Raw genomic sequence first — 1,153,433 nt, forward strand, 5'->3', positions numbered from 1 at the left:
GTTACACAGTTCGCTCATATTTAGTTTGTGATCCACTATGACCCCCAGATGCTGGGGTGGGGCTGGGGATGAGGGGCTTGGAGTACAGGAGGGTGCTCTGTGCTGGGTCTGCCCCCGGGCTGGCAGGGGGTTGGCATGCAGGAGTGGGGTGAGGGCTCTGGGGTGGAGAACCTTTTTCCATCATGGGCCATTGACCCACATACAAAAAATTAATTGTGGGCCACTCACTCACCCACTGCAGGTGGCGGGAGGGCTCGGGGCTTCCCCCCGCAGCTAGACAAGCCAGTGCAGCGGCTCTTGCCCTGCGGGGGGCATGGGGCGGATTAAATTAACCACAGGGCCGGATCCGTCCTGCATAGGTTCCTCACCCCGTCCTATGGGTAGGAGCCAGAGGGAGGGGCCATACCGGCTCCTTCCCAGGAGCAGCACAGGATCCATTTTCCACCGGGTGTTCTGGTCGAAAACCAGACACTTGGTCACCCTACCCCTGGACAGTAAAGACAGGAAGCCTGATATCTGCTGGTGGGCACTCAGAGACCAGAGAGAGGACAGAGGCATAGCTAGCTCTGCAACTGTAGCAGTGAACAGTCTGAACAAACTTTCATGCGATGTTCATTTCTTCCCTTTCCAGTCAAGGAACCACCTTCCACAAGGGAATGGTTCAAACAAACTTGTAAATTCCCGTGAGGGACAGATTATGTAATACAGAGGAGGGTAAAGTCCTGGAATACAACCTGCTGTGGGATTGGAGACATTGTGGTGTCAAAATCAAGATATTGTCAAAAAGAGATTACTATAGCCTAAAAAGCCCTTGGACATAGACCGTTCATGGGTGTTCTGTACTTCAATTAACGGACCAACGATGTGGCCCAGTTGCATATGGACTAATTAGAAGACCAAATGCTTGCTGTGTTCCAATTGGTTAGAAGTGCCTGGGAAGAGACAAAGATGGTAACTAACTTTATTATAACTAATGTTCTAAATTTCCCCTGTGCCTAATCTGGAGAGAGAACAGTGCAGCAGGGCAATGTGAGACGTGCTAACGAGAAAAGCATGCTGGCTGCTGAGCTGATGAGACTTGTTTTGCTCGGTCAACTGCTCAGTCAGCAAATCTCTGTTTGAACTCCAGCAAAGGCGAGTAAAAAACAAACAAAACCTAACACACCCCCTATTGTGGTTGAAGGAAAACAATACTTTCCCCAACCATGCGCACGGTATTAATATCAACTAGGCAATAGTGATATTATACTTCGTAATCTAACTACTGGAATAGTTTGTGAAAATTGAAAAAAAAGAAGCAGCAGCTTACCCATGATCAGAAATGCCACTGTTCCTCGATAGTTTATATTATGCAGCTCATCACCATGGCATCCAACCACCCCACGGACACTAACAAATTTATCCTCAGAACACCCCTGCAAAGCAGGTATGTGCTGTCCCTGTTTACAAGTGGGGAACAGAGGCACTGACAGATTAAGGCTCCAATTCAGGAAAGCATCCCTGTCTAGCAAGATACTTCAGTGTGTGGTAATGGGATTTAAACAGCAGGTGGCTAGGGCTGGTGGGTGTTCAGCCCCTGCCAAATCTACCCACCAGCTCACCAACTGCCCGGCTGCCTCACCCTGCCTGTGCCCAGCTCCACAGATGAAGCCTTGACCCGCCCCACATGACACTTGGAGGAGGCTCGAGGATCCTGCCACAGCAGCGTGAGCCAATGAGCTGGAGCAGGAAGCTGGGCCCAGGCGAGCCCTTCTGGACAGAGCAGAGCTGGGGTGAGGTCAGGCTCACTCTGAAACTCCCACAGGACAGGAGCCACTGCTGCCCTCCACCTATGTAATAGGGACTGACTTAAGCACACGTCCAAGCAGAGCCATCCCTAGGGTACGGCAAATTGGGACAACTGCTCTGGGCCCCGTGCTTCATAAGGGGGAGCCCTCCCCCAACCTCCCGCCCCCCGGCAGCCCTGCTAATCAGCACCTCCCCCTCCCTCCTTCCCAGGGCCTACCACTGTTTTACAGCCTCTGGAGGTGCTGGCAGGGAGGGGGAGGAGTGGGGGCGCAGTGTGCTCAGGGGAGGGGGCGGACCTGGGCAGGGAAGAGGTGGGATGGGAGTGGGCAGAGCGGGGGTGGGACCTTGGGGGAAGGGGTGGGGGTGGGGCCTGGGTGGAGCACCCCCGAGCAGATAGAAACTCAGGGCCTATGTCCCGGGCCCCGCACCTGTCTAGGGACGGCCCTGTGTCTAAGTGCCTTCCTGTATCAGTACCTAAGTGCCTTACCGAAGGTCTGTGGGCAGAGGCAGGACTTGAACCCAAATCTCCCGAGTCCTTGTCCAGCACCCCAACCCCAAGCTCATCCTTCCTGGCCCGTTTATCACTGATATGCTAGTTACACGATTCCTTTTTCTGGTCCTAAGAGAGACAAGGTGGGTGAGGTGATATCTTTTATTGGACCAATTTCTGCTGGGGGGAGAGACAAGCTTTTGAGCGACTGTGGGGGGCGGCTGCCCCACCCCCATGTGAGAGGGGGCTAGAGTAGGCCAGAGCGGCTGCGCAGGCCACCAGCCAATCAGGAAAGGGCTTACTGAGAGCCATTCAGGGCTGAGATTGGAGACAGCCAATCAGGGCTCAGCTTGGCCCTATATAAGGGCTGCCCAGGAGAGCAGCAGGGAGTCTCTCCCAGACCTCCATGGGGGAAGGTCTGTCTCCAGAGCAGGAGACCAGCACCTCCGACAGAGCATTGCTGGGCAGGCTCAGGGGGAGCAGAGGAGGGCTCCGGCCCAAGACCTGCCAGACTGCGGGCCCTGATAGAAAGGGCCTAGAGGGTGCAAGGGGCCAGAGAGGAAGTGGCCCAGGGACAGTGGGACAAGGGGAGAGAAGGAGAGCAGGGAGGTTGCCACTAAAGGGTCCCTGGGTTGAAAGTGTTTGTGCAGGTTTCCTCTGAGGATGAGGACTGATGGGTCAGACGCAGGGATCGCTCTGTGGGAAGCGTTCTCCTGCTGGCAGCTGGGTGATTTTGTCATTTATTATTTTCCTGCGTGAGGTCACAGATTGTCTGGTTGCACCCACTTAGCTGCTTTAGGGGCATTTAGTGCAGTGCATGAGGTACAAACCTGTGAGCTCATGGGGCCTGATCCTGCTGCTGTTTAACTCAACGGCCACTGGCTTCAGTGGGAGCCGGCAGGCTCAGCACAGAGCTGTTATTTACCTTGCCGTTCATCCGCCTTATTTAATGAGAGACATTAAACAACAGCTACATGAGCTTTTGATCAAACCAACCTCCACTGAAATCACACAGTGACCTGGCCAATATTTGTGTGCTTGATTGATGCCCTTTTCATGTTAAATACGCTACAGTAAACGTAGTGTCCTAAGCGGAAGCACAACATTGACACAGGTTGTTTGTTCAAGGGGTCCACCTACTGGGTAAATGCCGGTAAGCCAAACAATCCTGTTTATTCTACGCCCACATCAAACAAGCCCCAATACCTGACTCCCCACTGAGGTAGCAGTGGGCAGAAGAAATCCGTTTTCCCAAGAAAGTTAGAAAAAGGTGGTGCAAGAAGAAGAAAAAGGTGGTTCCAAAAAGTCTTTGGTCATGATGTGCATCATACACTTGGTCCATCTCAGAGCCAAAACTGATTGGACGCAAGAGGTTAAGCAGGAAATGCCCCTTCTGCCACTTCAGCCTGGAATGCAGTGCCCAGAGCTCTCTGCTCTTGCTTGGTACGAGACTGAAAACACCGACAGGAGCCAGACCCAAGGCAACGGTCTGTGTGGCGACTGATTTCGTTCCCAGCCAACAGACTGTCTGCGTCCTTTACCAATGGGCAGATTGTCCTTGGCCCTTAGGCAGGTGAGCAGCAGTAGAATCCCGCACATGCCCTTGGCATGGACCATACCAGGGTCAGCAGAACTGCCCTCTCTGCATGTGGGGGGCTGCAATACACCACAGAACAGCGGCTCACCATCTTCCTCAAGCAATCCTGCCAAATGCACATAGGGGGCAGGTGGCTTCGGCATTCTGCTCTGCACTGGCTTCCCGTTGATTTCCAGCAGAAGAGCAGGATGCTGCTTTTGACACATGAGGCCCTGCTTGAAGGGGTCCCTCCTCTCGCCAGGAGATACTGGGATGGGGGCAGACAGCCAAGGAACTCGAGCTCACAGCCACTAGGTTCCAAGACCTTCAGCTTGGGAACTCCGTTCCCACCTTGGCCTGCCAGAGTCTGGGCTCTGAGACCGTTGGGACACACTGCAAGTCCCCTGCTTTTCTCCAGCCCAGGGCATACCTTGGGGCTGCAGAGAGATGAGGGCAAGGGCTTTGCACTGGGGCTGAGGTCTTTGCACCCTCCAAACTCATTTATCCCACAAGGGGTTTTGGCAGCAAGTGACTGGTTCTATCACTTAGGGCGCCCCCATGCTGGGCTCGTCGCTAAAGAAGCAGAGAGCAGAGACTCGGTCCCTGCCCCATTTATACCCAACAGAATGAGCAAGGTGAGGAACAGCAGCGAGGAGAGGCAACACGCAGGGAAGGGCTCCATTCATCGAACCCCTCAGGTATTCAGTCCCCGTGTGCACACTGGCCCCGCTGATTTCGGGGAGGGCGAGGTGTAAGTTTGAATAGAGTCTCAGCTTTTTGGGGTAGGGACCCTCTTTTTGTTCTGAGTCTGCACAGCGCCTGGCACAACAGGGTCGCAGTGACAACTAATAACTAACAAGACAGATGAAAAGAGGGAAGTGAGTGATCGTTACTGGCTCCCTGTGGGCATCACAGACAAGGTGAGTTTTCAGGGGGCAATTAAACGAGGAAGCCAATGGGGTGGGGAGCATAGCACGGGAAGGAAACCCTAACTCTAGTGTGCATGCAGGGGCTAGGCCTTTTCAAGGGCGTGTGACGGTGTCCGCACACTGAAAATGCAAGTGCATGTATAAGCACATGCACAAATAGAGCCTGGATGCTGAAACATTACCCCATGAATTGGACAATGTGTTTCCTGGTCTGCTTGGCTGTGAATACTTCTTGTGGTATTCTGGGCCAGGCTATAACACACACAGGGAAAGAGACAGCCCAGACCATCCAACAGCTTGTCTCTCCTTGCGCAGGTAGAGCTCACCTGGTTACAATGTCTCCCCTTTCTTTTCTATCATGACAGTGTTTTCTAAAAGGCACATTATAATTTACAATAAAGACATTGGAACAGTGACATTTACTGCAGACCTTGTCCTCATTAAAACAGTCTCATTGCCTCATTAATTCCATTTTTCAGAAATTATGTTCATTTTTATGCACTGTGTTAGCTCCTCATGCATTTCACATGCTGCTGTTCCACATTTCAGGAATACGTCTCAAAGATGTTTCCAGATCAGCAATCCCAATGCCCTAGAAGCAAAATAATTACTTTTGCCATTGCTAGTTCCTGTTAACCCACTCAAGATAAATAAAAGTAATGCAACTACATTTGTCATGTGAACATAATTATCCCAAATGGCATTAGCTGAGGCTAGAATTGTACAGTAAATGTGCTTCATACTATCAAGACTCACGGAGCGGAATTTAGTAGCAGGCAGTTTTGTATTTTCAAAAGCTCCATAGAAGCACAGTACCTAAATTACAGGGTGAGAGTACTACATGTGGCATGGGTGTACCATTATAGACACCCACCAACCTGTGTGCAACTCTAAAACACCTGCACCATCTGCGCATAGACCCAGGGAACAACTGTTGGCAGAACAGAGATTTGACACAACAAACCAATCATGCAACAAGTCAAAGATTCAATGGCTGTAGAAAATTACAACACACACACACACACACCAATTTTCTGTTTAACTACATCACGGGATATTAAACTGTAGGGCCAAATTCAATGCAGCAGTGCAGAAGAAACCTGCTTGCTGCTTGCATTTCTGGCTTGTGAGGGAGGAGACAAACTTTAGTCCAGTGATGGTCGAATCTAGGAGGTTTGTGTGGTTACCTAGCCAAGCCTTCTGCCATCTCCCTTTCCATCCATCATCCCTTTTCCTACCTCTTATCCTTCCCCGACTGCCTCTCAGTCCAACCATATCCTATTGCTTGTGCTTCCAAGCCCCCATCCTACCTATCTTAGGATTTCCTTCCTCTGCCCATCATTGTGGTATCTGGGCACCTTACACATAGATGATTGATGAGTAGCAACAGTGAAGTCTCTGGTGGCCTTCATGGGGAATTTCTAGCTCTCCTACCTTTTTGGGGTGCATAAACTCTGCTTGGGGTCAGGTTATTTCTGTTGGATTCATTTGTTTGTTACTTTGAGGGTATTGTTTGGTTTTAGGGTTTGTTTGCTTTTTCTTGTAAGGTGGAAAAGGGGGGTGGTTCTGATGGAAAGGCTTTTTTGAAGAGGAAAGTTTTGCAGCATTTCCTAAAGACAGACTCTGCTCTCCTGCGGAAGACTGTTCCACAGCCAGATCCCTCGACAGAGAATGCTTTGTCCCCGGCCCTCACACGCTTTGTGATCTGCATTGTCCCAGACAGGAGCACAGCTGTCAAGGGGCTTCATAGATCAAAACTTGGTCTTTAATGTAGCTGGGGCTTGAGCCATTAATTGCCTTGAAGATTTGGAGCAAAGCCTTAAACTGGCCTCAGAAGCTGCGTTGGAGCCAATGGAGGGAGATAAGCACATCCTAGGCCAGGGAGGAGTGGGGCAGCCACATTCTGTATCGCTGGAGCCTGTGCATTGCCTTCATATGTAGCTTCAAATACAGTGAACTGCAGTTGTCCAGCGTGGAGGGGACAAATGCAGGGACCTCCAAACCTCACCTGCCACCAACAGCAGCAAGCCTAGGGTGACCAGATGTCCCAATTTTATAGGGACAGTCCCGATTTTGGGGTCTTTTTTTAAATATAGGCTCCTATTACCACCACCACCCCTCCCCCATCCTGATTTTTCACATTTGCTGTCTGGTCACCCCACCGCAGCATTGCAGCTGCAAGCTTTAAGACAGGACCGTGGTTTTCCAGCCAGTACCTGCCATGAGGACACTTGCTCAGCAGCAGCTCCAGGAGGCACCAGACGCAAAGCAAGTGCTTCTGGGATTGCTGGGCGTGAGTGGCCCCTTTCCAGTCCCTGACGAGCAACAGGCAGTCCAGCTTTCCAGCCCAGCCCAGCTTACTCCGGAGAGCCAAGAGCCACTGTCAGCACCGGCCAAGGACAGTCTTCATGCCAAGGGGGTGAAGGAAGGATAGTCTAGTGGGTCAGACATTACTGGGCTGCAGGCGCCATGGGTTCAATTCCTTGCCCTACCCGAGACTTCCTGCCTCCGTTTCCCCACTTGTAAAACAGGGATAATAAAATATTTCTCTACCCCGGAGGTCTGCTGTAAGAATAAAAGACACTACACTGACAGGGTGAGGCAGAGAAGTACCTCGAGGGCAGGACTAAGCCTGGCTCACATTCTGGGACTCTTGTCCATGGCTATCCATAGTTCAGCCCAGTGGGGACCCCCTGGGGCCCAGCCTGCCTGCAGCATTTCCCCCATCTCCTACAGCAGCCAGTCTGCTGCACGATTTACACCATCAGCAGTTCAGCTTTTGTTCTGACTTCTGTAGGACGAGTGCACTTGGCGGGAGGGCCTTCCTTGGTACCGTCAAAGGAAGGGGTCTTTTCTCCCTCTCAGCCCTGCTTTGCTCATGTCAGAAAAGCTGCAGTATTCTCCCTCAGCCCCGCTTCTCCAGGGTGGAACACAGCCCATGAGGGTTCACCGCCAGCACTGAAGCCACCTGAAGCAGCAGCAGCAGCACTGCAGACTGTGCAGAAAGCAGGCTTTGCTGGCACCCCCACTTGGTGTCTTTTGTTTTTCTTGCAGGCAAAAGTGGCATCCCTCCCCCTCTGCTTCCCGACTTTCAGAGGGTGGGCAGCTGATTACCTGGGCAACTTAACTCATAGCAAGCAGAAGTCACCCCCCCAACTTTTTCAGCTGAGCTCCCCGCTTGGCTGCACTGCATTTGGCTTTGCAAACTGAAAAGGACCTTCACTGCAAAGTTCCTGGAAATTGCTCCTGCCAAATCAGCCACGACAAAACCAGTAAGAAGGCAAGGACTGTGGAGTCCAGAAAGCTCCCAGCCCCTTTATTTATTTTGCAAGACAAGATGCACTGGGATCCATGTCCTCTCCCCGCATTTAGTCCCCGCCAGCTCACTCTGGACTCCACAAACAGCCTGCACGGCGGTGAGAATCGTTGCAGCCAGTGATGGCTGGACACACCTCCCGACTGAGCTTGTCCCTGTCCCTGCTTCCTCAGCCCATCTAGCAATGGCCTCCTCCCCACCTTTCCACACAGCCTTGATGCTGCCAGTGCAAGAGACTTCTTCTCTGCATCTCCCTCCATCTGGAACAGCCTCCCTGCATTCTCTCCGCCTCAGTGACTCTCCACCTTGCTTCCAATCTCAGCCCAAAACACTGTCTATATTTTCTCCCTGGCCTATACCCCCTCACTTTTCTCTGCCTTTGGAATGAATTATTTAACGCTTTAACTGTATTATTTAGCTCTGCGAAGCGTCCTGGGATGGCGTTTGCATGAAAGATGCTACACAGACTACAGTCATAATGTACTGTATCCTCCAGAGTCCAGCGGTGCCACTTCATCAGCTGGGAAGAGGGCAGGGGCCGGGGGAAGGCTCTTGAGATGAGGAATGTATTTTGAGCACATTGTCACTTCAAGGCTCCCACCTCAAGGAAGGAGGCCAGGACCAGAGATCCCTTACTGCGGTCACCAGGCCAGCTAGCCTGGCTTCCCATTTATATTTAACAGCATCTCATGTTAAGAAACAAGCCACAAATCAAGACGGGCGACATCACCATCACCATCCTTTTTAACAGGCAACTTGGATGCATACATTGAGATACACAATGTTAATGAAGGAACAGTTTATAGGGTTTTGTTCCCAGGGCTTCTCAAAGTGGCAGTGGGCCGTAGCCAGCTTGTTATAAATAGGCATGTGTCATTTAGAAGGTCATGCAATGAACCGTGAAAACTGCCAGAAACTTAACAAGAAACAGTAAAATGCAAATGAAATAAGAACCGAAGATGCACTCACACAGGCACAGGCAGCCGCTTTCAGAATTGCAGAGGAGGATCCTTGGGGGCAGAGGAGTGCAGCCAGAGGAACAAATAATGGTCTGCAGGGAAACAATGATAAAACACAGAATTGCTCCTCAAAAGGAGTCACTTTTTAATGTGTAACTAAATATGGTTTATCGCTTCAACGCCTGCCTAGGATTCCCACGCTCAAAGGTGTATGGGGAGGGTCATTGGACAGGGTCCGTGCAAGTACCTCCAGTAGCCATCTCACGCTTCTAGAATCCGTGTTGTTACCCAAGGTTAGCTAGGCCAATGGGGAGTCAGTGCCTGCCTCTGGCAGGGTAAATCAGCACTTCTGAGGAAACAAAAGTGAATTAAAAAAAAAAAGCCAACTCCTTTATCCCAAACATAAACATTCACTGCCTGGAAGAAACCCACTCCCCCGCCTGCCCCTTTCGAAGTGCCCTGTTCAGCAGCAGAGCACACAAATACTCATAGCTACGCAAATAGCAACTCTTTATTTGCTTTGTTTGCTCAGCTAATATTGACTTTCCAGCCTAACACTGCTGCTATTGAGTTTGGCTATTCACAATAATGTTTGGCTAGCATTAGAACAGCACAGTGATAACAGCATGCGCAACAGGAAAGGCAATCCATCACCCCTGCGTGGGACAGTGACAGAAAAAACCCGTCTGCTTATTCAGTCAAGTACAACTGGAGAATAGAATGCTCCCAGTGGCACTCCTGGCTAGTTCAAACAACCCAAGGTTATAGTGTTATTGTGTATTCATGCAAAGCAAACACTCCGCGATGGAGAAACAAAAAGGTTACATTTCAGCTTGTCATTTTTGGGTGGGGCCTAGAAATTGCTTTGTTTCTGGCAACATTATCCAGAGAGAATCCAAACTAAACCGCATATGCACCATCTCAGTGCCTCAGCCTACTTGGAAGGAGAACCGCGTCAGTTCTGCAGAATGGAAACCAAGAGGAGTGGCATTGCACACACTGGCCCGACGCTATAAGCCAGACCTTTAGAACTGGGATGAAAGAGGTTAGCAATGGCTGAACGCCTGCTAGGATTTCTTCTCTCAGAGACATGGAAAACAAACAAAGCTATGCCTGGAGGAGAGTCAGTAGCCACAGGGCTATTGGGTCAATAGCAGCCAGCTAAACATGCCCTTTGCACAGCATTAGTGGTCAGTATTGGTAAAAATCATTGCCCTCTGATTTCAATTTATATTGGAATTTTTACAGGGCTTCCTATTATAGTGAGATACAAACACGAAAGGATCCCAAACTGCAGTTAATCAGATCAGTGTTTCTCTAGCTATAATATCAAGAATCAAGGCTACCGCCATGTATTTATAAGAAAACATATTAGCTGAAGTTTCACCATACAATGTTCTCTCTTCCTTAGGTAACTGTTCTTAATTTAGTCCTCAGTTAAGAACTGACTTTATAGACACATTTTGTTTCACCTCCAGATTGCACAACTGGACTGATTACTTTGTTTACCTCCCACCTGTATGCAGTAACTTGCACAATATGTCTATACACAGCAGAGTTTCACAAATGCAAAGAGCAATCATTTCCTGTCCTGCATCTGCAATAATCTCCTTTCTTCCTGTTAAAACAATCAATCAGACACGACAAGCAGAGATAGAACTCCTCGAGTTTTTGTTAGTGCTCCCATTCTGTAAGACTGCAAAGCACATTAAGTAGAGCTGAGGAATTTCCATCCCACAAGAAATTCCAACCTTTGTTTTCATCCCAAATCAGGATAAAAAGTTGAAATTTCAAAATTTTTCAGAAATTCCTAAAAATTTCGATTTGGAAACATGAAAATGTTTCATTTAGACTTTTCAATCGAAACGAAATATTTCACCGTTCCCCAAAAATCAGACAAAATTATTCATTTTGGTTTATTGATCTGACCAGAAACTCTTCATTTCCAGACAGTTCAATAATAAATTAAATTGCATTTTCCTCTAGTGGTGCATTGCCCGATGGGATTTGTAGTTCAGGTGTCTGAGGCCCCCATCCTCCCTTATGAACTAGGATCCCAGATCAGACTACATTTCCCATAATACACCTTGCAGCTTTGTGAGAGGAAATCCACATTGCCTTATGGGATAAGGAGTCATGTGATTAAATGAGACTCTTTCCTTCATTTTTTAAAAGTAAGTTTCTAGCCCTCATAGTTATGCAGAAAAGCTCAGACATCAGAAGGCAAATAAAATAAACCCAACATTTATATTTGTTTTAAAATCTCATGATTTTCAAAGCAGTCTCACACTTTTGGGTGGCCTGACTCATGAGTTTTGAGCACATAGGGTTGGCAACACAGTGAGTGACTTGGATTCTCTCTCAGGTTACATTCCTCTCTTTATGTCAAGCATCTAAGAGCCTATACTAAATGGCAACTGGCTTCTTACTCTTCCCTTGGTGTTGCATATCGTTAAGAGACAGAAAAGACGATGTCCACACTGCATTTTCAGGGATGCTGCTGTTATGCTAATAACCTCTCCAGTCTTCCAGAAGCAAAATTAAAGGGATATTATTCACGTTTATTATCCTTGACTTGGATTTTTAAAGGTATTTCCAGATATTAATCAGAGCCCCACCCTATGGACAGTAACTAAGGAGCTGGTATCCTCATTGCTCGCTATTTCTGTAAAAAGCAACTTGCACACAATTACCCCCTTATCTTGAGGAATCTAATAATTTTGGGGGGGGGGCGGGGGGGACACCAAGGATGAAAGGCCTCTCTCAGTCCTAGCATGCGCAGTAGAGGAGAACGCAAACACACTTCTGCAGGAAAGCAAGACCTGGAGGAGAGCAAGGGCTCTGATTTACAGCAGCAATTCTCTCCAGCCCCAGCAGGTTCTCTGTTTCAATGTGAGATAGAGGGAGGGGAGCAGGCCAAGTTGAGATGTACCAAATGGTCCCAAGAGCAGCCCACATGGAGAAACTCCTGGCTTCTCGGAACTTTACCCACCTCTAGGAGCATCCTAAATGCCCTTCTCACCACCTACCGCCACCAAAGGAGAGCTCTGGATGTGTCATTTGGAGAGGAAGAGGCAGGGGCTCTTTTGCTGTTGATCCCATCGCTCATTCCAGGTGCTGCTTTCCTACTGCTTCAGAAAGCTCAGAGAATCGGCAGCTGCCTGCAATGGGTATAGCAGTGCAGAAGTGGAGAAGGGTGGGAACAACCAGTTTGATGATCTGCCTGGGGCCAAATAATGTATCTCCTTAATGTGGCTGCCAGGGCTGGGAGATGTCCCAGGGGATGAGGACGCCAGCAATTCTTCAGACTCTGCTGTGTGATGATGTCCCCAAACAGGCCTGGTGAGTAGAGCCAGGTGGGCAGTGATGGCTGGGTGGTTAAGACATTGGATGGGGTTTCAGAAAACTGGGGTTCAATTCCTGGCTCTGTCACTGGCTTCCTGTGAGATCTTGGGCAAATCACTTCATCTCTCTCTGTGTCGCAGTTCTCCATCAACAGAACGGAAATAATAGCACTTCCTTTCCCCCTGCCTTTGTCTGTCTCTGACCATGTACATACAGCGCCTAGCACACTGGAATCTCACTTTTGGTTGGGGCTCGTGGGCATCTGTTGTAATACATACAAGAAGAAAAAGGAGGAGGAACTGAAGAAAATTAGGGGAAGGTTTGGGTCCACTGACTTCTCATGTCCTACAAAATTAGTTTCATGGCCTAGGTCTATAGATTGTCACCCTGGCTCTTTCCACTCTGCTAGAGACTGATTACATCCCATTTAGATGTCCCATTCTGAGTTAAATATTTCTCATGAACTGATCCAACCCATTTTGCATTGCCTGCCATAGCCATGCTGGCCTAAGAGGAGAAAAGTACCTTATCTCCTTTTGTCTGTGCATGTGGACAGAAGGCAAAAAGAGGAAGCACTTGAGAACCAACCACGTGTATAAATATAAAATAGGCAAACAGGGTTTCTATCGTAAATTACTGCAACATAATGAAACAAAAAGCTAACCATCGTTAGTCAACGGCTATGCTGGGGAAGGGAAACGAGGCATAAATTATCTGTTTGCTTTGGCTGACTCACCATCACCAGATACGCAAACACCTGTGCTCACAGCTGTGTGCACAGGGTGAAATTCACCCCCATGCGGCCGGCCAGCGCAAGTACTCAAATTAGGGTTTGAGAGGCGTGCAGACTTCGGTGCTGGGCTCTCCGCACAGGAGTGAATTTCACCCAAAATGCACTGGTGCCCAGCCTCCCACAAAATGTCACTCCGACACATGTGGTGAAACAGTCCAATGGAATAAGAGGGCAGCTCTCACGTTTGGTTCGCTAAGTTATTGTAAAAGAGAAATGAAAGAGTTTCAGCTTGGTCTTCATCAGAGGTGATGTTCCAGAGGGACACTCCTGCCTCCTGGAAAAGATGTGCAAATGGAAACATTTTTGTGGAGGGCCTTGTGTGTGTACCTCCAGCATGGAAGTCATCTACTGTGCACATAGCATCATTTCTCATATATATATATATATATATATATATATATACACACACATACACACAGGAGAAATGATGCTATATATATATATATATACACACACACACACATATATACACACACACACACACACACACACACGGGATGGGTGGACTGGGTCAGATTAAAAAGAATCCCATTCCACTCACATACACACTTCATTATACATTGATCCAAGCCTTTTTGAGGCTGGAGAAAGCATGGCCAGCTTTCACCCCTTCCCGACATTCTTTTTCATTTGTGCACTTCCAGGTTCGTTATAGGAGCACAACTGCCAAAATACCACCAGCACTCCTCCCTTCCCTGTCTCGCTAGGCCTCAGGGCTGGATAAGGCAGAGGCCTGACTGAGGCACACGACCCCCATTCCCATGACCTTCATTCTCCGCACCTCAGAAAAATTCCAAGCCCACTTCTGCAACCACCAAAGATCCAAATAGTTCAGCTAAGCTTTGAATAAGAATTCAAACTATGGGACATTTACCTAAACTGCAACTCTAGTCCATCAGGTTTGCCATCACTAACATTTACTATAGTTTTAAATATAACGTATGCACCCTATTATTAGTTTATCATAGAATATCAGGGTTGGAAGGGACCTCAGGAGGTGTCTTGTCCAACCCCCTGCTCAAAGCATGACCAATCCCCAGACAGATTTTTGCCCCAGATCCCTAAATAGCCCCCTTAAGGATTGAACTCACAACCCTGGGTTTAGCAGGCCAATGCTCAAACCACTGAGCTATCCCTCCCCCTTAAAGAAAGCTGATGCTCCAGATGAGGCTTGAACTCAGCATCACTCCAGTGGCACACTAGGTTAGCGCACAGTACTTACAGAGCACTGCTGCATGGAGTGATGCCCAGGTTGTGAGTTCAAGCCTCACCTGAAGCATCAGCCAGCTTTCTTTAAGGAGGAGGGAAAGCTCAGTGGTTTGAGTGTCGGCCTGCTAAACCCAGCCATATGACAATGCAGTGGTAGACAAGTTGGCATGACTGCATTATTCAGGAACGATGAAGCTGCTATTGAGTTACCCATGTCATTCCAACAAGTGCCAGTAAGATCTTGATATCACTCTGAGCCATCATGTGTTCTTTGTGTGCCACACCTGTTATGGAGAGTTAAACAATTATTGGCACCACTGTATCCCTCTGCCTATTAAGAATAGTTTCCATGGTACATTTGCCTGGCTGTCCTGACCTCAGAAGGATGCCTGATGAAACAGGTACATAAGTACTCTTCTACCCTTTTCTTACAAATGGTGAAATTTAGCCACAGAGGCTAAATAACTGGCCCAAGACCACCGAGAAAGACAGTGTCAGAATTTCTGGGTTAGGATATTAGATTAAAATAATATGCAAACTGAAGTACTAGCTTTTATTAGATCTGCCCTGGGTGTGCCAAGCCCTCCAGACTGCTAAATAATACATAGCAGCCTATTATTATTTGTGAGGCATGGCTAGAAAAGGTTAAACAACCGGCAAAATAAACAACTCTCAAAAGATATGTGGGGAGATAATGTTTGTGTTTTTGTGTATTTACATATGTACAACAGTCCCTGTCTATGCTGTATTCTGATAATTCAGAGATCAAAAGAACATCCTAGCATTTAAATGAATTGTAAACACGGGATAGCTCTGTATTCATCTCTCTTTGAAATGTATAGCACATAATCTGTGAATGGTGGAGGAACAAGCGAATGGCCTTATGTTAATTCTATAGCTAAGTACTGGTGATAGACCTCCTTCAAAGTCACCCTAATTACCTTTTGCTCCTGAGGAACACCCAACTTGTCAAAGAGGACATGGAATTGTGTAAAAAATCCTTGGGTCCTGATTCTGTCATCTCAGACCTGCTTAGCCTTCATTGGGGAAGTTTGAGTCGCAAGACTGAGGTCCCAGTTATGCTGGTACACCCTGAATATGAGATTTGGACATTGGACTATAACCTATGAACTCAGGGCCGCCCAGAGGATTCCGGGGACCTGGGGTCTTCAGCAGTGGGGGGCCCCCGCTTCGGCGGTAGTTCGGCGGTGAGGGGTCCTTCCACTCCAGGACCCGCCGCCGAAGTGCCCTGAAGACCCGCGGCGGGGCGCCCCCCCGCTGCCGAATTACCGCCGAAGCGGGGGCCCCCAGCCGAAATACCGGGTCTTCTGTGGTAATTATGCGGCGGGGGCCCCCCACCGCAGGTCTTTGGGGCACTTTGGTGGCGGTCCCAGAGCGGAAGGACCCCCGCCGGCGAAGACCAGGAGCGGAAGAAGCTCCGGGGCCCCGAAAAACTCTCGTGGGGGCCCCTGCGGGGCCTGGGGAAAATTGCCCCATTTGCCCCCCTCTCTGGGCGGCCCTGTATAAACTGAATTCCAAAGGAACTCTTTGCAACTACAAAGCTCACCATCTCCGCTGTGAATCTGCCCCTCAATGAATTGAACTCGTGTCTGTATGTACATTGATCTTTTAACCATACTCTCGCTCTCAAATTTTAGTTTAGTTAATAAGAATGGGCTGTAGTGTGTATTTGGGTAAGATCTGGAATAGTCAATAACTTGGGAGGTAACGTGTCTGATCCTTTGGGATTGGTAGAACCTTTTCTTTTATATGATGAAATAAGATTTTCAGGAATCTTCATCATTCCTGACTTAGGTACCTGGATGGAGGCCTGAGGCTGGATCACTTTAAGGGAACTGTGTTGTTTGGACTTCTGAGTAACCAGTGAGGTAATAAAGAAGCTGTTTTATGCTGGCCTGGTGAATCTAAGTATTGGAATATCCACCCGCTTTTGTGGGATTGTCTGCCCCATTTTTTACAGTTCATCCTAACTGAGTGACCACAGATGGCCCCCACTGGGACCCCGGTCACATTATTACTACTACTACCACCTATGCATTTCTATAGAATGAATCAGTACAGCTCCCAATTATACTTTGTGGTTACATAGCACCTCTCATCTCAGGATCTCATGCTGCTTTACAAACATTAAACCAATGCTGGAATTTTTGCCAACGGCAGAAAAGAAAAGGAAATCCCCCTGTTGCTCCCTGTGGTCTTTGTGTGTCTCGTTCCTGCCACAAAGACAGTGATTCTGTGTGTGAAAAATACCTGAAATGTTTCAATTTGGGGGTTTCTCTGGTGTTTTATACACTCCGGGATTACAGGGCTCAGCTAAACACAGCCTCTTTCTCCAAGAACCTGACCTCAAGTGTCATGCCTGCCCTTGGTGATCCTCAGAGGTAGGTTCAGCCAGTCAGGGTCCCAGGGGATCTGTCATACAACTTTGACTGTTTGACCTCTGGCAAAATGTTTGGCAAAGGAAACCACAGAATTGTTCTGGTTCTAAATATTAGCACCTACCCAGAAAATAGTTTCACTTCTAGCTTAGCCAGGAGTTTGTGGGCTGCCAAATCTCCAACTACGTGGCTGCATTTCCTCAATCAAGCCCACAACACCACAGAGCTTGGAAATGCAGCTCTGGCTGATGTCTGTTTCGACAACCTCAGCAGAGAAGCCACGGATTAGATACCAAGGTAACAGAGCCTTTTAACACCAAAACTGATCAATTAGATAGGACAGGGTTGGGAAGGAAAATTCAACTCCTCCCTCATCCGCATAGAGAAATTAAGGGGGCAGGTAGGAAAGCGTGCCCTGGCACGTACCCACACTGTACCTGTCCCATGGATAAAGAGAAACTCCTAGTTTTCTAGGCTATCAATCCAGCTCCTATTATAAGCACAACATTCATGAACACAGTTTTTAGTGGTATTAAATATTATTTAGTAGTTTAAAGGAGGAGGAAGGAGTCTCTTCCTGGAATACTGTGGAGGCTAAAATAGCGAACGAGGAATGGCCACACCTATAGTTCTGGATTTTAACATTCAGCCCAGTGTGGGCTCGGACAGTTTCACCTGCATCTGAAATACGCTTAGGCCAGGAGCGTTTTCCCCAGTGATTTAGCTACAGGTGTTTGGGACAGTCTGTACTCAGAGCTCATCTGTAGAGCAGTCGGTAGCACTCTGACAGACTGACAAGCCCTGCGTAGTGCAGCCAGTGTTGAGGGCCTGAGGTTCTTAAAAATGAATCTGGAAAGCTTCCCAGATTACACATCTGCCCATCTAATTTATACCTCAGAGGATGAGGAGGAACCGGGATGAAAGGGGGAGGGGATTATGAGGCTATTACACAGCTACACACAGAGAAAAAGTGTAAGAAATATGGGCGCCTGCATCCCACACAACTTTCCCCACATTGAGAGGTCTGGGTCGTTCTCTTTACGTCCCTACAAGAGGGACTTCCAGTCCCTGCGGTAGGTTCTTAGCCTTGCTACAAGATATAAACACTGAGTCTTCTGCTGGTTTCTTTGACTCATTCCCAGGCCTTTCTTGCTAATAGCATTGCTGGCTACTGCCCCCTTTACTCACTGTTCCCTGCGGTGCCGTATAATGGAAAAATCTTGCACCTCCTCTGGGATCTCACTCATTTGCTTATTGTAAAGGGCCATTTTCTAAACTTTGGGCTAGCCCAGATATGTGTAGCTCTCTCTAATCCTGCATCCTGAAGCTTGCTGCATTCATGTTGTAAAAACAAATTTCCCAAGAGAAAGCAAAGTGGATGTTTCACCCAAATGGAGTTCTATGCCCAAGGGCCGGACCTGGCAGCTAAAGTCAAACTCACGCCCATTCTGCTGAGAAGTATCGCAAAGGCCATTTCTCCAAGAGGAGTGTGTGTGAAGATTTGACACAGACAGTGCTCAGAGGGGCACTTCCCCTGGTGCAGCCAAGCTCATCCAGATGGTGCCTGGCCCTACTGCCCGTGGAGAAGGGGAAAGTGGAGCCTTCCTCCACCTTGTGCATTGTGGGCAAAAGCCAGGCAGGATAGGTTTCCTTATGTGCAGTCCTGAGTGCAGGGTAGTCAGGGACTGCTCCCCCCTCGCACTCTGGGACTACAAATCACCCCACAAAGACAGGATGAGAAGGGGGAGCCGTGCCCTCCCACCCCCCCACACACTTTACCCCAGCCCATGGAGCAGACTGGCCCACCCAAAGAGATGCTGCACACTCCCCTTGCACACCCAGAGGGGGAGGGAGGTCTGCTGAGGCCAAGTCCCTCCCAAAGCTCCCCTGGGACAGTGCCCCCAGCATGGGCCAGTGCCAAACAGCCCCATTGGCCTGTTTCCATCCTTGGACAGAGGAGCTCTCGTCCCCACACATCTGAGGGAGGGCAACAGCGTTGTCCCCTCTGTTGTTATTATTCAGGTCAAACCACCGTGCCATGTTTGAACAATTACGTTCTATAATTAGCTGCAATTAGAGAGGAAGGAGTCCGCTGTGGTTTGGAAGCCCCTGTGATGGCTTTATCTGAAGCACGACTCCCCTGCGAGAGACCGGCACGGCCCTCGCCTCAGGCCGCAGCGATTCTTCCCTAGCCATTTTGGTTTCGAGGAGGGGGCCCAAGCCGGAACACGGACATGGCTGTTTTCAGTGTCGCAGTGCGAGGCCTGGGAGCGCGAGTCTGTAGACCCACGCTCTGAGACTCCCTGCGGTGGGAGGGTTGTTGGGTTTTTTGGGGTTTTTTTTTTGCAGTGTAGAGATACCCTTACAGGCCAGCGTTCTCCCCAAGCGCTCACCTCGTTCTCCGGTTCTCTGGCCTCTCCTGGAGACATCCATTTCATACTCCAAACTCCGGAGCGAATGCTAGGTGGGACGTGCTCCTTGTTTTTAAGCTCCCATTCAGCTACCTGTCCTTTTCTTCTACCAATGCACCTTTAGCTCTTTCATAGCACACAGCCCCACCTTCCCTCCCCTCCCGCGGGCTGGTGGGGGTCTTCTCTGACCACAATGCACATACGGCACATTCATTCGCTGAGTCTCTTGCACTTGTCACTGCAGTCACTGGTCACGGGCCTCAGTTACCCTCCTCGGCAGTAAAGCAGTCAGCATACGAAGGTTAGCTAATAGGGAGCATGTCCATCCTCGCGCTGCTCCCTTTGCTTGTGTGCGGCATGCCTTTCCCCCACCCTTCAGCTCTCTTTGTCCTTTCAGAAGGGATGCTGTGAAGGGGAGAGGCCATGTATGGAAAGCACCTAGGAGATTTTGGGCCCCACTGCAACCTAAATAAACAACAATAATACAGACTATCTTGCATGTTTCTTTCAAAGCATTGGGCGAGTCACTTGTAGGCCCCTAAGTGCCATGGCTGCTCAAGTCGTCTTGCAATGTAATTACACTGAAACCATTCCCAGTGTATTGGCTTCCTAGCTGCATGTGGGTGCAATTCAACATGTTGGTCCAACTCTGCTTTGGAGACTGGGCTCCCTTCGAGACTGCCTTCTCTCCCCCCTTCCCTGCTCCCCAAACAGGTCTTACCCTGGTGGCTAACATCACCTGAAGTGCTTTTGCGGACGGTCCCTACAGGTGCATCTCGCGGGGACTGAAGACGAGGGGGTTGGCCCGTATGTGGAACCTCCTCGTTCTGGCAGTTCGCCAGGGAGCAGGTCTATTGACCCTCCAGAGCATCATGGACAAAGCATAAGCATTTGCTTGTGGACATTTTACATACAATGATGGGGATGCAGACAAGAGGGCTAACGTCAACACTGCCTACTGTGGATAGTCTGAGTCAACGCCTGCTTGCATAGGAATATAGGGGTCGCCAGACTGGACCAGACCCAGCCAACTCAATCTCTTGTGTTTGACAGTGGTCAGCACCACATGCCTCAGAGGAGGGTGCAAGAACCTTGTAGTAAGGAAGATGTGGGATAATCTGCCCCCATGAAGGTCTCTCAGTTACAAATACTTATCTCTAGTATTTGGGGATGGGCTTCAGCTGTGAAACATGAGGTTTTGTTCCCTTCAGTCTACATACCCAGAGACAAATCACAGGACAAACAGGAGTAGAGCAAACTCAAGAAATTTTCAATAGCTCTGGAAGTTGATTGCGACCGATCACTCTGAATGGAACTTGCTCATAGGGCACAGCGGTGTCTCTAACACCTGGCTGTATTTCTTTACTTTAATATGTAGCCTCAATGGCTATTTTGCCTGTGTGCTCCCTCACCAGAGCCCTTTGCTCTCCAGACCCACCTCACCACACTGTGCATTTCCAGTAGAAACACCCCAGAGAAAGAACATTAGAGCTCCAGTTCAGGGCCAGATTTGCCAGGCTCACTCATACTGAGCAGACTCTCCTTGCAGGAGGACCTCAGCAGGGACACTGGCTTAGAAAGGTGCTACTGGACAGGGTAAGGATGGCAGAATCTGGCCCTTAGGTCCCTTCTTTCTTCTCACGTCCAACCCAAGAGACTGTGGCCATATAGTAAAAAAGACCCTAAGAGGAAGAATGTTTTGGCGTTTGCTTTCCCTGTCTTGCTTGTGCGCTATAGTGACTGCATACTGGGCAGCCACTTTACACGGCCTGCGCTTAGCGGGGGCTTTCATTCTATAGCTATGGGGGTTAGCATCCAAAGAGACTGGGGCAGAGATCTGATAACAGCAAGGGTAGATCCTAAAGGCCTATGACCGTGCAATCGGTAAAGTGTTCTTGGATTATTGCAGTCAACAAGCCAAGAGATGAACTGGCCCTCTCAGCAGGAAAACAGGCCAGCATGCTGCCAAAGGGATAGGGCTGTTTTGACCACGAAAAGAACATGCTTGCTCAGCAGCAGCTGTAGCTGGGGACCAGGCTTGTAAAACAGCAAAGGAACGCCTCTCAGCACTGAGGCAGGCTTGCCTTTAGAAGCCTCTGATGTTTGTCCTGCAGTGGGCTGTGGCAGAGACATGCCACAGAGTTTTTGTAACAGAGCAGCTTTCCAGCTCTGTCTGCCTGCCCCAGGAGGAAGGATGCTCAAAATGTCGCCAGCAAGGAGAGTGCTTATTCTCACACATGACCCTTATTCTTGAATAATTTTAAAGCTTTAGAGACGTCTCCTCTGCCAGCATAACCACATAGCTGTCAGCTTTTTCTTCCAATTCATTCTTAATGTTAGCCAGGAAAACATGTAGCAATCTAATCAGTGGCAGAGACGGACTCAGAGTTACACTGCGACACCTGCACAGGGCCCGTGGGCCGCAGTCTGAAAGGGGTCAAGCAAGCTGATTAGACTTTTCACCAGGATCTAGCTATTCCCACAGTAGTGACCTGATTTCCAGATGTTCTAAGTGTCCACAGTCCCTGTTGCATTTGGTGGGAACCGAGGGCTCTGAGCATATCTAAAAATCAGGCCAGAAGCTTATACAGCTACTGCTATAACGCAACACGGCTGTGCCAAAAAATAAATAAATAAATAACGCATATTGGCTTGCTGGGTTCACAAACAATCAAAAGCTCCTAGGCCTGACTCTTGGGTGCAACTAAGCTCTGCAGGCCCTGAGGCAGTGGGGTCAAAGATGGCTGTTCCCCAGAGAAAGGTAGGGGGTCTGCTTGGTTTCTGCAGACTTAGGCAATGAACTCCGTTTCAAAGACCCTTCTGAATTAACCCTCCCCCACCCCCAGCTACCTGTCCACCTAACATTAACTGGAGCTGGAGTGTAACCATTGTGGATTCAGCAAACCTATCAATCACCACTAAGACATTCTACCGACAACACTTCGATGGCTCCCAAGTGATACAAACTGTAACTACCTCTGCCTGGATGCCCCCAAGCTACTCGTCTAAGCAGGGAACCATATCCCAGGTTGAGGCATTTTGGAAGGGAAAAGTATTCACTTCGGGTTTTTAATCAGTTTGTGGACCAGTGCATTTCCCAATGACATCTAGAGGTCTTTACATGAGTGCAAAATTCAGTCCTCGGTCTACTTACAAGACCCACTGACTTCACTGAGGGTGGTGTAGGCATAACTAACCTGGGCCTTGCCTGTCCGCTCTCTCCCATGTCTCATGCTATCATGTTGACTCAATTCCATGCCTGATGTCTCTTAGACTTTCCAGGGATATTATCTACGCAGAGGTTCCCAGCCATCTCTTCAGCGAGATCCCAATGTAAAAAATAAATGGAAGAGTAACTGCTTGAGCATTTCATATCTTGTTCCAGTACTAATTATATGGGATCTGTCACTGTGCTTTAGACTAACCCAGGACCACTCCCTATTCTCCTACTGCCTCATACTGCTCTCCTAATCCTATAAGGCTCACACCCATCTCCCCTGGAACAACGGGTTAAATGCCACGGAGCTACACTAGCACGTATGGACCAGTATGGTACATACATACCCTATACAGCAGTGGTCCCCAACCCTTTTCGTCTGGCGGGCGCCAGACGATGAGCCACGGGGGACCGTGGCGGTGGACGAGCATCCGCCGAAATTCCACCAACAAGCGTCATTCAGATATTATACATCAGTCACTGGAAGGTTGCTTGGGCATGACATAGACCCAAAGACATGCAAAGCTTATTCAAGGAGGCCAAAGAGTGATGAAAGCAGCTTTATGCTGATCGCTTTCATTCATAGAAACTTTGGGGCATTCACTAGCCAAATCTAGTGTCAAGAAATATTTAGCCCCATGCAATACCTTTGGCAAACGCCTCACTCCCAGGGAGAGGAAAGGCATCGTGGCCGGTTTTAGCATTAAGCTTCTGATAATCCATGCACACAAACACAGATTCCCTAACCAAAATCATAGGGCAAGCAAAGTTCAGAGCTATCTTTCTTAACCTTATTCAAGGACTTTCCAGCACTGGTGAAAAGAAAATCTTCCATTTCAGGACCCTCAACAGCTATGGGTAGGTGAGGTTTGACTGCATCATAATTAGAGATGGGTCAAACCCTGGAAAGCTGAGTCTAACCTCCTGTGAATTTCAGGAGACCAGGCATTTTCATGTCTCTAAGTCTGAGCCTACTCCTGAAGTTTTGATTCTGGGCTAGGTCAAAACCAGAAGTGGTAATTTTGTGGTTCAAGTTCAGATGCAGCTAAAATTTCTCTATAGCGCCTGCTGTTGCAAGATTTCTATCCAAGATGGGGGGAATCTCACAAGACCAGCTGATCTCACAAAATTTTCATTTTACGTAAAAGAATAAATGGACACAAATCGGACATCAGGAATGGTAACATACAAAAGCCAGTAGGTGAACACCTCAATCTCCCTGGTCATTCTATAACAGATTTAAAAGTCACTATTCTTGAACAAAAAAACTTCAGAAACAGACTTCAAAGAGAAACAGCAGAACTAAAATTCATTTGCAAATTTAACACCATTAATCTGGGCTTGAATAGAGACTGGGAGTGGCTGGCTTATTACAAAAGCAGCTTTGCCTCTCCTGGAATTGACACCTCCTCATCTATTATTGGGAGTGGACCACATCCGCCCTGATCGAATTGGCCCTGTCAACACTGGTTCTCCACTTATGAGGTAACTCCCTTCTCTTCGTATGTCACTATATAATGCCTGCCTCTGTAACATTCACTCCATGTATCTGAAGAAGTGGGTTTTTTACCCTCAGAAGCTTATGCCCAAATAAATCTGTTAGTCTTTATGGTGCCACCAGACTCCTTGTTGTTTTTGCGGATACAGACTAACATGGCTACCCCGATTCTTGACATATGCTTCTCTGACAGCCTTCCTTAGACTGTCTCAGGCCATTGAAGGCGGCAGTCCCTTAAATTCAGCTCACCACCAAAATATACCTTGTGGTTATCTGCCATTTCCTGAAGCACAGTGGGGCACAAACATTCATGGAATGAAATTAGGCCCCTCTGAAGTTAAAGGGAGCTTTGCAACTGACGTCAACAGGGCCAGGATTTACCCCTGGTCACAAGGGCTCCGTTGCTTAAGGTGCTGTGATGTTAATACCTAGCAGTTATCTGCAACATTACAACTTAGAAGTGCTGTACAAACGTCAACTAATTAATCTCACATCTGTTATGCAACCCATGTAGGACCACATTCGTACAACACCACATCCAGCTTGACAAAACAAGCTTTGACACCGAGTCAGTATAAACCTATTCCCATAAGAAATGACACGTGGGGAGGGAAAAAAGTCGCTGAACCACATAAGCGTCACAGCTCTTGGCGTGTCGGTCCAGAAAGTGTCCGTCTCAGCCGCTGGCAGAATAGCAACATTCAAAAACAAGTTGAGGCATAGTTGCAGCTTGTCCTTTTACGCAAGCCTCACACCGGCCAGCGTTATTATCAAAGCTCCAGGAACAAATCAATGCGTGGCTTACTTCCCAAGGCCTTTCCTCCTAACCAGCATTGTCACAACAGTGCCGACGGGCCTGTTCTCACAGGCGCTGTGTTTGACAGCATCTGAACCTGCTGAGGCTGCATTTTCTCATGACCAAAGACAGTATTAAGCCTCTTCCCACCACAGACATCCACTTCAGGGCCTAGGACTGGAAAGGACCACCTGGATCCATCAAGTCCAGTTCCCTGCTTCCACAGGCAACCCCGTTCTATAACCCAGTTCCTCAACTCATCAAGCTCAGTCTTAGCATAAGTTAGGTAGTTTGCCCCGACTCCTCCCATTGGGAGGCTGCTCTGCTCCGGAACCTCAATCCTTCAGTGGTCAGACACCTTCTAATTTCCAGCCTAAATTTGTTCCTGTGCAAGCATTGTCCTTTGGCTCCAACAGTTCTTCCCCCTCTCTGGTGTTAACCCCCCATAAAGTGTTCATAGAGAGCAATCAGATCCCCCCCTCAGCCTGTGTGTTGCTAGGCTAAACAAGCCAAGCTCTCTCAGTCTCCTTTCATAAGACAGGCCCTCCATGCCCCTGATCACCCTAGCAGCTCTTCTCTGCAACTGTTCCAGCTTGAATTCATCTCTCTTGAACATGGATGACCACAATTGGACACACTATTCCAGATGAGGTCTGACCAATTGCTTTAGTTGAGTTTACTTTGTTTATCATTACCGAGCAACTAATCTTAAAATTCAGTAGGAAATGCATTCCACCCCAGCACAAACCAGGACATAACACTGATGGATCTTGACATCAGAGAAGCCATTCAAGTGGTGAGTATGTTATCGATCATAGGCAAAAGGCAGCTGATGGTCTCCCTGGAGATTAGACACGCCATGATATCGAAAGTGCAACTTACAAATGCAGCATAATTTTTATTTTTACATAACTGCGCTCAAAAACAACACAATGTAAAACTTTAGAGCCTACAAGTTTATTCAGTCCTACTTCTTGTTCAGCCAGTCGCTAAGACAAACAGAGATAATGTTGCCCACTTCTTATTTACAATGTCATCTGAAAGTGAGGACAGGTGTTTGCATGGTATCTGCATTGCTGCCAGATATGCTAAGTGTTTGTATGCCCCTTCATGCCTCAACCACCATTTGAGAGCACATGCTTCCATGCTGAATTTAAATTTGATATTCTATTATTGTTTAACAGTGCAATTAAAACAGAGATTAATTTCAGCAATTTTTTTAAATCTCTTAATTAATTGTGATTTTTTTAAAAAACCGTTTGACAGCCCTAATTTCTACCATGGCAATCACTGAGGTGTTGAGAGCCTTACACTTCTACAGCGTTCTGACTGGAGTTGTATAGTTCTGATGTTAAGGCTGTAGCGAGGTACAGACAGTTGTGCCAGATTTTGCAGCCCTAAAAGGAGTCTGTGCATGCCACCATGCTGGACAGCACTAACAAGCTCTTCTTAGTACAGCAACCTAAACAAAACAAAAAATAGAGACTTTGAATGGCAGGATGATGTTTCTGCCATGGCGCACATGGAGTTTTTAAATGCTGCTGCAAATCTGAAATAAGAAATATGCAGGGCCTTTGATTCTGTCTCAGTCCCCTAACGTTAAAAGAGAGAAGCTACATATTCAGAACATGAGCAGAACACACTATGAACTCAGACCTTTATTGTGTATTCAAATTAAGGGCCGGGGCATACAGTCCTAGCTCTCCCAGGGCCCCGGCACTGACCATTCTACCTCTTTCCATCCTTCCAGTTCTCTCCTCGTGAAGGGAGGACACATCCACCTCCCCAGCAGGGCACTGGGTTCGAGGAACTCATACTTGCTGACTTGCTAAATTGCTGCGGGGCAGTATAGAGTGGAGCTGCCCAAGCTGGCCCCTGGGAGGTTGAAATGCAACCTGAACCTGTAAGAGCCAGATTATTTCCAAGCCCTGTGAACCAAACTGCAGGGCTGAACTCACAAACTTCCTCAAGAGTCAACCCCTGCAGGGTTCATTCACCCTTCTCCTCTCTCACATGAGATTCCTGTCAGGGCCGACGGGGGGTGGGGGAAGCCGGTACAAATTACCGGGGCCTGGGGCCCAGCTTCGTCAGCCCTGTTTAGCCGGTCCGCCCTTGCTGGGGGGAGCCGAACTATTTTTTCTCACCGGGGCCCGAACCCGCTCTCAGAGGCCCTGATTCCTGTTACTGGATGGACCAGAACTATGGCTAGAAATGCCCCTTGGCACTGCTGGTTCCAGGAAGAACCAGAAAGTGCAAGGATGCACGGACGAGAAAGACCTGGGGGGTGTTGGGAAAATTCCCAGGCCTCTTCCAAATCTCAAAACACATTCCATTCAGCTTCTGGCTGGTGTCTGGGGTTGGTTCTCATTCCAGCTGAGCTGGTTCACTCCTCTTTGTTTCCTCAATCAATAACTGTTACTGACCCACTGTGAACATGTATATCAGTTACTCTCAGCCTTCACCCTTGCCCTTTATCTCCTTCCGGCCAATCCTGTCAACGATGCTGGTCAGCATCTTCCACATGTGGTACTGGGATTCTAGAGAATTATCATGCTCCATTGGCCTTGGCTTTAAGGCAGCCCAAATCGAGTGTGAGGTGTCCCTCCAGCCATTACAGCCCTTGTAAATTGAATATGGTCTGACTTCAAGCCAACCAAAAAATCCTGCCTGAAGCACAAGTTCTTTCAGCCTGGAGGCCACATGACTGGCAAGTGAATGCAAGATGCATTTTGCTGCAATTAAAGTGTTTTTCATCTATCCAGGGCATTGATTAGTCTGAAGTTCAAGACTGCGAGTGACGCAGTTACTTGCAAACACTTTATATGGCACTGCTTGAAAAGGAGACAGTTCATTTCAGATCTCTAAGTCCAAAATCTTGCAACTCAATGAGCACTTAATATGTTAATCAGCTACAAATGTCTATACAACAGCTAGGCTGTACTGGGCACAAAACTTACTAACATAGCACTAGCGCCATCTACTGTTTGGCTTCACAACTGCAACTAATGGCTACTTCAACTAGAAGATCTGCCAGGATGCTAGAATAGTTTGGGCTTCTGGAAAGGAGGCTTCATAGATTTTTAATCCATACGTTTGCACTAGGTCCTTCTGGCAAACATATAGAGAACTTTAACAAATACCATATTAATATGTAAATTATTGACACCTCTATTATTCAATGCTTTCAGTGCTCTTTCAATTAGATTAATTAACCTTCATAACACTTCTGTGAGGGCAGTACTGTACCATACCCATTTATTTTGCATAATTGTAAACTGAGGCATAGGGAGGTTAAATGATTTGTACAAAGTCATGGAGCAAATCAGTGGGAGAGGTGCACCTGTAACTTAGCTTAGGAGACCTGTTTTCTGGTAGCCTGCTCTGCCGAGTGGGCTGCAATCCCTGACAGTTTATTCCATACATGGCTCTTCTCCAGAACAGAAACAGGCCAGGTATCTCATTGCTTAAAACAGCCTAGCAGTAAAATTCTGTTCTGTCCAGCACCTCTATCAGTATTTTATTTTATTTTATTACTGAAAAAACAAAAGTTTTTTTGGTTTTTAACACAGGCCCATTAATCAAACCAACCCACCACAACCTCTAGCACCATCTCCGTGAGTTTTCCAACAATCCTATCTCCCCGAATGGTTACCAAAGTTGGAACAACAGGTTCATATTTTTAAAAACAGCAGGACAGATTCTGATCTCAGTTACAGCCAGTTAATCCAGATTTACACCAATCTCAGCGAGATCAGAATCCAGCCTATTCATGCTTCTATAAACAATACGCAAAGGGGTCTCGCTTCCCCTCGATGTGCATCGTGGGAGTTACATGTGGGAAAAGAGACCTAAATTATGGAAATAAAAAGTGGAATTGAGGTATTCATAGCCTCTTCGTTAAGCTAGTGGAAGAAGCGTGGCCTAGTGGAGAGGGTGCAGGCAGGGACACAGGAGGCCTGGGAGTTTTTTGCCACCAACCTGTCATATGACCTTGAGCACGTCTCTGTGCTTCTGGTTCCCCACCCTATGTGTGTCCTGTGTAATTAAGCCCTTAAGCTGGTCAAGACAGACACTGTCATCACTAAATATTTTCACAGCCCCCTGCTCATGGCAATGGGCTCTAGGAACTACTCTAATCGATATAAACAATAATAAAACAAATGCCATTCCTTAAGGTGAATTCAGTGTCCCTGTGAGCCACCCGTGTTTATTTAATTCATGGAAAAAGCTGTATCATTTGGGGGTCCAGAAATTAACATCTCTTTTAAAAAACTGTTGAACATCAGATTTCAGACAGAACCCCCCGCATTTCTGAACCATGGGATTAGGGTTAGAAATCTGGGGCACAGCAGAGCTATTTAAATGCAGCATTGACTGGAGTTCTATCAGCCATGGCTTTAGCCCAGCGGCAGGGTGCCCATTATTCAGGACTAGTACTGCGTGACTTTTTTTGGACAAAACTTTTTTCTGATGAAAAATACAGATTCAAGGTCAACCAAAACATTTCTCAAATTGTTTCAAATTCATCAAACCGTTCTGGTAAAAAACAAACCAAAGAAATTTTTTTAAAATGTTTTGTTTTGAAACATTTCAAATTTTTTTTTTATTCAAAATGACTTTGTTTTGAATTTTACATCACTTTTATTTTAAAAGGTTTTAAAAAAAGACCTAAAAACCAAAAGGAAAAACGCAAAATGATTTCTTTTTCAAGTTTTTCAGTTTACTGAAAAATTCAAAATATTTTCCACTTTGGATTAACATGAAACTTTTTTTTTTTTTAATGTTCGATGCAGCCACTGAACTGAAAAAATCTGTTCTTTGCACAGTTCTGTTCAGGATGGTGACGTCTGCACACTGTGGAAAGTCAATGTGTGGGCTAATCCTGCCGTAAGATTCTGGAGGTGGGGATTGAGAGAAGACAGTACTTGGGAGGAGGAAGAGAACACGACTGGTGGATCTGGGGATAACGCTTAAGGAATAACTCTTGGGTGAGTAAGGGTTACACATCCTGATTTCCTGCTCTTCCTAATTAGATGCAGTGATTGGGGTGTCATTTGTATTATCTACATTGCTATTTCCTCTTCATGCCAGGCAACAACCCTCTCTGCTGCATCAGTCATTTTCCCATGCAGAAAGGATCCTTTCACTACCATTATCTAATATTTAGCAGCACATCATCATCAACAAAACGTTATAGATGAGCCTACATACTGATTGTAGGGTTTTAGACTGTGTGCAGTCGACATGAAAAAGCTGTTATCTGTATAAAATATTGTTCTGTGCACCTGTTAGGCATTTCCTGCTCTGTCACAGTCTCCAATTAGACGCCTTTTCCTATAAAAATTACGGTTTGATACACCCAAGTGAGAGTGGCTTACCTGCAAAGAGATGCTTTTAAAATAATTGTGTCACTTATCAGAAAGATATATTTGGTTACCAAAAAGAAAAATGATGTGATCATTATCTGTCCGTTATTCCTCTTCCACAACATGATGAATTAAACATGAGCAGCGCTGCTACAGACTATCTCCGTACAAGCACCAAAAGTGCGAGACCGAGCCAAGACAAGCAGTAATGTCTTTCTTCGGGGGGCCCATCTGTCCTAATAGCTTTAATACAGCCCAGACTACAATAGTTGTGCTCAAAGACATCCAATACGTGAAAAACAAAATGGGCACCAGGGGAATGCCCTGTATACACCCTCAGAGAGACAGAACAAGGGTCGGCCACTAAATGATTGAAGGGGTTTGGCAAAAAGAACGTTCTATTTACTTTTATAGCCGTCATCACTGTAGCATCCAGGCGTGTCGCACCCACCTGCCAGCTCTGTGAGGCTGGGAACAGTAGCATCCCCATTTTACAGGTGCAGAACTGAGACAGCGAGCCACAGCCTAGGTTGCACAAGAAGTGCAGAGGCCAGAAACAACGCTTGTCTCTCGAGTCTCATTGCTGGTGCCTAAGAACAAGATCACTCCTCCCTCCATTCAGCAAAGCCACATCCCCAACTGAGTGCTACACAAAGAGGAAATCTACCAATTGAACTACAAAAAATGTGTGGCAACTCTAGTGCGTGTGTGATACAGATCTAGTTATTCCCCTTAGACACAAACACACGAATACTCACACAGCTAGCCTGGGGGCCCTGGCTCAGCAAGGTACCTAAGCACATGGCTAGCCTGAAGTTCAATAGTCCCACTGACTTATTTTGCACGTGCTTAAATATCTTGCTAGATCAGGGCCTGAGACCTTTCAAGGTGAGGACGTGTGGTTGAGCACTAGGAGCAAGGGCCTGGCAGTCAGCACTCCTGGGTTCTATTCCTGTCTGTCTTTGAGGGACCCTCTCTGTGCCTCACTTTTAAAGTGCACAGAGCTACACAGAACCCTCCTGTTTTGCTCCACATGTGCATCACCCAAAGCTTTCCAGCAGATTCCCGTCACAGGCTTTTGCTTCATGTCTGGATTCATCATACGAACACAAACTCGAGTGCACAAATCAGGTCATGGAAGTGGCAGGATTTGCATGTGCAATTAATTACTGCACAAAACATACTAATGCAGAAAAAGCTGACTTTTCTATGTGCAAAACATATGGCATTTCTTCCAGAGATGGGCTTGAGCCTCTGTGTTTGGATTTGGATCCAGAACTTCCCCAGAGTTCCATGGTGTTTCGATCTAGGGCTTGACTCTGGTCTGGTTCAGATCTAGAGTGTTGATTGTGGCCCATCTCGGATTTCTTTTGGATACAGAATTAAAATATCTTCCAGTTTTATGGAAAAGATATTGGGCCATATTCAGCTCGGAGGTATCTCAGCCTAAGCAGGATTGCACCCATATTGTTTTCTTTTGTTTTAATCTGGACTTGAAATTTGCCTGGAGTCCTATGAAAACTTTTTTTTTTTAAGTCAGGTGTTTTCCATTGTCTGATAACATCACACTGTTTGTTTCCATATCACCTGCATAAACATGATCCCCACTAGGAAGGTCAAGGTTCAAGAGTTGAAATCTGCCCCAGTGTATGTGTATGTGTCAACTGAAGCTGTAGTTTGTCCCTTTTAATTATACCCTGCTATATTAACAGATAATAGCTGTACATTTAAGCAAATTACCTCAAATAAAAAAGAGGCAATAATTACACTGTTTGTTTTTGCTCCTTTCATTGCTGGAATTATACTTTCTGTTTGCCTAGAGTTAAACATTAGCAAGAACCTTTATGCACTAATGTCTGTTCAGATGCCTTTTTCTGTTTTAAACCAGCAAGAGTCAGTAAAAGTTTGGGCAAATATTAGATCTGGCCGAGTTTGCTATTTGTATCAGGAAACTGATTGGTGTTATTGATTGACAGATGTGACCAAATGTTTAGAAAGGCTGTTCTCTATTGGATTCTGCTAGGTGTTTCAGCAAACAGTCCTAATACAAGGCAAACAGAGCTATTGGAAGAAGTACCAGCTTGTGTTAGCAGAGTAAACTGAGGGCTATGCAAACAGCTTAAAAGAATGTGGTCACCTTCACATAACCTTTGATGTAGGTATTGATCCTTCTGAAGGTGGTGAAAAGTTTGAACGGGGGCAGATTGAGTGGGATCAGATCTATATAAACACCATAAGAATGTAAATGTTATTTTTAAGCTGCACCATCAGTTTAGTAATGGATGTCTATTTGGAATTTATCTTCTTTCAAATCTTTAAATCCATGCAGCAATAAGAAATAATAACTTTTAGATAGACTGCCTCCTAAGTGTCTCCCCGCTACCCCCGTTAAGTACAGTATCAAGCATCTTTAATTCTTCTAAGCCAAAAAGAGACATGGAGCAAGCGGAGGCAGCGTCTGTGCCCTCAAGATTATTGCACCAGAGCAGGAGGGAGGGGAATGTGCCGGAACAGCAGCATGCATGTTATCTGGGAACAAAGCATGCAGGCAGGAAAGGGAGTCGTTTTCAAAGATCCAGGGCTTTCAACAATCATTATTTAATGTAGATTATTACTGTACCCTCAGCCCCGCTGTGCACACATATAACAAGATGATGGTTCATGCCCCAGATGGTTTACAAGGTGAGAGAACAGGTGGAGACAGACAGACAGGCAGGGATAGCACAAAGGAACTGTGGGACATCATGATCCATTTAACAAGCCGTGGTCACAGCGCACCAGCTGCATAGCCATTGTTGAGTGTCTTGTAGGCATCACAAGCAGAGGTGAGTTCTAAGGAGAGATTTGAAGGAAAACTTGTCACTTGTAAAAGTGCTGACAAGGTGATGCTCCACACTGTACAGGCCATAGAAGATGACACAAGCTCTGCCTTAGGAGCTCATATTCTAAGCAGACGGGCAACACAAATTTGGTTCCTTGCACTGCTCATCTCCAGATGCTCTCTCCGCCTTCTTTGGGCTGTGCAGTGTTGTAGCCATGACACTTGGAGTGCCTTTCCCAGACCCGAAGAGGGGCTCTGTGTACCTCAAAAGCCTGTCTCTCTCAGCAACAAAGGTTGGCCCAATAAAAGATATTACCTCACTTGCCTTGTCTCTGTTCTTTGTGCTAGTGGATCAGGGAGTAGTGTCTGTGGGTTCTGTGAAGGAATGAGGTAGGTCTCTGGAAGGATTTGAAAGGAGCGAGGCATAGGTGATGCCATAGGAAAAGCCAGCTCGCAGATGCATGAGAGAGAAGACAAAGATTGAGATGCGATGGGATTCACTTACAGAGAGAAGGGAGTAATAAAATTGTCAGCAGAGCTGTAAGAGGAGGCCGAACGGTGCAGGAATGTATAGTGCTCGATCTACAGTTTGTCCAGTACTGCATGCATATTATTTATCTAGATGCATATTGCTATGAATATTTCACCAATGACATCTAATTGCTACTAGAGATTACGGTACACAATCCACAAAGGATATACAGAGATTTGGTTTTGGGAATCATGTTCAGCTGACTTGAAATGTATTACATATAGACTGGGTCGGTTCTAGTCATGGCAAGCTCAATATTCAAAAATGTACACATGCAATTCTGGGAGGATCAATGTATATGCAACTATATACTTAATTTGCTTCCACAATTACTCTGATGGTATCTGTTGATCAGTTGTGCATGCACAAATGACCATTTATACATCTAAATGCCACCTGCAGCAACAATTACTACAAATACACATGCAATCAAGGTAGTTACACATACAAATTAGGTGTGTGATTGCATGGGCATTTCTGTGGAAGTCAGACTAACAAAATCTAAACCAAAGTCTAAATCATGTTTTTAATTATCTGCCCATCTGGCTATGCTTGCAAATAACTGTTTATAGTGATCGATATTAAACAGACACTGTTGGTAGATGGGTTAATCATTACAAGAGAAGAAAAGGGATTGTTTTATGTCTGTGTGTTGACCCTCAATACATAGAAACCAAAGCTGCATTTGATGCTTGAGAAGTACCATCTAATAAAAATTACAATGTACACATTACAAACACATATCTGATGAGTCATTACAGAGGTAGAGTGCAGTGATGGACTCAGATGAAGACCTGGTTAATTATTAAACCCGAGCAGCAAACATTTCCAACGCACAAAGCTGTACAGAGGCGACATGGTCAATAACACTGAGAGGACACACAACTATTCAGGTTCTGGATGTTTTCCACACGGCCACTTCCCTTCCATTCGCTATTTCGCTCGCTCTCCCCTCCCACACTGAACACACAAATCAACAACATACTGCAGCCAAAGTGCTTCCATTGTTAACCTAGTGAGGTCCTAGCAAACAGTGGGCTAGGCAGGGCTGCCCAGAGGGGGAGGCAAGTGGGGCAATTTGCCCCAGGCCCCGGGCCCCCCACAGGGGCCCCCACGAGGAGAATACAGTATTCTATAGTATTGCAACTTCCTTTTATGGAAGGGGCCCCCGAAATTGCTTTGCCCCAGGCCCCCTGAATCCTCTGGGCGGCCCTGGGGCCAGGCTTTCCAGGTGTAAAGTTGTGGCATTATTAATTCAGACAAGACAGTGATGAGCCTTTTGATATAAAGGCCCCTACATGAGGCCTCTGCAACTGAAAAGGATCTTAGAAATGTAGAGGTGCGAAAGGCCTATACAGCATGATTTCCTAAAAACCAGGTGTTTGCTTGCAGGGCTAAGTGGTGCACACAATGGCTATGCTGGCGATACTGATCACTTGCACACACATATATACGTCAACACACATTTGCATGCTTAGCCAGTACCAATTAAGCATGTCCGTCCCTCTAGCCTATCTCCCGCCAGTGCAGGAGTTTTACTTATCAGAGGGGTTCTGTTAGATGGGTGGGGAGGAATCTCACTGCCTGAGAGCTCTGAAGACATCATGTCTTGGAGAGGCTCTGCCTCCCATGGCACTGAAAAGAAGTGTAACCCCTTTGTGTGGGGGAGGGGGTGCTTCTGAAATAGCACACTGACCATCTCAAGGACTCACCCAGATTGCAGCAGCAATGGCAACAGAGGCTCCATTTACCAGGCTGCCTAGGGTCCAGGGCAGAGAGAGAACAGGCTACCAACACCACCAGAACCAGCCCTAAGCCAGAACTCCGAGACAGAGGTTTGGGTTTACTCTTGGTTTTGGCTGTGTTTGGAGGAGTGGAGCAGAGACAGAGGTGTCACAGCCAGGGAGGACCCAAGGGAAGACTTTGAGTCTTTGGGGGATTTCTGGGACATTGGACAGTGTCATCTCAGCACAGACCAGAAACCCAGAAGGCTGATGAGAGCCACGGTCAGGCTACCAGGAGCCAGTCTGACTGTACATTGGAATCCAGGCCAGAGAGCCACAAGGCCGACCCAACATCCCTGGGCTGGATGCTTTGTAAGAACACCCCTGTTTGTTTTGATATTGTGTTCTGAGCTTATCACTGACTTCAGCGCTGGACCACTCATGAAAGACTGAGCCTAAACTCACTATTTGCCTAGGCAGGCGCTGAGACGGAGCCCGGGGTGGTGGGTACGGACGGTACATTTGGGAGGGGCAGAGTTTATGTATTGTTGTTTTCTCTTTTATTATCCTGATTCTATTTTCCATTGTCCCCTATCCTGAGTACCCCAGACCTGATAACGCCCGGTTACTGTTTTATTACTCTGGGAATTGGGATTGCTATTTTATTTTATTGCGCCCTGACAGACATTCCTCCATGAGGCTGGGCGTGGAATACTTTCCCAAGGGACAGGCCTCTGTTCTCTGCACTGGGGAGGGGTTTCCTTGGGTGGAGGCACCAGGCAACCTTATAGGTGATCCCAGGACCCGTAGCCCTGAGGAGAAAAGGGAGAAGGCTGCAGCCAGGCCTCGGGGCTGGGTTATAGGAGCTTGCAAGGGAGAAACTATCACTACATTTTGGAAAAGTTGCACAACCCTGCCAGCATACAGGGTGAGACAGGGCCAGGGTCCCATAACCCTGAGAAATGCCCCCCTCTGGGAGCACTACCACTGTTCCCATCTGCAAACTCTGTGCTTTATATTGTCTAGGGCCTTCTGTATAGATCTATTCCATCTCTATTTCCCCTCCCTTTTTATACATCCTAGTCTAGTGCCTCTATTCAGCCAGCTGTAGTCACAGTCAGACTTTGGGGGTTTTTTGGCCTCAGAATGGGCTTTCATAGATTCCAAGGTCAGAAGGGATCATTGTGATAATCTAATCTGCTCTCCTGTATATCGCAGGCCAGAGAACGTCCCCCAAATAATTCCTAGAGCAGATCTTTTAGAAAAACCTCCAATCATGATTTATTAATTGCCAGTAATGGAGAATCCACCATGAAACATCTTTCCCTGATCGGGAATCGGACCCCTTCTCCAGCAGAGAGAGCACCAAACCCTAACCATTAGACCATCAGGGAACCTGATCCGGGCCCTTGAAATCAATAGGAAACTTTCCACTGACTTCAGGGGCAGTTGGGCCAGGTCCAATGTGACAAATACACAGTACAATTGAAACTTGTTACTATTTAACTTTAGGTGACCCTTCCTTGTCATCTGAAAACACCACACTATAGAACTTCCTCAGTGTAACAAGAGTTTTAACAGCTATGTGGTTTGCCTCCAGCCCATTTTCCATTCCATCATAGAAATTCTGTCTGTATTGTTATGAAGTGTATGTTCTTGCTGGTCAATCAGGAAAACAAAATATACAATGTAATCAAAAAAGCCATTAAACCTGTCATCTCTAAAAAAAGATTAACACTATTTCCTTAATGCCAGGTCCTACTTATATAACACTCAAGAAAGCGTTAGATTTTTTCAGAGATATCAGCTTACGAAACCAACTATAAAGCAAAATGCCCCTGGAAAGTAAACCTGATATTGTATTTCCATCAACAGAAGGAGCTTAGAAAAAGATTCTTCTTTATGGTAACTGCAGATTAATCAATTACTTATGCACACTTTAAACAATTCTCTGGACCATCCTGGCTAGCCATTGAACTGACAACCAAACATGCTGTAGGGTGAACATCTCTCTTGACAAAATACCATTCACAAAACCTAGATGATTGGCTCTCAGCACATGTGGTCTAAAACTTTCAAGGTTGGCCTCTCTTGGTGATTTACTTCATGGGTGTTTAAAACCAAAGAATAAATGGCAGTGCTGATGTAACTGAAGGTTTGGACTCAATGCTACAAGATGGATTAGCATCTTGCAGAACAGGGGGCGGGGCTGGGCAAAACGTGGGGTCGAGGAGGGGGAACTGTACAGAGACCAGTAGAAACACATTATTAGAACTGGGCTTCAAGCAGAATGACTGCTCTGACATCCCATGTCAACATACCAAACCACCCAGGTCTCAAGCCTTTCCAAGAGCAGGAATTAATCACAATCTCTCTTTGCTCGGTAAACAGATGAGGGTTACTCTTCTCTAGCTTGAGACTCGTCATTAGCTCTGCTGCAGTGATGGACAACCTCCGTAGCACCAAGCATTGCAGTGGCAACTTGCCAAAAGCCCAGGGGCCGCATACGATTTGCATATATGTTTATGTAATTCTACATACATTTGTTCCTATTGAAGTTAATGCAGGTATTAACTTGATTCCCATGCAATTAGCCTTCCCTTATTTGTAAGGGCACAGGATTACTTCTCTCTTATCCCCACTGGGTGTAATCCCTCACCCCTACCCCCCACCCCCACCCCGGCCTGTGGACAACTTACATCTCCCTTAAGCCCTATTTTGCGGGCCGTGAGCTGGCGCTCTGCACCATGGGGAATTCCAACCTCTGGAGAGCCAGAAGGAACACGGCAGTAAGTGCAAGGGATGTGTCAGCCCCAAGAGGGAGAGTTGGACTGGAGCGATTTTATTATCTGTAGAGATGAGCTCACCAGGTTGTGCGTGGGAGGCGCAGGTTCATTTTAAGGACAGGCAAAATGGATTGGAGAAAATAAATTCCAGCCCGAAGCTTGGACAAAGCCTGAATTTCTGCTTCAGACGAGTTTGGAAATACACAGCCAGTGGGTCCCCACAACACACACACGTGCTCTTTCCCTCATCCCCAATACACCACCTATCTGGGCTGAAATTTCCTGCAATGTTTCATGAGGTCTGGCAATTTCTGCTGGGCTGGCTGCTGTCCGAGTCCTGTGATTCTCTAGCATCATCCCAGAGTGTCTTTGACAGGAGGAATCCTCGGAGCACGGGAGAATTGATTAGACTAGACCAGCTAGCCAGCCAGAAGAGAGAGTAGCAGATCTCAGGCCTCTGGGATGGAACAGAACCAAAAGACAGAGGAAGGAGCAGCTGGAGAGCTCTAGGCTTTTAGGTGTCACGGAGAAGGAGTGATGGCAAAGGAGCTGGTTAAACTGGCTTGAGATGATGAAGAGGGAGAGGGGAAACCTAAGGAGGCCTGGACAAATTCAAATATGCATCCAAATATTTTAGGGACTCCCTTTTCTGGTCTCTTTTTTCTCCTCTGCATGTGGCACTGACTGAATGGACAAATCTTTCAAGGTCCTGCTGCTGAAATACGATGCAAGTTCCTTTAGAATGTGAGTGCCTCACACCTGGGCTCAGAGTTTGGTTAACATTCAGGTGAACCCTTAGCCACCTGTTAGTCCATAAAGCCAGATTTCCTTCCCTGCATCCCTGGCCTCTCTGGAAAACCTGCGTCTGGTATTTGTTCCCTCTTCCATTTTTAAGCATCAAGACAAATAGTTCAGGTGCCTGTTTTCCACAATGCTTTACCTCCTGTGTCTGGTCAATAAATTCTCCTTGTTAGCTCTAAGAGCCCCTGCTGTCTTATTCAGAGATCTATCATTTTCTTAGGTACTTAGAAAAAAACGTCTACACTCCTTTGCAATCTTCTTGTGCCTGCAGCCAGGGCCAGCTCCAGGGGTTTTGCAGCCCCAAGCAGCCAAAAAAAATAAATAAATAAAATTTAAAAACCCACGATCGCGATCTGCAGCAATTCAGTGGAAGGTCCTTCGCTCTGACCGGGAGTGAGGGACCCTCTGCTGAATTGCTGCTGAATAGCTGGACCAGCCACCCCTCTCCGGAGTGCCGTCCCAAGCACCTGCTTGCTACACTGGTGCCTGGAGCCAGCCCTGCCTGCAGCACAACCACTAAACAGCACCGTGGCCTCTCTCCTCAAGGTCCTATTGAGTGTGGTGGCCCACTAGAATGTGACTTTTACCCAAGCAAGCCATTAAGGAATAAATTTTAATACATCTCAGCCCCAAAATGAGAATTCCCCACTGCCTCCAAATTACTTCCTCCTAGGTTTACCTATATAGCAGCATGCCCCTGAGAGTCAGCAAACCCAAGTCAGATCAGTTTTCCACATATGCACAAGAGAAATCCAACATCGTGATTCAGGGTGCCAACCGAACACCACAGAGGTCAGGAAGAATTCTTGCCCACACCAAAGTTCACCACGGCATCACTCACTATCATGTGAATATTCTTCTGCTGCTGAAGCATCAGATGTTGGCCACTGCCAGGGACTGAATGCTGACTTGATGGGCCAATTGTCTGATCACAAGCCGTGTATTTCCATGGCCTTAACCTGACCCTTCGGTGTCATTGCTCAGCTACCCCCACCTCAGCTAACACGGCCACGGCACTTGCAGATGCTCAGCTCTGGTGCCTGCTATATCTCACCACAGGACTAGGAGTAAAGCAGGCCTGAAACAAACGAAAGGCAAACACCTCGCTTAGCGGGTCCCTCAACATGCTGCCCTGCAGTATATCTAAACTTCGGAGAAACCTTGGAATCCTCATTCATCCCTCCAGCCTAGCCTGAAGGGCATGTGGAAGGGACAGGCGCACTCAGGACTGGGGAAGGAGATTATGTTGTTGCACCCTCTAGGAGCTGGTCAGGAGATTTCAGTGCTGTAGAGGGGCCTTCGAAGGCAGTGCAACATAGTAGACAGGGGAATGCAGTTATACAGGGCAGAAGGGTGACATGAAATGGAAGGCTGGGTGAAAGCCTAAAGAGATCACACTCAGATTGGGGCTGTCTCTTTGATATTATGTACGTTCTTCCTGGGATCAGTGAGGTGAAAGAAAGCCCGTGCTTGTCTGCATGCCTGGAGCCATGCTGTCACACAGCCAGACAAACACCACACACACACACACAGGGAGGGCAGCACTCGCATGCGCTGCATCCGTATGGAATCTGGGATCATCGCAGTACAGTGACAGTATGAATGATCATGGAGACAGAAAAAAAAAAGGTAGCGAGATCTCAGACGCGGGCCCGTTCTAAGGCTGTGCGCCCTTTCAGGTGCGAAAAAGGACAAACGCAGTAAAAAAAGGAAGGCAGGGAGAAGGACTTGTGAATTAAAACTGTAGACATGTTGTGTGTCTAGAAATTCTAAACACCTACTGCATGGGTTATTTATTTGACCATCTGGCATGCACAATGGAGCACTTGGCCAAATAAGAGATTTTCTTCCTGTAAAAATAAACAGCAACATACATAAGTAAAGAGGACTGAACTCTTCCCAGGAAGAGTCACAGAATTCGTCCAAGCCTGTCTCTGTCTCAGAATCCCCCTAACCAGAGACCTGGCCTAATGGAGAGGGCCTGAGACTCAGAAAACATGGGCTCAATTCCCTGCTCAAACACAAACTTCCTGTGGGACCTTGGGCAACTCATTTAATGTACACTGTGCCTCAGTTCCCCATCTGTGAAATGGGGATAGCACTGCCTTGGCTCACAGGAGGATAAAATCCATTAGTGATTGTGAGGTGCTCAAGTACTATGCTGATGGGGTGGAGAGTGAATTTTTTTCCTGAGGAAATAAAGTATTTACTTTATAGACATTTCCAAAGAACCACAAACCAACAACACCCAACTCACCCGGTAGGGTTAGAATGAAAGGAAATCTATAGAGAATTCCAGTATGGAACATACTTTAGTCTAGGTCTGTTGGGTGTTTCACACAGAAGTATGTCATATCTTCTGGTGAAATGAATGGCATTAGGAGAAGTCACCCAGTATCAGCATTAGCATCCAGGGTTGTTGGGAATAATGAGGAAATGAAATGCACTTTAAAAAAAAAAAAGAAATGAGCTGCATTCAAAATGCATTGTAACAGTGTCTGGTAGCAGTGCTGTAGCTAGGGTTGTGTTAGCCTTTCTATTATAAATCCAATTTTCAAGGCTTAAAGATATAACTAAGAAAGGCAGAAAAAATGTGCTCTGGACTGGAACCTGGCATGATGGTTCTTGATTTTGGGTTTGAAATAAAGTCTTAATCCAGGACTCCTTTCCTAAGTAATGTAATCATTTATTTTTGTGGCCATATCATCACTAAAGAAATGGCCAGAGTGAAGTTAAGATGATTAAAATACTTTCTTTTGGGAAAAAACAAATGTAACACTAAAGCCTTTAGAAAGTTCAGACTATTTTCAATGCTACAGGCAAGTCCTGAAAGTCCTCAACCTGCTTTTACTCAAACCTTTCCCAGGCAAAACTCCCATTGACCTTCCAGTTCTAGTAATAGGATTGCTTTTGTATTATTAGCTGATGTTGCTCCTCCTGTGCAGACTATTTTGTGGAAGGAGAGTCTTGCTGCTGAGGCAGAGGAGACAGTCAGGGGATGTGGATTGTATTCCTGGTGCGGTCACAGAAAGTCAAGCCTGCTGGTTCTTCTGAGCCTCACTTTCCGCATAGGTCCCATGCGGACAGCAATACTTGGCAACCCCCCAGAAGTATTGTGAAGCTGAACTCCCTGACACGATGAGCTCTTTGCAGCAGGAATTGTCATTTACTCTGTGTCCGTAAGTAGCTAGGACAAGGAGACCCTGAGCGGGCTGCAGCTGCTGGGTGCTACCACGCTACTAAGAGCATTACATAACACTGACAAAGTAACATGCTCTCTGGTGCCTTGGTAGAAGCTTACTATAAACGTGGAAATTACTAGTCTGCTGTTGCCCGGGTTTACAGAAAGTTCACTATAAAGATGCACGTACAACTGTGCAACCAATTTACACGCGTAAACCAGGTAATTAGGTGCAAATAGTGAATTGTGGTAATTTTTTCCACGGTTACTTTATTTACATGTGCAATTTTGGTGATTGTGTCTGCAAATTAACCAGGTAATTATGCATGCATTTTGCTAACATAATTTGGATGATTATTTTTCCTGTATATTTGAGCTTTTACTGTGATTGGCTGGCTGTTCCCTCCAGGAGTAGAGAACTATATCATCACTAGCTGTGTTTACCAACACACCGCATGGTGATCCTCTGATTTCAGTGGAGTTTCCCTGATGTTGCTGAGATCAGAATTCAGCTCTTCGACTCTTATAAATCCAGCACTTTTGGAAAGAACATTGAAGAACACAATTAATGTAGCCAAGATATGAAAGTAACCCTGCTATGCGGCCACCCATATAAACTGCAAGTACCTAAACAAAATCACCTGCCAGCCATAATACAGAATATCCCTAAATTAGCTCCACACACTGCTACAATTCACTGAATAGACGAGGCAGTCAATTCTGAGGCTTCATTTTCCTACCAAAGATTGGAATGAACAGAAAAAGGCAGGAACTGCAGGAACCTATTTACCATGAGAAAGATTGGAACAAAAATGTAAAATGGCAGAAAACTAATTCAGTCTCAGCCATACCCTCATCATACAACTCCCTTCCAAAAGGTAACTTGTAAGCATCCTGTTGTGTCATATTACAATTTACCATAGGCATAATACATGAAAATAATTAGCAGGCACATTCTTCTATTTTAGCATTATGCTACGCTAAAGCTCCACCTTAAATTTATAGCATGGCTACCATAATATAGCAATAATTTATTAACGTATGTGCTCTATGTTTTCAAAGTCCTGCGCAAACATTAATTAATTAGTTCTCCCAACACTCCTGTGAGTAGGTAAATAAATCTTTTAATCCTTATTTTACAGGTGAGGAAACAGATAGCGAATGGAGCTGCTTTCTCCATACAGGGAGTCGGCAGCAGAAATGAGATTAGAACTCAGAAGTTACCATGTTACTGACATACTTCCTTTTTACTTCACCAGACCAAGATGCATCCGACGAAGTGGGTATTCACCCATGAAAGCTCATGCGCCAATACATCTGTTAGTCTAGAAGGTGCCACAGGACTCTTTGCTGCTTTTACAGACCAAGATGGCTCTCTAGCTGAATTTTATGATGTGAGATTAGAATTAGAGTCTCTGGTGATATTCTGTTTGTTGCTCGGGTGCTTTGTGATCTTGAAAGCCTGACTGAAAGGGCCAATAATGCATATGAAGAAAGTCCTAAACGTATCCAATACAACTACAGTATGGGTGATTGGGGACTTGAAAGACTTCCGCATTCAACAGAGATGTGTAAATCATTCATACCAAACCATTTACTCCATGAATTTCAGTTTTTCTGTTTGCAAATAGATCATGATTTTATTCCTTATTCGGCATTATCCACCAAAGAATTTCTTGGTCTTTAGATTGTGTGCCAGCAGTTCATTCCACATTGGAAATTCAGGCTATGTTGAAACCTATCATCTAGCCAGTCCATCCCGATTGGATATGTGCTGTGCCAATACTTGTGACTGTGAACCCGCATGCCTCTTTCTTGGTGAAAGTCTCCCCCGTGCACAGAAGACTCAGGTGGGGGCTTCAATGGTGCCTAGATATTTTGCTGGCTTTTAACTCAGGGGTGAATTTCACCCACAGTGAACATTCTGCGAGATTTGCTTAAAGGGTACTCTTGTGCTGAAAGTTCCTGTCAGTCAACATGGTCACTAGAACGATCATGGGAAGCAAATACCAAAAAAAAAGTTCTAACAAACATTCAGCATTTGCAGCATTTGCCAGTCTCCAATACATATACAAGCAGGGCCAGCTCCAGGCACCAGCTTAGCAAGCAGATGCTTGGCCACGGAAGAGAGGGAGGACCCGCCACCAAAGTGCCGCAGAAGAAGCGGCGCGGTTGTGCTGCCGCCGAAGTGCCGCCGCTCGTCTTTTTTTTTTTTTTGGCGCTGCTTGGGCGGCAGAAAAGCTGGAGCCGGCCCTGTCTACAAGTCTTGGGTGTGCTCCCTGGGAATGAGTGATCTTCAGCACAGAGCCAAGTGCCATTTGTGGGTGATCTGGTCCTAAATCTTTATTGTCTACAGTGCTATTGCTGGAGTGATGAATCGGTAGAAACCCAAGCCCTATATCAGGAGACCAGTCTATTCATGTTCTGTCAGCATGGCGTTCAGAGTTACTGCACTCTTGGAAGTGTTGTCTTGCAGATAAGATATTAAGCCAACATCCTGTCTACATATAAAATTACATGGCACTTTATATAGGAGCAGGAGCATTCACCCTCTGTCCCAGCTCTATTTTTCTAATACAGTCTCTCTTCACAAGCCGAAAAATAATGGCAGGGCATAATGGAAAAAAAGCATTCATGCAAAAGAGCACAATCCTTGGAAACACATGGAATAAATACTGGAAAGATTACCAGCAACGTGAATTTTATTATTTTAACATTACAGCAGCAGGCATATATCCAGCCACGTGTACTTTTCCCGTGAAAGGCTCATTAAAGGTGCAGCACACAGCCTGTGTCAGAAGAGATTAGACTGTTGTGTCTGAAGAAAAGTCAAGATAGCAGACAGGAAAGTCAAGCTTGTGAGATGTTCTCACATCAGCTGAAATTCACCCCAGTTCCAAGGGTCAAGACAAGATCTTGTCACTGAAGATAAACACACGTCTGGGCTTAATTGGGACTTCAGGAGCTGAGCGGACATTCTGCACAGAAGCAAATTTCACTCACTGCCAGTAAGGCCTTTGGACCTGTAATGCACTGAGCACCTATTGATTTCAAGGGCGCTCAGCACTTCACAGGATCAGGACCTTGGCTGGTGTGGAGGACTTGGCTGTGTGGTGCCATGTCAGAGCAGGTGGAATCCCCTGTGCCCCCTTTACTGGCTTGCGCCTGCTCACAGTCTATCAGCTGTGGGAGGATTTTTGTTGTTATTATTATTATTATTATTCTGTTAAGAGGGAGCCAAGGGGGAGAATGTGTTTGTCACAGAACAGGCCCGTTCCCTGACCCAAGCAGAGTCATTACTAACACCCAGCTAACTGCTGACAGTGATTTCCAGATGATAGGCACTTCGCAGCCCACATCCCTCCTTTGATCACCTTCCAAGATGGTGATAACAACTGCAAAGCTAGACCTGACTCAGGCCTTTCCTGACCCCAAATCTCTGCTAATCCCTCCATTAGGTCTCAGAATATCACAGCCTGGTTACTCATTAGCTGCTTGTATTCCCCTATGTCCAACTGGGCCCTCTGTTACTGACAGGACTGACTGCCAGCAGAGACCTAGTGTCATGTCATTTAGGCCTCCGTTTGGTGCCATTAGCTGAGGCCTTAATGACAGCTGTTGGGAGCAGGTGCTCTGCTGTAATAGCCACCAAACATACTGCTCCCCCCGGGAAGCAGCCTGCTTGTTCTTTCGCATCAGGGCAGCAGTGATGAAAAGATGAATATAAAACATAACTCTGAAACCAAAGGGGGGCTGTTTAAAAAAATCTTCAATTAATAATCAGGCAGGGGTCAGCGAGTGGATTTTTTATTTCCCTTCAGTGACTGAAATGCAAGATTGATTTCTCTGTTTCGCAAGTAATGCACTAAATACGGCTCTCTGTTTCATCCAACAAAACTCTTCATTTGACAGGCTAATTCTCCCGGAGTCATAAATAAAACCACGGGGGACAACTAAGTTACATTTTTATAGCATAAGCTTTAAATTGCACATGCCAGCAACTTCTATTAGTTTAGTCTGTAAGTGTTACATTTCAGTAAAGTATACAGTATAAGTAGCACTTAACACCTTGAGAGCAACGGGGGGAGGGAGAAAGGTTAAATTTCCATTTCCAACCTTATTCCCTATTTAAGTGCTTTTGTTTTAGCGTTTGAGTGGTACATTGAGACCCACTGATGGAAGATTAAATGAAAATCTCCTAAGAACAATGTTTCTCTCACACAACAATAAACCAAGATGTTTCAGTGAAAAAATGCACCACCCAGCCCTCCACACAGACACTGATTTTTCTTGCCTTGATATATCTTCTCCTCAAGTCAATGCAACGTTTGATTACTCTGTCTGCCAGAGTAACATGTGGAGGCTTTTGAACTTTTTTTTGGCATTATTGCAACATTAAGGTGATCCAAAATCTACTTTGGGTAATTTACTGTATGGTAAGTGATGAATTATAATACCAGGAAGCGGCCTGACAGAACCAGGCAAAAGGTTAGAAATCATATTTATCCAAAAGGAAAGCGTACTTATTGTACCGTGCAATGCTGTCCCTAAGCCAATTAATCAGATTCCAGAGGATTCCACAGTAACTGTTCCTTAACTTGGCTGGCTTAAATAAACGTACATTCCTGTGCTTTCATACAGTAGTTGTATTTTTTTAATCAGTATTTGCCAGCATTTACCACACATCAGATCTGGGATATCTGCAGTTTCTTGCACCCTTACTACAGGAAATAACTAACTCTGCAGTCTCTGTTGTCAAATGTTGATTTTTTTTCTTAACAGCAGCCGCTTTCTATATGTTCCGAGCTCACAACAGTTTGTAAGGTGCTACATCAAGACTCGTGTCTTACACAGAAAAGACTGGCATCGGCTTACAAAAATAGAACGCTAGTAATGCTAAGGTTGGCCAAAATGGGTTGGATAAAATAAGAACTGATCCAAGACTTTGGCCCAAATCCACAATGAGACTTTGGCCCCTTCAGCATTTCTTCTTCCAGGCAAAACTAAAAGCAGAAATGACCAAACACTGTGCAAAAGGCCAGAGACCACCCAAGAACAGTCTGAACAGAAAGAAGAATCAGCAGAAATCTTGCAGGAAAGCTTGTGCTCAGATCCAGGAGGTTCAGATCACTCACCTAAAAGTGCCAGGCCTCTCAGGGCTTCTCCAGACTGAATCTTGAGAGACTTGCTTCCGTGATCCTCCTAGCCAGTAGGGATCTGCACAGGTGCCAGTGTTTAAACATGCAGATGACATTGAATTTAGGCTCTGTCACACTCAGCATCAATATTAGGCAAGCTTTACCTGAATACAGGCTGCGTGCTCTGTCCCTCCTCACATCCCTCCTGTGGTGTGGGGCTGGGCTAGGGTGACCAGATGTCCCGATTTTATAGGGACAGTCCCAATTTGGGGGTCTTTTTCTCTTATAGGCTGGGCTCCTATTACCCCCCACCCCTGTCCCGATTTTTCACATTTGCTGTCTGGTCACCCTAGGCTGGGCAGCCATTCCAGCCCTGAGTTCTCTTTATCCCTCTGGGCACTGCATGTTTGGGAAGAAGGCGGAGGCCTGATGTCTCCTCCACCTCTGAGGATCTTTTGGCAGAGCTAACAGAGAGCTACCGGTATTTGCCAGGTAAATCAGCAGAATCCCCTACCAGAGCAGGGCTGAAGTGCCTCAGTAGCATACCCCAACTCAGTAGTGCTGCCACTGAGCTGCTCTGGGGTTATTCTACCCCAGGGGTAGGCAACCTATGGCACGCGAGCTGATTTTCAGTGGCACTCACACTGCCCGGGTCCTGACCACCGGCCCAGGGGGGGCTCTGCATTTTAATTTAATTTTAAATGAAGCTTCTTAAACATTTTAAAAACCTTATTTATTTACATACAACAATAGTTTAGTTATATACACCTCTACCTCGATATAACGCTGTCCATGGGAGCCAAAACATCTTACCATGTTATAGGTGAAACCGCGTTATATCGAACTTGCTTTGATCCACCGGAGTGCTGCTTTACCGCGTTATATCCTAATTCGTGTTATATCAGGTGGCGTTATATCGAGGTAGAGGTGTATTATAGACTTATAGAAAGAGACCTTCTTAAAACGTTAAAATGTATGACTGGCACGCGAAACCTTCAATTAGGGTGAATAACTGAAGACTCGGCACGGCACTTCTGAAAGGTTGCCGACCCCTGGTCTACCCTATCCCCGGCGCAGCTGGCCTACTCCAGAGGAGATGCTGACTGATTGCTGTTGACTCATGGTGGGAAGCAGGAGCTCATTAACTCCAACCTGAAAGCCAGGCAGGTGGGAGTGAGTGTGGAGGGATGCGGGCGGGCGGGATGATCCTGGAGGGAAGCGGTGGGGACAGCAAGCTGGGCTGTGCTATTGTTTGAGTTATAAATAAAGCTGGACCCCCGGCTGAGTTTAGACACTGAGGGTCCGTTGACGCAGCTCATGGCAGTGACAGACTCGGGCTCGCATTACAGCACTCAAAATAGCTGTGCAGACAGCGCTTTTCAGTTGCAGCTTGGGGGCTGTGGGCTTAGAGCTCCATAGGCGTCTAAAGCCCACCCCTTCCTTACAGCCCCCAAGCTGCAATGCCTCTGTCCCCCCTGGGCTCGGAGGCTCGCTGCAGCAGGCTGCGTCAACGTACCCTTCAGTCACGTCCACACTCCAAGTGAGGAGTGTGATTCCCCTGCTCGTGTACACGTCCTCGCACTATCCAGGTGAGCACAAATAGCAGCGTAGCCACAGTCACATGGGTAGTGCAGCCCGCCCCCAACCCCTGATACGTACTCAGGCAGCTAGCCCACGCTGCTGCGGCCACACGGCTATTTTTAGAGCACTCTCTCAAGCAGAGCTAGCTTGTGTCTGGGAAGAGCTGGCCCAGCCATGTAGACAGCCCTTACTCATGTTCTCTGCTCTGCTGGGGGGTGGGCTTTAGCTCACCTGCCCCGCCCTGTTAAAATGAAACCCTAATTGGTAGATGGGGTTGCAACACAAGGAATTGTCGTTTCAGGTCCGGAGCACCTCGCAGGGCATTTGCACATGCATTATTTAGAAAGGAGCCTGCTATTGCTAATTATCTTTTTAATGTGAAAATATTCTCAAGTGGGCACTTGACCAAACATTGCACGTTGGCATTTTGACAGTGAAGGGCAAAGAGTCTTGAACAGCTCAAAAAGGTCAAAGCCTTTTGTGAAGTGAAACTGCTTTAGCCACCTCCAATTTCCTAATGCTCCTCTTCTCAGAAGGAAAAGAATAAGGCAGCGCTATCTCGTACAATGAGTTCAATACAGATCAATGAAAGGGCAATGAACATACTTTGGTCCTAAATATCATCACACATCCTGACAGTGCCCCTATGGCCAAGATGTTTTTAATATTTCTGCTATAACTCACTATTTTTAAGGGTTTCTAATGCAGGGGAAAAGATTTACCTCGGGCTAAAACTTGGAATTCAAAGTCTCAGCCCAAGAAGGTTTGTGTAATGTAGTGGTTATCACGTTCAACTCACACACGAAAGAGCTTCAGCTCAAAACTGGGCAGAACCAGCTGTACTTTTCAGACTGGAAATAAGGCAGACCCTTTTTAAGAGTGAGAGTAATTAACCGCTGGAACAATTGACCCAGGGTCACAGTGGAGTGGCCATCAGTGACAATTTTTAAATCAAGACTGGATATTTTTCTAAGTGATCTGCTCTAGGAATTATTTTGGTGAAGTTCTACAGCCTGTGCTATCCAGGAGGTCAGACTAGATGACCCCAGTGGTGTCTTTTGGCCCTGCAATCTATGAATCTGTGAAAAGTCGCCATTCTCCTTTGTGATGGTATCTGATCTCCTAAGTAAAGCACAGTGGAGCCTGGTCACTGTTAGGCTGCTTCTGGAAAACATACAAAAAAAGTGAGTATTGATGGAATTGGTGCTATCCTATGTAGCTCTCTTCCTTATATATTCCAGCAATGTCTCAGCATAGGACTAACGTATGTTGTGTTACTTTTTCAGGTCAGATATAAAACGAAGACCATAAGCACTCATGGTCATAAAACAACATCATGTAAGAGCAGAGATGAAGAGCACTGTGGTCCTGGCAACAACCAAACTCCAGCAATTTCTATACTCTGGCTTACTTACTGTATTTTACTTCTTCATTTCCCCTTGAAATAATTCATCAAACATCAATAATGTCTATTTTGAAAAATTCCCTTGCTATATACCTACAAGAAGATATTTAAACGGGATGCCAGTTGGTTAAAAGAAAACCAATTCCTTACCTATGTTATTACATAGAGTGATTCACAATGAAGAATCAGACTCTTCCTCACTGCCCTGGATCTAACCTGTGCGGTAAGTCCGCAAGAAGGCGCCTGTCCTGTGAAATACTGAACATCTTCAATCCCCACTGAAATCACGGGGAGCAGGAAGCAGTTAGCACTTCGCAGCACTCAGACTATTGTGCTGTTGGTACTGCACAGGGTCTCGACTCAGGGTGGGTTGTTCCATATGGTGCACCTGGCATGCCATATACTCCGGCACCACAGGGGACCTGCTAAAGAGGGAGTCTGAGCTTTTAAGTCGAATCTCTTTGCTTTTGTTTTGTTTTGTGTCACAATCTGAAACATTTAGCATACTTTTTGTTTCTCTCATTAATGGGAGCATGTTTTCAAAAGGATTATATAATAATGCATATTTATGAGACAACCGCGGATCAAGAATGCTGATATTTAAAAGACGCAATTATCTTTTAAAAGTTTGGCTTTGTTTTCATGCTAATGAATACAACAGTTTTAAGCAAGCTAATTGGCTTGCCAGTTATTTGGTGGAGATTTCCTGCTCATTACAACTCCTAGATTTTTCTTATAAGCAAATTTAAAAGGAGACAGTTCGCTCTAGGTTAAAGTATTTTAGCCTCCAAGGGATACATAGTTTTAGTTTGTTGCACCCACACAATAAAAATAATGCTTCCTAAATTCTGGTGGCATCTATGAATGTTAGATTAAAAAGGGCAGGGGAAGGGAGGAGGAGCAATTAGAGGAATCACTCACCACAAAAGATAAAGCAGAACAAAGTTTTATTCTGAAATGCGGGGTCATTAATTAATATTGTGAATTCAACCAGAAACCAAAGTATTCCTGAGATATGCTTAGTTTCAATTAAATGAGTTCTACAGGTTAATGGAGGAGGGCATATTCCTCTGACATGATCTGCAGCCGTCAGCAGCCTAGACATCACATAAGGTCACAGGTCCTGGCTCTGTACCGAATTGGCCTCGTTAGCAGAAATCCAGGAGGCCAAAGGAATGGAGGGGGAGTTTTCTGGGGTGAAAATTTCACATGCATGAGTCTGTCCTCTCTTGTGATAGTCTATCCACCTGACAAGAGGACCAGAACATGGGTCTTCACTGCCACACAGCAATGTATTTAAGTTGATCATTAATATGAATAATTAATTAAGACATGAATTAATTCATTGGCCTGGAAGCCTCAGACCAACAGTTACCCCTCAATCTGACTAAAGACACCCATCCATTTTTGCCCCATTTATTCCATCTTACAACTGTATCCATTTTATGATACTTATACTTTAAATAGCATTTTACATGTTCAATCATTAATGGCCTTACAACTCTTACAAATAGAATTGCCTCCATTGCATGCAGAACTGAGAAACATAGAAGAAGTGATTTGTTCAAGGCTACACAAGAAACCAATATCAGAGCCAGAATTAGAACTCATGACTTCCAACTCGGTGGCCATTCCTCGAGACCACACTCTCTCCCATTTACAACGTGATCATGAGTACAGCTGATTTCAGCCTTCCTCTTGGCCTTTTCAAATCAAGGATACATGCAATTTTGCAAGCATAATTTTGAGAAGCCCTTATACTAAAACTTGGTTCCATGGGTGCTGAGCCAGTGTATGTCTGTAGAGTCACGTACCTGCCAATCCAAAGGTTTGTCTACACCATCTTGCTGTTCTCCCTCTCCCTCACCTAAACTCCCTCTGGTGTTCTCGCTCATATAGTGCATCATCTCTCTATTCGATTAACTGTCACCACACCATCAAAGTCAGGCTATGCAGAGCGCTCAGAGTGTGAGCTAAATAGTTCTGTGGGCTGATCTGTTTGGAAGCCCAATTGGCTTGAGCTTTATCAGTGCAGATTTGGTTATTTAAAAGAATTATTTTATCGAGTAATTATGTTCAGCTGAACTAGATTTCATTAAACAACCCGTCCTGATGACAGAAACAAATACATTACTAATTTCATAATCTTTAGCTATTTCATTCAATTTGCACTATCAATAGAGGGGTTTGTAGCAGAAACACAAGCATACGTTTTCAGGCATAGCTGAGAGAACAAGAGCTATTGAGGTCACCAGGCACTTGTCTATGCAATATGGAGCACAGGACAGGCAAGATGACCTACTGGAGCAAATTTGCCAAGTAGGCTTCAAAGAGGTACTCGCAAACATTGCAAGCGCCCCTGTTTTTATGAGCAAAAATCTGCCTTTGCACATGCAAATAAGCACTTTCTCGCTGAGTTACCTGTCTAGGTGCATGAGGACTCTACTGACCCAAATACACAACTGTGTGCACACACTCTGGTGAGAAATTTAGTGTGGATTAGAAGGATCAGTGACACCAACATGGAAAACACTGTGGTAGGAGGAGGATTGTGAGAGACAGGGAAGAGGTGTTCTGTGCTTGGACTATGGTTTCAGTGTCTGGGTGCAAGAGGCTTCCTATGGAACGTATTGCAGAGTTGCTCTTCCCTAGTGGGTGTGTAATATTTTCCTCTCAGTCTGCATTGATGTGGTTCCACATGTTCTCTCTAGAAAGAGAGTGACCAGAATTAACAAGGTGAAAAGCTCTAGGGCTGGGCAAGCAACCAAATCCATTTGGTAATTAGGAAAATAGTTTTCTTTCAGAAGAACAGGGATTTCTCATCATCCCAGGGGACACCTGGAAGATTCAAGGGCTAGCAAGCAAGCGATGGCAGCAAGTTGCAGAGCAGAAAAGGAGAATCTGACGGGAGAATCTCTACGGGGAGAGCATACAGTAAATCAGCGGTTCTCAACCTATTTACCATCATGGGCCACATATGTAGCTCTCTGTGTTATACGGGCCACATCCATGCAATATGTATACGTATGGCCCAGAGAATGTCACATGGGCTGCAGCTATGTGCTGATTGGGCCGTGGGTTGAGAACCACTGCAATACCTCATTGCTTGGCCTGCTTACATAGGTCAGTTGTGATGGGGTGGATCTGTGTTACTGAGACTGTTCCACTGAACGCTGGACATTTCACATATGCTACCAAACCGCCACCCTGCAAACACAACTTTCAGCCTCAAAGCCAGCCCAGACTGCTGGTAGTGCCGACCTACAGCTGCAGGACATTGCATCCCATTACCAATCCCGTGGGACATCCATTCCCCTCCTTTTGTCCGTTACACTGTGGTTCTGAACTGAAGTAAAAGCATGCATCATGCAGCTCTGACGTTCACATGGGGAACAGAGATGGAGGGTGCCCCAAAACAGGGCAGTGCAGCATCTGATGGGGCTGAGAAAAGTGACCGCAAAACCCCAGTAAGTAAATTTCTAGCCATCTCATGACATCGCTTGCCACATGTGAAGCACAACACAGTACAAGTGCCCGGTCTCATGGCCTGGATAGCAGGTTTAATTTACTGGGGATTGAGAACTTCCAAGTTGTAGCAATGCAGAAATATAAAGAATACCAGAGAGAATTTGCATTAGTCTAACTTTCCTATTACAGTGGATTAATGGAGAGAAATTGGCAGCAACAGCAGCAATTAGAAAGCATATAGAATTGCTCAATCCTCAGAGGTGGGAAAAAGCAACACGCTACCCATTACAGACCCTTTTCAGAGGATGCGAAACAGTTATTGCCTAGCCACGGAAGGTCAAGAATCCCACTTCTGCGCCCAGACAAGCTTTTTCAGCAGGAAAAACAGTCACCCATGGAGGACTCCTTGGGTTGGAACAGATGTCATTTTAATACTTCTTCCCTCCTCCACGAAATGGCAGCCCTGATTCACCAGAGTGAAAAACTTACCCTCAGCAAATTGTGATTATCAAAGTCATTCCAACCCTGAGCAACTCATCACCCAGAGGCAAGAAAACTCGGAACGGGCTGCCCTTGCAATGGGAAATCTAGTCACTCCAAATCCTGGGCAAGTGTTTTGAACCCGAGTGCATAGTTAGGCCACTAAATCCATGTTTAGGCGGTATAAAAATCAGGTGCCTTGCGTTAAATGGTGCTGGGCATTCACAGCTCCTGTTGAAGTCAGTGCGTTTCCATCCCCAAATTTAGGCCCCCAGGTCTGAAAATCCTGGCCATAGACACTGGAATAGTTGATGTAAATGGACTGCCTTCTATTGGAGTCAGTGTGACAGAGTCACGGTGGGGTAATAGTCTAGGAAGAGATTTGGGAGCTTCCCAAAGGCGTTACTCTAGGATGGTTTTCCCCAGGACTGATCCTCTAGAGCCTCAGGAAGATGCTGGCTGACTTTATGACAAGACGGGCCTCAGAGGCCAAGGCATCCAACGAGCTGGACTATACAAATAAGTCATGGGACTCCAGGCAGGGGAGCTACAGTGCCCAGAGAGAGCGCTTTGCATTGGGGGAGGGCTCACTGATGAGCAGTCGCCGTTTGGCCCAGGAGTAACTGGCAGTGGTAGAGATGCAAACGCTCAACTTCCTCCTAGAAATCAGGAGGAGAAAGTTTGCTCAATAGGAGCCCACTTCCCCCGGAACATTTGTACAACAAAATTAGTTTCCTAGGCAACAATCATACCCATTGGAGTTTGAAACCTGTCATTTCAAATTAAATTCCAGACCAATTCAAGATGCCACACGGGGTAGGAAAAGCTGTGTTCATTCTTAGTTTTAGCTAATGAAGGCAAGATTCTGTGTTATGTTAAGTCATTTCATACTATGATGTTTGATTGCACGAGCCCTTTCAGATTTATAGCTCATAAGAAAGGAACGAATCCAGTGGCCAATATGTACTTCAGAAGTATGTCTCTAGTGTTGTAATACAATGTTTATGGCTGATCTTAATTACTACAAGAAAATGTACATTTCTTCTTTTGTGCTAATCTGACTAGAATATTAATAAAAATTAATTGAAACCCAATTTTTTAAAATAATCTCTGCTGGTCCCATTTCCCATCATGTGGAAGACACTAGAAAGATTGTAAATGCAACTCCTACTGGGTTATCAGCTACAGGATTAACTTCTAGCGAGCCAACCTGCACACATTTCCTATGTCCTTTTCTGCCTGGCATGACCAACTGCTATCGATGTGTCAAAGAGATGGTCTGTGTCTTTTTGCAGGAGTCAAAAATATTTTATGAAGTAGAAAATATAACAGCAACGGGAGCTACTGCTCAAGGTCTTGTGCACACAATTCTACAACATTCAATGTAAAAGGAAAACCAGCACCCCCTCTCAGAAACAGAACTTTGAGTCCAAATCCCTCTGGATTTTTAGGGAAAGAGATTCAAACTATTTGGGTTTGAATCTACAGATATAAATATACTCCTTTTGGGTTTTGTTTCAGGATGCATGCAAAACTGGAAGGCACTAATTTTCTGGTAGCAGCTCTGATGCCACAAAAATGTCTGAAAAACAGGTGTTCTCATAAGATTTTTCCACTGGGATGGTACAAATTTGGTGAGAGCAGCTACTGAGGGTAATTAACCATCAGCAACAATTCAGGGATTTCCTTCACTTGCAGTCTTTAAATCAATACACACTCTAGCTCCACCCAGAGGCATGGGCTTGAGGCAAGTAGTGGGCGAGATTCTATGGTCTCTGTTATGCAGGAGATCAGACTAAATTATGGTAATGTTCCTTTCTGGAATTAATATTTATTAATTGAAGTGTATGAATCCTAAGACATTCCAAGTATTTGATGCTCAAATTTTCTGAACAACAGCTTGCAACTTGAATCAGAGCAAATGCTCTGGCCCTCATCCTGAGCCATAACTTAAACCAAATACTGATCAAAATGGCATCATGTCATGCCATCGCTAGCGAGGCTTTACTGCATATACAGTGGGATGTTACATGAGGTGTTAACATAGGTGTTGCTTTTGCAATTAGAACTGAACAGCCAGGTTCCAAGCAGATACAACTGCCACCCAGATCCAGCTGCAGATTCTGAGCCTTAAACTGAAGGGAAGACAGACTCATTTATGATGGGATAATTGAAAAGTTGTGAAATTAGGTAAGAGTCAAATTCCTACATTTATCACAGCTGAAACACTGGCTGCTGGGGATATTAGACTCATCGTGAAGACTCTGGAATGTTAACATCTGTTAAATCACGTCCAGTGGTTTTCATCTGCTTGCGGTCTGTGGTCATGCACACACACACACACGTTCTCAATGCACTGTCATTTTTCATTTAAGTTAAGGCATAACCACCATGTCTCTTTATACAAATATTTACACAGTTCGAATCAGGCTTGGATGGCAGAAAGATACAAATGATCTAAGTTTTAAAGAGGGGAGCCTAACACATCTATGCAGAATATGCAGACAGACATTTCTCCAATGGGAGGCCAACCTGGTGTGAGTGACTAATCTTATCCTCATGCTGAATATTTCAAAATGGGTGCTCAAATTCATTCTGGTTTAGTGGACCACATACTAGCCTATTAACATAACCACTGCTCTTGAGGTCTGTGTTACTGCTTCCTCACATTTGGCACAGGTCAACATAACATGAAGATCAATGTAACGTGAAATCTTCGCATCATTTAAAAAAAAAAGGACAGAAAAAATAAAGTCAGAATTTGCTTCTGCTCTGGGCATAGGGCAAGCTGTACCCAGTGCAGCTTGGCATAGTAATATCAAAAGACCAAGAGCTTTGTTAGATCCATTGATGGATACGGAACTCCAGGCTCAAAGTCCTTCCAAGACACAAATCCCACTCGCTAGAAAATAAAGGTGGAAACAACTGATTATTGCCAGACATGCTGTTTTTCACAACCGTGCCTCTAAATCCAATTCAGATAAATCTGAGGTTCGATTAGTTACATCAAATGACCCCATGAATTACATGTTTAAAGACCAAATCCTTGCCCTGTACCTATGAACGTAAGTGGCAGAACCACTATTAAAAAAATTATTATAGAAACTTGAATTACATATTAATCTGATTTTCCAGAAGGTCTCTAGGAAATGTTTTCAATCAAGAAGTACATTTAGACTGTAATAAAATATTACATAAATATTGACATCAGCTCTGGCTTTACTTTAAAAGGAGCAATTTTTTTTTCTTTTGCACACTGCCAAAGTAGTTAGCTGGCAAGCCTGTGAAAAAACAAGGCTTGAGAGGCACTTCCCTCCCCCGCTGCCCCAGGCATATCCCTCTCTGAATGATCTGATTGTTTATTTTTCCCATGCCTACCCCAAGAACTCCATCATTTCCCCTTCCTAAAAGCTTCCATGTGTCTCCAAAGGACTCAGTCCCACAGGTGACAGAGAGGCACTAACTATTTATATACATTCAACGGAGGCAGGGTAGGGTAGAGAAATTTCTTCAAAGCTGCCGTACATTATTAGTTGTGTTGTGTGGGCAGGATGCCAGCTAAATGTAATATGGATCTATATACAAAGAAACTGCCTAGTTATACATAATGCATATTTAATCATGGAGAGATCAAGCGATTTCACAGAAGTAATTAAAAACAGGCTTTGTTTATTGCTAAAAATTATAGCTACCCTATTGACCTGGTTCTGAAGCTCCTTTGCCATATTGAACATGTTACCTGCTGACATGACGTTATTAAATGGGGATTAAGGCTTTTTCCCCTCCCCCTTAGCAGATAAGAGCTCTTGTGCTATCTTGTCTGTTTGTGCACAGAAGAGGAAAAACCAGCTCGTGATGAAAATAACATTCCGTATGGTACTGGAGGGTTAAGAAAACACCATGCCACCCAACACACACAGGCAACAAATAATCAAGCAATTAAATACCAAACATGTTCTTTTTAAGTCCGTGCAGGCTATGTATATTTACCATTAAAAGAAACTTAAAGTAAACCATCGCCATAGACTCGGAGATACAGTCCAATGGCAAGAAACAGTAATGCAAGAGCACGGTTAACATGAAGGGGCCCTGATTCTGCTCCCACTTACATCAATGTCTATCTAGGGCCTCACTCCTGCCACTGGATCAGTGCAAGAAAACGCTTGCATTCAGGCGCTGGTCCAACTGCAGGATCGGGGCCGAGGTTTCCACACTCACAGCCCGGGGAGTAGCTGAGCAATCTATGAAAAGATAAAACAAGAACGTGACTCTTTGCTGCATTCTCTCCTCCCTGCCAGCTAGTGACTTCATGCTGTGCAAGTGACAACCGAGGGAGAGCACAAACGGGCCTAGTCTTTAAAACCATCTTTTGATACATTCCCTGATAAGCTGCAGCCTCGTCTCAAGGCATGAGCATAACTGCTGTTACTGTTAGTGTGTGTTATCTGAGCACACCAATGGGAGAAGAGACACCAAAGCCACGAGCCATTTAATTTAATTTATTTATTTATAGTATTAAAATCAGCTCAGAGAGTGAGGCAAACGAGTTCTGGGCCTACACAAGGATGTAAGAAGAATAATGAAAAAATGCTGGTGCCAGAGAAGGTAGTCCACATCTCAGACCTTACCAAAGGCCGTGAGGAGGTTAGAGTCCTGCTAACGTTTCTTATTACACGTTAGCAATTGAACAGAATGAGTCAAATCCTGCAGTCCTTGCTCTAGAAAAATTCCAAGTGACTTCATTAAGAGCTGTGCCTCAAAAAGAAAAGAGGGAAGGTTTGGCTCAGTACCTGCATTCTCTCAAATACCATTAAACACCACAAAGTACAGATTCTACATTAGTTTGGCAGGATAGTTTTGGGCCATATATTTTATAGTGGACTGGTGGGCTCTATAGCAAGGGTCCTATTGTGAAGTCAGTGATTTTAGAGAATGGACCAGCATCAACACAATTAGCTCTACAACGTAGCTGTTAGCCCTAAAATTAGATACATTTTGAGTATTAGTTTTAATTCCAATGAAAGCAGTTTTGTTTGGGCTGGATTTTTTTTTAAGACAAGAAACATTCCCTGTAGGATTTGCCATATCAGTTAGGAAACCAAGAAGAATTAAGAACTGAGAGTGAAAGTGACTAGAAACAAAAATAGAATGGTCCTCATTGACTTTGGTTGTCTAGGCTGAGAAAATGGGGTGCGGGAGGAGCAGCAGCAGCAAACATACATCGAGGAATGAATAGTAAATGAGATTTTCAAAATTCCTTTAGCCTTAAAACCCCCAAAAAATGGACGTAAGGAAATTTGTTTGTAACTGTTTGTGGCCTGAATCATCACCATCCTGTCCCTTCAGGAGCCCCATACACCTGAGCAACTTGGGTGTAAGATGCTACCAGGTCTGAACGTTCCCATTTTACACCTACTTCCCACAGGTGTAAAGAACAGCACGAAGTGCCAGCCAGGCCGGGTCATATTTAAGTTGACAGTGTCCATTTAAACTATCATCGTTTGTATGATGGCAGCAGCTCAAGGCCTCTGCTGAAATCCGAGCGCCATTAGGCTCGACACGGTACAAACACACGTAGGAAGAGACACTCGCTGCCCTCAAGCACTCACAATCTAAGCGAGGTCTTTGGGGCAGACGGTCCTTTTGCACAGTGGGTTCCTGGTCTATTCCTAATACAAATAATAGACAAGTCAGACAAAGGGTAGGAGGGGAAACAAGGTAACAGAACAGGTCAACCCCACAGCCCTGGTCTGGGGAAGCTCAATCCAGTGCCCTAATCCACTGGACCACGCCGGCCTCTCCAGCAGTACAACAGTGTTAACAGCTACATTTCCAATCTGCAGTTCCATTTTTTATAACAATAAACCACTGCCATTGTTTGAAGTTCAAGAGAGTTCATGGGAAAGCTCTAGGTGATGACATCTGTAAACACCAAGAGCTAAAAATAGAGAGAGAAATAGCAACGTGGACAAAGAATTTGAATCGTGCAGATTTTAATAAAAAGTTGGAACACTGGCCAAGGGTTGGTCAGTTTAAATATTAAGAGAATTCACATACTTTACTAGCTCCAGTTTTGCTGTGGGACACTTAAAGATATCCCCACCTATTCCATCTCTATACCTACATATAGAGTTAAATGTTCATTTCATTCTCTATCCAGCCGATATCTGTCCCAGCATTAAATACAGCCCAGGGCATACAGCAGTGCAACTGACCTCGAATGCTTTCCCAATAAATCCTTTCGGTGTGTTAGACTAAATATTTAACAGCTTTGTCAAATAAAAGGGTAATATCATGCCTAAACCGAGATTGGTCACAGTTTGCTGCACTCTTAATTGGTTTGCTGCTTTCCTATGTCCAACCCATAGAAAGAAAAATAATTTCCTAATGAAAAAGTGCTGCGTTAGTCAAGATTTGTCCCTTCGGTTAAGGTGAGCAGTAGGTCAGCTCAGAAAATGAGGCAGATTCAAATTCCAAACCCAATGCTATGCAAATACAGTAATGATAAATGTGAGAGGCTGTTTAGGTAGCAAGGACGTGCTGAGAATCATTTGTTTGGCTTTTTTAACTAGCTAGTGGTAACTGCAAAAACATATCTATTCACAGATTCATAGAGTTTAAGTTCAGAAGATCATCTAGTCTGACCTTCTGTACATCACAGGCCACTACATTTCAGCCAGTGACTCCCATACTGAGCCCAATAGTTTGTCTAACTAAAGCATCATTTGTTTTTGGCTAGAACATATCCTTCCAGAAAGGCATCCAGTCTTGATCTGGAAAGACATCAAAAGATAGAGAAACTACCATTTCCTTTGGTAGTTTGTTCCAATAGTTTATCATCCTCACTGGTAAAAACGTGTACCTTATAATGTTGAAAACATATCGATCCTGGTGAATAGATTTCTTTCCATGTGGCAGGAAGGCGACTGCAACACACAAACACTGCATGCACGGTTAGTTAGAGGGGTATTTTTTAAAATTATGAAATGACTGTATAGCACCTTGGCAGTATGGGTCCTTTATAAAGTTTGTGTTATACATGGTCTGCAGTCCAGATTTTGAGTTCCCTCAGCAGACTAGGTGCCAGGACTCAAGTTCTAGTTTTGACTCTTGTTTCTGACTTGCTGTGTAACTTCAGACAAGTCACTTTTTTGTGGCTTATTTTCTCCATATGTAACATAGGTACAAAAATACCTGCCTCACACAGCTGTTGAGAGGCTTTATTATTATTTATAAAGTGCTGTGATAGCCACAGATGAGAAGCACTTTTTAAGTGTCTAGCGCTAGTCTTTTTAGCTTTTCTCCGGGTAACTTTCTGCCCCAGATGCTCTGCACACTACTCCCCATTAACGCTTCACGGAGGATAGGTCCATCAATGGCTATTGGCCACGATGGGCAGAGACACAACCCCATGTCCTGGCTGTCCCTAAACTCTGAGTGCCAGAAGCTGGGCCTGGACGACAGGGGATGGATCCCTTGACGATTGCCAGTTCTGTTCATTCTCTCTAAAGCAGTGGTTCTCAACCAGGGGTCCAGGGCCCCCTGGGGGCCACGAGCAGATTTCAGGGGTTCCACCAAGCAGGGCCTGTGTTAGACTCGCTGGGGCCCAGGGAAGAAAGCTGAAGTCCCACCGCATAGGACTGAAGCTGAAGCCTGTGTAACTTTAGCTTCCTTGGGGGGGGCCCGTGGCACAGGGCCCCCGGCAATTGCCCTGCTTGCTACCCCCAATGCTGGTCCTGGCTTTTATATGCAGAAAACCAGTTGTTGTGGCACAGGTGGACCGTGGAGTTTTTATAGCATGTTGGGGGGAGGAGGGGGCTCAGAAAGAAAAATGTTGAGAACCCTGCTCTAAAGCACCTGGCATCGGCCACTGTCAGAAGACAGGACACTGGGCCAGAAGGACCATTGGTCTGACCCAGTCTGGCTATTCTTACGTTTCTGTTTTCTCTTTGCCATTCTGCCAGTCATAACACACTACTTGGTTCACCTATGGCCACTGGTCTATTTGCCACCAGCTTCATCCTCTCTTTTATTTGTAACTGGCATATAAATGAGCACAGGCTTACTCCAGAAGTGAGTATCTCAGCTCTCCTGCAGACTGCATTTCCCTATGTGCGCTGGAGGAATTTACTTGTATTGGTCCAGTCAGGCATGCAGGTAAAGGAGACTGATCTCGAGCAGAATTACTAAAAGCTTTAAACCTAAACAAACACACTGTTAGAGGTCCCTTATGCCCACTAAACTCATTTAGTCCTTTCAGCTTAGGACAGTAATTATTCTAAATACTGAAAGCAATATAGACTCCCTGAGCCTTGTCATCTTAGAAGTGCCACGTTTCCTACAAACCAGAGAAAAAGTGACCCATGTTCATTTTAATTGAATTGTGTGGACAGTGCTAGATCCAATTAAACTAAGGGTGTTTCAACCACAAGCCCCTTCATTCTAATAACAGAACTCGCATGCCCCCATCCCTATCTTCCAGCCCTTCTGTCATGCTACAGAATCTAGCCTAAAAATTGCAGTTCTACCACTGATGGTGGAAGCACACAACAAAATGAGAACTAGCAGTTGCCTATGAGTAGCATGGCAGATCTGGGGCAACCTTGCAATTCCAGCTCCTGCCCTCAGAGACCTCAGCTACTTCATGCAGATTATGTGTTGGTTGTCCAGTGCACTTTACTGTGTGCCATATAATACACAGTGTAGCTTGGGGGTGGAGCGGAAAGGAGAAAGATAACAGAGTTGGCATTGCACTATGTAGCAACCTGCCATAGACCTAGAATTGACTCAGGGGATCCAACCCCAAACGCAGCATGTAATGCTATACTGGGATAGTCGGACCTACCTGTGACAGATACCTGAGAGGTGTGATTCGCTTCCCCCCGCTTTTTTACACACACTTTGGCAACATTCCAATAGCTTGCCATGCCAATCAAACCCCACTGAACTGAGTTGTATTGCTGAGGACACAAGATGCTCAAGCATTTAGAAAACAGAATTGCTCCAAGACTGTTCAACCCTCAGTTTTCAATGCAGAAATGGCAGACATCCTCACAGGAACATTAAAATAACTACACATGCTGACATATTAAGCCTTTTGCATTATTTTCACTAAGTGCCAGCTGTATAATTATCAGGTAAAGAGTGTCAGGAGGGGACCCGTAATATAAAGGCGGGAGGTTGCGTGTAGCGGTACTGAAGATTACCCTTTGACACAGTAATTTTCATTTTAGCAGTGGCAGAATAATAGTGCTGCCAGGCGTGGAGAAATGCCATTCACTGAGTGATGTGCAACTGACAACCGCCGCTGACCCAAATTCAGCCCTGGTGGGTGTAATTCCAATGAGGTTAATGGAGTTATACCAGCTGCTTGCTTGGCCTGCTCAGTCTACTCCAAGTATGTGAGCATTCCCTGGCGTTTCTCCAACAATTATTAGAGGACAAGTGTCTACAGAGAGACACTATTAAAGTCTTGACTCAACACTCGGTGTCTAGTTATTTGCAATAGTCACCATGCTGTGCATTAAAGTGCTGTAACCAAACAGCGCCTTTGCCCATGCTGTGCACTGTCACCGCCACAGGGGGAAAGCCACACAACTAATGAGGGGCTCAGCCATGGGCCCACATGTACAGCCCAATTATAGGCCCAGATTCTGATTCCCTACCTTGCTCCAAGCAGCACCTGACTCCATCAATAGTTCCAGTGATGCCAGTGGACACACCATTTTTGGCATAAGCCGCTATTCAACCTGGCCGAGGCAACCATATGCTAGCCCCCCAATGGCTTTCTGTACAGGAACGGTCGGGGAGCACTGCGGGACTGACTCTATGCCCCACAAGCTGGAAGCAGCCTCCAGCCAGGTACTAACTACCTACTGCTGGTTCAGGAGAGGAGAAGTGTACGTGACCCACTGCCCAACCTCCTCTAGGGTTACCAAGTGTCCAGTTTTCAACTGGAAAGTCTGGTCGAAAAGGGGACCTGGCAGTGTCCGGTCAAATGTACTGACCGGACCTCAAAAGTCCAGTTACCATGGGGGTGAGTGCGGGGGGAAGGCACTGGGTCATCCACTCATGTCACCCCTCGCTCAGCCGGGACCACCTGTTACCTGCATCTCACGGGCAGGCAGGCAGCAGGCTCCATGTCAGGCTGCAGCTCCTGTCCCCACCCCGGAGCAGAAGGAGCCCAGTTGTGGGGAGGGAGGTGGAGAAGATCAAGCAACAAGGAAGGGGGAGGGGAAAGGGAAGTGAGCAGGGGCGGGACCTTGGGGGAAAGAGGCGGGGCAGGGGGCGGGGCCTAGGGGGAAGAGGCGGGGCCAGTTTACAAAAATTAGAAAGTTGAGAACCCTGCTTCCCATGGAACTGTGGCTGTATGAAAGCCCACTGACCATACTTCTAGCATTCTGCCCCTGAAATGAGCTACGAGGTGTCTCTCTGGCATATGGGCTGTTCAGAGGCCTCAGCGCAGGGTCTATGTTGCCTTGATCTCGTACTTTCTGCATCACAATTAGATGCTCTTCGTTCTTCTGAGCGTGGGAAAGGCACCTCAGGATTTATCTCAACAATCCCCAGTCTCGGAATGCTAGAGCTGGTTGGGAATTTTGACAGGGGTTGTTTTTTTGTTGGTTTTTTTGGGGTGATGAGGGTGGTTTGAATGCCAATTTGTCAAAACCAAAGCTTTTTCACAGGAAAGGGTCAGTTTTGACCATTTTTTTATCAAAATTTTTTAATAATAGTTTCAAAATGATCAAGAATGAAAAATTCCAATTTTCTGGTTCAACATGACTTTTTGTTTTGAAATTTAAGATAATGGTAATTTTAAAAATGGTTGAAATCAAATGTTTTGATTAACCCAAACTGAAATTTTGTCTGCATTTTCAATTTCTGAACATTTAAAGATTCTGTAGTTTGGCCTGATTCAGGACCAGAAAATCTTTTGATATTTCAAAAATGTTCATGTTAAAGGAAAACCATTTCCCATCCAGCTCTACTAAATGCTGCCTATGGTGGATCAAAGCAATTACCACAGTATGTCAGACCAATAGTCCCGTAATTCCCATTTCCTTCCCCATAGTGGGACGTACCAGATGCTTCAAAGAAAGGTGCAAGAAACTTCATAAGTGGTCAAGTGCAAAATAACCTGCCCAATGGTAAAGTTCCTTCCTGACCTCAGGTAGGTAGGTGTTGATTTATGCCCTGAAACATGAGAAGAAGCTGATGGCATCTGGACATCATTAAGGTCAAATGGACTATGCTGGGTCTTGAAAAGCAACAATTCAGGGCTAACGCTACACTGATCCTGTACATCGTTATCTTGTATATTCTGCATGTTAACGTTAGCTAATCTGCACATATGAAAGGAAACTCAAATCACAGAATGTAATTAAGATATGAATTCTGATTTATAGGCAAGGAGGAGGAAAATAATACATGGCCTTTCAAGGTCAAAAAACAAACCTAGACAAAAGTATTATCTCCAGTGTTGCATAGCTGATTGCATCATCTGCATATGAAATGAAATATAATTAATATTTGTCATGCATAGTCTGTTACAGAGTCCCCGCCTTCCCTTCATTAATCTGTTAGTGGCATCCACAGAGTTGCATATGGTAATAAAATACCGAGAACTGTCTCCAGTGATCTGAATTGGAGATAAATCTATTCTCTTGTCAGCAAGTCTAGAAGGCAGAAACTGTAACTTCCCCAGCAGTCAGCGACCTAGCTTGCAACAATTTGCTTAATTAGGAGAAAACAATATTTTTCACTAAATTGGGTGACTAATGTTTATCATTATAATCTGCCAAGGAGGTAGATTTGCCCTTCTCCAATGTGCCAGGAAGACAGCTGAATGTTATATTTACCTAGAAAGGGTCCCACAGCCCTATGTTAAAGAGGATGAGAGACAGATTATACCTTCATATTAATGGATGATGATTCTCTTACTGCATGCCTGGGAGGCCTCTTAGGTCTTACTTCCCTAAGACATAAAACAATTATTTGTCCCAGGTATATTTTTCATCAACCCCATAAAAACTTCCAGATGATGTTAATGGAGGATGAGTTTATCTCCAATGGGTCCCAGGCAAGCTCCTATGAAGGATGTGCCAAGTACCAATTAAACAATAAGACATAACAGGGCATGTGTTAGAGTGCAATCATGACACACCTAGTTGAGCAAGAGTGATTGCACTGATGATTAGAAAGGATTTTTCTAAATCGGTTTCATTCTGAAGATAGTTTTGTTGTTGCTGCTGCTGCTGCTGGGGAGGAACGGGGGGGCTTTGGGATACACAGAAGGGCCCCCTTGATTCTAGTTCTGTGCCTTTAACATCTCCTGCTCACAGAAGCATCGAAGAAAGAAAATCATCAGTGGAGACCTGGCTTCCTGCATCTCGCTCAGGTTGAGCCACACAGTCCAAACACTGAGACTTGGTGTCTGGGCCGCAGCACCATTTCACAACCCTTAACACGGCAGGCCCAGTTGCGTGTGGCACTTGTGAACCCTTTGGCTCTGGGGGCTTGTGTCCAGCAGCTGATTAACATGACACAGAAACAGTGCTTTCAAAGCAAAGCGTTATCGATTCCGCCTCCCACCGGTAGCAGGCAGGTAGCGCTAAGGGTTAAACACCAACAGACCTCTAGGCCTGGGTCTGTCTTACACCTTCCTCTCTGCAGGCCGGCTTTCATACGCTCCCCAGAGCCCAGTTAACCCCCAGCTCCGGCTGGGAGAAGCAGGCTGTCCTGCTCCTTAGCCCGCTCCCTGTCTGCATGGCCTCTCGCCAACTGGGCAGCTTTTGCAGACGCTCCCTAGGCTGCCTCTCTCACCTCTCCGCCCCCACCCCTTTTCTAGGTCCAGGGTCCTGTAATGGCTAAGAGTCTGTCTACACAGCCTGGCCTGATAGAGTTGGACTAATGGCACCTACATTAGTGCTCTAAAAATTGATGGAAAAAACCACCCGACCCCCGCTTCTGTAGGCTTCAGAGCCCAACTTGAAAGCGCTGTCTACACAGCTATTTTTAGAGTGCTAGCACAATCCCCGCTAGCCCGAATCTGTCAGCCCAGGCTGGGAGGCTGGCTGCTGCAGACCCTGTGTGTACTTACCCTGAGCGCTCCCTTTGGTATCTCTTCCCAGCCTTGGCTAACAGCTCTGTCACCAGGCGTGGGGCCTCTTCACAGCTAGAATCCTGGCTATTGCATTGGAGTGTTTGTTGGGATGCTCCTTATCTAGGCCATGGTTTTAGCTCATCGGCTTGATTCCTTTAACAACCCTTTTGATCTAAGGTCTGGTCTACACCAGGAAATTAGCTCGATTTAACTACATCAGTCAAGGATGTGAAAAATCCACAGCCCTGAGAGACATTGTTAAACTGACCTAAGTCCCTGTGTAGACAATGCTAGATTGATGGAAGAATTCCACAAATAAACATATAAGAAGCAGCAAAATGCCTTCATCAATGACCCTTTAGCCTTCCAGTGCCTTAGCTGGATTTTTAGAAATACATTAGGTTCCAAGGTCTGTTTCAACCATGCCCCTGGAAGATCATTGAAAATTTAGGGGTGACGGGGGTCACATAAGCCCAGCTTTACACTACAGACTTATATCGGTGTAACTACGTCACTCAGGGGTGCGAAAAATCCTGAGCAATGTCGTTAGACCAACCTAGCCTCCCATGTAGTGGCACCTTGACAACGGGAGAGCTTCTCCCACCGACACAGCTACCACTTTTCACGGGGGTGGATTAACTATGTTGACAGAAGCTCTCCTGTTGAAATAGGAGCATCTTCACTTAAGCACTACAGCAGCACCGATGCAGCATTTTAAGTGCCAACCTCCCCTAAGTACCTAGATACCTTTTTTACTTGGTCATTCTTTTGGGTGTATATTGAAGCTTCTGGCAGTCACATGGCACATCCCACTGAAGTCTATGGCAAAACTCCTATTTGCTTCCATAGTGCAGGATCAGGTCTATAATTCCCAATATCAGCTGAGTACTTCAATCACTACAGTACTTATCTGTCGAACGCCATGTGCTCATGTGTGAGGGTCTGCAGGGGAGCTAGACAAGAAATGCAGCTTTTTCTATAACTCTTTCCCTGGTTTATAATCCATTCTTCTGTGCAATTGGATTTGAAATTCCTTCCTGGGTTATTTTGACTGTTTGGGGAGCCTCATTCTCATTTACACTAAGAGCCTTTTCCGTGGCTCTGGTGGTGGAAAGGGACCACACACTGGGGGTACATGTAATTTAGATTGATTTTAAGGCCCCTTTCCACTGCTAGAGCAATGAGAACCAGGCCCAGGAACTCTACTTTCTTGTCCCAGTAGAGTACAAAGCACGCCCAAAGAGCGCTGTGCTTGTTTTCCTTTATAAGAGATTCCAACAGCGACATTTGTTCGGTGATTTGCAGTCCCCCCCGTCCCCCAAGGACCTTCTTTTGAGCATTTTCTCAGTACTAAATCCTGAATTCCTACCTAGACTTGCCTTAGCTCGAAGTTCAGCAAAGCTAATTACTATTCTCTTCTTATATCAAATCAGAGAGCTTTAGAATTCTTTCATCCAATTTTCCCTTGTGCAGTGACTCTGTGTTAATTAGCAACCTTACCCCAACCTATATGTAACACTGAATTTTCCTGGGCTGTGAAATTTTCCACCTTATTATTTTTCAATCACACAAACACAAAAGTTAACTGGACACATCACAAAAAATAGTCAAAACAAGATCCCTGCCTAAAAAGGAGCTAGAACAGTCAGAGTCCCTGGAGCATTTACCTAACCCAGTAGTTTTAACAAATTTAAAAAGGCCCTCAAATTGAGGGATTTTGGGCTATGGAATGAAATTCCAGAGAGGACATGGCTTTTCCGGAATCTGATCATCTTCAGAGCATCCTGCAAGACCCTCCTCTTTATCTGCTAGGAACTGAGGTTTGCCACATCATATCTCACCTGATTTTCTGAGCCACAGATTTGAATTTTGTTCTGATCTTCTCTAAAGCTGACAGGAGTCCATATCTGATGCTCTGGTTCAGACCCACCTCTGAAACATGCAGGGAAATGAGCTACACAAGGGTTTTTTGCTTTCAGAAGGCCCACTTCCATTACATCTTTTCTTTCTCTTCTATCTTTTATTAGCCCAACAAAAGCATTTGAGGTTTGGAAGCCATCACAGCAAACGTCTTATGGCAGAGGTTTAGGCAGGGAGACGACCTTTTCCTAGCGTTTCCTTTCTAACTGTCGCTTAAAGCCCAGAAAATGAGATTCAAATCCTTTTGAACTTGTTTTCTAATTTCTCTTCCCTCTACAAGTAAAAAAAAACGGGTATTGCCCTTTTGTTACCACCTCATTTCAGCTTCTTTCAATGTAACTTGTTGCTCCTATATCGATGGCCTCCAACTGACCAGCCCTGCAATGCTGGAATTACACACATTTCCTCAGGAAAGCTGGCATTTAACCAATTTTCTGCAGCCTTCCAGCTATCGCACACACCCCCGTGTCCCTGGCCTGTTGTTGCTATTTTAATCCAATGGTGAGGAGCTGGGCAGGGGGTTACTAGTTTTAAGCTAAATTTCATAGTCAGTAAAATCTGAGCACCAGACATTCAAGGCGGAATTCGCAGCCAGCCTCAAGTTAGCTCTAGATTTTATACGCCCGCTTTGCACAGACATCTGATTACACATAACAGTGCACCACTCTAGCAGATGGGCCCAAGTACCTGATGTGTGCATGGACAAAGGTGCACATCTGCTACTCAGAGCAAGATTCACTGTGTGTACAAAACCAGTCTAGGGATGTAAGAGGATCCAGTTTTATACCATCTGGGACAAGCTGGGTGGTAGCTCTAAGAAACTCACATCAATTTTATTGTGTTGCAATAAGACAATGTCGAGTGCCTCTAAGCACTCAAAGCTTATGCATTGCTGTATAACCTCACTTCCTGCCGTGTATTTCAAGAAGACTAGGCTATCTATTCCCGTCTTGTTCAGGAGAATCGTTAGCCAATCAAATCCTCCCAACACAGTATTAATTAGCCATGAACTCAACCCTAATTGCCTGGAAGATTAAATTTACCTATTTTAATTCATTTACTCATTCTACTAAGAGGCCACCAACAGCTTGGCTTTTAGATTCTAGCATGTTGCATTTTGCTGGTTCACAAGGTGAAAAAGCATCAGAGGGCGCAATACAATGAATGAGAAGCAAGGTTCTCTGTTCATTCAAATGGAGCTAGATTATTGCAAACTCCTCCACAGTGTGTACAAAGTGGAGGAAAGGGTCCTTGAATCTTCTCCCAGTCACAGAACCTGTGTTTGTGGGGAGCAAAGCACCCCAAAGGGGACCATGGGAGGAGACAGGTTCATAGCCCAGTTGCCACCCCAAAGCTTGCCAGATGTGCTGACGGAGCAAGGTAGACCACTTCTAAAGGCAAAGTGTTTCTTACTGCGGAGCTGTGGCTAAACAGCTCAATATAAATCATGAGCAGCATCCAGTGTGACCTGAATCCTGCATGTGATCTAAGGAGAAGATGCTTCCGGGTCAGTTAGAAAGAAGTTTTTCTTTTAATCCACAAAAAGCCAAGTGTGTATGGTCAGCGCATGCATACTATTGCTTTAATTCTGTAGCAGTGAGCCCCAAGAGAGGGTGATGGGGGAAGGTTCTAGGCAGAAGATCTACAGAGAAGCTGATGGAGAGATCCAACTGGAGTGTGCACACGTGCAAAACCTAACTTGCACGTGTGCATCAGGATGCATGTAGGTTTGGCTCTGAAGTGTGTCCTGCTCTTGTGAATCTCATCAGGAACAGAGACATATTTGTCTTCCAGGCTTCTGTGGGGGTTGAGGAGGAGAGGTTAAGGAAGAAAAATAAGATCATCACATCACACATGATTCAACAACACACATGTATCACTTCTGTAGAGAACAGGCCAGTTGTTGTTTTTTGTGGGGGAGGAGGGGGAGGCTTCCTTGTCTGTATCTGGCCTCTAACTCGGATTTAGAACAGAAGACAGTGGGTTTGGGGGAAAGATCAGAGAAGAACATATGCCAAGGCAACCAAGTGAATTTCCTGTAAGTACTGAGTACCAAATGGAGATGCGATATTATGGAGAACCTGCAGCCTTCCTTTCCCACGTCATGTAGGAGAGCTAGATAAATAAATGCAATCCAATCACTTCCCGAAGGAAATGCTAATACTTTCCATGAAGGTTTTTTTTTACTAAAACGTTCCTTAGGGCAGGTGATTCAGTCAGTTGGTGTCAAATTCACCCCTTCTTTAGCCTTCCATTTTTGGAGTGATTGCATACCATCAATTTACCCTGAAGTTTGGCACGGGTCATAATAAGCTTTGCTTACTAATGATAGCACTTGGCATTTTTAAAGAGCATTTCAGACCCAAAACTGCTTAACAAGCTAGCGCTCCTCTCACTGATGAAGCAGCCATCAGTGAGGTGAAACACAGCAGCCATTTCCTAGCATGACACAGGATGTTGGGACAGGAAGGAAAGAAAAATAGCTTATTCAATTCAAACTGCAGCCAGAACGTAGGTAGGAAGAACGTAACACGGTCCAAGACCCCTTCTCCTGTCAGATGTGCAACTGGATCGTTAACCATCACAAAGTGTTCAATTTTAAATCTCGACTGAAAGACAGCACCCTTCAGCAGCACAGTGGTCTCTCTGTAATGGAGAGATGGGGGACACCCACTGAATCATCAACACCAATGATGGCAGAACCAAATCAAAGTGTTCCTTGATTGCTCTCCCAGCCTTGTACTCTGCTGAGTTATGAGGTGTCAGAGGAACACAGCACAAGACCTTTTTCCATTATCGTATTCTTGCTACTGTAAGAGGGAGGAACATCAAAGACCAGAAAAAAAATATAAGATGACCTAAGGAAATTGAATATCAGATGCTGTGCTGAAGACACACCAATCCTGGGAAGCAAAATACATTGCAGCCTAGGATCTGTGTTCATCTATGCTGTTTGGAAAACACCTGATTGTACTGGATAGGAATGTGGGGGTTTTGAATGGCTTGGTGCTCTCACGGTCATTGTGGACCATCCAGAGCTAAAAATAAAATTGTGAAAATAAGATGAAGTGAAAAGAAAATATGCAAGTTCAAGAGACTTAGTGAAAAGAAATATCAGAGTGAATTCAGCAGAGGGTTCACGCTTACAGATAAGCAGCATAATAGGGAAGGAAATTGAAAATGGAATTCCTTGGAAAATAATGTGTGTTCTAATCGGTTCCCTCTGTGCCGATTGGACAAAACCTCTCTCCATCTGGATCTAATGTCAGTGTTATCGTAGCACCGGTCCTGTCCGAGGCAATGACCTTCTCTGAACCAGTTTGTTTTGGCAGGAAAGTGAACTACACAAGATTAATTTCCAGTTTAATAAAACTTCTGCATCTGACAAGTTTAGCTGAAGTTTTGGCCAGGTTCTCCATTCTGGCCACGTTACACTAAGCATAGGATCAGGAGTGGGGCACAAGTGGCTTTCAGCCCCTTTGAGACCTTCTATGTCCTTGACCTTGCCAAAGGTCAACCCAACCCCAGAACTGCTCTGAGCTCCAGAGCTGAACAGATTCATGGGGACATTCAGCAGCCAAGAATACTTCTGCCATGCCCCCTACACTGGGGTGTGGGCAGAACCAGGTTCTGCCACATGGGCAAAATTAGCCCCTTGGGGCACAATATATACAGAACCAGTTCTGCCCTGATTTCTGCAAATCAAAACACTCTGGGTCTCTTTCTGACCAGCAGCATAAAGGGGCAGTGGAACAGAGGATCTGGTCTTTTCTATTTATCTTAGTTATTTCTCGGGGGCTTGTCACCATGAAGTCTACAATAACCTGGACTGAATTCCTCCTTCTGTCACAAGCAAGTGACACTGCCTCTTCGCCCTTCGTTACATTAGAGCATAACAGAGAACAGACGTTATTTTTCATGCCCTATGTGACTGGACAGTCTTTCCTCACTACAGGATTCACTTGGAACAGTTCACTACCTGGTTTGGGGTTCTGTTTACAATAAGCGCTTGCAGGTACATAGTGGAAATATATTATGGACTTGCCAGGCGGCAGACAGGGTCAGAATTTGTACTCACAATTTATCATAACAATAAAGCATGCAGCTGGGGTCCAGATAGGAGGAGTTGACATAACATAGCAGCTTTACAATTAAAGGAAACATATACGGAGTATGACAGAAAATGTGCAATTTACAGGGTAATGGTGACATGGGCAGCAGCACTGCTTCTTTGTAGCTAAAATTATGACATTTCATGATCTAGGCAGAGTCCTGGGTTTGCCAGAGGAGGAAATTCGGCGTTTTCACAATGACAACCTATTTAACAGCAGAGGGGCCATTTTCCAAAATGCTTTTACTGTTGTTTTATAAGATTCCAGATGAGGCCAAAGAATGGATCCATGAGGTTTCCCTGGCACTGGGAAAGGTGGGGACATGTCCGTAATCATCGCTGATAAGTGCAGGCGACTTCCATTCCCGAAATACATCTTTCAACAACCCTTCTTTACCGTCAAAGTCACGTCAGTAAGTGCTTCTTCTTGACAGTTCTGAAGCCCAGCAACATAAAATGCACTTTGTCTGCCAGGTGATGCGCATTGAACAGAAGATGGTTTTTGCGGTAAAGACAAACTCATACTTTACGATTTTTGTATCGTTCTAGTTTGGTTGCCTTTCAAGATGCCCTTCCTGGGCTTGCTGGACAGTGCCAGAGGTGCTGGAACTAGGGGTGCTGCCACACCTCTTGGCCTGAAGTGGTTTCCACTATAGATACAGGGTTTACAGTTCGGTTCAATGGCTCTCAGCACCCCCACTATCCAAATTGTTCCAGCACCCCTTGAGAGTACATGAAGTAGTTAACATTAATAAAAGATTAAACGAACTATGGGATCAGAAAGGCTTTCAAGGAACATATAATGTTATACTAATCCCAGATTTATGGATTATTACACATATTACTGGATTTAAAAATTGAACTGAAACCAGAGAAGGAAAAAGGATTAGGCAACATCTGAACTATCCAAGCATGACTGTTACCCTGAGAGAAATAAATATTCTCAGCCCTTGAAGTCATCTCCTTTGAAGGAGAAGGAACACAAGTTCTTTCCTATTTAGCCAGTTCTGAACAGGGACAGCCCAATTGTCTGGCATAAGGCTCTGATCCAACTCTCAGAGATGCCAACAGGACTTTCCATTAACTTCAGTGGGTTTTGGATCAGGCCCTTAGTAGCAAATCCAGAACTGAAAGCTGCTCCTTACTAAGGCACAACTTAATAAATGATACGATGAGCAAAGAGCTTACACCCATGCTTCGAGCCGAGGAGCTCCGTGGCTCCGACACCCAGCACGTCACGGCTCTGATCCTCACTAGGGCCTCTCAGCACTTCCAAAATACAACTCACTGACACACATTAGTGGAGCTGAATGTTGCAGGGGGAAAAATAAGCTTGTCAAACCGGGGTGTGGCAGTTTTCCTTTCGGCATGTCTGCAATCATAACTCTCAAGGGCAGGCAACTTCCACTCCAGGAACACATCCATCAGAGGTCCCTGACAGCTTGTAGCCAGGACGAAAAAAGCACTGGCACGAGACTGACTCTATGCACACGTTGAGCCCCATGTTAAGGGCCACATCTTGAGGTATTAAATTTTTATATACAGCAGCAGCACAATGCAGCCCTGAGTTAGGCACAATTCCCTGTTAAAGTTAATGGCTCCTGGCCCTGCACTCATTCCTTAGCGTATGCAGCTTTTGAACCCACCTCCTCTGGCGATTTTCTCAAGTGCGTTTTTTCATACTAACCAGGCTTTTCACATTTCCGCATGCTTTGTTGGGAATAATTGCCAGCCTGCCTAAATTTCACTTTCCTCTCTTCCTCTTCCCCACCCATCCCCTGAAAAAAGTCAATAATTCCATGGCAGAAAATTATGAGCAATTAACCAACACATTTTCCATACAAAACTTTCTACCTCCAATGGCCATGTTAGCTCTCCCTCAGCGACTGTCATAGCTGGGTTAATCAGGACAGAGAAAGTCCTCCAAGATACTACATTAGTCAAAAGGATCAATTATTTTCTCCTGTTTTTGATTGTATCTATTTTGTGTGCAAGAAAACAAGAACCAGGATGTCAAGTATCAGAGGGGTAGCCGTGTTAGTCTGGATCTGTAAAAGCAACAAAGAATCCTGTGGCACCTTATAGACTAACAGACGTTTTGCAGCATGAGCTTTCGTGGGTGAATACCCACTTCTTCAGATGCAAGACTTCTTGCATCTGAAGAAGTGGGTATTCACCCACGAAAGCTCATGCTGCAAAACGTCTGTTAGTCTATAAGGTGCCACAGGATTCTTTGTTGCTTTTAAAGAACCAGGATATTATCTAAAACGTTTCCCCATCTATCGTTTCAAACAGATGGAAGAGAACTTGTGTCTTGGGCCTCATTTTTCTCTTTTACACTAGTGTAAAAGAGGAGTAGCTCTGTGGATCAGCAGAATCGCACTGACGCAAGACAGGAGCTAGTTAGAGGAGAATAAGGCCTCTGATCGGCTGGACATAGGTCACTGATTTTCTGGTTCCATTCATCTTTCATTGCCTTGCTGGGAAGCTTTCACTAAAGGACAAACACCGAAGGGTGGTAATTATCGTTTTGCGGTACAAAACACACAGAACTGCAGCAGTGCACCAGTTCCTCTTGCTCTCAGCAAAGCAAAGTATTAAGTTACACGCTGAACTCAGATTTGGTGATGGAGCAGAAGAAGGGCTTCCATCTGGTTTTTATGGCACTTCATAAACAAACATGTAAATTCTTGCAGCACACTGACATCTTATGGAAAAAATATTTGTTACAGTTACAGAGCTGAAGGCCCAGCAATGTTATGCACCACTGTGCATCTTCAGTGTGAATATTCAGAATCGAATTTACCAAAAGGAGTTGAAAATCTGCCTTCTAAAAATATTGTCCCAAATTCTACCCTCAGTTTACACTATGTAAATCCAGAAAAGCTCTATCTTCAAATGGAGTTGTTTCCAGTTACACCAGCGTAAATCATTTGAGATCAATGATGTTCTCTGGACCTACACAAACATAACTGGGGCCGTAATCTGGCCTCCTCTGTATACACCGTATAGCAGAAAAAGATATAGGAGTTGTCATCTCCCGTACAAGTCTGAAATTTAACCCCAAAATATATTTCTTCCAATGCTTTTATTTAAAAAAAAAGAAGTCTTTCTGCAAATGTCCGATCATTGTAAGAACCAAAATCAATTTACAAGAGAAAAATGTAAGGAAATGGGATAGCACTGTAATTCTATATGTATGTGATGGTGAAAATATACATAGAACCTGAATGCAGCAGAGCTCATTTTCAAAGGGAGAAACATTGTTTGTCAATGTAAAGAAACAAGAATACAGATGCAGAAAATCATGCTCTATGGAAGAGTGTTGAATATTTTGTGTTATCAATTTCCCTGTTGAATTTCAACTTTATATTTGGGAGACTTTCATGGGGGAGTGGGAATATCCTATCCGCTAGTAGGAATGCAATTAAAATTACTAGGAAATGTTTATCTAATTCCACTAGAATGCTTTGAAAACCATAACCAATGAGTAATGATAAGGAATAATTCACAACATTTAGCAAAGTTTATCAAATAAATTATTCAATGAATACTTTTGTAAACTACCCAATTTATAGATGAGTGTGCATCACCAGTGAGAATCTCTCTTGGGTATTTATATGGTCCCCTATTTCAATAGTATCTGGGTGCCTCATAATCTTCAGTGCATTTATCCCCTGGGTGAGGCAGGGCAAGGCTGTTATCCCCAGATAGGAGGCATGGAGAGGATAAGTGACATACCCAAGGTCACACAAGATATCTGTGGTGTAGCAGGGAACTGAACCTGAGTCTCCTAAGTCCTGAGCCCTAACCTCTGTTCCAGCTATCTGCCTTCATATCGTTACCCCTTTTGACCCGAGCAGCTAGCCAAAATATTCAGGGCCTAGTAGGCTGTTCTGGTTAGGAGGAGAAATTGGTGATAAGTGTTTCTTTGATGTAGTTTTATTTATCTAGGAAAACAGGACAAAGTCCCGTGTCTTTGAATGCAAAAGGAATTAAACAGCAGGAAAGAATTTGTTATGCTCACAGCACCAAGAACCTCTCTTCAGCCTGCACCTGACTCAAAAACCTCTTCCCAGGTTTTTTTCCAGGGTCAGCCATGGTGCTTTCAGCTGTTCCTTCAGGCTGCCTGTTCCCAGTCTCTCCCAGATTTGTTTTTGTCTGTTCTGCCTTTCCCCTTTCCTCCACACCCCTAGGCAAAGCAATACTAAACAAAAGCTCCTGGCTGGGATCACATACCCCTTTTCTCTTAGGTGAGGAAACATCCTTACAGTTACGTAAATTGAAAAGTGAGTTCATACCTATCAATTTCAATGATGTTTCAATTCAACCCATAATAAGGTTTCACCCAGCACTTAACCATATTCATACCTCAGTGAAGAGCCAAGTGGGGAGGGTTTTCTGTGAGCCACTGTTTAACAACATGCACGACAAAACTCCCAAAGGCCGACAATGACAGATTTATGCAGTATTGTTGCAGCCATGTCAGTTCCAGGCTATTAGAGAGTAGGGTGACCGGACAGCATGTGGGAAAAATCGGGATGGGGGTGGGGGAGTAATAGAAGCCTATATAAGAAAAAGCCCCAAATATCGGGACTGTCCCTATAAAATCAGGACATCTGGTGCCCCGCTCACCAACAGAAGCGGGTCCAACAAAGATATTACCGCACCCACCTTGTCTAGCAAGGACTGTGTCCTACCACATTTGAGGACACACAGCATGCACGACTTCTCCATGCCATCTAGCCGAAACCTGCACCATGCCCCAGCCAAACTGAGGTACCTGGTTGGTATAACATCAACTCACATCAGCTGTGCCATTGTCTTTTAAGCAGGCAGACCTGTATGCAACCTGCCAGAAAGTGCTGCAGTTTCTACTGCTTTCTTCTAGAACCCAACCTCAGTGTAGCAGCATCCGAGAGAATGCAACAGAGGTGTTCAGAATCTTTCCACTTAGGTTCTTTCCTCGTGCTGTCGAGCATAAGGTACCGGCTACCATTTTTGGAAAACATTGTCTGGGATTAATCTTTCTGATTAACTGCTATGACTATGAGAAGTACCATCCTAAGTGTGCTTTACAGAATGTTAGTTCCACTTAATTAATATTTGTGCAACAATGTGAAGATGTAGCGGGCTGCATAAGCACCAAATATTAGTATTAGTTGGGGGTAATGTTCTGTCTGTTCAGCTGAGGGGGGAATGGAAAAGTGTAGTCTGAATTTGCCAGGCAGAGTGAGGAAACTTGAACCAAGACTACACTCTTCAATCTGGTCCTATTGAGTGAATGCTGACCATGTGCTCAGGGCAGGTGCAGATCTGGGAAGCCCTTCCACAGTCACACAATCCAGCGGGGCAATGGAGAATCTGCGCCTTCCACAATCACAGCAGTTAATCAGGAAGATTAATCCCAGACAGTGTTTTCCAAAAATGGTAGCAGGTATCTCATTCTCAACACCACGAGGAAAGAACCTAAATGGAAAAATTCTTAACTCCTCTGTTGAATTCTCCTTCAGGTCTCCTATGCTGCGCACCAAGGTTGGATGAAAGCAGTAGAAACTTCCTTGTTGTATGTATTGATTTGTTGACTTTGGTGTGATTAGCGAGTACTACAGATTGCCTCCAACGGGAGAGAGAGACAGACATTTGTTATTTTCCTTTTGGCAAGAACATAATGGCAAATTCATCCCTGCTGTATCTCCAAAGCTGCACTTTTCCTTCAATACATTTACACTGCAGGTTTCCAGTGAGATAGAGCAGAAGAGCTAGAGTAGCACCTGACCTCAAACGGCAACGAGAGTTGTGTTACCATGCAGGACCAAGAGTAGAGGCTGGTATTGGACAGTGATTGCCTAAAGCCTTGTTCCAAACAACTCCCAGTGGCGCCCAGCTCAGACCTCCTAGTGGAAAGGACGGGTAAACAAAGTGGAAAATAGTTCAAATACAACTTGGACTAACTTACAGCAGAATAAAGACTCCCTGTTAGCTTTGCCCACTAAGAACGGCCAGACTGGATCACACCAGTGATCCATCTAGTCTAATATCCATCTCTGACAGTGGCTGCAGTAAACGTTTATATCCTCCCACTACAATGGCCAGCACCAGCGGAGATCGAGGAAGATGCAAGAAACCCCAAAGTGGGCAATTATGGAATAACATGCCCACAGGGGAAGCTCCTTCCTGACCCCCACAAGCTAGAAGTCAGCTTGTGCTCCTCTTTTAAACAGGATGGTTTAACAAAAGAACTAGCAGGTCACCTCCTATCGGCTCAATGTTACTGTTAACATACCTATAGCATTTCCAAAGACACTTTGCCTGAGGTTTTCTGGCGTAGTGAGAAAAAAAAATTCTGGGGGTGGAGGGGAAGAATCAAAAGGGGATGAAAGATCCGGAGGGAGGGCAAGCTCCTTTTTGTAGCTGATTCACACAAACTCCAACAGCAAAAAGCTCTGCAATGCAGTTCTTAGCATCAGGATAGTTTTCAGGTGACTGGAGACTTCTAGCACATAGGGTACTGACTAGCCCACTCTATTGTCGCAACTTGCTGCTTAGTGTAAAGGGCTGAATACCAGCTAACAGGCGACCTACACGACAGTGGCACAGCTCCCTGCAGTGCTACAGCTGTGCCACTGCAGCACCTCAGTCATGGGAGGCACGTGATTGGAGCCTCCCCAAACCTCATGGCCCCGGGGCGGAGGTAGTGGCAGATTTGAGACCCCCAGAAAAATCTCCCCCTGCCATGGCCCCGGGGCTGGAGAAGATCTTCCCACTGGGGCGTTTCCAGTCTCAGGGCCTCAGCAGTGAGGGGAGGAGCTTTGGAGGGGGAGAGGCAGAGTGGGGGTGGAACAGAGGGGGGGTCACGGAGGAAGGGGCAGAATGGGGCGGGGCTATGGGCAGGAGTGGAACGGGGAGGGGCTCCCACCCTGGCCATGGCTAAGCTGTCAGCCCCCCACCACCCCGCTTGGGGTCATGGGTGGGGGGGAGGCACTGAGCAGCAAGCGGGGGGCGTGGGCTCAGCTGAAGGAGGCAGGGTCTCAGCCAGAAGAAGCAGAGCAGGGTGCTAACCTCCCCAAGGGGAAGCTTCGCCTGCTGCCCATGACCGCAGTATAGATGCCGCCTACATCCCTGGAAGGGGTTTTTCGGTCTCTGTGATTAATCCACCTCTCTGAGAGGTAGTAGCTAGGTTGGCGGAAGAATTCTTCCTTCCTGAATCGACAGCGGGGGTTAGGTTGTACTAACTACATCACATGAGGTGCAAAATTTGTAACAGTCCTGAGCAATGTAGCTAGATCAATCTCATTTACATATGTAGACCAGGCCTACGTCTCAGTGCCTCAGCTTGGCTCTCGCTTGTAAAGGGCACTTGAGAGAGCAGACAGACACATGAAGGATGGTTTGAGGTGGAGAGGCCAGTTTCAATAAACAGAAACGATGGAGAAGCTAGCATAGCAAAGCACTGAATTAGCCAGGCCTTCACCAAGAGAATCCCAGCGTAACATGGATGTCTACATCACTTCTCTGGGGATACACGTTCAGTTGGATAGAAACAGGCAGTTGTATGGGCATGGATACAGAAGTAAATAAATAAACCCAGCCACCTGCTAATTAATGCAGTTCTGTTTTCTAGCTCTTCCGAGTCTACAGCTCGATGTCACAAACCAAAAATGAAAGAGTTTGCATTTCTGTAACACCTTCCATCCGGGGATCTCACAGAGCTTCAGAGTCACCAGATAAGCCTCAACACCTCTCATGCGGAAATTCAATACCATTCTACCCATTTTACAGCTAAGTGAGAGTATGTATGATGTTTCCCCAAGTGGGACACTGAGTCGATGGCAGAGACCTGCCAGAGCTCTGCTCTAATCAATCACAAGGCAATGCTCCCTCCATAATGAGAAATTAAGGACAGTTAAACAGTATGTGACCAGGGACGCAAATGCCATTGGAAGCTAATCAGAATTGGGAATGCAACTTCCCTAGTCTGCTTTGAAAGTCCTAGCCTACAAAAAGAGATATTTTAACGACACTAACAATTTTCCTGATTATTTTTCAGATCCTGTGGCGAAAGCACATGACTTTCTTTTCTTCTGTCTCCTGTTTTGTTTAATACCTTCCATTTATATATAGGATCCCAAGCCTAGAAGATATTATTGGCTGGATCAAAAAAATATTGAACTGATGCAAACCATCTGTGAAACATTCCCTGAAAAAAATCAAACACTTGGGCCAAGGGCTATAATTCTAATGTGAATTATTTCCTCCTTTTCCGTTCGCACATACACAGGAAATGGAAGGACAGTACAGCACCAGACTCCAGCAATGCTTCTATAGTCCTAGTGCTACCACCCTCCGGGGGCACCCCTGCCAAGGTAAGCAAATAGAGTCAAGTTCATGTCCACAACAGCCCTTAGATCTCCAGACCAACATCTCCCCAAAGCATTGCAGTTACGTTTGCCGACACTCACAGAGACGAGCCTTTGCCCAAGGAAGGAAGTTTTCCTCCCATTCAATAAATGAACAGTTGTCACAGCCTCCCAGCCATTTTTGCAAAGCTTCGTTTCTTCATTTTTTCCCCTACTAGAGTGTAATAGAAAAATAAAAAACTCAATCCCCCAGCTGCTGCTGCTGCTGCTCAGCAGTGAATCCATTATAAAGATTAGAAGAAAACACTTCTCTCTCGCTCAGTGAAAAAAAAAGGGGGGGAGGGGTGGATTTTGGGGAGCTCTTAACACTTGGTAATTAGGGTTGATAAATGCTGGGGGTGAATTCCTGGCCCACTGACATCAGTGGGAGTTTTGCTTTCAACAAGGCCAGGATTTTATGTGCGGGGTTTTCAACAAGAAACATGTCTCAGAACTGGGGCCAGTCAGCTGCAAAGACATGCTCTGGGGTTCCCTTCATCACAACAGCCTTTCGGGGATGCCCTGAGGCACAACTCGTGGCTGGGAGTTGGCCCTGTGTGACAAGAAGTTTGCAGGATAGCATGAAAGGGCACATTGTGTGCGATGCTCCAGTCACAAGGTGCGTCAGGTGTGCTGTGGGAAGCTAATGCTCTGCCTGAGCGCTACCATTAGCCACGAATCGGCCAAATGCCCAGACTGTGCAGTTGCTGTCAGTGTATGGCTTTCCGTTTATTCTGAAATGTATTGGTGGGGAGGGGAGGACTTTGTTTCTTTATTTTATAACTTTGCCTCATTTCCGATGACCGTACATCTTGCTATCAGGGAGAGATTACATTTATCTGGAAGCTTGAACACCTGGCTGCAGCACTGGATTCTCTCCCTTAGGGGCCAGGCCTCAGTGTTCAAATCTAGGTTCTCCTGGTCCAGGCACAGCTCGTGCAAAGTTAAAATTGGGTTGTGTTCTGCGGCTGTCTGAGGAGGACTGCTCAGCTCTGAGGCGCTGTGCTCCTGGTGCCTTTCACCTGTGGGTCGTCGGTTCAGTTCTGATCTCTACTGAGCAGAGGGATAATTGAGGACTTGGCTGGTCTGGTGAGCCACTGACCAGGGGTGGCTTTTACGATGTGGACACCTGCTATGAGAAACAGAACTGAGCCCCTCTCTCATCTTTTCAGACAGCCTATTGCACAGCCAGCAGAGGGCAGGGACTTCCAGCCAACACTCATGATTGCTTCCTACTTTTGTCTGATGTGTGGTTGGAGGAGCAACATCTCCTTCTCTGAGAAGCAAACCATTCCATATCCTGGCTCTGCTGGGTTTTAAAGCACTGCACAAACTCTTGTCAATCCACCCACCCCCAACTGTGAGGTAGGCCTGTATTAGCCCTGTTTCACACATGCTGTGCCAAGATTCAGATTAAATGATTTGCCCAGGGCAACAGAGGGAATCAGTGTCACAGCTGAGATTAGAACTCAGGCAATCCCCATTTCTAGTCCTCTGCTCACATTAACATCGCTCTCTAAAGACTGACTCAGCACTTCGGGCCTAATCCAGCAAGCGTAAGAGCACTTCCATTGAGCTGAACAGGAACTGGGGGCCCTCCGCATCTTATCTTGGAAGCTTTATCCTTGTCAATTGGAACAACTTGCTGTACTAGCTGCAGCACCAGCTGAGGTTTCTTGTGACACAGAAGTTCCCACTTACTGTATTTCTAGAACGTTTCCAACCCCTGTGAAGTTAATCCCTCCGATGTCATTTCTTTTCTTTCACGGCACAATTGCTTTTATTATATTGCAAGCCAAAATTATATTAAGATGTAAATATTTTGGTGCAAAGCCCCTTAATTTAAGGCAACAACATTAGAGATATTTGCAGTCTTACAGAGGATGGAGGTGGCAGTGGGGAAATGAAGCCATATTTACCCTAAAGATAGTGAATGTTTCCTTAAACCTGAGTTATAAAAAGTTATCATGCAACTGTCTCTTTAGACCAGGATTGCAAAGATATAGTGACATTGCAGTTAATATTCTTTCTAAAGATTAAGTCAACAATACGATGAGTCATGAAAAGATTCTGTTCTCAGATGACCGAGTCTCACAAGACAAACTAATGGACAGAATCTAGTCCAATGGAGAGCATTTTTCTCGGTTGCATTTGCAACCGCAGGCAACAGAGATTGCAGCCTGTTTCTGAGAGGTGAGTAATACACATCAGTGAAGAAAGCGTCACAACTTTGGCTATGCCATGACCCTGCTAACCAGTGGGACAACACAACCTAAGTGTCATACCATGGTTAAAAAAAGCATACGTCGGTGAAACATCTCTCACTTCACTGAAATGTGAGCATGCCACACAATATGAGGTTTTCCTGTGTTCTCAGTAAGCCAAGTCTTCTCTGCTGCATTTAGTCATGTGCAAGAAGAAGGGTGATTATGTTGTTAGGGCATATGATAGGAAGTCAGGAACTCTGGGCTCTCTTTAGCTCTGCCATGAACTCTCTGCAGGCAAATCACTGAATGGGGTTAATACTGCTTCCCTGTCGCACAGGAACTTAATTCACCAGGGACAACTTGTAATCACTTCTCTCACCCGAGCAGGCCCCAGTGAAGCAAACAGAACTTGCTCACATGAGTCACACGATACTAGTCTGGTTCTTATGGATGGTTTGCCAAGCACTTTGAGATGCCACTATGCAAGAATGATTATGTGAGAGGGTTAAAAAAAATGGAAGAGCGATTAAAAAGCTGTTCTTCCACACACACGCACGCACCCCAAGGTGAGGTGGGAAAAGAAGGCGACAAATTCACTGCCACATTTTTTCACAGTTCATTCATGCCTAGAGAAGTTTGTTTTCTTTGTACATTCCAGAGCATTGAGGACAATGGGTCCAGTTTTATTTTACATACTGAAAAATATTGGGCCAGTCATCGGACAGATGTAAATACTTCATTATTTAGGCCTCGCTGTAATTTATTCGTTGGTTTATGAACCCACAGATCTCCAGGGAGCATGTCAAATCCATGATCTTCTCAAGTGCCAGATTCTGCATTTGGATCTCTCTGCTTTAACGGGCAGGAGCAACCAGACCCCACTGGATGGCCTACACAGCTGCAGAGGGTGGAGACAGCAGGTTAGCCTTATGTTCATTTAGACTCCACATCACCCTCCCACCCCCTGCATTGTCTTTTGGGTTGATATAAAGCAGCTTAGTGCCATTTGGGGCAGTTTGATACTGTTGGGGCTCTTCCAACATAAACATAAGAGACACAAGGATTGTGTTTGTTTCCTTTGAAAATGTTCTTTTAAATTCGGCCTGCATTTGTCATGTCGTTTTGCACTGATTGAGGGGCCTTGTGGCAGGCCAGATCTCTGTCGGGGTAGAACCCTGGAAGTTGCTGGAGTTCTGCCGATTCACACCAGCTGCAGGCTGCTTCTGCACTGGGTTCTCCTCAGGCCTATTGCCAATTTATTGTAAGTTACGTTTTAATGTTACTGGCATGGGGGCTAGGGAACTGAGCTCGCAGAAGCCTTAGTGCATGGACTCCTCCTATAAATTATACAGTATTATATGAAGAGCTGCCCCTGTTGAAGCAGGACACAATACCAGGAGATCCTGGGTAAGATCTCCCCTAAATAAAGAAAGGGAGATTTGGACCAACTGGGACTGAGGAGACCTGTCAGCAGAAAACTATGAAATCGTTACTGTAAGGTCTCCAGCATCCAGAGTTCTGTTTTATTTTTTAACAGAAGAAAGAAGTCAATGGTGGGGGCCATCCTACCTCATCTAGTTTCTCCCTCTGACCCCAGCAACTTTCCATGGGCATCTGAGCCAGCCTGGTTGGCTTGGCTTATATCTCTGCTACAATTAAAAACCCAGAGCTCGAATGAGCCAGCTGTGGGCTTTTAACTGCAGTGTAGACCTACCCTTGGATTTGTTAGCCATGCCTGGATAGGAATCCTCATACAACTCTGAGGAGGAGGACACAAAACATATCCAGGTTTCCACAAAGTCACATGAAGATACCGCCCAGACGCAGAGACTCTTCAGTAAGTGACAGTATGTTTATCTGGGCTTCTCAAAGGATCCACATCAGCTTGATTTCCACACATCTGGATGTGTTCAGCAGCACCTAGCTAGGATACCAATGATGACAATAAAAAAAAAAAAAAGCTTGGAGCATCACATGGGGCTTTATAAACTCTAATTAACTCATCCTTTTATGTGATTGCATGTGGGAAAACACAAGCCTGCAACGGAACTGCATGAGGATCCGACTCCAACATAGCTGGGGGAGAAACATCAACATTCAGATTAAATAAGAGGGAGTCTCACACCTCGGCTACATTGAGGGCACACTGAAAAAGCAGGAAAATGTTTCCTTGTTAATGGGCATTCCTGTACCATTCATCATGCAGCGTCGTGCCCAAGCGCCTCACCAGATGAAAGATATGAAGGGCAGAGCTCGGCGTTTATGTGCCACCTGTGTCAATACAACCTACACGCACCTTGGGAGGAGGCTCCAGGACAAGCAGCAGATCGTGTGTATTTGTTTGTGTGGATTTTCCTTTTGCAAAGAGCTGGATTAACAGCCCTAGAAACTGAATTCCTGTGATTATCCAGCAGAGAGATCCAACACTGGCAGTAGCAATGCTATGCTCTCCAGCATCCCTCACTCTGACCTGGAGCAGCCATGAGAATCATTCAGGCTGTGTCCAAAGACTTGGTCTCTCCGAGGTGGACAACAGGAGTGGCCATTAGCTGTGATGGCTCTTGTGTAACAAATATCTGTTCCAGTAGGTGATGAGCCAAGACCAAATTCATTTCATACAGGCTAAAGTAGTCAGAGCTTTAGGTCACTACTGAACTAGGCTGGATATGAGCCAGGAACCAGGACGTGAGCAGTCATTTATTTTACGACCAGTCCTCTGAACCACTCCGTCCCCAGTGTGGCAGATTTCAATCCTAAATGGATTCTAGGGTTGTCTTAGTTTTGCTCAGAGTTTTTCCCCATTATAAAAATAAGTACTACAGTATTCTCCAGAACTGCTCCAAAACACTCTGTCTTACCAGCTTTGGGGGAGGCAGGGGGTTCACTGTAAAATGCTGTGAGTAAACATGCCCCTGTGATATGTGACTGGGTTGGAAGATTTCACTTGAGGAGATTAAAATGAATCACCTGAAGCGCCAATACTCAGTCTGTCTTCCTCAAAAGGGTTCAGGGAAGTTACTCCAAATTCACAACTAAGCGACTGAAAGCAAAATCCAGCCCCCTCACAGCCCTGGTTAACTGCAGATGAATCTGAAACAACACTCAAATCCAAAACTGCCGCAAACTAGCAGGTTTTGTAATCTGGGACCGGACCTCCTTGCTGGTTCTGGTTGGGACAGGCAGACCAAAATCTTGTAAGGAGGCGGCTGTGAAGGCGAGGACTATAACAGGGTTTAAAAGAGAACTAGATACATTCATGGAGGTTAAGTCCATGAATGTCTATTAGCCAGAATGGGTAAGGAATGGTGTCCCCAGCCTCTGCTTGTCAGAGGATGGAGATGGATGGCAGGAGAGAGATCACTTGATCATTGCCTGTTAGGTTCACTCCCTCTGGGGCACCTGGCATTGGCCACTGTCAGTAGACAGGATACTGGGCTGGATGGACCTTTGGTCTGACCCAGTCTGGCCGTTCTTATAGATAGCCAGAAGGATACATTTAGACCCAAAATGATGGTAACCTCACTAGCTCACTGCTTATAAGATTTCTGCCAACATCTAATCGCAATCACTTCCATTTTGAGCCAAATTATTGTGAGAACAACTCATAAGATTTTGGAACCGTTGAATCTGAACTCCAGCCCTTGATCAACTTGGGGCTGTAGGCAGTGGAGGGTCCTTGAGACACATTTAAGCAGCTCTGACTTGTCCCAGAGAGAGCAGTGCCACACACACAGAACAGCGAGACCAGTACAATACAATTCACAATCTTACCTTCTCTCAAGGGTGAAACTGGCTCAGGTGCAGGGGTCTCACACGTGCCTTAGACACCACTTAAATCCTAATTTGAAAATTTAAGTGGTGCCTAGCCCTTGTGGTTGGTCCGCTGCCCAGGAGTGTATTTCACCACTAGAGCACAAGTCTTTTTCCATTGCAAAAAGAAACCTTGGCATGCTACTACACTTCTCTATACGCAGTTTGTTTGAGGAGACGCTCCTTAGATGCCCTTTAAAGCACTTGCCTTCTGAATTGGGAAGGGCGTCTTTAAATAAAAATTAAAAGGCAAACAAAGCCAATGTCTCCACTTAAAGGTTTGGAGATGATTAATGTGTTTAAACTATAAACTGTAGCTGTTTTAAGAGGAGATAAATATGAGATCAAGACTTCCAACTACACAAACAGTACAAAAGCGTAAGTAAACAGCCAGGACAAGTTTAGCACTTTCTTGGAGACTAACTTCTGCGTACAATGCATGTGCTTCATGCCACAGCTCTTTCTGGAATATTTAAAGAGGAAGCAGCAGGCTGTCTCCAGACAGCAATGCGTGATTGGCTTTCCTTTAGCAGAGACTGTACTGCACAAGGTCAGTACAAACTAGGCAGGTTGGTTTTAGAGAACGTGGCACATATTTGTACATAGTTTCCAATATAAAGCAAACAGAGAACAGCAACACCCAGTCACCTTAAAAAGGTCGATAAACCATCATCACAAAGCATCCCTATTTGGTTTCAGAGATAGTCAATGTATAACTTAGCCGCATAAATATAGCAGCATATCTAAAGACAGATTCCTCTCGGAATTCCACAGTCCATGGAAATGTTGCAATGCTGAGATTCTGCAAACTGCCATTTGCAGAGTAATTGCTGTTACTGCCAACTTCCCATTACAAATACAAACAGGCATATACAGTACATTAGCTTGGCTCCAGGTCTCCTTTTCAAAAGTCCTTATCCTGGGCAGAAATCGGAGCTAACAAGATGGCGGGAAGCTGGCCTTGTTGGCACCTTGTGTGAATGTGTCGAGGATGTTTGCCATGAGCTGCACATTTTGCCAAGACCAACCATAGTGACAGAGAGCTGGAGAGTAGGACACAATAGACGCAGCTCTTTGCTGTTATTTTATTTATTTTACTGAATGGAACGTTCGTGTTACAAGGCATTTGTTTTTTTTAAGGCTACAAACCTGTAGAAACAGATAATTGCATTTATACAAGACTTTTCCTTGACATTGTCTCAAGACTGGGATTTCTGGTGTGAGAAACAAGAATGAAACCATTCCTTAGCAGGCGCTAGATAGGATCATAGGAATTATAGATGCAAAGTCCAGACCCTCTGCATAAGGCATCATATTGCCTCCCTGACAGAGGATGTTTCTCCATAACGAGGTACGGCCTGCTGTTTTGACTCTAGTATAAGTCAGATAGCAATGGGTACCATTGTGATAGCATTGTGCCTTTTGCAGGCAACTGGTAAGAAGACCAACCTGCTGTTTTACTGTAGACCTGGGAATTTTGCCTATGACATTGGCAACTGGCGAAATATTCTGCCAGGGGAGGAAGGCGGCGGAGTAGTAGCAAGCGGGATTCTAACACAAATGAGTAAAGAACCCAAGTCTTGAACGTTCTCTTGGAACATTTCAGGAAAGGGGTAATCACCAATGAACGCGTGTCACTTGACCAGGCTGGCACTGAGTTTGTGCCCTGCTTTTCAACAATCTCAGACATTGGACACAAAGAGTCTTGTTTTAGTCTTGCAACCCATGTTGTTGCGGGCGCATGGCCCATCCTGTGGAAACCCACACATTTACTGCGTCCCAGTCCCCACTGCCTCCTGCTCAGTATCCCAACACAGCGAGGGAATTTGGTGTCCGGAACGACATCTCTTTTATTGGCTCGCTCTCCTATAAAACAAGAGGATCCGTATTCAATGACCTTCTGCAACACTAGATCTGCCATTGATTTTCTGCATCATCTGCAGTTAAAGATCCCTTTGCCCTATACCAGGGGTTCTCAACCTTCTTCTCTCCCCAACATGCTATAAAAACTCCATGGCCCACCTCTGCCACAACAACTGAGTTTTGACATATAAAAGCCAGGGTGGCCTTACGGGGTAGCAAGCAGGGCAATTGCCTGGGGCCCACGCCACAGGGTCCCTGCGAAGCTAAGCTGCTCAGGCTTCAGCTTCAGCCCTGGGTGGCGGGGCTCAGGGCCCCAGGCTTCACCCCACGTGGTGGGGCTTCAGCCAATCTAATGCTGGCCCTGTTTGGCAGCCCCCCCCGAAACCTGCTCACAGCCCCCCAGGGGGCCCCAGACCCCTGGTTGAGAACCACTGCCCTATACCCTCCAAGAGTAGTTCTGAGGGCTGTTCCCATCTGTGAAATCTCCACCCAAACATATGAGCCAAATTTTCCCATTTGCTGCTGCACGGCCAATCATGTCCAAAGACCAAATTGCTGGATTCATGACAGCCCATCTACCTGTCTTGCCAGGCCAAAGATTTGCATGAAAAACCAGACGAGCCCTCTGGTTCAATCAGAAGAGCCCTCATAGAATATCCACAAGCACAAAATGTAAACAACATTATGGAACATTCAATCGAAGCATAAAGGAACTTATTGGAAAGCGCCACTGCAAGGAGCAGGATGGAAGAACCATACATTTGTCTTTGAAGAATTAATTCTAATGTTGCTCCCCCCATGCAATAGATAAATGGGAACTTCCCCAAAATAGCCTTGTGGGAATGGTTCAGAGACAAAGGAGCGTATGTGCACCCATGTTCAATATAATGAGATATTTAAGCAGATGCCTCTTGCTGTGTGATAAAAATAGTTGTGCGGGGTGATGGTGGGGGGTTTGGGGATGGTGGGTTTTGTTTTGGGGCTTGGGTTGTGTGTTTATAACACATTGTGCCACACATGAAGCAAAATGATGCATTGGACTTTCTGCTGAAAGATTCATGTTGAGTTCAGTGGGCCATTTAGTAAGTAACTGTCGCTTCAGACAACATTCAGGCAACAGGAAACAAGCCAGCAAAATGCTGTTCATAATCCTGTGTATGTTCAAACACTTTGACGGCTAGATAAACAGACTATTTAATTAAACCAACAAGTCATCATTTATTTTCACATCACAATAGGTTAAATGACTTTTTAGTCCCATTTTCCATAACAACAGAGCAGACTTTTTGGTCATAAAAGCTAAACTCTAATTAACAGCTGGTGTGGCTGTACTTGGCAGCATTGTGAGTAATTCAGTACAAAGCAAACACATTTACTATAAATGGCTTTTGATTGTAGAGACCAAGGTAATAGATGTTACACAGATCTGTGCCAACCAACGTCTGTTTATTATTTCTGAGGCGCTCCAACGTGGCCAAGGTGAAAGTAGTGATGGTTGTCATCAGAAAGATGGTAAATGGTAAAACATTTAAATTAGAACTGATTTGTATCATAAATAAGTAGTGGAATCCATGTGGTGCCCTTCGATTCACTACTAAAGGCCTAACAAGAATGCCAGACAAAGCTTCCCTTAGGTGGGACACATTTCTTAATTTGATGTTAGGAACGCTACTCTCTGAATTTCCAGCTAAGAAATTTAAACAAATGGCTCGTTGATTTCTCTGAATTGCCTACACACGTCCCTCTCAGACCTGGATGACAAACATTTCACATAGACCCTTTTCATGTGATGTTTGCAGAGTTCTTCATGGATTAATTGAGCTACAAAACGCCACCGTGCAATGGATATTATCAACCCCATTAGACAGAGACAATAGTGGGACACAGGTATGTGACTCAACCAAGGGCAGAGACAGAGCCAGGAATAGAATCCAGGACATACATTCCCCTTCTCTAACCACTAGACTTCACCTGTTTATAGCCTAAGAAGATCTATACCAGGCTGTTGGGTTTGTTTCTCTCAGCACAGAAGTGTCATCCTTGCTGCGGGATATCAACGAATGTCACTTTGGCTTCAGATATAAAAATGCCCATCTCATCTTTTTCGTCCATAACTTTTTTTATTTGAAATCAGCACTTCTTTTATAAGTGCCCTGCTGTTGTTTCTGCCAGAGAGGAAGGAGGTTGAGTACTGTCAGCACTGGAGAATAAACAGGGTGTCAGCAGTGGTTGTTTACCCTTCTCCACCCTGCAGCAGTGGTTTAACCTGCCAGCAACATGATTTGCGTTGCTCTCCACACCTTGAAACTGCTCCAAGCCCAAGGTTTAGCTGGGCATGCTGTCAGTCATGTCTAACTTTTTAATATATTTTATTATTTATGCAGAAATATTGACAACAGCTTGAAGCCCACAGCCATAAAAATTATTTAAAATCAATCTCTCATGCTTCAGTTACTGATTTTCAATTTAAATGGTCTCCCGGGTGATTTAAATATCTGGGTTAGCATCCAGGGCCCTGATATTGATCTTGTTTTTCAATGGAATGGTCCCTTCCTGCCATGCAGAAAAAGCTCTGGCCTCCTGGTGTCTGACAAAAGCAGAACTGTATTGCTAAAGATGAATTGTGCTGCCTGACATCTTTTATTTTCTTTTTTTCTCACCCAGATGGCAGTTTTTCTATAAAATTCTAACAGAGTTTATCCAATTAGATTGGAGGGGAACTATTTATTCTGAGATATTATAAAAGGACTTTGACCTTCAAATTAAACTGGGGATACTCACAGGGGTTTGAGCATATGATTTTTAGCACTATAGCATAGACCTCTACCATTTGAACTAAAGGAGTAGTTGCATTATTAGCATGTAGCAGTAGTAGGCTGTTATCTAACAGTGAACCAGCACAAAAGGGGTACAACATTCCCAGTGTGTGTTACACTAGAGCTTGTCTACTATGGTTGTTATCCCTGATTAATTCCATTTGTGGTTGTTCTTAGTCTGGAATAAAAATACCTTATTCTGAATGAGTTTAATCCACTTAAAACTTATTCAGAATAAGGCACTCTTATTCCAAAATACATGTCCTCACATGAAGTTAATCAGTAATATTTAATCCACTTTAAATTCACACCTCACCATATTCCAGATTAATGTTCATGTGCAGACTACTCCTAGCAAGAGCCCAGGTGACCTTAGATTTCCTCATTTTAGTTGTGTTATTTGGCAAGTCTACAGCATGTGTAGAAATCTGTTCATTAAACAAGAACTTAGACACAAGCAAATCCCTCCTTTGAAGGCAAGGCAGAATACAAGGTACTTTCCGACATATTTGGAGAGAGAGTCTAAACCAGGCAAGGAATATTACCAGCTGTTGAATGAGATCATGGACAACAACTACCCCGCCACTCCCCCCAGACCCAATTATGTTTTTTTTCCTGGCTTCCCATTTAGCTGATCCAAAAAACTGAGAAATTTTATTGCAAAAGGTATGGAAAAAATATCCATTTCCTTGTTGAAAATTTTCAATTTTTTTTCCCCACCAGCTCCAGTTTCCTAAAGGAAACCATGAAGGATCCTACATCAGTTGGTTAAACACAGTAGCTATGATATGAAATTACAACCAAAGAGAAGCAAAAAGATTCTGCTCTTTCTTGCTCCAGTGTGTATGTGAAGTAATTCCACTGGCAATCAATGACATTTCTTCAGATTTTCATCACAGCAGAACTCTAGTGAGAGCAGATTTATAGAGCACTGGATTTATCCTGGTATAACTGGAACAAGAATTTGACTCGGTACATAGAACAATGGATTGCAAGACCACAAGGAGGTGAAATAACTCAACAGAAGAGAACAGGGAAAGTTAGCAAGTACTTTTCCTTGAGAGTTAGCAGTGTTCATGCATGCATGCTAATGTGTGCCTGGGTACACCTACAATGCAGAATAAATGTAACAATCAGAATATAAACTGAAGACTTTCCAGCTTGGAGTTCATCTGTGGTTTCTAGACATGGAGCATGGCCTTACCTAAGGCATCTCCCCTCTCAAACGGTCCATGCAGTTACCTACACCTATTGGCATTACTGCTCAAATCATTTCCCTGACCACCTGAGCAATCCCAAACTGGAGTTAAGCCTTTTTCCTCCATATGGGACCTAGCATTACCTCTGGAGTGACTCTCCATGATTTGTGATCAGAAAGTTGCCTTGACATTCAATCAGTACCTCCTGGCATCACATGGCAGTAGGAGCTTGCACATGTAGGCAAAAAGCTTTCAGTGTGACAGCATGTAACCTTCATAGAGGAAAGCACAAAAAATAGAACAATGCAAGTGTCGGAATCCTAGTGTCACTTACCAGCTGTCTAACTGGAAGGAGCCATTTTTATCTGCACAAGCAGAGTAATGTTACCGCTGCCAGTGTTTGCTTCCTATTCTGGAAAAAAGAAAAGAACATAAAAGTTTAAAAGATTACTTTTTATTTTAATCCTTTGGAGGAGCAGAAAATAAGATAACTATTCAGACATAGACACAAGTGTATGAACAATAATTATTGACATTTGAAATCTTGTTCATGTCAGCCAGGACATGGGTCCTATTTTAGAACAAATATTCTTTATTTGGGACATCAGTTTATAAATCCTGCCATATGACTCTACAGAACCGCAAGGATTTTGCAACCGGGCAGTGCCAACTACACAGCCTGTAATGAGGAGAAAATGAGTTCAGCTCCCAAGTAACCCATTAATGACAGTAACAGCCATGTGGAATATTATAAATACACAAACAATTCTGCATTATGGTGGGATTTATGTATTTTTACACTTAGGATCCTTTAAAGTGCACCTACCCCTGCTACAGGTCATTTTCACTCTCTGGACAAAGGGAAGTATTTTAATTTCCAATATAGAAGTATCTGGCTGAAACTAAGTGGTGTAATACTAACAACAGTCTGTACTTCCTTCAGGCCTCCCACCTGAAGAGCTCAAAGCACTTTCTGGATATTCACACAATACACCTGTGAAGTAAAATAATATCTTCATTACTAATACCACCTCAGGTAGGTTGTGTTTCAGTGAATCCCACAAAGGCCAATGGTTTACCCAGGCTTTTAGGGAGGCTGATGGTGGGAGAGGAAAGTATTGTCTGGGCTTGATTGTATTTATTTTAGGTGTTGATTAATTTTTTTGAGTTAATTGTGTGAGTAAACTGCGATTAATCGCGATTAATCACACTTTTAAACAATAGAATACCAATTGAAATGTATTACATATTTTGGATGTTTTTCTACATTTTCAAATATATTGATTTCAATTATAACACAGAATATAAAGTGTACCGTGCTCACTTTAAATTATTATTTTTATTACAAATATTTGCACTGTAAAATGTTAAAGAAATATTATTTTTCAGTTCACCTCATACAAGTACTGTAGTGCAATCTAAGTGCAACTTACAAATGTAGATACATAACTGCACTCAAAAAACAAAATATTAAACTTTAGAGCCAACAAGTCCACTCAGTCCTACTTCTTGTTCAGCCAATCGCTAAGACAGACATGTTTGTTTACATTTACAAGACATAATGCTGCCTGCTTCTTGTTTACAATGTCACCTGAAAGTGAGACCAGGTGTTCACATGGCACTTTTGTAGCAAACACTGCAAGATAATTATCTGCCAAATATGCTAAACATTCATATACCCCTTCATGCTTTGGCCACCATTCCAGAGGATATGCTGATGACACTTATTTAAAAAAATGCATTAATTTAATTTGTGAATGAAATCCTGGGGGAGAATAGTATGTCTTCTGCTGTTTTACCCACATTCTGCCATATATTTCATGTTATAGCAATCTCGGATGATGACCCAGCATATGTTGTTCGTTTTAAGAACTCTTTCACTGCAGATTCGACAAAGCGCAAAGAAGGTACCAATGTGAGATTTCTAAAGATAGCTACAGCACTCGACCCAAGGTTTAAGAATCTTAAGTGCCTTCCAAAATCTGAGGGGGATAAGGTGTGGAGGATGCTTTCAGAAGTCTTAAAAGAGCAACACTCCAGTGTGGAAACTACACAACTGAACCACAAAAAAAGAAAATCAACCTTCTGCTGGTGGCATTTAACTCAGATGATGAAAATGAATGTGTTGGTCTGCACTGCTTTGGATTGTTATTGGACAGAACCCATCATCAGTATGGACACGTCCTATGGAAGGGTGATTGAAGCATGAAGGGAAATATGAATCTTTAGCGTATCTGGAATGTAAATATCTTGTGACACCAGCTACAACAGTGCCATGCAAACACCTGTTGTCACTGTCAGGTGACATTGTAAACAAGAAGCAGGCTGCATTATCTCCTGCAAATGTAACCAAACTTGTTTGTCTGAGCAATTGGCTGAACAAGAAGTAGGACTGAGTGGACTTGCAGGCTCTAAATTTTTACATTGTTTTATTTTTGAATGCTGTTATTTTTTGTACATAATTCTACATTTCTAAGTTCTACTTTCATAATAAAGAGATTGCACTACATTACTTGTATTAGGTGAATTGAAAAATACTATTTTTTGTTTTTTTACTGTGCAAATATTTGTAATCAAATATAAAGTGAGCACTGTACACTATGTAGTTTGTGTTGTAATTGAAATCAATATATTTGAAAGTGTAGAAAACATCCAAAAATATTTAAATAAATGGTATTCTATTATTCTTTAATCACACAATTAATCACAATTTTTTAAATCGCTTGACAGCCCTAATTTATTTACAAAAGGTACTGAATTGCTCACGCAATTGTAATAACCACACGTGCAAATTAAGCATATTACTGTACAGAATTTTTTGCATTCACCAAATGCGTTTTCTCCAAAACTCATGCCATAAAAACATTGTCTTGAATCAAGCAATGAGACATAGAAGGGTTACAAAGCACCTTAAATTATAAGCTTACTAGTAATGTTATTTAATCACAAGGTTTTAGTTTCCAAACCTAACATGAAAATGATTGAGCACAGCACAAGCACAAATGGCTTGGTATGTCACATGTTATGGAAATATCTCCAAGAGAACAGATTCTAGGGAATTTATTTGAGCATAATAGCATTGTAGGAAAAGCAGCTGGGCTGTAACTTAGAATCCTGCATTTGGGGAGCTGGAGAAGCCAGATCCTGCTAATGGCCCGTTTTGTCTGCATTTTTCCAGGTACAAATGGACCAAGAATGTGGTGGACTTTATTAGACTGGTCACTGCGGGGGTGGGGGGTGGAAGGATACAGTAAGGGAGCTCTGCGTCTAGAAAGGGCTTGTTACAACTGGTTCCTTGGACAGAACACCGCAGAACCTCCTGTCCCTGCTCTCTTCACGCAACCACCAGCCAGACGCCATTGTTATTTGGTAGATTCAAGCACCTGTGCATATGTATCTTACTCTTCTGGGCCCAGCACTTTCCAGTATGACACGGACAGGAAGAGCTCTCTTTGAGCTTGCATTAAGGCAGTTTATAATCTGCCTTCAGAGCCTGGTCCTGGGGCAGCTGGCAGGGGAAGGAACCAGGCACTTAGGAGACAAACAAACATAAGAACGGCCATACTGGGTCAGACCAAAGGCCTCCTTCAATTATTTCCCACAGCCTGGGCTCCACAGAAGTGGCAAAAATGACCAGCCTGAACCAGCTGCCAGCAAAACCTCCCCCCCCCCCCATCCAGTTTACGGTTGCCCCTCTCCTCCGGCCCTAGTACTCTGTACTGTTCTCCCTCTTTTTCCCCCACACCTCATACGGCTTCACAGAAGCTACAGGAGCCAGGTGAGCAGCTCCCAGGCCTCCTGCTGACAGCCTCTCCAGTTTGTGGCTCCAGCAGCGGGCCCCCATTAGGGGAGGGGCACTCCCCTACCCAAAGGCTGGGCTCCTGCCTCAGCTCACTGCAAGCAGATGGCTTCCTTTCCCTACTATACTTCAGACACTCCCCCCCTCAAGTCAAATGAAGTCAGCCCCTCCTGTAGTCCAGTTTGTTAACTAGGGGGTGCTGCCAAACCACCACAAACCCCAGTCTATGCCTTCTCCCAAGGCCTCCCTGCACTTGGGCTCCTTCCCTCACAACCCACCTGCCCCCCAGCCCCACCTCTCTCTGCCCCAGGGACACACACCACCACCCCTTATCTCTGGGGGAAGGTAACAAGTGAGGAAACCCCACCCAGCCTGTGCTACCAAGATCATCCACTATTGTATGTGTTTTTTTGGGCAAAAGCACCAGTCTATTCCCCCTCCCCACACACACACCCTGCCTCCCTCAGGATGTGGGGCTGGGAACAGACACAGCTGAATTTAACATTAGTAAGCAGCTCAGGTCAACTCTGCCTTGGCTCTTCAGTTTTAGGCTCTTTTATTTCCTACCAGGGCAATAAACCCAAAACATAATGACACCAACAACTGAAAAGAGCATTTACCCCCTTCCATCGCACTGGGACAGGTAGCTGCTGCCTCCTCCACCCAGCCTTCACTTGCTAGACTGAAGGAGGTAGGCAAGGGAGCCAGTTTTAAAGGGCCTGACTCCTCCCCCTCCAGCCTGCTCCACCAATCACAGCTTGGTTCCTACAGTTTCCTGGTTTTTTTCCCTGAAGGGCCTTTTGTCTGCCCCTCAGAGCCACGCCCCCTACCTGCCTTCTTCCCGAATTGGAGGAGGGCAGGGCACATAGCAGCCATGCATGTTCCTCCTTCCAATGGTCTGGCCAGTCTCCTGCAGCCCAGCCCCCGTGCAGCCTCTCGCCAAGAGGAGGCTGGTAGAGGAGCCAGTATAGTGCTTTAGGACAGTTCCCCCATGCCAAGGTTTCCTCCACCAGTTGTATCTGCCACATTAAAGCCTGCTTTGCTCCAGGGTCCCTGCCCGAGGAAGCCTTAGTAGGCCCAGGAAGCCCACCCCAGAGCGTGGGCAAGAGCAGAATTAAACCCCAAGGGAAAAAGCTGCCCCACTTGGCCAACCTTTCTACTCTCCCCATTACACAGACCCAGCAAAGCTAACGCCAGCTCTCCCCAGGGCCACAGCGGCATGGGCCTGACAGCGGGAGAGGGAAACCCCAAGGCCTGGCTTTCACTCGCCTTGTTCTAGTTCATTCTATACCCTGTGGTAAGTTGTCAGGTCAAAGCTTAGTTCATTGCACCTGACCTTGAAGCTGGTATGAAGAGAGAGGGTTATTTCCCGCTTACTAACTGGACGAGGTGCTGTGTGAGTCCAGGGTCACTCACGTGTCAGGCCTCATTTTCTCTTTCCCCCAGACAGTCTTGTAGCTCAGTCATTGTCTTTTGTTTGGTTTTGGTTTTGAACATAAGCAAAAAGGTAAGAAAGGGCCTTTGGTTCGGCAGAGATTAGCAGCAGTTAAAAAACAAGGCAATTTGTTTAGAAAGGCATCCTTTCTGGCTGATTTGGAAAGGCGACTTCAGTAATGAAAGCCAGCCTGAGAAAAACTGGCATTTACTTTGGGTGACCTGTAGCTAAGTCTATCGCTGGTGCTGAGTAAATACAGCGAGGAGAGAAAAACACAATGTCCTAAAGCAAACACCAAGGACAAGCTTGATGAGAGTATTTAAGCAGTTATTAGAGAGGATTTGATTGCAGGCCTTGTCAGAGCCCCATGGAACATGTGATGTTTGTTTTAACAGCACTTAGCAGCTATCCTGTTAAGGAAAAGAACAAAGTGTAGGTGTTATAAAGTCAATATTTTTACAAGAAGGAGTGTGACAAAGGTCCACAGAGCTGCAGTGAAATGAAATTGCTTTCTCATCGGTTTATACAGCTTAACTGAAGTTTGTATTATTTTCCCGTACTTTTCCAGATGTGTATGCCATAAAAGATTAAGATCACAGAACACAAATGATTATTTTCACTGATGAGATTACTGACCTTTTTATGTTTATTTTATTTTATTTTTTTCCTTAAGTAGAAGATGGATTTGGGAATCAAAAAGCATATTATGAGACCGTGCAAATTTCTACTGCAGCTGGGCACCTGGAGTTCTTACGGTTGGGTAGTCACTTTTATTCCAAAGTCTTGTCTACTCTCAGGTCCTTAAAGATGCCACAAATAAAATTAGGCCTTGAGCTGAAATTTCTCCTGGTGGTTGTTAGCCAAGAGATGGATTTCTCTGTAAAGCCCAGTAAAATTCCCTGTGTTTGGTTCTGAGTTATTGGAATGTGAATTTTAAGCCTTAAAGACAAATTTTCAAACACTTTTCTTGCAACTGGGACCATAAGAAAATGGATGCTTCTTAAAGCTCCTAGTTGCCCATAAATTTAGGGCCCTCCATAGCAGACTTCATAGCTGCTAGCCCCCGTGAGTTCTGCAGGACTCCTGGCCTTTAGAGCTACAAATATCTCTCCGGAATTAGGAGCAGTTCTCCACAGCAGCAGATAGCATAGTGCCACTTGAAACATTACCTCCCAAACATTTCCCTACACACACACCCCTCAAACGCCCCTCCCCACCCCAGTGGTCAACTACTTACATGCAGTGCTGCAAATTTAGTCTTTTCCGACGCTCCCTCTAAACTCCCAATTCCTGGGGAAATCCTTGTTGGCCTCCCACACCATCCCCAGGGTGCAGAATTACAGGCTACCCTACACATATAGATCATCCTATCATGCCACCAGTGCCAAGGGGACTGGGTCAGATTTTTTGGAGGGAAATAACTACCACAAAAAAAAAAAGTTGAAATTTTCCTATATTTTTCAGGTTTTCTATGAAATCCTAACATTTTTCTATTTATGGCAACTGAAAAATTTCAGCCTTTCAGGCAACAATTTTTGGTTTTATTTAATCTTTTTGCCTGCCTGGCTGAATTTTTCCAATTTTGGTTTGCCAAAAAATAATTTTTTTAAATTTGTTTTTGTTTGCCCCAAAATGAAAAATCTACAGTTTGGCAGGTATTTGTGGTCAAAAATAGACTTCCCAGAGAAATTTCCAGTTCAATAAAATTAGCATTTGCCAATCTAAAAAAAACAAAAAACATAACCACCATTAAGACTAAATTTTCAACCAACTCCAGTGTTGGGGCTATGGAAAATTACAACAGCCCCTGGGATAAAGTTGTCTCCCTGCAGCATCCCTCTAGTTTCTGAGAGGCACAGGATTCTTTTCTTCAGGCCTCTGACCCATAGACATAATCCAGCTCCCAGACAAAGACTCAGTCTGGCTGCTGGGTCCCTAGATTTAGCAAACATATGGTACTAAAGACTACTAAGGGGTTGGCATTACTTCCTACTTGCTGCATGGAAACCATATCTCCAAGTGTTCTGAGCTTTGCATGTTTAAATTCACACCTGACCTTGCATTTGCAGATCTGTGCTTTTGGTGCATACTGTAGAGAGGATCAGCTGTATCCTTATTGCAGCTATTAACCTCTGCTTTTGAGGACATTGGTGGTAAATGAGTAACTTTTGATTCCATGGGCAATAGGAAGAAAAGTCACAATGTTGATGCCAGTGCACTCCAATAAATGATTTTGTTTCCTTGTATACATGTAAACACAATGATTTTATACACAGGAAAAAGTTAACCTGTCAGGTTGAAAATTTTCAAGCATTTTTAAACATATGTATGTATGTATGTACACACACACACACACACACACACACACACACACCCCCCAGAGATGGTCCCAAACCAAAACTCCGATTGGAACATCTCCAGATCTTAAGAACTTTGGAATCCAACCGTAGATCCAGATCCACATTTTGTGAAAGGCCTCTGTCTTTATAATGGGCTGAACCAAAACACTGACATTAAACAATCTCAGGTTTTCACAGTCAGATGGAAATCCAGATTCAGATATCAATACTGCAGCATGAGTCCATCCACTGTATTTTATGGTTTATTTATATGGTTTCCTTCAGACATCATTTAATCAGAGAGTAATATATATGCATTGCCTAGGAACAAAGCAATGGGTTTTCCGATATCTGCCTTTCCCCAGTTCCTGCGTGCGTGAAAAACACACACACACACACACACACACACACACACACACACACACACACACACACAGCCACAAACATCACCTGCAGGTTTTACTTTTCCAAGCAACACAGTTTCTATTAGCATATTAATCCTGTCATAAACGCCAGAGTCTAATTTGCAACTTGCAACCTCACATGCCAAAGGACTGAGTTAAAAATAGTAAACTGCAGCGAGGTTTCCTTGTTTATAAGGCTCTGATTTAAAACTAGGCCAGACGAAAAACACATTGGAGGTCTCTGGTCATTTTGTTCTTTTCATCCAGGCTTAGCTGTATTTTCTTGCCATTCTGGTCCCCATGCTGACTTTGTAAATAGCAACTCTGTCTTGTTTACAGAGCTAATGTTGGCATTTTGTTATAAATGGTAATACCAACATGATAAAGTTAATTACTTATTAGTTGGAATCTAATTTGCGTTGAAGGCTGAATTCATTAATAGGTAGAGCTTGTGTTTAACCAAGTGTTTTTCAAAAGCTCCTGAAGAACTAGCGCTGGTTAATTCACAGCCCCAGAGCTAGGTCCTAGTCACTCTAAGTGGATGTGGAGGCCACAAGGAGCACAGCATGCTCAACCCCCTCTGTTAGAAAACTTATTCACAGGACAGTTGAAAGCATTAACGTCCTGGAGCTAAGAATTCCCAATGCAATATCTAGTTCAGCTAAGCCAAGATCAGGTCAATGTTTACATTGTGTTATTTTTCACATGGATTTCTCAAAGTGGGTGTGGAAACACATTGGCATCCTAAGTGAAGCAAAGCCCAGTTCTGCTTCCATTTCAAGTCAATGGCAAAACCCAGTGTGGTTGTAGGGGGTTGTCAGGTCCATTTAAGTGCAGTTCTGAAAATAAAAAAAAAAGGTTTAAAAATAAAGGCCCATAACTGTAGAGAATGATTTTCACAATCCCTTCATTGGTCCTTCTCTCAAGCAGGCCTTACAACCATCACATCCCACAGAGAGAAAAATTTAGCATTATATTTGAAGAAAAAAACAAAAAAAAAAACCCTTCTCCACAAAGCTGTTCCGAGTTAAAAACTTGCTATCTGATCTAGCGCTTTGAGCTCCATTTCACAGAGATTAAATCCCAGAGTGATTTTTAGACACCTAACTCCTATTTCAAGGGGAGCTGGATGCTGGCTGACTCGCCTAAGGTCAGGCAGAAAGCCAGAGACAGAAGCAGGTACTGACCCCACATCGTGCCTTTTTTAGTACCATGCCTTAACCACAAGGCCAATCATCCCTCTAGCTTGAGAGAAATAATTATTTCCTAGTTAATTCATTTTTCCCCAAAACCTTCTATGCTGCTAGATGTAACATTAATACCACACCAGACAAAACATTGTCCTTAAAAGACTCTTGTTACAGCCTGTTGGCTGGGATTAATTCACAGAACTCTACATTGTCAGTGATTAAAAAAAAACAACTGGTTTGTTAAGTAACCAGGCCAAGAAAGTCAGCAGAGGTTATGGTGTATACACGCCAGTGGCTACATTCAACATCAGACTGGATTATATAGTGTAAAATAATTCTTCCCCCGCACTCGAGCGTGACACTGGCCCAGCAATGGCACACAACACTGCCAGACAGGGCAGCCAGGGACCTGACGTGTTCTGTCTCTACGATCATTGCCAACGTGAACATTTTTTGCCAGGGATAATGTTCCACATAAGCCAGTCACCAGTGGGCCATGTGCACACAGTGATGAGGGGATTGGTTTCTGCTCTCTTGCTAGTCCCACGGAGTCCTGTGGCCTTTGGCCTGTACATTGAGTGCGATGCAATGATCCACCATGAGGATGCCGCAATGCAGAAGAGAAAGAACAGCAAAGCCCCACCTCCTTGACTTCAGCGCAGCAAAACCGGTGTTCTGCCGGGAAGGGGCCAAGATTTACCCCCCCCATGCCCCCAAATTCCCAGCAGCTTTGGGGGCAGGGCCAGGCTCTTCAGAAGCAGATATGAGGAACCCCCCACTCGGTCAGAGAAATAGTCTAAAACAGGACTCCCGCAGGGGCTCCTGGCCGGCTCCCATAAACTTCCCCCAGCAAAATCAGCTCTCCTCTGGTTGGGCCCTGGCAGACCCCTACCTGTTATCTTCTTGTGGGGAAACCTTGGTGGCCCAGCTGTCCCACCAGGTACAGCTAGGGGGAGACAATAAGCTGCTGGAGGTGGGAGCAGGCTTATTTGGGAATCTCCCCATTCTCTCCTCACACCCAAACTTCCCCTTTCCCAGCCATTTGAAATAGCGGTGGAATCACTACTCTGAAATTAGCTAGCATAAATGTGCAGTCCTACGTGTAGGGCTACAGGCCCAGGTCTGGGAGAGTAAAGGGGGCTGTAAACCTTTAGCCTGAGAGCTGCTGCAGACAGGTTTGCCCCCAAGCACAAGTTTAGAGCAACCCTAAAGCTGCTCTAACTTTCCCCTGACCTGACTCCAATGGGCCCTACTCCTGATCTTTTACGAGAGGGGGAGCAAAGAGCTCCCTCCGTCAGCCCCTACCGGGTCCCTTGGGGAACAGGAATTCTCAGGCAACCAGCTAACCCAGTTTGTAGTTGCTTTGCACTGGCTGCCTGGTACAAAGTAGCGACATTTATTTTAAATTTAAAATGGCCCTGGGCCCCCACCCCCCACCGGCAGCGCAGGGGAGCTGGGCAGCTTCTGCCTGCTGGCTCTACATGGCTGCTGGCCCCTCCCTGTGGCCCCTGGGTGTATGTGGGGGGGTCTGTGTCCACGTATGCTGCTCCCACCCCTGCGGCCCATAGGAAACTGCAGGGGCAGTGCCTGGAGGTAGCAGCACATGGAGGCCCCCCCGGCCCCTCCCTGCCTAGGAACCCCAGGTAAGCACCGCACTCCCCCCCCCCTCCCCAGAGCCTGCACCTCCACCCCTCTCCCATACACCCCCCCTCCTGCCCCCAAACTCCCTCCCAGACTCTGCACCCCCTCCCATCCCCAAACTACCTCCCAGACCCTGCACCCCCTCCCCTTTTCCACACACCCCCCTCCTGCCCCCAAACTCCCTCCCAGACCCTGCACCCCCTCCCCTTTCCCACCCCCCCTCCTGCCCCCAAACTCCCTCCCAGACTCTGCACCCCCTCCCATCCCCAAACCCCCTCCGCTTTCCCACCCCCCCCCTCCTGCCCCCAAACACCCTCCCAGAGCCTGCATCCTGCACCCATCCCCTGCCCCAGCCCAGGGTCTGCACTCCAGACCTCCTCCCCCCACCCAAAGTCGCTCCCAGAGCCTTAGGCAGGTGGGGGGGGGGGCAGAGTTTTGAGGGGGTGGCTCTGGGCATTCTGGGGACCACCAAAATTTCTACAAACCTGCTGCCCCTGGTTGGGTCTCTGTGATGCAGGAGCAGCTGCTCCATGGCCAGTAGGAGAAGATTTTTTCACCCCCCAGCTCCGCCAGGGGGGTTACCAGGATGTGGGCCGCGTATGGCGCAGCAGGATTTGAGCTGGTATGTGGCTGAGGTGCAGTTCGACCCATCACAAATGAGGCGCCAAGTGCCCAGAAGTTAAACAGGGCCACAGTGGAGCCTGCACTTTGTGTTGCTTTCTCCACACTTCCCTGGCTTCAGAGAGAAAGAACCTAGGTGCAAACCACAAATATCACACGTCAGGGAAAAATGCAGAGAAGGCTCCACCCGGAAGTCAGACAATTTTTTCTCTGCCTTTCAACAGCCTTCCTTACCATAGATGTGGTCAGGCCCTCTCAGAGGCCCAGAGAGGCCCCGAGCCATAATAAAAATAAATGACACCTGAAAATAAAGTAAGGCGCCAAAAAAAGAGAGAGACACATAATTTGAATTGTTTTATTTAACAAATGCTTTTCTAGACTTTTTCTGTGCAAAAAAAGAAATATGTCTTAACAAATCACATCTCTTAGTTGCTTAAATTTGCAACTCTAAGCTGAGAGTATGTGTCACATTTTGGTCCGATAGGGATGCGCATAAAAACAAGCTGCGAAACTTACCAAATGCCAAAAGATTAACAAGTGTCTAAATTTGAGGCCCAGGCCAAATGGCCCCCCTGGTCCCTCCCTCTGATTGACCCTGGATATGGTAATCTGACCTAATGGGCTCAGTTAAATCCTACAGGCAGATTAGCCTTAATTTTGAATTTCCTTGCTTTTGCAGGCCTTTAAGAAAGGCAACTTGTTATTTGCACAGTTATCAGTTATCTACTTTGAAACGGTATAGAATAGAAATGTTTCAAGAAACCCTGCCTGTACCACTGGTGCATTTCCAGCAGTACAGAACGCACCCCGCATTACTGGCACGGGAAGTTCTAGCGCCGTGGTTCTCAACCGGGGGTACGCAGAGGTCTTGCAGGGCGTACATCAACTCATCTAGAGATTTACCTATCTGGCTACATAAAAAGCACTAGTGAAGTCAGTACAATCTAACATTTCATGCAGCCACAATAAGAAAGTCAGCAATTTTTCAGTAACTGTGCTGCGAAACCTGTGTCTTTTCATATCTGATTCTGTAAGCAAGGAGTTTTTAAGTGAGGTGAAATTCGGGTACACAAGACAAATCAGACTGAGAAGGGGTCCATTGCCCTAGTGTACTGCTGAGACCTGCCAGCAAATTAAGCACAGAGCTGTAGCATGAGACCTATAATGATTCACACAGCAAATCTCAAGAGGCTCCGTTTTGTGCGTTTGTGTTAGATGGGTAAAAGGTGCAGAAAGGATCTATCTGTCCTACCGTTTGGAAAAGGACTCTCAGAAAGGTGGGCCAGACCGGCACTAGTTCCCAGTGCTTTTATAATACAAACCTGGGCCTCCCCCAGCCCCATAACAAACGTTAAGGTCCCAGGCCTGCAGCTTGCTGAGCGATTCCTGCAGATGCCCTGTGCCGTCAGCTCCCAGCGCTGTCCATAGATGTTAAGAATTTGAGAACTGAGCCCCAGTTAGGGAGCAACTCCTCACCGAGAGCCTTGTTGGCTTTAGTCAGTGCTACATCGCCACCTGCTGCACACGCGTTTTATTGTTTTCTGCAAAGAATTTTCTGTGCAACATGAGCTTTCCAAGAGCCAGTTTACTGAGGGCTTGTCTACATCAGGGCCTTTTGCTCCAGTTTGAGCTAGCAGGAAAGGCACTCTAGTGCAAGCGCAGTCCACATCCAGCAAGCCTCGTGCAAAACCCCCTACTGGAGCTCCAGAGTCTATAGGTTATCATGTCTCGCTACTAAATCCTGAAGCCAGGCTGAGACGTTTATTTTCAAGGTAGGAAACATCGCTCTTATGACAGGATTCTGTCCAAAAACCTTTCCGCTATTATTCTGTCTGACCTGATGGAAGGGTGAGGACAGCTGTTACAGAAAGTCCACTGGTCATTGTAAAGCCTTCTGCACCACCTACCTCTGATTTAGAGCAATGTGAAAGAGGAGAACCAAACCCGCAGAAGTTAGCAAACATTTTCAAAAAACTTAAGTACTCCAGAAGGGCTAGTTAACCTAGAAACAGAATAGGATACAAGAGTAACTATCTGATTCTCCTGTTTGCTTACATTTTGTCTGATAAAGGTTGTAGTTGTTTGAGCCAACAAGGAACCGGACAGATGATCCACTGCTGTAAGGATTCATTTATTTCATTTCTCTGGTTTTCAGCTCCAGAACACTTTCCAACAATAAAGAACAAAAAGTAGAGTTCACATTTATGCACTGGATTCCACTGCTGATGGAATCCAGTGACAAATTCCATCTTTAATAATCCAGCCAGATCATCATCCAGAAACTTGCAACAGGCTTAGGAGTAGGGCTTTACTCCTGTATGAGAATTGTATTTTAGGGCTTTCTTCAATTAAAAAAAAAAAGATGGTAAGAGAACTTGATGGTGTGCATAAAGATAGAGAATAATTAAATATGATTATAGCAGAAAAAGTGCCGGGGAGAGGGGTGTGCAACTAGACACCTAAAACTCAGCACACTGAAAAAAATTGTTGTTCACTAATTAAAATGTTTGCATCTGAATTGCAGATTAAATATTTGTTCAACTCCAGCACTTTCAGCAAAGCAGACATGGGGAATTAAATGGAATTCCTCTGTGGGGAAATAATGGTATAAGTAACTGTCTTCTCCTGTGAACTAATTCATAGCAAATCAGCTATAAGGAAGCCATATCTGCTTTCTCCCTGGCTGAAGAGGAGATTCCAGAGCAAGTGGCAAAATCAAGAGGGGAAAAGTAATGTTTTCCAGGGGAAAAAAAGTATTTTTTTTAGAGCAGCAACCTTTTTATGGCATCTTTTCTGTAAAACTGAATGTAGCCACAGGCAGTGTAATTTTAGCATGTGATTGGATTATTTTTAACAGCATAGTAAATTTAATATCAATCATGACAGAAAGACAAGATGAATTGTATTTATGGGAAATACGGTGTGACTTGGGGGAAAAGGATAATTTACTTACCTGAAATTTGGAGTCTGGGACTAGATCATCAGTACAGACCCGCACTCAGTACTTGTCTTCTGTGGTCTGTGCAGATACATCCCAGGAGTGGAGGTCTGTACTGACAGCACTTGGAGGAGGAAGGCAGGGTTCATGATGTATATTGGCACATAAAAATGTGACTTGCTTATAACAATGGATAAAATCCTGCCCCTTGGCTGCTGAAGCGATGCAGCGGTAGTAAGAGCTAGTCATTTTAGAAATTATTTTTCCCCATAAGATGACTTCTGACGAGAATTATGCAGCCCCAGGTGGTGGTGAACGTCTGGCACTAGAGAAGACCAGTGTTTGAAGATGAAGTGGTATCAACACACACATCTATTAATCCAGGTGCTGATATGTGTGGGGGGTCACTAATTTTTATAATTTAAACAAGCTACAGTTTCTCTTGCGTGCCATTATTGCTGCTAATAATTATTCATGCTATGCAGGCAAACAAGCCAGCAGGCTTCCCCCAAGGAGTTTACAATTTATATCCTGATCCTGCAAACTCTAGTGGATCAGCAGGCCAGAGCTATGCTCCTGCAGTGCCAGAACACGAGAACCAGAAGAAATGTAAGACACTGTTCCAGCTCCCCAGAACGGGGCCACAATGGCTTCCTGGAGCATTGAAGCAGGACTCCAGCACTCATGAGCATTGTTCTTACTACCATGACAAAGATCATGGAAAAGGGGAGAAGGGAAGGGGAAGAGGCACAGGTATAAAACAGATCCCTACAGAGAACTGTGCTGTAACAGATTAGATGCAGCACTCTAATCCCAGCATTGACACCATGGCCATCAGCAAGTTACTTTGGTCAATGTTTTCAGGAAGGGTCCCTTTCTGAGTTTGGGTGCCTCATTTTCGGGTGCCCAGCTGTAGACATCTTTAATTACAAGCTCGGCTGTGGCACTTTTCATCCATAGATCTTGAAGTGCAGTACAAAGAAGAGTCCCATTGTCCCTATTTTACAGTTGGGGAGACTGAGGCAGAGAGAGAGAGAGAGAGAATGTTACTTGCCCAAGGTCTCACAGCAGGGCGGTGGCAGAATGAGGAATGTGAAGCAGGTCTCCTGAGCCCCACCCTAGTGCCTGATCCTCTGATCCACTTTGCCACTCCCTAACCTGGCTCAGGGCAAGGATGACATGATGGGTAAAAACACTAGACCTCTGCTCCATGCTGTCATGCAGGATGGTGCTACACTCCCCACGAAGCAACGGTGGGAGATCTGCCAGTTCTCAGTGTGAAGAAAGCCAGAGAGCAGACATGTCACCCTGGCTGGGATGTTCCATGGCAAGGGGTAAGTGACAAGCTCACCTGCCCCGCAGGAGACCTGGGTTAGCTCCTAAATGACTGTCAGTTTTTCTGGCCACATCCTACAGCCCATTTCTGCAGGTCACAAAATCCACTTGCAGTTTGGCAAGAGGCAGCGAGACTCGGGGCTTGCACTGGGCAGAGGTCACACTCAGAAGAGCTGCACTGGGTCAGGTCAGGGCTACAGTAGATCAGAGAGCTGAGGGAAGTGTGCCCAGAGCCGGCCTGCATCAAAGGCGGGTTCCACGTTAGCATGGTCTTTCTCCTGCCCCAGCTCTCACTAGCAGACAGCTCTAGTGCACTAGGACGGCTTTACCAGAAGCAAAGCTTTTGGAAAATAGGGTGTGCACAAGTCTAACTCTGCTCCCATCAAAGTCAATGGTAAAACTCCCATTGACTTCAATAGGCGTCGTTAGGCCAATGCTGAACGCTTCTGAATGTCCCACCTGTGACGGGGGCCCTGTGTGTCAAGCTGGGGCGCCCCCATCAGCCCAGTGTGGGGTTGGTACACCCTGGCACCCACTCCTCAGGATTCCCCATTAAGCGGGTGATTTCAGCCAAGTAGGTCCCAGCCCCCTGACAGGGTCACTTAAACAAATAGTCCGTGGTCTCTGGGCAGGCAAAACCAACCAGTCAAGTCCTGCAGCCTCCTGGCTGGGGCAAGCAGCATTACTTTGGGCAGGGCAAAACAAACAGTGCAGAGGCCTCACTTCCCTCGGGGCTGGGACGTAGAGCAGGCAGCAGTCTCCTCAGCAGGGGGCCGCTGTCTCCTGGGGGGTATTCTCCCATAAGATATACCAAACCAGCAACAAAAAAGTTTCACCATGCTGGCTAACAAGAGGTCAGAAAAGCAAAGCAGTCTCCTTAGGCATTCCAGTCCTTGTAGCCCCACCAAAAACACTAGACTTCATGAGGAGTGGTTATTTAAAACCAATTTCATCAACCAAAAGGGTTCTTCTGATCCCAAAGGGCCAGCCACACATCCAGGTCAATATATAACTTAGATCTTACCCAATAATCACACGGTTCCCAATCCTTTAGTATCTAAAATCTAAAGGTTTATTTACAAAAAGAAAGAAAGGTGAGAGTTAAAATTGGTTAAAGGAATCAAATACATCCAGTAATGGGAAAGTTCTTGGATCAGGCTTAGAGCAGTGATGGAATAAACTGCTGGCTTAAGTCAAGTCTCTGGCTACTTCCAAATCATTGAAAGGTCCTCAGTCCGTTGGTTAGATGCTCCCATTAGTATAAATTCATAGTCCAGAGGTTTGAGCAGGAAAGAGGCCAAATAGAGGTGTTTCCAGGGCCTTTTTTAGCTCCTGCCAAGTGAAGAGAATCCCATTGTTCTAACTGTGGAAAATTACAGATAACAAGATGGTGTTTGGAGTCACATGGGCCAGTCACATGTCCATGCATTATTTCGCTTAGTCACAGCAGAAGCCATTACCTATCCTCCAGATAGAACGTTCACAGGAAAGTCCGTTAAATGTAGACAGGCATCTTCCATTGTGAGTTAAGGGTTCTTTGATGGGCCATTTAACTTGAATAGTTCCTTTGCAATGGGCTGGCTAAACAGGAGCCAACATTTGAAATACAGGTACAGAGCCAATACTCAACTTCAAATACAAAAATGATACATGCATACAAATAGCATAATCATATTCAGCAAGTCATAATCTCTCCATAGACACCTTACTTGACATACTTTGTACAAGATTTGTTGCAATTATATACCAGTGGTTGCAACAATGATCAACATGGTCATATTTTAATCAGATAACGTCACATTGAGTATGTGTGGTAACTAACTTAGACCGTAGTTTACTATGGTATAAATTAGTTAACTCAAAGGAAAAGACATGGGCATGGTTTGCTTGAGAGTTTTCACATCTGCTGTCACAGATGGTCTAAGGAAACTGAAAATAAACTCCTTCTTGGTTACAAAATTTCTCCAGACATTAGACCATGTCTAGAGAGGTGTTGAGCACCTACCACTCCCCTTTCAAGCAGTTCACTGATTGTTTTGGGGGGAGGGAAGAGTTGCACCTGAACATCCCAGTGCTCAGACTTTGCCAGTGCTTCTGGGGCCGAGAGTACACAGAAGTAGTAACAACTTATGAGCTTCTTTGGTCTTTAATTCTAATAGACAACATACCTTTGCAGCAAAGCAGCACGAGGAACGACCAACGGTAGAGATGGAGTCTAAACAGCATCACCCCTCCCCCCGCAACTCTGCGGAAGCCTCTTCCTCATATTTTTACCCTACAGTGGGGGAGGCGAAGTTGTTGGATGCAGAGGGGATGGAATTGAAGGTGGGAGCAGTGCTCCACAGCATCCATCCACATGAAACCAGCAAGGACTTTCCTCTTTAGGATTATACTTATCTTGTTCACCATACAACAGAGCATTCCTCATCCAGAGTTTGAGACCCCTTCCACCCACAGGTGTCTCTGGGAGTGGGGAGGAGGGCAAGCAACATGGAGGATGGGTACCTCCACACAAGTATTCTTGTTGTCTACAGCTATGGTGATATATGGCGACAACCTTGGGCTCGGAGAGCCATTTGCTCCTGTAAAGTCTCTGGGGGCAAACCATCAGCCATATGACTCCACTAAGACTCCATGAGACCTGGTGGAAATGCCTGACCTTCCCTCAAGTTCCTCCCCTCCCCCCCCCCACTGGGGATGGTGTGGCCCTGTAAAGTGTTACATTAAAGTGCTAATAGCAATTTGTCCCTGAATTTCAGCAATAAGGGTAGGTGTCTATAACACAACCACATACAAGTGAAGAGAAAAGAACCTTTAGGGGATTGGTCAAGAAAGTTTAAAGATTTCCTTCACTACGGATATTCTTTTCCACATATATTTACACCACACTGAAGGAATGTAACCCTGACTAAACCCGAGAAGGCGGCCTCCATTCAGACATCTTTCACTGGAGAGCATTGGTCCATGCCGCTGTCCTACTGCAGGCTGCTGTTTGTTTTAACATTTCCCACTGAACGTCAATGGAGACTAAAGAAGAAGATTAGTAAACAAAGATACCCACAATAAATGCCAAGTCTTGTTTGCAGAGTAAATTGTGTGCTTAGACTTAGAGGAATCTTTGCAGGGTAAACACTGCCAGTGATGTGAGTAAGTGAAGAAAAAAGAGCAGACATGAATTGTGACTTCACTGGAACGGGATTTCACTGACAGGAGGGAGGCAATGGGTGGTTAAAATGGGGGGAGGGAAAACAAGGGACACAGGATCCACACACTGGAGTCTGATTTTTTTTCCAGCATTTTTCACAAATGAAGAAATCCAACCTCTGCCCCATCCCGTGAATTAGCCAATGACTTGAAGAGTCCCTTCTGAAATAATCTGATTTCTCTTCCAAGTTTTTCCTTCAGTCTTTTCTGTTTAGAAGGAAACATTCTAACAAAGAGCCATTTGTTCTCATCTGTCATCAGGTTTCATTCTTTAATTTTCCACTCCCTCCTTTCCCCCAGCTTGAAGAGAATAGCAACAATTAAAGGGAGGGGCTCCCACGTTCCGGAGGTTTTGGTTTCAGTGGCTGCGTAGAAGCAGAAATGCAAACATCAAGTCCTCTGTCCTCACCGAGACAATCATCTAGAATTACACAGCCAGGGCTAACATGGCCCTTCCTGGGCAGTAATGTACAAGATTTCCAACAGGCTCTGCTCAGCAGACACCCAATGCAGCACACAGATAACACGGAGAAAGATTCCATCCCTACAAACTACTTCTATGGGGCAGCACTGGGCCAACTCACGAGTTGCTCTTCCAAGACCCATGTACCCAGGACCTGGTCATTTCATGACAGATTATTGTTGCCACATTGCTCGTTCCCTGTCTCCACCGCCGCACCCCTTACAATCCAATGATGTACAGACACATCCTTCTTAGTAGTAAGGTCTTAAGTCTGCCAGTCATTTCAATCCCACCCAACTATGTTCTTTCCATTGATGATGCACTTCTCAGCATGTTTCAAACTATTCTCACTGGAATTTGTCAGGTCTTCAATTTCAAAACAAAGAATTTTCCCCTCATAAGAAATGAGGCTGGAAGAAGTTTTGCAGCGTTTAAGGCTGGGTGTCCATGTGTTAAAGTGTTCTGCAGCCCTTCCCACCAGTGGTTAAAGAGCACTCTGAAAGCTTTACGGCAGGGCACAGACAGGGGAACAGCAACCCAATGAAGAGCACCAAGAGTCACACTCACGCCACAGCTAAATAGTCTTTCCTACAAAGATACTTTGTATCTACAATAAGAACAGCCAGACTGATCCATCTAGTCCAGTACCCCGTCTTCAGGCAGTGGCCGGTGCCAGACGCTTCAGAGGGAATGAACAGAACAGGGCAATTATTCAGTGATCCATCCCCTGTTGTCCAGTCAGAGGCTTAGGGACACCCAGACCAAGGAGTTGCTCATACAGTAGTTTCCCATCATATTTTTCTGCTGTTGCTGATGTGTTTAGGTGGCATATGGCCTGAATGCTGCTTGTTAAACAGCGACACACTTAGCCCTGTGATTAACACGAAGAGGTTAACTGGGATTGGGGTGAAGACTTATTTTATTCCCATTCTAAGGGTTTTTCTTCAAAACAAAACAGAATAGGTGGCGGCTGCCCCATTGGACAGTTTTATTGCTAATTCCACTAGCTCAGATCCCCAGCACCTTGAATCATTGTGAAGCAGCCAGGCTGATGCAGTTAGACTCCAAATCCTCTGAGACAGCTCAACACTGAAGTTGGTATTAGTAAGCGATTTTCTTCAGCTGGTACTGCTCAAGATCTTAGCCTCTCAGCAGAGGTACCAAGCAATAGGTTTCGGTTCACATAGCCTGGGTTATGCTACACTGAATCTGGGTTCCAGACCTGAAACACAAGGATCTCTGTCTCCAATGCACACCTTGCACCAAGAAAAAAAAAGTCTTGACTGACTGTGACCAGAAAGTACCAGATTCTGGCCCAGACAAAAGCCAAGTGCGCAATAGCATAACTTATCCACACACAACTCAACAAAATCCTCTAATCACTCCAAGTACAGACCACATTTCCCCAGCTGCTCCCAGCCCTGGAAAGGAAGGAGCCTTCTATAACCTGAGCAGCAGTCATTTGGTATAAGCAGAGGGTGCTGGCTCAGGGGAGTGGTTACAAGGTTTCTAAAGCCCAGCAATGCCGGAGGGAGGAGGCACATCCCACAAGTGGGAACAGACAGAGGCTACCTCAGAAGAGTTAAGTTGTGGGGCTGGGAAGAATCTAAGGTCACATACTGTTTCCTAACACCGGCAACACTGCTACTGCACCCCCCGGATGACACTGGTTCAAGATGCACAATGTAATTTATTGCCTTTTTAATACAAGTAGCTGTCACCTCCAGGCTAAGCTATTGATACAACAGCCCTTTCCCTTCCATCTCTCCCTTTGTAGAGGTTTAAGGGACAGAAATGGATGTACTCCTTCCACAGGGCTTCCTTACTGGTTATCTGAATCCTTGCTTTCTGCTTTCCTCTTCTAGTATTTAGCTATAAGTTACAGAAAGGCATGAGGACCCACAACAAGGCCTGTACCCTACTCCTGAATGGGTCATGGGAGAAGTAATGACGCAAACAGTGGTGCTGCATATTTGCCCATGACCTCTGTAAGAGCTAAGTGTTTCAACGTGTCTCAACCCATTTTTAAGGAGTCCAGTCCCATGCCAGGGCAGGCAACTGAATCATATAATCCTGTTCATAAATGTATCAAGCCGGGGAGGAGCAGATACTCTAGATCCCCTGGACTTTGTATGTGGGACGATCACTCACTCCCTTGTCACCTGGGGAATCCTGCAACTCCTGGTCAACTTTTCCCACTGTGGAATTGCAGCTGCACAGCACGCATATATATATATATATATATATATATATATATATATATATATATATATATATATATATATATACACACACACATACACACACACACACACTCACACTCTCTCTCGGAGATATACCTATCTCATAGAACTGGAAGGGACCTTGAAAGGTCATCAAGTCCAGCCCCCTGCCTTCACAACAGGACCAAGTACTATCCCTGACAGATTTTGCCCCAGATCCCTAAACGGCCCCCTCAAGAATTGAACTCACAACCCTGGGTTTAGCAGGCCAATGCTCAAACCACTGAGCTATGCCTCCCCCCGCTTAGTCCAGCCCAGAGTGCAAGGACTGGTACTTAGTAGAGCAATTTGCCCTCAGAAGCCTGCAAATGCTGCCTCACGAGCAGAGCAACTTTTGCTCTTCACCAGTCAGTGCTTTGGGGCTGCTCCACCATTGTGGGGTGGGAACTGGGTTTGTGGTGTTACACAGGCAGACCCAGAGAGGTTGAAGGCCTCATTTTTGGTTTTCCCAGCCTAAGATGGAAGGGCTTTGAAACGTGACCTGCTCCGCTGTCTGCTCAAGGCTCCAGGTAACAGCAACAAACATCTGAGTGTTAACGTCTATCATTTTCCTCAGGGAGAGGTTTATTATGATGAAGGCTCACTAAGAATCGGAGTAGTAATATTAGCTTGGGAGGGGGGTGAGGGGTTACCAGAGTTGGACAGGAGTCCTCAATCTGTAGCACCGTTTTTTGTTTTACACACTACACTTTTGGTTCAGATTCTAAGGCCTAGTGTCGACTAGGAAATGAGGTATGTTTAGCAAATGCGTTAGCTAACACAAACATGCATATTTTTAAAACTATTTAACAGCCAGTGTAAACAAATGCTGTTAAAACTGTGCTTACTAGGTGTGGTCAAACCCTGTTTTTAAAAGCCATATTTTTGACAGTTATTTAAACATATTAGCCAACATACTCTCTAAAGAGACCTTTTTCCTATTCCTAGTCCAAAGCCCAAAGCAAGACGACCCTTTCATCAAAAGATAAGGCAAGAGACTGAAGAAGTGGAACTGGCTGCCTTGAAAGGGAGCCTAAATCAAATCCCGAAGGTCTTGTCTGATGCTTTTAACGTATTGGAATTCACTGTAATCCCCTAGTCAAAGTTCCGAAATGTGCCAAACCCCCACTTCAAAGATCCATTACTGCAGGATATTTTCAGCACGGGAGCTCTTAAAGACCAGACAGTGCAAGATGGTCTCCACCGAGAGGAAGCCCAGATTACACACACTAGAAGTAAAACGCTAGCCAAAGTTAACAAGTCTACATTGAGTAAGAGCCATTGAATAAAAGTATTTATTTTAACACATTTGCAGATCCATGCTTAATAGAATTGTCACCTAACAAGTGAGCATATTACCTTCACCCCCACATCTGCTGATGTAATCGGCATCATATAACAGTTACCCATTGCACAGAACTGAATAGGTATGATACCAATTCACCATTATGCACTGTTTCAAGATTCCTGCTTTTTGTCATTAGGCTGTCTCAAAGACGGAAATGAGTTTCAGAAGACGATTGTATATGTACAGAACACTGTCAGTCCAACAATTAAGTCCCATCTCTTACTGGATAATTGCTCTGATGGGTAGTTAATATTAATAATTGTTGCTAAGTATAATAAAAACCTGAACGGGCATAGAAATATTTCTAAAGTGCATTACTGCAGCTAAATAAATAGCAGCAATTGTGTATTTTTTTTTTAAAAAAAACAACAGCCATACAAAGGATTGTGACCAAACTTGAAAAAGTTTTACACTATAAAAAGAAAACCTGGCAAAAACACAAGACAAGGCCTTGCATGATTCAGTCTACAGGAGATATAGAATATCAAGAGGCTCACACACACACAAAACAAAAGGCTCTCTTCAGAGTTATCCATAATACACAGCAGGGCAAAAAACAAATACGTTGGATACATATATTTCCTCAGAATTACGGAAAAAAAATCTTTCCCTTAGCTGCTTGCTGTCCAGCACACGCTGTTATAAAATGCAAGTCTGCAGCGTTAGCATAGCACTAAATTTACCAAGACTTCACCGGCAGCAAATTCTGAAGAACTATTAAAATCCCCATTTTGTGAACAGTATTCCAGTACAACAGTGAATTCCAGCTCATGGTTTTCTGCGCCTGAAATAAAAAACACACACAAACACTGTCAGCTCAAAGTTTTGATTCTCACATCATAACTTTCTATAATAGTGGTCAAGAATGTTACTTAGATTTACACAGTCTGTTGTATGAATACAAGTTTTAAGCATATATAGTGATGGAAAGACAATCAATGGTTCAGTGATACAACTATGCTATAAGAAGCAGCAAAGAGTCCTGTGGCCCCTTATCGACTAACAGACGTCTTGGAGCATGAGCTTTCGTGGGCGAATCCCCACTTGGTCAGACACATGCTGGTATTCGCCCACGAAAGCTCATGCTCCAAGAGGTCTGTTAGTCGATAAGGTGCCACGGGACTCTGTTGCTTTTTCCAGATCCACACTAACACGGCGACCCCTCTGATACTTGACAACTAGGCTATGGATTTTATTCAACGCATCAGATCAGGGAGCACCAACTGTTAAGTTCACAATGTGCTTTTGCATAGAGTTCCTACACACACACACACACACACACACACACACACACACACAGTACAACGCAAGACTGACCCAATAGGCAAAGTGAAGACTTGCCCCTGCTCCTCTAAAAGGCAGTGAGAAAGCTCCCGCCCACCCCAAGATTACACGGAAGGGGGCTTTGAAGAAAAGTTTGTACCATGGCAGGATTACAAGGGAAATGTTTGTAAACAGATCTAAAGTCGCAAGTCTTCCGACCAAACATTCCCAAAAGCGACAGATTTCAAATGTATTCCAGCACTGCTACTGGACTTGTACAGACAAGTGTTCCTATTTGTAGCAGTGTACACCATAGAGTGAAGTCTAATGCATTAGCTTCTTACAGTTGTTTAGCCTCTCTATTTCGAGCTGAAATTTGTCAAGGTTGTTTGGTCATTATGGTATCACCAATCTGTTTCTATCCCGCCAACCCCCTTTTTGCTTCATGAAAAGCACTTTTACCTCTGAAGCCCTCTCTCCTGCCTGTAAACATCGTGTAAAACTGCAAGCTTTCTTCCCTGAGCTGAATGGATCACTTCCACAGCACTGCCAGCACCTATCTGCAAAAGGCCAAATCTGCAAGTGAACTCTGTTCTCCAGCGGCTAGGCTACCAGACTACCTAATAAGTACTTGTTCTGTCAGCAAGTGTTTGAGACCCAGTCTTGCTGCTTATGAAGTTTCATGTCTAAACTATCATTTGTTTGAACTCTGGTGTTAGAAACCGGGACTTCTACATGACTTCAGGCGAGTTTTCTATTTGTATAGTGAGATGGGACCTTTGGATTCACAAATTCTCCAGGCTGAGATTGAGCTACCCAAGGAGCCTCAGGCTGTCATCTGTGAATTCAGTAGGTGGGACTCCAGACTCTGAACAGAAACAGGGCTTCTCTGCCAGGGCTAGGGCCTGTGCTTCTCCGCTAGAAGCTTTAGGTACCCAGTCTGGCAAGCGGTAGTTGGAATTTAACATGAGCTACATCAACTTTGCCATCAGATTGTTGAACACCATCCCCCTCTCCAAGGTCCCTTAAATAGTTTACAAAAACTAAAAAAAATGTATTTAAATTATCCTCCCCTCCCACCATCAAGCAGAGATCGCGGATACGCCCGTTTGCACTGCAGCGTGTTACTAACATTGACAGGCACTGAGATTACTTTAATCCTTTGCAACCTTAGATGTATAATGGCCAAAGAAATCAGGGCATAATATAATAACTTCTCTTTCACTTCTGCCCCTGATACACTGCTCCATCTCTGAGCTGTCAGGGAAGCCAGTGTTCCAGCACAGGCTTGTGGGCCCACTCAAACTGCCGCTGAAGACATAAGGTATTGATGTCAGATTTTACTATCACGCCTCAGGCCAAGAGTTCCAAGTGTGACCGGTGATTCTGGGAGCCCAGCTTGAGATGTTTTACAGGAAACTGATGTTCAAAAAGTCGGCCCAACTCTGAACGTCAGGCTCCTTTCAGGCTTATCAAGTTGGGTACCCAAAAAAGTCACTGGTCATGCTAAATTTGGCTTCAATCGCCGTATCTTAGGCCACTTTGTCTTCCAATTGCCATGGCACTTAGTTGTCTCCAGTTGTCCCTTTGGTGACATATCACTGCTACTTGATAATCTGAGTCAGCAAGAGAACCCATTCACACCAGCAGAGGAGAAAGAGTAAATGGCTGGAACCACAAAGGCACAAAGTGGCAACGCCACCAGGTTTGACATTTCAAGATTCAATCCTTACCTTAAAGCTGGTAAGACTTGAGGGGAATCATATTTTTCCAGCCAAAGAGCATTTAGAGAAAGAAAGCCAGAAGCTCCAGTTATGATAAGTTAATGTGACACCTACTTGGGCTGAGCATGATGCTGATATCCAGGTCCCAGACTGGATCCTGCCCTCATCTCCACAGCTACTGAACACTGGAAAGACACATGGATTAGTCACCGCTGCTGCATGAAGCCAGTGAAAAGACAACAGACTTACTGGCATTATTCCAGATTCACACCAACTTAAGAATCTGGCCGCCTACTTGTAACTTACTCTGGTTTCTACATCTGTCCATTCAGATTCCGCAGCGTCTTCTGGTGGAGTAGGACTTGAAGGCGATGATCTTCGCTTTCGACTGAAGGAGGCAGAGAGACGAGTTAGTCCTGACAAGTGACTACACAAGCCATTATCTAGAGATGGTTCGCTCATCTGGAGATGATGAATAGCTTCCTGTACCCCAAAACCCCAGCAGTGTGCCCGCACTACCTGTAGCTGAAGGATTTACAAGAAATCCTTACCTCAGTTTTACATATATTAAGCCAGTAACTCCAGTTCAAAAATCTCAGCAACTTCATTCTTCTGAAATTTCTCACCAGACCATTGATGGAATTAGAGCTGTGCGCACATTCTGGGGATACTAGGTTCTTGACATTATTGCAATTATAAAACTAAATGTGACTGACCCAGTTGGTGATTCTTGTTTTAGAGTCTCTATATCCGTGAACTGGACTGCCTGTCCACCACCTCTGGTTCTGTAAACGTCACCCTGAGGGAAAGAAACAAACAAGTTACTTACAAATTAATATAATGACTTGGATATTATGTTTGCACAGAAACGTGAATTGTGGCCAACTAGTACATGACCTCAGCATTTGCAATAACTACCATTTCTTTCAAGGAAGCTCATCGATCAACCCAGAGAGCACAAACACTTGAGCATGCACTAGAGTGAACCATCAGCATGTGATATACCCAGAGGTTATCAGCTGCCCCCCGAAAATGGGGCAAGAAATTCCCAAAACAGCAGATTACAAACACAACCAAGCAAGGCCCAGTTTCAATACTTTCATTCGGCAGTCTAGACAGGACTGTAACTGTTGGCAGATGGGATAAAGCCTGGGATAAGTGGGGTCAACAAGCCCTTGGGGTAGCATGGAGGAATTTTATTTTTAAAAGTGACAATGACGTAGTAGTCAGAGCTAAAGGAAAACTGCAGCTGTTTTCTCCAGTTTAAAGTTCACCACAAGAAGTACTTATCAATGCTGTTTCTTTGGGGGATTTTTTAAGCGACAATTGGCATTTCCAAGAAACATGCTGAAAGCGGCCATCTGGCTGAAGAGACGTCTTTTGTGAAACTAGCGGAGCCTCCGGCACTCAAAGCCTACGCTGCAACCTAAAGCAAGCTGGGAGTTTGCCAGACTACCACTTGGAAGCTACATTCTGAAAGCGTTCGATTTCATATTGCTGCTTTGTTGTTGGGGCAAGATGGGAACTGGCTCACGCTGCCAGAGGAACAAAGCGACATCACTTCAACAAGATGGTCAAACCTCCGCAACCAGGCTTCAGAAAGCCAGTGGCACTCACCGGCTTGACACATCCGCTGATTATGGATGGTGTCTTACATAATGGGCTAAAAGATCATTTTATTATGGTAGATGTAATTTCTTTTTAATTAAACTGATGCAGATGAAACTTTGCATGCAAATAGCTAGAAGAGCACATTCAAGTATGGTAAGCTTCCTAGAAAACATTTCTAGTAACTGAAATGTTTCCTATCCCAACATGCAACTTCCAAAATCACAATCAACAAAAACACTTTAAGTCAAACACATCCTTATGCAACTAAGATCAGAAACTTGGGATCAGTTAAGTATGATTTGATAACACAAAGGTATTTGGCTTTACCTTAATCAGTTTAGTTTCAATCTCCCCATCAGAAGCTAGCTCCTGGTGCGTCAGCATGTACTTATCACACTTAGCTAGTGCCTTTTCGTTTGCAGCTGCTACTGTGATGGCATGGGGGACATGGGGCTGCATGACTGTTTCAGTGGGCACATTAGAAGGTGGCTTATGATCTACCCATCTCTCCCCCGCTGAGCGTGATCGTCTGTGTCTGAGACGAACTGGAGGTGCAGTCTGATCAGAGTGGAAAAGGAACCAGAAGAAATAAGCATAATCAGTAGTTAAAGTGCAGTTTTCAGGCCTGGTTAAAATATATTTAGATGAAGACCAAAATTTCATGTCTGATTAAAAGTTTAGAATTGATCCTTGCAGGGAACCATTACTGACACACTTACACAAAATTGCTATTAAAACATCACTTGGGCCAACTCATATTCTTCGCAGTTTTAATTAAGTTCTATTTAGTTGGATGGATTCCTTAACCAGAACTTCAGACAAAAGGATTTGAACTTTTTTGCAGCAGCTCTCAAATGTCCAGCCAAACTATGAGTTCTACACATATTAAACAGGCCTGAAAAAGCAGTTACATGAGACAGTTTCCATGGATACATTCCTGGGTCAAATGGTCTGTTTCTCAGGTAATCAAGGGAGCAGATTCATGGAACAGATTTTAGGAGGTGTTACTTCAGCAGAGTCACTCAAAGATAGGAGACCTTAACTGTGTTACTGGGTAAATACTGTGGAGAAGGAAGAAGTTTGACATTAACCCCCCTTTCCAGAGCGAGATTTTGACCCATCCAAAGTACACAAAATCTCTATTCAGCCACATAGTGCACTGTCCCCATCAAATTCAGCTTTTTTCTCCCATCATGCGAGAGTTTACACTGATGCGAGAATGGCACAGTTTTAAGAGAAGTAAGATGAAACTAGCGAGACCACTAGTATGGGTAAGTGTTCCTCTGCCATCAGGCTCTGGGAACTAATAGCTGTAAATAGTAAGGGGAGATTTTACACTTCTGTCTCACATATACACCCAATGAAAATCCATTTCACTAGTGACATGTGGCAAGACCACCTAACTCAGATCCATGGATACTAACCCCCATCCACTGCACTTCCAAGACTTGAGTGTTGATTACATTGTATTTTAGCAACAGATATAAGGCTTACAGTGCACCCTCGTGGTAGGTCTCTTCTCAGTAGCCCCAAACACTGTTTATAAGCATCTACGTTCTTATCAAAAACTACATGCTGCCAGGATGCAGAAAGCAACATTAAGATTTGGGCAAATAGAAGTTTTCAAGGCTCACCTAAAGCTACCCACAGAAACCATTTTTTTTTTTTGGATGGGCGAGTGAAGTGTTCATTTTTCCATTGGCAATTTTTTGAGACAGTTCTGAAAAGCTGCCTTAGGAGTTTAGATCCTTCAAGAAGGGTGCACTGTATTTGACAGTAGACAATGTTCCTTAACTTGCTACCAACAGGGGTTAAGATATACTTTAATTTGAACGGCATTAGTATGAAAGCACGTCACTTGCACCAAAAAGTCTCTCTGTAACAGGAACTTTGATGAACAAGCGTGTCTAGATTGTCTGTAATATAATTAAGGGAGTCCAAGATATGGATTCACAGTGTAATAGAGATTTTGCTCCAGTTTAGAACATCTCAGAATAATCTGATATTTGTATTTGTCTATTAGTTTTACCTGAACCCCTGTAGCAAGAACATGATGATAAAGCATAGAGTGTTAAGACAAGCATCTCCTTGTGATGAACTGGTACAGAGAAGAATCACTTAGACCAATTAAAGCTGAATGAGAACTGCAAGTAAAACCACCACTTTTATTACAAATATTCAAATTTAGTAAGAACATTTTAATGGTTGTATGAATCCCAGACTCAGCTCTTTACAAGCGAGACAGCTTGTCCAAACAGTTTCCAGCTGATAAATGAAATTTGCACAAACAGCTCATGAGACCTTTAATCTGCCCAAAAATGACTCTGGCAATTTGCAGACTGCCAAATAAGTTTAAGAGACAGACAAATGGAGACACAAGGAGGTTTATAGTCAGAAAAATTGACTATAATTGTTGTTCCTGGAGAGAGCTACACACACACTGACAAGACACAGACAGACATACTCCTTTAAGGGCTTTTATATGCTGACTTTAGAAACCAAATTAGACTGTGTTTTGCAAGTGCCGTGACACACAACTTGGAGGCAGCAGTCAAGCATGGAGAAAATTTGTAAGAGAGGGTCCAATTCCATTTCAGGGGTGAGCTCACATATGGCAGAACACACTAAGCTTAGCAGTTGTTTGAGAATGGTGGTAATCTGAGCCATGGCAACCAAGCACTGCTACATGTAGCCATTGCTAGGAGTAGCACTAACCCTGCAGCATTGGTCCTCTTCTATTTCTATCTCATCTCTACGGCTGGGGACCTCAATGACTCCAGTCCAGTGCATCCCTCGCCTTCTGTCTGACACATTACAGTTTCTATTTTGCTCTGGTTCCTGTTGTCTACTCCTTGCCTTAGGTGTGCCAATGGTATGCTTGTTGTATGGAGGGATTTTCTGCTCCCACTCCGAAATACAGGATGCCACAGAAATGCTGCTACAGGAGTTAGAGCGTCTATGCAGCTGTGGCTGGCTCATGAGAGGTTGGCTGTTAGGGACTTGAGTAACAGAGTTACTAGAAAACTGAAGAAAACGGGAGAAAAGTTAGTGAACACATACAATTTTGAACTGGTAACAAAGTATAACACTTCTCAGAAATCATCCTGTATGGCTGACTTGCGTATGTGCAGAGAGTAATCAACGCAAGTACTTCACATAATTAGGTGTTTCATGGTCAGCTTTAAAAAGCCAGGACACTCTTTCAATTAGAAAAGTGTAAGGTAAGAGAGCATGCAGAGACACACCACACTGGAGGAAAAAAGAAAAAAAAAACACCTTAAGGAATTTAGTAGAGCCCAAAATATATACTCATTCCATTGTCCCATTCCCAACAACTAGACAGGAAAATAATCAGCTACATTTAGCTTTATAAAACCTGTTCGTCTCTGCACTGACATACAAAGAGATTCATATATAACATACTGGTGCTGGCGGCGGGGACACGGATCTCTGAAAAGCTTTCTCCCGGTCCTTCTCCCGTGAAGGCCTCTCTGGTTTTTCATTCTTTGGTTCAGTAACAATAGCTTTCAGTTGCTTTAGTTTCTCGTCTTTGACCCAGAGCTTGTTCTGCATCTCCAGCTGTTTTGCTGCCACACGGCGTTCCTGCAGGTGAGAACAGGGTGAAGGCTATTGTTTTAAATAAAGACCAAATTATACAAGCATAAGTTATTGTGATGAAAATTGAACTGAGGAGAGCTGTGTATTTCAAATGGAATGAAGTCTTTCCAGCCAAGATGTAGACTCGTCAAAGCACTCACTACGTAAACTAAGCTTTTGAAAGTTGGCCAGGCCATCTAGCATCTTTAATGTCCTAATTGAAGAACAAAGTGATTACATTCATTTAGTAGCCCTCATAGCCACTACAATATAAGTGAGGTCTGTAGCTCAGGTAATGGATCACTATAGCAGGTTGATTCCTCGGAAGCTATTTCCCCCCCACACACACACACGAAAATTTGCTGTTGCTAACGTACCACGGGAAGAGTAGAACCCTTGTGGCTAGGCCAATCACGACAACTGACAAAGAAAATCTGATTTGAGGAGGCAAAAAAGTTATGAACCAGAAGGAACCAATGCTAAACTGTTTAAAAAAAAAGCAAATATTTGTAAAATAATTTTTAAAAAATTACTAAGTTTACATTAATACTCTACTAGAAAAATTCTACCTCAGCATAAGATCACACATGTCAAATTTTAAGATAACAGTGGATGGTCTGGTCTCTCTCAAAACTGGATACACAAAGAAAAAAATAACTTCAGCCTTAGCCTGGTACAAGCAGCATTGCTCCATGAAGCATTTCTAACAGATACGCTAGCGTACTTACACATTCCTTCTCCCATTTCATTGTTGTCTCTGTCACCATGCCTTGCAACCGTGCTTCCAATCGACGCTTATCAGAAGCCTGCCGCTGCAATTTCTGACTCTTGCTTTCTAGCTCTTGCTGCAAATTACGTTTGTCTTCTTCATAAATTGTGGTCGTTTTCTCTAAAATCTCAATCTGGAGAAAAGACCATAGCAATTTCTTTTACGTTTCACATTTAATTGCTCATGAAGAATTTTCTTGCAGAGGTGCACAATAGAGCAGAGGAGCTAATAGTATTTTAAGATGCTTTAGGACACAATCAGCGATTTTAGTACAGACAAACACTCCAGTAAGATGCCTTTGAAATGTCAAGACAATTTCAGAAGTTTGTAACACATGTTTAGCATGTGGTTACGGTTAAGTTTCTTTCAAGAAAACCAGAAATCGCTAAAGCCAAAACAAGACAGACATTTTGAGTAATATCCCCACCAAATAAGAGAAAGGAAAAAAAAACCTAAATTATTTTGAGAAAACCTTATGGGGAAAAAGTTCTGGCTTTGATTTAAAAAATTGCCATTTGCTAAGTAGGGTATAAGTTTTGTGCCTAAGAACTGAGTAATTTCAGATTATGCAAGAACAAACCTTGTACTCTAATGTTTTAGTTTTCTTTTCCAATCGTTCAATCTCCATTTTCTGTCCTGCTATAATTTTCTCCTTTTCCGTGAGTTTTCCTTGAGCGTAGTTTTCCTTGGATACAATGCTGCTATCAAATTCTTGCAGCATAGTTTTAAATGCGAGCACTGGAACAGATTCAGACATTGTAATCCATATAAATTCACTTAGGGAGAATCTTTGCACTCCCGCCCCAGAACATTAAACTAGATCAACTTTTGCCTCTTCCCTGCTAGCTTGAAATATGAAGATTGCCCTATTTGCTTGCTGACACAACCTTGCCAAAAGTCTGATTTATTACATCAAACCACAATGAAGTTTTTGAAGCATCACTCGCAAATTTAAGCGAACAAGATATGTTCCGCCACGTGCCTACTGGGATAGAAGATTAGCTATTTTACTCCAGATGCTTTGCACAACTGCCTTTCATGTATTAGATTAGCAGAGGAATGCTTTCACATGGAGAATCCATGCTCACCATTTTTGGTAAACTCTTCTGATAGCATCTGCCGCATTCTGTGGCGTTTCTCAAGGACTTCAATCAGCCTAGGAAGTGTTTGGTCATCATTCACGTCCAATAATTCACATGAGGGTAACGGAGGGAAGTTCTGCAGAAGCATTTCTGCAACAGATTGTTCTTCTGTTTCTGTAAGGATTTAAAGCAGACAATCCATGACAGCAAGCTATTCTAAAACCACATCAATATTATAGCGCACAGACTGAAGTCACACACTCACTCCTCTCATCCCAAAGCATTTTGGAAATATAAAAGCCAGAACATTTTAATTAGGAAGAGTTTCCACCACCTAGATGCTAGCTGATCAGGCACAACTGTACCAAAAGAAGAGTTTGAATGTGACATTACTGCATATAAGTGTTTCAATAAGAGAAGTTATAAACAAAAAGGTAGGCGTAGAGGGAAGCTCGGAAATTTGAGAGAGAGATTAGAAGTCCTTTGAGCATAACATTTTTTTTATCCCGTTTAAAAATTATTTCTTTGCCCAAATATTGCTGTATTTCTATATCCATGACCTCCCTCAAGGGACAGGGTAAGGGAAAGTTAATCTAAGTCTATCATCACTATATTAAAAATTGACCTTGTAACTAGCAATATGTGCACTAAATCCAACTGTATTCATTATAATTCATAACCCTGCAGTATAAACACAAGGTAACAAATATGACTTTATTGTATAGGTTAAGTTATAGATTATGTAAGAGATTTTTGGTTTTATTTTAAATGTCTTTTCTATTAGTCAGACTGGACTAAAAGTCTGTGCTATGAAACCATGTAACATCATTCCAGGTTTTACCTCCGCTGATTGGGCCACCTCGAATCTCAAGTTTTCGTGAGAGTTCATCCTTAAAGGCCTGGTTTCTAAATCGGCGTCCAGGGGTTAAGCCAAAAAGTGGTTTATCAACAGGTCTCGCAACTTCAACTTCTTGGGTCATTTCTGCAAATCGCATGACTTGCTACGATAGAACAATATTCAGTTTTAGATACTCTGTATTTAGTTATCACAATCTTTAGCCATAGTGTGAACTCGCAAGTACTAAGATACATATTAAAAAGGACATTATCAAATTGAGATGGCTTTTAAAAACCAAGTTACAGGTAGTTCCAACTACTACAGCACCAGCCCAGGGGCACGCACATGTGTCTTCCCCGCCCCCCGCAACGCTGCCAACAAGGGAACCAGTGAAAATGACTATACAGAGTGCTGGCAAACAGTTAATGCCTAGAAGAAATGTGATTTCTTTCAGTCATAGTATTCTTCAATGCCATTTCTAGGAGTAGGGAGTGTGATTGTTAGGTTGTGGGTTTCCCTTTAAAGTTTCAGTTTTGTTCCTTGTGAGACGAAGTGAGAAATTCCCTCCCCTTTATATTTTCTCTCTCTTTGTATTCATTTCATCCGTTTAGTGGGGATGGGGGGGGGGGGAGAAAGAGGGGAAATCACATGCAAGTTACCAAGCTCTCCTCATAGTCCTCGGCCTTGGGGTTAACGCACACGATCATACGCACTTTTCCTTCTCCATCAAAGTAGTTCTTGAACAGGTGGGTTAATTTGGAGTCTCGATAAGGGACCATCTAAAAAAATTGAAAAAAATCTAACCACATTCTCAAGCAAAAGTCTTGACAGGTTAGAAGACAGTAAGGAGGGGGGCTGTTGTATACCTTGTTGGTTCCATACATTTGGTTCTCCCGTAGAACTTCAATACATGTTCTTAATGTCATAAGTGACTGGTTAATGTTACCTGGAAGAAACAGAGCGAGTGTTAAGCACTCAGTTGGACGTTGGCCCCTCTCCTGTTACAATACTCCAAAATTAGTGACCAGGTTATGCCTAAAATAGCATTGCTTGGGGATATTCCTAATCTAATCAGAATAGTTTATCTCAAGCCTTTTCTAGTTACATTAAGACAACAAGTAAATGCTACAATGAGTGGTGTCCAGCTTTCCAGACAAGGGGATTTAAGAGTCATTTGACTTAATAGAAAAAGAAAAAGAAAAAAAAAGACACCCCCAACAGGATTTTCCCAGGATATTTATCTTGAGCCAGGAGGCATTACCATACAACCAGCTTTCTAGTCCACAAATAGTTGCATATAAGCAACATACAACCCAAACCAACTATGTACCTGCTTCCCGTAGTCTGTTTCCTTCAGCTTTAGTCCTATTCGTTCTTTCACTTCCAGCTAAATCAACCAAGGACAGCTGGCTTAAAGTTATTTGTTCTCTCTCCTGTTCAAGAAAAAAATAAAATGTTTAATGCCATTTGCAACACTTCCCAATATAAGGGAAGAAATAAAATTACATGGGACTTTTAAGCCTTACATAACTGTTGTAAGTTAATACTTAAAGGTTAGAGAGAGAATTGAAGATCTCTCTTATAATTACGTGAGAGGCTATGAGCGCCTAATGGTTTAGTGCTCTAGCATTCCAGGTTCTGGAATTCATATTCCACCTCCGGCAGTCTCAAACTACTAATGCCTTTCACAAAACCTCTCCCAATTTCTATATGCCTAGTTTTTGCGTAAGAGTAGCCAAGACAAAGAGCAAGAGAATAACAAGCTTTGCTTATCTCGTTAATGCTCACCTTGATAGAGGGAGCTTTGACTTATGAGGCATTTAAAAAGTGCACCTGGAAACTAGTAATTAGAACATCCCAGACAGGAGCCTTGTCTAGGTAGGTCTCCGCCCTGCCCACACCCCCATTGTGCTCTTTTAAATAATTAGCCTCTGAATTTCACCTGCAGGACATTATCTCCATCTGCATCCAGTGGTGCCTGAGCCAACTTAATCATAAACACACTATGAGAACGACTAGATTCGCGATTCAGCTGAGTGTTAGCAATCCGCCTCTTCTTTTGACCTGTTAAACAAGAGAGCCCTTTAATCAGAGTGGCAGATCTGTAGAGGTCATGTAGGTCTTCATGCCACAGGGTTTCTACTGTACATGAAGGGATCTACATGACTAAAGTGACCACTACTTCTGAACATTTCTTACCTCTCCAAAAAACTTCAAAAGCTTCTTCAGTAGATTTTACCTCTACTTCGGTGCATCCTATAACATACATGTTGTGATTCTGGTCCTCACGGAGTATTTTGGATTGTGGAGGTCTGCAAAGAGCATGGTTTAGATCAAGCTGACAGACAGCAAGGCTTTTAAAGCAAGCACCATGCAAATCCTTATGTTTAAGGATCGAATTCAACCTGAACACAGATGTCAAACATTCTCCCACACCAACAGGACGCAGAGCCAATACAAATGCATGGGGAAATATTTAGGCGGGATTAGTTACACTTCCGTTATTGCTTTGCTTTAACTCATAAGCCACATTGAATTGCAATGCACAGTAGGCACTAGGAGGCTGGAGGGCTACTTCTACTCTCCTACATGCATAAGCTCATACAGAAGCGTGTAACAGATTTCAACAGCATTATTCTGAATTTGCTAGAGAAGCAGAGAGAAAGAGATGGGGTCTGAATTTATTTACAGCAACACCATACAATAAATTCAGCGTCTCCAATTTTAATAGAAGGGACAATATGCCGGGCACATACATAAAATCACCATTCCGCACAGGAGTGTTGCAACTGTTCCACCTATCGAAGGAATAGGGTAAAATATTACAGCACCCCAAAGCAACCACCTAACATTTTAATCATTGTAGTTCGCACAATGGAAAATAAAGTAAAAGTTAAGACCAATTTATGGAAATGTTCAACAAGATGGTGATCCTCTAGTGAGAGCTTAACAAGAGGTTAAACAAAATAATTGTAACTCTCCTCTTAAAACCTCATGACATAGCCAATATGTTCTATTGGTTTGTGGACCCTATTGAGAGAAGGAATCCAAAAAGATTAGATCCAAAAACCTCAGGCCAGAGTGATGGCAAATCTGTGTGCGTTAATTGTTCTGCCATAAGTGCGTCAAGTTTCACAAAGGTATTTGTACACCAGTAGCTTTTTGTGAGAACCTTAATTTTAGACCCATTTAAACCCAAGCACAAAGCACAAAGCGGAGAGTTAATGACAAAAGTTTAGAGGTGCGTTTGTTTTCCCAAAAGTTCCCAAACACTGTAGCAGTGGGAGAGAGCTCATCCAGAGGCTGCCTCCAAAAGCCAGAGTTTCAAGCTGATTAACAGTGAGTCATGTTCACCAAGCCAGTATCAGTTTATTTGTTAACAGAAGTAGGAATGGCAGCTAAAAAGTTGTATAGATTGCAAGTTGTAGTCATCAGTTGAGAGTGCTGTTTGTCAGACAGCATGAATAGGTTTGGGAGTCCTGCAGATTCCAACAGCCTGTGCCAATATAACTGAAACTTAAGTTCCTCTTTTGACATTCCCTCTAGAGTGGGTTACAATTTAGCACCAGCAACGAGACAACTATTCTACAGTTTTAGACCCTGCTGTAGAAACTTAAACAAGCCAACTCTACACGACATCACAGCAAGTCCCCATTTTTCAGATGAGGTTGAGGCAGACTTGCACAAGGCTACAAAGAGTCAGTGGCAAAGTCAGATTTAACTGTCTGGTTCACAGTCTTGTATCCACAGCCCTGTACCCAATATTCCTTTCTTGAGTAATCTCATTTGGACTCAAGACAAAAGTGGTGGGGGTTGTGAGCATGTCTCGAGGTAACCCAATATTAATTACAACCTGGACAGGTGATAATCACTCAAAGAGGCATATTAAAAGAAACACTTACTTTGGTTTTATTGGATCGAAGGGAATTTCCTCCAACAGGTCATATATGTAGTTATTGTAGATTTCAATATATGAGACAAACACACTGTAGACACTGTCTTCTTCAACCTCTTCCGCTTTGCAATGATCTCGTACACTGATCATATCAGCAAATTCTGGATCTATTTGTCGTCTGTTAAAACATGTATGACATTATTACAATAGAGCATCCCTCACAAGCTGATAACTCACCACATATACTCTAGAATTAGAAGCTATATTGAAAGCAGCACAGTATCAGGACACAACTGTCTAAGGCTATGTCTACACTGCAATTAAAAACCTTAGCTCAGGCTAAGGCACCATTTAAATGCAGTGTAGATATTTTCAGGCTTGGGCTGGAGCCCAGGTTCTAGTACCCTATGAGGGTCCCAGAGCTTGGAATGCAGCCTGAGCCCAAACGTCTACACTGCAAGTAGACAGCCCCTTAGCCAGAGTCAGCTGGCATTGGCCAGCCACGGGTATATAATTACAATGCCAAAAATGCCCACATTGAACACTGATGCCAGGTCTCCTCCAAAAAGAAAGATCTAAAGCACTTGTGAAAGCAGTAAAAAGCTTAAATATAGTCATGATTATTATTATATATCGTGATATAAAATTTTCAGATGTCATTGTGTTACCTAGTCAATTACCAAGCAGTTACAGTCAGTCAGCCCTATGTAGAGCTCATTAATACTTTGTACTTGTAACATTTTCCATTCATTGAACTCAAAACACTTTTTAATCTAACATACCTTTTAGTAACAGGAAAGACTAAAGCATGGACAGTTTAAGTGACTTAACCAAGGTAATGCTGTGAATCATATTGCAAAGAATAGAACCTAGCTTGCCTGCCTGCAAGTACTCAGCTTTAAATGTTGACTAGACTATCTTTATCTCACCAGAAGATAAAGGAAGAGCGAGATATTAACGCTTCCTGAAAATGGCGAGAAGTGTTCATGAAGGCCATCTAAGTCATCAAAACTCAAGTTTTAGGACATGTATCAATAGAGACAAGGTAGGTGAGGTAATCTCTTTTATAGACAAATTTATGAGATTACACAGAGCTGTCCTTCAGGTCGGGGAAATGTACTTTGAGTGTCACAGCTACATAAACTCTCTCAGAAAAATGAGAAGCCAAAAACACCATATCACCTGTGGGTGAACACTTCTCACCTCTGTATCGGACATTCCAGTCCTCATCCTCAAAGGAAACCTGCACAATACCGTCAAAAGTAGCCTGGGAGCTTAAATGCATAACTTTTCTAGATACTAAAAATCATGGACTGAAGCCATAAATTCAGTGTCTCTGTTATTACAACAGTCTATAACCTGCGTTCCCCTCCCCTGCCAGTTCTCCACCACCACCACCCCTCAATGCGTGGAGAGGTGTTAAAGGGCCACTTTACCTTGAATGGTCCCTTACAATGTGTTAATTACTAGGGCTGTTGATTAATTGCAGTTAACTCACACGATCAACTCACAAAAATAAATCACGATTATTTTTTTTAATCACAATTGTCGTTTTAATCACACTGTTAAACAATAAAATACCAATTGAAATGTATTAAATAGTTTGGATTTTTTCTACATTTTCATATACATTGATTTGAATTACAACACAGAATACAAAGCATACACTGCTCACTTTATATTATTTTTATTACAAATATTTGCACTGTAAAAATGATAAAACAAACAGTATTTTTCAATTCACCTCATACTGTACCGCAATTTCTTTATTGTGAAAGTGCAACTTACAAATGTAGATTTTTTTTGTTACATAACTGCACTCAAAAAACAAAACAACGTAACCTACAAGTCCACTAAGTCTACTTCTCGTTCAGCCAATGGCTAAGACAAACAAGTTTGTTTACATTTACCGGAGATAATGCTGCCCACTTCTTATTTACAATGTCACCAGAAAGTGAGAACAGGCATTCGCACGGGACTTTTGTAGCCGACTTTGCAAGGCATTTACATGCCAGATATGCTAAATATTCGTATGCCCCTTCACGCTTTGGCCACCATTCCAGAGGACATGCTTCCATGCTGATGATGCTCATTAAAAAAAAAGTGTTAGATTTGTAACTGAATTACTTTTGGGGAGAATTTTTGTCTCCGTCTCTATTTTACCTGCATTTTGCCATATATTTCATGTTATAGTAGTCCTGGATGATGACTTGGCACATGTTCATTTTAAGAACGCTTTCGCTGCAGATTTGACAAAACGCAAAGAAGGTACCAATGTGAATTTCTAAAGATAGCAACAGCACTCAACCCAAGGTTTAAGAATCTGAAGTGCCTTCCAAAATCTGAGACGGATGAGGTGTGGAACATGCTTTCTGAAATCTTAAAAGAACACCACTCCAGTGCGGAAACTACAGAATTCGAACCACCAGAAAAGATAATCAACCTTCTGCTGGTAGCTTCTGACTCAGATGATGAAAATGAACATGCATCAGTCCGCACTGCTTCGGATTGTTACCGAGTAGAACCCGTCATCAGCATGGACGCATGTGCCCTGGAATGGTGCTTGAAGCATGATGGGACATACGAATCTTCAACCTATCTGGCAGGTAAATATCTTGCAACGCCGGCTACAACAGTGCCACGAAAACACCTGTTCTCACTTTCAGGTGACATTGTGAACAAGAAGCGGGCAGCATTATCTCCTACAAATGTAAACAAACTTGCTTGTCTGAGTGATTGGCTGAACAAGAAATAGGACTGAGTGGACTTGTAGGCTCTAAAGTTTTACATTGCATTCAAAAATAAAACCGTTATGTACAAAAAAATAATTCTACATTTGTACATTCAACTTTCATGATAGATTGTGCTACAGTACTTGTATTAGGTGAATTGAAAATTGCTATTTCTTTTTTTTTACAGTGCAAATATGTTATAAAAATAAATCTAAAGTGAGCACTATACACTTTGTATTCTGTGTTATAATTGTTATAATTAAATATATTTGAAAATGTAGAAAACATGCAAAAATATTTAAATAAATGGTATTCTATTTTGTTTAACAGTGCGATTAATTTTTTTAATTGCTTGACAGCCCTATTAATTACTTATTCTAAACAATCTGTTCCTCCTTGTATTTAGCTGTGACACTCTGACTACCTTTCCCAGAACTGTATCTCAAAAGCTTGTTTCTCTCCCCAACAGAGGTTAGTTCAATAAAAGATACTGCCTCACCCACCTTGTCTCTCTAATATCCTGGGACCGACACAGCTACAACATTTCATACATATGTATTAATACATTATTTCATTCTACTTACTTGCCAGACGGAGTCTTTGGAATTGGCATGGCATCTCTTTTCTGACGCTCTAACAAAGCATCAACTTCACACTGCACATCCACACCGTTCTTGTCATCAACTTTAAAAACCTGAGGGTAGCAAATGGAGTTAGCTGTCATGTGACGATCTTAAACACTGGAAAAGGCAAGTTGTGGCGAGGGTTAGTGGTGATAAAAATGTCAGCACAATAAGAGTGAAAATATGACTAATGATCTCTGGGATAGTCAGACCAAACTACTTGATTTCATTGACATTCCATCCTGTAGTCATTCTCCTTTTTGACCAGGCTCTGCTTCTGATGCAGATGTTTTGTTAGATTAATTTATTTCAAAGGACTGTAAGGTTACTCTTACAATTTAACTATTTGGAACAGAGAATAACTTTGACTGTGGTTTATGCTGTTACTGGGAAAGTTTCTCTTAAGACTTAAAACAAAGCAACTCACAAATCGCTTGGCCTGAAACGATCCTATGCTGTTGAATATCATGTCTAAGCACCGAGGAAGAAGTCCTCCATCACCAGGAGAACCTGTCATTGTGTGTGTTTTCCCACTACCTGTCACACCATAGGTGAAAAGGAGACCTAGGAGTAAAACAGTTACAGTTAAATATTCCTAATTGGACCTTATTAACTAGAAAACGTTCAACTTGAACTGTTACTTGAGCCTATCCGATAAAGACGGGGGGAGGGGGAAGGGAGGAGACACACGACTTCCTCATTTGGAACGGTTGGCACTAATACTCAAGACATGTTGGTACCATCCCAGGGGTGGGAAAGGAAAGAGTTAGTCCAGAGGAGGAAAGACCACAGCTGCACATCTTCAGTGCAGTGACTGCCCAGATAGCAGGACTGGGCCAGATAGTGTGAAGACATTCCCCCAGCACACTGTAATGCTGCTCAGGACAAGGCTAGCTGGCACTAGCGGACAGACCTAAGGAAAGTACTAGAAACAATCCGTTTTTAATAAACTCTAGCTGCTCAGAGTCCCTCTTTCTGGTTAAGTACATTTAGAATTGAGAGTGAAGGCAGCCATTTTGACCATCACTTAAAACGTGACTGTGGGAAGCTTGGTTGTTTTATTCTACTCTGAAGAGCTTCAGATACAGCAGCCAGATGGACCTGAAGAACCTGGACTCATGGTATCACTTAGTTTTTTATAGTTCACATGAGGCAATCACCAAATTACCACCACCATCTAGCTCTTCAGTAGTACTTTTCATCCTTAGATCTCAAAGCTCTTTTCAAAAGAAAGTTGGCATCATTATCCCCATTTTACAGGTGAGGAAACTGAGGCATGGAGTGGGGGAGTGACTTCCCAAGGTCACCCAGCAGGCCGATGGCTGAACCCAAAATAGAACATAGATAGAGCACTGGACTGGGATTCAGGAGACCTACTAGGTCAAACTGCTTGCCAATCAAGACTCTAAACTATTTACCAAAATGATACAATGTCATGGTTTTGTAGACAAAAGCCTCTACAGTTGACTGGTATGCAAGAAAATTAAGCCTCAATATAAATATCTTGTACGCATCTGAAACAGGAGTAATTTAGAATTGGAGGTGGGGGTTCTTTGCACATTGTTACAAGGAAGTAGTCCTATTCTTTCATGGAAATAGGAACAATTTGAAGACTTGTTTTCAGCAGACAAACTGAGAATCCTTGATAATTTGGGGGAGTGCCAGAATAAGCGAAGTAAAGCTGAAGAAAATAAGTACACCTCTACCTCAATATAACGCTGGCCTTGGGAGCCAAAAAAAATCTTACCGTGTTATAAGTGAAACCGCGTCATATCGAACTTGCTTTGATCCGCCAGAGTGCGCAGCCCCTCCCCCTGGAGTGCTGCTTTACTGCGTTATAGCCGAATTTGTGTTATATTGGACCATGTTATATCGAGGTAGAGGTATATCCTTAAGTTTTGAACAGCCTTAACAGTGGTTTAAAAAAAAAAAATCCAGAAGAAAGGCAACCAAACAAGAGTAAAAAAATGGTTTTAGCTATGCAGTGCCACTACAGCATGTTAAATACAAAAGAAGCTGCATACCATTTTTCCCACGAATGAGATCTTCTACTAGAGGTCTAGCCACCACATCAAAGAGTACTTTCTGAGTGACAAGAGTTCCAAATACTTCCTTAAACGTATACTGCGTCTGGGGAAAAGAAAAAATACTGATGTAAATCTGGTTTTTAGATCTCTCTCTGCATAACTAAAACTCTTGCTAGGCTAGTGAAAAGCAAAGGGCAAAGTAGATTATTTAGTGTAAGATTTCATATATAATGTGATTGTCTATATGTGTATAGGGCTGCACACAGAGTAACCGTTCAAATTCTGGTAAAGTCTAGTATTAAAGATAACCACATTATACTTAAACACATGCTGTATTATCAGGACATACCAATCACCACCATGTTGTTCCTCTCTGCCTGTCATTTTTTTTAAGTTAGAATACATGCTTGTTGGGCCTGTGTGTGTGTTCAGGAAGTACCTAGCACATTCCAGACAGAAGAAAAAGCCACCCTCCTTCCCCCAAGATAATAATAAGATGTTAGAATTGTGTTTGAGGAGGATGAGGAACTGGGATGTGTGCACAGTGTGTGGTCCCATGATGGAACTGAAGGGGAGCGTGTTGTGAAGCTGCAAAGCTGAAGCCTGTTTCAACATGCATTGAAGTCAAAGGGATTCTTTCCACTGACTTCAATGAGCATTAGATCAGGCCCTTGATAGTATGTTAACATACTATGTTTGGGAATTAAAGGCACACGAATTGAGGTTATTGTGGATGTTAATTGGTCAGTTCTCTGATTTTTACAAATTGAGTTTAAGCCATTTAACTGTAAATTAAGAACTTAGTGCGAGAATAAATACATAGTTTAATCAAACAGTTTACAAAAAAGTGAAATACAAATTTTAGAAGCCAACCCTCTGTAGATTAATATACAAACTGTATGGCAATCCTATAATAAATAGATTAACTCCCAAGTTTGCTGGACAAAGTTAGCATGAGCATTAGCTATCAACTTGCCCATTTTAAATTTGTTTCTACTGCTAGTCTTAAAAAGTACTATACCTCCCTGTATTCCCCATTCCGGAATATTCTGTATCCATCAGGAGGATGAATCTGAACTGTTGTTTCACTGATCACTTCTATGCAACACTCCTGATCCTGAACACTTAGAGGACGCACCCTGCAGTACACCTGATGGAACAGAAGTAAGTTTTCTTAGAATAAAAAGTAGTATCAATAATAAAATAAATAATAATAATAATAAAAAGCCAGTCTACTCTTGTTCATTTTTTTTGACACAGTAAAGTGAAATTAATATTTTGACTTTGCCACTACAGTTTACGCGCACCTTAGAAAGTTACAAAACATTTATACACAACGTTTATTTTAATGCCCCAAGGCATTTGGTCAATTGGATCTCCATTAGCCAACCATTCCCACCTAGTGATATTTTTGCCATGTACTTCATGCTGTAGAAAGCTTAATTTGTTCTACTTTAAAGTCACCAAAGGAATCGTTTTATTTCAGCATCTTATAATTGTGGATAAGGAAAAGTTATTTACTTATTCCCATAATACAAGAACTAGGGGTAACCAAATGAAATTAATAGGCAGCAGGTTTAAAACAAATAAAAGGAAGTTCTTCTTCACGCAGCGCACAGTCAACTTGTGGAACTTCTTACCTGAGGAGGTTGTGAAGGCTAGGACTATAACAATGTTTAAAAGGGGACTGGATGGAGATGGATGGCAGGAGAGAGATCACTTGATCATTGCCTGTTAGGTTCACTCCCTCTGGGGCACCTGGCATTGGCCACTGTTGGTAGACAAATACTGGGCTAGATGGACCTTTGGTCTGACCCAGTATGGCCGTTCTTATGTTAATTATGTACCAGATCATATGTACTTGAAAGTACACATGATTTACCCAAAAAAGAGCCACATGAAGAAATTCCCTGGCTGCTTTTCTTCAGAGAAATTCCTACTATGGCAGTGACAGGAGAATTTTAAGACCAAAAAAAAAAAAAAAAAAAATGTCCAGTGCCATTAGCAGATTAACAAAGTCGCTCTTTTAACAGATTTGTATCTACTTCTGTCACTTGCCACTGCATACTGACAGTGCTGCCCTTGAAAATCTTTCTACTCTAAATTACCACACACAAGAGTCCCACATTTAGATTCTGGAGCACACACTGCCCTTGTGGGAAAAGGTCTGCCTGTCAAGTGCCTCCCGTCAACCCCAGGAGTGCCATTGACCGATTCTTATGCCAATCCTTGTTGGCAAGAAGTAAAGTTATAACTCAGGACCTTGAGCCACCGCGTCAGCGAAAGATGAGAGGGGAGTAACTCTGCTGGGGATAGGGAAGGAGAGAGAAATTGAGGGAACAGTTTCTGCCACTACGTGGCTTTCCTCCCCCTTCATTCCCCAGAACCACAGATGGTATTCACCAGAAAGCAAGCAGAAAAAACACTGAAGAAATGGATTAGAAATGCATAAGCCTGATCGCAACAAGTGGATTCCAAAAAGACTTAAGCACGAGTATAAATATGCCTGTACAACAGGAGGGGAGGTAGGGGCTGCTTTCACCTCATCATCATTATGTCAGGCACACACAAACCAAGGAGACCACAGTGCTAGCAGAAAGTTAATCATAGAAACTAGCCTCACAAAGCCACAGCAGGTTTGCTTTCCAGTTGACCGCAAAAAGAGCACGAGGGGAAAGCAAGACACCTTACCCCAACTGGATCTTTCAGACTTGTGTTGGATGACTTCTTTAGCACTGGTTTTCTAGGAGTTTTAGTTCTACTGAAAATAAAGAACTGAAAGTTAGACTTGTCATCCAGTCACACGATTCATATATCGATTAGCATAGTTCTACCTAAAGAATATTAACCTGTGTTGGGGATTTTCTAAACCCTACATACCACACCTTGCATTTCCCCAAAACTCTATCTCGCTGGCCCAAATTAAGTTAGCTTAGCATAAGTAATGGGCCTAGAATTCAACAGTTAGCTTAGCATAAGTAGACTGCCATATACCTAGTGGAAAATTTGCAATAGTATGGCATAATCAAAGAGGCCATAGAAAAGAGGAACCAACACCAACTGGTAATTATGTATCATGGCCTCATATAACATATAACAGTGTGCTAGCAATGGAAAATTTAGGTCTTGTACAATGGAACCGCATGTAGGGGGGCATAAGGGGTAATTGGGAAACAGCTTATTGTACAAGACATCTAGACGCAGTTATATTAAGCAATTTAGTAAACAATAAGGTACGTAAGATAGGTTAACGCAAGAAAGGAAAATGGTGAAACCAGAAGCCCTAGGGAATAACAGGAAAAACCCTAGAAGGCGATAGGGTCCAAAGTGCGGCCCCAGAAGGACTCTGATAGGTCTGCTATAAAGAATATACCTAATAAGGATAATAAGATTTGTAATGTGTGATTACGCTTTGCGGTTTTTGCCTTTATAAGTGTGAAGCTGTGAAAATTACCTAAGGCGGCTGAAACTCCCTGCTGGGGGGATCTGCTGACCTTCCTTGTATGCATACTCGAAATAAAGGAGCCATCAGGCTGTGTCTGACCCAAAATTTAACAGTGTGGTCAATTTTTCCACCACACCTGCCTCCCCCCAACAATCTTTTAGACTAACTTTCCAACAGCAATGATCTACCTACATCTCTTTAGGAAAACTTTGGTCACTTATGGAAACAGGACACCATGGCTCCAAAATGGCAAGTCATATGCTCCTGAGGCCTTGTATTCACTGTTGAAGGCTTTTGTTTTTGATTCTTATCTCAGGGTAAAAAAACATGAGCGCTATACAAAGGTACAGACACAGTGAAGACAAGGCATTTTACTTTTACCTGAGGTAAAATAGGAGAGGTCTGCATTGTACTGTAATACGTACTTAAACAGGGATTTATTATAACACTGCAAGCACACACAGGAAACTGAACTTCTTGCTACACCTCCCCACCAATCAGATACAACATAGCTACTACACTTGGACAGATTAGATTTTGTAATCGATAAGTGTCAAATATCAATTTAACCATAAACACAGACTTAAAAAATACTTCCATCGATAATCATCAAAATGTACAGATAGGCAAAGAAAAAAATGTTGCCTGAAAACTGTTTGATTTAAGACTATTTACTTAAACTTTACAAGTATTTTGACATGTGATGTTGACAATGTGTTTTAACAGTATAAAGCGTTAACTTTTTTAATCAACATCTGTCATTAATTATTGTCTGACCAGCTCCCCATAATTTCCTGTAATTGTGAAAATTTAGATAAAAACGCTCAAAAACAAACATATATATATATATATATATATATATATAAATAAAATCAAATTCTGCCAAGGCCAATAACAGAGAAAATAATAAATAAAAATATGTTCAGAACCCCCTCTTCTGGTCTTTAAACAACCCCCAACCTCATCATCACAAGTAAGTTACCCACAGACCAGGACTCACCAACTCAAAGCAGTAACAGAACCTGCCAGAATGACAGATGCAAAACCCGCAGACACATCTCTTCTGTTACGAGCATCAATAACCCCACATCAAACCTTTCAAGATCCAGGGGTCCTACACATGCCTATCACAACATGTGATGTACCTAATCCAGTGCACTAAATGCCCCCAATAAAAATTATGTGGGGCGAAAACAGCCAATCACTACGCTCTCAAATGACATACCAAAAAAAGATAAGAGACAAACACACTATCACCCAAGGGCAAACATTTTTCACAATACAATCACTCCATAGCTGATCTCTTAGTCCTCATCCTCAAAGGAAACCGGCACAACACCTTCTAAGACAAGTCTGGGAGTTTAAATTCATAACTTTGTTGTACACTAAAAATCGCAGTCTTAATAAGGATACTGGCCTTATGGCTTATTACTGCAATCTGTAACTCACTAACCCCCCTTTTTTGTCTTATGACTCCAGTGGTGTTAACAGCCACTTCACCTTGAATGGTCCCTTACATCATGTAACTACTTATGATAAACAATCTGTTCCACAATGTATTTAGTTGTGACACTCTAAGTACTTTCCGCAGACCAGATGAAGAGCTCTGCGTAGCTGGAAAGCTTGTCTCTCACATCAATAGAAGCTGCCCCAGTAAAAGATAATATCTCGCCCATCTTGTCAGACTAAGGTTTGGTCTATACTAGGGGGGAGGGATCAATCTAAGTTATGCAACTTCAGCTACGTGAATTACGTCGCTGAAGTCGACGTACTTAGACCTACTGTCAGGGAGTGTGGGGGAGTCCGGCCCTGCACCCCTCTTCCTGAACTCACGGTGACTCTCAGCCAGCCAGTAAAACAGAAGGTTTATTGAACAACAGGAACACAGGATACAGCCCAGCTTGTGTTCAGAGCCAGGACCCCTCAATCTGGCCTTTCTGGGGGGGTTCAGGGTGCTTGGATCCCAGCCTAGGATCCCCTGAAAACCCACCACCCAGCTCCCAAACCGAAGACTGACTTCACTCCACCCTTCCCTTTGTCTAGCCCCAGCCAGAGGTGGCGACCTCCCCTCCCCCAGGCCAGGCTCATGTTACAGCTGCATACCTAGCTCTCACCTATCAACCACACAGACAGTCCCTGCTCCATCACACCTCTCCCCCCTCCGAGACTGAACTGAGCGGGGTCACTTTGCCCAGTGACCTGGGGAAGTTCAGGGCCTCCTCTCCGGGACAGCGCATCCGCTATCAGGTTGGCACTTCCCTTCACGTGGACCACGTCCATGTCATAGTCCTGCAGGAGCAGGCTCCACCTCAGGAGCTTGGAGTTGGCTCCTTTCATCTGGTGCAGCCAGGTCAGGGGAGAGTGGTCGGTGTACACGGTGAAGTGGCGCCCAAAGAGATATGGCTCCAGTTTCTTCAGGGCCCACACCATGGCCAGGCATTCCTTCTCGATGGCCGCGTAGTTCTGCTCCCGGGGTAGCAACTTCTTGCTCAGGTACACGATGGGGTGTCTCTCCCCCTTTTCATCTTCCTGCATCAACACCGCCCCCAGGCCCGTGTCTGAGGCGTCGGTAAACACCATAAAGGGCTTGTCAAAGTTTGGGTTTGTCAGAACTGGGCCTTTGAGCAGAGCCTCCTTCAGTGCCTGGAGAGCCTCCTGGCACTGCTCGGTCCAGACCACCTTGTCTGGCTTACCCTTCTTGCACAGCTCAGTGATGGGGGCGGCTATGGCACTAAAGTGGGGCACGAACCTCCGATAGTACCCCGCCATCCCAATAAAGGCCTGGACCTGCTTTTTGGTCTGGGGAGCGGGCCAGTCTCTGATCACCTCCACCTTGGCCGGTTCCGGCTTTAGGCAGCCGCTCCCCACCCGATGGCCCAGGTAAGATACTTCAGCCATCCCCACCTTGCACTTCTCAGCCTTTACGGTTAACCCCGCCTCCCGGAGTCGGTCCAGCACTTGTCTAACCTGGAACACATGATCCTCCCAGGTCTGGCTGAAGACGCAGATGTCATCAATATACTCCACAGCAAAACTCTCCATCCCCCTCAGTAGCTGATCCACCAGGCGCTGGAAGGTGGCCGGCGCTCCCTTGAGGCCGAAGGGCAGGGTCAGAAACTCATAGAGCCCCAGGGGGGTGATGAAGGCCGATTTCAGCCTGGCATCTGCGTCCAGCGGCACTTGCCAGTAGCCCTTTGTAAGATCCATGGTGGTGAGGTACCGAGCGCCTCCCAGCTTGTCTAGGAGCTCATCAGGCCTTGGCATGGGGTAGGCATCAGATACGGTGATGGCATTGAGCTTTCGATAGTCCACGCAGAACCGGATCGACCCGTCCTTCTTGGGGACCAGCACCACTGGGGAGGCCCAGGGGCTGGCGGATGGCTGGATCACCCCTAAAGCCAGCATGTCCCTGACCTCCTTTTCCAGGTCCTGGGCAGTCTTCCCGGTAACCCGAAAAGGGGAGCATCGTATCGGGGTGTGTGCCCCAGTCTCCACCCGGTGGACAGTCAAATTAGTGCGCCCAGGCTGGTTGGAAAACAACTGTCGGTACAGTTGCAGCACCCCTCTGATCTCAGCATGCTGGGCCGGGGTCAGCTGATCAGAGAGGGGAATCGCCTCCAGGGGGGAACCAGCCTTTATCCCTGGGAATAGATCCAGTAGAGGGTCATCCCCCGGCTCCTCCCAGTGCCCACACACGGCCAACACCATATTCCCCCGGTCATAATATGGCTTCATCATATTCACATGGTACACCCGGCGGTGATGAGCCCGGTTCGACAGCTCCACCGCATAGTTTACCTCATTTAGTTGCTTGACAACCTTGAAGGGCCCTTCCCAGGCAGCCTGGAGTTTGTTTTTCCTCACGGGGATGAGAACCATCACTTGGTCCCCGGTGGCGAAGGCGCGGGCCCGCGCCGTGCGGTCGTACCAGACCTTCTGCTTCCTCTGGGCTCGGGCCAGATTCTCCCTGGCCAGGCCCATGAGCTCGGTAAGTCTTTCCCGGAAGGTCAGGACATACTCCACCACCGACTCTCCATCAGGAGCGGCCTTCCCCTCCCATTCGTCTCTCATCAGGTCCAGGGGCCCCCTTACCCGCCTTCCATATAACAGTTCGAAAGGCGAAAACCCAGTAGACTCCTGGGGTACCTCCCTGTATGCAAACAGCAGGTGAGGTAAGTACTTGTCCCAGTCCTGTGGGTGCTGGTGCATGAATGTTTTTAGCATCATCTTTAGCGTCCTGTTGAACCTCTCCACCAGCCCGTTGGTCTGGGGGTGGTACGCTGAGGCCCAGCTGGGTCAGACCCCACATTTCTCCCACAGGGACTGGAGCAGCTTCGACGTGAAGTTGGACCCCTGGTCCGTTAAGACTTCCTGGGGGAACCCCACCCGGCTGAAAATGGTCAGCAGCGCATCCGCCACGGTGTCTGCTTCGGTAGAGGACAAGGCCACCGCCTCGGGGTATCGAGTGGCGAAATCTACCACCACCAAGATGTATTTCTTTCCTGACCGGGTCGCCTTGCTGAGAGGTCCCACCATGTCCATGGCTACCTTCTGGAAAGGCTCTTCTATGATGGGCAAAGGCCTCAGAGCTGCTTTCCCCTTGTCCCGGGCCTTCCCCACCCGCTGGCAGGGGTCACAGGATTGGCAGTACTGCCGGACATGGGTAAAGACCCCAGGCCAGTAAAAGTTCTGAAGCAGCCTCTGCCTGGTGCGCCGGATTCCCTGGTGCCCTGCGAGGGGGATGTCATGGGCCAGGTACAGGAGCTTGTGGCGAAACTTCTGGGGAACCACCAGCTGCCTCCTAATCCCCCATGACTCCACTTCCCCGGGGGGAGCCCATTCTCGGTACAGGAACCCCTTCTCCCACAGGAACCTCTCCTTGCAACCTCTCCTCATGGTCTGTGCTGCATTGAGGTCAGCCCGGTCCCTGGGCTTCTGCAAGGAGGGATCCTTCTGCACCTCGGCCTGGAACTCAGCAGCTGGGACAGGGATGGGGACCTGCTCTCTCTCACCGGCTGGGTCTGAGGCCGCAGCCTCTCTGGGTCGTGTCTCTGGGCGTTCCTTCCCTACCAGGTTAGGGTCTTGCGCCTCGGCCAGAGTACTTTCCCCGTTGTCAGGGTCACGATCAGGGTACCCCGGGCATTGCCTGGCCAGGCCTCGAGGTCCCCCCCCATTAGCACCTCTGTGGGCAAATGGGGGTGTACCCCCACATCCTTGGGGCCCTCCTTAACCCCCCACTTCAGGTGCACTCTCGCCACGGGCACCTTGAATGGGGTCCCGCTCATGCCCATCAGGATCAGGTAGGTATCAGGCACCATCCGATTTAGGCCCACCACCTCGGGCCGGGCCAGCGTCACCTCTGCGCCTGTGTCCCAGTACCCAGTGACCTTCCTCCCATCCACCTCCAGGGAAACCAGGCACTGGTTCCGGAGGGGCAGCCCCGTGGCCACCCTGTAGCAGAACCTTGTGTCCGGAGCATCCAGCCCCCCAGAGGCGCTGACCTGGGGCCCCCCTCCCTCCTTCCCAGGTGGGATGCTGCCAGCCCCCCTCTCTTGGGCATGTTGCCCCTCCTCCGATTGGGTCTTTACCCAGTCAACCCTCTGCAGGTTGGGTCTGCTCGGTCTGTCTCTGAACTTGGGGCATTGGGCCCGTATGTGGCTTTGTTGGCCACAGTGGAAGCAGCCCATGTCTCGTGGGTCCCCTCGAGTGGGTCGGGTGGACCTGACGCTGGACGTTCCCCTTTTGTGGGGGTTCTCCATAGGGCCCCGCTGGGAGGTCCCATGGTGACTCTCTCTCTCTGCGTTGAGGCGGGCCTATTCCCTCGAGACTCCTCCCTGCCATCCCCTGCCCGACTGTCCACATATTGGTCGGCCAGCCGGCCTGCTTGCTGCGGGTTCTCCGGCTTCTGGTCCATCAACGACCGCCTCAGGTCCAACGGGCACTGCTCATACAGGTGCTCCAGTACTAATAGGTCAAGCAGGTCCTCTCTAGTTTGGGCCCCAGCTGTCCACTTGCGGGCGTACCCCTGCGCCCGGTTGACCAGTTGTAGGTATGTGACCTCCCGGGTCTTATGTTGACTCCGGAACCTCTTCCGGTACATCTCCAGGGTCAGCCCAAACTCATGGAGCAGGGCCTCTTTGAACAGGTTGTAGTCCCCCGCCTCCGCCCCCTTCATTCGGCTGTACACCTCCACGGCAGTGGGGTCCAGTAAGGGGGTGAGGAACTGGATCCTGTCTGCAGGGTCAACCTTGTGCAGCTCGCAGGCATTCTCAAAGGCCGTCAGGAAGGTGTCTATGTCCTCCCCCTCCTTACGCCGGGCCAGGAAGTTCTTATCGAAGCTCTTTGTAGGCTTGGGCCCCCCCTCACTCACCGCAGCCGGGGCCTTACTGTTGCTCAGCTGGGCCATGGCCAGCTCATGTCTGCGCTGCTGCTCCTTCTCCCTCTCCTCGTATTCGCGTTGCTTCTGCTTCTCCTCCAGCTCACGCTGGCTTTGTCTTTCCTCAAATTCCCTCTGTTCCTTACGATCCTCCAGCTCTCTCAGTTGTATCTCTCTCTCCAAGTCCAGCCGCCTGCGCTCCACGGAGGCCGAGCATCGCCGGGACGATCCCCTGCTGGCCGGGGGGTTCACGGTGCCCTCAGTAGTCGCTGGGCTCCTCCTCCCCCTAGGCCTAGGGTGGGAGGTCTCGGGGAGCCCTCAGCGGCCAACTGACCACTCCCAGCGGGGACAGACACTGGTGCCTGCGCTGCATCTGCCCGGCTGCTTCCCTCAGAGACAGGGACCGGTTCATTCCTGTGATCTCCCTCCTCCAGCTGGGCAACCAGCTGGGCCTTGGTGAGCTTCCCACAGTGCAGCCCCCTCTGCTTGCACAGCTCCACCAGGTCACACTTGCGCTGCGTGGCATACATCTTCCTGCTGGCCGCTCACAGGCCGGGGTGCTCGCCGCTCCCCACGGGTTCCAGGGGGACCCCTAGTGTGCCAGTCCTTGAGGTCACCACCTCTTTGCCAGGGTCGAGCTGCAGACTCCTCCGCCCCTGGAATCGCTCGCTGTGATCCCCCGGGGGACCCTGTTACTGTAAAGTCCTTCTCGCTGGTCACACTCTCCCAGGGGTTAATCGCCCCTTCGTTTTACTGCTCCCCAGTCACTTACTGCAGGAAGCGCCGTCCACGGGGTGCAGTCGATCCCACCGCTCCCACCAGTTGTCACGGAGTGTGGGGGAGTCCGGCCCTGCACCCCTCTTCCTGAACTCACAGTGACTCTCAGCCAGCCAGTAAAACAGAAGGTTTATTGAACGACAGGAACACAGGATACAGCCCAGCTTGTGTTCAGAGCCAGGACCCCTCAATCTGGCCTTTCTGGGGGGGTTCAGGGTGCTTGGATCCCAGCCTAGGATCCCCTGAAAACCCACCACCCAGCTCCCAAACCGAAGACTGACTTCACTCCACCCTTCCCTTTGTCTAGCCCCAGCCAGAGGTGGCGACCTCCCCTCCCCCAGGCCAGGCTCATGTTACAGCTGCATACCTGGCTCTCACCTATCAACCACACAGACAGTCCCTGCTCTCACCTATCAACCACACAGACAGTCCCTACTCCATCACACCTACTCTCCGCAGTGTCTTCACTGCCGCTCCCCCGTCGACTCTGCCTGCGCCTCCCGGAGCAGGGAGTACAGGAGTCAACAGGAGAGCACTCAGGGGTCGATTTATCGCATCTAGACTAGACGCGATAAAATCGACCCTTGCTGGACCGATCACCGATCTGGCAGGTAGTGTAGACATACCCTAAGGCTTAGTCTACACTACAGTTAGGTCAACATAAAGCAGCTTATGTTGACCTAATTATGTCAGTGTACATACTTCAGCCTTGCTCCCACCAATGTAAGGGCCCTACTACACTGACATTATAACTCCATGAGAGATGCAGGGCTTATGTCGGTGTAGTTAGGGCGACTAGTAATCTGTGTAGACCAGGGGTAGGCAACCTATGACACGTGTGCCAAAGGCAGCACGCGAGCTGATTTTCAGTGGCACTCCACACTGCTTGGGTCCTGGCCACCGGTCCGGGGGGCCTCTGCATTTTAATTTAATTTTAAATGAAGCTTCTTAAACATTTAAAAAACCTTATTTACTTTACATACAACAATAGTTTAGTTATATATTGTAGACGTATAGAAAGAGACATTCTAAAAATGTTAAAATGTATCACTGGCACGCGAAACCTTAAATCAGAGTGAATAAATGAAGACTCGGCACAGCACTTCTGAAAGGTTGCCGACACCTGGTGTAGACACTGCATTACTTACATCCACTGTTGGCTGTCATTCATGCAGGAGCCATGAAACTGACAAGAAAGCTGGGCTCCTGGCCACAGGGGAGCTGGTGTGGGGCTGACAGCCCAGGCTCTCAGCCCCCCAGGCTGCCCCTGTTAAGTCAGTAGAAGGGCTGCTCGTGAGGATGTGCACCATGGACAAAAGGAGGGCAGCAGGGACATGAACCACTGCAGTAATCGCTGTGATGGTTGTACCTCGCCCTAAGACAGGTCAGATACATTTCCAGTGTAGACATACCCTGGGGCCAACACACAAACAAGCCTCCTAACAGAGACAAGGTGGGTGAGGGAATATGTTGTACTGGAGCAACTTCTGTCGGTGAAAGAGACGGGCTTGCACGGGGCTCTGTGTGCCGCTCTCATCGCCACCGCCGCAAAGCCGAAGAACACACAAGGCAGGGGCCTAACCCGCAGCTCACGATCCAACCCCCTCTGGCGGGGAGGCCGGCGCTGACCACCGCACTGCCCGCGTGGGGCTGACCGCCCCGTACAACTGCGGCGCCGGTTTCCCCTGGCTGGTCCCAGCACCTCAGAGGGACAAGGGGGGGGGAGGGGGTTTCTCAGGCCCCCTCCAAGGCTGGACGCACACGCGGGGCCCTTGCCGGGGGAGGGGTGGGCAGGGGGTGACTTTCGCCATGCCCGGCCCCAGAGCCCCCGCGGCCCTCGGCGGGGCGGCTGGATCGCGGGCTCGGCGAGCGGCGCAACACCCCACCACCAGACCCCCCCCGCCCCGGGCATTTCTACCCGCCGCCCTCGAGCGGGGCAGGGGGGCCGGGCTGGCCGGAGGCCCGGGGCTGTGGGGGGTCCCGCGCGGGGCCTGCCCCCTACTCACGCCGCCTTCATGGTGCTGCTCCCTGGCTGCGGGCCGCTCTCTCGGGTCCCGGGACGGTGGCCGGGCGGGCTGGGGTCGGGTCCCGGGACGGTGGCCGGGCGGGGCCGCTCTCTCGGGTCCCGGGCGGTGCTGGCAGGAGGGCCGGTCTCTCTCTCTCTCTCTCTCCCCTAGTGATCATTCGATTTGAACTTTCCCTCCGCTCCCATCGGCCCGCGCGCTGCTGTGATTCAAATCCGGCCAATCAGAGCGCGCCATTCGGCGAGCGTCGCCACGCAACACGTATTGCGTGCCGGAGCGTCACGGACCAGCTTCGTCGCCATGGAGACGCCGACAATAACGCGCAGGCTCCAGGTGGGTGGACAAGGCCCGGCGGGAGGAGGCCGGGTCCCAGCGGGGCTGCGCAGCGGAGCGGGGACTCAGGGGGGACGGGGTAGCTGCGCCGCAGGCCTCGGGGGAAGGAGCCCGGGCTCCAGCGAACGGCGTAGCGCTCGGGCAGGCCCCGGGGGTAGCGCTCCACCCGGGTGGGTTGGGGAATCGCTGCCTAGGGCGTTAGCCTGGGCGGGGTTCCGCTTTCAGGGCTGTTTGTTTCCCTTCCCTGTTGGCTGCAGGGTAGCTGGAGCCGGGTCGGTCCGGCCCGGGCCCGGGCTGGGAGCGAGACGAGGTGGGGGCGGTAACAGCTTCTGTTTACTTATAACCTATCAAAGATGTTCCCTCCCCCACCTGGTCTCTCTGCTCCCCTCCAGTCGCGGGCAGGCGAGAAGGTGCGACCCCACCAGAGTGCCCGAGGCCTGGGCCTCTGCCCCTGCCTTCCCGGTGGTTCCATGGCTACGCCTTGAAGTTACTGAAGACAACAGTAAATTGTTAATTTCTTTTGGCAGCGGAATATCCCTTAGGGGAGTATCCTGAGTGCCGAAACCTAACGTGTGGTAGTTAGGACGTGTGTCAACATCCAGAACGTGAACAAGCCCAAGGAGGGCCCCAAAGGAGGTAGATGAATGGGCTAAATGCCCTAACTTCATGTTAGTATTTAGTATAGTAGTTAGCCATCATTTATTTAGATTTATACAAACTATAAGAAGAATAAGTCCATCCAGTGCTCTGGGCACCCTTGATATATTTATATTTAAATACACAACAATAAGCTGATGTATCAGTTTCCCTAGATCAACTTACACAACAACAATATGAATATAGCTGAAGTTAATCAATCCCAAGTTCCACCCTCTGCCCTACTTGTTTCTTCTGGAGCTAGGGAGAAAAGGTGGGCTCTGTAGTAGGCCCTGAAGGCTGACAAAGTTGGGCTGTTTAAGAACTGGAGAGGAAGCAAGTTCCAAAGGCCCAGTGCCCTAACAGAATATCCTGCCTGCTAGCCAGCCAGGACCTCCTCTCTTGTATTGAAAGCACTATGGGTGCTATTACTAACAAGAGCTGCAGTAGTACGTCATAGGGACAGCAGAATTTCTTAGGTAGGTCCCAGGAAATTTAGGGCATTATAGGTCAAAACTAACCTCATAAAAACAAGAAAATAGGCCATCAGTGGAGATCATAGAGCACAATTTAATATGCTCATGAGAGCGCGATTGCTTAAAAAGAAAGCTGCCAAATCCTGCATCAACTGCAGTTTCCAAATAGATTTAATATGTAGAGCGTACTCCAGTGTCTAATCTCAAGGTGACAGTTGCATAGCCTGCATCCAAAAAAAAAAAAGGTGGGGGGCATTACCTCCTAGCTCTCCATAGATGGAAAAAAGGCTAACTTGGCTATAGCAGCTACCTGATGGTCTAGCAACAGCCAGGATCTGATTGCTCTGCAGATTGCAAACCCTAGCCACAAAGGCCAGAACCACAGCTCAGTCAGTGGGCAGAAATAACCCACCCATCTCTTCTGATTGCTTCTGTCAATCAACCAACATCATCTCAGCCAGTTAGCCCTCATTTATGCCCCAGTTTTCCCCCAACATTAAGTAATAAATTCAATAGCTCCTGATAATAATCAGTGGGGTGGAGATGGAGAATATTGGACCTAAGAGGTGGACGAATGTAATTCTCAGACTGAGGATGGGATTAGGGCTAGGCATAATATCATGGGAAGAGAGTTAGTGTTGGGGGTCTGGGGCTAAGGTAAAATAAAGACTAGGGTTAAAAGTAAGGTAGAGGTTAAATCCAGGAGAATATTCCCTCTAATTTTTTACATCCATGTGCAGAATGAGTTTTGTTATATGTACCAATATGGAGGTGATGTGTGGCCGGGATGAGGCCGAGGGGGTTGGAGTGTGGGAGGGAGCTAAGTGCTGGGGCAGAGGGTTGGGATGCGGGGCAGTGAGGGCTCTGGCTGGGGGTGTAGGCTCTGGGATTGGGCTGGGAATGAGGCATTTGGGGTGCAGGAGAGGGCTAGGATGTGGGGGGGTGATGGCTCTGACTGAGGGTGCGGGCTCTGGGGTGGGGTCAGGGATGAGGGGGTTTGGGTGCAGGCTGCAGCAGGGAGAGGATTCCCCCCAGCCCTCTCTTACCCACAGCAGCCCAGGACTGGGGAGAGTGCCTCTCCCTGATGGCAGCGGCAGCTTCAGAGGGGGCAGGGCCAAGGCACCTCTCCCTGCTGTACGGCTGCACAGCTTAGAAGGAACTTGGAGCCTGGCACTGGGTCAGGAATGGATAGAAATGACAGACATGGGATCATATCCCAAACACTGTTTAACTTTATCCTGGACAGATACCTGCCATGGCTGTCTCTTTTTTACACTTTGGCAACATTTGTATAGCTTGCCATGCTAATAAAGTACCACTGAATTGAAATATATAACTGAAAAAATGTTCTAGATTTGGTCTTAAAGTTGAAGGGCTTTGCCTATTTCTTGGTTGGGGGTCTGATGAAGAGGATGCAAATTAAGCTCAGTGTTTGGGACAGGCTACGCCAAAGATTGCCCTTCAGTTTGCAGGACTCTGTTTGGAGTACTGTACAGACATGGTAGAGACGCTGAAAGAAACAAACAGTTATTCTGGCATTCTTCACATGTAATAATATGACAAGACCAATTCTTCATAAATAGACTTTATTTTTTGACAACTGTATAGCTTAATTCATGGTATGGTTTTGAATGTGTCTCTCACATTATAATTAATCTGGCTTCTCTTTCCAGCTGATGTTTCAAGATCAGAAAATGTTGGAATGACACTCAACTAATTTGCTCTATTAAAATGTGTAAGTGTCAGACCAGATCCCCATGTGACACTGCTGTAGGGTCTAGAAGGATGAAGGAGCAGACTACCATGTTGAACAGAAATGTGTTGTTTTACAAGTAGTTCTCCTATGAACCACTGCTTATTTGAAGTTACCTAATTGTGTGTGTGTAATAGTCACAGAACATGGGACTTATTGAATCTGAAAAGTTAGACTACCAACTAAGAAATAAATTAATTAATTAATCCTGTAGAATCTTAAATCACTTTTTGCAAACAAAGCCAGACTTTCCCAGTTATACTAAAAGACAAAATAGATAAACAGATCAGCAGCACATATTAGCGCTTTTCTTGTCATAGTTATTATTTTTTTAATTAAATAAAATGTTGGATAAAAAGTTATGTTCCAGTGCTAATAAACATTAATAGAAATCTTGATCAGCTTTCAGAAGAAAGTAAGATCATTTCCAAGTTGTGTTTTCCCAGAATATATTTAAAGATTGTGTTGTACTGTCAACCTAAAGTGCATCTATTACACCTCAATGGAGGCTACTATTTACAAAACATATAATAAACCCATACAGTTATCAGGAAGCTTGATAATCTCATTGTAATTTTCTGCATTATATGTTTATGTACTTAATAAAAATGTATTCCAAGGTATTAGATAATCCAATATGCAATCAAGTCACAGATAATCTCAAAGCCTGAGACATTTGAGTACCACTCCTGTGTATAAAAAACAGTAGTGAAATACTCTAACAGACATTATAACCTGGCCTAGTACCTCTCTGGTCACCAGCTGAGTGCAAGTCGGTCCAATCACAGAGTGCCACCTGCTTCCAAGCCAAAATTTATGACCCTAGATTGCAATTTTGATGGCTTCTCAGTGATAGTCTTTTAGTGAGGTGTCTGCATACTGAGGGGAGGTTTAATTAGGAGCAATGGAGGCTTGATTCTCCTCTCATTCACATTACTGTAAGTCAGGAGTGTAACTGCTGAAGTCAGTGGAACTACCCCAATGTAAGATTGATATAAGGGCCTGAATTACAGCTCATTGTACTCAGTGGAAAACACCCACCAACTGATCAGGCCGTAAACAAGTGCAGAATCAGGCCAAGAAAATTTAGACTGAATATCGGAAAAACATACTAACAGTGAACTCAGACTGGAGTAATCTCCTGAGGGAAGAACTGAAAGGCCCAATCCTAGGAACACTAGGATTCTAGGGTGAAATCTTGGCTCTTATTGAAGTCTGTTGCAAAAGTGCCATTTACTTCAATAGGATCAAGATGTTACCCCATGTATTAAATATATAAAATATAGACACTTATGCCCATGAACTGACATAATCACAATGTACAATCATGTTATAATCAAAATAATAAAGTTTCCTGGTTCCGCCCTAAAGCAGTCAACTGAAATCAACACAGATAAATGGCATTGACTTAGAAGATGGTATCACAGTGAGTTTCATTATTTGGATTAAATCTGCCCTCAAATACTGGCTTGCAAAATATTACACTTCTCCCTTTTACAATATTTTAATTTTTTTCTAAATAATTTCATGCTAAAATATCACCTTGACCTGATTTTAAACCATTTCACAATCTGTCTCCAACTTTAAATTCATATGTACAAAAAGCAGTGCAATATAAAATGGTTCACTCTTGAAAACCCCTGGAGTATCTTCCCCAAGAAAAACCTCATCAAAATACCTCATCACCTTCATTGATCCAGTACTAAAGTTACTTGGTATTTCTCATTTGCAGCAATGTAACTAAAAACCAATCTCTACTTAAAGTTTAATGCCTATGTAGTTTTTCTTTCCCAGAGGACTTTGGTCTTGAATAGAGAGCCAGTGAGAAAGCCGCAATGATAGTTAGGCTAATGATAATGGAGATACCAATTGAACCAACTGTTTGAGAGAAAGCGAGATGAGGGGAGGAAGCTAAGAGCCAGTCACGGCGAGCGTTCATGTCTATAAAGATGGCCTCCATTTGGAAGTGTGTGCCAATGATCCCACATACATGGAAAAGCTGGTGGCTGTGCCCTGCAACAGAGTCAAAAATATTTAATAAGAAATTTCTCGGTTTCATTAAAATACACCTCTGACAGCTTAGCAAATCTTATGTGCAAAAAATTCAATTTATTTATTTTACTAATTTATATGGCTCTTATTGTGATGCTGCTAAACTAAGGCCATTGTCCATCTGGAAACTCACTGAATCCCTGCCTACTATAAACCAAAGCTCTGCATATACTGCTTTGTGCTGTTATTCTGCCAGAGACTATAAGCTAAATAGAACTTGGCTGGATCACTGCTTGGATGGGAGACCACCAGGAAACACCTGTGTGCTGCAAGAAGTGGTATTGATGAGTCAGTCTTTCTTCCAACTCAGTACTGTATAGCATGGCACAATGGTGAAGATCGGGTCAGCAACTTTTCAGAAGTGGTGTGCCGAGTCTTCATTTATTCACTCTAATTTAAGGTTTCGCATGCCAGTAATACATTTTAACGTTTTTAGAAGATCTCTTTCTATAAGTCTATAATATATAATTAAACTCTTGTTGTACGTAAAGTAAATAAGGTTTTAAAAATGTTTAAGAAGCTTCATTTAAAATTAAATTAAAATGCAGAGCCCCCCTGACCGGTAGCCAGGACCCGGGCAGTGTGAGTGCCACTGAAAATCAGCTCGCGTGCCGCCTTCAGAACACATGCCATAGGTTGCCTACCCCAGTATGGATTTTTGGATGGCAAAGGACCACTTTGTGGTCATTAGAGATTCTATGATACTTCTTGAAACAGGTCATTGGAGATGGCTTCTTGCACAACTATGCATGGCTACTCTAACCATGAGTGTGAAACAGTGAATGCATTTTCCTGATATGAACCATTTACTCTGCTCCGGGTATATTATATCCCTCATGAGATGCCCAAGCTTCTGTGCTCTTAAATGCTGGAAATAAAAAATAGTAAAGACAAGAATCACAATGTTCTGCACTCACCAATATAGTCAAAGCATCCCGGAGCAAGTCTCTCAGGCAGATGTGCAGCAAAAATGAAACAAGTGAGGAAGGCAAACACACAGTGCTTGTAGTGGACTGGGATTACACTTTCCATGCAGCTTTCCCCAGTACACAGATATAGCTATGATATCAAAAGGAAAAATTACACATGGGGTACCAAGAGAAGGAAAGTTAGAGAACTACTGAAGAATACCTCTAGATTGGGGCCAGATTTGCTGCTATGCTAAGGTCCCTTGGCCTCATAAAACGGCTAGAGGTGGCTTGTGGAGTAGTCACCCCGCAACACCAGAATGCTCCACTAGCAGAAAGCTTGCGTAGGCAGTTCCCCTGCCCCCTGCGCTAGCCACTTCTTCATTTCCAGTGTAAGCTGAGAGTGGGGCTGGGGCAGGAGCATTCATACATTGGGGCATGGGTGGGATCAACAGTGAAGTGGGCGTGGTTATATCTGAGTCTTATTCGCCACTGGTGTAAGGTCCCTAAGGGCCCTTATGCCAGTGTTGTAAGTTAAAGCCTTTTTCATGGAGCTTCAGTTTAGACTGGCTGGGAATCAGGTGGCCTCAGTCAGCTCCTGTGCCCTCCCTACTGGGACACAGTGGAGAATCAAGCCCAAGCTGTCTATATATAACAGGGCTTTCTTGTCTGTCTGTTGCATGTTTCCAAAGAACACACCACCTATCCCTGTAGCCCTATATACCAAGATGATCTTTGACTACTAGCCATTTTAGTATGAGGACTAAAAGTGGCCACTTAGTCGGGCTGGATTATTGTACGCTGGGATCTGGAACACTGTGGGCAGAACCCAGTAGTAGATATGAGAGCAGATGTAATCATCTCTATTTTATGCAAATTGTGGCCCAAATACCGATGAGCTTACTCAGGCAGAACTCCCACTGACATCCAAGAATTGGGCCAAGGGCAGCTTTTGGGCTCATGGTAAATTGCCAATATGTTTGAGTGCCCCAGTACTGAGCACAAAATCATCTGAACATCAACAAATATTTGCCAAAAATAACCAAACACTGTTTTCTAGCTCATATAGTTTTCCTTTTAAAAAAAAGTCTGTAGATTTTCCTAAATACGCTCAGTCTCATGTTAATAGCCGATAGTTATTTCACTGCAGGAAGCCAATGTATTTTATGGCATCTTAATAAGAGTTGAATGTTCAGTGCGTACCCTGTAGAAGAGAGGGGTGCTGTCGAACAGGTACGGATATGCAAAAGCCAGCGTGCGAAGAGTTTTACTGAGCCTGGGCTGCTGTATCTCGGAGAACCTGCATAAAACGCATTTCAAATTACAAAATTAAGGCAAATAGGGATTGTGCAACTGCCAGGGATATTTTCGAAGGAACTGTGGCTTGCAGAACATGCTTTTTATGTAAATTTTTTTGCACAGCCATATTTTCATAGCTGTTGTAATCTATACTACATACAAAAAGCTGTCTAAATCCAGAAGTGGGGCTGGAGAAATTAAACCCAAATTACAGCCATCCTCAATTTGTTTTTGCAACTAATTATTGTAAAACGTGGTAGACAAACAAGTTACATAAATGTCCAGGTTTGTTCTAACAATGACCTTGTTTATAATGTATCAATCAGCTGAATTATGCAAAGACTGGTTAAAACTGTGGGCCTGGCCCAACTCTACTGAAGTCAATGGAAAGACTCCCACTGCCTTTACCATGCATGGATCAGGCCTTTTGAGACAGGGCACCCACAATCATTCCCCATTAAACTCCATTGATTCCCCACTTCCTCGGCTCTCATGTTGTACATAAGACAATTAACAAACTGAAAATAGCTGAATCTTGCACTAATACAGGAGCATAGCAGGCCAGTCATCATTAATAAGAAGGAATGATGAATGGAGCAGAGGGATATCTTGATTCTACAATTCAGCAAACTTCCATGTTGGGTCTCCAGCCTGATAGCTGGTATTGTGGAGTGCTGCTGTGTCACTGCGGTGAGAGAGTCCAACATAAACAGACACTGGGAGCAGTGTTGGAAGTGCTGGTTCCTTGTGTGATTCACTATAACAATCTTTCCAATTGTTTTCTGCAGGCCACCGTGGAATTAGCAGCATATTGAGGAGTCTGTAGCCATTTCCATGATGGCTGAATCACACAAATTTATTTCCCAGATTACAAGATTCCTACCATTGTGTAAAATCATTGAACAGCAAACAAATCGGACACAATTTTCTAAACTCTGATGACTAAAATGGATGTCTCTTCTAGATGTAGATTAGCATGCACTGGGCTCTTCAACACAGACTCTGAGAGCAGCTTTGAAAGTATGAAATCTTTTTACATCATCTTGGCACACATTTAAAAGCAGTATTAATGGCCTAAGGGAAAACACTGAGAAAGTGCATCCTTTAAAATTTAGCAACATCTACCATATGTCAGTTGGAAAAAACAGAGTTTACTTCTTTAAAAGTTATAGTTATTTTGACCTCTGAGTTTTTGTACTGCTTCATCACGGGCTAGATATTGAACTCAGTGTTGTCATAAAAAGAGATCTATTTATATTGGATTACAAGGTCTTGTAAGTAAAGCAGCATTCATGCCATGGTCATGAATGTTGATTCATTAAGTTGAATCACAGTTTCAGTTTACAATGCATGACACATGTCTCAGAATACTTATATTTTGCATCCAGCCAAGATTTTGTAAATGCAGCATTTCAGGGAATACAAACATATCAGGTAAAATTCAAAATAAAATAAATCTGACCCTTATTACCTTTCTATGACATCACTGTTATAATGGAGGTATGGAGCACCAAGCCTGTTGATTACAATCATATGGTAAACGAGAAGAAAAGAGTATGTTTGGGTGGAGCCATATATGCTGGAATTTGTTAGCAATACAAAGAAAATTGTTAAGATGCACTTTATACTTTGTTGGTGCAAAGTCTAAACATAATTTACCAGTCCTCAGCAAATGTGCAAAGAGCTGCAAGAAGTGGTAATTGTGCCAAAGAGGAGAGTTAGAAAGAACACCACACCTTTCAGCAGAAAAAACATGTTCATAGGTGACTTTCATTTACTCAAATGAAGAGCTTGAGATTCCAAACCACGACAGAACTAGAAAGAGACACATTACTGTTCAGTGGTACACATACAAAGTTCATAGTAAATGCGATGCATTACCATTCTATCCAGGTCAGAAATCCAGTTGGAATATCAGGGATCACAGACACTTCACTTATCCCTTAGAGTCAGGGCTTGATCCTGTAAATCCTTGAGTGGTGTAGCACAAGTGGAGGCTGGTTCCATGTGAGGGCAAGGAAAGATAAGCATGGGGTGTAGTATGGCAAAAGTAAGCCTCAAATCTCCTTCAGCCCTGCTCCCCATGTGGTTACATACAGTGTATTGAATGGGTGTGTCTTGATGCTAATTTGGGTCGTCTTAACTCTGCACTTCTTCCTTAGGTCTTATTCTTGCTATCAAGGAGAACAAACTTGGTAGCTACACAGCAGCTGTTTCATTACTGCAAGTTCAAATTTCTCACTGCTCCTTGTCCTTGCACCTTCTACATGCAGCATTCTGTGCTCAGGTCATCTAAGGCTCCCTACCAACTTCTCAGCTCTTTTAACACCCTGTCCCTGCAAAACAATTCTTTGTAACTATCCAGACTTTCTGAGCAATGAACTAGATCAGTGTTTCTCAGACTTTTGCATTGGTGACCCCTTTCACACAGCAAACCTTATAAATTAAAAACACTTTTTTTGTATTTAGCACAATTATAAATGCTGGAGGCAAAGCGGGGTTTGGGGGTGGAGGCTGACAGCTCGCGACCCACCATGTAATAACCTGGTGACTCCCTGAGGGTTACAACCCCCAGTTTGAAAACCCCTGGACTAGATACTGACTAGTGCTTTTCAAATCAGATGTGAAGCTGGCCCCCAACAAAGCTCTGACAGTTTGGACCTCTGTGAAAGCCTGTTGTAAGGTCTGCAGACTTTGGGTATGGAAAACGATGCTGATCCTATTGGCTTTCTTTTTATCCTCCTTGTAGGGTGCTGAGCTTTGGTGCAAGTGTAGATTCCATCCCATCCTGCATGTCCTCATGCACCCATTCAAATACTGCTGTGCTACTAGTTGCCCTGCATTTTGCTACTTCTTTTTAGCAATGTACAAATCTACATTTGCTTCCATTTCTGAAACATAACACCAATTCTTCAGCCCAGGTGCGCAGTTCTGCAAGTAAAGTTTAAGTGAGATGCACCAAATCCCAGAAATACTTCTCTGTTTTCTTCCATTTGTCCAGTCTTTATTCTAGATCCATGTAGGAATCTGAAGTGAGAGCTCTTGAGATGCGACTGCTGCACAGATACTGATTCAGTGGGTGAGAAGGATATGGGAAGAAGTAGGAAGTTCTCAGTGAGATAGCAATGGAGGCATCCTGCTTCCCCTAAAAGTCAAAAATAAGTTCGTTTTCAGCCATTTTTATACACTTTCACATTTGATAATTCAGTATTCGTAAAGTACATAAAAGGGAAAAAATGCTTTATTACCAACTCACCAATCAACTATCCAGTATTGAAACAAATTCCTGAGAAGCTGGTAAGAGCTGGTACGGTAGATTTATAGAAACACATTAACTTTTTTCTGATGACCATGATAAAAGTTCCTGCCTTCATCAAGAAGTTCCATCTTCATGCTGATACAATGATTCATATTCCTATTAATCTTCATGAGGAACAGTATGAAGTGGTTAAGATGAATGGGTACATAGAATCATAGAAATGTAGATCTGGAAGGGATCTTGAGAGGTCATCTAGTCTAATCCCCTGTGCTGAGGCAGGACCAAGTAAACCTTATTCTGCTGCTCTCGCATTCCTTTCCTTAGGAATCATGAAATCTATCATTTCACATGGTCACTTTCACCCAAATTGCCTTCCACCTTCAGATTCGCTACCAATTCCTCCTGGTTGGTCAGAATCAAGTCTAAAATGGCTCTCACCCTGGTTATTTCCTCCACTTTCTGAAATAAAAAATTGTCCCCAATACATTCCAAGAATTTATTGGACATTTTGTATTTTGCTGCATTATTTTTCCAACAGTTGTCTGGATAAGGTGCCCCATTACTACCAGGTCTTGTGTTTTGGATATTTCTGTTATTTGTTCTAGAAATGTCTCATCCACTTCTTCCTGATCTCGTGGTCTATAGTAGCCCCCTACCATGATGTCATCCCTATTTTTTCCCCTTTTATCTTTACCCAGGGATTTTCAACTGATATGCTTCTCACCTCCTTCTAGACCTCAAAACAAGTCTATATATTCTTGATATATAATGCAACATTTCCTGCCTTTTCCCCTGCTGGTCCTTCCTACACAATCGCTACCAATATTCCAGTCATGAGATTTAGCCTACCAAGTCTCTGTGATACCAATTAAGTCATAATTTAGCTTATATACTAATACTTTCTCCATTTTTAGTTATTGTAGAGCAGTGGTTCCAAACTTTAACAACCTGTGAACTCCTTTCAATAAAATGTCAAGTCTTGCAAACCTCTGCCTAAAAATGAATATTTCCAGGGATTTTCTCCTTTACCTGAGTATAAATTAAAAAAGCAGTGATCTTGGAAATATAAAATTTGTTTTTATGACATGCTTATTACACAGTATTATTAATTATTATTTATCATTACAGTATTTTTATTACATTATGAAAACGGCAACACTGTTCCAAGATCTCATTTTCGTAGCTTGTATCACTTTGATTAAGCCTGTTATAAGACAAGGCTCTTAGGTTTCATCAAGGGGTATCAGATGTGAAACAGCACGAAGGTATTTAAGAAGCCAACTCAAAGAGTTCCTCCTGCACAAGCATTCAGGTCTTGAGCAGTCCAGGCAAACAATGCACGTTACAACAAAGCTTAAACTTGTTCTTCACAATAATTTTAAAAACAATACTAGCTGCCCATTTAATTTTAAAAACAGCAAAAAATATCCACCTCCCTTTCAGTTTCTTATAGAGTCTTGAAGTTTAAATCTCAGTGTGATGGATGCACTTGCTTTGATCTGCTTAGCTCTTGGAAGTCCAGGGGCTCTGGGCTGCTGGCCCCGTACTGTCCCTCTGTCCACCATTAGGGATTTTTTTCCCCAAGAGCCTCCTGTAACATTTCACAAACCCCCAGGGGCTCATGAACCCCAGTTTGGGAACCACTGTTTTAGAGCAAGTGAAAATAGTTGTCAACTGCTTGATGTCCCACCCGGACAGGTTAATACTGTGCTGGCTGTAATCTGGAGCTGTAGGCTGTTTGATGGTAATGGTTTCAGATTTAGTTTTGTTGGGATTAATAACCAGACCCATGCAAGCTACTTTGCTGTTTACAACCAGCTCAATATTAACCTGTCCTAAACGGGACATGGAGCAGCTGCCAGCTGTCAGATCCTTGAGTAGCGTCAAAGACAATGCTGAACAATGCTTGAAAAATGTGGACGCTTGTATAGCAGCATCCATGATTCAGGCCCTTCAGTGGCCTCTGTGGGGACCTCATGACATCAAGCTTTCTATGAAGCTGCAGGTCTATAGAATGACAGTTACACCAACTCTGTTGCACGGAAATGAAACGTGGGCGCATCGGAAGGCTGAAGATCACTGGACTGATGGTTCTAATTTTCATTGTCTCTGTCAGCTGCTCCATATGAAGTGGCAAGACAAGATCAGAAATTAAGATATTCGAAGCCAAATCCAACAATCATCTCCATCAGGACCGGATCAGTTCCGGTAGCTTTGTTGGTATGGATATATTATAAAAATGGAAGACCAATGAGTTCTGATGCATGCTTACCAATGAATGTTGCTACCCCGCCGGTGACCATGTGGGTGCGAAATGCTTCAGTGGCATGACAAGGTTGCCAGTGATGGACAGAAACCTCAATATACAACCAGACAACCTTAAGCACCATGCCAAAGATCGATCCGGATGGCGATTGCTTTACAAGAAGGCTACGTCCCTTTGGGATTTGCCAAGATGATGATGAAGTGCAAATGGCCTGAGTATTAATCAACCTGAAATCGTTATACTGTATTGTTGCAACTACATAATCTTTTACTCACTAAAATAATCTGCATGCCTATGAAAGTTAGTGCCCAGTTCATTTGGAGCAGTGGAAATATATCTGCTTATTGGTAGATGTGATTGTGACGGGATCCCCCCAAGGTGCAGCCTGGGACTGTGGGACCGCTGTGCCCCCTTAACCCTCCCCAGCCTGGGCTGCCTCTCGCAATGCCTTGCTAGTGACCAGCAGCAAACCCCTCCAGGCGCTGTGATCACTCAGCACAACAGCATGTGGAGCCCACACCCAGCCAGATTGCATGACTGCTCCCAGAGCCACTCCCGAATCACACAGAGAAAGGCACTAGAGCCAAATTCCCCTAGCTCCCAGCACTGTGCCCCAGGAATATACTGCCGCGCACTGCTCAAGATGGCAGTGCAGATTTATTAATTGGTTCACCACTTCATCAATGGAAAGTGGACATACACCAGCCTTTGCAAGCCTGAGCAGATTTGCCACACACTTCATACAGACTCACTGGTAAAGATAAACAGTAAAACAAATGTATTGACTATAAAAGGTAGATTTTAAGTGATATTAAGTGATAGGCAAAAAGTCAGAGTTAGTTACCAAAAGAAATAAAATATGACCACGCAGTCTAAACTCTCAACCCTATTAGACTGGGCAACAACTAGATTAGGCAGTTTTTCTCACCCCACTGGATATTGCCGTCCTTAGTATACAGATTTCCCCCTTGAAATCTGGGCCAATCTCCTCTGTTGGAGTCTTGTCTTCTCAGTGTTTTAGTTGCTTGCAGCATAGGTGGGGGAAGGAGAAAGGCCAAGCATGTGGCCACTCTGTCTGTTTATTACCCTCAGTCCATGTGCTTGGAAAACACAAGTCCAGCATGTCTGGGTCGGCCTTGCCGAGTCTCTAGGCAAGACTGAGCAATTCCCCATGTGTGGTTTCATGCAGGTGAGTCGTTGCATTGTAGCTCCCTTGCTGGACAATGGTTGTTGATGAGTTGATTGATACCCCACCCGGGTGTTGGCCACTTTCCTTGCTGTTGCCTCTGGGGAGCTGATGTCTGGCTGATTCCCCAACTTACAGCATGTTTTAGTGACCACCATACTACATAATTCTCATGCATCAATGATATACACATATGGACAGAGAAATGACTTTCAGCAGGTCATAACCTTTCCCCTGATACCTTACAAGGCATGATTTATACGTAAGATCACAATCATATGTAAATGAGGAATATGGGGGTTCCAGGACACTCTGCCAAGGTATAAATGTCACAGTGGTTTTTCTGTGAATGGTCATAAAAGCTATGGTAGATGTGGATGGCCCAAGATTGCATTGGCCTACTACTGGGAGTGTTTTTTTAAAAAAAAGACAAGAGAGAGAGATTCATGGGTGGCTGCACTTCTAAACGTGTTCGACTGCATTGCTTCCAACATTGCCCATTCCGCAGTGTGGACCAAGTTTTGCTCTGACTCGCATTGATTTTTAGGAAGCGTTGCACAGGCGTAACTCAGCAGAACCTGGTCCTTTAGCTATAGCAATTAAGATTATGGAAGGATTCTGTGTTGTATGAAAGCAAATGAGATTTCCTGCTGTCACTGAGCACTGCATTTCCTGCAGGGTGCTGAATGCCTTAAACTCCCAGGGACTCAGCCAGGCCCTTAAATTCTCTCCCATTTTCTTTCCAACCTGTTGAAGCAGGATCTCTGCCCCTTGCGTGGCTCGTGCACCCTTTGGGGATGCAATCGTGAGTTAGCCACTTACATAAACAAGGAAGAGGACTTTGGCGAAGAGACATTCACAAAACTATGGATTTTACGGAACTGTGCACTCCTAGTGTACTTCACTGAACATCAAGCCCCCTGGGGAAAGTGATTCTGTGCCACAGGGTGGCATTGCTCTTCCTCTGCAGCTGCGGGCCTGAGCCTAAAAGAAAAACAGAAAGGAGAGAGACAGACAAACAGAAAAGAACAGATGGAGAGTCTGGTAGCTACCAAAGTCATTGCTGGCACAGGGTAAGCTGAAGTTCCAGGCTGCTGCAGCTCATTGGACAGGGAAGCTCTATTTTGCGTGAATGAAGTTAGGGAAATATATAAAAGCTTCCGATAAGAGTTCAACGTCAACTGCACAGAGATATTCTCTGATTTTATTACATGTTTATTATGGACAATAGAGAAGTTACCTACACACAGGGGACAACATTGCACTGCTGATTGTGAAGCAACAGGATGGTTTGGTAGGAAGAGGAAGATGTCTCTAGGATTCAAGAGCTATTATCCCATTAGAGACGGCAACTAGAAATCAGTGGGCCTGATTCTCCACTCAGGCTGGTGTAAATCAGGAATATATTATTTGAGCCAATGGAATCACCCTGGTGTAAAGTTAGAGCAGAATCAAGCCCACTAGTCTCAATTTCTGCTTACTCGGGAACCTTTTTTTGACTTGTTAAAATGGTGACATTTGATGGCGTCACCAAAAATACAACTGACACTTCAGCATTGCTGAGACAACAATGTTACACGGTCTTATCCGATCTATTTAGTGCTGTAAAAAATTTTTACATGACCATATCTCCAGTTCTGCAATTAGAGGATGCTGGCATTTCAATTTGTAAATTAAAAATAATTTAAAATAGGTTAAAAAGCTACACTTGGACTGGTCAAACACATTGACATTTCATAACTGGGTTAGCCTGGTAATACTTGAAATTGTAAAAGCTAGAGTTAACCCACTGTCACCTGTCTTTATTTGTCTAACCAGACAACGGAAATCAAAAGTCAACCAACACAAAAGAGGAGGGGAAAACAAACAGAAGAAGAGAGAAATAGAGTTAAAAAAGAAAAAAGGACGGGGAAAAAAAGGCAAGACAAGTGGGATGGTCTAAAAATATCAGTTCCTAATTCTGCAGTTCACATAATACTTGGTACTAAAATTAAAATGATGGAGGCAAACCTGCAGCCCTGACTCTAGTGAGTAGTCAGTCCTCTGCGAGTACCCTACAGAACTCAGCAGAGCTACTTCTGTAAGTAAGTGGCTGGATCAGGACCTATCTGGGACACCCAAGCTTTGCAGCATGATTTTGGGTAGACCCATGCACTGCTATGCTATCAATTTGTTCCCCCCTGGAGTTGCTTCTTTTCTCTGCTACAGCAGAATCACCTCTGCTGCTGTTCCATTTTGTTTTGGTGTTTTACCTTTGGGGATTCAGCTCTCCCTCATCTATGGCCCCGGGTTAGGAGTGTACTTAGAGCCACTACAGCTGATCGGGAAGCACTCCTCAATAGGCAGAAGCTATTGTGGTGCTTTGTCCTGTAATGGACACACATGCCAACAGGAAAAACTGGGATCACTCCTCCAGTAAAAGGACAATTGACTAATTACACTGAACTATTCATGCAGCTCCAAAACCAAAAATCAGTTGCAGAGGCAAACTGCGAGTTATCCTAATGGTAGAGATTAACCTTCGACAGAGAAGGCTTTAAAGAGGATTTCCATCATGAATTAAGATTAAAAAGATCCTTTTTGAGATTTGGTAGGTAATTCATAACCAGAAGCTAGCTGAGTACTATGGCAGTTTTTAGAAATGTTGCTCAAATCCAAATTCCATGCCAGGATACTTTCAGTTTATAATAAAGTCAGATTTTCAGGGCAGTTAGATTTAATGGTTTTCTCATGGTAAGCATACAGTACACGTCATGTTTATTACCCTTTACAAAGGAGGCGATTGGGTGTGAGGCCCCAATCCTGCAAACCCTTACGCACGTTCCTAACTTTATGCCCATGAGCAGTCCCCTTGACTTCAACAGGACTATCTAGGTGCTTAAAATTAAACCCATGCTTAAGTGGTTGCAGCACAGGGGCCAAATTTCTTTACCCCATATATCAGGCACACTGTAGTTAAAGAAAAAAACAAGTTACTTTAGGCCGACATATTAAACATAGTAAGTTAAGATATCAAGCTAGCTTTCAGCAACTCTAAAAATAAAGCTTTACCGATAAGTTATTTCACATGCTTTCTTGTGAAGCTGCTCTAGCTTCACAGTTCTAAAATTAAACGTCCTTTCCCCTTTCCTTTCCCCAGTGCACACAGCGTTGCATATTCCAAAGCTACATTTGTAAATAAACCTGCTTTCGCAGTCACAGTGGGATAATCAGGAGGTAACTGTACCTGGAGTAGCAGGAAAGACCAGTGCTAATGACCGTGTTAAGCACAGCAATGGGTACATAACAGTGATGGAAAGTGCTATTGATCCATTCTTCTGGGAAAACATACGTTGAATAAGCAATCGCAGAACCTGAAAATAAAATCAGTGCCCAGGTTAGTTTTGAATGTTATTAGTGCCCTTCAGTAACCTCCCGGGTAATTTGGTGATCTTGCAGGTTTCAAACAAGCAAACCTATGTTATCCTGTGTATCTTGTAGGCAGATCCTAAATATCTCAGAGGTAATGAATTTCAGAGATGATGAGCACCTGTAGCTCCCTCTGCAATTAAAGAAAGCTGCAAGGAAGGACAGGATTTCAGCACGTTGGAAAATTTTAAAATAAGCCTCCAGATTCAGGGGCAAGACTATCAGAAAAAGTCCATTGTTGTTTGAAGCTGACTGATATTGGATATGTAGTGTTGTTGTAGCTGTGCTGGTCTAGAGACAAGGTGGTTGAAGTGATATCTTTTGCTGGACCAACTTCAGTTGCTGAGAGAGGTGTCTGTCTCTCTCACCAACAAGAGTTGGACCAGTAAAAGACATTACTTCACCTACCTTTGTCTCTTTGATAGTGGATAGTCTGCCATGGACTTGATCAGAGGTGTCTGCGAGTGGACTAGGGACCTTAATTTAACACATGTAAAAGACAAAATAAGGAAAAAAGTTTCATCATTTCAGATACTAGGTTAAACAATTAGAGCTTTGAAGTTGGTCTGTATCACACAGGAGAGAAACAAATTGACTTAGGACAATAGCATTCCCCTATACATTGGCAGCCCAGCCTGATAACATTCTATTCTAGCTACGTTTATACATCTTTTTCTCTTAGAAAAAATTAAGTCAAATTATGTATCCCTGGGCTGATTCTGTTCTCACTCACATTGGGTTTTATGCCTGTGCAATGCCATTGACTTGAGTGCAGTCCCTCTTGACTGACCCCAGTGTAAGCAAGAGAAGAATCCAGCCCAGAACCTTTTGTTTTTTCTTGTTGTAAAGTGACAGAATTGTAGTGTGCTTCAGCCTGCTCCTTTCAGGTATTTTACAAAAACCGAGGAGCCCGACCCTGCAACCAGTCCTAAATCAGGCATTTCCCCCCGCAGTGACTGCTAGGGCTAAGTCAGGACTGCACGATCGGACCCTTCAATGGATTTTTTTAAATTGCAGTGGAGATGTTCTTACGTTTCTGTTGTATTTATGTGGCTGCCAGTGTATAGGCTTTCTTTACTGTCATTCCTATTGATGCTTGAATTATTTCATTAAGTGCTGAAGATAACTTTATTGTTCCAGTTGCTGTCAGCAAGACTTCCTTGTAACAGAGATGACGCATCCCACGGGGCCCATTCCTTTACAAATGTAATAAATAAACCCAAAGGCAGTAACTTCATGTCAGGATATCTCTGATTTAAAGCAAGACAGCCAGGTCCCTCTGGATCCTTATGTAGCTGCAGATTAGACACATCACAGAGGGGAAACTCTGATTCAGAGCAGGGTACTTTCAGCAACCCCTTGTATGACTGTGCACTGATAAGAATTACCAGCAACTTCAAAGGAGGCTGGACATGTCCCGTGATAATAGATATGTGCTATGTTGGCACTGCAGGAATGCAGAACATCTGAACCAGCAGGTTAGGGCTAATTTACCTTACTTTGTTTTTCGGGGGGATATGGGGATATGGAGCTATTTGGATCATGCAATTTCATCCTTTTACTCTAGGCATTAGCAAAATGGCAACATCTAAAAATGTTGGTGACAGGTGTTTTACAAGCCACGGGCCACTCTAAACCGAAACAGCAGGTGTAATCCACTGTAGACAAAAGCATGGAATTAATTCACAAATGGTGAGATGGCCTGCATCTCCCTCGATGGTATCAGTAAAAACACCAGAGCTATTCTCACACGGGTTGCACGTACTCAGCATTCTTTCTATAGAGCCATAACAGTGTCAGGCCACCGCTTTGGTCCCCTCTACCCCCAGGATTAACCATTAACACACAGCACTGATCCATGATAGAAAAAAGTCACCGTTTTTACTTCAACGCTCCCAGACAGAGTGACTTTACCAAATGTTAACATGCAGGACTGTACTTCAACATTCTGTGGATGGTAGTACAAGTATCTAGCAAGCCTCGTCTTTGACTTCGGCAGGCATCAGAATTGGATTAAGTGTGTGTCTGTCTGTCTCAAGTCCTGGGTGTGTCTTCAACACAGTCATGTTGCAATAGTTAAGGACAAGAGGTCCTCCAATCTCCCCTTGCTAATTGGTGGAGCAGGATTTCAAGGTGGCATGTGAAGGAAGCACTAGTGAGATGGACCCAACAGCTCCAGGGAGATGTCATCCGCCAGGCAGACAGCAGGATATGTCCCCCAGCTGGCTGTTCGGCCACAGCATGCACCAGCTGTGCCTCCCATAGTCACCCCAGAGAACCCAGCCCTGGGCATCAGGATTCAAGCAGCAGAGCATGAACCACCAGAGCCCATGCTCCTCCTCTCACTTCCAGCCCAGGTAGCATTTGGTCCCTAATTTGCTGTGGTTGCATAAAGGGAAAGGACCCCAATTCTTGGGTTGATGCAGGACTTGACTCGGGGGGAACAAAGGTAGCTTTAAGCCCATTTTCAGCTGTCAATCTCTTGGTTCCTGGCATAAATACCAGCAGCCTCGGGACTTCCTGTGTGACTTCAGGCAAGGCATTTAAACTCTGTGCTTTAGTTTCTGTAACATGGGTATTAAAATACTTCCATATCTCAGGAAGGTGTTGTGAGCCTTACTTCATTAATGTTCATGAAGTGATTTGAGATCCTTGAATGGAAGGTGCAAAGCATGAATTATTATTAACTGAAAAACACCTACAGCAATCCTAAAATACTTAAGGCATTAAAGATGAATGAGGGGAAAAAAAGAGACATTGGGCAACCTTTTCAAAAGTGCCTAAATGACTTAAAAGCCTAAGTCCTATTTTCAAAAGTGAATTAGGAGCCCATGTTCCGTTGACTTTTAATTAGATTTAGGCTCCTAAATGCCAAAGTCACTTTTGACAATGGGGCTTAGGCCCAGATCTTTAAAGGTGTTTAGGTACATAATTCTTACGGATATCAGTGGGAGCTTGGGGCCTAAATACCTTTGAGGATCTGGCCCCTAAGTCACTTGGATGCTTCTGAAGATGTTGTCAATGATTCTGTTACATATTTAACAAGACAATGTTTGGAGACTCTTACCTAAGCTGTACATACTAAGGGCACCATAATCAAAGAAATAACAAATATGTCTCGCCTGGATGGACATCGTACTGAATGTGTGGGCACAGCTGGATGTGAAAGGATAAATACAGCACGTGAGCATGTAGGCAAGGAAGGGCCAGGCATACGTGTCGTTCCAGACATCCAGCGAATAGGCCAAGGCAAACAACTTCCATAGGAAGTACCTGAAATAGAAAACACTGAGTTAGTACCTTGTGTGTTACTAGTGAACTCCTGCCCCATTGTTATTATTTGAGTTCTCAGTTATATTTTCCCTGTCCCTCCATTGGAACACGGTACATTTCCCACCCAGGTCCCCAAATCCTTCAGTCGCCCCCCATCACAAACAGCCATCGGCTTAGGGTGAGTTTAAACATTTGAAAATACAGCAGTTAATAAAAACCAGCTCAAGTACCAGGCAGGCAAAAAATGTGTCCATATATTTAGTGTTTCATTTGTCATCTGGAAGACGCTGAGGAGACAGTCTGTTGCAGAACTTCTTGGATGGCGATACCCAAACAGGATGCCCTGCTCTCGAAACACCTGCAAGGGGATGTTTAGAAGCGCATCGTTTAGATGGACTGTACAGTCTGTATATTTCACACTGTGTCACAGGAACTGGAGCATGAGATGCCCAGTCCTGCAGCAAAACTCCCACTAAACATCTCCCTGTAAAAAGAGAACTTTATCAAGCTGCAGTGCAGAATACTGGTAACTATTTAATTCAGAAAGCATGCTACAAAGGAAGGAGAACACATGTTTGCAGTGTTAACAGCAGTAGGGTTGTTGCAGAAACATGGTCGCATGTTCTCATCTAGGACATGGGCTCAGGGGGTGAGGAACAATCGAGGTAATAAACAGGGTCATAAGAATGGCCACACTGGGTCAGACCAAAGGTCCATCTAGCCCAGTGTCCTGTCTTCTAACAGGTGCCCCAGGGGGAATGAACAGAGCAGGGAATCATCAAGTGATCCATCCCCCGTCGCCCATTCCCAGCTTCTGGCAAAAGTGTGAGGATCATAGGGAAATTCTTGATGAGGACCATGAGCTCAAAGGACACGTACATATAGGAGCTGACCCTCGACCTGCAAGCCTGCAGCAGAACTGTTGGCAAGGGCTGGCCCCCCAGCTGCTGGCTGCTCCTGGCCTCTGTCCCCTCAGTGGCATGTGGAAGCTGGGCTGCAGCTCAGCTCCAGCCAGCCCATTAGGTCATTCAAAAAATGTGCAGTGCCTCCATTTGGGAGCCACATGAGAGATAATTTGGGGCTGGTTTTCAGAGTTGTTGAAGAAAATAGCAGCTGTTGGGTCCTCAGCAATTCCGAAAATGAGCCCACGTAGTTAGGTGCCCACATCTGGACTACGGGTATGTCTATACTGCATGTGGGAGGGAGCCTACCAGCCCGAGTCCACAGACTTGTGCTGGCAGGGCTTGCGCCAGCACATTATAAATAGCAGTAGGGCTGTTGCGGCTCGGGCTGGAGCTGGCTCTCAAACCGGCATGGTGGGGGAGACTTGAGAACCCAAGCGCTAGCCTCAGCCACAATGTCTACACAGCTCTTTTTAGCGTGTTAGCACAAACCCTGCCAGCACAGGTCTGGGAGGTGCTTTCCCAGAAGGGTCTGGCTTCAGGCACCCGGTTCTGAAAATCTTGTCCTTTAAGTTCAGACTCTTCCAAAAATTAAAACTCATTGCAGCACTCCACTATCACAGTGAAGAGCAAGCAATGTCCACCTAGACAGCTCAGAGATCAGTGTATGATAGTCTCCTTTCCAAAGGCTAGATTATGCCATCTTTACACAGCAAGTCGTCTATTGAAGTCAGTAGGACTCTTGTTTGGATAAGGTGTTATTTAACATGAGCAATGATGGCAGAATGTGGCACAAAGAATTAGTAGCTAATGTTCCAGACAGACTTCAAGTGTCTCCAGTAACTTTATATGTCCTAACATTTTAAGATCAGGAAGGAACATATAATTGAACTGCATCTCAGTGAAGTAGGTTATAAATGTGGCACAACTCTGAAGAGAGCTGGGTGCTGCTATTGTTTGAACAGAGATCTCACCTTATGTTAATGAGCCCATTACTGAAAATAATTCCCCTCAATATCCTCCCAGTGTCTTTAAATAACTGCGCTTGCTAGATGTGACTCTTTCTAACATTACCATGCCTAGGTCAGAGCACTGAGCTTGCTTTTGAGATACTCAGACAGTTCCTAAAATGAATCTGACTCTTCTTTATCTGAAATTCAGGGTCTGACTCTGATTCTCTAACCTAAGCGAGTGAAATACCCTCCCTGCAAGAACAGATGTTTTCTTTACCTTGATGTGACCAAAATCAAGTGAACATTAAACTGCAGCGTCTCCTCAGTTTTTCTTTTAAATCTAAAGTAATCATGGTAAAAGCCAAATCTGTGTGTCGTCTTCTTGTAAATAGTTCTACTATCCTCAATGGGAAGATGGGCCAAATTTCATTCTCCACCTCTTTTCTGAATAATTAGGCCAATTTTTTTTTTTAAAATGGTCATGAAAATTGGTCAACATTTTTTTTAACTAAAAATATTTTCATCCAATAAATGGCTTTCTTGTGAAAACAAAATTGTATGCAACAAAACTCAACATTTTTCCTTTTTCACAAATTTCTTTTTTGCTTTTAGTGTGTGCGCATACAGGTATTTAAATGAATTCACAATATTATTGAAAATCATTATCAAAATAGTTGATCAAAAACCTGGTTTTTGATGAATGTAAGTTTTATAACCATTTTATAATGTTTTCAATTAAAAAAATTAAAAATACACTGAAAAAAATTCTCTGCACTGTTTTTTCAATGCCTCTCTTTCAAACGCTTCAAAACAAAAAATTACACCAAACAAAACAACTTCACCATTTCAAACATTTTCCACAAAAATAGGTTTTTTTCCCAGCCAGGTCGAGGGCCACTGATTTGGACATAGGGTTTGGCCAACACGCTTTAATCAAAAGAGTCACATGTAGAGCATTAGAAGAAAGTTATAATTAAAAAGAGACGCTGTAGCTGAGGTTTTATTAGGCTACTGAGCCCACACAGATCAGCAGCCAAATAGGAGATACATTTAACAAAACCTTACTTACCTGAGGCACTTGATTAATACTGAGTTGCCTGGGCAACTTCCAGCTCAGCATTGTGTGTTGGGCTAGGCGGTGTTGATTTTGGCTCGGATGCTTGTTAAATCTTCACCTCCTTAGAGACAGGCTCCTGCGTAGTCTTCATCTATGGCCTCAGGCCAAACTCATCATTATTTACACCTTCCTGTCTCCTCACCGGGCTTGTTGCCGAGACCCCCAAGTGCTTTGGTGCTAGGGAGAGCAAGAGAACAATACAAGGGGGATTGCTATGCAAGAGAAACAAAGGAGGAAAGGGCCCTGGGCCAGGTAACTGGATTCAAACCGTTATTGGCAGCTCTAGTCTGTGTCACATCCCTATCAGCTGCTCTCTTTTCTGTTTCTATACCAAGTTAGGGTGCCAGTTTGGGATTCTTGGGTTTAGTGAAGGCAGGTGTGATGTGTCGGGCAAGACAGTGACATTCACCCCTGTGCAAAGCCTATGCACAGATTATGTCGCACGTAGGCCATCAAAATGGGCTGACGTGAATCCTATGCTCTGTATTGGATCTCGGCCTTGAATACTGCGTGCAGATGTGGTCATCCCAGATATATTGGAATTGGAAAGGGTACACAAAAGGGCAACAAAAACGATTGAGGTATGGAACAGCTTCCGTATGAGGAGAGATTAACAAGACTGGGACTTTTCAGCTTGGAAAAGAAATGACTAAGGTGGCATATGATAGAGGTCTATAAAATCATGACAGGTGTGGAGAGAGTAAATCAGGAAGTGTTATTTATTCCTTCTCATAACACATAACATAAGAACCAGGGGTCACCAAATGAAATTAACAGGCAGCAGATTTAAAACAAACAAAAGGAAGTACTTGTTCACACAATGCACAGTCAACCTGTGGAACTCCTTGCCAGAGGATGTTGTGAAGGCCAAGATTATAACAGGGTTCAAAAACAACTAGATAAATGCATGGAGGATAGGGCCATCAATGGCTGTTAGACAGGATGGGCAGGGATGGTGTCCCTAGCCTCTGTTTGCCAGAAGCTGGGAATGAGCAACAGGGGATGGATCACTTGATGATTCCCTGTTCTGTTCATTCCCTCTGGGGCACCTGGCATCGGCCACTGTCAGACGACAGGATACTGGGCTAGACGGACTTTTTTTTTTTTTTTTGACTGAGACTATTTGCCATAATCTAGCCGAATTCGCAGATTTTCGTGGTCACCCCACAACTGCATTTTTGGTGGAAAAAAAAACTAGTCTAATGAAAAATTCTACCCAAGTCTAGTTTGGGCCCTGCCTATTCTGTCATGGGGGTCCAAACTCCCCACCATGGATGGAAATACTGGGAGGAAGCTCAGATGCCCACTTGTCTTGACATTCTGTGGCCTGATGCAGCCAATCAGCCCACACTGAAAGCTCCCATCGGCATTGACGTGTGCTCCATTCAAGGCAGGATTGGCCCCTTTGCAGAATGGCACTTGTTTCCCATATTTTTCTGTGGGTGGTTCCCGTTAGGACTGGGTGTCAAGGGGAATACGCAGCACGAGTGGCATTTATTTCCTTAACACTCCATCTAGCGGTGTCTGAAATTTCCATTTATCATCACACAAAAAAATCACCCAAGAGAGAACCGGCGAAATGGCAAGAGGACCAGCCTTCCATGTGCAGTACTGTGCTACCACGCAGATGGTCTCTGCTCAGTTCTGTCCTTGGACATCAATAGACTGGGGAGGTGAGATGAGGGGCAGGGGGCCTCTCCTTAAAGGAGTGGGGAGATGGGGGGATCCAGGCAATGCTGCCAAACCTGCAGCTGTTTGGGGTAGTCTCAGTCATGGGAGCCCCTCCTCGTTCCAGCCAGTATCAGCTTATTGCTCCCGGTCCAATGCCACAAGGTGTGGAGTACAAACTCCTCCATGCCCAGTGACAGCTCGGTGGTGTTAATAACATGCAGCCCCTGGGAAATCAGTATGTCTCCCTCTTTATCTCAACCCCTACTGGCAACCTTCCCTAACAGTCAAACTCCGTCTGTCCGGCCCTCTGGCCCCAGCTGGCATTGCTGAGGAGGTTGGGAGGTGGGTGGGAGACTGTCAGATGCTGAATCCTGGGCATTGGCAGTTTAGGACTAGCTTAAATGCCCTGGCAGGGAGGCCCAGATGTGCTGGAATAGAGCCTGGGGGAAGAGATACAAGCTGCCGGCTTCTACAGTAGCCAAAAGGGGCCAGGCTGCACTCCTAATGTGAGAAAATGCAAAAGGATCAAGGGTGGGTGTTGCAATAGTCTGCAGTTGTTAGAGGCGCAAACTCAGGACTCCTGGGTTCTAATCCCAGATTTCTCACAGACTCACTTTGTGATCTTGGACAACTCCCTTCACCACGCTGGGCCTTACCCTCCTTGCACAGCTGAGACGCTAACAAAACCTGCCTCACCAGGGTGCTGGGATGCTGAATAAGCTAGTGTATTTATACCTGTCTGGGCCAGGGGCAGGGGAGAGGAGAGCCCCTTTCCATGGTTTCAGCAAACTCCCAGCCTTTAACAGGTGCAGTGACGGTCAAAAGTGCTCCTTAGCCTTTCAGAATTAAGCAACTTTGCTGTCAGCTTTGCTTAGGCTACAACAGAAACAGAGCATCGAAAGTGAAGGCCTATAGAAGGTGTTTGTAGCGCCATCTACAGGACACCCCTTGGCACAGAAAGGCACTGAGGTTTCCCATACTGTCCCATAACTTGCTAACTCACAGATAAATGAAGCGAGTTCATTAAAACAAACATTCTGCTGAAACCATTTCAGAGAACACTCGGTTTTCAAACCACCTTTTTTAATTTGTTGGCTCACAATTGGCACGTTGCTGTTACTCCTGGCATGGGAATGATTTTCTGACAGCATTTACAATCATGGTCATTTATTCCCAAGCACCTATTTGAAGCCTACCTGCACAGGGCTGGATTTCCTCTGAGGGGTGGGCATGCTGGGAATGCATCCAGGGCCTGGGGATGCCCCTCTTTGGAATGGCAGGTGAACGCTGAAATGTCTGTGTATTGCTCACAGTTCCCCAGAGCTTTTTTGGTGTCTGTTTCTGCAAAACCTTTCCAAATGTCTAACTCAAGCTGTCTCTTCCGATTCCTGACAGCTTTCTTTCTGCATTACAGAGACCGCTTTCTTTCCTTTTCTGGCCACTTCTCACAGCGTGCAACTGCAGAGCCCTATTTCCATGCTCTGTGCTAACCTATTGCAGGCTGCTGGAGTTGAATCAGCAGGCTCTCGAGCTCCAGGTCCCCAGACTTCTTACAGCCTGAACTACCGTGTAGTCAAAGATTGTGGCGAAGGGTCATTTAAGGGTGAGTATCCAAACATATATTTCATCAGCTTGCCTCGCCTTCCAGTAGGCCTGTAGTCAAGTGTTACTAGCACGGTCACATTCCAGTCGCAGTGCCTGGACAATATTTAAAGCAGTATTATCCAAGTGACAGACAAACTGGCACCACAAACTTAGATTTGAAAATGGCAGTTTCATTATTTTCTGTATCAATACACACGTCCTATGACAGACAGCCCAATTATTCCATCTTCCCCTTTTCTCTTGTGCATAACGTCCCCGTCACAACCTCACTAAGAGCTGAGGGGCATCGGCCCAGGACAGGATCAGACTAAGTGCTGGACTGATTCCATGTAGACACACAGCACCAGTGGTAGAGAAACCCCATATCAAGCAAAGCCTTTGATATCCTTTTCCGCCCTACAATTATTCTCTACCCGGAGAAGTGAACACACTCCCTTTTTATTTGCCTGCAAATGCCCCACACCTTATCATGGGAGTTTGCCTCACTCTCTCATATCCAGCCTTCCAACACTATTAAACACAGTCTGTGGCTGTGCAACTCCTGAGCTGCTCTGCATAATGGGAGTCCTCCGTGCAAAGCAACTTCCCAGAAAAAAGGGTTCGATGGTCACTCACCTATTTTAAACGAAGAAAATGAACCTATCCCAGAAATGTAACACGTGACATAAAAACCATCAGAAATGCTTTTGAAGTTTACACGTCACGTCCAATTTTTCCCATGATCTGTAATTACTTTACTTCTTTTCAGATTTACAAGCAGGGTCCTACAGGCTCAGAGTTTTGTCTTGTGACAGGCAGCGTCTGGTCTGCTAAGGTCCCCTTTTTAGTTAAGCGTTTTTCTCACTGCAGTCCAAGCGATGGGTCAAACCCTGTGGGGCAATGCTCCAAATCCCCATTGTGAACATTCCCCACCATGCAGACCTGGGCCCTCCAGTGCTCACCCGGACTCTCAAGGTCTGGAACAAGCTCTGCTCGCTCCTGTCCTTTGCCAGAAACATTTGCTATGAACACGACCGAAGGGAGCCACGGGACAGAAAAAATACAAACTCTGATTTTAGTGAAACTGGAAAAGTACTGTGAGCAGCTCAACGTGTTTGCTACATGGCGACATGGTTTACATGTCGGATCGTTGATCAGCACATGACCCATATTTTTAGTCTCAGACAAAGCCGAGTGTCTGATACGCTGAGTTACCACGATTGCAAATCAGGTAATCGGGCGTACAAATAACTAGTCACTGACTCTCTGTCTGTGTATCTAGATTCTTGTATCGGCATCCATCAGTGTAGTATCTAAGAGCAGCTGATAGTTCATTTCAGAAATGTGTCCTGGATGAGCAATATGCCCTCGCTAGTGAATTACTGTGTTGTGTATCAATATATTACAAATTTACACAGGATTGGAAGGAACCTCCCATCAGGGTCACCATGTCCAGGCCTGTACTTTTCCAGGCAGCCCCCTCATATAATTCCCTTCTGAAATTTATCAAGCTCCATCTTCAAACTAGTTCATTTGTTTGCCTGTATTAGGGCTAATGAGAGGCTGTTCCAAAATGTCACTCCTCCGATAGTTGGGAACCTTCTCATTTCTAGCCTTGATTTCGTCATGGCAAACCATTCTCCCTTGTGCACCACTAGCTTGCCTGTTCGCCCTCCAAGCTGGCATTCACTGCTGACCAGAGAGAGAGTCAAAGTACCCAAAAAGCTATGTTGATATGAATACATCTCATTAATTACACATGCCTGAAACAGCTAAAATGTCTTCTGGTCTCACTGGCCAAGTGTCAGAAATATAGTCCCCTCTCTAAAGCTCAGAGTCAGCTATGCACAACTCTAGAACCGATGAAAAGACTTGCAAGGGCAGACAACCAACCCTACAGTCCCATTTCCCTCTGCTCCCACAGCAAGACCCCTGTGGCCTCTGGGACGCTGCCAGTGGTGCTAGTAGAAATCATTTCTTGCCGGTACTCTACTCATGGGAGGGACATAAGGGGAGGGGACACGTGACCTCCCCATGTGACCCTCCATGTGCAAAGTTCTTGACAGATTCCTGAGGCAGCTGGTTTAAGGCCGTCAGTGTCCGGCATTATAATATTCACTTATAGTTCTCTCACCCACAAAACTGGAAAATGAGGCATTTGTTTTCTTTGTTTTGCTGCTTCCGTTCCAGTTAGCAAAATGGGAGGGCTCTCCCAGCGCTGTAAAAACCCCACCCCCATGAGGGGAGTAGCCCCCAGTGCGGTAGCTCTATCTACACTGCCACTTTGCAGCTCTGAAACTTGCATCTCTCAGGGGAGGGATGTTTTTTCACACCCTTGAGAGAGGAAAGTTTCAGAGCTGTAAGTGGCAGTGTAGATAAGCTTTTAGACTAGTTTGGCTGCAAAGAAGAATTCTGCGTACACTGGGGACAAGATCTGATTCCCATCAGGCTGCAGAACTGGGCTGACATCAGAACCCAAACCTCCTCTGGTCAGTGCAAGCAGAGGCATTCCTCTACTGATTTGGACTTGATGTGATGCAGTATGGATGTCATGGATAATTCAGACCAATGGGGAGAAACAGAATAAAAAACACTGTTTAAACCTTCCGTCCACCCCATACCTCCCTTCTTGAGGACTCCTGACCAATGTAACAGCACAATACATAGGCTAACAAACTTAAACAAAGCCTTTGTTTAGGTTTGTTAGCATATGTATTGTGCTGTTAAAGCCATATAAAGAATGAATGTCCTCCCTAGCTGTGTTCCGTTCCTTTAAGGAGCAGAGTGCAGCCCCTCCCCCCAATCTTTCTGGTACCCCGTAGCCACTAACAATCTCTTGCCGGTACTGCGCACTGGAAGGTACCACCCTACTTGCACTCCTGGACGCTGCACTAATTTGAATAAGGGAAACATTAACAAGCAGCCAGAAAGTGGCGTATGAAGGGTGGTGAGGTGCACATGCAGGTGAGTGCTGCAAGCAGTCATGAGGATAGAGAGATCTTTGTAAAAGTTACGACTTCCCTCCCCAAAAACAGAGACACAAACTTTCTCACAGTTCGTCCAATTCCCTTTAACACAACTTCCCCTTGTACAAGCCTCATGTTACTCTCCACTGAGTTCCATGGGAGCAACATGCACCTAAGGGCTTCAAGATCCTGGTCAAAATTTGGCTTTGAAGCTTGAATGTAGAGAAGCGTCTCCCTGCTTATCTTGCAAACTCAGCAAAGCATATGTCCACACATGCTGAGTAGAGTTTTTATAAAACACACTACATACGGTGCACGCCCACATCTCCAAGGGCAGGAGCCAGCGGTTCTTTTGCTGTTACGTTTACACAGGAATATTTCAGCCTGACAATTTAACTTCCAGTTTTTCAAGATGGGTTTCTCTAAATGAGAAGCCCTGCCATTCCCCTATAGAATCACCTCTCTTCTACAAGGGAGCGCTTTTATTCAGGACAACATGGGCCTAGGGTAAACAGGTCTGCCTGAAGCACAACCTTCCATTGTAGAGTTTCTATAGTTACATTTATTAGCATTGGCTGCATGGCAGACACAATCAGAGTTAAAATACAACAGTGCACACAGGATGATTTAAATTCAAGAGAAATATTTTAGCTGTTAATTATTAACTTTTATGATTTACTCTGTACAGCACAAGAGAGAATTGTTAAGCTATAAAACCAGTGACTGAGCCCTCCTGCATAATCACCACTAAAGGTAACAACCTAAGAATTGCCAAAACCTTGTAGGCAGAACGGTGAGGAATTTATAATAGGTTTGTTATATCATTTATTACTGGTTAGGGCCCAACACAGCAAAGCATTTAAACACAAAGAAAACGTTCTAAGTGTTTGCTGAAGTCCCATTGAAGTCACTTTCAAGCAGACTTAAGCATGTGTTAAGGTGCTTTGTTGAATCCAGGGTGATCAGATTTCTACTGCACCCCAGAGATGGCTGCATTTCAGTGGCGTATGTCTGCTTGTAAAGTGTTTTGGAATGACAGCGCAAATGCTATTATATACTTAAGATATTATTGTTACAGTATGAATGAACGAAGGAAGCGACTTCTTAAAATAAACGAATTGTTCTTATGACACACAAAATACATACTAATTTGCCATTGTTTTGTGTGTGTGTGTGTGTGTGTGTGTGTGTGTGTGTGTGTGTGTGTGTGTGTGTGAGAGAGAGAGAGAGAGAGTTCAAACTTTCTCTTGCAGATTGCAGATAGTTGGGCTTGGCAGAATCTGATTGTTTTTTAAATAATTTTGACAGATAATATTGAGGTTTATTTTTAAAGTTATTTATTGGTTTAAATTTTCACAGTTGTGTAAAACTATGGGTTTTAAACTTTTTTTTATTTAAAATTTCACAGTTGTGTGAAATTATGGGGTGGTCAGACAAGGGGGGGTTAAACAATTACTGTCCAATGATAAATGTGGGTATTCAAAAAGTTAAAACTTTATAACCATTGAAACACAAATTTCCAATATCACACATCAAAATATACAAAGGAACTATCCTGACATTAAATGTGAATAAATACTCATGCAGCATTTTTCTTACTTTGTCTAGCTGTAAAATTTGATTATTTTCCAATGGAAATATTTTTTCATTGGTTTCTGTGTGTACAGTGAAATCGACCTTTACCAATCTAATCCTTCCACGCCTAGTTACGGTCAAAAGTGCTGTTTGCATTTATTATATAAAAATTCAGTATATTTCACTACAAGCAACATAAAAGACCATCAAAAAAGCTGCATAAAAACCAGAAGAGTTGCTGGGAAGCAAATATGCACTGTACTTACATCTCTGCCTCTGGGAGCCGGGATGCACTCGCCTATGCCCTAATAACCAGAGGAGCTGGCAGCCCCCTCAGCACCAGGATGTCAGCACTATTCTTCTTTGTACAATGGAAAGTGCACAGATCAGCCCTGTGCTAGAAATGTGGTAAGTAGCAGAATTGTTTGGGGCTGAGCTGGGGCGTAGACAGCAGCTCAGTGAGAGTAAGTGGGCTGACAGGTTTGCAAAAGAAACAAAAACAACCTGTTGACCTCTTAAGGGCAGGGCAACAGAAGCAGAGCAGCTCTGAGTGAGATATGCTTGCGGCAGCCACTCGGCCAGGCAGTACATACACATTAGCCAGCTGTGGGGTGGCGCGCAGCATGCTGGCGCAGGGCAGGGCACAGCGGTTAAGCATGCAGGCTGCTCTCTGGGATTAGGAGCGAATTCATTCTGATTCATGTTTTATTGGAAGGTTTCAGAGTAGCAGCCGTGTTAGTCTGTATCCGCAAAAAGAACAGGAGTACTTGTGGCACCTTAGAGACTAACACATGTATTTCAGCATAAGCTTTCCTGGGCTACAGCCCACTTCATCGGATACTTCATACACTGGAACATATCGTGAGGAGATATATATACACATACAGAGAACATGAAAAGGTGGGAGTTCCCTACCAACTCTAAGAGGCTAATAATTAAGATGAGCTATTGTCAGCAGGAAAAAAAAACTTTTGTAGTGATAATCAAGATAGCCCATTACAGACAGTTTGACAAGAAGGTGTGAGGATACTTAACACGGGGAAATAAATTCAATGTGTGTAATGGCTCAGCCATTCCCAGTCTCTATTCAAGCCTAAATTGATGGTATCTAGGTTGCATATTAATTCAAGTTCAGCAGTTTCTCGTTGGAATCTGTTTTTGAAGCTTTTCTGTTGCAAAATTGCCACCTTTAAATCTGTTATTGAGTGGCCAGAGAGGTTGAAGTGTTCTCCCACTGGTTTTTGAATGTTATGATTCCTGATGTCAGATTTGTGTCCATTTATTCTTTTGCATAGAGACTGTCCAATGTACATGGCAGAGGGGCATTGCTGGCACATGATGGCATATATCACATTGGTAGATGTGCAGGTGAATGAGCCCGATGGTATGGCTGATGTGATTAGGTCCTATTATGGTGTCACTTGAATAGCTATGTGGACAGAGCTGGCATCGGGCTTTGTTGCAAGGATAGGCTCCTGGGCTAGTGTTTTTGTTCTGTGGTGTGTGGTTGCTGGTGAGTTTTTGCTTCAGGCTGGGGGGCTGTCTGTAAGCAAGGACAGGTCTGTCTCCCAGATCTGTGAGAGTGAGGGATCATCTTTCAGGATAGGTTGTAGATCCTTGATGATGCGCTGGAGAGGTTTTAGTTGGGGACTGAAGGTGATGGCTAGTGGTGTTCTGTTATTTTCTTTGTTGGGCCTGTCTTGTAGTAGGTGACTTCTGGGTACTCGTCTGGCTCTGTCAATCTGTTTTTTCACTTCAGCAGGTAGGTATTGTAGTTTTAAGAACGCTTGATAGAGATCTTGTAGGTGTTTGTCTCTGTCCGAAGGATTGGAGCAAATGCGGTTGTATCTTAGAGCTTGGCTATAGACAATGGACCGTGTGGAGTGTCCTGGATGGAAGCTGGAGGCCTGTAGGTAAGTAGAGCGGTCAGTGGGTTTCTGATATAGGGTGGTGGTTATGTGATCATTGCTTATTAGCACAGTAGTGTCAAGGAAATCCCACCATCAACCTCAGCCTGGACCAGTCCACACAAGCGGTCCATTTCCTTGACACTACTGTGCTAATAAGCGATGGTCACATAAACACCACCCTATACCAGAAGCCTACTGACCACTACACTTACCTACATGCCTCCAGCTAACAATAGCATGTCCTGCTGACAACAGCTCATCTTAATTAATTAGCCTATTAGAGTTGGTAGGGGAACTCCCACCTTTTCGTGTTCTCTGTATGTGTATATATATCTCCTCACTATATGTTCCATTCTATGCATCCGATGAAGTGGGCTGTTGCCCACAAAAGCTTATGCTCAAATACATTTGTTAGTCTCTAAGGTGCCACAAGTCCTCCTGTTTTATTGGAAATAATATCAGTCCAAAATAATATCAGATTCTGTTCTGGATTCAGTTTACCGAGACCTACAGGAAGCAGCATACAGGTACATAATGTATAAACCCACAGGCCTCTTTAGTGTCCCAAGTCCTATCTTTCTGTCCCTCAGTTTCCCCACCTCTAAAATGGAGATAAAACCAGACGCCTGCCTTCCTTCAAGGGTCTGGAAATCTTAAATCATTTGTGTCAAAGAGTTTTAAGAAATCAAATACTATAGAAACAGATGGTAATATTAGGCCCAATCCTGGCACATCTATACACGAATCATACCATACTTCACACGTAGTTCCACAGATTTCAGCGGAGCTAGTTGTGGAGTAAGGGACTGTTCAGTGTGAGTAAGAGGGGCAGAATCTGTCCCATTGTGATCATCATTCAAACAGAAAGAACAGGGGAAAGAGCCCTGCATATCTCAAAAACTGGTCAAACAAACGGAAATCGTCCATTTTGAAATTAAAATGTGCTTACGACAAACTCAGCAGCTGGGATCAACCAGAACCTAAATTGTCCCTTTGCACAGAGGACTATGTTTCCCGAGAACAGCAGGGAGGGGAACACAGGGCAGCCCATGGTCACGGCTCCCTTTTGTAACATCCAAAGAGGTTACAAAACGGGGATTGCTTAAAAGTGCAGTTATGGGCAGGAAAGTGACTATGTGAAAATGGCACAGACCGGCTCCCTGAGTTTTTGAGTGACAACAGCTTGTTTTATACCCCCGTCAGCCGCGGGAGAGTGAGCTAGATTCTGTTCTAGGGCTGCCCACGCTGGATTTCAATATCATCACCACCATGATTAATAAGAAGAAGCAGGAGTCACAGGCATTCGCCAGGAGTATTTCTTGCTGCTTTTTGCACCACTCAGCAACCCCCGATCTTGTTGTACAGAGAAGAAAAAATAAGGGAGGTCCCTTGTAATTAGGGACTGTTGGCAGCCCTAATTCTGACTCATGCGCCATCAACGGAATTGTTAACTAGGCACCAGCCTCAACATCCTTCTTTGACAGGTAGCAACGGCAGGTGAGCCAGAGACCCCAGCTTGCGTCTCAGAGCCGGCAGTTAAGGGGGGGTGGAGAATAATCCAAATCATCATTTTATGTGGAAACTGCACCGACTGGAGCTTGAGCCACTGAGACGCAATCGATAGGAGATCTCCCAGCACGGTTCCTCAGAGTAAAACCACAGAGTCCGGCCTCAACCCTGCTCCTATAGAAGTAAATGGCAAAACTTCCGGTGATGTTAATGGGACAGGATTGGGCCCTTAAAAAGATAAACATAAAATGCCAGAGAAGCGATGGATGGGGCAAAAAAGGGTGGGCAGGAGGCAGGGTCATAGCCTCCCTCCCCACTGAGCGGGGCAGGGGGCGGAGCTAGCACGCCGGGGGGAGGAGAGTAATCAATCCCATCTGAACGGCTGGGCACAAGGAAACTCTGGAAGCGCGGTACCTGCCTGCCAAGCAAGGTCCCTGGTAGTTCTGCCCATCTAGCCCTCCATGCTCACAGCGCTGCTGGTTACAGTTCTTTTGACTAGTAAAAGTTACTGTAAGCAAAACCAAGCGTGTTCTTCTTCTTCTCTTACTTTTGCCCTCTCAGCCACGAGTAACACATTTCACAATATTTGAATATAACAACAGACTAAGAGCCCTGAATCACTGAAGTGTGATACAAGGTCATTACTCTCGTATTCTTCAGTAGTTAAAAAACTAGATCGAGGCACAATGCATTATTCACAGATCACGAAGAGCAGAAATAATGGTCATTTTAAATCAGGCCTCATGAATATGCAACAATGTCCCAGGTTTTAATCACAAGGGGGAAAAAGAATCTTGACATAAATGTAAAGTCTGGGCATGTTAACCCTCCCTTTCTCAGCTCCAGAATTTCAACCCTAGAAATTCTGAGAATTTCCTGGCTGAGAATTACCTAGTGCTCTTATTGCTGCTTTTAAAACCTTTTTCTTTTGAACCTCAGACTGAAATACACAAGCCTGCATCGCATCTGTTCTGCAATCTCTTTTCAGCGTCATTTCCTTCAGTTGGATTATAAAGTTATCTGCACAAGGCAGCAATTTCAAATACAATGCCAGCAAAGTGCTAAGGACAATGCAAAACCAAAAAGCAATATTCTTCAGGGTCTCACTGGCTCTGAATTTGTACAAGAAATCACACTGACGATTAGCTAAGTATTCCAGACCTCCTGCTAAAGGACTCTGTCATATTGATGACCTAGATCTAGTAAAATCATGACAAAACAGCTCACATTCAGTTCTGTGCTGCTTGGTGGGGACATGCTGGTCAGTATTTCTGAACATTCAGGTGATCCCTGGAACTTTCAGAAAACGTTTCCCGAACCCTGGAGGTTTCACACACTCACGCCAGAAGCACGTTTTTTGGCATTTGATGTTGTCCTGCTAAAAAGTTTGTCATCCACACAGGAAGCAGAACCAAATGTCACGTGACCATCTACACACTACAAATAGTTCAAATGCACAATTTACAAACAACCCCCCATTGTTCCAGTTATTCGTACAAACCATTTAGTGCTAATACTTACACCTTGGCCCAGACTAGCGCCAACAACTGCTGACTGCATCCACAGCTAACAGAACTGGCTCCCATATGACTCACAACGCTCATATCAGAAAAGGCGAAACCCTCTGATTTCCAGCTGTGTGACTACAACATGACCAGCATTGGTATCATGGAGCGATTGAAGAAGCTTGGTCAATCACAGCAGTGAACGCTCACCTTTGCTATCAAGAATAAATGAAAAAAAATTCCAGACATACCAAATGCTCCACCAGTCAAACATTGAGAACTGGGTGTGTCTCCAAGGTGCTTATTGTTAGCTCAGCATTGAGGAAGTACATGCAGCGCAGCAGATCAGTACCCAGGAAAGGCAACTGGAGTGGGTGTAGGGAAAGAATGCAGAATCCGGCCCATTATGTGGCTAACGTTGCACACACACCCTGCGCCCAGGGCACAGAAAAGCCCGACTGCTGAGAAATCAGTGCAGGTAGTTTCCACTCCATGGAAACAGTAAGCTTGCAAAAGCAGATGCCAGGCTGTAAATACGGCCCGTGAAGCAACAGTGGGTCTCGTGACACAACCTGACAGGATCCTGGCCAAGTTACACAGTCACGTAAAGCATTTTTTTCAAAACCCTGGGAAATGAATTTTCCAACTGGAGGCGAGTCACCAATCCCATTAGACAGATGGATGTCTCTGGATAAAGGTCAGGCCTGGGCCTCCTTTTGGTACAATCTGTAAACAGCCAATTTATTTGGATTAACAAACTCAGTTCATCCCCCATGACACACACCCCAACATTACACCACAACATCCTTTCATTCTGGAACACGGTCCCGGAGAACAACGAAATGCTCTTCGGCTGCACAAAGCCCATGCTTTTTTTTTTTTTTTGCCCCCATTGGCCAGCAAATTGGCACGAAATACTGATTTGCTAGGAAGCAAATTAATGGGTAAACACTTCATTGGGGAGCTGGACATTTGGCCCGTGCATCTGCATCCAGCTGTGGTTCAGAGCCCACACGTCTGCTCCCAGGAAAGCCAGTGGGGACGCTGCCATTAACTTCCCTCAGTGGGAGCAGGATTGGGGCCCAGCTTTGTAAGCGCTTTATATTCTTGTGCCCCAAGTTATATCGCCCAAGAATGCAAAGAGCAAAGTCAAGACGCTGGCCGTCTGCCCGCTCCTTGCGGTCAGTGTGGACTGTATGTGTCACATCCATTTCCTGTACTTCTGTCTATGCTCAGCCAGGCTCTCCTCTGAACCATTTCCTGACCATTCATCAGACCTCTGGGTCTTTTGCCCCACAGCTGCAGCTTGAACCTGGGGGAGCTCCATGCCTTACAGGGAAGGGCGCAACGTCCCAGAAGCCATCATCTGCGCAATCACATTTTAATATCAGCAGACTGGACTCTCCCAGACACGGCTAAGAGAGCCCCCTAGGTAAAACATGCTCCGAGTCCACTTCCCTCTCGTGCAGGCACGGGATAAATGACATTGCACGTAGTTATGCCGAATCTAGTCTGTGCCCTGGGAGCTGATAAACAGACGCACCATATTTCTGAACCAGATGATAACCACACTGAAAGGAACACGGAACAGGTGTTAGCCATTCGTTATTGTGGGGCAGTTCTGACCTGTGTCATACAGGAGGTCAGACTAGATGATCACAACGGCCCCTTCTGGCCTGGAAATCTGTGGGTCCATCTGCACTGCAATGAAAAACCTGGCACCGAGTCTCAGAGCCCAGATCAACTGACTCAGGCTCCCAGGGCTCGGATGGCAGGGCTGAAAACAGCAGGGGAGATGTTCAGGTTCGGGCTGCAGCCCAGGCCCTGGTGGAGTGTCAGAGACCTGACTCCAATCCAATCCTTACACTATTTTTAGCCTTGCAGCCTAAGCCCAAGTCACTTGGCCCAATGTGGTGCCGCGGGGTTCTGGGTTTTTTTCCCTGTGTAGACAGACCCTCTGACTCGATTAATCTGCTCAAGTTATAGGTAGCTCTCTGACTCGACTTTGCCTCTCTCTGAAAATCTAGGTGTAGATTTATGCAACCTACTTCCATCTATTCTACCACGGCCAATCAAACAAGCTGGAAAGAATAAAACCTGGTGCTGTATCATGATAAACCAACTAAACACTTACAAATGATTCCTGGTGATTTTTACACAATAGTTGACACAAACCCACCAAATAATTCAGTCCAGTGATTCCCAGTTACTAATGGAGCAGCAGCAGTTTTTCATGTTGCACTGCCAAGAACGAATAGATTTATAACAGACTGCTGGATCCAGCTCAGCTGGCGACAGAAAGACTCCTCCTTTCAGATCTAGGCGCTTGCATAGCCCTTACCGCTGTAGTAATGAGTAACTCAGTCATTAGCAGATTGTTTTCCTTACACATTCTTGTAAGGCAGGGAAGAATTATCCTCCTTTTCCAAAGGGGAAACTGAGGCACAAAGAAAATTAAGTGACATGCCCAATGTGTCACAACCTCTATGGGTGAGCTGAGAATAGAAGGCAGGTCTTCTGAGTCCCAGTCCAGTGCATTATCCACTAGATGCTCTTTTCTACCCTGGGATCTATTGTGCCCTTTTAAGATCCCATACCTAGGGTCTAGTCACGTGCCTGTGACAGTTCATATTTCCAAACTAACTGGACACACACATGCGTGTGTGGGGAGAGAGCGCTAGTCTCTCAGGTAACCAGAAGAGGCTGGGAGGGGTAGCAAAGGCATGCCTTGGGAACTAGGAACTGGTATAACAAGTTTTGATTCAGTGGAAATCTACCAGTTAAACATTGTTTTCAGATGTTGATAATAAACTTTTGGCACCACCTTAGCTACAGTTTTTGCGAAAGCAATGCTGGAGTCAAATTAAGACTCAAAAGAAAACCGGGTTAGCAGGAAGTTCTAAGTACTTGTAAAATAGGAACAAAAGCAAAAGAACCTGGAGGTCAGGCTCTCTCTTTCCTCAGGTCATTAGCCGTTTCCTCCGGGGAAATTGCAAACTGTCCTTGGATTTCCACACTTTAAACACCTCCCAGTGCTATTACCGTGAGGTTACAGCCCTTTTCAGACACAATACAAATTCAGTGGCCGTGGGGAAAGATAGCTTTCAACCCATGTCCTGGCGTATCTGGGCTGGCTTATTGCTACTGGAAGGAAACGGTATCTGTATGTCATGATTGCTCAGACAGCATCACAGCCTCATCTAGGCAATCTTGCCTTCCGCTTGGATCTAGCATGTCAGCGCGATGCACAGCGAGCGCTTTTATTGCACGAGCCCGTTCACACTAATGCTGCCCCTTTAAACTTAAAGACTCTTTGACGTGGTGCAGCTTCTTTTGTGCCCCACTGCTGGCAAAATCTGCCCCTAAAAAGGCAACTGGCCCAGCCCCGGAGGGGTCATCGCCAGTGCCGAGATGACCCTCCAGTAGTGTGGCTCTGGCAGAGGGTCCCTTACGCTATTCTTCTCCCTAAGGCCTGCAGAACAGGCCCCGGGCGGAGGGGCAGGGGCAGCAGCTTGACGGCGAGGGCTGGGGCCGCGCAGCCCGGGAGCTGCCAGCAGGGGCGCTCTGGAGTCACAGGGGCAGCGGCCAGGATTGTGTTGCAGTGGGGATACGGTTGTCAACCCTCCAGGATTGTCCTGGAGTCCCCAGGAATTAAAGATTAATCTTTAATTAAAGATTATGTCATGGGATGAAATCAACAGGAATTTGCCCGACCAAAGCTGGCCACCCTAGGTGGCGGAGCGGCAGGCACTGGCTGTCACAGGCTCCCCATGGCGGGTGTGGAGCCGGCGAGGTGGGGGCGGCTCCAGCTGGGACAGATCAGTCTGGTGTAGCCTGTGCTGGGGGCCAGGGCCTGGGACAGAGCCCGGGAGCAGGCACTGATCACACCCAGCTGCGGGCTGGGAGACAAAGGGGAAAGCGCAGACACAGGGGCAAACGCTCACAGACAGACAAAGGGGGGGACCAGACAGACAGACATGGGGAAAGAGACACAGACAGACAAAGGGGGAAGAGAGACAGAAGAGCTGGGCTCTGACAGGCAATGACACAAACACGGCGCCTGCCCCCAAAGACTTGGGAAGAAGAAGAAGAATTCATGATAAAAACACCGAACTCTCAGATAGAGCTTTGCCACAGGAGAACATTCCAAAATCCCAGGGGCCGATTCCAGCGGCGCCTCCCCCACCCAGAGCTCCAGGGACTCGGCTGGGTGGGACTGTTTGTGGGAAGAAGGCACTCGGGGGCCAGAACCTGGCCTGAAAAGCCTTTGTGGAGCATCTGCACAGCTTCCAGAAAACAAAGCCTGGCTGGATGCTATCATTATGGTTTGGAATTTTTTAATGGCAAAGGGAAGGGAAGGGAGGAGGGGTTCAACTCCTTTGTTGTTGTTTTTTTGACTCTGAAGTACCTAGAAATTACCAGATTGTCAACACAAGGATCCTTTTCGACCAGAATCTTGCCTCTGTCGGTGGCCAACAGCAGATGCTTCAGAGAAAGATACCAGGATCCTGCAGTGAGCAGTTCTGGGGCAAGCTGCCCCCAGGGAAAGTTGCCTCTAACCCACAACACAGTCACATTTTTAAGTGCAAACTTGCAACCTCTCAATACCGAGTGGCACGTAGAACAGTCACTGTGATTTTTATAGAACCACATGTGATAGCGTGACCTGTGCTGACTGTTCCAACACCAGCTAATCTCTTTCTGTCTGCACATGCCGCTGTGGGATCTGGGTCTCGCTTTACATTTGTGGGCATCAGGCTGCACGTTGGATTTTAAAAAGCCCACACAAATAATGCTAAACAAAAGGCAGCAGCGCCTGGTACATGTGCACTTGTATTAAGTGGCTGCAAACGAGAGGCATCCACTTCACCCATCGGACATAAGGGCATTGCCATAGCTGCTACTGCCTGAGCAGAGGAAAACAGCCCAGAGCAACAGCTCTCCAGCCACGCTGTGTAATACGAGGCTGGATGGCGCTCAGTCACTGCAGTGATGAGTGTGGTGTCAGAGCCGATACGGGACAGGACAGAAGGTAGCAATCAGAGTGAAAACCAGAACTGTAGCTACGAGACATCGGTGTCAGAAATCCCGAGGACGTCCGGGAACAGAGCAGTAGGGAGGGATGCATCAGTGAATGTCATTGACAAAAGGTGATTTTTTTTTTCTCCCCCAAGATGGAGCCTGATAAAGAACAGCTCAGCTGGTGCTCCCATCTCGCCTAGGTGATGATGCAATTGAAAGGAGGAGACCTGGGAGCCCCATTGTCTTAACCTATGGCAGAAACACTTGAGAACACAGTGAGTCCCCCCCACACCAAGTACTCACCTGTCGGGGACAGTCTGTGTTTAATACTTCTCCAGGCCGTGTTTTACTCATAGCCAGCTAGCAAGAGGCAGGGGCAGTTGTTCCTGCAGACGGTCTCCACAAAAAGGAAAACTTTTACCATGGACAAACTTCTGCCCTCAGAATGACTCTTCCGGGTGCTGCAAGGACTTGCACTGAGGGCACACGTGGGCCAGTATATAAATTCATATCAACAGACACTTGGGTTACAACCACTTGAGGTTGCTGAAGTACCAAACCCATCCACACAGACGCGTAAAGCACAGAAATAGCAGGTTGAGACTGACTACTCACCAGCTCTCAGCACCCTCACATCCTGGTAACCACAGACACTGGCAGATTCCAAACCTCCACAAGGAAGTGCCTTCCATCTCCAACCTATAAACACACACAGCAAATTCCTACAGCTCCCACCAACACAAAGCCTTGGCTAAATCCTAAATTATATTAACATACATGTAACACAGACCGATGTGCTTCAGGTGTTTGTTGCTGAGGTAAAGTTTCATATGCATTTTTGGATGCTTACAACTTCAGGCTGAAATTTTTCATGTTTGGTCTCTGCCTCCGGTTGGATCTTTAGGAAAAGTTTGGGCCAGAACTCTTCAGCTGATTTTGAGACTGAGATTAATGAAATATATATTGTTCACTATGTAGAGAGAGTGAACTTTTGCCAAAGATCCAACCTGAGGTAGAGACCCAGTGTGGAAAATTTCAGCCTGAAGTTATAAGCAACGAAAATCAGTTAATAATGGAAAGTATTGCACTGTCTTAACTATAGGTGTCACTGCTGCTTCTTCTATGTGTGTGTGGACTACAGGGTTATTTTCAAAAGCACCTAACAGACTCAGTCGGACATGTGCTCCTAGCCGGCCCCCCTTGGCACTTTTGACAATCTCCCTTTAGATACCCGATAAACACACAATCTTAATTTGCTGATAGCCAGGGAGTGGGACACACCACACCAACGCAGACCCTGAAAAGGGAAAAGTCCCCAGCATTCCTTGCTGCTTTCACATTGCCCGTAACAACCCTGTTGATCATACCCTTCTTCAGGAGACTTTCAGTTCCACCGCCGACAGAAAGCAATAGGTGCCACAGCTTCAGCGAACTCTCAATCTAGGCAAACCCTTAGCAGCAGCCTCAGACCTTCTTGTACCAGCAGATCTGTACATCTGTCCGGCATTCCATGCATTATCCTGGCATAACATTGCTGAGTCACCGGTGTGCGAGTTTGATGAAGGTGGTTGTGACAATCAGGGTCCAGATGCCCCAGGGGGAGAACAGAAGGTTTAAACCCCCAAAAAGCAAGATGTTAAACCAACTGATTGCATACTATGTTCTTTTACTGTAAGAACTTATTGAGTAAGATCTTTTATAAAAGCTTTTAATGCACAGAACTTAAAAATCATTATGAGATCCACATACAGGTGCTAGCTATGAAGGGCCGGGAGTGTATACATAGAAAATTGTAACTGTGCTCCAACTTCAGCATCACCTCACAGAAAGACACTGAAGCAATCAGGCAGGGAGGGGCTACATCCCCATCCCCAGGAGACTGGCTTCAAACACCATTGTCCAGCCAGAGGAACCATGAAAGCAAACGGAAATCAAGAGAGGAGGGAGTTTTCCCCACTTTGGGCAGATTAGGGAAGACCTGGCCCCAGAAGGGATGTTGGTGTCAGCCTGTTTAAGCTGGTGAGAGCTGTGGCCTGGCTACTGGTGTGGAGGATCTGAACCATAGCCACACAGCACACAGGCCCCCTTACTCTCTGGGTGGATCCCAAAATGTCGCAGTGGTAAGAAGCCTCATCATCTAACCCTGCTTGGATCCGGTCTAGACAACATGGCGGTGCAAATACCACAGGCTGCTGGCACTTTGTCCATCAGGAAGCTTCCACTGACTTCAGGGGAAGATGGATCGGGCCAATTATTATTTCATGTAACAGAGCGCAGGGCCCCATTGGGTGAGGCACAATACCAACACGTAATATGAAACAGATCCTGCCCTGCAGGCTCTCAGTATAAATAGACAAGGCAGACAAAGTGGGAGAAGGGGATTATGATCATCCTCCATTTTATAGCTGGATAACAGGGCACAGTAAAATTAAGTGAGATTTAGAAGTATTTTATGTTTGTTTTAATTGAATCATCACACTCCATAAACCCTCCATTGCATACACTAGGAGTACACTAGATTTCTCCTGTGCTATTAATAGTAATTGAGCGTGTTGCTATGTATTTCTCTAATTAAACTAGTTTTTTAAAACATTGCAAATGGATTTTAATGCATTTGACTTGGCCTGTACCTAACTCTGTCAATTTCTCCATATTACCACTTACTTCCCTTACCAGCTACTTAAAAAACACATTGTTTTCCACAGAGTATCCATTCAAGTTAACCCGTTTGTTAATTTCATCCAGTAAATAACATCTGAATGGAGCTTCCAGTAGAATTCAATTCGGTATAACCTCAGTGCACGTCAGTTTTGATCACTTTGCCTCAATGCAAATTCATGGCAACCGATTAAAGAGAAGTGAAATAAAAACAACAACTAACTTGTTTCCCTGTTTACCAGTTGATCCCTCCTCGTTGAAAAAGCCCAAGAGCCTTGTGTGACTACACCACGCATTAGCTGTTATCACGGCTGGTGCTTTGACTCTGTAAGGGATTTCAGTTCGGCACTTTACAAGGTGAGGAGTGTTAGCTCCAGCGTCCAGAGCGGGACAGGGTGGTGCAGAGGGGAAGAAACTTGCCTGCAGTCGCACAGTGACTTAGGGAACGTCTGCATCCAGGCGGGAGGTGTCATTTGCAGCTCAGGCACACGTCCCCGGGTTAGACAGGCAGCAGGACAAGCTATCTGCCCCGAGTGCAAGCCCACCCAACACTCGAGCTGCGCACTCAGGTCAGCCAGCCCATCCTGCTGCCCATGCTGCCACGGCAACTCTTCATCTTCAGCAGGCTAGCCCAAAGCTGGAAGGGACACCTCCAGTGTAGACATAGCCAGAACCTCTGCCTCCTGATTCCCCATCCCAGGCACGCTAACCCCCTCGAGGTCACAGGGCCACCTTAAGTGGAGGCTGTCTGCCATTTGACATGCAGAGCTATTGAGAGAACAACTCTCCTCTAGGAAGAGCCCAGTTCCACCAGGGCACACAGGGTTTGCAGGAGCAGCCTCAAAGTGAGGAGAAGTTATTGTCATGCCACCAGCACAGCTTCCTCCATCAGAGTTGTCTCCTGCTCCATCTCAGCTCGCTGGACTGCCACGTGCTGGATCCAGAGCCCACTGAAGTCAGAAGAAATCTGTCCGTTGACTTCAGTGGGCTTTGGATCAGAATCTCTGCGAGTTACATTTGAATCCTCACCTAAACGAACACAACTCCTGTATTGTTTCCCCATCCTTCACTCTTCCTTCCTGTCTGTAAGCGCAAATTGCCAGGAGCCCTCACATGCCTGGTATACTGGGTTCTGACCCCCTACCCCCAGTTCTGGGTTAGGGTTTACACAGAAATGTGGCAACTTTCAGTGGGAGTGACCATGCCTTCTTCCCCATGTTATTCCAGGAGATTCTGGGCATAAGGAATTAATGCAGGGAGTGGAATAAGCAGCCAACATCTATGCAAACACATGCATATGTAAGTAAATTTATGCACATCTGTATTGGGTTTTTTATTTGCAAGTGTGGATGGGTATGGATCCTGCCCTCAACCAAGCACGGGCATGCACCATCGTGGTCTTCTTGAGGAACGTAGAAAATATAAGCTCTTTGGAGCAGGGATTGTATCATAGATATTAGTACATCAGCTAGCCCAATGGGGCCCTGCCTCGGGATTGGAATCAACTGAATGCTACCATAATACAAATCCATTCATAAATACTGATAACATCATAACCTCCGTGCTTCTTTCTCCTCCCATTAATGCTGCTCCACCCCCAGGCTAAGTTCAGCTGTTTTGGAGAGTTCACTAGCTGGATCATTCAGCTGATATTAACTATCCATCATCACATTCACAGACCAGTAATAAGTGTTGCACAGCCTTGGGCCCTGTTTGATTTCACCACAAATGCCTGTTTTGTATCAGACAAATATCACCACAGCCTGGGCAATTTTTTTGCAAACTATCCAGTTATTTAAAAACCATCCTCAGCCCCACCCTGAATAAGTCAAAAGAAGAAGGGCAGGAAGAACATGCAATTGTACGTGGACATGGGCTACTTTAAAGGGAAACATCATCAAGAAAATGTAGGTTTAGATTTCACTCCTTCCATCCGCTCCTCTGAGGACTCGTCGTTGGTGGCAACTCAAACATCCTACGAGCCAGAAATCCGACAAGCTCCTGAGTTATAAATTGTGTATGGAAATATTCTAGCCTCATAGGGGAGTCACTAAAGGAGAAGTGAAAGGATGACTAGGTTAATATTTAATTTAGCCCTAAGCCAGTATCTTTAATAATGTACATTTAATTCTTTGCCTTATTATTCAGAGTCTAACCTGACCTACTGGGCTTCATAGAATCATAGAAATGTCAGGCTGGGAGGGACCTGGAAGAGTCATCAAGTCCAGCCGCTTGAGCTGAGGTGGGACCAAGTTAACCTAGACCATCCATTTGTCCAGCCTGTTCTTAAAAACCTCAAATAATGGGGATTCCACCACCTCCCTTGGAAGCCCGTTCCAGAGCTTAGCTACCCTTACAGCTGGAAAGTTTTTCCTACTATCTAACATAAATCTTTCTTGTTGCATATTAAGCCCATTACTTCTTGTCCTACCTTTGGAGCACATGGAAAACAATTTGTCACTGTCCTCTTTATGACAGCCCTTAACGTACATGCCGGCTGTTATTAGGGCCGCCTCAGTCTTCTTTTCTCAAGACTAAACATGCCAAGGTTTTTTTAGCCTTTCCTCAGACATCAGGTTTTCTAAACCTTTCTCATTTTGGTTGCTCTCCTCTGGACTCTCTCCAGTTTACCCACATCCTTCCCAAAGTGTGACACCCAGAACCAGACACAAGGCTCCAGCTGAGGCCTGACCCATGCTGAGTAGAGCAGGACAATCACCTCCCCTTCTAACGTACCACACAGCTGTTAATACCTCCCCAGAGTAATATTAGCCTTTTTTGCAGCTGCATCAGACTGTTGACTAATATTCAACTTGTAATTCACTAGAACCCCCCGATTCTTTCCAGCAGTACCCGCCGCCTAGCTAGTTATTCCCTATTCTGTAGCTGTGCAACGTAAGCACAACTTAGGGTTTGATCCAGCACCCATTAAGGTCAATGGAAAGACTCCTATTGACTTCAGTGGTGCAGGATCAATCCCTTTGGCCGTGGTCCTGAAAAGACTTATGAATGGGCTTAACTTTAATGGGAACATTTACGGGGCTTAAACTTAATGGGGGCTACTCTCAATGCACTGCAAACGCTACGGAGACTGGAAGCTCTTTTGGATAGGGGCTGACTTTTCATTATGTGGGTGTGCAGCACCTTGGCCCATGGAGACCTGACCCGAGTGAGACTTGTAGGTGCCACCACAATACAAATATCCAATAGGAACAATGTAGTTCAGGGGGAAGGGATAGCTCAGTGGTTTGAGCACTAGCCTGCTAAACCCAGGGTTGTGAGTTCAATCCTTGAGGAAGCCACTTAGGGATCTGGGGCAAAAATTGGTCCTGCTAGTGAAGGCAGGGGGCTGGACTCGATGACCTTTCAAGGTCCCTTCCAGTTCTAGGAGATTGGTATATCCTTTTATTACCTTAGGGGTCGACAACCTATGGCACACATGCCGCCTTTGGCATGCGAGCTGATTTTGCCTGGCACGCTGCTTCCAGCCGGGGTCCCGGCCGCCGGCCCCACTCTGCCGGCTGAGTGAACGGAACCCCAGGCCGGCAGGACGCTGAGTGGGGCTGGCAGCTGGGACCCCAGACTGGCGGCAGGCTCGCCCCCGGGCTACCCCCTCACCGCACTCGGGTTCTGTGGCTCCCGGGAGTGTGAGCCGCCGGGGCACGGGGCCCTGAGCCTGCTGCGGGAGGGGGGGTGGCGGCAGCTCACACTGCCAGGAGCTGCAGAGCCCGAGCCCAGCAAGGGGGGAGCCGGGGGTGCACAGGGACTGCCGCCCGCATGCATCTACTGCAGGAGCCCCCCTGGGGTGTAGCACCAGGCCACAGCGCAGGCAGGCGCACCCCCCGTCTCCCCCCTCACCACGCTGGGGTTCTGCGGCTCCCTGGAGTGTGAGCTGCCGCTGTCCCTCCCACAGCTCCCCCCCTCCCGCTGCCTCAGCACTGACCGGCATGGGCCTGGCAAGGGGAGTCCCGGGGGCAGTCAGGGAGCAGGGGGAGGGTTGGATGGGTTGGGAGTTCTGGGGGTCCTGTCAGGGGGTGGGGAGCGGTTGGATGGGGCGTGGGAGTCCCAGGGGTCTGTCTGGGGTTGGGGGAGTGGATAAGGGTTGGGGCAGCCAGGGGACAGGTAGGGGGTGGGGTTCTGGGGGCAGGGGTCCCAGGAGGGGCCAGTCAGGGGACAAGGAGCAGGGGGGTTGGGGGTTCTGACCGGGGCAATCGGGGTGGGAAGTGGGAGGGAGTGCATGGGGGCTAGGGCAGGGCTCTCCCCTCTTTTCTGATTGTTGAAATATGGTAACCCTAGGTGAGAGGGGAACTGGGGGGCGCATGGGGGCTGACGCTCGCATACATCCACTGCAGCCTGCAGGAACCCAAGCCCAGCAAAGCCAGTGAGTGAACTCGGGTCAGGGGCCACCTGGGTGGGGTGGGGAGGGCTCACGGAGGAGGGGGGGCTGTGCACTCTCCAGGGGAGTTCAGGGGGCCGGGCGGGGGGCACCTGGCCTGGGGAGCAGCCCCTGGACACAGCTGGCCCCTAGGGTCTATGAAGGCTGGCTGGGATTTGCCCCTCAATGAACCGATGTGCAGTGTGGGTGTGTGCAAGATGGAAGTTTCGCCTAGGGTGCAAAATATCCTTGCACCGGCCCTGCCCCAGGAGGTGCCTGCGCCCCAGGTTAAGAACCACTGCACAAAACTGATAAAATCTGCATTTTAATTTGATTTTAAATGAAGCTCCTTAAACATTTTAAAAAACTTGTTTACTTTACATACAACAATAGTTTATAGACTTAGAGAGAGAGAGACCCTCTAAAAACATTAAAATGTATCACTGGCACGTGAAACCTTAAATCAGAGTGAATAAATGAGACTCGGCACAGCACTGCTGAAAGGTTGCCGACCCCTGATTTAAACAAAGTCTTCACTGCAATGACAGGGTTCAAATACAGAGAGAAGCAGCATGGCCTAGTGCACATGACTGGAACTCGGGAGACAAATAGGGTGACCAGACGTCCCGATTTTATCGGGACTGTCCCGATATTTGCTTGTTTGTCCCGCGTCCCGACCAATGTTCGGTCGGGACACTGGACAAACAAACAATTTTGCCCTCCGCTCCCGTGCACAGGCGGAGCCCGGAGGGGCTCTTGCCCCCCGGCCCGACTCCGCCCCTTCCTTCCCCTATTGGATCCCTCACCAAATCCCTGCCCCCAGCCCCGCCCCCTCACTGCCCCATTGGATCCCAAGCCGAACCTGGGGAGGAGACGCCCCTGTGCAGCAGCCTGGGCACACGGGCCATGGCTGGCTGGGGCCGGGAGCGCTGCAGTGCAGCGTGGAGGCTGCTCCAGCCCTGCAGTCCACGGGGCAGCATGGTGGGTCCAGGGGCAGCGCGGAGCAGGCAGGGCCCGGGTGAGCGGCGTGGCCCGGGGGTGTGGGCTGCCCGCCGGAGACATGTGGTGGAGAGGGGCTGCGGGGGCGAGATCTGTCCCAGGCGGGGCGGCTGGCGCGAGGAGCCGGCCAGGGTCCCCCGAACCGATAAACTTCCCCGACGCTGCTGGGGAATCCTGCGCCTCTCCCGCTCGGCTGCGCTCCAGCATCTTGCCCTGCTGGGAAGGAGCTGCTGGAGTGCAGCTGAGCGGGAGAGGCGCGGGGCTCCCCGCCTGCGGTGGGACGAATCTCATGTGCCCGGGGTGGGAGGCTCCGCGGGGAATGCAGTGCGCGTGGCTGGGGCGCTGTGTGCGATCCGGCGGCACGGCTGGGTCCTGCTAATGCCCCCGGCCCCTGCAAAACTGTTTTTTTTTTTTTTTTTTTGCTCTGCCGCCATTTTTTTTGCTCCGCCCCTCCCCCCCGTGTCCCGATATTTCATCCCTGTGATCTGGTCACCCTAGAGACAAAGGATCTGCCACTGACCTGCTTTGGGGTCACGGTCAAGTCCCACCTCTCCGCTGTCCTCCCCGCATCGCACTGTTTGCCTGTCTTGTCTTTTTAGATTGTAAGTGCTCCAGGGCCAGGGGATGGGCTCTGACTTTGTGTGGGGGGGCGGCCATCTTGGTTTGGATCTCCAGGTGCTCCACAATCTGAATAATCACTAAGAGCCGCTGTAAGGTGCTGCCCAGAGAAAGCCATTTGCAGCACGTGGCAACCGTTTATTGAGTCTGCAAACCCCAGGGATGCAGCTGTAGTGGGGTGCCATCTACTGGCACCTTATGAACTATTTCCTTATATACAGACCCAGAGCTCTGTGGTAACAGCAGTAAGTGGCTCGCGCTCATGCCCTTTGACGCCAAAGAGTGTTAACCTGGATTTTAATGGAAGTCGGAACAGACCTTTTATCCACGTTGTTTTGTCTTTTCTGGGCTGTCAACGAAAGGCAGCTGAGTTCTTCTCGTTTACCAATGTCTAAATACCTTCTGATCCATCTGGTATTTTTCTAGCCCTGCTGTGTTGATACAGGGATGCTGCTAAATCAAGTCAGGTGCAAAGTAATTACTGTGTAGATGCTAGGTGAGTAACAAAATGTTGCTGCTACTGGTATTGTCAGGAATGTAGCAATCCTGGCTTACATTTTGTGTAGTGAGATACTGACACCCCACAAGTGTAGCTAGGCATACGGACTAGAAAAGCCAGCACAGCCAGAACGAATGAAGTGCATATGGGGCCACATTTTCCTGAGTCATCTTGCACGTTGCAAACTGTGCTTGCTCCCTTTGCAGAACATATGAAAAAGGTGCTTCTCAGATAAACTGCCAGGTACTTGCAGATGGCAGCGTTTTTGCTCAGTTAAAGGGAGGGACTCAATGAAAAAAATTTCCCAGACAAAAAACACTTTCAAACAGTTAGTCTGACACAAAGATCACAGAACGATGGAAAGTCGGGTCAGCCAGCCCAACTCCCCATCAATACAGCACTGTCCATTCAGGACATGGGCCAATATTGGGTTCAGTCTATTTTAAAAGTCCCAGGTAATGGAGTCACAGTGCTGTCTTCCTTCCATCTGGGTCAACCACAGTCTCTAGGTTTGGTGTTGCCGGAGTCTGTCGAAACACCCTCTTACACCTGTCTTTCCTGTGGTGTGCCCCTGACATTGTCTTCTTCCCACAACTCAGGCTCAGGATTCTCCTGCTGTAGAACCTTACGCGGTGTGTTGTCCATAATGTCCTTGGAGGTTTCTTTAACTTTCTGGAGCACCTACGATTTCACTTCACTGTCTATTGTTCATTTGCACTTGAGATGACCTTAACTGGTTTCCTGGTTGCACCACTGTAGCAACTGTTTGTTAATGGTTGTATCTGCACTTTGTCACCCGGCTCCAGATCTGGCAGATCTCTCACAGATCTGTTGTAGTAAAATGCTTGTCATTTTGGTCAGTTTCTCCATAGTTCGCCAAGTGAAGCATCTTATTACCCAGGCTCTAACAATCTTCCGCTTGTCATCAAGAGTGTCAACATTCTCTGGCTCAGCAATCTTTGGGATGGACTAGAATTTAGGCCTTATGAGGGAATATTCCTGTGATCTAATAGTGCTAAGTATGGGTCAGCTTCTGCAGTTTTTCCTTTTTTCAACAGTTTCTTAGCAGTTTTTGCTGCTGATTCCACTTCATCATTTCTCTGAGGATACCCTAACGAAGATGTTCTGTGATCAACATCCCAGTCCTTACTGAACTTCCAGAACTCTCCTGAAAAGAAATGGTGGTCTGTTATGGGAACACACACTATCTGGTATCCCGTACTGTGCAAAGTGTGCTTTATCTTCCGTACGACCATTCTCAATGCTGTGTCTGGTCAATAGTCTATCTCCCAGAAATTGGAAAAATAGTCTACAATGATCATGTATCCTTTGTCTCCAAAGGTAAATAAATCCACTCCCACCTTTGCCCCTGGGCTTTCTGGAACTCCATGTTGTCACAGAGTCTCCTTCGGTTGATGGTCTTCCCAGGATCTGCTTACATCACACACTTCCATAAAAGTCCATAATTGCTCATTCATTCCTGGCCAGTATATAGTCTCTCTGGCTTGCCGTAAGCAACTTTCAATTCCCAGATATGACAAATGAACTTTGTGCATAGTCTCATTCCTAAGAGCTGCAGGAATAACCGTTCTTTCTCTCCAAAATATAATACCATTCTACGCACACAAATCAGCTCTTATCTGAAAGAATGTTGTTCTCATTTTAGGTCTATTGTCACTGGCCATCCTTGTAGGATCATTAGTTTTGTCATGCTCTGTACCTTTCAGCATCTCTCTCAGCCTTTCTTCGGAGACAGAGATGTACTGTACCATATTTATTGTCTGCACCTCAGCCTCTATGGCCCCTCCTTGCTGGATTCTGACAGGTATGCACAGCCCAAGGTGTGCATCAACACCAACTCTCTGCCTGGGCAAGCCTCGATCTGTACGTTGTACCTCTGCAGTCCTACCTCCTGTATGCCCTTTGCACTGAGCAATGGCTTTCTCCAGATGCTTTTGAGAGGTTTGTGGTCAGATGGTCTGTCCATGGTGCAACTCTAAGTGCATTGGTGAAAATTTTCCATTCCAAAGAGTATTGCGAGCAACATCTTTTCAGTCTGAGCATAGTCCCTCCCTGTCATGGACAACGCTCTGCTTGCGAACACAACAGGGTGTCCCACTTGCAGCATAGTAGCTGTCACGCTGTCTGGACTGGCTCACAACCGGAAGTGCCAACCTCCGGGCAGAGCGTCAGGAAGCAGGGCACAAACCCCAAGCTGGTGCTGAGCTCTACACTTCGATTGCACCAACCAAGTATCAAGTCTGAACTCCTCAGGCACCACAACAGCCTTAACACGGGGTCACAGACAACGTCCTTGAGTACTCCTGTCCATCTTACCACCCAGGCAAGCCTGCCTTAGTGACAAATGGTCCCTTACTCCAAAAATCACAGCAATATTTGGGTTATTCCCAGTCCCAAAGGACCAGTCACTTACCCCAGGTCAGTTGTACCTCAGCTCTCTCACACTTGTAGCCAGTCCTGTAATAAACAAGCTAAAGGTTTATTAAGGAAAAGAAATGAGCGCTCTTTACAAGGTTAAAGCAGGCAAACATCCACACACAAATGAGTTACAGTCTCACGTTCCAAAAGAGGATAGAAGCTGTTGTAAGACCCAAGCTAAACAGCCAGGGATCCCTTGCTTATGCCTTGAAGTCTTGTTTTCTCCCTGAAGTCCAAGCAGCACAGGGATAACAATTGCTCCTTGACAGGGATATTACTCCCTTCCCCTAGAGCTCAAACTGATGGGGCGCGTGTTCTTCATGGGTGTGTGGGGGAAGCGATCAACAAAGTCTTTTGTCCACTGATGTTCCACAAAGGCCTATGGGCCTTCTTTCGTTGGGCAAGAGATGACAGCTCTTGCTGTAAACTAGCATTTCACACTTGGTAAAGGTTCTTACTGTCCGGGGGGGACGGGGAGGGGGGATGTTACAGTTTCAAAGCAAACATTTTTACGGTCATGGACCAAACACTTAAATATTCCCTTATAACAACATGATACAGATATTATACATGTGATTGCTGCATGTAGAAACTCTCAAGTATTCCATAAAGTCTAAACACGTTTTATAAATCTAATGCCTATTTTAACAATGCTAACACACAGGTGAGCCAGACTGGTTTCTAGCTACGCATTTGTCAGTGTTCAACAGAGTCCTAGAGGCCTTGGCATGAGCTAGCACCTAGTCTGCTAGAGAGCCTCCCCAATCATCTCTCTTCCTTTCTAGAAAAAGCTCGCTCATGGTGGTCCATCCACTCCCATAAGGTGTCTTGATGTGTCAGCTGTTTCAGGATTTCACATCCCTCAGACACATAGGCGCCAACTCCATGGGTGCCCCAGGGCTGAAGCACCCACGGGGAAAAATTAGTGGGTGCTCTGCACCCACTGGCAGCCAAATTCTCCTCACCTCCCACCCCACCTCTTCCTTCTCCCCTGGGCACCCCTCCACCTACCTCCCAGCATTTCCCGCCTGGCCACCACCAAACAGCTGTTTGGCAGCGTTAACACACTCCAGGAGGGAGGGGGAGGCGTAGGAATGTGGCATGCTCAGGGGAAGAGGCAGGGCCAGGCAGGGATTTTGGGGAAGGGGTTGGAATAGGGGCATGGAACGGGTGGGAAGAGGTGGGGTGGGGCCTCCTGGAAGGGGTGGAGTGGGGGCATCCTTAACCATTGGCTCCCAAATGAAGTTGCTAAGGTTGTCAAGTAACTGAATTTTTCATCCAGTTTGATGAGCCAGAATCTATTTTTTACATTGCATACCGGAAACAGTCTGGGTTTAGACAGATCTGGTAATTTGTCCTCAGTTGTAGGCAGAGGGAAATGGTTCCATTTCAAAATGTTGTTTAAAGGCTTTGAGTCTGTGCATATTCTCAGTTTTCTGGATGGCTTTCTTACCACCCCAGTGTGTGCTCTTCTCTTCAGGCTGTATAAATCAGCAATTCCATGGGCTCTGTGGTTTGGCTTGCAGGGGTTGTAATAATGCAATGGGTACTTTGCTTTTGGGCATTTAAATAGCTTCACAGTCTCTAAAGAAAGAGAGTGTCAATGTCTAGTTTATAAACACTGTCTAGCTGTCTGTCTCCTTGAAATATCATCTCCTGGTCCCAGATAAACCATCCAAGGTATCTTCAGTTACCGTCGTTCCCTTTCTTCGTGTTCTGGAACTGTACTTTTCTCAGGAGCATTGCTCGCACAGCCTTGCTGCTGTCTCATCTAGGACCACAAAGTCCAGACTCTCTCTCTTTTCATTCCTTTGATTTCTTAATTTAATTTTATATTTCCCAATGGGCTTTAATGTGGTACGGTTGTTAACCTCTTCCAGCTGTATGTCTGGGTTCACCAGACTGGTCGGCATAATGTTACAACTTGTCCCACGATCTAATTGAAATCATATCACTTTCTTCCCAAGTAACACGGCTACATACAACTGTTTCTGGTGCTTACTAGGGTCTTCTTGCACTGTGTTTCCCAGCAGTTTGGTCACTCACATTATGGCCTCACACTCACTGTTGCTCTCTTCAGTTACTGTGTGTACCTTGGATTGGTTTTTCTTCTCTCTGCATAAACACTTGGCTGCAAAATGATTAAATTTGCCACAGCCATAGCACTTCCCCCCCAAAGCTGGACACTTTTCTTTCTGACTTGTATGTATGTATGTAGTTGTCTGTACTGTTGTCTATTGATGATGTATCTGGTTTCCATTTCTCTTTCTTACGTATTGCATGGACAGGTTCTGCCGACTGCCCTGCCAGGTTCTAATCCTCTCTTTGGACAGCCCTGTATGGTGCCAAGCTTTTCCCACAGTTAAGTCAGGTTCTCTCAGCAACTGCTCTTGTATTTGCAAATCTCATGTCCCATACACCATCCGGTCTCTTATCAATGAATCTTTAACAGGTCCAAAATTGCAACTTTCTGCCAGCACTTTACTCAGCTATCGCCTCCCCAGCTGCTTGATCCCAAGTAAAGAAATTCTATCTTTCCACTCTTTCATTCTTCTATCCTCCATTAGACAAAACTTAAAGAAGAGAATGACCTGGAGTCATTCTGATTTTTGTCCAGGTGCCCCCGACCAACCTCACTGAGGCCGGCCAGGAGCACCCATGTCTGCCCAGGTTCCCTCGACCAACCTAACCGAGGTTGGCCAGGAGCACCCATGGGACGATGATGACAGCCAGCAGTTGTATTGCACTGTCTGCCATCCGCAAGGCAATGCAAGGGGATGCTGCTGTGTAGCACTGCAGTACCGTGTCTGCCAGCAGCACCCAGGAGACATACGGTGACAGTGAGCTGAGCGGGCTCCATGCTTGCCATGGTATGTCGTCTGCATGGGAAAAAAGGCGAGAAAAGCTTTTTTGCTGTTGCTTTCAGGGCGGGGGGGGGGGGAGGCTGATGACATGTACCCAGAACCACCCGCGACAATGTTTTTGCCCCATCAGGCATTGGGAGCTCAACCCAGAATTCCAATGGGCGGCAGAGACTGTGGGAACACCTGGGATAGCTACCACAGTGCAATGCTCCGAAAGTCGACGCTAGCCTGGGTACTGTGGATGCACTCTCATGACTTAATCCGCTTAGTGGGGACACAATAGACTGTATCAAATCGCTTTCTAAAAAATCGACTTCTATTAAACCTAATTTCGTAATGTAGACATACCCTTAGTTTGCAGGTTTAATGTCTGCAGAGACTTCAGCCCCTCCATATCCTGTTATCAGCATGGTCTTGTCAAAAACTGTGCACTCAGACGTATTCTGCTCTCCACAGTGCAGCTCTGAATGGTCTCTCCCGTGGTCTAGGGCTCAGTTATCACTGCCACCATGTTATATGCTTCATTGTCTCTGGATCATCTGCCTTATAGGAGCTCACTCTGGCACATGGTTAATTAACCAACTCCAGCTTCACTGTGGCTGCTTGCAATTGTGGCTTCTTCACTCACATGGCTTCGCACAGACTTCCCAATGGTTCCCTCCCTTCAGCTGTCTGCTGCCTGAACGCGTCTGCTAGCGCTTCCATATTGGTACATGCAGGAGGGCATGCAGCACCCCCCAGGGGTGGGAGGCTAATGGCTGCTTTGCAGCTGCCTAACAGCCAGGGCCAGCTCCAGGTTTTTTGCCACCCCAAGCAAAAAAGGTAAGAGCGCCGCCCCTTGAAAAGTGCCGCCCCCAAAGGGCCGGAGCGCCGCCCCTTGAAAAGGGCTGCCCCAAGCACATGCTTGGACCGCTGGTGCCGAGAGCTGGCCCTGCTAACAGCAACAAGCACCAGTGATATACAGCAGCCAAAACACAAGTGCACATTCCCCTGCTTTCTCTAGGCAGCAAGGAGACGCCAGACGGTGATCCCAGATGGCGGCTTTTGCTGCACAGTGCAGGAGCAAGGCCAGCACCACCCACTGATCTCAGACGAGGCTCATACCACTGGGATGGAGCGGGTTGACGGAGCTGGCTTAGTGTGGGAGTAGCTCCCCTTTGTCCTCACTCTCTCTTTGGGGCAGATTTTTAATCTATTTTATTATATTGTTTGTTCCTTTTAGCAGCTGGTGTCTGTAGTTCCTGTTCGGGGCTTAGCTTTACATCGGTTTCCTTTGGTGCCCATCTCCAGATGGCGCTGTTGTTCAGATCATGCTATTCCACAGCCTCCACGGGGCTAACACTCAATCAAGCTGTTTAGTTCGCTGGCCATTGCACCTGTTTCGACAACACACTGCTGCTCCTGCAGGCTGGAAGGATATTCTATTGCCTATCAGTTTATTGTCCCCGGGCAACCTTCCTTATGGGGACAGGCAGGGACTTGGCTTCCCCATCAGACTGTCTAGTCACACGCTGCACTAGTAGATCTCACCAAGTGCCCTCTGTGGGTTAGTGACTGGTGTTCGCACAGTGGCTGCGCTACCCTGGGGAGAGCACTGACCAGGGATAGCAGCTTGGTAAATGACTGTTGAATGGATCACACTGGAAACGACAGACCTCAGATATTCACTTTCCTTCAGGTGGGGAAGCATCTGATTAGCACCTGTATTGTGCATGCCAGTGACGTGGGAACACCTTAACTCGAATGACTTTGGTCAGGCACATAACAGCGCTTCACGGATCATGGTTTGCTGTACAAATAGCTCCACTGCACTGGCACCATTCCCAAGTCCCGTTCCAGCATGCACTGAGCTCACTGACCCTTCTGGTCTGGCCCTGGGCACAGTCTCCTCTTTGATTGTCCTGCTCAGGAACGTCAGCCTTGCAGTGAGCAGCGGAAGATTTTTCTGAAAATAACTCTGGTGAAGGGGGACAAAATGGTCTGGGGAAGGGGCAAGTCTCTGGCTGCAAGAAAGCAGACAGTAACAGAAGACAATTGATTATTGTATGACCTGGGGCTTGGGCGGAGATCCTAGAAGGGGACAGAATCACTATTTGACATTTACCAGTGAATCAGGGATTGAGATGAGATTCCACACCTAGAAGGGGGAGGGAGAGGCGCAGTGAGAGAGTGATATAGTTATTAGATAGTTCACATGATATAAAGGCTGATGGCTAGTCAAAACCCAGACAAGGATATTCTAAAGTCAAAGGACTTGAATTTTGAGAGTCCAGCTATCAGAATGACGATAAAGATGGTGACATGGCTGTGTCCATCTGATTTCTGGAAATTTAGGTTCACGCTGGTTTCTGGTAAATTATTAATACAGCCCTTAGGAGGACAATCCACTTTAAAGAGGAGGCATTTATTAAAAGAAAACAAAACAAAACTACAACCACCAATACATACACAATTTTCTACACAGCTTGAGTTCCCTCTTTGTCTGCAATGTTTACCAGGGACAACCTGTCTAGAAACTTTATTCAACACAGAGACAATAGTGAACTGTAAGAAAACCTATAATCACAAACCAAGTTACTTCTTGCCCAAGTTCACCAGTAATACAAACATATAGCTGACCACCCAACAGGTAAATGGCAAAGGTACAGTAACCTGGCAGCTGAATTTTAGGCTTTCCCAGGCCACTTTTTGGGCCATCATGTTTCAACGTGACAGATGTCCTTTGGCTCATCCATTCTCCATGTTCTTTGTGCTTTGAGAAAGCACATCCTCTACCTGGCGAGGTTTCCCCACCTTCTCTCTCCTATACATCTCTTTTGCTGGTGTAATGTTTGAGAAATTATATGGATTTTACAAAGAATAAAACTTCATCCTGATCCGTGAGTGGCAGTCGTCCAACGGCATAAGTGGCAGTGAGGTAGGCTGATAAACCTGCAGTAGGTACGTCAATCCATTTCCCTGTGACAGCAACAGCAGACTGTCAGCGATAACCCAGGATGGCCCTTCCCTTTGCTATGTATATACAACCTCCCTCGTTGGGTCAGACAAATTTCATCTTGCCGCTGGGCTGTGCTCACACTTTTTAATTCAGAGTTTAAGGCCAGAAGGGACCATCCAACCATACTGTCTGACCTCCAGCATTTCAGAGGCCATTACACTTCACCCAACTGAGCCCAATTACGTGCATTCTGCTAAAGCCTATCCTGCCAGAAAAGCATCCTGTCCTGATTGGAAGATGTCCAGAGATGGCGACTCCACCACTTCCTTTGGTAGTTTTAATTGATCAGTGGGGGGTGATTAGCCATTACACCAATTGTGCTTTTCTTCCTATTGGAATGTGTCTGGCTTCAGTTTCCAGCTGTTGGTTCTGGTTCTGCCTTTCTCCCCAAGATTCGAGAGCCCATCAGTCCCCAGTGGTTTTTTCCCCGTGAAGGTTCTGAGACAATCAGCTGGCCTCTCAGCAAAACAGATCCAACTCATTAGGTCTCTCACCCAAAGGCACATTTTCCAGCCCTCAACTCATTTTTCTGCCCCTCTCCCCAATCTTTCAACATCCTTTTAAGAATGTGGAGACCACTCTGGCCCCAGCACGCCATGACCAGTCCTCGTGCTGCTGTGTCCAGAGGCAAAATCGCCTCCCTGCTCCTAGTGCCCCTCTTTATACCTCCAAGGATGGCATCAGCTCTTTGGGCCACAGTGGTTACTAACAGCAGCACACCTAGGGAACAGCAAGGTGGGAAGAAACAGGAGGGCCCATTTCACCCCTAATGGAACTAATTCAGTGAAGGGAGCACAGGGGTGCAGTCACCCCCACTTCCTGCCTGAGCTCTGGAGCCAGACTGGCCAGGGCTGGGGTGAGATCTGTAGCAGCATCCCTGAGCCCCACTTTCTAGGAAAGCCTCTCGAAGTCCTGGGGGGGAAGGTGTTGGCTCCATGGATCAAGGAAAGACAGGGCCATGAAAAGTGAGCAGTGGAGGGTAGCTCCGGCCGAGTTGGGTTTGCTCTGAGAAGAGGCAACTAGCATGTCCTACTCCCACCAGCAAGGGCAGTGTGGAGCCAGGTGCCATGAGATGGAGAAATGAGGAGAAACTGGGCATTAGCCTAAACCCAGGGGCACCCAGGGATTGGCAGGGTCAGCCCCCTGCCTGTTCCAGGGAGGGGTGACCGCTCTCTCTTCCCTGCTCAAACAGAGCAGGAACATGCTGCCTGCAGAGGAAAATCCCCCAAGAAGGGGACGAACCAGCCTAGGGCCTTTCACCCCCCGTTCATATTGGCACGCTGCTCCCTCCGTGGGTGGTGGGATGAGTCAGGTTTCAGGAGGGAGCTAGTTTTGTGGGACTGGAAAGGTGCTGGAGCCGGGCTGTTCCCAAACAGAGAGACAGCACACACAGCTAGTGTCTGCGGCGGCTCACGAACGAGCTCTTTCCTACAACCCACTCACTGAGAGAGACGCCTCCCATTTGTGCCTGCACAACATCCCCCTGCCAAGGGCCTCCCCACAAGCACCGTCAGGGAAACGTTCACTGTATTGGCCATTCAATGCAGCTTAGCAGCTAGAAATGAGGAGGGGCCAGCAGCACGGGACCGCTGGCTCTTACCGGGCCAGAGGCGGAGAATTCTCCAGCCTCGCCCCATCCTGGAAGTTTACTTCACTTTGCCCTTTGCAAAGGAAGTTGAGCCAACTGCCGGCTCCAGCCTACTATCCTAATTTGTCTTCATTAGTATTTTTAATTACACAACGAGTGTGCTGACAAGATCTGCTTGGAGGCCTGTCAGCCTGCCACTATTAATTCAAGGTCTGTGTGTACTACAGCCAAGAACCACCTCCTAATGATGGGCAGTGGGTTCCCCTCCCCACTACTTGGTCCTGGCTGTCCTTTGTAGCTCTTTGCTCAGGCAGGAGGCGGCTGTTGGGACAGATGGACAGTGAGGCTGGGGGGGCAGGAGGGGTAGGAGTGAGGAACCAGCATTGTGGGACTGTAGGATGCAGCGGGACTGACTGATAGTCGGGTGCCCCCACGCTAGGTGCATCAGAACAGTCCTGACCCCAGCTAGCTGAGACAAGACCAGGCAAAAGCATGAAAGGCTCCTGCTGCTGCCCAGGGGAAAGGGGAACGGGGAGGGGGGAGAAGACAAGAGGGTGACAACACTAGAACAATGTAAACGAATGGCAATGGGGCTGGGAGCTCCCTGAGCACCTGAGGGGGCAGGGGCTGTGGCAGAGGGCGACGAAGGGAGAAGAATAACCAGGCTGCGAGAAGAGAGGGAACACAGGAGCAGCCGGCTTCCGAGTCAGCCTTAAGGGTGCTCGTCTGACCTGCACCTTACAGACCACTAAACTTCCCCCTGCCAAAGCCACCCCAAGCCCAGCGTTTGAACACAACGGAGCTGCAGCCACAGCTCTGGTCAGGCAGAGCCCTGGCTCCCGCGTCCCTTGAGAGCAGGGATTTGAAACGCAGGACAAGCGCCCCAGTGGGTTTGCTCAGTGGCCAACGGAAAGCTGGCGTGATCCTGGCAGCGTGGAGGGAAGGGATGAGGCCCAAATAGGCCAGAGGCCGAGTGACTCCCTGCCGCCAGAGATGGTCCCTCCAGAGCCGGGTTTGGGCTGCTGCTGGGCAGTAAACGAAAGACTTCCCTCCAGGGCTTTCGGGAGCAAAGGTCTCTTCAATCCCAGAGCACGTCTCAGCCATGGGGGGAGCTGGGCAAATAACCGATGTCTGTTGACTGGAAATTAAAAAAAATAATTAAAATAATTCACTGTAGGTCAAACTGAAAACAAATATCTTAGAATTTTTCAGCAAATGGAAAAGAAAAAAGTTTCAGGTGGAACAAAAATATTTCATTTGACTCAAAATGAAACGTGTGTTTGATTTCCAGCATTGAACAATTTTTTATTTTTTAAAATGAAAGGAAGTTGTGAAACCAAAAGTCAAAATGTTTCATTTCAGAACTGCCGGAACAAAAACTTTCCAGCTGTTGGGATTTTATTTTAACCAAAACAATCCAGCCAAACCAACACAAATTAGCAAAAAAACTTTTCAGCGTCATGGGATCTGGATTTTTGCCAAAAATAGGAGGAAGCCAGGCTGGGATTTCCTAAAGTCCATGACATCAGTTGTATTTAAACTGGCCCTAGACGTGTTACATCCTCCCACTTAGTACAGGGCGCTGACTCACGTCCCTCTTCCCTCTTTTGAGGTTTCTACTTTTTTTAAAGCCCTTTGTATTTGGGATTCAAAAGCCCATGCAAAGCGTTTTGCAGAGGTAGACGAGAGCTACAATTCTGCTGTAGCTCCTGCCACGGAAGGAGGCAGCTGAATTGACACCGAACGTCTCCGTTTCCTTGCCCGGGAAGGTGGCGGGGGCTGCTGGTGTTTCTCTGGCAGTGCCCTCGTTGAAATGCCCTTGCAGCTGGCACAGAAGTGACTGGGGCGCGGCCTGACGGATTCGCATCTTCCTTTCAGCTCCCCTTTCCCCACTGATTTTCTTCTAGTGCCCCGGCCACGCGCTCATGGCTGCTACGCAGCTCCCTGCCCCCAGCCAGGGCAGCCTGCTCCAGCCACTAGGACCGAGATGTCCCCGAGCTGATTGACTCTCAGCCACTCGAAAATTCGAGCCCCGACTTGCACTCCCAGCCCTAGGGTTCCGGCCTTCCTCCATTTTCCACAGGCTCCCGGGCCTGCCACACAATCAGTGCTTTCCTGTGCCAATAATCCCGGGCATAACCAGACCCTTTCATAAACCTTCCTGGTGCTTTTCATTCGAGCTCCCGCCAGCGCCCAGGCCGGCTGCAGGCAAGTGAGGAGGAAACTCACCCCGCTGAAGCTGCATCCCAGGCCTGCTATGGACCGAGCCCAGGAGACGTTGCCAACCCCTTGGCATCAGTGCCAAGGTGCTACAGCAAGACCGTGACGTCAGCTTGGCCAGCTGAGAGGCCTCGAACAAGGGACACAAACTAGCAGGGCTGAGCACCAGGCCCCCGCGTAGATTCCGAGATCTTGCTGCCGGAGGGGGCGTCTCTGTAATGAGACGCTTTCCCTCCCCGCGTGGCACGGCTGTTGGGGGGAGAGGAACGTGGCGGAGGCGGCAGGAGAAGAAGGAGCCCCAGGCAGAGGCCGGCTCTTGCCAAGGGAAAGGGCAGCCGAGTAGATGACGTGGCTCCCGGCTACGCGCAGGAAATGCTGCTGCATCAGCCACAGCCCCTGTACGGCTTCTCGTGTGCCTAGGGCTCGTCTACACTAGACACGCTACAGCCGCCCAGCGCTGGCCCAAGTGGTTTCCCCGTCCGCCCCTGCAGAGGCAGCAGTGGGTCTATAGCGGGGTTCGGGCGGCGTAACGCCGTCTCTCAGCCCCGGCTGACGTAGCTAGGGCAGCCCAGGCTCTGGGACAGGCCTCTTGGGCAGCCGGGGGTCGGCGGCAGCACGCGGCCCTGCCCCCAGGCACTCCTGTATTATTGTCTGTGTCGCTCCAGCCCCCCTCGGGGTGTTCAACAGAGAGAAACCGCCTCCCCCAGCGCTTCCCTCCCCCCCCTCGAGGTGTTCGACAGATGGGAACCGCACCCCCCCCAGCGCTTCCCTCCCCCCCCGGGGCCTTCAACAGATGGGAACCGCCCCCCCCCCAGCGCTTCCCTCCCCCCCCGGGGTGTTCGACAGATGGGAACCACCCCCCCCAGAGCTTCCCTCCCCCCCCCGGGCCTTCGACAGATGGGAGCCGCCCCCCCCCAGCACTTCCCCCCCCCCCCAGGGTGTTCAACAGATGGGAACCACCCCCCCCCGAGCTTCCCTCCCCCCCCGGGGCCTTCAACAGATGGGAACCACCCCCCCCCAGCGCTTCCCTCCCCCCCGGGGTGTTCGACAGATGGGAACCGCACCCCCCCCAGCGCTTCCCTCCCCCCCCGGGGTGTTCGACAGTTGGGAACCGCACCCCCCCCAGCGCTTCCCTCCCCCCCCGGGGTGTTCGACAGATGGGAGCCACCCCCCCCAGCGCTTCCCTCCCCCCCGGGGTGTTCGACAGATGGGAACCGCCCCCCCCAGTGCTCCCCCCCTGGGGCCTTCGACAGATGAGAACCGCCCCCACAGTTGAGAACCAGGCCCCAGTCGCTTCCCTCCCCCCCGGGGTGTTCGACAGATGGGAACCGCACCCCCCCCAGCGCTTCCCTCCCCCCCCCAGGGCCTTCGACAGACAGAAACCGGGCCCCCATGGCGCTCCTCCCCCTCAGGGCATTTGACAGATTGGAATCGCCCCCCCCGGTGCTTCTCCCCCCCCCCCCCGGCGCGTTCAACAGACAGGAAACAGGACCCCCCCAGCGCTTCTCCCCCGGGGCGTTCGACAGTTGGGAACCGGACCCCACCCGGGGTATTCAGCAGACAGGAACCAGGCCCCCCTGGCACTTCCCCTCCCAGTTAGTCTGGTAGCAAATACGGACACTAGAGCCCTGCGGGGAGGAGGGGAACGACGGGGCCTGCACGAGCTGGTCTGCTTTCCAGACACTGCTGGCTCATTGCGACGCCCTTCCTAGGGGCTTTTTAAACGTGAATTTAGCGTCCCGTGGGTTTAACAGGGCCTGGGGGTTAAAGTGCACTGGAGACTAGCGGAAGGACTGGAAGGCAGAGCTGCTGGGGCCCAAGGCACAGGGAGAAGGGAAACCAGCCTGCTCCGCTGTAAGGACCACCAAAGGGCAGGCTGCCAAGCGCAGGACTGAGGCTTCCTATCAGTCACCGAGGGCAAGAAGCTGGGATTGAAATGGCCACAGTCTGGGCGAAGTTAGACGCCAAACCCGGGGGAGCAGATGTCAGCCCGGTGTTCAGAGTGCACAGCGACGGGGCACGGGGTGGGAACCTGAGTGGAACAGCAGCTGGCCTGCTCCGGGTGGGTCTTCTCTGTGGGAGAGGGGCCGTTCTCCGGCAGGGAGAGGAGAGAAGTCCTAGGAAAAGGACAATCCCCTTTGGCGCAGGAAGGCTGCTCTGTCCCTGCAGCCCATACAATGGGGTCAGTTACATAGGCAGATGGCTCAGGCCCAGGGAGGCCAATGATCGTTTCTGGCAGCTGGGTGCAGGCCCAGGGCAGATCTGTGTGTTCTTAAACTTGCCTCCTTTTAATGGTTTATTCCCCTCCCCCCAAACAATCCCCAAACTACGGCCCCACTGAGATTCAGTGGCACCTTCCCCGGAGAGCCAGGAGTCACACAGAGGAGCCTGCTTCTGGGCAGTAGCTTTAGCCTGAGCCTCCAAGCAGGCAGCCAGGGGACTGGCACAGTTTGAGCTGATTCCTGATCCCCTCTGGCTCTTATTGGTTTTGAAATCCAGCTGCCTGTGCAGCGAGCTAGGGCAGGCAGACACGCTGGTCTCAGAAAACGGACTCCCTGTAAGGTTAAGGTGGGATTGCTGACTGCATGGGACTTGGTCCTTCGCTGCACTGCGAGCCGGATGTGCAGGTCTCACCTGCAGGAGACATTCCTGCACTAGCTTGCTCAGAGCTGTCATGCTTACAGCAGAGCGGAGCAGCAGGAGGGGCTGGGTGCCTGAGCTGCTACACACATGCTCAGGGCGGCTGGCCCCTCCTGCTGCCAACGCTACGCTCGTTTTAAGAAGCTGGCTCAACGATGGCCACCGCGGGGCTGGCTCCTGTATCTTTGGGCAGAGCTGAGGGCTTTGAGACGTGACTTGGCTGGTTGAAGGAAGCAGTTTCTGGGGGTTAGACGGATGAGCTGGCAAACGCTAGCACTTGAAGCGACAGTCATAAGGAAGCACTGGACACATCGTTCAGGTGCTATGCGATCGTGCGTGGCCTTTGGGCTCGTTGGAGACAGCTAGCTAGGGTGCCGGCCAGCACCCAATGGGAGACTTTCCTCCTAGTGGGACTCTGACTGGTACTAATGCACTTCTCTGACGAAGTGGGTATTCACCCACGAAAGCTCATGCTCCAGTACGTCTGTTAGTCTAGAAGGTGCCACAGGACTCTCTGCTGCTTTTTACTTCTCTCCTAGAGCGCTGAGCAGCAAAGGAAGCCTTGGGCCCAGCGGCTGGTCTGGCACTTGGGGGCCGTACAGGAATGCATGCCAGTGACAAGCAGTGCCGCTGGGGTGCATTCGCAGCCGTGAGTGGAAGCTGGGCCGTTGCACCGGCTGGCCCAGTTGCCTGAGGGTGGATGTCATGCCCGTGAATTACAACCTTTGCTCTTTTAAGGAACTTCCATTTTAAACGCTGACATCAGCGCCGCCGGCAGATTCACCACGGCATGCGACAGCTGCCCACATTCACTGGGGGCACCTTGGCTGACTCCAGCTAATCCAGCACTAAAGAGGGGCAGCCACCGCCAGCAAATAGGGTGAAAACCCACCGCTGCCAGGAGGCTACGTTGCTTTTCCAAGGTTGCCCAGCTGCCTCCATCCCGAGCTCTCGCCCACAAGGACAGCAGTGCAAGGCAAGGTTCTCACACTGTTCCATGCACCATGGGGGCTCTGCAATGCACAGAATGAGCTACGGAGGAAGGGGGTGGAGACGGGCTGCCCAGTGGGTTTTTTCTTTTACGATGTCATCTGCCGACAGAAAACGCAGGAGCAGCAGGGCCACCGCCACTAACAGCACAGAGCATCACCTATTTCCTGCACCTTGCACATCTTAAAACCCCTGAGGATCTCGGTGGCTTTTTCCTCCCACCCCCTGACATCACCGCCAATGCCCCGGCCCTGCCTTGAGGAACTGACATTTGGAAAGTCCTGCTTACACTGTTGCACTCTTCATAGCAAAGCCCTGTGAAAGTCATCTGTCCCCCCGCCAGCTCTAGCTTCAGTGCATGTGAGCGCATAAAGGCTGGGAATACACTAATCCCAGAAAGGAGCCGAGTCACAGCTGGTTAGTGTTTTGAACGACACAAATAAGGTTTAGTGCATTAAAGGACCAGTACACAGTATTAATATTTAATTCACTCTAAGCAGCTCATCTCCCAATTAAGCGCGCAGCAGCCGAAGCCGTACTCCCTAAACACGGACGAAAAAGGCAGTTTACCACCAGCTGCTTCTGCTGACATTTGATTGTTCAAACAAGCCACAGTAAAAACAAAACCGAAACAGTGGAATATGAGTATTTAATAAGATCCGACCTACCCAGGCTAGCACTTGGGATAAAGAAGGGATTTTAATAAGGCCTCTTTATGATCCAATTAATGGATTCATATTCCCCACCTAAGCGATGCCATTTGAATGTTGGCAGTAATGGGCTTTGCGGAAGCAAATCCTTTTAGATGCTTCATGTGCATTGGGCACAAACTGCTGAAAATGCCTCCCTTAATGCCCCGGAGGTCCTGACTAATTTTGTACATTACAGGGCACCACGTAAATGTCATTTTGACTCCGGAGGCAGGAGGCAGCGAAAGGCATTTCAGCAGTTGGAGACGCTGCTGCTGAGTGTGAACATCTCGCTGCACCTGACAGCACAATGGGGAACTGCAGAGGCACCGTCGGACATACAACCCTACAGTCTCGAAATTAGATACCACAAACTATTCATCACTGATCCTTAGTAGGCAAGAGGGGGCACCACTGACCTTAGGGGGGCCCCCCCCCCCCCCCCCCCGGTGATATGTTCCTGCCGAAGGCTCAGTGCTTGGCTTTTGCACTAGCCCCAGGGACTCGGAAGCAGCATTGGTGAAGGTTCATACAAGCATGGGCCGGATCCACAGCCCCGTCCTACTGACATCAATGGCGATACTCCAGGGGACAGCAGCTGAGGATCCAGTCTGTACAAGTTCAAGTTCGGGGGAGTGGATGGCTCAAGGAGCCAGTCATGGGATGAGGAGACGACCCTCTCTAGTTCCCTGGTTTCATCCCAGAGCTCTCCAGTCCCTGGCCAAGGCCTTCAGCACCTTCCTGCCTCCTTTTGCAGCGGGCGACAGGATCATTTTGGCAGGGAAGTGACCAGCCTGCCACGGGTTCAGGTCAAGCCTCCAGCTCAGGCCTGGACTGTGTGGTGAAGAGGGGGAGCATGCACCATCACCGCCCATTCGGGGTTCAGCGCATCACCCCAGGGCAGTCCGCAGCCTCTCAGACTGACTAGGTGAGAGCACGGCCCGTTCCCACAAGGCCTGCAATGCCAAGTGGGGTTTGGAGAAACAGAGTAGCAGTTCGGGTTTAATTTACTGGAAACAAAAGCACTTATTGCTCTGGCTGGTTTCCAGCCATGCTAATCCTCTACAGTTGGGTGGCTCTGGCGCTTGGAAACAATGGCCCCAGGCTTCCTGTGCTGCCAACTCCTGACGTTCCGGCTGCTTCTCTAGGACAGCCTGGTGCGTGCTCTCAGGCCCCCTACGGTGCACAAAAAGTTCATTTTTTTAAATTATTTTTTCTAAGTGCCTGTAATTGCCTTTGATGTTTAGAACCATGATTCAGGACTAGATGGAAGAACCAAGTAGGGAAGAGTCACCCCTGGACAGAGCAGTCCTGGGCCATCACACACACTAAGCCTCTCCCGTCCACTCTGCTCTGCTTCCCTTTAGAGCAGAGAAATTCTTACCGCAGCATGGGAAATTCTTCCACCTCGTCATTTAATATTGTAAGATTACAGAAGTTGCCTCAATAGGAGCAAAGCCCAGATGCCAGCCAAAGGTGGGTTTTCTCCCCTCTGTGTGTTGATTATTTTCCCCGCTCCGGCTCCTACATGTAGGGGCAGCCAAGGGGCTCCGCAGGCTGCCCCCGCCCCAAGCACCGGCTCTGCAGCTCCCATTGGCCGGGAACCATGGCCAATGGGAGCTGCTGGGGCAGCACACGGAGCTGCCTGACTGGCGCTGCGCCTCCACATAGGAGCCTGAGGGAGCACTTGCTGATGCTTCTGGGAGTTGCTTAGGTAAGTGCCACCCAGCGCCTGAACCCCTGACCTCCTCCCGCGCCCCAACCCCCTGCCCCAGCCCTGATCCCCCTCCCGCCCTCCAAAACCCCTTGGTCCCAACCTGGAGCCCCCTCCCGCACCCCAAACCCTCATCCCCAGGCTCACCCTAGAGCCCCCTCCCTGACTCTGAACCCCTCATCCTCAGCCCAGAGCCCCTTCCCCCACACCGCAACCCCCTGCCCCAGCCCGGAGCCGCCTCCCATATTCTGAACCCCTCTGCTCTATCCCAAACCCCCCATCCCTGGCCCCATCCCAGAACTCGCACCTCCAGCTGGAGCCCTCATCCCCACCCCTTGCCCAGAGCCCCTTCCTGCACCCTGAACTCCTCATTTCTGGCCCCACCCCAGAGCCCTCACCTCCTCCCCCAATTTCATGAGCATTCATGACCCGCCATATAATTTTCATACTCAGATGTGGCCCTTAGGCCAAAAAGTTTGCCCACCCCTGCTCTAGGTCAACCTGTATCACCACCACCCTGCCTTCCTGTAGTACATGGTTTTAAGCAAGATTGTAGCGTGACAAAAGAAAGGCTGTGGTCTTCACAGTGACCATTGTAATGTGAGTCACTTACTGATAACTCCTCTCTAGGGTTACAGAATCCTAGGAAACGCAGGGCTGGAAGGGACCGTAAGAAGTCATCAAGTCCAGCCCCCCGAGCTGAGGCAGGACCAAGTTAACCTAGACCAGCCCTGACAGATGTTTGTTCAACCTGTTCTTAAACTCCAAGGATGGGAATTCCACAACCTCCCTTGGTAGCGTATTCCAGAGCTTAACTATCCTTACAGATAGAAAGCGTTTCTTAATATCAAACCTAAATCTCCCTGGCTGCAGATTACATTTTAAAGAATGCTATATTTAAAAAGCATTGTACTGTCCTAAAGACTCATTATTTGTAGCACCGTTCACGCTTCACCATAGCAAAAACTGACCTTGTTTAACACACTAAAATGCTGAGCACTTGTGTCATTTAAATAGCTTCTTCCATTTTTGGAAGAGGATTAGTAAGTGATAGACGAGAACTATTTAACATTCAGGAAATGTAATGCACACGTGCGAGTTATCAATCATTGTAGGCAGATGGTAAATGTATCTCCTTTCACCACAAATTGAGCAGCAAACATTCAAATTCATCACCAAGACAACATATTTAAATTCACTTCTATTTTCAGTTCAGACATTCTCAACAAATTGCTAAGTAATGAAAATCAATACTTTCGTCCAAATAGTTGAGGGAAGATGCTGGAAAGTCTGCATCATTGTAGCAGAGGCATGTTCTAGCTATTTGAATTGTATAAAGTTGTTAAAAAGACATTAACTCACAGTTTACATACTTATGTAGGTCAGAATATTCTTTGCAGCTAAAAATCATCTAACTTTTCACCTCCAACGGTGCTAATAGTGACTGAGGCCACAGGAGTGACTAGCAAGGTATTTCCAAATTTGCTATCCCTCTGTGTTAAGCAGGAAGTTTCCCTTCAGTCATGGAATCATAGAGTATCAGGGTTGGAAGGGATCTCAGGAGGTATCTACTCCAACCCGCTGCTCACAGCAGGACCAATCTCCAGACAGATTTTTGCTCCAGATCCCTAAATAGGCCCCCAAAGGATTGAACTCACAACCCTGGGTTTAGCAGGCCAATGCTCAAACCACTGAGCTACCCTCCCCAACAACAGAAAAAGCCTTGCAGAATAAAATTCAAGGGTCCCCCAATTCATTTTTTGTTGCAATTTCAATTGCAGTAAGTTAAACTTTAGTAGCCCAAACAAAAAAGCAGGTTTAACTTATACCTACAAGTAAGGCAGACGTATTTACGCAAGACGTATTTAGCTAAAGCTGTAGATAAAAATGAGACTGGGAACACTCTTGTATAGATTACTGCAAATGCAGACCATCCATTTGCTCCATTAGTTTATTGTCCAATGATTATCAGTTCAAATTTAGTATGAGAATTAAATATATTTAGGTTCTGGGGCCCTTTAGTGGAAATAACTGACAGTAGCAAGCTTATTTGGGAGGCTGGGGATCAGAGGTCTGAGTGGAAGTCACCTCAAAGATTAAAAGAAGCCCCACCAAGCAAGCTAGGAAGAAGCAGAAAGAGCCTGCTCCACCTTCATCATAGAGGGTCGTTGCTTTGAGGACTATCCTGAAAGGGGACATTTATCAAACCATTAGGAAGCTTGCTAACCAGATAATGGGTTTGTTTTTACTTATGTGCAATCAAGCGATTCTTTTTTATCATGTAGGTGATTCATATGCCAATTAAAAGGTAACACCCAAAACCATGTCTTAAGATAAAAAATTTTATTTTACAATTTTATAAAGCAGCTTTACATTAAGCACAAATGTTGATCCATTTACTTTGTATATAAACATAATAGTACCTCTTTCCCTCTGCAAAAATCATGTCTTGCTGTATATAAAACTAACATGTGCACATTGTGCTTAAACTGCAAAGTCTATACAGCTTTACAAAGGACTACCCTTTAGAAGGGCATCCTGTAAACAATTTATTGCATATTTAACACATGGTGTGTACCCCCCATGTCAAATGTAGAAAAGAATAAAGTACAATTACAAAGTGAGTGAAAATAGCAGCTTTCAGTGAATGTCTCACACAATGGCCAAGAAAAACAGCACTGCCACACTTCTATAGTTGTGCTTGTGTCACTGGTTTGCATATACCCACGTGCACTGTGTTTCTGATGAAATGTATATGTACAATAATCCTAGCGAATGGGTTAAATAGACCTTAGCATCTAAGATCTTTTGTCAGTTTAAAAACAGAGGTACAAAAGGGATTATTATACAGTGAAAACAAATACATGAAATTACCGGCACTGGTGTCAATTAATGCTCTCCCAGAGCCCACTTCTTTTTTAAAATGAAGAGGAATCCATGCTTTAGGTTCCATAAACACTCCTGGCTGATTGCTTAATTTACATGCATATGCACTCCAACAACAAAAATGCAATGGAGATTGCTTTAAAAATAGAATGGTACATCAGTTTCTCAGCTGAAATGACTAACCTATGTTTCTTAACAAATCTGTCTGCTGCCGGATGGACTCCAATGTGAGGTATGAAACATGGAAAGATCAATGCCACTATTTGTTTTTAAACACTCTTTTCCTAATCACTAGGAAAAGGTGTTCACATTGTTAAGGCACTGATATTTGTCACAGAAGCAGTACCCAAACCTTCTCATTTGATTCTCCAAATCCAAATCAGTATAATGTTGAGGAAACACACCAGAAAGATGTCTCTTTCACTCTCAGATAGTGATCAGCTATCGGAGAAGTAGTTGTTTTTTTTTCTTTTTTGTAATTTGAGGAAAATCTCCTCTCTGAACACTTTGGTACTGATAAAGATTTTAGGGTTCAAAATAGTTCTGCTGTGACATCTACTTTTTGTTGGAATCAATACGATCATGTTATGTGTTTGCAAAGATCAAAAGAACTACAAACCTGTTTTGTACATTGGTGAACAAAATAGAAAAGGCTTTTAAAGTCTTACTGTGATCTGCCACATCTCTCCTTTCAGTGGTTTGAATTTATTTTGTCCCTAATACAAACATCTCTCCCCACTCACACTCTCCTTGGTATTTTTTTTAAACCACACAAACATTAGGAACGTACAACAGGACCAACAGAAAAAAAAGATCTGTTAACTAGCGGGGTGTACTTTACCATGCTGGAATGTGTCTACAACTTAAAAGGTTTGGGATTCATAATCTGTACTGACAAAAATATTAGCAGATATTAGTGATGCACTACCATAAAAACACTGTTGGTCCAATGACATGAGTTGGTTTGTTTACTCTCTCCGAAGTACAAGGAGGCAAAACATGTTTAGAGGCCTACCAAATTCACAGATCATTTTAGTCAGTTTGACAGTCATAGGATTTTAAAAATAGTCAATTTCACATTTTCATACGATTACATCTGAAATTTTACAGTGTTGTAAGTGTGGGGGTCCTGACCCAAAAGAGGGCAGCAGGATTGCCACCCTCACTTCTGTGCTGCTGCTGGCTGGATACCAAGCTGTAAAGCCAGCACCACTGCCACCAGCAGTGCAGAAGCAAAGGTTGCAAGGTATGGGGAGGTGGGTTAACATATGTCCAGGTTTTTCCAGCAGCCTTGCCACCAGGATTGGGGGCGCTGACAGCTGGGGCCACAGCCTCTCTGCTTGGGTCAGGGGGCTGTCACAGCCAGCAGCTGCAGGACTTCCTGCAGGTGGGGAAGGTTCCCGGAGGTGGGTCTGACCCAGGATTGAGAGCGGCCCCTGAAGGTGAAGAGGAAGTCCTGTCCCTCCGCTGGGACTAGCAGCTGGAGCCTGGCCCATGGTAGGAGGCTCCAGCTGGGGTGCCCCCAGCCCTGCCCTTCTCCTACAATAGCCAGATTTCATGGGGGAGATCAGATTTCACGGGCCACGATGCATTTTTCATGGCCGTGAATCTGATAGGGCCCTACACATGTTGAAATGAAAGACTAATGGCTAGTGAAAAGACTTTATAGATATAAAAAGGACATTTCAGGTTAATTCTGAACAATAATGTATGTCACTGAATGCACGGGTTCAACACATTCAGTTATTGCACAAGTACTCTTCCTCACTTGTCAGAGCAACTGACAATATAAAAAATTAAGCCAATATTGTGGGTATAACTAAGTGTAGAGACCTAGATCTTAATTTTAACATTTAAAATGCTTGATCCACTTTTTAAAAAACAGTTTAAAAATTAAATCACTAGAAAAAAATCATATTGATACAGAAACCTCTCAAGTGTGGGTGAAAATACAGTACAAAACATCAGATTCCACGACAAGAGATTCCAACTACATGGGGGGGAATGTTGATTAGCAAGCCTCAAATATGATTGTAAATTCAAATGTCAATGGTATGCTTGCAGTTTTTGTGCAGTCAACTAATCCCACTTTGAGTTGTGCTTACATAACTTAACAAGCCTGAATGCTGGCTGTGTGTGTTTTCCACTTACACATCTTTAAAGAAACCATATGTTCAACATATTTCTCGATATATAGAATTTAAAACAAATTTTGTGTATTTTTCCCCCCCAAGAAAAAAATTTGTATTAGAGAAACACTTTTAAAGAGATACACTGTCGACTACCCAGGTTACAAGTAAATACACATTTACTGCATTACATCACATGATCTGTAATTCTGTTTCCAACATATATACAGATAATTCCATTTTAAAAGAGGCCACATACTAACTTTTCAGGCAAGTGCTGGACTTTAGAGACCTATATGGCTTCTGTAAATTATCTTTTTCCTACAAAAAGGAAAAAATAAGAAATCCCCCCCCCCCCCAAACTCAGGAGTACAAATGGATTTTGTTCAGTGCGAATAATTTCGCTATGGAACATTATGGGCAGGTAAACAATATAAAGTACCAGCTTTTATTCAGTCCTTTGACTGGACCCCTGCTTCAAACTCCACCTCCCAGACAGAAGTATTCTCACGCTGGAATGCAATTACTTTCTGAAGATCAGTTTTGAGGACCACTTTGAAATAGTTCGCAAAAAACTTAGTATGCAACCTTTTAAAATGTACCTTTGTTTAGCTTTAAGGAGTCCAATAATTCCTGTCAACAGCAGACAGCTGAAACGGGGTTTTGGTTGTGAGCTCTAGTTGTGCTTTGCCCTGCCACCTTTAAGGTAGCTCTTCCATCGCTTGACGAATTCTTTGAAAATTGGGGACTCGTCAATCGTGCTTAATAGCTGGAGTTGGTTTATGTGGGTGGTGTGGTAGTCCCACCGGGCCAAGTTGGGAGCAGAGCCTAGCATGAAATGACGGAGGTCGTAGATCGTTCCTGAGCCAGTATCATAGAGCGGCAGCATGGCTTTGAGGGACTCCATTCCTCGCTCATAGAGAGACTTGGCCTCTTTCCCTAGCTTCTCACCTGCAGTTTCTTTTAAGTCATACAGTCCAATCAGAGAGTACATGAAACCGTTCAAAACAAATGAGCTAGGGGAGGTTGGGTACTCTTCATACCAGTCATGTTTGTTCATAAAGACAGCTTTCACTCCATGCTGCTCTGACGGGAGCCTGTAAGGTGCTGTTGCCTGTAAAGCTGAGCTGAGGAATGTGTGGTCTTTTGTTAACAGATAAGCCCTGACTAACGTTGAAATGGCCTGCCCTTGGGCCATGGCAGAGTACCAGCCAGGCTCTAAAGATTTAAACCCTTCCCCTAACTTCCGTGTCACCATAATTGGCCAGCCACCTTTTTCATCCTGGTTCCTCACTAGCCAATCACTCGCGGCAAAAAAAGCCGCCATGTGGGCAGTTGTCGATATAGTGATGTTATCAATGAAGCCTTTTCCCTTTGTGATCAACCGAATCACTTTCTTAGGCATTATTTTTGTCTGCTTCACAGCTTTTGTGTTGGAGAGACCAACTCCTTTCCGTAAGTCAGTCACCAGATCTCTAGTGACTGTGCTCCAACTGGTCCTAGGTCCAAGGCCATAGTAAATATCTCGGTCTTTAAAAGCGATCAGCTGAGTGTTCGAGACATAGTGTATGGTGAAGAGCTGGTTCTTCTCAGTTGTTTCTAGCACCACAGATATGCTCCCATTTGTGATGAATTTGAGGTCAAAAGAAATAATAAAATCTCTTGAGTTCCCAACCTGCAGAGACGCCCCTTCAGAATTTTCTGGAAAAAACACAAAACATAAACAAAAGAAAGCGGTTAGAGGTAAAAAATGATCTGACAGGATGTATATTAATAAAACATTTAAAAGGAAGTTACACCATACAATTAGGTTTGCCAGATAAGATCTGAAATAATTCAATGGCACTTAACCTAAAAATCTCTATTTTCATTGTGTGTGTCAGTTCATTACTGCTTATTACTAAATTAAGAACACAGCATCAATTAATGGGTCAAGGATGACTCTCTGTACCATAAGTGAAAATTTCCCTCCTCTAGCCTACATTAACACATTACTGCATTCTGTCTAGGAGAAGTGCCAAGGTATTGGCCAAATTGCTTCTTCAGGATCCTATGCTAGCTGATCAACACCCCGGATGTAATGCAGATGCCAAAATGGACTCTTCAGACAAAGGACAACTGGCATAACAGGAGACTAAGAGAGGGAGAGTTGAAAAGAGGTAGATGGGCTGCATCACTGAGAACCTGAAATATGTTTGGTAGTATTAAGCTATCCATAGTAGACAGCAATATGAGCTAACCAAGCAACACAATTAAAAAAATATAAACCCCTCCAGCTACAATAAATCTTATCCTAATCAGGTCTGGCATTCTAGTAACACAGTATGGGCAATTTGTTCCAGCTGGTTATGATTCAAAGAAAGAGAAGCAGAACAAAAAGTCACTTTATATTGTATGTCATATTTCAATAAAAATCCGATTTTGTGTGTGCAAATTGGGTGGCTGGCACTAATTTGGCATTACATATTTTGGAACTTGTCACATAAAGCAGTTGACATGATTTGTGCCAACAGATTATTAACTGCCCACTTCTCTTCAATTCCCCAGTCAGAAAATTGTATACGGTACATAGTTACTGGAACTAGGTGCTGCTGCACCCTGGCTTGAAGTGGTTTCCATCGTATACAGGGTTTATGGTTTGGTTCAATGGCTCTCAGCCCCCCACCACTATACAAACTGTTCCAGTACCCCTGCCTGTGTAACTAAAGTAAAAGGCAAAACACCCCACGGCAGATTCTACTGTCATCAGCTTAGATGTTTGCCAAGTTCCACCACAGGGCCCACCAGCTACCTGTGCAAATCTACTGAAGGGAATGGGTGTTGCGCAAGCATAACTGAGGCCCTCATTGGGCCTGCAGGACATCTGTTACTGGTGATGCACCAGAAGGAAAGCACCCAGCTTGATTTACAGAGATTCTACTGAGCTTATTAGGAAAGAACTCTTTCTAGCTGCAAACTGAAAATATTTGAAACGGAAATTGAGAGGAAAAAAACATGGAGCCCCAGCTATGCCATTTTTAGTCACACTTCAGACTAGAGCCACATTAAGCAAAACAGCTGGGAGAACTAAGAAAGAAACAGGTAGTTAGAGATCCATTGGGACTAAAATTAAAATCTATTAGCTGAGGTTTTGCCTGCTTGACTGTTGCAAGAGCAGGGAACTGATCAATTTAGTGGAAAAATGAACACAAAGAAACTTTACATTTTAATTTATTAACCTCTACAAGGGCAAAACTCAGTGCTGTCTTCTTTTTAAAAAAAGACAACAAAACAATATGTCAACAATTAAATAAGGTTCCAAAGCAATACACCATAAGGAAACCTTGTTTCTTCACACATTAGCTTTTAAGTATAAGACCAAATCCCCCCAAAACTGTAGTAGATGATCAAACAGCTAATTAGTTTGTAAGACTGTACAGATCTTGTAGTTTTGAAAGCACAGAGGTATGATAAATGTTTAAAGACAGTCATTTTAAATTAATGTTTTTAATGGAATAAAATTCTCATGTGTGAAAGGTGATTGTTTCTTTGCTTGTGCTCCTTGATGTGTGAAATACCCCTTCAATATTTCTAGGAGCAACAACCGAGTTATGGCCCACATTCCCTCAAGAATACAAGGCTTTCCCCATCTACCAAACTAATCCATTATGCTTTGCATCAAGACTATCGTTTCACATGCTGCACTGTACGATCTCAGTGTTACCGTATCTCCTTTATGATTGAATTTTATGTTTTGGTTTGTTTTTGTTTTTTAAATAAAGCTTTATTTCCTTTGAGCTCTGAAGTTCAGCATCTGCCTTTGGAGTAGAGAAATAGCAGTGCCTTGTTACACTAGTGTTGTTCTTTCTGTGAATGACTAACTCAACCACCAAAATTCTGTAAAATAAATTAGTTCTTTAAAAAAAATGTTAAAATGTTGACTGTCCCCATCTATCATTTCTACTTATTCCTTTTGCTTTCTATCATACAAAACGCTATAGGAAGAGAGGCAAAAAGTTAAGAACTAAATAAAAACCCAAAAAACTAAAGGTTGCCCATAACTTGTACTGCATTAAGCACCTATAAATCTATTACTTAAGGCCATCTAAGATGAGTGGATTCATACTGTGGCCTTCAAGGTCTGAAGATTACTCTGCCATCAATAAAGGATGAGGGGAGAATACATAAAAGATCTTATAACCTTTCCTCTCCTTATATCTATCTACTACAAAGACACAAGAGTGTTCTGACAACTTTTTCCTTAGAGACCCAGGCCTAAGGTGCTGACTAAAATTACTTCATTGTCTTTTTAAGTAATGGACTCATTAATTCTAATGGGTATTGATTAGGGAGAAAAATACATTCAGTCCTTACTAATGAGGCTGTCTTAGTACAAGGAGAAAATGTTGCATAAAATAATGCATTTTGTTGTACCAATGATTTGTTTTGTTAAGTATGAAACAGAATATGACAACTCAGAGGAAGTAAAGGTATATTTTAGAACACCGAGTGGAGATACACAGTGACTGGGAAAACTCAGAGGAGCTGGGTACGAACAAAGGCTATAGCCGCCAAGCAACCAGTGCAGCTGGGAAGGTAACCTTTCGCTCCCCACCTAGGCTAGTTGTAGCTGCGTGTCACTCAGAGCAGCCTGAAGGCTATTTGACGTTACCTCGGCCACCCATGACCCCCAAGGGACTGACATGTAGCTGGGGCTCTCAGAGCACAGGGAAACCCTTATTCTAGCTTTTTCCCTTTCATATTCCCTTACACTAGCAGCAGGAAGCCACTACACCACTGGAGGGTCCTCCTATGCTGAGATGATCCTCCAATTATCAGCTACTTTGAGTTCTAGGGTCAGATTCTACCAGCAATGGCACATAAAGCAATTGTGCTAGATCCCTTAGGATCTGGGCCAAGGTAAGAATACCTGAACACCTTGGGCCCGATTCCAGAGCCATCCTGGGCACGAAAGCTCATGCACAATGAAACAGAGGGTAGGTTACAGAATTAGACGTTCTTGATTTCCTCCATTAAACAGTAGTACATCTTTTAGTTCAGGAGGGTTTTGAACATGTTGGTTATCTTAATGTACAAGATATGCTAAACTCACCTTCTGGATTAACTTTTGCTGCATGAATCTGCAGTACTGTTACCGAGCAATAGAATATTTTAAAAAAACCTGAAGCCACATGCAGTCCAACTTTCCCTCTTTCCTTAGGCTTAGGACGGCCTGAATTGACAAATATTGTGACACTTGTATGCCAAGTTTCAGCACAACACAAACATTTACATTCTAATGAAAAATCTTTGAATACAGGGATTGATAATGGAAACACTGATGGAGTCCATGCAGTTAAGCCTGTAAAGAGGATATTGCAGGAGCATCCTATCTGTAATTCGTTAGCACTAAGATTTTGGAATTTATTTTATTCTCATTTCCTATTCTACAGACTGGTTCCAAGGTTATTTGCTTCCTCCTATTCCTGTGATAGGCATGGCAACTAAAGGCTACAGGATTTCATCTGGAGCTTTTCTGTTCTTTATTTTTGGTGGTAAAATCTCGTCTATAATACAGCTTCTGTTCACTTTACAGTTAGTTACAAAGTCGAGAGATAAGATAGAAGGAAAATAAAAGACAGACAAAGGAGAAGACAGGTTTTCAGGTGAGATTTCAAAGATGAAAAGTCAACAAGGTTATATACATATGTATTTAATAAAGGACTCCCGTGATAACATCTGCACAAAATTAACACAAATGGCTTATCTGTGATGTAGTTACAACAACACACCTGGAGCGACAAACTGTTTAACATTAGTGAACCTGGATTTATCAGTTACTGTCGAAAGAGAACAGCCTTTTGGTACAGTCCAATCAACAGGTCTGCTGCTTTTGTCCTTGTCTTCAGCTGTTTCGTACACCTCTATGTGAGGTGGTTTCTCAGTCAGATTTTTACTATAATGACTTAGCCCATATTGTGCAATCTGGATTGGGTAGAAATAGCCTTGAGGTCCCCACTGTGTGGACAATGGCACACCTGTAATATAGGAAAAACATGAATAATTGTTAGAATTCTAAACTGTATTTTAAATGTTCTATCTCCCCTTCTCTCCCGCACAGTTTTACATAAATAAATACCATTTACCAGAAATAACTTTCACCATTAGTTCTCAGGCACAGACAAAGAAACCCTGTTGAAAAAAGGTGAATTACTCTCCTTTTTACCAAGATCTGCAAATACTAAAAACTGATATCAAAACCGACCAGATGCAGAAGGCAAAGTGAAGTTCTCACCACGTTCTACAATACCTGGGCATTTACTTGCTTATTGCAATACCATACTTTAATACATAAACATTTTTATGGATTTTTTCCTTCCACTCTGGAGACCATTAAATCCCTCTAATACCACATAAATCTCTGCAAATTAAATGTAAAATAACATTAGTAGAATTTTACTAGCATTGTTTCATGGTGAACTTGCAATTTTACTCAATACACCTCTACCCCAAGATAACGCTGTCCTCGGGAGCCAAAAAGTCTTACCGCGTTATAGGTGAAAACATGTTATATCGAACTTGCTTTGATCCGCTGGAGTGCGCAGTCCTGCCCCCTCCCCCCCGGAGCACTGCTTTACCATGTTATATCCGAATTTGTGTTATATCGGGTCGCGTTATACCAGGGTAGAGGTGTACTTGCAAATTTAAACTGTTACAGCTCCTGAACTATAAGGCCATTACAACAAATGGATATAAACTGGACATTAGGAAGTTTAGACTTGAAATTAGACGAAGGTTTCTAACCATTAGAGGAGTGAAATTCTGGAACAGCCTTCCAAGGGGAGAAGTGGGGGCAAAAGACATATCTGGCTTCAAAACTAAGCTTGATAAGTTTATTGAGGGGATGGTATGATGGAATAGCCCAATTTTGGCAACTAATTGATCTTTATTAGCAGGTAAATATGCCCAATGGTCTGTGATGAGATGTTAGATGGGGTGGGAGCTGAGTTACTACAGAGAATGATTTCCTGGGTGCTGGCTGGTGAGTCTTGCTCACATGCTCAGGCCATATTTGGGGTCGGGAAGGAATTTTCCTCCAGGGCAGATTGGCAGAGGCCCTGGAGGTTTTTTGCCTTCCTCTGCAGCATGGGGCATGGGTCACTTGCTGGAGGAGTCTCTGCACCTTGAGGTCTTTAAACCACGATTTGAGGACTTCAATAACTCAGACATAGATTAGGGGTTTGTTACAGGAGTGGGTGGATGAGATTCTGTGGCCTGCGTTGTGCAGGAAGTCAGACTAGATGATCATTAAGGTCAGAAGGGACCATTAAGTCTATGAGTCCATAAATACATCTTGAAATAATGTCTGTGTAATCAGATTTCCCCCACCCTGCTCTTAACAGAATTTACACATACTTTCTGGTCTAAACTTCTCTCCTTCAGGTTTAGCTCAACATATAAATAAAAAACATGGCAACCTAAACCTCTGTCCCCTAAGTTAGGGTTTCTCTGCAAGGGCATCCTTGTCCCAGACCCTAGTTGCCTTTGAGGGGAAAGCCACTCCTCCCCCCCATATTTGAAGTGGAATTAAAAAGTCACATCTACCAAAATCAGTCAATAAGAATTAACTGGCACATCTGTGCAGAGCTCCAACATCTGTTAACAGCTGGACCCCCAGAGACCTGCTACAACCTGGTAATTTGTATAACTGAAGCTCACTGAGTGATGTAATGCTCTTGAAACCTCATTCATCAATACACATTTTCTAACATTCTCAGTCATGACCAGCCTCCATGATATGCTTAAAAACAGCCGCCGCCCCCCATCGCCTAACCCCCCGTCATCTTCCTTCTGCCCAACGTACTCATTAACGTCCATTCAGTGAGGACACCCTCATTATCATAGCCATAACTGATGACAGACAACATGTCACATCACTGACTGAACAGGGGAGGCAAGAAGAGCCTTAGTATATGGAAAGAGGTTCTAATTTATATGCCAATATCTGGATAAATGGTAATATGAAAGGAAATGCACACAGAGCATGAAGCACGGATAAAAAAAATTCAAAACTTGCTGGAGTTTAACCAACATGATTTACTGGTCTTCAAACTTAGTCTCAAAGCTGAATCTTAAAATGGAAAGTGTCTTAAAACCCCTGCAGGAAACCAAAGATCCCAGCCCTTCAAACCTTTGAATGGCACAAAGTGAAGAAAATTAAAAGTGAAAATAAATACAGTGGCATTTGCACCATTTTTGTCCCTTGGAAATGTTCAGCTTGGAAGCAAGCTATCCCTGGAACCTGGTGTAATGAAAAGATTAAACTAAATTAAAGAAGATACATGTTTCGAATAATAAGTGTTCCTGAAAGTAACTTGATGGACTACTTCTACCTGAAGAGTAAAAGCATCAAGGGAAATATTTAAGTACTATGTATTATCTCAACTGCTGGAAGCTAGCTCACTTATTAATACTGAGTGTTCTCAGTTAAGGGCGCATGTATTGGGATCATAAGATGAAATCTGCTGTAAAAGCTTTACTTGTAGCTGTTAATTTAAGAAGATGACATGATTAAATTTTCCAGGTCACAGGACACAAGGCAACATATTACCTTGTACAAAAGAGACAAGGTAAAATATAACACAAGCTCTCCTTCATCCCATCTGGAGACAATATAAGAACTACTCGATATAGACTGTCATCTCACATCATTCTATTAGTTTGCCTTTGAAACCTAAAACCTTTTCAAACGGTTTTACTTTGACATCCATCCTCTCCCCCACAGTCGTTATTTCTCCTCAAAAACCTGTCTGCCAGATGCTAGCAAGTCTATTTCCCTAACCACATTAGGGATCTTGGCACCGCATTGCACAACGACAGCTCTAAATGGCATAATGCAGAAAGCCAAATTTATAGGTAAATGACACTTGACACTTTGATTAAATTCATTCACAGAAATGTGTGGCTGAAATATACAGCAGCTAGACATATTCCAGATCGGCGTGGAGCCTACATATTTTGCAAGTTGAGATGCTGCAGAACTTGTCCTGCCTGGTTTTGTATTGCGGTTCACATCGCTTTTCAGCCTAAAAGTCAGCAGTACTGCAAAGTGACCATCTGCAGTGATCTTCCAGATCCATTCTACATTTAACATCCAAGACTGACAGCACATCGAGCACCACGTATGCACAAAGAGGGGACTTTTTAATGAAAAAGACTATCGATTAGAAAGTCTGATGTAGATAACCAGACTTTCTAAATGATATTCTACATCAGACTTTCTAATCAATAGCATGTTTCATTAAAAAGTCCCCTCTTTGCGCATATGTGCTGCTTACGGGGTCTCTAATTTATTTGTAATTTTGGGAGAGTCAAGACTCAGCACATGCACTCTCAATTTTCACTCCAATCAGAGACGAATTAGAGTCAGGCATCTTAGGGCTGGTCTATGCTCAGAACTTACATCGGCATAGCTACGTCTCTCAGGGGTGCGCTATGCCATGGAGCTATGCCAGCCTAACCCCAGTGTAGACAGTGTGTGGTGAATGGAAGAATTCTTTCATTGACCTAGCCACCGCCTCTTGAGGAGGTGGATTACCTATGCCAATGGGAGAATCTCTCCTGTCAGCATAGGTGGTGTCTACACTGAAGCACCACAGCAGTACAGCTGCAACACTACAGCTGTGCCACGGTAGTGTTTGAAATATAGTCCTTAGGGGGAAAAAGTCTACATTCAGAGCTAGGCCACCTTGCAACCCAATTGAATCGGCATGTGTAGAATTAATAAAACACCTTTCTTGTAGGGCACAAGAACAGCTCCAGATGTTCCCCCTCTCTTTCCATCTCATTCCAAAGCAAGGTGGCAGTTTAAAAAACAGGAGGAGAGTACCACTGCATTGTGAGGTATTAGAGCTAAGATGTCATCTGGCAAATGCCCATCATTAAGATAAGGTGAATTTTTTAAAAGCAGCTACAGTGAATCCAAAATGGCAGTTATGGGACACAGGAAAAGAACACGAATTTAAAGAATTGAATTTAATAGTCTTGAAGGGATATTTTAACACCATGTCCACTAAAAATAATAGTTTTTAGAAATGTGTTTTGATAGGGCATCTTATATTTTTTTCAAAATATATTCCAGAGACTAAAATAATTTAATATATTGACCTAAAGATACAATAGTATTTGCTTGGTTGATACCTAAATTAGTGGGAATGTGATAATATAACCTGGAAGGATCATAATACATGGTATCATGATTAATTCGGACATGGTTCATTCATTCCTGTGCATCTTTTAAAACAAACGAATCTACTGATGTGCAGGGGTTTAGAAGTGACCTACGCTGGAAGTTAGAGTGGATACTAGCATACAGTGAAACATCACAAATGACATTACAAATTACTGAATTTTTCAAACTAGTAAGTTAATTATTGTTAGGAAAAACTCAGGAATACATCACCACATTAATGCATTTGTTCATTTATTTCACAAGTGCAGTTTTAGTTATTTATAGTATGTGACAGTATGCCAGTAAGTTTTCTGTAGTACGTTTTGTAAAAAGTAATTAATTCTTAGTTATGAGATCTCGCTGGAGTTTTCTGCTATTAAATCTTTCCTATGAAGTGGAATAAGAGCTGTTTGTGTACGAATTATCGATTGAGTGGCTCAGCAAATTAGAAATGTTCTACTGTACTGTAATTTTATTCAGTCTTATGAGATAAAGCTTTAATGGCTTAAATGCCTTCCCATTCAACTCACCCCGTTCTTCAAAATCTCTCCTGTAATTACACAGAAAAGCATGAACTCTCATAGAACAAATCTCATAGGAAAAAATACTCTTATCCTGTCTTCAGAAATCGCAGTGACTCTTACTTTGTTGCATACAACCTGTGCTGGGCCAACCTAGATCTGGCGGAATCTAATCCTGCACTGTTTTCTGCTTGTACCCATTTATTGTTTTGCTCTAAAAATGTTCCAAAGCAGAAGCTTACATTATTGTGCTAGCTCAGAAATTTATAAACCCAAACACATGAAATTCATAATCTTGTTAAATACAACATAAAAAAGACAAAGTACAATAGACGGTTTAGCCATATGGTATTGCATGGCAGAGCTCTGCTGTATGGTTTGTCATCTCTCTCCATGGGTGCTAGTAAAGCCTAAGAGTACTTTCTAGCACTGCAGGTGTCTGCTGTAAACCAAAATTAGAGATGTCAGGACGACACTGGAGGAATAGTAAGGGACAGACTAGAATAAACTTGGATGTCACTCATGACTCTCATCCCCATTCTTTCTTAGGGAGGCTGAGAAAATGAAAACAAACATCTTGAATATCAAATTAGGAGAGCCAATTTTCAGATGCATTTCATTCAACTGTCAAATACATTCCCCACCTACCTTCAACACCACTTATGCACTTCACTCTATCGCGAACTTCTACATTGTAGCCCTCAAAGGACATGAAGACTCCATCGGGATGGTAAGGTGCTCTCTGTGCATATACTTTGGAGTAGCTATGAGAGAACTCAAATCTGTCATAGCCATCATACTGAGCAATTTTCCCATAAACCTCAAAGTATTTCTCCACCCAACTGAAGGGCAAAAAGACCTCATTGCCCTCTCTCCTCCCTTTAATTGTATGCTCATCATTGATCAGACAGTCAATTTCTTCATATTTAAGTCCCAAAACTTTGTTTCCATTGCTATTGAACCCTCCAACCACAGGGGGTGCTTTCTGTTGCTCTTGGGGGGACGCCTCCTCGCTCTGCTGTTTGGCTAGGTTGTTTACATAGTTGTTACTTTCAGATGCAGCTGTTCGTTTTTCCAATCCATCTACTCTGAAGCCATTGTTCAAGTTTCGGGGAAACTGAGTCGTTTTATCACTGGAGCATCTATTCCACAGCAGGACTGTGACCAGAGTGAAGAGAGCGCAGATGATGATCAAAGTCTTATAGTTGACCCGAGCTGCCAAGCAACGCATATTCACACCATACCTACAAAATAAAAGGAAATGTTCTCAAGTATAAACGTGGAACAGATTAAAACAGGGGAACGGACGGCTTTTGCTTTTACTTCATTCGACAGTGATAGAGCTGGTGACAGGGGAGTGCACCACCATGTGGAGGGGAGAGGGTGGAAGGGTGTCAGTATGGATTCAACCTCACCCTGGCTCCGGTGGGAAGGGTGCAAGGAGGTGGGCAGTAACACCTTCTGTGATTCGCTAGCAAGCTCTCTGTCCGACACATGGATTCTTTAACAACAGTATCCGGAGGGAGATGCGAGAAGCGCTCAGACAGAGGGAAGCGTGACCGAGGGCTTTCATGCAGCGGGGTTGTGCGAAGACATGACTGAATTAGGAGCACCATACAGTGGGGTATCCCCCAGGATCCCTCTAGGTCACCTCGATCCCAACAAACCAACTAGTAGCCCACATCACCAACTTTGGACTATAACAAAAAGGCATTTATCAACACAATTTTGTTGTGCAGCATGAGCAGGACATACCACAACTGGCAGTAAGCTTTAGAGCCACAGTATATTTTTTCAAGTAAAAAGTCATAAATCTAGCAATGAAATGCTCAGGAGCAGGCGACCAGAGCTGCAAAAGTGCACTAATCACAGTAATCCACTCCGCAGCGCACACAGACAAGTCAAACCAAGTACAGCCACTACCCAGAGTGACATGATGAATCATTTCTGCTCCAACTCCAGAAAGAAGAGGGAGTCGGGATGGAAAGCTCAGACAGGCAACAGAAACAGTAATTGGTTAAACTCTATCTATAAACCATACATTTCTGACAAATGAAAAGACTGAGCTCTAAACTTGGATGTGCTTTGCTTTTGTTGAACTGAGATGCCACGGAAAGATTTTTTTTAAAATTGGTGTTTTTAAAGAACTCTTTGCGGTTTGGAGTTCTGTGACAGGCTGGCACATCTGTATTTGGAGAACAGTGAGTAAAATATTTATCTCAAGTCATTGCTGATCATTTTAAACTGCCTCATTTCAAAGATGAAATCTCAATCATTGCTCTCTTCAAACAGACACTTTTGAGATGTTAAAAAAGCACTTTAAGCGCTTAGACACCGATAAAAAATAGTGAGCTGATTTAAAAGAACAACTGGAAATATACAAAATTTATTCTGGTGTGGACCTTGACATTCAAACCTAGATCAATCCTTTAAGCTTCAACTCTTCAAATACACTTTTTAAAGTTAGTTTATTGCTGGAGCATGCAGGCAACTGGACTATGTAGTGCTAACTACTGCCCTGTTCAAAGCAGATCTCAGGCTGGGAAAGACGCCAGGGAGTTAGAGGCCTCTCTAAAGTAGGAACAGAACTGGGAAAATGCGAGAACATCCCAGGAGACTACGAACTCCAAACAGAAGTGTTTTGGGGCCAGATTTCTTGCACAAAGTTTCCACAGAGTTAATAAGAACATAAAAAATAAGTTGGAGAGGGCTTCTCTCATAGCAAAGGTCCCACTCCCCCTTACCAGTTTTCTTGCCAAAAATCCCCCGTCTCCCCTCCCTCACCCTACATTACAGTAGGTGAAAGATCATGTTGAAAGAACACAAAAAAGACTTAGACTGGGAAATATAGGAATAATGATAATAAATTTAAATTATAAAGTATACTGGCATGAAAAGCTAGTTTTACTCAAGGATGAAGCAAAAAACCTGAAAACACAGGAGCATTTTTTTTAAAAAATGCCACTGAATTACACAATGTGTTGCAGACTACTATGTTTTTAATTTTTGATACTTGGATTTCTCTTGACCAAGCAGCTTAATCAACAGCTTAATTCACATATATCCTTCAGGCCAACATCTTTTCCCTTTGAAACATCTCCTGAGTTGATGGCAAAGAGTGCCCAAAGGTTAAACATGTAACTACCTGATCTGATTTGTGAAGCACAGAGCTGAGCTTTTATTTAGCACTGTGCTTCAGGAGCGGCCCTTGTCTTGCCAAGACGCTTGGAAGAAATGCTTTTATAAAAATCTTAGGGCTACTTGCACACAGAATTCAATATGGAAGTGACACAGAAGCAGTCAGAAGTGATGGGGCAGAGGTGAGGACTGAAAAAGAGACAGCAGATCTGATCTGTGCCATTACACAAACCACCCATGGTAATAAATAATTATTATAATACAGGCTGAAGTACTACAGATTAAGATGAAGAAGTCAGGCCAAGAACAGTTACCACTGCAAGCATCTCATTGTATGCAACCATCCGCAACAGACTTTTCCCCCTTAGCTGATTGGTGTTCTAACGAAGTATCCACTCCCACCCAGAGATCAGCCTTCAGAAGGTGTCAGGATGACAACGTTAAGATTTCTTGTATCTAGTGGCACAAACAAATTAATGGTTTAATTGCAATTGAGGAATATGAAAAATGGCTTGTGGGTTCTTAAATTTATTTCTCAATTCAGAAAATGTTTGGCCCACAACATTTTAACAAATGCTGTAACTGTGCAAAGTTGTAGCACTATGTACTGCCTTTGGGCAGCTACAGAAAGAACCAAAAGGAATACCCAGCGAAACAAGTATGTTAGCTCTTAATATTCTTTGAGAAACAACTGAATAGGCAGAGCTGGTGGTTAAATTTCACATTTAAAATAACGGTCTCACACATACTCCGCTAAGGACTATTCACACAACTCTCTGAATCGACCTCAGACGACTACATGAAATGTTGCAGCAATTGCTGTAGTTTCTGCAGGCAGACAAATATGCATGAATGATACTGAACACCACGGAAGGTTCTTACCTCAGGTTGCCTTTTGAATCACCTCACTAATTTTATACTTCCATATTGTAAGCACCATCTGGCCATTTGAAACTGGACTTTAAAAGATAAGTGTCCTATTTTCCTGAAAGCCTAGTTTACTACAAGCTTTTAGAGAATATAAATTTGTATATAATTGTATTTTTATGGAAATGCTAACATAAGAATAAATCTAATTTTCTGCATCAGCAGATAATTTTCAGTGATGATGCTTTCAGGATGACCTCAACAAGTACGCTTTGCTTCTTTTATACAGAGAGATAATTCACTTTTAAATGGAGAACAGTATTTCCTATACTTCACCCCTAGCCATAAAGCACACTTTACATTTAGTTAAGCCATCTGTATTGGCGGGGAGGAGAGGGGGGGAACAGCTCAATACATTTTTACGTGCTTATTACTGCAGATTTTAAACACACTATTAGATGTCATTTTATGGCAGTGAATAGAGCCCAGCTATCCCCCAGTTACAGAATACATTTCTTTTAATCTGTGTGTGTCCAGTGCATTGGGAGGCAGCATGTCTGCTGGTTGGAGCAGAGGACTTGGACTAAGCACAGCAAATTTCTGCTCAACTTTTTCCACCAACTTGAGGTGCGATCCTAGGCAAGCTCTGAGATCCTCAGATCCTCACTCTGCTTAATGGAGAAGATTCTTACTATTGTGACAGCACTGAGATCCTCCAGTGAAAAACAGAAGCAGGAAGTATTTAATTAAACCCAACATTTTTGTAAGATGACCAACAGCAAGCTGCAAGTAAACTCTGGGATGAGAGCAGACAAAAGCCAACCTCCAAACTTCAAAATACCTATCATTAAGAAGGAAATCATCTTCAGCCTGCTTTCTGGTTAGAATTCTCTGTGTATACCAGAGTTAGTGTCATGAGCAAGACCTGTCATCCTATACCACCAATACTCTGAGTTGTTGCCTATGCAATATGGCCTCCCTTGACTTGGGTCACACAGATTGATGCCTACCATTCTTCTAAAATGACAGCTCAGATTGGCAGCAATGGCATGGCTAACCATCTTCTAGGTACCACTTGGAGATGAGATCCAAGTTGCATTTGGCTCACACGGGGAAGAGAATGGTGTTTGCAGTCCAGGACTGTGAGCATATTTGATCACAGTGACAACTGTTCACCTCCATTCAGAAGCCTGTAAGTGGAGGATTAGGCGTTGCTGCAGTGTGGGGTTAAAAAGCACATGAAGCTTTGTGGGAAAGGATGCCTGGTGCCAGTATATTTTACTTTCACAATAAGCAATGTATTTTAACTAGAATGATTCAGAAAAAAAAAAGTGAAACATTTTGGAAGAACCATCATATTCGATTTCATTGTGCAATGAAGAGGGTCTGATCCAAAGCCCAATGAAACAAATGGAAGTCTTTCCATTAATATCAGTGGGCTTTGCAACACATACTAAGGAGAAAAGCATTCCTGATGCACTCAAGAAAGACAGGAAAATGTTGGAACATTAATGTTGGAATTCAGCATTTTTTGTTTTGCTGTAGCCTAAGTTTAATACTACAAAAATATTTGTAATTAGCCCCCCAAACACCATGTTAAATAGGATGCCAAAACAGCATTTAAAAACACATGCAATCTTTATGAACATTAGCTGAAGACACCACAAAACCAGAGGCATCCAGCACTCATGTTAAGAAACGGATCAAATATCTGCAATCAACAAGTCCCTTTCCTCCCTTGCTTTTCGCATTTCTGAATGCTCAGTCCTGACACACATTGCTAGCTCTCACTTGGTGCAATCTATCCAGCAGCTTGTGCAGCCGAGTAAGGTCTGTTCACTAAGTCAAGTTTAAAACAGCCAGGTTTTTAAAAGAGCTACCAGCAAATTCTTATGGATAGGTCTACACATTTTTCTAGCAGTCAGTATATTTTCTGTATGTCACCCTTTTTCTCTATTATGAAAAATATTTAACATGTAAAGATAACTGTTTTTGAACTACTCATCAGCTCCTCCCCTAAAGTCACAATTCCGGTTTATGACAATTTCACAGCAACCGCCTGTGAAACCAGAGATAGGATTTTGGGTACAGGACAAGCAAAAGGCGGAGAAATGTAGCTGTCAGACAAATGGCCATAGTTACCAAGCACAAGAACACAAACATTCTCTGAACTTGTATAGACATCTACACTTTGAGACATTCCTTAATCTTTAAAGCAACTGTACACACAAGATGTAAATGGATGCACCAATAACTGTACAAGTCTCAATGTAAAGCAGACCTACAAAGGATTGTTTTAAATTGACATTGTGCCTTTTGTTCTTCATTATGCTATATAAAGGAATACATTTTATTTCAGGATTTTTTTTTAAAATAAGGTAGCAGATATGGGAGGGTTTGCTCTCTCTGTATATCAGGGAAATATCAGGGATATTATGTCTTGTCTTCCTGGATTTTGCTGGAGTATACTAGGAGAATCTCTGGATGTGTACTGAGAGTTCTCACACCATAATTGAAGGTACAGATTGGATGGTCTCTTTTATAAAGATTCAGCATCTCTTTCTCTGAAGTTTCCATTAGTATTAGAGTTCTAGGTTTTAGCAAAATGCAAGTATTTCTAAACAGCGTAACAAACACTCAACTGCTCAGCTTTTAAAAGCGTTACTACCTGTGACTATTGAGACCTACAACTAATCTATGCACATATCTGATGTTATTGTGACCAATTCCCCCTCTCATTTGTCTTCGGATTAACCAGTACAATGGGGACTCTGATCCCCATCTTGAGGTCCTTAGGTGTTATCACAAGAGGAACAAAGTTACCTCTAAAGAATAAATTTCTAAAAATATAGTGAATCCAAATTACACCTCTGCAAGTTCAGTATATTCTTGTTGAAGCAAAAATGACTTCACAGAATCCTAATTAATATGCAAGGAAATACACAATATTTTATTGAGAAAATAACTAGTCAATTTCAAACACGTTAATGGATAGAACTTAGAACTTATTTTGACCACACAAATGAAGTGTCAACATTCTTTGTTTTGAATACAAAGAATAAAAAACTAGGCTAAAGAAAAAACAAAACTTCAACTATTCCTGCTACTACTGTTATATTAATTAAGTCTGCAAGCAAAGAAGTCTTGGTACTCTGTGCTATGAATTATAAATGAGGAGTCACTTTATACCTTGGGCTGAGAATGCTAGAATTTAATGCAGTGTTATTGTAACCGTGTTGGTCCCTGGAACTAGAGAGACAAGGTGGGTGAGGTAATATCTTATTCTTTAAGAGCTCTGTGTAAGCTTGAAAGCTTGTCTTTCCCCAACAGAAGTTGGTCCAATAAGAGACATTACCTCACCCTCCTTGTCTCTAATATCCTGGGATGAGCATGGCTACAACACTGCAAACAACTAATATGCAAGGACACCTTGCCCTGGAATCCCCTAAAGGGAAGCAGCTCATGGGTCCAGGCTGCTGTCAGGTCTCCCTGCACACTGGACACAGAAGACCTATTTATAAAGAGATCATGGCAAAGGAGGACGTAAAATGTTTCACAGCCTCTAACCATCAACTCCTCTGACTTTATCTACAGCAGTAACCAAATCCAAAGCAAGCTTGATGGATGAAAAGGGCTCCAGCAGGAATCCTACACATATTTATAACAGCTTGTTTTGCAGATGCTCCTTTGTTCAAGCCTCTTCATCTCATTACCTACAGATTAACATACAGGAACTAACAGACATGTTTACTGGCTAAAACTTTTCTTGACTAGGTTACCCCAGGCCAGACCGGCACACCCCAGAACAGCAAACAGGCAACAATCAGAAGCAGCTAAACATGTGAGCCTCTAGTAAGTCTAGCTATCTGCTCTTCAAATCAGTTGAGAAACTGGAGGACTAAACATATTTCTAGATCAACCTTCGCAGAGCAATTTATTGACTAGCGATCAATCAAACGGACAGGTTAGCATCTCAACTAGGGAACAGTAGCGGAAGAAAGCAGGTAAGAAGATCTTTTCTGAAGTGGACGACACTAGTACAGATGGACTGGATTGCAGTAGCAATAACTAAACATTATCCAAAGGAAGGGAAAGCAAACAAGCGAGAGCAGAGTAAGCAGGAATAGATGTTTCCTGGAGAAAGGATCCACACAAAGAAAGGGAAAGCTCAAAACCAACTCCACACGCTATGGACAATGGTCTTCTGGGTTAGCAGGCACCTAGGACAGGGCCCCAGAAGAGAACATTTTGCTGCAGAATGTGTGTAGGGAAGGGCAGGTGCCTGCCTTATACAGCTCCACTTGCGTGTGTGCAGCTGTGTCTCAGCCAAACAAGGGAGATTTGTAATTCAAATGTATTGATTCTAGCAAGTGAAAAAGCACAGGATGTTTTGCTGACCAGCCATGAGAATATGGAAATGGTCCAGCAATAACTGGACATCTGTGAGGAAGTCCCTTTGCATGTAGCTACAAGCATAGAATAAAAAAAAAAAATTACCTATCCTCCAGGAAAAAGCGACAACGAGTCCTGTAGCACCTTATAGACTAACAGAAGAATTGGAGCATGAGCAGTCTGACAAAGTGGGTATTCACCCACGAAAGCTCATGCTCCAATACTTCTGTTAGTCTATAAGGTGCCACAGGACACTCTGTCGCTTTTTACAGATCCAGACAAACACGGCTACCCCTCTGATACTATCCTCCAGGGCGTTTTGGTACTTGGCAAATTTTTTCTGAACAATTTAAAGACCTGCCCTAGCTGGTCTCCCTGGGGAATGACATTAGGGAAGAACAAAAGCCAATAGTGCTAGTTTGCAGTGACAACGGCCCAAAGGAAAATGGATGTCTGTGTATGGCTATCACAAACCTTCCCATAGAGGATGGGCCACCACAATGGTCTATTTGTCAGCACGGCTTCTCAGGTGACCCATCTTTGAATGCTGGAGTGAAATCCTGGCTCTGCTGAAGTCAGCATCAAAATGCCCATCAATTTCAATAGAGCCAGGATTTCACCTCCGTCTCTTGCTCTGAAGGTCAGCAGAGGCTGCGAATGAGGGAATGTGCAAAGCTGCAAAGAAAAGGAGGGGTACCTTGTATAGCTAAAGGGTAAGACCTCCAGATGATTAAGCAGGAGCAGCAGTTAGGCTCAGAAAGGAGTCCTCAGCTTGGATGGGCATATAGTATATCCAAGCAAAGGCCTTGAAGACAGGTGGAAAATAATTGTGGATCTGTATGTATTTCTCAGGACTTCAAGGGCACAGAAATCCTATGCTCTGGGAGCAGGAGAGAGATCTTTTACAAAACAGACTACTGGTGAAAGAATTAAAGACAGGATTCAGGGAGGAAACACTGGCACTCAGAAGAGAGTGACCCAAGTGAATCAATATTGGGGATTTATGATGGATCACCAAGATAGCAGTAATGAGGAAAAACAATCAGACTTCAAGTGGTTACTGCAGCTTGTAAATTTCAGAAGTCTGGAATGACCCGAGGGTAGGTATTGTCACAGCTTTGGCAAGCCGAGTTCTGATTTGGCACACAACTAACAATCCCATGAAAGAATGAGCAGTGCACAAAAACACTGACCCAACTTTTGAACAGGCTGACCCAAATTGTTAGCATTTAAAAACTGAGATTGTGGATGGACTTCTTAGGGAACTATTGTTGCTCTGAATTAAAACAAAGAATCTTTTAAGCTCCAGTTTACAAAGGCAATTTTAACACTAATGAAGCATTAGGATGGGGAAAAAAGGTGTCAGGATAACTAATTAAGGTATAAACGTCATCAGAATGATGGATTTAGTTGAAAACTGCAAACTAACCTTTGGTTCCATTTTCAGGGAGCCAGGCCCAAGCCAATTATTGGCAAGGATTTTTAAATACATCATGTAAACCCCTCACCTCCTATTAGACTGTCTACTCATCATTCTGTCTTCTGGACTAAAGACAGGCTCCTGACAGCATGAGTCTATGTCAAAGGGTGTCTTTGTTCCAAGGCCTGACAGGATGTAACTGGGGAAAAGCTTGATATGGAGGAATTAGGCCATGTCTACATGACAGACTTCTGATAGCACACCTATGTCGGTCAGGATGTGAACAGGAGTGAGCCCTAACCCACATGATGTGCTGGCAAAGTCCCTAATATAGACACAGTTATACCTGAAAAACTGTGCTTGTATGGGTACAGCTTTTTTCGCAGGGGGGCGGGGGGGAGCAGAGGAGAGAGAGAGAGAAAAAAAGCTCTACCAGTAAAAGCATTACTTTGCTGGTATACATTTGTGTCCACACTAGGGCCAGGTCTACACTACAAAATTGTACTGGCATATCCATCAGGCATGTGAAAAAAAATCTCACCCTTAAGCAACATAGCTACGCCTGCAAAAATACCAAGGTAGATACAGCTTATACTGGCAAGAGTTTGTTTGCTAGTATAGGTGGCTTACATATACAGGCCAAAGACAACCTTCTGCCAGAATAAGCAGCGCCTCCACAAGGAGGTTTTGCCAGCAGAGCTATACTGGCAAAGCTTTTATAGCGTAGGCTAGCCCGAGGAGCTCTTTGTGGTACACTATACCAGTAAAGTGCCCCCTAGTGTAGACAGGGCCTTAAACTGGAGCCTTCAGATAGAGGAGAGGTGTTAGTACCAAGGAATTCCACAGAAGTGCCTAACCATGCTCACCTTATGCAAGCAAGCAGCTCAGCTGATTCCAAATCAGGCTACTTGCATGAACAGTGTCAGCAGGATGTGCCTGAGGATCAGTAAGTCAGAACAGACTAACCCAGAGGTCGGCAACCTTTCAGCAGTGGTGTGCCGAGTCTTCATTTATTCACTCCGATTTAAGGTTTCGCGTGCCAGTGATACATTTGAACGTTTTTAGAAGGTCTCTTTCTATAAGTCTATAATCTATAACTAAACTATTGTCATATGTAAAGTAAATAAGGTTTTTAAAATATTTAAGAAGCTTCATTTAAAATTAAATTAAAATGCAGAGCCCCCCGGACCGGTGGCCAGGACCCAGGCAGCGTGAGTGCCGCTGAAAATCAGCTCAAGTGCCGCCTTCGGCACTCGTGCCATAGGTTGCCTACCCCTGGACTAACCCATTGTGCAGAAGGAAAAGAACTTTCAGGTAAGAAATTAGTCTATTTATGATAAAGGTCAGGGCTATAGTTATTGCCCATTCACTAAAGACAAATTATAATGCAACCATAACAAGCTCTCGTAGAGTAATGTTAGATGGCAGGAAAAGCATCCCAGAAAAGGGCTGTGTTACCATGTTAGACCTAGACTACTTATTGCCATGACTTTTCTCCAGAAGGTGTTTTAAACGCATGATATCAACAAGCTAGATGATGAGTTGCTTTTGACTGTTGAATAGAACAAAAAGGCTGCTTGGGCCCTTTCAGAAGTTCGGGGGGGAGGGGGAGAGTAAGATGATGAATCCAGGTCCCCTCAGCACTAAAAAAATAAAATAAAAATGCAGCTGTCCATTATCAACCTTCACTATGCTACCTACAAACTATCAAACAGTTTGTAGGCAGGGCAACACACTCCTGTTTCATTAGTTCACACAAAACTGATAATTAGTCTTAGAAAGAGAAATAGAACAATAAAACTTACAAACTGATTTGGTAAATAGACAGGACCAAACAGTTCAGGGCCCCAGAAGAGAACATATATTAAATCTGGATAGGTTTTATGAAATTCTATAATGTAAAACTAATGCTTTCTTGCAATTATAAAGACAGGTTATCTACCATGAAACTTCAGTGATTTGAAGAATAATCTGATGTGAAAGGAAAAATGCAAAAAACCCAAACAAAATGAAACCCCCTACCCTCATTTGACAAAATTGTTACTTTGTCCATTCCCCTGAATCAAGGCAGAATTAACTTTATTATTGATAAACCATTCCTGATTACCTTTACAGACTAAGGCTAGACAGATATCTGTACTGTATGCTGCTCTTTATTTGTAGTATATATGTATATGCATAGTGCACAAATGTTGCAATTTGACTTGGACGGTAGTTTGCATATATTGCCTTTTTGATAGGCCAGCCTATGTTAGCTATCTGTGCTTATGTGCACCCAGATGTGCTTTGTGTCAGAACTGGAAAAAACACAAGGGAGCTTGGCCCTGAAGGAGGACAGGGTCACAAGGGAATGAGTGAATGTTTTTTCTAAGGTGATCTAACCTTCAGTTCTCACCAAATCTGTGTCTAGCCAGGAGCTAAGTGTAGATGAAAATGGTATCAGTTGTGCAGTTTTACACCAAAGGAATGGTGCTCAAAATCTTATAAAAATATGAATATACTGAGTGTGGCTGGCATTGAAACTAAATAAGGAAGCCGCTGTTTTAATCAGGGTAATGATTACAAATGCAGTGATATAAAATTATAGTATGCTTTTTTAAAACAACTCCTCATCACAGCAATGTAATGTAAATAGACTTCTGTTCTAAATCTAAGCAGTAGATGAAATTTGTTGAACAATAAAGGAAATTATATTAGGCTGTAGTCACGTTAGAGAATGATAGGGTATATTACTGGACACTGTCATTTTACTTTACAATTTAGATCTTCCTTTCACATAGTATACAGATGGAATATTGCTAACTGTCATAATTAAATAGTAAATCTATCTTGGAGTCAGCCAGTATAGAATAGTGATCTAGATTCAATTATGTTAGGCCTATTCATTTGTATTTGTACAGTATTATAATTTCTCAGCGGAAAAGGAAACCATATATATTGTTCAAATTCTCTTCTGATTTTATTTAGTCAACATATTAAAATGCTAACTGCATATAGATTAAATGCAGATTAATTATAATTAATCTGCATTAAATTAGGCGCTTGTACTCTAACCAGTTTTCACAGATTAATGTTTAACTAATACCTACTTCCTACTAGATATTTTAATGCCCCTGCCAATGTGTATATTTACTAAAATGCAGCCATATTCTCATCTACTTCTCAGTTCTGCCTATTTCAGAATTGTAGTTCTAGTTTTGTTGCATCATCTGCTGCTGTGGGAATAAATATGTTGTGAAGCAGAATTTGGCAAACACTCATGAAGCCAATTCTAGTAACAAATTATCTTTAATTAGCTTTCGAAGGGCAGACTTAGTGTTTGAGAGCATTGCAGAATTTCTGTCAGCGAGGCTTTATAAATACTGAAAAAAATCTGGCTTTCAAGGCTTAAGTAAACATCAGTGGTACAGAAGTACAATGGAGTTTTTATTAAATTATTTTCCTATGAAGGAAAATGACCACAATTGAGACAAACTGACCTGTTTCTATAGTATTGAGCATGACAGCTTAAATATACACTTTCTGCTTCAAACTTTTTTCTTCACTCTTATGTACCTATAGCAATATTTATTTTTTCCATTATTGCGATTAGGATATCAGTTGGAATTCTAGTCTGTCAGATTTATTTGGTTGCTAAATTGTTGTTGGAATGTGGTTTTTGTTTTTCTTTGTATCATATTTAACATATCTAAGATTGGCTGTTACTATTCAGTTTTTTTTTCCTCCCCTTGACTAAATAGTTTAGCCTGGTATAGAAGCTTCAAAGTAAATAGGTAGCTTATCACTACTCAGCAGAAATCCCCGGTCTTAAGTTAAAATACAGTCTTTCTTCATACATAGTAAACAGAAGGTCAGTGTACTGAACTATTCTGAGAAATTTAAAATCTCGATGGGCAACTTATTTTTGACTGTTTTAAACACATTACTTTTTAAACTGAATACTCTAATGTATTACCAACTGATGCAGCCTGTTTGGAAAATGTAGTTTGTGCTTCATGCTTGCTAATGTTTCTCTGCTTTCTATACAGAAAGACTGCTAGAATATAATAATTTGAAAAAGGGTTGTCAGGGGGTGGCCAACCTACACCTGAGAAGGAGCCAGAATTTACCATTGTACGTTGCCAAAGAGCCCCAGTATTATGTCAGCAGCCCCCCGGCCCCACCTGCCAGCCGCCCCACCAATCAGCGCCTCCCCTCCCTCCCTGTGCCTCACGCAGAATGCAGGAGGCTCTGGGGGGTGAAGAGAAGAGCAAGGGTGTGGCAGGCTCGGGGAAGGGGGTGGGAAGGGACAGAGCCTTGGGGGAAGGGACGAAGTGGGGGCCTGTGGCAGAGGCAGAGATTGAACAGTGAGCATTGGAAAGTTGGCACCTGTAGCTCCAGCCCCCGAGTTGGTGCCGTACAAGGAGCCGCATATTAATTTCTGAAAAGCCACATGTGGCTCCAGAGCCACAGGTTGGCCATCCCTGCTTTATGTAATCATTGAATATAGTCCATTCAAGACTGATCTATACAATGTTAGGAAAAAGAACTGTAGCACTACATAGCCCATTGCCTGTAGTTAGCAGATTGCCTGGGAGTGCAGTACATGTCTATGCTAAGCAGGGGCAAATGAAGTGATTGTAAAATGCTGGAAGCTGCCATCACCTTATCTACACTATGGCTCCTGCTCTTGCAGGTGAATTTGTGGCAGCACTGGTGGGATTTTTTCCGATAAACTTCCTAGCCTGGATACAGCCAAAGAAATCTTTGGTGGGTGAGGCAGGAGGTGATTTTTAGATCAAGTAGGCAATGCAATCATTGCAGATGTGATGGACGCCAGATCTGGGAGAAGGTTTCATATCTGTTCAGACTACAGTGGTACAAAATAGTGCCTCTTGGTGACAGCTGCCATAACAAGGCTACACGTCTTCTAAGAGCTATTTCTTGGCATACAAACAAGTTTTTATTCTCGGTAGAAATGCTTATGTAATCATTAGTTTGGTTATGCAAGGATCCTTTGAGAGAAGATATGGTGAGTGGGGGAGCCTGTGCTCTGCCTCAGTCTTAGTGCAGAGTTGCTTCCTGAGAAACCAGGCTTTGGTGTGTGGGCAGAGATTTCTGGAAGAAGGGTTTGCCTGGACACTGTTGTGACCGCCTCTGTTCCCGGACTGTTGTGTACTTGTAAGAGTGTGTGCGCTTTATTTACAGTATACCCAGACTCCCTGTCTCTGGTTTTTCCTCCACTGGAAAGCTGACCACCATAGCCCCAGACATCTGTTGCCTCTTGGCAGAGGATGAGACACATTGAGTTCAAAGTGGGACACTAGTATTGGAAGAAGGGGCAACAGTATTAATATTTCCATTTATTTAGAACATTAGGAGAAAATCGTAGCTTCTGAAACGAGATGGTGGGGAATTGGGATAAAAAAGCCAAATGAAGGGATTACTGGAAATCAAATCTCCTACTCAACTTGCTATGATGAGTTTCTTCTTCCACAAACCACCTGGCTGTGACTGAGCAAGCAAGAATGAGCCTGTATTTGGATGCTTGTGGCATACGGCTCTTGGAAAATAGGCGATTTATAGCTGGGATCCTGTGTGTGTTGCTTTTCTGTGGCTGGGGAGTTGGGTGCTCCAGAACCTGAGTTTTCATTTAAAAAAAAAAAATCTAGCCTATATCATTGAAGAAGACCTTCAAAAACGCTCACTGCATGGCAGGGAATGGCATGTTGTCTGTAGTAATGATAGCTATAAGAGAGGTGTGAACTGCCATGTTCATCTCAGTGGGGTGCTGACTGGGAAACCACCAGTGATGATTTAAAGATTAACATTGTTGACCATTTCTCCTAAAACATTCAGTTAATGTGCTTTACCCGACAATGGCACACTGCCTCCCACCCTTTCCCAGGCATCCAAAGCCACAGCTGTCTTCTCCCCAGCTCCCAAAACCTCCAGCTTACCCCTGCTTTCTATAGTGCCACTGTGCATTTTCAGCTGACAGGTCTGCATCCCATTTAAAATGTAAAGTCAGTATACAATTAATTAAATATTGTGTTCAGTAGCACAAGGAACTATGTACTGACTGTATTCATTTTCATGTTCGTTTTTTTTAATGGAGGTATTTTATCGGAAAGCTGCCCTGGAATCTCCAGTATGCCGCACTGGAATGCTGTGAAATCTAGCCCCCCCCCATTGCTGCCTAATTTAGACCATGCTTGCCCAGGAGTGACCTACAGAAGGTCAATGACCAGTTATGTGGCTATGTAAACATTATGGTGATGGCTTCCTCAGGGTAACTATACACAGACCTGCTACAGTAGCTCCGTGTAGGAGTGGCACATGTTTGGATGAAGAGAGAATCCCCCAGTACAAAATCTTGCAAAGCAGCTATCTAGAATGTGAAAAGGATATTTGCTAAATAAAAAATAGATATAGCTCCTTTGGCTGATTCATTTTCTTGTAGGGTTTAATAAGCCTGGTCTCTCTAATTTCCCTTTTCTTATACAATATACCTTACTTTCGTAACTGCAGACTGTTCGCTATCGCTACAATCCATGAAGGAGAGTAGTGCAAGTTCTGACACTGCTCTTTATCCACCAGTGAAGCCTTCCTCCTCAATTCTACATCTCTGCATCCTCCTCACAAGTGAGAATTCTTCAGATTGAATAATGAGGAACCCTGCATCTTTAGTGGCAAATATGACTGGGAACGGCTTGTAAGGTGAAGTTGTCAGAATTACATTAGCACTTCAAACTAGCTAGTACAGTAGCTTGAGGGGGGAAAAAACAACTTGCCCTTCTTAGCATATTTCAAGGCACACTGAATTTACAAAATAACCAGGTTCTGTGTTTTGAAGGCATGTCAGAATTGCAAACTAAGGGTTTTGGCCAGCAAATTGCAGGACCTATTTTGCTGCATTTACTGGATAGTGAAGGGCTTGGCTACACTTACAAATTGTGGCGCTGCAAAGCGCCAGTGTGGTCAAAGCCCCATTTTTCCTTTCACATCAGATTATTCTTCAAATCACTGAAGTTTCATGGTAGATAACCTGTCTTTATAATTGCAAGAAAGCATTAGTTTTACATTATAGAATTTCATAAAACCTATCCAGATTTAATATATCACAAGTAATTCTGAATATTATTTTAAACCCTTTTGTAATAGAATTTTAGACATCTAAACCACAGTCTTTGCTAGACTGTTTTTATCTTTCTACACTTGACAAATGATAATATTACTGGGTTTCTCATGCAGCAGAAGCCAACTTATCTGTGCAGCAGTAATGTCACAGCAAGATACACAACCTCAGGAAGGCTTTTTAACAATAAAGAGCTAACACAGCAAACATAAGACCTTTGTAAGTGTTAGTTGTAGGGCGTTTGTCTCCCTCTCTCCTTTCTCAACCCCACTCATGTTGTACAGACTCTTGAAAGCATTCCCCACGAGATTATATTCATTTAAAAAACTGCTCTAGGTCAAAGTTCAGTGGTGTCCTCCTAAATCTACACTGCCACTGAAACATTTAGGTTAGATGACAGAGCCTGAGGCTTTGGCTACACTTACACTTCAAAGCGCTGCCGCGGCAGCGCTTTGAAGCGCTAAGTGTAGTCAAAGCACCAGCACTGGGAGAAAGCTCTCCCAGCGCTGTCCGTACTCCACCTCCCTGTGGGGAATAACGGACAGCACTGGGAGCCGCGCTCCCAGCGCTGGGGCTTTGACCACACTGGCGCTTTGCAGCGCCACAATTTGCAGCGCTGGAGAGGGTGTGTTTTCACACCCTGCTGCAGCGCTGCAAATTTGTAAGTGTAGCCAAGCCCTGAGACACCTACAGGAGTTCCATGGCCAACAGCCAGAATTCAGCTTATGTGCACAATTACCCCACTTGTGGGTGCATTTGTGCTAAATGGATGTGCAAATCAGACATCCAGTTACATGCCTATTTTTAAAAGTCAGGCCTTCAGTTATCAAAGTAAGAATGCACAAGATGTCTTTGCTGCAGACAACAAGGTAGCTGTGATGGTCCCAGGATATTAGACAAACAAGATGGGTGAGGTGACATCTTTTATTGGACCAACTTCTGTTGGTGAGCGACAAGCTTTTGAGCTACACAGAGCTCTTCCTCATGTCTAGAAAGCTCACCCACCTTGTTGTTAACTACTTATGCTAAACAACCAGTTCCAACTTGTATATAGCAGCGACACACTGTTTCCCAGACCTGAAAAAGAGCTCTGCGTAAGAGCGAAAGCTTGTCTCTCTCACCAACAGTATTTGGTCCAATAAAGGTATTACCTCACCTACCCTGTCTCTCCGATGCCTTAGTCATTCTACTGAATTAGAATTTAACGAAGCTTTGTTACAACTCATTTAAATTTTTTAAAAAATTTGTACCATATTTATATGCCATACTGGGAAACACAGAGTTAGTAGAAATTGCTGACATGATTATGAGCTCATTTAGCATACAGTAATAAATCTACTTGCTCTCCAGATGGATTAGGCTATTAAAACACTTGTTAACGGCACACTTCAAAATCTAGCAACTTCTTACAAATGTATTACTATGCTTTTTAAGTATCAGAGGGGTAGCCGTGTTAGTCTGGATCTATAAAAGCAGCAAAGAATCCTGTGGCACCTTATAGACTAACAGACGTTTTGGAGCATGAGTTTTCGTGGGTGAATACCCACTTCGTCGGATGCAAGCGGGTATTCACTTGCATCCGACTAAGTGGGTATTCACCCATGAAAGCTCATGCTCCAAAACGTCTGTTATGCTTTTTAAGCTACTAAGTATTCATTGTTAACGTAAGAATGGCCATACTGGGTCAGACCAAAGATCCATCCAGCCCAGTATCCTGTCTTCTGACAGTGGCCAATGCCAGGTGCCCCAGAGGGACTGAAACTAACAGGTAATGATCAAGTGATCTCTCTCCTGCCATCCATCTCCACCCTCTGACAAACAGAAGCTAGGGACACCATTCCTTACCCATCCTGGCTAATAGCCATTAATGGACTTAACCTCCATGAATTTATCTAGTTCTCTTTTAAACGCTGTTATAGTCCTAGCCTTCACAACCTCCTCAGGTAAGGAGTTCCACAGGTTGACTGTGCACTGTGTGAAGAACAACTTCCTTTTGTTTTAAACCTGTTGCCTATTAATTTCATTTGGTGGCCCCTAGTTCTTATATTATGGGAACAAGTAAATAACTTTTCCTTATCCACTTTCTCTACTTCACTCATGATTTTATATACCTCTATCATATCCCCCCCTTAGTCTCCTCTTTTCCAAGCTGAAAAGTCTTAGCCTCTTTAATCTCTCCTCATATGGGACCCATTCCAAACCCCTAATCATTTTAGTTGCCCTTCTCTGAACTTTTTCTAATGCCAGTATCTCTTTTGAGATGAGACCACATCTGTACGCAGTATTCAAGATGTGGGCGTACCATGGATTTATATAAGGGCAATAAAATATTCCCCATCTTATTCTCTATCCCTTTTTTAATGATTCCTAGCACCGTTTCCTTTTTTGACTGCCTCTGCACACTGCGTGGACGTCTCCAGAGAACTATCCACGATGACTCCAAGATCTCTTTCCTGATTAGTTGTAGCTAAATTAGCCCCCATCATAGTGTATGTATAGTGGGGATTATTTTTTCCAGTGTGCATTACTTTACATTTATCCACATTAAATTTCATTTGCCATTTTGTTGCCCAATCACTTAGTTTTGGGAGATCTTTTTGAAGTTCTTCACAGTCTGCTTTGGTCTTAACTATCTTGTGCCGTTTAGTATCATCTGCAAACTTTGCTATCTCACTGTTTACCCCATTCTCCAGATCATTTATGAATACGTTGAATAGGATTGGTCCTAGGACTGACCCTTGGGGAACATCACTAGTTACCCCTCTCCATTCTGAGAATTTACCATTTATTTCCTACCTTTTGTTCCCTGTCTTTTAACCAGTTCTCAATCCATGAAAGGACCTTCCCTTTTATCCCATGATAGCTTAATTTACATAACAGCCTTTGGTGAGGGACCTTGTAAAAGGCTTTCTGGAAATCTAAGTACACTATGTCCACTGGATCCCCCTTGTCCACATGTTTGCTGACCCCTTCAAAGAACTCTATTAGATTAGTAAAACATGATTTCCCTTTACAGAAACCATGTTGACTTTTGCCCACCAAGTTATGTTCTTCTATGTGTCTGACAATTTTATTCTTTACTATTGTTTCCACTAATTTGCCCGGTACTGACGTTAGACTTACTGGTCTGTAATTGCCGGGATCATCTCTAGAGCCCTTTTTAAATATTGGTGTTACATTAGCTATCTTCCAGGTAGAAGCTGATTTAAAGGACAGGTTACAAACCATAGTTAATAGTTCCGCAATTTCACATTTGAGTTCTTTCAGAACTCTTGGGTGAATGCCATCTGGTCCCAGTGACTTGTTACTGTTAAGTTTATCAATTAATTCCAAAACCTCCTTTAGTGACACTTCAATCTGTGACAATTCCTCAGATTTGTCACCTACAAAGGACAGCTCAGGTTTGGGAATCTCCCCAACATCCTCAGCCGTGAAGACTGAAGCAAAGAATTCATTTAGTTTCTCCGCAATGACTTTATCGCCTTTAAGCGCTCCTTTTGTATCTTGATCGTCCAGGGGCCCCACTGGTTGTTTAGCAGGCTTCCTGCTTCTGATGTAATTAAAAAACATTTTATTACCACCTTTGGAGTTTTTGGCTAGCTGTTCTTCAAACTCCTTTTTGGCTTTTCTTATTACATTTTTACACTTAGTTTGGCAGTGTTCATGCTCCTTTCTATTTACCTCACTAGGATTTGACTTCCACTTTTTAAAGTATGCCGTTTTATCTCGCACTGCTTCTTTTACCTGGTTAAGCCAAGCCAAGCCACGGTGGCTCTTTTTTAGTTCTTTTACTGTGTTTTTTTTAATTTGGGGTATACATTTAAGTTGGGCCTCTATTCTGGTGTCTTTGAAAAGTGTCCATGCAGCTTGCAGGGATTTCACTCTAGTCACTGTACCTTTGTTATCACACAAATAGATGAAGCAGAAGCCTAAGCAAAGATGAAACAGTTTCATCACCCTCTTATTTTTATGCTTTAAAACTGTAATACACTAAATGCCAAAAGTCTTAAGCTAGCAATGTCTAATCACTGTAACTAGCCTCTCAGGGAAACAAAATCGTCCACCATATCTTGTAATATACTATTTCAGGTGTCAGGGTCCTTTCATTAGACAGGTAAAATTGCAAACAAATTCACATTCTTGTTTTTAAGAAGGGTTTTAATTTCTTTTGGTGTTGGTTGGCACATCATCTGTGTCACTGTACAGTAGTTATCTGCTCTGGACTTCCCTGGCTACTGCAGAGCTCTACTACACTCATCTGCTTGTGCATTCTGCTCAGAAGTCACTTTTTAAATAGCTCAAGCAGATACTTCTACCTTCTTAGCAGCACCCCTCTGGACACTTATTCTAGCCCCATGAGGAAATGCCAGTCCATGGGGCCCAGAAGCCAGTTCTCAAAACAGACTGACTAGATGTATAGTGCCAAAACTTCCAGATGCAAACTTGGAAAAAGCAGGTTTTGCAGTACTATGTCCAACCATCCCTACAATATGTTAAGGAAATCAAATGGTACGTTCTAACATTCTCTCTCTGCTAGCAACTGAATTACTGACTTTAGTTTTCAGGATCTAGGAAGGATTTAAAATTATTTTCTAGTTTACTACTTCATCAATTACTTGTTAATTTAAAATCTGCTTTGTAGCAGAACTGGTGCCATGCCATTAAGCAAGAAGGCAGGGTTTGATGTGGGGGTCCATGCAGAGTATGGACCCCAGCATGGCACGGGGACCTGCTTTGCATGAGCCTCTTGCAGGACAGCACAGAGAAGAGGGAGGTATAGGTATCAAGGGATCCATCACACTGGATCATCCTGTCCCGTTCCAGGAGAACGAGAACAGCCCTGAGTCTACAGGAGGCATGAGAATGGAGTAGCCTCTCCAGAGCAACTTCTTCCAACAGACACCATTCCCCAGCACCCAGCCCACTTACTCAAGGCAGAGGAGTGGGTTTGCTGCTTTCTGCATTCAACAGCATGGCAAGTTCAAGATTTATATATTTTCCATTTCAAGAAAAGTTAAGACAGGAGCCCCATATTTGCACCGTCTCCTCTGTGCTACTGTTTCATAAGAACATACGACTTCCTAGCTTCCCCAGGGTGAGACAAGCATGGATAAGAACGAATTAAAAAAAAATCAGATTTATTTTAAGCTAAATGTTAAATTTGCTGTTGTGACCCAGGGATCACCCATTGAAATCAATAGGCAGCAGGTTTCAAACAGAACAAAATACTTCGTACAACACACAGCCAACCTGTGAGAACTCAATGCCACACTAGTGAAGCACCTGGCACTAAAGTTTGTTGAAGTGCTAACCCACCTTTTGACAGCAGTAACCTCTTCTGCAGGCACAAGAAAGAATATTTCCTTTATTTGGACTAATTCATTCAAAGTAAAAGAGTTGATTGGGAGTTGAAAAAAAGCAGGAAATAATGAATACAAATAAGGAGGGAGAGGATAAGATCTAATAGTTTTAAAAGTTTGAAGGACAGCTTTAGTAACTGAGGAGACTCTCATTTTCTAGAGACGTAGGCAGGCAGGCAGGAACTTAAACTCCAGTCACTTTCACTAAGGCATATTTGAAAATTTTTCCAGGCTGACTTGACATCAGTTTAATTCACTGACTACAGTTAATCCCTTTGTTCCTTTAATAAATCATTTGTAAATGTGAAATATGTCTTGATAATTTTATGTATCCAAAACATTTAAGGTTTTAATAAAAATAAATTGTATATGCTGCTTTGTCTAAATTCCAGCTACCATCCTAACGCAGCTTGATACAAATCATGAGCAAAAAAAGTTTATCTAGTAAATAAGCACTATATCATTCACCACTTGTTAACATACTAAACATGTACAATTAATAAGAACCTGAAAATATTAAGCTATGTAATTGCTTAAATAAATGTTTATAGTTACAATGTACCCTCTTAGGTAGCAAAGAGATCACTAAATGTGGTGTAAAGACGCTATTTAATTTTAAATCAACATGCTTTAATGGTTATACCAACCAATGAGAACGCATCTTTCTTTAAAAAAATATGGAAGTACAAATGGAAAAGATTAAAATAGTTTATTTAAAATTGCCTTGATTTAAATCAATCCACCCTGGGTGAAACAAATTGCACCATCTCCTTTGGTAGCTAAGAAAAGACAAGATACACAACTACATAAGACTACTGGAAGTTTCAGAGATGCAAGAAAGGAGAAATAGCTTATCTGTAGATCTATAGGTAGCAGCCACTCTGCATTCCTCAAAACAAGACTGGGAGCTGACTGCAAACAATGACCAGTTTCACAATCGTCTCTCGTTATGTAAGGAAGTTACTAAAGATAGATGAGCACCTGATCCATGGACTCATAAGGAAGTGCAGGAGAGTCAGGGGTCTTGCCTTAGGTCAAATCCAGCAAGCATATCCTCCTCCAGCGACATGTACCCTGGCCCAAGCCCTGTAGTTATTTATTCTTGCTCCTTTCAGATGAAAATCAGATGAACTGGCAGATGCATTCTTTACATTAAGATAGCACAACAGTTGCGTACTGGTGGTCAAATTGGTTGTCAGCTCACATCCCAAGTAATTCTACAGGAAATTAGCAGCAGCAACTGAAGAAGAGCACTGAATAAGCTTGAAAGCTTGTCTCAACACCAACAGAAGTTGGTTCAATAGCAGGTATTACCTCACCCATCTTGTTTGTTCCATGATATTAGAGAGACATGATTACAACCACACTGAAAACAGCAAAGTCTTTCAAGGCTAGTTACCAAGAGACTTCAGATGTTTGAATTATCATTAGATACGAAGGTCAAGTGTCTAAACCACCTCCTTCAGCCATTCCAAAGGATTTTAATGGTCTGCTGAGAATACTGCTGATTAGTTTGAAATTAAATTTCAGAAAGAATCAAATCACATGCTGCTATGAATGGTTAGTTACTTTAGGAAGCAAAAAGCTTTTACTTCGGTAAAAATGGCTTGCAATATTTGTTAGTTTGAGTGGTCTCACCTTTTATCCTTACAAACGTTGGGTCTTCATTGTGTCTATGCTGTGCCCTATGATTCTGCCACTTATTATGCAGTCTTTGCACAGGTCACATTTAATCATGCATGCTGGCAACGGTTACAGATTATGTCAAGACCTATTTGTGAACTCCCTTTAACAGTGTGGGTAGAGGCTAGAGAAATCTGAAGTTGGTATAACTCCCTACCTTTCCCCCTTGTACAGGAAGGATGGAGTATGAGGGGAGGGATAGCTCAGTGGCTTGAGCATTGGCCTGCTAAACCCAGGGTTTTGAGTTCAATCCTTAAGGGGGCCATTTAGGGAACTGGGGTAAAAATCTGTCAGGGGACGGGTCCTGCTTTGAGCAGGGGGTTGGACTAGATCTCCTGAGGTCCCTTCCAACTCTGATATTCTATGATTCTTGAATTAATTCCTGCATGTATACTATGGTAGGAGTGCTAGCAATGGACAGTTCAGCAGGGCACTATGGTTTCCATTTCTGGTTGCCCATAACATCCCCTAATTTTAGCTTTTTGAGCTCAATGTTTCAAGAGTGATCTATGTCCACAGCTTTATTTATTTATTTTAAGTTTGAGCAATCATCCATTTGGGAGCTCTATAATACAGTAATAACCAAGTCACCTGCCATTTCTCATACAATACAATTTATTCTACAACCATAGATACGTAACATCTCCTAGTGCTGCCCAGAGCTCTGCACATTGAGCTCAAATATTTATGTGACAGGTATATCATAAAACATCCTTACACAACGTACTGTGTATTAAACATAATACAATAATGGTGACAAGGTGTGGGCATATATAGGCCACTAACATTTTCAGCTATGTTACCCTTTGTAGCTGAATGACTCAGCCACAGATTTGGATCTAAAAGGCTGTGCTGGTGGCTGAAAAGCAAGTGTATCATATGTGGCTGCTCCTTAAATTACTAAAATATACACACCCTAGAGAGAAGTTACTGGTTAAGCCAAAGTCAAAGATACACTGGACCATTAGGACAAGGAAAATAGTGCACGTATATAAAAATGGAAAAACGTTATAAGATATCATGCTATCAGATTATGGGCAAGATTGTACATATTCTATTATATTGGAGAAATAGTATGTGGTCATGTAATTAAATAACACATTGATGTCATAATGCATACGCACATGTGGCCAGAGTAGACTGGAGCATTCAACTTTGTCTTGGCAACGTCCATGTGCTCTTAGCAAAGCTATTGATAGAATGGAAACTTATTACCTTAGCCTGAACTTTTTGCTTGAGATCAAAAGTTTTGCAATGAGGGTACCTTCCAAGCACTGATCCAACAAGTCCTGCTGCCACTTCACCAGCATCAGGGGGTTAAATTCATCTGATGCAAGAAGTGTGTCCAATACACCAGGGATAAATTTAATTTTGATCACTCTACTGAAGAAGGCATAAACAGGACAATGCTGGTATAAAAAGGAAATTGCTTTGGCCAACACCCATTAGACATAAGGGTCTCACACAGTAAAAATATGAGATACATGACACCTTTGAAACACAGGGGGAGTTTTTATACACATGCTTCAATATATTGTCAGTTTAGTCTATTTGTTGGAGGTAATCCCCCTCAGTTTTTCTTTCACCATTTCTGGATTATTAATTTAGCTCGCTATTTCTTGCAGGAAATCCAGGATACAGAGATACCATGGGCTACAATATCACAAAAAAAACAGATTTTTATCAATCAGCATTCATGGTGGAAAAGAAGTTTCCATTTTCCTTATTCTGTATCCATCTATCTCTGGGCTCAGGCTTCTCATTTCCCCAAGATAATAAAAAGAGTGCCAAGATGTGTGTTGATGAATACAGATCTTGTAGTATACACACACAGAGTGCAACATTGCACACGGCTGTGTTACACTTCCACTGAAAGTTACCTTATTTGCAGCCTAAGTAATTTGATACCTATATTTTCAAATTATACAAGTATATGTTTTCCTTCTTTTATTCTCTCATACAATACATAAAATAAGTCAAAGAAATATTGGAGTGTTTGTCTAAGTCAATTTAAAATATCTAAAATAACTGGTTGATTATGCCTTTTTTATTGCTTAGCAAATTTTGGAGTTCTGTACAGATGGTGCTGCATGAAAGACCTATGGCTGACACTTAATCAGCAGCAGAATTATTAAACATTTCAGTGAATTTTTGCTGCTTCCAATTACATATCTTCAAAGAGAATGGTCTGCAGAACACTGAGAATATAAAATAGGAAAAGTTTATAAAAACTATTTTCCACTGAAGGATTTGCTCCTTTGATTGCTGCTACTTACCCCAATGTATGTATTTTTCCCCATAGCTCTCAATTATGAGATAAATCAACAATTGTCAATATTCCCTCTCTTCTCAGAGTACATAATACAAGATATGGGTAGTGACTGTGAACCTTATCACTGATAAATGTGAATTAAGCATGAACCTATGATTTCCCAGTAGGACTATTTTCAAAAGCAAACAGGAAGGTTACAAAACCAAATTAACTGGAGCTCAGCAGCAGACTTTATTCACCTCCCACTTTGACCTGGTGGCATGCTCAGCAAAGGGTAAAGATTCCTTTTTCTTGGCTTTAATATTCACACTGAACACATGTAACTGCAATTTGCCAGCGTCCTAGAGGACCAGCACAAATATTTTACTGAGTTAACAGTTAGCTCAAAGTGAAAAGTGTGCGTCACTTTGTGAAATCTTGCTTGCTAAGGCCTAGACTGGTATGTAAAAAGAGCGTACACACCAGTAAACAGTGGCCAAGGTCTAGATAGTTGAACAGAGACAAAGTCCAAGAGCTAGAATGATAAGCATTTAACAATGGAATCTCCCACCTATGTTGTATCGGTCAATTTTTGGGAGGGATGCTGCATTTTTTCTCCCTTTAATTCCTGAAAACAAGCTCTGTCTGGTACTCCATACTCAGTTTAACTTCACTGACAGATGCGTTTAGAACACATTCTCTTTTTACAGTTTTTCATATCCTGCAAGCTAGAGGAGCACCAAGCATTGGGTAGGAAACAGACTAAGATAACATTCAAATCCTCTTTTCTATTGAAAACTCACCACAAAGGCAGATCTTTTACACAAAAACAGAACAGAAACAGTTTATATACCATAGTTCACAATATGCCCCATGAAAGTGCATATGTAATACGGTACAAGATTGCACAGTATCCTCTTAGAGTTACTGCTTTTGTTCTTCAGAAAAAACTAATGAAAAGCTAGAAGACAGAACAAATTATAGATTATATAAAAATCTGCTGAAAGTCAGTTGATAGCAAAACAGTTTCAGATGCAGAGGGACGAAACTAGCTTCCTTACAATGAATTGGTTATAAAGGAAGCAGCTACTTAATGTCCAATAGACAGAGAACAGAATTATGACTTTAAGAAGTGGTCCAAAGAAAGGTCAAAAGGATTTCAACCTCTGTTCTTTATGACAATAGAAGCTATGGAATAAAGACAATTCCCCCATTATATGTGCTTTGAGCTCATTGTATCCTAAGTCTTAAGACTTTTGCAGTAAAGCTTTTTGACTTCGGGAGGAGAGACATAATTAACAATGAAAGGAATTTTGTGGGGGAAATATTCTGACCACTGTTAATGCTACATTCTTGTTATTTGCAAGATTACTTTCAGCTTTCAGCCAGCTGATCTGAGTTTAGAATTGCTGGGTTGGGATGTAACAGGCATTTGAATGTGGAACATATTACAGGGACGCTAGTTTTTAAATTCATTTTGGCTGCCAGGAATTTGAGTTGGTTGGCTAACATAAAACTTTTATATTATGCCAAACCATTCTGAGAAGGCTGTCTGCTTGAGGGTCAAGGATGTTAGCTCAAAATAAGAGGCAGGTCCTATGTAGGATATACATTGGGGTTACACATCTCCCATGAGCTCTCTGTCTGGAAGGACATTTTCTTTAGTGTCCAGATTCAGGCTTTAATAATTTGCTAATTAGATCAACCAGTAGTCTTCCCTGATCTTCGAGACTTTCTGCTACGCTGGTTTTGCTATTAAACTCTTTGTACAGTAGTTTTACATTTTTCTAATTTGAGTCTTTGCCATATCCATTTGCAGCTCTGTCGGGCACAGCCAAATGTTTCATATTTTACAAACCTTATATTATGACCCTATGAGAGGACTAAAATTGTCTTAGTTATGCAAATATTTGTGGACTGCACTGTTTTCACCTATGCTTTACTGCAGTGATTCTCAACCTTTCCAGACTACTGTACCCACTTTCAGGAGTCGGATTTGTCTTGTGTACCCCAAGTTTCACCTCACTTCAAAACTAATTGCTTACAAAAATCAGACAAAATACAAAAGTGTCACAGCACACTAGTACCGAAAAATTGCTTACATTCTCATTTTGTCTGTATGACATTTTAGTTTGTACTGACTTCACTAGTGCTTTTTATGTAGCCTGTTGTAAAACTAGGCAAATGTCTAGTGGAGTTGATGTACCCCTGGAAGACCTCTATGTACCCCCAGGGGTGGCTACATGTACCCCGGCTGAGAACCACTGCTTTTACTGTATACACTTTCTACAGAACACAACCCATAATTTATGGAAAAATGGACAACCTCCCACCAAATCTAGATCTAAGCACCTACTTGCAGTAGTTGTATACAAGTCATTCATTCAGGAAGAGTGGTCTTGAATTGTACCAGCAACAAACATGCCAAGGAATTTGGAATGAGAGCACAGGCAAGTGGAAGAACAAACAACAAAAAAATTGTACAGCCTCATGCCCATCCAGTCCTTCCCCACAAAACACTGGGCTCAATAAACACCAGCTATGCTGATTCTCGAGAACACATTCAAATGTGATATTCTAAAGGGAACTACAGGCAAGTACCTATTCTGTCAGGTTGCTAATTATTAATATTTGCATTGTGGTAATGCCCAGCAGCCCCAGACAGGATTAGGGACCCTTCCAGCAAAGGTCTGTACGGACAGACAGGCAGGCAGACAGACAACCCCAGCCATGCAGAGCTTAATATCCAAGATTAACTGCTATCACCAAATACTCCCTCAGACAAAGTTTTATTAGTCGCATATCCCTGCAGCCTTAGCAATTACTTAATGCCCAATGTCATTCCTTGGTCAACTATTAGGAGATTAGCATGTTTAAACCGTTTGTCCTTAGGAAACCTAAAATAATGGCATTACGGACTGCATGGTAAGGCACACCCTACTACAGGACTGACATTCCAGTCTAATGTGTCATCCACCAGAAAGACAGAAGGCTATTTTATTGGATACTCTCCATTATCTCTGCCTTATGGATCCTTCTATGGATGGAATTATGGAGTGTGTGGGAGGAGAGACCTATAAGGTGTTGGACTAATAGCTGCAAAGAATCCTGTGGCACCTTATAGACTAACAGACGTTTTGCAGCATGAGCTTTCGTGGGTGAATGCCCACTTCGTCGGATGCAAGACTAATAGCTATAATGCAAAAAGAACAGGAGCTCATGCTAAAATAAATTTGTTAGTCTTTAAGGTGCCACAAGTACTCCTGTTCTTTTTGCGGATACAGACTAACACGGCTGCTACTCTGAAACCAGCTATAATGCAGTAGCCTGGAAGGCTCTGCTCTTACGACTTACAAGCAGAAGGTATTTTACACACAGACATATAGCCACGTCTTTTAGTAGCCTGCATTGTTAAGGTTTAGGATTGCCTATTTCTTGACTCAGGAAAAAGGTATGAGTGATGGATTATATCTGTGTGTTTCATAATGATGCACTAAAGAAAAAAAATAAAGACTTAAAAGTGAGCTGCCTCACTGGTGGAGCTAAGCTTATCTGCTTTAGACTTTTCAAATTATTACGAAGTGTTCCTATGACTAGGAAATAGTGATTACACCATAGTTAAAGGGGAGATGTTTTCTAGGTGGAATCTACTCAGTAGCGGAGATGATTTGAGGAAATAGTCTAATAGACAAAGCAAGATTTTCACAGTCAGCACTGTTGCACAGCTGAATTATTTTCAGCCTTTACAGAAGGGAAGTGCACTAGAGGGATCTGACACAGCTGTAAAATGTCATATGAGAAAACCTAGCTGCAATCACTGGTTATTTAGGACTGGCAGTGCAGTAAAAAGCCATCCTGTACCCTGCATTATCCTCTATTAAATTATAACCAATAGCCAGACTCTCTCTAGTAATGGCTGGAATGCTCCCATCCACGAATGGCCCAGTTCAAAGTATAAACACTGTAGAGACTGTTACAACCAGAAGGGTAAGGAGGACAGATCAGGGAGTGAATTCCTGAAGCTATTATGTTGCATTGATTTCTTAATGCAACTGTTTCTCTTACACAGACCTCATCCTACTGCAGTCAGCTCCAGACTGTGAAACTTTACAGGGGCAAGTGTTAATTACTCAATAGTCTCAAATGTTGTTGCCACACAGAGCAGACAATAAAATAAAGCATGGCTGTAAAGCAGTCACTTCCATGAAAATTCTACATTCTCTTCTCCAGATCACCTTTAACAGAGTAGTTCTGTCTTTAAAATGGTGATGAGGTCTTGATCCCTTACACAGGTGACACCCCAACTCACTCAAAAAAGACAGAGGGGGAGGAACTGACTTTCTTTCTCAGTATACTCAGATTAAACAGCTTCCTTTGCAAAAAAAACACACACTCACTCAAGAGAAGGATAGCCTTAGTTTGTTCCCCAAACCCTTTTGAGGACCATCTCTCATTCTTCTCACCACCCTTTGGTTTTTGCTCGTCTCTTGCCCCGATTTTTCCTGCAGGTTTCCGTATTCCCCCCCTTTGTTTCAATCCTCCATTAGATGCAAGGTCCTTATTTTCCGCTTCAATGGGGCCATATTAGTGAAGTGCTTTAGTATAGCAGACATGATCTTCTGCTAACATGGAAGTAAAATAGGGCTTTTGCTGCACATAACTGCCTTGATCAGGATCACGTCCATTTTACTCGGTTGATAGGGAAGCACTAAAGAGAGAAGCAGCAGCACCAACAGGATCCTCCTACAGGGGAATTTCTTAAGTGCAGAGAATAGGAACCACATCCTCCATGCCAACACAGGATTTAGATCCCTCCGTGGTGAGCGTGGCGGACAGCTGTACTAACTTGAGTCTCACACAATCAAATTAAAATGCACGGTGACACTGCCTCAATCTCTTTGGATCCTCAAGGAAAACACGCAAAGCCTAAAGCATGGCTCTGTTCAAAACACTCTTTGCTATTCTCCCAATGCAAACAGGTCCTAAAATCTAGTTTAGTCGGCTCCTGGAGAATCATCCCTGTGTAGAGGAATCCTTGGGCAGTGCAGCCGTATGCCTCTCCACTCCTGGTCAGCAGCATAGGGGGCATTGCTTGTGCTTCAGCATTGGCCCGGATGACATAATAGCATCTTGGTGCCTTTAGCCTGCTCCAGCTTAACTCAGGAGATCTGACTAGCTCACAGCCAGGCTCAGACTAGGGGAGCACAAAGCTAGCTCAATGCACCATTAGTATGTGTACGTTAGTATTCTCTAATCCTCACATGAAGCTCAGGGTCTGAGCCATAGAGTTGCCTCCAATTCCAGGATCCTGTAGCCATTTGGTGTTTTGAGAAAACCAGGACAATATTTATAAATCTGGAGACTAAAAATAGATAGACCACAGCAGACTGGAGAGAAATCTGTTGTGATCACGTATCTTTTTCACAGGGAAGACAAAATAGCCATTCTAAGCATGTTGCAAATTATTTTACACTCTGCTCCAAGAAAAAGGAATGAGCTAAAGTTATAGAACAGCAGAAGTAATGGAAGGAACAAAATATGAAGGAAGGAAATGCTTCACTATTAGTTCAGTACTCGTGATTTAGCAAAAATATTTTTATTTTCTGGGATTAAAAGGGTTACAGGGACAACTGCCAGAATCTCTCTCTCATCTCTATCTAAATAGATACATAAAAGGTCTTATGCTGTTCCTGTTATTTTTTTCTTTCTATCCAGTAGCCTCTATGACTAAAGGCTCCAAATATTTAGGGGAGTCAGGACACAGATAAGAATTAGCAGACAAGGTTCACAATCTACCTTAATCCAGAGGCTCCCTCTAAAATGTTTTGGTTTAGCTTCTCAAAAGAGATTAAGTGTTCTTATTGCTGAATTATACAAGGAAATATTTTAAAGCCCACTATAAAGAATTATATGTAGCATCCCCCAAAAAAGTGATAATTAAGCTTCATCCCCTATATGTCATATAGCCCACAAAGAAGAAAACTCTGACCCAGGTCTTTTTACTATCATTCAGGGAATAGCTCCCCCTCTGCTTTTCTGCATGGCATCAATCTCTGATAAAAAGTCAGATAGAGAAACCTTGTTTGTCCATCAATAAATTAACTAGAGCAAAGGAACAGCAGCAACCTTTTACTCAGTTTCATGAGAAAGAAATTGCAACAGAACAATCTTTGTACTGGCATGAGCAGTCTGATTTGTCTGGGTTTGCAACACTGTTTTTATTTCCTGCATGAAATGATTAGCTCCCATCCTGCAGTCTTTAAGGTGCAAATTCCAACAAGACTCACAATGGGATTTTTGTCTGAGGGACTGCAGGATTGAGCTTTGTGAGCTTGTGTTCAGTTGGGATCTGGGATTTTAGTAGCTTTCTTCAGTCCTAGTAACAGTCTAGATAAACATTCCTCAGCTACACAGTCAACAAACACAGGTCTGCACAGCTCAGAGGATGCTGTAGTCTGAGTACAACAATGGAATCTTTAGACTATTTTGCTACTCAAGCAGCTGCTATCAGTAAAGTCTCTTAATTTACTCCCCTACCAAAAGGTTTCTGAACCGGTAAACTCATGAATTTTTTGACAGACAAACTTGCACCTAAAGCCCACCAGGATTTTGCTTAGGCTTATCACAACCCTAACATCTGGTGCTCAAAGAACTGCAGAACTCAGCTTTACCCAATTTTGAAGCTTCCAGTGCTTTTTAATATGCTGTATCATTCCACTACATCATACTAAAAAAATAAGGAAAGAGAAATAATTACTGTTTCTCTCTTTGTGCCTTTCCAAACAGCTGAAAACCCTGTAGAACAGGAGGCTTCAGACAGACACTAAGCCTGATCCCATTCTCACTGAAATTTAAGGGAGTTCTGACTTCACTGGAAACAGGATTAGGCCTCTGTCTGGGAGCTTCGTCCCCTTCCCCATCAGACATATTGGTTGCCTCCTTCACACAGCTACATATGACATAACTATCATCCAAGTTTCCAACTGATTCCAGGTCCTCCTCGCATCCCACTGGTCCAAGGGAATTGAGAGATGTATGGGACACACGTGTGGAAGGCAGCTAAGCCCAACTACAAGAAAATAAAGCTTGCCCAAAGAGTTCTCCAATTGTCTAAGGAAGATAAACGATCCTTATTGGGATCAGAAGAAACAAAAAGAACATTCTGCAAGGAACAGGTGGACAAGAGGACTGTGTTGCCTTCCTGGAGTCAAGAGACAAGACATCACTTAGATTGGATAAGCTTCTGAAGTCAGTGGGCAAGGATCCACCGGTGATGGTTCACATCAGCACTAATGCCAATGCATAACAGAGGACTTCAAGGAACTTGGAAGCATGCGGAAGGAGAGCGTTCAAATGAAACTGTCAGATCCTTCTTGTCCCACGAGTGATGGAAGTAGAGCCTGGAAGTGGCGAGGTAAGTGGAAGAGGGTTTTGGTTTTGTGGAACATTGGTTCATCTTCTATGGTTAGAGGAGGCTGTATAGTTGGGATGGCCTCCCACCTCTGTAGAAGGGGCAATCTCCCCAGGGACAGGCTGTCTAGCATAGTCAGTAGAGTGTTCAACTAATAAACAGGGAGAGTAAGAATAGGGAAGATAGGAGTATTCCTTTAGCACAAAATCAAGATATTGATAATATATGCTGGAAGTCTCATGCTGCCAGTACTAAAACATCCTTGGAATTTCTAAACATTATACATGACAGTTCCTTAAATCAAAAGGTGTTGCATCCGACGCTGAGGAATTCTATATTAGACTTCATTTTGATGGATAAACAGGAACTGATCACAGAACAAATGGTACTTAGGTACAAGTGGTCATGACTAGATCACATTTATAATGCACAAACAGCATAAAAGTCCAAACCATTTATTTTTTATGTGTAATTTATGTATGTATACACTTAATGTCAATCAACGTGAGATTACAAGTTTGGTTGATAAAGTTAATAGTGCTGATGTAATATACTGAGAATTCTACAAGGTGTTTGACTTGGTACCATATGACATTTTGACTAAACACTAGGACAGAAAATTAACATGGCATATATTAAATGGATAAAAAACTGGCTAATTGATAGGTCTCAAAATGTAAATTGTAAATGAGGAATCATCGAATGGGAGCGTTTCTAGTGGGGTCCCACAAGGAACGGTTCTTGGCCCTACGCTATTTAACATTTTTACTGGAAGAAAACAAAAGAGAGTCACTTGATCAAGTCAGCAGATGACAGACTGGAGGAGTGGTGAATAATGAAAATGACAGGTCACTGATACAAAGCAATCTGGACTGCTTGGTAAAATGGGTGCAAGCAAATGACATGTATCTTGAATTGTATGGAGGGCCAGTTGGGGGGGGCTGTGCCTCCCCAAACAACCAGGCGTCGCCCGGTCCCCGCCCCCTATCCAATCCCCCCTGCTTCTCTCCCCCAACAGCACCCCACCCCTGGACTCCTGCCCTATCCAACCCCCCCATTCCCTGACAGCCCCCCCAGAACCCCTGCCCCATCAACCCCCTCCTCCCTGTCCCCTGACCATCCCTGGAACCTCCACCCAACTGCCCCCCACCATCCCATCCAAACCCCCTCTCTTTCCTGCCCCCCCAGAACCCCTACCCCATCCAACCATCCCTTCTCCCTGTCTCATGACTGCCCCCACCACCCTATCCAATCACCCCTCTCCTTCCTGACTGCCCCCCAGGACTCCTACCCTCATTTAACCCCCGTTCCCTGCCCTCTGACTGCCCCGACCCCTATCCACACCCTGACCACCCACCCAAACTCCCCTGCCCTCTATCCAACTTCCCTGCTCCCTGCCCTCTTACCGCACTGCCTGGAGCACCAGGGGCTGGCGGCGCTACAGCCGCACCGCCCAGCTGGAGCCAGCCACGTCACCACACAGCTCATAGCACCAGGTCAGGCCAGAGCTCTGCAGCTGCGCTGCCCCAGGAGCTCGCAGCCCCACCGCCCATAGCATTGCACCAGCAGCAGAGCGAGCTGAGGCTGCGGGGTGGGGGAACAGCAGGGGAGGGGCCGGGGGCTAGCCTCCCGGGCCAGGAGCTCAGGGGCCAGGCAGGAGGGTCCCGCGGGCCATAGTTTGCCCACCTCTGATCTGGCATATACACATGTTCTTCAATCACACATTTTAAGATAGGTTGCCCACCCCGGTTTAGACTCTATGGCACGCATGCTGATTTTCAGTGGCACTCACACTGCCTGGGTCCTGGCCACTGGTCCAGGGGGCTCTGCATTTTAATTTAATTTTAAATGAAGTTTCTTAAACATTTTAAAACCTTTATTTACTTTACATAAAACAATAGTTTAGTTATATATTATAGACTTATAGAAAGAGACCTTCTAAAAACATTAAAATGTATTACGGGCATGCGAAACCTTAAATTAGAATGAATAAATGAAGACTCGGCACAACACTTCTGAAAGGCTGCTGGCCCCTGTTCTAAACTGATGAGTTCCCCTAGTTAGCACTAAGGTAATTCAATACATAGAAGAACGTTTAAGGGCCTATTCATTCAGCATATGCACTCATTACAATATCCTGAGACACCTGGTCAGGTAATGTTTTCTCCCAATCCCAGGTTATTTCTCCCCCAAAGTTAGTTTTACCATCACTGTTTTATGGGTTAGTTCTTGCAGCTATTCTGAATACAAAGATGGTACCAATTATTCATTTTTACTTATTTCCCCAGTATGTGTGCAGTCAGGCTCCATTTTGTGGAAGAAGGAATTCTCATCAACCTAACAAACAGTATCATCTTTACTTGTCTTCTGTTTTTGTGAACTGCTATGAAATGTCGATAGCAGCCTAGATCTTTTCATCAAATGCTCACAAGCTCATTAAAAAAGTAGCTTACTACAGCTCTCGTAATTGCAAGGAATTTTTTACCAAGGTACAATCTTATCCTTATGGCACACTCAAAATAGTGAGGAAAAAATGGCTTCTTTCCTATTTTTCCCCTCCACTTTTAAAAATAAATTAATCTATCTTTATTGGGATACAGGAAAAAATAGCTTTAGTAAACTTTATATAATTTTTTTAGCCTTATGAATTTGTCCAACTGTGATATGAAAGTTACTTTATATTAAACATTTCTCCTGATCTACAAATGAAATTTTCATTTTTGCCAGAGAAAAGGCAAGCTTTAACAGACAAGGAAAATGTTAGGCTAAATAAAGTTATGAAATTTAACACATAGTTACACATTTGATTTTCAATCATATCAATGTGAACATTTTCTAAAAAGAGACTGATTTTCACCAGAACAGACGACACATCCTCCAAAAATAGAAACAGCCTTTTGCTGCTTCAGATACTGCTATAAAAACTAACCCAAAGCTCAAGAGGTTCTGTGTAACCTCTTAGGGATCCAAGCATACCTTTTCCAATAGCATAAGACCCCATAAACATTTAACTGAACTGAAATAATTACTGAAGATCACTAACCAAATTCACTTTACAGTAAAAATTCAATTTAAGTTTTTTTTTAAAAGGCATTATTTACAACGGTTTCAGTATCATTTCTCCTCTACACAATTTGCATTCCTAAGTAGAGTCATCCTGGTGATAGTCTCTTTGAAAAAAATGAATCAATTAAAATTATATTTTTTTAATCTGAAGTCTTTGATTTGGATTTATTAGAAAACCTGTTGCTGCTAAATCAAGAAAGAACACTTTTTGCATTAACAATTCCTAAAGCACTTGACTAGATACAAATTGCATTATTTTTATTGATTTTACATTAGGATAAAGATTTGCTTTTGCAGTAATTGTATAGGTTTCGGGAATAATTAAAAGCATTCCCAATTATAAACCGACAACAGAATGCTTACTTTTTCGTGACTGGAAGCTTTGTTTTAATAAAAGGGTTGCAATATTCACAGTACAGTGATTAAACATGCCTAGACTAGCACGGTAGAGATCCCAGATCTCTCTACCAGGAGATATTCTGCAGAACTTAATGCCTTAGAGTTTGATTGTTTTTCTTCATCCAAAGAGACGCTTAACCACAACAGATGAGTTTTTACCAAGAAACTATTGCAAGAGAAAATGCATTATCCTCAGCATCAAGATTTTCACTGAGCTGAGGTAAAGACAAACCTTGCACTATACCATGTCAAAAAATTGAAAAACAGCCCATTTTTTAAGGCAGCAAACATATGCTGAAGATCAGATATAGAGTTGCAGTTGTTGCACATCTGTAAACTGTACTTACTCTTTCTCCCATTGGGATTGTTTAAGCTCTGAAGACATACAAAACACATTCCAACCAAAGTTAACTACTGGGTACATAAGTTGTGGTGTGGTTTTGTTTTTATTAAGTTATTCTCCAGGAAAAACAACTTTGCCCGGACCATTTAAGTTAGGGTTGAGTACACTTATTTGTCAACAGCTTTATTTGTGCCTCATAGTTAAGTTCGGAAGTTAGGAAGTTTAGCGGAAGTTAGGAAGTTTAGATTTAAGTTTCTTGAAATGAGATCAACTCGGACAAACACACACCTCCCTCCCCAAATGTATAAAAGGGCATATAAGGCATCACCAACAACATGAAAATAATTGCATTCTAGCTACCTGCCTAAGGTGTTTATCAGCTACTGTGGTCACTGCTATCTGTGATACATTTTAATGGCCTGGGAAATGGACAGCCCAAAGGATACTTATGATACCTGTTTCTGAAGGAGTCTTTTAGCCACATTGGGAAGATGTGCATCTGATGAAGTGGGTATTCACCCAGGAAAGCTCATGCTCCAATACGTTTGTTAATCTATAAGGTGCCACAGAACTCTTTGCCGCTTTTTATGGGGAAGATGGATTATTACATAGCTATCATGTGTGTCTTCTAGCCGATATGTGATAGAGTGGATGAAGTACATTGGTTTCTCTGGAGATGGTGAAATGGTAGAATATACTCAATCCCCTGCAATTTCTGTACTGCCTATAGATAATATATTAGATGTTCACTGTGAACCGGAGAATGGCGTAAACAGGATGGTTCTCATATCTGTAAGCACAATACAGGGAAGTATATTGGGTTGTCACTACAGGTATATTAGATGAGGTACAGTCATTATGGTTGCTGACAGAGTTGCTTTAAAAAAAAGTGCTTCAGAAGAATCTAGAGCTCTGGAGAGGTGTCCTTATTGTAGTAGAAATCCAAATTTCAACCACAAAACAAAAAACAGCTGGATCACCCACGGGGGGGGGGGGGGGGGAAGGTGGGTGCTGAGCACCCACCAGCAGTCCCCCAATCAGTGCCTCTCCCTCCCATCCATGCTTCCCATCCGCTGGCAACCCCACCAATCAGTGCCTCCCCCTTGCTCGCAGCACCTCCCGCCCGCCATGGATTAGCTGCTCCGTGGCATGCAGGAGGCACTGGGAACAGGGCGGAGGAGTGAGGGCAGGGCACGCTCAGGGGAGGAGGTGAAATGGGGGCAGGAAGAGGCAGGATGGAGGTGTGGCCTTGGGGGAAGGTGTGGAGTGGGGGTGGGGCCTGGGACAGAACAATCCTCGGCACATTAGGAAGTTAGCACCTATGGCTGCAGACCATTAAAATGGCTGTCTCTGTGTCTATGGATAACTTACTTCTAAACATACATGGTAGAGAGTAGTGCCTCTGTCAGGTTAATGAGATTTCATTCAGGCAAAGGCTGAAATTTGGGTATCTTTTACAGTTTAATTGAATTAAAAAACCTGACCACTTGAATCTCAGTTTCCATTGTAAGTGAAGTGTACTTTTTGTATCAATATTTACTGATTTGCAAGCTTCTAACAGAACATAAATACATTGGAAACAAATTCATAATGATTGCTCTATAGACAAATTTACATCCATCCTACAATAGCATCATTAATCTAATAAGAGTATATAAAGAAAAATGTGTTGAAACTGACAAGGATACTATACCTACACATTAATCTTGACCATATAACATTACTTCAGGCAAAAGAGCTATTAAGCTAAAGACTGTTAAACCACTCTACAAATGGAACCTATTGATCTACTATAAAATTAGTTTATTGGCAAAACAGTTTACAGCATTCTGTGAAATTTTATAACAGTTTATTTAGCATGTACTATGCCCACTACCATTTTCAGGAACTTCAGATTCAACAATAAGAGAGTTACTTTAAAAAAAACTGCAAGTGAATCTCTTTGCTGGATCTACACAGACTGCTCCTTGGTCCTGCTTTACGCTCAAGACTCTTCATGCAGTTCCCTCATAGCGCAGCATAAAAGACAATGCCATTGTTTCTCCACTGTTCTTCATGTGGGTGAAAAGAGCTAATAGAGTCTAGACTTGCCATGGTTTCTTTTCAAGATCTATCCCCGCTCAGCCAATTCTTTAGGTAACAATAGACATCAAAAACCACCCTCTCTCCTTAGGTGCACTAATGTCCAAATAAAAATAAATGGGTAAACTAACCAGAAAAAGAGTGAATAATTGCTCACAAAATAATTAAGGACAAATGCCGAAGTGGGTTGGGCAGTGAGGGGTCCATCCTGCTGCCATGGATGCTAAAAGGAAACTAAGCGAGAGTCAGGGCCACTCCACCCTTTACGCCTCACACAGGAGCACAGGGTACAAGGTCAGCCCCATTGGACACAGCTATTCAAAACATTCGACTTTCATGTGCACAAGGCATATATATATATACCCACAGTGGCGAATCACACTGATGCATATTCAAAGAAGAAATACACCTTGCACTTGGAGCAGAAGGTGGAGAGGTTTGTGATGGTCCTTAGTTCCCTGGGAGTTTATTCACTAGTGGAACCCAATTCCAATAATTTTGCCCATCCCATCTCAGCACACTTAAGCACTTGGCCCGGGACCAGCAGGCAAACCCTCCCAAGTCAGTGGGAGGGCTGGCATCAGGGGCTGAAAGGATCCCCAAGCTTGTTGGGAGTGGAGACTTAGAGAGTGCAGCAGTAGAAATCACCAAGCAATTGGGCTGGGTGTAAATAATTTATAAGAATACAAAAGTATGAAGTAGACAGACTCTGCTGATGCCACTGCTGTTCACTCATTTCTTCAGAATGGTTTAAAACGCACCTATCCCACCACTCCACCACCTCCTCAACAAGATCTAAGTATTTACTGAAACCTCTGAATAGCCACTGGCTTCTCCTTGTGTCAACGAGAGTATTAGTGCAGCCATCACTTGAATTAGCGGTATCATATTAGTACGTGAGGTGAGGGGCTTAATTTCTGGTAACAGCCGCCATTTCTGGGGGCATGATTATGGTAAGCATAGTAGTGCCCACAAATCTAGATGCAAGGTAAAGGCCCAGCTGATAATCAGGACCATTAGCCACAACTATCAGGATGGGTAGGCCAAGTGTCTTCGTTAGCATAAAAGTTTATATATAAAAACCCAAGCAGACAGATTAATTTGATCTGAAAGAATTTCAATTTCAATTTTAGCTGAAGTTAGCAAATAAGAAATGTGTTTTAAAGGTTCAGCATCCATTTAACATTGTTAGACAAGTCAAGTATTTGTCTATACAAAAAAAAATGCAATTAGCAAAACTGCCAGAAAGGATGCTGATACCATATTCATCTTCTAAGGAAGATGTCAGGGGCTGCATCTTCCTATTTACACTAACATTTAACTTTACAGATTTTCATTTACAGAAGGGGAAAACCAATTATAAAGAACCGCAACATTTTCAGACATCTCTCAGCAATTAAATCTCCTCTACATGTGACATATTGTACTAGTCTTGGTACATTTTATCAGTCAAAATAATTGCATCCCAAACCAAAAGCTATCCATACGATTAGGCAGTATGAAGATATTTAAAGTGCAACAAATATATTGCATCAAATACTTTCTCGCAATACTTGAGTACAGTTATTCTCTTGACTCATTTAAGGATGCATTTGGCCAAAAAGAAAATGGATCAACTTTGTTTTCCTAACATGAACATAAGGTTTCAAAATTCATGTACAACTTAATTTAGGTATTTTTCATCTTTAAGTAAACAGACTAGCCTTCCTGTGCAAGAAATACATACAATGTTGTATGTGACTTCACGGGGCTCTTTAGTAGGAAAGAAAAACCAAATAAAAAGATATTTTTAAAAAAATAAAGGAAATTCAAGCAACAAGATCTAAGTAGTTATATTACTGACTCCATTATTAGTTACTAAGCTTATACAAAAATTCAGTTTAGTCCAGGGATTCTCAAACTGGGAGTTGGGACCCCTCAGGGGGTCACGAGGTTATTAACTGGGGGGGGGGTCCACGAGCTGTCACCCTCCACCCCAAACCCTGCTTTGCCTCCAGCATTTATAATGGTGTTAAATATATAAAAAAGTGTTTTTAATTTATTACAGGGGTTGCACTCAGAGGCTTGCTATGTGAAAGGGGTCACCAGTAAAAAAAAGTTTAAGAACCACTGGTTTAGTCTAAATTATGTTTTGTTTTTCAGCACTAGCTTGATCTGCAAGAGCAAGTGATAAGGATTTCACATTATAATTAAAGCAACTCACTGAAGAAATATATTCAACAAGAAAAATACACCAGAATCGAAATGCTTATTTAATAAGAAATGCTAGATTTTGTTTTGAACTGAGTCAATTTTTAAAAAATCTCTAGCCTTCCATCTCAGGAAGACTACGCCTCCCTGATAACAGATCAGGGAAGGGAATACATTCTGGATGTATTCAACACAAGACTGCTTCCAAGAGTACTACCTGGGGAGAGGGATAGCTCAGTGGTTTGAGCACTAGCCTGCTAAACCCAGGGTTGTGAGTTCAATCCTTGAGGGGGCCATGTAGGGATCTGGGGCAAAAACTGGTCCTGCTAGTGAAGGCAGGGGGCTGGACTCAATGGTCCCTTCCAGTTCTAGGAGATTGGTATATTTCCAATTATTATTTATTTATTATTTATTACGTTCTCAAGATGATTGTTACGTATCTTCAGATAAAACTAAAACTTAAACCCACTGTGATCCAAAGACCTAGATGTAGATGTAAACAAAATCCACTCAGACATTAGAGCATTAATGTGAAAGACTGAAAGGATTAGACACACTGCAGGTTACAAGAAATCTCTTAAAATATTTGCGTTCTGCTGGGCACAACACTAGTTTAAAAATCTCAAACCTCTAGAAGCAGTGAAGGGACATATCCAATACATCACTCTGAACTTAACAAATAGGCAAAAGAGGAGGAAAAAGTATTGCTCTAGGGCCAAGCTGCAGCTTAAAAGGAAGCTTCATCCACAGGCTGCTTCAGAGGCAGACCCTGATCCCATAATGTCACATGAAAGCATGCAGCGGGAACCAGATTGCGCCATTATAAATTTCCACGGAATCTTGCCTCCTTCCTCAGCTGGAGTATATTTATAAACTGTACACCCTTCCAGACAATAGTTTTCTTACAAGGTGTAACAGACTATTAACTCATGGGATAAATGGGGACAGAACCAGTAGCAATAAAAACATAGCTGCTGCAGCAGTGTTAGCTCTGACTTTGTGCTGTATCTCAAGCTGACCATTGCAACAGTGTTTTGAGTTGAAAATAGGCTTAATACTTTTAGCAAGAAAATTTTTTGCTTTTTTGTTTGGTTCTTGGGGGAGGGATAGCTCAGTGGTTTGAGCATTGGCCTGCTACATTGTGAGTTCAATCCTTGAGGGGGCCACTCAGGATCTGGGCAAAATCAGTACTTGGTCCTGCTAGTGAAGGCAGGAGGCGGGACTCAATGACCTTTCACCGTCCCTTCCAGTTCTAGGAGATAGGATATCTCCATTAATTTAATAAAAAAAAAAAAAAAAAAAAAAAACCACTAGAGAATTTTTCCCATGCCTGTTTTTATATTAAAAATATCAGGTCTTGTCAACAGTGTCTTCCAGCAACAACAGGGTACACAACTACAGTAGGTTACTAGCATCTCAGGAAATTTTTGGGTGCTATTAAAAACCAACATGCTAGGCACTTCATGTAGGATACAGAAGAGACTGCCCTTGCCTGAAAGGATCTAAGCTATAAGATAAGTGCACAAGAAGAGAGACTTTTAGTCAGTGTTTAAAATTGTCCACTTTTGTTGATACCTGAGTCACAATCTCCTGATGATCACTTAGGAGAAAAAAAACTCTTTGTTAAAGACTCATACATGCCATTCCATCAACTGGTATCAGAGAAAGCTCCCATTCCAGTTCCTGAGTTAAAACAGAGAAAAGACGACTTGATACAGCCAAGAAAAAATAGCCTTCTACACCTTTACATCTACACATCATTAATCAAAAATAGGAAATAATTTTTCCTTCTTTATGTCTCCACTACACTATTTTCATCTCAGGTGTTCTTTTGTTTTCTTTCATAAGATATTCATAAGACTTGCCATTGAAAAAGCTGTTAGTTGAGCCTACAGCTGAAGGCAAGAGAGGACAGAAACTGCTTTGTTATTCTGCCTTCATTTGACTTGTGTTTTTACTCATTGATTTGGACAGCTCTGATACTTCCCCAGAAAGTCTGCAGAACTGAGGATAGTAGAAAGATTTATTGAAAGATTTGCAATTGGTAGCAAGTATTGTCTTACTGGAGCTCCAGCTTTAACTATACATACAGCATGCCTCCGTTTGTCCTTAACATTAGAGGAGCAAATAGCTTGAAATAAACAAGGCAATGTTTGTGCTTCAGCCATTTTCAGAAACTTGAGCTGCTGTGCAGACTCACCTTTATTTGGTATATATTTCCATGTAATTATCAGCTGGGAAGCTGAAATAGCAGTTACTGCTTTTACCCCCTTCTCAGGCTATGTTCTACACTTATGGCATGTACAGTACGTACACTGCACATCACCCAGCACAGGTACAAATTGTGTAGACAGCGAGGCACGACTCAGGTGAGTAAAGACATGATAGAACCTTAGGGTAAGTACTCTACATGCCCAAGCAACATCACCCACATTTCCTCCCACATGGTATTTTTAGCAATGTCGTGTCGTGCAAGAGCCTTGCTCCACTGCCTCCGCCTGGCATTGGCTTTCACTGCCACATTGCAGTGTGGATGCAGCCTGCTTTTCACTGTGGCATGTACATACATGTACCCTACACGCTGCTGCCAGTGTACATGAGGCCAAATAGACAGGTGCGCTTCTTTACACAGAAGAGCTGAAAGAATTTGAAGACCAAATTTTCTAACTTGTTCACACAAAAGCGAGTGGAGGGTGCAGATAACTCCACACATCTGACGGCAGGCATACAAATTCTGTAAGTCACACATCAGGGCATGTGCATGCACACCTGCAATGTGTTCAAACGCCTCAACCTGAGCATGCACCTTAGGTAACACACCAGAAAGACACTAAAAATTCATGCACCTTTTGCACATGTGGCCCCTACTGTCTTATCAGGGGATTTTAAAGAAGAAATGTTAATGTTTACTAGATAAAGCTACTGCCTCACAAACCAACTTTATTACAAAGTAAGTAGTGATCTCTTTCTTGGATCTAAATGTTTATTTTCTTTTTTACCTTCTATCTTTAACATTCAAAAACCTGCCAATATCCTTTGACTGCTGTAAAAGCCCAAGGAAAGTTTACACATTACTCCTTTTGGTTTGAATTCCAGATATCCTACTAGTGCCTGTGCTGTCGTAGGTTTAAATCCTAAGAATACTGTCCTACTGTCACAAATATTTGAGTTTATTAGGCCCAGCTTTTTTTTTTATATATATGTGCAAGTACAAGTAACTAAATGTTTTAAAGTAAAGTAGGTACACATTAGCCATACCACACTCTTTAAAATTGCTTGTGCGCTGCCTATTTTGAGAACATCTCACTACTACATTAAAGTACTAAAACATGGTGATGTGGCACTTTCACCATAACTGCAAGAACGCATACTCGGACACTGCCCCTGGAATTCAGCCGGGCTCATCTCCACAAGTGAACAGTTGAATAATATACAAAATAAAATGAATTTGTTTTTGTGGAAATTTCCAAACAGAAGTTGCCCCTTCTGAATACACCCTGCTGTAGTCCTGCTCAGTTAAAGCAACTTTGATTGGTTTATTCAAGACTGCTCATGGACACAACTATAACATAAGGGGGGGGGGGGGGAAGGGTGAAGAAAAGCCCACGTGGGATGTCCCAGCAAAATCCTAACTTACAGGGTGAAGGAGACCAGTGAGATTCCATGAAGGATAAGAAAGGAAAATAGTAGTAGTTGCCAGTGGTTTGTGGGAGGAAGTCTCAGCTCAAAAATGGTAGCTTGCAGTCAAGTGAGTTTGAACCTCAGTATCTGAGACAGTCTGTCTCAAATGAAAGAAGCAGGCCGGATGGGAACCAAATACTGGATTTCCTGAACTGTTCTCATCCTGCCCAGCTGAGCGATAGTGGACTTCACATAATCAAGAGTTGGCAACTGGGCTGCACAAAGGGCCCAGCATCATGCCATTCACAAGAGTGGTGAGGCGCCTTTCCCCATCTAAAGTGGGCAAGACTTTCCTGAAAACTTAAGTTTCACAGGTTGCTGGTTAAAGTGAGACTTGGGAGCTGTAACAAAGTGGGTGTTTTCCCTTGTTATGTTGTATGTGAGCCTATGTGAGTCTTACTGTTTTGCATGAACACTGTGTGCCTCAGTTTCCCTGTGTATTGCACCAATGCCTAGGTGGTGGGAATAAGGGTGTGAGACTTCTGCTGAGACCCTTGGGGCCAGGTGCAGAGGCTCCAGCTGCCTGCACATAAGTGATAGCCAATGCCCTTCGTAACCTGAGACCCAGGAGGGGGATGTGACCACGTGACACTTCACCCGGGAAGCAAGACAAAGACCAGGAGAAGGAGCATTAGGCGTATCAGGGGTCAGGCTGCTGGAAGCTGGGCAGTCTCCAGTTTGGGACTCAGAGAGGGGAATCTAGGGCATCAACCCAAGGCTGAAAGTCACTGATTTCTGTGCTAACAAGCTCTGTTCTATGCTGTACTGTTTTACAACACTGGCTGAGAGTCACGGCTCACTGTGGAGTTGGGGAGCAGGACACTCTGGCTTCCCCAGAAGTCCCATCCAGGTGGACCTGCCAAGGAGAAGTGTAGGGTGTGAACAAGGGTGCTGAATGCTCTGAGGTCAGACCAGGAAGGCCATAGCCAAAGAGGCTTTTTTCCCTGGACAGTGTGCCCAGAGTCCTGTCTGGCTTCATACAGAGCAGTTCCAGAGCATTGGACCTGTGACTCCATCACAGGAACTAAAGGGGCAAAAATGGAAAGAAACCCACAATTCTAAAGACTATTGGATGTTGCCTAATGGCTACCCATTTGCAATACAATGAGTGTCCAACACACACTTCAGGCCCCTAGTTTGATTGTGTGAGATACATACAAGTTCCGATATGTACTATTGGGGGGGGAGAGGGGGGCTGGGTAAAACTACTTAGATTGTGGCATGGTTAACACAGACTGCTATGACAGAGATGTATCAGGCATCATCAAGCAGAACAGGAGAACAGCCCAAAATGTTTATGGAAGTGCTCTTAGCTAGCTCTGAAAGTTCCCATAGAGACTATCAAAGGGGGAGAGGACTCATTGTTTATACATATTGAGGAACGCAAGTTGCCCTCAAGCACATTTGGGTAGGTGGTGATTAGGGCATTCCACTAGGAGTGGACTGGCAGCCTCAGAAAACAATAAAAGGACCAACCCACAGAACCTGAGATGTGATCTGGTCCAACTAAGAACCTCTGCTCCAGCCTGGTGGAAGCGACACAGTTATGAGGGTTCACACTACAGTCGGCTTTCCCAAGCTGTGTGCTACGCTGTAGGTATTACTGCCATACTCTCATTTCTAGCCAAGTTAACAATATAAAGAGAATCAAGCTGTCAGAATCAGGCTCCAATATCATTCAGAAAAAAAATAAAGCTACTTTAAAGCATTTGCTTGCACACACACAAATTATGTTTTAAGACCGACATCTCTATGCTGCCTGCACTGATCTGTCAGAGCACACCATATAGTCGTGCTTTAAAATTATGACATAGGACCAGACAGAATGACATGGGTCCACCATGTCATGGAAGTGGAGCCTCTCCACTCCATCATGTATATTTGTAAACTTTTTTTTAAAATGTTGTACAAGACAAGGGCAGACTTACTTCCCTGCAAAGGACAGCATCCCTTTTTAGCCCCTTTGACTGACCCTTCTGGGCAGCAGGTCAGTTATTCAAATAATTTTAAAACCACTTTAATGACAGATAGCAATCTAATTTCTTATTAATTAATGTCCAGTCTCCTTAGAGTCGGATATATATTGTAATGAACCCAAAACCTCCAATCAGGGTTAGAGTCCCATTCTGCTGGGCACTGTACTAAAAGCATAGTGGTCCCTTGTCCCGAAGAGCTTAACTGTGGTCTCCCAGTTCTGATCTGCCCAACCATCTTAAATATGGGATAACACCAAGTGCAAAGGTATATTGGTATGTTGTGGTCATAAAATATACTTTTCAGTTCAAGTCAGCAAGCCATTCTTCACTGTTGCTGCACAACTGACAGATAATTTTTCAATAAACCTAGATCTTTTCCCTTTACCATATTAACTGATTCAGTGTCATTTAAAGTATATTAAATACTGCAATACAGCAGACTCAAAAAACTGAATAATTCATGAAGAGAAAAAAGGTCTCTACACAAAACTAAGACATTTTACAAACACCAGTCCCTCCCCACTCCCTCCAAGTTTTATTTTTTACTGAACTTGAGGGAATTAGCGTCTCTGACATAGTTATAGCAACAGCAAAATAATCATTAGGCGCTCCTTCATACTACTGTTCTACACCATCCATCACTTCAGAAACATGCTTAAGACAGGAGTCTTAATTTCTCCAGGATTTAATCTAAAATGCTTCTAAATATGGATAATGCCTAGACTACATTAACACATTAAAGCTTTGTAGATTGCCATCAGTACTTCCACAGCTTAATTTCATCTATCCCTCACAATTCAGATCTGCAAGCACTTTCATCCTAAAAAAAATCATTCCAATTTAAATATAAAACTCATGATGCCTGCATAAGCAGATTGCAAAGCATGTTTAAGAGGATATATATTTAAAACCCGACAGCAAAACTTTATTTACTCCCAAAATAGTCAAATTCTATTGCCTAAAAGTTAATAAAAAAAAGCATATTCTACATTCAGTTAAGTATGGTAAGGTTTGAGGAGTATGATTACTTTGACAAATCAAACTAATTTTTCTGAAAGTCAGAGGCTGACTTAGTAGAGAATACACTAAAGTGATGGGATGTTGTACATTTGAAGTGATTGATACAAAACTCAAATGGATCTGCTGCATTCTTTTACATTTAGTAACTGCACAGAAGGAACAATTCACAATACTCATAACACAAAATGGATGCTTTGTACACACAGCACTAGTGTAACTCTGGAAGAAATTTGTTTCTCTGGTTATGTAACATTCTGCTACCACCTGAAATGAGGATCCATGTTAGCAGTTCAACTCCTACTTCCTGCTACCATTTACAAATTTAAAAAATAAGACATTTTAAACTCCCTCTCATCTGACAGTCCTACATCTCATAACAGATCACGTACACCAATATAGGTTACAAACATGGGAAATTATGGTCAGGTTAGTTTGAGATTCACAAGAAGTACCTTACATAAGCAGAATAAACTCATCACATGGAGTTAAATTTTAAAGAAAAAAACACTAACAAATAATCTGCTATTTTCTTAGACATAAAAAGGGTTCTGTATAAGTATTCCTTTAATATAAAACACTGAAATTTTTTTGGTATAGCAGTTCAATCTCTACTTTTATCTGTAAGCCAGAGCATGTCAGAGGAACACCAGAAGTTCAAGGCACGTTTTGCTGGTCTCTAATTTTGGTTTTCCTCCTTTGTAATTTGGTTTTCTAAAATTATGTGCGGCTAACTATACCACACACAAGTAAGGGAACAGTTTAAATACAGCTCCACCAAAAGGAATATCAGGAGGCTTCATTCATTCATATAAAGAGCATTTTTTCAAAAACTAAGTTGTTAGTACAAATATGCAATGTTCCATTCTCATTCTTAAGAAAAAAGGCAGTATATCACTACTCATTTTTTATCTAACATGACAATAGTAATTAACATACGTTTATAAAAGAAAAAAAGGCTGTTTGGCAAAAAAATTACAGATAAATATGCACTTAGCACTCGAGTAATTTTATGTTGCCATGATACCCATAACAGCTGCTTACCTGATCTCCGCTTTCATTGGTTTATCGTATAGAACTACAGCATGTCTAAGGTAAAAAATTTTAAACATTTCCTCTGCCCTGTAACCCCCTCGTAATTACTGAGTTTGCTTACAAAACAAATGAAAAAAATTTCATGAAACCTAATTTGCATGATTGTTTTTATTTTATAGTAGATCTACCAGCCAGCTCCTCCTCTGAGTAAATGCACTATAATCACACTGTTTTATCCCTCATGATAAATAGCCTGCTTTAATTTCTCTGGCCAAACAGAACCCAGTTATCAACACAACACCTTCTGTAAACAGAGACCCATATGCCCTTTGCAGCCGAAAGTTATTAAATTGAATGAACATTAACCATTTAAATGCCAAGGGTGCAATGTACATTTTGAATGCATTACACTACAGAATCTCAGATTAGACAGAAAAGTCAAATAAAAAAACACACAGTAAGCAGAAAGATGAAAGGGGAAGGTACACTTTTCTTAAAATACTCTTACCTTAATCAAACGAAGGTCTCTAAACTCTAGTGCATCTCAGATTTCAAATGTCTAAAATACATTAGTTTCAAATAATCACCTACAATTTTCTTTCCAATCTCCTAGGAAAAAAAAGAAAAAAATAATGTATTTAAGCACCTGCTGTTTTGCCATTTGTACTTAAATTTTCTGTCTGTAAAAATCCTCTTACTCAGCTCTGTCTGCTCTTAAGACAGCACTACTGACGAATTTCAAGGCTCAGTTCTTGACATGCAGAATCACTGAAGGATCAAGAGCATAAATGTCACTTCCTCTAGACAGTGCATCAGCTGCAAAAGGAGTCTAATCTGTTATTCCCACCACAATCCTACCTAATTGAAGAGTAAATCCTGACATCTGCCTCGTGGTGTCATAAAATGCATGGCTTTCATTAAACATTTCTGAAGAATTCAGATTTAAATCTCATATTTAAAGAATTCCATTTTTAAATAAGCCATCATGGTGTTCCACCTGAGAAACTGCATAAAAGGAATAGATAAAAAATGAAAAAGCTAACAAAAATTGGAGCCCAGTTTGCAACCTTGAACAAATTATGCTGTCTGCACTTGGACTGCAGAGGTAATCAAACCCCTGAAATTACAAAGTAAATTTTAGAAAAAAATATCTTAAATTAAACATTCTTATGAAGTGCTTTGTTTACAGTGTCTTGCTGGTCCCACAATATTTGTGATGATTTTCCATCTACTTTGTTAGTTTTGCATATTTCTTACACAGTCCAGCTGAGAACAGGAATAAGAAAAAGTATTTCACAATGCAGTTGTCTCACTTTCCTGAAAACTGCAATTTATCTTCTATGTGCATAAAGTTACAAATATATGCTATACTTGAATCGAATAGGTGTAAAAACATTTTTTCCACAACTAAAATGTTTAAAATGATCTAATTTAATTTACTTTAAACCCCATGTAGTTAATTTTTCCAAAAAGTAGCATTTTAATCATCTCATCCCCAAACACACACCTTGGCTCTCATCTCTTTCCCTTGCATTCCTGATTTAAAATTAACAAAGACTCCTCTGTTGAACTGCTCTGCCTTCAAGTCTCTTGGTTTTAAAAGGATTATCCTTCACTAACAAACTGGTCTCCTTAAACAGAGGTGTGTTTATCTGCTCCAGAAACAGACTTAAAAGACACAGTCTACTTTACACCTGAAACTAGAATTTTCATTTTCTAAAGCACTTGAATGTACTCACTGTTCTAGTCCAACAAGGTAAATTTACTTTTAATACCCATTACAAATTATGCCCAATTCAACTCAAGTCTGCATGACATTTCTTCATACAATCCTCTCACTGGAGGCCCAATTTAATAAACAAAGACAGCTTTAATAATTCAAATCTTACTTTCAAAGATGCGATGCGCCTGTCAGAAGCTTTCTGCAATATAGTCAGTAAATTTCTTCAGTCTCTCCAAGGCTTTGCATATATTTAAGCCTGTGTCGTGCCTTTTGAATGCTGATAACTACAGTGTTTCTTTTCTCTCCTTTAAAGGATTAAACATAACCACACAGGCATTTTTATTACTGCATCATGCACCATTAAATTGTCAGTTTTTCTTCTAGGAGTCTTTTTTTTTTAAATGTGGCCTTCAAAACATCTTTACAACAAAATGCTCATTTTCCAGCATTTCTTATTTATAAATTGAAGCAACAAAACCAAAAACCAGCTTACAAAGCACTTCATGTTTTCTTACAATCATCAAAAGTTAAAGGCTGGGAAGAACAGTTTAAAAAAAATAATCAAACTCTAGTTACTTACATAGTGGAATGTGGACTTTTAAAGATTATAGCACACTAGGGTAACATCTCCTCAAAAGCCCCACAGAGTCTAAAAAGCATCCGTATTTAGTTTTTAATAACAGCCTTGCTTTACTTTCCAGGAATAATTTTTACTGGCTTCCTCTACCACCTTCAAGTTTCAATGGCCAAAGTTCCCAGGTTCAGCAAAGCCTTTGAGTGACCATTCAGAAGACTGACTACTAAAACTAAAAATCAGTTTTATAGCAGAAATGGTCTGGTCTTTAATGTTTGTCTAAAAGGTATGTGAAACTGGAGATACTTTATAGCGATAGCTTAAACCAGGCAGTCGTCTGCTAGATTGGGATTCAGGAGACCTAGGTTCAATTCTCAGCTCTACCACTGCTTTGCTGGGTAACTTCGAAAGAGTCTCTCTCACACACACACACACACCCGTGCCTCAGTTTCCCCATCAGTAAAATGGGGGAAATGAACCTGATCTCCTTTGTAAAGCATTTTGAGACCTATGGATGAAGAATTCTATACAAGAGCTAGGCATTATTATTATTATTATTGGAGGTGGCCTTCTTTAGTTTTGATTGTGTTTAAATATAGACTCTACCTTAGTATACCCAGAGAGAGCCAGGTGTTGCGACACTAAGTCTAAATGAGTCTTGATTTTTATTCACATCTCCATCTCAAACTATCTTTTAATCCCAAATTATAGCCCCAGCATTCCCCTACATTCCAGCTGTGCACTGTATTAGGTCTCACAACCAAATAATATAAAATTGTTTCAGAACACTAACTTACATCTCCCCGGAGACACATAAAACACTCAAATCCAACAAGCAAGCATCCAAACTAAAACACAGGATTGTGGAGCATTATGCTTACATGGATCTTTAGGATCTTGAAGAGTTTAGCGAATATGGAGAATGGGTTCTTTGGGAACATACTCAGAAGGTATAAAACCCAGTATCAAGAGGCTGAACTGGGTACCACCACATCTCATGCTGCGAATGGAAACAAAAGCAACTGAGTCTCTTTCACAATGAACAGTGATAACAAGTAATCAGTTATTTTAACAGCCACACTATCACAATTCCATTAATCTAATTCTGTCACGGTCTTCAGATGGGCAATCTGAAATGCACAAGTGGGCTACTCACTACCTTCTTCACATTCCTGACAACTGGTTGCTACTGCAATTTGCACACTTTCCACACTGATAATTCCACTGACAAAAAACACAAGCCAAGAGAGAACTGCCAATGATGCCACACCAATTCCCTATCAGAATGGAGGAATTACTATTAGTACTGTTCAGCTTCAAGATGGCAACAGCAACCACTTTAATAAGTGAGTTTTATACAGTAGTTCCTCATAGCAACAGTCAGTGGGCTTGTCGATCTCCTGGTAAGGGAAGACAAGTGGCGATCAATGCATAGGCAATCTATTTAGCGGGTCTAGTGAAGACCCGCTGAATCGACCGCAGATTGCTCTTCTGTCAACTCCTGTACTCCACCGGATCGAGAAGAGTAGGGGGAGTCGACAGGAGAGCGTCTCCAGGCACAACTGCAAGTGTGGACTCTGTAGTAAGTAGATGTAAGCTACGTCAATTTGAGTTACACTATTCATGTAACACAAATTGTGTAGATTAGATTGAACTTCCCCTGTAGTGTAGACAAGGCCAGTGAATCCCAGATATCCCTGTAACCTTCTGCAGGGACAGCAAACTAGAGGAATTATTTGTCCAGCAGTAGAAAGTTACCACCAAAGCCACTTCTTGCTGACTCAACTGAAAAAACAAACTCTTTTGCCTGTCAAGATATGCCCCATTGAAGCCTAACATTTGGGGTACCAGACCTTTCCCTAGTGATATCAATAGGTCAGGCACTTAAACATGGATTATTTTAGATCTCCTCTTTATTCTTAACATAACACCCATGGAAGTATATGGAATTTTACAAGAACTCAGTTAAAATGGCAGTAAGTCCCTGCATTACAGACTTTGCGCTTCAGAAGTGTACAAATGAGGACTGAACTAACAAGGAGCATTCAGTGGAGTTGTGTGGGGATGCTATTTCCCTTTTCAAGGGGATAAAATAATACTTCAATCAGTGAACAAAAATGAGGGAGAGGGGCAAGGACTGGATTTCAGATTCCGGAACTAAAGTTTCACCCATGAGAGGTACCAAGCACTTTCTTGAACAGGACCGTGCTCTGGCATGATTTCAAAAGGTACCATTTATTTCTTTTCAAGAAACTTCATGACATGGTTCTGCCCTCAGCCAGCAGTGTGTGTCATTAAAACACTAATCAAAGGACTTAGCAAGTTATACAACAGTCACATGCTATCTACAAAATATGAAGAAAAAAATCAAATACAAAGGAAACTGTTTTTATATTTCACTTAGAAAATAGCTTTGAGTTTTAAAAAAGACAAAGCTTAAGAAAGTTACCATTCCACCACACACACAAAAAACCCAGCCTACTTTTACTTAAAAATTCCTATAGCACACCATAAAAGCAATCTCAACATGTAGCTCATTTCAGTTCTTTAGTACAGAACTCTAATACTATCATCAATTAGTTTGAGAATTTGGTAATAATTTTTACCTAGAACACGTAAGACCCATTAACAAAAGTACCTTTTATTTAAAATGCTCACTTCTTTTCCCCCTGCCCCAACAAGACAACAGAAAGTAATGAAGTGAAGCTGACCAATGATTCAGTAAGTCGAATGGCTTTAGAATAATATTGATTTAAAAACCTGTCATAAGCTCTACGTTAAAACAGGACCATTGATAAGAAAGGATATTTCCCATGTGCCATCCTGACTCCACTTAGGCAGAGTTGTGTCTATTCATTAAAAGGGACCAGTGGAGACTAGACAGGAGGACCCGTGTAGCAATCTGGGGTCCATATGTGAGAAAGATTTATGTGGAGAGGTCTAGCAATAAGAATGATCAACTTCTGTTTCTATCTTGTCCCGACTTGTAGAAAACAGCTACAGGACCTGAAACTAAGCCCAGGGGACTGCCTCAAGGCTGGATACAGGAAAGCGATGCATAGGCATTCCCTGACTTTTCTCATTATCCTTACTGCAGGCAGGGAAGTCTTCATGCTGAAGTGGATCCTGAGGAGGATGAGATCCAGGAGGGGGCCATGGAGCTTTTCCATCAATTAATGAGACATGGATGACAAAAGAGGACCAGAAATTCAGCACACTGCCAATTGCATCTCCTGGAAGGAATTTACTGTAACTCCCTACTTTCTGAGGTGAGCAGCTAGTACCACCACCATGTGGCTGGGAGCCAACGAGAGACCAAAGGTGGGAAACTGTCCTGGGAAGTGCATTTGACCATGCAGATTCACAGGTATTGTTGGTGCAGACATCTATGGCAGTTAAAGAAATAAAACTGACCAGACCATCTAAGGAGATTAAATATTTAAACAGGTGTGTGTGGACAACTGATCTCCAGAATGCTTTGTTTAATTTTTAGAGCAAATAGGACGCTAAGGATGGCTCACATGGGGGTAACTTCACCCACTGCTTTTACATCAGTGAGATGGATGAACTCTAGCTCTCTTCTCTGCGTGACAGAAGAGGATAATCTGCACGGTGGGGTTGGAGGGTGGGAATCCACCATAACAGTGGATCTGACCCAGCAACCTAAGGCAACGAGGCTCCAGTCTAGAAGGCAACTCCCTGTTGCTAAGAAATAAGAGTGATGGAAGATTAAGGAAGAATAATTCTCTGTGGAGTCTGCACTTCATGGCTCCTGCAGGCTGAACCGTCACCTTGTAAGTGCTAGAAATGCCCTTGCTACCTCATTAGTAGGAGGAAGATGATACTGGAAGTTAGGCAAGAGGTAGAAATAGCTATGCCAATGGCTCTGACCTGGAGCTAGATAGAGGTATTATGAGTAACTTAAGGGGAGAGATTGGGCCTTCATGCAACAAAAAATCAAATTCAGACAATTCCACAAGGGCTCTGGTAACAAAGCTGGCAGACAAAGAGGCAACAGTTACAAAAAGAATGTATAGGCACTCTTCAAAAATCCAGTCATCTGGTATCTGAGAATGGCTTTTATCTATTTCTGAATGTGGGGAAGTAAGGGGATTTCCTGGCCCACACAATTCCTGAATCTATTTTGGGTGCAGCAGCCCAACACATCTGCCTTCTCAGTAAGAAGATTGTTAAGTTTAACAAGTAGGTTGGGAGGACAAATGTAAAGATAGCTGTAGCATTTTTATTCTTAACCCATTTGTAAAGCATCTCAATACCTACACGTGAACAAGCTCTTACTGTCAAGAATTTAAAAAAAAAATTATGATTCTTCTGCTATCTAGTGTGAAGTGTGAAGTGTGAGTGTGAGTGTCCTTGCCCCTTTCCCCTACCCCTTCATTTTTCTAATTTAGATTGTGAACTCTTCAGGCCATGAACCATGGCTAATCTCAACAATATGCAGAGGTATGGCACGAGATAAAATGTTTTATAATTGGGACTGACCTGGCTACTCAGAAATAACTGACATAACTGCATATACAAGTTCTTCTAACGTCCTTGATCAGATAATCGTGTTCACTGACTGCCTTTTGTGTCACTGACAGCTGTGAGGGGGAGAAAAGTGCATCTAATGATAGCATTACTTCATTCAACAAAACTATAGTTGAAATGATACTACAGCCAACTGAACTCATGTGTCAAGATGGACAAGAGCTCCACTTGTATTCAAAGACAAATTTAGACAAGGTATGGGAGCTAAAATTGGAGACAGCCTTCTGCATTTCTCATTTCAAAGCATTCTACAGAAAAATGCAATGCACAGCTGTGAAGTTAAATTTTGGTATTTGTTTACAGTTCTGAAGCTAACTTATACAGTTATTGCACTATAGTATTATGACACTAAGGGGCATGTATTAGTAAGCCATTACTACATGCCTTCTGTGGTTAGAGGACTTGCAGCCTTAAATTTCAGTATTTCCAAAGCAGTATTAACATATTACCAAGTTATACCCTATTTCTATTGTATCTTATATAGTTATTGCAACAACAGAACATTATGCAAGTTTCTGAATTATAACTGAATATCCAAATATGAAAGTTTTAGACAGTCAGCCTCAATGTCTTTTTATTGAAGTCTGTGTTAAACACGAAAAACCCAGAATTTTAGCACAGAATAAGCCTTGCTAGAATACTATGGAAACAGAATACTGGATATGATTTTTAACCTTCAACACCGCCAGCATTTATGCTCATTGCAACTAAACACCCAATTCTGGCACATCCCTAATTCCAGACAGTCTGCCCCATGACATGCAGCTTTACCCAGAGTAAGACTGTATCTCATCCAATCAGCTCCACATTCTTACAGAAAGAAGTTGAAGATGCTCACTCAAGAGACAATTTTTTCCTCGTACAGACTTATACCAGGATAAAGAAACAATTTTGGACACTAGGCAGAGTTTATTAGGGGAAAGACAAGCTGTCTGATTACTCATGAAGCTTCTCTTTTTAATAATAACTAAACACTGAAGGACAACATACGGATTCACAGATTCCAAGGCCAGAAGGGACCATTGTGATCGTCTACACTGACCTCCTACATAACACAGACCGCAGAACTTCCCCAAAATAATTCCTAGAGCAGATCTTTCAGAAAAAACATCAAATCTTGATTTAAAAAGTGGTCAGTGATGGAGAATCCATCATGATCCTTGGTAAATTGTTCCAATGGTGAATTACTCACTTAAAAATGTACACCTCATGTTCAGTCTGAATTCGTCTAGCTTCAACTTCCAGCCACTGGATCATGTTCTACCTCTCTCTCCTAGACTGAAGAACTATATAAGAGTCAGAGCAAGTTAATGTGGCCAGTAAGGTGTCAGCAAGTTGCCCAGCTCTAATATCTTATGTCAAAGGGTTAACTAGGTCAATGAAGAATTTTTATGCTGCTCCCTAGAACTGACATGACCTACAGACATCTGATTTATATATAAACAAAAAAATCTGGAAGAGTCCTTCATAAGCTCAAGGGAAAAAGGGGCAGAAAGGTTCAGTTTAAAGGGACACCACCCCATACTTTAACCAAACCAAAAAAAAAAACCCCTGCAATTGTTTGCTGCACCCTCATTCAAGTCTGCAAACCAAGCTTTTCCTTGGCAGTATTCATCCTCATACTGGGAACTTTATCATCTGTTTTTAAAAGTTAATGTGGCTTCCTGTTGCACCTTCTTGTTAATTTTAGCGATATTCAAATAGCATGACTGATAGCACTGGGCCTTGCCTAAAATTAGGAAAATCAGTATTCCCTTTTTTCCTCTCAACATCTCTACAGTGCTAGCATAAGCAAGGTTCAGCGTTCATTGCTCCATCATATGGATTTTATGGTCTATCCATTTTCAGTGCTAAGGAATGGCCCACTTCTAGTGTCGTATCGAAATAGTGACTATATTTTAGTTATATATCAAATATCTAACTTATCAAAACCAACACTTACGTTTATTCCTCCCAAATTTCTCCCTGTTATCCCCCAATTTCTGCATTATTGACTCCTCCTCCAGCTCCATTTTTGCCCAACCACTGAAACAGAGCACACAGATTACTTTTCAATAACTTCAAAACTCTACTGGTTCCCAGATTAACAGGATGGTATTTTGGTCCCCTGCGTTATCAATGTGAAGGCAGCAATGCTGTAATGAAAAACATTTCATCTAAAAGGCTATCCAAATAGCACAAAAGACTTAAAGGTTAAAGAGTACTTATCAGGTAATGAATAGTGGGGCAGATGAAGCTGGAAGGCTGACGCCTTTAGAGTTACATTGAGAACACATGGAATTTTATATTGACATTTGTCATTTATTAAAAGCACTTTTCAGTTTAAATATAGTATTTAAAGTAGGGATGACACCCAATTAACTGCTCAGTATCAAGATTACATTAATATTAATGAAAAATATCAAAGAAGAAAGGGATTTCTTAATTGTCTGAAGCCACATGTAGCAAAGCTGAAGAAATGGCATCCCATCCAAAAAGAAATTAAGCATCCGTTTTAGCCAACTTAGTTTCCATTCTGACTTTCAGTCATTTTAAATGCTCAGTGATTTGAGCTGAGTCCAACTCTCCCCTTCTGGAGGGGGGCACACAGAACCCAGCTGCAAAGATGCTTTGTGTACTGCAGATCCCACTGCTGCATCTGCAGAGGCCTGAACTAGCAGGTAATGTCTAGCGAACGTGTGAATGGAGCTCCAGGAGGCAGTCCTGTATTACGACTTCCTGCAGGGACGCTGTAGAGGTGGCCTGTACTCTCATGGAGTGAGCTGTGCCACTGTCAGGATGAGCGATGTTTGCTAATCTGTAGCCACTCAACAATGCACCCAGAAGCTCACTTAGATTCTCTGAAAGGCTACAGCTTCACCTCACAATCTTTCTGCTATGGCAACACTGGTTCTTTACAGGTAGAATGCCAGGGCATTGATGATGATGGAGTGAAGTCTCTCCTCTTCAGCAAAAGTGTGGGGTTTTGGAAAAAAGACAGGTAAGTGGATACTTTGGTTGATGTTGAATTCAGAAGAAACCTTAGGGGGGAATTTAAGATGGAGGCAAAGGGATTCCTTTTCCTTGTGAAAAACCATAAGGAGGGTCTGCCATGATGGCTCCCAACTCACTGACCATGCCGGCCAAAATAGCAGCCACTTTATAATTTAAAAAAAAAAAAAAAAAAGGAATTTTCAGGTGGGGGCATGGCACATATCTTGTTAACACAAGATCATCATCTGAACCCTTGGTGTCAAGATTGAGGGACCACTGAGGTGTAGATCTGACCACTGGCTGGAAGGTCCTGATAAGGCCCCCCAGGAATAATACTGTAGATGAGTTGGTGAAAACAGAATGTCCATCTACTGGTGGAAGGAAGGCACTAATCACTGCAGGGGGGGCTCATAACGAGCTAGTAGAAAGTCCTGGGGTTTTTTTTAAGGACAAGAGATAATCTAAAATGACTGGAGTATCTGCAGTTATTGGAGAATGTTGACAGTGCTGCACCCAGGCAGAGAAATGCTTCTATTTAGCTAGATAGCAGGTCCTAGGTGAATCTTTCCTACTCTGAGTAAGGATAGCCTTTAACAGGTGCTGAGCAGGAGCATTCTGTTTCAGACACCCGTCTCAACACCAGATATTGAGGTGGAGTGAACTCAGATTGGGGTGTCTGATTCTGTCCCCCACCCCCTTCTAGAGTTCAGAGGTCTGGGAAGGGGTGAATCTTGATTAGAGGCAGGCTGACATTGTCAGGAGCTCTGGGAATCAACACTGCCTGGGCCAACTGGATGAGAGGAGAATGATGATGTCTCTGTTGTGGTATATCTTTTGTAGGACATGTGAAAGCTGGGAAATGAGAGAAAAGGCATATTTGAGAAAGTTTTCCATGACAACAAGAGTGCATCGCCCTGGGAGTTCTGGCCCATGGTTCCTCTGGAGTACTACTAAGGAATTTCTGTTTGTTTTGGATGCAAAGAGGTTGCACTGATGTGTTCCCCACGGTGTGACTATTCCACTCAGGAGAGAGTGGTGGATCTCCCACTCATGGTCTGCAGAGAAATGCCTGCTCAGGAGTTCTGAATACCTGGGAGGTATGATGCAGTTTCTGATGCACCAGTTCCAAAGCCTGACTGTTTCTAGGCAAAGGGGAAAGAGATCTTTTTCCACCCTGTTTATGTAAAAGACCATAGTGACACTGACATCACTTGGATATGGAATGACTGTATACGCGGGAGGAAAGTCCTGCAAGTGAGGTGAAGTCAGTACTGACTGCAAATCCCAACCCATGCTCATAGATTAAACCAGTGGATGACTGTCCTTATGCTTCAGTGCTGGAGTCACCGACAGATGCTTCTTCCTGCACACTTTACCCTCCAGTCTGGGGGTTTTCAGTGGTGCCAGTCCTTTAGGGTCCACGTGCAAAAGCTCACCCACCTTGATAGGCTTGAGGACGGATTACATCTCTTGCAGACAATCCTTGACAGGGATCTGTCCTTGCAACCATGAGAGTGCCCCCATTCTCATGGGAAGCCCTGGAGGAAGAGCCCTTGGGTTTAGGTATTGACGACTTCTCTTTTAAGTACATGCTTGGAGGGGTGCAGCATGTCTGTTGAGGCTAATGCACTGAGAGAGCGAGTCTCCCTGGCCTGGATCAGAGCAGCCTCAGAGCCTTCTCCATCAGGTATTTCCTTAGGTGAAGCTCATGAGTTTCACGATTTCTTGGTGGAAACGAATGACAGATATTATGCCTTGCAGAAATATGTCTCTCACCCAAAAAGTAGAGACAGCGCTGTTGACTGCTGCTAATGGAGAAGAAGAAAGGGCAAGAGATGCAGTTCTTGAACCCCTGGACTCTGGGCATAGTCCCAGACCCTGGGGACAGCATAGGTTCTGGAACTAGGGGTGCTACCACACCCCCTGGCTTGAAGTGGACTCCATTATATACACGGTTTACAATTTGGTTCAATGGCTCAGCATACCCCTGTAAAAATTGTTTGAGGACCCCTGGAGGAGGGAGTCCCCAGCTGGTGACAACAAGCTACATTAACTATGCTATAAAACTCTAGCTATACTAACAGGCTAAGTAGCATAAAAACCATTTGCAAAACTATTTATAGGTTTTATCAAAAAAGCTGGAGAAAACTGAGAACACAGGATTCCAACTCAGACCACGTGGCAGTAAGAAGGAACTGGAGAGACGCTAGCCTGCATTGCCTTTTACGCTCTGGAGCATGAGGAGATCCACTACACATATGCAGTCCAATGGACACTGTTAGAATTTCCAGACTTGGGAGCATGGCAAATGCACACCGATGTGTGGAACACACATAGTGACCGTCACTTGAAGAGGAAATAAGGGTTATGGGACTCTCTCTGTGATACCCAAACATATTAGCGATATCTGGAAAGTAAAACTCAGTCTTCCTTGCTTTTGAGGGCTTGAGCTTCATGCAGTGAATTAACATCAATCCTTACATGTTTACTCTTAAACTGGAGTGTACTGCATGGTTTTAAACATTAGATTAGAAAGTAAAAATGCCTGTCATATGCCAAGCCTTCTTTCCTTCAAGCTGCATATTCATATCCTCTGAGGAACAAGATCACAAGGAAGAATATTCCAGAGACTGTTTCAGTCAGTTTCCATACAAAACCAACCTGAAACTGGTTGACTCTAACCCAAGCATTCCATGGAACATCATTAGTCAGGCTCCTTCAGCTTTAGAGGTGGAGATAGGGCTTTCCTCCAACAAGGGCAGCACTGTACAGTTTTTGGACTTTGCAGCTGGGCTAGTTTTTATTGGCATCTAGTTATCAGGTTCTCTTCAAATTCAGATGGGCTTTTTTGGTGTACAGATCAAAATTTATGAAAGACAGAATGACCACCCATTTTGCCTCTATGGGCTGTCAGGAGATGCTATTTGGAGTGTGTTTTTAATTTGCATGCAAATAAAGATGTTAAAAAATATTAGAACTGGAATGCACCATTTTAAAATAAAATTGAGAATACATGATTAAGAGTAAAGACAGATCAAACTGCACTCACATATGCTTGGATATTTCTTCATGATACATGAAGACAACGTAAAAGCAATGTCAATTGTTTCACTGCGGTAGTTTATGTTTTATCCTCTGGCTGCAGTCACTAGAAAGGGAAATGATCACACTTGAGCAGCTTTGACATTCATTCCAGTAGAGGGCACTAGTACACAATGAGAGGACAGAGTAGATTACATACATTTTGCTTTAACTGAAGGGAAAAAAAAATCAAACCTTGTGTTGGAGAAAGACAAAAAATACACTAAGGTGTGTTAAGAGCCAGCTTGATTAGTAAATGGTCTAAAAGTCAGTTTTAAGAAGCTAAATGCAGGCTACTGAGGAAAAAACTTATTTAAAGGCATTCTTTTAATCTAGCGTTTAGAAATAAGTCAGCATCTTTACATGGTCTATACACAGCAGAAAGAGCTTTGTATATTACAGGGACAACACTGGCATGAAGTGCTGTAGCATGAATGAGTAGTGTAAAAAAATGTTTCAATATGTTTAAACACTAGTTCCATGGAACTCTGGTATCCAACTTTACAGTTCCTCAACCAGGTGTTGCATTTGGACAGGACAGGACTGACATCTAAGAAGTTACTGACCTCAAAGCAGCGTTTCTTAAACTGTTGAAAGTGAAGCCCCTTTTAGGGAAACCAAACCAACTGCACACATTGGAAGATGTATCCATTAATAGGTGTAGGCCTCCACCATGCTTCCTTTCCTCAAGCATACCCTTCATGCCCACTCAAAACACCCCATGCCCAACCTTCCCCTGCCCCCCAACCACACTCGCTTCAGGAAAAGCCTGTGCTGAACTTCAAATATGCTCTTACATACCTTGTCAAATCTACTACTGCTCATCAACGTTGACATTTAAAGCATTACTGGCGTTCACGATATCACCCACTGAAATGAATAGGGTATTCACACCTTCAGGTGCTGTCCAAAGAGGGCTTCCATCATTCAGGGAGTTGGTGTTCTTACACCAACAGAAGACAGCCTTCTGTCAGTGTAGGCCACATCTACAGGACTATGCCGGCATAGGCACACCAACATAGCTACACCAGTAGAGTCCCTGTAGCACAGATATGCCCTTATAAATATCAATTTAAGGCCCATGCTGGAAGCACTCCACCCGACAAGGTTTTGAGAGCAGAATTGAAAGCTCAAGCCGTAAAGAACAGATTGAAATTTGAAGTTTGGTTTAACAGAAATTTTTAAATGTCAGATAAGGCTTCTATTAGCGAGTCAAGCATGTGGGAAAACTAGTTAATTGTTGTTTAGTAGACTGCATTCCCACTGAGAGTCAAATGACCTCACATCTGAGCAAGATGGCACTTATTAAATTAGCATTTCAGCACCTAGAAATGTCTTTTGCAGGTTTTTGTGGTAAAAAATGCATCATGCCTTATGAACTCTATCTATTGGCTCTCACAGTACAAATTCAGTTGTCTTTTAAAGAAAGGATGAGCTACTGCTGAATTGTTTTATTCATCATGAAGACTAATAATGCATTTAAAATGTTGTTAGTCTGTAGTTGAGTCAGCTGAAGTGACTGTACTAAAATAAGTTACTTAGTTTCCACAGTAATGCAAATCACTGCATTTTTTAACATGTGGGGAAGTCAGTTGAGAAATATAGTTAATATGTTACTATTGAACAGCCACACACTTCTTAAGGGCTCAAGTCAACATCCATTAAATTTCAGACTTTAATTGAAGTTAGCTTGGGACTTGAACATTTTCACTTTTCCGGAAAAGTGTATGTCCTTTAGAAAGCACGTGAAGAGACAGCAAGCAAGTGCTAAGTTAGCCTGCTAGTATAATTGCCTTCCACTGCCTTCTATCTGAGAAATGGAGAAGGAGGATAGTCTAATGGTGCGGTATATTCATACTGGATACATACTGCAGCTATGTACGAAAATCCACATGGCTAGAATGTAGGACATCAACTTCACCCTTCTGCTTCTAAAAACACCATAATTGATGCTTAAGACTACAGCCACCTGAAGTTAATTATTGATCTACAATTGCTCTCTACAGACATAACAATATGGACCACTTGCACAGCAGACTGTTTCAAAACACATTTGAAGATTGAAGATAAAACTAGGGAAGGAGGCTGCTCACTATTGTAAAGAGTCTCCCACGACTCGTGAACAAGCACAATTCACTCAGAGTTCAAAGGGTACCTGCCTCACATTCAGTGAATAGACAGACCACCTAATAAAAAGAAACACCAAAAAAGTCAGCTGAACTTCAGGAACTACACCTCTACCCCGAGATAACGCTGTCCTCAGGAGCCAAAAAATCTTACTGCGTTATAGGTGAAACCGCGTTATATCGAACTTGCTTTGATCCGCCAGAGTGTGCAGTCTTCCCCCCCGCCCCACACACACACCCTGGAGCGCTGCTTTACCACATTATAACCGAATTCCTGTTATATCGGGTCACATTATATCGGGGTACAGGTGTACTGCAATTCCCAAATATGCTGCAAGAGATTCCTGAAATGGATTATCTCATGAATTGAAGCACAGTATTCTCAGAGAACCATCTCAAAAGCCATGCCAGAAAAAGTCTGTTTTCTTATCTAAGTAACCTCCGCAGAAAAGACAAAGATGTTAGACAACAAGACCTAAGCCCCCTACCTGCCAGAGACAGGGGAACCTCAGTGTGAGCTAGTATAACAAAGCTCTTCACATTTTTTTCCCTTTTCTCAGCCTGCTAATGGGAGGAACTAAAACCACTTGTGAGCGCTGGTACAACACATTCCAGCCTGGGTAGAAAAACAATTTGCCCTCACTCTTAGCTATATTTCACTCCTCTGTTGGATGAAATATAATAGCTCATCTGTGTCAGAGGCTCTATAATGCTCATAGCTCTCATGGAAGGGGTGGGGTTTTGGAACAGAAAAGACTTATTCTACCACGAAGCCACCATGAAGTTCCACATGAACACCTGTTAAATCCCATGTTGTCTGATTTGTTAAGTATAGCACTTAAATGCCAATGTTCCAGAACTAAAGGTAACCTTTAAAAAAAGGGAGGGGTACCAGTTACTGCAATTTGGATTCAAGAACTTGGAGAGTCCAATAAGAGGCAAATAATTGATTAAAAAAAGCTGAAAGGTTTGTAAACACAAGTGTTTAAAAGTGATTTACAAATCCAAGCTTAATCCTACACTGAGACTATCAAATTTGTTCATTTCCTGACGAGGGCCATACTAAACTGGCCCCATTCCTATAACAAGGGGAGCAATAACTGAAGTTCTTCAGGAGTATTACAATATGAATTCCCTTTAGTTATTGATCTGTGGAAATCCTTTTTTTTTTTAAATCTAGTTCTGGAGCAGACATGCTATGAACACACTGAAAATGATCTAAATACTTTAAAAATTCTATGCCATGAAACAGCTAAAGCATTCCATATTCAGATATAAAATTCTGCAGCTGCCAAAGGTTTTGGAAGCATTACACAGCAGGAAAGATTTTCTGCTCTAAAACACATTAAAGAAAAATACTTAGGTACTTAAATCTCTAAGCTTTTGGATAGTAAGTACTTTCTACTTATTCCAGATCTCCCTCACAAAAGTGCAATGTGGTTAGCATGTCTACTTTTTTCATTTTGATGCACCAATTTTCGGTTATAAAAATGTGACCTACTTTACATGACTACGTAGGATTCAGGTACATGGAGGCATTAGATTGTGTTTTAATCGTTATGCCAACAGGAAGTGCTCCATGTCAAGTTGGAATTTCGCTGCTAGTTATAAAAGCAGCACCAAAACTCCAATAAAAGCTAGGAGCCATCCTGGCAATCCACTATGGACACGTATACTACTTAATCCATTAAGCATAGTGTTCAGTTATGCAGTAATTGGAGCTCCACACTTCAAAAACCAGATGTTCAAATTCTCAAGAACAAGCACTACATTTAAATTAACCTAGAAACAAGAACTAAGTGTTTACACAATACAAGTTCTCACACCTTTGCAGAGTACTGAAATATAAATTAATTTCCCAGACCTGTGAAGAATTTTCTAAATTTAAACCTTAATAGGTTTTAAAGCTTTCCCACAAGTTAGTTGAGACACACTAAAAACATGACCACCTGAGATACGGCTCCATATAACACAAAATCCATGTTTAAAGGTGTACTAGACACCTACTAATCAGCAACCTACATCAGAGGGCAATCAAGAGGTGGGTCTGACCGGGAAGGTGAAGTGGTAATGAAAGTAGTCCAGCCTCTCACTGGGACCTCCAGCTGCTGTAGAAGACGACTGAATTCTCACCAGAGTGCTGTTTCCAGATCTAATCCTGAGAATCCTTCTGGAATCAGCTTGTGGCTAATAAGCATTTGATAAGTTAGAAGCCCCTTCGGCAAGTTGCTGAAAGAGACCCCCTCCTCTTGATTGGTGGGCTGACCTCTGCTCCTGTAGTCTTCCCCAAACCTCCATTTTTGGGGTCCAATCTCACCTCCTAGAAATCTGAGATTTTCCAGAGTAAAACTGACATGATTTGCCAGTTTTGCCACAGCCCTCCGAGTTCTGAACTGCAGCAATGAAACTCAGAGCCTTGACAGTTTCGCTTTGATGCTTAATAAGGATGTGAGCAGCAGCACTGGAGAGGGCTATGGAGTCAAAAGGAGCACCATCAGTTTACTTTCCGCTCACATTCAGAGGGCCAGCAATTTTTCTTTTAAATTAAGGCTTCAATCCACAGAACCTTATATTAAGACTTGCACTCACCAGGGGCTAGTGGATTTTTCAATCCTTTCATGCACACAATAAGATTCACATGAAAAAAATGCTAAACGGCACAAGATTGAAGTTTACGACTCCTACAGTCTAGGTTTGGTCTATACTGGGAGCTTACCCCAAAGCCATCTATCCATGAGGTAGCAACACCAGCACAAACAGGCAAAGCCACTAAGCTCCACAGTTGCAAGCAAGTAATACTCACCTTCATTAGCCGTTTGGGTGAGTGCAGTACAGCAGAGGTTGGAAAAAGGGCAAAACCCCCTGTGTAGACAAGGCTTATTCCCTGCTCTTCCACTGACTTTCTGGTTCTCCATTTCCATCATTGTTAAAACAAACTATACACTATTAACCTACCTCAAAAGGTTTAGAGATTTGTAAGTCTCCAAGACCCATGAAAGAAAGGAACAACAGAACTAGAAGAATTGCAAGGAACAGAAAAGTGCTAGACTGTATACCATGTAACTTTTGGTACTTGCTAGCAGCCACTGGCACCATGGCAAATCCCAGTAGAAAAGTACATGGGGAGACTGTGAAGATCGTATCTCCAAACTTACAGTCAGCACTGTATGCAAACAGAGAAATACACTTTATATTTTTTTAAACTGCAACCTTATTCTGCCCCTTACAGCAGACTAAGGGATCTCACAGAAACCATGACCTTCATTGCTGTAAAAGTTGTGCGACACAGTTTACTTTGTTGCTATCTGTAAAGCAGAACTTACCAAAGACTGAAAACTATACTTTTCCCTTGCTGTTGTCAAAGATACCCTGATGTAATTTGTTGACATTTATCATTAAGGAGAGAGACTTCTGAAAGCCTTACAAAGGAATAAAGCTTCTTAGGATTTAGAAAAGCCTACATTAACCAGCAGGGATGGCAAGAATGGATTAGTCCTACAGATTGAGACATTACAGTGAAACACAAAGTTCTGAAATAACTAAGCAAAGATGATGTATTGAGTGACCTTCAGCACTGCTAACAAACTGTCCTCAAATATTTATTTACCAAGTACAGAATATGAGAGTTAGGTTGACTGTAATAAGTTATTTCAGCATAAGCTTTCGTGGGCTACAGCTCACATTCTATGCATCCGAAGAAGTGAGCTGTAGCGCACGAAAGCTTATGCTGAAATAAAGTTGTTAGTCTCTACGGTGCCACAAGTACTCCTGTTCTTTTTGCGGATACAGACTAACACGGCTGCTACTCTGAAACCTGTAATAAGTTAGTCACTCAAATGTTAGCTGCATTTTTCTTTTGACTACACTAGGTTAGACATGCTTTTTTAAAAATAAATTTATTCATTTGCTACATACACAATACAAGAACAGATGCACCATGAAATTCTTTAGCTTTCTGGGAAGCTCTTTTCCACATCTATTAATAACATCTTTTCTACCTCTGCAGACAATTACACAACTGTCCATATTTTCTAATAAATCTCATGATGCTTTGAGTAAGCAGAGGATAGAATATTTGCAGAAACAGCAAGATGATGCGATACAAGTTCCATTTAAATTTATAAACTCTGATCAAAATTCTCCAATTCAGTTTTTTTCCTGGGTTTGCGGCATTGAAATTTCAATGCATCTAGCGTATCTGAACCTCCACCTCAAAATTAATGCACCCCTTGTGGCAAAGTAAGAACACACAATGAAAACAAGGTAGAAACACTAACATTTTGGAACAGGAGCATTTGGTGTTTGTGAGAAAAGTCTGAAAGCTACATTTAAATTATCTGCAGAACGGTTGCTTCAAGGCCATGTTGAATTGGCTTAATATATATTTGTAACATGGGAATGCATACCTATTTATACAAGCAATCAGAGCACCTGTAAAACCATGACCAATGGTCTAATCCAAGACGCACTGAAGTCAAAGGAAATCTTTCCATTAATGGTAGTTCAGTGCCTAAAGCCCAATTTTTCAAGAGAGCTCAGTGCCATTTTGGCACTCAAAAGAAGTGACCGGCACCCAGCTGCTTCCCAATGGGAACTGCTTTGTGCTGAGCACATGACAATCTGACTGCTCCCATTTACACAGCCAAATGAAACAGAGCTTTTTGAAAAGTCTGACCCTAAGTGTGGGGGAGCTGCACAACACCATACTGTCTCCTAACAAGACAAAAAACATGCTTCTACCCACCCTGGCATCAGAGGCCTTCAAGCCTTGTTTTCCCCTCAAAGTAATGTTTACTATAGAGACCCCCTTAATTTGCTTTTGCTATATCCCATCCCTTGTATCCACAGACTATTTTGCCTACTCTACACTTAAAATTCGCTGCTATAGCTATTCAGACAAGAAAGTGTTTTTGCTGGAACAGCTTATACTGGTTCCCAAGCAAAATAAGCTATACAGACAAAAGTACTTTTAAGCCAGTATACTGCATCTACACTAGTGCTTTTGCCAGCATAGAAAGTCCAAAACCACACACCTCTAACCAACAGTTAGGCCAGCAAAAGTTTTAGTACAGATCTGACTGAAGTCTTTTAGAGTAAGTACCATGACTTCATGCCAGTGTGTACGGTACTTATGCTGCATACGAATTCTAAAGCAGTCCATTATCCTATTCTTGTAGTTTTCACAATTTCAGAGGTGAAATAAAGAAAAAGATTAAAGCTGTCCCAAATTCTGCCTGGAATTTAATTTAAGTTGTAGAATTGGTATAAGCACACACAATTCCAATTCCCGAGTTTTCTGATCACAACTATTAGTTAAATTTTAGAAGTATATCACTTAAACGACCTGCAAGAACTGGTGTTATAACTTATCTGATTTTTAAAATCATCACTTTGTCCCAATTATCTTTTAAAGCAGCCACGTTATAGAAATTAGTTCTCACCATTCTAAGGGTGTGTAAAGTTCAGTTTACATGGGTCTATGTTTAGATTGATATATTTTCCTTCACCTTTATTCACTTCTTTACAAGCTTTTGCAAAGCTCAATCTAAAATCCATTGTCCTGGCAAAACCCTTTGCTGTACTCAACAACTGAACTTCTAATCTGCCTACAGATTCTTAACATGAAATTCAGTTTTCAAATATAACTGTTACATTATAGTGTCTTATAAAGATTATTTTAGATTGACAAAAGAAGCTGGAACCTGAACAGCAAGCGATTCCTCCGTTGCACTTTACTTCCACCCACACATCCCCCTTTGGATATTCTAGCACAGAAATTGTACCAATTGATGTTATACTGGCACTGCCATTCAGCTGAGGAAAACTTGCAAATAAAGCATATCAACCGCAAAAAGCAACCGTCACTTGGATAGTAGCTTTTTTTAAGCCTGTGCTTCTGGCCTTGAGTTGACAGATTTCTTTAATACTCAGAGAAGCTATCTGAGAAAGTAGACAGGATCCCTGAACTGGCCTTGCTCAACTGCTATAGCACTGGGGTAGGCTGCGGGTCTACTGTTAAGCCAAACAAGGCTGGGGACTCCTTTGAAATGTTCCCATAATACAGGGCTTTTTGGAGCTGTGCTCCAGCTCGCTCCAGGCAAAAACCTGCAGCTCCACTGCTCTGGACCTGCTCCACGCTCCGCTCCAAAGCCCTGCCCATAAAGACCCCATCCTTGCCAGAAGAAGAGAGAGAGGGGAGGAAACAGACTTCTAGAGAGCTGCTGAGAAAGCACCTGGCTTTGAGCCTAGAGACAGAAGCCTGGGAAGTGGGGTCTCTGCATGTACACCAGCTGTGCCTGTAGAGGGTACCTATAGGATACCACACGAAAGGTGGGAAAGTACCTTTTGCTTGCCTCCAAGCCTTTAAAAAGGTGGGTGAAACAGCAGCTCCACGTCTGATGCAGCAGTAGATTCTCATGAGAGGGACCTTGATATTTTCTGACAAGATGGTTCTGCATTTTAGCGTACACAGCCATTTAAGACGTGCAGAGAAACCTCTAACCCAGTAAAAAGCACATTCTCTAAATCACCATAGTTTTTAACAGAAAATTAGATAAAGAAATAAGACTAATGGCTTTCCAACAAAATTCACTGAAAGAACACTGTCCAAACTCAAATACCCAACATATTCTACTATTTAAACCTAACAGCATCTTACGAGCATATAAAATGGTGTCTTAGGGAAAGAGTCAATTGCCTGTACTGTATGTTAATTTTATGAGCAAAAGGTAGGCTAAATGTGACACCTGAGTTTTAAAGTCAGAGATATAAAATTAAGTTTTTAAAGCCAACATAGAAATTAAACAGACCTTCAGACTGACTCTCCCTGCAGTTTTATAACATGTAAATGAAGATGCTTACACACTCCCTCGTACAATACTTACTGTTCTTATACATGAGCAAATCAAGTTTATTTGAGCTCCAGGGATCTGAACAGAGGCTGTGCGCCCAATTCATCAGCACTATATTTTGATTAATACCGTTCTCCACATCTTTGCACTCATTTCACCTTGGGCAGTGCAGGGCAATGGGGAAATTAGGTTTTACATATTCAGAAATGTCAAAGTATATAAATGTACTACAGTTTAGTAAATGCCAGTGTGCAGGTCTCAGGTTTGTAGCTTTCCATTCCATACAAAGAATGCACCCTTATAATCCACAGTCAACTCCAGAACTATCTCAAGCCCTCCCATTTCACCAGTTTTCAAACCACATTAACAAGATACAAGAAGGTGAAGCGGTGAATGGCAACTCTTTTAGGAGAGGCCACTGGTGACATGGTCACAATGCCAATCAGATATTAGAAGAAAGTTTGCCAAAAGCCCCAGGGTATCTCTACACCGCAATCAGGAGGTCTGACTGCAGCACATGTAGTTCGCTTGAGCTAGCTAGCTAAAAATAGCAGTGATGCCATGACATCAAGGGCTAGGCAGGGTCCCACCTCCTGACTGCAGGGGATATGCCTTTCCCTACTGTGGAGACAGGACTCAACCTACCTGCTTTTTGCAGTTTCCCCACTGCAAGCCAATTTGCACTTCCACTGAACTTAATGAGAGTTTCGGCATTGACGTCAATGGAATGAGGATTAGTCTAGAAAGTTTTGAATTGAATCAACTAAAATAAGTGATAGGATTGGTATGTAAATGTTTCTACTGTGACAATAAGGGTGGGATTGCTGGTATATATTGCTAGTTTATTTTTAAGTATTTTCTCATAAAGTAGGTTTCAGAGTAGCAGTCATGTTAGTCTGTATCCGCAAAAAGAACAGGAGTACTTGTGGCATCTTAGAGACTAACACATTTATTTGAGCATAAGCTTTCGTGGGCTACAGCCCACTTCATCGGATGCATAGAGTGGAACACACAGACAGAAGATATTTATATATACAGAGAACATGAAAAGGTGGAAGTACCCATACCAACTGTAAGAGTCCAATCAACTGAGATGAGCTATCATCAGCAGGAGGGAAAAAAAACCTTTGAAGTGATAATCGAGATGACCCATAGAAGGTGTGAGGAGAACTTAACATGGGGAAATAGATTCAATTAGTGTAATGACCCAACCATTCCCAGTCCGTTTAAACCTAAGTTAATTGTATCTAATTTGCATATTAATTAGAGTTCAGCAGTCTCTCTTTGGAGTCTGTTTTTGAAGTTTTTTTGTTGCAAAATTGCCACCTTCAAGTCTGCCACTGAGTGGTTAGAGAGGTTGAAGTGTTCTCCCACTGGTTTTTGAATGTTATGATTCCTGATGTCAGATTTGTGTCCATTTATTCTTTTGCGTAGAGACTGCCCGTTTGGCCAATGTACATGGCAGAGGGGCATTGCTGGCACATGATGGCATATATCACATTGGTAGATGTGCAGGTGAACTAGCCCGATGGTGTGGCTGATGTGATTAGGTCCTATGATGGTGTCACTTGAATAGATATGTGGACAGAGCTGGCATCGGGCTTTGTTGCAAGGATAGGCTCCTGGGTTAGTGTTTATGTTGTATGGTGTGCGGTTGCTGGTGAGTATTTGCTTCAGGTTGAGAGGCTGTCTATAAGCGAGGACTGGCCTGTCTCCCAAGATCTGTGAGAGTGAGGGATCATCTTTCAGGATAGGTTGTAGATCTTTGATGATGCACTGGAGAGGTTTTAGTTGGAGGCTGAAGGTGACGGCTAGTGGTGTTCTGTTATTTTCTTTGTTGGGCCTGTTTTGTAGTAGGTGACTTCTGGGTACTCTTCCAGCTCTGTCGATGTTTTTTCACTTCAGCAGGTAGGTATTGTAGTTTTAAGAATGCTTGATAGAAATCTTGTAGGTGTTTATCTCTGAGGGATTGGAGCAAATGCGGTTGTATCTTAGAACTTGGCTGTAGACAATGGACCGTGTGGAGTGTCCTGGATGGAAGCTGGAGGCATGTAGGTAAGTATAGCGGTCAGTGGGTTTCCGGTATAGGGTGGTATTTATGTGACCATCGCTTATTAGCACAGTAGTGTCTAGGAAATGGACTGCTTGTGTGGACTGGTCTAGGCTGAGGTTGATGGTGGGATGGAAATTGTTAAAATCATGGTGGAATTCCTCGGGGGCTTCTTTTCCATGGGTCCAGATGATGAAGATGTCATTAATGTAGCACAAGTAGAGTAGGAGTGTTAGGGGACGAGAGCTAAGGAAGCATTGTTCTAAGTCAGCCATAAAGATATTGGCATACTGTGGGGCCATACGGGTACACATAGCAGTGCCGCTGACTTGAAGGTATATATTGTCCCCAAATGTGAAACAGTTGTGGGTGAGACAAAGTCACAAAGTAGTAGTCCACCCCTAGTGGAAATAGTCTTTAGCTTTTGGGTAATCATACATTAACCTAAACACTTCTGGCTCAAACAAAAGAACTCTTAATTTTATGAAACTAGGGAGGGAAAGGTAACATTTGATCCAGAAAAGCCAGAAGAAACACCTGACTGACAGTACAATGGAACCTCAAAGATAACCGGTCAACCAGACACTTAGTACATCCAGAAGTAACCAATCAGGCAGCAGCAGAGACCAAAAAAAACAAATACTGTACTGCACCTGTATTGCATCTTAAAGGTAGGCACATCTGGGCTGCTTGTCCCCACCACTCACCCCCACCCCCACCCACGGGGCAGCCACTTACAGCAAGACACTGGGGCTGTCAGCCCAAGGCAGCCGGAAGCAGCCAGCAGAGCAGGAGCAGCTCTTGGGTCTGCACCACTTTCAACCCTCCTCCCCCACCCTGGTCGAGAGGGGGACAGGTTGTTTTTACTACCGCCCCTCTCCCCTGGGAGGGGGACACACTTTTCTCATACACACACACAAACCCCTCTGCCTGGAGGAGGACAAGCTTGCAAACTCATGCTGGGGCGGACTAGGGAGCTCAGCTGCTGCTGAAGCCCAGCCCGGAGCATCAGCTGCTGCATCTGGAGTCCAAACTGTCCTATGTTCAGAGCTACAAACGTTTCAGAGTTACAGACAACCTCCGTTCCTGAGGTGTCCATAACTCTGAGGTTCTATTATATACACTTTTCTTAGGACTTCAAAAGAAATCCATTGCACAGAAATAAACTGTATTTCCCTGAGATTTCATTGTCCACTTGGGTTCAAAGAGCATCTGTTGCAGTCAGCCTTACATTATGCCTCATTATGGAATGCATGTTAGTAATACAAAAGATTTTCTTCAGGGTATGTGACTTGACATTTTAACAATTGTTGTGCTAATATTTTACTTCAAAGCCAAATTTACCCATAACACAAGTGAATTTCAAGATGTCACAGAAATTGCCTGCTTTCATAATGCCGTGAAAATGACCTGACAAATTCTCTCCTCAATAGGTTCTTACAGAAAAAGTTATTTCCTTCTGAGGTTGGGGGTTTATTAGATTATGAAAAACTATCTTCAGACAAACCTGTGAGGTACAGACAAGTTTTCAACATTAAGCAACTAAGTCTGCAGGATTCTGTGCTACTTTTCTCTGTTTCTAATATAAGAAGGCATGTGTGTACATCTGTACCAAGGTCTAATTAAACCAAATCTGCATACAATTTCAGATTGCATGGCTAATTCTCAAAAATCAAATCTGAGAATTGTATGTAGTAGAAAATGGTTATGAACGCTTCATTTGAATGGCAACTAACACGAAATGTCTTACCTTAATCCTAGTGAGGTATAGAACCAAGGTATTCCATTTATTTTATCAAGTGTGTTGAGACAGAAGATAGCTATCTACTATAGCACCCAACTTATTGGTATTTACATTCAATTTTTATTTTAATATAGTAGTTTATGGGCTGAAGCTTTTTTTTTAAACAGAGTGAATATACTGCTCTTAAAAGATTTAGAGCCCTGAAGGCTTCATCCACAGAACAGGTACACAGAAGTGTAGTGACAATTCAAGTACTCCCCATATGGCCTCCACTATAAATCTTAATTATGACTAGACTGCCTGATTTTAGATTACACTAAATTCTAACCCCCCAAAAAATATAGCTGAGTAAATTAAATTTGTAACCAACATATCATATTTAATCAAGCAGCCTATAAGTCAGATTTTAATCACCAGTGACACCAGCCAAGTTGTCAACTCTCAAATCAAGAAATACCAGCTCATTTTTAACTCTAATGGCGCTAGCAGTGCCGGCACAATTCAGAAGATCTGCGCATAAGGTGGTGTACTCAAGATAAAGACAGTAATTAAAACCTCATTTTCTCATTTCCTCTGAAATTAACAATGAGCATTCTTTTAGAGAATCTAGTTACCATGGTTTTCGTCTCCATGACACTTCCAATATTTCAACTGGCATTCAACAGTTATTAAAAATCTAGCCTAAAAATTATGCAAAGTTAATTCTGAAGAAATATTTTATAGTGAATGAATAATCTATTACAAAAGGTATATCATGCCATAACTTTGCATAGCACTTTACACAGATTAACGTATACCCAATACCTTCCTCCTCCCAAAAATCACATTTAAATATAGGACATGAAAATAGAGAAGTCAAGGTGATTGGGGAAAAAAAGGACAAGGCTTAAAGTAAAGAGTGAGCCATTATGTAAAGTGCCAGTTACATATTTTAATATTTTTACACAAAGAGTGCAAGGTGAGAGAAGTAAACAGTACAGGAGGGGACATCGGAGTGAAAATAAAGACTAAAGAAAGCATTTTTGGAGAAAGGAGGACACTTGGTGGATGGGAAAACAGATATCATTCCAAGTACAGAAAGCAGTTTGCAAATAGGCAAAGACAAGAGGAGAAAAGTAATGGAGCCACAAAGTGAGAGTGAGTAGTGTGCAAGAGAGAGATGGAGCAGGGAATGAGATTCCATGTAAGCAGAAGTTATGCAACATCTAAAATGAGCATGGGGCATTTGAACTGTTGGTGGAAAGAGACCAGGAGCCAGTCAAGTGAGTTGAGAAAGGGGGATGACATGAAGATGAAGCCATTCTGCTCGATTCAGAAATTAGATCTATTGTGTGACTTCACAGAAGTAAATGGAGTTACTCTAGACTTACAGCTGTGTAAACAGTATCTATCAAGTGCTGTCAATTTCCCAGGAAAACACAGTTTAGGACAGGGCACTGGTAAATATTAGCTTTAACCAAGGATCCCCAAAGTGTGGGGCATGCCTCCCTAGGGGGGCATGGAGGGGGGTGGGCACAGCAGGGGAAGGGCCCAGGCCAGCCCTCCCTAACCCCATCTCTGCTCAGGTCCCACCTCCCCCAGCCACATCCCCAGCTCCTGGCCCCATGTGTGGCCCTGTCCCCAGCCTCAGCACGGCCCCACATCAGCCCCCAGCCTCGGCTGCTGGCCATGGCTCCGTTCCTAGTCCGGGGCCACAGCTGGGGGAAAGACCGGGAGTGGAGCCGAACCTGGCCACGGGCCCAAATGCTGGCCCCCACCGCAGCCCAGCTGTGGCTCCTGCCCCAGCCTTGGCCCTCTTACCCCATCTGCATCAGCCCCCACCTCTGCATGCTTCTGGCTGCTTAATGCTGCAAGCCAACAACCCTGCATTACTGGTGTTTTCATATAGCTGAATGTTTTCATTTCATCTTGTTTACACTATTCAAAACTGAAGTGTCACAACACGTATAACTTCCCTGAGAAAATACTGAACCAAAATGTATACAGACATTCCAATATTCAGTTTTATTACATATTAGTATTATGCCAACTGCAGTTTTACTTTATTTGTACAAACTTTAATTAATCTACAGATCCACTGTCTTATGTAACCACACTTTGAATATGCAACTAAAACTAAGTAATGTGATGTGAGCTAGTAGTAAGGGGGCATTTTAACTTCCCTGATATCTGTTGAAAGACTAATACAGCAAAACATAATATGTCCTTCAAGTTCTTAGCATGTATAGGGGACAACTTTCTGATTCAGATAACTGAGGAAACAATTAGGGGGTCCATCCATTTTGGATCTGGTGTTGACCAACAGGAATGGAATTAGTTACAAATGCAAAGGTGGTCAGGACCTTGGGAGGAAGTGATCATGAGATGGATGAATTCAAGATCCTAGGAAAGGAAGACATGAGAACAGCAAAACAAGGACACTGGACTTCAGAAAGGCAGATTTCAACCAACTCAGAAATAGTAGGCAAAGTCCCATGGAAAGACCAATTAGGAAGAAAAGGAGTGGAAGGGGCTGGCAGTTCCTAAAATGATGTAATACCTGATGCTCAATATCAAGTTATTCCGATGCAGAGGAAAGGTAAGAGTCATAGGAGGCCAATGTGGCCACACATAGAGCTTTTTAGCTATCTAAATACCAAAAAGGATACATATAGGAAATGGAAGGCGGGGCATGTCACCAAGGACGTATACATGGAAATAGCGCAAGTATGCAGGGACAAAAATCAGGAAAGTTAAGGCTTGAGTTATAGCTGGCAAGAAGTGTTAGAGACAACAAGAAGGGGTTCTACAAATACGTCAGACAAAAAAAAGAGATCGAGGATGGTGGGTCCACTGCTCAGTGGAGAAGGTGAGCTAAGTAACAGAAGATGCTAGGAAGGCAGAGCTGCTCAATGTCAACTTCGCTTCAGTCTTCACAAAAAAAACATGTGACCAGATGACTAGCAAAGTTACCATAGACAATAAAGGGGAAGTGAGACAGATCAGTATAAGTAGAAGATCTTCTGACTAATCTGAATGATTTCAAGTCAGCAGGGCCTGATGCTTTTTACCCAGGGTGCTGACGGAATTAGCTGAAGAAATCTCAGAGCCACTGACAATAATATTTACAAACTCATGGATGACAGGAGATGGGCTAAGGTAGTGCCCATCTTTAAAAAGAGGGGAAAGGAGTAACTGGGGAACTATAGACCAGTCAACCTGACCTCGATACCTGGGAAGCTACTAGAGCAATGTATAAAACATTCAATTTGTGATTACCTGGAAGATGAAGGAGTTATTGCTAGCAGCCAGCATGGATTTACTAAGAACAAATCATGCCAAATCAACTTGATTTCCTTCTTTGACAAGAACTACGAGGAGTCCCGTAGCACCTTAAAGATTAACAGATTTATTGGGGATAAGCTTTCGTGGGTAAAAAACTCACTTCTTCAGATTTGCCCCAATAAATCTGTTAGTCTTTAAGGTGCCACCGGACTCCTTGCTGTTTTTGTGGATACAGACTAACACAGCTACCCCTCTGATTCCTTGACAAGGTAACTGGTTTGGTAGATGGGGGAATGCAGTGGACATAACATACCTGAACTTTAGCAAGGCTCTTGACATAGTCCCATATGACATTCTCATAAGTAAGGTGGAGAAATGCAGGCTTAGTGGAACTACTGTTAAGTGACTACATAATTGTTAAACAGCCATAAACAAAGAGTAACTATTAATGGAATCAAGTATCAGAGGGGTAGCCGTGTTAGTCTGGATCTGTAAAAGCAGCAAAGAATCTTGCATCTGGTGAAGTGGGGGTATTCACCCACGAAAGCTCATACTCCAAAATGTCTGTTAGTCTATAACAGGGGTGGGCAAACTTTTTGGCCCAAGGGCCATGTTGGGGTTGCAAAACAGTATGGAGGGCCAGGTAGGGAAAACTGTGCCCCCTCCCAAACAGCCTGCCCCCCACCCCTTATCCACCCCCTCCCACTTCCTGCCCCCTGACTGCCCCCATAAGAACCTCCAAACCCATCCAACCCCTCTGCTCCTTGTCCCCAACCGACCCCCCTCCATTCACCCCCCCCACCCCCTGACCACCCCCTTCCAGGACCCCCTGCCCCTGCCCGCCCCCTTCCAGGACCCCCTGCCCCTTATCCATCTTCCCCCCCCCCAGCCTCTTTTGGAATGTGGCCCCGCAAACATGGGCGGAGGACTCAACAGGAGCAGGGGCAGCCGCACAGCCAGAGAGAAGCGGCGGTTTCCCCTTCAAAGGGCCGCGTCTCTCTGGCCGGCTGCGTGGCCTCCCAGTGCTCCCCCTGAGTCCTCCGCCTGCGTTCCCTGCGCTCCCGCCATCTGCACCGCCCGCCTGCATATGATTTCAGTGCAGCCAGTGTTGAGTTGCCCGAGTGCCCGGCCCTGGGTCCCCCTGTTGTTGGGGGGCCTTTGCCAGGGCACCCTGTGTTCACTTGTAAATCTGCCCCTGCACCGCGCTGCCCAGCCCCGGAGCCAGCCAGGATGCCGCGCTGCCAGCACAGCAAGCTGAGGCTGCGGGGGAGGAAGGACAGCTGGGGAGGGGCCGGGGCCAGCTGGGAGCTCAGGGGCTGGGCAGGATGGCCCCGCAGGCCAGATGTGGCTCGCGGTCCGTAATTTGCCCACCTCTGCCCTATCCACACCCCCACCCTCTGACCACCACCCCGAACTCCTCTGCCCTCTATCCAACCCCCCCTATCCCCTTACCACACTGCCTGGAGCACCGCTGGCTGGCGGCGCTACAGCCACGCAGCCGCCGCCACTGTGCAGCACAGAGACTGGAGCAGGAGCTGCCCCAGGAGCTCGCAGCCCCGCCGCCCAGAGCATTGCGCCAGCAGCGGAGCGAGCGAGCTGAGGTTGCGGGGGATGGGGGATAGCAAGGGAGGGGCCAAGGGTGAGCCTCCTGGGTCAGGAGCTCGGGGGCCAGGCAGGACAGTCCCGCGGGCCGGATGTGGCCCGCGGGCCGTAGTTTGCCCACCCCTGGTCTATAAGGTGCCACAGGATTCTTTGCTGCTTTTATTAATGGAATGATGTCAGGTTGGAAGAAGGTCTCAAGTGAGGTTCCACAGGAATCTATTCTGAGTCCAGTCTTATTTAACATCTTTATTCCTACATCCAGGTAATTAATAGAGAGCATACTGATCAAATGTGGAGATGACATAAAGCTAGGGGGAGTCGTTAACACTTTAGAGGATAGAGCTAAAATTCAGAGGGCTCTTGATAAATTGGAGAACTGGGCTAGACAACAAAATGAAATTCAAAGATGTAAGGTGCTACACTTGAGGAAGAAAAACCAAATTTACAAATACAGAATGGGAGAATTGGCTTGACAGCATCACTGCTGAGAAGTATCTGGGAGCTGTGGTAGATCACAACCTCAACATGAGTCAACAACATGATGCTGGTGCAAAAAGGAAATGCAATTTTGGGATGCATTAACAGAGGCATAGCATGCAGGTCATGGGAAGTGATACTACTGCTTTACTCTATGTTGGTTAGTCATCAGCTGGAGTACTGTGTCCAATTTTGGTCACCAGTTTATAGAAAGGATGTAGAGAAACTGGAAAGGATCCAGAGGCAAGCAACAAAGACTATCAAAGGGATAGAACGCAAGCTTCATGTGCAAAGACTGAAAGAATGGGTGTTTAGTTTGGAAAATAGGAGATGGGGGGGAGGGGAAACATGATAGAGATCTTCAAATACTTGAAAGGCTGCCATAAAAAGACGGAGAAAAGTTGTTCTCTTTTGCTACAGTGGGCAGGACAAGAGGCAATGTGTTCAAACTACAGCACAGCAGATTTAAATTAAATCTCAGGAAAAACTTCCTAACTGTAAGAACAGCAGGACAGTGGAACAGACTGCCTAAGGAAGACACAGAAGCTTCTTCATTGGAGGTTTTCAGAAAGAGGCTGGGTAGCCATCTAGCTTGGGTGAGTTCAATCCTTGAGGGGGCCATTTAGGGATTTGGGACAAAAATCTGTCTGGGGATTGGCCCTCCTTTGAGCACGGGGTTGGACTAGATGACCTCCTGAAGTCCCTTCCAACCCTGGTGTTCTAAATCCTGCATATTGGTGGGGGTTAGATTAGATGATGCTTGCTTACCCTTCTAGCCCTATGGTTCTATGAAACAGTTTTTCAAATAGAAAATGCCTTCAACTGGGCCTAGCAGTAAAAGCCATTATTTTACCTGGTAAAAACCACCCTGCCATCCCTGTATCTATCCTCTGAACTTTGTTTAGGTGCATAAAATCTTTACAGTAATAATTTTGCTAATTTGTAATATAGTGAAAGATAAGTCAAAACAGTACAGAACATCTCTGTACACATTCACTCTGCGCAAGCAAAATATCAGATTTCCCTCACTTTAGAGTCTGCTGAAATGGTCAATCTGTTCTGAAGGCCTTTGGCAGTAAAAATATTAAATGCTTTAGAATGCCAGTAAGACTTGAATACCACCCTAGCCATGTTAGGCTGTATCAACAAAAAGAATGAGGCGTACATGTGGTGCCACAAGTACTCCTCATTCTTTTTACATTATTTTATGTAATTCATCAAGCTTTAAAAAAAAAAAACAAATGGTAAAGTAACCATTTTGAGAAATCCCATAGTTGCATAAGAAATCTACCTTTTAATCTTATGGCTCAATCAATTGTTTAGAAAAAGACCCACTTAAATTAACCTTACTGAAGCTCAGCTTTTCATGTCACTGTTACCAGTGAGGGAACAGAAAGTCTCCCAAAACAGCGAGACGCTATTAGGCAAAGAAAGCCACAAAATAATGATATGTATGTAGGCTAAAGACAGTGCTCTGATTATTACCACCACCTATTTATATTACAGCGGTACCCTGACATGTCAGTCAAGATAAGTGCCCCATTATGTGGAGGGCTGTATAAATTTAGAATAATGTCCCTTATTTTATTTTTCAGGTCTAAAATCAGTACCACAAACTAGTTAGTGTAATTCTATAATAAAGACAGGAAATGCCGGTGACTAGATCATCTCCAAAAGAATTCCTTTTCCAGTTGAGGTAGCACTTTAAAAAAAACCAGCTTTATATTATAGACTCATAGACTTTAAGGTCAGAAGGGACCATTATGATCATCTAGTCTGACCTCCTGCACAATGCAGGCCACAGAATCTTCCAGAACCATCCACTTCTATAACAAACCCCTAACCTATGTCTGAGTTACTGAAGTCCTCAAATTGTGGGTTTGAAGACCTCAAGCTGCAGAGAATCCTCCAGCAAGTGACCCGTGCCCCATGCTGCAGAGAAAGGCGAAAAACCTCCAGGGCCTCTGCCAATCTGCCCTGGAGGAAAATTCCTTCCCGACCCCAAATATGGTGACCAGTTAAACCCTGAGCATGTGGGCAAGACTCACCAGCCAGCACTCAGGAAAGAATTCTCTGTAGTAACTCAGACCCCAACTCATCTAACATCCCATCACAGACCACTGGGCATACTTACCTGCTGATAATCAAAGATCAATTGCCAAATTAATTGCCAAAATTAGGCTATCCCATCATACCATCCCCTCCATAAACTTATCAAGCTTAGTCTTAAAGCCAGATATGTCTTTTGCCCCCACTACTCCCCTTGGAAGGCTGTTCCAGAATTTCACTCCTCTAATGGTTAGAAACCTTCGTCTAATTTCAAGTCTAAACTTCCTAGTGTCCAGTTTATATCCATTTATTCTTGTGTCCACATTGGTACTAAGCTTAAATAATTCCTCTCCCTCACTGATATTAAACCCTCTGATATATTTATAAAGAGCAATCATAACCCCCCTCAACCTTCTTTTGGTTAGGCTAAACAAGCCAAGCTCTTTGAGTCTCCTTTCATAAGACAGGTTTTCCATTCCTCGGATCATCCTAGTAGCCCGTCTCTGAACCTGTTTCAGTTTGAATTCATCCTTCTTAAACATGGGAGACCAGAACTGCACACAGTATTCTAGATGAGGTTGTCAAAGAATTTGTCAGACAGTAAAAAGAGCTCAGGACACTTGCTTTGCAGAAAATTACTGCCAAATGCTGCCAGACCCAGCTTTTCTTCTGTCTGGGCCACTGGCCAGACACTAATATTTTAGGCACCTGCTAATTTTTAGCAGTATCATATATTGCATAATACCACCAATGCAGCCTTCCCACGACTATCTGAGGATGCTTTACTGAACTTTATCTCATGCTTTAACATTTTGCTATTGTTTCCATACTGAAGGTAATGTTTTCACCCCTCAGCCATGAGGCCGAGAAGTGCCTACTAAGAGAAAGGAGATATGGTGGTTCACAGTCCATCACTTCAAAGGCGAATGCCCATATTTCCTTTCCCAATATGAATGTTTTCACTTTACTTTTAAGTTGCTTCTCATATTTGAGAACATGATGGCAGAAACCATCACATACTGGGTACAAAAAACGGCATTTTAAAAACGTTAGTAAGTGTCACGCTGGTTAAACTCACTGAACTAGTCTGGCATGTCACTAGAATCACTGTCTTGAGCCAACAAGTTATAACAGCCAATACATGTCTTCAGAAGCATCTTCAGAATCATATTACAGTGCGCAAGTTTTGACAATACTGTATGCATATTTGAAATCTGTAAAACAATTTAAGTTGCAACTTGTCAAGTTGCTCCCTCCCCCATCCCTACAACTGAACAGGATTCAGTTACCTTCATAAGGAGCAATTGTTGTAGAATTACACTTCAACTTAATACAGACATTTATATATTACCATCACTGTGGCATATGATAACTTTACAAGTTCACTGAAGTGAAAACAAGGACGCTAGACAGACATCAACTGAAATATTTGACCCAGAAAAAGTCTGTTAATAGTGCCAAAGAATATATTTGCAGGGCAAGATACTTTTACAGAACGTGCTTTGATAGTGTCATTTCACTTGTTACAACTCGCCAAATTCAGAAGTGCATAGCGTCCTTACAGTCTTTCCTGTTTAGCTAGTGCTGACTGAAGATTTATTAATAAAGCTGGCAATCCCTACATCTACAGGCTGTATTGTTCAAGTTCATACGATCTTTAAAAAGGCTACTCCCAAATCTGATTCTGCTGGCCTTGGTTTGCAAAACTTCCATCAAAGTCAGCAAGTGTTGTTTAGGAGGGCTGCAGGATTGGGTTCATGTATACATAATTCTTCAAGCTATTTGCAGGGCATGGAGTGTTTGCTTAAGCCAACATTAAGATTTTGCAGTATTATTTAAATTCATGCCTGATGCTACCAAGGGAAAAAAAACAATCTTATTTGTGTATATACACACACACAACTGCGCAACTGTTATTAACGGACCTTCCCCTTACTAGATTCTTACTGGTAATTGTATACACAAATGCATTTTTCCATAAATAAATTTCATGCAAAATCCTCATGCAAAGGGTTATTTTCATATTGCATTTTTGAAGGGACACATGCTATGCAGAAAAAAAATGTAGGTGTAATCCCCATGCCTGCTTGGTGTGGTTCCATCCCTCTCTAGTGGCACCTAGACCATCTAGAGCTTGGTGAGTCTACTACAGCCATGGCTAAGAGCCAAACAGCTTTTAGCTCATGCGGTAGAGACTCATACATCTAGTTCCAGAAGGTCCCAGGTTCAGTCCTGCACGCTGATGACTGGGGTCTGTTCATATTACACAGGAAGGCATTGTAGTTCTGATTATCTAACCTTAAATTTGCCTACACAAGACCTTCCAATTGCTAGGGTGCTGAACCAGTGGCTTGAATTGTTTTCATTTGCCCTCCCACAGAAAACTATGTTTTGATCATGTATTCATTACTTTTTTTCCTATATCCTCTCCACACTGTTCAATGGTCACTATCTGAATGCACAATAAGGTGCCAATGCAGACTTTGACCAATTGAATGAAATTCAAACTTAAAGAGGCTAGATATTCTAGCAGTAACATCTCTAGCATAAAAATGCTTAGCTACTGATTATTAATGTATCCATAACATACCAAAGCTTCAGTTTATGAGATCTACTACATGCTAATAGGGTACTGACAATACTTTACATAAACATCAGATACAAGTAGACCTGTTCAATAGCTCGAGTGCGGCTTAGGATAGAACACCAGGAGGAAGATGTCCTGGTTGATGCGAAACTGGGAGACAGCGTTCAGGAGGAAAGCTAGATGAGACCTGAGTGAACTTTTTCCTTATAGAACACAATGGAAGGGAGCTCTGATGGTAAGGCCTTGAGCTCGGACACCCTCCTCCTGGCTGAGGTTATCGCTACCAGAAACACCACCTTGTACGACAGGAAGAGCAGGAAACAAGTCGCCAGCCGTTCAAAGGGTGGATCCATCAATTTGGAAAGGACTAGATTGAGGTCCCAGGTCAGGGCCAGCTGCCGGATGTGCAGATATAGCCTGTCGAGACCTTTCAGGACCACAGGATTGGCAAAGACCAACCGTCCCTCGGTGCCCAGATGGAAGGCAGAAATGGCTGCCAAGTGAACCCTTACTGACGACATGGACAACCCTGCTGCTTGAAATGGAGAAGATAGTCCAGGATAAGTGGTATGGGGCGAGCTTCAGGGACGAGTGATGCTGCGCCAACCAAACCGAAAACCTCTTCCACTTGGCAAAGTAGATAGCCCTGGTGGAGGATTTCCTACTGCCAAGGAGGACTTGTCTGAGTCAGAGCAGGAGAGCTCCATCAGGTTTAGTCATGGAGCTTCCACGCCATGAGGTGCAGCAACTCGAGGTTTGGTTGCTGGAGACAGCCATGATCCTGAGTTATTAAGTCTGGGAGGAGCGGTAAGGTGACTGGGGCTTCCACGGACATTTCCAAGATTGATATGTACCAGAATTGGCTGGGCCAGGCTGGAGCTATCAATATCACTGAAGCTTGATCCCTCTGTATCTTGAGCACCTTGTGAACGAGAAGGATAGATGGAAACGCATATAGAAGATGGCCTCCCCATGGGAGGAGGCACGTGTCCACAATGGAGCCTGGGCTGTGATTCAGGAAGGAGCAAAACTGCTGGCACTTCCTGTTGCGTCACGCCCTTACCCTTCAGCTCCTGAGGAACCTCTTCCACTGCCCCCAGCAATAGGAGCGAGTGCACCTCCTCTATGAGAAGTCGCTCAAGAGAAGGGTCCCTGAAGAGGGATGGGGAAGGGCGGGAGGGCTGGGAATTGCTCATACTAACTACACTAAGAGGTAAGCAACTATGCACAATGGACAGTGCTAACGGCACTTGCCAAGTCAAGAGCTATGGGAGGTTCCAGATAACCGTCACAGATGGCAACATGGAACTGAAGGGGTGGCGGGGTCAGCAGGGCTCTATATTTTGTGCCATGAAGATGCGGTTCCAGGTCGACCCGACGGATGCTGCTGCTAGGGGGAAAATCTTCTGGCTGCCATGCACGCATGCACACACCTGATTGGAATCGACATGAACAAGCACTCAAAGAACTTAATCTATTCTTTCAAAATGAAAAGTAGTTCTGGGATTAAAGAAAATAGTGGAAAGAAGACACCGGGTTTTTCTTTTCTATGTAGTATATGCACATTAATTTTAACCTTGACATAATTTACAGGTCCCACGAACTAACACATACTTATTCTTATACAGCACTTCTCAACCATAGCGCTGAAACAACTCAAAGGTGGGCAAGTAGTAGTATCCTCATTTTTTAAGTTAAGATGATTTGCCCAAGGAGCTGACACTAGAATCCAATTTTTCCCTAACTATCTGGATCCTTTTCCGCATCCCTCAGAAGCCCAGCTGCCCTTCCAGCAGTTTGTGGTCCATCAGTCACTTTGAACTAACTATCTATACTAAAAACCTACATTTGTAATATTGAACCTATATAGTTTTTATGATAGAAAGTGCCTAGAGATCCACAAACCACTGTTAGCAGCAGCAACCTTTTCAAGGGAGAGGAGGAAGGGGAAGTGCACTGAATGGGGAGAAAGAAGCAGAGGGTACAGTTTAAAACCACTGCATTCTTCTCTATCCCCATCTCTGCTCAACACATGCCCAGCTGCCTTTACTCTATAGTCTTCTCCCAGCGATGAAGGTCCCACCTGCACAAATATGTAACAAAAGTTCAGCCAGCCATTTAGAATATGGCTTTAGACAAGCATTATGCCCAGCAACTAAGCATTAAAGTGCTGTCTTTGCACAAAGTTTTAATATGCTTACCATAACCTCTTAATGGTTAAACAGCTCCATATCTTTTTAAATAGATGCCCTAGTAACACTGGTCATCTCATGACATACCAGATACATATAAACACAAACATACATCTCTTGGATGTTCCACAATATCAAAAAGATGTAGAAATCCATCCTCCCCACCATATTTCAAAGAACAGTCTGGCACCACTTATTACATACTTGGGGGAGGGGGGAGGGGGAGGTGTAAGAAATATTCATTTGTTTAAAGAACATTCTTGAGCAATGCATGCAGTTTCATAGATGACAGTGAAATCTAAGTTTCTCCTGTTGTATATACTTAAAAATAAAAATTCAATCTCCTGAATATTTGTAGATTTTCCTTATATTTCCTGCCAGACTGCATCAATTGAGTAACAGACTCCTTACTGATTCAGACTGATTTTACCTGTTTATCTAGATATCCTATATATTTTACTCTGCTTCTCCACAAATCAGTTAATTTTCAATGTATGGAAGATCACATCTGGAAGAAGCTATTTTTGCTTTATCCCTTAAGAACGATCAAACTTTATTTTAGTCCAAAATAAAATTAGTGGGTTTTTTAAAACGTAGTTGGTAGTGCTTACTAGACCCACTATAGCTTGGGCCCTTAATCAGCATCATGCCATGGTTCAGCATATTCAGAACTAAAAAAAAAAAGTTACCTAAATTGGTCTGCCTATTTTATAAATGAAGCATCAAGGGGCTGGGGGGGGGGGGGGGGGAGAGACACAGACATTTTCATGGTTTCAGATGATCTGACAAAAAAGCTAATCAACCGCACAACTATCTTCGAAGAGCATTAGCATTTTTATGAAGTTTCTACATCAAAACCATCAGATCAAACTGGAGTGGTTCCCTGGATGAAGCCAGAGAATACAGGTATATTTAAGGAAAAGGCACTCCCCACTGAAACGGTTGTTAGAATCACAGAACTGTTGCAACGAATATTGTAACAGCTATAATGTCAAAGATGAAGTACTCCTCAGTTTTGTATTTCCCAACATATCCTAAGTCTAACAAATCAAAATTATTTCTGTCCCACATAAGCAGCTAATATTCTGCCCAACTTCTATGGAACCAACACCACTGTCAAGAGGGAAATCCATGCCTTTTGAGAGGCCAGAATAATGAGTCAAGATCCACTGTTACAGATCAGAGGAAGATATGCCCTTTAACAAAAGGGTTAGAATATTCAACTTTGTGTTTCTCTGTTTAATTCATGTTGTCTTTTGACAGCACGAGTAGCTGGTAACAAGACACTGGCAATAGCCAGGTAACAGGGGCTAAACCAGGGTCAGATGCATAGCCTGAGCTTTAAATATTTCTGCTTTAGTCAGTCCACATCACACCTTTAAGGAGGTAGTAAAACTACCTCAGTTCCACATGAACAGGTGCTGGCATAACACAAAGAGCTATTCACAAGCTCTCGTCTATGCCAGACTGCACCTGCAGTAATGAAGCACACAAAGAAAAGGCTGCTCTTGACCAAGTATGTGGAAAACAGCTAGCATAAAAATTCTCAAAGAATGTCTAGTTACCATGGAACATTTCAGATCCGTTTATGTTAGTCTTGTAAAATTCTGCACACCCACTCAATTGGGACGAGTAAATTTACTCACCCATCCAAATTATCCATTTTTTTTTTTTTACAGGATCATCCTAAGGGTGGCAAATTTTTATCAGAGTTTGTTCAAGATTGGGTTACTCATACAATGCTCTGGCAACAAAACCCAGTACTTTACCCACTCTGATGAACAAAACAAATATCAACCTGCAATCAGTGCCTTTAGCCCTTCCTCCAGAAAGAAATGTATTGCTCTCCCTTCTCCTCCTGGACCTGGAATTTCAAAACCTCCATCCTGAAATGTGAAGTCCCTTCTACTAAGCAACTTGAGAAGGAGAATGGAACGAAGCAGTTTTATTTGCTTTGCACAGAAGCCAAAGTGAACATGAAAGCAAGAGTGTAAAACTCTGATGCAGCCACAGAAGAGCATGGAGCTGAAGAAGTGGTGGCCGGGTTTGACTGAAAACAGCTACAACCACGGCTGTCAGCGCAAAGCAAACATGTCTCCTTTCTGCAACTGTCTCGGAGTATCCGACTTCCCAGTTGGCTGTTTCTTCTGTTGTCTCTCAAGGGAGTTTGGACACAGTCTTGCCTATACTATACCCTTGCCCACCGCTCCCGGGTACCATCATCCTCAGCTCCTACTCTGTGCACCAGGGCAGGCGCTTGCTGCTGCCGCCAGACCCGAACCCAGCGGTCTCGGTACTAGCGGGGCAGCCTGACAATTGCTAGACAGAGCCAGAGGAACAGGGTGGAGGAAAGAGACCAGGAGGCTGCACGGACCCGGCGCTGCCCCCCACCCAGCAGCGATCTTCCAGGAACCCACGTGGCCCCCAAACAAGGCAGGGGTCAAGCCAGAGCCCCCCCCCCCGCCACGGAAGCGTGATGCCGCCACCGGGGGAGGGGGGCTGGGACGATTTGTACCGGGGGAGGGGGGGGGGAGTTTAACCGCCACAGACCCAGACTGTAACCCGGGTGAGCGAGGGAACCGCTTCAAGCCGGGGCGGGGCGGGGGCTGCAGCCGCTCCCCGCGCACCTAGGGACGCCACAGGCACCCCCGCCCCACCTGTCAGGCGGCAGCCGGGCCCCCGCAGCCGGCCCCGGCCACCCCGCGGGACGGCCCCGGAGCCGGGTCCCGGCTGTCAGGCGGCCCCGCCCCGCAGGCCCCGGCAGCGCGGCCCCCGGCAGCTCCCACCTGTGCAGGGCGGGCGGGCGCGGGCCTCCCTCGGCGCGGCGGCTCCTGCCTGTCCCCGGCCCGGGCGCAACCACAGTGCGCGGGGCTCCGGGAGGCGGCGACGTGGGGCCGCGCCGAGCCCCGCCCCCGCGGCCCACGCGCCCCCCGCGCCAGCACGCGCGGCCCAATCCCAGCGCTCCGCCCCCAGACCGCCGTCCAATCCCCGCGCGCCGCCGGGCTCCGGGGCTAGAACGCCGCGCTCACAGGCAGCCGCGCTGAGGCAGGAGCCGGCAACGGCCGCCCCAGGTGACCCGGGGCCCGCGGGCGGGGTAACCCCCAGAGCCCCCTCCCCCCCGGAAGCTCCTACCTGGGTGGGGGCGGCGGAACCACAGCGCCGGGGGGGAACGGGACCCGCCCCCACTTCCCGCGAGAACCCGGCGGCGGGCGGGGACACAGCGCCCAATCACAGCGCTCCGCCCGCGATGGGGGCGGGCCAGGTGGGGACCCCGCGTCCAATCCCAGCGCGCCGGAGGGGGAGGGGCTGCGCTCGGCGTGGGGGGGACACGCGCCTCACGCGGGCCGGGGCCGGGAGCCCCCTGCAGGGTGGAGCGGCCCTGCAGCCCCCAGCCCGGGTGTCCCCGGGGGGGGCAGCCTGCCCCTCCCCCCCCGCTGGAGCGCGGGGCCAGGCCGGAGCTCACGGGGACCCCGCAAGTCACCCGCGGGGGGGCTCCCCTGGCCCTGCCCGCGGTCCGCAGCCAGGCCACTGGGCTGGAGGCACCTTTGCCCTGCCCCTGACGCGACCCTGCGCTGGTAGCGGCGGCAGCCTCCCCCCACAGGGCTGGGGACTGGCCCCCCAGGGCTCCGCGGGGCTGTGGCTACCCCAGCGCGTTTGTCCGTGACACGCTGGTCGGTCGGGGGTGTGAAAACACCCACCCACGCGCGCGCGCGCGCCGACCGACGTACGCTTCACAGACAAAAGTGCTGGTGTGGACAGAGCGAGGTGGGACGTAGCGACCGCCGCTCTATGGGAGGGGGTTAGTCATACACACAGCGGCTACATAGGAGACCCTACAGCCGCCCAGTCTGTGGTGCACTCATCGCCTGGAGATGCCGCAGGGAGTGAGACGGGGGAAAATGAGCTTCAGGGGAGGGAGCTCTGGGCTCCTGTCTTTAAGGACGTCCCCTCTGAGCTGCCATAGACATGGTGTCCTCCATGGCCTTTGTGCTCTGTTTCCCACCAGCAACCCTTGGACACCTGCTCTACCCACCAGTCTCTTAGCAGAGGACTCAGATACTGGTATCTACCTCCTATTCCAAGACCCGGGGTTGCTGCTCCCACCCAGCCTCTGCACCCACATCACTAGAAGTGGGGAAGGTCCAACCATGTTACGGACTCCCCAGCCAAGCCCCCCAACAGCATGAAGCCTGAGCTTCAGCCTCTGTTCTCTTTTCATCAGCGAGGACATCGAAGTGGTTACAGAATCCTCCAGCCTCAGTTGCAGCCTCACCGTACACCAATCTAACTGCCCCATAGAACCTAGTCATGATGTGATGACCACATCCTGGTGCAGCTTCATGAAAATTGTTAGGGTAAGACCCCTTAGGGTGGCTAATACATAAGGGATGAAAACTATCCTAAGAGCATCTAGTCCTGCATTCATAATGCAGCCTTGGGGAGACACTGATCACAGTATATGGGCACATTCAGAATGTGTCTGTTTTAAAATTCAGATATCATGGAAGGGAAAATCTGAACCTCTGCCCCATTAACACAAACAGGTTGAGTGTGATCTCCATTGAACACTTGCCTTTTCTCTTTTAAAATCAGCATAAAGACTAATATTGTGGATGTGCTTGTTTAAACACCAAGTGACTGCTTGGGGACCACACACTCCTATGGTGACTCCACCATTACAGGGTGGCTTGAATGCTTCTTTTAGCAGCGGCACGAGGCATGGGAGTTCAAAACATGTAGCCTGACATTTCTCCCCATTGCATCCACCAATGAATTTGGGACTTGGGTAGCTAGGCGTTAGTGGGTAACCACTACAGCCAACAACAAATTAATGTAGTTTCCTATCTTCATGTCTTAAGTCGTGCATTTTGCCTAAATACTCCTGCCAACAGGACTCTCAGAGAGCCACCCTCAGCTGAGTGAGTAGGCACTGTGCTAAATTTGTCTCATCTAACAGTTAATGAATGAATGAATATTTCACACTGAATCTCAAATTTTGTAAGTACGAAAATTAAACCAATTTATCTTTTTAAAGAAATCTTTTTATAGCCGTGTTCTTGGTGCTCCAGATTTCTCTGCCCCATGGTTTTAGGAAGAATACAGATTTTTTTGGAAAACCTACTCAGTCCACTCCACACATTTAAAATCCTAAGAATTAAAGATACTATATGATTCTCCTACAATGTAGTGCTTTAAAAACACTGGGCCAGCTCCTTAATAGTCTGTGTAGCTCTATTGAAGTTAGCCGCCCACTCAACACCCTGTAAGGATCTGGCCCCATGTAATCTTCAGCAGTATTGCTGTTTTGAAGTAAAGCCTAACACCCCTTTCAGAAAGCAGGTATCTTTTCAGTTCATTAGAGCTGCAGCAGGGCTTCTGCTCACAGCCATAGGAACCTTCCGTCTACTCAAACATCAGCATTCTATGCTTCCATTTACTTTGTACATGTGCTAATTATTTTGTCAAGAGGAATTATAGGAAAAATAAAGAGATTCATAACTACATATGCTGGGATTTAACAGCCACATTTTTCTTCCCTCTCTTAATAGCCTTAAAAAAAAAAGAGAAGAAAAATAAATTGAAACAAAATTGGAGATACTTTCAATAAGTTTAATTCATGTTCCTCTCAATTTGATTAGTATAGAGATATTCTTGGCTAGTGCTGTGTGAAAATTGCAAAAAAATCTTGGCAAATTTTCTCAGCACAAATCTCAATTTAGTTTTGCTGCTTCATGGCTCACAACTTTAGATTTTCACACACTTATTGCATTGAAACATGCACAGTTCCACCACACTTCTACAGCTGCCCTTCTGCAAACCTTTACTACCTGGCTAACAGTGCTCACTACTGAGAAAGGTCCTATATAAAGGAATAGGGTTATTTGTAGCAGCAAGCACTTCATCCGTTAGATAGTAAGGCATTTGCAGGATTGGTTTCTTTGTCCCAATCCATGGATAAATTCTTAGGGTCAGATCACTGGCTCTGGCCAAGGACAATGTCCTAATAGGGGCCAATCCACTGCCCAGGATAGAGTGTAGCAGGCTCCAGCCATGCCCTGGTATGTTCTTCCATGCTACTGGGTGCTGGGAGAAGGTAGAGGAGAGCCAGCTTTACACTATCTGGGGATTTCCCTATGCAAGGGGAATACCCACCTGCCCAATTAGGACAGCTTTCTGACCAGTGCAAAGTAGTCAGAAGGGAGGAAATCTGACCACATGGCCTTTACATTCTCACTGGCTTATTGTTTGGTCAGGCCTTCTCTGCCAGTCAGTTCCAAAACCAAACCCTGGGCTTGATTTTCTTCTCATACCATTTTTCTGCTAGTGTTACACCAGTGGTAACTCAGGATTTACACTGATGGGATAAGGGGGAAATTATGCCCTCAACCTTTAATCCAGCCTTACTTGGATATTTCAGGTCCAGGATTCTTTCGGTTTTAGTATAAACTTCCATTTCTAAATTACAAGTGTTGCCTGAGTCACTTAGGGCTAGATCCACAATGGGGACTTAGACTCAGCTTTGCGATGCCTAACTTTAAGCACCCTCCCACCTGCTGGAATCCACAGCACCAACGTACCTGCCCAAGCTCCCTACACCAAGGGAAGAGTTCGGCACCTAAGAAGGGGAACTGCAAAAGCCAGCAAGCTGAGGCCTGGTCTACACTACAGTTAGGTCAATGTAAGGTAGTTTACATTGACTTAATTATGTCAGTACCTACACTGAAGCCTTGTCCCGCCAATGTAAATGCCCTGCTGCACCGACATCAGAACGCCACAAGAGGTAGAGGGCTTACGTCAGTGTAGTTAGGGTGACGGAGTGTCCCTATAGTCATTGCGTTACTTCCATTGGCTGGTGGCTGTCTTGTCATACTGGAGCTGTGAAATTGAGAAGAAAGCTGGGCAGCTAGAGCCCAGCTGCCCCCTGGCTCTCCACTTCCAGCTGGGCTGCTACCCAGAGGCTCCCCATTCTCCACTTAAGGAGCCAAGAAGCCCAAGCCGCTGCCCCCTGCTCCTGCCCTGGCTTTCAGCCCCTCTTCAGTCGGTGGAAGCGCTCCTGGTGAGGATGCACACCATCGACAGAAGGGGGGCAGTGTGGACATCAGCCATCCCAGTAATTATTGTGCTGGCTGTAAGTTGACCTAACCTAGATTGACTTAGGGCTGCAGTGTAGACATCCCCCGAGGTGGCGTTAGCCTATGTGAGTGCCCTAACCACTGGGTGAGGGGGATTCTGGCCTGGGTCTCTCAGTGTCTCCTGTTGAAGCTGTTCCACTTTGTATAAATAATTAAATAGTAATTGGAACAGGGACTTGACTCTCCCTAATTCCCAGTGCGCGCCCTAACCACTGCCTAGAAAGCCATTCTTGTACTCTCGCTGGCTACGTAAGTATTTCAGACACAGTGGAACATCTTCAACAGGGGGAGACTTACCCCACAATAGCCCCACCCAATTACATGGGAGAAGAGAGAGCTGGGTTCCAATTCCTACTCCATAGCCGGTAGAGTGGGGACAAGTGCTCTAACACCTGGGCTGATGGTTACAAAGGTGATGCAGTGCTTTCTACTCATTGCCTGTGATCTGAGCACACCTGTTGGATCCAGTCCCAAAGGCAAGCCAGGTGGGCAACAGCTAGTGTAAGGATTCCAGGAGGGATTAGGCACCTGGGACATAGGGTATGTCTACATTGCAGCTGGACAATGCGATTCCCAGCTCAAGTAGACATACCCATGCTTACGCTGATCACGCTAGTGCACTAAAGAGAGAAGCATATCCACTTCCACCCATATACACTGAGGGTCTTGGACAGGATCGTACTCAGGGCCCCTATCCCATCCTGCTGTCTGTTCAGCAAACAACTGTGCTGCTATTTTTAACTGTCTAGCACAATCAAAGCTAGTGCCGTATGTCTACACAAGCTGGAAGTTACGCCTTTCAGCTGTGTTGCAGACATACCCTTAGGTGGCTGTGTGCATATACAGCAGCAGAAGTGAAAGCACCTAGGAGACTTTAGCAACAGAAATGAAGGTGCCCTCAGAGTTAGGCAGCAGCTAAGGAGTGGGATTTGAGGATCTAAATTTTGGATTGAGGCACCTAAATCCCTTTGTGTCTAGCACTTCATGAACTCAGGAGGATAATGGTAGATTGACCTTTCACTGATTTTAAATTAACCAAGTGAAAAAGCACTCAGTAAGGGCCTTAATTAAAGCATTATCTTAATTAATCACCATTGGACAAATTGTAGAAGAGGGGAAAGTATCTTATGGTGCTTCATTGTTATGTTACTTAAAATGATGTCGAAGGTCACATGCAACTGAAGAATCTTAAAATTAAATTGTGATTCGGATGACTTTTCAAAATGTGAACAGAATTATTTTTAAAGTTGCTCCCAAAGATTGCTTCCATCGTTGCATACACACAACACTCTCTCATCTAAATTATTCATTTTTTAAGTTACATTCGGAAGACAGAATTGTAAAGTAAAATGCAAAGAGATGTGAGGATTCTGAAAGGTTATTGCTTTTTCTTTCTTTTTTCTTTTTTTTTTTTTTTTAAAGAACACAATAGGTACTTATAACCTTAGTCATCACAGCAAGTCACTTTCAGAAATTCACAATTGCAAATGGAATTCAAAACCCTAATGATGCTTTTACATTCTTATGCCAGAAGTAATAGGTCACACACACACAATACATTTTTTATATTTAGCACCTTTTGTATTAGAACTTCTCAAAGTGCTGTACAGAGAATATATTCAATATAAATTGTCAGTTTCCCCACATTAAAATACAACAATAAAAAAGAAAACTTCCGATGTAAAGGCCCCGTTCTTTTACCTTTTGGCACATTGGAGTACTTAATGCCACAATTACTTCTTAAAGTAAGGATAGCAGAACAGGCCAAATGGGGCTAATGGAATATTACTCCCAAGCAGAACGTTTCAAAAATTCAGCACATAGAAGGCAAATGTCCTTGCTTTAAAAGAACTTCAACCTATTTGGTTAGACGATCAAAAGCCCAGTGTCAGTTCAATACAACATGCAGAAGGGGAATGAAGCATAGAAGTGTGCAAAATGCAACATGTAGCTTGACAAACTATTGGTCAATTAAATAGATCATAAAGGTTTGAAAAGTTTACAAGAACCAAGGCAATGTCACAACCTGTTTCAACCCTTTCCTTAAGAAAAAAACCCACTAGATTGATATCCAAATACGAAGTAGAAATACATTTCTTGGAGATGCCTTGGCTCCTCTTAAATTGGCATTCTTCTGCTATAGTCCAGCCATCCCTGTTTAGCACACAATCCACAGCCCAGCCATGCCTCGTGCCCCATGGTATCCTCCTAGAGGGTCTGCCTGGGCCTGATCTCTAACATACCCTTTTCACAGTAGCTACCAATGTTAAATGTTCTTTGTCCAGTTGTTTCTTTTGTGGACAGTTAACACTTCAGCATCTACTGAGACCAAACGATGAGGTTATCCTTGGCGCTAGCTACAGAAGTCCTCAAGGAAATAGATATTGTAGAGCCTTGATTTTACAAACATTTTAATCTTATAAATGACCAGTTATACAAACCAGTTTTCCCAACTTAAAAAAACCCCACATAATAAAAGTGATGTTGATGAAAAACAAGTCAACAGCTCTTCACAACCCAATGCCTTCAGTGGTTTGGAAATCACTTTGCAGTGGGGTTTGAAAGACCAGAAGGAGGCAATACAATGCACCAAACTGCAATTTATGCACTGTACACTACTCTGGTTTTGAGATGTTCAATTTTATGAACCTCTCAATCCTCAATTAGATTAATAAAATAGAGGTTCTACTATTAAACCCTAGTTTAAACGGCCACACAACTTTTGAAGGTCCTCTGCCATCATTGTTGGATCCTTCCATGCTCTTATCTTTGGAAACAGCACCCCAAATCCAAATAACTCTAATGTTGAGGCAGGTTCAAAAACCTGGATCCAAGTGATGTGGCCTGGGCCACCCTCGAGTTTAAAGGCATATCACCAAGGCTGCAGGCAACGCCAAGGACTGCTGTTCATTGCAGTGCTTTGTCACCAACTTCATCACTGGAAAACTACTGGATTCCTGAGCAGGAACAGCATAAATGAATCCCTACTCTCACACCCTGCTATGTGTATTGGGGCTTTGGTATTCAGTCACAATTGTGCCTTTGGGGATATACTTTTTTATTCTGGCAATATCAAAAATACCATGAAGAATAAGCAGAACAAGAGGAAAGTCAGATTTTTTTACCTTCCATAAACGGAAGAGTCAATTTAGAATGGAAATATTTTATTTGGCTTTGTTAAGCTTCTTTTAGGAGACTATCTTCCATTGTGGCTATTTCACTTTAAAATACTGAATGTGAATTCTATGTCAGAAGGTGATTAGGTAACACTTAAAAGTGAGAGTTTTAACAGATTTTCTTTGCTCAGGTTTCAGCAAAGCACAGAGGGTTTTCAAGTAGAGCCCTAAGTATTATACTGCATTTAAACAGCATTTAAAGGATGTGTGTGATCCCAAAGCTAAAGTGAAAATTTACACTGCAATTATTATCTTGTTTTTACAGATTTTCTGCTGTGCGTTATTTGTAAAATCCTTTACTTCAGACAGCCAAAATAGCAAGTGCAGTTATCTTCCTTTCAGTCTTTTACTGAGTTGGGTTCCAAGGTGATGATTCATGTATTAATATGTGCTTATTAGAGGACTCCTCTACCTCTACTGCTGCTATGTGTCTTTGGCAATGGAAAAAAGGAAATTCATTCTTAAAATCTCAGCAACAAATGGAACATGCATAGAAATCAATCCTGCTCTCATTGACGTCAAAGGAAAAAATTCCATTGACTTCCATAGAAATAGAATTAGGCCCATATATCACTTATTAGTTTGATTTATAGTGCTGAGAAAATCCATATATCTGAAAGGGGGGAAAATGTACCTGCTAAAAATAAGTCATAGGAATTAGGTGACTGTCGATGATATTTATCTCAAATAGGGAAAAACAAATATTACAGCCGTCCATTACAAATATTGGGTAGGTTACCTCTTACCTAGAGCAGGTTCTCAACCCTTTTTCTTTCTGAGCCCCCGCCCCCGCAACATGCTATAAAACCTCCACAGCCCACCTGTGCCACAACAACCGTTTTTATGCCTATAAAACCAGGGCCAGAGTTAGGGGTAGCAAGCCGGGCAACTGCTCAGTGTCCCACGCCACAGGGAGCTTTGCCAAGTTAACTTGCTCAGGTTTCAGCTTCACCCCCAGGTGATGGGGCTTTGGCTTTCTGCCCTGGGCCCCTGCAGGTCTAATGGCAGCCCTGTTTAGTGCCCCCCCCCCCCAAACCTGCTCACGGCCCCCCAATGGGCCCTGGCCGTCTGGTCGAGCACCGCTGACCTAGAGGTCCAACCAAAATTAGGGGCCATGCGACTATGAATTGTGCATATATGTACATATACTAAGTGCCAGTCTCCAGTCCAGAGAGATTACAATCAAAGGCCCCAATTCAGGATAACACTTAAGCACATGCTTAAGGTTAGGCGCATACTTAAGTGCTGCCCTGAACAGGGACGCTTTACAGAACTAGGGCCAAGACAGACAAAGGAAGTACTATTATCACTACTCTATAAAGGGAAAGTGAGGCAGAGAGTGAGATAAAGGGCCTGATTTTCCAAGCACCCACAGGGCTCGTTGACTTCATTGGAGTTGTGGGCATGTCCCACCTGTAAATAACCAGCCCACAAGTGCCTTGGCCCAGGTCACATAGGAAGTCTGGGAAGGGAACCTAGATCTCCTGAGTCCTAGTCTAGTGCCTTTAGCACGTATCTGTCCTGCCTCTTGCTCCCAGAAAGCCTAGTATCTGCAGGTCTCAGTCTTGTAAACTTCCTTAAACACAAAAGGATAAACCACTGAAAATATCCAAGAAGGCACAAAACTCTCCTTTGCCATGATACTGCCAAAAAGCTTGATGGTGGTATGCGGTGATCACTGCCTGTCATGCCCACCAATACTGTCTCATTGTTTCCTCGTACTCCCCTTTCTATATGTCTGTAGCCATCTGTTGTCTCTTGTCTCATATTTAGATTGTAAGCTCTTGGGGGCAGGAACAGTCTTTTTATTCTGTATTTGTACAGCTCCTAGCATAATGGGCCCTGGTCCATTATTAGGGATCCTACATCCTATGGTAATAAATAAAGAATAATAATAATACACTTTGCTTTGCAAGTTAGGTTCCCGTATTACACCTGAAAGGTTACAGAGCACTTAGTGAGGTTACATGTTGACATTGACTTATACGTTCAGTCAAGCGTTTTGTGAACATTACGGCCCACAAAGTCAAAGCTCAAGTAGTCCAACAAGTAGGAGACTGAATTATAATGGTAGTTTTAAGCCTTTGACAATCTATTGTTACGTGTACACTCATAAAAGAGTTTTTACAGGCAGCGAGATTTACATCCTGCTGCAGATATGGGGGTGGCCTGCTAAGTGTGAATGATAATATGATGGAAGCTGCTGATTGTGGTGCATCATACGCTGTATGTAGACAGAAGGAGAGGTGCATCACAACACAAGGAATAATTAAGAACACAGATAGCTAGAAACATCAAATTACTAAGAATAATAACTCTTTATAGTCATCCTAATTAAATAAATGTTGAGTGCCTAATGGCTTGCCATTCATTTGTTTCGGAAGTAGCTAGTGCTCAAAATGAGACTTAAAGAGTTATTACTCTTTAATTAACTTATCTGCCACATACATTTCATGGTGAGTTTCCATCTGTTTTCCACTCCCGTTGCTTTCGGTGCAGGCTACAGCATGGAGCTGTGGACACACACATAGCATGGTCGGCAGGATCTAGAGTCCAGGACATTCTGCCAAGAAAGCGGGGGCCCTGGAAGCCAAGGGCACCATTATGATTTCTGTTAGCAGAGAGAGAGAAAAGTGAAACTCACTCTCAGGGTGACTAGACAGCAAGTGTGAAAAATCAGGATGGGGGGCAGGGTAATAGAAGACCTACCAAAAAAGCCCCAAATATCAGGCCTGTCCCTATAAAATCGGGACAGCTGGTCACCCTACTCTCAGTCCATGCTGTTCGCAGAAGACAGTCATCTTACGTAGTTCAGTGAGGTCACAGATACCAATTAAAAAACCCCTCAGTCATAATACCAGTTCCTTATAAACACATTACAAGTTGGGGGGGGGGTCCCAAGTCCCCACCAGACCAGGATTCAAGTTATTTACAATGCCCTGCCCCTGACTGTAGCACCTAAGGATTTCTCCAAGCAAACCAACCAACCATCAAAAGGTCCTTTTCTCTCTCTCTTTCCTTTGAGAGAGAGGGGAATCAGAAGGAAAGGAAAGCAAAGGTGGTCTGTCTCTTTTGGGGCTTGGTTTATCAGCTGATACCTGTAATTCAGGTCTGCCTCCAGCCCCTCCTCTTAGAGCACCGTGCAGTCTCAGGGACAGTGCAGTCTCAGGGACAGTGAGGCCTGAGACGGGCACCTTCATGGCTGATCTGTTTCTGTGCTCAGCTGTCTTCTTTATATTCACCACTCCTTCCTGTGGCAGGCTCTCTCTTTTTAAGTTCGCCCTCCCCACCCCTCCAGACAGAGAAAGCCTCACAGGTGTGCCTGGTTAGTGCCGGCTGAGCCGAGAAGAACTCAGCAGCCTCCTCTCTGCTAGAGTGAATGGGGGGGGGGGGGGCGGGTTTGCAAAGTTGTTGACAAAGCTCACTGAAGTAAAGCCGATTTCATTCTCCCTCCCACCCCACCTTGCCCTCATCTTACATGGTAGATCATTTGTGTGGTAAAACAGAAAGAGCGACCCTAACGCTCAATATAAGCTTTGTACCCTGTCAAATAAATGATGAATGAAGAACAGGGATAATGTGATATCTACTGGTTTTGCTGAAGTCTCTTTGATCACCGGCTATTGGTATTCCGCAGGAGTTTCTAATTGTCACTTTGTGATGTGTAGCAGTACTGTGGTTAAATGCGCTGGGTCCTGTATCTGTTATTAACCTTTATGTTGTGCCTCAAGCAACTAGGGCAAAGTAAGATAGGAATTCTGATCAAGTTATATTTAATGCACTGTTTCTTTCACTTGACTAACAACCTAGTATTTTAGGTTAAAAATTGAAAAACAAGATTACAGGGGGAAATATAGATATTGATGATTTGGCTATGGTAATGTCTTCTATTTACGTACCTCATGCTCGTTTTCCATAGGATGGTCCCCAGATCATTACATAAACACTGCGATCTTGCAGGTAACATATCAGTAAATCACTCTCTTTCAAAGCATTTTTACTACACCATTGCTTGAAAATAAGGATTTTATTTCATTTTGAATTTATTACTCTGACTATGCTACTATTTATCTCAATGGCTCCAGTGTACATTATTAATGGGTTATTTTATTGTTCTTCTATCCAATGGGAATCATATAGCCAAGCAATTTTTGTATTAATCACAGAATCTCTTCTAAATTAGGGTCTAAAAGTTCCGCTGTCAGAAGGTTGGGGATGTTTTTGTTAAAATGGTACCTAGAAAACAGCTACTGTTGAAAGAGTAGCAGAAATATAGATTGTCCTGTTCAAAGACAACTAGTGTTGTTTATCTTAGTACTCAGGTGAGTTTTCCAGCAATGAATCAGATCCTGAGCCGATGTAAATCTGCATCACTCCATGTGAATCACAGATTCACACCAGCAGAGGATCTGGCCCAGCCCAATGTTTTCACTTATCAGGGTCATTTAATGCCTAGGTGTAGGCAGGCATATGCGTTTTCTGTTGCTGTTCTCCATTGAACACGTTAGCATCTGAAGCTGCAGTGATGGATTAGCGATCATACAAGTGCAGCGGCAGATCTACCATAGGAGATGAAGGGTTTACTGCCGGCAGGGGAGCAACAGATTGACCAGCGCTTGCACATGTTACAAACTGCTAGACATTTTTCAGGAACAGGTATCTACTTCTCCATCCCATTACGCCAGTCTTATGCTGGCATGTCTCCACTGAAGTCAGCAGAGGCACACTGATGCAGAATGGAGATTCAAGCCCTGCGTAAGAACCTGTGGGTTAAATTCCCCTTGTGCTGGCCTTCTGACCGGGGAGGATTTCACCTGTGGGAGAGAAACGCTTCTCTCTAGAGCGGCAGCCATGTGACTGAGGCCTTCCTTTGGTTTGAGCACATCTCTCTGGTGCTGCACGCTGAAGCCACAAGCAAGTTGTTTTTGCATCAGACCATAAAAAAGCACAAATCCTCTGTTTTGTAATTACCGTAGCACTTAAAGACACACAATCCCCCCTTCCCTCCCCAACGGATTCTCTGCTCTGCCTTTTTCTGCGGATAGTACTTGCTGGAAATAGCAGCGAGTAAAACACGGAGGGCGACATATGATGTCACAGGACTTTTAAGCCCCACAGTAAGAGAAATACCAGTACTAGATTGTAATGAGCAATTTGTATCCTAGATAAATAATTCAGATTTATTATTATTTAGCACTCTGTGGTTATTCCTGGCTGCCAGCCAGGGAAAGACTGAGTCAATGTGGCACTAGAGATTTTTCTGTTCCTCAGCTAATCCAGCCATCTTTGGTTTCCATTACTTCAGGAGGACGTTGAAAGTAGATGTTCAGTAGAAGTTCCTGACTGTTCTGCACCAGGACTCAGAGGGAAGGATGATGATGTTCTGTTAGTTATTATCAACTAATTAATAATGGCAATTGACTCTATTTATATTAATTTACTCACAGATTGTTTTAAATGTATATTTTACAGTTTAAAAATGATCCCCCAGCATGTTCTCCCCTTGTGTGTTTGAACCAGATTCAACTGAGGGCTCAATCTGATTGTTCTTCCTAAGGTGAAATCCCCACTGAAATCAGAAGATGTTTCCCCAAGCAAGGATTGCAGAATCCAGGCCTGTAAGGCTAGACTGTGTCCACCCCTCGGTAGGTACCCAAGAATGGGAGGGGATGCAAGGTGCCTAGTCCCCATCCTGGGCACAGGCCCAGTCTTTGCACTTAGGGGCTAGCCTGGGGCAGTCTTTGCACTTGCCTCTCCATATGGGAAAAGAAGAACTTTGCTCCACAAAGGCCAGCGGAGCAGGGGCCAGCGGAGCACAATGCAAGCCGGATCTGTGCAGAGGGATGAGCCAGATGCCTCATGCATTCCCAGGGTGTTGCACCAGCCTACGTCTCAATAGCTCCAGGAGCTCTTGCTGCGGCAGAGCCATAAGGTAACAGTTCGTTTGGAAAAAAAAAGTCCCTTCCTGAGAAGCCTGTGAAGCAGCCCTGCAAGGGTAGAAGCAGATATTATGATGCATCTGGTTAGCATAAGTGGTGAAATTCGCTAAGCTTAGTAGCGAAGAACAACAATCAGCGGGTGTGTTGTGGGGGAGGTTTTCAATATATTTTAGAGTGGGTTTTAATTTACCATTCACGTTAGCCTTCTAGTGCAAAGGATTGGGTGTGCGATCTAACAAAGACCATCCTTCCAGCTCCTGGGCATACAGGACTCGGCTTCTCTACACTACCTGCACAGCCAGACACACTGGAGAGGGCTGCACATTCATGCAGCCGCAGGCACCATCCCGGTTCACCTAATCTACAGTGTTGTCCAACAGCTGCAGTTTGGCCAACAGGCCAGAGATTGAACTGAAGACCTCCAGGCTTGGAAGGAGGAGTCTCCACAGCTTGAGGTAAAGCCCCAGGCTCGGTAGTTGGGGCTGTCACAGACTCATGGCCTCTATAAAAAGAACAGGACTTGTGGCACCTTAGAGACTAACACATGTATTTGAGCATAAGCTTTCCTGGGCTACAGCCCACTTCATCGGATGCATAGACTGGAACATAGAGTGAGGAGATATATATACACATACAGAGAACATGAAAAGGTGGGAGTTCCCCTACCAACTCTAAGAGGCTAATTAATTAAGAAGAGCAATTGTCAGCAGGAGAAAAAAAACTTTTATAGTGATAATCAAGATGGCCCATTTCAGACAGTTTGACAAGAGGTGTGAGGATACTTAACATGGGGAAATAGATTCAATATGTGTAATGGCTCAGCCATTCCCAGTCTCTATTTAAGCCTAAATTGATGGTATCTAGTTTGCATATTAATTCAAGTTCAGCAGTTTCTCGTTGGAGTCTGTTTTTGAAGCTTTTCTGTTGCAAAATTGCCACCTTTAAATCTGTTACTGAGTGGCCAGAGAGGTTGAAGTGTTCTCCTACTGGTTTTTGAATGTTATGATTCCTGATGTCAGATTTGTGTCCATTTATTCTTCTGCATAGAGACTGTCCAGTTTGGCCAATGTACATGGCAGAGGGGCATTGCTGGCACATGATGGCATATATCACACTGGTGGATGTGCAGGTGAACAAGCCCCTGGTGGCGGGGCTGATGTCATTAGGTCTTATGATGATGTCACTTGCCTCTGTGAATCGGACACAACACACGCTGGCCAGCGGGTTACAGTGGCACATCGGCTTTTGCACATTAGGACTAGCATGGTAAACTGCTCCAGCGCTGTATGTGGGCTCCCAATCCCACATGCATTGAGCAGGCTGCAAGGAAGCGCGTGAAGCACAGTATGCAGAATGCCAGAAGGCACTGCCAGGCAGAACTGTCACACGGGCGTGTTTACTCTGAGCGGGCAGGGGCAGGGTGGATAACTGAGCTTTGCTGAGCTGTAAAAAATTTTTAAAAGGCAAAATATCTAAATTACTCATGAGCCTGGGGAGGAGGAGCTGGAGCAAGGTGACAGCCGAGGAGCAGGGTTGGAATGAGACAGGTGGCAAGTGGCCACATGTTTCTGCCAACTTGGGCTGCAAATACGACAGTTGGGAGCCAGAGTCGAGGGCTTGGCGGAGGAAGGGGGGTGGGTCTTTCCACCCCTCAGTGCACGTGTGAGGCCTGTCAACGTTAATGGGAGTTATGCACACCCAGCAAGGGTTGAATAGACTCTGTAGAGACCAGGCTTCTTCCCTGGGAGCCATAATCTGTGCTGCCTTGAATAGGGCTGCATGGGGTGGAAGTCACCCAGCGATTAGGCCTGTAGAGAGGAGTCTCACCTGCAAGGGGTTTGGTCTCTTCTCAGGGTGTGCTCAGGGTGTAAACTGAAGGCTGGCTTTGGCCTGGGATAACCAGAGAGGATTTTGCGGCCAGTGCTGTGGACGTACTGAAGACAAGGGGTTGGCCCTAAGGCGTGCGGCTGCCGCTCAATCCCGCAGAGGGAAGAGCTGCGCTGGCCTGGCTGATTCTGGGAACAGGCTGCTGGCTGGGACAGGAGGCACAGAGCCGTTCTTCTGCCATTTGCAGCCAGGTCCTGCAGAGCGTTAGACTGGAGCAAGGAAGCCTGCGAACTAACTCCCTGCCTCCCGCACTGGCTTGCTGAGATTCCCGACCCTTCTGCCCCACTCTCCGAAGTCCTGCAAAGGCTAACACAGCCCTGGGGCCCTAGCAGACCCCCGGGAGCAGCCTACAGAGGTAAGTGGAGGCAGCCAGAGCTAATCCAGGGCCCCTAAGCAACAGGTGCTTCTGGGTGGGATGGTTTAGTGGGATGCCCGGTGGCCTGTGGGGACTGAGGCTGTGCCTTTGGGCCAGTGGATCTCAGTGGTAGGTGTGCAGCTCAGAGGCAGGCAGGGGTCCCTCGGGGCTCTCACTGTCCATCCCAATGAGAGAGGTCTCCCTTGTCACGCCCCAGTCGCCCCACTGCCGTGTGTGGCCGCAGGGGTGGGAGCCACTGGATACCCCCTCTGGGGAGCAGACCGTCCTGACGCAGGCAGTAAAGCAGACACAGTCTTCCCAGTTCTAACATCGCAGGACAAGTCAATTTTAGGAAATCAGAGAAAGCGTTGAGCTCGATGCCATGGGGGTAAAGTACCCACCACGGGCTGAATCCTGTCCCATCATCATGCTCAAGTCGCCAGGCTTAACGCATGGGGCCAGGGAGGTCAGTGCGTCACGGTGTCAGCTGGGGCACCAGGGGTAGAAATCCTTCCCCCACCAGAATGCTAGTGGGATGGATCAGCAGCGAACCCTGGAGTCCTGGTGGAGCTGGAGCAGCCCCTCCCGGAATGAAATTCGCTGCTCCCTGCGTGGACACCAGCCTGGCTCTGCTGAGGGGCAGATCCACCAGGCTTGTCAGCAAATCCAGCTGTGCAGGAGCATGCAGGAGCCATGCCGGGCTGCTGATCTCCAGGGCTCACTCGGGATGGCCAGAAGCTGCCTGCCTGGGCTCCCCAAATCCTGCCCCTGCCACTCCACACAGCGAAGCCAGCCCAGCTCCAGCGAGCCCCAGGCTCCAGCCACTCAGAGGAGTGGGGCAGGACTCACCCCTCTCAGAGCTAGATCCTCACTTATGGCAGTCACCGCCGGGGAGGCAGCAAAGCTAGATTCTGGAATGGCAACCCATCGTCACAGCCGAGTCACTCCACCACATCACAGCTGCCATCTGGGCCGGAAGGCGCCTCCTCCTTCCTGCTTTAATTCCTTAGCATGGTCACATCCAGGGTCGCAGCACCTGCCCTCTACCACCTTCATGCCCACTCATCTCGTTCCATAGCACCGATGTTTAATATTAGATGTGTATTGGTAATGCAAAAGCCACTGCTGCAGACCCACGTTCTAGCCAGAGCAGAGTCAGCGCTGGCATGTCAATCCCCCGGCTAGAGTAGTTGTTTAGAGAGAAATGCCTCAACCACCAAACCCAAGAAATACAGGACCAAGGCCTGGACTCCTCACTCAAATTACCTCTCCCTGCACCCAGTGGAAGTTTGCCAGAATAACAGATTGTCTGAGCAACAAGGGTTTGGCCTGCAGTTTGCAAGGCCACCTGGGGACCCAATCCTGCCCCCACTCATGTCAGTAGTCAAGCTCCTGTTTATTTCAGTGGAAGCAGGATTGGGCCCCAGCACTGAGATGCAGGGACGGGGGAAGAAGTTTGCTCTCTGCAGGGCCGCCCAGAGGGGGGGGCAAAGGGGGCAATTTGCCCCGGGCTCCGCAGGGGCCCCCAAGAGAACAGCGGAGGCTCCTACCTCCGCCCCTCTCCTGGAGCCTCAGCGCATCAAGCGCCGAGTCTCCGCGGGGCCCCTGAGCCCCGCCCCACTCAGAGCCGCGTGGTGAGGGGCGGGGCTGCGAGCTCCGGGCTGAGCTCAGCTCCCTCCGCTCGGCGGGGAGCTCCCAGCCCTGCCCCCTCACCACGCGGCTCTGAGCGGGACGGAGCTCAGGCCCCGCCGGCCACACGCTGCGGCTGTTCCGGCGAGGCGCTGAGACTCCGGGCGAGGAGGGAGCCGGGGGTAAGAGGCTGGGGCCGGGGCGGGGGGGAAGCGGGACCCGCCGCTGAAGCGCAGCCCGGTCTTCGGCGGCGGGGGGCCCCTTCCGTTCCGGGACCCGCCGCCGAAGTGCCCCGAAGACCGCGGCGAGGACCCCCCCCCACCGAATTACCGCCGAAGACCGGGCTGCACTTCAGCGGTGGGTCCCACTTCAGCGGTAATTTGGCGGCGGGGGGCTCCCGCCGCGGGTCTTCGGGGCACTTCGGCGGCGGGTCCCGGAATGGAAGGGCCCCCCGCCGCCGAAGACCCCGGGCCCCCGGAATCCTCTGGGCGGCCCTGGCTCTCTGAACAGGCCACAGTGACTTTTGGCTGCACTGAACGGTCTGGCTTAGCTGGCAAAGTAATCGTCCATCAATGCAGAGCCTGGAGAAGGATCTGGTTAAAATGGTCACATTGCTGGAGGGCCAGAGGGCTCCTTCCCCAGCCAGCATTCCCAGCACCTTGGGCGACGTGTCAGACCACTCCTGCTCCAGCAGCCAGCCCTCATTCCCGCCCCGGCCCAAACCTGGGAGTGCAAAACAAAGGGCGATCAGCTGCTACAGTGGTATTTGAGCCCAGCCAGTGCTATGAAGATCAGCATCCTGTAGCTAAAACCAAGACTTAGAAACAGGGAGTCCAGCTTTGCTGGATGATAACTCTAGACAATCAGCCACCGAAAGATTGATAAAGCTATTACAACCCGCTTACAGCATCCAGTCATGAATCATGTTCAGCTGGAATGGCACCTGGATTCCCAGCTATAATTCTGCGAGAGAACACAAATGAGTACCAAGATAAAATTCACCCAGAGCCTCATTATTCAGCACAGTAACAATTCCTGCATTTGCACAAATGCAGGTAGCAGGACTTATTTGGCTTGTGCAGGACAAGGGACACACAGACTGGTAACGCTGGGTACAACTGAAATGGGACATGTTATTATGTATTGCAAGTTTCTGCAAAGGGAGAGTGGGGTGCCAACATCTTGCTCAGAGTGACTCTGTCAAGTAGTTTAAAGCCTGCCCCAGCTGTTATCTGGGGGTGGGGGGGGGAGGTGAGGGGGCTGGGAAGGGGATCCGGCCTGCGGTGGAACATTTTCAATCCTCTACCCTGTGACAGAGAAAGGAGGGGTGGTGGCCTCAAGAGACATGCTTCATAAATGACCCAAAGAATTGGCTTTACTCGGCTGCTGCAGAAACAGGCTTTCCACACGCAGAAGGAGCACAAGTTAATGACCTACGATCTAGATTAATCCCAACCTCTGAGACGCCTCGCTCAGCGTAGACCCCGCTGCAGACCTCCGTCGGATCTAGGAGTGGAGGTTGAAAGGCCCCTCTACCAGCAGCCTAAAAAGTGGTAGGGAGCTGATTGGCCACATCCCCCTGGCTGCCTCCACCATATGGGGTTATAAAGAGCCCTAATCACAGCCCTGATGGGAGGCAACCTCGCCTGGTTTCTCTTGCCATGAATCCTCCTTGGGCACCTGGAGATGCAAGTCACAAGGAGTCTGGCCCAAATCTATCTCTGGAGCTATTCTGGGGTCTGAAGGAATCCATGTGAAAACAGCAAATGTATTTACCTGAGGTCACTACACCCCGTTAGTGGGTCCCTATGAAATATATATTGTATTTAAGCCCCCTGCCATTTCTGTTACTGGCAATGACGGCAAAATCTGTATAGACCAAAAAAAAAAGATGGGGGTGAATTTCACAAGAGAAAACAAAGGAATCTGGATCTCCTCGTTTCAGTCAGAGAGGCTCAGGGTCCTGGACCAGAACTAGGTGCTGCTGTTAGGCAGTCTTAGACGTTTTCCCAGCATTCAATGCTTTGGCAAAAACAGCTGTGACTCCTCTCTTTGCAAAGTTGCAATGAATTAAAATCAAAGCTGTATCAGCAGCAAAAGGTAGAGCAGCAAAAGGAGATAATGGCAGAAAATGCAACAAGAGGAGTAAACACCCTGATAAAGAGCAGAGGCAAGCTGGTTGAGTGGCAGGCGTTCAGGCCACTGCGCTGCCAATGGAGAAAGCTGGCCATGCAAGTCGAGGCTGAGAGCAGAATCAGCTTTCCAGGCAATGCAATGGCAGAAGCAGGACACGCCATCTGGGCCGCAGCTTTGCTTTCTGTGACAACTGAGCCATGAATAGGCATTTTGTGTCAAGTCTCAGAGGCAGCCAATTCCCTCTTCTCCCAGCCAAAGGTGAGATGCAGCGACAACAGCTGCTCAGTGAGGAGTGGTAGATTGTTCCCAAATTTGTGAATAACCTAGAGACTTGTTCTTGCTTCGAGGCCCTGACATGAGCAGTCGAGGTTCCACATTTGCCACCCCAATACACAATGCCAGACATCATGGCTCCTTGGAGAAAAATAATACATGTGTACTGCAAAGAGGCATGTTTTCCTGCCCCTAACACTATGCTATAAATCTATTGCAGGGAGAGGTTCATGCAACACATTCTCCCCCACCTGTCAAACATCACACTGATAAGCTACAAAGCAGCAGTTTGGCAGGCACAAAAATTGACTATGGCTGCACAGCTGGGCTGATCTTTCATGGTGGAAAGTCACTAATTGATTATGTTGCCATAAAGGACTCCTGCCTTCCATCTGATTGTATTGACAGGAACTCCTGCCATCAGCGCCAGACAATAAAGAAATAATACGGCTCTTAATATTATATTCCTGCAATGAATACCAAAACAGGCCACGACAATTTTCCTATTCACGTGCCCATCCCCTTGCCCTGAGCAATTCCCCTGTCCTATCTGACTCTAATGAGAAAGAATTAGACAGAGCTAATGCTGCTTTCAGATCTCTAGGGGAATGACAGCATCCTGAACCCAGGGCATTTTCCCAATATGCCAGCATAAAACTGTATGTGAATGTAACCAGGTCGTGCTCGGAGGAACTACCCAGGGCCCTCTAGCCATCCTAACGGCATAGAAATGTTAATCTCTCACTACTACCTTCAGATGATGGACACAACCCAGGAACCTTTGCATAATACAACGCTGGGCTTTCTTTTCCTGTTTTGGCTGGAGGTGAACACAGCAATTCTAGAAGCTGGGCCTAGAGTTCTCATCTAGGTTTGTATGTTAGGCAAGGCAAGATCTTCAGCTAGTGTAAACAGGTGTCACTCCACAGAAGAACCAGAGCAGATTCACACCAGCTGAGGATCTAGGGAATACACTTTCACACTAATGAAAGCTTCCAATAGTTCCATGTCTCTAACATGTGATCGTGTTTTGTTTTACATCTGGCATCTAGTGTGTTGGCGCCAGGGCCGGGAGTCAGGCTCCTGGATTCTGTTCCTGGCCATGCCACCATCTTGCTCTGTGACCTTGGACAAGTCATTTAGACCAAAATTTTCAAACCTGGGTGCCCAAAGCAGTACATATATTGGCACCAAAAATAAACACAACCTGATTTTTGAGTGCCTCTGAAAGTCAGGCCACATTTATTAAGGTCCCTGTTTATGACTTTAAGTGCTTAGCTTTGAGTGCCCGGTTTGGAATATGTTGGGTTTAACTCTCTCAGTGCCTCAATTTACCCATCTGTGAAATGCATATAATAATACTTAGCTGCATCGCAGGAATTTGATGCTGCTTAATTAATATTTGCAGAGTGCTTTGAGATTCTCAGATGAAAGACACCACAGAGCTTCAGAGAACTCTTATCCTGCTCTCTTGAAACAGCACACCAAAGAACTAGAGACAGTATTTACTCCCAGCTCATTGAATTCAGGCAGACCTGGAGCCTTTAAATGGCCTGCGTTATGTTTGATGCTCTCTGTCACAATCTGATAGAGATCTTTGGCAGCAAAGTGACATATAAGCAAAGCAGACAGGCTCTGAATTATTGATATTCCAGGAAGCAGTAGCCGGGCTGCCATGTATTATCAGGACAGGAGAGTTAATGACTATTTTAATAAAAAACTTGAAGACAATGTAATTACTACGCTCAACTCTGTTCCGAATACTCCAGCATTGTTGTTTGTAACCATATACAAAAGAGCCGGTAGGAAAGTTTGTTTCAAAACAACGTAGTAATGTACCATGTAAGACAATTGATCTCTCGGACACACTTCCAAAGAGGCTTGACACTCTAGGAAATGATTGTAAGAGACACTGTGCCATTACAACTGCTCTTTCTGCAAAGTCAAATACGCCTTAACGAATTCATTGTTCATCTTAAAGACTTCTTAGCCAGCCAGCCCAAACGATCTGGGCATAAAAAATTAAGTTACTTCCTTGCAAATAATTCCTATGAATAACTGTTTCAAATGAACCTTTGGATCCAGCATTATGCACCTACTGTGCTGGTTATTGCTGACTGGAGTGGAGGTTTACAATGGAAAATTACTGCCCCATGCTGGGAAGCCCTGAGTGACAGCGCAGCAACACATCTGACACCAAGCTGGAGAAACACAGCAGAAAAGTTTACCTCATTATTCCTGCCAGCTGGTTCTGCTTGTGTGCACAACCGCTGACACTCGCTCACTCGAGCAAGCCCGGTTTGGTCTGCAAGTGTACCCACAGAAGGCTGAAATGTCACAAATACTCTTGCAAACGACTCTCAGGGAGGTTATGCACTCTGGAAGCATCCCTGCAGACAACCCAAAAGCTGCTTGTGACCGGGGAACGTGGAGGGAGGCGGGAGGGTGGGGATCACAGCAATCAAATAAGCAGCAGCAGCAGCAAAGAGGTGATACTAACATGGGTTCTGTCATCAGCACCACCATGCCAGATGGAAGAGAGGTCCTCAGACTGGTGTTTCTTCAGGGGCATGGGAACGTAGAACCCTGCATGGATACAAAATTTGTATCTGTATCCGTGGCCCACGGATATAAAGTGGCTCTCTGCAGCTTTGCAGGGCTCTCTGGTTATGCCTCAGCATCCAGCTGTGTCGCTGGAGTCTGGCCAGGTTTCTGCTGTGTCTGGGACCACCAGGCTGCATGAAGAGGTTTAAGCTGTGTGGCCCTGAAAGGTCACCCCCACTCAAGCCACCCAGTTTCACTCGAGTCCCCGAGCAACAGCGCGCAGGGGGTGGGGTGGAGAGCAGCAGCAGCCGCCCCGGTGGAGGGGGCAAGCAAGCAACAGCAGGCATGGCGTTAGTGGTGGAGGAGACCTGCCTGCTGCCTGCAATGCAGACACGGACCATGCGACGGCACCGGCCAGCCAGGGGCAGAGGGTCTGATTGGGAAGGAATGAGCCCTGCGGTCCCCAGACGAGCTGCTCCCTGCCTGCAAGCAGAAAGCACAGAAGGCAGTGGCTGGGGAAGGCTGTGATGGGTTTTGCCGTATATCTCTGGCCTATAGCGTGCTCTTGCAGTGGACATGGTGCAGGATTCTGCTGCACCGGGCGCCAGCTCCTGCTAGCATTGCATGAATTAAGGCACACAGGTCTGAGGGGTAGTTGGCTTCCTGCCCGTATGGAAATGGGAGAGGCAACGACTTGGTCATCAATATAAATAACTCTACAGCAACAACCTGGAACGGTTCAAACCGTCCTCCTGCTAGGCCAGCGTCCTCCGCTGTACCTTAATGCTTGCACGTGACTGTGATTTATGTTGCCACAGCAAGCGGCAGGCGCTCCTGGTTGAAAATGGGTCAGTGTCGGTCCGTCAAATCCTAGTTTCCTTCTGCGGCAGGTTCACAAATGAAAGTTGAGTGAGAAGTTGCTCTCCAGTCTAAGCTCTTGAGGCCAGACCCTCCATGGGTGCAGAGTGCCACAGTCTCATGACGCCAGTGGGACTCCACTGATTTTCATCAGCTCCGTTTCAAAGGGGGGCGTAACATTCTGCATGTGAAGAGGTGTCTTTCGTTTGGGGCTTTAGCCTGCACTTAAGCAAGAGTAACTTTACTTACACGAGCCGTCCCGTTCTTTTCTTTGGCAGAGTCCCTGAGCCACAGCCTCAGCTGGTGCCAATTAGCTACAATGGACCGAGCACGTCCCCACCAACCAAGGGTCTGGCTCGATGTACTGACGGGTTAGAACATCTCTTGTCTTATATTTTAACCTGCTGCTGAGACACAAACCCCTGAAGGGGATTTAATCAATGGATGCAGACGAATTTTGACCTGGGAAAGCCTGAATGTTGCTGGGGTGACAGAAATCCATATTGGCAATGAGCAAAGTTACTCACATGCTTAAGTCTTTGGAGGGTCAGGACCTTCGTACCCATGACAGAAGCAAGAAATATGCCGAAAGACACAGTGGCGGGCAATGGAAAGGCCAGTGGTGAATGGCCAAAAGCGCCATGGTCTAGCCGCACAGCACCATACCTTCCTCTGCACGCCTCATCTGGAGCTGTCTTGTGCCCCTGGTATTCTCCCAGGACTGCAGTGTGTGTCTGGTATAGAATGCCACCCACTCACTCACTAGCCACTCTTTGGTGTTGTGTTTCATTCCCATCCTCCTACCACGTTGTGAGACAGATGGCGTCGGCCTCAATATTTCAGAAACACGTTAAGGATTGTTATTTCCTCCATCCCCTCCTTCAGCCTCCTGCCTGCCAGACGAGAGAGAGAGAGAGAGAGAGAGAGAGAGAGAGAGGAGCCTGTTTCCTGAAAGAGGCTAATCGTTATTGGCCTGCAGTGCCCAGAAACAAAGAACAGGAGGTGGAGGAGAAAGCAGAGGGCAACGGAGATGACATTTCTCTCTGGCTGATAAGGGAGCCTGTCTCCAGCCAGCAGCGGAAGAATGGCTGTTTTCTTTTAAAAACGGGTCAAACTGTGCTGCCTCCCTCTAATGTTCAGTGGGTGGCACTTGAGCGTCTGCATCTGCTCAGCGTCTCCACTCTCGACACCTCTCTAATTTATACAGCATGCAGATCAGCCCATGCGCAGACAGCCCGCGGCTGCCTAGGGCTGCGCTGTCGGCCAGCTTGACACGCAGAGATTTCTGCAGGAAAGCAGGGTTTGTTTTTGTTGGCTGCTGCGGAGAAAGGACGGCCTTGCGTCCGAGGTACCGTGGTAGGACCTGGATTCACATTCCTGCCTCTCACCTTGGGCAAGTCAGTCTGGGCCTCTGTCCCGCATGAGGAAATTGGGGCTAACCCTGTGAGGACAAATCCCTTTGTTCGGGAGGCACTCAGATCCCACAGTGATGGGAGCCAGATAAAGTGTGTTCGACAGCAGACACAGTGGAGAATTCAACCTGCCTTTCTTCTTGCACAGTGTGATGCAGTCACAGGAAAAGCGGTCTGAACTGCTGAGCTCGGCCTATGCTTTGCCCTGCGATTTCTGGTGGAATGGAACAACTGCAAGAGTTTTAATGTATCCACCTTCTGTGAAAAGAGAGGCGATAAGATAGAAATAACACTCCAATGCTGGCTGAGGTTAGAAATCGGTGCTTCAGACCCATTTTCACCCCTCTGCCGGCAGGCCCAGCGGGCGCTATCTATGGCCCAGGGAAGAGACCCATCATGGAGCACCGCTCTGCATCGCACAGGGGATCGTGCAGTTCCCCCTGCCCCAGGTTCTCTGCCGTTTGGCTGCCCTGGTCCTACATAACAAAGACACTGCATTCCCCCTGCACTCCTGGTCTTCGCCTGCTGGGTGGTGGTTTTGAAATCCTTCCTGCTCCCACTAGCGTCAGGCAGGCTGAAGATTCTCAGCATGGCCCGCACACATCGGAACAGGGTTAATTTATCACCCGCTGGGCTCACAACGTGCCTCCATCCTCTGCCTGTATGCACCTCTCTCCCAATGACACAGAAGTGAGCAGACATGAAGCTCCACAGCTCAACCAGGTTGACTGGAAAGGAAAGAATGCTCATCTCCAAGGAGAAGATATGCCGTGGCAACGCTAGCTGAGCCCATTAAGGCCGAGAGCAACATAGAGTGGGGAAGATTTGTCAACTCTCCTTCTGTAGCACTTGGCCTCACCACTTTTCAGCACATAATTTTTCTCAGTGGCTCTCTCTGAATGCGAATTCCTCCCCCTCTGCTGCAGCACAACTGCAAACTCGGGCATTTGCACATTGGACACTGTCTGTAGCAAACAGTTGCACATATACAAAAGAGACTCCTGTTACCCCAAACCCTCCCTTAGCCCCCAGTGAATCCTGTCCTCGCTGGCAGGGGAGGGTGGCCTTGTGGCTAAAGCAAAGGCTTGGGAGATAGCAGCTCTGGATTCCCACAGACTCTGGGTATAACCCTGAGCAAGGCACTTCGACCCCAGGTTCTCAAAGGTGTTTAGGTGCCTGACACCCATTGACGTTAGTGGTAGGCAGGTGCCCAAGTGCCTTTGTAATCTGGGCCTTGCCGTTATGGGGGCTCAGGTGTCCCATCTGCAGGGTAGGTTGAATGATTCTAAACTGCCATTCTGCATGCACCCCTGATCCCAAACACAAAGCAACAGGCATCGGGCTCATTAAAAGTGCCACCGAGAGAGCCTGGGACTTGGGACTGAAGAGAATCAACCAAATGCACATTCCTTCTAGTATATGTTTAAAGTGTCTGACACTGGCACAAATACACATACTAGGTAGAATAAAATACCCAGTTACTCAGCAGCAATGTGATTTTTCAATTAAGTGTTACCCCAACATTTTATCTATTAAACGAATCCCCCCAAGGCCGTGCTGGAGACCCCCTTCACCCCATGTCCTCGGTGCTCTTTCTTCTCTTTGGATGACATTTACATGAGTCGAACACCAGGCTTTGGCGAGAGACCGCCTGCTGGCATACTCAACAGCATCTGGTCCTTGGCAGGCTCCTCTATCTGTTGTGCTGCCAGGATAAAACCGTCTGCAGCTCCTTTGTGTAGTTAGGCTGTTGACGGTGCTTTAACTTCCTGGGTGGCATCTGCCTCTTCTGCCATCTCTGATGAGTAAGTTCCTGTATGCTGGGAGAAGGGAGATGATTAATTCTAGGACCAGACTTGGAATCCTAGTCTGCAGCCTCTTTCTCTACTCAGAGCGAATGTGAATTTAGTGCTAGTGAAAGGTGACAGGCCTGGAAATGGAAGTTCCTTGTTTATCTGGAGACTGGCTCAGGCTGGGTGACCAGTAAGTGTGCCAAAGATGGTGAGATAGCGGCTTCAGGACACACGTTTGCTGGGAACTAGACGGGAGCCATTGAACCATTGTCAGAGAGGGTGCTGAGCAGCTGTCATATGGGAATGGTTTTCCAGCCACAGCCATCCTGTGTCAGCTGTGAGCCACTGACATAGAGAGGACAGTATCAATTGCTGAGATCGTAAGGGGCTGAACCAAAGCCCACTGAAGTCAGTAGAGAGGCTCCCATTAACTTCAGGCTTTGGATATGGTTTCAGGTCGCCACTGTTATATTACCAAGAAACAACAACAAAATCCTTGTCTCGGTAGCCCGTAACCATTTCACCGCATGACCACATACAAAAATGCACCTACAGGTTGGGCTCTGGTAGCTGACACCTGGGAACACTAATAATGGTTTTCCTGAAACAACCATCCTTCAAAGGCAGCTTCTAAAAATTCATTAGACTTTCCACCACGACTTAGCATGATTATTACGCACTTAGATCAGCAATCACCCAATGTGCCAAATTTCAACCTTTCCAACCTGTGTTCCACATACCTGGGTCAGATACCTGAAAATCTTACAGTCCAGCATCCAGCACTTTTACTAGCGGCCAAGTGGTACCTAGCCCATTTCTACAGCAGTGCTCTCCCGGCAGAGCCATTCCTACTGATCACGTCTGTGTGTGGCAGTATACTCACTCCTAGGACAGGCCTTGGGTGCCCTTAAGCCCCACAGAGGCGGAGTCTTTAAGATGTGTGATGACAAGGCCTTGAAACAAACAATCCCACCAGTGCACATCCAGTTCCTAATGGACTGGACTCAGGCGAGCTGCCACAGCATCCCATCTCCCACTAAGACCTCCCAGTTGAAAGTGAATTTATATTGTTGCAGAGGGTGAAATCAGCTCACAGGTTACAAATTAATTCAAGGCAACATCTGGTGCATCCCAGACACAAAGCAGCTTTTAGAGATTAAAAGTGTCTGGTACGTGACTTTAGACTGCGAACTTCTAGGGGCAAAGATGAGACTCTTCTGTTGGGAACCACCTGTCTCGTGGGCACAATCAGAAATGAACCATAAATAAGAGCAACCACCACCATGAGTAAAACTGATTGACAGTCGATAGTCACAGGCACCTGAGTATTTCCATGCCCCAAAGGGAAAATTACCCAGAACACCCTTTGCCTTTTTCTGCAGAAGCCCCAGGCCCTGAGGGGGATACTCACAGAGAGCAGCCCTTTGTTGCAGAAAAGGCATGTTCTTAACTCGTGTAAGCTAGTTAATTCTTTAACTCAGGCTAAACTATCAGTGAAGACACAACAACTCAACTTTTAACTCAGGTCAGCAATTTGAGCTCAACCCCATGCTCTCCTATAGGCCTTAGCCAGAGCTGCTAATCCAAGTTAAAAGCAGAGTTGCCTGGTCTTCACTACTAGGTTAGCCTGAGTTAACAAACTAACCCAAATTAACACTTACTTTTGCAGTGAAGACAGACCCACATTTAGTGACAATAACAGTCTAGTCTTTTTCCTAGTCTAAAGAAAACCTAGCAAGTGTTGTTATATCTTTTAGCTCAAGTTCCTTTTGGTTTACACTGGAGGAAGGGAATGGGGGTTGGGAAGGGACTACTATACCAATGAAGCACACACCCAACTGTTAGGCATTGGTCCTTACTCTGTAATATTATGCAGGTAGACCTCTATTCTTGATAAACAGACCAAATTTCATCACAATTATGAAATGACAGAAGCCTGAAAGACATTCTTCTCCAAGTACAGTCACTTGATGGCAGATGGTAGGAGACTTCCAAAGTTACCTACAAATTCCTAGGAGATGGAGTCTGGCAGTGCTCAAGCTTCACGTAACTGAGGTAACAGTCCAGACTGATTACTTCATTTGTAGCAAAGAGGTCCATCAAGAGAGTGAGAGAGACATTCATCCTTCTTGGTGATCTTGAAATCCCAGGGATACATCTTTTCACTCGGCACACCCTCCTTGTGCCAGCATTGTTGTGGTTTTTCTTGAAATGCCTGTGGGGTCATGCACCTGCTTTGCAACTAATCTGGTTAAAGGTAGGGCATCCACAAACATGTTTGATTAGCATACACTCTGAATTAGAGTCCTAGACTATGGGGCAGGAACTGTGTTTAGCTGTGTCTGTACAGCACCTAACGCAACAGGGCCCTGATCCTGATCGGCGCATCTGGGCCCTACCATAATATAAATCATAATTATGAGAAGAGAAACTAGTAGTGGCAGGATGGACTGTTGATATAATCTATAACTTATCTTGTCAAGCTAAGGCTGTGATCCAAACCAAAAGCCCATCAGATAAGTTTGCAGAGTGGCCAGACAGAAGTAAAAGCTCTCCCAAGCATGGTGACTATCATGGGCAATATGTCTCGAATTATCTAGCTACAGACCACATACTTGTCTTCTGTCAGTTGTAAGAAAATCAACTAACCTGACACATGAAGTGGTCTGCATGGTGAAGTGACACCTCGCAAGTCCACGTAACCCAGTGGTTGGTTTGCAGAGCCAACTCATACCTTTAAACGCTAGTCAGGACAAGACAAGCTATAGTTTAGCACATGTTCAGCTGATCAAGTAAAAGCCTGAGGCCAACCTAGGAAGCATTCATTAGATCAAACTAGCTAACCCAATCTAATATCACTCCTTTACATCCCGGTCTAGACAAAGCCCAAGGTCGTGTCCAGAATGTGGTGTTGTAGTAGATCAGGGTTGTAAAGGAGAGCAGGTGAAATAGATATTGTGGGTTTTCTTACAGGTGTGGGGCAACACCATCTGATGGGGACACCTTCAATTCGTTTAGCCACTGAGTTCAGTGGACTTGCAAGGTGTCACTTTCCTATGTATGGAGTGCACAGAGCCTTCATATGTCAAAATAGCTGGCTCGCCTACAACGGTCAGAAGAGACGTTTAGCAGCACAAGAAACTGGACCACACAACTGTGCCTTCCACAAGCATAGGGACACAGAAGGAGAGGTCTGCATGCGATGCTGGCACCTGTGCTCTTTGCACCAGAGCGTGTGTTGGTAATAGAGGTAGCCTCTGATGCCATTCAAGGTTAATCTCACTGAGCTGGTTCCATTTCCTGGACATTTCTGCCACCGCCAATAAGTTGGGAGAAGTAGCCTCCCGCGTACAGTAGACAAGTGCCTGATGAATTCATTAATTCGTGACTTGCTCTGGAACAATTTAATCTTGCAGATGCTGAATCAAGTGCCCAAATGTAACTCTCAGCTAGTTCACACAGCTCAGGTCCCCAGCTGCTGGCTGTGGTTGCTAGTGGCCTGTGCAGATCACCAGTGCTAGAGCCAGAGCATTGAAGTCTTGGATGCAACCCTTCCAGCGCAGCCCATTTCCACAGTGCTATCGCTGTGAAGCTTTGTTCCCCTTGTCAACGCGTTGGATGACCAGACCGATAGTATTTAAAGTCTCTTCTTGCCCTGCAACAGCACCAGGGAGTATCTGGGGCCTGCGAGAACGTGATGGCCACAAACATTTAAGTAAATGTGTCATGTCATCGCTAGCAGTAAAAACCTAAAGTGCAAATGAAGAGTAAAAATACCAGTGGCAAATATATCTTCATTTCAATCTAAGTAACATGAGCAGGAAACAATGGCTTTTAAAACTGCTATGGGGCATATTCTCAGATAGTGCAGATCAGCAAGACACCATTGTCTTCCAGGGAGCTACGCTGGCTTACACCAGCTGAGCATTGGGAGTCTGAGTTTGACCTCACTTACCCCAGGGAAAATCAGGAGTGATTTCACTTCTGAAGTCAGTGGCTGGTTTGCCATCAGTGGAAAAGAGCTAAAACTCAGCACTGCGAATTTTCAGCTTGGCAGTGACCCTCCAAGTGTGACATGATGTGAGACTAGATCAGAGAGAATAAATACAGAATGTTCAATGTGAGGAAAGCCCTCCTCCGAACTCAACCCGATCACAGTCAGTCCGGTGCACAGCGCAGCATTGGTGGGAGACAAAGGGAGAAAGACGTAACGTCAATGCCCTCTTTGCTGGCGCGAGACCTGAGGATGCAGACTGAGGCCTAAAGGGCAAGAACGAAGGAAGCTGCAGCCCCTCACAGAAGATGTACCTGACGTGCGTGGTGGTTAGAGCTGAGGTGAGCGCTAGCACCTTGTCTGTGCTGGGAACTCCTGGTGGAGATGAACAGATCTTAGCAACCATGGGAAAGCTTTGCAAAACTTCCCTAATGCAGGCGAGGCACTAGAGCAGTGGTGGGCAAACATGCTGCTCCTAGGTGAGTGGCTACATATCTGCATCCCCTGTAGAGCCCCACTGCAGGGGGGAGGGATAGCTCAGTGGTTTGAGCATTGACCCCGCTAAACCCAGGGTTGTGAGCTCAGTCCTTGAGGAGGCTATTTGGAGATTTAGTCGGGGATTGGCTCTGCTTTGAGCAGAGGGTTGGACTAGACATCTCCTGAGGTCCCTTCCAACCCTGATAGCCTATGATTTCAACAGGGCCTCACACCACTACAGGGATACAATCCTGTGGTGTAATTTACAGGATTGAGGCTAACATCTAGAAATGTTTATTCTTCATAATCCTGATTTAGATTACCTAACTCTTAAGGCCTATAAAAGTCAACACAGTGCCTGTATCTGATCAGAGCAAGCCTGGAGGAGAATGAACTATGGTGGGGAAGGGTAGGTGGGTGACACATTTCACCCAAAGCTTTTCATGGCAAAAAATGAAGGTTTGGCAACACCAAATCATTTAATAAATTTGTGAACGTTTCACTAAGTTGTTCTTTTTGGGGAAAAAAAAGCTGAAAAACTCAAAATGTTTCATTTCAATATCTTTTAAACAAAATGTTTTGGTTTTATAGGTCAAAAACCACTTTTCACTTACAAATTTCATTCTGTTTTATTTTAAAAAAATGCAAAAAATAACCCAAATGCTCAAAATCAAAACTAAACAAACAGTTTTGTTTGACCTGAAATTAATTTTTTTCATTATTACTTTTCAGCACTGTCAGCAAACTTAAAAATCTTCAGCGGGAGCTCTAGTAGGAGTTACTGTATTCGCCTGTTTCCAGAGGAAGGCTTGGAAGCAAAATCGTATATTAATTTCTAGCTTCACATTTTCATCTGCACTAAATCTGTTACTGAGTTTGATTTTCCACAGTCCACCCACCTCCCACATAGACCGAGCAGGAGAATATGGTAGAGGTCACCGGCAGTCTTTGTTTCTCTAATTTGAAGCCACCATCTAATTAGATGTCAGCCAAGCAAAATATTAGGAGTCACATAATAATTATATCAACAAAATCAACAATTTAACAGCAAAGGTTAATTACATTTATATAAAAATCCAATAGAAAAAATGATGTTCAAACAGTTGGGCAGACTAATTGAAAGCTAATGTTGCTTCTAAATTGAATTTCAAATGAATTTTACATCCATAGTTCATTTTGCTAATTCCATTCTCTGTATCCTGTAATTTGTTGACAGTGACTGATTACTTAAGTGAATAATATCTATGTACCAGGACCACTTAGTAATAGAATATGCCTTGTGTGATCACCGCACTAATGAATACAGTTTATTTAAAAATTCATTCTGTAGCTGGATTTCTGAAGAACAATGACAGGGCTTTGGCAATACCGACGGTTCGTAACAGCAGCAAATTCCTATTTTATTTCTTTTTTAATAATAGGTTGGAAAGACATTTTTGCCTGGACGGCAGCTACATACTCAGGCATCCAGAGCAGCCGTTTGATAGATCACATAATTTCAGCCGCTTTCATGTCCTCATTTCCATTTGTCAAAGGACAAGAATAGCTATTGACAGGTTGCCATGAAATATTCTGCACAGATTCACCTAATTACTGCCTGTGACTTCAGACCTGACCCACAGTCAGCCGGCACCTTTCCACTGACTCCAATGGGCTTTGGATTGGGCTCGCCTAGAGCGAGTGCAAACAATGTTGGTTACATTTCCCTTTCTAATTGGTAGTGGTTGAGGCAGGATCAAAAGGCCGCAGATCTTTACCTCCCCTTCACAGAGCAGCTGGTGAAATCCAGATCTGCAGATCAGTTTTGAGGTTTCAAACCGCTGCAATAAGGAAATGAGAGATAAGTCTGCGTGTCTGTCACGGATTCTGTGACTTCTGCGGTGGCCTGTGCGGCTGGCCCAGGGGCTGCCCGAGCAGCTCAGGCAGCCCCTGGGCCAGCCACACTAGCCACGGCTGGGGCAGTCTCGGGCCACCGCGCTCCCTCCAGCCCCAGCCCCAGCAGTAGTTTGGGTACTGGAAGAGGCTAAGGGGTGGGGTGGGGTGTGGGGCGGCGCTTACCTCGGGCGGCTCCCCGGAAGTGGCCGGCATGTCCCAGCAATTCCTAGGTGGAGCAGCCAGGGGGCTCTGCGCACTGCCTCTACCTGCAGGTACCGCCCCCACAGCTCCCATTGGCTGCACCTGGAGCCCCTCTGGCCTTCCTCCCCCTAGGAGCTGCAGGGACATGGCGGCTGCTTCTGGGGAGCCACACGGAGCTGGGTAGGGAGCCTGCCAGCCCTGCCATCCCCTCTCCCCCCCAGCACTGTGCGTCCCAGTGCAGCTGAGTGTGGGTGGTAAGACCAGCCGCTCTGGCCTTATGCTGAGCTGTTGCCCCTCATGGAGCAGTTGTGGTGCATTAATAGCTACGGAGGAGCTTCCTTACATGCTGCAGCCTATGCAAGATGGATTCCTCCCCCCGCACTCCCCCCATGCCGAGTCCATCTACTCTTGGGAATTAGCTCCGAGCATTTTCACATGGTCTTCGTTAATGGGCATTCCAGGCAGCGGCCGTGCAGTGTGCCAGACAACTGGCACTGCACTTACAGCATTTGCTTTGGCCAGGTTTGCACCCCTGGTGCATTTGCTCTCTGCAGACATTAGAGCAATTGAGGTTTAATTGCACAAACGCTCAGAGACTGAGTTATAAGCTTGCATGCTCCAGAACGTGCAGAGAGCGTACCTGGCATTCGTTTTCCGCGAGCAGGCGCAACAGGAAACCAATTCCAGGAGTTACTCATTTACTCAGGGGACAGAAACAATGCCATGTGACTGGTGCCCAACCACCTCTCTAGTGCCCCTGCAATTTTGGATTTTGCATACAAAATCAGAGACCGTAAATGGAATTCCCAAAGCAATTGGGCCAGACAGTTGTGAAGAATATTTCTGAAAAAATTACAATCTGTTTCTGGATGTTCTACAAGAGAAGAGGAGATTAAATCCATTGACTAATTTATCAGATATGACTTGATCGTTTCACACTATTTGCATAACGGAGAAACACGGCACGAATAAACTGGATGGAATATTGGGGGTGAAACAGTATTTGTATTAGAAAGTCTGCATGTCTAGTCTGTACTACAATGCTACATTTCCCATAATCCATTTGCACTAACAGTGAAGCTTCCTGGAGCAGCTAACCCAAGACGGGGGTTTCTAAGGTTAGCAATCTTTTTTAAAAAATCATATTTTTCCAGAGGTGGCCAATATTACAAACATTACAAAAGCTAAACTAACCACAGTCATTATTCTCCGTCTCTCTGAAGCACCCTCTCTGCAAGAGGAACACAATTACATCTCAATAAAATTTTAATACAGGGAATTATGCACTTTGCAACCATCAAGCAATTAGCTGTTGCTATGCTACAGTCAGAATGTAATCACAGTAATGAAGCAAACAAAAGGAAGACATTGCTCAGGGGTTACATTATCAAATATAACCTTGGGTTGTTTTCCAACGAAATCCTGATTCAGAGACTCTTGTTGCTTTAATACTGAAGAAAAAAAAAAAACAACCCTGGGCCATCAGCTGGTGTAAATCAGCGTAGATGCAGACTTCAAAGGAGCATACACCAGCTGAGAATCAGTCCCCTTGTGTTTATTTGACAAAATGAGCAGAAGCAAAGTCCGCATAAGCCATGGAACTTGCCTCATGCATCATCATGGAGAGCCAGATTCTGCCCTGTCCTTTGGGGGATGGGCAGGGCACAATTGAAAAGAGGGGTGGAAAAAAGCATCCGCCTCCCCTGAGTGCCCCAGGTAAGGGGCAGGCAGAACTGCGGCCCCCATGGACAGGAGAGAGTGAAGCTCTGTTCCAGGGGTGCCCAGCACGTCCTAGGGTTGGGAGCGAGGTGGGGCCGGCAGAGGGGAGCAGGCTGGCTCCATGCACCAGGGTGCTCCGGGACGCTCAGGGTTGTGTCTGGCAGGACTGACATCACCCAAATAAAGCCTCCATTGGGAATCTCCGATAGCTAGGCTCCACTTGAGCCTCTCGTCACAGGCAGAGGCAGCAGAATGTAGGGCGAGAGATTGCAGAGTGGGACGATCCCATTTCTTTAATTCCTTCTGGCTGCAAGCTGCCGTGGCCTGGGGAGGAGGAGCAGAAGCGAGGGCTAGAGGTATGGCACCCCTAAAGCCCTCGGAGAGCCCACACGTCGTCATTCTGTCAGTGCTCCACAGCGGCCTGCAGCAGGCCTAGGGGTCAGGAAGCCTGACTGTCAGGACGCCTGGATTTTCAGTGTGTAAATGGATGGGTTCTGCCCCAAGTCTGGCACCAAGTGCAGGTCCACCAGCCCGCAGTGCATGGGGCAGTGGGCTTCGGCGGGCAGGCCCTATGGATAAGGCTGCATAGCCCAGAGCAGAGCTAGCTGGGAACCCAAACGTCCCTTCTGGGAAATTCCCACATTTCACATTTTGTTTTTGTCCCAAGCGGGAAGGAAGAGACGAACTTTACCAAGAAACAAAACTTCTGAAATACTTTGTTTGGGTGCCATCAAAGTGACCGTCTTGAAACGTTTGGCTTTGTCCTGCCAACTTTCCTGTTCTTTAGATTATAATTTATACCACAGACGTCAAAATATGGATGGTAGCTAAGTGTACCCTTGTGACCTTATCAAAATCATTCATTCTGATAACGCTCCATCAGAAGTTTAGATGAAATCGATACTTCCCACAAAACCTTTCCATTGTGTCAAATCAACATTTTCCAGTGGAGCTCGGGAAATTTTCAATGAGCAGTTTTAGGCTGGAGGTGTCTTGCTGGACCATGTGCCTCATAGCCCCATTCTGCCCTTCCCCCAGCCACACCGTCCCGTGCCAGGTGCACGAGTTAGCTTCACAGGAGGACTGTTCTCAGCACCAGTGCAGTTGGCTAGAGATCCAGTGCACCCGCTTTCTGGCCAAGCACGTACAAAGTCACCAGCCAAATACAACAAGCACGACAGAAGTCGGTCCCAAGAGACGTTTTGTCCATTTTTAAAAAGCCAGGCCTCCATCACACCTTGAAAAACCTGTTTAAACACTGTCCCACAATCGGAACAGCTCCCACCTTGGCATTTAGTTCTAGTTAGCATGAGAACCTGGGATGATTTCCCAAGCTTGACTATTAATAAAACAGCTTCACTGCTGCTTTAGAAAGCCATACGGCAGGTCCAGAGATGAGTAATCTTAACCCTCCCAGGGTCATGACAACTCGGAGCTTTAGTGAACCGAATGGTCTGGCAGTTAGAATCCTTTGCCTCTGCTCCATCTTTGTTCTCGCTCCTGGTACCTTGTTTGTTTGTTTAAATACAAGCAAACAACCCCCGCCCCCGCCAACAGTGCAATGATATTCCAGTATTTAGAGCAGCGCTGATTCCCTGATTAATCTCTTTTAATCATTTATTCCCTAATCCAACGGGAACGCCCGACGAGCTGGAGAGGGGAAGAAGATGGCAGCTGATTGAGCGTGTGGAGATGGAGAGGAAGAAATTCATTAATTTTTCATTGCCGGGGCTGAGATGTGCACCGCTCAGTATTCATCATGTCAGCAGTGACCTTGCGGCTGCTTCGATTCCCCCTTGCAGAGCTCTCGCCAACCATCTGGTTCATATTCGTCTCTTTGTGACGCTCACCTTCTTGTTGGGATGAAAGAGAAGAGTGAGGCCTTGGAAAGGCAACAGGCAGCCCGAGCCACGTGCCCTTTGAAGTCAAATGCAGGGAAAAGAAAGTGAAAAGCACGTCGTTTGCCATCAGGCATATTTCCAAAACAACTGCCCAGAATGGTACCAATTGAAATAGCAACAAGCCCAGCACCAGGAGAGGGAGGTTTTTAGAGTTTGCAGGGCCGATGCACGTCAAGGTCTCCAACCACCACGAGACTCTCAGTGTAGACATGGACTGCAACTGCCCCGACCGCTAGCCTGCCGTCTAAAGGGAGCATGCCCGATTGCATTCTGCAGCTTCCACTCCCAGCTCTGACAACTCCCAGCCAAAGAGGGGGGTGTTTGTTCAGCAATCAGGTTCATTCTGACAAGACATATGTAAAGCTGCAAAAGGCAGGCGTGTTTGTTTGCAGGAACCCTGCCAGTTCCATAGCGCGCACACTATAGTGCTTTGTGTCCGCAAACACTGTCGACATTCAAACTAATACCAATCTCAGAAGAGCTAAAAAAGCCGTTTCGTTTGTACACGGCAGATTTGAAGCAGTGCATCAGCCCACAGTGAGAGACATGAGTAAGCACTTGGCACTTCCATAGGGCGGTGAGTCCCACAATGCTTTGTGCAACACACAAAGGTACAGCTCCACTGAAATGCAGCCACCTCTGGGTGGGAACCAGCCAGGCAACCTGCCCAAAGTGGGGAAGGGAGAACACTTGGATGAACCCTGCTCAGATACAAATGGCCATGAGATCTTCTGTGTCCCACCAGGACAAGCTGGGCCTCCGAGGCTAAGGTCTCTTCTAAAGCTCTTCACCCAGAGAACTGCCTGGAGCTCAGCAAGGGGAAGCCCCGAGATGTGTTGGAACCTGTGATTCTAGGCAGGGAGTGCACAGAGCGTTGCGCTGATGTGTGGGGGCCCTGGGTCAGAGCCAGTTTCCCTTTGTGACTCTGAGCCAGTCACTTCATCTGCCCCGTGCCCCAGCTGCCCGCTTGGAGCACCAGGCTAATGCAGCCTAGCTCACAGAGACGTTCGTTAGTGATTGTGGGGGGCTCGGTTGCTATGGTGAGGAAACTATCCACGGATATGTAGCCAAATTTTGTATGCGCACAGGGCTCTGCGTACAGACCCTCCCACCAAAGCACTTTACCCACACCTGGCTGAATGTCGCCATACACCCAGGCAGGAGAGAACAGAGATATAACTAATTTGGTTGGTCCTACATAGTTACCCGTATTGATGTCATTAGCCAGCTTACCCCTGAAATGCAATTTCCAACCCACTTACCGCAGGGTAAAAGTGGCTTGTCAATCTGGCCTATGGACTCAGAGCAAATCTTGAAGTGTTTTATTTGGGAATCTGATTAGGTGTCTGGTTTGCCTCTCCCCTTACACTGCCGCTAATCGGGAGTGACTCCAGGGCTTCGGAGACGCTATGCCAGTGGAATATAGGGGTGACAGGAGAATGAGGCTCCATATTATGTATTCACAGCTCTTTCTAAATGTGCTGACTCCCCAGGAGGACTTTCCAACTCTAATCTCCACCTCCGACTCCGTCTGGGACTTCAGGTGAGTTCTTTTAACCTTGCAGCGTCTTTTCCCCAGCCACCAAGGAATACAGGCGCTGCTGGGAGTCAGGGGAGTGAGGCCTCTGAGAAGAACAGAATTGTATCCATGTCTACGAAAAATAGAAACTAATATCTGAATGGTGTTAAAGACACAAGTATTTCTGTGTATTTCAATGCATCTAATAACCCAATAAAGGCCGATCCCTGGTTCTGGTCAATGAGGTGGGTTATTTATAGTTCAGAGGCTATCTCCCTCTCATTGGGATGTACATGCATAATACTTGAAAAGAAAAGGTCTTATTATATTACTCAGGACTGATTTCATTAGCCAGCTGAAATTCCACACAGGATATAGCTACAGTACAGTCATTTACTCCTCCAGTGCTGTCTTCCCCGGTGCCACGAAACCATCTTCATTGTCTTCCTGCTGGCTCACATTTCTCAGTCGTCGTGCGTAAATCAGAGCCATCCTAGGAAGTGCACAGCTATATAACCCCCACTCTGTTTATACTGCCCTCTCCCTAGAGCATCCGAGAGCCTTATGGTGACCAGGTGTGGTCACTAAAATCGCTCTTTCGCTGCGTAACTTCGGCAGCTCTGTCTCAGCTCGGGACTGGCAAGCTGAGCTTTCTGCATGTAAATGAGACACAACCAATTGCAGGATGAGTCACTTTCCAGCCTGCGTGCATGCACGTCTGTCTTAGTGCGGTGATTAAGAGAGCCCATGTTCTAACAGATATTTGCAAAGAAGGTTAAACATTTAAGCACCTAGGAATTGCTAGGCAGGATCAGACCGGTGGTCCACCTAGACCATTATCCAGTCTCAGACAGTGGCCAGTGCCAGATGCTTAGGAGGAAGGTGCAGTTAACCCCATAGTAGCCAATTATTGAATAACCTGGCTGTAGTGGTGTGAAAGGAAAGGAGCCTTCCGCAGATCCACCTGGTTAGCAGACCCCTGCTGAAGTTCTGCTGACTCGCTGTAGAGCTGTGGTCCATTCATTCGCTTCTGGATATAAGTGAGGAGGAGGAAGGAACGAGAAGCGAGAACATAGGAGATCCTGCAAGGAAACCCTAGGGACAGCTCTGCAGGTGTGGTGTTAGTACTGAATTATCAGTAAACTCAAATCCCCAGACGAGGGCGAGTTTGACTCCCTAATTCAGAGTGTGTGCTCCCTGTCCTGAACAGAACAGGGACGTTGTCCATAAGGACAGTGCTTTCTAATCCCAGTGATTGTGGTAGTTGGCTTATGCCCCAAGGCATGAGGATGTATATCCATTTTACCAGTTAGTTTAGCTGTGCATATATCATTATTACTGATATTCCTATGCTCTAAGAAAACAAGCCAGTTTTGAATCCTACCACAGTCTTAGCCTTAGATCTTGTGGCAGTGAGTTCCAGAGGTTAAGTTTGCATTAAATGAGAAATGACTTCCTTTAATTTCATTGGGTGTCCCCTTGTTCCAATATTGTGAGAAAGGGTGAATAGGAGCAACTGACTGACCTCCCCCCATACCATGTACAATTGTACCTCTATTGTGTCCCTTCTCTGAGCGATACAGCTCTCTAGCTAGGCCTGAGGGACAGGAGTTTTGGTTCACAGGGATTTGTGCCAATCTTTGTCTGGCTTCAGTTCCCATGAATTCTCACCCCAGAAGTTTGCTTTGAATTTTGAGTTCCTGTGAAGCCCCCACAACAAAGTGAAGCTCAACTGAAACTGCCGAGTTCTGCCTCCTTTTGGTTGGAAATAACAACTGGCCCCAAACTGGGCTCAGCTTCACTCACATCTCAAAAGTTCAGAAACTGGAGCATGTTTTCAGCGAACTCGAGCTGAGTTTTGGGTTGTTAATGGAGCCGCAAAGCAGGTGACCCATGTCTGGTTTCTTACACCTCTGATCTGTGCATGCAGCTAGACTATGCTAGGCATTTATTACTGTCACCCCTGCTTGCCATTCTGGCTCCATCTCACGCTGTCTCCTCCATCTGTCAGACCGTGTCTTGTAGACTTAGACACTGCTGCAGGACAATACTCGTATCATCGACTGTGCCAGACAGCTGCAGGTGTAGCCCTACACAACTCTTTGTCAGGCAATCAAGTGCCGCAAGTGGCCACATTCTGTGTCCTTTACCACGGTGAATGTGGCCACTGATTTTGATAAGAATTGAGCAGGGCCTGCTGGGTTTGGCCCAAGAGCAAAATCCTGAGCAAAACTCCCATAAAATCCATAAAAACAAGGGTCTAATTACAACCGTCTGGCACCAGTGTTGTTCCCTGGGGTTTCTGAACCCAAAGCTCTTGGTAACTTTTACTCTTGGCGAGACGGTGGCAGGAAATAAATCAGTGAGGACCTGGCCGTCTGACTGACAGATGGTTGGCACAAGCAGTATGTAGCGGGCCGGTGTGGCTCCCCTCCTCCCCGGAGAGGGTTGAGCCCCGGACACAGGAAGGGGCGGGGCTACAGCAGGGTGAGCCCGCCCCTCAGAGGGTCAGGCGGCGACCCGGAAGAATAAAAGCCGGGCCTCCCAGCTCAGTCAGCTCTCAGCCACCGGGGAGAGCAGACCTGCCTGAGGGAGCTCCTACCGGAGGAACCACTGGAGCCCCGAGCGACTGCCTGGACTGGACGGAGAGCACCCTACCTCGCTCCTGGGAAGACCAGCCGGAACTCCCCCGCGCCACCTACGACGAGGAGCCGGGGGGAACGCCCCAGCTGCCATGCTGTTACCCCGAGGAGCCCCCGGGGCAGGATTGGCTGGACTTCCCTAAGGACCTACCAGACCTACCCCCCAGCCCGGGTTGGGACGAGCCCATGCAGTGGGACTTCCCGGGGCGAGACGCCGTGGACCAGGTAGGCCAAGAGGGGGATAGTGGAAGTGGCCCGGGGGCAGCTGACCTCAGTCAGGCTGCTGACCAGACTGAACCCATGTCAGTGTGTTGCGGTCAGGATCCCCACTGACCGGCAGCGGTGAGGACCGCTGCCTAGGGCCCCGGGCCGGGACACAGTGGAGTGGGTGGGCCTGTGTCCCCCCCTGCCACCCCACTCACGGGTGGCAGTCGTCCCCCTCTACCTACTGGCTCAGCCTGCCGCAAAAGGCCTGAGCCCCTGTACTGCTTGCTACTGGCTCAGCCTGCCACAAGAGGCCTGAGCCCCTGTACTGCTTGCTACTGGCTCAGCCTGCCACAAGAGGCCTGAGCCCCTGTACTGCTTGCTACCGGCTCAGCCTGCCACAAGAGGCCTGAGCCCCTGTACTGCTTGCTACCGGCTCAGCCTGCCACAAGAGGCCTGAGCCCCTGTACTGCTTGCTACCGGCTCAGCCTGCCACAAGAGGCCTGAGCCCCTGTACTGCTTGCTACCGGCTCAGCCTGCCACAAGAGGCCTGAGCCCCTGTACTGTTTGCTACTGGCTCAGCCTGCCACAAAAGGCCTGAGCCCCTGTACTGTTGTTACTGGCTCAGCCTGCTACCAAAGGCCTGAGCCCCTGTACTGTTTGTTACTGGCTCAGCCTGCTACCCAAGGCCTGAGACCTATCTAGACTGTTTGTCGCCCAGCCCCTGCACCAGAGGGCCTGGGCCTGTCCTAGCCTTAAAGAGACAGGACAGAACCCCCGTGAGACAAGCGGGCCGGTGTGGCTCCCCTCCTCCCCTCAGAGGGTTGAGCCCCGGACCCGCCTGTTACAAGTGGCACCTGGCCAGGGACCGTGATCCCTTGCCCCTGTGAGAAGGGGCCGGTGAGAGGGCGGCGGACCGCCCCTCTTAGCCAGGAAGATGGAGACTGACCGGCTGTTCCAGCTGCTGGTGGAAAGCCAGGAGCGGCAACAGACGGCTCAGCTCCTACAACAGCAGCAACAGCATGCCGCCCAGCTGGAACAGCAGCGGCAGCGAGACGCAGCCCAGCTCCAGCAGCAGCAACAGCAACACGTAGCTCAGCTAGAGCAGCAACAGCAGCTGGTGCAGCAGCTTGGGACCCAGCTGCAGCACCTCCTCGGGCCCGCCCCCCGCCCCGCTGAATGGCCCGCGGGGGAGGGCACGGGGGGGGGGTCCGCGTCTGGCGACCCCCCCTGCGTCTGACCAAGATGGGCCCAGATGACGACCCGGAAGCCTTCTTGGTCACTTTTGAGCGGGTGGCCCTCGTGGCGGGATGGGCAAGAGACCAGTGGGCCACCTTGCTGGCCCCCTATTTGACCGGGACGGCCCAAGCAGCCTACCGGGGGCTGGCGACCGAAGAAGCCCGCGACTACGACCGCGTGAAGGCTGCAGTCCTAGACGCTTTGGACATTAGCCCGGAGACGTTTAGGCAGCGATTCAGGCGACATACCTACCCGGCGGGAGCCCGTCCCCGGATGGTGGCCCAGACCCTGAAGGAGGCCTGCCGTAGGTGGCTGCAGCCAGACGTCAGGACGGCGGAGGAGGTCACCGAGCAGGTGGTGTTGGAGCAGTTTGTTCACACCCTGCCGGCCAAAGGCAGGGCCTGGGTACTCCGCCACCGACCGAAGACCTTAGCGGACGCCGTCGCGCTCATGGAGGGCTTCCTGGCTGCTGAAGCCTCGATAGGGCCCACCTTCCGGCCACCTACCTCGGGGCCCGAACGACCCCGGGACGAGAAGAGGGCGTCGAACATGCCCCACCCACGAGGCCCAGATCACGGGCCGGGACCCCGACAGGGAACCCTGACTCCACGCAGGGAAGCAGCCCCCCGGCTGACTACCCCGGCCTTCACCCAGGGAGCGCCCAAGGTCCGGCGGAGCCCCCCCCGAAGTACCAGAACAAGCCTTCCCCGGAGTGGACGCCCTGAGCTCGGTCCCTGCTTTAGATGTGGGAAAGCAGGACATGTACAACGAGACTGTCCTGAGATGGATTGCAGTTTCGGGCAGGTTTACGTAGGGACCGGCCGGGCCCGCCGGGCGGAGGCCCCCAAGCTGATAATCCCGGTGACGGTTGAGAACCAGACCACACAGGCCCTGATCGATTCAGGGTGCGGCCAGACCCTGGTCCGCCAAAATCTGGGACCACCGGCCGACCCCCGTCTGACGCCGATACAATTACAGTGCATCCATGGAGATGTCCGACCTTACCCAAGTGCCTGGGCCCAGCTAACGGTGGGAGGCATTACCCGGCGGGTAGTCGTCGGTCTGGCGCCCGGCCTGGCCTATCCTGTGATTCTGGGGCGAGATTGGCCCTCATTTGAAGAGGTCCTCAGGGCAACGCCGGGGTTGGCTGCTGAACCCCGGGGACCTCCACCAGAGGCGGGGCAGGCGGGTGAGGAGAGTGAGGGAGGAGACCAAGAAGGTCAGGGGCCGCCGGGACCAACTCCCTCAGCACCTCGCTTCGATACGGACTTTTGCCGTGACCAGCGGTCGGACCCAACGCTTAGCCGGGCCTACCAACAACTTGCGGCCGTCGACGGCTCCGTAGTGGATTCTCATCGGGCCACGCAGTGGCCTCATTTCGAGCTGCGGCGAGATCGGCTCTACCGCATCGATCGAGACCCACGCACCCGGGAACCCTTGACGCAGTTGCTGGTACCCCGTTGTCACCGCAGGGCCGTGATGCAGTTGGCCCACGATGTGCCTGCCGCCGGGCATCTGGGGCAAGAAAAGACCCTCGCCCGAATCCTGGCGCGGTTCTTTTGGCCCGGTATCCATCAAGAGGTGAAGCAATATTGTACCTCCTGTCCCGAGTGCCAGCTGGCCGCACCGCCTCGGGTACCCAAGGCCCCCTTAGTCCCTATGCCAGTCATCGAGACCCCCTTTGAGCGGGTCGCCATGGACCTGATAGGTCCGCTTCCCCGAAGCGCGGCCGGCTTCCAGTATGTTCTCGTCCTCGTGGACTACGCCTCCCGCTTCCCCGAGGCCGTTCCCCTGCGGAGCATCACCGCCCGGACCATTGCGGGGGAACTGATGAAGATTTTTGCCCGAGTAGGGTTGCCTAGGGAGATCCTAACGGATCAGGGCACTAACTTCACGTCCCGGTTGCTCCAACAGGTCTGCAAGCTCCTGGGGGTGAAACAGCTGCATACGTCGGTATACCACCCGCAGACCGACGGGTTGGTAGAGCGGTTTAACCGCACCCTTAAGGACATGCTAAAAAAATTTCCCCCCGAGGAATTGCGGCACTGGGACCAGTTCCTACCGCCCCTGCTGCTGGCCATCCGGGAGGTTCCGCAAGCCTCGACCAAGTTCTCCCCCTTTGAACTGTTGTACGGGCGGAGACCCCGCGGACTTCTAGATTTGATGCGGGAAACATGGGAGGAGTCGGTCTCCCCAACCCAGGGCCTCCTCCAGTACGTCCACCAGTTACGGGAATACCTAACTCAGGCCGGGACAGTAGCCCGGGAGAATTTGCGGGCAGCCCAGGCGAAGCAGGAGCGGAACTATAACCAGGAGGCACGGGCCCGGAGGTTTGCTCCTGGGGACCGGGTCCTACTGCTTCTACCCTCCAGCGAGTCGAAGCTGTTGGCCCGTTGGCAGGGGCCCTATGAGGTGGTGCGGCAAGTGGGACCCGTGACATACGAAATCCGCCAACCCGACCGACGGAAGAAGCTCCAGGTCTACCACATCAACCTGCTAAAGCCATGGTGTGACCGAGAGGGCCTACTGATCGACCCTTGCCCACCTGAGCCCGAACTGGGCCCAGACACGGCCGAGACAAGGGGTGTGGAGGAACCCCCGATAGGCCCCTCGCTCACGGCAGAGCAGCGTAAGCAGGCTACCTGTCTCCTGCAGGCTTTCCAAAAAACCTTCACGGCAGTCCCGGGGTATACAACCCGGGCCTGTCACACGATTCTGACCGAGCCAGGGAAAACGATCAGGGAAACCACCCGGCCTTTGCCATACCGGATGCAGCAGGAGGTAGAAGAAGAGGTCCGAACCATGTTGGCCTTGGGGGTCATCGAGCCTTCCTGCAGTGAATGGCGCAGTCCGGTGGTGCTGGTCCCCAAACCGGACGGTACGCGCCGATTTTGTATAGACTTCCGTCGGGTGAACGCCATCTCGCGGTTTGACGCCTATCCAATGCCCAGGGTGGACGAACTCCTGGGCCGCCTGGGGGAAGCCCAATTTATTACCACCCTGGACCTGAGCAAAGGATATTGGCAGATCCCACTCGATGAAGCATCCAAAGAGAAAACGGCCTTTGCTACCCCCTCAGGCCTTTATCAATTTAATCGAATGCCGTTCGGCCTCCATGGGGCCCCTGCGACCTTCCAGCGGTTGATGGACCACCTCTTGCGGCCCCATCAGGAGTATGCGGCCGCCTACTTGGATGACGTGGTAATCTACAGCCGCCACTGGGAAGATCACCTCAACCGGGTCGCCACGGTCCTACGAACCTTGCGAGAGGCAGGGTTGACCGCCAACCCTAAGAAATGTAGGATCGCATGGCAGGAGACCACCTATCTGGGCTACACGGTGGGAGGAGGACGAATCAGACCCCTGGTAGGCAAGGTACAGGCCCTTGCGGACTGTCCCACACCCACGACGAAACGCCAAGTGCGGCAGTTCCTGGGGCTCGCCGGGTATTATCGGCGGTTTATTCCGCAGTTTGCCTCAATTGCCGCACCCCTAACTGAGCTCCTCAAGAAAAATAGTCCCCGACAGGTGCGCTGGACGGCCGAGTGCGAGGTGGCCTTCCAGACCCTGAAGGACCGCCTTTGCCAGGAACCAGTCCTGTACAGCCCGGACTTCGACAAGCCGTTTGTTCTACAGACAGACGCATCTAAGACCGGCGTCGGGGCGGTCCTGTCGCAAGAAGCGGATGGGGGGGACCATCCCGTGATATACCTCAGCCGGAAGCTATTCCCCCGCGAGCGCAACTATTCCGTGATCGAGAAAGAAGCCCTAGCGGTGAAGTGGGCCTGTGACGCCCTCCGATTCTTCCTCCTGGGTGCCCCCTTCACCCTCGTCACGGACCATGCACCCCTCCAATGGTTGATGAGGATGAAGGATAACAACCCCCGGATCATGCGGTGGTACCTAGCCCTACAGCCCTATGCCTTTACCATCCGGCATCGGGCGGGCAAGGACCACGCGAATGCCGACTTCCTGTCCCGCCTTGAGGAGATGGAAGGACCTGGCCCCAAGGTATGGGAGCCAGGCTTGAGGGGGGGGGAATGTAGCGGGCCGGTGTGGCTCCCCTCCTCCCCGGAGAGGGTTGAGCCCCGGACACAGGAAGGGGCGGGGCTACAGCAGGGTGAGCCCGCCCCTCAGAGGGTCAGGCGGCGACCCGGAAGAATAAAAGCCGGGCCTCCCAGCTCAGTCAGCTCTCAGCCACCGGGGAGAGCAGACCTGCCTGAGGGAGCTCCTACCGGAGGAACCACTGGAGCCCCGAGCGACTGCCTGGACTGGACGGAGAGCACCCTACCTCGCTCCTGGGAAGACCAGCCGGAACTCCCCCGCGCCACCTACGACGAGGAGCCCGGGGGAACGCCCCAGCTGCCATGCTGTTACCCCGAGGAGCCCCCGGGGCAGGATTGGCTGGACTTCCCTAAGGACCTACCAGACCTACCCCCCAGCCCGGGTTGGGACGAGCCCATGCAGTGGGACTTCCCGGGGCGAGACGCCGTGGACCAGGTAGGCCAAGAGGGGGATAGTGGAAGTGGCCCGGGGGCAGCTGACCTCAGTCAGGCTGCTGACCAGACTGAACCCATGTCAGTGTGTTGCGGTCAGGATCCCCACTGACCGGCAGCGGTGAGGACCGCTGCCTAGGGCCCCGGGCCGGGACACAGTGGAGTGGGTGGGCCTGTGTTCCCCCTGCCACCCCACTCACGGGTGGCAGTCGTCCCCCTCTACCTACTGGCTCAGCCTGCCACAAAAGGCCTGAGCCCCTGTACTGTTTGCTACTGGCTCAGCCTGCCACAAGAGGCCTGAGCCCCTGTACTGCTTGCTACTGGCTCAGCCTGCCACAAGAGGCCTGAGCCCCTGTACTGCTTGCTACCGGCTCAGCCTGCCACAAGAGGCCTGAGCCCCTGTACTGCTTGCTACCGGCTCAGCCTGCCACAAGAGGCCTGAGCCCCTGTACTGCTTGCTACCGGCTCAGCCTGCCACAAGAGGCCTGAGCCCCTGTACTGCTTGCTACCGGCTCAGCCTGCCACAAGAGGCCTGAGCCCCTGTACTGCTTGCTACCGGCTCAGCCTGCCACAAGAGGCCTGAGCCCCTGTACTGCTTGCTACCGGCTCAGCCTGCCACAAGAGGCCTGAGCCCCTGTACTGCTTGCTACCGGCTCAGCCTGCCACAAGAGGCCTGAGCCCCTGTACTGCTTGCTACCGGCTCAGCCTGCCACAAGAGGCCTGAGCCCCTGTACTGTTTGCTACTGGCTCAGCCTGCCACAAAAGGCCTGAGCCCCTGTACTGTTGTTACTGGCTCAGCCTGCTACCAAAGGCCTGAGCCCCTGTACTGTTTGTTACTGGCTCAGCCTGCTACCCAAGGCCTGAGACCTATCTAGACTGTTTGTCGCCCAGCCCCTGCACCAGAGGGCCTGGGCCTGTCCTAGCCTTAAAGAGACAGGACAGAACCCCCGTGAGACAAGCGGGCCGGTGTGGCTCCCCTCCTCCCCTCAGAGGGTTGAGCCCCGGACCCGCCTGTTACACAGTACAATACCAGAGTGCTGTGACTTAAAGCTTTACTTTATCTAGTCTCCAGCATGTGCACACATCCGCAACAGGTTAGTACAACACCCCCCAAAATCCCAGATTCATATTTACCCAGGGTCTTGGGGGGATCTCAAGTGGGTAACTGCAGACGTCCAGTGACTGGCCTTCCGTCTGCCGGGGAACTTGAGAGGTGTCATAGCGTTGAAGTGTCCAAGTGTCGACCTGAGATTTCTGCCTATTTTAATCCCCAGTTTAGTATTACAGAGCTTGTCCATCAAAAAAAACTGCTGAGCAGAAGCTAAGTTAAGGGTGGAGATTTCCAGCCTGTAGTTTTCCATCAGTTAACCAGCTGTATTTCACACAGCAATAGTTAACTATTGTCAGACTTCCCAAAACCGCATCAAGTCAGGAGGGCAGAGGGTCATGTTTACTCCCTGAGATCACTCACTTCCCCCTCCCCTCCTAGCCTGTTAGTCATGCAAAGGTTTCAGAAAGGCCTTCTTTTAGCTGCTTTCACCAATAAGCATAACAATTGGCATTCCCGCTGCTGGCAGTGGTTTAAGCATGCTACTGGGCTCTGGGCTATCAAAAATCTGCTCCTACACTGTGACTCCCCTGGATCTTGGTAGGGTTAGCGCTGTTTTACGCAGGAGAATCAGGGTCAAGGGCTCCAAGAAGAGTTAATCCAGAGCACAACCTCAGACACCCACAAGTCCAGACTCCCTACCCCCCACCCCCCTGCTCAGACACCTTGGTTCCCTGCTTTTCAAAGAAAGCTAAAATCTCTCTTTAGGTGCTTAAAGCAACAGAGTGTTTGAATGATGCACTCCAGTACTCTGCAATTCAGCAGGGATACTGAATGAAAATGATTATCAGCATACGCATAATGATTCATTCTGGTTATAATTGCTTCGACACAGAACGAGACTAGGGAGATGGAATTAACTTTTTTTTTTTTTAATGATTGAGATGAGTGTGTTTTTCTTAAGCCACATGGTACATCAGCCTGCCATGTACAGTAACATCTTTCTGGTGTCGGTTCAAATGTTTGTGCAAATTCTCTCTCGCTCACACACACACACACACGCACAAATAGAGTAAAATCAGTCAGCTTAACAGAATGGGACGGGGCTCCACTCACCACACTAGCACCTCCTGCTGGCCAGGTCTCACCCGCCATCACGTCTACTCCCAGTCCCATGTCACTCCCAGGACTGCAGTGTCCTACGGCCATGTCACGATCTGTGCTCCTCCCTTCCAGGGCCCCCGCAGTGAACTGTCCAGCTGCGTCCCCCTGTGGTGATTGCAGCCAGTTGTCCGGCCACTTCCCCTGCGGCAAGTGCAGGCGGGACCTGAGCCCACCCACTACTCCAGGTCCTGGCCAGGGACCCTGTAGATGGAGGGGACGCAGCACATTGCTGCCAACGCCTCAGTACATTTCCCTGGGCCACTTCCTCTTGGCCCCAGCACCTTTTTTGCCCTTGCCTCAGGGCCTCAGCCTGCCAGTCCTAGCAGCCAGCCAGGAACTCCCTCTCACTCCCCTGTTCCTGCCCAGCACTATTCTGTCCAGGGTGCTAGCTTCCTTCTGCCTGCCAGGCACCCAGCCCTCCCTCCTTGAGCGCCAAGGAGTACCTGACCCTGCTCTGCCCTGCAACTCATCTCATATGGGCCTCCCAGCCCCTATTGGCCGCTCCTCACTGCCCCCTCCTATTGGCTGTTTCTTGTGCAGTCTCCCTACGGCTCTGTTAACCCAGTGTGGGGCCAATGCCCCATCACACAGAAACACATCTCTATTAAACCATAACGCCAAGTGTGGGATTTTTTTCACACTTCTCTAAGCCCAGGAGGCAGCAGCAGTCCTAATTTGCACTAGGGACGTGGTGAGCCAATGCCCCTGTTTAATCAGCCCCCTCTAATTGTGGAACACGGTCACCAACCATCGAGATGGATCTGAAAAACATCCGGTTTGGATCCAGCTCTGAACTTCACAGCCGAGGTTGGTCTCTAGGAGATGTAACCAGAACTCAGACACTGGTTTTGAATCAATTGGATATTTGCAGAACTTTGGGTTGAAATCTAGATCTGAATTTCATGTCTGGGACCCATCTTTAAGACACCAATTCAGGAAAGCATCCTTATTCAGGAAGCGCATTTAAGCATAACTTTAAGTATGTGCTTAAAATTAAGTAGGCGCTTTCCCAAATCAGGTCCTAAGTGAATTAGAATGTTCTGTTTCCCCAAATATTGTCAATAGCGGTAGAAACACATGTCTGAGAAAACACAGGGACTGATTCGCTACTGCATTGAATGTTAAACTGCATAACTCGGTTTAAACTAGTGGAATCACACGGCCATAAACTGGAGTAATGGAATGGTGAACCAGGCCCATAGATCTGCAGTGGACCTAAACATGCTCACTGCTGTTCACTCACTGGTAAACGGTCCAGATGATCTGCCAGCTAGATATCCAACCTTGATTAGATTTTCCAAACATATTTATAACCAGGCTGGCAAATGCAGAATGATTGGAAAGATCCAGCTAATCTCTTCACAAAGATGCTTGTGGCAACACATGCTGGACACATCACAGGAACCGTCAAACCGGACTCATAAATCAAAGTGTTCTGTCACTGATGGAGTCGCTGACATCTTTGACTTTCTCACATCCATAATTTGGGGGCAGGGATGTGGTGCAACAAAGAGAAAACGTGAATGACTTCAACATGCTAACACTATTGGAAGGGCTCCATTGAATGGACTGTATTAGATTTCTGTTAATTGAGCAGGCTGGAAAACTACATTAGCCAAGGTTACAAAAAATTGACATTTGACTTTGGGATCTTCACCATACACTGTGTTCACACGGTACTCAGAGCTCCCCTACATCAATCGCGTATCACTCACGGACATAACCCCAGCCAGATCATTAGCTGATCCATTTATTACTGGGTCTGAATCAGATTCAGACACAGAATTTATGTCACAGGCCCACGTCCAGTGATTTTGCTCATTGGCTTCTAATTTCACTAAGTACCTGGAGCCAATTGGCCAACTCTTGGTGCGCGGGGGAGGGGATGAAAAGTTCTCTGTTGCTTTAGGAGACGTGGTAAGGAGCATGGCCCCGGTTCCAATGTCACAACTGAGTCTGGGGTAATTCCCCTGAAGCAAATGGAGTTACACTAGTACAAACACGGTCACAAACAGAGTGTCAGTTCTCATTTACCCCAGTGTAAACAAGAATCAGGCCCAGAGGGTTCATTGTTATTTCTGAAAACCATTCACCATAATGCAAGTGTGGCCCTGGGCCAGTTGACAGCAGCCTGGGATCTAGCCCCATGTCATTATTAATACAAACTAATAAACATTAATGAAAAAGCTATACGGGTATTTTAAAATGATATGTCGGCAAAATCTCAAGGCATTATTTGTATGTCCGCATTGCTAGTGGCTCCAGCACAGACTGGGATGGCACAGACAAGAATAATTTTCGGAACTTGCATGATTATTTTTTCCTGCTGGAGAAAGCCTGGGTTTTCTGACATGCCACAGGATAGAGTCAGACGTTGGGAGAGCTGAAGAAAATCGGCTTTTTCGGGTATATCACAAAATGACCCCTACACATAGGAAGCCCATGGCAGGCTGGACATTTTGGCTTGATTGTACTTTGAGCAGCTCCAATGAAGGACACTTAGGGAATTTCTACACAGCAGTGTAAGCCCAGGGTTCGAACTCAGGCTCAAACCTAACCCCCCTTTCGTCTACACACAAATTGCACTAACTCAGGGCTCGGACTCCAAGTCCCTGGACCACCTGGGTGTGGCGGAGCCGAGCTTGAGTCAAGCTGGGGCGCTGGGTTCAAGTTCTGTAGCTTTGCAATAGGGACAACGCTCCGTTGGACTCATGCTCTGGGAGTCCACCAAAAGCATCCCACAGGCTGACTTTCTTTGTCCTCTGGACAGTCAAGTTGGGTGGACAGTCAAGTTTTCCCACATACCACAAACAAAGGGGTAGAGCGGCCATATTTCGGGATGGCGCTAGGAAGTCTGGGATATGGGTGGTTGAACTCGGGCCCGCATCATGCAGCGTAGAACCTGGAGCCCCAGGTTGGAACCCAGGGCTATATACAAGTGTAGATACTCAAGCCCTAGGTTAACAAACCCTGGGTCTGGTAGCTTGAGTGTACTAACGTGGGCTGACATTGCACGTAGACATACCCTGAGAGTTGCAGCGGGAAGCCCCAGACCCTGGGCTCCAGCCTGCGCCTGGCTGTCTACACTACAATGTTATAGCCCCACCGCTCAGACCCGGTGACACAGGCCAGCAGCATATGTTTTATTGCCGTGTAGACATGCCCTTAGGGTCCCCGCTTCAGGGCTGCCCAGAAGGGGGGGCAAGTGAGGCAATTTGCCCCAGGCTCCGGGCCCCGCAGGGGCCCCCACAAGAGTTTACAGGGGCCCCCATGAGAGTTTTAGTGGGTCTTTGGCGGCAATTCAGCGGCGAGGGCTCCTTCCGCTCCAGGTCTTCAGCGGCAGTTTGGCAGCGGGTCCTTCACTCTCTCCGGGACCCACCGCCGAAGTGTCCCAAAGACCCAGAGCGGAAGGACCCCGCTGCCAAAGACCCCAGGCCCCCTGAATCCTCTGGGCAGCCCTGCCCGGCTTTTGTGCTGCTTCACAGTCTGGTGCACATATTTTAGTTAAAAAATACTGATGCTGAATTCAAGTCCCCCACTGACATGCTCTGGGGGGGATTTGCAAAGGTACAAGTAGTAGTTTGGCTCCTCCTGACTTTCAATAGGTGTCAGGCGCCAACCTGCCATCTGTGCTTTTGATAGTCTCCCCTTTGTCTCTGTCAATTAAGTGATAGCCAGGCTGCCAGAACAGGATGAAGCTGTCCAGCCGTTCTATTATTAGTGGGATTCTTTGGAGTTATCAATAAAATATGACATGGCAAGTGGCAATGCATTTGCAGAGGGTATCGTAGTGCGCCACATGCATTACTTATGGGGCCATGGTTGCAAACCTTGGATAATTGAAGGTACTCTGGCTTTGGCCGAATGCCACACAACACACCCTAATCATGCAGAAGTGGTAGGCTAATGCATGTCCTCCTGTTCTTGCTTAAAGGTGAACTGAAACGCTTTTTGCAGCACTCCAAGCCTGAATGCAGAGTTCTCTGTTTCTCCCGCAAGAGCTGCCAACACATTCATTGCTGCAGCAGAGACGGGGGACCCGGAATTTGGTTCTTGACAAGAAAGGAGAACCCATGAAAGGGACGACCCTGCAGCTGCAAATGTGTCGGCTTCGTGGCCGACCGTGGTGCCTTTTTCTTTGGAGAGGTTGAGCCAGTTTGGTTTCCTTGTTCTTGTAGTTTGGAGAGAAAGGGGAACATGGGCAGCTACTGGCCCTTCAGGTCCTGAGGGTCCGAGCTGAGGACGTAAAGGGCCCCCCTCAGCAAAGGAACAACTTTCCTGTCGTCATCAAATGGGCACTTGACCCTTTTGCCAGCAGAATTAAAAAACCGAATTGTTTTTCAACCATTGCTGACAGATACAAATTGCTGAATACGCCATAAACGGGGCAGACGGCATAGCTCCTCCGGTATTTATATACAAGGTGTGCCGTGTTCGCCAGTCACGAATGACACATGCCCACGGACAGCAGAGACGGCACCACGATTACAAGGGATAAGGCAGCGCAAGTAAAGTGGTACAAGCCAGCCAAGATGACGGTATTCGAGGAAGACCCTTATAGCCTACAATTCCCGTTTGTGCAAGGTCTCAGCCAACTCTTTTCAGACTGTGCATTGAACTCAGAGTTGGTCATTTCCTTGAGCACTTGGAAGCGGGACGGCAAAAGCTGTGACTACACAGAAGAGATTGAGGGACCAAAAATATCTTGGGAAACCCCCAGACCAATCAAGACAATCCAGGTGGAGGCCAACTCAGTCATCACCCAGGGGAAGTCACCCCTTAGGACAGACATCCCAGTATTAGCCGATCAGCTTATCCTGACCTTGCAATGTTAGTCCAGATCAGGGGTTCTCAAACTGGGGGGTCAGGAGGTTATTACATGGGGGGTCACAAGCTGTCAGCCTCCACCCCAAACCCTGCTCTGCCTCCAGCATTTATAATGGTGTTAAATATACAAAAATGTGTTTTTAAATGTATAAGGGGGGGTCGCACTCAGAGGCTTGCTGTGCGAAAGGGGTCAGCAGTGCAAAAGTCTGAGAACCCCTGGTCCAGCTGCAGCATTTTCCGGGGCAGTTCTGGTACTTACACAAAGTGCAGTTGAACCGCATGGTAGCAGCGGCCCTGGAGCTCAGAAGCGGTGGACACTCCAAAGCAACTGAATCCCCTGTGCTGCATGAAGTCTTTGGAGGAATGGTTCCGAGTGCTTCCATGTGCAGCCTGAAGACAAGCTGACCGAGGTGGGATTGGGAATTGATTTGTTTAGCAGTTTACCAACAGCTAAGAGGGATACTCCAGAAGTCAGCCAGAGGCTCACCCGTCAGGGCAAGCCAGGAGACCGTCTTCAAGGCTTTGACGGATTACAAGACTATTGGTCAGATTTGAAATGATTCCCCTCAAGGCCTCCTTCAATGGGGCTTCCATGACAAATCCTTCAGCTTTACGCTGCTCATAATTCTCTCCCTCTGACCCTGGCCTGGCCCTCGTGAAGGGGCAGTTTTTGCAAGCACGGGGCGTGAGAGGTGATGGAGCTGTCGTGAGCAGTCAGCAGCTATTGAGCAGACATGCGTGGGCACAACCACCGCTGCTGTTGCGATAGCCGTAAGGAACCCAGATGGAGAATGGAACATAAACACATGGGGCTTGGGGGTTTTAAAAATCCCTTGAAACCTGTTACTTGTCACCCCGGTTAAATCCAGCTGGCTTGATCTGTAGTGCAAATAAGCCACCCACAGAGTCATATCCAGACTTCTGACATGTAAAGAGCGGACTGACACAGCTCGGGAATGGCGCGTTCTGGGAAATACAGTTTAAAATGACCCCAGTTAAAACACCTACTTAGAGTAACCAAAACTTCATTGATTCTCGGGGCCTGGTCTTGGGGAGGGAAAGGGTCTCAGTGAACCTGGGAGTTGAGGGGTCCCAGTTAGCAACAGAGGATGCAGACCACAAAGAATGTACTTTCATCTTTAAGCCTTTGGCTGTGTTGACAAGATGATCAGAAGACTGTTACTACTCCAGGACGATTAAAAAACCTGTGTTGTTTTCACAAAGTCTTCCTGGATGGTGACTTCTTCTTAATAATAGTTGCAAGTGCGCCGTGATGGTAATTTAATGTACAGGATAATGTGTCTGAATGCATGTCTCCCACTTAACCTGGGAAAAGGCTGTACAATAAAACCATGTGGAAATGACTGGAAATTAAACTAATTAAAAGTCAAGGTAAAGTTCACAGCTGGCAATGTGTCCACTTTTAATGTTACATCACATAGCTTAACTTTAAAGCGTCTGGCTCCTTCGCGTCTTCATTTCGCTCTCTGCATTTCTGAGGCTTTGATGTCCTCTGATTAGGGGGTTTCTTCTCAGCTGCCGTTGCGCGCACGCACACACACACACACACACACACACACAGAGCAGAGAGCCCTATGGGGAGAGAGGGGAATGCTAAAAGGGCAAGTGCAGACTGTCCTCCTTTCCCCCTCCCGTCTGACTTGTAGCTCAGCACAGTTTTGTCTGAGAGGAAACACCCTGCGATCACCAGCGCTTGCTCTTTGCTCAGCGACGGCTCCACCCTCAGAGCTTCGCAGCTTTTCACGCGTGTTAGAGCACTAGACACCTGGAGTCAGGTCCCAGCCCTAGTGCAGTGGCTCTCAAATCCGACAGCCGGGAGATACATGGCGTTTCTTGCCAGTATAACCCAACATGAGCATAGATACCCTGCAGCTTACGCGCACTCTGTAGCCACTGAAAATGACCGACAGCAACAATTTCTTCCCTGCTGCCATATCAACGCTGACACCATAATGGGGATTCCCATCAGCCTCCTGTCTCTCATGAGATGGTGGGAGTGAAGGAGGGCAGGGGCCTGTATTTGAAAATGTTATTGTGTTGCTCAGGAAGAAAACAAGCATCGCAAGTGTTTTCTGAACATGCTAGAGATCTAAAAATGCTGAAGCCTCAGATAATCCAGGGGGCGCGTCCCCCAGAGTCCCTCTCAGTTAGGCACAGATATCTCCCCAGGGTCATTTTACTTCTTCCAGGTGAGATGACAAATTCAACACGTCCCCTTCCTCTCTAAGGCGGATGACGTTTTTTACAAGCCAACCCTTTTGCCCTGCGAGATTCACAGCTGAGCCCGGCATTACGGATTCCCAACACTTCATGCCGACCATGGCGCTGCGGAGAACAGCCATTGTGTTCGAGGCGCTTTGGCTGGGAAGGTGAGACAGCTGAGAGAGAAACCCCCACTCTGCACTGGGATGGGAGCCTGGAACCAAGTGGGTGGAGTCACCTGCCGCCATTCAAAATAGAATAGGAGAGAGAATCACATGTGACAAATGCTCGTCATGTGACTGAATGCATTTCTGGACGGTGCTCTGCTCAGATCCTAGGGCGGGAAGGGTGCTCCGAGAGCCTGAGCAGGACAGAATACTCTAGTGCTTGGAGGATTTTTTTTGGTCACCCTCTCACAAAAGTCAACACAATCAAACCATTCGCCACGTCCATTAGTAGAGAATGGTTGGAAAACCCGTAGAGCCCTCGACAGCATTTGGTGTCCCCCAGTCCGTCCATGGAGTCAGCAATCCAGGAAGTCTCCTTGTGGCCGAGGCACTTAAATGATTTTCTGCGGTGCGGGTTTCCCCCGGTTACATTATTTATTAGACGATTGGCAGGTCCTTATGTTGTTAAGCTGTCACTATATTGAGTTATTTCCTTTTCTTTCTCAGAACTATGAAGACAATTAGTTAAGACGAAACAGACTCTGGTGAAATAGATGAGATGCATCAGCAGTGATGAGCCAGGCACAGCCGAGCGCTGCTGCAGATACCTTCATCCTGGTATGTCTTCGATCTGTTGTTTCAGTTGGCGGGGCACTGCATTGGCCACACATGCTGGGTGGATGCAGAAACTTTTACTGCCTAATATATCGCGGTGACTCCTCATGGAAATAGTGATTGGTCTAGGACTACGGCGCACCATATGTAGCAAGAAAGAAAGGGCACCCCACTATGTAAGACCAATATCAGGGCACAGATCTGGCAAGGGCTTAGAGCCAGCTATTCTCACGGAGCTGCCTGTTCCACTGGGAGAGCAAGGTGCTCAGCACCCTGCAGGATTGGAGGGCTGGAGCTAAAATCTTGGCATGAGGAATTGAGCTGGAAGATGGGAGTCAATGGTCTATCTGTGTGTGTCCAAAACCAAAATGTGTATGGGGAACATATCAAAAAGCCCATTCTGCTGGCTGGGCACCTTGTTAGCAGGGGGATTTTCATCTGTTGACTTCAGAACATACCAACCATTTTCTACAGAGAATAACATTTTAAACTACATTTAAAAAGACAGCGTGTTCTATTTTCTCTGTGACATGAAGAGGAAGGCTCTTTAAAAATTCAGTTAAAGTCACTAGAAATCAGATTCCAGCTCTGTCTCTGGAGTGCGTCGACTTCACCCCAGCCATTAGCTTGCTCCTTGGTGTGAGAAATGCCATCGGAGACTTCCTCTGTGTAATAAGAACAAGCAGTTGCTTGGAGAGCTCAGAGGATTAACAGAGCTGTGAGAAGGCAGAGAATTTCAGCGGGAAATTGCCTGTTTCAGTTTGGGTGATTTTCTGACCCTGACATTTCACTGGTCCATGAAGTTTCAGGGCAATGGTTCTCTCTTCTCTGGATACACATGAAAACACAGAAACCCTCCCACCTCTCCCTGGGAATTTGGTGGACATGAAACATTGCCCATTGTAAGCCAAGAGTCAGGGTGGGGATGGGTTCAGTAGCTGGTATGCTGTGATAGCTGCCTGCCATGCTGTTCCTAGTCATCTCATTGTTACCTTGGGCTTCTCCCCTGTCTGCTGCTGCTCTTCCTTTGCCAAGTTTCCTCCCTCCTACTTGACTCAGCCCTGGCTCTCGCACACGTTACCACAGCTGCACTGCTCTAACCACGCAGCTCCCCGCATCAACAAGCGAGAGCCGCAGTAAATTAACACCAACTCTTTGCCAGCTTTGCATTATACAAGAGAGAGACGTGGGATGGGAGCGATGGAATTGAGGTCAGGAGGCAGGACAGAGAGCTAAGCCTCACTCAGCAGCGAAAGCCAGCAGCAGCGAGACAGAATGGAGAGGCTGAGCTGAGAAAGTGCCTATGTCGAGTGCACAGTATCTCCCTGACTCCAAACACAAGAATGGCGGGTGTTCAATGAAATTAAAAAGATGGGAAATTCAAAACCAATACAAGGAAAAGCTGTGATTAATCTGTAGAACTCACTGCCACAGGAAGTTGTTGAGACCAAGAATTTAGCAAGATTCAAAAAGGGATTAGGTATTTACATGGAGATCAAGAAAATCCAGAGTTCTAATAGTTAATTGCAACACATTTTGGAAGGGATATTAAACCTCCTGCTTCAGGGCTTAAGCCAACCTCAAAATAATAGAAACCAGGACGAGACGTACACAGGGGTTAGATTATCCCACCTCTATTACAGCAGGGTGCTTACATCTCCTCCGACGCACCCGACAGGATAATGGACTAGATGGGCCTGGGAGCTGGTGCAGCCTAGCAATTCCCATGTTCCGAGCAGCAGCAGACAGCAAACCAACCTCCCCCGTCGGAGCCCAGCGCACCCAAAGCTTTCCTGATCCATGCAGGATGCACAGACAGCCGCAGGCGTGCCAGCGGCTCCTAATGCAGGGATCCTACGCTCGGCCAGGAGCAGCCGCCGCTGAGTTAGGTGGACCTGTGGGCCCATCCCCAAACTAGACTCCTCTCTCGCTGCTGTCCAGGTGTAGACACTGGCCTGTGCGTTTCCAGCTGGCGCAGCATGGACAGGGGCTTGGAGGCAGGAGGTTTAGTGGCTCCAATGGCCTCTGGAATAGTGCTGGCCGCAGTTCTCCCCTGCTGTAGGCCCCCTAGTAAGCCAACCTCCCCTGTGACCGCGCTCAGCAAAGCAGCCGCAGTGCAGCAAACCCACACCTGGGCCTAAGAATGAGCCTAGGACCCATAAGTGCTACCTCTTATGCAGCACTTTTCATTGCTGGAGCTCACAGTGCTTTACCCAAGGATCACAGCACCATCACCCCCATTCTACAGAGGGGGAAACTGAGACCTGGGGTGACTTGCCCAAAGCCACTCAACAGGCCAGTGGTAGAGCCCAGAACAGAAGTCAGCTCTCCTGAGAACCAGTCCAGCACCCTCGCCCCTGGGCCGCGCACAGGGGGACCACAAGGGTGTCCAGTTTAGATCAGCAAACCGATGACTGGACACACATCCATAGTGCCTGCCCCTGTAGAGACCTCCGCCGGGCCCCAAGCCCTCCTCCAACAATCCCCTCTCTTACCTAGTGTCCTCTTCAGAAAAAATCCCAGTGAGCTGCTACCCCTCCAACATCGCTGGAGGCAGGGCCTCTGCTCCACCCTCTCTCCGCTCTAACTCCTTGCTCCTCTCACTAGCTCGCTGGGGAAACACATGCCTCAAAGCTCTTTGGAGAGGGTGCTAAAGAAACCTCCCCTCTGAGGCCCCTAGAAACAGCAGAGCTCGAAGTTCTGTTCACGGCTGGCTCGTGCAAAGCCCAGAAAACTCAGCCACTTCTCTGGGAAAGTCAGACTCTCCGGAGCACACGGGGCAGGCTAAGCCAACCAGCCACCCAAGTCAAATATCACGGGACCAACCGTGAAATTCAGTGCTGCAGAGTCACAGATCCGGGGTGCTGGGATGAGAAGGTCCCTGTGGCCTTTGAGTGAGAGGTGCTCAGTGGGCCAATCATTAAAGCCCAGCAGCATCCCGTGCTCACAGGCATACAAAGCCTCCTCACTACAACACTGAAACGCGCCAGACTGAGGGTGACCAGACATCCTGATACGAGGGGCTCTCTCTGCTCTAGACTTTACTATCCCCCTACCTCCCATCCCGATTTTTCACACTTGCTATCTGGTCACCCTAGCTGGGCAATACCTTTCAAACACGGGGAGCGGGAGGGGGAGGGGGGGCAGGGCCTGCTTTAGAGCAAGGAAGATTTTTGCAAATGTTTCATTTCTTTAATGTCAAAACCCAAAACCAAGAAATTTGGGGGGGAGATGCTTTGTTCCCCCCTTTTGGCCACTTTCTTTAATGTTTACCCCTTTCCAGTGGCAAATAAAGAGAAAGCAGGAAGGGCAAAATCAAAGAGAAAAGGGGGGAAACACCCCAAATTTCCAGAAAGGAATATTTTCTAAAAAAATGTTCAAGGAAACTTTCAAATAAACCAAACCCCCTTCCCCTTCCCGAGCCCAGACTGAAGCATGAAAAGGATTGCACCCCAAATCGTTGCCATTTGCCACCAGCTGCAGCCCGGAATTCTCACAGACGGCCGGAAAAGGGGCACAGAGGCTTTCGCACGTTGACAAAACTTACATTCCTGCAAACACCAAACACTATTCAATCTACCTCTTCCCAGAAGCCTCCAGCTCCAAGCCAGAGAAATGCTGAGTGTCCCAAGATTTGCCGTGTGAATTTTGCACAACTCTTTCCCCCAGCGTTTAGGGGTGAGGGCTTGTGGAGATGGGAGGAAGAATGTATGTAACCAAGTCGAAAAGCCTGACTAGTTCACTCTAATTTTAAATCTCTGCAGGGGTGTTTTAGCTTTTCCTTGCCGAGATGCCTAGCAGAGGAAAGTAGGACTATGCAGTGCTGAGAGGTATGATAAACATCCAGGAGATAAAAGCATCTGGAAAGGGGAAAAGAACATTTCCTGTATTCATGGTGCTGTGGCTAATGAGACAGCAGAGCTAAGATCTGAACTCCTACTGCATCTTACATCAAAGGATTAGTGATGTATTTAAAAAGGAGAACGGGGCCTGAAAGCTTTCCTGCTGCTCTTGCAACTAAACGGAGGCTTCTGTGAGTAAACAAAGTAGTCAAGGAATGTAAATAGCACTGGCGAAATGAGGAGCTAATGAACCTGAAGCGTCAGATTTGCAAGATGAGGTGGCTGTAGACAATCAGGATTAGGCTGGGATAGAACTGATGTGGCCTTACTCCCAAGGTCAGGACCCCCTTGTGCCAGGGGCTGCGCAACAGGCAGCCTCCGCCCCAGCCTGCCATCTAAATAGACAAGAAAGGGGGCAGAGGCAGGAGAAGCTCAAAGAGGTGACGTGACCTGCCCCCAGGCTGCAGCAGAGCAAGGACGGGAGCCCAGCTCTCTGGAATCCCACACCAGCCTCTCTTCCACCGCGCCATACACAGCTGGGGTGACCAGACAGCAAGTGGGGTGGGGGCACTAGGAGCCTATATAAGAAAAAGACCCAAAAATCGGGACTGTCCTGATAAAATCGGGACATCTGGTCACCCTATGTACAGCGAAGTCTCTACTCGGTAAGGTACGTTTTTAGGGTAACCTGTATCGCTCCCCATTGGTTTCATCCCTGCTATGGTCCATGGGAGATTTTACGCAGCTCTTCCCCTACGCGGTGAGCGCAGAGCGACGACCCACTGCCGAGCCCCGTTTCGTGGCTCCGGTTTCCTCCTTTGGGGAGCTATTTTCCACAGCGTTTTCCGGCAATAAAAAAACGGTTCCTGTGTCATGGCACCTGCTCAGGGTGAGATTTATCGTTCCCTCCCCCAGAACGGGCGTCCGAAAACAGGCAGCTATTGAGCGCCGGTGACACTGTTAATTAGTCACTGCACTAAGCCAGTGGCCAGGCAGCATCCGCGGGGCCTGAGTTCAGTATTTCTCGGCTAGGAAGGCTGCTCTCCAGGCTGAAGGCATTTACGAGGGTCTGACTTGTTCGTTACCTGTTACGCAGGAGGGACTACGCACCTAGTAACACATTAGTTACTATGCAGCTGTGTAAGACCCGTCTATAGGGATGAAGCCAATCGAGTTCTCTAGCAGCGATGCTGAAAGCATAATGCACCGAATAGAGACTTTCTAGGGAATATTTTAACTATCCTGTAGCATTAATAGGGAATTACGGCCCCGATCCCACCAACACACCTGTGGGTGACTTTAAGGCACATGAGCAAGGTTACTTGCCTGTATAAGCATTGCAAGGCTGGGGGCCAAAGGGACAGATTTTCAATGGTATTTAGGTGCCCGAAGAAGTAGGTAGGTGCCTAGTGGGATTTTCAATGCCTAGCACTTTTGAAATCTCCACCTATTTGCTTCTTGAGGCACCTTCACCCCATTAGCACTCTGGCCCTAAATCCCTGCTAGAGAACATAAGAGCGGCCGTACCGCATCAGACCAATGGTCCATCTAGCCCAGGCTCCTGTCTTCAGACAGTGGCCGGCATGGGCAGTGTGTGAACTGCCCAATTGGGGAATCTAGCCCCTGCTCCTGCCCCTTCTGCCCGAAGCCCCATCCCTCTCCTCCCCTCCTCTGCCGAAGCCCCGAGCCACCCGAGGGCCCCCAGCCCCAGAGCGCTAGCCAAGTGGCGTGAACACCGGCCCCAGCCGCCCAAGTCCCAGCTGCAGGCCAGTCCACCCTAGCTCGAGCCCTGGCCCAGCCCAGGGGAAGAGTGGGAAGCAGGAGTGGGCCTCGGGGCAGGCCATGGGCAGTGCCACGCCTGGCTGTTTTGGGAGGCTCAGCCTGGGATACCCACCGCTCATGGTGGCCAGTGCGAGATGCTTCAGAGGGAATGAACAGAACTGGGCAATTATCGAGCGATCCATCCCCTGTCGTCCAGTCCCATCCTCCGGCAGCTAGAGGCTTAGGGACACCCCGAGCATAGGGTGCATTCCTGACCATCTTGGACGAGAATTCAGTAGGTGGCTTCAAGAATTCTCTAGGAATGTATCCTCCTCGATTCAGGACTTTCCATGAGGGCTCCATTGTGCACACCTGAGTTGTTAGGTTCCTACCAGCTAATATAATGTTCTGGCTGTGACGCTGCACTCCATAATGATTATAGGAATATGCTTATGAGTGTAAATATGACATAACTGGAATATGTTATATGCTACATATGCCATGTAACATCTCTCTGCAAAGGTTATGACCTACTAAATATATTCATCCTATTTGTATGCATGTATCATTTTTATATCTGAAGTTATGAGCGTTGGCTCTATGCTTGTATTTAAAGTGTTTGCTGTAGGGACACAGAAGAAAGGTTTGCCCAACATGTTGTGAAGGGATTACTCAAGTAATTGGGAGTACTTAACTAACAATGGACTTTGGGAGACGCCAATCCACATCTGAGCTTCCCTGGGAACGTTCATACTAACATGTAAACAATGGCATCGACCTGCAAAAAGCTGAATCATTCAGGACATGTTACTTGTCCAGGTGGCTACAAAATCCATCTTGTTGCTGTGACTTTGCACAGGAGAACATAGAAGCTTCTGCCCACAAGAGAGAGAACATAAAAGGCCCTGGAAGCCTCTCCATTTTGTCTTCAGCTGGCTCAAGAGATGGCCTCTCCACCCCAAAGAGATGCCTGAAAGAAACTGGAACAAAGGACAGTAACTACGGGGGTGTGAGTGACTGCTGGGCCCAGACTAGGAAGGAGTCCAGTCTGTGAAAGAAGCTTATTGGAACATCTCTGGAGGTGAGATTTCATCTGTAATCAGTTTCTTACTGTATTAGGCTTAGACTTGCATGTTTTATTTTATTTTGCTTGGTAACTTACTTTGTTCTGTCTGTTATTACAGTTAAACCCTGTTATCTCGACGGCCTAGGGGTTTGCCAAAAGCCATCGAGATAACCAATGATCGAGATAAACCCCTATCCACCCCCCCCACCCCCTCCCTGCCCCCTTACCGCGCTGCCTGCACGTGGCTGGATCCGGCAAAGCGGAGCCGGGCGGACGGGCGGACGGGCAAGCGGAGCCGGCGGGCGGGCGGCAGGCGAAGCCGGGACCAGGTATGTGGGGCGGGGACGGGCAGGGACCAGGTATGCGGGCCGGGCGGGTGGGCGGGGACAGGCAGGGACCGGGTATGCGGGGCGGGGAAGCGGGGACCGGCGGGCGGGGAAGCGGAGCCGGCGGGCGGGCGGCAGGAGAAGCCGGGACCAGGTATGTGGGGCGGGGACGGGCGGGGACGGGCAGGGACCAGGTATGCGGGCCGGGCGGGCGGGCGCGCACAGGCAGGGACCGGGTATGCGGGGCGGGGAAGCGGGGACCGGCGGGCGGGGAAGCGGAGCCGGCGGGCGGGCGGCAGGAGAAGCCGGGACCAGGTATGTGGGGCGGGGACGGGCGGGGACGGGCAGGGACCAGGTATGCGGGCCGGGCGGGCGGGCGGGGACAGGCAGGGACCGGGTATGCGGGGCGGGGAAGCGGGGACCGGCGGGCGGGGAAGCGGAGCCGGCGGGCGGGCGGCAGGAGAAGCCGGGACCAGGTATGTGGGGCGGGGACGGGCGGGGACGGGCAGGGACCAGGTATGCGGGCCGGGCGGCGGGCGGGACAGGCAGGGACCGGGTATGCGGGGGCGGGCAGGCGGGGAAGCGGAGCTGGGCGGGCGGGTACGCGGGGAACCGCCGGGCTGGGGAGCCGGGCGGCCGGGGAACCGCGAGGCTGGGCGGCTGGTAGGGGACAGGCAGGGACCGGGCGGGAGGCGAGGCGGAGCCGGGCGGGCGGGGCGGCAGGCGAGCCGGGACCAGGTATGCGGGTCCGGGCGGGCAGGCGGAGACAGGCAGGGACCGGGTATGCGGGGGCGGGCAGGCGGGGAAGCGGAGCTGGGCGGGCGGGTACGCGGGGAACCGCCGGGCTGGGGAGCCGGGCGGCCGGGGAACAGCGTGGCTGGGCGGCTGGGGACACGGTGGGTCGGGGACGGGCTCGAGATATTAGGGTTCTGCAAATCGACATAACAGATGAGAAACCCATAAGGCAAACAGGGCGTTTGGCGGTTCCTCTTGTAAACCGTCCACTTAATAGGGTTGGCAAGTTAACCGAGGTCGACATAAATGGGTTCCACTGTACTAGGAACCACTTAAATCCTACTTGTTATACTTAATAAAATCACTTTTGTTTATTAATTAACCCAGAGTAAGTAATTAATACCTGGGGGAGCAAACAGCCAGGCATCTCTCTATCAGTGTTATAGAGGGTGAACAATTTATGAGTTTACCCTGTATAAACTTTATACAGAGTAAAACGGATTTATTTGGGGTTTGGATCCCATTGGGAACTGGATGCTAGAGACAGGAGCACTTTCTAAGCCGTTTTCAGTTAAGTCTGCAGCTTTGGGGGCATGGGTCAGACCCTGGGTCTGTGTTGCGGCAGATTAGCATATCTGGCTCCACAAGGCAGGGTTCTGAAATCCCAAGCTGGCAGGGAAAACGGGCTCAGAGTAGGCTCAGCACATCAGGTGACAGTCCCAAGGGGGTCTCTCTGACCCAACCCGTCACACTGGCCTTTACTGAACCAAGGAAAGTTCCCATTTCCCAATGCATCTTCTTCAGTCAGCACCTTCCTATTTCTTGGGGGCGGCCTGCATGCCTTTTATAAAGCACAGAATGCTTCTTGTTTCACTACTTTATAAACAAGTAGATCAAAAAGCCCATTTCCCAGGACTCCAGTGATGCTCCTGAGAACGAGGCCTGGGGTAGATGCCAACCCACACACTGTCTTTACAAGTCAACCAAAGGGGCTTTCATTGCCTCTCCCAGCATTCGAGTGCAAGCGCTCGAAACACGAAATACAGCAGAGCCGACTCAAACGAACGCTTTTTCTCGGGTCCCTTACTGGTGCGACGCAGCCGCTGGTTCAGATAGCCTATTATACTTGTGTACCCTTTAGGCAGTCAGATCAATTATCATCCATTATGCATTACCCCTTAGCTCATTGCAGAACCGCTGCCTACAGCTGCTTCCAGCTGTGTCTGTTGGAGCAACAATTCTATTCCCTGGGAACAGCCTTTCAAGACGCCCCTCCCTGACTTTAGGAGAAAGTAACAGTCCAGCGCTGGCTGATTGATGGCTCTGAGTTAGGCCCTCATTAAAACAGGCTCCACTTAAAAACGAGAGGTGAGAATGGCCTGCATCCCCTCCTGTTTCCCATTCTTCGGGCGGGGAACTGGCTGCCTGCCTGGCCCCTGGCTGTGCCTGAGATTGTATCTAATCAGCTGCTGTCACAACTGACAGCAGCCCTGGAAATCTTTGGCCATTTACAGGAACATGCTCCTGGGTGGCCCATGAGCCTTCTCCCCTGTCCATATCCCCTACAGCCACCGGATCAGACCTGACCCCAGCTGGACTAAAGCCAGGGTTACTCCCACCAGGTACGTCTGCCTCCCACCTGCCTTGAGTCTGTTCTTCCTGCCTGTCTTTCAGTTCCGGCTTCCTCCAAACATCCCCCCGGCTGGTGGCTTCTGCTGGGTGCCCTTCCCTTGGCCGATCTGCCAACTGGGGCCTTATGCTTAAATCCAGCCCCACAATCTGCCTGCTTGGACCACACCCCAGAGTGATGGGAGTTGTGCTGAGTGGGGAGTGCAGGCTCCAGACTACAGACAATCAGGGCTGCTCAGGGTTACACCTCCATGAGGGAGCAAAACCGCCATCTGCGGCATTTGAGGACTCTGTTTTTTCTGCACCCATCTCTAGGAGGGGAGTGGGACTTTGCACTGGCTCTGTTAGGACTGAGCCATCTCCTGCCTGGATGCTGCCGTGCCAGCCAGAGCTACATCATCACAAGCGAAAACACGTCACTGCTTCAGCTTCATCTCTCTGGGTGGAGATCAAAGCCTCCACAGGCTGCAAGCAGCCGCTGCTCAAGGGTTGGGAAGTGTTTCTCTCATACAGGGGTGCATTGTTAGTAAAATCCTACAGGTAATGAAGCGTGGGTCACAAAGGTTGCCATCTATAGAGCTTGGGACATTACTGAAATTCTGATCTTTATCCCCCTTGAGTAACCGACTGTGACATTTTTGCATTTTACTCCAGAGTGCTGCTTTGAATAATAACTTGGGGAGAAAGGCTTAATTTTCTGTTTCATAGTCACTTACCCCTTTAATTCTGCTCACTCCAGTCTCCTCTCCTCTGCTTCCTCTAGCCACAAAAAGCAAATGTGCTTTTTTTTGTTCTTTGTAGATGAAAGGAAGGGAATTCATCCAATTTCATACTTACAGAATCAGTACAAAATTACCTTGCAAATTGTGCTCTCGGGGCAGAGTTGAAGTCCCTGGGGAGAAGCGTGGGAAGCGTCTGCACTAGCTGAATGTGTCATACAGTACCTGCCATACACACAGACCCTTATTCCTAATCCCTTTAAGTGATCGGTTTTCTCTACACCCACCCACACCAAGCCCAAGTGAAGTCAGAGGGCTGGTTCTCACACATCCTCCTATTTTTGAAATGTATTTCTGAACAATGCTATGGGCAATGTGAATTCTGATCCACGGGCCAATAAAACAGACTGGGAAAATGTGCAGCTGACGATCCAGGGCCCGATTCCCAGGGGGTGTAAATCAGCAATGGAGTTGTGCCAATTTGCACCAGCTGAAGCTCTCTCTCAGCTTCCAAAGTGAGGTGAGAACAATGTTAAAAGGATCAGAATTAAAGGCCCAGGAGGGCAGGGGCAGGAAATCACATTTTATATGCACAACAAATAGTGGCCACTTAGCTTGATGTGATTTTGAGCCACCCAAATTCCACTTCATTTACAAAATAGCTGAGTTCGGGTCCCAGATCTGCAGCAACTTGAATTTTGTCCTGTTTCCATGGAAAGCCAATCTTTTAGGGGGGGGGGGACCTATTTTTTGCTCCATTTGGCTCAAAACTAGGCCCACTCACTTTTTTTATTCTGAATATTTGGAAACCATCACAACATTTTCTGCACCAAAAAAAAAAAATGGGCACAGTTTTTGGTTTCTAATTAAGGCCCCGATCATGCAGTTGGATCCAGGTGACCAGCCCCTTGCCGCTGCTCTGATGCTCACAATGATAGAGACAAAGTAGCACCCATTTTTGACCACTCTTTCATTCAGACCTGGAGATGCCACAATGCACGTACACCAGATAATTGTTGTGATCAACGCAAGGGGTTGTGCATTTCTGAGGGTGCTCAGCGCCCTCCCTTCCCGTTGGCGTTAATTGGAATTCAATTAACAGTCAGAGGCTCTGCTCCGGTAAGTGGACACTGCGCCTGGTTCCCTCTCCCATGTAAAGTCCCGGTGAGGGCAGTATGACTCAGTGCAGGCATAAAGGTCTGTGCTGTCCCTTTGCAGGATTGGGACCATCGGAGCACCAGTGCGCACTCTCCCTTAGCAGAGCACAGGACCGATATTAACTAACCAGTCCTTGTACAACCGCAAGATGGAGACACAAGCCCCTTCTGTAGTCTGGGTAATGGAGAGTTTCAGTGCTGCTTGGGATCAGAGCCCACGCACAGGTACAAGGCCCCCGAGCTGATGTGTCTTCAAGCAGAATCTGCACAGATCTCAGCAGATTGGGGACCAGAGGCCCTGCTTCTTCCTTGGAGAGGAATTCTCAACAGGGCCCGCTCGGGAGTTCCCATAGGGCAGGGAGAGCTCCCCTCCTTTGGAAAGCAACTCTCCCTGATCCCAGCCACAGCCTTCCAGGCCAGGGGCTTGGCGCACACAGCTCCAGGCAGGTGGCTACACGGAGCTGTCAAGCCGAGTCAGCGTAAAACACACGGCGCGAGCTGTCCTTTGCTGGGAATTAGTCTAGCCCATTCTCCAGCCAACGGGCTGTGACGGCTGCCTTTCCGCTCAAGGAGAGAGCTCCAGCTTTCTCTTGAACCTTCCCATTACAGTTTACGTTTTGTTTTCCCCATGGATGGTTTTGCCATCAAATAAATGTCTCAACTGAATTCATCTTATTTTTTAAAATGAAAGCGTCAGCATATTAGCCAGGCCGATCATAAAACGACAGATAAATCTGCCAAGAAATGCCGTTTAATATGAGTATTTGTTTAGAATAGCAATTGTTCCCTCGTGGGCCGTTGATTATAAACGGACGGTAGCAGTCCCACATCTTCCTTTAGCTAAAGGTTCGGCCTACTTGGGTTTCTACGCTAAACGTTTTTGGCAGATGCACTTGTTAGAAAACGAGATTGGCTAGCATTACTAAAACCAAACCAACCCCTTGGAATATGGGGCGGTCTTCTGCACTCTCAGAGCAGCTAGAAAATGCTGAGTATTATAGGGGAGGGAAAAGCAGAGGTCTGTTCCCATAGTCACAGACAGGATAAGACAAGAATGGGGTACGGGGAACTGAGGGGACCAAGACGACCAGTTGTGATCTGTTGCTGTCTGACCTGAGGGGCAGAATCTCTGGTCCCTCACAGCAATCCCACATCTCCCTTCTACTTGGCACAACCGGGCGATGAGGTCAGAGGCCAGGGACAGCACCGAAGGTCCGAGCTGGAGTCAGGAACCAGGCGTCTGCGCCAAGGGGCAGAGCCAGCGTTGGGAACCAAGCGCCGAAGCCAGGGGCAAAGCCAGAGTCAGAGTCCCAGTACAAAGCCCGGGGTTGGGATCAGAGTCGCAGTTCAAGGGCGGAGGCTGAGGGTCAGAGTCAGGGCTGGGGGGTCCGAAAGTGAGCGAAGAGAAGCAGCTCCCTCGCCACAGCTGGCAGGGAAGTCTGCCTCATTGCAGACGCCTCCTGGAATTAAATAGGGCACCTGGCCCAGGGGGCCGTGAGAGGCGCTGTCAGTCCGGCCAGCTGAGGTGGTACTCCCCGGACGGGTCTCAGTGATCATGCTTACGGCCCTATCACGGCTGCCGGGGAGCGGTGTGGAGGTGTCGACCATCTCATGGACCCGCTCGAGTCCCCACAGAACGTCACACCACTGGAGCTCTGCCCGGGGTGATGGCAGGTCTATTTCTTGTCCCTGAGGGCGCTGGAAGGGGAGGTGAATTCATCCAGAAGGTGTTTACAACCCTCTGAAAAACTGGCTCTGGGAGATCCCACCCTGGGCTCCCACAGCTACCCTCCGGCTGGGGGCATGGGGTGTCGATGCTGCAGCCACCTCTGCCGCACTGGCTTGTGTGCAGATAGCTCCCGGGGATGCTTCCCACGTGGCCAGCGCAGCCAGACGGGCGGGCGATTTGTTGTGCACTGCTGGCCAGAAACACATCAACAGGCAAGAGGAGTTAACCAGGAAACTCTTCCTCCCCACCGCCCCCCAGGGAAACACTTGCCGGCAAGGGGAGCAAATTCTGGAGCTGAGGGCTATTCGCTGAGACCACCTTTCCACCTGGCACTAGGAACAGCAGCACCTAAAGGCATCAGCTCAGATCAGGGCCACATTGTGCTAGGTGCTGTATAAATACATGGTAATGGAGGCCTTGCTCCAAAGAGCTCCTGGTCTAAATAGACAACCTAGGCAAAGAGTGGGAGGGAAAACTGAGGCACAAGGTGGGGAAGTGACTGCCCAAGGTCCCGCAGCAGACCAGTGCCCCACCCATGATGCCTCCAGAGAACTAAGCCTAGTGACGGTGCACCTGACAAGGAGCGTATGGGCTCACACTCCCGTCCCACTCAGTATCATGCACCTCCCTCAGCAGTTCCCAGGGCTGCTCAGCCCCTCGCAGGTGGGGCCCTTTGTAGCTCTCATATAAAGACGTTGACAAAACGGTGCATTCACAAAAAGGTTGGGTGCTCTCCCCCTGCCCACCAGTCTGCCAGCCAGGATGAGGTCTTGTCACGGACCCACCAGGGTCCTCTGCACAGCGTGGAAGAAGAGAGCTGGGAGTTTAAACCAGCAAAAATGACAAGCCCAGCTGAAGGGGAATGAATGCTAGTGATTCTTCTTTGGAATCCTGCTTAATTAAACCGTCCACGAAGGGGCTCGGCCTGCCCTCTTTCCACAGGCCAATCTCCCATGGGATTGGACACTACTGTTATTTAAAATGCACAAGAAACCTGGTCACAGTCCCCTGGGGCAAGGAGCCGGGGAGGATCCAGGGAGGTTTAACAGCACACTGCTCCAGGGGATTGTTTCCCCTTTTCTTTTTGCAGAGCTGTGCCAGTGCTTTGGTTGGCAGGTCTGCAGCACCCTCTTGTGGCTGAAGAGTTCACCACTGGCAAAGTCGCTTTTTGTGGGTTTCTGGCACGCAAGGGTGAAGAACGCACCCTCGCCTTGCTCTGCGTCGGAAGTTGAGACAATCCACCTTCAGCTCTGGAAAATCATTGCAGGGGGTGTGTAGCTGCACACGGTGGGTGCTGTGCTCCCGCCGCACCTCAACAGAGCCCAGGAACTTAATCCCATTTCTGTAGAAATACCAATGTTGGTCAAGGCGACAGATTAAGAATAAATTAGAACTGAATCCTTAGAGCCAGACTTTGGCCTGGACCCAGCAAGGTCCTTAATTATATGCTTCACTGTAAGCATGTGAATAATCACATTGACATCACTGGGACTACACACGTGCTTAAAATTTGGCATGTGCTCACACACTCTGCTGGATCAGGATATATATAAGATTTGGTCCTTTCCTCTATAACGGGCTATCCTGGCTACGCCAAGTCTCTCAGAAACACCCAGGAAGTTATAATTTGACTCCGATTCTGGGTCTAAATGCCATTAATCAAGCCCCGTCTTTTAATATGTGATTTCATTCACAGAAGAGCGATTACAACACTACTGTGTATAGTGATGGCAGGGAGCCATGACCAACAGGTAAGAACAGTGTCTCCAGTGCTCTGAGGACAGAGTCTGAATCTGAGATAAGGCTGAGCTGAGAGACCCAAAGTCAAGTCTTCCTAACGTTCCAGGGGGCCTTCATCCAAAATGCAAGAGAGGGGGAAAATGTTCCATCAGAATAACGTTTTTGTCTGAAAACAGCTGTTTGGTGAAACAGACCATTTTGTGGGAAAATGTCCATTTTTCTAGAAAATTTGTAGGTTTTCGCTGACACACCCAAACCCTAAAAAATGAAAACATTTCGTCTGTGGGAACCGAAAGCTGCAATTTCTCAGATTCTGGGTTGTCAGTTTTTCACCGAAAGCCAAAAAAAGTAAAAGAAAATTTTCAACAGAAATGGGGGGGGAAGGTTTGGTCTACATTTTTCTTAGGAGAAAACAATAATAATTCCCCAATCAGCTCCTCCGAACACAGAGATGGGCTCTGGCTGCCATGTTCACAGCTGAATCTTGGGCTGGACTTTCCTAAAGGTCCCAGGATTTCAAGGTCCCATGCTCAGATCTGGGCTGCAGTCAGAACTTCCCCATTGGTAAAACACCTCTGAGGATGCTGGGGTATGAGACCTGAGATTGGTAGTGCGGCATTACATAAAATGAGCGTTCAGAATGGAAACGCCAAGTGGCAGCTTTCTGACACTTTCACAACCATGTGAGGAAATCCACTTGTTGATGTTGCTTAAGCACCAAGCTTTTCAGCCACCAAACCGTTTGCAACCTCACATGCAAAGTGAAACTGACCAATGATGATCCAGCACTTTGTGCTCAAAGAGTCTTGAGCATTTAATTTTATGCTGAAAATGTTACAAGCCCCAACCAGAATCCTGAACGAAAGAGGCTCACTCAGCTTTTGCGAGGTTTGTTCGCCAATGGCTCCCTCAGTCTCCTTATGGTTCTGTGTCTCCCTTTTCTCTTGCATTTCTCCTGGCTTTGGTTGCACCCCTGCGGTCCCTGGGAACGACCGAAATCTCCCCAAATTTGAGTGGTCTCCCCGAGGCGTGGCCAAGATGGAACCAAGTGTGCAGAGTAAAGCAGTGACAGGGTCCTGTTGGAAAAGGCTAACAAGCTGAGTGATGACAAAACTGCAACTAACTGCCCTAAGAGCAAACAAACTGCTTGTCAGTTCATGCCTGCCTGGGCTCTAAGAACAGGCATTTTCAGGCTTTGTGCTACGATGTTCTAAACTAGCCGAGTGGAAGAAACTCTAATTCATGCTTTGATGTCAGTTTGGACACAGACAAACAAGCTTATTTACTCCATCAGGCACTTAACCCATTCCTAAAGTGCCGACGGTGAGCCCTCGAGATCAGAGCTGCATCTCTGTGCTCCCCGCTCAGGCTGAATCGCACGCTCCTCGGACCAAGTTTGTTCTTCACACTTGTCTGTCTGCTAAGGCCACTTTGTGCACACTGGCCTCAGCACAGCCTGAGATGCTCTGCAGAGATTTCTCCTGCCCAAGGGAACTCTCTGCTCCACTAAATCTGTCAGAGGTGGCTGTGTTGCAGGGTGTGTGTGGTGGGCTGCAGACGGTCTAGGGGTGGGACGGAGCTCTGCGATGACTGATCCTCCGCTAGCATAAGGTAGCTTTGCACAGGGGCAGCTCTGTCTTGCGCCCGGGCCACTCGACTGTAAACCAGGCTTCCTGTGGCCACCGCTCTCCACTATAGAGAATCTGGCCAGTGGGTTTATTTTCTTGTAATGTTTCTTATCAGCCAACTGATAGTATTTAGAGATAGGCCAGAGCCCTGGACCCTGGACCTCTGGGGGCTCAGAAGCCAAACCCTGATAAAGATCTGAATTTTGTTCCCAGGCGGAATCAAAACCCTGGCACTGAAAATCCCCAAACGGGGGCACTTGGACTCTGGATGTGTATTTCTCTGCTGTAAGCCGACAACTCACTAGGCTGCCTCACAGAACTGTAGGTGCTGGTAAATATTTTGACTCCACAGAGCTAAACTGAGTCAGAGTCAAATAAAAATATCCCGCTTTAACCCCCATGTACTAGTCTGGAAGGGACACAAATGCTCAAGCCTCAGGGCACAGCCTAACTTTTAAGTGACAGGGGTCAGGACGAAACTTACTCTGCGAGCAGGTTACTCCATAATTACTCCCTTGGGGGTTTCTTGCACCTTCCTCTGAAGCACCTGGCACTGGCCACTGCCCGAGGTGGGATACCAGACTGGATGGAGAACAGGGCTGATCCACCCTGGCAACTCCCATGTCCCTAGTCCTTTATGAAGGTCTGTCCATAGCTATCAAGGGGCAGTAAACTCCTAGAACTGGTGCTGACCCACCCTCCCCTTAAAGTTTCCACATTTCCTCCCCCAAATGGGAGCTTTATTCTTCATGATGGGGGCATCCTACCCCAGTTGCACACCATGCACATAAGAGAAGCCGGAGTGATTATTTTTGCTCAGACTGGGACTCAGCTGGAGATGCTGGACAGCAGGTTCAGCTGAACACAAACATGCTTTATTTATGGAGCATGTTTAGACCATGCTTGGGGCAAAGACAGTACATTTCCCCACATACAATCCGAGAGGAAGGTAAGTATGAGGCATGCACCAGCAATTACAGAAGCAAACACCTAGACTACACCATAAATCACCTGCAGGAGGAGGATTCTAATCACCTCTCTCCAGGCTATGGAGAAAGGCAGCGATGGACAGAAAGAGATTATTAAAAATTTTCTTTGAAAAATCTGAAGTTGAAGTGTTCACAGTGAGCCTTGACCACCTTGGCAAGAGCTGGAGACCCGCAGAAGAAGACTTGGACTTTCCCTTTATTTTCCTCTGCCATCTTGTGGAACACCTGACACAAAACAAAAGCAGAGAGAAGAAAAGAACAAGGTGAGGTCTGTTTTAGCACCTCGTGTGAACACCATTAACGTGCCCTTGGTTCACTAGATCTCTTCCACCACAAAGCTAAGCAGGTGGCACAAAGCACCACCTAGGGAGGTTCCTTTCATGGGTGGCCGTTAACAATTGCTAGAGAGGGTAGCTTGTTTCCTGGGCATGGATAAGGTGATGATGTAACATCGTCTTAAACAGTAGACATGAAACTTGAAGCTGCCATCAAAGAAGTCCCATAGAGTTCCCACTTCAAGAGTCACCAGAAACCCTGACTCCTCAGGCATCGTTTTCAGCTCCGTGCTCAAGCAAAGCTCCCGTTGCCTCTAACAGGAACCTGCCTGGTTGAGGAGGCAGAGATTGGGCCAGGAGTCCCAGACTGACCACACTGGCACCATTGTAAATACACACACCCCACTGACTACTCTGGAGTTACTCCAGCATTACCCTGCTCAGGGTGCTTGTGGTGGGTGCACACAGAAGCAGTTTGTTAATTGGGTTTCAAGGATCGTTACCTTGCTCCAGTCAGGGCGGCCTGGTTGGGTTCTGGTCCTGAGTCCTGTGATAGAGTCTTTCTTTTCCTTCTGAGCCAGCAGATCTAAAGCCATCTGCAGACCAATAGCCTTCATATCGTTCTTACTAAGAGCTGAAGTCATGTACATGTGCATCTCTAAAAAATGGCCTGTACATTTAAGGGAAAAGCAAAGTGACAGCTGAGCATCTGGAGTTCAGCTTGTTAATGCAGAATTACTGACCGAGGCAGGCTCAAAACACATTGCCACCAAAACCTCAGCTAGGAGAACACCTGCCCCTGGGGAAATAGGTGGAACAACATGTCACTTCAACCAGACAGACTCTCTTTTGGTCTAGACACCAGCCTGATGTTCTAGGCCCCCTCCTCCAGGTAGGAGAGTCTCCCACCAATTCGCAGACCCCCAACTGTGTCTTCCTCGTGTTGCTTGTGGAGAGAAGGTGCTGCCTCTGGAAGTGCAGACTGTATGTGGTCGGGACACGTTATCAGAAGAGCAGCAGCAGCTGTAGCACCAAGTAGCAAAGCAGGATTATTTAGTGCCAGTGCCCAAGGCAGCTGAGGCTTCCCACCCAACCATTCGCACAGAGTTCTCCTGCCAGGAGCAGGCCAGTCCAAGCAGGGGAAGGAGTGTGGTGGCAGCAGTCAGACCAAGGGTACCTGGGCCATATTTAAGTCTGGCCCAGGAGTGCCTCCCTGGTAAGAACCCGCCGAGAGCCTGTGGAACGTAGCCTCAGTGAGCTTTGATGGAGCCAGGATTGGGACACAATGGTTGCAGCTCATAAATCCCCCCCAGCTGCCTCTTTCCCTGTATTTGCAGATGGGCCTATGACAAGACAATAGGGACAATGCAACATTCTACTGTGTTACTAAAGACACTTGCACTCTGCGGCGGGGCATGTGTCACGGAGGCTGAGGTCAATGGTATTCATACATGCCCACTGGAATGGGTGAGGGAGGGATTCTCTAGTGCCACCTGGCTTCCACTTACCTTCCGGTTCCTCATCAGCCTGGTCCATTTCCAGCTTAGTGAGCAGGCTGACAAACCACTCAAAGGACTTCTGGTCTCGGTTGATCCAGATGAAGTCAACCTGAAAGCACAGGTTTTGCTTTGGTGATAGTGAGCCGCACGGTTTCATGCCAAACTACGAATCAGTCGACTTGTTGGTGTTTGTGCCTTTTAGAGCCCCGGCAGCCCCCTCTTTGCAGACTGGCAAAGCGACAAGGCCCCAGTCCCCAGCGGCGCTCAGTCACAATAGACAAGGGACAGACAGGCTTGAGACAGAGCCAGGTTCTAATTCTGTCTCTGCCTGGGCCTTTATACCATGTTCAGCACCGTGGGATCTGGTGAAGGAGCAGAGTCCCACAGATTGGGCCAGTTCAGCCTGAGCAAATCCACGTAGCTTCACTTACTCTACTGGGGCTCTGCCAACTTATACCAGGAGAGGTCAGACCCATTGCCTGGGGGAGTGGGGTATTCAAACCTGTGTTAAAATTGTAAACTGTCCCTTTTAATTTTCAGGGGTTTCCCTGCTACTGCTTGCAGGCATGAGAGGTCTATAGGGAGGCATGCAATCTGGGAGCAGCAGTCAGTCTGCAAACAACCAGCCTAGAGCAAAGTGGGGTAAACTGTCCTCGCTGCCTTAGGGAGCAGCCTGCTTTGTCTCTCTCTGTTCTGGATTCTAAGAAATAAAGTTGTGTTACACTGTAACCTTCCAGAAAGAGTATTTTATGTTTCTATCTAATGCCTCTGTCTGTATGCTGTGAACATAGCTCTAGGGGAGTGGTGTTTGGGCATTTATTATTTAGTAAGGGTGTATCTGAGTGCAGGACAAGGGTCTGGAGACCTCTTGGCAGAGGTGCATTGAAGAACTCAAAGACCTATAAATGATTGGATGGTTTATACCTCTTACATTATTGTTACAGTTACGACATAGGTGCCAATGGTTTCATTATGAATCTGTTGGCATCCCTATTATAATCAACTGCAGCGCTTCCAAAGGCACATTAGCCCCTCTTGACTTAAATGGCGCATTATAAGTCTCAGCCTGAGGCCAGGTCTACACCACCACTAACTTTGGTATAAACTTACATCACTCAGAGGTGTGAATAAGCCACCCCCCACCCCCAGCAACGTAAGTTGCACCGACCTAAGCGCTAATATGGACAGCACTATGACATAGCTACCATCTCTCGTGGAGGTGGATTTATTATACCGACAAGAGAGCTCTCTCCCATCGGCCTAGAGCATCCTTACCAGACCTGCTACAGCAGCGCAGCTGCACCAATGCAGCGCTTCTAGTGTAGACAAGCCCGGAGATACAGTTTCTGCACCAAAACGTAGCTTTTATTGCATTTCAAAAGTTGGTGCAGTAGTTAGACGTTGGTAAACCAGCAGATCCTCGGGCAACACAATGTGGGGCCCTGATCCGGGAAGTTGCTCTGCCCAGGAGCCCACTGCACAGAGCAGCTCACAGGATTTCCATCAGATATTTTCTACCAGCAGTCAGGTCGTCGATGGGAAGCTTTGAGTTATCCCTATAAGTAGGAGCTCACCTTTCTAAGCTTCATTTCATCATCCTTAAGGCTCTCACAGCATGAATAGCCACAGCGGGGATTGGTTTGTTTTCTCATGCGATACCTAGGAGAATGCAACACAACCCACATGTGGTAACAAGCACTGTCACCTCAGCTCTTTGGCACACTCCTCACTCCCTACTCCCAGCTCTCAGGAGTGAAAACTCTCCTTAGAAAGTCATTAGAGCTGGGCCACGTTTTTCCAAAATTCTAAATTTCAACCATTTTTTTCTAGAGTTCACCTTTCTGGCCAGCTCTAGAAAATACCCTGATCCAGCTTCTTTGCAAACTTTCTGTTCAGGTGTCGATCTCCAGGGGAGTGTCTGTCTGTCTGGAAGGACGAATTTGGTTTTAGGAACATCTTTTCACCCACCCCTAAGGACAGGGGGAAAGGACGATCTTGTGGCGAGATCACTGGACTGGCTCAGCCACAACCTTCGTGTCTGACCTCAGGCGAGTCACCTGATCTATGCTGGGCCTCAGTTCCCACCTGTACAATGGAGATAATAGCAGTTGCCTACCTCAGCAGGGCCCTTGTGAGGTTAAAATCCATTCAATGATCGTGAACCCCTCAGCTAACAATACCTAGCTCTTACATAGCATTGTTCGCCCACAGATCTCAAAGCGCTTTCCAAAGGACATCAGATCGTTATCCTCATTTTACAGATGGGGAAAACTGAGACACCGAGGCAGAGGTGCCTTGTAAAAGGTCACCCAGCAGTCCAGTGGGAGAACCAGGAATAGTGTCCAGCTAATATGGCGATGAGGTCTAGATCAGCTAGAAAAGAACTGACCCTGAACGTAACACGTAGCATGAATCTTGAAATCACTGTGTGGCTTTTATTTGGCAATGGAAGAAAAATTCCGCCTCCGTAGGTTAGTATTCATTCTACTTACAAAGCCTTAAAAAGGTACAATGCCAACCTGTACATGATGCTCTGCAAGATAGAGGCAAAGGGAGTAATGCCGATTCCAGCGCCTACCAGCACAGCATGTTCCGAGGCAAAGATCCTTCGTGTAGGTGTCCCATAGGGGCCGTCAATATAGCACTAAGAGAGAAGAAAGGCTGCAGTTTGGAGACACACAAGATACATTTGCTTCAGTTTCACAGAGACGCTTATTATTTTTTAATCTAAAATAACCCTGCATTGGCAGGGGAATGGATAGCAGCCTAGGGTCTCACCCTGCATTTTTTGCACAGCCAAAACACCCCCTGAGCTCAATAGGGGATTCAGGATTGAAGATCAGCATCTTCATGGAGCTTCTCTGCCTTTAATGGAAGTAGATGACTCTACGACCCACAAGGCAAATGCTCAGCACCCATCATGGCCTCAGAAATGTGGTCATTTCTTTGAGGGCCTAGCTGAGAGCGGAGATTGATTTGAAAGTCTGGCGTTGATGTGGGTGCTAAGCCCTTCTGAAAATCCTGGCCACTGTGCTCCTGCACCTTAGTGGGAGGTAGGCAAGTCGGGGAGCTCAGTTCTCAGCCTATGTCCATCACTGTAACTCCATGGGCTCCAGTGGAGTTTTGCTGTTTTACACCCGTCGGGGATTTTTTTCTGAAAAATGTTTCAATCATTTTAATTATTTCTCTTATTTCCAGCCCGGCGGTTTAGGCAGCGTCCAGTCTGGCCGCACAACATGAGCTAACAGAGCTGTAACTGTGAGATTTAACAGCACTTCAGCTCAGCATCGCTGGCAGAAAAGATGGACACAAGAAGCTTTCGGGGTGTGGGGGGGTTCTCCACCTGCCCAAAAATTCAGGGAGAAAACAATCAACTCAAACATTGCAAAGCAATTGTTAGGTTGGCTTTTCAGCCAGAAACAGCTGCGCTTTCTCTGTTTGGTGTAGACGCAGGGCCGGGAAAGTGCTCTGGCACCAGCCAGTCACACCCCACACCAGGGCCGTCCTTACCCATATGCAAACTATGCAGCTGTGAAGAGCACCAGGAAATTTGGGGCACCAAATTGCCCCAGATTTCCTGGTGCCCTATGCAGCTGCATGCTGCTCCAGTGGCCAGCCTGACTCAGCCAGCCAGCAAAGCTGCCCCCGCCCCTGCTCTGCCCCACCCCGCCTCTTCCCCAAAGCCCCCGCCCCTGCTCTGCCCCAGCCCCACCCCCACTCCACCGCTTCCCCTGAGGACTGCAGCAGGGGTCGGGGTCGGGAAGTGGAGCGTCCCGGCCCCAGCCTGCTCCGTGCCACCAGCTCATGCTGGGGGGCGATTTCCTCCCTGCCCCCCCAAGCCTGCTCCTGCCCCCAACCAACCTTGGGCACAGCCCCCCACCCACAGGAGGGCCGCGTAGGGCACCGCAATGTCTAGGAATGGTGGGGCCCATAGTCAGGTGAACAAGGAGGGGAACCTGAGAGAGTAAGATTTACTTTAGCCCCAGAGTGGCACTGCTTGCGCACGTAAGGACTACTTACAAGAGAAAGGATTGACAGGCCAGAGTCCTACTGCCCTGGCTGGCTGCTGGGTCTTGCCCATGTGCTCAGGGTCTAACTGATCACCATATCTGCGGTCTGGAAGGAATTTTCTCCCAGGTCAGATTGGCAGAGCCCTGGTGGGGTTTAATCTTGGGTCATGGGTCACTTGTAGGTTTAAACTAGTGTAAATGGTGGATTCTCTGTAACTTGAAGTCTTTAAACCATGATCTGAGGACTTCAGTAACTCAGCCAGAGGTTAGGGGTCTACAGCAGGAGTAGGTGGGTGAGGATCTTTGGCCTGCAATGTGCAGGAGACCAGACTAGATGATCACGATGGTCCCTTCTGATCTTCAAGTCTATGAGTCAATGATCCTGCAACTGGCTCTGGGGTCTGTTTGCCCAGAGCCAGCTGCAGGGGAGACGCCTTAACCAGCCACGCAAAGGAGACTCTTACCTTGATATTACAAACTCTGTGATTCTCACTCAGCTTGGCAGAAACCTGTTACGTAAAGAAAACCATGTTACCAATAATCAAGCAGATGACATTGTCCTCAGAATGTATTCCGTCTTCTTGAGTATTAAAGTCACCCGTCCTCCGATGCGCCCAGAGATCTCCCGGTAATACTTATCTCCTTCTTTCCAGTTTTTCCAGATTGGCGGAGACATTCATTTGGGTTATATCATTCCTGACCTACTCATTGCACCAGGAATAAGTCAAACACAGTATTATTTTAGCACTGCAAGAGTCGCTTTCAAGGTAGGTGGCCATATACCCATTCTTCAGAGAAGGGCAACATAAAATAAAGGTTTTCCATTTACAGTCCACGTTAATAAAAATTATCATTATCCCAAATGGGAAGGCCCATAAGTTTAGAGGGAAGATTTTCAAAGGCATTAAATCTCACCCAAGATGTCTGTGTAAATTATCCAGATTGTAATTGAATCAAAGGTTGATTCAAAAATGTAAATTATTCCCACAAATCCTGCGTTCGTAGGGGATGGGAGGGAATAAGAGATGTACACGAATTTTGATCAGCTTGACAATGGTAGGAGGATCTCTGCTAACGGAGAGAAAAGATAATAGTTCAAGAGCAACAGGGAGAGAAACTCATTAAAAATGGTGCATATAAATTCTTTATCTGTAATGACTGCTCCTTCAGCTGTGACAGAATCAATATCCTGAGAGCTTTTCATATCAGATGATAAAAGCCAGTAAACGTGACTCTCCAACTTCCTAACATTAGTATGATTTATATCTAATTTTGCTTTTTTTCCCCCGTTAAAAAGAGAGCGTGTGACTCTTCGCTGATTTTAAAACGACTTCCTTTCTATTCCTTGTCTGTCTAAACTGGTCCACTAGTGACTACTGTATTACTACACATTTCAGCTTTGTAGAGGAATCTTGTCTAAAATTCACAATAAGAAATTCATTATTAAGCCACAGTCGCAAACACTGATAAAAAGCACAAGCATCATCCAGTGTCTGCCTGTGTATTATCTCAACAAAGGACAAAAGGTGAATGTCAATGGGAATTGTATGTATCCACCCATCAGAGATTATCAGGATTTGGGCTCACACTTATGTATGTGTTTTAACAGTAAACACATAAATAGTCGCACTGAAGTCAATGGGAATAGTCAGATGCTTAAAATTAAACATGTGTAGGGTTGCAGGATTGGAGCCTTATCTACCACTCAGTACAACTTGGACTACATCACCCAGGATGCACCATGGTTTCCCCTCTTGCTGAGCCACCACATGCATGACAGTCGTCTGGCTATGGAACCCAGCCCAGAGTGGAGAACGGGGATATGAGACACCCAAACTGTAACCATCCACATCAACCGTTTTATTTTTTGTGGCTAAAAACCAAAGACACTGGATTTTTTGGATATCCAGTTTTTCAATGAAAAATAAAATTTTTCAACCAAAACAAAAAAATTTTTTGCTAAAAGTATCTAAGTAAAAAAAAAGCCAACTTTCTATAAAAAAATATATATTTGATGGAAATATTTTGACCAGTCCTATTGATTCCTGAATGCAGGCCCCCCATGGCCAGCATTTACACAGTCCTCTCCTCTTACTCATCTGCGCCTATCCTAGAAGGGCTCATTCATGCCATCCAGACTCAGCCCAGAGGGGGCTGATCCAGAGCCACCTGAACCCAGTAGCCCCAGAAGCATGTAATCAATGGTAAGTTGTCTAGCCAACAAATGAACGGCCTTTACTTCTCTGACGTGCAGGCTCCCTTCTTCATCCCTTCTGGTGACGGTGAGGTCAGCAGGTTCACAGCCAGGGTACCTGGTGGCTTTGTAAGACGTCAGTTCAATTGTTTCATCCTTACTGGTGGCTACTGACGCCTCCGAATCAGAGGAGCGGAAAAGATGTTCCTAGAGCCAAATTCAAAGAAAACACTGTGAGCCATGGCACTGAGAGAGATGAAACTTTCTTCTCTTTATTGCAGGAGCCATTTGATCCATCCAGGGCTTCGCTGCTTAGGCCCCATGGCAGAAAACAACTCGAACGAGGGTTAAAAAATGTGTTGGGTCACGTGGCAGTGAGAAAGGAGGTAAGAATGCCCAACTATTTCATCAACTGTAACGAGACATGAAACTGTTGGGCATTCTTATCTCCTTTCTCACTGCCCATATTACAGGGGACAACGTCCAGGACACAGATCTTCCTGCTTTTCTTACATGCACAAATCTGATGCCACGTGGGCAGCAGAATGTCATGAGGATCGGACAGCAGTGAGATATAGAACCAGATCCCTAGCTCGTGTAAACTGGTGTAGCTCCATTCAAGTCAATGCAGCTCTGCATATTTGCACCAGCCTGGGGTCAGTCTTATTTTTTCTAGAGGGAGTGTTTCCTAATGGCTAGAGCACTGGACTGGGATGCTGGAGACCTGGGCTCTGTGCCCAGCTCTGCCACTGGCCTGCTGGTTGATCTTGGGCAAGTCACTTCATCCCATTGTGCCTCTGTTTCCCCTTCTGTAAAATGGGAAGAATGGTACTGCCCTCCTTTGTAATGCACTGCGATATCTGCTGATGAAGAAGCACTGTATAAGAGCAAGGGATTATTATTAGGCCTTTCAGATAATAGCCTGGTCTGTTTGTTTCAAGTTTCAGTACCACTCTGCTGCTTTCCAGTCACCACGAGCATGTAATTCACTTTCCATCTTGATGGCTTTTACTTTAGATTAGGGAAAATCAGCAAACCCATAAAGAATAGATAGAAAATCCCCATGAGAGAGCAGTGGGGGGGACTCCAACCTCAGCCCGGAAATGCGTTACAGCCCTATCCCTCTGCTGCACACTTCTTATATGTAGCCAGAAGCCCAGATCGGACCTACAGCACACACGCTGTTTGAGAAACAGGAAGTAGGAATAACTCTACAGGAAGACACACAATTCCAATCCGAAACGTAGAGGTGACTGTCCCAGGTGAAGCATCCGATACTGAACTCTGGGGCATATTTTAATGAGCTAGCAGAGCCCTCTGTATGTCTGATACTAGGACATCAGCCTGAGAAACCCAGACATTTCTGATTCCACAAGCAACGGGCTTTGGGGTTCCTTGTAGCAACAGAATATTCTTACTTTTTTGGGTGTCCTCAACAGGAAGAAACGAACAGCCTCCACACAGGGCAATGTGCCAGGATAAATACAGGCAGGGCCCCTCTCTCATGCCAATGCCAATGTCACCATCCCCAACTGGCACTGCCTAGTGGCAGCAGCAGCAAGCACTATGGTACCCTACCACATTTCACAGAAAAGCAAACTAAAGGGCACTCCTATTTTAAACTACAAAAAGTGGTTCATAAAAATAATCCCCGTCCATGACAAACCTGGGTCCATTTGTGGTACCTCTGCTTTCTTACATTTCTCATTAGCCGTTTAGGCTCCTGGCTGAGTGGTTCAGGCCACCTGAAATATTCATAGAGTCTGTTGGTCCATTGTCCTCGTGATCTTATATGCAGCCAGATGGTATCTGTGAAATGAAGGCAGACGATGGTGAAATAAGAAAGAGCCTTGTATAAATATTCTGATGTGAGAATCAGACAGCTGGACTGAAACTTTCTCCAGGCAAGAAGCAGAGTGATATATTTTTAAATCAACAGGCCAAGTTAATGTCTCAGTTACACCAGTGAAAATCTAAAGGAATTTCTATTAAGTCCAGTGCAGTTACCCTGGACTTCCTGGAGAACAGATTTTGGCCCAGCATTTAAATTAAGGCTGAATTCCAAGCTTTCAGAAACACCAGAGGGAGTAACAAGGCTGCTAAGGAAAGCTAACCAAATAAATGCTCTGGCCATTTCAATTAGGTCAGTCATCCAGTATATCAGCTGCAGTCGCAGGATCCGTACATCAGATGACACATGTTATCCCTAAGATAGTCAGCCCCTTTCTGAGAACGGAATACACAGCAGTGTTTCTCTAATTGCAGGGAAATACGTGATTTGGAGGAGACAGGTTTTTTGCCCTTGATTTTGCTCAGAGAAGCCACATTTCCCATGATTCCACACAAGGGGGAGGGGCCGAGCTGCAGGGCAGGTGGAAATGTTCCCTTTTAGCAGGGAACAGGGGAAGCAGAGGTCGGAGGCAGCTGCTGTGAAGTTATGCCCGTCTGCTTCTCCTTCCAGAAGTGTGGAGCTCGTGTCTGCTGGGCGAAGATGATGAGGTGGAATACAAGTCCCAGCTCAGCACAGGGAAACCAGACACTAGACTGGCAAAGAGCTTCCTTTCTCATGTGATTTAAAACCAAACAAACCAACACACCTGCTTCTCGGCATGCCACAGCTAGAGCGCCTAATTAAATGATTCTTGGATATTGAATCAGCTGCTTCAAATGTAGCCCATTTGCTGCAAAATCTCTCTGCACCATACCAAATGGTCTCTATCTGCTATTTTATCATTCTAGCCTTTTTGTAAGTAACCATTCCGATTAAACAGCAAAATGGCGCAGTTCTGGTGTCCAGTATAACCACATACCTTGTTGTTCAGGAGCGCTGCTAATGGTGAAAGGATGCCACTCGTACTTCGCAATCACTGGGATATTCAGGTAAATGTAGTCTCCAGGCTTGTAGTGGAAAAACTGTGGCCTCTTAATCACAAGATGAGTCACCTTGATTGAAATGAAAAGCCGAGAGGGCGAGAATCTCTCTGCACACAGGAAAACCCTGCAGACTGTACGTTATTCTAAGCCTTTTCCACTGACATAGCTTCTCCAGAGCACAACAGCCTCCAATTTTGTGCCTGCAGTTCTGAGCATGCAAATACCTGTGGGCATATTTTACAGCATGCAGGTGTCTAGCTACCTCTCTGTTGGCACGGCCAGGCCCTCTCAACTGCAGAGGTGTGACCTATATCTGCTCCAAGCCTGCTTCCCTGGAGAGGCCTCTGGGAACGGGTTCCCAGGCACTGGCCTTTGTGTCAATGTTTGCTGAAAAGGTCCTGTTAATGCAGACAGAGGATTGCACCATACAGATCGTTTCTTTATCAGACCAGTCAGGATGCAGCTCAAGAGAACGTCTTGACTGGCCAAATGCTAAAGCATGATTTTGTGCCATTTGTTGTGCTTTTCACATTGGCTTGTGAGCAGTGACCCCAAAGAAGGGTCCTTAGACTCTTTAGACACTTAAAATAGACTAATGAATGCTCTGGGCTATATAACATAAGGACCACTCTTGCACCAGCTGAAAGAATAATAACCCCTAGCTCTTACCAGCAGATCTCAAATCACTTTACAAGAGGATCAGTATCCACATGTTACAGAGGAGAAACTGAGGCACAGGAACTGGCCCAATGTCTGGTGAATAGAGACAGGAATTGAACCCAAATCTCCTGAGTCCCATGCTGGTGCTTTACTACTATGCCACGCTGCCTCCCTATTTGAGCATTGTCATTTCTAATTTCCATGAGTCTCTGGAATGCTGCCATTCCAGCATGCTGCCATAATACACAGTAGACAATCATCTGAGTTTGTCTTTTTAATACCTCTTTTGTCTCTCTTTTCCCCTGGGTCACATATAAATAGTTGTTATTACACAGTGCTTTTCACCAGAAGCGCAAAGCACTTTACAAATGCCAAAAGCGCTCCCGTGAAGTGGGACGAGGATTTTTATCCCCATTTTAGGGAATAGGAAAGTGAGGCAACGAGGGGTGAAGAGACTTCCCCAAGGTCATGCAACAAGTCAGCGGCAGAGCTAGGAATAGACCCCAATAAGCTCGATTTCCAATTCTTTATTTCACATCTCACCCCAGCCCCAGCGGTATTTTTAAAACGTATTCTCATAAGTGGGCGTCCTTGGATCACTTTGGGAACAAACCTTCGATGGCAGGAGGTTGATTTCCACGATGTACAGCCCCCCCATGCGTGACACAGCAATGCCAATTGTCTTCTCCACCACGAACAGAAATCCAGGAACCACAAACCATTTCCAAAAATTAGGCCCATGGAGGACTAACAACGCCCAGATGGAGATGTAGGACAGATGAGTCCAGTAGAAGACCTGCAGGTCACAATAATAATGGATCACTGGGGATACTGGCCTGTCATCGGTGATGAATAGTAAGAGAGACTAATGAGGGCAGTGGTGGCAAAAGATGCAGCCCAATTGTGGCTGTAGTTCAGGTAAAGTGTCACTAGTTTTCCATCATTTCTTTTCATTGTTATTTCTAGGCACCAGGTACAGTAAGCTCCAGCTCGGCTTCCCAGCCCAGCCAACAACGGCCGTGGACAGGCATGAGAAACCAGTCGTTCTTAGCAGTAGGGGGCCAGATGTAGCTCTCAGTTATACTGGTGTCAATGTGGAACCTCCGGGGACTTCAGCGTTGCCATTCCTGGCCAACACAAGAGTAACTGAGGTCAGAACCTGCCCCGAGAGGCCCCTGGATTTATACAGGTGTAACTGAGAGGAGTAACTGAGGCCCTATTGCAAGTCTCAACATTCCTCCATTTCACTTGAAGAGGCAAATAAGCCTAGGGACCATGTTATCACACAGGCCCCCATGGAAGAGAGGGCACACTACCTCCGTGGTACTGGGGGCCGTGCTTCCCAGACGGAGGGTCTGAGCGGGGCTCTGTGAAGATCTGGTGGTTGTGCACAGGAAGTTGGTGCCAGACACAGAGTAAAGCAAAGCCCTTGTAAGCCCCTAAAGCACTGAACGCCCATCTGCGTTGGGCGGCTTTGCAGACAAGGAGCCAATTCCTGCACTAACCGCCCCCGTGCAGTGGGATGAGAGTTCTTAACTTGGCCTTGCGAGGGATGCAATTACCTGAGTTTGTCTGAATTGCTGGGTTTTATTTCTTAACCCATTAAAGTGCTTTGTTCCCCACCCACCCCCTGCCCTTGTGAGCAGGTTTTTCCAGCTGTCTTTCTACATAGGAGTTTGGCTGCATGGGATTCAGTTAAATGACCCTCTAAGATCAGCTACCAGTTTACTCAGTGCCGCATGGAGAGGGACTAACACGTTCTCATCGTGCTGCAACTGGAATCGCTGTGGAAAGAAATGCATGAAAATGACCCTGCAGAAAAGGGATGCAGAATGGGAGACACTGGAGCATGTATGACTGCGCTGTAACGAAGGGGGAACAAGCAAAACCAAACCCCACTTGCAGGGTGTAGCTGGGGAGTACCTCAAAATGGCCGCTCTTCCGGACAAAGGTGCTGGAGCACACTAGCATCACGCAGATGAGGAGCTGCAGTGCAATCCCAGTGATGGAGGCGCTCCCGTGAATCCAGCCAATCCCGGGCCGAGTGGTGAACAGATATTCCCAAAGCGCGGGGCGATCCCGGGTCTGAGTCAGCCTGACTAAACACAGAGAAACATGGGGCTGCGGAGCAGCAGCGGCCAAGGGGATTAGCGCTTTCCACAAGAAGTACAGGATCAACAAGGGGAGACTGGGCGTCCCAATGTGAACTCCTCAGAGCTGCGGGTCCCTGATCTGTTCATTTGTCTGTAAAATGCCACGCACACCTCGGATGCAGGGTAACTCAGAGGTACATAACGATGACAACAACAAGGGGCCCCTGTACCAAGGTCTCCCATAGAGTAATATTAACCCTTCTTTGACCAAAAAAGCTTCGAGGGCAATGGAATACAAAGCAATCCTTCCCCTTCCTGGGTTGTGGTCCTGGGAGCCCATGGCACTAAACCTGTTTTCTTTGTCTTGGAGCCAGCGTTCCAGTTGCAATCATGTCTCCTTTCTTTGTATTTATTAATAAAAAATATTATTTATGAAAAAAAACCCTACTTCCCACCCTCCCACAAAGTGCCTCAGGGGTGCCCTTATAAATCAGAGGAAGTTGAAGTCGGGATTTCTGACTGATTTGTCCTAAAGCAGGATCATATTCCACAACTCACTCCAAACATGGGTTGTCAGCAGGGACTGAACCCAAAACCTTGAGCTACAGAGAAACTCCATTAGCTGGTAACAGTAGAAAGCTCTTAACCTCATACTGGGGGGAAGCCACTAGAGGGGGACAACGCACAATGAACCAGTGGATTACGTACAGCTCCAATCCCTTCCTGTCTCACATACACTTCTACCTTGGTTGAAACCTTACACAATTAGCAGCAATGGGAAGAGTGAAAGTAAAATGCTGAGCTGATCTTACAAGCGACATCTGCCTTAAATCCATTGCTCAAACTTTTGAAAGCTGAACCCTCCCTTTAGGAATATGGAATCAATTTTGTCCCTTCAGTCTCACCATATCTAATTAAAGGCCTGCTCTTGTTAAATGTATACATCTCCTATGCCCCCCATGCCCTCCCCCAGATAGTCCTTAGAACCCCCCTCTACTTTAGGACATGCTGGAGCAAGCTTTACAATTCTTCCTTTCTTTTCTGACACCCTTTGAGGTGCAGCTAAATAGTTAAAGAGGCTGACATTTAAAGAAGCTTTATTATTGATATCCAAAATGACTGGGGCAAATCACACCTCAGAGCTATTGTTTTAGGCTCTCTGCAGACTCAGGCAGATGTCGCTACATCAGTTACACTCAGGGCAGTTCCCTGTATCAGAGCTATTGTCTCAGGATCTCTTTAATTCAGGTAGAACAAGGCTACTTTGGTTATCCGAGGTCATGTTTTGAACGGTTTCTTTGCAACCATAACACGTAGGGACCAACCTTTTCGTTAAATAAAAGTTCAGACCCTGGAGAACAATGAAGAGGTTTGTCTGCACCCTGCTGGCTGGTCCTTCACATGCCCGTTCTCCCCTCCCCAGAGGGTGAACCCCATTCTTTAGGAAACGCTGCTTTATCAAGTCTGTATTTAATGTAGATTTCAATCCTTGCTTTTTTAGTAGCTGATGTTCTTTATAGTTAGAGGGGTTGGCATTTTCCATTTTAATAACTGATGGGTTTTCCTCTTTAGATCACTCAAGCTTTGCAGGGTACGTTAGAAGAATGGTTGCATGAACAAAGCATAATGCAAATAAAAGAATCATGGCAATTATTGCAATTATGGGCAAGCAGAGGATTTACTACTCACCAAAGTTCCCCACATGTGCTCCGGTGTGAACTGCTGTCAGAGCCCCCACCACATACCCCACGAGCTGGTGGAAGATGACGTTTTGGTCTAGTGGGAAAACTTTCGCAACCCAGGTAGCTCGCAACCACGTCAGGCAACGGCGCAGCATGAGCACCTTTGAAAACCAGACGACAGTGATAGTCACGCCTCGCTGTTACCGCCCTTTCCATCAGGACACAGAGCCATTGAGTTTAAGGCCAGAAGGGACCATCAGGTCATCTGGTCTGACCTCCGTGTATCATAGCCCCTAACTCCACCCAACACACTTACTTCAAAGCCCTTTGCTAACGTGAGTGAGTAACATCATCCTGACAGGACAGAAGGGCAAACCAAGGCCCAGAGATGTAAAAAGACTGGCCCAGCGTCACAGTCAGGACTTGAACACAACTCTCCTGAGTCCCAGCCCAGTGCTCTTCTCATGGGGCCATCCTACCCACCTTTACCTTTGAGTAAAAGCTAAAGAAGACTGGAGGGATGTCTGTGTGCTGGCTGCTCTGGGGCGAGGCCAGTCCTGGTTTTACTTGCTCTCGCAGAGCTCACATCCTTCTTCCTGTTTGCTATTCTTTAACTTTTTATTTTTAACTTCAATGGTCTGAATCTCGGAAATATTCCCCAGCGAGTGACACAACCACGCGTTCCATTTCCTTATTTCATTAATAACTTGGATAATGGAGTAGAGATTAGGCTTATACAATTTGTGGGTGACACCAAGTTGGGAGGGGTTTCAAGCTCTTTGGAGGGCAGGATTAGAATTCAAAACAACCTTGACAAATTGGAGAATTGGTCTGAAATCAACAAGATGAAATTCAATAAAGACAAAGGCAAAGTACTTGTCTTAATGATTGCCAACATTTGCCCTTTTGAACATAAGCAAAGCAAAACTGCTGCATGCCCCCGTCGAAAAAGCAAGCATTACAGCAAGAATCCTCTCTCCCTTAGAAATCCTGTCTCCTGAGTGCAGGTGGGGTGGAAGGGAATAACTGGCCAGGTGATAGTACTGCTGGAAAGAGTCTGGGGGTTGGCGTGGATCACAGATTGAATGAGAGTCAACAATGTGATGCAGTTGCAAAAAAGACTAATATCATTCTGGGATGTATTTACAAGAGTGTCATATGTAAGACGGGAGGTAATTGTCCCTTCTCTACTCAGCCCTTGTGAGGCCTCAGCTGGAGTTCTGCATCCACCTCGGGGCACCACATACAAGGAAGGATGTGGACAAATTGGAGAGAGTCCAGAGGAAAGCAACCAAAATGATCAACAGTTTAGAAAACTTGACCTGTGAGGAAAGGTTAACAAAACTGGGCATGTTTAGGCTTGAGAAAGGAAGTCTGAAGGGAGATCTGAGAACAGTCTGCAAATACGTTAAGGGCTGTTATAAAGAGCACAGTGATCAATTGTTCTCCATGGCCACTGAAGGTAGGACAAGAAGTAATGGGCTTAATCTGCAGCAAGGAAGATTTAGGTTAGATATTAGGAAAAACTTTCTAACCATAAAGGTAGTTAAGCTCTGGTCCAGGGTCCCAAGGGAGGTTGTGGAATCCCCGTCACTGGAGGTTTCTAAGAACAAGTTGGACAAACCCCTGTCAGGGATGATCTGCTTGGTCCTGCCTCAGCGCAGAGGGCTGGACCCAATGACCTCTCCAGGTCACTTCCAGCCCCACATTTCTACGATTCCATGCTTCACTCTTCTAGAGCGCCTGCTACGCAAGCACTACCCACAGCCCCTTGTGACTGATTCATGAACCCTCCCACAGCGCCGGGAGGGAGGTGTGACTGTCCCCATCTGCCAGGAGAGGCACAGGACTCACCCCAAGGAACGTGCAGTTGAAGTTCAGACACTGCCCGCAGCCTTTCGCCACCATGACCCAGCCCCCGAGAGGCGCGTGCCGCAGAGCAGCCCAGGTGAAGAGCAGGGTATTCAGGCACAGGTAGCCGCCTATGGAGAGCAGCTTGCTTCTGTTGTTGTGCCAGTAGGCTGGGGTTAAGTAGCGCGGCGTGTGGCTCTTCTGTTCGACTGCCGGGGGCTTTAGCCAGTTCGCGGCACTGTTGGAAAGGGAGGGAACATGAAGGGAAGAGGTTTGTTACGAAGCAACCAGCTCCAACGCTCTGCAGCTGTGAGAAGAGCACTGGGAAAGGTGGGGGAGGTGGGGGCCCTGCACCCACTCTCCAAGGGGAACTCGCAGGGGTGCCAGTGGCAACAGCTGCAGGATGCTTTCCTTTGGGTTTCGACTGCAGACAGCATTCCTGCCGGTGCAGGCCCCTGAATCAGCACATACCTCTGCCTATGGCAAGCTCCTTTCCCAACCAACCTCCCTGCCCCCAGACTCGACTAAGTCCCTGGCCATACCATCAAACAGCCTCCAGCTCCAGCTTACAACCAGCTAGATATTAACCCATCCGGATGGGTCATCGAGCAGGGGGCAGCTGTCAAATACATGGGCAGTGTCCCAGACGGGGCTGGAGGAGGCTTGTAAGATGTGGACGCTTGTATAGCAGCAACGGCTGCCATGTTTGGGGCTCTTCAGCGGCCTTTGTGGGGAAGTCGTGACATCACGTTTGCTACAAAGCTGCAGATCTACGGAAGCCCAGTTACATCAACTCTGCTGTATGGACGCGAAACATGGGCGCAGAGGAGGGCTGAAGGTCACCGGATTGACGTGTTCAATTCTCGTTGTCTCCTGCTCCATGTCAAATGACAGGACAAGCTCAGCAACAGGGATATTCAAAGACAAACCCAGCAACCGCCTCCATCAGCGGTTTCAGCGGCTTGGCTGGTATGGACATATTATTAGAATGGAAGACAAACGAATTCCAGATGTGTATGTACCAAGGAATGCTGCTACACGGCCAGTGACCATGAGGGCACCAAAAGCTTCAGTGGTGCAAAAAGATTGCCAGTGCTGGAGAGAAACCAAATATACAATCAGACCACCTTAAACATCTTGCCAGAGATCGATCCGGGTGGCATGAATTTGCAAGAAGGCCATGTCCCTTTGGGATTTGCCAAGATGATGATGATGACGACTCCATGCCCTCACATGTTGGTGCTGGTCTTCCTCCGGGCTGCAGGGAACAGACTGCAGCCACTTTGCACCACCTTGAGCATATCATACCTCTGGGACCCTCTGGATGGACTGAGAGCAGTAAAAGCAGTATAAATTCTGGGTGCATTTGGCCTGAGCTCTTGGTTTACCGACTGGAATGTCCCCTGGGCTGCTCTGCTCATGCAGTGCACCACTGGCTCCTAGATGAATCAGGATTGGAGGAGGAGGATTTGGATAAAGTTACTGGAACATAAATCCTCCTTCCCATGGGCTGTCATGGTCACAAAAGTGGAAAGTGGGAGCCTACAATAAATGGACAGCTGGAGGCACCCTGAAGTCCCAACTTCTTGAAGCACAGAAAGTGGAAAGGCAGCTGTAAGCCACTAACAGGAGGAAACCAAATAGGTGGAGATGATGTGCCTACATCATTCCACAATGCCGGAGAAGGGCCAACGTCCCTCACTTAGTGCTGATTAGGTGGAAGCAGGAGATTCGCCTTATGGAAATAAGAGTGAGAGGTATCCCATGGGGCTCCTCGCATTCTGAAGGCATCTCCACTGAAGAATCCATTGATAGAGGGGCACTATCCTGAAAGATACTGCTACCCTCGGCTCTCGGTGGGCCTTTAATTGTACAGATTAGGAGGAGAGTCTGTTGTGATGTCTAGAACACTACACTATTTTGCTCCCTTTCACATTCTGATGGTTCACATGGCAAGACTCTCTCCTGGCCTCTTCGCCTCCAGGCAGCGCATTTCAAAGCACACGACAAGCAGCATTTCTGAGGTGTTATCGCGCTCTTCATTTCATCAGGGGATGCTCACAGCACCTCGCAGGAGATGCGCAGGATCTTAGGCCCTTCATTTTTAAACATCATTGCCCTGTTCTGATTGTTAGTCCAGCACTGAAACAGCACAGAAACTGGTGTCCGGTTTCTCACACTGGGCATCTGTAAGCGAGTGTCACAAAAACATGCCAGCTCCCAGCTAGATGGCAGCTGCCAGCAGTAGACTCAAGCAGACCAAGTCTGTGTAGCTGGAGTACAGCACGGACGGCGTCTTGCCCTGCGAATGTTCAAGCAGCCCTGCTGTGGACAGAAGGGATTCAGCTTCCTTTAAGTGCTCTGTTTCTCAAAAATCACCCCCAGGCCTTGGACGGGATCCCAGGCCTCGTGCCCTTCCGATGGGGAAGGGTTTGGTAGATTCATGGAAGAGGGACTCTTAATCGCAAAGGGAAAAAATAAAAAGCACCCATCCGCAGCTAGGCAGCTGTGAGCATAAATAATGACATTGAAGGAGCCTGTGAAGTCAGGGAAGAGCAAGGTGCTAACAAGGGAAACGCAGTTCTAGCATACAGCGCTGGTTAGGAACCCAGAGGGGCCTGCCAAAGCTATTATACTAGGGATAAAATACCTTATGGTTAAGTTCTCCATGACCTCTGGAAAGCGTTCGAGTTCCTCCCTGAGTTCCTCAAAAGTGATGGAGCCACTGTCGTCTTTGTCGGCTGACTCAAAAAGAGCCAGCGTGAGGTCGTCCAGTTTCTCCTCTGGCAAGGATATTGCGCTCTCCTTCAGACATGATTTCAGGACGGTGCGCAGTTCATCCGGGTCAATGGAACCACTGCCTACGGTGAGCAAGAATTTACATCCGACACAGATTAAAGTAATAACATGTTTGCTCCTGTGTTACCGAGACAACAGAAGGATCTACAACAGCTAGTGAACCGGTTTATGAAAACCCTGGGTGCTTTTAGTTTTATCCTCCCCTTGAATACAGAAACAGGCTTCCTTCCTTGAACTCAGGATTGTCATTAGGAAATTGTGCCCCGAGGGTAAGGTTGGCTAATTGTTGATAGATTAGGAAAAAAATTGGTTTAATTTAGATTAAGTAGTGAGGGATCTATGTGAAACAACTATTTTGAGAGTGTGAATTCCAGTCTTGATGTTGGTGAATTCCAGTGTTCACCATTATGAAATCTACATAGACATGCTTAACTGGCTGCAAAATGTAAAGACAAATTAGCTTGGAAAGTGATTTGGTTCTTAGTTTTGTGGCCAATCCTTTAAGATCAATTAAGTCAGAGCAGAAAATACTGACAGGGCAGAACTGGGATGTTTATTTTGCTGATGTTTTCACTTTTACTAGCCTGTAGTTAAACCAACATTTCACATGTACCAAAATTTCAATATTAGACCAAACAAAAAAGCATGACCCTCAAAACTAAACCTCTTTGCAAATTTCAAGTTGCGGCAGGTATGTTTTGGAGTCAGATCCCTAGCTTCAAACCTGCCCCTGTGGTTTCGATCAAACCATTCACTATGAATAATATTTGCGAACAAATACTTTTTGTTAACAAAATACTTTTTATTGTCTTTGACTGTACTTGTTCTTCACTGAGTGTGTTTAAATACTGTGTAGAAATAATTAAAATAGACATTGGTGCAATCAGTCCGTTAATTAATCTCTTTCTGTGTACACCGAAATCAGAGGTGTGACGGCAGCGTGTGTAGACATCCCCAAGCTAGCTTTCACATAGCTTGCGCCAATAACAACAATAATGGTGCTCTGGCAGCATGGGCTAGCCACCTGAATACACATCCAGAGTCCTGCATAGACTTGTACAGCCGCGGCTTCACTGCTATTGATGGGAATGGCTACGCATGCCACAGTCGCACCTCTGATTGCGGCGTAGGCAGACCCTCTCTCTCTGGCCCAATTAATATTTAATTATTTATACTGAGTGGAACAGCTCCAACAAGACAGATTGGGAGGGAGTCACCCCATAGTCCAGTGGTGAGAGTACTTAGCTGGGAGGTGGCAGATCTGAGTTCAAATCCCTGCTCTACCTCTAGCAGAGTGAGGATTCGAATCTGGGTCTCCCACATCCTGGTGAGTGCTGCAGCCACTGGGCAATGGGGTAAAAGGAGGGTGGGGGGACCCACCTGCCCCGGCTGTATTCTGCATGGGCTCCGATACATTAGATGTGCTCTAAGGTGGTCTCTGAGCACACCAACCCAATCAGGCCCCACAAGTGAGATAGATGAAGGAAGGCCTAGTTCGGGGCTGAGGTGCGAGTGAGGTGCTGAGCCGCTTGGCAGTGTCAGGACTGAGGTGGCTGCGTGTGTGCCCCATGACAGAGACGGAGGTACCGAGGGACCTTTACAAATGGAAACATAGGGACTTAGGCAGCAGCTCTGATGATCTAACGTTTGGACTTAGGTGCCTAACGCAGCAGTGAGGTGTGTAAGTCCCCCTTGTGAATCTAGCCCTAACGGCTTGGCTCCTCTCTAGGGTACGAACATACCGACATAGCACGTACAATTGGAGCTAGTTTAATTGCTGCCTTTTAAGGGTATTTTTGAGATCTTCATCACAGATGGGGAAGATTGAAAAGTCACGGATTGCAAAGTTAAGCTTGATAGATGGTTTAGTAGTATCCATTCCCGATACTTCTCAGCCAGATTGATTTAATTCAGGAAGAGAAGTCTATGTTGTGCTGGAAGAGAACAAGGCTGGCACTACAGAATATTAGACAATGGCTTCAGCTGAGAGGTCTGATTCGTATAAATATATGCTAATGGCATGTTCCCCCACCCATCTTTAAGAAGGCGGGCGCACTCTCATGCTCAGGAAGACAGCAGCATTGATATCCAAATGACAAGTGGGGGTAAGTAAATTCTTCAGAATCTTACCATCTACATCGTAAACTTGGAAGAGGAATCTTAGCTTGTCTGTTTCGTCTCCATGTATGAGAAGGTTCAAGGCTTTGAGTAACTCATCTAAACTAATGGTTCCACTCCCATCAGAATCAAACAACGCAAAGAACCTCTCAGCAAAGAAGGACTACAGAAAGGAGAACAAATATTTCAACAACATTTGAGGGGTACTCCTTGTAGACCCAAGCCAGAACTCTTCCATTAACATCAATGGAAATTTTGGCTTAGTAAGGGCTGAATATCATGGTGATTAGCAACCTTACAAAAAACTAGTCAGACAAAAAGACTAAGACTTAAAGATGTAGCCCTTGTCTTTCACTTGTGATTTCCACCACCGCTAACAATATACGAGTGCTGTGACAATCAAAGCTCTTTGTAACCCTTCGGCATTAGCCCCTCCATTCTATTTTGAAGCTTCACTTTTCTAATTAAGACAGGATAACAACAGACCAGAGACCCATTTTAATCTGCCAGTGCTGTTCTGCACTAACTACTGACAAATGGGTGAAGTCTAATAATACTCCAGAGTCTGAGCTCACATCTGGCTACTGAACAGAAACACGGCAGATCATCAGCCAAACTCCCCTCAAGCCCCAAAGAACTTGCCTCTCTCACTTTCAGAGCGGTTTTGAATTCTTCCAAGTCAATTTCTTTATCTTCCCCAGCGATGCTTTCAAACTGCTTCGTTACCCACTCCAGCCATTGGGTGTCATCGTCTACATTCATTGTGCTAGGAAATCCAAAAAGGCACCGTTAAACACTGTCATTTTGACTTCATGTTAATTGCTCAGATTTAGAAATGCCTTATGAGGCACATTAGAGAGACAAGGTGGCTGAGGTCATATCTTGTATTGGACCAGCTTCTGCTGGTGAGTGAGACGAGCTTTCAAGCTTACACAGAGCTCTTCTTCAGCTCTGGGAAATGTACTCAGAGGGTCACAGCTAAATACAAGGTGGAACTGATTCTTTAGTGTAAGTATTTAACACTTATTAAAAGAGCCCATTCAAGGTGAAATGGTCTGTTAACAACTCTCCAGTCATAGGACAAAGAAGTGGGGTTAGTAGGTTACAGATTGTTGTAATAAGCCATAAATCCAGTGTCTCTGTTCAGTCCATGATTTTTAGTGTCTAGCAACATTATAAATTCAAGTTCCCAGGCGCATCTTTTGAAGGTATTGTGCAGCTTTCCTTTGAGGACGAGGCCTGAGAGGTCAGATATGGAGTGACTGTTTTGTGAAAGGTGTTTTCCCCTGGGTGTTTTTCTCTTGTATCATTTATCTGTGTGAGGATGATTGTCTGGTTTCACCCACATGGTTGTTATTAGGGCATTTAATGCACTGGATCAGACACATAGCAGTAAGGGAACTGTTTTGGTTTGATAATGCTTTGGGAATTATCATTGGTGTTTCCCCCAGGCCTCTCTTAAAACAGCAGGTACCGCTGTCCAGCCAGTGCCAGTCTCCCCTGTGTCCAGACCCAGTTTCTTCTCCTTCCAAGTCCCAGTCTCTCCCTACCACCCCATGGTCTTTGTCCACTACTCCCTCTGCTATGCCCTGCACTCCATTTGCCTCTTTTATTTTCTGCATTTGAGTCAAGCTGTGTTCTCCTCCACACTGCTTGAGTGCCAGCACAGGGAGCCTTGGGAGTACAGTAGAGACCATCTCCCTGCTCTCAGTTCCTGTGCCCAGAACCAGAGCAGTCAGGAGCAGCAATTGCAGGCAAAATCCTGCTCAGCCCCTGCAGCCATGGGCTGGAGCATGCTCAGTATAGATGGAATCTTCAAAGAATTTAGCTGCCAAACTCTAACATGTCTCTACTGTGCATGTGCAAACTGAAACTTGTCAAAAGCTAGTAACTTAGCCAGATTTGGCACTTTTTCAAGGGAACAGCAAAAATGCACATCTCCAGAACAGGCCAAATTTCAGGCCCCTACCACAAAACCCAGGGATGCTAAAGGTGGTCAATAAAACTACTATAGGAAGTTTTTTAACCTGGGCAAAATATTTTTCCCTAATCTAGTTCTCAGAAATGGCAGAACCATTTTTGCTGAAACTTTAAAAAAAAAAATCAGACCGAGGCAGAGACCTGGCATGCAAAATTTCAGCCCAAATGGTTAACGTTTGGTAAAGTTACAAGTAACTGAAAACAGGGTTTTATAATGGGAAGGTATCAAGCAACCTTAACTACCGGGCTGCATTACCAGCTTTACTTATCATAAGAACATAAGAATGTCCATAGTAGGTTAGACCAATGGTCCATAAAAACTGGAAAGAGAGAGCAGTCAACAAGTCATTTCAATATTGTAAATCATCCCATTCGTCATGTTTTATTAAACTAAAACCCTTCCAGATCCCATTCTTACACCTGCAGGAGTCAGCCAAATAGGGAGCATCGTAAGAATTTTACATTCCTCCTGTGAGGTTCTTCTAATAATATATCAGGTATTTTTATATCCAGTTTATATGCGTGTGAGAGACACACACACAAACTAGGTATAAAATACTTGACACAGCTACATAGTTTTTATATACTATATTATAAAACTGTCTATAAAGTCTTTTAATTTATGATTTCACACGTTTCCTGACTCAGGTCCACTTATTCTATCATATATTAAATTGTAGCCTAGTTATTCTGTTGCCTCATTGTACTTAAAATGTAGCTGACCACAGCTGTTTATGTTATTCTTTTAATTTCCTTTATTTTACATTGCTGGCTCTATTAAACTGTCTAACCTTGAAAACTGCACCCTGCCAAACTCAGTAAAGAGCTCGTCCTCACACTGTGTTTCAGTCCTTATTTACTAGCCATCAGGAACACATGGGGAAGTGTCTTTTTCATGCTGCAACCTTTATTCAGTTTTTGAACAAATCCTACTTGTGAGGCAGTAAACTGTGACTAAATTGGGGGGAAGTTGCCATGGGAATGTCAGAACCAGAAGCCAGATAGTAAACCACTTGCACTTTACTATGAACTGATGTAATAGGCACTTCAGGTCCATGTGTGATAAGCCAGTTAGTTTAGAAAGTAAAGTGCAGCTCACGCAGCAAGGGATATAGTTTCACTTCATCACTGGCATGGAGGCAGCAAATCTCATTTGGAAGGCTCCCTCTGTTTACTTAGCTATTTAAAAACTCAGTAAGTTGGCAAACTGACACACTACGGTTTGTGCAATAAAGGAAGACTCCAGGCCAAATGCAAACATAGCAACAGACAAGGTCAGCTCCCACACTGCTGTCCTGGGCAACACAGTATGGGGAGGAGGTGAGCAGCCCTCAGTGGTGAAAGAACAGGTTAAGGACTATTTAGAAAAGCTGGACATGCACAAGTTCATGGGTCCAGATCTAATGCATCCGAGGGTGCTGAGGGAGTTGGCTGATGTGATTGCAGAGCCATTGGCCATTATCTTTGAAAACTTGTGGCAATCAGGGGAGGTCCTGGATGATTGGAAAAAGGCAAATATAGTGCCCATATTTAAAAAAGGGAAGAAGGAGAACCTGGGGAACTACAGACGGGTCAGCCTCACCTCAGTCCCTGAAAAAAGTTATGGAGCGGGTCCTCAAGGAATCCATTTTGAAGCACTTGGAGGAGAGGAAGGTGATCAGGAACAGTCAACATGGACTCACCAAAGGCAAGTCATACCTGACCAACCTGATTGCCTTCTATGATGAGATAACTGGCTCTGTGGATATGGGGAAAGCACTGGACGTGATCTATCTTGATTTTAGCAAAGCTTTTGATACTATCTCCCACAGTATTCTTGCCAGCAAGTTAAAATAGTATGGATCAGATGAATGGACCGTAAGGTGGATAGAAAGCTGGCTAGATTGTCGGGCTCAACAGGTAGTGATCAATTTCTCGATGTCTAGTTGGCAGCCGGTATCAAGCGGAGTGCCCCAGGGGTCGTTTCTGGGGCTGGTTTTGTTCAACATCTTTATTAATGATCCGGATGATGGGATGGATTGCATCCTCAGCAAATTCGCAGATGACACTAAGCTGGGGGGAGAGGTAGCTACGCTGGAGGATAGGGATAGGGTTCCAAGTGACCTAGACAAATTGGAGGATTGGGACAAAAGAAATCTGATGAGGTTCAACAAGGACAAGTGCAGAGTCCTGCACTTGGGAAGGAAGAATCCCATGCACCACTACAGGCTGGGGACTGACTGGCTAAGCAGCATTTCTGAAAAAAAAGACCTGGGGATTAAAGTGGATGAGAAGCTGGATATGAGTCAACAGTGTGCCCTTGTTGCCAAGGTTAATGGCATATTGGGCTGCATTAATAGGAGCATTGCCAGCAGATCGAGGGAAGTGATTATTCCCCTCTCTTCAGCACTGGTGAGGCCACATCTGGAGTATTGCATCCAGTTTTGGGCCCCCGACTACAGGAAGGATGTGGACAAATTGAAAAGAGTCCAGCAGAGGGCAATGAAAATTATCAGGAGGCTGTGGCACATGACTTACGAGGAGAGGCAGAGGGAACTGGACTTGTTTAGTCTTCAGAAGAAAAGAGTGAGGGGTGATTTGATAGCAGCCTTCAACTACCCAAAGTGGGGTTCCAAAGAGGATGGAGTTAGGATGTTCTCAGTGGTGGCAGATGACAGAATAAGGAGCAATGGTCTCAAGTTGCAGTGGGGGAGGTCTAGGTTGGATATTAGGAAAAACTATGTCACTAGGAAGGTGGTGAAGCACTGGAATGGCTTACTTAGGGAGGTGGTGGAATCTCCATCTTTAGAAGTTTTTAAAGCCCGGCTTGACAAAGCTCTGGCTGGGATGATTTAGTTGATGTTAATCCTGCTTTGAACAGGGGGTTGGACTAGATGATCTCCTGAGGACCCTTCCAACCCTAATCTTCTATGATTCTATGAACACTGAGACAACTTTTTTTAGGCCTTAGCAGTTCCATGGGTCCAGAGTCCCAGAAACCTTGTAGTACACCAAGTTTGCCGTGCACAGTTAGTTTTTTGATGAGGTTCTGGGCATAATTTATCTCATTATTTAAATATCATGGTAGTACTCATCTTACAAGTGTTACAGAAAGGTACAGGGAGACTCTGAGGGAAAGGATCCATGAAACCTTAGCTTGTCCTACAGTGCTAATCAACTACAGCACAAGAAGGTCTCAGAACTCTTCAATCAGAGATCTCAGAGCACTTTGCAAACTTTTATTAGCATACAACTATCTGGCCACAAGCTGACTCAGATTGGTTTTACACCAGTTAATTCCATTAAGTGCAATTGAGTTACTTCTAATTCACACTCCTGTGAGATCAGAATTAGGTCCTAACTGTCTAAAATAAATTTTGATTTGCCAGTTGGGTTATTTGTAGATGATATACCTGAACTGTCAGCATTTTCCCCAGAGTGAAGGCAGCACTTTTCTGAAATTCTTCAGCTTACTTTTAACAGTTTATAAAGAAAGCTGAGACCATGCAAGTATATTCAAAGCTCTCTGTGCTGGAAGTATTCTTTGCACTTGGAGCCTCTATGCTCTCTTTATTCTATAAAATGTTCAAAATGCTGAACTTCCCTAAAACAACAAAAAGCATGACTGAATGTTTCAGACTACAATGCTCCTGCCACAGAGAACACACATTACCTGAAACATCTGAGGTGTCTGTGTCCAGAGTCTCTTCCTTTTCCCAGTGTCACCGTCCTGAGTTCCATTCTTCCTAACTCAATATCACAAATGAGAGTGCCATTTTGCTAATTTGCCTAATCTTGACCCAATGTTTAATCTATTTACTTTAAGTTAAAATGACCCTGATGAAGCACATTTGTACTGTTATTTTAAAATAGCAAATGTAATGATAACTATACCTGTTCTAATTCATGTAAGAGCTGAAAAACAGGTATTGTAGGCACACCATATAACTGAGTTCAGTGCAAAATAGTACACCATAAATAAATTGCTTTTATTAATTCCCAATACATTAGTATTTCTTTTCAATTGCATGTGTTTTACATTAACTCATGGTGTTCCATAGTGGGATTCCAACAGAAACCCTAACACAAGTTTAAAAAACAGATCTAAAAACATCAGCTAGAATCAAGACACATTTACTAAAACATTATTTTAAAAGGTCATTTCGCCAGATCACGTCATATAAGTATTTACTTGGATAAGAGAGTGAGATATAAATCTTGTGTTCAAATATGCCCTGGGCCTGATGCAAACAAAACACCCATGATCCCTCACAGTATTTCTATTATATATGTGCCTTAAACTTTGCTAATTTTCCTAATGAAATTTCAGCAGTCTGCTGCAAAAAGAGCATGATCTAATATTGGGTAGCATGAGTTTGCCTGAAGTGAGATACTGTGTTATTTAGTCACTTGGGGGTTGGCAGATGGACCATTCACAGGTCTGTTTTATTTCAGCATTTGTCTGTTAAGCTGCTCATCCAAATTTGTTTAATCAATCAAATATTTCCAGAAAGCCCCTACTGTTTCTCTGCATGCAGAGATTCTCCTTTTCAGCTTACAAACAGCCACAAAACTCAGCAATTTTGCTTTCCAGTTGGAATTTGTACATGCAAATCAAGTAGTCTAGGCAGCTCAATAATACTACTGAGCAACAATAAAGGTAACTTCTGAGCAGTCTTCCTGTATCTCAGCAAGTAGCAACTTTGAAATGTTCACCAGCCTTTCTGAGTCACCTGTTCAAAGGAAAACTTCCAATCTGATGGAGCAACAGCTTGAAAATTTAGAGGATTATGGATGTAGGAGGAGTGTCAGAATCCTGGTTCAATGGAGAAATTTAAACACAGGAGCAGTATCATAGTGCTGGAGAGAGCAGGGAAAGGATTGGGGTTATTTCTGACCACCATAGAAAGAGGGCCCATTATATTCTGGCTTTTAAGCATTCTGATAGCCCAACCACCACCCACAGCTGAGAGTCAGGAAAGACTGCATCTGACGGCTTGTCACAACTATCAAGGAATTCATTAAAAAAAAATCAACAAAACTCTCTGTCCTGTTACATTTTGATCTTTATAGGCCTGCTCCTGCAAACCCAGAAGAACTCCCATTGACTGGATGGGCTGACTGTAGTAGCATGCATTACTAGCAGCATTGGCAACTCCTGCAATTTTATCACAAGTCTTATGATATTTGGTGTTTTTCTTAAAGCTTCAGCTCCTGGACTCATGTGATTACATGAGAATCTCAGCTTTCTTTTTAAAAATTAGAACTGCAGAGGAAAGCTATGAAGGGACCCCGAATGGCTAAAAAACAAGAAGGCAAATAAAAAGACCCAACATTTATTATTTTTTAAAATCTCATGATTTTTAAGCAAATCCCATGGTTTTGGGGGGCCTAACTCATGGTTTTTGAAGGATTGGGGTTGGTAATACTGAATAAGTTTCCCTTTCACATTGTGACTTCTTGCTTCAAATGTCCCTAAGACTAATTTAAAGGCACCTAATTTGGGAAATACTGGGTGTTTTGCACAGATGAAAATATGCTCTCTCTTTGAAGGCACTTGAAACATCAAAGGTGACTTTTAAGGGTTATACACCGTTAAGTTGACTGTTCAAGAATGTATTTGGCTTCATTTTTAATTAAAGTGGACTATGGTGGTAGTTACAAAACGGAGATACAATTATATGAATCAGTGTATTTACTCAGTAATGGGTCTCCAGGCAAAGTCAATCAGAACAAGAAAAACAGCAAACAGAAAAAGAAGAGGTACTACTACCTGTAAAGCTAATGAAAGAAAGACAGAGAAATGCAGAGAAGAAATAAAGTGTGCATAAATCCAATTTTTTAAAAATTAATACCCTTTGACACAGTGTTTTCTAAAAACTCCCTTAAAAAGAACAACCATGACTGACCAAAGACAGGTATTGTTTTTAAAGAACTGAAAATAAATAAAATTTAAAGAATAAATTCTGCATGAGGATGATATAACTTTGCCTCTTTCTCAGATGCAAAAAATAGCTATAAAAGCTAATTCATTAAATTCTGTAAAGATTTTCTTTTTGAGAATTAAATTAAGCATACTTTTACTACTTTATAATTTCACAAGTTATAAACTACCATACAAACATTAATCACTCAAGCTGGATACAGTTGGAGTTAAAAAAAAAAAAAGACAGCCAACAGCTTCTGCATATCAATTTAAAGAATTTCCCTTAAGTATTTATATTTCCTTTCTGATTTTTTTCAATAAATACTTATTGAGTTGATTTGATATTTACCAGCAGAGTATTTTCACTAAAAACAAAGTACATACATGGATCAACATTATATATCATTTAGAGTTAGTCATAAAATATTATTTAAAAAATGGGTTTTTCTATTCCAACTTGTAAACTTGTGCCTAGAAAACAAACAGAACAATTAAAGGTTTTTAAAAATCTATAAAATGATAACAAATATTTATGACTGTTTTTTTCCTTAAGATTTTTGTATCATTGGTGATTTTAATATATTGGTTAATTCACTCATTTTAGATTGAATCATAAAAAAATGCCATTCTGCAGAAAAAAAGCCTCACCTTAAACGATACATATGAAATGTCTTTCATTCTTCAGAATTCTTGCTTTTCCCAGTGAAGTATAGGACAATTCTTGCGTATCCTACTTTTCAGGCCTTATCTAGTAATTCAGCTGTAAATGATTTTACAATAAGGTGTAGAGATGTCTCTCTTTTAGAGGTTTAAGTTAACTGTCATGCTAAAAGGTTTCTGTCTGTCAAATAAAAGGATTTCAACTGAATCATTACAGAACATATGGTGGTGACATTTTAATAATTACCCTATTTCATAATTACTTTTAGAGTGGCTTATGATTACACATCTAAATAGCTTGATAAACAACAGTCAAATCATTCTGCTATGCCAGTACACTATAAACGGTGCACTACCAATTGTATGACTCTTTAGTGGCATCAAACTCCACATCTGAATGTTATTGCAAAAAATTCCACACAACAAAAACGTAATTTTATTTTGGAAGTCACTTTTTATGGGACAATGCACATGATCGCTAAAGAGAGGATTATGTGTTCTTATTCACATTGATTTTATATTTTCATGTTCTTTGAAGTTTTTATAAATTAAAGGGGAGGTTTTAAAATGTATTTATAGGTGGTAACTTAAGACAGAAAAAATGGTTAGCACAATTAAACTAACATTAAAAAATATTAAAAGGGGCCCTCTTAGAAAATTCCACATACAACATCTCTATACAAGAGATCACAGACATCTGGAGTTCGATCCTGGAAGGTGCTGAATACTCAATCCTTGATCCAGAAAAGCATTTAAACACATCCTTAACTTTAGGGAATAAAGTGCTTAAAGTTAAACCTGTGCTTAAGTGCTTTACAGGAGCAGGGGCAGACTGCTCAGCATTTTGTAGGCTCAAGCCGTGGAATAGTAACGAATATTTAAAACCTCAAAAGCCAGCCCCATGAAATTACTGTCCTACCTTTCTACAAACTTGTAGTCAATAAATCAAACTTTCATCTTTGATCTTGGATTGCACAAAACCTGGCAGGAAATATAGCTGTATGATTTCCCCAAATGTGACTTTAAAAAAAAAGGTCAACAAAGCCCAATATCTGCCTCTAATGGATATAAAGGTTAAGATAATAAGAGTACATCATTAAAGGTATTTAGAGTATTAGAGTGGCACCTCAGCTCTCTTGCATATTTTAATATAATTTACCAAGCCACTACAAACACCCCTTCCAATGCTCATGCTCACCCCATCTCATGCTTCCCACACAAACATAACACATCACACTTAACTGCTGCACATATTTCAACACTGAGTATTTGCTAATGTTCCTGAGGTGGTGGTTAACATTTTGTGCAATGCTGTAAGGGAGGCTTATGTATTCTTGTCTGGTAATAAGTTTGCTTATCTATTACAGGCAAAAGACAGTTCTTTATGAAGATGAAGAGTCTGTTGCTTTCAATGAACACGAGTTCGACTACAGTGACAGAATGTCCAATAACTTGGCATAGATTTGAGTTGGCGGGGTGACATAGTCAACAAACCTTAATTCCTTTTATGAAAAGCTTTTGTTTTAAGAAACATATATCAAAGCATAAATGTACTAGCCTATCCAGTTATACAAGTAGGAGGCACGGAGGCAGTTTTTGTGGGGATCATCATTATTGACTTTCCAAACTTTTGATTTAAAATTGGTTGGAAGGAATCTTATTTTTTCTTAATATTCCTTACCCCCATAAAAGGTTATATCATTTTGATTAAATGAAATAGGCAAAAATCTCATTAAATTTCATGGGAGCAAGATCAAGTCCACATTAGGGCTGGTTGAACAGTTAAACTAATTCTTTAGTATTTTCATGAATAACAGGAATAAGTTCAGTTTGCTATGAAGTCATTTTCCTTTAATCACACATATTCAGCAGCTGCCACGTAGTGGTGAAAATGTTTACAAACTCAAAAACGTTCATACAATTTATCACAAGTGATTATTTGTCCAAAATCTGTAGTAGAAAGTGCAGTATTTGTTATCCTCTATTCATTATTTTCCTGCCTAAAAAGTTTCAATAATTCAATCAAGAAGCAGCATTAACACCATAAGACACAGACAATCAAGCCTATGAATACTGAACAGCAAACACTCAACGCGAACAGGCTGTAAATAGGCCACATGCTGACAATTATTTATCCTGTCTACAAATGAATACTTATGAACGACAAATACTGTACATTCAAAAAAAAATCAGGCTTGGTTTGTGAATAATTCACTAACTGAAAAAGGAGCTAAATTCATAACAATTATTCATAACAAAACAGTTCAACAAGCTCTTATGTGCAGGCTAGACAACAAACTTCTGATCTGTCAAGTAATCTCTGTTTCTGAACTTTCCCATGACAATTCAACTTTTGACCCTACTGGCTTTATTTTTCTCTCCTTTACTAAGATTGTCAACATTTACAAAGCTCTGTCATATGACAATCAGGATCAGAACTCTCTTGTCTTCTGTGGTATCTTATGCTTTTCCATTCCATTTCCACATTTCTATTTCTTTGTAACATTTACTTAGGAAGACACTACCTGCCCAGCCAATGAGTCAAGCCAACTACTGATTTGGCCAAACCTCTTGTTTCTGGTTTCTTAGAGGGAAAAACAAACAACCAAATAGCAGAGCTTTGATATTTGAAATGAATATCCCAAATCAATAACAGAATGAATGATATGTTTAAAAGCCAGAAATATATTTTCAAGTTAAGTTTATTTAAAAATTTGCATCATTTGAGTGGATACTACTAAAAGACCAAGAATGAGCATGTTGCAGTAGTCCGACTGTTAAATTAGTACTATCATGGTATGATCCAAGATTTATTAGAAAAAGTTGTAAGAAACTCCACGTCAGAGATACTGAACCAAGAAATCTATAAGATCAAATGGATTTAATATGAAGTTCTAGACATTATGCCAAAAAACTCTGAAGCTTCAATTTTCAAACAGTTTTTAACACGCACAGATAAAAAATATACAGAAAAGTAGGAACAACGGTATATGACAAAAGTCTTTAAGAACTCATGTTATTTTAAAAGAAATCTTAAGAAAACAGAAACAATATAGAACAGCAAGTGCCTATGCACAAGCAGCCGAAAGTATAAATTATTTTGAATTAATTAAGAACAACTTGCACATATATCAGAAGAGAGCAAGCTCCCCTTAGTAAAGTGAAGAAAGGGTTGGAGCCTTTGATTTGTTAACACTTCACAAGGCTTGGCTTTTCATCCTCTAGATCTCAAAGTTCATTAACCGTTTGGTACCTAGTGAGCAAAAATATGGCTCTGTAAGCAGCATCTATACAGCATAATTCAGGAGATAAATCTCTCTGATCATTGATTCATGCACTGTCCCAACCTGAAAACGTGGTTGATTTGGATTATCTCCTCTTCAAAGGCCACATTAGGTATATGGGGAAGTTAGGAAGAAGCCACCAAGAATGTTCAAGGAAACCTCTTGTTTCATTATGGCTTACTTTCCAAAATAAATAAAAAAGCCTTAAAAAAAAATGAAGTCATAAGAAAAACATGGGCTCCAGCAAACAAAGGCAAGAGGTATCAGCCTTGTCATAAAAAAAATTCACTTGCGGTCAAATGTTGGACACAAAACTTGAATAAATAAGCTTTGAATGGGGAATATCCTCAGAAGTTGGAGGATGGGAAAAAAATCATCCCTTTTCCAGCCCAGAGTACTAGCACAGCTCCTACAGTCTAGGAAATTCCCCTATATAATGTGTCTGTGTCTGCATTTTGTCCAGAGCCCCACGTGGTAGCAGATTCTCTGACCACACTTGCACTTCTCCTGTGCTTCCTTCCTTTGAGCCATGGAGAAAGAGGTCCCATAAAGGAGAACTTCCATGACGACTAGGGTTCAGTGTTGATAAATGCAAAGTAATGCACATTGGAAAACATAATCCCAACTATACATATAAAATGATGGCGTCTAAATTAGTTGTTACCACTCAAGAAAGAGAACTTGGAGCCATTGTAGATAGTTTTCTGAAAACATCCACTCAATGTGCAGCGACAATCAGAAAAGCTAACAGAATGTTGTGAATCATTAAGAAAGGGATAGAGAGTAAGTCAGAAAATATCATATTACCTCTATATAAATCCATGGTATGCCCCACATCTTGAATACTGCTGTAGATGTGGTCGCCCCCTCTCAAAAAAAGATATATTGGAAATGGAAAAGATACACAAAAGGGCAACAAAAATGTTTAGGGGTATGGAACAGCTTTCATATGAGGAAAGATTAATGAGACTGGGACTTTTCAGCTTGGAAAAGACGATTAAGGGGGGATATGATAGAGGTCTATAAAATCATGACGTGTGGCGAAAGTAAATAAGGAAGTGTTATTTACTCCTCATAACACAAGAACTAAGGGTCACCAAATGAAATTAATAGGCAGCAGGTTTAAAACAAAAGGAAGTATTTCTTCACACAGCATACAGTCAACCTGTGTAACACCTTGCCAGAGAATGTTGTGAAAACCAAGACACTAACAGGGTTCAAAAAAGAATTAGATAAGTTCATGTTGGATAGGTCCATCAATGGCTATTAGTCAGGAAGGGCAGAGATGGTGTCCCTAGCTTCTGTTTGCCAGAAGTTGGGAATGGGTGACAGGGGATGGATCACTTGATGATTACTTGTTTTGTTCATTCCCTCAGAAGCACCTGGCATTGGCCGCTGTTGGAAGACAAGACACTGGGCTAGATGGACCTTTGGTCTGACCCAGTATGGCTGTTCTTACGTTCTTATGGAGTGCTCCAAGAAGCCCCCTTTGCAGCCCACTTCCTTCCCCATGTATCAGAACCATGGTAGTTTGACTGCAGTTAGGGCCTTCTCTACTTGTGAACAAGAATAGGGAGCCAAGGGTTGCTCCTTGACGTTTATTTGGTAGCTACAAGAACCACTATCCTGTACCAGACTAACCCCCTTTGCATTCCTATCGTTGAGAGTCACTAGCCCAAGAGTGTAGATCTATTTGGTGTTATTTAATTTTAACAAATAAACATTAAAAGACTAAAAACTTTACTTCAGCCCTCTACACTAAGTGGTAAATATTACAACAGCATTGCACAACAACCCTTACAAAAGGAAACTGTAAAATTTTAAACTAACAATATATCTAAGCATAATTCATTCAGATGCCAACACAAATTTAACAACAGAATAAGCTTATCCAAGGTCAACAACCCATCATGGTAAACACTGAAAATGAACATTTTTTAAAAATGGTGTTTAATTACTGAGATGAATATTGTTACAACAGAGATCAGGTCTAGATGACAATGACAAACTAGAAAATCGAACTTTAAAATTAAAGTTAATGCAATGAAGGGCACCAATAAATAACTATTTTTAAGAGTCTATTCGTGGTTCTTAAGAACTATGTTTAAAAGCTTTATATCATCCTCTAGCAACTTCTTCAACACCTTTTTGTTTTGCTCTGCCTGACTTCCACAGAAAACATGTTTCATAGCATCAAGAACAGCAATAGCTTTTACACTAATATCCTCTGGGACATATTTCTTGTCAGAACTATCAATATATGTAGTTAGCTGAGGACTAAAATCATACAGCAGGTTAATAAATGCTCTTAACTTTCTGATTTCTGCTGTGTCCTGTTCTACTTCTTCTGTGTTCTGTTCTACCTTTTTTTTCAGAGGTGAAGGCTTAGGTTGGTGATACAGCAGACCTAGTGAAGCCTCTGCTTCTTTTTCCAGCATAAGAGATTTCGTTATATAGTTTTCAGATGATTCAACATACTCTTGGAGATGTGGATTTTGTTTAACATAATGTGGTGGCTTCTGTAACAATTTTTTTAGCTTTTCAATCTTCTCCAAGATTGCTTCACCTGCAGGTCGATGTTTCACCTTGTCATATACATGTAGCTTTTTCACCTTTGCAACGTGTTTCAGTTTTTCTGCTTTTTTGGTGATGTTTTCTGTTTCTTTGAGTTTTTTTACATTCTTTAAAGACTGAACTAGATTTTCCAGGGATCCATTTGTTAACTGATCAAAAGTCTTACTTTTTCTTTTCGAAACAGCATTTTCAAATGTAATAAATATGTTTTTCAGTGGTGTTGTTGAGCTAGAAGACTCATTAGTGTGTAAAACAACAGAAACTTCCGTGCCAGTTCGCAGTCTCCAAAATGGGGTTGTTGTAGATGTGGTAAATTGTCTTGTAACAGCAGCCTTTTTCTTTGACTTCTGTAGCTTTCCACCATGTTTTTGGCCCACATTTAACCAAAGAGAGTCAATATTTCCATTAACATATGATTTCACTATTTTGGGTGTAATGATTGTTTGCTCAGTTGGTGTGCGCTGTGTAGGAACATCTTGTATCATATCCTGCAGAATCTCCACGAGGTTCCTCAGGGTTTTCTCTTCTTTCTTTTCTTCAGACCCAAAAGGTGTTGTATGAGATTCTATAAAAGATTATCAAATGATTATAAAGTGCACTCATAGAAATTGCAGGTCCACATTTGCCTAATATACTTTCACCTATATCATGCGTAAAACAAATTCCAGCTATATCTGGACTTTTGCCATAACTTTAATGATTTTCATATTTATAGAAAATCTATGCTTTTTTACATTTTTAATGTAACCCTGCCTTCTTAAATGAATGATGTAGGACATTTGCATTGAGTTTCTCTTTTGCAAGCCTGCAAGTTGGGGACTTTTCTACTCTTAGTTCTAGAATGCTGAAATATAGGCACAGGCACCGCTCCCCAAGAGCTAGCTGCTTTGAAACAGATCTAAATGATGCAATTTTACAGTTAGGATCTGCAAAGAAATTGATGTGAATGAGAGCAAGGAGTTCTTACCATAGATTGTTAAGTTGTCTGTTCCTGAGCTTGAAACCTGGATAGATGAGGTTGGATGCACACTGATCTGTTAAGCACAAAAATAACTGTAATTGCAATATGACTTTCATGTCATGATAACAATATTTTTCTTCATATTAGTAGTCCACATTATTTTGGGGCAATAATTAAGGCAGATTTCCAGACAAAATAATTTGACCTAATCAGAACATTATAGCTAAAACAAAACAAAACAAAACAAAGTCAACAAATTCAAAGTTAAGGTTACCAAAAAAAAAAAAAAGAGAGAGAGAGAGAGTGAGAAAGAGAGATTCCAAACAACAGAGAACATAGATCTCAGATATTTGTTGTACCACACACAATCATAACTTTGCCTCCCTTCTACTTTCACTATACAAGGTAAACATATGTCTTTGGCAAGGTCACCTAAAATGTTAAAACTGCAAATACTGTGATGGTTCTGCCTGGGACCCTGACATCTGGAAACATCTTCAAAACTATGTATTTAGCATTTTGCCATCTTAAACCACATTTTCCATTATTTACAAAAAAAGAATGCCAAGGTTGGAAATTAAGCATGCAAAAGTTAGGAAATGCCAGAATTAAGATTGCCTATGCAACTTTAATTTTCCCCCTTGTGTAGTCTTTAATTATATGACCACATACTATTTTTTTCATAAGACCTCTGCCGTATTGAGTGCACAGGATGGAAGGTGCTCATTCATAGCTTGATCCTGCTACTACTGAAAGGAGAGTTCAGATTCCTATTGACTTTTGTGTTGCAGGAACAAGTACTGAATAGGTAGCTATTCAATATTTATTTTTATCCTCATCATTCAATGTATGACCCCATTCTTTGTTTACTGCACACCATTCAAGCCCTGTACTAAATACAGAACTATTTATTTTCTTACATGGGCTTTTCTATGGCATTCATCACTGAAGTGCCTTAGTGCTTCAAAAACATTAATGAATTTATCTTTACAATGCCCTTTGAAGTGAAGTGATATTATTATTCCCATTTCACAGATGGGAAACTGAGGCTCGGAGCTATCGTCAAAAGTGTCCACTAATTTCGGGTGTACTCCTCAATGTACCTACAGCCTAATTTTTCAAAGCACTTAGCATTTTTATTGCACATTATATGTTCAAAGCACAGCACCCATTGACGTCAGTTGCAGGTATGAGTGCTCAGCACTTCCGCAAATCCAACCCCTGTGTCTCATGTTGGACACCCAGAAAATGGGGAACACCTAAGGGCCATCTGCAAAAATTTTGGTTTAAGTGACTTGTCCAGTCTCACACAGAAATTATGTGATGGAGGCAGAGATAGACTCCAGAATGGTATTCACCCGCCTTAACCATGAGACAACCCTTTATCTTCATGCAGTCCCCAGTCTGATTCACTGCATACCTTCCAATTTATACAACTAATGACTTAAAAACATGAGGCAGATATCCTCCAGAAAAGCCCCCATATGGTTGCAGAGACAAGCTTGAAATGTGAACCCCAATGGTACAAAAGCCAAATAAAAAGAAATTCAATCTTTTTATTTTTAAAAAACTCATAATTTTTAAGCCAGACTTGTGATTTTTGGTGCTTTTTGAATGCTTGAGGTTGGTAATATTGCTTATAATTCAGCCAAATTTGAGTGAATTTTCACAGGGGCAGCAAAAGGCACCTCTCTGACCCCAGGAGGATCCCCTCACAAATTTCAAGTCTGTGATCCAAAACACAGTGACGCTAAAACTTTTCAACAAAAAAGTTGTAAGAATTTGTTAACATTGGCAAATAACATATATTTCCCCTGACCACTTTCTTGAGAACAGATTAACTGTTTTTTGCTGAAACTTTCAAAGACACTGAGTCTGGGGCAAATACCTAGCATGGAAAATTTCAGCCTAAACTGTTCAAATTTGTCAAAATTAGGAGTACCTGAAAACAGGAGCTTATAATAGATAGTGTGAGGCAATCTTAACCACAGGCATCTTTCAGCTCTGTCTATAATAATCTAAACACAAAGGTAAGGATGTTGAAACTGCCCACGGGTGCAGGCAGTCCAACTACTGTGAACAGAAAGGAGTTAAAATGATTATAAATTTTCCAGTATGTGCAGCATGAGATAAATATATTAGGAAGGGAGAGTGGGAGTTAGATATGTCTTTGAAAAGTACATGAAATTTTGGAAGAAAGATGCTGTGTTCCTGTATTGTTAAGGAAGGATGAACTAGAAGTGTGCTTTGTAATTCTGTAACTGTCTTTATTATCTATTTCACTCTATAGTTATATTAATTCTACAATGCCTTTTCAGACACATTTGTGTGAAAACCCCATACCAAATAAAGTTTATTATTATTCCATTCTTGTGGTTTTAGGATGTTTTAGCATCTATAATCCCTATTGGATGACTTTCCTTCAAAAACAGACTCCAACGAGAAACTGCTGAACTTGAATTAATATGCATACTAGACACTATCAACTTAGGCTTGAACAGAGACTGGGAATGGCTGAGCCATTACACACATTGAATCTATTTCCCCATGTTAAGTATCCTCACACCTCTTGTCAAACTGTCTGTAATGGGCCATCTTAATTATCACTACAAAAGTTTTTTCTCTTAATTAATTAGCCTCTTAGAGTTGAACTAGCACCAAGAAATGGATTTTGAGTTTTGAATATCTGAGTTCACAAAAGTTTGGTCATTAATTAAACCCATATCAGGCCTCTGACATCAGTCAGACAGCAAGGTGGAAAGATTTAATCGGACATTGAAAATACAGTTGTGAATGTTTTGAAGCACCATCACAGAGACTGAGTTATGCACCTACCATTTTTACTGAAAGCAAAGAAAACTGCTATGAGTAACTCAAATATTCAAAACTCAAAATCCATTTCTTGGTGCTAGTTCACTCCCAGGGAAACACCAAATCTAGCGATAAAAGAATTTACTGCAGAGATATGTAGGGCCTTGTTTTTATATGTGGCCTCTATTTTTAATTTATTATATTATTATTATTTATTTGTATTACTATAGCACCTAGAAACTCTAGTCAAGGGCCAAGACTCTTTTATGCTAGACCAGGGATGGGCAAACTATGGCCCGTGGGCCGGATCCGGCCCTTCAGGGCTTTGGATCCGGCCCGCGGGATTACCCCTGGTGGTGCTGCGGGCCCGGCGCTGCTTTCAGAAGCAGCCCCCAGGCCAGGAGGCAAAGGGCTCCATGTGCGCACGCAGAGCCCTCTGCCCCCCCCCCCAGGGGCCGCAGCACTTCCTGGAGTGGCGTGGGGACAGGGCAGGCATGCAGGGAGCCTGCCCTGGCCCTGGTGTGCGCCACTGCCACCCCGGAGCCACTTTAGGTAAGCGGCACCGGGCTGGAGCTCAAACCCCTCCTGCCCCCCGCCCCCCAACTTCCTGCCCTAAGCCCTCTGCCTGTACCTCGCACCCCTCCTGCACCCAACTCCCTGCCCTGAGCCCCTTTCTGCACTCCTGTGCATTCCAACCACCTGCCCTGAGCTCCCTGCTGCACCCTGCACCCCGTGCACCCCAACTCCCTGCCCTGAGCCCCATCCTGCACTCCGTACCCCTCCTGTACCCCAACCCCCTTCCCTGAGCCCCCTCTTACACTCTGCACCCCTTCTCTGCCCCAATCCCTTGTCCTGAGCCCCTTCCTCCACATCCCGCACTCCACCCCCCCTGCCTCGGCCCTGCATACAATTTCCTCACCCAGATGTGGCCCTCGCCCCAAAAAGTTTGCCCACCCCTGTGCTAGACACTGTACAAACATCAAACAAAAAGATGGTCCCTGCCCCAAAAGAGCTTACAATCAATGTATAAGACAAGAGACAACAGATGGATACAGACAGTCAGATTACAAGGAAAAATGAGATAATATTGGTCAGTATGATAGGCAGTGATCACAATATACCAGCAGGCTAACATCTATCTAAACTTGCTTGTGCATTTGTCCACATTCAGGTTTTTTCATGTGAAGAAATTCAAATGTATGCAATTGGATTTCCAGATGCAAGCTAGGTAGCTTTGCACTAACAATGTTATTTTAGTGACAAATCCAATTTGCACACATAAATTTGAATTTTTCCATGAAAAAATTTAGGTATTAATAAATGTATGCAGAAGTTCAATTGAAGACATACATTTAGCGATTGGGGTGAGACCTCTTCGAAAATTTGTTCTCTGTATTCTAAAACTGTTCAATATTTATTTCAGCAGCAAACTTCTCTGCCTCAAACTTAGTCTAATATGCTGAAATAGTCCATGTTTACAACTTATGTCTACAGCAAAAAGGCATGAAGTTAAGGCATATCAGAAATTAATTTGAAGAGCTGTGGGGCCACATGAAAAAGTTCAAAAATATTCTATTTGGAAGCAATTCTGCATCTATATCATCTGTGACTTGCAGATGAACCACTCTAATCTGCAATATCCGTAGACCTCACAATCTAAACAAAGTCAAGTGTGCTAAGGACTGGGAGGAGAGAAAGAGAAAGAAAATACTGGTGCTGTTTTCTTAATAAAGAATAAAGTGAAAATCAGAAAATTATATATGAACAGAACTGTTCCTAAATACCAATATTTTCCAGTTTTCCCCACAAGGCACATGTTTTCTTTAAAATAGAAATGAAAACACTAACAACAAAGAAACAAAAATCAGCACACATTCTAGAACAGGGGTAGGCAACCTATGGCATGTGTGCCGAAGGCGGCACGCGAGCTGATTTTCAGTGGCACTCGCGCTGCCCGGGAGATCTGCATTTTAATTTAATTTTAAATGAAGCTTCTTAAACATTTTAAAAACCTTATTTACTTTACATATAACAATAGTTCAGTTATATATTATAGACTTAGAGAAAGAGACCTTCTAAAAACATTAAAATGTATTACTGGCACACGAAACCTTAAATTAGAGTGCATAAATGAAGACTCGGCACACCACTTCTGAAAGGTTGCCAACCCGTTCTAGAATAACCTAAAAAAAGTGTCACTGAGTGAAAACACCCTGCTTGGTAGAAAGCATAAGCATCTTTACTAAGGCCCTGATCCTGCAAAGTTTAAAGTTAAACACATGTGTACATCTTTGCAGGACCAGGACATAATTAATAAATTGGCTAATTCTGTCATAGAACATGTTGAATTTTCCTTTCTTCTCCTTCTCTCCCAATGTAGGACTTTATCCTGCTCCCACAGAAGTCAATAGAAAAATCTCTTAGCAGCAGAATTAGACATATTGTATACACTGTAATAGTGAAAATTAGTAATTAACAAGTATTTTCCTTTGTTTTGATGTTAGAGAAATAAGAAATGAGAAGACTGATAAACCCAAATTATACTGAAATGTTGGTAGGCATATCTCTTTGGGGCAGGGACAATTACTTCTTTTCTGTTTGGAAGGGCCCTAGCACATTGTGGCCAAAACAGAAATAAATAAATACATTTATTTTCAAAATCCCAAAATTAGAGTTACCTTTATGTGTTTAACATTCTCGAAAGTATGTTGCAATGCTAAAAGAAAAAAACACTTTTAAAATTAAAATTAGTTATTGAGCTTAACATTTAAATTACACAATGTCAATGCTGACGCCCAGACTGGGATTTGGAGTTCTTTTATTTTATAAATGTGCCCTGTGCATTGTATTAAAAGTGTTCACCTCATATTACACCAAACAGGGAAAGAAAGCCCACTGCAAAGTTAAAATCTGAAATAATAACAAAAAATAAGATAACTTCTCTTTATTTCAAGTAATTTTGTGTTGGAAATTTAGGGCCAGTTTTTCAAAAAACTCAGTACCAGCTTATCTGATTTAGGTACCTAAATGAAGTCTCCAGATTTTCAAAACTTCTCAGCTTTCATGTCACCTAATTAACATGAACAATGGGAGCTGCTGGTGCTGATCTCCTCTGAAAAGTTGGCCATTTCACTGTAAGTGCCTAAATTGGCGATTGAGCTGAGCACTTTTGAAAAGCTAGTCCCTTAACTTCTGCATGAAAAATAGAGAAGAAATGCACAACTGTTTTTCAGAACCTTAATGATGGAGCCAAGCAATGTGATGTTTAGAATTACATGCCATGCCAGGTAATCAGGAATTTTTCCTACTTGCAAATATTATTTCTTTAAATTAGACTGCACTTTTCTGGGGATGTTGGATTGAGTGTTTCTGCCAGCAGGTGAAGAAAGAAAACCAAAAAGATTGCTCAAGATCACAGTAAGTGTCATCTCTCTCAGTTTAAGAAATTCACTTGTGAAACCACATAACTGTAAAATTAAACACAAGGAAAAAGAAAAAAAGACAACAGAATCAAGAGAAAAGGTAGTATTTCTGGACTAATAACATTCAATTTACAAATGCCATCCAAACATTTTAAGTAACAAAAAATTGTTCATTCTATAAAATTGGCTGTTATCAACCTAGGACTGCCTTGACTAAGAAGCAATGCAACAAAGGTAAAGCGACAATCTCTGAAGCAGTGCCTGGAGAACTCATTTGCAGGAAGTTACTTCTGCAGAAGACCAGACTTCTAGACACAAAGAGTCAGTGGAGGAATGAACAGAACTCTATGTAGTGTTTTAATAAATGTATTGGATTGAAACATCCTATCAAAGACTCAAAGACATTCCAAATGCCTTTATTGAACAATTATAATGAAGCCTGGTAAAGCCTTGTTGTTGACTTTATAGATATTGTAATACACTTTTCTTTCCCGTTCTATGCTGCCTAAATAGTCCTCCAGGTACATTTTGAAAGCCCCTTAGACATCTATGAAATATAAAATAATGTTGTGGGACATAAAGAACCACAAAATAATCTTGTGACCCTAGACAAATTTAAAATTGATTTTAAAAAAATTAAGAATATGTCGGGAATGGTGGCACTGAGGCTGGCGGATCGCTCAGGAGTTCTGGGCTGTGATGCACAAGGCCAATCAGGTGTCTGGTGCCACCAACAGCTTGGCCAGCGGGTGACTGAAGGACTGGCTAGAACAACACAAATGATATGAGGGCTGATGGATCGATCAATCAAAGTGAAAATTAAGGATAATTCTACATTATTTTGTCTATTTGAAACTACAAAAATGGCTTCACCAAAGAAATTCTCACTTGTCCTTTCTGCCTAACACATAGCCACTAAAAGGAAGCTTTGGGGGGAAAAGAGGAAAAAAGACAACCTAAGAATTTTAAACTGATCTTCCATTGATGCACCAAGGATCTATGCAAGTTTCCAGCTCAACTAGCAGAAAACTCTAGCACTTAGAACTTTGACTGCCACTTATCAGCATGAGTTTCCAAAATTCTTCCTCTGATGTATCAACTACAGCTTCTAGGTTCTTGTCTAGGCCATTGGGGAAAAAATTGTGCAAGTCTCTGTATTTGCTAAAGGTAGCTTGTGATTCTTGCTAAAAGAGAACAGATTTACTTCTGGACTTCTCCTGCCTTTCATAATGTTTCATGAACATCTCAACGTGAAAGTCATATTTTCCAAGAGAGATTATAGCCTCCCATGACTCAAGACTCCTTGTATTGTTAGGATACTGAGCAAGGCACTTTATCACACAAAACTGTTCAGTTTGACCCTTTCTTTGTTTCTGCAGCTCACAGGAATACACAATCTTGTGACTCAACCATCACTGACTGAAGCTATCTTGACAATGAAGATATTGGTCCTGTGTACTTTGAGTCCACTGGCTCAAACTGAGGCTCTATAAGTCTCCCAGATAAAAACCTGAGCTAGGGGACAGTATCCATACAAGAAACCATCAGGCTCCAAGCTCTGGTCTAGTTCACAACAGAATACAGATCTGGCCCTTAAAGTTGAAGAACTTTTCTTGCATGATCAATTCTCCAACAAAATTGTTTTATGGAGAGCTTTAAGCGTCTCAAAGGATTGACCTAGAGAGAAAAATAAATTTCATAGTTCAGCTGAACAATCATAAGGAACTCAAAACAGGGCCAAGGCTGATAAGAAGAAAAAAAAGGTTAATCTTACCCCCACTCAAGTATAGAGAGGATTTGCAAGTCCAAAGTCAAACAAAGAATATTTAGTATTTATACTGATTACTTAAGAATTCCCAGTTAACACTCTGAGGTTTGATAGGTTCTTGTCCCAAGACCAGGCCCAGTATTATTAAAATTAGGGTTCAGTTGGGAACCCCGTTGTGCAAGATTGCAACACTCACAATCCATAGATCAAGCAACAGGTTTGGTGACCAAACAGGGAAGGGTCCACAGTGGCAACCCCCCTACCTGTAGCTTAAACCCGGGTAACAGGTAACTCACCTGCAATAAAAATATAAGTTGAAATCCAAACTAATCTCTCAATTAGAATGTAGTGCCTGTCACAAACATTGTACGTTTCCAGAGTACGGGACTTTCTCGCTTCCTCTGCTGTTATTCTTTTCCGTTTCTCTGCCTCTAGTATACTACTTCTACTTGTACTTGGCTGACCAACTCTGCAATAGAGGGAGTATTGTTCTCCTGGGAGGAATAGTAACTAGCACACACACATGCACGTGCATGCACACACCCCTCAAGCAGAGGTATTTAAGACACAGTGGATACAAATCAATGATTATTTTTAATGGATTTTTTTTATTTAAATCGGATTTTTTTGATAAAATGTTTTTTGAGGAAAAAACCTCTCTCTAAAGATAGTTTTAATTAAGATGCATTATAGCTCAAAGATATCTCATCATGGAATAGGGATAATAAATTCTAATTCTATAGTATGAGACAATATACCCGGTATTCATTTAATGTTTAAGAAAAATTTTGTAAATGAGTTCCAATAGTTCATGGATTATAGACCCAATCTTATCGGGTTCCAGGGGCTTCTGTATAGATCATTTAGGTTAATCTTTCTATCTACCCAATGGGACTCAGTGTTCAGTCTAGAAGATACCATCAGAGATGCTTAGTTTTGCAGTTCTCAAACTGTGGATTTGTGTCTCAAGAGGTAACATGCTTGTTAACAGCAAAAATGTTTTAAATAAATAAATAATATAGAGAGGTGAGAAATAACAGACCTCAACCCTATTGTCCCTCTGCAAATTTGGTTACACAGAGTCAATCCCTTACCTCTCTCTAAAAGTGCAAAGTTTCAAAAAGTTCAATGAATAGAAGATTGTTGGGGGCGGAATAGTTCTGGACAAGGAGAAGAAGTCTGGAGATAAATGTGAGAAGCGAGGGACATATGCTTGTTTTGTTAAAATATTATATGTTTACTGTTGAAGAAAAAAATCCAAAATATTTAGCATTGCTGTTTTAGGGAAATAAAACAATTTAAATGTGTCTGGTGATATTCTCCTCCTAATACTGCATGGCAGGAAAATCCTCCACATATTAATGATTAACCTGTGGAATTGGAGATAGTTCACCTCCCAATGACTTCATAAATATCTGCTTCAATTACCTTTGGTAAATGAAATAACCAATCATTCATTTTCTGATATAGCTGTAAAACTAATCTGAAAAGTTTTCAAAATAAATCACTGTTTAAAAATGTATAGTGTGTACCTTCTAAAAATGAAACCTCTCTCTATCTCTGAGTTGTGAAGAATATGTATTAAGGTTATAACAACCAACAAGAAGGCACTTTTATGTAGAAAAAAGACGGTTACTCACCGTAGTAACTGTTGTTCTTCGAGATGTGTTGCTCCTATCCATTCCAATGTAGGTGTGCGCACCGCGCGTGCACGGCTTCTCCGGAACATTTTTACCCTAGCAACTCCGGCGGGCCGGCTGGCGCCCCCTGGAGTGGCGCTGCCATGGCGCTGGTTATATACCCCAGCCGGCCCGTCCGCTCCTCAGTTCCTTCTTACCGCCCGTGACGGCCAGTTGGAACAGTGGAGTGTCCCTTACCTCCACAGCCCTAGCGTTACTCCATCTCTTGTTGTATATAGTTTGTTAGTTAGTTTAATAGTTGTATAGTATAGTTAGATAGGTATAGTAGTGTAAATAGGGAATTAGAGGGGTTAGCCCCTCTTCTTCCGCACCCGGTGCGGGCTTATGCCCGGGGCACCGGGATTGGAATGCATAGGAGCAATCACTCGAAGAAGAACCATGATTAAATTGAGTCTTCCTGACTAGTGATTTAAATCAAATCCACCCTGATTAAGACCTTAACCATCAGACTAACATGGCATGCCAGAGGCAGGGTAGGACCCTGATAGATAGCAACCTGTCTCCCACCACTAGGTCTCCATGATAATTGTAACTGTGTGGGGTGATGTGGGACATCAGCCTCATTGAACTCTGATTGCATCCTCATTAGGTGTTATTGACTAGTCATTTGTGTTCAGAATCTCACAAGAGGATTCTGTGCTGTTTAAAATTTAACAAGTGTTAAGGGGGCTTTGTAAATTGAACTGTTTGTAATATTAAAGGTACCTAAAGTTTAATAAGAAGTAGCATCGGGCCCAGTGACCCACACCTTGAGGTGGCAGGGGAGCTGATTTCATATTCGTTTTAGCCACCAATAGGCCACAGTAGTTCAGACTCTGTCCAAATCTGTCGATTCACTTATTTCAGTCCCATGCCAAAGTTCACAGGCCTCAACGCCTTATGCTAACTGCTTAAGCCAATGTATTACAGCAGTGGATTTCAACCTGTGGTCAACAGACTCTTGGGGTCCACAGACTATGTCTAAGATTTCCAAAAGGGTTCGCACCTCCATTTGATATTTTGTAGGGATGCACAAATTTAAAAAGGTTGAAAAATACCATCTGACAGGATAGAGGCCTGTAGGCTCATGCTTTATTACCTTAACTTATGCCTATGCCTTACCTAGCAAACACCTATAGGCAACAGGTGAAGACTGATTAAATCAATTTTTGTCTGTGAAATTAGAAAAATGATACTGTAATTTAGAAGATGGAAAGCCTCTGGTGACTATACTGTGATTTGTCATCTCTGGAGGACAGATGTAAATTGGAAAGAGAGGAAGAGGACTTGGGCTGTCAAGAAAATATTGATTTGTACTCAGCTGTCTTCTTTTAAATTTCTTCCAAACCTTCATAGAATAGCAAATCATCCTGGAGCAGAAGACCTATCAGATGTGACTTGACACTGTATCCTCTTGTCCATAATATTACCAGATAGTCTTTCTATCCTTTGAAATGGGAGTTATGACACAAAAAAATGCTGACAGACTATAAATGCTGTCAGCCAGGAACTTAAAAGTCACAGATATTACATGCACCAATTTCTTAAATGTATAAAGAAAAAAGGAATTCCCCATCTCCTGTACCTGTGGACTATAGTTCTAAATATTAGAATCAGGTATACTGGAACAATTACAAGCTTCAGTGGCATTTGCAAGCTGCCATCTGCTCTCCTCTCTAAAAATTCTTAAGATTCATTGTTCTATCAAATGGCACAGCATTACCTTTTACATGGTTGCATTAACCCGCAACTTTTGACATGTTGATGATGTTTTGGGCAAACTAGAAAAGACTGCAGGTAAGGGATGCCCTTGCAACAGGTTCATCCTGAGCCCCCAACCCAAGATTAGAATACCACTTTAAGAACTCCATTTAGGCAGGAATTTGTGAGGACAAATAAAAATTGTAAAGTACAAATTTTTAGTAAAAAATAGAAGTGGACAACATTTTTTTTCATTTTTGTTGAACTGATTTGGAGTGCCTAAATATTGAAAAAAAAAGTTTTCAGTAAAAAGGTATAGAAAAATTGGATAGAGAAAGTCATAGATCCACACAGTTCATTCCATCTCCAAGCAGGAAAATCTACCTTTTCCTCTTAATCTTGCAAGTTCTTGCACAGTAAACAGACAGGAAAATAAGGTTGTTGTGCTCCAGTGCTAGTGTTAGCAGAAGCTACATGTAGGCTACAAATATTTACCAGTATAGGTAAAAAAATTTAAGCCTCCATTAATTTTGAAAGTCTTTGGTTTTGGTAGCCTGATTTAAGACTTCTATCACCTGCTTTTCAGAGGTGCTGAGCAACCTATTAACCACTTACTTAAATTTCTGTCAATAATGTGACTCAAGATAAAAGGTAACCTTAATAAATATGTAGAGAATGAAATGAAGAAACTGAATGCAGAAAAAAAAACCCCACACACAAATTAACTGCCAGAGACAAATAGAGTGGGAGAGAGTTGGTCAGATTCATTCATCAATTTGCACACTACCCCACTTGCTGGTAGAGAGGCTCAATCCATTAAAGTTTCAAAACCTCTATTTTGCCTTGCCACTCCCCCAAATATGTGAACATTATATCCCATGTGTTCTGGGTGATGTGACAGGTTAGTAATTTTAACACCTGACGTCTAACTACAGAACATGCTTGTTATTTTTAATACCCTAGAGAAACAGTGTGACTTAGGCCTTTACATACATATTTTCAAGAGGAATGTAAGAAATTAATTGTTGGACTAAATCTTCATCCACCACTTTGAAAAGGTATATCTAATGTTCTTACACCAGATCCCTATTATTTGTTTCAGTTAGGTATATAAACACCCCTTCCCTTTTCATTCATAATAATATCATTTGTTTGGGAAATATGTATGCAATTAAACACATCAGGCATCTTATTAGTAAGTCATGCCAATTTTCCATAGCTCTATTAGTAACAATTATTTGACATCACTAGCTCCTTTTACAGGCCTACACTAAACTTCAAAACCAGTTACATAACCAATATATATAAGGCTCCAAGCCTGCAACTGAATCCACGCACGTGGACCTATTGAAGTCACTGGGGCTACATGTTGGTAGACCTTTGAGACAACACATAACTCCAGTGAAATCAATAAGTTCACCCCAGCAGACCTGACTGCAGGATAAGGTTTATATTTGCTGTAAGTACAACAAATGCCTTTTAGTACATTATTGTAATTCGCAGCTGAGCGCCCTCTTAGGTCTGAAGTAGTCAGGTTTCTCTTCCAGCGGATTAAGCTACTGCCAATATTTTTGTTTCTTCAGCCCCACACCCACAGAATGCTCTGTCCAAATATTACATGTGCTATGCAATTAACCATCTTGAAACAAGGCATTAAGGATCTGATCCATCCAGCTCCAACTGAAATCAAAGGCAGCAGGAGCAGGTCCTTAGAACCTTATCCAAAGAGCCTTTCGTGCTGCATGTTTTAGAGGTTTTATTTAGAATGTGACTGCATTTGATCAGGGCCAGGCGCATGTTCACCATGGGCGTAATACCTTCCCTGACAACAACCCCACACCTTTGGAGGGCTTCTGCATTAAAAGTCAGCTACTTTAGTGACAGAGCCCAGGATTTTTTACATGCATGGCTCAAGCTGCCCAATGGAGAGTCCAGCCTGTAAAACGATGTACACTATTAAACAGCACTAAACAACTTCAGCCGGACAGGGGGGTTATTTGTTTGATTCTTATCCTTCCCCTGACAGCACGAATCAAATATTGCACCGGGATGTTTCCTGGGTTAAAGTAACGGCTCGTGCGGGTATCGCTGTGCCCTCAATCGGGGCGGGGGGGCGAGACACGCCCCTAGTTCTTGGGCCCTGCTCTGTTACCGCAGGCGGGAGCGGGCCGCTAACGCGCACTGGGCGAGGCGGGGCTGGAGGCCGGCACGGGCCGCGGCGGCTGCGTACCCGACAGGCCCCAGCGGCGGGCAGCCCCGTGCGAGGAGCTGGGCCGCGGGCCCGCCCCCCCCGGGCAGGGCGGTGCCCCGCGCCGTACCCTGCATGGCGGGGCCTGGCTCCTCCGCGGAGGCGCTCGGGGCCGGGGCTGCCGGCAGGAGGGCGAGCGCCGCGGCGAGCAGGAGCAGCCGCTCCCCGGCCATCCTCCGCGCTACGCAGGGGCCGCGGGCCCGGGGCTCGTGGGCAACCGTCACCGGCCCCCCCGCGCGCGCCCCGCTTCGAACCCGCCCCCGCGCCGCGGGCACCAGCTGAGCCCCGCCCCCACCCCGGGCATCGGCCCCGCCGTCCCCACAGGGCGCCGCCTCCCCCCACAGGGCACCGATCCCACGGGCACCAGCCCTGTGCCCCCCCCACACACACACTAGCTCCCCCCACAGGGCGCCGTCCCCCCCCACACTAGCTCCCCCCACAGGGCACCGATCCCACGGGCACCAGCCCTGTGCCCCCCCCACACACACACTAGCTCCCCCCACAGGGCGCCAACACCCCCCACGGGCACCAGCCCTGTGTGCCCCCCCCCACACTAGCTCCCCCCACAGGGCGCCGCCCCCCCCCACACACTAGCTCCCCCCACAGGGCACGATCCCATGGGCACCAGCCCTGTGCTCCCCCCCTCCCCACCCCACACACACTAGCTCCCCCTACAGGGCGCCGCCCCCACGGGAACCAGCCCTGTGCCCCCCCCACACACACACTAGCTCCCCCTAAAGGGCACCAACACCCCCCACGGGCACCAGCCCTGAGCCCCCCCACACACACTAGCTCCCCCCACAGGGCGCCGCCCCCCCCCACACTAGCTCCCCCCACAGGGCACGATCCCATGGGCACCAGCCCTGTGCTCCCCCCCTCCCCACCACACACACACTAGCTCCCCCTACAGGGCGCCGCCCCCACGGGAACCAGCCCTGTGCCCCCCACACACACACACTAGCTCCCCCTAAAGGGCACCAAGACCCCCCACGGGCACCAGCCCTGTGCCCCCCCACACACACTAGCTCCCCCCACAGGGCACGATCCCATGGGCACCAGCCCTGTGCCCCCCCCCCCACACACCCCCTAGCTCCCCCTACAGGGTGCCAGCCCTGTGTGCCCCCCCACCACACACACTAGCTCCCCCTACAGGGCACCGGCGCCAACACCCCCCACGGTTACCAGCTCTGTGCCCCCCCCACACACACTAGCTCCCCCTCCAGGGCACTGCCCCCACAGGCACCAGCCCTGTGTGCCCCCATACACACACTAGCTCCCCCCACCGGGTACCGCCCCCCCCCACACACACTAGCTCCCCCCACAGGGCACCGATCCCACGGGCACCAGCCCTGTGCCCCCCCCACACACACTAGCTCCCCCTACAGGGTGCCAGCCCTGTGTGCCCCCCCACACACACACTAGCTCCCCCTACAGGGCACCGGCGCCAACACCCCCTACGGTTACCAGCTCTGTGCCCCCCCACACACACTAGCTCCCCCTACAGGGCACTGCCCCCACAGGCACCAGCCCTGTGTGCCCCCCCCCACACACACACTAGCTCCCCCCACAGGGTGCCGCCCCCCCCCCCACACACACTAGCTCCCCCCACAGGGCACCGATCCCACGGGCACCAGCCCTGTGCCCCCCCCCCACACACTAGCTCCCCCTACAGGGTGCCGCCCCCATGGGCACCAGCCCTGTGTGCCCCCCCACACTAGCTCCCTCCACAGGGCGCCGCCCCCATGGGCACCAGCCCTGTGTGCCCCCCCCCCACACTAGCTCTCCCTACAGATCACCACCACCCCGACACACATACCAGCACCACACACTGGTACCAGCCCTGCCCCACCAACACACACCAGGCATCTGACCTCACCTGTCACTGTCCCTGTACACACACACAGAGGCATAAAGCTCCCTCCCTCTGCCACTCCACCAGCCACACTACCCTCCAGGATTTTCACATCTGGTTCTTAGTTCCTTAGCACTCCCACAACTCAAAGAATTTTCATCCCTGAGGGTAACAGCAGTGCCCTCCATACAGCTTGATGCACATTAGTCACAACCAACATTTCAGGGCCTGTCTTTCAAAACCAGCAATTCATTCATGCATTTTACATGCAATTTGCTATAGGAACAGTACAGTGAGCATAATTTATTGCACATGCAAAACTCAAACCTGCAAAAAGGAAGGCCCTGATTGAAAAACAACTCTTAGATGGTAGGGTGACCAGATGTCCCGATTTTATAGGGACAATCCTGATATTTGGGGCTTTTTCTTACATGGGTGCCTATTACCCCTAAGGTGACCAGACAGCAAGTGTGAAAAATCAGGACAGGGGTGGGGGGTAATAGGAGCCTATATAAGAAAAAGCTCCAAATATCAAGACATCTGGTCACCCTAATTATCCCCCACCCTCTGTCCTGATTTTTCACACTTGCTGTCTGGTCACCCTAGTTAGATGGAGATCTATAGTATGGCACAATGGCTTTCATCAGATGTGTTCCAGGAGGCCTAGGTGTAGCTACTTTTTTTTCAGCCTTATCTTAGAATTTACTTTAAAAAAACCCAGCACTTTAATGATACCTCAATATTTTTACTTTTTTTTTTTTTTTTTAAAATATCCGAAGGGTACAGATCTCTGTAAGAAAGTAAGGGTATGTCTACACAGCAACTTGCCATCCATGGCTGGCCCATGCCAGCTGACTCAGGCCCTCACTGCTGGGGTGTTTCATTGCTGTGTAGATTTGCTAGCTCAGAGGGTCCCAGAGCCTCCCACCTCACAGGCTGCTGGAGCTTTGGCTCCAGCCTGAGGCTGGAAGTCTGCACAGTAACGAAACAGGTCTGCAAGCCTGAGGAGGCTGGCCCAGGCCAGCTGCAGGTGTCTAGCTGGTGTGTAGACATACTCTAAAACTGAGGCATTTTAGGGATCACCTGTGGATCGTAGAAGAATGCATATATGAAGTATCTTTAAGTCAGAACCTGTTGCAGTTAGGATTGAGAAATACATTCTGATTTAAAATGGCTCTAAGACTAAAAACAGCTATTTCAATTATAACATTGTGGCCTGCTGTTATTGATTAGGCATGTGTCCTTGAGAAAGACTTCAGGCAAACCACATATTGATTCTCCTAATTCTCCATGTGCTATTTCATCTGTATGTTTTTGTGTGGGTTTGCCAAGTGATCCAAAAAACCCCACAACCTACACATAAACAGTGCATTTTAATAAAATTTAATTTAATCCAATAAAATCTGCAAAACTCAGTTCTGTGCATTGGCACTGCAGCCTATAATCATTGGCAAAGATTTGTTTAATGAGGTAAAAGCCATGATACAAAACAAACAAAGTTAAATCTGCTACTGTCTATGGCCCATGCTGTTGTGGAAGAAGAGGGAGAGAAATACAACACAACATACATTTAAGAATGTTAACTGTGGCTTTCAAATTCCTGGCTTTTATATTAATATTACATGCTTAACTTTATTTAAATAGGGAGGTTCTTCATCTCTGAATTTCCTTACTGAGGGCTAAGTAAATCTATTTATTTATGTATGAATCTCAATGACATCCTAGAATTTTCAGAAGCCTTCATGATCCTTCGCTAACTTCCAGCACTAAGCAGCTAACCTTCCAGTGATCTGTCGCACATCATCCATCCATCTCCTCGCTAGTTGTCCTCTACTACAATGACTCTCCACCATTCCTTCTCTAATAATTTTTTCAAGGTTATTTCCCTCTCTATCCCTAATGTGATCAAAGTACGTAAGCACCTGGAAAAAAGGGATGTAGATCTTCCATGGATGGCAGCTGCTAAACAAACCAAAATGGTTGTTCCAGACTTTCAGTAGAACTTAGATATGAGCTTTTAAGGCAAGCAAGACTGTCTCTCACCATGGCTCAAATTTTTACAGGAATTCAGGTGTTGTACTCAGCGTTGCAACACCTGAATCGGAGCTTAAATCTCATTTCAAAAGGAATTTAGGCACTTTTGACCTTTAAAAATCTGAGCCTCCACTTACTATTGTAATATTGCTACTCATAATCAATAAAAACATTTCCTTTAGGAAAGAGAGAGTGGTCTAGGGATGGGTGCCACCAACTTCAACTGGAGAAAATGGACTAGTACAGTCATTAGTCCTGCTTTCTTTCAGCCTTGATTCACCCACCTTATCACACCGTGGTTTGCTGAGCAGAGTTTGGGTGCATTTTGTACTTAAAGGAGATAGTAAAAAAAGACAGATCTTTTTTGTTCATATTAAGCTAACAATGTTCCTCTAATAGATCATTCTTATGGCAAATGAGTGGTATTGTATTGTTAAGCAGGGCTAGGGTGACCAGACAGCAAAAGTGAAAAATCGGGACGGGGTGGGGGGTAATAGGAGCCTATATAAGAAAAAGACCCAAAAAATCGGGACTGTCCCTATAAAATCGAGACATCTGGTCACCCTAAGTAGGGCCACAAATCATGCACTTAAATTATATGTAAAAAAGAACAGATCCTCTGAGATTGCCTCTGGACATGGAGATTATGTTAGTCCCTTTCTAACAAGAACCACATTTAGGTATGGTTTTCTAGAAAGGGTGTAACACTTTTCGTGACTTTACTAGTAGATATTTCTGTATTGGCCAAAGCATAGTAAAGATACTGATTCATCTCCAACAAATACAGTTTGTGGTCCTTGATAAGAGGAAAAATGTATCACATCCTTAAGAAGATGAGAGATTATTTACAATAGTTAGTCAAATGTTCATGCATATTATAAGTGGAGATGATCCACCAGAAAGATATTAGGATTTCTAGCTTGATCTGCAGGGATCAGTAGAATTACAAGAATGGGAAACCTTTGGGCAGTGATGGAGTATTTGGATTGGCAGAGAATACTGGACCCTTATGGTGTCTGAGGAAAAATGGACAAAAAGCTTTTATATTTAAAGAGGGAATAGAATCAGGGAGTCATTACTGGGAGCTGACAGAAATAAGCATTCTCTGGATACTGAAAAAGATATAATCTGCACGGAGACCCAGCTGTGCAGAAAAAGTGACTGAATGCTCCGTTTCTCTCACATTGTAGTGTTATTTCCAGGTTGTGAAAGAAATCCTCTAGGGGGAGTCAGAAAATGGTTTTAAAGACTTCCCTTTCAGTTAAATATCAAAAGATCAAGGGACTGTGAGCCAGTCTACAAAGGATGATCAATTTAAAAAATATATAAGAATAATTTTAAAAGTCGCCTTTGTTAATGAGGAATATTTTAAGGGAAAACAGGGGCAAAAGGCTTATAAACCAAACAGAACCTTTAACACAATAAAGGCAGAGTCTCATGGCAAGCTGCAGACCAAAGGGGACTCTGCCTCTCAAGACAACTTCAAAGACAGACATTTTCACCTGTCAAGAGATTTTTGGAAATGAAATCCATACAAGCCAAGAGAGCTTCAGGGTTCAAAGACTTACAGTGACACTGCCAGGGTGAGAGTAGCCAGAACAAAGTGAAGGAGTGGGAGGTGGAGGGTCAGCCAGCCAAGGTCAGGATTGTCAGTCTGCAGAAATACAAGATATGCCATTTTAGAGATGCTTGCATCAGCACTTCCAGCTTCCTGGTTAAGTCATCAGATACATAAGTACAGTAAATATTTAATTAGATAGAAGTTTGGCTAAGATAACACTGCTGTTTGTTTACTGAATTAAAATTAATTTTAAGTTACAACCATTGTAAATCTTTAGAGGGAATTTAGGCTCTGTTTTTACAAAGAATTTTGGACAGTTTAATTATATCCAGAAGTTATCATTCCAGGGATAGGTTAAAACTGTGTTCTCATTAACTGGTTTAAGGCCCTGATCCTGCAAACACCTATGTAGCTGTTTTATGCATGTTAGTAGTTCCACTGATGTCAATGGAACTACGTGTCTTGAAAAACTTAGAGACAGAGAGAATTCCCATAAAGATGAACAACATTTAGAAATTAATCTGACTTCAGCAGTTTCAAGTGCCTCTCTTCCCATGGACTTATCTAGACTATTCCCAATGGTAGATGGCAGCAGAGTAAAATAGACTGGTTAATAGAGCTATCTATCTTAGGCACCTATCTGGCACCCATCGCTATGGTATCTCAGCACCTAATAATCTTTAATCTCTCAACACCCCTATGGGGGAGGGAAATACTGCACCTTTACCTCGATATAACGCTGTCCTCGGGAACCAAAAAAATCTTACCGCATTATAGGTGAAACTGCAGATATCGAACTTGCTTTGATCCACTGGAGTGCACAGCCCCGCCCCCCTGTAGCACTGCTTTACCACGTTATATCCGAATTTGTGTTATATCTGGTCGCATTATATTGAGGTAGAGGTGTATTATCCCCATTTTACAGATAGAGAACAAAGGCACAGAGCAGTTGACTTGGACAAGGTCACAAAGGAAGTCTATGGCAGAGCAGGGAATTGAACTGAATCTTCTAAATCCTGGGCTAGTGAGCTAAGTCCTGGACCATCCTTCCCCTGTCAAACAAATGGAAGTAGCTGAGCACTGATTTGCAATTACTTTCAGTGTAAAGCCATGTCTACGCTACCGGCTAAATCAGCTCTGCTGCGATCAATGCAGCAATGTTGATTTAGCAGGTCTAGTAAAGACATGCTAAATTTATGGGAAAGCGCTCTCTCATCCATGTGCCAAGAGGTGGAGTCGACGTAGCGCAGTGTACACACAGCTGTAAGTTGACCTAAGTTACATCGACTTCAGTTACATAACTTAAGTAGTATAACTTAATCGACTTACAGTGTTAGTGTAGAGCAGCCCTAAGTGGCATACCATAGGCTACTGCATGTAATCGTGTTAACTTTCCCATGCTGAGCAAGAATAGTCCTGGAGGAGGGATGGTCATCATTGCAACAGAAAGCCTCCCTTCTTCAGGGATCAGGCTCCACAGATGGTCTATTTTTCTGTTCTGTATGTGTATAGGTAGCATGCCTACTTGTTATGCCATATGACTGTCTTTTAAGAGCTGTCTTCTTCCCCATCCAAGGGTGGGATGTAGCATACTTCTTGTAGCGTACTGCTTCCCTCCAGAGGGCAAAAATACACGTCAGTGGATTCCATTGCCATTTTCAAGTTAGAAATTTTTATAAAGGAATGATCCAAATCAGTGAAGAAGAATCAATGAAGAATCCCAATCCTTTCTCCTCTTTCCTTCCTTCATCTTTATCTGCTGGCTGCTCAGACACCACAGTGATGGGCATGGCACACAAATGTTAGATCAGATTCTTCTTCAAGATGATTGCCTGCCTAGATCTCCACTGCAAGGGAGGTACATGTCTTTGGTTGAGCAAGCTTGGAACTTTTGGACAGCATTGCCCCAACAGACTCTGCCATTCAAACATTCCAAGCTTACGTATTCAAGAGGAGCACAATGTCCAATGTAGATCCATGCAGGCAGTCGTCTCAAAGAACCACAACTACTATGGTAACTACTCTTCACAATATCCCACCGTTGGCTTTTCACCTTTTTCCATGGTGCCCCCCAAAACTGGAACAATTTCCTAATTCCTATCTGCCAGATACTTTCTTTCAAGACCAACTTTTTCAATGACCCCTTGTTCTCCTAACCAAACCTTCTCTACTCCTTTCTTTTCCTAAACTGTTTTGTCCTTTTCTTGAACTGAAGATGACAGCTGGGAGACTAAGATAGCTAGCCAGCTGAGTTCGCCAGCGGACGAAGGCAAGGAGGTAGTGTGGATTTTTTTTTTGTTTCCTTGCTTTTTAAAATTACAGGTATTCTAATGAGGAAAAACTCACAATGGGAGGAAAATGGCATGTTGCCAATAACACTGCTAGCTCTTTCTCAGCCAGCACCTCTGGGGGCCCTGGCCAGATAGGCATCCTGACCCTGGATACTTCTACCCAGGTCCTAGTCATGCCTTGTTGGGAATGCAGTCTGGGTGTCCCTTCCAAAGAAAGTCAGGTGGGGGAAGCAGTTATTCAGAGAGACAATATTAAAGGCACAACAGCAAACTATCCTGATTTCTCAAGAACAAATCATGCCAAACCAACCTATTTTCCATCTTTCACAATGGTCTAGTGTAGTGTTTCCCAAACTTGGGACGCCGCTTGTGTAGGGAAAGCCCCTGGCAGGCCGGGCCGGTTTGTTTACCTGCCACGTCAGCAGGTTTGGCCGATTGTGGCTCCCAGTTGCCGCAGTTCGCTGCTCCAAGCCAATGGGAGCTTCTGGAAGCGGCAGCCAATACGTTCCTCAGCCTGTGCCACTTCCAGCAGCTCCCATTGGCCTGGAGCAGTGAACTGCGGCCAGTTGGAGCCGCGATCAGCCAGACCTGCGGACAGGGCAGGTAAACAAACCGGCCCGGCCTGCCAGGGGCTTTCCCTGCACAAGCGGCATCTCAAGTTTGGGAAACACTGGTCTAGTGGCCAGGAGGAAGCTGTAGTCATGATATATCTTGATTTTAGTAAGGCTTTTGACAGAGTTCTATATGACATTCGCATAAGCAAATGTGATCTAGATGAAATTACTATAAGGTAGGTGCATAACTGGTTTAAAGACCATACTCAAAGTAGCTATCAATAGTTTGTTGTCAAACTGGGAAGACTTATGTAGTGGGGTCTCTGAAGGGTCTGTCCTGAGTTTGGTACTATTCAGTATTTTCATTAATGACTTGGATTATGGAGTGGAAAGTATACTTATAACATTTGTGGATGACACTAGGCCGGAAGGGGTTGCTAGCACTTTGGAGGACAGGATTAGAATTCAAAATGACCTTGACAAATTAGAGAATTGGTCTGAAATCAACAAGACAATATTCAGTAAAACACATGCAAAGTGCTACACATAGGAAGGAAAAATCAAAATGCACAACTACAAAATAGGGAATAAAACTGATTAGGTGGTAATACTGCTGAAAAGGATCTGGAAATTATTGTGGATCAAAAATTTAATCTGAGGCAACAATGTAATGCGATGGTGAAAAATGCTAATATCGTTCTGGGATGTATTAACAGAAGTGTAATATGTGTGACGAAACGGGGGATTTTCTTAGTGCTTGGCATGAATACAGTGTGGGTCTAATTTTTCCCTGTGTGCTGCGCGTTTAACGAGGTGGTGGGAGAGAGGGTTTGTTGTTGCAGAGGACCAGGTGTGACCTTGCCTAGCAGTCAGGACCCCAGACAACAGCCTGGAGATTGGGTACCCTAGCGACCGGTGACCAAGAGCCGGTTCTGGCCAGTGAGAGGACAATAGTCTGAGGAGAGAGGATCCTGGTGACCTGACCAACCAGTTCCAGCCAGTGGGGGAACAAAGGACTGAAGAGAGGAAGCTCAGGTGGCCTGTTTACCTGGGACCAAAGACAAAAGGATGGGAGAGGAGCTGTGGGGGGAGATGATATAGGATGGTCAGCTGGAAGGAGGGGGTGGCTGTACTGGGGAGACCAGAGCCCACCTGGATGCGCGAGAGACCTAGATGTATTGTGCTGAGGGATGCTAGGCCTGAGGGCCCCGAGAGCCTCCTATGCCGTGTTCAGAAGCTCAATAAACCCTTCTGTTTTATGCTGGCTCAGAGTTACTGCAGTCTAAAGATCAGGGTTGTATTATTCCCACTGGGAGTGGAAGCCCCAGGGGTCCAGGGTGAGTGGACCCCCGGAGGGGGCCCACAGCAAGAGACAGGTGTGCTTAAGGCTCAGAGAGGGGCACTTCCAGGAGGCGGAGGGGCCTGCGGCTTAACCCCCAAGAGAGAGTGGACCCCCGTAAAGAACTGTCACGCTGAAGGGGGTTCCTCCCAGGAACTGTACGGAGCCAAGAGAGAGCACAAGTCCTGTGAGACCGTGACAATATGTAAGACACAGGAGGTAACTGTCCCACTCTACTCAGCATCAGTGACGCCTCAGCTCTCTCCAGTTCTGGGTGACAAACTTTAGGAAAGATGTCCAAAGAAGAGCTAAAAAAAGATGTAAGGTTTAGAAAAGCTGACCCATGAAGAAAGGTTATTAAAAAAAACTGAGCATGTTTAGTCTTGAGAAAAGAAGACCAAATATGTTAAGGGCTGTTTAAAGAAAGCGGCGATCAATTGTTCTCCAGGTGCACTGAAGCTAGGACAAGAAGTAACTGGCTTAATCTGAAGCAAGGGAGATTTAGGTTGAATATTAGGAAAAACTTTCTAACTCTAGCTCTGGAATAGGCTTCCAAGGGAGGCTGTGGAATCCCCATCACTGGAGGTTTTTAGGAACAGGAATGATCTAGGCCTGCTTGGTCCTGCCACAGCACAGAGGGCTCTTGAGATCCCTTCCAGCCCTACATTTCTAGTAATCTCTTCTGTTTGCCCTCAGCTGAAATCTCTTCACAGTAGGGAATGTGTAGAGCACTATGCAGCTCTGCTGTTCTATAGAATTAGTCTTAGTAAGGGCTTGTCTACACACAGTTTTTGTTCTGATTTAACTGCATTGGTTTAGAAACAGATATAGTTAAATCCATGCAGCACCCTCGGTAGATGCAGTTATACCAGTACAAAGGTGTTTTTATCAGGATAGCTAATCAAATAACCATACTGTTTTCTAAACAGAAAGTTATATAGGTACAAACACTGTGTACAAACAAACCCTAAGGATGACAAAATATACACTTGGCCTCAGTATTTCCTTGTAAATTGCCAATAATTAATGTTAAATGGAACCATTCAGAGGTCTTATTTTTAAACTAAAACCTTACACAAACAGACATGGCAAATAGTTCAAATGTGAACATTTAAGGACTGACCCTGCCAGTTGCTGAGTGGAGTTGCAGGTGCTTAGCCTCTCTCAAGATGTGACCATTAAATATTTTGTAACCTTGAATACCCTTTTGACCGCACACATGGAAGAACAGGTAAGCAAACATTTAAAGCTAAATTGAGAGTGAGCAAATTGACTCTGAGAAACTATTCTGAATGAAGTAAAGTTGTTCAAGGGAAAGACTCAAAGGGTTTCCTATGTGTGTTAAAGGTAACCTACAATGAAAAAAAAATGTTTTAACCCTTTTTTGCCTCTTTATGGTATTTACATAATGATATAACAAGTGGAGTTACTTTGTTTAAAGGAAACCTTTTTCCTGCTTGTTTCTGACATCTTACATTAGCAACTCAGATCTTGAATACTATCAGTGACTGGAGACTGAGGTGATATCAGAGGTACCATGGAAGGGAAAACTTGATTAAGTGAAAGTGATTTTTATTCAGATGGTTTCAAATTCTTTGGGTTTTGTTTGTGTTTGTTAACTAAACTACTTGGGAGAAAAATTTTCCTTGTTGAGACTAAACTAGTCGGGAATTTTTCGACAATTTTTTTTGGTCAGAAAATGCTAATTTGTCAAAAGTGAAACCTGTTGTTTATCCATTTCCACCAAACTTTCTGTGAGAGAGAGCACATGTCCCTACCTACTCCAATAGCTCAGGGATTAAGGTACCTGGGATGTGGAAGACACAAGTTCAAGTCCCTGCTCTGCTTTGAACCTGGGTTGCCCACATCTGAGGTGAGAGCCCCAAGCAGTAGGCTATGGGGTATTCTGGGATGAACCTCTATCAATTGCCACTTCTTCAAAATAATTACCAATTATTGAGCCAAAGAGACAACTTAAGGCTGTCCTATAGCTTGGTAGTGACGCCAATCAACTGGGATGTGGGAGACCCAGGTTCAAGTCCCTGGTCTGAACATGGGTTTCCCTGGTGAATGTCCTAACCACCAGGCTATTGGCTATTCTAGGTGTGTGTGTGTGTGTATCTCTCTCTCACTCTTGCAAAAAATTTCAAAAGGTCAATTTTGTCCTGATAAAGATTAGGATCACTTTGAAAATCTTTAACATTTTCACGAGACAGGAAGAGTTACTGGCACAGATCTATATGAGACTTCAAAATCCTTGCCCCTTCAATTAAGGGCCGAAAAAGAAGACTTCCAGTAGAAACAAGGAAATTCAAGACTTTACAGTTTTGATATTTCAGTGGAATAAAACAAGGTGATTTCTTTCTAAGCTCAGCTTTTAGGCCTCTTTTATACATCATATGGAAGAGAAACATTGCAAACCTATTTTCTCCCTTTTCAAGTCACAACCAGAAAAAGCAGCTTTTCAAGAAATAGCCAAGAAAATAATGATACCTTGGGGGTTTCTAATAATAAAACATTTGAAAATAGACAAATTAATAAGTTCTGATGAGGAACAACTCATCTGCCACGAATGATTTGCTAAAATGAAGAAATGAGTTCCAAAAAGCTGTGAAAGTGCTATAAAGATTGTTTTTTAAACATTCTGATCATTCAAAAACAGGTGAAGTACTCTTCCATCAACCAAGATTTGGTGAAAAAAATAATCCCTCCCACTCTGAGTCATTACACCAAACATTTTTTATTATTTTTACTTCTTTAAATTTATAATAAAATATGGCCAAATATAGCACCCATCCTGTGCTCTGGGCACCTATGCTATGGATTAAGACACAAAGTAATACAAAAGGTCTGCTCAATATAATCACCCAAAGCTCAGCCCAATGGCCTGAGAGAAGATTTGTTTTGAAGCCTGCCTGGAAAATGACTAAATCTGGGCTCTAGCAAACCAGAGGGAGGGAGTTCCAAAATCAAAGACATGGAATTATAAGACCATGAAAGCAGGGATCTATAATATTAGAATCATCATCTTAAGGCTAATAGTAACGATGTCATATACAAGCAATGATCTCCCTCATCACATTGAGCACAAGTTAATGTCATTTTAATAATACAAGCTACAGTCAATACACAGTCACATTCCTCTACACAAAGAAAAGGTGATTTTTATTGTTTTGTGGAAGGTCTGACTATATATAAAAATATTTTGCACTGATTTTATTTCATTGCTAAGTTACAGCTGCACTGACAGCCAAGTCACATATGCTTTACCTTGAAACAAAGTAAAGTAAATAAGAGAGAAAGGAAAACAAGCCGTATGGTTTTGTGGTTGTTATTTGAAAGTTCGGCACAGTCTAGATACACATTTAATTTTCAATCTGCTGCCTTGATAGAAAGGTCATATCAAAAAGCAAACAAGTACATATTTAATCCTTTAGCAAAAAAAAATAAAAATAAAAAAAAACTAGTGAGAGTCTGTTGCCATATTATCACAGAACCATAGAAACCAGATTTTTTCCCCATCTCCAATATCAACAGCCAAATGTCACCATAGAGCTAATAAGCATGAAATAAGTTCCATCAAGTGGTAGTACCACCCACATCAATCTGATTCCAACTCAAATAAACTGCTACTTAATTGTGAAGATATGTGGAGAGTCCTATAGTGACTTGCAGACCTCCCACACCCAATAATACATGCAGAAGGCTCTGAATGCAGTGGAACCATCTCTATTTATTCATCAAGGGGAAACTTTTCTGTTGACTCCAGTGGAAGTTGGATTGGCCCCTATTCCATCCCCCTGCCAATACAGGATGTTCCCTACAGTGTTGATGTTTTTAATTTTAAATATATCAAGCATTAAATGGACTATTAGATCTCTGTAACTCATGGATGGTTGAAGAGGCCTCACTTATATGACAGTTTTCCTGATTTTCAGACTAAATTTTCCTTTGCTGAAATTGATCCCATTAATCTTAGTTTTACAAATCTCTAAACCTGCTCCCAGGCTTTGGCTCAGAGATGCAGAAGCTGGGTAAAGATTTACAGTGGCATTCCTAAAAGGAAGATGAAGAATTAGAACAACTGAAGCCAAGAGTAAGCCAAAAAGGATGGGTCACTGGTTCTTGTGGAAACCCAATACTTACTGGTGACCAAAGTCTCCACTTGGTAGGACCAACCAGCTAGCTTCTGTACCCCACCTGTAGGTAATGACTACCATTCCAATATGTCAAAATTACTATCTTTCTAACTTATAAAATGCATACCCAAAGATAAGATATTATCTTTACACTCAAATGACAATCTTTAGCAACTCTGAGTCCACAAGGGCAGGTACTATACAGATGCAGAACATCCTCTGAAATATAGTTAAGCTTGGAATGATTTGATTTTTAAAATCAGTAAGTGTTGATTTCACTGTACACATCCAAATTAACAGAAATTATTTCCGAGGTGGTAATCAGAATCATAGGACTGGAAGGGACCTCGAGAGGTCATCTAGTCCAGTCCCCTATACTCATGGCAGGACTAAGTATTATCTAGACCATCCCTGACAGGTGTTTCTCTAACCTCCTCTTAAAAATCTCCAGTGATGGAGATTCCACATCCTCCCTAGGCCATTTATTCCAGTGCTTAACCACTCTGACAATTAGGAAGTTTTTTCTGATGTCCAACCTAAACTACCCTTGCTGCAATTTAAGCCCATTGCTTCTTGTCCTATCTTCAGAGGTTAAGAAAAACAATTTTTCTCCCTCCTCCTTGTAACAACCTTTTATGTACTTGAAAACTGTTATGTTCCCTCTCAGTCTTCTCTTTTCCAGACTAAACAAACCCAATTTGTTCAATCTTCTCTTATAGGTCATATTTTCTAGACCTTTAATCATTTTGGTTGCTCTTCTGTGGACTTTCTCCAATTTGTCCACATCTTTCCTGAAATGTGGCACCCAGAACTGGACACAACACTCCAGTTGAGGGCTAATCAGCACAGCGTAGAGTGGAAGAATTACTTCTTGTGTCTTGCTTACAATGCTCCTGCTAATACATCCCAGAATGATGTTCGCCTTTTTTGCAACAGCATTACATTGTTGATTGGTATTTAGCTTGTGGTCCACTATGACCCTCAGATCCCTTTCCGCAGTGCTCCTTCCTAGGCAGTCATTTCTTCATTTCGTATGTGTGCAACTGATTGTTCCTTCCTAAGTGGAGTACTTTGCATTTGTCCTTATTGAATTTCATACCATTTCTCCAGTTTGTCCAGATAATTTTTAATTTTAATCATATCCTCCAAAACACTTGCAACCCCTCCCAGCTTGGTATTGTCCACAAACTTTATAAGTGTACTCTGTATGCCATTATCTAAATCATTGATGAAGATTTTGAACAGAACTGGCTCCAGAACTGATCCCTGCAGGACCCCACTTGTTATGTCCTTCCAGCATGACTGTGAACTACTGATAACTACTCTCTTGATAACTAATCAAAAGGTACAACTAGGCAAAGTAAGAAAAATGTTTTTTGAGAATTTTTTGGAGTTTAATGTAAGGTTTTTTACTTTGTATATTTTGATCTATGATGTGTTTTAACAGTTATAAAGTTTCAACTTTTTGAATCTCGAAGTCTACTGTCATTATTGTCTACTCCCCCTCTTGCCCATTTTACCATACTGTAACATTTAAAATAGCAAATGCTTAAACCCCAAAATTTTGCACAACCGTGAACATTTAAAATAGATAAAAATTAAAAAATGCTCAAAAATAAACAGCAATATTAACAACTGACATTAAAAAATATAGTCAACCCTAAATATAGTTAACTGTAGAAATCCAGCAATAATTGCTGTGACAATATCAAAAGCCAAATGTTGCTATGGAGCTAACAAGCATGAAATAACTTATATCAGGTGGTAGTACAACCAACATCAATCTGATTCCAACCCAAATAAACTGTTACTTAGTTACGAAGATATCTGGAGTCCTATAGTGACTCGGGGGCAAACGATGGCATCTCCCAGACCCAATCATACGTGCAGAAGGCCCTGAACACAGTGGAACCAGAACTAGTAAGACCCTCCCCATGGAGCATCAGCCATGGAAACCACCATAGCCTAGAGGCTGTAGCAGATGGCATTCCATCGCCTGTAAGGGAGCGTTCCGTCTCCCAACACTTTTAGAGCACCCCTGTACACAGTCTGTTTACTCTGCTAGGATTATTATATGTTTAGAGGGGGGGAGAGGAAAAAACGAATGGTTCTGTTTTAAACACAGACTGCCAGATTTTCAAGGTAGTGAGGTGTTTAAAGAGGAGGATGCAGGCAACATTTCTGTGGGCAATTTCAGAAGCAGCGTTTGAAACTGCAGTTCTAGTTATTTCCCCTAACTTTGCATGATTTCTAGAATTAAACAAACTACCAGAAGAACTTTTAAGACTGTATTTTAATAAATCATGAACATCCATTCTTTATATATTTCCATTATTTTAGTTTTAGACCTTCAGTCCCATAATTAAGGTGAAAAGAAGCCAAATATGTATAACAAGAACTGGGAGAGAAGATATTTTAACAAGTTCAGTAAAAACAGGAAAATTGTCTGTAATGAAGACATCAGATCAAAATATTATTACAGCTTATTTCCAGAATGTCTAATGTGATATTCATAGACTACAGAGGAAAGGATGGGGAATGTGTTTCATTCAATTCCCTTTGTATTGTTTTAAATATACACAGGATGTTATAACCTCTAAGAATTTTCCAAGTCAGAGCAATGCAGCAAAAAAGAAGCAAGGATATTTTTGAGCCTCTGAACATTTCCCTAGCAGACACTGCAGTGTAAAAGTTTGCGTATTAAGTTTCGCTCAGAGTGCATATTGAATGCTGAGTAAATGCAGATACTCTGAACAGCTGTTATCTAAAAAGTCTCATCCAGAAACTGACACTATAAACACAAAGGGCTAACTTATCAAAACTCTGTATCATTATTATGTATGCAACAATGTGTTTTGCATGCCTAATTAAGCCCAATTTGTAGCTAGGTAAGCAACGAATTTCAAATTGTGATTGTGCAATGCTGGTGTCTTATTTGCATGCTGCATAAGTGAAGGCATGCTGTGAACGGTCTGTAAAAGGGATTTGACTTGGTCAGTTTCCTAAATTTTGTCATAGCATTTCTTTGAAGTAAAAGTAGTCAGACCTTCACTAATATAAATTTAAATTGAAATGGGTGCAAAGGATCTTTATTGAGGGAAAATCCCAAGTAAAGTACTACATTTATGTTAGGAAATACATATTAAGAGTCAAATCAACTTGTTGATATGTCTTTCTTTTTTGGTTATATTTTCTTTAGGCTTAGCAAGTGACAAAGCCTTTTTGAATATTTAAAATTCTGTATTTAACATCCAACATTCAATTCTGGGTTCTGGTTTTGTCAGGTCTAAAGGGACAAGATATAATAATATTCCTCCTTTTCATTTTCCAGGGATTGGACTACAGCAGAACAACTGTACTTGCCATGGCTAATGATTTAATAAATAGAGTGAAGGTCTCTGTATGTTTGGACCTTTCTACAAACACGTGGCAATGTCCACCCTGGAATTCTTTTAATTTGATAACAAACCATTGTGCGGCTCTGCTAGGCACAACCTTGCCACTCCTTGACTCTGACCTGTCACAACAATCTGTGATGCTGCTGATGGGAGAGTTTGGATCCCAGCCATTTGGCCTGTGTACTTTCATGCCTCAATGAGCCATTCTGAGACACTTACTCTTCAGTGTCTTTATGTTCCCTTTGAGGTTTATCATTCAGCAGTAGAACCTGAATTTCCACTGTTGTGAATTACCCCAGTTTGACACAGATATACCACAGTGCTGTGCCAGTCCTGACCAACCTCCTTCACGACGATCAGTCTTGCATATGACAAAACTAGGATACTGAATTAAGGCAAAACAAACTGTCAGCCACTCCTAGGTATTTGCTCCTTCTCTGGCAACAGTTTCAATAATTCCCTTTTACCACATCCTTTGTAGAAAGCCCGGGTGGTAGACGGACTTTGTGTATTTTGGTAAGTGTCTTGCCTCTGTCATGAGAGCTTCAGACTGGCATCTTTGAAACTGCCAGATGGATACCCCCATTCAGCAGGTTCAACTGCTGGTTAATACTATTGTTGCTTCAAAGCTTGATTATTTCATATCTTTATTCACAGGCTACAGTACTAACAGGATAGAACTGTCCGCAGCTCTTACTAAGTTGTTTCAGCACATTGCCCCTGTTTTAAAGGTCTTTCATTGGCTTCCAATAAAATTTTGTATTGATTCTTTTGCAAGTTTTCTTATTCAGTTACAAAGCCCTCTGTATTAGCAAGATATAGCTTCTTTCATCACGTCCCTACTTCTTCACTGAGATCTGAATCTGCTGATTAGGTGGGATGCACTAAACACTCTATCGAAATAATGGCAGAAAGAGCTTTCAATAATTTGCTGCGTGATGGTTGAATCGGTTTCCAGTTGAATGCTGGAGCCAAGTCCATCCTCATTTTTAAAGCTAAAGACAGTTTTGCTTTTTAACTGCAAGACACCCTCTTGTGACTTCTCTTAAGACCATTACATAAATACATTTTTGTTGTGAACATTTTATTTTGGCTTTGTAACCCAGATATATGTCAGAGACTGGATTTTCTTAAAACCAGCTACACAAATCATACACTTGACTTTGGTCTAGATGAAGGGCCCAATCACACTCATTGAAGATGACGACAGTTTTACCTTTGACTTGAACAGTACTACAATTGAGTGCTGCATTAAATCCCTGTGTCTGAAATTACTTACCAAGAGAATCTTTTGGGTATGGATGTTGCAAGCCCAACCATTCCAGAATAAAGACTGGCTCTGTATCAAATTTAGTAGGGTACACGCTGTTACCACTTTGCTAACCCAGCAGACTTGCCCTAAGGAAACAGAAGAATAAGAAAATGGAGCTCACAATGGTCTTATGAAATTCACCCCTGTGCTGAAGTCTAGCAAAAGACTTACATACCACTTAACTCGCACTTAAGCCATGGGAGGGTGGGGGGTGGAATGTGACATTTACGAGACAACTTTACAATGCAATACATGTACCTAGAAAAAAAAAAACAAGCAGGTAAATCACCTCGGCTTCAATATATTCCTACACAGTGAAAATACATCCCGGATTTTTTCCAGTTTATCAGTCAAAGTTACTTCGGTTATTTTTAAACATTTTTGTACAATACCCAGTGCACTGGATACATGCTTTATAAATGTGACCAAATAAAATAATTGCCCAATTATGGCCTTGTAAACAAAACATTTCTGTGGTACTTTCCGCTAGAGTGATGTATATAGAGCAGATGTTACAAATCAAGGTCTTCACACACAGCCTGAGTAAATGGAGAATGCCAGACATCAGAATCCTTTCCCCAATGGTCACTGCTGCAGCCTTAAGCGACTGTAACACCTGTGACTGCTCAGAATTAAGTCCTTCCCTCCTGCCTAAAGTGGTCTCTGCACTAGTGCACTTGGAACACTTGTGAAACACGGCGTTATGATATGCCGGATGTGGGCACCTTGTAGGACTTCCCATCTTGCTGCCCATTAGATCTTCCCTACCCACAGTGGAGGGGGAAGTGCACCTAAGAACCCAGCTCTGTTAGGGTCCTCAGACACTTTTATTGTAATACAGCTTAATCAGAGATGTGACCTAGATCTGGCTGCAATAGATCTGGCCTATAACGACCAGGAAACACGTCTAACCAAGCATTCTTTACCTTTACTGTGAAATCTGAATTATAGTTACATGATTTCTAAAGAGTTGGGACCTATGTCAGCTCCTGATGAAGCCAATAGAAAAACTGCCATTAACTTCAGTGAGAGTAGGAGGGGGGGTTGGTATATGCTCATTCCTCTTTGGCATCAGCCCACTGTATTTATCCCTAGATCAGGGTGAGCAAACTTTTTGGCCTGAGGGCCACATCGGGGTTCCGAAACTGGATGGAGGGCCGGGTAGGGAAGGCTGTGCCTCCCCAAACAGCCTGGCCTCTGCCTCCTATCTGCCCCCTCCCACTTACTGCCCCCTGACTGCCCCCCTCAGAACCACCGACCCATCCAACCCCCCTGCTCTCTGTCCCGACTGCCCTGACCCCTGACAGGCACACCGGAACTCCCACCCCTATCCAACCCTCCCCGAACCTCTGCTCCATCCAACCACCCCCTGCTCCCTGTCCTCTGTCTGCCCCCCAGGACCCTCTGCCCCTTATCCAACTCCCCTGCTCCCTTACCATGCCACTCAGAGCACCAGGACTGGCAGCTGTGCCACCCGGCCAGAGCCAGCCACACTGCTGCACAGTCTAGAGCACTGGGGCAGGCTGGTGGCTCTCGCAGCCGCGCTGCCCGGCAGGAGCCCACAGTCCCGCTGCCCAGAGCGCTGGTGGCATGGCAAGGTGAGGCTGTGGGGGAAGGGGAACAGCAGGGGAGGGGCTGGGGGCCAGCCTCCCTGGCCAGGAGCTCAAGGGCCAGGCAGGACCGTCCTGAGGGCTGGATGTGGCCCACGGGCCGTAGTTTGCCCACCTCTGCCCTAGATAATATTCTGCTTCCATTACTATGACATTAATGTTGCAGACACACTGGGATCCCTGCCTTGTCAGATTCTAACTAGAATGAATTGCTTCTCCTGTATTTCTCTCTCAATACCTACTATCTTTTCACCTTTTTTTCAGCCCTTCATTATATTTTTCATTCTTCAGTCTGTTTTTAACAGCAACCTCTCAGCTACAGCTTGCACTTTTTTCATGGATTCCCTTAGTTTCTAGCTGAAGTATCTTCATCCTTTAGCACTAGTTAGTCAGGATTTCAGTTTGTCTATAGAAGTAGCTCCTCTCTTTAGTTGTTTCCTTCCCAATCTCCTGAAAAAGTGGCTGCATTTACTTAATAAACAAGCATTCAGATGGGAGATGAGATGTAATATAGTCAATGGAAATAAAACCACATGTTCACAAAATAAGTAAAATCAGCTAGCATGCAAATTTATTTGTAAGATTCAATATTATCGAGGGAGACATTCTACCTAGCAGAGCAGGAAGTTAAGTTTCTTGGGCTCCATTCCCCTCTCTGCCCCTGGCTTCTGTATGACGTTCGTCAAGTCATTCAACCTCTCATCCCTCAATATCCTATCCATAAAATGGATGAAATATTACTTCCCTACTCACAGGTCTTGTGAAAATTGTTTACAACGTGATTGCTACAGGAGATGGAGCTTCAAGCAGTTGTCCCTGGCTCAATCGGGTCCTGTTGGAAAAGGATTAGCAAACATCTCTAGGGACATGACTTTTTCCAAAATAGAAGCTGCACTTTGTGAGGTCGTCAGTGACTGACATCAGGCTGTCATCACAGAGGCAAGGTTTAAGCCCCAAAGTCTTACATCAACCAAAAGGTTGGGCGATGAGAGAAAAAATGGCCAACAGGGTAGAAACTATTTAAACAACTCCTAGAACTAAAATCTAACCATTGTGGGGTTTTTTGAGAAAACTATTTCAAAGGAACAACCATTGCATCCTGACACACTGCCAGAAAGCAGAGGGAGGTGTTTGGGTCTGCATGTTAGAGATAGCTGGAAAATGAGTTTCACAAAAGAGTTGGGAATTATTTTTGCTCTGCAGGCTTCAAGATGGAATTATTTTTCACTTACTGGATTTTTAAAAAAAAATAAAACCTTTTATTGAAAATATTCAGTTAAAAGACTTCCCTCTCATCCACTTCTCTTCCTTGAAAAGGGGAAGGGAAGAGAAAAAAAGAAAAACAAAAAGATTTTCTTCTCATTTGGAATTTTATTTAAAAAATATAATTTTTGGAAAATATGCATTTTGTGGAAACATCAGCATTTTTCAAAAGCTTTTAAATTAAAAAATCATATGAAAATTTTGACCAGCCCTACTCTTCTCCTTTTCATGCCCTCAGATAGCAGGGGTCTGAGGACATACAGGGTGCATGTGGGGCCTCAACAGACACTAAAATTTCCTGACCCACACATGCACCATGAATGGGATCCACTTGAAGAACTGATGTTTCAGCTGAACCTCGCTGGTCATTCTGTGCAAAGAATGATTCCAACCATACCAGTGACAAAGAAGAGATGCAGAATACAGAACCTGGTGCAATTAAGGCAGAATCCAAATGTAAGTACAAACAATACTCAGACATGTCGTAGTTTCAGATTAGTGTAATAGCTCATCACCACCCTTCTTATAATGAAGCACAAAGAGTTTGGAGAGATTTTCTTATGCAGAATCATGACACACTACATTGGAGCCGCATTTCTAGGACCTTTGCTCTGGGACCCACATTCCTGCTCTGTCTGAAGTCAGTGAGAGTTTTGCCAAGCATTAGAACCTTTTGGGAGAAGAGCGTATTGACATGAAAGTACGCCTCTTGAAGGCTGAGGGTCACAAAATAGTTCCCCAAATCCAGGAGTGGAAATATAGCTCCAAGTGTCACCATCTTGAATTTCTGTACCTTGACAAAAGTATTTAGCATTCTTGATTCTGGAATTGGTCTCCACCCACCCTTCTTTTTAGAAACCAAGTACTTGGATTAAAATCTTCTTCACCTGTACTGAGTGGGAAGTAGTTCCACAACTCCAATGCAAAAGGATAAAACCTCTTGGTTCAGAAGACGTTCATGAGATGGATCCTTGGAAAAAAATGGGGAAGAGGGTAAGAAGGCAATATGGAGTACTCTGATGTTATAACCTCCAAAGTCCATCTGCAGTGATAACCTGCTCCCATGCAATGAAAAAATGAGAGAGACAATACCCAAAATGTGGGCAAACAGAAGGGGCAGGATGGTAAAGCATCAGATCTGGTACATGGGAGTATTTATGGGCTTTGACCACAGCAGAAACATGAGCACTTCGCAGCTGACTGTTGCATCAGAGTAGCAGGAATAATTGTGAACTCTCCCTTCTGCATCCTATTTTTTTTTTAATGTGGCTCCAATGACCTACAGTAGCTGGATAACTGGGATGGACTTGATCTCTGTGTGTCTGAGACAGACTAAATCTCTTTTTATTCACAGGTGTATATATGCCCAACAAAAGAAGGGTCACCCAAGAGTCCTTCAGAAAATGCAGAGTTGTTCGTGGAGTCACTAAACAATTTCAAACTAACAAAGGGAAGGTCCTCTACTGTGCTTTGGACTTCTTGTGGAAATCCTGAGGACAAGAGTCATGAGACTTTACACCTAGCTACAGCTATGGAAATGGAGCAAGCAGCCATATTAGCAAAGACATTTTGTCCAATTGATGTGGTTGTATTTTGCCAGAATCACCCGATAATTGTCTATCTGGTATTACAGGGTTAGGGATAAATAACTTTTATGGCCAAAAAGGTTTAAGTGGTTCTGGTCTTTATCACATGGGGATACCTTTCAGTGCTGTTGCCTACTATGTTCATTCACAGTATCCGTGACCAAGGAATTAGGGACAGGACAAAAAACTAGAACTTCCAAACCCCTAGAAGAACATAATATAGTTTATCTGCTCTTTTAGCTGTCAGGAGTGGGGAGCAGTAGCAGGACTCTGCCAGATCATTTTGCACCTCATTTATAAGCAAGGCCACCCATGCTGACGATGGTGTACGTACAATATCAGGCGATTTATGCTGGTCTCTTGAACTACTTCTAATGGAATCTTGAGAGCATCTGCCATTCTTTTCATCAACTCCTGAAATGGCTTGAAGTTGTCCACGTGAGTTGGTAGGGGCATGACAGCCTCATCTGGGGAAGATGAGGCTATATTAGTCTGCGGAGTTGTCCTCTCATCAGCTCTCCTTTCTTGTTTTTCAAATGTCCCCTCCTGTAGAGAAGAATGATGTGGTGGGACAGAGAGAACTGGAGTGTGCTGTCTGGTACAATCCACGTGAGTAGTTGGTACCCTAAAAAACTGTTGTCGGCAGGCAGCTGAGTATGCCCACTAGGGGGGACTGTAGGGGGATAGGGGAGGCAGCCGCCAGTAGTAGTCATACCAGGGAGGATGACTGGCAGGTCATGGTAGTAAAAGCCTGGAAGTGTCTTTTGATGTTCCAGGTGCTTCATAATCAAAGGTCGGCAGTCAGTCAGTGTAGCCCTGTACTGAGAGTAGAGAGAGTCTGAAGAACTTTCTTCTTTGTATTCCAACAGAGCACCCAAAGGAGGAGTATTTGGCTGTATGTCAGACCGAATCACTTCCGAGGCAGGCAATATGGGTGAAAGGTGAGGTACTAGGGATAACTCAGGTTTTGGTACCAGGAGTCTTAAGCTCAGCAAAGACGACTCAGGTTCATTGGAGAAAAATAGGTCCTGTGGTACTGCATGAATCTGCACAACCATTTGATGAATCCTAGACACTGAAGTATGCGGTACCAAGGGATGCTCTGCCTCGTGCTGTACTGATGCTCTCGGTAGTGAAGAGGCAGCAGCAGATGAGGGTGGTACCAAGTGTTTTAGAAGCACCTCATTCAGGCTTCTGTGGTACCAAGGGCTTCAGCACTGTGTGACTTTGATGAAGGCTTGCACCTGGAGAAACCTTTTAGGGGCGTGGTGTCTCCTTTAAGCAGACATCTTAAGAATATGGTGTCTCTGAGAAGATCTAGCAAGAGACTTTCCTCATGTCACTTGAAAGTCTTTCTCTCCATGACCTAGAAGGCAAATGAGCTGCAGACACTGACAGAGCAATATGGTCGTTCAGAAACCGATGTTCCAGATGGGTCTCTGGGCCTGGATCTGAAGCAGGACAAAGTGAGCACTCCATTGCAAAAAGCTGAAGTTTTCTCTCCCTGTCCCTTCTGGAGAGACTCTTGAAGCTTGCACAGGTCTTGCACTTCAAATGGATGTGCATATCCCCAAAGCAGCAGATACAATGCTAGCAGCCATCACTAACTGGAAAGGATTCCCAGCACGGGAGGCAATGTTTGAAGCCTGATTACTTAGACATGCCCGAAGAAAAAACAGGCTTCTCTAGAGACAGCCCCTCTCTATGGAGGTGATGGTGCATGAGAGACAAAGCCCCAGCCAAAAGGAGAAAGAACCCTCAAAAATTAAACACTTACTACACAAACTATAAAGAATAAAAGTAAAATACATTTAAAATTAAGTACCAAAGACTAGCTAAGATGAATAACTCTGCAGGCAAGCACTCCAAAGTACTTTGTCTCAGGGAGAGGTGGTTGAGAAGGAATTTAGGGCAGTCCATCTGTCACAACCTCATATACCCTCAGTATGGAACATCAAGGTGGCTAGGGCACATGCCCAGACCAAATGAACAGTGCTGCTCAAAAATCTCTGATTGAAGGTACATGAGATGCATGCACACCTCAGGTGAAGAGTCCCTAGGGACACTGCTAGAAGAAGAAAGTTATGGACTTGATACAGAAACCACCAGAGAGGTTGTGCAGCTTGAGTTCCATGGGTCAGCCTAGATGATTGCAGTAATCCTTAAAAATCTATTATTGTTTTTCTCATTTAATCTTACCAATAAAAAAGGAATTGTGTAAATATTTTAACCTTACAATACCCATTTAATAACTAAATATGATATATATATAAATCTGAGACACACACAAGGTGGGTGAGGTAATATCTTTTTTTGGAGTAACTTCTGTTGCTGACAGAGACAAGCTCGCAAGCTTCACAGAGCTCTTCCTCAAGTCTGGAGAAGGTAACCCCAGTGTCACAGCTAAATACAAGGTGGGACAGATTGTTAAGCAGAAGGGGTTCACACATGGTAGACCACTTAAAATGAAATGGGCACTTAACACTTTTGCAGGACAAAGGAAGGTTAGTAGACCCCAGAGTGTGTTATAAATTGTAATGAAAAGCAGTGTCTCTAAGTCCAGGATTTTTAGTGTCCAGCAGAGTTATGAATTTAAGTTCCCAGCTTGCCTTTTGAAGCTGTTGTGTAGGCTTCAGGACAAGGACTGAGAAGTCAGATATGGAGTTAGTTTTGTGAAAAGTGTTCATCCATGGGGGATAGACAGGGTGTTTTTATATTTTATCATTTTTCTGTATGAGTTCATTCAAGGGCATAGTTTTTGTTGGGGCACTTGAGGAGGTACACCACATGTTGTCATAGGAATGTGTAAGACCCATCGATCTTGAAAGATATGTTATGGGGTTGGGGTATTAATCACCATAGTAGAGGAGATATGTCTGCAGATTTGATATCTGTTGTTCTGGCAGGGTCTGGTGCAACTCTGAATTTAAATATAGCAGTTAAACTACTTCCTACTCTTTCACCATTGCAATCTTTAATGTTTTATAAAGAAACAGGTGGATCCTGGGGCGTGACAACTTAGTAAGAGGGGGGACTACTGGTAAAGCAATGGTCTGAATGGTGTGAATGATCAGAGGCTAGCTACAAAAATATATGCTTGATGTGGTAAAAGCTAGGACTCCTATTGGCTAACCAAGAAGCTATTTAATTATTTGTTAATCTTTGTACGGAAATGTGTTTATAGTCATTACATGAATTATCTGTGATCACTGCTACAGACAACACACTCATCTGTTATCACTTCAGAACAAAGTCGCTTGGATATTTGCCATCTAATAGTTAAGACGGGCTTGACTGCTAAAGGGACTTTAAGAGTATTCCTTAGCTTTATGCTTTGAAGAGTTTTGAACAAAAAAGCCCACTATCTTGCATCTGCTAAGTAAAATCTGTAATACACGTACTATAATGTATTTAGAATAATCAGCTTCTGCAGGAAAGACTGCCATATATTTAAATATATAAAAATGAACTCTCAGGCTGTTTAAAAACTGAAACACAGACTATGGGGATTTATGAGATATTGGTTGATTGCTTTGGCAGACTGGAAAAAAATTGGTGGTATTTGATTCCTTCCCTTGTTCTCCTGAGGTTATGTATTTTCTAAGCACTATTAGTGTGTTTGAGATATTGTACAAATGAAAAGACAAGGTCCAGTCTACATTAGAAACACTTAGTCTCTTGCCACAGAAATCAATTCACTCACACCATGTACTGTGGCCAGAAGTAGCATAAGTCGTGCACTACAGACAATGAGAGCAGTATGAAATTCTGAGTAGTACATATAATTACGCTATAGTTTTATGCCTTCTATGTACTGTGTGTCCAGACCAGCATAAATGAGAAACAGTTAACAGAAAAGAGGGCTTTTCTCTTGGCCAGAGGCTGAGATACTATTACATAAGGCATGCCAAACAGCATTCAAACACTGGAGTCAGGGCATAGTCCTCACTCCTGGTTTGACATGGTATAAAGAAAGCACTCATACTCCACACAGAGCCCAGCACAGTATTCATGTCCCAAAGAAAAATGAATCTTAACCCCCCACAGCTGAACATCCATTGGAGGCGGCACAGGTACCCAAACACCATCAGAATACACTGCACTTATAAACCATGTGCTCACGTTACCAGATTTGCCCATTACCTTGGATTCACTCATTTATTAGGGTTACTCTTTGGGGGAGAAGGGTTCTGTAATTCTATCAATGTACTGCTTGTGTCACCTGTGTTCTCATACGGAGCTCTACTCCTCCCTACTGCAAGTCCCCTCCCAGCGGAGCTATCCTGCAGGACCTCGGTTCCCCAGGGCTGGGTTCTTCCAGCTCCAGAATCAGGTGCACACACACACACATTAACAGAGAGTGTCCAAAAAGACTGCGTTAATCAGCACTCCCAAGCTGAGCCCTTAAATGTGCCTGGGTCAGCAGGCTGGGTTGAGCACCACCTCCAAGCTCTCACCCTCATATGCCCTGGGCACCACACCAGAATAGAATACGACTGAGCAGGGTGGGTCAAGCAGCACTTTCAAGCTGCCACCCTCATATGTCCCAGGTTCAGCACATTCCTATCCCCACTTTCATGTTACAATTGTTCTGGTAGTAACCCACTTGATGAGCAAACCCCACAGGATTTTTGGGCGCTGCAGGGATCTTTAGCTTAGGTACGAGGAGCGTTGCTGAAGAGAGACAGAGAAGCAACCAGCTTAACCATGAAAGTTATTTATTACCAAGTAGTAACCATACATGGGGAGCCAAACAAAACAGTGATAATATTAAATCTAACTTAAATTTGATTATAAAAGTCAGGTTTAGAAAACTATAACTGATCACACAAGTCAGAGTCAGAAGGCTTTACCGAGAGAGAGAGAGAGAGTTAGGTTCTCACCACTCCATGAAGCTTGAATCCATCAGAGTTCCCAGGTGGTGGTGGTAGCTGAGGGTCCGGAGTGCTGGAGTCAGGCAGAGCCCCCAGCACGATCAGTCAGGAGAAGGTAAGTCCCAGTGGAATTGATGTAGATTTTGGATCCAAGCATCAGAGCACTTACTTGAGCACGGGTAGGGGTTTTTGTAGGGAAAGAACAATGATTCAAGGGAGAAAACTAGATTTGTTTATGGGTAAACTGATGGCTCAAGGGAGAATACCAAAGTTGTTTTGTTCAGGCTAGACAATAGGAACTGCTCATTCTTGGCTATGGGTGGCGTTCCTTCGAGGGAGTTCACAATGCAATTAGGCAGCTTCAGTATTTTGGATACCAATAAAGGATTTATTACTAGAATTGGTCTGATAACTACTGAGCTGGGGGTGTGCAGACATGGGTTCATTAACATCTGGAGCAGAGATCCCCCATCATGCAGTGCTTTCCTGCTGTTCTGGTCCCAGAGTTCAGTGCAGTTCTTGCCTTGGAATCTCTGTTCTCCATTCTGTATGCTAAGGGAGATGCCTCCCCATCTCATCTTTTTTATGCAAATGAGGCTAGGGGAGTTTCCTTAATCCTGTCACCCTTGTCCAGAGGGGTTTAGGTATGTCTTTCACCACCTTTTCATTGCACCATAGGATACTACACTGCATATAGGCATGTACACACTCAGTTGCACACATATTACTAAAAACAATGCCAAAGATGAAAATGATCTGATCTACATCTATGCTATGAGCTAAGACAGTAATACTCAGACCTCAGTGGTTCAGGAGCCAAATCAATGACCATTACCCAAAAGCCACAATAGTGTGAATTCAGTTTCTCTCTCTCTATATATGAATTTGTTTCACTCTCTCTCTATATATAGTAAAATCATCCTGACTGGTTACTAATTAAATCACATTTTAATATCCTGTGCTGCAAAGAGCCACAGGAGACACATTAAAGAGTCACTTGCGACTCACAAGCCTCAGTCTGAGTACCACTGAGTTGGCACAAGCATAAATAGCATTGTAGCAATGGTAGCAGTTTAGCCATGCCAAGTACATACCTAGCTTGTAGTGCATCATTTTCACAGGAAACACTCCTGATAACCATCAGTGACACTCCAAATAGTACTTACTGAGCTACCTCCTCTCATTAAAGAGAAATACCACTTATTATGATGCTACATTTAATATTTGGCATTTATAAACAGCCTTCCAAGGATCTCAAAGTGCTTTGCATACATTACTGAATTCAGCCTTCCAACTCTCCTCTCATGTAGATTTCCCCCGTTTCACAAAGGGGGGAAACTGAGGCACACAGAAGTTGACTCTCCCACGAGCACAGAGAGCCTGTGGCAGAATCAAGAATAGAAGTGACATAGTGTCACACTTCCTGTCATTCCTGTATACATACTTACACTCAAACTTTAAATCAGAGATTGCTCACTTCTTGACTGATGGATTTGGGTTTCATTTTTTCCCTTTACTGTGAGACCCTCTTTTCATGGACTGCTCTGGAAGTTCTCTCCTTACCTGACCATTTCCTATTCCCCTGCTCAGATTTAGTATGCTGTCCCCCTATGGCATGCACACTTATCTTTCTCGATTCAATCTATGATTCTGCACATGTACTGAATATGCCTTAAACAGCCCACTAATTCATTACCAATCATGATATTGTAATTTTGTATATGAATATTCCTGTTTCCATTTGTTTCCCTACAAAAAAAAGGGTATAAAGCAAGTTTCTTGTTATCTTGGTTTTGCTGCTTTGATCAAGCTGCTCCATCATTTGAGTTTCACTGTTATACACTAGCCACTCTTACTTTAAATATAATTAAAAAATAGTCATTTTGAATACTAGGAGTCTGATTATGCAACCAGTGTTTGCAAACAACTTCCACTGAAGTCATTGGAAATTGGTTATGTGCAATATCTACCATATATTATCAAGTCCTGGAAGTTTCTGCACTAGAAAAACAATTATATTTCATATTGTTTTGGAATAATCTAACCCGCATAGAACAAATTAAAATACACAATTTTAGGTAAATAACATCAGATCAGAATATCCCTGAACTTTGGCTCCAGATGTAACCTAACTAGTGCCTAGTTATTAGTACAAGTATCTAACAATCCAGTTTTTTAAATGATTTTAAGCACTGGAACTTTTAAGTCCAAGATGCAGAGACTTTTACTTATGTCTGTCTATTTCCCATATTGATCATATCAAGAATTTTAAAAATATAATTGTAGAGGTTGTCAAAAATGTTCATCACAATTTCCCATAAAAATTTCTCTTTGCTTATTTCCCTTAACAATCCCTCCGTACAAATCTCAGATATAGCATCTGTTTAACTATAAGGGGTTTGGCTCAGAAACGGATTATTTTCATTCCAATTACCATATCTACATGCACTACCAGTGAATGAAGAAAAGATGTTAGCAGTGAAGTGAAGGAGGAAATGCACTGTCCAATTGTCGCAGAGACCAATAAGATACTAGTTGGTCTCCAAAGGAATATTATAAACAAGAAAATTCCCACCAAGAGCTCAATCCAGCAAATGCTCAAGCACCAACATAACTTTATTGACATGAGAAGTCCAACTGAACTGATTAAGACTAATTGTGCACTGAAACATTTGTATAGGCAGACCCTCAAGCAAACCGCCTGGTGACTTTGGAATGCAGTACTCCAGATTCCCAGTCCTGTACTGTATACTTTTCCTTTAGAAATAGACAAACTCCTGGTTAAGATAGCTAATTGGTCAAAGCTAGAGGTGTTTAGCTAGTAAAATGAGGAGCAGAAGCCTGTGTCTACAGAAGCACCACACAGACTTGGGTAAGTTTCTATTTGGTCAGAGTAGTAACTGAAAAACCAGATACTTTTTGGAATTATAAAACGTTAATGGAGAGTGCATGTTGGTGTTTGCAGCATGGGACTAGAAATCAGGCTTCTCAAGATCTGTTCTCAGCTTTGTCATTGACTCACTGTATAATGAGGAATTCACCTGAGTAAATCAAGGCACAGAAAAGTTTTATTGATAAAATGAGATTGACCTACCTCCTACATATGTTGTGATTTAAAACTTCATTTTGCAAAGCTCACTGGATGCTATGGTTTGTGCTAGGTATGTGTGAATTATCTGGAGATCTTTTATCATGCTACTGAGTGTTTGGTATTCTCTGCTAGGACTCTACTAGTAGGTTCCTGTAAGATTAATGGGAAAAAAAAACAAATGGACAATTACATGGACTCCAGCAATAGCACAAGGTTAGATGTTTAATTGCTGTGATTCTTACTCATACCCATAGTATTAACTGCTTGCTGTATTTGGGGCTGGAAAACAAGAACATATTGGTAGGACCTTTGGAGTATTTTCACCTTCCAAAAGATTACCCAGAGATCACAAGATCAATTTCCTGCCATTCCAAGATGAAGACTCTGGTCATTTATGCTTCTTAGTTTCCCTAAAAACCCTGCAAGATAGAATCCCATAAACTTCACCAGTAAGTAATATCTCTGAATCGATTAAAATAAAAACACAACATATAATAGGTATATTCAAAAATGCACAAGGAAATAACTCATTTAGGATTAAATTTTGCTTCAGTTGAAGTGTTTTACTATTAAAAGGGCCACACAATTAAGCCCTTAATTATTTAAGCGAATTAAGGCTATAATATTTTTAATGGTTTTACTTTGGTTTCTTCTTGTTTTAAAACTAATAAAAACCTTTCCGTGACCATACATCAGAAATCAGCTTCTGTTTACAAACCTCGATCTTCCACTGTTATCTGAAATGCATTAACAGTTGTGAAACTGGGCTTTTTTCAGGTTTGGGTCCTTGTTCTGTGCTGGGAGAAACTGTCAAAAATTAAACTCTGTGCTCTGCTTTTCAAAACATATGAAATCTTTGTAATAGGAGGAAGGATGGGGGAAAAAAACCCTCAAGGAATTTCATTTGTTTCTCATTGAATTTTTATATGATCACACTTACATAGCACTTAATTTTTTTTGTTGATTTTAAACATTTGAAACAACTTTATTCAAATGTACAGAAAGGAAGTTTGTACTTTCTTATATGATTTTATCATCTGGAAGTAATAGCACCTAGCTTTTATGAAGCAATTTTCATCATAGCACTTTCACAAAAGCTAGGTAAAGGAAAATATATTTGTATTCTTTCAAAAAATATTTATATGGTACAGCTCTAATTAAGGTTCTAAAATATTTTATTTCCATGAGCAACTCTGCTTTACAGAGGCGTATAATTTAGCGATTAAAATTCACTACGACAAAACGTTGCACAAAGTCCCAGACTAAGAGACAGTTTTGTTCACAATGTCTGAAGAGGGTATTTGGCCACTTTTAAAATAAAATTCATGTATCCTTCTTTATCCAATAAGCCTAAAATTCTTTACAAACATTAATTTTTTTTTTAATGTACATAACTTTAGTCATTGTGGAAACTATGCTATAAAGGTAAATAAAATGACTTTTCCAAGGTCGGATCAAGTCATAAAACAGAAAAAAAAAATCAGGAGTAGAGGCTCTTAGTCTTGTGATATAATCATTACAAAAACTCTCAAAAGAGGGAAAAAATAGTTCTGACCACCTCAAGACAATTTTATTAACTATGAATTTGTTTTGTTTAAAGTTATAATTTAAACATGTGGCCCTCCCCAGATCTTTTTCAGGTCAATCTAGTTAAATACATATTATTTCTGAGCCTATGAAGCTCAAGAATAAAAACAACCCTCCTGAACTTTGATGAAAGACCAGTCCCCTCCTAACTGGGTCTTGCTGCAGTTTTCCTCCAGTTAGGAGAGCCAAGCAACTCATTTAGCAGGTGCATTGATAATCTCTAAAAGTCATTATGTGGTGGTTATTACAGACCATCCTTGCCCTGGAGCTCAGCACACTTTTGCTTTGATCAACACAAAATCATCTCCAAGCTACGAAAATTGAGGCTGAAACAGCCTTCAGCCAGGCAACAGATGGCAATACCACTAGACTGTCATTTTTGTTGGTGCTGAACTTTTAAAACTAGTCCATGGGAATAGGGCTTCTTCCTACCAGGGGGAGGGGGAGAAAAGAGGGAAATAAAACAAGAGTCTACTGAAGCAATGAATGGTAAAAGGTGATTAACCAATGGACAAGCTGGAATCTCACCAGGTGATTGAGGCATGAAGTGCCAGACTGAGTCTTGCACACTGATCCAAGTGAAAATGGGCCCTGTCTCTGATAAGTCCATTCATACGCAGAGGCAAGTGAGTGTGGGGTTTCACAAGCTAAATACCAGTGAAGCCAATATTTGACGCAGAGAGTTAGCCTTGCCAACACATACTTGGGACTTCACTTCAAAAATGTGCCTGGCAAAAGGTAAAGAAATACTTTATTGGCACCCTAGGAACTCCTCCGCCTCTGAATCTGACAACAGGACATACTACAATCAACAAAGCATTATGAAATAAGACTGCAAGGTCTTCCTTGTGACAATCCTTCATTTGTAAGACTAGACTGTCTCCAGTGACCCAGAGCTGTCCAAAGAGAACACTGCCCCTTTTGGGATGTTTGATTTACAAACAACATGTTCTTCCCCTATGTGTTTTTTCAGTGTCTGACACCTCAGTCACCAACGCTGCCTTCAGAACTAGCAGCTTCTGTGGCTTGCACAGACAAGAGTCCCATCCAGGTAGATGTATGTGGGAGCCACATGCCTTAACTATAGTACCTTTGTGTTTAGCAGGTGTCCCTGCCTTGGCTCAGTGTATGGGGTGGTATGGAGAAAGCCGGGGCAGCAGGGATGAGAGGGTACAGTAAGAGGCATCTTGGGAAGCACGAGGATGGGCTAGGGCAGCCTATCTAAAGCTGATGCAGCAGGCACATGCACCCCGTCCAGCTAGGGGAACCACAGAAAAAGGCCCTTCTAGCTCTCTGGCAGCACCAAGACTGTGCTCCTCTGCACAGCTCCCCACCAAGCTAGGGGGATAGAGAGCTGAGCCTGACCATGCCAGGGCTGCAGCCCATACATCCAGTGAGTAGCGCCCCTCGCCTCCCGCACCATTCCCTGCCGGCCTCCATACCCAACCCCCTCTGATAGGGCTTGGCCTCCAACCGCCACCCTTTCTCCACTCATTCTCCCTCCTGCGCCACCTCCCACCCCTGGGTTTCCTTCCACAACCCCGAGCCACAGCTCTCCCCAACCCTCAGTCCCCCCCCCCACCCCCTCGAGCCACAGCTTCCCCCACCCCTCAGTCCTCCCCACACGCCCCGAGCCACAGCTTCCCCCCCACCCTCAGTCCCCCCCACCCCTCCCCCGAGCCACAGCTCCCCCACCCCTCGGTCCCCCCCCGAGCCACAGCTTCCCCCCCCAGTCCTCCCCACACGCCCCGAGCCACAGCTTCCCCCCCACCCTCAGTCCCCCCCACACGCCCCGAGCCACAGCTTCCCCCCACCCTCAGTCCTCCCCACACGCCCCGAGCCACAGCTTCCCCCCCACCCTCAGTCCCCCCCACCCCTCCCCCGAGCCACAGCTTCCCCCACCCCTCAGTCCTCCCCACACGCCCTGAGCCACAGCTTCCCCCACCCCTCAATCCCCCCCCCACCTGCCCTGAGCCACAGCTTCCCCCCACCCTCAGTCCCCCCCACACCTGCCCCGAGCCACAGCTTCCCCCCACCCTCAGTCCCCCCCACACCTCCCCCGAGCCACAGCTTCCCCCCACCCTGAGTCCACCCCACCCCTCCCCCGAGCCACAGCTCCCCCCACCCTCAGTCCCCCCCACCCCTCCCCCGAGCCACAGCTCCCCCCACCCTCAGTCCCCCCACACGCCCCGAGCCACAGCTCCCCCCACCCCTCAGTCCCCCCCCACACGCCCCGAGCCACAGCTCCCCCCACCCCTTAGAGCTCCCCCCAACCTCAGTCCCCCCACCCACACCCCCTACAGCCCCCAAACTGTCCCCACACGTGCCCTAACCGCAGAACCCCCAGCCCCCCCGCCCCCAGCCCCGCGCGCCGTTGTCCCTCAGCCGCCCGCCCCTTCCAAGCGCCTCCCCACCCCGTCGCGCCCACTTCTCCCCACAGCCCCCTCCCCCCGGCGGCCCGCGCGCCATTTCCCTCACCATCCCCCCGCCGCGCCCCAGGGCCCCGCGCCGCGCCCCTGCCCCTCCCCCTCTGGCCCCGCGCCGCGCCTCCCACCCCACGGCCCCCACAGCACCTCCCCCAGGCCCGGGGGCAGAGCGCTGCGCACCCCGTCCCCACCATGGAGCCGCCGCCGCTCCTTCCCCATCAGCCACCAGCAGCGAATGCGCCTTCGCTCGGACTCGGGCTGTCCCCTGGCCGGCTCCGCCGCTCCCCTATTGGCTCCCGCCGCCCCTTGCCCGCCCCATTGGCTCCGGCGGCCAGCGGCGGCGTCGCGGTTGGCCGATCCAGGTGTCAATCACGGCGGAGCCCCCGAGAGTGCCCGCCTCCGCTGTTATCAGGTTAGTGTTAGCCGCGGTGCTGGGGCTCGGGATTCCAAGCGGAGCTGGTTGAGCCCTCAAAGTCCCTCACCGCGCTGGCTTTGGGGGGGTCTCCACTGGTGTCAATACAAAAGAGGAGCTGAGCAAAGCGAGAGACTCCTGCTAACCAGGGACATGGACATGAAGAAAAGGATCCACTTAGAGCTGCGGAACAGGACGCCCTCAGATGTAAGCAATGCAAAAAAAATCCATCCCACATTTTGGGGGGTGTATTAAAATTATTACAAAATTTAGGGGTGCAGTTGTAATAGGTAACGCCCGTGCCAGCTGCTGCTGAGGCCGCTGTTGCCCTTGAGGTGCCTACCGGTGTGTGTATGTCTCTGTGCACCCAATTTGGGGTGCCCAAAGGCGCACGCGTTATGGTCTAGGGGAAAACTATAAGCTGCTCCTGAGTCTGCTGGTGTGAAATGCATTAAAGGGGCTTGCAGTGCATTAAATGAAAATAAGTTGGTGGTTCTCTCTGGCTGGTTTAGTTTGCAAATATTTGCACTGGGTGTTGGGCAGGGAGGGACTGTGAGTGAGTTGAAAATGGTTTAGTTTAAAGTGCGTCTTCATTTCTTTGCAGTGATCAGGCAAGAGAGACTGGGGAGCCATATTTGTAACTTTGTAGTCCTCATGAACGCGCCCTTTCTCTCTCTCTCCCTCTCCAGATGCTGAGAAGACAAAAAATAGGATTTTAAAACAAATGTTCATGGGTTTTTAAAATCTGATCCAGCTGACAGTATCGCAAGCTTTTAATAAAAAAAAAATTGCCAAAATAAATCCACTCTCCACCCCCTCTCCATCCACACACACAAAAAGACTGGATGTTTTTTTTTTCCTTGGGGCTGGACTTAGGTTGTTGTTCAGCGTCTGACTGAATAAACGAGAACAAGAAAGTTTGTCAGGACAAAAATAGTCCATGGCTGGTTGGGTACAATTTATGCAGACACGAGAAAACCTAGTTACCTCTCCTCGTTTTTCTGTTTGTCTCTTACTGATCCTGCAGCGATTGCAACAGAAAGGCGAGAGGGGTGGGGGAAACCCAACTTGGGAAGACCCCTAACCTCTTGCCAGATGCACCCAAGGAGAAATTAAGGTTGCCTCTGTGTTTGTGCGTGTATGTGTGTGTTAGATCTCCTGTGACGGGAATGTGGTGTTTTGTGCTGCGCAAAGGTGACCGGTCTCGTCTCTCCTATGTAATCATCGGTGTATGGGATCGTTGCAAGCGGCTTTTCCCAGCCTGGGCGTCTTGGGAACTTTAGTGTAACACACGGAGTAAATAGCCAGTCTCTGGGGGGAACCCTCCCCCCCAAAAAATGACCCCCCCTACCTGGCCAAGGATTTTTTAGAAGCCAAGGCAGAAGAGGTCATTACATAATGGCTTAAATACTAACATAGTTTGGTATTTGGGGGGAAGGGGAGGTGTTCGCCAAACGATTCGCCTCCCTCCTACAGACTTCTAGGCTGCTTTGGTTGGAAGGCGCTGGGCGTAGATAGGACCGAATGAAAAACATACCTCTCCAGAAATCAAAAAGTGTACGTCTGCGGGGGAGGGGGGAACTGCCCCCACGGTTTCCTATCGCTAGTAAAATGTCTGACGGACAAAGCTGGGCAGATTTACGTAACCTTTTTAAACTTAAAAAAGTATTGGGGATGCAACATGAGGAGGGTGTTTCCGTTGTATTGAGCTGGCTAGTGGGTCAGACACCTTGCCTTGAGCAGCAACACCTATTAATAAAAAGTGGTGTGTGTGTGTGTGTGCGTGCAGGTTGCTGCGTGAGCGGGGCTGCCAGTGCTCCCTTGTGTTGCACTGTGTGTGTGTGTGTGTGTGTGTGTGTGCCCCTAGCTCAGCACACGAGGGCTTGTTGTTTGTGAGAGCTGTGCAAAGGGGACAAAGAGCAAACGGAGGCGCTTCCTAATGAGGGGCCTCCGTCCCTACATCTCTGCCGGGGAGATGAAATATTCCTCCCTCCTTCCCTCCCTCCACCCCATGAAATCATTCCCAACTTTGTATCCTCGCGTTGGCAGCACCACAGTAAACCTGAAGTAGGACAAGACGCCATGTTTTTTTCCATCGAGCTGCAAAGGAGAAAAAGGCTGGGGTATGAAACCAAGGCGATTTATTCTTTAGGGTCCGTGCGAATACAATAAAGGAGGGGATTCTTAAAGCCACCATCGATGCAGTTAGCAAACATTCCTTGTTTGTTACATTCTGGAGGGAGTGTGTGTGTTTGTGCGGGGCGGGGGAGTTGCTTTAAATGTTAGTGTTTGTAACAAACTATAAAATGAGAAGCTTATATAGATCTGCAGTTTCCTAATAATGGTGATTATTTGGGGGGGGAGAAAAATTTAATGGTTTGTTACAGGGCAGGTCGTGGATGTAGAATCATAACGATTAAGCGGCTGAAGCAGGGAGGGCGCCTTCAGGGCTCGCTCTGTGTGCGTGTGTGTGTAACATGACTGCCAGCATTCAGGTCTGCCATTTTGTCACTGTTGTTGTCACTGAGTGGGGTGGGGGGGAGGGGAGGAGGATGTTTTTAAAGAAGATAAAAATCTTTTAGCGCGATTCCCAACAAGGTACCAACGGTCTATTCCAAGCGAATAACTGCTGCTGATGTGGCCGATGTGGCGGGGGTCTTCAGGGAGGGAGGCCGGGTGTGTGTGTCGGCCTGCAGAGGGGAGAATCCCGGTGCTTGTTTGTTTCCCTGCAAAGGCGTCTCGGCAGCGTGGAGGAGCCTGTCTCTTTAAATGGAGCGTTGGTAGCTCGAAATGGAACGTTGTGTTCGCCAGCGTTCCGCGGCGCGGGGACTAACGTTCGGAGGGGACTGGACAGTCAGTCGCGCTCTCGCCAGCAGCACCTGGCTGCGTCTCCCCTTCACACCCGTCGGCAGCGCGGGCACTGATGCCCGTTTGTTGTTGTTCGTTGGCCAAATCCCGATAGTTGTGGCTTCCCCGGAGCTGGAAGAAGCAAGCAGACGTAGAAGGTCGTTTGCACAGTGGTTTTTTGTGATGGCTTTAAAATGCCTGCAGCAGCTTCCAAAGGGAGGGGAGCGCATTATTGATGAGTTGGGAACATGCCTTCTTCCTGGGCAGGGCCCTGCGGGAAGGTAGGTCTCGGTTTTTTCATGGATTATGTAGCAGTAACAGCGAGCGCCGCTTGAGGCTTATCTGCACTTTTCTTCATGCGCCCCGTTTTTAACAAGGGTTAACTATAAAGATTTTCTCCAGACTGCTAAGTGGGACGTTTTAGCTGTAGTAGTTTTTTAAACCAAATTTTGGTTTACTTTTCTCACTGTGCTTTTGATTTAGTGGAGAGTAACATTAATAGGCCTTGCAGCATGAGCTTTCCTGGGTGAATACCCACTTCTTGCAAGACATCCGACGAAGTGGGTATTCACCCACGAAAGCTCATGCTGAAAAACGTCTGTTAGTCTATAAGGTGCCACAGGATTCTTTGCTGCTTTTACAAATCCAGACTAACACGGCTACCCCTCTGATACTTGACATTAATAGGCCTTTGATTGGGACAATGTTGCATCTGAAGAAGTGGCTTTTTTACCCACGAAAGCTTATGCCCAAATAAATCTGTTAGTCTCTAAGGTGCCACCAGACTCCTTGTTGTTTTTGCACTTGTTTAACTCAGAGATTTTGTGGGTAAAGAAACCCTGCCAGTCATACAATGTTAGTTATCTAACGTGTTACTTTGTCACCTGTTTAAAGTCTTTTGACTCTGAGAATAAACTCACGTAGCAAATGCTATAGTTAAAATTGTTCTAAATTTCATTATGCATATTTTATTTTAAAGATAACTAGGGGGAATAATGCTTGTGAGCACTGCTGTTTTACCAACCAAATCCAAAGGCACCCATTAGAATGTGGCCAGTTCATGTGCATATATGTCCTCATGCCATGGAGAAATCAAGTGTACAATTTGGGGCCTGCCACTTTTCAAAAAACCCTTTGAAATCAAATTGAGTGAATCTGTGCCTTTGGGCACTAGATAAAGTGGTGACTAAATTTTAAAAGTGATTATTGCTTGGGCTGTCCACTACTTCATGTAGATTGTGCGTGTTTCAATATAGACAGAACAATGACGTTAAATTTGATATTGTATTAGTCTGTGAGCTCTTGTTTACATAGGTAAAGATGATGCAGTATCTTTAGTAACTCTCTGGCAGGTTAATGGTTTCCAGTACATATTTGCACTATAATCCATATTTTACCAGTATCTGGTCATATTGTTCCATTGGGATTATTATTACACCTCTACCCCGATATAACACTGTCCTCGGGAGCCAAAAAATCTTACCGCGTTATAGGTGAAACCGCGTTATATCGAACTTGCTTTGATCTGCCGGAGTGCACAGCCCCTCCCCCCCAGCACTGCTTTACTGCGTTATATCTGAATTCATGTTATATCGGGTTAGAGGTGTATTTTTTAAAAGTACCATTAAAAGAAATATACTCTGAAAAATTGGCCTTCACTTTACAAAACCAAAGTAGATTTAACTGAAGCTTTTGAGCCATTTGTGTCTTGGTATTGCAGCCCATGTGGTATTTAGCTTACATCAGCCCCTTGCCAGGGTTGAGATTTTGCAAATCAAGGGGAGTAGTGAAGCATTATATCAGAATTTCATTACCTTTGTGGGTTTATGTTAATATTCTGTTGGCTGTAGAGAGAGATAGTATAATTCTTGTTTGGAATACTGCTTAATACTGTGTAACAGAGCTGGTTACTTTGAGATGTTAAATCTTATAATTCTGTAGGTTTAGTATACATATTAATTAACAAAAATATATAATGCAAATGTATTAAATATGGTGGAATGCATAGGAGCCCCATTTCCCCCCCTTTTTTTTTGTTTTTTAACATGAATTTAGTATTAATGAAAGGTGCCAGATGGATAGTACCTGAAATTATATTTTTCTATGTATTGTACAGTCTGTGGTTATGCAGCTTTTCCTACTGGAATTTTCTCCTTTTCTTCTGAATCCACTGTGTTTAGTATTGAGAAAGTAGTTCATATGCTATACACATACACATCTAAGCTTATCTTATTTATGATAGTCATTTTCTGAGCCATCAGATGGCAATGTAACTACTGAACTACATAGAAGAAGCTTTTGAGGGCAGATTTTTGGGCACTCTTGTTTATTTGTATTATATATAGCCTAATTCAGTAGCTAAATACAAAGGCTGTAAAGCAGATTATCAGTTTAATGTTCTGTCTGGCTATGCAACACAGATCTTGCATGTGTGTTTGAAATTGTGCTAAAATGTCTTTTTTATGCTTTAGAGATATGTTGTTGATTACTTTAGTCCAAAGACTTAATGCTTGTTCTAAACGGGACACTATTCACTTGAAATTTAGTCAATTAAAATAAATGTTGAAGGTTACTTCCGTTTTTTCACATGCTTCTGATTCCCCTGCCAAAAACTTGTGTTTAGTTTTATTTATGTCCGTTCTCTTCTGTTGTGTGGAAAACCTACACAAACAAAAGGGAAAACAGTGAAAATGACTACTTATAAAGTCCTATGAAATACAGATGGTAAACTAAAATATAACTTTCCCTTCTAGTCCTTTATGGTTACTATGTTAATTGCAATAATAGTAACTGGCTTAAGTTGGTGTCTCTTTAAAGATTTGCATTCTTGTAAAAGCATTGTAATAATCCAAGTTAGTGTCTTCATTTAAATTTTCTCTCTCTTGTGCTTAATAAAAAATGAAAGGTACTCTAACTATTTTATGCAGCTACTAGCAGCCTCTCTGAATTTGTGATCTGCTGGTATTCTGCGAAGTCCTCAAAAGTTTATATTGGGGCTATATCTCTCTGCATCTGTACTGCTGGATCCCCAGAAGGGGTGTTTTAGTAAAGTGAATACATTGTTTGTGTTGGAACAACTTATATTGGAAACGGGTAGGTATGAAGGAAACATAGTGAGGCAAATATATACCTCATTTGATCTAGAATCATGGATGAGAATGAACATGCACAGGTACAGAATTTGTGTGTGCGATTCATAGTGAGTGGTCTAGACATTATTTTATTTTTTTTCCTTTTTAAACTTGACCAGGTTGCAAGCATGTGAAGGGATCTATGTACGTACAAGATTAAAAACTTGCTGCCTAGCTTTCTAATCTGTCCATAGTGTTGCCATTATCTGATGGATTTTCTAGATTTTTATTGTGTGGCTTAATCCTGACATTTCACCCTCAACTGTTCAAAATTCCCCTGCGGCTATCAGTATCTCAAATGCAATCATACTTATGTAAGGTGTAGGATGATTCATGTCTGTACAGAACAAGAAAACATCAACTTGAAAAATGGTTCTCTTGATAAAGTTATCAGAACAAAAATAGTGCACTTTAGTTAACAAGCCTCCATATAATGGTATAAAGAATTGCATTATGTCACATGAAGAAATAATTATTGGGGGGGGAGGAAAAGACACCAGAAGCTGAAAAAAAGACACACAGCGGGAAGAACAGCTCACTAGTATGGACTCTTGAGGGCCTACATGGTATGATTGACTTAAGCCTGAATCTGATAACTTGTCCTACAGCCAGATCTGCACACACACAATCTTGGAAATCAATGGGCAGAATCTGTCGTCTGCTGCGCTGCCCTACTTGTGCACCACGATGTACCAATATTTTGAGCTTAACCATATGGACCTTCAAAATGCAACATTAGAGGTAATAGTTCAGGGCCTACTGTACACTATTCATCCCCTCTTCATTCATCTTGAATTCCTAAGGACTGTATTGTCTACAAATACGTACATCTTTAAAGGTATTGAATTTGTAGCGTAAAGGGTGATGGCCGCCTTTTAAAAACAGATATACTGTGTGTAGTTCACCTCAGTTAGGACTAATCATAGACATGGACGAGATTTACTAATTCCACCTCTTTGGATAAGTAAGTACATTTCTAATGGAACCGTATAGGCCGGAGAAAGGTAAGAATTGGGCCCATAAAAATGTAACTACTTACGTTTCAAGTGTGAACCACTTTCAAATGATTTAACCAATGTAAAGCTTTAGATATGAGTGGTGCGATGAACTCAACTGGTTTCCCAGCCAGAATCTCTGGTGTGGGAAGAAGCGTGTTTGGAATTCCATGTGAACGGACTGGGAGGAAACAGAGTTGGCATAACTTGATGCTAACATTGAGACTTTTCTTGCTGTGGCAGGTCTCAGTAGACTGGGGGATAAACACCTTGGCCAGGTAAAATGAAATGTCTGTAGTCAGGTATGGTTGATCCCTAATGAGAATAGTTAGCAGTTACTCTCTGCTGATGGGCCTAGCTGGAGTTGCTGGTTGTTACTTGACTATTAACTTGTTACAATGATAACATACAAACCATTTTCATTTTCTTCCTCTGCCATCCTTTCACCCTACCATTCTTCAGACAATATTTGTAAACTCGTATTTTCTGCCTCTTGCCTAACTCAGTAACCTTGCTTTTCTTTCTTTCCTGCTAGATTTTTCCCTCAACTATAGGATTCATTTCCTGCATACTTCTCTTCAAATATATTGTGTTTCTTCTCTTCTCTCCCTCCTTTTTTTTTTTAAATTAATAGCTCTTTGGGCTCAGTCTTGCAGCCCTTACCTACGTGAGTAGTCTGAGAGAAATCTAAACAAGGTTCAGGATTTGAACCTACTGTCAATCTTCATGTCTTCACTTCGACCTGTATAAAAAGAGTCACAAGGCAGACTCATTATTGAAGCATTAATTTTTCAGTCAAACTGGCCTATCGGGCACTTCCAAGTATTAAAAAGGTTGGAAACAGCGTGTCCCAGTAAATCTAGTGGGACATTTCACTTGCATGGTACTGAGTACCTACAACTTTTCAGACAAGATATTGATTTAATATTAGTGATTAGTATGCTAACATTCTTAGGAAACTTTTCTTTGACTTAAGGCAGGAAATAAATTTCATGCCAAGTTTATGAGAGTAGCAGATATGATTGCTCCAGTACTGAATGACCACAGAATGCGTACAGCAGTATAGCTAAACGTTAACTTGGAATTAAACTATTTTAAAATTAGCTATGATGTGCACAAGGTATTTGAATGTGTGTTTACTGTGTGGCGCTGAGGTCATTTAATAATATCTAGCTTTTCTATAGCATTTTCCACTGGTAGATCTCAAAATGCTTTACAAAGGAGGTAAGCATCATTATCCCTATCTTACAGATAGGAGAAGTGACTTTCCCAAGGTCACCCAGCAGGCCATCGGCAGAGCCAGAGAGAGAGACGAGGTCTCCTGTGGCCCAGTCAGTGCTCTATCCGCTAGGACATCTTGCGTCCAGGAAATGGAGATGGAAGCAAACCTCAAAGTGGAGCACACACACACACAAAAAAAAAAAGGCGGGGGGGGCATTTGTTTTGAAAGTCAATCAATTTAATCACTTCCCTATCACTGTTTAGGCCAGGCCCCCTCAAACTAAGCGTGTTCAGACCTCGGTGGTTCAGGAGCTAAATCAGCGATCAGTATTCCCCAAAAGAGCCACAGTCCTCTGAATTCATTGTTTCATTTACATATATATGTAATTCTCACAGCAAAATGACTGACCAAGTATTCTACAATTGGTTAATAACATAGTAAAAGCTTCCTGATTGGTTAATAATTAAATCACACAGAGTTTTAATATCATGTTCTGCAAAGAGCTGCAGGAGAGGGATTAAAGAGCCACTTGTGGCTCATAAGGCTCAGGCTGAGTATCATTGTTCTAAGGCTTTTGTGCTGGCCTATATGTAATTTTATAAAAGAAACAACCAGACTAGAAAAACCTGCCTATATGCCCTTGAATAAAGGGGCTTGCTACATTTTTATCAATATTCTTTGACTTATTGACTAGCATGGTGCATATTCTTGTGTATATACAGGTAGTTACTGAGATGTTTCAAGTGGAAGTATGCTCTCATGTGACATGATTCTTAAAAATATATGTTTTACTAAAGTCATCATTTTTTCCCTAGAAGTTTTGGATTGGAGGTGCTATGTAGTTAGTCGCAGCAATTTTGATTATGGGGTGTATACCACTGGCTTTCTTCCTCCCTCCCTCCCACCACTTTCCTATTTCATTTGACACTTCAGACTTTCTTATAACTCCACTATAGGAACATAGGTCTAACATCTTGTCTTTGACTCTCTATGTATATGTTGGTTTCTGGGCTGACGGTGACACACGGTACAGAATGTTAGAGTGGAAATTTACTGATAATGGACCAGAGTGATGGCACAACCTTTTAACCCAGTTCAACTGGCTAGTGGAGAATTATTTTCCCCTATGTATAGGAACAGTTTGGTAGAGTTGATCAAGTGGCTCTTCCTCCACACGTTCTGCTGGCCCCCGTGCATTGGGTGTGGCCAGGGAAGAGTGGGCTTTGCCTGGATGCCCCTGCAGGCTGTTCACAGGCAACAGAAAATGGTAACCTGTGAATCCTACGCCTGCTGACTAGTCATTCAATCTGAATCCTTAACTCACTTTCTATGGGCCTTCCTTCCGTATTCACAATGCATAATTCAAAAACGAAATGCTAGGCTGGTTAAGATTTGAGATAATTGTTTAGAGCTAAGGTGTTGGTATATTGTATTTTTATTTTAGTTGATCTAGTAACTGAAACTGCTTTTTCTTACTAATGAACTTGTAATGCTCAAATATTTCATTGTGGCGTAACATTATGGTATTATAAAAAAAGACGTAAGTGCACTAGAGGGTAATGTTGGGGTCTTTGTGCACACATACGTACTCACAACTTGAGTGAAGTAAGTAGAGAACTATGCCAACATGATACGAAAGTTAGTGAGCTCTTCAAATATGCACATACTGAAATTGTTGGTTGTAGTAGTTTGGGATTAAGTAAATAGTACAGGGAGCTTCCAAGCAAAAGGATGTGTAAGTGTTAGCATATTGAAGTTTGATGGGGCTGCACCATTCAAAGACCACCCCAGATAGAAGCTTTTAAAGTCCAGTGTTGTGTTTCATATGACATTTGTGCAAAGATTCAGAATTCCAACTCAATGAATACAGGTGCCAAGTGAATAAAATAACTTGAGATGTGAATGGGTCACTTTTATTTCCAGTGTTGTCTGTGATTTCATTTGTTCAGCATTCATGAACTTGGCAGCACCAAAAGTCCATATATTAAATTAGTCCTATTGTGTTGGTGATCTCCATCTTGGATAGGATTTGAATCTGTCTTTTTAAAGAGCACCTTTGAAGTCAGTAGGGCATTAACCATAGTGAAGATGTCTTTGGGATGTTCTCTCTGTTCATACACAGTTTCCATAATGTGGTAGCTGAATGCCTCCCAAAGTTCTAAAGCGGGGTAGGCAACCTATGGCATGGGTGCCGAAGGCGGCACGCGAGCTGATTTTCAGTGGCACTCACACTGCCCGGGTCCTGGCCACCGGTCCGGGGGGCCTCTGCATTTTAATTTAATTTTAAATGAAGCTTCTTAAACATTTTAAAAACCTTATTTACTTTACATACAACAATAGTTTTCGTTATATATTATAGACTTATAGAAAGAGCTTCTAAAAATGTTAAAATGTATTACTGGCACGTGAAACCTTAAATTAGAGTGAATAAATGAAGACTCGGCACAGCACTTGTGAAAGGTTGCCAAGCCCTTTCTAAAGTATATACATTAGGCCCATTCAGAGTGTCCCCTCTTACTGAGTCCAGGAGTCGCTGCCTCAGCTGCTAGATGTCCTGTTCATTGCTCAGGATGGGAGGGGTATGTGCTGTGTGGTTTCCCAGAAGGGAAGTGTCCCATCCTGATATGTGGCGTTCTCTGCGTTTGTGTTGCATAACGTTGACCAGGCTCCGTGCTAGGTAAGTGGCACTCCTACAGCCAATTTTCTTAATCATTTGTTTAAAACGCTTATGATATTTGCTGATAAGTAGGTGAGTGAAACCAGTTTTGTTTCATCTTGTCAAAGGCCTGGTGGTTGAAATATCAAAATTACTAGTTTTATCCTGACTCAGATAAAAAACACATCTTTAGTAACATGCTCATGTTTGGGGATGGGGGGGTGGAGGGGAGTGGTTATATTTAAAAAGTCTGTGTTTTGGGGGAGGTTCCAAGTATCAGAACCCTTCCTGTATCTGTTGAAATGTAGGTTAGAAAAATCTCAGATTGAGTCCAGCCTAGGCTGTGTCTCCTTTGAGACACAAAGCAGTGCTAAAGGAATAGTTGAGGATTACCCCATTATAGGGGAATCCCTAGTGGCATAACACCAGCACACTCTATGCCAGGCAACCCATTCTCCCCCCCACCCTTACTCCCTCCATGTAGGTGGAATGCCAGAGATGGGAGAGGAACATGGCCAGCGTTTGCTGAGCTCTGGCAATCCTGGAATGGCAGAACAGTCCCTAGGAGGTGTGTCCTAGTTGGCATATATTCTAATAGCCCAGTAGCTACTCTAACTTGACCTGGGGGCCACACAGGGTCCTGGCTGCCCCTAACGGTGTATAAAGGTGGTATAATGCCCCTCTGCCCCCCTCCTTAGGTGTGCCAAGCAGATACAGACATGGCATGTATGCCGCTTACAGTTACTGATTAAAAGAGAAAACAAGCTTTCCAGACCTCGCTTGGTTTCATTTTGGTTGCTGGTTTAGAGCAGGAAGTGCAGAGGTTTGCATAATTGCACCAAGAGTTTGCAAAGCTTCACAGCAGCTGCAGCTTTAGTGCAGCCTGTTTAATAGGCTGAGCACTCAAGCTTGTCCTGATGCCACATTCCAGATAGTATCTGAAGTGAACATCCATAAGAATTTAATCCTTTCTGCCAGGGTGTGGCAAAAGTAACTTTGAGGGAGAAGATCGTCTTGTAAACACTGAGAATGTAAAGCTCTTCACCATCAGTTTTTTTTTTCTTTCCCCTGATTTTTCTGTGTAGTGCCTATGATGGGCTGTCCTCCTTTCATTACACTTACGGACAGTTTAACAGGATTCACCCTTCCCCAACACACCAAAACTTTCAGTGTGGAATGTATTGTGTCCTTTCCATGGAATATGTTAAAGGATAATTGCTCTTGCTTGCGACGACAGATTGTGCCAGAGAACAGTTTATTGCAGTTGGGGTGAACAAACTGGTAGGTTTCTGCCAGAGGATCCCCAGCCCACGGGATCACTGCTCTGGAATTTAAGTGCTGGAGGTAGAAAGAAATCTGATTTGACAGCCTAAAAGGATGGGTGTCCATCATTAATTATGAGTGATGCAGGGGCAGGACTTCCTGCCAGGCCCAAAAGCTCAGAGGGATGTGCTCCCGCATTTGGAGGAGGAATAGAGTTTCCGCAGATGTATCTAAAGAACCGAGCAGGCTCCCATTTGTCAGAGACCTTTTCCCCTCTCCTTATGGATGGAGAGAAGGGAGCACCTGGCACTGAGATGAGGCAGTGGGAGACAGGAAGGGACATAACGCAATTGCTAATTCCAGTAGACCAGACACTGGCCAAGAGCTTTGTGGTACCAAGTGAGTGTGCTTCCCCTTGCTCTGTGGGTAGCGTGGCCATGTGGAATGGGAGCCGTTTTCTGTCCCAAAGGAGCCAAATAAACAGGGTGGGATTTACGTGTGTGATGGCCTGATAATCTATGAGGTCCCTACCTTCAGTGTCAGTGGAGCGGTGTGGCTGAATTTGATCCTTGGCTTTCTACTACTAAACTTGCTATTTAACCTGTTAAAAATGGAGCCTTAACGGTGTGGTTTTTGTAATAACATTTATGTCGCTCTTCTAGTCTTGATGATCTGTCATGGATTACAGGTCAGGGATTTAATCACTGGCAGTGCCTAGTTGCCTTTGAACCATTGCTCTGTGCATGCAGGAGTGAAACTGTAGGCTCTTTGGAGCAGTAACTTTGTACTTATTGTACTATATATATATATATTTATAGTACAATAATACAAACCCATTGGAAAATACTGATGTACATGTCTGTATTCTATAGCATGTGTGTAAATTAGTATGACAAAGTATATTCGTTTTTCAGAAAAGTAAACTGACCTGTGTTAGGGTCTCTGTAACCTATGCAGAAAAGCAAGCAAGGAGAAAAATTGTGCCAGGTAAACTGTGCAGAGAATGTGTAATGAAAGTTGAGTATGAGTGTCCCCATGGAATACAGTGCCTGTGTGCATACAGCGGGCTGCCGTTAACTGAGAAATGAGCATCAGTGCAAACCACGGGTACATTAAGAATGCCGCATAAGCAGTGACAAATACAGCTTAATACAGTATCTGTATGAGAGGTTTCAGAGTAGCAGCCATGTTAGTCTGTATCCGCCAAAAGAACTGGAGTACTTGTGGCACCTTAGAGACTAACACATTTATTTGAGCATAAGCTTTCGTGGGCTACGGAATGGAACATATATTGAGGAGATATATATACATGTACAGAGAGCATGAAAAGGTGGGAGTTGTCTTACCAACTCTGAGAGGCCAATTAAGTAAGAAAAAACTTTTGAAGTGATCAAGATAGCCCAGCACAGACAGTTTGATAAGAAGTGTGAGAATACTTACAAGAGGAGATAGAGTCAATGTTTGTAATGGCTCAGCCATTCCCAGTCCCTATTCAAACCTAAGTTGATTGTATCTAGTTTGCATATCAATTCTAATAATTAATAATAGGAGATATACCAATCTCCTAGAACTGGAAGGGACCTTGAAAGGTCATTGAGTCCAGCCCCCTGCCTTCACTAGCAGGACCAGTTTTTGCCCCAGATCCCTAAGTGGCCTCCTCAAGGATTGAACTCAGAACTCTGGGGTTAGCAGGCCAATGCTCAAACCACTGAGCTATCCCTCCCCCCAGCTCAGCAGTATCTGTATGAGAAAACTCTGGATTCTGTTGGTTATCAAACATGGAGTACTGCAAGAGGTGATGTAATCAAAGGCACGGAGAGATACAGGACACACTGTAATCCATAGTTAGGCATGCAAAGTGGACAGACATCAAGGTGATGTCAGTCTGGAAGAGTCTGCCAACACCAGAGATAGAAACTGGAGCGGCCACTGAAATAAGGAGTCAGGTGAGGAGGGAGCAGTGACCTATTTCTGGTTCTTGGAACACCACACAAAAGCAAGCCTTGACACTAGCAAACCACAGAATAACACACAAGCAGCAGTGTGTGTACCACCAGGAAGCACCTGGCACAGCAGGTGGCAGTTTGGCAGGCCACAGAGTGGAAGAATGGGGAAATGGAACACCCAGAGCAGACCCCTGGGACATAGAGACGAGATGGAGCCTCAGAACCAATTAGGGCTCTGCATACCTTGACCAGATACGCAGACAGTCCCAACCATGCAGCAGTCATTGTCCCGCTCCCCAAATGCACCATGTTGCATTGCAGGCAGAGGCTTTAACAATCCACACCATAGATCCCAGTGAACCAATCTGTCTGTCCGCCTCTCCACTGGGCTTATTACATGTTCCTTTGCTGCAATTCAGGTGTGTGACCCATCTGCTCTGGCAGTTGAGTGGCCATATGAGGCTGGCTCATGGACAGGAACCCTCTGCGATATAGAGATGGTGAAGGATAGTGTTCTCTTTGGTGGTTAAACCTGCCTGCAGCGTGCTGTTCTTGCATTTTTCCCAGAACACATCAACTATTTTTGGGCAGAGAGCATGTGGCATGCTCACTTTTCTGTGCGGTGCATGGGCTGAGTGCTGATGGTATGCCGCCTTGCTATACTGCAGTTATGGGACGCGTAGGAGAGGGGAAATGTGATGTGCAATATTGTTCTAAGAGATCACAACTTGTACCTGTCCTTCTGTCTAGATTCTTGTGAAGCCCACTACCACCAGTAGTTTGCTTTGCTTGTGCATCATGCAGTGAACAGAACAGTTGGAGCCTAGATGACTTTGAGCACTGGGGGTCTCCCATCCTTTTACACAGCCATGTAAAAATGATTTCTGGAAACTTACTTCCATAGTCTAGCTCAGGGGGTCTCACAAGAAAATTTCTGGTGGCCTCAGACTGTGGCCACCAACTCTTCCTGGTGGCTGCTGACAGGTTTTTCCTAAAATAATTAACTTTTAGGAAAAACATGCACATATACATGTTCAAATCATTATAATTTATTTATGTACTTTTTACTGGAGACTCAAAAATAAATAATGTACAGTTTTCTCTATTGATTACTGGACCTAAACAAAATAGAAACAAATAATGGGCTTTGCATGTTCTTGTCTCTGTTTTGTTGTTGCTTTTTTTTTTTTTTCTGTTTCTGTGAAAAGTGATATTTGTATGTTTAATGCTGCTTCCCCCACCCCCAGTTACTGCCCAGGAGGATGTGGCCACACAAAAAGCCCTTGGTAGCCACATTTCGAGAAATGCTGGGTAGCTTGTACCTCTCATCCGTGATAGTGTCTTCCTTAGCTTGACTGAACTGCAGGGCTCCAGTAAGACAGTATTGGTTCAAATATGATACGGCAGACTCTCACGCTCTTCATTCATAATGGTTAGAGCCCATTCATCACGTTCTGACGTGTATAACGAGCCCTGTAAAGGGGGTTAGGGTCTGAGTGGTGAATACTACATCCATCCAGAAATGCTTATCTGGTGTGTTTTAATGGGGTGAAACAAAAGAGGAGAAGTCCTGTGTGTGAAAACAAAGAGCTCAGTGACACACGCGGCATGGTCAGTGGGAAGTACGATAGGCGCGCTCTGTCTGAGACCAGTTTGCACAAAACTACCCAGATTCATTTAGAAAATAATCCAGTGCAAAAAGACTGCAAAGCTCCGTCATGCCTGTAGATAGTTAGTCTAGTCAGAGACTTTTAATGGGAGTGGGGTCTTATTTGCCCTTCCATGAACCTTCTCAGTAAACCTGCCTTTTGTCACTGTATGTAACTATCTATACAGTGTCAAATCTTACACCCTGCCCTAGTCCACATGTAACTCCCATTAGCCTGGGGGGCGGGGGGGAGGGAGTCTGCAGTGCCCAACACCTTGGGGCTCCAATGGAGATTGTCTTTTTTGGTCTAGTTGAGCAATAGGATATGCTAGATATATGTGTCTTCCCAAACAGGGATGGGAGGTCACTGTCAGACTACCTCAGCTGTGTGGACTCTTAGGGCTTGGCTACACTCAAAACTCCAAAGCGCTGCCGCGGGAGTGCTCCCGGCGCTGCAGGTCCTCCACCTCCCCGAGGGGCTTGGCGGCTCCCGGCGCTGCAGGTCCTCCACCTCCCCGAGGGGATTGGCGGCTCCCGGCGCTGCAGGTCCTCCACCTCCCCGAGGGGATTGGCGGCTCCCGGCGCTGCAGGTCCTCCACCTCCCCGAGGGGATTGGCGGCTCCCGGCGCTGCAGGTCCTCCACCTCCCCGAGGGGATTGGCGGCTCCCGGCGCTGGGGCACTGGTTACACTGGCGCTTTGCAGCGCTGTAACTTGCTGCGCTCAGGGGGGTGTTTTTTCACACCCCTGAGCGAGAAAGTTGCAGCGCTGTAAAGCGCCAGGGTAGCCAAGGCCTTAACAAAAAGGGATAAGCTCTGGAGAAGGGAAAGATAAAAGGAGAGGCAGAGTAAGAGAGAAAGGAATGGAAAGGGGAAGAGAGGAGGAAGTATACGTGGGCAGGAGGAGGGTAAACGACCATGGGGTATAAAGCACCTGTGGGAAAATTTGCAGGCTGGTTGCGTCAGCTGCTGTGTGTAAAAGTGCAGATGAAAAACTAATGCAAAATTAAGTTTATGCACTGAAAACCAAAAAAAAAGTCAGTAAGTTCACAGTGTATGGTGTCAAGTATCAGAGGGGTAGCCGTGTTAGTCTGGTTCTGTAGAAGCAGCAAAGAATCCTGTGGCACCTTATAGACTAACAGACGTTTTGCAGCATGAGCTTTCGTGGGTGAATACCCACTTCTTCAGATGCAAGACAGTGTATGGTGTCATGCAGCCATGTTACCTTGGTCCCATTGTCCACCTGTGGTATTTTCTATTCCTGTATATTTGTGGTGAAGCCAGCCCTGCTGTGGGATCCTTCACTTTTGAATTTCAGAATGATTTTTAACTTTGCCACTGTAATGTTGCACTAACACAATTCGTTGAATGAAATTTCTCTCACAGAGAAAAGGACCAAGATCCCCAACTAAGCCAGAGGCAGGCCGGCTCCTCTGCTGCCATTTCTGGTGTGTCCTTCCTCCCTTCACTGCTGAGGGAAGAGACTCTAGAGTCCCCCTCCCGCTCAGCTTCAGACAAACACCATTTTCCCTTTTAAGTGGGTTGCAGGCCAGATCTCACCCCTAACCTTGGTGCCAGCTCCTGGAGCTGTGGGCACTCTCTCTCTGCCTGGACTCTCACCTTGGAGTGCAAGGCTGTGTCGTCCCTGTCACCCCCTGCAGTTGAATAGCCTTCCGATAACTGGATCCAAATGGACCTCATGGAGAGTCTTTACTCTTGGTGTGCGCTTGGCAGTGGCAAAGCCCGAGGCTGCAATCTACAAACAGTTCGGAGGAGATGGGCCAGCTCACCCAGCGGAGGGGGGGATGGGAAAAGGAGCCCCATGCTCAGCACATTAGACCTTTCCTTCGCTCTCGCGGTTAGAGGGGTAGGAGAGATTCCTTTTAAAGGCGGATTCCAAAACCACTTAGTGCCCGGTGGGTGGGCAGGCTGCAGGGGATAAATGGGGCAGGCAAAGGCCCTCTGACCTGCTCAGCAAGGACATGAGCCGATAAAGGGAAAATCGAGGGGTGTGACTGTAAGAGTTTCTTGCTTGGGCTTGAGTAAGAAGAGCCGTTTGAAAAGTATGTGCATTTGTGAACTAAATGTAGAAACTTATTTAGTTTAGGACAGGAAGTGAAGATTTGTAAGATTAGTTTGAAACTGCAGGAGGAACTAGGTAGGCTGGAAGGATGTAGCTACTCAGATTCGAATTTGAACCAGTCACTGGGGTGAATTCTTTTTAAAAGGGCTCATGTGATTATTTGTAAATGAGCACAGTTGACTACAACCTCTGTTTTTTACTTCTCATCTGCAAGTTAGCACGTCAAACCCTTCAGAGTCTGTCCTAGACCTGTGTTGGAGCAGAGCTTCCGTCACTGCCTTATGCGGGAGTCTGGTTGTTTGGGAGTTTTCTACCCCTGGACTGGTCTCATCCAGGTACTAACCAGGCTCCACCTGGTATCTTGAAGTATTGTGGCAAAAGGATCTGCCTATTGAATACTTCTGGGTTGGTTTGTTTGCTCCTGCCTTTAAAAAAAAAAAAAATTAAAGTGATACATTTATATAGGAAATAATACATAAAACTTAAGAGTCTTCTGGTCTGTGTGTGGATTCTTTTGCAAAACTTGTACAAGGACACTTGCTTACCATCATTCTTCTGGGGAAGATATTGGGGAAAAGAAACCTGGAAATTGCATTTCCTGTTGAAACTCTGATTACGTGCATCACTTGTGAACCTATACCATCTCGGATCTCCCTTCACCTGAACGGAGCCCCCTTGAATTCAGCACATGGATTTCATTGCAAGAATGGTGACTAAGTGATTCAACATAAAATGGAGTTAAATATCTAGTAAAGCTGTTTGATGCACCCATCAAATCACATCACATTGACTTGAATCTCCTGCTATGAGATTACTGCAATAGCCATTTTCAAAAAAAGAAATATTTGCATATTAACTGCCTCATGTATGCAAAGGAAGGTTTCATCATCTTGCTAACTCTGTGGTTCTTGCAAACTCTCTTGGGTCCTATCCCCTTTGCTTTTAAAACAAAAGATTCTCCAGATTTCTCAGGCTCTGTGTCACAGTAGGGGGGGACCTGACTGTTCCTGAGTTCTGGAACATTGCTCTGCCTCCAGCCTTTCCCCCACCCTGAGTGTCAATGGTCTATGGTACCCCTTGACAACCTATATCATGCAGGGCTCTGTAATGCAGTCCTAGGGGTGTATTCGTCTCTCAGTGTGGGAGAACTTGCTCTCAGAACTTGCCCGTTGATAGGGGAGTATTTGCACTCTTTATTCTGGCAAAATGGGGGAGGATTTACTGTAGATTCCTAACTGTAGTGGGGCACTGCTCATGCTGTGTATCCTGCTCATGTTTCTACCAGGGATGTACTAAGTGTGGTAAGACTGCATGAGGATTTTTGGTTAAAAATGAACTGTTTTTATTCTTTAATCACTGTAGTGGGGCTTTTTCGTCTTAAAGGGCTGCATCCTTTCTTGAGCATTGAGCTGTGTCATTTGAAGGTGGCACCTTCCTAAGGTCTGATTATCAACAAGGAGCTCCCATTCAGTAATTTATCCCAGCTTTTGCTGAATGGGGCAGGGTCAACCACATGGGCAAATCCTGCATCCTCCTTTTCCTCCCCCCTCTGTTCCCCTCCATGCCTGCTCGTTCTCTACAGTCTGGGGGAAGGGGAGGGTGAGACAGAAGGGACAGGATCCATACATGCTCAGGTGAGCGCAGGAGGAGAATCAGGCTATATCCACTACCCCTTCCCATTCCAGAAACATCTGAAGCCTGCCTTATAAACTCTTCAAGAAAAACCCACCTCTGTGGGGAAAACCTCGCCTTAGAACTCTGAAGCCCGCAGAATACTGAGAGGGAGACTTCCGAGAGCACGTAGTGGAGTTAGGATTACAAGTGCCATGGAAAGTGAGGCGCTCCCTAAAATGTAGCTGTCCATAGTATTAGTCAGCCTGTTTCACTTCTCAGAAAATATCTCTGCAGCCGGCGGTCTAAACTTAAAGTTTACTTCTTTGAATAGGTTGTTATAATAAATTGAGATCATTTCTTAATGCAGAAAATGGTATTTTAAATGACTGATGTATTGCATTGACAGGCAAGAAGTTATGCTGTAGGCTCTTTTTAATGAAGTCTTGAATATTCCAAGCTATTGTTAAAATGTCTTTAGCAGTAACTTTGATGAACAGTAGTTAGGAACTACTAGTAAATCATGTAAACTAGCTTTAATGCAATAGAACTGATTCTAAGCCAGTTGCAGAATGCCATCTATGTTCAGGTTTGCTTCATTTGTCTTTCTCTAATAATCGTGTTTGAGAGATGTAGCTAAAATCCATCGTGAGACGTTAAGCTAGCATTGTAAACAACACTGCATGGCAGAAGCTGGAAATAACCATTATCCGGCACAGTTGCAAAGTAGAACAACAAACTGTTGTATTCGGTTCCATAGCTTAAGTTTTTTTTATTGTGCTTTGCTTGTGAATTAACGAACTGTTTAAACATTTATATGTATCTGACTGTAGGATGAACATTTTAACACATTTGAATTTTGTCTTTTCAGGTTAAAGAACTCGTTCTTGACAACTGTAGGTCAAATGAAGGCAAAATTGAAGGACTCACAGATGAGTTTGAAGAGCTGGAATTCTTAAGTACAATCAACGTAGGCCTAAGCTCAGTTGCAAACTTACCAAAGTTAAACAAACTTAAGAAGGTAAATAAAGAAGTGCCACATGTTGTATTTCTCTCTTTATCTTTTTTTCTTGCAATATAGTAAGTGCGAAATAGACGTTCACATAAGAACTTCCTCTAACCAGCTCAGTTGCGTTTGTTTTAAAATCTCTAATTTTTATTTCTTTGTCTGACTTCTAGCTCGAACTAAGCGATAACAGAATCTCAGGAGGACTGGAAGTATTGGCAGAAAAGTGTCCAAACCTCACACATCTAAACCTAAGCGGCAACAAAATAAAAGATCTCAGTACAATAGAACCTCTGGTGAGTTAATGTGTCAGCAAAAAGTGCTTTAAGTGTAGTTAAAACCTCTAGATCTGTATGTGACCACAGGTCCCTTACAAGCTGACACCCCAAATAGAATGCGAGGTTGTCCACATCTAACTGAGGCAGGCTGTCATATATTGGCTGTGTGTCTGTGATAACGCCTCCCTCTAGTGGCCAGTGCTCACCAGATAGTCAGTACACATCCATAGAGCGGAGGCAGAAGGGGTGGAGAATGGGTGTGGCTTAGGGGAATTTGTAGTGGGATATGGAGTCCTTAGTCCTGAAGGTGATAGTGCAAGTCTAGTGCAGACAGTTGCAATCGAAAGTTGCTCTGTGGTGGCTGTTCATTGGGCTACTCCATGAGTTGTGTTGGTGGGCTCAGTCCAGTTTCTGGTGGGAATTTGGTGACCTCACAGTCCTCTTCCCTCCCCATTTGTGTTTGATACTAATTAGCACACCTGTTGTGTAAAGAAAACCCAAGAACTGGAAGGGCCAAGGTTACCATTGCTACGTTCTCTGCTCCAAAAATGATACCGTCAAGAAATGGCTGAGATTGGATGGGGGGATGTACACACAGGTGGCTCACTGTACTCCGCTTGTCCTGAGACGAGAGAAGGGGCTGCAGTCTCCAGGACTGCCCATCTGGAATTAATCAAGAGCCCTGAGACTTACCGTAAGGGTGTCCTCACATTAGCCGGGCACCTATCAATGTCCCACTTCTGCTCTGGAAGTGTGAAAGGCAGCTGCGAGTCATTTCTGTATACTTTAAAAGTGGGAACAATCTGACTCTTCAGGGTAGCTCGTCAGGAGAGAAGAACTAAGACATATTTTATTTTACAGTATTTGGTGCCATGGACCTTGTCTCTCAGCCCCACTCCTCCACCGGACAAAGTTCTGCTAACAGGTCCCTGGTTTGGAAACCTGTGGGCCATTCCCGACTCTTCCATTTTCTACCCCTGTTCATGGCTGGCTTCTACTAACAGAAGCACCTACTCCCCCTGAGCTGTCCCGTTGGTACAGCTGGTGCATAGCCCTGGCAGCATGAGCTCATAACTACCCCCTCTTTTCCTGTTGGACCCCTTTAAATCTCTTCTTTTCATGACATCTCAACCATTGGGTTAAAAGTGGATCAGATTACAGTTTCAGAACACAGCCCGGTGCCCTTCACTTCTTGCCCGATAGTACTGTTGTGCTTAGGAATTGAGGGCTATGAGCAGGCTTTATCACCTTTTTACCTTCACTCTTTTTACCCCGTTAATATCTTTCCATGAAAATCTCATGCTCCTGAGGCTTCTCCTATGTCGCTGGGATCCATCGCTAGCTATACGCGACGGGCAGGGTGGCCATGAGCCTCTGCCACCTGCTTGCAATCTCAGGGCTCTAAACTAATAAACCTTCACAATTTCATAGGAGACCATTGCTCTACAGCCTTCAGACTAAGCTCTTAAAGGGAAACCTTTCAGCGCATCCAAGGCAAACCCTTAAGCCACCACTCTTCTCTTTTATTGCGTTTAGTTTATAAGTGCCATTGCTTCCTTTTCCCACCTAAAAATTCTGTGCAGCTGAACGTAAGCTGGAACCCCTCCCCCCTGGTTTTCATCTGGCTGTTGGTGGTTATGTAGGCACTGGCCCCTGTGTGACGTTGGGTCAGACACTTTACCCCGTTCTATGCCTCAGTTTCCCATTTGTAACATGGCAGTATTGATACAGAGCTTTGTAAAGTGCTTTGAGATCTGTGAACAAAGAGTACTGATTTAAAACACTCCATTTTATCCTTAGAAGTTACGTGCCGCGATATGTACCTTTTGGGTGTTAACTGGCTGCCCTTCCGTTTTTAAAGTCCTCCCAAGACAGGTCTCTGATGGAGCCTCCATTTTTACTTACAGAAAAAATTAGAAAACTTGAAGAGTTTAGATCTTTTCAATTGCGAGGTAACCAACTTGAACGACTACAGAGAAAATGTGTTCAAGCTCCTCCCCCAACTCACGTATCTCGACGGTTACGACCGGGATGACAAAGAAGCCCCCGATTCCGATGCAGAGGGCTATGTGGAGGGCCTAGATGATGAAGAGGAGGATGAAGATGGTATGTTACTAGCTCCATTTAGCATATTTAGATTATAGCCAACTGACGTGCATGCTCCTTTCTTCTCCAAAAGCAACCCATTCACCTGACCTGCTGGTGAGAGAAGGGTTCTCCCAGCACCCCGTTCCCTGGCTTACGTATGTACCTGTGGCTCCTCCATAGACTGAGGAAAAGCTAGACTTGGGTAGCCGAGGCAGGGCCTAAAAGAGACGCACACTCTTAGCTTCAGTCAGAGAGTGCTGCGAGGTCTGGCCAGGAGAGGGAACGAGACAAGCACAAGGGCAGTGAATGGGGAAGGCGACAGAAGGGAGAAACGTGTAAGAGAAACTGAAAGGACATGCGTATTGCTCTCCATCTTCCAAGCCTCTTACAGTTAGGAGGTAACTGGAAATCGGGAAAATGCCTTGTTGAGAAAGCTGTGGCAGGGAATGAAAAGTGCAAGGACAGAAGCAAAGCACACCTAGCTATTAAAGATGGATAGGACAGACCCTCGTAAAGGGGGAGGGGAAGGGAGACTGAGAATGGAAGATAGCAACCGGATTAGGGGACAGTGAGTGAGGCTGAAGTGTTGGTTAATAGGGAAGTGTGAGATTGAATTATCAGTAACAAAGTAAACGGCTGAGGTAGATCAAAGGAGCAGAGAAGGCACATGCTGAAGTTTGCTTGGGGCCAGCGCTGTCAAAGGCACTGCAGAAGCAGGGAGTAACTTTATGAATGTTAGGAAAACTAACATGCCAGTTCTGTTGTGCCATTCTGCTTCACCCCGACAGCCTGCATTCAGAGGCATCTGGCTTACCAGTTGGACCAATGTCAGGCTGGGTTTTGGGAATTTGCTAGACTCTTCAAACCAAGCTGAAAAGCAAAGCGCACAGAATAGCTGGACTTGCACTTTCTCCTCGAGTGCAGAATTTGTTGTGTTGCGATACAGTAAACACTGCAGCACTGCCTGGCAGAAGGGTGCACTGGCAGAACAAGGCAGGGGGTTCAGTGGGGACAAAAATCTCTCTCCAGCACAGTATAAATGCAGACCTGAGTGAAAATGCTTTAACTTTCTTCTCAAAAATCCATACAAGGCGCTGGATTATGTCCCCCTTCACATTGCTCTCGCAGCCTAGCGAGGATTGAGCAGCCTCTGGGGGAACTTTCCCATCACCGGGGACTGGACAGGGCGGCTATATGCAGCTCTTTCCCTCCTCTTCCTCCCTGCCACCACCAGGTGTTCTGCTCATTCCATGATGCTGGGAACCCCACGGCCAGTAGTAGGAAGTTGCTATAAAATAGAGCAGCCCCCGGTCTGCTCTGACTTACGCCCGGGCCACCCATGTTCCCCCAGCAGCTCAGGATCTGGGAGGCACACAGGTGGCTTTAAGCCACCATTGCAGCACTCTGTGCAGGATTCACTCTGGCCTTGTACCTTGCACCTGGAAAAAGGCAACAAGCTAGATTCTGCCTTCAAGCAGTACTTGTGTGTGTGCCTTTTACATCAGTGGGAAGGCAGGATTTGGCTGGTAATGTTTGAAAACTAAGCTTACCGTAGACAGTTAACTGAGTTGATAGTCTTGCTTGCTTGTGTAGAAGAGGAGTATGATGAAGATGCTCAAGTAGTAGAAGATGAAGAGGAAGATGAGGAGGAGGAGGAAGGAGAAGAGGAGGATGTGAGCGGGGAAGAGGAGGTAAGGATTCGTGGCAGGGGGAACATCTGTGGCAGGTCTGAATACCTGCATAGAAACGTAAACCACATCACAACCTTTGTTTTTAAGTGCACACTTTTTTTTTCTTTCCCTTCATCTAAGATGCAATGAAAATAAATGGGGACAGGTTTTGAAGAGCATCTGTCTGTGAGCCAGCTGCCATCTAGTGACCAGTGATAAATCATTCAGCTTCTTGGGATCATGTTGAAAACAGATGTAACTTTCAGCAGCTCTGTCCTTAACATTCCCAAAGCTAGCCACTTTTCTCACACACAGCCTATTAAAAGCTGGAGTTGAAGTCTCTGTGAACAATTGAGAGAAAGAACCTATGTCTCAAAAAGCAGATGCTTATAGGAAAACTGAGCCCAGACTTTTGCACAATGATACTGATTTAAATAAGATTTCAGTCACAATGTTTGAGAATAAGATTGGCCTGAAAGTAGAAAACAAAGTACTGTTGGCTTCAGACTCGGGGTGGGAGTGTTTGTCAATGGTCTTCATCTAAAAATAAAAAGGTGCCAGTTTTTATAGTACAGAGATTCTTCCTTAAGTCTAACCTCAGAGAGGTTGAATGGGTAAAATGGAAAGCAGAATTCAGTGTGTGGTTCCAACAACTGACTTCTCTTCCCCCTGCCTCGCCCCCTTCTCACTCTCTCTCTCTCTCACACACACACACACACACACACACACACACACACCTTTCCCTCCTACTGGTAAAGTAGTAACAGAAGTGGTGAGATCCTGTGTTTAAGTGTGTAACTTTGGAATGCTTAGAACTAAGCTTAGTGTTTTGTTTCCACAAATGGGCCCTGATCTCATTGAAATTAGTGGAAGTTTTGCCATTGATTTCACTGAACAAGACTTAAATTTTTGTGTTTACATATCAGTCTGGCTTTTAAAGCCATATAGTGAGAAGATCGGTTTCTTCTTTGAGATTGAGAGGAGGCCGAATGGCTACTCTTGAGTCCTGCTGTGAAGAGTGGGCCAGAATCCAATGTAGGAAGGTATTTTAGGGAATAAACTTGCACACTTATGTGGGGGGAAGACACCTTTCAAGGGATTTGCTCAATTTCAAGATACCGTTGAAGGTTGTTGATTGGGAAAGATGTTGAACAAAACTCTTTGTTAATCTTTCTGTAGGAAGATGAAGAAGGTTATAATGATGGTGAAGTAGATGATGATGAAGAAGAAGAAGAAATTGGTATGGCAATACTACAAACTTTAGTACAGAACAAAAGTAGTAACGTACTGTTTTTTTTAAAAGCAGAACTGTATCTGAATATATATTGCTGTGGTACTAAGCCAGTTCCTAATGTGTGAATTGTTTGTTTTTACGATCATGCTAGGATAGTCCACCGAGGTGCACACCTAACCCAGTCCATGTTTATTTTTCAGAAGAAGAAAAGGGGCAGAAGAGAAAACGAGAACCCGAAGACGAGGGTGATGAAGATGATTAAACTGAATAACCTATTCTGAAAGTTTCCTATTGTGATTTGACTGTTTTTACCCTGTATTCTCCTCCCCTCCCTCCCCCCCCCAACTTATTTTTTTTTCTGATTGTAATGTTGCTGTGGGAATGAGAGGGAAAAGTGTTTTGGGTGGGCGAGGGGAAATACTATTTTTACTGCCACTCCTACTTTTCATTTTTAAATTTTTTTTTGTCCCTTTTAGTTCCTGACTGTAAATGCAATAGCAAGTATAAACCAAGTGGCAATTTGTTTCTTATTATTGGAGTGGATAGTTTGACATCTTAAACTTAAGATCACTAGAGGATATCCAAAGTAGGCATACAGTCTGTTTTGAGACAGCTAACTATCTCTGGTTGTTGGGATTTACCATCTCTGCCAGTCACTAAACATATTGTAAGCATTTTTTCGGGGGGATGCTGCAGATCTAGGCAAAGCATCCAGTCCACAGCAACAGGAGTGAGAATGGCATATTGATAAAGTGATTTCTTTGTTGCCTGTTTGTGAATGACTGCCATTTTCAGCCAATGCTTTCCCTGCTTCTGTAGGTAACTCTTATTTTGCTGTTTGTAAATAGTGACCAAATGTGTTCTTTTTGTTTTTCCTTTTGTTGAGTTCCTTTGGATCTGGTTTATGGGGTGACTACTTTGCAATCCCCCTCTGTGTGTTGTGTTTTTGGGGGGGGTTCTTTTTTTTTCCCTTTTGTTTGTTTGGGTTTTTTTGGCCTGGGGTACAGCCAATACACTGAAAATGGCAGGCATTTAAATATATATATAAATATATATAAAAAAGTGTTCCTAATTCCTGAGTTACTAGTGACATTAATTTGAAAATTGTAATAAAAAATGTTTCAACCCTTTTAAATAAGGTGTGTACTATTTTGGTCTGTAATATATAACGACACTTAGTCAATTTGAAGTGATGAGAAACGACTTCCACTTGTGCTATATACTTTGAAAATTTTTACAAACCTAAATACAGGAGACAGTACAGCATGTAGTGTAGAAGGTTTCTTTTCATACACTCAAGCACGAAATACTAATACAAAATTGTATTTTCTTACCTAGTGGAAGTCAGTAAAATGACTGAAAATACCTAGTGAATGTACAGTTTTACTTTCATATCCCTCTTTAAAATAGCTTTAGAAGTGACTTGTATTTCCTAGTCAATATTTCATCTGTATAAATACATTTGCAAGTTTTTTTCCCAGAAGAGCCAAACTTTTGAGTTTTATGTCTGTTTGTCATTGATGAATTTCAATAAATCTTTTTATACAATTTTTTTTTTGTGGCTTATTTGAGTAAAATGGGCCACTGGGAATGAACTGCATACCTTTAACGATCATATTCTGTTGAATTCCCTGGTATTTTTAGTAGTTGCTTCATACATTTTCTTCTATAAAATGGCTCTAAGCCATGGTTGGGTGAAAGCACGGGGATATTTTCGCTTTAATGCAAATGATGGTATGCTAGCTTTATTTGTTTATTTTTAAGTTGCCCATAAGGTGACTTACATTTTTAGCAGTGGTCTGTCCTAGCCATATTAATCCAAGTCCAACAGAGAGAGCCTTTGGCTTTCTTCTGATTGTTTTAGTTACCGGGGCTCTACATGTCAGTTGCTAGGCCCATCTATTTAGCAACGTTGGTGTGGTTTTTGCTTGCTAATGAATGAGATGACGGTTCCTAGAGGTCATCTTTTTGATTGAAGATCCAAAGCAAAATCTTCTGGTTTTCCTCTGTTGGGAAGGGGTTCTGTACCATAGATGCATGGCATACAATGTTCATAAAAGGGATACACACAGAACGATGCAAGCTACAGAAGAGCACACGCACCCTAGTCACCTTTTAAGTTGACTATGCCAGTTGCTTTACATAAACTGCATATTTGCAGGTAGGCAACTGCACTATTTGCAGCACTTGTTTGTAAGATGTTTCTTAAAGATTCCTCCAACCAGAGCAGTTGTTAGAAGGTCTAACTAACAAAACACCAGACGCCTCCGGAGCCTTATCTCCACTACAGCTGCTGTCTCTAAAACCAGATCAAGACAGACAATCAGTGGGGATACTTGTGTCAAGTTCCCTAGTGTAGATATGGCCTTACACCAGTAAAACAGAATTTGGTCTGTTAACTTTACACCATTCTTATAAAGCTAATTGCCTTCCTCTCAGCTGTTTCATGATGGAACAGACTTGTGGGAGTTATGCAGAAGCAGAGTTTATAAAGGGCGATAGGACGTAAGTCACAGTTTTATTTGTTCCACTAGTAGTCTGTGTGCACCTACCAAACTTCGTTCTCTTGGAAAGTAAATTAATTTTTAAGAAATCATTGCAGAGGTAAGAAATTCCCAGTGATTCGTGATGCCAGAGGATGTGCATTGCATATATACACCCATAAAGTAAACACGTACTGAGGTTATTACTTGGCACATGAAGTAATGTTCCTGTGCACCAAATGTTGCATTTCCAGTTACTTGTTAAGGTCTGTTTTTAAAAAAACAAAAGCTTTCCACAACAGTGGAGGAAGGAAGGGGGACCCAACCGCTTTCTTAGTCTGGGGCTGCATCCATTAAAGTTGAAGGGTAGAAGATCTATCTGAAAAAGTATTGTGACATGTCTTGGAGTTCACTGTATTATATCTTGCAGTGTCCTTATCTTATAAAGAGACAGTAGTTTGGCCAGCGAGTGGAGCATTTGGTAGCCGCATCCTAGTGTATGATCTTGGCAAACTTAGTAAAATGTTTGTGGTGTTTTGTTTTCTGAATATTGTATATATGATTGCAGTAAATAGATTTTTACCAGACTTTGCTAGCAGGATCATTCTCACCCTCCCATCCCCAATCTCCTCCCCCTTGTTTACTATAACCGATTTCAACAGGGAAATACCATGTGTACCTGAAGTTCTACTGGTGGAAATAAGACCTGCAGTTTCATGTCACTCAGATCTTAAGTTTTTCAATTGTTGAATCTTCCTGCTAAACACTTATATTTAATGGGGCTCAATCTTGCAGTTCCTGTGAACAAGACAGAGTTCCTATTGGTTTCAGTGACTGTTGCCTAGATAGGGACTGCTGGGTCAGCTCCGTAGTTGGGACATCACTATCTTTTAACTCACCAACACTAACGCTTTCCAGATCATCAAATGAGTGTCACACGTGCATCTTCTGTCTTCAAAGAGTTTACATGGACTTGCTTTTCTTTATGTACCTCAAACATACACACTATATGGAGAATACTTCGCACTTAAGGTATGTCTACACTACCCACCGGATCGACGGCAGCGATCGAGCCAGCGGGGGTCGATTTATTGTCTAGTTTAGACACGATAAATCGATCCCTGGGTGCTCTCCCGTCGACTCCTGTACTCCAGCGCCGTGAGAGGCGGAGGTGGAGTCGACGGGGGAGCAGCCGCAGTCGACTCACCGCCGTGAAGACACCACGGTAAGTCGATATAAGTATGTCGCCTTCAGCTACGTTATTCACATAGCTGAAGTTGCATAACTTAGATCAATTCCTTCCTCCCCCCCTCCCCCTCTTCCTCCCCCCACCACCACCACAGATCAGGCCTAAGAGTAAAACTTAGCCTGCTTTTGAGACACACCTAACTAGCCAAATTCTGCCCTCGCTTTGTTCCCAGTTAGTTCTTCCAGGAAACAGAGTTTAGTCCACTAGCCCATATTCATCCCTACCCTAACTCCACAGAAGACTCGGCCTAGTTCCCTGCATACTAGTGTAAATCCACTGAAGTCACTCCCAACAGAGCTAGCTGATGATGAATGTGGCCCAATATCTTCAGTGCTTATAAACAGGCAGTCTGCTTCAGGTATTTAGGAAGTAAAGGGTGACTGACCATTGCATGTGCTGTAATTGTGTGAATTTAGCAACAGGAGCTGTGCTAATATCTAATGAGGCTCCATTCCAGTTTCTCACCCCTTTTGCAAGTAGTTATTTTCTCTCGTCCATATTTTGCAGAAGCAGACTTGTTTGGAACATAGAACAGACTCTTCAATCTCTGTGAATTGTGCATGACCATTTTTCTGCATCTCTGGGCCTTTATGCACAGCTCAGGGCCTGGGTTACTTATGTAACATTGGTCTGGTGATTTGGAGCCAGTTCTTAGGCACAGATTTTCAAATATGGGTGCCCAAAGTTAGGTTTCTAAATCCTTATTTAGGCACCCTAAGTGGCCTCATTTTCCAAGTGCTGATCATCCAGCAGCGCCTGTCTGTGCCAATGAGAGGCAGTGTGTGCTCAGGATTTTTGAAAAGTCAGGTTTTTTGTTTGGGGGCCTAATTTTTTACACTCATTGAGCAGGTTAATAAATGGCAAGTGATTTAAGAACTTCCTGTTCTGTTAACCACTTCACTCAAGCAATCTGGAATTTGGCCAGTAAGTGCTAATATAAGGCCTGGTTCTGCAGTCATGACTCAACACAACTCCCATTGAAGTCAACATCAGTGGTAGTTATGTTCCAGTAAGCCTGCATACAGGAGCACACCCTTCCACTTTGCTTAACACTTGGATCTCTCAATTCCAGGTGCCAAAGGATTTAATCACCCCAGAATTCACTGTTTTACAGGACTATTGGACTCTAAAATGTCACAACGCCCCCTACAGGTCTTACCATTGTCTGATTTGTACTTACTGCATTGCTAGATCATATTGTTATAAATGACAGGAGAGAGAATTTGGATGTATTGCTCTGCCCTTACACCTTGTGCACTAGGAGTAGATACAAGCTTGTCTAATACAAAGGATCTTGCATAAAATTAGATTGGGGATTGACTCCATCCCACTGGGTTGAACAGTCGTGGGTGACTCCTAGCACAAGTACTTATTTTGCTATGTGGGAGAACTACCCGATAGTTCTTATTCCTGATTGAACTTTGTCAAGGGTGTTCTGTTTGGCTTAAACTTCATTGCCAAAAGTAAACCTGGAAACTCTCCATATCCAGGAGTTCCTTCAGTGTTTTGCAATACAGTATTGTCTCTTACGTATTCAGCCAGGTTCTCAAAAAGCCCAGCTGTCCTTTTCGTGGGCACAATTTCCATCCACAGTGCATTTCATCCTTCTTTTGAAGAATACCTCTGCCTAATTGTGGTTGCACTTGAGGTGCTTAGAAGTGTAAGTACTCTATTTCATGCCCAGAATCATTTCTGCAACAGAAAATTCTGTCTGCAATCGCCTTCTGAAAACGTAGTCCTAACTATTGCATTAGGTGCTTGAGATTGCATCATAGCCTCCGCGTTGAATTTCCTTGTTTTTGGCAGTTAAGTCTAGTCCTTGTTTATGTAAGTTATTTTGTTAATGTTACATAAAATGAAAATCTTAACTGACTTCAATGGGTCAGTCCAACGGTCATGGAGTACAATAGAACCTCAGAGCTACGAACACCAGAGTTACGAACTCACCAGTCAGCCACATAATTCATTTGGAACTGGAAGTACACAATCAGGCAGCAGCAGAGAGATTTTTTTTTTTTAAAAAGCAAATACAGTACTGTTAAATGTAAACTAAAAAATAAAGGGAAAGCAGCATTTTTTGTTTGCATAGTAAAGTTTCAAAGCTGCATTAAGTCCAATGTTCAGTTGTAAACTTTTTTGAAAGAACCACCATAATATTTTGTTCAGAGTTACAAACAACCTCCATTCCTGAGGTGTTTGTAACTGAGGTTCTGTTGTAGATGGTAGCAGAATAGATTTTTATCATCTCTTCTAACTTGACCCAATGTCAGTGGAAAAACTATGGTCCATATCTTGCATCAGATGAGGATCTCTTTCATTGACCACTTCTTTGCAATTGCATTATTTAGTTTTATATCTCTGTCATGTGCAGTATAGCGGGGACTTTAAAAGAGTCACCCTTTCAGAATTGTCTTTTCTAAATGGATAATTGCAAAGTATATCTGCGTCCAGCCAGGAAAACAAAATAGCCATGAAAATAATTTATCTACTCTATATCAACACCTTTACGAATCTAATTCTTAAAAAAAAAAGTGCTTCAGGGTTGACTACTTATCCCAAGATTCACTGTGCTAATTAAACTGACAATTTGTAAGCCTCTGCATTAGGGTCTTCTAGTGGAATATTTTCTTGTTGGACTCGTCCATCCAGCAATACTGCTGATTAACTTTATTTTTATGAAATCCTACACTACCCAGCATTACTAGTATTTAGTTTTAGGTTATGTTGTGCATGGAAAGAAAAAAAGTCTGCAAGTCTTGACCAAGGTGATGTTGACCAAACTATGGCATGCACCAATTAAAACACAGCAATCACTACGTTTTGTGTGGTGTCTTAATAGTATAATGGCTTGGTCATTCATATTTCTGGTATCCTCCAAAGAACATTCCCTTGGTTTTTGATAATGCTTTCTTGTGGCTGAATTACTAATGCCAGAAGGAACCATTCCATCTAGTTTGACTTGCATATCACAGGCCATTAAAACTTCAGAGTTACCCCCGTATTGAGCCCAATAACTTGTTTTGGCTAAAGCCTATCTTCTATAAAGGCATCCAGTCTTGATTTGAAGACATCAACAGATGGAGAATCTACCACTTTCCCTGATAGTTTGTTCAATGGTTTGTTCAATGGTTAATCACCCTTATCGTTAACATCTTCTCTGTTTAGTGAGGTCCCAGGCCCTGAACCTGCATACACTGACAACATAGCATTTTGGCCAAAAAGTAGGAAATCTCTCTGTTTGGTTTGTGTGCAGGACAATTGTATAACCTCACATACTTGGCAAAAAAGGCATTTCTGCAGATTTGTGTCTTCTCTAAAAATAGCTGTTTTTAAATCTTGCACTTCAATAGAAATGGATCATTCTATGCCAAAACTTAGTTGCTTAAGATTTCTAAGAAGTCAGGATTGATAAGCAATTCAGTACGTGAAGACAGACAGTGGATGTTCACAGCCCACAAAATTGAGGAACAGCATTGAAAATTTTTAATATCTGAGAATCACTTAGTTATCCAATTGCATGGGTCTCGCCATCCTAATGTGTGAATGCCGAGCCATTTTTCCATCTTTATGCTGGCCACAATTTTTTAACTATTGATTTTCATGCTTACACTAGACCTATCATTTAAATAATATATTGGAGAGGTGCATCACATGAGCATTGACCTTGCAGTGTGAAGTTTGATGGGCTGGCAGTGGCCATTTCAGCACTGAGGGGGAAGACTTTAGTCAGTATTTGGACAGCACTGAATGGAGGACTGTGTAGTTTAGTCTTTGGATGCCACAAACAGTAAAGGACAGCCCAATCCCTGAAGAGCTTACAATTCTGCATCTTAGATTGGATTTCTGATTGAACACAACCCTTTCTAAAGCAGGTTTATTCCAATATTTACTGGTGGCCAGAGACTCTTGCCTCTCCCCGAGCACCTAAACACACCAAGCTGTGGAAGCCAAAGACGATAGCTAGCTATCGGTGTCAGCTGCTGTGGTTCAATACCAGCTGTTTAACTGTAAAGGTTGAAGCAGAAATGGTACTAACAACTGTAGTGGCTGATGCACGGTGGGTGATTCCAGCAGCCCCTTCTCGCAGATGATTTTGCGCTGAGACATGGAAGCAAGGCTCTGAGTGTGTAAAGTTGCTGCTATTTCATGGCAGTTCTGAAAAGGATCACTCCTAGCTCTGATATCCTGGCCCCATTCCAGCTCGGGAGCTTACATTCTGCCTGTACAAATGGCCTCTGAAATGTCAGTTGGAAACAGTACTCTTCCTGCTTCCCACCCAGGACAGTGGTGGGGCTTTTCTGGTGGGGCTGTTGAACATTTCCCTGCTAATAGTGGGCAGAGCAATCGTGTGTAGATAGTTTCATTTGCCAAGGCCCTTGGCTTCGAGCTGAAAGTCATTCTAACACAGGAGGACTCTTATTATTATTCATAAGAACTGTTTGAAAGAAAGGGGGATGGATATCTTATAGCAACTGTAAATGGATAACATTTCTTTTTTTTTTTTAATAGCGTGTTTTAGATGAGGGTAGCAGAGACCCAACCCTCTCCATCTAATATCAGAAGACACCAGTTAGTGCGCATTGAGCTGTTAAAAAGAGTATCAGCAACCTTTAGTACAATAATGTTTGTAGTCAACAAGCTACAACTCTGCCCTTTTTGCTAGTGAACTTGAAGATTGTTTTCCTCTCTCTCCTCCTCCCAATAAGTCCCTGTTGTTTTTCTAATAGTATTTTGACTACTGTTGTATTTAGTTTGGCATTTATTGCTTTCCCCTAAAATGTTTAGACAAAACACTTCTTGTTACAGGAAAAGTAACAGCAGTTTTATTGATTCTTTGTTTTTATTCCTTATATTGCCAGGCCAATAAAAAACTGATAATGAATTTTTGGCAACATGTACAATTTATGATTTTTATTTTCCATTATACTTAGCCATACTGGAGTATATAAATAACAGAGAGGTAGTGCCCTTCAACCACACTAGCTTACTCAACTGAGCAGTGTCAGTTGATAGAAAACCCCTAAACGATGCACCCAGGAGTCAAACAATTGCATATCCAACTATTCTGCAGCCACTACTTTTACCATGTCTTTTTAAGAAGGAAGTACATTTTTGACCTAAGAACATAAGAAGGACCATTGGCCTGACCAAATATGACCAATCTAACCCAGTATCCTGTCTCCTGATAGTAGCCAGTGCCAGATGCTTCAGAGGGAATGAACCAAGCAGGGCAATTTATCGAGTGATCCATTGCCTGTTGTCCAGTCTCAGCTTCTGGCAGTCAGTCACAGACAGAGCATGGGATTGCATCCCCAACCCTCTTGGCTAATAGCCATTGGTGGACTTATCCTCCAGGGACTTCTCATTCTTTTTTTGAACCCAGTTATACTTTTGGCCTTCACAATGGCGTGAGTTCTCAGGTTGACTGTGTGTTGTGTGAAAAAGTACTTCTGGATATTTGTTTTAAACCTTCTGCATAGTAATTTCATTAGGTGACCCCTGGTTCTTACATTATGTGAAGAGGTAACCACCACTTTTTCTCCAGGCCATTCATGACTTTATGCCCTTCTGCTATATCCCTCTAAGCTGACCAGTCCCAGTCATCTTAATCTCTCCTCATATAGAAACTGTTCCATCCCCCCATCACTTTTGTTGCCCTTCTCTGTACTTCCAATTCTAACATTTTTTTGAGATAAGGCGACCAGAACTGCACTTCATATTCAACATTTCATTCTTTATTCCTATTGAATGGCCTCTGGCATGTATGGAGAGCATCAGGAGCTGAATGGAACATCTAGGTTGATACTGGCTAAGTTCACCAGCTGGATATTTCTGGCATAACAATCTGTTCCAATGGCAAGGTTAGTGTTGGCACATAGGTGGTCATAATTAAAGCTTTCATGCTAGAACCTTAATGGGGAGATGCACAAAGACAAAGTTAGGTGCCCAACTCCCATTGACTTTCAGTGGTACTTGGTCACAAAACTCTCCTCTGTACCTTTGAAAGTCTCACTACTAGATATTTGGGGAAGGTTACACTTGGTGTATTTGCTTTGTTCTCACTGTAGACTCAAAGCCAACAGTGAATCACCTTAGACTTGCGACAGCTCATCTAATAGAAATTGTTTCTGTGGTTGGTTCCCCTCACTGTTAGACAGGAGGGCTGTATTTCTAATTTGAATTTATCTAGCTCCAGCTTTCAGACACTGGATTTTGTTGTGTGTTTGTCTGCTAGATTTGGGAGCCCTCTACTATCGGAAATCTTCTTTCCAAGTAGGTATTAGCAGCCAGGATGGGTAAGGAATGGTGTCCCTAGCCTCTGTTTGTCAGAGGGTAGAGATGGATGGCAGGAGAGAGATCACTTGAGCATTACCTGTTATGTTCACTTTCTCTGGGGCGCCTGACATTGGCCACTGTCGGCAGACAGGATACTGGGCTGGATGGACCTTTGGTCTGACCCAGAATGGTGGTTCTTATGTATTTATAGGATGCTGCAAAATACAGGAGGGGAAAAAATTGGGAGGAGTCCTGAGCTCTTCATGTCTGGGCTTTCCCATGCCTGGAGGTTTTACTGTCCCAGCTCTACGTAATTTCCAGAGTCACCCTGCAGCCACGCTTTCAACAGTTACGGGTGCATTTTTCTCTGAAACTTGATTTTGTCCAGTCTGATCAAGTGCTCAAAAATGGGAACTTCCACTTTAAATAGAATATGGGGGACAATGAAGAGGTTTTAAGAAAAGTGCGGGAAATCTGAATTGTTTGAGAGATGGAGATTTGGGGGGGGGGGGTGGAAAGTTTGTTAGTTAAACATTTGGCATCCCAAGAAGGGTTTGGCTTAGAAATTTCAAAGGTAGTTTAGCAGGATTTATATTTTGCAAGTTATTTATTGCCAAATTAGGGGCTACAGAGCATAGCTTGTCCTCTGACAAATCTTTAAGTTTCTCTATAGGTCTAAGCAACACATGCAGTCTGAATAGTTGGACTAACTTTGGAAACTCTTCCCAAGGGCTGGCGGACTGCCTGTTTAGATATGCATGAGAAGCAGCACAGCTACTAGACAATCTTATATGCTGTGTAGCTTGGTGTTTGGGTACAAAACTCTGATACCAGAGTCTGTCTTCAAGTCCCTTGCAAAACCAGAGTTTGGACTTTGGTCCTGCAGCCATGGATAGCTTTAAAGAATATGTGCAGTAGCTGCCAGAGGAGGGTCTATGTATCTGAACAGTATTTACAGGGTTTACTATGAATACGAGAGCATAGAGGCTTAACACAGGAAAAAATGAAGATAAAGCTTCCAATGGCACACAGGGGCAAAGCTGTTGGGATGATGGGCAGGGGGCTGAATGGCTTTTTGCTGGGTAGATAGAGCGGGAGAGAGAATGTCATTGGCAAAGAGACTAACTTAGTCCTAGACTCAAATCCCCAAACTCAGATTGTGTCTTGAATCCCAGCAGGGTAGGGATTGTCTAATTTCAGCACACTGGGGAGAATATAAATATTTAGTAATTGGACATGAGGAAGGCCCAAGGGTTGAGGAAACTGACAGTAGGACAACCCTCTACCCACCTCAACAGCTGTCCCAGCTCCCAAACCCTCTCCCCTAGTTCCCATAGATCCCTCTTGTGCTGCCATATCCTTGATACTGTCTTCCACTTCCAAGCAGAATAGATCCCTTGATGGCTTAGATCCTTATAGTTTAGCATCAGACGATGAAACCTTGCAGATTTATGCCGGGAGAGTGCTTGCAAGTCCTAGCCTTTACTTTGGTGCTTGATACAAAAAACCCGCGGAATCAATAGTGCCCTGCTGTTATTTCCTACTGACCCTTTTCTCACTGCCATGGTCCACAACACTTGCCTCCTCCATGTGGATGTCTTATACAGGAGGGCCTGCCTGCCTGCATGCCTGCCCAGAGAAAAAGAAGCTTCAGTTCTCTTGTGCGAGAAAACCATTCCTGCCTTTTACTAAGAAGAGGATCTTCAGTGATCTGGGTGTTTTCCTCCTTATTCCACAGCCCATTCTTCTTGGAATAAGACTTTTCCCTGTGGTGACTCACCGCTACAAATATCCTTTTCCCCATGTAAAATCCAGGATCTTTTCCCTGCTGTTATAATCTCAGGGTAGGATCTATCAGCTCCTCAACTCTCAAAGTTTCATACAAAACTTCACCGCCCCTGCTGCTTGTTCCAGTATTTTCAGCTGCCTGCTTTGCTGCAAGGAAGATCTATTCAGGCATGTTCCATGTGAGCAGACACCCTTGTGCAAAGGGAGGCCATCCAAACATACGTTAATCCATTTTAACTCCCTTAATTGGTGCTTTGGGCTCAAAACTTACCTTTGGTCACGACTAAGTGAAAGTCAGTTTGGGGGCATTTTCTGAATCCATGTATTCATTATTATGCTCATCACACACCTTGCCACCATAGATTCTGGGATGCATTAACAGGTGTGTTGTGAGCAAGACACGAGAAGTCATTCTTCCGCTCTACTCTGCGCTGGTTAGGCCTCAACTGGAGTATTGTATCCGGTTCTGGGCACCACATTTCAAGAAAGTTGTGGAGAAATTGGAGAGGGTCCAGAGAAGAGCAACAAGAATGATTAAAGGTCTAGAGAACATGACCTATGAACGAAGGCTGAAAGAACTGGGTTTGTTTAGGTTGGAAAAGAGAAGACTGAGAGGGGACATGATAGCAGTTTTCAGGTATCTAAAAGGGTGTCATGAGGAGGAGGGAGAAAACTTGTTCATCTTAGCCTCTAAGGATAGAACAAGAAGCAATGGCCTTAAACTGCAGCAAGGGAGGTTTAGGTTGGACATTAGGAAAAAGTTCCTAACTGTCAGGGTGGTTAAACACTGGAATAAATTGCCTAGGGAGGTTGTGGAATCTCCATCTCTGGAGATATTTAAGAGCAGGTTAGATAAATGTCTATCAGGGATGGTCTAGACAGTATTTGGTCCTGCCATGAGGGCAGGGGACTGGACTCGATGGCCTCTCGAGGTCCCTTCCAGTCCTAGAATCTATGGATTTTTGCTAATGAGTCTGAGAATAGGAGTAAAAAGCTAGTTGCAAATGTTGACTGAATGACACTCAGACCTTGTCCAGCATTATACCTCGCTCTACCCCCACTATTAATCTCACTTCCTTGAACACACATTTGCTCCCAACCGAAACTATTCTATCAGTGCCTTAGATCTCTAGCAGCTCTGGTTACAGCTGTTGTCTTGGTTATATAAGAGAAAAAGGCAGGTAATCCAGTGTACTTGATTCCGGGGTTATCAGTGAAGCTTGCTTTGTTTCAAGCATTTACATTCGTAATATGTAAAATAGAAATGAAAATAAATTACACAGTATTCCTATGGGATTCATAAGTCAATGGTGAAATATAGTAGACTGAATAAAGATTTGCTAAAGCAGAATGGATATAGTGTACAGACTGCCACCTGCTGGGCAATTTCTGATTTAAAAAAAACCCCACAGGTGGAAGAACTTTCTAGTCCTGCACGTTTACAAAACCTACATCTAGGCCTGCAAGTCATGAAAAACATAAATCCTGCACATATACATAATTGTAAAAAGCTCCTGGATTACAAAGCCCATCTCCAGCTAGTCTCACTAATAACATAATGGTTGCAAAACAAAAGTATTTGTGCTGATGTTGGCAGAAATGCTAATCAACTCATTAATCATCAGTGAAACACCGGCCATAATTGGGCTGAATACATGTTGATGCAAGAGGCTTTGGAGAAGAGCTCTCTCATCTTACACATGAGAATTTAAAAAAAAAAAATTTGCATAAGACTAATATTGAGACATAAATAACTGCTAAAAAGATAAAGGAGAATTTCCATGCTGTAGAAAGTTTTATACATAGTTAAGAAATCAAGAAAAACCAGAAGTTATTCAAGTGATTTAAGACTTGGTTAAGCAAGATTTTTTCCTTCAAAAGCTTGGTATCTAGGCCCTAGTGGGTCGTGAAGTGAAATAAGTATAAATGTGCCTTCAGTCATTTCCATTGGAAGGGACTCATCAGTTATTTTTAAAGCACTGCAGGTGGATGTGGCATTGTACTAGAGCGGCTCTAAAACCAAGAAAACCAGGAAAAAATTCAAAGTTGTTTCCATTTCAGGAGTTTCAAAATGGATCCATTCCCCTTTTTATTTTTTTAACTGAAGTTGTTTTCAAACTTCTGTTTGCCAAAAACCCACTCTTCAGATGAAAATGCCGTGTCCAATAAATACAAAACTGATAACCATTGTTGGGAAAAAAGATTAAAAACCAGGAAACTTCAATTTTTTTTTTAATTTACCAATAGTTTCCATGGGGGGAGGGGGGAGGCTATTTTTCAACAATAGCAAAAATAAATAAAAGCTGAAGACTAGGACCAGCTCTGCATTTTACCAACAAGCTAGCAAGTCACAGTGTAAATCACGGCAAAGGGTGACACTGGTTGGGGAAGGGACTTAACATGCCTGCCTCCATTGACTGATTGAAAGAGCGGAGCCCCTGCGGTGGGTGCGTTCTGCAGAGGAGTGTTTTGCGTTAGGTAAGTTTCTGCACAGCGTGAGGGAGCAGAGGCCAGCAGGCGGGTGGGAGTGGTGAGCCAGAGGTCAGCGGGAAGGGGCGACTAGATGGAATTGAGGGATTTAAAACCGCAGGACAGCGACTGCGTAGGCCCCTGGAGCAGGGAGGGCGGCAGAGTTGACTAGGGGGCATAGGAGACCAGCCCGACGCATCAGGGAAGCAGGAGAAGCGAGGTCTTACCCAAACCGCCATAATTCCGGAGCAGCCCGAGCGCCGCAGATTCTCACCGGCGCAGTAAGTTGCTTTTCTCCGACCGTTTTAGTCAGGTTTGGTCTGCAGTTGCCTCAGCACTTCACCCCTTTGTCCTCTGCCTTCACCTTCTGCCCAGCAGTACAGAGGTGGGCCCCCTCCCCACCCCCCATGGGGCCTCCCCATCCCCCCATTTCTTGCTTTCTGCTCCTGCGAAGAGGGACAGGCAAAGGCTTCCCCCCACCCCCAGTGGCCCAGGCCATGGGCAAAGACTCCCCCCACCCCCTCACCATGGGGCCTGGGGTTTTTGGCAGGCAGACATTCACCACCCCCGCTTACCTGCCCCAGACCAGTCGCGACGGTGAGGGAGGGGGCCAGACCCCAAGCACAGGAGAGGCAACCCTGCTAGCCCCCATGTCCCAAACAATCACTTACCAGGCTGGGTTGGAGGCTTAGCACAGGCCCATGGGAGACTGTCAGGCAGCCGAAACACGCAGGTCAGCTGAAGGTGGAGGAGCAGGTCCCTTTCCTTTCCCAGGGTGCGTGGCCGGTACAAGCTGCAAGCGACCTTGCAGGAGAGTGTGGGGCTTTGATAGCAGGGCCATCTTCTTCCCTGGGAATGGAGGGGGAGGCCCCCAGGCATGTATTAATGGTGCGGAGGCCTCGGTCTTTCTGCTCCACAATAGCCTCTCCCACAAGCTTCAAAATCCAACCTGAACGCAGCTCTGCGCCGGAGGGGAAAAGCTGAGGCAACTCCCACCTCTCAGCCCCCAGAATCAGAGAGATGTGTTAAATGTCCCGAATTAAACAACGTCCCTCCAGGGCCTGCAGCAACACCAAGCCAGGGGCAAGCCTAGGCAGAGGGTAATAAAATGCAATTGGCCTGGCCCTAAAGGTCAAGAGTGGACAAGTTCTGCAGCCAGTGTGTTTGCTTCCATCTCTGCTAGCAGTAGCCTCAGCACCACTGGCCTGGTGAACATGGGTTGGCTCTGGCCCTAGGTAAACCAGCAAATAGCAGCTCAGGCCAGACCCACCCCCCAGACTCATTACACATTCAGCTGTCCTGAACACTTGCCTCAGCCTTTGTGGTTTGAGCCCCTCCTGGGGGTTGCATAATCTGGAGCACCTTGGAATGCTGTTGGCTCCTTGGAGTCATTTATTCTGACTGCTTAAATAAGCACGTAGTTAAGGAGAGGATGCACCAATGGAGTAAATTTAAAAAAAAAAGGTGCAGGTGGACTCAGAGGGGCTTTGGAAGCTAAGTAGCATTAGGCAGCCATTTCATGAAGGAAGGATGTGCTGCGGAGTATGCAATCAATTGGTAGACCCAGCTGCCAAATGGTAAGTCAGTTTGCTTGGGAAAGACTCAGGTTCTCTCTCAATGCCTTATAAGGCCCTAATTTGGCAAGTGGCCTCAAGCTGGTCTTCTATTAGCTGGACACAGTTTTGCAGGCACTTTATCAGCTGCTCATCCAGTTAACAGGGGCAGCTACTTAGACACATCACTTGTATAAAGTTAGCAACAGGTGTAAGATATTAACTGTCTCCTCAGTGGCTCTCCAGAGGGCAGGTTCATTGGATTTAAATATAATTCTGATAGTCATTGAATCCCTTCTTTGTGGTGAACAACATGGGGAATTAGGTGCTTAACTGCCTTGGGTGCTGTTGAAAATTCTCCAGCTTCATCTTTTCAGTAGGGTTCCAGAGGCAGTACAGTTCTGGGGAGAAAGTCTTAAGTTCTTATTAAACTTCTCTGGTTAGGCTGCATGAGTTAGCAAACCCTCAGTTCCCTGCAGCTGCATGCCCAGGGGTAGTTCCTGAAAGCTTATTTCATGCCTGTCTCCTGCAGCATGATATTCAATAGCATACCTGGATTTTGCTCCTCTAAACCTGACTCATTCTAAATTTTGAAAGAGCTAGTTGCTCGCGCCAGACATCTTGTTGCTACAAATGAAAACTCAAAGGAGACTTTGCCACTCACAAGGTTTGGTATCTTGAAAACATTTTATTTCATCACTTTTGTGGTAACATAAATAATAGCGAATGACAGCACTTTTAATGTAAGGGGGGGGAAAGCATTAGGTGCAGAGCACAATGTAAAGTAACAGGGAAAAAACTTGTTGCACTGATACTGCTAGGGATAGTCCTACTTGATTTAAGTGAAAATATATATAGATAAACTAGCAGTATTTTGGTGTCTTTCCCTGTATTATGGGCCTAATTCACAAAAATGTCATTGTGTACATATATTGTGTATATATAATTTATTGTGCAGCTTAAACCCTCTGCAGTTCTATCAGTGGGAACAGATATGCAGAAGAACAGACACACAGATGACATACCCAGAGTTCCTAGACATCAAACGTCTTTGAATCAGGGTTCCACAGGAGAGGTTACCACTAACTTGGCAACATTTACTATTGAACAAGAGGGTGTTCTAAGACAGTTGTGGGAAGAGAGCAATGGCAGGTTCCTTTGCTGCTTGCCATTTGCATACCGTTACGGCAGTGTTATCACCACTATGTTTCCAGGAGGAAGTAGGACTCTAAGGTCCCTATTAGCAGATCAGGGAAGATAGACCCACTACATTTAGGAAACATAGGATTGTTTTAAAAAACAAACAAACCGTATATACAACCAGCCCCCATCCTGCTAAGGAGAGTGACTGGTTTCCATACAGATAAACTTAAGAGAGTGACAAATTAAGGAGTGCAGCAATTGACCAAGGGACTTGAACGTTTGACCATCAGGCCAATTTCTAAAACACTGACTTCAAATTTTGCCACCTTTCCCCAGAAAAGGAAACTTTTGCAACAAGTGCCAGGGCAAAGGGCAGGTTTTCCTGAATCTCCTTTAAACAAAGGCCAGGGCAAGAGGATTTGGAGAGAACATTTGTGAATTAAGCCCTATATTTTAGGTTATAGTTAAATGAATTAAAATTCCAGTTTTGTAGGCTGTGTGCATTCTTTGTCAGGCTTTGCATAGGAAAAAGTTAATAGCAATAAACCATATTGCTTTCTTAAGGGCACCCTGTATTCTCTTTTCATTCTCTCTCCATTTCAAGTTAAATTTAAGTTGTGCCCTATTGGTTAGTTCCGTAGTCTTTAGATATAGAGAATAAATTGCTCTTCTACTTACTCCATGAAAAATGCTGGGATATAAATACATACCCAGCTTCCTTTCATGCAGTTATTTTCAGTTATAGTGTACAGGTCTTTCGTTTTAGCGCTAGATAAGACTACAAGGACATATTTCCAGTTAGCATGGCAGGTCATTTGACTTCTGGCTCATATTCTGTGTAAGTGGATACAGTAAAATAAAAGAGCAAATATAAACAAAGAAAGTTTATTTATAAAATGTCCCTTGAGGTTAATTTAATTATTCTTCGGGCTGTTACGTAAGTTTTTCAACTCCAGCTGTAGTTGTCGAATTCTTATGTCTTTCTGTGAAAGCTCATCTTTCAACCGTCGGATCTCGTCTTGTTGTCGAAAGAACATTCTGAGGAGCTTAAGAGAAAGAAAAAAAATTGTTGTACAACATTGTGTTAACATTTATAATATCTGCTTTCCCCGATGGCTTCATGCCTTTCCTGCCAACTGTCAGAGAACCTGCTTTCGATTCATGTCATTACACTGTTCCTTTTGAAACATCAGTTTACCTGCAATACTCCTTTGATTTTCCCTATCCATTTTCATGGTAACTCAGTTAATTCACATCGTATGGCTCATGTGCTCAGTTTGTGAGAAGAAATTCAATATTGGATTCAGTGTAAATGTTTCCCCGCAGTCTTTAAGTGTAGCACAGAGAGCAATCATTTATTAAAAACTGTTAGGAAATTAATCCAGTTAATTTTGTATGCTCTCCGCTTAAACCTCAGCAAAGTCCTGTGGGTTGAAGTCTGATCCAGGGAAACACAAACGTGGATTTTCACGGCTTGGGAACAAAAGTAGAGATGCACAAATTGGTGTGTTTATATGCTCCAATCTTGGATGTGTGCAGTTGCTCTCTGTCAGAGACAGTCATGACCTCATCTATGGTCATGTGCCCTATATTGATAACAGATGGAGATTTTTATTTAGTTAAGTTGCTAGGAGTCTGGTTTCAGAGAAGGAGGGTCAGAGTTCAGTCCCCACTGTTGGTGTGAAGTTCCAGGTGGCTATGATGTGCATCTTAATAACAACCCTACAGTTCCTAGATTATTACAAACTTGTTACAAAACTGCTTATAAGTTACACCATCTACATGGAAAATACAGTGAAAGCCACTAATGCCAGAAACTAGGATGGCACATGGAAGCCAAGCGTGCAGAAGGGACACCGGAACAGTTCAATGCACTCTGTGGTCAAGGGAGGCTAGGAGTGGCGACAATTATGACAATTGGGGTAAATGCAGTCTCTGCTATTTCTATTGAAATTAATGGGAATATGTAGATTGTAAACTCTCTGGAGCAGGACCGTCATCTTGTTCAGTGCTTGTCCTGGTCCTCGAGCGGGTCAGCTAGGTGTTACTGCAATATAGAATTACATCTGCAGCATAAAATCAGGCCTCTGTGGTATTCAGTAGGATCAGAAAATTCAGCAGACCTTACCAGCTGTTTTCTTACTATGTCCAAGAAAGGTTTTGCATGGCATAAACTTGAAGCACATGGCTGAGATCTAAGAGGTTGGCCATTCAAAGCCATAAATCAACACACATTGCTTACCTCATTCTCTGTCCTGGGGGGCACATTTTCTAACAAATCTATTCCATTGACGACAACACTTTTTTTCTCTCTTATTGGTGCCTTAAAGACAACTTTGGATGCCTTCTTATAGCCCTCCTTCAGAGACATCAGTACGGGATCTACGTGAGACGGTAAAATAAAGGAGGGTGTTAGCACTTGCTCTGTTACACTGCATGTGTATATATCCCTCCCCTATTGTCCTACCTTAACATTCATTACCTGTCAGCTGCTACAACAATGTGTTTTCATGGTGACTGGACTGGACAGGCTCTGGACTGACAGTCGGGAGACCTGGTTCTAATCCAGCTCTTCTACTGACCAGCTGTGCCACCTTGGCAAGTCACTGCCCCTGGCCCCGTACCTCTTTCCCTTCCCATCCTTTCTCTTGTCTAAATAGACTCTCAACTTTTTGGAACATGAACTGTCTCACTATGGTCTTGTCCAGACTAGAAAAAAAGCCATGGTTGGTTGTTTTTTTTAATCGGGTTAGCGAAGAAGATTTCAAGTGTCAGAGGGGGAGCCGGGTTAGTCTGGATCTGTAAAAAGCGACAGTGTGTCCTGTGGCACCTTATAGACTAACGGACGTATTGGAGCAGGAGCTTTCGTGGGTGAACACCAGCATGTGTGTGACGAAGTGGGTATTCACCCATGAAAGCTCATGCTCCAATACGTCTGTTAGTCTATAAGGTGCCACAGGACTCTTTGCTAAAAAGATTTGAAACACCACTTGGTAAAGCAGTGCTAAAGAGACCAGCACCTGGGGCAGACACAGCCTAAGTGGTGTTAACTAGCTTGAATCTCTCTCTCTTGCTCACACACTTTTCCCATGCTCACACAAGGCCTATATTTTCAGTTGGAGCAACTAGGCACTACTTTAACACAAATACACTTACTTATAGATGGAGCTCAAAAACATTCAACGGCCTCCTTATCCTTCTACCCCCCCACCCTCCCTCCACACAGCTTACTAGCTCTAAAATGGTTCCTGTGGGTTTATGTACACTAAGTACCTAGGCACCCACCATCCCATCAGCTGGTGGTCAATGTAAAGTATGGAAAGTGCCCAAGGATGAGTATGGATTTAGACACATTTCACGGTGAGGCTCAGAGATCAGTTCTGTTTACATTTCCAATAGAAATGCAGTAGATGCTCATGCAGGGTTCATTCTTTTACCTCTGTTCATTCCACTCAGCCATTCGTCTGGTGTCAGGGCTGGTTCTATACCTGGAGTCATCGGGTAAATATCCTCTTGGTATGTTTCTGACTGGAAGCGAGGAAGAAGAAGACAGCCGCTCTTTAAAAACATTTGTTCCCAATTGTAACTATGCGCTGCAAAGTGCCATAAGCAACAGTTTTCTTACAACCCCGGCCAACAGTAATGTAGCCATTCAATAGCATCCCAGGAAAAATACTTAACTGCCTTTTCACCATTAAACTTTAAATGGGGAATAAAGAGTCCGAGCCCCTGCCTATTAAATTCATGTTCTGAAAGAAAATTATACTCCAGCAGTACTAAGCATTTGAGCTGTAGACAGACTAATAAATACACACTTCTACCCTGATATAACGCTGTCCTCAGGAGCCAAAAAAATCTTACCGCGTTATAGGTGAAACCGCGTTATATCGAACTTGCTTTGATCCGCCAGAGTGCGCAGCCCCCCGGAGCGCTGCTTTACCACGTTATATTTGAATTTGTGTTATATCGGGTCACGTTATATTGGGGTAGAGGTGTATTATCCAGCTGAACTGGGAGGCTTTGGAAGAGCATCGTCTCTGCCCTGTTGGAGAGGGTGCTCCCTGCTGCTGCACAGACCGTTCAGGGAACGCTAAGTGCACAAAGCATATGGTTACATATTGTAGTTCCCATTTCAAAGCATGAGCCAGTTAAGTCAAGGAGCACCCACTCTGGCCACATACGGCGTACAGAAGAACAGCCCAGGGAAAACACCAAGGAAAGTTGTCCACACGGGTAATTTCCCTTTCCCCTCTTCTCCACATTTCTGCTTGCTGGAGATTAGCAAATTCAGAGCAATGAGGATGAAGCTCTATTGAGTCACCTCTGTTTGGAAAGATACTGACTCAATCCTAAACCTGAACATGGCTCCTTGCTTTGTTTCAGATTTCATACAGCTGGACAAAGCAGGCAAAGCCAGCACTGAATACTGCTCCCAACACACGGAGATGTGATCTGTACTTGGGATGGATCTCTAAACCTAGATGTGGGACAGACCTTTGTCACACACTTCAGAAGACCCAGTTAATTTCACACAAAATAATGGCAGCAGAAGTTAGAAAAAATGCTGGCGTCAGCTCTTTAAAGAACTTTCCATAAGCACAGAGTTCAGACTTAGCATTGCTGTACGTTAGAAAAGCAGTTTTTAGCCAAGATGTGAGTTTGGATCTAAAATGTGTAATTGATATAAATGAGAGGTCACAGAGAGATCTACCCATCAAAGACAACAGATGTTATCCACAGCCAGCGGCGGCTCCAGGCACCAGCGCTCCAAGCGCGTGCCTGGGGCAGCAAGCCGCGGGGGGCACCCTGCCAGTCCCTGCGAGGGCGGCAGTCAGGCAGCCTCTGGCGGCTTGCCTGCGGGAGGTCCGCTGGTCCCACAGATTTGGCAGCAATTCGGCGGCGGGCACGCCGAAGCCGCGGGACCGGCGGACCTCCCATGCTTGGGGCAGCAAAAAAGCTAGAGCCGCCCCTGTCCACAGCCAGAAAAAAACAAACCCACGATGTTTGATATGCAAGTCAGGAAAATGTCTAGCATGGTCAGAGTACAGTATGTAAGATGTGTGGTTGTTGTGGACAGTGATATAAACCATCAGGGGCTTAATTCACTAGATACAGTTTGCCAAGGTCCTTTTGACATTTACTGTATTTCATCCAAATGATTCTGCTCTGTGCAAGTCAGAGCAGGATTCCTAGTGTGGTCTCAAAAGGTAAAAGTTTAGTGACTGAGTATCCCAGCTCCTTCCCTGTGCATCATTTTAATAGAGAATACGGCAGTCTTTGACGTACCCGAGTAACAGAAATAGAATTCCCCTGGCACACCAAGTGTTTCCAACTCTGTGCTTTGAACGTGTTGGGCAGAGATAACGCATCAGAGCATTTGAGTTCCGTACGGGAGTGGGAACAGTGGTGACATGTACTCACCCTCCTTGGCACGATCATAGAGATTGGCTCAATCAGACCCTTTAAGGTAACCAGTTTATAGAATCTGAACACCTCACATGCAGACACATCCAGCCCGTGCTTTGGCATCACACCTATTAGAGAGTTCACATGTAAGCAAGGGTCTTTCTTTCCTTTTGTGCCGACAAAGCATTGAAATATTCAAAAGCTCCTGCTCTACAAATTGGTCCGTGAGAAAGGAACCAATCTTACTAGCCTCGTGCTAGCTGGTTTAGGATATGGTAGCAGTATGCATGTCGAGCATATGTAGATCCACTTAGACATCATGTTGATGGGAAAAGTTCTGACAGCGTAGCTACCGTAAATCGTGAGCGCTTTACAAGTCGAGAAAAGCAGTCAGTGTGTTCCGCAAGAATGGGATTCTCTCTTTTGCTTAAACACAAACCTAAGTGAGAAGGTGTGCCTTGTAACTCCCTAATGGATACCAGCCTACCACTGCTACCGGCTGCATGGAGTTACTTCTTTAGCTCGAGTAGCAGCGGCTCGTGCTTTGGTGCTCTCGGTCCTATCACTGCAGATGACTCGTGGGGGGTGCGATATGTGTATAAGACAGAGGAAGAAATACAGGACCCAATTCTGTGAGGTGGTGACGTCAGTGCAAGTTGAGGGCATGCTGCATCTTTCCCAATCAGGCCCAGGGTATGTATATACCTTGCAGAAGCTGCAGCTGCAGCCAGCAAGTGGGGGGGAGACTAGAAAGTGTTACCCCGGGGTAGGAAAGCTTTGCCAGACAAGTACAGAAACCACCATGCAAGCGCTGCCTACTGGAGCCTGCAGGCAGCACTGGGGCAAGGGCCAGAGATTTGTTTCGTGATCGTGTCCAGAGTTCAGGGTATTGACACAGCACTGAACTGAGCTGCGAAGCAGAGCAACCTCCTTTAATATCACGTCCCTCTGCGCCATCGACTTTCCCTGAGATTGCAGGCCTGCACCAGGACCAAAGAGCGGATTCCAAATCTGCAGCTGAGCTGCTCACGTCTGGCCCTGCCCTCTTGGGGCTGTGGGACACCACAGAACTGGGGAGCTGGGCCTTCTGCCTAATTCTCCAGGGCGTGCTCGGTCTGTGTCCTGCCCGTGGGGCCATGCGAGGAGGGAAATGCTTCCTTCCCTGCAACCCTCCCCACCTGGGCCTTCCTATCCACCTGCAGCCTGGAATTTGAATAGCCCATTTCTTCTCCCTCTGACCCTCTATATCCATTGGGGGAGCCCCATGCCACAAGCAACCCTACCCACACCCCCGGGGGGCCAGCCATGAGGGAAACCTGCCCACTCCAAGAGCCCAAATGGGACCTGCCCCCCATGCCACCAACCAGAGCTGATCCTGTCCTCACCCGGCCAGCCACCCCACAGCCAGAATCCACCAGTCACCCCTGCCGCTGCTGGAGAACTGCTTCCAGGTAGGGAAGCCACATGCAGGGGCCTCTGGAGGTGCTGGGAAGGAGAGGAGAGTGGTGCAGATGTGCAGATCAGAGCCCTGTGCTGGCAAAGAGGGGCAGGGAATGGGTCAGATGGATTTTGCAGTAGGGTGGGAAGGGAAGAGCATTTTACCCAGGGAACGTCCCATGTATCACTGGCTCAGGTCACTTGTTAAAGTTTAGGCAGCCGGTCACTACCCGTCAGGTGAAACGGCACATGCATTTTCTTGGAATTGGGCCCTCAGTAAGATACATCAGAGTCACACTGCGCCATTACCCAGGAAGAAATACACAAAAATTTTAAATGCCACATAAAGAACACTGGAATTCTGAATTAATTTTCCAGCAAGTCATCAGCTACCTAATGACACAGAACCTATTTGAACAGCGAGAGTCAGCACAGTGCAGAGAGCACGGGAGGTTATTATGCAAAATACATTTATCAGCAAAATGTAATTATACTATTTCAGTCTGCTGTGGGTTTTTTTTAATATTAATGTTCAAAGAGGCAGCCGACTAACATGCCAAAGCTCTTACCCAGTCCTTTCTGTGGGGCAGGAGAGCGAAACTCCATGAGATAATTCAGAAAGGGCTTTTCTGTGCTGATTTCATAGTATCGGATGTTCCCGTCGCCCTGAGGCAGGGGGGATAAAGGCAGATCAGTTTAACATTCAGGGTAAAAGCTGTGGGTTAATAAAAAGCTGTGTAAAAAGAACATCATGTGCATCACTGCCAAGTTCTAGGTTAAATATACAGACACGACAATGCTAGTTAGCCATTGTAGAACACAGTCTAAAACCAAACCTACAGCATTGCATATACTGCGTCTGGGTTCTTGGAGTAGTAGCAGTAGAAGCAACAGATGCGGTCTCTTTAATGGCGTTTGGGGAAGAAGACTCACAAGACGACTAGCAATTTTATCCCCGTAACTCCCATTTCTCCCTCACACTTTACGGAATTAGTTTTTCTACCCTTGGGTTAAAGAACATAGAACATAAGAATGGCAAGACTGGGTCCGAGCAAAGATCCATCTAGCCCAATATCCTGTCTTTCGACAGTGGCCAGTACCAGCTGTTTCAGAGGGAATGAACAGAAAATCAAGTGATCACCGAGTGATCCTTCCCCTGTCACCCATTCCCAGCTTCTGGCAAACAGAGGCTTGGGACACCATCCCTGCCCATCCTGGCTAATAGCCATTGATGAACCTATCCTCCAGGAACATATCTAGTTCTTTTTTGAACCCTGTTACAGTCTTGGTCTTCACAACATCCTCTGGCAAAGAATTCCATATCATATACGAGTTGCATATCTAATCTAGTTCTCTCACAATGGAAGGAGGATAAAGTACTAAAAAATGTACCAGGACGTTGTGTTGCCCAGGAATGCTAAAGGAAATATTCCAGTACAGAAATAAACTAATTTTAGAACGAAGCTAAAATCAGTGGAGCTGCACTGAATGGGCAGGGCTGCGTTGCACTAAATTTATGCTAATAGATTCATAGATTCCAAGGCCAGAAGGAATCACTGTGATCATCTAGTCTGAGCTCCTGCATAACAGACTATAGAATTCTCCCAAAATACTTCCTTTTGAACTACAGCATATCTTAAAAAAATCGGACATTGATTTAAAAATTGTCAGTGACGGAGAATCCACCACGACCCTTGGTGCATTGGTCTAACAGTTAATTACCCTCATTGTTAAAAATGTATGTCTTACTTCCAATCTGAATTTATCTAGTTTCAGCTTCCAGCCCTTGGTTCATGTTATACTTTTCTCTGCTAGACTGAAGAGCCCGTTATCAAATATCTGGTCCCTCACCAAAGGCTCTTAAGCAAAGTAAACAGTCATGGGATAGGAGGGAAGGTCCTCTCATGGATCGGTAACTGGTTAAAAGACAGGAAACAAACGGTAGAAATAAATGTCAGTTTTCAGAATGGAGAGAGGTAAATAGTTGTACTGGGCCCAGTCCTACTTAACATATTCATAAATGATCTGGAAAAAGGAGTAAACAGTGAGGTGGCAAAATTTGCAGATGATACAAAACAACTCAAGATAGTTAAGTCCCAGGCAGACTGCGAAGAGCTACAAAAGGATCTCTCAGAACTGGCTGACTGAGCAACAAAATGGCAGATGAAATTCAATGTTGATAAATGCAAAGTAATGCACATTGGAAAACATAATCCCAACGATACATATAAAATGATGGAGTCTAAATTAGCTGTTACCACTCAAGAAAGAGATCTTGGAGTCATTGTGGATAGTTCTCTGAAAACATCCACTCAATGTGCAGCAGCAGTCAAAAAAAGCGAACAGAATGTTGGGAATCATTAAGAAAGGGATAGATAATAAAACAGAAAATATCATATTGTCTCTATGGTACGCCCACATCCTGAATACTACGTGCAGATGTGGTCGCCCCCTCTCAAAAAAGATATACTGGAACTGGAAAAGGTTCAGAAAAGGGCAACAAAAATGATTAGGGGTATGGAACAGCTTCCGTATGAGGAGTGATTAATAAGACCGGGACTTTTCAGCTTGGAAAATAGATGACTAAGGGGAGATATGATAGAGCTCTATAAAATCATGACTGGTGTGGAGAAAGTAAATAAGGAAGTGTTATTTACTCCTCCTCATAACACAAGAACTAGGATGAAATTAATAGGCAGCACACAATGCACTGTCAACCTGGGGAACTCCTTGACAGAGGATGTTGTGAAGGCCAAGACTATAACAGGGTTCAAAAAGAAGTAGATAAATTCATGGAGGATAGGTCCATCAATGGCTATTAGCCAGGATGGGCAGAGATGGTGTCCCTAGCCTCTGTTTGCCAGAAGCTCAGAATGGGTGACAGGGGATGGATCACTTGATGATTACTTGTTCTGTTCATTTCCTCTGGGGCATCTGGCATCGGCCACTGTCAGAAGACAGGACACTGGACTAGATGGACCTTTGGTCTGACCCAGTATGGCTGTTCTTATGTTCACCTTGTAGGTATTTATTTACTATTTATTTATAGACTGATTAAGTCACACTTTAGTCTTCTCTTTATTAATGCAAATAGATTGAGCTCCTTGAATATATGACATGTTTTCTAATCCTTTAATCAAGCTCATGCCTCTTCTCTGAACCCTCTCCAATTTAACAGCATCCTTCTTGAATTGTGGGCACCAGAACTGGACTCAATATTCCAGCAGCAGTTACACCAGTGCCAAATACAGAGGTAAAAAACCCTCTCTACTCCTACTCGAGATGTCCCTGTTTATGCATCCAAGGATCACATTAACCCTTTTGGCTACATCACTGTACTGGGAGCTCATATTCAGCTGATTATCCACCACAACCTCTAAATCCTTTTTAGAGTCCCTGCTTTCCAGGATAGAGTCCCCATCCTAGACGTATGGCCTACATTTTTTGTTCCTAGATGCGTACATTTACATTTAGCCATATTAAGCATATTGTTTGCTTGTGCCTGGCTTACCAAGCAATCCAGATCTCTCTGTATCAGTAACCTGTCCTCTTCATAAATTATCACAACCTAAATTTTGTGTCACGTGCAAACTTTTTCAGTGATGATTTTATGTTTTCTTCAGGTCATTTGATAAAAATATTAAGTAGCATCAGGCCAAGAACTCATCCATGTAGGACCCTACTAGAAATGCACCCACTCAATGATGATTCCCTCTTTGCAGTTACATTTTGAGACCTATCAAGCAGCCAGTTTTGAATCCATTTAATGTGTGCCATGTTAATTTTGTAACATTCTATTTTTTCAATCCAAGTGTTGTGCTGTACCAAGTGAAATGCCCCAGAGAAGCCTAAAATATTACACTAATACTACTGCCATTATCAACCAAAATTGTAATCTAATTAAAAAAAAAAGATAAGTTAGTTTTACAGGGTCTGTTTTCCATAAACTCATGTTGATTGGCATTAATGGTATAGCCCTACTTTAATTTTTTTATTATTCAAGTCCCATATCAGCTGCTCCATTATCTTGCCCAGGATCAATGTCAGACTGACAGGCCTGTAACTACCCAGGTCATCCCATCTACCCTTTTAAAATATTGGCACAACATTAACTTTCTTCCATTCTTTTGAAATTTCCTCAGTTTTCCAAGACTTATTGGGAAAAAAAAATCCACATTAACAGTCTAGTGAGCTCCTCAGCCAGCTTTAAAAAAACTCTTGGATGCAAGTTATCTGGACCTGCTGATTTAAAAAGTGCCTAACTTCAGTAGTTGCTGTTTAACATCCCCCTGAGACACTAGAGCAGGGGTGGCCAACCTGAGCCTGAGAAGGAGCCAGAATTTACCAATGTACATTGCCAAAGAGCCACAGTAATACATCAGCAGCCCCCCCATCAGCTCCCCCGACTCCAACCTGCAGCACCTCCTGCCCGCTGGCAGCCCCGCCAATCAGGGCCCCCCGCCCACCGCGATCAGCTGTTACGCAGTGCGCAGGAGGCTCTGGTGGGGAGGGGGGAAGAGCAGGGGCATGGCAGGCTTGGGGGAAGGGGTGGAGTGGGGGCAGGGCCTGCGGCAGAGCAGGGGGCTGAGCACTCCCCGGCACATTGGAAAGTTGGCATCTATAGCTCTAGCCACGGAGTCAGCGCCTAGGCAAGGAGCCGCATATTAACCTCTGAAGAGCCGCATGCTGCTCTGGAGCCACAGGTTGGGCACCCTTGCACGAGTGGAATGAAAAGTGTCATCATTATGTGATATGACTACACCATTTCCTGTCCCTCCCCGCCGATACAGACCAGAAATATTTATTAAACACTTCTGCCTCTCCTGCATTGTTTATAATTATACCATTTCCACCTAGCTATGGACCAGGACCATTATTAGGATTCTTTTTGTTCCTAATATACTTAGACTCCTTGTTATTATCCTCAACTCCAGTGGCCATAGATTACTTCTTGTATCCCTTTGCTTCCCTTATCACTTTCCCTCTAACTCAGGTCAGTTTTTTAACCACTACGACCTTCTTTCTTGATTGTGGCCTTTATGAACACCGATGGCAAAGTATAGCTGGTGCTTCTCTACTCAGGGCCATAAGCTGAACTGAGAGGGAGTCCTACATGCAGCCCACAGGAAATAAATGTGTTTACTTTTTTAAGGGCCTCCTAAATGCACTACGGTATCTGCAGGTCCTTTCACTTAGGTGGAGCTCTGTGCACAAGCTAGTGTGATTGCAGAGAAGTGTGTGCATGTGTGCACCAAGCCACACCCTCCAGGGTACACAGGTGCTTTGGGGGGGCCATTAGAGAAGTGTGCCCCACCATAGAGGTTTCTGTAGTGGTGGCATTTGGACTTTACAACACAAGCAACACTAGTGAAGTGCAAAATAATCAAGGACCTTTAAAAGAAAGTCAATGGCCAAAGGCTGGTTCCTGTTACATTCGTGTAAATCCAAAGTCTTCAGTGGAGTTGCTCCAAATTTGCGCTAGTGAAAGCAATATCAGCATTTGTTTAATTGTAAGAGTTATTTATGGAAAGCCCAAAATAACCCCATGCTCTGCTCATCTGCGAGGTGCCCCTTCGCTTGCATTCTCGAATGGGTTATTTGGGAGATGATTGATTCTCAAGTTTGCAAGAGCCACATCAGTCCTGAGAACAGCAGAATACGCAGTATATTGCCCGATACCCTCAGTAAAGCCAACGCACCTTTCCAGCCAAATACAACATGTGCGTATCAGCATCGTAGAAAGGAAACAAGAGCCCTGACAGCCCATCGATCTCCTCCTCTATGAGGGGCATGGCCAGGTCTTCCTGAACAAAGAGAAAATCGCTTTATGAAGCAGCAAGGGTTAGAGGTTGCATGGAACATGAAAGCGAAACCCACGAATGAGCGACAGGTGCAGCAGGGTGAGGGACGGATTTTGTCCCAGAAAAGCTGAAGCAAACCCACTGTCCCTCCCAAAGGGTGCCATGGGATTTCCAGGTCCCACGAGCCAGAGGTGGGATGGGAGAGAGGGCTAGCAGATCTGGTCATGTACACACACAGAATAAGGAGGATGTCCACTTAAGGTCACCTCTCGGCAGGGCACTCAGTGGGTCACCCTGTAGGGCTGAGTGGGTTCTGGGGCTCTCAGGGTAAGGGTTATAATGGGGTCCAGTCACACCCCTCCCCCCAGCCCCTGGAGCCATTTCTGTGAGGCTGGAGGTGTGTGTATATTTTAAGGAGCAATTTGGGGCAGATTGTGCCTGGGCCAAGAGCACGGAGTGAGGGGGGTGGAGAAAGAAAACAGAGGAGGGTGCAAGGAGCTCTCTCTCCTGCCCCCACCCCCCAAGGACCAGGGAGAGCCACACCCTCCAGGGAGCACACTGCCTACAGGGAGAAGGGCCGGATGCAGTGGGGGAAGAATGCTGCCTCCTCTCTAGAGCTTTGACTCCATGGCTGCTGTGCCCAATGCTGCCGCCTGGGCTATGATGCTCTATTGAGCTGCGATGCTTTCTGGATAGACGCCAGAGAACTGCTCATCACCTTTGTTTGACTTTTAAACGCAAACCCCACCAGACTATAGGAAGCTCCGATGGTGGCGAGGCTGCACACCTGCCTGGGGAGAGCGTACTGGCCTCTTGGATTTAGAGGGCAACCCAGACATCCTTGTTTTCAGTTTTGTATGTCACACAGCCCCAAATGGATCTGGTTCCTCTCTTTGTCCTTGAGTTTATACAAGCTTCCTCCCGAACAGATCAGCCGCCCCACCCACATACTTCTGTTTCCTCACCCTGCCCTTGTAGCAGTCACAGCCAAGTAGGTGTCTATGGTGTTCACTGGCGAGCTGACAGCTAGGACTGGGCTAATCAGTCATCTCCCCCCAGCCCAGCCTGAGTCAGGGGACATCAGCCTTCCACTATCTGCAGCTTCTACCACCCAAGTGAACAGGGCCAGGCATGTCTGCAGCCTGAAACCCATTGGTCCAGAATATCATGCATGGAGTCAGAGGGGAGGGTACAAATTCTTGCTGCGATGAATCTGGTAAATTTGCATCCACTTCAATTAATCTTGTGAATTCAGAATTCAAATTCCCCAGCGTGTCATGTCTAGTCAGATCTCCATAGCAACCAGCAGAGTTTTTAAAAGTTACATAAAGACCTTTGTAGAACCTGCTAGGAAACAGGAAGGAATAAAGAATCTGCTGTATATGTATCTGCTGCTCTCCCTGTATTAAAATACAGTACAGTACAGTACAATACCATACCAGCGGCTGGGCTATTCAAAGAGACCTGAAGGAGCTGGGCACCCAGCTTCACTGGAAAGTCCATGAGAGCTGAGTTAGGTCTCTGTGGGAGTTGGGTGCCTATGTACCTGTTGGCCCCTTGGACAGCCCCGCATGACTGATCCATAGCACGTCCCAGCCGTGCTTCTCAGAGCACCTCCCAAATGCGAGTGAATGCAGTTGCATAAAACTGTTGCAAGCTAGGCAGGTTTTCTCAACGTGCAGATGGATAAACTGTGGCATGGTGTGAGTAGGTGCCTTGCCTATAATCACCCTATGTTTGCAGCGGAGCAGGGGCTAAACCTCCGGTCTCTGGACTCCTCAGACGTAGGGTCCATCTACGCTATCATCACAGGCGGTATTACAGCGGAGCTAGCTTTAATCTAGCTAGAGTGGGTCCTGGAGCCGTGAAGCTGCAACACAGCGGGCTGTTCCTACACGCTGCAGGGGGGCTTGCGCAGCCCGCACAGAAGCGTGCACTAGTGCAGCTTCCCTGCTTTGGGACCCAAGTGAGCCAGATCAAAGCTCACTTGGGTAGGTCTACCCTTACCATACTCACACCGCTAGAGCAGAACCCAGACCGCCTATCTCCTAGGCCTCTATTTTAACCCATCAATCATGCTCCCTTCTTGGGAAGGAACGGCTTCCAGCGATCTATTTGCTGACCTGGTCCCAGAGTGCAATCTGCCTCGTATTCCACCTTGAGACTCCAGTCGTTAGAAGTCGCTTCACGTTACCTAGAAAGACCACCCGGTTCACACGATGGTTCTTACAGCTGGCTTCCTGGAAGAAGACATTGTCTGTGCTACATGCAGTGAACAGCTATACATTTCAGATGTCTTCCTACGCATGGTGCTTAGTATAGATCAGTGAAAATGCCAGCTGTAGAATTTCAAGGAGAGCGATACTCAAGGGAGGATTCTCCCCCGTGTTAGGATCTGAGTTCCTTGTGTCTCTGCTCCTATATCCCACAGGTAGGTCCTTTCCTCCTTGTATAACCTCTACACTGTCTATGGGGAAAGGCTCCACAGAACCACTTCATAGCAAGCTGGGCTAACCCAGCTTACAACCTCCACCATTCGTCTTACTCCTTTACCGCAAAATGCAACTTTCATATTAACCAGCTATGGCTCAGACTGCACCAGTGAAAATGGGAGTTCATGCTATCTGGAATGGAAGGGCAAAATGCTGTTTTGCAAAAATAAAACGTAGCCTTCCCTGAGCTTTTTAGAATAATCCAGAATTGACAAAGACAATTAAGCTTTTCTTCCAAAACTTGCTCTGTGGCTTCCCAGAACTCTCTACTATTTCCCAGAAACCTTTGATTAATGAAAGATTAGAAGCCCTGTATCTCTGCCGAGGATAGTGCTGAATCCTTTCTATTGTAATAATGATAAGAAACAGCAACATTTTCTGAATGCGGAGAGCTAGATTCAGAGGCTGACATTTGTGACACGTTGTTGCATCCTGAATATCAGACGTATTTTGTGACAATTCAATATTGTACAAGGAGTGTTTACCTTACTGTATGTTAGGCTTAAAGGGCGACTTCCCCTTGCCCCTAAATCTGCCCCGGTTGCACTCAAATGGGAAATCCCAAATAAAGCCACTCTTTAAAGCCTAGGGTCAAATTTGTATTTGTCAAAAATAATGGATTTACTTCTTGTGACTGGTGCTTAGGACTGACTCTTGAGAAATCAGCTCTTCACCTGAAGGACTTTGCCCGAACGCGGCTCAATGACTCGCAGCTTCTTGTCTTTGCAGGTGGTAGACAGCAGGCTGCCGTCGGTATTGAAGGACATACAGAGAATGACATCTGTATGGCAATCTATCATCTTCACGGGCTCTCCAATGTCCAGGTTCCAGATCAGAACCTGAGGGAAATGGGGCATAATTAAGTTAGCACTGATGCTGCTGCTAGTTGCAAGGGTGGGAGACGGGGGACATAGTCATAACTCCAGGGTACAGACTGCCTGGAGACGCTCATGCATGCAAGGCCACGTTTTCCAAACTTCTGGCTCGGCATTTTAAATGTACTGCTAATTTGGAGCCAAATTCCAGTCCCCCCACTCATATGTCATCTAATTTCACAAGTGGTCCCTTTGCTTTAATGTGAATAAAGTTATTGGAACCCGGCCCTTGAGAAACAAGCCTCTCTGTTGCACTCCATGCAGTTATTGCCACCGGCAGGACAGACTGTGATAATTGTACCCACTTCTTAATGCCATTTAAGGAAGATAAAGAATCTCTCTGGGTCAAGCCTACTCTCAGAAATGACTGAAAATGGCACCATGGGGTTCCATGTTCATTATCTCATTGAATTTCATGCCAACCTTGGCTCAGAAGAATCACAGGTTTTTTTATTTATTTATAAGATAATGGCCAGCCCTGCAAACTCAACCTGGGTTCCATTGTTATGACGTATGACCGCCAGGAGTAAGCGTTTTACAGTCCGAATGACGCCCCTCATTACATCTTATCTATGAAGTGAGCAAAACAGCGATGGAGTCAGGGAGACAATACACATGGAACCCCGTGAGGCCATTTTTACAGTTGCTTTTCAGAGTAGATCCGCACCTTAGTGTCAGAAACAGGAATGATCTGTGACGATTGGCCAACGTAGAAGAATCCTTTCAAAAATCCATTAGAGAAAATTTTTCAGTGCTAGCTATAGTCTTGAACTTTTGTTTTACATAACCATTATGAAGCAAGCAAGTCATTAAGATTAGGTAGGACACAACATGAATTGGGGAAGCTATAATCTGACACAGATATGGCATAGAATATTATTTAGACAATAGGAAATTCCCATTCAGGTTAAAGGCATATGCAGAGAAATACTCTAAACCATCAGCAAAAGAACCTCTGATCTCAAATGCATTTCCATTTCATGTACTGACACTTCTAAAGCAGAGAGAGAGATCGGAAGAAAGATCTGAGGATAAACTGTAACTATTAGAGAAACTACTGCCAAACAAACAGTGAGGCCATCCGCGATTTTACCCTTTAAAGCCACACGTGGCCTTAATAAACTACAGCTGAGGATTTAGTAGGAATCCTCCAGAATAGTTCACCTTATAGTCGTATCCTGCACTGAACAAGATATTGTTGGTGGTCGGGTGCCACTCAACGAGGCCGACCCGTCGGCTGTGGCCAAAGAGCTCTAGAACAGCTTCGGTCATGTTCCGCTTCAAGCCGCCCTCTGGGATTTCCCATATCCGGACCTGAAAGGACAGGATGAGCAAAGGTTATTGGGAGGAAAAACCTTTGTCCTTATTTTAGAGGCTTATAAGAGTCTTGTTCTCTCCACTTGGCATGTGGGGGGAATCTTCATTGACTAAATTCCATCTATGGTTCCTTGATCAACTTGGTCTCCAAATGTCAGAAGGGAATTAAAAATAGACCTGACTATGCCCAATGGCAACACTCGTGTGCCATCCCTTCATGCCCATGTGCATGTTTGTTCCCTCCTTCCGTCTCCTTCATCCCCTCTCCACTCCCCAATAGTTAGCTGGCCCTGGGAAGCAGCCAATACCTGATCCTCTTCAATGAAGACCACATGCAAGATCTAGTCCTGTAAATAATGGGAGATACCACAGGAAGCCCACTGAATGCAATGGGGCTATCAAAGAGCTAATAGCACAAAATTTTCAGAGTTCTGCCCATAATCGACAGCAAAAGACAAGCCGGTTCTTGAAAGAGGCAGGAAACAGAATACTCTAAAAACAGCAGTTAAAAAACACACCATCCCCCTATCTGCACAAACACATCTAACAGAAGGAAAAATCAATCCAATTTGTCTCAGGTGACCTTCTTAAGGAATCACTACTAAGGACTTCAAGACTTGGTCTCCTTAGAAAAGATACTAATTACTTAATAGAAATAACTGAATATATTCCTCTGTTAAAGTCATGCTAGCAGTGCACGATAAAGGACAGCGTATTAGCAGGCATCAGACATGCCAGTAGCAAACTGGATCAGGTTATGTGATGTACTTGTTTTGCCACCTGACATCTGTAACTCAGTTTTAACTAAAAGGGACCCTTGTGGTTCACACTGTTTAGGTTCAAATATATGAGCCACCCCCAATATTGGTCTGATATAACAGAGTGGCATCCTTGACCCAAGGTTCTATAGTTCATTAAATCCGCCTTTCAATCACTAACTTAACAAAAAGAATGATTGTTTCTTTACGTGATCATATCAAAATATAAAGGCATGTGCTGGCTCAGCTGCCTCTAACCTTGTGAAGAGGAGTAAATATACATGCACTAGAACAAATTCACCCCGGCTGTAACACCGCAGACTTCAGCGGAGCTAGAGGGGCGAGTCTGGCCCACTAAACTTCTGTACCAAAGGAAAACAATGTGGAGAGTTTATTACATCGTAGCAGGATTCGTGTTTCTGTGGACGTCATTAAAAAGGGGCCACCAATGGCTGTGAAAGTGCCACTGACTTTAACGGCAGTAGAGTTAGGCCGGTTCTCAGTGCTTTTGACAATCTGACCCCGCATTGGCCTCCATAGCACTTGGGGATAAAATCCCAGTTAGGAGTGTCTGCTGGATAAAAGAGACAACACAGAGAGAGAAGAGGTGATCGGAAGGCTTCTCCCCTCCTCCTCAGTTAAAATGGCAGAGAAGTTCTTTCCTCTCTATTGCAGGTCACTGGTGTGAATCCGACCCTTGTATCAGCCTTTTGGTCTTTAGGTTCTCTAGTTCACTTGAAAGTCTTTTGATTTCTCTTTTCTGCAGAGCATTGCCATTGTCTGGGGTGCCCAGGGGACAACTTATCAAGATTTGCAGACCTAGATCATTTGGTTAATTCAGACTGGCATGTTCAGTGCCATCATGCCATCTACCCACCTTGCATGGCTATCTGAAGATGTGGACATACTGAAACTCATGTAGCTTTGTACAAGTGCTTGGAATATCTGGGTTTTCGGAGTCATGAGAGCAGGTCTTGCACATACACTTGCATAGTTCAGATCGGCAGGCTAAATCACTGCACTCTAGTTATTTTTCCCCCTGACCACAGACTGCTCCTACTGAATGTTTTCATCCCATGTGCAAAGCAGTATTTCTCAGAGCAACTCCATATTACCGCAAAATTAAGAGGTTCCCATTAAAGCAGCCAGGTAACATCACATGCATTGTACAATCAATTAAGTTTGCTGTTTGCCTCCACTGTAAGAGTCTAGGAAGGCAGTTTGGTGTTTCAATGTAGTTTTTCTTTCTATATTATCCAGACGATCAGCAGATGGACAGTAATGGTAAATGGACACCTGATCAACCCCCAAACACAGCATGTAGCTCTGGTTCCTGGCTTTTCCCTGCACTCTGCCAACACACGTGTCGCTTGTCATGCCACACTGAATTGAGCTAATAGCAGTAGAGATGTGCTGAACAGACACCAGAACCAGAGAAGGCCACGGGTTGGTGTCTCCTCTTCTAGCTTCGGGGAAGTTTTGTTGGAGTACCGGAGTCACCTTCTTCCAAAGCCACTACTCCGACCAACACCAAAGGATTCAGCAGGCCTGTTCTCAGTGAAGTCTAGGTGAGTTTTGCTATTACTTGATTGGAAGGAGCAGTTCAAATACAAGCAGCCATTTTAGCTGGCCTCTGACTATAAAACAGGCAACATATCTTTGGGGATTGGGGCGGGGGAGATCTGTCAAGTAGGACAAACACAAACTCAAGAGACAGATTAGAAATAAATTATTCTAAAGTTTAGCTAGGATGTTAAAGGCTATTTCACTGGTTCAACAGAAGAATTCATTGAGATTGTTTGGAGTGAGACAGACTCTCCTCTGAAAATAGCTGGAAGCTTGGAGTCACCTTTACAGAGGGAAAATATTTTATTTAAAAAGCACTAGAAGTATTGCAACTATTTTTCACCTTGAGATAACTAGGGCTGATGGGAGTTTTTCCCTCCAGTTGCATCTTGGCAGGTACAACAAGAGATTGTGCTTCTTTTTGTACAACACACAGCAAACTGCAGCATCATGTAACCTGCTAGGGTGACCAGATGTCCTGATTTTATAGGGACAGTCCTGATTTTTGGGTCTTTTTCTTATATAGGCTCCTATTACCCCCCACTCCCTGTCCCGATTTTTAACCTTTGCTGTCTGGTCACCCAGCATTTCTCTCTCTGCCCTGGGGAGATTTTGTTTAATACATCGTTCACAACTTCCTGCATCAGTTCCCTGGAGTTCGGATACATCCTTAGAACAAGGCAGAGAAGAATGAGAAATATTTACTCCTTTGGTAGAGAGGCAGCAAAACACAGCTGTCATTTACTGTACACACACTGCATGGATGGCAAAGTTTATTGCCGGTGTTATCAACACAAAAGTAAAGAGAGGAACATTTTGTTCCGTTTGTTTTCCTGAAGTTCCCTGCAAGTGCAAGCTTTGCTAACAAGGTGCATTTGTTGTGAAATCATGCAGTTTTATTCCTTAAATTTAGTCATCAAGAAGGTATTGCAAGAACTCAGAAAAGAAAAAGTGCCTTTTTGCCACCGTGATTCGGGAGGAGGAGCAAGGAAATAAACTGGCTTCTTTTTATTTTAAAGATCTAAATGAGGCAAGAATGAAAGCAAGGAATGCTTCTTTCTGAAACAGCCCTGCATTTTGCTTCATTCATGGGAAGACCCGATGAGATAAAGCTCAGAAAAACACTAAGAGCATCCCCCTTATTTAGCTGCAGAACTGAGATCAGATTTCAGATTTAGAAAGACAAGTTAATATGCTCAGAAAGATCAAGGAATAAGAGTCTCACTCATAACACGTGGCTGGATTTAGGCCCGGGGGAGTGAGAACAGAAAGGAGGACCAGCTGTGCAAGCTGGAGGCTGAGTGAACTGGAGAAGGGACAGGATGATAAATAGGGCAGTGGTGGTGAAAGAGAGCAGGAGGGAGGGCAAGTCAAAGGATTTTTTTTTTAAAGGGGAGTTGGTTACATTTTGGAGAATTCTGGTATTTGGCATCACTGGAGAGAATTCAGGGTGAGCACTAAGCAATTAGAGGAGCTAAGGGGAGAAGACCGTGGTATTCTGGGGACCCACTTGATAATGAGTTTGGTGGAGAGCTATTCTCAAGCTAATGGGACAGTGTTTGAATCTTCAAGAGGCAATTTTTCAGAGCGTTACGGACAAAGCTGATCCAATGCACTGGCTAAAATATTTGCAAGAAGCCTGTTTTATCTGTGTCTGATGGAATGCATAACATGCGAGTCAGAGAGATGGTTACAAAAAAGCTCAGGCTACTTGCAGGCCGACAAAAATGAAGCTGTAAAAATCGTCATCTCTGATAGGACCAAAATGGTGCATCTCAGGGGTGGGCGAATTTGTGGGAGAAGCTATTTTCCAAAGGCGGCACAAGTGTAGTGTAAGGAAGAATGGAGCATGCCACCTGGAGGGTCAGTACTACAGCCTATCAAACAGGACTGACTGTTTGAGAGGAGAGAGGACACTGGAGTATACAGGAGCGGCGCCAGGGTTTTTGGCGCCCTAGGTGCAGGGCCGGCTCTACCCATTTTGCCGCCAGTCCCGCGGCTCCGGTGGACCTCCCGCAGGCGTCCCTGCGAAGGGTCCGCTGGTCCCGGGGCTCCGGTGGACCTGCCACAGGCGTGCCTGCGGATGCTCCACCGGAGCCGCGGGACTAGCGGACCCTCCGCAGGGATGCCTGCGGGAGGTCCACCGGAGCTGCCTGCCACCCTCCCAGCAAAATGCCGCCCCCCCAAATCCTGGCGCCCTAGGCGACTGCCTAGGTCGCCTAAATGGAAGCGCCGGCCCTGGGAGTATAGCCCCGAACTTGTTAGTTTGCTGAAAGATCCACACAAAACATATGGTTCTACAGCTTGTTTTAAGCCCTGACCTGTTTCTACTTGAAGATGCAGAAGGCATTGATCTCTGGATTGCACCAAATGAGATGGTACATAGAGAATGAAAGACTAATTGAAAGATGAGGACAATACATGGGAGACTTGAAAAACCTAATTTGAATCAAATAGATGATCCTAAGAACCAGTGGAGATGTGCAGTACGGAGAAAGCTTGCAAGGAGAGACATCTATGTACCACAAAATCCAAGCTACTGAGTATTAAAGAAATAAGCTCCTGGAACGGACAAGATATGAAGAGGTTCTCCCCCTCAAGCCTGGGTGGTCAGGTACCGATATAAACAGAAACACATAGGCCTGCTTGCCCCCTCATTTACACCAGTTGTAGAGCAGTGTAGCGCCACTGCTTTAAATGGAGTTACTCCAGATTTACACCAGCGCAAAGGAGATTGGAATCAAGCCCATGGTGTTTAAGGCAGAGAGGAATTGGCAAATTAACTGACATGCTTCCAGCATTCATAAAAACCCCTAGATACTTTATAAAAAGCAGTAAAACAAAAGTGTTTGTGCTAATCCTGGGTAAGGTCCAGAGGGAAAGCTTGACTTTAGGCCGGTTGAGCCTGCTGGCATTTTAATCTCACGTCCCGTGAGTATTCCAGTGATTATGCTAAATTCCAGAGACTGAACCTGCTGGTCCAAATTCTGACATTTACACCATTGAATATCCAGGTTAACAGGGTTACCCCAGATTTACAACAGTGGATCTGAGAGCAGAATCTGACCCTTGGCAAGCTACAGACCAAATGGTACTTACAGGTACCAAAGTAACGTGGATTAGCGAGTCAGTTGTGGAGAGCTTTAATATCCTTTAGGCGCCCCTTTAAAATGCACAGGAGGGGGGCGGGATCTGCACATTTCAATGAGTGTTTGTGTTAAAGAGAGAGGGAGTGTTTATCTTTAAATAATGGACTTCAAGTGTTCACGAGGCCAGGCTGACTAACTGGAAGGAATACACATTGTTTATGCTAGTGAAATAGATACACAAACTTCAGTAAATATTGGAAGAATAACTCCATGAAGTTCACTCACAAAATGGTAATGGCCTAAATGTCCTCCTTTGGCAGATGACCTGTACCTGCTGATTGGAGGGTGGGGGCACCAGAGTGAAGGCAGTGGCTTCAGCAGAGGTTACTGAGCATGCTCAGTACAAGCCAAGCAGCAACTGGGGGGCGGGGGAGGGCACATGACTCCGTGTGCCTCCCCTCCCCCATGCTCACCTCTGTCCTTTGGGGGCTGTAGTGGCTCCTGTTATCTGGGACATCTGAGGCTTGATTCTCATTTACACTAAGGCCCCAGATCTTCAAAGTTAGTTCAGATTTTCTAACATACTGTAGAACAGGGGTAGGCACCTATGGCACGGCACACGAGCTGATTTTCAGTGGCACTCACACTGCCAGGGTCCTGGCCACCAGTCCGGGGGGCTCCGGATTTTAATTTAATTTTAAATGAAGCTTCTTAAACATTTAAAAAATCTTATTTACTTTACATACAACAATAGTTTAGTTATAGATTATAGACTTGTAGAAAGAGACCTTCTAAAAACGTCCAAATGTATTACTGGCACGCGAAAGCTTAAATTAGAGTCAATAACTGAAGACTTGGTACAGCACTTCTGAAAGGTTGCCGACCCCTGCTGTAGAAGGTGGATTGACCAAAAGCACCCCTGTATTCACACCACTGTAATCATCTTTGTACAAAATATGCCTTGTGTGGTATCATTTGAAAACTATTAACTCGCTGGTCAGTAATATCATGGTGAAATACGTGTTAGCAACATTATATATAAAGTTATGAAATCCTCCTGTATGATGATGTTAGCACACAAAATCACTCAGCCCTGGCTTGGCAAAAGTTGTTAAGCAGGTCTACCCTTAGGATTGCCAGTTCTGGCTGGACGTATTCCTGGAGGTTTCATCACATGACATAATCTTTAATTAAAGATTAATCTTTAGTTCCTAGAGACTCCAGGACCTAGGGTTGGCAACCCTATCTCTTCTAGACAAAGGAATGTGTGTTTATCTCAAGTTACATATAAATAGTAAATGGGGTACTGAAGATGGCAGGAGACCATGTCAGCAAACACAGGTGAGAAGTGGTTTGAGCATTGGCCTGCTAAACCCAGGGTTCTAAATTCAATCCTTGAGGGGGCCACTTAGGGATCTGGGTGCAAGAATCTGTCCGGGGATTGGTCCTGTTTTCAGCAGGACCTCCTGAGGTCCCTTCCAACCCTATGATTCTATGAAAGAGCAGGGCACCTCCTTTACCACCACGCTCCAGGTCGCCTTCCTCACTGTCTGAATAAACTTTGCATTGAGGGGTAACCATCAGAAGCATCAACTTCAAAGGTTCAGTGGAGTATAAAAGAAAGGGGCAGAAGACCCCAAGTTCTCTCTTTCCCATATGAAGACAAAGGGACCAGCACCTTTGGGGCTCTGGGAGAGATCCTGACCAAGGAGAGGTCAGTCACCATCTTGCTGGATGACCATGGGTGAGAACAGCCAGCTCGAACAAAGCCTCAAACCAAACCTTGCTAGATTAAATTTTAGACTTTTAGAACCATGTTTTCACTTTGACTTGCTTGTAACCATTTCTAACATAATCTCTTACACATGAATTCACTTAAAGCCCCATCTTCTTTTGTTAATAAACCTGTTTTATTTTTAATTTAAACCAACCCAGTGTTGTGTTAGGTAAGTCGACCTAAAGGAGAAACTGTTGAATATTGACTCCTTAAAGGGGCAATGGATCTTAATAACTAACCTATCCAGGAGAAAGCTAGACAGCGCAGAACACATGGCTTGGGAAAATCAGGGACTGAGACTGCCTTGGGGCCACCTTGCAAGAAGTCACCAAGGCTGGTGCAAGCCAGAGCGTGAGTGGTGTGCTGCTGACAGGCTGCTGGGGTCACTGATGGACCAGGGCTGCAGCTATATCCAGACACTTAGGGTGTGACCTGCAGGCTGTTTGTGAGGAGCCCACGTTAGCAGCTACAGCAGCAAAGCATTGTGAGGCACGCAAGGTTGCAAGACAGGTGGTGATAACTCCTCACTGGTCTGGACTGCATCCCAGAATCTCAGTGGCAATAACTGCAAATGGTCTTCCCCCTTTGGTAAGGAGTCCAAATGGGAAGCTAAAGTGGTTACTGCAATGCAAATTTTTAGGGTGAGCTTTGTTCCAATGATCTCATTTTCTGAAATGTTGGGATGTTCTTTGGACATAGAACACATTCGCCTCCTCATTTCCTTAGCTAGCAATCTGGATAACGAGCGCGGTCTAAGAATTCAACTTGGAAGCCCGCCACACAGTAGATCAAGAGAACTGTCAACCTGTGACAGGTGTTCACGTCATGAACAAGTAACAAAAACAAAATGCGACTCTGCAGTGTGTTACCTGCCTATTGCACAACATGCACCTGTCCTACTGGTGCAGGGGTTGGTTTGTTCTTTTACTAGCCTCTGGAGAGATGTTTACGGAGGTGTATATCGTCTCCTCCGATTAAACCAATCATTAAGAGAGCTCTGGGGTGGAGTAGCAACTGTGAGAGTTCTGGAAAGGGATCTACACCATAAAGCTAAGCCAGCTTTTAAACACTCTGAAGTCTCTCTCAGGCTGTGATCAGACCCCAAGAAGGAATGGGTGTCTCTCTCCCCTCTAAAGGAAACTCCGGTGCTCTGATACGGGGCACCAAGCACCCATGCCGCTGACAGGCTGTGCCTGGTAATTTGCAACGTGGTAGCAAGTTTGCCCTCCTGTTTATGGCATAGTGATGGCATCTTTAATGTTACTGTAATAGGGTCCTACAATTAACATTTTTGCAGTCGCCTGCTTATAACGTTCATGTTTTAGGCAGCTTCCTAGTTGCCCATCTATCCCAGAATGAGGTCACTCTGACGTGAAAGTAGGCAGTTCAGAAACTGAACACAGGACAAATAGAATTTATTCGTTAATTCAGCAGTAGGAGTGGTGCAATTTCATTCATTTTTTTTAAGTGGATAGAGAACCATGACACAAGGAAATTGCCATATGTAGCCTTTAACACCTATTTACATTAGGTTCGACTTGGACCTCCAGCATATTGTCTGTGTTTGTAAAGCACCCCGCAAATTAAAACTGTATTGTGACAAAGGAAGTTCATGAGCTGGAACCACCAGTGGGTGACAAATGCACATTATTACAACAAATGGTGCTACTGCATCAACAACAAGCCGCATTTGCAGAGCACACAGAGTGGACATTTGGAATGTTGCATTAGAGCTGGCATTTTAGGCTGACATTTTTCCCCCCACCAAAAATGGGTTGACCAAAACATTTCACCATCTTGTGTTGATTTCACCAACTGGTTTCGGTCAAAATTAAATATTTTCCCAGAAGTGTCTAAATGAATCGATTCAACATTATTAAAACCGTGGATTGTTCAGGTTGGATTAGGAGGGGTCATTGACAGTAGCCTAGTGGTTAGACTCCTCACCAGGGAATGTGGGAACCTAGGTTTGACTCCCTGCTCTGGAACTGGGATGTGAACCCTAACCACTGGGCTACTGGGTTCTCCCCCTCAAGCTCTCCCATTGAAACTGTTCCAATTTATACAAAATACTGAAGAATCATTGGTCCAGAGAAGGCGAGAAAGAGTCTAAAGCACCACCAGCACCTTCCTCCTTTCTGTTTTGTGGGTCTAACCCTTCATTTCCTTCTTTTATTACAAAGGTTAAAAATGCCTGAAACAAACATTTTACTTGACCAGATGTTTTGATTGACCAAAAAGCCCCCCCAAAATTCAATTTTGGTTCTACCCGAACTGATTTTCTCCCCCGTTTTTCAGAACTAATAAGAGCTTGGTGTAGCTGGAAAGCTTGTCTTTTTCACCAACACAAGTTGGCCCAATAAAAGATATTCCTTCACCGACCTTGTCTCTCTAATATATAGAGATGTTATAAGATCTACTGAGGCAGAACTGTAACCAGTAAGAACTGGGTCACCACAAATTCCCATTTCTGCTCTGCTGAGCTTTCACACACTACTCTGTACAAAGGCAGCTTTTTAGTGCAATGCACTATTCCAGAGGGAAATGTTAGTATCCAGAAAACAAAGAAGTGGAGGCAAACAGCAGCCAAATAGACGGTCTGGCTCAGTCTTCACCACGTTGTAAGATTACCTCCCGCCCCCCCCCCGCACTTGATGTATCTCTAGACACTGGAATAGTTGCAGCCCCTGTGGTCTTTGATAGTAAGAAGGATTAATAATAGCTGTTGGGTGGAAACAAGACATCCTTGTTCACAGCCCTACTGCTTATCTGCAGCATGGGCTATAAAAAGAACACTACTACAACGATCAATGACATCACTGTATAGCAGAGGGAACTGGATTCAGCCAGACAACAGCTACAGATTTACATAAAACACCAGGTCAGAGCTCCTTGTAAGCTGCATAAATGTGTCATTTAAAATGTCACAGTTAAAATCAGAAGCACTTAATACACCCGTGTCTGTTTTCTAGGGGGCATAAAGAAAGACAACAGAAATGCTAACACAAGCCATGGAAACCGCAGCACACAGCTCCAGAGCCTTCTAATTTACACCAGCTTTTACCCGTAGAACAGACGTGCTTCCCCTAGATCTGCCATCCCCCTCCTTCCGGCACATGCCAGTTTCCTTGAGCAGTCTTAACAACTACCAGTCTCTTCTTCCCACCAGCCTGCATGGAACACGGGCCCCAGTCCTCCTTCCCTCAGGTCTCCACACTAGGCAGCTGACTTTGCCAGGTGGCCCCATCTGGTCTGCACCAGCCACGCACTGAAGCCACACCTCCCCTTGTGAGGATGCTGATGACCTTGAGAAAGTCGAGTCAGACACAGGAGTTCGGTTAGGGCTTTACGGGAGGGGCAGAGTGGTCTGCCTTTGGCTCAGGACCCTCCCTGTGCTGGCAGAATCTGTTAGGTTGGGGAAGGAGGAGCTCTCCTGAGAAGGGGGAAATAGGCAAGAGGTTTGAAACAGGAGAATGCCCTTTCCTCTTCCTTCCCCCTGAACGTTTCTCACAAGAGGCGGAGGATACATGAGGGGGGATCTGATAGCTGCTTTCAACTACCTGAAGGGGGGTTCCAAAGAGGATGGAGCTAGACTGTTCTCAGTGGTACCAGATGACAGAACAAGGAGTAATGGTCTCAAGTTGCAGTGGGGGAGGTTTAGGTTGGATATTAGGAAAAACCTTTTCACTAGGAGGGTGGTGAAGCACTGGAATGGGTTACCTAGGGAGGTGGTGGAATCTCCTTCCTTAGGGGTTTTTAAGGTCAGGCTTGACGAAGCCCTGGCTGGGATGATTTAGTTGGGGATTGGTCCTGCTTTGAGCGGGGGGTTGGACTACATGACCTCCTGAGATTCTATGATTCCTGCTGTTCGTAGTATCTATAGATGGATGATGAATGTGGATGCTTCAGCACAGGGACCTTCTGAGCTAGGGAGAGACAGGAAGGGTGATGGTGGGGGAAGACATCTGAGCAGGAGCTCTTGTGAACAGAAAAGGGAACAGCCCCTTCTCTCACACACAGCCAGTGGCTCGGCATGAGCCCCGCTTCTCAGCAGGCTGAAGCAGAAGCCCCTAGAAATCATTCTCAGGTTTGGAAATAGCTTGTGGTTGATTCGTGTCTCAAGTATTTGTTTCTTCCAAAGTGACTCCGTCCCCGTCTCCCTTCCTCCCTCCTTGTGGTTACTGGGGCCGTTCCCCTGACCCGTCCTTAGCTTGCAGCACTATCCGCATTTTATATAGTGGGGGGAAATGCACGAGGCCAGGTGTTTGTGTGCGGGAGAAAGGAGGCTCTGTCCCGTAGGTCACCTTGGTCACTGATGACCCCAGTGATGGATGAAGAGATGGGGAAGGGGTAGTCACTACTTTTGCAACGTGAATTCAAGTTGCTTTGTTGCCTTCTGCCTTTTTGCTCATCTGTCTCTGCTCCCTTCTTTCCCACATCCTCCCTCCACCCAAGCTGCACGATTATCTCCCCCCCTCTCTTTTCTGGACCTTCTTCCATATGGCCCCTGGGATTACAGCCCATTCCCACAAGCTGTCCATCAAATCCCCCCTTCCTCAAGGATCACAAACCAGATTCTGCCCCTCAGAGAAAGGACGAGAAACCAGAGTGACAAAAACCCTTTGGAAAAATCCAAATCAAGATGGTGGAACTAACAAAACACCCGCTAAGAGTCACGGTTGGGGCATATTGCTAGTCACCTCATCCAGTCACTTCACATTTTTGTATATGTGACTAGTTAACCTTTAAAAGTAAATCTCTCTCTCTCACCCACATACACACTTTGCAAGATAGCCAGTGTCCCAGCCCTCTAGTATTAGATCCCTAGCAGCACAAATTCCTCTATTGCTTCATTGTTGGTACCTTCCCCCAAGCCCACGACAGGAGCCAAAAATTACATGCCAATAAAGTGAGCATGGTATGACTCACTCCGGACAGATGGAGCCTATGATAACCCTATAAGCTTGACAAAGCGCTTTTACCACCCTGTGAGAGGAATGCAGGATGTTCACATTCTGCTCCCGCTGAAGTTTTTATGTCAAAGGAGACATCAGCTCAAATCATTTTTACTCACCGAGGTGTCTTCTGAACAAGAAGCGATGATGTTTTCAATAAAAGGATTCCACTTGATGTCAAGCACGTTGCCCTGGTGACCGCAGACTTTTGGGTAGTTTGGTTCTATCCGACCGGTCTGTAAGGGAGAAATACAGGATCAGCAACAATTCTAGTCATCCTAAGAAGTAAACTCATATTAAGAGAGAATGCAGAGCTCATTTGCATAACTCAAACGTCAGCAAAGAGGATACGCTTTTTAGTAACTCAGCTCTCTTTCTGTGGCTTACTTCAGAGATCAGATTTCATTTTCTCCTACTTCTCTGTGGTTCGTATGTGCCTGGTTAAATGTGCAAAACAAACCTAAATGATGTTGATTTCCTCAGGATATTACCAACAACTCCTAGCAATTTTACAGCATGGCATCTCTACAATGATCAAAAGGTACTACCGAGAACTAGCTCGAAACAAAGAGATGGCTCTGAGAAGAAAGCAAGATTTTTTTGCATTCAAACTCTCCTACAACATGCAGGTGTATTACAGTTACAGTGAAAGATGTAGGGAAAGAGTTTGACATTTTCTGTTTGGTGCATGAGATTGATTTCATTGGAGAGTGGGGGTGAATCACCAGGGTAAATTGAAAGAGTAGATGCATTACGGGGCAGGGTCAATTCAAACACCATTACCACGAGGACAAATATGTATCTGAGATACAAAAATAGATGTTTGCTGTAATGACCTGCACCACTTATATTTCATGGTAAACCAGATATCAGCCATGCTGAGGTCAGTGCCGCAATTTTATCCTTCCTCTTGCTTTCCAGAGGAAAAGATTCCTGTTCTTTCCATTCTAGGACACTCCCAGCAACTACTGCTGAACTATTCGTAAATAAAGAAACCAATACAACAAATGCCTTTCCCTTTAGCTATGCAACATCCTTCGATCCGGCAGGGTAACACTTTGTACAGGCTTTAGCTAGTCTCTTTCTAATGGAATTGTGTGAAGAGGCTGCAGGGTTCGTTTAGCTGATGGGCTTGCACGACTTAGGAGAAGTCTGACGGACTAATGCTTTTATTTATATAATTGTAAATGCTCCTAGAGGTAGGCTGCTAGTTGCAGCATAAGTGGAAAATAATAAATACAAATAAAATCCACTCGTTTAGTGCCTGGGTTCTCAACTCCCTGTGGAAGTTACTAAACTCTTTGGGTAAAAAGAAACAATTTACAATAGAAATTTCTGGTAAGGAACATTTACGATAGCATGAGGGTACAATCACAAAATTGCTAATTGGCTCTTGGGGTCCTTCCTTCTCCACAAACTTCTGAAGTCATATTGCGCATGTGGCATGTTTTTAAAAAAAAATAATATTCTAGACAACCACATGTAGAAGCTTCGAGAATAGGAACACTGAAAGTGCAGCAAGCACTTTGCACCTTGGAGATGTGATTTCTCTCCACTGGGAGTAAAAATTCCTATAGGAAAACTTTTAGGGATTTTTTTTTCTGGAGAAGGGCAAATTGTTCTTGTGCAAACCTGTATTTTGGAGGGGATTTTGTTTATTTTTTTGCTGAAAAATGCAGATTCGGGATGACAAAAACAATTCATGAATTTGGGTCAATTTTTGCAAATTCTTTCTGTCAAATAAAAAGTTTCATAAATGTCAAAATAGTTTATTTCAGCATTTGGAAAGAAAATCTGACGTTTCATTTTGGAAATTCACTCAATTATATTTTTAAAAACCATTCTAAAAAAAGGTTTAAAAACATCAAAAATTAAAAGGAAACATTTTTCAAAAAAATGATTTTTTTTGGTTTCGACACAAACAGATTCCCCCCACCCAACTTCTTGCTCCATCCACTAAACCCAAAAGTCAGTTATTTGCACAGCCCTGTGTTTTTCCTCTATTTGCAGAGAGAAAGCTGAACGATTTTTAAAATGCACAGTTCACTTGGTGACTACAGCACACAGATCTATTAATGCACATCAATCTCTTGTGTTAGTTTCTTCTCTTCAGTGGAATTGTAGAAAATTCCCCAGTCTTCGCTTACTGAGTGTATAAAACTATTCTACATGCTGCTCTGTCTAAAACTGTCTGTGTACAGAAGCGGAGGGACTGATTGTTTGTCTCTTAATTAGGGCATAAGACTTGCAGACATTTCTCTTTCCTTTGTTCTCTCCTTTTTGTAAAGCCACACTGAAATGTCAGATCTTAGCGTATGGGCTTCTTGTGTCCACGAGGAGGTGGTGTCAAGCTTTTTTAAGGCTTGAAAACAAGATAGGTCAGAATGCTAAATACACTAAATATTTAATAGCACTTTCAGCACTGACCTTAAAGTATTTAGCTCCTGGCTTCTTTTAATGTGAACAAAGAAATGCACACGGGTAAGTCTTTGGTTTCGGTAATCTACCAGTAAAGCAAACATCTGTGAAGCAGATTCATAGCCTCCTACTGTAATAGTTCAGCAAATACCCGGGCAGCTGGTGAGTATTTTGTAATCCATTGTAACACGAGGGGAGGGAAGAATGGTATAGTGTTTCAGCCAGGGCTACCATGTAGATCGCCTTGTTTTGGTTTGAGGGGTTGCAGTTGGATTCCCTGGGAGTGTGGACAACTGTGAGCGGTCAGATACTGACATGCCAGATGTAGGGGTTTGCTCTTCAGACATTGCCTCCTGGAGAGATTATTTGAATTAATTTGTCCCCACTGAGCTAGTCTGTTAATTACTGGGGATTTTTGGCTCTTGCTGTGATGGTGTCACTGCTTCTACTACATCACAGCCACTGTGGCTACGGAAAGGAACACAGATACCGGTTATAACAAGTCGAGCCCAGGGTCCAAGAGACAGACTGGAATGTCTGTTTTATTCTACGAACAAAACCCCAGTAAAAGCAGCACCTAATACTGTATATTGATTTCCTACCATCACCAGCCAAGAGAAATTTTGTCATACACAGAACAATCCCTTCAGCTTGCTTTAGGGTAGAATATGAATGGGCATTTCTAGAGGTTTTATCATGTGTATTTCAGTAGAACCTAGAGAGCCCCAATCAGGTAACAGGATGCCAACCACTGTACGAAGATTCTATAGCCAAAGATTTAACACATGCACCAGCAATACCAATGATTGCTATTAGTCATTATTCAGAGCACCTAAAGGAAAGGATGGGCATTTCTGATAGAAAATACCGTGTTGAACTGGAATGCAAAATGCCAGGGCACCGAAATATCTGCAAATTTGGCCAATTTACTACACAAAAAGTCATCTGGAAAAGAAGCACAAGACATCCAGTCATTGACTGGTGATGTATCAGGGAGATGTTTGAGCACTCAGACACGGCACTTACACATGTGACTGGACAAAAACCTGAAAATTTCAACAGAAAACAAATGCTTGCAAAAGTTTCCATTTAATCCAAAAGCCATTTTTTTGTCGGAAAAGCATTTTGAAAAAAAGCGATTTTCAGCCAGCTCCAATAATAACTCTGCAGATGTAGAAAGACAGACAAGCACATAGGGGAAGGTAGGAAAAAGAAGCTAGTATATAATGTCCATACCTCACAGCGATAATTTCCAGCTGGTGTACTGGCCCCTATTCCCTTTACGCAATGCCTGATGTTCAAGATTATTTCAGTTTTGATTTGGATTTGATTTTTTTAGAATTCAGTAGGAGATGGTAGTAACCTGCATCATGTGAACAAACCTCTCTTCAAAAACAGAAATTAGGACAGCAGAAATGATCAAATTAAAAACCAGAGTGATTAGTGCATTGCAATCAGCTTAATTCCAGTGTCTGCTTTCTTGTTTTCAAAGGACGTTTTAACACTTTGTGTTCTGTTTGTTTAATTCAATGAAGGTTTTAACTGAATTCAACAATATGGTTTCAATGAACCGATTATTCCAACACAACACATCAGCAGGCTCGGCAGGATTCGATTTTTATCTGTAAATGTTGGTAAATCTCAATTTAACTGCACACACATAAGCCAAAGAAAAAATATTTCCACCGATGAGAATTGAAATGAAGCCAAGTAAGAAAAACACTGCTTGAGAATTTGTTAGAGCTCGATTTAAGGATATTTACATTGTATATTTTGATATACAGTGTTGACAATTTGTGTTTTAATGGTTACAAAAGCTTTAACTTTTTGAATTTCAATGTCTCTCATTATATAATTGTTTATACTCTCCCCAATTTCCCACAACTGTCAAAATTTAAAAAAAAAAAGAAAAAAATCTATAAAAATGGAAAAAATGCTTAAAAAGAAACATTGATATTATCTCTCAAAATTATAAAAATTCAGTTCTGCCAAGCCTACATATAAGGCCAGAGTTAAGCTATTCTTGCAACACAGGAGTGTTTATTATCTGTGGCATTTTCAGTTACCAAGGTAAAGAGAAAAAAATTCTGCATTTGCTCATTCCTTTCAGTACACGAACAAATGGGCACATTCAGATACGTCACTGTCGCAATAATAGGGTCAGTTTCCCTTTGCCCTTTAATGAAATCCTTTATAAACATTAATTAATTTCCATGAACATAACAGCCACAGGATTATACCCCTTTTTAGCTTGCCTACGATGAGCACTTAATGCTACATTGATTTCTGACTTATGAGCCTCTTATTAATTAGGGCATGTTAGGCAAATTCCCTGACCATATGGCACACGCTTCATTTTTACTCCAGTGACTGATAGCAGCCAAAGTGAATTTAACCTACATTAGGCCCAGTTTCCATTGTGGCAGGTGAGGATTTACAGAAAGAGAGGATGAACTGTTGAAAGATACAGGGTTAAACTCCTGTTCCTTTAGGGTAGATTCCAATTAGTTGTTTCTGATTGTAGGTCACTTGGATTACTCCAAAGGTCTTAATTTTATGCTGCTGCCTCTGAACTACCAGAGCAGATCTAATGGGTCAAACTCAGCTATTTCATGGACTCCCACTATCCATTAAGCTAATGTGCTTTCTTAAGCCAATACCTGTACTTACCATTCTGACTGTCTGGTAATTCCACTTTAATTAAGCAATAATGATCAATGTACTGGATATTTCCTAGGGATTAACCAATGACTGGAAGAATTAAGGATGGTTAATTCCCAGGGAACTCCGGTCTGAGTTCATTAGTGCTATTAGAAATCTGTTCAGATTTTTAGGACCAAAACCAAGTCAACCTTTGGACATTTTCCCCATGGCATTGTCAGGCCCCCAGATGGGCGCTGGGAGTGTTTGAAAAGTGCTGATGGTGGATAGCAGCCAAACCGCCTGTTTGCTTTCCTAAATTACTGCTCTCTCTCTTCCTGCGTTATAAAGGCACTAAACGCGTTGGGAACTGCTGGGGCCTTCTACGTGTACCAGAAAAAGGGAACTGCTTGATTGCACCCCCTTCCCCACCAGTTTTCCCAGTTATAGTAAAAATGAAGGTCCTGATTCTCTTCCCAGTCTAACCTGAGTCGTGTCAGGAGAGACTCCACTGATACAATGGTGTGAGAACCCAGCTCAGAGATATATATATTTGCCATCATAGAGAATATAAAGGCCCCAAAGATTTAAGATGAGGAACAGAGATGAAGTCATTGCAGCTTGGTGAATCTTCCCCCCAGAGCTTTGCCTTTCTGTTGTCAAAGACAGTGATTTTAAGATAAACATAGTGGATACACGATCCATTTCCTTTCTTTCTGTGCAATGCTCCATGGCCCCAGTAGGCCATTCCAGACAAACCAGGCTCAGTGCCGGCACAGGGGGATAGAGGAGGCTGCAGGAAGGTGACTTTGTGCCTCCTATATTCTAGGACCAGCCACCTGTTGCTCCAATTTGTGCTTGAATGAAACAGCCCCAGGTTCTGTTGCATCAGCTGAGAACAGACCGAGTGCAGCACTGTTCTTGGCCACACCTTTGGCAAAGCCCTACTGGGGGAGCTCAGCTGTGAGGGGCGCATCCAAGGAAGCCCCTCTGCTGGTAGGTGTGAGCCACTGGTTTTGTCCCCTTAAGTCACTGAAATGTTATAAAATGAAGAAATGGCCTCTTTTTATTCTGTGATAAGGAACCTCCCTTATGAATGTGTTTTTTCCCCTTTCCTCTCTCATTTCTGGTGTGTATATTTGGATTATTTATATGAAATATATTTGGATTTTTTGAATTTCCACGGAATTTCTCCATGAAAAAGTAAAAAAAGATTTCCCCCCTTCTTTGACATTTTCTACAAAAAAAAAATTTATTTGATGAGCTCTCTTGGCAGCAGGGCTGGGGTCCGAGCTCTGAGAACACAGTGAAGGACTCTGTGTGCTTGTGAGTGCAGAGCAGTAGATTTGCAAGATACAGAAAAATCAACATCATTAGTGGGCATGGAGCTGTGTTTTGCATGCTAGTAACATACAGTAGGATCAGTGCAGACCTTCCTTTTTGCCTTCCTATCATCCTGCTGTGAACTACTGGAAGGCAAAGCCAGTATTTTATGGGTTATTATTTATAAAGTAACAGACATCACTTATCAACCCCACTTTGGATAATCTAACTTTCTTCCTGTTTTCATATTTGCATTAGCATGACATTAACAGAACACTGCCTGAAGATCACTCTTTCAAAGCTTACCAGAAATACAAATTTATGCAGCTGCTGTTAAACTCCAAGAGGACAGATCTTGTAACTGTGTACTTTAATAAGCAATCGCTAATTTTGTGCAACTAGCTGAATAATTTTCTTTGCAAAGTAGACTTGGTGTTCTTTATCAAATTCATTAGGCTTTCTGGAGGACAAAAACACAGTTCGGTTACTAGGCCATGACAGTGCAAGAATTTATTTTTTTGATTAAAACAAAATAATGCTGGTATTTCACAAAACCAGAACATAGGCTCCAACTGTTATTCCCTGAAACTGGTGCAGCCCATTTGCCTTCTCCATCAAAATATGCCCCCTCCCAGAGACATTTTGACAGCCGCTGCGTATGTGTGAAACATTAACAAAGGCAGAATCTGATTTAGCAACACTTTTGCTTTCAGTCACAGTGCTGGTGAAAGAGGAGAGGCTGACACACTCAGAACCTGTGCTCTGCAACGATTGAAAATAACGGATATGTGAAGCTTGTTTGGTTAATGCTGATAAATACAAATCAGCAATTTCCTTTGCTGTAATTTCCCACTCGTCATTCTAAGGGAAACCTTGTCAGCATCAGTGGCTTAAGCCCTAGTGGGATTCTAATCATAGGATGAAGCTGCATCTATAACCCCTGGGCTACTTAAAGCTCGGTGACCCAAATATCATTTCCCTTTAAGTGTGGAGGCACAAGAACACAGGGAGCACTCTAGTGAGTAAGATTTTGCCTGTAGGCTCCTGTACACTTTTACATTTGTCGTCACAGGGACTTGAAGGAGTAATTCTTCAGCAGCGTTAAGCATTCGACACATTTTTTGCCTGGGAACCGGAGCAATTAAAGAGCATCATTTTGGAGCGAAGGAATTCATTTTATGATGTCGGGGAGGAAGGGGGAACGGGGAAGAGGACGAGGACAATTAATTTTTCAGTTTGCGTAAGTCAGTCGTTTTGCCTCTTGACGAATGAGAAGGAATCTTTGCTTTGGAAATGGTTAGTAATTGCAGTGCCTTTGGAGCACTGACAAGGGCAAAACAGAGGTTTGTAATTATTCCAATACTACAAGTACAGTTTCAATGGACAGTCTCTGTGTAAATAAGCCCAGTGAAAGCTGCACATGCCTTCTTAAGACAGGCTCTTTTGAGGAGTTCCAGTTCAACGACAACTTTAATAGGCATCATCAAATCTCACCCTTTACATATTTTAAAATGCTCCTCGAATAATCCAGTCACTAGCTAATAGCCCAAGTTTGGACAGTTCACGTATTTTTTTCTACAGTCAGTAGCTTGAATATGCGGCTACTGTACAGGCAACTGTCACCTGCATAGAGCTTTCAGGTATAAATGTACAGCAGAAAAAGGAAGGCGAGCGTACTCAGACAGAGGCACTAGGCCCATCACAAAGCACTTTTTCTTTGAAGCTTCACTCTTGAGCAGTCTGAGGCTTCAAAGGTTTGTTGGAAGTGTTGGGGAAGTCAGTTGGTAGTCAGCACTGGAAATCCTATTTTGACATTATCAGCATCGGACTCATTTGAAGGGAGTTTGTCAGAGCTTCAGATCCTGCAACTAAAAAGGAAGCTTCAAAGTTTTACGATGTCTTTTAACCAAGGCTCCTCCCTCCCATGTAAATATGGGAATGTGTTGTTTTGACTGCAGGAAGCAAGCCGTCAGGAAGATGGCCACGACATGCTTTATTGAAGTCACGCTGCAAGTTGACAGCTATGACTTTGCCTTTTCACTTTCCTCCTTTTCCTCATGCCCTCTAGTGTTTGCAAAGAGGTGCTGCATTTATTCACCCAGCCTCAGATCCATCAGCATGTTGTGTTTTGTGCTTAGCCACACGTTGCTTCCCCAACTGGGCAACGGTTTTTTTAGGAACAGGGCTTGAATAAGTCATTTCTGGTATAAAAAAGCATGAATAGTCATGAGAATTTTGCTTTCCACCAACATGCCTGTAAATAAAACAAGTTGCTCATATCCCAATTCCTATTTGCTTTCTGTACAGAGTCAGTAACAGTAATGAACCACTTTCCCCCCCCTCTTTCTAAAACTCAGGCAACTCCCACTGCCGTGGCATTTGTCCAGCATTAGTTCCAATGCATTGAAAGCTTGTGCACAAACCAAGAAGAGAAGCCAGGCAAAAATAAGAATAGGAATTAAAAAAAAAAACACCCTAGAGAGAATGACTTCAAATCCCTTTCTTCCCCAAGTGCACATTTTCCCATTAATTGTTGATTATTTCTACTTACCATTTATATTCGTTAGTAAAGTTACGACTCGGCAATGGGGGATGATGAAAATGCTACAGTACATACACCCTCCTCAGTGGCTGGGTTAAAAGAGTAGATAGATTTTTATACTGCCTTATTGAAGAAGGCCTTGTTGCATCAGAGAGTTGCACCAGTTTAAAAAGTGCAGGATTAACCCCTCCTACTAACCGGCTGCATCCCCTACTCAGTCAGGCGGATTTGCATTCTCACAGCAGGCCGGCACAATCCTTTCAGCAGATGTTAATGTTCCCTCTATGCAGGGCCCAGGAGTGGTCAGTTTGTGGAGCGGTTCATGACTATGCCCGGTGCCTGGGGGGGCTCCTTTTGGGGATGAACAGGGAATATTTAGGGCACAAGCTGCTCTACAAATGGGGTCAGGGAGATATTCCCTCCCCCGTGTTCTATTACACCATAAGGGTTTTTTGGGCACCTTTCCTCCAAAGCATCAGGAATTAGCCACCACTGGACACAAGACAAGGTAACAACTCTGCAACAGTCTTGACTTTTTTAGCTCAAGGGTAGCCTGTATTTTAGACCTTTCCCCAAACCTTCCCCACGACCTGGGGTTTGTTGCATAATTTCCGTGATGTAAATAATTGACATGAGAAATGCGGATTTATGTATCTGAGGCTACAGGCAGCATTAGTTTCTTTAAAAAAAACCTAACACCAAATTATTGCAAGCTTCTCCGCCACTGTTTTTACCCTGGGAAGGCGGGAGGGGGGAAGCTTTATTAGATATTTGCACGTTCCACATTTAGCCTCAAAGGGCTGAGGATCATGATTCTTTGTCAATCACATGATCTGAATCATACTTGGATGAAGTCAACCAAGGCCAAGGAAATTCAAAGCACCTGCACATTCCCTGCAGGCTCATCCATCTGGGTCAGTCTGCCTGACCCAATTAGAAGGTGACTCAGGCAGAAGTAGCGACTTGCAGGAAGCCAAACAAATGAAAAGATCATTGTACACTGCAAACCTTTCATTGTTCATGTGAATGCCAATTCTAGTCTTGTAAGGATTCCTGCGGCGGCTGATTATTGGGAGGTTTGCAGACCAGGCACAACGGAACTAGTGAATATTCAAAAGCAAAGACTAGTTAAAAATGCAAGAGATTGTTCTGTTTTCTTCAGAAGTTTGCCAAATGTTGTGAATTTCTCCTCGAGAATATGATCACTCAGTTAAAAAAAACTAACCCATTCTGCAGCAGAAAAAGTTTTCATTTTCAAGCAAAGATGGCTTTGCAGCCAAAAATAAAGAAAATTAAAAAAATTAAAGTCGTTCTCACATGGCTTTGAAGTGAAGACAGCTATTTTGCTATGTTAGTAGGGACAAACTAGAATTTCAGGGCTAAAATCACCCAGAATAATGCCACAAAAGTTGGAATTGTCACTTTGAAAAATCAAAACAAAGCAAAACCATAGCTCTGATTAATATCACGTAGAAAATTTAAATAGAGAAAGACAAATGAGATCAGTAGTGCGCCCTGTTATGCCAAATGCAGCAAAATATATGTAATCTTTTAACTGTCAATGGAGGTAAACATGCATTGAATCAGCTGCATTAATATAGATGGACATTTGTTTTTAATTACTTAGTTGCTGTCTATTGCATTCTGTGGACTTTTTTGGAGTTGCATGTATGTGACACAGTATCATGATATCAGTAATGCAACTGAATCTCATGTATTATCTGCTCCCTGGAAAATAAATAGAAGTGGTCACAAGTCAAGCACAACATTCCCTTCACCTGTCTTTGCCAATTGAGCAAAATAGACTTCTCCCAAGACCAAGTTCTTGTTCACTACAGAAATTCCGCGCCCCCCCCACCAATCTCCAGACAGGCAGAATTCCACAGGAACGTCAGAGTAGCATTATGAACTTGGATTCTGAATGGCCGCTACCCGATTGCACAGACTGGTCACAGCAGAGGAATGAATAACCTCCACAAGGGTGTGCACATCCGTGGTTTTGCTTGCTCCAGGGAGGTACCTAGGAAAACCACAGCGGCTATTCCTGCTCCTCTTCGGTAGCCTCTCTGCAATTTTTTTGGAGCCTATGCTCCCCCCGCTAGGTCTAGGTTTTCCAGCAGCCACCTACACACTTCTCCCTGTCAGAATTTGCCCTAGCAAGAGTACTTGCAAAATTCCAGTGAAGAAAGAGCCAGAATGACAAGAGACACAGCCTGCTGAATCCTGTTGACACCCCGCACAATGCCCTGCCATTCTGCATGTGACAAGCTCCTTTCAGACATGTCAGATCAGCTAACATTGTCTAGGAATATTTCCCCCCGCCCCCGGCCACTGCCTTTTATGGTATTTTCGATGTAATGTCTCCACACTCAGATATCCTGCTCAAGCATCCTGTAACTAAATGCAGAAGAATCCCATTGAATTTTTTACACTATTTTGATCCACTTATTCCAGTTGGATGGGAGCACGGTCTAGGGATGAGAGCAGGGGGCTGACAGTCAAGATTTCATTTCTGGCTCTGCCACCAACTCTCACTTTGAATAAATCATTAATGTTTCCATGACTCAGTTTCCCCGACGGTACAATGAGACTAATACCAGACTACCTCAGAGGGAAATATCATGGCTTAAATTAATGTTTCTAAATGTTAATGTAGAACGTTAAATTAATGTCTCTGATGAAAAGTTATTATAACAACTCTGGGCCTTTTTGCCAGATTCCTTAGTTACAATGGGGCAAAGTTGCACATGTCTATTTTTGGTTTTTGTTCACCTGAACATTTTTAAGGCACACCTCGCATCACCCTTATACTTCCCTTATAAAAACAGTCCATCAGCACATACAGAACTTAATCCTCTGTAAAAATATGTTAGTGATAAATAGCTGAAAGAAACAGACATTTCATGGCACTTCTGGACATGTGTAAGATTTAAGTGCCAGTTACCACACTTGCATGGCTATAAGGAGAGTTAGGTTAGCCACAGATATTACATCTTCTGCCTCGCCCTTTTCTAACATGTTAACTACCTGAACTTTCCTGGGTAACCAGAAAGAAAGCTCTCCCTCCCCTCATGCGGACAATTGTTTTTTCTTACTTCCCTTCCACTGCAGGACATTTCTTATTTACTAATCACTGCAGGATAGGTCTACAAAGCATAAGAAATGTCTAATCTAAAATATAGCAACAAATGCATAAGCTTTAGATAGATTAAAGTGTTGCACAAATTAAAAACACAAAGCATTGCTGAATTGGTATTTACATTTATTCCAGAACAGTAGCCAAGATCAAGCTTGTTATTTAAAAAGACAAAAAGCCAAACAAAATCCCCGTTAAACTGGATTCCATACATAATAGGGAAAAAAATCTATCTTGACTGGTAACAAAAAACCATTCTTTCCTAAAGGTGACATGGTTTAACCAGCAGAGGGTGCAAGTATTTGAGTTATAACAACTGTAGCCTGCTGTATGGACTAAACAAATAAACACTGGCAATCCACATACTATATGCTCCTATGGGACAATGTTACATTTAACAGCATTTTATTTTCACAGTGCTAGAGTGATGTGCAAACCTGCAGATTATGTCCTGTATAGTTTTAACTCCTCTTACAAATCGACCCAGACACGTTTACCTGTAAATACAACAAAGGAATTGGGCAGAATATTTGATTTTCCTTTTCGAAGCTTCTGTTTATACAAGGAGCTAAGTTTTCAACCTGAAATCTTCTTTCGCATCTGCTGGATCCAATGCTAAAATTCAGTACCAACGTTTTTCAGCCTGAGTTCCTCAAATTAGGCGCCCACATACGGAACTGCTGAATACACTCGGAAAACACGGACTCGTTGCTCAGCACCATTGAGAAAGAGCCAGGCCCCTTTCTGGTCATTGTCTACATCAGTAGTTCCCAAACTTGTTCCGCCGCTTGTTCAGAGAAAGCCCCTGGCAGGCCGGGCCGGTTTGTTTACCTGCCGCGTCCGCAGGTCCGGCCGATCGCGGCTCCCACTGGCCGCGGTTCGCTGCTCCAGGCCAATGGGGGCGGCGGGAAGTGGCAGCCAGTACGTCCCTCGGCCCGCGCCGCTTCCAGCAGCTCCCATTGGCCTGGAGCAGCGAACCGCGGCCAGTGGGAGCCGCGATCGGCCGAATCTGCGGACGATAAACTGGCCTGGCCCGCCAGGGGCTTTCCCTGCACAAGCAGCGTCCCAAGTTTGGGAAACACTGGTCTACATACATGCCTGATTTTATTATGAATGAAAACGCAACATTTATTATAATAGCCAGCTCTTATAGCACTTTTCTTTCATGGATCTCAAAGCACTTTACAAAGGGAGACAGTATCACTGGCCTCATTTTTCAGATGGGGAAGCTGAAGCTCCGAGAGGTGAAATAACCTGCCCAGCAGCAGAGCCAGGAACAAACCCCAGGTCTCCCAAATCTCAGTCCAGTGCTCTGTCTTCTAGGCTACGTTGTACTCAAGTTTGAATGCTTGTGTCCCTACATGTCTAGCTCCTTGCCCTGGAAGCACAATTGGGTAGGTATCCAAGGTCATTTCCATCCTCAGTCCCGTGTCTACAATTGCTGGTGGATACTGAATTAAAGGAGATTTAAGTGTTGCCCAGAAAGTAAGTTCACGCCACGTCTCAATTCTGCTAGTATCACTCAGTAAATACAAGTATCTGAGCCCCCACGCTTAGCGTGGACACCTCCATGACTAATCCCGATTGTGAAGAGTGTTAGTATTTAGGCAAATATTGACTTCAGATGGAAAACCGGCATATGCAGTTGGAACCATGGAATTTTATGTTCAGTTTGAGCAAGAACAAGCCATTACGCCATTTCTAAAGGGACATAGAGCATGATCAATCACTGTGCTCAATGTCTACAATAAACTCTTAAATCACTGGTGTTGACTTCAACACCAGCACCAGGGGACTTGGTTCTGACTTTGAGCTATCCTCTCTGGTCTTCCGATTGAAGAACATGCAACCGTTCCAAGGCTTCCCAGTTCTCCCCGAGAAGACCTACATAAGCGTGGGTTCAAAAGGCCAAAGATGTAATGTGTTCTGTCACATTTCTGGCACTCCGTTTGTGTCACTACCACAGACAACCATCAAATCTTTGAACGGGCACCTTGCAGCTGGGGATACGTTAACCTTTTTTCTGTGGCACCTTGGTATTCAGTGTTCAAGCATCTCAAATTTGCAGGCTATTTGAACAACAGATGGCATAAATTCAATAAAGTCCTCCTATACATTGGTGCAAGTCTAGAGAAACTTACCAGATTATGGAAGATGATTTGCACAAGTTAAAGGGAAAGGAGAATCTAGTGGGGCCTGAACAAGGCAGGTTGTTTGTGGAGCTCTGAGAGGGAAAAGCTAAGTGTGCAGTGAGTTAAAGAAATTGCAGGCAGATTGCCATGGTTGAGGGCCCAGGACTATCTGCTGAGTCAGTACCAGGCTACTTGAGCAAGGTTACAGCACAATGCAGCATCACCTCATCAAAACAGGGCTTGTTTTATTTATGGCAGCTGGGAGGTGCCTACCATAGAATTATCAATCCCTGCAGCACAGTAAAGATCCTTGGGGAAACTCATTCCTAGCAACATGTCCTGCAGAGGTCAGCCAGGCTGAGCTGGATGGAGAAGCACAAAGGAAAGTCCTTCAGGCCATGGGTGTGCAGGTCAACCAGCTGCTGCAAAGACATTTCAAGCCAAAAGAATAGGAGTCACTGCAAGCTTTCCTTAAGTACACAGACCTCTTGGCTGGGTGAGCAGCTGTTGCAGACATGGATAATGGATCTATGCCTGAGATTCTCTGGTCTGGCGCTAAGCATCAGCTACACTCAGTTGCCTGTGCATACAGAAGTGTAGCTAAGACACCCTTTATATTTCAACCTTCCCAGCGGCTGTAGAAAAACTACCCACCACTCACTTCGGAGGCACCAGCCAGAGCCGCCACGCTGACCTAAACAGGGATTTAAATAGTTTCCATGCCGCAACCTTTGTTCCACTTCTCGTTGCCCCCGAAGCAAGAGAGCGTTAACAGTTGCGGTCACACAGAGGCCGTGCCAGGCAAACGTGGGGCCCAGATATGAACTGGATTAAGTTTTCAAGCAGCTGCAACTAGGCCTGTTGTTGGCTTTCACACCTGCTGAATGTGGCCAAACTGCCGGCACAGGTGCCCTGAGCTGCTGCGTGAGCCATCGGTCCCTTCCGGACACCTGTTTCCTTGAACTCACTCTGGACTGGGAAGGATTAGCACCTGCATACACGTCTGGAAGGCAAACCCCGTGAAATTCCCGGCCATTACAGTCATTGCCCTTCAGGAGCCACACACATCCCAGTGCAGGGGATCTTAACTACACCCCAGCGTTTGGGCCCCGAATAGAGGGGGTACCTGCTGGAGTAATGCAAGAATGACCCACAAGTGCACAGAAAGGTTTACTGAGGCTTCAGCGAGGGGGGCAGGATAAGAAGGTGTTTGATTGCTCTAAGTCACATTTCATGCCTGCAGCAAGAGGTCACTACACATTGAGCAGACTTCAAATGGAGCCAGAACCAGAAAGAGCTGATTTTCCCACGAGATGGGAGCTTTTAGGGGTGTCAGATTCTGACCCCATCCTCAATTCAGCCCGAAAACCAAACTAGCCTAAACCTCATCCAGATTCCAAACAGCCTCCTTGGTCCATCTCATTCCTGCTTCACTCACAGTGTCAATGTAAACGGATCGTTGTGCATCCTTTGCCAATCCATTGCACCCCTTACCCCCAGCCTCAGCCAAGCAGGGTTGGGCAGGTTTCAGCACACAGGGACTCAGACCAGACAGGAGACACACGGCTGCATGGAAGGGACTCCTGTCTGGGAGTGTGACAGCCGCTTCCACACTCTAGCGTGACCAGGGCCCAGTGGGCAGGGCTGGAAATGGTGCAGCCATGCCGGAGGGGCTGCCTGGGCTGGGCGCTGGCTCCTGTGAGCCGTGGCCCAACATGCTGCTGCTTTCGCCGCTGTGGTTCCTGGCCCTGCTGGTCTCACTCATTGTTGCTAGAGCCCTGCAACTCTGCAGATCTCCATTTTGTATCGGCACCCACGGATCTAATTCTGTACCCATGCAGGGCTCTAATTGTCAGCTCTTTGGGGCAGGGGCTGTCTTTCTGTTCTGTTTGTACAGCACCTAGCACACAGGGGTCCTGGGCAAGGACTACAGCTCCTAAGTGCTACAGTCATACAAATTAGTACTAATTAGCTAATTCAATAGGAGCCAGTTCCAGAGCAAGGCATTTACCTCAATGGCTATGCTGTGAAAGAACAACCCACTTTGGATCCAGCTTCCACTCAAAGGAAATACTAGTGCAACGGGGGTTCCCATGGAGGGGGAAGCACATGAACCCTGGGGCTTCCCCTTCTTTGTTTGGGATGACAAGCGACCAGAAGAGGCTGAAAAACCTGGAGGTCGAATGGGCACATAACACATTAGGCCAGAAAGAAGACACAAAGTGGCTGGAAGTGGAGTGTCTCCCAGGCCACAGGAATTATAATTACTGCGGAGGAAGCACCGGTATCCAGGCAGGACCAAAGCCAGTTGCTGATAGTCTTGCAAGAAAGTCTGTTCTTGAGAGGGACCCAGGCAAGTTTTGCTGATTCACGAGGCTTGGTTCAGATAAGCGCTCAAACGGTCAGATGGCCACATGAGCTCAACTCCAAGACTCCCGAGGGTTTGACCATCACTACGGCTTTCCCACTTGGTGCCATACCTAATCTTGTTTTGGCGTCTGTCCCTCCTAGTATGGGATGGCAGTAGAGGGAGGCACTTTCCATTACAGGTCCCATCTCCTTTCAGCCATCCCTCCTCCCCAGACCAGAGATGCCCCTCTTCCATCTTCCTGGACAATTGCCCCAACTCTCCTGGGACTGCATTAAAGACGGTTACAGTCAGCTGTGATTTCTGTCTCACTGCTGTTTTCTGATCTCCAGCTGGGTTTGCTGCAGATCTGTGCTCCCTCCTGCCTCACACTGTAGCCAGCCCAGCTGCTTCCTCTCCCAGCAGCTTGCCGCTGCTTCTGCCTACAGCGAGGCTCCACCACCTGGCCCAGCTGGATGCAGAGGCAAGAGCAGTGTCAGCGGGATCTTCTGTGTGACATTCTTATAAGCAGCGTCTTCATCTATGCTTTGTCAGGAGAAGGCGCAGTCCCAGGGCAAAGCTTCTTCCAGCGTCTTTGCACTCCCCTTCAGGAAGTCTCTGAACTGGAGATGAACCCGAGATTCAATTCAGGATTTTGCTACAGTCCAGTTGTGCTTTCAGCTCTCTCCTCTACTTCCAGCGTGCCTTGTTTTTAATTTGTGTGCCTTGAAATACAACCAGGAACATATCTGCATTTCTGCTCGGCCCTTGCCTTTACCAGGACATCAGAGGGAAGCCGTGCATTAGCCTCTCCAGCCTGCCGCCTCTGGGACGAGAGGCTTGCTGACGTGCTGGGCAAGCATTTCTACACCAAGCCAGCACGGACTGTTACTTTTCTGACCCGCAGCGTGGATTTCAGAAGAGAATTCCCCCTTCTTTCCCCCCCAGTTTTGTACTGCCCGTCTGTTACAATCAACCAGCCAACAGAGCCCGTCGTTCTTCTTGGTGCCTAAGTGTAAGACATCACCTGACAAGTTTGAACTTCCGTTTACATCAATCCCCTGCCAGTTTCTGGGGAGTGGCTCTTCCCACCAGTCCACCCACTCAGTAATAGTGTACACAGCACAACTCAGACAGCCACCCCTCCCGAGGCGCTGCAGGAACCCACTGGGTGGAAAACAAGACCCCAGCTTGCTGCTAATTGCTTGCACAGTTGATGCAGCTCAGCTCTAGCTAACAAAGGGTACGTCTACACTACGGGACTATTCCAAATTTGCATAAACCAGTTTTGTAAAACAGATTGTATAAAATCGAGTGCGCGCGGCCACACTAAACACATTAAATCGGTGGTGTGCGTCCACGGTCCGAGGCTAGCATCGACTTCTGGAGCGTTGCACTGTGGGTAGCTATTCCGTAGCTATCCCATAGTTCCCGCAGCCTCCCCCGCCCCTTGGAATTTCCGGGTTGAGATCCCAGTGCCTGATGGGGCAAAAATCATTGTCGCGGGTGGTTCTGGGTAAATGTCATCAGTCACTCCTTCCTCTGGGAAAGCAACGGCAGACAAGCATTTCGTGCCTTTTTTCCCTGGATTGCCCTGGCAGATGCCATAGCATGGCAATCATGGAGCCTGTTTTGCCTTTTGTGACTGTCACCGTATGTGTACTAGATGCCGCTGACAGAGGCGATTCAGCAGCGCTACACAGCAGCATGCTTTTGCTTTTGCATGACAGCAGAGATGGTTACCAGCCATACTGTACCATCTACCAATCCATAAATTGGTAAAAAGATGATCATGGTTACCAGTCCTTTTGCACTGCACCATCTGTTGCTGTCATAAGTGCCCCTGGCTGCTCTTAGCCAGGGGCGCAAAAGCCAAAATTGGGAATGACTCCCTGAGTCAATCCCTCCTTTTTGGTATCTAAAAATAGAATCAGTCCTGCCTAGAATATGGGCAAGTGTACTAGAGAACCACTGTATCATAGAACCAGAGAGCACAGCTGCTCTGTGTCAGATCCAGCAGAAATTATGAGCTGTATGCTATTCACAGGGGGTGCTCCTGCAACAACCCCACCTGTTCATTCCATTCTTCCCCCCTTCCTGGGCTACCGTAGCATTGTCCCCCCACTTGTGTGATGAAGTAATAAAGAATGCAGGAATAAGACACAGTGACTTGTTAGTGAGAAATGAGTGGAAGGCAGCCGCCAGCTGCTATGATAGTCCAGACAGGACAGTAAGGAGTGTGGAGGAGAGGAGCCCAGCATCCCGCTGCTAGTCCAGGGGCAATTGAATCTTTTCTTAACACATGAAGGATGGGGGCTGATGGAGCTCAGCCCCCTGTTGCTATGATGAGGACGGTTACCAGCCATACTGCACCATCTACCAGGAAAAATTAGGGCCAGGCGCCCTTGATTGACCTCACGGATGCTAGTCGGCATGGTTACCAGTCCTTTTGCACTGCCCCATGTGCCAATAGGCTGATGATGACGATGGATATCAGTCATATTGCACCATCAGCCACCCATGGCGGGGGGGGGAGCAAGGATGTTGGTGTTGAGTGCTGCAGCATCGCGTCTATCTGCAGCATTCAGTAAAGATAGGGTGACATGTAAAAGAGTCAAGAGAGGATTGTTTTCCCTTTCACTTCTGGGGGTGGGTGGGGGGGTGCGTAAATTGCCGAGCTATGCCCTGACCCACCGCGGACACTGTTTTTGACCCTAGAAGCATTTGGAGCTCAGCCAAGAATGCAAATGCTTTTCAGATACTGCAGGAACTGTGGGATAGCTTGAGTCCTCCAGTCCATGAGCGTCCATTTGATTCTTTGGCTTTCCGTTACGCTTGTCACGCAGCAGTGCGCTGAGTCCCTGCTATGGCGTCTGTCTGGAGATTTTTTAAAAATGATTTTGAATTTCGTCTTCTGTAACGGAGCGCTGATAGAACAGATTTGCCTGCCCTTACTGCGATCACATCCGCATGGTCCATTTTGATTTATTTTGATTTCGGACTGCATCACCACCCGTGCTGATCGGAGCTCCACGCTGGGCAAACAGGAAATATTCAAAAGTTCGTGGGGCTTTTCCTGTTTACCTGGCCACTGCATCCGAGTTCAGATTACTGTCCAGAGCGGTCAGTGGTGCACTGTGGGATACCGCCCGGAGGCCAATACTGTCGATTTGCGGCCACACTAAACCTAATCCGATATGGTAATACCGATACTAGCGCTACTCCTCTCGTTAGGGAGGAGTACAGAAACCGGTTTAAAGAGCCCTTTATATCGATATAAAGGGCCTCTCAGTGTGGACGGGTGTGGCGTTAAATCGGTTTTACGCTCCTAAAACCGGTTTAAACGCCTAGTGTAGACCAGGCCAAAGTCTATGTTAGTGTCAGACAATTGCTTGAAGTTTAGCGTGCACTTTGTAACAGTCAGATAAAATTACAGGCCACTGGCACTGCTTATTAAACATTTCTACTGTAACAGCGAATGCCACAAGCCCACCCCCAAGCGGGGTTCTTGACAATCCCTGTCCCAATGAGCAGCATTGTTCAAGGGCTTGTCTACACTAGATTTGCTCCATAACCTTTCTTTCCTATTCCCAACATTTGCAACTCAATTGGAGGGAGCGCTAGAGCAGACTACCCACTGGCTGGTTAAACCATTGGTGGGGCCTGTCTCTGCAAGAGCCCCTACCATTGCAGATGCTGGTGGGACTGCATCTGGGACAGCAAGGGTGGAGTTTGTCCAGTGGAGACAGCCTGGCCTGTTTCCCCTGGCACGCCCACTGGGAATCTTCACTTTTGTTGGTTTGAACAAGATTCTTGGATTTTAGTTTTGCCTTTATTAAAGATTTTTTTTCTTTTCATGCTCTCAATCCTTTGCCTGGAATTACAGGCAGATAAAGATTTTCCAATAGCATAAACTAAATGTCTTTTCTCCCTTAAAGAGCTCATGGAACAAAAATGCCACCCTATTATAGAGCTAGCAATATATCAGTCACACAGTTCTTCCACAAAGCCTTTTCTAAATCACTGCAAGAGTCCTACCCTCCCCGGGTCTGGGAGCTGCACCCCCTGAACGACATATCATCTGAACTCTTTAGCAGGCCTCAGACCGGCACGCACACTCCTGTGCCTGTCTACTTTTATATAAAGCACAACAGCAAAAGACCTAAGTACTGACAGAGCGTATTCTTTCCCAGCTGTGCCGAAACAAGCATCTATTGTTAGCCGCAGTAAGGCAGCGAAAAGATGAACCATTGAGACGATCATCAGGCCAGTCCCGTGAAATGTCATGCCCACAGCTACACCGCGTTGTTCTGCTTCAGCCTGGCGTAGCCAATTCATCCCCACCCATTGGAAATGCCATTCAGTGCCATGACACCGTCAGATTACTTGTGGTCATGACACCATGTGACTAACAGCCACAGGACTCTGGGGAAGAGCTGGTTTCTAACTCTTCGGAGTTTCACACAAAAAAGCTTTTAGAAACAACTGTTCTCCGTGGGGAAGATACAGAGTGGCCCATTATGCCTGACTTCCATTCTCCCCGTCTGTCCTTCCAAGGATGTTAACACAGGGTACAGTCTCCTCTGTGTGCATGTGCAGTGCTCATTATTGGTAATAGGAGTTAAGTACGCACAGACAGAAGAATATAAACACCTCCCTATTTCAGTTAATAGCTGCAGGCAAGGTATTTTCCATTCTTCTGCTTCCACACAATGGGCTACTTTTTATAGGGAGCGGAATGGGGCAGGGCAAAGTATCAACTGCATTTCATTGTTGTCTCCCTTGATTTGACATTTTTTATTCCTGGATATTCATGTGGGTCACAGCAGAAATCCATTGGATGCACTTTGATGTTGTATACAATCATTAATACACATTAACATTGGATTTGATGGTAGGAGAGATGCAAGACTTTGCATGTTGTAAACAGCTTAAGTTTTTAATGCTTTATTCTGCTTCTTGTTGCTCTCTTTGCCTGGGGGCACAGGAATCTAGTGGATTAGGCGTAAGAGTGGGAGACCCGAGACCTAGGTTCTAGCTCCATGCGTTATTCTGCAACACTTTGGGCTTTTCTACACCCGCAGCACATCAGAGGCGCAGCCACTCTGTTACAGCTGGGCCACTGCAGCGCTCGCCGAAGGTGCTGCCTACACTGACAGGGAGCTTCTCCCACTGGCGAAGGTACTCCACCTCCCCGAGAGTGGTACCTATGTCGACGGGAGAAGCCCTCCTGATGGCATAGTACTGTCTACACCATAGGTCAATATAACTGTGTTGCTCAGAGGTGTGGATTTTCCACACCCCCTGAGCGAAGTAGTTATACCGACATAAGTTTATAGTGTAGAACAGTGGTTCTCAAAGCTGGTTCGTTACTTGTTCAGGGAAAGCCCTGGCAGGCCGGGCTGTTTACCTGCTGTGTCCATAGGTCTGGCCAGTCGTGGCTCCCACTGGCCGCGGTTCGCTGTCCCAGGCCAATGGGGGCTGCAGGAAGCAGCAGCCAGTACGTCCCTCGGCCCGCGCCCCTTCCCTCCACCCCCATTGGCCTGCAGCGGCGAACCGCAGCTACTGGGAGCTGTGATTGGCCGAACCTGCGGACGTGGCAGGTAAACAAACCGGCCCGGACCGCCAGGGGCTTTCCCTGAACTAGTGGCGGACCGGCTTTGAGAACCACTGGTGTAGACCAAAGCTTAGTCACGAGGGCCAGGTTTCTGAAGGTGTTTAAACACCTAGCTCCCAAATCAAATGGGATTTAGGTGCCTAAATACGTTTAAAAATCTGGCCCTTAGACTTTCTCAGCCTCAGTTCTGAGTCAGCAAATACACATGGTGATACTTATTACTCTTTGCTGTGTGGCTGACGTGATGTGTTTGTGAAGGACCATCTGTGTTTGCTCTGATCAGCCAGTTTTAGGGGTCAGAAAGCAGGACTGTCTGGCTAGCAGCCCATGTTCTGTCTGTATTAGGTGTCTCCGAGAATTGCCTATCACCATCTCTTGCTTTTCTGGGTATTAGTGACCTGAGCTTCCTGGAATATATTGTAAGGTTTGGTCAACTTTCACAGTCCTTGCAAGTTTAGATCAAACTAAAGTGCTTCAGAGTTTAAAAATCTAAATGGAACACAAACAACCTCCCCAAAAAATCCTGCTTTATATACATAAACATTCTTGTTCCTAACTTCAGAATGTGCACACCAATCTCCTGCCTTAGGTCTGAAGGAAATCTACAAAACCAGACAAGTTTGAGACAGATTAGTTCAGCTATTGAGGATTTATGGCTGCGCAAAAAACATTTTTCCTAACAAATGCAGGAAAGTTGGGTTATTTCACAATGCACGTGTTACAGGAGTGCGCTGTGTCTTTATATGTAAATAGTTCATAAGACCAGGTTGTGTGGTGTGTTGTTGTAGCTGTGCCAGTCCCGGGATATTAGAGAGACAAGGTGGGGGAGGTAATATCTTTTATTGGACCAACACTACCTTGCCCACCTTGTCTCTCTAATAAGACGAGGTGACAGTAGATGGTGCCCGTGAAGGTGGAACGTAACGTGTTAAAGGACCAGCAATAAATGTGCTGTGCATTGCCAATGGCTTTCTCTGCACAGATCTTCCCATCCTGCCAGAAGGAAGACAGAACATTGCACTAGTTCTTCCTTGTGGCTGACACGTTGGTAAGAGGTGCACCACTGTAGCACTTAAGTGAAGCTGCTCCTACACTGACAAGAGAGCTTCTCCCATCTGCATAGTTAATCCACCCCAGCGAGAGGCAGTAGCTGTGTCGATGGGAAGAGCTCTCCCGCCGACATAGCCGTGTCTACCCTGGGGGTTAGGTCGGTGTAACTACGCTGCTCAGGGCAGTGGATTTTTCACACTCCTGAGCAATGTAGTTATACCAACATAGGGCTGTAGTGTAGACCTGGCCTGAGTTCCTGCAGCAATGGCTGTGAGCAATATTCTACTCCCTGGTGGGATGCAAATTCACGGGACTGTCTGAAGACTGGAGCTTCTGCAGGGCCTCAAGGACAAACCGAGGTGGTTGCAAGACTGGACAGAGAAAGCAGGGCAATTAACCTGAGTGGCTGCCCTGAATGCAGCAACTGGGAAGGACTGAATCACAATGTGCTCCAAGTTTCAAACCTATCCACCTCTGACTGGAGACTGAGCATGCCTCAGGTTTGCTAAAATGATGAGATTGTGAAAGAGGGGTTGAAACGGAGGTTGCTATGTAGCCTGAACTCTAAAATGCACAGGTTTCCACCACCCTTTCCTAACAAAAGCAGGAACAGATGAAAACATTTCAGTGAAACATTACAAATGTTGCCACCACTTTTGATTCTGTCACAAGTCGTGGGACCTTTGGCTTTTCTCTTAGCACCCCAGCTTCTGGGGTCACCGGGTTTTATGAGAATCTCAGCTTTCATTTTAAAAACATTTTCCTAGCCCTCATGGTTGCGGAGAAAACTTGAGCCAAGTGCCCCCTACAGGCTCAAAAAGCCAGAAGGTAAAAAAACCTCAATTTTATTATTCGTAAAATCGCAGGATTTTAAAGCTAATCCTGTGACTTTGGGGGCCTGTTTCTTGATTTGTGAGCAATGCTAACTTAAGCACATGCTTAACTGTAAATACTCAAGTCAACGGGAGTTAAGCATATGCCTCAGTGCTTTGCTGAAGTGGGACTTAAGTCATTTTTTAAAAATATTGGTAAAATGAACACTACTCGTTTAGCCCTAAAAAGCAATCTGCCAGAGAAAGCTCGAGACTTCCTGAAAGAGCTCAAGGAGTCAAGCCGAAGCAGGTCACAGCCAAACCACTCATTCAGAATCTTTATTAGAAGTTGTCCATTACTGGCCCACTCTCAACCGGAATCTAAACATATCCCTTGAAACAGTTATTCCTTAGTGGATTGTGAAGAAGTCAGCTGCATTACTCATTATACCAACAGCGCTTAAACCTGTTTAATATCCAACACATCCATATCTCACTTAACAAACATGCTACGGCACTGGGGAAAATAATGGTATTTTAGTTGCAAGAGTGCCAATCACAAAGTCTGACACGTAGCATAAATAAGTTCCCCACCCCCAAAAAAAAACAAAACAAAAAAACCTCCAACTCCGATGTTTCACTTTTGTGCAGATAGTAAAAATGGAACCCTTCACACAGCCTTCCTATAATTTGAACCATTTAATTTCCACCCCGTTACTTGTCCTACTTACTGGTAAGGTTGCAAATACTTTTTATTTTTTTGGAAGAAGGAGAGATACAGCATGAAATAAAGACAAATCTCCTTAGGTTACTACCAGTATTAAAGGTTAGGTTCTGTAAATAAGCTCCCCCAAAAAACACACAAACAGGTTTGACAGTCCAGCAGAGGGCAGTGGCACACAAACCCTATGTTACACAACACAGAGAAATAAGGTGAGCTCAAGAAAACGGGGGAGGGGAGGAGGAGGGAGTTGTTTGTGTGTTTTTAAAAAGAAAGATTTCCAGGATTTTATCATGCAATAAAAGGAGTAATTGGCATTACTTTAATACGATTGCCACGTAATAAGAGAGAATTTATTTGAAAATGTTAAAGATGCATCTAAACATGTGATATCTTTTCAAATTAAATACAGTGTGTATATATATACAGAGAGAGAGAGAGAGAGCAGCCAGTGTCTTGAATACGTCTAGGTGCAAATGAAATAACAGTGCATGCGTCTTCACGGCACAGAGAAAATAGGTCCATTATATTAACAAGACTGTGGTCCAAACTGCAATTTATTGCAAAGACTGTGCCTGGAAGTGAAAATGAACCAAAGTGCATTTCTAGACATTGCTTTTAGATAGCAAACGACTGGCTCATTTTCCTGAATTGTTTTCATGTGGAGAGTTCCCCACCCAATTCCTCTGGACTGCAGTCATGGCTACAATAAGCTTTGTCTGCCCGTGTTTATTCTGCTCCTGCTAACAGAGACAGCGATAGGGCTATTGCTGAGTCAGGGCACACAGACGTTCTCCATATCTCTCCTCTTTAATGGAAGTAATTTGTCTGGATGGTATTCTTGTGTCAGTGCCTGGTCGATAATGTGGATGATTGGGCAGCCTTTCTGCTTAGTTTTTCTTTTCCTTTTCGCTCCAGCACCAGAGATCATGGGCGCTCCCATGCCCACTCTGGAAAAAAAAAGGCAGCACAAGTTTTATAGTGGTGGGACAGCCCGATTCTGTAGGGTCCACAACACTGCAATCCTCATCGGTTTGATGATGCAGCAATGTGGAGAGGTGTGAGGATGCAAAATGGGATGTAGGAGCCGGGGGAGACGGGGCGGTTGGGTTTAAGAGACAGATGGAAGGACATGGCAACATGAGGAGAAGATAGATCACAGGAAGGAGATATCTACTGAAAGAAAATGTAATCCTGTGTTATTGCTTTCCAATGTAAACAGCCCTCTAGAAGCAGCTAAACATTCACATTCTTATGACACAAACACTCAAGAGTGCAAATAGATTTGTCTAGTCTACATGAAAAATTATGTAAATGTATTTATTGAGTCCTCCAAGGTCTTAGCCTGACCGTCTACAGTTAAACTATTAGGCTACCTCTCCCCCGCTCTTAGTTATGTCCTGTCAGAAGATCTAAGAGTTTTTATTTTAGGCAGCAGCAAATTTTGAACTTGGCCACTACGAAGGTTGCAAACGTTTGACAAGGAAGTCTGGATCTCTTTACAAGCTTAGTTTCTTTTGGTTTCCATTTGTTAGATGAGTTTGATCAGGGCTTTTGAGATGGAAGTCACAGGAAGCGAGCGGAGAGACCGATGGGGGAGACCCCAAGGATGGGTTTCTGAAAAGGAAAGAGTGATTCCTTCTGAGGAGGGGCAAAGGGGCCATGGAGACCCACTGATGATTACCAAGGAGAGGATGGAGGGCAATAGAATGGGATGCTGCAACTACAGAAGGGATCTGGGGCCACGTATTTTGTGCTAAGTAAGAAGTTGAAGTGCAGTTTTTGACTGAACACGCAGCATTTAATCCCAATTTGGATGGGCACCGAAGAGCGCCATCCTACCCACCAAGACAGAAGAGCAATTCTAGCCAACTATGATAGTACTCGGGTGGTCAGAATAATTTTAGCTGGATAGTAGGGAAACCCTGGATAGGGCGTGAGTAGTGCCTTCCATTTCTGGTTCCGTGTGAGGCTGGGAGAAGCCAAGGCTCCTGCACTGCTACGTAACACAATCTGTAGCAAAGACAAGACTGGTCCAAAAATGGTGTTTCATGAAAAAAAATTTAAATGACAAATTCCTTTTTGGCCACCCTGCCAAAATACCATCAGAAATTTTTCATCAAAACAAAACATTCAATTTGAATCTGAGCAGTTTTTTTTGTTTGTTTTCAGGGTTTCGGTTTTGATTTTCCTTTGTCTTGACTTCTTTGGTGCATTTGGCCACACCCTCTTCAGAGAGCTGGCAAGTCTTTTGCAGATATTCTACACTGGACCTTTTCTGTGCTTCAAGTTGGTTTGGTGAGTACGAAACAGGTGGGCTTGACTCATGCTTAGAACATGAAGGCAGGTTTTATAGCAAGTTACTGTGATTTCTGGTATGCAATAATGGGAACATATGGCCCAAAGTATGCAAATGTACTGTAGCTTTAAAAACATTTTCTAATGCAGAACAGTGCACAAGAACGAAAAGAAAAAGAAAGTTAGGAGCAAATTAAATCCTGGAGTAGATCTGCCGTATCTAGGTTACCTTGATTATGTTTCACTAAATATGGATGAACATTAATTAGCAGGCTGCTTATTTCCAGAAAAAAAATGGTTTCCTCTTAATGAACTAATCAGATTCTATTTTTAAAAATGATGAAATTATAACACTGCAACAAGGAGTCCGTATGCAGTTTTCAACATTTCACCAAGCTCTATTCTGATAAGAATGAATGAAATGATTGTCTTGATATTTAATATTCATGAGGACTTCTAAATCTTTGGTGATGATTCCTCCAGGTATTGACTGCAACTAATTTAGTGTACTGTCTGTTCCTAATCCATTGATCCCATGTTGGATTTACCAGAAATAAGAAGTGATGTGTTAGCCACAAAGGGTTAACAGCTACAGGTTCACAGCTGCTCAACATTATTGGAGTATGGTTGGCATATTCATAATTATAGGCTAAAAAGATTCAGTAGCTGAAACGCTGAATAGAACAGGAAAATACATTAGTCTCCATCTCTGGCCTAACACTGTTTAGCTACAGCTACTTGTTTTTAGAATATTAATAAGATTCAAGCTGTGCACTGTAATTAAAATGATGATTACAGTTCCCTCCATCTGCAATTGATTCTACGCAAGAAATTAAAGACAAATTCACAAGAGACCTGGAAAGTTTACTGGAGAAAATATTTTTTTTTAAAAACAGACTGATAGGCTTAGGGAAGTAGTGATGCAAGAATTCAGATGTGATCTGTTCTTACAGCCGGCCGCAATATTCAGGTACCACTACCTCCCAATGGCTGGCTGGCCAGGAAGCTTTCTATCCTTGTACAATATACCCAGCTGAGTGTTATGTTCATTATGCCAAAAGCCAGAAACCTTCACCCAGTTTATTTAATCAAATCATGCCTAAGTACTTGGGACAAACTGAAAGCTGGGGTAAAATGATGTGAATTGAGTTAATCCAAGACTGAAAGTAGCTCTTAGCATCAAGCTAAAGAGGTGTTCAATCAACATTCATGATCCTGAGCTGCTCTCATTTACAAGGACAAGTAGATTTTGGAACCTGTCCACCCTGAAGCTTATTGATCATGCAGCAAGAATCCTGTAGGGTTTCCGTATAATGAATCTTCTGACTTTGTAGGAACTGCAGGCATTATAAAATGGCATTATACCATCTGTAGGAACTGCAGGCATTAAAAGCATACATTAAGTATAGATATCTCCCCCCCATACCTCCCTTCTTTTGCATTTCAGTTCAAATCTGTCACAAGTCTGTTTACTGATATTAAAGGCAAAACCCTGCCTCTCCAGTAGAAGTTGCACTAGGTGTTGTGGATAGGAAAGCAGAACCGGGGACTGGCAGCGTGTTTGTCACAAGAACCATCCTAATGATGCAAGACAGGATGCCTCAGAGCACTGCAGAGTAGGCAAGTCACACCGGACAGCAACATGTCCATCCTCACTCCTTAATAAAGAGTAACACATCCCTGCTCAGTATATGCTGGAGCTGAAAGCACGCAAGGTAGCATCTTGCTGGGCACCTACCATTCCTCCACCTGGAGTACCATGTCCCTGGGGGCTGAAACACAATGGTAAAAATAACAAGGAGTCCAGTGGTACCTTAAAGACAAACAAATTTATTTGGGCATAAGCTTTCATGGGTAAAAAACCACTTCTTCAGATGCAAGTGAGATTTTTTACCCACGAAAGCTCATGCCCAAATAAGTCTGTTAGTCTTTAAGGTACCACCGGCCTCCTTGTTGTTTTTGTGGATACAGACTAACACGGCTCCCTCCTGATACTGGTAAAAATGTTACCAAGTCTCCTTCACCCTGGGCACTTGATTTAGTCCGGTGCATATTAGGTCAAGGTTGAGCTACTGTTCTGATGGAAGCAAAGCAAAGCAAACAAGATTCAAGTGTAAGATTTATTAAGTCTCTTCACGGTAATTGAAAGTTGGGCTGTTCATGTCACTAGCAAACTACTACCTGTCAATGCTGCACATGCAAAAGTGTAAGAAACTGCATTCCAACCAAAAGGTAATATTTAGTGAGTTTAGCTGCGAAGTTGCAGCCATACAATAAATTCTTCCAAGAGGCACAGCAAAGGCTGAGAGCAGTGAGTCAGCCACAGCAATGGCTGTTCAACCAGAAATGACCACTGGTGACAGATATTACTTTTTACACAACATAGTATATTCCCATCCGTTCATTTCTGAAGAATCTGCTGAATGGCCAGGAGTTTAAAATTGCACGAAGTAGTTTATTTTCAAACTTATGTGAACAGCTGAAGCAAGGCTCAGGGGGGGAGATAAAGTGCAAGGTTATCTGCAGAAAAAAGGTGAATACTCCAATAGGTTAATTATTTATTAAATGTAGGAGCCATTCTTCACACATATAAAAGTGCTTTTACATAGATAACGGCCAGCTATACACCACATAGCAATACAATTAAGGGGAAAACAAAAAGCATGGATTGGATTTGCTTTTAAGCAAGCCATAGCTTGCCAGTCATTAGCTTACAATGTGTAATGGGTAGATCGGTACCAAAAGTGGCCATGTTGTACATCAGATCACTATAAGCTGAACATTCAAACACTGTGCACTATAAATACTCCTGCAGGTTGATTGCTCATAAGGTTCTAAGGGTAGGTGATAAAAACTTAAAATAAATCTTCAATTTAAGTGGGAGCTGTCAGAGCACAAAATAAAGGCTTAACCAGTGTGATGTGAAAGTGACAAGCAGAACGTGGAACAGATTGGAGAAGGCGAGAAGAAGCTATCGGGAGGATGACAAACAGAGTGTTATAAAGTCACAGTAATCGCTCCACCAGACTATGCTGTGAAGATTTGGCAGCAGGAATAATGAAGCTAAGTAGTTAAAGTCATCAAGACCTTGTGACAGACCTAGGGACAGTTGAAAGGAACACTCAAAACTGTAACCAAAGTTTCCACTACAGAGACTCTGGGTCAATTTTTCCTCTCCATTAAATCTATAAGAAGGATTCAACACTATCTGAATAGGAGCTGAGTCCATGAGGAGTTGGGATCCTTCAGACTGAGAAAGGGAACCTCAGTTTTGTCCATGGAAGAGACAGACGAGATTGATGTCCATCCAATTGCCCAGCTGTGACTGATTCAGGGCACCAGTTTAAAAGGGCCAATTAAATTTTCAGAACTGTCATTTACAGAAACCCACGGAAAAGGCTTGATTGTCTGAATTTCATAGAGAAGAGGAAAAGGAATAAAGATATAGTGTAGCTCTTAAATTTTATATCAGTTTTATTGCTCTCTAAACTCAAAGAGCACATCCAAAGAAACCTATTGAGTTTAGAAGAACGGCAGAGGCTACCTAACAAGGTACTGCCCTGTGGCAGTACTTCCTAGTGTGCCTGACACGGCCCATAGAGCCTTGTGAACTGGGCACTGCAGCTGCAAGGCACATGGGGTTAAGGGAATGCGGGTGAGAAAAAGGAGCAGCTGGGTTGCCAGATGTTCGACCAGGTGTTTGACCAGAACGCCCGGTTGAAAAGGGACCTTGGCGGCTCTGGTCACCACCGCTGACCAGGCTGATAAAAGTTCGGTTGGCGTGGGGCTGGCAGGCTCCCTACCTGGCTCTGTGCGGTTCCCCGGAAGCAACGACATGTCCCTTGGGGCCTAGGTGGAGGGATGGCCACGGGGGCTCTCTGTGCTGCCCTCACCCCGCCCCAAGCGCTGGCTCCGCAGCTCCCATTGGCCGGGAACCATGGCCAATGGGAGCTGCAGGGGCGGCGCCTGCGTGTAGAGGCAGCATACAGAGCAGCCTGGCCACGCCTCCGCCTAGGAGCCGAGGGACATGTCGCAACTTCCGGGGAGCCCCCTGAGGTAAGCACCACCTGGAGCCTGCACCCCGCACCTCCTCCCACATTGCAACACCCTGCACCAGCCCTGAGCCCCCTCCCACACCTAAACTCCCTCTCAGAACCTGAACCCCCATCTGCACCTCAATCTCCTGCCCCAGCTCAGAACCCCCTCCTACACTCTGAACCTCTCAGCCCCAGCCTGGAGCACCCCCTTGCACCCCAAACCCATCATTCCTGGCTCCACCCCAGAGCTCACACCCCCAGCCAGAGCCCTCACCCCTCTCCGCACCCCAACTCCCTGCCCCAGCCTGGATCCCCCTCCCGCACCCTGAACCCCTCATTTCTGACCCCACCCTAAAGCCCACACCTCCAGCCCAGAGCCCACACCCCTCCCATACCACAACCCCCTGCCTCACTACGGAGCCCCTCCCACACTCCGAACCCATCACCCCAGAGCCCCCTCTTTTGCCCCAAACCCCTCATCCCCAGCCGAGAGCCTATACTCCTTCCCACACCCCAACCCCCTGCCTCAGCCCAGAGCCCCCTCCCACGCGCTGAACCCCTGGGCCCCAGCCACCAGCCCAGAGCCCCCCCTGCACTCCCTATCCCCAGCCCCACCCCAGAGCCTGCATCCCCAGCCGATGCCCTCAACACCTACCACACCCCAACCCCCTGCCCCAGCCCAGTGAATATGAGCGAGTGAGTGAGGGTGGGGGAGAGCGAGCAACAGAGGAAGAGGGGGATGGTATGAGCATGGGCGGAGCCTCGGGGAAGAGGCGGGGCAGGGGGCGGGGCAACAGTGTTCAGTTTTGTGCAATTAGAAAGATCTGGTCAAAGTGACAACAGTCAACAGTGTACCTGTGACATGACAGGGGTCAGTAGCCACCAGCTCCAGTGGCTAATGTTACATCCACCACTCCACATTACCAGGCACAACACTGCTGAGAGATTTCGGAAAGACACATTTCCTGGCGTGGCTCCTATGTAGCGGCATTAGCAGCAGCTCCATCGGAAAAGTGCTAGGCTTTAGGGCCAAATCCATTGGGTTGTTGCTGAGGCAATCGCCTGTCTACTTCAGTGGATCATTTGCCCGTTATTAGTAAGGACTAAGTAATGCTTGATGAAGACCTCAGCATTGCGATCTTAATGCAGATATGGACTAAAAGATACAAAGGGCCATTATAGTGAAGACCTGTTTGCATACAAATGTTTTATTTATTCCTAAATGATATGGAAGAAAGATACAATTCATTAAACCTGCTTTAAAGTCTCACTTCCCTAAACAAGAAAGCCACAATTAAAAAGAAAAAAATACCAGAGATTTCAGCCTGTCACAATGGTATTAAAGAGATTCCTGGGACAGAACGTGTGTTTTAACAGCTGTGTTTTAAGATTACCACTGAACTTCAATCAGGTTTGTTAAGGAAAAATTACTTACTTGTTCCAGTGGAATGACAAGAAAGGACCCTCCGCCAGCACTCTCCGTTACTATGGCGAGGAACTTGGCATTAACAGCACAGAAGTGGTTGTCATGAACATTCTTGGTAATTGGAATCCCATCAAAGCAGTGCTCTCGGTTCGCCACTTTCCCATAGACATTTCGAAACTTTGAACTGCGATACTGCGGACGCCATGACATCTGTGGAGCAAATGTACGAAGATTTTTACAATAGTCCAGTCTTCATATGGAAAGAGAAACAAATGCCACAAATGACTTCTACACTTAACCTGCATGGTCACAGGAAAAAAACCATTGAGTAGTTTAAGTCCTCCCTCCTTGTCATTAGGAGATAATGTGGTTTAAGCCAGACCCTGGTTACAAATCACCAACCACTCTGGATAGGTTCAGATCCTTTGGTGAACTTTGCAGTTCAGATGTATCTCTAAATGAAGGGCAAAAATTTAAATCCAGAGTTGTAGTTGGGAAATTTCTCTCTCTCCTTCTACAGAGATCTAGGAAAAGAACTTGCAAGGGTTGTTGGGAAATTGTTCCAAAGATTTATTTTAAAACAAAGGAAGCAAAGCTTGGAACATTTGGATTGTCATCTGAAGATTAAAAGAAAGCTGGGTAGCTAACCAGCAGGCGATCCATACTTTGTGTTAACGAGCTGTCTCATTTGCCTACTTTTTGCAAATGTACAGAGAACTATTCCCAAGCTAACGACAACGCTAAAAAAAAGCCGAGAGCAGCAATTAATCAAAGCCTGAATACAAATACAATAGTTTTGCATAGTATCTCTCCTCAAAGTACTCAGTGAAACGATGAACAGCCATCTTTCTACTTTCAAAATACATATTCCTTGTAGAAAAGTGAACATGCCTGGAAGTCAGTGGACATTTGGTATACCAAAGAACTGAAAGATAGGGATCTATGACATAGAATTAAAGATTCCAGGGTCTTGACATCTACCCTGTCTAGGATAAAAAAGAGTTAAAGGCAGTTTCCAGGCATCCCCCACCTGTCCTTGGCTCTTCCTGTTAATTTTAAAACTAGTCTTTTTTTCTCATTTTTCCCCATTTGTGTGAAGGACCTACAACTAACAATGCAGGGGAAGCCATTAAACTGACTATATTCAAGGTGCTGTTAAGTGAATAAAGTCCACAAACTGGAAAAAAGTCAATTTCTGTCTAGTCCCATGTATTACTTCCAAAAGTAGATTTTTGAAAAGTCACTTTTCAAGCTACATGCTTAACTGGAATGTATAGTATGCTACTTTACATACATGCAACACAACTCCGTTAGCATTGCTGGAACATTTACCTCAATCATCCACACAGATGCTATAACTGTGTGCACCAGAGAAGATTCCAGAGACCTATTTGCATAGTTTCCCAAAAAGAGTGCATACAATCATGCTGAACGTTGCAAACCAGTGTCAGTTGCAAACCAGTGTCACTGTGCACTCATTTTTGCTTGTTCCCACTGTTGTTTAGAATTTGTGATATGCACAAAAAGAAGAAAAATAAAATATGGTCCGACCTGTGCAAACATTGCTACATTAGTAGGGTTTGTGTGCGTAGTTATTTTCCTAAGTTGATTAAAGAAAAAGTCCTTATGGGAGCACAAGTGCTGGTACCACAATAAAGCCTTATACTATAAGGAGTTAAGGCATTTTAAACACTGAGAAAAGCATGAGCACTTCCCACTGTAAAGTGCTTGAAGCACTTAAACCTCTATCACACACTGACAATTTCATACTTAGGGACTCAAAGCAGTTTATATTCTCCAGGACAGACTAGCATCTACTGACAAATGAATTTAAGTGAGCACTTAAACAGAGAGACACGTGCAATTGGAGTCTTTCGTTTGGCAAAGCGAGGCTGTTTTTAAGATGGGACCCTTCCACACACTTCCTACCTTGGCATAACTCACATGAATGATCTGTTCCGTAACATTAGCTACATATCTGTAGCATTCGCTGCCAAGCAAACACTATAATTACTAGAAGTGTATAATACCAGCCCATACTACTCCGTTCTTAGCCAAAGAAAACCAAGCCAGATTCTGTAGGAGACTCATCCAATCACAGCACCAAAATTATAGGTGCTTTATTCACCTTTTGGTAATAGATAGTGTACAGTTAGTGTGAGATTTTGCTTTCCTTCATCCTGGTTTTTCCACAGAAAATAAGAAGTCTCTGCTTTTCTTCTGGTCAACATAAGAACAGCCAGACTGGGTCAGACCAAAGGTCCATCTAGCCCAGTATCCAGTCTTCCAACAGTGGCCAATGCCAGGTGCCCCAGAAGGAATGAAGAGAACAGGGAATCATCAAGTGATCCATCCCATCGCCCATTTCCAGCTTCTGGCAAACAGAGGCCGGGGACACCATCCCTGCCCATCCTGGCTAGTAGCCATTGTTGGACCTGTCCTCCATGAACGTATCTAATTATCTTTTGAACCTTGTTATAGTGTAGTGAGTATTTTGTATGTAAGCTGTTTAGAGGTGTCTTTTATAATTGGGACTCAAAAAAAAAAAGAGTGAGATGAACGTTCTTGTTTTCAGGATTTCAATATCGTTAGATTTCTGGTTTCATGTCCCTGTTATTTTTCCCCCCACAGAAAGGTAGCCAAGCCTCTGCTCTGGTCCAACCATAATGAGAGGAAGCCATAAGCCCGAGTGCACATTTCACTGGAGAGTTCAAGCATTCCTCTCCTTCATCCTCAGTAAGTATTTCCTGTAAACAATGTCAAGTAGCTCCAACGCTTCTGTGCTGCACAGAGCCAGGAAGTGAAATATCTGGAAATTGCTTCACATTGTTTTGTTGAGAAGAACGGCACTGTGTGGTACAATGATCACTGCTACTGTCAGCTCCCTGACACAGGGGATTCTCCTGACTGAACTTTTTTCTGGATGAATGTTTGTTTTGGGGGCAGAGGAGTAACAGTGGTGCCTTAAACAGCTAATCTTTTCACGTGGGAGACTCGACAAAGTCTGACACGTCAAGCCAGCATCGCCTGGGAGAATTGTGGGGGTGAAGCTTTCTGGGAGGAAGGAAGTGCCTCCCAAATAGACCTCCAAGATTTAAAGGCCACCAGCCCACTCAGCTGCAGAGCCCATTCTGATGCGGACTGAGTTTCAGAACAGGAAGAGATATGTTAGAAATGGGTGACAGTCAGAATGCTTGGGGAGGGAGGCTCCCAGATGAGTTAGGACAGACCAAGACAAGGGGAAAAACCCACTTAAAGGTGTTTGCGGTCCCCCCCAAAATTGCTAGGATCAGAAGGTTTATAAAATTAGAGGGTTTTTTTAATGCTAGGGAAAAATACACTACAAGTTACATTTGCATAGCATTTTAGCTCCTATCAACACGAGGAATGTCAAGAACCACTGATGACATGATTTCTAGCTCTCTCCTCCCTCTCAAGTTGTTAAAACCAAGTATGCTGACCTGGTGCAGGATACCCATAGGTTTCCCAAAGGAGAGGAGAGCAATAGTTCTGTGCTTTAGCCCAAATTCCCATGCCAGCGTGTTCTCCAAGTTCTCAGGCAGGGATACTTGGGCAGACGTGAAGGCAGTTATGGGGTGAAATCCTGGCCCCACTGAAATCAAAAGTAAAACTCCCACTGACTTCAAGAAGGCCAGGATTTCAACCCTGGTGTTCCATACTATCAGTGTAGATGCAGGACTGGAAACCTGGAGTTTCTGACTCTGCCCCTGCTGGATGACCTTGCGCAAGTCACTTCATCTCCCTGGGCCTCAGGTTTTCTCCCCTCTGTACATAGCCGTTAGTCATAGGGCTGTGTTTGTAAATCACATAGCACAATAGGGTCCTGGGGCTGCTAGGTGCTACAGGAACAACAAAATAATAGCAGCTAAAAGTGTACTAGAAGCAAGAGAAACTAGCCAATGTGCCCATAACAGCAATACCATTTTGAAACACAGTTTTTCAGCAGTATATGTGGCAGCTGCCTGTGGACTCCTTTCAAACAAGATTTATTTGATTTATCTTAAGTCAGGTATTTACAGGGTTTCTGAGGAAAATTGGATGCGTTTTCTTTCACATCAAGCTATTGTTATTAGTATGTGAAAGATGGCAGTGAAACAGCTCCCGGGGCCCTCCCTGCCTTCTTCCTCATGCGAGTAACCCTGACTCTGTGTGTGTAAGCTAGAGGGGCAGGATCAGGGCTGAGGGTCCAACAGTCTCCGACCTGGGGGAGTCACTCTTTTTACACGTTATACTCAATTCTATCAACTTGTTCAGCTTGTTTCTGGTTGGTTTGGTTTGCTATCACGAGCTACGTGTTCTGGGCAACAAAGTTATTCTGAAGAGGTAATACATGAGTGAGTGCTGTTGACTTTAATTTTAAAGTGTGCACATCACAAAATCTTTCATTAGTGAACGCTAACGTCTTGCATTTTATTTCTCCACTTATTGGACTCCACTTACTGTGAAGTACAAGCGTACCTTCTGCAGCTGTTTTGGAATTCAGAGTGCGATTCTCCTCTTACACCATTGCTGCTCCCACGGAAGGCCAATGGAGTTATCTCCAATTTGCATGAGCAAAGAATCAGACCCAAATCGTTTTGATCTGAGCTGCTATTCTTGCAGAAAAACAAATTTAATTGTAAGTCAGCTATTGTAAATCCTTTACAGGAGCATTGTACTGTAGTTGATTTGTGATACAAACAGTTGAGTGCAGCCTTATCCCTGTTAACAAACAGTAAAATATTAAAAGCCATTCTTTCCTCCAGGACCGTCTTGCATACACGGCAGTATGCTTTTGTCATTGTTTTGCTCCATGATTAACGCGAGATGCTAAAGGCTGGCTGGAAAGTCAGTTTTAAATACTTTGCTTCTCCAGTCCTGATCCTTCAATAGATTACTCTGGTAGATTAAGCTTTCCCATCTGGAACTTTTCAGGAAAGTAAGACCTGCATTGCAGCACTAATTACATTTCTGTAATTCACGCACATTGAAGTGTTCTGATCTCAACCTGAAAATTGCCATTTGTCTTCCTGGTATTAACATTTTACCAAAAAATCTGAGAGTAAATGCTTTCTCGGGTTTAGTGAGCTACCATAGTGTAACCAACTCTTCCAACTATCTTTATGCAAGTGTTTTCACCTGGATGGAGGAAATACTCACACAGAGGTGACTCACAGAAGTGAATTCTGAAATGTAACAGTGCCAGGTTTGTTCCATTCCATCGTCAGGGGCCGGAGGTGACATACACATAAGCTTTTCAAAATGCAAATTATGGGGGTGTATGGAAGGAGTGGGAGTTACGCTATGCTCAAGTGCAAGCCAGACTCATGCTTGCAAGACACTGGTAAATTTGGGAATCTTTTTCAGAACATATTGAAATTAAGATGAAAGCTGCTGTATCTTCCTTCTAAAATTATCTCTAAATGCCATATGTAACCAGTATTTGCAGTTTGATTTTTTTTTTAATTTGGAAGTTCAATACAGTATGACAATGGAGCATCTGCTAGATCTTTGTTTGCAACTATTCGGTTACCATGCTTTGCGTTATACACCTTCGAAGAGCAGCTGCGGACGGCTCGGGTCAAGCTTGCTGGAAAACAGTATTTGCTACAAAGAAGTGTAGGGAGGAAAAACACGTTTCCATTCTTTTTTTTTTATTTGGGGGCAAAAAGGCTATTTTCCATCAAACTATCTCCAGTGAAAGCAAGAGTGTTTTGAGATCACAGTGCAAGATGGAAAATTCAGTCTCCTGGGGGCGGCCTCTCTACCAAGGTCAGCGACAAGGACTTTGAGGCTCAGAGGTTGGGCAGGACATTAGGAGCCCTGTGTGGATGCACAAGCAGAAAAGACAAGAGCAATAAAGCTCAGTTATGTACCCTAGGTGTTCCCAGTTAGACGAGTCCCATTAGACCATTTGATCAGTCTGTCCCTTTAGAACTGATTTGTTACAGAATAGCTGTGACTGGACACTTTCTGCTGCCCTTCTGCATACCCCTGCTCCCCCACTAGCCCAGGCAGCCATGCTGTCCTCCTGTGGGAGAAGCTGGCAGTAAAAGGTTCTTTTAGCCGTTCGCAGAGATTGCCTTTAGTCAAGCACCAAGTCAAGGCTGACTCTGTATGGCCCCATCATTGCATATACACGGGATCCTGACTAGAAGGTGCTGCAGTGACAAGCCAGCCCTTGCTCTCTGCGCCTTGGCTGCCTCAGGACGGCAATGTCACATGAGCAATTAGATAACACTAAGGGTACGTCTACACTGCAATTACAAATCTGTGCCTGGCCCATGCCAGCTGACTCGGGCTTGCAGGGCTCGGGCTAAGGGGCTATTGAGTTGCCGTGTAGACGTTCAGGCATGGGCTGGAACCTGGGGTCTGGGACCCTCCCACCTCACAGGGTGCGGCCCGAGCCCAAACATCTATACCACAACTAACAGCCCCTTAGCCCGAGCCCCACAAGCACAAGTCAGCTGGCACAGGCCAACTGTGAGTGTTTAACTCCAGTGTAGACATACTCTAAGTAGCATGCAGCCCCATACAGGTACCCTGCAGTATCTTCCTAAGAGATACCAGAGGCTGGAGCTTATTTCAGATCCCCTTAGAAATGTCCAGGGTGAAGGATTTGGAAGAAGAGGGAACATTTATATTCTCTCATTTCCATGTATTTTTCCTTAAAAAAAGAATTCTCAATGAACGTTTTATGCTATATGTACATTGAAATGTGCAGATACCATCTTGGATTTGCTCATAAGAATGAACAAAGGATTGTCAATATTTTCTCCATCCTGCTAACGACTTCTCTTAACAAAGGATGTTGTCTTTAATAATGACTAGTCGTTCAATAGGAACTGCCTGTAAAAGAGGAGAGTGTCAGGTCACCTTCCCACCAGCAAAGTTTTCCCCCGCATAGGCAACACTAGAAACCTTGGGATCTTGTCACCACGTTTCAGAGCTTATTGCATCCCATTGATGTAAGAGTATCTTAGAGCATCTTGTGTCCGGATGGATAATATAATCTTTGTGCTGCACGAAGGTAACTGCAGAAGCCATTGTTCCCAGGGCAAGGAGCTTACACTTTGAAGTGTCAGACACTGCAGTCACTCGAGTGCTTCTCGTCTTTCTCCTGATCGCAGCCCCGTGGTACAAACAGGGAAAATGTCAGGATCCCTTGCCCATAAATTAGGAACCTCATGGCCTCTCTTATGGGTATATGGAAATGGTTGCAATCACTATGGGAGCTGAGAATTCCTGGACTTGTGGGTTGTTTCCTCTTGCCAGACTCAGAACAGTGAGTTCCTGCTGCAGGTCTTTATTTCCAACTCTGGCAAGCATCTGATGTAAGACTTGCAGGGCTGGAGGGACTTCTTCTGGGGATTAACTGTATGGGCTAGCACATGGCTTTTCCTCTTTCTTTCCCCCGAATGCAAGTCCCAAAGCCCAGATTCCCATCGCTGAGGGAGGAGAGGACCTGGCTATGCTCTGTCTAGGAGACGCAGAACAGTCTGAAAGGCATCGCCTGCTATGAATGTAGTTTCAGGATAAAGGGAAGAAGTGGAGAGCCTTGCAAGTTCTTTCCTAAATCCTGCTAGAGCTCTGACAGGAACTTGATGCCACCCTAAGTGGAAGGGGTCAAGGGCTCTCACTCTTCCAAGAGTCACTTAACAAGCAAGACCCCAAAGGATACCAAACTCCATCTCTATTTCCGTTAAGATGAATGGAGAGATGAATAAAATACATGGAGTTTGCTGAAGTTGCCTAGTCAGTGGCAATACAAGAAGTGCTCTCACTCATTTTCCTGCCTTTTTGCGCCCCCAAGGAGCTTTCGCCGTAAGAAACAGAAGAAACAATAGGGACATAGGAAACAGTAAGAAGCTCTTGAATTTGCTGATGTACTATGTTACCGCAGAGCATAAATGGTGCTATTTCCATAGAGAGCATCCTACCTACAACCGCAAGTGCTGGTGAGCCGAGCCCTGAAATTGCTCAGGGCCTGAATCGCGGCGAACCTTTCTTCGGGTGACAGGAGGAGAGCTTTGAGAAGAGACCTCCCAGGTACACCACTTCCTGTGACAGAATTAGACAGGGCAGCCAGCAGCTTTAGGTGACAGAGAAAAACAAGGAGCTGCTAGAGCCATGGCTGGGAAGCTTGGGTCGAAAGATGGCTGCCACCAAAGCACCTTTGGGGGGCCATTGCTCAGGTATGACCTTTGCCCTCTGGCTGACCTGATCTTCTTCCTTACGGACATGCTCAACACACAGAAAGCTGGTGAAGGAGTTGTGAAAAACCTAGAAACTACAGCTCCACCCAGTCTTGTCTCAGCACCACCGCTGAGCAAGGAGAGACTGTTGACCCCCAGCCAACAGAAGGACCATTTGATATTCAGCATCACACTGGGGCCTACCACACAGGCTGCTTCTAGTTTTGGAGAAATCCTCTGGGCCAGTGTTTCCCAAACTTGGGACGCTGCTTGTGTAGGGAAAGCCCCTGGCGGGCCGGGCTGGTTTGTTTACCTGCCGCGTCCGCAGGTCCGGCCGATCGCGGCTCCCACTGGCCGCGGTTCGCTGCTCCAGGCCAATGGGAGCTGCTGGAAGCGGCAGCCAGTACGTCCCTCAGCTGCCGCTTCCAGCAGCTCCCATTGGCCTGGAGCAGCGAACCGCGGCCAGTGGGAGCCGCGATCGGCCGGACCTGCGGACGCGGCAGGTAAATAAACCGGCCCGGCCCGCCAGGGGCTTTCCCTACACAAGCGGCGTCCCAAGTTTGGGAAACACTGCTCTGGGACAACGGAGTCCCCATTTCCCATCAATCCTTAGCAAATCCCCCTTTACTATAACTGCTGGAAAGTTGGAGGGTACTGCTGGTTGGGATTTTTTTTGGGGGGGGACAAAAAACTCCCAAACCAAACCAGATTTGTCATAACTGAAATGTCACAACACAGTGTCAGGTTCAATAAGCCACCCAACTCGAAACATTTTCAGTAAAAGAGTTTCAAGGTTGTCGAACCAGAGGGTCAGGGTTTTTTTTTGACAATCGAAACAAATTTCGTTTAGAAATTTTAGTACATTTACACAACCGAAAGGAAAAAAGCGCAAAAAACGCAGCGAAATTTTTTTTCCATTGATCCGAACCTAAACTTTATTTGGGTTTTCAGTTTGTGAAAAGTTGAAGTTTTGACTTTTCATCCCAATTCGAGATGGGAAAATTTTTCAGTGTCAAATTTTCCCAAGACAGGAAAACCACTTCCCACCCACCTCCCGCGGGGATCTACCCCGGAGAAAGGGCTGAGAGGAATCATTAACGCCTGGGTTTCAGGTGTGAGGGCTGCATCACATCTGCTGGTGGGGGGAGCAACCAAAGGAAGCCACCACTTGAGGAAGAGGAGGTGGTGTTTGGGCTCTTCCATCTGCACAGCATCACAGGAGGGTACTTTCTACCTTTAAAAAGAAATTATTATTATTTAAAGTAACAGTTTTACTTTTTTGAACAAGTTATTTTACTTGATTTACGCCTTCCAAATAAAGGGCCTGGCACAGCACCCATCACCAATGGAGGAGTTTTGCCATTAACTTCACTTGGAACAGGATCTGGCCCCAAAATAAAAGTACATCACAAAATTGGCTTGTTTAAGTCCTGCAACTGTTATAAATTAAAAGGTCCACTCCTGAAAGATTCCAAGCACCCGCTGCTCCCACAGATTTCAATGGGAGGGGAGGTTGCTCAGCACCCAGCTGGACTGGCCCCTAAGCAGATGCTGTGGCACTGCAGAAATGGCTTCCCTGGAAGCAGGATTCAGCAGGAAGTGAGATGGAAGTGAGAAATCGTCCTAATTATTCGCATTTCAACAGGGTAATGCAGTAGGTCTGGCGATGAATAATACATTGCAGAGCTGGGACACGTTTACTCTTTTTCCTCCAATTATCTCTCTAAGCTGCCCTCCCTTCATGCAATCGCCACATGAAGCAGAAAATTGAAGTCAAGCTGTACCAGCACAGAGCAGCAGGGTGGGCCTCACTCCACCCATCCTCTCCTTTGTTCATCAGTTACATGCTTTCGTAAGCAGACTTCAGTGCACGGCGAGAACCTGCAACGTCTTCGTTCAGAGAATCTCAGCTCCTCTCGTTGGTAGGTCACCCCAGATTCCTGCGCTGACTCACAGGCGCTTCTGGGTAGGACACCCCTGCCGCCGTGGCTTACTGGAATAGGGGCAGCAAAGGGGAAAAGATGGGTGCAGAAAACAACTGTCTCTTGCCCACTGGGGGCCAGTGACACCTAAGCCCCTAGGATGGGAAAGGTAGAGATGTCGGCAGTAGCCACAACCGGAGGGTTGTTAAGGTCAATGAGTGAGTTAAAGCTCTGTCTCCAAGCCAGAAGCCCTTTCTGAGCTTTCTTTGCATTACATGCAGAGTTGCACACAAAGTTGCCACCTATGGCAGCAGGGGAGATATTTCATCATATTTGGTCTTGCTGCCTATATCCAGCCTGCAGCATTTTGGTGCATGAAATTACGTCCAATGGAGTGAAAGGGGCTTAGCAGCCACTAAACAACAAAACAATCCTCCACGCTGAACTAAAACGTAGAGATACACCCCTGTTTGAACAGGAATTCAGGAAAGTCAGAGGGCCTGTGTTGTACAGGAGGTCAGACTAGATAATCACAATGGGCCCTTCATGGCTTTATAATCAGTGCATCTACAAAGAGTGCCCTAAATCAATACAAAAAATAGAAGCATGTGAACAAATTTAGCTTGGCTATGACCTTCCATAGTAATCTAATCTCAAGCAGCTGAACAACTATTTGTAACAGCAATGCCAAGTGACCCTGAAGGAGAGTTTTGCAAAAATTTTCAGACTTAAAAATGTTCAGTATGCAGCTAATTATGTAAACTGCTCCACAGGGGTATATAGTAATAACCACAGGTGGCACCAATAGCACTGCAGACACGCTTGGAACCAGTCCCTGGCAACAATGACCAAGCTACGGAGCTTCAAAACATCCCTGACTCTTCCCCCGTCTGCCCCCACTTCCCCTGGGATGAGGAGTGTTGCTTCTGGACTCTCTCATGACTGCCTCAGTGGTCAGAGCCAAGCTATAATCTTGACAGCGCAGCAAATTCTACTCAGGTTATAGTGTGTGGAGATGAACTGTTTTTACTGCAATTGGGAAAACATTAAAATGTGAGACGTTGCCAGCAGAATGTGGTCTTCAGACAGCACCATTTGTCCAATTGCTCAAGAGATAAAGAACATAATTCTTTTAACTTCACAGAGAGTAAGGAAAAGCACAAAAATCCATGGGTCATAACAAGAATATTTAATAGAAAGGAGACAAATGCCACTAACCAATGCCTGCCCAAACGCATCTTCATTGTTATTCTAGAGACAGTGGGGCTTATTTCATCCTCATGCGTATTGCACAACCCCTAATGCCGTTTCCCAATGGAACCTGCACCTTGGTATCTTGAATGAGAATTGGACTCCATAGGATTTAGAACAATAGCACAAACTGCAGAGGCAAATTTGCAACAGATCGATGAAGTTATATGGGAGCTAGCGCTCAGTAAAGATACATAAAATACAAAAAAGATATTTTTGACAATCATGAAGAACTAAGCCATCTTACTGGCACAGCAGCTGTATTTATACATTGGACATCTGACTTTGCAGTAATTTCGAATTATTCTGTATATCCTAGTTTCATCTTGCTTAGAACCAGATGCTCCTGTAAGACATAAGATGTTTCCTTAAAACACTTTGCTTTCCAGCACCAGAGTTTTGCATTACCCAGTGAATAGCAGAGTAAGTGATTTTTCTTACCAAGATTTACACATTAGTCATTTTAAATTTGAGATTTAGATAAAAGTGGTTTCAGATTTAAAATGGGGCTAAGTTAGTTGCAATCAGCAGGTTTCTAAATATAAAACGAGTCATACGCTACAAAACGCGATCCATGTAAGATGAGCATGATATGCAAACATTTCTTTGGAAGAAAGAGAAAAGTAGAGGAATAATAAATTGTCTCCAGGAAGTATGTTGGGTCTTTCCTGTACTGAACTCCAAAAAGCTCATATTAGGGGACGGCTCCAAGAGCAGGGAGTTTGGTTTTTGCAACTTCAAGCCAGGATGCTGTGGCTGACGTGACCTGTGGTAAAGGATCATTAACTTATTCTACTAGTGCCCCAACTCATAAGAGCAGAAAAGGATTGAGGATGGGAATAAGAGCCCTGTGTTTGAATACAGGCTGACTAGCAAATGATTTTCCATACACTCTATTGCCAGGTTAGGGCCGTAGCATAGATTAATAGATTCTAAGGCCGGAAGGGACCACCGATCATTGATTCTACTCTGACCTCCTGTGTAACACAGACAATAAAACTCGCCCAGCATAATTCCTGTAGCTTTTAGAAAAACATCCTCGTCTTGATTTAAAAATGATCAGTGATGGAGAATCCACCCTGACTCTTGATAAATTATACCAAGTTAGCTACTCTCACCGTTAAAAATGTACATCTTACTTCCTGCCTGAATTTGCCTCACTTCAGCTTCAGCCACTGGATCATGTTATACCTTTTGTCTGCTAGACTGAAGAGCTCACAATCAAATATCTGTTCCCCATGCAGGCACTCAAATGATAATCAAGTTACCCCTTACCTTTCTCTCTGTTAAACTAAACAGACTGAGCTCCTGGAGTCTATCACTATTTGGCAGGTTTTCTAATCTTTTAATCATTTTCATGGCTCTTCTCTGAACACTCTCCAATTTATCAACCCCTTTCTTGAATTGTGGACACCAGAACTGGACACATCCCAGCAGTGGTCACACCAGTGCCAAACACAGAGTCAAATCTCCTCTCTACTCCTACCAGAAATCCCCTATTTAAGCATCCAAGGATCGCATTAGCCCTTTTAGCCACAGCGTCACACTGGGAGCTCATATTCAGCTGATTATCCACCATAACCCCTGTAGCTTTTTCAGAATCACTGCTTCCCAGGATATAGTCCCCCATCCTGGACGTACAGTCTCTTTGTTTGTTCCTAGATGTATACACTTACATTGAGCCGTATTAAAACACATTGTTTTCTTGCACCCAGTTTACCAAGCAATCCTGATCACTCCGTCATATGACCTGTTGTCTTCGCTATCTACCCTTCCTCAATTTTTGGGGCATCTGGAAACTTTATCAGTGATCACTTTATGTTTACTTCCAGATCATTAATAGCATAGGGCCAAGAACAGATCCCCGAGGAACCGCATTAGAAACACCTGCTTGATGAGGATTCCATGTTTACAATTACCTTTTGACACCTGGCAGTTAGCCAGCTTTTAAGCCATTCAGTGGGTGCCATGTTAATGCTATAGAATTCTAGGCTGTTGGTTTTTTAAATCAAAATGGAAGATTAAAAGCATTGTCAGCTGACTGCATCACAGTGTAACCATCCTGAAGGCCTCAGAATGCTTCTGAAGAGCAGCGAGGTTCTCTATTTATGGAGAGCTTAGGATACTGTGCTAGGACGAGACCCCGCAAGGTGCTGAGCGCCCTCGACTCTCACTGGCTTTGGGAAATGCAAGGGGTGATCAGCACATCGCAGGACTGATCCATGTGAGAATGGTCATGAGCTAGAGGTGAAGGTGGGAGGAAGGTTCTCTCTCCTCTCACTTCATACACAAAGAACGCAAGTTTCCCCCAATATTTGTATTGCTGTTCAATCAAATATGAGAAACAGGTATGAACAATGCCTTCTGCTCAGTGTGTGGAAGCGGTTATGGTGCTCTTTAACGACTGTCCAGTGGTGGCTGCATGGGGAGGCTAGGATGAGTAAGTGAGCAGGGCAGTAAGTGTACAAAGTAAATTGTTTAAGGGAGGCATCTGTGCTGAAAAAAAATGAGAGTGGGTATCTGGCCACGTTCTGTGTTGCTCTCGTCTGGTGTTCTCTTGGATCATGTGCTTGAAGGAAAGTTTGACTCCCCTGGCTGGCATTCTCCTCTTGCAAGAGAATAAACCACTATTCCTATTTTTAAAGGACGTGCTGGAGCCTAGATCTACTCCTGGAGGAAACGAAGACAATATAAACGCTCGATTTTCTGTCTTTTTGCCTTCAGTCAATTAATGAAGAAATTAAATTTGGGCTGAGCTGTACTGAGGTAATGAAAGGTCACACAAAACTCAAAGAGAGGCTACAATATATCAGACCATCATAAAAGAGGGGGATAGTAGGACAGAGATTAAAGCTGTATGTCACAGTACAGCAGAAGGCTGAATATAGAAAATCCTAGGAGACATCTCCTAAATCATCTCCTGATAACTGCAATGCAGCCACATTTAATGGCTTAAAAAAAATGCTTGGGCCCTTTTTATACACAGTCTACGGCAGTTCCAGCTTTTCCCAAACAGGAACAGCAGGGCGCACCACTGTGTCTCAATTTTTATTTATTATAATTGGATCTTTTGAATAGTTGGGAGCCCTGGCAACAGTCGTTAAGGAGAGCACTTGCAAAAATCCACACAGCACTAAAGCATGCAATCACCACAGAAGAGTGTACAGTAATCCTTTTAAATAACAATATACAGGCCCTTTTAATCTGCTTCAATCAGACAAGCTCTTAGAGAATGTACTGTAAAAGCCTCTTCCTCACTCTTCGTTGCTCAGCCTGTATGAAACAGTCATTTTCAGCTCTTGGTCAGAGAGGTTTTTTGGTGATAATCTTCTAATTCTTCCAGTGCACAGAGAGAATTCGTTATTCCTCACATTTGTCTCATTTTGAAAGAAAAAAAAAAGTTATTGTTGGTACAGTCAAATCAACACTCTGATGAAACATAGAAGGGTCCATGGCATTTCCAAACAGCAATTTTAGCTCGTTACCGTGTCACGGAGAATGGTTACTTGATGAAACCATGTTCTTTTATCCTGACTTGCTCCAGTTTGTTGCTTCAAAATCCCAAATAAGACTTTAGAGATACTTGGAAAAGCCAAACTCTTCCAGTGGATAATTTATGCATGAAAAGTGTCTGATTTTTTTTCAAGAACATGTGGAGTTTTCTACAGGGCTTCATTTCTAGAGCAAAAGGTACGTTTTTGTTTTGATTCAAATGACATTTTCATTTCATCTTAAAATGTGGTGCCCTTTGGGGTTTTTTTGAAATAAAGATTTCTGGTTGGGCATTTTTTCTCCCCTCTTGTTTTTTTAATTAAATACTTCCCTCTCTCTTTCTTCCCCATAAAAAAATGAGAAAGCTAGCTGAACAGAAATTAAAAAGAACAGTAATAAGGTGAAATGCCTGCAAGCTGCATGGAAACTTTTTAAAATCATCATTATAGAGGCTCAAACTATATGTATACTCCAAATAAAATGTAAAAGAAAAACCCACAGTAAAAGATCCCCAAAAATGTCAGTATGGACAGTAAACAACCAAACTGAAAGACGCAGTTAGAGACAAAAAGACATACTTTAAAAGAGGAAGTCAAATCTGCCTGAGAAAAATAGGAAGGAGCATAAACTCTGACAAGTCCAGTATAATTAGGCAGGCAAAAAAGACTCTGAAGAGCAACTAGCAAAAGACTTATAAAGGAATAGCAGAAAGCCTGCCAAATAATCAATCAGTGGGGCCATTGGACGATTGAGATACTAAAGGAATACTCAAGGAAGACAAAGCTGTTGTGGAGATACTAAATGAATTCTTTGCATCGGTATTCACTGCAAAGGCTGGGAGGAAGATTCCCTCCCCTGAGGCATTCTTTTTAGGCGACACATCTGAGGCACTGCCCCAGATTGAGGTATCAATAGAGGAGGTTTTGGAACAAACTGAATAATTAAACAGTAATAAGTCACCAGGACCAGATAGTATTCACCCAAGAGTTCTGAATGAACTCAGATATGAAATTGTAGAACTACTAACTGTGGTATGTAACTTATTGCTTACATCAGCCTCTGTATCAGATGATTGGAGGATAGCTAATGTAATGCTGGTTTTAAAAAAGGCTCCAGAGGTGATCCTGGCAATTACAGGCCGGTAAATCTAACTTCAGTACACGGCAAACTCGTTGAAACTATAGAAAAGAGGAATATTATCAGACACATAGATGAACACAGAAGAGTCCGCATGGGGAAGAGTCAACATGGCTTTTGTAAAGGGAAATCATACCTCACCAATCTATTAGAATTCATTGAGGGGGTCATGTGGACAAGGATGATCCAGACAAGATAGTCTATTTGGACTTTCAGAAAGCCTTTGACAAGGTCCCTCACCAAAGGCTCTTAAGCAAAGTAAAGTAAAGACTCATGGGATAAGAGAGAAGGTCCTCTCATGGATCCGTGACTGGTTAAAAGACAGGGAAACAAAGGACAGGAATAAATGGTCAGTTCTCAGAGTGGAGAGAGGTAAATAGCAGGGTCCCCCAAGGATCTGTACGGGGAACCAGTGCTGTTCAACATATTAATAAATGATCTGGAAAAAGGGGTAAACAGTGAAGTGGCAAAATTTGCAGACTATATAAAATTACTCAAGATAGTTAAGTCAAAAACTGACTGCGAAAAGTTACAAAGAGATCTCACAAAACTGGGTGACTGGGCAATAAAATGAAAATTCAGATGAAATTCAGTGTTGATAAATGCAACATAATGCACATTGGAAGAAATAATCCCAACTACTCAGACCACATGAGGGAGTCTAAATTAGCTGTTACCTGTCAAGAAAGATCTTGGAGTCATTGTGGATAGTTTTCTGAAAACATCTGCAGCAGCACTCAAAGAAGCTAACAGAATGTTAGGAACCATTAGGAAAGGGATAGACAATAAGACAGTAAATATCACAGTGCCACTATATAGATTCCTAGTACGCCCACATCTTGAATACAGCGTGCAGTTCTGGTCGCCTCATCTCAAAAGAGAGATATTAGAATTAAAAAAGGTACAGAGAAGGACAATACAATTATTAGGGGGATGAAACAGCTTCCATATGAGAAGAGATGAAAAAACTGGAACTGTTCAGCTTAGAAAAGAAACTACTAATATGATAGAGGTCTATAAAATCACAAATGGTGTGGAAAACGTGACTAGAGAGGTGTTATTTACCCTTTTATATAACACAAGAACAACAGGTCAGCCAATGAAATTAACAGGCAGCAGGTTTAAAACAAACATAAGGAAGTACTACTTCACACAATACACAGTCAACCTGCGGAACTCATTGCCAGGGGATATTATGAAGGCCAAAAGTTCAACTAGGTTCAAAGAATTAGATAAATTCTGGGAGGATAGGTCCATCAATGGCTATTAGCCAAGATGGTCAGGGATGTAATCCCATGACCTGGGTGTCCCTAAATCTCTGAGTGCCGGAAGCTGGGAGTGGATGACAGAGGATGGATCACTTGATAAATTGCCCTGCTCTGTTCATTCTCTTTGAAGCATCTTGCACCGACCATTGATGGAAGACTGTCTACTGACCCTTATGGGCATTCTTATGTTCCTATTTGCAGAGGAAGGGGCAGGGGAAAAAAGGGAAGAAAGCACAATCCAAAAAATGCCCCAACTGACAGCACTTTAAGTCAAAATAGAAAAATTTGTTTCAGAATTTTTGTTCAAAAATTAAATTTTTTAGTTTTTTTATTTTCCAATCAGAAAAATCAAAGTTCTGTCCTAGAAAGAAAAGAAAAAGTAAATTCAATCAGCTCTAATCATTACTCACCAGGCCTAAAATTCAAGCCATGTAAAACAGAGTCCTATAACAAGGACACCTCTCTGGACACAGAAGAGAACCCCCTTTCCCTCAGGAAGAATCTAGCAACGGGAACCTATTTAAAAACACCAGGGTGCGCCCAGTAGACATCCTCCAAGCCCTATTGTGTATAATGCACTAGATATACCGCCCGGTTGCCAATATTTTCTATTTCTCTCACTGCCTATTGATTCACCTTTATTTAAGGGTCATTGGTGAACGCCACATGCTACCCACATAAAATCAATTTTTAATATATTAGTCTCCAGCTATTCAGACAATAAGTTTTCTTAGTTTCTAGCAACATATTGCTAGATACTGCATAGCTTGCCAGAGGAAAGGGCAATATTTACTGTGGCTTTACTTTAATTAGCAGATGCTAAACAGAAAACAGAGTTATACAAAAAACGGCAGAGGGTGTTCTACACCCTGAGGAAGGAGCAAGGGCTGGGGAACAAGACATCTCACCAAACTCAGTCACCACTGGCCGGTTTTGAAGCTACTCCAAAAACACTTTCTACAAAAAGCCTTTCGGCTCCTGGGATTTAGCCAAGTCCACACACAGTTGCACTCCCCAAAAAGCACTTTAAGAATCTATATATCATTTAAATTATTAATGCATCTAACCCAAGAGCTTGCTGACAGGTACCGGACAGATACACAACTCTGCATTTCTGGTGATGCCAGGTATTCCCAAGGAAATTGAGGAACTTTTCTAATGGGTTTGTTTGAGAGTGTTTTCAGCAGAAAGGTTCACGTGGGGTTATATCTATCTCTCCTCTCCAGCATGAAGTTAAAATGTTGACTGCACAGAGTACTTTTCCATCGGAAAGGTCAGGGTCGTCTGTGTTTGACATTTAGAATATTGATCATCCATTAAGGCAATGAAAAATTTACCATGCAAAAAGAGAAAGGTCTGTACTAGTTTCTGATCAGACAACAAACAGGACACTTTAAAAAAAAACAAATGTGCCATTTCCAGGAAGTGGAGTACTTCCTTCCATGTCACCCCCTTCCGGCCCTGGAGAAGGAAGGAAGGAAGGAAGGGATGTTCTTCACATCCTTTTCTGAAGTCACCCCCAGTATTCCTTACTTTGGAAGTCCCATATCAGGACCCTGAGGGCAACCAGTCTTCCTGATTAGAGAAAACCCTGACAGGGCTCCTCTGGGAGCCAGTCAGTGCAGTTTCTCAGTAAGCCACACTCCCCAAGTTGCCCACTTTCACGCGGTAAATAAGCCCCCCGACTTTCACAATAAGCCAAAAATCAAGCTAATCCCATTTCAAAACAAGATCAAAACCAGCCAGTCCCTAAGAACCCCAACACTCTATGTGACTAGATCCCCCCGGCGTGCCGTCTGGGACTGTGGTGGGCCTGCTGTGCACCCCTGACTCTCTCCCCCCCTTGCCCCTGCTTGCCGGGAGTCGATCAAAAAAAAAAAAAAAAAAAGCAACAAGCCAAAAACTAGCCAACAAGCAATTCACAAGCCAATTAAGCCAAAAACATGCCCAATTTCTGTGGGTTTTTTTTAGTGGATTTGGCATGTCTGCACACTCCCCACTCAGTGGGCAAATGCTACGGCCACAGCACTCCCAGCCCCTAGTTTTCTAGGGACATAGGGGACGTCTACACAGCAAAGAAAAACCAATGGCTGGCCCGTGCCGTCCGACTTGGGCTCACGGGGCTGTTTCATTGCTGTGCAGACTTCCAGGCTTGGGCTCTAGAACTATGCAAGGTGGGAGCTCCCAGAGCCCGGGCTCTAGCCTGAGCCCGGCTTTCTACACATCAATAAAACAACTCCGCAGCCTGAGTCAGCCAGCACGGGCCAGCCACGGGGTTTTCTTTGCTGTGTAGACAGCCCCCAAAAGGCCAGGACTGAGACTCTAAACAGGTTCCCAGAAGTCATTTTCAAATTACAGGTTTCAGAGTAGCAGACACTCTCTAGGTCAGGGGTCTCAAACTCAAATGACCCCGAGGGCCGCATGAGGACTAGTGCATTGGCCCGAGGGCCGCATCACTGACACGCCCCCTTGCTGCCCCTGGCCCCACCCCCAATCCACCCCTTCCATGAGGCCCCGCCCCTGCCCTGTCTCTTCTCCACCTCCTCCCCATAGCGCGCGGCTCCCTGCTCCTCCCCCCTCCCTCCTGGAAAGTGCTAAGCGCCACCAACAGCTGTTTGGTGGCTTGGCGGCGGGGCACTTAGGCGGCGGGTCCCGGAACAGAAGGGGCCCCCCACCGCCGAAGACCGGGCTGCGCTTCGGCGGCGGCGGGTCCCTCTTTTCCCCACCCCGGCCGGTCCCGCTTCCCACCCCGGCCCCGGCCGGTCCCGCTTCCCTCCCCCACCCCCGGCCCGGCCCCGCCCCGGCGGGTCCCGCTTCCCTTCCCCAACCCCGGCCCGGCCCGGCCCCGGCAGGTCTCGCTTCCCCCCCCCACCCCCCGGCCCCGGCCCCGGCGGGTCTCGCGGCCCCCCCCCCCCCCCCGGCCCGGCCCCGGCCCCGGCGGGTCGCGCTGCCCGTCCCCACCCCCGGCCCGGCCCCGGCCCCGGCGGGTCCCGCTTCCCTTCCCCTCCCACGGCCCGGCCCTGGGGTGTCTCACTTCACTTCGCCCCCCCACCCGTCCGGGCCCGGCGAGTCTCGCTTCCCTTCCCCCCCCCCTGGCCCGGCCCGGCGGGTCTCGCTTCCCTTCCCCCCCCCCGGCCCGGCCCGGCGGGTCTCGCTTCCCTTCCCCCCCCCCCCGGCCCGGCCCGGCCCGGCGGGTCTCGCTTCCCTTCCCCCCCCCCACAGCCCGGCCCGGCCCGGCGGGTCTCGCTTCCCTTCCCCCCCCCCACGGCCCGGCCCCGGCGGGTCTCGCTTCCCTTCCCCCCCCCCCCGGCCCCGCCTCGGCGGGACTCGCTTCCCTTCCCCCCCCCCACGGCCCGGCCCCGGCAGGTCTCGCTTCCCCCCCCCTTACCCGAGCGCGTCTCCGGCGAGGCCTGAGCTTCGTCCCGCTCAGAGCCGTGTGGTGAGGGGGCGGGGCTGTGAGCTCCACGCCGAGCGCAGCGCTCAGCCCAGAGCTCCCAGCCCCGCCCCCTCCCCACGCGGCTCGGATCGGGGCGGGGCTCAGGCGCTCGGACGGAGACTCGGCGCTCTATGCGCCGAGGCTCCAGGAGAGGGGCGGAGGTAGGAGCCTCCGCTTTTCTCTTGGGGGCCCCTGCGGAGCCCGGGGCCCGGGGCAAATTGCCCCCTTTGCCCACCCCTCTGGGCGGCCCTGGGGAGCTCCGCGGGCCGCAGGGAAGAGCTCCGCGGGCCGCATGTTTGAGAACCCTGCTCTAGGTCATCGTGCTAGACTCGATCACGTATTGCTTAACAGGCCATGTTCCCACTGCTTTAAAAACAAAAGTGTGTGTTTTTATACCTTGGGGAAAGTAACATGCATGAGCATGGCTGAGATACCAACACAGAGCAGATCAGGCACTTTAGTTTTCTCGTGAAGTAAATTTGCCAAAGTCAACCCCTGGAGGAGGTATAAGGCTATTTATCTCACAGAAAAACTAAAGTGCCCAGTGTTTGCTGTGTTTTTACCTCAGGATAGTGTCCATTTGTTATTTATCCCAGAGGCAGAAAACGCACCTTGGCCGTGAAGCCAAGGCCTCAGTGAGTTAGGATTCAAATTCCCATTTGGTCCTTAGGCACCTTTGAAAACATTAAGCATAGAGCACATACAGCCCTAGATTTATAACAGCTCTGAAGAGCTGTCACTTGTTGAGCGCACACCACATAACATTTACTCTGAAACATTCCAACCAAGGAAACTGTTAAGTAATTAACACTTATTGTGCTATTACAAATGTACATGGGCGCTGTTCCTAATTAGTCAACGCCAGGAGATAATGAAGACAACATGTATTTGCAGAAATGTTCCAGTAACGGTCTCTTTTCAAGTTAACTTGGAAGACTTAAGTTCATGTTGCTGTAATAAAAGCTTCCATTTCATGAGCCATACAGGTAGTATTGTCTGCAAACTACAGTCAAATAAAAGGAAGTCTCCCCCCATCATAAACATGGCTAAGTCAGGGAACAAGCATGCTTTACAGGAATCTCATCAAGTCACAGCTACATTTGCTAGAGCTAGACAACCAAAATTAAGGGCCAAATTTGCATACTTAACTGAGGTCATAACAGGGTCTGAATATTAATTTTTTACCATGATTATTTACGCTAGGATAATTAACTATCCTCCACTTCTGTTTTCCTCTTGCAGTACAACAACCTATTGAGAGGTATTTCTAGATTCACTATCATTGTGGTGTCTTCCTTTGGAGTCTTCAACCAGAAGGAGGTTGTGATGGGTATGCAAGGCTATCAGGGGTGCTCATGAAATTACCTGGTGTCTTGATGCTGCAAAATCTGTTAAAGTATATGAATCCAAGGCAACCCAAATTTTCCCATTTCACTGTATTAGCTATTTAAGAGGATTTTCCAAATACCAAAATAATTGAGAACATTTAGTGTTTTGCATTTAATTAAAACATTGTGTGTGCGCGTGAAGGGAAGTTTGGCACATGCGAAAATCTGAAACTAGGTTCAGATGAAGTTTTTGAAAGATCTAGATCAGCTTCATTTCATACAGAACCTTTCACACACGGGATGCTTCACAATCCAACCTTGAAAATTCCTTTTGCTCACATTAAAGTATTTGGAGCTAATGAAGTTAGTTCAAAAAGATTTAATACATAGGCACATCTGATTCCTCAGCTTCATTACAATTCAGCAGCAAAGAACATCACTTTTTTGTAATCATAGAATATCAGGGTTGGAATGGACCTCAGGAGATCATCTAGTCCAACCCCCAAATGTACACGTTTAAGTTAAACACCATCAAGCCACAGAAAGTTTCAGAAAATCTACATACACAATTCCATGGCAATTCATAGCGCTGTGAAAAGATAGGGTATACAGAGCTGGAAGAACTTTTTGGCCCACACTTTGTGTGGTGGAAAATGCCAATTCAGCGACAGTAAAACATTGTGAATTTGTTTCAGTTTTGCCGAATTGTTCATTTAGAAAAATAACCAAAAAACTGAGATGTTTTGTTTTGACATTTACTAACAAAATGTTACAAATTTTTGGTTCGAAACAACTTTTGATATTTTCTTTCTGAATTTAAAAAAAAGTTAAAAAAATGCTCAAAATCTAAATGAAACATTTTGTTCATCCCAGAGTGTTTTAACTGTGATTCACCCGAAATTGAAAAAAAAAAAATTTCCAGTCAGACCTGAAAACTTTTAAAAAAACTTTTCAAAGTTGCTGATGATCTGAAAAATCAGCTAGTTAGTCACTCAGCTCTGTTGATATAGCCAGGGCACGTATCTACATATCCAACCTTAGCCTGACATTTTCTAGACTTTCTGCTTTTAAGGTCAGACCTTCACTCTAATTTTAGTAATTTCTCTTTTGTTAAAAAGGAATAGTAAACTGACCTGGTCAGTTAAGCAGTTATCTTCACTAATGTCTGTTAAATTTTCCAGATATCTACTCATCTATTTTTATGATAAAAAGGCGTGCTAGAGATCAGAGCCACTTTACGCTAACTTTAAAGACACAAGAGTCCATTAGCTGGCAGTCAGGCAGTTATAAATTACAGCCTATATACCATATCAGGGGCTTGTTGTGACATGATCATGCTGCGACCTTGGGTAACATAAGAGCTGCCGTACTGGGTCAGACCATCGGTCCATCTAACCCAGTATCCTGTCTCCAACAGTTTCAGGGACAGTGTACAGACAGGGCAATTTTGGAGAGATCCACCTCTATCTTCCACTCCCAGCTTCTGGCAGTCAGAGGTTTACAGTCACATCCCTAACCACCTGAGCTAATAGCCATTAATTGACCTGTCCTCCATGAACTTATCTTATTCTTTTTCCAACCCAGTTATACTTTTGGCAATCACAACATCCCATGGCAATGAGTTCCACAGGTTAGTTGTGTGTGGTGTGAAAAACTATTTTGTCTTGTATTAAACCTTCTGCTTTAATTTCATTGGGGGACCCCCCCTAGTTTTTGCATTGTGTGAAAGGTTAAACAACACTTTTCTAGTCACTTTTTTCCATACCATTCATGATTTTATAGACCTCTAGCATATCCCCTGGCTTAGTCATCCCTTTTTTCTAAGTTGCACAGCCCTAAGTTTTTCAGTCTCTTCTAATATGTAAGCCATTCCAAACCCTTGATAATCTTTGTTGCCCTTCTCGAACCTTTTCCAGTTCCACCAGACCCTTTTTGAGATGGGGCAACCAGAAATGGACACAGTATTCACGGTGTGGGGACACCATGGGTTTATATAGGGGCATTATGATATTTTCTGTTAAGACCCATTTTCAAAAGAGACGTAAGCTCCTAAAGGCCAGATTTTCAAAGGCATTTGGGTCCCTAAAGGTGTAGACAGGCACTTTGAAAATCCCATGTGGCTCCTAAGTAGTTTAGGCACTTTAACTCCCATTGATTTCAATGGGAGTTAGGCACCTTAGAAAATCCCACTAGATGCTTATTTTGCATCTTTAGGCCTCTTAGTACTTTTAAAGGGGGCAATCTTTTAAAGTCTGGCCCATAGGAGCCTACGTCTCAGTGAAACTCAATGGGACTTAGGAGTGTTTAAGTCTTTTTTGAAAATAGCATTTAGGTGGTTTTGAAAAAGTTTACGCCTCTTTACAAGGATACAACATTATATGGCTATGGCATGGTTTGTTGATCCTACCTACGCAGATGGGGCCCAGAGTATAACAGGATATGCTTAAGGCACATACAACACAATCACCACTTATGTATCAGGGATTTGCTTGTCTAAATCATGTACCTGAAGTTACAGGCAGATCTGTCTAATACCTTGAGCCCTGACCTTTTAAACAGGAGACGGCCACAGACAAGCCTCTCCCCCCAACCCAAAACATGCCCCAATCTGCCCATCCACCCCTCAGGCAAAGTCAGGGGAGAAGCGATGGCTCAAGTCACATAGATACAAGGATGGCCATGGGTTCTTAGCTGTGCATCAGGTAGTTTGTTATTCGAGACATTGCACCAAGTTTGATCACCAAGTTCTCTTTCTACTTTGTTTTTAATTCTGATTCAAGAAAACATCACAATAAAGGAAGGTTGTGCAGCCACAGAATTGTAACGCAGAGAAGTAGGAAATAGCTAAAAGGAGACACAGTATGTTTTCATTCCTATTCATTTATAAAGGCAGGTGGCTTTCCCTCTCTCATGTGTCTCAGATCTCAACTCAGACATTCTGCTCTAAGGGCGCAGGTCTCTCATTCACTCAACAAGAAGGCTGTCGGAGAGGGAAAGCAACATATTTCAATTAAAATTCACTGTGTGGAGCTGAGAGAATTTTGTCCTTTTTCCAGGCTGAGTCGATTCTTTGCATTCACTGATTGTTACCACACTAAAACCCTAGATAAAACCTGTGGCTTTTGGTTTAAGTAACAGGAAATAAGCATATTTTCAGCCCAAGGAGTTACACACACAAATGTCGATTGTAAGTTTAACTGGCATATTGGATGCAGAAAGTTCATGGCCTTGAGTTAAGGAATAGCCTAAGAATCATCAGGAAGGGAATTAAAAAAATCCTCTATAGTCCACTCTGGCCAGTGGCATGTATGTTTTGGCCCAATTATTTCTGAGTAGCGCACTAAACAGCCTTAGGAGTCTGTTCCAGAGAGCTGCTGAGCACCAACAAATGCCACTGGTGCCCAGGGGAGCTCCTGATGCTCAGAACCTCTTAGGATCAGGCCTTAACTGTAGCCCTTTATAAATGTTATTCACGGAGAAGTTTTACATTAGATGAATCACTCCTATCAACAGGGGACTCCAGCAAAAGCTTGCAAGCTATTAAAGAACAGTTGAAGTTGGATCAGCCTACCCAAGAGCTATCAGCAGAGAGCAATCACTCTAATCCCACTGCCTTATTATATTCAGACTGACAGCTTTTAAACTACTACTTTTTGTTGTAATTACACATTACCACCTACCCTCCTTTAAAGAACAAAGTCGTTCTAACAAACAACTGTCATGCTGTAAACCATTAGCAAATGGAACCACTTATGTACAGTACATATTATCTGACTCATATGCATCTAATTACGCTGCATATTGATCTGTCCAGAAAGTAACCGGACTGATAGCAGTAAGTAATGGAACACTTATGCAAGTTCTCAACTTTAAAAGTGCACATGCAAGACTTGTGCTCTCATTACAACTGACCTGCTCCTTTAGTATTTTTGCAAAGATTTGTAGCTCTCCTTTATAATTTTAATATAGTCCCCCTGCCAGCAACACTTTGGTCTTGCAAAGCTTCCAACCCCAGGTGGTAAGGTTACATTACATTGGTTTAAAGTGGTAAGTAGGATGCCCCAGCGTCCGTGAAGAGCTCTCTCTATACAAGTATCAGAGGGGTAGCCGTGTTAGTCTGGTTCTGTAAAAGCAGCAAAGAATCCTGTGGCACCTTATAGACTAACAGACGTTTTGCAGCATGAGCTTTCGTGGGTGAATACCCACTTCTTCGGATGCAAGAGGTGGGTATTCACCCACGAAAGCTCATGCTGCAAAACGTCTGTTAGTCTATAAGGTGCCACAGGATTCTTTGCTGCTCTCTCTATACAAAACACTTTGTGGCCCTTTGCATAAAGGGCAATAAGTGGTTAAAAAAGTTGGTTTGCATAAATTAAACAAGTTAATTTTCATGGCTTACTGAACACATTTCCAGCCACGTGACTGGAGCGCTTTTCTCTTTGATGAGCAGCTCAAGGCAGAAGGCAAACTGCAAAGAAAACAAATCCATTATCAGGTCATTGCCCTCTTTAAAAAATGATGGCTGGGTTTATTACACATACCGCTCTCATCAATACTGACAATAAAGAGTTACACACCTGGCATGGACAGTCCTTGAGAGAGTGGGGTGGGGTGGGGAGAGGGACTAACGGCCATTAAGAGATATGAATTGTAGTTACATGTTTGCCTCTTCAAAAACCCGCTAGAATTTATGATTCAGACAAAACAGCATGCCTCATTACAAAATAATCTGTCTATAATGGGAAGTCAAGGTTTCCATTAAAATTATACACAGCTTTAAAAAAAAAAAAAAAGTACAGTTCAGATTAATCAATAGTTTATAATGCCCGATAACATCTACAGTCGTAGAGAAAGTATTAATCAAACGGAAGAATTGAAGAGTTGAAGAACCATCACTCTTAAGGTACTGGCTCAATGGAGTCCAGCTGTGGGGGAACATGCCACTTTCAGACCCCAATTGCTGCTCATGGAAATGCTGAAAGCCAGAACACCCTTTCAGGCCGGTCTGGGCTGCTTAGATTCCAACCCATCTTTCATCTGAGGATCTTGAGATTAATTAAAACTGAAGCCTGTGTGAACAGATGGGAGAAGAGAGGGCTCGATTACCTTCTCGCACTGAATGACCCACAACAGGGGGCTCTGGGAGAGGAAGTCTGATGATCCTGACGTCGCCCAGTTCGGGCTTGACCAGGGCCGGCTCCAGACCCCAGCGCGCCAAGCGCGTGCTTGGGGCGGCGTCCCGCGGGAGGGCGGCAGGCGGCTCTGGTGTACCTCCCGCAGACGTGCCTGCGGAGGGTCCGCTGGTCCCGCGACTCCGGTGGACCTCCTGCAGACGTGCCTGCGGAGGGTGGACCTCCCGCAGACGTGCCTGCGGAGGGTCCGCTGGTCCCGCGGCTCCGGTGGACCTCCCGCAGACGTGCCTGCGGAGGGTCCGCTGGTCCCGCGGCTCCGGTGGACCTCCTGCAGACGTGCCTGCGGAGGGTCCGCTGGTCCCGCGGCTCTGGTGGAGCATCCGCAGGCACGTCTGCGGGATGTTCACCGCAGCCGCGGGACCGGCGACCACCAGAGCGCCCCCCGCAGCGTGCCGCCGTGCTTGGGGCAGCGGAAATCCTAGAGCCGCCCCTGGGCTTGACCCACCCCATAGAAGAAAACGCAGGGGCTAATGCTCCAATAGTGAAACAATGGAAGGTCAGAGCCATCCAGGCTTTGAATTCCAGCAGAACCCCCTCAGCTTCAGTGCCCCAATGCCAGAGACTCCCCCTGGCGATACCTGTCCCTGGGGTGGGGCCATTCATGGAAGAGGTAACAGGCCTCTGGGGATTCTGCCCAGGACTGGAGGAGGGACAATCTACCTCCACATCCCTCCCCAGCGTGGTCCTGCAGCAATGGGGCAGGAGGAGATGCACAAAAGGAGAGTTCCTCCAAGCACAGATCTAGGGAGCAGGATCAGACACAAAGAAGCCAGTTATTTGCCTAAAGTCCCTTAGGAAATCTATTTAAAAGAGAACCCAAGTCTTTTCACTCCCCATTCTTTAGTCACAAGATCGTCTTCCCTCCCACTATACAGTTTTTATTTAGTAGTGACTCAGATCCAAACCTGGAGCACAAAACCCACCACCCTTACAGAGATTGCAGTAGGACCAAGAAGAGGATTTTGATTCCCAGACCGGTCTAGAAAACAGAAGTGGTGACCATAACTCAAGTCTGTGGTAGGCAAGTACACTGCTGCTTCTGATAAAGCACTAGACAATATTTAGCTGGTTGTAGCATGTGAGTAATGAATTGGCTTTAATGGAGACATGTCGTATTATCCCAAGCATCCTCTACAATGGCCATCTTCTTAAACGGAACGGAGAGAAGGGAGCAAGTCAGAGGTGCAGGAGGCAGATCAGGGCAGCGGGAAGGACTGAAGTTTTAATGCCGTATTTGTCAGAATGCAAGACAGGATAATGTACTGGCATGGCACATTGCGAGACCTTTGCTCTTTACATAAGAAAAAACAGTATGCAGAAACTGCCCAGGCACAGTAGGGTCACACATAACCTAGTGTACTAAATATGCACAAACATGTCAGGCCTAGCGACAGATACATACACACCGCTGCTCTTATTGGTTTCTGGTGGCTTCCAAAAAGCAGAACCCAGTGAGCACCACTAGCAGGCTCACAAACTATTTAGAAGACTCCTCCCCTATTTAGTCAGAATTGAAGTTTCCATATTTTAGGAGTTGGCTTTACTCTCTCCCGCTGAAGTCTTGTTTCCATGTCAATGACCAGTTTTCCTTCCTCAACACTAGGGGGAATCTACTCTTCTGCAGGAAGTTATATAGATTCATTAGGTGAGAAAGTGCTATTTTATATACAGTCATCATTTGTACATTGCTCACTGTATACATTTAGAGCTAGACAAGTTTTCTCCAAATGGATTTTCTGCCAGAGGAGACTGCCGGGAGTGCGTTTTGGAGGGAATGACTAAGACTCTGGCATGCTCGTTTTCATATCACAAAGTCAGACACATCTGAAAGAAAGTTTTAAGTCTGACAATGTTTTGGATTCCTATGGGTTGGATGAGAAAAGAGACTTTGTGCTAAATTTTTAGTGTCCTCATAATCGTATATTCTATATAAAATCTCAAGATTTTTTTTTTCATTAAAAAAAATTATCCCAAGGAAGACCACACCCAAAACAGAAGTCATTGCATCCCGCCAAGCTGAAAAGCTTGAGATCAGACAAAATTCCTTGGCTTTTTAACATGGAACCAGCGTTTATTGACCTAGTACCACTGGCCTAGTGGCACACTGGGTGCCTCATTATTTTATTTTAGTTTAGAGAGGTAATGAAATCAAGAGGCAAATCGAAACACCCACAAACTCTGAGGAAGCCAGGGCCTAATCTGTTTGGCAGATGGCACTCTGTATTCCCCAGCTACTGCAAATGTTCACTCCTGTTCACAAGAGTAGAAGCTGTAAGATTTTGTAGTTACAAACACAGCATTGCCAGTGCTTGGGACTTTATCCCAACTCACGATATTGGATATTTCACTCGGTGCCCCTTGGATATTTCACTTGGTGCCCCGGCCTCTTAAGCCAGTTACATAAAAATCTCAGTGGTCATTTAAAAGAAAAGGTAAGTTTCTAGCCTTCATGAGTGTGGGAAAAAGCTTGAAAACATCACCCAACTGCACTCCGAAGGCTCAACAACCAGAAGGCAAATAAAAAAATGTTCTCAGACTTGTGATGGCAGGGGCGATCACAAAGTTGCATGCAGTAGCTCCATTCCCTGCGCTCCTTAAGTCTCGCAGTACACCACGAGGTACCTTCAGCATGTTTTGCATTCTGCAGTTAACTTCACCAGTGAAGTGGTGAAGACCAACTGGAGTGGCATAGAAAAGCGCAGTTTGAAAGACCACGAGACAAGAACTAGAGTATCCAGCATGGGAACTGACAGAGATTTGGGAGAGTGTATGGAGAAAAATAAATCTTATGGGAAAGAAGCCAAGTATCAGGGGGTAGCCGTGTTAGTCTGTATCCGCAAAAACAACAAGGAGTCCGGTGGCACCTTGAAGACTAACAGATTTATTTGGGCATGAGCTTTCGTGGGTAAAAAAACCCGCTTCTTGATGGTTTTTTACCCACAAAAGCTTATGCCCAAATAAATCTGTTAGTCTTTAAGGTACCACCGGACCCCTCGTTGTTTTTAATGGGAAAAAAGGGTATTTTCCTGTTCTTCCCTGGGGTTTAATCCCCATTTAAAGTTGGCCTGGGATAAGAAATCAAGTCATGTTTCATATAAAAGCTGATTTTATTAAACTGAATCTAAGCTCTGGCTGAGACAATGGCTTTGTACACCATACAGAGCACAGAACAGCAGCCTGCCAAAAGCCGCTGGAGCGCAATCTTTGTCACAGGCAGACTGAACAAAACCCTTCCCCTCCTGCTTGTATCAGACCACATTCAAACCTAAAGCAAGTCAGGAGTCTTGTCCGCACGCCAAGTGAGCATGGACCTTGTCAGCTTCACTGCATTCAAAACAAATCACGAAAAGCCACTTCTGGCTGACTTTGTTCTATGTTTATATTCTAAGCTGATCAAAAAAGCTTTGGGGAGGCAAAAATTTAACTTGGCTTGACACAACCAGCAGACCATTCCAGACAGATTATTTCACAACCATCGTGTCAGCACCGGAGCAGTATGGAGAGGCTGCTGCTGGAGAAAGTTGTGCAAACCAATTTGCTTAGCTGCATAAAATTCAGTATTCAGAGCAGCAATTTAACAGAGCCAAGATGCTAAGTAAGTGCCGGAGGAAGGTCAGGCATGGAACCCAGAAGAAAACTACTGCAGGGGCAGATGAGGCTTTGCCTATATAGATGTAATAAGTAGGATGCTATTCAAGAGGCTCATGTCAAATAAGCAGCAGAAAGTAACTTGGCATGATCCCAATGCAGTCAATACAATATGCCAGTTCCCAGCCATTGGTGATCTGCCCTGGGGAACTGGAGATAGAAGGGAAGGGAAGGCCTCTTCAGTGAAGCTGACAATTGCCATTTTCACCAGCTGTGGATGTTCCCAGACTTGAGCTAGGCGTTGAGCACAGGCATAGCCCAGTGCCGGATAGCGACATGGTCTCCCTGAGGAGATGAGCTGGCCTCTGACGAGGACATTTGTGGGACAGCCACTTGCATAACAAAACATTCAAGCCCGTGTAATTATCAAGGCTGCCACTTTTCAAGCTACTAATTTGAGAGGGCTGGCTCTGAGGGAACAGGGCTCCGGGCTTCTGTTGGTTCCTCACAATTGCACAATCATTTAAATACAATTTGGGGGTCTAATATGGTCATTCTCAAGAAATTACGAGATGCAGATACTGAATTGCATCAGATACTGCTTTATTCAGAAGTTAGACCTGAGACCAGTCTGTAAAGGACGGCCTGGCAGATCTCTTCCTGGCATTTACAATGTAACAGGTGGCAGGGCTTGGGAAGCTTACCAAACATCTATTATACCCCCTGCCATTTAGAGGAATAAAACAAAGGTGCATTGTAATTAACTGCAACATCAGCCATCTTTTCATCTTTAAAAGTCCAGTTTACTGTGGCCCTGATTCACGCAGGTGACAAATCTAGAGTTGCCACCTGTCCGGTTTTCACCCGGATAGTCCAGGTTTCAGCTTGTGTGTCCGGGTTTCCACTTGACAAGTCCTTGTGTGCATTTTTTTTATCTGGGGGAGAAGAGGCAGCACCGGGGTGGGGTCTTGGGTGGGAACAGAGGGTCCAGTTAACAGCCATTAGAAAGGTGGCAATCCCAGTACTAGACCTGTAGGTTCCAATGGAATGACTTGCATACTTGAAGTTATGCCCATGCTTCAGTACCTTGCTGAAGAGATGGCATGTGTCTCTTGTTATAACTTCCACCCTTCACTTCTCTTTCTTTCATCAAAGGAGCACACATCTCCCTTCCCACCTCTTCCCTGTTGTACTCTTTCCCCACACTATGTGCTCTCTCTGTCCCCCCACCCACCCCCTTCAACCCAAAGTCTCTCTTTTTCCAATCTACATTTTTACAAGCAAGCGCCATATATAAAGGAGTTGGGGGAACGGGTGAGAGAGATGGTGTATCAGACAGGTTTACACAGAGCACTTAGTCCTAGATTTTTATGGTTTGTTATTATCCAGAGGATGACATATTGTGACGCCAGTGCCATGGTACATGAGTCAGAGCAGAGGCTCTCAGGGTACGTCCACACTACCCACCGGATCGGCGGGTAGCAATCGATCTATCGGGGATCGATTTATCGCATCTCATCTAGACGCGATATATCGATCCCCGCCGCGCTCCCCGTCGACTCCAGAACTCCACCAGGGCAAGCGGCGGAAGCGGAGTCGATGGGGGAGTGGCAGCCGTCGATCCCGCGCTGTGAGGACGGGAGGTAAGTCAAAATAACATGCATCGACTTCAGCTACACTATTCTCGTAGCTGAAGTTGCGTATCTTACATCAAACCCCCCCAACCCCCCAGTGTAGACCAGCCCTCAGACTCAGAGCAGCCCTCACCAGGAGAGAAGTCTAGCAGAGCCATAGGAAAATGACCCTCCCGGGACTCTCGGCAGGGCTAAGGCGCGCACGTTCATGCCCAGACGACCCAGTTTAAACACCAACACATCCAAGTAAGAGCTCAATCCAAGACATCACAAATCAGCTCTTGCTCTCAGCCTCAGAAATTATTCTCCCAGCCATCACAGGGAGCCAGCCACACATTTCTGAGCTTCTTGTCCCGGCTCTCCATTGCAGATCTGCATTTGTGCTTCAGCATTATAAACTATAACAGAAGTGTTGGGGAAGAGAATCTGGCAGGACAGTTCTTGCACTGACACACACTAGACCAGGGGTAGGCAACCTATGGCACTCGTGCCGAAGGCAGCACAAAAACTGATTTTCAGTGGCACTCACACTGCCTGGGTCCTGGCCACCACTCCAGGGGGCTCTGAATTTTAATTTAATTTTAAATGAAGCTTCTTAAACATTCAGAAACCTTATTTACTTTACAAACAACAATAGTTTAGTTATATATTATAGACTTATAGAAAGAGACCTTCTAAAAAGGTTAAAATGTATTACTGGCACATGAAACCTTAAATTAAAGTGAATAAACAAAGACTCGGCACACCACTTCTGAAAGGTTGCTGACCCCTGCACTAAACTAATGACACCCTCTAGAGTAGGGTATGGATGCAGCTCTTCAGTAGCACTGCACTTAGGGCCAATCCTGCAGTCACCGTGCAGCCAAAGCGGCATTGATCTGCCTGCAGAGAACTGCAAGTTCAAGGCCGGTCGTTTAATAAGTTTTCTCAATGTTCCTGAACATGGAGACATCACAGTTTGCAGCTGCCTCCTGCCTTGTTTAAGCCACGCTCCTCACAGCCCTTCATGCAAGCAGCATGCAATGGAATAATCTCACTTACAAAGCACATATAAGATCTGTCACATGACACCAGTCTGCCCTTACCCGACCCTGAATGCTTCACCAGACTTGCTCCCCATTTCAGTGGTATTAGCAAGCCGCTTCCGACTGCGAGCCCACAGGTCTTCCTCTCTCCGTCCCGCGTGAGCGACGATCCCTCACCTGCACATACAAACCCCAGGCTCATGCGCCGCCCTGGAGTGATGCAGTGTCAGTCAAGAGGCTGAGAGGAAGGGGAGAACCAATGCCATGGTGGGGTTGAATGCTTTGCCCCAGCAAGGGGCAATAAGACAGAAAACCTTTTGAGGAACTGCGGGGCCGGGGAGGGGGAGAGGACAGGGTGCTCTCCTGGACCCACAGGAGGTGAAGAATCGAACCAGCGCAGTTCGGGCGTCATCTTTCTGCCACAGTTTAAAGGTTTCCAAGAATGGAATTGGTGGGGGGGGGGAGGCAAGCCTCCTTCCTTCCCTGGCTGATGGAAGGGACGAAGATAGACCCTGGTTTGCAGCATGCAGGGGTCTAGCCACCCTTCACCTGCATGCCCACGAACAGGCAACTCTTGCTGTCGTACCGACAGGCTTGTGTGTTGTGGTCATGGGGGTGTGGGTGCCCCTCGCTCGGGGAGAAGGGGTTTCCTTTTTCCAGAGCTGGCCAGCTACTCACTCTCCCCTCCTTTCCCTTTGACCTCTGCCAGGAAGTGGCTCCTGTGACCAGAGGCAGGGTCCTCCCCTTTTGGGAGTAGGGCTATAGGGGTGCGCACAGCTGTGTGGTACAGGAACGGGCAGGGCCCATCCCTTAAGAGCAAACGGACCTCTGAGGTTTGAGTATCTACTGCAGGGACTCATGAGGTGAGAGAAGGCCTGGCTGCAGAGCCCCACCAGGGGCTGCCGACAGCCACCGTTCAGGCACGTGGCTTGTCCTGGAGGCTTTGACTTTGCCACTAATAAAAAAGTTGTCTTTTTCTTTAAAAATAGTCTTCATGGACTGCAGAGGTGGTAACAGGACACTTCACCTTGAATAGCCCTTTGAAACGTGTTACCCGTAGGTGCCGAGTCCCTGGGCACTCCAGGGCTCAAGCACCCACTAAAAAAAGAATTAAAAAAAAAAATAGGGGGTGCTCCGCCCCGAGGCCCTGCCACTGCTCAGCCCCTTCCCACCCCCTGAGGCCTCACCTGTGCTCCGCCCCGAGGCCCCGCCCCTGCTCCACCTTGTCCCCAAGGCCTCGCCCACTGCTCACACCGAGGGGGGGGGGGCGCGGAAAGGAGCCCCCCCTCCCCCCGGCAAAAAGAAAAGTCAGTGCCTGTGGTTAACCACTTATGTTAAACAATCTGTTCCGCCTTATATTGAGCTGTGATGCTCCGAGTGCCTTTCCCAGCCCTGGAGAAGAGCTCCGTGCAGCTCGAAAGCTTGTCCCTCTCCCCAACAGAAGCTGGCCCAGTAAAAGATGTTACCTCACCCACCTTGTCTCGCTAACATCCTGGGACTGACACAGCTCCCACAACACGGCATACAGGCAAAAGCCACAGCCAGCCAGCCCAGCGCCTGAGGGACTCTCTTCAGTGCCACCCAGGAGACCAGGGCTTGATTTCCAGTTGTAGGCTTGCTTTGTGCTCGTGCTCAGTCCTTCCGATGGGGCCTCCCCTCACTCATCAGCGCACCCCTGGAGCGACAAAGGCAGGGGACCTCGGCTGGTGGAGGTGTCATGGGGCTGCAAGGGGAGGAAGCGCCAAAGGACGTGGAGGATGTAAAGGAGAAATGCAGGGAAGGAGGTGCAGGAGAATTCCTCTCCCCACCACATGGCCTCCAAGCTGCTGCTGCACAACGTGTCTGCTTCCTGCGGTTCATCCTGCATTACTAATGACTGACAGTAAATGCTTTAAATCCTGCTGACAGCTCGGAAGGAGCTTTTAAATGTAAGTGTGATCATTACCACCTTTTCTAAAAGCTAACATGGAGAGACACGTTGCTACCTAAAGACGAGTTACTGTGTCTGATGTGGGGAGTCTTTTTTTCCTCTGCTCCATATAATCATATTGTCAAACAGACTGACTGTACAGTGTAACGTTCATGGAGGAGAGCAGGACAGCTACTGGGCCATAAACTTTGCACTGGTGGAGGCTAACGTACAGATGGAAAGATACAGCATCAGTCTAAAGGAAGAGGGAAGCTCCCCCTGGGCCCCCAAATCAATAGCCAGCTACTCACAAGCCAAAAAACCTAGGCCAACCTATTTTCTATGAAGGCAACCAGTCAGTGCTGCCAAACTGAGTTTGCCAGCCCCTTTTCCATTGCATTTGTCCATTTGCCCAGGAAATACTATTCAGCAGGGCTGGCACGAAAACATTTCTGTTTTTGTGAAAAAATGTTGATGCTTCAGCATTTGTTCTCATTCTGATGTGCAACAACAACAGAGACCTTGTGGAAATTTTTCCCATGAAAAGGAGAAAGAGACCCACCCCAGGCCAGCCAATTGCCTGGCAGCATGGGACTCATCGGGCAGGAGACCCCCAGGCTCCGTATCAGGCAGAGCACAGACGTGAACCTTGGTCTCCCACAGGCCGAGTGCCTCCTTCATGTACATCCCGGGCCTGAGAAAGTTGTGTCAAAACAGCTTTTTTGATAAAAGTTTTATCAAAAACAAAAAGTTTTGGTTTTGATAAATTCCCAAGTCAGCTTCAGTGTTTATTTCTACAAAGCTTGTAACTCTTTTGATTTAGTTGGGGTTGGTCCTGCTTGGAGCAGGGGGTTGGACTACATGACCTCCTGAGGTCCCTTCCAATCCTAATCCTCTATGATTCCGTGATTCTTTGGGGGTTGGTGGGAGCGGGTAAATCGCTGCTGCACTCATTTGTGTCCTGCAATTTTTGAAAAGCTCCAGGAGAGGCTAGCTGCACAACATTCGTGCTTTGTTTTAACTTCTCTGTACTACACTTTCCATTTGTAGCGTCAATTCTAGGGGAGAAGGATTAGAAGTTTAATAGTATTATTGCTCCTTTCATGTCATTTGAAGAGAAATCCTTCGGACTGGCAGCGGAGGGCACTCAGCAAGGCGAAGAATCTGTCACAGTGACACCTCTGTCCCCATTCTGCTCTGAGTGCCCTTCTGGCTACAGCACAACACTCAGTGCTTTGAAAATCCCAGCCTTAGGTATTGTCACCCGCCGGCCTCAAACGCGCTTGAGTTCAGAAGCATCCACCAAACTGGTTCAGTCCAAGTCTAGCCCAACAACACAGGTCTCAGGAGGGCTTCTTGCCCTTATCTGTCTGGGAGTGGAACCTTGCAATGCTTCCATCCTCAGACCGGGACTGGGTACGCCCGGCAGGCCAAGCTAGGGTTTGGGCACCCATTTTTCCTCCCTTCGGAAACCTGTGACCAGTGACATAGTGACCAATAGCCTCCTTAAAGCAAAGTATTTCTATTTAGCAGTTGGAAAATAGCAGAGCGGGAGCAGGAAAAAAAAAGGCTGTGCTAAAATCCCATGCATAGTATTAGTCTCATCTCTTCTTATTCTTCACTACCTGCTAAGTTAGATGGACTTTCCCCTGCTTCAGTGCCAGGAACAGAACAGAACCAACTCGCATTCTCTGAGCAATGCGGAGATCTTCATGTGTGCTCTGTCTGGTCCTCTGTAGCCCCCGCTTCAAATGGGCTTGGGTACCGCCCACAACCCCAGATTACAGCCATTAAGGCTACTAGCTCTGACATTGCTTTTTAGTGACCTTGAAGTTTAAGCTGCTGGGGACTATTGAAAGTCTGCTATCTCAGCGTTTCAGGCTGGGTCTCAGGAGTTTTGGACCAGTCAGGAAGGTAAGCGTGAAACTAAAATGAAATGTTGGGCCATGCAGTATAAAAAAGTCCCTTTTACCTACAGTATTGCCTAGCTTACATTTCCAGTATATCCAAAATAAATAACCTGCAACCTTTGGTATAAAGCGGACAGACACCAGCAGGGTAGATTTGATTTAAATCAATTTGATTTAAATCACTAGTCAGGAAGACTCGATTCAATCATGGATTTCTACATAAAAGTGTGTTTTGGATTATGCTGCTCAAACAGTTTTACTTTTGTTTCTACTGCCTGTTCCTCCCTTCTCACATTTATCTCCAGACTTCTTCTCCTTGTCCAGATCTATCCCCCCCCACAAATCTTCTATTCATTGAACTTTTTTAAACTTTGCACTTTTAGAGAGAGGTAAGGGATTGACTCTGTGTACACAAATTTGCAGAGGAACAATAGGGTTAAGGTCTGTTATTTCTCACCTCTCTATATTAATTTATTTAAAAACATTTTTGCTGTTAACAAGCATGTTATCTCTGGAGACACAAATCCACAGTTTGAGAAATGCAAAACTAAGCATCTCTGAATGATGGTATCTTCTAGACTGAGTCCCATTGGGTAGATAGAAAGATTAACCTAAATAACCTATACAGAAGCCCCTGGGACCCCATAAAATTGGGTCCCTAATCCATGAACTATTGGAACTCATTTACAAAACTTTTCTTAAACATTAAATGAATATATTGCCTCATATTATAGAATTAGAATTTATAACTCCTATTCCATGATGAGATATCTTTGAGCTATAATGTATCTTAATTAAAACCATCTTTAGATTTTTTTTGAGAAAAAAAATCCAATTTTTTTTAAATCATTGATTTTTATCCACCCTGGACACCAGCCTACAGGCTTTCATGGCAAATTCAGCAGTAGGAGGCAACTGAAGCTTTCAGTGAAAGTGCTGAATGTCACATCAGCACTTCAGTTTGGGGGGTTAATTTTACTTTGAGAGCTAAGTTAAATATTTAATAGCATCAGGTTGGACCAACCCTGGCTTAGACAGCCAGCTTTGTCAGAACCTGAGTCCTGACCTGCCATATGCCTGCCAGTTTAACCCATGGTGTTCCAGGGCTCAAGGACACTGTATGGCATCTTTGAGAATTAACCCCCCTCCCCCCCACGCACACACACACACACACACACACACACACGCCCTCCACAGAAACAAGATGCACCCCCAACTCATTTTCCCTACTTGCGGGCAAATAATCAGGATTTCATCCATGCTCTCCAGAGAAGGAAGGAAACTAAAATGCAAAATCACTGCACCATCTAGCGTCCCACTCCACACTACATGTAACCCAACATCTAGCCTCTTACAAAAAGCACAAGCCAAGTTAGGGGTAAAATTGTAAAATGCCAAAAATCGCTTTCTTATTATTTATAGACAAGAACATAAGAACATAAGAAAGGCCGTACCGGGTCAGACCAAAGGTCCATCTAGCCCAGTATCTGTCTACCGACAGTGGCCAATGCCAGGTGCCCCTGAGGGAGTGAACCTAACAGGCAACGATCAAGTGATCTCTCTCCTGCCATCCATCTCCATCCTCTGACAAACAGAGGCTAGGGACACCATTCTTACCCATCCTGGCTAATAGCCATTTATGGACTTAGCCACCATGAATTTATCCAGTCCCCTTTTAAACATTGTTATAGTCCTAGCCTTCACAACATCCTCGGGTAAGGAGTTCCACAAGTTGACTGTGCGCTGCGTGAAGAAGAACTTCCTTTTATTTGTTTTAAACCTGCTGCCTATTAATTTCATTTGGTGACCCCTAGTTCTTGTATTATGGGAATAAGTAAATAACTTTTCCTTATCCACTTTCTCAACATCACTCATGATTTTATATACCTCTATCATGTCCCCCCTTAGTCTTCTCTTTTCCAAACTGAAGAGTCCTAGCCTCTTTAATCTTTCCTCATATGGGACCTTCTCTAAACCCCTAATCATCTTAGTTGCTCTTTTCTGAACCTTTTCTAGTGCTAGAATATCTTTTTTGAGGTGAGGAGACCACATCTGTACACAGTATTCGAGATGTGGGCGTACCATGGATTTATATAAGGGCAATAATATATTCTCAGTCTTATTCTCTATCCCCTTTTTAATGATTCCTAACATCCTGTTTGCTTTTTTGACCGCCTCTGCACACTGCGTGGACATCTTCAGAGAACTATCCACGATAACTCCAAGATCTTTTTCCTGACTCGTTGTAGCTAAATTAGCCCCCATCATGTTGTATGTATAGTTGGGGTTATTTTTTCCAATGTGCATTACTTTACATTTATCCACATTAAATTTCATTTGCCATTTTGTTGCCCACTCACTTAGTTTTGTGAGATCTTTTTGAAGTTCTTCACAATCTGCTTTGGTCCTAACTATCTTGAGTAGTTTAGTATCATCTGCAAACTTTGCCACCTCACTGTTTACCCCTTTCTCCAGATCATTTATGAATAAATTGAATAGGATTGGTCCTAGGACTGACCCTTGGGGAACACCACTAGTTACCCCTCTCCATTCTGAGAATTTACCATTAATTCCTACCCTTTGTTCCCTGTCCTTTAACCAGTTCTCAATCCATGAAAGGACCTTTCCTTTTATCCCATGACAGCTTAATTTACGTAAGAGCCTTTGGTGAGGGACCTTGTCAAAGGCTTTCTGGAAATCTAAGTACACTATGTCCACCGGATCCCCCTTGTCCACATGTTTGTTGACCCCTTCAAAGAATTCTAATAGATTAGTAAGACACGATTTCCCTTTACAGAAACCATGTTGACTATTGCTCAACAGTTTATGTTTTTCTATGTGTCTGACAATTTTATTCTTTACTATTGTTTCAACTAATTTGCCCGGTACCGACGTTAGACTTACTGGTCTGTAATTGCCGGGATCACCCCTAGAGACCTTTTTAAATATTGGCGTTACATTAGCTAACTTCCAGTCATTGGGTACCGAAGCCGATTTAAAGGACAGGTTACAAACCTTAGTTAATAGTTCCGCAACTTCACATTTGAGTTCTTTCAGAACTCTTGGGTGAATGCCATCTGGTCCCGGTGACTTGTTAATGTTGAGTTTCTCAATTAATTCCAAAAACAAGGCTGATGGCACAAACAGCTGAAGCTGCGCACTGCAGCTCACTGAATACTTTTAACTCACAAAGCACCAACAGGAAACACCTTTTGAATTGCCAAAACCAAAATGCCCTTAAACCCCCCTAAAAATGAGAACATTTAGTGTTTCGTGGGAAGAGAGGCTAGCTTGCTACTTTCCACCTATATTGTCTGAAGGAAAATCAGAGAGATGCAGGACTCAAAACAAAGACAACAGTGACTTACCCTCCCCACCCATCTTTGACCTCAGATCTCAGAGACTTTCCCATGGAACCACCATATTTTAAATCAAAGTAGCTAGTGAGCAGATTTTTTAAATTGGCTTAGAGGTCATGATGGCCTTTGTTATATGGCATAATTCTCCTGCCACCACTCTCTTCTCCCTCCATCCCCCATCTGCTTCACTGGACTACTTTGGTATCTCCCAGGGCATCCCATCTCCTACTCCGGAAAACACTGTCCTAACCTTTAACATGAGACTCCATTTATTTTGTCTTGTGTAAAACAAAAACAACGAAAACGCACGCTAAAATAAAATATCCTTTCTGGTTCCGCTTTGAGCCCTCCCAGCATGCTCAGCCTTCCCTAGCATTCCTATTTAAATATTGACTTAAATATTCCCTTAGAAGATTCCAAAGTGCTTTGTACAAACGCAAGAGGAGAGCAAGTCGGAAACATGTTATGTCCATTTAAGAAAAAAGCCAAAAAGCCACACACAGTTCTCTGGCTCACACCCTACCAGGCAACATGGTGCAGTCAAACTCTACTTTGTCTGCAGTCAGCAGTTAGTAAGTGGATTTCCTGCACGCTAGCAATAGATACAGCTCCAGCTTAGATACTTCGGGTGAGGTTTTCAAAAGCCCTCAGGTGTTGGCTTAACTTGGAATCAATGGCAGTTTTACCAGAGATTTCAGCACACAGGACTGGAAGGGACTTCTTGGATCAGAGAGTCCAGTGGCCCATTATCCCAGGAACACCAATCACAGAATCCTGATCCTAAACTTATCAAGTTCCATCTTAACACTAGTTAGCTTGTTTGCCCCCACTCCTCCCATTGGAAGGCTGCCCCTGACCTTCACTCTTCTGATGGTTAGAGACCTAGTTTCCAGTCTAAATTTATTCAGGACCAATTTATCCTCATTTGTCCTGGTGCCAACATTGTCCTTTAGCTTCAGCAGCTCTTCTCCCTCCTCGTGTCTACCGCCTCTTCCCCTGATATATTTAGAGATCCCTCTCCAGTGGGATCAGAGTTTGGCCAACACTGAGGCTTTTGAAAATCCCAATCTTTACTGTGTTATCACCCTCACTGGCCTGCCTCCACTACCCTCAAGTTCTACCAAACGCTCACAGCCCAAATGTAGCGCAGAGCAAGTGCTGTGAGCGTGTACCGTACCACGCCTTGGGTTTGTTCTTTTTCAGTGCCAGGAAGAACAGCCAGCTCCGTTCTGCCCCATCTCTGGCTTGGACTTAAGCTTTTTATTATATTTGAAACAATAGGTCAGTGGAGCTTTCAAACCGAACGAGTACATTCTCATCAATAAATTAGAGATGTATGGTCTAGATGAAATTACTATAAGGTGGGTGCATAACTGGTTGAATTACTATATTCAAATCACAATGATAAATGGTTCCCTGCCAAACTCAAAGGACTTATCTAGTGGGGTTCTGCAGGGGTCTGTCCAGGGTCTCTGTGACAGGGTTTACCAGGCCCCCCTGCTGGAGACCTTGCGGTTCTACCTCACCCCACCCCAGCAAAAGGAGCAGTGAAGGTGGGTCCTCCAGGCCTGCCTAGAAAGGCTGCAGGGAAGCAGCCAATCACAGCCCAGCAGGCTCAGTTAAAAGGAGCTACAGAGCCAGAGCAGTTCAGTTGTTGTCTGGGGCCAGAAAGGTATTGTATGTAAGACATGGGGGATAACTACCCCACTCTATTTGGTGCTGGTGAGGCCTCAGCTGCAGTACTGTGTCCAGGTCTGGGCATCACACTTTAAGACACGGACAAATCTGAGTCCAGTGGAGAGCTACAAAAATTATTAAAAGGTTTAGAAAACCTGATCCATGAGGAAAAGTTAGATTGGACATATTTAGTCTCGAGAAAAGAAGTCTGAGAGAGAACCTGAGAACAGACTGCAAATATGTTAAGGGCTGTTCTAAAAAGGATGGGGATCAATTGTTCTCCATGGCCACTGAAGGTAGGGCAATAAGTAATCAGCTTGATCTTCAGAAAGGGAGATTTAGGTTGGATTGCAGCAAAAACTTTCTAACTATAGTGATGGTTAAGCACTGAAATATGCTTCCAAGGGAGGCAGTGGAATCCCCACCACTGGAGGTTTTTAAGAACAGATTTTCTGCCAGATTTGTCTATAGTCTACATATACTTGGTCCTGCTTCAGTGCGGGGCGAGGGACTAGGTGACTTCTTGAGGTTCCTTACAGCCCTATGTTTCCAATGTTCTCTCTGGGAAGAGAGCTGTTAGAAAATTTCCTCTTGCTAACAATAGCCCTCCTTAAGGTAGGGATGATCTCATGTCCCTCCAAAATGAGTAACTTCCTCTTTGGTGCACTAAGCCCTCCAGTTAGCCTTTCCTACACAAATTCTCAATGTCCTCATTGTCATTTGAAAATTAGGGCAAGAGAAAGTTTAGATGATTTATCATTGCATAAAATATGTGAAGTCTAGTAAATGCAGCTGACTCCTGCCTGCCATTAAATCTCTAGCTTTGATTGTAAGACATTGTTCAGAGTTTATGACAAAGCTGTAAATTCCATTGAGGAACTAGCAGATACAAACTTGCAGATATAGTGGCAGAAGTAGTATTTATAATCTCTTCACATCGGCTCCCTTGGCATTTAAACAGAAGAGGACCTGTTTAGAGCCCGAGAAATATGATAAGTGAAAAATAAACCTGGGTTTCAGAGGTGGAATTCACTGTGCGGTGGTTTTTGAAAGCTATTTTGTTTCTGCCCATTTGCTGTAACTTAGATTACTTGATTAGTTTATAGATTTGAATTGTCTTGTGAAGGAAGTGTCATTAATAGCATAGTTGAGTCCTGTTTTTCTATAATCCACTGGCATCAAAGGACTGGCAGATTCAATTATCACACTACAAGCCATACCTCATTAGTGCTTTGGCCATCCTCACACTTTCCACATATCCCGCTCAAAGACATTTAACTACTTTATAGCAGGCAAAAAGCAGAGATGCCAAGGCAAGCAGCAAACCTTGCCGGGCCTTCTGAATCCCAAGCCCTGAGGTAAGATCTCAGGGGGACAAAGCAGGGTTGGAAGAGTCCTTTCCCAGAAGGAAATTCATATGTACTTCTCCCAGAGGAAGGGCTGTTCTGAGTTTCCTAGTTCTCAGCCAAGATCCAAATGAAGAGAGGAGCATTTGTTTATTGTAAGGGGTAAGAGAAGTGAACGTCTCATTCTAAGATGCTGAGAGTGTCCCCTTAAAGTCTGCAGTCAATATACTTGGTTATTTTCTCCCTCTCAGCCAGCAGCTTAGGCAAGTTTCAGCACCAGAGCTCTTCAGAGGCCGGCTACTAGATTAACCCTATTGTATTAGGCTAATGGCAGTTAATCAGGATGCTCTGGAGTCTGGTTTCCATGGTTACACTATAAAACAGATGCACATCTAACAGTCAGTGAATTAATTTTGCCATCAGCCTGCCTTTGAGCACAGTTAGGCAGGAAGCATTTGCAGCAGAGTGCATAAGGAGGCCCTGTATACCGCAGCCTCCCCCGCGGGAGAATCCTGACACTCAGATGACACTTTTGCAATGATTTCCTGAACAGGGGCTTTTGGGGTGAGACCATGTGCAATTATTAGCAGTTATAGATTGGAAGTATCGTTAACCCTGGCCCCATCCAGCCTGATCCAGCAGGAAACAATGCAGACAGTAAGGAAGAATCCTTTACCCACAACTAGACAAAAATCTTACCATCTACTTAAAAAAACCCAACACAATAGCCCCGTACTCCCCTCTGAACAAACCCCCTTGGCTTCTGCTGAAGTCAGTGGAACTATTCACATCAGTGAGGGGAAGAAAACGGGTAACTTACCCTACTGCGAGGGGGGGGGGGGGATGAATAGTAGGTTAGCTGAGCACTGTCACTGGACCAGCACACCAACCTGGGCTGTGGGGAGATACTGAGTGTGAGGCTTTTCCCAGGATATCATGATTACGGAAACACTTGTGTGAATTCAGCATGCAGAGCCCCACAATGCAATTTTAGCTCACTGATGGGGGGCGGGGGGAAATCTAGCGGTTGCAGATTGAGCTGCTATATACCAATATTATGAGTACATTTAAGGCACTGATGTAAGAGTTCTTTTTAAATACAGACGCTCCCTGGGTTACGCAAACCTGAGTTATGGAAATCTGCACTTACGGAAAAAGTTCTGTAAGTTCTGGAACACTTGTGTAAGTCGGGGAGCATCTGGATAAGAAAAGGAAAATTCATGCTCTATCTGCCAAACATGCAGGCAATAAGGAAGGTGGAGGCTCTATTTCTTGGATTAGATTTAGTACATTTCGGAACAGGGGCAAAGTAAGTTTAAGATGCTTCTGGTTTATTACAACAGCACAGCAGAGGTTATGTGAATATTGGAAGAGAACTAGAATCCCTCACATGATGGAACAATACTACTAAGCAGGTGTAACCATATGCACTAACAAGCTACAGGGTAGCAACACACGAGCAGGTGAAAGTGGGACTTCCAGGGAGAAGAGGTTCCTGCATACTTCACTTATATCAGTGGTTCCTGAACCTAGTGTTCTACAAAACTAAACTTTGAGAACCTAGCTGGGGGAGAGGGTGTGGGAGAGGGATTAGGTGCTATGGGGGGCGGTGGAGAGGGATAATGGGTCCTTGCGAGAATCTTTTACAAAGTTCAAGACCCACCGTGCTCATGTGTTTTAACTGATTCCACTCCTTAATTGTTTACTCAGGGAGGAGACTCAAAACTAGAGATGGGCCCAAGCCGCAGAGAGCAGACCAACATTCAAGTCTGAGCAGCCCCAAAAGTTCAGAGGGGGTCCTTATCAGTGTTCTGGTTTGGTCTATTATAGGACATGGGCATGAGCCATAAAGACCAAATCCAGATCAACCTGAACCGCACTATAGGTCAGGTGAGAGGATGGAGTTCTACACAACTGCAATAATGAAGAAAGGACTATGGGTGACATGCTCACCCCAAGATGATGTGAAGTGGAAGGTACAGCATAGCCCAAGAGATAGCACACAAGACGGAGGCAGAAGACCAGATTTCTCCTCCAAGCTTTGCCATTCAAATGTCGTGTGGCCTTGGTCACTTGTCCCCATTTTGCAGATAAGTAAACAGAGGCACAGCAAGCTTAAAACTTAACCAACTGTGTAAAGAGGTCTAATGAAACCCTTTAAATAACCCCTGCATTGATAGCTATCAGTCTTATTAACATTGCTTAGGGAAAGAAACTAAAAAAGCATAACAGGTTGGGTTTTTTGGTTCTCGTTTTGTTGTATTTTAAAGACACTTGCCATGTTGGCTGGATAAGAGCTCTATTGCGGGAAGAAAATAACTGCAGTTTTCCTGGAGTTTACATTTTTCAGGAAGTTACTATTACTAGAAACGCAGGCCACATGAGAGCTGAGAGTCTTCCCTTCCCAAGCTTCTAGGAAAAACTCACACTGCCTTCTGCAGATCTATTTCACCTTGAATCCCTAAGCTCACTGCAGATGCTACAGACTCAGCAGCTGGAGACAGTTGTTCTGCTCCCATGCATCACCGCTCCCGGGGTGCATTCCTAAGGTCGTACCATACACTCCCCACATGGCTCGTGGCTGCCCCTCAGGGACAGCCATGTACAGAAGGAGCTGGAGTCAGCTGTCGAGGTCCTAGCTCAATTTAATTACAATGACTGTTTCGGCCAGGGTTAAACCACTGCTGATGCAACATGGTTAGTATTCAGGCTGTCAGTACTCACCGCATTGTGTTTTAATGATAAAGCCATCCCACCCTGGTGGGTTTAGTACCCTGGTTAGCTGAGGACAATGGCCTGTTTAGATAGACATTGTCATACGAGTCCTCAGCCATCACAGAATCTCCATCATGCTGACTACAGCAGTTTTCATACCACAGAAATATTGTTAAACAGCTGCACTAAGAGCCCCCTGCCCCCTCCCTTGCAGCCTAGTCCTCCAATCCAGCTTTTAGGTGCACTTCAGCTTTGTCATGGTAAGGAAGCTTCTTCTGATGTGCTTAATTTCCTCGGGGAGGAGTTCCCTGTGGAAATCCATTACACCAGCCTCCTTCAGAGCTGTCCTTCCAACTCATCTTTGCCAAAACAAACTCCTTGACAGTGGCTAGGCAATTAGTGCTCCACCAATGCTGCTTGCTACAGTCATAACAATAATGGTTCCGTTACCTTCTGCATGACCTCCTGCATCTCGTCTGATGCTGTAAGCTGGCTGGGGCAGAGACGGGTTTTTTGTTAGGCGTTTACATAGTTCCCAGCACAATGAGGCTCTGACCACTGATTGGAGCCCTTAGGCCAGATGTGGGCAAACTACGGCCCCCAAGCTCCCGGCCGGGGAGCATAGTCCCTGGCGCCTCCCCCGCTGCTGCCCCCCACCCCCCGCAGCCACGCCACTGCGCGGGCCACGCTCTGGCCTGCTGCTCCCCTCTTCCTTTCCCCCGCCCCCAGCAAGCAGGAGTCTCGGGGAGCAGCTCCAAGGCAGAGGGCAGGAGCAGCACATGGCAGTGGGGGGAAGGACACAGCTGAACTGCAGGCAGCTGCTGCACAGGGAACTTAGGGGAGCGGGGAGCTGATGGGGGGGGCTGCCAGTCCACCCTGGTTCCAAGCCCCCACCAGCTAGCTGCAAGGGGCTGCTCTTCCTGCAAGCAGTGGACAAAGCAGGCGGCTGCCAAACGATGTTAGAAGGGAGCATTGCACAACTTTAAACGAGCATGTTCCCTAATTGATCAGCAACGTAACAACGAAACAACGTTAACCGGGACGACTTTAAGTGAGGAGTTACTGTACAAGCACCACCCAGAATCATGATGGACTTCTAGCCCGCAGTGCTATAACCAGAAACGTTCAGTGGCTGGCACGCTGCAACACACCCCAGTGACCTGTCTCACACTAGTCCCCCAGTCACCGAGCTAGAATCATTCCTGGCCTGGCTGGCTGAGCAGGCCTGTCTTGGTCTGCCCCGAGAAAGCTCCGGAAGGGTCTGGAACCTCCTCGATGGGAAAGTCCCCCGGCTGAGGAAATTCAGGGGAGCGTCTCTGCGAGAAAGGGAAGTCGTTTCATAACAGCGACGCCATCAGCAGGAGAGGAGCTACCTCAGTAATACAGACAGGTGGTGGTGGTGCTGTCTGGGTTGGTGCATGTTAGCGCAAACCAGCAGTAACGACACGAGCAGGTCACATACAGGGTCCTGGTCTTTTAAATCCCCCTCTCCCCGCCACTGGCAACAGTTCTCACAAGCTAGACTCAGACGAGGCTGTGTCCTCCTCAGCAGCCTTTGGCCAGGAGATTGACTGTCTGGAGCAATTATTCCTGTGCTGTCTCAATCCTAGCACAGCAGTGGTGATCGGAGCCGTTCTCTATTAGCGCAGTCAGGTAGGACAAGCTGCTGCCAGTGGTGATGGAAGCGCACAAGCTTTTCCACGGCTTCGCTCTGGCAATGGCTTTCCCACCTGTGCTGGCAGTGCACACTACTGGACCTGTGTCACATTGGCTGCTATGAGGCCTGGAAGCTGGCTGAGTGTTTTGCTTAAAGGGGAACTGTGGAATTTGGCGGCCCCATTATCCGTCTTTGCCGAGCGTATGGGATGGAGATTTCCCTCTAGTGCTGGAGTCTGAGGCACTCTGAACAGCACAGCATGCTTCCTGCTCTTCCTGGAGAGAACACAGCCTTCCAACAGACCTGAGTTTTCTAAATTCCTTGTGTCAAAGGAACTGGGTCAAGTTTTCATGCAATAGAATTAGAGGTCAATAGAGGTCACAGACCTGCTACATCCAAGCCATGGCTGCCCACAATGATGCTGCCTTGTCTGGGTCCAGATTCTCACTAGCAGTCCCTGAGAGATTTCTGTTGGTACCAGAGAATATTGTTTACCCAACTTGGTCTGCAGTCCAGGTCCAGAACCAGCAGACTAGATGCAGCTCTGGGTGTCCTGATCCAAACCCACGCCCCTCCTTTCAGTGGGGTGTGAGTCTGAAGTTTGCTGCCTGTCCTGATCTCTACTTTGTATTTTAATCTCGTGGCCCTTGAGGGCCTGAAGGAGAAGTAGCCAGCCACCTTAGCAAGTCCTGTTCCAACACGCTGGGCCCCCAGACTTTGAGACTCATCTCTCCATCAATGTTTCTCCCTGGGAAGAGCTTACGCCAAGACTTTCACAATTGCAATCAAGGTTCTATAGACAGAATTCTAACCCGCTATTGAACATTTTTGTTCTTGTTGATTGAAAGCTGCATTGAAAAAAAGCTTTCAAATGGTCTTGTGAGGAACAAAGGAGTAAAAGATTTCTTGGAACCAAGCAGGCTCCTAGTACGTTTCCAGTAAGTGAAAGATCCGATTCACAGATTTGTGGGGGAATGCAGCAGCTGGCTCCATCACGTAGATTCTGCCTTCTGCCAGATTTCAGTAATTACACACTGACTAGAAAGACAGGAATCCATAATTCTACTATTTCAGATTCTCTAACTGCATAATGAATTGAACTATTATTCACTTGGAAAGGATTTTTCTTTTTTTTTTTTAAAACAAAACCAAATCCCACTCTCTGTTGCATTCTGTATTGCACACATTACAGATAGAGAGCCTTCTGCCTACAAAACTAGAATATTAAAGCACAGAATTAATGCTACTGACTCCGAAACAAAGTCCACTAAAAAAAAAAAAAAAGAAGACAAGCAAGATAAATCACTTTTGACAAACACATTTGGAAACGCAACATTTCCTTTTTTCTGATTCACAGCAATTCCTCAGGGCCTGATCCTGAAAGATTGTGAGCACTTCAGAGAAGCAGAGAGTAGTGGGTGCTCCTACCTGTTAGGAGAAGAGGTCTGATTTTGTATTTTATTCTCTGTTGAAAGAGAAGCTCTGATTTTCATCTTTATAATTCTGCTTAGTAAAGAAATCTGATTCCCTCCTTCCTTTGGGAACATGTCCCTTCATATGATCTCAGCAGGTCATATGCTGCAAAACAGTTAGTCAAAAAACTACAGTGCATAGTATCTGTAGTTTCCAGTCCCAATACTAGCAACTCACTTTGCACAATTTATGAACAAACAGCCAAAGCAATTCATTCAAGGGCAGTTATAAACTATTCAGCAATCCCACAGAACAGCCAACGGCAGTGCCAGAATACAGTTAACAGAACCAGGCAGCACATCCAAACCAAATGGGCCCACTCTCAAACCAGAGACTTTGGTTCCATCTATAGTAACCTTTTAACTGGAGAACAGTCCCGCGGTTGCAGCTCCACTGGTGCTAACATAAACAAACGCCAGCAGGTGCCTGGAGTCCTAAGCAGTAGTGTTGACAACACCTACTCAGAGCAGGGTTAGATATCATGTTGATAAAAATACTAGTCTATCTGGTGCCCTGTCCACGCTGGTGCCCTGTCATAATCCAGAGATGGTTCAACAAAAGCTACCAGCATTGCTAATGCTGATGATACCGACTGATTTCTCTCCCCAGAAAATAAAGGCAAGTATATATCTGCTTGCAAAGATGCTAGGAGCATTGCCAGCACATCGAGGGACGTGATCATTCCCCTCTATTCGGCATTGGTGAGGCCTCATCTAGAGTACTGTGTCCAGTTTGGGGCCCCACACTACAACAAGGAAGTGGAAAAATTGGAAAGAGTCCAGCGGAGGGCAACAAAAATGATTAGTGGGCTGGGGCACATGACTTATGAGGAGAAACTGAGGGAACTGGGATTATTTAGTCTGCAGAAGAGAAGAATGAGGGGGGATTTAATAGCTGCTTTCAGCTACCTGAAAGGGGGTTCCAAAGAGGATGGATCTAGACTGTTCTCAGTGGTATCAGATGACAGAACAAGGAGCAATGGTCTCAAGTTGCAGTGGGGGAGGGTTAGGTTGGATATTAAGAAAAACTTTTTTCATTAGGAGGGTGGTGAAGCACTGGAATGGGTTACCTAGCGAGGTGATGGAATCTCCATCCTTAGAGGTTTTTTAGGTCAGGCTTGACAAAGCCCTGGCTGGGATGATTTAGTTGGGTTTGGTCCTGCTTTGAGCAAGGGTGTTTGACTAGATAACCTACTGAGGTCCCTTCCAACCCTGAGATTCTATGATTATTCCCCATTCCATTTTGCAAATAACCATCATTGTGAGAGAGGACGTGGCTGTTCACTTCAACATATGTTTTGCTTCTATCAGCCAAAACAGGAAGCAGAATCTAAAGTTAGTTGACATGTTCAATATTGCATAACTTATCCAAACAAATTTAAAATAGTGGGCCAGATATACTGGCGTCAATGGACACTTGTAGGCCTTAAGAATTCCACTGGAGCCATTCAGGATTTGGAGATGTAAGATTCATTGAGTTTAAAGCCAGGAAAGACCATTTAGCCTGACCTATCTAACAGGCCATTAAATTTCACCCAGTTACCCCTGTATTGAGCTCAGTAACTTGTGTGGGGCTGAAACATGTCTTCCTGAAAGCAGCCCATCTTGACTGGAAGCTATCAAGAGAGGGAGAGTCCACCAGTTCCTTTGATGGTTTGTTCTAACGGATAATCACCCTCATTGTTCAAATTAGTGCCTTATTTCTAACTCTGAATTTGTCTGGCTTTAACGTTCGGTCTTTGTGTAACCGGTGCTTCGGTGGCTGCTCCTTTTAAACACTAGTAGTCAGATTGGTTTTAGTTTGGGGTTTTTCCACCCAGAAGAGTGGAGCAGCTGTCCACTGACTCCAGTGGGGACTAGCAGGAAAACAAAGAAGGGAGGAAAAAGGACACAAACCCTTGGAGCATGCTCAGTAGGACATCTCCAAAGGTGTAGAGGGGGCAATTCCACTCCCAAGTATAAAGAATAAAAGGCGCCAAACTCTTCAGTTAGTTCCAGCAGACCCAGAGGGAGACAGACGTACCAGAGAGAAGGTGGAGATCTTTGCCCAGAGGGCTGGTGCTCACAGGCCTGTTTTTACTAATTGCAGCAAGCAGATAACCTGGAGAACTGGGTGCTTGCTGCTTGTTCAGCTCAGGACTGTGGGGTGACACTAATGCCAAATCACTGGTGCATGTTTTAAATGCATAGGGTTTGTGGCCTGTGTACCTTTTGGTACTGAAGAAATCCATATGCTTGATACTTTTTTGGTTTGTTTTGGTTTCTGTAGTATTTGCTGTATGGATGTGATGGTAAGATTGCGTGTAGATTTGAGGAGTCTTAGTTAATCCTCAAATTTTTTTTTTAATGTGAGAACAGTTTGTTTTTCAGTCTGAGCAGCTTTATTACACTGTGGTGTCCTTATTCCAAACTGATGCAACTCAGGGTATGGGCACATATGACTGTCCAAAATATGCATATTTATCATGTGTATCCACAGGTGGGATTTCTGCTGTCAAACCAGACTGAACCTGCTCACTATTCCTGCAGTAAAACAGAATTAATATGAGCAAAGTGTAGTACAGAAGTTCGCAAACTGTGGTCCGTGAGCTCCATTCAGGTGGTCCGCAGATAGTTCCCTCTAAGGTGCGGGCCTGGGCGGCCGCACACAAGAAAATGAAGGGCCACCCACCTAATTAGCGGAGCCACGCAGGCATTGCTCCACTAATTAGGTGCCTGGACCCTGGAGAAGATGCATATGTAAGGTGAGGTGGTGCCCTTGGGGGGGGAGAGTAGGGGGTAGGTGGGAGGAGGCAGTGGGGTGAAAAGAGGGGGTGGGGGGAATTTGGGACATGCAGGGCTGCAGCGGACAAAGAAAGTGGCGCATTTTCCCAGCTCCATGGCTGTGGCTGCCGGGGAGAGACCCCCCTCAATCCCAGCCCCAGCTCAGGGGCTGCCATGGCAGGGGAGACAGGGCACATCCACCGCATTAGAAAGGTAAGACTACTGATACTAAAATATGAGTTGTGTGCTTTTATTTGTAGAACAAAAATGTTAATTTTTTTTTAATATATAGTGCTTTTATCCAAAGCACTTTACAATAGTTAGCTAACGGTACAAAAAACATTTGGAAAGATCATTAAATGGTCCGCTGAGACCCTCTGCAATTTTCAAGTGGTCCATGAAAAAAAAAAAGTTTGAGAACCACTGGCGTAGTAGGCTACATACATTTAAAACCTGTGGCACCCGAACAGGGACAGCAGCATCCTGCAGTTGAAGATTGTGTATTGTCATGGCCATGGAACTTGCTGGCTTTATTAGCTTCATCCAGACAGCTCAGTTAGATTGAGTGGGATTGACCCTACTGTTACAAATGAGGAATTGACCCAGGCTTTCAGGGACAGTAACCAGATTTAAGAGAATACAAGCTACCACCTAGGTACTGCAACTTGAGAATGTAGTGAGAAGTGTGCAGCTCAAATGGTAAGAAAAGAATGTAAAGAGGTTAAACTGAATGGCAAATGGAATGTAAATCCCATTATATTGAGAAATTCCCCTAATACTTCTGGTGACAGGTATCCAAAAGATGACAACTCGTTAATAGCAGGAGCAATTCCAGAGGACAGTACAATTAATACTAACCAGACAGGAAATGCTGCAGTGGTGAGGTAGATTTTGATACCTGGAAGCTAGAAATAAACAGCTACTAGATGATCCTGAATTGTCTTCCAAGCAAAGGCAAAGGAAGTTAATAGGAAGCTTGTCACCTCCAGCGAATGAAGCTTTCAACTGAGGGAAATCTACCCTGCAGAACAATGTTTGTTTGACAGAGCTGGGAAAGAATAATGGCCCTGTTTCCAGCGGTGATGAAGTGTATGCGCAATTCCTAGAGACCTTTCAGAAGTCCATGCAAATACCCTCTGAGTATTTAGGAAGATTAAACAGCTATTTGAGAAGGGTAATGGAGCAGAAGACATGCATGCAAGAAAGCCATAACGTACAGCCAGTAAAGCAATTTATTCATAGATGTTGGGATGAGTCCCTGATTACACAGCTCCATCTGAGGGACCATTTGGATACTACTGCTATTTCTGAGATATCTTACTCTCCAACTGCTGTACAAAATCCACCACTTTGAAGAAGAGAGAGCAAAGAAGGATTATGCAGCTGGGGGAAAAACCAACAGTCTAAGCCTAGCAGCTCATGCCATACCATAGAAGCTAACCGTGGCTCAAGTTCTGCTGCGAGAGACTCAAAGACAATGGAAAACCGGACAACTCAACTTGAAGGAGCCACAGTTAAGTTAATGGAAGGACCTGCCACTCCAAAGAGGCAGTGCTCAACAAAACAGGATAGCTCTCCGAAATTTCAGGAAACACCCTCAGCTGCTGAGGAACCTATTGCAAGCAATCCATGGTTCTTCTGTTACAACTGTGATAAGGGAGGATCAGTCTAGTACTCCATGCACAGAGCCGCTCGAGGGTGAGTTAGTACAGTGACTCTCAATCTTTCCCCGACTACTGTACCCCTTTTAGGAGTTTGATTTGTCTTGTCATATATACAAATGCAACATATATTGTATAATTATATTTAAGAACCAAGTCTTACCGAATCTTATCAAACATATTATACTATCTAACATTATGAAATTATTATACAGTCTTTGAATTCATTTATTTTTTAAATTTTCCATCACGACCCTTCCGTAATGACTATCACAAGCATTGTGAAATGGGAAAGTCTAGTTTATATATAAAACTTCCAGCAGGGGTTGTTTATCTCTATCACCTCCCACAGGGAACTAAGACGCCCTGGCGGACGTAAGGAGAGCCCAGTTCCCACAGCGAAAGGGGAGCAGAGGACAGCGAGGGGAAGCATAGGGAGGGACACAGAGATAAGAGAATGGAACAGATGTTAAATATTGTTACATGCTTTAATAGAAAGGATTATATTAAGTGCTAGGGCTCCATTTAAGAATGTACAGTAAATCAGACTCAGTATTCAGTACAATATAGGTGTTAAAAGAGGAAAAGCAGTAGATGTGGGAGTTCTAAAATGACTGTGTGTGTGATGGGAACTCTTTCCCAAACATCTGATTTAAGGAAGCAGCACAACTGTAATGGAGACCTGGCATCTGGCTGGGGAGGTCTTGCTGCTTTCAAGAAAGGGTGATGTACCGGACGAGAGCAGACATGGTACCCATGGGTGAGTTTGTTAATGTCATGACCATTAACTAAAGGGGATGAGCAACCCAGCAAAAAGGAAAAGGGTATTCAGCTCACAGAGGATTTTCCTCATAAGATTTATTTACAGGAAACACACTTGAAGAAAAGTGACAAATACTTGATGACTTCTTGGACACAGCTACCACGTGTCTTACTAGAGCAATCTAATTGAAGAGGGCTCGCAATACTGTTTGCTAAACACATCTCTTTATTGTTTCAGCACAACTCAGATCAGGGGGCAGATACATTTTAATTAAGGGGTCCTTGAAAGGTAAACTTCTCACCTTCGCCAATGGATATGCTCCCAATCAAGGGCAAGCTTTTTTTTTTCTTAAATCAGATTTTTTAGGGATTTAGGAGATGTTAGGAAAGGGGCTATTGCAGGGGGGATTTAACGAGGTGCTTAATCCTTCTTTGGATTGATCGAATGTACACAGAAGGCATTGGGAGGAGCAAGGGCAAATTTGTTGCATCACTTAGAAAATGAGGATCTAGTGGACATCTGGTGGGAGATGAATCCGGATGTCAGGGGATATATATATTCTGCTACTTCTGGATCTTATTCAGAATTTATATTATTTTTTGTTTCTAGGACCTTGTCTAGTTTGGTCAAAAAAAAAAAAAAAAGCTAGTCTTGGTGTTTATAACTTGGTTTGATCATGCCCCTGCATGTGTTAGATCAGAAGATTGGGACTCATTGGAAAAACAAAAGAGCCCACCCCTTGAATAGAGCTTTGTTGTACGATCCTCTTAGAATTCAAGAGCAGGAAGAAAATTTCCAGAAACATTTAGAAGGAAGCAATCAGTAAAAGTGTCCTCTGGGATTATGGACAAGCAGTAATGAGGGGGAACCTCATAAATAAAGCATCAGGTCTTGAAAACGTGAGAACTCCTTGAAGAAGACAGTTTGGTTAAAGAACTTCCTGCTTTGACAGGTAGACAAACCTACGGGATCTAAAAATGTGTGTGAGAAAATAATTGAGATAAAGAGGGAAGATTAACTTGTTACAAACAGGTAAAGCTGAGCAAACACTTAGCTATAGTAAACAAAAATATTATGGAGAGGGCAATAGAGCCGATAGGTTTTTAGCCAGAAACTTAAAAAAGAAATAGGATACGACAGGCATCACTCTGATTAGAACTAAAAAGTGAGATTTAGTAACTGGCATCAGACAGATCTCTGAAACCTTTGCTAATTTTTTCCATTTTTCCCATATTTTGTAGGCTCAGAGCATCTAAATCCCGAACTTGTAAATAAATATTTGAGAAGTGTGAAACTGCCTCCGCTTTCAGAGGATGCCATGGCAGCTCTTGATAGGCAAATTGCTGCAAAGGAAGTTGAAAAGGTATTTAAGAATTTAAAATCCAATACAAGTCCAGGTCCTGAGGAGTTTCCTGGGAAATACTGTAGAATTCTCAAGTAAGTTTTGGTACCTATTTTAACTAAATTGGTTAATAGTATACTGCAGGGAATGAGATTTTGCATTTTCCCATGAATCTTATAATTGTGAGGAAATAATTAAAGAGAATCATCTTTGACAAAATGCCAGCTTCCTAGAAATCCCTGAGCTGCTCATTAATGCTCTAGTGAAGGATCGGCATTTTAAACAGAAAAACAAATTTCATTGTTAGGACTTAGACTCTGTATTACATATACTGGAAAAATGTGACCCTTTCCTCCCATGGAACTGTGATATAGTAAAATATGGACCATTCTTGTAATGGAAAAGTTTTCACACCAAGTAGGTACACAAGAGTTGCACCAAAAAGAGTACAGTTATTTAGAAATGTGGTTACCCTTTCTAGCATATTCAGAGGAGGTGGGTTCTCCACCCAGCAAGTCAGAATCTTTAGTCAGGATTTCAGAGTATAAACTGATCCAGAACAAGCAATGTATGATTTAGCATGTTAATGTTTTATTGTAACTTTGCCTTAATAAAGAGTTAGACAACAAAAACCCCACCTCCATTTGATGAGGATTCCCCATGGACAACTATTCTGACATCTGTCAGTTAGCCAATTTGTGACCTATTCAGAGTGCGCTTTAAAATAAAAGCACTATACACTATCAATAATCAGAATGTCTCAGAGTACTAAGGCAAAACATCTTACAAAAGTCTACAGTTACCTTTATCAAACAAAGGCCAGAATCAATTTATTTGACAAAACCTATTTTCCATAAAACCAGGTTGACTGGCATTATGTTCCTATCCTTTATGATCACTAATTGAATCCTGTATCACCTTTTCCATAAGACCATAATTTGCCCCAGTCACTCTAGAACTGCATTTAACTAGATTACAAACTACAGTATAATTCTTTTTTTACAGAGAGTCCTGTTCCTACCACCAGAATAACATAATTGTATCTCAGTTCATAAGTGGGTTCCACTGTAATTAGTATTTGATCATATTAGACTACAGCAAGTTATTCTCTCATATCTTTTACTTGGCATGTTTGACTCCTTTGGAGTAACACAAAATAAAGAGTTACTAAAATAGATGATGATTCTTATTTAAAATTGATTTTGAGACCTATCAGCTGGCCAGTGTTTAATGCATTTAATATGTGCCATGTTAAATTTGTAATGTTCTATTTTCTTAAATACAAATGTTAGATGGTACCAAGTCAAAAGCCTTATAGAAGTCTAAATATGTTACATCAACACTATTGCCATTATCAATCAAATGTGTAATCTCATAAGAAATATCAAGTTAGTTTGACAGGGTCTGTTTTCCATAAATCCATGGTTTTTTGCATTAATTGTATTATCCTTCTTCAATTCTTTATTAATCAAATCCCATATCAATCATTCCATTATTTTGCCTGGGGTTCAATGTCAGGCTGACAGGACTCTAGTGACAGGGGTCATCCTGTTTATGTTTTTAAAATAGTAGTATACTTGCTTTCTTCCAGTCCTCTGGAACTTCCCAGGGTTCCAAGACTTATTGAAAAATCAGTATTAATTGTCCAGAGAGCACCTTGGCCAGCTCCTGTAGGATCCTTGGATACAGGTTAAATAGACCTGCTGATTTAAAAAATGTCTAATTTAGCAGCTACTAAACATCCTGCTGAGTTACTTTCCATTCTGACAGTATTTCATTATCGTCATCTTCTACAAATACATTATCAGCCTTTCTCCCCAAATTCAGAAGTGATTCATTGAATGCTTCTGCTTTTTCTACACTATTGACAATTCTACAATTTCCATCTAGTAATAGACCAATACTGTTGTTAGGATTCCCATTGTTCTCTATGTACTTAAACTCCTTCCTGCTGTACTTAACTTTTCTGGCCACTGATCACTGCTTGTGTCTTTTTACTTCCCTTATCAGTTTTCTACAATTCCTAGCTTCTAATTTATATTCATTGCTATTAATTTCTTCTTTTTTAATTTGTGTTTTATATATTATAATAAAAAATTTATAGCTGCTTTCACTCCCCCTCTCCCCCCACACAAAAAAAAACCTGGTTCATTCTTAACGGCTGTAGTCTTCCTTCTAGAAGATTTTTGTGAATTTTGGAGCATTTAAAAAATGTTTTTAAACAGTTCCCAGTTGTTCACTTTGTGTATTCAAGTTCTTTCTCCCACCTTATTTGGCTCAGTTGTTTTCAGCTTTGTGAAATTGGCCTTTTTAAAGCACCAACTAGTGGTTTGGACTTTATTCTGCTTGCACACCACCAATATAATCAAGTCCTGATCACCTGCACCTAAGCAACCACTAATTTTTAGTTCTGTATTCAGTTTCTCTTTATCTGTCAAGATGAAGTCCCATATAGATGAGATCTTCTGGATGTACATAAGTTCACTAGGGAAAGATTGCAAGGGGCAGTTCCATTTTTCATGCAAAGCTACTATTGTGTTCCTAGGTAAGCAGCTGAACACAAGGATGGTTTCACCTACCCCATATATTTGAAAGGTACTTCCCAAATTAACACAGACTGACCAGCAGTCAACCACGTGCTCACTCTTCCAATGCATTATCTTGGCGAACTGGCCATTTCCACACAAGGGAAGATTTGGCCAGAATAATGGTTATGAGACCAGACAGGTGGCACTTGTGATACATGAATGTATAACTGGACAACATGGCTTGGTGCATATGCCTCTTAGTCTTCAACCTGTGTAAGAGGAATAATTTTTCTGCCTGCTCCTTGGTGCACAGTGGTTTGGCTGTGGAGGATTCATCATAACTCTCCCTCTGCAAGCTGAGCCTAACCTCCACCCTGAACATAACCTCCTTCCTGGGCTTGGTGAGCCGCATGCTTGTCTGCACTGCTGAATCCACGTAGGCTTGGCCCATGTGCAAAGAGTAACTGCATACACTGAGCAGATGACCCCATTCGTTTTGTCAGTATGTAATTCTGCTGTCACAGACCCATATGTTGTAAAATGGATAAACGTATTAGAGAGGTGGGGAAGACAGTTTTCACTGTTCAAATGAAGATATGGGCATTTCTGTTAATGACTTGTTTTAATGTTTAATATTCAGACCTTAAACTTCAAAGCAATGGTAACAGACCAGGCCGGATTAAAGTTCTTACTTTAATTGCTTTTTTAAAAAGATTATGTTCTTTTACAAAGTGCAACTGTCTATATGTATAGAAAGTGAGGGAAGCTCCTTCCACTACAAATACAGCTGATGGGACCCTCCAGGTTAAAAATTCAGGGAGGAATCTTTTACCCAGCAGTCTGTTTAGTCTTCTTGAGAAGCTAGTGAAGCATCATTCTGATAAAGTTGATATATTTATAAGACTTTGGAAAAATATAGAGTAGGCTAAGTGCCAAGTCTTAAAGATAACAGTACTCAAACCCAATTTATAAGATGGTGTAGTATCATCGGCCCTCCATGGGGTTACTCCAGGGAAGAATTTGTACAGCATGCATCAATTTGCACCAATTTTTCCTTTATCTAATCTTACTGATGTGGCATCAGGCAACATCCCCCAAAGGCAATGATTACTGGTCAGTCCCAGTTTCTATGAAACACTCATGAAGTTATGAGCCCTTCTGAAACAGGTGTCTAAAATTCACACTTGAGTGATGGGCAAACATCAAAGGCTCAGAGATTTGGCTCCAAAACTTTTACCAACCTCTTGAGTTTCCAGAACTGAGATGAAGAATACCATAAGCAAAGCCCTGTTATTGATATATTTGCAAGTCATCTTCCTGGTCTGGCTGGAGCCAGGAGGACTGAGACTCATCCCTAGGTTAAACAGTAGTTTCCATTAGAATCCCTTAGCTGATCTCTCTTGATTTCTGCTGGTGTCTGGTGGCTTCTATTGGAGAAACTGGAACCACTAGGACAATAATTCTGTGTTCCAAAGACTCATTGTCAGTTGGAACCAGCCGAACATTTTCTTCAGCTGGAATTTTCACTATGGTGGTAAGTGGGTAGAAAGACAATGGAGGCGGGAGAGAGATGGAAGGTTTTCCAAGCCCCCAAAAAGGTTTACTTGGAGTTTGGGGTAGATCCTTGGATGTGGTTCTTGGGTTCTCTCTACATTTGAGTCAGTTCCTCCCTTCCCTGGTTATAATTTGACCAAGTTCTCCTTGGCCAGAAAGTTGGCCTACAGGATATGGGCTCAAGCGGTGAGAATGCATTTATCTGCATTTGTTATGAGCCATTTGGCTCTTTTATTGTGAGAAGGACAGAGGGTGGTTTCAGACAAGACCGACGTCCAGGTTGTTTCAGGTATTTCACAGACACGCACACAGACCCGCACTATAACAAAAGCATTTAATGCTAGTCTAACACATCTAAGAGCCTTTCAGTATTTGGTCTTAAGATTTAACAACCACCACAACACACCAAAACCCCCACAAGCTCTGAGATAGTAAGTTCTTCAGCTATATTTTGGAAACTGTGGCCTACATTTTCAAAAGGATGCTGAAGTTAAGCATTTAGGGTCAGATTTTCAAAGGTATCTAGACACCCAAGGCTTTGAAATTTTGATCCATTGGTCCACATGTAGGCACCATATTAAAAGTGGCCTGATTTTTAAAGCTGATGAACACCCACAGCAACCACTGAAGTTAGGGGAATTCACCAAATGACACTCTTCTGTCACTGGGGGTTGCGAGGACTCAACCTCTCAGGCAGCGTTAAGGTAGGTGCCTAGGTTTAGGCTCTCACGTTTGAAAATGTGGGGCTCAGTGCTTGTGGCAAGGAGATCCTGCTTTGCAATTTTGAGGCCCCATGGTACACTTCCCACCTTTAAGAGAAGGATTTCGCCTTCTGACTTGGAGTGAAGGCACTCTGTGTCCGACTGACAAAGGGGCAGCCTGCCCATCCCTATGCTGAATACCTGACAGACATACAGTTACAGAGGAGCTCAGTGCTTAAGAATGTATAGGAGTTATTTTTCAGGACTTATTCCCCCCACTCATGTCCAGGATACTCCTCAGCCCTGACTTAACTGCATTCATGAACAGCCACCCTGAGTCCTTGCATCACAGCAGACAGAGATTGGAAGGGACTCCCTTCGGAAGTAATCAACACCACTCGAGTTGTCCAGAGGGCACGATGTTCTGTGAGAACAGCCCCTCCTTTCCATGTCTGACTGAACACACCACTTTGCAGTGATAAGGAAAACAACCCAAACCTTTTCCAGGGAGACAGGCCCCTACTAACGCCTGACAGCTTAGATCCAAGTGCTGATCTCCTTTGAGAGAAGCCACCACCATTCACCCTGCCATCACATTTCTTTCCTACAAGAAGCATGACAGGTATCTAGAGGACATCCTTACAGCACATGGTCATGTGCTATAGTGACAGTTACATAGACCTCTACCCTGATATAACGTGACCCGATATAACACGAATTCGGATACAACATGGTAAAGCAGTGCTCCGGGGGGGGGGGGGGGGGGCTGTGCACTCCAGCGGATCAAAGTTCAATATAACACGGTTTCACCTATAAAGTGGTAAGATTTTTTTGGCTCCTGAGGACGTTATATCGAGGTAGAGGTGTGCTTCATATCTTTGTTAGAAGGCAACACTCATCCATAGAGAGAGAGAAGAGCATATGTTTACAGTGGATTTCCTGTATGGTTGCTAGCTTAGTCTGTGTGTGTTGGGTGGTGGTTGTTTTTTGTTTGTTTGTTTTTTAAATAAAAAGCAAGTGCTTTTGAAAACAAATGCATGGAGTCTCACCATGCATCGTGCCACTGTGCTAGTGATCCCTGGACCGGCTCAGTAGTGTGCACCACGCAGTACTGATACTGATACTTTTTTTAAAAAGTAGAATTGAAGTAAATCGTGCATGTATTTTAATTGGACGGAAGAGCAAGATATTTTATTTTGAAAATGTCAGAAAAACACATTTACTGTTTTTTAGAATTTTTTTAAGCCAAACCAATATGGCAAAGGTCAATAAAAAGACACAATGTCTTCGTCATCCCAAGTCTGCATATTTTGGCGGGGAAAAATTTTTTAGCTGAAAAATGTTGCCCAGCTTCTTATCCAAGTGCACCTTCTGCATGATATCGGAAAGGCTGGATGTGCCTTGGCATGGAACAAGTGTAGCAGCTTCAAGCACTGAGCTCCTGCACTGGGATCTGCATGGAAAGTCCCATGTGTAAATCTGACAGCAGGTTCAGGGCTTTAGTTGGGAATTGTCCTTTCAGTTCTAACCCTTCATGTTATAGGGACATAGATATGGAAAGGGAAAACAACAACAAAAATCAAATATGGAACATGCTTTATTATACAGCAGCCCTTAGGGTGCTGTATCATAGTAGTATTTTACTTTCACTTCTAGTTTACCATTTATTTCAATAGAAATAAATAAAGGAGTGCTCTATTGGCCTGGACATTCTGTAATTCTCTGTAATTCTGAGGAACACGCACCGTCCAGGCCTTCACTCCACTCAGTTGTGATTGAATCTGTTTTGCCAACTCCAAGCATTCAAAAAACATTATTCAAGCCCCACAAAAGCAACTTCTTGACTTAAAAATGGTGACATTTTCAGAAATAAACGTGGAGTTCTTTTTACTTAACTTACAGGTTCATATTTTCAAGCTTTTCTCTACAGCCACAAGGGCTAGAAATGTACTTTTGCTGTTCCAAACGAAAGTTAAGATGCTAACACATTCATCCGTCTCCAGGAGCAGAGGCTTTAAGAATCACACTGTATACTGGGAGACTCACAAGAAACTCATGCAAGAGTTGGCATCACTGTTCGGCACTGGTTCTCAGCAGATCACTCTCCTGTTAGGTTAGGAGAAAGTGACATGGCTTGTCCAACCTAGTGCACTAGGCCCATGTCAGTACTGGGAGTTGTGTTTAGTCTTCGATTTAGAGTGTAAACTTTTGGGGCCGGGAGCTCTGTATGTCTCCAAATACCTTTATGCTGCAGAAATAAAATCCATCAGCAATGCCATCTCTCTGAACAGAAAGGCCAAGGCCATTCTGCATGAAAAGTAGCAAGCAGCGTTCTGGCCGTACAACAATAAGATCTCACTGAACCCCAGGCAAGGCTGTCACCCACATAGGACTCACCCCATTCCCATTTGCTTCTGCTCCGTATGCAGAGACAGCAGCTGTAGGAAGCTTGGTCACTACCCCTGCCTTTCATTGATTCAAAGCCACGCTCCACTAACCTGCGTCACACCAATGGAACAAAGGCCAACAGCTTCGCTTGGCCTCTGACACCTGCCCACACACCAGAAAGAAGTCAGTTCATTCCTCAGCTGCTAAACAAATGTTGATCTGAACTGTGTGCCTGTTGCGTCCTTACTTGCCTCTCTGGAGTCTTTGGCTTGTCAAACGTAGTTCGGTAGCTCAAAGCTCAAGTTAACACAGCCTGAAGTAGCAGTTATTCCCCACCTCCTTACCAGAAACCCAGTTGTGCATTTGTACCTACTGCGTGTAAGTCTTTGCATTAACTGTATCCTCATTTTCCAGTCACAGGATTGCCCTGAACAATTTTGCTGTATTAATGGAGCACAAACCAATACCATGGAACAAAATATGTAGCAAAACCCTGTAGTATGATTCCAACTGGCAACCCTGTGTAGAGACAACCACTTTAACATGCCTTTCTAGTATCCTTCCTTCCTCCCCATCTCCCTTCTACAACTGATTATTCTGGCTTTTGGGTAGCTGCTAAGACTTTTCACCACACTGGATTTCTGTTTCTTTTGACATTTGTGCATCAGCTCAGCTAACTCTACAGATCAAAGACAAGGAGTGACCTGGTGCAGTTGGGCCAAATAGGTCTTTGGTCCACTAACGTGTGCGATGCTTGTCGAGTCATGGCCTTAGAGGACAAGGCTACCTGTGCTGACAACACTAGACACAAAAGCTGATTTGACACAAAGCAACCACGCCAACTAGATCTTTTCACCTGAATCCTCCCTACAAAAACTAAATTATATTTATTTTCTCAATCCCAGAACCAAGGATCAAGTTGAATGGGAAATAAGAGTACTTGGATCCCTGGTATAAGACACTGCAGGTATTGTCACTATAAATATGAAACTAAAATGCCAAGAAAGCCACACTGGTCCCCATTAGAACAGTAATGTGGGAAACCAGACACCCCACTTTATGACCAGAGAAAGATCCGAAAGGACCACAGATAAATTAAAGAAAATTAACTTCCAGCACATGGCACTTCCCTGCTCTTTGCCATTAGAGCAGGTTTGCGTTTTCCTGCAGAGATGGGTGCAGAGAGCGAGCCCATGACATCGCACGGGGTTTCTTGATTAAACAGTTATTTACAATGTCCCATTTCAGCTCCCCCACTACTGAGACTTGCTTCCCCGCAAACAACCTGGTGGCCACCTGTAGATATTGGTGCCGGGCCTGCCAAGGAAATCTGCTCCCCAGGACTGGCTCATGGGGTGAGCTCTGGAGGGGGCAGGCGGAGTTGCCCCACAAGGGGTTTTTGTAGCTCTCCCTGCTAGCCAAACGCAGAAGGATCTCAAGTAGGGTGACCCGATGTCCCAATTTCATAGGGACAGTCCTGATCTTTGGGGCTTTTTCTTATATAGGCGCCTATTACCCCCCACCCCCTGTCCCGATTTTTCACACTTGCTGTCTGGTCGCCCGAATCTCAAGGGATCTCTCATCCCTATGCTTGAGCAAGGACGGGAAGCAGGAGCCAAGCCCAGGGGAGGGTTTTCCCTGGCTGGCAAGCCCCCCCCCCCCGGGGCTCCCTGGCTGCCAGCTCTGCACGGGTTAAAAATGCAGCATGCCCTGAGGCTCATTAGGCGAGGGGTGCGGGTGCAAAGCGGCTCCCTCCTTCCCCCCGGGGCTGGAATAACGCCCCTGCCCGCGCTGGGCTGCGCGAAGGGACCGCGGCAGCGGCCGGGCCAGCGGGCAGCCGGGTGCCCAGCTGGCGGCTGCGGGGCTGCGCTGCCCGGGCGGCTCCTTACCTTGGTGACAGTCATGCAGGACCGGTGGGGCCGAGGGAGCAGGCGCCCCGCTGGAAGCAGGCAAAGCACCAGGCAGGGGAAGCTGCTGCTGCTGCTGGGGTGGGATTTGGGTGTTTGTGGTTTTTTTCTCCCCCTGCAGAGGAATCGGCGTCAGTGGTTACAGGAAGAGCTGGACCAGCCCTCCTCCTTCGCCGCCTCCCTCCCTCCCTCCCAGGCAGGCTGACTGAGCTGTCCTTGCGCTGAGGGCTGCAGTGATGTCAGCGGTGCATTTATAATGCAGGAGCCTCCTTCTCTGCAGACAGGAAGGGAGGGGGGGGGGAACCAAGGAAACTGAAGGGGGGGGGGGAAGACGCAGCGATTGATTGTGGTGCTGCACAGTCCAGGAGGGACTCGCTGCCATTCAGCTTCCAGGGGGAAAGGCCCTTTCTTTAACTCTGGGAAGAGCCCAGAGCTGCCCAAGGCCAGGGGACAGGAGACACCTGCTGAACTTCTCAAAGATGGTTTCATGCCCGCCACTGGGTCTCTAAAGTTAGACACGAGGACAATGGGCCCCTTATGAACAGATGCATGGAAGGATAAGTCTAGGATAAGTCTAGCACATGCCGCAGACACTAAACAGAAAGTCCTGTCCCCAGTTAATTATTAATGCAATAGATTCAATGCGAGGATTCTATTGTTGTGGCCTGTTAGGAGGCTTGGAAGGATTCCATTTTTAATGGGTAAATGTCGATTTCGCCCCATACACACGCAAAGCAGCTAGAGAATATTTCCATCCATTAATAATCAAAAGTTACAGCGAGGCAAAGTAAGAAAAATGCTGCTTGAGAACTTCGAGTTCAGTTTTAAGATATTTACTTGGCATGTTTTGATCTGTGAGCTTGACAATTTATGTTTTGGCAGTTATAAACCTTTAACTTTTGGAATCTCAGTCAACTGTCATTAAGTAATTGTGTGATTGCAACTCTGAAAATTTAAATAAAAATTTCTAAAGTGCTTAAAAATGTATCTCATCCCTCAAAATTCTCTCTCAAAAACCCTGAAATCTGCTAAGCCTACCTTTTAGGCATCTCTTTTTTTTTGCTACTTAGATTTGATTCAGAACACAAATGGATGAAAGCAATAACCGGTGTCTGTGACCAGACATCGTTAACTGTGCCAGTCAATTCTCACCATGGCCACCTTAACGGGTGGCTTGTGATTTATGTAAAGCTCACAGGGATCAATAAGAGACAGAGTTATGGTTTGGAGCTACAGTCACTCAGACAACAAAAATCCTTGTTTATGAACATCGTACAGAGAGCGACACCTCATGTGCAGCATTTCAAGAGTCTGCAAAATAGTTGTGGATAGTCATGCTACAGCTCATCCAGTTTTGTTCTCATACAGCCATCAGAAAGGACGGTTACGTTGATTTTGGCCTAGATCCACAAAGGTATTTAGGTGCCTACCTCCCATTGGCCTGGGCCTTCGTGCCAGTTTTGGGAAGATTTCCATGGCAGCCTTACAAGGCTGCTCTTGTGCTATCAGGAGAGACTCTCCAATTAGAATCCATAAGCCCCAAGGGGCAAAGGGCATGTACCTGGACGATTTCTGCAAAGTCCGTGCATCTACACCAATCCATTGGAAGTAGAACTGCATGGTCTGATTTTCATAAGTACCTAGCTCACTTGTTTGCTGTAAGGAACTGCTGGAATTGTTAGACACCACAGGGAAGTCCTACCACTGCTTTTTTCTCCCAAAAAAGTTAGCAGAGGGGTCCACGCCCACACCCCTTACAACCCAGCACAATGAGCAGCTGGTATAGAGAAGGGGAAAAGAACAGAGGGTTCCATCAATAAGAAAAGTCATCTGATGAGTGAGTCTCCTGTGTGTGTTTAGAGCTGTTTAAGACAATCACTGCAGTACAGCAGAAGGCTTCAGCAGACTGAGAACGTGACAAAGCTAGAGAAAGAGTTGGGGCCAGGGTCTGAACATCTGACCTCCCTCCGCTAAATGGGAACATTTGCCTGGTATCCAAACCAAATGTGAGTCATCAAAGGGAAAAGCAGTTCGTTTCCCTTTTAAAAGCCCTCCCATCTGTTTAGATGCCTCCTCCAGCACTGATCCGTTCCACTAGGCGTGCTCAAAATTCAGGGGCTAGCTCTATCCGTGTGTTGTTCAGAGTTCAGCCCAAAGAGGCCTGATCCTGCCTGGGGGAGGGTCTTTATACATTGGCGTAGTAGCAGTAGTCACGACTAAGAGGATTAATAACCATTTTGATACTTGGTCTTCTGAATTTGTACTTAGTGCATGTGGGAGACACTAAAAGAGATTTTAAAGGTGATAGCGCTGCAAGAGCATCTGTTGTAGGAGTTATGCAAAGATTAGGGGGAAAACCACAAATGAAATGGCAATGTAGACAGTTGTGTTTGCCCCTAGCACTCTGCCACATTGTTAACAAGTCACAGGTGTAAAGCACACAAGCAGGTGAGAAAGCGATTGCAGGGTGGGGGTGGGAGAAAGAGGGAATAAATAGCTCCGTATAAAATCCACCCAGCTAAATGTCCAGGTGTGTTTATTACCCTGCTAAATACCTGGGTATTTTTAAGTGAAGAGATACCTATTAAGTCAGGGAGCAGAGGTGTACAGCAGACCTATTAGCTGAAGTAACTAGGATGGTGATCCTCTGTAAAGGCAAGAATTGATGGTTGATCTTTGTTTAAAAGGCATTTGTGTAGTTATTTGCTATGCTACAACAGTATAGGGTTTTTTTTTAATTGATGATGGATATTGCAGTAGTCAGAGCATGCCTTGTTCCCTCTTGTTTCTTCCAAATACAGTCTCATTCATGTAACTATCTGAAACTATTTTATAAAATTGCAAGTGTGTAAAGACTGAAAGCAGAACCTAAGAGCTTTTTATGTCAGCGGGTCTGTTCCCCTTTTCCCCCACCAATTCAATAGCCTATATTCTGCAGTGTTTTATCCAAACTGATCTTAATGCCTTAGCTGGTGGAAACTCTTATTAAAATGTTCTGTAAAAATCCATTCTTCATGATGCCACAGTGACCCCAATGCAAAGATACAACACAAGCAAAGTTGGTTTGTTTTAAATAGGAATTATTATGCATCAATACAAGTTTTGGAAGCAGGGCTGTCTTGAACAGCCCTGTACTTAAGTATTGAGGGTTCCCATTTATATCACTTTTTTCTAAAACCAACCTTCCCCTTCAATCCTGCCTCCTAGTCTCTCTTAGGTTTCCAACAGAACCAGAGACTTTTCTTCAGAATGTGGTGTGTAGGTTTTTTACTAGAAATGATGGGGTGCCATGCTAAACCCCCTTATTCATGCAGATACTCCTGTTGGTTCCTGGCTTGCATAAAGGTTACTGTGTGTGAGCAAGAGCTTGCAGAATCAAGTTCTATATGTAGCTTCATGACTCCTAGGAGGGCTGTTCCTGCAAATCCCTGATTGTGAGAGTAGCCCTCAACAACAGGAGCAAACAGAACTTTACAAATGACTGATTTCTCTAAGCAAGGGCTGCTCCTGGGGGAGGGCTTTATTAGGATCAGTGCCTGTGTAAGAAGAATTCAATTGCCTCCTCCCCTCTGCAGGAAAAAAAGCATTCTGGCCCCAGTCTTGTGAGGAAATGCTGAGCAGAGTGGTTCAGCTCTTTGCAGGATTGGACCCACTCCCCAGCCCCACAGTTAGTGATTTAAGCCAACTTTTTTTGGGGGTGCGGGGAGTGCATTCTCTGTTCCACTCTTATCCATTCCCCCAGGAATCCAGGGCACGCTGCTTCAGGAGGCACCTGCTGGATTTATTCAGCAGATTCTTGATGAGGTGAAGCTAATATTTGCAGGGCACTCCTCAGCAATGCAGCTGGCTGCCATTCTAGTCTCACTTCTTGTATCAACCTCTCTGCTCCTGTATGTTCTCCAAAACTGCTAACACGCTGGCGGGGCTCAGTTCACATGGATGCAAAAATACACTTTGGGATGCAGCTTCCAAATTAATTGCTGGAATAAAGAGGTGCCACCCCCTGGCTGCAGTGCTGTTCGCCTGCATGCTGAGCTTCCTGTGGGAGAAGAAATGACTTCTCTTTTCCCTCCAAAATAAACCATGTGACCCTATGAAAACCACACAGACTTGGCATGGAGAGGAATGGGGCTGGGGGAGATGTTTGGTTCAGCTCCTATAGCTCAGAGGTAGAGCTGGCTGAATTTTACCAGATTTTGAGTCTCACAATTTTTTTGTCAAAGTCAATTTCTCAGTGAAACTCTCCGACCCCTCAAAGAAACTCTGTTTTGACCAACATGAATTACATGGTTGTTTACATCTTAGCAAGTGAGAGGTTTAGGTGTCATTTGGGAGGAACCATAAAGGCTGAACTTTGAAAACTGATGAAAGTGTGTGTGTATTTACATAACAACACAAACCAAAAACAGGCAGGATTTTGCTCTGGGTGTGTTAAAAACTGTCTGACTTAGCTAATGTGTCACAACACCATTTTTAATTTTGCTCATCTGCAGTCAAACCAAAGAGTAAAACAGTAGAGAAGACTTTCATACAATAAGAAATAAATCTGAGGAAATCCATAATTTGATGATAGATTGATACCTGTCAGCACGAAGCAATGATTTAGGATCATTGGTCCTATTTTACAGATGAGTAAACTGAGGCGCAAGGGTACAGAGGGAAACTTTGGACTAGAATCTATGTAACCATATACCAGGCCCTGGTTTAACCACTATACATATTACCCTGCTAAATTGTCTAAATGAATGTAGCGCTTCTTGGTCAAATATTTCAAGTGTGGCTCTGACTTGGAAGAGGTAGTAACTGGAAACACTAACTTTCACTGACTGTTTCCTAACTAATTACAAGAATGCAGAGTCTGGGGCGGCTCACTCTCAGAGTTATCCAGTTACTACACTAGAAACTATATGAAATTATTTTATTGCTACTGAATTAAAAACACTTCAGGCAAAGAATGTGTCTTTCCACTTCCCCTTAAAGAAAAGCAGTCTGCCAGGAAACAAAGGATTTCCTTTTTCTAAGGAGATCAGACAGCCAAGAGTCTGATGAACAGAGCACAGTTATCTTCCCAGTGCTGATGCTTCCCATCAAATATTATTGGCTCTGATAACATCAGTATCAAGAGAATAAAAAAAAATGTTCATCCTCTGACACTCTTCTAAAAGCAACACTGCTTGCAAAAATAAAACAAGTGCTGCGAGATGGATTTGAAATCATGAGACAGGCTAATGATTTAATGTAGAGTTAATTACCACTAGAGCAAGCCACCTTGAATTTCTCAGCTATCTACAAATGACCTCCTTTAAACAAATACCCTCATTTTCCCCTATAAGCTGGCAAGCTAAATGCAAGGATCATTGCAAACCAAGATTAAGTTTAAAACTAAAAACACTTTTGTTAACAAGACAGGGGAATTAGACTGCTTAATAAGCCAGGCAGGGATAAAACAGCCTCTTACAATGTCTTATAAGAAGCAGGGAGTTCTTAATTAACTAAACAATAAAATTCTCCTCAGTCTGTTTGTGAATGGAAATGCCTGAGAGGGAAACAGGGCTAGTACCAGAAACAAACAGTGGAAGTTTAGGGATCTGGGGCAAAAATCTGTCAGGGATGGTACTTGGTCCTGCTGCAAAGGCAGGGGGCTGGACTTGGAGACCTTTCAAGGTCCCTTCCAGCTCTATGAGACAGGTATATCTCCATATATGAAGTGCCACAACAAATATACATGCCCATGCTGAATTCTGGCATTAGCAAGGGTGATTAAACCACGTCTGGCCTGATTCTGAGGAAGGGGCTGGATTTGTGGCTTTCTGATGGGCATGAGCCATGAAAGATCTGGTTTGTGGCAGTTTGGTCCAGAGGAAGGAAGGCTGGTTTTGCCTGAGGTGGAAGACCACTGCCCTTCACGCAGACTAAATAAACCCTATGCTGCTTCCAAACATTGTGGCAAGTTCATGGTACTGGTCCAGCCCTTGCCAGCTGGTCAGGGCAGGTGGGCCCCTGATTCCCCACAGATGGGAATGGGACTCTTTGGAAGCAGTCCTTGCAGGGACACGGGAGTCTCCTGTGCAGGTCGTCTGGCAGGATTAGGAACTGAGCAAGCTCCTTCCATTCCTGCTCTCTTGAAACCACCAGCCTGCAACTATACAGCGAGAGAAAGTGCTCTGCACCCTGCCCGCAGCTGGCAGTGCTCTCTCATCTGGGCATAACTCGTCTAGGGTTGCCAATTTTGGTTGGATGTATTCCTGGAGGTCTCATCACACGACATAATCTTTAATTCCTGGAGATTCCAGGACAATCCTGGAGGGTTGGCAACCCTAAACTCGCCTCTGGCTCATCCCTGGCTGTTCCTTCTTTAGACCAGCTGGAAGCTGGTGACCTCTCCTGCCCCAGGATTTAGGGAACGAGAAGCAGAGAGGGCCATGACTGGCATAAGCAGCTGACTTCTAAACAGGGCCTGTTGGCTAGGGATGAGCATAGCCACCGTTTCACACCGTTGGAAAAAATCTGTGGGAATGAAGAGGGCTACGTTCAGCTGCTAACTAGCTACCCCCGGGTGTAAATCAATGTTCTTATCCCCATTTTACAGACGTGTTAACTGACTGGCCCAAAGCGACCAGGAGAGCTGGTGTCTGTGCCAAGATCACAATCTCTCTGCTTGGCCTTTCAGAGGCCCCGGGTGGGCCCGGCACAGAGAATAGAAGGCAGGGGTTGCTCTGCTTCACTCTTTAGGCCTCTGTGGCTGCCAGAAATGCCCCTTCCACCTCCTGCGCCACAGCTTGAGAATGGGGCCCTGTGTGTGGCTGTTTCTGGTAGCCCCCTGCACCAGGGGATTCCCCCTCGCTGGGTGTGGGGTGGGGGTAGGGCCCCCGTTAGCTGCCAGAATCGAGCAAATACCAGGATCCCACCCAAGGTCTCTTGGAGCTTATGGTCTAAACGGGATGGCTGAACTCTGTACACCAGACAGCCGGGAGCACGAAGCATATGGGTGCGAGCTGAGACTTGCAGCTGCTCAGAAGTGGTGAAAGAAACAGGGCTTAAGGGGCAATTTGAAGGAGACTTGTTAGGTTTTAGTTACAGACATGACATGAAATGGTCCGACTGACATGAAAAGCCCCAGCACACTGAGTCCGGCTGCTCTGCAGTTTATTCAAAGTGGACCAGCTCCTGTGTAGTTTGCTCCATCACTGAGACCTCTTCTTGGACTTTCACAGGGATCTACTCCACATCTTCTGCTGCAGAGTTCCTGGTGCTGCCAATCCTGCCGCACCCTGATTGCATAGATATGGACATGCTGGCAATCAGAATTTTGTCTCAGTTGCTCCCCAGGTGTATTTGAGATCGATCTGCTGGAATTAATTAGTACCAATTAACTGGTTGAGACAACCCAGCGCCTTCCTCTTGGTGCAGTGAACAGGGACAGTGTGCAGAGGCAGGATGACAATCAACAGGCCGCAGCAAATCAGCACTCTCCTAAATTGCTTCCACCCAGTGGAGCCCTACCGGCCTCTTTGGCCCTGTTTAATCGCACCGGGGTTGATGGAGAAAGCATGTCTTCCCCAGGGCTGCAGTGGCGTGGAAAAAAACAACAACTCCCTACATAATTATTCAACATTGCACAGCTCGCCGCAAATGATAATTGCTGTTGTCTGGTGTGTGCCTGAAAACTTCCCGGCTCTGGAATGGCTGCAGCTTCAGTAGAATTATTAATAGAATACAGAGGTTCAGTGCAGACAGTGAAGCCGGAGCCAGCTAAGTCCTTGTAAACAGGAAGCCTGATGGATGCTTCTGAGGAGCCCCTCCTCCCTGTTGAGGAGCCCCTCCTCCCTGTTCAGCAGCCCCTCCCAAGCATCCCCCACAGACACAATGCTCACCTTTGTGTGGCACCAGTGTTTGGGCCAATTAGGCCTATCTCTAGCTTTCCCTGGCGCACGATATAAAGCGCTTGGCTCTTTCTGATTCCAGCCAAATAAGCAGCCTTGAGTCTGAGCTCAGTCAGCCAGTGAAACTTCCTGGCCGGTTGTGAACAAAGCGAGGCCTGCGAAATAGCCACCCGGTTCCCAGAGCAAACCGTGGCAACTCGCAGCTGCTGCACTCTGAAGAGATGTTCCTTCCCTGAAGGAGGAAGGGGACAACTTACAGCTGCACAGAAAACTGCAGTGGGCCTGAGCTTACTAGAACACAGGGGAATTCACTGCACAGAATAGTGGAGTGCTGGCTCCAGGCATTGGGACACAGGGCCCTTCTGGGTGCACTGAACGGTCGTTGTGCAGAGTCCTACAACCTCAGGGCACGTGTTAAAACATCTGTGCGCTGCTGCACGTTTGTACAGGTCCTGCTGCTCGGCGGGAAGGATGACTCAAGCCAGACTCATCCTTGCGGTCACAGACTAGGCATTAGCTTTAACTGACATTCAGGCTGTGAGAAAATCCTCCCTTCCTGAGACCCAAAGCGACTTCCATTAAGTAGCCAGGGGGGCTTCTAATTTCACTGGGTGCAGCTGCAGCAGCTTCCAGCCAGAGCTATGCAAACCCAGCAAACCCCAAATTTAAGCCAGGTTCCTTGTAGGGACTTTTATTATTCTTGTATTATTTGTATTATTGAAACCCATAGGAGCCCCAGTCATGAGCCCAGTTAGGGTGACCAGAGAGCAAATGTGAAAAATCGGGATGGGAGGGTGGGGGGTAATAGGAGCCTATAGAAGAAAAAGACCCAAAAAGCAGGACTGTCCCTATAAAATCGGGACATCTGGTCACCCCAGGCACAGTCCCGCTTTGGCCGCTGCTGTACTAATCAGAACAGAAAGACCTGAGCTGGTTTTAGGGGGAATTGGGTGGGAACAATTCCAGGACATAGATCCACAGAACTTTATGTGAGTTTTGCTTTGGGGAGGGGGGGCTGCATGGATTTCATTCAACCCCCAAACGGAGACTGTAACTCAAGGGCTGCCAACCCAGCTGAAGTGAGACTGGAGACATGGTTTGCGTAGGCCTTGGAGAACCGAACTAACTGAGTCCCACCTGCTCCCAGCGGCATACGAGGTGTCCTTTAATGACGTGTAGGTACGGTATTCACACCCATAATGGGCACTATGGAAACCATAAACTGCAGGAGTTAAATTACCCGCCGTCGTCCCATTCTAAGAGTCAAATTCTGGTCTCTCTCCTCTACCAGTGTAAATCCGGAGTAGCGATGCTGACTACGATGGAGTTACTCCTAAATTACACTAATGAAAATGAGATCAGAATTTGGCCTCAAGTATAGGAAACGCTGCAGCAGGCAGTAAATTTCCCTCGTTAATGACACCCACGGAGCTCAGTATGAATGTTGTCATCTTAAAATTATGGAAGTGTTTTGCGGAAGTTTGGCTGTTTTAGGGGATACAGCTATCTTTGTACCTGTCTTGGGATCTCCAATAGCATCAAGGGAATTAAGTCCTCTTTTTGCATGTAATCTTTGATTGCATAGACCGGATTGAACTGCACATAACTGGGTTTACTGTGAAGATTTTGTAGGTTGGGAGTCCTGAACTGCACTTGTAAGTGCTGTTGCAGCTTGGGATCCTATTTCTGGCATCTGCAGCGTGTCTCCCGGTGGTGACTCTGAGAGCGGTGCCTAAGCAGAAATCTGCAATGACACAAAATCTCCTCAGACTGGGTTGTGCTAAATAATCGCTTCTGACTCACTGAGCAATATGGTGCTGCAATGTTTTTGGAATGAAGTGGCTGTTGTGTTGAATAGAGCGCCCTCTCCTGGCCCTCTCCTGGACTTGTTTTGGAGAGCTGAATGGAGACCCTAGCATAAGCTTTGGTGGTTTGGATCATTGCTGAAGGATGTCTTCGGCAAAGGAAGATTGCGGTCTAGATTGCAAGGCTGCATTTAGGTTTCTCAGGCTGTTGTCGTCTGAAGCTTTCCAAAATAAGAAGTTTGCTGTAAAATGGGGACCAATTGCCCCAAGAAACCTATGATCTGTGCCTCTTGTGTCCATAATTCTTAGCCTTATTTATAGCACCCCAGAGTGTGCTTGGGGCTGTACAAATGTAGAAGGAGTTTACAATTTGCAATAGAAACAGGCAGGTCTGTTCAAACATACGATGCATAGGCAGAGGGGCCAACAGGCAGGTGGCATGGGGTTCTTTTCAGAGGTTGGGGGTTATGTCTTTGCAGGTAGTCCCTGCAAGGGTTCCCAGAGGAAGCCAGTTTTAAGGAGTGGTTAATGAGAAGCTGGAGGGAGCCCCACAGGGCAACCTGCAAGCAGGGCTTTTAATCTTGAGTTGGAACCCTGGCTTCAGCACAACCTCTGTGGTCCTGTGTGGCCTTAATACGCTGAAGAGGCCTGTGAGAGACGCCAGCGCGATCAGGCCTGAGCAAGGCGAGAATGATTCTGCCCTTTCTGCATCCCTTCCCTGCTCTCTCAAATGGGGACGAGCGTCCCCTTGCCCGTTCCAGGGGGTGCTGTGAGGTTCAACCAGAGAATAGGTTTGAAGCTGAATGTCACACCAGGGTTGGTCCTGCGCAGTGCTGGGGATGGGGTGGGGCGCCAGACTCACGCACAAGGTAGGCAGCGGTCAGCAGGATGGACAACGCAGGAAACGTGATCCCGGCGTCCAGGCATGCACAGCTAAAGGCTAACTTGGCAGACCGAGGATCCCATCCGAGTCCCTGTCTCCTCTGGCATGCCCATTCCATACCCGTTCCCTCCCCCCTGGGAGCAAGTGGGTCTCTGGCCTGCTCCTTGCAATGTAAAAGACTGTGCCTAATGCTTAGCCTTATGCATGGAAATAGCTTCTACTCGTGATCCATGCCTGCAAGTGCTATTGGAGAATTTCACTTGACAAAGCAAAGAAAGCCCATTTGATTTGTATTGTGGAAGCTCCCAGGGGCCCCAGCCAGGTGCTACGTGCTGTGTACACACACAACCAAAAGAGGGTCCCTGGCCTGCCCCAAAGACAGACATGGTTTGGGTTGCCTCACAACGAAGGAACCAGGACCTTGCCCATTAACCACGAAAGCAGGGCAAATAATGGATTTTTTGATGCACAAGCAATTCTGAAAAAAAATAAGTCTTTCAGGTTACAGTGAAAACAAATATTTTTTTTCAAAATATTGGGAGGGTTGAAAACTCAGGGGGGGAAATGAGGTCAGGTTGGAACAAAACATTTTGTCTCTACGTGAAACTTTGTGTTGCAATTTTGGGCATTTTGACACAAGCAACGGCAGACTAGACTCACAAAGTGTCCGGAGAGGAAGAGGTGGGACCTCACTTGTGCACTTTAGCCAAGGAACTCACTCAGGATGTGGGGCTCAATTTCCCCCACTGCCTGATGTGGAAAAGCATTGGAATGGGCTCTCCCACATGGCAGGAGAACACCCTAGGCACTGGGCTATAGGATATTCTGCTGTGCCCTGGTCTTGAACTTGAGTCTCCCAAATCCTTGAGTAACAAGCCTAACCACCAGGCTACAGTCATTCCCACTGCCTTTCTCCGGCCCAACAGCTATTCATTGGCCTTATGAAGGACTATGAATGACAATAGATAGCCATTGGACCAGGAGAAGGCAGCATTCCCCTCCCTCCTACCACAGGTGCGATAACTGAATTTCCCAGCACTCCGGAGCAGCGGCTTCCTGTTCATATTTTGCTATGTGATTTGTTGGCGACATTTGCCCTCTTTGTGAAACTGGGAATGACGGACAGTCATCCCCCCCCCCCCCCAAACCACACGCTTCTCCAAATTGAACAAATAATCACTTCCCCGGGAGCTCCGGGGCCAGATGCTTGGATTGGGAGCCTTCCTTCCTGGAATTGTGACTAGTGCGTTTTGTTGGCCGTGGAGCTTTGAACAAGCCAGGGGTGTTATCTGCAAATTAACTTTGCAGAGTGGGGCTGAGAGATCCTCATCTGAATTCCGGGCATTCCAGGGTTCCGCAAAGGAATGCGTTAGCTTGCTGCCTTCTCTGCCAGCTGGTGGCTCACGCAGGCCCTCTGACCTCAGCCTGCCCTGGGCTGTGTGTGGAGAATGCAAGCTTCCAGTAAAGGCTGTTTCTAGCCCTTTTCCTCACGGAGCTAAAATGAAAGCTGGGCTCCTCTTCCACCCTTCCCCCTGACAGCCCCAGCCCTCTTCACATGCACTTGTGCATCAAGCCGGTGTGGCCCCAATTCAGCGAATCCCTTAAACGCGTGCCCACTTTCCACCAAATTGAACGGGGCTTAAGCGTGCCCCTAAGTGCTTTGCTGAATCGGGGCCTTCGCCTCCAAGAATTGCCTCGCTGACCTTCCCCAATGTGCCCCGTGTGCAGGCAAACACTTCACAGGCCAGCTCGAAAATGCTTAGCCCGGCTCTGCTCCTTAAATGTTCTGCTGGGACCCAGCCTGCAGCTCTGTCACCAGCCCGGAGCTGGTAGCAGGAAGGAAGGCGCTTGCAGCCCTGTCCCTGAAAACTAGCAGGGGAAGCCCACATTCCACTCCCAGCCAGGGGAGGCTGCCCGCCTCAAGAGCCAATGGCCAGTCCTCCCTCGGCTGGCTCCCCAGCCCACCAGGCTGAGCACCCCCGCTGGAAACTGCAGGACCACCTGCCTGACACCACCTCTGCTGTCCTGAGGAACAGCTGCTGGCAGGGCCGCCCAGAGGGGGGGGCAAAGGGGGCAATTTGCCCCGGGCTCCGCAGGGGCCCCCAAGAGAAGAGCGGAGGCTCCCGCCTCCGCCCCTCTCCTGGAGCCTCAGCGCATCAAGCGCCGAGACTCCGGCCGAGCCCCTGAGCCCCGCCCCGATCCGTGTGGTGAGGGGCGGGGCTGGGAGCTCCAACGGGCCTGAGCCCCGCCCCGCTCAGAGCGGCGTGGGGAGGGGGCGGGGCAGCTGCCTCCGCTCGGCGTGGAGCTCACAGCCCCGCCCCCTCAGCACGCGGCTCTGAGCGGGACGGAGCTCAGGCCCCGCCGGAGACGCGCTCGGTAAGAGGCCGGGGCCGGGAGAAGCGGAGGCCGGGGCCGGGGCCGGGCCGGGGGCGGGGGAGAAGCGGGGGCCGGGGCCGGGGCCGGGGCCGGGGCCGGGCCGGGGGGGGGGAGGAGCCGGGGCCGGGCCGGGGGGGGGGAGGAGCCGGGGCCGGGCCGGGGGGGGGAGAAGCGGGGGCCGGGGTCGGGCCGGGGGGAGGGAGGGAGAAGCCGGGGCCGGGGCCGGGGCCGGGCCGGGGGGAGGCGGGGAGAAGCCGGGGCCGGGGCCGGGCCGGGGGGAGGGGAGGAGAAGCCGGGGCCGGGCCGGGGGGAGGAGGGGAGAAGCGGGGGCCGGGGCCGGTCTTCGGCGGGGGGGGGCCCCTTGTGTTCCGGGACCCGCCGCCGAAGTGCCCCGAAGGCCCGCGGCGGGGACCCCCCCCCCCGCCACCGAATTACCACCGAAGACCGGGCTGCACTTCAGCGGCGGGTCCCGCTTCGGCGGTAATTCGGCGGCGGGGGGCTCCCGCCGCGGGTCTTCGGGGCACTTTGGCGGCGGGTCCCGGAACGGAAGGGCCCCCCGCCGCCGAAGACCCCGGGCCCCCGGAATCCTCTGGGCGGCCCTGGCTGCCGGCGGCTGAGCTGGGAGGGAAAGGGTAAGTGGAGGAGTGTCGGGTGGGGGAGGGATGGGAGCGCCTGCATCGGGGACTGAGGGGCACCGTGATGACGTTTGGGCAGCGCACTGTGCATCCCGCCCCCTCACGCCCTGTTTGGACATCTAGCGCTCGTGAAAGCCGGGGCCCAATAGCAGCAGCTACCTCCATGGTCCCTGTACACGCAGGCACCGTGTGGGCAGGAGATCCAGGTCAGCAGAGCCTTGTGGGGTCAGCGGCTGCTCCGCCCCACCCTGCCCGTAGGCTTTGTAATAATAATTAACACAAGAAATACTCAGTGTGCCCCCTCCGCCCCCCCCCCGGGGTCTCCTAGAATCCCTGGCACCTGGAGCCCAGCCACCAAGCGTTCTGCATGTCAGGCCCTTGGGCTGTTTCTTAGCAGTGCTGCTTAACCAGATGAAGGGAAGGGGCTGTCGTGGTGGATGTGAGCACTTGGAGCCTAATGCTCAGTGTTCCCAGAGCCTGCCTGCCTGCCTGCCCCGGGTGGCATGGGAGGCTGCCTCTGCGGAGCCTGGCTTGCAGCCTGGCTTGGAGCTGTCGTGCCCAAGAGATCCACCGTGTGCAATGCTGCAGACACAGTCAGTGCAATGTATCACCGTGGGCGACCACCTCTCCCGAGAGGAATAACAGCACAAACTTCCCCGAATCACAGCAACTGGGACCATTTCTTCTGATCCATCCATCCGCCAGCTGCTTGCTCTTTGGTCTAATCTAGTTCATGGAAATTCAAAGGTCTGTCATACCCTTAGCGACAGGGATTTTGGTGTACAGTGTGTGTAAACATATGAGCATAATAGCCAAGCAACCAGGTAACATGTAATTATTGTGCCACCAGGAAGTTCTCATGGCAAGACGACTCCTGGGTAATTTGGATGGCCCACTCTCTAGAACAGGGGTCAGCAACCTTTCAGAAGTGCTGGTCTTCAGTTATTCACTGTGATTTAAGGTTTCGCGTGCCAGTAATACATTTTAATGTTTTTAGAAGGTCTCTTTCTATAAGTCTATAATATATAACTAAACTATTGTTGTATGTAAAGTAAATAAGGTTTTTAAAATGTTTAAGAAGCTTCATTTAAAATTAAATTAAAATGCAGAGCCCCCCCCGAACCAGTGGCCAGGACCCGGGCAGTGTGAGTGCCACTGAAAATCAGCTCGAGTGCCGCCTTCGGCACCCGTCCCATAGGTTGCCTACCCCTGCTCTAGAATCTCAAAATGGAACTTTTTTCTATTACATTGTTGCAAATGTTGTTGTCGTGCTGAAATGATTGGCTCTGTCAGTTGACTCATGGTCTGTTTCCATGCCACCCATACTCACATGACTGGGAAATGTTCAGATATTTATGGCCCTAATGCTGATGTCACTTCGCAATGGTTTTACCTCAGGGTCACTGAAGTGATGTTAGAGGAGTAACACCTGACTTCCTCTGATGTGAGCACAGATCCAGCTCCATTGATCCAATACTCTGATGCAGGAAGTATCAGCTGTTCATTTGAATATGACTATTTGTATTGCCTGGGGTAGGAGAATTGTGAGAAACAATTATCCCCTTGTGTGATGTATTTATTTGTGTGTTGCTGTGTCTTTATTTTTTAGGATTAAAGTAGGGACTTTCCTATCATTCAATTCCTTGCCCCTTCCAAGGCAGACCGTAATCCCCCAGAGAAGATGCTTCAGTTGCTAGACTGATACTGCACCCAATCTTTGTCAAGAAGCCAACACTTAGCTCAATCAACTTTAGTCCATTTTTTACTGATTTAAGTTAAATCGAAATATAGCACTCGGAATCCAAGACAAGTGGCTACAGAGAGCCTTGCACCTAAACAACTACAGCTGTGAATTGTAACAAAGTCAGTTATTTCAGTTCCAGCTGGTGTGTGGACAAGCCCAGAGCATGACTGCCATCTTCGTTTCTGGGGGTTCGTGCCAAATAGCTATTGTCTCCTCGAGGGAACTTGATGCTTGTAATTGCACTGAAAACAGACCAATCGACCAAACCCTTCTGCTTGAAAGCAAGATGTTTTTATTTTAAAATGTTGTTAGCAAGAACTAGGGTGACCAGACAGCAAGTGTAAAAAATCAGAACGGGGTGGTGGGTAATAGGAGCCTATATAAGAAAAAGACCCCAAAATCGGGACTGTCCCTATAAAATCGGGACATCTGGTCACCCTAGCAAGAACGAACGTCCCATCTTACTAACTCCCTGTTGTCATCTGGTTCAAATTAGAACTGGCTAATAGCCAGGGAGCTAGGAGGAGAATGTAGAGCTGTTTCTACTCATTCCAAGTATGAACTGATTGCACTGTACAAATGAATTCCAAAATGCTAAGGAAATCACAGAGATTTCAGTTCCTGCTTGTGGAAAACAATTTCTAAAAGCACAGTGAGGTTTAACTTGAGAAAGCATGGTAGATCAACTGGTGGCATTTTAGCTCTCTCTCTAAAGCAGGACAACTCAACCCCGGAGTCACAAGCCGTCTCTTCGCTTGTGTTTAGGGGAGCTGCACTGCAGGCTGCCCTACGCTCAAACACTCCTACTCCACAGGAACAGTGCTGCTGCACCTGCTAGATTTTACAACCCCTTACGCCTGGGGTGCCATTAGCCCGTCAGGAAACCCATACACCTTGCTGCTGACGGTCAGGCCACCCCTGTGAACTGCTGCTGACAGCCCACAGAACTCAGCCCTGCGACGAAGCATACCGCATCTCTCGCTACACATGCACCTCTGGCCTTCAATCACAAACAGGGGCATGGGAGGAGGCAGGGAGCGGGCTCAGACCCCACCCCGTCAGGGGTAGGGCCCTCCCAAATCTCCTCATCTCACAGTCACAGCTCTGCCAAGCTGCTCCATCGGATCCCTCCACCCTTCCACGCAGGCCCGGGCTAACCAATGTGCACCCTGTGAGCTTGCACTGGGTTCCCGATTTCCGCTTTGGGCCCGTTGTTGCCACCTGAGCAGTTTTTCACTGGCCTGGCTGTTTCTTTCTCTTGCATGGTCGGTGGCAATGCGCTGGGGGTGTTCTTTCACGTGTAACTTTGGACCGTTACATGTGGGAAACCCACATGTGGCAGCCAGCAGCCATTGCTGCGCGCCCGTGACTGCTTCATTACAGCACGCAGGTCACACGGTCGCTGGGAACACGGCCGAAGCAGCAATGGGTCCTGCTCTGCCTGCCGGCTCCTCAGTGCCGACATGGCAATGAAGGCTCCTGCTCCTCTCTGGGCTGGAAAGCAGGATGGTTCTGAGGCTCACGGGCAGGGGACGAGGTTAGGGGAGGCAGAGGCTCCTGGGAGGGGACAGTAGGGGGACTTCCTGGTATAAGGCTCCTGGGAAAGGGTGGGTCTAGTGGCTCCTGGGCCAGGGGTCAGGCTGCTGATGCTGGGGGAGAAGAGAAGGGTCTGGCTGGTATGGGGGAGGGGGGCCAGTTTTTCTGCCTCTCAGAGGAGGCGACCCTATTTGGGACCTGACCAGTTTGGCCCGGCTGCCACCCTCTTCCCCCTCCCATCGTGAATCAATGAGTTGTGATGGGGGCGGGGGTCCGGCAGGCCAAAATGCAGTGTGGGGTGTTGTGACCTCACACACGGGGTTGCAATGCTGTTCAGGTTTGGTGCCCGAGACAGCTGGGCCTCTTCTTGGTGCTCTCCTAGATGGCCACGGCCACCCAAACCCCATAAGAATAGGGAGGATTCTAGGAAAGGTTCAATTTCTCAGGTCCCTTATGGAAGATGGGGGGGAATTTCCATAATGCAGAGGGTCCCAAATTCTCTAATCTGGTCCTGAATACGGCTATACCGACTACAGTAAATACAGCTGGAGGGCAGGCAGATAATTCCCAGTGGTTATTGCCAGCTCCAGGGGGCAGAGTTAAGGTTGTGTTGGCATGTGCCCTAACTCTTCATTGCCTGGTTTTCAGAGGTTTGAGTTTTGCTGAATCTCACGCTCTGGAAGGGCACAGGATACCCCTGGGCAGCCTCAGCTCTGTGCTAACAAAGAAGGTGGGGCGGGGAACGGGGCGAGGCGGGGGGGGGGGGAGTATGGCTAGTACATCTGCAAGGGGCTGTGTAACAGAGCACTAGTTCTAACAACCTGGTCACTGAAGTTGCTGCTGCTTGCAGAGAAGGCTGCCGGCTTAACTGAAGCCAATCAACCAGTTTCTCGTGGGGATTACTGACCCCTGAGAGTAATTGCTGGGCTAACAAGACAGTTGGCTCAGTACTTGGGAGGAGGTGTCACCGGGAGGAACAGGCAGCAGGTGGAGCTCAGAGGTGTGAGCCAGTGGAGGAAAGAAACCATGTGAAAGGTGCCATCTGCTGCATACCTGTGTCATGGCTTGCCCTGTTTGGGGAACAGGGCTGGAGGTATGTCGGGTGGAAAAGAAACAGATTGTGTGTTTGCAGCTGAGAGACTATGGCAGAAGGTGAGACAGTGCTGCTCACTGGGTAGCGGAAGAGGTCCCATGTGACAGTCTATTTAAAAGAGTGGGGTTTATAAAACTAGAGCAGTATCCCTTGAAACCATTTGTGAGTCCTCTAGTGGTGCTCCTGGCTTCTACAACAGAACACATGTCGAAATCAGCCAGAGCAGCAGAGTCTACATAGGTAGGTGGTGGCTGGGTGTATTTCACATTGGTGCCCCATTGTGCCTGTGTATAATCTTTGTTGTGTAAAGAGCAAATGACACAACAGATCTCCCCTATCTGTGCGGGGGTCCTATTATACCTCCTGTCCCCTCTTGCTTGGACTTGCCTCCACTTCCCAGTATGGGGCGCTCATTCACCTTAGAGAACCCACACTCCATGGCCCCAGTTCAGGAAAACAGTTAAATATGTTCTCAAGTTTCAGTGACTTCAATGGGCCTTAAACATGTGGTTAACTCAGCACATGCTGAAGTGCTGCCTGAACTGGAGCCTTCAGCTGTGACTAACCCGAGTGACCTCGCTCCAAAGTGACCTCGACTGCCAGTTACCTGTGGAGGGTTCTTTCTTTCCTAGGTTTAGCTCTAGAGAGAGCAAAGTAGGGTGACCAGATGTCCTGATTTTATAGGAACAGTCCCGATTTTTGGGTTTTTTTCTTATATAGGCTCCTATTACCCCCCACCTCCTGTCCCAATTTTTCACATTTGCTGTCTGGTCACCCTACCATAAAGAGGCCAGCAAAGTGGGGTTTAACCAGGACACTCAGAGGAGTTGCCTGGAGAATGCTATTTTCTTTGAAGTTGAGTTGGCAGCAGTACTAGTGACTACTAGTTCTTGTTCACCTGGTTCAGGTTACTAGCCAGAGAAATGCTGTTGGAGCTCATTATGGAGCCTGTAGCCAGGAGACACAATCTTTTCTTGTATCTTCTTCACATCCCAGCCAGGAAGGATTTTGCCTTATTTTGTTTTCCACAATTCCAGCAAAAGTGCCAACTGTCAGCAGTTTGCCTGGCTCTGACTCAGAGGTGGGCAAACTACTGCCTATGGGCCATGTCTGGCCCGTCGGACCTTTTAATCTGGCCTTTGAGTTCCCGCTGGGGAGCAGGGTCGGGAGCTTTCTGCACGGTTCTCAGAGACAACGGCATGTCCCCTCTGCGGCTCCTAGGCGTAAGTGTAGCCAAGGGGCTCCACATGCTGCCCCTGCCCCAAGCGCTGTCCTCCACAGCTCCCAGTGGCTAGGAACCCTGGCCAATGGGAGCTGAGGGAGTGGTGCCTGCAGACGGGGCAGCATGCAGAGCCACCTGGCCGTGCCACCGCGTAGGAGCTGGATATGGAACATGACACTGTTTCCAGGAGCTGCTTGAGGTAAGCGCTGCCCAGAGCTTTCACCCCTGATCCCCGCCCCCCACACTACAGCCCTCTGCCCCAGCCCTGATCCTCCTCCTGCCTCCGAACCCCTCAGTCCCAGCCCAGAGCACCCTCCTGCACCCCGAACCCCTCATCCCTGGCCTCACCCCAGAGCCTGCACCACCAGTTGGACCCCTTGCTTCCTTCCCCACATCCCAACCCCCTACCCTAATGCAGAGGGGTAGCTCAGTGGTTTGAGCATTGGCCTGCTAAACCCAGAGTTGTGAGTTCAGTCCTTGAGGGGGCCACTTAGGGAACCAGAGTTTTTATTTTTAAAAAAAAACTGTCTGGGGATTTGCTCTGCTTTGAGCAGGGGGTTGGACTAGATGATCTCCTGAGGTCCCTTCCAACCCTGATATTCTATGATTCCTCATTTTTGACTAGAGTCCATACCCCTAGCCAGAGCCTGCACCCCAACCCCCCATTTCATGAGCATTCATGGCCTGCCATAAAATTTCTATACCCAGATGTGGCCCTCAGGCCAAAAAGTTTGCTCACTCCTGCTCTGACTCAATGGCCAAAGGCACTCTCTGATAGGCCAGCTGCTGGGAGCCATGAGAATGCATGTGTGGTTTAAAAGTTGTTTCTCTTATTTATCAGACACCCAGTAAATGCTGTAGTTTGTGAACTTTGGGCTAAGTCGGGTGGGAAACCCAATGAGGTTCTTAGGTTTTTCCCATAAGTTTGCAGGAGGAGGACTGGGGATTCTCTTTGTGGCGGGGGGAAAAAAAGACCTTAAAATGTCCTTCAGAGTGTTTCATTTGATGTGTTGGGTGTGCTGTGCTTTTTATGGCCCTACTCCCAACAAGACCATCTACATCAGTAATACTAGTGGCTACTGGCATGAGGATTAAGAACCATCTATATATCTTCTTCCATGAAGAACTACTACTTCTATCAGAGACAAGGTGGGAGACATAATGACTTTTATTGGACCCACTTCTGTTGGAAAGTGCAAGCTTTCAAGCTACACAGAGCTCTTCAGACCTGGGGGTTATATCAGCACTGTTGGTCACAAAAAAGAAAATGTGTCTTCATGTCAAGTTGTTCATTATTTCCTATTCAAGGAGAGAGTCTCTCTCAATCTCCTGCCTCGGATAGCACTAAATCTTTGGGCATGGAAAGAACACGAAGTGGCCAGATTCTCCCTGTGTCTTCCCCGAACTGATCTTGGTAGTAGATATGTGTGGGCTCAGTGACTCTGAAAATCAGGCCGATTAGGGCTTGTCTACATGGGGAGTTATTCCTGACTAACTCTATGGGCTGGCCTTCACTAAGGGGAGCTCGAGGCTGCTGCAATCGATGCAGCAGGTGTCCATTTAGCGGGTCTAGTGAAGACCTGCTAAATCAACCGCAGCGCGCTCTTGGGTCGACCACGGTACATCACGGGAACAAGAAGAAGAAGGGAAGTCGACTGGAGAGCGTCTCCTGTTGACTCAGCACAGTGAAGACACTGGGGTAAGTTGACCTGAGCTACATGGACTCCAGCTATGTTATTAGCATAGCTGGAGTAGCGTAACTTAAGTCGACTTACCCCTGTAGTGAAGACAAGCCGTATGTGTGGGTTCTCTTAGCTACATGTGGACCCTTATTCTGGAATAAATCAGGAATAGTTAATCTGCTTTAAATTCGCACCCTACCTTATTCCAGATTCACTTTCATGTGTAGACATGCTCTTGTTTAGATGCCCTAAATATGGGTTTGGGTGCCTGATTTTAGGCACTCCCATTTGAAACTGTTGGGCTGTAAAGGGATTCGGGGACAAGGCCCCCTGTTCCTCTTGAGCTCCACAAGCAGGAAGTTGGGGATTCCCCCTGCCCTTTGCTCTAGTGGTGTTATCTGGGGTTGGACAAAACACCTCCAGAGGCCCCAGACCAGGGGATTGTTTCACACCCTGGCAAACAGTCTCCTGAGCCTGGGCATGGAGCCTGCTGTACGTGGCTGATTCCAGCTTTTCTGCATCGGCTGAGCAAGCAACGCTTAGCGATCTGCGTTCCTCATTCTACTGCTTCTCTTGGGCGCCTCCAAAAGCCATGCTATGTTCATCTGCAAAGTGTAGCAACATTGTCCCTTTGTTTTCCGTGCCAGTCTGGATGGATGGCCTCCTTGGGAGTATGGGAATCTGAACTGACAAACAGTGAATGACTGGCATTAATCACTAGCTGTCTTATGTGCTGAGCTGTTGGCATATCAATTAGCTGTCAATCTACTTTCCTGCCAAATCGCTGTCTAAATCCTGCATGGTATTGAGTGCTGGGTCTTTTAAATGCAATATCACACAACTCAGCCATTCAGAATTATGTGATTGCTTGAACCCCAGAAAAAGAGCGATCCTTGTCTACCTATGATTGGGCATATAAGCGTGGCAACATCTGCATGCCACTTATCCACAGAAGTATCATTTTCCCTTACAGAATTGTGCATAAATTGCACACACAGAAGCAGCATGTCTGGATGTTTGTATTTATAGAATTTTTTTGCTGGGACTAATTGGATCATAACAATTCTTGGAAGTGCTTTTGTGATATGCCAGGTCGTTTGGGCAGGAACGGTCCAGCTGAGTTTATACTGTGGCACATTCAGCAGCTGGAGATCAGGATGCCTAAAGGAAAAGCTTTTTTTTTTTTAACTCTGAGACATTCACTCTGGTGCCAGGGTTGCTATGCAAAGCTGCCAGCACTGTTTCAAAAACAGCTTCTCCCGTGCCTGCCTGTTCCCATCACCGTGTCTCCACTTTCTTGAGATCCTGTATAGCCACGGTATCCAGAGTGACTTTGTGAGGCCTGACAACTTCTCCTCCTTATACCATCATCTGGGGTTGGGTCACTGTGCAAAAATGCACCATCTTCATCTGTCTAAGGCAGCACTAAAGTCCACTTGCTTATCTTCTTTGATGCAATCCATCCACTGCTTCATTGGCTTTCTTCGGAGTCTCTTTCCTACCATCCTCCCCTTCCATGCTATCTTCACCTCTTAATTCATCCTCTGTACATGACTGGACCAGCAAAGTCATGCTTCTTGGATTTGTCAGCTACAATGGACTTTGACTTCCATCTTAATGCTTTCAGTTGGCATTCTGTCCCTTCATGTAACTCTTCTTATTGCACAAAGACGTCTCATCTCTCACACCCGTTGGCATTGAACCTGCTGTCTCTTTACTGCCCATGGGTCTGCATCTTTGTGCATGGCGGGGCATGCTATTGTTCTGTACAGTTGGGTTTTTAGTCTTAGTGGCAAAGGCTTGTCATTCACAACACCTGAGATGTTCCACACATCTCCCAGTCTGGATTGTATCTCACATTCAAGCTCATTGTCTTCCGTAACCCAGCCAATCCAGGTACTTGGCAGTCCTGTTTAATCTCCATTAATCTCTGTGTCCAATTTCCCTGTGGCACTTCTACAAACCCACACGACCTCAATCTTAATCATGCTCAATTTCATCCCGTGCCTGCTTAGCTGGTCATACCACTGGCTTACTATTTCCTCCACATCCTCTTTTGAGGATGCCCTTATTACTTGGCATCTGCATACAGTGGTGTCTCACCTTTCTTCCATTGGGATCTTCCTGCTGCCATAATCCATCAACACCCTAAACAGCAATGGGCTAAGGGATGACCCCGGTTCAATTTTTTTTCCCTTCAAAGGGGCTTGTCGTTTCAAAACATATTTGGATCACTGTTTTGGGTGACGTTTGTAGTTCATTCACCACAGATAGTAAATCCTCAGACACTCCATATTTCCGCAGCACTGGTGTGAGCATCTTTCTGCCTGCTTTTCATATGCTTCATTTGGTCTGTAAAAGCCCAGAAGCTATTGTATTGGTACTGTCTGCTTCTCTATCCCCTGAATTACAAACACGGCTTCAGTGGGAACATCTCATCCTTCTCTAAAGCAGAACTGTTCTTGTTTGAGGAGCAGTTCCATAATTCTCCTAATCCCAGTTTCCAAGATGTATTCCAGCATCTTCATTCCATGCAACAATCGCTTTATCCCTCTAATTTCCACAGTCCTGGATGCTTCCCTTATTACTTATTGGTGCAAATCTATCCTGATCCCAGTCTTCTCTCACCATATGGTTTTAACCACTCTGCTTATGCCGCTGGCACTCAGGACTTTCACAGGTCCACCATCACTACATCAGGTCCTGCTGCCTTATCATTCTTCATTTTCTGGACTGCATTTCTCCTCACCTCCTCCTCTATTATGTTTGCCTTAGGCATCACATTAGGATCACAAGTTGGCAGCCCCACCGTAAAGAGACTCAAAATGGTGTTTCCACCTCTCCTTCACTTGTTCAGGTGTTACTAACAATTTCCCCTGGTCATCCATTACCAATGGTGTTGCAATAATATCCTCCCTCCCTTTCATGTTTTTTTGTACTGCTGTAGATAATCTGGAGAGCCAGGTGTGGGTGGTTTACAAACTAGGCATACTGGTTGTCTAGGGCAGGGTTTCCCAAACTTGGGACACTGCTTGTGCAGGGAAAGCCCCTGGTGGGCCAGGCCAGTTTGTTTACCTGCCGCGTCCGCAGGTCTGGCTGATCGCGGCTCCCACTGGCCACAGTTCACTGCTCCAGGCCAATGGGGGCTGCGGGAAGTGGCGGCCAATACGGTAGGGTCCTAGGGGGGAAGTTGGAGGGAGTCTCAGGAGGGGGTAGTTGGGGACAAGGACCAGCGGCGCTTAGATAGGGGATGGGGTCCCAAGGGGCAGTTAGGGGCAGGGGTCCCGGGAGGGGGCAATCAGGGGACAAGGACCAGTGGCGCTTAGATAGGGGGTGGGGTCCTGGGGGGCAGTTAGGGGCAGGGGTCCCGGGAGGGGGCAATCATGGGACAAGGACCAGTGGTGCTTAGATAGGGGGTGGGGTCCTGGTGGGCAGTTAGGGGCAGGGGTCCCGGGAGGGGGTGATCAGGGGACAGGGAGCAGGGGTGGTTGGGGTTTCTGTGGGGGGCAGTTGGAGGGAGTGGATGGTGGCAGGGTGGGGCTTCCCTCCCTCCCTGTGGAATGTCCTATTTTTTGAATGTTAAAATATGGTATCCCTGCCTTCACAGGGCAGCTCTCCATTCACAGCAAGCTGCCGCATGAGGTCTTAGCTACCTCACTCCCTCCCCCTTCCTTTCCTGTTGGTAGTGGCCAAGGGAATGCTGGGAAATGTAGTTCTTTCCCTGCTCCAGGGCTGGCTCCATAGGCAGGGAGCTAACCAAGGAACTACAGCTCCCAGGGCCCCCTGTTGGTTTTCAGCTCCCAGGCTGGATCCCTGCCGCCCCTGCAAATGGGCTGCCCCAAGCACGTGCTTGCTTTGCTGGTGCCTAGAGCCGGCCCTGCCTACGAGTTAATCACACATAGCCGTTAAAGTTGGGACGTGACTACTGGCAAATCTCCAGGCCCCAGCAGCACTGATTCCTCCACCACATCCTGCCCCATACATTTGATTTGTCTATAGGGCTTTTCCCTAGCCCTTATCACCAGCTCTCCAGTTCTCTCCCCAGTCCAGTGTTAAATGACTCAGGCTGTGCGGCTCCCACCGTTCTCCCGTAGGGCAGGCAGCTGGACGTTACTCTCGCTCCTGCTCTGGGAATCGAATAAGCTGTTGGGAGGATGAATATGAAAGATCCTGTTACCTCTGGGGCTCCGGTGAGCTCATATAACTGAGCAGCAGCTTGGGGAAGCCAGCCCTGCTCCTGGAGCCAAGGAGCTGTTTGCATCACTGGTCATGAGCTGCTTCCTGCAGTTGTCAATGGATGCCCTGAGGCAGTTGGCGCTGGCCTCGGTCAGCTAGGGTATGGGGCTGGATGGAGCAGGTCTGGTCCAGTCTTGGCAATTCCCATGTTCCTGTGAACTCCACTGATGGCCCTCAGGAGGAACTCTAGGCAGGGAATGGAGGCCTTTAACAGGGACGTTCTAGGGTCTTTACTAGACACATTCAGGCTACTTGGGTAATAACACTTGTTACAGAAGCAGGCCATCTCCGTGTTAGCCAATCATTTGCAACCTGAGCCCAATTTTTAAAAACACGAGTGAGAACATTTGTCAAACAGTTGAGTCCTGTTCAGCTTCGGGAGTACTTGTGAGCTGTTTGCGTTGACTCTTCGTCGAGTTGTGTGATGGTCAACTAAGTCTGACGATAGGGTGACCAGACAGCAAATGTGAAAAATCAGGGTGGGGGTGGGGGGTATTAGCAGCCTATATAAGAAAAAGACCCAAAATCAGGACATCTGGTCACCCTGTCTGACGATTCTCTTTCTGCTGCGCCGGTGGATAACCGCCTTGGCCTGCGTGAACTTCAGGATGGCTAAATACTTCGTCTGAAATTTACAAAATGTTCACAATTCCCAGCTGGTGCCCTCTGATGCAAAACTGGAGCAAACTGAGCCTGGTGCTTCTGCTAGTAACCACATTTGTGAATCAGCTTCTGTCCGTGTGACCAGTTCTAGGGCCGGTCTAGGCTTCCTTACTGGGGCTCATCTGGCTGCATGTTCAGCACGTGCTCTCTCTTTCGCGGGGGCTCTGGGCACTGCCTTCCCACCCTCCCGAAAGCCGCCTTTGTCTAACCAGCCTGACCCTTAGTCTGTGGACCAGCTGACTTCTAGGGGATGTGCATCCGTTAGTGTTTGGGAAGCAGAGGGTGCCCTCTAGTGTCCAACTATTAATAGTACAATGGTGCTGGGTTCTTTAATTTAAAGCACAGAACTCCCACAACACTACCCTGCTCCAACCGCCCTCTGCTCCTGTCCAGACACGGCTTACACTGTGCTGTGAAATGACACACTCCAGCAGTGCCCGGAGTCGCGCACCTTTGCACTGTCATTTCTAGATGAAAGAGTAAAATTACATTCTAGCACTTTCCTCAAACAGCACAGCACAGCGTATCTGTCAGTGACACAGTGTGGTGTTCATGAGTTGGTGGGAACATATCATTTGTCTGCAGCAGCCATTGGAGCCGAATGGAATTTGTGCCCTTAAATCTGAGAGCAGAATTTGGACCTAATTATTGTTCAAATACCATTTCCTTTTGACGTCTGACAATTAAAAACAGGCTCTGAGCACCCCACCAACACATCTCCAGATACACAGGTTGAGTGGAGTCTCACTTTTCCCTAAACAGCAGGGCTTAATATAAAATCCTAATCCCAGAATACAACTAACAGCACCTCAGATGATGAGCACAGTCAGACCCTGCCTGGAGCAGAATAGACGCCTCGCCATCCCCTAATTGTCCCTCAAGGCCCTGGTGGAACAAATATGGCCCTGCAGTCCACCTTCAAAGCCAACAGATTTTGGAGGTGGGGCAGGAGCCTATAAATAGACCATCCCTTCCACCATCAATGGATCAGTTTTTGTTCCTGTAGGAACATTCCATCTGAACACCACTGATGCTTGGCTGGGTAAGCAAACATAGGTAAAGGTTTTCAGCAAAAACGTGCTGCCCCAAGCCCTGGCACTCTGGTTTCCAAACTCGGAGTCCCACCTGCATGAACTGGTGCCATGTAGACACAGGACCTTGGCTTTAGTTGCTCAGTCACTCACTTGTTAGTAACCTGACTCTTCATTCTAGGCCTTCCCCATGAGGTGTATGGCAGGACCAGCTAACATGGAGAAGCCATGGAGACCATTCTAGATTCACATTGTGGATCTCTTAGTAAAGGGACGGCAAGCCAGTCCTGAATCATGTTAGCAGAAATGCACTGGCATGCATTGAGGAAATAGCTCACCAGTCGTCCTAAGAAATATAATAAATCCATTAAACAGCCGAGCCATGGGGCTCTGTTTCTGAAATCTCTGCTATGCAGTTAACCCTTTGCTGTATATGGTCATTATCTTGTACCTCCACCCGAGAGAACTCTCTAAATACCCTTCTCCCCCTGTAAAAAGCTGTCTGTTTCATTCTGAACTATGTCAACCTGTGGAACTCATTGCCAGGGGATGTTGTGAAGGCCAAAAGTATAACTGGGTTCACAAAAGAATTAGATGAGTTCATGGAAGACAGGTCACTCAGTGCTATTAGCCAAGATGGTCAGGGATGCAATCCCAGGGTCTGGCTGTCCCTAAACCTCTGACTGCTAGAAGCTGGAACAGGACAACAAGGGATGGATCACTTGATAATTGCTCTGTACTCAGTGGTGCACGTAGAAATCATTTCTTGCCGGTATGCTGCACTCATGGGAGGGACAGAAAGGGGAGGCATGTGATCTGCCCACGTGACCCGCCCCCCACATGTGACTCCTCCCTGCCCCCAGCCTGGGCCCCCCACCCGCACACTCCTGTCCCCTCCCCATGATCCACATCCATCCCACGTTACCTGGGGGGAGGGAGGGCTCTGACTGTCCTCCTCTCGCTGACTTCTGCTGTACAGACCCCAAGCAGGAGGACTCAGGAGACGCAGCTGCGTGGAAGGTCTGGGCTCGGGCTTTTGGAGAAAAGCTCCTTGAATCGAAGTGGCCAAGCACAACAGGGCACCTGCCTCTGCGATGAGGAGAACAGAGCCACGACTTTCATAGATCCGTTGAAATATACGTAATGTGCCTCCCCCCCTCTCCACACCGTAGTGTTCTAGCCTGGGCTTGCCGCTTACACGCTAATCACCAACTGTTAATTGATTGTTAATGAGCTTGCTGGTAGGGGGTAGTTTAATGTGCAGTCACTCAGCTCTTCAACAAGTTGTCTGAATTCATCTGGAGCCGCAGCTGCTGAATCTTAACCAGTAACCTCCAAACAGAAGCCTTGTCAAATGCTTCCTCTCCCCGCACCTTTCTGGCCAGGCTTTGATCTACAGACCCTGGTGGGCAAACCGTTTCCCCTGACACGTCGGGAGGCGCTTTGCATGAGTGGAGCTGGCGGTTCATAAAACCCCAGACACCGACCCTACTATGGGAAACTCAGCTTAAAGATTTTATGGTAAATAGATCAGCTGACGCCGAACTGCTTGGCTGGCCAGGGCCGGGGTCCCAGGCTGGTGTTGCTAATGGAAAGCACACGCCGTGAATAGTTTATCTTTCCCATTAAGAGTTGGATTCCATCAAGGGACGCTGAGAGAGGAATTTTCCTTGGCACGCTGTGCTTGGGGGCGAGCACCAGGCTGGCCTCCAGCTGGGCCCAGGCTGCACAGTTCAGCTCCTTCATGCCCCACAGGTGGCTCGCAGCACGTATGAAGATGGGCATTGACTAGATTTCCAGCTCCTGGAGTGATGGATGCTGCCACTAATCCCCACTTTGTGCTAAAAATGTCTCTGGAGCTGTGAGGCGCAGATCCCACGGTCAGGGATGCTTTGCCAGCTGTTGTGCACTGGGTGTCCTTGTTTCTCCCTGAGGCGACTCACTCACCCACCAGTCCTGATGGGAGTCACCTAGGTCCTCTCTAGGGCATGGAGACAGAGCCCTGGGGCAGGCAGTGCTGTGTCCTCCTCGGTGCTGCAGAAAGCCACATGTCGAGAGAGGGAGGATGGTTTAGTGGTGAGGGCGCTAGACCTGGAGACCTGGGTTCCATTCCCTGTTCTACCACAGGCTTCCTATGGGACCTTGGGAAAGTCCTTTAGACTCCACAGGCCTTCGTAAGCTGTATGTGTAATGGAGAGCACTTCCTTTCCTCACCGGGGTGCCATGAGACTAAGGACGGACGCAGTCCGATACAACGGTAATGGATGCTGGAGAAGTACCTTGGATGGAGAGATGTCCTCTTCTCTCCCCACCCCCCGCTGTTCCATGCTCGGTTTCCTCCTCCTCCCTCTGCTAACACAACAGCTAAACTTTGTCAGTGCCCTAGAGGCACTGGCTGCTTGAGCCCATTCTGCAGAGTCCAGAAAGGGACAGGAATTGAGATGGGCCTAAATTGCAACATTTGGACCCAGACTTTTCAAAGGCTCCCGGCAGAGGAGAGGTTAACGGCTGAGGCTCAGGTTCAGCTTGCGACTTACCTGTATCCCCCAGAGCAGGCGGCATTAAAGGAGCATCCGGCTGCAGCAGGCTCACCAGAGAGGGCTTGGGGAACTCCAAACTGAGTTTAAGTTGCCCACCTGTTCCCTTTCCAGTCCCTTGAAATGCCTCCTGAGGGTGGGCAGGGCAACCCCGAAGGGTAGATCGTTATCGTTAGAGCTGGCTGACCAATGGAAAACCGGCTGTGTGAAGCTGTTCTCATTTTGCTAGATTGGAAGTGGTTTGAACGCTTTCTAAATGACATTTCAACACTTCAGAATTTTAAATCCCCCCCAATTACAATATAATTCCAACTATCTAATTCCCTTTGTCCAGAAATCCTAGTTATCCTAATCCCCAGTGTGCCCTCCGGGTAGCCCTATGTTCATTACTTACATTTCTGTTTATCCAAATGCCCGGTTAGCCATAACTGTTGGGTGCCCCCCAGGCCACTGGGAAAATGGCAGGAGCGTGTTATATATACTGAGGGAGGGGGACGTTCCACCTTTTTTCGTTTTGCTGCTGTGTAACTTTTCCAAAGTTGGGAAAGTCTTAAGTTAAGGTGGTAAAAATCAATTAAAGGAGGCAAAGGGAGGGAATGCATTTTACTGCATTCATGGGAGGAAGGGAGGGTCAAACTGAAGCCTTTGGGCTTTGACAACCTCCCCCTTGTGAATTTTTAACTTTTTTTTTTAAAGTTTTTGTTTAAAACCCCACCACTTGGTCCAAAAAGCGTTTTGAAGGAGTAATTTCACCCCCCTCCTCCCCCAGCTATTTTCAAAGCTGGCCTATGCACGAGGCACCATGTCTCAACCCAGGCATTGATCTAACTCTGAACTACAGGCCATAGTGACCCACTGATCCCATCAGGGAGAGGTCTGTAAGGTGTTACACCCTCTGTATGATCAAAAGCTGCCTGCCAGGACATCTCACAGTGTGAAGCATGGCCCCAATCTGTTAGACATTAGCTCCTGACATAGAATCATAGAAGATTAGGATTGGAAGGGACCTCAGGAGGTATCTAGTCCAACCCCATGCTCAAAGCTGGACCAATCCCCAACTAAATCATCCCAGCCAGGGCTTTGTCAAACCGGGCCTTAAAAACCTCTAAGGATGGAGATTCCACCACCTCCCTAGGAACCCATTCCAGTGCTTCACCTCCCTCCTAGTGAAATAGTGTTTCCTAATATCCAACCTAGACCTCCCCCACTGCAACTTGGGACCACTGCTCCTTGTTCTGTCATTTGCCATCAGAGCTCCATCCTCTGATGGCATCCTCCATGCCACTGATGTCATGGGCAGGTCAGCGCCTTGGAATTAGACAAATTACTTCACTCCAGATCTGCTATGAAGTATTTCAGACCATCCGTTTTCTGAATGGATTCTGAGTGGATTCTGTCAGCTCCTGGTACCCCAGATCTTTGTGTTGAGAGGGCTGTGCACACGTTCATGCAGAGTGAGCAAACTCTTGTACACCCGACCTTGAATTGTGCTGGTGATATTTAAAAGTGAATTAAAGAGCAGGCCCAGAAGAGAGAAAGTACACACAGGCTACCCCCCACATACACACACAGGCAACCCCCTTCCCCCCGCTCCACACCCACCCCCCCCCACAACTGCTGCATTCAATCAGTCTACAAACCCTGGATCTATCAGACAGCTGCTCAAAAAAAGACTTGAGGCACTGCCATCTTGTGGCACTTTTGAGGTATAACTCATAAATAACATTGCTCCTAAGCTTGCGGGGGAATTGGTGCTTTGTCTCGAGTTTTGCCCTGTGCAGCTCAGCTGAGTTTGATGGGGATGCAGGGTGTAATTCTGGGTTGAATCTGGCTCTGAGACTTTATGAAGCAATGTCTATTTCCAAAGCTTTGTGCAAATGCAAGCCAGTGATCTGACGAGCGCCCCCCTGCTTGCTGGTGGATTATCTGCTACTTGAAGTCTTTAAATCATGATTTGGAGCATTCAACAGCAGAGTCAAGGGAGAGAATTAGTTCAGGAGTGGGTGGATCAGCTTATGTGGCCTGCATCTTGCAGGAGGTCAGACTAGATGATCATAATGGTCCCTTCTGATCTTGAATTCTATGATTCTATGATTCTATTGAACTAGGGGGAAAAGACCTCAAGAACAGACCGGATTTCCATAGTACTTTGCCTAGGTGATCGGCAGACAGACCAGCTTTGCCAAAGTGATCGTTCCGGGCTGTTTTGGGGGGTTAAAATTCCCTCAAGTCTCGGATGCAGGGGTAACGAAATCTTCTCCTTGTTGCATGACTAACGGGCAGCAGAACTGCACTCAATACACCCTCTGGAGGTGGGGTGCGGGGTTGTCCCCTATCTATAACCTCACTCACCAAGCCAAATCCAAGTGAAAGTCAGAGGGGCGGGCAGGTGTTCCTACGTGGTGACGTGGGTTCTGTGTAAAGGGCCCTAGGTGCCATTTGACTCCAGTGTTTAAAGACAGAGCTGATTAGACTGAAGTGAGAGTTCTTGTTTTCCCCCAGTGATCGCTAGAGCTGAAATCACTGAGTCGGTCGGGGGGGAGGACGCTGAGCCTTGGGCCTATTGTGGGGATGGTGCTGCAGTGAAAGAGATAGAAGAGGTGGCAGCAGCTGCGAGGTTCCCCACTAACCAGGGAAACCATTCGGGACTGGGCGAGGTGGTGGGCCCTTGGAACGCTGCATTGCAGCTACAGACAGCAGCATCAGGGGTGAGCAAAGGCTGAGACATCACCCCCTGCCTGTTCCCTTGGGTGGGCTGGGAGGTGAACCCACGTGAACACATCCCCGGACACCGAGACTTTTCTGGCATCAGACAACAGACCACGAGCGGGGTACAGCAGAGAAAGCAGGGAGTGGGGAGGCAAGGGGGGAGTGGTGTTAAAGGGCCATTGAGCCACTGAAAGGAGGGAAACTGAGGCAAGGGGCTGCTGCCCAAGATACTGTGGGATGGGTGTTACTCATTGTCGGCGTAACTTTGAATCATGGTGGGTGTTTTCCCAAATTAATGCTGTTCCCTCTTCTCTCACTAAAAATTTTCTTTTGTTATCCGCCGATTCAGTGCTTGCGGGGGCTGGGAGCACTGCCTTTGAAAGGTGCCCGGGTGGTGGTGAACTTTTCCGGGTTTCTGGGTGGGGGTTTAAGCTGGTTCTGTTTCTTAATGGAGGTTAAGTCCATTAATGGCTATTAGCCAGGCTGGGTAAGGAATGGTGTCCCTGGCCTCTGTTTGTCAGAGGGTGCAGATGGATGGCAGGAGAGAGATCACTTGATCATTACCTGTTAGGTTCACTCCCTTGGGGGCACCTGGCATTGGCCACTGTCGGTAGACAGGATACTGGGCTGGATGCACCTTTGGTCTGACCCAGTATGGCCGTTCTTATGTTCTTAATGTTAAGAGGAACACCTAAATATTGACCCCGGCCCTTGATGCTGCTACACCACCTGGCAGAAGGGTTCCAGAAATATTAACAAACAAATACCCTGACTAAATATGTAACCCAGTTTTTTAAAAAGTAGCTTCTGAAGTCAGATCAATTTTTGAGAGGCAGGTAATTTAAGGATGGATTTGCCAGTCTAACAGAACATCAGATGGGTTCACACCTGCAGATAGGAAATGGCACCTGGTGGTTACAGCAGGAGCAACAGAGATGCAATTTTGTAATGTCTGTTCCTGGCTTTGCCATTGACTTGCTAGGCAATGCTTCTTGGTGCCTCAGCTTATCCAAATGTGTAATGAAAAATACTTCCCTCCCAGTGGTGCTGTGAGCTTGTTGGAGGAATGGCAGTGCAGGTGATTATGAACATCGTTAGATTTGTAGGTAGATGAAGTTGGCAAACAAATCCTTTGCTGAGCCAGAGCAGAGGTTAAGCCAGAGATTTGGTTCCAGCCAACCGTAGGTCCGCCTGAGAAGTAGACAGTATGTCAGTGCAACTGATCTGGTTAAAAACACGGGATTGGAAAGCCTAGCTGCATGCTAATGGAGAAAGCAGAATTCTCTGGGAGGAAAAATAAATGGTTTGGAGATGCTGCAGCCAAACCGTGCACGCTTAATTTAGATAGAAATACAGTGCGCCATCCAGCCGTGTAACTGGAAACGACCAAATACCATCAAACGGGCTTTCCCTCAGCAGAGGGGTAAGGGCTGCATTGTAAGAACGGTTTTATCCAGTCTGTCTGTGCATTGTCACCGTGTAGATTTTGTTCTAATTCGACCTCTTTGCATCAAGGTAGCACTACCCATGGGCTTATGGTACCAGTGTAGTTGCCCCATGCAGAAAGTTGATGGACATCAGTTATTTGGTGACTTCCATGCCCTCCTGCCAAACAGCTGGCGGCAAGAGACAACAGCCAATGGACAGTCTGGCTTCTGTGTCCTGCACACCCTGTGCACTGCTCAGCCTTTGTTCCTTTCCCATTCATCTGAAGCTGGAGCCACTGGCTAGCAAGGGACCATCCCAGAGAGTTTCTCACTCACCACCTCCCCTCCCTGCTCCTGCCTGGCAGCATTTATAGAACCCAGCAGGGGACCTGGGCCAAATTGCTTGAACACATTTTTTATGTGGCCAAAAAATGCAGATTCAGGTCAACGGAGACATTTCACGGATTTGTGTGGACTTCAGCGAATGGTTTCAGTTGAAATGTTTTGTTTTGACTTTCTCAGAACAAAATATTCTGACTTCAAAATTACCTTTAATTTTTTTTGTAAAAAAGCTCCCAGTTGAAATGAAAGCTTCCGTTTCAGGTCAAATGACATACTTGACTGGGCCCAAATTACTAGTGAACCAAAACCTCCACTACTCACAGATCCCCACTCAGTAGCTGTGGTGCTGATGTTAGACTGGTAGTTTCCAGAGGGTGGGTGGGGCAGTCACAGGTGCAGAAGGAGGTGTAGATCTCACTTCACGTTGCGCACTGCACTATGGGGTCCGCTCGGATTCCTTCGACAATGGCTTGCGAGGGGGCTGCTGTGGCTGGTGTAGGGTGCATCTCTTGTCAGCTGGCCCAGGAAGCTGTCTGGTGCTGGGTTCACTTGTAGCCCCTACCTTCACACGCAGTCAGAAGTCAGATCCTCTGGGATAAAACTACTAGTGCTAAGAGAAGGTGAGTAATCATGATGTCCATGAGACTCTTCGCAGATCTTCTGAGGTCCACCATACTCCTCTGGAGAAGCTCATGGCTCTTCGTGAGGTCTGCCTCCCCTCTCCAGTCCGTCTCCTTCCTTCCCTTCAATAAGCATCTAAAGTATCTGACTGTCCTGCCCAAGCAGTCAGCAAGTCTTGTACTCCCTGCCAGCTGCCTCGAAATCAAGGGCTGTGCTGCTCTCCATGCCCAGTGCTCGCTCTCCTTTGGGCTTTCCCCGCTGGTAGGATGGAGCCTGAATGCAGAGAGCAAGGCCCTGTAGGATGATGCACAATAGGGGAGCGATGGACGGGTGGGGACCCGCTGCAAGCTGGGCTTCTAACCAGGTCCTGCCTCTCAGCCCCCAGCCCGAAACTCTGGAAATCAGCCAGGTGACCCTCTACCTGAGAGTAAAGCCTAAATAGGTCCATGCTGCGTGGTGAACCTGGGGCTGCAGCACCCGTGCTTGTGGACTCTGGATTTCCAAGTCTGCCCTTGAGCGTCCCAACTGGGGTTTACAGTTGCTGGACCTGGGTGTCCCTGTGGCTTGAGGTGCGGCCATGCTGTAAAATCATAGAATCATAGAATCTCAGGGTTGGAAGGGACCTCAGGAATCATCTAGTCCAACCCCCTGCTCAAAGCAGGACCAACCACAACTAAATCATCCCAGCCAGGGCTTTGTCAAGCCTGACCTTAAAAACCTCTAAGGATGGGAGATTCCACCACCTCCCTAGGAACCCATTCCAGTGCTTCATCACCCTCCTAGTGAAAAAGGTTTTCCTAATATCCAGCTAGTCCTTCCCCACTGCAACTTGAGACCATTGTTCCTTGTTCTGTCATCTGCTACCACTGAGAACAGTCTAGATCCATCCTCTTTGGAACCCCCCTTCAGGTAGCTGAAGGCTGCTATCAAATCCCCCCTCACTCTTCTCTTCTGCAGACTAAACAACCCCAGTTCCCTCAGCCTCTCCTCGTAAGCCTTGTGCCCCAGCCCCTTAATCATTTTTGTTGCCCTCCGCTGGACTCTTTCCAATTTGTCCACATCCTTCTTGTAGTGGGGGGCCCAAAACTGGACACAGTACTCTAGGTGTGGCCTCACCAGTGCCGAATAGAGGGGAATAGTCACTTCCCTTGATCTGCTGGCAGTGCCCCTACTAATACAGCCCAGTATGCATTGGCCTTTGGCAACAAGGGCACACTGCTGACTCATATCCATCTTCTCATCCACTGTAACCCCCAGGTCCTTTTCTGCAGAACTGCTGCTTAGCCACTCGGTCTAAACTGGCAGGGCCTGGACCTACGTCGCATTAAAGGAGTTTCTTGCCAGTGGGAAACTAAAGCTGGCTTGTTCTTAGTGAAATTCCAGGCCATCCAAGTAGGACTGGGTGATTTTAATGAGCTAAACTGAGCCTCCCTAATATCTAACCTGCCAGCACTCGCAGATGACGTTCTCATTAGCAGACGTCCTTCCTGCCAGGCTGGAAATTGCCCACTTCATATCCCACGTACGCTGCACTGCACAGAGGTACGTGGAACACAGGTCTATGTAGGGTGCATGACTAGTCCCAGCCAAGTTTAGGTTGAAGAATCGCTAAGGCCTGGCCTACACTAGGAATCTAGGTCAGCAGAGTTATTATGTCCTCAACGGTGTGAAAAATCCACACCACTGAGTGATGCGGTTCAATGACCTAAGCCCTGGTGTAGACAGCCCTAGGCTGACAAGCGATCCTGTCGACCTAGCTACCGCCTCCTGGGGAGAACCTGTCCCTTGGCGTAGGGAGCGTCTTCACTGAAGCGCTGCAGTGCCACAGCTGCAGAATTTTAAGTGTAGACAAGCCCTAGGTCACATTTTGAAAGGGGCCTTTACCTGGCCTCTGATTTTGCACCGGTAACTTTGCTGCTGCAGTAGATTGTTGGTGCAAGTGATGATATCGGCACATCCAACATGGGGCTGCAGTTAGGGCGTCAGATGTCTAAATTCTATCACTTTTGCCTGCAGTAAATGGTAAGTGCAAAACTAGAGGCTTTTTTTTAAACCACATGCTTTGTATTTTTAAGTGGCTGACTGTCTCTTTAATTTTCTGATGTCAAAAGCACTTATGTCCAGCCCCGCACGCTAAGAATGTCTAACACGCAATTCCCAAGCCATGCAGACCTTAGTCAAACCTCTGGAGGATTCTAATGGCATCTGTTATAGAGATGTTTCTGATATCAGACTCGGATAATCCACATCCCTTTGTGGTGATTCATGTTCTAAGCACATCCTTATGTAATGTTGTCTCTGCCAAATATTTCTGAGAAAAGCACTGTAAATTGCAATTTTTTCTGTTTCGCTTCCTTTTTATTTTCAGCCTTTTTCCCTTGCTGCTTCATCATTTAAACAAACTCCAGAATTCAGACAGGAATTTTATCATGAGTCACCCACATGCAAACTTGCCACACCTGCAAACAGTGGAGAGCAATTTTATAGTAATCTAAGCTTCTCTCTAATCACTATCCTGCGTTATCTATGTCTCTTATCTGGCACCTACGGCTGGAGTAGCGTCCAGCATTTCCACCAAAAAAAACCCGCAAAAAAACTGAAAGCAAAAAGGAGCCCAAGGAGCAGATTAAATTCTTCCCTTTTCCCTAGAAGGCTTCACTGTAACCTCATAGGGCCAAATCTTGGGATCTTTACTTGATTTCATCCAGGTCTCACTTGTGCAAATTCCCAGGGCCTGGCCCATAATCAATTGACTCCCACTACATATTACCCAGGTAACCAAGCCAGGTAGAGCCCACCCTCCCCAACAACCCAAGCACAGCTCCCGGCAGAGGGGAGCCCTCAAGCATTGTTCATAACAGCAAGTTAAAAACGTGCCTATTTACAAAAGGTCTGTAAAGAAGATTCACTAACCTGGCTGCTGCTTAGCGTGTGCATGGCTGCATTGCGGAGGTATAAAGGCTCTTTATTAGGATGAGAGCGAGATGACCACATTGTAATTCCCTTTCACTGAATTCCTCTCTCAAGCACCTGATGATGCTACTTGCCCAACGCTGATGGACAAGAGCAGGGCTGATTTTCGGTGAAATAGACACACGAGGTGGGTGAGGTAATGTCTTTTATTAGATCAACTTCTGTAGGTGAGAGAGACCAACTTCCGAGCTACACAGAGCTCTTTGTCAGGTCTGGGAACGGTACCCAGAGCATCACCGCTAAATGCAAGGTGGCACAGACCTAGCATACGTCGTTAGCACCTATTTCAAGGGGCTGTAATGGTTCTCACTTGGGGCTTGGTCAGGAACCATGGCCTAGTGGTCAGGGCCACAACCCATGACCGGCAGGAGGGTTGTTGGTAGGGGAGCCTGGGCCCTCCCTCTCCACTGGGCTCCGACACAGGGTCCTTTGGGGCTACCAATGATCTGGCAACCAAGTCTGCTTAAAGCTGCCGTCCCTGGGCCACTTTCTGTCTCTTCCTCCCCTCCCCCCCCCCGCCAGCTCAGTCCAAGGCTTTCCCCTTCTGGGTGAGTCCAAACCAACAGCATAAGAGGGGATTACCAATGTCCAATGCAGCGGAGAGGGGGATGGGTCCTCCCTTGCCTCAGGGAGGACCCTTTGGGGCAGTTATATCAGAGACTTCCCTCTGCTGTGTGCTGCTGGAGCCATGGGTAGCAGGTCTGCTCTCTTCCAGATCTGCCCCCAGATGAGCTGTTTCCCTGCCTTGTCACTCCTCCACCAGATGGCGCCTCTGCTGCAGGTGGGGCAAGGTGGGCCCAAAATAATCCCTTAACCCCTTGTGGCCCAGTGTGGGGTTTGTATACCTCATCACAGGGCCCATTATCACCCCTGCAACCGCAGGACAACTAGAGGAGGTTAACGGGTTACAGATTGCTGTAATACACCGTTAATCCAGTGTCTCTGTTCAGTCCAGATTTTTAGTGTCTAATAGAGTTATGAATTTTTAATTCCCAGGGTCATCTTTTGAAAGTGTTGTGCAGGTTTCCTTGAGGGTGAGGACTGATAGGTCACATCTAGACTGATGGCTCAGTGGAAAGTGTTCACCCACAGGTGATAGTGTGTGGATGTGTGTGTGTGGGGGGGTGTTTTATTTTCCTGTGTGTGTTTATTCAAGTGCCTAGTGATTGTCTGGTTTCACCCACATAATTGTTGTTGGGGCATTTAATGCACTGGATGAGGTTCACCGCATGTTGTGATAGGCACGTGTAGGACCCATGGATCTTGAAAGGTGCGTTTGATCACCATAGCAGCAGAGATTTGTCTGCAGGTTTTGCATCTGTTGTTCTGGCAGCGTCTGGTGCCACTTTGAGTTGGTGTCCTGGTCTCCGGGGGGCTTGCTTCTGATGAGCTTGGAGAGGTTGTCGGGGGGGAGTGGGGAGGTTGTCTGAAGGCCAGAAGTGTGGGATCAGGCAAGATTTTCTTTCAGGATGAGGTCCCCGTTGAGTATGGGTTGTAGTTGTTTGATACTCCACACTGGGATGGTGGGTGACAACTAGGAGTGTGTGGCTGGAGGGGGTTTGATTTCTGTATTGTAGCAGGTTCTTTTGGGGTATTTGGGTAGCTCATTCCATGATGCGATCTACTTCTCTGGTGGAAGGTCCTTGTTTGATGAAGGAGGTTTTGAGTGTGCTAAGGTGTATATCTGGACTGTCTCCTCAGAGCACATTTTGTGGTATCTGCGTGTCTGGCTGTAGAGAACTGATGTCTTGGTGTCTTTGTGGTGGCTCCTGGATCTATGAAAGTAGCTGTGGTGATCTGTGGGTTTCTTGTATATGGCTGGCTGTAGGGTTCCATTGGTGAAGCTGAGGAATGGCATTCACTTGTCTCAGAGGGAGATGGATTTCCCTAAATACAGCCATGCAGTGCAAATCATCTAGAGGGGAACGGGTGCCTTTGGTGCCTCATGCTAGTCAATTGTTCCCAGAATCCTGTTTGTGTTGAAGTCTCACTGATGATCCCATAGCCATCCCAGAAGATTGGGGTGCATAGTTTGTCAGTGACTGCCACAGGTGCCTGAGCAATGGAGATTGGTACCCAGTAATTTTCCCCATTAACACCTTCCTCTTTCCCTCTGAGAACAAAGGAAATATGAAAGGGAAGAGAGAGAGAGAATTGCCGGTGTGGGGGTGGGGGTTTGCATGGGTCTGTTGCTAGGGAAACATGTTCCTCAATTTGAGATGTTTAGCATCTTGATCTCCCTCTTCAGTTTCAGCTTCCAGGGACTCAGACTGCACTGCAGCATCTGCGAGAGTGACGGGCTCTCAGACTCTTCCAGGGTAGAGACCACACTGCAATAGTCTCCTGGAAACCTTCCCGGCCGCCATCATGTGGGCAATTTGCAATCCCATTGCGTCCCTCTGGAAATGGCAGCAATTGCATACCTAGTAAAGTAATGTCAGGAGAGTATTGAGGTACTTTGGTTGCCTTTTAATATGTTTTAATAGCTGGAGAGAGGAGGAGGCGTTATCCCCATGCAGCCAGCCAGTTGCAGGCTCCTTGCAGATACTCTAGTGCAGTCTTCGCCCCTGGCAGACACAGTTAACAGCAGACTGATGGACTAAACATCTCCCAGCCAGGAATAAGTTTCCCCTGACAGCAAGACCATGTGAAAACCCTTTGGACTGCTCTGTTCAAATAAGGCAATAGAGTGTAGCAACTAGAGAGGTTCTTGTGCTGTTGTTGGTCCCAGGGAAAGTCTTTACTGCTGTGTTCATGTCTCAGATCAGTGAGACACTTCATGGCACAGCCAGGATACTCAGTGAGCTTTAGACCTGGTTGTTCCACCATCAGCCAAATGTTTGCCTAGAGACAGCTTTTTGCAGAGGAAGGCTGAATTTTCTAAGCCGTATGCAGTACTTTTTATAGACTTCCATCCAGACTTAGATTCGATGCTGTGAGCAAGCTTGTGAGATCTGCTGAGGTTGACTAGCCTGGGTATTAGGAAGTTGGACTGAATGATCCTAATGGTCCTTTCTGGCCTTAAAATCCACCAAATCATTCCAGTTGCTCCTGGGAAGCCTCCAGTTGCATGGAAATACACAGCTCATAGTACAGGTAACCTCCCAGTTCCAGGTTACTAATGCACTGAATGAAAACACCCTTGTCAACACTGCTCTCCAAAATAGCAATGCTACGGCTAGTTACCCTTGGAAAGATTCGATTTTTAGCTGTAGATGTTGGGTTTTTGCCATACATAGACAAACCAATCACAAATATTTCCATCAGTAGTCATCAGAATGTGCAGACAGGCAAAGTAGGAAAAATGCTGGTTGAGAACATAGAGTTTGATTTAAGGCTAATTATGTTGTATATTTTGACGGGTGATGTTGACAATTTGTATATTAATGGTTACAAAGCTTTAATTTTTTTATTCTCAGTGCCTGATGTCATTAAATTGTCTGTTCCTCCCAATTTCCTGCAGCTGTGAAAATTTAAAATTGAAAACATGTTTAAAAATAAACATTAATATCCATTAAAATTATGAAAATATTAAAAATTGAGTTTGGTAAAGGTAGAGGTTTGCTAAGCTAGAAGCACCAGCTACTGCTCCAGCACTCGCTCAGGCAGAGTTTGGTGCTGAGAACATTTTAGTTTAACTCTCCTCATGGCATCAGGTGGTGAAAGGAGGGCAGGTGGTGTGCCAGGGCCATGAGTGTTTTATTTCCCAGACACCTCTCATGAAATTCCTACTGGGTTCAAAAAAAGAACTAGATAAGTTCCTGGAGGATAGGTCCATCAATGACTATTAGCCAAGATGGCAAATCCTTTGACTGCTAGATGCTGGGACTGGAAGACAGTAGCGATCACTCAGTAATTGCCCTGTTCCGTGGCACTAGCTACTGTCAGGAGAGCAGATACAGGGCTAGATGGACCATTGGTCTGACCCAGTATGGCCGTTCTTATGTTCTCCTCAGACAGAACTCCAGTCTGCTAGCCACTTGGGTTATTTCCAGGTAGCTCAGTGAATCTCTGCACTGGAGCAAAAAAATAAAAACCATCCTTCTATTGTTTTGCTTTTTCACCACAGAAATCTTGGCACATTCTTCTGCTCTGGAAAATATTCTGCCCTCTTTGAAGTTGCTACATTTCTCTAAAATGTTGAATTGCGAGGGTTGAGCTAGTGACTGGTGTATAAAGGTGAGGAATAAACAAGAGCAAGACCTGCTGGCCCTCCTCTCAGGAAGAAAATCCTTCAGTGTGGCCTGCTTCCTCTGTCCCGGGATGCGGGAAGATAAGATGGGAGTTCTTCAACGTCTCCTTTCAAGAACCCCAACAAAGGGGATGAGGTGGAAGGTGACTGGCCTACTTCATCTTCTCACTATTTAATTCACTAATTAAACCCACTGCCGTAAAGCCAAACTCGGCACAGGTAACTTTGTTCCCACATTTTCTTATTTATTCAGTCCAACCTCAGCCCAGTCCTTTGAGCTGTATCAGTTAGGTCTTTTTGTTTGGACTAATTCAATTTGTCTGTCTGGTTCTCTTGCACATATTTGTAACATTCATTTTTTAAAACAACGTGACCTACTTTTAATCGTCTGTTCCCAAGCAGGCAAACATTCTAGGCCCAATTGTCACAACACTACTCAGCACCTCTGAGTAGTAGGCCCTAAATCTTGAGCATTATGTAGCATGCCCCCCTCCCCCTGGTTAACTGAGCTTTGTCCAGAGAGGCTCTTTCTTACCTCCCGACCCCATATCACTCACACAGCGTGAAGCAGAATTTGGCCACCATGTTCACCAACGTGGTTCAGGGCTGCCCGGGGGAGGGGCAGGTGGGGCAATTTCACTCACTCCGGGGGCCCCGGAAAACTCTCGCGGAGCCTGGGCCCCTGGAGCTTCTTCCGCTCTGGGTGTTCGGCGGCAATTCGGCGGTGGGGGGTCCTTCCGCCCCGGGACCCGCCGCTGAAGACCCCAGGCCCCCTGAATCCTCTGGGCGACCCTCACGTGGTTAATTGTCTATCAGCCTTGGATAGCTAATGATCAATAGGGAGGTAAACTCATGGGTCCTCCAGATCTCTCATGGCAATTTGTGAAGCCCCAAGAGATGATAGAAAATCTGAGACAGATGTTGGCTGTGGGGCCAGTATGCAATTTGTTTATCTCTGTACAGGGAGACTGAGTGAGGGAAAGTGACCTGACTTCAGTGAAGGAGCAAGAAGAGATGAGTCAATTTTGTTTGTACCAGAGGCTGATCAAACTAGAATAATCGTTGTCTCTGGATTAAGATCAGGCAGCAGCTGGATGGGAGGGGATACCATTGCTCTGATGCCGGTGTTCCTATTCCTGGAGCAGCAGTGTGGAAAGCAGCGCTGCACAAAGGTGGCTCGGTTCACGCAGCGCGCTCCCATGCAGTGCGGATCCAGACCCAGGGGAGGTTTGCTGCACTGGCAGCCCCACTGGAACTGCTGGCTGGAGAGGGAATAACACTGGCTTTCAAATAACTGGATGTAGGAAAGAAAAGGAGCTGCTGATGGGGCGGGGGTTGGGGAAGGGGAGGAGGAATGCAATTAATTAGGATATTTTAAAAAAACAATCCTCTGTGGCTACAATGAAAAGTGCTGTTAGTTAGAGGTACCCAGTATGCTGTGACCTCTCTGGGGGTGTCTTCATACTGCCGAGTTACCCACGTCTGAGCACTGGCTTGGCCTAGCGCAGGTGCCAGCAGCCATGTTCCCGAGTCCTCGCTGGTGCTGCACTCCCCCGGGAGGTGTTTGGACTTCTGGGGCCATAATCCCATGGTCCCTTGTGCTGGAGCAAGCTGAGCTGCTCCAATTCTTTCCCAGTGAATGGTGGGAACGTGTCTGTCCTTCAGGAGACACAGGAGCTTGGAGGAGGGGAGGGTTGCGGAGTTGTGGGAAGGCGTTGATGGACTGTCAGCATTCAAGGAGTTTGCAGTGAGGATGCAGGCTAAAGTAAGCAGGGTACCAGCCTGAGTGAAAGCACCACGCAGGCGCTGGCCTGTATCCCCAGCTGTGCCGGCTAGCCCGGGATGAAAGCTGCACTAAACTCAGTGAGAGGGTTTTTGTGTGTGGACGGGAAGAGGGTTGGGGACAGCACCCAGGTAAGAGCCGGAGTGAAGACAGATCTCCCATGTGGGCCCTGACACGGCATTGCAAGTCAAGACTCTGACGCTTATCCCTACACAAAAGACACCCATGTACCTTCAGCCTGGGTTCATTCTACTGTAGATTGAGGGAAGCAACAAAGTGAGAATGAATAAAAGTAAAGGCTCCCCAAGAGTACAATATGGGCCCCTTCCCTGTGACGTGCTGCCTCAAGCGAACCTCAGAGCCTCAGGTGCCTCTACAGAGACCTAGCAGGGAGATTTTTTCAGAGGCCCAAACGGGAGCCAGGTGCCCAACTCCTCTGGACTTTCAGTGGAAGGTGAATGAGGCCATGCACCGAAAACAAAATCCTAGTTGCTAAAAAGGACAAAGATGGAGTCAGAGAATCTGCATCCCGTACTCTTGGCTCTTACCTGAGGGGGACTTACTCTTCCCCTATAACATACCTGTGCAAATAGCAAAGGACATTTCCCTGCTCTTGAGTGTTTGGCGTGAACGGCTCGCCACGAAGGAGGGACATGAGACATTCGTTTTCTGAGATCCTCTTTGTTTTGATTCAAAACACTTTTTTGTAATCACATCAAGATGCTCCAGATGCTTGTGCCAGCGCAGCAGTAAGCATCCATCAATGTGTCGTACTCGAATTCACTTCACGCCCTGCTTCTCTGCCTGAGGTCATGGCGCTGCAGGCAGCCAATCGCATGAGGAAGGACTGTGGGATGGGCTCAGAGTCCCCAAAGTGCATCTGTGGCTAGTGCTGGGAAATCTCCACTCCCAGCATATTAGCATAAGGCCCAGCCCCGATCGGCTGGCGCGTGCACAGACTTTCACGGCTGTGCAAAGGACGTTGCTGAGTGCTTGTGTCAGCGCACTCCACTCTAAGTGTGTTGTTTGCTGTACGAGCATGTGTGGCAAGCCTAGCGCACCGCCAGCTGAGTGCAGCAGGGACCCGTTCTTCCCTTTGTTACAGGGATCATTAATCTCTTGTTGCTGTCACTGTTGCTGTGACTATCTATCTGGTTTTCAACTCTAGTATTGTAGAAGTTATCAGCACGCAGGGTGACTTTCTCAGAGGCTGTGGTGTGCCGAGAATTGGTGGGTCTGCATTGACTCTTTCCAACGTGTCTCTGTGCCACAGCAATGAATGGCCAGGGGAGGGTCCTGCTGAGTGCCGTCTGCTTTAAGGTAGCACATTGCCGTAGACTCCCAGTCTTATCCTTGGCACTTTTCATCTCCCGACTCTACTGTGGGGTGAGAAATCTGAGCCATGTTTTACAGATGGGGATACCGAGGCAGAGAAGTGCCAAGGGGACCGAAGGAGCTAGCATCGGAACCAGGATTAGAATGGAGGCGTTCTAGCCTGTCTTCTGCTCAGACCACTGGATCTTTCTCAAAACTTAAAAGCCACGAGCATCTCCCTAGCTGGGCAGTCTGCACAACCCAGTTCCCCTTTGAACCCTCCACTGCTCCCCCTTCCATGCGGCAACAAGTTCAAGCTCCATGGCACCATCTTCAGGGCCCTGCGTAACTCTGCCCTTTCCTTCTGACGCAGGTTTGTGGCTCTGGAGTTGTTCCTCTGCCAGACACCAGCACCCGCTTCCCCCAGGCCACGCCTCATGCGGGGAGCAAACACTGTCCTCAAACTGACCAATCAGGCTGCTACCCTCGCCTCCTCCAAACACCACCTGTGAAGCCCCACCACTGTGGCAACACCTACACCTCAGCAGCCAGGTAACCATGGTCAGACCGTGGTGGAGCTGACCTGAATTCATGTGATCTGTTTATTTAAGAACACTTCACCAATTCAGCATACTCATGCGGTGCACCTGGCTGGCCTATAACTATGTGGTCTTACATATGCACCCACTAGGGCTTCCCAAATTCTCTGGAAAGATTGTACCTTTGCCAATGAGCTCAGTGTCTAAGGTCTGATTTCTAGTCCCTATGTTCTCCCTTCCCGCTCCATCCTAGATTTGTTAGCCTCACCTGAGTGGTGCTATTCTTTTACAGGGTGCAAGTCAGGGGTGAATCCGCTTTAGGATGCAGCTGACAGCACGTCAGTTCTACATAATTAGCGCTTCTATTTTTCAGGGATTATTAATTTCATTGGGGGGGGGTATTTTGAGTAATTTTTGAGTTTTCTCCAAAAAATCAGGATTTTCTGGGCTTTCTCTTACCTTACACATGATCGTATATAGACTATTGTAACAAGTAAAGAGCAATCTTTTTGTAGTGTTCCCTTGTGCACTTTCACATAGCACTGTTTCAAATAGCAGTATGTTTAAAGTGCACTGGGGAACCTTTAGTGCACAGCAGCAGGGTACATGGACCAATTAATGCGCAACACCTAAATGCGCTTTAGAAATACCACCCCCGGAGTCCACATTATTGCTCTGTGTAGACTAGCCTGTAAATATGAGTAATGGTTTCTGATGTTTTTCCAGAGTTTTATTGGATAAGCACCAGTTTCACGTTTCTGTTTAAACTCTAGGGATGCTTTATTGGTGTGTATTTGTTTAAAACCAAGAATCAGAAGCCCTATACATAATCAAAGATGTACACTGCGTTGTGTACAATGTTGTGTACACAGTGTGTCTGTGCATACATGTGACATGCCAAAGTTATGTGCCCAAACCTTCCACAATGTGTCTTACATGCAGATTATTTGCTCGCTGTTATTTGCTTGACAGCTGTGCAAATAAACACCTGTCTGGTACTGGGAGGACGCTGCCTGTTGTCATCAGAGACTGGCCCAAGAGAGACTCCAAGCTCTCTGCAGGGTTCTGTGGATTTGATGGCTCTAATTATAATGCGCTGCAGCCCCCTTTACCGAGAATTGGTGTCACAGGGTGTTACCCAGTCTGGCATCAGACCCTGTCACTGCCTCAGTTTCCCTTTCTTGAGTTGCCCAATAATGGCACCCTGGCACTCATGCAAATCAAATAATGTTTGCTCTTGAGGATCTGGTTTATTATTACAGCACCACAGTTCAAATGGCAAGTTAAATCGAAACAGGGCTGTCTCCCTCTCCACGGTTTCTTCAACCCTTTGTGGATCAAACACTCTCCCCCCCGACCCTCCCCGCCGCCAAGCCAGGTTCTGCTGCCTGACATTTCCAACGAGTTTTGCTCGAGACCTTTCCCTGTGGGTGGCGTGGAGAGCTCCTTTCTCCCTGACCTGAGCATCCTCTAAGAGCCTCTCAGGTGAGGTCTTGCCTCACTTACCCTGGTCCTGGGGCTGCATTCACCCCAAACTCTGGGCATCTCTGGAGATCCCTCCCCATGGCCTTTCTTAGACCCTGAATGCCTCCTAGGCTACCATCTCATGATGCCTAGTTACTCAGCCCAAACCCATCAACTGTGACCCAGAGAAAAGGCACCAGGGGGCTGAGCCCAAATCTCCTGAAGGGCCAGCCCACGTGACCAGTGGGCTATAATGAAACTCCGTTCATGGCAAGCTTGTCTGTAGAGAGCTGCTTTCCTGAAAGAGGGGTCCAGAGTCCACACGCAAAGCATGTGGCGACTGAGGGCTGAGTAGCTGGAGGTTCCTTTTTTTACCACACCTGCCTGGAGTCTTTTATTCACTGTCCTGTAGGAAAGCAGCTACTTCTTGGCTGTTTTCATTGGTGATTTATTTATAGCAGAAGCTAGTTTGCTGTCCCCACTTCTAAGCTGTGTGCTCCCGGGTAGCTGTAAATAATAAAGCCCTTGTTTTCAAACAGGGCTGAGTTCCCATGAGCACTTGCACCTGCCGCCGAATCACATGGGAACTCTGGGTACTCAGCACCTTTGAAAACCAAACTAACTCAATACCTTCCAGGCCAGAGTCTGTATTTGTACCTGTCTCTTTGCGCCATTCCTGGTGTGCCTTACCACTTGTGAATATTAGACCGTGCATGGCTTCTGCCCCTTCATCTGTCTAGGAAGTCTACCAAAAAAATCCTTGCCTCTCCGAATAGAACATTGCTTGTTTGCAATCCTGGTATTCTCACTGATGGGACAGGAAGAGAAATGGATAGTGCAGGCTTGGATTCAGAAAACCTCCCACTCCTCACCATACATGGCTATTTGCAAAGTTGTTTTTTCACAACTGTCCTTTTTCCCCAGCAGTCAACATATCAGCAATGTATCGTGTTCTGGGCAATGCTGCCAGCACTGCTGCAAAATTTATCCTCTCCAGAAGTTCACACTTTAGTCTCTTCAATCTACCATGCCCTGCAAGCAATGTCCTCAGTGCCCGTGAGCCAAGCTCTCAGGATGCCACGAAGCTTTGCAAATGTTTTTACTGTTTCTTGCAGAACAATACAAGAGGATGTTGTAAAGGCTCCGTCCTGGAATGAAATCCTTGGTATCGAGACGTGGCTTGTTTGCCTAGGCAGCCTCTTTGTTTATCCGTCAGTGTAATAAGAAGAAAATAGACTCTTCTTTTAGCCACTCGTTGGAAAAATCCATTATAATCAAATATAAATGGTGCCACTTGTAGGGAGAATTATCCAGTTTTAAATGGAAAAACTCTGCAATTTTGGGGGGGCTCAAATATTAGGTGGTGTAAAAATATTTTTCTAAATCCCAGGCAAAGGACTTTTAAATAAGACCCTGATACAGCAAACCACTTAGGCCCAGATTTGTAAATACATTTAGGTGTTGCTGCATTTTGCATTGCAATGCCTAGGTCTCATTTTCAAAAGCGATGTAGGTAGTTAATGAGCCTAATGAGCAGCAATGCCTAAATATCTTTAAAAATCTGGGCTTTAAGCACTTGCTTAAATTTTCAAGTATGTGCTGTATTCATTGGCATTTAAGCACGTATGTAAAGTAATACATGTTTTGCTGAATAAAGATGGACTGAAACGTACGTCTGACGTGCAAGGATTGTTCATGATGGGAGCCAGCCTCTTGTGCAGGAGGAGGGATTAGTTCATTCAAGATGATGTGATCCTGGCTGTAACTAGTAGCTCGAGTAATGAATGTCACTGTCAGGAATAAATCATTCATGGGTGTCGTCAGGGGCCAGAAGAAAGGTGAATGGAGCTCCAAAGTATCAACAGATCTCAAGCTAACAGCGTTCCTTTGCCTTTCATACAGCCAGGCCCTTTTTTTAACTGGTGTGATGAGGTAGATTGTGAGTGTAAAGTCCTTTTATAAACTTCCAAATGTCAGTAGTGAGACAAATCTCATCCAGATGGAGGAGGTGGGTCCCATGCAACTGGTGGTAGGCTTTTGCCAACCGGCTGCTTCTGACCTGGGGTTTCATGATATATGGAAAGGAAGTTACAACAAAAAAACATCAGCACAGTGAAAATGAGAGTTTGCCCCAAACTCCCTATTACAGTGGATCTGCTGCCATTTCTTTATTTAGATTTTTATTCACAGCACTGATATTGGTAAGCATCAGAAAGACCCGAGGTTCTGTGTATTTGGCATTTCAATTAGACATAACAAAATCTGTTTCAAATTTGCCGTTGGCATATGGGTAGCACTTTGAGCAGAGAGCGAGAACATTCAGGTGACTGCAAAAGTCATTCCGGCCATATGACTTAAATAGTGTCTTAAATTGATACAATCAGCTAAGTCTGTGCTTGGAGTATTAATCTAGGAATACTCCTAAAAAGGCCCCTTTGCATAAGAGCAAATTTCACCCCGACGATGCCATCAATGTGGATAAATAGGCTGGTTCCTACTAATGATGTCTTCAGTGTTTTGTCTTCTAGGTCACTGCAGCTATCTTTAACTGTTTCAAGGCACTACATTAACGTTCTTTCTCTAGCCACATGGATAAAACTATTATTCTAATGCTCTGGTGAGCTCTGTTTCTTTGGGAGAGAGACAGCGTTTCTGCACAATTTCTATGATGGGTTGTTCTAATCAACAATCATTAGAACAGGTTGATTATGCTTTGTCAAATAGCTCTGGATAATAATTAGCACTAGTGTCAAACTTCTCATCTGCAAACATTAATAGAGTTGGTCAAAAACTAGGAAAATGTAAATTTTTGTAAACATTTCCTTTTTGGTTGAAATTTTGAAATGCAACATTTTTTATTGAAATTGCAAAGTTTTGGTTTTTTCTCATTGATATTTAAAATTTTGATGAAAGATGTCAAAATTAAATACAGTAAATTCTGACAGCTCTACTAATTAATCCTTACAAAAACGTGTAATGTAGATACAGTACTTAAAATGTTATCGGTTTAGGACCAGTGGGTCAGTCTACTCCTTCTTCCCCTCCCCCTTCCTGCAACACCAGGCATGGGAATGGGGCAGGGGTGATGAACCCAAGGAGCTGCTCCCAAGCCTGGGAAGGGGGAGAAAAGGACCCTGCAGCAGCTGTTCCCCCCACCAGGCCTGGGAGAAGGGAGGCGCAGAGGTGCAGGGGGAGCTGAGGGGCAGGTGTGAAGCCAGGGGCAGAACTGAGGAGTGGGCTGGGAAGGTGTGAAATTAATTGCTGGGCAGTGGGGGGAGGGGAATGCAGAATGAATTGGCATGTTAGGGCTTCGGGGGATGCGGGAAGCGCCACACCATAAACCCGGGAGAGCTCCTGCAGTAGGGCCGGACTCGCCTGACTTGGAGTAAAAGTGGGGGAGCTGGTGCGTCTCACACGACCGAACAAACCACACCCTATAATCTTTTGTAAAAACAACCTCCTGGTTGTGGGGCCAATCCCATGATTTGTGGGGGGGTCTGACTGCTGATTTAGAGGTGGGCAGTACTATCGCCCTGAGGCCATCTGCTTGTGGTAGCTCGTCTGGTCCAGCGCTGCTTGAGCTCCTCAGTCTGAGAGGATCCCTGTCTCTTTGCCCCTCGGCTTCTGCCCAGTTCCCAAACAAGCTTCTGGGGCAGGCCACTGGCAGGGCGACTTGAGCCTAAATGATGAATAATCCTAAACCTTCCAACCAGCTTCTTGTGTTCCAGTGCTATGCAGTGAATTGCACGGCTCACCATTCTGCACTGTATTCAGTGCTCCTAGTGAACTGAACGGCCCATGAATGTCACTCGAAAAGTGTCCACGAAAATCATTGCTTAAGTAGTCACTGCATTCACTCATAAAACAAAAAGAAAACAACCCCCCCCACACACACACGGGGTGCTGAATTTGAAAGTGTGCAAGATTTTAATACAATAAAAGCACCTCCAATCATTCGGGAACCCTGCTTTTTAGATCAGGTCAGATTAATTTACACTTCAAATTCTCCTGGCATGTGGCATGGATTTAACCTGGCATTCAGCAAAGATTTCATATGGGCCCTGCAAGAGCAGAATGAAATTTAATGAATACCCACCGAAGATATAAATAATCACATTGTAACACGTATGATGTGGCACCCAGGGCAGTTCTGTCAAACTGTGGTCAAGGGGAAATAGAGTTTTCTCGCAGCTATTCTAAAGGGCTGATCTAGATGCATTCCAAAACTGACTTCTTGCTTCTGTTGAAATTCTTTATTTTACGCAACCTGTTGTTTTTTTGCTTTGAAAATTTATTTGACATTTTGGTTTGGGGAAGAGGGAAAAATAATTCAACAAGCCAACTATAAATTCCATCTGCCACTGAAAAATGGATGGAATGGGACTGGAAAAAAATGTACCCGGGAGAAATATCAGTGCTGAAAAAAGCAATAACCCATAGAATAAGGTTTGTTCATATATAAGATTAAATATATTATGAAGATGATTTTCCTGCCCTGAATCAGTCAGAAAAATCTTGGCCTTTTCTGCATATTTTGCTGTGATTTGCAAAAAAAATTCTTTAAAGAGAAATGTATCAGTCAGGATATTGTGAGTCTACCTGGTGCCTGCAGTTGCTGCCATATTAAGTAAAAATAGGACTGACAGGATTAATAACTGAACTAGAGACAACGAGTAAGAGAAACTTAATCACTTCCAGTCACACTGGAATCTGCTGCAAATACAAAACCTCCTCTCCAGAATCATCCAAAATGGCACGGAAACTCCAACTAGAAGCATAACCAAAATAAACACCTAGGAAACTGGAAGGAAACGTATTTGCTTTAAAATGTCCATCATGCAAGGAATTCTACCCGACTGCCGTCTGAGCAAACACCATATGGCACTGATTAGCCACATCAGGAGCTGGGTGTCTGCATGGACGAAGTCAGCCTCCTTCCTTTGCCAATTAGTAGCAAGATTGATTTTAATCTCAATGTACCTCTCTGAGATACTGCAGTTGCTGTGCAGTGTTGGAGTCGCACCTGCAGACTTGCACACATGAATGAAATCTGTGTCAGACATTGGTGTGGCTCCAGTATCTTCACTAGATTTAGAGCAGGGGTGATGTTGGCCCGTTGTCTTCAAATCGAAGATGCACCATTTAGTGTAACCACGTGTTCAAAGAATTTGCCTGTTTATTTTGAGTGCTTTTGTTGAAAATGCCTCCACATGATAATTTCCCTTCCCCTCAGCTCTGAGCATGTCTCCCATTTGCCTAAATCTCTGAACTGGGTTCTCCTCTTCCATATACATTTCAACCTTCTGCTTCTCCCTTTCAAAGTTCTCTGTGACAGATCTTCTGTCACATGCATCTCTGCCCTCAGCTCCTTCTACACTCCTACCCCACCGGCTCTGCTTCATCCTCAGAGGGGGCTAGGTCTAGCATGTAGAAAGGGACATTTTGCACCTGCCACCAGCAGTGACCAAGAAGTACAGTTAAAGCACGTTGCATCCGCACAGTGTGATTAAGCTGCTATGTTGCAGCAGTGCTTGCTTGATTTTGCTGCATGCTTTTCAAGTTTGAATCCAGTCCTCTGTTTTATTTTCTCAACATTTTTTTTTCTTGTGTGGCTCAAGCCCCAGTTAGCCAGTGTTTTAACAGAACGTGCTAATGTACGTGGCTTTTGTGGCATTAGCATCCTGGGAATAATGTCTGCCTTAGGAGGAGCCCCTGCATCCTTCACAACTCACCCACTCCATGTAACAACCTTCCCGAACTGTCCTGATTCCAATTCCCATCAACAAAAGCTGTAGATCTAAAGTGCTGTGGAACGCACCAAGTCCTGAAGGGTCTGGAATCCCTGGAAAAGATGTTTCACTTGAAAAATCCCCTCCGGAGTCTTTATTTCTCCTTTATGATTTCCCCAGGTTAGCCTCCAAGGCTGCTCCACTGATGAGTGAGCGCTCACGTGCCAAAATCAATCCACCTGTAAATCCTCTTTGGAGGCAGCTGCTGCCACATGCTTTGGTGAACAGTCAAGAGGGTTTAAATAAATGGTCTTCAAGGGCAATGGGTCTGGCTTCGATTATAGCGATTTTCAAGTGTTTTACAAGTCTAAAAGAATGGAAAATGTCTCAGATTGACAGAGTCATCTCAGCTCCTAGCCAACTGCATTTCTAAGAATCCTAGAAAAATAGTGGCCAGTTCAGAGGCCAATTCTTTGCTCCCTAGACACGTGAGAGAGTGAGAGAGAGAGTTGGACGGGAGGGCATGACAAATGAAGGCTAGAGACCCACAATTAATTGGTATCAAAAGAAAGGGAGTGAAACGTGGCCCTTGTCATTTATAAGTAGCTTTATATTGCAGCATCCAGCATTTGTCTATAAATTCTCTTTGTTAGGAATTACATTTTAGAAGATGTAGGTCCAGAGTCTCACCTGCTCTAAATCAGGATAATTCCAGTGTCGTCAGCAGAACGGGGCCAGTTTACACCAGCGGAGCATCCGGGTCTCTTGACTGCAACTTCTGTTATTTATGAGGGGAGCTTGTGTTACCTGTAGCAGCAAGTTTTCGCCTCACTCCCGAAGATGGTGACTGAGCAGTTGCAGCTCCCACAGCCAGACTTGGGGTAGCTTAGCACCTCTGAATCAGTCTGCGGATGAATGCTGCCTTAGGCTTTTTGGTCTGACACTGGGGGAGCTGGATACCTGAGATCTTTAGCATAGTGTCTGCTGCTCTCAATTGCTGTTTTTGTGATTTTTGGATTTCCTGCCCCATAGTCATTGATCAGAAGTGGGCGGAGGGAGGTGGGTGCAGAGATGGCTCTAGCACTGAATCCAGTTTAGGGAGTGAAAGTTGGAACCTTCTAGTGGTGGTTTGAGGGGTATGGGTTCAGTTCACAGCAGACAGGTGTCTACAACACACACAGCACCATCCCATTTGGTCCTAACTGGCAACCTTGTTGGTAGCTACAGCAAAGAACCTGTAGACTGAAAGGGAAGGGGCTCTTACCTCTACTGGTGCTACCTGCTGGTCATGGCTGAGGCAATCGGGAGGACCTAAAGCTCAAGATTCAGCTCTAGATTTGGGTCCAAACTTCCCCAAAGTTCAGTAGTTGATTTTTTTTTGTGAGTCTCTGGTTTTGATTCAGCCTCTTACTGAGAAAGGGCTGAGCTTAGAGTTGGGATCCGGTGCTGGATTCCCCGGAGTCAGGACTGAGCGAGGCCCATCTCTGCACCTTAGTCGATGAAAGCTCTGTTTTCTTGCTGGATTTCTCTTTAAAGGCCACTTTCTGCCACACAAGCTACGACATTTCCACAGGGATAGCAGGGTTCCCAAAACAGTTCAGAGAAAACAAAACTTGTCCTAAACCTTCACCCAGAACTGTACCTGAAACTCTTTTCCGGATAAACAAAGCGGATTCATCTTTCTTCATTTGCTTGTGTCTCTTGCAATTTCCTGTTTTGTCTAGGATTAGAAGTAGCTCTCTCCAAGTCAAGCCCTATCATATTCTATTTAGGTTCTCATCCCATGTCCATCACCATGGCATCTGGGAATCCTGCAAGGATTCTCTCAGGCAAACACCAAAAATACCAGAGATCCCACAAGAGGATTTCTTCCCAAAGATTTCCTGCCCAACTTCAGATTTTTCCCATTATGTATGCTAGAGGTTTGTATGTCTGCACTGTAGGGTTCAGAGCTGGAGTTTTAATCCCTTCACAAAACTCATGCGTGTTTGTATGTGGGGTTTTGCTTTAGGGTATTGAAATTACAGTCCAGCACAAATTTGGTGTCGGGTCCTGATGGAACCTATCTTCAAGGGAGTTTGGATCCAATATGTTGGTACAGGCCCATCTTTAACATTTAATATGGTAATAAAGAGGGGCTTACAGTATATGTTGTGAAAAGGTTATTAAAGATTCCTCTCCTACAGAATCATCCAGATTAAATGTGAGCCTGAGATAGATGGCCAAATACTACAGAAGAGAAACCAATATACTTGGTCTGGCTTGATTTTTAAAACAGACCTAAGTTCAGACTGCAGCAGAGCAATCATTTAGAATTCTTGTAAATGGTTTTCAGGTGTGAGTAGGTAACGTAACACAGAATAGCATACTGAGTAAAAGGAATGACTTTGCTTGCTTGAATGTATTAAGAATACATCAGCCTTAAAAGAAGTCTGTACTTTAATCCAAAAAACTTTCCCAATTTAAGTATCAAACATCTTTGCCTTTAAATATTTATATATGAGAGGAGCCTGGAAAGAATCTTGATGAAGCAATTTTATCCTGGAGAGGTCTTCTGTTATGCATTTAACAGAGTTTCTGAAGTGGAGGACCCAGGGTAGCCCAGGGCATAAGACAGGGGAGGGCAAACTACAGCCGGGGGACCAGATCTGGCCTGTCAGGGCTTTCAGTCCGGCCCGCGGGATTGCCAGCCCCGTGGTGCAGCGGGGCTAAGGCAGGCTCCCTGCCAAAAAGTTTGCGCACCCTTGGCATAGGACTTAACAGGAATCAGTAGCATCTTATGGTCCCATGGAACAGATCTGAGTTGGACAGTGGATGATGGCTGCAGGAAGTAAGCATCGTCCCAGACCTTACCGCCTTTTGCTCCGAGTCCAAAGCACGTGGTTTCCACCTGTCTTCTCTAGAATAAACACTGAGCAGCCTCCGAAACCCTACCAAAACAATATTCTTCACTGCACAAAGAGTTCCCCCCCGGGAGAATAACCCACATGTGACCAGTATTAGCCATGTCACTTGATGCGCTACTGCAAGGGGCTCAGACACTACTGGGATGTGGGTGGAATCAGAACCTATGAAGAATACAATGGCATTCCAGCAGGGGGTGGATTTAGATTAATGAGGGCTCAATCTTGAAAACGAGGAGGACTTCTGAGAGGTGTTGAGTGCGCTTAACTCTCACTAACTTCAATGGGAGCTGGGGGCACTCAGCACCTCACAGGAGTGTGCAGGATTGAGTCCTAAAGGTCTTCTGAGCTTCTGAATGTCAATTCTCACTGGCTTCAGTGGGAGATGAGAGCTCAGTGCCTCCACAGTGCAGTGACAACACCTGTGCCCTGAGCCAAAAGCAGGGTCCCCTTCTGCAACCCTCACTGACCTGCTGCTGTGGGTAAGGTTAGGGACTAAAGACTGCAGGGCCAGGCCCATCAAGGGACTGCATCGTGGGATGCAGAATGAACATCCTGGAGAGTAGCTGCAGTGAAAGCTTTTCCAGTGTACCTGCACTAACGTCCACTCAGTGGACTCTGGCTTTGCCGTGGCCTAGGATATCCCCTTTAGCTCACAATGAAAAGAGCCCCTTAAAAAGTGTGCCCTAAAGACTGTCATTTAACTGGCAGGGAGTTCATGTGTCTCCAAGTGTGAGAGCCCAGGGAGCTGCTGTCTTGGTGTTGATGTTCTGACCAAGTCCTAGCGAGGCCAGATTGGCCTGTCTGTGAGGTGGTTTATAGGAGAGTGGTATCCCCTGCAGCTCTGCTCCCTGATTTCCACAGAGAGCCCCAGGATATATGGACTTTGGGCAGGGGGAAGGAATTTAGCTTTTTGCAAGGAGAGCTATCGCTAGTAGATTTTGCAGCTGAGCCTGCAATGCAGTGTTCACTGGTGGCCCAGTCGGTGCAATGCAGTGTTCACTGGTGGCCCAGTCGGTGCAATGCAGTGTTCACTGGTGGCCAGGTCTTATAGTGAAATCTCCACTTTCCTAAGTGAGGTCTTGGAGCACGTCCCCGCTGGGAGAGCAGTATCTTTGCATTCTTTTCCTATTGATTTCAGCGGGGCCAGAGTGACACTCTGGTTTGGGCGGTGGTAAGCTTTTCTCACAATAGCTCCGTACCTTCAAGTTCTCCCGGCTTCCTTTTGACTTTCAAGGCACTCAGTCACCAGTCACAAAGTGGTTTCGTTGATTGTAATCGTTTTTTCACCCGCATAGAACTTTTCTAATGAAAACTAGAGCTCCAGATGCCTTTTAGGGAAGATGCCTGGTCCCGTGGGGAAGGGTGGGCAAGGACTTGGCAGTAGGGCTGGGCAAAATCTTTCCAGGAAATAGTATATTTGTGAAGAGAGGTATTTTTCAGGACAGTGAAACTATTTGTGAATTTGGCAAATACTTTCAGCTGGAAAAAACCCTGAGTAATGTCGCAATGGTTCATTTCAACATTGTCGAAACCAAACCTCAGTTTGAATCGAGATTCAAAATCTTTCATTCAACCCAAATAATTGTGTTTGTTTGTTTGTTTTTCATTTTGGTGAGGGAAAACAAAAAATATCTAGTTTTGGTTTGAAACTAGGTGATTTTTTTTTCCAGTTTGGCCACTGAACCTAAAAATCAGTTATTTGCTCAGTTCTATTATGGAGATCTGGGTTCTATTCCTGGCTCCCCCACTGACCTGCTGTGTGACCCTGGGCCAATTGCTGCATCTCTGTGCCTCAGTTTCCCTCCCCCGTCTTTTGTCTTGTCTAATTAGCTTGTAAGTCCTTTGCAGCGGGGACTGTCTTTACTACATGACACTACAATGTCTAGCACCGTGGAGCTCACCTGTCTCTTGGGGATTTTGGCTGCTACTGCAATACTGATAATCAACAATTTATAGACCCTGGATAATTTTTTTATCCTCACTGTTTTCCTGTGAGCATGATACAAAGTAAATATAATCCTCATTACATTAATCTGACCTACTAGAGGTTTTGTTCTTCATTATGTAGGGCACCAGACTGAACATTTTAAACTTGTAGCGCTTCCACAGCATCATTTGAGTGTTTTTTTTTTAAATAACAAACAATGAAATATGCCTGTGGGAGGAATATCCTCAAGTAGCCTACTTTGGAGAGTTACTGAAACACATGTTTTCCCAGGAGTCTAGCTTAGAGGAAACCAAAAATTGTATACAAAAGACATATTCTTCTCATAATGGCTTTGCAAAATCTTGTTTTAGTAAAGTGCTAAAAACAGAATCTTGCCAAGCTGGAAGTAGAGCTGATTCTGCCATGTGCAGGTCTAAGGAAGGAATCTCATGTGCACTGCAGGAGAATTGAGATGCCGGGGTACAAACACTAGATGTTCGCAGCAACAAAGCTTCAGGTGGGTAGTTACCCAAATGCTTTTCTGCTGTTCCCATGTAAGCGTATGGGCAGCTGAGAGAAAACAGAATTTTTATGTGAACAATGAGGGGAGAGGGTTAATTATTTTTCAATGTTCAAACGTGTAGCCCTGAGGATTAATCTGTTGGTCTGTATAAAATGTCTTTTTGATAAAAATGTGTAGGCTGCATAGATTAATAGAAATTTGCAATAGTTGTAATGCAAGATACCTAGAAGCTTCTAGGCCAGACATCCTGCCCTATTTCCTCTGTGACGCTGAAAGCAACCTTTAAGACCCTTACTCAGAAAAGTAATAATAGGAGACAAACCTACACAAATTGTCTAGGGACTTTTTGAATGTCTGCTAACCTTTCACCTAAATAGGGTGAAGAGTGGGGTATTTCTGCCTACAAAATCTAACACGTACACCACAAGATACGTAGATAGTTGTCATCCATACGCACATAAAAGGTCAACCTATGAAAACAGGTACCCTCACCTTTCCATGGGGGAAAGACAAATTTGGGCATAGGAGGAAGGATTTCTCCCTATAAAAAGGTTGACAATCCTCCATTAGGTAGACGATACATCCAGCTATCTTCCTTCGTCTCACCCCGTCTCCCCTTTTGAAGGCTGTCAACTACTGATGGTATTTCTTTTCTCAGCTGTAAGTATAAAGTCCTAAGTTCTGCTTGGCCTTTAAAGCCTCTAGTTTATAGACTTATACTCAGTTTTTTTTATTATTTCCTTTTAAAATAACACCTACGTTCAGAGTGAATTAGAACTGTGTAATATCATATCATATCTCTTAAAGAACTGTGATATTTTGTAACTTTGTAATCTCAAACTGCTTTTAACATTTTTGCATTTACTTCTTGTTTCATTGATTTTAAATAAAAGGTCTTGTTTGACTAAGTCTGTCTCAGTGTAGTTTTCTGCCACATACCCCAATCTCCTTGTATTAAATTCTGTGAAGCCTGATTCAAGACGAACTTTATCTTCTGATCACACATATTGGCGAGCCATACCCATATTATTAATCTTTATCAATTATTATTAACATTCTTAATTAATTAGAAAATTAATTATTATATAAAACTAAATTAAGTGGATAAATTCCACTGTCCCTACTAACCCTCCCCAAATCAGGCTACAAACGAGAAGTTTTTTGAAACCACATTTTCTTGGAGACACTGTTTTTTCTCCTACAAAATTTGTAGGCTATCGTGTCATGCTGGGATGTGTCAGCCCACAGCATTTAAAAAGACTTGGCTTAAAAAACAAAACTTAAGAAACCCCCAGTTTACAAACTGTTTTCAAACTCTTTAAATTGTGATTGCAAAAAATGTGCAGCACTTTCACAAATATGACTTTTTACCAACACACTTGCAGGTAACTACACTGAAATCAAAATCAGAGAAACTCTAGACACATCATAAACATTAAGCATAGCATCACACGCACAATGTTTTATAGGGATTTGAGTACTGATTTTTAATTATAACATAAAATATGAGTGAGATGGGAGTTGCCTTTGGACTACATAAAGAATCTCATTTTGGCTTGAAAACAGAAGACAACTTTGTAAACTGTAGCCAGAAATATTGATCCATATAAGCTAGGTAGGAAGTGCATAGTAACTGTATTGTGTGACACTGTGCAAAACTTGACACGATTTTATTCGGTTATTGTAACAAACTGAAGTTGGCCTTTAGTACATACTGAATGCCGGCCTTCATAACAGATACTGCACACAGATGGCATGCAAAAAAATCCACTTGTCTGTGGAAAGCAAGAGAGGACTTGAGCTATGCTTCCTGTCCGATTTATATTGTTTATGAAGGCATTCATTTACCGTGGTGATGCATGCAGCATAATACCTAGAGAGAATAGCATCATTTTTCATCTACAGTATAACTTGGAAGGTACTAAGTTGACTGTCTGGTTTTGATTTTTGATACATGAACCTTTTATGATCGTATTTGATCTTCAGCTTGTTTAACTGATGCCTGAGAGGTAATAACTGTCTGCATCTATTTGCGTACACGGTTTCTGAGCTTCAGTGCCACAGAAGGAATGGAATTGGGAGTCATGGCATAGAACTGAGCAAAGGACGATTTAGGAGAAATAGCAGGAAATGTTTTCAGAGGGTGGGAGCTTATAGACTGTGTCATGGCCTGCCAAGGGAAACAGTAGAAGACCAGGCCCAGACTAGGTTTGGCAAAATACTTGATAATATGGCATAGGCTCCAGTGCTACATGGACCCAGAGGGTATGTCTAGACTGCAATGTAAGCCCAGAGTTAGTAGAAGTCGAGTTAGCAGAGTTTGTTAACCTAGGACTTGAGCGTCTACACTCAATTGTAACCACAGGTTAGGAGCTGTTGAACCCTGGGACACAACCTCAGGCTCCAGGTTCTACACTACATTATGTGGGTCCGAGTCAAACCACCCATATCCCAGACTGTGTTCACAGTGTGAAACGATGGATGGGAATAATATCTAACTTACAGTTAAATCATTCAGTTTTGCAAATGGACAAGAAGAGCCGGTGTGGATGGGCCACAGGTCTATTAATACCAGTTGAACTGTGCCCTGGTGACATTCTAGACAATAGTCCTATGTTCCAGGGATGATGCTAAGTATGCTGTCCCAATCTCCTGTCAGCAGAGTGCGTCTTCACCAGGCGCGCTACAGTGGTGCAGTTGCATTGGTGCAGCTGTGCCAATGTAGCACAGTAGTGTTGACCTGCCCATAGTGTTGTAGTTGGGACTAAGTCAAAAATCTGTTCCTGGTTGTTCAATCCGCCGTGTAACAGTCTGTGGAAGTTCCAGTCTTTGATTGTTAAACAGATATTTGTGTGACCCACAACTGATTTGTTCAAAATACCAAGATGCTTATGACGTTGTGACTTTAAAAAGAATATATAGAAGGAGGTGAGGTCGTTGGTCTCAGATACAGAATGCTGTACTTTGTGAACTTGAACTGACTCGCTTGTGTATGGGCTAACAATAGCTCCAGTAGCTAGTTGGGTAATTCTCTTCCTTTTGGGTTTTTTTCCTTCATAGCAAATGCTTACATGAGATATTGTGTGACAACCGCAGGTCTCCCCACTGTCCATTTTATAGAGAATGCCATGCAGGAGGCCAAAATGGTAGGTAGAAGAGAGAGAAAATCTGGTAGACCTGTTAGTCTAGTGTCTCTAGTTAAAAATGTGGAGGGGATGAAACTTGTAGGGAATTCCCAGGCAGATACAACAGCAAGTAGTTCTCAAAGTCTGATTAGTGTTAGTTTTATCTGAAGATACTCCTGTCACTGGGATGTCTTTTCAACAGCTTTATGGATTGGAGAAAGAAAGAGGAACCACCTGCTTGATGCAGGAATAAATTGTTTAATCTTGGAATATTTCTCATTTGGCATCATAGAACCAGTCAAAGGTATTTGTTTAAGAGTTTGGGGTTTTTTTGGTTTTGGGGGATGATTTTGTCCATTGAGTTGGAGAACTTAGTTGGCTGTTGGTTGTGTTTCCTGGTCTGTAGACGATACTGTGTTTCGGATGTGTTTTTTTTTTTTAATGGGAATTTGTTTCTGTGGAAAATGATCACTTTCTGATGGAAAAAAATGAAAACCAGACAAAAACTGAAAAATGTTCAGGCATTCCACTTCTCAACAAAAATTGTAAATTTTGGTGGAAAACAGACATCTTTCATGAAAAAAATTTGTTTACTCAAAAACCCAATTTTCCGTCAAACAGTTTAGATGTTCCGTCAATTAGCCCTTGTCTCAGATTTGTGAGCAATACCCAAGTCGAGAATGATTTCCTTGATCAAAAACAAAGTAGGCTCTCTTTGAACAGGGTTCAAAAAAGAACTAGATAAATTCATGGAGGATAGGTCCATCAATGGCTATTAGCCAGGATGGGCAGGGATGGTGTCCGTAGCCTCTGTTTGCCAGAAGTTGGGAATGAGCAACAGGGGATGGATCACTTGATGATCACCTGTTCTGTTCATTCCCTCTGGGGCACCTGGCATTGGTCACTGTCTGAAGACAGGATACTGGGCTAGATGGACCTTTGGTCTGACCCAGTATGGCTGTTCTTATGTTTTTATGTTCTTAAGTATGTGGTACATTGCAGGATGGTTCATGTGTATTTCTTTACATCAGTCACACTGCTGTTAACCAAGACTGTGCAATAATTCCCCGTGCAATGTTCCGAACATATATATACTCCATTATCTTACATCTTAAAGGCACATCATGTTTCAGTACATCCTGTGTATCCTGACATTCAAAAAGCAATATAAGTGTATGAGTGGCTTGTCTTTTTCTTTTTCAACAAATATCAATCATCAGCTGCATTATCAATACACTTTCATCCAATAGCTCACCAGTTTCTTTAGCAGAGCAGACATCCGTGAGAACATATATACGTGTGTGTGAGAGAGAGAGAAAGAGAATTTCTCCGGACAGTGGGCCTAATTCTGTTGCCAGTGAAGTCGATGGGAGTTTTGCCATTTTACTATTCTCAGACGTGCACCTGAAATTCACTGTCATGGGAAAGCTTTTGTTGTTCTAAAAAAACCAAAAGCGGTACAAAGCTAATTGCATTACCTCCCACTTACAATTATATTTACAAACAGGAGAGAGCTTTTTAAAAGAATCCATAAAAAGCAATGTATGAAATTGTTCTATAGCTATCTCTGTATGGAACGTTCTGTCCTGGAAACTGAAAGCTATGAATATGAAGCAGATCATGATTTTCTCCGCATGTGGCAAAAATGTTCATTTTTAGCATCCTTGCCAGACAGGCCACTGCCAACTCATGTGGGTAATTCAGTCCACGTTTTCAGACATATTGTCTGAGACAAAAGAGAAGATTGGTCTTGTGGGGAAAAGGTGAGGTTTTCAAGAACAACTAAATGACTTAGGAGCATAAGTCCCATTGAAAGTCTATGGGAATTGTGCTCCTAAATCATGTAGGTGCTTTTGAAAATCCCAAAGAGTAAGGAAATATATCTTCTATTCCAGCATGACCTTGGGCCAGCCACTGGGGACCATATTTTCATGAGTGCCTACTAATTTTGGATGCCACTGTTTGGGGCTGTCCAAGTTAATGCCTCAGGTTGGGCATCCAAAAACCATGGCACACAGAGTCTTGAAAAGGTTGGGAGAAGTTGTGAGACTTGAACGATGTTTGTAACGGGGCAGGAGGGAGAGGGCTGCACTCTATCTCCCAACCCAAATACCCCTCAACTTTTGGAGTGTGTTAAATCTGTATCTGAATTGTGAAAAACGGCTCATCTTTCTTGTGGGTTGACCCAAAACGCGGGTTCCAGACATCCATGAACTCAAGTCCATCAGAGATGTGGATCTGATTTGGCTGGTATGACCCCATCTTTGGTTTGGGAAGCTTTTTCGTATGCTTCGTGGGAGTGTTGTTGAAGTACAAAGCTTTCTTTACATGACTACAGCTACACCTCAGAATTCTCAGTGTGGTTATTTTTTTGCAGTGGATGTTGCCTGTTCTGGAGAAATGACCACAAGGTATTTGGTTCCTAATCTGCATCTGGAAGAGCGAGAATTCTTGGTAAATGTCAAATGTGGGCTTCATTGACAGGTTTGACATGTACTCCTGCCACTGCACATTCCAGAGCCTTCCGATCGCAGCTTGCTTGGAATCTAGTAGAGCAACATTGGGGAAAAGTCTGGGTGACTCATGCTTTAATATTGGTTTTGGTTTTGGTTTATTTTTAATCTCTGTCATTTACCATATGAGAGGTCAAATCAAATTTCCCATATTATTTTCTTAAGTTTTCAAATCCATTGCCATAGCAACTGTTTTGCCCTCCTCAAAGCTGTCATTAAGCCATGACATTGCTTTCCTTTGGGAAAGAAAAATGGCTGGTTGAGCTCAATGTAAAGAGTGAATATGTATTTTTTTAACCTTTCATAGAGCTCTGCTCAGCAAAAATTCCAAATTCCGTGGCTCTGGCAGTGCACAAGAATCCCTAGTTCAGCTATTACCAAACGTAATCCCCATCCAGAGACCAGGAGATATTTCTCTTGCCCGCAGCATTTGTAATCTTGCCTTGTGCTTTAGCTCCCAGACGGCCTGCGAAGAGAAGCCACATCTGTTCACCGTGTGCAGTGGGCTAGGTGTGAACATACCTACCATTGCTGGAAGTCGAAGCTTCCCCAGTTGAAGCTAATAAATAATGAAGTCAGTATTCCTGAGGGGAAATGGGAACCATACATACGAGTGTGTTTCATTGTTCCTCGGTTTGGTAGGACCACTAAAACGTGTGGCTGTGCACTGCAAATGGCTTCCTTAGGGCAGCTCTTTACATCAGCGCTTAGCAATCCCCGCCAGAGGGGAACAAAAGCCTTTCTTTATGTTACAGCCCCTGCATGTGAGACACATTCCTGGGTGAACAGCAAGACACCCACATGGCTGTGATCATTGGCATATCTACAGCACCTGCCTCCAGGGCCTGTGGTGTGGTTGTCCGTGGTTAATGGCTGTAGTCAATTACCATGCAATGCTGCTTATGTGGGATCCGGATCAGGTCACTCTGGGGCATGGAGCGGTTGGTTACATTGCTTGTCATTAAACGCTACAAGGGTACACTAGCAGGGAGTCTAGAGATGGGGGAAGTCACAAGAACACCTGTATTGTAATAAGTGATCCGCAATACGGAAAAGAGTTGAGAGCCATTGCTCTAAAATACACATCTTTGCTAATCAAGCTAGTAGCACCCCCAGGCTGTCGTTCATGGAGCAGCATGATTTACCCACCTTCTGATCATTGCCTGCCCTTAGCTGCGAGTTATAGTGTGTTCTCAGTGTAGGTAAAGGGGAACGTGTCATCCAGGACCAACATGTGCAGCTTTCCTTTTGCTCTTCTTTAAAGGACAACAGACAGCAAGTCCAGCTGAACCTGCTGCACGAGTGGTGAACTTGTGCACTCCCCTGGAGAAGCCAGCAAACTACACCACAGGCCAATCCCGGAGCTCCGGTAAGCAGGCACACAGACATACTAGTGGGCTTGATGCACTGCAGATAAGTATATCAGGCCTGATTCTCCTACAAGTGTAATGCTAATGAAGTCAATGGAATTACACTGGAGTGAGATCAGAATCAAGCCCATTCCGCTGAAAGTATGATAATGATATTTCCATCTTCTTAAGTGTTTCTGAGGAAAGCTCCAGAGGGAGTTAAAATAGTACCAGAGAAGAGTTGATGACGAATAATCTGGAGGCTCCAGAGGGCTCATGTCATGTTTCTTTTGAATGGGTTTCCACTTTCTTTGTCAGACAGAATGGAAAGTGATTTGAAACATTTCTCTTTCCCTCCTTGCAAATTATTTTGCGGACTAAGTTACTTTACTGTCACATTTTTCCCTTCCAATACATTCAGTGGGGTATGGATCAGGCTCTCCTTTTATGTTCTGTGATTTTATGAACTGACAACTGCACAAAGCCAGTTTGGCATCTTCTCTTACAAATCCAGCTTGAAATGTCTTTCCCATTTGTATTTGGGACTTAACTGTGCATGTTGCTTTGGTAAAATTGAACTGGAGGAAACCAAAAAGAATTGGTATTTATATTACACAGCAAATGCCTCTATTCTGGGAGTAATTCTCCAAGCAGACAAATGTCTGTAACAAAAATGTACAGCTCTGAATAATACTGCTGTGGAGCAAGAGAGAATATAATAATCAGTAATACAATGTATATTTTTCCTACAGTGGAAAAATTTCCCAGGGGAAAGATTCTGTTTTTATGGGCGTGGCGTTTAATTTCTTTTTTGTAAATTAAATGTGTCTGAGCATTTCCATTGTCGGTACTTAGTGGTAATGGTAATAGCTTTACATTTCTGGCAAAACTGCCCCTTCAGTGGAAGGAGGAGAAATCTGGCTTTCATGCGCGTGTGTTTCTGGTTCTCCTGCGTTCCTCAACAGTGACTCGCTCTCAGAACGGCAGCGCTTGAGGTTCGAACATGTTTTGGTGCGTGGGGTAGCGTTTTGGAAGAGAGGAGTCCTTGAGTGCCTTTTGAGGGAGACTGAGCATTGTCAGCTCTCACTGAATTCAGCAGCCTGGACCTCGCAGGATCAGATGCGCGAGCACGAGGCTGGACTGGGAGTTGGACGATCCGGTTGCTGTTCTCATCTTTGCCACAGATTAATGGCTGGGTGACTGTGGGCAGGTCATAGGCAGGGTTCTTTCCAAAGGGCCTTTTCTGGGTGCTCAGCAGGGGATCTGGCTATCCAGTTTCAGGGGCTCCGTACACCAGGCCAAAGTGCAATGCAAAAAAGGAGTGCTGCTTGTTCTGTGGAAAAAATTGCTCTTAAATTCCTCTCCCACGAACCCACACCACATCTGTGGGCAGAGATGCAAATGGACTCTGGGTCTTCTGACTTCCATGCTTCTGCTGTACTGACTAAGACATGCTTCCTGAAAGACTGTAAACTCCTCCTGACCAAGAACTGAAGTGAACTACTGCAGGCCACGAAATGGAATTTATATTTGAGTAACCCAGAACTAGCTTTTTTCCCAGGGGGATTTTTAATAACCTATTTATTAGCAAGGCAGCACAGATGACTGACTCAAAGGAAGAAATAAACAAAAAGAGACTAAATAAATAAGAAAAAATGCTGGCTAAGTAAACAAGTAGAAATTCCTCAGTAGCAAACACTTATTTTAAGGTTAACTGTGTAAACATGGCATTTGAAAAGATGCTTTAATAATGAGGCAACCCCTGGTCTAATATCAAAGGAAGTGGATAAACTCCCTTCCTTTAATAGCAGATTAGCAGCTGTTTCAAAACAGCCTTGCGTGAGCATTAAATATAACTTCCTACCAAAGCTAACAGTAGAGGTTGGGACCAAGCTGCAAAGCTGAGATTTATAATTGAATCTGAATCCAAACATCCACAAAGCTCAGGAGGGCTGGATTCAGGGGACCTCTAGTTAATAGTCTGAGTCTTAGGGTATGTCTAGACTGCAATTAAAAACCCACAGCTGGCCCATGCCAGCTGACTCAGGCTAGCGGGCATCGGACTAAAGAGCTGTTCAATTGCAGTGTAGACATTCAGGCTCAGGACCCCGTGATGGGGGAAGGTCCTGGAATTTGTGCTCCAGCCGTGGGTGTAATCGTGGTATAGACAAACCCTTAGTCAAAACATCGGTGGGGTGTCCAATCCCTTTCTAAGGTGTCTCTATCCTTTTAAACTCCTTCAAATCCACTGCAGTCCAAATTGTCCTAAGGTCATTACTGCTTTCAGATCACAAGAACTAATTACTCATTTAGGAGGCAGCATTGCAAGGTGCTTCCATGCCAAACAGGCAGATCAGAGGAAATGGTCACATTTTCAAAAACTTCTTCTATCTGGAAAGCACCTGCCTCTTTCCACCTTATACTTAAAATGCAGAATACCAGTGCAACTGGTCATCTATCAAATGGGTAGAAACTTGTAAGTTCATCCACTATCAGCACTACAAAGTAGGAATTTTAAGCTGTCACAGTTAGGCAGAAATGGTTTCCCATCTTATGAATGTTTCTGAGAGTTCAAAAATGTTTACTGTCCAGAATAGAGATGAGAAGTTGAAATCTCAAAAATTTTCACAAGCCAAAAGATTTGATTATTTTTCCCCATTTTGGTCAATCAAAATATTTCATTTCAATAATTATGAAATGTTTTATTTGGATTTTGACCTTTTTTCTTACCTCTTTTTCAGTCTAATTAGCTCAAGTATCTAAACAAAACATTATTTTGAACTGGAAACTTGGCACTTTTTTGTTTCGAAGATGTCAAAACTTTTTGACAATTTTGAAACTTGTTTCAATACATTTTTGAGTCAGGAGATTTGTCAAAACCAATCCTGTTCCACAAACAATTTCAGTTTCAATGAATTGGCATTTTTCAACAGCAACAACAAAAATACCTTGTGTTAAAAAATTCTTGACCCAGCTCTACTTAGAGTTGGAGCGAGTGTCCTCTACTGATTACAGCAAGTGACAATAACTTTGTTTCTATTCCCACCTCTTCAACAGGTTTGTTATTGCGCTTGGGCAAATTTCTTAACTATTCTGTGTCCCCACTTTGTCCACCTGTAAAATGGGTATAAAAGTAATACCTCAGTGTCACAGAAATGAAAATGGAAAAGACTTATTCGGTCATTTAGTCAATTTTCTAGCCAGTGCAGGCTTATTTGAACTATACAGTCCCTTATGGTAGGCTGTGTCAGAGCTTTAACAACTCATGTTGTGAGATACTTTCAAGATCCTTAAAGAAAAGTTGCTTTTCAGAGCGCAAAGTACTTTTATCTGCAGTGGATGTTTGTGTCTGGAGATTACAGCTGCCTTTATTGCCAAGACAACTTAAATTTGCTAGAACGTTTCTCAAAACTGTTGCAACTTTGTTTTAGTTCTTGTGGAAGAACATTCTTCAGTTATCTGCAGGGACTTCCTGGCTTTGGCCCCATGCGTATTGCAGCATGAGGCCTTCTGAAATAGGGAAGTCACACGCCTGTTGAATAATAGTGCCAATGCTTTCCTACAAGTTATAAAAAGCTTTAGGCCATGGGGGCGGGGACTGTTCCAATTGATGCAAAAGTAGAGAGCTGCCATTTAGGAGAGAAGCATTTTGGCTAAGAGACTAATAAATAAAGCTGAAATGCCGGGAGTCCAGTGCCAGAGGAATTCCAAACAGAGCAGGTTCCAAATCTCCGTTTTCTTGAGGTTAAGTTGCTTTTTAAGAAATACTGAAAAAGCAAATCAGCCCGAGCAGCACTGCTACATCAGCAGAGTTTTCTCTTTGCTCCTTCCCAGCGTTACAGTTACACATGTTGAGTACGTTTTCTGCCCTCCAAGACTGCTTCTGGAATTTGGCACTGATGGTGAGTGTGACTAGGAGACTTATAGGCCCTAATGATCAGCCTGGTTGCAGGGAGGAGGTAACTTTTACTACAGTAGCACTGTGATACCATCGCTCAGAGGTAGATTCGGTGCCTCAACCAGCCACAAAAGCAGCACTGGGGGGATGCTATTATACACGTCAGCCATACTAATCTATCCTCTTGGGCACACCAGCTCCAGTGCTAGGGTCACAACCTTCGCCTTGCTCTCCATAGTGGTTCTGCTGGAGGGTCAGGGCCCAGTACATTGCTATTTTCTATTCAGCACCATCGTTTTGCAGAGAAATTTCCTGCCTTTAGGATCTTATCCTTTAAACTAGACTCGACATGGGAAGAGATTCCAATAAACAAAGAAAGAGGGAAGGGAAGGGATATGGGAGAATAGGCTACAACAGCTGAAGATCAGGAGACGTGCTTAATATTCTGCATACCTCTTGCTAGATCCTCTTTGGAGTTTTAAAATAAATGAATGTAACGTACTGGGATTGGGGACCCAGAATGGTTATGGTGGAAGTAGGGAGCAAGGGGCAAAGTAGAGGCTCTTTATTTGCAGGTGGTGAAGAAATAGGTCCCCAGTTATAGACACACTTTATTTATCTTTTAAATCGGACAACAGAGTTTCTGCTGAGGCTGCGTGTGTAGGAGTCAGGGGGCCTGATTCTCCTTTGTCCATGAGTAGAGAGTGAAGGTTGGTGCCCTCTTGAATAGAAACAGTGGCTGGGAGTGGGAGTGTGGTCTCACACGAGAGCAGATGCTAGAGGCTGTGTTAGGGAATACCCACTCCCCTGCACCATCAGTGAGAGCAAAGGCTCAGGGAGACGCCATGAATCTAGCACATAGTAAAGACAGACATACACCTGAAGGCTGCAGGAATATGCTGCCTGACCACGGCAATGCCAGCATTCATTGGTGCTGTGACAGCTGACTGAAAAGCATGGGAGCTTAGCACGGACTTCTAGCATCATGGTGGTAAAATGGAAAGAAACGCACCTTTGTCCATGCTCAACAGAATACAGAATTCCGTAAGGAGGCGCGTCTATTTACTGTACACTTGGGATTTGTTTCCATTTTGTATTCCTAGAGTGCTCCTGCTGTGGACATTTGGTTTGCTAGTTGAATACTAGAATTGCACAGCTAAAGAGCCACCATTTCCTGGCTTCATATTAAATTGATAATCTCCGGAACATGCCATTTTTGTACAGTGAGATCATGTGTTGAATCCTGACCAATTTCACTCTCTGAAGAATTCCAAACTACTGGACAGTTCTGGGATAGTCCTTAAGTATTTAGTTTAACCCTCAAAATGAGTTGTGGTGGGAAAAGTCCATATTATCAAACAAGTTAAGGACTGGCTTTTAAGGGTAATTCAGCTGCATTTCATTTTCGTTAGAGATGATCTGAGCAGCAAACCTTGGAGCCGTGTCTGAACTGTCACAAAGTTCCGGGGGTGAATTCAATGGCCGTTCTTCATGACTGAGACCAGCAAGATTTGGTCTGGAAAGTGATATTTTGTTGGCTGGTGAGTGGCAGGAGCTCCCTTCCACTAGAAGTGCTAACATGCTGTGTACATTAGTCCACAGAGTTGACAGCTAACGTAATGTAAATGTTGCAACTCCTTTCTTAGATGACTATGGAGACACAGTGCTCCCAATGCACATCAAACGATGCCTGGTGAGCCAGACACCCATGCCTGGCCTTGAGCTAACAGTGCCTTTGGCAAATGAATTTGACAAATAGTTCTTGTGAACAAAATTCATCTGTGCACTGTTCACACTGAGAATGAATTCAATTATTCAGTATCCAGAATTTGCAATTCAGGCTGTGTGATTACTCAGCTAGGCCACGTGGCATTGTTTTTGCTCTCTGATTTGAACGGCTATTGTAAAGTACTTTCATTTAGTCACACAACCAATTTCATTTCTTGTTTAAACAAATTTATTCTGTTTACGGTCCTCTCAGTGAAGCTTCACGCACATGGATAGTTTGGAAGAATGAACAAAAAAGGGCCTGAATGTCACCAAATCAAAATAATATTCAGAATTCACAGTCCTGCTAGCGAATGCTTCCCTACACTAGTCACCCAGCTTTTCATGGAGTATGTCATTGGTTTGCGTTCTTCTGTTGAAGGGCCAAAGAAGGTTGGTTTTGGCTTTAAAACCTCATCCTAAGTGTGTCTGGAATCTGATTTCCTTTTTGCCTGGGCCATTAGAATTCTTAGGGTAACAGAACCCTTCTGGAGCCAGCAACAACAAGAGACACCCCCAGATATTAAACTCTGCCCTTAACAAGACAAAGCAGAACCAGCGTGAGCAACCGTCCACTAATCTAGGAAAACTAGCCCCCACCCCAGGCAAGTGCTTCCCCCCTCGCAAGCCCTGAGACTGCGCCGAACAAAAGAAACCATTTATTAAAAGGGAAAGGGAGTCCTGCATTAATGTGGGAAAACACCGCAACCACCATCGGAAAGCTGATGCCCCGAAGCAAACACCCACCCCACAATATGTTGGGCAGTGTCCTTTGCCTCTGTTTCCTGCCTTGTGCTGTGAAAGTCTGACGAAGGAATGTCCCTTTCATGCATCACTCCCCTCTCCCTCCGCCGTGCCCCACTCACAGTTTGTTGTCCTGGGTCAGCGAAGACCAGAATTCAGAGTGCGTTCAGGCGAGTTCGCCGCCCACCCCTCCAAAGAGGTGCGGGGCACACGCCAAGCAATGCCTCTTTGGCTGCAGCCGCTGTACTCCACCACCGCTTGCCACAGCTGTTGCCACACTTCCTCTACCATCGCTGATGCTGTTGTCTCTGCCGCCATTCAGTGCTGCCACTTCTGCAATGCAGCATTCCGAGGGTCCCCCACTTAACCCAGCGCCTAGTGATTTCACGGGGGTGTGGGGCACCTCTCAGCAGCTGCCTCTTTGTTCTTTCAGTGCAATGCTGTCTGCACACTCGGTCTAAGGCTCAGCTCATTAGTGATTTCAGCTCTAGTAATCGCTGAACAGAAACAAGGACTTTCAAATGAGTCAGATCAGCTCTGTCTTTAAACAGTGGAGATGAGAGGGTCAAATAGCCTCTAGAACTCTTTTTAGGCAGAGTCCACACCATCATGTAGGAACATCTCTCTCCACCCCCTCTCGTTTTCACTGTGATTGGGCATCCCTCCTGCCCTGCTTAGCAAGTGAGGTTCGGTTTAGGGTGAGCCCCTCAATCCGGGCAGGCTAAGTGCAGTTTGATTGCCCTTTACTCATGCAATAAGGGTAACAGCATTTCATTCCCCCTGCGTTTCATGCTAAAGTGAATTGTAACCCAAAGACCAGCCAAAATTGATCACTTTGGCTAAGCAGCTCTCTCTGCTGAACACCTCAGCAGAACAGGTGTGTGTATGCAGATACAGTCTGCTCCTGAAGTCTTTCCCCTCAGTTTATCACTAGGAATCAGGTGCTCATTCAGACCCTGCTTAGAGTAACATAAAAAAGGTTTCAGTTCTGCTGCATCTCTGTTTTTACTATTATTAGAATGAGCTACTGAACAAACCAGTTCTTAATTCATTTGGTAGGATCAGTGTCTGCACGTGACTAGCCGTCTCAACGTACAGCAGAATATGCAGAGATGAACAGCAGGCCACCATTAACCCGGGATGGACCAGCCTAGTCCAATTATTGCAGGTGGATTTTGGATGATATTTCTGTTTTTCCTCTCCTGGTGCCAGGTGTTGCTTTCCTGACTGAGGGGCTTCCCCTACATCCAATAGCTGAATTGCATTCAGCACTAACAAGCTACAGGATTTGCTAATGGATATGATGCATTGCATAGCCACTTCTAAAATTGTCATTAAATCACCAGTGATGCTAACTCCATGAGAAACACCTACATGGTCACCTGCATCACTGATCTCCCATTACCTCCCAATTACTATATGATTAGTTTGTCATTTTATGAAAGCAATCCTTACGATGAAGGATGATTGCATGTTTCTGGTGCAGCTGATGGTTAAAACCTCCCAGAATATCCCCACAATAAATCCCAGTTCTTCTGACATCTGTATTAATTTACTGCAGCCTTTTTGTTTTCGTTCCTAGACTCTGTTTCTTTACATTCCCCGTATCCTAACTTAATGCTTCAAAAACCCAAAGAACACAAGCATCCAGCATATCAAGCATCAATTGTGAGGATGTGTCTGCAGGAGGAAAACCCGGAGTTTAGGAAAGAAGTGAGTGTGTGTGTGAAATAATGTACAATGAACTTCTGTGACCTCTGCTAGCTTCTGAGTATCTTGCAATGGAGGGAAATTAAGATCATGCAAATCCATGAGGTTGATAGAAGTGGGCTTTCTTCCAACTCAGCATGGGCTGGGGTGGGCGTCTGTGTTCAGCTCTGGATCCAATCTAGGCAAGTTTGACCTGGGAGTCAGGGCTGAGGCATTGTATATAAATCAAAAGTTTGGGACTTAAAATTAGTCCTTTATTTTCCTAGGGAAGTCTATTGAAGTAAATTTCCATTTGGCAAGCCGTGTGCGGTGGTATTGAGTCATTCATATTTTTAGTGATTATATATTAAAAGCCTAATTCTCCCCAATGGGAAAATTCAGGATTAACGGCTGCAAAATTGACTCCTTAGTAAATGCATTAAATAAAGCCAAATTCTGCCCTGTTACACTGGTGTGAATCTAGAGTCTTTCCACTTACAACAGAGAGAGACTCCAGCTTTACATCAATGTAACTGAATGCAGCGTGTTTCCTATGGTGTTTTTTTAGAATAGTAACTGGATTACACACGACTTAATTCCAAGAAATTAATTATTCATTCCCTTGATGAAAACCAATTCTACCTAATTCAGCTACAGAGATTTAACATAAATTACTGAACATTTCTTGCAGAAAGGAAATGTTCCTTTACTTTTTAGTGGATAAAACACAGTATCGTAGGCCAATTCATTTTAGCAGCAAACGATGAGTCAAGCAATTAAAATGAGCCCCAGCTTTAGGGGTCGGGTGTAGCCTTGGCAATGCTGAAATCTCATGAGTTTTCGGCTATTGTGGACAAACAATCCAAGTAAACTGCTGGTGTCACAAATTTTTGTATCTTTCAGATGGGATCTGGTCCCCTGTTCTGGCCTGGAACTGAAACCTTCGGTTCAGGTTCAGATCTATGAATTTCTTAGATTTATATTTCACAAATGACCAGTGTGACTCCCCCAACCAAGGGAGGGTGGAACAAACTAATTGGATGTGTTACTTTCATTTTTCTGCTGCCTCTGTGCTTTTTGGCCACTCACCGTGGGGGTTTTTTAAGGCTCTGGTATTTTCTTAACAGAAATGTAGTGGAGTAGGTAGGCAAGGCCGGACACAAAATCTTGGATTCAGATTTTTAACACCAAGGAGTTTGGATGGTTTTTTAGCCTGTTAAAGAGAGAATGGCCAGTTGAATTGGGGTCAAACCCTTAACCCCTCCAGAGCTCAGAAGAAAGGCGGGCTGAAAACTTTTCATCAAACTTTTTTCCAATGGAAAATTAGGCTTTTGACAAAACCAAATTTATTGCCAAAACTTTTGGCTTTCTGCAGAAAAATTCGAGTTTTATTTGTCAAGACCAAAATCTTCATCTTCCGCCGAAAAGTTTCAGTGTTTGGCTGAAAATTCTGGGTCTTGTAAAAACAAGAAAATGACAAAAACAACCTCCCTCCACTCCTCAAAAAAATACAAGATAAATTTTCTGCAGGAGAAAAATAAAACATTTTCCAATCAGCTCTGTTCAGAGGTGTTTAGAGCCAAGGTTTTATTTCTGGCACGTCTCTGGTTGTTGGTGGGCGTTAAGGGACGGAGTCAATGGCAAAGTCTCCAAGTGTGTCAATTTATTAGGCTCATGATTAACTTGGGGGAATGACTCCAAAAAGCGCCTGCAATGTGCACAGAACCTCTCATTCCTGTCATCTGGGAGCCTGCTGAGAACCAGGAGTGGGCAACCCCCCCTGAGGAGCTGGCAAGAGCAAAGGGCATGAGAGTAGAGAATTCACGGGGGGCAGGAAGTCATCGACTATACAGGGAAGGAGGGAAAAGGGAGCATTGGCAGAAGCTCATATAGTATGGCCAAGAGGTTGTGGTGGGCATTGCATGCAAGTAACGGATGGAGCCGCTACTGCAGAACTACTGTGCAAGTATTCTTTGCATTACTGGAGCACCTGGTAGCCAGGGGCGGCTCTACCTTTTTGGCCGCCCCAAGCAGTCATGCGCGGGAGGCGCCCCGGAGCCGCGGGAGCAGCGGACCTCCCGCAGGCATGACTGCGGAGGGTCCGCTGGTCGCGCGGCTCGGCTGGACCTCCCGCAGCTGCGGACGGTTCGCAGGTCCGGCGGCTCTGCTTGAGCTGCCGCAGGCATGCCTGCGGGAGGTCCAGCTGAGCCGCTGGACCAGCGAACCGTCCGCAGTCATGCCTGCGGGAGGTCCACTGGAGCCGCGGGACGAGTGCCCCCTCCGCAGTCATGCCTGCGGGAGGTCCACTGGAGCCGCGGGACGAGCGCCCCCTCCGCAGTCATGCCTGCGGGAGGTCCACTGGAGCCGCGGGACGAGCGCCCCCTCCGCAGTCATGCCTGCGGCAGGTCCGGTCCTCCCGGGGCTCCGGTGGACCTCCCGCAGGCATGACTGCGGCAGGTCCGCCAGCCCAGCCTGCCGCCCCCCCGGGAAAGGGCCGCCCCACGCGCGTGCTTGCCGTGCTGGGGTCTGGAGCCGGCCCTGCTGGTAGCCCTAGTCAAGGACCAGGAACCCATTGTGCGAGGCCCTGTACAAACACAGAACAAAAATGACAGTCCCTGGCCCATGGCGCTTACCGTCTAACAAGAGACAATAGCTGGATACAGACGGTTGTAGCCTGAATGAAATCAGCAGAATATATGAGTTTGGAAATGTAGCAGCAGAATAAATCAGAAGCATAATCTGTTGTTCAAATCTAAAAACCTCTACCAGATGTGGCAGTCCAGTATGGAAAGAAAGAAATATACACAAGGTTCACAGGAAGTATATGATAGTACATTTGTATTCTGCCATCAGTATCGCTAGCTTTTGTTAGAGACGAACCACCCATCCCCCACCCATCTTTTTCACTCTGTTGTACAAGAAATAAATTGTACTATCACTGTAATTGCTTTTACAAAGCCAAAAAAAAGTGGCAAAGCTTTTCCTAGTCTGATGGTTTTTGTTATGGGATCAATTGTTTCTTTCCACAATCAGTTATTTCTGTGGGAGATGTTTATATCCTATCTATCTTCATTTCCTACAAGGAAACATTGCTATCAGCTCACAAATTTTCCTCCAAAATGTATAAAAACTTTGAGACTCTCCAGCATTGCTGCTGCTTTTTTCACTAAAAATCATAATCAACTGCTGCGATGTTCAAAAAAAAAATCTGCTCTTTCTGTTTAAATACTAAACTTTGGCAGAGGGAAAGCGTTATCCTTTTGACGGCTGCATCCTCTTCTCCTTGCTCTCATATGAACGTGCGTAAATCTAACCCCAGTCACTGGGGAGATGCGTTCAGCTCAAATTTGGCTCCATTGTAGTGAAAAAAAATTGAAAATTCCTATCTGGCCTAGATTAAATAGAGCACTGACTAGGACAACGATCCAGATATAAAATGGGAAGATAGTTCTTAATTTGCACCAACTCTTTTCTCCTGCAGGATTAATCACATCGGATGACTAGCAATGAAAATCTTCTTTTTCAGGTTTCTTTAACCCAGGATAACCCATGCTGTTTAATTTTCCAGAAGAGAACAGTGCAACGTCACCATAACAGCTCAGAATTTCTGAAGTGCTTTTGTTTTCAGGTCCCTCCCTTGTCATTATTTCCTTCCCTTGTTTCCCCATAGATCATTCCAGTTAACAGCTGTTTACATTTTGAAAGTATTACATCAGTATTATCACAATGAAGCTTTATTTTCCTTTGAACTTCTGGCATTTCTAGTTCATGCAAAGATCAGTAATATTAAGATGTCTGAACGTGATTTCTAATAACACAGCAAAAAAGACTCCTCATAAGAATATAGCCATATGAATCACTGTAAAATGTGAACTAGGCAAACCCTGGCTTTTCAGAAGATCTACCAAATAAGATTACATCCTGCATTAATTGACGAATCATTCTGAATAGTGGATAAACTTCAAAGATTGACAAGTTTCTTACAGCCAATTCACAAGCCGAAAAAGAGACAAAATTTATCTAAGCAAATTCTTCACAGCAAATTCTTCACTCCACTCTACCTAAACAATTTGAGAAAAAGATTCTCTTTGCCTTCAGAGGTGGTTTTAAACTCAAAACCTATGAGGATCAACACAATCATCTCCCATCCTTTCCCTGTTATTGGGGTAAACATGAGGTAACGTGGCGTCCTCAGATGTTGAAATAGTCTGTATGATAAGAAAAAAGGCTTACAGAATTGCTCATCTGCAGTAACTTTTGGTGACAGATTAGAGCAGGGGTCAGCAACCTGCAGCACGTGTGACAAAGGCAGCATGCGGGCCGATTCTAGTGGCACGCTGCTGCCAGCCGGGGTCCTGGCTGCCAGCCCCATTCAGCCCGCTGCTGGCCTGGATGGATGGAAGCTGGGCCGGCAGTGGGCTGAGCAGGGCTGGCAGCTGGGACTGGGGTTCGGTCTGCCGCTCGTGCTGCCAGTCTGGCACACGAAACCTTTTACTGGCATGCGGAACCTTAAATTAATGAAGACTTGGCACACCACTTCCCACAGGTTGCCGACCCTGGGATTAGAGTGTGGTATGATCAGGCCTGATCACATGGTACTTACATTCCCATTCAAGTTATTAGACCTGCAAAATTGTGGGGGCGGGGTAGGGCGGATTTATGAAAAAATATTGATTTATTTCTGTCTCATTGCACACAAAATGGAATAATAGTTATTTTCTTTTTAAAAATTGTGAAATATCTTTTACTTTTTCCCCCTTTTCTCTTTTTATTTCCCTTTTTGTTGTGGGGTTCAATACATTAAGTAGTGTCCGCAGGGAGTGGGCATTCTTTACTTTTTCCCCTCTGTAACTTTTTCAACCTTCCTCCTCTTTCAAAAAGTTCCAGGGTGGTAGAGTGACAGAATTCCGTTGTTCCTTTTGCCACATGTCACTTTCCCCAAGTTCCAGAACATCAGGCTGAGAGGGTGGGGAACCGCCCTTATGAGAAGACTGGGGGTAGACGGTTGCTAGGAAGTTCGTATCAGATGGGGCTCCCCAGAACATCTGTGAATCTAGACCCTCATTTGTGAAACTGTGACTCTTGTGAGTTAGGAATTGTCACTCCAAGAACAGAATGATCTGCAGCAACCTTTTTGAGTCATTTATACTGGGCCAAAGCGAAAGGTTTTTTTCAGCCCCTTTTCTTAGCTCTTCTCTATTGGGAATTCCCTGCAACTGCAACCACTTTAAACCATGGGAGACCCTGGAAATTTCTGTTTCTGCTTCCACTGCTCACTTTCTAGAGGCAATTATCCCAAAGCTTAGCTATTATCTGAGTTTTCCATAGAGTGTTAGCATCATTAATGAGTATGCTGTGAACTCTGGGGAAGTGCTGGATTTTTCCTCTGTCCTGAAAGCAATGCATGTGGCACTCTGGCACCAGTGGCTAGTTAGGCAGACTCTGGGAACTGGAATGCAGTCCAGTCCATCAATGGGCATGTCATGTGGGATGCTAGGTGCAGAATTACCAATGTACTTGCCAAATTTTTAGTATTCTATCATGATTTACTGCATTTATTGAACTCCTAGGTATTGCCAACTTTGTTTGAGCGCTTCCAGAAATACAGAGGATGGCTGTTTAGTAATCTTGGCAACTCTTACATGTTAATACACAGGGAAAATGTTATATTGATTATTACTCTATTTTTTCCCCACTGGAAATGATTCACTGTGAACAAGTGGCTGGAGAAGTCAGTACCTTCTGCAGAAGCTCATTATGAGAAAACAAATAAAATCATTAGTGGAGTCCGACCCAGATTGCTTAGCAAACTGAATAGGATTCATATTGCTAAATAGGGTCTGGTAATGTATTTGCAACAGAATCATAGAAATATAGGGCTGGAAAAGACCTTGGGAAGTCAACAAGTCCAACCCCTTGCACTGAGGCAGGGCCAAGTCAATCTTTGAAAGTTTCCAAGTGCTTCCATGTTGCACATTAGACAATCTTGTCGTAGGGGTTTTGTTGGCCAGAGAGTTCACATTAATACTCTCACTGTTTGCTGCGTGGGGTTACACAAATAGTGAAGTTGGGCAGTTTGCTGTCACAAGCTACAAACCCTGCCTTTCCCCACATGACAACTGATGTACCTGAATGTACCTGCCCAAGTTTCTTTCTGCATGTGTCACCTTGATCCCCCAGTGAGTACCGTAGAGCCATTATGAAGACATTTCTTTAGTACAGCTAAGCTGTCCACTAGAGAATCTGAATTTGGATGGAAAATTTGTACTAGATTTGGAAGAACCTGGTTGACAAGGAGTATTGGCTAGTGATTCACACAGGGGACTGAAAGTTGTTGGTTTTCTTCCTGGCTCGGCCTCGGACTAGCTTTGGGACCTTGGGCAAGTCACTTCGGCCTAAATTGTGTCACAAAGACACAGCGGTGTATTGCTGTCCCAACCCAGGGCCATCTGAAGAAAGAACTGAATATTAAAGAGCCACAATCTCCTGCCTGCAGCCCACTTCCTATAGCCTGTGTCGGCAATAAATTATGATCCCACCTTTGCTCGCTCAGTTGCCCAGACTGGTGCTTGGGCTCTACCCACTCGCTCCCAGCAGGAAAAGAGTAGTGGGTGCACAGTGCCCATTCACTCCTGCATGCCTGGACCAAAGTCCAGGTAGTCCATTTAGGGAGGGTCTTCTCCCCATTGCATCCTGCACAGCTGCGCGGCCCGGGGAACAGTATAGCCATTAACGTCTATGTGCTCTGTTTACCCATCCATATCATAGAATGTACCTAACTGCGAGGCTTAACTGATGTCTCTACGTACTTTGAGATTCTCCAGTAGCCATAACTAAGTCAGAACAAAACGTTGCTAGGCTATTTTAATATTTTCTAACTCAAGATGATCTGGAATCAAAATCCTGGATTTGAAACCCCCCCAAGTTCAGATCTGGTTACAGTGGCAAACTTTGTGGCTTGGGCCCATCTTTTTCTATCTATGGTTTTGATCATGTCTATAAGATCCAACCCTACCCACCCCATCCTGCTTTACTGGAAGGAATGGGGAAAAGATTGCTCCTCTTTCTGGGTGTTATTTACTCTGCTGTATTTCTTCCTCTCTCAAGCCTGGTCATAATTAAGATTTCATTGACCAGAGTCATGTCCTAGGATATGAGTGTGTAATTCTGTATATTTTAGCAATGCATGAATGAGGTGCTTAGATATCTCCCAGATGGGACAGTCACAGCCTCTATGCAGTGCTAGCATAGGTCATGGTTACTTTCTGGAGGCTTTAGTTAGACTTTGTAGTCTCTCCTTTTGAACTAATAGTATTCACCACTATCAGTGTCAGAAACTGCCTCTGCCCCCGAGGCAGCAACATCTTACGATGAAAGCCCTTCCTGAAAACCTCTCAAATGTCCATCACCTTCCACATATGGACTTGCCCCTCGGTTAATAACAGCATTCACTGAAAACACACTTTGTGTAAACACTGAAAGCAAACCACATCTGCTAGAGTCATGGCAGGTCACAGCTATCATTTCTGGAGAAAGTACTTGAGGGAACATTCCTATACTTGGCTGTCATGTAGTCTGCAGACTCTTGCCATGCAAGATGCTGGCAGTGTGGAGCTGGTGGTCCCCCTTTTCTGGAGAGTTTAGATGATGACTGCAATTAATTACTTCTCATCTGAAAGCCACAGTTTACAGCAAGTACATTACCACTCCGTTTATCCAGTCGTTGGAAGCAAATTCCAGATCTCTCAAACAGCCGTCCAGTTTTGAAAAGACCTGACCCCGGTGGGAGGTGGAGAAATGCTGGCCAGGCCATATTGCGCTATGGCTGTCTAGCTTTGTACCCGGGAGGGGGTCAGAACTAAGCTTCATGTTTCTGGGAGTACAGGTAAAATAGGTTCAGTTAAATGGTGGTACAGGGGAAGACCTAGGAGGAAGTTATGGTTCATTGAGATTAATGCCCTCTCTCAAGTTGGGCCAGATTCTGCCACTCTTGCAGTGAGGAATACTCTACTCTGCAAGTAGTCCCATTGATTTCAGTGGGACTATTCCTGAAGTAAGTCATTACTCAGTGGGAGTAAGGATTGTCAGTCTCATCGGACTGCATTGACTTCCGGTACACATTTGCTGCACCACTCCGAGGTTTAAGGGGATGCACACATTCTAGTGGCTTTGAAACCGAAGCATGACTGCAGCCTTTCAGACATTTGGGGCCAAACTTCTTGTAAACAGGCAGATTTCAATCCACTGAAGAGCCCAAAAGCTGCAACTTAGAAGGAAGTTCTCAGTTAATTTTGCCGTTCTAGTCAGTAATACTCAATCAAAGGGTATCGTTTTTTTAAAAACTCCTTTATGTTTATTCAAACCTTTTGGGAAGTGTTCAGAATACAAAGTAGAGAGACAAGGATGGTACGGTAATATCTCTCATTGGACCAACTTCTGTTGAGGAGAGAGAAAGAAGCTTTCAAGTCACACGGAACGGTTCTTCAGGTCCTGTGTGGCTCGAAAGCTTGTCTCTCTCCCCAACAGAAGTTGGTCCTATAAAAGATATCACCTCATCCACCTTGTCTCTCTAATACCTTGGGACTGACACGGCTACAACTACACTGCAGAATACAAAGTAGTGCGATATGATTTGCAGTTTTTCCATACAACTGATTAAATCCATAGGTTTGCTGGTTGGTAACAGTGAAGTTCCCAGTGGACTTTTTGTTGCTGCTCAATGGTAACCCATCTTCCTTTTCTGAGCATCTTGTTGAGTAAAATATGGGACATCCTTCAACTTAGACACATACTTTACTTTACTTGCTGTGTGTAATCCCGCTGACTTCACAGTGTGTAAAGTTAAGCATGTGCGTAAGTCTTCGCAAAACTGGGGATTTACTGTGGAGCATTTTACTGGCCTGAGTCAAATATACATGCCTCTAAATCACAACATATGCTGCTCTTAGACCCTTACTGGGATCATGGGTTGTAATGTTGCATTTTTTATTTAAATTGAATACTTCTTATCCACCGTTGTCTTCTGTACTTCAGTTAGTCCGTAGTTAAATTTCCTATGTACTTGTGTATAATTATGTATTTTAATACTTTCCTCTGTTTGTTACTCTCCAAAAATAGTGATAACAAATATCATATACTACAAAAAGAAAAGTGTTGTTTCCCCTCAGCTGTTGATCTCCCTTGAAAGTCTGATTTTTGGTCTAGAACTGACATGGGGAGAGGCAGGTGGGAAATTCAGGAAGAAAACTGACAATGCTTAATTTTATCAAAGCATTTAGCGTCTAGAAAGAACCGGATGCTAACAAATTAGAAGAGCATGCACACATTTGAAATGTTTTGGATTCTGCTGCTGCTTTGATCTCAGGTCAAACATTCATTCTCTCCACTCTGGAGTCCCCAAACGTGCATTTTCTGTGGAAAAAAGTGGAAAGAAATCAACTCTCCCAAATGTTCTGCTTCATCCAAGAATGTCTGGAGCAGAGCTTAACTTCTTTCTTCAGACCCTGTACCCGGTTTGAAAAATAGCCAATAGACAGAGATAAGGTCTGACATTTGGACTAATTTCAAAAGGTGGTGGTTGTTTTATTAAGAGGAAGGAGGGAATTATTTAGGCCTTGTCCTCTCCATCTTCTGCTTATAAGGACTAACTTTCTATGCGTGGAACGTCCCTTTCACAATCTCATTTGTCAGCACCACGACTCGTTCTGCTGGCTGGCATTGTGCTTTAACAGAGATCCCACCGCGCAAATGGTAATTCTGGTAGCTAGATTCAGCAGGGCTCCCTTTTGCAGCCAAAGTGTTGGGTTCCAAGACGTTTGAGGAGAAGGGCTCTGGGATCAAATCTCACGTTCATGAGATATTTTTGTTATCTATTTATTTGCACAGAAAGGCGAAAAGCATGCAGGAGCAGCAGCAACAAGAAGAGCTGACATGATCTTATCACAAACCCCGCTGATTTGTATTCATGTCTAATCTGAATGCAAGGCCAGATCCAAAGCTGTTATAAATCAAAGCGACACTGATTTACACTGGCTGACAATCTGGCACTTCAAGTCTAGGTCTTAATATAAAAACCCCTTACTGGGTTGGGACCTGACTGCCTATGAATGTTACCTAGATAGGTATAGCTCGGTCATCCGTGTAGAGCAAAGAGAGCCAAGATAATACTCTCTAGTGATGGGTGGTGGGACCCCCGCTGTGGAACTCCATGCCAAGGGAGATTAGATTGACCCTGAGTTTAGCTGTGTTCAGATCAAATAGTGAGGCTGTCTTTCTCGATAAAGCCACTGCTACAGTCATCATGGCTCCTTCCACACCAAAACGACCAGCCCCCCCCAACCCTGTGGGAGGTGGTCAGGGAGCAGAGCAGCCTTTGCATTTTGCTGTGCTTGGCTGCTGAATGCAGCTCAGGTGCAACAGGCACCGCTGAACTGCCGTAGCTAAGTTAGATCCGCACAGTCGTTCCTGGGCTGATGGTGACCAAGCGAAGCAGCACTTTGTGCACAGCTGAGGGGACAATCAGGTCTTGGGGGATTCATCTCGGAGGGTAGGGGAACGATCGTTGCCATTGGACAATTGTGAAGCCTTTATTTCTCCCTGGTCGCCTGTGAGCTTCCAGGCTATGTTGTTCTAGGTGCCTGGCTGGGAGGCAAGCACGAACTTTAGGCTGTAGCAAAAGTGCTGAATAACAATGAGACAAAATTCAGAGTAGCAGCCGTGTTAGTCTGTATCCGCAAAAAGAACAGGAGGACTTGTGGCACCTTAGAGACTAACAAATTTATTTGAGCATAAGCTTTTGTGGGCTACAGCCCACTTCATCGGATGCATAGACTGGAACATACAGCAAGAAGATATTTATACACACAGAGAACATGAAAAGAGACAAACCTTAGCCTGACCACTCTTCAGGCCGGCATTTGCAACAGAGACCTGCACTGTTCCAGGTACAGCCAGGTCAGTCCCTCAGGAACAATTCCCTGCTAAGCCCTGGCACCCAAGTGCACTGTTCTCTCTCCTACCTACCAGGAAGCATAATTAGAATATATCTTAGCGGACGGTAAATGCAATGGCTCAGACTGAACCCTGGTGTAACTCGCCAGCGGCCAGCAGGGTCAAGAGCCGGCACTGACCTTGGCTTCGGCTATATTATTTTGTCATCAGAAATGATTATTCTGTGTAGGAAGAAATAATCTTTCCTTGGCATGGAAGGCATGTCTCTCGATGCTGCCCACGCTGGGGCATCTGAGTGCGAAGTCTGGGGGAGAGGGGCCCTAGCAGGCCAGGCAGTCAGGGTGGACTCTCTGCAAAGCGTGTCCTCTCTTCAGTCCTCTCGTGCTGCACCTCCTACAAGTTAACTCGTCCCTCCCACTCCTTCCCAATGAGCAGCTTCTGGCAGGGAGCTGGGAAAGGCTGGGGATAAGTGGAAGCTTTTTTCAGAGTAAGGCTACCACTCTGGCTCGGTGCCTCAAGCGGATGGTAGGGGTAGGGTACCAGACGCCTCTAGCACTCACATGGACTTCTACAGAGGGCTCTTTGTAGCCTGGGCTCTCAGCCTCCTACCAGGTAAGCTCCCTCTCCTCTCTACCAGCTGCTGAACTCTGGAAAGCTTCTCTCAGGGCTGAAGGCACCGAGGGCGGCAGGCAGCTTGAAAAAGGGGGGAAATGGCTTTTTGCTTATGTTGGCAATCAAAGGAAAAGGAGCCAGAGAAAGGCACTGTTTAATAAGGCCGTTGGTCAGTTAGTGAAAGGGCTACAGTAACCGGGGAGGGGCAAACGAGGGGATTTTCCTCCAGAGCGTGGAAAGGGATAGGATCTTTCGCTCGGCTCCTGAGGGGTGACTGGGAATGAAGGCGAGAGAACTCTTTTCGGCAGAGCACTCTCGGCTCCTCATCTGGGTTACAGTTGCATGTGGGATTAGTTTGTATCTTCTTTTTTTTCCCTTAAGGAGAAAATATTTTAAAACAAAAATGAAGTCTCTAAGCCTGTGCTAAGTTTGGGGTTGTGCTGGCAGCTTGTATTCAGCAGCACAAAAGGGGGCTGGGCATGGGGAAGGGGTCAGGGGCTAAATAACCTCTGGGTGCCGAGATTTTAGGTTCTTGTTTCATTTTAAGATGTGAGTTTGCAGCCTTCCTTCACAAATGGTTCAGTGCGTGGCTGCATAAGCCGTATTGAGTTACAGAGGGGCTGGGGGGAGAGCGTTCTGCTTATTGTTGGCCACATGCCTGTGAGTTTAAGTTCAGTTGTTACAGAAAGTGAGTCCCGGCAGTAGTCAGTTTTGCTGCAATTAGACTTGCCAGCTTTCCACGCACAGCCTACCTCAGGAGCAAAGGGGACCGTGACTCCGCTTTGAGCTTTAGAACAAAAAGAAATCTTTCTACCAGCTAGTAAAAATTTGCTACTGTTGCTAACTAAATTACACACATCAATATGATGCTAAGAGCCGCACTGGGATCACTTGTGATACTGTAAACACTTCTAAACATCCTGAGGGAATGCATATCTATTTTTTCTAATTGTACAATTACTTGATAATCTAAGGAAAGCTGCAAGGACGCTGCCTTTCTTTGCCTAATAGAGAACATGTGTCTATGCCTTGCACGTGGATCTGAGAGGTTTTCACTTTGGACAGCATTCTGTGGTTACTTGCTGCATTTCGGAGATATTACTTTTACTGTTTTTTTCAGACTACGGCAGACTTGCCTTTGAAAATAGGTGGATCAAGTTGCTCTGACATTTGGACAATAGGCACTATACTTAAAACTGTGCTTACGTGTACTTTAAAGTCTGCAGCTTAAACTCTTTAAGGAGATCAAGTTATAGACTTGGTTTTATTTTATATTTTTAGACTCCACTTATGGAACACTGTAAATTTTTGGATCTTTGCCTGCAGGCCACACAAATAAATTTAAACCTGACTATTCCGTTATACGTACACTCCAGATTCTATAGTGACATCTGCTGGTGATGACAGAACTCTTTAAATACAGACATCTGCAGTAAACAGTCTGATGTTTGTTCAAACAGGCAGCAAAAAGAATAATTGAAATAGCAAGAGTCAATGTTTAACTCCCTATAAAGGGTCCAATGGTATCCTAGGTCTGGCAGTCCTGTATGTCTTGTCTTGCAGTCAACCCAGGTGGGGTGGGGTGTGTGGGGACAGGAAACTAAGGATGGCATTTGGATCTTTTGGATGAAGGCACATTTGGTTTTGTATGCTTGATGCACAAAGACATGACCAGCCTTAGAAGAATCATAGAATCTCAGGGTCGGAAGGGACCTCAAGAGGTCATCTAGTCCAACCCCCTGCTCAAAGCAGGACCAATCCCCAACTAAATCATCCCAGCCAGGGCTTTGTCAAGCCTGACCTTAAAAACCTCTAAGGAAGGAGATTCCACCACCTCCCTAGAGAACCCATTCCAGTGCTTCACCATCCTCCTAGTGAAATAGTGTTTCCTAATATCCAACTAGACCTCCCTCATTGCAACTAGAGACCATTGCTCCTTGTTCTGTCTTCTGCCACCAATGAGAACAGTCGAGATCCATCCTCTTTGGAACCCCCCCCCTTCAGGTAGTTGAAGGCTGCTATCAAATCCCCCCTCACGCTTCTCTTCTGCAGACTAAATAAGCCCAGTGCCCTCAGCCTCTCCTCGTAAGTCATCACAGCTCACATCACAGCTGTGCAGCAGTAACATAGGCTGAGCATGAAGCTGCAGGGTGGAACCAAATCTAAGTATGTATATGTTGAAATAATCCTTGTATACACATAGGAAGCCATCACATGTTCACAGCTGGATATTGTGTCATGATTTATGTTAATCTAGTGTGTAAAGTGCCGTCATGTGGTGACTTCCTGCAACAGAAAGAAAGCGGGGACCTAAAAAAAAGCTACTGCATCAGATCTACTTTGTCTCTTTCACCTTTTAAAGTGACTGTTTTCAGGCATAGTTGGTTTGTGGAAACTCAAGTTATTTACACTCTAGTTATAAAGACATTGGAAAATGCCCTGGCAGCCACTGGGGTATATCCCCTGACTTCACTGACGTTATCCCTGGGATTGATTTGGTCTAGTACATCTCTGTATAACAGACTTGAAGAACTTATTGTCCATATCAGTGTGTGTTCCTTTAAGTCAGTTCAGAGTTTTTCAGTGGTGGCACGTGTGCCATGTTACTATGGAGTTACTATGGTGATTAGCTAATGTTAATAAATAGTGTTGGTCCAACTATTACATACATGACCAGAAGAGTCAGGCCACTTTCTCTTTTCAGCTGACTGCCACTCTTCCTGAGAACGTACCTTCCAAGGAACTCCACGCAGTATAATGTCTTGTGCACAGGCAAACAGAGTTTGGCGAACAGTGATGATCCATCAGGGACCATTACTTCATATCTGGATCTATGGAGAACTAGTCTTAGGGCCTGCAAACAGTGACACCCCCTTCTCAGATGGTTAGAAGCAACAAACAGGGCCCGATCCTGTTCCTAATGAATTCAGTGGGACAGGGATTGGACCCTTATTGGTTACTAACATTGTGGGTAAAGTGCTGCACATGGGCTTGATAGAAATGGCTTCTCTAAGTACCTGCTGGTATCAGCTGGCTCGGGATGTGCAGAGTCAATAGATCATGTTATTGATCACTGACAGTGCAACTTGCTGTGACATGGAGAAATTGTGTCAATTGGCAACACTTCCAATTCCAAAAATCAAAGACCCATTTGAAGAAAGCCAAGAAGGTTTTCCCTGATTAGAGAGTTTAGAAAACACACGAAGAGTTGTCACAGCTCCATCTCGCATGTTTGCATCTGGATGGTTTTATCTGTATGACACATTCTGACACAGAGCGTCACTGGAACGTTAGTAAGTGGGGAAGATGTCGGAATCTCGATAGTAACCTTATCCAGTATGGTGCTTGGACCTGTTGATAACCTCTCTTGTTATCTTTATTTATTGCTTTTGTTATGTAGCTACTTCTAGATTTGTGAAAGTGAGGAACTAATGAAATAATAGAGCTGGGCATTTCACAAGGCTATCTCTACAGTTTTGTTCATATACTTCCATCCTCGTCTGTAACACCCCTGTTATTCCTGTCCAGGGATTCTCTAGCAACTATGCCCTGCCAGCCACAGCAAATTAAGCACTGATTTTGTAATGTACTCAGATCTCTATGGGAGAATAGGATGAAGCCCCCGACTCATCTTGCCTTGTGTCCTAAGCTAAATTGGAACCTAGGACATTAGGTGTGCTAGACTGGTATGTCTGGCTAGTGGACTAACGCTGCACCACCCAGACCCCACGCTGCTTTATTTCACTATGAAAGATTTAGTCTAACTTTATTTTGTTATTTTCCACTTCTTCCTCTACCCCAGCTTTCTATTAATCAGGGTGGCTAGAATGTCTATTTCTAGCTGGGCAGCACATGCGTCAGGAAGGCCCTGACCACACTGGCATGGGAACTGTGCACTGTGTGACCACATTAAAAGGTTGTTGTCCTAGCGAGCATCCAGCATGATTTTCCTGACCAGTGTGCACAGGGTTTATTATTCATCTGGAAAATGTGCTGGGGCTATTATAAAAGTTTGCTACAGAGTAGCTAGGGGCTTGTCTCCATTAGATAACCTTTTGGGGTTTGAATAAAATTATGAGGTCTGTTAGCTGAAACAATACTGACCACAATTTTGTGGTTAGGACAGATCATATGCAGTATTGGCTCGTAGTGTTTTCAGGAGAGTTTAACCTGCCATGATGGGGAACATGATTCTCTTTGGTCTACCCTGCACACAAGGTCATGGTCAGAATCGTATCATTTAACTTGAATGTTCCCAGTTGTGATCAAACACACTAAGATTATGAATGTTAAGACTTGGGGAGCTAGTCTATTATTTGGCTTGCATGGTACAGGGAAATCACCTTCAAATCCTGATAGTCACAGATATGTAGTTGGACTGGTGTTAACTTGGATCCCAAATGCAATGGGATACCTCGCATGTTCTTCCTCTGTCTCTGCTAGTACAGTAGCAGTTAATTGGAGAGCTAGAATTTTTATTTTTTTAATGATTATGTAGTCCCTGCGTTATCAAGAATGATATTCTCGTGGCCCAGCATTTTAAAATAAAGCAACTTCTCTTTTGCTGCTTTTTGAAGGCCAATGAGCTGTAGCTGGAAGGTGGTCGACAGTTAATGACGTGTGGCTGCTTCCTAAAGATCTTGTGGGTAACCGTGAATATTACAGAACATGGATTTGTAATTAGAGATTTTACATTTATGCTTCTTATTACCCTGTTTTCGATCTACACCCATGTCGGCATCCACAAAGAGGAACTCACTTTGTTCCCTAATGCCACATGATGGACAATGGCTTTTAAAGAGCTGGAGTCTCTGAGTTTAAGCCTTTTTTGGCTGTAGTATATCAAGAAGTTTAGGAGTTTGTTTAGCTCTTTGCTGGCAAGATCTTGTATGTTTTAATACTTTCAGCATTTTATTTCACTTTTAAGAGGTAATGGCTGGGTTTACTGCAAGGTGATAAATTGTAGTCATATAATTTCTCTATGTCATTATCGGTATTGTTGTGTGATTCGCTGTCACTGCTCGCTAAGCTTTCTCCCAGGTTTAGGGTTGAGTAGCAGCGTCTACACGTACACTTTGTTACAAGGGATGCTGCACCTCAGAACTAGGCTTTAGTGACTGGGTAGGGCCCGGAAGTGAAAAAGAGTCTGAGTTTAGAGTCCCAGACCAGGATGTTTGACCTCGGACTGCACCAGGCTTTGTGCAAGTGTGAACTCCCCACCTGCCACATGCACAGTCCTCGCCTCCACAGCTCAGGAGAGGATCGACCTTGATTCTCTGGAGTCAAGAGGGATCTAGCCCAGCTCATGGTGTTCCAATTCTCAGCTTCATAAGGGTTTCCTTAGCGCCTTTTAATTTGTCAGTGTCCAGAATCCTCCAGCCCCTGAATCATGCATCTGCTTCAACGGCAAACTTGGGGGATCCCTCTCCCAGGGAAAAGTGCCCAGTGGAGGCCCTGGAGGGAAGAAAACTCCACCAGGTTCCCCTCTACAAGTCATGGTCAGAGGTTGACCCTCTCCCCGTGGTTGAGCCCCAAACTGATGTGTCTGCTAGAAGCTGACTCTCCCTCCGGCATGGAGCTGGTTCAGGGGCAGGAGAGCATCCCTCCCTACTGGCTATCACCTGCCTGCTGCAAGGCCAATAGATGCCCCGGCAGACAGAGCATGAGCTAAGGTAGGGTTGAACGCAGCCCCAGGCTAGAGCAGATCCTCTGGAGGCCTGAGCTAGGCTCTGCCCTGGCTCCTAGACCCCTGCTCTTCCCCTTCTCCTTGGAGCCATCCAGCATCCCCCCGCCGCACTGCTACCACAGCACCCCTCAGAGCGGTACCCCACTGTGCGAAGAGCTGTCGGAAAAGATCAGCAGCCTCCGGCTACATTAACTCTTTCATGGTTTTACCACTACAGGGAGGACCACCGTGTATTTCTCTAGTGCTGCCCAGTTCCTCTCCTTCAGCCCACACATCTTCCTACCCATGGAGAGCCCTTCCCAGGGCCAGGGCCAGGGCAGGCAGAGAGGGGCCACAGAAGCTGCTGATGTCCCCTCTGTGCAGATGAAATACTCAGGGAAGAGGTACTCAGCTGAGAAGCCTGATAGGCTGCTACACTGTAGCTCCCTTCCATAGCCTTTCGGTTCATTCCACGTTTCCGTCACGCTCGGATTACGCAGGGAATGCTCTCCAGTTCTGCCCTGCTCCAGCTAAACAAACTGTTAAGGCGCTACGGGCACACCTGTTCAGCTTAACTTAATAATATAAAGCGATTGTCACCGACGCAGTAACCTCGAACCATCGCAACAGGCCACATTTTCAATAACATCAAACAAAACTACCCAATAGCGCTGTCTACAGAGTGGCGAGGTCTATGTTAGAGCCAATGTCGTAACCTGTGACAGCTGCTGCAGAGCAAAGACCAACTACCATCAATAACAAGACACAGTTTGAGAGGCAAAGGCTCAAATGTTAACCTTCCTTAAGAAAAATCTAGCTCGAATAGCATCCTGATTCTAGAAAACCTAGCCTGGGGTAGCCCCAAAAACTGGCCAAATCTTACCTTCCTGGTGTGTGAGCCACTGAAAAGTAAACCGAGATGACCTGGTTTCTTTCCACTCATAGGCACAGATACGATGGTGCTGTGGCTAGAGCGATAGATGGGGACTTGGAAGATGTGGATTCAATTCCCTGCTCTGCTACAGACTTCCTGTGTGACCTTGGACAAGTCACTTAGGGCTAGTCTACACTTACCGTCCGGGTCGACGCGGTGAGTTCGACTTCTCGGAGTTCAAACTATCGCGTCTGATCTAGACGCGATAGTTCGAACTCCGGAAGCGCCGCGGTCGACTCCGGTACTCCACCACTGCAAAAGGCGGTGGCGGAGTCGACCTTGGAGCCGCGGACTTCGATCCCGCGGCGTCTGAACGGGTAAGTAGTTCGAACTAGGGTACTTCGAGTTCAGCTACGCTATTCACGTAGCTGAACTTGCGTACCCTAGTTCGACCCCCGCCCTTAGTGTAGACCTGCCCTTTGTCTCTCTGTGCCTCAGTTTCCCATCTTCACAATGGGAATAAGAGCACTTCCCCTCCACCTTAGAGGGGTTTTGTGAGAATAAATGCATTAAAAGATTGTGAGATGCTCAGATATATAGTAAGGAGGGTCACATAAGCACTTTAGGTAGATATACACATTACATTTCTCCTCTCCAGTCTGTTCTCTTCTTATGAATCCTGCTCTCTGAAGCCCTCAGAGACACCGGGGGGAATAGACCTAGAGAGGACAGACCCCTTTCAGTGTTGTTTGTTCCTTTAGAAGAAAGTCCCTTCTGACAGAAGATGCAAAGCTCCAGTAAGAAGAGAATGGAAATGAAGATGGGGAGAGAGATTTGTGCAGGAGAACTTTTTCTTTCGGGGAAAATGGTAGCTTTTCTTCCCAGTGTTGTTTCCCAAATGTATTTTTCTTTTGCCTGCTTAGCTAATGAGTATCAAGAGTTTGTACTAAACAAAAACTCTAGTACAGACAGGAGATATTTGAGGCTTCTGGGTTTGACAGCATTGCAAGCTAAACTTGTGGGATTTGGGCACTTTTTTATGACTGCAATGTCACTTCTGACAAGAAAATAAGACGTGGTTCTTCCGATTGTTAACAGTCTCCTTGACAACCTTTCACAAGATTTGTTTTAGTAATTTAATCCAGTTTGAACAGTCTCTGATTTTTCTTTTTTGCCTTAAATGCTCTGCTCAACATCTGCGTACATTTCTGAACAGCTTTTCCTCCAATATATGACGAATTCCACTGACTTTGCCATCTAGTTTGTAAATCTTTCCTCCAAATCATTTTCTGTTTTTCCCTCCAGATTTGTCACCAGAATCTCACTAAAACTAAACATTTATATGGGGCCTATGAACCTGAAAGATTCCTGTGCTATATTCACAGAGTATACCACCACTGAAATGCAGCTACCCCTGGCTTGCAGGGAAGACCCAAATGGCTCGACAGTGTGGAGAGGGAACGTTTGTTGGCCTAGGGTACTAGGTCGTGCCTCTTCTCTTACAAAAGTGTCGTCTGTTCTTTAGGTGCTCATCTTGCATCATTGAAGTCAGTGGGATTTTTGACATCAGAGTCCCAAAAGCCATTCAGGTTCTCTGTTTGTAAGCCTGTGTCTGAAAGAAACCCTCACACAGAGAAAACCACCAGGTGCTCACTTCATCTGCCTGGGGAAGATGAAGAGCTGAGCTGACCCACTCAGCCAGTGTTTGACCCCGAGACTCCAATGAACCTTGGTGTTCCCAACCTAATGCTCCTGCCCCTAAACCTCCCCTCTGACATTTGCTCTTGTCCTGCCATTTTTAATGCCTGGGAGTTTTCAGCTATTATTGGTGTCCATTTTTTGAAGCTGGCTTTTGTTGACCAGCCTGAGAGCAATGGGGTCCTTTGCTGAAATTGTGAATTTAATTTATGACAGGCTTGGATGAGTTTACATTGAAAAAGGCTCCACTACTGAACGTTGAAAACTTTAGAAAGTTTAGTAATTAAAACATATTCCAAAATCCATCAGCCACCATTTCTCCTTAGCCAAAGAAAAATGTATTTTGTTAACCGACAAAAATGCCTTGACAGTGAAACAAATGTCTGATGAAATGTAAATGACTAATCTCAGAAACAGAGGAGACTTTCTACCTACTGCCAAGAGTCATCAGTGCCGTTGCTATGTTGTCAACAATGGTGGGTGTGGCTGGAACAAGCAGCAGATGGGATGCGAAATTTTGTGAGTCTTAGAGAAGTAAGAAATACAAATTCTTAATGAATCAACTGTATGTAGGTCTTGGAGATAAGAGCCGAAATCGTATCTGATATTATGGGGTTGATTCAGCGCCACTGAAATCTATGGAAGTTTTGTGTTGACCCATATGGGAACAGAAGCAAGTTCTATAGGGTATGTCTTCACTGCAGAATTAGCCCAGGCTCTCCCTTGGGTGTTTCCCATAACTACCCTCCTCTCCACACACAAACCCTCTCACCTGAGTGCAGGGGTGCTTTCAACCCAGCCTAGCTGGCCAGGCTAGAGCCTGGTTTCTGCTTTCACTCTGGCCAATAACCAGTGAGGAGACAGGTAAAATCTCTTGAATGCCAATAGTCCTCCAATGCAGCACAGAAAACCAGAGGGTCTCCCCCCAGAAGTCCTAGCAACACTCATGGGGGAATGCAGCACCAGTGAGGAGGACACAATAACACGAGTTTGGCTTTGCTGTCTGGCTGCTCACACCTGGGCTAGGCTAACCCGGGTGCTGATCAACCGAGTTAACGCATGTTGATAAATTGGATAGTCAATTGCTTGGTCGCACTTTGGTTCATTATGAAATATATTCAAGAGAGCGAATAACCAGTGTCAGTCAGGTTGATTGCTCTAAGCCAATAACAATATAGTACAGGAAAAAGGGTTCATACTATATCAGTCTCTGGGAAGCCGATTCGTGAAGCATTGTTACATCCACCTTAGGCAGAAGGTGTGCTCCCCGAGATACACTCCTAATGCCTCCTTTTTACACCCTGCCTGTTTACAAGTAAAAGGCATTGCATACATCATCTGAAACTAAACTGAACCAGTCAGCTCTTTGCCTTGTTTTTCTGGTGTCAGGGTGTACCCCTTATCTCTTTGTTCTGAACACATGCATTTCAGGCACCAGAGAGCGTGAAGGCATCTCCTAGGTTTGTACTAGGGTAGGACAATCATGTGACTTGCCCTCTTCCTTTGGGGCATTTCAGTACAGGCCTGTGAGAGTAATTCCCTTTCTGTTGCTATGGTAAAGCATTCACTTGTCCGGATCTTAACAGCTTCCCTGTTTGCTCAAGCCAAAACTTACTTCAATGAATGCAAGGGGTTACGGGATACTTAGCATAAATGAGCAGGGTGATATAAAATCCATAAGCCAATTTAAGCTATATTGCTGCTATAATACTGGTGCTTAATGCATACTGTAGCAATGCAGTCTCGCCACTGCGGCGCCTCCTGCTGGTCATCCGTGGGAATTAGCGCACCAGCCCGCAGGAGCGCCCGGCCGGTGATCCGCTACTACTGGGCCCCTGTGTCCCTCCTGGACCCTGGTGTCCCTTTCCTCAGGGTTGCTGTCCTCCCCCCAGCAGTACCCCTCAGTCTCAGGGTCTCCCCCCTCCCCCAGTCGTGGCTACTGCCAGTCACCATCTAGCCCCCGCGCCCTGGGGTGGACTGCAGTCTATCAGCCAATCATCACAGGCAACAAGGGGTTTGGACTGGCTGCCTTTACCCACCCTCCGGCTGCCCCTCTGCGAGCCCAATACCTATGTGAGCCTAGGACCAGGCCCTGCAGCCTGGGGAGTTGCTGGCCTGGGGCTTCCCAGCCCTGCCTCACTCTCAGTCCCCTGGGTGAGTTCCCCAGCAGCCAGGCCTATCTCCCTCTCCAGTCAGGGAGAGAGTGCTCCCTCTGCCTGCCCTGGCTGCCTTATAAGGCCCAGTTGCTCAGTTTGGGGCGTGGCCTCAGCTGCAGCCACTTACCCAATCAGCCAGGGTTTTACCTTGCCAGGCCGCAGCCCTCTGCAGGGCTTTTCCAACCCCTTCCGGGCTGGAGCAGGTGCTCACCCCGCTACACATACTAATATATATCTGGTGGGGATAATCTGTATTATTGGTAGACTATGTCTATATGCTAGCCAGTATACATTAGTCAGTATTCTGACATGAAGTCCTATCCTAAATCTCTCCCGAGCACTTTTCACATGAGCAAGAAGTTGAACCCTGTGACCCTGATTCAATATTTCCTCTGCTGGGTAGCACGCTCTCTGCCGCTTGGGAACTGCCATTCACCCCAGAAGTAGGTGCAGTTCAGTGGTGTGGGGCTTGGAACGCCTTTGGGGTGAAAGCGGCTGGATAGAGATAAAATAGTATTATCTCCTGTGATGGTGAAACAAGGAGATGGCATACAGTCCTCTAGTAAGTATTCCTGTGGTTGTTTTTGAACATGGTCAGGATATGGGGCTAGAACATGGATAAGGCTTTCCAAGGCCTAATGGAAAAGAATTAACTCCTCACTGTGTTTAATTTGGTACTGAATATTGCTCCAACCTAGCACCACTTTACAGTAAAACAGATTTTATACAATCTCTTTTTCTCTGAGACCCTGCCAAGACTGTCTTGCTCTGACAAAGACCAGACACCATCTTAGGCTCTCTTTCATTTTTGGTAAGGATGTTCTAGGGTACCTGTAGACGGGTGGTACTCACCCCTGCCGCGCCTCCTGCTGGTCGGTCCCGGAATGTCCCTCAGTCCGGCCCTGGAGCGCCCCCGGCAGGCCGGTGACCCGCCTGTTCTCTGGCCCCGGCGTCCCTCCCTGGACCCGGTGCCCGCTATCTATAATTGGGTCTCCCCCTCCCAGGGGAACCCCGCGCTACTATCCCCGCCTTGCCTCAGTAGTGGCTACTGACAGTCATGGTCTAGCCCCACACCCTGGGGCAGACTGCAGTATCAGCCCACTCATCACAGGCAAAGGGGGTTTGGACCTGCTGCTTCGTCCTACCCCTGGGCTGCCCTCTGCAACCCACAGTACCTATGGCCCTTCGCTAGGCCGCAGCCTGGGGCTGTCCTGGCTAGAGCTTCCCTGGCTCCTCAGCCTATCCCCCAGCTCTGCTTCCCTCAGGTATCTAGCCTCCAGCTAAGCAGCCAGGCCCATCCCTCTCTGCAGGCAGAGAGAGACTCTGTCTGGGCCCTAGCTTCCCTGCCTCTTATAAGCCCCAGGGCTTCAGTTTGGGGCGTGGCCTCCAGCTGTAGCCACTTTCCCCATCAGCCCAGCCTCCAGCCGCAGCTCTCAAGCCCTGCCAGGCTGCTTTCTAAAGCCCTCAGGGCCGGAGCAGGGTCCACCCTGCTACAGTACCAATTATATATGGCACAGTTAACAGCTAATCAAAACACTCATTATAATTTCATCCTTCAACCCCATTCACCAACTACTGTCAAGGCAATTAACAATCACAAAGACTTTTTTTGGTTTCCTAACTTCAATGGATCATCAAGAACATGTTTTGGCTACAGATGTGCTAGGCTGTGATTGTGTGCTGGGGTGTTTACCCCCCACAGGTTGTTAAAGAGTTATTATGGGCCTGAGAGGTAACCCAGTGGCTTGGGTCAGACCTAATCAGAGATAAAGCACAGCTGGGAGGAGAGCTAGTGCATTTCTTTCTTTCTCTCACCCCAAATAAAGAGCTGTTAAAAGGAGGAGACCTCAAAGGGGAGGAGGTGTGGTGTTTGCACTCTCTGGGCAGTAGCTTGGAAGTAGGCTGGTTTCTTTCTCCTGGGGTGAGCTGGAAGCCTGCTTGGAGATGGGTTCTGAGGAGCTGTAGCCTGCCTGAATCCCTTAGCAAAGAGAGGAGTGTGCTAACCCCTGAGCTGTAGGGTTGATTGCAGCACAGAAGCCTGTGGTTAGACAGGAGCACAATCTAGAGCAGCAGGGGCTTGGCTGTTCTGAGATGGCTGCCAGCTGAAGGTTTGCCTGTTTTTATGCTTCAGTTGGGTTTTGGTAAAGGATTCCGTGGCCCTGGAAGCTGCAGTCTGGTTGGAGGGCCAGGACTCTTCTGTGGCTGGAGTAGGCCAAAGGACAGTGGGTGGGCACTTAGGAAAAGGTATTTCAATGCTACATCTAGGTATTGGTTAGAGCTGTTGTGGTGGCCACCTTGCTTCAGATAGTCTTTGACAATTGTTGAGAAAACGATTACAAATCCTTGTGTAACAAGGGCAAAAAACAGGTCTTCTCAGAGCCTGGGAGAGGCAGAGAGATCCACCTTTCATGCAAAGCCCTGGTCTCTGGCTGAGCAGTGCGTGGTGCAGGGCCAGAGAGGGGGGAGGTGTGTTATGCTATCTTTGGGCTCACCCAGAGGGCCAGCTTGCCCAGGGGAGTAAGTTAGTGGCCTCAGGCTGGTCTAACTTACAGACTTGCACATGCTTTCAAGAGGCCATTGCAGAAACATGGGAGCACCAAACTGCAACATGGTGTGACCACAGCCACTCCCCTGCTAGCACTCTCTGGCATGACCTTCAAACCAAGCTGGCCATGTCCGCTCTACAGCACCAGGGATCTCCTACCCCAGGAAAATCCAGGCAGCAGGTGTGACATTCAGGGGAAAGGGCTTCACACACTTGCGATTCCCCTTAGGAAATGGGATTGGCAGGGACATCTCAGACTTGCTCTCTAATAATATCCATGCTTTAAGGACAGCCTGGCCACTCGGTGTATTGCTTTGTCTGTCACTTGACTCGTATGAAGATTCTCCCTCATGCTGGGTCCACCCTGAACTTAGGAAAAAGTCCCTCCATTGCAGACCCTGCTGCAACTCTGTTGTCTTAAGGGTGAGGTGAAACTACAGAAGCCCATGCCACCTCTTCTGGCCTCCTGACATCATGGCCCTGAATATAGTTTGATTTTTAAGACTAATTACAGAACCAGAGGCTCATACTTGAGGGGATGAGCGTGGCTTAGTGCTCATGTCACACAGAGGTGGTCTTGCAAGTTTCATCAGTGTTCCCAAGTCTCGTGGATTTTTACCATGAGCTTTCCAATATTTTAGGCTTTTCTTAACCTCCAGATCCTGGAGTCTAGGGATTACGTGAGAATCTCAGCTTTAATGTTTTAAACAAAAGTAATTTTTGAGCCTTCATGGGTGTGGAGGAAAGCTTGAAAATGTGACCCTTAAAAGCTCAAACATCTGAACACAAATAAAAAGAACCCCACATTCATTATTTTAATTTTATGATTCTGGGGAGGCTGACTCATGATTTGGGAATGTGTGGGGCTGGCAATGTGTCTCACACAGGATTTTCCAAGAGATCATTTGCAATGTGAGGGTTTTTTTCCCCAGCAGTAGTAGTAAAATGTAACCAAATTGCATCAGTTTCCAAGTCGGTCTCCCGGATAAAAATTTTTGCCAGTCTTTTGGGGGGCTGGCTGGATCCTGCCCATTTATTTGACCCGGGAGGCAGCCAAGCCAGAGCACGTTTTTTACAGTTTGCACACGTGTGTTACATTGCCCATTTTACACTTCTCCCTAATAGGTTTGATTTATACACTTTACTGCTCAATGAAGCATTAATGCTATTTTTTTTTCTAAATTGCCTTTTATGAATAGTCCCAGTGGATTACCTTTTGACTGCCACATTTCTCGGAGAAGATATACGAGTGGTGATTGGGCCCAGGCTAGGGCCATATATTAGGTCTGTATGGGTATGTCTACACTGGAATAAAAGACCTGCGGCGGGACCAGGTCAGCTGACTTGCACTTGTGGTCTTGAAATTTGCTGTGTAGCTGTTTGGGCTCAGGCTGGAGCCTGGGCTTTGGGACCCCTTTTCCTCATGGGATCCCAGAGCCTGGGCTCCAGCCCAAGGCCAAATGTCTACACTGCAGTTAAACAGCTTGAGCCCTGTGAGCCTGAGTCAACTGACACGAGCCAGCTGCGGGTGTTTAATTGTTTTACTGACTTACCTTATGTGCTAAGGATTTTGTCTTTAGTTGTTCTTTGGAATAACAAAGCAATTGTGTAAGAACATTCTCCCACAGGTGGATAGCCAGGGACGGATTTTGTCCCCAATGGTCTGCAAGGTTAAAGGTCCATACCTGCAGATACAATTGTATGATTAAGTCCTAAAGCAAGGAAGGATGGTGCTGCACTCTTCCTGTGTTATAAAAAAATAAAATTGAGAAAAGTAGAAAACCAAGGGCCCAGAACTGCAGTCTTCAAAAGACAAAACTCCCAGCTCTGTACACTGAGACCTTTATCTATGTACATTTCGCTGGTGTAAAACTAGAGAAACTCTGTTGAAACTCACGCATCCAACCTATGCAAAGGCAGAAGGGAGCTCAGCTGTGTTACATCCCATCTAGCACTTCCTCCGTTGACTAAAAAATACAATAACCTGGGTAACTAATCTTCTTGAGAACGCCGTTTAGTTACTGACACACACGTACATGAAGGTGGATTTTGCTATTTTGCGTGTTTGAAACTAGGGATGGCTGAAACTTTTCCATCTAAACTGTTTATCAGTTTACAACTTCGAGTTTTCATGAAAAAAATTAAAATGTTTTTGGCTGAAAATTCTTGAGTTTTGGTGTTTAGAAGAAAAGCTGAAATTTTCCTGTGGTGAACAACTCCATTTTCCAACCAGTTCTCATTTAAATCTCATCTGTTAATACTGGGCCTGATTCTCCATAATCTAACACAGGTGTCAATCTTCAGTAACTCCCACTGAAGCCAACGGATTTACACTGATATAAGCCAGCAAAAGGAAAACGAGCCATTAAAGCAGCCAAGGAGATTTGGTTGCCCCATTGCCATTAAAATACCCCAGGCAGCTTTGAAAATCTCAATCCTTGCTTCTGTTACTTTTTGACAGAGTTTTCTATTCTACATATAGGAGCCGATTCTTCTCTTATTTACACCTCTGTGAATCAGGAGTAACTGCACTCTGCACTGAAGAAAGTGAAGTTACACCAGTGTAAATGGATCAGAGTCAGGCCTGCTCTGCTAGATATTCTGTCTTGTTTTTTCTTCATGATACCTTTTCATTATATTGCTGTTGGTAATTTTGCCCGGATTCCAACCAGCAGGTATTGGATAAGTTGCAGCAGTTTTTCGTTAAACTGGATATTGTTTTTAGCATTAAAAAAGATCAGTCTAGCCACAAAATTTTGGATACAATCTCCATGTCTCATCTTCTGTACTGTCTAGAATTTCTTCTAACAGGTTTTAAAGAGTCTTACCTCAGTTTTCTTTGGCTAGACTCAAGAGTTTCTCTGCTCATGAAATCAGTGTTGCAGATCAGTTACTATGGTTACAAAGAAGCAGATTGACGCCTAACATTCTTACCTGCAAAAACACTTTTCCGTCCTGCATTTTCATCAGAGAAACTCCAATCTCAACCTCTTGATGAGCCCTTGTTTTCCATAAAAAAGACTGGTCCCCCCAGAACATGCTGTTGCCAAGTGGTCACCTTTAAAGTGGTCATTTACCAACCATTACCACAACATAGAATATGAGACACTGCAGCTATTTTCTGCCTTAAGGGGGACAGAAATGCTGTGGTATCCTAGATACCTCACTGGAGTAATGTTCACTTCTTTTGATTGTCCCCCCGAGGCATTCTTTTCCTGTTCAGTTCTCTGATCATATGCATCTAACGCAAAGAGATGCGGGGTGTTGGGGAGCCTACAGCACCTACAGGTATTTGATGCGAGACGTCTTTCAACAATAAAGCGTTAGTCAAAGGAACACATTTCAAAATGACAGCATTAGGATGGAAGTCAAAGGGTGTGATTGTGATGTTGCACTCTATATGATTTTATGAAAATGAGTGTGAACATAATGTAACCGGAATATGCTTCATGCAAAAGGTCTCTTGTAAGGTATCATTACAAAGCTTATAATCTACTGAGTGTGTTCATCCTATTTGTATAAATGTATCACTCTTGTATCTAAAACTATAAATATGAAATATAACTCTGAGGCCCTATTGTAGTTATGCAAAGTGTGGGCCATTAATGGTGCTTTGGAATCTTGATGGCTCCCATCAACCAGGACAATTTACTGTGGATGGCTCTGTTTGTTTGTAGGCCTTCCTGTGAGTCAGGCTGGGAGGAATGAAGGCTTGGAGTCTTGCAGTGACATGTGATCATGTCACCTGAACTGGAATCCATCTTTAACCTGGTGTTTTTCCATTTAGAAGGAGGGCTGGGCACCCAGAGAGGGACAAAGGATTCCTGCCTTGTGCAAAGCTTTATAAGGGGGTGGAACAGAACAATGGGGGCTGCAATCATGAGAAATCCCCTAGCTACCACCTGAGCTGGAACAAGGGCTGTACCAGGGGAAAGGATTGTGCCCAGACTAGGAAGGTGTCCAGTCTGTTATAGAAGCTTATTGAAACAGCTGAGGGTGAGATTTTATCTGTAATCAGTTTTCTTACTGTATTAGGTTCAGACTTGCGTGTTTTATTTTATTTTTCTTGGTAATTCACTTTGTTCTGTCTGTTCCTACTTGGAACTGCTTAAATCCTACTTTTTGTATTTAATAAAATCACTTGTTACTTATTAATTAACCCAGAGTAGTAATTAATACCTGGTGTGGGGGCAGCTGTGCATATCTCTCTATCAGTGTTATAGAGGGTGGACAATTTATGAGTTTACCCTGAATAAGCTTTATACAGGGTAAAATGGATTTATTTGAGGTTTGGACCCCATTGGGAACTGGGCATCTGGGTGTTGGAGACAGGAACACTTTTTCAGCTGTTTTCAGTTAAGCCTTCAGCTTTTAGGGGACGTTGTTCAGACCTGGGTCTGGGTTTGTAGCAGGCAGGCATGTCTGGCTCTAGCAGGCAGGGTTCTGGAGTCCCAAGCTGGCAGGGAAAACGGGTTAGAAGTAGTCTCAGCACATCAGTTGGCAGCCCCAAGGGGTTTCTGTGATCCAACCCGTCACAGGGATGTGGCTCACAAAATCCAGGAACCATGACTTTGCTGGTTTGAAGACCTAGGGAGGATGAAAAGGGACCTGGTAAAGATAGCACGGCAGAAGAGGGTGGTAGGAAAACAGAGAAAGCAATAGATGGATTGTATCAAAGAAGGTTGTAAGCAGGTGGACTTTAGTGCTGCCTCAGACAGATAAAGATAACAGATGCTTGGGATAGGGGGAAGAAGTAGTAAGGAGATCCATGGTGAGGATTATATTTTAAACAAAATCTCCTCTAGGAAGTGAGCAGTATGTGGACATGTAGGAGGTTGACATTGTGTTCAGACATGACTCAGGGTGTATATGCCTTTGAATAAACATGTGCAGTATAATACTCTTAGCAACAGATAAAGTGTTTCTTCTGGGCAAGAAATAATAAGCTGAGTGTCATCCATATCTGGAAGTTGCCCCAACCCCATACCTCCAGACTAATGCTGCTAACAGCCTCGCATATGCATTGAATAAGAGAGGACAAGATGAGAGTTCTCTCTGGGAAGAACAACAATTGCTAAGCACAAGACTTTGGGTCCTGACAAGAAATAGGAATGATTCCATTTGTGAGCAGCCCAATTCTCCCAAGATCTACAGACAGGTCAGTGGCATCTTATGATTTGATTATCATAGGCAACAAATAGCTCTAATTACATTAGCCTGGATACTTGACTTTTTCATCCATTACTAGAAGGTCATCAGCCCTCCCCAGTCATGCAGTCTATTTACCCAGCTCATAAGAACATAAGAACGGCCGTACCGGGTCAGACCAAAGGTCCATCTAGCCCAGTATCTGTCTACCAACAGTGGCCAATGCCAGGTGCCCCAGAGGGAGTGAACCTAACAGGCAATGATCAAGTGATCTCTCTCCTGCCATCCATCTCCATCCTCTGACGAACAGAGGCTAGGGACACCATTCTTACCCATCCTGGCTAATAGCCATTTATGGACTTAGCCACCATGAATTTGTCCAGTTCTCTTTTAAACATAGTTATAGTCCTAGCCTTCACAACCTCCTCAGGTAAGGAGTTCCACAAGTTGACTGTGTGCTGCGTGAAGAAGATCTTCCTTTTATTTGTTTTAAACCTGCTGCCTATTAATTTCATTTGGTGACCCCTAGTTCTTGTATTATGGGAATAAGTAAATAACTTTTCCTTATCCACTTTCTCAACATCACTCATGATTTTATATACCTCTATCATATCCCCCCTTAGTCTTCTCTTTTCCAAGCTGAAGAGTCCTAGCCTCTTTAATCTTTCCTCGTATGGGACCCTCTCTAAACCCTTAATCATTTTAGTTGCCCTTTTCTGAACCTTTTCTAGTGCTAGAATATCTTTTTTGAGGTGAGGAGACCACATCTGTACACAGTATTCGAGATGTGGGCGTACCATGGATTTATATAAGGGCAATAAAATATTCTCAGTCCTATTCTCTATCCCCTTTTTAATGATTCCTAACATCCTGTTTGCTTTTTTGACCGCCTCTGCACACTGCATGGACATCTTCAGAGAACTATCCACGATGACGCCAAGATCTTTTTCCTGACTCGTTGTAGCTAAATTAGCCCCCATCATGTTGTATGTATAGTTGGGGTTGTTTTTTCCAATGTGCATTACTTTACATTTATCCACATTAAATTTCATTTGCCATTTTGTTGCCCAGTCACTTAGTTTTGTGAGATCTTTTTGAAGTTCTTCACAATCTGCTTTGGTCTTAACTATCTTGAGTAGTTTAGTATCATCTGCAAACTTTGCCACCTCAAAGGCTCCATACCCTGCCTGACAAAGGGTCAAGAGGATCTGAGAAAATACTGAGAAAATTGTCTGGGCACAGATAACCTTTTCCTCTAAAGGGCCGGTTAGAGTGTCAGTCAAGTTTCATGAGCATAGGTGGAGCTTTAAAAGAGGCCAGCAGCTTGCCCTCCTCATGGGTGGTGTTGCCAACCTGCATTAACTCTGGGCCAGCCCCTTCTCCCTTGCCTTCCCCAGGCAGGATGTAAATCTGGAGCACACGTGGTGGCCCAAAGTTTCTCCAAAACCTCAAGAAACCCAGAGAGTACTACTAGCCAAAACTCAAAGAGAGCTGATGTCCCTCCAAAGTCATTGCCCTACCTCCAAGGACATAGACAGATTAATCTGAATCTTCTCAGGGAGAGGAACTCAAATTAGCTAATAAGGTGACATTGCCACTACTAACCAACCTGTCCATTGTTTGAGATTTGTTGGAGACAAGAAACTGCTCTTGCAGTATTATCCAATCAGGTTTCAGTGACCCACGTAAAGGTGGGGCTTCAACTTCAAACAGTGGCAACCCTGTGGACCAATGACGTTGGTATACTCAGCATAAGCAATTGATCCTTGACGTTCCAGCCTCCTGAGAGAGAGGCACAGGCGAAACCTATAGAACCGATTTCAAACTTGGCTCGTATTTCTTTTATTCTTTTGGCAAGCATCATCGCCCTTCGGGTCTGCCTGCCTGCAGAACACAAAAGTGAGGAGGGAGAGGAGAGGAAGGATTTGATCTGATTCTGTCACACGTTATGCACGGTTGTTAATGTTTTCCCTGTAGCACCTCCTCTGTGGGTGTGTCCCTGGGAAATGCACGCTGGCTTAGAGGTCTTCAGGAAGCTTCATGGGGACAACTGACTATGATCAGAAAGTCCATCTGCCAGTTAAGCATTTATCTTATTAAAAAAAAACCCCATACTTTGTTGTAGTTAAACACGGCTGCTGCTGCTGTGTCTTTACAAATGATAAAACCAAGATTTTTTTTTAAAAAAACAGACTTTAGATTCCCAGGGGAAAATAATAATGGATGCACTGAGCTACGAGAGAGTCAGGAAATGTCAGGAATTAGATTTACCTTCCATTTTTGTAAATCTTTGCATACTCCATTATGGATTTACGCAGCAAAGAAATAGCTATTTACATTTATATCTGTGTCTCGCCCCAAATTTCTGGATGACAAGAAATGCCCCTTAGGTTAGCAGTGTGAGCCAGAAATATATTATTCATGCTTTCTATATCGAAGAAAACACTGTGGATACCATAGTACAGCACAAATAAAAACCAGACTCCCTCATTTCATTTAGAGCCATTACAATTCTTGAACTAGATCAAGATGTATTTCATCATTCCTTTTCACAGTCTGGACACTGTACGAGAGAGAAATCTTCACATCCCATTGGCAGTCTGTTTCCTTTCTTATTTACATTCCAACTCTCTTTTGAGCTCATATGCAGCAACAAAATATGTCTCTAAAGAAACCCCTATAGCACACAAAGAATTTGGTGTTTTGGTTTATTTTAGTGACCACAAAATACCACCTAGACAAATATGTTTGTGCTGCCATATTTTGGCCTTGTCTTTCTTAGACAGTCAAAGTTCTGATGGTGAATTTGGTTCTCATTGCAAGCTAACCATTTTTATTCTTTTTGGTTGAGATCGTTACACTGCAGACGTCCCACCGGGTTTGTATCATAGCAGTTCTTTGCGATGTTAACACTGAGTTAGATGCGGACTTGGACCAAATGCTTATGCAGGGGAATAAGGGGGAGGAAGAAATTATCTTACGCCTGGGTTGGCTACTTGGCTCTTGGAGCAAAGGAGAGAAAGGGCTTTGTGCACCTGCTTACCACCTCTCCCTGCGCAGGTGACTGGGATGTAGGACGGGAGGGGCAGGGAAGGGCTGGAGCCTTAGGTACCTCCCAGTGTCTGAGCCACTTCAAGGACTAGTTCAGGCCATCAGCAGTGCCAGCACCCTAATTCTTCCCCACAGCAAGGTGAAAGAAGGGAGGGACCTGAGCCTCCGGGGGGTGTCTCTGAAGCACAGTGTCCTCTGGAGTGATGCATTTTTCACACCGTCCCTTGCTCGGAGCTGTACCTAAAGGCACAGCTAATGCTATAAGCCAGGGGTCGGCAACCTTTCAGAAGTGCTGTGCTGAGTCTTCATTTATTCAGTCTAATTTAAGGTTTTGCGTGCCAGTGATACATGTGAACGTTTTTAGAAGGTCTCTTTCTATAAGTCTATAAGTGTGAGTGCCACTGAAAATCAGCTTGCGTGCTGCCTTCGGCACACGTGCCATAGGTTGCCTACCCTGCTATAAGCAAAAATGCACTTTAAGCTGAGACTGGTCTGAGGTGCAAAGCTGGGCTGGACAAGGAGATCCGATCTGGTCCTGAACTTCTCCAAACTCTGCTGATGGTCACAGCAGAGGGGTTTGGATTCTGGACCAGCTGTACTGCAGAAGGGGGCCTCTTAGTGAAGACAGCAGATTTAATGCAGGTTTAAGCGTATATTTCATAGACAGGCTTTTTAAACAAATGTCTGAGCCTTAAAGATCACATGTTTCAGTGCTTCCAGTCTCCATGTCAGAGCATCCTTGCACCTGGGAGAGATCTCGCTTTAGAGTCCATAAAGACTGCTCCCTACTCAGCTGGAGAGCTCGCTAAACATTGGCTTCCTTTCCCCCTGGAGCTACAACAGCCTCTGTTCCCAGAGCAAGACTGAATTCAGCCGATCGAGCTGCCTCTCCTGGCAGAGCATCAAACCATCACTAAACCTACTGGAAGGATTGTCTAGGGGAGAAAGCACTGGTTTGGGATTCAGGAGATGACAGCTCAGTGCCTGGCTCAGCCACAAACTATTTATATGGCCTTGGGCAATTCATTTAATCCATCCCGTCTCTGTTCCCCAGCTGTGAAATGGGGCTAGTACTTCTCTACTTGACAGGGGTGTTGCGAGGATAATGACTTTGTGGCATTCAGACATTATCATGAGGGCCATATATACCCCCGGATAGGAATCCAATCTGTCAGAATAGTGACCCAGCGTTCAGAGGGAGGTGGTTGAGAGGTGCAAGTGTGCAAGGAGGATGTTCAAAGATCTTTCTTTTGTTGCTCCTAATCCCTGTCCTGTCAGCTGTGGTTTTCCAAGGTGAGTTGCTCTTGCATTGCCTAGGATAAAAATGTGATTGTCTCTCTCCTATCTTTGCTTAGAGGCTGCCTCTGCAGCTAAGGAATTCCTTACAATGATTTCAGCACCCAGACGGGTTAAACCTCTGTGCAGGCCCCAGATGGGCTGGAGAGCAGAAACAGGCGTCTTCCTTCAGACTTCTGCAGCTGTGACCTCTACACCCTAAACAACGGGTTTTAAAAATAGTTCAGATCCAGGTCGTCCAGCAGTCTATTGACACGGCACCCTGCTGGGGAGCCAGGGTCCAGGCTTGAACTTGGGCCCTTGTTCCTAACAAAGGCTCAGCCCGTGCCTTTGCCCTTCTGCATCCAGGGGGTTTACTGGTAACAGGGGAGCTGAGCTGTAGAAGCTCTGGCAATGCAAAGCACCCTCCTCTTTCGCTAACTGCAGAGGGAGCTAGTGTGCTCAGACTCTCCCAGGATCAGACTCTGCGAGCTGCGCTGGGTCCTTCCCGGATGTGTGATCAGGGAGATGCTGATGGTCCCAGTAAGCTGTAGGAGAATAGAAGGAGCAGATCCCCTGTAATCAGTGTGGGGAAGGACAAGGGAATCCCATGTATTAATTATTGGGCTACAGAACATTCCTGCTGGGGCGGGGGATGAGGCGGCAGAATAGGACCATGTTAGGCAGAAATAACGCTCAGCAGATGGATAAATGAAGTGCAATACCTGGGGGTAAAATCTCCGTCCCAATATCACCTCACTCCCAATATCCCGTGCTCCCTGCCCTGTGGCTCAACCGCCTGGCACACCCAAGGCAAGTCCCCACAGCAGCCAGCTGAGAGTCTGGGGAAGCCCTAAAATGGAGGCAAGGTGGACAGCTGAAAAAATGAGTTCTTAGCTGTGTGCTGCACAGGTGGTGTCATAAGCTTAAAAAACCTGGAAGCACTTTTCCTGGCTGGTTTCTTCACTCATAAGAAGAAACAGAAGGCACGGGCCCACAACGGATATACCCGAGAATGAATTTTTCCTTTCAAACAGTGTATTGTATACATTATGAATTCCGTGTGTTGGATTTCAGGGTGCTTTACACTGGAGGTCAGTGTCGCTAGGGGAAGATCTCCTCCTCCCTACCCGGACCCGAACTGATTAGATCTTTTTTTTTTTTTCCCTACCTCAGGATTCTGTGACACCTTCAATATTGACACCAAAAGGCCGCGAATCATACCAGGCTCTAGAGAAGCGTACTTTGGATACACGGTGCAGCAGCATGAAATCGCTGGGAAGAAATGGTAAGCGAGCGCCTCTTATCCCTGTGGTCTAGCAAGAGGACGAGTGCCATTCTCTTAAAGCCAATCGATGCAGAACGCTGTCCGGTCCCTCCATCTCGCTAAAGGCGCTGTCTCGGAGAAGGCAGCGTTGTGGCTTTCTGTTCTGAGAGGGACTGTGAGGCAAATTCTGCTCTCCCTTACGCTGGTGTAAATCTTTGACCTTCCTGAGTGCCTTCCATCTGAGGAGTTCCAAGTGTGAGTCACATGAGAGGTTCTGTCAGAGGGAGAGTTTGTTTCCCTTCCATAGAAGCTGATGGGTGTCGAGTTTCCAGGTCCTGCTGTTGCCTGTCATTTGTACATGGCTGGTTCCATTCCCATGAACGTTACCTTCGATCTTCAGGTGGGTTCACACCCCCGGGGGTTCTCTTTGAGTTTCAGAGCCTGGGACTCAGAGAAAAACTCAAAGCAAAACAGCCTGGCTTTTGGTCAGAACTGTTAAGTTTTACCTGGTTTCCACCCAAATGCACAACATAGGCCAGGTTACTTTGGGTTGGGTACGAAAGATGAAACTTGGCTGAATTTTTATCTGGCTTTAGGTTTCACGGTGAAAAGTTTCACTCCCAGCCCAGGCTGGAAAACATGAGGACTGCCTAGGATAATATGATGATTCACCAGATGTTAGAGACGTCACTTAGTGCACTTCTGGAAGGCACTCGGATATTACAACGATGAGGGTGGTCTCAGAACCTATGCAATTGCCCCAAAACTTCATTAACACAGAGTTAAGGTTGCCCAGTGGTGCCTATCGCTCTTCCACAGTCGCTGACCATAAATCTCTGAAAACCAGAATATGAAGAATTTACGGTACAGGCCTCCTCCATTTCCCCCTGTCCCTAATCCCCCAATTCCCTCGACTATGTCCCCCTCATTCCGCCCACTGCTCTCCTACCCTTCCCTACCACTCATCCTAATTTATCCCCCTCGCCACACCCCTGTACATCTCCCTCCGTGCCCCTCCACATTCCTTTGGTTTGCACCAAAAAGTTATAAGACTCTGAACATGTTCGGAGCAGCTCATGTTGGCAGGGGGTGGGTGTCTATGTACTAAGTCACGGGCACTTGCTTTCCTTTGATCGCACTGTCCTATTGCTCAGGGAAGAGGATGACGTTATCCTCACTGCTTACTAGAGTTTTTCTCCCGACCTGTATTGAAGTTAATGTTAATTTCCTTGGCAATACTTCTAAAGGAAAATCTGAGTCTGTGTGTGGATTTTAAACTATTGTTCTTATCGTATGTCACCTTGAGCCACCCAGACACTGTGACAACAGACTGCCTGGACACTCTTGCTTCAACAGAGCCCTGATCTTGCTGTGTGCGCACATCCCGTTCTTTTACGCCTTTCACTTTGGCACCTGCCAACCCAGACTTACACACCTCACCCTTAGTCACCTTTTCAATCACTTGGCACTAGCTGAGATAAGACCCAAGCAACTGAGATCAGTTTGGGGAGGGTCGGAGCCACAGTTTGTGCTTTAGGTGTATGCGAAAAATCTCAATCAATCAATAAAAGAGATGATGATTTTGTAAAAGGCTGGGTTGGGAGGGGTGGGGGAGAGCTGTATCTTAAGAGCCCCTTGTTCAAATGGCATCAAATCAGATACCTGACATGATCTGACACCACCGTGAGGCACAGCACGTTTCAAGACCATCCTTATCAGCATGTGAATTTTAGAGCATTTATAATAGCCCGCATCCAAACAGAAAATGACTCTCAGCCTTAACCAAAGCAGAGCTAGTGCTCTGCTATTCTAGAGAATAAACCAGACCACACCGCCGATTGTCCTGCTGCTTTCTGGGACTTGTTGCCCAGCTATGCTCGGTGCTCCCAGGTGCCACGTTGTGAAGATGCCCACACCCCAGGTGATAACAGTCGATGTGTGCGAATGAGCTGGGGCAGCCTGCGGTTTGAGCAGAAAGTTTACAGGGTGCAATGGGGAGGGGGTCTAATGACTAAATCAAGATCTGAGGCTTTGCATCTAAATGCTCAGTCATTTCCATGTGCGAGGGTGGCTTTGTGCACACTTTCCCCATGTTAATGTTGGCTTTGCTTTCTCAGTCTGGGAGGATTGCTCTGATTATTAAGATATTCACATGTGTGAAAACCCACCAGATGAAAAGTCCTTCCCGTGGCCCCCAGATCGTCAGATAACCCGGGGGAGTTGTCTGTTTAGTCTCTTTGGAGGCACACATTCTCCCTTACAGTGTGGCCTCACACGACGTAGAGTTGGTGGAGCGGCTTTCAGGCCTCCCCCACTGCTGTTCTCATGTTCTGCCATTCCTTCACTCTGCTGCAATATGGCTCAGTGGCTTCTTTTACTTGTGAGTTAATGAGAGGTTCTGATTTAACCTTGGATTCCCCAGCTTTTGTCATCACAGCCTTAACATATTTAGATGCAGTTTCTTTTCTGTTTAATTTAAGGTTAGTGATCTGCCCAGACAGGCTGTCCTGTGGTGAATGACGAGTCTCTGGCTGGATTTATGCCCTGATTGCCCTAAAGCCAAAGGGATGGCATGTTTTTCCCAAATCGTACCATATACTGCTTTAGTTAGAGACGACTGCTGGGGGCCGGAGACTTGTTAGAAACAGCAAAGGGTGACTCCGTGGTCACAAGAGACCAGCCATAGGAGTACAGTGGTGGATCAGAGCTCAGGGATGCTGCTCATGACTCCAGAACTCCTAGCTGTGATTCTTCTGAGATATTTTCAGGTATATAAAACATTGGTGTTTCCACTCTGTGGCCTCTGGTTTTCTTCATCCTACAGGAGGGGACTGAATTCAGAGATTCAGAGAACGTAGATTGACATTCCTGTGAGAGCCGGCAATAAGGGCCTGGTTTGAAAGGCGAATGATAGCACGATTATGCGCTCACTGTTGCCAGTTGAAAAGGAGAGTTTAGATATTTAAAGGTGCCCTTTCAAACTCTTGGCTGAGACTTTCAAAACTGGGTGCCTGTATTGAAGACCTAGGTGTTTTCCCACTGCTTACATGGGACCACCAGTATGCCCCAAATTATAGTTGGCCCTAGGCTTAAATTTTCCAAAATGACTCATGTTTTTTGTGTGTGTGCGTCCAACTTGAAACTCCTTATGGGGTGTGGCTTTCAGAGGGTGGGAGCTCAGCACTTCCTGAAAACCAGGCCCCTTTGAGGCATCTCAACCTGGGCAAAACCACTTTTGCAAATGTGAGCACCCACGTAAGCGGCCTGATGTTCAGAAGTGCCCCCAGCTCCCCGTGACGTTGACTGGGTTGCTGGGTGTTGAGCCCCTCTGACGATGAGAGTCCACGTTCTTTCCATGATGCCTGTTGGCCTGTCTTCCTCCTCCTTTGGGTCACTTTATCTATTTTGGAAAGACAGAAGAAATCCTCTTACATCCTGGTATCAATGTGTGGAGACCTGTGGTTTCCATCTGAGGTGGCAGATACTTCTATTGCAGGATTTTGGTGGCTGGTGTTCCAAGTGCCACATTTAAACACCTCATCCATCGCATTCGTTTGCCAGCAAAGCCAGTGCAAACAAATGAACAAAGAAATGAGAGTTGCCAGCTATTTCTCTTTACTAAGATTTAATGTTTCACTCGTCAAATTCCTTGTGGTTCAGGGAACAACGATGCAGCTAAAGAACCTACTAAATCAACACCAACTGTTATTCAGCATGTGTATTAATCATACATTTTAAAATTAAACATGTGGGGAAAGAATAAACTGCATTCCCCAAATGCCACTCAGTTGGGGATTTCAGTGCCATTTGCAATTGTTTGGTTCCCCTCTAGGAGCAACCAGTAATACTTCTCCTTGTTAAACAAGAAAGAGTGGATACTTGTGTCCACACACAGATCTCCTTATTTGGATATAAATGTTGGCATTTGCCTCCAAGATGGTCTTTCTCAAACTCTTTGGGGAGCAAAAGACCCTCTGCAGGCATGCTCACGGAAAAGCCAATAAAATGAGGAGCAAGCATGAAATCATTTCCTGACTCTTCATCTTGCACGGGTAGAGGAATAGGCAGGAATTGGCCATGTTAGAGTAACATTTTCTGTGCCCAGCACCTTCCGGTAGAACTTTAGTTCAACATGGGAATAGCTCCTTTTCTGTCATGATTCAAAATGCCACCAGCATTTACATGTGCATTAGATCATACAGCTTTGAGTTAGGCTTGGATCAGAATTTCCTGATGATTGGAGTGTCCAAAATCCAAATCTTTCTCCTCGTGCCAATCTCTAATATAGTCAAAGCTGAGTATGAATCACAGTGCATGGTATATTTATCCCATCTGATCTCCTGCTGTAGGTGAGCCAGCAATTCTAATAAAACTTACAACCATAATCAATCTCTGGCAGGCTAAAGCAGTAATTTCTGCCTGCTAATGCAGTATCTCTCTGGCAATGTTGATCTTTAATCATGATTAAGGTCTTCAATCCTGATTTACATCCACATGATACACTGCTAGCAATTACAACTCTGGCTGTTCCTGATTGCAGCACTCAGTCACTGTTGAGTGTACCACTAACACCTTTGCAACAGATACAGCAGGCGCTTTTGTATATAAAAGGGATAGACATCTGGTTTGCAATGGCCTGAAGTAAGATACTTATGTGTTGGAGTTTCTCTCTACCATTTGTTGGTCAACTAGCCTAAGTCGTGGCAACGGCTTTGTGGGGTATGTGGCGGGTGAGAGCTAGGATGAAGTATCTGTTTTCTAAAAGAACAGGAGTCCTTGTGGCACCTTAGAGACTAACACATTTATTTGAGCATAAGCTTCCATGGGCTAAAACCCACTTCATTGGCTGCATGCAGTGGAAAATACAGGAGGAAGAGAGATATACACAGGGGACATGAAAAAATGGGCGTTGTCCTACTAACTATAATGAGAGTAATCAATTAAGGTGGGTTATTATCAGCAGGAGGAAAAAAACCTTTTGTAGTGATAATCAGGATGGCCCATTTCCAACAGTTGACAAGAAGGTGTGAGTAACAGTAGGGGAGAAAAAAATTAGCATGGGGAAATAGGTTTTACTTTGTGTAATGACCCATCCCATTCCCAGTATTTATTCAAGCCTAATTTAATGGTGTCCAGTTTGCAAATTAATTCCAATTCTGCCGTTTCTCATTGGAGTCTGTTTTTGAAGTTTTTTTGTTGGAGTATTGCGACTTTGAGGTCTGTAACTGAGTGACCAGGGAGGTTGACGTGTTCTCTGACTAGTTTTTGAAAGTTATAATTCTTGATGTCTGATTTGTGTCCATTTATTCTTTTGTGTAGAGAAAATGTATCAAGTTTGTCCTCGCTGGAGAGGGTCACCATTTTTCTAGATTCCTAGATTTTATTTTAAGGCCAGAAGGAAGCACTGTGATCTTCTAGTCCAACCTCCTGTCTAACACAGGCCACAAAACGTCACTCCCTAACTTCTGTCTGAGCCAGCTAGAGTGTATCATTTTAGAAGAATGTCCAGTCTCTATTTAAAGACTTCAAGGGATGGAGAATCCACCGTATCCCTTGGCACGTCCTTGGATCGTTTGCCCAGCTGAGTCCCTCCAATGTGCTCCTGTCCTCACCCCAAAGGCGTAGCCAGCTGAACTGCAGGTGGGGCCAGGGCCCTGCCCCCGATGGGCACCTAGCAGAGGCCCAGGGCTGAGTGTAGACCATGTTTATCTGTTCCAGGCTTAAGTGCTACTGCTTGGCATGTTCTCTCCAGTGCCCCGAGGCCTGCATTTGCCCTGACCAGATGGAATTCATCGGCCGGTGCTACATCTGTTTTCCTGTTCTCCCTCCCCATCCCGTCAGCCTGCAAAGGGCAGGGTTTGGCTAAGGGTGTTTATCTGTCTGAAAGAGCTAGGGGCTATTTGGTGAAAAAGGCTCAATGTGCAATATAGAAGCAGCCTCTCCCTGGCAGAAACTCCTGATTTGCTTCACTTCTAAAGCGAACGGCAACGACTAGAGGATTGCAACGTGATTCACACCGGTGTATGTCTTTAAACCACTCGGAGACTGCAGCTGGCACAGAACACAGCTGCTCGCTTACTGAGCATTGAGAGCACGTGAGGCCAGTGTTCTGGGATCTGCACTGGCAGCTTCTTGGTCTTTGGGTGGAGTTGAAGGTATTGGTTATGACCTGAGACTGGCTTAACTGAAGGATTGCCTCCCTCCCCGTGGTGAGCAGGGGCATGCAAGCCGGATCCCCTGTTATAAAAGAGAAGGGGCAGCTGGCAGGGCCCCTCTCCCCCAGTCCAAAACTGCCTGGACTTAGTGACTTAGCTCAATGCAAAAAACACCTATTTGAGAGGGTTTTCTTGGAGGTGCTGAGGGCCTACGGCCTGGATGATGAAGGGGGTAGATAGCCGGCTGAGTTCCTGTGGCATCCTGTGACTTCACTGCTACTGAGGTTGAATTTAAGGGCCAGATTCTCATATTGGTGTTTGACTCCCCACTTCCCCCCCCGCATGCATGCATGTGCACGTGGGGATTTGAAAGCCAACATCAGGCACATCCAAAAGGGTGTGCACACTTTTCTGTATTCCCACTTGCAATCAGAACCTAAACTAACATAGCAGACTTCATTTTTAAGAACGTATCATCCCAGACTCCTGTTTTGCAGGTGCAATTTTTGCACCCCCAATTGACTGTAGGTGAAAATGATGTATTCCAACACCTACTTGCCTGAGGTGGCAGCCAGTCAGGTAGCTAGCTAGAGAGGTGTGTGTTATCATGTGTTATTAATAAGGAATTATTAATTTTCTCATTTGCAGAAACTGCTTCCTATTTGAAGACGTAATCAGCTAATTTTAGCACTCAGTCAAGTTTTGCAGTCTGTTATCCCACAGAAAAGTCCTTTGGCAACTGGGTGGTAGAACAATTCTGCTAAGTAGCTGGCTCAAATCAAGCCTCCATTGATGGCGACCAGAAGTCATTGCCCTCTGATGGCTTTGAAATGAGCTGTGTATCTTGGTTCATGTCCTAGAGAGCAGGGATCACATCACAAAATCGGGGCAAGTGCCACAAAATTGGCATCTTTAGTTGTAGCCTAGGCAGAGAAGTCAAGACCCTTGCATGGAAGAAGAAAGATCCTGTGACCCCAGGGCAGGATTGTTGGCTTGGCAGTGGTTGGGCCGGGGGTCTCCATTTTCCAGGCTGCTAATCTGATGTCTTTCACAAGCGCTGCCTTCTCACTTATAAACCGACACCTGCTGGGGGATAATAGATACAATACTGTATTTGTGAGGACCTGATCCCAAGCCCATAGCAGTCAATGGGAGTCTTTGCACTGATGTCTGTGATCTTTGATTTAGGCCCTAATAGATGTTTGATTTCTGCAAAGAGTTTTCTGCTGGGTTGATTCTGAGCTCAGGAGATTGTGTTTGAAGCTGCAGATCTCAGAATTAGATAAGGAAGAGGAAATAAGATGCTTTTCCTTTAGCTTCCTTCACCCTTTTGCTTTGGACACGATCCTTTTTTGAAAATCTAACTTTGATCTTAAAAGTACATGCCACCCTTAAAGAACTGTACTGTAACAGAATGCAAAGGGCATGCAAGTGTGTGGAAATCCAGATGTTAGATACATAGCCTTTTGCTCCAAGCTGATGTGCCAAACTGCTGCTCAAGCAATGCTCCTTATCAGACTGTACACGGGAAAGACTACAACGACTGCTGGAAAAATCCATCATGGGTGGCAACACTGTGGTTCTACAGTGCAAGTGATTTAACTTTAAAATCTCTTCTACAAGGGAGACCCTGGTGTATTGGGAAGAAAAGAGGGTATTTTAGCAGAATCTGCCTACTGTCCTGTTCCTCTCCGGCCTACTGTCCTGTTCAGATATTAAGAAGCTTGAAAGAGGAATCCCTTCTGCAAGAAAAGTTAGTGAGGAGCTCCACTTCTACCCTTGGATGCATGACCCTTGTGTCACATTCTATCTCATGAAGTCAGTTGTGCCTAAGTTATTTAGGCGCTGCACTGAGCCTGCGGCTGTATTTTGTAATCTTTCCACCAATGGCTATCCTCTCATGATACAAGAAAAGTTCCCGCCTTCAGAGTTCCTACTCTCAAACTGGGCATTTATGACGATTAAATGTCCAGTTCCAGGTAACCTGCCCCTTTCTTTGCAAACTGAGCGTAGACTATGCAATAAATAACAGCCTCACTCTTGCAGTTGCTTAGCCGGGTTCATAGAGTATAAAGCGCTTCTCTCATTCTCTGGCAGAGGCTGGGTCTGGCTCTTTGTTCACACAGACAAAATGAAACAATTTACACTCATTTCAGCAGCCATTTTGTCTCAAGGTTTTACTTATCAAAACACTCCAGGCTTTTGCCTGATGGGGCTGAGACGTATGGTAAGAAATGAGCCATTAGTTGCTTAAAGCCTCAGACCTGTAAGTGAAAGACAGGTTGTTTGCTGATTGTAAGGACAGATTTCCCCTTTCCCCCCCCTCCCAACCCTCAGGAGGTTTTTATCCTTGATCTCTCTTTGTGAAATAGAAGGCCTGTGACATTCCCCAGGGTGCATTGCTGTCCCCTTGGCTTTCCAGCCTGGAAAGCCTTTAACACTGCTTTGCTAGTGAACACCAAGCCTGCAGAGTCACTCCCAGCTGAATACATGAATGCTATGCCCAGCCATCCATGAATAGATACAGGGTGACACCCGCATATTCCACAATCCCAGCCTTGCCCCCCCGAAATGTGCTTTTGTAAGGTTCAGTAGCCCACAGGATGGTACAAACTCATAATTTTAGTCTGTCATTCCAGCAAAGGGTAATAAATACACCAGCCTTTTTGACCTGAGTAGAGATTTCCCAAACACTTCAGTCAAACAAACTGGTTTAGATAAAACAGTAAAACAAGTTTATTAACTAGAGAAAGATAGATAAATTTTAAGTGATTTACAAGTGATAAAGCATAAAAAAATAAAAAGATAAACTTGCAAGCTAATTCCTAAATTTACCATGGCTAATAAATGTAAAAGCAAATAGGTTTCTCTCACCCAAAAACTTACAGCAAGCTGTACTGGCTGCAAAAACCTGCAGGCCAGGAACACTGCCCCCAGTTCAATGATGAGCCATTTGTCTTTCAAGCAATCTTGCAGCAGTGAGTAGAGATGGGGAGGAGAGGTGATGAGGAGGTCGCTGTCTCTCCTTTTTATAACCTTCTCCTCTCTTTGAGGATTACCCCCTGCCCACCGGGGTGTAGGCAAAACAGTTCCCTGTGAACATGAGATTCAAAACGTCATTCAGGTGAATTGCAAATTTCTTTGTTTACAGTCTCCCCTGCTGGCAAATGGTTGCTTCAGCAGTTAATAGTTTTCTAACACCTGTGGTCAGTTCTTTGCTGTCTCTGAGGAGCTAGTCTAGGGGCATTACACAGAATTTCAATATAGTTCAGTAACAAACATATAGTAAAATATCATAGCTTTACACACAGTGTTGTTAGACACTTTTAAACATGACAGTTATGTTCAGCAGATTATGAGTTTTCAAATGATACCTCACAAGGCATACTTTATGCAAAATATATCATAAATGTACAAAAATGGTGAACATGGGGTACAGGGTGTCACAGGGTCCTTGTAGACTGATAGAGAATGTTTCCTTGATTTATTTTTTCAATATAAGGGCATATCGAGTGGTGTCCCACAGGGGTCAGTTCTGGATCCAGTTCTGTTCAATATATTTATCAATGATTTAGATAATGACAGAGAGAGAGAGTAAAGTTTGTGGACAATACCAAACTGGGAAGGGGTGCAAGTGCTTTGGAGGATAGGATTAAAATTCAAAATGATCTGGACAAACTGGAGAAATGGTCTGAAGTAAATAGTATGAAATTCAATAAGGACAAATGCAAAGTACTCTACTTAGGAAGGAACAATCAGTTGCACACATACAAAATGGGAAATAACTGCCTAGGAAGGAGTACTGCTGAAAGGGCTCTGGGAGTCCTAGTGGATCACAAGCTAAATATGAGTCAGCAGTGTAACACTGTTGCAAAAAAAGCAAACATCATTCTGGGATGTATTAGCAGGAGTATTGTAAGCAAGACATAATTATTCCGCTGTACTCCAGGCTAATTAGGCCTCAACTGGAGTATTGTGTCCAGTTCTGGGTGTCACATTTCAGGAAAGATGTGGACAAATTGGAGAAAGTCCAGAGGACAGTAACAAAAATGATTAAAGGTCCAGAAAACATGACCTCTGAGGGAAGATTGAAAAAATTGGTTTGTTTAGTCTGGAGAAGAGAAGACTGAGAGGGGACATAACAGTTTTCAAGTACATAAAAGGTTGTTACAAGGAGGAGGGAGAAAAATTGTTCTTCTTAAACTCTCAGGATCGGACACGAAGCAATGGGCTTAAATTGCAGCAAAGGCGGTTTAGGTTGGACATTAGGAAAAACTTCTTAACTGTCAGGGTGGTTAAGCACTGGAATAAATTGCCCAGGGGGGTTGTGGTATCTCCATCATTGGGAATTTTTAAGAGCAGGTTAGACAAACACCTGTCAGATTTGGTCTAGATAATACTTAGTCCTGCCATGAGTGCAGGGGACTGGGCTAGATGACCTCTCAATGTCCCTTCCAGTCCTATGATTCTATGATAATCGTTTTATAGCCATTAATAACTCATGATTTTTAGGGCTTGACTCAATGCCCATTGAAGTCAGTGGAAAGACTACCATTTACTTTGTCTCGCAGGCAGCATGCTCTAGTGAATGGAGAATCCAAATGGGAGTTAGATCTTCTGTGTTCTGAACCTTGCTGATTCACTGTGAGATGTGAAATAATGTAACATTATGAAATAACATTTCTCCTCTGCAAACTAGGGATGATGATGTCTACATCACACTCCAAGTACCTGCAGCCCAGGGATAATAGGTATATACATCACTTACCTCCTTCACACTTTTATTCCATAGAGCTTAATGTACATGCTTGTCACCATGGTATCTGACTGCCTTCTACTAGTGCTGTAAGCAAGGTGACTGACATCTGTCACGTGTGGTTTGTTCTCTCATCCTCTCCCCAGAGGGGGAAGCATGTGCCATGGAGTGTCTTGTTTGTTTTTAAAATATACCTGTGTCCATGTATGTTAGAGAAGGCCAGGAGACAGAAATGTGGTTTGCACTTGGAGCAGAAGGAGGGGAGGTGTAGGATGATCCTTAGCTCCTGGGGGTCTTGGACTGATGTCAGCCAACTGGGACCAGGACAGTCTAGTCTAGTGGCTGGAGCAGGTGTCAAGCCTAGTGCTTGGCAGTGGTAGTCAGCACGAAAGGTCAGACTGAAGGTCAGGAACTGGAGTGAGCAGGATAGGAGGCGAGGAGGGGTACCAGGCAGGGGCAGCAGGCACAGTGGAGCGCATGAGCCCTGAGCATCCACCAAACTACTGTTGCTGGCCCCTGCAGCCAACCAGGAGGCATGGCCAACCGGGCTGCCTGCTGCAGGCCACCTGTACTGCTGAGGCTGCCTGGAGATGAGTCCTGACCTCCCACCCCTGAGAAAGTTTGGTTTCTTAGCACTTGTTTCCAGTTCAGTACGGCTCTAGAACGTTTGTTGTAGTTAATTATGTACTTACGTGGTTCTCGATGAATTAATAAACTGCTGATTGGTTATGAATAACCAAGTGTCCTGATGTGAGAAGTACTGTCTAAAGCAAATGTAGACCTGGAAAGAACCTCGCACTAAAATTAGTAAGATAGGGCTCCCTGGACTCGGTACATGTTACCCAGTATTGGCTACAATACTTACCAAACTGGCAAGTGTAGTTGGTTAGATTTCAGCTTTAAAATCTAACTGGCACTGTGGCAAAGTCATTAAATGGACTCTATTCAGGATTACATAATGGTTACGTGATTCCTCCACACTCACCCAGACATGCCAAACCCACACAAAAAAAATATGCAGAAATCGGGCTTATTTTTGGCTTAATTGACTTGTGAGTTGCTTGTTGGCTAGTTTTTGGCTTGTAGATTGTTGCTTGTTTGGCTTGTAGCTTGTTGCTGCTTCTTTTTGATAGGCTCCCGGCAAGCAGGGATAAGGGGGGGGCAAGCAGGGGCAAGGGGGGAGAGATTCAGGGGTGCACAGCGGGCCCACCACAGTCCGAGGCTGCATGCCGGGGAGATCCAGTCACATAGCGTGTTGGGGTTCTTAGGGACTGGCTTGTTTTGAAATGGGACTAGCTTGATTTTTGGCTTACTGTGAAAGTCAGGGTGCTTATTTACTGCGTGAAAGTTGGCAACTGTGCACTTACCTATCTTTCAGGGGTGATAGTTACCTGCCTCACACCTCATTTAGCTACTTCCCAGCAGCGTGGGGGTGACCGGGCCACTCTGGAGGTATAAAGTGGCATATACTGCCCATTGGAATGTAATTTAATTATGCTTCCAGGCCATCACCTATAGCGTCATGAAGGAATTTTCACCCCATGTATCTGATGGTTCAGTAAGGCTACTCCATGTTCCTCAAGCCAACATCCAATTTATGCTTCTTTCCATGTCTTTGGATGAATATGAATGGATATCCTGAGGCAAGATAAATAGGCCAAGGTATTTTTATTAAAAAAAAAAAACCCACCATGAGTCACTCTGGTTAAAATATAAATCACTGACCAAACAAAATGGCCATAGTATAAAACCAACAGACATACACTGTAGAGGAACCCTATTATGTGATTGATAATAATGGTGTAGGACCTCAACTGGCAGGAGGCAGCTGAAATGGAAATGATGAAATGAAACCACAGCTTGCTGGTGAGGCGGAAACCAGACGTTCATTCCTGAACAACGGCCCCCAAAAGGTTCCATGAGATCTGCTGAAAGGCAAAGGGGTGCCAGGAAACAAAACGACAACCTCAGAAATGCAAGACTATCTAGGAGCTATTGCTATAACAACACTCCAAAAACTTTGCTGCCAAATACCAAATATGGAATCCGAGTACTTTGGCACCTAATGCTAGTTTCTAAATATTTGAATGCTGCTTTTGGCCAGTTAGAAGACTTTTAGGAGACTTTTAAATGTTGTTATATACATAGATGTGTATGCACATTTATATCTATACCTATGGGTGTGTTTGTGTTAATAGATACTATGTATATTTTTGGTCAGGACTATTTTCTTAGGGCAGTGAGACGGATATTACACACTTTTTGGGTTCTAACCATAACCCCCATAATAGAAAGTTTGAGCGGAAAGGCTCCAGAATACTCAATTCAGGGGGAAGGGGGAGGGTATTTGATTTGTAATACGCTAAAAGATGGCCACTATGGCTTCTCTGTTCATTGTCCTCCCAGACCAGCGAGTTAATGGCAGGCGTTTCCTCTTCAAAGCTTGGCTCCTTTTAAAAAAACCTCAATATATTTCCATTGAGCGTGTGAACGGACTAAAGAGCAGTCAGCTATCAAAACCAATAGAATCACGTCCATATAATTTTGCCCAGTAGCAATGGCTGAGCTACCAGAACACTGTGGAAAGCTCCAGCATGCAAGCTGTGCTTATGCTCGGTGGTGCTGGATCAACGGAAATACCCAGCAATGGGCCCCAGCGGGCCCTCACTGACACCTAGGAATCGCCGCCGAAGTCCTTGGGGGTGCCTGGGTGTAGCGGAGGGCAGAATACAGCTCCATATGGTTTTTGCACTTGGTATAAAGTTGGTTTATATAGTTTTCAGTTGAATGAAGCAGAACTTCGTTAACAAGATATTGTTAAGGACGCGTATAACTATGAGATCCTCACGTTGTGCATAGGGTTGGTGGTGGTCCATTCCCTGGAGGAGAATTGCACCTCACGGGGCAGGTCCTCTGCTAGTATGAGTCACTGTAGCTTCAGATGGCGAAGCTGACCACTGTGACGGCTCCTGGGAGCGAAGGGTGCTGAAAAGTCCCATCACTAGGCATGGATGCACCTGCTTGGATAAAGTAAGAAGCGCATACCTCCCCAGCCCCAACACACACACACACACACACACCACCTCTCTGCCCCTTGTGCGCACACACAGACGCACCTCTCCCCACATACACACAACACACATGGAGAGACATACCTCTCCCCACCCCCTCCAAGCACACACAGAGATGCACACCTCGCCCCACACACATCCCCCCCCAGCACACATGAAGACACACACCTCCCCAGATGCACACGCTCATGAGCGCGCGCACACACAGAGATGCACATCTCCATATCCCCCTAGGCGCGCACACAGTTTTGAGTCAAATACAAACTCAGCTTTTTTGAGTTTCAGAAAAAAAGTTCTTAAAGGCCCACCTTGAAGGGAAAGAAAAGGGGGTGGGGGTTCTTGTTAAGCCGCAGCTCTGGTCTGTAGCTAGGGGTGCATGGTGAAGTGTGAGGGCCAGAATCTCTTGTTGAACATCATTGTCTTCAATGGAGGTACCCCTAATTTACACAAGCAGGAATCTGGTCCAGCAGGTGAAATTTACTTTTGGGGTGAACCCACACATGAGCTAGACACCACTTCTGCCCATTGGTGCTGGAACTAGGGGTGCTGGGATTGCTACTGCACCCCTGGCTTGAAGTGGATTCCAACATACACAGGGGTTACAGTTTGGTTCAGTGGCTCTCAGCACTCCCCGCCCCTCCCACACACACATACACACACACACTGTACAAATTGTTTCAGCTCCCCTGCTTCAACCCCCCTTTCCATCCTGTTCTGAAGGCTTAAGTGGGAGTCTTCATTGTGGGTTGAACCAAATCCTAATGTGATTTCAAGCCTTTGTTTACATTTACCCCCTAGAGTGCAGCCTGGGACTGTGGGAGCACTGTGCCCCCTTAACCCTCTCCAGCCTGGGCTGCCTCTCGCAATGCCTTGCTAGTGACCAGCAGCAAACCCCTCTAGGCGCTGTGATCACTCAGCACAACAGCATGTGGAGCCCACACCCAGCCAGATTGCATGGCTGCTCCCAGAGCCACTCCCGAATCACACAGAGAAAGGCGCCAGAGCCAAATCCCCCCAGCTCTGTACCTCAGGAATATACTGCCGCGCACTGCTCAAGATGGCAGTGCAGATTTATTAATTGGTTCACCACTTCATCAATGGAAAGTGGACATACACCAGCCTTTGCAAAACCTGAGCAGATTTGCCACACACTTCATACAGACTCACTGGTAAAGATAAACAGTAAAACAAATGTATTGACTATAAAAGATAGATTTTAAGTGATATTAAGAGAGAGGCAAAAAGTCAGAATTAGCTACCAAAAGAAATAAAGTATAAGCCCACAGTCTAAACGCTCAACCCTCTTAGACTGGGCAACATCTATATTAGGCAGTTTTTCTCACCCCACTGCATACTGCAGTCCTTAGTATACAGGTTTGGCCCAGGTTTAAGGAACAATCTCCTCTGTTGGAGTCTTGTCATCTTCTCAGTGTCTCAATGTAGGTGGCTGAAGGAGAAAGGCCAAGTGTGTGGCCACTCTGCCTGTTTTATACCCTCAGTCCATGTGCTTGCAAAACACATGTGCATTGCTGAGTCTCCAGGCAAGGTTGAGCGATTCCCCTCGTGTGGCCTCATGCAGGTGAGTCGTTGCATTGTAGCTCCCTTGCTGGACAATGGTTGTTGATGGGTTGATTGACACCCCACCCAGGTGTTGGTTATTTTCCTTGCTGTTGCCTCTGGGGAGCTAATATCTGGCCAGTCCCCCAACTTACAGCATGTTTTAGTGACAACCATACAACACAATCTCATAACTTCGTATGCATTAATGATACACATATGGACAGAGAAATGACTTTCAGCAGGTCATAACCTTTTCCCTGATACCTTACAAGGCATGCTTTATATGTAAGATCACAGTTATATGAAAATGAGGAATATAGGGCTTCCAGGATGCTCCCCCAAGGTATAGAATGTCACAGACGTTCCTTGTTCTCCATGCAGAGAAGGCCCAGGAGATGCGCTGCTCAGCTGCTCGGTGCCAGGGCTCACCGTCTGTCATCTTTTCTGTGTGCTCCTCCCAAGTCTTCCTTTCACAGGGGTGTGTTGTCAACACTGAGCAAAGGATTAAAAAGTTCTTTCCCCAAAAAAACTTCACTAGAGGCTTTGCTGTCAGATGTTTCAAATTAACCCATTTGACTTTCATGGCTCCTCTTGGAAAATGACATCTCCTAGCAATTGTGGTGTAGGCTCTGAAAGGAAAAGCAGCCGTTCAGCCAGACAGGTTAGACGGTGAAAGGCTTTCGCATGAAATGTGTTTCTTTAATATAAGGCGAGCTGGGGTTGATTTGATTCCCATTGTTTTATGCCTCAGGCCAAGGGAATGCCAGACAGAGCTTTCCGCTTCCAAACTCCAAACATATTTCTAGTCAAAACTGAAAGACAGGTACCTCTCCCATCCCCCTCCCCACGGTGTTTAAACCAGACACGTGTATTTTAGGTACTCTGCACTGAATGGCAAGCTGGTAAATTAATTGGTGTTGAGGGTTTGCTGTAGTCGGCTTTACGCCATCCGTCCTTCCCCAAGTGTAGGAGGGTGCTTCTGCGCATGTCAGGCAGATGTTCAAAGTGTGCTGCCTTCCAGCCAGCAAAGCAGCCCGCCGGAGACTTTTCTCCCTGATGAAACTGAGCACAGGCCTTAAAGAAGCTGAAGTTCCACCAGGGCCGGCTCCAGGCACCAGCTAAGGAAGCTGGTGCTTGGGGCGACCAATTCAAAGGGGCGGCACTCTGTCCGGTATCGGGGCGGCACGCCCGGGTCTTCGGCGGGAGGGCCCTCATTCCTTCTCTTCCTCTTTGAGCTGCCGCCAAAGTGCTGCTGAAGAGGCGGAGAGGGAGTGAAGGACCCGCCACCAAATTGCCGCCGAAGAAGTGGCGCGTTTGAGCTGCTGTCTTTTTTATTTTTTTCCCTCTTGGGGAGGCAGAAAAGCGGGAGCCTGGCCTGAGTTACACCAGGGGTCAGTTCAGCCTTACATCAACTCCAGGATCAGGGCAGGGGAAAGTGTCTTAAATCTACCTTCCCGTCTACCCCAGGTCCTGTGCTGAGCAGGCAGGCCCTGGGTGTTTCACCCCAGGGTGCAAACTTCACACATGGTGATAGTGATGGATGTCTTTATGCCTGCAGCTTCCTAAGTAAACTGGACTGGTGTAGGAGGCTCCTCTGCCTTGGATGGCTCCAGCTTTCCGGTTGCAGAACAGCCAGCTCCCTTTGACAACGCGTTGCAACAATGCTGCACATCGTCGGCTAGCGAGCTCTTGTTCCAGCGCTGTTTTGGTGCGTTGTAGAGGATGACGGGTTTATATTCTCATTGGTAAATGTCAGTAATTGTTGATTTTTCCCTCTTCCCAAAAGTCAACAATTGTCCCCCACCTCTTTTTAATCAAAATGGGCAGAAACGGGTAGTTCAAAACCTCTCCATTGCACTTGTGGCAAATTGGTGCCATATTTTGCTGTCCTTTTGAGCTGTCACGCAATAGGCAATTATTATGCAATATTTGCAATATTCTTTTTATGAATTATATTTGGGGCTTCTAAAGCCATATTTAATCTTGACTTCTAGAGTCATGTAATTTTGCAAGCATAGCAAGGAGTGTCTGGCTAACATTTTTCACTAGTGCAAAAACATAATTTGATAAAATGTTGGGAGTGGGAGAGTGGATTAAAGACCCCGGGCAATAAGCCTCAATATCCATAAAGAAAACAAAATCAAATCCTAATCCAACCCATTAGAGTGAGTTGTACTGATGTGTTACTGGCAAGGTGGCTTTGTTCATGCTCAAACGCAGCGCACTAGCAGACTCACTCAATGACAGCAGAGGAGAGCCAGGGGGCAGCTTTTCAGTGCCTGCTAGGAATTCGCGAACAGAATTGCTTTAGCAGCCCTGTTGTTTGCCCCAAACCCAAGCCCTGTTTCCTTGCTATATACTTCACTGCTTATGGACCAGATGCCACCTAACCTTTGCGCCAGTCTCCCTTGTTCCAAGTGAATGGGTGCAAGGAGCCTTCTCCCCTGTGCAGGGGCCAGGTACAGTTAAACTCCCTGCTGTCTCCTGACTGCTCCCATCAGGGACCTTCCGGCCCTGTGTGTGTGCACACCTCCGACTCTAATGAAAGAGGCGGAGCTGGCGACCCTGCTAGTCCCCAGCGACTGCTCCGGGAGCAGACATGACGTTTTCAGTCTGACTGTAACCGAAAAGGAGGGGGGAGAAGAGAGAAAATCTGCTCTGAAGATTTAGAGCCTTAATTGTGCTGATCTGGAAAAACAGCTCAAAGGCTCGCTCGTTCCCTACTACTGCAAGAGGCCGTCTTGGCTGCAGTCCTCTTGTGGTCTGGCTAGTACGCGAGCACGCTGATTCCTTGGGTACATGACTGCTCAGCGGTCTTCAAATAGGGGAATAACATCTGCCCTCAGCTAGACCCCTCCCAAGCTCCAAGCCCATCCACCTGGCTGGAATGACAGGGCAGAATCTGGCCAGCGCTGGCCTGGCCTATTTCCCATCTTTCCGTCTATATTTTTTCTCTCTCATCTTTAGCCTTTCAGAATCGTCTCTCTCCCGAGGGGTGTCTCGTTTTATCGTGTTCAGCAGCGGAGGGGACATCAATCACAGCTGCCTTTTGGAGCGCGCCTGATGTCAGTGTCTCGTCCGTTTACCAGGCTTCTTTACACATGAACTGCCCATAGGCGGTGATTTACATCGGCCCGTGGTGCCTGTGCTCCACCAATATTCAGGAACGTGGGCCTGGCTCCACCAATGTTTGGGCTTCTATTTTCAGAGCTGTCCATAGAGACGGGACAGCTCTGCTTGGACCTGTTCTGGGCTCCACCAAAAATTACACAAACCTGGCGCCCATAGAACTGCCAACTGTTGGAGACACACTCTGTGGCTATTCTCATACAGGAAAACAGCCCCTGTCTTCGTTCAGATTGATTTACTGTGCTGAATATTCCTTTTTTTCCCCTTCTCAGCTGAATATTCAGCACACACTTGATGACAGAGAACAGTCAGCATCCTTTGGAATCCGATCACCTCCTGTCGCTCAGATAAGGATGTAGGGGGTCAGCCTGTAATATGCAGAGTATGCGCCACATCCTCAGCTGCTGGAAATCAGTGTAACTCTATTGCAGACAATGAAGCATTGAAGACCCTGAGGTCTGGCCCTCTATTTGTGTGAATGATTGAAGTTTTGCAGACGATCTCATCAGAATGATGGGTCCCAGGATTCTCGGCACTGTAAGATACGGGTGCAGGTGCACACACACAACCTCCCATCCCCCCCTCCCCCCCCCCAGCTTTCAGAAGAGATCAGTTTATCTCAGTCCTTAGTTACTTGGGGTCTGATTCTCCTCTCGCCAACATACCAGTTTTATACCAGGATAACTCCATTGAGTTCTGTAGAGTCACTCCTGATTCACGCCCATCTCAATGAGCAGAAAAGCAGATCCTCGGGTCCCTGTTCACTGACTTGTTGGAGCTGCTGACTATAGCAGACTGTCATGCGGGGGCAGGGGGACAGCCAGGCATATGTCACATACCAGAGAGTAAAAGGAAATGCCTTGGGGCTCTCTTCTGTGTGACATTCTGGCACATGATGCTGCAAGGTAACACGGCCCTGGCTTGCCTCTATCTGCTTTCCCAGTTACAGACAGTGTATGTGGGTGGCTGGCTACCCTGGGGGGTGATGAGCACACTGCTGTGTCATTGTGTTAGTTCATGCAGAAGCTCAAAGAATTCATTGATCGGAGGATATTTTCATGGTTATTGACCACTGAACTCGGGCAAGGCAACTGCTCCACCCCTGTCCACGCCTCCCCAGATCTGCTATGGACTAAAGGACCAGTTTCCGGAAGGAGAAAAAAGGGGATATCAAATTGTAAGTGTCCAGCAAAAGGAAACGTGTTCTGGATTCTTCCCTAGCGAAACCGGCAGCGGCTCGTGTGCAAATAGATTGTTCAGAATATGCAATGGACCCTAGCTCTCGGCTTTCCATTTGTCTTCTGCTTTTGCCGCTGGATCGACAGTATTTGCTGGGCAAGTCTGACTCCTCATCTGTATCTGCCTTCCACGCCTGCAGTCAGCTGCAGGCTGTGTAATCTCCTGTGTCCTGGAAAGGCTTTACATGTTCTGTTTTAAGTGAAAGGCCAATTCAACATTAGCAGCCCAAAGCAGTTGAATCTATGTTCTGCTGCTCCTGCAGCATGATACCAGACTGCCCAAGCTGTTCACTCTTCCTTAGACTCCTGAAACAAAAACAAATCCGTTTTTTCCTAGCAAAGTGCAAAGTTAGCATTTTTTGACTCTCAAGTTATAAACTCCCCTGCTGACATATGTAGGCTCCGGGAAAGGTTTATCCTGTTGCATTAAATTCCATTTGACTTGGCTGAAAGGGTCCCCAGATGGAATGTAATCTCCTGTTATTTGTGTCTGTGGGTTCCGAGACCACGTTCCCGTGGGTAAGGCCAGTCCTCATGACTCCACGAATATCGTTGTGTTTCTTTTCAGTTCCAATATTCAGGGCTCCAGTCTCACCAGCAAAACATCAGCGAGGGAGTGTGATATTCTCTCCGACGGAACCCTAAAAACACCCCCTAGTCTGACGGCTGTGAGGTTAAAGGGCCAGGTTCTCAAAGGCAGGCATGGTGACCATTCCGGACCTGTGCACGTACACTAGGGAGTAGGACGGTGTATAAGGGCCTGTTTGTGTGCCCAGAGTCTTGGGGGTTGTAACAGGGTGCTGGCCAAAAGGCACTGACCCAGCCCCTGTTAGCTCAGTGCCTGCTAGCTCAGCTCCCAGGAAGGGGAAGTGATTGGAGCTGACAGGGTGTGGCTGATTAAAGCGCTAGAAGAGACTCACCTGGGAGCTTGATGGGGGAAGGCCTATAAAGGTAGCAGGAAGGAAGTAGGAGGGCAGGAACAGGAAAGTGAGGAGTGAGGGCTGGTTGCTCCCAGCTAGCTGGAAGAGCAAGCGGTTCCCCAAGGGGCTCCCTGCCTGATACTGAACTGTATCTAGCTGCATAGAGGTGGGGGCAGGAAAAGACAGAAATAAAGGGGCACTGGTGTGCTAAAGGGTGGTCTGCAGCTAATTCGTACCGCGAGCGACGAAGGGCCCGTCTACAGGGGTGCTTTGGAGCATTTGAAAACTGGACATTTGCCATGCTAATGCAAGGTCCGTTCTCAGCCTGGTGCAGCAATGGCCCTAAACCTCCTTAGTAACACTTCTTCCGTGGCACCGTGGCAGGCTGTACATCAGGCATGTGCTGTGGCTGCAGCGTCACCCTATCCTGCCTCCACTCTTCACTCGTGCAGTGTCGGGCAAGCAGCTAAACCCATGGGCTCCAGAAGCCTCTCTGTGCTAGAAAAGGAGGCTCCAGCCCCTTCCAACACTCACATAGGTTAGCTGTGGGAAGCCCATTATGTGTTCATAAGGTTCACATCTGGATCACTTAGTGCTTGGGGCCTGAGGCCGTGAATATGATGCCATGGACTTGAAACATTGAGAGGCAGCTGGGTGAAATTCTGAATCTTGGTTATACAGGAGGAGAGACTAGATGAGCAAATGGTCTTTAAAAGGTATGACTCTGTGAACCCGGCAGAATAATATTAGCCACCGATAACCAGTAATGTGGAAAACCAGGAGGCAACAGGCCCCTCTGGAGAGGTGCTGGAGTCAGAGATCAAGGTGGTGTTTCAAATCCCAGAAGGAAGTTGTATTTAGTTTCCGGTTGGAAAGCTCAGGAACCTTACTGTACTTGCTGTGCAATGCTATGTGATGCCTACAACACTGGCAACCAGAAAGCACCTAGGCTGTAAACTCTCCAACAGAACACTGATGGTCCAGCCAAGAATCTTTGTACTCGACTGTAAACACCTCTTTATTAGAGCCTACTTAAGTAAAAGGGAAAAAATGACACCAGAAAGTTTGGAAAGTATCATTACTGATGCCAGCAATGTTCAGAGAGCTCCTGAGACATGCTTTGCATCATGTTACTTTAGGGAGCACTGCAGTCGGATTGTTTACTGTCATGTCTGTTTAATCACGGCTGTAGAATGGGTGGCTTATTGAAGAGGGGGTGCTGAAAATGTCGCAGGCTGCCTAATCGCTAGACCAAAGAGGCTCAGATAAGCTTTGCAGTAGCATCCAAACCAAATCTCTGAACTTTGATGGCTCTGCCCATCACTAATTTGCATAGGCTTTGACTGTTCAGTGCAACACTTCGCCTTGAGACTGTAATAGACAGGGATTTCTCTCGACATACTCATCAGCACTTTGTCTTTCTATACATCGTCACCCCCAGAAAATCAGAGTGGCCTTTGTGTGCTTAGAGAAGAGGCTATAAGACAGAACTGCTGGGGTCTGTTCCCAGATTTTTCCACTGAGACAATGTGTCACTTAAGCTTTCCGAGCCACATCTGTAAAATGGGAATTGTAATTCTTTCCTACTTTCCAGACACATTCTGTGCCTCAATTAAAGTCTGTGCCTCAATCCTTCCAAGCGAGAGTAAAACACTATCAAATCAGATTTGCACAGGTGCAAATGACTACACCCAGCACAAGGCCTGATCAACATGGTAGCCAAGGTGCCAGAAGCTACTCAAGCCTTGTCTACACCAGGGCACCCACTGGCGCTGATACTAGTGTTATTCAGCCAGCGGTATGAGCAGTGGGGTTAATTTTGTTTTAATTCCTTAATATAGACATGGCCCTCAATTCAGTGGGCCTGATTCTGATGTCACTGGCAGCATTTTAAGTTGAGACTGACTCTGTTGTAGTCAAGAGCGTTAAACTGGTGCAAGGGAACTGGTATAACCATTCATTGTGGTTTTCAGAACTCCCACCACCTGAATATATTGCTAGTATCTTACCCCATTACGGGTGGCTCCATTTTATAATATCTGACATTTCCCATTGTAGATATATGTGTGTGTTCGTGCGTCTGTGTGTGTCCACTTAAAAAAGAAATGGGTGGAGGGATTGCTAAAACAAGCCTGCATTGCCACGGGCTGAATTAGGAGATGTGTTGCAGGAACGTACTATATAATTAGAACTATACATTCCAGTCTCAAACCCACTGTCACTAAGAACATCTGTTTAAATTACAATCATGTTTATGTTTCATTTTGGGATGAGAGGGTTTGTTATAAAACAGGAAAAACACTGATCATTGCTTAGAAAAACAAACCTAGGTTGCCTGGTGGTTGTAAAAGATTAAAGGAAATATTCTCGTGGGTGTCTTCCATTAAAATGACAATCCTCTCACACCATTGCTAATGGGTTTTTCCAAAGAACAAGAATTGCTCATTAGGAAGGTAATGCGAGACAGTGACAGAATGCAGGGAGTATGCCAGAAATGGTCCTGCTCCAAAACCCAGGGCCTGAGCTCTCTTGAATGGTGGTGGCGTTCAGACAGGCTGACCCACGGAGTTCAATACCCATCTCTAATTGTTACAGCGTGTATGTTGTGTAGGATCCGCTGGAGGAGAACTAAGATCAACCCATCAAAGTGAGGCTCTACTTCATTCTGCCATTCTCAGGACAGAAGAGTTCAGCACCAGTGACCCCATTTTCAGCTGCCCTCAAACCAACTTCCAGTTTCATGCAGCCACTTTTCCACATGCAACTTCTGCATCGTCAACATAAGTAGGCATGCAGCCATCGGACTGTTAGGTGCCCAGTTGCCAAATCCGCCCACGTGTATCCATCTTTGTGGGCACAATCAGGTGCATGCCTGCTGAATTGGAGGCGTGGGCAGTAGAGTCCCTTGTTACTCCTGCCTGCAGACTGCCCCTCCGTCCTGCTACATGCAGAGGTCAATGGGAATGCTGCACAGCGAAAGGTAGAGGTACAAAAGAATACACGGGGGATATTTTTAAAGAAACGTAGATGGCTTTTTTCTCTCCACCTGTAACTGCCACTGGCTTCACTGGGAGTGATCTACAGACCTAGGTTTTGATTTTCTGGGCTGGATTAATCCTACAGCCCCACTAATATAAGGGAACCAAGGTTTGCTATGCTATGCTTTTTGCTGTGCTGTGCTATGCTTTTCTAAAACTGTTATCTAAGTATAGCCAATTAACATGACTGAAGATACGGGTAATGCAGCCAGCAGTGTTCAATATAGTCCTATACGTTTGCCAGACCTAAGTTATGGGTCAGCCACAAATAGTGATGGTAGAGATGCCAAGACACTCTAAACTGTGATCTTCAGCTCAGCACAAGCTGGATTGCAGCTTTCTAACCGACTAGTCCCTCTCCCGACAGATCATTCAATGCCAAAGGGTTTCCCTGTTGTTCCGTGTCTCTGACACACTGTCTGTGTTTAGGTTTCAGATGGACACACTCCCTTGGACATTTGGTCTTTTGGATTGTCCCTGCTAGACTTCCTGGAAAAGTATTTAAATGGGATTATTTAGCAAAGGCTTTTCTGCAATACTTCTGCCATCCCAAGTGCTCGATGATGTCTCTTTTTCAGGGCTAAGCACATCCCATATGGAAGAAGTAACCCCTTGAGTGCCTGAATATAGGGTGTCTAGTGTGAAATTCAGCACTTGCAGCAAGGGGCATTTCAGAACTTTATCAGCCAGGCTAATGCTTTGGGTCCTTTCTCCTCGTGCAGGGCAGCAAAGGAGAACCCTGTGGTCCCCACCCCAAATACCAGCAGGCACACACGGGGCAGAACCCACCACACAGCGTGGTCGCTGTAGGATCCCAGGTCTCTCTGAGTTTGGGTAAAGTCCTAGCCGTGCCCAGAGGAGAAGGTGGTATGTCGTGACCTGTAAATGTCAGAGATTGATCACGTTGGATCTCGGGGGGCCAGATCCTGAGCTGCAGCTGAGACATAGTTAGTTCAGGAGGGAGGGAGGGTTTTAACCTGCCTTTGAGGCCCCTGAGCTGGAGACAGAGGCGTGTCAGCTCTAGGCTAGTGGTTCAAATCTGGCCCAAGCCGAGGGAGACCAAAGAGCTTTTGCCATCTGAGGGGCGTTTGTTGGCCTTCCTGTAACAACGGGACGATCTCAGGCCAGTTTACCGTACGAACGTCTGCATCATTTTGGTACCCGGAGGTCAGGCTCTGAAAAGATGCCAAGAACCGAATGGACCGGAACACAGGGCCAGGCAATAAAGAGCCGCTTGTGCGGCCACTGCCTGCATGCTGTCCCTTCTCTGCATAGACGGCTGCAGCTTCCAGGGGTGTCCGTCCGGCACCTTTCAGAGTCCTAAATTCACTTTAAAATGTCCTAACGCAGCTCCCCCACCCTCCCATGAAAATAATCCCAGCGTCCTGCCCTCCTGGCCTCCTCTGACTCCCTTTCAGCCTATCCATACCAGTGCTTGAATGAGGAGAGCCTAATTGTTTGAGTCTGGTCTGCCCTCTTTCCCAGGTGTAGCTGCCGTGAAGGGCCGTTCTCCATGACGTCACAGGCTGGAGATACGTTGCTAGTTTGATGGAGTTGTTCCTGAAATGCCTGCGTGGTGTCCCAGACTTGTGTTCCTGTGCCCCACTGCTCGGTTGTAGCGTATTGAACTTCAGGAACTACATGTCTAGATTTGTACATCCACAGTAGCCTTTCAAACATGAATGCAAACATCTCCTGCTCATAAGTCTGAGTCCAAACCTCTTCCCATCCCTGATTCAAGGAGTCTTAAAGGTGAAATGCACTAGAAGCTATTCTGAAAGAAAAGCACCATTGATGATGAGTTTCTCAAGGGACATACAGTTCTGGATATGAAAGACTATTCCCCTTGAGACAGCCTATGCCACCAAGAAGAATCTCTAATCTTCCTGCAATTACCAAAGAGGAGGATGTAGGCTTTATTTTAAAATCAACCATCTGCTAGGATGTTTCTAATATATTATCCTAAAAGTAACACTTTGATTTGGAATTACTGGAACGGCACTCGAGTCACATTGGTGGGAATTGTGTAGGTAGTACAGAGACCCCACTGTGTAACCTTAAATCTCAACCCTCGTTTTATAGTCCATGGTGTGCATGTCCTTATGGGACCGCCCTACAGAACCTAATGGGAAATGATAGCTTTTGCGTGCAGTTTTAAACTACATTGCAAACGTAATAGAAGATTGTATCCCTGCTGTGCAACTCTGTACAAAACATCTCCAGGAAGGATTTCATTCTGTATTGAATCCTATAGGTTCTGAGAGGAATGTCTAGGGAAGCCTGCTACATTTCAGTGTGAATGCAGAGTCAGTGAAGCTATGCTGAGTTACCCCAGCTCACGATCTGACCCCAAACACTGGCAGAGGTCAAATTACAGATGGGCCTGAACCAAAAGCCTACATCCGAACACCCTCAGACTTCGGGAGCATGTGGATCCTAATCATATGGCTGGATCTAATCACACACTGAGCCTAGAGGCCAGTCCCTTCCATGTCACCTCTTCCCGCCTCTTGTGCACATTGGAAATGAGGGTTTTGAGTAGAGGACCTGGTTAGTAACCTCATGCCCCTTCCCTGCTGCTGTGAATGGAGACAGCTCCATGCTGTGCAAGGGTGGGGAGCCACCTCTTCTCCTCCCACACACATGGACACACCCCATTGCAATGGGGACACTTTGCAGCTCTGTGCATCCAAGCAAAGCAAGGGCGGGCTGGGGAGATTTGCACGGGTGACTGTTGTCAGTTAATGAAGATGACTGCGGAGACTCTGCTGCACTGTCATGAATAGATTTATTTATTACCATGGACACCAGAGAGTGATCATCTCTCTGTCTCGCATGTACTGATTTGATTGCCATTTAAAACAGTGGTTCTCAAACTTTTGTACTGGTGACCCATTTCATATAGCAAGCCTCTGAGTGCAACCCCCCTTATTAATTAAAAACACATTTTTACATGTTTAACACCATTATAAATGCTAGAGGAAAAGCGAGGTTTGGGCTGGAGGCTGACAGCTCGTGACCCCCAATATAATAACCTCATGACCCCCTGAGGGCTCCCAACCCCCAGTTTGAGAACCTCTGATTTAAAGTAAAAAACAAAGCAGCTGAATGACTACTTGTTAATGCAGTGTGGATTAGCAGATGGAGCACTGGACTGGGACTCAGGCGACCTGAATTCTGTCCCCAGCTCTGTACCTGGATTGCCGGGTGACCTTCAGCAAGTCATGTCACTGTTCTGTGCCTCAGTTTACCCATCTGTAAAATAGGGATAATGATACTAATCTCTTTTGTAAAGCTCTTTGAGAGCTACATCTGATAAGAGCGAGGTGTTTTTAATGTAAAATTTTCTACAATAACTTTGCTAAGCAGGGACGGCAATCAAATTGCTATTAAAAAGTTAGCCTTTGCCAGTAGTCACTAACCAATGGCACGCTCACAGTGGGAAAGTAGTGAGGGGACATTGGGTTTTAATGGCAGCCACATGTCTTTAACAAATCAATCCCAGTGTGTGTGTGTGTTAGAAGAAATAGACAATACTAACTGAACTTAGTGTGGCGCTGCGGGGAGGAGCTCAAACTGCCCATTACCAGCACTGCTTTACCTGGACATGGTTTTGGGCAAGCCCTTTTGCTGTCTGTCACGTACACCCCTTTCTCCTAGTGGCAAAAGTATGGAACGTTTGTTGTGTGTGTGTGATACCTTATCATAGTTAACTGTAGCACTACTCACCAGAATTAATCTTCACGCTGCGGTTAGCCAGGATGCAGTGAAGCCAACAGCTTAGCAGTCCTTAGATGGATTGCACATTTGTATGGACAAGTACAGCCAGAGTTACAGTAGTAAGGAATTAAAAATATAAGCATTTAAGGGACTGAAATGCTCCTGGCATCAGGGCTTCAGCCGATCTCTAGCTATGGGGGTGAGGAAGATTCTTTCCCTGTGGGTGGGTTATCCCATAACTGACTACTACAGGGTAAGGCCAATGGATTCCATGACATTCCCAGGACCACACAGAGACCTGTTGTCATATCTAGGTTTAGATTTTCTGCTCCCCCAGGGCCGAGCTCTGCCCTCATTCTCATATAAAGTGATGGACACCTTTGTTAAAGTTCCGAATTGTTTCTCTCCGATTGAATTCCCTGTTGCTTCTGGATGGATATTTTGCCCATTGCTAGTGTACAGCAGGCATTTCAAGTTCATTCCCTCCCCACTTTCTAACAAAGTTCCCCAAGTCAATTTGAAGTTTTCCATCACTACCCTCTCCCGACTCTCCATAGTAAGTAGTTTCTCCAGTTCCATCTTGAATAAATTAGCTGCAACTGAATTTGTACTGCAGGAGATTAAGTGTTCCACTGATTGAAACCCCCGGTGAAAGGAATAGTTGCTTCTTTTTTCATTCTTAATTCTTGTCTTCCAAAATCACCAGTTAGACGTACCTTCTGTTCCTGTTTTTTTTTTCAGTTTAATCAAAAAAATTTTGGAAAATCAAAAAATATTGAGTTTGGTGATTTTATCGCTACTTTCCCAAAGGCCTTTGTTATTCCAATGGATTGTTCCCATAGGAGATGGGCAGCTGATTGGAATCAGGATTCAAAAACAATACATTTGGTTAGACAGCAATGTGCAGATGGCTTTTAGAGGTTTCTAAAACATTATTAGCTTTAGTGTTGGATTCCTGGTACTAAAGCAGCCTGGCTGTATAGCTGGAGGGATATAAAAAGTGTACCGGTAAATACTGTCAAACTCTTTCATACATTTTCTCAAAGAGATTTTCTGCAATATATGAGGCACATACAGAATACACGACAAGGCGGTGTGGCTTCAGACTTGATAGCACTCATTTCAGGTGACCAGCATAACCACTGTGGCCATCTGAAGCTCAAGTCAATAAAACCTGTAGATCACAACATTGTCATGTATAATCATTTTTGCCTCTTCAGTTCAGGTCACCTAGACAGCTAGGACATGTAGCTGTCTGGCAGTTGCCCTCAGGTCTTTAGAAATCTGATGGACCAGTCCCATACTGTTGAAGTGAATGCAAAAACTCTTTCTGACTTCAACAGCAGTTGGTTCGAACCCTTAGTCTATTAAATTGCCCATGTCAAATTGTCCCCACAATTTGTACTCACAATTTGCAGGAGCAAAACCAGAGAGCATCATTTCAAAATTTGATCTGTACATGCAGCATATGTATAATTCATTTCTACCAAAACCCTTGTGTTCTTCGGGGTTTCGGGGTTATGGATAAAGACATAGGCTCAGGCTGAAAGTTGCCAGCAGCATGCTCAGCCACGAGAGGGACTTTTTTTCTTTGCACAATTGAAAAACAAACCCGTGAATGAGCATTTCAAAAGAGTTTATCTTCTGAAGCCGCCTTTATTGGCCAAACAATGACCCAAGGCCCCATCCTGCTGCCTTTGCTGGCAGCGTTGCCTGTCTAGGATCAGTCCCTAAGTCAGGGTATTATAAGTATATACAAGGACGAGAGGAATTATTGAGGGTGATCCAAGGGTGCATAGCTAGGATTAAAGGGGAAGCCGGGGGAATGGAGAGGGAACAGCAGGAACTGGCTGCGGAATACTCTGAGGGACGTCTGCTGAGAAAATGTTGATGAATGGACTACAGGGACCTGTTCTGCATTGACAGAGGATAGCCTAGTTAAACTAGGTTTGAACACATCCCAAATCTCAAAGCAAAACTGACACTTGACTCTGACACCTGGACTCTGACTCCAGTTCTGACCCTGAGCTCCGATTCCTGGCTACTAACCCCTGTTCTAACCACTAGGCCTGACTCCTGCTCTGACCACTAAGCATGACCGCCCGCGTCCAGTCACCTGACAGTAACTGGTTGTTCTTTGGGACCCATCTTGCCAGCTGGAGACTCAGAAAGGCCCGTTTTGATCACTGCTCTAATCTCTCCAATGCACCGTTTGCAGCTGGCGCGAAGTGCCTTATGCCGGTCGACAGTTCTTCATGCTGCAATGGGCCCGACGGGGGCAGGCGTCCTCTTTCAGGGCTCGTGCCATGTACCTGCAGCCCCAGGCTGTGCATTGAACTGAGTGGCCATCACACAAGTGCTGGTCACTTCTCATTCCCAGGTTCCCTCAAGCCATTAAAACGTGATCTGAAGGCCCTTGGAGTCTGGACTCGGACAATAGCTGATATGTGGCATTGCTTTGTATGCTGGAGTGGGTCTCTGGAAACACGAAATACCATCTGACACTACAGGAGAGTCTAGCAGCTTTAACGGGAAACAAACAAAACAGAATGTCATGCACTGAGTTTTGCTGCCATGGAACAATTTACGGAGATGACAAATACCGTTGCTGACTTGTGCTGAGGATGGCACCCTCTCATTAGCTTCTTTTATTGTTATTTATTGGTTTCCTTTCCCAGATGTTTTTTCATGCTGATTGGGGACAGAATCTTATTTTTAGACAAGCATCTAGCGCATGACTTCATAAACCACAATAATACAAGCAGGCTTCTAACCGACTTGAGAATGAAGGATTGCATGATTGCCACATTCTAATGACTGCTCTTGTGAACATTAGTCTACATTCATATGTCTCCTGTAACTAAAACTCTGTCCACCTTTTAAATAGCCGGGAAAGCATTTCTTTAGCTGCCAAGTTTCTATGTACGGTTAAAGCAGCAAATCTGTGTACGGTTGATGACTATAGCTCAGTGACAATTTAAAGTTAAAAACAATGCCATTGTATTTCAGAAACAAAATGCTATTTTCATTAGCTTCTGATTTTCATTACCTTTATTGCTGTGTCTGTACATATTTTTGGTTTCCCTGTAGCTTCAAGCTGTGAAATTGATTGGGAAGTATGTGGAATGTGTTGCTTTAGAGCATTTTTGTGTTTGTATGAGAGGCATTTAGGCCTGATAGATGGCAATGTTAAAGCATTGGACTATGAGCTGTTGATAGGTATTAGTTTAGCTGAGCCTTGAAGGGAAAGATCCCCCCAGTAGGAAAGTGTTTGAGGACATTAGGAGTGGTCTGATTCCGGAGCTGGCTTTCTTTGGTGCGACTACTGCTAAGGCTATGATTTAATCATGGGTATTTTTAGTAAAAGTCATGGACAGGTCACGGGCAATAAACAAAAATTCAGGACCCGTGACCGGTCCATGACTTATACTAAAAAGACCTGTGATTAAACCTTGGCACAGCACCGGGGGGATGGCAGGAGCTGCTGTTGAGGGGGTGCCCGGGGTCAGTGGCTCCAGCTGCTGGGGTCCACAGACCGCAGTTGCTCCGGCTGCCGTGGGACCATGGCCGGGTGCCGCCGGAGCAGCGACCGGTGTGGTTGTCCCCAGGGCCGCTCCAGCAGTGGCTGGTGTGGCTGTTCCGAGAGCCACCTGAGCAGCTGGCCCCGGAGCCAGCTGCTTGGGCGGTGCTGGGATCAGCCACATTGGCCCCGGCAGAAGTCACGGAGGTCAGGGAAAGTCACGGAATGCGTGACTTCCGCGACCTCCATGACAGACACGGAGCCCGAAGTATTGCTTTAGGAGAATGGATTTGTGTAAATGATGAACTCTGGGAGATGCTATTACGGCTTGTTACTGAACTCTGTAACTACTAACAGAAGAGTGCCTTAGCTTTATATGTGGAAGTGGAAGAATCTTTTGAAAGTCTCCAAGCTCTGAAGCACTCCAGAGAACTTTTTTCATAAAGTTCTGCTTCTTCTTGGGAAGCAAAAAGATCTAAAATGAAAATATCTGCCCTTGTTCGTGGGGAATTGGTTGGAGTGTGATTAAAAATTAGAAATGGACCGAACACAGTTTTTGAACCTCTTTCTTTTTGTAGGCAAGACCCTACCCATCTTTAGAGGTTTCTTCTCTTTGCTACCAAGATCCCTGTTCTTTCACCCCCAAAGTCATGGCCTCTCTGCACAGGCTCCCTCTCTAGCTAGCTAGAAGTTTAACAGTATCTGGAAATTCCCAGTCCTGCTGGTGTATGGGGAGTTATCCAGATTTCATTCAACTTCTGAAAAGTGTGGTTTGGGTTGAGTCGGAGGCCCTGTCTACGCTACAAAATTTTGTCAGCATAGTTGTGTTGGTCAGGGGTGTGAAAAAAAACCACCCACTAGCCGATGTAGGTACACCGGCAAAAACCCAGAATAGAGGCAGCTAATGTTGTTCAGGGAGGTGGTGCTACTCTGCCGAGAAAACTCCTTCAGTCGGTGAAAGCTGTGTCTACACTGGGGGGCTCTGCTGGTTCAGCTATATTGGCAGAGCAGTTGTAGTATAGATGATGCCTGAGTTATTGATGGTGGGTCTAGATCAGGGATGGGCAAACTATGGCCCGCGGGCCGGATCCGGCCCTTCAGGGCTTTGGATCCGGCCCGCGGGATTACCCCTGGTGGTGCTGCGGGCCCGGCGCTGCTTTCAGAAGCAGCCCCCAGGCCGGGAGGCAAAGGGCTCCATGTGCGCACGCAGAGCCCTCTGCCCCGCCCCCCCCCCCCAGGGGCCGCAGCACTTCCTGGAGTGGCGTGGGGACAGGGCAGGCATGCAGGGAGCCTGCCCTGGCCCTGGTGTGCGCCACTGCCACCCCGGAGCCACTTTAGGTAAGCGGCACCGGGCTGGAGCTCAAACCCCTCCTGCCCCCCGCCCCCCAACTTCCTGCCCTAAGCCCTCTGCCTGTACCTCGCACCCCTCCTGCACCCAACTCCCTGCCCTGAGCCCCTTTCTGCACTCCTGTGCATTCCAACCACCTGCCCTGAGCTCCCTGCTGCACCCTGCACCCCTCCTGTACCCCAACCCCCTTCCCTGAGCCCCCTCTTACACTCTGCACCCCTTCTCTGCCCCAATCCCTTGTCCTGAGCCCCTTCCTCCACATCCCGCACTCCACCCCCCCTGCCCCGGCCCTGCATACAATTTCCTCACCCAGATGTGGCCCTCGCCCCAAAAAGTTTGCCCACCCCTGGTCTAGATGGTTATTAATTTCTCCTAATTAGTCTCCTTATTAGCGAAGTGGCATAACAAGGAATGTTTCATTTAAAAACCCAAAATGCTCGTTAGACTTTTGGAGTGTCCAATTTGCTGAGCAACCCTGTTTTACTGCCAGGGAATTAAAGAATTAGTTCTTAATGCCATTTTGGAAACAATGTTGTTAAAAAAAGATAATCATTCCTACTATAACACAATACAGCTGTGCTGAGGCTAGTTGTTTTTCCAGCTGTTGTATAGCACCACGCAGAACAAAAGAGTTTCTGTTCATTTACGGGTCTGGACGTGGAGACAAGCATGTGCATATTTAAGCATGTTACTGTTGCTAGCTGAAACCACCTATAGAGTTCCTAACCCAAAGCTCTCCACATTTCCATAGCTGATACTCAATGCTGAATATTTAGCCAGGGTTTGCAGGGTGGGATTGAAAGGTGTCACTTATCCAAGTGTAAGCAGGGGAATGGTCCCCTGGGAATATTCCTGGCTTATACACGACCCCGGTGAAGTGGGCTAGCCAAAGGTTCTGAGTCCTCGCTCCCACTGCCTTTACCCAGAGGCCTGCCTGACCTCAAGGGCTCCCCTTCCACACTCCTGGGTGGCAGAGACCCCAACAAGGCTGGGCCCAGGATTCCTGGGGGCTGAACCCCAACCTTGTCATGGTCACTTAGGACAGGGGCTGGGATGTCCCCACTCCAGGGTGCTCGCTCTGCTCTGGATGCTTCCCTGACCCACTGATCATCACATATAGTTAAAAGAAAATACAAATACAAAACAGCAACTAATTAAAAAAAAGGAAAAGGAAAACACGTCACCCTGCTCTGGGGCCCAGGACAACCAGCCATCCCAGGAATATCTTTTATTTGGACCCACTTCCATTGGTGAGAGAGAGACACTTTTGAGCTACAGAGACAGCTGAATACAAGATCAAACAGCTAGTTTAGCATAAGTAGTTAGCACATACTCTGAGGGACAATTCAAGGTGAACTGACCACTTCACTTTGAGGACGAGCTCTGTGCAGCTGGAAAGCTCGGCTCTCTCACCAACAGAAGTGGGTCCAATAAAAGATATCACCTCACCCACCTTGTATCTTTAATTTTTTAATATCTTTTAAAAGTGACAATGAAAAATATCAAAATTGAAACTAAACATTTCAATGGACCAAAAAAATTTAAAAAATTTCATTTCATGGGAAATTGTTGAAATGTTTTGGTTTTGCTCCAAATGCCGAAATGTTGGAATTTCCTGCAGAATGGAGTTTCAACCACCTCTGGCATTAAGGCTGCAGCTTGCACTTCTGTCTACTAGGCTGTGGACATTCTGGTCAGGCCACTAGCTGAGAGGATGCAGAGGACTTCCTGCTATCTCAGCAGACATCATCTGGCAGGACTGGCTGCGTCAGTCCCATAGAACTGCAAAAGGGAGAATCTTAGCCTTACCCATCTCCTATTTCTGGGGATCCAGTGACAGTGTGACTGGAGAATGGAGCTATCACTTTATGCTAGCACTAGTCAAAGCAGGGGAGAAGGGCATTGGTGAGGGCAGCTCAGCTGTGACCCCATCTCACCACTCTGTGTTGGCCAACAAAAATGGCCAGGAACAGGGGAAGGATACGCTTCACCATGGAAAAGGGTGACCGAGTTGCTATGGCTGCAGTGTGTGCCAAGGTGGTGCCTGCCAATTCCTCCACCTCCATTATCCCAACACAGGGCTGGACCTTGAAGGCCTCACCACCCCAGAGCCTATCCCACAAATGGACACAGGTGTGGTAGAAAGCTCCCTATTAGTGTCCTTTACTAGCTGTGATTACTGTATTTTATATAATTAAAGACCCAGGGAGAAATAATAAATGTGAGCCGACCCCTGATTTAACTGAGAAACCCGAGGGCACTGCACAATAGTTCTTAAATCATAAACAATGTGTGGTCCTTGTATTGCGCAAGCCTGTGAAGGAGAGTAACCAGATCATAGACACGCGTGGCCAGACGCTTCCCTGTATTGCTGCTGCCTTGCACTGGTACAATCTGGAAAGGAGACGACTAAGGGGGAATATGATTGAGGGCTATAAAATCATGACTGGTGTAGAGAAAGTAAATAAGGACGTGCTATTTACTTCTTTCTTATAACACAAGAACTAGGAACTAGGGGTCACCCAAATGAAATTAATAGGCAGCAGGTTTAAAACAAACAAAAGGAAGTATTTCTTCACACAACACACAATCAACCTGTGGGACTCCTTGCCAGAGGATGTTATGAAGGCCAAGACTATAACAGGGTTCAAAAAAGTAGATGATAAATGCATGGAGGATAGGTCCATCAATGGCTATTAGCCAGGATGGGCAGGGATGGTGTCCCTAGCCTCTGTTTGCCAGAAGCTGGGAATGAGTCACTTGATGATTACCTGTTCTGTTCATTCCCTCTGGGCTATATAATTGGGGGAGGGATAGCTCAGTGGTTTGAACATTGGCCTGCTAAACCTAGGGTTGAGCGTTCAATCCTTGAGGGGGCCATTTAGGGAACTGGGGTTTAAAAAAAAAACTGTCCAGGAATTTGTCCTGCTTTGAGCAGGGGGTTGGACTAGATGATCTCCTGAGGTCCCTTCCAACCGTGATATTCTATGGTCCATCCTTGTCACTCCAAGTGTCCATCTCAGCATTTTGAAAGGCATTCTCCTATTGCAGATCATTCCACACACATCTCTCCATTTCACCCATGCCTTTCCTGTTCTGCTTGTGAGTTTGTCATTGAGTTCACCATTATCCTGTACTATATAATCTAGGTACCTGAACTTCTGTACCTTTGGTATGGCTGGCCCACCAGACTTACAGTCCTGTTGTCTTCCTGCAAAGTATCATTGAGTCTACAGACCATGGCCTCCATTTGATTTCTTCTGATTTTCATGCCATTTCTTTTAAATACTCACCTCCACCTCACTTAGATCTTAATTTCAAACAGAAATTATTCATGTTTATAATACTTTAATGTTCCCTGCTGTTGTAGAGAAGTTAGATCAAATGACTTGTTTTGCTACTTGGTTGGATGCAGAGAATGACCACATCTCCCCTCTGGCTATTCAGAGATGGAGAAAGCTTCCCCTGACATGTCATAACAATGTAGGGAATATTTAAGGGGCATGAGTTGTTGGTTTTTTTCCCACCCAAGGTTATTAGCCTACCAGGTTGTCTGGATGTTTGAACAACAAACTTTAGCCTGGAGTCCCATGGACTGTGGATGAATGCACAGATGGTAGTGAAGAATGGAGAGTTATGAAGTCATTTATTATGACAATAATACAAATATGGTAGGAAGGAGGCATTAAAATGTCAATATTTGCCAGCTTGCTTTCTCTGGAAATCTCAGCCTGTCTATAAAAGCCACCTATGGGATTAGGGATCCAATTCTCATTACAAGTGATGGGCATCCATATCTTTTAGGTACCTTTGAAAATTGCAGCCTCAATGCGTATACAACACAGGGTCAAATTCTACACTCAGTTATATCCATTGGTTTCAGTTCACAGAGGAGAAAAATGGATTCCTGAGTACTTTAAGGGAATTTGTGTCCATTGAAGCATATTTTTTTTCACATAACAAAAAGTATTTCATTTAAGTCCAACTTTAATCATGTAAATCTTAGGGATGTTTCCTTCAAACAAATACCATGCGTATTTCTTTTCTGTCTGTGTTAATTCGCCAGCGCTGTATATTGTTTCTTTGGGACTCTCAAGAAATGATAATTTGAACCATTCCTGGGTGTCTCTCTGATGTGGTGGCTCTGGATTTGGTGCTGAAATGTGTGTTATTTGCAAGTGCCCGCTCATGTCCTGACGGAACATTCTTGTGTCCAGGCTGGTGGTGGGAGCCCCTTATGAAACCAATGGACAGCTGAAGACTGGAGACGTCTACAAGTGTCCGGTGAATGGCGAGACTAATGGAAACTGCACCAAACTCAACCTAGGTACCACATGTCCTGCCACTTACGCAGCACAGCTAGCCTGCGAGCTAGAAAATTATGAATTAGGCGCACACAGATCATGAGATAATATATACAAAATCTTGTGATTTTAAAGTCATATATCAAATACTGTGTGTGTGCATGTGTGTGTGTGTGTGTGTTTCTTTTTATTTATCTTGTGTCTTTTGAGCCTTTAAAGGTGCACTCCAGTCATGTTTTCAAGCTCTTTTTTTAAATGGCAGCTGAGATAATCATATAGTCACGTGACGGCTGGAGCTGGGGCTTTAAGAAACACTAACTCTCATGAGACTACAATGATTGTGCAGTCTCCAGAGGGAGCAGAATCAAAGAGCCAAACTGGTTCCAGAGGTGGTGCCTGTTCATTGTTGCTCTCAAGTTTTGTTTTTTAAAAAAAAACAAAGATCCTCACCTAGCGTGTCGCTCCCTGACTTCGTGATTTACGCCAGCTGAAGCACCAACCCCATTGTTTCACATAACCTAAAATGAAAGGAAAAGTTTCCATCTTTGTAAAAAGCATCGGGGGGGCTCCCCAGCGGGTGTGAATTGTTCTGGGCCCAGATGAAGCCCTTTCAATTTACACCAGCTGTGATTCTGCCCCAGAGATTTTGGTTGGGCAGGATTTAAAACCTCCTCTGCCCTGTATGCAGCCTAAATGCTATGTCACTGGGACAGAAAGTGAAACTGACTGGGAAGTAAGTGAAACTGACTGCTCCATTTTCATTGTTCTGGCCGAGTGTGAACACACAGTATTAAAATGTCAGAATGAAAAAAAACAATCCCTAGAGAGTCAATGATCAGAAGTGTTACCTATAACACAGGCAGGGGCATTTGTTTATAAAGTATATGGCGCCTGGTCATACCCTTAAGATTACACACACAGGGGGACCCTCCATATTCAGAGAGACCTCCCACATCCCAGGGGAAGTCACCCCCATCCTATCTGTCTTAGGTACTTATATGGCTCCATCAACATAGTATCTGAGCACCTCAGTCTTTAGTGTATTTATCCTCAAAACCCCCCAGTGAGGCAGGGCAGGACTGTTATCCCCATTGGGCAGGGGGACGGAAGCATAGAGAGACTAAGTGACTTGGCCAAGATCCCACTGGAAACCTGTGGCAGAGCAGGGAAATGAACCTGGGTCTCCCAAGTGGCTAGTGCCCCAAACTGAACTTCTGTCTAGAGCTGGTTGGAAAATGGGCGGGGGGGACAGGTCTGCAGAAAATTCCAAGTTTTTGTCAAAAAAAAAAAAACCCCAAACCATTTTTTTCCTCCTTCTTCTCTCAAACCAAAATATTTTTGGCTGAAAAATGACAAAAACTGAAACAATTTTGGTTTTCAGCTGAAAATATTGAGTTTTCAGGTCTGGGGTTTTCTGACCAAAATCAAAAACTTGTCGAGAAAGTCCTGTGCCTCGCAGGTTATGTCTACACTGTGAGTTGGGCGTGACCCCAGGCTCGGGTAGTCACACTTGCGCTAGCTCTCATCATGCTCATGGACTAAAAATAGAAGTGTTAGTGTAGCTCGGGGTAGCCGGGTAGCAGCGAGCAGCAGCATGGAGAAGCCACACCAAGCCTGTACCCACAGGGATCAGACGGGTTTGCTCTCAGCCTGGAGAGCTGGTTTCACCATGTGCGGATATCTGCGCTACCCCAGATACGCTATTTTTAGCACATTAGTGCGATGAGCTAGAACGAGTACGTCTATGCGAGCTGGAATCAAACCCTGGCTCCTGGCGTCAGAGGTGAAAGTAAGCCGGTATGCCACGGTACCGCGTACCTGCAAGAGCCGGTGTGCCGTACCGGGGCGGATCAGCTCCCCCTGGTGGAAATTTAAAGGGCCTGGGGCTCCCAGCAGTGGGTGGAGCCCCGGCCCTTTAAATTGCCACCAGAGCCCTGCTGCTGGAGCCCTGGGATAGCGGCGGTGGGGCTCAGGCAGTGATTTAAAGGGCCCGGGGTGGTAGCGGCAGGTGGATCCCCGGGCCCTTTAAATCACCACCTGAGCCCCCGCCTGCCGCTGCTACCCCGGGGCTCTGGCAGCGCGGCTTGGGTGGCGATTTAAAGGGCTCAGGGCTCCCACTGCCGCTACCCTCCAGGGCCCTTTAAATCACCACCTGAGCCTCGCTGCTGGAGCCCTGGGGTAGCGGCAGCGGGGCTCTGGCAGTGATTTAAAGGGCCAGGGGCTCCCAGCTGTCACTACTGCAATGGAGCCCTGGCCCTTTAAAGCTCCGCCAGAGGCCGGGGCCCCCTCCGATGGTGATTTAAAGGGCCCGGGGCTCCCAGCTGTCACTACTGCAATGGAGCCCTGGCCCTTTAAAGCTCCGCCAGAGGCCGGGGCCCCCTCCGATGGTGATTTAAAGGGCCCGGGGCTCCCAGCTGTCACTACTGCAATGGAGCCCTGGCCCTTTAAAGCTCCGCCAGAGGCCGGGGCCCCCTCCGATGGTGATTTAAAGGGCCAGGGGCTCCCAGCTGTCACTACTGCAATGGAGCCCTGGCCCTTTAAAGCTCCGCCAGAGGCCGGGGCCCCCTCCGATGGTGATTTAAAGGGCCCGGGGCTCCCAGCTGCTGCTATTACAGCCCCAGCTCCAGGCCCTTTAAATCCTGATTTAAAGTGCCTGGGGATTTAAAGGCCTCGCCTCTTCCGGTAGAGGCCACGCCTCTTCTGGTAGAGGCCCCGCCCCCTCGTAAGGACTCCGGAGTGCCGGTAAGTCCTTTAAGTTACTTTCAGACCTCAGAGTGGGTCTTTAACTAAAGATCAAAGCTGCACTGGAAACTTTGGGTGTCAAGATGTCTTGCAGTCCTTCAACTGGATCTGTTCTTACACTTACTAGGATACTCACGGTGGCACAATAAAAATGTGGGATTTTCTGGTTTGTGTTACAATTCTTCTGACCACTTGTGGTCTGCCGAGGTGCTTCGTTCACAATGGTAAAGCTTCGGCCAGCTGTCCAGCCATGACGTATAAAAACATTTCAGAAGCCTGTGTACTAGCCACACGCTGCTGGATGATACAGTGCATCTAACCTTGGTATTCTTTCTCAAGGAAGAGTAACACTCTCCAATGTGTCAGAGCGCAAAGATAACATGCGTCTTGGCCTGAGTCTGACCACAAACCCCAAGGACAAGAGCTTTCTGGTAAGAAATAAGATACTGTCTATAAATAATTGGCTCTTAATATGCAAACTGCCTGGTGCTTTTTTTGGTTTATTGAGTCTCTCTCCTGGACCTCTGCAGCAACGTTCCTCTTGCTATTTGTCTGTCGTTTGTTTCATTAACTTAACCCCAACAGGATTGTTTTATCCAGTTATGAATATAAATGTGAGACCTCCACTTTCCAAGATGGCAGCAGCTTCTCCAGACTGCCAAAGGAAAATGTGTTTTCCAAACACCTATAGTTAACATTTCACGTCAACGTTCTGTTGATCTCAAGGATCAAGCTTTCAGTCTTGGCTTCTATTGCGGCATGCCTCCTTTTGTGCATGGAACAACGAAGCCTTTGCTAGTTGGCATTCATAGGGTCACAATGTCTACACTACACACAAAGCACAGGCTCTTAATCAAGTTTGCGCTCAAGCTCCCCTTCCGTCCACACACAAATCAGTTTGACTCAGGACAGCGAGCACTCAGGACCCACGTCCGAAGATGCTGCTAGCGGAGATCCTGAGTCCTGCTGTGACTTGGGTCCAGCCCTGTCATTTTGCAGTGTGGACATAGCTCAAACTGCAGACCTGAGTCAGAAGGTTTATATAGTGCAGTATGGACGTGTTAGCACGGCCGTGCAACCCAAGTCCAGCAATTGTAAGCCCAGATTTGCAAAGCTCAAACACAGGCTTGGAAACATCAAGTCCCCAAGCCCGAGTCCCAAAGATCCAGCTTTACAATGCAATGTAGACATCCCCTTAGGTTCCTGGGAAATGGATAATGCAAATTGGCTCCACACATTCTTGCTGTTCTGATACTGCCATTTCTGACTCCTGACAAGCTGCCGTCTCCACACTGTCTGCTGCCACTGCCAATGCATACAGATCTAGATCCTTATATGACAAGGTGAGAATTTTTCTAAATCCAGCCCAAAGCCTGGAAGGGAACTCCTCCTAAACAGAAGATATTGGTACAGGATAAAATGCTAGTACACCTTTGCCATGAGCCAACATCCTGCAAGTTAAATCTGCCTTAGCATAACCCACAAACACCCAATCATCCCAAGAGTTCACATATTTTAGAAAGGAAAATACTTGTCACTTCCTTACTTAGGCCATTTTCTCCCTCTGTTTCTGCTTTCTGCACCCCCTTCAGGATCTGTGCCACCACTGGCAATCTTCTCCACATGCGCACAATATTCTTAATGGCTAAAGTCTCATCGTAATTTGCTCTGGAGAAACCCCACGTAGCGTGCTGCTTCATGTAGGCTGAGCTGGCACTGGAGGGGTTTGGCCAGAATAGTCCCCGAGTCGTACATAGGTGCAGATCTCTGATTCTTCGCTGTTGATCTTTATAGCCTGTAAAACAGAGGCTGAGGAAGTGCCAGTTTTTCAACCCCTCACTGATGTTTTATTTTTCTCAATTTTCTTTACAGGCTTGCAGCCCTCTCTGGTCCCATGAGTGCGGAAGCTCTTACTATACCACAGGAATGTGCTCCCGGGTGAACTCCAACTTCAGATTCTCGAAGACCATAGCTCCTGCTCTCCAGAGTATGAGACGCAATCTGTTATGTAGCCTCTAACTCAAACCCTGCTTTTGAAGTTAAATAGAATTTTTGTTCTTTAATCGCTTCGTGCCATTGAGAAAACAAAGTGAAGTCGGGATTTAAAAGGAGGCAAGATAGCAAAGGAAATGATTCGAGAAAGGCGACCCAAAGGGGATCACATGCACAGACATCTGGCCAACATTTTCCTTTTGAGTGACACTTGAGGAAGACAAAGCACCTTATGCTTCGAAAACCAGAAATAAGTGTCCAGCATATTTGATCAGCACCCTGCAGTGTACTGGGAAGGGGAAAGAGGGAAAGAATTCAGGCATTGGCTACACAAAACAAAGCTGATTTGCTGAACAGCTAAAACTGTTGTCCGGTATTTTCAAACCTTGGTGCATAAAGTTAGCCACCTGGCTGCATATTTAGGCGCTAAATAAGTGTCCTGATTTTATGGGCACTCAGCGTCCACACAGCTGCTGTTGGGTTCAGTGGAGGTTCTGGGTTCTCAGCCCCTCTGAAAAATCAAGCCACTTATTTAGCTACCAACACTGACATCCTCTTTTGGGGAAATTTTGACTTGCATCCTGTTGAACAGGCCGCTGATGAGCTGGGGTTTCTTTGGGTGATGGAGGGAGTGAATTCAGAGCCTACTAACATTTTAACAGTATTTTTCTTTAAATTTCCCCTCTTATAATGTAATGTTGTAGGATGAATTTCTCCCATTGGTGCCCCATTTGTGCAAGTTGATGATGTTATTTCAGATATTCTTATCAATCAGAGATGCTGCTATGATCACATTGAGAAGTGTAACTGATACCTTGGAAGAAACTAGATTACGGAGCCTAACTTTATCTTAAAATAATAATTGAACAAGCATGAAATATAAAGTCCTCCTTCCATTTGGAGCAGTTGATATGAGAGCACTCATAGCTCCCTTCCCCGTGGTTTATGAGTTCACTAGACCCTTTTGATAGAATCATGTGCCCACTGATTCATGGCCTGCTCGGTGGTAGCACAAGTCCATCCTTTGCTCCCCCAACAGTTCTCTGAAACACGTCATTCATTCTTATAAAATACGAAGGCATAAAAGAAAGCCATAAGGATAACACTGGACAATGGCAGGCTTCAGAAAGGGAACTGATCAACCCACTGCCTCCTTTTAATCAGCTCATTTGATCAGTCCTTCGTAATGTGTTGCTATTAGACAAAATCCTGAAGTCCTCACTTGATTATTTTTTTTAATCTTTACTGTGACAAAAGCTCCCCTTTTCTTTAGTTGGCGCCAGTACTGATCTATACTATTTACTGAGCACTATCCATGTGCTGAATGCTGTGTAACCATAGAAGAAGGCATGGTCCCTGCCCCAGGAAGTTACAATGCCAGGATCAGATTCTGCCACACTTCCACTGCGTGCATCACCTCCTGCTGGCCCTGATTCTGCATGGTGCGTAGGCATGTGCTTATCTCACACTGAAGTTAAGCATATGCTTAAGCACTTAAGGGCCAATCAAAGGGATGACTCGCAGAGTAAAGTACTACTCAACATGAGTAATGGTGGCAGAATTGGGCCCTAAACATTTGAAGTAATCTAATACACTGGATGGAGGTCCAAATCTGAATTGGAACCAGCAATCTGAGGTTGCTTATGTACAATATTATTCTTAGAAAGTTCTCCAGCTCTCTCCTGCCAGAGCTAACCAGGGGTGTGGGCTCTCTCGATCTCATTTAAGCGAATGTGACCTGAAGGTCTTTACGTATGATTGAAATCAGACTTTTCACACAAATCACAAGAGCGAGTACCTGGCTGCAGGGAATAAAGCCATAAATTTCTACTTTGCAGTTGTTGCCAAGGTCTTTCAATAATATGCTGTGTATTTTCCACAGGATGCCAAACGTACATGGACATAATCATCGTTCTGGATGGATCGAACAGCATATATCCCTGGGTTGAAGTGCAACATTTCCTGATAAACATCTTGAAAAAGTTTTACATTGGGCCTGGTCAGATACAGGTAAGCATGTCCCTGGTCATTCTATGCATTTACGTCTCTGTTCATCCTTGCGATACAGATTTTCCTGGTCTATTTCCTTCGGTGCCAATATACTGCAGCCAATAGAAATACTGCTCATGTTAATGTTCTTAACTGAAATATTGAGTAAGGAACAACCCATGCAATGAAATGGAAAGGAAGGAGGACTGTGAAACTTAATCAGCATTGTGTTGTGTTTATGCAATTTGTAGCAGCTCTGGAGAGTACTCCATCATTTTCTTGCTGGGCCTTAGTGGCTATCTCTACACAGCAAAGAAAAACCCATGGCTGGCCCATGCCAGCCAACTCCGGCTTGCAGTGCTGTTACCCGCACAAAAGATCCCCGTTACTCTCACACTCAAGGGCACTCACCTTTACTCAGTTCCTAGTGCTCCAGGTAAAAAGCACATAACTTTACCCCTCCGTGGGCTCCGGGCTCTATTCCTCCATGGGCTCCAGGCAAACACCCTCTCCCACTGGACTCAGGGCTTAATCTTTTGTGCTTTTACGGGGTCTTTTACCAGTGAAAGAGCCTTACACAGTAATATCCTACATAACCTCTAGTTATTAACAGTCACCAAAAACAGAATGCAGACACTACACAGACAGTACTCACCACTCCCAATAAGACAGATGAACTTTTCTAGATGGCCAGTCAGGATCAGGTCCATCTTGAGGACTCCAGTTTCTGCCCTGTGTCAGTGGCAGAGTGTTGAGGTCTGGCAGCTCTGATATTTGGGGCTGTGTCCTGGAGTTGGTTCCCAAAGAACTGCCTTTTGGACCCCAGTTTATATAGTGATATTTGATTCCTTTTTAGCTGTACCTTAACCAATCATTATACTAACATTTTACTAACCAATCCTAACATAGTGTAACAAAGTTCTCTAACCAATCCTATCCCACCACCTTAATTGATTTACACCCAGCAAAATTAATTATGTAACAGACAGAAACAATTAAGGAACCAGACAGACCATACGGATAAACAGTAGGGAAGTGGGGACCATAATGACAAAGCAATAAAGAAATGAGGATTTCACAGCCACAACTATTGAGAAGTGATTTCTCGACCGACAAGCTGCCATCAAACTATGTTTTCTTTAACCATGTTAAGATCTGTTTCTTTATCTGGTGATAGCGGGTGCCATTAGGATGGGGTCTCCTTTTTAACAGCCTGATATGACATTGTTTTAATGTAATTGCGATGGAATGTGAGGATGTGACTTCCTGCTTCTCCGCTAATGGCTCCTGCTCAGCTGCTCTTTTAATCTGGCTGCAGACAAAGGCCATAGCCTTACAGGGCAGTTTCATTGCTATGTAGACTTTTGGGCTCAGTCCAGAGCCACAGATCTGGGACCCACCCACCTCGCACAAGAGCCCCAGTTCAAGCCTGAGCGTCTACACAGCAATGAAACAGCCCCGCGGCCAGAGCCCGGCGAGCCTGAGATGGCTGGCATAGGCCAGCTGCAGGTGTCTAGTTGCTTTGTAGACATACCCATTATGGCTGATGTTGGTACCTAGGTTTGTGACTGAAAAGCCAGTAAGAGTAAGGGGGATACGACATAAGGATTTCAGCCAATTCTGAGTCCCCAAAAAACTGCACAAAGAGCCCCCCTGTACGTCCTCAACAAGAGAAGACACAGGTCAGGATTATGGGGCCAGAGGACCTGGTCTGCACAACTGAACACCTAGGTTCCCAACCACAACACCACCCCTCTTCCCTTGGCAGTTTGAGCATGAGTGACAGCTGGCCAGAATATGGCCCCACCATTAATGCTGGCTTTGTATTGTCAGCTGTCATTTGGGGGGAAATATGGAGCAGAATTTGACTGAGTTTAACTTTAACTGTGGGCAGAGATGACTGTGGTGAGAACACGCTGAAATAGAGTCTTCTCTGCCAGTTATGCGTAAAAAGACGTCCAAAAGTTCCCCTTGCAAAAGGACGGATTCTAAGTCCCAGCAGAAACATGGCTGAGAACAGTTTGTTTGCCAGATCTTCTTGTTTGGAGCAGAACTTGTTTAGCGGCTGATCTATCTTCATGCACTTTTAATGGACTATCATTAATTTCCACACTAATATTGGCAGAGCTGCTACTGCAAACTCTTTTTGGATTCACTTATTTACATTGTCAGTGCCAAACCTCTAGCACTATTAAAAGACCAACAGCTTCCTGCCTTCCTTTTCCCTTCTGTGCTTCATTGTTCCCTGGGCTCAGAAACGGCTGGGCTGTTGGTTTTCCCTACACAGAATTAGGAGACCTTTGCAGCTAGTTTTGGGGCTATGCAACAGGTGTACCTGCAAAAAAGCTTCTGTTCTTGTGCGTAGACTCGCACACAAACGGCTATGTGACCTTGCTCCTTTTCAATGTCTTTGAATTGTAGGGTTCCCTGGTGCACTTTTTTCTGTGCAGGTCACTAAATAAACCTATATTATTATCACAGCAGTGGACATACCTGTTAGTCCAATTACCTGTAGCACAGAAGCAATGTAAGTATGGAAAAACCTGGTTTCGTTGCAGATGGCCCCATTACTACACACCCGAACTCCTAATCCCCACATTTCTAGTAAATCATACAACAGTCAGTTATATATAACTATATACTGTATATTAACTGAAATTATACCTGATCACTAAAACAGGTTCTTTGTTTCTCGAGTGACTGCTATGAGGTGTGGTATTTGCATTCTTTGTAATGCTCCTTTAATTCCTAGGTTGGAGTTGTTCAGTATGGAGAAGACGTCGTGCATGAATTTCATTTAAATGACTACAGGTCTGTAAAAGATGTGGTGGAAGCAGCTAGTCACATAGAGCAGAGAGGAGGTACAGAAACCAGGACAGCATACGGGATAGAATTTGCTCGGTAAATCACAAATAGGGACTCATGTTTATTCTAATTACAAGTTTTTCTTTCTTTCTTTCTTTCTTTCTTTCTTTCTTTCTTTCTTTCTTTCTTTCTTTCTTTCCAGGTGTTTTGAAAAGACTATTGTTTAAATAGTCTCTGAACTAGGGGATATTTCCAGACAAAGCCATAATGATACTTTGTAACAGAATATATCCAGCTCAATCTGCCACTGCAGCCGAACCCAGGAGGAGGGAATCAAGAGTTACGTGACATCCCCCAACTCCTGAAACTGGTTGGGATCATTTCAGCCCCTGCCCAGTGGTCCCCAGGGGCGTCTTCCACCAGCCAAGCATTAGCACCCCCAACATACCTCTGTCCTGGGGCTGGGATAAGGGGGCATAGACCTGGCTACTGTAGTGGTGCTACACTAGACCAGGGAAATCCCCAACCTGTTGATTAAGTTGGTTTTCTGCATGCTTTGTGCTGAGCAGGAGGAAAGGACTCAGGCCCATTTACTTCAGGGATATCTCTTTCTGAACCTAACCTGGGTTGCACTGTTCAGATCCAGAGTCAGACCAGAAATATGAACTAGCCCAGTGGCTGAAGGAGTTCTGATCTGAGAGTGCCACCCAAACGTGCCGCAGCAGAGCTCTATAAAGACCAGAACCAGCCTACAGTTCAGATCTTGTGTTTTCTTCACCCTGTCTCTTCCTCTTTTGTTGCAGAATTGCAAGTGGTGCGAGATTAGTAGGAATATTGACCACTAAACCACAGCACTATCGCCCTTAATTTACAACCAAATTTGTGGGCACTTTTTAATACAAAGACTGAGCCAGATTCTGATCTGTTATATGATGTAAACCTGGAGCAAGTCCTCTGATTTAATGGAGTTGTTCCACAGGGAGATTACAAGTGGGTCCACTATGAGGAAATATTGCTTATTAACACCAAAAAGCTTCCAGAGAATCCCATATTTTGTTGGATTTCCTTTTTAATTTAAGAACTCGCAGCCCATTAAAATAACATTTTGTGGTTTGTGAGTCGACCCCAGGGTAGATTCCTGTTGATCTGAATGGAATGAGAATCTTACAATTTGTTCAGGTTAAACCGGAGTTCAGCCAAGAAAAGGGTTTTTTCATGTAAGTGGCACAGGCCAAATGTGATGCATGTGAAACACACCCAGCATGGCAATGTATATCAAGGTATGTTCTGATCAGAAGAAACCTCTTGCAGCCAGCCTGCTGCTCTGCACAGCCCAATATTTCCTTTTCATTTCAGCTCAGAAGCCTTTCAGAAAGGTGGGCGAAAGGGAGCAAAGAAAGTGATGATTGTAATAACCGATGGGGAATCCCATGACAGCCCGGACCTGGAGAAGGTGATTGAAAACAGTGAGAAGGACAATGTCACCAGATATGCTGTGGCAGTAAGTCACTCTCCTATAACAATACATTGTAGCTTCTCCATAGAGACCCACTAAGCTTGGCATCTGCCCGAGCTTCCCCATCTGTGAAATGGGTACAGATAGGTAACAATACAGGGGCATTCTTCTTCTTTGCCTTGTCCCATTGGTCCAGGTTGGCTGCTCCTCTTCTTCATCCCAGATTTATAGACTCTTAGACTTTAAGGTCAGAAGGGACCATTATGATCATCTAGTCTGACCTCCTGCACAACGCAGGCCACAGAATCTCACCCACCCACTCCTGTAACAAACCTCTAACCTATAAGATGAGGGTGGAGGCCAGAAGATCCCCACTTAGGGTCAGGAACCAGGCACCTCTACTGCCCTGACAGAGAGGCAAGGGTCCAAAGGTCAGGTGCACTAACAGCTAGGCCGCATAGCCCTCCAGCCCCCCTATCCCAGTGTGCTCTCACTGTGACGTTGCACTCCATATGTTTTATGGAAATATGCTAATGAGTGTGAATATAATGTAACTGAATATGCTTCATGAAAAGGTCTCTTGTAAAGTATCATTACAAAGCTTATAATCTACTGAGTGTGCTCATCCTAGTTGTATGTATGTATCATTCTTGTATCTCAAGCTAGAAATCTAAAGTATTACTCTGCATAGTTACAATAGGACTTCAAAGTGTGGGCCATTAATGGTGGCTTAGAATCTTGATGGCTCCCATTAACTAGGACAATTGGTTGTGAATGGCTCTTTTTATTCGCAAACTTTCCTGGGTACATGCAGGCCAACCCTGAAAGAGTGGAAAATGAGTTCTTACAGTGACATGTGATCATGTCACCTGGTCCTAAAATCCATCTTAGACCTGGTGCTTTTCCATTTAGAAGGCAGGGGTGGGGACCCAGAGAGAGACAAAGGATACCCACCTTGTGCCAAAGCTATAAAAGGGGGTGAACAGAACAAAGGGGGCTGCCAGTCATGAGAAATCCCCTAGTTACCACCTGAGCTGGAACTAACAAGGATTGAACTAGGGGAAAGGATTGGGCTCAGACTAAGAAGGAGTCTAGCCTGTGAAAGAAGCTTATTGGAACATCTCTGAGAGTGAGATTTACCTGTATTCAGTTTCTTAATGTATTAGGCTTAGACTTGCATGTTTTGTTTTATTTTGCTTGGTAACTTACTTTGTTCTGTATCAGAGGGGTAGCCGTGTTAGTCTGGATCTGTAAAAGCAGCAAAGAATCCTGTGGCACCTTATAGACTAACTTACATTTTGCAGCATGAGCTTTCGTGGGTGAATACCCACTTCTTCGGATACAAGAAGAAGTGAGTATTCACCCACGAAAGCTCATGCTGCAAAACGTCAGTTAGTCTATAAGATGCCACAGGATTCTTTGCTGCTTTTACTTTGTTCTGTCTGTTATTACTTGAAACCACTTAAATCCTACTTTTTATACTTAATAAAATCACTTTTGTTTATTAATTAACCCACAGTAAGTGATTAATACCTTGGGGGAGCAAACAGCTGTGCATATCGCTCTATCAGTGTTACAGAGGGTGGACAATTTATGAGTTTACCCTGTATAGCTTTATACAAAGTAAAACAGATTTATTTGGGGTTTGGATCCTATTGGAAGCTGGGTGTCTGGGTGCTGGAGATAGGTAACTTGCTGAGCAGTTTTTGGTTAAAGTCTGCAGCTTTGGGGGCGTGGACCAGACCTAGGTCTGTGTTGCAGCAGGCTAACCTGTCTGGCTCAACAAGGCAGGGTTCTGGAATCCCAAGCTGGCAGGGAAAAGGAGCCCAGAGGTCGTTTCAGCATGTCAGGTGACTGTCCCAAGGGGGTCTCTGTGACCCAGCCCGTCACACTCACTTCCTGATCTCAGCCTGTCATTGAATTGCAAGTACAAAACGCAGGGACTGATTTTATGGATGTCTATGGCACCTTTGTAGAGGGAGGCTTCCCTTTTGAAAACCTGTCCCTTGGCATCTTGGGAACGCTATGTCCATTATGTGGAAAAATTAGACGACTTATTTTTGTTTTTCACATCCAGGTTCTGGGGTATTATAATAGAAGAGGAATCAATCCAGCAGCATTTTTGAAAGAAATAAAATTTATAGCAAGTGATCCAGATGACAAGCACTTCTTTAATGTCACAGATGAAGCGGCACTTAAGGATATTGTGGATGCACTGGGAGAGAGGATATTTAGTTTGGAAGGTGAGTGGTGTACATTTCCTTCATTCTAACTGGTTTATAGTGTTTCTAACTTCCGCATATTCCTACAGACCATCTTCAGTTTTAGGATAAATCTGCGTGTTTCTTTGTTAGCCAACCAAACATTTGACCTTCTAACTAAAATGGAGTCTGCTGGGCATTTTCCTAACATTAATAACATCATGCTTTGTTAATTAAAACAACTGCATTGAAAGACAGTGTACCTCCGACATAAGAGGAGCAGCAACAATTCCCAAATTAAGGTTGCCTAACATTTTCCATTATGAAAAAATCTTTGCAACCTTTATTGGAAGATCTTTAATGCTTCCAGCAGGCTTTTGAAATTTGCAGGGGGATAGTCTGGCAGTCAGTTTGGTGCCTTTTACTGACCCATGAAAATCCATTCAGATTTGGCCATGTTCTAAGCAGTGAAAAGTCACCATATTCTGAAGGTGTATAGCATATGTAAGGTGCAATCATCTAAACCCGTATTCCTTTGTAACTGTGTGGACACCTGTGAGAAAGTGAGGCACTGCTACACAGGCATATTTATTCACCGGGCTAGATCCTTAGCTGGTGTGAATTGGGGTAATTCTCTTGAGTTCAGTGAAGTTACACCAGTTTACCCCAGCTGAGGAATTGGCCTTTCCTGTTCTGAAGTTACAGGGGGAGGTGGTAGTTCATTGTGCCTAATTCCATTCGGTAACTGGCGAGCTCCCCAGGACAGGTCTTTAATTTTAACGTCTCTTTTATTCTAGGTACCAACAAAAATGAAATTTCCTTTGGACTTGAAATGTCCCAGACTGGATTTTCATCACACATTGTGGAAGTAAGAGAACAGATTTGTTTTTCTCTCCCATTCAAGTATTTTTTTTGCAGGTAACTGTCCTATGGAAAGCAGATGTAGTGACTTTTGGTTTAATGGTGTATGAATCCATGTTGCAAATACATGACCCAGAAGGCTCTGAGGTGTGTTAGGGTTTGGAGATAGCTCAAGGTCTTGATCCCTGAGGAGGAGTCTATTTTTCCTGTTGTACATTGATACTAACTCCCAGAGTAAATGTCCTGAATGTTTCTGGTGTGTTTCCGTTTCACTCTTGATGGAAAGAGGTGCCATTACAGAGCTGACACACTGATTTTTAAGAATGTGTGGGGTGAACGTTGAAATGAAAGTCATTTCTCTCTGGAGCTGATGGGCCAAATTCTACCCTGGCACAACTCCAGCAAAGTGTGGGGAGTTGCGTTCACGCACTCTGTGCCTGCATTTTCCTTTTAAACCTTACCTAACCAGTCCAGTGCATTCCAGAGATGTCAGCTGAGGTTTTCTTAGTGGCAACACTTACTCAGTAGGAATAGCCGAAGGGAGCAGTGAGTGCCAGATTCCTTGATAGCTGGAATCAGCGCTGTGAATCGATCTGACTCCTCCCTGGAACTTGGGTGGAAGTCCAGGCTTTCCAGAATGTTTAGCCGATGTTTATAAACACAATCTTTACTGGTCTCATCTCAAAATAGGAGGACAAATGAATTAGTGGTCTCAGTATTTATACATATATATTTAGTTAATAGCTTTAGCTGGAGAGGGACTAGCAAACGTTTTATACAAGCTAGTGTTGACAGCTGAAATAGACAAGGCAAAGTGGGGGTGGGGAGAAAGTGCTGTTATCCTCACAACAGAAGCATAAGAGGTTTGTCCCAGGGCACAAGGGGAATCTATGGCAGAGCCCAGAATTTGAACCCAGACCTCCTGCATCCATTCCTTTCCAAGGGGACGTTAAACAAGGGGGGATAGATGGGACTGAATCAGAGTGACTGGAGGAAATGGTGGGCTGGCTGGCTGGGCAGTCACTGCAATGGCTAACTCACATGGCAGCGTTACCGGTGTCCCCTGCACTTTCACATCTGACTAGTGCTGTGCTCTTCACCCTGTGAGAGCCTCTGGCATTCCCATCCCTCCCCAGCTGGGACCTGCATCTCGACAGGGTGCTGCTGCCTAACGAGAGGGACCCTCACTCTGCAAGGGATGCAGGTTGGGGGGTGGCTTCCCACTGCCCACCTGTGTCATGCCAGCCACAGTTTGACCCCATTGCCATTGTTCCTTTTCTGGATGAGTCCAGCCCCTTTCACGTGACACGTCAGGAAGCAGGGAGGAGGAAGGGGGTTCCTGGGGCTCGGCCCTTTGACACAGAAGGAGAGTAAAGGCCATGTGTTGTGCTCAGGCTGCATCCAAGACTCCATCTGCAGTCAGAGGCTGATCCAGAGCCCAGGGAAGTCAATGGGAGCCTTTCCTTTAAGTTCCTATAAGTTCGGTGGACTTTGGATCAACCTAAAATGAGGGTGGTTCTGGCTTTAAAAACCCAGCACAGCTTGAAATATTTACAGCCAACCAAATGCGAGAGCAGGTTGAGCAGTTAAATCAGATAGTGTATTATGGGGCCATTAGTTATATATAAACTTGGCGATGGAAACACGACTACAGACACAATCTCAAATGTTACCCAGAAAATGACTTTCTCCAGCTCTGTTTCCTCTCTTTGTTTTCCATCCTGCCTTTCTCTGCACCTGCTAACAGCTGCTGTCCAGCACCCGTTGTACTGCCAGGAGGGTAGCTGAGGAGCTTCCTCTGTAGCCAGTGCTGCTACTTCTCTGCCAGAAGAATCAACAGCTTTTAACCAGTCTCCAGCCTTGCTTTGTTGTTTGCTTAAGGACAGAGTTTTTTAGTAGTCTTGCCAAAGCTGAAAAGATTGCAGGAATTGGCACGTCTGAGAATATTTCAGTCGCTAACTTGGCTCTTGGATTTCATTCACATGGCTTAACTGCTTTTAAATGCTAGATGTTCTTCTAAACACATCTAGTACACTACTGAAATGCAATGTTCCAAGGTGCAAAAGACAATGCTGCTAGAATCAGTTGGACTCTTGGAAATGAAAAGATCATTGAAAAGACAGGGCTTGATTGGAAACATCGTTACAGTAGTTTTAGATATATACCTTTCTGTGAATGCTTTGGAGACTTGCTTCCTTGAAGCTTTACTTGCTACGTTCATCAGTCTTTCTGAAAATAACAAGTGTGATTTGTGGGAATAACTTTTTCTTGTTTTTCCTATAACCTATAGTTATAGTCATCAAGCCAAATAAATACACTGCTGAGGAATTAAAATTTAAGGAAAACTTCCCCAAAAAAAGAGCTGATACATTTCCTACAGGGGAAAACAACTAATTAGATTCTTCTCGTTACTCTCATTGATTTCAAACATCTGGCTTTAATCAGGATTTGCCCATATGTCCCATGAGGGGAATAATTGTATCTACATGGTAACAAACATTTTAAACAAAGAGAGGGACCCAAAAATTAACCTTGAATCCGCCCCACCTGTTCCTTCTGAACGTGTGTGGCAGAGCCGAGGGAATCCAATTTGAATCCCCTTATCTGAATCTGATATTATGGATTTGGTTTGAGGTCTGATCCAAAACTGAGCCTGCTTTCCTGTTCTGGTAGAATCAGCTAATCTCAGGAGATTTCCATTGCTTGGGGTAAAAATCTCAGGAGACCAGCTGAGGAGATTTCAGGACCATCAAACCAAAACTGTAGTCCAAGCTTGACACAAACCCTGACCCTCTTTCACATCCAAACACTGCACCCTGGGCCCAACATCAACAGCTATGGACGGAGCCAATTCAAAATCAGATGCGGAACTGAAGTAGTGATGGCTCCCATGTAAATCACTGGCTAAATCCACATTCATTTCACTGGGAGCAGGATTGGGGCAGAAGGGTGGGGCCGGGGCACTGGTGCGGTTTAGTGGCCCAATCCCATTGTCTTCCAAAGGCAAAGGGATGTGCTGCCAAGTCATAGAGCCTCTTTTGAAAATTCCACCTTAAATCTCTAAAAGGCCATGGCCGGGGTTTTAACGGAAGCTTAGTACCTTGGAAATCATCGTTACAGCGCTTTCCTTAGCCTGGTTATCACCCCACTCCCTGCTGGGTCTCCTTGTTATGGGAACCTGCAGGAGTTTCAGTGCTGCGCACACAAGTCGGTGCCATCTGCTCCTCACTGTTCGCAGTGAGGGCAGTGACGTTATCTGAGGAAAGTTTGAATCCCAGTTTGCCATCTGCTCTGAAACGAAAGGCCCCAGAGCTTGCACTGCAGGCCTGCTTTATTTCATTATTTTTAGCACAGGATCAGGATGCTCTTAGTCAGACTTTGGTTTTAGCCGTACTTATGATTAAACTTCTGCAGGGCTGAGGACAGGCTGGCTGCGGCAACGTGTTATTAGATGACTGAGCATGGAGGGCCGCTACCAGCAGTCCCAGAGCTGATTGTTCGGGTTCTGTCAATAATGGGTCCAGCTCTGCTGTGTTTGGCACGGGACCCAAAGGGGACAGGAAAAGTTGCTTTAAGTCACCTTTGTGCTTCCCCAATCCTGGAAGCTGGCTGGGGGCCAGTTTGAGGCCTGATGTAACTTAAGGCAGCCCATGGCACAACCCCAACATGCCCCTGAGGGATGCTGAGCCATTGGCACCAGGGCAGGTTTCTGCCTGCTGGAGCAGCGCAAAGCAGATCGGACCCATCGGACCCATCGGGCTTCCTTACTCTCGGCAGGCTCAGCAAACCTCGGCGGGCTCAGGGATGAGGTTTAACAAAGGTGGCAGGCTTTATCCTGCAAGTCCTTGTGCCAGGTGCTGCACTCCGGCGTGCGGGGGGCAGAGACACGCAGGCACTAGCGGTGTCCTTCTCCCTGAGCAGGCGTGACGCTGAAGCTCCTGGTGCCCCCACTGCCTTATTTCAGGTGCACTGAATATAAGAGGGGGTGGGTCTATGTGGAGAATGGGTGTATCTGAGCAGACTTGGCACTGAGTGCAACAAGTAGGGCAAGCAGTGACACTCCCTTCGGTGGCCAGGTGCTGCTACCAGGAAGGATAACCTGGCCACCTCGCAACTGCTCTCATTGGTTCAGAGCAGGATTTCCTTGTGCTCCCAGACAGGATCCTCACCTCGCGCTTGTGGGCCCCACACTGCACCAGCACCATGCAGGGTCGGGCTTTAAATGCATCTTAAAAGGAAACCCAAGGTCGGCCCCTTTTTGGCACCACTTCACTGTTGCTGGGTGATTTCGTATCTCCGCTGGTTTCTGTCTGTCATTTGCTCAGTTTGACTTGATTCACGAGGTGTTTGGTGTTTGCACTGAAACCACCTTCAGCAGCCACAGGTCCAGATGACAAGATCCTCTAAAGGTTTTGTGTTCCCCGCAGGATGGGATTTTGCTTGGGGCCGTAGGAGCGTATGACTGGAATGGAGCAGTGCTCAAAGAAACCAGCAGTGGAAAAGTCATTCCTCATAGGGAATCGTATCTCCAGGAATTCCCGGAGGAGCTGAAGAACCATGGAGCATACCTAGGTAAGGAGATTACACAAAGCAAGTTGGTTTCACGAATTAAATTCATGATTTTTGCCATTTTTCGACCATTTCTGCCAGGCCAGGTGGAAAGTGCAGACTCTTTCACAGCAGACCCAATTTGCCAGTGCTCAAAGAAATACCTGTCCAAGCAAAAATATATTGCTATGTACCCAGCTGTGCAGGCAGCCAAGACTGTGCTTGTGTGAGAGAGATACTACCCCCAGCTCACTGGTAAAGCCGACTGACTATCGAACTAGTGGAGGATCCAGAGGAAAGCCAAAGCCTACAGGAATATACAGTATACAGAAGCAATATACATGCAGGAGTTCTGATCCTCTGGGTCACCTGCGGTTCTTAATGGGGGCTTTAAAAAATACTGATGATATGTCATGGGTAAAGACGAAATATCTGCTGTGCTGATCACCTCTATATGCAGCTGTTGGAGTCCATGAGCAATAATATATGCCTGGTTTTCAAAATGACGTCTACTGATGTGAACTGGGAGCGACACGCTGCATGGAAACGGTCTTCTCGGCCTGGCAGGAAACAGAATCGGAGATTACACCGTAAGAGCTCAAAGATGCCAAAGCTCTCCTCTGTGAAACCAGGCAGAATAACAGCCCCCAGGCACAACATTCTCCTCCAAAAAAATGGGAGAACGTAACAAAGAGGCTAATTGTTACAAACTGAGTATCAGTTTGTCTGGCTATTGCTGCGTTCACCGTACCTGGACCAGAGACAGGCTTTCAAATAGCACAAGGCCAGCTCCCGTTACACCATGCTGCGGTGGCTGGGGATGGGAGCACTGATTGGCTTTCTTCCTTAATAGCCCCAAATGGATCAGATATGAAAAACAGAACGATCTGAGAAAGGCTGGACAATCACGTGTCCTGGACCAGTGACAGTAAAGGGGGGTGGCAAGATTCCCCTGCACGAGGACCCTCTGGTGTAGACTGGTGGATGAGGCCAAGCTGAGGACAAACAGGGTCCCTGCCAGGGGATTGGCTGCATGTCCAGCAGCACCAGGATCAGAGAGCAAAGGTTCTGTAAAGCTACATGTGCACCCACCCTCCTGACCTTTGTTGAGTGCAAATAGGTGAGCTCCGGGAACTTGCCCTGCAAAGCCGTATAGACAACGTTGTTTTGTACACATGGTGACAGACATAAGATAAATTGATGGGCCAAAACAGAACCTCTCATTCTAACCCCTTTAAGTGTGATTCCTGAATTCCCAGATTGGAAACCTCCCCTATGAATTGGTTCTGAGTGCCTTCAGTCCCATAAATGCCCCAGGCTGGACAACATGTAACGCCATCCTTAACTAAACTCTTCCTTGCTGGGGGAGGCACTAGCACAACTGCTGGGCACGCCTGCTGCATGGAAAAGTGTCCAGGTGAAAACTTCAGCAAAGTCCCTCCAGGCCAGATTATCAGTGGCCTCCTGCAGGTGCACGAGACTGGGCGAAGGATGCAGCAGCTCTGTTCACCCAACCCTTTGGACTCCCCTCTCTGGGGCAGCCACAACCCTCAGCCGGCCTTTCATGAGTGCCAGGTGTGAGAGAGGCCTTCACAGCCCAGAGGGAGAGCAGCTGGTTGGACTCACTGGCTGATGGCTGCCCTAGGCCAGTTCTGGGGCACCCATGCTGTATCCCTAATAAACATGGGTAATGCTTCTCCATGCAGTGTCCTCCATCCTCCACCCGCTGCAAACCCCACCCGACACAGCGTCAGGATAGACGGCAAATCCGATTTCTATCCAACGTCTCTAATATTTCTCCATCTTCCAGAATGATAAGGGATATTCATCAATATCATCAGTAATTCTCCTCGGTCTGTTATTACAGATAACTGCGTGCCTGCCTCTCTTCGTGATCTGCCCTCTCCTCACTTATATATAGTGATAAAGAGGCGAGCGAGTACCTCTTGCATCCTAACGCTGTTTGTCGTTATCTCTTTTCTAGATAACATCTAAAGCACCTGCCTAGCCCAAGAACAGTGTAATCATTTAAACAGGGATTTACCAGACATTGGAGTTGCTTGTGTAATTACTTTGATACTCAGCCAACCCTGATCTATAGATTTCACGGCCACACTTTAGATCAAGGTTACATTTATGAAGGATGTTAATAAATGATTAATAGATGCTATAAGCCTTGCATGAGTATATGTGTTACAGATTATTATAACAACATCGTCTACCGATGGGCTAGATCAGTAATTTTCAACCTGTGGTCCGTGGACTCCAGGGAGTCCACAGACTGTCTAAGGGGTCTGCAAAAGGTTGTTACCATAGAACAGTGGTTGTCGACTTGTGGTTCACAGACCATGTCTAAGATTTCCAAAGGGGTCCACATCTCCATTTGGAATTTTTTAGGGGTCCACAGATGAAAAAAGGTTGAAAACCCCTGGGGTAGATGATTATAAACACCTTATTGATACATTGGACTCTATAAGAATTGACTAAACATTTATTAAAACGTATTAATCACCTCTAACCCCTTTGTAAACTATCAATAAATGTACCCTTCATATAAAGTGTGACCAATTTCATTAGCAAAATCTAACCTTGCCTTCCTGGCTCATGCAGTAGATTAGCTTAGAACAAGAACTATAGATTCTGTGGCTAAGGTAAAGCCAATCACTGGGGTCCAGCTGGCTCATTCAGGGGGATATAATTCAGAACCTTTGCCTGTTTCATGTTCTCCATTTGTATACAGGACACACCCGTATTTAACAGCAGTCACTGACCTCCTGGAGTTTTCAATTCATAGGTGCTGGGTTATTTACTAAAGTGTTCTCCGTGGAGTCACAACTTTTTATAGCACCCATTAGTGTGGCATCAAATATCAGTCAACTCTTTTACGCTTGTGCAGTCTTCTCAGACCTGATTTGTGCTCTGCTCGGAGGATGCCTTACATAGCACCACACTCAGCTGCGTGGAATCATGCCTTAATGGTTTGTATCCAAATACAGTGTTATGGTTTGTATAATTGTATATAAACCGTGAAGTAAGCTGGCTATCAGGAAATGTAATGGACTTACCTGCTACTGCAATATTATTCTGCATTCGATTTGCTAGCAGCACCTACCCTTGCAAATTCTAGTAGTAATCTAAATGATCCAGGAGATGGAATGAAGGGACCTGAGCAATAAATTCTAGGCACTTCAAAACATGAGGTTAGAGTTGTCAGGTTTGTTTGAATGACTTTATCTTTCTGAGAGCTCCTGGTTTCCAGTTTGCTGATCTGGGAGGCAGCTGGAGTTAGGTTAACAGCCTGAAACTAATCAAAACCAGATGGTCAGCCAACAGTGTTGCAATAAAGGAAGAGATTCAAAGAGTGGAGTGAGCAATGAAATGATAAGCACGGACGTGGACAAATTCAGACTGGGAATCCGGCATAACTTTTTAACAGTGAGAATAATTAACCATTGGAACAATTTTACCAAGGGCCGTGATGGATTCCCCATCCCTGGCAATTTTTTAAATCAAGATTGGATGTTTTTCTACTATATCTGCTCTAGGAACTATTTGCAGGGAGTTCTCTGGCCTGTGTTACACAGGAAGTCAGACTAGATAATCACAATGGTCCCTTCTGGCCTTGGAATCTATGATTCCATCTGTCTATTCGGACCCAAATGGGAAAAATCTAATCAGGACACTTATTTTCCGGCTAGAAAACACAATGTGTAATTGATTTAGCAGGTTTCTGGTATTCAGATTTGTCTGTGTCATTTGTCACATCTGTTCGGGACAGTATTCAGCCCGGGAGGTCATTCCCATGTTGGCGCTTCTTGGAGCTTCATTTCCAGGTTGTGCTCACCTTGTGTTTCCATGTCTTGTAGGTTACACAGTCACCTCAGTGATGTCTCCAAAGCATGGAAGGATTTATGTAGCAGGAGCTCCCAGGTTCAACCACACTGGGAAAGCAATTATTTTCACAATGCACAGCAACAGAAACCTAACTATTCACCAGTCTTTGAAAGGAGAACAGGTAAAACATAAGGAGATACATGGTACAGATCTATGGGGCAGACTTCTGAAATAGGCTTGATTGAATGCACTACTGTATATGGCTGTTATCATTAGTCCTCGGGTCCTATGTATATTTCTCATCTATCTGACCTGATGGACAAAAGGTCAGATCTTCATCTGATGTAAATGGGCTCCATTGACCTCAGTAGAATTACACCCATTTACATCAGCTGGAGATCTGGCCCAAAGGCTTTGTAACACATTTTGTGGTTTAAAAAACCCAGTAACCACTACATTTTATTCTGAATTTTTTAAGTTTCTGATCAGGAGATTTGCTTGTTTCCCCACTCCACTCAGTGGAAACCTACCAATATTTTGTTAAGCAATCTTGGTAGCTTCTGGTTGCCTCCATGAATTCTGAAGAAACAGATTTGGGTGCTCCCTCCATGGTCTTTGTCTCCCTCCCTGTGCAGATTACTTTTCTGTTATGATGAAATGAAAGCTAGATATTTTAACAAATCCATCACCACCTAGGGATTTCATGGCTCTCACTGTGCTGGCAACGCTGACTTTCACAGCTGTAGCAGGGATAAAACGCAGGTCTTCCTATTTCAGACAGGTGTGAGCAAAAGGAGGGGGTTATTTTTAGTTGTTTCAAACCCAAGGTCTTTGATACATTGTTCTGCAGGTTGGCACCTATCCAGTAGTGGGCAGTGTTGTACACGTATACACACCCCACCCACCAGCAAGTGCAGTAGAATATGGAAAGAATCTTATTCTGTGCATAAAACTTATAGAAGGTTGCACCCTGTGTTGCGTCTGTAGACCAAGCTCATTTAGGGTGATAGCAGACAGCAAGTGTGAAAAATCGGGACGGGGAGGGAGGTAATAGGAGCCCATATAAGAAAAAGTCCCAAATATCTGGACTGTCCCGATAAAATCAGGACATCTGGTCACCCAAAGCTCATTGCGCACACCAGGGGTTTCTTGCCTCCTTCCGTTCCCCTCCCCCACAAGCGCTTCGTGTGCCACCCTCCCATCCCCCTCTACTTCAGGGACTCCCTACAACCTCACCCACCCCCTTCCTCATGCTAGGGGTCTGAGTGTCCCCATCCCCACTTCCCCCATTCTTCCCACCACCCTGCGTGCACTCCAGTGCCCTCTCCCTCCCCCTCACCATTCTTTCTGTCTGGGAGCTAAGTCTTGCAAGGTGCCAGCATGCTGAAGTCTTGGGGGGATGGGGGGTGGGCAGAGCTGAGAAGGGGAGCACTGTTGTGCTGGAAAGTGTTAATAGCTGCCATCAAAGGGTTTTCCGAACTATCGACATTCCAGAGGCAGTTGAAGGTACTAGCTCTGCCCACCAGATTCCAGGGGATCCGTGGCCCCTTTTTCCTCCTCCTGGTTTTCCCCCAGAATCACTAGGGTTCTGATCACTGGTGCCTAGAACATTCCCTGACGTTTTGGAATTGATCAGGTGCAGCATTCTAAAGTTATTGCAGGACAGACAGACAGATGCCATTGGGTCGAGTGTCAGGCCTTGCTTCACTCGACCAATGACGGTTACACAATGGAGATGTCTGCACAGGCACAAAAGCCCCACGGTGCGGCCATGGCAGGCCCAGGTCAGCTGGCTCGAGCTCGTGGGACTAAAAATGCAGTGTAGACATTTGGGCTCAGGCTGGAGCCAGAGCTCTGGGACCTTCCACCCTTGCAGGATCCCAGAGCTCAAGGTTCAGCCTGAGCCTGAACATCTACACAGCAATTTTTCAGACCCAGAGCCCAGCCCCCCCCACCCCACCCCCCCGAGCCTGAGTCAGATGACATGGGCCATCTGTGGGTTTTTTATCCCCACGTAGACACAGCAAAATAGACTCGCAACCTCCTTCTTCTCCAAGTAACCTTCTTCTTTTATCTTACGCCTCTGCCTCTTTTTTTTCTAAATCACCTCTGCACTCATGCCACATATAATGCAGCAGCTTAGAGCACCCTCCCGCCTCTGTGTCATGCTAAAAGCAGCTCCCTTGCATACATCTGCTGCACCTTCTGCTGTCTGTCTGCCCTCTGATTCCAGCCCAGGGCCTGGAAATTCATCAGACACCATTGTTCCCTACCCAGCCTCCTTGGCCTGCTGGGATGCATGAACCTTCCGTACTGGGGGTGAAATTCACCACTCTGCAAAGTCCCACTGAAGCCTTATTTTGAAGGGCCTTTATGCTGTACAGGGCGAGCGTCACCCTGTGTGAATTTTACCCAGAAGCAGAAAAATGGCCAGGCTGGTTCTGCTCATGTAGATTAGTTAAGCATAAGCTGCTGTTAATCGTCTCCAAAAAAAAAATTAAAAAAAATTCAATCCGATCTCTGGCAACCGGGCAGAAAGCAAGAGTGTTATCAATGGTACTGCTGCGCAAACTCAGAATTCCGGAATATTGCCCATATAAATTCTCTGTGTGTGTGGCCCATATAGAGACATGCCTAAACTGTAACACTCCCATCTGGATATAAGCTTTCCCAAAGTTTCGTGGGGGAATTGGACCCAGAGTTTTGATCCATCCCTTGTTATATGATGTAGCAGGACAGTCAATGACCAGCTGACCTGGTGATCTGGCACTAGCATTTCCATTTCTGCCAGCCTAGGCGTCCCGGAGGGGGCCCCAGCCCAGGTGTGTGCAGTAGGCCTCGATCCCACTTGAGTGCTCCTCTCCCTCCCGTATAGAGGAGCAGGGGGACACGGTTGGGACCTAGGCCCACCCACTCCACCAGGTCCCAAGCCAAGGCCCTAGGGTCCAGACCAGCTATAGATCTACCCCAAGTGATGCTTGCCCCTGGGTCACTTCCTACCAGACTGGCGCTCTTCTGTTTGGGGCCTGGTTGCTGGCTTAGAAGACTCCACTTGATAATGTCCTGGTCAAAGGAATCTCTTTTAGGGCTTTCAGTGGAAAGATCCCTACTGCTAGAGCAGGCTTAACAAAGCTGTAGCCACTCCTATCCCAGCTCCCAGCATCAGCCTTTTTTCCTAGTGCAGCCTGTACCTTCCCCCCCACCCCACCCCCTTTCCTGGGCTACCTGTGTCCTCTTCAATTATTCCTCCACCTGGTGCATGCCCTGCACCTGCTCAGGGTGGGTCCTCCCTGGCCCAGGATTGCTCTATTCCATGCCCTGGTTCAGGTTGGGGTCTGTAGAGCCCATACGGTTTCCCTTTGACAGTGAAGGACGGATTCATTCAAAGTAGCTTGAGGAAGAAACGGTGAAGGGGCGTCTAATAGAACTGGAGCGACTGCCCGGCATATACAGTCTGTACAGGGAGGGGATTCTGCAGGGCAGAAGAATGAAGCCGCCATAGGCTTGGAGGGAACCCTTCCGTTGAAATATACACGTGTGTACCTACATTTAAACAATCTCTCCTTCAAAACCTAGTTTAACAGGAAAATGTGACACTAAGAGAACTCAGCAATGCCAGAGAAAGGAAAAGAGTCTGATCATTAATCTTTCAGCATTCAAATTCTTTTCCCGGAGATCTGTCTAGACAATAAGTTAACGTGTCTCTGTTCAGAAGACTGGAAATTCCACTCACTCCAAGGGTGTCATCCCTGAGGTATTCAATTCCTTAGAAATACAGGGACATGTCGGAATATGTGGTGGTCTCATTTACATTCCAACCATTTTCTCCTTTCCGGCTCTTTCAGATTGGCTCCTACTTTGGAAGTGAAATAAATTCCATCGACATTAATGGAGACGGGATGACAGATATTTTGTTGGTTGGTGCCCCCATGTACTTCAGCGAAGGCAGAGAGAGGGGGAAGGTGTACGTCTACATTCTAAAAGAGGTAATTAAGCTGTGGTTGTTCCATCTTTGCTCCTGCCCCAGAAGAGGCTTTGGAATAGCCTGCATGTCAATTCCCCTTCCTCAAACTTGGCTACCCTCTGACATGGTCCTCACCCTGCCCTGGGCACTCTGCCAGGGTGTGAGTACAGAAAGCATCCGGCGTCTTCCAGGGGACAATGCGGCAGCTCCTGGGGGAGAACGAAAGCATGCCGGCAAGGGGAACACTCCCATCATGCTCTACTTGGACACTCTGGGTCCATCTACACTGAAGCTGGAGTTGTAATTTCCAGCTCAGGTCGAGGTACATGCACTAGCTTTGATGGAGTTAGCCCGCTGAAACTAGCAGCGTAACTGTGTCAGCATGGCTGGTGGCTCGGGCTAGCCACCCGAGGACCTACCTAGCAGCACGGATGGCCCTCGAAGTAGGTGGCACACTGCATGTGGTGTCCCATTCGGCAGTCTTACCAAAAATACCAAGTGGGTATCCCAGGCTGGATGCAGGGCCATGGCACATACACATCTGGCTTGTCCAGAAGTGCAGCCAAGTTGCCTTCAAAGATCACCTGGCATCTTTTGTCACAATCCAAAGGAGACACAGAACTTGAAAGCCCTTCTCAGCTGTGTCTGCTACTAGACTTTGAGCGAGTTTGCCTCTTTTCCTTGTTTATAAACTGTCCTGGTTTTCTGATGCCAGCGAAGGGAATCTAGACCGTACTAAAATGCAGCTGCATTGTCCCAGGGTCCCTTTCAACCACTCTTGTTCCAAACATATTCACAGACCTTGGGGAAGGCAATACTGGAAGTTGGATTACCTTTCCCTTTCGGAAAACGTGTCTTCTGGCTACTGGCCCCTTTGTCCAGCTCACACTCTGGGGATGGGCTTCTGGGTCCTGATCGAAACCCCATTTTAATCCAGGGAAAGACTCCCATTTCTTCAGTGGGTTTTATGTCAGGACCCTGGGGAACAGGGTCTTCTGGCCAGACTATCTCCTGCTCCCAGTGCCTCAAGGATGGTCCCATGGAACATGGACAGCGTTTCTTTTGCCTTGTCAGCATTTTCCTGTTCCCAGAGTCCTGGTGCCTCTCAAAGGTTGCTGCCCTGCCCTTATGGAAAAGCCCTACAGAATCCAATAAAGAATGAAAAGTTTTCTTTTCTTCTTTTAAATCATCCTACAGATTTTAACAGAAAATGATATGCCTGCAGTGGAAGCTATAGGATTGTTCAGATGGTAACAAGGGTTTCAACCAGCTAGAGAAAGGATCGTATTCTGTACAGACTCCATGTTTCTAGACTTAAATCCCATTTTGTTTCTGTAGAACCTCTTAAATATTATGGGACTTTCCATAAGAGCCTGTTCAGTCTTAGCCTGAGTCTGTAAAGTGCAGGACATGCTGAAAGATTGCAATGGTGTGGGCTAGGGGGAAGGGACTGAGCCTTCTCATCATTCATAAGGAAGTAGTTGGTGCTAGGTCAGAGCTTTTGGGCATTAGGGCTCTGGTATCACCTGGTACTAGCTGCCTGAGAGGAAAATATAAATGCCCCGATGCTGGCAGGTGAGGGCACTCAACATCTCTCTGGGGACGCTTAGCATCTCAGAGGCTGTGTGCTGCTTTTCCACGTGTGTATTTGGTTGCAGAACTTTGCCTGTAGCAATGGGTGTTTCACAATCTCAAGCAAACCTTTTATCCAATTATTCAAGCATGTAATTGAATGAGAAAGGGAAAAAAAAACATCAATGTGAGCCTTCGCGGTGGCATTTGCTGGTTCCTTGTTGATTCGTTGTGGGAAAGGCTCCTCTAATAACATTTCAGAACTATGCTGTCTTCCTTGTTTGGGAAATTGTTTGCAGATTGCACTACCTCTGTTATGATTTCCGCTAGGATTCCAAACTCTCTGAGGTAATGACCAAAAATAGTCTCCATAGAAAGGAAGAGACATTCCTTCTCCTCCTCCTCCTCCTTCTCCTCCTCTTTCTTGGACATCCTTGTAGCTTTCACGAGATTTTAAATCTTGGCAGTGCTGAAAAAAGCCGTAAGCTCAGTCTGGTTTTTATTGACAATGCAGTGGTAAAATTGGATCTCCCACATTGGCACTGAGTACTGTTTTGAGTACAGTAAACAGGGAAGCGCTGTTAAGGAAGAGATATATACCTTTTAGCATGAAAGCTGACGATTTCTGTTCAGAGACACACAGTAGCAAATGTTGCATTATATCCATAAACCCAAACTAGGATTAGCAGTAAGTGTCACGTATGCGTGGTGACTTCGGGTAACCTCCAGGAGGAATGTTACATTTGAAAACAACACTTGAAAAACTCCCTTGGGTCTCAGTTTGCTTTTGCATTGTGACATAAGGAAGCCAGTAAATAATTGGTTAGGAAGATTTTGTAACAAATGCCCTCGCCTCCCAAAAAAAAAGTTATGCACTTCCTGCTCCATGAAGACTATAAACAGAGGCACTGTCCCTAGATTTTAACTCTTGAAAATTGGAGATTGGGCGTTACCGATGGGAGGGTTCCTGGCAACTGAAGTAGCTCCCTCTCACTCTCCATCAAATGCCTGGGGTAGCTGGGTTTCAAGACCCCAGTCAAAGCTCACCTGTTGGGCCCATGTTCCCTTGGCTCTGGGCTGAGACGTGGCAGGTTAGGTTGGGTTGTTTGATAAAGGTCTGTGCAGTATGGCGAGTTGATTTCCTTTTTTAATGCAAACAGCGTTGCTAGCGGCCACAGCAATGGGTGCCTAAAACTGAAATAATCGTAATAATGCCGAGTAAATAAACAGAATTAATCTGACAAGTGAGGCTCTGTGAAATTGCAGGGGAAATTTCAGCCGAAATATTCACACAATTTTCTTGACTTGGTTTTGTGCCCTTGGTTTTTTTATTTTTGGGGAACATTAATGAAATCAGCCATTGGGCAACGCTGCTTGTGTTCGTGGTGCAGTTTTCCATGAAATGGGCTCGTTCTCGCTCCGAAACTTGATGACCACAGCACCTGTTTTGAATTTGCAATGAAATGCAAAAATGTTCAGAGCTGGGGCTGGCCTCTGTTCACATGTTTCGCCCCAGCCTCACAGGCTGCAATATCCAGGGATCTACCCAGCTGTGGAATCCCCAGCCCCACCCTGTCCCCCAAAACACCACAGTGCCCAGGGATGAAATGAGCCCCCAGAATGTGGGTCTGCTGTACACAGTGGGTGAGGACATGCCCAGGCTTCTGAAATACTGCGTCCCTCCCACAGCAGAACAGGGTGCAGAGTTTGCTTCAAGATGAGCAGATCTTAGCCATATAGGTACAGAATAATATGTGTATGTCCAGATCCCTTCCACCTAAAGATCTCAAAGCACCAGACAGATATTAATGAATTAAACTTTACAAAACCCTTGTGAGGAAGGTAAGTGATCTTGCCCCTATTTTACAGATCAGTAGGCTGAGGTAGAAAGAATCCAAGTGGCTTACCAAGATGATAGCGCCAATGTTTGGTTGGGCCAGAAAAAGAATCCAGAGGTCCTGATTCTCTGTTCTGGCCAGGAGCCCGTAATGCTTGGTGTTCTCAGTTACAATGGGCAGCAATCTCTGTGGTACTTTCTTTCTCTCCTAGCTTAGGTATGTACATAGCTCCCCCCCCCCCATTACTATCTTTTCACCTCACACCACTCCTGCTATTATCCCCATTTAACGGATGGGGAACTGAGGCACAGGGCAGCAAAGTGACTTGTCCAAGGTCACATAGAAAGTCTGTGGTAGAGCAGAAAATTGAACACGCGTCTCCCAAGTCTTGGGCTACAGCTCTAACCACTGAACCATTCTTTCTATCTACCTACCTAAGGCTTTTATACTGCTGCCCGTCCTTCCACATGAAGTCAATAGCAATAGCAAAGCCCTTAGTCTTCTCCCTTTTTGGAGTACAATCACTATTTAGGTTTGGGGAAGGGGAGTTGTTTGTTCTGTGGGGTTTTAGGGAGTTGGTTGATTTGGGATTTTTTTATTCCTTCATCTTCATTGCTGTTTCTCCTTCCCCTTTGAAGGACCGGTTTCTTTTCAACGGAGCTCTGAAAGATTTGCAGAGCTACCAGAATTCTAGATTTGGCTCTTGCATTGCCTCTGTCCGCGATCTGAACCAAGACTCCTACAATGATGTTGTCATTGGTGCTCCTTTGGAAGATGACCACCAAGGAGCAATATATATCTTCCATGGCTTCAAAGAAAACCTCCTGAAGATGTATAAGCAGGTATGGTTTCCCTTGTCCCATGATTTCCCCACCAGCGAATTCCAAGAATTGTAATTTTCTCCCACTTTAGGGCCCCTTAGAGTGGTATATTTAGTGTCAATGAGAATCAGGCCCTGAAAAGGGGAAAAGTACAGTTTGGAATAGTTTGTGGAAATTTGACCTAATTTCTGAGGTAATAGTGCCTCAGATGTTCACAAGCCAGGAGTGATCTCAATTCATCTCTGACTACGCATTTTTTCCATATCCATTTATTTCACCCTTGAGTCTCCCATAGAGACTTTACCAACAGGAGAGGGCTAACATTTTTCGTGTTCCTGAAAGTGAGAAGTGGCAAGAGATGACAGTGTCATATCCTCCCTTGGTCAACCTATCCTGGGCAAGATCTACTCCTGATGCCATCTCATGGGCAGCGATGATGTCCCTAGCCTCTCTTTGCCAGAAGCAGGGAATGGGCGACAGGGGATGGATCACTTGATGATTCCCTGTTCTGTTCATTCCCTCTGGGGCACCTGGCACCTGGCCACTGTTGGAAAACAGGATACTGGGCTAGCAAGACCTTTGGTCTGACCCAGTATGGCCGTTCTTATGTTCTTATTGTGTTACCAGAAATTAGTGAGCAAATTAAAATGGAATTCTCCCCACTACTTTTAATGTGTGTCTACACTGCAAGCTTCATTTGGCGGTGTGTAGTGCACATACGTGCGTAGCGCCCCTAGCACTGGTGTAGCAGTGTAGATGGTGAGGCATGGTGAGCTATACCTGAGCACATACCCTGCACTGCTCTCTGCTCACCCAAGCCGTGCCTTCCCGGCTACATTGCTATTTTTACCAGTACAGTGTCCCGCTGACTCCCTGCTACTGGAGTCTTTCCCCACCAAAGGAAAAGACTCCGGCAGTGGGGAAAGGCTCTGGCATAAGAGTTTCCCCATTACTTCCCCTCTGCCAGAGCTTTTCCTCACCACAGTGCAAGGCTCTGGCATCGAAGAGCTGCTGATGGCTTTCTGCACTGCTTCCCCGCTGCCAGAGTCTATGACTAACACATCACAGTGTGGATGCAGCTTGCTTTTCACTGTGATGTGTGGCTACACATACTGCACATGATGCTGACCTTGGTGTGTAGTGCAGGCACAGCCTGTGAATTATTCAGCAAGGTAAAGTACATCAGAGGTCATTGGCAAGCCTACTTTTCAGAGAGAAGCTGCCATAATCAAGAACATGAACTATCGCATCTCCGAACATCTGCTATCTCTATTAGCACTTGTAATGCTTTTGCCCAGCTATGCAGTATTTTCTCTGTTTGGAAGTTAGCTTGTTCTTTCCATGAGTCACTAATTAATCAGAGACTCTTCTTTTGCCCAGATTGTTCTTCTTAATGTCGCTTAGCAGGCTCCAGTATAAAATCTGTCTCCAATGACAAAATCTGGAGGTGAAATCCTGGCCCCATTGAAGTCAAAGGGAGTTTTGGCATTGACTTCAGTGGGCCAGGATTTCACACTCGCTGTTTAATTGTTCCATAATGACTGTAAAACTGGTTCCAAGATATTTCCTTCACATCTCCATGCTGAAACGCACAAGATATGAAAGATGTATCGAAAGGGAATGGGATTTTTAGAGCTTCATATGGTGGGACTGGTTTTGTAAATGAAACAGAATCATAGAAATGTCGGGGGGGGACGGGACCTCAGGAGATCATCTGGTCCATCCCCCTGCACCGAGACAGGATTCAAGTAGACCTAAACCATCTCTGACAGGTGTTTAACTTGTTCATTAAAAACCTCCAACCTGTTCTTCAAATCCTCAGCAGAACCATCCTCAAGAGCTAGGAAAAATGGCACCGCTGCCCACTTACACTATTTCTAGTGGAAAGTTCTGAGAGTGATGCCACTCAAAAGCAAATGTGCTGCTTTCCCAACAAACTGTGTAAATTTCTTTTCCTTCAGTCATTTGAAAGTGACTCACATAGCTCTGACTGCTCTAAAGCCGGTGGTTAGTTCAGTGATCTCGACTGAACACAACATGTAAGCGTGGTTACTCCACAGATCAAACTTTAATTTCTAGATCCACTGACTTGTCAGAAAGAAAGCAGGGAGCCTGTTTTATAGAGATGTGGGCGCTGTGTGTTAGAGACTAAAGCCTGACTGACATAGGCACAGGCTCGTTCTCTTGCACCGGCAAGTGAATTTATGTGCATTCACACCCATGTATGCCCATCTTCATGCACATATACTCACACTCATGCCCCCACACACATGTTCATGCATGTTCCCACATACAAATGCATACATGTGCTCACACTTATGTTTTCACACACACATTCATGCTCACAAACATACTTTCACCTTTACACACTGCCATTCATGCTAGATTCCCAACAAATGAGTCTGAATGGAGGTCTGAAGGTGGTGCACCAAACCCACAAGGGAGTTCATCGCCTGAAACAAGAGATCCTAACAGCTAAAACCCAAGCTAGAATAGAGTACTGGAATGCAAGAACCACTGGGAAACTGAGTCAAGAAGTCAGAGAAATGACTGGTTCAATATTAGTGTTGTTGGAGTGAGCTAAATGAGGAGGACTGGATGCAGAAGACTCCATTCAGATGGTATCACACTACTCAATTCAGGAAACTTAACACATTCCACCAGAGATATCTGTGAAGAATAATACTTGGTGTCCGCTAGTGGGACAAAGTAACCAATGCTGATGTGTTACAAAGGACTGGCCAACAGAGTGCAGAGACAATGATTCGAGAAAGAAGGCTGAAGTGGTCTGGATATCTTGTATGGATGTCAAGAACCGTGGCATTAGACAGACGGAGAGGGAAACGCCGGCTTGTCTCATGAGTCACAAGGCACAAGAGCATAAAATAATAATAATAGTAATAGACGACTCATGCTAGAAACGCGAGTGGATTTCTTTTGTGCATTTCAGAGAATAGCAGCCGCAGACCTTCTTCCAGGCCTGATGTATTTTGGATGCAGTATCCACGGACAACTAGATCTAAATGAAGATGGCCTCATAGACCTAGCAGTCGGCTCCCTTGGAAGTGCTGTGCTCTTATGGTAGGTTATGCATCCAGGTTTTGTAACTGCCCTCTCACCAAAGGTCATTGAAATGTGTTGTCATTTAGGGGAACAACTGATTCTCCAAAACTATGACTGATTTTATACCCTTAAAAAGCCCTGTAGTGACAATAATGATCCAATATACTTAGGCTTGGAGAATTAGATTTTTTGTGTGTGTGATTTTGACAGATATCCGTATTTATTTATTTATTTGTATTTTTATCAATTCAAATGTATTACAGTTATGCAAAATGATGGGTTGTCAGCATTTTTTTATTGTTCGCTATTTAAATTTTCACAGTGGTGGGAAATTATAGAGGCGGGTCAGACAATAATTATTCAATGACAGTAATCATTAGGATTCAAAAAGTTAAAGCTTTATAATCATTAAACCACAAATTGTCAATATCACATGTCAAAATATACAAAGGAAACGTACTTCAATCACATTTTAGTAAGTTCTCAAGCAGCATTTTTCTTACTTTGCTTATCTGTACATTTCAGTTATTATTGATGGAAAGATTTTTTCGTTGTTGGGTTGTGTGTGTACAGTGAAATCAACACTTACCAATAAAGATCTAATTCTTCCAAGCCTAAATATACTGAGAAGCAGCAGGGTTCTGGACCGTTTCTGTAGAATGGTATTGGAAATGTAGCTGTGCATGAAAAGGTGTCAAAACATCACTGAATTTCATAATTAATTCCCCAGGAGTTTCAACCAAAAACCAAACTTCACGTTGTTTCCCAAAGCTCTCTTGGTTTTATTTAATTCATAAATTAATACATCAAAGCATTAATTAATGTTTGGAAAGCACCTTGAAGGCAGGAGGACAGACTCTCAGCTGATGTAAATTAGCACAGCTCAGTGGAGCTACACCAGATTTACACCACCTGGGGATCTGTCCTGAAAAGTGCTATCCACTTGCAGAGGACCAAATTCTCCTCTCAGTTCTGAGCATAGAAGCCATAGCTCAGTGGTTTGAGCATTGGCCTGCTAAACCCAGGGTTATGAGTTCAATCCTTGAGGGGGCCATTTGGGGATTGGTCCTGCTTCGAGCAGAGGGTTGGACTAGATGATCTCCTGCGGTCCCTTATGATCTATGATTGCAGAGGAGAACTTGGCTATACGTTCATTTGTGTTATTCTTCACCTACCAGTCTCCAGTTATTTCCTCTCCCGAATCCCAGTTGAAGACTGATCATTGTACAATAGTGGCCTACGGTTTGTGCCACGTATGTCGTCACCTGAGGCCATGCTTAGTCAGGTGTCCTGCAAGTACACTTGACCCATGTGACACAGCCCTGCAGAGCACTCTCATTCCTTGCTGTTCTCCTGGTCACTTCTCCTCCTATCCCAGTTCTAGTTCATCACTTGATCATCTTCAAGTTCCTGAACTTCCTGCCAGTGCCTTCTTCCTCAGTCACCTCCTTGGAGTGTCTGTGTTAAGGAGGGCGGCACTATGAAAGGGGGTTGCTGCAGCTATGTGGGGTGTCACATGTAGGCAGGAGGAGGCTGGTGTGGTTTGGGCTATGCAGGGGTGCAGCGGCAGCCCCCGAGCCCCAACCCTACTCCACTCCCCAGCAGAAGCGCCAGGCGGTGGGGTGAGCCCCACCCCCCAAACCCTGCTGGGGTGCCGGGGGTGGACAGAGCTTTTCCGGTCTGGGGATACAGGGGGTGGGGAGAAGAATGAGCAAATAGGAGGCCACAGTGGGGGGCGGAATGGGGCAGGACGGTGGGTGGCACAGGGGCGGGGCCAGGGGGAAAGGAGCAGGATGGTGTGGAGCCATGGGAGGGGCCGCAGGCAGAATGGGAGCGGGACTGCAGGTGGAAGGTGTGGGGAGGGGGCCCCCCTACTTGCTCTGCCCCAGGGCCCCACGAAACCTTAATCTGCCTCTGGATGGGATGCTTCACGTCTCATCCAGGGAGAGCCCTGCAAAACCTACGTATAGACACCCGCTTAGGTGTCCAAAGACGAGCCACAGCACTGCGGTATAACTCGTGCACCTTGTTCCCGCCCTAGGTCCCGCAGTGTTGTCCAGGTCAATGCCAGCATTAGGTTTGAACCATCCAAAATCAACATCTTTAACAAAGACTGCAAGCGAAATGGGAAGGATGCCACCTGCATGTCTGCATTTGTCTGCTTCACTCCAGTCTTCCTCTCCGCTCATTTTCAGACGGCAAGTGTGGGTAAGCGAAGGCTCCCGCTCTGATTTCGCCTTTGCTCTTGTGAGAATCGACCTGTTCATTTGTCTTTACCTGGCCTGCACTGGTAAGAGCACTGCCAAGCTGCTCCTGTCTAGTAGCAGGAGTGGAGGTGGAGAGGAAAATGAGCTAAGAGCTTGTTAGGTGCAGGGTAGCACTAATCGCATGCGCTTAGCCTCATCTGACATGGCCCGTTCTCGACCCAGGCCCCACCCCTTTTCGACCGGCACACTGGCAAGTAATGGAGGAGATGTGCCAGGCCTTGTAGATCTACCACTACTCAGTGCAGGGGGCTGCACCTAGTACGTCACCCTGTTAGGGTGTAGGCGTAACCTCTGCTCACCCCTCCACTGGAGTGCAAAGTCTTGCAGTTCCTCCTCTGCACGGTGCAGGGCCTTGCAAAGTCCAAGCTTTGCCATTAGAAAATGGTGGAAATCAGAACACTAGGTGAGCAAAGGGGCTCTTGTTACCGACAGTCCACGCAAACCCGTGTAGGTCCCTGTGTGTAGCGGGGCGGCTACCCCGCTCCTGGGAGGCTGATTGGGGAAGCGGCCCACACCTCATCAGGCCACAGCAGGCCCTGATAAAAGGGCGAAGGGAGGAGGTGGGACAGTCTCACTCCAGCCTTGGAGTAGGAAGGGCCTGGCTGCCTGGGAACTGAGGGTACCTGACACAGAGCAGGGCTGGGGAAAGGCAAAAGGAGCTGGGGAGCTCCAGCCTGGCAACTCCCCAGGCTGAGGCCTTGGGTAAGGCCTAAGCAGGCACTGGGGCTGCAGAGGTGCAGCCCGGGGATAGGCAGAGGCCGCTGGTCTGATCCCCGTGCCGGTGATGAGTGGCCATGACAGACTGCAGTCTGCCCCAGTGAGCGGGGGCTAGAGGGTGACTGGCAGTAGCCACTCGGGCAAGGTGGGTGTAGAGGGCTGGGGGTTCCCCTGGGAGGGGAGACCAGAGCGGGGGGTACTGCTGGGGCAGAACCCTGAGGTAAAAGGCACCGGGGTCCGGGAGAGACACTGGGGCCTGAGGCAGGCGAGACACCAGGCAGCAGAGGGCACTCCGAGAGCTGGAATTGAGCTAATTCCCGAGGCAACCAGCAGGAGGCGCCGTGCCAGGGAGAGTTCGATCTGCTACACTGCATTCATAGTATGATTCCAGTCCTCAGGGCGATTAGCACAGTCAGCTCTCACCGTCGAGCAGAAAACGCAAGCTGGAGCAACAACGAATCGCTGTGCAAGTTTTGTTAAAGAAAATAACCCTCGATTGGAAAATGTGCCGCGGTTCTAGGGATTGTGATGTAGAGGGAGCAGTGGGACCCCAGCCGCCCTGAAAGGAGATCGTCCAACCGTGTGGCAGGGCCGTGCACAGCACAGTCCACCCAGCGCTTGTTCTGAGGGTAGTCAAATTCCTTCAGGATTGACCTCTGCTCTGAGCTTTGTAAAGATCCAGAAGCAAGGCCGACTAGGCTGCAGTGTTCAGTCTCTCACCCTGGCTACTGCTCTGTTCTGGGACAGCTTGGTTTACAAAGGGAGCCCTCCCAACCATGGGCTGTGGGAATTGTCACGGTTCTCGTACAGTCTGTGTGTGGGAGTGTGCTGCCTTGGTCTTGCATCCACACAGTACATCTGTGGGCCATATGCCTACATACTTGGCTAATATCACAAAGAGCCTTTATGAACCAGTCGATCCTGCTTGGCTTTAAAACACTGCCCGCTGCTCTGACCTGGAGTCTACACACAGGATGCCCATGACTCAGCTAGAACAAAGAGAAAGCAAAAGCAGCATGGCCTATAATAACCCCCCAGCAATGTATAGTAAAATGCTATGACAGGGGCTTATGTTATGAGTGAAGTCATGTCCCCGGTGAAGGCAATGGCAAAATTCCCACTGATTTCACCAGGGCCAGGATTTCCCCCTATAATGCTCAAGGCTGATATTCTGCGTGTAACTCACCCTGTAATTTTAGAGCTTGCAGAAGAGGGTGACACAGAAATGTGTTAGAAGGCAGAGGAGATGCAGAGGGTTATCGCTCAGAAGTACAGTGCTGCTGAGGGACAAAGGAAACAAGAGAAGAAAGAAGCTAAATTCTGAATGTCTTAGACTTTGGATCTTCCATCTTTTCTTAGCATTGCACTAGCAGGGTATTGGGTCCTAGCACCGCACTAACACACACAGGCCATTTGGGGTTTTGTCGTGATGTGGGGAAGGGGGGGTGGGGAATGTACAGCAATATTTAAGAAGAAACATGCTCTCTCATGATGGATGTAAGGGATGACATGCAAAGCAGAAAGGGTCCTTTCAGAACCAGTACATTGGATAGAAATCAGACAAATGTTTAAACAGCCTGTGCATTATTAATCCGTGTCCTGAAATGACCCGTTTATATGGTGGATTGTTAAAACACGAATGTAAATACTTCTAAAATGTCTGTTAAAAAGCCTAAAGTGGCTCCAGAATCCCAAATCCCTGACTCCCAGATTCTCAGGTATTGCTGGTGTCCACAAGCTCCTTTTCCTTCTGCGTTTGGCCAGAAGGTCATGACCTTTCCTCTCTGACCTCACCACAGTTATCCATAACTTCGTAACCTACAGATCGGATTACTGAAGTGGGGGGCTGCTCTTGAGAGCATCAGCTGGTGCAGAATCCATAGGGTGACCAGACAGCAAATGTGAAAAATCGGGACAGGGACTGGGGGGTAATAGGAGCCTATATAAGAAAAAGTCCCAAATATCAGGACTGTCCCTATGAAATTGGGACATCTGGTCACCCTAAGAATCCAGCTGCTTGTCTGCTTGATATATGTGTCACGTGGAGCATATTAGACATGTAGTCTGGTTTCCAGAGCTATTCATGGGATTAACTTTGATTTGTTAAACCCTTCGTACTCTAGCCTGGGTCTAGGCTGCCTTAGAAGCTACCTCTCTTTGTCTTCTGCTGACAGCCCCTAGATTTTAATTCTGGGAGACTGTTCATGACTCACCTCTCTGGAATTTACTTCCTCTGCTAGCGAGCCTAACAAAGCCTGCACCTGGGTGTCAATCTCATCCTTATCCTCTGATCTTTGGCTGGGTTGGCATGAGCGATGGAGCTGCCTTTGTGCTTTCGGTGGAGTTTCCTTCTGCCCCATCAAGGTGTTAATTGTGGTGATTCGGTTGTATAGGAGCTGAGCTCCAAGGCTTGTAGAGGGTGCATGCTGCAGCATAAGGCAGAAATATACATAAACAAATAATTCTGGGCACCAGGTGGCTGACACAATGGACAGGGGTCCATATGTGCTGACACAGGACGATGTGAGGGCTGGCTGTTTATACCTTATAACACTGGCTCCTCAATCAGGGGTCCGGGGCCGCGAGCAGGATTCAGGGCGTCCGTCAAGCAGGGCCGGCATTAGACGCGCCAGGGCCCAGGGTAGAAAGCCAAAGCCCCACTGCACAGGGCTGAAGCCCAGGGCCCTGAGCCCCGCCACTCAGGGCTGAAGCCGAAGCCCGGGCAGTGTAGCTTCGGCGTAGCCCCTGTGGCATGGGGCCACAGGCAATGGCCCTGCTTGACCCCTTGACGTCAGCCCTTGGTTTTATATGCAGAAAACCAGTTGTGGCGGCACAGGTGGGCCGTGGAGTTTTTACAGCATGTTGGGGGAGCCTCAGAAAGAAATACGTTGAGAACCCCTGTCTTACATGACCTGCGGTTTGGCCAGCTTCTTAAAAGGACAAAGTGGCAACAACCAAAAGTTGCCTTCAGATCTCTGAATTAGCATCTTGTTTTTAAAAAGGGAGCTTTGCTAAGCTCTGCTGATGACATTTTGAGTCCACGCATTGACAATTCATAGATGTTAATTTTATTCTGGTAGGAGAATGTTGATTTGTGCTCTAGGAAAGGACGGAGCAGAGCGGAGGCTTTGCCACATAAAAATGTAACAGTAGAAAGAAATCAGAATCAAACATTTCCCTTTTCAGGATTAAAATACAATGCAACCATTGACGAGCGAAGGTACACGCCACGGGCTCATCTGGATGAAAACAGCGACCGGCACACTCATAGGCTGGTCACATTGTCTGCAGGACAAGAACACTGTGACAAGCTAAATTTTCACGTCTTGGTAAGTATACATGGCACCAAACTTGGAGACTCCTTCAACTCCTTTTGTAGTCAGTGGAGAGATGGAGTGGGATTTAGATCAGGCCAGGTAAAAGAGTTCTGCTTGGCAAAGATCTTCATGCAAAACAGAAACACATCAGAAAGTAGGCATGTAAGCCAAGCAGAAGTGCCTTGAGTACATCACATGGCTGGAAACCGGGCTAAGCTTTATCTCCAAGTCCGGATTTATTATTGCTGGGTTTGATGTGGTTAAGGATGAAATCCGCTCCGAGTGAGCTGGTGAAGTTTTATAGCTGCTCAGTCTGCTGTGTGAGCCAGCAGGGGACCTGAACTCCTCCCAGTCCCCAGTTATTTTTTTCTAAAAGTCTTTTATCATTTCAGTGCTGTAATCTATGGAATTCATACCTGTCTGCATCGCTCACGTTTGAGGACCAGTCCAAATGGTTCTGAACTCAGTACAAACACACGCAGTGACTTTGATTCAGGACCAAATGTTTTCATTTTCCTTCCCAGACTTCTTCACTTTGTGCATTTCTCCTTCCAGTAGACTCCTCTTGCTCTTGGGTTAGAAGCCAATTAAAGCTTCTGCATAGCAGAGCCCAGCCAAGAAAGAAATATGGTCAAATTGACCAACCTAAATGATGGGAAATTACTCACAAGTGGAGATAGATCTGAACAGAAGCCTGGATCCAAACAGCCGCAGATTTGGGGGAAATTTGGATCCTGATCTGGAGCTGAAATTCACAGCTAGCCAGGCCAAATCCCCAGACTCAAACTTCTGTGAAATTTGGGAAAGTTTGCGTCTGAAGTTTGAATCCGAGTTAGTGATTTGCATTCATTTCTGCTCATAAGTTTCTCTCTGGCATTATTTTCTAGAGCCAGATGTTCAAAAGACAAACCCTCCCCCGCCCCCATCCCCACACACACCGATATTAAACATCTGCACCTTTGTTTCTGGTTCATTAAGACTCAGTCAAGGGCAGCCATTATGTCTCTCTATATACAGTTGTTACAGTTTGGGAAATCTGGCCTGGTATAAACAATCACTCTTTGTGATGATCAACTGTTTCAAAGCAGATGTTCTGCACTCCTAAGTACCCCTTGCACTTGTACAAACACACACACACGCACACGTACCTCACATTTTATTTGTATAGGTCATGAGGCAAGCATGCAATCTCAGAGCAGTAAGAGGCTGTGTTTGTTGTCTCACCTATGTAATGTCCTTTAGTTGTAAGATGAAAGAAGACAAATGCAAAGTGTGTTTAAACTGTGATACATTTACTTTGTAAAAAATTGTTCCACCATGTTTCAGTTTGTGTTTTCATTGCACCCAACTATTCCCGCAGAAAACATTTATCCATTTTTAATGATGTATTAGAGAGGCTACAAAAGCAGAAAACCCAATAATAATGGGGGATTTCAACGATCTTCATATTGACTAGTTATATGTCACCTCAGGAAGGGATGCAGAGATAAAATTTCTAGACACATGAAATGACTGCTTCTTGAAGCAACTTGTCCTGGAACCCACAAGGGAAGAGGCAATTCTTGATTTAGTCCTAAATGGAACACAGGATCTGGTCTAAGAGTGAATATAGCTGAATCACTTAGTAATAATGACTATAACATAATTACATTTAACATCCTTATAGGGGGGAAAATGCCAAAGAAACCCAGCACAGTAGCATTTAACTTCAAAAGGGGGAACTACACAAAAATGAGGAAGCTAATTAAATGGAAATTAACAGGAACAGTCACAAGGGTGAAATGCCTTCAAACTGCATGGAGACCATTTAAAAACACCATCAGACTGGCGCAAATTAAATGTATACTCCAAATAAAAAAACAGTAAGGAGGCTGAAAAAGTGCCACCATGGTAACGAGCAGAGTAAAAGAGTCAGTTAGAGACAAAAAGACGTCTTTTAAAAATTGGAAGCCAAATCCTAGTGAGGAAAATAGAAAGGAGCACAAACCCTGGCGAGTCAAGTGTAAAAGTGTAATAACACAGGCCCAAAAAGAATTTGAAGACCAACTAGCTAAGAACACAAAAACTAATAGCAAATATTTTGTTAAGTACTTCAATGTTGATAAATGCAAAGTAATGCACATTGGAAAAAATAATCCCAACTATACATACAAAATGATGGGGGCTAAATTAGCTGTTACCACTCAAGAAAGAGATCTTGAAGTCATCGAGAGTAGTTCCCCGAAATCATCAACTCAACATGCAGAGGCAATCAAAAAAGAACATGCATCCGACGAAGTGGGTATTCACCCACGAAAGCTCATGCTCCAATACGTCTGTTAGTCTATAAGGTGCCACAGGACTCTCTGCTGCTTTTACAGATCCAGACTAACATGGCTACCCCTCTGATACTCAACAGAATGTTAGGAACTATTAGGAAAGGGATAGATAATAAAACAGAAAATATCATAATGCCACTATATAGAGCCATGATATAACCCACACCTTGAATACTGCGTGCAGTTCTGGTCGCCCCATCTCAAAAAGATCTAATAGAATTGAAAATGGTGCAGACAAGGACAATGAAAATGATTAGGGATATAGAACAACTTCCATATGAGGAGAGATTTAAAAGACCGGGACTGTTCATTTTAGAAAAGAGATGAGTAAGAGGAATATGATTGAGGCCTATAAAATCATGAATGGTGTGGAGAAAGTGAATGGGAAAGTTATATACCCCTTTGCATAATACAAGAACCAGAGGTCACCCAATGAAATTAATAGGCAGCAAGTTTACAACAAACAAAAGGAAGTATATCTTCACACAACGCACAGCCAACCTGTGGAACTCATTGCCAGGGGATGTTGTGACGGTGCAAAAAAAAATTAGCCAAGATGGTCAGGGACACAACTGCATACTCAAGGTGTCCCTAAACCTCTGACTGCCAGACGCTGGAACTGAATGACAAGGGATGGATCACTCAAAATTACCCTGTTCTGTTCATTCCCTCTGAAGCATCTGGCATTGGCCACTATCAAAGACAGGATACAGGGCTAGATGGACCATTAGTCTGACCCAGTACAGCCATTCTTATGTTCTTATTTTCTCTGCCTCTAGGACACAGCAGACTATGTGAAGCCTGTGACATTTTCAGTCGAATATGGGCTGGAGAATCCCGACTATGGTCCCATGATGGATGATGGCTGGCCAACTGCATTTAAAGTCTCTGTACGTAATGGTCATTGCACTGGGAGGAAAGTACTCTGCATGGGATAGCCCACTGCAGAATCAGTCTGAGCAATAGTCTGCACTAATTATCTATAGTGCCTTCCACCCAAGGATATCAAAGCTCTTTATGGAGGTGGCTACGGTTTGGTCTCACCATTTTATAGATGAGGAAACTGAGGCACGGAGAGGCTGCTTGAGTAGCCCACGGTCACACAGGGTTTGTCTATACTTTGAGCTGGCTACTCTCGGTTCTAGCCCGAGGACGTCTCCTCCCGCTACAAATCACACCCCCAACTCGAAGTGTAGATATTCACATGGTCAGCCAGGTGTCCTGACTCTCAACTGCTGGAGCATGTCTGCGCCAGTAAATCTCAGTGATATCCTACCTGCACAATGCATGTTTGGTATTTCTTTCTCTGTGACCCGTGGCACATATGAGAATCCATGTTATTGGTATCACTTAAAGCCTTACCCTCAGTCACATCAGAGCCAGAGGTATTAAAACCTCGTCCCCTGGCTTTGACAGGAGAAGCAAAAATGTCAGTGGTTAGCCATAAGGGGCTGGATTCCGTGGTCCAGCAAGTTCACTTTGTGCCACTTGTGCCTACATCGTGCAAAACAAAGCTAAGCGCTCAGTGACTGTCACTGGGAAAGTCCCCTGGTGCAGGGGGGATTAGTGCAAAGCCGGCACGAACAACTCCATTATCCCTGTGACAGAAACCAGCCCCCAGCATAAGGGGAGGAGGGGACACGTCTGTAAAGGGGGTGTTATAGGAACAGTCTCTGCTGTCCCTATTCTCCAGTTTCCCAAGGGACTGGCACGGAAGTGGCGTAAGTTAAAACCACCCCCTGGAGCCAGGCAGCTCTGCAGAGAATAGGAAATCAGCTCAAACGAGTGCAATAACGTTCTGCTCCCCTCTTGCAGAGCCAATCAGATTAGAGCAGCCCTAGGGCTCTTATGTTCACATATTGCCCTGTGGAGATCTAACTCTAGCTCTTTGGCAGGTAGCAAAGACTTATGGGTCGGGGGGTTCCCATGCACATGCCATCCATTTCACTGAGGAACCCATGGCTGTGTTTGCAAGAAGTGGGGTGCTAACCCCAGATTCTAACCGGAGTGACTACACTCTGCCTATCCCAGATCCTCCTGTAATTCCAGCTGGGTACAGTATTCTTCACTTCCGGTCCTAAACTGTTGTGTAACATTGCTGCACTCTGCTAAACCACCGACACGATATACTATGAAGGCTGCTTCTGTGGGAGACAAAGTGACCCCTTGTGTATAGTTTGTAAAGCATTTTATGGTCCCTCACAGCATAGATGTTACACTATTATTATAATCTCTAAACATTTTGGGCTAGATCCTCACCTGATGTAAATTAGCATAGTCCAGTTGAAGTCAATGATGGAGCCACACTGATTGCCACCAACTGAGCATCTCACTCTGCCCCGTAGAGTGTAAAAATCATAGTAGCAATAGCTTAATTAATGTAAAGAAAGGAGACAGAGGCAAAGAGAGAAGATAGCTAATAATGGAGCATATATTCCAGGTGTGATTAGGCATAAAGCAGGAAGTCTTTGAAAGTTGGATGTATGATTTGTACTGACGTTTGAAATATTTGTGCTCTAGACTGGAATTTAAAAAGCAAAAACAAAGCAATCTGAATGATAAACTTGGTGGTCAGCTAACTTGTCCCTGAACTCAATGCTTTGCATCTTTACCTTTCAAATGGGCAGATGATCAAGAATCTCTCTTGTATTGTTTATTTGCCATATGAATTTTTTTGTTGTTTTAAAGCATGTTGTTTGTGGTTTTGATTGACTAAAAATTGCAATTGTGGGTGCACAGTACATGAAAATCCCTCTCAGCATGTGCTGTGCACATCAAAATGCCATTTGGATTTCTCTGGTCATTCCCCCTTAAGGTGCCTTTCTGGAATGGATGCAATGAGGACGAACACTGTGTCCCTGATCTGGTCCTTGATGCTAAAAATGATATTCCAACTGCCACGTGAGTAGATAATCCAAACTAAATTGTCCTGCTAACCAGGAAATCATGTCACAAAATGCGGAGGATTGCTGAAATCAGATCACAGGTTTAGCTCTTCTCATTACAGAGGATTTTGTCCTGAATTTTTTGTCTCTCTCTCTCTCTCTCTCTTTTTGTCTTTGCTTTTGCCCTGACATTAACCATCTATGGTCCATGTCCCATACACATGCTGTACATATACACCGTGCTAACAAATGATGAGATTCATCATAATTAAGAGTATGCATGCAGAAGGAGATGAATCATGCAGACCTGATTATCTTCTGTTTTGTTTGGGTTTTTTGGAGGGAGGGGGTGTTTGTTTTGTTTTGAGGGGGGGTTGTGTTTGCTGTTTTGATTGTTTCCGAAGGGCTTATCGAAATATAACATGTTGTTGTTTCTCGTGGCTGGGCTGGTTTGCCCTTTGCAATGGATTTCAGAGGCATTTTCATTACGTGTTTCAATTTCTATTCTGAGAGTGATGCCCTTGTTTGGACTCCCATCATATCCTCTAACCACATTGCCAAGGGCTTGCCCGTGGCCAAATGCAGACTAGCTAGCTGCCCAAAGAGCCTGGCATCTGGCTGCCAGCATTAGCATAACGAGCTAACAAACCCAGCAAGTCTGCCTGGCTCTCAAAGTAAAATGCAGTAGGGCATAAAATGCAGGAATTTCTTCACAGAGCAGCTGGATGGTGGGTGAAAGTGTCCTGGCCTCTGCTTCAATGGCTCACATGATTCCTGTCTGACCCCATCCTTGCCCCACCGATTTACAGTCTGTGTTCCAGAGGAACAAAGTAATTGCCCCGACAGAGCAGACCCATGGGCCATCTAGTCCAGTATCACGTCTCTGACAGGGGCCTATGCCTGACTCTTCAGAGGAAGGTGTGCGGCCCGTGCAGTAACAGACGTGGAATAATCACATCTTAGGTCTCATCCTGGTGTCTGATAAGGAGTGATTGGTAAAGCCCTGAAGCATGAGGTTAAATATCTCTGCCAAAATGTTGGTTCTTGTCATGCTGGCTGGAAGGACTTAGGCGCATGTAAGGACCTGATTCAGGGCAGACTGCCATAAATAAGGTAGGAAACCCAAACTGGCTGTGAATTTTATTTTTCGTTTTCACCAACCGAGCAACAAATATAAACCCCTGAGGCACCGTAAGCCAGATCAAGGGATCGCAGACAGTCCCCTCAGGCACGCCGATCCACTAGCCAATCAGCCACACGAGGTTGTGATGTGACCACAATAAAATCAAAGCCAGGCCCATTGTGTCTCAACACATCTTCCAGAACAACTGCAACAAAAAATGTCTTTTCTTCCGTTCATTCGTATTTGCTGCAATTCATCAGATATGCAACAGAGCTGTCGGTGCCACTTGTGATGTGGTCATGAAAAGCCATCACTACAGGGCTTAGCCCTGGTCTACACTTGGGGGGGATCAATCTAAGATACACAACTTCAGCTACGAGAATAGCGTAGCTGAAGTCAACATATCTTAGATCGAATTAAAATTACTTACTTCACGTCCTCGTGGCGCGGGATCGATGGCCACCGCTCCCCCCGTCGACTTTGCTTCCGCCTTTCGCACTGCTGCAGTTCAGCAGTCGATGGGAGAGCGATCGGGGATCGATTTATTGCGTCTACACTACACGCGATAAATCGATCCCCGATAGATCGATCACTACCCGCCGATCCGGCGGGTAGTGTAGACGTACCATTTGGGAAATATGCAGTGCAATATTAAACGTGCACTGACTTTCTAGGGATGTGCTTGCCAGATCTGCTCATCACACTCATGGATTGTTAAACACCTCTGACCAAATTCTGTACAGGGTATAAATCAGTGCAGGATATTTCCCCTCAAGTTAACCAATATAATGACCTCAAACCCGCCTTCCCCTGAATGAATAAAAGCCCTGAATCCAAGCACTCCTGAATCAAGTCCTCAATCCTAATTTTGTGGCCCTTGCCCATTTATCCTTTTTTAGCCCCCAGTTTAGCAAGCTATTTAAGCACATGCCTAACATTACACATATAAGTCACCCCCTTGACTTCAGTGGAGCTATTCAGATACTTTACGTTTGCTGAATAGGAGCCTTAATGTTACATCTTAAATTGTACATTGCAGATATTTATGAATACTGTCTACCGCTCCTACAATGGCTAGCAAATGAGCAGGGCTCGGTGCAATTTTTTATGGTTTACTATTGCACATCAAATTTCCAGTCCAACTTCCAATGAAGTCAGGGGGAGTTTTCCCATATTGGCTTTGACGGATGTTAGATCTGGCCCTAAAAGAGAAACAAATATAGGGATCTGCTGAGCAAACCACTGTTAAGTTTCTGTGTGGAATAAACCTATTTGTTGCTGCAATGATGCTGTGGTTGCTTCACCATTACAGGTAACACATTGGTCCCCTCTGTTACATTTTTCCTTTCCTTTTTTTTTTAATATTAAAAAAATTGACACATCCATCAAAAAGTCTGCCAAGTCTGCCGCAGTCCAAATTCTCCCCTGGCATAACTCCATTGCTATCAGTGCACTTATGCCAAGGCAGAGATTTCAGACAGCAAAACTGACGTTATACATCATCTTGACCTTTTTTCTCTTACTTTCCATGTAATGTTTTATTTAGGAGACAATAATCATGCCCAAGTGTGATGGAACGCACCCCTGTATTCACACCCTACATGCAATTGTAATCATCTGTACAAAGTGTGCTGTGTGCAGAATCATTTGAAAACTCATAACTTGCTAATCAGTAATATCCTGGGGAAATGTGTACAGCAACACTATGTGTGAAGTTACACACTTTCCCCCATATGATGTTAAAAGTGCATGTTCAAAACTCACATAGCACCCAACTGGTCAAACAGGCCTGTCTTGAACAAAGGAGTGTGTGCTTGCCTTAGTCTGCATTTAAGCAGTAAAAAAGTCATTAAGCAGAAAGAGGGAAGGGAGGAAACAAAAGGAAACCGGCATGTGAGCTTACACAGGTGAAAAAACCCAGCAGGGTCCTACACAGACTCTTTGTCTCCTGGTTCTCAGCTGGAAATGTTTTTGAAAAGGGGAAAGGAAACTATAAAAAGGAGTGGCAAACACCCCAAGAAACCCCTTTCACTTGTCCTTGCCCTCCTCAGTCTTTGTACCTGAGGAGGCAAAAGAAACAGCCATTAGACTTGAAGAGTTTGGTCAGTAACGCTGTTGAAAGCACCTGGTGAGAAACTTTGCTTTTGTTACGGTAGGCACTAGAAAGTGTTTTATCTTTATTTTTCTTGTAACCATTTCTGACTCTAATGCCTCATTGCTTGTACTCACTTAAAAACTCTCTCTTTATAGTTAATAAACTTGCTTTATTGTTTTGTCTAATCCAGTCTATTTAAGTTAAAGTGTCTGAGTAACTCTATTTAAGGTAATGAGCTGCTGTATATTATTCCCTTAAAAGAATAATGGACTTAATATATTTGGACTGTCCAGAGAGGGCTGGGCAGTACAGGACATACATTTGCAGGGAGGGAATCCGGGACTGAGAGTGTTTTGTGGGCACCCTGCAGAAGTAACCCAGGCTGGTAAAAGCCAGAGTGTACCCGCGTGTGGCTGGCAGGCTGTAGTTACACACACACACTCAGGGAGTAGCTTGCATGCTGGAAGGCTGTTTGTAAGCATCCCAGATGGGAGTTATTGCAGCAAGGCATTGTAAGGCTCCCAAGGTTGCAGGGCAGGGGTGACACAGAACCCTCACTGCTCTGGATTGCACTCCAGTGTGTCACACCAGGGCAGTTAGGCAGTGTTATACAACAGCCACAGCAAAAGAGAGTTCACAACTACTCTATTTAGAACCACGTGACTCCTTTCCTTCCTGAGCAGTCTGTGGTATGACAGGCGCACTGGGCAAAGATTTACTTGCACTAGCATTCCCAGCCACAAATGAGTATTTCTTTTTCTTCTTACCTTGGTGATAAGGAGAGAGATTGGATTTATGGCAGCACTTCAGGCAATTGTAAAGGATTTATGAAATGGAAGGGCACTGCCCAGTTCACAGAGAGACTAATAAACAGAGCTGGGATGCATTATTTACTGACACTCAGCTCAGCTCTGGCAAGATAAAAAACCCACTAAGCTTAGAAGAAAGAATAGCAACTCAATCATGTTTCTATTTCATTAGTGTGCAAGTGCATTTCCTATACAGTATTTCTTCTCACCAATGATCCTCAACAGAAGACACTGTGAGGCCAAGGAGGTCTGGAGAAGATCCCCCTTGAAAGCCCACCATTGCTATCCCTTGCTCTGCCACAAGGGGCACTGTGGTAGGAAAAAGCGACCTACTTCCCTTCTAGTGGCAGGGGATGTTCCCCGTCCCCACTCTCCTGGACTATCCGATTTGGAATTCATTCTTTTCCTCCCTAAGGCACCTGGCGCGTAGCAATCTACCGCCCTGTAAAGGAGACTTAACTAATCCTCCAAACAAGTGATGCACAAATTGTTCATCTACATGAAATATGCTTGCAAGCCTGGTGGGCCCGATTTTCAAACAGAGCCTCTGATTTCTTCCACCTGCAAAACGGTTCTGCATGCAGCAGTATGTACAAAACCCCCTATTTTGGTTGCCCAGACTTGCGTTTGTGTATCCAGGTTGGTAGCTGGGTATCAACGTTCATGGCCAAATGCAAGCGTGTCTACAGTTATGCTGATGCTAACATTTGCACACATTTTGAGGGGCTGATTTAAAGGCATCTGAAAACTTAGCCCCTACTATTTGTGTGTAATGCATTAAGCACATACAACTATTGTACAGAGAGTCTCACATTCATTGTAATAGCTGTACGCGAAGACAGCATGTCCAGCATGCTTATGTGCAAATGATCAATACATTTATTTAACCAGTTTAAATGCAGTGAAGATGCATCTTCATTTACCTAATTGGAGCAGCTCAGAGCTCAGCTTACTGTGTGTCGATGCATACTAACCATGTAAACTGCCTCCTATGTCAGCAGATAAGGAGCCCCTGATTATATAAGATCTTTTGTGCTATGTGTCCTCCAAAGCTTTTACAGCTGAAGTCCTCTAATAACAATGCCAACCTGGCCACTGCTTTAATGCTCTGCTTTTCTTGTAGGGAGTATTGCAGAAGAGTACTGAGAAAGTCACCGTCGGATTGCGCCGCCTACACACTATCTTTTGATACCTCCGTTTTTATCATAGAGAGCACGAGGAGGAGGGTGGCTGTAGAGGCTACACTGGAGAACAAAGGCGAAAATGCATACAGCACTGTCCTAAACATTTCCTTCTCGAGAAATCTGCAGTTTGCTAGCTTGATTCAGAAGGTAAGAACTCCTTTAGAGTCTTCTCCAGTTGGCACTTGTGTTGGGAGCAATTCACTGCCAGTAAAAAAGAGAAATGGCCATCAGTGGGCCTGGTCCTGCACCAGTGAAGCTAAAGAGGGTTTTGCCATTGACTTTAGTGGAAATGAAACTGGGACACAAAAACAGGAGTAATTAGATAGCAAGGGGGAGTTATTGCCAAAGTAGGTGTGTTATTCAGTGCAGTGGCTCGACAGTGTGATGGGTCTGTTGCATTTCCATAGCCCCTTCCACACTCACTGTACAAAGGTTAATTTAGCCTAACAACTCCTCTGCTCCAATGAGGGGGTACGTCGGGATTGCCAGACTGGATCAGACCCAAAGGCCATCTCGCCCAGTATCCCGTCCCTGACAGTGGCCAACTTCAGTGGAAGGTGCAAGAAACTCCAAAATATACAATTTATGGGGAAAGCTGCCCCATATTGTTCCCTCCAATGAGCATTCCCTTGCATTTGTCAGCACTGAATTTCATCTGCCCTTCTGCCGTGTCCTCTTAGCATTTTTTGGAGCCTACTCTACTCTAGTCTTGAGTAACCAGAAAGATTCCACGTCATCTGCAGATATTGCCATCTTGCTGTTCACCCGCTTTTCCAGATTATTAATGAATATATTACAGTACCCCGGTCTTTGTGCAGAACCCGCCCCTCTGCCGCCATGGTGAAAGTGTATCATTTCTTCCCATCTGCTTTCTCCTAGCCATTGTCTAATCCATCACAGAATGTTACTTCTCATCCATGATGACTCAGCTTAATAACCTCTCATGATGGACTTTGTCAAAAGCTTTTTGGAAAATTCAAATAAATCAAATTAATTATTTCTCCTTTATCCAGCTTTTTGACACGCTCAGAGATTCTAGGAGATCAGAGGCATGATTTTCCCTTACAGAAGCCATGGTGGTTTGTCCCCATCATGTCTCATTCATCTAGTTATTTTTATAATTCATATTACGTACTCATTGCAGAGAATTGAATTATTGTTTCAACCAATTATCCGCATTTTGTAGACAAGGAAAATAAGCACAAGGAGTGAAATTCTAGTATATGCAGAGGCTCAGCACAAGCCCAATGCTGCACTTTAATCACACTTCATAATAGGCTTTCCATGGGACACTCGTGTACCCTCAAGGACACACATGGGCCTCAGGCTGGCCTCTATTTAGGCAGCATGGCCTAATGCATAGGGCACTGGACTGGGAGTCAGGAGACCTGGGTTCTATTCCTGGCTCTTCCTGTGCCTCACTTTCCCCATCTGTAAAATGGGAAAATGATACTGACCTGTCAGGACCCTGGCTTCAAACCCAGGCCCACTGGATTCTCAGCAAACAGCCTTGGCCATCATACCTTTCCAATAGGTCAGACTACCAGGAACTCACAGACATGAGTGGATCAGCTACCAGTGCTCCATGGCCTGATTGGCCACATGGCCTTGAGCCTGATTGGCTGGTGACCCTATATAAGTTTCCTGCTTCCTTTCTGGCCATGTCTGAGCAAAACAAGCCATTGCCTGCTGCGAACTACACGGACTCACCTGACCCTGCCTTGCTGCCCCACCTCATCCAGCCAACCCCCTATACCTTCCCCTTGGATTAGATCTCCTGGCTATCAGACCTTTGTGTGGACTCCCACCACTGATCTGGACTGCCCTTCGACCCGCCGGACCCAGGCATTAAAGCACTGGGGGATCGCCTGATGAAAAGTGCTAGATAAGATTATTAGTACTTGATTTCTCCTTGCAAAACTGAAAGCTGTTCTAAAAACTCAGGGGGTTAAATTAACTGGCCTAAGTTTCCCTGTTATCTGTGGCTGAGCCAAGAATAGAATTCAGAGTCCTTGACTCCCAGTTCTGTGCCTTAACCACATTTCCTCTAAATCACTCTCCCAGATTTTCATCTTCCTTTCCTCAGTTTCTAAGAGGAGAAAGGTCAGGAGAAAGAGAGTGAAGAAGTATTCAAATGGGATGCTTCACTGTAGCTAAGAAAGATGGGATTAATCAAAGAGCATTGCATTATTCATCTGCAACACATTTTCTCCTTCTTAATTTCTTGGCAGTGCAGCTCTCTGGTGCTCCACCACTGTGGTGCTCCATGCTTCCTGATGTTCAGTCTTTACACTCATATCCCAGATCATGGCCTACATGTCATCCTCAGAGTCGGGTGCAAAGTGAATCCGGTATTCTTTCATGCAGTTCTCACTATAACTCCTGAGATGTAGCTAGTTAAGTAGGCATTGTAACAGGGAAAACACTGTGTCTCTTTACTTATCAAGGCTAAACATACACGGGAAAAATAGATGCAGATCTTATTTCTGTGCTGATCTCGGGATTGGAATCTAACATGACAATAAAAACAGGAGTGCTGCCAAGGGCCTTAGAGGATGTAACCAGATGATCTCAAACTCAGCCCAGAACCAAATCATTTTTGAGCGCTAATAAAGCTTAGTTAGATTTTAGTGAAAACTTTTCCATTTCCACTAGTTATGACTGAGACCAACAGCAAAAGGAATGGCCATATATGTTGATAGGAAGAAGTTCCACAATTTCATCAGAGAAGATGAAAATGTAATGTGGGATATAAACCTCCATGCTCCAGGGCAGAACCAGTTACTAACTGGCTGGGGTCAGGAAGAAGCTGCTCCTATATTCTGTTCTATTCCATGATTGTGCATTACAGGGAATCCTGCACTTTTCCCTGAAGACTCTGTTACTGGGAAAAACAGGATGTGGGATAAAACAGACCCCATGTCAGATCCAGCCTAGCGATTCTATGTCTGTAATAAGTTTGTTGATGCTTTTGGCTTGTAAGCTTCCAAGGATGTTAAATCCTTCGTTGTTAGAATACAAAACGATTTTTTTTATTTGTAAGTGCCTGAGACACACTCAGATGCAGAGGAACTTATTTCCGCCTTTGCTTTTGCACTCCTATGGCTTAAAAAAAAATGCTCCGAAGCTGAGCACACTGGTGGCCAAATTTCAGTCAATGAAGAATTTTTACTGCTGAGTTATAGCTCCCCTGAAAATATGGGCTTACAATGGAAACAGAGCCATGACTTAGAGTTGGGCCTGTCGATGCCACTCTAATACTGCTTTGCAAGTGCTATGCTGACTGGAAGATTGAAGGCAGCGCATATGTTTCGAGTATTTGGGACATACTGGGCTCTGTTGAAAACCAGTTTTGCTCAACAAAACAGTCAGAGTCTAGGAATGACCAAAAAAAAAAAAAAGACCTCTGATTTATAAACTTCATATGGCAGCAACCACATCACCCACTTTGTCAGCCTGCATGAGTGTGTGTTGAGAGAGAGGCAGCATTTCCTCTCGCATCTTCAGGCCTCCTTGCGGTGAATGGAGGATCTTGGCCTTTTATTACAGAACCATCATGTCATGTTACGTCTCTAGCCACTGCAGCTGCTGCTGACCTAGGTTCAGAAGTGAACTCCACGGGGCCTTGTGTTTTCTGGGGCACTTTCTGCTCCCCTGAGAGCCCTAAGCAGGATGTCCTGTCAGCTCAGGCCCAGCGCCTCCCACTGATTTCCTACTACAGGTGGTCTTTGCGCAGTCAGGGCCTGAGCCCCCCTTGGTGCATGCTTGTCCCACTGACTGAGGCCAGCGAGGGCTGTGGACACGTGGAAAGGCAGGACTTGGCCTGATGGCTGTCAGGGTGCGTTGTGACAATGCTCAACGCAGCATCCTGACAGGAAGACTAGAGAAATGGGTGTCAACACCCACCCCTCCCCCCAACAGAAAGAAGTGCCCACCCAAACTCTAGGCCGCTTTTGGCAGGTGGACCCGTCAGTTTTCAGTAGCACTGTTGAGAACCCCAGCTCCAGGGAACCCCACAGCCAGCTCTTCGGCACAGTCCAACCCTGCGCTCCTCCCTGCTGTTTTTAGCGAGCTGGCTAGATTAAAGCTAGCATGGGTATGTCTACATGGGCTGCAGAGGACAGCCCCAGTCCCAGTGCACACATAGCCTCGGGGTCTGTCTGCCCTTCGAGCTGCGGGCGCAGTTCCCAGCTGGAGGCGACATGCGCGCCTTAGCTGGGATCGAGCTAGCGCACTAAGTGTAGTCACAGCAGCACGAGTGGCGGGAGCGGCAAGCTGCCCTGGATGTGCCTATTGCCTCAGCCAGGAACGTGCTCCGGGCGGCCAGCCTCTCCCACCGTTTGCACCACTGCGGCTACACGCTGCACTGATCAGAGCTAGCGCACGTACGTCTCCCCAAGCTGGGAATGCCACCCTCACCTCGGTCAGCCTCAGCCTGCCAGCTCTTCACTGCCTTTTCGAGGCCCCTGGTCCTGGAGTGGCTTCTGCTCCCTTTGATCCCTCTCTCGGCAGAGGGAACTCCACAGGGTGAAGGGACTGAGCCCCAGATCTCGTCCCAAGGTGCTGCTTTGGGTGAAGGCGGCAGTTCATTGACATCTTTGGGGCTGCATTTCATGTGTGTGTTTCGAACAGCTAGCTACCCTCTGCTTCCCGGTCCCTGCAAAGGCCCAGACTGGAGGACGGAGGGACTCACTCTGTACCACGGCCACCGTTTCCCTTTCCTACTTGGATTCTTTAACAAGCCCTTTTGATCCAACTCCACAACCACCATAAACACCCACACACAGGCATGCCCCAGGATACGTGACAGATAACCCAGATATTTCCCAGTTCATCACCCTCCATCTAGCTAATGGTCTTCTCGCACTCATCCCCGGGCTCCCCAAGCACCACCCTTGGCTCCTTTCTTATTCCCCTTTTAGACAGATTTTCCTTACATGAAAGGCCTGTATCGTGTTATCCCTGGGTCTCAAACAGCTTGGCAGCCCTGCCTTGCCCCACTGTCGCCTCTAAGAAATCTGGGCCAAGCGATCATTCAGCACTTCGCTAGCATTTCAGCCGTGTGTCTAGGCTGTGGGGAGCTTTGCTCCATCATTCTGGTTGGGAGCGTAGTAAACGTCTAAGAGTGGATGACACTGTGTGTCAGCCGTCCAATGGGCGCTCAGAGGAATTCCTGAGACCTCCAAATCCTGCTTCTTGGGAAATGTGCTGATCTTGCTGAGAATTCATTCATCCACTACATGACTTCATAACCATTCCGGGTATCAAATAGCTCCCATTTGGTGGTTTAAAAGTTGTGCCAATGGAAAAGTACGGGACATGTTGCCCACAAAATCAGAAAAATGTAAGGGTTTGCTCTGTGTTTTCTGATAGATTACTCCAAATTAACCAAGGAAAAATGTTATGAGATGTAACAGAGTAAGCGCCATGCAGCAGCGTTTAGAGAAAACATTGTTGCCAGTTATGAAAGCTCAGCTCGACTAATGTGCTCCTCGCTACTGTTCATTACAAAGACAAATCGACTAGAGTAATAAGCAGCCCCTTGAGTTTCCAGCTGAACTCCGGGTAGGATGACCAGACAGCAAATGTGATGGGGTCGGGGGTAATAGGAGCCTATATAAGAAAAAGACCCCAAAATTGGGACTGTCCCTATAAAATCAGTACATCTGGTCACCCTAACTCCGGGATTGTACTTGGTTCTGTACAAACACACAGTAAAAGCCAGTCTTTGCCCCAGGGAACGCCTAGGCCAAATAGACAGAGGCTGGGAGAGCGTGTTCGCAGTGCCACTTGACAGGCAGGGAATGGGAACCGAGGCTCAGTGAAATGCTCCAGGTCACACAGGGAGTTTGTGGCAGAATCAGGCACTGGACTCAGAGCTCCGGAGTCGCAATCCAATGCCTTTGTGTAGCGGGGTGGTTACCCCACTCCTGCCCGGAGGGGTTAAAAACAGAGGGCTGCGGCTGGGGCAAGTGGCTGCAGCCTGGAAACCCCGCAGGCTGCAGGCCTTGTTAAAGGCCCACAGAGGCACAGAGGTTGCAGAGGGCAGCCCAGGGGTAGGCAAAGGCAGCAGGTCCAAACCCCCCTTGCCTATGATGAGTGGCTGATACTGCAGTCTGCCCCAGAGAACGGGGGCTAGATGGTGACTGGCAGTAGCCACTGAGGCAAGGTGGGGATAGGAGGTTGGGGGTTCCCCTGAGTGGGGAAACCCAGATTGGGGGGGGTGAGGGTTGCCGCAGTGCGCAGAATCCCTGGGTAAAGGGCACCGGGGTCCGGGAGGGACACGGGGGCCAGCGGCAAGTGGGACACCGGCCTGCAGAGGGCGCTCCAGAGCTGGGAAAAGAGCTAATTCCCTGGACGACCAGCGGGAGGCGCCACAGGGGTGAGTCCCGCACCCTTACACTTAGCTAGAATGACATCTTTCCTCCCTATACTGCAGCATTATGTTACAAGCTGTATTAGCTGGAGCATTACTGTAGGTCATTTTTTTTTTAAGGAGAATTCCCTTGCTGATGGTATCATTAAATATAGCAAGTTTATTTTATTGTTGCATTATCTTATTATTCCATTGTCTGATTCATTATTGGGACAGATATCCTGCAATCTCCTGGACAAACCATATTGAACTAAGTTAAAGTGTCTTAAGAGGTCCTTGCTTTAAAAATGCAAATGTTATGTGGTATCATGGGCTGGTATGTAGCATCTTTTAAGGAGGAGACAGGAGGTAGGTAAACACCAGGAAGTGTCACGTGCTTCCAAGGACTCTTGAGAGCAATGGACTAGATAAGGCTGAACTTCTAGCTGAGCGAGGTTCCTGGGAAATACTTGGGACCGGGGGAATGCAAATGTCTCACTACCGGGCCATCCTTTGGAAGCTGCACCTTGAAGAGAAACCCATTGTCCGGCTCATTACCTAGTCCCAGTCTCTTCAAAGACCCAACCTGGCTAAAGGAGGGACTCAGTCATTCCTGGGGGCGCTAGTTCCAAGCGAAAGCTAGTTCCTGAACTGGTGACCACAGGAAAAGCTCCTGGGTGGGCCTTGAAGAATTAATCACCAGCCAGAACCCTGGCTGGAGTTAGGGGTTGATCTCTGGGAAGCTTTTTAGCGTGCGTGTAGGTTCTTGTATTGTTCTGAATGTGTTTTCTCTGTAATGGTTTTACCTTAAGACTAAAAGGGCTTGCTTAGAAAGAGCTGTGTGCTGACTTCTAACTGGGCCATTGCACTGTCTACTGCCTCTGAAGAGAGAAGAGAAGCAGGCCTGCTTAGGCAGGCTGCCTTTTGCTGGGGATACCACAGTATAGTCAGGGGACTGCACAGTCTGGAAACTCCCTGGTTGGGTGGGACTCTTGTCTCCACCCAAGAGAGGTGACCACTGAGGGGGAATACAGGTGCAATTGCCAGGACTTGTAGGGATGGTTATTTACTGTTTGTATTAAGATAGCACCTAGCTGCCTCAGTCATGGAGCAGGACCTCCCTGTGGCAGGGGCTGTACAAACAGAACACCCCAAAAGAGTGTGCATTCTAAGTAAGTTAATTATCACTACCATGTGGTCACCACATAATAAAGTGATTATTGCTCTAAGAATAATCAGTTTTATTTGGTCTTTTTCATTCATCGCTGTATCTAAATTCCCACAGTAGGATTTAATCCAAGAAATTTGAAATTGGCTCTGTGAATGTGATACTAATTTAACAGAACTGCATGGGAAGAATGTCTGGCCTTCCACAACTGTAGTTTCCCTGTTTTTTAAGCTTCAGTTCGGATGTCTTTCAGTCTGTGAGCACAGCCACAAGGAGCGTGTTGGCGACGAGAAATGTGCTGTGGGTATCTCTGGTGTTTCTGGTAACCTGTTGTATTCCATTTCAGGATGATACAGATGTCAATATTGAATGCATGAATGAAGAAAAGCGCCCCAACAAGAAGGTGTGCAATGTTAGCTACCCCTTCTTCCGAGCCAAAGCAAAGGTAAAGATAGTTTCTGTTATTCGACCTGGCAAGTCCAAATGAAATATCCTGCTGATGGGGTGCTCCGGCCCCTCCTCTGAGGCTGCAGAAGGGTGCCACTGAGCGGGCGGAGGGCATGGCCACATTTGAAAATGGTGTTCAGGAGTGCCGAGCTCTGCTTCTTGCCTAGGGCATGCTGAGGACAGGGAGAAAGGTTCCTCCACTGAGTTGATCCTCTGTTGATCGCTTCCACAGAAACGCTGGGGCTGCAGATTCTATTTCAGCCATTGGAACAAAGTAACCTAGGGAGAGCAGAGCCCCACTCGCTTCTGGAGCTAAGGGGAGCATTCCGTTCCAGATCTCTGCCCAGCGCCCTGCCTGCACTGGGGTGGGCTAAGGATCTGGCCCAACAAGGATGAGCAAAATGATTCAAAGACTAGTATTTGCTTTCTTTTCTATTTCACAATGCCACCAGTGTTAGGGGACAACAGGTCAGCTAAGAGGTTTCAGCAGCATAAAAATTGCATTGAATCCTAGCAGATCTTCAGGCAGACAAATTAAAACCAGTCACACGGAGACAAAGAATTTGACTTTAATCCTTTGGCACAGTTTAATGTTGGCTTTCCGATCTGCTGCTGGTAACTTATCCTGCCATACAAAATGAGTCACCTTTTACTGGTTAGGTAGCGCAAGCTAAATTCTTCTCTCTTTCATTTCAACCGGACCCTCTGCCCCTCATTCATCATACTGGAGATGTTCACATGAATTTGCTCAAAAACAAAAAAGAGAGAGAGACAGAATGAAGGACTCCTCACTAGTATCAGTTTGGTGAAGAGGTGTCACGTCTAAGGGTGTTTTCACAGGAGCAATTTCAGACCAACTCCTTGGTAGCATTCTTTTTAACCCTAGCCATTCATTTTAGTTATATATCAGCTAATATTTTAGAAACACTGATCAAACATTTTAATGAGTATTAACATATTTAGTTAAAAGCCAGTTCATTATATATGGGCTCAAAGACACTTCACTTGTTATTCAAATTATTATGTTATTCATACGTGCAGTGAGGCAATCCTTGCACTGAAGATCTTACGGTCAAAGTTGGCAAGACACAGCAGGTGGGAGAAAGGAGGTGTTGTTATCCCTAAATGACAGATGAGGAGGGGAGTGGCAGAAGGTCCCTAAAAGTGGGGGGGCTGCAGGAGCCTGAACTGTTGCACTGCCGTCACATCGCCCCCCTCCCTGTACTGCCGCTTCTCCCTCGTGCTGCTCGTTCCCTCAAGGCCCCACCCCTTCCCCTGAGGCCCTGCTCTTGCATTGCCTCTCCCCCCCCACCCCGCTGCTTGCCTTTACTGATGGTAGAAAGGGGGGCATGGCCTCCTGGATGGGGAATTTAGGCACAGAGAGATGAAGTAACTTGCCCGAAGTCACATAGCAAGCCTGCAGCAGATTCAGGAATTAAACCCAGATAGAGTATCAATGTTGGAAGGGATCTCAGGAGGTCATCTAGTCTAACCCCCTGCTTAAAGCAGGACCAATCCCCAGACAGATTTTTGCCCCAGATCCCTAACTGGCCCCCTCAAGGATTGAGCACTCAACCCTGGGTTTAGCAGGCCAATGCTCAAACCACTGAGCTATCCCTCCTCCCTCCAGTCCTGTGATTTTACCACCAGTTCCATTCTGGCAGCTTAGTATCCCTGGACTGGGAGGTTTTCAAAAGCCAAACTGAAATCCAGATTTAAATGTTGCAATTCTCAGAATGAACTGAAGGAAGATCGTGGATATGCTTTTGCATCTGCATCCAAATTTCGCATCTCCAGTGTTTGTGGCACATTTACCAAATGAATATTTTTTGTCTTCTAAACAAGAAATGGATTGCACCCTCAGCAAGTTCACGGATGACACTAAGCTGTGGTGAGAGATAGATAAACGCTGGAGGGTAGGGATAGGGTCCAGAGTGACCTAGACAAATTGGAGGATTGGTCTAAAAGAAATCTGATGAGGTTCAAAAAGGACAAGTGCAAAGTCCTGCACTTAGGACGGAAGAATCCCATGCACTGCTCCAGGCTGGGGACTGACTGACTAAGCAGCAGTTCTGCAGAAAAGGACCTGGGCATTACAAGTGGACGAGAAGCTGGATATGAGTCAACAGTGTGCCCTTGTTGCCAAGAAGGCTAATGGCATATTGGGCTCCATTAGTAGGAGCATTGCCAGCAGATCAAGGGAAGTGATTATTCCCCTCTATTCGACACTGGTGAGGCCACATCTGGAGTCTTGCATGCAGTTTTGGGCCCCCCACTGCAGAAGGGATGTGGACAAATTGGAGAGAGTCCAGCGGAGGGCAATGAAAATGATTAGGGGGCTGGAGCACATGACTTATGAGGAGAGGCTGAGGGAACTGGGCTTATTTAGTCTGCAGAAGAGAAGAGTGAGGGGGGATTTGATAGCAGCCTTCAACTACCTGAAGGGGGTTCCAAACAGGATGGAGCTCGGCTGTTCTCAGTGGTGGTAGATGACAGAACAAGGAGCAATGGTCTCAAGTTACAGTGCGGGAGGTCTAGGTTGGATATTAGGAAAAACTTTTTCACCAGAAGGGTGGTGAAGCACTGGAATGGGTTACCTAGGGAGGTGGTGGAATCTTCATCCTTAGAGGTTTTTAAGGCCCAGCTTGACAAAGCCCTGGTTGGGGTGATTTTGTTGGGGTTGGTCCTGCTTTGAGCAGGCATTGGACTAGATGACCTCCTGAGGTCCCTTCCAACCCTGATTTCTATGAATTAGCATATATATCAACTCCTTGTATGTTATGTTAGAGGGAAAATGGGGTGACAGGCTGATGTGTTGGAATATAAAGAAGCAGGTCATGACAGAAGCTTTCCCAGACTCAAAACAATATATTAGTCTGAAACCTTTGCCTGTCAGGAGCTCGAAAATGATGGATGTGCTTCATTCACCTCTCTAGAATTTAAACCTTGCAATAAAGCCGTCTTGTGTGCTTGTGGCCATAAAATAAAATGGAGCAGCCCGATTCCACATGACCTACAGCGGCTAAGAATGCATCTGCGTGGCATCAGGTAGTTCGGGTCCTGCCAAAACAAAGACAAGCTGGAAATGGAAATTTGGCCCTGGGAGCCGGAGTAGAATTTTAATATTATAATCAGCTGTGCACCGTCCCAGACAGTTTGAGGTCATTGCCACGTTTTTTTCAGATCTGCCATTAATGACATTTTATTGTTGTTGGAACATCTCTTTGGCACTTGTCCCACATCGGTGGAAATAATGCCTCAGATGTGAGTTAGTTGAATGGCACAGTGAGCCTGATAGGCCTTTTACAAAAAGGATTTTTTGTTCTCTATTCTAAATATTAATAATAATTTTAAACACACACAAACCACCAAGTCAGTAGCTGTTTTCTCTGGAAAGATACAGCTCTGCTTGAAACCTGCCAACCTCTCTTGTAACATTTCATCAATGATCTTTCTCCCACGCACTTTGTGACTGGCTGGAAGGTTGTGCTCTGCTGCGATAGGGTTAACGGGAAAGGACGGTGGCAGAGGGGAAGCTCGTGTCTGAGACAGCTGCATAACTTTGTATTTGTTTAATGTATTTTTTTCAATCTGTTTTTAATCTCTGCAGGTGGCTTTTCGCCTGGATTTCGAATTCAGCAAATCTATTTTTCTTCAAAGCATGGAGATCTATCTAACTGCCAACAGGTTAATGAGTGCATTATTTTTCTGTTCCCTTTGCACATATTTATCACCTTTATTTTCTAACTAAATACAATGCTGTCTGCACAGATCTCGTCTTAGAGCACCTGTCATCTTCTCCCTCCTGTTGCAGCTTAACTGTTGATGGTTTTCACCTCTCCCCATTCCTCCCCATGCAATGGCAGCCTGAGATTTTTAATTGGAGTGAGTTTGGAGAGCTCAGATACTCTACAGCTTTGTTCATAGTTGACAAGAGCCTGCATTTCAATCTTCAATATCTATTAGCATCATTCAGCAAAGCTGGCAACCTCTGCTCTAGAGGCACCCAGGGCATAGCATATGGAAATTAAATTACCTTTGGCTGTTAGAAAATATGTAGCGCTGTACTTGTAAGTCATGGCTCGCTCTCTCTTGCTCTCTCTGGATATCTAATGTGCTTCAGCTGCCAGCAATATTCAAGGGTGTGTGGATGAATAGAAAGTGACACTTGCCAATGCTTTTCTTTCAGCTACTTTCACAAACACAAACACTCCCAGTAAAAATACCTTATGCTTGTAAAGTTCTACTCACCCACTTGCCCGGCACAAGTAAATTTTTTTGACAGGCAAGTAAAATCTGATTAGGGTTTTGTTGGTTTGTTTTTGTTTGTTGTTTCCCCCATCAATCATCGTGGCAAAGGGCAGCCAAGGAGATTTTGTGTCTGGTCTAGTAAATGTTCAAGACAATTTTGCAAGGCTGCTCTGTGCTCTGTAACCTCAATTCACTGCCTTGACCTGGGAAAAGTTACTAAGGAAAATCTGCTTCTGTCGGCTCGTTCGCCAGTAACATAAGAACATAAGAACGGCCGTACTGGTCAGACCAAAGGTCCATGTAGCCCAGTATCCTGTCTACCGACAGTGGCCAATGCCAGGTGCCCCAGAGGGAGTGAACCTAACAGGTAATGATCAAGTGATCTCTCTTTTCTGTGACTTCTGCACACACTTACTTGGCATCTTCCAGAAAAACACAAGAGGGCAAATTCTGACTCATCCAGAACTGGTTTCAAAGGATATGTTTACACTGCATTGTAAACCCGGGTCCGGGGGATCCTGGCTTCTGGGCTTGGTGTTTCCAAACCCATGTGTCAGTGTCTACACTGCCTTGTAAACCTGGGTTTACAGTTGCTGGACCTGGGTCTCACAGCCGTGCTAACGCAGCCGTACTGCGCTTCCTGGGCCCTCTGACTGGGTCCTGCAGCTGGAGCTGTGTCCACACTGCAAAACGACTGGGCTTGGACCTGAGTCGCAGCAGGACTCCGGTTCTGACCCATCCCCCTAGCAGGGTCCTAGGAACTGGGTCCCATGTGCTTGCTGACCCGAGTCAGACTGATTTGTGTGTGCGTGGAAGTGGGGCGTGGGCTCAAACCTGCAGCGTAGACATGGGTGCAAATCAGAGTCTGATCCCGCACTCACTGACGTCAGTGGGCCTTTTGCTGTTGATTTCAGTGAGTGCAGGTATAGAGCCAGACACTGTACCACTGAACGAGCGTGTTCTGCCCAGAGGCAACCCAGCTTCCTTAACCGAGGTCTGCGTGGAACATACCTAACTTGTACCATGCCCCGACCCTCTGAGGCCCATCCTCTAACACCGCCCTGCGTATTAACCAGCTCTCCCACCAGAGATGCCTTCAGACCAATATAACTGCCTCCGGGTACAGAGTTTAGGGTGACCAGATGTTAAGGGGAAAAAATTGGGATCACCGCAGGGGGGGCGGGTTTTTTTTGTTTTTTTACACTCACCCGTCCGGAAGTTCGGCAGCAATTCGGCAGAAAGCCCTTCAGTCGTGGACGGTCTTTGGCAGTATTTCAGCGGGGGGTAATAAACCTTGCTGCCAAAGATAGAAGCACCCGCCACCGAAATACCGCCGAAGACCGTCCGCGACGGAAGGACTCTCCGCCGAATTGCCGCCGAAGACCAGGAAACAAAATATCAGGACAAATGGCGTCCCAACCGTACTCTGGTCGGGATGCGGGACAAACTCCTCAAGATCGGGACAGTCCGGATTTTATCCGGACATCTGGTCACCCTAACAGAGTTGTACTGATTCAACTAAATCATTTTCTACCAGAAACTGTGTGCAGACAGTGCCTTTGTAAACTAAACAGCACTATCCTTATTAGCAGTCGCTACCAGGTACTTCCTATGAAGGAAGATGCTTACCTGTTGCGAATTCTGCCTTCTACTCTTGGCAATCACATCCCAAAGCAAAATAAACTGGAATGGGAATGATGAGGTTATGTGCGGGACTGAGGCTCTGAAATGCCAGCAGAAACCAGGCAGGAAGAGGGCTATGGAAATTTTTAGACAGAAGCTTGACAGTGAAGCAGAGAAAGAGAGAGAGAGAGAACATCATTTCCCTTATTCGAATAAAGTTTCTTGTTCAGTGTTAGAAGAAAGCATCTGGTCCTGTGATTCTTTACCATCTTCACAAAAGAGTGATGGGCACCGAGTGCTGTTTGTCAGCAGTTAACTGTTATTCTTTAAGACGTTTGCATGCCACTTTCCCAGCACAGCTGTTCTAGTTCTACGTGTGCCTGTGATCTCATTGGCCCGGACTGACTTCCATTGCTGTCCTGCGTAATTGTCAGATTTGCAGCAAACACCGTGTGATCTGAGTTATTAACCAATCGGGATGCTTTTACTATGTTGTTAACCAATTGTAGTTAATAAAATAACAGCACTTGGTCAGTTATTTTGCTGTGAGAAATAGAAAATGAAACAAGGAATTCACACGACTGTGGCTCATTGGGGTAAAGTTGATCGCTAATTTGGCTCCAGAACCACTGAGGTCTGAGTATCGCTGCTCTAGAGTTTAGAGGGAGGATTAATTCTTTGCAGAGTTTGTGAATCATGCCATGTCAGCAACAAGTGCCTTTTTATATGTTCCTATCCCACCAGCCCCGCCTGGTGTAAGCGCCAAGGTGAAGGGCCTCTGTTCCCTGCCAAAATAGGCACGAGTAATTGCAGAATGTTGTTACCTCATTCCCCTGCCTTCCTAGACATTCATTGCACAAACTCAGAGCAGTTCCCTATATTTTTTACCAGCTCTGACAGTTCATACATGAAGGGATGGGCTCTAAGAAGGCCTTGTCGGCAGTTAAGGTCCAGCATCCCAGCCCTCCATTGAGAATCAATCGTCCCATTTGGACTCTGTGCTGTGGAGTCAGCAAATTAATTCTCACGCCAGGGTGGGCTGTTTCCCCCGCTGTGTGGAGTGGCCTAAATGCTGTTTTCCTTTGCTTGGCTTCCAGTGACAGCGAAGAACAAGAAAGTACCAAAGAGGATAACGCGGCTCTCCTGAATTTTCACCTGAAATACGAAGCCGACCTCCTTTTCACCAGGTTTGTGGTCACCGTGGCCGGGGGGTTGAGGAATCGGTCGCTGAGCAAACCCAGCCCAACCTCTGCAGCCCTTGCTCAACCCTGACACCCACTGCTCCCAGGGCCCATGTTTCCCTGCCTGGGGGGAGGACGCTCAGCTCCTGGTTTGCCTGGAATTGTTCCATAGAGATTGAAGGCCTAGGGGCTCAGCTCCCTAAACTGGAGTCAAGGGTCTGCCTGGGAAGGCTTCTTGCCTCTGCACTTCTGCCCACACGTCTCCAGCTCCTCTGCCCCGCAACGTGCTGCCGGGCGCTGGGCGTGGGGAGCTCCGCAGCAGGGAGGGGCGTCCTGGGCGAGGCACCTTGCGAGAGAATCTGGCATGGGGGTGGCCAGCCCACGGGGACCACTTGTGTGAGATGGGAATGAGGGGCACATGACACACAAGGGACAAGGCTTTATTTTAAGGGGCTTTTTAGGGAAAAACCATTTTCCGTAGCATATCGTGTCTTTTTTTCTCTGATGTGTACATGTCTCCTGCCCTCGGGTATACAATGCAATTATCAGGAGCTTCAACTGAATGGTTAAAATGCTACTTGTGGTCAGGTTTAATACCTTTCAATGCATCTTCAAATAAGGGCCAGGTGGTCCCCCAGCACAAATCAATGAAATAAGGGACCATCCCTTAAATGAAGGGCCAGGTGGTCAACCTAGGCCAGTCCCACCAACAACTACCAGCCTATCCCCAGCCTGTAAAACAGGAAGACCGCAGCTGCCCCGATTGGCTTCCCTGAGCTCTGGGAGAAGAGGGGAGCATGCCACAGAGGTGTGATGGAGCTGCAGGTGCGGGCCCCACTCTGCATTTTTGCCCTGGGTTAGAGCAGCGGTGTTCGTGGGGCTCTCGGAAAGGCGAGAGAAGAACGCACGTTGGTTTCGAGGAATGGCTCCTGGGTAATCCTGGCCGAGCTCTCTTGCGAGAGGACCCAGCTCAGCAAGTTGTCGGCACTGCGGTGAGGGTGAAATAACGCAGCGTAGCAGAACAGGCCTACGCAGCACCTTGGGAGGCAGGAATGGCTGACGGCTACCAAGGCTGAGAAAACAAAGGCTGCCACGAGTGAGGCCGGAACGTGCAGCTGGCGGCGGCTTTGCACACCCGCTCCTGTGCGCACAGCTGACCTCTCCAGCTAGCCCAGATGTGCGGCCGTTTGTGCAGCAGCTGCCAGTTGCACATGCAGAGAGGGATGTGCAACAACAGAGGCTGCAAACTCTGCATGTGGCATCTGAGCCGCCAGAGTCCCAGCTCTGTGCACAGAGAGAGAGAGGGGGCGGGCAGATTGGCAGCATTAATTAAATGTTCCAGCTGGACTGGACCGTATCAGATACTCCTTAAAAAAACAAGCCGCCCCCTTCAAAGTCGTGCAGCTGGGAAATCCTGGTGCACGTTGTTAGAGAGAAGACGTGCAAATGAGCCTTTCCCTGTGTAACTAGAACTTTCATTAGCCTACTGAAAAGCTTCCTTGTCAGGACCCAGGTTGTGGCGGGAGGGGCGTATCCTTTGCCAGGTCAGTTTTGCGTACTGGGAGGTCTGGGCTCCGCACGGACACGGGGCGAAGACGCACTGACGCAGCAAGGTGGGTGAGCTGTATGGACGGGCTGGTTCAGTCATGGCAATCGGCCTGGGCGGGGAAAGCCTCCCTGTTAGCCAACAGCAAGAAGGGTAGGAAGCTCGTGCTGCCGCCTCAGGGCCTGTGGGAATTCAGACAGTCGCTGGCTTCATGTTTGTAAAGTCCCATTCAGTGGCAAACCGGGACTCCGGCAGGGACCCTGCGCTACGGCCTGAGAGGCCTGGAGCAGAGCGCTGGGAGTCAAGAGTTTCTGAATTCCAACCCTGGCCACCAAATTAGCTGCTTGGCCTTGGGCGAGCCCCTGCCCCTCTCTGGGTCTCGGCTTTCTGACCTGGAAAAGGAAGATGGTAACGTTTACTTCGCCTGCCTCATAGGGGTGTTTGGAGGAATAATTAGCTAGTGGTTGATGCTACAGTGCTATACAATGACATCACTTTTCATCAGCAGAGCTCAACGACAGCAAAGGATTTCAGTTGCCTCATCTCCATTTGACAGATGGGGAAACTGAGGCACAGAGCATGCGGTGATATGCCCCAGGTCACCCAGCAGGCTGGTGGTAGAGCCACAAATAGAATTGGGTCTGCTGAGTCCCAGTCCAGTGCTCTGTCCGTTAGGCCATGCTGTCTCCACTACTGAGTAAGTGCTCAGTGACACTGTTTTGGCCTAAGCCCTGTGGGCAGCTCACAGAGGGTGCCCTCCATGCAGATACTCCTTTCTGCACAGTGTGGGGGTTGCAAGCTAGCTCTGTGGTGCCATCTCACCCTGCCCATCTCACCACGCGGTGCCTTTGGGCGTCCGGGAACCCCAGTGGGGTTGGGGTCGCCTCCTACCACACCCTGGTGAAAAGCCTGTGGACAGTGGATGGAAATGTTTGGAGGAGGGTGTCCCCACACCTGCCTTCCTGTGGCCTAATCCTGTACCAGACTAGTCAGTGAGTGTGTAGCCATTGCCTCCAATGGGAGCTTGGTCAGGCCCTTGGAGGGGAGTGGGGGGAACAGGGGCGGATCTCTGTGAGGGAGCTGTGGGAAGCCCTGGGTGGCCATGGAGTTGACCCGGAGGCTCAGATACCAGAAAGGATCCACCCCACTCCTAGCTGAGCATTGACACGGTGCTCATCACTGCAGTGGGTGAGCCCTGCAGGACCCAATGCCTGGACTGTACAAGGTCAAACGACCCCCCATACAATGATCCAAGCTTCTGTGAGCTCGGCACTTGGGCTATTACTGTGGTATCTTTCCTTTCCTCGGTCACCTGGGGCGGGAGTTTTCCTTATCAGCAGTGCCTCTGACACTCCTTGCTGAGAGTTGTTTGAAGGGCATTTCCTTAGCCTGTTTGGAAAAGAAGCCCCATCTGGAGTGGGCCGTAGTCCAAGTTTCAGAGAAGTCTGCAAAGGAGATTTTTGCTGTGGTGCTGGTCTGGATTGAATAACAATGGTACAAACGCGACTCTGCTTGGTAGCATCAAAGGGGCTACCGTTCAGGGCTCCGGGCTTCGGGTTTTCTGCTTGCCAAGAGAGCATTGGAGTGCTACTCCTGACTGGCGCATGATGCGGCCAGTACTTTGTAGCTCCCGCTCTGCACAGCGTCTGTCTGAATCAGGATCCGTTGTATCAGAGAGGGCCAGGCTTTCCCTACCGATTCTAGTGCCACCAGTGTTCCAGCTGTTCCACTTGTTTCAGAGGGGAACCGCAGTGATTTCCATGTAACCCGGCTTCCCAAGCAGGCCACAGATTGACAGTGGTAGTTTGCAGTGGAGGAGTTAACACACTCTTACTGGCTTCTTTTTCCCAATAAGTAATTTCAATTTGGGTTTCTGGGGTATTTAGATTCCTACTTTCCTCCCAAGGTGAAACTCTTTCCAATGATGTCATTATGCTACATTATCATTTAAAGATTACAGTCCAGTTTTCTTCTACTGTGAGGCGGTCTGGAATACAGCTATAAATGAGGCCAAGGTGATAACTCACCGACATTCCAGTTCAATTCATTCTTCCAGCCAAACCCCCCAGAGCCCTGCTAAATAGATCTCATGCAATATTTCATAGCATCCTGATTAGATATATTCCATATGGCATGTGGATTACACACAGGAAGGGAAAGCAATCTAAACACGAGTGACTTGTATATTATTTAAAATCTGGATTGTGGGTGTTAAATGTTTTTAATTCATGCATTGTTGAAAAAGACTAGCTCACAGTGTGGTAAATACAGTATAAATGAGAGAAAAGGATTAGTTTGCACATGAAAGGAAATGTAATGTGAATGTTCATTTTTGAAAACACACATTGATTGCATTCATAAGACCATAAGAACGGCCAGACTGGGTCAGACCAAAGGTCCATCTAGCCCAGTGTCCTGTCTTCCGACAGTGGCCAATGCCAGGTGCCCCAGAGGGAATGAACAGAACAGGGAATCACCAAGTGATCCATCCCCTGTCGCCTATTCCCAGCTTCTGGCAAACAGAGGCCAGGGACACCATCCTGGCTAATAGCCATTGTTGGACCTGTCCTCCATGAACTTACCTAGTTCTTTTCTGAACCCTGTTATGGTCTTGGCCTTCACAGCATCCTCTGGCAAAGAGTTCCACGGGGTGTCTGTGCGTTGTGTGGAGAAATACTTTCCTTTGGTTTGTTTTAAACAATCCTCGTTGTAAAGTATGGGTGCGACGCCCAGGACCGGCCACAGATGCCAGCTATAAACACGCTGCAGGACAGCACTGGTGAACTCTTCCCGTCAGTGCTCAGCTGCCCTGCTTCAGCCCAGGAGCACTCGGTGCAGCTCAGCAGAGGGAGAGGCAGAAAGGTGGCCATCCGAGTGCTCCCTGAGCCGGGCCAGTCTCCCAGCATAAATCAGAGCAGTCTTCAGGGTGTTCTAATGTACAGTGGCTGCAAAGGGCTCCAAGGAGCTGTTGTGGCAGCCAGGGGCCTAGAGAAGGCCTGGAGTGACTCCAACCCCTGCAGTAAGGGTAGTGTAGGAGCTGCTGCTCTGGCACCACCGCGAGGAATTTTTCCCATGGCGAGCCAGCTATTGGGCAGCTATGTGCCAGCAGCACAGTGTAGTCGGCCACCGCAGAGCTCCCCAAAGGTGAACGCCCCCTTCTCTGTTGGGCTTGGGTTCCATTAAAGCCCTGGCCACGTGACCCGTTTTTAAAATTCACTAGCCGGGTTTACATTCACGTGCCACAGGTTTGAAACCATGCGTAGCCCAACCCGTGGGGATGTTCACTAGAGAGTATTAAAATGGTCTTTGGGAGAGAGCAGGGTGGCTCCGACAGGAAGGATGGTCTAGTGGTTAGGGTGTTAGTCTAGGAGTTCTGGTTGCAAGTTCAAGTTCTGCCTAAGGTTTCTGCTGTGATCTTGGCCAAGTCATTAATGGTCTGATTTTTTTTAATGTATTAGGCATCTAATTCCCACTGAAATCAATGAGAGTTCAGCATCCAAAGACATTTAAAAATCTGCCTAAGTAGCTTTAAAAATCAGAGCCTATTAGGCTCTTGTGAGGATAACACGGAAGATCATGAAGCACTCAGATACTGTGGTAATGGGCACCATATAAGTACCTATGGGTACATGTTCGCAGCAATAAAGAACCTGCAGCAGCACATCCCAGAGCCTAGATCAGCTGACTGAGGCGGGGGGAATGTGGGCTGAGGGGCTAAAAACAGCAGTGTAGACATTCAGGCCTGGGCTGGAGCCTGGGCTCAGAGACCCTTCCCCCACGCCCAGGCTCCAGCCAGAGCATCTACACTGCTATCTGTAGACCAGCAGAGCTGGGCGTCAGGACTCCGTGCTGCGGGTCCCTTATGGTGGTGTTGCCATCCCCTAAGATAAGGGGTTTGGTCCTGCTTTGAGCAGGGGGTTGGACAGATGACCTCCTGAGGTCCCTTCCAACCCTGAGATTCTATGATTCTAAGGCGACATGGTAACCCTATTCTGACAGCAGTTCCACTGACATAACCCCAGAGCAGCTTGGATGTATTTGCTTTCCCACAATAGCCAGCGAAAAGCCACTGCCTTTACTGTGGCTCCCATAGAAAAGCATCACTTTAAGTTGTCTCGGTGACAGCGTAACTATTTTCCGAAAGGGCTCGGCTTTCCGCTACTGCAGGCTAGACTTGAGCTTTGGTTTTCAGTTTAGAAAAAAAATATGAAGGAAACATCAAACCAGAGTCCCTTGGCAATAATCCCACTGTGCTGCCTATAGCACTCAGTGGATACATGTAAAAATGGATTGTAAAAAGCAGTGAGGTGATGGGCGTTTCATAATGTTTTAACACACAAACGTGTGTGTTATTAAGTATGTGGGAGTGTGATTTCTTTAAGAGGAAAAACTACTTACTGGACACAATAATGTTCCTAGCATGTGTTACCAACCTCTGATGTGACTTCACATCCCTGTGTCTGGACTCTTAGTCATTGGCTTTAAAATAATCTCACCCCCACCAAAAAACAATGATTGCAAGGGAATGTGCAGAGGATTTTATGCATCATGTTAAAAAAATGTTTCTCCTGGGTGGAAATGCCTAGTTCAAGGAGAAAAGTGAGCTGAAGTTCAGCTGACAATTTATTTACACGATTATAAAAACGCAGCATATATGAGCACATTCTGTGGCTGCCCCTATCCGGGCTGTAATTTCTACCAGATTTTTGGAATCTTTCTGGGATTTCTTATACTCCCGCCAGTGGGGCCCAGCAGACAAAGTCACTTTATTCCTTGTGATTTATGGGACTGTTTCTTTTCACTGCAGCAAAGATGCAACTGCCAGAACCACCCCACAAGCACAGAGAACGAAACTGTCACCGTCTGGTCACACCAAAAAAGGAGGAATCTTTTCAAAGCCTTTGTAAGCTATTTGTTGGCCAAAGGCTTTGTGCCTGTGTACCAGTGCACACACGCACCAGTGAATGTGTTCCACAGTGCAGAGCTGCACACCCGCTAGCAGAGATTCCTCAGCTGTGGTCTGCAGAGCTGGCTGGTCACACGGCGCTGGCTCCTTCCTGGGGTTCAGCTTCTAAATGGTTATTTGATTAGTTGATTTATATTTACACACCACTGATATCAACCTCCAGAATCCTTGCAGCGTTGGGCCCTGTCTGTGATATGTATTAGCTAGAATAATTAACCAGCTTCCTGTATTACAGTTATTCAGACTCTGCCAGTGAATTTATTGCTGGTGAAACTAGAGTCTAGCAAACCAAGGTGCCAAGGGAGCCTGTCCACACAGTCCTGCCCAGGCACCTCACTCTGACCCGGCCCCTGTGCTCCTCTGTCACCCCTCGAGCGTTCAGTACCATTAAACGCTAGGTTGCTGCAGCTCCTGGCTGATGAATGACGGGTCCTCTTGTTTCTGATTGGTTGTTTTGTGGAGAAGTGACGCGCTCTCATTCGTTGTCACGACAGGAGTTCAAGTCTGGACTATTATGAAATCAAGTCAAACAGCTCCCTGGAGAGGTACGACAGCATCGGCCCTCCCTTTAATTGCACATTTAAGGTAAGGCAACATTTTCAAGTGATGGGTCAAAATACTTCCCTTTTCTATGCCCATGGATCAATATGAGGCTCTTAAATTAGCCAGAGCACTGCCTGGGTGCTGGCACCTGGCACAAGGGGGACTGGCCTGGCACACACCGCCTCAAGATCAGGGGAGCCCTGGCTGAGCTTCGGGCCACCTCTAACAAGGGCTGCATGCCCCTAGGCCAGAGCAGAGGCTCAGCCTCGCCACTGGTACACGGTGCCCATGTCTGACCTGAATCGCTTCTTGCGGCTCGCGATGTCTGTCATCGCCGAAAGACGTGAGAAGCAAAGATCTGGCAGGATAAAGCCTATCTCCTGGAGGAAGCTGTGGCTGCTTCCCTCTGGAAATGAGTTCTCCCTAACCCAACGGCCTCCTTCACACCAGCCCTCCTGGCACCGCGCTGCTTTTGGGGCAGATTTTCCACACGCTGGAGGCCAGTGGTTTGGAAAGCCTGCTCCCCACTCATCCCAGCACACTTCTGCTCCCGCCCTCGCCAGGCTTCAGAGCCCAATCTCCACCCCAAGCCACAACATCTGCAGGGCTGTTTGTAGCATGGTAGCGCTGTCGGCCCAGGGTGGGCACCTCACTGCCATGGGCTGTGTAGACACCGTCTGTGCTACAATGAGCGTCAGCAATGGGGGAAGAAGAGCACTTCCCTACCTCTTGGGGGTGCTACAAGGACAGTCCATTAACGGTGACCAGACCTCATGGTAATGGGGGCCAGAGAAGGCCCTAAAAGAGAGAGACGATAGGTTTTACTACCAACCTCAGTAAAACAACCGATTGCCTCACCTGATAAAAAACATAGTGTCCCCATTTAGGTCCATCTCACAAAAAAACCCACCAGTTATCCCTGAGCAAAGAGCTGGCAACTGACAACTTGCTCTTTCTCACCTAGTACAAAAAGGTAACGCTTCTCGAATGCTGATTCCCTGCGTTAAAACAATCTCCTTTCCATGTTACAGCTGCACAATCTGGGGTTCTTTCCTGTCGACGGCGTGACTATCAAAATCACAATCCCAGTAGCCACAAGAGGAGGGAATCGCCTTCTGCTGCTGACTGATTTCATTGTGGATCAGGTAGCAGTTCTGATGACTTCCACTTTTGGAATGGTTCGAGGCGCTGCCATTTGAAATATTTCCTTTATCAAATCTCTTATCAGCGCTACTCTGGGCTTCCCAAATGCTTAAGCATTTCCACTCAGTCCATGGGGATTCCCAGCAGGCAGCGAGATGAGGCTATAGCCCTCTGTCCCATATATAGCCAGGGGACATACCTTCATGTGCTCTAGAACGTTGGTAGATGCTGTTATATTCATATCCTGGTAGCGGGTAATTATTTTCCTGCTGTCAATTCACCTTGAGTGTTAATAGTCATCTTCTTGCTTACATGACCCAATTATTTAACTCTTTGGCTCTTCTGTACACTCATGGACTTCTTCCTTCCACGTTCATTTGGCGTGGAAAGTGGTAGCAAGCCATGGGTCTGAGCCGCACCTTGCAAGAACTAAACCTCCCACTAGCATTTAATGACTTCTTGCAGGTCTTGAAATAATGATGCTTTGACTGGGACATCTGCTGGAATCTGAATGACCTCAAAGTGGTGAGAGAGTTCGTGGCAGCTCACTGCGGACCTTGTGTATAATATTCCCTCTGCAATGGAGCACGTTTCACACTGTCTCTAAGAAAAGACAGCCTTGACTCAGAGACGGCGTGTCAGTGGATATTTTAGCTTCAATACCTCTTTCTACAGTGTCAGCCCTGGCACACTTGCCCTATCACACACTGGACAGAGTTCTGATGATGTCCCAGTCGGTGGGAGGTATTACTGATATAGAACATATGCTCTTGGGAGGGCACAAATTTGTCTTCCACTCTGGGACTTTGCCTCCCGCCCCCACCCCCGGGATGAATTTTCTTAGTAGAAAAGAAAAAATATTCCGTGATCCTTGAGAAACTTGTGAAATTGAATTCAAAGCCACTTGTGAATCAAGCTCTCCCAAAGGGCTTACTCAGAGCTGGTTCATTTCAGTGCAGCTGTCTCCAGCAATGGAACAGCTCCTGGAAATAACTCTGTGAACTAGACAGGGTTGAGGAGAGTTGTTAACCTTTTAATTAACCTTTTAATTAAAAATATATTAAACGTGTTAATTAAAAATGAATTGCTAGTAGTGAAAGCCACCTGCTGTCCATTACAGCTTGGGTTTCAGATGCTCCTTCTTAACTTCTGATTTCAGGGCTAAGCTTTCCATGCCCGAAGGTCTGTAACATTTGGTACCTAATGTGCTAAGAGGCTTGTTCCGTGGCCACCACTGACCATGTGGTGTTGTTTTCATCCAGTAGCTGTAATTAGAGAATAAATTTGGGTCCATGTTCGGATGTGAATGGATAACAGTAAAACTCTGGACTCATTGAGAGAGAACTTTTCCATGCTTTGTTGTTCTAGACACGTTAGATTAGAGGAGAGGCTCTAGATAGAGAACCCAGCCTTCTGTGACACTTGTCACAGACCCATCCCTGGACTCTGTATAGTGGAAGAGCAAAAATAAAACTAACCCAAATATGGAAAGCCGGGGGCGGGGGAGGTGTTTGTTTAGTTCCTTTGGGTCAGTTTTAACATGAATTTCTTTGTTTAACTGAATTTCTTTTGCCCATTGAAGGAAAACACGACGTGTAATATCTGGGGAAACAACACTGATTACAGAAGGACCCCCGCTGAGGAGGACCTTTCCCGTAACCTACAGCTGGTATGCCATTTGCATCGGCTTTTCCCAACTCTCTCGTCTGGGATCTGTCTCCAAAGCCCTCCCGCTCTGCCTTTGCGATTGAGACACGTCTCCAAAGATAGCGGGACCCTTGGGCTGAATGAAAGAAAGGGCGGAAGGGAGAGGGTGATCCTGTATGCACACAAGTTCCGGGGAAGGCCTCCTGGCTGTGAGAATGGCCAGGGTCAGTCTCTCCGTTAAGGCCGCCCATTATTCAGGAGGTCAATGTCCAGTCCACCCACAGACTTTGCCTCTCCCCTTCGGAGGCACGTGCCAAAAGCATCACATTGCTGACCTCCGGGGCAGTGCAGGGCTGCTGGATCAGGTGCACTTCGTGAAAGCCGTTTTGATGGTGACGAAACGACTCTTTCCAGGGATGTGTTTCATTTTGGTTAGAGATGGGCTCAAGCTGAAAGAGCCAATCCAGGTCCCAGACCCCCCACTGCCTGGAGGCTTTGGTTCAGCCCATTGTACAAATCGGAACCGTCCACGGGCTCCATCTTGTCTTCCCCGTCAGATGGGAGCTCCTCACTCTCTCCTCCTTCCAGACCCTGCACGGCCCTGCGCTAGCCTACATCTCTGCTCTCAGCTTTCTCCTCCTCCCTGGCAGTGCCTTTTTGTAGCACTGCTCAGCTCCATGTAACCACTGTGCAATTAATCCATTTCCTCCTCACCTCCCTCTGTAGGGTTTGTCCACTTAGGGGAGGGATCTCGTTTGTTCCATATTCCGTGTAGTGAAGGGCAGGTTGAACCTGATCCACCGCGCCTTGAAACTGGCAACATTCCCATTCGCATCAATGAGAGCAGGCCCCAGGCCCTTTATCGACAAATAACAAGCGGTGTGTTTTGTACAGCACCTGGCACAACAGGGCCCCGATCCTGAATGGGGCTGTTACCGCACAAAATTCTCTGTTACACACTCTAGGGGCACCCACTTTTACCCAGTTCCTAGGGCTCAGGGCGTAACGTTCTGCGGGTTTGCAGCACCTTTTACCAGTGAAAAGTAATATCCTTCTCCTCTGTTTATTAACAATTACCAAGCACAATACACATGCTAAGCATACAATGCCATGCTCACCAATCCTGATCAGGCAGGCGGACTTTCCCTGTTGGCCAGGCAGGGTCGGTCTCGTCTGGATTCTGGTAGCTGCATGTCACGGTCATGCAGAGGATTCTTACCAGCTTTGATCTTAGGCTGAGTCTTGGAGGTGAGTTCTTCTTCTTCTTCCAGGTCTTTCCCTCTTCCTTCTCTGCTGGTCTCCTTCTTGGACCCCAGTTTATAGAGTGAAACTTGAGTCCTGGTTAGCTGCACCTTAACCAATCATTGTACTAAAATTTTACTAACCAATCCTAACATAGTGTAATAAAGTTCTCTAACCTAATCACACCCCACCACTTTAATTAATTTACACCCAGCAAAACGTATTATGTAACCGACCGAAACAATTAAAGACCCAGGCAGAGACCATACAGATAAACAATAGGGAAGTGGGGACCATAATGACAAAACAATAAAGAAATGAGGATTTCACAACCACAACTATTGAGAAGTGATTTCTCGACAGACAGGCTGCCATCAAACGACGTTTTCTTTAACCATCTCGAGATCCGTTTCTTTATCTGGTGGTGGTGGGTGCTATTAGGACGGCGTCTCCTTCTTAACAGCCGGATATGACATTGTTTTAATGTCATTTAGATGGAATGTGGGGATGTGACTTCCTGCTTCTCAGCTAATGGCTGCTGCACTCCTAATCGGGCTGCAGACAAAGGCCTTAGGCCTTACAATATGGCGACAGGGCAAGGCCTTATCCCTACAGGGCCTCTGGAGCCTGTGGCAATGCATAGAATCAAATCCTAATAATGAGACAGTAAAATTCAGAGTCGGGGTCAGATTTCACCCCTCCCTCTTCCACGCACTGACTCCAAGACGGTTCACGTCCAGGATTATGGGGCAAACCCGGGCTCTCAATGCTGCTGTTTGATTTCAGCCTTTTAGTTCTTGCTTATGGCCAAAAAATATTTCCGCTTCCCTTTTTCTCCCCGAGCGTGAAACGAGCCAATCAGAGCTGGGCTGCAGCGTCTTTTCATTAGTACCAGTCTGGTGGGGGGAGGAGGGAGGTATATTTGTTTAATTTTGCGCTATCCGGAAAGAGAAGGGATGCCTTGGCCACATGTGAAGGGAACATCAGTGACATGCAAACATCTGCTTTTTCAGAACCACAGTAACTCGGATGTCGTGTCCATTGACTGTAATGTGAAATTAGCATCCAATGAAGAAATCAACTTTCACTTACGTGGCAATCTGTGGCTGGAGTCACTGAAAGCAGTAAGTACAGCAGCCGGAGCCGTACCGCAGCTGCCGTCAAACAGAAAGAGCCTTACGGTGAAGCGTTACAGGGCAAACAGACTGTTTTTTTCCCGAGCACAAACGCGTGTGTTTTGATTCTCGCATTCACAGACAATTTATTCAGCTGCATTTAACCCTCCATCCTAATCCGCAATCTCCGGAGGCAGCTCACCATGGAGAATGTAATACTGAGCCTTACATGCCCGTTTCTTCTTCCAAGTGCTTTGCCATCGTTACCTAATTAATCCAACACCCCTGGGAGGTGGGTAGAGGCTGAGGTCTAGGGCTAACCTCATGGCTGGCGTGAACCGGCCCAATTCTAGGACGTTAGTAGAGATTCCCCTTCTCACCCCGGGTCTGAATTTGTCCCATAGAGACGAGGGGTCACTGATGTCAATAAAGCTCTGCTGAGCTACAGCAGTGGCCGGCCCGGCCCAAGGCCGCGTAGGGAGGATCAGAACTCAGAGCTAGCGCAGGGGTACGGCCCAGTCCTTCCTATGCCCCACGCATCTCCCTCGTTCTGGGATGCCCACCTGGGGAGGAGGAGCAGCACTGAACAGCTAATATTCATTCCCCATGATGCAGCAGGCAAATGGAGGTGACACCAGATCCCATTTGCTTCACCTTCAGCCTCGCCGCCGGGCTCATCAGCAAGGGCCACTCGGACAGCCAGATTGGTCCCTCGCCCAACATTACAGCCCCTCACGTTAACCGGCAGGGTCCAGCCTCACTGGGGCGCCCCAAGGGGCCGGTGAACCTGTCTCAGGGAATGTGAACGGCGGCATTTTCTGGGGGTGGCTTCTAGGCGCCTGCAGTTGGGTCAGCAATGAGCCTTGCACCTCAACAGCTCCAGCGGGGACCCAGCGGGGGCCCATAATGACCAAAAGCTGTTGCCATTTGATGGCCATTCAGTGGCCTGTATTACATGTTTGGTGGTCTCTGGCCAGGTCCCAGTGGATGGTGCCCACCCCACAAGACCCACCGTGGCAGGCATTGACAATCCTCTTGCCCATAAAGGTGGCTCCTCTAGATTATGATGGGGCACATTGGCTGGGCTGTCCCATGCAGAGAGCCAGGGTGTCAGTCCCCAGGGCTCTCGCTCCAGCCAACCCATCCCTGCACTGCATGGCACTCGCGTCCCCTTCCATTGCAGCTGCCCTTTGGAACGCCCCTGCCCCGGCTCAGTGTTACAGTCTATGTTCACGCCGGGCCTGGGGCCGATTCTCACCATTCTTCTGTCTCTGCAGCTGAAGTTCAGGTCCCTGAAGCTCACGACGAATGCAGCTCTGCAGCGACGGTTTCGCAGCCCCTTCATCTTTCGGGAAGAGGACCCCAGTCGCCAGGTGAGCTGCTTGAGCTCGAGCCAATATTCCCCAGTGATGGGAGCGCAGATGTTTGCACTAGAAGGGAGGGGATGGAGAAAGCCCTAAGGGGGGCTGGGCTGCATCTGGCTCCTGTGGAAAAGAAATCAGAGCAACTCCAGCCCGGCCGGGTGGGCAGGCTGCCGGAGAGAGCTGGGGATTCAGAATAAGGCGGATTCGGGGGCCACCTTTCCCTACCCCTCAACCTGCCGACGGGGCTCTCAGCTACGGGGATGAAATCCGGGGAAGCTGCAGCCGGAGCTGAGACTGGCCACTGATTTCACGGTGCCCAGGACAGACTGCCAGAGCTTTCCCATCCCCCAGCTCAGCAGAGGAGGAAACTGGGGGAGAGGCGAGTTACATACACTCCCACGCCCACGGGCCCACCCGTCCCACCCCGGTGATTGGAGAAAGGGGAGAATTAAGGTCTGTGAAAGCCCCTCCGGTGCTCAGATACTGAGGCGTGTCGTACAAAACAGAAAAGCAAAGAATGTTGCAGCCAGGTCCGAGGCCAATGTATCTGCCGGAATCCCTCGGTTTGCTTAGCCACTTCCAGGCTGCGAGCGCACGTGGGGTTTTTGGGTATTTTCTTTGCTTTTGTTGATTTGCGCTTGAGCGGACGTTTTTCAGGCACTTTGCGAATGGCTTTTGTCGGACCCAACTCTCCTCCGCTCTGCTCTCCGGGCGGCAGGGCAGGCTGGGGATCTCCGGTTATTTCACCCTCGCGGCCGGTTTCTCTGAGTTATTTGGGGATCTCCACATGCCCTTGGAGCCCAAATGCACCGGTGTCTCCAGGACACAGCGGCTGGTGGCACCAAACAATAATGCCAAGGGGCAAACGCTTTTAAAAATCAACTAGAGACCAACTGGATCAAGGGCCGGGCCCCAGAAGACCCAGGGGTCTGGCAGAGGGGAAGCGACATGGCCGGCAGCAGCAGCAGCAGCAGCGATCAGTTCACGCGTGACACCGCGTGGGTCTGTCTACGCTGCAGTTAGCGATGGGATTGCAGCCCGGGCTGTATAGCAGTGAAGGCTCAATGGCGTGTTGGAGGCCGTGCAGATCCCTGGGCACACGCTCGCATGGCTGCCATGTCGTCACTGCGGTTTCAGCCAGGCTCGCTAGATTAAAGCTGTCGTGGGTATGCTGGCCACAGCTGCCATCGCCCCTTTACTGGCAGCGCAAATGTACCCTCAGAGATGTGGAGAGGTGCAACAGAGGACTCCACATAGTCCAGGCGAGGCCACTTGACGCCACTGGGTCATGCGGTGTGTCCTAAAAGCAGCCCATCAGGGTCTCTTCCAAGAGGGAGTTCCACAGACAAGCACCCTTGGTGGAGGACACCCGGTCCCCAGCCCAGGACTGCCAGGTAGGGCAGAGGGCCCAGAGTGATGGGTGGAGGAAGCGGGGCAACGAAGTGGCCTCCAGAGAGACTCTTCTGTTCAAAGGGGCTTTATCCAAACAGCTGTCGGGGGGCGGCTGGTTCGTACTGGCTGAACTGCGTCTCTGGAGCTGAATGGCTGGGGAGAGCAGGAATTCCCTCATCGCTAGGCTCAGGGCCTCATCCACTGCCTTCAGCCCCACAGTTCCAACAGCAGACGCCAGGCTGCGGTCCCCTGGCAGGGGGAGGTCTGCCTGGAGCAGGGACATTGCTGTGCAAGCCGCCCGTGCTCCCTGTTCCCACCAGGCTCCGAGCCACGGCAGGGCCGGCTGGAAGGCTCCATGCCAGACTCCCAGGAGATGGATGATCCACGCTTGCCTCTGGAGGGTCCATGCCCTCTGTCAGCCTTCAGAGCTGCCCTCCCCTCAGAGGTTGGCTGCAGCAGCATTGTCACGTGCCTGCCCACAGGGCAAACTCCAGTGTGGCCAATTGTCATGATTTCATTGCAGCTCTCACAGCATTTGGTGGTTTTCTTAAACCTCCAGCTCCCGGAGTCCTGTGATTCTGTGAGACTCTCAGCTGTCATTGAGCAAAACAAAGTAGGTGTCAGGCCCTTGTGGTCGCAGAGCAAAGCTTGAAAATGTGGCCGAAAGGAGCGTTTTCACACGTGACTCCTCTCCCCGTGGGGTTTGTGTGCGGACGTGTCTGAGGCAGATCCAGCCAAGCCAGACTCCTGCACCCACCAGGTCACCGCGTTCCCAGCTGGGCCCAGAAAGAATGGAGCGCTGCTGCCCTCTGCTGGCTGCAGGCTTCATCTTCTAGCCAGTAGCCCTGCCAGCCGTCCTGGGCTGCTACAGGCTCTGCAAAGGGACTAGAGAGATGTCTGCCCATCGCAGGCAAGTCCACTGTTAGCCTGAACCTCACTGCCTGCAGACGCCCACATTGTAGTACCCGCAGCCAAGTGACAGCAAGACATGTTTAGTCATTCCTGAAAATCTAAGGCAGGTACAAAAACTGTGTTTTATTGCATTCAGTTTCAGGCCGCTTGCAGACCCTGTGTCCCGTTGGGTACCATGTCCCCTTTCTGTAGGGCAGACACAGCCTGACAGAGCTGAGTGCCTGTTCCCAGGCCTGGGCCCCTGTGATCCTGTAACTTTCTAACCGCTGCCTCGAAAGCGATGGAGTGATGTGCAGGTGCACTTGAATTTGAGATGAAGGCCTCATCTACCCTGGGGATTCCAGCTGTCTGCACCCACCTGCCAGAGTGGCTGCACCAATGCAAAGCCCTGGTGTCCACTGGCAAAGCTGCAGTGTGCACCAGTGAGCCGGCTGGTGCAAGTTCTGGCCGGCCAGAGCTCTAGGCTAGGGGCTGGCACCAGTAAGCTACTCTGCCAGCTGAAATCAGGGCACATGCCAGACGCAGAGAAGGCCTAAGAGTGGCATGCAAGGGGGCAGAATTGGGGGGAGAGGGGGTAGCACTCTGCAAACCCAAGTACGTTCATCTCACACAGCTTCCTATTGCAGGTAACGTTTGAAATCTCCAAGCAAGAAGAGTCCCAGATCCCGATCTGGATCATCCTCGGCAGCACGCTAGGAGGGCTCCTGCTACTCGCGCTGCTTGTCCTGGCTCTATGGAAGGTAAGGCTGGTCCCCACAGCACAGCTCATTTTCCAGCCAGCACTCAGGGCAGACATCTCATGTGGTCGGGACAAGCTGACGCCATTTCCCTGCACAGTCACTATTCCTTTGTCATCGACCCATCAATATTAAGGCCAGAAGGGACCGTTGTGACCTCTGACCTCCGGCATGACGGACCAAAGAACTTCACCCGCCTCCTTCTTTCCTTTGGTGATGTTGCTGTAGCCTCTGCCTTCTCCCCAGAACCAGGACCCAGCCCCACCCCACGCCCTCGGGCTCTGTGCATCCCCCTGCACAGCACGCCTGGGTTTGATAACTAACACGCCCTCTGCTGGAAGCCAAGGGACTCCTCCAGGAGGGACAAGCCTCAGATGCAACTTGAGTTCCCAATATGACCCCAAACCTTCAACCAGCCTGCAACCCACGCTGCTCGGATGGCTTGGTGCCCTGTGCCCTGGAAGGGAGATGAGGAAGCCCCCAGTGCCCTCCACACTCTCCTTGTCCCCTTTCTTGCCTGTTTGTGGCGGAGGCGAAGAGAACAGCCCACTCCCCAGCCCAGCTTTAGAGTCACCTCTGGGCCCAGCTTGGGTTCCTCACCTCCCACCTGAGCTTCTGGGGCTGGGAGCAGGGCTACGCCGTGCCCCAGGGGACACAGCCATGTTAGAGGCGCAGGACGATGCAGAATGCCAGTGCTGGGTAAAGAGAGAGGAGCAGAGAGGCTGGTCCCCGGCTGCCAGGGATTTGGTCTGATAAACATTAGCAAACTGGCAATGCAAAAAGCAGCATTGGAGTGAGACCAAACCCCCTGGGGGTCAGTGCCAGCTTTGCTCACAGCTGGGCAGACCGTTCAATCCCCCCGGGCGTAGTGAATTGTACAGCCGGACACTGGCCATGGGGAAGACGAAGGTCCCCTCGCCTGGCATGCCCATGGGATACTCCAGGGACAGGTGGCAAAGGCCCAAGGTCCCTGATGTGCCCTGGAGATGAAGTCCCTTCCTGAGCCCGTGTTTAGGGATGGGTTTAACCTTGGCTTGTCAGAGCTTGCACGGTACCTTGCAGTTGCTCTTACCAGCAAATCTTTGATAAACCTACACCAAGTTTTGTCCACAACTAGGGCATGACTGACTAGATTGCACTTCCCAAGAGGGCCCCTTCTCAGGCAGGTAAGATTGCTGGTTCAGCAGGCGGGGTGTGGGCAGGCAGGTTTTGCTGCTCATTGTCACGCTGGAGCGGGGGGTAGGAGCAAGCAGAGCACATCCAGCCCAGGCTGCCCTGTCTTTGCTCCAATGTTCTGAGTCTGTCAAAAACCCTGCTCCCAAAAGCCTATGGCAAGACTGCCGTGACTGCAATGGGACCCGGATTTGCCCCGTTTGGAACAGGGAGCCCTGGCATTTACAGTTCACATGTGAACATTTCAAAAGAGCAGCAATTTGGGTTTGTGTCTCGACCCAGGAAAAGACATCGACACCCAATGGCACATCCTGGGAGCTCTTGACCTCCGAGCACCTCCAGTGAGCGTTCTGGCTTTGTCGGAAAACCTTTGAACACGTGAGGTGCTTCTTTTCCATCAGGCTGCCCAGCAGCAGTGAATAAACAGAGATTCTTTTTTTTAAAGCTTCAGAGAAATCCCACAAGAATTTCTCACTCTAGAGCAGCGATACTCAGATGGAGGCTCAGGAGCCGCACCTATAAAAGCTGCGTTATCCGGCACTTCACCAAAGGGAAAGCTCTATTAACCGGCATTTCTGATCTCTCCCAATACAAATCTTCCATCTAGTAACCGGGCCTAGCGTACTGCCCGGGAGGTTATGTAATTGCACATTCTGCACTCTACTTCAATGCAAAAGAGGCAGAAGACAAGTAAGCTGATATCAAAAAAGCAGTTTCCAGGGTGCGTCATAGGGTCATTACAGATTCAGCCCAATCTCCTACACCTTCTCCATCTACAATGATAATTGATATTGATAATAACGACCCTGAGGCACTGCAAGATCCTGAAGTACCTTCTGGATCATCAAAGATTAAATTATGTTCAGTGCAGGTTTAGTGTTAAGTGTATTTTCAGCCACGTGTGGCCCACAGTGATATGTAGTGTCCTGAAATAACCTACTGTATAGAAAACTTTACCTGTGTACACCTAAGTGCTTCAAGAAACCAGGCCCTCTGCAGTGCAGTGCTACTACCTGCATAAGGCACTGGATTTTATACTTTATTCATTTGATTGTATTCTAATTCTTTGAAATTGGTATTCCATTGGTAAAACCAGTATCATTCTCTGTTAATCAGAATATCTGATTAACCGGCACCACTCATTCTCTCAACATGCTGGATAACAAAACTTTTCCTGTATATGGTAGATGAAACAGTGAATTCACACTCCTGTGGCTCTTTTGGGTAATGTGGATCATTAATTTGGCTCCTGAATTACTGAGGTCTGGGTATCACTGCTCTAAAGGAACAGGAACATTCGGGTTCCACACCATATTTTGTAAAAAGCACATTTACTGATCAACTAACACATTAAAACCAAATGATGAAAAACTAAAAACTCTCTGACATGAGTGCAGGGGACTAGATGACCTCTCGAGGTCCCTTCCAGTCCTGCGATTCTATGATTCTACTCTTTGCCATTGATACTTCTGGCTGAGTCACCTTGGACAGATGAGTCAGTTTCACTTCCTGCCTTTCAAACACCAGCAGGTGCTGCAATGTTTCAAGGAAATTTAAATGCAGGACATTTGAAAAGCTTTTCGCTGGATTTTTCTTTATAATGTCAAACCCATTTTTGTCAAAATTAAATTTTCCAAACCCTTTTTATTGTCAAAAAAATTAAATGTGGACCCTTCACTGCCTGACAATATCCCTTTAAAAGAAACACACTTCAACATAAGCAGCTGAAGTAATGGTGGGTTGTTTTTTGTTTTTTGTCTTTTTGTCTTTTCTTTAATTCCTACAGCTTGGATTTTTTAAAAGTGCCAGTCGCAAGAGAGATACAGAACAGGAGCAGAATGCCAAAGTATTAGAATGAGGCTTCCTCAGCGAGGGCCTGTGAAGCTCATCTATCTATCATCCTGTTCCTATTAATTTACAGCTTACGGAGTATATGTTTGTCTTGATGCTGAGGGATGTGGGTGTGGAACTCCGTTTGCATCGAGATGAGAATACAGCCCTTTGTGTGAAATTATCTAAGTAAAACCTATTCGCTGGCTATATGCCACGGGAGCACAAGCATCAAAAGGTACTTCAAACTGGTTTTAAATAGCTCTGTTCTGCCTAGTCACAGGCAGCTGTGCAAATCTGAGAGAGAGAGAGAGAGAGAGAGAGAGAGAGAACGAACTAAGGGCAATAACAGAATCGGGGTGGTCATTATGATTAATTTTTTTATGCTGGGGATTGCAAGTTTAATGACATGCTACAGATCTAAAAAACAAGCGAGTCAGATTAATTGTGAGAGCTGTGAGATTAGGGTGAAATCTCAGGAGATTTACAGTAGCTAATTTTCATGCCTGAGTTATATAAAATCCCACTGATTAATTGCATCTCCTGTTCTTGAACTTCTTAATCGGCATTATGGATGGGATCTGAGAGACTTTCTAGCTAAAAGACATAGAAAGTCTAGTTCCCAACTCTTAAGCTGTAGCAACAGTAAACCTGCATTTATTGTTTGTTCATTTAAATGGCCTCAGGCACTGTGGGTAATGTCTGTTCAAAAATAGTTGGAGGGGATGGACCTTGTGCAGAGCACTCTTGCTGCTGCTACTGCTACTAAACAGTACTTTTGAGATACCTCATAGTAAAGGTTAACATTTGGATTATTCAAACTAGGCGGACGTGTCAGTAAAATGCCAAATGTGAATTCTCCAAGTGCATGATTTGCCTGAGGAAATAAGATTTCTCCAGTGAGGAAGAAAGAGACAAAAAATCCTGTCCAGATAGTAACCAGATACATTGAACAAATTACACATTTGTTAAATTCATGTTGTGCATCAACATTTAATAATGCAGGGTTCAGTGGAGCCCCCATTGAAGCAAAGCGGAGCTGGCTCAGGCCAATACAAAACCACAGATCCCCAAGTGTTTTACATGTTCTGAGTGGCGAGTTTAATACAGAGATTTTAATTTGCTTTCTTTTTAATGCACTGAATACAATTAATAGCAAATTAAAGCACCTTAATTCAAAACTTCAGTGTCCAGCTGTATATACTTATTCTGAAAATATTTACCTGTTTAAACACAAAAAACATCAAAAAACCAGTTTGAAGTGTTTTCTACAAACTGTGCAATTTCAAAGAGTATACGTGCAACAGGAATCCAATCATGTATTATAATTGTATATACTTTGTGTAATGCAGAGATGATCAGTGCTGTTTGACAAAAACCTTTTCTTTTGCATAATATAATTATTTATGCTAATATTAACTTTATGACTGAAAAGAAAGAAAGCAGACGTCCACCCGATGTGTAATAAAGTCTGTTAAATACTGTTTTTGTATTTTTTAAGGATAAAAAATTACAATATTTTTAAAAATTCATAGTTTCAACTACCATTCAGTGCTAAACCATTTTCACCAATTATCATCTAGAATTGGATTGAATTGTTCACATGCCTTTAGAATAGAGTGGAAAGAGGGACTATGATTATACTATTTCTGCCTTTATTTATTTTGACAATAAATATATTTTCCAGAATGACTATACAGAAGCCTTCTTTTAAAGGGACACTGTCAGATTAAAAAAAATCACACACATTGCAGGATCAGCTCCTTTGGGCCTTATCGTGTTAAAACTTTCGATTATTTAAACTGAAAAGCAAATCTAATTGACTTTTTTCTGTTTCTGCTTTTCTTGCATTTTGCACTTCTCAGCTTGAGCAAGGGAAGCTCTAGTCAGTTTCATTATTGCTAGTCAATTTTACTTGCATGTTCTCCTGCAGGAGCCCAAGCCTGTAATGGAGAGGCAACTGCTTCAGGGAGTTGTGTATTTACATTTGTTCCCATTGGCGATTTTAAACAAAGACTGGGACTAGCTCTGTTAGTTTTAGGTTTCGTGAATGATTAGCATGGGGGTGCCTGGTTACAAAACTGAATGGAGATTTTTGACCTGACGTTGTCCCTTTATTTCCATATTATATTGGGAGTAGCAAATGTTTCCCATCACAAGAGTGCATTTTCTTATTGAGCTGGATTAGCTAAAATCTTGGCCATTGTACAGAGTTTCGTTTTCCCCCTTTCATGAGTAATCAATTTTCAGAAATCTTGCAAAATAATCTTCTTGAAAGTATTTAAATGGAAGGCTGCATAAAGAAAATTGAAGTCATCAATTCATCCTCACATGACCTCTCTCTTTGACCAATATCAAAACCAACCAAAAAAAACCCCAAACCCAACAACAAAAAACAAACAAACCACCACACATTGTTCAGTAGCTTGTTCATTTCAGATGTTGGTGATGAGAAAATTAATTTTCTTTTTCAAATCCAAAACTTTAGCTTATCATTAGCATTTCCCCCACATTTTAAATAACTTCAATCTACACGAAATAGAAAAACCTCAAGGTCAAAATTCACTGGGGCCTGATTTTGCACCATTGAAGTCAACTGGCGCTTTGCCACTTTCTTCGATGGGCACAGAATAAGACCAATAGTGAATAAGGTAGAGTGTCAATGGAATACCCAGTATTGCTGTAGGGTAGGGGGTCTTTCCACTGACAACCAAACAGTTGAAACGTAGCAACTTCATATTAATTCTGTTCCTTAAAACCAAAGAAAATGATTGTCCGATCAATTCTTGTTTATACTATACTAATAATGGAAAAATAAAAGCTTTTATCATGTATTCCACCAGTCTCATAAAGAACAAAAACAGCACGACCATCTTCATCGGGATTGCGAGGCGTCTGGCCGGTGCCTTGTTCTGAGATGCATCTGAAGTTCACATTGCTCGTGTATATAGGAAACGTTCCGCTGGCAAGTGCTAGTTACATGGTTAGCAAGTTTCCAATCTGATGGACGTGCTTTGCCAAAACTTGCCACTGCTGTATAATATGCAAACAATGTGCTTGTACACAGGGTATGTAAATATGCTTTGAAATGTGCAGCTCTACTTTGTAACACTGAACTGCTGGGAAATACAATTTGAAGATTTGTGTACATGGTCTTAGTGGTCAGCTTTGACTATTTATTTTTTCATGTTTTCTTCTGTGGTGATGCTGCTGAAATTCATGCCTTTTTAAGCTATTGGAGAGGCATGAATGGGATGGAGGGCAAGTGCATAGGTCCCTGGCAGCCTGTTTTCCACAGGGTTTGGAATGTTGGCCGAGATTAGAGGGACCCAGGCCAAAAAGGTGTCGGTCCAGCTCCAAACTGCCCCCGTTTGCTTTGGGCTCAGCTCTAACTGTGAGCGTTCCAAAAAGCACCATAGCTGTTTAAAACTGCCCCCTGCGACTGGGGAGAAGGGGCTCTGGCTCCGCCACTACCCTCTTCATCTCCAATAGTATCGAACGAAACTGTCACCAGCTGAGAGAAGTGTACGGTCAGGCCTGAAACGAATCAGACCCGTTGGATCTCTTTGACCTGAATTTATTCAGCCTGATAAGGTTCCTCTCGCTAATTCCTTTGACGCCAGATTTACACCCCTCTCAGTCGGAGCAGAATCTGGCCCCAGGGGAGGAGTTTAAATTTGTATCTGTGGATGTTAATCCTTTACCAGTCACTGTTAAAGGGCCAAAGCTCCCAAACCTTAGGAGAGAACATTGGCCTCTGCTCGGCATTGGAGCTGGTTTTTATAGCCCTTTGCTCTAGCCCATTTTTATGTTGCTAATGTGCAGTACCTAGCGACTCTGGGAGCATGCGCCACTGTTCACTGTGCTGCTACATCGCGCTGAGCCATTAACGACTAAGCATCTGGGAGGGAGATGGAGCATCCAGATGCATGTTTAGAGACATCGCCACAAGGACGTCACACGCACAATGGTCAGACTAACCTCCACGCTGAACTCACATGAAATATACCAAGTCCAAGAGCTGGGGGGGTGCTGCTTTGGCTGACACCCCAGGGCCGCCCGAGGGGGGGCAAGTGGGGCAATTTGCCCTGAGCCCTGCAGGGGCCCCCACGAGAGTTTTTTGGGGGCCCTGGAGAGGGGTCCTTCACTCGCTCCGGGTGCCCCAGGAAATTCTCGCAAGTCCCGGACCCCCGGAGCATCTTCCGCAGCAATTTGGCGGCGGGGGGGCCTTCCGCTCCAGGATCCGCTGCCAAAGTGCCCCGAAGACCCGCCACGGCGAGGCCCGGGGCGGAAGGACCCCCCCCCGCCGCAGTGCCGGGTCTTCGGCGGCAATTCGGCGGCGGAGGACCCCCGCCGCTGAGGTCCCCAGGCCCCCTGAATCCTCTGGGCGGCCCTGTGACACCCTCTTTTCTGTTTAATTCTATTTGCCTTTTTGTTAGGTTAAGAACATTAAAAACAGTCAGACAGGGTCAGACCAAAGGTCCATCTCGCCCAGTGTCCTGTCTGCCGACCGTGGCCAGTGCCAGACGCTTCAGAGGGAATGAACAGAACAGGGAATCACCCAGTGAGCCATCCCGTTGTCCACTCCCAGCTTCTGGCAAACAGAGGCCAGGGACACTTCAGAGCATGTTTACATCCCTGCCCAGCCTGGCTAATAGCCATTGATGGACCTGTCCTCCAGGAACTTATCTAGCTCTTTTTTGAACCCTGTTATAGTCTTGGCCTTCACAACATCCCCTGGCAAGGAGTTCCACAGGTTGACTGTGCATTGTGTGAAGAAATACTTGCTTTGTTTGTTTTAAACCTGCTGCCTATTAATGTCATTGGGTGACATTGTGTTATGTGAAGGAGTAAATAAGACCTTATCCACTTTCTCAACGGCAGATGGTTATTTAAAGCTGCTGCATACCAAGGTCACTGTTAGCTTTCAGACTAAGCCAGATGCCCGGTGCACCCCAGGGTTGGAAGCAGCAGTCCGTCGAACAGGTGCTGTCAGGCTTTTCAAGCACAGCTGACCCTCCACTTGCTGCCTGGTTATTGTGCCCACTTTGCAGCCGACTCCCCAGCGCCTAGCTGTGCGTGTGCAGGGTGAGCCCCGCCTGCTGGTCTCACATTCCCAGGCAAGGCAGGCTGCAATAGCCGGCCTTTCTGCATCCCCTACACTGTGCTGGTGTGTCTGGAACCCAGCCAGGCCTTAGCAAGCTGGCATGGAGCGAGAGTTTGACACCTGCATTCAGTGTGCACGCAGCGCCTTCGCTGCTGGAGCTCTCCGGGGGCGGAAGGTCACAGTGCCTGAGGAAGGGAACAAATGCCTCCCCGCCAGCACCAGCCCCCCGAGAGGGGCCCGTATGCTTTCTAGGGCTCGCCATGACCTGAGAGCTGCTGTTTGAGAAAGCAGGGCCCGGAACCTGCTTCTCCCCAGAGCCTGCTCTGACCACAGCCTACAGCGTCATTCGCCTGCTCTCTCTGGCCCGAGGCCTGCTCCATAGTGCCTGGAAAGGGGAACAGCTTCACCAGGGAGCCACAGAGCCCCCCCCTGCCCCAGAGAGCCACAGTTAGGGCACTCAATGGGGAAAAGCCCTGTGCCACACCGGGCAGCGTGGAGATTCGAACATGGAGCAGCCACATCTTGGGTGCGAGTTCGAACGGGGTGGGAGGGGGGGAACCCACCTGTACCCCAGCCTTAGGCCTGCTTCTGTGCGGGCCGGGGCTCCGGGTGCAGGCTTGTGTGAGTCCTATTCTTTGGCTCCTGCCTCGCCCCATGCAGTCCATAGGGAGCCTGGGCCGCCCCCGTGCAGCCCTGCAGCCGAGGCCCCTTTGTGGCCCTACCCAGCGAGCGTTGCACACGCGACGCTGTTACAGAGCTGTGCAGCCAGAGCACGGGCACCGACTTGCTGCTTTCCCTGCTCTGCTCCAAGGCCCTGCCCGCCCCCCCAGGCCGCCCCAGCCCCCCAAGGCCCCACCCTCACTCCTCCTCGTCCACTACTTTTTCCCATCCCAGTGCACCCATGGAGTTGGGGGGGGCCTCTGACCCAGGGCCTGCCCCACACCCAGCTGCACACCAGGGCCAGCAGCAACCAGCTGACTTGGCGTTGACACGAGCAGCACAAGCCAAGTAGATTTCAGACAAACCTGCTGCCAGGTGGTAACTAAGTTATTCTGCCATCGCACTGGTGGCTAACCAGCCTGTCTGGCCGACACCGTCACCATATAAACACACGGTGAGCCTGACACCACTCCCGCCTGGCCGAGGGCCTGACAACTATGTGCCACTGGGGCTGCAGCGCCAGCCTCGTGTGCAGGAAGAACAGCACTAACCCTTTGCTATGCCAGGCCACGTGGCGCACAAACATGGCAGCGCCACCTCACGCACATCGGCTTTTGGGCTTGCGACAAATATGGCCAGTGCCGTGCCTGGGGGTGCCAAGCTTGTAGAGGCATCAAAGGCCAGGGCAGGTGACACCTCCCCAACCCAGGTTATGGCCCCAGCCATGCTCAGCCCCAAGGGGGGAGAGAGAGAGAGAGACACACACGCACGCCGGTGGCCTGGTGCTCAGGGCTCAAGCCAGCGGCCCAAGGCTGGTATGGTCCAGGGCTGAGGGGGCTCGGCTTGGCCTGGGGCTCGGGCCCAGGGGCCTGGGACAGCTCAGTGTGGCCTGTGGGGGGTGGGGCGGGCAGGCCGGCTGTTGGGTTCAGGGCAGCTGGGGTGGGGAGGAGCTTGAGGGCTCAGGTGGGGGGGGCGGGGAGGGGAGGGCCTCACGTGGAAGGGGGTGGCATCTCCGAAGGGGTTTGTGTGTCACCATGCTTGGCATAAGGCTGGCCGCACAGACCAGGCGCAGGTCCATGTGACTATTGGCCTGATGCCAGGCGCTATGGCACGCAGCTGTATTTCATGCGCACACAGTGGGTTTTTTTCAAGGCCTGTAACTCTTGCTTTATGGTTCTTGTACAGCAAGGGGCCCCAACGTGGTGCCTGTGGGTGCCATGGCGCCCGTCGGGGCAGCTATGTGCACCCGCATACTCGCCGGCGGAGGAGCAGCCGTTGAAATACCACCGAAAAGCATCATCAAGCAGCGTTGCTGCCGAAATGCTGCTGCTTTTTGGCTGCGAGGCCTCTTGATGGTGCTGTTTCGCGGGGCATTTTGATGGACGCTTGTCCGCCGGCCAGGGGCCTCAGTGGCTCGTTGACCGGTGCCCACCACCTGCACAAGGTTGGGGAACCACTGTATGATGCATGTTACCCTGCTTCATTAGTTCACAGCAACCGTGCCAGCCTGTTATGTGGCGGAGAACAGTGGCTGTGAGGCGGTGCCTGACAGCGCCTATCTCTGGCTTAGTGTCATTCCTAGCGCCAGCATCATTCCCAGCTCCCATGCGGCCATTCTTGGGGCCAGGGGGACGGCACAGTCTGGGCGGGGTCTTTTTGGTGTCGGCAGTTCGAGCGGCTTTTTTTTTTTTTTTTTTTGCTTGGATGCGGCAAATGGGAGAGCCAATCATGGCCGGGAACGGCGAACCGGGAGCGGCACGCAGGCATCGCTGCGGATGCGCCAAGTAAACAAAGCGTCTTGCGGCCTGCCACGGGCTTACCCTGAACAAGCCGCAAACCAAGTTTGGGCCCCACTGCCCCAGTCCAAAAGGCTTAGTTTTAGCACTGGCCTAAAGTTCTCATTTACAAAAGCAACCACTGCAAGGCCCTGATTTCCGCTCCCCACCCCGTCCCGGGTTGTAAACTCTCCAGGCCTGCTTGTGGTCTAAGCTTCGATTAAATCTCTCTCTCTCTCTCTGTGCGTCCGTCCGTCCGTCCGTCCGTCCCCCTTGGGGGCTGAGCATGGCTGGGGCCATAACCTGGCTTGGGGAGGTGTCGCCTGCCCTGGCCGTTGATGCCTCTACAAACAAAGCCGCTTGCCACACCCGCAGCAGGGCAGCGCATGTCCAGCACCTTCCTGGCATGTGGCTTTTTTGACTGGCCTCACCTGCATCGCTGGCATGCGCAACCAGCCAAGAGGCCAGCGGGTGGCACAATGTTTGCAACTGACAAACAATTAGGCCAGGGCTCCATGACCCCACCACCACCTCGCCCCTGCCCCAGGGCTAACATTGTAATCTGAGTAAAACAGCTGGTTCCCCCTTTTAACAGGGGCTCTCGCCATGTGCCGTCACTGGGCTGCATAGAGGTCGGGGGCCGGGGGGGGACCTCCAGCGCTAGGTCTTGTCTACGCCAGCCCCTGGCGCTCAGGGGCTCGTTGACTGTTGTGTAGCCATTCACTCAGGCAGCAACCAGAGCTCTGAGCCCTCCCTTCCCCGGGCTCCAGGCAGGGGGCCTGACCGGCTATATCCCCAACCAGCCCTCGGCTGCAAGCCTGCAGCGCTGGCCCTGGCCAGCTGGGGTTTGGATGTGCAGTGTAGCCAGCCCCTGGGGGCATTGCACGTTGGGCTTGCTGCAAGACCAGTACAGCCCGGTGCGCTACAGCCAATTAGTGCCACTGGGGCGTCACACGCACGGCGACGCTGTACACAAGCCCCTTGGGGCACAGCAGTGCTTGGCCCTTAGCTAGTGTGAGACCAGGGCGGGGGCCGGGGGGGTGGGGGGGGTGAGTGCTGTAACCCCCCCCCAGCTTATGCATTGGCCCCACCCCCAGCCATGGGCGAAAGGGATTAGTCCCAGCCCAGCCGCAGCAGGCCCTTGACCCAGCCTGGTGTCACGAGTGTGCCCTGCATTCATCACCGTGCTGCGACATTTACAACAAGCCCCCAGGAAGGCGCAAAAACGAGCCTAGCATCAGGCTGGCGCCGAACCACCACGCAGCCGGCTGCAGCAGAGCGAGGGGCAGGCAGGCCCTGCAGTCACTGAGGCTTCACTGGTGCTCGTGGGCACAGCGGGCCAAGCCCTGCCTAGCGACAGCCATAAGTGCATTGCCGGGGGGCGGGGGGGTCAGTGCACCAGACTCGACTGAAGGGCAGCTGTGCTGCTCAGGGGCCCGGCGGGCTGGGTCTAGCTTGTAGCCGGAGCCCTCGTGCAATGTGCTGGGAAGCCCCCTGCCCCCTCACACACTACTCGGGGGTGGCCAACCTGGGGCTCCGGCGCCACAGGCGGCGCTTCAGCACTTACTATGCGGCTCCTTGTACGGCACCGACTCTGGGGCTGGAGCTACAGGCGCCAACTTTCCAATGTGCGGCGGGGGGGGGTGCTCACTGCTCAGCCCTTGGCTCCACCACAGGCCCTGCCCCCACTCTACTTCAGTTGTAGAATGGCTTATTGCAGGTTAGCTTACACTTCTTCCTAGTCAATTTAAGAGGGCACACACCGCCTTTCGGAGCAGCGTAGTAGATTTTAAATCTCACTTTTCGTTAAGTCTTTTCAGCTTTGCAAGTAGAGGTGGCCTGTGTTGAAACCAAAAGGCAGTATTACCCGTGACAGAAAAGCTATGAAGGTGGGCCCCAGGCCTACAATCTGCAGCAGCATGCAGCTGACTGCCCGCTCAGGGCCTTCCTCACGTAATAGCTGTAATATGCTGTGGTGCCCGAGGAGGTGCTGGGTGAGTAAGTGGAAAGGGCACAGGATCAGACTCAATAGGAACTATCAAAACAATGAGCCGAAACTTGATCTAAATTTTATGTTTCCTACAAACAAAATGCAGTCATTTTTTTATTAAAAATTCCTTTTCCCCAAAGAAAAAAAGTAACATAAAACAAAATTTCCTTATCCACCAACACTAGAAATGTGATAAAGTGTGAGTCCCAAATCATCAATAGGCCTATCACAAGCTGTACTATTTTACAAGCACTATTAAAGGGACAGTCAGAACTCTGCACAACAGAATGACACCATCATTAGAACAACCAATCCTAGTGGATTGTTGGATTACTGCAGTACAATCTCTCTCTCTCCCCCGTCCTAGGAAGAGTGGCTGGGAAGAAGGATTGCTGACCCCTAGTGTTCAAAATTGATGAGTTGGGCTCATCCAAAAATTGTCAGATTGGATTAAAAATAAGTGCGCACATGCACACACACACACACACACCCCACCCCACCCCCCATTTGGAATTATTTCCATTGCCTTCTACTGTTTGGGTCTTTAAGGTGCACACAGGTCACATTTTCTCCACAACCATGAAGATTAGAAACTTACCTTTATGAAAAATATGAAAGCTGTGATTGTCACATAATCACATGCCTCCACGAGTTGAGACTTTAAAAAGCATTTAATAGTGTGAGACACAATAAAGTTGCAAGAGTTGGCAACACTAGGTAGGGCTCTAGTCAACAGCTATGAGGATCAGCAGCTCAGGCCCACAGTCCTAAACTCAGCTGACCCAACACTAAGAGCATGGTGGTTGTGAAAGATCAGAGATGTGTATCTGTCCCAGCTCTGTTGCACTCCCGCTCATCATGCACAAGTATTTTGGTGGAGCCATCTTTCTCCATTGGTATTTGAAGAGTTGAGTGAATGGCACTCTCCAAATGACATCCAGGAGACTGCAGTGAATACACCCAAGAGTTTGCCTGATATCTACCCCACCTCCGGTTGACTGACAGGCTTAGCAGCAGCATCTGAAAGCTTGTATCTCTGTCACACAAACTCTCTAAACACAGAAACATTTATAATCAAATGTAACTACTACAGCCCTTCACTCGATCACTTTCCGAGAACGAATGTAGAACTCCTTTTCCTGGTGAAAGGAATGTATACAGGAGCTCAGTGTGGATTTTTATAAAGACCATACACAGTCTGCATAAAGCCAAATGAGAAAAAATAAGTGCCTCAAAATGTTCCCCAAAATCACATTTAAAATAAGTTTCTAGAGTAGAATGCCTCCTCGATGCCTCTGTGTCAGTCATGCCTACAGTACCCTTTGGTGAACATTTCTGATGCTGTCGGTTGGTGAACCTAATCTAATGAACCATCAACAATTGGGCTAAGTCTGAGGGACAGCTATGGGTAGTTTCAGTGTGCATCTTCGGTCTGTAGTATCTCCCCAAACCAAACAGCTGTTGGTACTTTCAATGAAACCCCAATAGAAGACCCCAGGTAGGTAAAGTTAGTACACCACAGGTGGTAATTTAATTAATACATAAGTCACTGTCAAATAAGTAACTGATCCACACAAAGGCATTGCTGCCTCTGCAAACCTGGGGCAGCGATATATTTTAAAAGACGACTGCCTCCATGACCTTTCATAGCAAGGAGAGCTTGGAGGCTTTGTATAAAATGCAGCAGTAACTTCTCCTTCCCCGTTCCCCAAATGGTTGGATTGCACAGCTTTAATTTATAGAACAGCCAATCATGCCCTCAGTTACAGCTTTGTAAATCCACTGACCGTAAGTTTTAGACCCCGATGGTTGACTCCAACTAGAAATGGGGTATTTCACTCTGCTCATCGGTGCAGGGATATAGGATCAACGTTCAGAGCAAAAACGATGCCCAGTGGAGTTAATAAACCTGGTCACATTTTTGTCTTTATGGCCAAATCCTGTGGGGTCCTTCCAAAGACAAAACTTTGACCCAACAAATGATGATAAGGCTCAGGACTCAGCTAAGGAAGTACAAAGGAAGGCAGAAGCTGGGGATGGATCACTTGATGATTACCTGTTCTGTTCATTCCCTCTGGGGCACCTGGCATTGGCTACTGTCAGTAGACAGGATACTTGGCTAGATGGACCATTGGTCTGACCCAGTCTGGCCGTTCTTGTGTTATTATGACAGACTCTCAACAAGGCACTAGCTGGACTACTAATGACAGATTTTCCTGGGGGAGGGGAGGGAGGGGTGCAAGGAGGTGGCTTTTTTTTTTCTTCATACAAATCCAAAACATTAACAATAGCAAAGCCACAATTGCAAAACTAGGTAACCCTCTCGGGCTTGGCTACACTTACAGTTTGCAGCGCTGGTAGTTTGCAGCGCTGGTCATCCAGCTGTGTAGGAGCAGCGCTGGTGTGTGGCCACACTCACAGCTACCAGCGCTGGTGTGTGGCCACATTTGCAGCATTTCCAGCGCTGTTGGGAGTGATGCATTATGGGCAGCTATCCCAGCATTCAAGTGGCCGCAACGTGCTTTTCAAAAGAGGGGGGTGGAGTGGGGTCTAGTGTGACAGGGAGCGGGGGGAAAGAGAGAGTGGATTTTTGGAGCCAACACTGTGTGTTAGCTTCCTGACTTGAAAAATCAGAACATTTTTCCGACCCCTTAGTCTTAACTCTTAATTGCAAACAGCATGTAGGCAACACGACTCCCCGCTGTTTCCCTGCCTGCCTCTCATTTGATTGTTTACAGCCAGGTACAGATGATCACAGCAAACAGGAGATGTGTTTGTTTTTTAGATAGCAGCAGCAACGGAGGAGCTCCACAGAGCTCGTTCACAACAGGGAGGAGGATCTCATTTGATTGTTCACAGATTGATCACAGCAAACAGGAGCTGATAAGCAGCTCCGGTAGAAACAAAACAAAGAGAGGCTGCATAACAAAACAAAGGGAGTAATTTAGTTTAAAGCATTCTGGGATATCTCCTTATTCCCTGGAGGCCAATAAAAGCGCTGGTGTGTGTCCACACTTGATGAGCAGCGCTGGATCACCAGCGCTGCAATCGCTACACCCCAACCTGGCCAGGTGTACAGCCAGCGCTGCAGCCAGGGAGTTGCAGCGCTGGATGTGCCTTGCAGGTGTGGACAGTTACTAATTGCAGCGCTGGAAAGCCTCTACCAGCGCTGCAACTTGCAAGTGTAGCCAAGCCCTAAGTGAGCCTGATTCTGTAACAGCTTTCAGGTCCCCCTGAAGGCAACATTAGTTGGAATCAGTTAACACTTCACATGACCATCACCACCATCAAGACCTAGGGCTGCAGCCAAAAGGACTGTCTTGGGAACCGAGTATGGCATCAGGAGTCAAGAACTCCACTATAGACTTGCCGTGTTAGACCGTGGGCAAGTCACTTTGTGCGTTACCCAAAGCCCGATGATGTCAACAGGAATCATTTCATTGATTTCAGAGGACTTTAGCTTAGACCCTTCAACACTGTGCATCAATTCCCCAGTCTATAAAATAGGGCTAATAACACTCATCCATTTTTACACAGTGCTTGGAGAGCCACATGAGCTATATAAATGCTAAGTAGTAGTGTTGCTCTTGGATAATGGCATATTTTCTCTGCAGCTTTCCACATACTGAAGTCATGGGTGAAGGACCCTAGAATAGGAAGGATGCAATGGAACCAAAGGTGGAAATTAGCAGAACACAAATTGCGAGCTGAAATACAAGACCACCACCCTTCCCACCAGAACATTTGGGGTAATTTTGTTTTCTATTACACAGCAGAATGATTTGTAGAGGAGTTTCATTTAACTAACAATTTAATCTACAGAAATCTCAGGCATGTGTTTGTTCCAAGAATGGTTTTATGCAGATATTTCACAAGAATACATCATGTAGATTATTTTACATGTCAGAATCACATCCTGAGGAAAATAGTGCAAGGATGTGCTGTCTTAATTAACAGTACACAAATTGTAACCAGTGCCTTTCGAGCAATTCATAAAGCAGTCAGCTGTTATCTACTGCCTAGCTATTTTGCCAGCAGCATGTCACACGCACACACGCTACTAATATAGAACCAGTGTTCAGTCCTTTCTTCCCTAGTCAACTGAGTTTCAAGAACTCTTTAGTCTTACATTAATTATACACATTATAAATGCGTACTGAGGTGCAGCAGTGTCCAAATAACTTATTTGATGTAGGTGGCACATTATAGCAAGAGACGGAGTTTTTTCCCAACATATACACAGATTCATCTATCTGCTTATTTTAGTTGGTGTTAAAATATATCAGCCACCACTAACTTTACCACCATAATATATAGCTTCTGGTATTTGTTCTACATGTTCTCCAGCAAGGAAGGTCTTGAGGCTTTAGCTACAATGGACGTGATCCTGCAAGGTGCTGAGAAGCCATTGGCTTCAGGGGGCTTGAGGACATTTGTCATCTTGTGGGATCAGACTCAAACATATGAGCTTTAAAAACTCTTTCTGGCACCAGTAAGTTAAAAGCCTTTGAGGGTATCTAACAGCCAGGCTAGAAATTTTTATAATAAAACCTTAGCAAAACAGAAATCTAAGATTATGTGAAACTTCAGATTGTTGGTACATTTCAGATGGGCAGAGGAAGACATGCAAAGTACAAAATTACAGGAACACTATTGTCTTCCTGCCTGTTCTGTGAAAGGTTCTGTGGTGCTGCATTTGTTTTAAGGCCATGGGTGACTGAGTTTGGCTTTGTCATCTTTCCTGAAACGCTGAATTGCAACTATTGGTTTTTCACACTATAGTTGAAACTACATGAGATACAAATTACAAACACATTTCTCATTTGAGGATTTTGTTTTCACGCTCTGGCAGACTGAGAAGCTTGCAAGTTAAAGATGTAACGGTGCCAAAGCTTTTTCCTTTACAAGAGACACACAACAGTCTATATTTACAACACTATACAATCTGAGCAGCATTGTTCTGGGTGGCACTAACCAAAAATTAGAATTACAAACTAATTTCACATTCAGTGTTTATTTATTTGTAATACAAATGGAAACGTGTGCTCAGATCTTGCCTGAAGTTCTACTCAGATTGTTTAAAAAAATACAGAACATTATTTCATTGTCTGACCATTAAAAAGCCCTATTTAAAATAACAAACAGAATTTTCAGGAGCCCGTCAAAACAAGTGACATTTTACTGCTGCAACTTCTGCCAAGGAGAAGTACCTTCTCAAGTAACGCTATTATACAATCAGTTACTTCTCGTCATAAAAGAACATTTTAGTTATAGGATGATTTTTTTTAAAAAACCAACAATGTTACTGTAAGTTTTCATAATGAAAGGAATAAAAATCATGAAAAAATTTAAACTGAGTCAGGGAGACTAATTCCATGCTTATTGGAAACTTGGTTCTGATCATCATCATACTTAAAGGAAGACGTTTGGGCAAAGGGGATCCTTCGATGAAAGACTGCTCCATTAGGAAGACACAGCATTAGGAATTCTGGAGTGCAGTTTTAAAAACTGAGTCAAAATGTTGCATGTTAAGCACTAAAATGACAAAAAATTTAAAAGCTATTTGAAATGTGAGGGGACATGAACATGCACACACGCGCACCCTATCCATTATCTAGGTAGCCAGGCATGATATTTATAAATGAGTGGCTTGCTGCGTAAAAAGAAATTGATTGATTTAGATTCGTTTGGACAGATGTGCTAGTATAAATGAAGAACACGATTATTTAACTATTACTATATCAGCATATTCATACAGTTGAATTTAAACCTGTATTTCCTAATAGAGCGTCCCCATACTTCTACAGCTGTCGATAAGTGCTGCTTACATTTCAAAAAAAAGAACAGGAATAGTTTAAAATGTTACTGATCGCTTCAGTGTTAACTGAATGGCATAAAAAGATGGTAAGAAAGGAGAGCCATCTGTATATTGGGATTTATCACCAACTACAAGATACTTTCAAATTCTTTTTGTCCCTTCCTTCTCCCAAGAAGACTTTAAATCTACAAATTTGCTGCAGAGGTAATGTGGTGGCATGAGCTTTTTAACAGAAACATCTTTTTAAGGGGCTGTTTAAAGCATTCTCAGCTGTAACTCATGAATGCACGTGCATATTTGAAACAATATTTTGTGCTTGCTACATTTGGTGTTTGTTTTCATTTTGTTTTTGTTTTTTAATCAAAAACGAGTGACCACCTTTTCAGACACCAGACTGTAGTTACATCCAAGCAATGTGGCTTTTTCCCCCCCAAGATCTGTTTGAGAACAGAGGCTGAAGACCGAATGCAAAGAAACAAAACCCCCAAAAGTGGAGAAAACTAATCTATGCACATGTTTTCTATCGTCTGTGATTTAAGTCTTCTCTGAGTAGCACCACCTTGAAAGATTTTATGTGGCCTAATGAAATTCTACAAATTCTTCCAGAGTTCTGGGGATCTGCTTTTGGTAGCTTATGTTATAGATCCGCACTGCGCGGGCAGCCAGGCACTTGAGGCTCAGCTTCATTTGAGTTTTAAGGAGTATTTCAGACACCCCAGTTGTACTTTTATCAAGAGGAGTTTTCTTTTGCTTATTTGTCATGTCTGTATGAGCACCAGCCTCCACCAGACTAATGATAATCGAATGCAAAGTCAAAAAATCACTGATGGGTCTGTTGTACTGAACAATGATGTGAAGTGCGCTGTTTCCTTCGCTGTCCACAGCATTCACTTCAGCACCACAGTCTAATAGGAGCTTGGTGACAAGTGCATTTGGAAAGCTGCAGACGTCATTTGTGTGGAAGTCATCTACTGGTGTACTGGAGTTGACAGCGTGATGCAGCAAACTAGACCCATCCCGAGTTCTGGGATCAAGATTAATCAAGTTATAAATCTGCTTGTTGAGTCGAGCCTGCTCTTCTTCACCGCACTGAGTCTTGGTTGAGATGCACACCAAATACAAGAAGGTAAAAATATTGCATTCGTAGTTGTCCATGGCTGTGTGGATGTCAGTGTCTTGGTTGCTTTTAATCCTGGACATTCCTTGTTCTATTTCCAAGACACTACACCTCAAAACACTTTCTATGTCCTTGGCTTTAACAGGCTCATTCAAGTGTATCATCTGAGAGAAGACTTGAGCAAACCTCAAGAGATCCTTATGGGTATTCCTATTACCTTTCTGCCTCAAATGCAAAGCATGAAGCCACAGTTTGATACACTGTTCAAACTCCATGTTATCTGCATAAACAGCCCCACGATAAATAATAGGATGCGAAACATCTATATTGTCCGAGCCCAAAATTCGTTCACGCACTATGAGGCCTTCCATGTGAAGGGCATCTCTGTCCTGCCTAATAGATTCTAATTCCTGAGGAGTTCTGCATTCAGTTCTGTTTCCATAAGCTTCGATTTGTGGAAGAACCTCTTTCTCAACGATGTTCTCACTGTCTCTATACCTCTCCAGCATTGCTAAATATAAATAGTGATAAGTCTTCATTATATCGTAATTTTCTCTGTCATTTGCAAACGATGCACCCAGAAGTTCCAAAGCTTCAATTCTACTTTTTCTGTCGCAGTCCGCATGAGCAAGAAGAAGTTCAACTACATCTGCCTTACAGCTCTCAGCAGCTACTTTTAATGGAGTCATTCCATGGCCATTCACCATCATTGCAGATTTCCATTTGACCAGCTCTCTAACAATCTCTAAATGGCCAGCTTCAGCTGCGAAGTGTAATGCTGTAGCACCACAGTGGGCCTTGGCATTGGGATCAGCATGTTGTTCTAGGAGATATCTCACCACATCCGTGTGCCCCTTGTAAGCTGCAATCATAAGGCAAGTGTTGTCATACTTGTTGGCAATACTGATGTTAGCATTATTTTCTACCAGATATTTCACGATGTCCAGTCTGCCATCAAAGCATGCGGCCCGCAGCGGAGTTGAATTGGTCACAGTAGTGTGGTTCACATTGGCTCCATGACTAACTAGCAGTTTGACGACTTCAAAGTGTCCGGCTCCTGCTGCACACCAGAGAGCTGTGGCTCCATCAATGACATAACTACAAATGTAAAGACAAAAAACAGGCAGTTAAACTGCTGCACTTTGTAAGAGATCAGAGTAGTCTGCAAGAAGCATGTTACCAATATTCCAAGTTTATATTCGACACAGGCAGATATTTTAGAGCCATCCCATTTTATCCTTGGAGATATTTATCAGCAGAGCCAAGACAAAATAAGGCAATCAGCAAGTACACAGATGTCCAGAAGAAAAAAAAGTTAGAGATTGAGATTTTCAAAGCAGTGCCAGGGATTTAGCCACATGACTCCACTAATATTAATAGAATCGCCTAGAGACATTCAGTAAAGGAAGGTGAACCTACAGATCTATAGAATTACATAAGGAGAATAAAATTCAGAGTTAAAAAGATAAAGTCTGATGTTTTCTCCACTTCACTAGGCCACTGGAATGGCACTGGAATGTGGAAACAAGAGCTGTTTATATCGCAGCAATATGGATGGAAACAGTATCTCAGACTTCACTGGGAAACCAAACCATTGCAAAAGGACAAAACCATCTTTCATTTCAGTTTGTGGACCTGCTCAGGCGTTCTCCAGAGTTAAAACTGAATAATAAAACATCAGCGTGACTTAATAATTATGCTGCAAATGCACATAAGTAATTTTGTGAGAATAGTCACGTGTATTTGCATGCTCAAGTGCTCAGAAGACACCCAACAGGACAAGCTTCAGAATTTTGATCTAAAGACAGTTCCTAGGTCTAGATTCTGATATCCTTACTCAGCATGAGCCGTTCCTTACTCCCCAAACAGTCTCTCTGAAATCAGTCTCTCTGAAGATGTGAGGAAGGATTTCAAGCCCTGGCCCTATGACCAGAAGTGCTTTCTTGGTGCAGCAGGGGGACACATACACAAAACAAGAATTTGGGGAGTAAACAATTGGGTGTTACGAGCCAGTCTTCCTTAGTTTGCACCTTGGCAGAGACTAGAGGCACCATCGCAGACTCCCTAGCACAACTGTGGCAATCAGGCTCACAAGAATGATAGAAGATACAGGGAGCACAAACAGTGAATGCACAGCACACCTCCCATGCCCTAGCCTGAATATCCTCATGCAGGGGGGTAGGAGAGGAAGTTTAAACAGGTGGTGCATCAAAATGACGTAGGCCTAAATCTGTGCCAGGAAGAAGTGAAAGGACCCAGCCATCCCATAAACACACAGTGATGTAGAGAAGAAGAGACTTCTCCATCCAACAGCAGAGTGGTGATAACAGCCCTTCCCAGGGTGGATACAAATCAATGTTGTTTTTGATAAGTTTTTTCCTCAAAAAGCATTTTATCTAAAGATAGTTTTAATTAAGATACATTATAGCTCAAAGATATCTCATCATGGAATTATAAATTCTAATTCTGTAGTATGAGACAATATATTCATTTAATGTTTAAGAAAAGTTTTGTAAATGAGTTCCAATAGTTCATGGATTAGAGACCCAATCTTACATGGTTCCAGGGACTTCTGTATAGATCATTTAGATTAATCTTTCTATTTACCCAATGGGACTCAGTGCTCAGTCTAGAAGATACCATCAGAGATGCTTAGGCCTGGTCTACACTAGTGGGGGGGTGTCAATGTAAGATACGCAACTTCAGCTATGGGAATAACGTAGCTGAAGTCGACGTATCTTATTTTGACTTTCCTCCCGTCCTCACGGCACGGGATCGACGGCCGCGGCTCCCCCATCAACTCCGCTTCCAACTCTCTTCCTGGTGGCGTTTCGGAGTCGACGGAAGCGTGTTCGGGGATCGATATATCGCGTCTTGTCTAGACGCGATATATCGATCCCCAATAGATCGATTGCTACCCACCGATACGGTGGGTAGTCTGGACGTGCCCTTAGTATTGCAGTTCTCAAACTGTGGATTTGTGTCTCCAGAGATAACATGCTTGTTAACAGCAAAAATGTTTTAAATAAATAAATAATATGTAGAGGTGAGAAATAACAGACCTCAACCCTATTGTCCGTCTTCAAATTTGTGTACACAGAGTCAATCCCTTACCTCTCTCTAAAAGTGCAAAGTTTCAAAAGTTCAATGAATAGAAGATTGTTGGGGGTGGAATAGATCTGGACAAGGAGAAGTCTGGAGATAAATGTGAGAAGGGAGGTCAGGGAGTAGAAACAAAAGTGAAACTCTTTGAGCCGCATATTCCAGAAGTCTTGAGGTCTTTCTGAGTGTAGCCTTCATTGATTTGAGATCTACCATACCATTCTGTCACTAGAAGGGAAAACCTATAATGGCAGCAGGCTGTAAAAGAAACCCAGTTTGGGTCTCATCTATCTCTGAGTTGTGAAGAATATGATTAAGATTATAACAATCAACAAGAATGCACTTTTATGTAGAAAACCATGATTAAATTTAGTCTTCCTGACTAGTGATTTAAATCAACTTGATTTAAATCAAATCCACCCTGGCCCTTCCTAGCATTGACTGGGAGCAGGAGTCCCTCCTCCATCTCAGAAACAGGAGAGAGCCCCCATACACATACACCTCCACTCTACTCATTCTCGAGGAATTTTTCTTTGGAAAGAATGATCAAAAATAAGCATTCTTGGGTTCAGCCTCTCTCCCTCAGTGCCACAGAGAGGAATTGCTCTTAGCTTCTCTCCTGAGCTGGTGGAGAGGCATAGATATAGTAACTACAGGCTATCAATTGACAGCCAGATGAAAGTCAGCAGCTGGTACCCAATATGTTCTCTCTCTCTCTCTCTTTCTGTATCTGAAGCAAGCTCTTCCTTTTCATACAGGCAGCATAAAGAAAGCAAATCTGTGAAGCTTGAGTTTGCTTTTAGGGCAACTTTAGCTTTATGGATATGGTTGGGCAGGAGATTTCAGCTTTTTTATTTTATGAACCATTTTTGGGTGCATACATGTTGGAACACGTTAGAACAGTGTTTCTCAAACTGGGGTTGCCACTTGTGTAGGGAAAGCCCCTGGCGGGCCGGGCTGGTTTGTTTACCTGCTGCGTCCGCAGGTCCAGCCGATCGTGGCCCCAGCAGCCCCTATTGGCCTGGAGCGGCGAACCACAGCCAGTGGGAGCCGCGATCAGCGGGACCTGTGGACGGGGCAGGTAAACAAACCGGCCCGGCCCACCAGAGGCTTTCCCTACACAAGCGGCGACCCCAGTTTGAGAAACACTGTGTTAGAATAGCATTGCAACAAGAAGTTTTAAGAACAAGGGCAGTAACAGAGGTGAAGAAAGGAAGGTCCACTCAAGAACACAGAAACAAGACATTCTAGAGAGGTAACCTTGGTTGATTATAAGTGTTATTCATAATCTAGTAAAATTTCACTGTATAGTATTCATTCCATGCTAAACTAAAATACTTACATCAGTGCAATGGTTCTAAAAAGCTGAGGGACTAAGACTCATTTAGAAAAGCCTCAGGCAATAGCTCTGTCCACACTACACAAAATAAATCCATTTACAAATATGATTTAACACACAGCTAAAACTGCATAAACATGTTTAAATAATCCTCTTTAACAAGGTATCAGAGCAACCACAATGCTCTTCTGATGAGCTTTGAAACCCATAGTATCAGAGGAGTAGCCGTGCATGCATCCGACGAAGTGGGTATTTACCCACGAAAGCTCACGCTCCAATACGTCGGTTAGTCTATAAGGTGCCACAGGACTCTTTGCTGCTTTTTGAAACCCATAGACTCTTGGGTCAGTTAAGGTAGTTTTCTACAAACCAGGCAGTTTAGCAGCCAAGAATTTTAGCTTACTTTTGAGAAAAGTTTCTTCTGCACCTTCAGTCTGTATGCACTTAGCTTGCTAGTGTGCTGATGTAAAGTCCACAACTATCCCTGTCTAAGTCATAAGATTACTCTGTATTCCCAACTAAGGAAGAGTAAAATGGCTGGCAAGATGCAGGAACTGAGTTTGTGGAAACTACAGCTCCTTATACAACCCTGTCCAGAATGCTCCATAGCTCAAGACTAAACTCTTGTGGCCCCAGCAATCAGAGCTAAAGTAACCTTTAAAAAAATAATTACCATTCAGTAAAATATGAATGTCCAAATTAGAAATAAAACTTCATTAAAATGTAGATATCAATACAGCCATAAAAACCATCTCCCATGCCTTTAACAGCTAGAGTAAGCAAGAGAGAGGGGAATTTGCGCTCTCACTGGAGGTTTTCAAAGCACTTTTAAAACATTTAAGCCTCACAAAATCCTTGTATGCTACATATGCAACCAAAAGGGTCCTTTTTCTGATAACTAATTACTGTACATTTGGGCTGAGAAGGGCCCTATAGCATATTACAAATGCAGCTATAGCATCTCATGCTGTGATCCTGTCATACATCTCAAAAGCTAAGCACCAATCGGTAGCTGACTGTGAGATCCAGCTGTGCAGGAAGTGATGGTGGTGATTCAATATAGGCCGTTCTCTTTCCCGTGACTCTGAAATGAACTGGTCCCACAGCTTTTGTCAGAGGGTGCTGAGCTGCTGGGGACATGTCTTGCAAGAGAAGGAAAACTGATCTTGTGACCAGAATGATCCCATAGCACATCTTCCAAGAACAAAATTATTATCCGCAGTGTCCTGGCTAAATCCCAGCTCTGGTGATTACATTCTCTCTCCCAAAACTCCCCATGCAGTTTGAGTTGAATAGTGTACTTTTCTCCCCTTCCTGTCCTAAACTGTTGTGTGCCGTTGAGCACCTCCTTCAAAGAATACTGCATTTTAGTGTTGGAGGAAGTGATGTCTCCTGTATGGTTTATATAATACAGTAGTTGGTTTTGGGATAAACTGTACTATACAAAAGAGTAATACCATTTGTGGAGTAATTGAGAGAAGAATCCCTGTCTACCTTATCTAGAACCAGAGGCATTATAAATTATATCTAGAGCAGCTAAAAAGGAGGGTGGCTACATACAAACAGAGCATTCATGTAGCTCACACCTTCCCTTTCCATGCGACCCATGGTAGCAGTGAGGTCATAGAAAAATACATTCTAGTACATCCTGAAAAAAGGCCACTTGCCCAAGGCAAAGGCGAAACTTTCCCTGGGGAGCTGAGGTGTGGGAGTTGTGGCTAGCCCCATTAGATTCTGTATAAGGTAAGATTTTTTTAAACAACAACAAAAAAATACATGTTTTTCCCATGTAGTTGGGAAGATAGCCTTGCAAATGTGAACTGAGGGAGTCATGACTCCCTGAGTCTACACACAACTCCTGTAGCACTGCTACTGCTCATAGCTTTCCCAGTAGAGTGCGGGTGAGAATGGGGGGAACCTTAGTTAGTTTAACAGCTACTATTCCGACTCTGGTAGGAAAGTGCTGTGTGTTCCCCATAATCACACAGAGAGGGTATGTCTACACTAGGAACATTGCAGTGGTATAGCTGCATCACTTGTAGCGTAGATGCCTACTACAATGACGGAAAGGGTTCTTCCGTTGCTGCAGTAAATCGATCTGTCTGGGAGGCAGTAGCTAGGTCGACAGAATTCTTCTTTCTGCAATGGGCATTAGAACAACTTAATCACAGCGCACAGGACGTGAACATTTTCCCAGGCCTCAGTGATGTAGGTAAGACAATCTAACTTTGTAGTGTAGACCAGCCCAGGGTCTGGTTAGCAAGATCTTTCAGCATCTGTTTCTGAGACAGCTCAATTTTCATCCTGGCTTTGCGATTCCCCTTTGAAAGAGGTAGGGGTAAGAGACAGCAGCACTGTGTACGTACCCATCGAAGCGGACCGTGCCAGTCTGATGGGTCTGCACCCGGTAATGTTCTAGCAGCAAGCGCACCACCTTGGTGTGACCGTTACGGGCGGCGATGATCAGGGGCGTGGAGCGCTGACCACCCTGCTGGCTGACGTAGCTCAGCAAGTACCTGATGTCATTCTCAGAGCGGTTGAGCAGCAGGGCAGCCAGGGTCAGCACTCTCCCTTCACTGGCCGCCTTGTACACGTAGCCGGCCAGACCTTCCATGGCCTTCTCCTCCTCCCAACTTCTCCTCCTGCTGCCACCGCCACCTTCAGGCCGGCCAGCTGCCGCTGGTGCCAAGGCCAGGGTAGTCTCTTCCTCCTCCGTCCTGAATCGGTCCACGGCGGGGGGCACATGCGGGCAGGCCCTGACCAGAGCCCAGCTGGCCCCCTCGGGGTCAGCAACAGCGCAGGGTGACCTGAGTCTCCACCACTACCCACAGCCCCAAGGGCGCCCTGTCAGTGCCACATTCTCCAGCCCCTCCCAGTGCCACGTGCCATGGCAGGTGGGCAGCCGAGGGCAGCCACCACTCTGGGGCTCAGTGCCCACTACCCCCCCCACAGGGCCGGGGGGCAGGGAGCCCCCCCAGGAAAGCTCCCCAGGGAGGGCCTGGTGGGGGAGGGACCCAGGAGGGGGACGAGGGGGCGGGAACCCCCCCTTCGCTACAGGCCCCCAGAGGAGGACTGGGGGAGGCAGGGACCCAGGAAGGGCGGGGGGTCCGACACGCCCCCTTACTACGGGTGCCCGGAGGGGCCTTGGTGGGGGGCAGGGACCAAGGAGAAAGCAGAGGCGCGGGCGCCCCTGCCTCACTACGGGTACCCGGAAGGAGCGTGGAGGGAGGACAGGGACTCTGAGAGCGCGAGTTCCCAGGAGTGACAGGGTCGAGCCCCACCCTCCCAGCTACGGGTCCCCGCAGCCGCGGCTCCCTCAGGGTGGCCTGTGCCGCTCCCCTCCCCCGCCCGCGCGCGCGCGCGCGCCTTCTAGGCCGCTGAGATTCCGGAAGCAAAAGCGGAAGTGGCCCAGTCCCCCGTGGAATCCATCCCGGCCGGGAAACTACGACCCGAGCAGAACCGTTCCGGGGTTGGCGGGGCCCGCGGCAGGACCTAGGGGTGGCGGACGGTGCCAGGGACTGGCCCTGCTCGGAGGGAGCCGGGCTGGGTCCCCCCATTCGGCCCCTACGCAGGACAGGGCCATGGCACCCAACGGTGGGGTTCCCGGCCGGGCTGTGCCATGGCGGGGGGGGGGCTTCCCCAAAGCTGGTTCGTGGGTCTCCAGCCGCCCCAGGTCCCACCTCAGCCCCTCCTGCTGGGGCACTTGCCTGGCGCCCCCCACCCCTCCACACACACCCAGGCCTGATCTGGCTGCAGCCATCGAGGACCTTCAGGTGCCCCCCCCCTCCTGCAGGTAGCTGAGGGCAACCAGCCAAACAGGGAATCAAAATAAATCCCCCTCCCTCCAACTATTGGGAAAAATGGCAACACTGCTAGCACCCCACTCATCCAGAGAATCTTCCAAAAATAACAGAGTAGATTAGAGCTACGTTTCAAATGTAAAAGTAATTGGGGAACAACCCTGTTTTGGTGAGGGGGAAGTTTTAGGCTTCTTAATAAATCATAAAAAGGCACAAGCTTAATTTTTAATTCTTGTGCGAGGCACTTTACGGAGCTGTTAGGGATAAGGAATGCAACAATGCCCACCAGCATTATGAGGTCCCTGCTTCTTGGTTACCATCTGTTGTGGAGTTTTCTTTCTTTTGTTCTATGCTACTTGCCATGTGTCACTGCCTGGACCATGTGCTGCATGAAAGGGGCTTCTCGGGTGAGTGAAATGCAGAACTAAACAATCAGCATTAATAATAAAAGGAGAATTGTGTTTTTTGAAAAAACTGTCACATATACTAATTTTATATATACACTAATGTTACCAATAATGAAAGCAGATAATTTTTAGCCTGATAGCTACACAAAGCAAAGTAAAGGTCCAAACAAAGGAGATTGGGTGGGGTGATGTTCTATAACAAGGTTGAACAGCAAGTACAATATTCCTGAGATACAGAACCACACTGGCTATGTTTGGGGGTGGTTTATTATTAATTATCTATATTGCAGTAGTATGTAGAGGTTCCAACCAAGATGGGGGCCCAGTGTGGTGGGCACACTGGAAACACAATAGGGCCCAATCTTGCAAACTCTTATGAACATGCTTAATTTTACTACCACGAGTAGTCCCACTGAAATCAATGGGCTACACAGAGTAGTAAAGTAAAGCCCATGCATGTGTTCAGGACCTGGGCCCTAGAGAGAAACACTAATCCATAGATTTACAGTCAAGCTAGACAAGACAAATAGAGTAGGAGGGAGACTAGAGGCGAAATGACTTGCCAAGGTAAACAAACCAGCCTGGCCTGGCCAGGGGCTTTCCCTACACAAGTGGTGACCCCAGTTTGAAAAACACTGTTCTAACGTGTTCCAACATGTATGCACCCATAAATGCGTAGAGGGCTCTTTACTGTAGCTGACAAAGACATATGATTAGGGTGACCAGATGTCCCATTTTTAAAGGGACAGTCCTGGGTTTTGGGACTTTTTCTTATATAGGCGCCTATTACCCATCCACCGTCCTGTTTTTCCACAGTTGCTATCTGGTAACCCTACATATGGTCCAATGGCTGGAAGCTAAAGCTAGAAAAATTCAGGCTTGAGATAACATGAAAACTTCTGTGTTTCTGTGTTCTTGAGTGGACCTTCCTTTCTTCACCTCTGTTACCGCCCTTGTTCTTAAAACTTCTTGTTGCAATGCTATTCTAACACAGTGTTTCTCAAACTGGGGTCGCCGCTTGTGTAAGGAAAGCCTCTGGTGGGCCGGGCCGGTTTGTTTACCTGCCCCGTCTACAGGTCCGGCCGATCGCGGCTCCCACTGGCCGCGGTTTGCTGCTCCAGGCCAATGGGGGCTGCTGGAGCCGTGATCGGCCGGACCTGTGGACAGGGCAGGTAAACATGTCCTATAAGGCAGGGACTCGAACTCACTCTTCCTGCTTGTTGTGTAAAAAACAGAATTTTCCAATGATCTTTATGAAATTCTGCCCAGACGAGCCTTGGATTTTCCCAGTCTCAACTTGTACCTCTGTTCAAGGGCATAATTCAACTCCCATTAGTATCAGTGGGAATTTTGTCACTGACTTCAATAGGACTGAGACCCAAGTGTCTATAGGTGTAATTCTGCTCTCTATCACTCCTGCTCCTCCATTAGCAGCTTCACTAAGGTTGCATCAGTTCAACTGGGGGGAAATGTAGCCCCATCTGTTTACTTGTTTCTCCCTTTTGTCTACCGTACTCCCCTTCTCCGGAAGCTTTTAACAGATATGTCTCGTTGTGACCAGTTATTTGTTATAACTACCTGACACTGTAAGTAAAGTGATCGACTAATTGTACTGAGGTCTGCTACATGCCATTGTTTTAAGGTGGATACAGTAACAGCAACATTAATAGTTAATTTAAAATAATGCAACTAGACCCGCTGCTTTCTGTGGAAACTTTGCTACAAGCTAGTCCATCTATTATGTATGGGAGCAATGGCCTAATTCTGCCAAAGGCAACTGCCAAAATAGGTACTGAAGATACAACAGCAAAGTGACACAGTACATAGTGTTAAGTTGTTGGGTCACCCAGGATCAGCTTTAACAGGCACATAAACACAGAAGCTACAATACAATAATACTGGCTCATGTTACAGTCGTAAATTGAAAGCTGTTGTCTCCACTATCTCAAGAATTCCCCTTGTTTTGGCTCTCTGGACTTTTTAGGGTTAAACGTCCCAGGAGAAGGAAATGCTAAGTCACAAGCATAATCAGTCCTAAAGATCCCAGTTAAGGGGTGATCCTGCGAGATGCTGAGGCCTTGCTACTCATTGATTTTAATGCATGCTGTGGGCGTTCAGCACCTGTGTTAGACAACAGAAGGGTGGCATCAGGTAATCGAGGGATACATTTCAGTGCATCAGACCACGCGGGTCATTGTATAGGCACGTCCCCTAAATAACAATACTTTTATATTCCCCCGAAGGTCTGAAAGCACTTTACAAAGGAAAGTAAATCTCACTACCCACATTCAACAGCTTCAGTCCTGAGGCAGAAGGTCCAGTTCACCATTGCCCTGCTCCCTGTGTCATCGTTAACACCAGTGAGAGTGAGTATAACACGCTGCCGGTCTGATCTGGGAGCATTTTACACTGGTGTAGGTGACTCCACAAAGTGCAGGGCAACAGTGAATTGGCCCAGAATGAATAAGGGTTTTTTAAGCTATTTAGGTGCCTGAAGATGCAGCTAGGCCCCTAATGGGGGTTTTGAACAGCACCTAACTCCTCCAGTAGCCTAAGCACTTTTAAAAATGCCTCTAGATGCCTCGTTGTCTCTTTCACCACCTAGGTAGCGTTAAACATCTGGCCCCAAGTGACTTGGCCTTGGCTACAGCAGGTCAGTGGCTGAGCTAGGAAGAGAATCCATCTCCCCTGACTTCTAGTCACATGCCCCCTCCACTGAACTACTCCATTGCCGTCTATGACTGATAAGAGAGTCTCCTCCCCCTTACCATAGACTGAATCACGAACAACGTGTGGGGGGAAATATGTGAAATGAGGACAGTGGAAAAAACTCAGCGTGAGGATTCAAAGACCTTGTATGTGGTCTCAGCCTTGTCCTTCTTTAATCTCTTGCATTTCCATAGAGTCTTACTCCAGAGGCTCTCACAGTGCTTTATGGTTCACTGCTGTCTTGTGAGAAAGTGAAGTACTAATAACCTTGTTCCATATGTAACACCAGCAGATCCTGGTCATCGGTGGGTGGAATCAAATCTGAGACTTCTGGAGCTAAATGCATGAGCCTCTACTGCATGAGCTAAAAGCCACAGCCCTTAGTGAAGGCTGTAGAGCAGACTCGTTAATCTCTACGTGGTCTTGTTGCCATTAGAGGGGACAGAACACCACACCCAAGAGGTGTGTGGGTTACACATAGATTATGAAAATGAAGCACACAGAACTTGCCCATGGTCACACTGAGTCTGTGTCAGGAAAAGATCCCAGATCTCCTGACTCCCAGTCCGGTGACTTATTTTAATTAAGGGCTGTGTTTGAAATAATAATTAAAAATATGATAAACTGCTCATTTGTGAAAATCCCTATTTCTCATGCCATTTTCATAGCTGAAAATCATTTTCCATCTTTGGATCTGACATAAAAAGAGATGAGGGCATATTGCATGAACAATTAGTGGTTGGTCCAAAAGGCAATTAAAGGGTTAAAAGATTGGGGGTGGAGGGGTCCTATTTTAAAAATAGCAAAGATTATCTGACTGTACTTTGAAGAGGGTATGTGAATAAAATAAGCTGCCCAGATTTGCTGCCTGGAATATGGGGACAGCGCACTGAGGGGGCAGGACATGAACTCAGAGGATTTGCAATGATTTACCTTCTGCTCCGATAAGCCGAGATCACAGCTTCTCGCCTAAAACATTATTGCGGATCCCGAGTCTGTCTGTTCCTCTAAGGCCCCAGTCCTGCCATGAGCTCCATGCGGATGTGTCTGTGTGATGCTCATTACAGGCCCAAGGACCTAGTGAGCATGGCCAGTTACTGAGATCCCAGACCTCAAGAGGTGCTGATAGTAAGAGATTACACAAAGCTAGCTGATATACACAGCAAATTCATAGCACACGTGTTGTGGTTTGCTCCTTGGAAGGCCCAGTGTTTCTCACCCCTCCCCTCCACATGTTCCTCAGCCTCAATCTTGATATCAGGCTCACCCGATGCGGGGGGCAAGGTTAATTCCCTCTGGAGCCTTCGCACCCCCCTTGAATCAGCCATTCGAGGCACTACTGCTGCCAAATCAGCACGAGAATTCCTGCTGAGCTGATTTCTCAGCGCTCACCCTCCCGCCTGACCTGGGGGCTTTAGCCGATGTATAAGGTAAATATCTCCGTGCATGCCAACTGCTGGTAAAGTAATTACAGCCACAGAAGTAACACACTGTTTTCAGACAGAGTTTTTTTAAGGCCTTTGTGTTTGGCTGGTGAATTGCTTTTGGAATAAGCTCCTTTACGCCACAGCATTCATTCACTCTTACAATTCCCAGTGAACATAATCCTGATTGACTCCCACTACAGCGTGTTCTCAGTTGACTTTGTCCTCTGGCCTTATGTTATTTCTTCCTGAAAATCTCCTCTCTGCAGCTTTGTTGGCACCTGCAAAGGGCTCTGTGGCACAAGCAATAAAGCAAACTGAGTGAACTCTTCACTTCCTAGCCAGTCACACTCCGCTCCAATGGGGCCACCTCTCCCCTCCCCATTCACGTACAGCGCTCATTAATGGCCATGCGATACGCACACCCTAGCAGTCCAGTGACCTGATGATGACTACAGCTGATTCAAGTTTAAGGCTGGAGTTGTGTTGCTGATCGTTGCTGCCTTTTATGGGGTGGGTCCCTCCAGGGCACCATTAGTTGTACACAGGGACTACTCAGCAGTAGCGCTCACATTATGAAGCAAAGCAATCTTGAAAAATTTAATTCCATCTTAAGACCATAAGAACAGCCCCACTGGGTCAGACCAATGGGCCACTTAGTCAAGTATCCTGTCTCTGACAGTGGCCAATGCCAGATGCTTCTGGCAGTTGGCGGTTTAGAGACACCTGGAGCATGGAGCTGCATCCCTGATCATCTTGGCTAATAGCCATTGCTGGACCCACCCTCCGGGAACTTATCTAATTCTGTTTTGAACCCTGTTATAGTCTTGGCCTTCACAACATCCCCTGGCAAGGAGTTTCACAAGTTGACTGTGCGTTGTGTGAAGAAGTATTTCCTTCTGTTTGTTTTAAACCCGCTGTCTATTAATTTCATCAGGTGACCCCTGGTTCTGGTGTTATGTGAAAGGATAAACAACACGTCCCTATTCACTTTCTCCACACCATGCATGATTTTATAGACCTCTGTCCTATCTCCACCCTTAGTTGTCTCTTTTCTAAGCTGAGCAGTCCTAGTCTTTTTAATCTCTCCTCACATGGAAGCTGTTCCACCCCCTAATCATTTTTGTTGCCCTTCTCTGCACTTTTTTCAGTTCTAAACTTGTTCAAGCAATCTACATGGACTGTTCATTAGAGGCCACCCTTCAGTGGTTTAGAAGCTAGTATTAGCTAGTTTCAAAGCACTTTACAAACGTTAAGTAATCCTTATGACTCCCCTTAGGGTTAGTTAGGTATAATTCCCATTTTATCGGCACACAGGCTGGGACTACGCTAGCGCTTTTATCTCTAAAATTGTCCAATTGTCAACACTGGTATAGCTACCTCCCAATAGCAACAGTGGGAGCTGTAGCATAGACAGGGCTATATGGCTTATGCACTACGATCATCTAACTAGCTCACAGAAGCACTATAAGGCTTGGCAGGAGAAACAGTGGGAAATTGTTGGGAAAAGCCCTAGTGTAGACAGAACCATAGAGAGATCACTGGATGTGCTCAAGATCAATGCTGGGATCAGAAGACAAGAAGTTCCTTGTTCCCAGATCACATTACTTAGCCCTGCATTCTGCATGTGCCTCCACCTTTGTGTTTCTAATTGAGCTTGTTTGTTCGTTTTCCTCTGATGTGTTAGCTAATAACAACCCACTGCTGAAAGCAGTTGACAAGACTAGATGGATCAGTGACGTGTTGTGACATGGGAACACTTCTGTTTATTTACTACATGACAATTTCTTTGGCACATTTAAAAACATAAGCCAAAATAACTTCCTGCTTTCTCAATCTTTGCATTCCTAATCTTGAATTTCTGAATGAACGGAGCTTGATTTATGCAGCATTGCTGTAGCCGCATCAGTCCCAGAACATTAAAGAGACAAGGTGGGTGAGGGAATCTTTTATTGGACCAGCTGTATAGCTCGAGAGCTTGTCCCTCTCACCAACCGAAGCTGGTCCAATAAACGTGTGACTTGTCGTTTTAATCTGAAAAGTGATTAAAATGACATCATGGGGTTCGCTATGTATTGGCTCTCAAAGACTCAGATCTGCTCGATTTACAGTTGAAAAAAAAATCTCCTAATTGTCAAGCCTGTAAATTCCACCTGGGGTCTGAATTGCAAGTTGCTCTAGCTCAGGGGCAGGCCACCTATGGCACCCACGCCAAAAGCGGCACGCGAGCTGATTTTCAGTGACACTCACACTGCCCAGGTCCTGGCCACCAGTCCAGGGGGCTCTGCATTTTAATTTAATTTTAAATGAAGCTTCTTAAACATTTTAAAAACCTTATTTACCTTACATAAAACAATAGTTTAGTTATATATTATAGACTAATAGAAAGAGACCTTCTAAAAATGTTAAAATGCATTACTGGCATGCAAAACCTTAAATCAGAGTGAATAACTGAAGACTCGGCACAGCACTTCTGAAAGGTTGCCGACCCCTGTTCTAGCTGATGACATGAGTCAGAACCCAGCTCATTCTCCCACAGCTGTATTGTATAGCTAATATTTCCGGGCTAACAGGAGTGAGTAGTAGTGAAAACAAAATGTTAGTCAGTACCACAAGCAGATATGACTGAAATGACACAAAGAGCAAATATAGTGAGCAGGAAGCTACCATTTTTACACAGACCTTCTTCAAACCAGACCTAGATTTCAAGATGAACATTTCACCAGATTTCTGTACACCATAAAGGCAGAAAATATTACAGTCTTACTCTGCCCTTTTACAAATATAGCTTAATTAGTTGAGGTTTGTAAAGCCCTATGAGCATGAAAAGCGCCGCACTATGTAAGTGTTCAGTATTATCTCCTCACTCTGCACATCTGGCTAGGGTCATGGCAGGCAGACCTACAACCGAGAAACACACAGCAGTGCTAAGCAGTCAGCCAACTCTGTGTATGATGGGGGATGACAGATGATCATTGTAGTTAATTCAAGTTTTGTTTGTTTGTCTGGAACATAAAAGTAGTAGACTAGTAACTCGCTGTGTCTTATTGTGAGTTTTTACCTGCTAGGTTAGTGACAATGTAAAAGGCTCCCTAGCATAGGATGCCTGGATGTCCCCAGTTTATAGGGGCAGTCTCAATAATTGGGTTTTTTTCTTATATAGGCTCCTATTCCCCCCCACCCTCTGTCACGATTTGTCACTCTTGCTGTCTGCTCACCCTCGCAGTTTTGTTCTTTGGAAATATATTTCTGACCCATCGGCGCCCGAAATGTCATTTTCAACCCGGGGTTATATTGGTGCTAGAAACCCGGGTCCCAAAGCTCCATCTAGGACAGAGTCACCGTTGTGCACGTCCTAAAACAGCCTCACAGAACCTGGGCCAGGAGCACGGGCGGTAAACGGGAAGTCAGCCCCGGAGCCCAGTTCCCCCCGACTCGCTGTACCCGGGCCGGGCCGGGCCCGCACTTGGCGGGGGGCGCGGGAGAGGCCGGCCCACGCTCCGGCTGGCTCTGGTAGCGCCGGGGCCAGGACCCGGGAGTCCCGGGGGCCAATCCTAGAGCCGGCAGCGGCGGCGTCCCCGCCTCCCGGCCAGCCAGCGCCAGCTCCCGCCCCTCTGCGTCCGTCCCCCGGCCTCTGGGGCGGCGGCTCCCGGAGCCGCTGGCTGCCGCCGAGCCCGACGCGCGGGGAGGGAGCCGGGCCGGACGGGCACATGCAGGGAGCGCGGAGGCGGCAGTTCCCGCCGGCGGCCCCGGGCTCCCAGCAGCCGGGCGGGTCCTTCTACCAGGGCAGGTGAGCGCGTCCCCCGGGCGAGGGGCGGGGGGAGCCGGCCGGCCGGCCCTGCGCTGAACCCCCCGGCCCCTTGAAACGGGGGCCCGGGTCCAGCCCTGGAGCGATGCGGGGCCCGTGCGTAGGGCGCAGGTGTGAGCCCAGCCCCGGTTACTGCCCCCTGCTCCAGCCTGCGGGTCCCCGGCTGCGCCCTGCTTCAGCGCCGGCAAATCCCCCTTCCCCTCCTGGCCGGCCCAGGCCGAGCCCGCCCGCCGGCCCGCGCCGCTCCCTGGGCCAGGAGCCCCACCGCTTTTGGAAAGGGCTCTCCAGCCCCCTCCGCCTGCTCCACTCTCCACAGGAGCCGTGTTGGGCCCATTACACGGCTCCTGCCCTCCCTTCAGGCGGTGAGTAACCGCCAGGGTTCACTGGCCCATGGTCTCCTAAAGCCGGGTCGTGTTCCCGCTCGCTCTGGTGAGCAGAAGGGCGGGCGGGCCCTGCATGCGCTTCCTTAGCGGTTATTGACTCGGCCACCCTCTCTTTAATCCCCAAGCTCTGACCGATTCCTCCAGTTCTGCGTGTCTCCCATCTTGCCTCATCCACCCGGAAAATGCTCCCCTCCTACAGGAGGAAACACCGCTCCCTTCCTCGCAAAGAACCCTACATAATCTTTCCAGCAGTTGCCCCAAAACACGAGACACCACCACACAGCAGCCGCCAGTCTGATGTAGAGCCAGCCTAGGATTACACATGAAGCTAGACCACCCTGCCCCCAACTTCTGCAGTGCAAAGTATCAAAAGTAAATCTAAAAGGGCCTTTTACTTTCCCCTCCTCTTGTTCTGTCACTCAACTGACCTGTCCCCTGCTGCCTTTTTCTTCCCAAATAAGAGCCACCGTTGCTTGTCTGTATACGTTAAATCCTACGTTCCTTGCACTAGAGATCTTAAAAGTTTGAAAAGCACTTATGTGAAGTAGGAGCCTAAGTAGTCACTTGTGCCAATAAGATTTAAGTTCCTAACCTGCTTACTTGCTTTTGAAAATTTCACTCCTTGGTTCACTTTTTTACCTTCAAAGTGCCATGGAGGTCTCTGGCACTCTGTGGATAATAAATCTCTTATGCAGATACCTCCAGTCAGGGGAACGCTCCTGGCAGACACATTTTGCAACAAAGAAAAGAATCAAGCCCAAGGAGCCATACTCCTTCTGTACTCCCAGATCTAGTGTCACAGAGGTAGTGTACATATTGAACTCAGCTAAGCATCTCCTATCGAGGCTGGAGACTGGATGGAAAGGATGGGTCATTTTATTAACAAAGACCTGATCTACACTAGGAAATTAGATCAGGATAATTGTTAAAAAAAAAAAAAAAAAGCCCCACACCCCTGAGCAACACAGTCAAATTGACCGAACCCCTGTATAGACAGCTGTAGGTTGACAGGAGAATTCGCCTCTCGGGGAGGTGGAGTACCTATGCCTGTCAGCATACGTAGTGTCTTCACTGAATCGCTACTGTAGCCTTTGACGTGTAGACAAGCCCAAAGTCTCACCAGACCACTAGCTACCGTAGAGAAGAAAAAGCTTTGATAACATTAGATTTCCTTTCCAGTACCATCATTCGTTCTGTATTGTAGCTTGTTTAGAATATGCCCCTCGGTAGGACAACCTATCTCCATTGTGAGCTGGACAGTTAAGAACTAAGCTTCATCATTAGATAATATTTTAGCATTTGATCTCTCAAAACAGTCTCAAGGGCAGTAGGTTTCACAACTGTGACATTAATGTGAAGCTGCTATTTACCTCTAAGTGCACAAAGGCCTGATCCCGCTGTCGTATTCAAGGGGAAGACTCCCATTACTTCAGTGGGAGTTGGATCACAAGGCATGCTAACGGGAGTTTGCACAGGCAGACGGAGAGAACAATAACCCCTAAATTAGAAAATTAAGGTGGACACATTTCCAGTGTCGTACCATTTATTTTGCCGTTCGAGTGTCATTGGGCTGTAAAGCTGTGTTAGCATCTCTGCAGGAGAGATTCTGGGCGTAGTAATAGTAAGGTTTTGTCATGCAAAGTTTAAAAATAGTTGTATTTAGTTCAACACTTAAAAGAAACATGTTCCCCAAAAATAGTGCATACATGCTTATTTTTAGCCAGTAAAATATTTTTTTTACAAGTTTGTTGCTTTTGATGAATAGTGCTTTGCATTTCAGTACTGCCTGTAATCCAAGGATTTTAACCTTTGCTTGTTCCTCAGAGCGCAGTTCAGCTTTGTCACACAGCAAAGTGTAAGAGAAGCAGTAGGGCCCAGGGGATAGGGCACTGAACTGGGTGTCCGTACACCTGGATTCCAGTCCCAGCTTCTCCTGTGATCTGTTGTGGGACCTGGGGTTAGGTGCTTCAGTCAGACATTGGGCACCAGCTGAGCAGTGGTGCCTAAAAGTCCCCTAGGCTTCTGCTGGCAGGCATTGCAAAGCCACCTAAGTCCTGCTGCTGCCCCCATCCAACAAGCTGCTTGGAGCCCTCACAAACACATCTCATCCCCCGCAGGAGTCTCAAAGCAGGTGTTCCCCTGCAGTGCACACCAGCCAGAGCCTTGCACAATAAATGTCAGAGGGGTGGCCGTGTTAGTCTGGATCTGTAAAAGCGGCAAAGAGTTCTGTGGCACCTTATAGACTAACAAATGGATGCACGAGATGTACGTTTGTACATCCAATACGTTTGTTAGTCTATAACTCTTTGCCGCTTTTAGACAACAAAGACAGCCAGGGAGTTAACAGGCTGGGAATTTTGGGGTGTGTCCAGAGTACCCAATGGTTATGGCTCCCAGCGGGGATGTGGGAGACCCAGATTCAAAATCTTGTCCTGCCTGCTGTGGAGCAGGGACTTGGAGCCAGGTCTCCCACCTCCGAAGGGAGTGCCCTACCCACCAGGTTATGGGACATTCTGGGGTAGGCTCTCCATCTCTTAGTTCCCTTTCCCACACTTTGTCTGTCTTGGCGAGTTAGTCCCTGCCTCAAAAAGCTTCCAGTCTGTCACTCCATGTGTGAACAATGGAGCCTCCCTCTCCTTTGGAGCCTCGTGGGCCTACTGTAATATAAACAACATAGAGGACACAGTTACAGCACGGCAAGATTTTTTTGCCTGCTCTTCCACAACCCATTCGTATCTTATTAAAATGGAGTCTTCTTAAAGTGCAGGACAAAAGAGAATTTTCTTCCCATTACTGTCAAGAAAGTGACCTTCCAAAAACACATGGGCTGAGGTTGTCTCTCCTATCTCGTTAATAGGCATGGGTCAGCCAAGAATGAAGATACGTTTAAGACTTCTCAGTTTCATTTTGACCTGTGGTTCTACTTCACTCTACAGAACTGGGTGTTGGACTTTGGCCGTCCAATAGCTATGGTGAGTAGGACAACTTAGCTGGCAGTGCCGGTCAGCTGAGGGCAATGCAAAGGGTGGGAGGATGTAGAAGGAAGAGATTTTGAGCAGTCCAAGGAGCGGTGGGTAAAATTAGTGGAACTATGTTAGCTAAGCACAGAGAATTATCCCTGCACACTGGAACCCCAAGGTCTAAATCCTACTGCTGCCAGAACAACTTAACTTGCATCTTCTCTGTTCTCGAGGGAGGTACACGATGGTCTCTGATTGCGTATCATTGTCATCATGGTGCTATTGCTGTTGCCGCAGCGTCAATGACTGGTGCTAGCTATACTGCTTACATGGCAGAGCAGGAACCTCAGAAGTTTGGTCTTACCTCACTACCAGCTTCCCTGCATCAAAATTAAATGGAGAGGCTGGCAGCATCCGTCACTAATACACAGTACATTGTGCTCACCTCCAGGAACTGCAATGAGAGGAAAAAAATCCCATCTATCTATTATGGCTGAAGGGTTTTCACTTTCAAGCTGTAATTTTTTTTGTTGGGCCACATGATCGAAGATGACCCAAGTGTCGGATACAGGAAGCCTGCAGTGTGTACTAAATAAACAATGGATTTGGAATGGGCTTCTTAACAACCAGCCACACAAATTAACAGCATTAGCTTTTGGCATCGTTGCAGGAGTAAGTGGATGAGGAGGAGAAAGAGCAGTGTGTTCTCATCTTATTTCAAAGCTCCAATTTTAGGGAGGCTTAATATAAATCAGAAAATGTCTCTGGAAAATTGACAGTCAACTGGCTTTACTTCATGAACAGCTAGGCAAAGCCAAGACAGCCAGCTGGCTAACAAATCAAGCCACAACAACTGGGATGTGACTGCAGACCAAAACTCATTCTCTTTCTTGCAATCACTAAACATTCAGCCAGTCACCGTGGGCTGCAGATGTTTTGATAAGTTATGAATGTCATGCAATACTTGTACGGTCAGGGATGGCTCTAGCAATTTCGCCGCCCCAAGCACAGCGGCACGCCATGGGGGGCGCGCTGGCGGTTGCCGGTCCCGCGGCTCCGGTGGACCTCCTGCAGACGTGCCTGCAGAGGGTCCGATGGTCCCGCGGCTCCAGTGGAGCATCCGCAGGCATGCCTGCGGGAGGTCCACCCGAGCCGCGGGACCAGCGGACCCTCCGCAGGCACGCCTGCGGGAGGTCCACCAGAGCCGCCTGCCGCCCTCCCGGCGACAGGCAGAGCGCCCCCCGCAGCATGCCGCCCCAAGCACACACTTGGCGCGCTGGGGTCTGGAGCCGGCCCTGTGTACGGTATTTAAATCCGTTGCCTGCTCTATTACAGGCGAGGTTTTTGGAGGCTTACTGACATTTTGTTTTTCTTCTCTCCTCAGATTATTCTACCTTTAGAGTGGTTTCCATTAAACAAACCTAGTGCAGGAGATTATTTCCATATGGCTTACAATGTTATCACACCATTTCTTCTTTTAAAGGTAAACCTCAAAGCATGGATGTTACATTTTTGAAACAAACACTGGGTATGAGCAAAACTTCCAAAGACCAGAGGTTTTGCTGCAGGAATTCTTGAGGGAGGGTATGCATAACAACCCTGGTCAAATTCAGAAATCGCTTGCCAGGGGCCAGTTCCACCCAGGGTAGAACGACTCTGAAATGCTTATGGGGGGAAAAATGGTGGCTTTTAAAGAACAAGACGTTAACCAGCCTGAGATAACTGTAAAGTTTATTTGTCTTCTGACCTGCTGAGGCTAGAAACATTTTTAGCGGATGGGTAGAAATGGTTTCATTGTCAGTAACTTGTCTAAGTGCTGGGCCAATGATCAGGGACAGATTTGATCCTTTCATCACTGTGTGGGGGTAGCATTTCTCATTCTTACTCATTTCCCCACCTATCATGAACTGTACCTCCAGGTTGGTTTCTCCTCTGCCTGTTCGTAGAAACATACAAAGTGCCACACTGTATCACATCCATGGTCCCATGAGTTGAGTAGCCTGTCTCTGACAGTGGGCAAAATCAGACATTTCAGTGGAAGGTTTCATAGATTTAAGGCCAGAATGGACCATTAGGATTAGCTCTAGTCTGACTTCCTGTGTAACACAAACCAGAGAGTTTCAGCCAGTAATTTCTGCATCAGGCCAATAACTTCTAGGTGAACTCAAGGCATCCTGTCTTGAATTAAGACTTCAGGTGTTGGAGAATCTACCATATCCAGAGGTTAATTGTTCCAGAGGTTAATTACCCAAATGGGGAAAAGTTGGCATCTTATCTCAAGCCTGAATTTTTGTAGTGTTAGCTTCCAGCCATTGGATCATATGTAGGGTTACCAGACAGCAACTGTGAAAAAACAGGACAGGGGGTGGGGGGCAATAGGCACCTATATAAGAAAGTCCCAAAAACCGGGACTGTCCCTTTAAAAACAGGACATCTGGTCACGCTAATCATGTGTCTTTGTCAGCTACAATAAAGAGCCCTCTACTCTCAGAAAGCTTCTCCCAGTCAGAACACACAAGAAGTCCTGCAGCAGGCAGCTACGAACACTTCTTGCTCACCCTTATTAGTTAGAAATTGAATTATGCCCTGGAGTGAAGGGTTTATCCCTTCCAAAAAAATTTTTTGTAAATCCTTACCTTGGATGTGTGTGTTATTCACACCACTGTCCAATCCCTTTCTGAATCCTGTTAAGCTCTTGGCTGCAATGGTATCTTGTGGCAGAGAGTACCATAGGGTAGCAAAGCATTAGGTGAGAAAGTATTTCCTTCCATCAGTTTTCACTTTCTGGCCTTTCAATGTAATTGGATTTCCTCTTGGAATTTTATGAATAGGAAGCCCAACCCAGCATCTCTAGGTCATTCATTATTTAGTATATCATGTCTGCTCTCATTTGTCTTCTGCATTACAGCCCCTATCTTTTCCATCTCTCTTTGGACAGAATATTTTTGCTTGGCTCTTATTCGTGTTGCTCACCTCCGAACCCTTCTTTCTGATCTCCAGAAAGTCATTATAAAAATCAATTGAAAGCTAAGCTTTGAAAATAGATTGTCTTGATTATTACTATCTATAGAAACACTTCTGCTAAGAAGCTTATTATTGGCAGCAGAGAAAAGGGCAGGCAGAAGACCATTGTAGCTGATTTTCCAAGCTAGGAAGGAGGACACAGCCAGAGCTATGGAGCTGATCAGCTGTTTCTCCATGTGAAGCACCCTTATCAAGACTAGTCTTGAGAACTGACCTTTGGTGGAGTTTAGCTCTTCAACCAGCACTAGAGAGAAGCTGAGAATGCATTCAGTCAGGAAGAGAAATTGTTCCAAAAGTCAGTCAGATTTGCAGTCACACCAACGTTTTCATTTAGACCTTTGACCCCAGTGTCCCAAAGCATTGCAGGGCAAATTAATACCGTCTGTCTAGAAGCCTTCCTGCTGTAGAAGCCACTGATAATCCAATTTGGGATGTTCGTGCTGCTTTGAAGTCTCTGTTACTGAATTGTCCTTTCTGGGGTGAAATTCACCCTGGGCAGAGGACCTGCACAAGATGCTAGCGATTGCCCCACCCCAAGGATTGGGCCGTAAGAGCTTGAGTAAAATACACACATGGTGGTGGGCAGGTTCCCACGCAGAGGAGAATTTCACCCACAAAGTTCAGTTTGGCTACTGGTGGCAAAGGGTTATTGAATTCACCAAGCAATTTGACATGGTGCTTTGATTTTACCCTTACATTAGAGCAGAGTAAAGGAAGCTCCGCCCTCAGAAACAACTAATAACCTGAAGTACAGAGAAAAATGAGTCAAACTCCTTAGAACACAGTCCAGCAGACGTCTGCACTAAGTGAAGGAGAAGTTAGAGCATCATACAGTAACTTGGAGCATTGCTGGAGGTGCCACTCACCACTGGAGGGCACAAAGAGGCTTTCAGACAGAATCATTATGCTACTCGGAGCAGGAACAACAGAAAGCCACAGCCATTTTTTTCCAAGGAATCAGGCTTCTGCTCATGGCTGATGAATAAATCAATTGCGTTGAGTACTATTTTGGATTGTTGACTTAGTCGCAGTGCTGGTGCAGTTAAGGATGGGCTGTCAGGTTTGAGGCTAAAAAAATAAGGTGATTTATTTACAATTTTTATAGGGAAAAAATCAATAAGACCTGTTTCTTAGTCCCCTGAGCTATCTGCATCCCTGATACGGCAATAGGGGGAGTTAGGAAACCACTTCTCCTCTGGGTAGGGGATTCTGTAATTGTCCAGCAGAATATGCAAGGAATGCCTCGGGAGCATCTGACAGGATACGGGGCTGGGCAGACCCTGGCTCTGATCTGCTCAGGCGACATACAGTTTGTAACGTTGTGTAGAATGACTTGCTTGTTGGGGATGATTGGGGGGGGGGGACGAGGAGGGGATGGACAAAGACTTAAAGTTGGCATTTTACAGTGGCTAGACTCGCTCGTGTTTTATTTCCCCTCTGTTTCTACCTTCTGCTTCCTGGTTCAGACACCCTTAACCAGCCCCTTGAATTGCAGCTCATTGAAAGGTCCCCCAAGACTCTGCCCAGATCAGTGGTCTACATCAGCATCATCGTGTTCGTCATGGGAGCGAGCATCCATTTGGTGGGCGACTCCGTCAACCACCGTTTGATTTTCAGCGGGTACCAGCACCATCTGTCCGTAAGAGAGAACCCAATCATCAAAAACCTCAAGCCGGAGACGCTGGTAAGGACGCTTGGGTGTGCAGCAGCATGTGTTTTAAACTGCCTGGTTTTTGTATACTACGGTGACGCCCCCGCACGCCTTTCTAATCCGGCTTCATTCCATTGCAGATTGATTCTTTTGAGCTGCTGTACTACTACGATGAATACTTAGGGCATTCAATGTGGTGAGTGAATTACAGCGTGTCTGATAGCCGCAGAACGTAGCAGGAAGTAAATCTGTTCAGTAAAGCACCCAGTCTAGGAGACCTGGTTAGAGTACTTTCCTATAGCAGGTGCCAGTAGCACAAGTCAATCCCCTTGGAAAACTGCCTGAGCCATTTTCGCTCTGTCCCTGTCACTGTCCTGTTCACAATTCCGGACCACTCGCTGTTATTGACAGCAGGAGGCCTCTGTTCAGAGCCAGGCTGTTATCGATGTAGGATGAGCAGTTGGAGCCCTTGAAATGGGCAGCTGTGTAGGGCTCTTAGGATGAGGAGCATCCTTGCAGGCACAAGTCACCATGCTGCAGGCTCGCTGCCTCTCATCTTTTTCCCCTTTCCGTGTTCTTCCACTCAAGGAGTGTCCTGCTGGGGCACGGCGACACTGCAGTTAGACACCCGCGGCTGGCCTGTGCCAGCTGGCTCGGGCTCCTGGGGCTCGGGCCGCAGGGCTGTTTAATAGCAGTGTAGACGTCCAGTGGAGTCCAGCCTCTAGCCCTGTGAGATGGGCGGGGTCCCAGAGCTCAGGCTGCAGCCTGAGCCTGGAAGTCTGCCCAGCAACGAAACTGCCCCGCGGACCGAGGCGGCTGGCACAGGCCTGCTGCGGAGCCATACCCCTTAGTGAGTAAGGCTGGCCTTTGCTCCTTCAGCTGGGTCTCTCCAGCCAGGGCGTGGCTCAGAACCACAGTCCGACCATGATAAGAGCCGAGCGGGCAGCTGTGGGGAGCCGCGGCGGACCCTCCGTCGCTCTGGTCATGGGGCCTGTCTCTGCCCCCCGGGCCCTCCACCCAGGGCAGGTGGAGGATCTGCCGCGGCTCCTCACAGCTGCCCACCTGCTCTTACCGTCAGCCCTGCGCGGATACAAAATGTGTATCCGCATCCACGCTGGTATCCGCAGAAATGGTCCACGGATATAAAACGGATCCCTGCGGATTTGCAGGGCTCTAGATACGAGCAGCCCCCATCCCTGAGGGAAACGGTCACTGCTCTGTGTGCATTTCGTCCCAGCAGTGGATTTTAGCATGGATCCCAGAGTGTCCCTACTACAAAATGGCACAAGGCCTCCTTGGACATTGCAAATATAAATACTTTCACCCACAAATACTTTCACATCCCTGCAGTGCTCTGTGAAGCAAACTCAGTTTGTCTTGATAGGGAACACAAGTCAGCTGGCCCTTAACCGAGGCTCATTCAGTCTGTTTAAACCCCAGACTGGCGATGCCCGGCATTTGAGATGCTGTCTTTCCAAATGGCTCAATGTTTTAATAAAGCCCCTAGGCTTCCTATCAAGCCAGAGAGTGCAAAAAATGCAAGTGTTAGCTGGGGAACTTGGATCCTTTACTAACCAGCAAACTCTTGCGGAGAGGCCAGGAGGTCTGTTTTCCTTTGCACCCTCCCCCCAATACACAACAGCTCAGTGCTAGGCATGGCCAGCACTTTGCATCTCCTACCCGCACAGCTGTAATCCTGTGGCTACAGCTGTGGCCATAGCAGACGGGGCTGTAGCATTACAATCAGCACAGTAGCCTGGCCCTGAATCAGACCACGCCTTCCCATTGGTGCAATTTCCAGCGAGCCACCGACCTCAGCACAGGCCTTGGTCAGTTCGCGGGTTCACCAGAAATGGCCCGTTTGCCTCCCTCCTTAATTTCATTTGCCAAAAGGATTCCTAGGTTTGGCCGAGGGAACTAGCCGGATCTGAGGCAAAGCTGTAGCTGCAGAGTAAAGGGTTTCAGCCCTTGCAAACTTACTCGGCTATGGAAGGTTGTGAGAAGCCTCAGAAGTAGGTTCAGGCTCCAACGTGGAGAACGGCTCATCAGCCTTGTCTACACGGCTGTTTTTAGCCCCAGAGCGTGAGCCCCACCAGCCCCCGTCTGTAGATTCTGGCCCTGAGTCGCTGCTGTGGGGGGGTTGCAGTCTGTGAAAGTCCCACGTCTGTCTCAAGCTGATGTGCTAGAATGGGGTTTTCATTACTAACAACCTGACCACAGCTTTCTTCTCCTGGCACAGGTATATTCCTTTCTTTCTCATACTCTTTATATATTTTACCGGCTGCTTCACGCCCATTAAAGAAGAGAGCAGAATGCCCTTAGCCGCCTTGCTCCTGGTGGGGCCAAGCAGCCTTTATTACTGGTAAGTTAGCTAAGCTCCAGGTACAGGTAAGGGACATAGAAAACTAGTGGATGTTTGAATAATGATACAAGTGACTACATGGCTCCGAGAATAGGTAGTGGGAACCAGGGCCGCCCAGAGGATTCCGGGGGCCTGGGGTCTTCGGCGGCGGGGGGCCCCCGCTTCGGCGGTAATTCGGCGATGGGGGTCCTTCCGCTCCGGGAACCGCTGCCGAATTGCCGCTGAAGACCTGGGCCCCACGAGAGTTTTCCGGGGCCCCTGAAAAACTCTCGTGGGGGCCCCTGTGGCACTTCCCCCCCCGCCCCGGGTGGCCCTGATGAGAACCTGGCTGGTACAGGAACTGGCACTACAGAAGTAAAACTGCCTCTGTATGAGACTGTGGAACTTTTTCCATAAAATCTACTTCCCATCTGCTCCGAAATCTGAACCTTTTTTGAAGTTGGTAGCCCTTCTGGCTGCACAGCAAACCTCTCAACCCTGATCCAGATGGGAACAGATACAGTTCCTCTGCCTGAGTCATCAAACCCCTGGATGGTGTGAACAAGAGCCCTGCATGGGACTGTGTTTTTAATCCCACTCCTACCCACTCTCGCATTCTTTCTTGCATTTTATCCCACTCCCACCTGCAAAAACCTTTGAGCCTGCAAGAGAGATACAGATCCCCCCGCTACTTCCAAAAATAAAAAATAAAATAAAGGTCGGTTAATGTATTACACACACCAACAAAATGCAGACAATTTTTACCACTAAAAGAATAAATTTATGTAAAAAAATACTTTAACTCATTATGATAGACAACAAATCTTTCTATCCCTGTTTAAGTATTAAAACCTTTATTTAAAGAAGAAAATCTTGCTTGACACTGCTGAAATTCTATTTATGCCCTTTTCTTCTCAGTGACTGTTGTCTCTGAAACCTAAGGATGGCCTTTGCTGATCATTTTAGCAAAAGATGTCCAGTTAATGTGCTTATCCACAATTCCAAACCCTCCATAGCTGCCCAGTCCCCAGCTGCCAAAACCCCCAGCTCCTCCCTGTCACCTTCTATGGTGCCATTGTGTGTCTTCAGGCCAATGTTCATTACTCTATGGGAAAGGTAGGGGGCAGCCTATATTAACTCAGCAACAGTTGCTGTTCTCATACATGTAATTCATCTACATGTTAGTTCACTATGAGCCAGCATTTTAATGCAATTCATCTCCAGCTGCTGCATCAGAACCACCGGACCCATGGGGATACACTTATACAGAACCACTTATACAGAACCTCGCCACTTATACAGGGGCGAGAGGTACCCTGCTGTACATGGGTAACTCTCTCCCCTGTGTCTCAATCTTGAGTTATGCTCATGAGCAAAAGCCATCCCCACATGTCTCACTCCAATTCATTGAGGGAACAGGCACTGATACCACTCAGAGAACCACCATCAGTTGGTACCTACATTAGTCACCTCAGCAAGGAAGCCAAGGGATGAATAGATGTGGAGCCTAAACTATCCACTCGGCCTGAGACATGCCCCCCAGAGCAGGGTTGGAGGCACGCTGGCGGGTCTCATATCACCTATTCTGGGACAGGCACTGTCCAGCAGTTCAGCGCTCCAGTGGGAAAAGCAGTGGGGGAAATGAAAATTCCTTTACCATGAGATGTAACGGAGAAGTTGGCATTCCTGGCAGACAGAGCTGGCCAGGAGGAGCTTAACAAATGACTCAGCATCCAGGGCCTGCTTTCTGCATGAGAACCTTTGCTTTGGAGCTAGCAGGCTGTCAGTCACCTCTCCTTCCTAAAGGGCAGCTTGCATCGCCACTTGGGATCCGAAATACACCCTTTCTCCCCCCTGCCCCGTGGGGTCTGGCTGCCCTGCCGCTGGGAGTGAGTCTTGCCGCCCAGCTAGACAGCCTCAAACTGGCACACGAACAGCTGGGAGGCCTTTGGGCGTTAGAGGGCTTGAGAGCCCGAGCACCAGCCTAAGTCGCAGTGTCCACGCTGCTCTTTGTAGCACGCTAGCATGAGTCTGTCTAGCCAGGCTGGGAGACCTGCTCCCAGCTGCTGTACATGGGTACCCTGAAACGTTGCTCATGTGCTATACCAGACTTTTGGGGCAGCAGCTGATTCCAGCCTACACCGTATATCTACCTGGTTAGCATGAAAAACCCTGAATGCTGCCTCACCATCTCGCCATCCCCGAGGAGGGTTCGACTGAGATATTATGATCTCTCGACTTCAGATGTTCCATCTTGATTCTATTTGCCGTATGCACAATCTGTAGAGCCCGGAGCACACTGTGTTCCATGCAACTTCTAGGAATATTCACCTTTCCTATGCAAGTCAAGCAACCTTATTTTAAGTTAGTTATAATAATGGAAGTCCCCTGATATCAGTCCTCTAGGCTTTTTAATATATAAATAAAGTCCCCTTCATCTGCATGCTGCGTTCCTGCTCTGTGGAGAGAGGGCTTATTTATTTCCCATTTGCATTATTCTCCTCTTTCCAAATGCTTTCCCTGATGGCCACCAAACAACTTGTCATTTGTCTTCAGAGATTATGTTCTCTCTTATCCAGATCTCTGCCCCCTGCCAAGATTGTATTTCATACACTAAATTAATTTTTATAGTCAAATCAGCTTAATGATTTAGCCAACTCTCAGTTACCCCATTCTAATTTCCTTTAACTACATCAGCTTGGAGTTCTGCAGTTCATGTTCTTATATGTATTTAGGAAAGGAAAAGATTTAAAAGCCAGGGGGAGCTTAATTCCATCGCGTCTCCCTCCTCCCGGTGCCCTTTTTGGTTCAGATCTCAGTAAGCAGTAACCCATTTGATCATTCTGGTTTGGCTCTGTCCTGCCTGTCCCACTGTGATCTATTAATAAATAGCTGTTCTAGAAAGCCTCCAGTTAGTTTCCAATTTTCCTAATTCACTTGGCTGGCATCTCTAAGTCTCTCCTGGACCGTAATACATAGCATCATATTGATTCGCACCAAGAAACAGGGCATGACTAGATATGAAAGATATGGAGCACTATAAATGCCAAAAAAAAACCCAAAATGCTGGCTTTATGGCATTCATGAAAGATGCCAGCCACCGATTTTAAAAATAAACTTCTACCTCTAGTGGCCCAACCCTCTACAATTGCTAATGCCCTGTCTATCCTGGGGTCTTGCACTGATGAGACCACAGCAGTGCAAATCCTCAGTGTATACATGATGCAGCAGTGTAAGTCTGATGCACTGGTATGATCAGCTCTGCTAAACCACACTGGGACAAGATCCGTTTGCACAGGTGCAGCACATCTGCATCAGGGGTTTGCATTGGAGTGACTACCTCCTGATGTAAACACTGGGGCCTAGTGGACTGAGAGTAAAACTGGGACTCAGGATTCCCAGCTCAGCTACTGGCTTGCTGGGACCATGGGCAAGCCACTGCCCAGCTCTGTGCCTCAGTTTCCCCATCTGTAAAATGGGGTGAATGGTATCTCCTTTGTAAAGCTATACAAGAGTGAGGAGATATTTTTATTATAATATAGTTACAGTGGTGCAAATTTCCTTAGTCTAGACAAGTCCCAGCCAATCAGCTTCTGCCCTGCGTATTTCACCCTCACTCATCCGTCATGTTGAAGCTAGAATCTAGTCAGGTGGGAAGAGAGATGGCCAGTTTTACAATCACACTCTGAACAAGGTGGGCAAACACATTGAGTTACTTATGGTACCGGTTACAACTTTCGGTTATTAAAACAGATTTAAAATATATAGTTTTCTAATTTCCACGTTGAGAATTACCCTGACAACTGACAAATGTAAAGACGCAGCCCTGCAGCTAAGTTTCATTTTGGCTGAACAAAGCCCTCTAGGTGTGTACGGTGGAAAGAGTTTTAAAATTTACCTTTGAGAATTTAAGCGGCTCGGACTCTCCCTCACCTTGGCCAATGAAGGTCAGTTACTGTCAAGTTCCCGGCGTTGCAATGGCTGCATGAGGGAATGTTTATTTGAAAACATCTATTCATGTATGAAATATAGGGAAGAGGCATGCGGCAGTGGCCTGAGCATGAGACTGGGAGCCAGAAATACTCCCTTCTGATACAGACTTCCTCTGGGGAAATCTCTTAATCCCCTGCCTCAGTTTCCCCAGCAGTACATAATACCAGTTACTCACTGTGAGGATTAATGTTGGTAAAGGGGAAGATTTTTCCAAAGGTACAAGACACAGGTAGTTGCTCAGCTCCCACTGAAAGTCCCAAGTCTCCCCCGAAGGTGCTTTTCATCCATCAATAGCTATAGACGGGCTAAGGATTATTATTGCTACGTGGTCACAGGGGCACTAATGATATTTTTGCATTGTAGGTACCTTGTGACAGAAGGTCAGATTTTCATGCTCTACATTTTTACGTTCTTTGCCATGATGGCTTTAGTCATGCACCAGAAGCGGAAAGGACTGGTCTTGGACAGCAATGGACTCTTCCTCTTCTACTCTTTCATTATTACCTTGGTCTTAATTGGCGCTTGGGTGGTTTGGCTGTGGAATGACAAAATCCTCAGGAAGAAGTATCCTGGCGTCATTTACATTCCAGAGCCCTGGGCCTTTTATACCTTACACCTGAGCAATCTCCATTCGGCAAAGGAAGGTTTTTAAGTGGCGATATCTTTGGAGTGGTTTGCAAACAGATCTCTCGCTTTTCCTAATGTGGGTGTGTTTCAAATCAGTTACTGACCATGGTAGCTGGACCGCGTGCTGTACGCTAACCCGACCCGGGGGCAGAGGTTTGTTTGAATCGGAGGGGAGGTGTTAAGTCTGCTGTGAAATACTTGCACTAGTGCGTTGTAAGTTACTTTCCCAAGCTGCCGTTTGCCGTGTTCTAGTTTGCATTGAGTGCAGGTACAGAACTGACCTTGGAGGGAACGCTGACAGATGCCAGTCGGTACCCGAACGGAATGCAGAATGGCCTAGTCCTGGTGTACCGCAAAACCTCGTCCTAATGTAGCACACGATGGGGCATTTCCCCTGTCTTTGGGAAAGGGCCAGCCTTTCCTTTCTGAGCCGAACGGGGGACCTGCTCTCATTCCTGGGCCTCTGGAAACATGCCATGCAATGACATCAGAGCAGCGGGTCTCTGTGGGGCGTCAGGGCTGGCGTCAGACTTGCTGGGGTCTGGGGCCAAAGCCCGAGCCCAAGAGCTTCAGCCCTGGGTGGCAGGGGCTCAGGTTACAGGCCCCCTTCAGCCCAGGGGCAGCAGGGCTCAGGCTTTGGCTCTGCCCTTCCTGCCCAGGGCAGCGGGAGCTTGGGCGGGCTCAGGCGTCGGTCCCCCCTCCTGGGGTCGTGCAGTAATTTGTGTTATCAGGAGGGGGCTGCGGTGCAGGGAAGGTTGAGAACACCTGCTTTAGAGAACTCATCCTCTGAGCCTGGCACAGCCGAGCGATCCAACACCTTGGCATGGATCCTTGTGGGCAAAATTCATCCCCACCTCCCATACGACATACACAACGGCACTGAGTTAGGGGCCGCATGGGGCTTGGAGCAGGCAGGGCAGTTCAGCCTACACTTGGGAGCTGCTATTCCAGCCTAGAATAGGGGCTGCAGCTGTGAGTGCACTTACACCGGGGGTCATGGGCATGTGTAATTTAGACCCATGGCCACATTCTCCCCACCCCCGGCCATGCACTAGGGTCTGGCATTGTGCACAGGTATTGTTAACAGAGAGAAAGTGAGAGTAAGCTACACGTGCCACAGCTGCTTTAAAGCAGAGGACACCCCCCCACACACGCACACCCAACAGGAACCAAAGAGCAAACGCATTTGGCGGCTCACGGATGGCCAGCAGGTTAGGAGTTAAGGGATAGCACCCCTGGATCCTGCCGCCCTGCACGAGGACTCTCGCGGGCTGGCTTTAGTTCCTTCTGCCCATTGTGGGTTTGGACTTTGCGACTGTGCTGAACACTCTCAGGGCAGGAGACCTGCTAACACCAAAGCAATGAGGGGCCGGAAGGACTGATCAGAGCACCCTGAGCGAGGCAGGACTGGGACTGCACAAAGGGTTACACTCCTCCCTGCATTAATGACCTGGCTCACACACCCTTCCCTCGCCCAGCCATTTCCACCCCAATCTTTCCCCCCAGCCCAGCTGCTTCCCACACACTTGTTCTCTCTTTCCACTCACTCCTCTCTCTTCATTCTCTTGCAGGCAGGGTGGCAGCTGGTATCTGGCGTGGTCTCTTTCTCAGCTCCCTCCTGGACCATGGCATCCCCCAGAGGGGAGGAGAGGGGGGCTGCAGGTCCTGCCTGCTCTGGGGCCTGGTGCTGTAGCAGGATTCTGTCTGCACCCTCCCCTCCCCCACTGCTGCCTGCTTACTCTGCTTGTGTTGATTGGCAGGTGCCCTTCGGCTGTTCCCCACTGACAATACATCACTATAGGCTTAAAAATAGTGCCGGGTTTGAGGAAACGCCTGCCCCGTAGCCCTCTGTAACCTGTCAGGATAGTCACAACTACATTAGCCGGCCAAGAGCTTCGCTTCGACTCAGTGAGAACTTAACCAATAGGTTTTACTAGATTCCTGTCTCTGGACAGGACCGGAGTAGCCAGGGCCAGGGATCCTTTTATTCTCCCCTCCCACCCAAATTCCCACCTTCGTTTCCTCCCTCTCAGGATATACAGTATTAATGCAGACTTGGATTTCCCTTCCTGGAAGCCTTTAACGAAATAAAGCAGGAATCCGGGTTTAACCTACCTGCAGCTCAGACCGACTTCAATGCATATCTGCCAATTCTTCAGCATGTTCCCCTGCCTCTCGGCACAGCACGGAGCTCGCCAATCCTGCCAGGTTCTGAGCGCCATCCGCATCCACTGGTAGCGGTGAGACTTGGTGATCTTCAGCACCGCGCAGGATCAAGACCAAAGGGTCTCTCTCTGCAGCTTCCTTGCTCCACAGAGCTGAAGGGAAAACTCATTTTGCTGGCAGGGCAGCTTGCAGATAACGCTGTGATTTTAAGTGGGCAAACCTGCAAGAATCAGAGATGCAGAAGTCAGTTCTTGTACCTGGCAGCTCCCAGGTTCTGCATTTCTTTTCAGGTGACCTGAAATGAGGCCTGTTCAGTGACTGCCAGACTTTCAGTTGAATTTGTCAGCTTGTCAGGCACAATCTAATGACCCCTTGAGTGGAAAGTGTCTATGTAAGTGTAGAATATACTTGACTTTGAATCACCCACGTTCCTCCATTATTTTTGCATGCCACATCCAGTCTGGTGTCGGTAGCTCCTTATGTCCTTTGTAACACAACTCACTAATTCTCTTCTAATACTCAGGTAGCGAACACTTAATGCAATATGTGTGCAGAATCTTTTTGAACTAAAGCTCGTTTTTACCTCCTGGAATTCTGTGGCTAATCCTTGTTGTTATTTATATCCGTCACATCGTATTACACCCTAGTGTGGCACAATACAAGTATAAAATGAAGTGTTCTCCACAAAACGAATTCCAAAATAAAAGCATTTGCGTATGGCTGGAAGTAGTTATTGAACTAGTTCTGTTCTTTATGGGAGGCCTGAGAGTCTTACAATGTAAGTGGGTAACATATAGGCAAAGGGACAGGCAGATGCTCAGATTCACTCTTTTGCAGGTGAAACACCAAACCATTTAGTATATTCAGATCCTGCACACAATGCTGTATGTAGCCTGACATGCTAGAAACATCAGGCTTCTGAAGGTTCCTTTAGACTGGCTTGAAAACCTTAGCTGGATGGATAAAGACCAGTCACATTCGAGGTCTTAAATTCCTTATCACTTAAGTGTAACGGGAGGGGGGGAGGTGTAGCCGAGAGCCAGTTGAAAATGTTGCTTAAGTTTTTTCAACAAAAAACTGCTTTTTGAACAATACAAAACCGTCTCAGGCGATTTCTGTATCCTTCAAACTCCCATTTTTCCACAGATCAATTGAAAACTAATCATTTTAAATATGGGGGGTTTGCCCTTCTCCGGGGCTGGATGGGTACAAAACATGGAAAAACTTGCATTTTGATTCCATCCCGTTTGAACAGAAATACATGTTTGGTTTCAAGTTTTCATCAAAAAGTTGAGGGAAAAAAACAAATTGAACATTTTTTGTTCAAAGTAATTCCTGTTTTTCAACCAACCCCGAGCCTGTAGCTGTGTGTTTCTTTACAATGTATAGTAAAGGCCTGGACATAGATTCCCCGCCCCCTTCAATATTTTTTCTGACCTCTCCCCTCATATTATAAATATATATTTCTCTTCTTAGGAATATCTGTCTATGGGTTTTCCTAAGCAGAGAGCTGGGAAAGGGACTTTCAATCCTGAAGGATGTTTGCTCCAAGTGGTTTAATTAAATAAATATTAAAACTCTCTTGTCTGTTTTAAACAGTCTCAAAATCACTTCCCCTTTCTCTGGTGTCAAATCTACTAACTCTCCAGACTTCCACAGGCAGATAAGACCTGCCACCTTTGCACTGTTTAAAAAAACAAAACCAAGCACATCTTTCAATCCTCCTTTATACACCATAAAAGCAGACAAGACTAATTCTAGTCACCTTCTGAACAAACTGGCCAGTCGGGATATAAACATCAACATTTTTTACAGAGCAAAACCTGTTGCAATTTGCTCATAGAGCACACAATTCAAAAATTAACTTCCTCTCTTGCCCAGCAGCAAAACCCTATCAAGAGTGACTTTTTATAAATAAATATCCCCGTCTGTCCCTTCTAAACAACCTCATTAGATATTAGTGATTCTGTGGGCTTGTCTCTAAGTGTTGGTATTTAAGCACAGCATGAGGTCCATTGCAATCTATTGGGGATTACCAAGCCTTTTATACTCAACCTGGAGTTGTTTCATTATTGAGTCTGACCTAAGGCTGAAGGCGACCTCAAATTAGACAGAGGAAGAGTCTGCCCCCGGTTTCCTGCTCCTTTATAAACCCTTGTGCAAACGCTCCTTCAAGAATTCTGAAATGGTGAGCTTGTTGCAGGAGAGATCTTTTTATTAGAACTAGTGTCTGTGCCTACTAGCTGATTAACAGCTGTTGCTGGTAGTTGGAATCCAACCCACAGCATGGATCAGGTCTTGTATCCATGGCAGCAGGGTATTTATTACAGTTCCTACCACTCTCCACCCAGGATTGGCGGACTTTAGCCCTTAATCAAATAGAAAAGTAGGAGAACACAGGGACTGACTCTCTGACCACCAGATATAAAACAAAGGGGGGGAGATTCCTTAGCAAATGGTGAGTGACAAACGTTTTTGATCTATTTGAAACGTGCCTTATTGTGCTACATTCAGAAATTGAACTTCTTTTTCTTCCCCTCCTTCCTGTTTCTGCTACAGGCAAAATTTCTGTCCCAGGATCAAATTAATGGTATGTACAGTTGCTTTTTAATTAGCAGGATCAGTTTAACAAGTTTGCTGCTAACGGCGTTTCTCATTAAAGGGCCTCATTCTGGGGAGTTTACTTCGTTGTTTAACATTCTCATAATTCTTGAGGTGAACTGTCTCTGCTAGCTAATGTGTTTTAAAAGAGAGCATTAGATGCAGTCAGCCGGAGACGTCCTCTCTGCAGCCGGCTGCTGGGATGGGGTGCGGTTTGGGCTAGAAACTAGAATACCGTACAAAACATTTGTATGTATTGTTCTTAAAATCGATGAACGCTGGATTTCACGGGGAAAGAGGTTTAACTCCCCACCCCCAACCCTTTAACATTACATCTCTGGACAAAAATAAGGGAGAGGGGATATTTAAAGCAATAATTTGAGATACTGACGCAGTACTGTAAAGCTTCGGACCTCAAGCAAACCCCTAGGAAGGCAGGCGAAGGCTGGTTTTGTGAGCAAAGCACAGGATGGAGTCAGGAGGGCCAAGTTCTAATTCCCACTTCTTCCTGCGTGACCCTTGGCAAGTCACTTACCACCTCTGTGTTTCCCTCTCTCAAAATAGCCACAACAGAGATCTGCCTTATTAACCGCTTGGAAAGAGCAGCGGGACCCTTGACTGGGAGGCTAATAGAAACATTGGTTTGATTATATTAACCCGGAGGGAAGCAGGCCCAGGGACTGGAGGGTACTGTTTTGGAGAGGTAGGCAGACAGCTAAGACAGGGGATACCTGGGGGAGCGAATGGCATGAAGCAAGCAGCTGCTGCTGGCCCTGCACAATGCTAGCAAGCGAGGGGGGATCAGAAGGTTATGCAGGAGCTGCTGATCCAGCTCTGAGAAGTGCTGGAAATCTTTCATCTCTGAGCAAGTCCCCCTGTGCCACTTAATTCTTCATCCTGACACACCAGGAAAGCACTGGGGGCGGGACACGCAAAACTTTGGCCTTTGAGCAGAGTCAGTTGGTCCAGAGCTGTTTACCGGAAGCGTCTTTTGAAAGGCGAATCAGATACAACTAGGACAGGCTTCCTTACACCCCAGGTACAGTCTCCTGCCCTTTGGAGCATGTCTCTTAGCTGGAGCTGGTAGGAATATGTCTCAGGGAAGGTACCACCGCGGCATTGTCTGCTCAACCACTCACAAAACTCTGCCCTTTAACTCCAGGAAAGAGCTCGTCACAATACAACCCCCATCACCAGCAGTCACGGGATAGAAAGAGGTTGGGCTCCACATAGCCCCAGTACCCCCAGGGTAGCTCAAGGAACTGTACAAATTAACCAGTCTAATGCTGGTGTGCGTCAGGAGCGAGTAGCACAGCAAACAGGACAGCCCACAAGCTCCCATTGCCCGGGACAGCGGGATCTGCTGCTAAGGGTATTTTTATTAAAATATCTGTAGTTCAGAATTCAATTCACAAAACACAGCAGAACTAACGCGCACACGCGACAGCAGGTCGGTCAGTGGTGTCCTCTAGGGCCGGCAGCAGCCACTAGTTCTGTCTGCAGACTAGCCTAGGTCAGCAGAGCGCTGTTTCTTATCACTTAGTCTCAGGGCAAGGCCTCCAAATGCTTGTGAGTGCAGTAAAAAGAACTAAAGAGGCCGCGTTTCCACCAGGTCCCCATTGTGTGACGCACCTTGCGTTTCTCAAAACAATGGCCCAGTACCAAGCACGTTGCTGGCATTGTCTCTCGGGGTGCAATCCTAGCCCCATGAAGTCAAGGGCAGGTTAGCCATTCGCTCTAAGAGGATTTCACCTCTAGAGACCAGGGGGCGTCTGGGCTCACCTTTGGCCTGGGATTGCGTGAGCTAAAGCCCCCACCTGGGATGGGTTAGATCATTTTGGGGGGCCTGACTAGCATAGCCCAAGTGTAAAACCTACCTCCGCTCTTCCTTCTCCCGGGAAAAACCGGCATCCGCACCGATGTTCAAATTCAGAAGGCACATTGGAAAGAGCATGGGCCATGAGCCACTGCAAAGCACCCACACAGTGAGCACGTTTCACAGTCCCCACGAGGCACGAGAATCCTCACCTCCATCCAAAGGACGCACCTCATGCACTGTACACACTGCACCATGGCTGAGCCATTCACTGCTGGCTCTAGTCCCTTAGCTTCCCCCGCCACACTGCATTTGTGGCATGAACTCTTAATGGTGGGTGCAACAGACCCACTAGTGCCAAGATGGTGAATTTACTTTTGCTCAGTCTTCGCACTTGTTGCAAAATCTGTCCAGCTGCACTCTACAGCCCTAATTCACATGATCCTAATGAGCAGAAAGTAACCGGCCTGCAAAAACCAACATACAGGCTCACCTAATTGCACAACAGAAAGCGCCGAGATCAGGCTGCTGGAAAACAATAAGGAAGCTCGCTTATTGCTAAAGCACTGGCCTGCTCCATCAGGCCAACCAGTTAAAATCCAGACTTACTTTATTAGATAAAGGCGTCAACCTTTAGAAATTCAGGATCCATCTTCACCGACAAATTGACTGTTCTTTAGCCTAATCTGCGGAGATAGGTCCATATTGTCTCAGTCATCTTAATAAAATCTGCTACTAGTCAGATCCTCACACAGCTGTGAAAAGGTTTTAACCATCTTCTCAAACCATCCCTCTGTTTTCTATGATTCCGTGGCTGTGAAGTTTCCACCTTTACTCCAGCCCCTGCCACGGAATCCAAGCTCTTATTTCTAGCCCTTAAAGCTGCCAGGGTAACCTTCGAATGCAAGCGGATGCAACGAATGTCTGCCAGTCTCCATACACAACCAAACTGAGGAGAATTGCTCCCATTCATCTCGGGGCAGAGTTAATCTTGAATTCCATTTCCATCATGAGACGATTGGGAAGAAGGTGAAAAAAGGGTTAGCAAGACTAGCGAATATATTTGTTTTGCCGTAGCCCTGGTCATGGGCCAGAATCTCATTATGGTAGATGCTCTACGAACAAAAAAAACACGGATGTTACCACAGAGATCACCCCACCCCACAGAATTGTATTTTGGCTTGGTAGTAGGTCGCAGCGTCACAACTGATATCTTTCAGTACAGTTTAAAATGACGACATCACAGCACTGTGTGTCTAGTTCCCTATATTCCCTTTGTTCATTTCCTTAGGTTTGTCATCCAGCCACGGGTCCTTTGGGAATCAGAGGGAAAAGGAGTCAGGGAAGTGAGCCGTTTGTCTCTGTAGGTTTCTCTTAGTTGTTCAGAGAATGTCGGTCAATTGTTTCAACACCACAATCCTCTTTTCATTAGTATTCCACCCAGTAGATCTAGACAGTTAAGTGTTTAAAAAGCTATTTCCCAAGCAGAGATCCTTTGCCGCTCTGATGGATGTTTAGGAGCTCAAGAACTCCATAGCTCATTAGTCTGAATATATTAAAGGAGGCTTGAGTTGCTAGGGCTCATGGAATTCACTGTTCTGTACTCCTACTCCAAACAGAGGTTTGTTCCCAGGGCCATCTAGAGACTCCCTAACATCTCACCACTGGTTACAGGATCATAGAATCATAGGACTGGAAGGGACCTTGAGAGGTCATCTAGTCCAATCCGCTGCACTCGTGGCAGGACTAATTATCTAGACCTTCCCTGACAGGTGTTCGTCTAACCTGCTCTTAAAAATCTCCAATGATGGAGATTCCACAACCTCCCTAGGCAATTTATTCCAGTGCTTAACCACCCTGACAGGAAGTTTTTCCTAATGTCCAACCTAAACCACCTTTGCCGCAATTTAAGCCCATTGCTTTTTGTCCTGTCCTCAGAGGTTACAATTCTTCTCCCTCCTCCTTGTAACAATCTTTTATGTACTTGAAAACTGTTATGTCCCCTATCAGTCTTCTCTTCTCCAGACTAAACAAACCCCATTTTTTCAATCTTCTCTCATAGGTCATGTTTTCTAGACCTTTAATCATTTTTGTTGCTCTCCTCTGGACTTTCTCCAATTTGTCGACATCCTTCCTGAAATGTGGCATCCAGAACTGGACACAATACTCCAGTTGAGGCCTAATCAGCGTAGAGTAGAGTGGAAGAATTACTTCTCGTCTTGCTTACAACACTCCTGCTAATACATCCCAGAATGATATTCGCTTTTTTTTTTGCAACAATGTTGCACTGTTGACTCATACTTGGCTTATGGTCCACTATGACCCCCAGATCCCTTTCCGCAGTACTCCTTCCTAGGCAGTCATTTCCCATTTCGTATGTGTGCAACTGATTGTTCCTTCCTAAGTGGAGTACTTTGCATTTGTCCTTATTGAATTTCATCCTATTTACTTCAGACCATTTCTCCAGTTTGTACAGATCATTTTGAATTTTAATCCTATCCCCCAAAGCACTTGCAACCCCTCCCAGCTTGGTATCATCCACATACTTTATTAGTGTACTCTCTATGCCATTATCTAAATCATTGATGAAGATTTTGAACAGAACTGGCTCCAGAACTGATCCCTGTGGGACCCCACTCACAGCATGACTGTGAACCACTGATAACTACTCTCTGGGAATGGTTTTCCAACCAGTTTTGCACCCACCTTATAGTAGCTCCATCTAGGTTGCATTTCCCTAGTTTGTTTATGAGAAGGTCATGCGAGACAGCATCAGAAGCTTTAATAAAGTCAAGATATACACCTCTACCACGATATAACACTGTCCTTGGGAGCCAAAAAAATCTTATTGTGTTATAGGTGAAAGTGTGTTATACTGAACTTGCTTTGATCCACCAGAGTGCGCAGCCCCATCCCCCCAGGGCACTGCTTTATCGCGTTCTATCCAAATTCGTGTTATATCAGGTGGCATTGTATCGAGGTAGCCGTGTACTATGTCTACTGCTTCCCTCCCCTCCCCCCCCATCCACAAGGCTTGTTACCCTGTCACAGAAAGCTATCGGGTTGGTTTGACATGATTTGTTCTTGACAAATCCATGCGGACTGTTACTTACCACCTTAGTATCTTCTAGATGTTTGCAAATTGATTACTTCATTATTTGCTCCATTATCTTTCTGGGCACAGAAGTTAAGCTGACTGGTCTGTAATTCCCCGGGGTATCCTTATTTCCCTTTTTATAGATGGGCACTATATTCACCATTTTCCAGTCTTCTGGAATCTCTCCCGTCTTCCATGACTTCTCAAAGATAATCGCTAATGGCTCAGATATCTTCTCAGTCTGCTCCTTGAGTATTCTAGGATGCATTTCATCACGCCCTGTTGACTTGAAGACATCTAACTTGTCCAAGTAATTTTTAAACTTGTTCTTTTCCTATTTTAGCCTCTGATCCTACCTCATTTTCACTGCCATTCGCTATGTTAGCCGTCCAATCACCACTAACCTTCTTGGTGAAAACAGAAACAAAGAAGTCCTCTGTCATTTCCATATTTTCTGTTATTTTTCCCCCCTCATTGAGTAACGGGCCTACTCTGTCCTTGGTCTTCCTCTTGCTTCTAATGTATTGTAGAATGTTTTCTTGTTACCCTTTGTGTCTCTAGCTAGTTTCATTTCGTTTTGTGCCTCGGCCTTTCTAATTTTGTGCCTACACACTTGTGTTACCATGCTGTAAGATGGTCCCTGTTGCAAGGGAGAAGCAGCTCCATGGGTGACTTGGCACACTGGTAATTTAGGACAGCCACTTCCCTACAGAGCCCACCTTGGGATGGATTGGCACTGCCCACTCTGTTCAAGAATCGACTCGCGTCATACCCTGGCACTTCTGTCTTCTCCATTCCCTGGCTGATGTGCTGCTCTGTCCTCCATCTGTTCTCTCCTCCGCCATCTTATTTTCTTGCATTCTCTCCTATTCTTTATTCCTTCTGTTCTATTCCTTTTTTGCCCCCTCCCCCATAGCCATCCTCTTCCCATTCCCCAGAAGGCAACAATGCTGCATAGGGGCACATGGCACCCTTGGGGCCACTCCACAAGCTACTCTCTTCTGAGTCAAGTGCCCTGGGAGCAGAGCGGAGAAGATTGGCCAACAGGCTGATATCTGACACTCTGCATCATGAACTGGAGAACTGGTCTGAAGACAACAAGATGAAATTTGATGAAGCCAAGTACAAAGTATTTCACATAGGAAGGAAAAATCAAATGCACAACTACGCAATGGGGAGTAACTAGCTAGGTAGTAATACTGCTGAAAAGGACCTGGGGGTTACAGTGGATCACAAATTGAATATGAGTCAACACTGTGATGCACTTTAGAAAAAGCTAATAGCAGTCTGAGGTGTATTATCAGGAGTGTCACATGGACGACACGGGAGGTAACGGTCCCGTCAGGGCTGGCTCCAGACCCCAGCGTGCCAAGCAGGAGCGTGGGGCGGCATTGTCCTGGCAGGGCGGCATTTGGCTCTGGCGGACCTTCCACAGTCATGCCTGTGGGAGGTCCACCGGAGCTCCGGGACGAGGGTCCCCTCTTCCCGCGGCTCCGCTTGAGCTCCCGCAGGCATGACTGCGGCGGGTGCGCTGGTCCTGCGGCTCGGATGGAGCTCCCGCAGGCATGCCTGCGGATGATCCACCGGAGCCGCGGGACCACGGGACGGTCCGCAGGCACTTCTGCCCCGGCCGCGGGACCGGGGAAGAGTGGCGCGAGCGGCGCGGCGCGCCGCCCTGCTTGGGGCGGCGGAATTTCTAGAGCCGCCCCTGGGTCCCATTCTACTAGCACTGGTGAGGCCTCGGCTGGAGTACTGTGTCTCATGGGTGCCGCACTGTAGGAAAGCTGTGGGCAAATGGGAGAGTCCCAAGGAGAGCAACAAAAATGATACAAGGTTTAGAAAACCTGACCTATGAGAAAAGGTTCAAAAACTGGGTCGTGTTTAGTCTTGAGAAAAGAAGACTGAGGGGGGGACCTGAGAACAGTCTTCAAAGATGGTAAGGGCTGTTATAAAAAGAGGACAGTGATCAATTGTTCTCCCATATCTACTGAAGGTGGGGCAAGAAGTAACAGGCTTAGTCCGCAGCAAGGGAGATTTAGGTTCAATATTAGGCAAATTTTTCTAACTCTCAGGGTAGTTAAGCTCTGGACTAGGCTTCCCATGGAAGTTGTGGAATCCTCCTCACTGGAGGTTGGACAAATTCCTGTCAGGGATGGTCTAGGGTTACTTGGTCCTGGCTCAGCACAGGAGACTGGACTTGATGACTTCTCGAGGTCCCTTCCAGCCCCACATTTCTGCTACGAGGAAAACGACATCCACCACTTTGACCACAAGTTCAGGAGCTGTATTTAAGGACAAGCCCCAACTGCTCCTTTTCTCTATTCCCTTCTCCTCTTTGGAGAGGTCTAGTATGTATGTGTACACACACACACAGTTCAGGTAGTCATTTGATGCTTTAGCTACAAGAGCTTAAAACTCTGACCAAGTCAATCGGTCATTTTGCAGGTTTAAATAGTCTAGCTGCTTTTTCCTCCTGACTAGTAGATTGCAGGGAAATTTCACTTTCAAACTAAGACAATAGGAGATGGCAACACACATCGCTTTTTGTTTTTAAACTAGAATTCAAGGAATGCTTTTCTCTATACGATAAGAAACAACAAGGCAAGATAAATGCCAGCGACCTGATCACAGTGATGCGGTGCTTGGGAACCAGCCCAACTCCGGGAGAGGTAGACAGACATCTTCAAGGGCATAAAATTGGTAAGTAAAATAGATCCAGACTGCAAGGATTGTTAAAACAAGACAGCTGACATGTAGAGCTCTCAATCTGACAATAGCCAAGTGAAAAGTAGGTCTAAAATATTCAACAAGGAGGACCCCACACAAACTAGCAGAAGAGGAAGAAGTTGGACGGGATGGTATTCGTTAAGATTCAACTTTTCTGATGTCGAGACACTATAGTAATAAAAATGAGCAAGGCAGGAATCTAGGTAGATTTGGGTCTAAGATGAGACAGCCCAGGCAATACAGGATAACCAGAAATTGGTCATAAGAGTGGTCAGATGTGCCGGATGATAGATAGGAAGGGCACATTTAGAAGACTTCACAGACAAGTCCAGACAGGTATCAAAATGGTGCCATAAGGACATCAAGATGAGTGGGGAAAGGAGACACATGCTTAAGAAAATTGTGCTGTCACAGTTGTGTTGAGCTGCAGCCCTCCTGAGATAAGAGAGTCCTGTCAAACCAGGCTAGGAAGGTAACAAAAAAGGTCATTTTCAGCTCCAGATGTCTCTAAAAAACATAGAATGGGGGTCAAAGAAGAGTCATGAACTGAGGTGGTCTACACCAAACCATTGTGGGATAGGGGCTTTCTGAGTGTCTGACAAGGCTACAGAATTGTGATAGCTAAAGATCGGGCTCCTCCAACGACCAGGGGAAGCATCCATACACTGATGAGCTGAAATTTGGTTCAGGCCCTTGTCCCGGGACAAAGGTTACTCCCCAGAAGTGCCCCTATGAGGTGGCCCTGGCAGTGTACTCAGGCGGAGGCAGCACTGCCGACAGTTTTAATTATTCTTTCAATTCATACTGTGTACAAGGAGGGCGCCTGCCCCGAACTCTGGGTGCCCTTAACACTCATTTTAAACACCCAACAGTAGGGTGACCAGACAGCAAGTGAGAAAAATCAGGATGGGGGGTGTGAGATAATAGGACCCTATATAAGAAAAAGACCCAAAAATCGGGAGTGTCCCTATAAAATTGGGACATCTGGTCACCCTACCCAACAGACACGTGAAGAACCAGACTCTCAATTAACCCTACACAGCCCTGATCCTTATCACCACATGACGGGACCCAAAGGCGTTGCCATCAGCTAGGACGCTGAGAAGTCTCCTACCTTGGTGGAATGCAGGCAAACCCTGGCTAGTGGCCTGAAGATGGGCATCTCACTTCACTGACATGGCAAAGGCCTAGCACAGCGTGAGGATCTCATACGGGAAGCAAGGCAATTCCTATTTAGTAAGATGAGGTTTGCCCAGGGGTGAGAGCGCATCAGTCTGTGGAACAGCCCTGCAAGGCAGGGCCTCAGCGAGAGACAAACTGCCTGGATCTGGTGCATACAAACAAGGAGAGAGAGCTAATCCAGCTCAGGGAAGTAGGCCGAGCGCTCACAGGAAAGGGGAAGAACGAAGGCCGGAGGAAGCTGGGCTGATGGGGCACGTATATGCCAGCAGCTAAACAAGAACATGTGTTGTTTTGTGTCGTGTTTCCAGACAGAAAGGCAGAACTGGATTTTTCCACTTTCCTGACCATAATGTACAGGCAAATGCAGCAGGAAGACCCTGAGAAGGAAATCCTGGCGGCCCTGGCAATGACGGACAAACAGAAGAAGGGTTTCATCACCGCTTCCGAGCTGAGAGCCAAACTCACCAGGCTGGGAGAAAAGCTCTCGGATGATGAAGGTACAGCGTCAAATGGCAGCATACGTTCAACACCCTTTCTAACCTCCCTCCTCTCCCCGCACCCAAGCCTCACTGGAGTCAGATATGAGATCACAAACACCTGTGGGTGGGTACCATGTCACCTGCCTCCGCCAGTGATCTTCACCCTAGAGGGGCTGGGGCACACAGTTCATGGTAGAGCAAAGTCACAGGGGGTCACGATCCAATCGCGGCACAGTGTGCCGACATTGCGTCGTGAGGTTTGCATTATGACATTGTGTTGTCACAACTCTAGGTCATCACACTAATGCCACACATTGTTGCAACATTAGGGTATCACTGAGTTGCTCTTTGGAGCTTCACACAGTATCTTTTGCTTCTCTTCTTACTGCCTTCTGATCCAGCTAGTCATCGGTACCTTTCCTACATGAGGCAGAAGAGGAGAGCAACCCAAATCACAAGGGCCACATGCCGCTTCATAGCCCCAAGCTAAGGCTTTGATCTAAATCATAAACAAGCCGCTGCCTTATTCTCCATAAATATTTTGTTCATCTCAAGTTAAAGTTGGCTGGAGGCAAGGAAGAAGTAGAGAGGAGTTACTTACCTGGCAGCAGATAGTCAGAACAGATCCACACTTTTGGGATACACCTGCAGAAAAGATAAACCCTTTCATTAGGCACATTAATGCTCTTTGAGAAAAAGGAAGGATATTTTATGCCATCGTCTGGGCTTTAAATTAACGCTGGTGCAAATCGGAAGTAATTCTAGGTGAGTTATTCTCCATTCACACCAGCGTAACTGGGGGCCCAGATGGGCAGAGGTTGGCACTTTGCAGCAGTAATCGGAAGGTGTGGGTTAAGAGCCATGCTGAAGAAAGAAAAGATCATTTATCATTCTTTTCCTTTAGAGGTGCCCATTGTCTCCTGAAAGTAACAACTATTCTTTGTAGGATAACCTGGCCTTGTCCCTACAGGGGTCCTGGGAAAGCTTCATTGAGAGATCCTCCAAGCCGCACCCAAGGGGGTCTGGATGCTCTCAGGGAATTCTGTTTGCTCTGAGGAGGGTCAGACCAGCTTAGAAAGAGGCAAAGAGAGGGCTCATTTTGACTTACTGCTCTCAAAAGATTTTTATTTTGTTAAACATCCTGTGACCAAGTCAGGCTGGAAGGCTGCTCAAGGCTGCTCTTATTGGGTGCTGGGAAGTGAGCGGGCGTAAGCCCCAGAATGTTAAAGGCCCCCTTCCCTACTAGCTGAGACGGGGTTACCTCAGCTCAGTGAGGAATACCGGATTCCAACTCAGGCCTGCCTGAGGCCTTTAAAACCCCATCTCTTGTGAGAGAAAAGGGGGAAGAGAGACACAAGCTGCTGCCAGGTTAGTGGCAGTAGGAAAATAACCTTCTCCAGGGTGGGAGGCTAGGCTCCCTCCTATAGGGGAAGCTGCCAAACCTGAGGCCTGCTGAGGGGTGGGGGGGGAGGACTGACACCCCACGGCAACCAACAGGGCGACAGCCTGCACCAGGGGGGAGGCAGCGAAAGGTACCCCCTGGGTTTTCTTTGTTTATGAGACGGTTTCCTTTTTGTTTGGTGGAGGATCAACCCTTAGGCCAACCTTCAGGCCTACCCTTAAAGTACAACCAAGGGAGAGGGCAAACCCTGCCGTGATTACCCCAGGCCTGCCATCGCCAGAGGGGGAAGAACTAAATCTGGCCAGACGAAGGAGGTGCCTTGCCACAATCCTTAGTCAAAAATCTGCCTCCAGCAATTACCATAGCTCTCAGGGGGCATCAAAAATGATCTGAAGACGTTTTTATGTGGCTGATTTTGCCTCAGCCTTTTACAATCCTCTGAAAAGCTTTTTCTGCTTCAAATGTCATATGCATTGTCCGTGGACAGAAGCTTTTGGGGGAGGGATGTCTAAGTTTGAGAGAAATCAGACAAGCCGAAATTTGCCAAATGCCATCACCACCAGACAGTTCAAATGTTCATGATACTTTATCACTCAGAAACGGATCCGCTGCACACTTCACATTTGGCTGCTGTTCTCCCAAAACTCCAGCACATTTTGCCATATTCCCGGAAAGAGGCTCTCTAGCTCTGACGTTATTCAATCCCTCTCTGTAGTGCTCCCTCACTCTCCAGTGGGGAGGGAGGCCACGCTGCCTCGTCATCGGGGCACTAGTCTTCGGGCTCCAGCCGCACCGGCAGGGCCGAGTCCTCCGCAGTCTGTGGTTCTGGGCCCGGCTAGCAGAGACAAGCACACCACAGTAGTCTGGGGCTCCTGTGCCTACCCATGGGCGGGACAGCGCCCGACGGAGTCTCTAGCGATACCAATTAACTCGCTGGGCCCTGGCCCTCGGGGCGGGGCCGGGCTGATAGCAGGCTGTAGCCTAAGCCGCCGGCAGGCAGCAAACACAGTCAATAGATCTAGCCCTTTGGGATGGGGCAGAGCAGAGAGCTTGGGGCTCAGGCAGCCAGCAAACGCACATCGCCTCGGGGTTCGGGTAAGGGTGAGCACCCACACCGTCTGGGGGGCTCCAGCAAGAAGTGAGCACCCAGCAGGCAGTCTAGGGTGCTGGCAGGGGTGTTGACGGAGCACAAACCTCCTGGCCTACGGTGGGGAGTCGGCCACCGAGGCTGGGGTGCCAGGGGGATGCAGGCCCGCCCTACTCCACTGCGTCCCTACCCAGGGCCCTCACAGTGTCAGAGGGGTCTGGCACTGGGTCGGCGGGGGTCCAGCTGCAATACGCCGACCCAGACGCGGTCAGCCCTGTAGCTGGCCCGTCGGCAGCTGCCCCGGGCTACATCCTACCTCCCCGGGGTTTGGTACCGCTAGCCTCCACCGGTCCTCAGGCTACACAGCCGATGGTAGTCCCAGCAACTCCTCGTCTGGGTCCTGCCCGGGTGCCTCAGCAAGGCAGAGGCATCTGTCTCCTCCGCTGGCTCCAACCCAAGTGGCCTGCAGAGCCCTCCCTTTATACTTCCTGCCCCGCTCTGGTACTTCCGGTGAGGGGGCGGGGTGGGTTTGGCTCTGCCCACCAAGGGGAGTGTAGTGCTCCCTCACTCTCCAGCCCAGAGGGAGGCCACTCTGCCTCACTACTCTCTCATACTAGGAACTTTAGAAAGACCCATCTAGAGTCTGCCAGATTTGGTAAGATTTGCTTAAAACCCAAGTCAACAGACTGTGTGTGCACATCCCCAGGCTCCTCACTGGCACAAGAACTGCCCTTCTTAATGCTAAAGTGAAATTTAAATTGAACAGGTGCAGGTTTAGCAACACTCCCTCCATTTACCATCATTAACTAAATCAGTTTTCAGGGAGATGTCCCAACAAGACAGCACCTCTTTAGAGTAGCCCAGTTAGAGTATTCTGGAATAGCAGCTCATGCACATTTTTGCATCTAAATGAGGTTAGTTATAATACAAGTTATTGTTAAAGCTGAACAAAAATAGTGAAAAAAATTCTGGAGGCATTAGCCAGAATTAAAAACATCCTAGGTAGTTACTGCGGTTATCTATAGTGAGCCGCACTTCACATTCATTTGAGAAGAGACACAGTTTGCCAGCTAAATTACAATGCACTATAGATTTTAATGAAGCGAGCAGCGGAATAAGAAATCCACTCAAGACCTTGTCTTGACACAGTGAACTCCAGCTTGTTAAGCTGCAATAAATATTTCATGCTGCAACAGACTCAATTTCAAAAGCATCCGCTATGTTCAGCAACTACTGGCATGTGGCTTCATTTGTGGTGTTGCTTCAAATGGGCATTTAAAACCTTCCTCTCTCTGGTAAAATATTGTTTTCCATTTTCCAGACAGGAATGAACAAAAGTTACCCTGGTGCAGTATTTAAAATGCTGTGCTGCTTAGACTGCAGCGGGTTTGAAGTTTACACCTTTAAAAAGGGATATAGTTACCATGAGGATAGTCTCTTGTTTGAAAGAAGAAGTATTAGATCTCTTGATCACACAAAGAACAGTCACTTACCTTACAGTAACTATGGTTCTGCAAGATGTGTTGTCCAGATGGATTCCACTCTTGCAGTCCTGGGAGGTAAGAAGGAACAGAGGGACAGTTGGACCCACTCTGCTCTTGGGTTGGGGGGTGCAGGTGTGGCCCCAACACACACTGCTGGCCCAAAGAATCTGATCCTAGGCATATGGGGCACATGCACACCTACAGTATGTCTGCACAGCAACTAGACACCCGCGGCTAGCCCGTGCTAGCTGATTTGGGTTCTTAGGGCTGTTTCACTGCTGGATCCCAGGTTCTAGGACCCTGTGGGGTGGGAAGGTCCCAGAGCTCAGGCTCCAGTCTGAGCCTGGATGTCTACACTGCAGTGAAATAGCCCCAAAGCCTGAGGGTTTTTCTTTGCTGTGTAGGCGTCCCCCCAAGAGTGGAATCCAGGTGGACAATCCCTCCATCACATGGCATGGCTCCTCTTCTGCCTTCTTCCCCAGAAATGACATGGACTCCAGTGGTGGTGCCTTCTTCATACCCTTGTGTTTTAAGTTCCCGCCACCATTTCCACAACAATCCCTGTGCAGCAGTCTGTTTATAGCACCACCAGTGTTTTCTGGCCCTCTCCCCAGGACCTGAGGGGAACAGAGGTCTCCCTACCTTGAGGCCTCTATGTAACTGGGCTCGCCTCCCTCTCCTTGGCACTTCCTTCCATCAGCATTGTCACTGTCCCCCGAAGACATTGGCTTGGCAATTTATCCCTAGCACTCAGGGCATTGCTAGAGCTATATTATAACCAGAATTCTAAAGCCATAATGAAATTCCTCTTGGTTTCAAACACTGAGGGCCTCTCCATAGGACAAAATGGCACTGGCATTTCTAAGATGTGAATTTAAACTAATTTTGTTAAACCAGTGCAATCCTCGGCATGGACACTTATTTTGGTTTAAGTGTGGTTTAGTTTAAGTCAATAGGGAATAAGTTTAAATTAAACCCAAATAAGCCACTCACACTGAAATAAGAGTGGGTCCACACAGGGATTGCACCAATTTAAAAATGGCTTAAAGTTAAACCGGTGAAAGTTTCCTATGTAGGTAAGGCCTGCAGATCAGATCCTCACTTGGTGCAAGTCAGCTGAACTCCATGGGCTTTAACAGAACTACAATTTACATCAGCTGAGGAATGACCCTCTGTGCTTGTTTCTCCCAGTTAGCATCCTCCTCTCTATTCCAAACTCTGGACTCAGTATAGATCAGTCACTAATTCAAATTTTGATTTAACAACAAAAGCCAGATTTTTAACAGTCATGTTTAAATACAGGAAATTGAAGGAAGATGACACAATACCTAAAATAAATTGAACTGAGATTGTTAAATGTTATTTACAGTGGATGACCTTCTAAGAGAAGCTAAAATTGCACCAAATGGGATGGTGAAATATGAAGAATTCATCCACACCATCACCCTTCCTGTTGCAGACTACTGAATTGCAGAATGACAAGACTGCCTTGGGTAGGGAAACAGGCAAGCTTTTCCAGCTTACATTTTCCTGGGTCACTTTTAGGCTCACTGGAATCAGCACTGCTTGCCTTTAAGAATCAATATTTTGCCTTCTTAGAGTGAAATATTTATGTTTGAACAGGTTTTTCCCGTTGCAAGGCCTGGCCACACCTTCCTTGTCAGTTGGAATGGAGCGTTCATGTCAAACACTGGATGTAGTATTTTAAATGAATTGAATGCCATGTTACATTGCATAAAGCTTATACTTAAAAACCCACCCATTAGTAATTAGCATGTTATACTTTAAAGGGGACAGTTTTTGCAGAGCAAAATCAGCTACCTACCTTAATGTCACAGGGAGATGGTTCTTCTTGAGAGTAAAAGAAACAAACAGCTATTTGGTCTGACTCTGTGAACCTGTGGTATCCAACTATTCCCTGTGTATAAGGTATCCTAGGGTGCTTGACTATGCTACCCATAAACTTTGACAAGTTTGGAATGCACATCGCTCACACCACTGCCTGGATACACACAACCCACTGATCAATCACTTGCTGTTATGGAGAAGCCGAGCCAACACACCAGAGGGAAGGGGAGCTCAGAACCCTGTTGGCTATCTGGATGAGGACACTGGTCAGGCAGACAGATGCGAGTTCTTCCAAACAGAATCACAGCAACATGAGCCCTATTACTCTTCAGGCATGATAAGGGGTTCCCTGTGCAGCATCACTTTACTCATCCAGATTCTTGGGGAGTGGAGGACAAAGATCTCCATACTACCATGCTTATGACCTTTTATTAATTAGGAAACTACTTCAATTTGCAATTTCATAGGAAATCTCCATGAAGTTGAAAACTAGTCTCTCTCCATGAAGTTGGTCCAATAAATGATATTACGTCACCCACGTTGTCTCTCTGTGAAGTTAGACACCCACAGCGACTCCTGAGGCAGAAGAGTATGGGCTTTGCATAAGAAATCTCAATCCTATGAAGAAAAGAGCCATAGTCCTTGGCTGAAACACTGCCCAGAACATACTCCTAAAAACACTTCGGCAGTGTGGACACAATACAGTTGTGATAGCAGAAATGTGCAGCCCGGTCAGGGTTGTAAACTAGGGTGATCAAACTTTCAGTGGAGTGGGGTGAATTTCAGGACTACATAAACGCCTTGGTGCCCAGCAGATCTGCTGTCAATGGGAGGTTGGCACAGACTGTAGTCTTTATCTAGTAACTGAACTTGTAATTGTTATCTCTTCAGTACATTAGCAAGATAATATACTCCCTGCTAGGATCACTATTTCTGTTCATTGTGCTCTTCCTCCTCACTCCTCCTTTCTTCCCTGCAGCAACTCCGCAATTCCCATCCTCCTCTCATTCCCTTTATCAGATGATCAGCAATGAAGTAGTTTATGTAGATATCCGCGTTAGGCTTTAGAGTTAATTCCCTAATGTATCTAAGATGGGGTGGGGGAGATGTCATTGTTTCAGACTGCCTGCAGACTCAGGAAAACTCAGTATATTGATTTATACTGTTCACATTTGAGAAGTTCTTTCTTCAGCTAGTAAAGCCAGAAACTTTCATTTTTAAAAAATGTAAAAAGATTCTGCACGTGAATATTCCATCTAAACACATCAAATGGGCTGGATCCATGTTTGACTTGGCTGGACCATTTCAGTTCATGAAAAATTTAAGAGCGTCCACAATGTTTAGGCCCTCTACATACACCTTTTACCCCAAGTTTTGTTAATCAGTCACAGAAACCTTGTTTGTGCATCCCCACCTGCCGTGCTAACCACATTTGTATCAATGCGTTCTAGTAGATCTCTCATAAAGATTCCCCATGACACAGAATGTCCAGAGGACATGGACAGTGGCATCAGGGGCCAGGCACACTCGGTTATATTACTGAAGAACTGGGATGAAGGAAGATTACCAATTACGTGAACATCATTATTGGGTCCTGCTCATGTTGCAAAACAGTATGTTGAAGTGGTTATTGGGTGACAACTATGTGAGAGTCTAGGCCTCAAGCAGAGGCAAGACACAGAGCTAACCAACCATGGTTACTAATCATGACCGCAAGGTGACAACTGATGCCAAGCAGGCACATCCCTAAGTCTGCACGTAGCCCCATTAAAGGTAGTAAGGATCCACTCACACAGTCAGCTGCGTGCTCAGGACTCTAGTTTTGGTCATATTTCATGTGTGGCTACAGTGTTTAGAGCCAACTGTGTCAGTAACTGACCACAAAAACTTGGTTAAAAGTTCTACTGTGGACAGGCCTGTTGGGTCTTTCAAACAGTAAGTTGGGCCCCAACACTCTTGGAGGTAGGCATTTCCCCCCTATTTTAGATATGGAAAACAGACACAAAAGGGTTAAGTGACTTGCCCAAAGTCTTGCAAGAGATGGGAGTGGATCCAAAGATCTGTCATTCACCCCAGTGCCATTCCTTGTGCATTTCCTGCTTTCACTTACTCATGAAGACTTGAGTTGCAGATTTTGCAGTTCTCATGCCATAATCAGCCATCATGAGGTAACCATGATGAACTCAAATCCTTGCCTACAAAATACCTGAGAGGTGGTTTTATTTTTTAAGTCTTTTAAACAGCAAAGGGCTGTGTGTTGAGGGGACACTATCCCTGGCCAGGCATAAATCTGATCTACCTACCCTGTCACACATCTGTCTACAATGTCCACTCAATTTATCATCTTTGAGCTTTCCACCATCCAACAAAAATACTCCATGGACTTCTAAAAATTAGACAAAAATCTTACCAGCAGCTTAACACTTAAGCACCCCTCCAATAATGAAGAGGGAGATCCTGAAGATAGAGGGTGGAGAACTCCAGTAAGGAAATAGTTCTTGCTTTTAAATGTCCAAATTATGCCTTTTCTCCCCTACCATTAAGTTCTACAAATATCCTGACATTACAAGTGAGGACGGTCTACTTATTACGTTCACTGGTCCCTTTTGAGCAGTGTGCCAGTAGTTTGCTCAGAGCAGTGAAATAGGTTTTCTCATTTGTATTAGCTGCCAACTACCAATGGCCCAAGATTGTCAAATGGCTCTCTCTCCCACTGGTCAGTGCATTTGACTACTGGAAACAAATGCTTTCGGACAGAATTGATATAAAAGGTGTTGATGAGGCATGGACATTACTCAGATCAAACACTTTGTATTAATCTAGAATGTGTTGTAACAGCCTGTTTCTACCAGCCAGGTATAAACACTTCCCAAGTGAAAACTAGCCAAGAATGGGGACAGTGCATTTTATACACTCTCACACAAACACGGCGCCACTGATAGAACAGGAGGAGACTGGTGCACTGAATGCTCTACTTAAATTCAGATACAAAATGACACATCCCATGCTACGAAACATCATTTATCAATGAAGCATGCCTGTGCAAATTACATTCCTGTGAGTTTCCCACTCCACAGGGAGCATCCAGCATTACTTAATTTAGAGAAGACAAGATAACTGATTTTTTTTATTACATCTAAAGATTTCTACATAAACAGGTAACATTCAATAGGTAAACAATTTTTTCCAATGCATGTAATAAATATTTTCACTTGGTACTTTTATACAAACTGACATCGGTCTACTATACATTTTTAAAAGCCATTTTACTGGTTTGGCATGCCGTATGGAAACTAAGAGAAATTTTAAGGCAATGAATCACAGATTTAAATTCATGGAATTAATGGTAACTTGTTAATATTCTGCTTATATACATTTCCCCTTTGTTAATTAAAACAATTAACAGCTGCACTTTCTGGGACCACCAGCTATTCTCCCTTGTTACAAATGTAAGCTCTTTTTAAAAAGAAAAAAAGAAAAATGAACATTTACATTGAAAAACAAAATCCTTTCTGAATACATGTTAAAATGTGCTTTAAAACCCTGAAATGTCAATGCAATGAAGGATTCTCTATGATATGCTCTCCCCACAGTTCTTAGCTTTAAATTAGAAGGCAGCTCCAAGCCAGTTCAATAAAAATCTACAAGCCAAGCCACCCCACCCGTGAGAGGCTTCTTGAATCCTTGCCATGAAGGGTAACGAACAGGCATAGAATTGCTACAATGCCTATATTCATGAAAGCATTACAAAATATTTTAAACGCTCAGTATGTTAGATTTTAGCATAGTTCAGATTTTGTCTTGCGTTTTGTTTTTTAAAAGAATGCATCCAATAATGCCCACAAGTGATTCAAAACCACTTCAGCCCTGCTATTGAAATAACAGCTATTTACTCAGATCTGTGTGTACAGACACATACACACATGCGGTAATATACATAACAGACAAACGCGCACACACACACACACCCTTCTAGTGGAAGAATTTGAGGACAAAGGAAAATATTGGTACCCCACAGCCTAAGGGTTACACAGATTCAGTAATCTACAGTCAGGTTAGCAGTACTGCAAACCAGCCAAAAGCAGGAGTTACTTTACTGCATCTTCAATAAATATGAAACGAGTGATTTTTTTTTTAAACTAAATCGTAAGGAATTCCTGGAGAATTCAGACAGACATCTGCTAAATAATGTTAACTGTAGGCAGATACAAAGTTCCAGCAAGTTATCAATCTTACAAAAGCTCAGAGAATGAAACAAATAGCCACAAAACATACAGAATAAATACCACATAGGAGAATCAAAGAGCGTTTGCTGACCTATGTGGAACACTGGGATTAAAACATGAAGCTGAACTGAAAAGCCTTTCTGCTCTTATTTAGCTGGTTTGAGGGATCACCGGCTGACCTTGGCTTTTGGAAGGTAAGCTAAGGACGAAAGATTCCCAACTCTTTACAATATATTTGCCACATTCAGTTCTCTAGGGTTGCTGAGGTTTTAATTAAATTTTTAATTTTGTTTTTAAAAGCAGATTGTCAGCTCACCTTTAACACAGCAGAATCGGTATGAACACTGCCATCACTCAGATGTAAAACAGCCATCAACTCCCCAGAATTTCATTCTTTAATTTTCATTTTCTTACCAGTTTTAGAAGGCGGGGCCACATCTGCTCTCAGTTACACTAGTGCGAGTCTGGAGGAATCAGTCACCTCAGATTCATACTAGGTATTACAGTGAAGCATCTGCTCTCTAATTACCAATTTAATAACCCAATGGATTTGCTAGACTAAAATTTATCAACTAGTTATAGTCCTAATGAAGGTTTAAATACCTCAATCTCAGACTGAATTTAAAAATGAAATATTTCCTGTTTTCTCCTTTTATTTTAAACTGACATTTAATAAATTATAAAACGGGTGTATGGTGAAATATATATCTATATCAGCCAGATATGTATGGAATACACATGCATGGGAAAAACTATTTAACTCACTTTTGACTCACACACTGATCTATAAATACATATATACACACACATTTACATATAAACACAAACATTTTGTTTTCAAAATTCAAGTCAACTATTCAGTGGTGGAGGGATGCAGTAAAAACTCTAAAAACAATTTTGATGCCACATATTCATGTGAACCTGTCAATTTACCATTCAACTGATTTTACAGCAATGCCTAATTCTACTGGATTAAAGTAATTTTTTTTTGAATCAATGCAGGGTTTAAAGAGACAACTTTATATGTGAAAGGTGGCCCTTATCAATGCATGAACTAGCTGATATCAACTTTTTGGAACATAAAAATTCGGACAGGAATCTGCTAATTGTGATATTTCTTCCTGTCCTTCCTGATAAGCTTGTTACCTGCACTTTCAACTAGCTAAAAAAATATTTTTCACACCAGAGGACATATTCATTCTCTCTGGTGAGGACTTTGGGACACAATAGAATCACCTCCCCCTCCCACCCACCCCCAACTCTTATTTTAAAGAATCTCCTGAAAAACTGCTTTCCATCTATTTACATGTTTCTCTATTTAATAAGAATGGATCAGTCCAAATGATCCATCAGTTCTAAAAAAGACTGTCCTATGTCATGCATGTCTTTAAAAAAAAAAAAAAAAAGAAACAGGAATTGGAGAGCACATATAGCTCTCAAGAGTTCAATATAAGCATACTTAAAAACAGGGAATCACTCAAAATAACTAGGAGGCCAAAGAGAGAAAAATCCAGTCAGTGACTACTGATAGATTTCTACAGACAGACGTTCCACCCCAGTTAAGTGAGTGGGCTATGGTTTGGGTGGTGTTTTTGTTTGGTTGGTTTTTTAAGCTTAATGTCTAACATTCAATATTAACTGAATTTTGATGCATGTGAAGTCAGAAGACGATGGATCACTACCACTGACAGCAGCACAAACCATGCAACAGTGCATTTTAAACCCTATTTCCTTCTCTGTGTTTGACAGGTTTGTTTTTAGCAGAAATGTAATCTATTGTGGCCAAAAGTAGGTATTCACTGACGGAGCCATTTTGGCCCCAATTCAGTAAGCTCCTTAAGCACACTGCTAACTTTAAAGCACATGAGTAGTTCCACACCTTAAAATTTAACACACGTTTCAGTACCTTGTTGATTGGGACCGTAATTATTTAAAGGATTAATACTGGAGGTTAGAAATGAAAATCTAGTGTGAAGGTGTGTCAGGGCTTTTATATGGGGCTAGATTCTATAAAACTGTCCTGTCTCAAAACAATACTTCAGCTTGAGATTGTATCGAGTCTAACCCATAAGAGTAGCTGACACACTAATGAGCCTGCAACAATGTTTGATGAAAGAGCTGGAACTCCACATGCCAACTGAATATACAACCATATAGAATCAGAAATGACATTTAAAACACACTCCCATATCCTGCACTACAGAGGGAATGCGGTGGAACAGTACAAGTAGGGTTTATATCACTTTAAGCATAATAAATCTGTGCTGAAAAGGGGTTAAGAGGAATTCAGTTCTACCATCAATTGTAAATGGTGTTTCCAAAAGAAAAATCCTCCTGCAACGTAAAACTTCAGAAATTCCTTTCCTTTTTCATTAACATTACTGTGAAGAAAATAATGCCATTTGTGTCCAAACTAAAATAAGTAACTCACAGGACAAATGCATAAGTGTAAAATCTTCAGCATCCAGAAAAATGAACTGAAGTTTCTTTCTTTTTTTTCTTTTTGTACTTTTTTTCTTTTTGTTTTGTTTTACCAGTCAGGCCATCTTAGGTTTATATACAAAAGTAAAACTGAAAATATAGTTTTGTTCTCTGTACATGTCTTAAGTTTTTTTTTCCTAAAAAAGGAAAAAACACCTTGTCTACATTTCTAAATAGAGTAAGATAAAACCAAGCACAAAGATCTCTTTTTCTGACAAGTTCATTTAGTCCACAACTTAGTCCAATGAAATAATGTCTGGTATGCCAAAGATCGATGCCGTGTCTGTGCTGCTTCGATTTGCAACTGGATGGCCATGATTCTCTCGCAAGCTATTGGAGGACACAAGACTGCTGTTACTGCCACTATTGCTACCATTAGTGGCTGGGAGAGTACTGCTGCCTCCTGCATTCAACTGATCAAGAAACATCTGGGATGAAGCGTATGGGAAAAAACGAGGGTGCAAGAGTTCTGGATCATCGGACGCAGAAACTGCTGCCGCTGCAGCAGCAAGAAGGGAAGTGTTGTAATGCTGTGGAAAAAAGACAACATTGTAAAGTTACACTTCTGATTCCACAGGTTTTCTTCACAGCGGCACAAAGGAAGTACAAAGTATCTGTGTATTCTAAACTTCCTGAATTCTAGAAACTGACAACCATTTGTCTATTCTGTGTTGTCCAAGTGTTACTTCGTAAAACAATTGGTACAAGCAAGTGGACTGAAGACCTTGGTTTCTAAAGCCAGAAGAAACTTGGAAACAAAGTTAGTGCTGTTTGCTCCTACTGGATAGTAAGCAATCTCTCACAATTCCAGACTATACTGAGGTACTATTGGGATGGTGAGAAGCAGTGTAACTTCCCTTTCTTACTCCTCCCCCACAAAAAAAACCAAACCCATCTATTGGAAAGAAACTACTCATACTTCAATTGAATCTTTTGGCCAAAATTAAGAGAGACAACCACCCACTACCATGACATTAAAGTCAGATACTTATTTTTACAGCAGGAAGACCTCTCGTATTGCACTCAAGAAACAGATACAGGAATAGTGTGCTTAAAATCAGTAGGTGGCTAGCACGGTTCTCAGCAGTACCGGGTTTTTTTCAAATGCCCCAAAAGAAGTGAGCTTTCAGCTTTAAAATGACATTAACGAGAAATACTAGTTGCCAATGATCCTTTTTAAATTTAAAATAATTTAAAAGTAATTTGCATTTTGCTCTTTCTGCCAGTGGTTTCCATTTTGCATTTCTCCACACAATGAAAGCAGACTGCTCAGGTTCACTTCCTGCTACACATATACTAATAAATGATGCAATATTTGCCATGCAAACTACAGGGCAATGATTACTTCAGAAACATTTCCATTCCTGTTTATTTTATTATTCCAGAAAAATTTCTCGTAGCATTCCAGTTTTGTAAAGCCTTCTTTACAAAAACCTACACACTAGCTCAATTTCTGACTCTCTGGAATCCCTTTAGAAGGGATTTACTTAAAATTAACTTATGCTGCATTACTCATTTTTCTACCACTTACCTGATTGTCTCCTGATAGGAAAGGGAAGAAATCTAATCCTGTGAAAGTCAAAATAAAAAGGTTTTCAGTTTCTCAAGAGAATGTTGCCCTCTTCCTTTCCCCTCCTCCCCCCAAAATCAAATAATTTAACCAAAGTGTGACGTGGATGATCATGACATTTAACTCTTAGTTATACTTAGACAGTGAAATACAGTTTGTAGGAGAGGTTCAGTGTTTTTATCCCTTCAAATAAGAGTTAACCTGAGTTATGCATAAAATTATCTTCTATGATCCCCCAAAATAACATTTTGTATGACTGGACCACTAATCAATTGCATGTTTTCACTCCTTCACAACAGCGTGAACTTTTCACGTGCAATTCAAAGCAGCGAGAAGCCGAACCTTGTAAATCATAAGGCATAGGTGTCATGTGGAATGGATGCCTGTAGTCCTGAATAAGTGATGTATTCATGTAACTTGTGTCAACAGGAGGAAGGCTTGGGGTTCTTGAAACTGGAGATGCTTGATGGGGTAGGTTTAAAATGCTGCAAAGGAAAGAATGTTTTTCACACTTTGTAAACATGGTTGGTTTAAATGTTAAAACAGTTTGAAGATTGCAGATTTCTGCTTGCGGAAAAAACCAAAACCCAAAATACCAACACATGCATCCTACAGAGCTTTAAAAACCAAAGTTAGTCTTGAAGACATAATTCAAAATGTGGCATGCATTACAGTAAAAGCACGTGTCACTCAGGCAAAAGACATATCCCTGACACCAGAGAGGACAGCCCCCACCAAATTTCAAAGTCTTGTTCCAAAGCATAACGGTCTAGAACTTCAACAAACAACAGTTGTAAGAATTTTTTTACGACCCCGGGGGGGTGGGGGGGGGAACGACCCACATTTTTCTCTAATCTTGCTCTCGGAAATGGCTGAATCATTTGCACAGACACAAAAAATAACAGTCTGAGGCAGACATCTGCATGGAAAATTTCAGCCCCCATGGTTACATTTTGTCAAAGTTATAAAGATATGAAAACAGGTTTTATAATGGAAAGTGTTAGGCAACTTTAACTTTAGTCAGAGGTAGCACTGCCTATCTTAAGAAAAGTATGAATAGCCATCACGATTCAGGACAAAAAGACTGAGGATTTAAGAGTTGTACGTATGTATATATAGTTAAAAGTCCACATAAACATCCCTACAAATATTTCTATATGCCACACAAGGCATTTCCTATGGAGCAACACCCAAGGAGATCTTGACAAGACTCACATGATCACTGAGTGGCTTTTATTGCTGGGATAATAATCGGTACAATGGCACAATCCCTCTGTATAGACCCAATGTTTTCATCCATGCATGTTTTGCCAGTGCGGCTCTATTAACAGCATCGCTATTTATCTGGTTATTCTGCTATTCTATATAGCTACTTTGCTGGTGGTAGTCTTTGGCAAAAACAGACAACACACCCACACCACACTATGTAAGTTTCTCATACCCAGGGGCGGCTCCAGGCACCAGCACGCCAAGCGCGTGCCTGGGGCAGCAAGTTACGGGGGGCGCTCTGCCGGTCGCTGCGAGGGCGGCAGGCAGGTTACCTTCGGTGGCATGCCTGCGGAGGGTCTGCTGGTCCCGTGGCTTCGGCGGACCTCCTGCAGGCTGCCGACGAATCCGCGGGACTGTGGACCTCCCGCAGGCATGCTGCCGAAGGCTGCCTGACTGCCGTGCTTGGGGCGGCAAAATACCTAGAGCCGCCCCTGCTCATACTGCTGCTGTTCTCATTTGTGTACTTTGTTGCCACATTTCTCTACTAGCACAGATTAATTTCCATGCCTCTCAAAACATTTGTTAAACTACACACTAGCTCAAGGCCTTTTCCAGTGTTTTCCTTTTTTATCACAGGTCAGTTAAAAAAATGCTTCATCGCTGTACTATGTTTTGTAGTAAAACCCATAAAGATCAGCCTGTGAAGCTGCAGCAAGACAAATATTCACTTCTGCTAGCATACCACCATGTTTATAACTCCCAGTCTCTCTGTGAGTTATGAGCTACTGAGATCAAACCATAGTTTGTCATATCAAGTTCTGTTGTAATGAACTCAGGACATACTTTGAATTGTGAACTTCCCAGGTGCAATTAAATTTCACTTGAAATTTGTTTTCACCATTACCTGTCATGAACATACTTTCATCTTAACTAAAAATAGTGTCCACTTTATTCTTACCCCTTATTATTTAGTGGTGATGCAGGAGAAATGGAAGGACAGCTCCTCTTGGCAGACGGTTCTTCCTCCTCTTCATCTGAGGAGCTGTCTATGGTTAGATCAATCACTTCTACTTTCTTATTTTTATTTGATTGATGGTGAGAAGACACCTGATGATCCAAAGAAGAACTTATGCATCCTACAAAGATTTAAAAAATAAGGTAGTTATTCAAGTCATAATTTATATTGTACATGCATTACAATGAAGAACAAGCGTCACTTGGTTAAATTAAAATTATACATGCTTGCCATAAATAAAGCTTAGAAGCCAAAACAAAAGTGAAAAGGAAACTATTTTAAAAAAGCATTAACAATGCTTCAGAAATACAGACAGGCTCACATGGATGTTAATGTTACTCAAACATCTTACTTCAGATTAATCAATAAAAAGCTACTGCTACACAAAGAGAATTTTCATGTTCCGTTGCTCATAGAATTTTAGTACTCTTTTAGAAACAAACCCACATTTTAATATTTGAAACAATGTGGGTTAACAATACGGGATTTAGTTTGTACCTTCAAAAATTTAAGACTTACCATCAACTCCATTATAAGACGCGGTTACTTCTTGAACCTCCTTTTTTGATCTCATGGGAGCCCATGACCCATCCTCCTTAAACTGAATTTCATCGCAGTCTGTGCAATACTTCAAGATTTCCATAAACAACCTGTGGAAAAAAAACCTTAATATCCATCTTCACAAAATAAAATGGAACTGGAGAAGCACTTTAAATTAGATTAAATTAAAGTAAATTAGAACCACTCTTTTGAAAGGATTAGTCCTATTTGAGAATTTTGGACATTTTTCTCTCCTTAGTACAAGTTCTCAACAAGGAAACTGACATTTTAAAATATTACTTAAAATAATAACCTGCACATTCACTTAATGATACAGTAGAATCTCGACTGTCCAAACCTCAATAAGTTGAACTTCTTGTTGGCAAAAACAGGTTTGTGCGCCGCTATGTATATTATGACGAAAATTTCCCTATTTATCCAGATTTAGTCAATGACTTCCCTGACATTTAGATAATCAAGGGTATTCCAGGAATCCAAACATTTGGGTAACTCAAATGGACTCTAGTACATTGCATCAAGAAATGATGCACAAATTGATAAGTAAACACATTTATTTCAAGGCAAAGCAGTGAGGAACAATCACTGCTCATAACTGCACACCTCAATTTGTCTGGGTAACCATCAGTTGCTTGTTTCCCTTAAGATTCCTTCCACTATGGATGCAGTAATGTTAACAAAAAAATTAAACAAAGCTTCCTTAAACTGGCTGTGAACACAGCTGGCCTAACCATGTACCAAGCTGTCTGAGGGGCAGCCATTTCTGAAGCAGGCTCTCAGAAATTATTTCATGTGTAAAGTGGACAGGTCTACTGCGTAAAATGAACAAAATCCCTCAAAAGAGGTGGCCAGACAATACTACTTTAAGGAATGAATTTTCTATTCACTGTACAATTAGCTCTTGTTTCTGTAAAATAATATTCTATGTTGATCCCTACTGCTAAGGGATAAAATCGAGAGGAAGGATTAGGAGAGAGGATAGTTAAAATAGCATAATCACTTTGATATTTCTTCTTTACCAACAGAGCTATAGATATTAGCTGTTTGGTGACTCAAGTGTAGCAATCCATAGAGATTTACCATTGGGAAATACGTTTCAACTTGGGAAAGAGCAATCCTTCCCAGTAAAATTAAGCTTTTTCTCCTGAACAGAACCACATGATAATTTCCCCATTCCCCCCAGGACACAGACACTGCTTTTGGAGAAGCAAATTCCTGCCCAGGTGGACTAGATTCTGCAGAACTAATGCTGAGCACTGAATCCAAATGTTGCATGTGTGCATAGAAGCTGGTGCTTGCTTTCAGTGGGGTTTTTAGGTTTTTTTTAATAAGTAGAATCAGGGAAATAAATACATGTAACAACTCCAAATGTGGAATGTGCATAAAATTTAAGATAGGAATGTCTGCTTATAAACTATTCCCAGACACGGTACACCACAATTACAAAGTATGCACGGTATTTTGCTCCAAATGTTACTTACCCATCAATAATGAGGTGTTCATAGGGAGCCTTCTTGTCACAAACAGGACAAACCCAAGTAGGTTTCTTCTCATTCATTTGAATGTACAGAGTGGCATCAAAACACTGCAGATGTGAACAAGTCAGGGCCCTACATGGGATAGTTAGCCGCATTTTCCCAAGCTTCAGGAGGAGAAAAAAACAAAACAAAACAAAACAGTTGCCTCTTTTGAAAAAGAACTGTTCACCTGTTTTAATCAGGAAGATGCAACTGTGCTAGAGTTCAGTTTCTAAGCATTAAGTATTTTGAGAAATACAAGTTCTGATTACTATATTCAAGTTACACACCTTTGCTCTGGCTTTTCTGTGTACCTTATAGTATCAATAACACGTCCTACTGCAAATAGATTTTTGTTAAACAAAGTTCAGACATGGGAAATGGAAGATCACTTCATTTTTACGCTGCTGGCCCAAAATGCAAAGTCAATTTACCTTTTATCACTTACCATAGTGTTTTAGACTAATAAATATGAAAAATAATTATTCTCCCTCATTGGTGTACTGGAAGCTACAGCTAAGTCTCTTTCAGCATTGCAGAGCATCTACAGACACACTGTGCAAGACTATATAAGAGATGATGATGTTCACTCCCAGCCTTTGAGACAGGAAGTGTCTTTTTGTTCTGTTTGTTCAGCACCTACCACAATGTGGCTCTGCTCCATCACTGGGGATCCTGGCCAACACCATCCTCCAAATCAACAACTGCCCACCTGAAGTATGTCCACAATGGAAAAATCTACTCCAAAAGAACAGTGCCTAAGCAACGTAGATGATCGCACTCACACGGCATACTAAAGATAGAGAGTGGGCTCAGCCTAAGATTTAGTCAAGAAATATCTTGACAAAGAAAATACAGTCCAAAACCAATCCAGAGCCTAAAAGTATTACAGCTCTCACACTGAAGTAAAATACCTAACGGAACTGTTTGCAGGATGTTTCAGAAGCTACATGGTCATGTACACTCCTAACAGGCAATACAGGACTAGTGCCACAGGGTGGCACTCGCTCTCAAAACATCAAAGAAGCTAAAAACACCAACAAAAGAGAACAAAGGCTCTGCTTGCAGTGAACTACTTCCTTCCCAAAGCTTCTCTGCAGCAACCTTTAATAGGGTGACCAGACAGGAAATGTGAAAAATCGGGACGGGGGTGGGATGGTGTGGGTAATAGGGGCCTAGATAAGAAAAAGACCAAAAATCAGGACCGTCCCTATAAAATCAGGACATCTGGGGTACATCCAGACTACCCGCCGTATCGGTGGGTAGCGATCGATTTTTCGGGGATCGATATATCACGTCTCACCTAGATGCGACATATCGATCCCCAAACGTGCTCCTGTCGACGCCGGAACTCCACCGGAGCGAGCGGCAGTAGCGGAGTCGACACAGGGAGCCGCGGACATCGATCCCGCGCCGTGAGGACCGGAGGTAAATCGATCTAAGATACTTCAACTTTAGCTACGCTATTCACGTAGCTGAAGTTGCGTATCTTAGATCGATCCCACCCAAGTGTAGACCAGCCCCTGGTCACCCTAACCTTTCAGCAGCCTGAAATACCTGCTTCCATTCTCAGCAACATTCATCCATACAGTAGCTTCTAACCCTTATCTTTATTTTGTTTATTCTCCTTCCCTCCGGATTTCAATCACTAACACAAGTCAGCTACAAATGGAAGAGGGGAGTCATACATCTCCCAGAGGAATATGCAGTGATGCTGGTATAGAGTTCAGTCAGCAGGAGGTGCTATGCATGCCATGTGTTTGGCAACCCTTCCCCCAATACCCATGACCAAGCATATTATTTCTTTCACGTAGTACTAGTCCCCCTGATCCATATCTGTTCTAAATTCATCTCCCCCAGATGGTAGGTCAATGGCTCATTTGTCTTTTGGGCATAATACAAATTCACTAACTACAATCAGTATCATGATTAAGCATGTTGGAAACAGAAGACTTTTTGTTTTCCAGAACCTGGATGCTTAAATATGATGCAAAATAAACACCAATAGCAGCAGCACAGTGACACAAAACTCCCCAGGAAAACACAGGTTAATGAGAATTGTAACACGATTTGCGGTATAAGACGTTGAACTCATTCTTAAATACACGACACCAAATAATGCAATGCCACACCCATCAAGAAATAGAAGTTTTCTTCTCATAATACCATTACCACATTGCACATATAATTTCTGAGTACTAGTTAAGACTTAATAGGATGCCTAAATACAGTGTGCGCAATGTGGACAAGTAACGATGGTCTCATTTCCCAACTTTGGCATGAAACTTATTGGGTTAGATCCTTCAGTTTGGCCAAGCTGTGTTCATGTTACTAAGGTAAAAGATGCCGAGGGGATGGAAAAAACTCACAGATCCTCTTTACACACTACATAAAGGAACAATAAAAGGTTCAAGTCCAATATTTTTGGCAGCAGTCTCAACATTTAGCCTAATACATTGTCAATTTATAGAACAGAGTTATCGTCACAATAAAAAGAGAAAAACTAAAAAAGGGAAGTTAAGAATTTGCAGAAAATTGCAGAACCACAATAGTTGCCAGATTTGGGGGGAAAACATTCATGTAAATTATTCTCTCCTGTCCTCAAGGCTGAGGTTATTTTTGGAAACACACACAGATTGTCTTTCAAACTTCCTCATGCAAACTGTCCTACCAGCAGCCCCTTTGCTTGCTGAATCTTGGGTCAGCTCCTTCCAGGTGCCTGCTTGAATTTCACAAAGTTGGGGGAGGGCTTATTTGCAAAAGCAGCTTACAAGGCAATTCAGAACATATTCAGAGGTGATTTTTCAGCCTCTTAGAACCTTTATATTTTTCTCTTCTCAAATTTAGGACCCAATCTCGCAACTACTTTTATAAGCAAGAATTACTCCTGCAAGTCAGGGCTGCAGGACGTGGCTTTTAGCAGCCATTTTTCATCATGTAGGGCTGAATACATGCCATGCTTTACATTCTTTGGTTCTGGTACTTAAATTACTGCAGATTAAGAACATTTAAGAAAAAAAGATGAGATTTTACTCTCAAAAAGCGGAAGAGATTTTCTTCAAACTTTCCCAAGGAAAATTTACCTGGCGTCTGAGACCAAGCATTGACAGTTTCAGAAAGTTATGTATTAGCAAATGAAAACAAGGGTTTTGTCATAGAATTGTGTTCACGACCATGAATAGTATGTTATTAGTCACCATCCTTTCGTTTATATTGCAAAAGCCACTTTACAGGACACACGGGAAGATATGATATCTGTCCTTAAGAACTTCTGCAATGACAGAATAGCGAAAGAGGAACAGTGAAGCACTTTTAAACGAGACTGCACTAAACAATGGGCACGCTGAAGGATGACTCCCAAAGTGTGGGCATGTTACATACACATCACCAGGATGATACAGAAAAACATGCCTAAAATATTCTGTTCTAAACCTTCCCGTTTATTGGAAGAGACTAGGCTTAAAGAGAAAGAGGAAGCATAGACTGCAATAAAAACTACTCCACAAGAGCTACTTCTCAATGCTAGCTTGGGTATTTCGTTTATATTTCACATCACTAAAAACTTAATTTTTCATTTCTGCATTAACTTTAATTCAGCTATCTTTAAGCTTGCAGCCATGGAGACTGCCTTGCAGAAGTCCTTCCTGCTCTAATGTGAATTCGTCTGAACCAAAACTCAGCCAAAGAGCTAACATTTAAAAAGCTCTAGCTAAAAGGACAGATTATGAGACCCCAAATTGCATAAAAAACCTCTTCCTATCTCTATGCATAAAAGAAAATACCTGTAAGCTTGTTTATTCCTAGATCAATTTCTAGGTATGTTTAAGAGTAAAACTGATGGACTGTTCTTTCCCTCTATAAACAGGGATAAGTAGGACAATAAATAGATGTATTGTTTTAGAAAACTGGTCAGCAGGAAACCAAAACCAAAAGGTTGCAAAAACGATGAATTGCCAAAAGTACCAATGAAAGGCAATCAGCTGCTACTGAAGTAAACATCTGTAACCCCAAAAGATGCACAAGGATTTAAGTGACTGAGCTACTATATTAGCACTGTTAACGCCTAAAAATTAGACAGTTCCTGGATTTACTAAATGAATTTCTATTATTGCTTTTCATTGGAACCTAAATAGTCTTTAACTTTAGGAAAAAAGAGCATTGTACTTAAAGAATTAAACCATGACAGCACAGTACTAGTACTTCCTAAGGTACTGAGGTTCCAACAGTACATAACAAAAATTTAACTATGCAAAGATTCAACAAAATCAAGCTAATAATATCATGAATACAAGAGTGTTCTTGACCTTTAAATTCATGCATTATTTGTATTACATCTCTCAAACCTCTTAAGAACAGGATTTCACTTTTTATAAAAGCAATACTGCTGCACTCTCTTGCGCTGAATAAAAAGAGTACTTTTATCTGGTGACATAAGTGTTAAATACTATTATAGCTAATATGTGCCATACCAAAAAGCCTTACGAATGAAGATTAAATATCAAAATATCCAGCACAGCTATAAACACATAATAATCTGCCTAACCAATATTTTTATGAAAAAGAGTCAGCAAAGTGAATTGTGCTCTTTGCAAGGTGGAGCTTTTGTATCCAAAAATATCTTTCCATTGTCAGAATCTAAGAGGCCATTTAATAACCTTACAAATAAGCCCCAATTTTGCCAGGCAACAGAGTAAGTAGCTAAGTCAGCTTTATTCTTGAGAGTCGCATTTCAAAACTGAAAACTTTCAGCGTCAGGCTTGAGTGGATCTAGACAAATCAGGAAACAGATGCATCCTTATTCTTGACACAGTTTACGTTTTAGCTGCAATTAAGACACTCTGTTGACCAATGACAAAGCACACAGTAATGAAGAAGTATGTTACATTTCATGGGAAAACTAAGGGTATACAGGATGCAAAATAAAGTTTAAACCAATTATTCATATTGTGTAATTCAGCTGGTGATAAGAACTGTAATATGTACAAACTATTGTTTAATTCCTCTTATCTTCCAGCTCCTTTTACCTCAGTTAACAGTTCAATAAATCTGTTTTAATTAATGTATCTGATCTCATTTCCAAATTCCATGGGACTAATAATTAAAGTAATTTGTGAGTTGCACAGATTGGTATGGGAAGCAAGCAATCCTGTCTATTTCAAATTTTGCAGCGACCTTTATTTGCTTAAATGTCCTTTGGACTATTGATTCTTTTTTTTAAATTGAAAACAATAAAACCCTATCACTGAAGTGTACATATATACCGATCGACTTCAGTTACAGGAATTTAACTCTTTGGCTCCAGGAAGCCAGTTGTTGGTGTACATGCATACGAGGATAAATTCATCCTATTGGTAATAATGGCCATACCACGGCCAAGCACCCAGGAGTTAAACTATGTTCAATATCTAGATAAACTATCCTCTTTTAGGACCCAACCCATCAACACTTAAAGGTGATTAACTTAAAGCATTTGCATAGCTCCAGTGAAGTGAACGGAACTACAGTAACTCCTCACTTAAGGTTGTAGTTATGTTCCTGAAAAATGCGACTTTAAGCGAAACGATGTTAAGCAAATCCAATTTCCCCATAAGAATTAATGTCAATGCGGGGGTTAGGTTCCAGGGAAATTTTTTTCACCAGACAAAAAACTATTTTATATATCTATATACAGACAGTATACGTTTTAAACAAACAATTTAATACTGTTCACAGCTATGATGATTGTGAAGCTTGGTTAAGGTGATGAAGTTAGAGGGTGGGATATTTCCCAGGGAATGCCTTGCTGCTAAATCAGTGGTTCTCAAACTTTTGTACTGGTGACCTCTTTCACATAGCAAGCCTCCGAGTGCAACCCCTCCCCATATAAATTGAAAATACGTTTTTTATATATTTAACACCATTATAAATGCTGGAGGCAAAGCAGGGTTTAGGGTGGAGGCTGACAGCTCACGACCCCCCATGTAATAACCTCGCGACCCACTAAGGGGTCCCAACCCCCAGTTTGAGAACCCCTGTGCTAAATGATGAACTAGCACTCAGCTGAGCCCTCAAGGGTTAACACATTGTTGTTAATGTAGCCTCTCAGGCAGCAGGAATGGAGGGGAGGGGAGAGAGCATAGCCAGGGGCAGCTCTAGGTATTCTGAAAGAGCAGCAAAGAGTCTTGTGGCACCTTATAGACTAACAGACATTTTGGAGCATGAGCTTTCGTGGGTGAATACCCACTTCGTCGGATGCATGTCGGTATTTTGCCGCCCCAAGCACGGCAGGCAGGCTGCCTTCGGCGGCTTGCCTGCAGGAGGTCCCCAGTCCCGCGGATTCAGCTGCATGCCTGAGGGAGGTCCGCCAAAGCCGCGGGACCAGCGACCCTCCGCAGGCATGCCGCCGAAGGCAACCTGCCTGTCGCCCTCGCGGCGACCGGCAGAGCGCCCCCGTGGCTTACCACCCCAGGAACGTGCTTGGCGTGCTGGTGCCTGGAGCCACCCCTGAGCATAGCAGACAGAGACAGACACACACCTTGGGGGGAGGGGGGGAGGAGAGAGAGAGAGAGAGAGATACACACTGCCCCTTTAAGTAAGCTGACCCACTCTTAAGTGCATTGTCTTTTTAAGTGGATCAGGAAGTTGAGACCAGCAGCTGCTGCCCCAGGCTCTCTCTCTGTCTCTCTCGGTCTGTGTCCCCACCCTGCTCTATATGGAGAAGAAGGAGTAAGCAGGGTGTAGGAGGGGGACTCCCTGACATTAGCTCCCCCTCTTCCCCCCCTCCCCCTCCCGCACAGCAAGCAGGAGGCTCAGGGAGCAGCTCCAAGGCAGAGAGCAGAAGCAGCACATGGCAGTGAGGGGAGGGACAGCTGCAATTGCTAGCCTGCTGGCAGCTGCTGCACAGGGAACTTAGGGGAGCGGGGAGCTGATAGGGGGCTGCCGTCCACCCTGGTTCCAAGCCCCCACCAGCTAGCTGCAAGGGGCTGCTCTTCCTGCAAGCAGTGGGCAAAGCAGGCAGCTGCTAAACCACACGTTAGAAGGGAGCATTGCACAACTTTAAAGGAGCATGTTTCCTAATTGATCAACAACCTAATTGATCAGCAACTAATAACATTAACCAGGACAACTTTGAGGAGTTACTGTATTCACATGCTCAAAGTTAATCACGTGCTTATGTGCTTTGCTGGATATGGGGCCTAGGCACTGGATCTCAAACTCACAGAGTTAACATATAAGTGAACACAGCTTTTAACTTGCATTAAAAATTGTCCCGTAACAGCCAGTTTAATTTCATCAGAACCAACTTTGGAGGAGTTACTTTTACACTTACTGGACAGAGAAGAGAAACTCTTAAACTGGTTGTAGCTATTTCACTGTCTGGGTCTGCAGTCAGTTTCTCTTTTACTGCCATTTGAAGGAAGAAAAAACAAACAGAGAAAGGTTTGTTATACACACTTCACCAGGATGATATAGTAATACACATGCCTAAAACAATCTGCTTTAAACCTGCAGTTTGCTATGTCTATTGGGAATGAGCAACATTGATTATATTGTCCCAAACTCCTGCAGTCTATAAACCTGAAGTAAAATATTCATGTGTGCATGTGTAGAGTGCAGTTCCTATGCAGTTTCTACTCTCCTAAAACTTCAGTGGAGCACCATGAAAGGAGAAACTTCTTAAACACAATATTTCATTTCTAAAAAAGGGTTTCTGCATGAAAATACTAGATTTTTATGGGTAAGCATTTTAAAGCGATAAGCTCTCTAATAAAGCAATCTCAAGTTCTTTGGTCAACTGCTGGATTTAGGCACATTAAAAAAAAATTTTTTTTTGTTAAATTCTGCATGTAGGCTAGCAGTGCTCTGCCTCTTTGAAATAAGTAGTCGGGGGCTCCAATGATTCAAGGGAAATGCACCAAGGGTTGCAGAATTGATAGGTAAAAGGAGGAGCACGACCAGGCAGGCTCTCTTATAGAATTAGCCTTGTAAGGATTGCAGTCAAATATAGGCCCTGGTTCCTCCCTTCTACCCTCCATTTTTGTCTATAAAAAGAGTTATAAAAAGTAAGTTGAGATTTAAATGCACAGAAATCAGGCAATTCCACAGTTGCTACATGACCCTTAGCTGCCCCTTCTTAGTGGGTATTTCATTAATGTGTATCCTTGTAAGTGCGGTGTGGCCAAGCACAAAGTCCTTGAGAGGAGACGAATGGCTCAGGAAAAGTCATTGGATTGCCTGATTTTTGTGCCCTTAAATCTCAAATCATAATGTTACATTGACATAGTTTCATACACATGACTGTTCAATATTATTTTTGTACTTGGCATTTAGTTGTGTTCTATTCTATGTAGGTTCTGACACTGTGTTCATCACTGTAGTACCTGGGTACCTTCCAGAAGTAAATGAAGCAACATGACTAAGATCTGTCACATGTTTGCTCCCTCATCCTCTCCCTGGGAAGAAATGTGCACAGCAGCTTGTTCTGTTTTTCTGTTTGTTTGTTACTTTTATTAAAGTTACCGGAAATTACACACACATTGCTGTATCTTTGTATTAGAGAAGGCAAGATCAAAGAAACACACCTTGCACTTAGATAAGAAGGTGATGAGGTTTGGGATGGTCCTGTGGGGGAGATCATTCCACAGTCTTGGGCCAGCCCCCAGCGAATCACTGTCTCCTGCACAGATGAGCTTTACTTCCATTGTGCCAGAGGAGCTAAGTTGTCAACCATGGTCAACATATCAGTATGCTGGTATCAGGGAACAACGTCAGCCACTGAGTTCACATTAGGAACTCTGAGCAAAATGCCAGGTGAAATTAGCTTACTGTTTTTTAACAAATTAAAACCAGATTAGTTGAGTGGCCAAAAATTCTCTTGCATTTTTACTCCATGGTGGCAATGGTGTTACTGGGCTGGCTCATAATGCAGGCAAAGGCCTTTGATTACTCAGATTTAGACCATACTTCAGTGATAGCCATCAATGGAATGAAAGGATTCTAGGATTCTCTCTTTTTAAAAGGAAGGTTTGTGAGTTCACTATATTTTTTTCCTGCGAAGAGTGAGTTAAGCAATAAGTATTTGCGGGGAAAATCAAAGGCTAGAGTTGCAAAGTTACAGCATGGGTTGCGTGGAAGCCTGAAAGAGCAGTAACTATCATAATAGTGCAGTGATACAGAATAAACAACTCCTCTGCTAGTGAAGATTTAATTTCTGAAAGGATCAGGTGGTTTTTCCTTTCCGTCCTTATTCTCATGATTCAAAAATTTAGATTTACAAAAAGTAGCCTTGCGTATAAGTAGCAGAGACCAGTGCTAAAAATCTTTTTACAAAAGCTGTTTCTTTATATTTAGATCAAGAATTTGAATGTATCAGACATACTTAGTGCTTTAGAATGATCAGGATTCCTTATTCCTTTTGCTCGTAACCTCTGTAGTAAAACTGTAGAAGACAGCTGTTTTACAAGATAAACTGCCATAGAGTAATTCTGGAAAACAAACATATAATGAAACAACTCAGCTGATATAATCAAAACATCAATCAATCTGCACAAACACCATATAAAATTTATAATCTCAGCGATTAGGAGGACCTAGACATCAACCATCGCTACAAAATGGTGGCATAACATTTTCAGACTAAAGAAAATCCGTTGTGTCTATGTTCTTAGTAGGTACTAGGAAGTCAGTCTTTAGTAGAGAAGCAGCAAGGCAGATCACAAGCTCCACTGAGATTAGAGCCAGTTGCAAGGGAAGTTATACATTCAGCTATTCTAACACCACAGTTATAACTTTTCTCAAAATTTCAAATCTGCAACTTGGGGCATTTTGTCGACAAGCAATTTATAAAGGATAATTTCATATAAATAGCATTAAGACAAAGTGCAGTATTGCACACACATTTAAGGGAAACAGTCACGTCAAATTTGGTCTAAAGTTCAAGTTTTGAAAAATAAGCTTTTATAAAACTGAAGACCAGTAGACATGCTTCCATGAACATATTTCATTTAACTGCATTTGAAGCAAGTGGTCTTTAAAAAAACAAAACAATCCAACCTTTGTATTCTCTGCAGTGTTTACAACCCAATCTCTACAGGCATTGCCCTGGCACATGAGATTCTGAAAGGGAAGTTGATTACAGAACCCCACAACTAGTTTTACTGTTGGAGCCAAGAGAACAAACTAAAACTGTACAGTTGTGAAGATTTTAGATTTTTAAAGTTATTTTGGGGTTTTCATATTAACAATATCATATCATAAGAAAGTGCATTGTCTTTTTAAAAATAGGCTATGAAACCACACAGTACAAGCAGAAACCCCAAGGGCAAAAAAAATTGTGCCCTCATGTTGCATGATAGGACCACATTCAAAACCATTTGGTATAAAATTTACACTCTCTCTCTCTCTCCCTCTCTAAACTTGAGCACGATTAACAACTATTTTCTTAAAATAGAGAATAATCAGGTTCTTTGAAATAGTTTATCACAGAAAACACATGCTAAGAATATTCTTTGAGGGCAATCCCCCACTTCTGGATCCATAAGCCATTCACATTATTTGTTTAGGATAATGATAAATATGAGAAAGGACTTCAACAATAATTGGCAGGTGGAGAGGGCTAGAGGGGACCCAGTCCCCCCAAAATGTATTTTCTGAGCCACCCCATGTCTGCACACACACCCAGCTCAGCAGGAAACACCTCACATGTGACTGAGCCAGGGCCAGAAACAGGCTGGGGAATGGTGTAGGGATGGCCCTGCCTGAGTGCTGGATTCCTGGCAAGTGGAACTAGATTCCTCAGCCCCAGCTGAGAGTGCTGGCTCCCAAATGGCACTTCCCAGGAAGTTTCACTAGGATGGGGTGAGCGTCCCTGGGGAATGATCTTGAGGTAACTGGACCCAGCCCCACAGCACAGAAGCAGCCACCTGCATGGTGAGCAAGGGATTGCCTAAGGGCCCCCCCCAGAAGGATAGTTTTACCAGCCACCTATGATTTCAATAATAATATATACCATCAAATTTCACCATTTGAATATCGGAAACATCACATTATTTTAAATATTTTACTCTTGCTAGAGATGCTTCCATCATTAAAAACCTCTACTGCTTTAACGTGTTTGTTTAATGCCTCAATTAGGATAGAAGTTAGGGAAATGATAATTAACATTGTGAAATTATTTACTGACAGCTTGAATCTACAAAGCTAGGTACTTGCCCAAGGCAACTGTTCACAGAAGTCTCTGGAAAGCAGATTGTGTAGAAACCACAATTAGAACTTCACTAAAGGTATTCTCTACCAGCTGAGACACGTAACCCAACATTTAAAAAGAACAAATGCCCAATTTTTATCTACCAGGCACATCCATAAAATAAAACTAATTTCTACTGATTTATTGGCGGGATCTCAAATAATAGAATTAGGAAGCATTATTACTTGTGGAGAAAAGATCTGACTAATCATTTTTGTTAGATATACTGAGTTTATTTGCCATTACTCTTCTAGTTTTGATGACTATAAATTCAAAAGCTTTTCCAAGATACAGCTATGCAATTTCAGTTATAGCAAATGTCCATTTACATCCAGAAAGCTTTGTGAAAACAGCTACTTCACTATAAAAAGCAGCACGGTGTTGGTTTTTTCAATATATCACCAATAGACAGAAATAATTTGCAATAAACTAAAGCAGGTGAATTTTTTTTGAAACTTGTTTGACATTTTGAGGCTTCATTTGTTTTGGGTTTTTTGTCTTTTCTTCCCTAAAAAGCCAGTAGTTTTAAAAACAGCATTCAGCAAGCATCTGTTCCATAATCTAACTGGAGATCTTGTTGTGCTTCAACTTAAATCCATTTTGATAGGGGGAAAAGACAAGAATGATATTGTATACCTGACTCTTGTGCACAGATGGGCAATAACTATTTTTCTACGCTGTCTCAATGAATCACGAGTTTTAGTCCACACTTGGAATAGATGATACTACATCTCAGGCTAATTCTCAGACTCTAGAGAAATAGGATGGCTGCGGGTAGCAAAGCCACATCTGATCAGCATTTCTCAAGTCCTCATTGATTTTGTTAAGCATATCTGGCTTTCATCGTGAACACACACACACAAATTCTCAATGCACTGATCACTGATAAAAGGATTGCATCTCATGGACTAACTAACAAAAAAAAAAAAATACTTTCCACAGGCTATTCCAGATGGATAGAATTTCAATGGAACATCAATCATTTAAAAACAGTAATTACATCCTCCCTTCCCCCTACGCCCAAAGATGCTATAAGACAAAAACGGTACAGTTAATAAAGTATGTGGATAAAATACAGCTGTGAGAATTGAAGCGTTAAATGGCAAGTTTAAATCCCCACATGCACTACTGAGTTTTCATACTTTAAAAGATTTACCTCTGCATTTTCAGAGTTAAGAAACACTCCCCCATGCAACGTGTTATGCACTGGTAGGCCGGCATTACAAATCTTTTTGATCTAAGGTAACATGCTATAACACACAGGCATAAAGCGGTAGGGTGGGGGAAGAGGAAACAAAAACCCCTTAGTTACCCATTACTATATTCCATAAGTGTTTTTCTCACCAATTAAGCTTGCTTGTTAGCTTTCTAACGTATGCTGAAGTACAGATGATTAAAACTTTTCTCTAATACATAGATCTGACCAAATAGTAACTCACTCTTCCAATTTCTGCAGTCCATGAAACGACGATGGTGTTTGGTACCGTTGTAGACAATCTGACAAGTGAGGTAATATTGATTGGTCGGCTAGGTCGCTTTGGTTCAACACCATTTTTGGTTGGTGGAAGATAGCCCTAAAATGAAACAATTATTTTTTCATTTTTCCCTTTACAAGACATACACCTCTACCTCAATATAACGCTGTCCTCGGGAGCCAAAAAAATCTTACCACGTTATAGGTGAAACTGCGTTATATCGAACTTGCTTTGATCCGCCAGAGCACACAGCCCCCCCCCCCCCCCCCAGAGCACTGCTTTACCGCGTTATAGCCAAATTTGTGTTATATCGGGTCACGTTATATCGGGTGAGAGGTGTATTTTAATCTAATTTTTCCTAACAAAAATGCCACACACTGTTTGTGGAGGTATATTAACCTGCTTTTTTCCCCCTATGTATTTAAAAATGCGATCAGCAGCCAATATCTAAATCTTAGAATTGCTAACACCATTCCACTTTGAAAACTACATAAAAATCAATCTCATCTTCCCAATGCAAATTTTTAGATTTAGGGAATTTTATGCTAGCCATTCTACATCACTTAGTGTTGAAAGTTTGCCATGGTAGATCTCAAAAAACTGTGCAACAGTCATAGTAACAATTCCTAGAAATCATGCTAAAAGTTACACAGTCACAGACAGGTATTTAGGAACCAACTCAACACTGCAGAACCAGGCTTATAAATTTAGTTTATAATATTTATCTGTATGGGGACACTAAGGGTACGTCTACACAGCAATTAAAAACCCATGGCAGGCCCGGGTCAGCTGACTCAGGCTCACAGTGGTTGGCCTGTGGTGCTGTAAAATTGTGGTGTAGACATTTGGCTGGGACCCAGCGAGTGGGAGAATTCCAGCCTCCAGCCTGAGCCTGAATATCTATACCATAATTTTACAACCCCTGTGAACCCAAGTCAGCTGACATGGGCCTGCCTGTTTAATTGCTGTGTAGACATACCCTTCGACAACTGGGTACTTAGGTCTGAGCCCTTTCCCTTACACAGTAGGGTTACACTTTTCAATAACAGTTTGCCTAACTCTTTATCCAGTTCATTCACCCAACAATCGGACTCCCCCCACCGCCATGTCAAAACAAACATTAAAAAACATGGAAGTCACTATTCTTATGATATTTCAGGCAAACATATATCCTTAGCTGAACTACTCACATGATACAAATCAAAAGAATCTCTATTACTTACTGGAAGGCTACACGGTTTCCCATTTACTTTCACACACAGATTGGGTGGGAAGTGATCTTCTTGTGGACAACTTGTTTCTGATAAACAAAACCTAAAGACAAAGAGTTTTGATCACCGTTCATATTTAAAATGTCTTACGTTCTTAAAGGACTTCATGTTACTAGAAATGTATTTTTGCTACTGAATGATGTGTGTGTGTTTAAGAAGATTCAGATGACGGTCTGAGCAGCATGTAGAATTAAATCTTTAGCTTTGATAGAGAAGTCTGGAATTATTGGATTGTTCTGTATTGCCATGTGACCAACAGCAGAAAAGCCCCAAGCACGAGTACTTGTTTGGATGAAGAGGGCTCTAGGTTCCTCCACGTGTGTCTTGCTTCTATGACTCGCTCATTATGAGACAAAGCATGTTCCTGCTACCAAAATCCTTCAGTGTCTGCCCAGTTTCTCTTCCCTGGATCTCTGCCTGACCTCAACTTACTAAAAGCCAAGGTTTTTGCAAAGGAGAGAATACATGCTACCTCTCCAACTATTCCTCCTTTATCTAAGATAAGCAGGCCACGCTGCAGCAGCAGCAGCTAAGGCTTCCAGTGTTAGTCTGATGCTCAAGGTCAGATCTTCTACCTCAGTTCAGACAGTTTCTGAAAATGCTAAATCTCAGTATTATGAAGGCATGTTTTCTGCTGGAAGACAGACCCTCTTTTGTCCTCTGAGGTGACTGTAGACCCTCAAGACCTCATACTTGCCAGCCTTACTGATAGGCCAGATTTAAAAGTAACCTTTTAGCTCCTCTAGATGTCTGCTATGGGACTCTCACTATCCACTCAGAAATACCACTAAAATACAGAGATCAATAGGACCAAACCAAATTATGGTAAGTCTGTCAGTAAACCCAAAACAGACTGATTATGATTTCCCCACCTCCTGTCTCCCTGGTCGAAGACAGGGAATGGAGCTGCTATGCTTGGCAGTTGCACCAATTGAACAAAGTCGATAGCACCCCACAGAAATCATGCTGGAAAACACTCTTTATTCCTCTCTAGATCTAGCTGAGGGAGACCCAGGCACCATATCCAACAGACCTGACGGGGGCAGGGAGCACAAGCACAACCTACAACAGCAAACAGAGGGAAGTAGTGGTCACAGCTGAGTGCCTCTAGGGCTGCTGACAGACTGGATGGAGAGTCAGGAGGAGCTTCTGGAAAGCTGCACAGAGCAAGGGCAAATAGCTGTAGTCTACTCTTTTTGCAGTAGCCCCCAGCTCCTTCCTATGCCTCCTTCCCCCACTGTTCGAATACAGCAGGATTAGACTTATTTCTTCCCTCATAGCCCCTGAAAGAGCAATAATGACTTACTAGGGAGCATACACATTAGAAGGAGATGTCATAATACGGTTTATATTCGCAAGTATTTAAAAATCCACTGGCCACAAGATTATACTGTATGAATACTGTACCTTAGCTGGACCTGTACTGTGAAGTCACATTTGGTCCCAGAAATGTCCCTAGCAAAGATAGGACAAATACAAATTAAAAATATGGCCCATATTAAAAACAAAACCTGAAAAGTAAAGCTCTGATGAGTGAGTACACTACCATAATCTGGGATACTTCATCTCTTGTGTTAGGCACGCTCTTTGTAGGCACGCTCCTACAAAACGGAGATTTATCACCTGAGGACTCATCAAATGCTCACTGACTATAAAGGACACTGGATTAAGCCTCTTGCCAGTAGTTGTGGCCCATTATTTCACCACTATCTCTACACTTTGCATCTTCGCCATTATTCATGAACCACCTTCCTTTTCTGGTCTGTCAAACTATCACGCTCTGTTCTTTTAAACCACTTCTGAACTATTCATCTCTATCATGTTGACCATAATAACTGAATCAATATTCTCAATCTCTGTATCTTCCTTGGTTATATATATTGGAAGAAAAATTTCCACGAGCATGTTCACATGCTTAAAAGGAGGAATCACATAATCATGCTCATCCCCTCCCCCTCCCCCCTTTGCCATTTTCGTCACATCACTAAAATTCAGGTTATGAGCTCTTTCGGGCAGGGCCTGTGTCTTTTATATGTATTCTGTGAAGCACCTAGTATATTACTGGGTATTAAGACAGATTTGGGTTTATTTTGGTCTTTTTTGAAGATACTGTAAACTGATTCAGTTTCAGAGTTCAGAAATACTACCCTGAAGGATTTATAGAAATGCACTTACATTGAACTGCTGATTTGCTGCACTTGTTGCGGTGTCAATGCAAATGCAAAACAGGTTTCTCGAAATCGCTGGCTATTATCTGATGCTAGAAAAAAAACCAAGACAGCATCACTATAAAATACAGCAATATAGAAAGTATATGTAGCATGGTACCTTGCTTTGGAATAAAACTAAAATATCTTAATATATATATTTATATCACACACGATATAGTGTTAAAAGTATCTGCTAATTTGTTTTAGTAACTTATTTCAAAGGCACCTAAATATACACCTTTATTAAAGCTTTTATAAAAGCTAAAGAAAATAACTGAACATTTTCATGAAAATAATACTAAGGCAGTGACAAATCAACTGAAGAAAGAGCATTTTCTATCTACCAGTCTCAGAGAAATAAAAAAAGGTTAACTTTATGAAGACTATTATTTGGCTTTAAGTACAAAATGAGTGAAAATGCTTTTCAAAGAAGCCTTTATGATCACATTTTTCTCTTGACTCATTTTCATTATACGTTCCTGAATTAGTCTGTGAAAGTACAGTAATTATATACATGAGAAAAATACAGAATTTACAGTTGAATGAGACGAGCAGCTCCCATCAAAACCACAATGTGTGTTATACACTCACGCTTCGCGAGATGTACAACAACTCAGACATAACAGTTGTGCTTAATTTATTAAAATATAAATCTTTCAACATTGGATCCATCAAAAAATAAATACAATGCATGTATCAACACACCTGTTGGGGAAGAAGGAGTAAATGAAATTCTAAGATACCCAGGCTTGTGCCTGTAACTTCTCCCTTGCATGAGGATACTGCAAGGATCACTGTGTTGTCACAGACTGTACAATCTGTGGATAAAGTACTTTCAACTGCAAAGCTATTAAAAATAGTACCTTTCCTGCACACTAAAAGTTGCTTACTCTAAAATATATATTCTCCATCTAGGAAATTTTAACATGATCATCACCATGGTATCAGAGGACAATTTGTAACAAAAAAAGAACATTCCGTTTAAATTACTTCTAACCATTTGTATCACGTTCTGATGACTAACTCCTGCTTTGTGTTTTAAACACCTACCAGTTTGATAATTTTCTACTTTGCAACTCATTCCTGAGGAACCATGAATGTTTAACAGGATACCAGAAGGATCAACCCGTAGTAAGGCAATAATATATCCGCAGCTTGGATCCAATTATAAAATGGATACTATGCAGGTATTTGATGGATTCTAAACATCACAGTGACACCTTTAAACTACATTCAGATCTTTATTTTGTGTCAATATCACAGGTATTGGGTAGTGTCATGTGTGCGCACCGACAACATGCAGAATAGCTCATTTATAAGATATTTTATTGAGCCGTCACTTTGTTCAATACATACCATGAACAGTACTTACAAGGGATAACAACTGTTGCACTATTAAAATTTGTGTGCAGGCAACCAATAAAGCCATATGGATATAAGCAGATAACATACCAGTAACAGCTTTTTCTTTTTCTTTTTTTTGGGGGGGAGGTGGAGGGGGGAGATGGGGACGACTATTTAAATAGAAAAAACTGTGTGTTTATCTACCTTCCTGTCATTTATACTAAATCAATTTCATTAACAGAAATCACCCAGGATATATCCTGGCTGGTTAAAGAGATGGAACATATGTAAAGTAGGACAATGTTTATTAATAAACATTTATATTATGGTAGCGCCCACAGATCAATCAGGATTAGGGTTCTAGCACATAAAATCAATCTAACACAGGGGTCTCAAACATGCGGCCCGCGGGCCGCATGCGGCCCGCGGAGCTCTTCCCTGCGGCCCGCGGAGCTCCCCAGGGGAGCTCCGCAGGGGCCCCCAAGAGAAAAGCGGAGGCTCCCGCCTCCGCCCCTCTCCTGGAGCCTCGGCGCACAGAGCGCCGAGTCTCCGTCCGAGCGCCTGAGCCCCGCCCCCCTCAGAGCCGCGTGGGGAGGGGGCGGGGCTGGGAGCTCTGGGCTGAGCGCTGCGCTCGGCGTGGAGCTCACAGCCCGGCCCCCTCACCACGCGGCTCTGAGCGGGACCGCCGGAGACGCGCTCGGGTAAGGGGGGGGGGGAAAGCGGGACCCGCCGGGGCCGGGCCGGGGGAAGGGAAGCGGGACCCGCCGGGGCCGGGCTGGGGGGGGAAGGGAAGCGCTCAGGGCTGGGGCAGAGGATTAGGGTGCGGGGGGATGAGGGGTTCATGATGTGGGGCGCTCCGGGCTGGGGCCGAGGATTCGGGTGTGGGGGGATGAGGGCTCTGGCTGGGGCTGAGGATTAGGGTGCAGGGTCCTAGTGCCTGCCCTCCGCCAGTACTGGCAAGGCAGGCTTCCCTTACCCTGAGCCTCTCTAACCCCAAACCCTCAGCCCCAGCCAGAGCCCTCATTCTCCCCGCACCCTAATCCTCAGCCCCAGCCCTGAGCACCCCCACATCATGAACCCCTCATCCCCCTGCACCCTAATCCTCAGCCCCAGCCAGAGCCCTCATCCCCCCACACCCTAATCCTCTGCCCCAGCCCTGAGCGCCCCCACATCATGAAACCCTCATCCCCCGCACCCTAATCCTCTGCCCCAGCCCTGAGCGCCCCCACATCATGAACCCCTCATCCACAGCCCTCACCCCACAGCCCAACCCTCTTCCCTAGCCCTGAGCCCCCTCGCATCATGAACCCCTCATCCACAGCCCTCACCCCACAGCCCAACCCTCTTCCCTAGCCCTGAGCCCCCTCGCATCATGAACCCCTCATCCACAGCCCTCACCCCACAGCCCAACCCTCTTCCCTAGCCCTGAGCCCCCTCCTGCATCATGTACCCCTCGCCCTCAGCCCCACAGCCCTCACCCCTGCACTCCCTCCTATCCCCAAACTCCGTCCCAAAGCCTGCACACCCACCCCCTGCCGCAGCCTGGAGCCTGCATCGAGCACAGAGCCTGCATCCAGACCCCCTCCCCCACCCAAACTCCCTCCCAGAGCCTTAGGCAGTAAATCTAAGTGCGTGTTTTGTCCTTTGAGTGAGGTGCATTACTGAGTGTATATATTTATTAAAACTGCGCGCGCTTAGGGGAGGAGGTGGAGAAGAGACAGGGCAGGGGCGGGGCCTCATGGAAGGGGTGGATTGGGGGTGGGGCCAGGGGCAGCAAGGGGGCGTGTCAGTGATGCGGCCCTCGGGCCAATGCACTAGTCCTCATGCGGCCCTCGGGGTCATTTGAGTTTGAGACCCCTGATCTAACAGCTAACTATCCCTGCTAATATTCCTACCAACCCCAAACTCATGCTGTTTATTCTTTTTAAAACTCAGAATACCATTTCTTCCTCTGCCAAACTAGAGATAGTTCAAAGACCAAGATCCAAATCAATCACAACTATGATAATTTATGAATTTTGGAAAAGTATAAATACAATGCACACAACGTACAATATAAACAAAACATTCTTATACTCCATGTATATTACACAAACACACCACAGCCAGATATAAAAACAGTTTAATAAGTGATCTATTGTGTTCAACCCAAGATAAACTAGCCAATCATTCCAATATGCTGCCCTGCAAAAAATGATTTTAAAAAGGGGGGGGGGGGGGATGAAGAATTTGTTCTCTTCTTTGTTTCTGTTTTTGAAGATACGAAAGGTGGCCTGAAGAATTCTTGTTTTGATTTTTAAATTTCTTGCTTGTTTTTTACCTTAGAAATTTCAAGTCTGGTTTTGCTAGAGAAGCTCTGGAAGGTCTCAGGGATGTTTGTTGTAAGCTGCAACACCTTAATTGAAGGACAAAGGTGTTGAATGTTTAACAAAGGCTTCCTTTATCCAACATTTAATTATTCAGTGAAGTTAAATAGGTGTTAGCAAAAACAAAGTTCTAGAACAGTCTGGCTAGAAATCTCTTCCTCTCAGTTGCTCAGCTTTCAACTTGATTGGCTCTTGCAGCACCATCAGTCTATGTGAAACCTAGATGTAGAATGTGGGTGAAATAAACTAACAGAAAAAAGCATTTTTAAAAACTCTCTCTCTGTGTCTCTCTCTCACACACGCTCTTTCGGTCCGTCCGTCCCCCAGTTCTACATAAGACAACCAAAAAAGACCATAAACTCAATTTTCCACCCCCTTCTTTGCGAGTCTCTTTCAGTCCAACAGCTTGTTTTGTTTTTACTAAGCAAAAATACACAGGCCCGTGACCTTGAAAAGTAACTTAAAATCCTCTGTGTACAATTTCATGGTGCTTCCCAGTTCCGCCAAATTGTTATCTTAAAATGCAGAAGTACATTCTTCTGTGCTGACATGGGAGATTCCATAAGTCGAACTTCTCCATATGCTATAGCCATGGCGCATTTATAAAAGAATGGATGCCTTTTGCTTGAATTGATTTAGTTCCAAAATATGTTATTTTATGGAAACTATCATCCCTCAAATTCACATAACTTTTAAAATATCTGATGCAATCATAAAAATCTTCAATGGTCCTTTTTAAATTTAGGATTAGTTTATTTAATCAAAGAACATTACCTAGGTTTTAACATATACTGAAAGGGGATAAGAAAAAAATTAGGCTTGTTTTTGCTTTTTTAAACCATCATTGTTAGTTTATATTCCAAGATAACTGCAATGAAAACATGGAATGAGTTTTTTCTACTCTTAGTTATCAATTGAATACCCACTCCATCCCAATATCTGAGCAGAAATCAGCATCTGATAAACCAGTAGTACCCAAAATGTGGGCTTCAGACTCTCAGTGATCTATTCTACAAAGATGTGCTTGATCACAAGCTGCAGGCTCTTCTCCCCATTCCCAGGTGCAAAACAACATTGTCCAAATATTGCTTTTCCATGTAAGCAATTGCTGTAATCATCACAGGAATGTTACCCAACTGCAAATGGAAAGGAAGAGTCCTTATGAATTAAGGAAAATTGATCCAGAAGCCATTTCAAATAAGTCTATCCACCTTAAAAAAAGATTTCAGAATCCTAGTCAGACAAAGCAGTAAGCAAAATGATCATCACTGTCATCACCATTTGCAGGAAACGGTGTAGCTCAATATGTTGGTTAAAGCCAATATTAGTTTGGATGTGATCTACCAAAACAGTGCCTATACTATTAGTAAGGAGATTGTCCATCTGAAAAATAGCATTTAAGTGTGAATATGTCAAAGTGTAGAATTCAGTGTGCACTCTATTAATTGAATTTAACCTTGTAAAATTAATATATTCTAATAGGTAACAAAGACCACAATTGTATATTTGCATTTATATAACTTTGTAATATCAAGGTCATAGTCACTTTTTAAATGACGTGATTGTCTTGAACTCTTAACAACCTAGGAAACGTTTAAGTTCAAATACATGTACACTTAGAATGTCCAACTGGGTGTCTTGTGTATGCATGCATGAGAGAGAGCTTTAAACAAGATGTGACACTCTATACCTCAGGGGGAGCGCCCTGTAACCCCCATATTCATCATTTATATATAATTATGATCTTGCATATAAAGCATGCCATGTGAGGTATCAGGGGAAAGGTAATGATCTGCTGAAAGTCGCTGTTCTATCTAAATATGTATATCATTAGTGCACATTAAGTTATGAGATTGTGTTTTACGGCTGTCAGTAACACATGCTGTAAGTTGGGGAATCAGCCAGATATTAGCTCCCCAGAGACAACAGCAAGGAAAATAACCAACGCCCAGGCGGGCATCAAACAACCATCAACAACCATTGTCCAGCAAGGGAATTACAACTCAATGACTCACCTGGCATACGGCCACACCAAGGGAATTGCTCAGCCTTGCCTGGGGACTCAGCAATACCCACCAGACATGCCTGGACTTGTGTTCTCCAAGCACATGGACTAAGGGTATAAAACAGAACACAGGAGCCCCAGGCTGGGCCTTTTCTCCCCCGCCCCCCATCATGCTGCAAGCAACAAGGACACTGAGAAGACTGAAGACTCCAACAACAGAGGAGACTGGCCCAGTTTTCAAGGGGTTAAACCCGTGTACTAAGAACTGCAATATTCAGGGGGATGAGAAAAACTGCTTAATCTAGATGTTGCCCAGTCTAATAGGGTTGAGAGTTTAGACTGCGTGCTTATATTTTATTTTGGTAACCACTCTGACTTTCTGCCTATCACTTATAATCAGTTAAAATCTATCTTTTGTAGTCAAACTTGTTTTACTGTTATCTTTACCAGTGGGTTTGCCTGAAATGTTTGGTAAATCTGCTCAGGTTTTGCAAATGTTGTTGTATATCCACTTTCCATTGATAAAGTGGTGAACCAATTAATAAACTTGCACTGCAGTGCAAGACGGTATATTCCTGAGGTACGAGGCTGGGAGCTGGGGGGATTCAATTGGTGCCTTTCTCTGTGTGATTCATGAGTGGTTCTGGGACCATTCATGCAATCTAGCTAGGTGTAGGGCTCCACGTGCAGTTGTACTGAGTGATAACAGCACCTGGAGGGGTTTGCTGCTTCTCACTAGCAAAGTGAGAGACGGCCAAGGCTGGAGAGTTAAGAGGGCATAGCTGTCCCACCATCCCAGGCTACATCCCAGGGATCCCGTCACACAAGATATTCATTTAAGCCATTTAGATCTACCACATTCAAATTTTTCTGAGGAAGGGCAAGTGCAAGATCTGAAGGTCAATCCTGCCTCAAAATATCACCGTGGTTGGTGACTTGAGACTTTGTGCCACCAACTGCACCTGTCTACCCAGGCATCTAAGCTCAGCATTAGTGTCTGTAGCTGGTTCTTTTCAAACTCTCTTCCTTACATATGAAGAAAAAAAATACAGGAATTAATTTTATTTTAAATTAATTTTAACTTCTTCCTTCTGATCTATTTCACTGTATCTCAGCTCTTCACATTTCAGAATGCAAAATCTTTGTATTAACTCAAAATGTAGTTATGTGCCATGCCGTGCCTCTGAGTTTCATCAGTAACTGGATCTCCTCATTCTACTGATGCATTTGGTAATTATTCATAATATTCTTTTTCTTACTATTTGTCTTAACTGGTTCTGCTTTTGACATAACATATTTTAAAAAGTGAACCAAGAATAAAAAAAGACCATGTGGAATCAGCTTATAATAGACAAAATACATTAAATACATTGTACAAAAAACACCATGAACAAACAAGAGTGATGATATATTAAGGCATCACTTAAAAAAAATTATAAGAAAGCCAACAGATGATCTAACAAAACTTTTCACTTCTCAGTCAGCTTCCGAACTGGACAACTAGCTGCATGTGGTCATACTCTTAGTGAAATAACATCCACCAAATTCTGAAGGAATCCAGTGACCGATACATTTTAAAAAGTACGGTGAACATATTGAAAATTGTGTTTTCTGTTCAGTCTGGATGTAAGATACTGTCCATAAAATTACTTAACGCATTAGGAGATGGGTGGGTACTTAACACTGCATGACAGTGTTTGTTTCAGTGTTACAAAATGTTACAAGGGTTTGGGTAGATCCTGAAACTCACCAAAAAAAATGTGTTAAGTAATTTTATGGACAGTCCCCATTTTAAGGCACAAGATTACTGAGACTATGTCTTTCCTAGTTAGCAAGCTTGGGAAGAATATAAAATAATAACTATTAAGGGACCAAATAGATATGAACAGTGTGACTGATTTGGAGATGCTCTGTAATAACTTACGAATATTATGTTCTGTTTGTCTGACAGACAGTTATAAGGGGAGTATGTAACAGATAACTACAAGGGGTTAATTCAAGACGGGGTTTGCTGTACTTGGGCAGGAAAGAGGACAATAGCTTCAGATAACTACCCATTTACCAGCAGCAAAGAATCCTGTGGCACCTTATAGACTAACAGACGTTTTGCAGCATGAGCTTTCGTGGGTGAATACCCACTTCGTCGGATGCAAGCAGTGGAAATTTCCAGGGGCAGGTTTATATATGCAAGCAAGAAGCAAGCTAGAGATAACGAGGTTAGTTCAATCAGGGAGGATGAGGCCCTGTTCTAGCAGTTGAGTGAAAACCAAGGGAGGAGAAACTGGTTCTGTAGTTGGCAAGCCATTCACAGTCTTTGTTTAATCCTGAGCTGATGGTGTCAAATTTGCAGATGAACTGGAGCTCAGCAGTTTCTCTTTGAAGTCTGGTCCTGAAGTTTTTTTGCTGCAGGATGGCCACCTTAAGATCTGCTATTGTGTGGCCAGGGAAGTTGAAGTGTTCTCCTACAGGTTTTTGTATATTGCTATTCCTAATATCTGATTTGTGTCCATTTATCCTTTTCCTTAGAGACTGTCCAGTTTGGCCGATGTACATAGCAGAGGGGCATTGCTGGCATATGATGGCATATATTACATTGGTGGACGTGCAGGTGAATGAACCGGTGATGGTGTGGCTGATCTGGTTAGGTCCTGTGATGGTGTCGCTGGTGTAGATATGTGGGCAGAGTTGGCATCGAGGTTTGTTGCATGGATTGGTTCCTGAGTTAGAGTTACTATGGTGCGGTGTGCAGTTACTGGTGAGAATATGCTTCAGGTTGGCAGGTTGTCTGTGGGCGAGGACTGGCCTGCCACCCAAGGTCTGTGAAAGTGTGGGATCATTGTCCAGGATGGGTTGTAGATCCCTGATGATGCGCTGGAGGGGTTTTAGCTGGGGACTGTATGTGATGGCCAGTGGAGTCCTGTTGGTTTCTTTCTTGGGTTTGTCTTCCAGTAGGAGGCTTCTGGGTACACGTTTACCCAGATTTACCCAGATCTTAGGGACAATCCAGTCCCATTCACTTTGCTGTCCCACCTCCAAACCTCTATCAAGCCCAGTTTATGAACTAGGATCCTCTTACTAGACAGGGGAGAACTAAAAGCCCAGGAAGCAAAACAAATTGGTGGGGGAAGTGAGATTATCCAAGGAGGGGAATAGTGGTAGTTGGGAACCACTGATCAGAAGTGATTCTCTCAGATCCCAGAGGCCTGGAGTAAATAGGGACCTGCCTAGGCACTCTGCCAAGGCATAGCAAGCTTCTAGGTAAAACAGACATGCATATAGACGTTTTAATGTTTTAAAGTTCTTTTTCTTTTATGCTTTGTTGTGTTCCTGTTAAGATTCAACAATAGTTTGGTTTAAGAAAGCTGCCTGGTCACTGTATTAACCACTGGTCACAGTTCCTGAAAGTCTGGTCACAGGATTCTCATCACTGTGCGTCTTGATTACTGCAACATCTTTTTCCCAGGCATTGAGAAATGCATTCTTCTGCCGCTCATAAAGATTCAGAATGGTGCAGCAAAGAATTTTCCTAGCCCATTGCTTCTACCATGTTACCCCTCTCTGAATCCTAATGCAGTGGTTCTCAACATATTTATCGTTGTGGACTGCACATGCAGCTCTCTGTGTGTTATGTGGGCCACAGCCACACAATATATATGATGATGATGTTCATCCATCGTTGTCGATGAAGACCTCAACAACTCATTCTTTCGATGACCGGACTCTGTGCGTCCAAAGATGACTGATCAGTCTGATATATATATATATATATATACATACACACACACTACCTGTATGGCCCTGAGGGTATCACATGGGCCACAGCTGTGTGCTGAATGGGCTGCAAGCGGCTTGCAGGTTGAGAACCACTGGTCTAATGGCTCCCATTTCTCTACTGCATCAAACGTAAGTGGCCTGGCTGCACTTTCAGGCCCATCATGATCTTTCCCTATCATACCTCTCATCTCTCGCATTCAGTACTGGGGACCACTCCTGCCTCCAACTGGCCCATAAGGCCAGCCTCTAACAACCACTTGTTAAGTTTTCAAACAAGAACCTTCCTGCTTTCTCCCACCTCACATTTGAGAGGTCCTCACTGTAAACCTCTGCAAAATTACCTCCTTATCTGCCTTTAAATCCCTCCTTAAAACTCTCCTTTGCCGTGATGCCTACAAAAAACATGACAACAGTTAGGTCATTGGTGTGCTGAGAGCACAGACTGACCAATAATGTCTCACTGTTTCCCTGTACTCTCCCATCTGTCTGTAACAATGTGTGGTGCCTCTTATACTTGGATTATAAACTCTTTGGGGACAGCCTTTTTGTTTTGCGTTTGTACAGTGCCTAGAACAGTGGGGTCCTGGTCCATGACTGGGGCTCTTAGGTGCTATGGCACCATAAAGTATTTTTATTAATAAAGGTTCCAAACTGAGTTGGGCCTGCTGAGGGAGAACATGACTGAGCTCTATAAAATCAAGACTGGTGTGGAGAAAGTAAAGAAGGAGGTGTTATTTACTCCTCCTCCTCCTCACACAAGAACTAAGGGTCACCAAATGAAATTAACAGGCAGCAGGTTTTAAACAAACAAAAGGAAGTATAACTTCACACAACACACAGTCAACCTGTGGAACTCTTTGCCAAGGGATGTTGTGAAGGCCAAGACAATAACATGGTTCAAAAAAGAACTAGATAAATTCACAGAGAATAGGTCCATCAATGGCTATTAGCCAGAAGCTGGGAATGAGCAACAGGGAACAGATCACTTCATGATTACCTGTTCATTCCCTCTGGGACACCTGGCACTGGCCACTGTCGGAAGGCAGACCTTTAGTCTGACCCATTATGGCCGTTCTTATGAGTAATCACTGTTAGTGCACAAGGTACTCTAGGCTAGAGCCAAGTCTAAGGCTTTGGCTACACTTACACTTAGCGCTTTGAAGCGCTAAGTGTAGTCAAAGCGCCAGCACTGGGAGAAAGCTCTCCCAGCGCTGTCCGTACTCCACCTCCCTGTGGGGAATAACGTACAGCGCTGGGAGCCGCGCTCCCAGCACTGGGGCTTTGACCACACTGGCGCTTTGCAGCGCCACAATTTGCAGCGCTGGAGAGGGTGTGTTTTCACACCCTGCTGCAGCGCTGCAAATTTGCAAGTGTAGCCATGGCCTAAGAATGGCAGGATTCCAGTGACAGGTAAAAGCAAGAGGACTAAACAGCTGAGAGAGAGCACTCAATAAGACCAGAAGATGGGACAGAGCCGAGCTAGCCCTGTACCTGTGTGTCTTAAGTCAAGTCTCTGGTTGCTTCCAAATCCTTGGGAGGTCCTCAGTCCCTTGGTTAAAATGCTCCCATTAGTATAAATTCATAGTCCAGAGGTTTGAGCAGGAAAGAGGCAAAATGCAGATGTCTGAAGGGCCTTTTACAGCTTCTGCCAAGTGAAGGGAAACCGATTGTTCTCACTGCTGAAAATTACAAGGAACAAGAGGGTGTTTGGTGTCACATGGGCAAGCCACATCATATGTCCATGAATGCTTTGCTTAGTCATAGCAGAAGCCATCATCCATACCCTAGTTAGAACTTCAAAGAAGTCCATTAAGTGTAGATAGGCGCCTCCCATGGTCCATTGTGAGTTAAGTGTTCCTTGATGGGCCATTTAACTTGAGTAATCCCTTTAAGATATGCAGGCTAAATATCTTGTGGATGTTACCACTTGAGCAAACATTTGAAATACAGGTACACAGTTAATATTCATAACTTCAGATACAAAAATGATACATGTATACAAATAGCATAATCATATTCAGCAAATCATAAATTTTCTATTGACACCTTACTTGACATACTTTGTTTGAGATCTGTTGCAATTATACAACAGTGGTAGCAACAGTGATCTGCATGGTCATATTTTAATCAGATAATGTCACACCGAAACAATCAGTACCACCAGAAATGGAAAATTAGAAGTATTAATGCTTATATAAGTCTAAAGGAAAAAATAAGTACTCCAAATACTTCCAGCTATTAACTGAGAATAATATAAAGATCCTAGCTAATACTGCTAGCTCTAGCTCAGGGATTGAGCTTTCAAAGTCATTTATACTACTATAAGAGTATCAGTATTACAGAGAATATTCATTCCTTAGTGAGAAATTATTGGATTTAAGGAAATTAGAAATGGATAAAAAGCTTACCACCTTCGTGAACTGAACCTTTTACACAATTCCTATACTTCTGCTGGATATGAACAAGTCTTGATACAACTGAAATCATAATCCACCTTCACAGTCCAATACAGACCCCACACAGGGCCCAAAGGGGTTAAAAGGCAATAATGGGCCCAAATAACCTCACCCCTACAGGCCAGCTGAGCATACTCCAGCAGGAAGAGCAGATTAAAAGGAGCTCAGGAGCCCAGGCAAGGGATGATGGACAGGCTGCAGGAGAGCTGAATCCTACTCCAGAGAAGCAAGTCAGAAGGTTGGTCTTAAGAGGGGACTACACATAGCAAGTAATGCCACCAGCAACCACCACCCACTTCAAGAAGCAGCAGGTCTTGCAAAGCCCTGCTCACTTGCGAAGTTATTGACTGTTCAGACTATACATGCTATGCCCCAAAATGAAGGGGCACATAGGCAAGAAATAGCCAAAGATGGCAAATGTAGGCTCTCTAAGGGGAGGATCCTGCCATTGTTACTTCCCACAGGGCCCTGGGCTGGGACCTGGTGGAGTGGGAGGGCCCAGGTCCTCCTACCACACCATGCTTAAGGACAAAGACCCCAGACACAGTGGGGAGGCCCAAACACTGCCAGCCTAGAGGCAGGGACCAGGCCCCCCTGACAGTAAGACAAGCGGCTGGAGAACAGGCGCACTAACCTCTAGGCTACCCGGTCCTCTAAGCCTCCCATCACAAAGACCATTCGCTATTATTACATAAACATATATTTCACATTTGAAGTGAAGTGTGGCAGCTATTCCATGCAAGCAGCACTATTGTTTAACAAAGGGAAAGCAAAAAAAAATTATAATTTTTTAAATCGATACTAAAAGGGAGAATTCAAGTCAGGACACAAGTGAAAGTTGTCATGTGGTCTTTGCTTGACGCTGAGTGATTAAGACCTTTGTTTTTACATCTCACTATTAGCATAGTGTACTATGCTGGGGCATTGGCTCAATGGTGTACAGCTTGATTATTTTAAAAGTGGCCTGTAGAAGGGGAAAATGGTTTAAAATGTCAGAAGCTAAAAAAAATGTAAATAAAGCATGTGCATAAGTGTAATGCGCATACACATGTACAGCCAGCTCTGAAGCACAGAGGAGGTCACGCTCTTAACTTACATAGCTAAGCCAGCAACCATCCCCAGATACACCAGCTCACACCAGCAAAGAGAGTCCATTTGCCAGCGTAAGCTTCGTCTCTGCAAGGGAGCTTTGCTGGTACAACTAGTCCTTAGAAATATCAGGAACCTCAAGTCTCATCTTCCCTGTGTTGCTGAACGACTTATTGGATGATTTAGATATGGATTAGGAACTCTCCTTGCCCTTATCAGAAAGGGCAGAGGTTTGAATGTTTAACAGAGAGGGTTTTTTTCCTATGGTCTTAAATAAATAGGTGTCAACAAAAATTGTACACAGTCTGCATAAAAATACATTTCCCATTGCAAATCGGTTTCTCTTGCAGGGATTCTCAAACTTCATTGCCCTGTGACCCCCTTCTGATAAAGTTACTACATGACCCCAGGAGGGGGCGGAGCCTGAGCCCCACTACCCTGGGTGTGGGGAAGAGGAGGGCCACAGCCTGAGCCCTGCCATCCCATGTGGGGCTGGACCTAGGACTTCAGCTTCAGCCCTGGGTCCCAACAAGTTTAATGCTGGCCCTGGCCACCCCATTGAAATGGGTCACGACCCACAGTTTGAGAACCACTGCTCTATTGTCATAAACCTGCTAGTTTGGTTATCCACTGCATCTGGTCTGGGTTAAGTATGCAAGACACAAATTTCTATTCTGTGTATGATACATATATATACACACACACACACACACACAAACACGACATATTGTTAAGTATATAGATCAAGAAAAATTGGCAGAAAATGTTAGGCCTCTGCAGGTTGCTTTAATTTTTTTATTTTTTTTTTTTGCAGTACTCTGAAAAATATAAATTGCTAAGTATTATTAGTAGTCTTCTTTGGGGTTCAGGAATGTATCCCATAGAATCTTTAATGAACTCTATACTATCACATCCATAAAAAGGGTATATTCACTAAGATTCTGTGATACTTCCTATGTAACCAGTTGGACATCAGATTGTCAATTTTAGTCAAAAATGCTTTCCATCTTACTAAATAATTAAGAGCTAACATTTATACACCACTGTATTTTGACTAAAGTCAAGTATTATACTAGAACAACAACAGAAATTTAGAACGTAAGAAAAGTCATAACTGACCTGGCTCATTACCAGTGACTTCTAATAACTGTTTATTTCTGAATACAGAAATACAGTATTACTTAAAGTAACCATATCAAGGCAGTACAACATCTTAGCAAACTTTTGCCAAGGTCAATGAATGACCTTTGATTGTTCACTCATTGAGCCATGGCGATGAGCAATTCTGATCAACTATAGACAATTATTCAAAATATTATCTAGAAAATCCAAAAGGTGGAAGTTCACAGGTAAGTGGTGGATTGTTTCTGCTTAGCTAGTTCCTCCCAAAAACTAAAACATCTAGTTTGCTATCAAGTAATTTTGTAGGGTTTTTATTTTGTTTTGTTTTAGGGGGGAGGAGGGGAGAGAATACAGTCACACTATAAAGCCTTTTTATAGGCAGATGCAAAGAGTACTATTGAAAAAAATGACACACTGGCTCCAAATTAATGCATGCACCATTGGATCCAGAAGCAAGCACAGAAAGAGCTCACTTATAAGAAATTAACATTATTTAGAAAGTATTTGGTACAGGATTAAAGTTGCAACAAAAATCAACAGAAATTCACAGTGAAGGCTAATATGTGTTGCTTCTCTCTTAATTTGATTTCACCAAATGCTCTTGTACCAGTCCAGTGTACCAGAGAAAGGCTGCCCCACATGCAATCATCCTAGGGGAGGGGCAAGAAAAGAATGAATCCTAACCAGGACCAACATACAACAAGATATCCCTAACCAGCTTCACCACCGCAATCCTCAACATCCTGCATACAATATACACTTCCCTCTTGCTAACCCACCACTATCACCAAACCCCTCTCTTAGCACTAAACTGCTCCCTCTCTCTAATCAGAGAAACAAGTATTAGAGGCAGCACCTTTTGAATGTTCTATCCTCTGCTCCACTTAATTTTCCACAACTATTTAAATGCATACATATACTACAGAACATAGGACAGAGTCAATTGGAATCTGATCACTGCCATAGGAGAGTTTCAGAGGGGTAGCCTGTTTCAGCAAAAAACAACAAGGAGTCTTGTGGCACCTTAAAGACTAACAAATTTATTAGAGCATGAGCTTTCGTGGGCTATGACCCACTTCTTCAGATGTATGGAGCCTGCCTACTGTAATTTTCACTCCATACATCTAAAGAAGTGGGTCATAACCCACGAAAGCTTATGCTCTAATAAATTGGTTAGTCTTTAAGGTGCCACAAGAATCCTCGTTGTTTTTGCCATAGACGAATGCAACCACTTACAGGGAAAGGATGCCACTAATCGCTATGGTGTCTATCACAAGGGTCCACAGAGCCAACTGGACACCTGAACAGATGAATACTTGGCTTCTAGGAATAGAAACAATGGGGCCTTCTATGCAGCCATATACATTGCACAGACATAAGAAAGGCAAGAACACATGATAGCTTGGCTCTAAGAATTGGAACAGAACAGTCTAGCACTTAATAAGCAACTGGCAATCAAAACTCCTACATTCCTTTCTTTGTTCTGCCACTGACTCGCTGTAACACCATGGCCAAATCATTTAATCTGAGTGCCTCATTTTACCCAGCTGTAAAGAGAGTCTTGTAACACATCTCTCATGGATATTGGTAAGCTTATGTTTGTGAAGTCCTTTGAGATCTTTGGATGAAAGCTGCTAAAGGAACATGCAAATCAATCTTCTCTCTCATGGAAACTGACCTCTGGTTCCTGCCTAGATTCTCTGGAGGAGAAAGGTAATCCCATTTGTCTGGGCTGCTATGAAACGGCACTAGATAATCTTTCGTGGGCTATAACCCACTTCAGATGCATGGAGTGGAAAATACTGTAGGCAGGTATACCTGCCTACTGTATTTTCCACTCCATGCATCTGATGAAGTGGGTTTTAGCGCACGAAAGCTTATGCCCAAATAAATGTTAGTCTCTAAGGTGCCACAAGGACTCCTCGTTGTTTTTGCTGATACAGACTAACACAGCTACCCCTCTGAAACTAGATAATCTGTCATTGTGCAGTGACAAAGCATTTACCTAACTGTAATTGTATGACATACATTGTCACTAAAGTTCAAAATTTCAAGTTTTGGACAGTTTGTTGCAATCTCAAATTCATTTATATACACCGAGCTTTTAGCAATCAATTTTTAAAAGTTTAAAGTAAAAAACCCTAAATTTAACAACAACGAAAACAACTTTTTGAACAAATGCCTAAATGCCTCACAAACGGAAAAGACTAAGGGCTACAATTAACTTGTGTAAACATTATACATTTTACAACTTTCCATAACATATTATGTACAGAAGAAAGCAATGGAAATTCCATGCAACTGGATAAACAGTTATTTACACTTTACATCTTCTTAAAGCATGCATTACAGTATTTCTGAGTAATGAATACAACCTCTGCAAACTTCCCCACGGTCAAGAATGAACATCACCATTGATACTTGTTACCCCATCCTCCTCTCCTCACTGCCCAACACTCCATTTGTTTGTTTCTTCCACCAGCTAGATCTTGTCTTTAACATGGTATGTTCGTTTGCAGCAGGTGCTGTAAGTTACTATACTTTTATACAATGCTAGTGCCATGGAGCCTCAACTTGACTGATGACCCTTGGCACTACCGCTAAATAACTGTGAAACAAGCCAAGCTCTTCACTGAGCACCCTTTCTAAGAGGCCAACTAAGGCAGGCATCCCTTAAACTCTGTCCAAAGTTTTCAAACCTGGGTGCCTAAAGTTAGATTCCCAAACCTATATTTAGGCACCTAAACATGAGCAGCTTGGTTTTTCCAGAAGTGATGAGCATTCACAAATCCCACTGAAATTAGAGAGATCTGCAGATGTTCAGCATGGGGAGGGGGGAAAAATCGAGCCACTTGATTTATTTAGGTACTTAAATCTGGATTGAAATTTTGGTCTCTATCCCCTACAGCACTGATACCCTTAAGGATTACTTAGCTGCTATTAAGGGCTTGGCTACACTTACATTTTATAGCGCTCTGACTTGCTGGCTTGTGGAGGTGGATGACCAGGAGCAACCACACTTGCACTTCACATGTGCGACCACACTTGCACTTCAAAGCGCCGCGCTTTGACGTTTCCAGTGTAGCCATGCCCTAAATAACTACTGTTATCAAGGCACCCTTTACAAGAATATCACAATGCTGGTTAAAGGAGCCTCATGAAGTGAAGTATATTTCCAGCCTATATGGACATGAAAGTGGCTGAAATTTTATAACAAGCATGAGAGTTTGGGGCAGTCAAAAGGCTTCATTTTGCTTGGGAATCTGCCCCTTAAACACATGCAAACAAAGCCTTAGGGCTAGGTAATTCAAGGTAATACCAAGCCCTATAATGGCAACCACCAAATCTTTGTGTTTAGATGTGTACACAACCTAAACTGAATACACACACACACACTTTAGCAAAGCACTTTTGTACATGCTTTACTTTGACAATGGGCCTACTCATATGCTCTGAGGCCATGGCTACACTTGCAAATTTGCAGCGCTGCAGCAGGGTGTGAAAACACACCCTCTCCAGCGCTGCAAATTGCGGCGCTGCAAAGCGCCAGTGTGGTCAAAGCCCCAGCGCTGTACGTTATTCCCCACAGGGAGGTGGAGTACGGACAGCGCTGGGAGCGCTGGCGCTTTGACTACACTTAGCGCTTCAAAGCGCTGCCGCGACAGCGCTTTGAAGTGCAAGTGTAGCCATAGCTTTAGTTAACCATGTGCTTAAGTGCTTGTTAAACTAGGGCCATAGCTCCTTCTGGCACAAGCTTTCACTCTTAAATATAAAAATCCTACTCTGATCTTGGACAGGAAACATCTAACAATCAGCCATTGCTGGACCCATTCAGAGGGAGCAGCAGATATGCCTTTGAAGACATGCATACTCCATACTGAAGTGCCTTGTAAGTCGCGAGATTTCAGTTCTGAAGATTGCTCAATCTGCTATACTATAAACTGAAAAACTAAATTCCATCTCCTGCAGCTGCAAAACTAACAGGTTGGTTAGAAACTACACTAGACTTGAAAATATGGATACCTTAGATTACAGAATGCTTGATTTTATTTTTTTGTATTTAAGGGATACTAAGTGCAAATAAAAGTTGAAACCAAAAATTACAAGAAATTAATGTGTTGTGTTTCTTGTTTAGTCAAACCACAAGAAAAAAAAATTAGCAGTTCACTCTTGCATTACTAAAAGAGTTGCAAAACCGGAAATCAGAAAGCTCACAGCAGAGCTGAAAGAACTTGGTGTTTTGTTGAACTTCCTCCCACAAAGCACATCAATATATGTGCCTTTTCTTTTTCTCACTTGTTAAAAGGAGATTGAAATTTTTTATTAAAGTTAATGTTTAAAATATAGTAAAAGCTTAACTTCCCGAATAAGCCTCACGCTGGTTACGCATAGCAATGGGTCTGCCTACCAATATATGAAAGGCAGCAATTGCTACTAAATTAAGTATTTGCAGCTTCAAAATTAGGTAGCTAAGTGTACAAAATTGTCTAGTGAATAGTCTGGACTGCAGCCAGTGTTACCAAAAAAACTTCACTAGGGGTACGTCTACACTACCGGCCGGATCGGCAGGTAGTGTTCGACGTATCGCATCTCATCTGGACGCGATAAATCGATCTGCTAATTGATGCCCGTACTCCACCTCGGCAGGAGGAGTAAGCGCAGTTGACGGGGGCGCCGCAGCAGTCAACTCGCCGCCGTGAGGACGGCCAGGTAAGTCAAACTAAGATACTTCAACTACGCAAATCGCATAGCTGAAGTTGTGTATCTTAGTTTGAACCCACCTACCCCCACCCCCCAGTGTAGACCAGCCCTAGGACTGTAGTTCAGTGGTATGATTTACTCTCAAATGCATTGAATGCCCAAAGGTCAGTAACCACTCCCTTTAATGGCTACTTTTTAGGTAAATGTAAACAAAAGGTGTGCCACTCTCCCAACTGCTTCCAGAAAGCAGACGTAAGGGAGCAGGATTTCACCCAAGGAAATTCCACTTCAAGAAAAGAACTGGGTCTGACTGAGACCCAGGGCATCCACAAAAGTTCCTTCCACTTGCCGGACACAGGAATCATTGGAGCCAGGAAGGCAAGAAACACCATGTGTAGGGTTGCCAACTCTGACAGAAGCTATTCCGGGAGATCCCTCCCCCCCAACATGACAATGTCATTTTCTTAAAATATCCTATTAAAATCTCCTGGATTGCTTTCAATAGTCACCAGGAGATTGATGCCGATTCTGGGAGACTCCAGGCCAAATTTGGAGGATTGGCAACCCTATTTACATAGGTACAGGAACATCACTAAAAGCTCTGTTCTTCGGTCTTCCCCCACTGTAAGGCTAGGACAGGTAGACAAAATCATAGCCTTCCAGCAGAGAAAGACAGAAGAAGAATAGAGCTTTTGATGATGTCCCTGTACCTATGTAAAGGATTTCAAAATCAAAATGTACATGGCTTATATCTGGAGTATCTTTTACATCAGGATACAGGAAGTGACAGTTTACAGCAGAACATAATTATTAGCTATATGATAGGTAACCCACTTTATTTAGCAAGGTCCTAGAAGAGTAAAACCTCCCACAGTACTTGTTACCTTTTAACGTAAAAAGCAAGTTCAAAATTCGCAGTTACAAACACACAAATACCATCTTCTTCTTGTAAGAAATGGACGTAGGTATTTCTAATGTGGCCTTCATCATGGTGTAACGAAGTGGGACTGTTCTTAATGTTTCCTCTGAATACTGTAGCAGTGCCTCGGTTTCCCCTATGCATTTCTTAAGTCTCTAGGTGGTGGGATAAAGGCCAGTGTGCATAAATGGCTGGCACTCTGTCTCCTGGCAACTAATTGCCGGGGCCCTTCCCCCCTACAAGGGGATAGCTAAAGGTGTTGGAGAACAAAGAGATCAGGTGACCTCCTGGCCTGTGAAAGGGAAAAAGGCCAGAGAGGATGGGCTGGAGAGTTTCAGTTTGGAGCTGGCTGGGAAAATGGAGGGGAGCCCAGATGGGGCTCTGGCCTCCCAACGGGGCTCTGGCCTCCCTGCCTCCACAAGAGGGACCTAACTGAGGGGGTCTTATTGTCTGTACCTGCAAGACCTGTCTTGGACTGTGTTCCTGTCATCTAAATCAGGGGTAGGCAACTTATGGCACACATGCCGAAGGCGGCGCACGAGCTGATTTTCAGTGGCACTCACACTGCCCGGGTCCTGGCCACCGGTCCGGGTAGCTCTGCATTTTAATTTAATTTTAAATGACGTTTCTTAAAACATTTTAAAAACCTTATTTACTTTACATACAACAATAGTTTAGTTATATATTATAGACTTATAGAAAGAGACCTTCTAAAAACATTAAAATGTATTACCAGCACGCGAAACCTTAAATTAGAGTGAATAAATGAAGATTCGGCACAACACTTCTGAAAGGTTGCTGACCCCTGGTCGAAATAAAACTTCTGGTTTACTGGCTGGCTAAGAGTCACAGTGAATCGCAGGAAGCCCGGGATACAGGGCCTTGTCTCCCCCATACTCCGTGACACATGGTATCTGAGCACCAACAAAGTTATGGAAGATCAATCATCTCCCACTGCTAAACACCAAAAAGAGCTAGTTTGTAAGTCTTACATTTAGAATTTAGTCCCTATGCTAACATAAAAACAAGCAATTAAAAACCCAGAAACTGCCTTTCAAATAGGATAGACACAAACAATCACTCTAGAGATAAATATCTAGGTCGCTCATAGTTCAAATACTTTAAATACTCAAATATAATTGCTAACGTAATTGCAAAAAGGCTAACTATTGTTTCCATTATAACTTGTTGCTGAGTGAATTCAAATTTGGTTATCCTGATTTGAGAGCACTCAGTACTTGAATGATCAGGCCCAAAGTATGTACACTGAAATGTACACTCTTTAACCTGGAGGTAAAAAAGTATATACAGTATTTACCCATTTGATAGCTTTTTGGGAAGTTATACTGGAGAAAACCCTGCTTCTACTCAAGTCAATAATTCCTACTAACTTCAATAGGGTCAGGATTTTACCCCCATAGTTTTATTAATGGCCTCTGTCTCTCTCACACACACACACACTTTTCAAAATAAAGGCCTACACCCCTGAACATCACAGCTTTTGTAACAGCGACAGATCCCAGTCGTCAGCAGGGCGGGTCAAACCTGGGATCTCTGGAGCTTAGAGCATGAGCCTCTACTGCAGGGGTCCCCAATGCGGTGCCCGTGGGTGCCAGGGCGCCCACCAGGGCGTCTAAGTGCGCCCGTGTACTGGCCGGCGGACGAGCATCTGCTGAAATGCCGCCAACAAGCAGCGTCATCCAGAGGCATCGCCACTGAAATACCGCCGAAAATTGGTGGCATTTCAGCAGCGATGCCTCTGGATGATGCAGCTTGTCAGCGGCATTTCGGCAGCGATGCCTATTGACATTGCCGCTTGTCGGCGGAATTTCAGCGGATGCTCATCCACCGCCACGGTCCTCCATGGCTCGTCATCTGGCGCCCGCCAGACGAAAAGGGTTGGGGACCACTGCTCTACTGCATGAGCTAAAAGCCATAAGGCTGCTAGCTAAGGCTGTAGAGCAGACTCATTAATGTGTCTCTCTCTCTCTCTCTAAGTGGTCTCAGTGCCACTAGATGGGACAGAACACCCCACCCAAGAGATGTGTGAGTTACACTATGCTGACCTAATCCTTAGTATAGAGACAGTTGGGTCCATGAAAGAATGCTTCCATTGGCCTAGCTACTGTCACTCAGGGAGGTGTAGTTTCTACAGCGATGGAAAAATCCCTCCCATTGCAGTAATCTGCATCTACACTACAGGGTTACAGCAGCACAAATACAGTGCAATAGCTATGCCTCTGTAGCACAGATATTTGCTGACTTAACAACATTCTAGTTCGATATAATTTTTTTTTAGTCTTCAGTTGTTCTTGCATTTTATTCTCCACTTCTAAACCTGATCTTGAATGATGTGGATTTTATTAAACAAGCACAGTTTGAGGTTTTGAAGTCTCAAAACTACCAAACTTGAAAAGTGAACATATTTTAAAGATTGGTGAGGATTATGTCAATCCTAGTGTACCAGAAATCAGCTTATATTTAAATGTAAGGTCTAATTATATAAAACCTGAAAAATCACATTTAATGCAACCATCATATTCTCCAGTAAGTCCTGTGATCATCAGTTCAAATTAAAATAAATTTATTTAATTCAGAACTAATTAAATAAAGTTTGGTCAACCACATAGCCCTGCTATACACAGGGAGATCTCCAGCACGCTAATTTGAGCTACTAATAATATACGGCTTCAGCATTAGTCCCTTCATGTTATAGTTCAATTTTGACAGTTCATTATATACTAAAATCACTACCACAAAAACCTAGTTGTTGTTTTTTTAATTGAGTAAATGGCTTTAAGTTTACCTTTTACAGCAAACTGCAGATATTTTGCACACTAAGAGCATATAGCTGATGCACTATTCGCCTAATGTGTTTGATAAAGGTTTGACATTTGTAACTGACATCACATCGACTTCTCCATTTTCTCAGTTTCATGTGCATCAGTTTTAAGCCACTAAGCAAAGATTAGTTTGTCATATGCACACTCTCTGATTTTCAGATCTACCAAATCAATTGTGAAAATGGGATGACCACCAATTACCTGCCTATCTGCATAAAAAGAGTTTTATTCCGAAGTGTTTCTTCTGTATTCATTGTAGTAACAAACTAAAATTTTGAAAGATTTGTGCACACATCTGACTAGTCTGACAGACATCCACTTTTCCGTGTTCTAAAGTTACGAAGATCAGTTCCGCAAAACCTTTCCTAACTGCATTCTCAGTTTAGTGACAGAATCTGTAAAGGCTTTGTATGCTTCTTTCACACGACCTGATATGATTCCTTTTGAAGCTAGAAAGCCTTTGTTAAAGTTTTCAAATATATTCAGGTATTTTAGGGTTATTCTGACAGACCAAAAACAGGCTAGCAGCCTAACAATTCCCACATAGTTAGTTGTGCCAATATAGTGCAAAAACTGTGCACTCTTTAAACGTTAATATTTTTACAGAAAATCTAGAAAGGGACATGTTATAGTGTGAAAAGCATTCTGTAGCTATGAAAACAAGACCCCTTCAGTAATTTCTGAGAGGGAAAAAATACCCACCCCCCGCAAGCCTGAAACAATTTTAGAAAAGTTCTATAGAAGGTTCAGACTATATTTTCATTAAATAAGAACATAATGTACCACTGGGTGAATCATTGCCAATTGGCTTAGACAAGATAATTTTCAGCAAGGTAAAAAGATATTACACCCAGAAGTTAAGACAAGTCACGATTGTTTGCATCTCCAGTCAACTGTAGGTTCAGTCCAGAATGTTTTAGTAAGATACCCTAGAGAAGAGTTTGTACAGACCAAAACAACTCGAAGAAGATTCTTTACTAAGGGACTGTGACAGAATATACCGTGTTCACACCCTACACACACTTCAAATAATGTTTGTACAAGTTATGCCTTGCAAGGTATCATTTAAAAACTCAACTTGCTGATCAATAATACCATGGCAAAATACACCTAGCAATATTATACGCAAAGTTCTGAATACAAGCTGAAAGGATGACTCAGGTGTGCTTCCCAGGTAAGTCTAGGGAGTGACTAAACCAGTTCCTCAGAGACAAAGAGCAAGCCACAAAGCTGATGGACCATTACCTGCTAAGTGGCCATTCTCTGGCAAGGAAGGGAGCAGGGACAAAACTCTACATCTGAGCAAAGAAACAGCATGAAGTTTCCTTTCTTCACCAGGCTGCCTGTGACCTTGCTCCCAGCTGTAAATGCTTCTCAAAGGGGGACAGGACTATAAAAAGAAGGGACAGACACCCCAAAACACTCCCCACCCATCGCATTCTCTGCACCAGAGAGGACAAAAGGAAACAGCCACTGGGCTTTGGGGGAGGGGTCCTGACATGAAGAGTTTTGTCAGTAATCTTGCTGGAAGTATGTGGTGAGAATTGCTTGAATCTAATATAAATTTAAGTTAGACACTAGTAAGGACTTTATATTTTTCTTGTATGCCTCATTACTTGTACTCACTTAAAATCTCTCTTTGTTACAGTTAATAAACTTGTTTAATTGTTTTCAGTAATCCAGTGCACAACCTGAAGTGTTCAGGTAACTGGTAATAAGCAGTGTGTATATTATTCCCTTAAAGATTTAATATATTTGTACTGTCCAGGAGAGGGCTGGGCAGTACAGGACATACATTTCTAGGGGAAAAGCTGGGACTGGGCGTGTTGCGGTAACCCTGTGCTAATCTTTCTGGCTGGTAAGAGCAGAGATGTGGCTGGCTGGCTGTAGCACATACAGTCATAGCTGGGAGCAACTTACAGGCTGGAGGCTGTCAGCAGTCCAGGTTGGTGGCTACCCCATGTTCCAGACAGGGGTGACATGGCCCCCACTAGTCTAGATTGTGCCACGGTATGTCACAAGGACATCTAAGAATTGGGGTTTATTACAGAACAATGCTTTTGAGGGTTTGGTGTAAAGCCTCATCAGTAGGCTTGACAGAATTAAGTATTTTTTTAAATAATTTCAACAAGTAATATTGATTATTTTAAAGCTTTTTTTAAAAAGTTATTGATTTAAATTTTCAGTGATGAGACATTATTAATGGGAGGTCAGACAATTATTTAATGTCAGGAGACATTGAGCTTCAAAGTCAATGCTTTATATACCAATTGCCCGCATCACGTATCCAAATATAGGAAGTAAATATCCTTAAATCATCCAATCATCCCCATTTTTGCTATTAATTCACTAGTCCATTTGTAACGAGCCTAATTCAAACATTTTTCTGTCTTTGCCTATCTGTAACTTTGATTATCATTGATAGAAATAGATTTTTGTCGGTTTGTGTATGTACAGTGAAACTGATGCTTACTGACATTCACCAGTAAAAATCGAATCCTTCCAAGCCTACTCACGACCAATACGCATTGCTAGAACACACTTACTTATAGATCATACTAATCGGCTTACATCAGGTGCATCGTCCAATACAGATGCTTTCTTGACTTTACAACACCTAACATTACTAAAAATCAACTGGTGTTCCATATACTGCTCAGCTGGGACCAGACATCTCCTCTTCTCATTTAAAACAAAAAACCCTCCACAAGCCTATAGGCAGCCCTCTTGGGGCCAGAAGGGATGTTGTAAATCCCTTCAAGTCTCAGTGCTACAGACAATATAACCATAATCTTTTTTTTAATTAACTGCAGGGCTGTGGAAAAGCTAAACAAGAGTTGTGCATGCACTGGAAATGCTCTGAAGGGAAAACGAGAGAATCTACAACTGAATAGAGCAATGGCAGGCAATGCTAATTCCACTACTCTGTGCTGCGGAGTCTGCTATTTTGAGTTTTCAGAAAGCGCTCAGCCAGTGTAAAACACTAGCCATATAGACTGAGGTTTACAAGTCCAATGTTGCTTTGTGAATATACTGTCCCTGCACTGCTACAGCTCACTACTGCAAGCTATATGGTATATTATAAGCCCAGAGAAGGTAAACAGTGATTGAATAGCTACTGTATAGCCCTCTAACCTTGGCTGTCTGTCACGGACAACATAGCACCAGGAGTTGCAGCAGCTACTCTAAATGGAAGGTCTTCAATTGTGGGGGAAGTAATTAGCATTCCAGTTTCTAATCAATGCTGCCCATTTTACAGGCATAAAAACTTGTATTAAAGCTAATGTTTAAAATCAAGTCTACAGAAGTTAAGAAGGAAGGTATTGTACATCTGGGGTCAGGCTTGAGTGATGAGAGATTACAAGTATCACTTACAAGGTTCACAAGATACATACGTAGTAGATAACCAGCACAGACCCAGATTGGGGTGCAGGAGTTTTCAAAGCATCAGTGAATAAGTGATATCGGGTATGCCACCCATAGAATGTATTTAGAGTCCAAGTCAGTACTGGTGTAGCGAACAGGTGCATGGGTGGGTTTGTCAGGGAAGGGAGTGGATTATTTCCCTACCCACGGTCTCGTTTACTCTACATTAGAAGGTATTTTAACAGTCTGGAGCTACATTCTGAGGAAATAAGTGACAACAGACTTACATCCATTGCCTTCTTTTGTTCTTGACAATAGAAAAAATGGCTGGTAAATTCCATTTGCCTACCTGGTAATCACATTAATTAGTGAACTGGCTACCTACAATATTTGAGTACAAAGGATATAGTTCTATTTTGGGAATGATAAACGAAAGATCTGAGCCTTGTCTAGAATGTATGTAACCGAGTAACTACTCTGAAAAGGATTAAGTGAAACCTAAATAAATTAGGGTGCACAGAACTCAAGAAAAGTCTTTGACTAGTACCAGAGACTGACAACAGGTTCCATTTGTGAGAAGCGGGGAGCTAGTCATTCTGAATCCCAATTAATGTCTCCAGGCTGATCTCATCATGGGAAAAGGGGGATGAAATCAAAAAATTCCTATTCACCCATAAAAGGTTCAAGGAATAAAAGAAACCAAAAAAAGACAACAGTGCAGGCAGTATTTCCAACAGGAGAAATCACTAGGGCCTGGAATGTGCATCAGCCATTTGAAGACAAAGCAAGTGGTCTAGACAACTAACACACTTTGAAGGGGAGGGAGGACTTCCTTGCAACAATGAAGGGGATACCTGAATCATTTGGGGGCAAACATCCATTAAATAACCTAAGACATTAACAAAAACAACCATGTACCCAATAGCATAAAACAAATATTTTACTTTATTAAAGTAGAGAAATTAATACACAGCCTTTTTCTATATCGTAGTTAGTGGCACAGTGATTGTCAAGGAAGGCAGGTCCTCAATTGTATTTACATTTAGAACAGGGGTCGGCAACCTTTCTGAAGTGCTGTGCCGAATCTTCATTTATTCACTCTAATTTAAGGTTTTGCATGTCAGTAATACATTTTAACGTTTTTAGAAGGTCACTTTCTATAAGTCTATAATATAGAACTAAACTATTGCTGTATGTAAGGTAAATAAGGTTTAAAATGTTTAAGAAGCTTCATTTAAAACTAAATTAAAATGCAGAGCCCCCCGAACCAGTGGCCAGGACCCAGGCAGTATGATTGCCACTGAAAATCAGCTTGCGTGCCACCTTTGGCTCGCGTGCCATAGGTTGCCTACCCCTGATTTAGAACTACCTGTTTGTAACCCAGTTATTTAAAAAGTCTTTTCAAAGTTTTAACGTGTTTTTTTTTTTAAGCTGAATCAAGTGTTTACATCTACCAATTGCTAAACCAGTGGGTTTTTCCCTCACCGACAAAGCATTAGTATGCATTCCTCTTATATTTGTGGCTTTTTTTCAAAATGCCCCCATACTGCCTGTAGTCAGTTCTGCTAAAGACTAGACAATTACTATTTACTCTGCACTATAAGAAGAAATCAAAAGGACTGGCTCTCACATGCATGCTAGGAGTCCTACTGAAATCAATGGGACCACCTAAGCACTTAAAGTTAAGGAAGTGCTTTGTTGAACCAGGGACCAGAACAGGAACACAAATTGCTATGTGCTGCTTTGTAAGACTCCAAATTATCCTAGTCAGCTACACAAATATGTTACAGATTATAACCAAAAATACAAAAGTTTGCAGATCTTTCATAGGTTAGTAAATTTAAGTCCAGAAGGGACCATTATGATTATTTAATCTGATTTCCTACATAATACAGACCACAGAATTTTTGTTTTTGTTTTTGCTGGGCCCAAGTTTTTGTTGAACTTTCTGGTTTAGCCACCTGCTTTTACTTGTTTAGACTTCCTTATTTTTAAGTTCCCTTTTCTAACGCTTAGCGCCACAGTGCTTGTTTTTTGCCCATTCCTTCCAATGAGGATGTTGAATTTATTTACTCTGGAGGCACCAGTACTTAGTGTCTTAACTATAGTTACTATTTGAACCAACTGATGGGTGATTACTTAAGATGATGTGTCTGTTCTTGTGAACTACAGAACAAGCTGTTCCAAGAGGCAGTCATTTCTTGTATCTAGAAATATTGGTTCTCTAAATCCTGTCTCGATTTAACATTTAAGCCAGTTTATATGCTAGAAGCTGAAGCCCCCCCATCCCCATATTATTATTGAAGAGATATTCTAAATATAGAATTAACAACATTATAGCCTTACCTAGACTAGTTGGTTTTATCAGTTCATCCAGCAAGTCGTAAAAAGGTAATTTCTGAAGCTTTATGTCTGGATGGACAGGGTGGAGCGCGGATGTTAGGTGGGGAAGTTCCAGTTCATGTTTAGGTCCCAGAAGAGAAACAGGAAGCAATGGTGACGTTGCAGGGTGGCCATCATAATTGAGCTGTGGAATGGTAGATGGAGACAAAGTTGCTGGCATGGAAGTTGAGTGTACGCTGGGGAGAGACAAGTCTGCAGGTGTCATGATTTTCTGAGGGAACCTCCGCCTATAGAGTTCTTTAATTTTCATTTGGACAGCAGGGCTGCAGCCGGCTTTTAACAAATGCAGTGCTTTTGTGAGAAGTTCGTGTTTGCGTCCGTGCTTGTTCCTCCCCGCGTATCCCAGAAGTACTTGCAGCTCAGAAACTCTAAGGCTCATAACCATTTGCTTGAAGACAAACAAAATTCATAAATATTAGTATTACAGTTACCACCTCTGCAGCGTCAATACTTTTCTGTTAATCTTTTTTCATCATAGCTTATTTAGAAGCTGACATTTCTATCCCATCCTTGACTATCTAAAACACAACTTAAAATGTGATCGTGTTTATTGAGTACTAGTAGCAATCTAGATCTAGAAAGTTTGTAACAGCCTTTTTATTTTAAAGGTACTGATCTTTCATTTGCTAAGTGTGATCCAAGACCATCATGGCAGGAGTGAAAATTTTAGGAGAAAGCAGACCAGCTTCAGAAAAAGACCCAGGGGGTGGGAAGGAGAGAAAGGGGAAGGTTTGTAATGTGAGATACCAGTATATTATTCATAACTTTAATATTTTTTCTTTCAATTGTACATTTCAGTAAATGCAGTTATGATCTAATAATTTTGGTTCCACTAATATGACCAAAATGTTAGGGAGTGCTTGGAGTGCAGGACACACATTTTAAAACCATTTTGAATTTGCTTGTGCTATATGGAAATTTAGAGTAGTGTTTACAACAAAAAGAAACAGAGCATAAATCCATTAATTAAAAAAAGAGAGAGAGAGAGAGAAACCATCTCTAATATTCAGAGCCCGTTAACTGACAAGTACCAACTATCACAATGGACTATACTAATAAAATAACTTCAGCATAAAGCTTGCACTGTATTCAAGACGGATATTTTGTTACTCACAATCTTACTTGATTCCTAGTCTTTGGACTGTACACTGCTGCCTATCACCATAATACTTGAGCATAGTCAAAAAATGTTAAAGTCAGAAGAAGAAATTACAAAAGTAGTCAGTGTATTGCTTTTAACCATTTCTTTTGTCGTCACTCCTCTTTCTCCACTTCTGCTAGTCAATTTTCAAACCCCATATCAGTCATACCTCTCCCCCACATCCCTACTAAAAAGACAGAGAACTTAAGTGAAGGCAAAATAAGATGCAGCTACCTTAGCCACCATAGCTAGCAGCTATTAAGGACTAGTATTCTCCAAACTTGAAAAAAATCTTACATTTCATCGAGGTAACTTCAAATATTATGTTTTTTAAAATGCATTCTGTTTAAGCTGTTTACCTTAAGTGGCTCCTCTAAACAGGAATGAATAATAAAATATTAACTTTAAAAAATAATATACAAGTACATGTGTTTATCGTCTAGGCCATTTAAGTGTTCTGAAGGACGTATCACCTTGATTTGCCTCAAGATCCATTTTCTCTTAGCCACTTACATCAAAAGCACTACCTGGTGCTGGACTTAGGTTTTTGGGGTGGGAGTTTTTACATGCAAAGAAAACCTCCCGTGAGGTGGATAAAAAGAGAGCCACGAGAGCCAAATCATTTGACAATGCTTAAGTTTGGTGATACTGTCATTTTAAAAAGGTGAGACAGAACTTAAATCAAATGGCAAAGAGGAACTAGAGCATGCATTTGGGGCAAAGGGAGGGGGGAGGGAAAAAGCCGCAGGTTTCAAAAATACTTAGAGGAGGTTTTATTTCATTTGGCATCGATAGGATCCTACCAAACTCACAGCTGTGAAAAACAAGTCATGGACCGTGAAATCTGATCTCCCCTGTGAAATCTGGCTATTGTAGGGGAGGGGCAGGGCTCACGGGGCCCCACCCGGGAGCTCTAACCATGGGCCGGGCTCCAGCTGCTAGTCCCAGCCCAGGGTGAGGAGGGACAGGACTTCCTTTTCCCCTGCAGGGGTCGCTCTCAATCCTGGGTCAGACCCACCTCCAAGAACCTCCCCCACCTGCACGAAGCTCCAAGGCCCAAACTGTCAGCCCCCGACCTGGGCAGAGAGGCTGTGGGGAAAACCCCAGACATACAGTAACCCATCCCCCCATACCTGCACTTCTGCTCCACTGCTGGCACTGGCGTTGACTTTAGAGCTTGGCATCTGGCCAGCAGTCACTGCTCTCTGGCTGCCCACCTCCGAAGGCAGCACCCCTGCCAGCAGCAGTGCAGAAGTAAGGATGGCAACCCCCTACCCCCACAACTCCCTTTTGGGTGAGGTTACAACCTAAGTCCCCTCTAAGCTGCGCAGCTGCCTATTAAACCCCAGGCACGGGCCCAGGGCTGCGGCCAGGGGAGAGGCGCACCTCCCCGCCGGCCCCAGTGCAGACCTGCCAGGGAGAGGAGTCCCTCCCTCGGCCCAGCGCAGACCCCGAGCTGCTGTAGTGAGAGAGCTGGGGGGAGTCCTCTCTCCTACCACAGCCCAAGGGCACCCTGCACACCAAACCCCTCATCCCCGGCCCCACCCCAGAGCCCACACGTCCCACACGCCAACCCTCTACCCCAGCCCTGAGCCCCCTCCCACAGTCCGAACCCCTTGGCCTCACCCCCACTATATGAATTTTCTTATGTGCACCAATATGAAGGTGATATGTCACACATCACCTCCATATTGGTGCATGTAACAAAATACATTCTGAACATGGGCATAAAAAATTAGAGGGAACACTGGTTACAACACCATGAAATTTCATATGTAAACATTTGAAACTGTGAAATTGACTATTTTAAAAATCCTATGACAATGAAATTGACCAAAATGAACCATGAATTTGGTAGGGCCATAGGCTTTGACCATCACTGTTAGCTGAATTACTATGAATTTTTCAGATGCCATTTCCAATCTAAAACTAGCAATTCACTTCTATTTTCCTTTTCAAACACTCAAAACATTATATATAGGTTTCTCCTTTCCATTTATGATTGTATCCTCTGGTCCCCTTACTCTTGCATAGTCTCTCCTCCTATTTCCCAAGATGGCCTGCTGAATGAAACCAATGACAAGTCTAGATTGCTTCACTTCTCTTAGGGAACCGAGAGGACTTGTGTGTACTGAATGAAACTGAGTATCCTCTGTGCATACAATACTCCCCTACAACCCCAACAGAAACAAAGTCTTAAACAAGGCTCTGGTCAGTTTCTCTTGGGAATCTCTGCTGACGACTGGGGAAGAGCTATTTTCAGAATAGCAGACCAATGTGACACCACTCTGAAGGATTTTCCTGCAGGGGAATTTTGGAAATGCAAGGGGTTATGGAAAATTAAAAGCCCACAGTCCCAAAATGACGACCTGTTTTTTCTTGTATGGAATTTTCTAAAACCCTATCTTTATTATTCAGTATTTCTGATGTCAATTTACAATGATAGATGTCAAGATAATATTCATTGGGTTTTGAGGAGTAATTAGTATAAGTTGAGGCCTAAAATAACTCCTATATTTGGTAGGCAGGTAGCATCAGGCTTCCGAGTTTCCACAACCATGGAAACTGCTGTGGAGTCCACTCCCTACCACCATTTGCTGCCTTAGTATAATGAAAAATCTAAGGTTCCGTAAAAATTTTAAAAAAAGGTGTTGCCACCTGTGGCTATGAAGGTAACTTGAGATGCAAAATGAGTATAAAATGATGCTTTGCTGTATTCCCAAACTCTTCAAACCACCAAAACAATAGTTCTGATATGTATACTGCCTCACTCACTTAATGAATTAACTCTGAAACCTAAAATATGACATTATAGAGAGCTCTCACTACTTGTTGTTTTAGCAGAAACATGCTTATCCCACAAACCCAACCAATCTTCTCTCTCCCCCTAGATGTCAAGAGTCTGAAATGTTCCCTACTCAGCTCCTAAAACCTCCAGCTTCCTGCATGAAATCTTCTACAGTGTGGGTAGGTATTGTCAATATAAGAGTCTGTGGTGTACTAAAAACTGAAGGAACACAATACAAAAAAAAGTAGCTGCTGTACTGATTATATAATTCATTTTCATATTTAAATACCTTCATTTTAATTTAAATAAAGTTGTCACAGAATTTCAACATTTCTGTTAACATAAGAATGGCCATACTGGGTCAGACTAAACGTCTATCTAGCCTAGTATCCTGTCTTCCGACAGTGGCCGGAGCCAGATGCTTCAGACGGAATGAACAGAACCGGGCAATTATCAAGTGATCCTTCTCCTGTCGTCCAGTCCCAGCTTCTGGCAGTCAGAGGTTTAGGGACGCCCAGACCATGGGGTTGCTACAGACAAATACGATCCAAGGACCACGCTGCAAAAATCAGGGCCAGCTCGGTGTAGAGTACACATGGTTTGGGCACAGTTGAGAGATCTATTAGCATCTTTTACACGTGCAGCTACTCTATACGCCTCTTCTAGCTAAAGGGTATTTCTTTATATGGATTTACTTAAGCAGAGCAGATGAGCTATTTCATAAAAAGAGAGGGTGTCTTAGAACATTTCAGTCACTCACAATATAGTGTTGACAACTGAGAGAGAAAGTGACATTTAAGTACATCTGAGACACTGATATACAACATGTAAATCTTCCTTGTGTTAAAGAGACCCATTTGTTAAGCTGAAGGGTTTAAACAACTACTATAACCATTTCTTCAGTGGCTAGAATCCCTCATAATTCTGCAGTTTTCTTGCTTTGGTAAGAATATACAGATTCAGTTCTTGGAAACACTGGGGAAACCCAGTCTGGATAAGGAAGTTTTCCAACTAGAGACACACCCTATGAATAGGCATTTTCCCCTTAAAGGTTAAGCACCCAACATTTGAAGTAAGTACTGATATGATGAAAGCATGATCCATAGCATAAACAAACTTCATTAACCAAAATAAATAACATTCTTCATTGGATTACACTTGCAACATTAAGAAGCTAAAAGTGACATGGTGTTCCCTAAACAGGTGTACTCAATCAACTTGAAACTATTTTAAAGTTGATTTTTGAAACAAACTAGATTTTAGGTATTGTTAATTTTTGTAGTTTTATGATGTTTTCCCATTTTATTGATTTTTTCCCCCTGTTGATTTTATCCCTCCTTCCCTGTTGTAGCATAAGAGCTACAGAAAAAATATGGGAACTCACTAAGGCCACATCTACACTAGCATGCCGCCAACACAGCTGTCAGTTAGGGGTCTGAAGAGGTTTGAGCCCTGACTGACAACTGCACTGGCAGAACCTCCTAGTATAGATGGAGTTACACCTCCAAAACTGTGCTTTTGCTAGTACAGATTGTTTTGCTGGGGAGGCGAGGGGGTGGAATAAGCTATGCAAGAAAACCCCAGCTTTGCCAGTATAAGCTGCATCCACACTAGGAGCCCTTTGCCAGAAAAGCATTCCTAGTGTAGATATGGTCAAACTATAGTGAGGAAACACTGATTATACACCAAGTGCTGTCAAGCAAAGTAAACAATCAGAAAAAATAATTCTCTGATTTTTCCAGCCTCAAAACGTAAATGTTTTGCTGATATGGCTGTACAGGCAAAACTCCTTTAGCAGAGATGCATTTTAATATAGTACACGTCATAAAGCAAAGTATAAGCAGCTAAGTCAAAAAACACAAAGGGCCTCGGACAGCTTAAGGGCTGTTCAAAGTGAATATCAGGGCCAGATGATAAACAAGCACTGGAAGGAAAGTATCTGTATTTTGACTCATTAGTCATGACCTTGTAACACTAGAGGCTAGATCTAACCTGAAAATATAAATCTGATATTTCTTGTTTGGCTACATAACACACAAATATATGCTCCTGTGTAATAGTGTGGAGCATTAGTCATGGAGGTGAATTATCTTACATATAAAAATCTCACCCTGGTCTTCTGGTGCTGTGTCTCATGGTTCATTTTTCACTTTAAGACACAGATGCACTGATGGCCTTGGGCGAGTCATTTAATTTTTGTATCTCAGCGTGAGTGATGTGCAGACTAAAACACTTCGAAAAGAGCACTCTACAAATATTATTCAAAATTGCCCTCTTGGCTTTATGACTCTCATGGACTTGTTCCACCTCACCTCTGACATGGTTGCACACATCTATTTCCCTCCTAACAGGAAAGGATGTTCTGCCATTTGTGCTGCCTCCAGGTCTCTGTCTTCCCCAATCCTTTCCAAACAAGTAACTACTTTTAAATTAAGCCAGAGCTTTAGCAAACACTGGAAGTAAAGATTGTACAAGCACCAAAGGTAAAAAAAGATAACATCTAGGGGCATTTAAGGGAAGGAGCAAAGGCAGGAGATTTTTGCCTAAAGCTCCCACATTGGCCAACACTTTCTCATTTCAGCATGTGAAAGATACAACCCAGCAAATGAGTATTTCTACATCACAGTAGTTGGTCAAGTGGCATACTTAGAGAAGTCAGGAAGGACAAATTAGTCCAGGATGCTGATTAACAAGTTGTGACCCTGCTATGGAATGTTACTGCATGGGCAGACACTTTTAAATATGTATTTGGATGGGCACCCAACCACACTTTTTGCCTAAAGCCACACAAAGACCTTTATGACGCTCCACCCATTACTCTAAAAGGTCTTACTCAGTATCACGGAAGCTGAATACCTTATTCATCTTTTAAAGGAAGTAAATATTTGTTTTAAAAACAGAAAGGCGGGGGAAGGTAGATAAAGACAAAGGGTAGAGTGGAAGTGGGGGGGGGGGACTATAACTCAGGGATCGGCAACCTTTCAGAAGTGTTGTGCCGAGTCTTCATTCATTCACTCTGATTTAAGGTTTCGCGTGCCAGTCATACATGTTAACGTTTTTAGAAGGTCTCTTTCTATAAGTCTATAATATATAACTAAACTATTGTTGTATGTAAAGTAAATAAGATTTTAAAAATGTTTAAGAAGTTTAATTTAAAATAAAATTAAAATGCAGAGCCCCTTGACCGGTGGCCAGGACCTGGGCAGTGTGAGTGCCACTGAAAATCAGCTTGCGTGCCGCCTTCAGCACATGTGCCATAGGTTGCCTACCCCTGCTACAACCTTAAAGATTAGCTAGAAGTGACAGGGAAATAGCAGAAAAAACAACAGAATGGGGAAAAATGGAAGAGGGAAAAGGTACCACCATGAGGAGAACTTTCCCACCTAAAATCAAAGATTAAAATCCCAAATAATTTGTTTTAAATTGTCAGGAATGTAACAAGTGGCAACAGTTATAAAATGTCTCCAAAACAAGGACGGGAGGTGGGGAGACAACACACGTTTGTTTCCTGGGGTGGTTCTTCCTTCCCATTCAGAGGTGGTTTTTGTTTTTTTTTAAATCTTAACTTATTCTCTCTCAAACACCCCCCCCAACAAAAGCCTCTCCAAAACTATAAATCATAGTCGCTGCAGAATTTCTATTGAGTTTCCGACAGGAAATACACAGTTAATAACAGAAAATTATCAGAGCTAACAGCCCTGGTGCTGATTCCAAGGAAATGCAAAGGTTTTCTTTTAAATATATAACTGATGGAAGTCAAACAAAGTCCCAACGACATATAAATGGATTTCAGAAGTCTCAGAATATGCCACTAATAAGAACTAGAAGCTGAGAAACAAGACATCAAAAATTTGGGGTATCTGTATAGATACAAAGTTGAAGACTTTATTACCTGATCCTGCAAACACTTATGCACATATATAATTTTACTCACTTGGGCAGCTCCACTGACTTACCTGAGAATACTTATATGCTTAAATGTTGGAGGACCTGAGCCCGATATATAAAAGTCCAAGTTATGTTAGCTGTAAGCAGGAACCTCTGACATTATCTGTATATTCATTGAAATAATTAATGATTTACAAAAACAAAAATTAAAAAGGAAAGCTGTCTAATGACCACTTTGCTCTACTCTGTGCAGAGTGCAAGGCAAGGGCCAATCTACACTGAGATTTTGTAAGGGCTTCCATCACAGAGGTATTGAGGGTAAGTCTACACTACAATCCTTACAGCTGCAGTGCTGCATGCAGCTACTGTTGCTGTAGTATAAGCTCTTGCTTCAGCAACGGAAGGGGCTTTTCTGTCTTGAGTAAATCGACCTCCTTGGGAGGCAGAAGACAGATTATAGGAAGAATTCTTCCATCGCCCTACCAACATCAACACCGGAGCTCAGGTCGGCTTAACTATGGGCTTGGCTACACTGGCACTTTACAGCGCTGCAACTTTCTCGCTCAGGGGTGTGAAAAAACACACCCCTGAGCGCAGCAAGTTACAGTGCTGCAAAGCGCCAGTGTAAACGCGGCTCCCAGCGCTGTAAACTAATCCCCACGGGGAGGTGGAGTACCTGCAGCGCTGGGAGAGCTCTCTCCCAGCGCTGGCACCGCGACCACACTCACACTTCAAAGCGTTGCCGCGGGAGCGCTGTGCAGCTCTAAGTGTAGCCATACCCTGAGTCGCACAGCAGTGTACGTTTTGCACACTCCTGTAGCTAGATCGAGCTAAGTTTTAGATGTAGACTAGGCCTGAATAGATAAGGAGAACTGGCAGCAGTTATTGTATAGATGAGCTTTAAGGATTCAGACACATTTAGTGTTAGCCGAGTTCTACAACTGTTTCCCAAACAAATACAGACATTTTTTCTTCTTCTGTGATTCAAGCTATAAACTACTACACCTCTACCCCAATATAACGCGACCCGATATAACCCGGTAAAGCAGCGCTCCACGGGGGCAGGGCTGCGTGCTCCGGCAGATCAAAGCAAGTTCGATATAACACGGTTTCACCTATAATGTGGTAAGATTTTTTGGCTCCCAAGGACAGCGTTGTATCGGGGTAGAGGTGTACTCTAAGACGTTTATAGCATGGTTCTAAAATATGGTTCTAAATGAGGTCCTCAAAAATTAATCTTTGTTCACAATGAAAACCATACTAAAGGATTAAATCATAGTACAGAAAGGGTCTCCATTAATCTCACTATACCTACAGCATCCAGCAGTATTAACACATTGTTTTACTGCCAGATAGCTCTTTGACCCTAGAACAAAAGTCTCTCTGGATGTTCTGGTAAAATCTTACGATTGCAGGTGATGAGGTTTTACATCACGTATGGCTAAGATCTGTTCACCCCTTCAGGGATTTTACAAACTAAAAACAACTGGAATTCCAGGATCACCGTAAGATTTATGAAAGTATTAGCAAGGATGTCAGGAAGAATAACATATTCCTTCTCTGTATGAAGCCACATTCTCTAATCTTAAATCCCATTTGTAAGACTAGCATGCTGTTAAAATAGAACTATAAAAATTGTAATCAGCCAATTGAAAAATTGCAAGAGAGAGTAAGACCAAAAAAAAAAAATTCATGGAAACCTCAAGCCCCTCCATGACAGGTTGTAACTTCCTGCATCTGTCTAATGCATACAGAACACTAAAAGGCTGAAGTTACAGTAATTCAATATGGAAGGGAGGCAAAAGCAGAAAAGTACAGTAATAAATATACAACACACTATAACCTTTATGGAGGATATTGCTATTCATAATGAAAAACTCAGCTCCTTTCTGGTGTTACCCAAGCAATGTTTTCCCAAGGAGGTGTAAAAAAAAGTACAAAATAATTAGGGCTGTTGATTAATCCCAGTTAACTCAGGTGATTAACTCAAAAAAATTAATCACAATTAATTGCACTGTTGAATACAATACAATACAATACCAATTGAAATTTATTAAATATTTTTGGATGTTTTTCTACATTTTCAAATATATCGATTTCAATTACAACAGAATACAAAGTGTACAGTGCTCACTTTATATTATTTTTTATTACAAATATATGCACTGTTAAAATTATAAAAGAAATTGTATTTTTCAATTCACCTCATACAAGTACCATAATGCAATCTTTTTATCATCAAAGCGCAACTTACAAATGTAGTTTGTGTGTTATATAACTGCACTCAAAAACAAAACAATACAAAACTTTAGAGGCTACAAGTCCACTCAGTCCCACTTCTTGTTCAGCCAAGAGAAAACAAGTTTGTTTACAGGAGATAATGCTGCCCATATCTTGAAAGTGAGAACAGGCGTTCACATGGCACTGGCATCACAAGATATTTACGTGCCAGATGCGCTAAAGATTCATGCACCTCTTCATGCTTTGGCCATCATTCCAGAGGACATACGCATGTCCATGCTGATGACGCTTGTTAAAAAAATAATGCATTAATTAAATTTGTGACTGAACTCCTTGGGGGAGAATTATATGTCTCCTGCTCTGTTTTACCTGTGTTCTGCTATATATTTCATGTTATAGCAGTCTTGGATGATGACTTTCACTGCAAATCTGACAAAATGCAAAGAAGATACCAATGTGTAGTTTCTAAAGATAGCTACAGCACTCGACCCAAGATTTAAGAATTTGACATGCCTTCCAAAATCTGAAAGGGATGAGATGCGGAGCATGCTTTCAGAAGTCTTAAAAGAGCAACACTCTGATGTCAAAACTACAGAACCCCAACCACCAAAAAAGAAAATCAACCTTCTGCTGGTGGCATCTGACTCATGATGAAAATGAACATGCGTCAGTCCGCACTGCTTTGGATCGTTATCGAGCAGAACTCATCGCCAGCATGGATGCATGTCCTCTGGAATGGTGGTTGAAGTATCATGGGACATATGAATCTTTAGCACATCTGGTACGTAAATATTCTATTATCGTTTAACAGCACGATTAATCATGATTAATTTTTTTAATCTATTGACAGCCCTAAAATAATAAGTAGGTGCCAATCAGATGTTCCTGTAATACACAAGTGATGATGTAGCATCCTTACCTGAGGAAAACCTTATTTTATGTATTTATGCCCTGAGAAGAACAGTTCATAATCATTTGTTTTGAACAAATGCATTCATTCACTGGTCCTATTTGCAAATAAAAAGTTTCAGGTAACATTTTATTGTTAAAAATAATTTGCTATCCAAGTAATAATTTGCTATCAATCCTAGGATTGATCCAGTGTGCTAGTTCTCTCTCTTCTAAATCAGTCACCTTAAGCAGCTCACATGTAACACCACCCAGTTCATGGCCCAAATAAATCTGTTAGTCTTTAAGGTGCCACCGGACTCCTTGTTGTTTTTGTGGATACAGACTAACATGGCTACCCCCTGATACTTGATAGCAATTTCTAGTTATCCAAATGCCCAACTTAAGAAACCTGAGACAGGGCACTTCCTCCTGAGTCCTGCTAGTGGCTGGGTGTGGTACTGCAAAGGTTGTACCCTTTATTTTATTTGTAGGAAACTCAAATTTTCTTCCCAGGGCGTTTGAGCTCAATTTTCCCCAGTGTATTTAGTCTTGCAGATGGGACTTGTTTTACAGTGCTATTCATTAATATAATGTTAAAGACAAGTAATTACAAAAAACTAATTTAACAGGTTTTTTATATGCAATGGTGTGCCTGTGTCAAGAAAGCTTGTATGGGTAAAGATGAATGAGGAAGGTAATAAATAAGACATGCTTTCAAGGATTTGGGATAGGGTAATTATCAGACAAATTTGGTTTTTTATTACAAATGCTCTTACTCTTGACTAAGCCCTCCAGCTGGTTAATGGGACGGTTTTAATTCATGTGTAACAAGACTCACTAGAGTCTACCTAGGGCTACAAACACAACTGGTTGGACCTTGACCAAATTACTGTATGTCAAAGGATAACATGGGGAAACTATTCCATGGTATCTGTGAAATCAAGCCAACTAGTAGTCCGGTCATCTATGGGGCATTCAAAATTCAAACTTTTGTCTATCCCATTTTCCCCTTTAGTATAACCAGCAAAAAGTATCAAAGTGTTAGCTTTTACAAATCACAATGCAGCAAAAAAGACAAGCATCCATTTTTCCACCTTTTGATGTCCAGATTTAAGCTTCTGCACACCTGAAAAATTAATGCCCAAATACACAGCAATAAGTATTAAATTGTGATTTGCAGAACAAGAAATCCCATATATGAAACAAGAGGTACCACTTTAGCCAGAACTCTTGACTACAGCATTGTGTTTTTATTTTGTAAGTATCATCTAGTGCAGATGATATATACCCAAGCAGCTTTTAGAAGTCAATTTTTAAAAGAAAAGATGGACTAAGGGCTTGGCTACACTTACACTTCAAAGCGCTGCCGCGGTAGCGCTTTGAAGCGCTAAGTGTAGTCAAAGCGCCAGCGCTGGGAGAAAGCTCTCCCAGCGCTGTCCGTACTCTCCCAGCGCTGGGGCTTTGACTACATTGGCGCTTTGTAGCGCCGCAATTTGCAGCGCTGCAGAGGGTGTGTTTTCACACCCTGCTGCAGCGCTGCAAATTTGTAAGTGTAGCCAAGGCCTAAGATTTCTTATACTGAAATAGAATGCAAGCGGAATTTAATTAAGGTACTCATACTGTGTTGGGGGAGGAAACGAGAGGACAGCTGGAAGTTGTTTGTGGAATATCTTAAGTGCAAGAATTAATGCAATTCAAGGTAAAGACGATTTTTGCACTCAGTTTTGTTGCTACTTGGTTTTGGTAGCAGTCATTTAAACCTCTTCAAACTTCAATAGACACGTCCCTCTCTTCAGCCTTGTCGGACAAATTAAGTGTTTGTGTTTTGAGTAAACAAGTTTGTTTCCGTAGCACATGTTTATGCCCCTTCAAGTTAAAGAAAAAAATCAACATCTTTTAAAAAATATTTTCTTTTACTTAGAGAGCTGCAAAGCGATCAGTTCTTCATATCCTGAAGAGTATACACTTTTCTATCCTTCACAAATCAGAGCATGATATTGAATTTTGTACTGTTTACCATGAAATGAAACAGTAATTTTAATAAAAGTTTAAATTGTGCAAATAGCTAGAAAGAGGATAAGACACACCAAAAGGCACCTAAAGTTTGCAACGTAGACTTTGCACTCCATGGTCACAAATTCCCAGGCAACGCCATAGGAGATAGCAGCAGACTGCACTGTCATTCATTACTTGAGATATCTATACAAGTTTCTGTTTACAGCTCAGTATCTAAAGTTCATGTCAATGCTAGATACTGAACTGCATTCTGAAGCCACACCCCCACAATGTAACCATGCCTATACCCTGGTGGGTGACAGACACGAGCAAACAGATGTTCCATTTCCTTCACTGCTATCAGCCCAAGAAGAAAATAAGTGACAAAATTGTTTTCTGGCTTTGTGGCATCCCTGTTCACAAGATCTCCCTCTGAAATATGAATTCCCCCCCCCCCCCAGTGATTTCACCAATAGGGATACAAAAGGGAGTGTTTCTAATTTGTCAAAGGCTTGTCTACACATGGAGTTCTCTCTGATAAACTATTCCAGAATAAAAGTGCCCACAAATGGAATTAATTGGGATAGCACCAAGAATGGACATACCCAAGTGCTTTGTTAAGGCAGAACCAAGTACTATGGGCTAGAAATACACAATTGATCTTACAAGAACTTTCGCCCACCTTGCCAGATGTAAGATATTATTTGACACTCTGCTCAAAGTACCATTACTTCAGTATCCACACAGTATTAGAGTCAATTAAGCTTTTTTTTGGGGGGGGAGAGTGCATTGCCCATGCATGTATATCTTGTATGAAACAGAGAAGCATTTTTCTTTAATATTACAGCCCTTTAGTACATTACTGCTTATACCATTCTCAGTGTTTCCATTGTATGAATGTGGAGCCTCCAGTAGGCAAAATACTCCCTAGGGACAACCTCACTCTTAGCTTAAAAATAAATAAGTTTGACTACTTTTGTCACAAGGAAGATTACTATAATTAGTCATTTGACAGCACTGTCTAGTGTTAGTTTCTGTTTCATCTGTATAGTCAATTTCCCTTGGGTTTTTCACAAAACCGGAGAGGGGGAAAAAAACTATTTTAGAATTTTTTTTTAAAATGTATACAAATTGGCAAGGAGACTCAGGGGCAGAACAGGTGTGGTACCAGTAACCATTTTTAAACTTCTTTACTAAAATTGACTATATTTTAAGTTGTCAGTATTCCTTTAAATCAAAGGTTATCCAAAGAGTCATTTCAAAAAAGATAAATGCAAGACCTATTGTTTTATTCATCAATAGGACCTGTTCTTGCAAAGCAGAAAACTACACAAATAAAAACAGTGATTTCTAAATATTTTTAATGAAAAGAAGCCAGTTCCACCATACAAAGATGTAATACACACAAAAACAGCCACACTAGTAAAGGCATAGCTATTTAAATGAGATAATCCGAGGGGGGGGTGAAGAGGGGAGCAACCAAGTCACCACTAATTCTGATCTCCAAGAAGCATGGTAAGTTACCTCTAATTAAGCCATTTAATCAGCTACCCCTTTTCAAACAGGTATTTTTTAAAATGTTACATATCTTTATAAGGTGGAACAGATTTTTCTAATGTATCTTTTTTTAAAAAACATATGTGAAGTGTTTTAGTTTGGGTACAATATACAACATGATGAAAAGTATCAGAGGGGTAGCCGTGTTAGTCTGGATCTGTAAAAGCAGCAAAGAGTCCTGTGGCACATTACAGACTAACAGACGTATTGGAGCATGAGCTTTTGTGGGTGAATACCCACTTCGTCGGATACATGTAGTGGAAATATCCAGGGGCAGGTATATATATGCAAGCAAGAAGCAGGCTAGAGATAACGAGGTTAGTTCAATCAGGGAGGATGAGGCCCTCTTCTAGCAGCTGAGGTGTGAACACCAAGGGAGGAGAAACTGCTTTTGTAGTTGGCAAGCCATTCACAGTCTTTGTTTAATCCTGAGCTGATGGTGTCAAATTTGCAGATGAACTGGAGCTCAGCAAAAAAAACAGGAGTACTTGTGGCACCTTAAAGACTAACAAATATATTGTAGTTTCTCTTTGAAGTCTGGTCCTGAAGTTTTTTTGCTGCAGGATGGCTACCTTTAAATTTGCTATTGTGTGTCCAGGGAGGTTGAAGTGTTGATGAAAATATTTTTTGACATTCACTTCCTTGGGATGACTCAAAATTACATTTGTGGTTCCACTACCGAGGCCAAGGTAGGGAACGAGAGAGATTTCAGACAAGGAGTTGGGGCAACGGAGGGCACGGATTTGGGACTAGCTGGGCAAGGAGATTGGGACAGTGAGTGGGAGGAGGAGGCTGGACTGTGATGAGAAGCCTGAGGAGTGGAGACTGGGACTGGCTAGGTAAGGAAGAGCAAGGACTGGGACAGGTTGAAGGAGAGAGGGCAGAGTGGTATGCTTGGGCGAGGAGGGGACATAGAAGAATCTACGCCCCCTAAAGCATAGTCTCCTACAGAGCCTAGAACAGAACTCAAGAATTCTGAGTCTCACCTTTTCTCTGCTATTAGCATATAACTGTGAAACCCACTGTGGATCCCGCTAGTGCTGGTCCACATAGCAGTAACATATTCTCCTCCTCCATTAGCTCAAGTGGCAGAAGTTTGCATTGTGGAGCTAAAGGTTCCAACCAAGCTGATGAATCATATTAGTGTCAATATGATGCCACACAATGGAATTTCTGGGTTTTTTTCAGTTTTTTTTTTTTTAAAGCAAACAGGATGTTAGGCACCCAAGACAAACCCTCCATTAAAAAGACATTACAGTTGCAAAATCAAGCACTCAAAAGTTAAGAAAGGACAGAATTAAGGTTGTAGGTCCCTGCCGCCCTCTTGCATTATGATACAGTCTTTAATTACAGGAGCACTAATGAACTATGTACTATTACCAATGTTTTAAATAAAATATGGAATTTTAGAATTGATCCTTTGAAAACATAACTTTCAGGAAACAAACCTAAAACAAAAACACTTTCACAGTAGCCAGCAGAGTATTAGTTTCTCCCCCCCTCCCCTTCCTTTCTCCAAAAAACAAGGAGACTTTGGGTTGAAGGGAGTATAAGGGGTGAGGAGCCTAGAGATCCTTCTCCTTTCCAGTATCCAAAGGTAGGGGGAGGAAGGAAAGCAGGCTTCAAATTTATCAGAAACCAATCAGATTGAACGGAACAGAAGATGTATTCCCTTCCCTGAGCAAGGTCCATAGAGAGAAACTGGGTAAGAATCTCAACTGGGGGTGAGGGGCTTCTGACTGAAGAGCGTTTCCCCCTCCCTGGGCCTTGTGGATGCCTTTGACATCTTATGTATCAGCCTCTCTGAGTAGCAAGTGTCTAGTATATTTTTCAAATACTTGGTGCCTACAAGGACCTGAAAAATATACCAGACATTTATTTCATGTTTTCACATTGTCTTTGGTCTCATTTGCTGGCTGTCCCAGTAGGGGGCAAGGCCTCTCATCTTAGGTCTTGTCTATCCTAGGAAAGTGTAGTATATTAACCCATAATTAGAAAAATCTTAACTAACGTAACAGCTTTAAATATGATTTTGCCTTAGAGAGGATAAAGACAGTTGTGTTGTATTAAAAAAATAAAAAAAAAATAAAAAAAACATTAACTGGTCATGGTTAATCCCAAAACAAAAATCACATTTAACGTTATGTACACGTTCATGCATTCCCTACCCCACCCCCGCTATAGACAATGCCCATAAAGATGGTTGTTCTAAATTAGGGTTAGCTGTTCTGCAGGAAGAGGGAGTATTTCACTTCTCAGCACCATTAATCTGGCACTCCCTCATTCCCTCCTTCAAACGCTACATTTATTTAATAATAAAAAGAAAAGATTATCTTAATTAAATTATTTTCCACCCAATGGAAATAAACTCTGCATTCAAGCTAAAAATTTATATGCCAAATTTAAAATACACAAGTTAAAAATCATTAAAAACAGACTACAGAATAGATCAGGGATGGGCAAACTTTTTGGCTTGAGGGCCACATCTGGGAATAGAAATTGTATGGTGGGCCATGAATGCTCACAAAATTGGGGTTGGGGTGTGGGAGGAGGTGAGGGCTCTGGCTGGGGGTGCGAGCTCCAGGGTGGGGCCAGAAATGAGGAGTTATGGGTGCAGGAGGGGTCTCTGGGCTGGGGAGTGGGGCGCGGGGGGAGGTGAGGGCTCCAGCTGGGGGTGCAGGCTCTGGGGTGGGGCTGGGGATGAGGGGTTTGGGGTGCAGGAGGGTGCTCTGGGCTGGGACCGAGGGGTTTGGAAGGCAGGAGGAGGGGAATCAGGGCTGGGGCAGGGGTGTGGAAAAGGGTGCGGGCTCCGGGGAGCGCTTATCTCAAGCGGCTCCTGGAAGCAGCGGCATGTCCCTTCTCTGGCTTCTACGCAGAGGCATGACCAGATGGCTCTGCACACTGCCCCACCCGCAGGCACCACCCCTGCAGCTCCCATTGGAGAGTGGAGGCCCTTGGGTGCCCCTACACGTAGGAGCCGAGGGGTGGGGGAAGGTGACCTTCTGTACCTCATGGGAACACCCTACACTCCCATGTTCATCCTTATAATATGATTGTGTGCTATCTAATGCAAAGTCTGTCATGTCGGGTGTCTTCAGAAGGCTCATGATGTACTGAGCATTGTCGTTATAGTAATGTTAGTTATGTGTCCTCATGGCTTAAAGCAAGCCCAGGCAAAAACTCTCCAAGAACAGAGAGGCAGTTCACACCTCATCAGGGCATGTATGGAACAAACCCATCCCAGCCTCAAAGGAAGGACACTGGCCTAGGCAACAAAGGATCTGTTGGACTCTTGCGTGAGTCAGCCCCACTTCCTTTGGTCAGTTTGGGACTGCGATGAGGTAATGCTCACCTGACACTGAAGGGGAGGGGGGACGGCAAAGCCAAGAGGGAAGAAAGAACATGATAAAAGGGAGAGACATTTGCCATGCTCTTCCTCTCTCTTCCACCTCCATCTACAGACATTACCACCAAGTGACTGAAGTGCTGATCAAAGGGGAACAGCCTGGCTGAAGAGCAACCAGTCAGCCTGTGGTGAGAAGCATCTAAGTTTGTAAGGGAACTGAAAGTGTTAAATTCAGCTTAGAATGTGTTTTGCTTTTATTTCATTTGACCAAATCTGACTTCTTGTGCTTTGACTTATATTCACTTAAAATCTATCTTTGTAATTAATAAATTTGTTTTTCTACCTGAAGCAGTGCATTTGGTTTGAAGCGTGTCAGAGACTCGCTTTGTTAAATTTCTTTGTTAAATTGATACACTCTCATAAGCTCGCAGCATCCAGCAGGCATAACTGGACACTGCAAAATGGAGGTTCCTAGGGTTGTGTCTGGGATCGGAGATTTTGGCTAGTGTCATTCGGTTGCACAATCCAAAGAGCAGCTTACATGCCAGAGGCTGTGCATGAACAGCCCAGGAGTGGGGGATCTCACAGCAGAGAAGGGTAAGGTTGGCTCCCAGAGTTGAGGATTGGGGTGACCTAGCAGATCACCAGTCCAGGTAACACCAGAGGGGAATATCACAGGGGGCCATGGTGTGGCCCCCGACCCTGCTTCCTGGAGCCACATGGAGTGGTTCCCAACCCTGCTCCCCAGCTGGAGTACCGGAGCGGGGCAAGCCCCAGACCCCGCTCCCCAGCGCAAGCTTGAGAGTCGGATTAAAACAGCTGGTGGGCTGGATCCTGCCCGCAGATCATAGTTTTCCCACCCCTGGAATCGATATTACATTTAGCTCTGCATTAGCCACACTAATGACTGCTACAAAAATAGCAGTCTAAGAAGGTAACAGTTCAACATCAAAGCTATTTGGTCAAGTTTTCCATAGAAAAGAGAATGTACAAAAACTACATTACAAAAATGTGAAGGGTGCAAAGTAAGGCACTTGGGAAATTAGAAAGTTATGATGCCTTGTGCAACTTTAACTCGGTCCCTTGTAAGTAAGCCTTTTTCTACTATCACATGCTATTTTTAACATCCCAGATCCCTGCCTCATTCAGAGCACAAGATGGATGGTGCTCAGTTAATGAAACAGCTGTTCAGTATTTCTTCTCATATTTATTGTTAAGCGTATGGCCCCTACTTCATTTGTCGTACACATCCAAATCCTGCACTGAATAAAGATTTCTTATTTAATAAATCTTTCCAGAATGATCATCAAAGTATTAGCTAGTGACTCACACACATTAATGAATTTATCCCCACAACATCCCTATTACACATATGCAGAACTGAGGCACAGAGAAATGAAGTGACTAGCGCAAGATCACACAGGGAGACTGTGGCAGAGAGAGGAACAGAACTCAAACCTCCCGGGTTTCTGTTGCCACAAGTCCATTCATCCTCTTACAGTAAGCTCCTGTCACATTCACCTTTCACTGTGATTAAAACAATGATGCTCTGGACTTAAACCAATTCACCACACAACACTACTCAGGTGCAAACAGAAAGTGACAGTCCTGAAGGAGATAAAAAGGATATCATCATAGGCACAAGGGGATAAAGATAGCACAAGCAATCTTCACTTTGTCACTTCCTGCTCAAGTCCTTCACTTTGTGACTTGAGCATTTTTATAATGCATTTATTTATTAAATACTATGAACTTTTTAATATTCAATTAGTTCCTTTTGAGTCCTGCCTCTTTCCCAAACACCTTCACTAACCCGCAAGACACAGGACTGCCTATTAAACTTTCCGAAGCTACACATGCATGTGCAAAAATAATAGAAAGTTAGCATGGCACTAAAAGATTACAAAAGCCAGTGTGCATGCATGAAGTATATACTCTTATAATTTTGATAAATCACTACCTTTAACCAGAGCACCAGAAGTCCCCAAATCAGATATGCCTAACTCTGCCAAATTTCAAGTTGCTTCCATCTATTACCAATGTGCTTGAGCTGTTTAAAATAAAAAGTATTTTTTCTTTCACCATTTCTCCAAAACTGCTGAACAATTGACTCAAAATTTTACTCTAAACTGAGAAAAGTAACTCAAATTTCAGCCAGAAAACAATTTTAAAAAAAGACTGAAGTTACAATCAATTGAAAATAACCCCTTAGAATGAAAACACTTATGCAATCTCAACTATAGAGGTCCTTATTTGAAATGCCTGCAACAAAACTGAAATTGTAGCATCTTCTGATAGCTTTTTGTGAACTATCAGCAAGATGCTTCAGCAGATTAATTGAAGAGATGCTGCCAGGTCAACCTAGGTTCCAAGGTTTTACAAAATCTAGGATAAAACGTGTTTTGTTTTTATTCCAATGAAAAGTTCTAGAATTAAACGTTCCTCTGCATGACAGAATCATGGAGTGCTAGCAATGCACAGTTAGAGGGCGAGCAGAGATTCAGGTTCAGCCAATTTTTCAAAAGGCTCAAGAATCTACATGCATACTCAAGTAGTCCTGAAAACTGCTATTTCTCATCAGAGCCTGGGATAGAACTGCTAGTACAAATTTGGGATCATTTCATCAAGGGATTCCTGAGATACAGCGCATAGGGAGGACCGGCCAGTACATTCTTCCCATCCATATAACATTTTTGCACATTTCTGTGGCACAGATTATGGCACTGATCTGGACAAAATTGAGATTACCCAATTGAATTTGACCTCAGTACATTGTGTGACAGAGTGGGATGTGTGTGAAAGAAAGGGACAGGTCTCCATCAAACTGGGAACTGCATTTTGTTTTGTGATTTCCACTTTTGTACAATCTCCCATTATGTGTGCTAACTGCCATTTTGCGTTCAGTGTTGAAAAGTCAAGGTCAATCTGGCAAGGTCAGTCTATTCCAGACACTGCTCTCCCACAGAAGAGTATGGGACACCCCAGTGAGGATCACCAATGAGAGTATCCTCAAGGGCCATCAACTGATTCTCCACTGGCCCACCTCGGGGGACAATGGATTTCTTGACATGGGACTCTCTTGGCTGGGATTGGAATTACCCAGTGTAGGTACATGACCAAAGGGGGTCAGAGACTGTTTTTAAGGAAGGGTATGCTTTTTGAGAAGAGGGCCCATCCGCCACCTCAGAAGATGGGCTGGAGGAAAAGAGAGCAGGAAGGGACCTGCAATGCTGACCAGACCTTGGACTCTCAGAGGGAGGGATCAGATTAAGGGGTGGAGTGAAGAAAGACATGTCTCAGGACTAAGGCGCTCTGTCCCACTCTAATGGTGGCTGGGCCGGCTGCGGCCTTAGCTAACAAACTTAGATCTTTAACTCCAACAGCAGAGTCACATGGTTTTAGATCCAGAGGTTCTAGCTTTGCTCCCCACTGCTGACAACTCACCCAGGGCATCCCATCACAAATGTACTGTGAGACTGGGGCATCTTGAACCAGGTGCAGTGCACTGTGTCAACCATGTAAAGGAGCTCAATCCCTAACACATGTATGTGGGCCAGGTCAGTACTAGGTAAATACACACCTATTCTTCAATGGGCTAGCTAACACATTACACCCTAGCAGTGACAGGACAGGCTGTAGTTTTACCTCAATAATAATGGTTGAGTTGAAGTATCACCTCGATTAGCTACAGTGAGGGAAAACTACAATTTGCCCAACCTACACTAGGATTTTAAGGTGTTGGCTAGCTCACTGTATTCAAAAACCACCTACCCCCCCGAAAGCAAACAGTAGCCCTTGTACCTGAGCACTACCCAAAGACTGACTACAAATCCTGCCCTCAGCTGATTTCTGAGACTGTCTGGTATGCACAGTACTACTCAGACTCCTTTCTGCTGGGACTGTAAAAGAGCTTCTTCAGGAAACATTGCCCGAAGTGCAGGCTGTGTTATAAGGCAGCAGTTGTAAGTCCCCAAATTAAAACTAAAAAATTGTCTCTTAAACAGAAAGGTTTGCTCAAAGTGCTCTATAATCTACATGTGTAAGACGACTGTTTTGAAAACTGGCATGCCACAACAAGGATAGACTCTGTGGTATAAAATTTGGAGTCACGTGGTCAAGAAATTCCTGACATACAAGTATGAGGGGGTAGCCCCATTAGTCTGTAACCACAAAAACGAGGAGTCCAGTGGCACCTTAAAGACTAAGATTTATTTGGGCACAAACTTTCATGGGTAAAAACTTCACACCATTAATTTGGGCCTGAATAGGGACTGGGAGTGGCTGGCTCACTACAAAAGCAATTTTCCCTCTCTTGGTATTGACACCTCATCAATTACTGGGAATGGACCACATCCACCCTGACTAAATGGGCCTTGTTAACACTGGTTCTCCACTTGTAAGGTAACTCCCGCCTCTTCATTTGCCAGTATATTGATGCCTGTATCTGTAATTTTCACTCCATGCATCTGAAAAAGTGTTTTTTTACCCACGAAAGCTTACGCCCAAATAAATCTGTTAGTCTTCAAAGTGCCACCGGACTCCTCGTTGTTCCTGAGATACAGGCCCCCTCCCCACCCAAAAAAGCAAATTGCTTTTAAAATTCAGATTTATCAACTTTTTTTGCATGGCTGACTCTCTTATATCAAGCAACAAAGAGTCCTGTGGCACCTTATAGACTAACAGATGTATTGGAGCATAAGCTTTCATGGGTGAATGCCCACTTCGTCAGACGCATGACCCTGAGTTCAGCTATTCAATGGTACCAGTTTTGAAATATTTCTGTGTTACACTACAAAACTCTTCCTATCCCTCTACGAGCTATTGTTTCTTCCAGAATTCTTTATGCATATACACAGTGTTTTAGGTGAAAACAGATACTGCCCCTTGAACTGAAAGCCCTTTGAGTTCAAATCCTCATCAGGAGATTTGCATGTTTTGCACATTAGTGCTCTCCACCCACCTTTTTTCGGTATCTGGGGCCACAACTGGACTCCATTTTCAAGCCTGAGTAGCGTGGGCAACTCTGAGGAAGTTCAGCATCCCACAACTGCATGCCCAATCCATCTGCCCAAGTCTCACCCTTGAGTCTGGTGGCTAGTATGGCACGTGACACGGTGGTGTGGGGCAGCGGCCTGAGTATGACTAGCTACCACATTGAAAATGACACCAGAGAAGCCAACACAGAGGATCCAGCAAGGACAAATCAGTTCTGTGACAGGAGAGGCTCACTGAACTCCTGCTAGGCATGAGGGATCAGGTCTGTGCTGGGAACAGACGTTCAGTGATGAGATCAGGGGACGGGGGAGAAGCCCTACTGAGATGAATGAAATACTTCATACCTCTCTGAGCCCCCAGTTCTGCAGAAAGGTGTACTGCAGCCCTTCCCACACACCAGCCAAAAATGGAGTAAGGACTAGGAGTAGGCTCGGAAGGATTAGATTTTTAATCTGTAAAAGTGCTGATAAACATGGATTTCCACACACACACACCCCCCAAAAGGATATTTCCATCAATAACTGAAATTCACAGCTAGAGAAAGAAAGGAATATATCTCTTGATAACTAAACGCTTGATTTAAGAATATTTGTTTTCTATATTTTAGCATGATGTTGATGATACTTTGTGTTTTAAGTTTTAAAGCTAACTTTTTGAATCTGAACATCTACTGTCATTAAATAATTGTCTGTCCCCTCCCAATTTCCTGCAACTGTGAAAATTTAAAGACAAAAATAGAAAAAAAGATTAAAAATAAAATCAATAATATCCAGCAAAAATTATTTTAAAAAATATCAAATTCTGCCAAGCCTAGCTATGAGTCATCTACCCTCTCCCTCGCTGTCTCCTCCTGGCAGATAAACTCCTCACAGCCCATCGGGTACCACCTTCCTTCCTCTTAGTAGGGGCATGGTGGGGCCAGGAGGAAGGCATACCTGACAGATAAGTGATGTGTCTAGAAATTCCCCTTGTGTCCCTCAGTCATGCTCCCTTCACTACCGTCACTGCCTCAGAAAAAAACGGAAATTCACTGCAAAAAAAAAAAAAAGCTTCATTAATGCAGAGTTAAGGTTGTCTAGCCTTGCCTTGTATGTGTTAAGAACATGGAAGGTGGCTAAACTTAAACCTCTGAAAATCAGGAAGGAGAATTAAGGTAATGTCTCCCACACCACGCCCACACGCAATCTTTACTCTGCCCCAACTCATCTGACAGAGAAAACAGAACTGTGTCCTTTCAGAGCATGTGGAGGCCTAGGATAAAAGTCACATTTAGGATGGGCCAAGTGAACACAAGCTAGCTAAGCCCAACCTCCACTCGATCACTTCACTTAGGGTACGTCTACACTACGGGACTATTCCGAATTTGCATAAACCGGTTTTGTAAAACAGATTTTATAAAATCGAGTGCGCGCGGCCACACTAAACACATTAATTCGGTGGTGTGCGTCCATGGTCCGAGGCTAGCGTCGATTTCTGGAGCGTTGCACTGTGGGTAGCTATTCCCTAGCTATCCCATAGTTCCCGCAGCCTCCCCCGCCCCTTGGAACTTCCGGGTTGAGATCCCAGTGCCTGATGGGGCAAAAATCATTGTCGCGGGTGGTTCTGGGTAAATGTCGTCAGTCACTCCTTCGTCTGGGAAAGCAACGGCAGACAAGCATTTCGCGCCTTTTTCCCCTGGATTGCCCTGGCAGATGCCATAGCATGGCAATCATGGAGCTTTTTTTGCCGTTTGTGACTCTCACCGTATGTGTACTAGATGCCGCTCACAGAGGCGATTCAGCAGCGCTACACAGAAGCATGCTTTTGCTTTTGCATGACAGCAGAGATGGTTACTAGCCATATTGCACCATCCAAACCCTTCCATAAATTGGAACTGAGGATGATCATGGCTACCAGTCCTTTTGTACCATTTGCTGCTAGTGCCCCTGGTCAATCAGCCAGGGGCGCAAAAGCCAAGAGTGGTTACTAGCCATATTGTACCTTCCATCGTTTTGTACCATTGGCTGCTGTCATAAGTGCCCCTGGCCGATCAGCCAGGGGCGCAAAAGCAAAAATTGGGAATGACTCCCTGAGTCAATCCCTCCTTTTTGGTATAAAAAAATAGAATCAGTGCTGCCTAATATAGGCAAGTGTGCTAGAGAACCACCTGCTCTGTGTCAGAGCCCGCAGAAATTATTATCTGTATGCTATTCACAGGGGGTGCTCCTGTAACAACCCCACCTGTTGATTCCGTTCTTCCCCCAGCCTTTCTTGGCTACCGTAGCATTGTCCCCCCACTTGTGTGATGAATTAATAAAGAATGCAGGAATAAGACACACTGACTTGTTAGTGAGAAATGAGTGGAAGGCAGCCTCCAGCTGCTATGATAGTCCAGACAGGACATTAAGCAGTGTGTAGGAGAGAAGCCCAGCATCCCACTGCTAGTCCAGGGGCAACTGAATCTTTTCTTTACACATGAAGGGTGGGGGCTGATGGAGCTCAGCCCCCTGTTGCTATGATGAGGATGGTTACCAGCCATATTGCACCATCCATCCACCAGAAAAAATTAGGGCCAATAGGCTGATGACCAGGATGGTTACCAGTCCTTTTGTACCATCAGCTGAGGCTGATGATGAGGATGGATTTCCATCTTTTTGCACGATCAGCTTATGCTGATGATGAGGATGGATTTCCATCATTTTGTACCATCAGCCGCCCATGACGGGGGGGGGAGCAAGGATGTTGGTGTTGAGTGCTGCACTATCGCGTCTATCTGCAGCATTCAGTAAAGATAGGGTGACATGTAAAAGAGTCAGAGGATTGTTTTACCTTTCGCTTCTGGGGGTGGGTGGGGGGTGGGTGAGTAGATTGCCAAGCTATGCCCTGACCCGCGGGCACTGTGTTTGACCCTAGAAGCATTTGGAGCTCAGCCAAGAATGCAAATAATTTTAGGAGGCTGCAGGAACTGTGGGATAGCTTCAGTCCTCCAGTCCATGCGCATCCATTTGATTCTTTGGCTTTCCGTTACGCTTGTCACGCTGCAGTGCGCTGAGTCCCTGCTATGGCGTCTGTCTGGAGATTTTTAAAAAAGGATTCTGAATTTCATCTTCTGTAACGGAGCGCTGATAGAACGGATAGAACGGATTTGCCTGCCCTTACAGCGATCACATCCGCATGGTCCATGCGGGAGCTCTTTTTTTTATTTTGATTTCGGACTGCATCGCCACCCGTGCTGATCGGAGCTCCACGCTGGGCAAACAGGAAATATTCAAAAGTTCGCGGGGCTTTTCCTGTTTACCTGGCCAGTGCATCCGACTTGAGAATGCTGTCCAGAGCGGTCAGTGGTGCACTGTGGGATAGCTCCCGGAGGCCAATACCGTCGATTGCGGCCACACTAACCCTATTCCGATATGTTAATACCGATATTAGCGCTACTCCTCTCGTTGGGCAGGAGTACAGAAACCGATTTAAAGAGCCATTAAAATCGATATAAGGTGCCTCCTAGTGTGGACGGTTGTGGCGTTAAATCGGTTTTAGGCTCCTAAAACCGATTTAAACGCCTAGTGTAGACCAGGCCTTACTCCAAACAAACTCCTAAAGACTTGCCAGATGTTAATACCTGTTCATCCTTGGCCTAAGGGTTCCCTAAGGCATCACTTTTGGTTCCCTAACTGAGCCTTGTGGTACCCTCTGATGTGTGCAAGTAGACTGGTAGAACCTCCCCCCAGAAAAACAATTACCCCTGAGGGCATTCTATGCCAAAAATATTAAAAATTCTTTGCCAAAAACTTTCAAAATTCTGTGCACAGTCTCATCCTCTCCTGCCACCAGCTCAGCCAGGACTAGCAGCTGATCCCAGCTCGGGGTAAGAGCCAGTGGCTGGGGTAAGAGCCAGTGGCTGGGGTAAGAGCCAGTGGCTGGGGTAAGAGCCAGTGGCTGGGGTGATTTTCCTCTCCACCAGCTGCTCAAGGTGCCTGAAATGATGTACCTGCACCACTAGCGAATGGCGTATGACTGCTCTTGCAGCTTCCCTTTGATTCCCTGTCGGAAAGCCATTTTTCTGCGGGGAAGCAAAGAACTCTGCGGGGGACATGAATTCTGCATATGTGCAATGGTGCAAAATTCCCTCAGGAGTAAACAATGCAGAACAGAGGATGCACAGCAGTACATGAATGTTAGTGCAAATGTCGAGCTGGGGTGGGCACAGAATATGCAAATGCTAGAACAGCATGAAACGCTTACATTCCCATACCTAGAAGAATGTCCGCTTCTGGAGGAGACAGTGGAACCATTCTAGCAGCCTTGAAACTCTTCAGACATTTACAGGACTCTTTCATGCATTCTTAGATTTTAAAGCTAAGAGGCTTAGGTTTTAGAGCCAATCATCTAATCACACCTCTTGCATAGCAGCCCAGAAAATAGGTATACTGGCTTCCTCTATCTGCGCCTCTCACTTGGCAGGGCAAGATACAGCAGCTTGCTACAACAATGCTTGGATCAACAGAGCTACAGCTGACACAAGGAGGATTAGCAAGAGCATATCAAGAGGAATGCGGACCTAGAAATGAGTCAGTCACAACACAGAACATGGCTGATTTTGCTAGGAATAGGGCAGATTTGATTTGGTCCAAGTTCTTATTGCCAGGTCAAGAGGGACAGAGTGAAAGTTGTGTGGAGACATGCCATGGGAGACATTGCCTTAAACTGTATTTTTTGGTTTGTTTTCAAAGGTTTAAGTTTAGCATCCTGTATGTTCTGAGACAGCACTAGACAACCTTAACTCTGCATTAATCAAGTTTTTTGGCAGTCATTATATTTAAACACGAGAGCCAAAAAAGACTAATTTATGTCGACTGATGAAGATGACTGAAATTCCAAAAGTAGACAATTGTTGAGAGTTGTAACCGTTGAGAGTCAGAGGCAAATTCTGAGTTTTATCAAGAGGATTCTTTAGGGTTCCACTGTGCAAGCACGTGTCAAAGTAGCCAGCCAAACAATGCACTTTCCCAAAAGGAAAGTTTCTCTTTGGTTAAAATTCAGATGTGTCTACAAAAATCGGAATCAAGGTTCCTACTCACAGTGAACAGCAGTAGGTCAGGCATTTGAGGTATGAAAGGTATAGCAGGTACACAGTGGCACCCTTATGAAACAAAACCACATTTACACTCTGCATCAGCCTTGTAGTTCTCATAAGGCCTTGATTCCCTTCTATACACCCAGATATAGAGGAGCCTTCAATCAGAAAGGCACCTCAACGTCTTGCATTGGCGCCACAACACCCAAAGAGCAGCAGTAACAGCCAAAAGAGAGAGACAGGCATTTCTGATACAAGTTTAAGTGCAGAAAAAAATTCTGCCTACAAACAGTGCCAAAGGGCTGAATACCAGTATTTTGAGGTGAAAGGAAAGTAAAGTGCTGAACCCACTTCAGTCACAAACGCTCTGGGATCTTGGGTGATCTCAACTTCCACAGTGCTTTCTCTGCCCCCACAAAATAACCCTTTTGAAGTCCTTGGTTCACAGCATGAAAAGTAGTTTCTGCTATGGACTCATAAGCATTATTGCAATCAACAGGGATTACAAGAGATACTTAAGGAAATGGAAAGGACAACAACTCAGAGGGAATGGAAGGGATGAAGGTATTTCAAAATAATTACACAAAATACTTAAACCTCAATTGTTGAAAAATTTGGGGATTTGGTGCTAAGGAAAATATTAATCAAAATGTTGGGCTCTATAAGAACAGGTTACAGGGACTAAAACAACCATGCTAAACACAGTTGTGACAAGTTTGCACTTATCTTCATGCTTCACATAAAGGGAGGTCAGAGTTCATGTCACAAAAATCAAATTAAAAGACTAACGAATACCTGTTTTTGCTAAGAATGAAGAGGCACAGTATCTATTTGTTGGGTATCTCATAAAGCAGGATGTATACACTTTAAAAAGATTCCTTGACATGTCTGTCCCACAACCTTTTTCACAAATGGCCAAATAAGCTGGAACCTCTCTCTGCAAGGGAAGAGGGAAATCAATCTAGAGCAGGGGTAGTCAATAGGCAGACCATGGGCCAGACCCCAGACACTTTCAAACAGATGGAAGTATCTTTTTATTTATTTATTGTTGTTTTGTATGGACCTTGACAATACCTTGACAAAAAATAATTGGTTACCCCGACCCATAGAGTAAGGCTAACTGAGATATCCTTTACCTGTACTTTTCAAAAACCTTCCAATCTTTTAATAATCATATGATTTGTATTACCATAGCACCTAATATCTTGATTGTACAATCAAAAGGGAAATAAACTAGAAGTTTCATGCAAAAAAAACCAACATCAGCATTTATTAGACTACTATAAATAATGATTGGCTCCTACACCTTTCCTCCTCCCCTCCTTCCCTCAAAAGTCCATGAATAAAAATTCTGTTTCTAACCCCTTGAACAATTTACGAAGGGTTGTGGTGGATTCTCCATCACAGGGAATTTTTTTTTAAAGGTATGCGTTAGGAATTATTTTGGGCAGCTTCTTTGGCCTGTTATACAGGAGGTGAGGCTCTATGATCACAACAGTCCCTTCTGCCCTGGGAATCTAATAATATACCTCTCTGCAAATACTTTAGGATGGCCTCTACTGAAGTTTGAACCTTTCACAAGTATGTGCACACTATATGTATGCAATATAATGAAATGCTGTGGGTGGACTTTTACAGTGGAACAACGATGCACAGCTGCCCATTTTATTCATTTGATCTTTGCAGTTCCAGTGAGAGTAAAAGCTTAAAGAAAGATACCCAGTTCAAAATACACTGGAAAACATTACCGATGCTGGCAAAATTAAGTACAGTATGAAAATAATGTGATCTATTGACTCACAAGTGAGAAAGAAACTTAAAAGCACAGAAGTGTGCAAGCCAAAATATAAAAGGATTAAGTAAAGATGCCGGTCATAAAAACATTCTGTACATAAAATTCTAATCAAACATTGAAACAGGTAGCTTATGTTTATTAACACTGACAATGCAATTTAACTTAACTTCCATACAGCACTTCCCCTACTAGGAAACCCGTCTATCATTATTACTCCCTGAAAGCTATGCTACTAATGTGCCCCCATTATAACAGCTTCCCTACATGTAGCAAAAGAGTATTTCCTATTTGAATTTTTTTTAATCAGTTTGTACCCACTCAATTTTTTGTGCTAATGCTATTATGTATTTTATTATAACTCTCGGTTCACTTTTTTTAAAACCAGAAATTGTATCCATCAAGAAAACACCAGGGATCTGTTCAATACCCAAAGGCACTTCTTAAAAATGAGGGAGAACAAAGGAGGAAACCTCCCAGCATGTGCTTTCCAAACCAGCTTCTTAGGACAACATCAAGACAGACAATACTAAAATACAAGCTTTTCTTTTTTATTCTTTGATCCCTGTATAACAATTGATTATCCAAAACTGTGTAATGGTTACCAAAAGACTCGAGTACCAGGCAAAGATCAGAACAATCTAATAACCAATTTAAAGAGATGGAAGAAATACTGAAGGAAAGGTTTAATCACCCAAGTATACATCCTCCAATTAAAAAGAGCTTTAAATAGCGTACCTTGAGATAAATTAGAGTCTGCATGCAGTTGTATGGGAGATGGGGGAGGGGAATAAGAATAGGAAAATTCATACACATCTCTTCTTAGAGTTAGGGAAGTAAAACAGACTAGAATAGACTTTCAAAAGCCACCATGTTTCATAGAGAAGGGATTAAAACAAAATATTGGTTCCATTTATTCATAACTTTTAATACACCAAGAAATATGGCAATCCTATGCCCAAGATCTGCAAAAGACATTTGATGTTATATGAATGTTTTTCCTAACAACACAAAAATGGTCAAGTCATGTAGAATATTTCAGTCTTTTACATCTTAGTTAGGAAATAGAACATCAATGTATGCTTTACACTTTTGTCTAAAAATTGTACCTATTACAAGTAAAAGTGACTGAGAAAAATAGTTCTAATTTTTTTCCAATTTTACTTTATACATATAGTGCTGCCAAATATTTAATTGAAGTCACTGTTTTCTCTGTATAATTCTGTAGATCCTTCAGACAAACAAGATAAAAATTGGTAGGAGATGCTCAGAGGCAGATACCTTGCAACTACTTAAGTTGGAGTTTTGTTTAAGTTTACTAGATTTCAAGTTGACGGTAGTCCTTTAATTGGTCTGTGGATGAGAGAAAAGGACAGAAATTTTGCCCGAGAAAAATAAAATGCTAAAGGAACTCATTGTTGACTTCGCAAACAGAAATTTTAATTTGTGTCTTAAATTCTGGTTGAGAGTTTTCATTCAAGTAAATCCCCTTTTAACTTCAAACCTAGGATGAGGAAAACTGTTTTCTTCGGGTATATTCTTACTTAATACATTTATTTCACCTAACTTCAAACATAACACGACACCTTACTGTTAACACACTTCCTGTAAAGATTTGCTCCATCTAGCATTTTAAATAATAGGATTTCTCAGGAGGGTTACAACCCAAGGTGTAATCTACCCTTAACTCAGTAAATAGATCTGATATCACCTGATGTTTATTGTTTCACAACATGCAAAGAAAAAGATGAACAGGGGAAAACAGAGCCTGAAAAAAATGTATTTGACCTTAGCAGGTGGAAAGCTTTCCATGGCAAATAGGGAGCCCCTGGTCCTTCAATTTGTAAAGACTATATGATGGTGTTGTAGCCATAAGGGTTAATGTTGTAATTTATAAACAAATACAATCTTGCAAATGTACACCAATGCAGTGTTGCCCTCTCAGGTCTGGCCTTCCTAAGCAGCATCGGAGTGAAATTAAGAAGACACTAGTCAGTTTCACAGTTATCATTCAGAACCCTTAAGGCAGCAGTGAAACTGAAAAAAAAATCTTCTCAATTTCTTTCTGCTGCTGGTTGGGAAAGCAATGAACTACGGCAGAAGAGGCTGGCATGGGAAAAGGCCAACAAACAGGAGAGAGAGAGAGAGAGAGAGGCAAAAAGAGACACAGAAGACAGGAGATGGGGAAGAATAATGGATACAAATACAGCCCTATGCTGACAGCAACTGGGAAGCTAGGGAAGAAAGAGTAGGAAAGTCCTCCTAGCCTCTCTTTCAGCAGCTAAAACAACACCCCTTCCATCTTTCCAAAAACACAGTCTCAGGAGGCTCCGATGGCAAAGGATGGGAGCGTCAAATTTATCAGACCTTTGAGATATCCTAGTCCTCCCCCCCACTTCCCTGCCACCTCTCACCCATCCAAAAAAAAAAAAAATGTGAGTATCAGTTTCTGGCTGGCTGGCAAATTTTTCAGTCCATCCAAATCAACCAACCTAAACAACATTCACAACTAAACATATCAGCCAAGCCCACTGTTGTTAGAGTCAGTCAGCAACATGCACTCCTGTATTTTCTATGCTAAGATGAATTAAGTAGTTAAAAGGTTGAAGTTTGTTTTCCCTGCTTATCTTTAGTATTATGTAGACTGCATAATTTGTAGAAGGGGGGGGGGGGCTTCCTAAGGTCTCATGCAATATCACCAGCAAGATCCCCCTGAAAACAAGAAGCAGTGGAGGATATTAACAGGATTCATTCATCTTCAACAGGCACAGAGAATTGCCATCATTGCATACACAGACCCCAAAGGAGCTAATCGCCTTCCTGAACACACACCTAATGTTAAAAAAAAACAAAAAAAAAAAACCACACCTCGACAACCTGACAATTCCTACAATTACTATATACATATACTATATGTATTTGGGTCATATACCCAAAAACAAAACACTAAGAGGGAAAAGACAGACATTTTAAGGAAACAGAATTCCCTCGAACATATAATAAACATTACATGTTATATACTCTAAAACCTCTTAATGCGGACCTCATGATGCTTCATGCTGATCAGAAATGCATAGGGGTTGGAGGAAAGAAAAGGGAAAAACAATACATATACATTCCATAACATATAAGATTTCCATTTTGATCCTCAAAGTTATTCGCACTTTACTTTTATTTTAAAGAGTCAGAAAGAACAGCAGCTTTTGAGAAAACTTGTAATACAAAAGATGGACTAAGTTTGTGAACAAGGTGCTTGGTTTCTCTCTTTTGTTACTACTACAAATATCAGGTTGGATGTATTGTACAAATAAAGTTATACTGTCTCCTCAAACCTATGATGATCTCTGACCTACCACAGCATTGGGGTTGTGAGAGGATCCACCCATACCAAGAATCTCATTTTAGGATTCATTTTGAAGATTTTTCAGAAATCTCTCTCAAAGGATTGGTTGCAAATATGCATTCTAATGAGACTTTAAAACTCTCATTTAAATAATCTCTTTTATTCAAGTTATCAAACTCAGAGACAGGCACATCTAAGTGAGGGGAGAGAGTAAAGGTTCTCTCATAAGAACGGCCACACTGGATCAGACCAATGGTCCATCTAGTCGAGCGTTCTGACACTGGCCAGTGTCAGGTGCCCCAGAGAGAATGAACAGAACAGGTAATCATCAAGTGAGCCATTCCCTGTCACCCATTCCCAGCTTCTGGCAAACAGAGGCTAGGGACACTTCAGAGCATGGTTTTGCATCCCTGTCCATCCTGGCTAATAGCCATTGATGGACCTATCCCTCCATGAATTTACCTAGTTCTTTTTTGAACCCTGTTATAGTCTTGGCCTTCACAACATTCTCTGGCAAAGAATTCCACAGGCTGACTGTGCATTGTGTGAAGAAATACTTCCTTTTGTTCATTTTAAACCTGCTGCCTATTAATTTTATTTGGCGACCCCTAGTTCTTGGCTTATGAGAAGGAGTAAACAAGACCTTGTTTACTTTCTCCAAGTTCTTGCCTCTCTTTAAGAGAGGCAACACCCACTATCTTGGTTTCCTTCTATCCCCCATTTTCTGAGAGCAATTTGGGACTTTAATTATAAAGCAAGGGAGGCTGTCAATTCAGGGATATTAAAGGACAGTTCCCTTTCCAGCCTCATCATAACGTACATAGCAACCCAATCCCACCCCACCCCCCGATTCCCTCCCCCTCTTGTACTAACTAAAGCATCTCTCCATAGGGGTCCATTTAAAAACTTTTCTGAATGCTCAGGGATGGGGGAAGGGTGAGCATGGAGAGGAGGATCTGTGGCACTGGCAAGCCTCCTCCCTCCCCAGTGAGACACTGAAAGAGTATTTCTGCCTGTATCTGTAATTTTCACTCCATGCATCTAAAGAAGTGGGGGGGGGTTACCCATGAAAGCTTATGCCCAAATAAATCTGTTAGTCTTAAAGGTACCACCGGACTCCTCATTGTTTTTGTGGATACAGACTAACACGGCTACCCCTCTGATACTTGAGAGAGAGGCACCCTCCTCCTGTAATCACCACTAAATCACTCACTTGGTTCTCTTTAGCCTTTTTATTTGCATTCTAGCTGAGCAAACCCTCCAGGAAAATACAACCAACATTACTACACGCCACCACCACCACTTGTGTTTACTTCCTGAGGCAGAGCCCCTCTACCCCACTCTACAGCCCTTCATACAGCACTACATGGTCCCCCTCTCCTCCCCATGGGGAGCTGGATATTTGGGGTGCAGGGACAAGCTACCTCCTTCAGACACTGTATATATTTGGGGGAAGGGGAAGTCGCAGCGGGAGCATGGAACCAATCTGATTACAACACAATCCGGCCCCCCACGATGGGAGTGTGGACCCTGGGGGCTGTGGCTGACATACTAATCCTTGGTGAGGGGAGCCCCAGACCTTCGAGACCCCCCCCCCACCGCGGGGAAGGCTTAGGGGGCAGAACTGGCTGTGCAGCAGCGCAGGGGGCACGGTCTCTGGGGCTCGGGTGTCCCCCGCTGAGGGAGGGCAGCAGCTGGGGGTCAAAGACAGCCCCCCTCAATCTGGCCTGGCCCCCTCAGCTGTGCTGAGGGGAGGAGCAGGGCAGCTTCCCGCCACCCCTCCCGGCCGATGAGATGGGGTCGGGGGAGGCCGAGGGCAGCTGGGGAGGGGGAGCGCTGACCGGGCCAGGGGCAAAGGGCAGATTCCCCCCGCCCCACATCTGGCTCAGCCCCTGCTGAGGGGCGGGGGAGGGGCAGCTCCCCAGCCCCCTACCCTGAGAGGAGCGGGCTGTGGGGACAGGCGGGGGAGGGGGTGTGCGGAGGCAGAAGGCAGCTGCTGAGGGGGCAGATGGGGGGGAGGGGAGGGGAAGGGCAGCCCCCCCCGATGCTGGGGGGCGGGGAGCAGCTCTAGCCAGGCGGGGGCGAAGGACCGGTCCCCTCAGCAGACTTGGCCCCTCAAGCCCCTGCTGCTAGGGGGGTGCGGTGGCAGCAGCCTCCCCAGTAGCAGGCAGGGCCCGGGAGCCGCTCGCCCCCCGCCGAGCCCGGCGCTGCAGAGGGTCCCGGCCCCGGCGGCGCGAGCGGCCCGAGCGGGGCGGGGAGGGGGGATCACGCAGGGAATTGAAGCTGCGCTTTACCTTTAGTTCCGCACTGTCCGCCATCTTGTAACTCCGGGCGCAGGCGCAATGAACCCCGCCGGGACCCCGCCCCGCACGCCCCGCGCTGCGTTTGAATCACACGGCGCCATTTTGTCCCCGCCCCCCCCCCTCCCCGGCTCTGGCGCGCGGGGGGCGCCGCGTGTCTGTCCTGCTGCGGGACCCCCGCGGCCGGGCCGGAGTCGGGGCTCTGCGCCTCTCCCCGCTCGCGGGGGGCCCCGCAGCCCGAGCCAGCCGGGGGGAGAGGACCCTGGGGGGAAGGTGATGGGGGAGGGGTATAGGGATGGGAAGGGTCTAGGTAATGGGGGAGGGGTAGTGGGGGGATGGAGGAGGAAAAGGTTAAATCCTGAAGTGTCCTTAGGAGGGAAGACCCCCCCCTCCCGGGGATCTGCGGGGGGGGGGCTGTGCCTGCAGCTGGTCAATGCCTCGCCGCCCTAGGGTCACCAGACAGCAAATGTGAAAAATCAGGACAGAAGGTGGGAGGTGATAGGAGCTTGTATAAGACAGACCCCAAAATCAGGACTATCCCTATAAAATCAGGACATCTGGTCACCCTACGCCACCTGCCTGTGCATGACCCCGATGGGCTGCATGCCCATAGGATTTTAAAAACTGAAAATGTCATGATTTCACCTACTTAAATCTGAAATTTCACGGTGTTGTAATTATAGGGGTCCTGATCCCAAAAAAGTTGTGGGGGGGGTGACAATGTTATTTTGGGGGGGGAGGTTGCGGTACTGCTACCCTTACTACTGTACTGCTGCTGGTCGCAACGTTGCCTTCAGAGCTGGGTCGCTGCTGGTCGGGAGCCCAGCTCTGAAGGCAGAACTGCTGCCAGCAGCAGCGCAGAATTAAGGATGCTTACAACATGAGGGAGCCTTGTGCATGCCCACCAGGGGAAACCTCATTACAATTACCGGTTATTGGGCAACACGAGCTCTCCACTCTGGGCTTCACAAGCCTCGCTCTTTTCCACTGCAGGCTACAATTTCCATCCCACAATGCCCATCCCTCCCCGGCTTCCAAGGAAGCAGTGCACCCCCGTTCAACACCCTTCTCAGCACAGTGCGCTTAGAGAGGCTTATGCTAAAAATCAAACTGAAGTTTATTTAACAGCTTGAGATAAAGATTCATAATAAAGCCAAGTAAAATGATTTGGAAACATAAGGTTACTAGTAAAACAAAACATGTAATCTATAGCCTCTACTTAAGTTACCTTATTAGACAGGAGTATCTCTCTCACCGAAAGGTCATTCCTTGCAGCACTTGTCCAGTCCCAAAAGCTGGGATTCAATTTTCATGAGTCAATCCCTTGCCACTCCTCTGTAATGGATAATCAGTCATTGCTTTTCTCTTAGGTAGTCATTGCCCTATGAGCCATCTCTTCCAAGAACTCTCCTGGGGTTCCGGTGTCTAAACAGTGTCCCTCAGGCCTGACCTGCCATAATCATTTTATTTTACACCTGTCTTGAACAAAATAGACCAGGATAAGGCCCCCAAATTCATTGTCAGTAAGGACCAAAAGCAGGTTTTGAAGACAGGTCTTCCCAAAAGAGCCAGTATACTTGTCAACTACACCTCCTCCTTCCCTAGCGATTATCTTCATGTTTGGCTTCTGAATGATTGCTTCCTTTAACGTTCTCACACACCTCTGCTCCACATAAAAGAAAGGTTCCTATGTACAAGAGGAAAGAGATTGGAGAGTTATTTGTAGACAAGTAGCTGGGGTTCCATGCAAAGGTCTTGACTAATTATTTAATGTATAGGGTCCATAATCTGTGCAATTCATCAGACTATTTGTACCAGATGGACACCAGGCTATAGGGTAACTGCCTTGTCCATTGACAAGGAAGATGGGGTGGGGAGGGAGAGCTCAGTGGTTTGAGCATTGGCCTGCTAACCCCAGGGTTGTGAGTTCAATCCTTGAGGAGGCCACTTAGGGATCTGGGGCAAAAATTGGTCCTGCTAGTGAAGGCAGGGGGCTGGACTCAATGACCTTTCAAGGTCCCTTCCAGTTCTAGGAGATTGGTATATCTCCAATTATTACCTTATTACCTAAATCATTTCCTGCCAGCACTAGCTGAGAAAACAATGGGCTGTATCCTGCAGGCTGATAGGTTTTACTCAGATTTTATTCCAGAAAACTCCCATTGGCAGGTGGATATAATAGAGATTTAGCCCTCTACAGGGTTCATAATTGTACAGGCTTTTATTAGCCCTGACAAGGAAAAGGTCACTTTTTAGGAAGAATTTTAGGAACGCTTTCTTCAGGAAGGACGAGCAGTGATTCTAGAGATATTTGGCTATTCATGTAAGAGCATTTCCTGCTCTGGCTGGATTGAATCCAGCTTTTGTCAACAACATGCAGCTTCGCTGGACTGCAAATGTCAAGATGTGATTTTTATCATTATTTTATTATGGAGTCTCATACCATCGATGTAATGCAAGAAAAAAAGGGGAAGGATAAATGTGAAACAATTGCAATGGCCATAACCAATTTACAATGAGGTTTAAGATGAACAATGGAGTATAAGTCTCAAAACTCACTACAAACTAGGGGACTGGATGGCTCAGAAGACTGGAATTGTCCTGGAACAAGCAAGAAGTTGCAAGGAAAAATGTGGAAAACTGCAGCACGTTTCCTCTGATTTTTGCTGAACCATTGAGGAAATTGTCTTAGTTTGGGAAGTATGATGTAATGCTTCCCAGGGGTACCCAGGGCTGTGAGGCACCTTGCTACCACCTGCCCTTAGTGTGAGGAAGCCTTGTCTGTGCCTGCCAGACATCTGCTCTCAAACTCCACTGGCCAAGGGAAATGTAAGCACTCCCCATTACATTTACATAGGCCCTGTTTCTTCTCTTCAGGTTAGCAACAGGCCCACTCCAATTGTCTCCCGGGTTGCATCCAACCTCTGGTCCACTGGACTCTGACAGTATCCCCAGATTCACTGCTTCCAAAGAAACAGCACACTCCAACTTATCAGTTCCACTTCAAATCACTGCTCCACCTAACACACAGCACTTAGATATGTTTATAGTGAAATCAAGTATAAGCCTATTTATCAAAGCACAGAGATTCAAGTAACAGCAAGTAGAAGTATTGGAAACAAACGGTTACACATAAAACAAAATCAAAACATGTTCTATAGCCTAGACTTAATTACCTCAATATTCTCATGGTTTGTAGGGTATTGCTCACCCAAAGTCCTTGCAGCGTTTTGCAGCTAGATTTGAGACAGACATGCTGTCAGCTTATCTCCTAGGTGAAGGACACCGTGCATTCCTTTACCTCCCAGGATATACAAGTCTCATCCATTGTCTTTATTCATAAATAGGACACTCCCCCTATTCTATTTTTTTCTGTAGATATTTCAGCCTTTTGATTAGCACTGGACATGGTCTGCAAAGAGCCCTCCAGGGTGAGGCAGACAATACACATTTGACCAGACATAGAGGTAAGTGTCTGTTGGCTCCTGCCTGAAAGGAACCTGCCCCAGACATGTCACTTCCTGGTGACCTGCCTTAACTCCAAGACCTTAAGAACACAGTGTTCATTATAGACAGAGAACTTCTTAACTATTATCCATTTTGCAATGATTATGATGATCAGTGGGCTACTGGCTCTCCCTAGAGACCTCACATGCCACCCTTTGGTGAACTACTATATGCATTAGGTACTATGAGCTACTCTATCTGACCAAGGGGATCCCTGTGAAATCCTTATACAACATCCGTGTCTTCTGCCACCAAGAGATCCCTAGGTCATAGAATCATAGATTATTAGGGTTGGAAGAGACCTCAGGAGATCATCTAGTCCAACCCCCTGCTCAAAGCAAGACCAATCCCCAAATCGCCCCCCCTCAAGAATTGAACTCACAACCCTGGGTTTAGCAGGCCAATGCTCAAACCACTGAGCTATCCCTCCCCCCCAGGGTCATAGGATGGTCCTGATTCATCATTTCTCAGCACCTTGTGCTGTCATTTAAACCAGTGCAAACTACTATTCTGTACTATATCAGTACTATTCTGCCAAGATAGCATTTTATACCCACTTTGCACAGGGACAAACAACCGTACAAGATGGTGGAGAGTCAGGTCCTGTAACAAGTCTTTTCTTCTTCTAACAGTCTATATTAGCCTTTTCCCCTACAATTCCCCACTGTTGCTATTATCAGTACAGATCCACTGAAAACAATGTTGGGAGCACGAGGGTAGATATAGCGCTGTCAGACCCCAGTATTTTAACCACCATGTTGTCTAGACCTGCTCATAGCAGAGTTAGATGACACTCTGGTGTAAGTGCCAGCAGCCGGGCAGTGGAAGATATCTGATGCAGCTACAGAATGATCTTTAAAAGCACTGACATTTTTAATTGTTAGGTGATTCCTGTTTTAAAATAATTGCTTTACCCTAACAAGCACTGCAAATGAAACTGAGTTACAGTAGCAAGTAGAGTTGATTTCAAACAGCTTATATAAAAACAACAGAGCTAATTATACTGTAGTAATTACCTGAAAATTATATGTATGTTGGTTTTCCACCAGTCAATACTACTATTTTTGAACTTTGCTTTGTTCTCATGGATTGTTGGAGTCATGCTGTCTCCAAATGTTCTTCCAATCTCATCATTAACATGCAGCGTCCCAAAGACAGCCATTTCCTGAAAAAGTTGAGTTGCAGATTGTGCTGGTTTATCCAAAATCTTTTGTGCTTAATTTCTTTTCTCTCTTCAGCATAGCCTCAGCACCTCACGTCTGGAAAATGTTTTTTGCAAATAAAATATTTCTAACAAACATTTTAGTATGGACTATATAAGATGGTAATTTTGCTACTAGAGTCTAGAAATAGCATCCAATGGGGATTTACTCCTGTCTGCCAGAAGATATATTTGTATACCCTTCAATTATGTTCTTCTGTTAATTGCCCCTTTCCTACCACCAGTTTTTTGGATAATAGAGAAGTCTCACCACACTATTGTAATTTCAATGAGAAAAGAATTTTAAACAAGATCATTAGACAACATGGTGTATCTGATCATACTAATCTTGATCAAACTTGCTTGGCATGACCCTGATCCTACCTCCAATAAAATCTATGCCTCCATCAAGAGCAGGAATAATTGTGATTTAGAAGAGTTTTGTTTTGTCTCTCTCTCTCTCTCTCTCATTTTAGGTGTGTGTTATTGAGGTTTTTATGATTTTTCAGTAGCGGCCAGTAAAAGCGACCAACCAATGAAAGCAAGCACTGCAAACACGGTCATCACAACACTCCCAAGAGGGGAATGTTGCCCAGTGCAAGAACAGGGAAGTGGGAGTCAAATCTTTGAATCTTTCCTAATTCTCCCATTGACTTGCTATCCAACTTTGAACAAGGCATGGCCTCTCTATGCCTCACATTACTCTTTTGTAAAATGGGGATAATCATGTTTATCTCATTGAGATGTTGAGATCAATAATTAATTAACATCTGGAAAATGCTTTGAGGTTCTTGGATGAAAAGTGTTCGAGTTGGAATGCTTGCAACATTCAAATAAATAGCAATAATATTAACATGTATTGCATCTACTGCCTTCATCTTCAAAGCTCTTTACAAATGTTAATGAATTAACAAAAAGAAAAATATCAGTAAAGATCATATTTACCCATTACAATTATTCTCCCAAAGCATAAATAACTACATCTGCCTCCAAGGCAAAAATAATTATTAAAAAAAAACCTAAATGCCAACTCCAGTATCAAAGCGTAAATCCCCAGTGGCACCATCCATGGAAAATCTACTTTGAACTAAGGATTATTAGTTTATACTTTTAATTAAGATAATTGGACACTGGGCCCAATCCTGCAACCACTGAGATCAGTGGGAGTTTTTATAATTGATTTCAAGGAGAGCAAGATTAGGCTGTCAGTGAGGAAAACAAAGAACATCAGGCTGGCCCAGTGGTCTGGTATCTTAGTACCCTGCACTATAGAGTTTCTTTGTAATGAAGTGCGCTGGAATAAGGCAGCTTGTCTGCTGGCCTTCTCCATCAGGGACCAGAACAAATAGGAGATCGCTATTCTCAGGAGCCTGACACAGTGAGCAAAATTGTAAATAAACACATATGCTTGTTGTGCCTATGGAATAATGAATCACAGAGAGCAGAGGAAACACTGCATGAGAGACATTCTAGAGCCAATATTCAGATGCAGTATTCTTAAAAATTCCCCAGTCTGAGTGTAGAACGAAAGAGGTAAGAAATCATAACGCACAAGACTAACATTAAACCAGTTCTTGTAAGGAGCTGCACATTGGTTGTTTTTTTTCCTGAAATTCCATATCCCCGCTGGCACTAAATGAAATATGCTATCATTGCAGGATAACAAAATCTGTCAGTTTAGTGAAGAGCTCATAGGAAACTAGACAGTCAAAATGTATTTTCAGCGATTTTAAAGTAATACTTAAAGAATGATAGAAGATGTTTCCTTATATTTTCCTTGTTATAGCATTCATCTCTATCTGAGCCTCCTTACTCATAGATTTCAATTGCCACATGTAAATAAAAACAGAAAAATACTCTGGGGTCATTATTTTCTTTGCTCAGAATTTAACACATTTCTAGAGATCTCCTTTACTATACAGATTACAGCGTGTCAATGACATTCCCTATGACCGAGCTCCCTAACATACATTCCAGAATGTAATGGACTATAATAGATTTTATAAAAATCTATGACTCACGCCATATACTGTGCAAGTCATTTTAGGCAGCACATCGGTGTTCAATAGAAATATTTCCTTTTAGCATATTCTCAGTGATTGGCGATATGAACTTTCCAGAAGTGTTCCCCACATAACCTAAGCTGCTCTCTAGCCTCTCCTGCTTTTCTGTGAAGAAAAGTCAGCTGAAAATGCATTTTGTTAATTTCATATGATTGTTTCTCCAGAATGGACTGAAGTCTCTACAAAGAGACTCGTGGATTAAAATGTCCCAGTTAATCTATTGCACAATGGCATGCAGGCAAAGCTTCAAGTCTGTTTGTTTGGTCTTTGGATAGAAATCACATATTACCTTTGGGAAATACTCCTATTGCTTCTATTAACCATAGTTTTTGTCTCCTTCCAGCCATTTTGTTGAACTGGGAGAGAGGAATGAGGTTTTTTTGGTTGTTTTTGTTTTTTACATCACGTACTCATGTGTCACTGTTGCACTAACCTTGTAGTTACTATATATATTATTATTGAAAGTATTTTACAAACTTTAATTAATCCTCAACATCCCTAGATGGAAGGCAAGGATCCAATTAACTGTATATCATATTATTGTCATAACCCCAAAAGGCTGGCACATTTAAACTTGGGTAATTCCTTGTAGGACAGACATTGTATGGACCGAAGACAAAGCTTTTGTTAATAAATATGTCACTGCTACAGAATGTTTCAGCTCGGGATGCATTTTAACAGCACAAACCAGACTTAGACCTCAGGACAAACAGCCGAGAGATTTCTCTCTCACCATGTGCTCTTAGAATAATCTTCTGCTTCTCTTCTAGCTCCACAGTTCCTCTGTTTGCAATCCTCAGCTCCTAACACAAAGAACTCTTTGTCTGTACTCTGCCCCAAACACATAAGTAGTGTCTATTCTTGGCCATATGCTTTCAAATGGACTGATGGGATCCCAAGCTATAAACAGGACAATCTGGGCCAACGTTACATGACTAGGATCACTGGCAAATGCTGTAGCTGCCAAAATTCACCACTGGCACTGTTCCGTTGGCAGAAGGAATGCTGGAAGCTGTGCAGCAAACAGGGCAGCATTAAGAACGCCTGAGCCTTGTCTACACTAGAGCGGGCACTATTGCTACCACTGCTGGTGCTGTATCAGTGGTGAACTCTAGCTCTAAAGCTTACTAGAGTAGACAAAGCCTAGAGGCACTAATAGAAGAGAGAAGCTATAACTGGTTTGATGACACCTATTTTATCCTAGACTGACCCATCTTAAAAACTGTAGTTTCTCAAACTGACTCAATAGTGCCAGTGCACACTACAGTTAAAGCCATGCTAGCAACATCCCAGGAAACTCAGAGAGCGGCTAACTCATAACCTCAGCATGGTTTCCTCGATCAACATAATTATGGTAAAAATAATAATACTCTCGTATATTGCACTTTCCATTGGTAGATATCAAAGCACTTGAACAATGGAAATCAGTATCAGAGGAGTAGCCGTGTTAGTCTGCATCTGTAAAAGCAGCAGAGTCCTGTGGCACCTTATAGACTAACAGACGTATTGGAGCATGAGCTTTCGTGGGTGAATACCCACTTTGTCGGATGCATGATGGAAATCAGCATCATTCTCCCCATTTCACAGATAGGGAAACTGAGGCACAGACAGGGGAAGTGTTTTGCCCAAGGTCACCCGGCAGGCCAGGGGCAGAGCCAGTTAATTGAGCCCTGGCTTCCTGAATCCCAGTCCAGTGCTCCAGCCACCAGGCAATATTGCCTATCATGTCTCAAACTACCTAGTGGGTAGATTATAGTGGGCTATTCACAATGGTCAGGGAAGCCCTGTTTGAACCATACTAGCCCTTGAAGTGTGTGAACCCAGCATCCTACTAGCATGGTGGACAGAGCTTAAATTCTTAAAATTTGTGCTCCACCGAAGTCAAGCTTGTTCCCCACTCTTGTCAGAGTGCCCTTTGTTTTCCAGCAGAAATGGACTCTGGAATGGATCCAGGCCCAAATTCTTCCCTGTCTCTTTCAAGATGCATCGTTGATTATTTCTTTCCCCATTTTACCACATCATATTGCACAACGCAGCATAGCTCAAAGTCAAGCATGGGATTGGTTTAACCAGTATAGCTCTCCGGCTGGTGTCTTCCAACCTACCAAAATGGAAGGGAGGGGGAAAAAATACAATCAGCTAGTAGCTTTTGATAAATTTTCACTTTGCTGCTGGATGCTTTCTTTCCATGAACGTTTGTATGGTTGTTTTGAAACATTGCAGATGTTTGTGACTGGTTTCTTTTCACCATCACTGTCCTAACTGCTTAACATGGAGTTGCTGTGGGATTTTGCAAATTGAGCCTGAGCATTTACTGGTGCTCCAGATGGGGGATGCAAGGGGAAAGAGTTTCTTATCTGCCACGCAGCGTATTATCTAAGTCAGCCAGCTGTGCTGGCCGAGAGAGGGCTGGAGGATGGACAATGTAAGTGTAAGTGAAGACACAGCATTCCAGGAGGAGAAAAGGAGGTACCTTTTCTGCATTCCAACATTCCAAACAGTATGTTGCTGATATCTGTGTCTACAAGCTGCACTGATCATGGCCGTGGGGTCAAGAGGGTCTATGCTGAGCATTGTCACTCCATCCAAAGTCACCGCCCACGCCTGATACTCCAACAATCCATCATCTTATTTTTAAATGACACAGTCAAATCGAACCCAATCCTGCAGCCTCACATAAGCCTTCCAATTAAAGTCAATGGGATTGCTCATAGAATCATAGTATCAGAGGGGTAGCCGTGTTAGTCTGGTTCTGTAGAAGCAGCAAAGAATCCTGTGGCACCTTATAGACTAACAGATGTTTTTGCAGCATGAGCTTTCGTGGGTGAATACCCACTTCTTCGGATGCAAGTGATCCCTTGCATCCGAAGAAGTGGGTATTCACCCACGAAAGCTCATGCTGCAAAAACATCTGTTAGTCTATAAGGTGCCACAGGATTCATAGAATCATAGGACTGGAAGGGACCTCGAGAGGTCATCTAGTCCAGTCCCCTGCACTCACGGCAGGACTAAATATTATCTAGCCCATTCCTGACAAGTGTTTGTCTGACCTACTCTTAAAAATCTCCAATGATGGACAGTCCACAACCTAAGTTCCCTCTAAGCTGCAAGGCCACACAACTGCCTATTAAGCCCTGTGCAGGGGCTCAGGGCTGTGGGAGGGAGAGGAGCCCCTCCCTGCCGGCCCTAGCACTGACCTGCCCCGGACTTGTTGCAACCGGGGGAGAAGAAGAGGGCTCTGTCCGTGTGTTGCCCTGGCTTCCAGGCACCGCCCCCTCCCACCTCCGCAGCTCCCATTGGCCGGGAATGGGGAACTGTGGCCAATGGGAGCTTTGAGGGAGGTACCTGGAGGCAGGGGCAGCTCTACAAATTTGGCCGCCCCAAGCAGTCATGTCCGGGAGGCGCCCCGGAGCCGCGGGAGCAGCGGACCTCCCGCGGGCATGACTGCGGAGGGTCCCCTGGTCGCGCGGCTCGGCTGGACCTCCCGCAGCTGCGGGCGGTTCGCTGGTCCGGCGGCTCCGCTTGAGCTGCCGCAGGCATGCCCGCGGGAGGTCCAGCCGAGCCGCGGGACCAGCGAACCGTCCGCAGTCATGCCTGCGGGAGGTCCACCGGAGCCGCCGACCGAGCGTCCCCTCCGCAGTCATGCCTGCGGCAGGTCCGCTGCTCCCGGGGCTCCGGTGGACCTCCCGCAGGCATGACTGTGGCAGGTCCGCCGGCCCAGCCTGCCGCCCCCCCGGGAAAGGACCGCCCCAGGCGGGTGCTTGCCCCGCTGGGCTCTGGAGCCGGCCCTGCCTGGAGGCGCGGAGCCCTGCGTCCCCCTCCCCCAGGGGTCGCAGGGACATGGTTCCAGCTACTGAGCAGAACGGGAGCGGGAGCCGGGCTGGGTCTGGCAGCCTTCCCTGGCCCCGGTGTGCGCCACTGCCACCCCGCCCCCCAACTCCCTGCCCACACCACAACCCCCTGCCCTGAGCCCCCTGCCACACCCCACTGAGCCCCCTGCTGCATCCCACACCCCTTCTGCACCCCAACCCCCTGCCTGCACCCCAGCTCCCTGCCCTGAGCCCCCTGCCTGCACCCCAACCCCCTGCCCTGAGCCCCCTGCCTGCACCCCAACCCCCTGCCCTGAGCCCCCTGCCTGCACCCCAACCCCCTGCCCTGAGCCCCCTGCTGCATCCCACACCCCTTCTGCACCCTGAGCCCCCTGCCTGCACCCCAACTCCCTGCCCTGAGCCCCCGCCACACCCCTCATGCACTCTCTGGGGTGGGAAGAGGCGGGGCAGGGAAGGGGCCTCGCGGAAGGGGTCAGGGCCGGGGGCAGTGAGGGGTGTGTGTGTCAGTGATGCGGCCCTCAGGCCAATGAACTAGCCCTCATGTGGCCCTCGTGGTCATTTAAGTTTGAGACCCCTGCACTATTCTATGGGGAAGAACCTTCTGCACCTGCCCAGTCACAGGCCTCCATGAGAAAGGATCCTGTCCACCATTTCCTTATTGATTTCACCAACTTAGTCCTTAATGCATGGTTTCAGCTCCAAGGAAGGCAGTTCTTCAACACATGCCAAACTAGCTCCACAGGGTTTGAGTTCTGGAGACCTAGAGAAGGTTATAGGGTGGCAAGTTGATTAAAATCCCCCTAGTCGGTGTTCTAACACACTGCTTTGGAAGAAGGGTCTTTTAGCCTCCGTGAATGCTGCTGAATCAACAAGCCTTTGCAAGTGGGGAAATTTCCCCCAAAAATTCTATCCCGGAGGCTGGTTGGAGCTATCGTGTAGATCAGCGTAATGGCAGCTTGAATCCAATTTTTGTAGAACCAGTTTTGAAGCCAGTATTATATACACGCCACCTTCTTGCAGCTGTTACCCTAGCATGTTGCTTCTAACTGTGGTAGATACACAGTTTTCAAAAAGAAGTGTGATGACAGTGGATCTTATAAATCCTGATCCTTCAAGTGACTTCCTGGTGGCAAAGCAAGGGAGCCAGTCAAAGAGTCAGGATTAGATCTCAAGAGCAGAGTTGGGCGAATTCCTCCCTTCTTCCCTCCCCCTGAAAACGTCTCTTCAACCATAAGAAAAATTGTTACTTTTGTTTGAAATGATACGGTTTGAAAAAAAAATCAGAAACATTTTAAAATGAAAATTGAATATTTTTTCAATCAAAAATTGATTTAAAAAACCCAAATGTCTCCATTTTTCAGAGGAAACTATTTGCAGCACATTTAGAAAGGAAAAAAGCCACCATTAAAAAAAAATTCCTGCAATAAACAATTGGCGTCTTTTGGCCGGTTGTACTCTGGAATTCCTGAACATCCCGTCCTGTGTTCCCACCTGAGCTCCCTCTAACAACAAATACAAATATTCTTGTGGCAATGGTGACACTATGGAGAACACGATCAACCAAATTTTGCCCTCCCAAGTATAGATATTACATATCTGTTAATATAAATGGGAGCCTGGCATGTGAATTTGAGGACAGAATTTGGGCCTTCACCTACTGAACTCCTCTGTGGGAAGAAGACAATTAGGTAAAATTGACACTGTGAAAAGCTAAGGACCAGGAAACAGAAACAAAAAGGAGTAACAAAGGTTTCTTCTTTCATGTTCACCAGTAATGTAATAGTGTCTCAAGATACAATGCTTTAGGTCTTGATTTAAGTACCCCATGCTCAACCTCACACAGTGTTCAGCACACTATGTTCCACAACAAACGGAAGTGAATTGTTATTGGTTAATTAGAGTCTGTTCTTTATCAGTTCCGTGCAGTTACAGAACGTACATTTATGTACAGATTCTGCTTTTATTAGAGCCAGTCAACAGTGAAAGTCTGTTACCAGTACCGCAGCTGTACTACAGCACAGTAAAAGTCATAACCCCTGAAGCCTGAGACTCATGCATGGTGCAGGGCATATTAACAAATCTCCCTGCATATCGTGTACCCCAGAAGAACCTGAGAAGGATGAAATGATGGAGATTATGGCCACATGACCAGGCTTCTCTTCGACGCTCAGTTTTCAAGGTTCAGTTTTTGCCACCGCTGCGCCACACATCATTTGAATGAGTCCTTTCCTTCTAGTGTTTAAGTAAGATGATGGAGGTTCCCCCATCAGGGAGGTAGAACCATCCATAAAGTTAGAAATAGAAAAGGCCTATACAGTTATCCAGTCCATATCCCCACCTACATTTTCAATAATGATGGTCCAGATTCCAGAACCCCTTCTCACGCTGAGTAGGATTTACTCACACAAGCAGTCCCACTGCAGGATCATGTAAATACAGCCACCAAATTGAAATTTGATCTTCTTATAGTCCCTTTATCTTATGCTGCAACCGCAATTTCATCCCTTCGAAGCTGTAACTCTTCCCTTATTTAATCTTATAGGAGGTCTTCCAGCAACCCAGTGTAACTGATTCAAAAGGCATCCATTGAGCTCAGGCAGGCCACGCTGTCATTTTCTCGCAGTACCAAGGCCATTTCTTAGGCTCACAACACAATCGCAGACACATTCTGAGATTCGGGGTGAAATCACATGGACTTCAGGGGAGCCAAGATTTTCACACACCATTCACCATCACAATCCTTCATGCCCTTTCTGTACCATGCCCTTCAGATTTTATTACCTTTTGGGGGCCACATGTCCAATAGTCCCGTTAACTTCCTTGGGACTATCAGTATAAGTAACATGAGACATGTCTGGCCCGACATTCCTTTTCATGCACTTTGTTCTGCTGCTCTTGAGTTAATAGGTGCTCACAGAGTTCTTTACGAGGCTCTGGGCTTTCAGCCATTCTCGTTGCTCAGAGCGGTCTTTGCCTATGGACATTATTTTAGCCAGCTCCACTGGTTTTTCTAAAACTGAACTCCAGAAATATCTTAGAATATGGTTCTGATTTGCCACATCTGTTATTTTTATGTATTGTTTTAGTCCACACAGATTTATAAGAGGTGTTACATAACTTTGCATTGTATCACATCGTTCAACATGTTTCCACAATTAGAAGCCCACATGTACATTCAAGCATGAGCCTGCCCCAGGTTTGTACATCTTTTAGCCCAGCCAGCCTGGGATACAAAGATGAGCTGTGACTGTGGTTTTCTTGTTTTTCCCAGGAACTAGACTGTCATTTACTAATGGCCAAGTACAACTGTGACATGTGCCTCATGTATCACTTTTGCATTTGCATTTTTAAAAAACCCATGTATTGCTTGAATCATGCACACTGTTGAACAAGAACCATTCTGCAATGCAGGCACAAGCAGATATTTATCTGTGGGATTGAACTCTCTCTTTTATGTACACTAATGAGCTCACGTTACAGAAATATTTTAACATTATAAATATGACTCTTATGAGAAAAATGTATTTGCACTCAAAATCTATTTAAGCGATGGTATAAATAACGAACAAGTACTGTTTTACAGCAATGAAATGTAACATTCTTGTTGGCATTCACTAATAGCAGCATGTTGTATGGTCGTTCTCATAATAAGTGTTTTTCATCTTCAGAACGATGTGCAAACATTAACTAATCAATCCGCACAGCCCTCCTGTGAGGTAGCTGAAGATATCTAAAGTTTTGCTTATAATACACTCACAATCTGGGAAACAAGCTTTGTGGAGTCGGCGGCAGCCCAGAGAGCAAGACAGTCCGATCTGAGTGGGAGTTTGGTGCCAAATCATCTGATGAACTGACATAGCGACTGGCAGAAGAAGTTGATAAATACGGATCCTTCTAAAAGCCTAGCAGTGAAGGGACTACGGCAAATAAGAATGATCTCTGAGTAGCGGAGTGCCTGGGCCAAGGAGGGATCCTGAAGAATCAGTAGCAGCTTCTATAAAGAATCCCATGTAGAATGACTGTAGAGAGTTCTGCATGATCTAGTTTATGAATGAAGACAAAGAGAGCTATATTCGCATGTGGTGCACTTAGCCTTCATGACCGAAACAGGCATTCTGCCTTTTGCAAGAGAGTAGAGGGCCAGACCTGGAGCTCAAAGGTGGTGATCAATCACCCAACCACTGATCAAGGGGACAAACTCTGAAAGGAAGCCAAAAAGAAACAGACAGTAAGTGGGCCTAATCTGTGACTACATTAGGAAACACGGACTGAGAGTTCTATAGCCCAGATCAAGAAGACAGGATGGCGCATTGCCTCCAGTGCACTAGGTAAAAGGGTATGTTAGGCATTCTCACTCATTGTTCTACTGTAGGAACAAATGACACGAGTGAAGGAAGAGTCTGTATAATAAATGGACTGAATGGAGAGCTCAGAACAGAAGCAATGGAGAGATCTCCTCAGTGAAGTTTCCAGTGCAAAGCATGAGTGTAGAAAAGCAAAGAATGATACAGGAGACCAGCCAATGGATACACCCATGCTGTAGAATGGAGGGTTTGGGATTTATAGTATGTTGCCTTTGGCAATGAAAGCTCACTATTTAGATTAGATGGAATCTATTTCAACCAATTTAGGCATTCTGGTCTATCATGCCACACAGGCAAGGTGCACTATGTGATAGAGGGTCACGTTACACCAAAAATCACAACAATATTCAGGTTACTCCCAGTCCCCAAGGATAGTCACTTACACCAGGTCAATTGTATTCAGATCTCAAACCAAAGACAACAGTTGTAGCCAACCCTGTAATCAGCTAACTAAAGAAAAGAAATGAAAGTTGTTTACAAGGTTAAAAACAGGAAACACACAGAAATGAGTTACAGTCTTAGATTTAAAAAGATAATATCAGCTTCTATAATAAGCAGCTCTATGTGTCATTTAGAGCTGACCCAGGTCTCTTGATTACATTTAGGAATCTTTGCCCCTCAGAGTCCAGACAACAAAAAGATCCTAGTTTCTCCTTGTCATGGATTTTAACCCACCCCCCCACCCCAGAATTCAAGATGATGGGATGAGATCATGTGCAGAGCACCCCTTCTTGGAGGGAGTGAGGAATGCAATCAACAAGGTCTCTGTCCTTTGATGCTACACATTGCCTTGTTTGCCTTCAGTGAGCCATCTTGTGTGAAGGACGAGCACTTTATCTGAATTAATGCTTCTTTTCCTGTTTGGTGGCTTACACAATTACAGAGGTTTATAATGCAAACATTGAATATAACTTTATACCATGGTTACAGAATCAGAGGGGTAGCCGTGTTAGTCTGGTTCTGTAGAAGCAGCAAAGAGTCCTGTGGCACCTTATAGACTAACAGATGTTTTGCAGCATGAGCTTTCGTGGGTGAATACCCACTTCTTCAGCTTGCATCTGAAGAAGTGGGTATTCACCCACGAAAGCTCATGCTGCAAAACATCTGTTAGTCTATAAGGTGCCACAGGACTCTTTGATGGTTACAGAAGTTATAAGTGAGATCAGTATATGCAGCATCCTACACTATTCATAAGATCTAGACACCAAACACATTCTTACAACTCTAATATTTATCTTACCTGTGGGTTAGTGTTGTTAAGCCAGACTGGTTTCCAGCTATGCACTTGTCAGTCTTCAGTGAGGCCCTGGACCTTGGCATGAGCTGGCACCTGGTCTGCCCGCATCACAGGAACAAGCAGCAGTCTGCAGTCTCTCATTAAAAATCAGCTGTCCTACCAGAGGAGAGAAGGTTAGTAAAGGTCATACCTATATTTTTGAAAAGAGCACTTGAGTGATCTGGGGAATGTAAGACTATTGAGCTTTGCTTCTGTACCCAGCAAGCTCATTGAAAAGACCACTCAAAACAGAATTAGAAAATACCAAGATGACCAAATATAAGATATGATCTAACCGACATCATGGCTTCTGTGAAAAAAAATCATGCCTCACTAATCTACTCAAATTCTTTGAACAGGTCATCAAAATAGTGGGTAAAAACTGGTTGATTTGGATTGTCAAAAAGCCTTTGACAAAGTCCCTCATGAGAGGCTACTCAGGAATCTAAGTAGTCCTGGTCTGAGAGAAAGTATTGTCACAGATCAGAAACTGGCTAAGAGACAGAGAACAGAAAGTAGGAATAAGCAATCTGTTTTTCCATGGCAAAAACTTAACAGCAAAGTGCCACAAGGCTCCATTCCAGAACCTGTGTTGATTAATATTTTTTTAATTATCTGCAAAAAGAGTCATTTATCTTAGAGAGGATGCAAATAAGAATGGATAAGATAAAGATACACTAAATAAAGAAGGTAGATTTTCACTCCCTTATAATGCAAAAGCAAAGGGACATTAAATGAAATTGAAAGGTGGCAAACTTAAAACTGATAAGAGGAAACTTTTTCACACAGAACACAATTAACCTGTGGAACTCATTGTCATGTGACGTAATTGAGGCCAAGAGCTTAACAGACTTGAGGAAAGGATTGGACATTTCGATAGATAATAAAAATATCCCCAGAATTATAATAGTAAGGATTAAAAGTAACCAAGAGTTTTGGGAGTAGAAACCCTCATACTTCAGGCATCAGCCAGCCACTAACTAATAGAGGTCAGGAAGAAACCTTCCTTGTAGGCAGGCCATGCCACAGCTGCCTTCTGCATATATTCTTGCGCCTCCAAAGCAGGTACTGGACCCTGTCAGAGACAGGATAACTGACTAGATGGACCGCTGGGCTGGTGCAGTCTGGCAATCCCTTGTTTGAGAAGTGCTAACGTGGGCACAAGCTTTATTGTGGCCCAGGCCTGTCTTATAAATAAGAAGTAGCTCTTGTTAGTTGAGAAGGTAGTTTCATTTCTTAGAATGCGTCTCTTCTTTCCCCACTCACTTACTCTTTTTTTCCCTTCCAGACCCAGTTAAACTAAACTAGAGACCTGTCAAAGGACTTTTCTTTACAAGTGTGTGGGTATTTTCTTTTTTTAAAGTAACTCCCACCACCACCACCCTCTGTTGCTGGAAAAGAATTCCCAGAGGAGACCATGTTGCTTTGCAAGAGGAGAGACTAAGAGTTTGAATTTGATTACATCTTAATAAGTACTTGTGGCACCTTAGAAAGTGCCACAAGTACTCCTGTTCTTTTTGCAGATACATACCAACACGGCTGCTACTGTGAAACCTATCTTAATAAGCGTGAGTCTTCTACTGTAAAGCTTAATCTGACTTTTTCCTATAGGTGAACCACTGAGATCCCTGGAAATTTCCATCCGGGCACTTCTCTAATGAAAAACTCAGGCTTGATCTCTGAGGTCAAATATTCTGAATGCAGTTTCTAATTTGGACCCCTGTTCTGGAAAACTTGATCAGGGCTGTGAAAATGAGTTTTTATTAGGGAGGACTGAGTTAGTGCCAAGGTTTATTTTTCAAGGGAGTAGACCTAGTCCCAGCAACAGTTCCAGGATTGTGCTATTCTGGATGCCCTGGCAATGGTTTATGGCAAATATGCAACCAAAGTCTGGCTTGGCTCGTAATGTTTGCTTTGGATGAGTTGCCATGGGATTACACACAAAGTGCTTGCTAACTTGGTGCAGGTATCATTCCGCCTGGATTTTCTTTCATATTTTGTGCACAGTTTTACACATTCATTTATTACAGTTCCCAAGCTCTGTTCCAAAAAAAGTCTCAGTACTAAGACACACAGAGACAACCACTAACCAGCTCAAATAGGAGCATACTGGATCTGCTCGCAGACACAGAAAACCCACCCATGGGCACCAGGTTTGTATAATTTTTGGTGGTGCCAGGGGCGGCTCTAGGAATTTCGCCACCCCAAGCACGGCGGCACGCCGTGGGGGGGGCGCTCTGGCGGTCGCCGGTCCCGCGGCTCGGCCTCCTGCAGACATGCCTGTGGATGCTCCACCGAAGCCGCGGGACCAGCGGACCCCCCGGAGGCACGCCTGCGGGAGGTCCACCGGAGCCGCCTGCCGCCCTCCCGGTGACAGACAGAGCGCCCCCTGCAGCATGCCGCCCCAAGCACGCACTTGGCGCACTGGGGTCTGGAGCCGGCCCTGGGTGGTGCCCAGAATGGGTCCAAGCAGAGCTGTCCTGTCCATAGGACAGACCAGGGCAACTGCCCTGGGCCTTGCATTTTGGGGGGCCCTATGCTTCAGGGAGACGCAGGGTCCAGGACAGCCTGAGGGGTTAGCAGGGGCCTGGCACCAGCAGCAGTGAGCGACCCGGTCCCAGGCCACCCCTATTCCACCCTGCCACTTTCTGGTTTCCACCCCCTCCCCTGAGCAACACCAGGAGCTGGTGGGGTGGGGTGGGCTGGAGCCAGGTCACTCACTGCTGCTGACGCCAGGCCGCCCTGGACCCCACCTCCCCCTGAAGCGTGGGGCCTCCCCAAAGCATGGTAAGTGCAAACATTGGTGGAGCTGGCCCCACATTCCTAATACTGGTGGAACACGGGCACCATGGGCCCATATAACTCGCCAGCTATGTACACACCCACTCTTAAAAGTCAACATGAAACATGAAACTCACTCCTAACTGGATGCTTTTCATGGAACTGGTGGTCAGCTCTCTCAGGGGAGTCTAGGAGTTTATGCTGTTTAGTGACCCTCCCGAGAGGGTGTGATGGGGTGTCCACCCCCACACAAGGCAGAGCAAGTTAAGTTAGGTCAATTAACCTTATAGTCTGCACCTGCAGGAGAAGCAGGGCTTAATAAAGCCGTCTGGAAGATGACATTCAGCTGGGAAGGAGCATGTTAGGTCTGTATAAAGGGATGAAGCTGAGAACAGAAGGGAGCCACAGGGGAAGGAGTATGTGGTTATTTCCTGGGCTGGGGGGGTGGGTGAGTAGAGAGTTTGCCAAGAAGTGAGAGAGGGGATGTTAGTCTACAGTTACTCCCTGGGAGGAGGGAGTATGGGGTGCAGATGATAGGGAAGGAGTCTAGGGAAATAGGATGGGGTCTAGATGCGAGCAGATCATAGCTGCTGCACATAAGGTCCTTGGGCTGAAACTCAGAGTAATGGACAGGCCTAGGTTCCCCTACCAGCCACTAGAAAAGGCCTTGGAATGGCTTGTGGGCAGCTGACCCCTTGGGATTTTAATACCCCAAAGGTGGAGGACTGTACAGAGCTCTGGCCGGAGGGCTGGGTCACAGAGCACTGAGAGTCCCAGGGAGCAAGGAAGGATGTGGTGAGAGTGACTGTCAGAAGGGGGTGTCAGAGCTGAATGGTGCTAATCCCAAGATGTGGCCACAAGGAGGCACCCCACTGGTGAGCAAACCCTGTGACAGGGGCTTTATGTCGATACAGTGAGTAGTCTCAGACTAAGATAAGCCAGGAATGCTTGGGGGAAGAACCTGTTGAAATGTGCTACGCTTGGCAGGCTCGTCAGTAAATGCCATGCTCAGCAAAGGGGATGGATTGACGGTCCTAGGGCCTGAAGGCTTCCGTTTACCCCAGAGCGTAGGCAGGAGCGGTGCAAGCTTCCCCACATTCCCCCATCATTGTAACTCAGCCCTGTCCTAGAGAGACCACCCCTAGGGTCATGATCCTGCTGACACATCCCGCAGGGGGGCAGCTCGTGCCAAATTTGGGCAGGTGTCCACGGGGAACAAAAACCCCATCTACCACCTCAGCCTAAAGAGACACTCACCAGAGTGGAGTCACCAGGGATAGACCCAGAGGAAACTGTCAAAGTGGAAAATGTGATGAGGATTAACGAGACCGTTCCCAGCCTCAGAATGTGCGAGGTGCTGGCTGCACAAGCGCCCTTCTTGGTGCTACCAAGAGAACAAACGTTAGCCACACTCCGATCAGAGAGACAGCCACCCCTGGAAGAAAGTCACAGCCGAGAGCTGGACTGCAAGTAACAACATGCCAATTAACCTCTTCAAGCAATCTCCTGTCATCACCACCCGAGATCTGGGCAAGCGCCTGTTTGAAGCGGCAGCCCCTAGAATGTGCTATGACTGGGAGCGGGTCCTGGCCATTCAAAACATACATTTACTCCACAGGTTTCTCTGGGGCAGGGGAGTGCCCAGTCTGGGGTCTGCTTATAGTTTAGCCACGATAGACCAGATTCAGGTCAGGGTTTGATGCTGGGGTTTGGGTCCAAGGCTGATTCAGGGTTTGGATTGAAAACTGACAACGTGGGGCCTTCTCCAGGCTCCCACTCTGACAAGCTGCTTTGGTGTTGGCTCCCAGCTGGAAGGAACCTACTCCTGCCTGCAAGCTGTGATCCCTCCAGGCCTCTCCCATCCCAGCAGCAAAGTCATGTTATTCCCCCCCTGCTCTTCTCTGCCCCGTCATGCAGTCTATTGGTGCCTGTCCTCAATTCCCCTCTCATCCTGCCACTCTCACGCCTGCCTAATCCCTTTTCACCCTCCCTCCCAAAACCTGTTGGCCGTGCTCTTCCTCCCCCACACCGAGCCAGGTCTGTCTGGAAATATCAGGGAGCCAGATGTTGCCATTTTACTGGTTTCATGCACACAGCAGACACTGCTAACTGGGAATGAACGGGTCCCTAGGGGGATTTTCACGCCCCTCCTATCATTCAGCCCATACGCAGTTGCAGGCCCACTTGATTGGGGAGAAATAGGTCTCTAGACAGTGGCAAAGCCTGTTAGATGAATGACTGCTTAACAGGGTGTAAACAGACACACATTCCACATGGCACTCGTCCTTTGGAGCCTGCCTGAGCACAAGCCTGGGCTGGTTTCCACAAGCTGACACAAGAGGCATCCCTCCATTCATTTTGGAAGGAGGAGCCATCTAGTGGCTGATCTGAAAGAGAAAACAGCCTTCCATGATGGGGACACCTGCACTTCCTTTTTAGAGGCCACAAATTTACTTTCCATGGCCATAAACTTGCTGAGGGGAGGCTGAATTTGTTCACTTAGCTTTTCTTTATGCCCAGTGTTACTACGAGCACAGGAACAGTCAGGCTTCTCTTTAGAGCTGTATTGTAAAGCCCTGAGATGCGGTTATTTCACATCCCAGCTCAGGGGTTCTCAAACTGGGGGTCGCAAGGTTATTACATGGTGGGGCATGAGCTGGCAGCCTCCACCCTAGCCCCTGCTTTGCCTCCAGCATTTCTAATGGTGTTAAAAAAAGACTTGTTTATATATTTAAATGTATAAGGGGGGTTGCACTCAGAGGCTTGCTGTGTGAAAGGGGTCAGCAGTGCAGTAGTTTGAGAACCACTCTTGGCTTTTTTCCAATATTGGTAATTAATACGTGTCCATCCATTTGCAATACAGGATCAAAGTGGCTGTTCTGGGGGGAGGGGGCCTAGCAGTTAGAGCAAGTCGACCCCTTGCCATAGCTTTTAAAAACAAAAGCTATTTTTAAAGAGTGATTTGCTTGAGTACAGCAATGTAACCGATTCCACATGCTGTGCGGTTACGTAGCCAGTTGCGCAGTCAAGTCCTCATGTGCCGTGAGCCTAGCCCCACACAAACTTGCACCAATTTAACTAAACCGATGCAAACAGCTGTATGGCCGCTCTTGTTTCGGTTTAAGTTCAGGTTTAGCTGAAACCTAGTCCACATCAGTTTACGCTAAACTGAAGCAAGGGCGGCCATGCAGCCTCCTGCACAGATTTACCTCACCTGGCTTACAGCGACCATTTAAATTAAGCCAGTGTAACTCTGCATATAGACTAGCCCTACGTCTACTAATGCTTCTACGACCCCTCGCTGGGGGCTATCATAGGAAAGGCCAAATACTGAGGGACTAGTCACTGGCATTCCTGCCTGAGTGAGGACCCCAAAACTTGACACAATGTGATCAATTAACAAAAGATTCTTCTTTGTCTGTCAGAGCTGGAAGCTATGGTCAAATTGCCAGTTGCTGTTCTCTACACCCCTTGGATTTATTCCTATGTGTCAGGGTTGTTGGACCCCACTGAAGCAAAGGCGAATCTCAAAATAAAGCTAGCCAGGCTCGAGCTTTTTGGATCACAGTAGTTTTACCCAACGGAGTGGGACCAGAAGATCCCATATGGGACCAGCTGTTACAAGTTTCATTAGGAAACCAAACCAAAGCCCACAACTCCAGCCGGTCAGAGACAGCAAGTAGTTACACTGCACAGAGAGTTCTGCACAGCTACTCTGGTGAGCTCATTTCTACGTTGAAACCCAAAGCTGGCTGAGTTGCACACAATATTTTCCGTTTGCAAAAGTTGGCACAGCTAGTTGGAAACTTTTGAGGGGGGAGAGAAGTGTAGTGGTTGCCATATTGGTTCCAGGATATTAGAGAGACAAGGTGGGTGAGGTAATCTTTTATTAGACCAACTTCTGTTGAGAGAGAGAGAGAGAGAGAGAGAGAAATCTTTGAGCCAAGAAGAGCTCTTTGGGGCTCAAAAACTTCTTTCATCAACAGAAGTTCGTCCAATAGGAGATATTACCTCACCCTGTACGTGAGGGCTCTGTACACAACAGACTGGGCCCACAATTCAAGACATGCAAATCCAAATAGACCTGATTCCAGCTAAACTGGCTTCTAACATCTGCTTAGGCTGTAAGCGCCTTGGGGCCAGGACCATCCTTTGGTTCTGTTGGTACAACACCTAGTACAATGGGATCCTGGTGATGGCTGGAGCTTCCAGCTGCTACTGTCATACAAATAAATAATAAACCCACCACCACGATGTGGCTGCCAGACTTAGGAACATGGTCTCTTACCTTCTGGTCTTCTGTGAACAGGGTTTAAGCGTTCTACAGTTTGGCCTGCATGTGAAAATACAAGATTGCTCTTGCTGCACAGACTATGGGACAGGGCACAGGGTTGCTGGCACACTGGATAAAGTGGGGAATCCCTGCACAACATCCCTGTTCTACGGCAAACTGAACAAACTGTCACAAAACCCACAGCACTTCCTTTTCCTGAGCTGGTTTCCTTTGTTTCCAGTATTAGTCTTGGTTTACACAGAGCGTACAATAGTCAGTGGAGGGAACATGGCTCTGTGTTTGTAAAGCACCGTATAAAAAGAACAAAGATCAATCACCTGCAGCAGTCAGTGCCACTCGAGGAAACTGGGGCCTTTGTGCTGTAGACGTGGGGAGAGTGAAGCTAGATCGTTCTCTCATGGAACATGCAGCCCTTCAGCCCCAGTATCCTAGTCCTTTAGCCTCCAGGGGACTGTTGCCAAGATCACATTCCCCTGCCTGGACACGTACCTATAGTTCAAGAGTCAGAGCACTGCTGAAGTCTATTTTAAAACAGAAACCCCAAATATCTAGTCTAGCATTTACTGTATTTGTGACTGTCCAGGCTCCATGTCCTAACCAATGCTTGTTACAGCTCCATGCCCTTTGCAAACGAATGAGGAGAAAGTCGTCTTCCTGGCTGACACCACTGTGTCATTTTGGCTGACTGAATTTTGCTCTTTCCACTTCCTTCCCAGCGTGCCACCAAAATCTCATTCTAAGGGGAAAATTTTCAAGAGTTCCTGTGAGACTTAGGAACCCAATATCCACTTTCAAAGTGACTTAGGTGCCTAATTTCCATTGACTTTCACTGAGGCTCCTATGTGCCTAAATCCTGTTTTCAAAATGGATGTAGGAGCCTAAGTGACTTTGGGACTCTTGAACTAGTGTAAAAATTGCTCCAATGTCTAGTTCCTAAAGTGACTGACAAGTGCTGACACAGTAATCTGTAACCAAACTGGACAGATTTATGTAATGACTCAACAAAAGCAAAAAAGGATTTCTTGGGATACTTTTGCTTTAATCCATTGGACTTTCCAAAGAATATGTTTCTGGATGACACAGCAGGTGGGATCTGAAAAATTCCTATAACACAAAAGGAGGCTGTTAAAATGATATTTTATTCATTTTTAATTTAACCTCCCTAACATGCACCTAATACGCAAAGTCACTAGAGCACTATTTATTTGCTACAGTTGTATAACTATGGTAGATGCTGTTTGGTTTCTTTAGCAAACTTGTCAGGCTTCTTCAGTTATTGAGATTTTATTGGAGAAAGAATAAATTGTTTAACAAGCCAAAAAACGTTTGAGATCCATCTCTCGCCAGTGCAAACCCCAAACTGAGCTACATATAGCAGGGCAACCTCCCCCAGCCCATTGAGCAACTGGTCTACCAGCCTTGGAAGGTAGCTGGGGCCCCCTTGAGGCCAAAAGAGGGAACCAAGAACTCTAAGCTGCTTCCTGGGAAGGTAAATACTGATGTGAGCCAAGCATCTGAGGCTATGTCCACACTACAGCCCTGCTACGGTGTTGCTGCTGTGCCACTGTGTAGATGCTTCCAACATTGATGGAAAGGGTTTTTCCTGTCAACATAGCTACCTCCTTTGAGAGGTGGATTAACTAAATTGATGGAAGACTCCTTCCATCAACCTAGCTCCATCACAGTGTGGGTTAGGATTGACCTACTAGGTTGCACAGGGCATGAAATTTTCACAGCCCTGAGTGATAGAGATAGATTGAGCTAATTTTTTAGGTGTACCAGACCTGAGTCCAAAGTTACCTAACAATAATCCTTAGTGAGGTCAGCTGTGGTTAGTAATCCCCCCCCCACCAAAAAAACCAACAACACACAACACATCCAATATCTTGTCCATTCTAAACATGGGGTATGCAACTGACAGCATAAGAGTATCGAACTTTCTGTAATCCACATGGACTCTAACTGACCCATCCTCCTTAGGGACCAGAACTACAGGGAATGCTCAGGGACCATTTGGCTGTTGGATCACCCCTAATTCCACATGTCAGCAATTTCTTACTCTGGGCTGTTTTCCTGGGCACCCGGATGGGTGAGCTTTTAATTGGAGCTGTAGGTCCCATCTCCACCTGGTGGACAGCAAGTGAGGTGCATCCAGCCCTGCTGGAAAATACCTATTGAGCAGCCTCTGCTTACTGCATGGAGATTGTGATCAGTGTCCAGGGAGAGCCGGCTGGGCCCCCATTTCTGCTGTCAGCTCTAGCCGAGGATCCTCTCCATCCTCCTCCCAGTGCCCGCACCAGCCGGGGGTCATTCACAGTATATGCTCAATGCCTGTAGAGCGATTTAACAGCTCCACCACACAGTTCACCTCATCAAGCTGTCTGATGATTTTAAAGGACCTGTCCGAGGCATCTAGGAGTTTATTCCTCTGCACTGGAATGAGCGCCAGCACTTGGTCCTCCGTACCATATGTCAGTGTGATCAGACCACTTTGTTTCTCCTGAGCTCTAGCTAAATTCTCTCAGGCAAACTCAGGAGCTCAGTGAGTTTCCCGGAAGACCAACACACTCCTGCATGGACTCTCCTTTGGGAGAGGCCATCCCTTCCTGTGTTAGGTCCGGGGGGGGGGGGGGTCTGTATGCTCTACCCCCGGAGCAGTTCAAAAGGGGAGACCTTGTGGATTCATGAGGAACCTTCCAATTGGCAAACAGCAGGTCTGGTAAACATTTATCCCACTCACTGGGGTGTTGGTCCCCAAAAGCTTTCAACATTGTTTGAAGGGTTCCGTTAAATCACTCAACCAGCCCATTAGCGGGAGGGTGGTAGAGAGACCATCAGAAGTGTTGAACCCCCACGTTTCTCCTCTAGTCCCTCATGCAGAGCAGACAGCGTTTGACCCCTGATCAATCAAAACCTCACGGGGAAACCCCACCCATCTGACCACAGCTAGCAAGCTGCTGGCCACCTTGCCTGCCTCTATAAAAGGACAGAGCTACTGCTTCTGGGCATCGTGCGTTGTAGTCCACCACCACCACAATACACTTTTCCCTGTCTGAGAAACTTTGCTAGAGGACCCCACAATGTCCACAGTGATCCTCCGAGATGGGAAAGGGGATTGGAGCAGCCTTGCCCTAACCCAGCCCTTTCCCACCCTCTGACTGGGATCACAGGATTTTCGCACAGCCTCAAAATCCTGGAGTAAGTGCTAGATCCCATGGGCCCTGAGAAGGGTAGAGCAGGGCTCATGTTTAGTAGACAGTACTTTTGTGGTACCCACCACTTGTCTCCATATGCCCAATGGCTCAGTGTTCCCAGAGAAATCTCTCCAAGCCCCTCTTATCAGGGGGGCCCACTGCAGCTCTGGGTTTCTCCAGAAAGGGGTCAGCTCAAGTCTGAATTCCAAAAAAGGAGCTGGGCGGAGGCTCAGCTGAGCCTGGTCACTGGGGCCCACTCCCCCTGCAGATATCAGCAGGGATCTCCACACAGTCCAAGGGAGCAAGCCACCTAGCGTGTGTGGCATCCTCGGGCACACGCTAGCACCCTAAAAAGAGCCGTGCAGGCAGCACACTGAAGTTGTGGCTGAGGATGGAGCTTGGGCTCTGAACAAGGAAGCTGGGGAGCTATATAGGCACAAGGCAACACACTGCCCAGTGCTAGAAGGTCAGGTCCAGGTGGCAGTGATCTGCCCCCACCACACACACACACCCCAGAACCAGCCCTGATGGTCCAATCAATAACCCTGACTGTGTCAGATCCCACAAGGGACTCAGTTAAACACTGTTCCCCAGCAGAGGTGAATGGGGAAAAGGCCCAAGGATGGAGGGACACTGAGGCCCAATTAATGCTGGTGTGCCCAAGGTAAGTGAACCCCCTTTCTAAGTCCCACTGACATGGGGTGGGAATCCGGGATTTGTGGGTTTTGGGAGTGCACCCCAATGACCGATCCTGTCTTGCTGTGACATGACCTAGCATCCTGCACCCAGGACACTTACTCAGAACAAAACATACAAACAGCTTCAGCTCTTGGCTCTGACCCTAAGCTGCAAGCAGCCAGGCTGAAAAGCAGCTGGGAGTGGCTGCCTGACAGTGTGAGTGCACAGCCTGGGGCCATGTGGAGTCCAGCTGACTCTGGATATAGCTAGATGGCCCACAGGCAGCGAGCCTCCCAGCCTGGAGCTTGCAGAACTCACCCGAGCACACAAAGAGCTGGTTTGCCATTTTAAAAAAAAGATTTTCTTCATTCAAAGTTTCCTTTAATTGTATTTAAAAACATTTATATTTTTTAAATGGACTAAAGCAAAATGTTTCTATTTTATCAAAAACAAAATGTTTCATTTATCTCCCTTTTTTTAAGCCTTTAGTTTGCCAAAAAAATTCCAAAAAGTTTTACCTGAAATTGATTCTCCTCCCACCCCCATTTTTCAGACTACCCAGTGAACTAAAAAAAAAAAAAAATCCATTAATCACACAGCTCTAGTTCCAGGGATGTTGTCTGATCACCAGCAGCTGAGGACACGGTTCATGCGATCACAAATGAGCAGGGAAGTGAAGCCATGAGACATTTGCTATTAAGTGTTGAAAGAAAGTTTGGGAACTCCTGACCTCTGGGCATTAAACTGATATAAGTTCCCAAGTCAATAGCTCCTTCAAAACACACACCATAGAAAGTTGAAAAGAAGAAATCTAGGATCCCTCCAAAAGGAGTGTCCAGGAGGGGTATTGGTGATGCTTCTCTGGCTACCCAAGACTGAGTGACCTTGTTCCCCCTTCTTCTAGTGTGAGGGAGTTTTGCTCATAACTGGTTTTAGGTCCTCAACACCAGCAGCCTTTCGGCACTCAAGCAGTCTCCTCCAGGATATGCCAGACTTGTCTTTGCCTTGTGGATTCAGAAGAGGTGCACCCCAGTCCCCTTGACAGAGTCCCTGATGATAACCTGCCCCTGACACTGGCTACTCACAGAAATCCCAGGTCCCCTGCCCCAGAGAAGCAGTGCAGCCCAGTTTCACCTTAAATCGCCACCCTGTGTAACATACAGAATTTGTAATAAAACAAGAGACGGGTTATTTAAAGTAGAGCAGAAATTCACTTAAAAACAAGAGTGGTGGAAACAAAGTTACACTACAAAACAAATCATAAAACATGCATTAGGGCCTACACTTTCCTATCTGATCAAGTAGGTTTTCCTCAAAAAATTCAGTCTGTTGCAAAGTTGGCTGGATTCACAGGAAACAGAATCTAAACTTCCATGAAAACACCACAAGCTGTTTCCTCAGCCAATGGATCTAGAGTGCATCTCCCCACTCTGTGTTATACTGAAATGGTCTTTTCCTTATCCATAGGCAAGGTGACTCCCTGTCTATTGTAATGTTTCAAGGGGGATTGACTGTTTGCAGTTGTCTCTGCTGATTTTCTATTGCTAGGTCTTGGGATGAAGCAAAGCCAGACAATTGAGCCCTGCATTACATCAGCGGCTAACTAGAAATGGGTGACAGCTCCCTTCTGCCGGAATGAGCCATCACAGAGGTTATCCCCTGGTTACTAACTTTTACTCCAAGACCATAAAACATACTTTCAATATAATTATTCCTTAAATATCACCCGTACACACACCTCACAATGACTGAGTCTCGCTAAGCCATGAACTTTCTATAGATACCTCATGTTACCCCTTACGGATAAGGACGCTGCAAGACACGTTTGGTGTAGCAAGTTTGTCAGGCCTGAGACCAGAGTGGCTTGAAAAGAACCAAGGGGTCTGTCACAGTATTGTAAATCATTCCACTCACTGGCATCAGGACATGGCATCACAGTGTCATCTCTAGCGCCCCAGGTAGACCGCTCCTTCGTTCCTCTAATCAGCGCTTAATTTGTGTCAGGGCTTGCCGGGCTGAGCCCTGGCTCCTCTAGGTTTGACAGTTCATAGCCCTGGCACCTCTAGGCTTGATGCATCAGTTATGAAAGTAAAAAAATTTGCTTAAGCCCCAGCACCTCTTTCATTACAAATTAAGCGCTGCCTGTGATGGCCTGTCTGTCTGTCTTCCATGGCCCTGCCCTCTGGCCAAGTCGCAATCTAAATTCAATCCCTTTCCAGGGTGACCAGAATCCAAACAAACATCTAAACCCACAGGTCTTCCGCCCCTCTTTGGCTACACCAACGTTCCTTCTTCCCAGCAGGTTTCCCCACTGCCTCCCCACCCCAAGGACTCCAACTGCTTCTCCCAGGGGTCTCCCTGCTTCTTACAGGCCTTATCTCAGCACCTGGTCCATAAAGACCCATTTCAGCCTACCTTCACCAGGCCCCTCCCAGAGAGGGAACTCCCTGTCCACTCCCTGAGGGCATTCTCTTCTCCCCCGTGTAGGCCTCTGACCCTCCCACAGCTGAGATCACTAATAGTAATTGAGCCACCAGATCAGGATCAGCGGGGGCATAGCTGCTGCTCACCTTAGAGGGCTAGCCAGCCTGTGACATGTTCTGGGGAAGGATGGCCTTTCTCCCCCAAGAGGACCCAGTGAGACTGTGATAAGAGAGGAGACAATACAGTCTTAGCACAAGGACACCCAAGTTGCTCAGCAGTTTGCCAGGAACCTGAGGGTTACATCTAACGCAGCAGGTCACTGCTGGGCTTTATCCTTAATCTGGAGCAGCTGCCTACAGACCCCTCTAGCATGCAAAGCTAAGTCTTGATCCGAGCAGAGGGAGATTGGTCCAGCTCCGCAAAGGCATTTAGGCCCCTAACTTCCACTGAGAGCAATGAAAGTCTGGAGCCTAAATAGTTTCATGGGTCTGGGCCATAGTCCCATCGCTTCTCTTCATTTCGTTCATTCCAGGTAGACAATGCTGGGTGAAGTGTTGTGTGCTGCCCCCTCCATGGGCCACCCCCACCCTGTGTGAAACACAAGAGGACCCACTGGGTGCCCCCACATTCAGCCCAGATTAGGCCACCCCAACCAAACTATTTCCTCCCTTTCACCAGCCACTGAAGTGCTGTGGTTGAGCCCCCAGAGTTACACTCCCAAAGATTTCTCACCAAAGATCCTAGGGTGCGGAACTCCCCACCCCTGGAAATCAGGACAGGGCCCAGCTGTGCAGATACACAATGGCCTGGAATCACCAGAGTGATCAGAGGGTGCAGAAGAGAGCCACAAAAATGATTCAAGGGCTGGAGGAAATGCCTTATAGTGAGAGACTTAAGAGATCTCAATCCATTTAGCACATCCAAAAGACAACTGAGTGGTGACTTGATTGCAGTGTGTCCACTGCCCTTCATGAGGGGACATGGTACTAAAGGGCTCTTCGGTCTAGCAGAGAAAGGCATAACCACCACCACCACCTCAAAGGTAAAGCCAGACCAATTCAAATGAGAAATTAGGGCAGAAATTGTTCACAGCAAGGGTGATTACTGGAGCCAGCCACCAGCGGGGCAAGTAAGCCGGTACGGTCATGTATGTCGTACCATTAAGATATTTATTGCCAATACACCATACCGGAAAGACCCCCATTTTCAAGAATGAATTGTAAAGCCCTGCACAGATACAAGTTTATGCCTACGAATGTGGATATCCACATATAGAAATCGGTATCCACTGAACCACAGGGCTTTCCCAGGAACCGCAGCAGCAAAAGGAGCAGAACATGGGGCTGCTGCTCCCAGGAGCCAGTGCCCCACACCAGCAGCTCCTCCAGCATGGCTGTACCAACCCCAGCAGGGCTGTACAGACCCCAGACAGGAGATGCAGAGGAGCCGTACAGCTGTGCCAGAGGAGCTGATGCTGGCTCCTGGGAGCGGCAGCCCCACGTTCTGCTCCTTTCACCGCTGTGGTTCCCTGGAGAGCCCTGCAGTTCAGCAGATATCAATTTTTATCTGCAGATATCCTCATCCACAGGTATACACTTGTATCCATGCAGGGCTCTCACAGAACATTTTTTGTGATGGGATGGGGTCAGCGGGTTGGTACCATGCGGGTAAGAGTTAAAATCCACTTGCTCCACTGCCAGCTGCCCAGGGAGGTGGTGGATTCTCCAGCTCTTGGGTATCTTCATGGAAGAGATGCTTTAGCCAAACACAAGTTCCAGGAATTTAGACTAGATGATCTAATAGTCCCTTCTGGCATTAATACTCTGCCTCCACTCAGCCCACCTGGCATAGCAGTTGGAACAAGAGAAGGGGAGGTGTCTAAGTCCTAATCTCATCAGAACTCAGTATGATCCTCATGTGTATTAGTGCTGAAATGTTGTGGGGACAGGCAACCTAGAAAGAGGGCTTTTAAAGGGCACATGCAGGCATAATTCAAAGCATTTAAATATCCATCAACCTGACTGCACCCACAACAAGCAGTTCAGATGAGGGTGTCTATCTGATGTCTCCATCCCCTTTAAGGGCTTTGTCAGCAGTAGAAATAATCTAAAAAGTAATTTTACAGTTAAGGCCAAAGCAGTCACAGCCCTGTCACTGGGAACAATCACATACGCTTCCCACAAGCCAACCGCCATGCATGCTATAGAGAAACGGCACTCGGGAAGAAATCTGGGAGAGACCAGAGGTGTGATGTTCAGCTCACTGAAACGGTCCACCATTGGCCTAAAAGAACAGCTCCATCGCTAAAGCTAACAGGCCTTCTGCTTTCACCACAAAGTCCAATACAGACACTCCAGGCTGTTTCTGGGTTAATTATTTCAAAATCCTAACTGGCTGTTTATTTTCCAGGACTATTATCTGCATTCAACTATTTTAAGACTCAAGAACATTGAAACCTTTCCTTCATTCTGCTGCTAAAGTTTAATTCACTAATTATTTCATATTATATAGACTATAATAGTTTCATAATTTCTAGTATATTAAGCACTTAATATGTTGTGTCATTTGAAGTCGCATATTAAATTCAGCAAAGTACATTTTAATGAGAGTTAAGTGGTGTGAAAGTATTAATACTACATCATAGTTCATTTTTGAGCACATATTTGTTAAGTCTTACCACTATATACACAACTACAGTTTAAACAGGTGACTATGTTTATTCTCCTGTCATTCCACACTCATGGGTACCTGTTGTGGCAAACGTAGAACACAGTCATGCAAAAGAGGTGCATGAAGGATTCATTGCTGACGGCTGGAAGGTAGAGTTGCTTGAGGAAAGCTTAGTTCCAACCAGGACAGTTGTGGTGTTTCAGCCTTTTCATTTCTTTCACTCGCCTACTTAGACCAAAAAGCTTCAGGCAGCAAGATCTTAATAAAACATTAGTATTTAGAACTCTCCATCCACTGATCTCAACACACTGTGCAAAGGTGGTGAAGGATTCTCATCTACGTTTGGTTTCGCAGTGGAGATAAGTGAGGCTTGGAGAGGTCCACTGACTTGCCTTAGGCATGTGGTAGGAACAGACCCCGTTAAAATCAGTTAGACCTCAGCTGCCACTTGAGGTCATGTCTAAGCTGCCTCCCTATAGCATTAGAGCTCACATCTCCCCAGGATCAGGGTGGAAGACCCCATCCAAGGAGACCTCAGTGCTACAGGAAGTGGTGTTGGTGACTCAGCGACAGATTTTCCCAGCACAATGCTGCTCAGCCAAAGCCCCAGCATGGTGCTAGGGGGCAGTGTGCCGATGCAGGTGCTCTCTGCCACCAGATACATAAAAAGCCAAGGCTTTCGGCTTTCAGCATCCGAGAGTGCTTTTCACACCGGAGTACGGGTGATGGCCCCAGCCTTCTGGCCAAGCTCCAATTCAGTTAATTACATTCTGCCTAGTGGAGGGCCAGTCCAGAGGACGATAGCCAATGGCTTCCAGGCAAAGCAAGCCCCAGAAGGTCTGAGACACTGGCTGACCAGCAAGCTGATCTATCCAGAGGCTATGGGGGGAGGGGAGGAGAAAGAGAGGAGATGAAACTCCAGTTGCTCCATCTCTGCCCTCAGGATGAGAGTTCACCTGACTGAGCGCCCTGTCCCCCCGCCCCACCTTCCCCAGCACCAGACTCAGCCCAATTGCTCACCGCTTCACTGGAGAGGCAAAGCCCACAGGAATTTCTACAGGCCCAAGGCTGGAATGATGATTCCGCACAGCCCCCAGTGCAAAGCAGCCCCATGCACAGGGACTGTGACGGGTTGGATCACAGAAGCCCCCTTGGGGCTGCCAACTGATGTGCCAAGACTACTTCTGCCCCTGCTTCCCCTGCCCTCACAGTCTGGGACTTCCGTGCCCTGCCTGGTTTGAGCCAGACCCACTAGCCTGCTGCAATCCCAGACCCAGGTCTGAACCACGTCCCCTAACAGCTGTAGGCTTAACTGAAAGCAGGTTAAGAAGTGTTCCAGTCTTTAACACTCAGCTGCTCAACTCCCAATGGGGTCCAAACCCCAAATAAATCCATTTTGCCCTGGATAAAGCTTATACGGGGTAAACTCATAAATTGTTCACCCTCTATAACACTGATAGAGAGATAGGCACAGCTGTTTGCCCCCGCCCCAGGTATTAATACGTACTCTGGGTTAATTAATAAGTATAAAGTGATTTTATTAAATACAGAAAGTAGGATTCAAGTGGTTCCAAATAATAACAGACAGAATAAAGTGAATTACCAAGTAAAATAAAACCTGCAAGTCTATGCCTAATACAGTAAGAAAACTGAATACAGATAAAAACCTCACCCTCAGAGGAGTTCTGGTGACCTTCCTTTTACAGGCTAGACTCCTTCTAGTCTGGGTCCAGCAATCACTCACACCCCTTGTAGTTACTGTCCTTTGCTCCAGTTTCTTTCAGGTAGCCTCTCCACCCCCAAGGATCTCTCTTTAGCCAGCTGAAGACAAAATGGAGGCTTTCCCACAGGCTTAAATAGACTCTCTTGTGGGTGGAGACCTACTCCTCTCTTCTATGCAAAGTTCAGTTCAAAGATGGAGTTTTGGAGTCACATGGGCAAGTCTCATCTCCATACATGACTCAGAACTTACAGGTAGCAGTCATGGTTCACATGCTGCCTTGAACTTCCTCAAGCAGACTTCTTATGGGGATTGGAGCCTTTCAAGATCCATTGCCCGTTAAGTGCTTCTTGATTGGGCACTTAATTTGCAAATTCCTTTCTAAAGAAGCTGAACAAATGCCTTACTAAGGCTATTTAAAATCAAACCAGTATACAGCCAATATTCATAACTTTGGACACAATGACACATGCATACAAATAGGATGAATAAATTCAGTAGATCATAACCTTTACAGAGCTGTTACATGGCATACATAGCATAAAACATATTCCAGTTATGTCATATATACATTCATAAGCATATTCCCATGAAGCCTTATGGGGGGCACCATCACAGGGACACACCTTGAAGATACAATGCCCATTCCCTCTCCCCACACCGTTCCTGCTCACAGGTGGAGAAACACTGGCAGGGAAGTGAGGGAGGGAGTCCCTGCGTTTCACAGACTGCGAAGCCTCCCTTCAGCACTTAGGCCCTGGAGGGAGGCTCCTTCCACCATGTGGGGGTCAGAGAAACTTCACACAGACCCACCCACTGCTTCTAGAAGGCAGGGGAAGGCCACTGTCACAGGGTGGGGGGCTGCATGTCGAGTGGGGCCAGCTCCATTGGCCTAGTGTGGAGTTAGTACATCCCATTGCACAATCAGCAGGACTCCCTGTTGGATCAAGCAATTGCAGTTAGGGGAACAGGGCTCCTGGAAGGGCCCAATAAACAGCCTGTCTATGCCTCTGAAGCCTCCTGGCCCACTCTACTCCACCAGGTTCCAAGCCAGGGCCCCATGAGGCCAGGAAATTCCCAGTTAAGTGTTCAAGCATCAGCTTCTAATACATTCCCTGGGTCACTTCCTACCACATGGCTCATCAGACATCTCCTCAGCTGGCCACAGCTCGGCATCCCACTCAGTGACTCCATAATCACCTGGTCATCCTCAGTATAGTCCATATCCACTAGTGCCTCCACAACATGCCCTTCCTCAGCCAGCCCTGACTGAGCTGGGCTGCCTCCTTTTATCCGTCCCTTCCACCTGGAGCATGCACAGCAAGGGTGAGGTCTCTTGGGCCCACCCTGATTGGTCAGGCCCCCATCCCCCCAACATCAGAACTTAAACAATAAGTTGAGGTTCTTTTTCTTTCCCTTCTGGTTTTTGTGCTTTTCATCCTCACTCCAGTTACATTTGCAAGTTTCTCTCCACAACCACAAGGGCTAGAAACTTTTTTTTTTAAATGAAAGCTGAGATTCTTATCCTGTCACTGGACTCCTGGAACTGGAGCTTTAAGTAACACATCAATATTGCTGATTTTAGTGTGAGTATCACGAGAGCCGGCAACATTGCTGATGGAGAACACCTGGCAAAGGAGAAATGTTGGTGCAATAAAGAAAGCATTTAATTTTTTTAAATTATATTTTGCCAGATATTACAACAACTTACAAATGTGAAATCAATTTTGAAGGATTCCAAAGGGCTTTGCAAATCAGGAGGTACTTTAAAAGCCACTGAAATGTTGCCACCTCTCAGGTGCTTGTTAAGAGCAAGCACATGGTAACATTGCAAACCATTTAAACCAGCGAGATGAAGCATGCATGCCAGATGGTATTAAGCTAAAATTTCAGGGGCAATCTAAGTAGGCAGGACATAATTTCCAAGCTGAAATTGCATCAGGAGTCTTGCGCTAACACCTCTACTCTTGTGAAAACCGGCATGGGATCTTTGATAATCAGAAGCGAACAAGATCTCTGGTTTACAGCACATCTGAAAGATGATACCTCCAACAGCGCATTGTTCCCAATACCAGGCTGAGACAATGCTTCAATGCTAACTAAGAAGAAAGAGTGCCACCTGCTGTGCAACACACACACACACACACACACACACACACACACACACCCTCTATGTATTTGGGGCTGATGCTCCAGTGTCTTTTACCTTGTGTGCTATCTCCGCTTGTGCGCAGTGTATATAAAATACTACCTAGTCACCATTTCAAACTCCCCAGAAGAGCAGTGATATAAAAGCTGTTGGTGCATTTTATTCCCAGTGCAATGTCTATCTGTCCCCCTTCTTACCAGGGCCGAGAAGCCCTTCAAACACTTAGGGCCTGATTCTCTGTTGCCCTCCCCTTGAGCCTGGAGTCACCTACCCTTGTGACAAATGAGTGTAAAAGGCGACCAGGTAAGCTCAAGTGTTTGCACAGAGCTAAATGAATACACAGGGTACAAGACACTGGAGAAGCTGGGCCTGACACTGCTGTTTACCTGGAGTAAGCAGTTCCCTTTTGTATACTGCTCCTTCTTTTGCTGACCCAAGAAATTTTGAAACAGCAACTGCATCTCCTATGAGTTACATACTCTCCCATATATAACAGAGCCATTGGATTTTACCTGGCTATTCAGGAGCCAGTGAGAAAGCACAGCCTAGAGGTCACAACTATGGATTTCCTTAGGCAGGCACTTAATTTGGGCTTGCATCCCTGCAGCATTATTGTGGTGCTTCCAGTTCAGTTGTACCTCTACTTGAAGGTGAAGTAAAGGGAAATAGGCCTGTGGAGGCTGGACTAGGAGTCCAGTTGGCCATCTGCTGCTCAACCTCATGGCGATTCAGCAGCAACTCCAAAGCTGCCAAACATTAACTGCCAGTTGTGTTTGCCAAGGAGCAAGGTGCCATGATGGGGGGGGGCACGGTGATCAGCTGGGGCCTATGAAAAGCGAGACGATGAGCTGGAGGAGTATAGGCTGGCAGAAATGACGCCTATGAGCCACATGATTGCTTTTAAAACCGTCATTTAACTGTAAGGCTATGGGGATATTGATGGAACCAAAAAGTCAAAACTAATAGCACAACACATCACTCTTTATCATATAAAATAACCCATTAAATATAAAGAGAGTGGTCAGTATATAAAAATACTATATGATTTTAAATGGATGGTATCGCATGCCTCTGTTATGCGCTCTGATGTCTTCACACCAGTAGTGGGATATACCTGAAAACTCTGGGCTTGAAATTAAAGTGTTTTTTGGCTTATAGTGAAATTTAATTTGAAATGCAAATAGTCATTGAAGGCAAATCTGGCATTTTGTTCAGTTCAGATAAAACTGTGCTCTTTGGAAATGTTGTAGGGCTGGTAACAGCTCATTAAAAAACCCTTCTCCAGAAGAAATATTCTAGCACCTGCATTTTGATATGCCAAAGTTATTTTCTTCCACAGTACTAAGATGATGGCAATAGTTGAAATGATTCTGAGGTTCTTTTGCAATCAAGCCTTTCGCACAAAGAAAAGGTAGGGATAAGTGCTCTTGTATATAATAAAAATGGACTAAAGAACTCATCTGCTACCGGTTTTCCCAGGAACTTTGAATGCCTTGAACTTTTGAGTCTAGGGTGATAGGACTAGAAATACCTGCAGCTCCTATTTAAAGTCGCAAGGTGGCAGCCTTAGGATAAGAAATATCTTTCTTAACGCCAGTAGGCTCCGGTGGTTGTTGTTAATAACACCATATTTCCCCTATTAATGTTTCATTTAATTTAATTAGCATCCGAGAAACTAATTACAATAGACACCAGCTCCCCACAATCAGCAATAAATTGTATAATTCTGTTATTAATGTTATTTTTTTTTAAATAAGGACATTTCCTAACCCAGCGATAGCGCCAGAAGTCAGGTGCGGGCTCTCCCAGGGCCAGTGGGGCTGACCACACGCCTGGCGTTAGCGGCAGGCGAACGATACTTGCTGGAGGTAAAAGTACCACATGCAAGAAATTCCAGATCTGGGGCCAGGGGCTTTCCAGCGCTCTGCACTGCAACCGCTCGGCTGTTTAGCTGAATCAATGACGCTTCAGTCGCTGCCAGCCCCATGGAGCCCTGATTCTCTGTGGCAGACGCCCGGGTCAGCTCCTCCGCCCTGGGGGCAGAGTACGGGGCCAGACAGCAAAGGTGAAAAATCAGGAAGGGTGGGGGGTAATAGGAGCCCATATAAGAAAGACCCAAAAATCGGGACTGTCCCTATAAAATCGAGACACGTGGTCACCCTGGGGCAGAGGCACTTCGAAGTGTTTTGTTTGGGTCGCGCTGCTTATGTCACTCCGCCCAACAGCAGTGATCGGTCCCTGCTTGCTGCTAGGGGACTCGGTGTGGTGAAACCCCAGGCCCAGGATTTCTGGAGGAGGGGGGTTAACGGTTTGTCTGGCCTGCCTGAGCAATCCGAGCTAGGCAGACCCGGGGAGAGGGTGTTTGGGAAGAGAAACATCGGGGGAAACAGAGAGCGCTTATTTGGCACCAGAAATAGACCAAACCGCTGCTGCGTGTGGCTCCCAGGGTACCAGCCTGGGCCGCTTCATGGAGCGATTTCAGGGCGAATTCGGCATTTATGTACCGATTGGCTACATCGTATCTACCAGCCCAGCTAGTCACTAACCTACAGCCCTGTTCGGGGAGGGGAGGGGAGACGGGGCCCAGCCCCAGGGCGATTTGGCCAGCTCATGCAAGGAGGCTGGGGCGGCTCACTGACCAAACCCAGCTCCCCCCGGGAGGAAAACGCGCAGCGGGGCCTGGGGCCGCGCCAGAAGATTCGCCGCTTGGCCTACGGGATCGGCGGATCAGAGGACGCCCTGCCTGGGACTTCAGCCCCCCCCGTTGGGTCTAATCCATGCGAGGCCGCTGAGCCACGGGCAAGGCCAGGGGAGCCTCCCCCACCCTGCCTGGGGCGGGCCAGCCAGGCGACTCCGCCGTCCCCGCTTCTTCGGCAGCTGTTTCTGGCTAGGTGCAGCCCGGGCTGGACGCGGGTGTTCCGGCGAAGGGGTGCGCCGGCCCCTCGGAGCTCAGTCCCGGGCTCCCCTGGGTGCCCCCAGCCTAGAACTGCGCCTTAGGGAGCTCCCCCCGCCCCTGCCCCTTGCAGCGGAGCGCTCGGGCCAGGCGAAGCCCGCTACACCCCAGCAGGCCCATGCGGAGTGACACCGGCTCTGCCTCTTCTCCGGGTCTCACTCCGATTCGGGGAGGAGCGAGCGGGTGGCAAAGCAGCGGGCGTTGTTTGGGCCCTTGCACCAAGGGAGGGAAATGCCCCAGCTCCGGGCTGGGCTCTGGGGAAGGCGCGGGCCAAGGAGCCAGGCAGCTCCCAGGGCAGGGGCTGGGGGCTCTAGGAAGGCCGCAGTCCTCACTCCTAGGCGCTGCGGAGCCGGCCCGGTCCTAGCGGGCAGCAGCAGCGGGTCCCGGGGAGAGGAACTGGGGCCTGAACAGCTGATCTCGCCTCCAGCCTCGGCTTTGCGCCGTGCGCGGCTGGCTCTGGGGAGGGGAGAGCGGCGGCGGCAATGAACCAAACCAGGGCGCGCCAGAGGCCGCCCCGCTGACGGCCGGGGAGGTGGCCCCGGGCTGCTAAGCTGCTGCCGGGACTCCAGAATGTCCCTTCGCCGTCCGCAGCCGGCTGGGGCCGAGACCGCACCTGGCTCCTCTGGCTGCGGTTGGCGGGGGCGTGGAGGGGTCAGGTCCCGGAGGCTAATTGAGTAAGAGCCGCCTGGTCCCCAGGCGGGGGGCGAGAACCGGAGGTGGGGGAGGGGCTCTCACCGAGAAGCAGGTGGGACGGACCCGGTCCCAGTCCTGCCCAGCCGGGGGAGGGGGGGAGCGGAAACAGGGGTCTAGGATTCTGCTCGGAACGGGATTGTAGACACCTTCCTCCAGGTATTTCCCTCCCCCCACCCGCCCTTTTAGCCAGGAGGAGCCGCTACCCCGGCCGGAGCCAATTCGGAGCCAGTCCCTTTTACAAGTGGAGTGAGTCGAATCGCTTCGAACAGAGGTCGGTACCCGACTTCCTCCTCTCCAGGCGGGGCAAGAACTCAGTCGCCACCTGCTGTGCTTAAAGGTAGTTTTATTAAAGAACCAAACTCGCGTACAGAGGTTTCTCCCCCCACAAGAGGGGCAGGGTTGGTTTTATTGATTTCTCCTTTCCTTGGGTGTCCCGTGAGTCGCAAGCCGCCCGATAAAGTGCTGTCACATCCATCATGTACAAGGGAGCGTCGAGGGGAAATAAATATACATCATAAATAAATAAAAATTCAACAAATACTGGACCAAGAGAAATCACAGTACATTTATATCCATTGCACATAGCCACTTTTTCCAGTCTAGACAAGGGGTGCGAGAAGTGGACAGACAGGTAGGCATGGAGGGGGCAGACCGTGAACAAGGAGAAAGTTGCTTGCAAGATTCCTTGGCTAGAACCGATTCACAGCGGACCGTGTCTGGGGCGTTTTGTTTTGTTAATTCGGTTTTGGTCCGTTTACACCTTGGCGGTCAGCTGCCCGGATTCGCAGACTGGAGGAGCTGTATTTACACTTCTAGAAACGCTGAGCCCGAGAGCCCCACACAGTCCGGTATTTACACGTGTCTCCTTAGAAATGGCTTGTGGCTGGGTTTTCCCTTTCGTGGCGCAAGGGGCTGCCGGCTATTTACACTCCGAAGTCGCATGGCTTTGGCGGGGGGGGGGCTCACTGGGGCAGCAGGGGCGGTTTGAAGGAGCAGTTCCCCGTGCAGTGGCGAGGCGTGAGCATTTTGCAGGAGAAGTGGTGGAGCGCGTCGTGGGCCTCTGCAAAGAGACAGGCAAAGCAAACTCGTTACTGGTGCCCCGCACGCGTTCACACGGGGCCCGATTCGGATCCCCACCGCCCGGGGCAAAGCAGCAGCACAGTCTCAGGTGCATCCTTCAAGGAAAATTGATTGAGGCGATTTATAGATCTGCCCCCCTCCCCCCGGGTTCGGCCTTTCCTCGTTGTATCGACACCCGTTTGGTTACAAACCCGAGTGGCCCGCGTTTCGTTTCGCATCCGCGTATCCCTTCCCCCCCACACACACACAATGATTTTCCAGGTGGGCATTTCCCCATCTCCTTCCATGCTTTGGAGAGATACCTTTTAACTTCTGCTGGATGGCGTAGCGAGCTTTCCTCTCCTGGTCCAGCTCGTTACACAGGGTATCTGGGAAGAGGGGGACGGGTCAGAGTGAAGGGTATAAATCAATCGCCCCCCCCCTCCCCAGCCACTTCGAGCTGTAATGAAGCCAGGCGCTGGAGTTGGGGGTTTAAAAACAAACCCAGGAGCGCGCTGGCTTCTGATCGCAGCCTGGCATTGGAAAGTAACGGCTGAGAACTGCGCTTTAAGGCAGATGGATACAGTCAAAATTCAAGCAGACTTAGGCATTACTTCCCAGGTAATTTTACGCCTCGGTTTTTAATTTAGAAGCCCTGGAAATGGCTGCGATAAGAAGTTCAATCACTCCTATGTAATGATGCCTCCGAGCCGAACGATTCCGAGGCTAATCAGACTATACAAAGGGATATTCGATAAAAAAAATAATTGTTAAATTACCTCCCATTTACATGTAAATGACTGAGCTCACATGGCAGCTCCCTACCCGGGCGGCTACGCGCAGGCTCTCACCTGAGTCGAGCCTTACCTCTGACAATTTGTAGCTGTTGGACCATTTCTTCCCTATACGCCAGCTCCCTCTTCATCTGATCCTGGAAATTATCTGTGCGGATGGCAGGCAGCAGTGAGTGAGAACGGCGGAGCAGCCTCCTCCCCCCGCGGCCCAAGCATGCAGGGGGCAGGTGTGACACAGCCCTGCGGCTGGGAGACATTGTCCCACTTTTCCCTTGCTCAAAATAGTGCGAAGCTACAAGACCCCAGTGGGACGGGTTCAAGTGGATTTTAAGTCGTTATAAAAACTGGAGTCGTTGATACGTGACCCATCAAGGCGGCTCGGCAGAGGAGGCGCTCTTGGGGGGTGGGGGTGGGGGGTTGGTACCTTTCAGACTTTGGAATTCCCGTTCTAATTTCTTCCTAAGCTCCACTTGCTCCAGGAGCAGTTTTTGCAACTCGTCTGTGGAAAAATAAAGCCTCACATGAGAAAACACTTTCCATCTGGAGAAGGAGCCGCGCTTGCTTGCATAGCGTTATATTCCATGAATCACAGGAGTTAATCACCCCCGGAAAAAAATACCTACAGCCTAAATAACCGGGGAACTCGGCGTGGGAACGAAAGGCACCTGGGATCGATGGGGCGGGGGGCTGCGTTCGTTTCCAGGGCGCACACAAGCGCCCTGGTAGCCAGGAGGATCAAACCCTTCCACTAGGGTGACGCTTTTTTAATAGGAGAGAGGTTGCAACGACAGCGGGTCGGTGGTTTTGAGCCCAATCTGTGCCGTGAATCATTCCTGGGGATTTCTGCTCGCCCATGTCTGGCAGATTTCAGCTCTTCAGGCTGAATCAAGGGGACGCTTCAGATCCCTGCCATTAAGGACGATGCAAATCACCCCTCAGCTTCTCAGCTGACTTATGGAAAGTGACAACAGAAGGTGGAGGTGAATTAACCATCCCACGCAGCAGCCTGGCCCCCTCGCACGGCGTCTATAAGCGCTGACGGGGTTAGTTACAGTTTGGGATCCCTGGTCAGACCGCTCGCCAGCCCGCCCGAGAGAAACGAGCCCTTCTCGGAGAGTTTCTACCCCTTTATTGGCAGACAGGTCAGCGCCACGGCGCGTGGTGTCTACCCGGCCTGTTTCACCGGCGCCCAGCATCTGCTCGGTGCGCGATTCGACCCCACTCCCACTCCACTTAACAGTAGGATCCGGTCCTTTGGACGGGACGGAGTAGATCCCATTCACCCAAATCTCTCTCGCTTGTTCAAAAGGGCGAGGAGCCGGCGTATACAGCCAGCTCTGGACGGGGATTGCCCTATTCCCTGCCTAAGGAGTTCCTCACACACGTTTTTAGTTCGAGTCATTGTGGTGTGGAGATGCCTTCTCGCCAGGAGCAATAATGCCAAGAGAGTCTCCGACTTCCAACCCCTTCTGCTTTGCTTCCGCCTTCCAAGGTCTTTGTAAGAACCGAAAATCGGGTTATTTATCCACATCCCGTTCATTGGATTGCAGAGCCCAATTCATAGCAAGAACTGAAACCTTAAGTAAAGCCCTATCGATTCCTCCCCCGCCACACACGCACCCGGTCGGGACCGGAGGTTACTGAGTTGATCAATCAGCTTGTGGTAGGATGCAGCTGAGAAGCTAATGGAAAAATCCCCCTGCCAGAGGGTCACCGGAACCTCACCTCTTGCCAGATTTTCAATGTCTTTTTCAACTAGTTGGGTCCCCATAAAGTCAATGCTGAGACCTTCCTCACCTGCAGTGCAGAACAGGCAGAGGGTTAGATACTCGCTTCTATAGGAGACCTGAGGGTCAGAGACCAAGTGAGAAGCAAGCACTGGGGTGAGTTACTCTCTGTGACTGGGGCGAGGGACTGTGGGACGCATGCAAGAACCAGACTGTCCATAAACGGTGCCCCGGCCCGGGCCAGAAAGTTTACTAACAAGTTGTGAAAGACACAACCGAAAAGTATTCAAATAGTTGCGGGTGGAGATCAGCGAGTCCTGTTCCGCATTAAACACGGTTTGGCTGTAAGCGCCTCAGACCGGTGGAGTATTAAATAATGAAAGTGGGGTGGGGGTTAAAGCTTAAACCGGATCCTACTTCTCATGTGTGTAAATGACAAAACGGGGGGGGGGGAAATCAAGGCCTTAGCAACCTAGGAAAAGTGACTTGTAATTCACCAAGTTATTTAAATATTTATTTGCCTAACGCTGTCGGGGACAGCTTCTTACTGGTGATTTAAATGAGCTCCTTTCGGGGGAGAAACAGTGCTGCCAGAAATGTCTATTCTTTAGGCGGAAGATAAGGAGTGCAGGGGTGGTGATTTATTATCCCTGCTGCGCCCGCACTCCGGTTTCCACCGCAGTTCTGCGTCTGAACGTTACAACACGAAAAGCCTCCTTTGGAACAGAAGGGAAAGCCTGGGCCCGCTGCTTACCTCTGTCGGTATTTACAGGGCTTGGATGCGAGACATTCCTTTGGTCTGGATAGGATTTGCTGGTCTCTAAATCCTCTGCTGTCGAGTGATTGTCGTCCTTATCTTGCTCTTAAAGTTAATAAACCGATTTTCAACCATAAGCAACGAAAGTATGATCCTAATATATCCTTAATTACATAATTAAGGACAAAGTCCTTATTAAAGCCTTCTAATCCTAATCGCCTTGCAAGTGGAAAGTAGCTTGCTCTCCTGGCGGTTTAACTAAAGGTGCATTCATGCTCCCTACAGCGCGCGTGCTCTCCGAAACAGGAGACACCGAATCCAGTTGAAAATAGAGTAAAAAAACGCAGGCTTCTCCATCAAAAATTCAGCAGCTGCTTTGAGGTTTTCGCTGCCAGACCTTTTGCAAGAGGTAACTCCACCAGATACAGAGAGAGTAAAATACTTGCCATTTAAGGACAGTTTACACCCAGCAAATATTTGCACCTAAATAAATCCGAATTAAAAAAAAAGCGGTCTATCAAAAGGACACTCGATGTTTGGTTTATTTGCATGAAAGCCCTTGCTTTAACACTGCTAAGTTTGTTTGAAGGTCCTGCCAAAAATGGAAATGACATGGAAAGATTCATGGAGTCTATTAGCAGGCTCGGAATAAGAATTATTCCGAAGGAGGTGGGGGGGGGGGTTGCCTCTCTTTTCTCTGCCCCCTCCCCCGTTTAAAATTTCAAGCCATGGGAGACAATTGCTAGCAAAGAGGTCAATTTTACCATTTGCCTCGGGGTTGCAAAGATAAGTGGTTGCAGGCCCCAGCGAAGCAGCGTTCTTCAGAGCCTGCAGATGATCTTCTCTTTCCTGGGTGTAGACCTTCAAAATAAACGGGAACATTAACTGGAATTAGCCGTGGGGGTGTCACACCAGCGAGGAGCCCCCGACTGGTTTCGTGCAGTCGGGGAGGAAGAGGCCCCGGAGTCGGGGCCGGTTCCTGCTGCTGGGCTTTGCCAGAGAGTTGCATCCCTGCGGCAGAAGGCGACTATCGTTTTATTAAGCGTCATTATTAGCGCTCCAGAGAAAATTACCCCCATTCAAATTCAACCGCGGAGTACAAGAGCTTTTCAAAGCCTGCAGCCCCCACAGACCCAGCAGCCGCTTAATTTTAGGCAATTTCCCCCCTAAGCATGAAAGCGATCCTTCTAATCAGGTTAATTAGCTGTGCTTTAATGCGGCTGCATGTAAATTTACAGGTGCGCCGAATAGCTCCTTTTAAAATAATAGAAAGGTGGGGGGAGGGGTGAACCAAAGCCCCCCCCCCCTCGGACCCCGTCGGGAGTTCACACCTGCGGGGCTGAACGTCCAGCGGGCTAGGGACAGTGACTCTCCCCTGCCGGCTTCGCCCGGCTGCTGGGTCTCTGGTAAAGCCACGCAGGCCCCGGCGATCAGAGCCGTGTCCGCCACCCCCCCAGGACCTGGGCTCTAACACCTGCCCGGCCAGGACACTGTCTGCGCCGCGGGCGGGGCGGGCCAGGCCTCCCCCGGGGGCTGCAGGCGCCGCCGTCTCCGCGCGCCCGTGGGCTCAGCGCCCAGCCTGGAGCGGGGTCCCCGGCGGAGCCCCCCACCTCGTAGCCGCCTCTGCTGCTGCTCCTCTGCGGGCTCCCCTCGGGCGGTGGCCGGTTCCCCTCCTCCGGCCCCTGCTCGCCGCCTTTCTCCTCGGCCCGAGGCGGCGGCGGCTCCTCCGCCCTGGGCAGCAGCTGCGGCTCCTCCGCCTCCTGGACGGCCGCCGCCGCCTCCTCCTCCTCCTCGTCCTCGGGGAAGCGGTTGGACTCCACGTCCACCTCGGGCTCGTCGGCCGTGTCGGCGCCCGGCGAGAGGGAGCGGTAGCTGGAGCTGCCCTCGCTGAGGAAGTCCGGGGACAGGTAGCCGGCCGCGCCCCGGCCCGCCCCGCCGAAGGCCTCCCGGGTGCCATACAGCTTGGCGATGCTCTCCGCGTCCTTCACCACGGGGCGGAAGGCGGAGAGGTAGCTGCCCTTCCTGGGCAGGGGCAGCGGCGGCAGCAGCGCCTCGTCCCCGGACCGCTCCTCCTCGGCGGCCGCCCTGGAGAGGGCGCTGGAGCAGCGCTCGCCGTCCGGCCCGGAGCCCTCCTGCGGGGTGGCGCTGCTGCGCCCGCTCCCCGACGGCTCCGAGCCCTCCAGCTCGCTGTGCCGGCCGCCCAGGCCCGGCGGGTCGGCGGCGGCCGCGGCGGCAGCGGCGGCGGCCGCCACCACCACGGCGGTGGCGGCCGCTTTGGCCTGGCTCTGGGCCGGGTAGGGCGGCACGGGCAGGCTGCCGGCGGCCGGCCAGAACATGGGGAAGGGCGGGTAGACGCCGCTGTCCTTGCCGGCGCCGGCCTGGTGCGGCGGCTGCTGGGGTTGGTGCGGGTGGGGGTGCGGGTGGCCCCAGAACATGCCCGGCGGCAGGGCGCCCCCTTTGCCCGGCTCGCCCCCGCCGGCTCCGCCCAGCGAGTCCTCCTGCTTCTTGGGGCAGAGCCCGAAGGCGGCGGCCGGGAAGCCGTAGGGGTGCGGGAAGAGCGGCGGCGGCAGCTTCTGCAGCATCCCGAAGCCTTTGCTGGGCACCGGGATGACCGGGTAGCTGCGCACCGCGCCGGGCCCGCCGTGCGCCCCGGCCGCCCCGCCGTGCGCCGCGGCCAAGCTCAGCGCGCCGCGCTCCCCGGGCGCCTCCTCGCCGCTGCAGCGCAGGCTCTTGTGCACCGGGGCCAGCTCGGCTCCGCCGGGCGGCGGCGGGTGCAGGGCTGCCTTGGCGGCCGCGGAGGCGCCGGCGGCGGCCGCCCCGTGCAGGGAGAAGGTCCGCTTGCGGGTGCCGCCGTTGAACATGGCCTTGACATCCTCCCAGGCGTGGCTCAGCTCGTCCGTGGCCGTCTTGTCGCTCAGCTTGAGGTGGCGGCGCCAGGAGTTGAAGTTGGCGGCGTCGGGCTGGGTGTACTTGGAGTCCGGCGTGCGGTGGGAGTGGAAGATGAACTTGTTGGGCGAGAAGTACATGCTGCAGTAGCCGCACTTGATGCACTTGGCCCGGGAGCTGTTGTAGCGGGCCGGGATGAAGCTGCCCCGCGAGCCCCAGGCGCACTCGTGCACCACGTCGAAGGCGAAGTTCTCCGGCAGCTTGGGCGGCTTGTGCTCGCCCAGGAAGGACTTGCAGAGCCGCTCCGCCTCCCGCTTGGTGATCATGCCGCAGCGCCGGGACGAGATGGGCATGGCCCCGGCCCGCCGCAGGATCTCCAGCTGCACCGGGGTGCACTGCACGCAGGTGATGCCCAGCGCCACCCGCCGGTTGTGGATCTCATTGTAGCTGTAGTTCTTGAGCAGGGTGTTGGAGATCTGCGCCAGGCACAGGCGCTCCTGGCCGTCGATGACCAGGGACACTATGGGCACGCCGTACAGGGAGGTCTCACCCACTTGGTTGGGCTTGAGGGGATTGGCGCCCGAGTAGGGCTGCAGCTCTTGCTTTGAATTCGGGGAGGAGCTTGAGTCTCTCCCCGTGCCCATCTGACTGGCAATCGCCTCCATCCCCCCCAAAACAATCCTGCAAAACAAGAACACAACAAAAGGCAGAGGTTAGCCACGCCGCCGCGGCCCTGGCGTGCAAAGCGAGCCCGGTGCTCGTGGGGGAAAGCGGCCAGCCAGGAGGCCGGGCGAACTCCACCAGCGAAGGCGGCCTGGGCATCGTTTGGCCTTTTGTGCCGCAGCAGATCTCCCCTACCTGGTCAAATTCAGTCTTAGCAGCAGCCCTGCATCCGTCTCTATACCGCGGCAGGGGCATTGCACAGGCTGAACATTCCCTGGGCGCTGGATGGTACAAGGAGACGGTTTGAGAGGCTGCCGCTATTCTTTGTGGCTTGAAAGGTTTTGCTGTGAGTTAAAATCTCTCTTCCCCTCCCTCCCCCTCCATCTATTATTCCAGGATCTGTCTGCGGCTCCAGACCAATGCAGACCTGAGAATACGGGCCAAAATGTCATTTTAAATCTACCACAATTACTGCACTTGGTGGGCACAGAGAGAGGAAGAGAATCGCCAATATAAAATATTAACGAGCGACACAAGGCGCTTCTGTAGGTCGCCAAGGAATCTCTCGGCGTATTTAGTTACAGCTGGAAATAGCAGAGTCAGAAATGAAAACACAAACCGCCCCTGTTTGGGCTCAGATTTCTCCTTTTGGATCTCAACGCTGCCTGGTCACCTGGCATTTCTGAGCAGCAGTGGAGGGCATTAAACCCGACAGCCCTTCATAACGTGTTGGGGATTTTTTTTTTAGTTGATAGTGGGATTTTTCCCCCCTCTTTTTTCCTCTATTTTTAATCTCCCACGTTTCAGCCGCTCGGTTTCTCACTCTAAACTAGCCCCTGGCTCTTTGTGTTAAATAGCACCTCGGCTAGGTACCTGCTGCATTTGTCCAGATTTGGAGGAAAGGAAAACAGGCTTTAATTAGCGCTGCCTGGAGTTGTATTTACACCTTAGAGGAGCGACTCAGTAAATAACTGGCTAACCTGACTGCTCCACTTACCCGACCGGCAGGTTAAATAAACTCACGGTCTGTCTTAGCCTGGCAGTAATCCTGCGGTGACACGGGGCCACCTGTATTTAATTGACAGGGTTCCCGTTCGCCAGCCCGAACGAGCCCTACCGAACGAGAGACGGTTTAGGAAATGCACCAGCAGCCGAAAGTTGTCGGGTTTGCCCCCAGCCTTTGGGCCCCGGGTTATTTTTAAATGCGCTGGATCGACCAATACACTTGAACCAAGTTGAGCAGGCTCGGACCTTCTCCCCTGTCTAATGCCATTGCAGGGGATTAGGAGGAGGGAGATTACTGACCTGCCCCTCAGGCTCCCAGCTCGCCCAGGGAGCAGAAGGAAGCGTGAGCCAAGCAAATGAGTTTATCTAAAAGGGATCAGCGCATTAAGCAGCTTTCATGGTAATTACACAAAATAGCTGGAGTGTCCTCCTCGCAAATGTGAATCAAACTTCACCCCAGCGCTGGCGAAAGGCTGCCCTGGTCCAGACAAACGGGCTTCATTGTCTCGTCTGCAGCCAAAATATTGGGATCCAATGCTGGGAAAACGTATTGACTTAGATTTAGGGGGAGGGGGATTTTGTTTATTTTTAAGCGATTAATTCAAGGCGGCAAGTGATCATCCCCCCCCCCACACCAGCAGTCCCGTCCCAACGCCTAATTGGACGTGAAACCGGCAGAATGGGAACGAATGTGAGGGGATTAAAACGAATGACTTCGATATACACCGACCCGGAGAGGGAGCAGAGAGGCAGCGGCAGAAGGGAAAGCCCGAAATGTGGCTGCAGACACCGAGCCACATATTGGTGTCAACGACTCCCAGGCTCTGCTTGGACGTGTGTGTGCTGGTTTCGAACCAGGCTTGCAAAATAAATCCCAGGAAGCCATGGCGCGTGGGTGCAGGCTTGCAGGGCGGGGAAGGGCTTACCTTGTGCGGTGCGATCCCCGGAGCGGCGGGCAAGGTCGGAAGCACTTGTCAAAATAGTCCAGCTGCACCCCAAAACCAATCCACCCCCCGCTCGCTAGGGTCCCTTCCCGCCGGGCTGCAGCGGCCTCCAGAAGCCCAGCACGGTGCGGAGTTTCATGGGAGCGCCCGGGCGCCTGCCCTCCGCCAGTGTCCTCCCGCGCGGAGATGCAACAAGAAAAGTGACCACATGGCAAGTCCAAGGGAGGATCCTGATCCTTAGCTGAAGACGTTGCACATTGATCCAGTGACAGCTAAAATAATAGGAAGGCACACCCACTTAGCACCCGCGCCTGTACATTAACTGCCTCGGGACCCGGGCGAGCGTCAATCACGGTTGCGCTCCAGTCAATCAAAACGCAGCCGTGGCTGCTTTCAGGGGGGAGGGGAAGTGGGGGGGGGGGAAGGAACAGCGATTAGAAAAATCCACGCGATCTGGCAAAGGTAAGCGCTGGGATTTGTGCCCCTGTCACCTGGGCCATCTCCCCGCCCTGCAAGCGGGGGGAAAGTCGCGCTGGGGGAGGAAGGAGCTGGCAGAGCAGCCCGTCCTCTCACACTGTTATTTATTTCTCCTGCCTTGGGGCGAGGGGGGTTGGTAGACGGGAGAGGCGTCAGTCCAGGTGGATCACCGAGCGGCTCCTCCCTGGGATGCGCTTCCCCCCGGTGCGCGCCTTCCCTAGGGGGAAGGACAGGAACCAACCCGCTGCGGCTGGAGATTTTTTGTTGTTGTTTTTTTAAGCCAAGCTGGGTCAAAAGTTGGTGCGCTCGGCGCCAGTCCTGGCGCGCTGGGAGAGCGGCGAACACTGAGCCCAAACCCGGTTCGGGAAAGTTTGCAGCAGAGGGTTAATTCGGGGGCACACTCCGGCTTCCCCCCGCCGCCCTCCGGCGTTAGCCTTACCTCGGTTAGCCGGAGCGAGACGGGCAGGCCTGCATGTGGCACTCGGCTACCCGGCAGAGGAGCCGCCGGGAGAGGGAGAGGAGCGGCGGAAACCTGGAGGGGGGGAGCCAGGTGTTTTCTCCGCCTTCCAATTGCCCCGAAATGCCCGAGCCGGGGCTCGCTGGGGGCCTGGCGGGCCCAGCGCGGTAACGAACTGGAGCAAAAGCAGAGGGGGGGGGGATCGATGGCTGGAGAAATTAAGGAATTTATTATTTATCACGTTAAGGGGCCATCCAAAGAGGCCGCCGCGAGAGCCCAATCAATTCTCGTTTGAAAGTAAAGACGCCATGAAATGCGACAGAAAGTCACCCGGGCCGCTGGCTAGCGCGCTCTCCGGCGGGGTCATTAGCAGGCGCAGTAAACGGGGAAGGCGCTGATTGTTTTGTAAACTTCGCATTCAGAGGCAGCCGCTGGCTGCGTCTCCTGCGAGCCCCCAGGCGAGCCGCCTGCCGCGGCTGCAGCCCCCTCCCTGCGAGCCCGCTGATCTATTTGTGCAATACTCGCCGGTAACGAAATCCTGGGGAGATTAACTATTTATAAGCTGATCAATAACCATCCTTCAGCTCCCTGGTCCCGCTCGGGCACTGGAGGGATGAGGCGCGGGGAATCTCTCTAGGTCCCTCCGGCAGCTCGGAGAGCCACCGGGCACGTCGGCCCAAAACTCCCCAAAGAACCATTCTCGCTCGCTCGGGACTAACCCGGTCATTCGCCTGCGTCGGGGGGCTCCACGGGCCAGGCCCGAGGCCGGGCGGGTGGGGGCACTTGAGTGGGAAAAGTTGACCCGTTTTATTCGTTAGTTAAACTCCCTCCAACGGGGCTCGGGGCGGGGTATTTGGCCGTTCGGAGCTTGTGATGAATTGGGCAGAGGGATGTTTGGGGGATGAGGCCAGTAGCGTTCAAAGGAAAAGCCCCGGCCGGCGTGTGCAAACCTCCCCCGTGAATCTCAGGTCTCTGCAGCCCCTGCTTCAGATAAAATCACCGTCACCAGAGGACCCGAGTCTCCCGAACTGGCGGCGGAGCGCTGGCCCGTTGCTGGGGCCTCTCGCTTTGACGCGGGAGGGGAGCGATTTTTAAAAGCGTGAATTGTCGTTTACAAAAAATATCCCTCCTAAAAAGGCATTTCTGCAACCAAACCAACCCGGCGTTTTCCTGCAGCTCTGCTCCTCGGGCTGTTTCTAAAGCATTGTGGCATTAAGTGCTCTTAATGGACACGTTAATTAAACTGTAATTAATCATACTGTCCGGACCAAATTTGAGCAATTACACTAATCAAACAGAAGTTAATAACGGCCAGCGAATCGCCCCCGGCTATTACTTTTGTGAAGCAGCCTCCCATTCAGCGAGAACAGCGTTTGCCCTCCGCCAGCATATGTGTTCCGTATTACAGCGCGTATTGTTATGAAAAGTCTATTGCCTACTTGGGAGTTAATGTGTCATTAAACGTATTTGTCCTTGAAAGCAGATTTAGGGCCATAAATCTCTTCCTAGGAATATGATCCAGTCTCGCCTTTCAGGGCTGGGGCCGGACCGACACCCCAGAATTAATCACAGCTAGGGAGGGGGGAGCTGGGAAGCGGCGGGGCCCCACCCTGGGGTTTGGGGTGCAGGCTGCAGCCCGAGGAAAAGTCCTGTTAAATGCAGCCACTTTAAGTCCCTCTCCCCAGCGCTTCCCGCCGTCAGACTGACATTTCCCCGGGCTCCAGGAGCCGGTATTCTCCTAGCTCGGGTTACCGAGCCCGGCTGGGACGGGGGCTGGATGCAACATTTATGCGGACTCCGGGTAACCCTGCCCCGGCCGCTTGCAGTTGCTGGGAGGGCACGGCCGCCTTCCCCGCAATAATTACACTCGGGTTCGGTAATTATTCCTCGCCTCTTAATTATTTAAAGCAACCACGGAAGGCTGTGTTGTGCCCGGTGATTGCACCGCGCTGGCGGGTCCGAGGAGCTCGCCGAGCTGCGGAAGGGTTCGTGGGCACCAGGCCCCTTGCAAGGGGGCCCACCCTGGCCGCTGCCTGTGATTAGACATTTCAGGAGTCAATTTAGCGGGGTCCCTTTGCTTCCTTGCGCGGCGGCGGCGGCTCAGCAGCCCAGGCGAGGAGCCCTCTAAACAAATGCGTAGTTAAATATTTATTAGGCATTATTGCGGCACGAGCAAAGCAGGCAGTGCCACCCAGCCCGGCTGCGGCGCATTTTTATGGACGTTAAAAAGATAAACCCTTTTCATAAGCCGGAGCAAAGTGTGTTTATGGAGGGAGATACACCCCCCCCCCCAGTGCGCCAGTCTTTAGAGGTTATTTTAATAGCGTTTGTAAATGACAAAAGTTACGGGTTCGCTATTCATTAGGCGGGACGTTTATTTCCGTAATTTGTTCCCATCCGAAGCAGTCCCGGTTCGGGCTGGTTTGGCGGGGTGGGGGCGTACTGAGAGGTGCATTTGCCGAGCGCCGTGTAAACGCGCAGCCAGCACGCGACGCAGCCCTGTAACTGCTCCGAATTACGCGGATTGCACCGTATTTAACAGCGCGTTTGGACGGAGCAAGCTCGGCGCTAGGAGGCAGGGGGCAGGAGGGGAGGGGGAGTCGTGTCCCGCCAGGCCATAAACCCCCCGGGCGTGAGCGCGGCCGGGGCTGGGCTGTTTCTAGGGCACACCCCCTACACTCCCCCCCCCCCACAGCGGTGTGCGCACACACACACACACAGCGGTGTGCACACGCGCGCACACACACGCACACACAGAGGGTGGTGCAGCTACATACACATTTTCTGAGCGGTGCAAATACACACACACGAGGCGGTGTGTCTAGCTACACAGATACACACAGGCTGGTGAACCTCTACGTTACACACACGCACAATGGGCAGTGTAGATACAGCGCCACACACACACACACACACACACACTCACACTCTCTCGGGAGGCTTTTCCCACCCAGCCCCGGGTAAAACCGACCTGCGCCCAAGAGCCAGAGCCGGGAGGGGGCAGCTTGGGACTGTGCCCCCAGCTCCGGCCTGGCCGCCCTGCGCAGCGCGGTCCCCAGCCGCCCACGGGCCGTGACCGCTGCGTTTGCCGGCCCTGGGGGGAGCAGGCCTGGGAACGTGCCCCCAGCCGGGGGAAACTCTCCGCGGGTCTCCCCCGGGAGGGGGGGTCAGGCTGGCATGGCCCGCGGCCGCCCCCGGACACTCAGCCCCCGCCGGGGGGACAGAGGGAGGCCGAATCCGCCTGCCCAGGGCCCCCGCTGCCTCCAGCCCCTCGGCTCTTCCTCGTGCCCCCCCCCCCCCCGCGCTGGGCTGGGGATGGAGCTGCAGGCGCAGAGCTGGGACCCGCCCCCGGAGCCATCCCCGGCCCGAACTCCGGGGGATTCGGGGCTCGCGGAGGCGGGGCCAGGCTCGAACCTGTGACTCTCCGGGAGGAGCCCGGCCCGGCCCGGCTGGCTCGAGGAGCGGGCCCGAGCCGGTCCATTCCGCCCTGGGGTGGCTCCCTCTGCCCCCAGCCCTGTCCGGGCTCCGGGCGTGCAGGGGTCGCTTTTGGGGGAAGCGATTCAGCCCGGCAGCGGGGAAAGGGTTCGCGGCCGCCCGGGGCCTGTCCCTGAGCCCGGAGGAGCCGGGACCGGTCCCGGGAGGCCAGGGGAAGGTGCCCGCACTCCCAGCCCGTCCCCGGTTCCTTCCTTCGCAGGAGCGCCTCGCAAGCCCATATCTTTTAACAGTTGAATTAACTGCAGTTTTTGTCAGTTAATTAGGTTTAATTTACATAATTAGTACAGTATAAAGAGTATTGGGGATAATCAGGAGGTACGTCTCGCTTACTGTGTAAACACGGATTCGGAATTAAAAATCAGATGTAATTAAGGCGTGTGCGCGCTGGTTTTAATTGTAATGAATTTCTAATTAACGCTCAATGATCACCCAGTGCAAAGAGCTGGAACATTTTCGGGGACTTTTAAAAAACCCCATTTCTACTTTACTGAATATTTGGCTATTGAGGTGCTGGGCCGGGCAGGCAAACCCCGCCGCCTGCAGCGCCGAGCTCCTGTCAGACAGTAACCTGCAGGGGACCAATGGCCGAGCCCGGCTCCTCTGCACACCGGGCCCTGCTAATGGGAGTGGGACCATTACAACCTTCTCTTTGCTCTGATTTAGCGACTCTATCACAGCCTGGGCCTGCAAAAGCCAAACTAAACTAGATTGTTTTATGGCAAGCTCCCAGTATGTGCAAGGGCGGATGAGCTGAAAAACGGGGTAATCAGCGAGGTGGCAAATTTTGCAGACAATACAAAATTACTCAGGATGGTTAAAGCCAAAAGAGACTGCGAAGAGCTACACAAGGAGCTCACAAAATTGGGTGACTGGGCAACAAAATGGCAGATGAAATTCAGAGTTGAGAAATGCAAAGTCATGCGCAGTGCAAAACAATCCCAGCTCTGCATACCCAATGGTGGGTCTAAATTAGCTGTGACCACTCAAGACAGAGATCTTGGAGTCCCTGTGGGTAGTTCTCTGAAAACATCCACTCAGTGTGCAGCCGCAGCCAAAACAAAAAAGCGAACAGGCCTGTGGGGAAATATTAGGAAAGGGACAGACAGTAAGACAGAAAATATCATAAGGCCTCTATATAAATCCAGGCTATGCCTACACCTTGAATACTGCCTACAGATCTGGTTGCCACATCTCAAAATATATATATTAGAACTGAAAAAGGTACCGAGAAGGGCAACAAAAACGATTAGGGAACAGCTCCCATATGAGGAGAGATTAAAAAGACTGGGACTTTTCAAGGGAGGATATATACAATTGTGAATGGTGTGGAGAAAGTGAAGAAGTCATTTACCCCTTCACAAAAAACAGGGGCCACCCAATGAAATTAATAGTCAGCAGATTTAAAAGAAACAAAAGGAAGTTTTTCTTCACACACCTGCATAGTCAACCTGTGGAACTCCTTGCCAGGGGATGTTGTGAAGGCCAAGACTAGAACAGGGATCAGAAAAGACCTAGATAAGTTCCTGGCGGCTAGGCCCATCAATGGCTATTAGCCAATATGGTCAGCGACACAACCCCCTGTTCTGGGAGTCTCTAAACAGAAGCCGGGGCTGGACAACGGGGGCGGACCGCTGCCTGTTCTGTTTTTTTCTCTGGGGCACCTGGCATTGGCCACTGTCAGAGGCAGGATACTGGCTAGATGGGCCCTTTGGTCTGGCCCAGTACTGCCCTTGTTATGAATTAGGGCCCTGTCAGCCAGGTCTAGGGACCAGCAGACGCGGGGGATGGTTTGTACAGGGAGAAGAGGGCTACCCAATGGCCCAGCGGGGCTGCAGGTCCTTTCACCCCCCCGCCCCCCTGCCCGTGCTAGTGGTCGCAATGGTGCCAGGGGAGCGGCCAGTTCCGCAGACCGGGTCTCTGTGTGCCGGGAAAGCGGCTGCAAGCCCTGGGTACCTGCGACAAGGCAGCGCCCGGCTGTAAGGGCCCCTGCGGGCGGCAGCAGAGACCCCCCCGGCCCTGGCTTTGCCTGTCCCCGGCCAGGCACAGGCGGACGCTGGAGGGGCAGGAATCCCACCAGCCTGTTCAATCCAGGCGAGGATCTGGGGGGGGGGGCGCTAGCCCCCCCCGCTGCGCTGCCCAGGCTGCAGCGTCCTGGCAGGAGACGCAGCTCAGGAATGGGCCCCACCTCCCCATGCCCCATCGGGGGCGAAGCAGGCGACTCTGACCCCGCCCCCCCCCCCAGTCCCTTCTGCGCGCCCAGAGGGCCCAGGGGAGGCGCGCAACAGCTGCGCGCACAAGCCCGGGCGCTCAACGCACCAGACGAAGCCCGTGTCCAGATGCTGCGAGCTTCCCTCTGCGCCGGCGTGGGGGGGGGGGGGGCAGGGAACGCGCCGGGACAGGGAGACACGGGGGGACACACGAGTGGGAGGTGGGTGGGCGGCCGGGCTCCCTTTCGCCTTCCCGGCGGCGGGGGCGCGGACAGTCCTGCGGCGCGGCTCCCGGGCTGTCACCAGCCCCCGTGGGACAAATGTCTCGGTTACTTCGGGGGGGGGGCTCGTGACCCCGCCTGGGCCGGCGGAGCGGGTGAGAGAAAGATGCCGCTTGGGGGGGGGGGGAATCTCCCAAGTGATGGGTTTGAAATACCCCGCCCCCGCCCCCCCGGACCGCAGGCCGGCCAGTCCCACCCAAGCGCCGCTCCGCAATGGCCCTGCCAACCAGGGGCGCGTCCACCCGGCTGACCCGGACACGGCCGGGCCCAGGCTCCGGGGGCTGGTGTCTCTCTCGCTGCCCCACCGCCGGGTCAATCCCAGAGAGACCCAGGCTGGCCGGCTTGGAACGAGACCAAGCGGGACCGTTCCCGGCGTGGAGCTCGCCGGGCGGGGCCGGGCGGGGGCGGCAGGAGGCTGCTCCCGGGGTGTGTCTGTTTAACACCCCCCCACACCCCCCTTTCTGGCGGGTGACTCCCCGCTCACCTGCGCCTCCGGAGCAGGCTGGCGACTAATTGTGTCGGTTGAAACCTCCCCCGAAAAGGCACCGCAGGCCCGTCCCTCCTGGAGGGGCTGGGGCGAGATTGCCCCATCCATCAGGGCGGCCTAATTCAGTGGAAGTTTAATAAACGCCTCCGATTGGAAAGGAATGTTCCCCGTTTAACAGTTGTATCAGCACCATATAAAACCGTGACCCCCATAAATTTAATTTTAGAGGCAGATCAATCCGGGCTTCTGGCTATCGATCCGCGCCGGCTCGCTACCCTGAGCGCCTCTTCTGCAGCCATTTTCCGGGGGAAAATAGCCTTTCGATTAGACTCTTTATTAGGAAAAGATTGCTCGGAGAGGCCTGAAAATTAAACGGTGACATTTTAATTACTGGCCATTGATAAAAGCATCCGGGTAATGGCTGTTTACAGGCTTGGCACCCGCTGTCTGACCTGATGCGCTAATCAACTTGGAGAGGGTTGGCAAAGGTCAGCGGCTCCGGCAAATAGGCTGCAGAGACTCCGCGGGCCCGGCCGCCCCGGGGTCAGGCGTTTTCCTGGGGGTGGGGGCTGCTCCGAGACTGCCCCGGACTCACCTGCCCGCTCCAGACACCCAGGACCCCTGCAGCCCAGGCGAGCTCCGCCTGCCGAGCCCTGGCTCCTGGATTTTACAGCCGGCTCGCCAGTGAACCCCCCCCACCCCATTAGTCATCTCCCCCTAATAAACTCTCCGCCCCGGCCGCGTTTCCCCCAAGCCAGAAACTGGCCGCAGCGCCGAGCCCCTTTAATTATTCGATTCCTGTGGCCCAGGTGCATTTACAGCCCAGGAACGCGGAGCGGAGCGGAGCTCCTCGCCGGCCGCGGGAACTTCCTTCCCACCCCGACACCGGGAACGGAGCTGCGGCGCTCAACCGGCTCTAACTCTGCCTAATTTCTCTCCCTCGAAGCCGCTGGTTGGTGGTAAGTGATGCGGCCAAATGAAATTTACACGATCAATAGACAAGCCTCTATTGATTAGGTTAAAACAGCGCCTGCAAGCCCGAGAAAAGAAGCTAACAGGAGCAATTAACGCTTGGCTCTCGGCCTGTCCGCGCAGGGGTAGGGAGATGCTAAGCGAGCGGAGGGAAAGAAACCTTCAGCCCGGCTCCAAAAGCTTCCGAGCTGCAGGTTTGAACTGTTGGCGCCTGCAGCTTGAAAGCGACGCCTGGGATTTCTCCCCCCTCCCCCACAAGGTAAAAGGACTCTGGATTTCCAGAAAAATTAACTCACCTGCCCTTGGAACTGGCCCAGCTGGGCTCTGGCAGCTCAGTCTGGAGTTTCTGTCTCAACTGCTGAGAAGTTTTTCCTCCTTACCGCTTTTAAAAGCCCTTGAACATCCATTTTCCATTAAAAATCTCTTGGGCTGACCAGGTACTTATAAACCTTGAACTTTCACTGCAGGTTTCCACAGCCAGCTCAGCTGCACTAGGAAGTGGCTGGGGTGAAAGAGAAGCTCCTTTTCTAGCCAGTAAGGCTCAATCTATAAATCCTGTCCTCAGCGCACACTTGTAGTTTATGGCTACCCCTTTACTGAAGGTAAAACACGCTCCCCCCCCCCAGTCAGTACAAATCTTCAGCAATTGTACAGCAAGGGGCCAGCTGCATTTTCTAGGAATAAAGAGGGGGATTGCTCACCCTGGGTGCACACCACCATATTCTGACCCATCCAAAGACTTCCTTAAAAAGTAATTGTCATAGCTACAGCACTGTCACTGGTTTGTACTTCCTTAGCACCAGAGGCCAAGAGGCTGAGCTAATTACATTCCGAAGAAGAGGCCCCTGAATGAATGAACTTCTTTCTCCTTCTTATGGGGCAGGGGTAATTGGTCCACAGTTAAGGGTGTAACTGAGTTCCCATTACAGGCCTGATTTGGACTCCCGCTTTGCTGCCTGCAGAGACATCTCTGGGCGCAGGTAGAATGACCCTACAAGCGCTGAAGTGATTCCGAGAAAGGGTTCTGATTTCCCTACAAATTCAGCTTGGAAACAGTCTCCGTATTTTTGTTGTTGGTTCTGGTGCCACTTTCTAGCAAACACACGTCATCCTCCTCCCCTGGACTCCCCTAACAGTGCTCTAAAGCCCCCCTCTCTGCTAGAGGATAGCAGTCATTTACTGCTGGCCCCAAGGAAGGTCAGCGTGGGCCATGTACTCTCAGAGGGACGGAATACTAGGCGGGTGTGGGGAGCAGTGGCTCAGGCAAGGATGTGTTGAGATTTGCACTTAAGGCAGGCCTAAAAATCCCTTCGTTTCATTCTTTTCCGATGGTGCGTATCCTGGGGTGGCAGAAGGAGAAGAGGCAAACAGAATGGATGGGGTTGGAGGAACTGGGGGAGAAGTTAGGATGGGTGGGGTGGAAAAGGAGAAGGTTGGTATGCAGGAGGAATGGGGCACAGAGGTATCTCTGCACCTAGGCCTCGATGCACCATTGACTTTCCAAGAGTATGTCTACACTACCCGCCGGATCGGCGGGTAGTGATTGATCGATCGGGGATCGATGTATTGTGTCTCATCTAGACGCAATACATTGATCCCCAAACACGCTCCCCGTTGACTCCGGAACTCCACCAGGGTGAGAGGCGGAAGCAGAGTTGACGGGGGAGCGGCAGCCATCGATCCCGCGCCACGAGGATGTGAAGTAAGTCAATCTAAGTCGATCTAAGATACGTCTACTTCAGCTATGCTATTCTTGAAGCTGAAGTTGCGTATCTTAGATCATTCCCCCTCCCCCCCACAGTGTAGACCAGGCCCAAGGCACTTAACTTTCTATGAGAGGGGCCTTAACTTCAGCCCAGTGTTTGTGCTGGTATTTTAGCAGTGAAAGGTCACTCACCAGGGAACCTCATACAATCCTCAGAGACTCCCTCGCAGGTGGTCCAAGTCTGGCCGTGATGGAGAAAGGCCTGGCATGGTGGGCTTCGGTTGCAATTTCCCCTCTGCGTTTACTTTAAACCATAGGAATATCAGGAAAATCAAGTCTAGTCTCCCTGGGTTCTGCTGGAGAACGTGTTGGAGGTCTTGGATTGCACCTATGGGGATATCACACATCTCCATGGAAGGAGCAAGGATTCTGAGTCATTAACAAAACCATCCCTCCTCCCAAATGTTCATTACTCACTGAAAGTAATAGGTGTTAACAAAAACCAAACTATGAAATATTCTCCCACCCTCCAGGGCTCCACTTCCACTCTTCTGCGGCTCAATGCTATCATTTCATAACTACTGCAGCCAGGGGGCGTGTCTATACTAGCAACTACTGGGTCCATACAGTGCAGCTTCCTCCGTGGTAGTAACAGTGAAAGCTGTCATGTAGACAGAGCTCAGGCATTTCAGTCACTATGTTTTCTAACCATGCTCTGACACTATCTGAACCCTGACTACATTAGTGCTTCCACCAATGCCTACTATCAATGAAGAATTATGGCAGCCAAGACCTGAATCCCTAATGTATAAAGCCGAGCAGATGTTGTTTCAAACATTCCATGTCTCCTTTCTCCATCATAAAGAAGCAAAAGGTTCCAAGACCAATTTCTTTCCCTCTGGGGGTTTACAGGTAACCTCTCCCTGGAGGAAGGCTATGCAACACCATTCAGAAAATAGATACACTTTAATACCAGACTCAGTTTTCCAGTTTGTTTAAACCTCTTAATGTCAGAGAGTGCATGCTAAGGCTGAAAAGCTCTGCAGTGACCTTTTTGGTGACTGCTCGGTTATCAATGCTAGCACATTATTGGTCATTACTTGTCACTTAAGAAAAAGTGAGCATAGGAAGTAGAAGAGGGGCTTTTCTCTGGCAGGTGGCATTCCTGCATTTGTGAAACCACTGCTTGGTGTATTTCCCCAATTCTGTTTTCTTTGCCAATAAACACACGCACAAAGAGCCTTGCAAGCTATTAGTGAGCAAACAAAGAATGACACTTTGCTTTTGGAAAACTGACAGCAGGACAGAGTTTGTTAAGGAATACAAGAAACTCAAGTATTTTCTAATTCTGTACTGCAAGTATCAATGCATTTAAGATAAAACTAATGCTAGTTTCCCTCAGAGGATTAGCTTTGACTGGTAATGACTACAGCTGGTATGAAAAACATAACATCTGAAAATCTGTTTAAAAAAGAGTAAAAATTTCTACTGTCTTTTTTTCTGGATTTTTTTTTGGTGGAATATTTTCTCTTACTTTCAACTGGTTCTAACAGTGACAAGCTATGGATTGAATGGTAAATTTGGGTTGATATTACAGCAATCTGAGACATATACCTGAATAAAAGTGATGAACGTTTTCTGTTGAAATCCTGATTGTCATTTTGTGGGATAAGCACCTAGATGCCGTTTCCTTTCTTCCTATGGTTGTGAGAGAAACCAGTGCACATGTTCCATAGGTTTTCTTTTAATTCCTTAGATTACTTCTGATGGACTCTTTTGGTATCTTCTGAGGAAAGGGAGGAACTGCTGGAGGCTGTGATGGTGCTGAACTTGTTCCAAACATTTCTGCTTTCACGTGACAGATCTCTTATAATTTGGAATTCAGGTGACAATCCAGGTTTCATAAAGTCATGGCAGGAATGAAAGGGTGCAGAACTGGAGTCTCAGAACTCCTAGATTTACATGCTTAATGCCATTAAACCTTACCCCTTAGAACATCCAACATTTCAAGCCCACCTGATAGGGATCAGAGCAGGGAAAGCTAATTGCATGTTCGTCATCTCCTTTTCCTGAGAGTGGAGGGAGAGATGAAGTTAAATGGAAGTTTTGAAGGCGTTGCTGCTTTGGGCTAATTTTCTTAGCAGCAGGAATATCAAAGTAATTTCTAATTATGTATGTGTGAGAAGTGCCAGAGACTGGATTTCATTCTCAGTTTAATAGAACAAATATAGCAGCAGCACAAATTTCCCTCAGTGCTGAGAACGTGCCTTGTTCCTTCTGTCTAGACGACTTACATAGCGCTGCAGTACCTGAATGCCTCACAATCGTTAATGGATTTATCAGTCCTTAATGGATGTATCTTCACAACAGGAACAGGGAAGCACTGTTCTCCCAGTTTTTACTGATCGGGAACTGAGGCACAGAGACACTCAGGCCTGGCCTACAGCCTAGCTACACTGCTCAAGGCTGTGAAAAATGTTGCATCCTGAGCACCATAGTTAGACTGACCTAACACCCGGCATAGACACTGCTCAGTCGTTGGAAGGATTCTCCTGGCAATCTAGCTACTGCTTCTTGCAGAGATGGATTAACTGCATCAACGGAACCCCCCCACTCCATCAATGTAGGAAGCATCTACATTAGGGCGCTACAGCTGCAGAGGTGGTAGTGTAGATATGGCTTAAGTGCTTGCCCAGTGTCACAAAGTCTGAGGTAGAGCAGGGAATAGAACCCAGGTCATTGGAGTGCTAGCTAACGCCATAACCACTGGACCATACTTCCTCTGTTGTAATCTAGGGGGCCCATCATTAAGGTGAGAGGGGACGCAAGTCTCTATACCTATTCAATCCTGGGTACCTCTGCAGAGATCAGTTGTGGTGGTGCTTTGTGAAGCGGACGTGTCTCTCTGAGGACTTTACTCCTTTCCTATAGGCTATTCCACAGCCACTGGATGGGAACAGCTTTCAGCAACTCCCCACAGTGGGTCAGACAGGAAGCAGTGTCTCCTAAGTGAGTGGTTCCAGATACTAGTACCAATTCCTTGTATCTACTCCAGTCCCCCATGCTATTTGTAGAAACACCAAATTCAAGGATCTGGAGAGGGAAAGATGACAATTATCCAAAACTTCCACAATTACTGTCAGGTTGATTAAGTATAACCAGAAAGATTGCAAGGTTAATGACAAATCTCATAACACTATCTGCCAGTGTTAACGACGAGACTTTTCAAAGTTACATCAGTTAATATCAGAAGTATGAATGTGCAGGTTGAAATCCTCCCCACCCCCCTCCCGCAATGAAAGCAAGAGAAAAAGCCTTGTTTTTACTGACTTTTTAACTAAATCTGAGAGAGACTTTTTATCCAGAGCAAGCTAATGTAAACTGTTGGGAGATAAATAAACGAAAGAGCTGCCTATAGGCTGGCTGGCTCAAAGGAAAGAAATTTGTCTCACTTTAGAAAAAGGACCTGAAGGTATTGGTCACATTGACTCATTCATTGTACTGTTATCTGCCAGGAAGGTTGTGACACCGGAGCAATTAAGACAAACTTTAGTCTATAAGTTCATGCCTGCAATCTCTATACTTCAAAACAAGATAAATGATACCTCCAAGGAAGGAAACAAAGTATTTTCCAGACTACCTCCAAAGTAACATTTAGGATTTGCAATTGTTCGCAGAAATTTTTCACTACAAGGGGCTTCATCTATTATTATCCACTTCAGTTCTTTTAGTGACATTTTAGTTTTAACACAAGAAAACGGCAGCTTACATGCTTAACTTATTATAATAAAACACTCTGCGTCCTTCTTTTAAGAGCCTTCTCTATGCATTAATGTGAACGGAGTGAGTGTGTTTTTAGAACTAGCATTTTAATACAAAGATTGATTAAAGATGAGCCAATCTGTTGTGAAAATGTAAACTGGAACCATAGTGATACAAAGCACACACTATATGTACGGTAATTATCCAGCTTTCCTTTGAGGTAACAGTCAACTTGATAGCTCTGGTTCTTTAAATAGTAGTAATGAAAAAGTAGGGCCTAATAGACCATATTTGTACTAGGTCCATAAAGAGACTGACTGCTGTGTGATGCCCACAGAACATTTCATGTAACAATGAACGTTACCATTCGATGACGGGCAGGCATGTGGCAGTCTGAGGATACTGCTGATTATTGGGGTTGGGAGGATTAGAGCTTATCATCGGTAAATGTTGATAAACGTCCAATTCATTGTACACACACAGACCAATGAAAATACATTTCCATCGATAATAGAAATTTACAGCTAGGCACAGTAAGAAAAATGCAGCTGGAGAATTCAGTGGAGTGTGATTTCAGGCTATTTCCTTTGTATATTCTGACGTGTGATGTTGACAATTGGTGATTTAATGGTTATAAAGCTTTAACAACGTTCTGAATCTCAGTATCTACTGCCATTTAGTATCTCCTGTCAGACTGGGGGGGCGGGGGTCTGACAACTCATAATATGCTGCAACTGTGAAGATTTAAATAGATCAAAATAGAAAAAAATGCTTAAAAAGATCAATATCAGTCAAAATGATAAAAATTGAAACCTGCCAAGGCTGCTACTTCTTATGCAAAACTCCAAGGTGCTAATTTTAATATCTTGTCCACCCAACCCCCACAGTGCTGTTGGATCTTGTCAGAAACCCAGGTTGTCAGCTCGCTGGTGCAAGGCCTGTTTTCTCATCACTTTTTTGTGTAGCGCCTAACACAACAGGATCCAGATTGGGTCTGCTAGGAGCTACTAGTATACAACGAATAGCAATATTCAAATGTTGCAATGTGGGAAAGGGATGACTAAAGGAACAGAGGAGTTAATTACCATTTCTGTACAGTTTCAGGAATGTCAAGAAATGCTTTTAAAGCAAAATGGCAGGATGGGAGGCACCTGAATGGTGCTGAATGGCCCAAGTTTACATCTATCAGCAAGCAGCTCGTGTGTTGTCAATCACACAATGAGTTTATGCAGGATTCCCAGCTTATCCTCCGCTTTACAGGATTTCCACACACCACCACCACTCATGAAAGAGTCTATTTGCTTATATTGTTTATTCAAAAGGTCTCCCAGGAACCTTATAATACATTAACATGGACTAAAGGCATTTTTGTTTGGTTTCCCGATTTGTAACCTGTTAGAATAAGGCCAGTATGTCCATGACCAGTGTAATACAAACAAAACACTTCGTGTTCATGTGTTCGGTAAGGCGGCAATAGAACCCCTTGGTTTTTCTCCAGCCCACTGGGGGCCCCATGCAGGATTGTTCAGGACATTTCCCAGTGGTTTGATCAGCCTCCTGTCAAATGTCCCAAGTGACGAAGTGTCCATCACTGGGAGACAATTCTGGGAGGGGACTTCACCTCCCTCAAACGCCCACTCCTCCAAAACTACTTATCCCGCCGTCCCAATCAAAACATGCTCCAGCAGGCTCTGCCCTACCTTCCCAGACCACAACACTGATCTTTCTTCCAGCCATTGCAAACTCCCTCTCACCTCCTGGAGAGAGACTGCAGTTGCTGGGTTTGGGGACACTGCTCTGGTGGGGGATGGGGTATCGGGAAATTGGGAAGAAGGACCAGGGGTGTGGAGAAGACAGTGTTTGGATTATAGTGTGCAACAGGAACTATACCTAAGAATAAACTTTAGGTTGGGATAGAATTTCCCAGGGGAGGTGATTGAAGCCCTATGACTTGAGACATTTAAGACTATACAGGACAGATTACTGGAAACGATACCATAGAGATATAGCATGGTAATCGTATAAAAAAACCTAACAGCTCAATTTGCTCAGGGATACAAGTATGGTTCCTAGTGCCTTCAAAGGCAGGATTTGCTCCCGTGTTGGAGTTTTACCCTGCAATAGCCACAAATAAAATCCATGACATTTGCACAGCATGACTGTTGATACACTTGCGGCATTTTTATTCTTCCAACATGACACCTTCACCTCTCATAAGGATGGTGAATGCCAGCGTCATGTTTTATTAAACAAATACAATTAAAAAAACCCCGAACACATCCTTGATGTGTGCGGCCAAAGACAGTCTACACTTGTATAGAAACTTTGTTGTACGGTCAACATGTAATTTTTACAATAGCAAAAGACTAAAGGTTAAAAAATAGTCTGGAGCCAAGAAATATACAGTACACTCAGTAACAAAATATATATATATATATATACTATAGATGCTTTAAGGCTGTGTACAGTTTGATTGAAGACAATTTGAGGACATTAAATCAGTCAGCAACAAAGGAAATGTGTGGAGAAAATGCCCTAAAGTCAGAAAAAGCAGCAGCAAATATCCTGAAAGGTTTTTTGATGCTTCTAAAAATATTTTTTCAGTGAAATATGCCATCTCTCGACAGTGCGACGTGGGGCTGGTTTTCCTTTTGCTAGTCCCGGGTTCTCATTCACCTCACCCCTGTTGTGCTTCCTTGCTGCTCACTGAGGACCCTGGTGAGACCGTCTCTCCTCCAGCATCCTGCACACCCACATGGAGACAACTTCAGCATTCCCATCATTGTACTGCACGATGAATGGGTGGCCCTGGGAAATGGGAGAGAAACAGATTTAGCCACGCTAGTCGAGTCTCTTTGCTCTTCAGAGTAAACTTTTTTTCTTTTAAAATTTCCCAAAAAATAAATCAGAATCTCGTTAGCTTCTTAGTTTTGGAAATGTTCCTAGAACAATATAAACACCCCATGGGAACGAACAGCTTTTTCCAGTCAAATCTAATAACGAGACACTGCTAATGAATGTCCCATCTTTTCTCCCAGTGTCTGAGTACGTTTGGCTGTAAGCACTGCCTGATTATTTTCCTTTGACTCTTACAGCCTCTTGTCTTGCTGTGGTACAGGATAAACACTCTTGGAGTAGGGAGAGAGATTTTCAGTTTATTATTTTTTTTAACATTTGTACTGTGGGAGTGCCTAGCGGCCTCAGCCAGGTTGGGCCCCCTTGTGCCAGGCATGAGTTAAACGAGTCTCTGCCCCAAAGAGCTTGCAATCTAAAAGACAAGACTGCCCAGGAAGGAGCACTGCGGAAAGGGATCCGGGGGTCACAGTGGATCACAAGCTAAATATGAGTTAACAGTGTAACCCTGTTGCAAAATAAGCGAATATCATTCTGGGATGTATTAGCAGGAGTGCGGTAAGCAAGACATGAGAAGTAATTCTTCCACTTTACTCCCTGCCCTGATTAGGCCTCAACTGGAGTGTTGTGTCCAGTTCTGGGTGCCACATTTCGGGAAAGGTGTGTACAAATTGAAGAGAGTCCAGAGAAGAGCAACAAAAATAATTAAAGGTCTAGAAAACATGACCTACGAAGGAAGGTTGAAAATGTTGGGTTGTTTAGTCTGGAGAAGAGAAGACAGAGGGGAAATAACAGTTTTTGGGTACATAAAAGGTTGTTACAAGGAGGAGGGAGAAATATTGTTCTTCTTAACCTCTGAGGATAGGACAAGAAGCAATGGGCTTAAATTGCAGCAAGGGCGGTTTAGGTTGGACATTAGGAAAAACTTCCTGTCAGAGTGGTTGAGCACTGGAATAAATTGCCTAGGGAGGTTGTGGAATCTCCATCATTGGGGATTTTTAAGAGCAGGTTGGACAAACACCTGTCAGGTTTGGTCTAGATAATACTTAGTCCTGCCATGAGTGCAGGGGACTGGACTAGACGACCTCTCAAGGTCCCTTCCAGTCCTACGATTCACACGTGTCCTTGCTCTGCAGACATGGAAGGCTGGTGCCTTAACTCACTGTGTGACCTAACCCCTGGAACATGTATTAGCTCCAGGTGCTGTGCAAATTCCCAATAAAATCTAAATATAAAATGGTAAGTTTTCATTCTGATTTGGTCCTTGAGTCCCGAGTTCTAACATACAAGAGAACAAATGGCACTGGCACACAAAGGAAGACAGTTTGCAGAATATGATGTAGAAGCTGAGGTCCGTGCACGCGCACACACACACACGCACACACGATTCAAGTCATGTGGAGGTTGAGGTGAGCTGTTGCCAAAGGAATGAAAAGCTCATATAAGTATAACTAAGAAAACCCTAAAATATCAACTTCCAGCTTTATCAGAAGCTACTGAAGGGGGTGATGGAAGAACTTACATCCACAGTGCAGTCTAGCCTGTGAATTCGGTAGCTGCTGCAGACACTAAAGAATTGTATCTAGGGGAGCCGCAAATAAACTGCAAGAGCACTTCAGGATGAAAGAAAAACATGGACTAAGGGTTCAGCTGCCAGCCTAGGCTGCTCAGGTCTCAATCCTGTGACATTTCTGGAGGTGGCAGCAAAGCATCTTACTATGCACCTCAAACGAATAAAAATGCACAGAAATCCAGTATCCCACATGCACAAATGAAAGAGAGAGACTAACTGCCAGACAAAACCAGCACCAGGAAAACCTCTGCACTGAATCAATCAGAAGCAGGTCAGTTTTCACCATATTAATCCAAGAAACCTTGAAAACAACTGTCTAATCCAGAGATACCTCTCATGAAATCTGCAGGGACTGAGACGTATTTGTGGAAACCATCAGGGTACACAGGACAGTGTCAAGCAGAGACGCAAACGGTTTTGCTTTGTGGCAGCAGGCACGCTGAGAACAAGAAGGGTCTAATCGGGTGTTTTGGGAAACCGGGGAGTAACTTGGGCTCCGATGGCGCATGAGGAAGCCCTGGGATAAGCAGAATGCTGCTAATGCTGACAGCACCAGGGAAAAGCAATAAAACAATCAGAGGCCAGGGCCAGCAACGTCCAAAGCTACAAGAATAAAATATGCCCAGGCTCGAGGGAAAACATGGAGGATAAGCAATACGCTGCTGCTCATCAGAGCAGTTTCAAGGCTATGAGCTGATCGGAAGCTGGGCTAAACTTCCTAAAAGAATGAAATGTGCAGAGAGCCCTTCTGGAAGTTCCCGGGCAGGAGCAGCGCCAGAGTTTCTGGCGCCCTAGGCAGAATTCGGGGGGCGGCATTTTGCACGCTCCCCACGGGGCGTGCAGGAGCTTCCTGTTCCACTCCCATTGCGCCGCCGAAGAAGGACCCTCCGCCGAAATGCCTCAGGCGACAGCAGCAGTCATTGAGCTGCTCAACTGCCTGCCGCTGTTTTCTGCGGCACGTCAGCAGAAGGTCCTTCTTCGGCGGCACGATGGGAGCGGAACCGGAAGCTCCGGTGCGCCCTGTGGGGAGCGCACAAAATGATGCCCCCCGAATCCTGGCGCCCTAGGCGACCGCCTAGGGTCACCTAATGGAAGCGCCGGCCCTGTTCCCGGGGAACCAGCCACTCCGCTCTCAACCATCTTCCCAGTGCAACCATTTCGGATGGGATGGAAGCAGCCTCTTTGTTCAAGGAATTGGGCACTTCAGGAGGGTGATGACACTGAACACGACAGAACCTGGCCTTGGGGACAGGGACACCAACTGTGATGTCAATAACTAATCCCAGAACTACAAGGTGTTTGAATTTTTAGTGCTGGGGAGAGGTGCCCGCCTGAGGGCCTTGGAGACGGAGCTTCTTTGATCCGACCCAGCAAGGGCCGAACTCAGATTCGGGACATAAGCAAAAGGGAAAGAAAACACAGCAGCTCCAGTTAGACACACCAGCAGTCTGGACACCGCAGCCAATAGGGCATGTTCCAGCAGCTCCACATGTTTTCTGGAAACTCAGAATCTTTCTGGAAAAGAAAGAACTTTCTGGAAAAAGGGGGCAGAACAATGGCTGGCATGACCCAAGCTCTGAACGTGAAGAGCAGCTCTCCCTACATGGAGTGTGATATTCCAGTTCACAGCTGGTACCAGTCCCCTGGGGACGGTTGGAAAGAGGCAGGAGACACATCAGGAGGAGGGCAGCATGGCTCACCTTGGGCATGCTGCCACTTTGCTGTCAGGATCAGATCAGGTTCTGCTGAACTAAGGGACCTTTGAACCAGCTCCACATGCTGGCTGAGGAAAATATATCAGGAGCACAGAGGCTATGGCTGGTGGTGGGGAACAAACAGAGTTTGCAGCTCAATCCCTCGTGAGTTCTGCACATGGCCAGATACAGGCTCCTAAAGGGTAGGAAGCCAGCACCCTGCTGGGCCGGCAGTTCTGAAGAGAGCGCTCGCAGTTTGAGCTTTGCTATACACTTCTGTGGGAAAGCGTGAAACAGAGCAAGAGCTAAGACAAAAGACACTGAATAATCAAGCTAAGCTCATCAATAGTCATTGGGAGCCGGCTCTCATTTCCTTCATTCTCAGAGGGCCAATTCCCACAATTAGAATGGTGAGGGTTGAAGTAACATGGCCCACAAACTCCTCCAGAGAAGAGGGAGGTGTAATAGGTACCGGGGAAAGGACATGAGGAGCAGGGGCAGGTGGATACAGCAGTGGGACAAGCAGGTGGGGGCCAGGAGAGAGCGATGTGCCACCATCTAATAAAAACGATCAGATGAGGAGGCAGAAGAACATTAACAAAAGGGAGATTTAAAGACAATCTCCCACAGGCATGAAAATGCAGCACGTTTTGGAACTAGATAAGAGATACTTTTACCTGTCCACTTAACAGCATCCACATCAGTTTCTGCAGACTGATACTCTGTACCTTCTTGCCTATATCCCTGTAGTTAGTGAGACCAGACCTAGCAGGTAGTTTTATCACTGAAAACCCCACCCAGGTCACTTTTCATGCCCAAGCTGCTACTGAATCTCAAATAGTTTTATGAATGGTTTCAACAAAGTTATCTCCCATACAGACCAGCTGGCCTAACTTTGCTAGCAAAACCCAGTAGTTAGAAAGGTCTTAGACACAGCCTCTTAGCACGAGGACTATGTCACATAGGCTGAGCATAGTACTGCTTACAAGGCAATGAACGCCTCTTCTAGGTTATACAGTCCAGCTGCACCCTTCTAAGGCATTCTTCCCATGATTTAACTGCATTTCACAGCAACTATCCCAGGAAAGAATTTTGTCCTTTAGTTTGAATAGACTAGAAGTTGCACTCCTAACGCGAATCACCACTGTAAACCTAATTGTTCAAGGAAGTATTTTCCACACCTTGTTCTTGTATTTCTCTATTTATCAGGTTCCTACAACATACTGCCTTTTAAAAAGCCTCCAAATTTGTCTTGGAGGGTGGCTCTCACTTGATGGCAGGTCTGCAGGTTGTGGAGATCAGTTCAAACCCTTCATTACACTTTCCAGCCTTTAACCCTCTCTAGGCTCTGAAGAATCTTTTAGCTTGTTTGGTTTATAACTGTAAAAAAATTAAATTGGAAAAATATTTATTGGAGTCTACAGAGTCTGAAAAACTATACTGGTAACTCACTCACAGCAAAAGGTCAGTCCGGAACAGAAACAACAACTTTGCAAAGCAAAGAAGATGCTTGTCTCCTTTGCACTCACATTATTAAATGCAAAAAGAAGGGTGTGCATGTATGCACTCATGAGATATGTGCAACACACACACACACACAGAGTTATTGTGGTATTAAGTATGAGAATCCAAAATCCACAGACAAAATTCAAATAATGGCTTTCACTTGAGTGCATCTTTCTGAATGCTGTATCTGGTGGTTTTTGTTAGTGTGTAATGTGGCCCGTTGAGGGAACCAGAGCTTTGAAATCCCTGACTTCTGTGGATTTACTATCTCAGCCATCATCCTGCTGCACACTGTCACACTGAAAGTTTCCTCTTCTGGGAAGCTCAGGCAGCAGCAGCAACATGTCAGCACAAGGACTTTCCTGTGTATAACGACACTGTCTAATGTGTAAAAGATGGTTACCTTCTGTAACTGCTGTTCTTTGAGATGTGTTGCTCATGTCTATTCCATTGGAGGTGTGTGTGCTCGCCACATGCACCAGGGTCAGTGGTATCTATAGGGGACTGGCTCTGGCACCCTCTGGAGTGGTGCGCGTATGTGCTGGCATAAGGGGCACCAATCAGCTCTCCCTCCACCCCCCATTCCTTCCTGCCAGAACTCCAACAGAGGGGAAGGAGAGTGGGTCGGGGAATGCGTATGAGGAATCACTCGAAGAAGAACAGCAGTTATGAAAGGTAACCCCCTTTTTGTTGAGTGCTTGCTCAATGTCCATTCCATTGTAGGGGACTCCCAAGCAGTGCCAACCGAGGTGGGTCGGAATTCGTGGACATGTCAATTACAACACTGCTCTGCCGAATCCAGTGTCATCTTTGGCTTGCTGGGTGATGGCGTAATGTGCTGTGAACACAGGTACTGAAGACCGCGTTGCAGCTCTGCAGATGTCCTGGAGAGGTACATGTGCCAGGAAGGCAGCTGAAGACGCCTGAGCCCTAGCTGAGTGAGCCTTCACTATTGGTGGAGGCACAGCCTGCAACAACTTGTAACAAGTACGGATGCAGGCGGTGATCCAATTTGAAACTGTCCTTCAGGCCTTTCATCCAGTCAACGATTGCGATAAAGAGCTGGGTCGATGTGCAGAAGGGCTTGGTGCTTTTCAGGTAGAACGCCAGGGCGCGCTGGACATCCAGAGTGTGCAGCTGCCTCTCCTCACTAGTCGCGTGAGGCTTTGGACAGAGGAAGACATCCTGGTTGACATGGAAGTGAGACACCACCTTTGGCAATATAACCTAAATCTACCTATCCTGCCTTTTAAACAAACCAACCACAAACAAAGTAACAAAACACAGGTCAAGGACACAAGTGAGACCGAGGGGGGAACCAAGAACCCATAGCCAAGGAAGAGCACACACATTGGTCCAATAAAAAAGAAGCTATTAAGCAAACAGTGAGCTTCTCCCATGAATCTCTTTTATGAGAGACAGGCTCCCTGCAGAGGAAGAAATCTCAAATCCAGGATACCCTTGCCGTTAAGCTACTTACACTCTCCAGTGGAAGCCAGCACGGTCGGCGGGGTTTAAAATATCAGCTGTGATGTGTCCCAGACACATGGAGGCTGTTCCACGTTGTGGAATCTCAACGTGTTTCGACTGCAGTAGAGCAAAGCGTTCTATGGAACTTTCAGTGCACCACGCAGACACTTGGCGACACGTGTGGCTGGCTAGAACACAGGAGATTGACACCCTCCTTGCCGCACACTACATCACCGTATAGACCAGCCCTCAAACCCTGTATTTTCATTCTCCTTTCCGCCCCAAGAGTAACCTTAACTTGAAATTATCAAGCTTTCAATGTTTAGGTTTTTTCCAACTACAGCATTTTATCAGGGACTTTCCATAAACTGTAGGGAAGTTTTTGCCATTAGCTCCCTCTGAATTTTATCAGGTGTGGGAATTCCTTCTATTTTAGGCTTTTATTTGTTTTTTAATATCACTCACTGACACTTTTATCTACAGCATAGTCTTGGAAACTCTGCACTGGTGGGTCCAGAGCCTGGAAACTCTATGCTGGTCAGTCCCAGCTGTGCCACCTTCCAGTGAGACAAAACTTGAAGTGCCAGCAAGCTGTGCCAACTTGATCAGACACACTTTGTCTGGGCTGGGCTGGGGAGAAAGGTAGGGATGGATCTGAGACATTGTGAGATACACAACTATATATAAACAGTAACACGCAGTGCAATAATCCATCAGAGACAGCCTCCGCCTACTCAGGATCATGCATGGAGGACAGGTGAAATACAAAATATGTTAAGGTACCTGAATTTAACTAATCAGCTAAAGACACATCAGGGAAAACATTTAAAAGTTCCTAAAAACCCCAGAGGTTACAGAGGTAGCATTCTAATATACTATTAACAATAACCTTTTCATAAAAGCACCATGGCACATCTTCAGCATGTTGCTGCTACTCAGCTATCTAACCTCCTTTTTAGGTATCCAGGGTCCAAAGATGACTAATTCTCATAATCCAAAATGGGTGGCCCAGGGATTATTGAATGAGTCAATTAGGCCCTGGTTCAGGAAAGCACTTAAGCATGTACTCATGTCCTACAGGTGCACTGCCCTGAACTGGGGCCTTCAACAGGAGACCTTGTTTTTTTAAATTGGGGGTAGAAACTAGGAATGGGTTGAATAAACAAACTCAAAACTACTAGCTCAGAAATGTAGCTATGGTGCTGGCAGTCTATGTAGTTCCAGGCTGATAGAAAGAGATGGGTTTCCTTTGTTCCTGTGCACTATCATTTCAAGAAAAACTAAAAACAACCACAGGAAGGATGCCAACTATTAAAGAATTCTGGTCACTGTGCATTTCAGCAACAAATAAAAACCACCCGCACCAACAGAAACCATTTTAGCATTGAGCAACATGTTCCAAAATGAACACACACAACCTGCTGTACTTAAATATTCTGTTAGTGATTTACTTTGTATTGCAAGGTAACGAAGAAAATTAAATGTACAGAAGCTTGAAATGTATTTTCAGTTGCCGTGAACAGTTTTGCAGTCACAGGGCGACCTGGAGTTATCTGCTTGGAGGCGTTCAGTAACTCTTTTGCCACAACTTGTCTGTTTATGACACCAGGAAGTCAGCCTTGGTACACTAGTTACAAGGCCTCCATTCTGCAATTGGATTCACATAGACAGACCATTGCGCCTGCAAGGTCATGGTCTAAAACTATCTCAGAATCTAGGCTATAATTCTCCAGCAACATGATAATATGGGCATAGAACAGCACCTGGTTCATTTACACTAATGTCTGAGACCACCCACCCATTGGGAATCAGCAAATAAGGGACCAATATAAAACCCTCTGTGCCCCACAAGGAGAATGCTTTATTAGCATACTTTGTTCATGTATGGTCAATGGTAGATTAGCTAACATTTGTGACACTAGTCATTGCCCAGAGGAATCCTTTTGTAAAGGGAAAACGGGGGTGGGGAGTCTTGTACCATGAATCCCTTCCTGCAACATTGAAGGAACTAATCAAGAGATATGTCCAGTAGAAGGTGCTTGGAGGATGGGTCCGTAAGATATCATGATACCGCCTGTTCTCACTTCATTATTTTTAGGTTTCTATACACATCCATTAAAAATGAGAACTATCTCCTTGCCAATTCTTAAATATGCAACTATAAAATAGACCACTCCTGTAAGCCCCTTTCAACCAGGGATCAATACATCCACAACAGACAAGCCTTCCCATTTGCCCCCAGCTAAGGAAAATAATTGGACCTTGCATTTGCCAGGGAGTTTTTGCCACTGATTTAAATTGGGATCAGACTCTGGCCCTATACAATATGATCTGCGGCAAAGCAATGTCAACATTCAATGGGAAGTTGGATGCTTTAGAGCGCAGAGCATTCTGTATGGGAAAAGGTCAGGCAGGGCTGGCTGGAGAGTGAGTGTCAGCCAGCCTAATTTTCTGTGTCAACTCTGAAAATTAGATAAACAATGACAAACCAGGATTTTTAAATGAACTTGTCACATCTTATTTTCTTGATAAAGGGTTCATTTTTCTCTGTCCCAACAGATAGGTTAACTCTTTAAGAGGTAAGTACCTATTAGACGGTGCCGTAAATGGTTTACACATCTGAAATGAAAAGAGTCCAAATGCAGAACCTTGACAATAAGAGATAATTGTCCTTGAAACATCAATAATTTAGCCTGACCAATTAAACAGCTATTATTCCAGGGGAACAGTTCCATAACTCTATTCATCTTTAAAATTACGGATTTGTTTTCACATGGTTGTCCTCATGTCTGAAAATATCCTTCTTAACACTAACTCCCTTCCCCTGCCCATTGCAAGAGATTTTAAATTATATTCCTCAGCAGTCTTACAAACAGACTGGTTCTTTCCACACGTGCAGCACTTTTCCATGATGTGTTTACATGCTTCATTGTTAAAGGCACGCAGCACACAGGATGGCCACTGGCAAGACCACTACTCCATGTGGATAAAATACACCTTTTGGAGAGGTCTAGCAAAACAGGGCTCGAGCGGGTCTCAAATGGTGCATAGGCTTTGCACTGGCCTTCGCACAAGGGTGAATTTCACCACCTGGACCACCTCCAAGAACGTAATCTAAGACATTGCTGCTGTTATATGCATTGAAGTAGCTCCTAGCGGCCCCAGGCAAGGATCAGAGCATGTATACAACACAAGGATGGCTGTTGTGTAAACAATTTGTCTTGGCCAGCCAGACACTGTCCCTTTAACTGCCACTCATTGGGGCACACTCTTAGCACAAAGGGGTCCTGGGCCGTGGCTTGGTACAAATATATAGCACATAATACTGATATGAACAGTTTGGTGAAATGTCTTTAATTCCAGAGAACTTAAGCCATCTAATAGAGAGTATTTACTGTATTACCTTGAATGGTCAAATTATTACAGGGAAGAATTGCACAGATCAAGATATTTGCGTTTGCTGCTTTGGGCAGAGAAACTAAAAGATGGCTAATTATCGACAAACGCGAGTTACATTTCCTTGCACATCCTGACATCTTGTGCTAACATCTTTGAAATAGTCTTCCATTCAGAGCGGTACCAGGCACAGGCAGATGGAAAATAAGACTTAATATAATCCTAATAAATAAAAAAAGAATACCTGTTATTAGCGGGATTATGGTTTTATGTTACTGACTGGCTGATACGAAGCAGAACAGGAATAGCTTGACAAATTAGAAATGGCAATCAAAGGAGCTGTGCACTTATGCCAGGCATTTGTTGGCAAATAACCACTGCTGCTGTTATTTACAACAGTGTCACTTCTCTAAAACCCTCTGTATAAATATCCTGACGGACTGGGCTGGGCTCAATTTCTTATAACCACACACTGTCAAATTATGTATTTTCATTTAAAAGTCTGAATTCAGCATAACAAAAAATATCATAAAAAGATCCCAACTGTTGCACTGGTACACAGACTATGAAGATGACAGCAGTGCCTTTAGACAGCATTTCAAATACAGTTTATTAGTGTGTGATATGAAAAGGGTATTTTTATTGCATGATATAATGCAATGGGACCTTGGGCGCTCTGCAGAAAGACCTTGCACTCAGAAGTGTAATGAACCCCTAGTCCAAAAAACATTATACTGTACATTAACCTATCATTAATGGCACATTAGGGCTAGGGGCATTGCACGCTTGCTGGTCAGGGCTCCATCAGGACAGTATAGAGAAAACCACACTGTCTTCACAGGCTTAAAACAAATAGAGAAAATAAATATTACTGATAGCTACAGGCTGCTTTAAAGGAAGTTCGCTCCCCACTTAACATGCAATTTTGATACCACATTCTTTTTTTTTTAAAAGGGGAAGAAAAGAAAACAGTGCAGCAGTTTATTAAGCAGTATTAGAAATTGCATTTAACCGCTTTAAAATGATAAGTGAAATTCTCCATGAGGCTTCAATATGGAGCTTTCCATGTACAGAACACATAAAAAGCCATAGCATCTTTAAAAAAATAGAATCCTGAAACCCTCCCCTCTTCAGCTCATCCTTTATTCATGTTATAAATTTTCATGCCAACCCGCCCCACCTGGTATGTCTGGGGATTCAGTCAGTACCAACCTTTTCTCCATGTATCAGTAAGTGCACTTTGATTTAAACATTATAAAGCCACTATGACACCTGTTATATTCTTCAAATGGTCTTTGACACTTGAGATTTTTCAGTCCTTTCTCCAACCTCTGAAGCCCATCCTACTCCAATGGCACCCATCAGGCAAAGGCAGATGAGATCAGCCACCCCACAACCCTTTGGCCATATGCCAAGACAGCCTGGACGATCCTTCCTTAATTGGCTACAAGAGTGAGACAGACACTCCTCCAGCAACATCCTATAGCCTAAGGAAACATGCACTGAGCTAAAAGACCATGAGTTCTAGGCTCCAGCTCTTCCTCTGACTGCTGCTGGCATTTCTGTGCCCTTTGCAACCCTCATTATTAATCAACGCCTCAGACCATAGGGAAGGTAACTATCATTCAGACCTTTTGCCGATAGAACACCAGAGATTGCACAAGGCACTTCAGACACAGCTGGGAACAGAAATCAGATCTCTAATATAAGAGATGCAAGTCAACTATCCGGTCACATGGCTTTTCAGAAGGTACATGTGCTTGTGTAACACACCATCACAGGCCGCTGTGTCACCCTCTAGTGGCAAGCCCACATATAGAAGTTTTGAGTTTGCTACCACCTCCAGTAGCAAAGGCTGTTACATCTTGAGACCCCAGATTCAGTGCCTATGGACAAGCCAAACAGGGGAATTGTTCAACTCGGTTGTGACCATATTCTGCTCTCGCAGCCAGGAATAGCCACCAGGCATCTTGATGTCTAACATTCTATTGTTGTACTACAAACAGCTGTGCAATTCACTGGCAAAGTGTGTATTTGTATTTTGTCTATAGGCTGGTCCACACAGATGTTAACAGCATGTTTCCCTCCATCAATGACTTCTATGGCTGAAGTGGTATAAAAGCTGTAAAAGTTATGGGTTCAAATGCTGCTGACGACCCATATGGACCATGGAGTATATACATTAGTGCAAAGACCTTGGAGTAATTGTTGGAATTTGTTTATGTTGCAAAAATTTGTACTTAGAATTGAATTTAGATGTGTTAATCTCTAATGTGTATGCCTACCCATATTACAATCACACATTCACTTCCAGTGTAGACGTATCCTGTATACCTAGATCAGTGGTTTTCAAACTGCGGGTCGCGATCCAGTACTGTGGTGCCAGCACTGGGTCATGGCGGCTCTGCTGACCGGGCTGTTAAAAGTCCCGTCGGTGGTGCTGCCCGGCTAAGACAGGCTTATCCCTACCTGTTCTGACACTGTGCTGTGCCCCAGAAGTAGCCAGCAGCAAGTCCGGCTCCTAGGCAGGGGGGCCATGGGGCTCCGTGCGCTGCCCCTGCCCCAAGCACTGGCTCCACACTTCCATTGGCTCGTTCCCTGCAGGCGAGAACTGCGTGGAACCACCTGCGCGCCTCCGCCTAGGAGCCGGACCTGCTGCTGGCTGCTTCCGGGGCGCAGCACGGTCTGTGGTGCCAGGACAGGCAGGAAGCCTGCCTTAACACCCCCACTGCACTGCTGAGTGGGAGCCACCCGAGGTAAGCCCGCACCCCAATCCTCTGCCCCAGCCCTGAGCCCCCCCAAACCTGAATCCCCTTCCTGTACCCCAAAATCCTCATCCCTGGCCACATCCCAGAGCCTGCACCCCCAGCCCAGAGCCCTGACACTCTCCCACACCCCAACCCCCTGCCCCAGCCTGGAGCCCTCCCCAAACCTGTAGCCCCCTTCTGTACTCCTAACCCCTCATCCCCAGACCCGAGCCTGCACCCCCCAGCCTAGAGCCCTGACCCCCCTCCCACACCCCAGCCTCCTGCCCCAGCCCAGAGCCCCCTCCCACACCTGAACCCCTCATTCCCAGCCCCACCCCCACACCCCAACCCTCTGCCCCAGCCCTGACCCCCTCCCGCACCCCAAATCCCCAGCTCCGTTGGGTCACGGGCATCAACCATTTTCTTCAAGTGGGTCACCAGAAAAAAAGTTTGAAAAGCACTGGACTAGATGAATCCCCGTTTGTGTAAGCTTCAAAAAGATCAGCACTTGATTTAACAGACACCCCTTTCCATCAAGGAAACCTCATTCTTTAAAGAACAGTAGCGCTGATGACACAAAATGTTAGGGCTTCGCTAATGAGCTACGGATCCTTTCATCTATAGGTCACCAGTTTGAATCCAGCCAAGCTTAGTACAGATTAAAAGTGGTTCCTGTGTAATGGCTGTTTGGTGGTTCCTATCTGAGATCGGTTGGGTGTGCCCCAGTTCTCAGGTCCTGCCTCAGCACCATGCTGCGCACTAGACTTGGAGCAGGGACTGTGTGTTCATACAGTATTTAGCACAATGGCGCTTCAATCTCAATTGGGCGCTCTAGCAAAAGCCAAAGTTATGTTATGATAAATGTGCGAGAGTTGCCAATACTATAAGTGTCACACACTAATTAAGTGGAATGGGTGAGTTCAAAAATCAGGAGACACCCCCCCCCTCAGCCCCACCTACCATCAACCAAAAATAATAATCTTTACAAAACAAAGAAACAAACAAAACCTAAGACTTCTTGCCCCATAGCACCTGTAGCCTGTGCTGGCTTGGAGAGTAAGTAAGGACTTATTTTATTCAGAGACTAGTACGTACAGGGGGAGTTATAAAGCAGCACAGATCAGTGGCATTTCCTGGACATGTGATAAAGCAGGTACGTGAGCATATCTATGAGCAAAATCAAATGTTAAAATTTCCATTCTGCTTCTGCATCATCTTATTTTGAACAGTTAAAAGAACAGCCCCACTGTGCGGATACACTTCCAGGTGGCTGTTAAAATGCTGAATTTGTTTGTCGCATGGCCTCCCTAACATACACTGTAATTAAAATGTTGATTACTAAATGGTTTAAATATATGACAGACAATGCAGTTAAAGCCTACAGTTAGGTCAATATGTGATTTAGATTTGCCATTTATAAACCCTCATTTAAATTTTGCATACATTAATCACTACCATACTTCAATGTTCTGATATCCACCTGACTACACTATTCAAATAAAACTTGCTGCCCCAGGGAAATCCTACTTATTCTTAATTGTTTCGAGGCTTTGATGGGCTTTTAATCTAAGATTAATTTATGCAATTTTAAATAACTCTTCTTATGATTAATAAGCTTGAAAATTAAAAAGAGTCTAAAGCAATTATAATGAGCATTTGGTCATAACCTCATTAGGAGAAGGAGTGAAGGATACAGCTCTGAAATTCTTACAAGACTACAATTTAAGGTTACGTTCAGAGAAGTCAAACATAGTTCTTGAAATTGCAAAGGCAGATTAGCTTAGGTCACTGTCAGAACTATGGTCATCTAGATTACCATACTAATGATTTTATCTCAATGGTGACAGATAAGCTGTTGAAAAGAGGTACAAAATATACTGGCAAATGAACAATGCTGCAAAGTACTTAAGCCCTTGGAGCTGTTTTCCATTATCCGTGTTTAGGTATCACATGGGCTTTCAGAAGTGCCCTGGTAATTTTTTGGAATTTGTATCTTTATCTATGAACCAACTTCTTACAAAGCTGTTTCACTTTTCATATGATATAATTAAGGTGTCACTAATTTTCCGCTGGCCTACTCTTGTCCATGCTCCAAACCAGAGAGAGTGCTCCAGTTTAGAAAGTTCGTCTTTAGACAATGGAATTGCATCAGCACAATGGATGGTCCTAAGAGAGAAAACTTCTTATCTTGTAATTCTGCTTTTCTGAAGATCATCATCATGCAGGACATGCCTCAGTCTCATGCCTCCAGTGCAAATCATATGAAAACCTCCCCTGGTTCCTAACATTTCTGATCCTCATCTATACTACAAAACCTACCCCCCGCGGTAGCAAGTCTCAGAGCCTGGGTCAGCTGACTAGATTCACCCTGCGGGGCTAAAAATAGCAGCATAGCTGTTCCCACAGGGGCTGGAGCCTGAGCTCTGAAACCCGGCAATGGGGGAAGAAGGGGGGAAGCCCTCGGAGTCCGGCTCCTGCCCGAGTGGGAACGTTCACACTGCTGTTTTTAGCCCCATAGCGTGAACCCCATGAGCCCAAGTCAATTGACCCAAGCTGTGAGACGTGCTGCTGCATGCCTCTTTTTGGCAGTGTAGATGAACCCGAGACAGGATTAGGTCACTGCAGAGGCCTCTGAGATTAAGGCAGGCCTAAAAGCACATTGCTCTCCAGCTGACCTGTCTCAGAGGGTCAACAATAGTGAGCTAAAGGAGTTTCTTGCATGACTCTTTCTCGAGACACAAAATCCAGCAGCAAAATCTGTGTATTGATGGGACCTTTGAAGAATGAATTCATCATCTATTTTGATGGGTGAAAATCTGGTTACTTTCACAAAGGAGAAAAATGTTTATAGTAATGTCCATCTTCTGTTATGATTTTTAATATACATTATTTACACCTGGTTGACACCTTATTTAAGAATGGATTTAGGCAGCCATTTTTCATACTGCAACAGTATAAATTAGATAGACCTGACGTTTATTTGGCAACCTGCAGATCATGCTTTCCACAGCAATCTCACTTTGATAATTTGTTGAAACATCAACTGCCTTCAGCATCACCTTTGGTGCTTAACTAACAAGCCAGGTGTTAATTGCAGGTAATGACATTTTTCCAGGGTTTATTGTTTCTTAAAAGACCAATGCAACAGAACTACAAGGAGATTAATATGCCTACAAGGAGATTAATATGCCTGAGCCTTTGCAGCCAGTGCTGAGGCTATGAAGAGTAGTATACAGAAAAAAGAAGAGTGGCATGTAATCCCATCTAAGGCCCTGATTCAGGACGGTACTTCAGCATGCATCATACTTCAAGCATCTGTCTAGTCCCAGTGGAACTATTTAGGTAAGTAAAGTTAGGCCTGTGCTTTAGTACCATCTTGAACTGGGCCTATATTTTTCTACTGATTTCAGTGAACTTTGACTTTCTTTCTTTCTCAGACCTGATCCAAAGTCTACTGTTAATAAATATATTTTCATGAAAAAGAGAAAAACACTCACCCCCCTTTATAATTAGAACTGTTTGACTGGATTTAAAAATTCCTCCTGCAGTCTTTGGCATCCAAACACTGCGGTAGCAAATGCTACATGAGAATCAGAAAACTGACCGGAAACAAAAGTTAAATTAGTCTATTTTCATCTTCCACAGTGAGTGTAATGCAAGTCGTAAATAAATCAGGCTTTTGGAAGGCCAGCTCTACATTGCAGAGTTAGGTCAACGAAGTCATCTTACATTGACCTAACTGTGTAAGCATGGGTGGTGGGTATCATAGGTAGGGGTAGGCTGTGCCTCCCCAAACAGCCTAGCCCAAGCCAGGCCCCATCCTGTGATTCCCAGCACTCTGCCCTGGCTGGCCGTCCTGCCTCCCCACAGGGGCTCAGAGCAGCTGGTGCTGGGGCCGGTCTGGGCTCCTGCAGGAGAGGGGTGCAGAAGAGGAGGGGGAAAGAGGGGCAGAACGGGAGAGGCGGGGCTGGGGGCTACCCTTCCCCAATGGCAGAGTCACCAGCCGCCCATATCTATAAGTGTTTACACTACCGCATTGCTCCCGCTGAGGTAGCGCCCCACTGCACCGACCTAACATCTCCACCTCCACAAGAGGCGTAGCGCTTAGCTCGATGTAGTTAGGGTGACGCAGTGTAGACGCTGTCAGCACCACGCAGAGCTAGCGGTTCAGAGCCCAGCACTGAGAGCCCAAGTTCTCCCAGCATGGAGTTCCACACGGAGCTGACAGTCCCCGACACTGCCCCCCTTAAGTGGGCACAAGTGCTTCTGGTGAGGACGCACACTGCTGGCAGAGAGACGATAGTGTGGACATGAAACACCACAGTAACACTGCAGTGGCTGTAGGTCGACCTAACATAGGTCGACTTAATTGTGTACTTTTAACCAGGCCAAAGTCTTTCCATTCTAATAATATAGAGTAAAATTAATAATAAAAAAGAATATTTTTAAAAACAGACACACTCTTTAACGTGTCACTGTCTCTGTAATGTATATACGTAGTTGTGAGAGGTATACAATAATACAAACAAGTATTAAATGACTCAAAGTGAAAACAATGACAAATCATATCCATCTCGTACAGGCAACGTATGCAGAAAGTGTAACTCAAATGAATTGAGGTAAAACGGCATATAAATATGTGTAGTCTTAGAAGACACAGACAGCAATGCTATAAAGAAAATATCACCACTAGCTACACAAAATATAAATTTTCCTTTAAAACCACACAAGGCCATTGAATTGACCATTCAGATACTCCTGCGATAACAAATGATCAAGGTCACCAGAATGACTTCCATTCTCCGCCCTGCATTTTCACAGGATGCTTTTCAAACAAGGCTACTTACACAAGAAGAAACTCACTCTTTAAAGTTAGCGGGCCAGATCGTCAGTTGGTGTAAACAGACGTCAGTGGAGCTCTGCTGATTTACAGGAGCCGAGGATTTATCTGCACAGCTCCAATTAAATTGTAAATAGGCAGATGCACATTTATGAGACAATGAACTTTTCCATATAAGTACTTTGCTATTACTGCCTCGATAAACCTGCACATTCCAGTGCTGAAGCATCTGCCTTCATTGGGAGTTAAAGCAGAGAGTTCCAGAGGAGAGGCACACAGCTTAAAAAATCATGTTTAATTTAAAAATTAGAAACTGGAGCAGGCTGTGAGCACAGAGGTTGATTGAAACAAAATTTAAATTCCTGTCAAGCCCATTTAAACACAGGGGCCCTTCATAGACAATTAGCTGCTCCCTGTGAATGCTGAATAAACTCGGGCCTGGTCACTGTTAGAAGAGAGTAGGCCTACTGTGAGGACTGGGAAAAAAATTAACTAAAATCAGGCTGTATGAAATATTTAGCCTCCCAGTTTATCACAGGGGTTTGAAAGTGTAAACAAGACAAAAATCGATTCCTCGGTGCCCTCAAATCAATCCCCCAAAATGGTTAGGGCATCTGTTTCTTCTAAATTTTGTTTACTCTGGCAGATTTGCCTTAATTGCAGTTGTTTATCTCCCATTGTCCCCGGGGCCCTAATCTCCCGATTACTAATACTTAACACTCATTTCACATCTAAAGCTACTTCTAATCCTCAACAGGTTTCTGGGGCTCTTAAAATTATTGAAACCGTGGAGACAGGAGACACAGCCTCTTTGTGAAAGGAACATTTTCTTATCTACTACCAGCTGGGTCCAATCATCACCAGGGATGGCTACAACAAAGGTGCTAAAAGGCTCTTTCACAATCACTGCTACTCTACAGGGAATTCAGGGGATAAAAAAGAGCTTTGATGGAAAAAATCTGAACAAGAGGGCTGTAACAGTCCAGCCAAATAAAGTTACTGTCATAATCAAATGCTGTCAATCACAATGAAAATCCAATTAAAAATGTTTCAGAGCAGCCCTCTTAAGTAGAAAAATATCCCCTATTTATACGCATTTTTGCACAAATTAAAAAAATAGTATTAACTGATTTTTTTTTAAAAACAACTTCAGGCCCTGATCCTGCAACTGGATTTGTGCACAAGAATCTGCTGGCTTGCATCCAATTGCAAGACTGGAGTCATAAAGCATACGGGTCACCAGAAAGTCTTGGGAGGCACAGCCCTTTCTTTTGCTTTGTGTATATTGCACTGACAGGCAGTTGTTGGCATTATTTAGTATTTACCCTGAAGCTGTACCTACGTGCTCCAATCACGATTCAGGCAAGTACTGCACAGAGATACAAAGATCCACTCTTTATCCCCAAGAGTTTAAAATCTATGCAGTGACCAAGTCCATTTGCAATTCCATTTTTATTTGGATTAAATAAATTATCAGATTAACAAATCAGTGTTATATGCCAGCCTGCTGTAGGACTGGCATAAATGACATGATTTTGAACAGACAAGGTGGGGAAGGTAATATCTTTCAGTGGACCAACTTCTATTGGTGAGTGAGACAAGCTTTGGAGCCTACATGGAGACCTGAAGAAGACAACGGGCTAGCCTGAAAGCTTGTCTCTCTCATCAACAGAACTTGGTCTAATAAAAGATATTACCTCACCACTGTCTCTCTCTAATATCCTGGGACCAACATGGCTACACCACCACCGCATACATGATTTTGAACAGACATACAGAAAAGACAAAGCATGGGAAACAACAGATATGACTGTTATTGTAAACTGTGAACTGAAATTTTCCTAAACACAGGGAAAAATAAAAAGTAGTTGACATGAAAAAAAAACAAAAAACAAAAAACCCCACACCAGTACAAACAAACAAAAACCTTTAATGAAGCAGAATTGATATATTTGCAATTTCAGTAACAAAATAATTTTGATGGTACTGGAAAAACCACAGAAAAACGTATTAAGAATCACAATTAGGCCTGGTTTACTTTGAAAATTTAGATCAACCTAGCCACGTTGCTCAGAGGTCTGAAAAAATTCACTCCCCTGAACACCATTGTTAAACTGCCATAATCCTGAGCACAGCCGCGGCTATGTCAACAGAAGAATTCTTCTGCAGACCTTGCTATCGCCGCTCAGGGAGGTGGATTACCTACATGGATGGAAAAAACTCTTCTGTCAATGTAGGAAGCATCTATAGTATAGCGCTGCAGCTGTGTGCTGTAGCGTTTGTAGCATAGACGTAGCCTTATTCTTAAGTACCTATACAAGACACGTGCCCCTCAAATTAAACAAACTCTCAAGTCCAATAGCTTCTTGGTTGGGAGTTGTCAGATTCATTTTACCATAAATATTCATGGTGTCATTCTTGCTTATTGCCAATTCATTTCTCTTGGTTGCTTAGATTTTTATACATCTTAAAGTCTCATCCAAGCTATTTCTTTTCATATTCCATCAAAAAGTACTAGGATATTCTGAAGCTTTAGGGCATGTTAGAAAGAGGCAGTTAGATTCTCACATTTTCTGCAAAAAGTGACTGGTTATACAAACAATGGGACCGTGGAAGCTACCAAACAAATCTAATTGCAGTCATGCTAATAATGCTGGCAAGTTCACCTTCCCACAAACTTAGGTCTTCTAGAATTGCTGGATTCACTGACGCTCATGGAATACATTTCTGGATTTTGACGTGATTTTTCAAGTGATTAGAAATAAACTATATCCCATGAATAGCAACATTTATTTATTTATTTATTTGACGTGGCCTAGGGAATTGGTTGGGCTATACAACTACCTGCAATAATACACAGTTCCCCCCACAACTATGAGCTACACTGATCAATGAAAATGATGACTAATTACAATGAATGGTTAAAAAAAAAAAAAAAAAAAAAAAGATACTAAACACAGAGGATGAAATCCTGAAGCTTTGCCATTGACTTCAGTGGAGCCAGGATTTCATCCAGAACTTCTTGTCCATAAAAGATGAAGGCTGAAAGCTTGAAAGTTTCTCATATTTGTGTCAGCTATAATGCCTGGGTCTGTCCCATTTCCTTAGGAAACCTGAAGACAGACCTATCACATCTTAAATATGCTTGGTGTCTGCCAGAGTTTCTCCTTGTCATGGTCTGAACTAGGATCATTGTGACAGAGGGCAGAATAAATGCTTGCAAACAAAGCCATTCATCATGAGTTCAAGCACTGACAATTTTACAAGGGACAAATCATCCCTGCTAGGAGATTCCTGTACTGACTGATTTCCCAGTAAAATAAGTTGTATGTAAGTGGTTAAGAATTGAAAACTCTTGGCTCATTGTGATCAGGGAATGTCAGGTAAATTTTATTTATCTGTAATACTCTCTTCAAAAGATTTATTAGACATGTTTGTGGAAAACAAAGCTTGTTTGCCAAGCTTAGACAGCCCTCTGTTCTTTCACAAGTGTTAATGTCATCAAAAAAGAAATTACAACTGTCTCAAGCATTCAGCCAATGCTTCCATTGTTGTATTGCTGTGCAAATAAAGAGCTCAAGTAAAATTACTTGCTGGTGCATTCCCTATTTATAAATACACACAATTGGGTCCTGTTTTGGCTTTTACTCTGAGATATTTTAACAGGAAAGCCATATACGATTATATTATTTCCTCCCTCAATTTTTAAGGTGCAGTTAAAATCTTCACTGTATGTCCCATGCAACAGTCAAATTCAGTGAGCAAAAACCAAGTTCAGAATAATTTATTATTATTACTATTTTATACGGTCCATGGTTTATATACTTACATTTTTCAATCTACTGTATTTGGGGAAATATAAGCAAAGCAGCATCTGTTCCAGAGAGTTCACATTTCAATGACCTTAAGAAAACTTAATAAAATATAAAAGCAAATTATCAATCTGAAAAATATTAACTGCACCTAAGGAGACCAGAGAGCCAGTTCTGGTTATTACCCTGAAATTGTGAGAGAGGGACTATTTGTTAAACTTAAGACTGTGATAGGCTTCAAAATTTTCAGAAAAAACATGATTTTCAGTAGTTAATATTTTTATTTATACAAATATATAATTTACCATTAATCCCTACTAATCAATAAAATAGCACAAAAAATAAACAGAAATGATCCTACAATCTATATTGCTTGGACTGGTTTTTAAAAAAAAATGGAGAAAAAAGCTACAAGTGAGAATTTTAACTAAAAGACCTAAACAAAAATTAACATATTTATGTAAAGTTAATTCAATGTAAAAGTTTAAACTGATTTTGCTGCAACAGCTGATTGTTTCCTAGCCAAAAACTCTGCAGCTATCTACCAGAGCCTTCTTTGAGAAATCTGAACTCCATCATCATGGATGTGCACTTTTATGCACCCAAAGTAAAATGCAAAGAAATAACTGCTACATACATGGCATTTGGTATCTCAAATCCCATTCTATTCAGTAAAATCACTTACATTCAAAAATAATCATCTGAGGCATAGCATAATTCCATAGTGCATAAGTGGTAAACCCGACAAGAAAATTCTACAGTTCTGCTTGCACGCTCTGAAAAGTGCATGGAATCTGCAAAACACAAGGCAACCCTCACAATCAAAGAAGAGAAGGATTTTAAACAATCACTAAGGCAGAATAGTGATACCATAAAGACAATTTCTGCGCTAGCTTGTTTTCTGAAACTCTCTTTGCCACTGAGCAGCTAGAACAGATAATAACTATTAGTAAATCAAACTCCTGCAATATCCAGCTGTGTCTCACACATTTACATACAGATAGAATGGGTATATGTTTTTAATATGTATGCGATACGTACTTTTACCACAGCTGAAGTGCATGCTACAAAGGAGGAGGAGAATGGGAATGGAATCAGCATGAGATAATAAAGTGGCCTAGATAAAGTATTAGCCAGCGATTGATCTCAAACAGGGGATGCTGCTTCTCTCTGACCTGATTACTTACTATGCATAGATTCCATTAAATAGAGCTTAGAAATGGAAAGCTTCTGAAAAATACCGTAAATGCACAGAGAGCATCCTGAGCCAAATCAGTGAGTGAATACATACCCACATGTACAGTACATGTATGCGGTTCAAACTGTACCTACATAACCTCATCCGACTATCTTATAAACATGTACCCATTCTAGGCAGCATCAGCCTTGAAACCCTAGATAGATTTATATTTTAAATTAAAAAAAGCAAGCAAATCTACCATTTTATTAAAACCAGGCTCTCTTTTTCTCCCTTGCACAGAATAATCGTTTGTTAGGGGTATTTCAATATCTTGCGCAGACTTCTGCTATGCTGAAGCAGCATATGTGTTTTATTTAATCTGACTCCATGTCTATATCTGTATATGGACTCACACACACGCAAAGAAAGAGCGTGTTAGAGATAAAAGAACAGCCATAGTAAGAATACGGCTGAGCGTATCCACTGGTGAATTGTAAAGATCATTCCTGTCCTAGGAAGGAAGACCTTTCTCAAAGCTCACTAAAATGACTTTTTTTTTCCTCCATGAGAAATGACTTTTTTTTCCTCCATGAGAAGTTCATTAATTTGAAATACTTTAAAATAATTAAATTACTGCATATGTTCCTGTATAAACTGAGAACCTGATGCCATAAATTCAAGGCAAAAAAATTGTTTTTGCTTGGTGGGTGGCCTAAAGGAAAGGCACACTGACTGAGCTTAACCATAAGTAGGGCCCTATCAAATTCACAGTCCATTTTGGTCAATTTCACAGTCATAGGACATTAAAAATAATAAATTTCATGATTTCAGCTACTTAAGTCTGAAATTTCATGGTGTTGTAATTGTAGGGGTCCTGACCCAAAAATGAGTTGTGGGGGCGTTGCAGCATTATTGTACTGCTACCCTTACTTCTGTGCTGCTGCTGGCAGCGGCGCTGCCTTCCAAGCGCCGCTGCTGGCCAGGAACCCAGCTCTGAAGGCAGAACCGCTGCCAGCAGCAGCGCTGGGCCCTCAGTCAGCAGCCACCACTCTCCAGCCACCCAGCTCTGAAGGCAGCAGTGCAGAGGTAATTGTGGCATGATATGGTATTGCCACCCTTACTTCTGTGCTGCTGCTGGTGGGGCGCTGCGTTCAGAGCTGGGCGCCCGGCCAACAGCCACTGCTCTCCAGCAGCCCAGCTCTGAAGGCAGCGCAGAATCAAGGGTGGCAATACTGCAACCCCCCTAAAATAACCTTGTGACCCCGGTGCAAAACCCTTTTGGGTCAGGACCCCCGGTTTGAGAAACCCTAGTCTCCCCCATGAAGTCTGTATAGTATAGGGTAAAAGCAAACAAAAGACCAGATTTCAGTCTGTGACGCGTTTTTTATAGCTGTGAATTTGGTAGGGCCCTAACCATAGGGCATTAATTTACGTTAGTTGTTTCTGAGGGAAATTCAGTGTTCGCTTATACAAGAGCACATGTGGTACTGAAGAGTCTGACTTTGTATAGGAATTTCATGCAGCCTTTATTTTGGCTTGATGTTTTCCAAGAAATCTGAAAAATAAAGTGCTCCAGCAACCTGACAAGATTGGTCAAATCCATCCTTGGTGTAACTCCACTGACTTCAACGGCGTTACACTGGGTTGGATCTGATATACCTTGTTAGTTGGCATTGTTAGTTGGCTTTTGAAATGCATTTAACAATTTAGGGATCAGAAGAGGATCTCATTTTGCATTCAGCCTTAAATTATATGAAATTGGCAGCAAAATGCTGACATTCAGCACAGTTAATGTGTATATAGTATAAAATATCAACTCATATTCTGTTTGGTGCTAAGGATGATTACATGTTGCTGCTTTCATCCTGGTGAGTACATTTCACCTCAAAACATTTTTTAGGTTTAAATCTGGCCTCACTGATGTCAACTGGGTCAAAATTTCACCCATACCTTCTGTATCACTTACTCCACCACTGCGGTGTAACACAAAAGCTGTATTAACAGTGCAAACCAACACTACAGATTAGATGAGGAAGTGAGGATTACCAACAGCCCCTACAATGGGAATTTCAGGTAGGCAGAATAATGGGAATTTGGAGAGGCTATGAGGAACCAACACCTCTTCAACTCTAGTGAAAAGTGTCACAGGATATTTAATGAGCATACGTTGTCAGAACGTTGACGATTTAGGTTTCATATAAAAAGGGTTCACTTTAAAATCATAACTGAATTAACAGCAGCTTTATGAACCGTGATTATTAAGTACCGTTATGACACAACAATTTTGTTCTAGTGCTAAACTCATCTTCTCCTATGACAGCACCCACTGAATTGCCAGAATTAAGCCACCCATCTGGAGTTCTAGACTATTGGACTGGGTTGGCCCACAATAGGCGGTGAAGCAGCTGCTCTGTTAAGTTCTTGACTGGCACCAACATATCTCAAGAGGAGCTATTTTAACCGCATAACTTTTCAAGCTCCCAAAGTCTAAGTGCATCGACTCTGTAAATCACAATGCACACAGAACAAGAAAGGGAATGGAGTCTTCAGACTGTTGGTACATTCTTAGAAGACGGCCAATTTACAGGTAGGGAAAAAAATGCCCATTCTCCAATGGAGAGCATCCAACAATCTACAGTCCTAAGAGGAGAACAACAGTAGTAGAAAGAGAAAGAAAACAGAACATTGTGTTCAAGAAAAGATCCAAAATTTGAAGGTTGTATTGGTAAAAGATTGTATACATGTTATATAAAGGTGGGAGGATCCCAGGGGCCAGCCAAATGTCTACATTGTAGTTAAGGAGCCCCGTAGCCCGAGTCCTGCGAGCCTGAGTCAGCTGACATGGGAGAGCAGTGGGTGTTTAATTGCAGGGTAGATATACCCAGTAAGCCATCTTTGTGATGGTGGTTGTTTCCTCCGTCTTCTTCTGTCAGCATGAAAAGCATGCTGGAGCTGGCGGGCGGGGCGTCCTAGTGTACAGTGTTTGATGCTACAGTGATAATGTCTATTGATGTACTTAGACAGATATATAGATAGATAGATAGTATATTATATCTTGATTCCTTTGGCTGATAAGAAACATGATGGGGAGCCATACAGCACCCCCAACTGGCAGACCTCTGGTTGCTATGGTGACATGGGTTCCCACATGCAATAATAATGAGTCAACCTGATTTTGAGGATGGGACATGCAAAATAAGACAGAAGAGACAATAACAACAACAACAACAAAATTGGTCCCAGTGCCCCAATAGGAGAAAAACTGAGGAAAAAGGCAGAGCAATCATGCAAAATTTCTTCCAATTGTGCTTGGTAGAGGCCATTAAATGGAATTTGGCCCTACCAAATTCACAGCTTTTGGGATATCCATGCCAGGGTGATGGAAGGTCCCTAAAAGGGGGGCCCTGGCGCCTGAACTGTGACCCCACCCTCACACTGTCTCCTTCCCCGAGGACCCATGCCATTCCTTCCCCAAGGCCCCATCCCTGCTCACTCCTCTCCGACCCTCCTCCTCCTCACTCCTCCTTACGACTGGTAAAAAGCGATGGGGCCATGGCCCCCTGGCCTGCCCTGGTTCTGCACCCCTGGTCCGTGCATTCCTTGAGAACTTTTGAGAGTCACTGCTATATATTCAGCTGTGCATAGAGGGAATCCTCTAGTGCGTCACTCTGGACTAGCAGAGGCTCTACCTTGGAAAATTTCTTTGCACATGGATTATGGTTTAAAGCAGGGGTAGGCAACCTATGGCACGGGTGCCGAAGGCGGCACACAAGCTGATTTTCAGTGGCACTCACACTGCCCAGGCCCTGGCCACTGCTCTGGGGAGAGCTCTGCATTTTAATTTAATTTTAAATGAAGCTTCTTAAACATTTTAAAAACCTTATTTACTTTACATACAACAATAGTTTAGTTATATATTATAGACTTAGAGAAAGAGACCTTCTAAAAACATTAAAATGTATTACTGGCATGCGAAACCTTAAATCAGAGTGAATAAATGAACACTTGGCACACCACTTCTGGAAGGTTGCTGAGCTCTGGTTTAAAGAAACAATCTGACTCAAGACCAGCAGTTCCAAGCCACATGTATAAAACGTTATGATCACAACATCCAGAATTACTTATCTCCACAAGCTTGATTTTCAGAAGCTTGATTTTCAGAAGCAGTTTTTGGTTTGCCCCCATAAATCATTACAGACACGACTTGGACTTTGTTGATGCAATCAGTTGTTAGCTAAACATCTATGTTACACAAGGTTCCCACAGCTACTTGCAAGTTTAGAAAAGCAGATGGCAAGATTGTAGGCCAAGCTGAAGGCCAGATCAGAGCCATTAACTTCCCTCGTATCAGTGTGTCCATAAAATATTAGTATTTTCCTCAGAATGAACTTCTGCTTTATTTTACTTAAAATTAACATACTACAGGATTCACACGATCAGCAGACCTACCGTTTGATCCCAACACGCTTTGGGTACATCTACACCACAAATGGAAGTGTGATTGTAGCCTGGGTAGTTATACCCATGCTGGCTTTAATTTAGCTGGTGCGCGTAACAGTAGTAGTGAATATATGGCAGTGTGGGCTAGTCACCCCGGTACAATCCCAGTGGGGATCCTGGGAACATATTTTGATTGCAGACCTGTGCTAGGGTCTGCCAGTGCTATGCATGTAGCTAGATTAAAGGTAGGTAGCCTACCCACGCAGCCATCACATCTCCATTTGCGGTATAGACGTACCCCTTTTGTCTACACCAATAGGCTGCAGCATGTCACTCTTCCCCAGAGAGATGTGACTTTTTTGGTGAAATCTTAAAAAAAAACACCTGAAAACTGATGCCTTTCTTACAAAGCTCACCTTCTCGCCAACCCAACCCAAGAAACTTCACAGTATGCAGGGAGTTTGTATACTTCAGGACCAGTTGAAAGAGCCATTATGCCAAAAGCAATCTGAAGATTTGATGTCAAATGCTGCTCACTTTACTCAAGCAAATAGCCTAATGACTTCATTTCTTTAATCTTAACAGGATTATTCTCTTGCGTAGGGCAAGAAGGATGTGGTCCTTAATCTCTAAATTTTATAATGTTATTTTCCCCCATCTCACTCTCTCCTCTGTACCCTACATCCTTCCTATTTCTCTTTTTTGGAGGGCTGTTGACGGGAACTTTGCACTACGCCAGACTGTCTTTCAGCCCAAAGACTGGCTGTGACTTGCTCTGGAGAGCGGCCCCGAGCTGGTGTCAGAGCTTGCTGCAGAACAGCATGGGGTGGCTCTCAGCCCTGTCAGGCTAGGAGTGGGGAATCAAGCTGAGTCACAAATACCATTTTCCATGTTGGGGGTGGGGAGGGGGGCTGCTCTTTCATTTAACCATCAGGGCAGCTGTGTGTGTAGTGTATTTAACGGCTATATGTCCATTTCTAATTAAACAGAAAGCAGCACGAGGGGAAATGTTGAATACTAAAATTTTTTTTTAAAAGTAGTAAGTTATTTTCCTCAATAGCTACTCTTCTAAAATTATTTAAAAAATACCATTTTAAAAGAGGAACAACATACTCCAGGGCATGTAGTTGTAAAGATATATATATGCACTTCCCCAGTACGATAGGCACTCACCCTTTGGCCTCATTTTTATGACTCTACACCCCGGAGTGGTGTTATTGCTTACAAATACATACATATATACTTATGGGTGTACGTGAGATCTGCAGATGTTTTATTTATAAGTGGCAGGCCTTATTGCATCATTGAAACATGCATTTACAAACAGATATAGGTTTTATGAAACCCTATTCCGTTGTTTTAATAGCTAAGCTATCCAGCCATAGCATAATAATGCACAAGGTAAATGTGTCTCCATCTCTAGAACCTGTTCCAAGTTTTCTCAGATGTGACTAACTGCAAGAATTTTCCAACCATCAAAAGTTAATAAAAAAAAAAAAAAAGGACAAAATAAGGCTGTCTAAATCCTTGGTAACAAACACAAACTGATGCAAAGTGGAGGGGGTTCTGCTGAACTTTAAGGCCCTAATTGAGCAAGGTATTTAAGCGTGTGCCTAACTTAAGCATGTGAGTAGATCCATTAAAGTTAATATGGTTAAAAATTAGGTACACAGTTAAATGCTTTGTTGAGCAGGGCCTACACTGAGACAAGTCTGAATTCTGAGATATCTGCCTCAAAGGGTAATTTTAGAGGTAAGTCTCTAACCGGAGAACAGCTGCAATGCCCCCAGTTCACAGCATGTAAGTAAGAAAGGAGGTAAGTTACACGTATATTTTGTTATCTTGTTACTGTCGCTTAAAGTTATCCTTAAGTATGCAATGCAAAGAATGAAAAAACATCATCATTTATATAAATCTACAAAGTACATCTGGCAGTGATAAGCAACATAACAACACTTTAAAGACAGGGAATGGTGTGTGAAACATTAGTAGGAGTGGACTATAATTATTGTTTACTAATGCTAGATTCTACCATTATTCTAACAGCTTGTGCATTGTCAAATCAACATTCTGCATTAAACAAATGACCACTTGGGAATTGTTTGGGAACAGCTCTCCTCCTATTACTGCTTGACTAAAAAATGCCATTTACAAGCAAAGAAAGCTGCCTCTGAGCCGAAAACAAGACACTGGAAGCCTTTCTGAGGAAAGATACATGTGGACTTGATCCTCTACAGCCAATCTAATTTCATTCTAGAATATAAACGAAAACAGTGACAACAGGAATTTCCTGTAGGATTTCATTAACACTGTAATACATTGAACATATCCTGTTTTCAATCTTCAGGTTTTGAAAGGTTCTGAGTGGTAAATGATGACAAAGAATGACTGACATTAAATTGTAATCCCTGAACAGCCAAACTGAAAGACCTTTGCATTTAGCTTCAAAATGGTTTTGACTGAAATTGATACCTGCATGGAAGTCCCAAGAAAAGCTCAGGTGAATTCCTGATTGCATTGAAGTCAACGGGAGTTTTGCCACTGATGTCAATGGAGCCAAGATTCCACCCAGCAAATGCAGTACATTTGGTAACCATGGGGTGAAATCCTGGTCCCACTCAAGTCAATGGCAAAACTTCCATTGACTTCAGTGGAGCCAGGATTTCACTCTTGGTTTCTGTGTGCGCTTTGCAAATATATAGTTGCTGCATAGTGTAGAAACAAAGTTTATATTTAACTTTGCAAGTACTGGTGAGAAAAACAGATATACTTCAATATACATTACAGAGTTCCACTTACCATTAAGTCTTCAGGTGCTGGCCTTTCCTTTGGTTGCTTTCTCATGCTATGTATCATAAAAGTGAAATTGTTATATATAAACAACTGTTCATTTATTTCACATGCTTAAATACTAACAACTTCTTCCTTTAAACCCAGGTAGATCATGCCTAGAATTTCAATGTACTTCTTAACTTTATCAAGTACAACCTGAAGACATGGCTCCTAAGAGCACTCAAAATGTTAATCAATTTCTCTCTCCTTTTTTCAGCTTTTGATTCCGTACAGTGTTACTGCATCCTTAATACAACTGTTATGTATATGTCAATTGCTGATGAGAAGATTCTGTAGAAGATGGACCGATTTTCTACTTGTCTTGTTATACGAGTCTCAGCATTTCAAGACTGTAATGTGATGGGTCACTTTTATCACTTCTGAAAGCTGGTCAGATCTACCACAAACTTCCAAAGAATGTTCTCTTAACATGGCTGGAACCAATTATTTTCTAAATTAATTTGGGGGTCCTTGTTACTGGGGATTCCTTTACATATAGTGATCAGTATAAACAAATCAATTGAGAAATCATGGTAATTTTTTTCTCATTTTGACATGATGATGTAGCTGGACAGAAGAAGAATACCCACAGATGGGAAATATAATTTTTAACACTAAACAGCTATAGAGTTGCACACGGTGTCCTGGAGTGTCTCCCTTAATTTTTTTACACTTATTTCCACTGGTTTGCAGGCTGATAGTTCGTTATGGAGCATTAACTGGTTTATTAGATCATGTTTCTCATCCAAATAGTCCTAGTTTTGTATGCTACAGGTGCAATTCGCTTTTGTGAACTGAGTTTAGCTGCATGGAGGAGCACTATAACGTGGCACTGAGGTGACCATCAGGAGCTGCCTACTGACTAATTGGATTACATCCAAACAGCCAGAGTTTATGGTGTAACTGGCATAAAGTCCAAGTCTTATGTGCTCTACACTTGATGTGCCTAATACTTATAGGAGTCAATTGCTAAAATGGTACACAATGTAATTTTTTTGGACACTAATGCCTCGTGCTATAATAAGCTGCATACCGTACAGGTTAATATTAAACTATATCAAAAAAATGTTAATATTCTTGTAGTAAATAGGGGCCACAGTTCCATTAATGATTCAAAGGACAATTTGCCTTCCTTATAACCATATGCACCTCAGATATTGCACACATTAGCAAGTAGTGCAAGCTGTCTGAATAGTGGGTGGGTAACAGTCTTAATCTGATATTCCAAAGTAGCTGTATCTCTTGGGAAAACCAGGCTATTATCCACCATCATTCATGTTTCTTGACATCTGTGGAAATTTTAACACAGGTTAGCCCTCCTTCTTTCTCAATAATATTTTTTATACAACATCTAATTAATTTTTTTGGAAGGGATAAAAAGGTGCAGTCTCCTGCACATCAGTTAGTTATGCTGTAAAATCACTGAACATTGTGGCCTGCTGTAATTTTATCCATCAAAAATGAGGCCTGTCTTAGATAAACACAAACTGTGTATTTACTATTTTAATTAACTGATAAATCATACTGTATATTCTTCATTTTCAATACCACTTGCCACACATTATGGGAATCTTGAGAGAGAGTTTCTTGGAATTGTTTCATACATAATGTTTGTTTCATACAAATTATCTGAATATTCATTTTATTTGCATAGTTTTTGGCTCATTGGCCCTAATATGTGCTAGAGAACTTGAAATGTTTTAAAGCACAATCTACCACATCGCAGACAGCTATGGGTCTGATCCCGTGTGGGGCTCAATGCCTTTAACCTCACTGGCTTCACTGGGAAAGATTCCCTAAATCACTCCTTTCCTAAACACTGCTGCAGGGCCAGATTCTCGGGTGGCATAAACTGGCATAGCTCCATTGATTACACTGACTCCATTGGCACTGCCAATTTACACCAGCTGGCCAGCTGGCCCAGACAGTGCATTTTAATAAACGGGAACATCTTAGTCAAAAACATCACATTTATACAAAGTTCAATGTCAGTTATTCTTCCTTCATTTTATTATTTAAATGGCTGCTTCCTTTGTAAATGAGACATTAAAAAAAACAATAAGCATCTCCTCTCTCCTGTTTGTTACAATGAATTGTACTTAGAGCTTTAACCTTTTGTTGCTTAGGAAATTTATTCTTTCAACAATATTTTCTCCCCTCTCTCTGAAATTTAAAGTGCCTTCCACTGAACTATTCAGCCCTATGGTGTACTTTAAAATATGACTCCGAATAAAAATTACTTACTGGAAAGCCAATGAATTAATCAAGGACATTGTTTACCTTTCTAAACATTGAGGCAGTTTTATGAGTAATAATACAAGCAGCTTTGAATAATGAAGTTATAAATATGATTCTCTCTTTCCCCCAACCCTCCCAACTGAATTCTTAAAATAGTCTCTGTGCACAAGAATGCACCCAGATTCATAGTGGTTTATTAAAAGAGGAAAAACCCTCCCAAATACCGTACTTTTACGACCCTTCGTGTAAATAACGTTTACATAATTTAAACAGTTTGCTCAGCTTTGCGGCCCCATCTGCCCAAGGCCCCCGAGTCCCTCTCGCCTCGGAAAGGATGCAGGGGAAGCCATAAGGTCTCATGGAGCTGCAGAGTTAATGGCATGTATCATTTACATTGAGGGCATGGCATGTTTGCAAACTGAGCTTACCATTGAGTGATGAAGTGTACAAATGGCTCAGAGAACTCCCCAACCGGAAGGACTGGCGATTCCTGGGATTGGTTTGATATTTGGGGGGAGGGAGGGAGAAGGAAAGGAAGAAAGAGTCAGGAGAAGTGAGGACAATTTTTAAAAAGGGAAGCAATATAACATTAAAAGCAGAGTAAGCAACAATGCCCCATCTCACACAGAGAAAGAGAGAAAAAGGTACAAATTCTTCTGAACATGTGTTATAAAACACTGAATTTAAAGTAAAGAGTATTACACAATGGGTAGAAACATGTGGAAAGACACGGAGGAGAGGTGAAAAAAGGACAATGATAGCCACAGGGTAGAAAGGAAGGTAGGGAAAGTGTAAATGAGAAATTAATGATTATTTAAGTAACACACAAATGGTCTTGTAATTAACAAAGAGCTGTGAAATTATTCTTGTGTTGACCTTTGTTTCTTTCACTGAATTCACTTTTTATTTACACTCATGTTTATTTACACTTATTCATTTCAGAGCTGTCCGACTATGCATAGCTCTTGCTAGATTTAAAAGAAAAATTCTTACAAGAAAATAAAAGAAATTAGAATGGAAGATTTGCCAGCCTAGCTAAATTAACTACCAAGTATTTATGAAAGCAAATAAATTAAGAGCACAAGAAAAAAATTACAAAGAGAGCAAATAACATTGCCATTTGCAAAGGAGGGCTTTACGAATTTAGGAGTTTTTCCAAGAATGACAGAGAGCTCCACTGTGTTTATAGTGTAACAGCTCAGGATCTAATGAAATTACACTGCAGAGTACTTTAACAGTGTCATCTCATTAGACCTACAGTTGGAACAAGAGAGCCACATAAAACAGGCAGCTGCAAATGACTCCATTCTCATCTATTCTCATTTGCTATTAAAAATACCTTTCGGCGGCTTTTTTCCTTCCTGACATCCCTACACAAAGTACCCTGCAAAGTATGATACATGCACCTATTTAAATTAACAAAGGAATGACTTATTTTAATCTCACTGTGCTTTGGAGTGCTTTGGCCATTTGGATGAGCAATATATCATTACATACAACCTTCCAGCGCTGCAGGCAAGAAACTCAGAGCGTGCAGCATTTGGTGGGAGCCAAACAATTTCTCTAGCACACAACTGTGTCAAATGCATGCATGTATTCATTATTGAGAATGCGAGGAAATAGCTTTGATGTAGTGGAAAAAAGATGATGATAAAAGCACCTCTGCAATGTGTGTGTCATTATCAGTGGTGGCAGATAGATACAACTGCAGAGCCTCCTATGTGATTAGTAAATATACATATAATTGCTGTGGCCAATTATCAGAAAAATGAGATAGGTAATTACAAGACAGAAAATTAACCAGAACTCTTATTAAGGTTTCGTTTCCAATCCAAACAATTGGAAACTGCTGGAAAATACAATTAAATCAAAAGTAAATGAAGAGTAAAAGGAGAAGCCAACACTGCATTACAATTTTCAGAGTTCTATTAAATGTAGAGAATGTTTGACATTATGCACCTTAGTTCTTGTTGAATTTGTCCTAGAAGAGGGAAAGGTTAATATTTCTAAACTTAAAAAAAAAGACAAATATAGGAAGGTTTCCACTGGAGAGAAGAAGAAACGTAAGGGAACACGGTGCCTTTAAACTTTCCCTAGTTCAGAGAATCACATGTAGAAGTTACTCATACGTAAGATGAAAAATTCAGGGCAAAATTTCAGGTGCACTTGTGCTGAGTGAAGACAGACTGGTGTACATATTTCCATGGTTTTCTGCTGCCCAGTAAAAGCCATGTCTGAGTTTAGAAATGGTAACTGCCCCCTCTCCCAAGTGGGATGGGTGGATTAAAAGATAACAAATCCTCATAACGCACGAAACGCTCACTGGATATATTTCACACAACTCTTTGAAAACTGGAAGCTGGAGCTACCCTCGCAGAGCACTCTGGGGAGCTAGTTCTGTGCAGGGACCACCCCTTCATCAGAAGAGAGCACTTGGGGCACAAGTGAGGAGGAGTCTAAAACGCTCATCTTCTGAGAACTGCAAATGTGGATCAATTTATGCCAGAGTGGAGGAGGGGCAGGCAGCACTTAACACCTATTTGGTAGGTGATAATTTCTGCAATCACAAAGAGGGTAGCACCAGGGGATCTGCCTATACCAGAGTGAAACAACATTATGGAAAGTGGAGTGAATTGTATGAAGCTATTGGAGACTCTCTCGCCGCTTCACTGGAACTAGAGTTCCCGGGTTCCCTGGTACAGGAATCAACAGAACTATAAGAAACACCACACTAAAAAACTGCAAGGCACTCAATAACACAACATCATTAATACCTTTGTCCTGCAATTCTTATACAGCGCACAGCAAGTAGCACAAGGTTGCTGTGCTCCAGCCAAGCGAGAAAGGAGGTTTCACCTGGGTGCAAGCAAGGCTACAGGCTAGGCACAGTCATCCTCAATGAGTGGAAATTTCTAACTCACTGCACGCCAGCTCCCTTCTATCTTAGGCACTTATAAGCTAGGCTGCAAGGACATCAATCACAGCAGTTTCCAGGTGGTGCTTTACTCTCGGAAGTTTAGAATAAAAAAAGTGGGGGCAGTAGGTGGAGGATGAACCTACATGATTCTCAGCATGTAAACTGAGTTCCATGGGCTCCGGATGCAGTCCTTAAAGCTCACTTCTGCTAATGGGCACAGATAACTTGGCGACCATATGGCAGCACACCTATTACCACTGACTTCTGTCCAGCTCATCACTTTTTATCTTATTATATGAGCAACACTCCGCACCCACAACGTGCAAGAGCAGGCCCTAACTAAAGTCACTAGGCGACACCCACCCCTAGGCAGATGGCCAGTAAATTTCACTATGAAAGAATACTATTCCGAGTACATACTGTAATTTAAACCATACTGGTAAAGTGAAGTAGTAGTGATGTTCTGTGAACCATTCTGAAAATGCGTGCCATAGGTATTGAAAACTCAACAACCCGGAGTGCAGGGAAGAAAGATTCTGAAACATCCAGTTTGCAATGAGGCCAAACAGGAAGTGACATTTGGAAATTATTATTTTAGGAAAGTCAGAGATAACTTTTTTGAGACGAGGTTTATTAAGAATATTCAAATTCTGCTATGGGATTCAATACAGATTCCCACATAAAACTCACTACGAGCTAAGGCCTCATTACAAAGTATGATATCAAATAGTTTAACGAATTGCCAACTAGCCAAGTTGATGAAAGCTGTCATTTTATCTTCCCTGGGACACCAAACAAGCCAAAGTGATACCTATGCATGGAGAATGAATTGAATTTAAGACATGAAATTCTATTCTGTTAAACTGCACATACATAATTGCACCAAAGTCAGCTAATTGCACCAAATTAATACCTTCATTTCTCTTCTGAAAATACCAGCTGAAATATACAAGCATGCAAGAGATAGGCCAGGAGGAAACACATCTTAGCCTCCACTGGAAAGAGCTGAAAGAGCAGACAATCAGCCTAACTTCTTTCATAGTAAAATAATCAAAATCAGCCACTGAGCTTGCTGACATCGAATTTTTGAAATCATAGTAGCTGGAGATGGAACACACACATTAGAATATCATATCCATTCCATGCTCTAATATTAACATTACTATTTTTATTTAGAGAATGAGTTTGTTCTATGGACTTAGTTACAAATTTAAAAATACTCTGTACATGAAACTACTCCCGATATGTAAAATGTTGCTGTTGCTACCTGCTGAAATTTGAGCAACCACTGTGTTGTTACATATGAGACAAAAAAATCAAACAAAATCTAAACAAAAAAATACATATTACATTGTGTCCTGAAGTTCACTAGACTGGAGCACTGGTGGACTCTCAAGGGGATGAAAATATGATAAAATAAAACAAAGCCTCACAAATCCCCGCCGAGTCTTCATGCTAAATTTTTTTTGCACATTCTGTGTAAGAAAATATTGTCACACATGTGGAGTAATGTTAGTGTATTGCCCACATGAGATCTAATGGCCAACCTTATTTCATTCTACCAAAGAACAGAGTTTTATTCTATACAAGGCCAAAAGAATGCAGTGTAAAATTTTGAAGAGGATGGGGAAGAGGTACGTACTTTTTAAACTAAAAAAACCCCCCAACAAAATGGACTCTACAATTTTCAGTAAAAATGGGCATCCTCTGGTCAATATGTCAGAGCTTCAATCCAGGGGTCCTTCTGTATTTCTATTTCTAAATACCAACTTCTAAACAGAATGGCTTATTAATGGGAAGGTTGATACAACCTTAACAATAGAGCCATAAATACATTCCTGGGAGACTGATGCCAATCAGCTTGAGAACTTTACAGGCCATTTTCTCCTCCGCATCTTGTTACCAAACACACCCTACTGGCCCAAGTATCCAAACAACATTTATATAAGTGAGACCTAACACAGAAAGGGACAATGTTTATGTCTCGGCAGCTTTTGAAGCGCTTGGTCAGCCTGATTCTCAAAAACAACTGAAATGTGCATGTACAGTGAGTACAGAGAAGGGCAGTGGGGGAAAAAAAAAAGTTTGAGTGATGCCTTTGCCTTGTGAATAATGAACAGTTCAGGAAGGTCAACCCATTACAACTGAAACCGTTTAATTATTAATTATGCACAATCTATGAGCGAAAGGACAAGTTCAGAATGTTTAATGTGTGGTAACTCCAACTGGACCCTCTCTTGGCATCTTGTTATTAGCACTTGTCAGCAAGGTGCTCAGGCATAAAGAAAAAAGCACAGCAGCAGAAAATCTGAGCTAGAGGGAGGCGGGAGGGCTTTAAACTTCAAACACTGCTCCTGATATTTAATTTATAAAGTGACAACTCTCCGCTATAGAGCTTATCGACTTTCACGGCATTTAGGTAAGTTACATTATCTAAATGAAGACATGGGAATATTTACACTTAGAGAATCTCTTTTTAATCCCCCTGCTTTAAAGAGAGAGGGACTGGCTTTGGAGGAATGAACATAGGGCTTGGCTACACTGGAGAGTTGCAGCGCTGGTGGTGGCTTTGCAGCGCTGCAACTCACTCACCGTCCACACTTGCAAGGCACATACAGCGCTGTATCTCCCTGGCTACTGCGCTGGCTGTACTCCACGTCTGCCTGGGGAATAACGACTGCAGCGCTGGTGCTGGGGTGCCAGTGTAAACAGTGATTAATCTTACTACGCTGTAACTGACCTCCGGAATTTTCCCATAATGCTTTTAACTAAAGAACTCTCTTTGTTTTGTTGTGAACTCGGGGCTCCCGGAGCTGCTTATCTAAAGAACAAACACAGCTACTGGTTGCTGTGAATGAGGCAGGCAGGGGGATGAATGTCCACAGCCTAGTGTTTGCTTGAGGAGAGAAACAGCATGGCGGGGGGGCGGGAAGGGAGTCCGTCGGAGCAGCTGCTTATCTGGTCTGCAGGCTATTTGCATTTAAGAGTGAATGAGGGGTCGGGGAAGTGGTCAGAATTTGCAAGGCAGGGAGCTGACAGTGTCGGCTCCAAAAATCCACTCTCTCTCTCTCCCCCACGCTCTCTGTCACGCTCCACCCCACCCCTCTCTTTTGAAAAGCACGTTGCAGCCACTTGAACGCTGGGATAGCTGCCCATAATGCACCACTCCCAACACCGCTGCAAATGTGGCCACACTGCAGCGCTGGTAGCTGTCAGTGTGGCCACACTCCAGCGCTTTCCCTACACAGCTGTACGAAGACAGCTGTAACGCCCAGCGCTGCACACCTGCAAGTGTAGCCAAGCCCATAGTCTCCAGAATTCAAATGCTCATTTTCAATCTGTGCATATCGGTTACCAGGTCTGGGTTTTATCCTCATTCACTACAGCAGGGATTGGAAAGCTTTGGCACGCTGCCCGCCAGGGTAAGCACCTTGGTGGGCCGGCCTGATTTGTTTACCTGCCGCATCCGCAGGTTCGGCCGATCGCGGTTCACCACCCCAGACCAATGGGGGCTGTGGGAAGCGGCAGCCAGCACATCCCTCGGCCCACGCAGCTTCCCGCAGCCCCCATTGGCCTTGAGCAGTGAACCGCGGCCAGTGAGAGCCGCAATCGGCCGAACCTGTGGACGCGGCAGGTAAACAAACCAGCCTGGCAGCACCCTGGCGGGACACGTGCCAAAGGTTGCCAATCCCTGCACTACACAAACCTAGAGCCTCTCCATTCTTTCTGGTCTGAGAAGCACTGAGCAACCAGAACTCCCTTACCCTCTGCGGGTATAGAAACACCACCGAGGATCAGGCCGTAGTCATACAAACCAGCCCCAAAAGTTAAAGAAAGAGGGGAGCAAAAATGTATTTGGCATGCTTACCTCCTTCCTCTGCAGAGGCCACTACACTGGATCTATGAATGTGTGTGTGTGTTTTGGAGTGGGTATAGTCACCTGGAAAGGAACAAATTCAGGGAGCTGCTGCTCTAGGTGGCATGCTCTTCTTGGAAACATTCTCAAGTTAATGACACTCAAGACCAACTTCCAACCTACAACCTCTACTCACCTTCAGGGCTGTGCCCTAGACCAGCTATGGCAGCATGGCTATCAAGATGGTTCCAGGAAGGAGGCCAACTGTATTGCAGTGCAGAGACAAGCCCAAGTGCCCTGCTACCTGAAAGGCAGAGGCCAGATTTGTAGCAAGTCCACTGGCTCTATGCTATTAGGAGGCTCTGCTTAGCTGCTAACCCTTCCTCTCTGTGACATTTTCCACAGCTCCAGAGCTACTGCTATTTTATATAAGATTTTCCTCTGTGCATGTGTTTGTGCAGAAGGAGATGATGTGGCCCTCTGGCCATGAGAGGAGAGTTAATGTAAGAGAACAACCAAAACCCAAGTTACCCCCTTCTCGGAGTTTCCCCAATATACCCTGGCTCTGAGATTGCAGTCTCCTCTGGACAGAGACTCTTGTTTCTTGTAGTTAATGGGCACATCTGCAGTGCTTAATAAATCACTCCAATGAGCAGAGTTTTGGGATACCAGACCAACCTGAACAGGGTTATAGAATTTTTAGGCACTACTACTGTGTCCTGCTTCACTTTCAAGTGAATTTTCAAAGAACACATTTATTTTTACACATTAGCCAAATTTAATTATGAGAAAGATAGCTGCGGGTAAATACTCAGGCTGATTTTCAGAAGTGCTACATTTTACACTAAGCAGAAACAAACCCTGTGCAATTATGTGTTCTAAATCCACTGTAGTTACAAAGCTACTTAAATGTGACCACTGGAGTGAAATATTGACCACATTCAGCTGTATTCCTAAAAAGACAATATTCCTAAAAATATGCTACTGACTTCTTACTAAATCTGTTTTAAGATTCCCCCAGAAATCTGACTGTAGGTGAATTCTTAAGAGTAACAAGGTTTGCAGAATACAATGGAGGCTGGAGGAGACTCAGATAGCCAGGCTTATAGCATTTCTAGACTGTCCCAATTTTACTGCCAACCCGGAGCTGGAAGGTGAAAGATGACTATATTTGTACGCTGGGCCAGTCCTTGCTCTTTTCTTAGTGGTAGGTGCCAATTGTGACAAATTATATGTGGGGGCATTTTGGTGTGAAATTCTGTCTGCTGGGACTGGAGTGTCAGCAGTAAACTCATTTATTTCAGGATCTCCAGCTGGACTAGAAACAAGGTTGAAAGGCCATTGTTTTATCCACCAAAACACTGAGACTACCCCCAACACCTCAAATCAAGCGAGAACTAGCTGTTCAGCAGGATAGCCTTGTCTACTACCCAAGTTCTTGCGGGGGCAGGGTGGAGGAATTGTATATATACTTGTGTGCATAAATATATATAATCTCACATATAATCACACTCTAGATATTTCAAGTATTCAGTCATTTTTCTCCTGAGGCATTTGCTACTGTAAAATGTTTTCCAGAATTTGGCATAGGCAAGAAAGGTGAACAGAGTAATTAACCTTAGGCATAACCTACAATGTATATTATGTCATTTTCTACCTTTTGCCAAGCTTTGTACTTGTTACTATGGCTCTCTGAAGGTTTTTTTTATCCCTTGCAGAGAAGCGTATAGGTAGCTGGAAAACAGGTTAATCTTTTAACCGTAACTGTAATTGCTTTCTCTCTAAAAACAAACATAAGAATTTTTTCTTCTCATTGCTGGTCTCTTGTCGATCATAAGCTACCAGAGCACAGCAATGTTTTGGGCAAATACACGTAGACGCACACCCCTTTCAAATAGCTAAGGCACAGCAGCATGAAACACAGCCTCTTCCTGTTCACACCAAAGGGACTTCACTGGAAAAACTAAAACCATTTAGTGTTGCCTTTTCCCTCTGTACACTCCCAATGCATTTTTATTGCTTTTTCATAAAACACTGCTGAAAATAATCAAGCACGACCATTGACATCCACAAGATTGAGTTTTAGGAACCATTAAATGAGCTCACCCTCTTGGGAAGGTTCTTGCTCAGGTTGGTCTAAAGGTAATTATTCAGCAATTCCTACCTGTGGTTTTACCTTGCTCCTATATAAGTCTCATACACTGGTTAAGGTCACAGTTTTTGTCTCAATACAAGTACAATTGGTCTAGGACAAATTATGATGGACTGTATTATTCATGATTTTGTATATGTATATATCATGCATATATAGGTCATAATTTATATACATATATTCTGATATTTGACTTTCTTCTCTCTTCAGAAACATAAAAGTTTTCAGGATTAAAATCTAGAAATCTATGCAAAGTCTGTATATTACCTTCTGATGGCAACATAGATAGAAAAGTTCTATAAAAAGGTTCATACAGGAAAAGTCAAGCTGTGCTTAATATTGACCCTATGCAGGCTGCTCTTCTATATTATATAATGTAGATTGAAGTATCCAAAAATGAGCATTGGTGCAACATTAAGTTTGAGAAATTAAGCTCTCGAAAGGTTAATGTTTCTCTTGTAACATTAATTTGGTCATGTTGCACATACTGTATATTTTTACAGCTATGCCGCAGCAATAAATGAAAGGTTGCATTTGACCAGGAAACCAAGAATAGAAACCACAACATGCATGTGCTTTATGGGCAAGTTAATTTTGCAGAGGAAGCCTTACATTTTGGAATTTGTTGACATTTGAATGCCTGATGTCTGAACACTAACATTGCATTAATGCTCATTTTTGCTTTTAAATCGCCCAGCATTATGAACGAAAAAAAGACGACATTCAGAGCTCTTCAGTTTGTGGAGCTTGTAAACTCCTTGAACCTGAGCCAAACTGCAGTCCTGTGAAGCTTAGTTTCTCTGCAGGGGTGGGGTGAATTAACAAAGAGATTTACAAAACAGAAGAGAACATATATCCAAAAATAATAGAAAAGTTCTCACATGTAAACTTCCAAATTTAAGCTTTCATGACTAAAACTAATAAAACTATTTTCTTCAAACTGGACTGTTTTAAAAGTCCTAATAGCTGCAAAACATGCAGCGATCCCAGTGCTGCAATCGCTTACTCACAAAAGCAATTACTCACAAAAAAAATAATTTGCTTCCCCCACTGCCCCGACCGTAACTCAGAGGAGCTGAATTTTTTAAAAACAAACTAATAAAATCACCTTTGTGCTGAGACCAGCTATGGAAACTTTCAGTCAAAAAAGAATCGCTTTGAGAAGGCTATTGAAAAAGAAGGGGTTAGAAGCTGGAACTCAAGCTTAACTACAGCGCTTGCTACCACAAATGGTACAGTACAATGAAACCCGGTTTAAGCAACCACTCATGGGACCAACAACAATTGGTTTCCTAATAGAGATACTTTAACTAAATAAGAGCCAAGCCAAATAGCCCTGGAAAGCTTGGGGATAATTCCAAGCAGTTGTTTAAGACAGGGGATTGCCTATTGGATGTGGTCCATAGCACAAGTTTCATCCATCTATCCACCTCTGGACATATAACAAACACCCCTAAAGTCAACAGACATATGGTTGGAAAGCTGACATGCCGAAAAGCCAAGAGCTGTCACGTTTGGCCTCCTAGGATTTGCCACATGGATCCCAAAACATCTATATGTGTTCCTAAAATTCATTTGGCTGGCTGGAGAACTGTAAGCGTTAACGTTTCAAAAATATTTCATTTAGAATATGTTTGAGGAAATAACTAGCCAGTGAAGCCTCATGTAGAATTCAAGGTGTGCTGCACATCACAGAAGAGTGTAGCTATAGGTTTGAAGCATAAGAACAATGCCATTTCCTGTTTTGATAAAACAAGGAGGACACAAGAATGCACTTCTGCCCCATGCACTTTATGACCAACTGAACTCAAATTCTGGACCCCACAGCACACTGGACAGTAGACTGGACATTCAAGGCAGTCTCATTTAAATATGAAACTGAAGATTTGTAATAAATTAAATATGAAAATGCATAATTACCATCTGTGCAGTGAACCTTGTGTTATATATTTTGATACTGAATTCAATTTATTTTACACTGTCCACAGTTTTCAATGTGCTACACACTTCTGTACAGCCAATGCACAGCCACATCACAAAAGTTGTTAGGAGGGATGCTGGAGGTTTTGGCAGCTGGGCAGGGAACAGCTGGGATTTTGACATCTGGGGAATCTGGGAGGCAGACTGATATTGAAAGTAGTGAAATAGTTAAAACTGTAGCTTTTAAATTGCAATCTTTAGGTTTAAGAGTCAACCTACTACGGCGAATTGGGGCAG

The 1,153,433-nt window shown here is 45.5% G+C and overlaps 14 protein-coding genes and 3 long non-coding RNA genes across 53 annotated transcripts in view; 6 read left to right on the forward strand and 11 right to left on the reverse strand.

The window, feature by feature from the left end:
• Positions 1-116,349: 116,349 nt before the first annotated feature.
• Positions 116,350-149,377, reverse strand: KIF23 (kinesin family member 23). 5 transcript variants are annotated; one of them, XR_006572466.1, is made up of 24 exons: positions 149,180-149,376; positions 139,267-139,336; positions 137,597-137,725; positions 136,573-136,678; positions 134,976-135,112; positions 134,510-134,619; positions 131,201-131,371; positions 129,498-129,610; positions 129,241-129,362; positions 128,629-128,731; positions 128,165-128,244; positions 127,958-128,077; positions 127,302-127,461; positions 126,467-126,634; positions 125,959-126,116; positions 125,338-125,511; positions 124,436-124,615; positions 123,728-124,036; positions 121,340-121,570; positions 120,118-120,200; positions 119,708-119,789; positions 119,516-119,586; positions 118,140-118,237; positions 116,350-117,198 (listed from the first exon to the last, which is right to left on the reverse strand). XR_006572466.1 is itself a non-coding variant. In XM_044979998.1 (23 exons), the coding sequence occupies exons 1-23, from the start codon at positions 149,188-149,190 to the stop codon at positions 117,183-117,185; spliced, it is 2,898 nt and encodes a 965-aa protein (XP_044835933.1). In that variant the 5' UTR covers positions 149,191-149,375; the 3' UTR covers positions 116,350-117,182. The 5 variants fall into 5 exon arrangements, 4 of the variants coding, with proteins under 4 accessions (XP_044835933.1, XP_044835932.1, XP_044835936.1 ...); XM_044979998.1 differs by lacking the exon at positions 118,140-118,237 and having other exon boundaries at positions 124,442-124,615; positions 149,180-149,375; XM_044979997.1 differs by lacking the exon at positions 118,140-118,237 and having other exon boundaries at positions 149,180-149,375.
• A 35-nt stretch (positions 149,378-149,412) lies between these two features.
• Positions 149,413-152,946, forward strand: LOC123344153. 3 transcript variants are annotated; one of them, XR_006572467.1, is made up of 3 exons: positions 149,413-149,530; positions 150,058-150,166; positions 152,316-152,925. It is a non-coding gene; the product is annotated as an uncharacterized LOC123344153 (long non-coding RNA). The 3 variants fall into 3 exon arrangements; XR_006572468.1 differs by lacking the exon at positions 149,413-149,530 and adding an exon at positions 149,595-149,700 and having other exon boundaries at positions 152,316-152,937; XR_006572469.1 differs by lacking the exon at positions 149,413-149,530 and adding an exon at positions 149,742-149,940 and having other exon boundaries at positions 152,316-152,946.
• A 663-nt stretch (positions 152,947-153,609) lies between these two features.
• Positions 153,610-186,125, reverse strand: PAQR5 (progestin and adipoQ receptor family member 5). Of its 3 annotated transcripts, none has more exons than XM_044980003.1 (8): positions 185,990-186,125; positions 172,971-173,195; positions 170,277-170,404; positions 169,841-170,046; positions 166,592-166,718; positions 156,559-156,655; positions 155,365-155,506; positions 153,610-154,408 (listed from the first exon to the last, which is right to left on the reverse strand). In XM_044980003.1, exons 2-8 carry the CDS (start codon positions 173,019-173,021, stop codon positions 154,161-154,163), a joined length of 999 nt encoding a protein of 332 aa, XP_044835938.1. In that variant the 5' UTR covers positions 173,022-173,195; positions 185,990-186,125; the 3' UTR covers positions 153,610-154,160. The 3 variants fall into 3 exon arrangements, with proteins under 3 accessions (XP_044835938.1, XP_044835939.1, XP_044835937.1); XM_044980004.1 differs by lacking the exon at positions 185,990-186,125 and adding an exon at positions 185,755-185,883; XM_044980002.1 differs by lacking the exon at positions 185,990-186,125 and adding an exon at positions 181,081-181,281.
• A 34,254-nt stretch (positions 186,126-220,379) lies between these two features.
• GLCE (glucuronic acid epimerase) lies at positions 220,380-323,960 on the reverse strand. Of its 5 annotated transcripts, XM_044980354.1 has the most exons (8): positions 323,856-323,960; positions 286,404-286,522; positions 285,115-285,253; positions 283,924-283,993; positions 283,734-283,834; positions 234,446-235,041; positions 228,838-229,083; positions 220,380-224,767 (listed from the first exon to the last, which is right to left on the reverse strand). In XM_044980354.1, exons 6-8 carry the CDS (start codon positions 235,026-235,028, stop codon positions 223,743-223,745), a joined length of 1,854 nt encoding a protein of 617 aa, XP_044836289.1. In that variant the 5' UTR covers positions 235,029-235,041; positions 283,734-283,834; positions 283,924-283,993; positions 285,115-285,253; positions 286,404-286,522; positions 323,856-323,960; the 3' UTR covers positions 220,380-223,742. The 5 variants fall into 5 exon arrangements, with proteins under 5 accessions (XP_044836289.1, XP_044836290.1, XP_044836291.1 ...); XM_044980355.1 differs by lacking the exon at positions 283,924-283,993; XM_044980356.1 differs by lacking the exons at positions 283,924-283,993; positions 285,115-285,253; positions 286,404-286,522.
• Positions 323,961-324,801: 841 nt separating this feature from the next.
• LOC123343521 lies at positions 324,802-337,923 on the forward strand. Its single transcript, XR_006572267.1, has 3 exons — positions 324,802-325,424; positions 336,899-337,023; positions 337,572-337,923. It is a non-coding gene; the product is annotated as an uncharacterized LOC123343521 (long non-coding RNA).
• A 59,766-nt stretch (positions 337,924-397,689) lies between these two features.
• On the reverse strand, positions 397,690-419,994 carry NOX5 (NADPH oxidase 5). Of its 2 annotated transcripts, XM_044980310.1 has the most exons (15): positions 419,904-419,994; positions 417,625-417,835; positions 414,978-415,212; positions 413,131-413,284; positions 411,272-411,447; positions 409,962-410,144; positions 408,625-408,757; positions 407,481-407,623; positions 405,860-406,021; positions 404,085-404,129; positions 402,130-402,254; positions 401,185-401,269; positions 399,620-399,719; positions 398,615-398,781; positions 397,690-398,061 (listed from the first exon to the last, which is right to left on the reverse strand). In XM_044980310.1, the coding sequence occupies exons 2-15, from the start codon at positions 417,642-417,644 to the stop codon at positions 397,930-397,932; spliced, it is 1,860 nt and encodes a 619-aa protein (XP_044836245.1). In that variant the 5' UTR covers positions 417,645-417,835; positions 419,904-419,994; the 3' UTR covers positions 397,690-397,929. The 2 variants fall into 2 exon arrangements, with proteins under 2 accessions (XP_044836245.1, XP_044836244.1); XM_044980309.1 differs by lacking the exon at positions 419,904-419,994 and having other exon boundaries at positions 407,514-407,623; positions 417,625-417,789.
• A 13,091-nt stretch (positions 419,995-433,085) lies between these two features.
• Positions 433,086-484,017, reverse strand: LOC123343716. The gene is made up of 8 exons (XM_044978995.1): positions 483,993-484,017; positions 467,540-467,622; positions 467,332-467,450; positions 454,339-454,424; positions 443,553-443,725; positions 440,745-440,782; positions 435,262-435,328; positions 433,086-434,859 (listed from the first exon to the last, which is right to left on the reverse strand). The coding sequence occupies exons 2-8, from the start codon at positions 467,616-467,618 to the stop codon at positions 433,799-433,801; spliced, it is 1,623 nt and encodes a 540-aa protein (XP_044834930.1). The 5' UTR covers positions 467,619-467,622; positions 483,993-484,017; the 3' UTR covers positions 433,086-433,798.
• Positions 479,991-482,849, reverse strand: LOC123343718. The gene is made up of 2 exons (XR_006572332.1): positions 481,628-482,849; positions 479,991-480,207 (listed from the first exon to the last, which is right to left on the reverse strand). It is a non-coding gene; the product is annotated as an uncharacterized LOC123343718 (long non-coding RNA).
• Positions 484,018-484,036: 19 nt separating the features above from the next.
• Positions 484,037-511,438, forward strand: ANP32A (acidic nuclear phosphoprotein 32 family member A). Of its 3 annotated transcripts, none has more exons than XM_044978998.1 (7): positions 484,037-484,213; positions 504,484-504,633; positions 504,792-504,914; positions 506,804-507,002; positions 508,578-508,675; positions 509,834-509,894; positions 510,089-511,438. In XM_044978998.1, the coding sequence occupies exons 1-7, from the start codon at positions 484,037-484,039 to the stop codon at positions 510,148-510,150; spliced, it is 870 nt and encodes a 289-aa protein (XP_044834933.1). In that variant the 3' UTR covers positions 510,151-511,438. The 3 variants fall into 3 exon arrangements, with proteins under 3 accessions (XP_044834933.1, XP_044834931.1, XP_044834932.1); XM_044978996.1 differs by having other exon boundaries at positions 484,209-484,420; XM_044978997.1 differs by lacking the exon at positions 484,037-484,213 and adding an exon at positions 487,294-487,341.
• A 14,933-nt stretch (positions 511,439-526,371) lies between these two features.
• CORO2B (coronin 2B) lies at positions 526,372-655,890 on the reverse strand. Of its 5 annotated transcripts, XM_044979506.1 has the most exons (13): positions 655,503-655,890; positions 653,924-654,056; positions 588,831-589,031; positions 556,442-556,558; positions 544,025-544,174; positions 542,660-542,824; positions 541,617-541,733; positions 539,392-539,496; positions 534,262-534,358; positions 532,271-532,383; positions 530,287-530,377; positions 529,092-529,231; positions 526,372-527,895 (listed from the first exon to the last, which is right to left on the reverse strand). In XM_044979506.1, exons 1-13 carry the CDS (start codon positions 655,559-655,561, stop codon positions 527,764-527,766), a joined length of 1,620 nt encoding a protein of 539 aa, XP_044835441.1. In that variant the 5' UTR covers positions 655,562-655,890; the 3' UTR covers positions 526,372-527,763. The 5 variants fall into 5 exon arrangements, with proteins under 5 accessions (XP_044835441.1, XP_044835444.1, XP_044835445.1 ...); XM_044979509.1 differs by lacking the exon at positions 653,924-654,056; XM_044979510.1 differs by lacking the exons at positions 653,924-654,056; positions 655,503-655,890 and adding an exon at positions 615,250-615,271.
• Positions 655,891-656,546: 656 nt separating this feature from the next.
• Positions 656,547-886,976, forward strand: ITGA11 (integrin subunit alpha 11). Of its 2 annotated transcripts, none has more exons than XM_044979500.1 (30): positions 656,547-656,596; positions 761,952-762,063; positions 798,715-798,824; positions 801,883-801,974; positions 803,416-803,530; positions 805,418-805,545; positions 808,277-808,425; positions 809,686-809,830; positions 811,863-812,028; positions 812,784-812,854; positions 817,275-817,419; positions 821,262-821,410; positions 825,075-825,215; positions 829,242-829,445; positions 832,375-832,505; positions 834,529-834,695; positions 838,658-838,800; positions 841,886-841,996; positions 843,922-844,007; positions 849,142-849,349; positions 857,072-857,170; positions 860,783-860,859; positions 864,144-864,233; positions 871,234-871,324; positions 872,314-872,427; positions 874,008-874,094; positions 876,328-876,438; positions 877,707-877,802; positions 880,724-880,837; positions 886,681-886,976. In XM_044979500.1, exons 1-30 carry the CDS (start codon positions 656,578-656,580, stop codon positions 886,762-886,764), a joined length of 3,555 nt encoding a protein of 1,184 aa, XP_044835435.1. In that variant the 5' UTR covers positions 656,547-656,577; the 3' UTR covers positions 886,765-886,976. The 2 variants fall into 2 exon arrangements, with proteins under 2 accessions (XP_044835435.1, XP_044835434.1); XM_044979499.1 differs by lacking the exon at positions 656,547-656,596 and adding an exon at positions 738,246-738,363 and having other exon boundaries at positions 883,794-886,976.
• A 10,244-nt stretch (positions 886,977-897,220) lies between these two features.
• FEM1B (fem-1 homolog B) lies at positions 897,221-946,140 on the reverse strand. Of its 6 annotated transcripts, none has more exons than XM_044979504.1 (3): positions 946,059-946,140; positions 933,988-934,258; positions 897,221-901,402 (listed from the first exon to the last, which is right to left on the reverse strand). In XM_044979504.1, exons 2-3 carry the CDS (start codon positions 934,098-934,100, stop codon positions 899,767-899,769), a joined length of 1,749 nt encoding a protein of 582 aa, XP_044835439.1. In that variant the 5' UTR covers positions 934,101-934,258; positions 946,059-946,140; the 3' UTR covers positions 897,221-899,766. The 6 variants fall into 6 exon arrangements, 4 of the variants coding, with proteins under 4 accessions (XP_044835439.1, XP_044835440.1, XP_044835438.1 ...); XM_044979505.1 differs by having other exon boundaries at positions 946,073-946,094; XM_044979503.1 differs by lacking the exon at positions 946,059-946,140 and adding an exon at positions 945,927-946,032.
• CLN6 (CLN6 transmembrane ER protein) lies at positions 916,721-932,485 on the forward strand. The gene is made up of 7 exons (XM_044979512.1): positions 916,721-916,875; positions 920,134-920,248; positions 921,621-921,719; positions 924,756-924,944; positions 925,052-925,107; positions 927,151-927,273; positions 931,609-932,485. The coding sequence occupies exons 1-7, from the start codon at positions 916,796-916,798 to the stop codon at positions 931,895-931,897; spliced, it is 951 nt and encodes a 316-aa protein (XP_044835447.1). The 5' UTR covers positions 916,721-916,795; the 3' UTR covers positions 931,898-932,485.
• On the forward strand, positions 936,375-951,671 carry CALML4 (calmodulin like 4). 3 transcript variants are annotated; one of them, XM_044979514.1, is made up of 6 exons: positions 936,375-936,496; positions 936,598-936,628; positions 944,112-944,252; positions 945,770-945,958; positions 951,283-951,406; positions 951,537-951,671. In XM_044979514.1, exons 1-5 carry the CDS (start codon positions 936,494-936,496, stop codon positions 951,378-951,380), a joined length of 462 nt encoding a protein of 153 aa, XP_044835449.1. In that variant the 5' UTR covers positions 936,375-936,493; the 3' UTR covers positions 951,381-951,406; positions 951,537-951,671. The 3 variants fall into 3 exon arrangements, with proteins under 3 accessions (XP_044835449.1, XP_044835448.1, XP_044835450.1); XM_044979513.1 differs by having other exon boundaries at positions 951,283-951,671; XM_044979515.1 differs by lacking the exon at positions 951,283-951,406.
• A 6,904-nt stretch (positions 951,672-958,575) lies between these two features.
• PIAS1 (protein inhibitor of activated STAT 1) lies at positions 958,576-1,015,041 on the reverse strand. Its single transcript, XM_044979501.1, has 14 exons — positions 1,014,945-1,015,041; positions 1,008,849-1,009,293; positions 980,483-980,567; positions 979,715-979,762; positions 978,260-978,350; positions 977,001-977,135; positions 973,696-973,801; positions 971,647-971,720; positions 964,302-964,462; positions 962,782-962,912; positions 962,206-962,383; positions 960,381-960,523; positions 960,000-960,037; positions 958,576-958,998 (listed from the first exon to the last, which is right to left on the reverse strand). Exons 1-14 carry the CDS (start codon positions 1,014,975-1,014,977, stop codon positions 958,705-958,707), a joined length of 1,962 nt encoding a protein of 653 aa, XP_044835436.1. The 5' UTR covers positions 1,014,978-1,015,041; the 3' UTR covers positions 958,576-958,704.
• Positions 1,015,042-1,084,339: 69,298 nt separating this feature from the next.
• On the reverse strand, positions 1,084,340-1,101,570 carry SKOR1 (SKI family transcriptional corepressor 1). Its single transcript, XM_044979781.1, has 13 exons — positions 1,101,547-1,101,570; positions 1,100,981-1,101,125; positions 1,100,613-1,100,862; positions 1,094,784-1,094,976; positions 1,093,850-1,094,139; positions 1,089,980-1,091,936; positions 1,089,134-1,089,230; positions 1,088,367-1,088,474; positions 1,087,611-1,087,682; positions 1,086,310-1,086,384; positions 1,085,959-1,086,033; positions 1,085,415-1,085,480; positions 1,084,340-1,085,092 (listed from the first exon to the last, which is right to left on the reverse strand). The coding sequence occupies exons 1-13, from the start codon at positions 1,101,568-1,101,570 to the stop codon at positions 1,084,995-1,084,997; spliced, it is 3,450 nt and encodes a 1,149-aa protein (XP_044835716.1). The 3' UTR covers positions 1,084,340-1,084,994.
• Positions 1,101,571-1,108,989: 7,419 nt separating this feature from the next.
• The window catches only part of MAP2K5 (mitogen-activated protein kinase kinase 5), a 184,680-nt gene continuing 140,236 nt past the window's right edge, over positions 1,108,990-1,153,433 (reverse strand). For 4 of the 10 annotated variants that reach the window (XM_044979138.1, XM_044979140.1, XM_044979141.1 and 1 more), the window contains 3 exons: positions 1,142,720-1,142,781; positions 1,140,021-1,140,066; positions 1,108,991-1,110,518 (listed from right to left, as the gene is read on the reverse strand). In XM_044979138.1, coding sequence (XP_044835073.1) covers positions 1,110,414-1,110,518; positions 1,140,021-1,140,066; positions 1,142,720-1,142,781 — 213 coding nt within the window. In that variant the 3' untranslated portion in view covers positions 1,108,991-1,110,413. Of the gene's footprint in view, positions 1,110,519-1,131,618; positions 1,131,703-1,132,284; positions 1,132,396-1,140,020; positions 1,140,067-1,142,719; positions 1,142,782-1,153,433 lie in introns of those variants that run through there. The other 6 variants (XM_044979133.1, XM_044979136.1, XM_044979137.1 and 3 more) reach the window with 4 other exon arrangements.

Source organism: Mauremys mutica, chromosome 11 (assembly GCF_020497125.1).
Source record: "Mauremys mutica isolate MM-2020 ecotype Southern chromosome 11, ASM2049712v1, whole genome shotgun sequence".
Classification (NCBI taxonomy): domain Eukaryota; kingdom Metazoa; phylum Chordata; order Testudines; family Geoemydidae; genus Mauremys; species Mauremys mutica.

What these genes read in the sequence shown, in the direction of transcription:
- KIF23 (XM_044979997.1), bottom strand. An exon ending in AAATGTATGGAACCAACAAG is followed by an intron (nt 128,078 to 128,164) that starts GTATACAACAGC and finishes CAATTTTTTTAG; the next exon opens with ATGGTCCCTTATCGAGACTC. An exon ending in AAACAAGAATCACCAACTGG is followed by an intron (nt 119,790 to 120,117) that starts GTCAGTCACATT and finishes TGCCTCCTTCAG; the next exon opens with TCGAAAGCGAAGATCATCGC.
- PAQR5 (XM_044980003.1), bottom strand. Translation starts at nt 173,021, where the DNA reads ATGCTGAGCTGGAAGTTGCCCAGGCAACTCAGTATTAATCAAGTGCCT. An exon ending in GTATTAATCAAGTGCCTCAG is followed by an intron (nt 170,405 to 172,970) that starts GTAAGTAAGGTT and finishes ATCCCCTTGCAG; the next exon opens with GTGTTTCGAGAGCAGGGCAT. An exon ending in CCTTAGTATGTACAGCTTAG is followed by an intron (nt 166,719 to 169,840) that starts GTAAGAGTCTCC and finishes TTTTATTTTCAG; the next exon opens with GTTCTGCGATTGCTTATTCA.
- GLCE (XM_044980353.1), bottom strand. Translation starts at nt 283,302, where the DNA reads ATGTTTAAAATTTTTTACCTTAGACATGCTGTAGTTCTATACGATAAA. An exon ending in CCAATGAAAGCGGAGATCAG is followed by an intron (nt 235,042 to 283,234) that starts GTAAGCAGCTGT and finishes TTTATTTTGTAG; the next exon opens with GTATGGTGTGAATATGCGTT. An exon ending in TAAACAGTTTGTCGCTCCAG is followed by an intron (nt 224,768 to 228,837) that starts GTGTGTTGTTGT and finishes TGTTTTTTCCAG; the next exon opens with AAAATTCTGAAGGGGCGTCT.
- NOX5 (XM_044980310.1), bottom strand. Translation starts at nt 417,644, where the DNA reads ATGGAGAACTTAACCATAAG. An exon ending in GGAAGAGCGGCCATTTTGAG is followed by an intron (nt 410,145 to 411,271) that starts GTACTCCCCAGC and finishes TGTGACCTGCAG; the next exon opens with GTCTTCTACTGGACTCATCT. An exon ending in GGCTGATGAGGAACCGGAAG is followed by an intron (nt 398,782 to 399,619) that starts GTAAGTGGAAGC and finishes TTAAATGTACAG; the next exon opens with GCCATTTTTTAGAGATGCAC.
- LOC123343716 (XM_044978995.1), bottom strand. Translation starts at nt 467,618, where the DNA reads ATGTATTGCATTGTAAAGTTGTCTCGTAAATGTCACATTCCACCCCCC. An exon ending in ATACCCAAAAGATTCTCTTG is followed by an intron (nt 454,425 to 467,331) that starts GTAAGTAATTTC and finishes GTATTTCTGCAG; the next exon opens with ACTGACAATCCTGACCTTGG. An exon ending in AGACAACTTAACAATCTATG is followed by an intron (nt 434,860 to 435,261) that starts GTAAGAACTCCT and finishes AATCTTTTATAG; the next exon opens with AATCTCATACAACACCTTTT.
- ANP32A (XM_044978998.1), top strand. Translation starts at nt 484,037, where the DNA reads ATGCGCCTTCGCTCGGACTCGGGCTGTCCCCTGGCCGGCTCCGCCGCT. An exon ending in TCAGTACAATAGAACCTCTG is followed by an intron (nt 504,915 to 506,803) that starts GTGAGTTAATGT and finishes TTTTACTTACAG; the next exon opens with AAAAAATTAGAAAACTTGAA. An exon ending in TGAAGAAGAAGAAGAAATTG is followed by an intron (nt 509,895 to 510,088) that starts GTATGGCAATAC and finishes TTTATTTTTCAG; the next exon opens with AAGAAGAAAAGGGGCAGAAG.
- CORO2B (XM_044979506.1), bottom strand. Translation starts at nt 655,561, where the DNA reads ATGCAGTTCTACTTCCAATGGATTGGTGTAGATGCACGGACTTTGCAG. An exon ending in CTTGTTCAGAAGACACCTCG is followed by an intron (nt 544,175 to 556,441) that starts GTGAGTAAAAAT and finishes CTGTCCTTTCAG; the next exon opens with GTCCGGATATGGGAAATCCC. An exon ending in TGTTGTATTTGGCTGGAAAG is followed by an intron (nt 534,359 to 539,391) that starts GTGCGTTGGCTT and finishes CCCCTGCCTCAG; the next exon opens with GGCGACGGGAACATCCGATA.
- ITGA11 (XM_044979499.1), top strand. Translation starts at nt 738,312, where the DNA reads ATGGACTTCTACAGAGGGCTCTTTGTAGCCTGGGCTCTCAGCCTCCTA. An exon ending in CCAAGGACAAGAGCTTTCTG is followed by an intron (nt 801,975 to 803,415) that starts GTAAGAAATAAG and finishes TTTTCTTTACAG; the next exon opens with GCTTGCAGCCCTCTCTGGTC. An exon ending in ACGTCTACATTCTAAAAGAG is followed by an intron (nt 825,216 to 829,241) that starts GTAATTAAGCTG and finishes TCCCCTTTGAAG; the next exon opens with GACCGGTTTCTTTTCAACGG.
- FEM1B (XM_044979502.1), bottom strand. Translation starts at nt 907,359, where the DNA reads ATGGAAGGTCTGGCCGGCTACGTGTACAAGGCGGCCAGTGAAGGGAGA. An exon ending in GGCACGGTCCGCTTCGATGG is followed by an intron (nt 901,403 to 907,111) that starts GTACGTACACAG and finishes TTACATTTGTAG; the next exon opens with TTATGTCATTGATGGAGCCA.
- CLN6 (XM_044979512.1), top strand. Translation starts at nt 916,796, where the DNA reads ATGCAGGGAGCGCGGAGGCGGCAGTTCCCGCCGGCGGCCCCGGGCTCC. An exon ending in ACCTCAAGCCGGAGACGCTG is followed by an intron (nt 924,945 to 925,051) that starts GTAAGGACGCTT and finishes ATTCCATTGCAG; the next exon opens with ATTGATTCTTTTGAGCTGCT. An exon ending in TACTTAGGGCATTCAATGTG is followed by an intron (nt 925,108 to 927,150) that starts GTGAGTGAATTA and finishes CTCCTGGCACAG; the next exon opens with GTATATTCCTTTCTTTCTCA.
- CALML4 (XM_044979513.1), top strand. An exon ending in GTCCCAGGATCAAATTAATG is followed by an intron (nt 936,629 to 944,111) that starts GTATGTACAGTT and finishes TTTTTAAACTAG; the next exon opens with AATTCAAGGAATGCTTTTCT. An exon ending in TCTTCAAGGGCATAAAATTG is followed by an intron (nt 944,253 to 945,769) that starts GTAAGTAAAATA and finishes TCGTGTTTCCAG; the next exon opens with ACAGAAAGGCAGAACTGGAT.
- PIAS1 (XM_044979501.1), bottom strand. Translation starts at nt 1,014,977, where the DNA reads ATGAACCATGAGACACAGCACCAGAAGACCAGG. An exon ending in ACAGTACAGGTCCAGCTAAG is followed by an intron (nt 978,351 to 979,714) that starts GTACAGTATTCA and finishes CTTTGTCTTTAG; the next exon opens with GTTTTGTTTATCAGAAACAA. An exon ending in GGACTGCAGAAATTGGAAGA is followed by an intron (nt 973,802 to 977,000) that starts GTGAGTTACTAT and finishes TTTGTTTTCCAG; the next exon opens with AATTACTCTATGGCAGTTTA.
- SKOR1 (XM_044979781.1), bottom strand. Translation starts at nt 1,101,570, where the DNA reads ATGGCTGCAGAAGAGGCGCTCAGG. An exon ending in CGGGGATCGCACCGCACAAG is followed by an intron (nt 1,091,937 to 1,093,849) that starts GTAAGCCCTTCC and finishes CTTGTTTTGCAG; the next exon opens with GATTGTTTTGGGGGGGATGG. An exon ending in GGAATTCCAAAGTCTGAAAG is followed by an intron (nt 1,086,034 to 1,086,309) that starts GTACCAACCCCC and finishes CCATCCGCACAG; the next exon opens with ATAATTTCCAGGATCAGATG.